General features: G+C 46.7%; 3 protein-coding genes across 3 annotated transcripts in view; all 3 read left to right on the top strand.

The window, feature by feature from the left end:
- Positions 1-101,975: 101,975 nt before the first annotated feature.
- On the top strand, positions 101,976-717,494 carry FBF1 (Fas binding factor 1). The gene is made up of 31 exons (XM_086930722.1): positions 101,976-102,245; positions 127,180-127,317; positions 128,168-128,195; positions 148,718-148,759; positions 149,060-149,150; positions 195,875-195,938; positions 218,755-218,805; positions 219,362-219,506; positions 223,526-223,606; positions 251,007-251,120; positions 263,091-263,241; positions 289,138-289,271; positions 312,023-312,125; positions 351,328-351,747; positions 354,790-354,879; positions 404,623-404,705; positions 412,168-412,278; positions 483,145-483,194; positions 505,164-505,298; positions 506,686-506,786; positions 509,945-510,151; positions 529,569-529,676; positions 561,221-561,360; positions 562,550-562,668; positions 587,620-587,742; positions 588,875-589,060; positions 598,848-599,024; positions 604,805-604,942; positions 605,033-605,153; positions 643,028-643,158; positions 717,081-717,494. The coding sequence occupies exons 2-31, from the start codon at positions 127,315-127,317 to the stop codon at positions 717,162-717,164; spliced, it is 3,531 nt and encodes a 1,176-aa protein (XP_086786848.1). The 5' UTR covers positions 101,976-102,245; positions 127,180-127,314; the 3' UTR covers positions 717,165-717,494.
- A 123,851-nt stretch (positions 717,495-841,345) lies between these two features.
- Positions 841,346-929,706, top strand: MRPL38 (mitochondrial ribosomal protein L38). The gene is made up of 9 exons (XM_086930723.1): positions 841,346-841,571; positions 863,734-863,913; positions 877,815-877,949; positions 895,146-895,354; positions 912,841-912,913; positions 915,050-915,095; positions 915,342-915,500; positions 928,344-928,480; positions 928,982-929,706. Exons 1-9 carry the CDS (start codon positions 841,484-841,486, stop codon positions 929,116-929,118), a joined length of 1,164 nt encoding a protein of 387 aa, XP_086786849.1. The 5' UTR covers positions 841,346-841,483; the 3' UTR covers positions 929,119-929,706.
- A 47,102-nt stretch (positions 929,707-976,808) lies between these two features.
- The window catches only part of TRIM65 (tripartite motif containing 65), a 204,878-nt gene continuing 138,700 nt past the window's right edge, over positions 976,809-1,042,986 (top strand). The window contains exons 1-2 of the mRNA XM_086930724.1: positions 976,809-978,211; positions 1,017,288-1,017,383. Of these exons, the coding sequence (XP_086786850.1) occupies positions 977,327-978,211; positions 1,017,288-1,017,383 (981 nt within the window). The 5' untranslated portion in view covers positions 976,809-977,326. The remainder of the gene's footprint in view (positions 978,212-1,017,287; positions 1,017,384-1,042,986) is intronic.

Below are 1,042,986 nucleotides of genomic sequence, written 5' to 3' on the forward strand. Positions count from 1 at the left end.
CTACCCAGCAGCCTTTGAGGACCTTGCATCAAAGCTCCTCAACAAGAGACCAGCATTGATAAAAACTGCACAGCACTCCCACAGGCATAGCTTTGGGCCCAAGCGGTTGAAAGGAGACAGCTTGGGTATCACCAAGAAGGCAGAGATACAGCTGGTACTGCTAGGATTCAGCGGAGGGCACGAGGGTGCAACTGAGACTGTAGGGATGTTTGTAGCTCGACTAACCGCATACAGCCAGGATTACAAGGAGACTGTAAGGGTAGATTATAAAAGAACTATGGAACATAGCAGACTGCAAGAATAGAACTAGGATCTACAGAAAACATATGACTGCACGAGGAGACAAACATAATTGCAAAAGCTTTTGAGTCTATTAAAAATAGTCCCACTTACTTGTGAACATAGTGTTAGACAATGGTTCAGTGTGTTACAAGAGCTTACAGTATAAAATATACCATTGGAAAAAATCTTAGTTCTGTTCAGGTTGTGTATGTAGCAGTTGGTGGACGTCATGTAGAGTGTCTGCTAATAACTCATGAGGATACTCTTACACATTGGTTCATTATGTTACAAGAGCATCGAGTATAATATATATCGCCGAAAAAACCATAAAGCTCTCTCAAGGTTGTGTTGGAAGCCATTGGACGATGTCACTAGGGAAAAACTAAAGTTGCCAAGACATAGCATCTATAACACAAAACTCAGAAATTGCTAAAAATGTGTCATTTAAGGTAGCTGCACTATCCTAATTCCCACCCCTGCGACGCATAAGATGTTACACAACGCATCACTGGTAACAGCTCCTATAACCTCATTATTAACATAAAGGATGAAATGCTTTGGGCTTCAAATTATTTCTCTTTTATTCACTTGTTGAATGGCATCGTAGGCATTATATGGTTTAACTTCAGAGACATCTGCAGATTGAATGGCCAGAGCTCAAGACAGTAACCAGTGGGCTCTGGAGCAGAGGTGCCGATTGCAGGCTCTTGGGGACTTAGTGCTCCGTCTGGCCAAAGGCCAGTGCAGGTACTCGGAGCTTGCCGAGCACGGCTTAAGACGTTCACAACAAGCTGTATGGTGATTGTGGCCGTTCAGCCATGCCCAGTGCACAGAGTCTGCTGGGCAAAACCAGAGGTCCAGCCCAATGGGCTCTTGGGGAAGCAATCCTGAGTGTGGGATTGGCTGAACGGCTTTGTGCGTTGACTTTGCTGTTCATAGCCGATGTCTATGCTCTGCATCTGAAGGTCTGGAGTGCCAAATTAATTAAGTGAGGTCATCAATTTTGTCAAATGTGATTCGATGTGTGATTAAACGAGTGTTGTGATTTGTGATTTCTTCAGTGATGTCATGAGTGATGTAAAGAGAAAAACAGTGTGGGACTAAGTTAATGATGCATACCTATCTAACTGGTAAATTTCAGTTTTAGGATTTTTTTGTCAGTAAATTTAAATAACTCAGTTCTTTGACTCGTAGCTAGACTTGTCTGCTAAAACACAACCTTAATCAAATCCTAGACTGTTTTTGTTGTTGTGAGTGTCAGAGATTTTAAAAATTATATACCAACGTAGTTCTGCGGAATCTAGAGCCTGTGGAGCTAAAGCTCTTTAGACAATTACTTAGATCTCCAGAGTCCATGTGGGTGTTACCTCTGACTGAAGATAGTGGTCATAATCTGCGAGCTCTAGAAGCAGGGTGTGGCCTGCAGTCATGCCCTGTGTTCAGCCATTTTGGCCTAGAGCTTTCTTAGTTTTGTGAAAACTTACGCCTTTGGTTACTTTGAGTGACTGCATTTTACTCTTCCACAAGGGGAACATCCGCACACAAGCTAGGGCCCTTTAGTGCCAGTGGTGCCTGATGTGATAATAAGGTGCATTTCAAGTGAGCACAGTGCACATTCCAGCTTTATCTGTTCCTGTCTCCTTTCTATGCTGTTGCAAATTCCATTTGAAGTATACTACTGCTACTTCACAGTATACAATATTGTGTTCCTGGAGCCTGTTTCACCGATGGTTCTTAAATAAACTTTGCAAACTTTGTGTTTAATGTGCAGCACACTGTAACCGTTTTATTTAAACACAGGTGGGGTGTAGTCTGGGTTTTAGTATCCAATATTTTATACTGTGAACCCTCTTTCCTTCCTTCTTTCCATAAACTTTCCTTTCATTTTTCTTTCCTGTTTACTTCTTTCTTTCCATCATTTTCTTCTTTGCCTTTTTCCTTCTTACTTTCATGTTTGCCTTCTTTAGTTTTCTTTCCTTTTTTCTTTCTTTCTTTAAATCAATCAATCAATCAATCAAATACTTGTGTAGCACAGCTTATCACCCTAGAGGGTCTCCAGGCACCGTGCTGCAGGTTTCACTCGAAGAACCAGCTTTTGAACCCCTTCCTGTAGTGGGTCAACAAGGGGGAGGTGCGGAGGTGGAGGGGAAGGGCGTTCCAGGATTTGGTGGTAAGGTGGGAGAAGGAGCGTCCTTGGGAGCGGCAGCCTTCCTTCTTTTTGGCCTTCTTCCTCTTGTTTTTTTTCGTTCTTACCTACTTTCCTTTTTTCTTTTCTTCATTCCATTTTCCTTTTTGCCTTTCTTTTAACTTCTTTCCTTTATTTATTTTTATTATGGCCTTCTTTATTGCTGCCTTTTCTCTGTTTCCTTTTTGCCTTCTCTCCTTTTCTTTCCTACATGTCTTCATTTTTGCCTTCTTTCTTATATTTTTTCCTTTGATCTTTCTTTTTTGATTTCTCTCCTTTTTCTGTTTTGCTTTCTTTCTTTTCCTTCTATCTTCTTTATTTTTTGCTCTTTCCTTTTTTCTTTTTGCCTTCATTCTTCTTTTCTTTATTTTCTTCTTTCTTGCCTTCTCTCTATCTTTTTTCCTTCCATTTTTTCCTCTCACTTCCTTCATTGTTCCTTTTTGTCTGTCTTCTTTCCATTTTGGTCTGCCTTCCGTCCCTTTTTCTTCCTTACTTTTTTCCTTCCATTTTTTTCTCAAAAGCGAGGCTAGTAGCCAAAGCCAGGCTGAGAACTTTTTTTAGGTCCGTTTATTTGACGGACTTCAAGGCAACAAAGTAAAAACTCTACGCGTTTCGGGAAACACCCTTGGTCACTAATTTGATGCAAATTTGGAGTTCGTGCTTCTCATACTTACCTTGTGTCACAAGGAATTGGAGTGTGGATTTGAGTTTGTTTAAAGGATACGCCATCCAGCACGAACCGCTGTCGAGAGTGGAGGAGTCATGGCGCTGTTCGGCGTCTGCTGAACTCTGTGTTATATATATATATATATATATATATATATATATATATATATATATATACATACACATATATTATACACGGGTCCAGCAGCTTCTCGAACAATGAAGTTCTGTAAAAAGAGGTCCCATTGACAGCCTGTGATACTACACCCTCACAACACTGCTTGTTTTAATGTGGCGTTGGAAGGCAATGACCAAATCGACAGAAAAAGATACACAACAGAGTATTTTTTTATTATTAAGGCAGGGAGTGCATATCTATTGCATACATAAAAATTGGCATTTACAATACAAATGGCTCCAACTCAAACAAATGCGCATGACCTTTTGCATTTCCATTGCTTTTTTTAAAAAGCCTCCATCAATCTTGGACAAGGAGTCGGTGACAGGGGAATGTTGACCCATCCTCCTCCTGCCATGGAGAACGGCATGGGTCGCTAAGATAAAGGAATTCCCATACCCTTGAATGGAGGAGTGGGGCACACACTAACACTGGCGGTGGGCAAAGTAAGGGTAGTTAAAACAATAAACATCCTCTTGCACTTGGGCAAGGTGTGTGGAAGAGGCCCCTAATGCCAGTGTCATTAGTTAATCGGGAGGGGAGGCTTTAAAAAACAAACACCCCACCAAGTCATTCTAAAATTCTGTTAACCTAACATCTTATTATGGTTAAGTACTTTTTGGAAAAACTATAACTCTTGTAAACAAAAGTTTTTTTTCATTGATTTTTTTTTTTTAATGTTTGTTTTGAGGAGTGTAATGATATACTAGAACAACTGCCCATAAGGTGCCTATTTGACTACATGAACTAATTGAGAAATAAATACATTGCTGCCAACTGTCCAGTTTTTGCCGTGACAGTCCCAGCAGTTGCACTTCCAGCCCTGCCAAGTGTCTTGTAGGGAATTGTGATGGGAGTTTCAAACTTTAGGCCAAAGTAGCAGAGTCGGAAAAATTCTCCCATGCAGCTGAGTGGTCGAATTTTTCCAACTCTCCTACTTTGGCCTTAAGTTTGAAATTCCCATCTCAATTCCCTGCAGTTCTCTCTTTATTAAGTAGACCCTGTAATCTGCACAATTATAAGTAGGCGTCGTTAAATTATGCTAATTATGTAGTTTTGGTGGAGTTTTAGGGCAGTGGGTGTGGTAAATTTTCAGGTAAGTAATTGATAGCTGTGCCGCTAAGTGTCCCTGGAAAAACTTTTCAAATGTTGGCGACTAGGTAAACGCAAGTTATTCATTGGGTAATGCCTTCTTTTATGTTCTGAAAGTTTACTTGGCTAATGCGATCACTGCACGTCTGTGTGTGCAACTAGACAGCCACAAAACTGAATCCTGATAGGTGCACCAAGCGATGGTCTCATATATATTTATAGTGCCATGTGATCCAAGCCTGCAACTGAAAGCCTTATGATTATGCATGTCATTATATTAAAATTGTGTTACATTAGAGGGGGAAAGCACTGAACGCATGTCTTTGGCTAAGCTTGAATCCTCTTGGTCCCTAGAGCCTAAAAGAAGCCAAGCTTTTTGACAGACGTCTAGTCGCAGATTCCTTTTGAATAGTCCCCAGGTGTCCGACTGGATCCTGAAACTTTTCATCAGTACCTCTGCGTTCCACACTGACGCCATTCTGCTCTGGAAATGTGCCGCACCTATATAGGTGCCACTCCTGTGCACTGACACCAGGTCCTTTCTTTCCGCAACACCAGACTCACATCCATAGCTCATCTCTGAGACATTTAACTCAATATTTCCCCAATTTTTCCAGTGTGAAGATGTCACCCCCTAAAGGTTTCAAGCCCTATATGGATTGTTGCAAACAAATGTCATTCATAGATCTCCATCAGTATACCTGTGGTGCCAGGGTCGTGCCACGGGTCCAAGGCTTACAGAACATGTGCGACAATGAACACAAAGGCCTTCAGGAAACCTGCGGTGAAACTGCCACCAAGCATAAATTCAAAGTCCCGCTCCTCATTCAAGGTTTGCTCACTCTCCCGTTCGCAAAGTTGATGGTGGCGCTCCAGAGTCTTCGTCACGCTCCAAGCCCTCTGGTAAGCATAAAAAACACAAGAATTCAAAGTGAGATGTCGTTCCCTCGTGCAACTCACTTGAGCAGGTGTGGCGCCACCCCTCTCTCTCTCTTGCATCTGAATTCGGATGACTTTGGAGCCGATCTCACAGCTGGTTCTGGCACAACCAGAGTTTGCGGGGCCTACAGCCATGCCGTGTCAGATCAAAAAATTCAGTGCAGATATGCTCCAGCTCTTTGGATCCCTGCTGACTCCCTCTGGCGCACCTTGAGGTCACAAGGAGCAAGAAGCCTTTCACCTGGGATACATCAGACGGGTTTGCGCTCATTGCCTGCTGGACCGTCCATACTTATTTTGCCTCTGAGTTTTGTCCAAATTCCACGCCACCACAATCCACGCTCGCCATGGCTCATCAATGCTGATTTCGCCACCTGATAAAAGCAGCTCCAGTTGTCCTCTCTGATGCAGAATTGACGCTGGTACGACCTTGACCAACATCGTGCCCAAATGCGCCTGAAGCGGAGCTCCACTACTTGAATTACCACAGTCTCTGCAACACTCTCCATTTTTCTTTTTGGGACTGACTCCGATATGGACTGTGACCAAGATGATGAGTTTTTTCAACCCCACCAAGATGATAATTGGTACGAGGACTTACAAGAGGGTAATGGCCTTGATAAGTCCCCAGAGAATGCTCTTTTTTTCTCCTTCTGAACCAGCCACAGAGGAATCCACTTCCTACACCATAGATATGCGTAAGGAGGCTGAAGTTCTTGACCTACTGCTCCACACCTTGGAGGTTAAAACCAATGTCTTGACGGAATTTTTCCAACTGGGGCAAACATCAAACATGCCAACTAAAAAAAAAATCATACCGAGTGAGAAGGGGTCAGGGCCTTGTGCTGAGAAGCATCTAAGAGGCACTTGTGCCTCCATCCAGACCCAAACCCTCCTAAAAAAATAAATAATGTATATATATACGCTTGCTGAGGCTATTACTGATTTCCTGGGGTGTTTTCACACCCACAAATGGTCGTCGGCGGTTCAAAGCCTCCAAAAACGAGCTGAAAATCACGTTTTTTTGGTGGTTTTCAGCTCATTTTCCCTGCAACCAACCGTGTGATGGCAGCTCCTCACCAGGTGACCTTGTGAAGGGAGTCTATATAATTTGTCACACAGTGGCATTGTGTCAGTTCGATCTGAAACCTCTTCTGAGCCCCTTCTCTTTAACAAGCCAGTGACGGATACATTGTTGGGTGCTCGGGCGAAATCTTGCTCTAGCCACTCAGTCAGGAGCGATCACCCTGCCCTCGGCAACCCGGCTTTTCTTTCTTGGCATCTGTCACCAGAAGCCTAGTCGAAAAGGCTTCCACCAGCTGCTTTAATCCCACCCTTCCCAGATACGGTATCTGAGTGAGTGGAAACATTCAGCTAATGTGTTTTTCTTCTACCAGCTTGGGCTTTCGATCTGGTAATGCCAGCAGTTGTAGTGACGCTACTCATGTGCCCTTTAGGATTCAGTGGCTGTCCTCCCTGGTGTCCCTGAAGACATTTGTCCTGCACTCTCTCAGGCAATTCAAGATGTTTGTGATGCTGGCAAGTTTACGATTCGTTGTGGCTTGGACGCCACCGATTCCATCAGGCAGGCCATAAGCTTTGCATATGGCTGGGTCTGACCTGGGGTTGCGAAATGAGCTAAAGGATGATGAGGGATTCAACCCAGATCTGTGACTGGAGGTAAGTGTCTGATAAGTTTCAGCGATCTTTCCATCATCTCCTTGTGTTTTCTTTGTTCACCCTAAGTTGGCAGGGTATGCCCAGATGTGGGTCCCATCATTGTAGACTCAGCAAAATCTTTAGGTATAACCCTGGACTCCAATCTCAATATGCAACAACATATCAGCAATGCAACGAAGGGAGCCAATTTCCAAATCAATACCTTGAGGAAGCTGAAACCCTTCCTCCCAGCCAACGACTTCCGAACTGCGGTCCAAGTGCTAGTTATCAATAGGAGCGATTATGGAAGCACCACACTCTGCGGCCTCCCCCTATCTACAACCGCACCACTAAGAGCCTCTATCAATGCTGCTGCAAGACTCATCACTGGATCAAAAAGACGCTCACACATCTCCCCCGACTTAAAATCTCTGAACTGGTTACCCTACGAAGCCAGAATACACCTGAAAATTGCGTGCATGACTCATAAGGCCTTACACCACAATTCGCATAGAAATTGACAATCTCAGGAGGCTCAAGAACAACAAGAAGCGCACAAACTCTCCTCCTGAAACCACAAAAATTCCACAAGACAAACTTACAAACTATCCTTCTCAGGGATGGCCCCCAGGATTTGGAATGCCCTCCCTCCAGAAATAAGACTCATCTCATCCATCCTTCAAAAAGGAAGTCAAATCGATCCTCCTGGCTAAACTCACTTGAACCTAAACTGTGTATATACTATTTAATTGTTTCTCTTTCCCCTATATTACATTGTTCTTGTCTTCTCATTCTATGTAAAGCTCTCTGATATCTGTAAGGATCTTGTTCGCGCTATATAAAACCTTGAAAATAAATAAAATAAATAAGGATACTGATTTCCAGTCCAAGGAAGACCTGGCTTGGCAGTTCGGGGTGGACTGTTCCCATGAGGAACAGGGTCAAGACTGATTTACATAAGGTTAGGTATGAACTGGGGTGGCGAAGTGAGCTAAAGAACAATGATACATTCAACACATATCTGTGACTGGGGGTGAGTGTCTGAAAAGTTTCAGCTCTCCGTCCATCATCTCCTTGTGTTGGCCATAAGCCCCAGTCCTGTGTGGCTGCAATTTACTGTGTTCTACCGAGATGTCCAGTCCTCCCTGATGGACATGCCCTTTGATGGTACTCTCCTGTTTGGGAACAAAGTTGATTCCGCTCTCGAGCATTTTAAGGACAGCAAGACTTCCACTTGCCAACGGCAACACTTCCATAGCCTTTTCGCTGCTTTGGCAAGCGTTCTTACCAACAACCCGTCCAACCTCCACAGAAACCGCGTAGTTTCACAGTAGAGGCAGTGGTGCCCACTGTCACTGTGGTCCACATCGAAACTGCCCAGCCTGAACACACCCAGACCCCTGTGGCCCCTCCTGTCAAACCTCTTTAATGTGCCCTTACAGAGGCACAGCCTCCTGGTGGGAGGCAGAATCCATCTTTTCTTACCGGGCTGGTAAGCAATCACATCAGACAGGCGGGTCTGACAGATTGTTCGCAAGGGATACACCTTACCTTTTCTCTTTTCTGCCACACCTTTTACTGTCCCCTTAGTGACTGATAGAGGACAGTTTCTCTATTTTGCATCAGGAAGTGCAAGTCCTTTTGGCCAAAGAGGTTGTCTAGAGTTTTCTTTTGCCAGAAGTAGGACTTGATTGTTATTCCAGCTACTTTCTAGTGTCCAAGAAGGACGGCAGTCTTTGGCCTATTCTCAACCTACACCCTCTCAACACCTTCCTCCCGAAGGAGAAATTAAAAAATGCTTACTGTGGCCTAAGTCTTGTCTGCCCTCGTCCCTGGAGACCGGAAAGTAGCATTGGACAGGCAGGACACAAATTTTCATATATGCTTCCTGCCACCCCACCAGCGGTTCATGGTTGGAGAAGAGCATTTTCAGTTTGCTGTGCTCTTATTTGGTCTCACCAGCACCAAACGGCCTCATTCACAAAACGGATGGTGGTGGCAGCATACCTTCTGCTGTCAGGAGTGCCAGTGCTCCCCTCCCTTGATGACTGGCTGTTGAAGGCGGTGATACAGTTTCCAGAACCAGACTCCATTTTTACATAAACTTAGCAATAGTTTTCCTGAGTTCTTTTTCATTCTCAGCCTCAAACAAGCTGGCTGCACTCTTCACAACACCCAGCACATTCAGCTTATAAAACATCTTATTTGATTATCAGAAGAATTGGAAACCTATGCCTGGCCAAGATGCCCTGAATATCTACATCTCCTGGTCGCCTAGTACACACAGTAAGATGAGAAATGGTATGTGCGCAAGAGGTGATGCATATTAGGAATATTGGTTCCAGCTGTATTCAGTTAGATTAAGCAGTGGTCAGTTTGTTACATAAATTCTGAGATTTAACCATTCAGGTTCGAGAACCTTTGCACCTGAGTTGTCCAGAAAGAAGTCTGATTCCAGACTACTGTTTTCTGTCCTTTTTGTGGCCGAGATTACACACCCACACAGAAGCCGAGTTCAGCTGAGCTCCGCTAACAGAGAACTCCCTTCTCATCCAGCTGAAAATCTGATAACAGCGGGTTGCTGTGTTGCAGGTATGCGGGGAGACAGTCCAAAAACTCTAATTGAGACCTTTTGTTTACTTTATGCTCTCAGATGACTGCTAAAAATAGGTCATTGGAGTAAGGAGAGATATTCTTGGGGAGCATATTAGAAATGTTTTTTTTTCATATTCATAGTAACTAATAGTAGCAATATAATCTATGTCTTCTGGTGAAAATGCATGTACCAGGTAGCAGGATACGAGAAGAAATGGTTTTCAACATGTAATGTGTCATTATTAGTACCGATGCTTGAGTGTGACATTCTAAGCTTGAAAGGGTGGGTTTCCAGATTACCTTTGCATCCCTAAGAGATGGACTGTTTTGTTTACCACAAAGCACTTCTCCCCTGTGAAACAGGGCAGAGTGCAGGTCTGCAGTAACTAGATATTATTTTCTCATAAACAGTACGTTGGACTAAGTCCTCGTTGCTCCTCTACATTGGAGGAATTCTGGACATGGTTCGGTTTCATGCCTTTCCCCCCAGGAAAGAAAGTTCTTGAGACCTAAGTTATGGTCCCAAGCTTCCAGCCTCTGTCCTGGATTTCAGTGAGGTCAACTTTAAGGCTGCTGGTATTGATTGCATTATGCAACATGCTGGTCGAGCATGGCAGGTGGCATCTGTGGGCTCAAAAGTGGGATCTGAAGATTCAAAAGGGCCAACTTCAAGAGGACCTCTCAGATCTTGATCAGATTTCAGACGAGACAGCAAAAGACTAGGTAAATGGCAGACCCCTCTCAACTCAGAATTGGCAGGTGTGACCAATGCATCACTTCTGGGTTGGTGCAGTCATCTGGGCAAGTGGAGATCCGAAGCCTTTGGTCTCGTCCAGAGTCCCGGCTCCACATCAACCTTCTGGAGCTGATGGCCATCCACTTCGCATTGAGAGCCTTCCTTCCGTCTATCAAGGGGAGGCTGATAAATGTGCTCCTGGAGAACACCACCATATGGTACTACAACAAACAGGGCGGGTTGGGGTGAGGCCATGGACCCTGTGCCAGGAGGTCTTGTGCCTCTGGAATTGACTGGATATCCGTAGAAAGATAGGCTCCTTCTGCATGGTTACCCCCACTTTCTGCTTGGTGTTGTAACAGTGTATGACTAGTCTGACTGGGATCCTGCTAATCAAGACCCAGTCTCTGTGCTTCTTCCCTAAATTAGCTATGGTGAGTACTTAGGTACACTCCAGATTTGTTACTGGTGTACACAGATAAGTCCCTAGTACATGGTACCAAGGTACCCAGGGCATAGATACACTAGGGGTCTCCCATGGGCTGAAACATGTATTTTTCAACCCGTGAGAGACCACTCAAATTGTGACTCCAGGCCTACCATTGTAGCCTGTGTAAGCTGGTACTAGCACCACTTATCACAGATATACGTTTCCCTATATCGGAGGTCATTACACTTAAAACCTATAAGTCACCCCTAAGGCAGGTATTTTAATACTAAAGGCAGGGTGCTGGTTCCTAAGTGTGAGGGTGGCCCTGCATGAGCAGGGCACCACTACAACCTTCAAAGTCCATTCTCCGCAGTTATTGTATCGGCCATTATGACTTGTAGAGTGGCCATGCGTCATTACTTGATGACCATCTCTAAACTGGCTGTACCAAACCCTGTCATGCTTGGTATCAATCATGTTGGAGTTTTAAAGCTCCTCCGAGAGGCCCTCAGTGCTACCGGTACCAGCCTTCCAAAACCGGACAGCAAGTGCTAGGGCTGCTGCCGATCAGAGACATGTTTCTGGCCTCCTGCTGCTGAGCCAAGCTCGAGCAGGGGAAGGCAGAACAAAAGATATCCTGTCACAGACAGGGTTTAGTGTATTGGGACAGGGTGGGGGTGCTTGCCAGTGCCACTGAGACTGCCTGAAGGGCACATTTGGTGCCCTCCTTGCATACTACAGTTCAGACCAGTTCAGGGAACCGTTGACTCCCTCACTGGTGTGAAACTGGACAAGGACATGGGAGTATCCTCCTCACTGTCCAGCCCCTCCTCTGGTAGGGACCTCTGAATAGTCCCAACCCTTTACTAAGGGTACATAAGGGATTACCTGTGGGTGGGTCCCTAGATGTGTTGAGGGACAAGATTCAGATCATACACCACTTCAACTTTGACCGTCTGGGCACTCTGGACCTTGCTGGACTTCCCAGTTGCAGTCTTGGTTCCCAACCCAAAAACTCCTGCTGCTCCTGGTCTTGTTCTGCAAGTCTGCTGCAAAGTCTTTGATTGTGCTCCATATATGTTCTTCACACGGCCTGTGGACATGCAAGACACTGAAGGAATCTCCCTTGGAGTGAAGGAGTAACTCACTCCCCTGCATCTGCAGGCACCGCAACGCAGCTGACTGGTCTGCTGATCCTGGGCTCCCATGGACTCCGTGAGGCGCAGTAACACAGGTGGTGGTTCTGCAACTCCCTCTAGGCTTGCACTGTCTTCATACCGAGTTTGTGGACAGTATCCCTCATTGGAACCAAACCTCTGTGCTCCGCATCGACTTGCTCTTGCCAAGGCTTGATGACTCTCTCCTCCAGAGATCTTTGGGCTCCAAGAAGCTCCAACCTCAAGCAACTCCTGCAGCCAAGATCTTCGCCCTCACCACTTTCTCTGTATTGTGGGCCTTCTTCATTGGTGAGCTGCTCGAGGTTCTCTTGGGGCTCCTGTGCCTTCGGCCTGTGGGTCCTCTTGAGGGTTTTCTTGGGGTTCAGTGGGCCCCTGCTTGCTCGGGTCTGCTCTGACTTACCTGCTCGTGGTGAGTCACCTGGACCTTGCTGGTCCTGACATTGCACCTTTATCGTCGACTAGGTTGTTTGACGCTGCCAAGGCTTGTTGGTGCCCCTGATGGATACTGACCCCCTGGCTCTTGACATCCAACATGGTACAGCTCATAAACAGCTCCTGGTCTTCCACAACGTTGCCTGGTCCGCACAGCTGCAACTACAAGGGCACCATCAACCTCCTGCATTCGTCTTCCATGCCTCCTGGCCACTCCTGAGTGGCATAGACTTTTTCCCCTGTGCTTGCAGGTTCTTCTTATCTTGAATCCACCTTTGGATTCCACCAGACTCCTTTGTCTTCTTCTCCAGAAGCATCTTTCCTGAAGTCCTCCATTGTGGTCTACGGCGGTTTCCGACGTCACTTGACACCTATGCACCCAGCTTCCCTGGTGTAGGTATCCTGGTTTCTGGGGTATCCACGTGTGGGGTGTCTCTCCAACCCTCCATCTTCCATGGGGTGTCTTCAGGGTCCACTGGGAAGGGTCCTTTTATTTTTTAAACTGCAACTACGACTTACCTATTGACTAACATTGAGCACGGGGTTGTGTTCCTACTCTGCACAATACTTCGATGGGGCTCCTAGGAGCGGTTCCTTCTGTCCCCGACTCTCCTATGTCTTCTCGGACCATTCTTGTCTTGAGTCGTGGTTCGCATTCCACTATTTTAGTATATGGTTGGGCCTCCCCCTCTAGACCACTGTATATTTGTGCTACTTATGTGCTCTATTTCCTGAGTAATGTGTATATTGTGTTTATATCTCCGGGTAGGAGATAATACATTCTGTTAGTGAGTGTTTGTAATAAAATACCTATATTTATAACTATCCTGTGTGATTCTTTTTCACTTAACCTATACCATAAGATTCAGTACTGGTAAAACAAGCTGCTTTACACTGCATCTGGACTAAGCCTAAAGGCTGCTCTCCACAGCTCCACTTGGAGAGCTTTCTAAGGTTGTCTAAGACCACTGAAATCACCATACGGTTTGTCTGCATTAGTGCAGGGTGCTACACTTACATAAGTGAGTACCATATACTTAGCCAGTCTCTCACAATAACCAAGGAATGTTCCTGGTGGTAAACCGCCTGGCAGTATTATTGAATGCCAGGGAGGACAAGGTCATTTTCGATGTCCAACAAATCACAAATAGCAGCTACACCTTGAGGTGGTGCACGGTCTCTTCCACTAATGGAGAGAACCTTGGCTTGATCTTTTCGCCATCACCAACAATGCGCAATGTCTGTGCTTCTGCTAGTTGGAGTTTCCAAGTCGTCTTTCATTCGGAGACGTGTTCTGCCCCAAGTGGAACTCCAGGCTCCTGTATGTCTTTTCTCCAGAAGAACTCCTGCCCAGAGTTCTCAAGAAGATCATGATAGACCAGGCCTAAGTCATCCTAATGTCACTGGATTGAGCATGCAGGGTATGGTATCCAGAACTATTGGGCTTGAGCATATGTCCTCCAATCAGGCTGCCTCTTCGGAGGGACCTCCTGTCTCAGCCACAGGGCATGGTTCTGCACTCTGGTCTTTGCAATCTCCACCTTCATGCTTGGAGATTGAGCAATAACAGCTGAACACTTTTGACCTGCCCCTGGAGGTGATTGATTTCATCTTGGCAGCCAGGCTTAGCTCAACAAAGACTGTATATGCCTGTTGGAACATGTTTGTGGCTTTGTATGGCACTCGTCAGATTGACCCTCTCCTGGCCACGTTATTTAGCGGTCTGTTATTTGTTCTGTCTCTTGCCTGGCAAAACTTTACTTTGGGCACAGTTAAGGTTGATCTTTTAGATTTCTTACAGTTGCCTGATCAGCCATCGTTGTTTTAGTCAGTGGTGGAGCTGTGATCTTTGAAAGGGCTGTAATACCTGTTTACCCCTTCTCCTTTTGTTATGCCACAATGGGACCTTAATGTAGTTCTTACTCCTCTGTCAATCCTTTTGAGGCACTTCACAGCTCCTTACTATCAAGACTGTGTTCCTCATTGCCATCACCTCTGCTCAGAGTGTGAGTGAGCTTCAGGTTCTGTGTGTCAATCCACCTTACACTTCCTTTTTCCAGACAAGCTGGTTCTGCAGACATGGGCATCCATCCTACCAGCAATTGTGATGCCATTCCACTTCAGCCAATCCATTACCCTACCAGCATTCTATGCTCTACCTCAATCATCTAAGGAAAAGGAAAGACGTCATCGTTAAGACCCCAAGAGGACGCTGAGCTTCTACATAGATCTATTAAAGGCCCCGGGTGGATGAACAGCTCTTTGTGGGGTACTCTGGAGCAACAAAACAGGCAAGTCCATGCAGAAGAGAACCATCTCCTGCTGGATCAGGCTCTGCTTTAAGATCTGCAATGCACAAGCCACAAAACAGCCTCTGGAACATCTGCATTCCTATTCTACCCGGGCCAAAGCTGTTAACAGTGCATTGGCACACTGAGTTACTGTCCTAGACATTTACCTGGCTGCTATGTGAGAGTCCCTCCTTATGTTCATGAAGCATTATTGCCTGGATAGCCAGGTTCAACGGGAGGGATATTTTGATTGCTTGGTCCTCAGTGGAGGCTCTCCCGCTATGGCGGAGGAGCTTTGCTCCACTACTTTCAAGCAGTGCGAGAAGAGAAAAGCATAAAATGATAACTTTCAGTTATCATTTTATGTTTGTGCTACTTTGCGGGTGGGTGGGGCTTCTCTGCTCTCTGAGTAAGGCAGGAGAGGAGAAGTTTGCCCACTCCTAAGTGCGCAATGACTGTTTGGTCGGCCCTCTCGAGCCACCCAAACCAGTCATGCACACTTTTCCCCTTCTCCATGCAGGCTGCATTACAGCATGGCCACTCCTCCAGCCCCTGGCTGAGCGCCATGCGCTCAGACCAGTCAGCATTGTGATTAGCTTAGGGGAGGGAGCCTGGCTGCCGGCTTCCTGTTCCTGAAGTTGGAAGCAGGAGAGTGGGAGCAGAGACACGGGACCCCTTGGCAAGGTAATTTTTTTTTAAATTATGCTCCCTCCAGCAATTGCGACCCCCAGCCCTGTAACACATTGGAATTGCGTTCAATAAAGGGACCCTTTCTAGGACGTTTGCTCAAACCTCAAATAATGCACCTGGGAAGCACTACATTCTCCTCCCTGCCAGCCAACATTCTCCACTCCTTTCTTCGCCTTCCTCACCACCTCCCCCCACCTACACCTTATAGCATACTTTTACTACAGACCATTGCACACTTTTACCACCTGCTCGGAGCCAGTGGTAAATGCGTGTATTAAACCCAACCGAAATAGAATAAGATGTGTAGAACCACCTGGTAAGTCTGGGTCCACATATTCCATATTCATTGGGGTTTAAGGTACCAGTGGCCTATTACCACACAAAAGGGTAATTACCGGTGTGGAGTTTGCACCCCACCAGTACTGTGCTGCTTCTCTCTTATATTGATAATACGACAGCTACATGCTTGTTCATGATACAACTTTAGCAGTTTTAGGAAAAAACACTTCAAACATAGGCCAGACGAAACACAGACTTCTGCTCATGAATTATAATTGAATGCTTAAGCAATTTATAACTCAATTATTTTCTCTTCATGCAGAGGCAAGGCAACCCAATGTATTAAGAGCATGACTCTGGTCTTGATGTATAACTCATATGTGCTGCACAAGAAGCATGCACTGTGTGGGAGCAAGGAGTACCTCAGAATTTGCCGCACTTAGAGTTCCCACATTGTACGTATCCAAGATGGTGCTGAACTTCAGTTTCATGAGGCAATGTGTCCCCAGATTAAGACACCTCCCATAACATCAGAAATCCGAAAAATACAATCCATGTAATAAGTGGGCCAGGTCATTCTAGTTCTAGATCAGTGTAAAAGTTAAAGGGTTTTATTACAGAATTAAAAAATTAAGCATTACAATGCCATGATGCCTCTCAATAAAAAATCATAAATTATTTTAAGTCCCAAGTGCAGCAAAATTGGCAGAATTAACGGACAGCATCCCTAGTAGAACAGGGAAGTCTTCTGGCTCACCACCAAAATCAAGGGTTTATAAACATTATTTTCACATATGAAATTACCTGGGGCGGCTCCTCCGCTATGGTGGAGGTGCATTGCCCCACTGCTTTTAAGCAGTGGGATGAAGAGAAACATAAAATTATATTAACTGAGTTATTATCATTTTATGTTTCCAGACATGTTCGGTTGCTTTGTGGTGGGCGGGGTTGATCTTCTCTCCGAGCAGGGCAGGGGAGGAGTAGTTTGCCCACTCGAAAGTGCGAAATGACTGTTTGGCCCAGTGGCGTCACTAGGGCTGGTGTCACCCGGTGCGGGTAACTCATGGTGTCACCCCCTCACAACGTACCAGATGGACCATCTCACCCTCTGCCTGCACCATGTCCCCTCTGCCTGCACCATCTCCCGTCCGCCTGCCACATCTCACCCCCTGCCTGCACCATCTCCCCACTGCCTGCACCATCTCCCCTCTGCCTGCACCATCTCCCCTCTGCCTGCACCATCTCTCCCTTTGTCCGCACCATCTCCCCTCCGCCTGCAACATCTCTACCTTTGCCTGCACCATCTCTCCCTCTGCCTACACCATCTCCCCTCAACCTGCTCCATCTCTCCCTCCGCCTGCACCATCTCTCCCTCTGCATCAGCCATCTCTCCCTCTGCCTGCGCCATCTCTTCCTCTGCCTGCGGCATCTCTCCCTTTGCCTGCACCATCTCCCCTCTGCCTGCACCATCTCCCCTCTGCCTGCATCATCTCCCCTTCTGCCTGCACCATCTCCCTTCTGCCTGCACCATCTCCCCTCCGCCTGCACCCTCTCTCCCCACTGCATCCACCATCTCTCCCTCTGCCTGCACCATCTCTCCCTCTGCATCCACCATCTCTCCCTCCGCCTGCGCCATCTCTCCCTCTGCCTGCACCATCTCTCCCTCTGCATCCACCATCTCTCCCTCCGCCTGCGCCATCTCTCCCTCTGCCTGCACCATCTCCCTCTGCCTGCACCATCTCACCCTCTGCCTGCACCATCTCCCCTCTGCCTGCACCATCTCCCCTCTGCCTGCATCTTCTCCCCCTCTGCCTGCATCTTCTCCCCCTCTGCCTGCACCATCTACCTTCTGCCTGCACCATCTCCCCTCCGCCTGCACCATCTGATGTTATGACACTGGTGAATATAGTGGGCTTCGGACTGTGTGTACAAATTTGGGACTCTATATGAGCCCATAGATTTATCCCACCTAGGCAGATCTCTCGTCTGTCTTAAGTGTTTTTGATTCCCCTGCTACTCTGCCTAGTTATAGTTTCCTCAGGGGTTCCCTTTTGCTTTATTAGTATGCTAGAGGTCTTCCCAGTACACCATCCTTTGTAGCAAGCGGGAAGTGGACTGTCTCAACCGGGGGGGGGGGGGGGGGGGGGGGCTAAGAAAACATTGGGGGGGGGGGGGCTGATTCTTCAAGCAAATAGCAGAGTGGAGCTGCAGGGGTCCTAAGCTCCTGCCCATGCTAGAGATCTTCCCGCTCGGAGGAGCAGGGTAGTGGTGAGGATCTCCCTGTAGTGCATCACTCTACTCTTTACCGTGGCAGTGCCTGTCTCTAAAGTAGTCAGTGAGGGCCTCAATAGCTGCAGGACAGGCCTGCTACTCCGTCCCAGACTTGCATCTGGATGGAAGCCCCCTGCACGCTGCAGTGCAACAAGACAACCTTTGATGGACACAAACTGCACCTTCACAGATAATCTGCCTACGACCCTGTTGCCCATTTCATACTGAACACCATGAGGCTCAGTTCTTCACTATTACTCACTTGCTCTGTACCAGCCATTCTGTGTAAAAGATGTTGGGTTACTTGTTCTAGTCTAATTTGCAATAAAACAATTGTACCTAGTACTGGAAAAGGAATACAAAAAAAATCTATATATTTAAAGTTTTGACGATCACTTGCTACTACTAGTTAGAAGGAAAAGCACGAATATTGACCAATGACAAGGCTCCACTTTTCATCAAACCCAGGATGAACCAAACCACATTCCGAGACCCAGGGCCATACAATCTAGCCACCCTGACAAAGAATCTTCATCCACCTAGATGCACCAGGACTGAATGACAGGGTCACGAATGGGCACAAATACCTACTGCACACCTTGGTAAGGAGGGCACTCGGTTATCTGTCTGTGGGGGGCATACCCCACAGAAGAAATGGAGTCTCTGAGGCATCATTCTGAGAAGTGTGCTGGAAGGAGAAGGAGGCAGCAAGTCAGCTCCCTCTGCACTATCACTGGAAGCTGCACAAAGTGCAGTGAGGTTGTCATAGTGCAGGCTGTCACTGTTTTCCAGTAAACACCCACGACCATCAAGCAAGACCCCCTAAACGCATGGAAAGCTGTGTTGTAAGGTAATGGCCTTCTCGTCTGATACAATGCACTGGGGGTCACGTACAAAAAGCACCAGTTTAGTGCCACAACAGGAAGTACTCTTGATTTCTGGTCATCAAGAAACAAGATGCTATGGTGACTCTAGGCACATGCGTCGTTGAAAAAGAATTAGTAGTGCTGCAGAGGTCTCAGGTGCAATGTTAGGAAGACCTTGCAGGGAAATGGGCAGGCTTCCTTTATTAAAATACAACACAAAGCAGCAGTAGCCTAAGACCTAGGACTGCGCAATATTGGTGTTAAGGAATATTCCTTCTCATGTGCCTTTTTAAACGAATCCAGCAAACTGGGCCGATGAGCGAATGCTATATTCTGTTCCTGCCTGCTATAGCAGCATCACAGAGGAGCAGTTAACCACAGGCACTGGGAACACTGTGTAACTTCAGCCTGTAGGAGGGTGTTTGGGCCACCCCCATCGACCCATTCATCCATCCATTCATCCATTGATCTATCCACACATCTTGATCTGGCATCGTAGTACCCATCCTCACACAAACCATCCGCTTGGGACATTCACTCCTGCACTAGCAGCATCAAATACGAGCGGATACCCACAGGCACGGAGGGTCACCCTATTCTTTCAGCCTGTAGGGGGGGTAGTTGGACCCGCCCCATCCATCTCAATGTGGCGCCGTGGGAGTCGGACCCATCCTCTGGCAAACCAACTGCCTGGAACATTTGCTTCTGCTCTAGCAGCATCACAGAGGAGCGGTTACCCACAGGCACTGGAGGTCATCCTGTTCTTCCTGTAGGAGGGTGTTTGGACCAGCCTCATCCATCCATCTTAACGTGACGCCGAGGTGCCCATCCTCCTACTAACAAACCGTTTGGAACATTTGCTTCTGCAGCCCGTGGCATCAAACGCCAGATTTAGAGGCCGAGCTCACAGACCCCTCAAGGTTAACCAAAGCTCTGTTTTACTAAGGAGCCCCAGCTTCTGTTGGGGACCTCCCTGGATACACCCTAAGCGTCCCCACTGCCACCGTCCCACACATAAGCTTCTTACCCTCTTACTGCCTGTTGCCCCCAACAGTGGCGTCACTAGGGGGGTTTCGTGCCATTACAAAATAAAACTGAAAGAAACAAAGCATGTATGTACTGAATCTGATCATCATTTGTGCGCCACTGCACTGCCAGTGCCACATTTTTTACGTACTTTACTTCATGGACATGCATGACCTACAGTAATAAGTATTTATTCATATATTATAAAATTATTATCAGTATATTATTTCTCTAGTCTCTCAGACTCTCACCGTTCCAATTTGAAAACTGGGGGAGACACAAAAGATAGTGCCGGACCGGACCCGTGGTGTCGTCGTAATTTCTTCTTTATTCTCGCGCCGCACCACCACCGCGCACGCACTCTCCCTGGCGGGCGCGTGACCGCCATGACGCGTCAGAGGGCAAGTCAAGTTCGCAAAGCGCGCGGGGGCTGTCCCAGGGCCGTCATTGGAGTAGGCTAAGATTGACGGCCCTGGGACCCAAACTGCTGCTGCTGGGGTCGTACTGACTGTTTTGAAAAAGCGGTAGACGGCCGTGCGTGCAATAATTCACACTGCACTAAACACTGCTTCTGCCAGACAGTGACTGCCAGTGCCGGCTTGTCCACTGGGTACGCCGCGTGCATCCGCAGGCATCGCACCACCACACCAGACACCAGTGATGACCATCATCACCCACGCATACACAGTATGATCGAGGAGGTGGTCTGGTGGTGCGGTGCGTGAGTGGCGCGCTGTCTAAAGCTGCTGCAGCAGGTAACTAAGATTGGTGTCACCCCCAGATGGGGTGACACCCGGTGCGGTCCGCACCCCCCGCACCCCCCTAGTGACGCCACTGGTTTGGCCTGCTCTCTCGGTCCGCCCAAACCAGTCATGCGTATTTCCCTATTCTCCATGCAGGCTGCGTTATAGCCTGCATAGAGAACATGCCCCCACAGCCCCTGGCTGAGCGCTGTATCACGGCACTCAGACCAATCACAACGCTGCATTGCAGCGTTGTGATTGACTCAAGGGAGGGATGCTGGCTGCCTGCTTCCTGCTCCTGTTGGAGGCAAGAGAGCAGGAGCAGAGAAGACGCGGGGCCCGACCTCAAGATAAGTTTCGAATATTTTTTATTTATATTGTTCCCCCTTGTGCGAAACCACCCACAACCCCTTTGCCCCCAGCACCCTAGTCATGAACCCCGCACCCGTTCCCCCCCCCTGCGAAATGACAGAATCTGCAGACTCACTGTGGTGTGAACAAATGCAACACTTAGTCAGAAAATCAGAGTACATGAAAAATATGTCATATTGTCTTAATATCTCAGCACTATCACACTACATGAATTATCATTCAGCACAGTCTATGCTAACGTTCTGCAAGAACAAAACTAAATACATGAACAATAACATTGTATATGAATGAACAGCCACAGTAAACCAACGGATGGATCTTGGTAAATGTTTCAAGTTGTGACTGAAAGTTCATCAACTTATCCCCTTTTGTATCGCTTTGTTCGCCCTAAGTTATCCCCTTTTGTATCGCTTTGTTTGCCCTAAGTTATCCCCTTTTGTATCGCTTGGTTCGCCCTAAATTGGCAGGGTATGCTCAGACGTGAGTCCCTTGCTCACTTGGCCACTGGATTCAAGATAGCCTGGCTGATGAGGATTATGAATCCGAAACCGGTCCCAGGATGCTTGTTTTCGGTCCAGGGAAGACATGGCTTCGCAGTTCGGGCTGGACTGTTCCCATGAGGCACAGGGTCAGACTGATTTGCATATGGCCATGTCTGAACTGGGGTGGCTGAGTGAACTAAAGAATGGTGATGGATTAAACCCAGATCAGTTGGCTGGGGGTGAGTGTTTGATTTGCTCAAACGCTCCGTCCATCATCCCCTTTTGTATCGCTTTGAAAGTTCATCAACAGCATACTAACGTGAAATAAACCTGTATATTTCAGCTTGACTGTGTGCTGCAGAGTTTGCGAAGATAGAAGGTGGGCAGGCGAAATCATGAGTGAGAGGGAAGACTTCCATCATGAACAAGTTGCGTTTAGATTCGGAGAGTGACCTAGTTAAAATATAGAAAAATGCACTTCTACGCATTGAAAATTTGTTTCAAAAGCAACAGTACTATATCAGTGTATACATGTGAATTTGAGTGTGAAAATACATTCTGCACATTGTCACTGATGCACAAAAATATAAACCCACAAAAAAAATCTGCAACTGTTCCATATATTGCACTCTACTGAGTAGCATGCTATCCCCCCCAGGACCCCTAGCCACGACTGAGCTTTTGTGCCTCGTTATTATGAAGCACTCTATAAATACAACTACAATATAATACAACATCCTCAAACCCTTCCGCTCTGCTTGGTTGTAATAATGACAAAACAGAGCTAGGCACATTTGTTGACAGAACATATCCCTGACTTTACTTAGACCCTTATTCAAAGTGTTTAAAATGTGAATCGATGTGCAAATGGAATAAGGAGTTGTATGTCATCACATTTTGCAATTTCTCCTGAAAGATTTCACAGGGAAAACTCCTGAGGAAATCTATCAGGATGAAATGCTAAGACACGAATGTAAAACATACAGTAATCAGTGTGGCAAACACTTACTCCACATATTAGGCTTCAATCTGTGGTGGGAAACTCGGGAGATAATAATATTACCCATTAAAGACCCCACAGCCCATGGAAGCGGTAATTACTGTGTACACTGATTATCATCTGAATACTACAATGACCAGGAGGTGAAATTGTTGATCAGTAGACACATGTGCATAGACAGACCCACGCATGCTTGCTCCTCTGCTTCACCATCCAGGAGCCGCGCTGCAAGGGTGGGATGGAAGGAGTCCTGGCATGGTGTCTCCTCTTCATCTGAGCCTGGTGAGTTCAGACGGCAGCACCGACCCATTAGCGGCTGAAAGAACAGCCCGGGTGGCGACAGGTGAATAGCGGATCAACAGTGGCAAGAAGCAGGGGGGGGCGTGGCTTGGGCGCCGATGGGGATGGAGGCGTGAGCTCGGAGCTCCGCGCCTGACGTCGCATAGTTCCCGTCACTGACTGGACCCGAAAATAAGACCCACTAGAGGCTGGTGCAGCAGGGCACAGAATCTGAAGACCTGAGGGCAGCCGGGCACCCCTCTGGAGCCGCTAAGAGCTGCGAGCTGAACATCGGAGCTCCACCACCGAGTTCGGGTAAAATGGCGGCCGCACCTGGTACGATGCGGAAGAGGAGTTACGAATAGCGAGGTGACGGCGCTGTGACGGCGGCGGCCTCTTGGGCACAACGGCAGCGGTACGGGGGGACACCCGCTCGAAGACACCGAGGAAGTGGCGAGAGGGGCGACTCCTGCCGGGCCCAGGAGAACAGAGCAAGGCCGGGCGCTATGGCCTCAAAATGGCGGAGGCATTGCGGTGAGTGTGACCGCTGAGGGGGAAGCAGCACAGCCTGGAGTGCGGGAGGAGATCCGCTGCGGGCGGGTGGTCAGACTGACTACAGCTGAAGATCGCTGCATGAAACGTGAGGCCGGGCGCTGCTGACCCGAACAAGTGGCGCTGACAGTGCGCAACGCCCATTGGAACCCTCGGTTCGGGATCGGGAGGAGTCCGACTTGTGGATCATCGTTGAGGAGAGGAGTGGTAGCGGAGGACATGCCAACATTTCAGAAGAGCAAAGTGGGAGATTTTGTTTTAAAAATCGGGAGAATGGGGCCTTGAATCGGGTTACTGTCATGTGTGGGCTTTGGAAGTGGCTGCTGCAGGATCAGACATTTCAAACGCAATAGTGCCAATATCGGCCCACTCACCAGCCCGCTCCCCGTAACATGCATGTCGCAGAAATAACCAGACAAGACAACTTTTTTGTTGGAGAAAAGTAGCTGTAGGTTTATTAGCATATACACATGCCAACATGGTGGGTTATCTTACAGGCGATCCAAAAGGCAAGCCGCCCCTCGCGACCTACCACCTGATGGGCCAATTTGCAACATGGCCTTAGCCAATCGTTGCTTAGCGGTAATGGGAGGAGATAGCCCCTCCCAATTCCGGTGAACCATTGGTCCACCCTCTTGCTCACCCCCCCCCCCCTACGAGGGGCCGAGCGTTCAAGCAACCCCCGGTTGTACAGGTTTCCAACCGCCCGTAGGATAGCGGGGCGCCGTCGTACCCCCAGGGTCCACCGCACAGACTTCCTGGGGATAATAGGCCTCAGCATCCTTTGTGCTCCTGAAGAGGGTACTCCCGGGTACCTTTCCGCCTCTGGATCGCCCTGTAACTCCGCCTGCAACACAAATAAGAAAAGATTAGAAACATTTCCCCCCCACCACCCTGACAACGCTGGGTATGCGGAAGGGAGGGAAACGGCGTCAGGGTGAGGGGACAGCGGACAAAGAGGCCGCTCGGTGGGCGGGGGAGGAATATATACTCTCCCCGCCCACCCCCAGAAGGAGTGACGCGCGGGAGGACCTTCCAGGGTCCCAAAGAGCTAAAGAGCTGGGCTGCCCCGTGTGCCATCTTGTGGCACTACGGTGGCCGCCCTCTTACTAGTGTCCCCTGCGGGGACGTGTCGGTCGGCCTGCATAGTGCCAATATCGGCCCACTCACCAGCCCGCTCCCCGTAACATGAATGTCGCAGAAATAACCAGACAAGACAACTTTTTTGTTGGAGAAAAGTAGCTGCAGGTTTATTAGCGTATACACATGCCAACATGGTGGGTTATCTTACAGGCGATCCAAAAGGCAAGCCGCCCCTCGGGACCTACCACCTGATGGGCCAATTTGCAACATGGCCTTAGCCAATCGTTGCTTAGCGGTAATGGGAGGAGATAGCCCCTCCCAATTCCGGTGAACCATTGGTCCACCCTCTTGCTCACGCCCCCCCCTACGAGGGGCGGAGCGTTCAAGCAACCCCCGGTTGTACAGGTTTCCAACCGCCCGTAGGATAGCGGGGCGCCGTCGTACCCCCAGGGTCTACCGCACAGACTTCCTGGGGATAATAGGCCTCAGCATCCTTTGTGCTCCTGAAGAGGGTACTCCCGGGTACCTTTCCGCCTCTGGATCGCCCTGTAACTCCGCCACAGCCCTGGGTGTGGCGACCGTCGCAGCCAGGGCCCCCCACCAAGGCCGGCATTCCTCCTAGCTGTTCCTTACTTGCTATAACTAGGGTCTCTAGAGGCCGCTCGGTGGGCGGGGGAGGAATATATACTCTCCCCGCCCACCCCCAGAAGGAGTGACGCGCGGGAGGACCCTCCAGGGTCCCAAAGTGCTAAAGAGCTGGGCTGCCCCGTGTGCCATCTTGTGGCACTACGGTGGCCGCCCTCTTACTAGTGTCCCCTGCGGGGACGTGTCGGTCGGCCTGCAATGCACGTTCTTTTTCTTACCTTTCCGAAGCATGGCGCGCAATGGCAGAAAGGGTGATGCAAGTGTTGAACACTGCCTGGCCTGGCACGTTGCTGGCAGTGCATTCACCCCCCCTCCCGCCCCTGAAACAGCTGGGCACACACACAGCCGACCCGAGTACTTCACTTCGTCTTTAAAAGACCATGCGCATGTTAATGAGGCTTACTTGGTTTTTCACTCCTCCTAGCCCCTGCATTGCCCCTCTGACGTTTTCTGGAAGAGTTAGCACGTTACACAATACCGAGCCCTGTCAGCTGAAACCCCTGAGGAATCGGGTTTTTGCTTGCAGGAATCGGGAGGCGGGAGACTAGCACTGAAATCGGTAGTCTCACGCCTGAATCGGGAGGGTTGGCATGTCTGGGAGGAGTTGCTGGCGGCTGGACTCCACGCATGCGGAGACCCGGTGAGTGGGGCCCGGCGAGCCTGGGGTCCTCCGCAGTAGTGGTGGGGGCCGGCGGCCGTGTCCTCCGAACCGGGGTAAGCGGACGAAAAGTATCCACGGCCCGGCGGGGACCTTGGCTAACTGTGGTGATGGTGCGACTCTGGCTGGAGCTGAAGGTGAACCGCAAGCGAGAGGACGAGTGTGGTGGGAAAGCATACCTATGAGCGCCATGCTTCGTGAGGGCCGGGAGTGACCCACACGGGAACGGAGGCATAACGGAGATCCCCGCAGCAGAGGTGCGATAGAGGTAGAGGCCAAGGACAGGGGCACACTAGCAGCGGATCACACCGGACTAACGGACCAACGCAGGGAGGCTGAACGCGGCGGGCTGTTGTGCAGGGCTTCACTACCCCTGGGTTTGGCTGAGTTGCTGGCCTGGACACGGACATCAAGGCACTGGAGGTGGCATTGGAGGGGTGAACACACGGAGGGGAGCTGAGAGAGCGGCTGCTGTCCCGCGGGACACTGTATAAAAGCGCTAGGCACCAACGGTGAACGGCTGGGCTGGTTGGTGTCACTGGTGCGCACAATAACATACGGAGGGGAAGGAAATTGGACCGCCGGCCGGATGACAGTGGCTAATACCTGCGGCTAGGGGATTGATGCAAGGAAGGCTTCTTGCTGTTACGGCTTCACTCCTTTAGAGTACAATATCGGTGACATTTTGGACCTATAACACAAGTGCAGGGTGCCGAGGAGTGAACTGCAGACAACTACTTTCACATGCACAGTTAATCCCGGCGGAGGCCTGGTGCAGACTACTCGAGTATGGTCAAGCCCAAGGGGAAGCAGGAGGAGACCATGGAACCCGAAACACAAGATCAGGCACCGCAGGGACCTGTGGACTTGCAACTTCAACTAGACCGCATACTGGAGGCCATTGCAGCGACACGAGAGGCATTATGACAGGATATTGCTCAGGTGGCGACGGGGCTTGGGCTGTTGCGTGCTGACCACTCCAAACTCACCGACCGAGTGAAATCCACTGAGGACAAGCTGCAGGATCTAGTCCCGGCCCATGCAGCCCTGGAGGGCAAGATGACAAACTTGTTGGAGCGTATGCAGGTCCTGGAAAAAAGGGCTGAGGAAGCGGAGGGCAGGAATAGGCATAACAACATACGCGTAGTAGGCCTACCCGAAAAAATAGAAGGGAGTGACATGATCGGATACCTGGAACCATGCCTGCAAACAGTAGTGGCCCCCGAAGGCCTCTCCACTTTCTTCACGCTCGAACGGGCACACCGTGTCCCTGCGCGACCTCCGCGGCCGGGCTGCCTGCCAAGACCTGTGGTTGCTCAGCTACTTCATTATAAGGACAGAGATCTGTTGCTTCAAAAGGCACTTCGAGATGGACCCTTTACAGTGGACAACAGTAAAGTGACTTTATTCCCGGATTACACCTACGAGACTCAGAAGCTTCGAGCATCCTTTCTACCAGTCAAGCGGGAACTCAGAGCAGAAGGAATACAGTATTCATTGCTTTTCCCAGCTAAGTTGAAGGTTATATTGGACAGCACAACACATTTCTTTGGAACGCCCGACGAGGCGTGGGCGTGGATGGAAACTTATAAAGCAGGAACGGATCTCAGAGGGCGCCATGCTTTGGAGCTTCAAGAGACCACACAAGTCCGAAAGTCTCAGCGAATACGCCGGCGGCGACAGGGCTCAGAGAAACCTTCGACTTCCCAGACGGGCAAGGATAGGCAGGCGGCGAAGGCACTTTCTGGGACGCAACGCAGTGCGTCGATACGGGGAACCGAATCAGAGGGGCACAAAACGTGCTCAGAAACTGAGTTATCAGAGACAGATTGTGCCCAGGGACCGAAGGTTACACCAAACACTGCAGATGGGGTACTGGATGCCTGAGCTGGAGAAGCTCGCCTGAACTGATGGAGGTTGGGGTTACCGGACATACAGGGTTGATGATCTCCTGAATACTGAAGATGGGGGTCGAATGTTGCGAACTTACGCTACGGGTCATGGCGACGGGGGCGGGGGCTGGCGTTGCTGCCTGTCAGGCCGGAGTTACACCCCACTAGCCCTTAAGGCACATCCGCAGTGGCTACTGCGGAACGTAGTTGTGTTTGAATTGTTGCTTATGTTTGGATGGGGGCTGATACTTTGATGTTAGATCCTGTTCTGAGGGGGAGAGTTGGGAATGTTGGTTTACAAAGGGGAACGTTTGGTGTGGGCGGAATCATGGCACTGATTGAGGGGAGTTGGTTAATTAGCGATGGGAGCATTGCCTTTTGCGTTTCTTGGAATGTGCGCGGCCTGCACACGATGACAAGACTGCACAAGGCCCACGCGTATTTAGTTAGGAGGGGAGTTCAAATAGCCTTCCTTCAAGAAACTCATCTAACTACAGCGGAAGGGCAGGCGCTACAGCGTAGATGGAGGGGCCAGGTCTTTTATACGTCGTACTCGGCGTTCGCGAGAGGTGCCTCAATATGGGTCCGGGCTGGGGTCCCTTTCCAGGCTACACGCCAAGTGGTGGATCCAGGGGGCAGATATGTGGTGGTGGAGGGCCGACTGAATGGGAGGGACATCACACTCTGCAGTATCTATGCACCAAACACTGAACAGGCACACTTCTTTGAGCACCCGGTATTAGTAGGCGGAGATTTTAACTCGCTCACGGATGTCGACCTGGATAGATCTCACCCTCCGCTGACGGACTCACCGGTGCGCCGGCTAACACAGAAAAAGGGTAAACTGGCAGGACAGGTGGGGATTGGTGGACGTCTGGCGTAGTCAGCACCCCCGGGACCGAGACTATTCCTTTTTTTCGGCTCTCCATGAGCTCCACGTTCGCATAGACGCAATTCTGTGCTCGAGAATGATAGCCTCCTTGGTGGGAAGATCAGAGTACCTAACCAGGACCATATCGGACCACAACCAGTTGTTGATCTCTCTTAACTGGGAGTCAGCGAGATCGTCCATTCCAACATGGCGCCTGCGCCCGGAAGCCCTGGAGGACCAGGCATACCAGGCAGCGATAAGGGAAGGCATGGAGCAATTTTTTGCAGGAACGGCGTCATCCAGAGCGGTAGAGTGGGACGCCTTAAAGGTTGTGGTCCGAGGGGTATGTATTAGCAAATATGCAGGGATGAGGAAGGTATTGTTGGCCGACATAGACAAACCTGAAGGGAAACTGAGGACACTGGAACAGCAGAGACCAGAGCAGCTGGCACTGCAAACACAATTGCTTGAAGCAAAGGAGCAAGTGGCGGTAGAGGTGGAAAGATTGCGTAGCTTTGACTATAAAAAGTATATGGAGAGGATACATGCAGAGGGAGACAAAACAGGGGCGTTGTTGGCATGGCTGGCGGACCCGACTCCGAGAGGGTACTCGATACTAGCGATAGAGACGGAACCCGACACCGTGGTATATGCCCAACACGAGATCATGGCACGCTTCCGGGGTTATTATGAAGTGTTATACGAAAGTAGTTTGCAGGCGGAAAGCGACGTACTAGTTGAATATCTGGAGGAGTCTCAGATCGCACAGTTGGAAGAGGAACAGGCTAAGTTACTGGGAGGGGACATCATGCTGGCTGAGGTACGAAGCGCAATCAAGCATATGGCTCGGACATAACTCCGGGAGTGGACGGGCTGCCGGTGGAATTTTATGCACAGTACATTGATCTACTTGCCCCGAGACTCCTAGAAGTCTACAGGGAGGCTAAGGTGCAGGGTCGTCTGCCGTCCTCCATGCGGGAAGCACTGAGTATCCCTCTTTTAAAACCGGGCAGGAACGGAGTAGATGTCACATTGTACAGACCGTTATCTATGCTGACGACGGACTATAAGATACTGAGCAGGATATTAGCTACTAGGCTCCTGCCATACATGACCATCCTCGTGCACCCGGACCAGGCCGGATTTATTCCAACCAGGAACACTTCCACAAATATACGCCGGATTCTGGGGTTAATGGGCGCGGACCACCACGGGCTGGACGCGCCAGCGGTGCTCTCGGTAGACATAGAAAAGGCTTTTGATACCCTGGAATGGAAATATCTTTATGCAGTGCTGAACAGATTTGGTTTGGGGCCGCACTTTGGAACTTGGGTCAAAGTCCTCTATTCGTTGGCGGTGGGTGTACGGCTGGGGAGACTGATATCTGACCAGTATCTGGTTGGGAGAGGGACATGGCAGGGGTGTTCACTGTCCCCGCTGTTGTTTGCTCTAGCGATAGAACCACTGGCTGTGCGGGCGAGGTCGGGACAGTGCTTTGATGGGCTCTGGCGAAATGAGATCGCATCGCATCTCGTTGTATGCCAATGATCTACTCCTATATCTGGAGAACACGGGAGAAGCATTGCGAGGGGCAATTAGCCTGTTAACCCGGTTTGGGGACCTGTCGAGGCTCAGAGTGAACTGGAGGAAGACTAGCTTATTGCCAGTCCGCCCAAATGCGGAGACCCCGGCCCTCCCCCGAGAAATAAAGTGGGAACCACGATGCATCACTTATCTCGGGGTTCGAGTATACCATGATGCCGCGGATGTCCTGGAGGGGAATGTGGGGCGGTGCATACGAGACTTGAAGGGGAGCATGGCATTCTGGTCTCCACGCTCCCACTATCAGTCATGGGGAGAATAGCCCTACTTAAAATGGTGGCGCTACCGCCACTCCTTTATTACTTCCGGACGCTCCCGGTCTGGGTTCCGCCAGCGATGTTCAGGGAACTGAGGTCAATGGTCATAGGCTTTTTATAGGGTACGGGCAGGAAACGAGTAGCCTTGGACAAATTGATGCGACCTAAGCTGGAGGGGGGCTGGCAGTCCGGGACTTTGAAATTTACTATCTGGCGGCGCAACTACAAGTTCTTACGCAGGCAATCGTCATGGAGTTCCGGGGCCCCGATCGCGAGAGAGGTGCGGGTATACAGAGGCATGTTCTCTCGTATATAATATTGCAACAAGCACTTCACCCTAGGGACTTGTCCCCGGAGGAGAGTACGTTGAGAGCATGCTGGAACCGTAGCCAGTGTAAAGCAGGAGTTTTGCACCCCTATGCTCCGGAAATCCCATTGGGGATGCGGACTGAGCTTCCTCACCGGAGTGACTGGTCTGTCCTTGAGGAATGGGAGCGGTTAGGACGTCAGATGGTAGGAGACCTGTACGAAGAGGGTGAATTGCTGACCTTTGCGGCTCTACGGGACAGATACGACCTGCCATCGGGTGACTTCCTGGTCCATGCCGCAGTGGTGGCGGCGGTTCGGAGACATTGGCGGGGGGGGGGCAATCGGAACTAAAGACGACAATGGCATGCCAGTATGTGGTAATGGCATTGGGCCCGTTAAGGCTGTCACCTGCCTCCACTCCAGGATACTGCAAGAGGGGATACAGCCGTTGGCAGCTTTGAAGTCCAAATGGAAGGCGGGGATAGGAAGACCTATACCGACGTGGGGGTGTATCATCCAACGGGCGTGGAAGGGCACACGGAGCGCGAGGCTGTAATTAATACAGTTCTTTATCCTACACCGGGCCTACCTGACACCAGGGAAGATTCAGAAATATTTCCAGGTACAGGACGCGGCATGCCCCAGGTGCTTATGGAGGGGGGGGCGGATCTGGAACATATGCTCTGGAACTGCCCGAGATTGGGGAGCTATTGGGTACAAGTGGGAGAACTGTTGGATGAAGTCACAAGTAGGGAGCTCACTTATGATATGGCCACGTGTCTGTTACTTAGGTTCCCCCATACGCCCAAAACGAAAATAACAAGTAAGTTTATAGATCTGGGGCTCATACTAGCGAAGAGAGAGATTACCCTACATTGGAAGTCGAAGGAGGGTCCGTCCTATAAGCGATGGAAGGTGGAACTTCGCAAATGAGCGACGAGTGAGAGCGCTGTTCGGATGAGGCAGGCACAACGTTCAGGTCAGGAAAAGATTTTGGAGCATGCCAGAGCATGGGAGGTGTTGGTGCAGGCCCTATCAATCCCACTGAAAGATGATGAGAACTAGGGAACCGGGTAGCGCACTTCACGATTACAGTTCTTATTAAGATGCGTACTCTTCGCTGCCAGCCACATACCACATGATGTATTCTCTTGAACTTACACGCCCACACCATCTGGGGGAGGGAGGGGGATAAACCTTTGAATATGTTGGGGTGTTATTGAAGTGTTGCATAGCGATTGAGAGTGCTGAATATTGCAGTTTTGCTGTATGATAATAAAACCTTCACTAAAATATGTTTGGGAAAACAGTGGCAAGAAGCAGCAGGAGTCAACAGAGGGTGAGCGAAGTGTGAAGATCCGAAAAAACAACAAGAAGTACACTTCATGTAATAAGCTTGGTCCAAACCGTCCGTCTCGGAATCTGGAACACGGCCTGTATTCCAGTTTCCAAGCGAACAGGAAGACACCACATGAAGCCCCCCCAGTAGGATAGTCACCTGTGGAGGCTGCAGGGTTCTCCAACAGTCCGTGGAAGCAGCCGGGCTAGGCCCCGATGCAGCCTGTGACCTGCCCGTCTCTGTCGCTCATGCTTCACCCTGCCCTCCCTCCCTGCAATTCCCTTTATTCATCTTTCCAGCCTCTTCCTGTACCTGAGAAACAAGGGACACAGGCACAGCCATGCAAGACTACACAAGTTTAGTCCTGTTGTCTCACCTTCTGGCAGCTGAAACTTCTTTAAATACTGAGATAAGAGTCCAGACAGTAGAAGTTGCATAAGTCAGCGCTCTGATGGCCCCTCAGCATTTATCTGCTCCCATATTAAACCTCAAGGCTCAGGCTAAGCATCTTACAGCATACTCCTTGGAGCAAGAATCAGGGAAGCCCACCTGGGTGCAGGGTGTCAAGACTTATGCTGTGCCACATAGGAGCAAAAACCACAGTTGATGGACAGAATGCAGAACAATGTCATACATTCACCCCAGTACAGAGATCTGGGCCTAAATCCATCGTTTTTCTGCACTCCACACCACCCCAGTTCAGACATGGTCATATGCAAATCAGTCTGACCCTGTGCCTCATGGGAACAGTCCAGCCCGAACTGCCAAGCCATGCCTTCCCTGGACCGGAAACAAGCTTCCGAGGACCGGTTTCTGGCATTCCAGCCGTCTTCAGCCCGGCTTGCTTGAATCCAGTGGTGTGGAGAGCATGGGACTCACGTCTGAGCATACCCATCCCACTCGGGGTCACAAATGCAAAAACCACAGTTGATGGACAGAATGCAGAACAATGTCATACATTCACCCCAGTAGAGAGATCTGGCCCTAAATCCATCGTTTTTTTGCACTCCACACCACTTCAGTTCAGACATGGCCATATGCAAATCAGTCTGACCCTGTGCCTCATGGGAACAGTCCAGCCGAACTGCCAAGCCACATAGGAGCATCTTCATAAATAAGCTACTGCACTTACTCAGTTTAGATCCTCGCAATTTTACTGTTGCAACAAGGCAATGATGACCAATGTGCTGAGCATCCGAAAACCAAAGTCCTTAAAGGGCAGAGGCCAGTGTTTAATGATCAAGTGTGTAAAGGACAACCAAAAAGACTGGTTCTCTTCAAATGAAAGTGCGGGTTGCAGCATCAGCTTGATGTCAGCCAACCATGGTCCCGCACAGCAAGCCCACTCTACCCCCACCTTTGTCTCAACTACTAATCAGCTGTCTTTGCCCAGCAAGTTCTCCACCTAGCTCTCATTGAGATCAAAGTCCAAGGGTTGGTACTACTTCCGGCACTGCCAAGCTAAACCAACTAACAAAAAAACAGTGACCTCTGATCTAGGGGCTATCGGGAGCCCCTATTATATTACAGATAAAGAACTTGTAGAGTTCAGTCTTAACGAACCACGGACCTACTGAACTGTTATGTATTTACCTAAATCCAGACAGAAGATCTCTTCAAACCCAAGAAGATTATTTTAGTAGCCATCTTCATGAAACCACCATGGCTAATCAACATGCAGAACTAATTGTCACAGATGATTTCAATTTGAACCTGTTCAATGTCTGTCACAATTTGGAATCCATGAGACAAATTAATCTAATCTGGAGAATCCCACTCGTTCCTTTTCACCCACAATGACGAGATGCGATAGGCAAGACTCTGGTTGGAGCCTTTCACTCCTTCGGGCTCGGTTCTCTGAATGGCTGTCATATCCTAGATCAACCTGCATCATTTACACATGTTGCTCTTAAGCATGGTCTGTGCTGGACTACCATTTTCTGCCATTGTTGCTTTTTAACCAGCTTCTTGAATTTCAAATAGATCACCAGCTAGAAGGGATCAGTTCCCACAGAAGTCAGCGTTGGGAGTACAATGCTATAAGATCAAGCATGCCACTCTGACAGGAGATGGACCGGTCTCTCCAAGGACGGAAGGGACCTCCAGTGTTGAAAAGAAGTTGGCTGTTTAGAGGAACTGCTTCGGGTATGAGTGCTCAAACTACATAAACATAAACGTGATTGACTGCCAGCCCTTTAGCTTGCTAATCTGGGACAGATTAACAACCGATATTATATTGGAGTGACGAGGATCCTCTAAATGGTGTAACATAATGGTACACAATCAGTTGCGCAACGAAAAGAGGAAGGTTGCTAAATTGGTCAGATCAGTTTTTAAGGCATGTCAAGGTGTCACGCAGTCTAAGGCAGAACGTTTCCAGGTGCGGAAACGCTACAAAAAGCTGGTTTGGGAAGCAACGCTAGCTGTGAACAAATTATTATGGACCTTCTTGTATAAAGTTGCCATGCCAGACAAAAGTCTACAATTCTGGAAGTAGGTGAATTCTCTCACTGCTTCAACACAACCTCCAAGGCTAAACCACCTGGATGCAATCATATGGGAGACTTGTGTCACTAGTTTGTACAGAACCAATGCGTCTGCCTTAGGAATACCCTCTGCTCCATTCAAGAAAACTCCAATGCTGCATCTCCTTAAACTGTTGTATACAGAGGCATACCCTTTCTCCTCCAGGATTATGCCTTCAGTCTTTGAAATGATGTTTGTTAAAGGGAGGAGCACTTCTGGGTTCATCCAATGAGTAGTGTCTCAGATAATGTTTTATTAACCAGCTTGGTTCCTCTATCGTGGAAGGGGGTGCACATAGACCCCATCCACAACAAGCATTGGAAATGCAATAGGTCTCGCATCATTAGAGTTAGTGCTTTTAGAATTGTTTATGGGTTTTTTTTTGTAAATCTTTAGCATTTTTGTTTCCTGTAGCCAATGCTAAAGAATTACAAATAAAATAAGTTCTCTGGCACTTGAAGTACTTCTCTGTGTCTATTTCATTTCTACTGTTGGCGATTAAATTTGGGAACACCACTCAGGTTACTTTTATAAACAACATATTTACAGCCTTCCGTGGCTGATCTGGTCTACACAATACCGGATTCTACTGAAAAACGCAAAATAATCAGTATACGATCTCAATATTTATAGTTACAACACAAAATAAATAAAGCAAAATGTGGTGCATGATCCAGTTGAAAAACGAACATCTTGAAGTAGTCAAATTTTAACTGTTTGCAACTGACAGTATTCTGAAAATAAGTATTTAGTTTGGAATTCTAAAAATAAGGAGTTCTTAAAAGCGCTGAATGACGATCACATCGGCAATTCTAAACGAATGAAATATGCAACTTACCAGCTGGATATCTGAATGACGGAAAGGCACCACGATACGTGAGTGGGAAGCTTTCAGTCTACTACCGCTGGGGTTGGTCATGGGGGAGAGGGTGCAAAGACTATACATTCGCCGCATGTACAGTCCATTTATAATTAAGTGGTACTCTCGGGTTATAATTTAATGCATTGTTGCAAAGGGAACCTATGGGATGCGAGTCTGAAACACAGCCAAAACAAACACGCCAATTTAATTTAAGAAAATGTAAACGTGGGCTCAAAAACTAAGCAAACTATTTGTAGTTGCCTCTGTCCGAATTGGCATAAAAGGTCCCACACACTGTGACTCCTTGGGACCTTGTGAATCTCACAGTCTACCAGTAGGCACAATATGATCCACAACCCCGCATCCACTTTAGGCAGACCATGTGTGTAGCGATTAGAAAACTTTCAAATGCAAATGATCCACGTATAGAGAACTACGAGGAGTTACCCGTTCAACGTGCCAAACGCTTGGTATCATCATCCAAAACTCGCCCCTCCAACTGAGCAGCTATAAAATAACAAGCTTCTGTGTTCTGCGACACGGCGGGCAGGGGAGGGGGCGGAGCGGGGAGAGGTGCGACACGGCAGGCAGGGGAGGAGAGTAGGAGGAGGAGGGGGGAGGAGAGTAGGGGAGGCACGGCCTAGCGGCCGTGCACCCAAGAAGTGAGGGGGCGGAGCTTTAAGTGGTACTCTCGGGTTATAATTTAACGCATTGTTGCAAAGGGAACCTATGGGATGCGAGTCTGAAACACAGCCAAAATAAACACGCCAATTTCATTTAAGAAAATGTAAACGACGGCTCAAAAACTAAGCAAACTATTTCCGAGCGGGGAGAGGTGCGACACGGCAGGCAGGGGAGGAGAGTAGGAGGAGGAGGGGGAGGAGAGTAGGAGGAGGAGGGGGGAGGAGAGTAGGGGAGGCACGGCCTAGCGGCCGTGCAACCAAGAAGTGAGGGGGCGGAGCTGGGGGAGGCTGTGAGAGAGAGAGTGGGCAAGGCAGGCGGCTGGGGGCATGTGCACGCGCTTTTAAGCTCAATGCGCATGCGCATTGAGCTTAAATTTCACGGGCACTGCAAGGAATCGCCACGATTCCTTGCAAGTTGGTTAAAGAGTGTTTAAGCCCCATAGTCTCGCAAGCTCGATGCGCATGCGCATCGACAGGCGAGACCTAAAAATGGGAGCAGAGTGACCCAGCAAATTATAGACTGATCACCCTGATTGATGTGGATGCCAAATGTTGTAACTGTTGCATTTTATAATGCACATTGCCTCTGCAGGATTTAAAAACAGCACTGATACTTTAGTGGATGTGACACTTTGTTCAGCAGGCTACAGAACAGAATTAAAAGCATGATTATTGTAGCATTTGCTATTAAAAGACATGGGGGCTTATTTATGAAGGACTTGCGCCGCCGATGCGTCACTTTTAACATGGGAAAAAGTGACGCACCGGTGGCGCAAGGCCTTCATAAATAAGGCCCATGATTTTTGTTGGAGTAACCTCTTTGCAGGACATTGACCATTAGCTAGACATTCTATACATTTTGGAGCTTGAAGGAATACTTGCATCCAAAGTGGCAGAAACTCCAGAACTGTATCCAAACCTAGCAACCTTCCTCAAATGATCCTCCAAGGACCCCAAGAAAGGGTCTGTCAAATGTCCTTGATGGCCAGTCAGGACAAAGTATTACACCTGACCAGACCTCTGTGCAAAATCCTAGAAATGGCAGCAAGAATAAAAGATGGTGAGTATATTAAAACACATTCAGAGTTTGTTATCCTCTGGTGCTCCATTCGGATGGCTCCAGTTTTTGAGCATTGCTGCAGAAGGGCATGTTGCCATAACCCTGTTGAGGCTGTGTGTTCAGTTCAAAGGACTTATTTTCTGTTGTTGCAATTCAGCTGATAAGGAAAAGAAACAGGATTCAAAATGGTGTCTATCCTCATATAATGCCCTGAGATACGGTTAGTGGTACAGAGAATGTGATGTCATTATTGGAATGATAGGAAACGTATTTTATGTTGAAGTTTAATTTTATTGGCTACTGTGAAAAAATCAATAATAAGCAGTGAAGCAAGAGAAGCCTAATCCTCACCCCGAGTCCATAATAGAATTTTAAATTCTAGATGCATTAGCTAGCACTTATGTTTTTATTTATCACTGTTTTATTGTATTGATTCGAAGGACAGCCCCGCCATTGTTTGGCGTGTTAGCCCCGCCTCCACTGGTTTATCTGTTGCACCCCCTTCATCCACTTCTCCTGATCTAGTTGCGCACCTGCAGCATAGTATATTCCAAATGAAACACAATAAACACAGTAGACGCACACAACACAGAGCGACAAAACTCAAGACCTCGACACAAACACGCTCCATAGGAGGTGAAATGAAGCGGGCAAGAGTACGAGGTGACTGAGAAATACTCTTCGGGGTGCAGGCAAAGTCCACTCTATGTAAAATTTAAGTATAAGTAATACTAGGTCCCACTATCAATCCAGCCCTAATGAAAAATGACACTGCCACAGGTGTTATTCATTCAGGCCATGCATGGAAGTTTATAGAGTCTTATATGAAATGACAATTAGCATAAGATCAAAAATAACTAAGACAGACACTAGGTGTTGGTGGGTAGAACTTGCCCCAAGCATTGCCTGGCCCCTTTTATTAGCAGGGTCACCTGACTGGTGATGCCTGTGTTGCATAGGTGCGGGAGCTGCTGCATGACGTGTGCAGCAGGATGCCACCTTCATCCCAAAATCCAAAAGAAAGGACAAGGAGTTCAACCTGGGGAAACAAAAACAAAATAAACTGGATACCACATAGTCCATCAGTCTATCGAGTCATCAGCAGGATAGCAGTGGATGTATGGACGGATGACACTGGCGGCAGCAGGACATCTCTGCCCATATTCATACTTTAACTTCTGTGAGAGAAGAGAGGAACACTGGTTTAAGGACATCCAAAACCTTCTGTCTGCATGCTGGCTGGAGTCATGTCCTTTGTGTGGAGTTGCCTCACTCTGATGATGCTCCATATGATTTGTTGTTGGTGTCAACCGATTAAAAACAGGGTGCATCCGGAATGTTGTCGGAATCTATCGTGAAGCTTGCATTGGCGGTATTGCTTGACTCCTTGAAGACAGTCTTGGCGTGCTGCAATCTGTTGAAGTCTCTGCTCTTATACCCCACTAACTCCTGCCACCCATTGGTGGGGCGGTCTCAAGTCAATTTCTACCTCTTGTGGAGGCCAATTGGTTGGGTTGCCATGGGACTGAGTGTTGTCTGCACTGTGGCTGCATGTGTGCGACGTCTGGGAAGCTGCAAGACCAAGGAGCCACTGCCTAGTCGCTCGTGGAACTAAAGGGGTAGGTGGGTCCTGGTTAAGACCAGCTCTCGCCACTGGGATCAGATTGCAGGCAGCGTGAGCAGGTGGTCGCTGGTTGACTGATACTGCAGAGTATCGCAGGAGCTTCGTGTCAGTAGATATAACGGTGTTGGACTCCACTCTGGTGTTTCGATGCTCCATGGATGGTAGTGATGACGCACAAGACTAGGACTGGTATAAGGGGGTTGCCAGTCGTGTGGTGAACCTGTATAACAGGTGGTGATGACTTGCCTTGATGGTCGCAGGCATTTCTTCTTGGGTTGTCAACAACTTGGAGTGATGATGGCCGGCTGCTTATGTTCTTTCATTGAGGAGGTACCTGTAGCCTTTAGCCTGGATACTCTGGGTTACTGAGCCGCTGGTTACAATGTCTGAATGGTTATGTTGGGTAGCGTGGGGCAGAGAATTGGTTTGCGCATGCTTGCAGCTTAATCTCAGTTTCCCACTAGGCTTGGGGTAGAGACTTGCTTTGTGCATGCTCGTGACTTACTCCCGGTTCCCTCGCTGGGCTTGGGGCGGAGACTTAGTTTGCGCACGATTCCGGCTTACTCGCAGTTCTCCCGCTGTGCTGTCACCAAGCAATCCTTGTTTCACCTCAGTGGCTTCTTTATGTGGATAGATGTGTTCCGTAGCTGGCTCGAGTCCTCTCAAGCATGCCTGCCAGGCCTGGCCACTCTTGATCTTCCCTCCCTTCTAGGCTTGGTTGGTCATCATTTTTCCCTGTGTGAACTGGCTGATCACACTTTCTTCTCCTCTTTCCGTGGCGCTTCAGCATGCACCTTCTTTCCATTTATACTGGTGGGACTTCTCATTCCTCGCTTCTCTTCTCCTTCTTCAGTCGGCAGCAGTTTGCACAATCTTTGGAACTGTCCAACAGGGCCTCCCAGTGGTCGACTGTCTTTGTAGTCAGACCACCGGCCTTCGGTGCTGGGCTCTGACTCGGTGATGATAAGGGTAGTCACCGATCCCATTCTCCTCTTTTTCTTGAGTACGGTGTGGCGTCAGACCATGTGTCAAGTGTTCCCTGTTCAAGGACCTCTTGGAGCTCCTACTCCGTGGATAGGTTTGTGGAGCTGACCTCTGCCTCAAGGGTCATACAGCTGCCTGACATTTTTTTTCTGGGACAGTGTGGCGGCATGCCACAGGTCGCTAATTTCTTCCTTGGGGGCCTTCTTGGAGGTCCTGCTCCGTAGTCTTCCATTTTCCAGGGCCTTCTTCTGTGGGCAGTAGGGAGCTGTATTTCTGCCTCCTTTTTCTAGGTGGTACAGGACTTAGCCTTATGGCATCGCTGCCATTAGGCAGGGTTGGTGAGGTGTGGCACGCTTTGCCAAGAGGGTGCAGGAGAATGTGGCCCTAGTATCTTGACCACAGTCGTGACATTGAATGCCTCTGTCCACCTTCTGGCCTGGCCTTGCTTTCTTTGGACCTTCTCCTGCCTGGGGCTGTGTCCATCTGTCAGGCTTGGGCAACAGTGTGGTGTCTCTTTAATGGGTAGCCCTGGTTAGGTTGCACATCATGCCCTGGGTGTCCTCTGATGCAGCCTCCATTCCTTCTTAACATGAAGTCCAGAGTTGGAGAACTCTCCTTCTTTTTGCTGTTAGGCTCCTTTACACTTCTCATCATCTTGTTGAGAAGATAGGCCTCTCTGGTGGTGCCACAATGCATTAGCTGCCTTTTCTTTGGGCTTGTTAGAATGAATCTGTGTGTCTCTGAGACTAACCGCTGTGTTAGTCTCTTGGCCTTGGTGGCATTGTAGGCTTTGTCATCTTGATCCACTTGTGCTGTCTCTCTTTGGCAGTGTCCCTATTCGCTGGTGCCCTACAAGTTCTTAATTGCCTTTCTTCTGTCCCCTATGTTGCAGTTGGAGTGCTCGCCTTTTATGCTTCTTATTGTTGCCTCTCTGGTGTTGGGCATAGGGATGTACATTGCAGGGCTTTTGCTCTCCTTCTCTGTGTGGTATAGGCAGATGACTGTGTACAAGGAAAGGGATGAAGTGCAGCCTGCTCCTTTCTTCTCCCTAGAGCCTGCCTGTCCTTAAACTTTGTCAACAACCTTCAGGTAGGGGTGTGAGAGGTGTCAGTCGTCTCCATGTTGGGCTGATCTCTCCTGCTGAAAGCCTCTCCTCTCAGTCTGTGCTCTGTGTCTGGCAGCCTGGCCCTGCAACTCTGCTTAGAGATTGTTGGCCTGTGATTAGTTGGAACAGGATATTTTTCCTTTCCTGTGTGAATCTATTTCTCTGGCCTTTCTATAGCTGATACGTCATGCTGAGGGCTGGGTGGCAGTGGAGGACAGTTACAGAGCTCTCTTGGAAGGTGGGGGTCATGCCTGAGCATGCTGAACCTTTAGCTGGAGTTTGGCCTGCTGTAATTTCCTTTGCCCCAGGCCACTGGATCTTTGCTATTGGGCAGTAGCGGTCCATACCGTAGGTGTGTCAATACCTAATTTGATTGTAAATTGAGAAATTTCACATTTTTATTAAGGGCAGAAAGCTTAAAATTAACAAGGGCAAGACTATGACCATGACCTGTGGAAAGAAACTAAAGAAAAGCAAGTCATTCTTTTTAGATGGGGATAAACTCGAGTCTGTTCAACATTTTTGCTATTTAGGTATTACCTTCTCAGGAAATGGGAGATGGGTAAACGAGCAATCCTGTGTAGGCATAAAGATGACTAGAAATACAAATTGTATCTTCAGATTCGCTTCTAAATTGGGGGGTCGCAGAATAAGAGAGATGATCTCCATCTACAACTCAAGGTGCATGTCCTCTGCCCTTTATGGAGCAGGGATATGGGGATATAATCCCCAGATTGACCAATCCATCCAGCAAGAGGAAAACAGGTACTTGAAACGCTTACTATGTCTCCCTGTTTCAGCGTCAAATGAGATCACTCATAGAGAGCTAGGTTTAAATCATGCCACAGATCTGATCGCACTGCGTCCCCTTTCCCTTTGGCGATCCATATGGGCTAAAGAAGAAACTAAGTTCACCCAGGAAGTAATTTTAGACTGTATTAAACTGGATCAGCATTCGAAAATCCCCTGGTTAAAACACATTTTCTCCTGGTACAAGATCCTTTTTAATCAGGACATTTTTAAAGATATTTTAACAGAATCAGTTTTAACGAAGCGTGACCTTAAAACCACCTTTATGGATCACGCAAAAGGGACCAGAATGAAGGAGTATGCTATGCAAAGTACGTTTAAACTGTATCTGGAGTATAATCTAAGCATAGGATTCTCATCCTATCTCACATTTGTTAATATTAACTCCCATCGCTTTGTTTTAGCACGCCTGAGGTTGGGTATAGTCCACCATCTGGTGGCGTTCCCTACTGTAAAAAAACCCGGGTTATGTCCGTGCCCATGCGACGGGAAATCCAAACAGAGTATCTGCCACTTTTTACTATTTTGTAATTTTTATACTGGTTTTAGAAAGTTTTATTTGAAGCAACTATTTTTGGAATACAGCACGTGCAATATAAGAGCTGCAATGCAATTATTGTTTGACTTGTCCTCCCCGAATGTGTGTTACCGTGTAGCCATCTACATCCTTAAATGTATTGGGCACAGGAAATCAATTATTATATGAGTCCCCTTCTTTCCTTTATCACCCGATGGTAAACACATCTAATGACCAACCGTGAGTTACTGTTAAACTATGTGCATTTCTCTTGTATGAATTTTATCCACTCTGTATTTTTACTTGTTGATTGTACCCTTGATAATGATTATCTTCCGGCTTTGCACTTTTTCTTGCACTAACGTCTCTTACAAATTCTTTGTAAACAAACCGCTGCTAAAATACCAAGAGACCAAACAGACGTTGCACTTTACTTATAACTTTGCATATTTGCACATACCAACTGCACTTTATGCCCATCATAGGTCTTTTCTGATTTGCACTATTATACTTGGCGTGTTTTGCACTAAACCTTAATTGCTGCTAAATAATATACAGTGACCAAATTTAACTCTGTATATCAACGAGATATATCTTATGGTCTTAACAAGACTGGCATGGATATCGATGTAATTTTAATAAGTTTCATTATTTAACTTACACAAATATGTTTTCAAACTGTATTGATGTATGTTGCTATATGGTTGTACTTGTACAAACCGAATAAAGCATTTTGAAACTGAAACTGTGTACAAGGAAAGGGATGAAGTGCAGCCTGCTCCTTTCTTCTCCCTAGAGCCTGCCTGTCCTTAAACTTTGTCAACAACCTTCAGGTAGGGGTGTGAGAGGTGTCAGTTGTCTCCATGTTGGGCTGATCTCTCCTGCTGAAAGCCTCTCCTCTCAGTCTGTGCTCTGTGTCTGGCAGCCTGGCCCTGCATCTCTGCTTAGAGATTGTTGGCCTGTGATTAGTTGGAACAGGATATTTTTCCTTTCCTGTGTGAATCTATTTCTCTGGCCTTTCTATAGCTGATACGTCATGCTGAGGGCTGGGTGGCAGTGGAGGACAGTTACAGAGCTCTCTTGGAAGGTGGGGGTCATGCCTGAGCATGCTGAACCTTTAGCTGGAGTTTGGCCTGCTGTAATTTCCTTTGCCCCAGGCCACTGGATCTTTGCTATTGGGCAGTAGCGGTCCATACCGTAGGTGTGTCAATACCTATTGCCCACGACGTCTGCTAGATTTTCAGGTGTGCTTCATTGAGTTAATGCTCAGAGTCTCTTTTTGCTTAGTAGGGTATGCCCTGATATGCTGGTGCCCCTTCGGGCAGTGGTGGAGCTACTCACCCTTTTCTGTTTCTGAAGTGGTAAAGAACTTAGGTAACAGTTGCCTATGTCCTTAAAACTATCAATTGTGACATATATATTTGACTCCCCCTTTGTTTTTCTCAGCTCAGGAGTAGTCAAGTGTCTCGCAAGCTTAGCACCTTAGGCTTATATATGGTGCCAGTGGCTGGGTCTGGTGGCTTAATGAACTAATGAGTCCACTGTAGGGGTCTGTGTTTGACCTCATGGTCACAGGTTCAAATCCTGGCGGGTCCACTCAGCCTTTCATCCTACTGAGGTTGATAAAATGAGTAAAATGGAGTTGGGTAACAATAAACATCTGATATTCGGCGCCAAGATGTCTATGGGTGAACGTGCGCTTTACAAATAAACATGGTATGTTACGTTATTTGGCTCAAAGTACTGCTCCTCCCCCTTCCTGTTTTGATGGTGATAGGCTAGAGCAGTTCCAGTGCTCACCTGCAGAGAAAATAGACATGATGGGCCACAATTCCAACTCTGAGGCAGTGTGTACGGCTGGGAAAACTGCTGTGGTGCCTACGCTGATAAGTCCTAGGGGCAGGTTTGAGCTTCAAGTGCTCATTTCATTCATGAATGGGGGTTTTTGCTGGCGCGCGCTAGCTCATGAATGTGTGCATCATATTTAGCAATGCCTGGCACTCTTATTCTGTGTCCTTGTTCCTCGCAAGGAATGTTCCCCCTCCCCTTGATGACAGCAGATGGGGTGGCTCAATGCTTGTGGGGGAGGATGCTGCCTGCGTCTGGCCTATAACTACTATGTGTCAAGAGGAAGCAGGTTAGCAGGATCCACAGTGGGCAGGTTTCAGTAACCACAACTTTTCTGTCTCCAGTTTCCGCCAGTTCTTCACTTTCATTTGTTGGAAATTAAGGCATGTGTGCACCATCGGATGGCCCCTTCCTCCCGGTCTGAGTGTTTACCTGCCTAGATCTAGGTTGCAGGGGCGCTGCAGACTCTTTGTCATGTCTGGCAGCTCCTTCAGCTGTAGCGGCACAGCTCCTCACCTTGTGGAGACAAGAAAGAGCCCTTCCCTTGCACCATATAGCCCCGGCACACCACCAATTGGCAATACTGAAGAGTGTCTTGTGGCATCCTCAACAGTATACACACATTAGCTTTTGGACCTGGCCTTCTCTGCAGGGTCACCTACAAATGTTTTACCTATAACCCTCCACTTTTTGATTAATTTGTTTGGTTGACCTTAAGACTCTTCACTGTACCACTGCTAACCAGTTCTAAAGTGCTTGTGCCCTCCCCTTTAAAACATGGTTAAATTGGCTTGTACCCAATTGGCATGTTTAATTTACTTGTAGGTTCCTTGAAGTGTGGTATACCATATACCCAGGGCCTGTAAAGTAAGTACTACCAGTGGGCCTGCAGCACTTACTGTGCTAACCACTTAAGTAGCACCTTAAAGAATTTCCCAGACCTGCTACTGCAGCCTGAATGCTGTTCTAAACTCTCATGTTGACTTGCCATTAAAACCCTCTTACCAAGCCTTAAACTCCCCTTTCATTACATATAAGTCACCCTAAGGTAGGCCCTAGATAGCCCATAGGACAGGGTTCTGTTTAATTAACCCTTTGGGCGCTACTGGAATTCCCGTGCTGTGCGGGCGAATTCCAAGCGTGCGAAAACCGGATGGCCCTCGGCCATCCGACGCACATGTCCACCCGATGCATGCAAGGGGTTAAAAGGTTGGACATGTACTTTAAAGTTTTTCATGTCCTGGGAGTGAAAAACTCCTAAATTCCTTTTTCACTTCGGGGAGGCCTACCCCTCCCATAGGATAACATTAGGGAATCCTTATTACATTTAATATGCTGTAATTTCTAATTGGGAGCAGGTAGATATATCCTGTTTGGTACCTATGAAATTGTAATGAAAAACCATCTTTAATGGTAAAGTCGTATTTTCATTCTCCATTATAATTTTGAAAATGCCATTTTTAGAATGTTTTTCTTTTTAAAAACATCTTTTCGAAAGTTGGCATTTTCCTGCCCTTAGCCCTTTGTGCCTGCATCCTGTGTTTGGGTTACATGACTGGGTGTGGCTGACAGTTATACTTTGTGAATTCCTCCCAGACAGCCACACAATAGAGGGATTAGGTCTGCCTCAATGGGCCGTCTGCTGGCAGGATGGGGAAGCGGAGCTGAGCACACCCCCACTTACACCTGAATAGCCTGTGCTCTGTGAAAAGATGCGCCAATCCACAATTTGCTGGTGGGATGCTTTATTAAATATGAAGAACAACAGTAGGGAGCTGCCAGTCAGCTCTCCAACAGTCAAAACCTCTCTTCACCCTCGATTCGAACCTTCAGGGCAAACGGAGCTTAGCCTAGCATGGCCTGGCATGTCTTGTGAAGTAGGCTCATGAGTTTATCTAAATGCACCACATCTCCCTTCCTATATTAACCAACACATCTTAGTAGGCTTAGAAACAACTACCTAACAGTAAAATAAAAAAAATTGCAAAAACGAAGGTGTATGTGTGTGTGTGTGTGTGTGTGTGTGTGTGTGTGTGTGTGTATATATATATATATATATATATATATATATATATATGCATGTATATATATATATATATATATATTTTAACAACATCCAGCTCTCACAGAAACATCCATGAAAAAAGGCACAGACTTCAGGTTGTCAGGATACGGCATTAGTTTAATGTCATAGGTCACCCTTAACCCATGAGACAAGAGACACGTTTCAGCTTGCTAGAAGCCTTTGTCAATCTGTTTGGCGCCTAAACTTACAGCATTATAAATAGCCCTTCCCTCTTGAAAGGTATACATAGACAGAGAAAACATACTGTCATACAACCCATATGGCATATGAATGCTCACAGCAACTATTTGTCAGCAAAGTTACAGGTACAGATAATTGTTAATAAATTGCATAATGCAACTATAAATTGACAAAATCTACCATTGCCATAACGAGTATAACTAAAATTGGATTGCATACATGACTAGTATAATTCCAACACTCAAGGGAAAATTTATACATTTAAATGCGACGCCAAACATTTTATCTTGTGTCACTTGAATTATTAAAACAAAATATATGAATGTGTTAAAATTGCGTGCTGCTGAAAGTCACTAAATTGTCAAAATGAAAAACAGCTTCTGTCCCGGGATGTCTGCAGAGGCTCCTGGCAAATCCTCCCAGCTTACGACCTCTGACCCTTGCACGAAAGCAGTGTTAACTTCAATCTTGTTGCAAATGCCACAATCCCTCAGCAAATATCTGAAGGCATTGGGACAAAATAATGGTAGTTTTCCCAAGGGATCAGATTAAACACTATTTGTGAACTAAATGACGGTAATATTTTCTAAAGACAGAGGTTCCTAGAGAAAATCAAATACTTCTGGTAATAAATATAGACTCAATAGGCGCTATATTCTTTGTCCTTCCGGACAGAGTTTAATAATCAGATGGGTATATGACAAAATATACACATAAAAAATTCAAGTGGGACACATTCAGCGTCCTACTAACACAAAAGGACAGACTGAGGTTCTTTAATTTTGACTCCATCCTACATTCGGCGCCATTTTGTGTTGCCTTTACACAGGATGCTCGATGAACGAAGTATCTCTGCCCTTTTGGACTGCAATGTGTTGAAAACCCCTCCGTCCTTGTTTTGAAACCAATCTCAGACACTAGCTGGCCTAACTAATCCTTGTCTGGACTACCTAATCCCTGTATCAACTATCTGTTAGCCTTTAGTATTCTTCTCTTGTCTATCTTATCTTTTTGGCCTTCGCTATTCTCTCCCTGTGTTTTCCCATTTCACAACCTTTCTTTTGAAACATACAGGCATGTCCTACCATTGCAACACTGAACTATGGGTACCAGTATTGATTAACTCTGGGGGCTGGATAACACACAACATGTAAGCAGAGAGCATTCTGGTTGCACAACACCTTGTTTTCGAACTCTTCTGATTGGCCAAAACTTTGTGCATTGGGTGTATGTTTGTACAGGTGTATTTTTGCTATAAAAGACTGTGAGCCACGGAGTAAAGTGGCAGTCTCCTGAGAACCTACTTGGTGTACTTCTTGGACAACTGTGCTTAGCTGCAGCTAATAAACGTGGTTTTCTACGCCAACAGAGTATTCTGTGTCTCTGTGCAACAAGGCAGGTGAACTCGAAGATTTCAGGCGTGCCCTGCGCCGCCAGGCCCAAAGGCCCGGTTCTTCAATTGGTGAGGAGCCCCGCAGGGAAATTCCAGAGAAGGCGCCCCCACACCAGCGACCCCCTGTATGTCGAAAAGTGGACCGATGGTCTTTTGAAGTGTGGCTTCTCCTTTCCAACGGCTGCTGGTGACTGCTGCCCTGACTGCCGTCCTGCCTTGGTCCCTTTTTGGTGATGACTGGTATTGCGAGACGTTAGACGGACCTCTGTTGGCGTGAGAAGACATTTTGTTAAGTACTGGTGGGTAGCTCCCACTTCTTTGTTTTTGGGTTCTTAGATTCGACAATTGCAATTTTCGAAGCCAAGGGGTGAGTACATTTGTGCTGTTTTGATTAGCCCCTTGTTGTTTGTAGGAAGTCAGTGAAGTAACGATGCCTGGTTTCAGTAAGTCTAAAAAATGGTGTTGTTTTTGTTGCGATATGGGCTCCCGACTGGAGGACTCTTGTCCAATTCCTCCGGCTGGAACTCCTACTTATGAGCTCTACTCTAAACATGGTGTGGGCCCCATCACCTTTAATGAAGTGTGGGTCCGCTATACGAAGAAAGATGGTATTTTACCGTGGCCACATAACGGTAGTTTTGAGCCTGATATTTTAGACAATTTGGAAGCTACTTTGTTTAAAAGAAAAGCCCGGCCGGCTATGTTTGACTCTTTTCGCCTTTGGCGCAAGGAAGCCAAACAGAAAGAAATTAAACAAGCAAAAAGAGATAGGAAAGAAAGAGGCATGACTGTTATACAGGCTGCCCAACAGTTTAAAGATAATGAAATAGATCATGCGATAGAGATCTCAGATAGGCAACATCGCATGGCGATTGATAAATGTTACCCGGTGCTGCCGACTTCTTCCCTGAATCCCGATGCTGATCTTGAGAAGCATCCTTTAATGTCTCACTTGTTAAGATCGCCCCCGCCCTATGTACAAGGTGCTAATGCACCCCCGCTTTTGTTACCCGCCCAGCAACCTGTTATTCTCCCACCAGCTCCAGCTCCTGCACCTCCACCACAGCCCTTTGTGGCACTATCACTAACGCCAGCTTCTCTGCCTCCAGCTCCTCTGCTTTCGGCTCCCTTGCCTCCGACTTCTTTGCCTCAGTCTTCTCTGCCCTCGACCTCCGTTCTACCTGTTGCCTCTTCTCCTGCTCCGCCTCATACCTTATCTCCTGTTTTTCTGCCAACTTCCCCTTCTGTCCGTCAGTGGATGGTTGAGACTGTTTCTGGTCTCTTTTCTCCTATCTTTGGGTCAGTAAGTCTGACTCCTGTCCTTCCCCGCAGGCAGACCCGTAGTTTACTCCCAGATTCCCAAGAACGAGATGCGTTAGATCTCCTTGCCCACAAGTGGATTATGAATAGTCCCGAGTATACTGTACAAGATATTATGGATACTTTTGAGCAGTGGGATGCCCCTATACAAAGATTAGTTTTTGACACCATGTGTGGCATTTTAGGTCAGGAATGGGAGCGGGGCCGGACTGGGAACCACAACCGGCCCTGGCAAAGTGCTCGGCCGCCCCCCTCTCCCCAATCGGGGGGGGGGGGAGGGGAGTTTGTGGGTGCTGCCGAGCTCTTTGCCGGGGCCGGTTTTCAGACGATTTTGTTAGTGCCAATTTTGCAGCTATGCTACAAAAACGGCCCTGTAACAAAAACATCCCCCAGGGGCCCAAAACCGGCCCCCACCTGTGCCGCGTACCGGGGGATTGCCCGGTTCCCGCTATGGCCAGTCCGGGCCTGAATGGGAGGCTGCGGGATTGGGTTTAGCTCCCAAGGGTTTGCTGGATACTAGGACTGATTTTTATAAGGGAATTATTGTGGGACACTTGTCACCTTCAGATCGATGTTTATTTCCCGGTCTTTGTCTGAACCTGATCCTTCTGTTAGGCGCAAACTGAAACACTACCCTATGCGAGAGGTTCCCCCAGTGTGGAGAGAAGCGGTTGCAGCCCAGAATGGTAATCGGCCTATACCAGCACACTTCCAACGTATATGGGTACATGTACCTTGGAAGAGATCTGAGGTTCTGGCCCTTAAACAGTCCTTACCTGACCCCCGTAAAAACCCTGCTGGTTACTACAAAGAATTATCTCAGACTGTTGATGCTTGTATTATGAATTTGGCTGACATAGATAGGTTGATGGGAAATGTTGTCCCACAACCATTGTGGGCTAGGATTCGGAAAGAGTACCACGTCCAAGAATTAGGAGGTGATTGGAATGCTATACTGGCTGCTGATAGACTCCAGGTAGGCGGTGCTAAACCTGATGATTTAGTTGCACAACTTCCTGGTAGGATTATTACCTTAATGAAAACTATGATGCCCGCCCTGTGAGTTAATTGGGATAAGATAGCTGCCTGTAAGCAGAAGAAGGATGAGCGTGTCTCTGACTTCTTTACTCGTTTTGAGGAAACGTTCCTTGATCACAGTGGTCAGGATATGAGCACAGAGGGTGGACAACGATTGTTCGTAGATTAATTTGTATTTAATTTACTTCCCGAACTCTCTAATAAATTAAAAGATTCCGAAAGTTCATGGGATGTTTCTTCTTTTGCCCAGATATTGGCTACTGCTCAGTATTATGAAAATAGGGATAAGGAGGAGAAGGATAAACTTGATAAAAAGACCAAAGAATTAAAGACGAAAGTTCTTTTGCAACAGGTTTATCCCCCTCGCCCTGCTCAGCGTCAGTTTCAGCCGGCTCCCCAATTTCAGAGGTTGTTTCAGAAACCTGAGCCCTTTGTTCCACGGCCTCCACTGGGTACTAATCAATGTGCCTATTGCAAGGAAGAAGGTCACTTCAAGAATAATTGCCCGATTTTATTGCAGCGTGCTGGTGGTACGCCTGGGCCGCGAGGCCGAGGTGGCTTCCAGTCAACACCTAGGGGGAGGGGGCGAGGTACAATGTCCCAGGATCAACGTTCCTTTCCGCCTCAAAATTCCATGAATTATTTTGATAAGCAAAATACTCAGTCTGCCCATTATTATAATGATTATTATTATATGGAAGATGAGAATCAGGGTTTCTCCAGCTGGGACAGCCACAGACAAAGTGTGGGAGTCATTTCAGTTCCAGTGGACCAAAATATGCCTTATGTTGAAGTTGGTGCGCTAGGTGTGTCAGAGCCATTTCTCTTGGATACTGGTCCAACGAAGATTTATATTATCCACTCTAAACTCCCTGGTGCACCTTTGTCTGGCTTAACAAATGTTTCTGTAGGATTTTCTGGCACCCCAGTTCGTAACCCAGTTTCTTGTCCTCTGCCCATTTCGATAGGTCCTTATGATTTAAAGGCTCCGCTTATTCTGACGACTGGTTGTGGTGAAAATTTGTTGGGTTTGGATTTGTTGAAAAGACTATATGCGACACTACATTGTTCTCCTTCTGGTGTACATCTTACTTTAGGGAGGAGACTGATTTCCCCAACATTTTTGTCTAGAGACCAACTGCCTCTTGAATTACGCTCCCTGCCTGCCACTCTTTGGGCTACAGGCCCCAATGATGTTGGTCTCTTGCAGATTCCACCCTATGTTGTCACCCTCAAGTCCAATGTTAGGCTACCTCCCATTCCTCAGTACAGAATTTTGAGTGATGGTGAGAGAGCACTGATGGCTATCATTCATGATCTGGTTGAGAAAGGTGTGGTTGAAGAGACTAGAGGAAATGTGTGCAATAGTCCTGTTCTGCCTGTCCATAAACGTACTGACTCGTCCGAGCCACCTGTTTATCGTTTTGTGATCGATCTCCGGGAGGTCAACAAGATTGTTGTACCCCAGTTTTCTGTCGTCCCAGATATCACTGCTTTATTGACAATGATTCCTGCTTCGGCTGCCTGGTTTTTGGTCATTGACCTTAAGAATGCTTTCTTTACCATTCCCATTGCTGAGGAAAGTAGGGATATTTTGGTTTCTCTTTGGGAGGCCGAAGTTTCCGGTTCAAGCGTGCACCTCAAGGCTATTGTGAGAGTCCCTCCATTTACAGTCAGGCTTTGAAAATTCAGCTCAATGCTTTCACTTTGCCTCCAGGTGCCACCCTTATTCAATACGTAGATGATCTGTTGGTTGCTGCTGATTCTGAGGAAATTTGTAAACAAGTCACTGTCTCACTGTTACGTCACTTGTCTGACCTTCATCACAAGGTTTCGCCCTCTAAATTGCAATATTGTCACCAAGAGGTTACCTACTTAGGTCATCGCTTGTCGAAGGAGGGACGGCGATTGACCCCGAAACGAATCCAAGCAATTGCACAAATGTCTGTACCGTGCACACAGAGAGAGGTGCGTGCCTTTTTGGGCATTACCTCTTACTGTAGACAATGGATTCCGAATTTTTCTTTGTTAGTGAAACCTCTGTTAGCACTTACCCTTAAAGATACACCCCAACCTCTCCCTTGGACAGAGGAATGCCAGAAAAGTTTTACTGATTTGCGTACTTCCTTGTGTTCTGCTCCTGTGTTGGGTACTCCGGATTACAGTAAGCCTTTCACACTCTATGTGCATGAGAGAGAAGGTTGCGCGTTGTCAGTTTTGACACATCAATTTGGGGACAAGCAGCGCCCATGTGCCTATTTTTCGGCTACATTAGACCCTGTAGCTAAAGCATTACCCAGTTGTCTGGAAGCTACAGCAGCAACAGCAGTTTCCATTCGCCAGTCTGCTGGATTGGTACTAAACAATACTCTTATTGTCATGGACAAAAACTCAGCACCTTACGAGCGCCCGCTTATCTGGGTATGAGCTGACGCTCTTGGCTAGCCACATACACATCAAACGATGCAATACCCTAAATCCAGCTACACTGTTACTGATCCCAGTAGAGAAAGGCACTCAGGAGCAACATGATTGTTTTTTCCATACAGAGGAAGAGACAAAAGGTAGAATCGATTTAAAAGATACGCCGCTCCTGGACCCGGATGGGATCCTATGGGTGGATGGTTCGTGTTTTAAGCTCCCCAATGGTGAAACGACTGCAGCCTATGCTGTTACCACTTTGCATACAATTGTGGAGACAGCACACATTAGGCAGAATTCAGCCCAAGCAGCTGAATTGATAGCTCTGACTAGAGCTTGTGTATTGGCTAAAGGGAAGAGAGTGAATGTGTTCACCGACAGCCAATATGCATTTGGGGTGGCCCACAGTTTTGGCCGCCTTTGGAGGGAAAGAGGATTCTTTACCTCACATGGTACTAAAATACAGCATGGCCAGTTAGTGAATGACCTCTTGGAATCACTTGCTTTACCCACTCGGATAGCAATTGTGAAATGTAGTGCGCATAAGAGGATCACTGATGATGTGGGTGAAGGAAATGCTTTTGCAGATCAGACAGCGAAAGAGACAGCAAGAGATGTGACAAGTCATATGTATGTTGCTGGACCTGCTAGATGGGTCAGTCAAGGAGGAATGTGTGAGGACACAATAGAAAGTGTGAAAATGATTCAGGAAGATGCTACAGAGAAAGAATTGAGTAAGTGGAGAGTTGGTACGGGAATGTTGGATGTGACTGGGTGTTGGATAGAATTGTCGGGACACCAACGTTGGCTGTTACCAGACGCCTATGTACTTCCAGTAGTAACTATGGGGCATGGTCCAGCCCACATCAGTGCGAAAGGAATATGCAAGCTTTTGGCTCCGGTATGGCAGAATGCAGGGATTCCTAAATGTGCAGACAATCTTGTTAAACATTGTATTGTTTGTTAAATGCATAATCCAGGAAGGGGAACACCAGCCCCAGCAGGCCATTTTGCTCCCCCAACGTATCCTTTTGAGGTATTGCAGATAGACTACATTCATATGGAGAGATGCAATAACCTAAAGTATGTCCTTGTGGTGGTGTGTGCCTTTTCTAGATGGAATGAGGCCTACCCCCTAAAGGATAATACTGCCTTGTCTACAGCCAAGGTTCTTCTGAAAGAATACTTCCCGAGGTTTGGTTTACCTCGAATTGTCTGGAGTGACAATGGAAGTGAATTCGTGGGTCAAATCATGCCGATCTTGGTATTAAGCAGAAATTCCATGCGGCAAACCATCCTCAGTCAGCGGGTTTGGTAGAGTGCTATAATGGCACTCTCAAGCTTAAACTTGCGAAGATACAAGCCAGCACAGGTCTTGCCTGGCCCGATGCTTTACCTTTAGCCCTCTTGTCAACTCGAACAGCTGTTCATTCTCGTGTGGGACTCAGCCCATATGAGATTGTGTTCGGACGCCCGGCTAATGTCTGGGGTGTCCCTAGACCAAAGAAGTACTCTGACATAGATTACCCAATGTTGGTTGACTATTTGCATGACCTCACCACTAAATTGCGTGTTCTCCATCAGCAGGTACAAGACGCTTTGCCTCAGGCTTCTTCAGATCCCGGGCACACCATCCAACCCGGAGACTGGGTGTGCCTGAAAAACTTCCAAAGGATGAGGAACTTGGAGCCTCGCAGGCGAGAGCCAAGACAGGTCCTACTGACGACACGTACAGCTGTGAAAGTGGTTGGAAAGAAGAACCGGATCCATGGTGTGCACTTCAAAAAGGTACCCTTGCCTTTGCCATTTGACCAGTGGGTCCGCAAAGGTGTAGGTGATTTTGAAGGAAAAAGGGTCCCCCGGTTTGTACCTTTTAGCGATGCACACCTGGAATGGACTCCGACTGAGAAGGAAGACGATGATGTTGTGCAAGAAGCTGTACCATTGCATTTCAGAATAAATACAACTCATCCAGAGACACTTTTCCAGGACCAGACTGTGCCAAGCAAGACCAGATACAATTTGAGGCCTAAAGCGGCCAAAGACAGTTGAGACGTTTTTTCTTTTCTTTGTTCCTGAATTGTACTTTTTTTTCATACGATACTTGAATCATCCAATTAAGTTGCAGGGTCGTGGTAGGAGACTTGGTTTGTGACCTGAGTAGTGGCAATAGGCCTGCAGGACCTGCAGTGTCATAGGACGGCTAATAACCACAGCTAAGTGAGATAGGAAGATTGCCACGAGCAACACTTTAGAGGATGAATTCTAGTGAATCAGAAATTGACAAAAGAACAAAAATGAAGAAAAAAATACTGTAAATTATTATGTAGTAGATGTGGTGTAGTATTATGTGTTTTAACCTTTTTATGTATTTTATTAGCTTGTGTGGGTTGCGCTACTCACACTTTGCAGCCAACATCTGTACCTATATCTACTTCCCAGCCTATATCTTTTTGTACTACTGCTTCCCCACACCAATTTCATACGATACCAGAGCATGAGCAGATTAGGAGAATGGAGTATTTTAATAATTCCTTCATTCAATTGTTACATCAGCATCAATTGGTGATCAATACCACCGATTGCTGGGTATGTGGACTTTTACCCCATAATACAGATAGAGAATTGCCATATTTAGTTCTACCCTTCTCCCTAAAAGGGTCTGCTTGGGCTTACACCTCTGTTTGCCAATGCCTATGAGAACCAACATCGACATCCTGTTGGTCCGTATAGGGATGGATTCGACGTTAGTCATGACACATTAATAAAAGGAATAGTGGCTATGTCAAAACATTATAAGAAATGTAATGAATTCCCCACTGACGAACGACAAGCATACATTGATTAGAATGTGACACATTATGTCACTAGTCTTACAGACATAGCCAAAAGGAAAAGATCCCCACCTATATATACTGTACCCCACCAAGGTCACTTATGTCTCCAAGGAAATGGTCAAAGTTCTAAGGCCCAATTGGGAAAGAGCACTTGTAACATCACATATAACTATGCATACCTAAACTTCTCCACCACTAGTAGCGTCTCAAGGGACATATTTTGTTTGCCATGACAGAGCCTATATATGGCTACCAGCCAATTTCTCAGGAACTTGTTATATAGCTTTTCTCCTCCCTCCAACATAAACAGCTCCTTCGGGACATCACAAGACAAGGTACGGTAGAGGGGTTATTGCTTTAGAAGACACAGCAGGACAAGAAGGAGGCGATTTCCTTAAGGGATTCCTCCAATTTTGGGGCCCTATGGCCAATAGTAGAAATATCAGGCATCTCATTTGAGTAGTTGAAGCAACAATAAATGAAACTGTCGGAGCACTGCGTAATATAACTGCCGAGCTTCAGGCGGATCGCCTTATGACATTACAAAACAGAATGGTGTTAGACATCATTCTTGCAGATCGTGGTGGAGTTTGTAAATTGATCAGATCCAGTTGTTGCATTTACATACCTGACAACGCCCCTACAGTATACCAGGCCATCTCTAAGTTACACCACATTGCAGAGTCCATCCACCAGGACGAAGGAAATTGGTCTCTGATGGGATGGTTTTGGGGACTACTGTCCACATGGGGATGGAAGGTATTGACTTTTGTTGGAGTAGTTTTGGCCATCATCTTTTCGTGTTGCCTTTGATCGCAATGTGGCCCCGCAATCTGTGGTCTTTGTGCTACTATGTGTGTCCCAAGACCCATGTCACAGAAAACAGAGAATATGAAGATGATGTTGCAGCAACAGCTTGACGACCTCATGACCATCGACCTTGATTCAGATTAGCGTGAGTCTTTGTGAATTGCCTGCGTAATGGCAAAAGGAGGGTCTGAGGTTCTTTAATTTCGACTCCATCTTACATTCGCCGCCATTTTGTGTTGCCTTTACACAGGCTGCTCGATGAACGAAGTATCTCTGCCCTTTTGGACTGCAATGTGTTGAAAAACCCCTCCGTCCTTGTTTTGAAACCAATCTCAGACCCTAGCCGGCCTAACTAATCCTTGTCTGGACTACCTAATCCCCGTATCAACTATCTGTTAACCTTTAGTATTCTTCTCTTGCCTATCTTATCTTTTTGGCCTTCGCTATTCTCTCCCTGTGTTTTCCCATTTCACAACCTTTCTTTTGAAACATACAGACATGTCCTGCCATTGCAACACTGAACTATGGGTACCAGTATTGATTAACTCTGGGGGCTCGATAACACACGTAACAAAGAGTTGTACAAAGTTCCCCTGGGGGTCATCTTATAGAAGGGTCTCTCTCTCTAAACTGACTGGTGTGGTCGATATTCAGGGAACCAGTCAGGTCCCTTGTCGGAACTAAGAAACCTCACACAACTAATGGGCTGGATGACATGTTTCATTTAGCCCTTGTGGTGTTGTATCATCATTGGCTTCCTGCTCCTACGTCAAGCTGGTGCTGCAATGCCTGACGGGTAACAACAAGTGTTACACTTTTGTGGAGATCTTTTGTACCTTGCTGTGGTTTGATAGTGTATGAGGGACTTAGAAAAAAAGGGGGGGAGTAGTGAGCGTAAAGTGAGTTTAAAAAGGGTTGGTTAGTCCACTAAGTAACCTTTATTCATGTGGTAAGCCACCCTATTAAAAAGTACAATGAGGGGTATGGAGAACCAAAAATAGGTTAGTATGGTCTCAGTTCAACCCTCAGGTGTGGTCAACATGTTTCATGCCCTAAGGGTAATTCTTCAGGACCAAGTAGTGCTCATAAACTAATCAGGGGCCCGGGAGTGGGCGTTAGTTTATACAGTATACAACCTGGTAGGTCTATTACTGGGGCAAGCTGGTAGTCCTGCGGTACCGTCAGACCATTGTAAACTCTCAGTAGGGCCTCGCGGCTCGTTCCTGTGGGGCCTGCGCCTTGCGATAGTTACCTTGGAGGCGCGAGGCCACTGCCAGTCAGAACCTACCCCCACACTCCGGCGTGTATTGACACGCGGAACAGCCGGTTGTATACTGTATACACTAACGCCCACTCCCGGGTAGGGTGGCTTACCACATGAATAAAGGTTACTTAGTGGACTAACCAACCCTTTTTAAACTCACTTTACGCTCATTACTCCCCCCCCGTTTTTTCTAAGTCTCTCACACACTATCAAACCACGACAAGGAACAAAAGATCTCCACAAAAGTGTAACACTTGTTGTCACCCGTCAGGCATTGCAGCGCCAGCTTGACGTAGGAGCAGGAAGCCGATGATGATACAACACCACAAGGGCTAAATGAAACATGTCATCCAGCCCATTAGTTGTGTGAGGTTTCTTAGTTCCGACAAGGGACCTGACTGGTTCCCTGAATATCGACCACACCAGTCAGTTTAGAGAGAGAGACCCTTCTATAAGATGACCCCCAGGGGAACTTTGTACAACTCTTTTGTTACATGTTGTTAGGACAGGTACACTGGACCCCTCTAAATATCGTCCCCTTTTCGTCCCCCTCTGTTGTACACATGGCTCGATAACACACAACATGTAAGCAGAGAGCATTCTGGTTGCCCAACACCTTGTTTTCGAACTCTTCTGATTGGCTAAAACTTTGTGCATTGGGTGTATGTTTGTACAGGTGTATTTTTGCTATAAAAGACTGTGAGCCACGGAGTAAAGTGGCAGTCTCCTGAGAACCTACTTGGTGTACTTCTTGGACAACTGTGCTTAGCTGCAGCTAATAAACTTGGTTTTCTACGCCAACAGAGTATTCCGTGTCTCTGTCCAACAAGGCAGGTGAACTCGAAGATTTCAGGCGTGCCCTGCGCCGCCAGGCCCAAAGGCCCGGTTCTTCAAGACAAACAACAAAATAGGTAAAGGTTCAGGCAAGGAGGACGTGTCTGCATAACATGGAATATAGCAGACTCAGGTAACGTAGGAACACCATTGCACAATAAACTTTACAATATATTACATGCTTATGGTGTAATGTGTAAAGACTGTCGATGGCGTTTCGATCCCTTGGAAAAAATAGGGTGGATCATCTTCAGGACATATAATTATTCATGCCTGTGTACATTTAGCTCAGGACATTTAGTCATGCCTGTGTACATTCAATAATCAATGCTATGTGTGTTAGAGGGAGAGAAAGGAGAACCACATGGTTACTAAGGCTGACGGGAAGGCTTTCCCTTGCTCACTTTGCCACTGGATTCCAGCAAGCCGGGCTGAAGGCAGCTGGAATGCCAGAAACCGGTCCTCTGAAGCTTGTTTCCGGTCCAGGGAAGACATGGCTTGGCAGTTCGGGCTGGACTGTTCCCATGAGGCACAGGGTCAGACTGATTTGCATATAGCCATGTCTGTACTGGGGTGGCAGAGTGGGCTAAAGAACGGTGATGGATTAAACCCAGATCTTTTGACTGGGTGTGAGTGTTTGATTGATTCAGATGCTCCGTCCATCACCACCCCCTTTTGTACTGCTTTTGGCCGCCATAAGTGTGGCAGGGTATGCTCAGACGTGAGTCCCTTGCTCACTTTGCCACTGGATTCAAGCAAGCCGGGCTGAAGACGGCTGGAATGCCAGAAACCGGTCCTCGGAAGCTTGTTTCCGGTCCAGGGAAGACATGGCTTGGCAGTTCGGGCTGGACTGTTCCCATGAGGCACAGGGTCAGAATGATTTGCATATAGCCATGTCTGAACTGGGGTGGCAGAGTGGGCTAAAGAACGGTGATGGATTAAACCCAGATCTTTTGACTGGGTGTGAGTGTTTGATTGATTCAGATGCTCCGTCCGTCACCACCCCCTTTTGTACGGCTTTTACCCGGTGAAAACAGCTGTACAAACAACATTCGGCAATACGTGGTTGTCGTATTAGGTCATATCAGAATAGTGCCTCTGGGTCATTGAGGTTTGCTTAGAAATAAGTGAAACCCCGTAAGAATAATGCTAATGATGCGTTTAGTGATCAGAAATTGGTGCAGAGTAGGTGGCTTACTGAGGAAACCAAAATGGATGGTCGTCGCCGGGATCGCTGGAGATAATGGACTTCCTCAATAGGAATCTATGGACATAATGAAAATGAGTCAACTCTGTGTGCAGCTGGTAAATTAGCCTGTCTAAGCATTGGGTTAGCGTAAACTGGAGTACGGCTGTTACATGCTTGTTGGGTCAGTCGGCTGGGCATCGGGTAAAGTAGCCTGTCTAAGCATCGGGTTAGCATAAACGGGAGTACGGCTGTTACATGCTTGCCGCGTCAGTCGGCTGGGCATCAGGTAAAGTAGCCTGTCTAAGCATCGGGTTAGCATAAACAAGAGTATGGCTGTTACATGCTTACCGGGTCAGTCGGCTCGCAGTAAATCAGTGGGTGGAAGCTGCTGTCTTCAGGGAGGATTACCTAAAGAACGAGGCTGCGGTTAGGGTGGAGTTTTAAAAAAATGGGCCCTGGAGAGCTACAGTGGAAAAGAAACTTACCGAGGGGTTTCTCGGTTCCAGTCCGTGTGGCGAGGTCCCGGCGTCTAGCAACATGAGCGAATGCTCATGGTTGTGTGGGGCAATGCTGTAAAAGTGTGTGTTTAATTCAATCGAGGAGGTCATGTGATCATCGTCATGTGACTAACGTCGGAGCTGCCCATAGTGTGCAAATTGCAGTTGGAGTGCGGCGGGTATTTTTTTTTTGTTTATAATCTGTTTTATTTTCTAGATAAGAGTAGAACATAGGTCCAGATGTACACAGCGTTAAGCACACAATCCACTTAGGGCCGGACGCGTTTCATCAAAGTTTCTCCAAAAATATAAAAAGGCATTAGTAGACTAGTTGGAACACAGCAAGTCGCCTACAACCCTTGTTGGACGGCCGCATAACATAGTACCTATGCAATATTAGCGTGCTGTGGAAAGTCTCTGGACCTTATTTAAAATCAATAACATTGAGAACACGGGCAAGAGGCCCATAAAAAGTGGGTAACGATGAATGGACAGAAAAAGAGTCGGAAAAAGAGAAAGTAGTAGAAAAGAGAAGTATACAGCAACGAAAGCGGCCAGGCGAGTGGACGGGATCCGCGCAGCGGTACATGGTGTTGAGAGTGGATACCTTAATGCTTGTCGAAGGGGGGGACTCGCAAGGTTGTTCTGATTACATGAGGAGCCTACTGGGGTGTGGCGGGAGTATAGCATCTTTAAAGAGTCGCAGCGCTCTAAGCTTGGAGGGTAGATAACATGCATGCTCTATTTTACAGAGGTATTTGACTAAGGGTCGCCAAACTGCGGTGAAGCGGGTGTCGCATGATTGCAGTCGCGCTGTAAAGAGTTCCATAGTTATTACATGCCACAAGTGCATGAACCAAGCGGCAATTGGTGGAGTCCCAGCTTTTTTACAATACAGTGCTATAAGTTGTTTAGCCGCCCCAAGCATGTGAAGTGCTATGATCCAATCGCTGCGGGTAAGTGCTTTGAGGTTATCAGGTTTGAGGCCCAAAAGGATCATGGTTGCAGACTCAGGCAGGGGGAAGCCCAATACCTTCTTAATATGACTAAGGACCTCCTTCCAGGGCAGGGTCAGGAGTGGACAATTCCACCATATGTGAATGAAGTCTCCAGATGCATTCGAACACCTCCAGCACAAGGGGGACGTGGCAGGGAACATTTTATGCAGTCAAGTGGGCGTGTAATACCATTGTGTCATAATTTTGTATGCATTTTCCCTCTGTGAGATGCTACGATGGACCATCGGAATGTCCCTCCATAGGCAATTCCACTGTGTAGGTGTGATTTCCGTGGCTGACGTCAGCTGCCATTGGCATTGATATGGGTGTGCAGTTAGTACTGGAGGATGCTGTAGGATCTGGTATGTCCGAGAAATAAGGCCTTTCGATTCGTCGAAGGAACGGACCAGCCGTTCAAAGGGAGTGAATGGTCGGACAGCAGCCTGTTGCATCTCTGGTGAGGATGCCCAATGCTACAGCTGTGCATGTTGTAGTCCCGCTCCCAGTGGAAGACAGAATTCCTCCCTGCACCGGGCAAATGTCTTAAGCGTTCCCTCCCTCGTACAGATCTCCGATCACTCTGCATCTCCCCAGTAAAACATTTGCCGAATGTTTGTGGGTGGAGGGCCGGAGGGAATAGTGGGTTTCTTGCAATGGGGGTTTGGGGGAGGGGAAGGTTGTTAGTCCCTTATGCACGGCCACTTTGTCCCATATATTTAGAACCGTTTCAGTAGGCACTGCAATATAGGCACTGCGGGAACACGCTGTACGATGAAGCCACGTAAGATCCCAGATGGTACGCCCAATTACCATCCTGTCGATATGGAACCACATCTTTTCGCTTTCAGTGGTTGTCCATTCCGAGACAAAGCTGAGATGCGAGGCCCAATAGTATTCCAGAAGGTTGGGGCATGCTAGCCCCCCTCTGTCTCGCGGTAGCATGATGATCTTGTGGAGAATCGTGGTCTACGACCGCCCCCATATGAAGCTAGTGAGATCTTGTTGGAGGCCCTGTATCTGGTGTTGCGGGATAGGGGTGGGAAGACATTGAAATAGATACAAGGGGAGTGGTCTCGCTGCAGATGAGCTGAGACGCACGCCGCGGGAGCTCTGGCTGAGCCCACCTTAGAAAGAGATCATAAGCGGAGCTAAAACCAGATAACTGCCATTTTTTTTGGGGGGGGGGCTCAGGTGACAGCAGGTGGGGAGCACCACCGGGTGATCTGGTGGAGTGGCACCTATACGTGGAACAGAGAACTCACCGACCTAACCTGGCTTCCCCCTGCTGACTGCGGCGGTCGCCATTTTGCAGAGTCCAGGTCCGGCACTTGCCGCGGAGTGGGCGAGTGCTGCTGAAGACATTCTTGGGCCCCGCCGGAGCTGTGTGCCCCAGATGGGGGTAACGGAGCACGCCTGTGGCGACGGGCGCCCCGGGGACACTGAGGGCGGCCTGCAATCCTGAGGCTGCGCCAGCCGACCACCATCTTATCAGCGGTTGCGGCCCTGGAGACAGCGGAGCTGGTCTGCAGCGACGGGGGCACACTGCGAGGAGAAGCAACGTGGCGGTGAGTGGCATCGCCGGGGGAAAGGCGTTGTGTAGCAGCAGCGGTCTGCAGATCTCGGCAGAGAGAAACCCGGCGCGGCCCCCTCTCCCCCAGGAGTGCTTTGAATTTGGTACACACAGGCCTTCTATACGAGACTGGGGAGTGTGGGACGGTTGCCGCGGCCTAAGCTGAGTGCCCTGCATGTGTGCCTGACGCTCTAGCATACCCAGCTTGAGAGCCACATTCGCAGAAATATCATCAGAACTCGCAGCACTGCCCTGGTGCGAGCTCCTCTGGATCTAGCCCCATGCCTGTGTGACCTGCCGAGCTGCTCTGGCCTGCTACCTGCGGCATCGTGGGGAAGGTGGTGGACGAATGAGGGGACAGGTGGCCGCTGGTGGGGCCCTGTGGCGGTGAGTGGCGCAATCGGTAGGCGGGCACTGACCGGAGACAATGGACAGTGATCTGCGTTGGTGCTGACCCTCCCCCAACACGCTGTGTGGCACGCAGGGACCTAGTAATGCGAAGGGAAGAAGTGTCCTCCTGCTGCCTTGGAGAAGACGACTGCTGCCCTGGTGTTGCATCCGGCATCTGTGCTCTTTCAAGTTTCAAGTTTAAAATTTGGCCCCCACTGGGCCGCCCAGGGGCGTAACACAGGCCCCCGCGTTGCGGGGGGGGCCCCAGCTCCAGGAGCCCCTCGTCATACAGGACATTTGGCAACAGCAGAGCAGGGTCTGTCTGTAGTGTAACTGCAATGTACTTTTAAAATAACTCCCACCGGCGCGTACGGGATGACATTTCGCGCAGCACGCAGGTGCGTGGTTTTCAAGCATTCAGGGTGAGGCATAGGGTGAGGCAAGGGTGGGCCAGTATTGACATTCGCAGCACAGCGTAACCTGCAGGTTAGGTGGCCGGTGGGTCCCAGGCAGTGAGACGGCGACCATAAATTAAGAATTGCTACTCATGGGGGAGGAGCCAAGCAGGCATTCGAAATGGCCACATAGTCGCTCGGCTCCGAGAGCCCTTTCGCCCCACACGTCTATCCTGACATCTATCCTGAGCCACGAAGGCATACTTTAATAGGAGAAAGAAAACGGGCACCTACCGTTTGCTCCCGAAGCTCCTGCGTGCAGCAGATCCTGAGAACCGTCCCCGACGGCTCCGCGGCACACGCGGCAATGAGACCGGGGCGTTGACTTGTCAGGGCCTCCGGCCGAAGCTGCAGCATCGGCGGCCGTTGATGGTGGTGGGGGGCCTGTCGGTGGGTGCCGTTGACATAAAGGACCGCTGCTGGTGGTGAAGACCCGGTCCGCTGGGCGGTGACCCTTGAGGGGCAGTGTGGTGGCACAGGATCGGAGGGGGCGCATGCCTCCTGCCCCCTCCCCAAGCTTTGTTGCCCGGGTATAGCCAAGGACTGCCCCTGACATAGGCGGGCGACTCCCGGGCCTTGGCAAGAATTTTAGCCTTTTGGTGGCTCTCCTTTCAGGAGCCTGCCTCACAGTTTTTTGCCCCGGGGAACGCATCCCGTGGTGCCCTCGAGGTGAGGCCTGGTCCCTGACAGTGGTGAAGAGGGACGCGGCTGACTGGATTAAGATGGCGGCTGGTGCTCTCCTATATGGCCCGCGTCCACGCCAGGTGGCTGTTGCACGGATGGGGCCGGGATGCTCACAGCATTCGCAGGAGTTTACTTCCTGGGACGTGTTAGCTGCCCTAACAGTTCTGCACGAGATCATGATTTGCCATGCCTGGGACCTGGGTGAAAGAATGGACACCATTGCTGTCTCGCCGTCTCTAACGGCCACGGTCCGATTCCAGGGAGCTGCCGATGAACTTGCTGCTGAGTCCATGGAGGAAGTTCCAGCTCCGCAGAGGCACCGGGAGCCGCTCGAGGTTCGGGCTCCCGTGCCCACGCGGACCGACTTGATTGCTCGTATGGATGTCTCCTTGGGACACATGTCTAACTGGCGGCTGGGGATGGAGCGCTGTTTCCCCTCTTGGACTGGCCTGGTTATGTCGCAGCGGTGGCCAAACTGTGTGACTCTCCTCTCCTGGATGGTGTTATTAACTGTGAGCTTTTGGAAGTTACCGAGACCGGAGTTGCTATTGTCTGATCTTTGCTGTCGGTACTTCGATGGACTTGGATTTTGTGCTTTTCTGGGTCGGCGCCCCACCCAGATCCATCCATATTGTGTGGGCCCTAAGGACTGTGCTTTACATTGATTAATGAGTGGACTTCTGGCGGTACCGCTACCAGACAGGGTCAGGGATGAAGTGGTTCATGGTCTATTGGCTTTATTGTGGACAGGTGGTACAGTGGGTATGTTTGATCGATATTTCATCGCTATTGTGCTTGGGATTTATTGTTCTTCATTACAGTATTACTTCCTTTCTGGGATTTCCGAAGTGTAGGGGTGAGGGGCGGGGCCGGGCGGCACGATGAGGGCTCTCCTTCGCTTACTTTCCTGTCTTTTCCTCTTTCTCTATCTTTCTATATTTCGGGTCTCTATTAGGGCGACAGGCACGCTGCTGGGGGGGTAGGCCGTGGCCTTCTGCGGGTGTGCAGGGTGGGGGGTTGCGGGATGGGTGGCTGAGCGATATTTGTTTCTATGGCCCTTTAGTCTTTCTTCTCTTTTTAGTGTCGTCGTCGCTCACGCTCTTTGCGGTATGTTTGGTGATGAGGGGCGGGAGTTGAACTTGCTACACGCTGGGGTTAAGCCTGCATTTCTTCTGCTTTGTATATCTTACCCCCCGATATTCCCTTCGTATTAACACTGTTTGTAGATATCCTGACTTGAACACTATTGCGGGACTGTGTATGGCTGTGCGACACCTCTTCCTTAGTTTCTTATTTGAAAATGAAATTCTTCAATTCTGATTTCACTCTGTTTGTGTCTGATTACAAGGCATGTACTGTTATTTTATAACCCCGGGTTTCGAACTGCTATAACTATACATATTGCTTGCAGTATTCTCGTTCTGTTTAGCGGTCGGCCGGGATGGTTTAGGCCCATACTTGTAACTGCATGTACTACAAATAAAGGTTCACAAAAAAAAAAAAAAAAAGATTTGCGACTCGTGATCTTGTGCAGCCCACCCCTGCCTGCCACCGACGCTGCAGTTGGAAACAACTAGTTGGGACCTGGGGGCAGTGTTATGGTAACGAGGTGTGTGTGTGTGCATTTATAATACATGTATATTTCTAAGTAAATAACCAAAAAATGTGCTGTAGATGGGCTCCAAGTTTATCCTTTATTAATGAGGCACCGAGTGTCCCGCTGTTTTAGAGCACTGAGACTTTCATAATATGTAAACTTAAATTACACTTGTGTTTTTTTAGAAATGCTCAGGGAACGAGAGGATAATTTAAGCCAGGGTCTTTTTTGTGCATTAATGCTTATTTAACCTGCGCCACGTACCTCAGTGATACTTTACTGGTGGGAACCCGTCATGCAAACAGGGCGCCTCTCGTACAGTAATTACAGTGCGCTTGCAGCAACAAGATAATTACGCTAAAATCCACAGCCTCGATGTTAACATCCAGGCCGTCTTTCCTCGGAGCCAATCAAAGCAATCAACATTTCTTTAAGATCCACAAGGACGGCATACATGCAGCTGTTTTTAATAACAGCATATTTTGTCAGTATTAGTTCCAGAGCACAAACCCACTCAATAGGCTCTGATCATTATTTTGCTTGAGGAGGTGTTAGAATAACCCCATCCCAGAACCAGACCACGAATTTCATGTTAGAACTATGGAGATATTGACCAGTAAATGTTCGGGTCTCCCCTGTTGCCGTTTTAAACATTAGAATGACTACTGACACTTTTCAAGACACTGGCCACTTCAATTTAAAATAATAGAATTTAACCAATTTGTTAGATATGGTGTCCAGAGTGCACCATTGTAATGAAATAAATCAGCATGCATTAAACATAGTCCTGGAGCCGTATTTGTTTATTATGATACTTGTGTTGACTTCACCTTTTGTAATGGAAGGGGGACAATTGGGATGAACCAAGTATTTTCGAGGGGAGGGGATTAACGTGGATTGCTTCAAATGGCCTGATCCTGAACATGTGACAGGAAGCAATGATAAAACCCATCTTCAGCCTGTCAAGGTGTCAGGGAGCAAAGACAGGGACAGGATGATTGTAGAGGTAATACCCAGCAAGGTGGCAGAAAAAGGTAAATAGCAGGTTACTCAAAGCATAACTGTGGTCACAGAATTACAGCGGACAGGAAATGGCTGACACAGAGAGAGACAGGAGTCAGACAAGAACGAGATTTGATCAAAATAAACGATGTACTGGTTTATAGTAATAGGTCTCTTAGTAGTTTGGGAAACCCCTTTTGGATTGACTCCCGCATATTGCTCTTAACAACAGTCATACAGCAAAGTCATAGGTAGGCCTGCAATTATGAAACTGTTGTATTCAGTGCAAGATGGACCTACACGGACAACAACACTAAGACTGAGAAGGACCCAAAGGAGCTAGGCGCAATAATAGAAGTCTTTCCCTTACCTGATCACCAAGGAGACTAAGCCAGAGGCCACAGTGAAAAGAGATATGAACTGCAATAGTCAGTGGAGCACTGTTGGAATGGAACAGGAAACCAGGAGGAGCTACGCGAGCGTCCGAGATGGCCGCGTGAGCACAGAGCTCCCGGGACCCTCGCCACTCTTTGCAATTTATCCTGACGTTATCCTGAATTTTCAGATGGGCTCTTGAAGATGAACCTCTGCTGATCGCTTTGCTCCTTTAAAATTCTGATTTGGACTTTGGGAACCGAAGTTACGCTTATCCGAACTTTCGAGGCCCACCTCTCGGACTTGGCAAGTTGGCACGCCGGGACGGAGTTGAACAACAACGGCTGAGGGGTCTTCCCCCAGTAGCCTTGCATCGACTTTCGGTTTCACTTTTGGGTCCTGGCATCGTCTGACGGCGCGACAGTTCCGTTCTGTTGGAGATTCACCCAGGCTCTGTTGTATCAGTGTGCCTTCTCTCCTCTACGCAACTGTGTTGAACTACATCTTCGCCTCGGCCGCACAAGCCTGCTGTTGTAGACTTTTGGTGACTTGCCCGCAGGCGGCCATTTTCACCAGGTCTCACGGGCCCCTCCGGGGCTTATCTCCCAGTATGGCGGCGAGGGGCGATGTGAGAAACAGAAAACTAAGGCGCCCATTCGTGGGGGGTCGGTCAAAACCAATGTCATGGATCGGTATACACAACCTAAAGGATCCCCTGGTGGCACCAGCCGTACCCCGGAGGACGCCAAGGACGATTCCAAATTGCCTACTGATCCGTCTCTTCACGACATCATGGGCGCCATCACTGGCATGAAGGAGACCATCGGCCAGCAGTATGAGGCTCTAGTTAACAAAATCGACACGGTTGCTATCGATGTCACCTTGATCAGAGCCGATTTGTCTAAAACCAACGAGAAGGTGAAATCGTTGGATTTGAAGACCTCCAGCCTCACGGCCGATGTGTCCGAACTTCAAACTGAGATTGGCAACCTGAAGTCAACCAATGATCTCATGTCTCATCGACTGGAGGATTTCGAGAATAGGGCAAGACGCAACAATATCCGCGTCATAGGTGTCCCGGAAAACCCTGAGAACCATTCGATGGACCTCCTGGTGGAAGACCTTGTTTTGAATCATCTTGCCCCCAAGGGACTGAGCAAGTTCTTTGCAGTGGAGCGTGCCCATCGCTTTGCGGGTGGAAAGCCGAAACCGGGCGCCCCTCCAAGGCCTATCATTGCCAAGCTTTTTCACTTCCGGGACCGGGATGTTATCCTGCAGGCTTCGAGGGTGAGCGGCCCGGTAAAATTCGAAAACTCTACAGTCAATCTCTACCCGGATTTCACTCAACGTGTCCAGAGGCAAAGGATGGGTTTTCAGGGTGTGAAGCGACGTCTCCGTGACATGGGCCTGAAATACGCTATGCTGTTTCCTACCAGGCTTCGTGTGGAATACGAGGACCGGACATTTTTCTTTGACCGACCAGAGAATGTGAGTGACTGGCTGGATTCTCTGCCTGCCCGGAACGACAGAACTGAGCGCCCTGGTGGTGCCGAGGGTGGTGAGCCGGAGCAGAAACGATGATTCGGCCCCTGATCTCCGAACATTTTACTTTGTGCAGCTGGGTTCTATAACCTCCTTATTTTTGTAGTTCATTGTTGTATGCCCGAGGGTGGCGGGGGTGGTGGGTCTCTTTCCTCCTCCAGGGTCTTTTTGTAGATTGGGTAATGGTAGGGCGACAGGCACACTGCAAGTTGGGGTGGCTTTCTAGTCTAATGCAGGGGTGCAGGGAGGGGGGAGTTGTAACGGGATTCGGTCGGCGGGTGGGGAGGGTTGTTTGTAAGTTTGTTTTTCTTCCTCAAGGCAACGTATTAATTTTCTCTATGACTCGAATGTTGTGCTTTTTGTGGGGTGAGTTCTGCATCACTTGTTGGGATGGGGTAGTGGGTTGAGGTTAATATCTTGGAATGTTAATGGGTTGGGTGACAGGATAAAACGGGGTGTGGTGCTACAATTTTTCCGTCGCCTGTCCCCCGATGTGGTTCTTTTACAGGAGACGCATCTAGTGGGCAACACGTGTCACGCCATGAATAGGTGGGGTTATCGCCTTGCCGCACATTCTGGTTTCACCACTGGCTCTAGGGGGGTGGGCATTCTCGTTGGGTCCTCTCTCCCCCTGGAGATAGACGATGTAATTCTTGACGACAGGGGGCGCTACGCCGCCCTCACTGGCAGATGGGAGGGTAGGACTATTTTGTTGCTCACCATATATGTTCCCCCGGGCCTCCAGACCTCCACTTTTTCAGACATTGGGCGAGTTGTGCTGGGACTTCCTGAGGGTATTTTGGTTATGGGCGGGGATTTTAACTCTGTTGTTTCTGGTACCGTAGATCGTCATCCCCCCAGGGATCTTCTCAAATCCCAGTCATGGCTTAGTGGATTTTTGGACACTTTTGGTCTGGTAGACGGCTGGAGGTTGATGCATCCAACGCAGAGTCAGTACACTTTTCACTCTGGGGCTCATGGAAGTCTCTCTAGACTCGATTACATCCTTATGCCTGCTGCCCAGTCCCCTTTAATTAGAGAGATTCAACACCTTGCCCGGGGCATTTCAGACCATTCCCCAGTGTGGCTTCGTATGGATGCTGGAGTGAGTAGCGCGGGGCGAGTCGCTCCCATAAAACCCTGGTACTTGCGTAATCCTAAAACCCGCGCCAGTTTGATAAAGTCCCTTGATCAAAACTTCCTTGAAAACGAGGGGTCTGTGTCCTCATCTGTGTCACTATGGGAAGCCTTCAAGACTGTCATTCGTGGGCAGGCCTTATCCTTGATTTCTGAAGCTAAGAAAACTAAGAATCAAGAGGTTGTGCGTCTTGAGGCCGAAATAGTCGAACTGGAGAATGACTTAGAATCAGGTGTTACCCATGATAGACTCCACACCCTTGGTCTAAAGCAGCTGGATTATAAGTCCCTTGTCACGGATGCCGCCAAAACAATGCACAGGGAGCAACAGGGCAGGTTGTATGATGTCGGGTACAAGGCGGGTAAATTGATTGTGTGGCTGGATAAGAAAGAAAGGGCGAATCGTGTGGTTCCAGTGATTCGGAATTTGAATGATGAGTGTGTGACTGAACCGAGCGAGATTGTGGAGTGTTTTGCGGACTATTTTCGTACTGTGTATTCCTCGGTGTCTGATAGGGATGAGGAAGACTCCCATTTGTTGCTACGTGATATTACGTTGCCGTGCCTATCGGAGGTGGACCGTGACTTGCTGGAAGCTCCTTTGTCTGCGGATGAGATTGCGATCGCTATTCGTTCTGTTCGCTCCGGCAAGGCCATGGGCCCGAACGGTTTTCCCATCGAATTATATAAATTGTGCCCTGATAAAGTTGCACCGTATCTCCGAGAAATGTTCATGGAATCACGAGACCTTGGCGCCCTCCCTTGTGATCAGCGATTGGCTACAATTGTGGTAATTCCCAAGGAGGGCAAGCCTCGGAATCGTTGCTCCTCGTACAGGCCCATCTCTTTGTTGAACGCTGAACCTAAAATTTTAGCTAAAGTTCTGGCTAACCTGTTGATTACAGTGATTGCTGACCTGATCCATCCGGACCAATCTGGTTTTATCCCGCACCGTAACACCGCACACAACTTGCAGCGCTTGCATGGTGCTCTCGCGAGGGCAGGGTCACTTCAAGAGTCGGCCATCTTGGCTTCCTTGGACGCCACGATGGCCTTTGATACTATTGAATGGCCTTATCTCTGGGCCGCCCTCGCGAAATTTGGTTTCGGTTCGGAGTTTGTCGGGTGGGTGAAACTGCTATACAAGGAACCCCTGGCTCAGGTGGTCGTCAACGGCCGGGTATCCAATTCCTTCACTCTTGGGAGGGGTACGAGACAGGGGTGCCCGCTGTCTCCCTTGCTTTTTGCGCTAGCCTTGGAGCCCCTCGCAGCTTGGCTCCGCTGGAAGCCTTCGATAAAAGGTATTCAGTGGACTCCCGATTTTGAAGACCGGATCTCGCTTTATGCGGATGACATCCTTTTATACCTCACTTCCCCCCGAAAATCGCTTAACGTCTTGTTCGATGTTCTTACCTCGTTTGGCAAGAATTCAGGTCTAGTGATCAACTGGACCAAATCCTGTGTTTATGTGATTTCGGGTGGTCTTCCCCCCCTTGCCACGTAGATTTCCCATTCAGGTTTCACACGCGGGATTCAAATATCTGGGGATCTTTATATCATTGGACCCTGTTGCTCGTTATGAGCGTAATTTGCTCCCCTCTCTCCAGAGGCTGAAGCTTTACGTTGTTCGTTGGCATAAATTGCCATTGTCGCCGCTCGGTCATGCCGCGCTCTTTAAAATGATGTCCCTGCCACGGTTTTTGTATGCACTTCAGAACTCGCTCGACACCATCCAGGCGAGTTACTTCCGGGAGGTGGAAAGCTTACAGAGGCGGCTTATCTGGGATGGGCGTGCAAGAATTGCTCTCGCTAAGCTAACCCTCCCCTGGTATGACGGGGGCATTGCGCTCCCGGATATCAGGCGGTACTATTGGGCCTCCCAGTTGAGCGCGATTAATCACGCGACGTATGCACCCAGCCCAAACCCGGCATTTGAGATGGATAAGTATCAGTTGCCGGGTGGGAATTACAACAGGGCGCTCTATTCTAAGGGAGCAGGGAGAAATTTAACAGGACCTACTAAGATTGCTGTGCGAGTCTGGTGTGACGCAACTGCTGCCTTGGGTTGGAAGGATCGATTGACACGTGCGACTCCATTGTATGCGTCGGAGAGATTGGGATGCTTCTGGACAATGAAAGGTTTTGAGAAATGGGACATGATTGGAATTAGTAGAGTGGGTGACATTTGGGCTAAGGGTGCTGTCAAGACTTTTGAGATATTAAAGAACGAATATGAACTGAGTGACAGGGAGTTTTTTAGGTATGCGCAGATTCGTCATGCCTTGATCGCGGTCTTCGCCTCCGATCCCAACATTCCTGAGTCCTCCCCGCTGGAAGATCGTATACTCGATGGTCATCTGCCCGATAGTACTATTTCACTAATATATAAAAAATTGATTAACAATCGGGCGGATCTCCTCGTACGCCTCAGGAAGGCCTGGACTAGAGACGGGCTGGAACTGGATGATGAAGACTAGCAGTCCGCACTATCTTTCCCTAAGGAGGTGGCCATTCCCGCCCGTCTCCGCCTCGTCCAGCTTAAGATCCTTCATCGTGTGTATGTCACTGGTCCTCGGTTGGTCTCCATGGGTTTTTCTGCGGATGGGTTATGCAAGCGTGGCTGTGGATTGAGTGCTACTTTCCTCCGTATCATTTGGGAATGCCGGGAGGTGGCCGCATTTTGGAATCGAGTGCATGCTGTGATGGAGTGTGTCACCGGGATTGCTTTGCTGCCTGAGGCCCGGAGATGTTTGTTGAATGTCAGGGGGCCGTATGATTACAACGTTACCCAGACTCGGTGGGCGGCCCTTGGGAACATGATCGCAAAGAGAGATATTGCACAATTGTGGGGTTCCCGGCGGCCGCCCACCGTGTCAGTATGGAAGGAAAATATGGATTGGTGTATGTTCAGAGAGAAGACTGTGTATTTGGCTAGGGGCAAGCCTAAGGCGTGGACTGCAATTTGGAGTCAGTGGAACACCTATCGAGGGAACATATGTACACCCCCGTTCAAAGATAATCCAGACACCTCCATCTCCCCCTGATCCTGGCATTCCTTGTCTAATTTTTATTTGTTACTGCTTTTTGATCCATCCCACTGACCCCCCCAGACCAACTCTACCGTTTACAAATTTGTTCATCTTGCAATTGAGGCTCCCCCCCGTACAAGCGCAACTTCATGTTCAATGTCTTTGGCCTTGAGACTTGTTTCGTTTCTTTTCTTTGTTCTTCTTTCATAAAAAACAAAATACTATAGAACAGGAAACCAGAGTACAAAGAATAACCGGAATACAGGACATATAAAGCTCTAGAGCAGGAAAACATATAATATTAAAGAAATAAAGACAGGTATTACACTGGCACTAGCTCAGGTAACCACAGAGATGGCAAGGAGACAGGGAGAAAACCAAGGCAAAGACTTATAAACAGGGCTTTAGAGATCAAGAAAAGAAATACTGGTAATAAGAGCAGGTTGTGCCTAACAGGCACCGGGGAAAGTAATGGCCTATTGAAACAGGGAAACTGGAATTAAGACTCAGAACAAGGAATCCAAGAATGTACCCAACAGGCATGGAGCAAGTATTGCCCTGCTAGCACATGGAAACATGAACTAGGATTCAAAACAAGAAATTCAAGCAAGTATCCAACAGATACTAGAACGAGTAATGCTCAGCTGGTACATTGAATGAACACAGGAATTCACAGGAAGGTCAGAACAGAAATTCAGAAGAAGGAAGCAAAAGCAGGGGTGTAACACAGGTCCCCGCCGCCCCCGCTTTGCAGTGGGGCCCCATCACTTACTTCATCATGAATGATAGTTATGGTGCACGGTGCGCAGTGCGCACGGCAGCTTTAATAAATTAAATGGTATGTAAAGCCACGGCCGGGGCCCTGGAGGCTCTTAATAAATGGTGCGCAGCCCCTGCCGAGGCCTCTGAGGCTCTTTATAATAAATGGTGGGTAGGTGGGAGCGAGTAGGCGGCACGCAGTTGCTTGCGCGACCGACGCATGTGCGCACGCTTCAGGGTGGGGCAGGGATGTTGACCAATGCAGTGATTTGAATTTGTCTGACTCCTGACATGCGCATTGAGCGCACGCAATTAAAAGTGTGCGTGAGGCATCCCAAGAAGAAGACTCAGCCACACAGCCGCTCCTACGCAGGACTGTCGAAGTCTGTCACAGCAGCCATAATTTAAATTGATTTATTAGCCCCCCCGGCCCCTGCCTGGCTAACCTTGCCCTGCTCATGCGGTCCTGCTCGCGCCTAACTGAAGCTGCAGGCTAGGCCCAGCCGCCCCAGCCCTCAGCTCAGGTGAGTAGGAGTCTGCGCTGCGTCCGAGCCTAGTAGCAGGAGTGTCCGTGGGTGGTGACCGGCCTACCCAGGCACATTAAAAGGCACCCCTAGCCCTCATATGCAGTGCTGGCCTGTCCCACACTAAACCTTGAAGAGGCTCAGGATTAATAATGCCCCACCCTCCACCTACAGTGCCCACCCAGCACCGCCCTCTGAGGATCCCTGTGACCCTTCTATTCAGTCACCCTGAAAATCCTGAGTTCGCTCTCTATGTACCTGAAACACGTGGAGTGGTCCCTCCTCGGCCCTCACAGGCCCGTCCGCGGGGTCTCGCGCAGCTGATTAGAGCACCGCCATAATCTGCCTAATGGCGCGGCCCTGATCCCCACATGAAAGGCGCTTTGATGAGAGTGGATAATGAGGGTAGATAGCACTGTGGCCATAAGACAGTGTGATCTGAACAGGGTGTGAGATGAAAGAGGGGGTCGTAAAGTGGGGGGCTCCAGCGTGGAGACGGGGGCAGAGGGAGGGGCTCTCAAGGTGGGAAAATTAAAACGGGAGAAGAGGGAAGCGTACATTGATGAGATATGGCACTACCAGTTGAGGCATGATTTCGAAGATGTGGGCAAGGTCACAGGCTGGTCGGCCTGTTAAAGAGGCAACACGTGGGGCAGATGTTAATAGAGATGTTTTTTTTAAAGTATTGTGTTAGCTTTTATTGACCCGTTCCATATGAAAGACCTAAGGCACTTTGTTAATTCAGTAGCTACTACTTTGTCATTATATAGCGCTTATACTCACAACGTTACATTACCTTTTGTAACTTACCTGGTTCTTTTGTAAAGCGCTCTGACACTTTTTGGTAAAGTTTGTGCTATATAAAGCGGCATTAACTAAAAATAAAAAATGAGGTTTCTGGGCGCACTTTGGGTGTATGATTGATAACAGGGTTGGATTGGGATTAAAAATCGGCCCGGGCAACCTAAAAAAAGTGGCCCACATTTGCATATTGCCTTTCCGTAAAATACTGATTCGGCAAAGTTTTAGAACAAGAAGAGTGGGGAGCTCTGACAGAGGCATGTTTTCTTAACCTTAGATTAAAGAAAACACACCTGAAAACAAGTAAGGTCACGTCTGCTCAGGCCCTCTGCCGGATTGAAAGTTTGTTGCAGGATCAGCACTTTATTTATTTCCCCCACCCTCGATCCCTGATTAGCGCCATAATAGCAATAGTTTAATTTATATCTGAAAACCCTACGCCGCCGTCAATAACATGCTGAGTTACTTCAAGTGTTTGTGAAGGCACCCTGCATTCAGACAACTCGCTCCTCATTCTCGTCCTTTACTTTTGCGCTCACCCAGCACTCACAGCAATCACAGTGCACTTACACTGATCACCATGTACTCCCACATTCACCTGCTCACCCTGCACTCGCAGTAATCACTCTGCACTCACAATACACTTGCTCTGTTCACCCTGTACCTCACCCTGCAGTCACACGAGCACACTAATCACCCTGCACTTATGTCACACTTCACTCACCTGTCCCCCTCACTGCTCAATCTGCAATCTCACTTAAACAAGCCCATCACTAACCATGCATTCTTCTGTCCCACTCTGCACTTACATCCGCACTCAAATCATATGGTCACCTCACTCACCCTACAGTCACTCCTCTTACCCTACTCTCACACTGTCGGATCACTCACCGTGCACTCACATGGGTACTCCGACCACTCACAAAGTGCAGAGGGTTAATGTGCCTGCTACAAAGAAAGTGTACCATGCACATCACAGAACTGAGTGTGAGTAAACTATGAGTAGGGCTATAAAAAAAGGAAATGTTTGTCAAAAAGGTGCTATAGAAAGATGAGGTGCATTGTTGGTGAGTGGTAGTGAGGGAGTTCATGGAAAAGGAGGATATGGGGGAGGGTGCACCAAAAAAGACTGTCCGATGCCATTCAGAGACTTTTTGAGGCATGGGCAAAGTGGGCTCCGGCCCAGGGCCCCAGACTTTCAAGGGGCCCCTTGATAAAACCAGCTCTTCTCTGTAGAGTCTAGCCCTGATCGCATTCAATGCTTTTTTAACAGATGGTTTTAAAAACAACTTTCCTTCGCTTTTTTCAATATTGGTGAAGTGTGGTTCGAGCAGGTCCTCGTGACGTCATTGGCTCAAAATCCTGTAATACTGGGGATTGGGAAAAAATCATTATTCGCCCTGTGCCTAACAAAAAAGTATGTAGTTCTTTCCAGTGAGTCCCTGTGTAGTTCGTTCCATCATGGACGTTTCAAACTCACTGTTAACACTGTTAGTGAGTTCGCAAAGTCCATGATGAAACAAACTATATATTTTTTTGTTAACACACTCTTTGACGTGCTTCAAAAAGTGTTAATATTTATATAGCTGGAACGCAACCTGAAAGTGTTAGCGTGGCTGGCTTTACCGGAGCGCGCCAGTTAGTGCTTGACTTTGTGTGTATGAGGACTGGAGGGAGGAAACTGACTGATACTGATTGTGTCCTCTGTGTGTACTGACTGGCGGGCTCATGTAAAGCCACCCTCGCTAATAATTTTGGATTGCGTTCCTGCTATATAAACATTAACACTTTTTGAAGTGCAGAGTGACTACTTCTCTAGATTTTGTCTACAGAAAGTGAACAATACGTTAATCATAACATTTCTTCTTGAATTCTGCTAGTTTGTGACCTGTTTAGTTGTTTGTTTAGTTGTTTGCAGTTTAAATAAAAAAAATCTGTGAGTTTCTCAGCATTGTATCTTGAAGTCTGTTATGAAGCACTGTGGTTATACTGAATAAGTAGCTACCATGACATCCCTTTATTAATGTAATAACTGCACTTTCACAATTGCTTTATTAACCTTCTTGCTTCTCACATTTGCTTGAAAATGCACCATTCACCCACTCTTTTTTTCAAAATTTTCTCAGGGGAGAACACCCAGGAACCCCTCTTTAATTTTTCGGGCTCGTGAGCTGTGCTCGCTCGCCATGGTGCTGTCCTACAGAACGTTTACGCTACACCTCTTTCAAATGTCACCACCCACCACAGTCAAGTTTTTATGGAATTTCAGGTTTGGGTTTGTCTTTCAAATTTTCATGTTATTGTCCATTAATGTCAATTCTAATTCAGACCCTTCATATTTATTCTTCAGACATAGGCAGTTTCTGAGACAATAGGACCGCTCTTTGGCATTGTTTTTATTCCTGCAGTTCCTGAGACAATAGGATCGCTCCTTGGCATTGTTCTGATTGCTGCCTCAGTTAAATAATCTGCTTTTGACATTACTGTTACTAATAGCGTAGCTTATATGTTCGGAGGGTTTCCTTCTTTCTCATTAGAACTTTGAGAAAGACAAGATAGAGGCATTTCATTTAAATGTTGGACGTTTCAAATCAAAATATGGAAAAATTTGGAGCGGTAGGGTGAAGTGGTAGGTGGTGGGCCGGGTCGCCGGGGAGGGGGGCCCCCTACATGTATTTTGTAGGGGGGCCCCCTCAAGTTTGTTACACCACTGGACCGCCTGCAGTTTACCAGGCCCCTAAGCTAACATGGGGAGGGCCCATCACTGTGTGACCGAGCGGAAAGCGTCCAGACGCTGGAGGCGTGAAATACACCGGCTTACCTCAACACATTGGCACATGGGCGTTGGTCCACACAGGTGAGGGCTATCAATGCAAAGTAGGGAACGCTGACTGCGGCGGATCCGGTCCGGTTCCCTCCTCATCGCGCCCTGCCTTTGCTTGTAAGGGATTAATGACCGCTCCCCGGAGAAGAGAACTACTGTGCTGACCCTACACCCTGCCTCTGCGCTTATAGACCTCCCCAGGGCTGCCCGGTGATCGCTTTGAGAGGTGCCCGCCTGAAGCCTAGAAGGTGTCCTTTGTCCCTGAAAAAGCTCATACCTCGCGCCCTTGCAGCGGGAAAGGTGCGTCACTGCCCAAGGGACGACAGGAGAGGAGGCCTGTTGCCCCTGGTAGCCGCTGACCCTGCAATGCCAAAACAAGATACCACGCCGCTGGCCCAGTGGGCTGCCCTTTGTTGTGGCCGCGCACCCCACAGACCTGCCCCTCCACGCCCACCTACGGATATTTATAGTGCATTAAAGTCCAATTGACGCCCCTACCAGCATACGCAGGCTATTTTTGGTACTGTCTCGGCGGAACAGCCCCTTGCCGCGCACCGGGACCGAGCACCTACAACAAAAAACTGCCACCTTACTGCTCCTCAAGCCTGACACTTTTTAGAGCACACACAGTGCTACAATGACACGCACCAACAGAGGTAAAGACGTTCCAGCGCCAACTACTAAAGATACCACCGTGGTGGCCATGTGGGGCAAGGCAGGTGCATCTGCTACGGCTGAAGGGGCCCCGCTGGCTGAGGGGGACTCACCTCCGGTTACGCAGGCATTTATGGCCACCTTCATGTCTGAATTGAAAACCGAGATCGTCTCCGAGCGCACCGAAGTACACTCCTGTGTTAGGGAACTCAGGAAGGAGGTTACGTATTTGGGCGCGCGAGTGGACAGGCTGGAGAAAACAGTGGATGCCCGCACGGAGGACCAGGAACAAACGTGCAACTTTGCCAAGAGGCATCAAGGCGCCTACAAAAGGAAATCAGAAAAGAAAAGGCAAAACCAAAAGCTAAGGGTATGCTTTACCAAAAAGCCATGTTTTCAGAGCCTTTCTGAAAGATTGTATTGAAGGTAAGGTCTGATCTCTAAGGGAACAGTGTTCCACCATCTTGGAGCCAGATTGGAAAAGGCTCTGCCTCCCCATTTAGCTTTTCGCACTCGAGGAGCGGTGAGGAGCCATTTCGCCGAGGAACGAAGGTTCCTAGCAGGAGAATAAGGAATCAGGAGATCTTTTACACCTCCAGTCTCTTTCCTGCTTAAGGCACCAAACACCAGGCATAACACTTTAAATGAGATCCTGGCGTCGATGGGAAGCCAATGCAAAGATTTCCTGGCGGCGGTCGCTGACGACCTTTTCGGAAGGTCCAGAACAAACTTCGCCGCTGCATTTTGCACCGATTGAAGGCCTTGCAACAGACCTTTATTGGCTCCGGCATATAAAGCATTGCAATAATCGAGCCGGGATGTTATCAAAGCTACCACAGTTTTTTTCCGAGCTTGCATGGACAGGTAGTGCTTGATTTTACGCAGGATTGCAATGATGCCCCAGCAGGTGGAGATAGTCCGCCTTACTTGAAGGGCCATGTCTAGGGAAGGGTCAATCATAACCCCCAGATTTCGTGCTGCCCGAGTTGGAGCCGGACACGTCCCCAAGGATTCGGGCCACCATTCCGCCGACCAGATGTCTTCCTTCTCGCCAAACACGAGGATCTCCGTCTTTTCGTCATTTAGCCGCAGTGAATTGTTAATCATCCAAAGGGCAACTGCCTCCATACAGAGTCTAAACTTGGAGGCAGAAGAGCTGACAGGCTGGGCGAGGGACAGCAAGATCTGCGTGTCATCGGCGTACGACACTACCTCCATCCCAAAAGATCTAATGAGCCTGGCCAGGGGGGTCACATAGATATTGAACAGGGTCGGACTTAACGCCGACCCCTGTGGAACCCCCCACTTCAGCTGCAGGGATGGAGATAGGAACTCTCCCAGCTTCACTCTCTGTTCCCTCTGGTCCAGGAAAGAAGCCAACAGGCTTAAAGCGTGCACATAGAGTTGCAGCTGAAGCAGGAGGACTTGGAGAATCGGAGCCGCCGCAATAACCTCCGCATACGGGGGTCCTTCTTGGGGCGGAGGGGAAGGACATCATGACCTATGTGGCGCAACTCCTCCATGAAGTCTGGGGGGATGACGATGCCTCCCTGCCGGCTTTGGACCGGGCCCACCGGGTTGCCGGGCCCGCGGGCCGGTCAAGTCTCCTCCCAAACATTTTAACCAGGGTTCACTTTTTCACAGAAAAGGAGGCTATTCTTCAGGCGAAGAGAGACAAGCAGGACCTCACATATGACGGGAACAAGATTCAGATATTCCAGGAGCTAGCGCCCAATACTTTGAGACGCCGCTGTGACTTCAAGCCCGTGACAGACAAGCTGCGGAGCCTGGGCGTCGCGTACCAGTGGGGCCACCCGTTTGCTTTTATTTTTCTGTGGGAGTCCAAAAGCCGAGTAATACGATCCTACCAAGAGGCAGCTCAACTACTCCGACTTCCCGCATCACGGCCTGTTAGCCCCACCCGGCCTCCACCTTCTACACGAGTACCCGCCAAGCCGTCCTGGTCCACTTTACACCAGCGTAGATGCTCACCACCCTTGGATGAACAATCATCCTCACAGGCCAAGCAGGACATTATCGAACACATCCGGTCCCTGGAGTGGGACAAGTCGGAGACAGGCCTGGAGCCCTCAGTACCATGATGAACAACACATGTGCCCATAACCAGCTCTGACACCTTTATGGAGGACCACGGCCCTTCCCTAGTGGATTTCAACTTTTGCTGCTGTGTTTTAGGTGCCCCCAACCTCTCTCGAACAGGGTGGCGGAGACCGGAGCCTCCCCCTTGGCTGAACTCGAGTACAGCAGAAGACCTACCCCTCATCTGTTCCTGGGAGAATGACGTCTCTGGGTTCACCCGAACCCTAGGATGTAGGATGACCCACGACTGGAACAGAACGATGTGGCCCGGTTGGCCGATGTTGGTTGCTCTCTTTTTTTCTCTTCCTTCCCACTATTTATCTGGCTCTGGCTCTCTTCCTTTTCCTGTCTCTTGGATATGGCGGGCGGGAGACTGCACAGCTACAGAGGGCCCCAGTCCACAAGAAGAACTCACTTCTGCTCCCCCCCCTTCATTTTAGCATGTCCTTAGAGTGGCGCGATGGCCCAACTTGTGATCTGATGTGTTAATGGCTCTTCCTGACCCTTTAAAGGTACTATCCCTTAATGTCAAGGGGATTTAACTCACCTAACAAGAGACAGCAAGTGTGGAGCTACACACTGCAACATAGCCCAGACATAATTTTTCTCCAAGAAACCCACCGGTAAAAGGTGGACACTCCTTGCATGGCGCACCCTACATATTCCCTCCAATTCTGAGCATTAGCAGACACTAAAACAGCTGCAGTGGATATCCTATGCAAACAAGGTATCAGGCAGGGGACCCCAAAAATCTTCCGTAGTCCTGATGGACTTTTTGTCAGGGCAGGGGTGGAGGTCGGAAAACGCCTACTCACATTGTGTAATGTCTATACACCAAACCAGATGCAGGACTCCTATCTTCGAGTGCTATTATGGGAAAAAGTGCCGCAGGGCGACCCCTCCCTGATTCTGGTGGGAGATTTTAACTTGGTGTGGGATCCTACGCTGGACCGTGGTGAAGCCTCCTCGAATGGGTCAGGTGCCATGTCCTCTGCACTTCGGAAGCAGATAACGGACCTTGGCTTGATAGATTCATGGCGATACCATTTTCCTGAGGTGTGGGATTACTCGTACTACTCCCATATCCACCGCTCATACTCGCGTATTGATTATTTATTTGTGTTGCACGCCCTCATGAAGGAGACGCTGACAGCATCTCTGTCCGACATCTCGATATCCGACCATGCGCACGTTGAGCTTCTCCTGCAGGACCTGGCCGCCTGCACCCCTCGTTCCCCGCAGTGGCGCCTGTCGCCACATATTCTGCGGGACCCGGCCAATGTGGAGATTATACGGACTGCCATTGACTCTTACTTTGCAAGCAATGATCTACCCGAAACCCCATTTCCTGTGGTGTGGGATGCCTTTAAGGCAACGATCCGTGGCCATATCACGTCCATAGCGATTGCGTGGGCACTAGACGCTCGTCGCCTAGAGGATAGCCTCTCTAAAGATATTAAGAAGCGGGAGAAGCAGGACCAGGAACATCCTTCACTCGTAAGCAGGCGGAAACTGGCCAACCGCTGGGGCCAACTTCGCTCCCTGCGAACTAATAAAGCCGAGCGGTCCCGGCTCACCTTAAAACAACGGTACTTCGAAGAGGGGGACAAAGTGGGTAGATTATTGGTGAGGCGGCTGCGGGTACGAGCAGCGAAGGCCCACATTGCGAATATCCAACTACTTGCTGGAGGACGGGTCACTGCGGAGCAAGCTAAATGTGAGGCTTTTAGGGCCTACTACACCGCACTTTACAAGGCGGAAACACCCCCCCAAGATTATATTGATGAGGTACTGAGCCAGTGCCCCTGGACCCCAATACATCCACACTACGCCAAACAACTGGACGGTCCTCTCATGGCGGAGGAACTGATGGCGGCACTGAAAGACCTCCCCCTTGGGAAGATCCCGGGCCCAGGCGGCTTACCGGTGGTCTTTTACCGTATGTTTATAGCACAACTCCAGCTTTACCTACTGCGCCTATATAACTCCTTCTCGGACACTGAGGGGCCGTCGCCCTCCATGAGTATGGCAGAAATAGCCCTTATCCCTAAACCAGGAAAGGATCCCAAGCTGTGTGCCTCTTTCCGTCCCATAGCATTACTAGACACTGACCTCAAAATCTACACTAAAATGCTAGCTAAACGCCTGGATCCCCACATGCCTGGCCTTGTGGGACCAGACCTAGTTGGCTTCATCCGCAACAGACAGGGAGCGGACAAAGTGCGTAGAATTGCGTACTTGATGGGGAAAGCACACCACTGGAACATACCAGCATGCCTTCTGTCGCTTGACTCGGAGAAGGTGTTTGACCGGGTGGACTGGAGCTTTCTTCACGTGGTACTCCACCAGATTGGCCTGGGACAAAACATGATTTCTATGATCATGGCCCCATACCTCTCCCCGCAAGCGAGGGTTCGAGTAAACAGGCAGCTTATGGATCCCTTTTCCATACATAGTGGTACGCGACAGGGCTGACCTCTGTCCCCTCTGCTCTTTGCCCTGATAATAGAGCCTTTGGTAGAAATTATAAGGGAGAATGCAGACATCTACGGCATAACCCTGGAAGGTCGGCAGAACAAAGTAGCGCTCTTCGCAGACGACCTTATTCTCACGTTATCGCGCCCACATACATCTTTCCCGGCACTCCATGCCCTACTGCAGACCTTTGAAAGGGCATCAGGCCTCAAAATTAATCATGACAAATCTTGGGCTTTAAATCTCACGGTTCCGACAGAGGAGATACCAGTCTTGAAAACGCTCACTCCCTATCAATGGACTACGGACCATATTCGATATCTAGGACTCCAGCTGACCCCTTCCCTAGACACATGGTCTCAGGTCAATTGGCGAGAATGCAAGAAAGCTGTACTGGAAGTCCCTCACTATCTCTTGGCTCGGTAGGCTTAATGCCATCAAAATGTCGATACTCCTTAAAATCTTATACCTATTCCAATGTCTTCCCACCCCTATACCTCGACAACAGATACAGGGCCTTCAAAAAGATATTACTAACTTTATATGGAGTGGACGCCGACCGCGATTCTCCCACAAGATTTTCATGTTGCCGAGGGATAGAGGGGGGCAGGCGTGCCCTGACCTTTTGGAATACTACTGGGCCTCGCACCTTCGTATTGTGTCAGAATGGACAACCACTGAAAGCGAAAAGGTGTGGTTCCATATGGATAGGGTGGTAACGGGGCATACTATCGGGGATCTTACTTGGCTCCATCGTGCGGCACGCTCCCTTAGTGCATATATTGCAGTGCCTACTAAAACGGTCCTAGATATATGGGATAAGGTAGCCGTGCGTAAAGGGTTGACGACCTTCCCTTCTCCTCACACTCCCATTGCGGGCAACCTACTATTTCCCCCGGCCCATCATTTGCCAAATGGACACAGGGGGGTTGCAGAGTGATTGGGGACCTGTTTGACGGAGGGACTCTAAAAACATTTGCCCAGTGCAGGGAAGAATTTCGTCTCCCACTAGAAGCAGGCCTACAGTATGCACAGTTGCGGCACTGGGTATCTTCACCAGAAATGCAGCAGACTGCTACTCGGCTGTACACCCCCTTTGAACAGCTGGTCCGTTCCTTCAACTGATCTAAAGGCCTTATATCTCGGACGTACCAAATTCTGCAACGCCCTCCTGTGCTGACTACGCACCCATATCAACGTCAATGGCAGTCGACGTCTAGCTTGGAAATTACGCCTATGCAGTCAAACCGCCTATGGCAGGACATTCCCAGGGTCTATCGTAGCATCCGACAGAGGGAAAATGCATACAAAATTATGACACAATGGTACTTCACGCCCGACCGGTTACATAAAATGTTCCCTGCAATGTCCCCCTTGTGCTGGAGATGTTCGAATGCATCTTGTGATTTCATTCACATTTGGTGGTCCTGTCCGCTCCTGACCCTGTTCTGGAAAGAAATCCTTAGTCATATTAAGGAGGTGCTGGGCTTTCCCCTGCCTGAATCTACAGCCACGGTCCTCCGGGCCTTAAACCTGACAACTTAAAAGCGCTCACTCGCAGCGACTGGACTATAGCGCTTCACATGCTTGGGGCAGCTAAGCAACTCATAGCGCTATACTGAAAAAAGACAGAGGCACCCTCGATTGCTGCTTGGTTCGTGCGCCTGTGGCATGTAATAACTATGAAACTTTCTACAGCGTGACTGAAATCACGTGATACCTGCTTCAACACTGCTTGGCGCCCCCTAGTCCAATATCTCTGTAAAATAGAACATGCACAATATTTGCCCTCCAACCTTAGAGCACTGCAACTTTTTGAGGATGCCATACTCCCGTCAGACCCCGATAGGCTTATTACATAATTAGACAGGGCGTGTCTGCTCGCCCTCTTAGCAAACACTAATACCCACAGTGCTATCCACATTGGGCACTGCCACACGCCACTTCCTGTCCGTCCACCCGCTCACCCATGGAGCTGTCTATCTCTCATCCATCTCTTTTCCTTCTTCCCTCAAATCTTTTCTATCCCGCTACAACTATCCACTTTATATGGGCCTCTGGCTCAGGTTCAGAATGTTATTGGTTTTAAATGGGTCCTGAACTATCCAATAGCATGCTACTATTGATATATAAGCTTGCTCATGCGGCCGGCCCAACAAGGGTTGTAGGCGACATGCTGTGATATAATTAGTTTACTATTGCTTTTATCTACACTGGAAAGCATTTGCAACTAACGCGGCTGGCACTAAAGAGGTTGTAGGCTTAACACTGTGTATGTATGGACCCACGTTATACTTTTGATTTAGAAAATAAAACAGAATTTGGAGGAAGTAGATACAAGATTTTAGGGAGTATAAACATTTTGACAGTATTAAGCCTACCCAACCAGGAGATAGTTACGGATTTCCATCCCCTTAGGACCCCCAAGACAGTTCTCTAGCATTCCCGCCAGTTTACTTGGGACCATGTGTCCAGGGAAGGGGCTAGTTGAAGTCCTGAGTATTGAATATGATCCGTGGCCCATTGATAAGGAGCGAGTTTCTTTAAGACCGGTATCTTCTCTTTTGGGATCTAAAGCCCAAGATTTGCCATGGTTAATTTTAGGGCCTGAGGCCCGCTCAAAGGACTGTAGCAGAGTGTGAAGCGCCAGGAGGGATATATGTGGACGCAATAGTGTGAGTATAAGGTCATCTGCGATTAGTGCTACCTTGTTCTGTCGACCTCCAAGAGAGAGGCCAAGTATGTCCGCATTCTGCCTGATCATCTCTGCTAAGGGCTCTATCACCAGGGCAAACAGCAGGGGGAACATGGGGCAACCCTGCCGCGTACCCCTATGTATGGAAAAGGGTTCTGTGAGCTGCCCATTGACCTGAACCCTAGCTTGCGGAGATAGATAAGGGGCCATGATCACAGAAATCATATCCCGGCCCAGTCCGATCTTTTGCAACACTGCGCGAGAGAGCCCCAGCCCACCAGGTGTGCGATTCTACGTACATTGTCCGCCCCTTGTCTATTACGAATGAAGCCAACTTTGTTCCGGCTCCACAAGGCCAGGCATGTGGGGATCTAGGCGTCTAGCAAGTATTTTGGTGTAGATTTTGAGGTCCGTGTTCAACAGAGCTATGAGGCGATAGGATGCACATAACGTGGGATCTTTTCCTGGTTTGGGGATAAGAGCTATTTCTGCCATATCCATGGAGGGCGTCTGCCCTTCCGTGTCTGAAAAGGAATTATATAATCGCCGGAGTTGTGGCTGGAGTTGCGCTATGAACATGCGGTAAAAGGCCAGTGGTAGGCCGTCCGGGCCTGGCGTCTTCCCGAGAGGGAGGTCTTTCAACGCCGCCGACAGTTCCTCTGCCGTGACAGAACCATCCAGTTGTTTGGTGTGATGTGGGTGTATTGGGGTCCAGGGGCACTGTTTCAGTACGTCGTCAATGTGGGCTTGGGTGGGTGCTTCCGCCATATAGAGGGCAGTGTAATAGGTCCTAAAGGCCTCGCATTTAGCCCGCTCCTTGGGGACCCTTTCCCCATCTGGCAGTTGAATGTTCGCTATGTGGGCCTTCCCTGCATGTGCTCGCAGGCGCTTCGCCAGCAATCTGCCACTTTGTCCCCCCCCTCAAAATATTGTTACTTTAGGGCTAGCAGGGACCGCTCAGCTTTATTGGTGCGCAGGGCGCGGAGTTGACCCCAGAGGTTTGCGAGTCACCGCCGACACGCGAGCGAGGAATGATCCTGGTACTGCTTCTCCAGTTTCTTAATGTCCTTAGAGAGGCTATCTTCCAGGCTGCAGGCTTCCCGCGGCCGTGCAATCGATAAAGATGTGATGTGGCCGCAGATCGTAGCCTTGAAGGCATCCCACACCACAGGGAAAGGAGTCTCGGGCAGGTCATTGCTCGCAAAATAAGAGTCAATGGCAGTTTGTTTGCTTTCCACATCAGCTGGATCTCGCAAGACATGCGCCGGCAGGCGCCACCGCGGGGGGTGGGTGGGACAAGCAGCCGGATCCTGCAGAAGAAGCTCAACATGGGAATGGTCGGATAGCAATATGGCCAACATAGACGCAGCTAACGTGTCCCTTACAAGGGCGTGCGAGATAAAAAGATAGTCAATACGCGAATACGAGCGGTGGGCATGCGAATAGCACGAGTAATCCTGCTCCTCCGGAGAGTGGTATTGCCATGAATCCATCAAGCTAAGGTCTGTTATCCGTTTCCAGAGTGCGGAGGACATGGCCCCTGACCCGTTTGAAGAGGCCTCACTACGGTCCATTACAGGATCCCACACCAGGTTAAAGTCTTCCCCCAGAATCAAGGAGGGGTCGCCTTGTGGCACATGTTCCTGCAGGAGCATTCGGAGGTAGGAGACCTGTGTCTGGTTCGTCGTGTAGACATTACACAGTGTAAATAGGCATTTCCTAATCTCCACCCTTGATACAACGTCCATCTGGGCTACAAAATACTTTGGGTTCCCCTTGCCTGATACCATTTCTGCATAGAATAGCCACTCCAGCCGTTTTGATGGTTGCTGTGGCCCAGAATCGAAGGGGATATTTAGGGTGTGCCATGCGAGGGGTATCTATTTTCAACAGGTGGGTTTCTTGAAGAAAGATGTCTGGGCTATGTTGAAGTAGGTAGCGCCACAATTGCTGCTGCTTGTTGGGAGAGTTAAGCCCCATGACATTAAGGGATAATATCTTTAAAGGTTCGGGAAGAGCCATAAGTAGATCTGGTCCCAAGTTAGTCCATCATGCCACCTTAGAGAGCATGCCAGGGTAATGGAAGGGGGCGCAGGAGTGGGTCTTCCCTATTGACAGGGGCACGCCATAGCATTGGGGTCTGCCATCCGCCATACCTAGTAGACACGAAGAAGAAAGAGAGAAGATTCAGACAAGTATTAAAATAGAAGAGAGGAGTAGATACACAACATTGGCCAACTGGGCCACATTGCTCTGTTCCAGTCGTGGGCCATCCTGCACCCTAAGGTTTGGATGGGCCCAGAGACGTCACTCTCTCAAGAACAGATGGGGGTAGGTCGTCTGCTGTTCTCAAGTTCATCCAGGTGGGGTGCTCTGGCACCAGCTACACTGCGAAGGGGGAGTTGGGGTGGCGCCGAGATCAAAACGGCAAACATCAAATTCGACTTGGAAGAGCTGTGCTCCTGGAGGAAGGTTCCAAAGTCTGTCACGGGTACATGAGCTGTTTATCAGGGGATTGGAGAATCCAGACCTGCCACTGATTTGTCCCCCCTCTAAGGACCTGATGTGTTCGATAATGTCCTGTTTAGCCTGCGAAGATGTTTGTTCATCAAGGGGTGGTGAGCGTTTGCGCCACCGCACGGTCGACCAGGACGGCTTGGCGGGCACCTGTGTAGAAGGTAGAAGTCTGGTGGGGTCATGAGGAGGGAAGTCGGAGTAGTTGAGCCGCAACTTTGTAGGACCGCATCACTCTACGTTTGGACTCCCATGTAAAAATAAGGGCGAATGGGTGTCCCCGCTTGTCTGTCACAGGTTTAAAGTTGCGGCAGCGCCGTAAGTTATTGTGTCCTAGGTCCTGGAAGATCTGGATCTTGTTCCCCTCATATGTCAGATCCTGCTTGGCTCTTGCCGCCCGAAGAAAAGCTTCTTTTTCTGTGAAGAAGTGGACCCTGGTTAAGATGTCTGGAGGGAGGCCCGGCCTGCCAACGGGCCTGGAGACTCAGTGTGCCCGGTCCAAAGTTGGCGGGGAAGCGTCGTCATCTCCCCAGACCTCATGGAGTAGCTGTGCCACATAGGTCATAATGTCCTTCCCTTCCAACCCCAGAGGAACCCCCCGGATGAGGAGGCTGTTCCGGCGACTTCGATTTTCCAGGTCCTCCTGTTTCAGTTGCAACTCTATGTGTTGGTCTTCCAGGATGGCCAGGAGTTGCCAGAGTTGCTCCTGATCCTCTGTGCGGGCGTCAACCATCTTTTCCAGCCTGTCCACTTGCTCGCCAAGGTCTGTAACTTCTTTCCTGAGTTCCAGAACACAGGAGTGCAATTCAGTGCGTAGGGAGATGATTTCAGTCTTTAACTCAGACATGAAGGAGGCCATGAATGCTTCCGTTACAGGCGGCGAGTCCCCTCCAGCCTGCGGGGCCACCTCAGTGGGGGCAGACGAGCCCGCCTTGCCCCACATTGCTACCACAGAGTTTTCTTTGGAGGTTGGCACTGAAACGTCCTTGGCTCTATTGGTACGTGTCATTATTGTGCCGTAGCTGTCCTGCGAGGCGCCAGTCTCAAAGGGCAGCAAGGGTCCATGAGATAGCTTGCAAGGGCGCCCGCCGCACTTCCGATGTGCGTGTCCCCTGTAGATTCAGCAGTCACTAGGATGATATTCGCCCGGTCCCTCCTAATGTCCAGTGAAGCCCATCCACGATGCAGTCACCAATATCCAGAGCCGGTTTGCCTCTTGCAACCTTCACAGATCCACCTCCGTTCCAGAGGGCCCAACAAGGGCGGCTCAGTCCTGCGATAGCTAAGGCTTTACACAGGGGCCCCCGCCGCGTCTCAGCTCGCTCTACGTGGTCAGCGCAGGCCGGAAAGGCCTCAGGTAGGTCACCTTACAGGGTCGACTTCGGGCTGCTTCAGGAGGGTGGCCGGGCAATAGGTCCGGGTGTGTAGCCAGTGGTCGTCTCGCAGGAGCAGTGGCAAGTGCACAGGGGTCAGGCCAGGCACCCCGCAAGCCCCGGCCACGTGGTCCGGCGCGTCGCCTCCCGGCACAGCTGGTACAGGCCGATAAGACCTCGGGTGGGCCTCTATGCAAAAATGTCTTTGGGCTGCTGCAGAGGGGCAGTCCGGCGAGGTGTGTGGCCACAGCGATGGGTTGCTCACTGGGGCAACTGTATGTCTTTCTCCCAGTGGCAGCGCAGGGATTGTTCCTCACAGGGGCAGCACAGGAATGTCTTTAGGCTAATGTGGCGATAAGGCCTCTGGCGGGCCTCCTCTCAGGGTGATCGTCGGGCAGCCTAAAGGAGGCGGTCGGGCACACGAACAGGGCGCGCGGCCAGAACAACAGCCTTCCTCGCAGGGGCAGCGGCCCAGTACCCCTTTGCCTCCAGTAACAGGGTCTCTGTGCGCCAAAGCTAGAGCGCGTTAAGAGAAGGTCAGAACCGGGCCCTCTGCAGTTGGGGCCCTCTACTCGCCGCTTCTAGCCATCGCCTGCCCCTCGATAGAGCCACTCACCGCCATGCTGCCCAACCGTCGGTAGCTCGCCACGCCTGCTGTCCACTCCCAACCGGCACCGCCATGGCCTGGTCCGCGCCCGCAATCAAAATGGCGGACAGCCGGTGTAGCCGGAGGATTCCCAGTCTGCTCCCAGTGCCTCTGATGCGTTCGCCATCCCACATGTGCCCCGATGGATTCCGAGGAGAGTCTGAGCAGCGCAGTTGGGGTCCTCTACTTGCCGCCTTCAGCCATTGCCTGCATGCAGAAATGTCTTTAGGTTGATGCAGAGGGGCAGTCCGGCAAGGTGCGTGGCAACAGCGATGGGTTGCTCACTGGGGCAGCGGAATGGCCCTCTCACATTGGCAGTGCAGGAATCGTTCCTCACAGGGGAAGCGCATGAATGTCTTTAGGCCAATGTGGCCAATAAGGCCTCTGGCGGGCCTTCGCTCAGGGTGATCGTCGTGTAGCCTAAAGGAGGCAGACAGGCACACTGCAGGGCGTGCGGCCAGAACAGCAGCCTTCCTCGCAGGGGCAGTGGGCCAGGACCCCTCCACCTCCAGTAGCAGGGTCTCTGCGTGCCAATGCTAGAGCACATTAGGCGAAGGTCAGAACCGGGCCTCTGCAGTTGGGGCCCTCTACTCGCCGCTTCTAGCCATCGCCTGCCCCTCGATAGAGCCACTCACCGCCATGCTGCCCAACCGTCGGTAGCTCGCCACGCCTGCTGTCCACTCCCAACCGGCTCCGCCATGGCCTGGTCCGCACCCGCAATCAAAAGGGCGGACAGCCGGTGTAGCCGGAGGATTCCCAGTCTGCTCCCAGTGCCTCTGATGCGTTCGCCATCCCACATGTGCCCCGATGGATTCCGAGGAGGGTCTGAGCAGCGCTCGCCGATCCCACGGTAGGCCTGAGCCTGGAAGCGACAAGATGGTGGCCGCCGCGTTTAGCAAGGGGGGCGAAACAAGACAGCCGTTCCCCCGCAGCTGGTGTAGCCTCGATGTCATCAGCTTGCCGGGAGACGCTCTTCACCTTCCGCCACCTGTGTGGCTCAAAAAGCGGCAGCAAACGACCCCAAGCACCGCTTATAATGGCTAGTAGAGGTAGCGATTTGCCGGAGCACCCGCAGCGTGTGTCTCACCTCATTTGCAGAAAAAAAACACGCCCCCTGCGGCGGCCATTTTAAGAGGGTGTGAGTTGTGTGAACTATATATACAAGAGGTTAAAAGACCACTCGTGAAGGCAATTAAAAACATGGAAAACTGTTGAGGCCTCAGTAAACTTGTATTTACATTATAGAACAGAGTTTGTAATTTCAAAACAAGATGGATAGTTCACTTAAAATTACAACAAAGAGTAAGGACAACCAATGTATAACAAGTAGGGATCAGTTATAATAAAGAGGTCCAATCCTCGAGGTGGTTCAAGCCATTGTGGATACTGTTCGTTTTCAGTATCCATTTAAGTTCCTCTTTATTCAGTAGCTGATGGATGTCCGCACCTCTTGGGGGAAGTTTAATTACAGAATTGATTGTCCATTTTAAGTCTGTTTCAATGTGCCCCGCTGTGATAAAATGATCCACGAGGGGTGCATTCGGGGTCCTGCAGCGTATCCTGCTGCAGTGCTGGCAGATCCTGATACGGCTTTTTGTGTAGTCTGACCAACGTATATCTTGTTGCAAGGGCGAAAAATTGTGTATATAACATTACAAGTGTTACAATTAGAAAAGTTATTTCTCTCAAACTTTATTTGTTCAAATACAAACTCTTTTCCTTCTATAGTGGTATCACATACAATACATTCACCACATTTCGCATGGCCAGTGAGGCGCGGAAGACCCCAGAGATCATTTAAAGTGCCTTTGGTTTCTGTTGTGGGTAGTGCTGCACTTACCAAGTATCTTTGATATTTTTTGCCTTCCTGAAGGCAAAAAGGGGACGCTCAAGACTTAGTATACCTGCATTTATAACTTTCCAATGTTTCATAACACTTTTTCTTATAGCATGTGAAACAGGTGAAAAAGTAGTGACACAGACCAGCCGGTTCTGTGTTTTCTTTGGCTTAGGTTCCAACAACACATCTCTAGGACAATACCAAGCTCTTTAGAGGGAACTGCTGACAAGCCTGAGGGGATAACCTTGAGTGCACCGTTTGTCGCTTAGGATCTGAGCCTCAGTGAAGTAGCCTTCCTTACAGTAACTCCTCCTTATATGAAGGAAGTGGGAGTAGGGAAGTGAATCCCGGAGGGAACGGGGGTGGTGGCTCTCATAGCTGAGTAGTGTATTACGTTCAGTTGGTTTTCTATATAAGCTAGTTATCAACTGTCCCTCTTGGTGTTGTATTTTTAGGTCAAGAAATGGAATGATTTGTTTGTTTTTGGAGAGTGTGAATGTGAGTCCACTATAGTTGTTGTTAAGCCAGTGGTGGAAATGCATCATAGAGTCATGAGAGTCGCGCCAGATCATGAATATGTCATCTATATACCATTTCCACAGGGCAGTGCCACTGTGGAAGGGGTTATTGGAGGTAAGGATGCGTCCTGTCTCGAGGTCATCCATGTACAGAATCGCTAGATTAGGAGCGAAGACTGCTCCCATTGACGTACCTCTGACTTGTCCATAGTATTGGTTGTTAAAGAGAAAGAAATTCTTGTCAAGCAGATCTCTAGGAGCTGTAGTATAAAGAGTGTAGGGAAAGCATGTGGGCGCTTGTTCAGGACCCGTTCGATGACGAGCATAGAGTCAATTTGAGGGATGTTGGTGTAACGTGACTCTACATCCAACGTGCACATTGTGTCGGATGTAGGGTCAAATGGGTATTTCTCAATTAAGTTTATCATGGACATACTGTTGGGTATGTAGCACTCCGTTTCTGGTACGTAGTCTTTGAAAAAATGATCGACATACTGACCCAAGGGTTTCAAAGTGAAACCACAGCCTGAAACTATGGGACGGCCCGGTGGTGTTTCTGAATTTTTGTGTATTTTGGGCAGGGTGTATATCACAGGTGTTCTGGGTCACTTAGTGTTCAGGAATAAATGCTTTTTTTTACTAAGGAATCCCGCTTCTAGGCCTTCATTGGTGACCTGGACAATTAATTTCTGTATGTCTTTGGTGGGGTTTGTCGGCAGTCTACAGTAGTGATCAGTGTTACTTAATTGTCTTAAGATTTCATTTTTATAGTTTTCTTATCTTGTAAGACAATCCCGCCGCCCTTATCAGCTTCGATTACATGAGAAGTATTCAATTTGAGGGCAGACAGTGCCCTTTTCTCATCCAGTGAAATGTTATAGGGTATGAAGGACCTTTGACTTTCCAGTTGAGTTACATCATTGAGGACCAATTTCTCAAAGGTCAGGATTTATCCTGGGACCATATTGGCTGATGGTGAAAAGGTTGAGGGTCGTCTGAAAGGAGTATTGGTATTGGCGATGGGTTTGGGGTTAAGGAGGAAATAGCTGTGCAGTCTTATTTTGCAAAAAAATCTGAGAAGTTCAGTTTGAATTTCAAGAAAGTTTGGTCCGACTGTTAGCACAAAAGAAAGACCTTTATTTAGTATGGACTATTTACATATTGAGAGTTGGTGGTTGGTCAAGTTAAAGATAGGGAGCGTGGTGTTGGGTGGAAATTCTCTGTTTGCTACTAGTGGTGATGTGATGTTCAATGAGATTTCTGTTACCATTGGTAATGTTGGTGGCGTGTATAACGCTCGCCTAGGGGATTGGGCCATCGTCGTTGTTGTTTTTTTTCTCTCCCTCTCTTTGGAGGTTCCGTTTGGCCTCGGCCTAAAAAAGATGTCCTGTTTTAGGTACTGGGGCCATCTCCCTGGTCTGAATTATCCGAGGATTCCGCCGATGTATCTGAGAATACAACTAAGTTTTGGCGTCTGTTAAAGCATCCCCACGGCTTTTGGTTTTAGGGGGCACAGTATGACCTATTTGTGTAGTAAACTTTGGCCAAATAAGGGTATGCCGTTCCTGTGTGAATGCTTTGATGTCTTTCCTCACTTTGTTTGATTTTTTATTTTGTTCCAATCTATGTAGTAGTAAGTAGTAATAACTTTATTTCGATACAGTACATATCATAAAAGCAATACCACATCAAATAAAAAACAGTACAGAATACATAGTATAAATACCTTAGGGATTAAAAATAAAAGCAGTAAGAGCAAATGTGCAAATAAGGATATCATTCGACATATATACACCAGTATGAGATACAGTTCATCAAGGGGCACTTTACTGGAGCAGCAGCTTCCTTGAGGTTCTTATGCGCCAAGCCCAACCTAGGAATTTTGCCATACAACATGCAAAGAACGGACGTGCATCTGAGCGCAATATACGTAGGGCTTCTAGGTGTGATCTTGTTCCCAGGCTCCTACACAAGGGCTTTAGCCATTTCGATCTTGGTGCTGCATAGATATTACACTCAAACAATAGGTGGGCGACAGACTCAACCCTTGTAACACAGAACGGGCAATACGGAAGCGTTTGGAGTGGAGGGTTCCAAGAGGAAGTAAACAATCCTAAAGGGAGCACACCCACCCTGAATTTGAAATACAGTGATCTGTCTCCAGAATTATGAATTGAGTCCAGATAGGGTTCCCTGTAAGGGAACTCCTTAACTAGCAAAAACTGGGCGACAGATTTACAATGGTTGGAATTGCACATTCTCTTATTGTTTACCCATAGCCAATACACCTTCTTTAGGAACTGTTTGGGAGGTGCAGTTTTGTTGACCCAGGCGTCTCCCAAACCCAGCTCATAAAGCAGGCGTTTGACTTCCCTCAACCAGGGTACCTTATTACAACCTGGAAGCGACAGAAGATCTTTTAGGGCGTCAGCGTAGCTACACAGTTCAGGGACATTCCATATCCGGGACCAGAGTAGCAAGGGACGCAATTTTGCTTGCTCACAGATTGGACGAGTGCCTGTATCTAACAGGAGAGGGATTGTAGGAGTACTGTGGGGTAGCCTCATCAGGTCTTTGTGAAAGTTGTTTTCAAGATGGGCCAGGGTATCAACTCTCTGCAAACCCCATAGTTCTGCCCCGTACAGAGCTGCGCTTACAACCCTTGCTCTATAGATATCAATCAATGCCCCAATTGGTTTTAGAGATGAGGCTTGCTGTTCTTTGAGCAAGGCTCCTGAGGCCCTTTTGTGGGTCAGGAATACCTTCTGGTGGTGTGCTTTCCAACTCATGGTATCGCTGAGACGTATTCCTAGGTAGTCAAATTCTTTGACTCTTTCAAGGGGGATAGAGTCTAAGACAGGAGGGGTAACGGATTTCTTGGGGGGGTTAAGGACAAGGAATTTTGTCTTGCCTATATTTATTGCTAGTCCCTTGGAGTCACAAAAGGATTTAAAGGTAGTGAGCAATTTCTGGATGCCCGCTGGTGATTTGGATATCAGGAGGGTGTCGTCCGCAAACAGGAGCGTTGGGACTTTTCTGCCCGCCAGGGTAGGTGCATCTGCAGGATGTTGCAAAAGATGCTCCACCACTCCGTTAACATAAAGAGAGAACAGAGTGGGGGCAAGCACACACCCTTGGCGGACGCCCCTGTCTACTGGGATACGAGATGTTTTTTCTCCCTGGACACCCCATCTGATCTGGGTGAAATTGTCTTCATGGAATTTTCTGAGCAAGAACAGCAAGTAGGGGGGTAGGCCTAATCCATCGAGGACATTCCAAAGTAGTGCCCGTGGGACCAGGTCGAAGGCAGTACGCAAGTCTATAAAGACTAGATACAGACTGCCCCCTCCCAGCACCACTACTTCCCAGTATAACATTAGGAGGCGGAATGTCTGCTCGATGGTGCCTGTCCCTGTTCTAAAACCTGCCTGGAAGTCGGACAGAATCTTTTCCTCGTCAACCCACTGCAGAATCCTACCCAGTACCACCTTGCCTGCCACCTTTTGGGTTGAATCCAGCAAACTGATGGGGCGGTAGTTGGCTGGATCGTCCCTGCTGCCTTTCTTAAAGATTGGCACAACTTCAGCGCCCCTCCAAGAGTCAGGAAAGGAGCCTCCCAGCAAAACCTTGTTTAAAAGTGTAGCAATTAATCTGCTCCATACTGCTGGGTAGGACTTCAAAAGGTCGCCTGGGATCCCGTCAGGGCCTGGAGCCTTGTTAGAAACAATACCACCAATTGCCCTTTCGACTTCCTGGCTAGTGAAAGGGTCGTCGATGACAAGAGGGATAGCTGTTGGGCTGGTCAAGGAACCTGGACATAAAGGAAATACCCCCGGTGTAACAGAGTATAGTTTGGAGAAGTGGACAAACCAAACGTCGCCAGGAATGTTACAAGTTATCTGCTGGTCAATGGGCTTATTCCTTGCTCTCAAAAGATCCCCAAACCCCTTTGAGTCCTTCCTGTTACTTGCCTCAGTTAGCTCACGCCAAAAATGATATTCATAAGTCTCCTTCGCCTCAGTCACCGCTTTTTTGTAGGATTTCCTTGCGGATCTAATAGTGACTGGATCCCTGTTCTTTACTGCAGAGATGAGCTCCCCCTTAGCAGCTCTGCATTTGGCGGAATACCATTTATCTCTAACCTTGGGGACACTATTAGCTACAATCCTGACCTTGGGTTGAGGAATAACAAACAGTTCGCTCAGAGCTGCTATGGTCTCTTTAAATAATGGTAACACGTTTGTACTGGATGAACATAAGGCGTCAAGCCGGGGCTCCACCACAGACAAAATGGTCCCAGCTTGCATCAGTCTAGCCTCGTCTGCTTTGACTTTAGCCCACTTCAAACGCCTGCCACAGTTTGTCGGTGCAATGTTATGGGATGATTTCCAAATATGGAGAGACTTGTCCTGTTTCTTCATCTGCCACGGGGAAGTGAGGGTTAGGGAAAGGGGGTTGTGGTCACTGTCAGAAGACACAATAACCTCCATGTCTTGGTGGAGAGGCCAAAGGTTGTAATTCAGCATGATAAAATCAATTCTGGAGGTGTGGCCCGTCCTATTATATGTATGGGCACCTCTAGGATCCGATTTGGAACGACCATTCGTAGAACGCAAATTATGCTCCATGCAAAGTGCATTGATGTCTATCGCACTTTGCGTCCATTTTGGAATTGGATCGAGAGTCAGGATCGGGATTCCTCTTTTTGTGTCCTCATCGAAAGATTCCAAAATATCCTCTTTTGCCAGTGGTTCGAAACAACAGTTAAAATCGCCTGCAAGGAGAACATAAGAGTCGATATTGCAAGCAGCTAGGTCGTTACTTAGGCCTGTCGATGATAGACTTGATGACCCATTTCTAGCGCCTCTCAAGTACAGATTGAAAACCTCTAACGTTCTTCCCCCATCGCAGTGGATTGAGATCCTCTGTAGGTCAGGAGATTTGGTGGTCCTATGGCTTACTTTTAGGCCCAGAGCAATGCTGACCCATATTAAAAGGCCGCCGGATGGGCGGCCCTTGGATCCACTTTGCTGGAGAGCTGGAACAAAGTAGGTTGCAAAACCTACCCTATGTTTTGGTTCCTGAGACCAAGTTTCTTGCAGGATACAGATGTTATAGGGCTCTAAGAACGCATTCCATTCTGGATTATCAAGATTACAAACAAGCCCTGCCACATTCCAGCTTACAATCTTTAGCAGCGATACCTCTATGGGAGAATGAGTGACGGAGTGAGAAGGTTCGAATGCAGAGGACACAGCCACTGAGGGAAGCCTTTCTAGGGGTTCATTTTGAGGATTTTTAGGGGCCATAGTATCCTCCAACGAATAGTTCGGTGCTGAGGTGGTCTGGGTGGATGGTATGGGTGGAATATGTGAAGGAACCAACTGGACCTCCCTACCATATGGGCAGGAATCACCTGGAGCGATCAGATCAGCTGGAACTACCTTGCTCGGAATTATCAACCCTCCCTCTAGGGGTGGGCTGTTTGATGTTCTGGCCGGGTCAAGAGGGTGGTCAGTAACTAGGAATTCCTTACAGACACAGGGAGATTCGCAGGGCCCTTCAGCTTGCAGTGGTAGTACATTCTCCAGTGTATGGAATCCAGGGTGCCCGGAAAGTCAATCTACTTCCTCTAGGCCTCCAAATCTATTTGAAGTAGGGAAGCCGTTCCAGTGTGAATAAGGATCCACACGATTATTAGGGCGGCTTCTCCTAGATTGGTGGTTGACTAGTGACCAATTGTTTGATTGGTTATATGTGGGGCGTGGAGGATAGAAAAAGGACAGTGGCCTGGGGATAACAGAGGACCCTTCACTACAGGGCCACGAGCATATATGCTGCGCCGTGTGAGGGTCGTCAAATGTTACAACTATACAATCCCCAGGATTGGTTTTCCTCGTTGGGCCCACCCATGGGGTTCTGCGCACCATCAGGACTCTACTTCTATGGCCATTGGGAATGGGTCTATTGACATTAAGCCAATGCATCATTTTATTTTTCAAGGACCAGTGGTTCTCGTATTGGTCGTTACAGATCTGGGGAACACCCGTCAGGACAACCACAAAGTCATTGGCCTCCGGTGGGAGGTCAATGTAACCCCCTCTAAAGTTGTTCTTTGCTGGAAAATCCTGGGTAGGCTGGTAGGCCGAATCACCAGGATGTAGTTTGGGGGTGACTCCAGGTTTGGGGTTGGCAGGGGGGTGTGTGGGGGCACGTTTGGAGGCCTTGGGGTTTGTAGTAGTTGGAATTTGATCCACAGCCACAGTCCTTGGTTTGGGGACCGGGCGTGCAGTAGGAATTATGGGGAGAGGTTGTTGGGCTTGTGGTGTTGGAGCTAAAGGTGTTGAGTCAGCGCCAGGGACACCCTTATTCTCAAGACTTCTCAGGCCGAGGGTGGCAAGAGCAATAATGCTCTTTTCCATCTCGAGTAGGTTATTTTCGATCCGTGAGAGTCTGAGATCTAGGGGAGAGAGGAGTTTTTTTAGAGTTTCCCACACCAGATCTATGAATTCTCTATCGTTCTTGCCCAACCCGTCCACCTGCAAGCCCTCAGCCTCTAAGATCAAGTTGGCTGGCTCAGCAGTTGACCCGACCCCCCCTCCCTCCATTGCGGGCTGTACCACAGGGACCTGAACACCTTGGGTGATGGTAGTCGGGCCTTCCGGCATTGCCAAATCATGTGAGACCGCAATCTTCGCCTTCTTCCGAGAGTAAGCGGAACGAGAGCGGTACTTCCGTTTGGGTTGGGTTACACTAGAGGCATTAAATATCACCGGGGGTGGGAATTTAGGGATAACATTCTGGGTGCAGGAAATGACAGGTACACTCACTTCGTTTGGTTTGGGTGGTTGGACGGAGGGCGGAGTAAGGGTGAGTGGGAGCGGGGTCGGATGGACCTCGACCTGTGTGACTACACATCGGGGAATAGTGGTTCGCTCTGGAGTAACCGCGACAGCTATAGAGCCTAGGGAGGATTTTTTGGAAGTAGCAATAACCTCCGACAATCTTCTAGCAGCGACCAACTCTAAGGATACCCGGGCTTGAAGTTTAGATATTTCCTGATCTATAGCAAAGTTGGTGCGGGTAATAAAGTCATCCATGGGGCCACTAATTGGATGACCACCTTTAGAGGCTTTGCTCCTGGTTATCCTAGAACACATACCTTGGGGGAAAGGAGGAAACCAGTGGGCAGTAAGAGTGTGAAGGAAAACAGGTAACGATAATTTGTAGTCCTGAGTGAGAGCTTGGTATGATATGAAGGGCGAAAGAGGGTGGGCCAGTCCAGTCCGCTCAGTCCTCGAACGGCCTCAAACGGCCCGCTCTTTGCCCGCTCTTTGCCCGCTCTTTGCCCGCTCTTTGCCCGCTCTTTGCCCGCTCTTCGCCCCGAGCTGCGTCCCGCGCTGCGGGAGTGTGCGTCTATTATATAGGGAGGGTGTTTGGGCGGGGGGCGGGCCAGCAGGGAGAGCGGACCGTCAGCTGTTTCCTGGTCTCGCAGGGACTCCTGGTTACTGGAGTCCCTGCACGCTCGCAGCCCCGCCGAGCCTCTCGCCCAGCCGCCTTAGGAAGCCTCCTCAGCGCCCGCTGTGAAAACCTGGCCGAAGCGGCACCCGCGGAGCGGGTGCGGCGAGATGTTGAGCCGGTTTGCAGGGTCCGTTTGCTAAGACACACACCGTCTGCTTCCCAGTGCCTCCGTTAAGAACAGATGTCCAATCTATGGAACTAGTCTATCGTCTTTTGTACCTCTTCCAAAAGTTTTTTGCCCTCACTAATGGGGGTGTTTTCCTTGATCAGTTTCTCCAAATCAGTTATTTCAACGGTCTGTTTTTTGAGTTCTTCAGTTGCTATGTCAATACCAAGCACCATCCAGTGTCTGGAGCATGTGGTACCAATATAGCTAAACCATGTGACGTACTTAGGATTGTCCGTAAATACTCCGGGAATATTGCGGACTTGTAGTCCTACTAGGATTATGTTGGCCTTCAGATATTCCGTCAGAAAGCGTATCATTAATTGTAGACGTACAAATTTCTTTTTGCCTTCTCCAATTGTTCACCTAGAGATGTGCTCAAGTCCTCAGGTGTGTCAGTAGATTCAGAGAGCAGTGAGGGGCCCTCTAGAATCTTCTTGATGTAATCATCGGAGTAAAGGGGTGTGTGGCCAGACATGCCCAACAGGGTGGGGAAGTGTGCACAAAGATTGGGGAGTGATTAGGCGTAGGTAGGGCCGGGAGTACCCACTTGCTAGGAAGTGGTGGGGGTGCGAATGCCTTGCAATTGACTGAGTGTGCTACATAGTGTTTCAAAAAACAAGCGAACCCATAAGGCAATAGGTCAGGGACCTTGGGTGTGTATATATTTTCTAAAGACATGGTCCCTAGACAAAATCAAATACTTCTGGTAATAAACATAGACTAAATAGGCGCTATATTCTTCGTCCAACCGGACAGAGTTTATTATTCAGATAGGTATATGACAAAAGATACACATAAAAAATTCAAGTGAGACATAGCCAGCGTCCTACTAACACAAAAAGACAGACAAACAACAAAATAGGTAATGGTTCAGGAAAGGAGGACGTGTCTGCGTAACATAGAATATAGCAGACTCAGGTAACGTATGAACACCATTGCACAATAAACATTACGATATATTACATGCATATGGTGTAAAGACTGTCTACAGTGTTTCGATCCCTTGGAAAAAATGGGGTAGATCATCTTCAGGACATATAATTATTCATGTCTGTGTACATTTAGCTCAGGACATTTAGTCATGCCTGTGCACATTTAATAATCAATGCTATATTGCGCAAACCATGGAAATAAGAGGTTAGAGGGAGAGAAAGGAGAACCACATGGTTACTATGAGCATTGGGCAGACTGAACAATAGGGTATTGCAAGTGTAGTGAATACTATTATAGCGAGAGTATTAATTAAAAAATTACGAATTAATAAATGGCCGTGTAGAGAGATGAGATGGGAACACAAGAGAGCCATGGAGCAAGTGTTGCTGTGGCGAACGGTAATTGAAAAGGAAAAATACTAGACATAGGAGAGCCAAGAAGCAAGTGATTTGCTGTGGCTAGCGAAGGATGGAGAAACATTAGGCCGTGTTCGTAACCGCGAAGCGACATATTTGCTTGTGATACTAAGGTGAGGGGCAGCAAGGGGAGTGCTGACGCGAAGGCTTACCCGTTGAAAGCAGCTGTACAAACAACATTCGGCAATGCGTAGTTGCCGTACTGGGTCATATCAGACTAGTGCCTCGGGGTCATTGAGGGTTGCCTAGAAAGAAGTGAAACCCCGTAAGAATAATGCTAATGATGTATTTAGTGATCAAAAATTGGTGCAGAGTAGCCGGTTTACTGAGTTAACCCAAATGGATGGTCGTCGCCAGGATCGCTGGAGGTAATGGACTTCCTCAATAGGAATCTATGGACATAATGAAAAGGAGTCAACTATATAATTGTGCAAAAAAAAAAAAAGAACGTGTAATTCTACAACAGTTCTTACAACTCGATTGCTGCCTTATCACTTGTTCCCTTCCCGAAACGCAGCAGAGCAGGTAATCGGTCCAACTTCCATTTAAAAACTCGGCTGTAAAGGGCGGTCATGTGGGCTGTGTGGTTGCTAAGGACGCCAAAGGAACATTTCTCCAATAGGAACTAGACGTCTATACTTCCCATGTGGCTTTGCTGCTTGGTCCCGGAAGTAGATCCCGTAAAGTCGGATGTGTTGTGTCCGTCTGTTGGTGGAATGAGTTTATTATGGCGGTAAGAAAGAAGTCTCTTGTTGTGTACCGTGTGTACCCGGGGTTTTGAAGGATGTTGTAGCGTGGCTCTGTTTTGACGGAGTCACTCCGACAGCAGAGTAACAGGGGCGAAGGGCCTCGGAGTTACAAGGAGATGCATGCTGCCAATGGGTGGTAACCATAGCAACAAGACGACGCCACCGGAAGCAGAGCGAGTACGAGGGAGGTGAGTTGTTCTTTGGGTACAGGCTACAGTGAAAACCCGGGGCTTGTTTTGCAAGCGTGGGTCCTGTCCCTTTGTCCGCCGCAGCGCCTTTGTGTGGGCAAAGGGACAGGACCCAGATCGTCGTCTTTCATTTTGGGTCCATGCCCCTCTAACCATCTCGCAGTCGCACGACGAGCAAAGATCTCCAATTTAGCCCTTCATTAGCTGTAAAATGTTCCTGTGGGGGGGTCGTGTACAATATCGCTTCAGAAACACTTTCAGACGAAAAGACGCAAATTTAGCCGCATGCCGATAAACAGATCTGAAAGTGTGAATGACCTCTTTACTGGAGACCTATTGTGTGAGACTGCTCTTTGTGTTTAGATCTTACTTTAAGCGTGTTTCGAAATGCTGACATTTTGTCAGATCAGTGACCAGAGGCTCAAGGAAAGTATTATTTTTCCCAAGATCAAACAGTTTGTTAAAATAGTAGACTCAAGACTGCAGTACACCCATACTTGCTGCACATGTTGGACAATCCCCACTTTTTCGGATTTTGGTGAATATACTATGAAACTAGACACGTTCTCAATTCCCCAGGTATTACGCAGTCCATGTTTTAAACCCATTCTCCTTTGCAGCTTTTACATTGGTTCTAAATACACTCATTGTTACTAAAAAAGGGACCTGGGCGATACGTTAAACAAGCACTGGCGTTGCCAACATGTCTCGCAGTAGGAAAGTTGGAGCTATTAGAATTGCAAATAACAATGCCTTTTATTTTTGTTTTCACTTTAAAAACATAAAGGGCTTTGTCATTTACAAAACCAATAGCTCCAACTTTCCTACTGCGAGACCTATTGGCAACGCCAGTGCTTGTTGAGTGTTGTAAGCATGAGGGTTGCAAAATATCTCCAGCACAAATGTTGTGTTTTTATGATAGATATAGGAATATGTTCCCTCTGTTGGTTTTTATGTGTGCATTTGTAAAATGTTTATTAACAAACGATACAGAAATATATGTGCACGTTTGGGAGTGCGGCTTATAAGCACGTAAAAGCAAACACCAGCAAATCTCTCCTGTAAGTTGCCCTAAACAATAACCTAACATTGTAACAGCAAAAGTAGCATAAAAATGTAAGTTAAATCGACAGAAAAATGTATTGTTGCGATCGCTGAAGCAAAAGCGTCGAGTATATCAAAAAAGGCACCTTTTTAAATAAAAACAATACGCCAAGCTGTGATGAAGTGGGAGTGGCATGAAAATGGAAGCAGACATATAACACTTAGTGAATGCAAAACAACCACAAAAAAACTGGCAGATGCGAGCAAGGCGTCTTTTAGTCAGCTTTAATTCTATTCTACATAACAAATAAAACAATCACAGAAACGGAAAAAGTCACAGGATGAGGTTTACTAACCACAACACTTTGCTTGTAGCAGCTAATTGAGTGCGCACGGTGGATGGCGTTATAGATACGATTAACAGATTTACTACCTAGACAGCAAACAAAGTGATGGGGGATGTCTGTATCCTGTAATAAGTATGTACGTTGGCATACGTTTACGAGCCGGTACAATTAATATTGTGGAATGACTAAAAATGGCTAAACTGGGTTTATAGCTGCTGCGCTTTATTATTTTTAGGTGGAACCATGTGTGAAGTGCCTACTTTGTTGCATACTAAGGTACAAGAGGTACAATACCACCCGAGGGACACTTCTACAGGCTGTATCACATGTTTTTTTCACTGTGTCGCCAAATCCCACCTGGTGTTTGTTTTTGCATTTCGCATTGTTAATACTAGCTAGCACATTTAATATTGTAGAATGCACTAAAGGTGCCTAAACTGGGTAGTATAGCTCCTGCATACACCCTAAAAAGGCATACTGTTCTGTCAAACAAAGCACACTTAGGAGATTGCGTAATAAAAGTAAAGTAGGGAAACTTAAGTTAAACTCATGCAAGCAGTGTGATACAACCTAAAAATGCATACTGCTCTGTCAAACAAAGCACACTTAGGAAATTGCATTATAAAGGTAAAGTAGGGGAAATGTAGGTTAAACTCATGCAAGTAGTGGTTTAAGAGAGGACCAGGACTTTGTGAACAGCCGGGTCCCAACATGGAAGAAAATGTAGCTTAAATAAAGAAAGCGCAGCTATATAGATGAATGTAGATCATAGCGAGAGCTAAACGCGTGATACCAATAAACACACTGTCCATAAGCCACACAGTAACAAAAAACAAACAAACTCCCTGCCGTTTGGAAAGATACACGTTAATGGCAGCTGTTGTATAATAAAACATCGCCGATAAAACATTGCGGTGAAACACATGCAAATAGCTGTTGTATAATAAAACATCGCCGATAAAACATTGCGGTGAAACACATGCAAATGAAACACAGTTGGCTTTAACCAAAAATGCAAAATTGATTGATATACATTCCACTAGTAGTTGTAAGCAGATACAACAGCATACACACTGTCCAAAAGCCACACTGCAACAACAACAACAAGAGCGGCCGGGAAACTGAAAGTACGGCCGGCCAGCGGCCGGCCATGAATAATTAGGGGAGGAGAAGCCGCACAGCACACGCTGGGAGAAGCCCTTTGATGTGCTGTGCGGCCATGAAAAAATGCAATTAGGAGGGAGGGAGGGAGGCTGATGCGCGTGCTTGTTTGGTCACGTGATTCACGTGAACTTAAAGAAAACCGCAGGAACGAAACCCTTGGTTTGACGAGCATTTTGAGCACTTGAATTCTCGCTCCGCTCAATGCGCTTGCGCGCATTAATAGGTCGCGAGACCTAAAAAGTGATAACTCAAGACCACCCATGTTGTCCAAATTGAAGCCCAGCTTTCGAAACAGTGTCTCCCTGTTTCACAGTTTACATCTTGCTTACAACTGCGGCGCAAGTGATTCTGATGGCAAGGCCAAACAGCTACCCTTAACAGGAAAATGTCACTGTGTTGTTGGTTTTGATCATGCTTTAGAATGCAGTATTTATTTCCAGCATATTTAAGTGAAGTGAAAAAACTGAGATTAGATGTCAAGTATCCTAATTCCATGGCTAAAACCTACTCACCGGAACTCATCCTGTTCTGTTGTCTGATCACCCTACTTACTTGCTCATCTTGTTATGGGCGTTCTCAGTTTTTTTTCTGCCTTTTCTTTGAGCCATGTGTCTGTAAGCGGTTACTTTGCAGTGACGTGTTCGATACTTATATTTATCATTAATGTTTCAAAGTTTAAGGCAATTTAATTCCGGATGGAGATTAGAATTGTTTATTTTCTAAACTTCTCTCAAAGGTTGCAATAGAAGTCAGGGATTGCTCCAGGAGGAGTAAAGAGATTAGAACATAGTATGAACAGTAATCACACCAGATACCCCCAATCACCAGGTGAGGTGTATCTTGTAGGATGGTTTGATTTACAGGAGGGGGATTTAGAATGAAACCCCAAAATTGTTCTACAAGCAGTGCTTTAAATGGGGGGAAAAGTGCAGGTACTTATCAGATCGAGCTGGGGGCGTGGCAAGGAGGCGGGACTAAGGTTTGGTCTCATGATAAACATTTGAAGGGCTCAAGAAGTTTTTCCGGTTGCGAATGATCACAAATTGCTTCCCTCTGCAATTTATTGATGATGCCCTTGCATGTATTAAGTTGTTCTAGTTGACAGACTATTGAAAGGTAACTATCAGGTTTCCCTTTTTGTCAAAGGCACTTGTATATTAAACAAAACATTAAAAGGTGCTTGTTTTACTGAAAATTAATTAAAGGAAAAAAGACTACATCCTAAATTGCAACTCTGACCCGTATCGGGTGGAAGGAAGCCATCAGTTGTCATGCTAGTGATCCTGGGAGAAGAAAGTTATCTGGGGTCTCACAACAGAGCAATAATATTTCACCCTTTCATTCCCTTTCAGATACTGTGCCACCCAGCAAAACCTAGTCCAAAATTCTGAGGGGCTAGTAAAGGGATGGAGGCACATATAACCATGTACATATGAGTATGGTATCACTGATGATGTTGGTCAGCAGGCCTGCTGTAGCCTCTGTTTCTGATAAGGGAGGCACCCTGTACCCACATGTGTTTGATGCTCAAAGCTTCCCTTAGGCCTGCTCCTTCTCCTCAAGTCCAAGGCTTGGCTTCCTCCCTTTGGTGCTTTGGGTTCCCTGGTACTCCCACTCCTCCTGTGTGGTTCACTTTTTCATGAATACCAGATACAGCCAGCTGTTGTGTTAACTGGTGATGACCAGTCTAGGGCACCTCATTGTGTTTCTAAGTTGCTGCAGTGGAAATTGGGAGGGGTATTGGGAGGGGCAGACATTTGGCACTTCTCGTTCATATCTCTGTACTGCTCTCAGCCGCACACTTATGGATGCCTCCACAGCATTGCCCTGGAAAGACATACCTGCGATTCCCCAGCTAACCATGATCCTTCCTTCTTTTGACTTCTCTGCTTGCTCCCTCCTTCCAGTGCGGGGATATGTGTCCTGGCCTGTAGTGGTGTGGGTGGTTCTTAAGCTCCCTGCCTAGCCTGCGGGGTCTAGCCATCCAGCCACATCTGAAATGACAACTACATTCTTGGGGCAAAATTTACAGTAGGGTGTGTACCACTTTGTCAATTCACTAATTTTACATGGATGGGAATCCATTTTCTTATTATACTTTTGTCACAACACAATAGTGGCACTCTGTGGGTGCAGAACTCCCAAGCTGAATGATGGGTGTGCATCCAGAAGAAGGCAGCAAATGAAAGATAAACCACACCTAAAATATATGTTTTTACTTTATTTAGCTGAAAACTGAAGTTGTTTTCCCCAGAAAGTTACGTGAATTTGCATCAATTCGCTATAAAAGGAGGTGAAGGGCTGGCTGTAAGTGTCCCTTCCCCAAGCCATACAGTTTGTGACATGCAGAAATAAAACTGAATGTTTGAATGCTTATATTGTTAGCTACATTCAGTGTTTTCTGGTAAATGCGCGTTTTCAACTCTGTGCACATTATTCTTCCCCTTCCAGTGTGCCACTGTAAGGTCTATACTGTGTTTAAGTATTTTGATAAATCCACCCTTCCTCCAAGTATGCAATCTGAATTCTTATGATTGTTGAGCCTTTCATTGTTTAACTTAGTTACGAAAAAAATGAGTCACATTATGGTAAACTTTATATTAGCTGATAAAAAAAAAAACACATGACTTAAAAATACCACCATCTCCTCAAAATTATTTTTCTATTCAGCTGCCGCCCCCGCTTTAGATAACACTTTTTGGGATGACGAGATACTCGCCTACCTCTACCATCTGATGTCCCTAGCCCTTACTTACTAGCCCCATGTCCCCTCCGATGCCCCATGTGTCTCTTTACATTTTCTCTTTATTTCAGGTGGTTACGTCACCTTTCATCTTAAATGTCCCCTTATTCATCTCATCAAATTCCTTCTCTTGCTTTTCTGGGATACCCCTCCCCCACTTAATATACCAGTCTCTGCCACTGCAGCTGTCGCTCTGTCCTCACTCAACAGGCCCCTTCCACCGACCTGTGTCATTCGCGAAAGCATTGGCTCTTTCTTGGGACACCTACCCACCCCTCGACTCTCATCAGATGATCCTCATCTCATCCTTCAGGTGCTTTATTTTAAACCCACTGCCCGCGCCCGCAGTGTATTCTCTAATATAGTATGCTTGCTCCTTTCTTCTTCTTCAGATAACCCCTCGATTTATTCAGCTGACTGTGCTTATACCCCTTCACGTCTAAAAGCTCTCCTCTTTTGTCCCCTTTCTCACCCGCCAGCTTCTGTGCTATCCTCTCTTTCTTTTTCGCATAGGATGGATGCCCTCGCTTTCTTTACCCTTGGTGGCTCAAATAACCTCATTGTCCTCAGTGGAAGCCTGGAGGGTAGGGCATCGTGGTGAAGTGCTGCAGCCGCTTAGTGCACACGGACACACACATTGCTTTAGGCACAAGGAGATTGGGGCTGTGCACAGGGCACTCCCCTACGGAGTGACAGAAGATTCCTTGTCACTGGGTCCACAATTGGACTGGCACTGGCGGGAAACCTGCTTCTTGCTCCTCGGTCGAATTTTATGGCTGTTTCCCTTCCTGCTGTGCTGGCAAAGAAGGGAAAGCCAGAGCAAATTGTGCTTTTTAAAGAGCTTCCCTTTCTTCGCACCGCGCAACTTCCTGGCCGGTGAGGTCACACGTTGCTCTACCGTGGCGCCATGGCGTAACTGCCCTCCTTGTGAAATCATGCAATATGTGAGCATGCACCGCAGTGTAGAAATGCGATGCATGCTCCCATGACTATGTGTGACAGTGAGTACCGGAGAAGTGCCTGTACTCTAGGGGGGAAAAAAGAAGTGCCGGTACTCCGTACCGGTGAATACTGGCTCATTTAAAGCACTGTTACTTGACTCATAGTCCCTCTACCCAGCAAATGGTTTCCAGTGTCTCTATGCGTGCAGAAGTGTCCTGCAGCGTAATAGTGAAAATGTGTCCACCCTAGTGGGGCTGATGTGGGTGTTGAGGAACATGGGTCAGAGTGTCAGTTTAAATACAGTTCTGGGAGGCGAAGAGACCAGTGCAGTTTTTGATTTGCATGACCAGTGTTAGTTTGCAGCGATTAGGGGGATGTTAAGTGCTAGGGAGGGGTGTGGGCGTTCCTTGAGGTAGTGCTACCCTGATGAAAGACCGTGAGGGGAAGGTTTAAGGGCTGTTCTATGAGCAGATGCAATGTTGGGGTGTGCAAGGATGGGGATATTGTTATGACCAATGCCTTAATTTTAGGGCTGGAGACAAGCAAGCCTTCCTGTAGTTGAATCCAGAAATAACCTAATCATGTGTCACTGTAAGATCACCAGGGATTAATTTGACTTTAGAAAACTGGCATTGCTGGTTGCTTGACAGAAACTGACTTTCATGTTCAATTCAATTTCAATTCAGGTTCAACATTTTCCACCACCTGGTTTCATATCCGGAAAAAAATGACTGGAATAGAACTTTGGCCCCATGCCCATGTGACAATGTATCCACCCAGTCCACCTTCCATCTTGTACTATTATGCAAATTGTATAAGAAAGAGCGTGCTAGATGGTTGAAACAATATTTGAGAGGTGGGGCATGGAGGCAATGCAGGCCGGCTTATCTGAATCTCCAACAACTAGGAAACCCTCTGTGTATTAGGTCTATGTCGATGTTTTTAAAAAGTGTTTTGAAATTACGGAATTTATCATGAACTTCTGATTTATCGATTAATCACCCCAACCTGATTTAATACTTTTTTACAATTATTTATTATATGTATTTGTAAAGTAAAATTTTTTGTATGAACTGCTTTTATGATTTTTAAAAAGGTGAAAATCGAATAAAGTTAAAATTGAATTGAATTGACTTTCATGTTAACTGAGAAGAACTGCTATCAATGACAAAATACAAGAGCTGCCACTGATGGTGTAGCCTCTTTTGCACTTTCCAGCACTGTGTGGCATTTGACCCTATAAATTATATGGCTGACTTCAGAGAAGGGCTCCTACAGCTGCACAGAAACCGTGGGCTGGTCTCCAGACATATACTTCTGAAAGTCCCTGTAATCGGCAAACGAGGAAAACTGTCAATGCTGGCAATAGATTTAATGTGGATGATGGAAACTGATGCTAGTTGTTTGGAGAAGAAATTGATGCTGAAGGTGGCTGAGGGGAATTTCCACTGATGATGACAGGGGAGAACTGGCACTGATGATGGACTGAGTGTGACAGATGCTGTTGCTGACTGGCACTAATAGTGTCTGAATACAATTAGAATGGATGGTGACTGATTGAAATAGGGGCCACTGGTGACTATAGAGCAATGGTGCTGCTAGGAACTAATAAGGACTGGTGAGTATTATGAGTGATAAGACTGTCACTATTCGAGATTGAGGGAAACTGTTGCCGATGCTTTCTGAGTGGCTCTGGCACTGATGTTGACCAATGGATGTGTGCACAAATGGTGATTGGAGGGGTTTAGTAAAAATGCTCATTGGGGGAAAATGACAGGAAGGTTGACTACAGGGAACCGGCCTGGATTGTATGTGGAATTGGTGTGGATAGTGATAGAGGTTGACTTGTAACTGATGAAGAATAACATAGTGGCCCTAATAGAGAATTAGGTTACTGGCACTGATGGTGGCTGTGGGGAACCGTGACCTCAGAGAGGTAAAAGGAACTGGCCTTGATGGAGTTAAGGAGGAGTGATGCTAATGATGGCTTGAGACTCTTACTAATAATTCCTGAGGGGAATCTGGTGCTGATGATGACTGATGCTCCCCTCAGGACACTACCATCGTCCTTTCCCCATGGGTTGTCAGCACCAGATCCCTTGAGGCACCACCAGCATAATTTTCCCTTGGTTACCATCAGCACCAGATCCACTCAGGCATTTTCAGTGACAATCTTCTCAAGTCAGCAGCATTAAATTGTCTTCTGCGACTTTCAGCGTCAATTCCCCTCAGTCATCATCAGCACCAGCTCCACTCTGGTTCTATCAGCGTCCATCTCCTCAAGGTATCATTAACATGAGTTGTTCTGTAGCAATATCAATGCCAGCTTTCCTCAGAGCCACTATTAGTTTCTGTACTCTGATTCTCCATCATGGTGAGTTTGAAGGTTCTATCCGCCCCCATTCCCTCTTTAACATCTTTATGGAACCTCTCACTCTCATTCTGAAACAAGCAGGCATCAACTACCACCTATGCGCTGATGACACCCAAATCTATTACAAGATTAAAACTCACGCTGACATCCTACACCTTAACAACTCCGTTCACAAGATTCAATCTTGGTTCCAGTCAAATCATCTCAAACTAAACCCAAATAAAACTGAAATCATCCTCTTCGCCCCTAAAAAGAACCGTCCCCCCATTCAATCGTGGATCTCAGACCTTAATGCACTCAACTGCCTACTCACACTGTCCAACTCTGTCAAATCGCTTGGCGTTACTATCGACAACGCCCTCACCCTAAACGTTCACATCAAAAAATCTGCCAAAGGAGCCCTCTTCACCCTCCGTCACCTCAAGAAAATCAAACCATTCCTACCCATTGATGATTTTAAACTTGCAGTTCAATCACTGGTTCTCTCACGTTGACTATTGACTATGGCAACGCCATCCTCAACGGAATCCCCAAGGTCCACCTTGCTCCTATTAAAGCTGTGCTCAACCTTGCAGCCAGGCTCATCACTGACTCCAAAAACTTTGACCATATCTCCCCAGCTCTCAAATCACTTAAATGGCTCCCTATTGAAGGGAGATCAACTTACAAAACGGCCTGCATTACTCATAAAGCTCTCCACCAAAACACTCTGCAGTACATATCCAAGAAACTCCTTATTGCTGGTACCACTTGTCCTCTGAGAAGCTCCAACGCCCTCCTCCTAATCCCTCCCCTGCACACAAAAAAAGAAACACAATCTCGCTCCTTCTCTGGAAATGCCCCTACTATCTGGAACTCCCTCCCGAAAAACCTTCGCTGTAACCCCTCGTACGTCAGCTTCAAAAAAGACCTCAAAACCCAGCTCCTTAACTTCTACTGGGCTTCCTAATCCTGTGCCATAACTCCTGATCTCATCTCACTATACCATAACTGTCCCTTTAATATAGCTCCTTCTTACTGTAATCAAATTTACCTATATTACCAATATGATACTGCTTCATCTCTTCCTTCATTCCTCCTTGATTTTGTAAATTTGTTGTTTTTTACTTTGTTATTATGCTTTTTATACCACTAGTGGCCTTATCCTATCATGATCATGTAAAGCGCTCTGATACCTCTGGGTCTAGCCAGTGCTATATAAAACTTTTAAAATAAATAAAATAAAAATAAAGTTGCACATTCAGAATCTGTGGCAGCTATGTAAGAGTTCACACAGCCCCAGACACTCCCCAGTCACAACTATCAGTGCCAGTCACCACTAGTGTAGGTTTCCCTCAGTTACCTTTGGTGTAAGCAGCAGTTCCCGTTGGTCTTCGTCAGCTGCAGAACCCCTCAGGCACTATCTGTATCTGATCTCTCCTTAGTTGACATCAGCTCTCGATCCCTACAGGCGCTACCCTCTGGTGCTGAGACTAACCGAGAGGAAGTGACACTGGCTGCCTGAGTGGACCTGGTATTGATGATATCTGAAGAGAACTGATGATGACAGGACCTGGTGGGTCCTTAAACCAATGACAGCTGTGAGAAGCATACCCCCAGGTAACTTTGGCTGATGAGTGATATTGACTCAAGCAGAAATTACATGGTTGCTGAACTGTGGGGAATTCACAACTGTGAGGCCCCAGGAGGGGGCTGGGATGGATGATGACTGTATTTGACTGTCATTAATAGTGACAAGGGTTTTTAGGGTGGATGGAGATTAAGGAGAATGGGCTAATGAGTGAAAAGTCTAGTGCTGATGGACTAAATTGGCATGATGAGGACTCTTGCAAATTGATACTGTTGGCCACTGAAGGTGCCCAGCACTGGTGGTGTCTAAGCAGAACTGGGACGTTTGGTGTGTAAGGGTACTGTCATGGCTGGTAATGAAGGGGAACTATTGAATGAGGGAACTTCTGCTGATGCAAAGTATAGGTGTGGTGTCTCAGATGAGATGAGCTGGTGCTTATGGAGGATGGGAAGACAGGTGCTGCTTGTGATTGATCTGAATTGCCACAGATGGGGACTGTGGTGAATCAGCATAATGGTGACTGGGGGAGGGCTTACATAGAGAGTGACTGGCTCAGTTAGTGACTTTGGCGAACGGACATGCATGATGATTAAGACAAATTGGCACCCGTGAAGGCTAAAGGGAATTGTACCCACGCCAGTGGGGATTGAATGCACTGATGGTCACTAATGAGAGTTGGCCTGGATGATGACTGAGCATATTGGTACTAATCTATAGAGCACAAACAGCCTTTGTGTGAGGTCTGTGAGGAGGTAGTAACTTTATACCTTACATAGGTTATAGAACATGATATCCAGTGATTTTCTAGACACCAGAATATTGGTTGATTGAATATCTCCGTTTTATTTATTTCAAGAACAAAAAGAGGCCAACACGTGTTTCGTGACATAAGAATTACATTATCAGGGCTAATATATTGTCTTGAATAGTATGAAATAAGATGCAAATCGCCACGTCATATACAGACAGTAATCAAAACCAGTAATAAAAGGAATGAGTAATAAGAATAGAAATGAAGAAAATAATCATACAAAGAAACTTCACAATTACTAACAATATCATCTAAGTAATCCACTATATTGACAATTCATAGAAATAGAACAAGAAGAGATCGTGCAAAATATAAGCCAGATTGTGCCAAAACCATGCATTATTTAAAGACAAATAGCTGTAACAAACAAAGTGGACGTGGTTTTATAGAGAATAGTCTTTTTTCTCTTCACCACGTGGGAAAACCAATACGGATTATAAATGTAATACCCTGAAAATGTGAGACAAAGCACCAGAAAAAAACAAAAATGGTGAAGGCAAAAGAAAGATTTGTGAAAGGGCCCTGATAGTAACTCGGGGAGAGTAGCACATATGGTGGGGAGTGAGGGGAACTGGTGTAGATGATGACTGTCACTAACTGGCGCTGATGGTCATTGAGCCAGTGATGTCTGAGTGAACTAATGACAACAGAGAATACCATCACTGTTAGTAAATATATATATATATATATATATATATATATATCAAATAATCGAAATGCTTTTGACAGTGCAACCAATTGCGTGTATTATTAAACATTGTTCACAGTTTTGTAGCACTAAAGTTTTAGTAATCTAATGTACTTTATACTTCACAGCAGTATCAATCTGCTGTCTAATTTCCCATCAGTGTTTAGAAGCAAGAGGCTGTATCCTCAATCATGTTACCTTAATTGAACATGGCTTTATACGTTCCTAAGAATTACCTGAAGAATGGGCTAATTCTAAAAGCAATTCTGTTTCCAGAAGCTAGTTTACCAAGGTATCATGAAGCACTTTAGTCTTTCATAAAACAAAAAATTCTAGGTTTCCTGTGGCTCACAACTAAACTGTGCAGCCCTGTTGCTTTTCTTCCAGACAAAAATAGTAAACCTCAATTGACTTTCTTCCATACTGCCTCACAAGACTGCCATTTTATCCTGTCAAGCTCCCAAGTGTAGCACAAGTCATGTAACGAACTCTAAGCCGCTAACAAATGGTGGACTAGTAACCCGAATCTGGAGGCTTACTTCCCGGCGGCTCAGCTCCAGTGGTTTACCCAATGGATTTATTCATTAAGGCACCCTGCCGAGAAAGCCATGGGGTCACTACTGAGTCTCTGCGTGCTGTACCAGACCATCCTGAACTCCAGTCGACCGCTGCGAGAGGGTAACACAGACACCTGCGAATTGCTCGACACTACTGGCGACGTTCCCTCCAACGCTCCCATGTCGAGATGGACCTTCCACAGCTCAGGGAGACACATTGAGGAGCCTAGCAGAGTGGTCCACCAATGGGGTAGACCGTGTTGGAGGCCTCTACAGAGATGGGGAATCATTAACATGTGATGACTTCTCTATCAACTTTAATGTGCCAAGAGGTCAATTTTTATTACATCGTGCGGTACTGACTACTGTGTGTGACCACTGGGGTACAGGTACAGAGGAGCCCCCACGCCACCAGTGTTGCCAAGTCCTGTGCACCACTTCGGACCATCTCACAGTGGTAAAGTGCTTATACCAAGCCTTGTGATGTGATATTCCCACACCTTTGATAGAGCTGTGTGGAAAATGGGAAGAGGACATTGCACATCCAATCACGGAAGTGGACTGGATCAAAATTCTTACGGGAAAATATACGGTGTCTGGGAACGCCAGATTTAAATTGATTAGCTTTTACTTCATGCATAGGGCTTATCTCCCCCCGGTAAACTCATCCGACTCTTCGGAGCAACTGGGGTGACATACAAAATGCAGTGTGGTGAACATATGGCAGAGATGTTTGACATGGTGTGGTCTTGTCCCGTGTTGACAGCCATAGCTATATCTTCTTTTCATACCATGTGGGGCAGGACGCGAGACATGACCGGGTATACATATCATTTTACACTAGGATACGACTATCAACTTATAGGTTGTGAGATACTGGGGTAGAGGCACAGAAGAGCTGTAAAGAGGATGGGGTGGGAGGGAGTTATTGTTCATATTTGAACGACTCTTTATAAAATACATGTGGTGTGCATTGCTTTGTTTACATTAGTAATTGCTACCACACTGGTAGGTTTATGTCTGTTTTATGTACCTGTAACCGCTCCATCCTGCATTATTGACCCTTTCAAAGCTATGTTTGTACTGTTTGAAATCACAATAAATATCTGTTAAAAAAAAAAGAGCAGCCAATAGACCGTGCTATGCTGGAATACGTCATCAGTCGTGTCCCAGACATCACTTACATGCTCTCTGTTTCCCTTTAGATGTGCTATGGTCCTGATAAGTTAAAACCTACCATTACCATTCCCCTGTCAAAGGAATAAAGATACAGGAGATAGACTTCGTTTAGTCACTTGCCTTTCTCCAACCTAGCACGCCTCACCACTGTTTTTAGATTCATCAAAGTCCTCCTGAAACAGCATCCACTGCCTTTAGAGAAGAGCTTATTGTAAGAGGCTCCGTGGCAAAGATTCTTCTTGACCTCTCAGCAGCATTTTGGTTAAAAGTGCCATACAGGGAGAGTAATAATTTCCCTTAAAATGGAACCAGGAGATTTAAATAAGCAAACCTCTTTGTTCATAATTTTTTATTCACCCTCTGCATTTGCTGCCTAATCCAAGTAATCAACTGTTATTGCCTATGGTAACATATGTAGGCAGACGATAAACCAGTCTTCTTCTGACTGTAGAATGATTACTGATGCAGCATCAGCAAGTGACCAAACCACTTTTATTTTTGGACGAAGTGATCCCAAAGAAAATCATGCTTTTAGGCAACTTCAGCAAGCCCCTTTAATGTTCCTGGCTTTAGTCCTTGGGTCGTCACCCTGGTTCAAAAACTAAAAACAATTGCCTCATGTTTTATTCCAGTCATCTAAATATTGCATCCTCCATTAAAAAATGCTTAAGAAAATAACAATAATACATGTACTGCAATCCTAACAGTGAGTTGAGGTCACAAGATCACTGGTCATGGAGGTCTGGTATGTGCACCCAAGAACCAGATAAAAAAACTACAAAGGATGCACCCCTTTGTTTAAAGTATTTTCAAATAATACATATATTATATATCATTTAATTATCCACTTTGTGCCATTATGTAAACATTGTAAAGTGTTACTATTTACCAAACTAATTGTACTCATTCTACTTTCTTTGGAGAGACACAAAGTGAAGCTGGCCTTACTGGGATTACAACTCTAACATGCAGGTCACAGTTTGTGTGAGCTGCTAGCTTTTAACTCACTAACGCCGACAAATCCTTCCACAAAATCGGACCCAAATACCTCAACGAGAGAGTCTCCTTCCACGTACCCAAGGGAACCTCCGACCTGCACAACTCGCCCTCGCAGATACCCCCTGCATTCACAGAACCAGAGCAGGAGTAAGAGCTTTCTCCTACATCGCTGCCAGGACCTGGAACAAGCTCCATGTCAACATCAGATGCTCTCCCAACCTTCACACTTTCAGGAAGAACCTCAAGACCTGGCTCTTTGGCTGAACTCCCCCACACCCCATTCCCCCATCCCCTCCATCCCCCCAGCGCCTTGAGACCCTCTCAGGTGAGTAGCAGGCTTTATAACTCCCTGATTGATTGATTGATTGATTGATAATCCCCCCTGTAGACAAGAAGTGTACTCTTCTAGTGTAATGCGAGTAATGTCTGGGGCTTAATTCACCTTTGAGGCAAGTATGAGACAAAAGAGTACTTTAAATTGCTTGTGAAGTAACATCTTAACAGTCCTAAAAAAATACTTCTAACTTTAATGTCCTGGTCTCTATTTCCTTTAGCTAGAAAATCATGGTAAATCAGTGATTATTTTTGTGTCTTGCTATGTTGCATCATTGGCAAAGGTGCAAGCTCCAAAATACATCTATTTACTCAAAAACGTAACTGTAAATTAAACTTAATGTAATGTTGCTCAGATGGACTTGAAGGCAGTTAGTCCTGGAGCAGTATCCGAGCCACAGGCATGTCTGGCAGAGTTGGGAAGTGACTAACTCTATTGAGCCCTTGTTGCATTCAGAGGCACCAGTTTTTTGGGTGCAATCTAGATTTCCCTATATGTCAGTCTGGTACTGTAGTCTTGTCTTTACATTCCCAAAACTATTTTTAGTGCGTCTGACATATTTATTGGGAGGAAAATTCTGTATTCAGTGGAGCGTTTACGCAATGTGGAGCTGGCGTCTTTTATGTGCTCGTGACTAGTGGTGCCTTGGATGGCTCGAGGAGGCACTGGTTGCTGCGTCAAGCTGAGGAGTATGGATTCTCATCATTACGGCTGACATAGTTACTTGGGACATTGTTAAGCATAGGGACTTAGTACTCAGATCTCAGAGTCTTGTATTTGAATGGTGAATGGAGTTTTGTGTTTCAGATTTTTAGAGGTTATTTGCGGCTCCGCATACATTGTGGGCATACGTGGACAGTCATGCCTCTGAAGCCATCACAAGGGTTGATTTTTCTGTCTCTTTCTTGGGTAGGGTGCTTTCATTCCTTTGTACTAAATAAGGCATGTTATAAATGCTCACAACGGATCAAAACATAAAATATATATGTGTCCTTATTGTAGGACTGTGTGGACATTTAAGAAGAATTTGCTTGTCTTCACTTTCTGATTGATATTGAGGGATTGTACAACTGGGCACCAAACAACTGTACAGAGAAAGAAATGCCATTATTTTTTTCTTAAATATTATCGCGCACATTTTTTACTCGGCACAAGCACTTTTTTGTTTCACCAGTGCGTAGAGCACCTAGCCTAAATTGTCTTGTTGGTGACCAATTTCGAATTTCTTTTTTTTTCATAACATATTTTATTGTCAGCAGCCACAGTGGGCCTGGCGAGGCCAGGGAGCTAGACAATACAGGATACATGCAAAAAGAAGGGGGTTCCCCAGGGGAAACAAGATAAGAGACAGGTAGGGGGGAAAAAACCAATACAAGAGAGAAGAGACCCTGACGTGGATAAAGAGGCCCTATACAAGGGTCCTGGAAGTTTGATTAACTTAATGGACCAGAAAGCAAAGCCAAAAATTATAATCACAACATGGAAATGAAGTCCATTTTTCTTTTTTCATTTTCTTTTATATCTTTATAGATTTATACAGTGATAGAAAACATTTTTTTATATAAATTTTAGGTAAACATATTCGACAATTAATTTCAACAAAATAACAATTCATAAAATACTTCTCATAAATCAATGTGAAGTCCCACACAGAACCACTCATACCTCATCATTCTTCACTCATGACACAGTCATACAACAACATTCATACTAGATAGCTCCAATTAAAAATCAATTCAAGGTACACAAGTGCCTGAATGGAAGGTCAGACGGAAATACACTTTAAATATAGACAAGCTATATTGGCTGGAGAAACAAGGGGGGGCCGATCCAAGAGATGACTAGGGATCACTGTCTTCAACACCATAGACGCCTACGCGCGTTTCGGTGAAGCGGCCAGGTCAGGCCACACCTTCATCAGGGCCAAGAGGTACCGAGGGACAGGGGAACAACACTATGAATCCAAGAATCAAGGTCTCTGTAATAAACGAGTCGTGTAGAATGGGCTATAGTTAATAACAATATCTTCGACCTAGCATCATTTATAGGTCGGTCCAGACGGGCTTACAGCGTTCTTTCATCATTCAAAGGAGTTTCTGTTTTCTATTTGATGGACGTGAGAAATTCTCTGGAATTCCGAAAAAACAGGGTCCGTAGTCTCGGTATATAGATGGGAATAATGTCCTATATCCTAGTAGGTGCTGTTATATTCTCTCCAGTTGGATATCCGGGCCAGTGCGTGATATGTCAACGTGGGTCATCAATACCTAACTCCGTGTCAGATAGCGGGACGGGGTCCGTTCTCATACGGTCATCATGCCGGGTCATACCATCCTTCAGCGAAGCCTCTTGTATTGTAATACAGGATACATGCACTTGAATAAGATGTTGACTTTTTTCATATCTATCAAGCAATGGAAAAACAACAGCGATATAGCATTGTAGTGTTTTTATCTAGGAACCTGAATCAATACTACCATTTTATGCCCTTACACGGCTATAATCAATAGATATCCCTATAATGGCATAAGAAGCAGATCCATATTTCAGTAAATCGCCCTTGCAGCCCAAGGCATGGCAAAAGCTACTTCCTTAGATTCCTAGAAAGCACAACGAGTTCTTTCAACACACCAAACCTCCAGCAACCTGGGAAATCCCCGCTTGCTTTGTTTTGATTTGTAATAGAACTCCTGCGAGCACTGTAAGAACGGCCAGTTCTTAGTGACATCTTTATTGACGTCTTATGTTCAAACCTTACGTCAAAGTCTGCACCTTTCAGGTATAAATATACCAACGTGGCCTTAAGCAAACACACGGTGGTGGTTTCGGAGCAGAGCAGCTAATCTACTTGCTGAGAGCCCAGCAGATGCGGAGAGCCCACGGACGCTGCCCCTCCTCTTTGACGCGCTGAGAAAGACGCTGTCTTTTCTCCTGCCGAGAAAATCCAGCTCCGGCGTTTCCAGCCTACCCTTGCGGGTGACTGGGATATCGAGTCCTGAGAGAGAGATACCAGACCTCCTACATTCTATTCCCAAGGTACAGTGCTGACTAAACCCTTAGAGAGAATTCTTGAACAGATCCTTGGCAACAAACCTACTTAACTCAAACTGCTACTTACTTACTCCTTCCCACGTATTAGGCTTAGGTCAGGTACACCGGGGTAGGCGTAGTTTAGAAGCACCAGTTGAGGACGTCAGCCTTTGTATATATGTATATATATTTTATCCATTTTTAATTGTCTTATGGCTAAGAAACCATATCAATGCTTTTACAGTATTATTTCATAATACTCCTTTTACTGTACGTACTTTACTTTACATTAAGTATTGCAATTGTGGCAATTCCTTTCTCTTGCATGAGAAGGAAGACTGCTCGATAAATAATACCTTTTATTGAAAACGCCCGTCTCACTATTCTCTGCACCCTGGTGAAACTAAGTATGCACATCTGACTGAGTGAAATAACTGTCTATTGTTTCACACGACTCTAGAGATTGACTCTTATTCTGAGGGAGCAAAGTTGTCATGTTTATGCGGTTGTCGGAAGCTGAATCCCTTCTTGTCTGAGCCAGGGAAGCTGATCCCTTCCTATTCATTCAAGAAAGTTTCCAGTGACCTCTGAGCTAGCTGGCGCAAACCTAAATTAAGTCTAACATAGTCAGTAGAGACCTAGAAGACCTCAGTCCTACGTCTACACTGCTGTTTATGTTATCCAATGCGCAGGGCCTATAGGGAAAATAGGAACTACACTACAGCATATTGGCCTAACAGGGAACAGTAGTGTCATGTTACTGCTACATCGCATATCGGGTCAAACCACAGTGCTCTGTTAATCCTAAACCCACAACTACGTCTATCGCATATCTCCACTTTAATTTTCACATATTAATCTACGGCGGCCACTGAGATAGGTTCCAGAGATATCCCACTGTATTCCGCCGACCTCTTCCAAATCTTGGAGTGTTTCTGCGGGCCACCTCTCGCTCTAAAGATTGGCAACTCTAACTCCAAACAAAAGTCAAGACTCTCTTTCCGCACCCCAGCAAGTGGTGGGGACACGTCCTTCCATGCCCTAGCAATGTCACGCTTTGCTAATGTAAGGCCCAAAAGTAATAAATTACATTTATAAATGTTACCCCCAATATCATTTGTGATGTGGAGTAGGGCTAGGCGAGGTGTGTATGGGATAGCCACTCGAGAACCTCTGATACACATGTAAAGACCCCCGCCAGAACTTAGGGAGTGTGGTGGACTGCCACACCGTGCGTGTATAAGAGTACCATCAGACATTTGGCACCACAGGCAAAGCGGAGATACAATCAGTCTGGCCCGCCAGAGCTTATATCTGGTGTAATATACTCTATGGAGATACTTAAATTGGATATATCGTAGTTGTGCCGCAATTGCCGCAGCTCCTGGGGATTCCAGTGCCTCTGCACAGTCTTCATCATCTGGTGGGCCGATATCTTGCTGCCACGCCGCTCATGTTTTATCAAGGGTAGTGGTTCTGTTTGTTACCAACGTTCAGTAGATCTTGGTGATTTTATGTTCCCCTAGTTCCCCAATGAATACTTTAGCTTTGATGGGGCTGAAGTCCGGCACGTTTCCCTGGTGTGTGAGATATGGGGAAAAGGCATGGTGAGCCGAAGGTATTTATAGAATTGTGATCTATGCATTGTACATTCTTATTGCAAATCTTGAAAGGACCTCAGGGTCTGACCATGAAGGACCTCGCCCACCCTGCAAATGCCTAGAGCCTCCCAGCCCGTGAACCCAGATAGCCCAGCCAGGGAAGGGAGGAGACCGTTGTGCCATGAAGGCATTTCTTATTTCGAAATTGCTTCCACAATAATACATATTCTATTTTTCTTAAGCTTGTGTGTTTCTTATAAATCTATTTACATTGACTATATAGGAGGAGAGCTTGGATAACCCCCTATGAACTCGGAAAATGATTATCAATTTATTCCGATAGACCCACTAATGATTTGTCATGTTAAAAGCCCAGGTTCTAAAGAACACAGCCATACCACATTAAGTATTACATCAATTATCTAAAGCATTTTTCAGGGTGCAACAGCAGCTGTTATGATTTACGTTGTTGGGCTTTTATCTAATCCTATGAAATAGCTTTTAAGGAATCACATTGAGCATACTTATTCCTGTAGCAACACCGTAATATTGAAGCTATGCCGGCTCATTGATGCTTTATCAGTCCAAACCCTAGTGTAATGTACGCTTGAACAGACAACTGTGGGAGGCAGAACATTTGCATGAATAGATTGCATTGGAGCAGGCCAACCCATGAAGATAGCCTAACATGAAAATCTTTGTTACTGTAGCATAAAGCTGAAAGAATGTTTGCCCTTTTTATTTCCAGAGTGGGAGTAAAAGAAGTACCTATAATCTCACTAGGTAATCGTGATAACATAGCTAAGAACAAAGCTGATTTGGGCTATAAAGTGTTTGAAACGGTGGCCACCTTTCTCATATTGCTATAAGGAAAGATATTCGTTTCAAATGACTCTGGTAATGGAAGCTCCCTTGAATATCTAGTAACTGTCCTTTTACATTTAGATTTTTTTTAAACCAAATAATACTTTTTCATTTTAGGGACATTCACTAACTGGTAGTTGATGTCACAACAGGCTTCCAGGGCAGTAAGTAGGTCTGTAGGTCACCACCTCTCTTGTCTTGTAGATGATGCTGTCAGCATATTGTAAAATTGGTACATTGAAGGGCATGGGAGCTGACACCCAGTCCTATCTCAAGCACCTATTTGTTTTTATTGGTTCAGAGATCTTATTACCCTTCTAGTTTGATACAAACCCAGCTGTAGTGATACAGACACTGCAGGACCTTGGAGTAATATCTCTGTCACCCAGTCCTATCTCAAGCACCTATTTGTTTTTATTGGTTCAGAGATCTTATTACCCTTCTAGTTTGATACAAACCCAGCTGTAGTGATACAGACACTGCAGGACCTTGGAGTAATATCTCTGGAATTGCCCATCGATGCAGCCTGTTCCGTAGAAGATTTCAATTATGTCCTCAAAAGCAGTTTGAAAATCTTTAAAACATGCATATAGTCGAGTGCTGCCACGGAATATGTTGGCTTTCATTTGCCCAACACTTTCCATTCACAAAGAGCCATATCATTTTGCAACTCCATCAATCGGAACCATCATTCTGTAGCTTTTGAGATCTGATCAAGGGCCATTTCTGTGTAAGGGGTGCAAAACAGAACCCAACCAAGTGTTTTGCATGTCCGTAATTCTAAAGCACACTTTGAATAACAAGTTTAAATATATTGACCAGAGGGAGATATTCATGCTTAAAAAGCACAGTGAGTGGTGGCACTATCTGCCCTGCACTTATTAATGATCTTTAAGATTCCGTCTCTGGTTGCCGATCATAGGAGACTCTGTAAAGCTTGGTAGTCTCTTCAAAAGCAACATAAAGAGATTTGTTAAACATTTGCCATTAATCTGAAGAGCTTCTGATATCTATTTCTGACTGTGGGCTTTGATCTGATCTATTGCTGGATTTTCATTAGGTTCGCTTTTGGCTTCCCATGCTGCTCTTTGATGTGGGTTTGGTTGAAAGATTCTTCACCGACGAGTTAAAGGTGCCCGCATATTTTTCAGCCAAATGCCTTGCCTTGGCAGACCAAGGTGTTGCTAACAAAATGTTTTCACTGTTGTCACTTAGATAGGATACCAAGTCTTTAACTGATGGTGTATCCAACCAATTTCCGATTTTTTTGGTTAACCTCCCTATTACTTGGTATTCTCATATAATTCTTACCAACTCTACAAAAGCACCAAAGACCCCCGGTCACCGTGTCTTTTGATGCACAATACCTCATTTAGACCGGTTGAATATTTTGGGAAAGTGGTCGCTCTCATTTCTTAAAATTATATGAAATCCCTTGAGAATACTTTGCTCACGTGATAACTATGGTGCAATGCTTTCTTGGCAGAACAAAATGCCCTTTATTTCTCTAACCAAATTCTGTAACTCTCCTAACGATGGGGGGTTTGGAGCAGCTGACTTAACAGCTGTTAGTCATTAATGAATGACAACACATTGCCCAGCGAATAAGACAGAGAAATGGATCATATGGTGCGATGTAACCTCCCCATGATCTAGGTGTTGGAAACTCTCACATGACCCTCACCATACCTGCAGGGATTACGATGCTGAAAGGATGGAGACACACCCGGTGAGACATGGGCTGGCTTGTAGACCAACTTGGGGAAGTCTGTTATGATTGGGAGGCGAGGCTTGGTCAAGTTGATTCATTGCAAGGTTTTAAAGGATGGGATGGCATTAGGGTATGAAAAGTTGAGGGTGTTTTGGAGAGCCCCAATCTATGTTTATTTGAGGACTTGCAGGGGAACTATGATCTAAACAAAAGCCTGTTTTTAGATATATGCAGTTGAGACACAACTTTCTACCCTATCCGGGACCTGACAGAACATCTTGAGTTTAGCCCACTGGAGTGGCAAACTACTCGAGGTGATATGGAAAAACGTAAGATATCTACCTTACACCTATCCTTAGTGCTTTATTCTCCTGACACCGTCCTGAAATTAATTGGAGCCGTGGGAAAAGGATGTGGGCGCCCTTGATGATGGCGAATGACAATAAGCTTGGAAGGCCCAAAGGGAGAATCATTGAATTTTGGTGTTTTCACCGAATGTATTTCAACAAATATAAATTATGTAAATGTGTCTTTCCCTCGATGACTATGTGGCGGGGGCACTGAGCTGACATTATCTATACTGTCTGTGAGTCTCCTCGGCCCACTCTTCTGCAGTAAAATTTGTAATGAATTAAAGAGAGTAACAGGACAAACTTATTGACTATCTCAAACTGGTGTAACTACACAAACAGTGAGTGAAACAGGAACAGAAATAAACTGTCAATAATCCATCTTGGCGCACTGCTAGCAAAAAAGATAATGCCAATCGTTAGCAAGACTGTCACCTGCCCAGCATTGAAGAATGGGCAAAAGGGAAGGTTCCATACAAGGCCTTAAAAGTACCCAATTACAAAGTGAGTGGATGTCTGCATAAGTACTTAAAGGTCTATTGAGGCATTGTCATCGACCATAACCTAAGGTGGATAGGCCCAGAAATGAAATGATAGATGGCATTGTGATGACTTTATTAAATGACACCATATTTTATTGTTGAAAATTGCCTTGTGTTTGGTTGGACTTGCTGATTTTGAGTGGGATTTCTAAAACGTGCAACTGTAGTTTTAATGCGTGCATTTCAATACAAAAGATTGCCATACTGTTTTTAAGAGTGTGTTTCATTCCCACGAGGCAGATAATTCTGTCATTCAATGCTTGTAGATCTAAAGCATGAAGTGAATCTAAGACGCGCAGTTTGGTCATTGACTGCTTGACACAGGTTGGGTCAACCCGAGCGAGAATGCCCCAAAACTGCCCTGATAGACTGAATATTGGTCTTCCAACTCCCTTTTCGTAAATTTGGGTTTAAATCGCTTTTGACCAATAAAAACATCCTGGGGAAAAAACTTGTTTTGTAGTACATCTAGTAATTGGCATAGTAGTTGTTTGTTATGTAAGTGATGCAGGTAAAAGTAAATGTGAATGACAATAAAGCCCAATGTGTACATTTATATGTTCAATGAAAGACCAAGATTAGAAACGCAGTCCTAAGACATGGAATCATGTGGTTCACCCTTCAGGTCAGGGCTGTACTTAATTAGCAATGGTTTCCAAACAAAAAATAGCTCCATGCAGAATTCATAGACCCTGCTTCTGGGGCGGGGGTTGCCCTGCATAAATGTAGTGTCTTCCATAGACAGTCTCTTCACTAGGTCAGCCTTGTAGGAAATTTGCAGAAGCTGAGTTTTCTGACCGATGGGACCAATGCTGGTACAGAAGCGGGAAGATTTGACTTAAAAAAATACATCCAACTAGTAGACACAGCGCCAAAATTGCAGAGACTCTATCCTCTTTTTATTCCCATATTAACTGAATTGGATAGATTAGCTTAACAGACTCTTAACCAATTAGTCATATTAGATATTACACTTTTAGAGATAATTCTGACCTCAACATAAACGTATTGTTATGTACATTTACGAATTGAAGCCTTAAAAAAGGTCTCATTGTGGGATGAAACAAGTTTCGGCTGTTGACTGAGAATATATTCTTTGCTGTCATCTTACACTACGAATTGTACCTCACAAACACACCTAGAAAGGAGGCTTGATTACACATTGATGGTCTTCTTGCAAAATCACTAGTTTGAACTTGATTGGTCTGGTAAATATTGTACTTCAGTATGCAGCACTAAAAGTCTGATGTGTGCTATCCCATAATTGTAATATATGTTTTAGTATGTGCAAGCCTTACCAGGACCATTGGACATGGTAAAGTGATTATGTTTCCACATTTTCAGTACTTTTTAGCAAAATTTATATATTTTTTGAAAATAATACTCACTGATTCTCGAAAGTGACAGTTTTTCAGTCTAGTTTAAATGGCATTGTATGCACCACTACTCTAAACGGTATGTGGTTTTACCATAAGTATATTTGTGATCATATTGTTCTTGCCCAGTGGATCCTGTAGAGTGTACTGGCTCTCATTCCAATGGTTAGGGGCACCCCTAGAGAATGAAGGCACAAACACTAGATTTTGGTTGGAGCTCTGATGGTGACCAATAACACTGTTGCACATGGAAACTGAGGGATTGGAGATGGTGGTGGCTGCGATGATAACTGAGGGACTGTCATTGATAGAGACTCTGGCTACTGACACTGTATTGACACTGATAGTGCGGTTGGGCATTGATATCCATGGTATGGGGTACTGACACTGATTGTGCATGCTGACACAGTGGGATTTGGGTACTGACACTGTTGTTTACTGAGGGGATTGCCACTCGAGGTATATTAAGGCCCAAGTACTGGTGGTAGCTTGAGTCACTGGCTCTGATAATGACTGGGGTTGGAGATGTGTACAGATTGCGACAGAATTGGTTCTAGTTGTACCCTTGTGACTGACTCTGTGGCATTGACTGTACCTTACTTAGAATATTGCACTTTCAAGTATGAAGATGTTCCAAAGGTAAGCCTGCTACTTTGATGACCATATTTTTCTGGCAAATAAAATAACACTTTTGCATTCTTTTTCCAGGGAAAGCCTGGCGTGATTTTCCAAATGACCGATGGCAGAGAAAATCAACAAGAGACCCAAGCATATATCACCAGTAGACACACACTGTAGGTGTGACTCATAATGGGGAGAGTCAGGAGTTCCTAAGAGTAAAAGATGGTGAGCAAATGATAGCAGTAGTTTGGGTGAGCCGCTTGCAAAATCGAATGAGAGGGAACTGTGCTTTCACTTGGCACATGGCCCGATGTTAAATTCCACTTTAGCCTCTCCCTCGCTACAAGGATAGAAATAGGAAAATGCTAGTATATTAAATGAATGTCAGTCAGTACAAGAGTATCCCAGCACATAAGGGTTCCTACCTCTTGAGGCATAGCTGCTTCTTCTGACCGTGTGAGAGATGTGACTGTCCCCACTGACACTCTGACAGCAGGAGGAGTGTAACTGCCACACAATGATATGTTTGGCTAACTGCGATGACTAAATGAAACTATGGGTTTTATAGCCTAAGAAACCCAAATGAAATGATGGCCTTTACAATCTAAGCGCACATAAATGAACAAAGGGACCCGGAGTCTAGACATTCTAGTTGATTTTGCTGAATTTTCCCCCTTTCATAGCTGATTGAGCGTCACTGCATCCCTAAGACAATGAGAGGAGTTCTGCCTCCCCCCACAGATAGCAGAAACATTGTTCCTGACACTCTCCGCTAGCAATTGCTGAGCCATTGCACATCGCCATATTTGGCGGACAAGCACCATTTATTTCTCACCTTTTCCACCAGAATCTCTGGAGGACTGACTCAAACCATTCATTACATTTCCAGTAGGTTTGTTTCATAATGAGCCTCCGACAGGAGACTAAAAATCTTGAAGATCCCTGATAGCTGCCCTTTAAAAACCAACTATAATGTGTAGTTTCCCATCCTTGTAGCAGCACCAGCCGAAGCACCTAGAAGTAATTGAGAAGTCCTTAATTTCATTTTCATAATCCCAATGTGTTTCTTTTATAGGCAACAAGAAGCAAGAAAGGCCTAAAAGGTAATCTTTGAGTTCTATCTATGGCTGCCTTCATTTCTCTGTAAAATCTCAACGTGAATAAATAAATAAATAGCTTTATTTATTTTTCAAGAGCAGGGCATACATTGTTTGGGGATGTTACCATTTAACAGATTGGTAATATCAGGTAAAAGACAGCAGATTTGACACATACAACCAGCCACATAACGTACAGCGTTACACACTACATCATTGGGTTTAGTTGGAGCATGTTGTGTGGGGGTCAGCTTTCATAGTTGTTCAGGTAGTGTGTTTCCTGGGGTTTCCCTGGCATCGTATCCCTGACTTTGTGTGGTGTCTTAGGGTTAGTCTAGCTACAGGTGTGTGTGGGGACCAGTGCATTTGCATCAGTATTTTCAAGCTGCCGAAGATATGTCGTGAATGGGTCCCAGATGTTGTGAGTTCGATTTGCTGGGGTCATGAGTTCTCAGTATGTGGTCAGTTGCGTTTGGCAGCATGAAACATCGGCGAGCCACTTCATTACTGATGGTGCTGGTTTGCGACCCCAGTGCATTGCCACCCTGCGCTTGGCCAGCAGCAATAGCATCGCTACTAGTCATTGGTGTGTGTCTGAGATTTCCTTAACATATCCTAATAGACAGAGTTTAAAGTCTGGCATTAGGAGGTCTTGTGTAATGGCGCTTATCGTTTTGCATACAGATCGATAATATTCTGCCACCTTCGGGCACTTCCAGGCCAGGTGCATGAATGTGACTTCCAGTGCGGAGCATTGTAGGCAGCGCGCATCGTTAGACAGCCTATCATGTGTAGATACTTCGGGTGTGATAGATTATATGTAAATATTTAAAGAGTATCAGTTGTAATCTACAGTTTGGGGAGAGACGCTCTGTTTGTAAAATCTCTACTTTTAGTATCAGTCATAGTGCTGAAATTACTGTGTTCTGCACTGTACCTATCTGGGATTAATATACTGAACAAGGATTGCCTCCAATCAGATTGCTGTTTAAAATACTAGTGGATAAGTATGGCTAAAGTAAAACTGGGGTTAGTGAAAGTTAGTGATCGGAATAGGGCTAAATAAAAGAAATATGATATTGCACATGTTAGAGAAAATGAAAACAGAGATTATGTTCTTGTAAGAGACCCACAGGACATCAGGATTTAGTTACTAAGTAGTCATAGATATAGGAAACTATATATTCAGACACCACTACTCCAATACGATGGATGCCAATTATTATTAGGAAAGGCAGGCATTGAATATTAGAAGAAAAAAAGTATGGGAGTTAGAGATATATTTTTTAGGTCGAGCGTAGCGATGGGCCTCCAGTATACTTTAGTATACATTTATGCTTGAATATGTGGACACCAGACTGGGGCGCGCATTTTCCATCTCGGATTTGGCCTCGTGAGCGCGCGTTTGCTGCTGGCATGAGCTGTGAGCGTGTACGGCGGCGTCAGCAGCGTCTGTTCTCGCGCTCCTGCTTTCAATTTTGAGACGCCACATGAGCCTCTCGCAGGCACCTTCACTGTCGCCGATCTCTCCCCCACAGTGCAGTGCTCGTTTAGGTATCGCAGAAGGATGTATTGTTTTACTGTCTTGTCTGCCAAGTGATACAGACCGGACACCCGCAGATTGGCTTCTGTGTACGCGCTCGTGAACAAATGCATGTGCACATGTCACTTTCGTTTTTGTAATGCGCACGCGCGCTCCGTTTCCATCCACTCAACTTCGAAAACCGCTCTGTAATTATGAAATATCAATTTAGAAAAGCTGCATGCGGTGGTTTGCTAAACTAAGGAATATAAAATGCATAAATCAATCCAAGTACAAATGCAAAACAGCATTACCGACAGACGCACCCATGTCGTAGGGAGCACACAACTACGGTCCAATGTTCCTCGTACAGACTACCGCAACGTTAGTCCAATATAGATAAACTTTTATTTAACAGGGCTCCTTTTGGGGCTTGTAAGAATGCCTGGCCCTGAACCCACTGCTTCTCACATATGTGAATGCACTGCTGTGGCTGGGGTCCAGGTCCATGCAGAAAACACACACGCTTCACTGGCCCTCAAGGTGCGGTCCGTTCTGCCAGGAGTTTCACTCACCATTGCCGCCAGTCAGCCCGACGCCCTGTGCGCTCCAACGCCGAGGGCCAGTTCGCACGTCCAGCGCCTCCTTTCGGCTCAGCCGCTCGCTGTAGAGGCCCTGCCACAAACCTTCCCCCTCGGTGCCGCGCCAGGGTCCACTGCTCTCTTCTCAGCAGGGCCTTCCCGACAGGCGGATGTGAAGCCTCAGGTGCTCCAGTGTGAAGCAGGTTCAGCCAACCGGCTGCAAGCACCTGCTAGAGAGCCGGGTTTGATGGACCGATGGTCCCTTCGTATCTACTGGAAGTTTTCAATCCTGCTTCACAACCCGAATTCTGCCGCACACGACACTACATGCTTGTATTATTATTGTTGTCTTTAAACATTCACAAGTTCAACCCAAATTTCTGTCACATGACAGGTGTCATTAAAAAAAAAAAGTTAGCGGTATCTCTCCCCCGGGCCCTCGCCCACAAGAAACACAGACAAAATGTCAAGCGTGACTCAAATGGCAGAGATCCTGAGAAAGTCACTCCCTCCGCCTCGGTTTCTTTATCTGTGAAACTTAGAAAAGCTTAGAAACAGGTTCAATGTTGTTATTAAGTGATATATAAATAACTAAAAGTTAACCTCTTCTGCAGTAGACAAACAGATAAGCGAGGGGCGTGATATTTCTAAATGTTACATTCCCAAGTTAAAGAACTTGGCACGAGTTTGCAGCACCCAACCTATACCTGTGGATAGCGAGGCACATAGTGCTGTGAGGGTCCCCACCGTACTTGAAAACAGTTACTGCAAAATGCCAAACCATAGCACAGTGTGCGACGTAGCTGGAAACCATCCTGTCCAAATACCTTAGTCAGCCAGAATTCTAGTTTCCTTTCCACTTAAAAAAAAAAAAATAGAAAAGAAGCGCTGCATGTTTAAAGAGGATGGGATGGAGCCCCTCTCTGCCAGCACTACTCGGAGTGTGACGGGGTGTCAGGGAGCAAAGCCCGCTGCCGGGCAGTGCCATCTGCAGCCGCACGAGATTGTCTCCGGCAAACAAACACATCTGCCTCTGCGTACCCCTCTGTGCCGCCCATCTGAAGCAGGTAAGCTAGGGGGCGGGACCCCGGTATCAATGGGGGCCAAGGGGAGATGGCATGCTGGGAAATAAGGTAACGCAGCACAATGTCACATCCTGCTGTGCCGAGAAGCAGATTACATTTCCCTTATTAGCTACCGTATTTTTAATGGCTGTCGGTGCCTAAGTAGGCAGACACTTGCAGTCTCACCCTCACCTCTGCCATCTTCTCTTGCAACAGCATGGCCTGCTAATAAGCAACCTACCCACAAGGTTACCACAAACAGATGGTGGTAAAGAGGGCTAGTAGCTATGCCTCCCCCCGACGCCCCCAAAAGAATCATAGCCACAAAGTCCGTAAAAAGGCATGGTGAGCAGACCAGCTACCTAGGAAGCATGCGTGCATTCTGAAGTTCATATGTTTGGTCAGAAGTACAGCAAATGAGTCCTAAAATTGATAACCTTCGGCTAATAGGACTGACTAGGTGTCAGTAATGTGCCAAGAGGCAATTAGTTAGTTGGCAGCATGCGCTATAAAACCACTCAGTGCCACATAATTACACTGCACTCAATGCAACATACACTCCAAATCCCACTCACTGCCACATAATTACACGCCACATAATTACACTGCACTCAATGCAACATACACTCCAAATAGCACTCAGTGCCACATAATTACACGCCACATAATTACACTGCACTCAATAGAACATACATTCCAAATACCTCTCAGTGCCACATAAATACACGCCACAGAATTACACTGCACTCAATGCAACATACACTCCAAATACCAACAGTACCACATAATTACACACCACATAATTACACTGCACTCAATGCAACATACACTCGAAATACCACACAGTGCCACATAATTACATGCCACATAATTACACAGCACTCAATGCAACATACACTCCAAATACCACTCAGTGCCACATAATTACACGCCACATAATTACACTGCACTCAATGCAACATACACTCCAAATCCCACTCAGTGCCACATAATTACACGCCACAGAATTACACAGCACTGAATGCAACATACACTCCAAATACCACTCACTGCCACATAATTACACGCCACATAATTACACTGCACTCAATGGAACATACACTCCAAATACCTCTCAGTGCCACATAAATACATGCCACATAATTACACTGCACTCAATGCAGCACCCACTCCAAATACCAACAGTGCCACATCATTACACACCAGATAATTACACTGCACTCAATGCAACATACACTCGAAATACCACACAGTGCCACATAATTACACGCCACATAATTACACTGCACTCATTGCAACATACACTCCAAATCCCACTCAGTGCCACATAATTACACGCCACATAATTACACAGCACTCAATGCAACATACACTCCAAATCCCACTCAGTGCCACATAATTACATGCCACATAATTACACAGCACTGAATGCAACATACACTCCAAATACCGCTCAGTGCCACATAATTACACGCCACATAATTACACTGCACTCAATGGAACATACACTCCAAATACCTCTCAGTGCCACATAAATACATGCCACATAATTACACTGCACTCAAAGCAGCACACACTCCAAATACCAACAGTGCCACATAATTACACACCACATAATTACACTGCACTCAATGCAACATACACTCGAAATACCACACAGTGCCACATAATTACACGCCACATAATTACACTGCACTCATTGCAACATACACTCCAAATCCCACTCAGTGCCACATAATTACACGCCACATAATTACACGCCACATAATTACACAGCACTCAATGCAACATACACTCCAAATCCCACTCAATGCCACATAATTACACGCCACATAATTACACTGCACTCAATGCAACATACACTCGAAATACCACACAGTGCCACATAATTACATGCCACATAATAACACTGCACTCAATGCAACATACACTCCAAATCCCACTCACTGCCACATAATTACACGCCACATAATTACACAGCACTCAATGCAACATACACTCCAAATACCACTCAGTGCCACATAATTACACGCCACATAATTACACTGCACTCAATAGAACATACATTCCAAATACCTCTCAGTGACACATAAATACACGCCACAGAATTACACTGCACTCAATGCAACATACACTCCAAATACCAACAGTACCACATAATTACACGCCACATAATTACACTGCACTCAATGCAACATACACTCGAAATACCACACAGTGCCACATAATTACATGCCACATAATTACACAGCACTCAATGCAACATACACTCCAAATACCTCTCAGTGCCACATAAATACATGCCACATAATTACACTGCACTCAATGCAGCACACACTCCAAATACCAACAGTGCCACATAATTACACACCACATAATTACACTACACTCAATGCAACATACACTCGAAATACCACACAGTGCCACATAATTACATGCCACATAATAACACTGCACTCAATGCAACATACACTCCAAATCCCACTCACTGCCACATAATTACAGGCCACATAATTACACAGCACTGAATGCAACATACACTCCAAATACCACTCAGTGCCACATAATTACACGCCACATAATTACACTGCACTCAATGGAACATACACTCCAAATACCTCTCAGTGCCACATAAATACATGCCACATAATTACACTGCACTCAAAGCAGCACACACTCCAAATACCAACAGTGCCACATAATTACACACCACATAATTACACTGCACTCAATGCAACATACACTCGAAATACCACACAGTGCCACATAATTACACGCCACATAATTACACTGCACTCATTGCAACATACACTCCAAATCCCACTCAGTGCCACATAATTACACGCCACATAATTACACAGCACTCAATGCAACATACACTCCAAATCCCACTCAATGCCACATAATTACACGCCACATAATTACACTGCACTCAATGCAACATACACTCGAAATACCACACAGTGCCACATAATTACATGCCACATAATAACACTGCACTCAATGCAACATACACTCCAAATCCCACTCACTGCCACATAATTACACGCCACATAATTACACAGCACTCAATGCAACATACACTCCAAATACCACTCAGTGCCACATAATTACACGCCACATAATTACACTGCACTCAATAGAACATACATTCCAAATACCTCTCAGTGACACATAAATACACGCCACAGAATTACACTGCACTCAATGCAACATACACTCCAAATACCAACAGTACCACATAATTACACGCCACATAATTACACTGCACTCAATGCAACATACACTCGAAATACCACACAGTGCCACATAATTACATGCCACATAATTACACAGCACTCAATGCAACATACACTCCAAATACCTCTCAGTGCCACATAAATACATGCCACATAATTACACTGCACTCAATGCAGCACACACTCCAAATACCAACAGTGCCACATAATTACACACCACATAATTACACTACACTCAATGCAACATACACTCGAAATACCACACAGTGCCACATAATTACATGCCACATAATAACACTGCACTCAATGCAACATACACTCCAAATCCCACTCACTGCCACATAATTACACGCCACATAATTACACAGCACTCAATGCAACATACACTCCAAATACCACTCAGTGCCACATAATTACACGCCACATAATTACACTGCACTCAATAGAACATACATTCCAAATACCTCTCAGTGACACATAAATACACGCCACAGAATTACACTGCACTCAATGCAACATACACTCCAAATACCAACAGTACCACATAATTACACGCCACATAATTACACTGCACTCAATGCAACATACACTCGAAATACCACACAGTGCCACATAATTACATGCCACATAATTACACAGCACTCAAAGCAACATACACTCCAAATACCACTCAGTGCCACATAATTACACGCCACATAATTACACAGCACTGAATGCAACATACACTCCAAATACCACTCAGTGCCACATAATTACACTGCACTCAATGGAACATACGCTCCAAATACCTCTCAGTGCCACATAAATACATGCCACATAATTACACTGCACTCAAAGCAGCACACACTCCAAATACCAACAGTGCCACATAATTACACACCACATAATTACACTGCACTCAATGCAACATACACTCGAAATACCACACAGTGCCACATAATTACACGCCACATAATTACACTGCACTCATTGCAACATACACTCCAAATCCCACTCAGTGCCACATAATTACACGCCACATAATTACACTGCACTCAATGGAACATACATTCCAAATACCTCTCAGTGCCACTAAAACACGCCACAGAATTACACTGCACTCAATGCAACATACACTCCAAATCCCACTCAGTGCCACATAATTACACGCCACATAATTACACTGCACTCAATGCAACATACACTCCAAATCCCACTCACTGCCACATAATTACACGCCACATAATTACACGCCACATAATTACACAGCACTCAATGCAACATACACTCCAAATACCACTCAGTGCCACATAATTACACGCCACATAATTACACTGCACTCAATAGAACATACATTCCAAATACCTCTCAGTGACACATAAATACACGCCACAGAATTACACTGCACTCAATGCAACATACACTCCAAATACCAACAGTACCACATAATTACACGCCACATAATTACACTGCACTCAATGCAACATACACTCGAAATACCACACAGTGCCACATAATTACATGCCACATAATTACACAGCACTCAATGCAACATACACTCCAAATACCTCTCAGTGCCACATAAATACATGCCACATAATTACACTGCACTCAATGCAGCACACACTCCAAATGCCAACAGTGCCACATAATTACACACCACATAATTACACTGCACTCAATGCAACATACACTCGAAATACCACACAGTGCCACATAATTACACGCCACATAATTACACTGCACTCATTGCAACATACACTCCAAATCCCACTCAGTGCCACATAATTACACGCCACATAATTACACAGCACTCAATGCAACATACACTCCAAATCCCACTCAGTGCCACATAATTACACGCCACATAATTACACTGCACTCAATAGAACATACATTCCAAATACCTCTCAGTGCCACATAATTACACGCCACATAATTACACTGCACTCAATGCAACATACACTCGAAATACCACACAGTGCCACATAATTACATGCCACATAATAACACTGCACTCAATGCAACATACACTCCAAATCCCACTCAGTGCCACATAATTACACTCCACATAAGTACACAGCACTCAATGCAACATACACTCCAAATACCTCTCAGTGCCACATAATTACACGCCACATAATTACACAGCACTGAATGCAACATACCCTCCAAATACCACTCAGTGCCACATAATTACACGCCACATAATTACACTGCACTCAATGGAACATACACTCCAAATACCTCTCAGTGCCACATAAATACATGCCACATAATTACACAGCACTCAATGCAACATACACTCCAAATCCCACTCAGTGCCACATAATTACACTCCACATAAGTACACAGCACTCAATGCAACATACACTCCAAATACCACTCAGTGCCACACAATTATATGCAACATAGTTACACTGCAGTCAAAGCAACATACATTCCAAATACCACTCAGTGCCACATAATTACACACCACATAATTACACTCTACTGAATGCAACACACACTCCATACAATACCACTCTATCTATCGCCCTGACTCTATCGGCCTCACTCTATCGGCCTCACTCTGTCTATCTATCGCCCTCACTCTATCTATGTATCGCCCTCACTCTATCACCCTCCCTCTATCTATCTATCACACTCACTCTATCTATCGGTTCGCCACAGCATCACTCAGCACCACCACAGCATCACTCAGTGGCACCACAACATACTTTGCACTACCACAGCATCACTGAATGCCACAGCATCACTCGTCGCCACCACAACAACACTCAGCGCCACCACAGCATCAATCTGTGCAACCATTCAACAACGACTGATTCAAATATGTTCTCCCAATGTTTTAAACTTTATTACAAATGTCACAAAAAGATGTTAATATTTCACTTCTGTTCTTGCATTTTCATCATAATAAAAAACAGTGAACATAATCTTCACAAAAGTTATTTACAAAAGTTTAAGCTATTGCCATTATAATTTACAATAACCTTTTTTTACGTATTAATTATTAAAAAAATTACAAGCCATTGTTATTTGTAATATCAATACATCTAAGTCATGTAAATACAACACATATTGCGTTACAAATGCTATAGCTGTCTCATTTGCGAAATTTAAAACTATTGGCATTGTAAATGACAAAGATATTAATTTTGCTATTTTCAAAACCAATACATAAATACAAAATTGGTCATTTACAATACCAATAGCTCAAACTTTCCTAATGCGAGACCTATTGCATTGCAAATGCTTGTTTTGTTTAGTAAAGGAAACATTCTCTTTGCAGACAGTGGCAAGATCCATCGAGGGTTGGAGGCGTCTTCCCTCAAAGATGATTTTCACCAAATAAACAAAACAACCGTCTTATTGTTTGTCAGACATATTTTCATTAAAGAGGATATGAACCCCCTCCAATGCAACAATGTAGACAGTCCCCAAATAATGATGGTACTGTAGTTGGTTTCTAGTAGATGTCACTAAACTAAAGATCGACCAATTTGAAAATATGAAAGTTTTCTTTCTTTACTCGAATAATTATATTAACATTTCTCTTTCCAATGGCAAACGTGTTTCAAATATATTGCTTTGTGGCTTTCTTTTTTAAAAAAATACATGACGGCACGTGAGACCTTCCACATTTACTTTTGAAAACAAAACTTTTTTAACTAGACCCTAGTCTCCAGCTGGTAAATTAGATGATGGAAATTCGTAAATCATTGGTGATTAAACGTATATACTTGTTCCGAAACAAAAAAAAAGTTCAGATTTAATAAGCGCTTTGAAGGTCAAAACTTTTGCTGATATCTCTCGTGCTTTGTGTGACTGAGTGTTTGCTGTGGATTACAGGTCTGTCACTCAGCATGCCCCTAAGTTCCACAGTTAGTTTTCACACCCTGCACAAAGGCAACAGACTTAACCTAAACAATGTATATCCCAACATTGTCTCCTGTTAGATATGAGCTGCTCTCTCAGTAGGTGGCCTTTCTTTCCCTCAATGCCACCGCTAAATTGACTCTAGGCTTGAATGCTTTCGATTGACTATCAATATAAATGTAAACTTCTCTTTAGCGAGAAGCACTGCAGATAAACTTTTAACTTATTTTCAGAACCTTCACCCTGGTTTCTGAAAGAACATGTCCATATCTAACAAAGCCACCACAACCCTTTTTAATGTAGGAAAGATCTAAAGACAGCCTTTATAAAAAGTTTTACATTGTGATGCCTGAACAAATCACTGCCCGCTCAGAACTCCTTTACCATCCCTTCCCTGCCCAAGAATTGCACATACTATTATTACCTACGTACATTCTTTTTTTTTATTGAACATAATTTCCTAGGATTTAGCACAGTTACGTTTGAAAGAAAATGTCTTAGGGGGTGAAGTCAAAATAAGCTTTATTCGGAGTGCAGTGCACAACCATATAAGCAGTCACAAATAAACATATTAAAATCATCGCAGACATAGATATATTAGAAATGTTGTACTGTCATTTGTCAATTACTTACAAGAATAGACATTTACACGTTATTTAACATATAATAGGGGGTCATTTAAGGAGGGGTGGTTGGCTCTCCAGTTCTGTAGAGGCTATGTGCTTTTCTACCTGGTGGAGATCTCCAGCTGCCTGGTGAGAACCTTAAAAGTATTCATTGCAGTCTGTGAGGCTGCGATTGCACTAACGGCAGAGAACTTTTGACTAGCATGCATCATGTTTGTTTCACCCACTCAACACATTTTTTTGTTTTTCAATAACAAAATCCCAACAATCCCTGAGCAGGTGTGGTCATTTGTGTTTTTTCCTATTTGGAACCTCTAGGCTTATCTTTTTTTTTTTTTTATTATATTTTTATTTGGAGTCAAAAATACATCACAAATTTTTTTTTAAAAGTACATATTTTGATCATTCAGGACACAGGCTTAATAATTAATTCTCATGTTCCTTAAATACAAAAGATAAATACTCAATCCAAACATGCATTAGATAAATAGTTAAGACTTCTAAAATGGAAAAGCTTGTATAAAATCAGCAGAATATAAATGGTAGGGGGAGACAGAGTGCATAATTATATTTCCAGTATTAATAAACATCGAAATATGCGGATTGACAATTCATACATCTTTTACATGAGTCTCCCTTCATTTGGTTACCGGGGCTCAGAACCTTCTTCCGAAGTCCCGTACTTTCCCCCTCTTATACTCATATAGGCAGGTCTCAATATTGTGTATACCAAGGAACCTAGATAGCCACATTTGAAAAGATGGTGCAACTGTGTACTTCCACCCCGCAGAAATCAAGATCCTAAGAACGGCAACAGAAATAAACACCAATGCTTCTTCTTCCTTGCCCAAATTTAATGAGTCTGTGCCCAGAATCATCAGGGTAGGGGATAGATCGATCTTATGACCTAGCAGCCCCTCCCATAATCTTTCAATCTCTTTCTTCACTGGAGTCAAGAGAGTGCAAGAGAAGAACATATGTAGCAGGTCTGCTTGTCCCCCCCCACATCTTGGGCACTTATCGTCCGCTCTAGCCCCCCATGTGTGTAATTTTGCAGGGGTATAGTATAGGTTAAATACCGTTTTATAGTGTTGAGCTCTTAGGTTTGTGGCTCTGAATATTCTTTTATTCAATGCTATAGCCAGGTCAACATCTACGTTCGGGTTCCCTAATTTATTGGACCATGCAACCTCTGTTTTATCAACATCATCCTGGATCTCTGCCCGAAGGATGTTGTATAAAGGCTTGATTTTATTGCATCCTTTGGACAATGCATCCAAGAGGGGGCTATTTTCAGGGGGAGGCGGCTTTGGTTTAATGGACTTCAGGGAGCGGTCAACCTGGGTATAGGCGAACCAGTGATTATCTGGAATACCGTACCTCCTTTGTAATGCCTCAAAACTCATAAATCCTTCTTCATCCATTATGTCTCGTAGTGCATTAATGCCCAGTTCCCTCCAAATTTTCAAGACCCTTCCAATCCCAAGCCTTGAAAAGAGGCTCAATCTGTAAATGTGGATATGAGCATTAATTTTGGGGATATTACACAGTTTTCTACTGGCCTTCCATACCCTCCAAGCACTATCAATAATCTTGTATCTTGCTTTTTTATAAAATCTTCGATCTACTTCACATAACATGATACCCGTAGCCTTTCTTCCCAGTAATAATTCATAAATGGAGGGGAGTTGATATGCTTCTGGTCTAACATTGTCAATATTAACATCTGATTGAAATAGTATTTTCATTTGTATTAAAAGACAGATCCAGTGGTATAGCCTTAAGTTGGGGAGATCCAAGCCCCCCCTTTCCCGCTGGAGAGATAAAAGACTTGTTGACCTTCTTACTTTGCCATATTGCCAAATAAACTTGATAAAGACAGATTCCAGTGTTGACATTATTTTTTCCTCAATAAATAGTGGTATGGCCCTAAAAAGATATAAAAGCTTCGGAAACATCGTCATCTTGACTGCGTTTATCCTGCCAATCAAAGAGAGGTGCAGTCCATCCCATCTTTTTAGGTCAGACTCTATTGATTTTATAAGTGGTAGATAATTACCTTCCACTATTTTCTCTACAGAAGCGTTAATTGTGACCCCCAGATATACTGCTGCATCCACATATCTGGAATCTGCCTTTACCACATTCCCTGTGCAAATTATCTGGGTCTTTGCTTCGTTTAATAAGTAACCTGACTTGGAACCAAATTGTTTTGTCAGATCGACCAACGTTGACATTGCTTGTTGGGGATCATCAGTGAAGACGGCTAAATCGTCGGCATAGGCTAATATTTTATTTTCAAATCCATTTATTACCACCGGTTTTAACCTAGGGCATCCCAGAATTGCCTGAATAAGTGGGTCAATGTATAGGGAGAAAAGAATTGGGGAACATGGGCATCCTTGCCGGGTTCCTCTTTTAATGTTGAAAGTATCAGATTTCTCGCCCATGACCGTAACTCTTGCCACAGGATTAAGGTACATAGCTTTTAGAGCTCCGATAATTTTTTGCCCAAAACCTCTCCCTATCAAGATTTTCCACAGATAGCTCCACACCACACGGTCGAAAGCCTTTTCCGCGTCGAGCAGGATCATGGCGACTTCCCCCCGCGTGGCAGCATGGGCGTCAAATATAGCTATTGCTCTGCTTGTATGATTGGTAGTGCCTCGTCCAGGGACAAACCCGTGCTGCCACGGAGAGACCAGACCGCTCTAGAGGCCCATATTTTGGAATAAAGCTTGGTATCGGAATTAATTAAGGATATCGGCCTATATGACCCCGGAATCTCGCTGGGTTTCCCTTTTTTGTGGAAGATAATGATATTTGTCTCTTTCCAGGATTCCGGGGTTTCTCCCTTGTATACTATCCCATTAAAAAGGTCCACTAATAGGGTTATGATTTCGGATTCGATACATTTGTATACCTCCAAGGGGAGGCCATCCGGGCCGGCAGCCTTCCCTGGAGCTAACTCCTGAAGGGCGGTTTTAACTTCCAGTTCGGTACTATCTCTGTCCAATTCCTCTTGAAGAGAGGGATCAAGACAGGGACCAGAGTCTTCTAAGTTCGTATACTGCCCCCCGATCATTGTTTCTTCATCATATAACTTTTTATAAAAGTCTCTAAAGACACGGAGGATATCTGTTGTTTCTGTGTACTCTCTGCCCCTTTCTTCTATCTTTTTAATAGTGTTTTTGGACCGTTCCTGCCTAAGTCGCAGGGCCAAGGCTCTACCGGCGTGTTCTCCAGTTTCATATCGACTGGTTCTTGTAGCCTGGTATTCGACCATCGCTTTCTGAGTGGAGATTTTCTGGAGATCTGCCTTAATTGCCATAAGTGCTTTATGGCTGCTGCTACCGTCTCCCCCTGATGCAATGACTTTCACATGCTCTTCCTCGATATTCATGAGTCTATCAAGTAATTTTTCTTCGTCTTTTCTATCATCGTTTCTTAATTTGGTCGAATAGCTAATAGTTTCTCCCCTCAGAGCCGCTTTAAAACAATCCCACACTATGTTCCTGGTGGCACTATATCTATTGGCTGAGAAAAAGTCATCTGCCCAGCTCTTAGTATGGGCAGTAAATCTGGCATCCTCCAGTAATCTCCTCTCAAAAGACCATGGGGGTCTATTTGTTCTACAGTAGCTCCTTTGATAGGTTATTACTAAGGGGTTGTGGTCCGATAGCATTCTTGGTAATTTAGTAATAGTTACCTTATTAATCTCTGGTGTAGAAATAAAAAAATAATCCAGTTTAGAATGCTTCTGAGCAGGATTGGAAAAATATGTGAAACCCGAATTATTAGGCTCCTTGACCCCCCAGATGTAAACTAGATCTATTGATTCTTTCAAGGATTTGATTGCCCTGTAAACTCGTGATTTTCGACCAATATATTTTACATTATTCTCCCAGCTAGCAGAAATATTTAGATCTCCACATATTATTATAGGTACAGCCCAACCTGCAAGTTCAATCTCCAAAAAATCAAAGATTTCTGGGTCGTCGCCATTCGATCCATAAATTACACAAATGGTAAATCCTAGCTCCAGCTCGGCGATCACCCATCTGCCATAGCTATCAGCTTTTACCTTCTTAACCCCCCCCCAAGGATTTCTTTATCAGAATAGCCACCCCTCTGACCATTGAGGTTTGCAGTGAGCAGGCAACCAAATCAAATCCATTTATTGACATGAGGTTTCGTTTTGCCCATGGGAGGTGCGTTTCTTGGAGGCATAACACATCAATTTTATTGAATTTGACAAAATGGGTCATCCTTTGTCTTTTCCTCCAGTCGTTTAGCCCTTCCGACATTCAATGTACATATTTTAATGTCTGACATCTTTATTTCTAATTTGACCTTTCGTCAACTTCTGCCTCCAGGATTTGATATTATCTTTCGACTGATTTAAGTGGTTCCTGTGTCCTAATATGATCTTGACCATAGCGATGCATCCTGAACTCCATTTTATGTCTTTTTTCATTTTTTCACCCCCCCGAGCCCACCCACCACACCCAACCCCCTCTTCCCCCCACCACCCCCACCCTGTCCACCCAACACACCCTCCCACACTGTGAGGCGCACAACACTTGTTTGTGCGTGTGATGGTCATGCAGTTGCGAATGAGGATACCAAAATACCATGATTAGTTACAGTAAGTTACACCCGGAAAAAAGAACAACTACCATAATTATGAAAAGACCAACTTAAACACCTCCTAACCAAGCTGACCACACGAGGACTCTACACATTACATTCTTTTTTTTTCCCCCTCATTCTGAACATTTACTACTATTTGTCTAGGCTATCCAAATATTCTTTGGCCTTAATCTCAGATGAGAAATATAATGTCTTCCCTTCATTAATAACCTTAAGCTGGGCTGGATTTATTAGGAAGGCTTGAAGTTTCTTATCTTGAAAAGGCTTTATTAGCCCTCTTAACCGCCAGCGTCTTTCCACCGTCACATGGCAGAAATCAGGGCGGACAAAGAAAGAAACACCATCGCAGTTTTTCTTTGCATCTGGTCTTGCCTTTTCCGAGATTGCCTGTCTGAGTACAAAGTTCCCCAGAAAAATCAGCACTGCCCTGGGTTTATCTCCTTCTTTAGTATTTCTTCTTATTTTGAAGGGAGTACGGTGGACTCTCTGTATCTCTTTAGTCCAATCCCATCCGGGCAATTCAGGGAAAGCCTGTTGGAAAAGTTTCACAATATATGCTCGGATGTCTGACCCTTCTCTTCCCTCCGGAATTCCTAGGACTCTAAGGTTATTCCTTCGGAGACGATTCTCCATCTCCTCCTGCTTCCATTGTATGTCTGTAACTTGGGAGCATTGGGCCTCGACTTTAACCGTAGCAGCTGCCATCTCAGTCTCTGTAGCGACCACCCTCTCCTCTATATTTGACACTCTGTCCCCAGTGGTGGCGCAAGCCTTGGAGAGCTTTCTCACTACCCCCTGCATTTTCCTCATGGCAGCCTGTGATTTTCTGCTGTCTTGACGTGTCTCCTCGCGATGTGCTAATATCTCCTGATGGATTGTCTCAAGTAGTGACATTTGAGCTTGTTCCAGATGAGGGCTTCCTAGTAGCGGTTGTGCGGAGGAGTGATCCCAAGTGAGCTCCTGATGCTCCTGGTGTTCCATCGCTTGACCCCAGTCAGCTTTTTTTTTCCTCAAGGCTGTGGTCGGGATATTATCCTCCAAATAAGTGTCCGTCTCCACACAGGAACTACGTTCCTCCTCATCTTCAGACCATTCACCTCCGTCAGAGACTGAAAAGAATGCCTCACTGGGGTCATTTTCTTTATCGCCACCACCTCCCCCTATAGCGCCATTTAGTATAGTTTCATCTTTGGTAGTAAGGAGGATTAAGGGTTCAGTTAATTCTCCATCTGTATTAATGGTGACTTCCCTAGTGTATTGGGTGTCTGCGTCCAGCTCCTGTGCCTCAATTATAGCATCACCGTTTTTATTTAATATAGGGGCTGGATTTAAACCCGCTGCTTTAGTTACATTCTCAACTTCATTTATCTCAATAGTCTCAATCTCCGTTAATGTTCCTGTTGTTGGTATTGGTGTTGGTATTTGGGTCTTGGGGGAACATGGCTGGCTCAATTCATTTATAATCTCAGGTGTTTTACATTCGCCAATATCTTTACCCCCCTTCTCCTTGCCCGCTTTTACCAGAAGGTCCAAAACTGATGCAGTCGCCAACGGGGTCTTGGGGGCCCCCTGCTGACGTTTTTTTTGTTGCGCATCGGGTATGGTGGTGGTTTCATCGCCGCAAGAGTTGTCAGGGGCTGCATTACCAGCATTACCAGCTTCTTCCTTTTGCATTTTCTTTCTCTGCGTTGATTTGGACCCCTGATTAACTTTAGGCGCCATTTCAAACAGAGTACTCTGCCTAAGGTGCTTCGCTGCTTGACAGGCCTGGCTGCAATCACTGAGCGTTACTTCGCTCTCTTTGCTCCCGCTCCCGCCGCCGCAGCCCCTCAGTCGCTTTCGTCTCTGCTCTGGCTGCTGGTGTAGAGCGGCACTTCCCCAGCCGTCTCTGTTGTTCTGTGTCAGGGCTCTTCTCCACAGCTGACTCCGCGCTTGGCTCCGCAGCTGACTTCGCAACTGACTCCGCCTCTCGGCAGCTCGGAAGGCGAAGGTAGCAGGTAGAGACCTCAGAGTCAGCCGACCCGCCCGCAGAATCAGTTTCGCCACCACGGCACAGGTGGGAGTCAGCATCCCACCCGGACCTCCGAAAGCCGGTAAATGTTTTTTCCGCGAGTATTAATCAGCCGCGGTTTTTCATATCAAATAGTATACTGCTTCAGAATGTGGATTCCCCGTGCATGTTGCTTGGTCCCGGGTGAGTTTTCGTCCGTATCCTCATTGCTGTGCTGCACCGGCCGTTCAAGCGGCCGCCATCTTGCCTCTCCTGAACCTCTAGGCTTATCATGGCAGTTTGAAGCAGGAAAACGTACAGCAATCCCTCTGACATTTATTAACTGACTACTGTGTGGCAAACAGACCGTTTGTTAAAGACTTAGGACAGCATAGGCTGAGGCTCCACCACCTGATCCTTGGCACTTGATCAAGCTCTAAATGGGGCACACCAACTGCAAATTTGGGGGACAGTGGATTTGCTAATTATTGGAAAAAGCCCAAATCCATGTTTGTCATCCTGATTACAGATTGCATATATGCTGAAACACAATAACCTTTTCCATACTTTAGTTAAGTGGACATAGTCTAGATTCCACTGTTAATTAGCAGTGATCATTCCATCCTGCTAACTTGAACAAAAAAACGCTTGCAAGCAAAAATCATTGCAGTGGAGAAATACTGCAATAAAAATACACTTGTGTCCATTACTCCAAATCAAAGATGTTTAACTTGGCCCCAAATGTAGTGTCCTCTTCTGCTGGGACACCAAACAATCGTCATGACAAAGTCATCCAAGTACCTAGGAATAACTCTATCCTGCAGTTGGAAAATCACCTACAATAAACCTCAATAAGAGCATTTTACAGTTCACAAAAAAGACTTTAATAAAACCTTTGATCACATTTTTAAGGCGGTGTCACAAATTTGAAGTATAAGCATCAGCAGCATATTTATTGTATTGCTGGAATGGTGTCTCTTGAAAAAAGATATGGATCTTTCCCATTCTACAGCTACAGGGGCCTTCGAGACGGACTAGACATGAGTCCATACTGAGAACAGTGCCTAGCAGCCCACTCTGCTATACAAACACAAGAATGTTTAGTGAAACCGATCACATGTTTGTTAAAGCAAGCACGGAGTCCTTCGAAACAGGCCAGAAAAATGCTTACGTGCTTCACCTCAAAAAAGACATAGGACCCCTGGACCTAAGGGAAAACTTCCAGGCCGTCCACTGCCCTGACACTGGAAAGAGGGGTGGTGACTAAAAAAAGCTCCTCCAGCAACTCCTGCTAGAGAAGAATGAATGCGACAGAGCAATCAAAGGAAATCCCGCTATGCCCAGACAAACAGCCCGCCAACCATATTTTGATTAAAGAATTTGGCAACACAATATATTACCCATCATGACTTGCTTCAATAGCCTCTTGATCAACCATTTTATCTAAGCTGTTGACACGATTTGGAAACACTGACTTACTTCGCACTCCTTGCTGGGCCTTTCCTTAGTTCAGAAAAGAACCATCTAGCCAGTGTTTAAAAAATGTGGCTTCAGATTATCGATACTAATGATGGCACACATTTCTATGGAGAGGCTTCTCGCTTCATGCAAGGGAATTGAAATGACTGAGTAGCAGCTAAATATTCTTTAAAACCTTTCAACTACAAATGTTCATGCTATATTATATGTGTATATTTTATGTCTAATGTAGACATCCACACCAATAAGTGCCTATACCCTAGGAGCTAATCCAAACTAAAAATTGGTTTAATACTAAACGTGGCTCACATGATTATTCTAACTTTCCCTTTCTTTTTTCCTTAACATTTTTCTTTTTCTTTTGAATTATTGTTCCACTTATTTTTTGGACCATTCACAAAAGAGATAACATGAAAATAAACATTTAAATTCGAAACCATTGTCACCTTTCACATGAAGCCAAGAGGGAAAAAAATCAAGCCTAACCAGAAAGCCTAGCATTAACTCCACGTGACAGTAGGGTCAATTTAAAATATTTGTGCACTTAGTACTAAGGGCCTTTTTGGAACCAAGATACATTCTACATCAAATCATTTTTATAACAATATCAAGCTAAAAGATCATTGAGATCAAGTGAAGGCTCAATGATAGCATGCACCCTTGTAAAATCCAAAATACAACAAACAAAAACATTCTCTCATCAAGGCATCCTTTTATGGATTACTTTGGTCGCTTGCTTAGCTCAGATATCAAACTTCGAACATTGTAAAATGGCTCATTTCGACAATCCGATTTTTCTGCAGTAAAATGCCATTTGGTACTTCTGTCTCTTCTTGACCATTTGTCTTGCTTGTCCTTTCCACGTTATAAAATGTTAGTAGCTTGTATTACCTTGCTGCCTTTACATGTGATGGCAGTGAAATTCTGAAGAAGGTAAAAAATATGGTATTTTGAGAATGGTCAAACTACATCCTCCATCTTCAAAGCAAGAGCCCTTCTCCATGAGAGTTGTGATAACACGTAAAACTATCTCTTTCCCTCTCTCTCACAGACGCACACACTCCTCTTTCTCTCTCTCCTCACTTCTCTCTCTCTCTGCTAATCAAAGCAATAATTGGAGCAACTGAGTGTTTTGTCTCCCATTTTGTGATCTGTAACTCTTTGGAGCCAGTGGTATTAATCTTTGTGGGTGGCTGAAGCTGTTCTCCCAGAGACACCAAATATACCTCTTTGTTAATTTATTTTGGAATAACAATTATTTTAGTATACAATCCTGTCCTTTATGGAAAGTAAAGTAAACTAAAACATATTTTTGAATCTAATAATAAACTGGGGTGTGGCTACCTTCTAAACTTTACATCTGTTTTGAGTGTCTCTCTATATGCATATCCATATCTACCATCTTTGTACAAAAATACTAAATCATAAAAATGGTAACTGCTCCTCATGGCACCTACGTTGGTTGTAATGTAAGCATAATTCAGTGTCATGATGTCTGTTTGTCTTGTTTCAGGTTCCATCGATGATGTGCTGGGAGGTCTCCTCGATCAGGATGGTAATGCACTATCTCTGGAATATAAAGTGATCTTATTCTGACCACTCGAGAGACTGACTTTAAGCAAATGTTAACTCTGCTTCAGACAATTTCCTGCTTTATTTACACTCCTCACCACAAAACATGAGAATCTGTCTTCCATCAAACGTAATGAAATGGTATTTGTAAAGTTTTATTTGGGCTTTAAAGTTTTGCTTGGTCTTTACTTACATCCTCCCAATAATCATTTGGTTGCATGCTAATTCCTTTACCTTTCATTTGGTGTCCGATTGGCTCTGAAGACTCATTCTTCTGTTTCAGATGCTGCCATTCGTAAGACACCCCTAGCCTCACCCCTTTTAGGAGAGGCTACTAGCAGAGCAAGAGGTATTGTCTCTACAGCTAGTAAGAGGTGAGTAGATTCATACCAGTATCAGGTGAGAGTATGTTGATCCTAGTGTAAGACTGCTTCTTAAGTCACATCTCCCTTTCTATTTACACATTGAGCATTCATCCCCTTTAAGGGTGGTGGCAATGGCAATATCTTTATTGTGCATGATTGAGTAAACTCTTTACACAAAATATTGATAAAGGTATAAAATATATACAATGTATTCTTATTTTCTCATTTATATGCAATGGGTCTATCCAGAACTAGTGTAATTCCACCAAGATTTGTTCTGTGATTACAATTCCATGTGCTTATTGCATAATGTGAATTTATCAATACACCCCTCCCACCAACATCGGTGAAAATGCATGTGTCTGACCTAAAAAGTGAGCCAGGGCATCTGTATATAAAAGAATAGTGTGCAGGCCAGTTCAGAGTCCTGCTCCAATTCTTTATTACTGGTCCTCTTCTATGATGTGTGTTCTAATTTGTCTAGTTGGCTGCAGACCTGGGTGTAGTGATACAGAGATTGTGTTGCTCATAGCATGGTGGAACAGAATAAATGCATCCACTCTGTAAAAGAGTTGAATGTCATTGCAACGTTACCTGTACTCTGACCCACATGCCTGCTCATCGCCTCAGTTTTTTTAACACTTTCCTGATAATTTAGTGTAGGTCTTCCTAGGCTCCCACTGAATATAGCAGAAGGGTGTTTTCCACATACAAGCAATAACACTGGGCTGAGAAACTCCCATCAGCCCATCCTTATGGCAGAATATCATCATGTGGGATACAGATCGTAAATCCAAACCTCGCCCAACCCATCAGTCGATGGTGCAGAGATGGATATCTGAGGTGGAACTCTAGCCACAGTGTTGTTCAAGTGGTGCTGATGATGTGCAGTACTGTGAAGATGTGTGTGAAATTCTAAAATTGGCTACTAGGGCAAAAAAACAAATTTAATAAGGATTGTCCTATTGTCAAAATTAAAATACGCCTAATAGTCTGAAAATATAACTATATTCTGGCGCTGTGCAGGGAAGTCAACATGTTTAAGCCGAGCGGAACATACTGTCCGGCTTTCTTCAGGACCCAGAATGAATAGCTACTGCAAATAGTGAAAAATAAGAAAAAAGGAAAAGTGTTACTGTGCATAAAATGTTCAATTACTCCTACCAGGAACTTGGGTCCCCAATGTAATCTGGTGGGAATGAATCAGTTGTCCTTTCCTAGAAGGGAAAGGAGACAGTGCACAAAGTACATGGTAAGGTTGCATACATGTATCCCAAAATGACATAAAGAGACAGTACAGACAACACACACAAAAACGAAGAGAAACCTTTCTTCGTTATACAGAAGGCTATAGTCCTTCTGTTTCTCAAATTCTATTCGATTAGATAGTTTTGTTGGATATCTTACTCATCCAGCATTATGTGGGAGATAACCTCACCTCGCCCGGCAACCGCTCGGGAATATGAGGCCCCGCTCTGTTGTGCAAAAATGAAAAAAATGAGGACACAGTCAATACCTTGTTTGTTGTGTCCAGCTAAATTGCTATATCATTTTTACTTTAAAAAACCCAGTTGTTACTTAAAGACCTACCCTCTATGATCAAGGGGGCTGAACATTAGCAGTGAGGTCACTAGTGGCATAAAATGATCTGCCTCCTTAACGATCAGAAATTTAAATAAAACAAAATAGGGACAAGTTCAAAATGGTAGAAATCCCCATGCCTCTATGTTTGTAGAAATGAAGAAAGAATTTGCTCAAAAAGTAGCTGGCTGGAAACCTCGAAGCTCTCTTCGTGTAAGCCAACATCCTCGAGAAAGCCCCGGACCTACCTATCCGTCAGAACCCCTCTCTGACGTCCGAGAGGAAGTGGAGGTACAGTAGGGCACGTCGTTGCGCTCTTTATAGTGCGCTTGATTAGATAATAGCCCCAATTAAGATGTTAATTGATGGTCAATGATCGCAGCACAGCTCTCGATGCAATCGCGTGGAAATAGGGCTGCTGGTCTATCCGCGCATGCGCTATGGTTCTGTTCGTTTGCGCATGCGCGCCAGTCGTTCAGAATAAGCACTAATCTTGCGCTATTGCGTATAAGCTTGAAGTGATATTGACAATGTCTTAAACGCGCTGTATACAGCATTCAATTGCTAAAAAACTGTGTAATTCAAGCGAAATCCCCGTTCTTTATATTGCTAGTCACACGAGAATATATATAAGCCTCGTGTGTTGTAATCAAGCGTGTCTACATAAGAGACACTATTTTGGCATTTACCGTGAAACTACAAAGGCACAACAACCCTGATCTAACCGCACATGCGCTACAGTTCTGGTCGTTTGCGCTTGCGCGAAAGTCGTAAGCACTGATCTTGCGCTCATGCATATAAGTTAACAGTGATATTAACACATAACGCTGTATTGAACACGCTATATACCGCATTCAGTTGCTAAGGATTTGCGGAACTAAAGCAGATCCCCGTTCCTTACATTGCTAGTCACACGAGAATTGATATAAGTCTTGTGTGGTGTAAGCACGCGTGTCTACATAGGGGACACAATTTGGCATTTCATTCACCTGGAAACCAACAGAGGCACAACAAACCCTTATTTGTGTCTCATTGCGCTATTGTCAAGCCGTGCCTACAGTGTCGCACAAGTGCTGGCACAGATCATGAGCCAGAGATAGACGTGCCTGATACAATGACACTAACTAGTAGCTTGGAGGTGGATTCTTGCTCAATAGCAAAAACCCATATAGGTGGTCATAACTTGTAAGGTAGTACTGATAGTACAGCTAGTTAAACGTATATCAGGGGGCCCATAAGAAAACCATTACAGAGCCCGATGATATGATTGTGTTTATAAAAAGGCCTAATGTCTGGGCCTAAAGCACGCTGATGTAGTGCTGTATGATTCAGATACGTGAAAGTCTAAAAGGGACTAGTAGATGTCATCATACTAAAGGGAGAAAACTAATTGCATGACCCTGGAGTATGTAGTCACCATTGAGAGACAGTTTAGTATAGGGCCTAACTGTGGATGTAATGTACCTATAATATTATATCCACGGTATGTCATCATTCAGGCCCTTGCTGTCACTTCTCAACTTGAAAATCCATTTCTGCTCTTTAACAAACAGGAACCTGGACAAGTCACTAATATGTGGTGGAATAAACGGGTGTTCGAGAATCACCCACCTCATGTCGTCCTCCGTATGTTTCAAGGACAAAAAGTGATTGGTCAAACGCGTGGATTGCTTGTGACATCGGATAGTGCTTTTGTGTTCACTAATCCTCAATTTAATTTTGCGAGTGGTATGTCCAATATATCTAAGTGAACAGGGGCAAGTTATCATGTAGATAACTTTCTCTGAGTTACAATTAGTATGTTTTTTGAGAAGCCAAGGTTTTCCCGTTCCTAGATCGACTAGAGCTTGAAAAATTCTTTAGGAAGGTATACCTCCATTTCTTTTTTAAGAACAAAGATGAAAAAGAAATGAGAAAAGACGACAGCCTAACCAACACAGGGCTACGTCCTAAATCGACATTCACTCCTCTCATTCATCAAGTTCCATCACAGGTGACCACGTTTGAACAAGCTGTAACACACGATATCATGGCCCTATACAATACTAATCCCCGGAGCTTCCAAAATCTCTCAACTAGAGAAAGAAAGGCCCTCACTAGTTTATCCAAGGATCAATCCATCATCATAAAATCGGCGGATAAGGGGGGGTGCTACAGTGATTCTGGACACGGTCATGTATCGTAAGGAATGTCTCAGACAACTGAACAATTCCCAAGCTTATCGTCTGTTGCCCACTGATCCCACACCAAGATTGCTTACAGAGATTAAGACTCTAATAGATGAGGGAAGCACAGAAGGATGGATAACACCTCAAGAAGCCAGATTTTTGGTGACATCGAATCCAGTCACACCTGGCTTCTACTGCCTACCTAAGATACATAAAGCTACTACACCCCCACCGGGACGCCCCATTATCTCAGGGATTGGTTCCCTTTTGGACCCACTATCCACCTTTGTAGATTTTTTCCTTAGACCCCTTGTTAAGGAGATGCCTACCTACCTGCAGGATACGGCAGATGTTCTTAGACTCCTCCCTGATATAGAGTTTAACGTCGAGACTGACCTATTGCTCAATTTCGACGTAGAGTCCCTCTATACCTGCATTCCGCAGGAGGAGACTCTTGAGACAATCGGGCCTCTCCTCACCCTGCGTGATCTAGACAGCATCACCCGCATCATTTTCATCATGGAATGTGCTAGATTAGCAATGATGGAAAACTTCTTCAAATTTGAAGATCAGTTTTTTTCTTCAAACCTCAGGGACGTCTATGGGGAGTATTTTTGCCCGAGCCTCGCCAACCTGTATGTTCATCAATTTGAACAGAACCATGTTCTCAACCATAGCAACCCTTTTTTCGATCAAGTGGTGCTATGGAAGAGATACATAGATGATATCCTGTTGGTTTGGCGAGGTACCCCCTTAGAGATTCAATCATTCCATAAATGGCTCAATGAACAAAATCAATATCTGAGGTTCACCGTTGATTTTAGTTGTGACCATCTTCCCTTCTTGGGTATCCTCATCTTTCCAGAAGGAGGCAGACTGCAATGTGAACTTTACTCCAAACCAATGGCAAGAAATTCTTTACTTGCGTTTAACAGTTACCATCCACGAGCTTTACGTGAGAACCTTCCCGTTGGTCAGTTCCTTCGGCTCAGAAGAAACTGTTCTTCTAAAGAACTGTTTGATAAACATGCGAGAACCCTATCTCTGAAACCCCCACTGGATAGTCAAGTCAAGTCAAGTCAAGTCAATAAATTTGTATAGCGCGCTACATACCCAGAAGGTCTCAAGGCGCTTGAAGAAGGGAGGGGAATTACTTGTCAAATATCCACGTTTTAAGTTGCTTTCTGAATGCTAGGTGGTTCTGAGTAAGGCGAAGATGAGTGGGAAGTGAGTTCCAGGTTTTAGCTGCCAGGTAGGAGAAGGATCTACCTCCCATGGTGGTTTTGTTGATGCGAGGTACAGTGGCAAGGGCTTGGTTGGAGGATCGTAGCTGGCGGGAGGGGGTGTAGAAGGACAGTCGTGTGTTGAGGCATTCGGGTCCGATTTCGTAGAGTGCTTTGTGTGCGTGGGTTAGGAGCCGGAAAGTAATCCTCTTATTGACGGGGAGCCAGTGGAGGTTTTTCAGGTGGCCAGAGATGTGTTCTTTACGCGGTATGTCAAATATGAGTCTGGCAGAAGCGTTCTGGATGCGTTGGAGTTTTTTCTGTATTTTTGCGGTAGTACCGGCGTAGAGGGTGTTTCCGTAGGCTCACCTTTGTCGGTACATTCAGTGTCCTCTTCAATAAAATTAAAAAAACAGTACGGAGACATTGGGGCATCTTTTTTTTTTTTTTTAAATGTTTTAAAACCTTTATTGCGGAGTATCATCAAACAAATACGGGCCTACAATCATCCGGCCGGCCTCGACATCTTTTTAAGCACTTTAGCAAGCTATACGGCGACTCAGTAGCACTTCAATACAAAATGACAATCAACCTGGGTTACACTGGATATCTTCGCACTACCGAGAAACAGGAGAATTTAAGGTTCATTTTTAAAGTTTTTTAAAGTGTGTTTTAAATTATAGGAACTAAGAAGGATCAGAGTCCATACAGTCCATCTAAGACATGAGTGGGCAACGTCCACCAGAAGAAATCCAACAAGCAGAAAAACATAATCAGAATGGCGGCATAGGGATAACACAAAAGGATAAACAATCACAAATTATGTTGCATGCCGGTCGCTACCCACCTCACACCGATCCACCCTACTGACCCAAAGAAGAAACAAGAAAAGAAAAGAATTTAAGAATAAAGAGAAAAATAAGGCTCATAGAAACTGAAACGGGCAAAATAAACCCCCCCCCCCTACTCCCCACCCTACACGCATGCAGAGGCTATGGCCTACCCCCCCCCCCAGCAGTGTGCCTGTCGCCCAAAAAAAGAGTACCCGAAATACAGAAGCAGAAAGAAAAGGAAGAAAGAAAGGAATCATATAAAACCGGAGGAGGGCCAAACGTATGTGCTCAAGACAACCAACATGTGCATTCTCGGCCGCCCATCCCCGGACCCCCGAACCGATGGAAAACCAACGTTCAACTCCCCCGTCTGTCCATCATAGTCCCAGCAGTGCGAGCAACAGCAATCAAAAAAAAGGAAAATATCTTCAACCTTGCCCCTTGCGATCTGGTGTGTCGACGAGGTCCAGCTGCACAGTAGCCATCTTGGATGGGATAAGCAGACGGGATGACCACAACAGAATAGGACGCTGTCCACCAAAGTCTGTCCAACTCAAAGCCATGTGTTCTGCGACGGTACAAAAAGAAGCAACGCATAGCAGCAATCCTCCAAGGTCGGCCGGCCAAAGCAGTAGCATCAGCTCCAGGATAAGATAGTAAGTCACGCCAGTAGACCACAAAGGAGTTGCCGGACATGGCGTCCGGAGACGATTCCCCAGCCACTGCATAAGTCCATGAACACCAGACCTCTTCCCAACCTTTACAGTCAGCACCACGGCGGTATCAGGATCCCGTACCTCCAACGCCTCCGTATACATCTGGGTAGGCAGTCCACAGCAGTCGGATACATGGTGTGGCGCAGTGCCCCGCACTCGAGAGCAAACTTGGCCAGTCGAGGGCACGTCAGATGAAATGGCATCCAGTCGGCCCCCCAGATCCTGGGCATTATCATGCAGGGCAGCTCGCAAAGTACCTAGACCGCCCAGAATATCGCCAATCTTCAATGGTGCCTCAGGAAGAAGGGATGCAGCAGCTCCCTGCACACGGGGCTCACGGACATGTAGTAGTCCTCGAAACTGGCCGCCAACATCCCTTGCGAACAGCCGATCATCCCGTCGCCGCTCCGCATAGCACAACCGGGCCGGAGGCACAGGGGCAGCACACTCCATTCCGACACCACACATGGCTCCAATGCAGTGTTGGCAGTCGTCCGTACCCTCAGTAGCAGCCCGTGGTCGTCAGTTTCAAGTGCCGGGTGCTCGATCCAAAATGGCACCCACCACAGCGCTGGGAGACGAAAAAGCTATCAAAGCCGTCTACGGGCTGGGGAAAGGATACAATGTATCACTCGCAGCTGCGATATCCTTCAAGCGTAGAGATTAGCGGAGCAGAGTGGGTCACTGCAGCGGAAAACACAGTGCGGCAGCTACTCTCCGCCGGCCGACTCCGCCCTGTCTTCAATGGCCGCTGTTGTTGTAGTCAGGGCCGGCCGTCCCGGAGGAACAAAGACCCGGTCACCACCATTAAGCGCCAGGGAGGAAGCAAGGACGCCCCATCACTTCTACCGCAGGGAGCGCGCCGGGGAGCACACCGTTGGAATCGGAGTCACCTCCCGGTTCCGATAACTCGGCTCAAATACAGGATAGCTTGCAGGATAAATTGCAATATGGGAGGAAAGCGAGAGGGTCGGCGGAGCCGAGTGTTTAAGCGGCCATCATGGTTGCAGGCTAGGCTCCTCCCCATTGGGGCATCTTAAATGTAGCAGACACCAATGTACCACTTCCCCTATTCTCCTTCAAGAGAGCACCCAGTCTACGTGACAATCTGGTCCATACAAGACCAAGAGTACAAATCATGGACAGTACCACCACACTTTGGAACCTTCCACCAGTCCAGGGCCACTATCCCTGCGGCTCTTGTACTGTCTGTCCACAGACGTACAAAACAGATAGAGTTGATCTAGGAACGGGAAAACCTTGGCTTCTCAAAAAACATACTAATTGTAACTCAGAGAGTGTTATCTACATGATAACTTGCCCCTGTTCACTCAGATATATTGGACATGCCACTCGCAAAATTACCTCCTCACCCTTCTTCGTGTCATTACGCTGAGTCTTGACACATCTTTTAAAGCCGAAGCAGTCTGATCCTGTGCTATTCTTTCATGGTTAGCCTTGACATCTACGCTCAATGTTGGCAATTTGCTGGACGTTGGTCTTCCGGTAGGCATACTATGCAGAGGATGTCTGCATTTTTTTCTTGCCTCAATTAAGGCCGTTTATAAAGATTGAAGGCATTCTCGACTGAAAAAGATGAGAAATTACTGTCAGAAAAAGCTGGAATCTCTCTCTAGATCTAAAGGATGTTGTGTGAAAATGCTTAAGGAAGCTTTCTGAAGAGGAGTTTTGAAAAATAAAGCCACATAAGGCAGAGCTCAGTGCTCCAAGTTCTTACTGACGGGCGACAGAAAAATGAACTGGCCGAACTGTCACCCCGATGCATGATGGGATACTTGAGCAAGGGTGAACACTTAATGGTACAGTGCCAGTTTAATGCTCTAGCTGTATAGTCTTAACAATGGTCCTGCTTTTCGTTTAGTGTTATTTTGTATTTCCACAATTTGGAAATCGTATTTAAAATAAAACATAAATGAATATATGTATATTTACCACAATCTTCATCCTATCAACATCAAAAAAGAGAGACAACCGGGGCTCATTCTGTTCGTGTGTGTTGTTCATTCAAGCAGCTATGTTGAGGTGAAGATTGTGGTAAATAATAGAGGGGTTAGCCACCCCACTGAGGGCTCGCTGTCAGAAGTGGCAATTTAAATGGCGAAGTTGGTTGCCTATCAACATCAAAAAAGAGAGACAACCAGGGCTCATTCTGTTCGTGTGTGTTGTTCATTCAAGCAGCTATGTTGAGGTGAAGATTGTGGTAAATAATAGAGGGGTTAGCCACCCCACTGAGGGCTCGCTGTCAGAAGTGGCAATTTAAATGGCGAAGTTGGTTGCGGATATATATAACCCCTCTATTATTTACCACAATCTTCACCTCAACATAGCTGCTTGAATGAACAACACACACAAACAGAATGAGCCCTGGTTGTCTCTCTTTTTTTATGTTGATAGGATGAAGATTGTGGTAAATATACATATATTCATTTATGTTATATATATATATATATATATATATATATATATATATATATGTGTAAATTCTCCTCCGAGGAAAAGAAACAGTGACCCAAGCAGAGGATTCAAAGGGGCACTTTATTAAAAGAAATGTCCTGAGCGAATGCATTTCGGCATGTGTGCCTTCGTCAGCGCTCCTTCCCATCTGCTTGCTCTGCTGTGGCGTAGGCAAACCTGCCTCGATGTATGTACAAGTCCACCTTGCTCCGCCCCCTGGTAGTTTTGAGCTCCCACGTGCAGTCCTGTAGGCAAAAACTGCAAATCCCATAATGCCACGGTATGGTGCCAACTCGGGAAGGAGATGCTCGGCGGGGTTTCACTCGCGGAGAGGGAATCGATGGCAGGCACAGACTCCAAGTATGATGGCAGGTAGGTCATCTCAATTATTCAGCGCCCCCTCAAGTCCCCTGCATTATAACCGCAGCAACCTCTCAGCCGGGAGTTTGTCGCGGGGGTGTGCACAGGAATCCCGGTCACCCACAAAGGAAGCGGAATGCTTCCTAACCGCTGCATGGTCCCGGCATCCTGGTGGGTTCTTGGGCGAAATTGCTAGCGCAATCAATGTAGAGAAATGCTCGGATGAGCAAGCCAGAGCGCCCAGGCCTCTTGTGCTGCGGGGGTAACACTGAGTGCGCACTGGCAGTCGCATTGCTAGATGAGCGTAAATTCTCCTCCGAGGAAAAGAAACAGTGACCCAAGCAGAGGATTCAAAGGGGCACTTTATTAAAAGAAATGTCCTGAGCGAATGCATTTCGGCATGTGTGCCTTCGTCAGCGCTCCTTCCCATCTGCTTGCTCTGCTGTGGCGTAGGCAAACCTGCCTCAATGTATGTACAAGTCCACCTTGCTCCGCCCTCTGGTAGTTTTGAGCTCCCACGTGCAGTCCTGTAGGCAAAAACTGCAAATCCCATAATGCCACGGTATGGTGCCAACTCGGGAAGGAGATGCTCGGCGGGGTTTCACTCGCGGAGAGGGAATCGATGGCAGGCACAGACTCCAAGTATGATGGCAGGTAGGGCATCTCAATAATTCAGCGCCCCCTCAAGTCCCCTGCATTATGACCGCAGCAACCTCTCAGCCGGGAGTTCGTCGCTGGGGTGTGCACAGAAATCCCGGTCACCCTAATCCCGGTCACCCACAAAGGAAGCGGAATGCTTCCTAACCGCTGCATGGTCCCGGCGTCCTGGTGGGTTCTTGGGCGAAATTGCTAGCGCAATCAATGTAGATATAGATAGAGATATCTATCTATCTATCTATCTATCTATCTATCTATCTATCTATCTATCTATCTATCTATCTATCTATCTATCTATCTATCTATCTATCTATCTATCTATCCATCTATCTATCCGCAACCAACTTCGCCATTTAAATTGCCACTTCTGACAGCGAGCCCTCAGTGGGGTGGCTAACCCCTCTATTATTTACCACAATCTTCACCTCAACATAGCTGCTTGAATGAACAACACACACGAACAGAATGAGCTCTGGTTGTCTCTCTTTTTTGATGTTGATAGGATGAAGATTGTGGTAAATATACATATATTAATTTATGTTATATATATATATCCAAGTACTGTTCCTGACTGCCAATTGCGAGGCGGATCTATGCAGTTGTGGACCACTTCCCAAGAGTCCTTCATTCAGTAACGAGACACTATACAGAAGGTTCGTGCAAGCAGTGTTCTTTTTTAATTAAGCATTTCTTAGACAAATGTCTCCCATGACGCGTTTCACTCCGTAAAGGAGCATGATCACATATATATATTCTCTGAAAAAAACATGGGTTTTAGCCACGTTATAGTTAGGAATTAGTATTTAAAAAACCTTAGAAATTCACTGAAAAAAACATAGGTTTCACACATGTTATAGTTAGCTGGACGTTTCACTCATACAAAACCATTGAAATTCCCCTGTTATAGTTAGTTCAGCTAACTATAACTCGCGCGCCCGCAATGCACTGCTGATGACGTCACATATTACATCACTCATGACATGGTCAGTGACATCACTCATGACATCACTCATGACATTATCCTTGTGAAAGAGTGGCAGACCTCCGCTCACCCTAATATAACCTTTGGTAAACAGATTGAGAAATGATTTTGTATGCACTCAATGTAGCCAGAGGCAGCGCTCCGTAATAACTAAGCATTCGGTTGTGGAGCAGCAACAGCGGGGACATATTGTCGTGTGCTGCAGGATGTGCATCCATATTTAAGTAAACAAATTAATAAAAGCACACCGGCAACTAATGCAAGTATTAAGCAGAATTCACCAAAGATGCTGAAAAACATCAAATGAAAAAATTCAGAGAAGACACCAAATATACTTTGAAAAGAAGTCACAAGGCCACTGCTTCTAACTTTAAAAAAGTAAGGTAACCCCGTAGTCAAGGGCGCACTAAAGATACTCTGAATTAACTTCCCAAAATACAGAGGCACGTCTGTATTTAATAAATCATACACTTCTGTGCAGGTGTTTGCTACATGAAGGACAAATGTTTCTCTAGCGATCTCTTTTTGAGACAATAGCGCTCTTATACTGCTCATTTGGTTGACTCTTCTTTCAAGGTCGGAATCGACGGCCAGATGGAAACATCCAGCTTCCCATGCAGAGGAGTAAACACAACTTTTTTATAGCAAACCACACGCTCAGTTACCGTAATCATGTAACCGATGCCTGCTAACATAGCACAACAATCTGCATTATTTCAAATTAAATCACTCACGTTTCCAGTAAACTGAACGTTGGTATGATAGCAGTTGTCGAAGTGCCTTTCAAAACTCAGGCCTAATTAGGCGCATCTTGATTACAAGAGCCATGCAATTGTATGTGTCTACAAATTAAGGAGTGATCTGGTGCTATTGTGCAATCCTCGCCATTCACATAGACTTCTTTTCCCTCCCTCAGGCACCTATATGTAAATGATAATAACCAAGCTTCATGCAGGTAAGCGCTGCCTAAAGATCCATATCTGCCTATAGCATAGTATTTCATGCAAACCTCAAACTTAAACAGGCTAAAAAGTAACGTTATGATACCGTGGATAAGCCACACAGCTGAATCTGATCTCCAATGAGTGACCACTTCTAACAATTCTCATAGCGCCCCCTGTGCTCTGATTTGACAGTGAGAGAGTGATTGCACCATAATTTCTACTCCTAATCATTCTCAGCATACGCTACGAATTCGCTTTCACGTTACACGCCGCATCAAAGCTTCCGTGTGACGTCATGTACGGCGCCCCGTACGCAAAGACTCAAATGTTTTTTTTTTTTTCACAACCAATTTTATTGAGCAAGTAAGCAATAAAATCGTGGCACCCCACAGGCCGGAGATCACCACAACAATACAGGTACAGTAAATCAAATGAGTAGCAAATGTTCAAGCAGGCATCAAGAATAGGCTCAGTATGAATAAACCCCCAACCCACCCTACCCCCGACCCCCGTCCCCCCAACACCCAGAAACTCCCCCCCACCCTCCCCCCGCACGTGTACATATAGCAGCAGATAAAGGGTGTAGGTGTAGTACGACAGGAGTGTCGCAGATTCGGGCCAACAATGTCCGTACAATCAAATGTCCTCTTCTCGCTCCGCTGGGGGATCAATTGACAGACCCCGGTAGTCGGCCCACCGCTTCCAAATTTTGTAGTGTTTGCGTGGGCAGCCCCTCGCCTCAAAGATCGGCCTCTCAAGGCCCATGAAGTAGTCCAGCCCAGCTTTCCACGCAGACAGGGGAGGGGCCCTCACAGCCTTCCACGCTCGGGCTAGGTCCCGTTTGGCAACAACAAGCCCCAAAAGCAGCAGATGACGCTTATAGATGTTCCCACCAATGCCCTCCATAACGTGCAACAACCCTAGCCAATGGGTGCGGGGAAGGTCCCAGCCTAGGACCTCAGACAGACAATTCCATACACCTCTCCAAAAACCAGACAGCCGACCACACAATGTGTATCAGGGATCCAGGCACCGTCCCACAGCGCAGACATTCCGGGGATGCAATCAACCCAGCTCTCCACAATCGTTCACGGGTGTAGTAGGCCCGGTGCAGGTATTTAAATTGGATGAGTCGGAGCCGTACAGCAATGGCAGTCCCACGCGGGGATTCTAGCGCCTCCCTCCAATCGTCCTCATCCAGGGGGCCGACGTCCACCTCCCAAGCCGCCCGAAGAGAATGCAGGGTAGAGGAGCAATGGATGACCAGCGTCTGGTATATCCGGGATACCTTCCTATCCCCCAGGTCTCCCATAAAAACCTTTGACTCGACCGGGCTGAACTCTGGTAGGGAGTCCAGGTTAGCAATGCTCGGGGTGAGGGCATGGCGCAGCTGCAAATAGCGGAAAAACTGGGATTGAGGCATTTGGAATTCCGTGCGGAGTTCCTCGAATGATTTAAGGGTAGTGCCGGACATGACCTGGCCCAGCAGCGAGATACCTATCGCTTCCCAGCCCTCAAAACTGGCCAGGGCCGCCAGCTCCGGGAGCAGGCCGTTGTGCCAGAGCGGCGTCTCAGCCGTCAACTTGCCCCACCAGCCCATGCGGCGTAGGGCCTGTCTCCACACAGCGAAGACCACTCTGGTGACCGACGGTAGTGCACGACGCAGACGGGCTGAGTATAGAATGGTGTGTAGTGTATTATCGCCCATAAGCGACCGTTCCAATGCATACGCCGGGTCCCCCCTGCCACTGTTCCACCACTCATTAAGAACAAGCAGTTGGGAAGCCTGGTAGTAAAATAGGAGATCAGAGGTGGCTAGGCCCCCGCAATAGGTAGACAGGAAGCATGTTTTCAACGCCACTCTGGCCGCGCCACCAGCCCACAGGAAACGACCCAGTGTCGAGTTGACCTGGCGAAACCACTGCGGGCCGATAGGGTAAGGGAAGTTCTGAAGTTGATATAACAGGCGTGGAAGCGCCACCATTTTGAAGATGGCCGATCTTCCAAATATAGTGAGGGGCATCCTGGACCAAGTCTTGACATCCGCTTGGACCCGTTCCCACACCGGCAGGATGCTACGATCCCAAGCCACGGCGCGCGACTCCGAAAGAAATACGCCAAGGTACTTCAGCCCATCCGTCGCTACTCGCAGTCCTGCAGCCCAGGGGTCAATCACGGCCCCGCCACCTAGCACCCATAGGGTCGACTTGTGAAGGTTGAGTCGAAGGCCGGAGATCTCGCCAAACACGTGCATGACCTCCAGAACCCGGGGACCCGAGTGTTGTAGGTCGGTGAGAAAGAAGAGGATATCATCCGCATAGAGTGCGATTCTATCTACCAATTCACCACTCCACTCAAATCCGCGTATCCGGGCATCAGCACGCACCCGAGACGCTAGGGGCTCCATCGCAAGGGCGAACAGGTATGGGGACAGTGGGCAGCCCTGCCGGGTGCCCCGACCAATCCGAAAACGCCCGGACGTGGCCCCGGCCACCCGGACTGAGGCCGTGACGTTGGTGTACAGTAGTTTCAGATACGATAGGAACACCGGACCAAGGTTAAGGCGGGCAGGAGCGTAAACAAGTATGCCCAACTCACAGAGTCAAAGGCCTTGTCCATATCCGCTAGTAGGAGTGCCGCCTGCTCATCCCGAGCCCCCATGGCATCAACCGCCGCCTGTGCCCGCCGGATATTGTGGCGAGTTGCCCTACGGGGCATGAACCCGGCCTGGTCAGGGTGGACCAGGTCCGTAATATAGGGCAGCAGGCGGTTCGCCAAGGCTTTTGCCAGGATTTTGGCCTCAATCTTTAAAAGTGAAATGGGCCGGTACGAGTCGTGCCTGTCCGGCGCCCTGCCTGGTTTCAGAAAGACCACGATCTCGGCGTGGCGCCAATCGGGCGGTAGCTCCCCCCAGGCCCGTGCTGCCTCAAGCGCGCGCCTGTACTGAGGCCCCAGCTGGAGGTGGAACTTTTTGTAGAATTCGCACGGGTAGCCACTCGGGCCCGGCGCCTTCCCTGTATTGAGCTGTCCCAGTGCCTCCCCGAGTTCCTCAGCCGTGAGCGGGACGTCCAGCGCAGTTCTGGTGTCATCAGAGACGGCCTGCGGCAGCAGGTCATCGAGATATGTGGATATCTCCTCCGTCTCCAGGGAGTCACGGGGGGCATATTGTGCTTCATAGTAATGGGCAAAGCTAGCCGCGAGGCGGGCCGGGTCCGTCACCACTGAACCATCCTCCGCCGTGAGACCCGGCAACGTGAGAGGCTGGAAGGTAGCCTGGCACAATCTATGAAGCATTGTATAGGACTTGTCGCCCCATTGATAAACCCTGCTACGCGTGGCGAGCCACGCCTGTCTGGCCTCATCATGCAGGACCGAGGCGTAGTATTGCTGCTCCTGCAAGAGCTGCCGTATCGCAGCCTCGTCACCCCCATCTCGTCCACGCTGTTCCAATATCTCCACGCGAGCGGCGGCGGCCGTAATGGCCTCCCGATGCTTCCGCCGTGCGGCTGCACACCAAGCAATGTCAACTCCCCGTATCGTGGGCTTCAGCGCTTCTCATACCATTACTGCGTCCACGTCCCCCACAAGGTTATCGCGCCAATAGTTATCAACCGCTTCACGCAAGTGATGCACATATTCAGGTTGCTGTAGGTGCCACGAAGACATCCGCCAACGGAACGGCTGTCGTTTCGTGGGGAGGTCTATGGTAGCCACAACGGGGGAGTGATCAGACAGACCTCTGGGTAGAATAGCAGCGCCACTCACACGGCTCAAACAGGCACCAGGCATAAAGATATAGTCGAGTCTCGAGAAGGAACCATGCACCGCCGACACATACGTGAACTCACGAGCAGCAGGATGAAAATGGCGCCACACATCGACCCAGCCCAAGCTATCCGCCGTCGCACGCAGTCTAGTATGCGTGGTAGTGGGGGGGGATCTACAGCCACAGGCAAGCGTCTCTGGCGGTCTGAGCCCACATCCATAACCTCATTCCAATCGCCCCCAACCACCGTCAACACATCTGGAATTTCATCCCACAACGCAAACAGTCTCTCTGACAGGGCCCACTGCATAGGAGGGGGGGCATAGACACTACCAAAGACCACTGGTTCGGCACCCATCTGTCCCTTAATAAAAACATAGCGGCCCTGAGGGTCGATCCACTGCTTTTCATGAACGTACGCCACTCTGCGATGAACCAAGATAGCCACCCCCCTTGATCCCCTCGCAAAGCCGGCATGATAAACTTGCTGGAAGCCGAATCTCTGGAGACTAAGAACCTTGGAGCCCAGCATATGAGTTTCTTGGAGCAACAGCACATCCACCGCTTCCCTCTTCCCCTAGCGCAATACCGCTCCACGTTTGATTTTATCGAGCATCCCCCTCACATTCCTCGTTACAACACGAATGGCCTTATTAGGGAGCACAGCAGTTCGATCAGCCATCATCTAGGCAGTCCCCCCCCCACCAGGCCCCCCGCGCCACCCCAGCGCACCCCACCATCCACTCGATCCAACATAAATATACACGTGCGGTCCCACCCCCCCAACCCCAACCCACCCCACCCCACCCCAGTCCCGAGCCCCCCCAACAACAACAAACCAACTCTCCCTCTGACCCCGCTCCCCCCCCCCCAATACCTCATAGAACACTGAAGTATCTGTCGCGGCATGGAGAGACCCGGGTCCAAAACAGAGGACCCAGGGCCCGCCATACCAAGGGATCCCAACACCCCGGTCATCACACACTCACCCCCCCCCCCCCGACAACACCCACAACTCGTGAGGGTCTAAGGCCCTTAGAAGTCGCCCCCCGAGCCCCACAGCATTCCCACAGGTAGCCTCAAAATGTCTCGAATGTATACAGTCTGGCATTAACGAAGCCCCCATACAACAGCCCCACCAGCCGATCTATCACACAGTAGGGCAACACATTACCGGACAGAACCAGGGTCCAGGCCCCACCAGAGTTCAACTGCCAGCATCGGAATGTTCAGAGTCCATCGTGCCGCTGGTCTGTGTCGCACTAGCGGAGGCTGACCGTTTGCGTGATCTGGACCTCCGATGTCGTCCTTTTCGGTTTTGGCGGTTCGCCCGCTCCTGCGATGATCCCCGTGACCCGCCCGGGTCCAGCCCCGGCTGGGCATGCGGCCTGATCCTCACTGCCTCGTCAGTCCACCGGAAGACCTCCTCGGGCGAATCAAAGAAATGTGTCCGGGACTGGTATACCACCCGCAGGCGGGCCGGGTACAGAAGAGAATACTGGAGCTTCAGGCCCCGCAACTTGGCTTTGGCGGCCACGAACGACTGTCTCTGCTGCTGCACCAGTTTGGTATAATCAGGGAAGATCATAATGGTGTGATTTTCATAGGATAGCGAGCCCTTGTTCCTCGCCTCTCGCAAAATGACATAGCGGTCGTGGTAATTCAAGAGTCTAGCGATAACAGGCCGAGGACGCTCACCCTCCGGCGGCCGCTGTGTCAAGGCCTTGTGTGCCCGCTCGACCACGAAACAAGTGGACAGTGCCCCCTCCGGGAGCCAGCCCTCCAGCCATCGGGTCAAGAACTGCTCCATATCATCCTTCTCACACCGCTCCGGAAAACCTATAAAGCGTAGGTTGTTCCTCCGTGCACGCCCTTCGGCATCCTCCACTCGGGCAGCGAGAGTCTTTTGGGTACGCTCCATCTCCGCCATTCTCTGCTTTAGCGCACCAATGTCTGTTTCTGCCACCGAGATTCGGGATTCGGTCTCAGTTATCCGCTCCACCGCATTGCGGAGATCAACGTGGGCAGCAGTGTAACGTCCGCTCCCACAGCCTCGATCTTGGCATCGAGCATGTCCCGGGACTGGGTGAAGGCAGCCAAGATCGTTGCATTGTCCGGCCCTGTCCCGCCACCGCCGCTGGGCGCCCCCGATCCGCCACTGGGCCCGTAAATTTGTCGATAGGGCCTTGCTTAGGCGGGCCTCCTCCACTGCCCCTGGTCATGGCCGCTTGTAGGCTCAGCGGTGCCACTCCTTGGGCAGCCGCCTGTGGCCCCGTCACCGGAGACACCGAGACCAGGGCGGACACCCTCCGCGACAATTCTCAGCAGATCCCCAGAAGCAGACCCACAGCGGTGGGCGCAGGAAGCCTCAGGCCCCGGTCCGGGACGCCGCCACCGGTGTCTTCAGAGTGAGGAGCGACAAGCACCGCTCCCAGGCTGGGCCAGTCCCAGTGTAGCGAAACTCGAGGCCCCGGCCTCACAAGGGCGGTGTAGGCCTCTGCCATGCCGTGTCGCCTGTAAATGTTCTCCCAAGGCACAGCACTAGAGCACAGGACACCTCTGCGACCCGTGGGCAACTGGAACTGCAAATTCGGGCCGGAATCCGCACAGTCGATGCGACCTCCAGCAGCCTGCCAGCAACCGCCACCCGGCGTCCTGAAAATCGAGGTCCCAGGTCCACTGCCAGTCACTAGGCCGCACGTCGCCGTCGGTGCCTCCGGTCCACGGGAGAGATGGAACCGCGGGATCAGCACACCGGAGGAGTCAGAACACTCCCTGGAACTGATGCCTCTCACGTGGTACCAACTGCGGGCTCGGGGGCCAGGATAAATGAGCAAATTGTGTCCGGGCGGGCGGGAGCTCTACAAGGCTGCGACCGCCATCTTCGCCCGCCAAGCCACGCCCCAAGACTCAAATGTTTTTAATTGTTTAAAAACAAATATTTATGTATTTATTGAACATACTAACAGAAGACATTATCTAGGTTAATTATGAAAACATTTTTTTTTAAGCTTCCAATAATCCTATATTACTTTTTTTTTAAACTCTTTTTTTATTAACAAATTACACATAAACTCAAATAAACCATAAACAAGCATCGTGTGTTACATTACATGTCTCTGCAATGGGTCGTACAAGGCAAATCAGAATATTAAGATTAACATTAAGCACTTGGATCATAGGGATTCCTGTGCTTCCTGTGGCAAACCTCGAACCAGTGGTTCACAAATCTCTCCTCGGTGTTCATTCCACGCCCCCCCAAATCTTACCCCATTTCGCCGGGCAACCCCAGGCCACATGCACAGCTTTCTCCCTAAACATACACCAGTCCAGGTCTTCAGCCCACTGAGATACTCGGGCGGTTGACATGCCCCCCAAAGCTGAGCAATGTTTAGTTTTGCACCATATACGCCAATGTCACCCATTGCTTCCGATACTCATTCAAATCTGTAGGCTCCCACACATTCAATAGACATCTACGGGCCTCCTGTATTACTTTAAAAGCAATTACACAAATCGCGGTGAAACATCATGCGTACTCGCATCGTGAGAGCACCGTAATCACAGCGTAAGCGTACGCAAAGCCATGTGACTTTAAAAGAAGAGATTTGATTGGTTCATAACACTTCCTTTTACAACTGTTGAAACTTCCGTCCCATTTTAATAATTCTACTTTGACTTTCTAAGAAGAAGCATCTCTTCTGAGAATCTTGTCAAATAGAACAAAGTTTACCATAATAACAGCAATGGACTCCTCTTCCAGCCATTCTTCAGAGGAATATTTAATTCCTAAAGAACCTCCAAAGAAGAGGAAAGAAGCTCTAATTTGGCAGTTTTTTACTTTTCCAGATGTGCAAAAAAAGTTAATACTCCAAAAGTAACCTGTAAAATTTTCCAACTCCTTCAAGGGGTGATCCATCTAAAAAATACTGCTTTGGCACAGCAAATATGGAGCGGCACGTGAAGAACTTACACCCCAACAACTTTGCTCGAGCTGCAATACAGAGGTTGAAGGACAACCCACCTGCTGCTGCACCAAGCACATCAACTACTGCACCAGCATTTTCAACAAGCAGTCCACACCCACAAATTCATCCTGATTTTGCTCAAGTTAAAATTCTATACATTTATTGCAATAAACTTTTGTGTTATGGGAAACAGTCTATTGACGTGATAAAACGCAGGAAGCAGGAGCATCGCTGTCCTCTGCATTACTTTTTTTTTCATTCTTTCGTTCCTGTTGGACACTTTCAAGCCCCCTATTATAGGAACAAATTGCCCCCGGGATTTGCCCCCCCCCCGGGAGCTGATTAAGAATAAAACAAACGTCAATTTTTTTTTTCCTTTTCCACCGCGTACGAGTACAATACGCGTACAACGCGTTTTTTTTATTGTAAAAAAAAAATAATTTTTTGCGCCTAAAGATCCATGTGGGACCCTCTGAGCAGGCCTAGAGGGTCAACGTGTTTCTACCCTGCCCCCTTTCCTTATTTTTCAACTTTGTTTTTCTGTTTTCTTGTGACTCAGTGCTACCGAGGCACAAGATGGCTGCCAACACTTCCTGGTTTGAAGTGTTGACAGACAGTTGACATCCAATCAGCATGCAGCTCGTGCTCGCATTTGTACGGATTTCGGTACGCGAGCTGTACTTCGTCTCTAGATATCGCTATGATTTTACTTTTTTTTTTTTTACTTTTTTTTTGGAAAAACCTTTATTGCAGCATTCATAAAATACAAGCATGGGCCTACAACCGCAGGGGCCGGCCGCTAAACAGTAGCAAACCTTGACTTATCATAACACAACACAGCTTTTCAGCCGACAGCCCTGAGGTCCTGCAGCGATTCAGGATGGATCTTGTATCAGAACGCAATAATAGATCACAGGATATAATAAAGGTCTTCTTTTTATAATATTTAAATGATCGGATCAGGTGCCACACAATCTAACAACAGGATACGGGGGACAGGCCAAGGAAACGGGATATGCGTGTGGAAACAATCATTTGTGGGTCTCTGGCGTTGATACCTATATATCAGTGTAAACAGTAAAACAGTATACATTTTCGTGACCGCCAGTTCTAAGGGCCCGCCCACCCAGTAATTCGAGTAATGTGAGAAGCATGGACACTAATTTCAGAGCACAATGAAATCAGAATAAAACACAGACCATACCCATCCTAAAGGAAATATGGGAAGGGAGAGAAAGGCCATAGAAAACAAAAAAGGAAAAATACCCCCCCCCCCCTCCAACCCCCCACCCTGCACCCCTGCCGATGGCTATAGCCTAACCCCACTAGCAGCGTGCCTGTCGCCCTATTAACCTAAACCTTACAAGAAGGAGAAAGAAGAAGAATGGAGGAGGGCCTAATCATACGGTGTTCCCGGCCCCTTGGCTCCCCCGCCAAAACACAGATACCCCCTACAGCCAAAGACGGACGTAAAGCAACTCTTACAAAAATCAAGAAGGGGCACCGTGATACACCGCCCAGCCTCTATTATTAAACAGTTACAATTCGAACTTCCATAACCAGTGTTCCAAACCATCCCAGTTCAATTGACTCAACCTTGACCCTTTCGAATCATCACACAAACCCTCCCCAGCGAAACCCCGGAGGACACAAACAAGTCATAGACGAGAGGGAAAGCATTGAAAGGCAATCCATTACCCCATGTGGCTAATGACTCCAAGAGGTCTTCACGCGCGGAAAATTCCCCTCTCCAAGCTGGACTGTCCCGATAGTTCTTGCCCCGGAATCGTAGAACGTCCAGAAAAGGGGGATAAAACCACAAGATGGGGGAAGAGTTTACAACACAGTTTTCCGGGGGGGAACGCCTTTCGAGACCTCCAAAGTCGATGATGATGAAAGGCACTGTGATACACTCTTGGTCTCGGGGACAACGTCTTCCAGGGCGCCATCCGTTGAATCCGGTATTAACGTCCACACTCGTTCCCACACGGGGTCCTCGCACGAAGTCAAAATGGCCGCGGCTTGAGGGGCTGTTGTTTGCTGGTTCAACCGTGGGGCAGGGTCCGGTACTTCGAACAGGATCCCAGTCAGACTTACATCCATTTTAGCCATTAGCACAGCCACTTGCGAGTGAAACGCCCAAAGTTCTGCCAATATTGTTTCCAGCGTTGGCCCAGACGCCGTTCGATCCACTATACCACTGCTAGCCTGCATCCCAAACACACTACAAGTAGTATTCCGTATGGTGAGATCTTACGACTTAAACAAATTTGCAGTTCCTCTGGTGATTTCGATAAGTGTGTACTAGAAATGAATGCTAGACTTAAGGCACGGGGCTATTCTGATTCTATGTTGCATCAAGCGTTAATGAAAGCTAACACGTGCCCAAGAGAAAGTCTTATTCAATTAAACCCTTCGAGCAGTCCTGAAACAGACATCAGTGTGGTGCCAGTTACTGAGACTAATGACTGCCCCAGATTGATTACGGCATTTAACAATGAGGAGAATAAAATTAGGACCATTGTTAAAAAGAACTGGCCTATATTGTTAACTGATTCAATATTACCCACTACCAAACTCCTTTTGCTTTGAAGGATATTACGATTGCAGGCAGCTTTAATTGCAAAACTGAGTTTGCTGTGTATGTTCTGACGTACACCTGTGGCCTGAATTATATAGGCAGTACAAAACTACAGGTGCACGTCAGGATATTGCAGCATCTCAGAGCCATCCTGCACAGTGACCCTGCCTAACCAGTAGCACAGCATTTTAAGAACAAACACAATAATGACATAGCTTGCCTGCCTTATTATGTGGTAGGGTCCATTCCAAAATCACGCAGGGGAGGCAATAGAGGACAGAAATTAAGGAAATTGGAGACGACCATGATTTTAGAATTCGACAGCAAATGGCCAAACAGTCTTAATAACTCTGAGGATATGTACAACTTCCTCTAAGGCTGTCTTGATGGTTGTCTCAGCACTATAGTTTGGTTGCTTGTTACACACATTTTTTCTTTGCTTCCTCGGCCCATGCATAATTTTCTTCTAGTTCTAACAGTACAGGTAGTCGGGTTCCCTGTTACCTAGTACATATGGAATCGTCTTGTTATGACAGGGTGCACATTTACATCTAGAAACATTAGTATCTCAGTAGGTAGTCAGGTTACCTGTTGCCTTATCAAATGCTTCATTTTCTTATTATCCTCCTGTAAATATTATGAAATCTTGTCCTCTCAATTTAATTCTTATAGTGGGTGCGCATGACTTGTAAATATGATGATTTTAGGGTTTTTTAGTAAATGTGATATTTATGTGTTTTTAACAATGAAATAAGGCAATGACCGATTTTTTTATTGTTATTTATATGTATACATATTTAGCTACTATTTAATCATCATACACATAGCACTTTATGATATATAGTATGCACTTTAATGCTGTACAGCTTTTTTGCACATTAGGTAGAGGTGTTATTGAAAAATTCACAAAAAAATTGTTTTGTTATAAAAAAATATTTATGCACTTTAAGATCCCCCCTGATATTCGGTCTGTGCTAGCTGATGGAGTCAGCAAAGATGCCAATTTTGTATAATATCATGATATAAACAGGAAGCAGGATTTATCCTGGCATATAGTATTTTCATCACGTAGTGATTTACTAGACTGCTCTGATATTTGAAGTGGAAATGCAAATAATTTACAGGCATTGATGCCGTAATATATTTTTTCAAATGCAAGAGTAATTTCTTGACATATGGGTACATTCTTATGGTGGATGCGTAGCGATAATAGCGTCCTGTTTTTTGTACATTGGCAAACTGTGATATATGCATCATGCATTTTACATGCAAAACTAGCTTCATTTGGACAACCCTTGTAACGGACAGTATTTTCCCCATATCTATGGTCATGTGACCTGAGAGGAGTGATGTATCAGGTGGGCGTGTATTAGGGTCACTGCATAAAAACCTGTAAAAAATGTAACTACTCTGCATGTGATCAAGGGCACCCGAGCCCTAAACGAGTCATTGCTGTTGTTGTTAACCGGCGCCAGTTAAATACATCTGTGGCCAGATCCTGTGGTCCGTCTCCTGTGTGGCTTCGTCGGTCAGCGTGATTGGAGGTGGCTTGGGGAGTGTTCTTATATATTATTTTTTTGTTTATTGAGCTGGACAAATATACCAAATACAGACAATGTTACAGCACAACATGTCGTTTAGAACATAACCATTGTATGCATATATTTACAAAATTATAGTTGTAATCCTAATTAACATCTTGGGAGACCAGACCATCTAGTAACTGCCACTCTGGGGTGGTACGCATATTACAGCCTTGGAATTTAGGCCTCCACCCCTCCCTTCTCCGTAGCTCCAGGCTGTATCCCCAACAACTCTTTGATTGGGCTCATCTCAATGCTGGATATATTCTGTTCACTCTGTTTGTATTATCTGCTCCTGTGTTGCAGGAGTCGTTGCTCTATAACCATCCTGTTCGCCTTTGTCCTCCCCGGTCTCTTTACCAACTAAGTACATATAGAACGGGCTCCAGTAATTTTTGGGGCGACTTTGATGCGGTAATAACTCACGATAGACATCCGACTGCGTATTACAATATACCATGTTTGTTTGCCATTCCTTTATTGTAGGGGCAGGGCCCCTTGCCCAACGCATTGCAACTCTACGCTTGGCCAACAGCAATCCAATTGGTACCAGTTTCCTATCTTTGATGCCAACCCCTTTATTGTACCCCAGCAAGACAAGCATGGGGTTTAATTCGGTGCCTATAATGCTTCCAAGCTCGTGTAACACCCCTCCCCTGAACCTAGCGATCTCTGGGCAGAGCCATGATACATGTAAAAAGTCAGCATTGTCTATGTGGCACCTTTAGCATTCTTTTGTGTCGCGTAAACCATACCTGAACAGTCTCTCTGGAGTGTAATATACTCTATTAATATACTTGAAATGAATTAACCTGTGCCTGCCTTTCAGTGACATGCTACGAGTTGTTGCACAGCAGTGCTTCCCAAACCCATTGTCAATTGTCCTATCCAAGGGCTAAATGTATCAAAGGTTTTTTACCCATTTTGTGCCTATGGGAAAATGTGTTCGTACATATGGCCCAGAGTCCCTCTGCCACTCCAATCTTGCCTTTATGATTTTCGGCCTACGTGCTTCCTCTGTTTGGGCATATATTTTCGCGACAAGTTTGGCTGTGGAGTCCGCTTGTATCAAGGCAGACAGTGCTGTTCTGTCTGGAGGTTCTAGCATCTCACTTCCTACAGTTCTTATAAGGAGTGCCTCACTTTAAAGTACCAGTATCAAGTTAGTGACATAGGAGTAGTGGTGGCTTCTGGGAAGGAGTCCAATTCCCTTACCACTCCATGGTCAAATAGATCTCCCATTTTTTTTTACTCCCAGGGTGCGCAGCTCCCTTACTACACCTCCCTCCCGACTAAGCTGGAACCAGTGACACCAGGTGAGTTTCATATGTGGCGATTATAACGGGGAGCCAGCATAATATTCCTATATCTGCCTCCAGGCATGTATTGTGGAGTTGAGTGAGTCCAGAACTCCATGATGTGTTACAAAACAACAGTCTGGTTAGGGAAGAGGGGGCGACAACGCCTCTTTCAATATGCAAATGTGGTGAGTCCTGAAGCCATTAGAGCGCCTGTGAGCCGTATGTCGACCTACAGTTAAGCTCCAGATCCTGGGTGTTAAGACCCTCCATGTCGTATGGCAGCACTAAGGTACTCCACCTAACCCTAGGTTGTTTCCCGGCCCAGGTCAGCCCGGAGCAGATGGGTTCATAGCGTGGTGAAAACAGAGCAGGGGAGTGACAGTGGAATATTTTGAAATAGGAATAAAAATCTAGGGAGGACCACAATTTTCTTGATCGCCACGCGTCCTGTTATGGACAAATGCAAAAACCACAGTTGATGGACAGAATGCAGAACTATGTCATACGTTCACCCCAGTACAGAGATCTGGACCTAAATCCATAGTTTTTTTGCACTCCACACCACTCCAGTTCAGACATGGCCATATGCAAATCAGTCTGACCCTGTGCCTCATGGGAACAGTCCAGCCCGAACTGCCAAGCCATGCCTTCCCTGGACCGGAAACAAGCTTCCGAGGACCGGTTTCTGGCATTCCAGCCGTCTTCAGCCCGGCTTGCTTGAATCCAGTGAATTCAATTGTAATGGAAACTCTGTGTTTATTTGTTTCGTGGTAAGTTTAAGTGGGAATATGATCGATTTTATCCCAATTAATAAGAAGTCCCGATAGCCCCCCGAAACGGACCACCTCCTTCAGCACTGGGGATAGATTTACGTCCGGGAAATGTATGCTTCTATGCCCGTGATATTCTCTTAAGGTGAAGGCCAAGGGCTGCGCAACAATAGTGTATAAGAGTGGCGAAATCAGGCACCCCTGCCTGGTGCCCGCGGAGATCACGATTGGAGTAGTCACTATGTTCCCCACCCGCACTCTGGCAGTAGGTCCAATGTATAGGACTTTTATAAACTTGAGGTATACCTCTCCCACCCCTATTTTGCGGAGAACAGCCATCAAGAAAATCCACTTTATGGAGTCAAATGCTTTCTCAGCATCCAAAAACACTGCAGCAGCCTTCACCTTCGGATCTATGTATTGAATGGTGTCAAAGAGTATCTTTAAATTGTATGTCCACGCTCTGCCGGGAACACAAATCCTGCCTGTTCCGCACCCACAACATCTGACAGCAAGAGTCTGTTAGCCAGGACTTTTGCATATATCTTAGTGACCACATTTAGCTGGGACAAAGGTCTATATGAGGTGTATTTCTCTGGGTCTCTACCTGGCTTAAGTAATGCGATGATAGAGCCTCGCTCATTGGGGGCGGCATGACTCCCATCTCTGCCATTTCTTCATAGAAAGTGACCAGATGCGGAATAAGGAGATCATGGGAAGCCTTATAGAAGGCTATGGTTAGGCCATCCGTTCTCTCCGCCTTCCCTGCCTGCGCTCCACCTAACGCCACCCCAACCTCAGAGGGACCCCTGAGGTACCATGAGATGTTCTCTGAGCTCAGCAGTGGGCCATGTCTTCTCAATATGCTCCAGATACTCAGTTGTAGAGGCTTCATCATAAGCAATACGCGACCGGTATAGCTCTGCGTAATGGCGCCGAAATCTGGCAGCAATTCACTCAGGGTCCGTAACTAAACTCCCCTCTTCATCTGTTATGCTTGTGAGCGCTGTTTGTTCTCTGTTAGGTCGAAGTAGTGTTACTAAGGTGGTGCCGGGGCGCTGCTCCTCTCTGTACTTTCTGGCGATCGAGTATTTGCTCAGGTGTTTGATCTCATCATTAGTTGGGTCATGGTATTCAGCTAGTTTGGTCCTAAATTTTTCCCTCGCCTTGGCATCCCCTGTATGATTGTGTTGCATCTCTAAATCGGCAAATTCCCTTTCCAGGTGAGAGAGCCTACCCCTTAAGGACCTTGGACATCCGTGTGTTTGGAGAGCGGCACCCCCCTTATATATACCATAAATGTTTCCCAAACCGTGGCGAAGCTGGAGACAGAGCCTATGTTACATGCGAAGAATTCTTCTATTGCCTGACCCATCTCTGTTTTATGGTTTAAATCTTTTTATTAAGTATGCTGCATTCATAAACAATACACCCACCTACAACCACCGGCCGGCTGGGAACGAATTTGTGCAGAAATAAACTTTATTCAAGAGGAAGATAAAGACGCAAAAAGAGGGTGAAATAAAGTAAAGAAAAGACTGAGAAAGCTAGAGATGCTGAAGGACAGATATCCACCCACTGCATATGGTATGACGTGGAAATGTCTAGGGCTGTGCGACCTCTGGGGGTGGTGGCGGGTCCGTCAAGTGGGCTGTAGGGAATCGCAGGACACTGAGATAGCGAGGGCAGCTCTATGAATTCGGAGGATAAGTAGGCCACCGTGGACCCCCAGGTCTTATCAAATGTAGGCAGTGTGTGGTTGATTCCTGCTGTAATCCGCTCCATCCCCACAACCTTTCACATTTTTTGTAGCCAATCTAGCCTGGTCTGGATGTCGGTCATGCTCCACTTTGCCAGGAGGACCTGTTTGGCTGCCCCTAGTGCTAAAATGATCGCCCTACCCCTAGAGGACGAAGCAGATATGCAGATATGCGAGAGGGTTTGGTAGCCCGAGCAAGATGTAAGTAGGGAAGCTGGGGAGTTCCGTCGGCTATATCTGATCAACTAGAGGCAAAACAGTTTCCCAAAATGCCTGTATCTTAGGGCAATGCCATAAGATGTGAGACAGTGTGCCGTCCTCCCCGCAGTTGCGCCAACAGAGATTGCTACTGCCGGGCTTCCATTTAGCAACCCTCACAGGGGTGCAATACCAATAGTGTGCAATTTTTAGGAGCATCTCCTTCCCTGAAGTGCTGCACGAGGATGCCTAGTCCCTGTGAACGATATCCACCCACTGCTTAGGGGAGAACTCCTGGTTCAATTCCGCCTCCCACCTACGCTGCGCCTGAGTACCCGCCTTGTTGAGGAAGACGTAAATATCTGACAGAAGGCGTTTATTGGAAGTGCGTGTGATCTACCAAATCTCAACTTTTGTGAGGAGACGACCAGCATGCGGACGAACCTGGGGCTGTGTGACCCAATGGCGCAGTGCCAGATACTGCCAGTGTGCGTCTTTTGGGATCCCATAATGAGCCTGGGGAAACCAAGTATGCCCCGCTCATCAAAGAGGTTGCCTATACGTTTACAGTTGCCTCTTGCCATTTTAGGTAGGTAGTGCCCACTAGGGCGGGGGGGTTAAAATCCGGGTTCCCAATAAAAATTGTCAAGGGCGAAACGGCTGAGGACAACCAACACTTTTCTTGGACTCTATCCCATACCAGCATAGTAGCGCGTAGGACGGGGGAGAGATAAGCACCCAGTGGCCGGTGACGTCTGGGTAGCCAGGGAACTTTCCAGATGTGGATCATGGTGACCACTCTATCCATGAAGTACCAATGTTTTTCTGACTCAACCATCCATCGCAGTGGTGCCGCATCATATTAGCGCCGGAGGCGCGGGATACTGAGGCCTCCCTTTTTTTGCTTCAGAGAAGTGAGACGTTGCACCATACGCAGCTTCTTACTCCCCCAGATAAAGATTTTAATAAGTTGCTGCATACGAGCCAATGTCGTGGGTGGCGGACTTAGGGAAGCATCTGCATTCTGTAAAGTAGGCGGGGTAAAATCGTCATTTTGACGGCGGCTATCTTGTCTAACCAGGAGAGGGCATGCTTTTTCCAACTGTTCAGTTCGAGGCGCATTTTGTTCAGAGCCTCCTTGTAGTTCACCTGCACTGTCTTCGCGGTGGTGGAGAAAACCCATAGCCCCTAATAGGTTATATCAGTAGCCGCCCAAGGAAATGGGAAGTGAAGTGATAGCTGGAGCCGATCTGCCTCTGGAAGGGTGAGGCTCAAGGCCTGAGTCTTTTTCAAATTAATTTTAAAGCCTGACCTCTGCCAGCAGAGGGGGAAGAGAGAGCAACGGATGAGTTAGGAAAATGAGCAGATCTTATGTTCCCTGCCTCCCATCTGGATCGCAGTGATCGAAGGGAGGTGGCGGTATATAGAGCACAAAAAGGAGGGGGAAGAAGGAACACCCGTGCCGCGTCCGATCTGGAAGGGACGCAAAACTACCCCATTAACCGGATGCGAGCCTGTGGGCTGTGATCGATGCAATTCACCCAACTCCGAAACCTGTCACCGAGTCCGAAGCGACAGAGGACCTGTTGCAAATAGGTACAGTAGACTCTATCAAATGCCTTTTCGGCATCCACTGAGAGAAGCAACGCCGGGGATCTGGGTTTGTTGCGTCTTGTCCAATAAATGGCAGAGTGCGAGTCCCATCCCCACATTTACGATCCGGGATAAAACCAGACTGGTCGGGATCCACCATGCCCTGCATGTGAGCAGCGAGCCGATAGTTCAAAATACTAGTAAAAATGTTCAGATCTACATTGAGCAGGGAAATGGGGTGGTATGAAGCGCACTCGCGAGGCTCCTTTCCCAGCTTAGGAATGACCACTACCCCCTCCATTGACATCGACGGAGTGAGATCCCCAAATGCCCTAAAGGTGTTGAACAACATCGCCAGCAAAGGAGCAAGGTCTGGTGCAAAGATTTTATAGAATTCGACAGGAAAGCCGTCCTCTCCCCGCGCCTTGCCAGCCGAAAGGCACTGAATAGCTCATAAAACTTCATCGGGACTAATGTCCGTCTAAACTGGCAGCGACCCGGGCCATCAGCGGGGCTCTCCGGTACCTCTTGTGCATAGTCTCTGGCCACAGCAGGATCCTGGCTATTGGCAGAATAGAGAGCCTTATAGAAGGCTTCAAATTCGGACGCTATGTTATGTCCCTGTCTGCGCGCCACATCTCCCCCGGTTCGGTCATGTTTTCCGCAACCCAACGCGTCGTCGTCTCAGCCCACAAAGCGTGTGCGAGGAGTCGCCCTGCCTTGTTCCTCCCCTTCATAATAGCACTGTTTGGTACGGAGTAGGGCGTATTCAGCTAGGTCGAGGTCCAATGCCCGTAGTTGCTGTCTCGCCTATGTGAGCAGGCGCCGGGTTTGGACCGCCCCTGTGCGGCGGTGTACCCCCTCAAGCTCCCGAATTTGGTCCTCCAATTCCCCCGCTTGGCCTTGCGGTCCTTGTTTAAGCCCGCCACAATAGCAAAACAGCGGCCACGGATGACCACCTTCAGTGCATTCCAAAGCATAGCCATCCCCACCGAGCCCAAATCGTTCACCTCCAGACACGCCTTAATAGTGCCACGTAGTTCAGCAATATTAGCGTTGTACGTGAGTAGTTTGCGGTTTAAGCACCACAAACTCTGCCGTAGGGCACCGCTCGGGAGAAGGAGCGTCAAGACGACTAGGGAGTGATCCGAGAGCACCGTGACCCCAATAGATACATCCTCGGTGGCCGCCGTGACCCTGGGGGAGTTCCAAAAAAGGTCAATTAGAGCATACGTTTGATGGGCCACGGAGAAAAAGGTATACTCCCGTGCTGTCAGGAAGCAATGGTGCCAAGAACCTGTGAGACCCGCCTCCCTCAGTCTCTGAAGCATCATGTCAGAGATCGAACCCGTGTGTCCCATCCGTAGTGTCGACCTATCCTGTTCTGCATTGGGGACTAAGTTAAAATCCCCTCCGATGACGCCCCCAGACCGATAGCACAAGGTACTAGGCTTGGACCATTCTCCCCAACTTGTGAATTCAGGACAACAACTGGTTGATTCAGTCACCGGATTGTGCAGCAGAGTTCTCCCGGTCCATCACTTGTTGCAGTAGGGCTTCCCTCTTGGTACGGCATTCCTCCTCAGTGGGCTTCGCCTGGAGCCCAGTCTCCTGCTCGGTCCCTGCTGTGTGACCCAATGGCGCATACTGGACCCACTTCCGCTGTATCCGAATCTTCAGCTGATGGCAGGGCAGATCCAAGGACTGCCTGCGTCTCCTATAAATTACACACCCCATGTGTTTCTTTGTTCCAAACAAAGGAAAGTCTGAAAGGGTGCCCCCATCTATATCGTATTCCCTGCTCACGGAGGAAAGTCGTGGTTGGGCGCAGCTCCTTACGCCTCTGGAGAATGTGGGGTGAGAGGTTCTGGCACCCCCCCCACCTGGAGGCCTTCAAATTCCACTGTTAGGCGGTCACACGTGGCAGCCATAATGACCTCCTTCTGCCTGTAGGAGTGGAGGCTGGTCAGGATATCCTGCGGCTGGCCGGGACTTGAGGCAAGGCGCCCGGCGCGGTGGGTGCGGTCCAGCAAAATCACTTGGTCCTTTAGGGCTGGGGCCATGTGCTTAAATAGGTGTAGAACCCAGTCTTCGAGCTTGCCACCGTCCGCTCGGAGTGGTACGCCTTTAATGCGGATGTTGGATCGCCTCAAATGGTTCTTCAACTCTTCCATCATAAGGTAGAGCTCCTCCTGCTGCTCCCGGAGGGCAATGAGTTCTCGTGTTTGTTCAGCAAGCTCCTTGTCCCGCCTGTCCCCATTACGCTCCAGATTGTCTACTCTATCCCATACTTTGCCGAGATCTGTTCTGAGTGCTTGATGTCGGCGGCCAGGTCTTGTCGCACCGCGGCGAAGTCATCACGCAGCGCGCCAAAGAGCTGCTCCATTAACTCCTTCTTGACGGGCTCGACAGTGTGGTCAGCGGCCGGGTCCATTGAGGCTGGGCAAGGTTGTGACCTGTGAGAGTCAGTGCCTGACCCCCCAGTCTTCTTCCATTCCGGTTTCTGATGGAGGTCCTTGATAGAAGATTCCGTACTTGGGAGGTCCTTTTTGCCGCATTGGGTGGCCATGTGCGCTGTCGGGGAACCAATGCCTCCCCAACGGCTGTCTAGCCCATCCCAGAGGGTGTCCGTGAGCCCCCAGGGACAGTGGCACTCGTTCGAGACGACCAAAACGGGGCGGTCGGGCCTGCCGTCACAACTAGGTCCTGAGCGTGCCACCTGGTAGTCTTGGCGGGCTGGGACCATGGGGGGCCCGACTGAGGATACAGAGGGTTTATTCACTCCCCTCTCTTCACTGCCAGCGCGGGGGCACCCCATGGTCAAGGCCTCAGTGGTGCCATGTCCCGGCCAGGTGATCCTCTGCTGCACCCCTCTGTGACACTGGGGCTCCACAATACAGGCTGCGTGGCGCTGTGGTCCCACCCGGTGTGTCAGCTCCCCCACTTCAAGCGTTACCTCCACGCAAGGCCTCACCTCCAGTCCCGGGGGCCCTCTCTTCACTTAGGCCTACTTGAGGGAGGCAACGGGAAGATGAATTCAGCCCAGGAGCTAAGGCCACCCCAGTCTTCTGGATGACCCTTCCAATGTGGGGCCAGGCAACCACTGGGCCTCCCAGGGCAGCGCTCCACGTCTCCCAGCGCTGCGCTCACGAGGTATGGCCGGCTTGCGCCCAGTGGATGCAGCCGCCGCTAAAATGTCTGTGCCGATCAGCCCCCTGCTGCCGCCCAGAAATCAGGTGATACACCCCCGGGGGAGAGGGCCGCAATAAACACCCAGGCCTCGCTCTCACCCCCGGAGGGATCCCACTATTCGCACCACTCCTCCTCTGCAGGGTCAGACACACTGCACCCGTGCCGCATACTGGAGCGTCCAATTCTTTGGGTTGCCCCTCCTCAGGGCCAGCACTGACAGACGGATGGGGGTCATCACAATTTTACAGGAAATGTATGACCAGTAAGGGCGCAGGTCCCGCGCCCCTCCCCCTCCGACGAATTGCACTGGAGTGGCCTACACTTCTCGCCACCTCCAGGCCCTTTGCACTGCAGCGGCTGTCCGGCACCACAATCCGCCTTCCACTTTAAATGCACAGATGCAGATCGCGCTGCAGGTGGTCAGGGGCCCTGATTCTGCCAGTTACCGGTCCTAAAGCTGCCGGTGGACGCGCATTCCTGGTCTCGGCGAGCGGAGCCCCTGAAGAACGGTGCTACTCTGCCGCCATCTTGGCCCCGTCCCCCATCTCTGTTTTACAGAGGGTCCAACAACGAGTAGGGGGAGAAGCGCCAAGTGAACAAGGCCATCCGACGGGGTTGAGTCTTAGTTTCAAAAGGACTGGTGAGTGGTCCGATAGTGTGCGCGGGAGTGGCGTATACTTTCCTAACCGGAATACTAAACTGTTGTACTTGAGCCATTAATCTTTGCAGGTATGTGTATCATATGCAGATGAATAATGAGTAAAAAACCCCTTTGTTTGGGTTCTGGTATCTCCATATGTCCACCAGGCCTGAGTTATTTGCAATGTTTAGTATAGCTTTGGCTTCAGCCGATTTACGTCTGGGCCCCCCCCCCGAGATTGGTCCAAGCTTGGGTTCAGTGTGCAGTTGAAGTCCCCTCCCCATATCTGAGGGGTGTTGCCCCTCTTCATTAGTCTGGTATTAAGGTTGTGGTAAAACTGCGGGTCATCGTTATTAGGCCCATGCACTCCCACCAGGTCGGCTAATAGGTCATCTTTGCGGCACGTGGCTATCACATATCTACCTCCCGCATCAACTTGTATGCCTGTCAAGTGTACCCCCGCCTGATTGTCCGCCCAGATAAGGACCCCTCAAGCGAGCCATGCAAATCCTGCAGTGTAATAGGGCCCCCGCATCCTTTGCTTGGTTAACATCTCATCCTCCTGCGGGAGGGGAGTTTCCTGAAGGATTGCAACCTCTACCTTGTGACGTTGAGATAAGCAACGACTTTCCTAAGCTTCCTGTGGTCGTTGAGCCCGCACACACTCAAAGTGAGCAGTCTGAGGAATGATATCTCTGTGCAACGAAGATATCTGAGAATGTCTCTGCCTAGAATGTTGTCAAGAGCTTTTCAACAAAGAGTTCCATGTTCTCTATGCGTGTTGTCTCTGCTACTCCTATGATGCGCAGATGGTTCCTCCGTGAGCGTGCTTCCAAATCCTCAGTTTTACCTCTCAGCAATTGGCATGCCTTGTCCATCATTTTTTGTGCTGTAGAATCTACCAATAGGGTTCTTCGGCATCTGATACTCGTCTCTTGACTGCATCTAATCTTTCAGGTCTGATTTAGGCTCCCTGCCTTGTGTTTGAGCCTCTTATGGCCTGGGATTCTTGCGAGCCTCGAATTGGAGCTTAATATGCGCTCTATCTGGTTTACCCATGTTGAGGAGGTAGAGTTAGCCTGTGTATCTATTTGAGTTCCGGAAGTATTCCTATTATTTTATCAGCAGTCGGCGTAGTGACTCCCTGGTCGTTCCTATGGGAGAAGCATCATCCCCTCACAAACACGCTATATGCCACTCTTAGAAAGAGGTGGGTCACGCTGCTAGCGTTTCCGCTCACCCCTCGTAGGTGGCTCTGTCTACTCTTCTGGGCTGAGGTGTTTGTAGTGCTGCTTCACGGGACGCAGCTGCCCCACGTGTCTGCGGGGATTCTAAGATTGCATTGATTGGTCCCTTTAGTGTAGGCCTCTCCCTCCCAATTCGTGCTAACGCTACTGGATTACTGTCCCTTCCAGAGCTATTGACCTGTCAGGGGCTGTGTGTCTTCCATGCGGCGCTGTTGCTCTACGATGCAGGCTCTCTGCTGCGTCGCAGTTGAGAGAGGTCATAATGCCCCTTGCTGGTCCACCAGCGTGGCCGTTAGCCGAGGCCCCAATCCCCCCGATCCCTCTTACCTGCATCTGTCGGTATTAGTGGGAGGGCCACCGACTCTCTCTGTATCCGAGAACCAATCTGCTTCAGTTTCCTTGCGGAGGCCTGGCACTGCAGTATTCCCATCGACGTTCTCCGCGCACCATGCCTGTGCTCGAGCTAGCTGATGTCTGCAACAGTGTGGGCGGATACTGAGTGGGCGCTGGCCCCAGGCCAGATGTATTTTGGGCTCTTTACGGGCAAGGTCTACCGGACGGAACGCAACAAGAAGAAGCGTGTCTCCGCCGCAGCGGTTGTCATCGCATCACCGGAGAAGCGTGCCGCCGCCGCATCTCCCGAGAAGCGTGTCTTCGCCGCAGCTGTCTGCCGTCGCATCACTGGTGAAGCGTGTCGCCACCGTGAGGGTCGCCGTTGCATCACCGGAGAAGCGTGCCGCAGGGTCTGTCGCAGCTCCAAAGTACAGAGTTCGCCGCAAAGCCATTAGGGCGTGCACGCATCATCTTCACAACGTCGCATCAAGGGCGCCATCTTATCGCATCGCACCGGATCGCTGCATCACATCGAAGCGCCATCTTAGCGCATCGCAACCGGAACCCATCATGAGAATATACGCCTTACCTCCTCTCTGGTAAGGATCAAGACGCGTCCACTACTCTGTGTAAGCATTGAGACGCTACGCATCGTCTCCCCGAAGCACGGAACCGATGCATCGCCATTCCTGCGAACCTTTTGCGTTACACATCCAGGTACTTTGTTGAGAACTTTGTCGCATTTATCTTCAACTTGAATTAAGCAACTTCTACCATCTTTAAGCCAACTTCAAGTACAGTATTGTGGATGTTTGTCGTTTGTGGTCTTGTGTTAAGTCTATATAAAGAATTCTTATTTTTATAAAACCTGTGTGGTGTCCATCTGTAGTGTTTTCACTATATTACTGTATATATTCACAAATGCTTAACACACTGCCTGTCTGCTCGTGCCAAGCTACCAAGGGGTTGAGCAGGGGTTATCTAGGAGGGTAATCCCCTTATCCTGACTTAGAAGCAAGGGTCCCTATTTGGACAAAGGTGCAAGCCATTGCCAACTAGAGACCCCAGTTCTAACAGTAATGTTATAGTTAGGTGTGATGAAAAGATTTGTTTTAAAAAAAACTTAGAAATTCACTGAAATAAAACAAAGGTTAAAGTAACGCAATAGGTGAATTTGTCTGTGACAACATTAACTTTTTGAACTGTAAAAAAAACTGCAGAAATTCGCCAGTTCTAGTTGGGAGAGTTAACTATAACTTGCGCCCCTGCCATGCACTGCTTATGACCTCACATATTATATCACTCATGACCTGTTCTAGGACATAATTTATGACATCACTCATGGCATCATACAGTAATTGTGCTAGTTTGTTTTTATAGTTTATACAATGGCAGGTAACTACCATATTACTTGTCTACCTAATTTTGTGCAATCTGGGTCCAGCTAATGGATGCAAATGTTTGCAAAACGTATGTGCTCCTAATGCATCATTGGTGTTTGAGGTATTGAACATATTATAAAAGTTTGCATTGATAAGTACCCTCTGTGCAGGTGACAGTTGACAACTTGTGTATATTATGGTCCACACAAGTTTTGAGGCTCTGCAGAAAAAGTTTGCTACAAGGCAAAGATTCTACATACACATATTAAGGGCCTGATTTAGATCGTGGCGGACAAGTTACTCCATCACAACGGTGACGGATATCCAGTTCCCTGAAATATAAATACCATTATATCCAATGGATGGAGTAACCTGTACTCCAATTTCTAAGTCAGGCCCTGAGTATTGTAAGCAGCCTTGAGTTACTCGACAGAACCGTCTCAGCATGACCATTTCTGCGTAACATAGAAGGCTGTGTGCACCAGGTATTGAGCTATGTACCTTTGCTCATTTTTGCTTTAAAAGATGGGTTATCTGTAAAGTTTTCACCACGGAATGAAGGCTGAAGGTAGTATAATCTCCCTTAGACATTGCTTATTTTAAGCCTATAGTGTCTTTTTAGGTCTCGCATAGACAGCGCAGGCAGTTTGCATTCACGTAACATAGACTCCGAGCGGCTGTGAGGGAGCTCTACCCCACATTCCCAGAGGAACCGACGCTACATGCTCTGCAGGTGCTCTTGGGAAGTCCCACGTGGCACAAATTTGTTACCAAATTATACAAAATGGCTAGGGTTAAAACATTGACTGATCCGAACCACAGCTTTAACCGCTGGAATGAGAAACCCCAGCCCCAAATTACGCAATAGGACTGGGTGTACTGTTGTTAGTACACTGAGTCGTTGATGTCTAACTGCAATTTGCACATAATTCACTTCAAATACTTACACCAGTTGTACCACATGCCAGCTAGATTGTACAAGTATGGAATTACGGACAGTGATATGTGTCAGAGATGTAGAACACAGGAAGCGGACTTTCTGCACCTCGCATGGGAGTGTCACCAGATACGTGGGTTCTGGGAGTTGGTGGTTCAACAAATGCAGATCATGACAGACACCACAATACACTGTAGCCGCAGGTCTGTTTGTTGGGCCTCATTCAACACCTGATTGGAAGAGTGCATGAATTCATAACAATAGCTATGTTGTTGGCCAAGAGGAGGATGGCGGTGCACTGGGGCAGTAAGTTCGCACCCAAGCTAGACCACTGGATAAAGGACTTGGTGTTGCTGAGGAGTTGTCAGAGCCATCAAGGCCTAAAGACATTTGGGGGCCTCTTACGGACAACTTGAGGACAAGAGACAGTTCTGATTGAACGGGGAAGGCTGAACATGCACGAGTAATCATCTGTGAGCAGACTTTGTGTTTGCTCCTGCTTGGCAGGAGGTTTGAAATGGTACTACCAAGCCAGAACAAACACACAGGTTTTCCTGCCTGCACCGGTGCGGGCAGGGAAAATGTTATGTCCCAGGGGTGGGCTCCCCAGGACATAGCATGTGAGCTGGCCAGGAAGGATAGGGTCCCACTGGCCTTTAATGGCTCAGGGAGGGGGGCTTTGTGGCCCCTCTCCCGATTTTAAATAATTTTGTCCATAGGAGTGGGCTTCCTGGGGCCTTTTGGAGGCTCGGGGATGGTGCTGCCCAGCCCCATCCCCATCCCTATGTAATCTAATGCTGTCCTCCCCAGGGTGGGTTTTCCAAACTCAACGAAGGGTCGTGTGTCCCCTCCCCCCATATAAACTAATTTCAGACCCAGTGATGGTCTCCCTGGGGCCTCTCCGGGCTCAGGGAGGGAGTCTGTGGGGCCTCGCCCCTAACATGCAAATTCCCGCAGTGGGCTTACTGGGCCTTTAATGGCTCAGGGAGAGGGGTACAAATAACAATACATTAGTGCGAGCCTCGAATTGGAGCTTAATATGCGCTCTATCTGGTTTACCCATGTTGAGGAGGTAGAGTTAGCCTGTGTATCTATTTGAGTTCCGGAAGTATTCCTATTATTTTATCAGCAGTCGGCGTAGTGACTCCCTGGTCGTTCCTATGGGAGAAGCATCATCCCCTCACAAACACGCTATATGCCACTCTTAGAAAGAGGTGGGTCATGCTGCTAGCGTTTCCGCTCACCCCTCGTAGGTGGCTCTGTCTACTCTTCTGGGCTGAGGTGTTTGTAGTGCTGCTTCACGGGACGCAGCTGCCCCACGTGTCTGCGGGGATTCTAAGATTGCATTGATTGGTCCCTTTAGTGTAGGCCTCTCCCTCCCAATTCGTGCTAACGCTACTGGATTACTGTCCCTTCCAGAGCTATTGACCTGTCAGGGGCTGTGTGTCTTCCATGCGGCGCTGTTGCTCTACGATGCAGGCTCTCTGCTGCGTCGCAGTTGAGAGAGGTCATAATGCCCCTTGCTGGTCCACCAGCGTGGCCGTTAGCCGAGGCCCCAATCCCCCCGATCCCTCTTACCTGCATCTGTCGGTATTAGTGGGAGGGCCACCGACTCTCTCTGTATCCGAGAACCAATCTGCTTCAGTTTCCTTGCGGAGGCCTGGCTCTGCAGTATTCCCATCGACGTTCTCCGCGCACCATGCCTGTGCTCGAGCTAGCTGATGTCTGCAACAGTGTGGGCGGATACTGAGTGGGCGCTGGCCCCAGGCCAGATGTATTTTGGGCTCTTTACGGGCAAGGTCTACCGGACGGAACGCAACAAGAAGAAGCGTGTCTCTGCCGCAGCGGTTGTCATCGCATCACCGGAGAAGCGTGCCGCCGCCGCATCTCCCGAGAAGCGTGTCTTCGCCGCAGCTGTCTGCCGTCGCATCACTGGTGAAGCGTGTCGCCACCGTGAGGGTCGCCGTTGCATCACCGGAGAAGCGTGCCGCAGGGTCTGTCGCAGCTCCAAAGTACAGAGTTCGCCGCAAAGCCATTAGGGCGTGCACGCATCATCTTCACAACGTCGCATCAAGGGCGCCATCTTATCGCATCGCACCGGATCGCTGCATCACATCGAAGCGCCATCTTAGCGCATCGCAACCGGAACCCATCATGAGAATATACGCCTTACCTCCTCTCTGGTAAGGATCAAGACGCGTCCACTACTCTGTGTAAGCATTGAGACGCTACGCATCGTCTCCCCGAAGCACGGAACCGATGCATCGCCATTCCTGCGAACCTTTTGCGTTACACATCCAGGTACTTTGTTGAGAACTTTGTCGCATTTATCTTCAACTTGAATTAAGCAACTTCTACCATCTTTAAGCCAACTTCAAGTACAGTATTGTGGATGTTTGTCATTTGTGGTCTTGTGTTAAGTCTATATAAAGAATTCTTATTTTTATAAAACCTGTGTGGTGTCCATCTGTAGTGTTTTCACTATATTACTGTATATATTCACAAATGCTTAACACACTGCCTGTCTGCTCGTGCCAAGCTACCAAGGGGTTGAGCAGGGGTTATCTAGGAGGGTAATCCCCTTATCCTGACTTAGAAGCAAGGGTCCCTATTTGGACAAAGGTGCAAGCCATTGCCAACTAGAGACCCCAGTTCTAACAGTAATGTTATAGTTAGGTGTGATGAAAAGATTTGTTTTAAAAAAAACTTAGAAATTCACTGAAATAAAACAAAGGTTAAAGTAACGCAATAGGTGAATTTGTCTGTGACAACATTAACTTTTTGAACTGTAAAAAAAACTGCAGAAATTCGCCAGTTCTAGTTGGGAGAGTTAACTATAACTTGCGCCCCTGCCATGCACTGCTTATGACCTCACATATTATATCACTCATGACCTGTTCTAGGACATAATTTATGACATCACTCATGACATCATACAGTAATTGTGCTAGTTTGTTTTTATAGTTTATACAATGGCAGGTAACTACCATATTACTTGTCTACCTAATTTTGTGCAATCTGGGTCCAGCTAATGGATGCAAATGTTTGCAAAACGTATGTGCTCCTAATGCATCATTGGTGTTGGAGGTATTGAACATATTATAAAAGTTTGCATTGATAAGTACCCTCTGTGCAGGTGACAGTTGACAACTTGTGTATATTATGGTCCACACAAGTTTTGAGGCTCTGCAGAAAAAGTTTGCTACAAGGCAAAGATTCTACATACACATATTAAGGGCCTGATTTAGATCGTGGCGGACAAGTTACTCCATCACAACGGTGACGGATATCCAGTTCCCTGAAATATAAATACCATTATATCCAATGGATGGAGTAACCTGTACTCCAATTTCTAAGTCAGGCCCTGAGTATTGTAAGCAGCCTTGAGTTACTCGACAGAACCGTCTCAGCATGACCATTTCTGCGTAACATAGAAGGCTGTGTGCACCAGGTATTGAGCTATGTACCTTTGCTCATTTTTGCTTTAAAAGATGGGTTATCTGTAAAGTTTTCACCACGGAATGAAGGCTGAAGGTAGTATAATCTCCCTTAGACATTGCTTATTTTAAGCCTATAGTGTCTTTTTAGGTCTCGCATAGACAGCGCAGGCAGTTTGCATTCACGTAACATAGACTCCGAGCGGCTGTGAGGGAGCTCTACCCCACATTCCCAGAGGAACCGACGCTACATGCTCTGCAGGTGCTCTTGGGAAGTCCCACGTGGCACAAATTTGTTACCAAATTATACAAAATGGCTAGGGTTAAAACATTGACTGATCCGAACCACAGCTTTAACCGCTGGAATGAGAAACCCCAGCCCCAAATTACGCAATAGGACTGGGTGTACTGTTGTTAGTACACTGAGTCGTTGATGTCTAACTGCAATTTGCACATAATTCACTTCAAATACTTACACCAGTTGTACCACATGCCAGCTAGATTGTACAAGTATGGAATTACCGACAGTGATATGTGTCAGAGATGTAGAACACAGGAAGCGGACTTTCTGCACCTCGCATGGGAGTGTCACCAGATACGTGGGTTCTGGGAGTTGGTGGTTCAACAAATGCAGATCATGACAGACACCACAATACACTGTAGCCGCAGGTCTGTTTGTTGGGCCTCATTCAACACCTGATTGGAAGAGTGCATGAATTCATAACAATAGCTTTGTTGTTGGCCAAGAGGAGGATGGCGGTGCACTGGGGCAGTAAGTTCGCACCCAAGCTAGACCACTGGATAAAGGACTTGGTGTTGCTGAGGAGTTGTCAGAGCCATCAAGGCCTAAAGACATTTGGGGGCCTCTTACGGACAACTTGAGGACAAGAGACAGTTCTGATTGAACGGGGAAGGCTGAACATGCACGAGTAATCATCTGTGAGCAGACTTTGTGTTTGCTCCTGCTTGGCAGGAGGTTTGAAATGGTACTACCAAGCCAGAACAAACACACAGGTTTTCCTGCCTGCACCGGTGCGGGCAGGGAAAATGTTATGTCCCAGGGGTGGGCTCCCCAGGACATAGCATGTGAGCTGGCCAGGAAGGATAGGGTCCCACTGGCCTTTAATGGCTCAGGGAGGGGGGCTTTGTGGCCCCTCTCCCGATTTTAAATAATTTTGTCCATAGGAGTGGGCTTCCTGGGGCCTTTTGGAGGCTCGGGGATGGTGCTGCCCAGCCCCATCCCCATCCCTATGTAATCTAATGCTGTCCTCCCCAGGGTGGGTTTTCCAAACTCAACGAAGGGTCGTGTGTCCCCTCCCCCCATATAAACTAATTTCAGACCCAGTGATGGTCTCCCTGGGGCCTCTCCGGGCTCAGGGAGGGAGTCTGTGGGGCCTCGCCCCTAACATGCAAATTCCCGCAGTGGGCTTACTGGGCCTTTAATGGCTCAGGGAGAGGGGTACAAATAACAATACATTAGTGGAGGGCCTAAGGGATATTTATCCCTTTCGATGCTGATGACAAGCTCAGCTCGTCATCACCCACGGGTGTCGTGTGCTGATGACGAGCTGAGCTCGTCATGGTGCCACTAAAATGGCATTTTCCAGCACAGGGGGGGGGGGAAACGCCCATCAGCCATGTGGTTAAAGACCAACCTAGGTTGTACCCCTCTTCAGAGCTAAATGAACAACAAGAAAACCTAGGGGTCTCTACAGGAAAATATCTTGGAAATTCCTTATTAACTAACCAGACGTCTAGCAGAGTACATCAAGTTAGTGTCAAGACTAATTAGTTCTGAAAGAAGACAAGAAATATTACCCAAAAGGCCACCTGTGATTGTAGATCAAGAGTCTTGTAGGATTCCCATCAAAGACTTGTAATGATCAATGTTATCATTTGGTCATCCTTAGGGTCGTGTGTCTCTGGATCATTAAGACATAGATCGTACCCTATGGTGGATTAGGGTTCCGACCCACAATCACTGTTGGACCATGTGGTATTGATCTGATGGAATCTGGTGCAGTGCAAGAAATAATAAAAGTGGTGAATTAAAATAGGATAGAGAACCAAAACTAAGAATTTTTATTGAAGATGGCCTCTTCCTGTTAAAACCAAGAACAGTGCAATATCATAGCAGTTTAACCAAATATCTGCATGGGGGCCAACATGTTTCAGCCTAATGGGAAAAAGGGACCCAGGCTTTCTTCAGGGCCTCTGTTCTCATTAATAGTGCTACTGCATTAAGTGTAAATAATGTGTCAACGTAAAATATAATAGTGAATATAAATCTGTAACAGCAAAGGATATATTTTCCGTCGTCTGTTAAATCTCCTCTGTGACACCTGGTGTGTTTGTTAAATCTACAATAGAAAAATCACATGGTGACCCTGTTGTAAAAACGAAATGTCTAAAATAACATGTCCAAAGTATTACAGTGTAAGGGACAGTATCTACTCACCCAGTATGCCCGGGGAATAGACCTCACCTCTCCTGGACCTGGCTCAGGAACTGTGAGACCACGCTCTGTAGAAGTAAGACAACCTGACCTTAAATACAGCAGAGACAATAAGCATATCCTGCTCTGTCTTGTGTATACCTAGCCCAGGTTATCACGCAGCTTACTCCCAGAGCCAACTTCCTGTCATAGTCCCGTTTACATAGATCTGTCCATCAAGACACAGCACTCAAACCCTCCAGTGTGGCAGGTTGTAACTATCTTCTACAGGCCATTGCTAGATCCTGATCGAATAGCCCTTTTCACTAGGAGTCTGACAGAGAACTCACTAAGACAACCCCTAGAGAGATATATCTGCTATGAAGCATTTTCCCAACAGGGTCTATTAAAAACCACACATAGTGGGAAACGGATGTATTGCTTATCTGTCCGTCGTTGCCTCTGGCCGGTACTGAGTCAGGGGGAGGCAACGAACAGGACAAGTACAGCCTTTAAGAATGGTCAGAAGCATTCGTAATCAGCCAATCAGGGTGGGTTGTATGTAAAAGTAACCCTTCGTTATACGATGATAAAAAGGAAGGTATTTTAAAGTGAGCAAACCCTACCTGATGTTTAATATAATATGTCCGCATGCCTGAAGAGTGTCTCAAATGATATGAAAGAAACAAAACAAGCAAACTGAGCCGGTAACTCGGGCTCTCGAACAAGCGCGTCCTCTCGCGGTGCTGCCGGAACTACAAAATGACGTCATGGCCTAGACGTCTGTAGTTCTGTCAATTGTGGGGGGCGCTTGTCCACAATGCACAGCATTTACGTTTGTTCAAAATGCCTAAGATCTCCAAAAAACGACAACAAAAAGGAAGGTATTGCAAAGTGAGCAAACCCTACCTGATGTTTAATACAATATGCCCGCATGCCTGGAGAGCGTCTCAAAAGATACGAAAGACACAAAACAAACGAACAGAGCCGGTAACTCAGGCCCTCGAACAAGCGCGTCCTCTCGTGATGAACGACAAAATATGGCATATGGCGAGTGATTCACGCATTAAATAGTTTTAGACTATAACTATTTCACACATGACGACATTCTGTAGTTTTATGTAGACGCGAAGTGAGAGCCATTATTCTGCTTTAGATGCGTGAATCACTCGCCATATGCTAATAGCCCCAAAATACTGTGGAGATCTTAAGCATTTGAACAAGCATTGTGGACAGGCGCCCCCGCGATTGACAGAACTACAGACGTCTAGGCTATGACGTCATTTTGTAGTTCCAGCAGCATCGCGAGAGGACGCGCTTGTTCGAGGGCCTGAGTTACCGGCTCGGTTCATTTGTTTTGTGTCTTTCGTATCTTTTGAGACGCTCTCCAGGCATGCGGGCATATTGTATTAAACATCAGGTAGGGTTTGCTCACTTTGCAATACCTTCCTTTTTGTTGTGTTGTTTTGGAGATCTTAGGCATTTTCAACAAACGTAAATGCCGTGCATTGTGGACTGGCGCCCCCGCGATTGACAGAACTACAGACGTCTAGGCCATGACGTCATTTTGTAGTTCCGGCAGCACCGCGAGAGGACGCGCTTGTTCGAGGGCCCGAGTTACTGGCTCAGTTTGCTTGTTTTGTTCCTTTCATATCATTTGAGACACTCTCCAGGCATGCGGACATATTATATTAAACATCAGGTAGGGTTTGCTCACTTTAAAATACCTTCCTTTTTATCATCGTATAACGAAGGGTTTCTTTTACATACAACCCACCCTGATTGGCTGATTACGAACGCTTCTGACCATTCTTAAAGGCTGTACCTGTCCTGTTCGTTGCCTCCCCCTGACTCAGTACCGGCCAGAGGCAACGAAGGACAGGTAAGCAATACATCTGTTTCCCACTATGTGTGGTTTTTAATAGACCATGTTGGGAAAATGCTCCATAGCAGATATATCTCTCTAGGGGTTGTCTTAGTGAGTTCTCTGTCAGACTCCTAGTGAAAATGGCTATTCGATCAGGATCTAGCAATGGCCTGTAGAAGATAGTTACACCCTGCCACACTGGAGGGTTTGAGTGCTGTGTCTTGATAGACAGATCTATGTAAACGGGACTATGACAGGAAGTTGGCTCTGGGAGTAAGCTGCGTGATAACCTGGGCTAGGTACATACATGACAGAGCAGGATATGCTTATTCTCTCTGCTGTATTTAAGGTCAGGTTGTCTTACTTCTACAGAGCATGGTCTCACAGTTCCTGAGCCAGGTCCAGGAGAGGTGAGGTCTGTTCCCCGGGCATACTGGGTGAGTAGATACTGTCCCTTACACTGTAATACTTTGAACATGTTATTTTAGACATTTAGTTTTTACAACAGGGTCACCATGTGATTTTTCTATTGTAGATGTAACAAACACACCAGGTGTCACCGAGGAGATTTAACAGATGACTGAAAATATATCCTTTGCTGTTATAGATTTATATTCACTATTATATTTTACGTTGATACATTATTTACACTAAATGCAGTAGCACTATTAATGAGAACAGAGGCCCTGAAGAAAGCCTGGGTCCCTTTTTCCCATTAGGCTGAAACATGTTGGCCCCCATGCAGATATTTGGTTAAACTGCTATGATATTGCACTGTTCTTGGTTTTAACAGAAAGAGGCCATCTTCAATAAAAATTCTTAGTTTTGGTTCTCTATCCTATTTTAATTCACCACTTTTATTATTTCTTGCACTGCACCAGATTCCATCAGATCAATACCACATGGTCCAACAGAGATTGTGGGTCGGAACCCTAATCCACCATAGGGTACGATCTATGTCTCAATGATCCAGAGACACACGACCCTAAGGATGACCAAATGATAACATTGATCATCACAAGTCTTTGATGGGAATCCTACAAGACTCTTGATCTACAATCACAGGTGGCCCTTTGCGTAATATTTCTTGTCTTCTGTCAGAACTAATCGCCTTGACACTAACTCGATGTACTCTGCTAGACGTCTGGTTAGTTAATAAGGAATTTCCAAGATATTTTCCTGTAGAGACCCCTAGGTTTTCTTGTTGTTCATTCAGGGAGAGGGGTCACATAGAATCCCACACCGTTATGACTACAACCCCGGGGATGGGCTCCCCGGGACATAAACTTAATAAAGGTAGCCCGGCTGCCATTTTTTATTTCTCGATCCTGTTGGATCGCAGCATTTTTTGCGGATTCCTTTTTTTGGGGGGGGGGGGGCCTTAATGGAGTCCAGGGGGTCCGGGTATCTCTACCCTTCCCTCTTGTAATATTTTTCTTTTTTTACTTCACGTGAGGGGACTAAGTCCTCAAGTCCTGTAATGGCTGCCAGCAACATTTATTCTCATGTTGCTGGCAGCTAGTTAGAGCGCCTAACTCTCCATGCAATAGGTAGGCAAAAAGCAGAACCTTATTGGTAAGCTTTGTGGAGATTCGTCAAATAGTTCCAAAGCTATTAGCAACACAAACTATGCTTTCCCTGTGGCAAAGCATTCCTAGCTACAACTGCCTAGTGGCGACTGCCACTAGGTAATGTGTGTGGTGTGTATGTATATATATAATATAAATATATTCTGTGTTTACGTGCTGTGATCCAAACTTGCAGCTTTGCTCTTACAATTTCGTTGATGTCTTTGGTGTCTCACAGGTCAATTGGGGATGATGATTTCTTCCGGAATTTGGCACAAGAGGCCGGAGTTGCAGATGGTGAGGTAAGAGGTACCCAGTAGACAAACTGATGTGGAATATTTAGTGTAGAAGGATGGATGTTTTTTTGTGCCAAGCTGTTCCCCCATCAGCACTGCCACATCACAACATGACACAGTTTGTTCTTATGTCAGCGGTCTGCCTTGATAATAGTTAAGAAATGCGTCCAGTATTAGTTAGTTGGTAATACTTTGTATTAAGCAAGATAATCTCACCAGCGCTTTCTTAGGCCACTGGGGCATTGCACTTTTCTTGTCTACTGAGACAGGCAGCTGCACTAGCCATTAAGAAGATGGTCACGTGACAAATGTTCCAGGATTCATTTGAGCGATCAACGCAACCGTATACTGCACAGCTCAAACATGCCTCATCCCCAGTGGCATCATACACAGACTACCAGATTCTGACCAGCCCACCGACCTAAGAGATTTGCAAGCAAAAATAAAACTCTCTATCCGCAGGTCTCCAACAGTAAAATCATACAGCCATGGCTCAGTGAATGAGATACTGCCACCCCACCATCTGATATGACCACTTATGTTCCTCCTGCATTAAACTCCATGTTCAAATGCCCACTCACTGTGATTTATAACTGTCTTAACAATGAACCAGAACATAATAACCATAACACATCATCATATAACAAATCGGACCACATTCCAGTCTATATGGAAACAGTGGAACGACATAAAAACAGCTCACAGAGCTACAATACCTTAATATTTCCAAAGTACCACCAGCAGTGACTCGTTACCTGTCCTGGGGTGTCCAGGTGCAGAGGTGCTGGTCGGGTTGGTAGCTTTGTGCTGTAAGCCGGTGGGAAGAAGGAAGGGCCACCTAGAAAAAAGCTGCAGAGAGGGGCATGGGGACAAGTCCAGGAGCTCCCAATAGGGGCTCGAGTGACAACGGTCATGGGTGCGAAGCACAGCACTTCATCGGTACCTGGACTGGGGTGCTCGGGTGTAGAGTAGATCGGTCGGCTGGGCACCGTTTGTCAAAGGTCCTCGGGGTTGTCGGCCTCATCGGTTGAGGGTGAAAATATCAGGGTAGATGGGCCACTCTGGCAGTGGGCCTCTGTTGTGCTGACATCCCTCAAGGGTTGCAGAGTTTCGGTGCTGTTAGAGTACCGACTGGACTTAAACAGGCCTTGGTTGCTGCAAGAGGCCGGGTACCCTAGGTATTGGTGCTGTGCTCCCCTGGTTGGTCCTGGTGTTCTCGCACTCGGAGGGGGGCAGAGGGCACAATGACCTTTAGCAGCACAGATCCCTCTTCCTGAGGGGCCATTGCATCAGGCTGGCCAGGGAGCGGCAACACAGTAAACTGGACTCTGTTTCTTCTTTGCCTACAGACTGCAGGGGAGTAGCTCCTCTATTCCAAGTTGGATTGATTGCAATTTGCACAGGGCTGGCAGTCTACAGTGGTTCTTGGTGGTTGCTTAGCTACAGGAAGAGTCACTCTTCAACAATTGTTGAGACTGGTGCAGGCAGGCAGGCAGGCAGGCAGGGTTTGGCGCCAAAAGTCCATAGCAGTCTTCAGTTCTCAGTGTATCTCGGCTCTTCTTTGTCCTTTTCTTTTGGATTAGCCGAATCTTAAGTTCCTGGCATCAGGAGAGCCTCCTAAATACTCAATGCAGGAGTGTTGAGAGGAGTGACAGGTAGTAGCTAATGGGCTACTTACTTTTAGGGCAACTATACCCCCTAAATGACCACTTCCTGTGAGCAGTGGGCATAACCCTGACCCAGTGAACCTAATTCCACCAAAAACAAAGATGGTGAAATTGTAGTTCTCATGTTCACATAAGGCAGCCCACCTTAGAGGTTGAACTAGCTTGATGGGTAACACCCCTCCTGGCTAGTTAATTTTCCCACCTGTCCTGGTGCCCAATGGGCCCAGGGCAGGGGGTGGGATTTCCCTTTGTCTTGGTCTCATATCAAAGGAGGCAGGGGCCTTTGAAGCCTCCTGCTTTGATATGCTGATTAATAAGCCATCCTGCTTGGAGTAGGTGACAACACCTCCAGCCAGAGCAGGCAGTGTTTCTGCCCTCAGAGAGCATGGACTCTCACCTGCAAGTGGTGGGGATCAGAAATCTGTCTGGTGGCAAGCTGGTCCACACCAGTCAGCCAACACACTAGTAGTCAATAGGATTTCAGGGGTCACCTCTAAGGTGTCCCTGGGTGCATGTATTAATAATGTCATCACTGGAATCTGTGTGGGCTTATTAATACAAGATGTTTGATGCCAAACATCTTTAGTTTCATTGAAGCCATCATGTAGCTGGGAAACTCGTAATCACCAGTGCCCAGTACATATACTCAAGATAGCTTCCCTGATCACTGGCAATGTCCAAGAATCGACATGAACATCACAGTGGCATATCTGCGTATGCAGATATGTACTCACATGTAAAATAATGCACCATGCCTTAGGGCTCTATGTCCTGCTCTAGGGTGGGATTATCTATACTGCATGCAGTGTCTGCTGGTATGGCACATAGGAGGTGTGCCATGTCGTGTCTTCACTTTTCTCTGCAACATGTCACGAATACTGTAATGGACTTTTGCATGTTGGTGCTGAGGGGTCCCATAGGGTGGCACAAAGCATACTGCAGCCCCTAGGGACCCTCTTTTGTCTCCTTGCCCTAGGTACTATGGGTATCATTTACTAGGAACTTACAGGGGGTACTAAAGGTATTGCCAAGTGGGGAGACAATGTTACAGTTTTAGGGAAAGATATGGCACTGGGGACCTGGATAGCAGGAACCCAGTGCATTTCTGTCAAAATTGCATCAAATACCAGACAAAATGTGAGGGGGACCATGTCAAAAAGTGGCACTTTCCTACATGTATCACTTAAACGTTGCAACTGAGAGCAGTCTATCTTGCTCTGAGGGTTTTCTGCTCAACATTAATGTATTGGTGTCCATTATGACCAAGCAGACAATACCAAAATGTAATATTAAACATATAAGGTGGCATGAAAACCATATAACACTAAAAGTACTTCACGGTCTCTAGGTCACAGCTGCTCTCCTATCGTGCCCCTCTGACTTTGAAAGACAAGATAATTGATCTTTGAAAGTGAGTGTTTGATGATGACAAAGTTTTCGAGGATCTTTGCACAGAATAAAGGAGAGCACAGCTACTTTTTTTTGGCACCACAAAAATTTGAATGGAGTTTTACAGAGCCCAGCTAAAAGGTAAATGCTTTAAAGGTAGACCAGTCAGTGATGGATAGCTTTTCCAGTAGCCCCTCTCCTCATGAAATTTCTGACCAGGGTTAAACAACAGCTATCCTTATTGCTGTGGACTGGTGTGGTCGTTAGTGGTACTCTGTCCTAAGAACCCTCCAGGGAGCTTCCTATTTAGTATGTCAAGCACGATCATACATCACAGCCTATTATCACTGAGTCGACTGCCTGGTTCCTGAATACGCCCAGCACTTTCATCTAAATATCAGCATAGAATGCATGCAGATCCTGAAAGATATTTCACATCCTAATACACAAATATTGTATTACTTAGACTTGAAGAGATTCTTCATTAGGTATCTGGTGGAACAGCAAACACATGCCGAGTATGCGTAGTATTGATTCCACCTCGTGCATCTGTAATCCACAACCAGACATCCCCTACCCCTTTATCTCACTCTGGCAGGTTCCTGCTTTCTGCCATTGTCACAGTTTTGCTATCTTCTGCTACCTCTTTCTCTTCTCCTTGCGTGTTTTACATTCTTCCACTGGGCAAAAGTCTGATGAGATAAATAAGTGCAGATCCCTAAGAATGAGTGCCAGTGGGTTCCACCTGCAACCTCGGGCTCAAATTAAGCACCTAATTTGACTCGTCGCTATTTTTCTTTTTGCCTTTCTCAGTTATTGTTTTTCACTTACTCTGTTATTGAAGACTTCATAGTGTCCATAAAGCATGAGTTCGAGGCATGTGGGCTGCTGAATTCATATCTGTGCATAGATCGCCGCCTAGTGTTGGGTCCGGATGATTGCACATTGTTGTCCTGGAAGAGTTTCGAAGTATCACGAGATAGGTGGCTCCTCCTCTGAACTACAGTGCGCATGGGCATCCTCTCCATCCTCAGATTGTTTTTTTCCGCCATTGGGTTCGGATGTACTTTTGTTACTCGGAGTTCGGAAATAGATTTATAACTTTCTAAAGGCCAAAAGGCCTTCAGGGTGTCGGTATTGTATCTTCGATCGGTACCCACAACTTATTCCTGTTCTTTCTACTCAGGACGTCGAATCGGGCCGCGTGGCCTTCTCGACACCAGGGCCAATCGTCGATGGAACGAAGTCCTCTCAAGCGATGCCCCAACTGTAACTCTAAATACCCACACATTGATAAACACCCAGTCTGTAATAAATGTTTATCTCCGGAACACAACGAAGCCGACTGCTTAGCTTGTGCTCAATTTCGATCAAAAAAGACTCTTCGGGTTCGACGTGCGGCCAGACAGACGATGCAGAGATCAGCGCCTGAGCCAGAAAACATCTTTGAAGACGACGAAGAGTTCATCGAGCCTGAAGACTCGGATCAGCAGTCGGATCAGGGGTCTGAACACGACTCCAACTACTACGTCGATGACGAGGAAGACATCATCGAGGTAGGGGACGACGAACCAGGCATGGGAGCCGTCGAGGACGACTCCGGCGAGGACAATGGGCCGCCCGTAACTACGGAGCCCAATACATTCGCAGGTTCAGATCCAGAGGCTCAGGTTGAGGCATCGCCGGAAGGCCTTAGCCAAGATCAGGACGCACATTCTATAGCCCCGCGGTTCAGCCCGGCTAAGAATATAATACAAGAGCCATCGGTGCGACATTACCAAACTTTGGGAAAAACGAAACCGAAAGTGATGGTAAACAAACAGAAACCGAAACTGATCGACATCCCATTCTTCGGACCGAAAATGGCGGATCCGTCGAAGCCGACCAAACAAAAACAGGTCGTCGAGGTCGCATGCAAAGGTTGTCGAGGCCAGAACCACTACTCCTATGTCTGTGCCCAAGCTGAAGGCCGTCGAGCCGACGACATCGACGTCGACGCCTAGCAACGCAAAGAAAGGACTCGAACGGACAACGGTTGTCGATCCCAAAGTACGAGTCGAACAACCAAAGCAAGTGCACACCGTGACACTTAAGCAAAAGTCAAGACTCGAGCCGAAGGGCTCAGTCGAACCGAGGGAACAAAACATGGCTCCGAAGCAGCAAGCTCCGAAGACGACACCGGGCCAAAGGATGGTTGTCGAACAAGCTAAAAGTGTCGGATCGATTACCACGGGTCCAAAACAGAACATACAGTCCACCAAAACGGTCCACCAACCAAAGTCTCTCGGACCGATAAAATTCGGACTTCCTCCGCACGTTAAGCCAAGGGTGGTCGAACAAATAGTGGATTCGAACCGACCCAGCTAAAAAGGCCAAGACTGGGGGAAAAAGCTAAAGTACCTGAAGAACAGGATCCATTAGCTGAAGAACCGTCCAAACTGTATGTCGACCCCGATACTGGGAAGGTTACCCTATTAAAAAGAAAAATCAGGCCTGAAACTAATGTGGAGTCCTACAAAATACCTCTAAAGAGGAAAAGAGACACCTCAACATCTCCAGTTCTCTTTGAGACTATCACACCATATGTGCAAGACACTTATATGTACTCGCCCACACGCACAGATGACTATGGGGAGTATGAGGACAATAACCAGTATAATTATCGAACGGATAATGACCAGGACACACAAACTCAGCCATGGACTGACCCTGTAGATCCTGGAGATTCTCAAACAATTCCTGACCGTAATGCATACCCTGTTATAACATCGCCTACAGAGGACACTGCTGCCTTCAACGCACTAATAGAAAGGGCAGCATATAATCACCATGTGGAGATGCATGCAGATCCCATTGATAAAGACTTCCTCTTTGACACTTTCAGCACCTCTGAGAAAACGTCAAAACAATCCCAATGCTAAAAGGGGTGCTTAAACATGCAGGGGACATATTTAAAGACACAACCAGAGCAAGAGTCATTAACCCTAGGATTGAAAGAAAATACAGGCCAGCCCCAGTTGACCCTACATACAGGGTCAACTGCCTTTGGACTCTTTAGTCGTCTCCAATGCACGTAAACGTGCTAATTCTCAAACCTCTGGCGAGGCTCCACCTCCAGACAAAGAGTCCAAAATTCTACAGGCCTCTGGCAAATGGGTGGCTGCTCAATCAGCTAACATTTGGCGAATTGCAAACACGCAGGCCCTGTTAGCCAGGTATGACAGGGCGCACTACGACACACTGGAGAAAATCTTCCAACATCTACCAGACCTTTATAAATAACCGGCAGAATTCCTGATACAAGAGGGAAAGCTCATATCTAACACATCCAACAAATGTGCCTTAGATAAAGCAGACACAGCAGCCAGGGCTATCAACACCAGTGTCCTGCTCAGAAGGCATGCGTGGCTAGGCATCTCTGAGTTTAAAAATGAAGTTCAAACCACTCTACTTAATCAACCTGTTAACCCTGACTACTTATTTGGTCCTGATGTGGACACCATACTGGACAAAATGAAAAAGGACACAGAGAAAGCCAAGTCTATGGGTGCCTTGCAATCACAGCAATATAGAGGCGGTTCCTTTCGTCGCTCAGGCAACAGAGGAGCTGTTAGAGGAACCTCAACACAGCAAACCTCGTACAATAAAGGCAACACGCAAAACACCTACAACAAAAACAGTAGAGGTGGATACCGTGGCAATAACACCAAGAGTAGAGGACGAGGAAATAACAGCTCCAGATCCTCCACCAACACCAAACAGTGGCTTCTTGTCTCTGCCTCCAGACCATTTAACACCGGTCGGGGGAAGACTACAGCAGTTCTTGCCAGTCTGGAAAACCATAACTACAGACAGGTGGGTGAGACAAATTATACAGCATGGCTATTGCCTAGAGTTAACCTCCACACCGCCCAACATACCCCCAAGACAGCGTCCTATGTCCCGAGAACACCTACACTTATTGCAGCAGGAATTCATCAGCATGCTACAAAAAGGGGCCATAGAACTAGTACCCTTAGAACACCAAGGTACAGGGGTGTACTCTCTGTATTTCCTGATCCCCAAAAAAGGACGGGTCTCTCAGACCAATTTAAGACCTCAGGCCCCTAAACCAATACATCTTATCAGAGCATTTCCACATGATCACTCTGCAGCAGGTGTTGCCACTGTTGCGTCAAGGAGACTTCCTCGCAACATTGGACCTCAAAGACGCATATTTCCACATACCTATACACCCAGCACACAGGAAATATCTCAGGTTTACAATTCTAAATCAGCACTACCAATTCAAGGTCCCCCCTTTTGGGGTGACTACAGCCCCAAGGGTGTTCACCAAGTGCCTAGCGACAGTAGCTGCACACCTCAGAAGACAGCATGATGGCCTCCTGCATCTTCATAGTCCCTCACGCAAGACTTCACATGCGTCCGCTGCAAGAGTGCCTAGCACAACAGTGGAACCAGGCTCAGGGGCAATTAAACGACCTAGTGTTGGTGACCAGTCGTGCATACAACTCTCTGCATTGGTGGAAACCACAAAACCTTTGCAAGGGTCGACTGTTCCAGGAGCCTGTACCACAAATTTTACTAACAACGGACGCATCCCTAATAGGGTGGGGAGCCCATGTCCTCCACCACACAGTACAGGGCATATGGACCACGGAGCAGAAGAAACTGCACATCAACCTGCTAGAGCTGATGCCAATTTTTATGGCAATCAAAGCCTTCAAAGTACATCTATGCAACAAAACCGTGTTTATCCGAACGGACAACATGACTGCAATGTACGACCTACAGAAACAGGGAGGAACACACTCTCCACAGCTGTCGCATCTGGCTCAAAGAGTGTGGAAGTGGGCCATCCAGAGAAACATGTTTCTCATGGCGGAACACCTCCCAGCAAGGACAATCAAATAGCGGATCTGCTCAGCAGACACAGCCAGCAAGTGCACGAGTGGTAGATTCACCCCTCAGTGCTTCAACCATACTTCCAACAGTGGGGACAACCAGAGATTGATCTGTTCCCCACAAAGGAAAACGCAAAATGCTGGTCCTTCGCCGCAAGTTTTCCACACCCGCAGTCTCAGGGCAATGCGATATGGATGAACTGGTCAGGCAAATTTGCCTACGCTTTTCCACCAGCACCGTTGATACCGCTGGTGGCACGCAAATTGCGCCAGCACTCCATGACGCTAATCCTAGTTGCTCCAACATGGGCAAGGCAACCGTGGTACACCACGTTCATAGAACTTTCCGTGGTACCTCATCAAAAACTACAACTAACACCCAGTCTCTGAACGCAGAGCCATGGAGACATTCAGCACCCAGATCCGCAGCAGCTGAACCTTGCGATCTGGCTCCTGAGGTCATAGAATTGGGCTACCTCAACTTACCTCCTGACTGCATGAACATTATCAGGGAGCAAGAAAGCCTACAACAAGAGCTTGCTATGCGTCAAAGTGGAAACGTTTTGTCATTTATTGTAACAACGACGACATAAACCCACTAGACGCGTCCATTCAAAATATTATATGCTATCTTTTGCACTTACACCGCTGCAATCTAGCCTATACGTCCATACGGATGCACCTAGCGGCCATAGCCGCTTACCTTCAAAACAGGCAGCACTTTTCATTATTCAGAGTGCCTGCAATAAAGGCATTCTTGGAGGGCCTCAAACGAGTAATTCCCCCAAGACACCCACCTTCACCTGTCTGGAACCTAAACGTTGTTTTAACCAGACTCATGGGACCACCTTTTGAGCCATTACAGTCCTGTGAGATACAATTTTTAGCATGGAAGGTGGCTTTTCTTGTAGCCATTACTTCGCTTAGAAGAGTTAGCGAGCTGCAAGCCCTAACTATTCAAGAGCCATTCATTCAAATTCACGCAAATAGGGTCGTGCTTCGGACAAACCCTAAATTCATGCCCAAAGTGGTATCACACTTCCACATCAATCAAACAATAGAACTGCCAGTGTTCTTCCCAAATCCACAGACAGTACCTGAAAGAGCTCTGCACACACTGGATGTCAAGAGACCTCTACTATATTACATAGACAGGACAAAAGATTTCAGGAAGACAAAACAGTTGTTCGTTGCCTTTTCACCACAGCACAAAGGTAACCCTATTTCAAAAAGTGGTTTAGCTAGATGGATAGTTAAATGCATCCAAATATGTTACATTAAAGCTAAACGTACCTTAACAGTGCCCCCAAGAGCGCATTCCACACGCAAAATGGGAGCATCCATGGCTTTCCTAGGTAACATTCCTCTAGAGGAAATATGTAGAGCAGCCACATGGACAACCATACATACATTTACCAAACATTACTGCGTAGATGTGCACTCCAAGCAGCAAGCAGCTGTAGGACAGGCTGTTCTCAAAACTCTTTTTCAGACTGCTGCAGCTGGCACGGGTAGCCACCGCTAAGGGAGAAACTGCTATACATTCTATGCACAGATAGGAATTCAGCAGCCCACATGCCTCGAACGGAATATGCTACTTACCAGTATGCATCTGTTCTTGGCATGTAGGGCTGCTGACATTCATATCGCCCACCCTCCTCCCCGGTGCCTGTCGCATCTGTAGCATTCTTTCTTACTCTTACTCTCTTGCATGGACATCTCTTACTGTATCACACTCCACCTCTGCCACAATGGCGAAAAACAATCTGAGGATGGAGAGGATGCCCATGCGCACTGTAGTCCAGAGGAGGAGCCACCTATCTCATGATACTTCGAAGACTCTTCCAGGACAACAATGTGCAATCATCCGGACCCAACACTAGGCGGCGATCTATGCACAGATATGAATGTCAGCGGCCCTACATGCCAAGAACAGATGCATACTGGTAAGTAGCATATTCCTTTTCACTATCTGGAAGATGGGCCCCATTAAATCTAATGCAGTCAAATATTGAAGGTCCTATATTTGAGTCCATACCTATGCCAGATTCTGTTGCATTGTTCTTAATCTTAATAGTGCTCTTTCTGGTTACTTAGATCAAAACAAAATCTCCTATTGTTGCCCAATATTGGTTTTAGGAAAAAATCATAGTACAGAATCGGCTTTGGTGGCTGCCACAGAGGAGATCAGATCTATTATGTACAAGGGAGGTAAGGCTGGAGTGATGCTATTGGCCCTATCTGCAGCCTTCGACACAGTGAGTCACTCCGTCCTTTTGGATTGTTTAGAGGAGATAGGGATTTCTGGAACAGCGATAGATCTCTGTCACTCTTCTCTAACTAATAGGGAGCAGTCTTTTGACCTGGTTTATGTCTAAAGCATCCTCATTGCCATGTGGAGTCCCTCAGGGCAGGGGTCGTCACAGAACCCCACGCTGTGCAATGTGTATGTGGCACACTCAGCTAGACTGATTTGCCCTTTGACCATTTTCTACTCTGACGACACCCAAATTGTGGAGTCGATTTCCAGTGATGTTGAGGATGTCTAATTTCAATAAGCAAAAGACACAAATGATGGCTGGAATGCAGAACAAATAAAACATTCACCCCCAGTCAAGAGATCGGGGTTAAACCCATCTTTCTTTTTCTCACCATGCCACCCTAGTCTTGACCCTGATCTTCATGGGAAGAGGACAGCCCAAATTGCCAAGCCAGTTCCTCCTTGAACCAGAAACAAGCATGCTATAATTTCAATAGACAAGTTGCCTCATTGGTGTTCCGCAGCAGCACCTTCAGGTAAAGTGTTGTTGTTTTAATAAACGGCCTTTGGCATGTCACAATCCAAAAGGAAGTACCTTTTTTCCTATGCAGGTGTAGGTAAGCTTCCACTTAGATAGCAAAGTTTAAGGAAAGAGTCCCCCCCTCTGTTTTTCTAGCAATAGGAAAAACACAAAAAGATTTGTTCCTTTAGGGGTAAGCTAACCGGAGAGCTAGTACTTCTCTCTCTATGAGAGCTCCCTTCTGTTCCCCTGAGAGCAACTACTCAATGACCCCTTTGCCTGCTGCCTGAGCATACCTGATGCCACACACTCCTTGCAATGTGGGTCTTATTTGCTTGTATCTGGCCCCAAATTTCTTTTTTTCTGCCTGAGCATACATGATACCACACAATCCTTGCCATTTGGGTCTCTATTGCTTGTTCCTGGCCCCATCTATTTTACTTTTCCCATTTCCCCACAAGCTATTCTTCCTCCCTCGTGCCACAGTCACTATTTTCTGCTCCATCTGCAGGACACCCGAAGTGCTGCTGTCTGCCTCGCTCTCCTCCAAGGAGGCCATTTGGGGGAGCTTCCACTGTCAATGTGAGGGAGAGGAGAGGCACCCCTGCGTATCTGTGGGAGCCGAGTTAGCAGTTGAATGTAAATATGAAGGAAATATTGATCCCGTTTGTGTGTGTTTGTGTGTGGGTGTGTGTACATCCACATTTGTACCGTTCTGTGTGCTTGTTTCGGTTTTTGTGCCTGTGTCAGATGTGTTATTCCTTCTGCCCACATTGGTGATGTGCTGGCTCTCATACAATGGTTGTAAGTGCCAGCAACTTGTGGGCATCTTTGAAATGATGCCCATTATTCTGCTGAAATATAGGCCCTCGCATACTGGTGGTAATTCGGGATAATTGTGGGCATCCATGGAATGATGCACATTGTCCACTTTAGTAAAATGCACGCCCTGGTATAATTGTGATAATCTTTAGCAACTTGTGAAAATCCATGTGATGATGGTCATTCCCCCACCCTATTAAAATGGTTGCCCTTGCACAATGGTGGTAATTCTTGGCAGCTTTTGGGCATCCATAGAATGATGCTTATTGCCCACCTTAAGAGAATGCAGGCCCTTGCACCTTAGTGGTAATCCTTGGTAACATGTGGGAATACCCACTGCTCTAATTGGTAAAATGCTGACCTAGCTCAATGGTGGTAATTTTCAGCAGCTTGTGGACATACATTGGCTTATGTCCATGCCGATACCTGGTAAAAGGCAGATGCTCCTCATAATGGTGGTATTTCTCAACAACTTGGGATGTCTATGGCATGATTTGTATCCCTGGTAAAATCCTGACGCTTACACAATGGTGTTAATTCTAGGCAGCTTGTGGGCATATTTGGCATGTTGCCCTCCCATGGCATAATGTTGCCCTCCCATGGCATAATGTTGCCCTTTTCATAAAAATTCCTGCCATTTTGTGGCCAGCCATATTAAAATGATGCCTTTTTGGCATAGTGGTGGTCATTTGTGGCACATTGGGCGGATCAGTGATAATGCCCATCTGTGACACAATTGCATAATTGCGATGCCTCCAGTATGGTGGTAATTCTTGGCATGTTCTGGGCTTATGTTTCAAACAGTGCTTGACACATAGTTCACACTGGCACTGTGGTGATAATTCCGAACATACTGTGGGCATCCATGGACACTGATGTTTCTGACAGTATTGTGGTAATTGTTGCCAAGATGTGCAAGAACAATTGCTATGATTTTTGACATATTGTGGGCGTTCATGGCACCTACACATGCTATAAAGCTGTCCACCGTGGTATTTTAGTAATTTATGAGATTTATCGGGCACACTTAGCATTGTGTTGCCCACCCTAGCAAATTGATGACCTTGACCTCATGCTGGTGATTTCTGTGTCTGGGCCAAAACATCTATGACCTCAGCTAAGTATTTGCTTTGCGTCTTGGCCGCAGTCGGTCTCATGTAACTGGTATCATAACCTACACATAAAGATGGTCTTGTTAGACTTTATTTTTGCGTCCCCAGAATTGCTGAATGTCAAACTTTGCATACAGCCCCGGTGTGTCCACTTTTTGATTCCTTTCTAGCTTCTCGTCATGGTCTATCCCCTTCAGTAAAAAGTCCCCACCTCCTTCCGCTGTACTTGCGCTTCCCTTTTCCAACCAAAAGCTCAAATCTTTTTCCAACACACTTGCCAATGGACAACAGCCCCCACAAAATCAATCAGTTGAGGCCGACTATTGTGCTTATAATAATTAAAGTCTGCACTTCATTCTACCCTGCCCGAATAAAGATTTGCCTATGCTTTCAGCACCCTAGTATAACAAATTGTGAAAGAAGCAGAGTTTGATTGCAAAAGATGCAAAAACTGTGGCCAACAAACTACTCACCTGACCTCAAACCTAAACTCCGTGCAGCTAGAAACTTTATAGAAAACTCAACTTTACTGCAAAAGCTTATTTTTATGCCAAGGAAATCCCAGAGGCCCGATTCCAAGAAAGATTGTTTCTCTTCTATTGGTTGCACTTTGGTTAACCTGCCTTGTGTGTTACACACAATCCAACCCACTCAAGTTCTTAGTGCCTACTTTGAGAATAAGATCACTAGTATCATCAGCAACATTCCCATACTTAGATCTACAAAAGTGGCTGCAAGATTATCTACTACGATACCAATCGCAGTCGTCTCCTCATTGGGAGCAAGCTTAACTTAAACTGGCTCTCCTGCAGTAAGCAGAATTACTTCCAAAGTCTGTGGTTTTGCACAGATCAACTCAGATGATTTTTCTGTATAAGACCACCTCTATCTATCATTTCAGGTTGTCCCCTTGACTCTTTACAGATGGAAATTTGGAATGAGATGTCCTCTATTTGGCAGAACTTTTGCAAACCGTTCATAGTTGATAATTAGCTTCAGGCTCAGTATAGAGTGACCTAAAAAAAAATAATGGTTGTCCCTTTACTGAAAAAACCCACAGCAGACTTCTCAAACCTTAGCAACTTTTGACCTATCTCACTGTTTCCATTTCTGATAAAGACATTTTGTAACGTTTAGGAACAGCACCAAATCTGTCCTGGTCTCGGTTCTGGATGACCTTTGTATGGTGGCAGGAAAGACGCACCTTGTTGTTTTCGTATTATTAGATCTGCTGCTGCCCAGACTGGAAGGGATTAGGGTTAGAGGCACCGCTCTCAGTGGTGTAGGTCCTATCTGGAGAACAGGAATCAAGCAATTCACCTTCCCCCTTTTCATTCGGAGTTCTGACCGATTAATTAAGAGGTTCCTTGGTAATCGTCGCTGAGACCAACACTTTACAACGTGTATCTAAAACCTTTCTGGCTCAACTGATCTGGAACCATGGGATCAACTTGAGTTGATCATCTCAGTAGACCAATCCTCCCTAGCCTCTTTAGTTGCTTTTCTCACCTGCATTCATGCTACAACCACCTGGCTTGGTCAAATCTCACTTATATTCAATAAAAATAAGATAGAGGTACTCTGCTGCTTCACTAGTACTACCCCCTGGTCACTGTCAGCGAATCCCTGGGCAGGAAACTGCAACACTTGGGTAACTATGCTTTCATCTTCACCCTGGATTAAGAAGTAAAGATTTTATTATCATGATACTCTGATTCCCTCCAGTCAAGTGACAAAACTCTCATCCACTTATTACTCGCTTTTGAAGATATTGTGGAAAATCCTGCTTCTTCCAAGTCACACACGCCCTCTGGTTGTCCAGGCCTTCGTTTTGAGCAGGCTGAGTTATTGGTAATGCCTTCTTTCTAGGTGTTCCAGACTACCTAGTCAAAAAACTACACCAAACGTAATCGGCCGCAGCTAAACTTACTTTATCTTTCCCACAGCAGGCCTCTCCATCCAAAGCTTTTGATTCCCTCTACTGGCTTCCGGTGTTCAAAAGAATAAAAAATAAAATAAAAATTACCTGGTATATATAAGGCTATTCACAATACTGGTCTGTTATACCTCCATTATAAATTATAGAGTTATACACACTGCTGCTCACTTCATTTGGCAACTTCTTATCTGTTCTGCCAACCTATATTTAGAAGAGTGAGATCTGATGACTGTGCCATCTCTGTTCAAGCAGCTCATCTGTGGAAAAGTCTCCCTCAGCATCTCCGCTCCATTAATGTCCTACCACAATTCCTGAAGGCCCTCAAAACTTGTCACAGTACCCGCTAACAGGTTTTCCTGTGCAGTACTCCTTCATCTTTTCGGCCGCTTATCCATTAACAGAATGCCTTTATAGGTAATAGTTGTGCTTTACAAATACATTTTATAATAATAATGTAAATATTAATAACATTGCAAGTTTTGAAAAGCTAATGGATCTGGCCATCACATATTAATGCATGGAAACACCATTTTTGCATGCCTGTGTTTGCATGTGCTACTACAGTTAACTCTGGCCTATTGACTTTGCCAAAGCTTGTCACTGCCTTGCATTTTGCAGACTGCGTATTAGCTTTTTGCTTAAACCTTGGAACACATTTTTGCCATAGACCAGCATAGTGACTACTTCAGCTGACTAATTGTTGATTTTGTTTGAGACACTGTAAACAATCTTGACTTGAAGATGATATAGTCAGAGGCCGTTTTGTATAATTTAGAATCGGAAACCATAACAGTATTCAAAAAGATTGGGAAGACCTTCTAGCATTGCAGAATCCCCAAAACCTATGCTTGGTTGCTTTCAAGCAGAAGAGAGAGCAAGAGACATTCTGCAAATGGCAGCACAATGAAAATGTGTCCCAGTACCCTGCTCACTTGAAAGGAGACACCCACGATGGAAAACTAGTATTGCATTGCAAGTAAGTAATTTTTCTAACACCATCTATCTCTACCATCTCTGGTTACTATAGATGCAGGACAGGTGAGGAAACCAAGGCTGGCTGCATGCAGTAAGCATGCAACTAGATCACAGGTGGGATGCATGAGCATAACCACAGGGGTTCACATACAGAAAGCTCACAACAGAGGATAAGGACCCCTGCAGAACAAGTGGGAAATGCATGTATTATTTTATATTGTAGTTGCAAGGAACACACATTGAAGGAATGGGTCACAAACAGGCGGTGTGGGAAAGGCATGGGCCACATGTGAGTAGCCTGCACTGGCTGAATTGGTCACCAGCATGATACGTGGGGAAAAAACTGGGTGCACATTCAATCAGCATTCAGTGAAGGTCTTAGCCACTAGCAGAATGTGTTGGAACAGGATAGGGGAGTTAAAATACACACATGTAATGTATGGAATACTTATTGGAGTGCCCTTGGCAGGACGAGTTGGAAAGGGATTTGGGTTCCACATATAGGTAGCTTGTAGAACAGGAATAAATCACCACCACCAGCATGTGTGGGAAGGGTATGGAAGCATGCACCAGAGGAATGGGCCAGAGGCACTGCAGTTAGGCCACAGGGGATGCTGACCAGACACATTCGACCCTACACAAATCATTGAAAGCATATAAAAGGGGCACATTTAGAAAGTCTGTCTACAGGAAGTGCACATTCGATGAGCAAACTACCAGCACAAATCATTGGAAGCATATGAGGGGCCTACATTCAGAGAGCATACTCCAAAGGAATGGTCCACCATCAAGATGTGTGGGTTGTGTCGGGGAGGGGGCACAAGCAGGAGCATGCACTTCAGAAAGAGTGGATATGGGAAAAGTGGGTGATAAAAACATGGGTGACCACTTGCAAGGAGCATACATCGGAGAAACAGACCACATGAAGAATGCATGGATACATATGCATTGAGATTAGCACCCTTTTTTTTTTTTTTTTTTTTTTATTGAGATGGATTAGAATACAAAAAAGAAAACGTTCATACATACAGTTGGAATATCAGCTGGATACAAGAAAAAGATACCCTGACAAAATACACGAGGGTTTAAAAGGATTCATATATACAAAATTGCCTCTTTCTTATAAACTATAAAACGTTCAGCTTAGAATAGAATACATTTAGGATTACAAGAGAAGATAAGAGACACTATCTAAAAGTGCTTTACAAACAGGCATGAACTCGACAATTTCATCATCTTATTTTCCTCCACTTACTAAGAGGTGCCCAGATTTTTTTCCCATAGTCTTTCTTCTTTTGTCCCTTAAAATTATATAAGCACTCCTCAATATTGTGGATCCCAAGCAATCTAGTTAGCCAGATCTGAAATGAAGGGGCTACTGGATCTTTCCAGGCCGCCGCTATTAAAATTCTTAACACTGCAACACACAGAAAGACAAAAGCTTCCGCTTCATGTGCAATTTTAAGATTTTCATCCCTGCCAATTAACACAGTCGTTGGGGATAGAGAGATTTGGCCCTCTAGCAGCCCCGATAAAAACTTCTCCATTTCAGTTAAGACAGGTTTAAGATTTGGACAGGAATAGAACATATGGGTTAGATCTGCTGGGCCTTGGTCACATCTTGGACATCTGTCCGTATCCCTTTTACCCCATTGAAACAGCTTCGCGGGGGTATAATATAAATTAAAGATCATCTTATAATGTTGTGTTTTTAAGTTGGTTGCTCTTAATGTTTTCTTATTCAATGCCAGGGCATAGTCCACATCTACATTTGGATCCCCTATTCTAAGGGCCCAGGCGTTTTCCACTTGCACAACATCCTCTTCCATGCCTTGTAACAGATGACCATATCCTATTTTAATCTTTCTACCCCCATTCCTTATATATTGAACAATCGGATTTAACTCCTGGATAGAATTCCTAGGTCTTATGGATTTCACTGATTGTTCTAACTTGTTATACAGCATCCAGTGGTTTGTTGAGATACCGTATCTTTGTTGCAAGATCTCAAACCCTAACAGCTCTTCCTTGCTCATAACATCACCCAAACACCGGATACCCAACCTTTTCCAAAGGGCGCTATTCCTATTCTGTCCAAGATGTATGAATGGGCTTGAGTCCCAAAGGTCTAAAATTCCATTGATCTTAGGAATCTTAAGAAATTTCAGCATTACATTCCATACACCCCATACACTTAGCATCACTTTACTTTTACTCCTCTTGTAAAAACGCGCGTTCACTTCCCGAGTTAAAATCCCCTTGGCTTTTTCACCTATTACTAGTTCGTAGATCGTGGGGATTCTGGGAGAGCCAGGCAACCATACGGGAGTATCAGAGCATAATAAATGTTTCATATGCAGCAATAAACATACCCAATGATACAGTCTGAGATTAGGAGCTGCTAGCCCTCCTCTCTCTAAAGGTAATGACAGTTTAGCTAGCGATCTTCTTACTTTACCATATTGCCAGAGAAACTGTGAAAAAACTGATTCCATTTTTTTCATCAGGGCTTCGTCAATTAATAAGGGAATAGCACGGAATAAATACAACAGTTTTGGAAACATTGTCATTTTGAGAACATTAACTCGACCAATCAAAGACAGATGTAATACATCGATTCTCCTCAAATCCTTATCCATCGCCGCTAATACTGGCAAATAATTTTCCTGAATGATTTTACCCACGTCAGCGTTAATTTTAACTCCTAAATAAATTGCAGAATCGACATATCTTTGATCCCTTTTCTGAATATTCTTTGTACAAATTATTATAGTTTTCTCAGTATTGGGTTTATACCCTGAATATGTCCCAAACTGCTGAGCCAAATTATTTAATTCCTGTATTGCTATATCCGGCTTATTTGTAACAATTGCCAGGTCGTCCGCATACGCCAATATCTTAGTAGTATGACCATGAGATATAACAGGGATATTTTATCTGAAGCCAAAATTTTCCTAATCAACGGGTCTATGTATAATGAGAACAGTATGGGTGAACAGGGGCAACCCTGGCGTGTACCTCTTTTGATCGTTACCTCCTCTGATTGGAGCCCCATAGTAGTGATTCTGGCGACAGGGTCCGTATACATAGCCTTAATACCTTTCCTACAATTTTCTCCGAAACCCCTTTTCTCCAACACCTCCCACATAAAATCCCAAACAACACGGTCAAACGCCTTCTCGGCATCCAATAAAATCATAGCCATATCACCCCCTGTAACAGTAACAGCATCAAATAATGAAATAGCCCTGGCTGTATGTTCAGTGGTGCCTCGCCCTGGGACAAACCCATGCTGCCAGGGTGATACGAGTTGACCTATAATCCCTCCTAGTCTTTTAGCCCATATTTTTGAGTATAATTTCGCATCTGTATTTATTAAAGAAATCGGCCTATATGAGCCGGGGTTCTCCTCTGGCTTTCCCTTTTTGTGAAATACCACAATATTGGTCTGCTTCCACGTATCCGGAATAACACCTGAACATATGACTCCATTAAAAAGATCCTCCAGTATAGGAAGGATTTCTTCACTCAAAGCCCTGTAAACCTCAATTGGGATCCCATCTGGACCTGCTGCTTTACCCAATGCCAGTTCACTCAGAGCATTTTTTATCTCCTCACTTGTTATACCCAATTCCAATCGATCTCTATCCTCCTCTTCCACTCTAGGTGTTATAAGAAATTGGTCTTGCATAGGTAATGCCACTCCTGGCTCCTGATCATAAAGTTTTTGATAGAATTCTTGGAACGCCTGTATTATAGAGTTTGGGTCATTGTATTCTCTCCCATTGTATTTTATCTTACTAATTTTATTTCTATTCAAGTCTTGTCTTATACGCAGTGCTAATACTCTACCAGCCTGTTCACCTGTCTCATAACGCCTTGCTCTTTGTGTCTGATATTCACATATCTCTTTCTGAGTGATTATTTTTAAAAGGTCACCCTTGATCCTGGCCATATTTCTAGTAGTCTCCCTGCTATCTTTGCCGGTTGTTATTTCGTCAATATGATATCTCTCTATTTCTGCCAGGTCTACTATGAGCTTATCTATCTTGCTTTTATCCTCTTTCCTAATTCTTGTTGCACAACTGATCGTCTCCCCCCTTAATGCAGCTTTAAACGACTCCCAGACTCCATTTCTGGAGGCGCTATATCTATTACAATCAAAAAATTCCTTTGACCATCTTTTCATATGCTTTAAAAACCTTTCATCATTTAATAATTTTCTATCAAATGTCCATCTAGAAGTTTTCCTTAATACACTGGGAGCTTTATAAGAGAGTATCAGAGGATTATGATCAGAAATTATTCTTGGTAATTTCTGAATGTTAACCTTACCTATCTCCCCTATTGTAATAAAAAAATAATCTAACTTAGAATACTTTTGTGCTGGATGGGAGAAATATGTATAACCACGATCACCTGGCATCTTTTCTCCCCATACGTCTAACAGGCCATGAGACTGGATCATGGAGCTTATAGCTGCGTTAACCTTTCGTTTGCGGCCTGTATATTTATTAAAAAAAAAAAAAAGAGATTAGCACCTACATGAGGACTTCCCCACCAGTATGACAAACGGGAAGGACACCATAAGATCACATACGTGAAGCACTGGAGGTTGGAATGAAGCTCCATCCAGTGGAAATGGGAAAGGCTTATAAGAATCACATTCAAGGAGCTCAAACCATGGAAACCCTAAATTGTGATAGAGATTTTACTTTTTCAACACCTATGGTGACCTGCTAAGAATGACATTGAGGGGTTCCTATTACAGTAGGAACGTCTCAAAGTCATCAGTGCAATAATTGCAGCCATGCCTGGCATGGGTGGGCAAAGGGGGTGGTTTCATGCAGAGCTTGTAGCCAGTGCAGACTTTTAGGCAACCGAGACAGCAGAGTGACCTTGATGGTAACTCTCTGAAGGACCACATGGCACATTGTATGATAACTCATTGCACAAACGTGTGGATTACAAGCCTATACCTGCGACAACACCCGTCCAATTCATATTGGAGGGATTTTTTTATCCAAATGTTGCCTGTTGGAGCAAACCATTGATCTGTGTCAGCCTATCATTTTGCTCACTTTTACCTTAAAAAAAATATTATTGATACTAAACATCAGTGTAAATGAGGTAATTGCAGGAGTCGCTAGTTAGTAACTGGCACTGTATGTTTGTTTATAATCATTACCTTTCATTTACAATTTAACAAAAATCTCCGGGTCGTGGTCTTGTTTCGCCATACAGAACCAATAAGACTGAACCAACATACCCAACAGCAATGACTTGTTAAAAGGCAGTACATTCCCTGCAGACATGATGTCCTGCCGACATGGCCCAATTTGACAACCCTAAAGGCACTATAATGTTCAGTGCAGCGCAAATCCCTTGACCTTTTTGGCGATTGTCACCAGGGTGCAGATGTTGTCTTGTGCCTGCAACAGTTTGCCGAGATCGTCTAGTAAACCACTGTACATACAGTTATTTAGCTGTGACCTGATGGGACTTTTAGCAGATATGTTCTTATAATGGGAAAGTGACGCCAAGTCCCGAAATTCGTGTTACTATTAGCAGAAAATAAAAACAAAATTTGGATAGACTGTGTGTTTTCCTGACCGAGAGAAATCGAGAGATTGAATCCTCCCTAGAAGTTCCGGCTCATTTAGACACCGCCCGCCGGCCCTGAATTGGCTTCTGTTTCCAGACGCTCCACTCTGTCAAAGCTACTTACCCAGCTTTCCAAAGACAATACAGTCATTATGTGAGCCGTTTCCCTCTCGAGTTTGTACCGCGCGGCGGACAACATATCTATAAGAACCACAACCGGCTAACCACAGAAACAACCATCTTCTTGCGATTTACCGACACCGCGGCACACTCTTTGCCACGTGCAGACTCATTGTTCCCAGTCCCCGTCCTGAAGAGAACCGTCAATAATCCGGTTCGAAACGCGTCGACATTTCCATCCTGTGGTTATTCAAAAGGGCGCACCTAGGAAGAGAAACTGTCTACCATTTGGGACCCTAGTGGTGCAACCCAATATAAACATTGAACCACAGCTTTGTCAGGCAGGCAGGCGTACTACTCCATCTGTCCCCGCCTGTCCCTTGGTTTTACATCCCCATGGACTGGTTGTACCCCTCTTTTCTGTGCGAATTTTTTCACTGTATATAAATGCAATCAATGTTTGAATACTGAATTACGTCATTGCTTTTGGTGTGTCACTTTCACTTGTCCTTATTTCATTGTGTTTCATTCACTTTGTAAATATTGTATATTTGTACGTGTGTATAAGTGTAGATATTGTACCCATGAATTCACTGTCGTGACAGTCTTTGGTTTGCCCATGTGTTTTTTGAAATTTTGAAAAACCAGATAAAAAGAAAATAAATTTGTTTTGGTACATAAGACTGTGGTTACGTAGTACATATTGACTGCGTGGCTGTTACTCATGAAACAAATTTTCCCTATCCAGCCATTTTGTTCTGTTTACTCTGTAGTTGAGATCCGGGCTGGGTAGACGTAGGATCCAAAACCTTCTCTGTTCTACAGTCTGATGGGACTTTTAGCAGATATGTTCTTATAATGGGAAAGTGACGCCAAGTCCCGAAATTCGTGTTACTATTAGCAGAAAATAAAAACAAAATTGGAGAAAGTTCGACACCTGTGTATGTGGCTCTATGTCAACTAATATCTGGGTCCAGTGTTATGACAGGAGTGAATTGACGGTAATTTGCCATCTTGAGGTGGGCATTGGAGAAGGAAAACCAAATCATTGCAATGCTGGCTATATGTGTAGACATGAGCAGTGGGGTTCCAGTCTTGTACCATATTGGGACATGTCTGATATGCACATGGATACTTATTCTGCCTGGGCGATAGTACTTCAACTCTACAAAAATCAAATATGAGGATGTCATATTTATATTGTGCTGCTTATTGTCTCAGAAACACAACCACCTTGCTCCTGTGTATTGTATCCATAAATGTTACAGAAATTTACAGTTTGAAATGCCAATTTTACTGATCATTAGCAGATCGCATTAAAGAAATATGCATAGCAATGACAATGTCACTCCCAAACATACTTCTTACAACAACACATTTAAAGCATATTTGCATGCTACATGCATACATCTGTTTGATTAGAGACTCGGCCAGATCTGTTTATTTTGTCAATGCTTCTGCCAAATAGCCTTTGACCCTCTAATACTTCTCCTTTTTCTGTGACTTCCAGGAGTCCGATGTGTCTGATGTGGACCCGGTTGCATTGCTGCAGAGCATGCAGGTAAGCTGGTCTGCGTTCTTTATCTAAGTATGTCTGCTTTGCTGGTCCTTCACTCTTTCAAAAACAACTCATTTGCAGAGTTTCTCTCTTCTAGTTATCCAGCCCCTCTAGCAGCAACACAAACTTCCCTCACACACAACACCATCCTGCAGATCGGCAGCTGTGCAAGATACTTCGGCGCATGCAGAACTTGAACAGTACAGACAGCAGCAGTGCATTTTTCACGTACATAGAAAATGTACTGCAGTGCCAGCAGCACCGTAGACAGGCCACACACAGTCTGAGTAGATGTCATAGGAAAGCTTATGTTTTTGTTAATAGTTATTTGTCATTTGTTCACTTCACTCGCAATTCTTCTTAACTTTTTGTCCTCTTCTTGGATCTGATCATGAAAAACCAGTTAGATTATATTCTCTAAAGCTTGCATTCTTCCAGTCTAATCTACCATTGTGTTCTAAACTGTGGATTTGAGGAAACTACTCCATTCTTCTGGTGAATGTGCGATTTACACAGCTCATCTTTTTAAATTACATGTCCTCCTGTTTCCTCCCTGTAGGATATGGATGACATGGATGCTGATCTTTTTGGTGTAAAAAAACCCAGGTCTGCTGCCAATAAAACCACTGCAAAGGATTCTGGTATAGGTGGAGTTACTGGGGACCCCTTAAAATCTGCAGGAAAGCCAGGAGCCACTGGGAAAGGTAAGCAAGAGAACACCATTATCACACAAAGTTCTGTTTTGCTGCCCAGCCCTTTTCTGCTCAGCATAATCTATATTCCTAAATTCGATCTCTAAATATCTTCTTGTGACAGCATGGCAACCAGTCCCCCAATGTGGGCTATAAATGTCAATATCTAGTCTTTTTTTTTTTTAAACATAGTTTATTGATTTTTTTGCAGCAGAAGATATTTATCACATTACATTAGTATACATTCTAAGATGCCGTAAGTGCATTGTGAATACCATACATCATTGTCTATTCCGTGTTGATATTGCATTCTTAGCTTGCATTACAGTTTGGACTGAATAAGGGGATAATGATAGTTTACCCCATCTATAGCATTGATACTGGTGATGACAGTATTGTTCAGTAGCTTATTCGAACAGACAGGCAATTATCTGCACTTTGGCTGTATGCATGGATAACATTCACATGAATGAAATAGAGGAAGAAAACAAAACATGTCCCCAACTCCCCCACATACCCTCAACTCTGCGGTCCCATCTACCTGTACAGTGACTGAAATACTCCATCAACAATATAGGATTTCCTTGTATAAGGCATGCAGTGACACTCGTTTCTGTAACATATGTTGCAACACCCAGGGAATGTGCGCCCCGCTATATGGACAATCGTGGCATTCCAAGAGCTTAATTATTTACATCTACCAATTTAAGGGCTTCTAACATAACGTCCCATTCTAATGCTATTGGATTCTTGCGTAGGCCTCTGAGTGCCTCCCTGTGTAATGCAGCACTCTCCGCACTACCCCATCGCAGCATCTCACTATGCCAGATAGATATTGTGGGGGGTTTCCGCAACTTCCATCGCATAGTAATGGCTCATATCGTCAGAATGAGCGCCAGGTATATAAATCTGTACTGCACTTTGTGTTTAGACACCTTCTTGTGTACGCCCAGTAAGCATTCCTCCACAGTGTTTTGGATGGCACGGTGTGTGATCCCCCCGATTACGCGCCTAACAGCGTCCTAGACCCTTGTATGTTCGTGCAGATCCATAACATATGTAGCAGGTCTGCCCCTTCCATGGAACATGCATATGTGCATCGGGCAAGAGATGAATTCAATCCTTGTCCGAAATGATTAAAATCTTACTTTACACATGCATAACGAACATTGACTCCACTATAAGATGGTACAAAAGGGGGTGGTGATTGACTGAGCATCTGATCCAATCAAACACTCGCACCCAGTCAACAGATCTCGGTTTAATCCATCACTGTTCTTTAGCCCACTCTGAACTGGGTGGCAGAGTGGGCTAAAGAATGGTGATGGATTAAACCCAGATCTGTTGACTGGGTGTGAGTGTTTGATTGGTTAAGATGGTCAGTCCATCACCACCCCCTTTTGTACCGCTTTGTTCGCCATAAGTTGGCAGGGTATGCTCAGACGTGAGTCCCTTGCTCACTTTAACACTGGATTCAAGCAAGCCTGGCTGAAGACGGCTGTAATGCTTGAATCCGGTCCAGGGAAGGCATGGCTTAGCAGTTCGGGCTGGACTATTTCCACGAGGCACAGGGTCAGACTGATTTGCATATGGCCATGTCTGACCTGGGGTGGCAGAGTGGGCTAAAGAACAGTGATGGATTAAACCCAGATCTGTTGACTGGGTGTGAGTGTTTGATTGGTTCAGATGCTCCGTCCATCACCACCCCCTTTTGTACCGCTTTGTTTCCCATAAGTTGGCAGGGTATGCTCAGACGTGAGTCCCCTGCTCACTTTGCCACTGGATTCAAGCAAGCCTGGCTGAAGACGGCTGTAATGCCAGAAACCGGTCCTAGGAAGCTTGAATCCGGTCCAGGGAAGGCATGGCTTGGCAGTTCGGGCTGGACTGTTCCCATGAGGCAGAGGGTCAGAATGATTTGCATATGGCCATATCTGAAATGGGGTGGCAGAGTGGGCTAAAGAACAGTGATGGATTAAACCCAGATCTGTTGACTGGGTGTGAGTGTTTGATTGGTTCAGATGCTCAGTCAATCACCACCCCCTTTTGTACCATCTTATAGTGGAGTCAATGTTCGTTATGCATGTGTAAAGTAAGATTTTAATCAATTCGGACAAGGATTGAATTAATCTCTTGCCCAATGCACATATGTCAGAAAGTAATCATTTTTAGTTCCTTTGTGCTTAACCATTTCCTTACACAATCCAAATAATAATATGCAAAATAATTTGTAAGAATTGATTTGCTTGTAATTCGTAACTTTGGCCGCATGATCATAATTGTGCCCTGAATGGGCTGTAACATAATTATCAGCCGATCTATTTACAAAAAACACATTTAAAGTGCATCTTAGTGATGGGGAAACAGGACCTCTCAATCCCATTGTTTGATTAACAAAACATTTTACAGAAAGAAGTTAATCGTTTGTACAGTTCTTACTACAGTGTTGCCTGATCTACGAGTTCTAACCTACGTGAATCCAGATTTCTTCCTCATTATTGAGCCCTTTGGGTACTTTGGTTTGTAGTTTGATGATGTATTTCGACTCTAATGTACGGAGTTTTCTTACATTATCTCCTCCTCTCTCAGATCTCATGATCTGATCTAAGCAGAAGAATGTAAGGAGGCTTCTGTTACTCCCATGTTCCTTCTCAAAGTGGCGTGTGACAGGGTAATTGTGATCTTTATTATTTATAGCCCGCAGATGTTCAAGAATTCTTTTTTTGGTGGGGTGTATTGTGCTGTCCACGTATTTATTACCACATGGGCAAATCCCCCCTTGTCAGAGGGTTTTTTGATCACTGTATCATCTTCCTTTAGTGTTTTTATTGCTGCCCATTGCTCTTTGGTTAGTTTTTTTCTTTTATCATTCTTCTTAATCTGTAATTGTTTGAGTTCTTCTATGTACATAAAAACACTAAAGAAAGATGATACAGTGATCATAAAACCCTCTGACAAAGGGGGGAACGTGGTAGTTCTGAATAAAACACAATATGAGGATGAGGCTTTATCCAGTTGAATAGAAAAGAACACTACCTTCCTATCAGCAGACAAAAATTTCAGGACAGTATCGCAGAATTTATGGGACTGATAACCAAATGGAGAGATGAGGGAACACTAGACCAGGAGGATTGGTGTTTCCTAATATGTGTATGTATATATGTGTGTATATATATACATATATGTATGTGTATGTGTATGTGTGTGTGTGTGTTATGTATATGTGTGTGTAGCTTATATTATTGTGTGGCTTGACATCCTCAATATAGTTTAAATGTTGCTCAATGATTCAGCGACACACCGGTCTTGCTGTTGAATGACATACGAAGAACACTGCCATACAGCTCTTGGAGCTCTGCAAGAAAGGATGCGTAGAGGAAAAGCAAGTTTGACTCTCCATACCACAATATTAAGAGTGGTTGAAGGACAAGTTAGTAGATATCAGAACAGAAGTAAAGCCAGAGTGGTAAGCTCTTCGATGCCTCTTGTACTATTGAGTCATGCATGATTTTACAATTGTTTTCTATCTTGGAGGTAGCACACACTCTTCAGCAGTCTAGTTAGTCGAATCCACTGCAGCGAATGTGGGAGATCTGGCTGCTGAAAAAGTCTGTGATCCCTTATTACCTTTCACAAGTCTCAGACTCTTCATTTTCAGGCCTCTGAGCAATTGACTGATTGCTCAGATAGCAGACAATGTAAGCACCCCATATGCTTATGATGCATTTCCATCTTTCATTGGTAAGTGATACAAAGCTTGAAAAATATTTTTTTTGTTACCACTTTACAAACCCTAGGAATGACGCAAAGAACCCAAGATGAACAGTTCAACTTGTTATCTATGATTGAGCACCATGAAACGCATCTGTGAAGTGCGAAACTGTAAACAATAATGCAGTTTGTGACCTTGGCTGTAAGGGGAACATACAGCCCTGAATATGGGGTTTTCTAGGCTCACTGGCTATGATTCACATCTGCATAAGATCACTTGCCAGTGCAGGAACACTTAATGTCTCATTCTTACTTCTCCATAGAACTATCACAGGTGACTGTGAAGAAGCCGCTCTCAGCTCCCGCAGACATCAGTCGCCAATACAGAAAGCTCTCCTTCGATGGTAGGTTCAGTCTGTTTCCTGGATGAGAATGTGTTTGTGTGCATGATTTGAGGCCTGTGTTGAGTCTGTAGTCGGGTGCTCTCTTTGCATGCAACTCATTGGTGTTGCAGAGCTCTGGGTATTTTAATCAAGTCTGTTTTAGATGCCTGCATCCTTTTGATGCAGGCCAGATCTCGAGGCTTGAGGAGAGTGGAGCATTCTCCTTCTGATGACGAGCAGGTTTTAGTTGCTTGAGATGAGTGGGCCTACTTCCTTTTAATGATAGATTTTCAGTCTTGACGGGAGTGGGCTTGAACTCGGTTTGATGGTAGACGTCAGGTCTTGTGGCCCGTTGAGAGTTGACTTGCATTCTTTAAATGGTGGAGGATAGGAATTGTGTCCTCTGGAGCGGGGACCTGCCTACTTCAAGTTGTAGAGGTCATATCATGGGGTCTCAATATCATGAGCCAGCCCTCCTTAACATAGTAGCTATCAGGCCCTCCTAGCTGCAGAAGAGTGACACTATCATCTTTTAGTTAATAGCGATCTAGTCATGCATGCCTTACAAAAGCAGAACTGCCTTCAAGACTTAGTAGAGGTCAGGCCCTACTGGCCGCGAGGAAAGCAGCCCCCCATCCTATTTGGAGGGTCATCTTTAGATGCCGGCGCATCATGGACCTGCCTTCATGATATAGTGGACAAGTTTAGGACTTCAGGAGTGACTAACCTTGTCTTCTTTTGATAATATCGGTCATGTCCTGGGTGCCTTAGGGGAGTTGTCCTCCTTTCGATGATAGAAATTAAGTGATAGGGGCCAGAGGATTGTGGACATGCCCTCCTTTAGATGCTAGAAATTTGGTCATCTTAAGAGTGTGTCTCCTTTCTTTACATAGAGGTCAGAGAGTGGAGCATGCTCTTCTTTAGACAGTAATGAGCATGCTTAGTGTCTGTAAAGAGTGAACTTGCTATCCATTTGATAACTACAGCTGAGTTCCTGTGGCCCAAATGAGAATTAACTTGGATCCGTCAGATACAGTTCAGGCGCTAGAGACCTATATATTCATGAATTAACCCCATAAATTATATTGTAAGAACAACAATTGGTCGAGACGTACCTCTTTTAGATACCAAAGGAGGCTAAAAGACTCTTCAAATTAATCTACCGAGCCACTAAATGGTTTTTTTCTTCATGATTACTTCAAACAAAAGAGTAAAAATACTCTTCCAACATAGACAAAGACAAAACAATTGAATTCAAGAGACAAAATCTTCTTTATATATTAGTTATAAATATTGCATGGATGCTGAGCAAACGTCGGCGCTGATCCTGTTGGACTTAAGCGCCGCGTTTGATACAGTATCGCATGACATTCTGTTGAGACGCTTGGCAGAGGTAGGAATTACAGGTCAGGCACTGGAGTGGTTCGCTTCATTCCTTCATGAGAGGTCTTTCTCAGTATCAGCTCCTCCGTTTGTGTTCAGTGAATACTGTATCAGACAAGGGGTGCCACAGGGTTCCTCCCTCAGCCCCCTACTTTTTAATGTCTATGTTCAACCTTTGGCTGCTGTAGTTATGAATAGGGGCCTGACCATGGTCTCTTATGCTGACGACACTCAGTTAGTGGTGGCACTCTCCAATAACACCGAGCAAGACGCCCTCAAATTTCGGGGCAAACCTGCGGCAGTGGCCGAGTGGATGACTGCTAACTGCCTCCAACTGAATTCCAGCAAGTCGGAGGTATTGGTGGTAGGCAGAGACCATGGTCTCTGGAGTGACCTTTGGTGGCCAGCAAGCCTGGGCACGCCCCCTTCCCCTAAGCAAGAAGTAAAGAACTTGGGGGTTTGGTTGTACTCATCTTTAAACTATCGATCCCAAAACAAAAAAACAGCAGGGATCTGTTTTGGACTACTACGGGGGCTTAGGCCATTGATGGGCTTCTTTGATGCCTCTACACGTCAGCTCATCATTCAAACGATGGTCTAGTCCAGACTCAATTATGTCTGTTCCCTCTACTTAGGGTCTAATAAAGCAGAGGTTGCAAAGGAAACAAAATGCAGTAGCCAGAACCCTCCTAGGCTTGCGGAAGTTCTGCTCTGTGTCCACTGCTATCCGTCGACTCCATTGGCTTCTGGTGGCCAGGCGCATTGAGTTCAAGGCTTTATGTACCTCCTTTAAGGTATTGAAATTTGCCACTCCGCCTATTCTGGCCAATCTTCTTTCATCCTATGTTCCATCACGTCCCCATCACGTCCCCTTTGGTCAGAGGGCTAGCACTTGGTGGTGGTTCCTCGAATCCATAGAGTCCGGGCTGGCAGCCGTTCCTTTTGTTACAGAGCTGCCATGCTATGGAACACACTTCCTGTACAGATTCGGGGCCTTAACAACTATCTAGAATTTAGGAAGGCTATCAAGACTTTTCTCTTCCCTACTAACTAGCTGGTGTTGCCTTGTGTCAGTTTTTTAGGTCTCGTGGCGTTAACCGTGCGAAAGCCCGGTCTCGCCAGAGACCTTTTGTCAGCAACACAGCTTTCCAGGAGACAGGAGCTGGCCACGCACATCCCAAAATCGGCGATTGGAGCGGGCCGCGCGCGAACGCGCACGCTGTGGCCATCTCCTGTCTCCTAGAAAGCTCCAACACACACACAGCCACACCTCCCCCTGCATGCATGCGCACACACAGAGACACACACACGAGCGCACATACACGCACACACACATACAGAGACCCCCCCCGCCGCCGCACTTACACACACACAGACACACACACACCAGCGCACCTACACACACGCACGCACACACACATACAGAGACCCCCGCCGCACACATACACACACACACACACACACACACACACGCACCCCCTCCCCCTACAACTAAGCCCCACTTAGAGCCATTCTGGACTTCTGCAGCCTCCGCCGGGCTCTCCCTCGGGCATGGGAGCCCCGCTCTCAGGCACTCCGTGGGCGCGTGCACGGGCTTCCGAAGGCGGAAGTCTCGCCCCACGGAAGGTTTCGGTTTCGCTCACGTCTTTCTCCAGGTCGTTAAGGACTATCGCTATAGTTGCTGGAATCGCTGGGGGCGTGTGGTGAGTACCCTTCATTTCAGACACCTAAAATTACAACCACTGTTGCATATTTTCTTTTCGTCCCGTCTGAGCGTCGAGTCTGTGTGGTGCAGGTGAAGTCAGGGACGTATTGTTGAAGATACCCTACTGCAATACATATTGTTTGTTATGCGACCACAAATGTTAGTATTACTATGAAAAGGAAAATTGCGAACTTCTGTGAGCAGTTACAGAACGTTGTGGTTGTTTTAAGGAGTTTCTGGATGACCGTGTCCAAAAATGAAACCATGGACGCTTAACACCCAATCTCACAGCTTAACGCATTTTGAGGATTATCTGGGAGGGGGCGGTACTGCTAATGTGTAAAGTTGGAGACATTCAGGCGATATTAGCGCATCATAGTCCCGAAGAGCTGATAGGCTGTAGTGTCAGCACGTGCCATTGTCCTATTCAGCCAGCCTAAGTTTATGAAAGGATTTCTCTCACGTTGGAGAGCTGGAGCTCTGTTAGTCGAGGACAGAACCAGTGACTTTCTGTCAAGGGTTGGACAGGCAAGAGTGTACTGCCGCCTGCTATTTTGAATAGGAAGGAGAGACAGCGCTGATTTGGCACCCAGTGTTAATAGGGAGCGACGGATTTGTCTTTGAATTCTTCACGTGAGTATGTGGACCCAGCTCTCTGCCTCATCTCTCTCTTTTTGGGCAGTTTTTATATAGCGCGAAATTGACCCGAAGGTATTGGAGCTGTTTGCATGAGCACCAGTTACGTTATGTACGGATACATTCGTTATTTGGTAGGCAAAGGGAGATTTAGTGATTTGCCCAGAATTACAGTATGTTGAGCCGAGGCTCGAACCTAGTTCTCCTGTTCCAAAGTCGGCAACTCTGACCAGTCGGCCACATCATTCAGGTGTTCGTCACTGACAACTACAAGGACATTTTAACCTTCCCCAAGAACAGAAACATAGGAGCGTTCCCTAATAGCCTACACGTACATAGATTAAATTACTAACGTTCTATGGATCATTCTCCTTGTTTCACATGGCATTCAGACACATGTAAATGGATATGAGTAGAATGTCCTCTGCAGTGATGTATGTGTAACTTCCTAGACACTGGTTTTGGAACATGCAAGAAAATCTCAGTATTTCATCCTTCTGAGATAAATAGAAAACTTATAGTCTGAGTTGATTAATAGGACCATTGATTTACAGTGAAGCATTATATTAAAAAATACTTTTTTGGTAAATGAAAATAACCATTGTATCAATAGAGTATATAGTAATATGCTTTTAACCTATAAAAAAACTCACAGAGGTAGTAACACACGTTGGTTTAAGTGCTTTACAATGACACCATAGCACTCTTCAAAGGCCTTAATTACTCCTGAGTAATGCAGTGTCATGTCACAGATTATTGGTTATCGTTCAGTACGGGGTAAGGATTTTCTGTTGCACTATATGTTCCTTTCAAAAGCAAATTAAGTGACAGGCTTCTCTGTGTGTGAGAGACAGCTGTAAGTGTTACAGTCGCCACTTAATGCTGGTGGAAAACCTTGGGTCTGATTCACAAAAAATATAGAAATCTGCACTAAACCATATATTTACATCTACATGCGGATGCAATTTTACTACTTTCTGCAATTAACTATTTCTAGAAGTACAATTGGAAAGTTGCACAAAGCACGTTTCCAGTTATACTTCTGGGCATGTTGACTGACTATTCCGCGCCTCGTGGAATGCAGGGGGAGTCTGCAGAGGGGCGCGCGGCGTTGATAAAGAGGCAGGCTTTTTTTTTTCTTTTCGTCCCGTCTGAGCGTCGAGTCTGTGTGGTGCAGGTGAAGTCGGGGACGTATGAGCTGTGTGAATAATAACTGTGTCAGCCCCGTGCCTGAGGTGCATCATTAGAGCTGTGTGAATAATAACTGCGTCAGCCCCGTGCCTAAGGTGCATCATAAGAGCTGTGTGAATAATAACTACGTCAGCCCCGTGCTGAGGTGCATCATTAGAGCTGTGTGAATAATAACTGCGTCAGCCCCATGCTGAGGTGCATCATCAGAGCTGTGTGAATAATAACAGCTGTGAGCCCGTGGATGAGGTGCATCATCAGATCTGTGTGAATAATAACTGCGTCAGCCCCGTGCGTGAGGTGCATCATCAGAGCTGTGTGAATAATAACAGCTGTGAGCCCGTGGCTGAGGTGCATCATCAGAGCTGTGTGAATAATAACTGCGTCAGCCCCGTGCGTGAGGTGCATCATCAGAGCTGTGTGAATAATAACTGCATCAGCCCCGTGCGTGAGGTGCATCATCAGAGTTGTGTGAATAATAACAGCTGTGAGCAACAGCATACTCTTGCACACACTCTCACTGCTCACCAATTCAATGTTTGCTAAAAAATGTATGCAACGCATTGTCATACACAATTCCAATAACTCAAACTTTAATGCTGCGAGACCTATTGCATTGTAAATGCTTGTTCTCTCAGCGCCGGAACGCCCTTTATCTTGGGCAGCTGTTCGCGCTTTATAAGACACCTTAACATAACATAATCAATAGAACAGCAAAATAGTTGTCGAAAATGAGAAGTGCAAGGAAAGTGCTCATGTGCGAGGTGGGTAAAAAAAGGGAAAATCAGAAAAGCAGTAGTTGGAAAACATGGTATATTAATTTCACATAGACAGCACCGGTTACAGGATGCTGAGAAAGAGTAAACCAGTGTTACTTGGCCTGTTTACAACATAATTTAGTTATATTCTCCCATGTCCATTTTACAAGATGATGCTACTGTTATTTAAAAATGCATCATCCACGTGAGGGAAGGACAAGTATATTCCAGGCCAAAGAGTGAGGGGTGTCAACTGTCTGCCCCAAATTAGGCGATGAGGATGAATCTAAACCTCTGCATGCTGGTCTTCGTCAGGACAATGACAAATGAAAGAGAGAACTGTGATGGGTGCCTGAAAAGGCAAGCCAGGTCTGTCCAAAGGTCCCGGTAAGTGGGTGGTCCTTAGTATGAGAATGGATCAGATCAAGAGAGTGGGTGGTCAAATCACTTTGAAGGAACCGTGTTGGTTTCCGAAGTGAGTGTTTAATTGAGTCAACAGAATGACAAGTGAATGAGAAAGAAGTTTTCCATATAACCAAAGATAGAGGTAATATAAACAGATCCAATCTTCAGTAACATTAAAGTGACTACATGCACCTACGTGTGTCATCTTAAAACAGTGCCAAACTGAAATTGTTTTTCTTTTTCCTTACATGTTTATAAGCGAATCCACCTTAGTGGAAAAGACAAATATCAGTCAGTAAAATAATCTTTATTTCTGTCGTAGACCATAAAAGATACATACATACAATCAATATCATAAATAGTGTTAACAACATCATAAGAATAGGAACACAGTCCAGTTATCATTCAGTATACAGAAAGATAAAAAAAAATTAAAAATATAAAAACGTTAAAAAAAAAAGACACAGGTTTACCGATCTGGGTCCATTCTAAGGCATAATCTCTATAGATTAAATTTTTTTTTTTTTTTTTTTAAATTTGTTTTTATTGTTGCCATCACATGTTAATCATCAACGGTTAATCATTCGTCAGTGCAGCTTCAACATTCAGCTGCATCCAACCATTAGAGCAACTTTTCAAATTTTTAGTTTTTCCCCAAACTTATAACTCACAACTATAAGGGTCACAACATGTATTCCGTGGCATAAATCAAATACAGCATCTGCGTGAATAGAAGCATCGCAAGGCATTTTACATTTTCTATAACAAAGACATGCCTGCCAGTATTTTCAGTTCATAGGGCCTTGTGCATTCCGTTGTACCTAACGCCCTTCCCCTTCCCGTCACTCCTCCCTTCTGCTCCATATCCTCGTCCTCTCCTGAGCTGTCTATATCTTCGTCTACAGGCAGTGGCTCACAGATATCCCCCCTATATGTGTTCCAAGGTGACCATATTTTGTTCCACTTACGTGGGTTAAGCCTTTGTTGGTAGATTGCCCTCTCTGTCATCATAAGCATGTCCATGTTTCTGCACCACTGAGCCAGGGTCGGGGTTTCTTGCGCCCCCCAATTCTTCGCTATGTCTCGTTTTGCCAGCATCATACCAATGATTACCCATCGCTTCCCATGCGGTGTCAGATCGGTCGGGCCCCACACATTCAATAGGCAAACTCTAGGGTCAGGTGTGAACGATGTCTGTAAAGTCTGGCCGACCGTGCGTGCTACACGCCGCCAGTAGTCTCGTATACTAGGGCAGGCCCACAATGTATGGAACAGCGTACCCTCCTCCCCACAGTTTCTCAGGCAATACGGGTGTTCTGCCCTGTGGATTTTGTGTAGTGTTGTACGGGTGTAGTAAACCCTATGTAATACTTTAAATTGTACCAATCTAAATCGTGTGGATATACCCGCCTCCCTGGGCGATGCCAATGCTGCATTCCAGTTGGCCTCATCCAAGTCCCCGATCTCATCCTCCCAATGTTCTTTCAGCTTCACCAGTGGATCCGGTAAGTTGTTCAGCAATTTACGGTAGGTGAGGGAGGTAGCACTTGCCTCCATGTAGTCCGTAAGCAGTCGGTCCTCTAACGGAGCAGACTCCGGGACTGTCACACCTGGCTCTAACACAGACATGAGTGCGTGCCTAATTTGTACATATCTATATGTTTCATTCACTCCCAGATCGTATTGTTCCCTCAGGGTCGCGAAGGAGAGCACGCCATCCCTTGTCCACAGATCGCCTACCGTGGAGATTCCGATGTTTTCCCATTGGTCAAACCCTTTGCAGCTGCGCAGATTACCGAGGACCTTGGCATCCCATAGTGGTGTGAGTTTGGTAATCACTCCCTCCCAGGCCAGTCGCCTCTGAGCTTTATGCCATATAGACACAGTGTGTTTGGTCGGGCCTTCCAGCTTCGTCACCATTCCCTTATTATAGAGTGGGGCCAGGAGGGTGTTCGTGCCCAGCTGGCGCCTATCCGCCAGGTATGCCGGGTCGTCCTGTTCACCATGAATCCACTGGTTGATCACCTTAAGGTGAGCTGCCCAATAATACAATTCAAGGTTCGGGAGCGCTATCCCCCCGCTGTACCAGTCTCTAATCAATTTCAAATGTGCAACCCTGGCCGGCTTGTCTCCCCACAGTAGGCCTGACAACTGTGCCGACACTTGGCGGAAGAACGATAGTGGGACCATCGCCGGCGTGTTTTCCAAGACATATAGGAAGCGAGGCAGTGCCATCATTTTGAAGAGCGCCGCTCTACCTAGCAGTGTTAAAGGGAGGGTCTTCCAGTGGCGCACGTCCGCCTTCAGCCTGTCCAGCAGTGGCTTAAGGTTCAGGTCCAGAAAGGTCGCATGTTCTCGTGTGATTTGAATCCCTAGGTATTTGAAGGAAAAGGGTTCTACGGGCAATCAGTATTTAGGATCGGTGGATCTCCATGTATCATATAGAGTACTGATTTTGACCAATTAAGTTTATACCCTGATGCCGCACCATGTCTCTCACACAAGGCCAACAGGACCGGAATACCACTCGTGAGGTCTGTGAGGTAAATCAGCATGTCGTCAGCATACAGGGAAACTCTATCCTCCCAGTCGCCTCCCCACTGTATGCCCTTCAGCAGCTGGGTGGTTCTGATAACCGTGGCCAGGGGTTCCAGCACTAAGGCGAATAGCAGCGGTGAGAGCGGGCACCCTTGTCTCGTGCCTCTCGCCAGCAGGAGCTCCCTCGAGATGTGGCCATTGGCCGTCACCCGTGCTACGGGGTTGGTGTACAGTAGCCTGACCCATGATATGAATTTCGAGCCAATACCCATGTGTTCCAGAACCGCAAAGAGATAGCGCCATTCTACCATGTCAAACGACATTTTGGCGTCCAACGATAGCACCGCTGCCGGTTCCGCTAGCCGCGGGGCGCGTGCCAGTACCCCGTGCAGCCGTCGCAGATTGGGCGGTATGATCCGCATTCTTCAGGGGGTTTGCCGGGCTTTGGTATTGCAATTATAGTGGCCGTGCGCTGGTCGGGCGGCAGATGCCCCCGCTCCTGGCATTCCTTATACATTTGGAGTAAGGGTGTAGACAGCGTCTCCGACATGATCTTGTACCATTCAATCGGCACTCCATTGGGGCCTAGCGCTTTTCCTGGGTGTAACGCCGCGATAGCTACCTGTATCTCCTCGGTCGTCAGGTCCGAGTCAAGCTCGTCCCGTTTGTCCTGGGGCAGAGTACGGGTAGGTACTCCCATGAGAGATCCTTCTGCCATCTCCTGTGTGACCTCGAATTCAGGGGAATATACTGAATGGAAATGGTCTGCCAGGATTTCTGGTCTGTACCACACCTTCAGAGTCTTTCAGTTGCAGTATGGCCCTCTGTCCTCCCCGTTTTTTTTCCAACCAGGCTAGGAGTTTACCTGCCTTATCGCCTACATCATATATCCTGCTTGTTGTCGCCGCCATATTGTCCACCACCCTGCGGCGCACATGGTCGGCATGACGCTGCTGACACAGCCGGAGCGCGTGTTGTGTAACCCCAGTCGGGTCCCTCTCGTGGTCCTGTGTGGCCCTGTCAAGTCGCCCCTCCAGATCTAACAGTTCCTGACGCTGCGTGCGCTTATGTTGTGCGATAACGGAAATGGCCTGCCCGCGAAGAACCGTCTTGTAGGCTTCCCACAAGGTTGTAGGGGATGCCACCGACCCTGCATTTTCGTTGAGGTAAGATCTCGTGCCTCTTTTTAATGCCTTGGCTATAACAGGCTCTCTGAGATATCCTGGGTAGATGCGTCTATGGGTCCGTTCATGGCTGGAAAGAGTCAGTGTCAGCGGGGAATGATCTGAGACCCCTCGCGGTCTGATTTGAGTTTCAGCGAAAGTGAGGAGGCCACCCCCCAGCGTGAGGAGGTAGTCGATTCTTGACAGGCTGTCATGGACCGCCGAATAGTATGTGTATTGTCGGTCCTCTGGGTGAGACTGTCTCCATATGTCTACTAAACCCTGTGCTTCCATGAAGTCATGCAATCGGGAAGGCCCCGGTGATTGTGTGCGCACAGGGAAGCGGTCTAAGGAGTTGTGCCCACCGCATTAAAGTCACCCCCTATAATGAGATCCCCCTCTGGTAGGTCCAACAAAAATTTTCCCAGCTCTGGGAGAGCTATGGCGTGCAGTGCCGGCGAGATATACACCGAGACCACGTTTAGCGGCTTCCCCTCCCACTGCCCATGTATCGCCGCGAAGCGCCCCTGTGTGTCGATGTTAGTGGATTGGGTTATGAATCTGGACGATCGGTGCATTAGTATCCCCGTACCCCGGGACCCCTTTGTAAACTCAGAGTGAACAATCATGCTGTATCCTTTCCTATCTAGGGCCCGTGTCGCTGTGCCTGTTAGATGCGTTTCCTGTAGTAGGACCAAGGCGGGATTCAACCTCTTTATGCTCTGTAATACTAACCCACGCTTTATTTTGTCTCCCAGACCCCTCACATTCCAGGACATGAGGCTCAACGGGGTTGCCTGCCCTATACTAGCGTCCCCCCCCCACCATGCTTGAATGAGCGGAGTGTTCGTCCATGCTTGCAATGAGTCAAGCAGCTTGTGGAGCGAGTATGAGTGCTATGCCGTGATACCGCTACTCTATGCGCGTGTGCCATATGATTCCGGTCCTGACCCTGTAAACTAACTAAAAACCCAAAGCATGTCCTACCCCCAACTCCCCCCCCCTCCCTGCCCCCCTGCTTAACGGACTTAGAACTGCCCGCCCCCCCAACTCAGCAGAGTGCCTGACCCCAACCCAAAACATAGTACTTGCTCGCTGGGGTGAAGGACTCTCTGGAGTCAGCGGCCCCCCTCCATGGCCGCGGAGGCCCTCAGCCCAGTGTCCAAGGCGGCTCTGCCGGTCATCGTTGCAGTTAGTTCAATCAGACAACAGCAGTGGATCACTGTTCCCCGTCATCGCCCCCCTCCTGAATTTCGTTCAGAGGGGAATGTGTCTCCGCTTCCTCGCCGGTTGATTGTGAGCCCGGACGGGACCCAGCAGTGCGGTGTTTGTTCTGCCTGTTGGAGCGACGAGGGAGGCCCGCCGTCCTCCATCCCTCCAGCCATTCCTGTGCCATCTCCGGGGAATCAAAAAACCAAGTTTTATTGTCCGCCACAATCCGAAGCTTGGCCGGAAAAAGCATTGAATACGGGATTTCCCTGGCTCTCAGTTCTTTCTTTACTTCGAAGAAAGTTCTCCTCCTCCGTGCGACCTCCGCTGTATAGTCCGGAAAAAAGGCCAGCGTAGAGTTCTGGATCCTAATAGGGGGTGAGGTCCTTGCCGCCTGCAGGATGACATCCCGATCCCTGAAATTAAAGAGTCGTGCTATGATCGGCCTGGGGTTGGCTCCCGTTTTCTGGCGTCCTCCAGGGACCCTGTGTGCCCTTTCCACTGTGAAAAAATCGGAGAGTCCTTTAGGCTGTAGTTTTTGCTTGATTAAATTCTCTACATACAGGTCCATCGCCCTCGTGTCTTCCGATTCCGGCACACCTATTATACGGATGTTATTCCGCCTCGAGCGCCCTTCCTGGTCATCGAGCTTGTCCCGCAGTTCCTTATTTTCCTTCGAGATGAGTTCCATACTAATCTGCAGCTCCGACACGTCTTCCACCAAGGATTTGGTCACTATTTCCATATTATTCACTTTCTCCGTCATCTTGTGGAAATCCGCCTGTATTAGAGTGATTTCGGCTGAAATCGACCCCACCGTGGCCTGCACTTGCACTGTGATTGCCGGATGCCGAGGTTTTCCCCTCTCCGTTGTCGTCCGCGGGCGGGCGCTTCCGGTGTTCCTCTGCCCGGGTCAGTGCACTTCCTGCCGGCTCAACGGTGCAATCCACTCCCCGGCCTGAAAGCTTCCCCGAGGCCCACACGGGGTCCACTCAGAACTGGACTTCCCGACCACGGATTTTAGTCCCGCTAGTCTGTGTTTACCTGGGAAATTTTGCCAACGGATGAGTGTTCGGATTTCTTAGGAGGCCGCTTCAGCCGCGGAGCTCTCCTCCTATGCTGCCGCCATCGCCGGCTGCTGGCCACGCCCCCATAGATTAATTTTTTTAATATAAAAAGGATCTATGCTTGCGCCACATAGCATAGATGAAGCGCAAAACAGAGAATACAAGAGGGGTGGAGGTGTTACACTTCAGTATTCTGAGGGCCTGATTATGATATCTAAACCCCAAGTTTCTACAAAGTTGGACAAGCCAGCGCTGCCGAAGAGATGTGTACTTTAGGCAGAAGAAGAAAACATGGGCCTCAGTCTCTTCCTTGGCCCCACAGGCCGTTCATTCTACTGACTTATTAGATGACCATTTACAGGATAAGGCCCTGAGAGGAAGTGTGCCATATCTGAATTGCAAGTAAAGCTTTCTCGCTGCATTGGGTAAAACCTCATCTAGGAAAGGCTCAACTTTATATTCGTTTTTTATATTAAAAAACTGAAGTGTAAGTAAACCCAACCCAGAGTTACTAAGGGTATCCGTGATTCTATTCATGTGATACAATTTAAACAAATCAGCGCGCGACTACTCGGCACAGGCTACTACAGGGTTAGACCAAAGACCTGGTAGACCCAGCCTCGTGCTTTCTTTTTTTATAAAAGCAAACCAGGGCAATTTTTGAGTCCCAGGGAGACCCAATAACTCTTCGGATTCAGATCTAAAATGCGTCAGCTCAGGGGTTACCAAGAGTCAGCGCCAATAAGTTAAGGGCCGTAGGGCTACTTCTTCTTCTATTGGTCTAATGCCCAGATCCATTCTCCGGGGGATGAGAGGGGTACTAGTTGGAAGAGCCAGTAGTGATCTTAGAAAAAGATTTTCAGTCTTGCTCATACCTTCTACCGGGCGGTGACCCCACAGTTCCGCCCCATATAAAATTGCTCCCTGTGCTTTATAAATTTCTATAATGGAAGCAACTGGCTTAGAGGTGGATTCCCTATGGAGTTTTAGAATACCATCTGTGGTCTGAGCAAGTCTAAGTTTAGCCTTAACAAGTTGTGGGCCCCAACCCATTCTATTGGTAAGGGTGACACCCAAGTATTCAAATACAGTTACCCTGTCCAAAACGATGCCATTCAAAGAGGGATTGGCACAACTGGTCTTTGGTGGATTGCAGACCATAAACGTAGTCTTTTTCTTTTGTGTGTTAATCTCCAACCCCTTTTTATGACAAAAGTTGGCAAAGCTGACTAGGGCACGTTGCATTCCCATTGGTGATTTTGACAATAGGAGGGTAGTGTCAGCAAACATTAATGCCACCACCTGTTTGTTTCTTAGTTTTTGGGTGTTGATGTCTTTGACCCCCTTAAGGTGGGCAATTAGTGCATTGACGAAGAGACAGAATAGGGTGGGTGCCATCACACACCCCTGTCTTACTCCTCTATTGACTGGGAATTTAGGTGTTAAACCTCCCCGTTTACCACTCCTAACTTGGGCAAAATTTTCCGAATTAAGTCTCCTAATGATGTTAAAAAGATATGCTGGCATTCCCATATCCTCCAATACTGCCCAGAGTATTTGGCGGGGTACTAAGTCAAAGGCCGTTTTAAGGTCGACAAAATTTAAGTAGCGGCTGCCACCCTCTACTTTCAGTTTTCCAATACAAAAGTTGGAGCCTTAGTAACTGGTCAACCGTGGATGTCTTTTCCCTAAAACCGGCCTGATAGCGGCTCAAGAACAACTGTTCCTCCATCCAGATCTGGACCGGTCAAGAATGATACGTGCAAATAGTTTTTGACTTACATCGATCAGACTGATCGGACGATAGTTTGCCGCGAGTAGTGGGGATCCTTTCTTGAACACTGGTATGATCTCAGCACCCACCCAGTTATCAGGTATTTTAGAACCCTAGGTATAGTGTTGAACAACAAACAGAGATATGGAGCCCATATCTCTAGTTGGTCCTTATAAAGATCTCCTGGAATTTTGTCGAGGCCAGGCTCTTTACCTACTGGGAGTCTTTTTACAGCAAGTTCGACCTCCAATAATGTTATTTTGATATCTGATTTTTCATTGTTATTATAAACTAAAGGAGGTTTATCAGGGTAGCATTTTCACGCCTCATAGGTGTTCTGAGACATTAGCTGTGCAGAGGCATCATAATAGGGGTTGACTTCTACCGGAGGGGCATATAGCATCTGATAATGTTCAACCCATTTCTGCGGTGCGATATTTGGGTCATCAGCCTCTTGGTCATCCCTTCTGCCAGAACGTACTATTGTGCGGAATTCCCTCATATCCCTATTCCCCAGGGCGTTTTTTATGTAATCCCATTTGCTATTTTCCCAGTTCTGTTTGGCCTCAATTAACACTTTCTTGTACTCTAGCCGACTACATTTTATTAATGGTCTATTCAGGGTTTTAATTGAGTCCAGGAGTGCCCCCTTGGCATTCTTACAGTTGGAATCGAACCACGAAGAGGCCTTCCTATTCTTCCTGGGTTTGACCATTAATGAATTTAATAGTTCAACAAGGGCAGTCCCTAGACCTGCGTGTACATTATACATTTGATTAGAAATCACTTCCTGCCCATGATCTATATGACCACTTAATTCAAAGAGAACTCATTTTGTCTGGTGACTTTTTCACCGTTGGTCATTTAAGCCGCCTTCTGTCATTTGAGAGAAGGGCTATCCCTCGGTTATCCACTCTCCCCCATAGTTAAACCCATCTCAGGTAGGCTTAAATCAAGGACCAAAGCATTATGGTCACTATTGTGGTGTGGGAGGACCACAAAATCAATAACCTTAATACAAGTCCCTACTTCTACCATGATGAAATCTATGCGGGAAGACTGACCTGGACGGTTAAAAGTAGCATTACCCTCAGGGTCAGATTGGGCACGGCCATTACAGGCTTTCAAGGCGTGAGCCATAGTGATGGAATTCATTTGAAGGGCCAATTGTGTGCATGCCTTAATCAGAGCTATTTGAAGGTCTGGAATGGACCAAAGCGAATCCTCCTTGCTTGTAATGGATTCTATGATGCCAGGCAATGGTTCATATTGGCAATTGAAATTCCCCGCGACAATCAAAGTGCTCTCCCCCTGTACTGTAGAGATGAAATTATCTCAAATATCCAATGTAGGTGATTCTTTACCCATCCTAGTGGGGCGGGAATAGACATTAATAAGGATCAACTAAATTTGGACAGAAAGGAAAGTTTAATACATTGAAGATCTAGGGTTGGGGTATCTAGTTGCGTCACTTTGCATCCTAAGTGCAAACAAATCAGGATGGACAAACCCCCAAAACTGTCTACCCCTCTCACCAATAGAAGCCAAATTGTTAACTGACAAAAAGCCCAGCCTAAAGAAATCTTCCCTGACCCAAGTCTCCTGCAGCCGCGGCCAGTAGTGGGAGTACCTTCTGGGCGGTGACGTGGGGAGGGGGAGGGGCAGGGTGGGTGGTAGTAATGTATGGATTACGGACCTTAAAAGGTAAGTAAACATATAAATAAATAAAACAAATTTTGTTGCTTGCACTGCATCGCATTTGGTGATGCGGTGCACACAACGAAATTCGATTTATTTATTTATATGTTTACTTACCTGTTAAAGTCCATAACCCATACATTTCTACCCCCCACCCTGCCCCTCCCCCTCCCCACGTCACCGCCTGGTAGGTACTCCCACTACCGGCCGCGGCTGGTCTCCTGAAATAAGCAGACATCGTACTGATCTATAAAATGTCCCCAATCGGGGCAGGATAGTTTATTAGTAAACCCTGCCACGTTCCAGGACAGAATAGTACGTTTATTATCAAATGTCAACTTCCCTCTACCAATGTCCGTTGAGACCATTGGAACCGTAGCTGGTCCAATGGAAAGACTGATCTTATTTTCACTAGCAGGATTAATAATGTTATTCTCCATGTGTGGCCATGTAGGTAAAACAGAAGAAGGCTGATGCAATCCTTCAATTACACCATTCCCTGTTACGTTCAAATTTGTTAGAGTATCCCTATTTTGTGGATCCGTTCTCGTCCAGAGATGCTAATGACCTGACCATTATGGGTGGATGTATCAGGGGGGCATATTAGATATCTACCTGTATATAAGGCATCCAGCCCTCCCAGTCAATCTACGTCCTCCAGTGGGGCATATTGATTAGATACTGGGATACTAAAAAGGGGAACATTTTGATGGGAACTAGTAGGATTGTTATAGGGATTCATATCCCATCTCTCATAATCATTAGGAAACTGAGCGACGCCCACCCTCCGGGAACAAGGTTAAAAAAATCTAGGGTAAGGGCTCTGATAGTCGTGGGATGTTCCAAAGAAAACGTGGGTTGAAGTACTAGTCTTTGGATAATTTCTGGATGTCTAAAATGAATAATCACACAATCCCCACGAATAGTCTTTAGTGTGGAGCCCACCCAAGCAACCCTCCTTACCAACAAAATCTCACCTGCCTTATGGAAATTGCTTATTTTTAGCCAGCCAAAACAGAATCTTATTACGTAGTTCTAGCTGCGATTCTTTATACCCTTTCTTAAGTTCAGGTATTCCTGGCAGAATAATTACATCGGGGACTGCCGCAGGGGTAGATTGATTATGGGAAGACAGGGTTGTTGTGTCGCACAGACTCCTCCTCCTGCGTTCCCTTCAGCAGATGACAAGACACTTGCAGCATTGACAGTTGCATTTCTGCCCATTGGTGGATTGAAAATAGGGGGCGCCCTCACAATAGGGGAATTATTCTCCTCCAAACTTTGAAATGGTAATCGAACGGGCCCTTGTTCACAGGCTGAAGACCCTCCAATGTCATTTGCATTACATACTTCAAGATTTGAGAGAACTCGATCTTGGGGCAATTTACTGACTTAGATGGCTGAGTTGCCTGACTAGGAAGTTATTCCTGTGATATAGGAAGCCCATCGCTATGTAGGAGAGATGTAGCATTAACAGTGAGTTCCTGGTTAGGATGGGCTTGGGGTAAATTCTTAGTAGATGCAAGGTTCTGTATGTATTGGAGAATGGGGGCAATCTCTTCCCTCACAATCACTTTACACTGGGCTAAAAAGTCAACCACTAGAACTTGGGCCCAGGTGGGATAGGTCTGGTGTGGTAACGACATGGAGAAATTGGTCATAGGAGTTCCACTATTGGTTGGCTTCAAACTACCTCTAACAGACCCTCCCCTTGCCTTTTTCCATTTGGGGCCCCCATTACTGCCTTGTTTTCTTTTCCTTAATTTAGGCGCCATAGCAGTAGTGCCCTCAGTTCTAGACTTGATACCTGGTGTGGAAATATGTTCATTATTGGGTGAGGGCACATTTTGACAAATGTTCCAATAAGTTTGTTGGATTAGTTAAAGCAAGTAGTGACAGAGGAAAACAATCGGGCGTAATTGAGAAACGTCTTTCAGTCAGTTATATATTTTTTTGTCAAATCTGTTTATTGGCATTTGTGTTATTTAGGCATTACAACAAGTGCGTCGTTTTGAACATTACATCTATTCAGCTATGTCAAATTTTCAGTACATGAACACTATAAAATACCCGTGAGGCGCTGCAACGTTGTATATAAACAATACAAGATCAGGGTAGGTGCCTGAGCACATCCATAACGTAGGGGGCGCTGCCTCTGTGCTACAGCATTGTGTTGTGCACCAATCTAGGTGTCTGGTGTACTGCCCGCTTTGCACCCCCCTGTCGCTCAGCGTGCCCATCTAGTCCCTTGCCATCCCCTCGCCTATAGTGCTTCCCGCGGTATGTAGGGCGTTAAGCATGCGTTCCCAGTGTTCTGCCATAGGCTCTCTGCGAAGCCCTACTGTTTCCTCCCGTCTTATGGCAGTCCATTCCACCCGAGCCCACGCCTGAAGGGACAGAATCCATGCCCGCACGCTAAGCGGGTCGCTCTCCTTCCACCTCCTAGTGAGGAGGTGCGTCGCCACCACCATCCCCAGGTCCAGGAAGCGGGACGATACCTTGTCTTTGGGTGCGCGCTTAAAATGGTGTAAGAGGTATTCAGGCCAGTTACAAGGGATGATGAGGTCGGTGGCGGTGCACTGCGCAAGTAGCTATCTAATGTCCCTCCAGTAAGCGCACAATCTTGGATAATGCCACAGAAGATGGAGAAGATCTGCATTCACTTCACCGCATCTGGGACAGGACGCGTCAGCCCTGTGAAAGTATTTATTTATTAGGTCAGGAGTGAGGTAGGCCCTGTGCACTATGTAGACTTGAATTTGGCGGGAGCGCATATTTCTGGGGATACGTACCGGACTTTTAAGAATTTTCTCCCACTCTTTATCGGCTATTGCTCACCCTAAATCCCACTCCCATTTGCCACGCAGTGGGGCCAAGTCCAGCTCCGGGGGCGCTCTCAGGGATACAGCGAACCACTTAATTAGATACCTATCCCTACCCATGACATGGAGATATTGCACGGTCAGATGTTGTTGAGGTTCCGTTGTAATATCTCCCCACCTAGCCGCCATGCGTGCCATGAGGGAGCGGTGCATCAGGAACCCCCCGGGGGAAGTCCATCTTCAGTGACTAGCGCCTCGTACTGTAGCAGCGTTCCATCTCTGTATAAGTCGCCCAATGTCTGGATGTCCGCTTCATGCCATTGCTTCAATATGTGGCGTGTGAGAACCCCCTCGCCTCCTGGCGAGCCTTCCAGCGGCACTGCAGGGGCGTAAGGGAGCACCGTTCTCGTGAGTGACAGTACTCTGCGGACGCATTTGAATGCCACCACCAACAGTAACGGGATGGGACGCGCCGGTGTCGCCAGTGGATGGAAAAGCGCCGTGACCCGTATCCAGGAGTAGGGCGGCTCGCTCGTGGCAGTGTCTTCTCTCCCCCTATCCGCTAACCAGCGGGCGATCCATTGGAGCTGCGCCGCCAGATAGTAATGCTCAAAGCAGGGAGCGGCCAATCCACTTCTGTCTGCGGGTAAGAACAGTTTCCCAAGCGCCTACCAGTGCCGGGACCCTCCCCAAATAAAGTCGCGCAGGACCTTGTTAAGCATGGAAAATTCTGGAGGCAGGTATAAATATGGGCAGATTAGTAAAATGATACAGGAGGCGGGGGAGCATGACCATTTTGGCCAGGGCCTCTCTGCCTGTGGGCGTCAAGGCGAGCGTGGACCAGAAGCCGATCTGGTACTTGAGCGCTGCCACCGCTCGTCCTTGGTTCCCGTCAAAGAGGTCAGCCGGCTGACGGTAGAACTGGACCCCCAAGTACTTAAACGGGTCTGTTCTCCATTGGACTCTTGTGCCATGGAGGTGGTATTCTAGATCGTCTACCTCGTTGCTGAATGCATAGAGGCAGAACTTGCCTGCGTTTACCCGGAGCCCCGATAGACCACCAAAGCGGCTCAACAGTTGGGCCAGTAGATCCGGTATGCGGCCCACATCCCTGACATATACCAGCAGGTCGTCAGCATATAATGACACTTGGTGAGTGCCGTCGCCCAGGGGAATGCCATCATCCAGGGTCCGTCTCATGGCCTCTGCCAGGGGCTCCATGGCCAGCGCGAAGAGTAATGGGGACAGGGGGCACGCACCCTTGTCGGGTGCCCCTGCCCACCGTCACAGCCTCCGAGACATATGGTCCCAGCCGCACGCGAACCACAGGATCCCGGTATAGGAGGTCCACCATCTGCAGGAAGTTTACGTCCGGCCCGTATCTCTCCAACACCGATGACAGGTAGCCCCACTCCAGACTGTCAAATGCCTTTTTCCAGGTCTAACACCAGGCACCCTGCCATAGGCCAATCCTTCGACGCCTCCGCCGCTACCCTGAAATATCTCCTGAGATTCAGGGATGTGGACCGCATGGCACAAACCTATTTTGATCTGGGTGAACTAGGTGGGAGACCGTCGGCGCCAGGCGATCTGCAAGGATTTTGCCAAAGATTTTGTAATCGGTATTAAGCATTGTCAGCGGGCGGTAGGAGCCCAAGGCTGTGGGGTCTCTGTCAGGCTTGGGTAAGGACACTAGAAATGCCTCTCGCAAAGACGGTGGGAATAGACCTGCGTCTATCGCTGCATTATATAGCTGAAGGGGCCGGGGTGCTAGTATTTCTCTATTTGCCTTGTAGTATTCGGCTGGCAGGCCGTCAGGCCCCGGGGATTTCGCGGTCGCTAGTGCCTGAATTGCATCTCCCACTTCCTCTAGAGTAAGCGGGCCATTGAGCAAGGCCTTCTGTTCTTCAGTGACTATGGGTGGTTCAACTGAATCCAGGAACTCCGTTAAGATATGTCTAGGGCCAGTACCTCGGGCCTTATAAAGTTCCCAGTAGTGGTCCCTCAGCGCCCGGTGTATTTCGCGCAGCGTATACACCACTGCACCTCCCCCTGTGCGAATGGCACCGATTGGAGCGCCACGGCCCACTTTTGTACCAGCCAGGCCAATAGGCAGCCAGCTCTATCCGCCTTGGCGTGTGTCCTGGCCGTATGCGCCGCGTAATTGTGCAATCTAAGTTTTTCAATTAGCACTGCATGCTCACCATGAAGGTCACTGAGCCTGGTCGAGTGCTACCAGTCCCCTCGCCTTCCCTTTCGTATCGCACGAGCTCGAACTCTAAGCGAGTCAGGGAAGCCGACACTGTGGCACGGTTGTTCCAAGTGGCACCTATACAATGCCCGCAAATAGTCGCTTTGTGCGCATCCCATTCCACCATGGGGTCACTCGCTGTCTCCTCATTCACTTCAAAGTAGGTTAGGATGGCCGTGCCCAGTGAGGGCCGGAACTCGCCGTCTTCCAACGCGGCTGGCTGTAGCCTCCATGTGGGTACCGGGGCCCAGTCTGCTTCCCAGCTAAGTTGGAACCATAAGGGGTTGTGATCCGAGTGTGTCCTAACGAGGTATTCCGACCTAGCCAGAAGCGGGAGCAGGGACTGGGAGCCTATAATGCTGTCCAAACGGACATGCAGGTAATGGACTGGCGAGCAGTATGAGTACATTTTGTCTGTAGGGTGCTGTACGCGCCATAGATCATGCATTCCCTAATGTGCTAGCCAGTCCCGCAGAGCCTGTGCCAGCGATGTTGCTGCCGCAGCACGTAGGGGCGGGAAGGAGCGGTCTAAGTGTGTGTCAAGAACCATGTTAAAGTCTCCACCGATCAACCAAGGGAGACTTATATACAGATGAAGAACCTGATTTAAATTTGCCAGAAAGGAGGGCTGATCCATATTAGGGGCATATAAAGATCCCAGTAGGACCTCCTGTCCGTTTAGCCTCCCCCGCACGAGGGAGTATCTCCCTTCCGGGTCCACCTGAGTATCTTCGCATATAAAAGTGACCCCAGCCCTCACCCAGATCAACGTGCCGCGCGCATGTGCTGAGTATGTTGTACCGTAGATCTGTCCTCTGCAACACCTACAGAGTCTATCCAGTTCTATCTGGGACATGTGTGTCTCCTGCAGGAGCGCGATCCCCACCTTGTGGCGCTGCATATAGGAGAAGACAGAGTAGCGGCGTGAGGGGGTGTGCATACCGCGGATGTTCCACGTCATGATGTTAGTGCATGCCATATGTGTGGTCGTATGGTAGCCGCCCAGGGATCAGGAGGGGATTCCATGCGGGGCCATGGGGTAGCCTCTCGGGTGGGGTACTCTGAGTGCCGCTTACGGAAACATAAACCAGAACTAACAGGTCAACAGGATGGGCGAGTTCCCAACGGGGCATATGTCCGAACCAGAAAATGGGTCTACCTCTTAATGATACGTTTTCTTAACGCAAAGTGTATGCGGTGAAGCGTGCAGCCAACAGTCCAACCAAGGGGCTCCCTTGCCTAGGGCCATTGTACTTCTGAGAAGTGCTTGGGTTGGAGCAATCTGGGTATCGCGCAGAGCCAGTGTGAGTCACCCATAGAGGCCACCATGCGCGCCTGTCACTGAATATCACCTATTCCTAAGCTGGGAAGCGCGTGCATTGTGTGAGCTATGCATAATCGCAAGACTGCACCAGCTAAGGGAGCCAGTAAAATATTCTGGCAGCACATTGCAGCAGGTACATAAAGGATACATCAAACAGGACATTGAACACAGAGTCCGCCATCTGACCATCATATTTCTGCATCCAGTCACATAAGGAGGTCAGCTGTCTGGGGCGTCACCACGGGTAGGCCAATGTCCTCCGACATCTCGGTAGATGGTGAGGATGAGCCGCTCACGTCCTGTCCACTTTGCTGCCGGTAATCTGAACTATATTAACAACAACAAGGGACCCCAAATCAGTTAGCAGGGGACCTCGGGGAACTTACTTTTTCAAACAACAGTGGTCCCATGCATTCACGAATATGAGACAATAAATATAGACAGAATCAGTTCTATATTTTGAGCGACATGTCCAGCCGGACAGAGGTCTTTAAGTTTACTCAATAAACAAATAATCCGTACAATTGGAATACCTTCAACTAATCACCAGTGTGGTACACAAGCCTGTGCCCAACACTAACGGATCAAGTACAAAAGGTAGGTTACGAACATACAAGGGCTTTTAAGGCAAACAAACGTTTTCTGTATGAAATACAGTTGTACAGAGAAATCAACACAGCACCATTACATTACACTGCAATCACGTTTTGTATAAGGTGCTAGACAGGTCGACGGCGTTTCGGTCCCCCTATTAATCATAGGAACCATCATCAGGACATTTGAATAATGCCTTAACGTTATTAGCCTCTAATTGCCTAAGGAGGGAAAAATTGGAGAAAAAAAGGATATATACATTGAGTTACGAAGGACTAAAATTGTTTTAAATCAAGTGACTTGCGGTGAAGGTGAACCCATTCTCTTAAAGTACCGTTTTGGACAAGAACCGTGAAAGTATAGGTCGGACATGTCGCTTGGGAGGTGATTTAAATACGAAGTTGTTTGACCTAAGTGGTTCAGATGTGATTATCAAATCCAGGTCAGATTCAAGGTATGCGCAGGTGGTGAGGAAAAACGAACTGTTAAAACGGACAGTGAATAAAAAATGGTGTGAGCAGTCGAAAACCGCATATCGTGCCTATATGGTGGGAGGCGCAGCAAGGTTGACAAGCCGAGTGTTGTCGAGAGTGCGGAAAAAAGTACGGGTGGTTAGGGAGACGGGATAAGCCTTATAGCGAAGAGGAGTTAGTGAGAATAGATGCAAGGCTTACCCGGACACTCGTGTGTGTGACCGGCAAGGAAGTGTAACCTGTATTTGGTTCAGCAGCCCTGAAATAAGGGAAGTTATTAGAGAGGGAAGGGCAACCAGTGGTAAACAATTATGCGCTGGTTTACCGTGAAGATCATCTTACCAGGATCAGGCGCGTTTTGTACCGCGTTACAATATTGTATTCTGACGGTGCCAGGATAATACCTGTCGGAGAACAGGAGCCATCAGTATAATGCGGCTAAGAACGTGAACGAGGGGAAAGAGCTGCGGGCTGCTGGGAACTTACCGGGTTAGTCGGTAATTCAGTATGTTGCCTGGCGTGCTCGGTCGGATGACGAGAGGAGTTAAAAAGGGAGATGAGTGGAGCCGATTGGTCTAAATTCAGGGGGCGTGCCGGGTCATCAACATAAACAGCGGACACAAGAATAAGCGGCCATGCTGGGTGAGGAAGAGTGCATACCGATTCTGAACAGCCGACTGTATTTGCCGCCCCCAGCGTTGCAACCGCCTCCAACACTTCTTGCCGCTCCTGCCGCATCTTTGGGCTGGGTGCGACCTGGCCTAGGCCCGCTCCCCGCCGGGTCCCCCTCTTCCTCCTCCTTCTCCTGGACGCTGCTCTTGCCAACCGCCCTCTTCCGGGCCCGTGGGTCTCGTCCCCGACCATTGCCCGCTCTCTTCTAGCCAGTCCCAGACTTCCGATGGGGCCTCGAAGAAGCGCGTGCCCTCGTTGGTGACCACCCGCAGGCGGGAGGGGAACAGCAGGGAATAAGGCAGCTCCAGTTCTCGCAACTGCTTCTTTACTGCTAGGTACTAGCCTCTTCTCCTCTGCACTATTGCTGTGTAGTTCGGGAAGAACATCACGCTGCTGTTACCCACTTTGAGGTCGTCCATCTTCCTGGTTTCACGGAGTACGCGTCCCGGTCACGGTAGTTAAGGAATTTGAAGAGAAACGGACGAGGCCGAGCCGTGGGCCGCTGAGCCTGCTCCGGCACTCTATGCGCTCTCTGCACCACAAAGTGCAGGGACAGCGTCCCAGGCGGCACAAGTGTCTGCAGCCATGCCTCCGTGTACTGCTCAGGGTTCGTTCCTTCTTCTCCCTCCGGCAGGCCTACTACCCGGACGTTGTTGCGCCGGGAGCGCACTTCCGCGTCCTCCTCTCGGTCTTCCAGTGCGTGAACCCTGTTGATTAAGTCTTGCAATGCTGAAGTGTGGCTTTGCACCACAGGTTGGAGTTCTTGGACCGACTGACGCTGTGTGGCAACTGACTCCGACAATTTACAATGGTCCGCGTGCAGTAGCATGAAGTCGGATGTGACTTTGTCTATCTGGGCTTCTAGGGAGGTCTTAGTCTGTATCAGGGTGGCTCCAATGCGCTCCACTGCCGCCAAAATGGTATCCATCTTTGCCGCCAGGGCGGCCACGGGCTCCATGTCTTCCCGCCTGCGCTCCAGCGTGGGGCCTGGGTCGCTCGTCGCCTGCTGCTTCGTTTGAGACTTGTCCTGGAGCCGGCCCATCACGATCTGCTGTGCTGTGGGCATCTAGGGGGTACCTCCACCAATCCGGGTACTTGCGCGCGAGTTGCAGGATGGAACCAACTGGGTCGGGTTTTCACCGTTAGGGGTTGTCGCCTAGAGGCTCCAGGGCAGGCCGTCGCCCAGTCCAAACCGAAGGCGCTGGTACGCGCGCCCCCCTGAGGGCGTGTAGTCTCCAGCAATGACCCGCACTGAGGGATGTATCAGCTCCAGTAGCACAGAAGATCAGGCCCAGCGCAACCGGCACAGCCCCGAACCCCACCAGCAACAGCAGTGGGGCACAGCATCCCAGTTATCCCAGGGGCAGTGACCGCCCGATGCAGCAGTGTCCAAAATGGCGCCTGTGTCAAAATGGCGCCCAGGCCCAGTCGCACCCAGCCTCCGTGTAGCCGCGCGCAGGGACAATGCGCTTTGCTGTGTCTCGTTGCCTCTGCCGCCCTGCCAAATTTAGCGGCCTCCGCCACCTTCTCATGCCCTTTCCTGACGCACCCGACTTGGTGGAGCGACTCACCGAATCAATGGCCAGGGTCCTGTCAGACTTGATGTGGCTATGGTGCAGGACGACCCCCAGACTTGTCCCTCAGTCATCCTTCAGGGGCCTGGTAGTGTCTGCAGTGTCACCCGGCAGCTCCCCATGCCGAAAGTAAGGTGCCCGACGCCTGGTGCCTGTGCTGCCTCCCGCTGGGCCTACTTCGGGAGCAAGGCACCTCCTCTCAACTTGTAGCCTCTGTGGCGGGCCTCCCTCGGTGCCCCGTGTGGGTCCCGGTGTGTCGCCGCCTCCCGCCCGGGTCCTCAGTGAGCCTCCCGGTCGTGCACCAGTGTCGGGGTGGAGCGCCGCAGGCTAGGCCCCAATCCCGCTCCTCACCGTTGTCCTTGCTGGCGCCGGCAGATGTCCGGGTCCCTGCCCCGCCGCCTCCCTTGCGGGGCAGCAGTTCAATGCGTGCACGGGGCCGTGGCCCTACCACAGCTCAAAGGGGGCACACTCAGAGCCGCTGGGGAAGCCTTAGCAGTCCTCCACCACCGGTCTCTGGCATTCCAGGGTCCGCCACCTCAACTTCCGCCGTACCCTCAATCGCAGGCTCGGGGCACCGTCCAACCCCTCCGGGCGCCGTCCTCTGCTCGCCTGCGTCCTCCAGGTCCGCCTGCGTCCTCCAGGTCCGCCTCAAAGGCCCGGGGGCCCAAGGCAGGGTCTGTCATTCCTGGGCTTGCCCCTTGCTATGCCGCGAGGGGCTCCTGAGGGTGCCGAGACTACCGCAGTTCAAATAGGGCATATGCAGAGCCGCTAGGGGGCCTTAGCAGTCCTCCGCCCCCAGGCTCCGGCGCTCCAGGGTCCACCGTCTCCGCTTCCGCCGCTCCTCGGTCACAGGCGTGGGGCACCGTCTAACCCTTTCAGGCATTGCCTTCTGTTCGCCTCTGTCCTCTTGGCCCGCCTCGGTCCACCGCACTCCGCCTTAAAGGCCCGGGGCCCAAGGCAGGGTCTGTCGCTCCCGGGCCTGCCCCTCGCTGTGCCTCGGGGGCTCCTGAGGGCGCCAAGACAGCAGCAGAGTTTCAAGCCCTTGCCAGCCGTTTAGCAGCGCCGGGGCCCGGTCACCATGCCTCCACTTCTACTGCAGCAATCCAAGCTTTGCCACGTCCCTGAGGCTCCCTGGCATGTCCTCACACTGGCTCCGCTTTGGGTGAGCAGAAAGTAGCACTTTAACAGGAGAAATGAAGGAAATTAGGGGCCCTGTGGACAGAGCTCTAGCAAGTTGCATCCGCCATGTTTGGCTGGCTGGCCACGCCCCTCTTTCAGTCAGTTCTATTTCGGATGTAACAACTCCTATCGCCTTCTGGAGCTTTAAGTCAATCGCTGTGGGCATTAATGGTGAAGGTGGATTAGACTTTAGTCCAGACCGTTTGACTGCACAGGCACGTCTCCCCTGGGTACGTAAAGGGGGATTTGGTGGGGCCATCACGACAAAAAATTGTTTCACGAACTGTGGACCAGCCAAGTGGCTTAACAAACTCACAGTACGTTATACTTGGTGAATAAATCTGTCGCCCCGGGATCCAGAAGTTAGAGGGGTGGCCCAGGCCAGCCTCTTCCAGGCGATGACGGGCGGAAACGTGCCCGCCCTTGTCCCGGGCTTAACCGGCGCGCGTCCCGCGCTGCATGGAGCCAGCAGCGCTTATGTGGAGGCTCGGGGGCGCTGACCTGCTGTCATCTGGTCGCGCCCCCCGAGAATGCTGGGAAAGATAGTCCCAACACGAAGGGACAGCCGTTCTCCTCCTGGCACTGCAGGTAGGCACAGGATGCGAGTTAGGCTGTTCCCGTCGCAACAGGATGAAGAGTAACCACGCCAATCCCCTCACGGCGGCAAAGATTGTCAAGTACTTGCAAGGAAAACGATTCCTACATTTGATATTAAATCGGATAATTAAAATAGTATGTTGTTATGCTGGTTCAGACTCATAATTAATAATGAATGTGAATATATAGTTTATACTGTGGCTAATATCTTGTGTTCAGTATTCATAGTGTTCTATCTTTTAATCATTTTCAATTCTTGCAACTACAAATATCTGTAAGTAGCAGACCCTCTTGTATGTGAGAAGAGGTTATGGTGACAGGGAACTTTTGAGTGTTGTGCTGTATTTAGTATTTGTGTGTCTGTGCTCATTCCATCTCTCTACTCTAAATCTTTGTGTCTTTGCCCCATAGAGTTTGATGACCCTTTGGCTGGTCTCTTATCTGATGAAGAGGACAATACTGCAAAAAAACGTCAATCAGTTACATCAGCAGTTTCTGAACGTGCACCAAGTACTGCAGTCAAGGGTGAGAAGAGCGATACTTGCGAGTAGGGGCAATATAGTGCTCTTTCCATATGATCAGTATCCACTCCAGTGTGTAATACGATGGGTATGAGTCAATGGAGCAGTGTTCCTACCTATGAATGCAAGCTTTTGGCTGCTAAAATATATGTCGATCTAGTCTAAAGATGAAGGGCACATCTAAGGAATTTTCTTGCTGTTGCTCAAAGGATTAAACCTGTCCTCTTTATTTCGTCACTGGCATGTGACTGCAGCAAATCGATATGCACTCCCCTTCCTTAAAAAAAAAATCTTGCAAGGGTAATATATCTATGAATCAATGTGAGACATGTCACCTTGGGCCAATGATGACCAGTGGTTATTGCTTTATTTACCAATGGTGTTCTGGAACCAGAGTACTATTGAACTTCAGCCCTAATAATCAAGTACCTTCTTTAGCACTTGACTCTTTATGGTAATAAAGCAGAGCTATATACCCATCCATAACTGCTTGTGCGGTTAGTTCTTTACTTCATAAAGGAGAAATACTTTAATATACATAAGAAAAATACATTGCGCATGTGAAGAGTATCAACAAAAAACAGAGCTATTGAGCCAGAGAAAGATAACCTCAGATTCCATTATAGAGTTTGTGCACTAATCAATATAGTTATTTAGCATGGTGTTGGACACCATTTACTATTGAGTGAGAATGAGTACCTGAGCATGCTTGCACTTTTGGAACTTCAGCTTTAGCATCAGTCCTTTCCCAAAGATAGTGAAAAACTACCAGTAGCTCAGATCTCATCTCATAAAATGTGCACTTCAAACTAGCATGGTCCCTCCTGCTTCTCTTCAAATCTTTTCCTTTATTTATTCTGCTGAGAGTTTGATTTACATGCTGTTGCTGTAATTGTAATGGTCTTGAAAGCACCTGTATGAACTACACCAGTCCCAAGGAGTGGCCCACAGACCCACTTCCATATCGGGCAAGTGCCCCTCTAGGGTTGGTAGACAAAATGATAACGTGTAGACATGCAGGACCAATGTCTGGCTCCTACAGACTGGGCACAGTAGATGGAGTGTTACTCATCCACTGGTTAGTCACAGGGAGTAACAGCTGGTTTTGTTGTAATTAACTCGAATATCTGTGAGGTTCAGCTGCTCAAAACTCCTGAACAACGTCGAAAGCAGAATATGTTCAACAATACTGAATCAGCGTGACGTCCTCCAGCAAGATCACTGGAGGCAACTGGAAGGTCCACAAAGCACAGATGGGTTCAGGAATGAAGGCGGCTTACCCTCCTCAGAAGTATGAGGTGACCGGTCTTTCCGTGGGCTCATGATAGTCATTTGAGTTGATGATAAACTCAAGCAGCCTGCCTGACTGAGACCTCTTAGCCTAGCGCTGACATTGTTCCACAATTACTCCCACAGAATCTCTTTAATTACCTGAGTACTCACAGGCGTGCAGCCTTGCTAAAAATTGAAGTCCAACATATTTTCCACAAGCACGTCTTTCCTTACACAGTACAAATCCAAGTAGCACTTCCTCGTAATCCTGTATCCAGGCTTGTCCCTAGTCTGAAAGGTACATAGTGAGAAGTTAAGTGCTATCTCTGTACATTCTTCCACAGCTCTACCTTGAATGTCAACCAAACCCTGGTCAGATAAAGAGACCTGTTATGTATGGTCAAGGCTTACCAGTGTCAACATTTGCAACCTCTGCATGCGGGAGACTATTCCAGCCATAGAGGAGCATGCCTTCTGTATGAGAGTACGTTAACATAACATAACATGTGTATTTGTAAAGCGCATGTTCACCCGGGGGTCTCTTGGCACTGAATAACAGATGTTCATTGTTACCCAACTCAATGGTACTCATTTTATCGACCTCACATGGATGAAAGGCTGAGTGAATTGATTGTAAAATCAATAAAAACTTTTTTTTTTAAACCCTGCAATGAGAGAATGTGTACAATTTGAGATGCTATCAGGCATTGAGATAAACAGGGCAACTTCTCAGCTCTTCCTGCTCACTAATATGAAGCAATAATTTATACCGATTACCCACTAGAGTGGTGCAACAATACCATTAAATATCTTGGCATCCATATTAACCGTGATACAGAATTGGTAATTTTTTTAAAATATGGTGTGGAACTGACCAGGTCACGCGTTGGCTCACCTTTCTGCCATCTCTGGCAGGGCATATCAGACTTATAACAAGCATTGGCATAGCCAATAGGTCTCGCCTTTGGGATCTTATAAGTGTTTAGCCATGTAACAGTTGATGTTGTTGCACCAAGGATACTGTGCCGCATAAGTAAATACTTATAAGGTCCCAAAAGCGAGACCTATTGGCTATGCCAATGCTTGTTTACAAAGTGATTGAGGATTGCAAGGCACTAAAGTTGTGGTTGAGCGTGACCTAAAACAAAACAATTAGAAACAATACAATTCTCTGCCTTCTCATACCAGCCAAGCTGTGACACAGCAACAAGAGTGTAAACACCGAAACTTTGATGTAATCAGTAAAACCAGACCAGTAGACATTGACGTATACTGGATTTCAAGCCAATTCAAACATTATTTTTTGGTGTACATTGCACAGCAAAAATAAAAAGGTTTTCTCAAGATTTAGACCAATATTAGGGGCAGAATGGAGCGTTTATTTACAAATGTTTTCTGAGCAAATTATTTTGCAGCAGGGGCAATGTTTAAATTCCTGCGTGAAATATACCCTTAATGATGTAAGACACAGTACGGCGGCTAAGGTAACTATGTGATTTAACATCCCGTGCCACGCTGAACAGAGTCACACTTCCAGACACCCAAAACAAGCTGATTGCTATCATTTCTTATACTTACACAATCCTTAAAAGTATAAAGTTAAATCCTGATCCCTGTGCAAAAAAAACAAGTTTTCCCGGGGACTGGAATTAAGAGTTATGTGATAATGGCATTTTCCACATGTGGTAAATGCCATTCCCTATAACTTTTTAAGAGTGTTTAAGTATCCATATTGAATTAAAGGTGGCTCTAGCACTCGTTTGTGTCTCAGGATAAACAGTCTCAAACAAAATAGGAAGCTACACCAAACGTATATAAGTCAAGGGCATTGCAGCATTAATGCTAGGGAGCATGATTACATATTAAGGTACAGGTATTTTTATTCTCGAAGCTTCAACACGAACGCGTTCAGGAACCACCTAGGTACAATATGTACAACTATTAATACTGCAGTTAATAAAGTATGCTTAGCATATGTCTAGCTAATGAAAATGTGTAAATGCATATACGTTTGTTCTGGTTAGTTAAAAGATTAGAAGCAGCATTTTTAAGCATACCAGAGAGGATGGCAGTCTAAAGAGACACTAGGTCGCGGTCAGATCTAAAATTAAAAGGAGAGGGACTATCGAGGAAGCAAGCATTTGTTACGGGGTGGGACTGAGGGAGAAGGCAGCATATGACTTACGTAGAAAAAGAAATCATGGGAGTCCTTTGTGCAGAAAGGGCAGTCACTTTGGGGGTCACTGACAGAGGCCTGGAGTTTTCCCAATTTATTTATTTATTTATTTGTTGCCATTTATAAAGCGCGACAAATACCCGCAGGCGTCTCGGCGCTAAAATATTTGCATAAAAAATGCTCAGTGTAGCTTGCAACATCCGGGACCTTTCTAGGGGAGAAACTATTGGTTAAACAACCAGGTTTTTAGTTTCTTACGGAACTGCAAGAGTGACGGACTTAGTCTGATGTCCTGCGGCAAAGTGTTCCATAGTTTAGGTGCCGCTATCAGAAAGCGACGATCACCCCAAGATACTGTTTTGGACCGGGGGATCACTAGCTGGTTAAGGTTAGAGGACCGAAGCTGTCTGGGGGGGGTGATATGGAACCAGCTGGTCCATTAGAAATTGGGGACCTTGGTGGATTTGTACACTATGCATAGCGATTTAAATTTGATCCTGGTCTGGATCGTCAACCAATATAATCGTTTTATTGTTTCGGATATGGCAGCAAATTTTGGGATTCCTGAAAGTAGACGTGCTGCGGCGTTTTGTATCGACTGCAGCTTTCTTAAGACCCTGACCTGACTGTTTAGAAATAAACCGTTGCAATAGTCAAGTGCCGAAAGGACCAAGGAGCTAACCAGAGTTTTAATGGCAGCTGCTGGTAGAAACTGACTTATTTTTCTGATCATGCGTAATTTGTAGTGAGCTGTAGTTGCAACTTTATTTGCATGATCCATACAAGTAAGGCCCTTGTCAAAGGTGACTCCCAGGTTTCTAACCTTAGGTGCTGGAGTAGGGGGTGCTCCAAATGTAGATGGCCACCAAAATAAGGACCAAGCTAGTAAAAGTGGACCAAAAATACCTACCTCCGGTTTTTTCCGAGTTGAGTTTCAGGCAATTTGTTGCCATCCACTTTCCTATTTCCAGCATTCCTTTTTGGAAGCGTTGGGCCACCTCCCCACCGTCACCCTTAATGGCCAGTACCAATTGCGTGCCATCTGCGTAGGAGGTTAGGCTCATCCCATGACTTTTGATGACACTAGCAAGGTCCGACACATAGATATTAAATAGTGTCGGACTGAGGGATGAGCCTTGAGGTACTCCACATGGCAGAGACAACTGAGCAGATTGTATGGCCCCAAGGTGACGGCCTGGGTTCTGTCTTTGAGAAACGAGGCAAGCAGATTTATTGCTGTTTGGCAAACGCCCATTTTGCCGACACGGTCGACCAAGATCTTATGGTCGACCGTGTCGAAAGCCACAGACAGATCCAGCAATACCAAGACTGCCGTCCCACCCTGGTCTCGGACTGCTCGCACATCGTCTGCAGCTTTAATTAAGGCGGTTTCGGTCCCATGATATTTTCGGAATCCGAATTGTGTGTCATCCAGCAATCTGTGTTTCTCGATGTACTCCGACAGTTGTGAGTTCATAGCCTTTTCGACCACTTTTGCTATAAAAGGGAGACTGGCTATAGGCCTATAGTTTTTTAGTTCAGTTTTGTCAAGGCCTGGTTTCTTTAAAAGAGGTTTCAGTGATGTATTTTTTAAGGCAGTGGGATATATTCCTTAGCTCAAGATGGAGTTGCATACTTGAGTAATGATCGGTATTATAGCGTCCATCACCGGAGGAAGGACGAAAAAAGGGCAGGGATCCAGTGCCGATCCTGTTTTGATTGTGGTGACAATAGCTCTTACATGGTCATAGGTTAAGGGATTGAAACTAGCAAAGATGGTTGGATGTGTATTGGGAGGAGTGGGGTGAATTATAGTAGAGTTGGAGGCAAAAGCTTGATAAATATCATCTACTTTGGAAAAGAAGAAGCTGGCGAGCTCGTCGCACATTGTTTGTGATGGAGGTGGGGTGAGGTCAGGAACGTTACCGGACAATGTTTTAGTTATCTCGTATAGTTGTTTGCTGGAGTGTTTAGCTTGCTCGATTTGAGCAGAGTAAAAAGACTTTTTGGCTTTAACTATCATTCCTTTATAAACCGCAAGTGATTCTTTGTAGCGCGTTCTGCTTGCTAAGTCATATGTTTTCCTCCACTGCCTTTCACAGTTCCTGTTGTGTTGTTTTTGCTTTTTTAATTCATCTGTATACCATGGGGCTGTAGGACTGGATCTGTTCTTGGATATAGACTTGATAGGAACCAAGAGATTAGTAGCATGGCCAAGCCAGTCCTGGAATTGTAGTGTTGCCGTGTTTGGTTCGGAAGAAATCAGCGGCCGCGTACTATCTAACTGGTTTTTAAGATCTAGCTGATTTATGTTCTTCCAAGCTTTAAAAGAGTTAGGAGCATGAGGGTTAACCAAGGTGCTTGTGCTGGGAAAGAGGGGTCGAGAGAAAGAGGGCGAACCAAGCTCTTAATGAACAAGAGAGCTCTGAAGATGACAGACACGACTAGGGCCAAGGGGGGGTCGAAAAACATCAGGCACTGACCAACCCGGAACCATCCGATACAGGAAATCTGCGCACACGGACGCACACAATGAACATGTGCAGCAAGTTATTTCACGCCCAGTGCACATAGGCTTTTAAATAAAAAACAAGAGCATCGGCTTGTTCTAAAGCTACAGGAACTCGTGCATGCGACTAGCTGTTTCATGCACATTTTAAAGACTAAACTAAAGAAGGGTCTTGCATCTCTGTGGAATTCTGCTTCAAGGGGAGGGTAGGGGTCTGGCGGAGTAAAACTAGGCAGTACTGCCAGTACTGACCACAGTCTCCATTGTCACAAGCTGCTCATGCTTCTAGGGTGCCGTGCACGCATTATGAGGGGTTGGACCCCCCCAACTCAACCTGTCAGCCCTGTGCAACCCATGGACTGCCAAACACAACAAACCAACGTCTCGAAGTTAAAAACAGTCCACGTGTTGAGCTGTAATACTACTTTGTGGGTGTTTGTCTTACTGTAATAACACTCAGAACTTTCTCCGGTCCTTGGTCCCGAAGTGCCCAGTCAGGGGACGATTTTTTTTTTACAGTGCAGCCCCCATGGTAAAAGATGAAGCACGCTATGTTGACAACGACGACTGGATGCGAACTGCAAAAGTGAAGTCAGATTCACGCATTGGGTTATGCAGTGTTTTCTGACAAAGCTGCCCTGCTCTCCCTCGCAGCCTCCAATGCATGTTCTCTGCTCCCCAGGCTGAAGTAAGCTCTCCAGCCAACCAAACAAGACTGCAATGCACCTGCCTGCAGGGCGTACGGTGAAGCTCCTTTTGGTCCCTGCGCCTCTGTGGTCTCTTCTGACCTGGTCGATGGCATCCTGAACAATCAACAAAAAGACGCGCAGCCCCGAGACGCGCTCTGTGGTGGGGAGGGGGAGGAGCGTTCAAGCGCGAGCAGGCAAGATGGAGAGGCCAAAGTGAAAGCAGGCTGGTTGACGAGTGGTGTGCACGCACCATGACGAGAGAGTAAAGCCATATGGCGCCTCTGCCCGTTATTGTGCGTATAACCGCACGCCCGTGGCCAGCCAGCTTTTGGTAGCACTTTTAAAAGCCCATTTACAAAATGTCTCGCCGAGCAGCGCATGCACTGGCTCAGCGAGACCTAAAAATGGTTCTATTGCGCTGCCTGCTATATTTTTTTATTAATATTCCTCTACAGCTTAATAAATAATTTTTACACACATTAAAGGCACAGCTTATAGGACTGGTGTGGGCGGGCAAATGAGGGAGAGTGACTTGGAACATGCTTATACTTCGTTCCACTTAAGTGGCTTTGAAGCACCGGATCCTGGATTGTATTACGAAAGCGTCCAAGCCCACTTTGCATATTACTGGCATCACCCCGTCACTCATATAGCACATGTGGCGATTGAGTTGGACCGTATCAGCCCCACTCCACTTACCTCACTGATTGGAAAGTCAAGTCACCCACCTCTAAGACAAAAGCTCCACAGCTGCCTGCACTGTTGAGGTCTGGTAGGGCTTCTAGAAGCGAACGGCACCTAGCATCATACACTCCCCGAAACTCCCTGCGTTTAAAGCGTCACACAAACCTAAAGCTTGGTCACAACTTCCCACAGTGGAGCGATCTCTACCAAAACCAGGACATCCCTCATACTTTTAGAGTTTAACAGCCTGCCCATCACCAGTCCCTTAGATTCATTCCTCTGTTTCCAACTAAGGGATTTTTGCAGGCTTTATGACCCTGGGTTCCCTTCCGAACCAGCACTAACAGCACTGGACACCTTACTCACTACCGCTAAACATTTGATTTCACTTTTAAACCGGGCGACACCAGAGGGCCTCCCTAAAAGAGAGAGGTCGACGAGAGCAGAATGGAGGCTGATACAGGGTTGGAAATGCCTCCTAGGTTTTTGAGGTTTTTTTGCACCCAAACAAGCATGATGTCTCTAGTAGCAGGCCGAGGATCATATATTTAACATGTTGACATCTGACATATTACACTCCAAAAACATTGAACTATTTTGGTCTTCGAGCAAATTCCTGCTGCTTCTGATGTGGAGAACTATAGGCGGACTTTGTACATCTGGCATTGTCCTGCCCGAGGGTGTCAACCTATTGGACTGATGTAAGTATTACATTGAAACAATTGTTTGCCTGTGATGTCCCTCTCTAACCCAGGGTGGTTTTGCCTGGCTGGACAGAGCAATTCACCACAATCCATTAAAAAAGCTCCATGAAAAACAACTGGTGTTAGCATTGCTGCTAGCCCAACGACTAGTCGATTGTTACTGGTTAAGGGGCTTCGCGCCAGGATACTCTGTAGTAGCAGAGCGCGTAATAAAATCTTTTATACTTATACTTATACTTCTGCCCAAAATGTAAATAATGGCTATAAGCAATGATTTACTGTAATGAACAATTTGAATCATACTCACAACTCCTCCCCCACATCACGAGCCATAGATATACGGAACCCATTTAAATCATACCTTACACAATATCAGGCGGAAGGCAAAGAGACACTTGGGGTACTGGCCTGACCGCTTCATTCTAAAGAGACCTTTAGAAACATGGCCAATGGATATCCATAACTATCAGGGATTGTGATGGCAGAGGATCACCAAGGGGCGCCCCAGGGCAACCTCTTCCACTGCACATCATGTCTGCGTCGGGTTAGTTGATGTGAAGTGATACGCCTCACAGAGGCATGGACCATTAAGGGATACTGATACAGGCCGGCATACCCATTGCCCTCATATTTTAGGACTGGCACTACGCTACCTGTGTGAATTGATGCCTGGTTGAGCCTTAGTTTGTTATTATTAAATATGATGTTTTTTACATTGTATGAAAACAATAGATAAATAATTTTATAAAAGCAGTAAGCAGAGACCTGGGCTGCACCGGCACACAGCAACGGCCACTGTTTCGAAAGGTAAACATATGTGGAGACCGGTGGACTTCAACCTTTACTGAGCTAGACATAGTGAAACAGGGCTGGTTGGTGGGAGGTTGTTTTATATTGCAACAATGATGAACATGTGTGGATGACATCGAGATAGAGAGAGAGTTAAGACAACTTTTAAAATATAGACTTAATCAAAATGTGTGCATGCACTTAGTCTGTCTGTACAGTCAATATGGAATAGAGGGCCCCATGTACTGAGATCGGTATTAAAAAGTGGTCACAAATTGCGCACTGACTTTTTGTGGCCTGTTTTTGATTTTAGGATGCAACATATGTAGTAATAAGTCACATTGCAAAATCTCCAAGTGAAGGGGGTCCTAAATGACCTGACTAACGAATATTATTTGGCAGATCGCTATTGGTGACGAGTTGTGATTGGCTACATAGCGGAGATTGTGGCCTGAAAGGAACAGCAGCCTTCCATCTCTTCGTTTGCGTTCCCAAACATCAAACTTTTTTAAAGCAGCCTATATTCCTTAAAGGCACCCTTGAAGCTTTAAAAAAAACTAAAAAAAGTTGTCAGTTTGGAAAAAGTTTTCGTGGGCGCATCAGTGGTCCTCTAGACCACAGCCTTCTCCCCCAATATCACCCATCACCATTTACAAATTTAAATCTATTACCACCCTGTTCTTTGAGTTCAGTAACTCATTGCAGGGGCGGCTCCTCTGCTATGGGGGAGGAGCGTCGCCCCACTACTTTTAAGCAGTGCGAGGAAGAAGAAACATAAAATGATAAGAACTTAGAGTTATTATCATTTTATGTGTCCTGCCTCTCTGCGGTTGGGCGATTAGGGCTGCTCTGCTCTCGGGCAGGACAATGGAGGAGTGGTTTGCCCACTCCCTAAATGCTTACTGGCAGTTTGTTCGACCCTCTCGGGCTGGCTAAACCAGTCATGCACACTTTCCCGCTCTCCCAGGCTCCCATTCCCCCGTCACACCAGGGCTCTCAAACCAATCACAATAGTTTGCAGCGTTGTGATTGGTCTGGGGAGCCTGGCTGTACTTCCTGACCCTTTCTGACGAGGAAAGGAGATCCGGGGCACGGCAAGGTAATTTTCTTTTTTTATATATATTATTTAATTAGCCCACTGCCCCCGCGTACTGTGCCTCCACCCCACCTCCCCCATCCGCCCTGCCACCTGCAAACCATGTCTGCCGGCCACTGCTCATCAGTGGTTGCAACCACAATTGTGGTTGAAAACCATTGATACTTACCATACAAAATGGCAATTATGAGGGGATATCCCTTTTCACACTCCGTCCTTATTGTGATTCAGTATGGTTCTCTAAACTCATTTTGTCAGTGGGAAAGATTTTACTGACTCTCAAAATTAGTTTAATACATTCCTAAAAGCATTTAAGTCCTTGCAGTGTTGAGAATCGGATGGTTTGCGACTGTAACATGACTTTATGTATCAGACCCTTAGTCTAGGAACTGGCAGAAAAGGAGGGCTTTGAGCTGCTCATGGAAGATCGAGAGAGGGGTTTTATTCCATGATAGACAGGCAGAGTCCAATGTGCCGCGAGTGCTTCTTGAGAGGGATTGTTTTTGTTGTTGTAAATATTTAGAGTTCAGGAGGGTTTTCTTCATGGCTGTATGCGCTAGACACGAAAACCTTTCAGTGATTTTGGCTGTGATGGATAGGCATTTGAGATTTGAAAGTATAGGGATAAGGTGGTCATAGCTACCTGGAGAATGAACCGGTCTCGAATCTGGGTTAAGAACGGGTCTGAGTGGGTTAATTGATGCTTGTGGGGGCTCCCTCAAAAATGGAGTTTCTGAGGTCTAAGGAAGTTATCTCGCATCCTGGGTTGCAATTGGGATAGACCGCATCATAGGTTGCCACTAGCTTCAATCTTTGAAGTTTTGAAAAATAATTGAATTTCATCTGTGTCTTGATTTAAGGTTACAGCTGAGGTTTTGTTTAGGTTTATGCCTTTAATGGTTCTGTGTACAGATTAAATAAGGTCGAAGCTAAAATTGAGGCCCGAGGAACACCACAGAGCACTTTGATGGTAGTGTAGGTGGCAGGGTAGACACACCTTACACTTGACCACAACCTACACATGCACATACCACCCTTCATGCATGCCCATACATGATAAATGTAAGGCCACAGTTAAAGAAACTGAATGACAATTTTACATGGAGTATACCACTAGACCCCCCCCCCCCCCAGCAGGTTCCATGCAAAACAGGTAAAAAGACCATCCTGCATATAAAATTACACTACTATTACCGTCATTTTCTCATTTTCTGGGGAGCTAGGGTAGCAGCCATTGTCTGAAAGAGGGGTGCTTTCCCTATGCAGGGCATTTTCTGCCCCAACAAAAAGAGCAGTAATTTGCTTCAATATTAAGAAAGAGACCTTTGGGGTCATGCGAGCAATTAAAAAAAAATGCTGTGCCAATGAACGAATTTCCCTTACTTCCTTGCTTAGTGCTTCTTTGCTTTGTAAAGGAAAAAAGTGCTGTGTTGTATTTTTCTGTTGTTTCTAGTGGTTTGTCAAGTACCACTTGCTGACAAGGCTGTTTCATGTTACAGACTCGGCATCTTGCTCTCAACTTGAAGGTAGTGAAAAAATGCATTCAGTGTTTCAGTGGCTTTGTCTCAAGTTGCTTGACTGTGTCAGACCTTCCCAGCAGAATGTGAAGAGGGCCCCATACTCTCCTGTATCTCACATATATTCATTGTCCTAGGATCGAATGGGGGCCCCCTAAAGTGTTTGTGGGCCCTTGAAGGGTTGGGCCACCCCCTTGGCTGCAGGGGCTTGCACTATCCCCCTGGTGCTAGCGTTGCTCAGAAGTTTGATATCCGGGTATTAAGCAAGGTAAGAAGGGATATTCTCCCTCGGCTGAAAAGAAGTGACGTGGAACTGTTAAGAGGATCTTGAGTGCCTTCCACCAAAATCTGATGTTCTGGAATGAACTGCAGCTGCAGTTTTCCTGGCACATCATAATATTCTTTTAGAACTACAGGGAGAAACCAGGCGTAGCGGGAGGTCACATCCCCAGGACTAGCCTGCAGCTTTGAGGGGCCTGATTTTTAATAGTGGAGTCTGTTCAGTTTCATATCAGTAATCTCCTTGCTTGTTTCACAGAGACACCTGTGACCCCTGCCACAAAACCTATCGCTGCCCCTCGCAAGAAGGATGAGCTCACTTTTGAAGATGATTCTGATGACCTCATGGATGCCCTGGGGTTTGGAGACAGTCCTGTGGTCCAGCGGAAGGAGCAGAAGACTGGAGAGAGGTGAGGAGTCATATTTTAAGTGGGAGGTGTGAAAGTGTAGTGGAAAAGGTTAATATATAAAAATTTTAGAAATCATATGCTGGTATTTAGGGAAAAATGAACTAAACTTGATGAGCAGTAGTAAAGCACTGGCCCCGTTCTGTATCCACTGGACACAGAAAAATCAAGCAGCAGCAAATGGCTGAATGCCATGGACCTCTCATTCCAGAATAGAGAGCCAGTATCGGCATAAAATGTGCTACAAATAAACCTCTGCCGAGTCGTAGGATTCCCTGCGGATAAAAGTCCCTGTCCGCAGGCTGAATTCTGCTGCGACAGTATAGCGCCACAAAGTGGCCAAGAAGCCACATTGTTGCCCTATACAACAAGCATTGGAAAAGACAATAGGTCTCGCCTATGGGCAAGCCATTCGCTTTGGCACTTGGGTGGGTATCGAAAGGGCGGGTGGGAGTTTAATGGGAGGGCGGGTGGGTAACGTGGCAGTAAAAAAAAAAAAGCAGGCCTGCTTCAATAGTGTTTATAAAAAAGTTTTGTACTTCTGGGAAGAGTTCAAGAAATACAGGAAGGAGGGTGTTAAGGGGAGAAGAAACAGGGACCAGATAGAAGAAGATCCAGGAGGGGGTGAGGAGGGTAGGGGAAGGAAAATAACATAACAAGTGGTTTGATACATCCAACGTTGACCACATCATAGCAGTGGCAGAGGAGTACTTATCACATTTATTTAATCTATGCGGGAAAATCAGGGCCGGCCCTAGGCATGTGCAAAGTGTGCACCTGCACAGGGCCGCCAAACCCCAGGGGCCGCCATGACGAGGATCAGATCGGAAGGATCTGATATTCGAGGCTGTGGCGGCCCCCTGGCAGGATTTGGCGGCCTCCACAACGTCCCGGTCCCCACTCCTGCGTTTGAATTTGCTGCTGTCCCAGCCTCCAGGGCCGTCAATCAGACTCGCTACCAATGACGGCCCTGGGGCGACATAAAATAATTTATTATTTTTGCCAGCCCTGCCCCCGCGTCGCGATGACAAGTAGGACGTAGCAGTGAGCGTCAGGCGCTTCACCGCTACGCGCTCTCGTGCTCATTTTGGCCTGGGGCAGTCGGCGCTGTGCTGCTCTCTTCATCCATCGTACCTTCGCTTGACCCGAGTTTAGGCCTGGCACAGAAGACTCTGGAGGCACGCGACGGTAAATGCTGCAGTGGCTCCTGTTCGAGTTACTGCTACTTCGTTAAGTAAGTGAGAGACCGGACTGTGTGAGACTACTCTGTGCTGTGATTATTTAATTATTTCAGAGAGGCGTGATCGGCAGCTGCCACAGTGGGTGGTCGTGTACAAAAATCACTAACTTGTAGTGCCCTCCTTGCATGGCTGAATGTTGCACTAGTGCTAATTTATTTAGCATTTATTTACCATGTTTAAAACTGTTCTTGTCTCAGTCTGCTAATTGGGATGAAAGGTGATGGGTGAAGTGGGCCTCTTTCAATTAGAAACGTAGAAGAATGAAATGCGCTAATGTTATGGCATATTCTCATTACATAAGAGCTTATAGCTCATAGAATTGTGTACTTTATATATGCAACACACGATTTGGGCCTTTTGCTTTCTCTGTATGAAGCAATCGAATTGGTGACGAAACGCAAGGTAGAGGGGCCCTCGTTACAAGACAAGGCGAGGAGTCACCGGGGTTCCTGTCAGACCATAGGCATGCAATTACCTCCTCTAATCTCACCCTACAAACGAGCCTCGGTTGTCATAACACCCGGCTTCCTAAAAGCATTTATTAAAGCACATTGTTAAAAGCTTGCTAAAATGTAAAGCGCCTTTTACAGGAGGCAATGTCCTACTCGGGCATTGCCAGATTCCATTGACTCGATAATGCATGTTACCAGTTTCGCAGTTATTTATTTATTTGTTTATGCCCGTGTTTTTATAAGAGCGAAAGTGGCGTGGGACGGTAGAGCGCTTTGCAGTGAAGATGTCAAACTACTCAACTAATGCAGTGAACCATCGATACATATAATGATGTTGAAATCCTTCAATACGTAAATAACCTTAATTTGACTCTGCTCCATGACTGTTCACCAGTGTTCCATTCCTTAACTGAGATGTTACCTCTAATTCAACTGAGGTGTCCAGCGCATGTTTGGCTATATTTACTTGCTGCAATAGCCATGTCAAGTGCCTCACATTTGCATTTCCCCTTCCATTTCTGCTTTTGGACATCTCTCTCTCCTCCAATCTCACCTATACACCTTCTTTTTTAACTCTTTCCCTCTCTCCTCTATTTGTCTACCTCCTCCCCTCTCACCCCTCTCCCTGCTCGCATCGTCTCCCCCCTTCTCTCTCCTCTCCCGCTTACATTTTTTTCTCTTCTTCGTTCTCTATTTCCTTCTCATCCCTTTACCTCCACCTTTTAGAAATGTTTACATACATAGTCTGCAGTGAATGTCATGTGATGCCTTAATGAACAACCTGTATTCGACAGCATGTTAAAAATCGGACATGTTCAAAACAGCATGTATGCAATATGGTATGCACTTCCACTGTCACTTTAGTGCTAAAAGAATGATAATAGCTGTAACCAAGTGTGCGGTTCTGTGCCTTCCTTTGAGTTTGCGGTTTATTTCTCAAAACTGCAGGGGGTAATTTAAAGGTTTTCTGACAGCAGTAAGCTATCATCTATATTGTATGGGAGATTATTGCACCAGAATGGTGCTAGGCAGTCTAGTCTGTCTGTGCACGTGTCAGCTGAGACAGTGTGACACTTAGATAACTGAGATGGCTTTGTGGGTAACTTGTTCATGTTGGTGCCTTACACATCCTTCCTGTTGGGCCAGGTCCCATGTGGACAAAGACCATTTCTAGTGCTTTGCAGCACTTTTAAGATGTTCTTGGAGTTTCTTGTTGCTCAAATGGGTGTAATTTCTGATATTTATATGTTTCCCTCATCTTCATTGCTTGATTTTGCTTGTGAGAAAGTGTCACTCCTAGTCGTTGAAATGTCACACATAATTACACTGACATTTTGAAAATTTTCACACATAGCAATCTGAAACCTTGGCAGCTATGCCACCCCTGGCTACCTGGTATAGAGACTTTGGAGTGAGTCACTCGCGAGTGAGGTAAGAAAGATCTTGACCCACTTTTTTTAACCAGAAAAATCATACAATGCATCACCCCCCCCAAACACCCACACCCTTTCGTACCCCTTACCCTATGCACAGGTCCCCCTATAAATGTTCAACCTACTTACAGCAGGTGGTAAATGTATGTGGCAAATCCACATGGAATATGGGGTTCCTTGTGATTTAATGGCTGGAAAAAACGACCTCACGCACTGAGGGGCATATCATCTAGAAACGGAGTTAAAATTATCGCCGCTTTAGCGGCAGAAAACTGTCCCTAAATCGGCAATGATGGGCTTGATAATACGCCCTTGAGAATTCCAATAGAAGCCCATGTTCACAGCAGAACATGGGCTTCTATTGGAATTCTCAAGGGCGTATTATCAAGCCTCTTATCTCCACTTTAGTTTTCTGAATTTGGAATGGCCTAATTGCGGGCCCTTTTGTTTAGATTTCTTTTTTTGGTGGACAGTGGTGCAACCTGGGGTTGGTGCATTAATCTGAGCAGGGGCAGAGACATGCTGTGGAAGCTGTACTGACCTTGGGTCAGTAAATCCCAGGGGATACTCCTGTTAGGCCACAGTTACTACTGCTAGTGTCACTGGGTAGTGGTAACTCAGTTTCATTGTTGAACATTAAAAGAAGGCGACTTCAGGCAGGATAGAATTGGTGCTCACTAGGCAGGTCTTACTTTCGTTCTTGGATCTGACTATGTTGGCAGCACAAACTTCATATCTACAGATGTTGGATTTGTCTTTGTGGATCCTGGCTTGTTTGGCTCATTTATTGTTAAAATTACTTTCACCTCATGAATTGTCCCTCTTGGACATAAAAGATGAACCATTGGTGTTGGTAGCAAGGTAAGCAGGGCCGGCCCTAGGCTGGGGACTGCGTGGTAATGGCATTTTGTTTGCTTTGATACTTGCACAAGTACCACCATTGCCTTTGCCTATGAACGTAACGTTTGTTCTTGTGCTCGTATTATTAAAACACCTTCCTGAGCTCCGCCCCGTCTGGACCCCCTCTTCCGGGGCCCCCACCTACGCTCCCTGCACAGGGCCACCATGAGCCTAGAGCCGGCCCTACGCCTGGCGAGCGTTTGCTGTTTAGAAGGCAGCAATAAAGAGTGACAAAGTTTCAAGCAAATGGTAAGTAATGGACTGTTTCCAAGCCCATTATAGAACACAATTGTCTTGCTAGCGAGAGTGCATGTGCATGCAGGCAACACTTAAAACACTAAGGCAAAAATAGGCCTTTCCTATTAAAACTAGCTAGTCGGGGGTGAAAGGTTAGCACAATACTCCAGGAGAAGGGAACTTCCTGTCGTCCACTTAACACATCACAGTATGCTAGGTTAACCAGCAACATTCTCTGGTATGCCTGAGGAATCACTATAGAATCGCCACCAGGGCACACGTCCTTAAAAAAGAAGTGGGGTACTAATCTAGTTGGACATCACGGCGCACGACATCACGGCACGCGATATCACAGTTCACAACATCACGGCGCACAACATCACACATGGCATCACAGGAATTGATATAGAAGGTGGCATCACAAACCACAACTTTACAGGAAGTCGCATCACAAGAAGTGACAGATATAAAGCATTCACGTATATGTTTAGCAGGTCTATCATGTACGTTTGAGCGCATTGCGAGGATAGTAGCACAGTGAGCTATGGAAGATGATATGTGACTTCTACATCTTGCAATCCCCCAGTTTTATGTAACATCCTCTACATTCATTTACAAACTTATGTAATGTATTATAAATGTAATATGCACGTGTTGATGTAAAGCACTCTAAAACCCTGCATTGGGATGAGTAGGGCTATACAAGAAAAAATAGTAGTACTTAAATTATTTTAACGCCTCCTCAGGTGTAGTAAGCTCTATAAAAATGCAATTTGCTATGTGTAACTACTGGAAAAGACCAAAATATCTGACATTCGTACAGTGCATGAATATTTCTTAAACAGGGACTAAAGAAAGTGAAAACAAAGTGAAAACCTGCCTTAAGTATGTGTGAAGTGCTAATCTTTGTTTCCTCTCTGCTTCATTTGCATCTACGTTTGAGGCTCCTGACTGCTCCCAGCCAAGAGACTCGAACAAAAGGAGGCCTGATGACCCCTCAAATTCGGACTTTGTTATGGGCCCAGCAGGAGTCTTAAATAAGAAAGCCCCATCCCAGCCTGCACGTTGTTGCTTATTGCACATGGAAAGCAGACATCGTGCATGCACTGCTGAAAGTCTCTGTGTGTTTAGAAATTACATTGGTACGAGTTCAGCACATTATTCAGTGGGGCCCACTTACTTGGCAGGGTGGATGGCATTCACCTTGTGAAAATAGTGGGTGAACGCTGTCCACCCTCGTGTACTCCCGACTCGTGCACTGGTCACCACCCCGGGAACTTGAAAGAGAAATTGCTGTTAGTAGCAACAGTGATATCCCTCCCATTGTGGACCAAAGTTCAGAACTTTTATAAAGAGTTATTTACAACCGACCTTGCTACCTCAAACACTTGCCACTAATAGCTCCCTCGTTGGGTGTGAGGAGGTACCCAAGTGCACCAATTGCACTTGCCGTGTTTCTTTGCATTCAAGCAGAAAATGTTGTGCCTCTAGTAACCAAAGAATTGGACTGATCCGAACACTTTAAAGGAGGGAACAGTACTACCTGCATCTTCAATTAGATCTTAAAAGCCAACTGCCTTAATGGCTCTGGTATACTGTAGTAACTTGCTCTCGCTATCGTACTGTAAACATAACTTTATTAATTCATGTGAGGAAACAGGCTTTTTATAGGTTTACCCCCCCCTCCCACAAATAACCTTTTACACCTATTTTTGACTGCTATGTACTGGTGTAATGACTTTGAAATGCCCTGAGCCCTGCTAAAATGGTGTATGTTCAATTGGCTCGCCCTCAGTTGGCATAGCCTAACTTACTTGACTTCCCCAATCTATGGACCGAGGGGTATCCAGGGCCTCTAAGCTAGGGGCCCCCAGGTACTGCAGTACTTGCTGTGCCACCGTAAGTAAGACTGGGTAAAACATGGCTTCCAGTCTGGCACTGCAGACTGGAAGAGTAGTTTGGAACTGCTATCTCGACTTTACCATTTAAAGTAATGCATGAAAATCTCCCTATTGCTGGCCTGACGAGCTCTAAGACAAGGTGCTGCATGTTAAAAAGTGGAACTTGTACTTTTACATGTTCCAGCAGTAAAACCCCAAAATCATCGTTTTTACTGTGGAAAGGCTAGAAGCCCCATTGGCAAGTACAGAGTTACAGGCTGGCACCCCAGCCCTGCGAACTTATGAATGGTGCTACTAAGGTTGGTACTGTTTAATATCAAAAAAATAAGGGCATTAAATCTAATTCAATGGTTAAATCGAATTTAATGTCACTGGTGGGCAAAGTGCAAATTTAGAAGTTGCCACTTTAGTTGCCCAAGGTCTCCAGTTGCTGTTTACTGATGTACACGGGGCTTGTCCTGCAGAGAGCTTTCTGCCCTCCTGGAGAGACGTGCTAACAACTCCCAGGAAAAGACACAGCTGGGGCTTGCATGGGAGAGAAGTGTTACCTCACCCCTGCCGGAAGCCACACGAGTCTTAGCCTGAAAGGCAAGGTTCAGGGGAGAAGCCGCCACTTAAGGGCAAATGGGTAACTCTTTTGTTTAGGCAGACAGGCTGGCACTTGGAACAACGAAAGGAGAAGCCAGTTGTCAAATTGTTTTTTCCAGGGGCAGGTAGTCCCTTGGTAGCCACACCTCTGGGGATGGGCTAGGGAGCTCTGAGTATCGAGAGGGGGAATCCCTGAAATCCCAAGCAAAACACCCTTTCCTCAACCTTTCCAACGAAGAGATGGATTGTGTGAAATCTTTTGGGGCAGACAAGGAAATTATCATAATATCAGCAGACAAAGGTGGCACAACAGTGATCTTAGATTCCAACACAAACCAGGAAGAATGTCTCTGACAACTGAGTGACACGAAATACTGTAGGACCCTACAGAGGTAATCTACTCCCAGACTCCAGAGAATCATTAGCGCTTTGGTAGGAAAATGAAGAGATGCAGAATGAATCACAAGAAGTGAGACAGAATTTTCAATTAACGCCCACCCCAAGAGGCCCTCCTTTTACATCTTACCAAAGATTCACAAACCCAGACAACCGCCCCCAGGAAGACCCATTGTCTCAGGGATCGGCTCTCTCCCACTTTGTTGATTTGTTCCTCAGATGTGGGTGACATGCCTTTGTACCTACAAGATACTAAACAGTTGTCACTTTCCTTACTGATTTTCAGTTTGATCCTCACATACACTACTTGGTGTCTTATGATGTTGAATCATTCTGTAAGAACACTCTGGAAAAGGACACCCTAGAAACAGTTAGGGCATTGTTAAAATTAAGGGAATGAGACGATTTTACCCTCCACCTCCTTTGTCATGGATGGTGCGTCTATAGCTATGAAGGAAAACTTTTTCTTGTTCCAAGACTAACTCTACTGGCAAGTGACTAGCACTTTTATGGACAGTACATTTATGCCAAGCATTGCTAACGTCTGCATGCACAGTTTTGAGATCATCCACATCTATCCAGCTGACAATCCCTTCCAGACGAACCTCAAACTATGGAATAGATACATAGATGATATTTTGGTCATCTGGTAGTCCCATCTCACAATGCTGAATACCTTTTCTGAGTGGCTCGACACCAGGAACAACAGTCTCAGATTCACCTGCGAATACAGCAAGGATTTGTTACCTTTCTTAGACCTGTTATTATATACTAAGAATGGTGGTATCTTCTCAGAATTGTGGCAGAAGCCCATGGCTCGAATATCCTCATTTATGTTTTAACAGTTTCCACAGAACTGGAAAAGTTCAAAAGACACACAGCGGAACTGAGTAACAGTCTTGCATAGAGACCGTATCCACAGAACCTCATCTGTAGAGCGGCAAAAAGGGCGAGAAATAATCATGGAGAGGCTCTTCTGGAAACACCCCCCAAACGCACTTCAGATAGAGTGGTATGCGTTAGCTCGTTCATTCATCTGACCGATACGTAAGAAAGGCCGTTAATAAAAACGGGCACATTCTCAATTCAAGTGAAGGCAAACTTGAAAGGCCTTTGTTTGCCCTTAAACGGAGCAAAAGCATTAGAGAGAGGATTGCCCACACCAGACTACTTACGTCCCAGAGAGAAAGTCAAGATACGTTAAGGTCTTTGCCACTGGGACACTTTCCTTGCTGTCCTATTCAGTCTGTCATCTGACACAACCTCAAACTCGGATAGACCTAGGGCGAAGGACCCTGTGGGTGCTAAACAAGCATACAAATAGCATCACTAGTGGGGTCATCTACATCATCATCTGTCACTTCAGATTCCAGTACAACTACCTGCAAGGTTAAAACCCAGGTAGTTGAACACTGCAGGTCCGTGAGATGCAAAAATCAAACACAAAACTGTCCAGACATATTCTGACGACCATTCATACCGAAGAAGAGATTAGATGGGTTATCATATATAAACCCCACTACACCACCTAGAAGGGTAACCAGGAGACCTTGTTGTTCCAGACAGAACAGCGTTGGATTTTCTGACTCAAAAGTCACTTAGGGGGACTGAACAATGATATTCCATGGACTGCTCTATAACGGCCATGGTCTTTGGCCATCACTCTTACACAAAGACATGACTACCTACATAGTGGTCCCTTCAACCACATATTATCCCGCATTGTATTCATAATACCACCTTGACCCATGCACATAGTTTGGGGCTTATATGATTGGAATGGGGTACTCATTTCCTTTACCATTGGCACCCACTATTGCCCTGAAATCCCTTCATTATTATGCACCTGTGGCTTGAAACTCACACCACATGCTTCAACCATGGATCTCCAGCATTTCTCCATGTCACATATTTTAGGGTCTTCATTCCCTTCATTAAACCACTCAAGGCATCCCTCGAGTGTTCCTCAACACTTGAATTTTTTTCTGCTGCAGATACCATATTTTTGTTCACTTTCTGACACCCATGATATACAGTGCTGCTTAATCTAATGGGTACCTTTTTTACATGAATATGATCCTGTATCACGTTATGAGACCCTTTTAATAATGCGGGTCTCTGTTGCAAAGTCTCTAAATCCCACCAGCTTCTCTTTGGAGATTGGTGTAGGAGAGTAGGGTCTGCTTCCTATGGTTACCCCCACTTTTTGCTGTGTTTCACTGGTTTTTGGACTTTAGTATGGTTGTGGCCCTGCTAATCAGGACCACAGCCTAGCTGTTCTCTCTCTAAATGGATACCATGTACTTTAGGTACATACCAGATTGGTTACTGAGTTACCTTGTGAGCCCCTAGTATATGGTACCTTAGGTACCAAGGGCATAGGTACCCCAGAGGCCTACCAGGGGCTGAAGCATGTATTATGCTACCCCTGGGAAGCCTTCCGAAATGACACCACAGGTCTACACTTGCAGCCTGGGTAAGGTGGTGTAAGCACCCCTTACTTAGATATACTATACCTATATCTACCTATACATATAGACACATATTAACCTATAAGTCACTCCTATGGCAGGCCTTGACAATCCTGAAGGCAGTGGGTTTTCTGTATATATCTAGTGGCCCCTTAGTTGCTTACTATATGCAGCCCATAATCCAAACTGATTTTATTCATTTTACTATTGTGCCATACAGCTCTGCAGTCTAAGTGGCCACTCGAGGCTCAAGAGTGAACAGAACACTCATGTTATTGGTAAGATTACCTTTCACTCCGCCTTCCGCACTAGTGTGCAAATTGGTGGATGATACTTGTCTCACTTTCTCACTCAGTTCTACAAACCTCATTTTAGCAGTAGACTTGTACATTGTTGTCATGTACTTGAAAGGTTTTAATTATTGTATTTCCAATATTCAGTACGACGGTGGACCCCATGACTAAGACATTGTGGGCCAACGTCTGTATCACCTGGCTTACTATCGTTTGGCCTGATCAGGTTTTAGAATTGTTATTTCAGAGTGACTGTACCATTTTGGTTCTGACAAATGCCCCTGAACTCCTTGTAGGGTCACTCATGGGTACAAACATGTTGACCTCACATAGGGAGTATTTTTTCCAAACTCCCCGTCACATCTTGCTTTTTCAAATCTATTCACTGGGGCAACCTGATTAAAACTGATATTCAGCCCACCAGCAATGAGAGGCTGCACCGCTAGCCACCTGCTGCACCTGCACCTGGTGGCTGGTAAAGAGAGGGACAGTGCCTGCCGTGTCCTGCTCATTGAGAAGCTGTCTCCAGATAACAGTCAAGCCAAGAGAACTCTGAGGGCTAGCTGACTGGATTCCTGTTTGCAGCACAGGGACACAGCAGCTGATGAAGTCCGGTGAGGCAAGTTGGTAGCCCAAAGTCTTGAAGTCGCTACCACCACTGCCACGCAGCACCAAACACCATGACCTGATGCACAGAGTTGCATCTGAGTTTGCTGAGCCCAGGAGAGCTGTTGGAGAGTTGCTGGGACCCTCAGAAGGGTAGTAATTGACCCAAGAAGGATTGGCCTGTGACCGTGACAACGGGTGTCTGGTAGCTCAGGAAGACCCCGGTCGACCGCATCGCATCCACAGCATCCTTGGAGCATCTTCAGCATCCTTCATCCCTTCCATCAGGACCACTTCAAAGAAATCCATTGCAAGGGAGATAGAGCGCCTGCAACTGCTGAAGGACTGCTTCTTCTGTGAAGGTGACTGTTCTTGAGGACCTTGCTGGTCCCCTGACTGGCTCCCTGCTGGAGTTGGTTGCCACAAGAACTACTAACCAACCTCATTGACACCTAAGTTTTCTTTGAAAAAGTTTCTAAGTGCCCAATTCATTGACTTCGCCAAGGCTTGTTCGCGATTGATTAAAATTGTATTGATTTATTATTGCTTGTAAAATCTATATCTCCGAAAGCCTTCAGTGGATCGTTTTCGTTCTAGTGTGTAAAATGTTATAAACATGCTGTCTATTTTATAAATTTGTGTCAGATTTCTTTTTTATTGACTAGCATTTTATTAAGCCTTTTCAAAAATAAAACGACTATTAATATAACAATACAGGTCCAAAATCTGTACTTCAGCCATCTTGAAGGAGAACACATACACACTCACAAGCGAGGGACAAAAGGGCCAGAATAGCCCACAATACAATGCAGCTCAAAAGAAGACTATACATGAATGACAATGTTTGGTGCCTGGATTCCCCAAAATGCTGCCTTTCCTCTGTGACACCTGGAAAGAGGAGAGAACACACAAAGCCAAGTAAAGCATGACTGTTTCAGTCAGTGGCGCTAGCCGATTGACCAATGCCTTTGCAAAATTTTGATCACCAAGTTCAATAAAGAAAACGGATGATAGGAAGAACAGCCCTCGAGAGGTCTCCCAGGTTTATGAATCACCACAATCTCTGCAACATAGAGGTCTGCCACACCCGTTATATGTTGCTTCTAGAGGCATGGAATGTAACAGACCAATAATCTTTGAAGCAGTAGCTTGAAAAAACTTCCCTGGGAAACTGTTAGGGCCAGGGTTTTGCCTGCCCTGGAGCTGGGTCAAGGCTACTAAAAGTTCCTCTTCTCCAGGCTCGGCTTCAAGTGAGTCCCGCTCCACAACCGAGAACTGCAGTAACGGAAGCTTACAGAGACAACGCTCCACCTTTGCCCCGCCTAGTCGTCCTCCCTCGTATAAAGCTGTGTATAGAATGCTGCAAACTCACCCACAATCCCCTCTGCGCTAGTGAGTTCCACCCCCAATTGACCAATTATGTGCTCAATTGGGGAATGTTTGAGTGTACCACAAAACCAATAGAGGGTCTTGCTGGCTTTATTACCCCATTGATAGATATGTGACAGGATGGTGTTCAATGGCTTCTGAGCCTCGTCCATGTGTAACTGCTTGATCGTGTCCCTTGTATAGATAAGGTTTCTGAGAATAACGGAAGACAGGAGATCTTGCTGTAGGTACTTCAGTTGGTGCACTCTAGCCTCCAGGTCCAATAGTGTCTGATCTCGCTATTTGTTAACCCTTGATTGGTTACTGATAAGGTCTCCATTGATGGTGGCCTTAAGTGCCCCACAGACAGTGCCCGGGTAGGCCACAGAGCCAGAAGTTAATCTGTGAAATAGAACCAACCCCAGCGGAAATGTGTTGCCTATGTTCATGCGTGGAAAGGAGCCAAGTATCCAGGCGCTAGTGGAAGTGTGGAGTGGTGTTTTGAAGCCCCAATAGGGGGAATGGTCAGAGAGCCCCCTAGCTAAAATTTGAACGCTTATGACCCTGCAAATATCACAGTTGGGGAGAAAAAAATAATTGATGTGGACAAAACACTGGTGTGTGCCAGAGAAAAAAGTGTAAGCCCTCTTGTGGGTAAAAAACCCACCAATGGTCCATAAGGCCCAGGTCCATAAGGAAGTCAAATAATGGAAAACAGGAAAACATTGGCCCGCGTCTCCGCAGTCCCATGTGAGTGGTCTATTCCCCCCTGTCCACCACACCCTTGAAATCTCCCCCATTAATCTAGGTCCCTCTGGGAATCCCACCAAGAGAGTGCCCACAGTCAGTCCCCAAACATGATGCCGAAAGTGGAGAGAGGGCTTAAATGCTGGCCACTGAGATCCGTACGCTGTCCAGGAGGTCAGCGATCGCCACATATCTTCCCAACCTATTGACCAAGTGTGCATAACCCGAAGAGGAAATCCCCTGCTAATCAAAATGGCAACACCTCTGGAACCCTTGGTGATCCACTCTTAGTAAACCCATGCAAAGCCCAGGCGAGCAAGGAAATGGCATCTATTTCCAAGGAAACGCATCTCCTGAAGAAGCAATATATCAAGATTACATCTGCGTTCGGCACCTAAAACTGCCCCTCTCCAATTAACAATTTAAGATAAAAGTGTAAGTCCCATCACCCATTACGTGCGTGGCTCATCGTGATGGCTGGATGAGTTTAGGCGATAACAGGTACATAAAATAATCAGACAGCAACCCACCCTGTCCCCCTCTCTCCCTCCCTCTCACTTACCCTGCACCTCTGAAACAAGAAGCATCTGTCGCATTGTATCGATTGGACCAACCTAAACAATACAACACAAACAAAATACGATCCCACCTCCTCCAACCCCCCACCCTTCCCAAAGAAGGAAACAAAAACAATAGTGCAAAGAGACAATGGAGCAAACAGAAGTGAAGCAGAATCTACAATAACCCCCATATAAAAAAGAACAGTTGGGGAGGGAGGCCAAAACACAGTTATACTTATGATAATGATCCTTGGCGGCATCCAAAAAAAGGTGTGTTATTTAATTACTTTAACTCAGTACAAAGGAGAATGTAGACAAGGAAGACAGGACAGCAGACATATTTTTGGTGCAGCATCTAAGAGGTGGGTGCAGGGACCCTTTTACATGCATCTCCTGTTGTGCATGAGGGTTCAGTTCTGACATGTCATCAGGTTGATTGTTGTTGAGTTTACAGCCTCAGCACTTGGATCTTGCCCAGTCTACTGCACTGGAGTACCATCGGCCCCACCTGCTGGATTGCAAATGCCTGGTGTGCATCCCCGGGTCCGTTGCATTGTACTGATCGCCTCACCGGGCTAGATGTTTGTTCCGTCTGAGGGGGCACTGCTCCTCCACTCATTCCCAAACCTTCTAAGGAGAGTTAAATAAAAAGGTGCAAGTTTGTCGCGATAGAGCCACATGGAACGTGTGTGCAGATTTCTCAGTTTACGTTCAACCTATAGAAAGGACTTGTGTTGTTGTTGTTGCACCATACATGTGTAGTCAGGAAAGATCACGATCTTCCGTGACTCAAACCCAATAGATGGCTGACAGTGGGCAAAAAGTAGGATTGCATCCCAATCATGATAGTTCAGCATCTATGCAATAAAAGGATAGGGCGTTGCCCCCACCGGAGGCCTTTGGGTCAATTCTGTGTGTGCTGTGTCAATGACAAAACAGGAGGACATGGAGTCCGGTGGCATGACAGACGTTAGCAAGTTATGCAGTAATTTCTGCGGCTCCGACATTTCGCAACCCTCTGGGAAGCCTACAGAACTAAGGTTTTTCCTGTGGGCCCTCACTTCAGCGTCCTCCACTCTTGAAGCTAGTTCTCTCGTGGCCGCCTACATTTTAAAAAGGTATTGTTGTTGTGTTCTTACATAGTCCTCTACATCAGAAACCCTGACCGCTGCTGCTGCAGTCATTTACACCAACTGCCGCAGATCCAGATGAAGCAGTATTACACTCAGCGGACCTCCCCAAAGCTTGATTCCAGCACCTCACGGGACTGAGTGATAGCTGCCAGGAATCCTCCCCTATCTATTGTTGGTGGTGTCACCGGTGGGATGGTCTGAGACTCTGCAGATGCTGAGTCCGGATGCACGACTTGCTCCCCCAATGCACAAACTTGTTTATATTGCTTTGCTTCCCCGTTGGCGGATGCTTGTCTTTAATCAGCTCTGTTAGAGTTTTAGCGCTGATGCAAACGCGGCCCACCAGCCCTCACTAAGTATCTGGGATAGGTCGGCATGAACATCGCTCAGGGAAGAGGGACGGATAATGCCAACCACCAGCAGGAATCCACAACTCCCAGGGGTACAGTGCACCCCTGCACCTGCTCCACCTGCAGTATCCCTGTCCAGTCCAATCAACAGAGGAGTACACTAACCCCATATATAAATTTAGACTGCCTCAATGTCTCATTACTGCCCAAATCAGTTAGGCCATGAGCTGCCCCACACGCCCACTCTGTGTGTATTCCAACCTCCAGCAGAGGACCTGGCGCCTCCAGGGCCTACAGTGTCCAAGGAAACCTCGTCCCTTGTCTGATGCACATTAGTGTCTGAGGCTGTAGGGCAGGGGCTCCCAGTCCAAGGATCCAAGTGCACACCCACCTGGGTCTCAAATGCCATCTTCTTCCCCCAAAGGGGAGGCCACCAGGTCCACACCAGAAAATAAGTGTGCTTTCTAAAGGGGAGGGGCTCTCACTTTTTCTAAGCCGCTTCATGACTGAGACCACACCCACTCTCCCCCATAAGGCCTAATGTCCCCACAGTTCTTCCGCTTAAAACAGCATTGAAAACAATCCTGAAGGGGTAGAGGGTGCTGTGTTTACTCCGGGATGTACCACCTCACTCCCCATCCCCCGCTCAGCCCAGGCTCCAACCCAACCCGTGATGTCGCCACCTCAGTCCCCCAATCCCAGATACACTAATCTGCGGACCAGGCACGGCTACTTGCGACCCTCACAGGCCACAAGAAGGTCGCCATCTCTTCTCAGCGGGCCACGACTCCTCCGCGGCCCCCTCGATTCTATCTGGGGGCAGGGAACAGAACTGTGATGTGCAGTTGCGCAGATGACATTGGACAGCTCTGCATAGGGCCTTCACGCTTTTGTACCTCTGCAGCCTCAAGGATCCTGTGGCCCAACCCTGGCAGGCCTCAAATGGTGATCTCTGCTCCAGGCTGGCGCATGATGGCAGCAGCCCCCTCAATCCCCACCGGGGACCAGAAGCAGTCCAGTGAAGCTCTACCGACCAGATGACAGCAAGCAGCACCAACCGGGTTTGAGCTTCCTTTGCCATCCACCGCCGCAAGAACAATGTGGTCCAACCCCGGTAGGCCTCAGTTGGCAGTTTGCACTTCAGGTCGCCTCAGGGTGCCTACAAAGCCCACACAGGGGCAGCAACAGTCACCTGGGGGGAGGTCCAGAAATCGCAGGAAGAGTGTCTCCACATTCTTGCTACCAAGAATCAATAGGATTGTGTCAGGATTGTGAAGAGGTAGGTCAGAGCTCATTGATAGTTCGGCCGCCATGATTGGCAGTTCAGCCACGCCACTTAGCGATGTGTTGGAATCCTTGAGTGTTGTATCGGTTTCTTCTTCATTTGTTTTGGTGCTGTTTAAATGCTTAACACTTGTTCCTCTGTGTAAGCCTTGTTACTCAGTGCCACAGCTGTGGGGGTTGAACTGAGGGTTTTACAGACAAAACCTACTGGACCTAAAGGGGTTGGTAAGTGTGTTACAAGGTGTGGTCACACAACTACCCCATCTAATATTCAGAGACCCAGGCTCGACTGTGAAAAAGGTGCCTGCTCAGTGAAATGACTGATCTGGCGACAAGCGGCTGCGAGTACCCACATTGATTCGGCTGATTTTTACATTATGTTGCGTATTATATTATTTATTAGGATTGGTTTGTGCTTTAAACAGCAGGGGCCTGCAGAGTACCCTTGAGAAATATGTTTTTGAACTGGCAAAGGGAGAAATGAAACAATGGCAACATACCAGCCTTAGGGCTGGATTTAGATCTTGGCGGGCGGGTTACTCTGTCCCAACAGTGACGGATATCCAGTTTGCCAAAATGTAAATCCCATAGGATATAATGGGATTTATATTTCGCTGAATGGGATATAGGTCACCATTGTAATGGAGTAACCGGTCCAACAAGATCTAAATCAGGCCATAAGTCTTCACAGTTCGAGTCAATGCCATAGAACATTTTGTTTGTGAATTGTCAAAACAACGAAGTGAAAGACTGGCAGCAAGGAAGAACTTAATTGTGCGTAGCTGCACGTTTTCACTTTCCAGTTCTTGACAGCACAGACGAAGAGCGGAAGCCAGGCACACAAATTAAATTCTTGACAGTACATTGGGAGAGTGCAGGATCACTTGAGTTGATTTTCATTAGGCAGCAAGTTAATGCTAATTTTGTGGTAAAGCCTCATCTCCTGTTCTAAAGGAGCCCAGCTCGTTCTCTACTGCTCCAAATGTTTGAGCAAACTGATAACTTCAGAATTATACCAAACAAGTTCACGCCCATGTCTATGCTGCAGGCAGGCTATCGATCTAGGACTTTACAGGAAACAAGTCAGGATTGGAAAAATGAACAAGAACTACTATGCTTTTATCTGCAATTTGTGCATTTCTCTGCACACAATAAAAACTTTTAAATATATATAAATTTTTCGTTCTCTTTTCTTGATTACAATTAGTGCAGGTTAGCGATTTTGTATGCTACAAACTCTTGGGAAGTCCACTCCATGTCATGGTACTATTGAAATCCCCACATATCTTCATCTGCTTCTGGAGTCCCACGGATCGGCTGCCCGCCCCAGCCTCTGTTGTGCTCCCGGGTGGACTTGACCTGAGTGGACTTAGGGCGCCCGTTGCCCTCCTGGAGCTGACCCGCGGAGTGACTTGGAGGTGAGGTGGACAGGGGGGGTGCGCGGCTGGGGGCGGAGTCGTGTCCGGGGGAGGAGGCTCTCTCTCCTTCGAACCGGTGTGAGGCCACTACATCGGGTGGCGGGGGTTGCGGCAACAGCCCCCCCCCCCTCTCCGGACGCATCGGATCGAACTACCCGAGAGCAAGGGCAGGACCCGTACCACTCTGACCCCCATTCCTCCGTCCCAAACCAAAACGGACCAGTTCACTACCTCGAACCGGGACCCGGGTGGGGGGGCGCTGGAGGAGCCAGGAACTGCCGGGGGAGACCTCTCCACCATTCTACAGGTGATAAGTACATCGTAGTCCTCTGTGGAGAGCAGGATCTGGGAGGTGCGGGTGGATGTGCCCCTAATCCGTCAGGACCTAGCGCAATGCCACGGCGTGCCTCGCGGAGGCTGAATCCCGTATCTCCACTGTGGAGGACGAAGTGGGTACCCTCAAATCCCAGGTGGCCCGTCGCCAGACACAGACCTCGGAGCTAGATCGTAAGGCCGAATATGCCGAAAATAGGGTGCGAAGAAACAACTTGCGCCTCCTGAGTTTTCCAGAGGGAGTGGAGAAGGGGGCGCACGGACACTTTCATTGAGACCTGGATCCGCTCCTGATTGCCCAAGGAGAAACTTTCCCCCTGGTTTGCGGTGGAGCGAGCCCACCGTTCTCTCGCTCCCAAGCCTCCACCCAGAGCTCCTGCTCATCCTATCATCCTCAGAATCTTCAACTTCCGAGACAGTGACGCTATCCTGGGAACGGCCAGGGATCTGGGGCCGCTGCAGTTCCAAAATTCCAGAATCATGGTCTTCCCGGACTACTCCCGGGAGGTCCAGACTTTGCGCCGATCCTACGATGATGTCAAGCAAAAACTTAGGGCTATCGGTCTCCGCATGGTCTCCTCCTCCCGGCCCGGCTCAAGGTGATCTTCCAAGAAAAGACCTTCTTCTTCGACACCCCTCGGGTAGCATGGACCTGGCTAACGGAGGAGAGGCCCCTCCTGCCTGGGACGGCCCTTTCTCCAGCCAGGAGGAACCTGGGTCAGCCGACCCAGTATGCGCCCAAGTCCCAACGGCGCCGGACCGGGTCTCGGAGGAGGGGCAATCGTCGGGGGAGGGGGGAGGGCTCCCGCTCACCAGCTGTGCAGTTCCGGCGCTCTCTGGCCTGGACTCCGACTCGGGATTCCGCCTCCCCTAACCTGGCTACCTCCCTGATCGATATGACCAGTATCCCCGGTCCCAGTACAACTCTGCGATATAAGACTCGGACCTGTTCGGAAGCCCTGTGGTCCTTGGATCGAGTGGAGATGATAGTGTCTGATCGGCGCCAGGTGCTGAGTGATTTACACTTCGCCCTTCGGGACTCTCTAGAACGTGACTGCTCCCGACCCCGCGAACCGGGGCTGACCTGGCTCTACTGAAGGGACTGGGCGAGGCATGGAGCTTCATAATAGTCCTGGGACTGATGCCTACTACTGGCTTCACAATTACTAACTCTTCTTTCAGCTGTTAGCATTCCATCCGAATACATGGGAGGGGGTCCAACTCAGCCATGTTCCTGATTGCTTGTTAGCTAACCGTTTTAGATTAGCAGTTGCCTCACAGTGAGGTAGTTCTTGGTTGGGGTTGGTTCAGGGCGACAGATGCTTCCACTTCAGAAGTGTAGGGCGGGGGGAGTTGGGGGGTGAGGGGGGGGAGACCATTGTCTCCCGACAGTTTGTTATTTTTAGCCGCCTACAGGCCGCTGTGTTCTGTACCCATTGGTAGCCAAGTGTTCCTTGCTGCTCTCGCTGACAACAGGCAGATCATTGCACCTCACGCCTTCACTTCGGGCCCGGGGGGGACTTCCCTGTGGTTGCTACACCCTCGATAGGCCTCTCCACATCCTCTCCTGTAATGTTTACGGCCTCTCGACCGAATCAAGTGCACAACTGTTCTCCGCACCGCCCACCGCCACACGCCTGACATTCTGTTTCTCCAGTAAAAGCACCTCTTGGACTCCCAATGCAATTTTCTAGCCCGCTACGGATTTGACAGGGTCTGGCACTCTGGTTTCGCTCGGGGTTCCCGGGGGGGGGTCGCCATTCTACTTAGGGAGGAACTTCCCTTCACCCTGGCTAGAGCCGAGACTGATGCGCAGGGCACATACGTGGATGTGTCGGGCATGATTGAAGGACACCCTCAGAACCTTCTGTGCACTTACGTTCCCCCCGCTCTCCTGGCCTCCACCCTCCGTCGCCTCACGCTGGTGATCTCCTCCCATCCGCAGGGCCTAACTGTTGTTGGGGGGGACTTTAACGCCGTCCCTCAGCCTTCACTTGACGCGACCGGCCCCCCCGTCGGCACAACGTCTTGCCTCGGCCAGGATTCTATCTGGTTGGTCATCTGCCCTGGGCCCTTTGTGATGTCTGGAGGGTATGGAACCCCCGCAGGGAACAGTATACCCACACCTCAGCGGCCCATCATACCCACTCCTGTATAAACCTACTCCTGATGCCCGCGACGGATTGCCAATTGGCGTCCGGGGCTGCGATATTGCCCAGGAGGATTTTGGATCACTCCCCCGTCTCCCTTCGTATCGGAACTTCCACTGTTGGTCCTCGGTCGACTTGGCATCTGAACGCATGGTTCCTACAGGACTCTGCGCTGGTGGAATCCCTTGGGCAGGAACTGCGTCACTACTTCTCAACAAATGCGGGCTCTGTTCCCTCACCGGGGACGTTGTGGGAGGCCGGCAAGGTTCGGGGATTTAGATGGCGCTCTCACCCGGTTTTTATGGGGCGGGGGCGGTCCCGAATGTTCCTGGCACACTGCCGTATCCTCCCCTTCCACGGGGGCAAAGGGGTGACCAATCTCCGCCGCTACTATTTGGACACCAAACTTATTGTGATCCACGACTGGTTTGCGGACGGCTGGTCCGACCCAGCATACCGGGTGGAGCTCAGGGTAAACGACCTCCCACAGATCCAGGCATTTCTATACGGTAGCCCGGTGCCACAAGACCTACCCCGTCACTAGGACGTTGCTCATGGCCTGGCGCACTGCCCTTTGACATGTGCAATGGGATCGGAGGCTCACCAGACAGACGCTGCTGTGGACTGGGGCATGGCTGCGGGAGGTTTCGTCCCTGCACGATTTTCGTCGTTGGGACCTAGTGGGGATCTCACTGCTTGGGGACGTGTGGGTTGGATACCATATGCGATCCTTCGCAGACCTACAGCAATGTCACGCCCTTCTTCCTTCCCAATTCTATAAATACTTCCAACTCAGACACGCCCTCCGAACTCACATTCCATCCCCACTTCTCTCCCGGAATTCAGCCCCTTGGAGGCCCAGGTGATGATGGGGAACCTGGGGAGGGGGGTGGGGGGTGTCTCCCGGATATACCGGTCACTGGTAAACAACGGTCTGGCGTCCCTAGACCGGCTCTGTGCTCGCTGGGAGGGGTGGGTGGGTCCCCTGGAAGAGGCGGACTGGCGGGACGCTCTTATGGCTCCTAAAACCTTGAGAACATCTGCCAAGTTTCGCCTAGTCCAACTTTACTACCTCCATGCAGCATACCTCACTCCGGCTCACCTTTACCGGGCCCGTATGCGACGCTCTCCGACCTGCACTCGCTGCGAATCTGCCTCAGCAGATTTCTATCACAAGGTATGGCAGTGCTCGGCCGTGGCGCCGTTCTGGAGAGGGGTGGAACGCGAGCTTACACAGGCCCTGGGATGGGAGGTTCCCCACGTCCCGAAGTGCTTGCTGTTGGGAGTGTTTGATGGTCTTGATGGCTCCAGGGCGGATAAACGTTTCCTGAGGACGGCTGTGACGGTGGCGAAAAGGGATATAGCTGCGCTCTGGTCTCAGGCTAAAGCACCCACCATGCGGAAATGGAGGAGGGGGTGGATTGGTGTGGAGCACAGGAAGAGCCCCTCTTCGAGGCTAGGGGGTGCCCTGAACTATTCAGTAAAGTGTGGGGTAAATGGTTCAATTTGCTACCTGTGTGAGAGTTCGAGTGATCTTCTCTGTCTACTATGTGGTGGGAGGGTCACATCTGATCCAGCTGAGCCAACTGTATCCTCTGTCGAAAGTATTGGATGTAATTTCTTCAATCATAATGCTTGACCTGCTACCAATGAATTTCTTCATTTTTGTTTTTAAAAATCAATAAAGTTGATTATCAAAAAAAAAAATCCCACATATACATGATGTTTGGAATTCTTAAAGGAGAAAAGATGTTTTGTTTTTGCACTTATGACAACATACTCCAGGACCACCATTTCCTGCTGCACAGTTTTTTAACAGGATACACATGAAGGCACACATGAAGACAGAGAATATAATTCTTAGATTTGTTTTATGTTCCAAAGGCATTCCAGGCGAAGTTGTACATGTGAAGAAGTATTCTACTACTTTTAATTCAGAGAGAAGAGCCATCCTGGAGAAGTACATTATTAGTAACTTTTCATTGTTCCCTCTGTTTTGAAATGTATTTGTCTCTCATATTCCACAGAACATACTTTGTAGAGGTCTAGCCTATCTAAAATACAGTTTTATAGAAAGAGAACAAAACTACTTATGTGGCCTTACTAAGCTGTATCAGCGATTGGTGGTAAATGCCTGATTAAAAATTGCCAAAGCCATCATTTACAGGACGTTTGTTTCTTGTATATGTTAAATCTATGAATTTAGTTTGTCAAAGACTTCATGCTTATTATAGTACAGGAAGCAAAACAATCCATTTGGATCCTTTTCAGAGATCTCTTTGCAGCCACTCGGGCCAAACACTATTCTTTAGATTTAGGTTTCAAGAAATATTATTCAATTTGCAAAAGTATCCTTGACAGCTTTTTGTGTGTAGGCTACTCAGCAAATTCTCTGTGTTTTGGGCTTCATAGTTTATATCAAACCAGAGTGGAAGGAGGGAGACTTACTTCATTGGGGAGAGGAGTTGGCCTAACAGCTAGGGTGGTCGAACTTGAATCTGGGGAACTGGGTTCGACTCTCTGCAATGACGCTGAACATCTTGTGATTGTGGGCATATCACTTAATCTCCCTGTGCCTAACAAAAATGAATGTGTCCTCATGTAATGCAACTGGTGCTAGGTAAAGCGCTCTGATAACCGATTCGGTTCAAGTTCACGCTATATAAAACTCTGTAAAAAAAAAGAAAAAATATATATATATATATATATAATATATATATATATATATAATGTATATATATATATATATATATATGTTGTTCTTCATCTACTCATAAAAGAAAAGAAAACCGGGTAGAAAGGGAGTGAGCACAGTTAGTGAAACATGGGTTGGCAGAGGTATGTCTGAGGGCGGGCCCGCTTCTTAAAAAAGGTTTAGTGATAATCGTTTTATAATGTGCATTTTCTGATCTCGCCATTGAAATCAAGCTTATCTAATCTACTGTTAAGGAGTGTGAGCAAGGAATAAGATTACCAGAATTGCTAGTAAGTATTTTTTTTATTTTGCTGTAAATTCTGTCATACCCTAACCTTCCCAGCCCATAAACTCCGATTCCAGAAGTCATGTAGATGAGAATGTTCTAGAGTTGAAAAGGGTTGTTACTAGGCGCACAGCTGTTTAATTGAGTTTTGTTTTTTGTAAGGTGCTCCAGAGAATCGCCTTCTGGCTAGAGGCGTGGTAAATATGGGGGGGGTAGCACTCTCAGTTTTGAGAAATGTCCTCCGGGCTCCTCAAATGTCCTTATATAAAGGTTTCTTTCACAGTTTATGGAAAATAAATGGCAAAGTTCAAACGTTGGTGATGCTCTAATTTTTAATCATATGTTCTTCATGCATCTCGTTGTATTCACAAGTATACATTTCATGATGTCATCACGGTTCAATAAATGCACTCAAACTATCCCAATGCATTTCGGCATTTAAATCATGCCTTCTTCTGGGGACATGTTCGTAACGTGCAGAAAAGTTCTTAGCCGTAGGTGCAATAGTTCTCGACCGGGTTTGAGTTGCCACATGATTCTGGTAACCCATATGTATCTGATTCTCAGACATTCAAGACCAAAGTAGTCCCCTCATTCAATGGAATGCCCACCTGTGTTAGCAGAAGCCTCTGGTTTTGCATCCCTTCCTTTTATGGCCCAGCTTAGGGACTTGGTATTTGAGTGATGGTTTACAATCACCTTGAACTTTACTAGTGATCACCCAGATGCTAAGGGGCAGTTTTTACTTAGTTTTCAACCTGATAAGCTCTGATATTCAGGTGGGTGGACTTTTGCAATATTTAATTAGCCTTTTACTGTGCTGTAAATGTATTGTAATTTCCCATCAGAAAGCTATACTTGCCCAAGCATTAAGAACTAAGGGAATGTAAGGGCCCTATGCCTGCCATGCCTGGCTTAACGTTACTTATGAAAATCCAGTAAGTGAACTTCAAATGGTTTCTGTAAACATTTTGCAAGGAATGGTAGTTTCCCTTCATCAACCCATGTTTAGTTGGGTTTTGTGTTGCTGCCTGCCTGGTTCCAAGATCCAGAAGAAAGGAAGACTAGACATGAAAATTAGTTAAAGTAACTCATTATAGTGACATTTGACTCTTTTAGTCCTTATTAATAATATTTGATGTTTGGTATGTATTGCAGTTGTAGCTCAAAATGTGTAAGTGGGCTTTACATGTGATGGAGTTAAAAGGGGTTTTACTTGAGAGGAAGGAAGGGGATCATGAGGGAGGAAGATCATGCTGGTACACGTACTTCAAATGTATCTGGCAAGTAAATCTGCTTAATTATGAGAAGGACAGAAAGAGAGCTCTATTAGCAGGTCACAGCTTCAGACATGGACTGCTTTTGAGTGCAAAGAAGAGTTCTTCTCTAATGTTTGTAGCAGGAGTGATATCTTGATGTGTTGTCCTCGCTGACCACCAGATAAGTTGAGAAGTTATGCCAAGAAAGCAAGGGAGTCTTGGTGAAGAGCTTTGTGAATAAGGCTGCTGAATTTGAATGGTATTGAGGCTTAAATAGGTAGTCAATGAAATTAATTTAATATTGGTATGTGATCGGATTTTCTTATGGTAGGATAGTTGAGTTGTATTTTTGAAGACCACCTTGATAGGAGTGTGATAGAAATGACCAACACCTGAGGGTACTGCATTGCTATAGTCAATTCAGGAGATCACCAGTGGTTTGGCTGCCATTTTCAATTCGGAAGATCATTAGCTTTCTTTCAGAGCTTGGAAGAAAATGTTAGCCAAATAATTGATTGATGTTGGGTAATAAGGTTAATGTGTCATATTAATGGTAAAATCCAGCAATTTCATAGATGAGGCAAGGGCTGGGCGAAAGTTGCTAAGCATGGGTTTCTTTCAGCATATGGTGTCCAGTTTACTTTTAATCTGTGGAGTGGTGAGTATAAATTCAGGCTTTTATTGGTTTGAAGAAGTTGCTAGACATCCATTGCTCTTGCTTCTTGAGGCTTGTCTTCAGTGTCATGACTTCAGCTTTACAGTACGTTTTTGGGTAAAACTGAATGTCTCATCATATTGGTGTATGCTGAGATCAGACACTAGTATTCTTGTATCAGATTTGAAAAGAGGTCCAGATGGAAATTGAAAAGTAACCGAGACAGTACTGATTCTTGTCGGACTCAGCATTTTATGTTGGATTTAGAGGAGATGTCTTTCCTCCACTTGATCTATCTTCACACTGTCTGTTTAGTTGTGTATAACTAGGGAGAAGGTACTGAAGAAGAGAGTCTGGCAGGGGTATGGGGTGACTAGGCCAGGTCTCTGGCTGCTCATGTCTCTGCTTCAGATCGTTCACTATGGAAATATTTTAGAGACCAGGCTAGTCAAGTAGTATCAAAGCACTATGCATTTAACACTACAGACAAGAGTTCCAAATGGGGTTTAGATGTTTAAGTCAGACTGTTGTTTGATTGTGAGCCAGTGCAGTATATTCAAGGCTAGGAAAATAAATGAAGCAAATAAGGCCAAAAATGATGTACGATGCATACTTCTGTACCCTATTTAGTAATGTATTGGCAGACAATCATGAACCTGTCCTGCAATAGTCCAGAGAGGACATTACTGTAGGGCGGACTGGAGTATTTAGATTTGTTTACAAAAAGGAACGGGGCACCTGGTGTCACGGATTTAAAACAGGAAGTAGTCACTTAATGATATATGGTGTACCAGGAGGGAGGGAAGGGAGCTGAATGATTAATGTGCTTTAGAATTGACACCTAGGTTCCAGAGTTGGAAGGAAGATTGAGGTCAATAGATAGTCTGTTGTTTTTGTCCAGCACACATCTTTGTATGTGTTCATTCCCTGGGTTTGTGAGGATCCACCTTTTAAGCAACATTGTCCATGTATGATTGTCCTTATCCACTGTAATTCAACTGTATCTCCAGTGTGTATCCACTTGCATGGGAAGATCCCTCATATATGTCAAATGTGCAACTCCATATTTTCTTTTAGAGTCAGAGTGTACCACCATGACATATGCCCATGTCTAAAGCTTTTGCGTCTCTTTGACTCCACCAGTGAACCACCCCGTCCAGCACGTTCCAAATTGGATGAGCTCCTTGGGCGCGGAACAACATCCAAGCTTCTTGAGCGACCAACCACAGGAGAAAAGAAGGAGTTCAAATTAGACCCGAAGTACCAAAAGCAACCAGGTGAACGCTTGACTTTAAAGCGAGACTACATCATATGATAGGACCCTCTTTCCTACATCTCTACCTCTCTGCCTACTACCCCACTCCTTCTACTCTTCTGCGTTCCTAGTCTTTCACTCGTCTCGAAACATTCTTCTACTTCCCACCACATTTCCTTCTTCGGTTTTCACTCTCTTCCTTACCATGTCCATCTTTGTCTTATGCCCCATTTATCTCCATTTCATTTATCTCCTCTATTTCCCTTTCTACCTCATCTATCTATCTTTCTTAATTTTTCTGTCATCTCTTTGCCTTGTTTGGTCACTCTTGCCCCTCCTCTACTCTTCACTTATGCCACTCCACCTTTCCTGCTTCTACTACGTATTCTCTACTCCTTATCTCTTCTCTTATACCACCTTTCCTCTTTTAAGTTTCTACACCCTGAACTGCTCTCTTTTTTCCATCCTCACTTCTTGGTCAACTTGCCATCCTTTCCTTACTTTTCAACATCCCACCTTCAACTCCTTCCCCTCACTCACTAACTTCCTGTTCTGTTCTTCTTGTTCTGTTTTTCTTGTTCTGTTTTTCTGTTTACCTCCTTGTACTTAATACAGCTTTTTCTTTGACCTAACTATAGTGCGCCTAATTACATATTTATAATATTGAGGGGCAGTTGAAAATTAGAAGTGTTCTGCGATGGTGCCTTGTAGTGATAATTAAAAAAGGTGAATTTAATAGCTCGGGCTGTTTGGGATTGTGTTGCTGTGTCATACCTCACCTACCTTAAACCACCACCCCACTCAACCCACACATTAAAGCTGAATGATTGTTTTTACATACATTCTTTATTGATTATACCAAAGGAATTCTTTAAAAAAAAACGTCAGTAATCTCATAAAATGGACATATGAATTATATCCTCCCAATCTACAAGAAACTGCGAAAAACAATTTTTAAAACCGGCACCATAATACTATCATTGCACTCACATGAACAAAGAAACTAAGTATTATAGGTTGTCAACTGCATACATCCAACTCTATAATTAATCAAAAAGCTAAGAGATCCTGTCACCCCACCCACATCAACCTGGCACCTCATGAGCTGATATACAAATGCCTTCCACAAGTCATCTGCTCTAGAGTGGGGTCCTCCTATGATCCAACATCCCAATCCCATTAAGCAGGGCAAATCATGACACAACGTGACCTACCCTGGATCCCAATATTAAGGACTGATTTCTTCCAATGAGGGATCAGAGGACAAAGAGTGCAGAAGCTATTAGAAGACCGTACATTAAACCTTGCAGGCCTGCTATATACCAATTAAGACTTCACAAGTGAGGGTTTAGGCATGGTTCCCTCATCTGAATGAAGATAATCGCCTGCTCATTGGTCTTGATTGTGATGCGTTCACAGTGAACTATCAGCCATTTTTTTATGAATCTAGCAGAGAAGGTGTCCTATAATTTAAGTTTTTGCTACTGGCAGTGCAAGTGCTAGCCACCTATATCTGTGTTAGGGATTAACATATTGTTAAGTAATGCAAGGCATTAGGGTGTTGCCCAATATCGGCATAATGTAGTGCAGCCACACAGAATATGAGCAAGATGGTATGCACTGTCTCAACAACTCTAGCACATACAGTGAGGCAGAAGATGAGCCGTATGCATCCAAAGCAGAGTCTAATACCAGTTATGAAACATTTACAGAAAATGAATTTCAACCTGTAAAATGGTCACTCAGGGGGAGTGGGTCTGATCAGTAAAACTGAATTCTAATATGCATACTAACCATTTGATGGGAAAGGCTATAAGACTTCAAGTGTATTGTGGTATCTATCTTTACTATACCCGTAGACAAAGCAGACGAGTTGACTGGTATGGAGAGTGCATATACACCAGGGTACTCGTTATGCTATGTTTATTTGTAAAGCATGCTATCACCTACAAGGGTATCCTGGTTCTTTAGCATAAGGGTGTTCAGGTTCCATAGTAGAACTATCCCAATTGTATGAAATATGATTGTTTGGTAAACTTTTGAATCTGGACTAAATGAGTTTGTACCCTTCTAGATCACGGTTTGCCGTTTTTTTATATGCAGCTTCGAAGCGAGATGGCCTCTACATGTCGTCCATGGAGTGCTTGCTACCCTAGGCAATTGTGGCCAATATCATCCTGTCACCCCTCACCCTTCCTGTGAAAAGCCATACACACGTTATTTTTTTAAAACCTATACATCACACCCTAAAGTAAGATCGTTCCTAATTACAAGATATGTGCCGATTTCATAGTTCTGTATACAAAAACATGTCTGGGCAGGCACCCTCATGCCTGTGGACATACCTACCAGGCAATGTTGAAGCATACATTAACAAATGAATAGATTGTTTTTAGAAGCATTTATAATTCAAAATAGTCAACTTGATGTCAGGAATACATCAAAACGTATATATCTGACATGATTTATTGATCATGTTTTCTATTAGCGCGCTGAAGCATTCTTCACACTGCTTGCACACTGTATGAAAGCAACACATTTTATAAATATGGAAAGAACATTTAGATTTCCTTTTCCCCACTTTTACACTTAAAGGAATAATTGAGTTTTGAAGTCACTTAGTGTGATTTATTCTAAAGCAATCTAAAGCAAATGTTAACTTACCTTGGTTAACCTATTTAAAAAGTGTTCTTTTCACTATCATTTGCTGGATGTAAATAGCAAGTTTATTTAAAATAAAAATTGCTTCAACTGAAATAAGATGAGATGTTTTTACAGTTTCATAACAGCTAAAAAAATTAAATGGATGATAGCAGACGTTTACAGATTGGTCATCGTTAAAAACCATCATTGATACTCTAACAGTACAGTTATTTCTGATGTTTACATCTTACATCAGATTATTCCTTACTTGAGAATTTTCCCAGGTATCAGACTGAATCCTGAAACTTTGAAACAGCACTCCTGTGTGTTGGCAGGTGGCATAATGCAAGTCCGCGCTAACGGCGTTCCGCTCCAGAATTGACGAGCAGAGCTGCATATAAGCACCACCCATGCACCCTGATGTTAGTTCCTTTCTTTCCGTGCCTAAAGATACAAATCAATTGATACTCCTTGGTCTTTCTAGACTCTTTGCAGCAAAAAAGATTACCAATATGTAAGGGCAGTGTCACATCCTCAGGCAATCGGGTTCAAGCTATGTAGGGACAGTCTCTATCAGATGTCTTTACAGACACTCGCAAAGTATGCTTATGGTGCCTGTGGGGAGGCCATCGGGGAGAATTGGCCTCTGGTCTCCGGCAGAAGCTTGACTGCACATCAATTTGTTGGAGTTGAAGGTGATTCGCTTGCTGTTGAAAGCCTACCTGCTCAGCATCAGAAGAACGCTGGTGCAGGTGCCCACGGACAACGTTACTGCCATAGGATACTGCAACAAGCAGTGTGGGGTGGGGTATTTGGTCCTGTACCAGGAGACTTTACGCTTCTGGAAATGGCTGGACCTCCAGGGGATTTCTCCGGTGGTGAACCCCCTGACGTGATCTCTAAATGTAAGGCAGGCAAACTCAAGCGCTAACGCTAAGCAGATCAGAAATGGGCAGCTACAGCCTTGCTCGATCTTTTCTCCACCACCACACGCAGTGTCCACACTTTTGCATACAGGAGTGTTAAAGAAGATACCCTTGCAGAGACTTATTCCACCTAGAGTGGAGCTTAGGACTCCTGTATGCCTTCTTGCCTCTACCTCTCCTGCCATGAGTTCTGAAGAAGATCAGAAACAACCAGGTCCAAGTTATTCAAGTGGCACTGGTTTGGGTCAGGAAAGTATGGTACCTGGAAATCATGGACATGAGTATCTGTCCTCTGCTCAAGCTGCCACTTAGGAAAGATCTTCTGTCTCAGCAGTAGGGCAGGGTCTTGCACCCATCCCTGTGCAGTCTGCATGTCCATGCATGGGGATGGAGCAGCAGCTGTTGACCGCATTTCACCTTCCTCCTGAGTTTGTTGGTGAGGCATCCCTTTATAAAATTGGTGCATGACAGCCTTTAGAACAGATTTGTGACTTGGTGTGGGATCCCCCAAAATGATGCACTGCAAGCCAAGTGGTCATTATTGTTTTTGTTTGTTTTGTCTCTGGCCCAGCAGAGCTTTGCTTTGGGCATTGTTAAAGGCTATTTGTCTGCTCTGTCGTCTTTTGTGGTTGCTGTATCAGCCTTCTATAGTTAAATCACCTGTTGTGATGAGATTAGTGTGCCACTTGTTCCCAACAAAACTCTTTGTAATGTAACAGTGAGTCTTGAATTTAGTTCTCACTTTTTTGATGTGCACCCCTTTTAAGCCGCTGCACAGTTGTCCATTAAGGCTTCTGATGTTGAAAATGATCTTTCTCATCGCCATAACATTGGCTGTGCAGGCTCTTTCTGTCATCCCACCTTATAAGCTGTACCGTGGTATCGTAGCGCTTTCCAACTGTACCCTCAGCGCGACCTTTTCCCCCGCATTACTGCCGCTGCCTGCTTTGCTCGTCTTACTTGTAACTTTAAATTTGTGCATTGTGCGCTTTGCAATCTCTGTGCTGTACTGCCAAGTCTGCGCTTTGTTATCAGATTGGCGCTTCACTTTGTGCCCGGTTGTGCATCGCTATCGTCCATAAGAACTCTATCCGCATCTCAACCAGCTCAGACGTCAACCTTGCCAGCGCCGAACACCTTCACTTCCAGATCCACACCGACCCCAAGACCACACTCAGAGGCACCCTCCTCTACCGGCCTCCAGGACCCCGTGCACAATTCAGTGACGACATCACTGACTTTATCACCCCACACGCCCTCCCCTCTGAGGACTACATCCTATTGGGAGACCTCAACTTTCACCTGGAAAAGAGCAATGACAGCAGCGCCACCACCCTTCTGGACAATCTCGCCAACCTCGGACTCGAACAACTTGTCAATACCCCCACCCACATTGCAGGTCACACACTCGACCCTATCTTCATCTCCAGCAAACATGTCTCATTCAGTCACACCACAGCTCTTCATTGGACGGACCACAGCTGCGTTCACTTTATCTACAATAAGACCACAATCCACAACCATCCTCAACCCACTCTGCGAAGAAACTGGAACAAAATCACCATCGACCAGATCTCCTCATCGCTTCTTCTAAACCCCCCCGCCCACTCCTCAAACCCCGACCAAGCAGCCATTAACCTCACCCAATGGCTATCCAACAGTGCCGACATCCTAGCACCGTTGAAAAAACGTCAAATCAAACTAGGCTGCAAAAACGCCTCCTGGTTCAACGATGATCTTAAGAAATCCAAGAAACTCTGTCGCTCCCTCGAGAAGGCCTGGAAAAAAGACCCAAACACCAGCACCAGGGACGCTTTCAAAAACGTCACCCGCATACACCACCAACTAATCCGATCTGCCAAGAAAGCCGCATTCAAAGACCGACTAGATAACAACGCCCACAACAGCAAGGAATTATTCAACATCGTCAAAGAATTTACCAACCCATCAGCCAACTCCAATGACATCACCCCTCTCAAGCCCTCTGCGACTCCCTAGCTTCATTCTTCCACAACAAAATCGCAGACATCCACAACAGCTTCGACAACCGACCCGGAGACCAACCCTCCCAACCTTCTGCAGGAGACCTTCACCCCCTTGAACATCCTTAATGACTGGAACCCAATCTCCACTGAGGACACCATCCGCCTGATGAACTCCATCCACTCAGGATCCCCAACTGACCCATGCCCTCACCACATCTTCAACAAAGCAGACTCCATCATAGCACCACACCTCCGAGATGTCATCAACTGCTCCCTCAACTCCGCCACCTTCCCGGAAAGCTGGAAACACGCAGAACTCAGCGCCCTTCTGAAAAAACCCACAGCTGACCCCACCGAACTCAAAAACTACCGCCCCATCTCGCTTCTTCCATACCCGGCCAAAGTCATCGAGAAAGCTGCCAACAACCAGCTCGCCACCTTCCTCGAAACCAACAGATCCCTCGACTCCTCACAGTCCGGCTTCCGAGCCAAACACAGCACTGAAACCGCCCTCATCGCAGCAACAGACGACATTCGAACTCTACTGGACAATGGAAACACAGTCGCCCTCATCCTCCTCGACCTCTCCGCAGCCTTCGACACGGTCTGTCATAGCACCCTTTTACAGCGCCTCAGAAACGTCGGAATCCAAGGAAGAGCACTGGAATGGATCACCTCGTTTCTCACCGGAAGAACCCAGAGAGTCCGCCTCCCACCATTCAAGTCAGAGGCCACTGAAGTCATCTGCGGCGTGCCACAAGGATCGTCACTCAGCCCCACCCTCTTCAACGTATACATGAGCCCCCTTGCGGCCATCGCTCGCCAACACAACCTCAACATCATCTCCTACGCTGATGACACTCCACTGATCCTCTCACTCACCAAAGACCCTAACACCGCCAAAACCAACTTACACGAAGGAATGAAAGAAGTAGCCGAGTGGATGAAGCACAGCCGTCTGAAACTGAACTCAGACAAAACAGAAGTCCTCATCTTAGGCACCTCCCCCTCCGCCTGGGATGACTCTTGGTGGCCAGAGGCCCTTGGAAAAGCACCCATCCCGACGGACCACGCACGAAACCTGGGCGTCATCCTGGACTCCTCACTCTCGATGACCAGACAAGTCAACGCCGTTTCATCATCTTGCTTCAACATTCTTCGCATGCTCAAAAAAACATTTCGCTGGATCCCCACCGAAACTAGAAAAACGGTCACCCATGCACTGATCACGAGCCGCCTGGACTACGGAAACACCCTATACGCCGGTACCACCGCAAAACTCCAGAAAAAACTCCAACGCATCCACAACGCTTCAGCCAGGCTCATACTAGACATCCCGCGTAAAGAACACATCTCTGGTCACCTGAAAAACCTCCACTGGCTCCCCGTAAATAAGAGGATTACTTTCCGCCTCCTAACCCACGCACACAAAGCACTTTACGAACTTGGACCCGAATGCCTCAACACACGACTGTCCTTCTACACCCCCTCCCGCCAGCTACGATCCTCCAACCAAGCCCTTGCCACTGTACCTCGCATCAACAAAACCACCATGTGAGGTAGATCCTTCTCCTACCTGGCAGATAAAACCTGGAACTCACTTCCCACTCACCTTCGCCTTACTCAGAACCACCTAGCATTCAGAAAGCAACTTAAAACTTGGATATTCGACAAGTAATTCCCCACCCTTCCTCTAGCGCCTTGAGACCCTATGGGTATGTAGCGCGCTATATAAATCTCTTGACTTGACTTGACTTGATATAAAATTGTTCCCAGATAAGTTGGTGTTGAGTACCTGAGCTTCCTTTCTGCTGAAAGTGCTCACTCTTCTTTCATGTCACCATTCTTGCTTTCTTTTCTCCACCTCATCCGTCTACAAAGGAAGAGAGACTCCATAAATTGGACCCAAAGAGAGCCAAACGGCTAGCTATGCAAAGCTTTTTTGTGTTCGCAGAAGGTCCGATTTACAGAATCGGGCCATTTGAGACCTCAAAAAGGCCTTTTTGCATGTAAGAAACCCGAATTGCAATTCAGTAACATGTTACGCGAATCACAATTTGGGTTTGCAATCAAATACAAACATCAGTATTTGAACCAGGCTTGGTTAGGTTATTTTTTTCAAATAGCAATTTGGAATGGTATATATTAATGTTTTGTGACCAAAATCCGGTTGCAAAACATTTAAGCTTTACCGACTAGGCAAATGTGATGGTAAGCCATTGTCAAACTTGAAAAAGTCCCCCTGGGATCCCTTCCCATTTGAGAATGTTGATTTTTTTTTTTTTAAAAGAATACAACCTTAAACGTCGGTTACAGTAGTCAGGTTTTTTTTTAAGCACACCCAGTTTTCCTTTATAGAAAATGGGTTGCATTTAACAAAATAATGCTTTATTTAAAAGCAACTGCAGACATTGTGGTCTGCTGACCTCAGCAGGCCACCATCCCTTTGATGGCTGGGATTTATAGTGTGTCACAGCATGCGACCTACCTCATTGATATTTATGAGGTAGGTTGAATTAAGACACACTACTAATTGGGTTTTGGCGAACCGGCTTATTAGTACAGAGGTCGGTTGGCAAAAACAGAATGGACAACAACAATTAATACCTGGGGGTCTGAAATCATATAAGTACAAGTGGCTAATGAAAAAGCAGTGTATAGTGATTAGGGTGAAAAGTGAGGGGTAATAATAAAATTAGGCCCCCCCAAGCAGTACTGAAGACTGCCCGGAGACACCGACGGAAAGAGCGGTGCTCCTTTTACCTGCGCTGCAGCCAGGTGGGGTGAAGCCTCTCAACCAACATACATGGTATACGGTTGAGCACGCCTGGGACTCTCAGGTGATATTTTTTCATTATTATTCACAAAGCAGTAGTGTACTTCCAACAAGGTCCTGAAGAATGCATTAGAAACTCTGTTCTATGTAATGCAGAAACATGTTGACCATTAAAAAGTGTGGTTATTATTTCAAACCCGCACTCACACCTGCCTTTTAATCTTAGGGATTGGGAGATATTAATACATTTCTTTTTCTACCCAGTTCACCTAATTTTATTATTACCCCTCACTTATTACCCCTCACTTTTCACCCTAATCACTATACACTGCTTTTTCATTAGCCACTTGCATTTTTTCTGTACTTCCCACTTATCACATTTTTCGGTCACGGTAACAACTGACCGGCCGTTTCGTCTCCTGGGTAAGGAGAACCCAAATGATGACAAAGAGGGCGGTACAGTGTGGCTTCTGATGGGAACTATTTTTCTCCATGTGCTCTTGAGCCTTGACTAGGCCTGCAGTTACTAACTATTTCTCACTGGTGTTATTTTGCGTAGTCTTGGTTTTGTGATCCAACCTGTCTGACTTACTTATATGATTTCAGACCCCCAGGTATTAATTGTTGTTGTATATTGTGTTTGGGGCACATACCTGGTTGGTCGGTAAACCCGCCCTTAGACCCTTCTCAATTGTTTGTTGGATGTAAAAACAGAATGGATTCAGTAAAAGTCAGTGCGCAATTTGCGATATATTTTACCAAATCCATTCTTAGTACATCTGACTCTAAGCTTTTATATAGATCACACCAAAGAACATTGGGTGGAAAGATTGTTACCAAAATTAAATAACTTGTTCGATTGTCCCAGAAAATAGGCTCGCTATGTCTCTGCAGTTCCTGTTTCAACTCTGGGCACATAGACATTATGGGGTCGATTCCGATTTGGGAAACAAATCCGTACGATGATTCGAATTTGTAGCCGTTTCCGTACGAATCGTACAAATCCATCCGAATCGCGTAGTACGATCCGCAGTAAAAAAAATACGTCCGAATTGTTGCGAACCATATGAAAAGCAAGGGAAAATCCATAAGATAAGGACCCTGAAAGTGAACAGTACGAATGGTAAACATGCCGTACGACCCGACAAGTACGATCCGGACCGGGAAATTAGTATGCGATTCGTACGGTAAACGTCGTGTATGAGCAATTCATACGGGTACGGTTCGTACACCCTATGATCATAGGGGTGCAGTTCGTACGCCCCATGATCGTAGGGGTATGGTTCGTACACCCCATGATCGTAGGGGTATGGTTCGTACACCCTATGATCGTAGGGGTACGGTTCGGACACCCCATGATCGTAGGGGTACGGTTTGTACATCTACCATCATAGGGTGTAAGGTTCGTACACCTACGATCATGGGGTGTACGGTTCGTACACCTACGATCATGGGGTGTACGAACCGTACCCCTACGATCATGGGGTGTACGAACCGTACCCCTATGATCATGAGGTGTACGAACCGTACACCTACGATCATGGGGTGTACGAACCGTATCGGGGGTCCGGTTTGCACGCATTTCAAGTTGAATTCTGCTTTTCCGGACGTTTTGAGCTCTCGTAAAAAAAGAGTCGTACGGAGTGTTGACTGGACGAATCGTACTTGCTGAGTCAGAAAATGATGCTTCGATCCGTACGGACATCGCGTACTGCGCGTTCCGGATGCGATTCGTACAGATTATTGAGTCGTACGGGCTTTGGTACGATTCGGACGGAGAACTGCTTTGGGTACGCATCGTACTACATCGTACGTACGGGGACGTTCGAGGATACGATTTGTATGGGAATAATGCTCTGTACGGCTATTCGTGCGGGATTTTACCGAATCGGAATCGGCCCCAATGTGTGGATTAGTTTGAGCTTCTTTTCATTACAATGCACATATACATTTTTTTTTCTTTATTTCACTAGTTAAGATCCCTAACTTGACTACTAAGGTAAGCCCCTGTGTTTTCAAATTTAAATAAAAACGAACAGAGGAATTCAGATTAGTTTTAAAATAAAACCCTAATCTTTTGTGGTACAACAGTTCCAGGAATCGGCCTTAGTCTCTGAATTGTATTACAATAAAGCCAGTTAGATTAAAAGCTGAATTTTCATGTTACTGTCACTCAGTAAATATAATGTGCTACTAGTAAATATATATATATTTTTTAAAAGGTTATTTTTGTGTTAAGACTGAGGAATGGCTGTGGACGACTTCAGTCCAGCGGTCTCAATAGCAATCTTTCACTTTTACATGACATGGCCTTTTAGAAATGAACACCCATACAATAAAATATTCTTGCTAGTATTAATCATATTCTGCTGCCCCAAGGAAATGTCTAGGTGTACTAGGTTTTAGGGCCACCATTGAATTTAATTTCAAATAAAAATAGTTGTTTACTTATTTTTCTAGCTAGTTCCATTCCCTGAATGTTGTATTAAGGTGTTAGTATGTACTGCTGTTTTTTTTACATAGGACAGCTAGGTCTGCCACAGTTAAAAATAGCTATGGGCACTAGTCATTGAAAGGACATGTTAACATTAAAGGGCCAGATGTACGACCTACAAAATAGCGGCTCTCAAATTGCGACTCATTTGCGACTCGCAATTTGCAAGGCTCTGTTTGGCATGTACAACAGTGTGCTTAACACTATTTGCGATTCCCAATGGGGTTGCAAATTGCGAGGCTCATAAATATTAATGAGCCTCTCGCAATTTGCGAGCCCTTTGGCAATGACAGGCCCTCCCGTCCATCAACACCCCCTTTTGTAGGGCTCAGCAGACCACCATGTCTGGGACTGCATTTAAATAAAGCAGTTATTTTTTAAAATGTAGCCTGTTTTCCTTAAAGGAAAACTGAATGCATTTTAAAAAAAGAAAAAATGAAACGGTTTCATTTCATTTTTTAAGGGCAAGTAGTGGTCCCTGAGGCAACTGCCTGCCCTTAAAAAATATTTTTAGAGACCGTCACAAAGTTGAAGGGGTCCCCTGGGGATCCCTTCCAAATTGAGACTGCATTACCGCCCTCTTGTAGAGGGTGGTAATTTGCAAGTGTTTTGCGACCGCAATTGCGGTCACAAAACTTTTATACATTGCTTTGCGGACGCAATTAGAAAAGGAATGCCCCTTCCTAATAGTGACTCCCAATTCCTAAATAACGAGTCGCAAATAAATTGCGACTCGCTATTTAGAAATTTTACATGACCCTGGGTCATTTTGCATGCACAAATGGGTCGCAAATCTGTTTGTGCTTGCAATTTATGGTTGTACATCTGGGCCTAAATTCTACACCTCCTACTTTTAAATACCATGCAACCTGCCTTTGGTAACTACAAGGACTACATGGAATAATTTATTAATATTTTTAAAGGATTTTTTGACCTGTCAAAGGGGTCTATTTTGACAGGTCAACTTCCAGTTTTTACACTGCTACAGTCAAACTACACTGGTAGTCCTAAAGCCATCTTTCCACTGCCTCTGTAATGGATAGCACAATAGGTGGTGCAGTCTGTTGGTGACATACAACTTACAGGCCCTTGGTACATTTGAATGCTAGGGAGTTGTATGCAAGTTAAATATATCAATTAGGATTATGCCATTTCAACCATACCTAATGGGGGAACACAGGCACTTTACCTCACGTTATCAACGGTAAAGTGCACAGAGTTCTAAAACTAGCAAAAATATACGGTCCAGAAAAGTACAGTGTGACCACACTGAAAATGTGACTGTCCTCACAGGCCGCCCCCAGCCAAGAGCTATGGGTAGACTAATCAATCCCTTGATGGGCTTCCCTGCTCAGGCGATAGAACATTGCCAGTTTGTCACCTCTGTGATGGCCCGTTTCTATGCCCCTTTGAACTTACCTGTACCCTTCTGTTAACACTCATTATTTTTGTCCTTATGAAATCCTTCCCCTCACCAGAAGACCCCACCTGGAAGACCGCTAAACCTAGCTAGCTCACTTATGTGTTCCAGTAGGTGAATAGGTGAAAAGTACTGCCATGGCCAACAACATTATTTGGCCAATTCTGACCCTAGGTCAGACTTCTGCCCCCAACCCAGGGTAAGTTCTGCCTAAAAGGCTAATAGCCAACAGAAGCGACTGACAGTGTGAGGGACCAGAACTTTGGCCATACACTGCCAGGTGGAGGCTCCAGTCTAATGCCTTGGGTATGTCAACCTTCTAGCAGTGGGGCTGGCCAGGAGTTCTCCAGTTGCTCCTGCGGTCTCTGGTCTTAGGCTTCTCAGAGTGGATGGGGGAGACACCCTTGGGTGCTATACAGCCTCCTTCCACTCTTTCTTCCGCCATCTAAGGGTTTACACCTTGTAGATGGCCTGTCAGTTCAGGGTCTGTGCCCTGGGACTGAATAGGTGCCTGGCAGTCCAGGATTCTAGTGCAGATGCATAGTACCCCTCAAGGGTGACACACTGTGTCTGTGTCATGCATGGGGGTGCCTGGTGCAGGTCCGTCTTACCCTCCTCTAAGGAAGGACCTTCTCCCATTCTAGGGATAACATGGCCACAAGGCGGAAAAAGTCCTACCAATTGGCCTGGGTCACCTTACAGATCTGTCCTGGGGAATCCAGCCTTGCTACCACTGTGGTCTGGCTGGCACATGTTTACCGCAGAGCAGTGACAAAGGTTTACCCAATCACTGTGACCTCATAAGTGACGGCTACCACCCTCCAAGATCATTAGCTTACATTCTAGGTCAACTTCCCAACTAATGTATACTAAGGCCTGCTCTATCCTCTCCTCCTAGGGGCACCTTTGTCGAGTGGCCAGTCTCCACAAGGAGACTGACCTGGAAGCCACCTATGGGTGGCTTCCTGGGGAATACAGAATCATCCTTCTTGTGCCCTCAATGGAGACGGTTATAACATTGAGGTCTGGGAATTCTTCTCTATACAATTTCGGGACTGCTTTTGGAACTTCTCTGTATATCCTGGAATTCCCCTTCCCTCTGTGAAGGGGAACCTGAACCATTTTTCCTGTGGCCACTCCTGTTGGCACTCTGGTGCTGATCCCGAGGTCAGCTTTCATCCCAAGTTCTCTGGTGCTGCTGTCCTCTAGTTTAACTTACAGGCTTCTTGCTGCATTTTGTACCATATACTAGGGACTTATATGTATGTTAAATATATCAATTAGGAATATGCCAATTAGACCATGTTTAGAGTGGCAGCACAGGCACTTAACCACTGGTTAACAGAGGTGAAGTTTGAAGAATTCTAAACCAGCAAAAATATAAGGTTTAGTAAAAGACGAAAAATACAGCGGGAGCATGCGGAAAAAATTTCAATTTCCTACAATGGATCTGTGGTCTCTTATGCATATAGCATTTGCTACACAGATTGAAGTGTATATATGTGTGGTATTTCTGTAGTTTGAGCCTAGCCAAAAGGCAGCAGAGCTCTGCACATGGTCAAAAATATGCTTAAAATCATCAAGTAATTGGGAGAGGAAGCTGGATTGAGGACAGTTAATACATTGTGATGTAGTGTTCTTTAAAGAGTTGAGTCTTCGACTCTTTCCTAAATTGTAACAGCGAAGGGGTAGAACTGATGGAGACAGAGAATGTGTTTCCAGATCCTAGGTACATAGATGGAAAAGGCCTAGTTTCTTGGTTTTTTCTATTTTACACACTTAGTCTATCAACTGAGGCTGCAAGTCGACGGAGAGATGGTGAACTTGTCTGCAAGATAAGTCAGAGGTGCTGGTTGTGATAGTTATGTTAATGTTACAGCTAGTTTTGAAGATGGTATGGTGCAGGGTGATGAGTCAACAGAGTTCAATCAAGAGGGTGATGTGATCATATTTTTTCATGCCCTGGATGAGATGTGCTGCGGCTTATAGGATGCCTCTAAGGGGTGCCAGGGTGGAGGCCATGGAGTAGGGCATTACCACCATCCAGATGCAACAGACGGACAGCATTTTTGAAGTTGCTTTCTGGAACAAACAATTTGACTTACTTCAAAAGATGAAGCTCAAAACAGAAAGTCTTTTTTTTTTTATTTTAATTTTTTCAAGTAATGAGTTATTTGAGGGCGAGCTTGATGCCCATGGTTGAATCCATGTGATTTGGCATTTGGTGAACCATCAAAGTTCATTTCATTGAGCCAGATTTATAGTGTATCTTGTTCGTTGTTCTTGGGAAATAATAGGGATCATGCCCTGGTTGAGTTGAGCTTAGGCATTGGACATCCAGGTTTGGATCATGTGCATGCATTGGATGTCTGAAGCGGATGAAACTGTTAAGTAGAGTTGTGTTTCAGCGGCATATTTATTAATATTGATGCTGTTATCTGTGAGTAAGGCGCTAAGAGGCTCCAGGTGAAAGTTAAAGATGATAGGACTCCGTATTGAACCTAGGGGACCTCCACATGTGAGAGATTTTTTGTGACCTAGAGGTGTTCATTGAACAAATTGGTGTCTATTGGAAAGGTAGGAGGAGGATCACTAACGGACATGTCTGGTGAATCCCATTCACAACTCCAGGGTGTGTATATATGGGTGGGATGGTGGACTGTTGTAGGGAACTGAGAGACACAGCAATATCGGGAAGCAAGGGCATCTTCATCTGTGGTCAAGAGGACATCGTTGATGATGTGTACGGTGGAGGTCTCTATGCTGCAGTGTGATCTGAAGCCAGGCTGGTAGCCGTGCAGGAGATTGTTAGCATTGATATTATCTTGAAGTTGGACATAGACAGTTTTTTCAATTATCTTGCAGATGAATGGTAGGTGAGTGATGGACCAGTAGTTGGTGAGGTCATCAGAGTCTAGTGTAGGATTCTTTAGGAGTGGGAGGATCTGGCCTGAATTGAGAGCTTTGTGAAGATGCCTTGAATGAGGGAGGCACTAACAATGTTAAGTAGGGGTAAGAGTGCTTCCCCAGAAAGCTTTAATGAAGGATGCAAGTAATACGTCACCTTCATAAGAAGTGGATTTTAGGGACTCAGTATGTCTGCCATATCTGGGAAAGATATGGCTTTGAAGGCTGACCATTAAGGGATTCTACCAGAGGAACTGGGTGTGAGTAAAGACCAGGCTTGGTGTCCTCGCCTTGCTGTTGTCTCTTCTGTATTTTTTCCCTGAAGAAGAGGTTGATGGCATTGCAGTTTTTTTGGAGTGTGATAAATAGGTGGGCAGGAATTTTCTTGATTGTCTTTAACAGTGTTCTGCTTCAGTTGGTGGCTTCCTTGATGGTGATGGTATAGTACTTTGCTTTGGCTGATGCGATGAGCCATTTGCCTGCTACGCTGATGGCCTTCAATATCAAGAAGCCCTCAGGGGTTCTGTTTCTCTTCAATTTTCATTCCTGTCTGCAAATAGATTGTTTTTCAGCAGGGTCTTTTGAATACAGGGATGCTGAAGGCTTCAGCTTGCACTTACGTGTTTTAATTAGGCCACGGACTTTCACAAAACCTTCCCAAAAATTGTTGAAGTTGTTCAGAATGGTGTTGGCATTGGACTTGGAGCTAATGAATAAGAGATGAGTTCAATTATTAGATTTTCTGTGGAGAAGTCATTAAAGGATCAGAAGGTTTGGTCTTTTCTTTTGTGTTTTCCTTGATTTGTTGGTAGTACAGTGATCAGGAAGATAGGGGTTGCAGATTTGTCAGTCCAGTTCAGGCATATTTGTGGTTAGCATTAGATTGTTCGTGATGTTGAAAAGACTAGATTGAGTATGTGCCTTTGTAGTGTGACATGCTGTCCCACGTTGAGTGTATCGATGAGGTTGAAGAGTGTGTCTCTTTTCGTGGTGCCAGACATGAATCAGCCCCAGATCCTTTAACTGCTGCCTCTCCATAGCCGATATTTCCCCCATCCCCTCAACTGTGCTCCTTCTGTGAGCACATTACCAAATTGATATCCCCTCTGCCAGGATTACGGGATCCAAGGCAAATTCCCCTATGACCAGGGTGGTCTCTTTCAGAAAGGTTTCTTGTCCATTGTTAGGAGCATACACAGAAGCCAGCCATCCAATACACCATTGACTGCTACCCACCAACCTTGTCTCTTTTCTGTCACCAGTCGGTTTATCAATATTCCCTTCATTGAAATTGAAGATAAGTATGTTTTGGTGATTTGGCAGGAGCTTATTTTCCCCTGACCATTTTGTGGAAAGTGTGTCTCTTGAAGTAAGCAAATGCCTGACCCCAAGGCAGATACCTCCTACAAGTCACTCAAGTGTTTGACTGGGTGGTTCAGTCATGTATGTAGCAACTACCTGTAGCATCATCATGTCACAGTTTACTGTTCTCCCTGCTTTAACCTACTGATATATCTTCCATATGTGGGTGTTTGAGAAGTGGGGGGAGGATACTTTATGCTGTATGTCAGGTTTCTCTCCCTTCCCCTCCCAGTTTCATCTCTCATCAATACCCATAGTTCATTCCAACAGTGATAATAAACAACTAAGCAAAGTTTGAATACCACTAGGATGCCTCTGGAAGTTTAAGGACTCTGAACAACTCTGTAGACCCTAAAAGAGGCAATAGGTTAAGAGTTTAAAAAATAAAGTATTTGGGTGTGTCCAGCCCGGTTGACCCTAACCCAGTTGAATTCCTTCCCAGCTCCCACATATGTGGACCACCACCAATATCTATGTGTCCACTGTCTTGTGAAGCCCCAGGAGTAGCTGGAGGTGTTCTTATCAATTGCAGCTGCTGCTCGCCTCAAGTCACTGTTTTCTTGTGTGTCAGTGTCAGAATCTCCACTGACCCGTACAAGTGTTGAAAGTGCTCTCTCCTTATTCACTGTCATCTGAGCTAAGTTCATATAATTCCCACTGCATTTCTGGCAGATCCTGTGCGGTCTTTCGTAAACTGTCAGCTGGATTCACTTTTTCCCAGAATAGGGCCTCTGTCCCCTGCAAGGTCTAGTCCCAATGCAGACTGGAGTTCCTTTAGTGAGAAAAAGACACATAGGTTTTCTTCCCCCTAAAAACACGGTGTAAATGAGTGGCCTCATCGATGCCTGATGCCCTTGTTCCATAGGAGATCTGTAACATGCTTAAATGCCTTGCATTTTGCGGAATCACTGAGAAAAGGTCTTCTAAAAAGAACTGTGCGCCAGTGTAAAAGACTGATCCCCATGATGTGCTTTGTCCATGATCCTATCCTTGTCGGAAAAGAAGTTAACTCTCACTAGGCTGTCAGGCGGAATGACTGCCTAGTGACATTGGAACCCCTCTGTGTGCTCTACCACACTTAATGAGTTCTTCTCCTGCACTTTCCAGGAAGATAAATACACACTGGCCCTTGTTGCCTGCTTCAACCTAACTGTTCTAGCCTGGGATGCAGATTTATTTTTTATTCAATGATTGCAGGATAATGTGTTGCTTTTCCATCTGTAGCATACCTGTTTGGAGGTGCTCACAATTGTTGACTTGCTCATCGTGTTCTCGTCCAGCATATGCACTCTATCGTCCTGCTCAGAGATGTCTACTCATAGCTCCACTTTCACTGATACTGTTTAGTCTTTAAGTTCTTGAAAGGCTTGGAGAAGGAAACTTTTGAAAATGGCTCCCTGTTTTATCTGGGATATATTGTTTAAACCATCATAAGAGTTTCTCATTATGGTCTTTCCAGGATACCTAGTAAACTTTCAGATGGCTCCCTGCTGGGAACATCTTTTATGTTTAAGTCTTTATTCCCTCATCCTCTACTCATGGTAAGATGGGAAAAGACAGCAGAGCAGGTTGAGAACAACAAATGCCACCGGCGTATTTATGAGGTATTTCTTCTCAACTCCTGGGGTGTGGCAATATTTTACCTATGGTTCAGAGTAACTTTTTTGCACCCTACAGTGGTCTGGTCCCTGTGTGTGAGGAAGACCACACACAGCCAGTGGACCAAGATTAGTCACTCTGCTTCCGTTGGGAAAAGGACTGTGGTGTGGATGACCCCTGTGTCTATCCGCCAAATAGAAGAGTGCAGGTGGGGAATGCTACATCACAATCCCCACTAGGCCACCCCACCCTCAAGCAGAGAGTTGGCAAACTTTGTCATCTGAGGGGTGAGAGCATTTTCCCCAGTGGCCAAGTGGGGAAGAGGTTCTACATTTATAGTTGCTGTGCAGCTGTATGGATAAAATGTGTCCCATGGATTGATCAGTGTCTTTGCCTACAAATACACACTCATGCCTTGAGTCAGTGCGAAATTACATAGGAGAATGATAATCTCTGCCCCACCTGCCATTTCAGTCCTTAGGTCTAACAAACCTCATTCTTGGGACTTGTGGTCCTATCTAGATAGACTCCGCTTGTCACCATGAGCATGCAGCCATCATCTTGCAGGATCGCACTCTGCCCCTCAGCTACTTTGCTACAGTTGTCACTCCCAAGCGGAGGTGCCATTCCCAGTCTCACCTCTGTGATGAGTGGTTTCTCTCTGCCCTAGACTTTGTGAAAGGACTAAAACACAGCTACATTGTGGTTGCCTAGTGGTGACCTTCAGTCACTAACCTGCCATTTTTGATTACCTGGCCAAGCCCCTCTTGTCCTTTTTAGGTCGAGCCTAGGTAGCGTGCATGCGCTGTCTGCAAGACCTGAAGTTTTCCATAAATGACTTTGGTCCCTCCTGCTGCCTCTTTGCTCCCATCTGCTGCCTCACCATTGGTTTGGTGCAGTGTCACTCTACGTTGCTGTTTTCTGAATGGTTGATGCAGCCATGTGTCACTTCCATTTTTTCTGGAAGCAGCACTGCCCAATTACAGTTTTCCTACGACTTCCATGGTTCGTGGGTTGTTGAGGAGAACTCTTTTTTAAAAGTGTTGCAGCACAGGATGATGAGCTGTAGCTTGTAATATAGCGGCCACACATTTTGTGTTCTGCACAGCTAATTAGGATGCTTCGATGTTTATAGCGCGAGCACGTCACCCACTGTCATTTAAGTTTAATGGCCTCGCTTTCATGTCAGTTTAGTGCTTGTTTAACAAGCTTCCCGTTGTGCGCTTTCCTGTAATGGCTGACACCCCACTTTGTTTTTTAACAAGCGTCCCGTGGTGCGCTTTACTGTAATGGCGGCCACACAACTTTGTTTGCACGCGGGTCCTTTATCTTACTTTTTTTATTTTTCACAAGTGGCCCGTTGTGCGCTTTCAGGGAATGGCGGACGCGCAACTTTGCTTACATGCGGATCGTCAAAACAAAAGTACGTGGCCGCTATTAAAATGCTGGACCCATGCACAATTCCACCGTCGGGTTTCTGGGTTCCAGGGTCACGAGGATCACCTTTCCAGGATCTCAGAGATGGTTAGCGGGTCTTGAAGGGAGAACCGGGTTGAGGAGTCAGCCTTTAGTGGCTAGAATGCAGGCATCGGTACCCGTGCTGCTTGTGAGAAAACAGCATGGGGAACTCTGCTTCAGATTTCTCTGAGGATATTTTCTAGGTAAAGTTAGATCATTGCAATAAAAAGCAGATGCACACTGGCATCCACGTGAGTTTCTGTGCGCTGCAGCTTGTCAGCGTCTACCCAACTGTCTGATCTGTGACTGGCTTCACTTACACCATTTGGACTCCTAAACTTCTGTTGCTGCTCTTACTCGTGGCCATCTTCACAGATTAGTGAGTTTTCTGCATGATGTTAACATATTTCCACTCAACATATTTAAAAATTAAGGGGGTAACTGCAATTTTCTTGAAATTAAACGCACCATCTAAATGCACTAATTTTTCTAATGAAATACATATTTGAATAATGGAAAATTGGTCCCACCCTCACTTATGTTGTCTAAGTTATCACCCTATCGTCTGCGTTACCCTGCTACCAGCCTCCCTCCTGCTGTTTATGTTGTTTTACTCCCACACGTATTAGAAAAACGTCATAATTCTTCCCCCTTCCGCTGCCCATGTTGCTACTCCCAACTGCCTCCCTCCCCTCATTGTCTGTTGCCCCTACCCACCTTCTGTGCTGCTTCCCACCCTACCTTTATGCCGACTCGTACCCCGTTTTTACTTCTGCTAACAATAAAAACAAGCCCTATGATGCTGCAAGCACCGGCTGTTTTATATATATATATATATATATATATATATATATATCTATATACATATATATATATATATATATCCAACAGGTGCCCCAGATCATAAGAACGCTACTCCACGAGGATGGATGCAATCCCTTTAATGGCGTAAACACAGTCACAGCCCCAGTTATCTTAAAATAACCCTGACGTGTTTCGTTGCAACATGCAACTTCTTCATAGGGTGGGGGAGACATGCAAAGTCCGGTGTTGTACTTCAGACTGCTTTAAATATGCGCTTTTTCCATAATGCAATGTTTTCACGGTTTTCCAGTAAACTATATGCTGGGATCTGAAGTACCTAATTTTAACCTTCCAGTAGGGTCCGAGTTTGCAGCCTAATTTTTACTAACCCCAGTCTGATTAAAGTTCATTGCCCTCCAGTGGGCTCCAAGGCAGCTTCCGTGTTTCAATTTCAGCCAAATACATCGTGCCTCGTAGACCTGTGATTTTCAGGCGGTGCATTCTCCGCGGCTTGGAGCCTGCCGCGTAATCAATCCAACAGGTGCCCCAGATCATAATAAAGCATCCATCCTCGTGGAGTAGCGTTCTTATGATCTGGGGCACCTGTTAGATATATATATATATATATATATATATAACTTTTTGGCAAGCTGCACATCATAGCTAAAAGGCATTAAAACATTGACAAAACCCAATGCCTTGAATAGGAGCAACCGATTGCCTTTGCCGTTGCGTGCTTACGTTTGAGTTACGTTTGGCAACCGAGGTCTATCTCCACATGCCCTAACATGTGCACTTGGTGAGGCCCTTTAAAAAGAGTGCAAATAATGTTAAGTTGTAGCCATTTAATTGAAGAAAATGTTCACCCTTACTCTAAGAAGACCGTGTATACAGATTTGGAGCTCGTTGTCTAAATGTTTGACGTATGGTGTTAACGTTCATACAGCTGGTCTTGCCTTTTGAAAGAGCCTTTCTTAAATTTCCATCTAACATGTCACCTTATTTGACACTCTAGCAACTAGAGTAACCTAATTACCGTGACCCACACGGGGATTGCACACACTAACATTTCAAATTCCAGCTACTAGGTGTTTGTTTTCATCATTTAAATATAATCAGTTTCCTCATTTTGTCTGGTAAATCTAAATATTCTTCACAAGAGGAACAAGTATTTGCAATGCAATAGGTCTCGCATTTTCGCGAGTTTAAGTTATTGGCATGTAAACAAAAATGCCTTTTACTTATGTCTTAAAAAACAAAACATAAATCAAAGGCATTGTCATTTGCAGTGCCAATAGCCCAAACTTGTGTAAATGCGAGACCTATTGCATTGCAAATGCTTGTTTTTAATCCTGCCTCCCTGCTTGTCGGTCCCTCCCTCTTATAGCATTCTACGTCTTCCAGTCTGACTGTTGCTATCTTCTACCCAAGCATTCCTGTTTTTCCACCCCCTTCCCTCTTTTATTAAACTTTCTGTCTGACCATCCGCCTTTTCCCCCCCTCTTTCTTCCTCTTTCTCTCTCCCTTTTTCTTTGTTTTGTTGTGTTTTCTATTCTTTTCTCTTTTTTCTTTTCTTTCTCTTATAAGTCTTTCTGTCTGTTCTCTAATTTAGAACTGGCCTAGAAAGAACTCTGCCTATTATTCTACCTGTGGTCCACTTAGCTCTTTGATTATTACTTGTTGCTTCAGTGATTACAAAATGTAGCTTTCTTTCAGGAATGTCAGTTCTAAGGCCATCTGCTCTAAGTGGCATTTACATATTGATTTATCTGTACATGCATCTTCTGTACTCATTTGGCTGCACATTACTGTACACATATAGAACCATGAAGCTGTGATGCTGTTATCTTTATAAGTATAATCTTGTAAATTCACAATCTAGCGAAACACCAAACTCTGCAGAAGCTGCATTCATCCCATATAAACATTTAGCCATTTTGGGAAATGAACACGTTGACAGATAAAGCTTCAGGCCTACAATTAGGCATAGGGTTCAGATTTATGTTAGTCCTGCATTGTGCAGAAATAAGTTTAATAGAATAGAGGTGTAGGTACTGTCCAGCTCTTGTAACACAAATGATCTCCATACCATACCAAAGCCGTTTGATTAAATTCAGCATAAAGGTCAAGGAAAGGTTGCCCTCCTCACCAGCTAGTGATATTGTATTAATAATATACAAACTGGGCCCCTTAACACCAGTGCAATTGATTATTCAACTAAATTAGCTAATGGTTTAACTAAGGCAGGTGTTGTCTTCAATTATTTTTGCAGTCAGTTAAAAATTGTAAAGCAACAACATCTGTGATTTGGCCGAAGAAAAGGTGACCTGCTTGTGAAGTGTGGTGCACTGGTCAATGCCTTTTTATCTACAATTGATGTATAATCTTTTATTTTGAAGAAAAAGAAGATCCATGGGCAGAAGATGACTTTGTGTTCGGTTCTTATCAACCCACCATGTCCTCCACTCCTGAAGGTCGTCAGTCACGCCGGCAGTCTGTGAGGTACACCAATGTGTGTCTGTAGCTTGATCTTTTAAATTAATTTTATTGCATTTTCTGACCGAAGACAATCATAATAGAGAAAATCCATGCACTTCAAATGAGTTTAGTTCATCCTGAAACCACAGAGGAATAAACATTCTGATGGATACTTATAACTGAAGATTCTTCCCATTGGGAATGTTCCCAGAGCGTCAGACTGGATCAAGAAAAATACTACCGCAGTACTCCTGCGCACATTTGTAGGTGGTGCAGTGTAGCTCCGCACTAACTTTCTTCTGCTCCGGAAATGATGAATGGAGCAGCATATGAACACCATCAATGCATGCTGACGTCAGTTCCTTTCTTTCCCTGCCTTCAGATCTGGAGCTCTATTCCTTTTGTCATTTTCTTTTTCTCAGATTAATTTCAGTTTGCCAGGGAAATGCCCCTTCATAAAACAAAAGAGTTTAACCCTTGTAGGGACTGTCACCAACTAAGGTAGAAAGATAGTGATAACAAACGTTTATTGGGGCACTTGTCCTTTTTCTTTTTTTTTTTTTGATTTCAAGAAAATTTTATTGATAAAAATAATGATAAGAATAGTAGGAACAAAATACAATACAAGTGATACAAGTGAATCAAGAGAAATATACAAATAGGGGCTAAAATGGGGAAGGAAACCAAGTAACTGTATATAAAAGTAAAATTAGCCTGTTATAGATATAGAATTTGATTAAGTAAAGGCCACTATCAAAGCAATAAACAAACGTATCACTATCATATTTGGAGAGGGGAACAGGGGAGGAATCAGAATAAAAGAAGAAAGGAAAGAAGAGAGAGCAGTAGAAAAGAGGAAAGGGAATAGAGGACAGGAAAGAGAAAAGAGAAGAAGAAAAAAGAAGAAAAAGAAGAAGAAGAAGAAGGATTCCCACAGGACTAACCCAACCTAGAAAAATAGCAGACAACAATTAGACAGACAGATCAAAAGGAAACTGAGGAACCAAACCTTTTGAAGACAACTCCATATAATCATCCAAAGCTTTCCAAACCCCACTAGAAATAGATGGAGAGAGGTGAGCTTGATCAACCGAAGTGTGAGCACTGCGTAAAAAGGAGACCCAAGCCCACCACGTATGATAGGAACCCAACGAAAAAGATTTCCACTCCATAAGAATGATTTTCACCGCAACAGTCAGGAGAAGATCCAGTAACTGTAATTGCAATGGATCTAAAGGGATAGGAGTAGGAGCAGCCAGTGGGCCTAATAAAAGTAAAGGGAAGGAAAGTTGGAGCTCAATACCAAAGATAAGAGACAGATGCTTCTGGATGAGGTTCCAAAAAGGTTGAAGCAAGGAGCAATGAAAAAACATATGAGGAAAATCGCCTGCCAACAAACCACAGCTCCAGCATAAGTTGTCATCCTTAAGATTTAGCGAATGAAGACGCACAGGCGTCCAATGGAGGAGATTGATAGAGAAAAACTTAGACTGCATTAAAGATGGTGCGATTTTATTACGAAGAGAGAGTTTACCAATTAATTGCCAAGTATCAGAGGAAATATGATCCGGAATGGCATGATCAAAATGGTGTAACCATTTTTGTTGAGCAACCGTCTGTGCGGGTAGTGAAGCAGAGGACAAAAATTTATAAATTTTGGAGGCGACATGACCAGATTTAATCCATATATGAAAAAGTGAGATGGTAGAAGAAGTAGGATGAAGACGAACTTTAGCAATGGCCACTTTAATTTTAAGAAAAGTATAAAAATCAAGATTTGTTAAAGAATGCTTCTGAGCCAAGGTAGAAAAAGGTAATGGTTCGTCAGAAACACCATAGAGATGTTTAACAAGAGAGATCCCTTTATCTGCCCAATAGGACATGAGGGTGGGAGTAATGTTAAGCTTAATTTTGGAATTCGCCAGATAGATGACCACCTAGTTTTATGTAAAGGAATTGCCACCTTCTTGTCTATTTTCCTGACCGCAGCAATTGTATCAAGAATGATAGCACGGGAGAACAGGATATGCAAAGTAGATGCAGTGCAAAAAGAGGCAGTAGGCAAAAGGGATGCTAATGCCTGTTCTATGAGATACCAAGAGGGAACATAAAGAGATGGAGGAGAGAACCATAAAGCACCTTGAGAGGCCAAAAAGGCAGTTTGGTATTTTTCCCAATCAGGAAAATTACAACCCCCCATATCACAAGGACGACGCAAAAATTTGTAAGCAAGTCGAGCACGTTTGTCATTCCACAAAAATTTAGAAGTCAGAACATCGATTTCGCGAAAAAAGGAATCTGATAATTTAACCGGAAGCATGGACGAAACAAAATTAATAATCGGCGTGATCATCATTTTGAGAGTCTGGAGGCGACCCCACCATGAAATATGTTTCGGAGACCATGTATCCAAAAGATGACGCACTTTAAGGAGAGTCTGGGATTCATTATAGGCAGCGGTGGCATAAAGAGTAGAACAGAAATAAATCCCTAAGTATTTCAGGTGTGTAGACTGCCACTTAAAGCCCGCTGAGCCCATATGAGAAGGGAAACAATAGGCATTCAAAGGGAACTTTTCTGTCTTATCTTTATTTAGGGTATAACCTGAAACCGATGAGAATAGGGAAATGGTATTAGAAATAGCAGGGATTGCCAAAGCGATATCATCTGAAAAAATAAGAACATCATCTGCGTATGCAGCAGTTTTAATACAGTGAGGCCCGAAAGAAAAACCTTTAATATCAGGGTGTAACTCAATCAAACGAAGAAGAGGATCAATAGATAATAAAAATAAAAGTGGGGATAAAGGAGACCCCTGTCTAGTGCCCTGACGAAGATTGAAAAACGACGACGTAGCGCCATTAACTCTAATGTTAGCTTTAGGTTGAGAATATAAGGACATTACCATATTAATGAAAGAGTCGCCAAGGTTATGCGCGTATAAAACAGCACGAAGAAATGGCCAAGAGACCTTGTCGAAGGCCTTTTCCGCATCAAGGGCCAAGGCCGCGGCAGGAAGGTGAGACCATTTAGCAGCACCGAGAATATGACAGAAAGTGCGTATATTGTCTCGCGCAAGACGACCTTTCACAAAACCAGTTTGAGAAGGATGAACAAGATGAGGGATAAAGGATTCTAATCTTTTGGCCAGGATTTTAGCAAAAATCTTTGCTTCCATGTTAAGGAGAGAAATAGGTCGTAAGTTTTTGGGATCCGAATGGTCTTTCCCCTCTTTCGGGATCACTATTATAGTAGCTTCAGCAGCCGTACCAGAAACAGACCCATCCTTAACAAAAGAGTCAAAGACAGATTGTAATTTGGGGACAAGCGTAGGGAGAAAAGTTTTATAAAATAAAATTGGATAACCATCAGGGCCTGGAGCCTTGCCAGAACGAGTAGCTTTAATCGCAGACACGATTTCCTCGGGGGAAATAGGCTTGTTTAAAAAAGAACGATCATCATCAGAGACCGACTGAATCGGAACCGATTTGAAAAAATCTTGACATTGGTCAAAAGAGGATTGATTAGAAGGAGTATACAATTTATTATAAAAGTCACGAAAAACTTCAAGTATTTCCCCTGTTTGGAATTTTTTAGAACCCGTGTGGTCAGTAATAGAAGAGATTTGCGAGGATTTAAAAGAGAAATCCTGAAATTTTAATGTAGCAGCCAAAATTTTCCCAGCTCGATTTTTTTAACAGCAACTTCTTGGATTTTTGTGCTTGTACACCAATATGGGCTCTTTTAGTAACAATGGTATTATATTTGTATTTTAGTAGTTTTTATTTGCTGTAAACAAGATGAATCCTTAGATTGCCTAAAGGAAGCTTCCAGAGTTTTAATTTCAGATGACAAATCTGTAAGTTCCTTTTTAATATCAGAATTTCGTTTGGACATACATTTAATAACTTGACCACGGAAAGTGCATTTAAAGGAATCCCATAAAACAATTGGGGAAGAGACAGAGCCTTCGTTCTCATGGAAAAAAGTATCTATAGCTTTAGAAAATTCATCAACCTGAGAAGGATGAAGCAAAACTTCGGTATTCAATCTCCATGAACGAGCGCGTGATTTAGGTGCAAAGGATGACAGCGTAAAAGTAACCGCAGCGTGATCAGAAATCAAAATAGGATGTATAAGTGGAGAAGAAGAAGATGAAACAAGAGAAGAATGAACCAGGAGATAGTCAATACGAGAGAAGGAAGAGTGAGGCGAAGAGAAGAAAGAAAAAGCACTACCAGTGGGATTATGAAGACGCCAAATATCTTGAAGATGAGTAATGGAACACATGTTAAGCATTTGTTAGTGAGATTTAGGAGGGCGAAACTGAAATGCAGAGTTCCTGTCTAAAAGAGGGTCCATCGGTAAATTAAAATCTGCACCCACAATAAGATTGCCAGAGTGCGGGGTGTCATTTAATTTTTTGGTCACCGATTTCCAAAAGGACGGATCATCAACGTTAGGAGCATAGATATTCATCACATACAGATCATGCTGTCCATCCGACAGTTTAGATAACAGCCAACGACCCTCAGAATCATGATCAGAAGAAAGTATCGATAAACCAGAATTCTTTGAAACTAGTGTAATAACCCCATTTCGTTTACCAAGGGCATCAGAACAGCAAACATCCGAAATCCATTCCTTCTTCAAAAACAACGCTTCTCTGTTAGTGACCTTGGTCTCTTGAAAGAGAACCAGATCAGAAGACAGAGATTTACAATAATCTAAGATTTTCGACCTCTTCACCGGATGATTCAAACCCTTAACATTAAGGGATAATACATTTAAACCTGGCATGGGAATACATAATAACAGAAAAAAGACGACATTGATGACAGAAAAAGAATCAACCTCACAAATACAAGGAACCAATCATGAAACATAAGAAACACTGAGGGAGCGTCCATGTGGGAAATCCAATATAGAGAGAAAGAAAGAAGAAAAGAAAAGAGGAAAGAAAGGAGGGAGAGAAGAAGCAGGAGGGGAGACCTAAAAAAGACCAGCATCATACTAGGGAGAACGTGGAAAGGCGAGTAAGGAACCCCAAAAAATATAGCAAACTGATAGCAGTAAAAGAGGAACTGGTAACAATCAAAAGTAGCACCGCAAAGCAGCGTAATAATGTAAATAGTCATAATATAACTAAGAAATTCGTACAATCACATTTAGTTAGCAGTGTAATGGCAAGAGACATAACTAGAGTAATGAATACTATTAGAACAACTGATAAGAAAAATAAAAGCATGAGGTAAATTATGAACAGTAGATGAATGCATGACGATCAATATGTATATCCTAAAAAATAACTACATAGTTAATGAAGAAACTATAACTGTATAGAATAACAATATGAATCTGAAGTGTAAAAAACAGGAATATATGAACATGTAAGAAAAGAAAGGTAGGAAAATAGCAGAATACGAAGAAAAAAGAAAGATAGAAAGAACATGACACATATCAGAAAAAGCAATGTTGCTATTTAAGAGATAAGCAACAAGAAAAGAGAAAAGTGACTCGAAGGAAAAAATGACAGAAAATAAAGACAAGAAAAGCTGAAGACAAGTTCAAGACGCAAAACAAAAGGCATGATTCTAAAAAAGAAATAATAAAGAAAGGAGAAATGGCAAGAAGCGGAGTAAAATAGAAGAACAAGAAAACAATAGAGAGATAAGAAGGGGTACTATTAGAAAGAGAACCATAGAAAGAACGAACAAGTATAAATGCAAGGAAGAAGGATAGAACAGAAATGAGTATGGACACAAGAAGAACAGAAAAACAAGAAAGAAACACCAAAAACATCAGTAAAGTAAACGAAGAGTAGATATAACAAAGGTGAAACCATCATTATAAATAACAGGAAAGAAAAAGTAGAAGAAAAACAGTCTTCACAAGAAGATTACAGGGTGCAGTATAAAGAAATAGATGAGATAAAAGAGAGAAAGGCACTAAAAAGTGGATAATAGAACAATTAATGAAGCACCATGCTAGATGAATACAAGGAACTATACTATAATGAAGAAGATTATGGAAAAAAGCAAGATAAACAATTAATGAACTGTCCTTAAATATGGAAACCTTGTTATAATAATTTGATACGAAAATGCAGGAACATGTAGAATGTATAGTAATAGAAAGTAGGATAACAGGAGGCCAAAAAGTGCAATAAAAATAAAATATCATGTCATAAAGGACAAAAAATGTACACAGCTTGCAATGAACTAGCACCGAAAGAGGAAGATATTAAATAGTTGCGAGGCAGAACAAACAGTGAAAATAGCAATGTAAATATATATCAAACTATATATATAATAAGTATGCAAAGGCACTTGTAAGCAATTAATTACCATGCATAAGGTATATAAACTTCGTTATAGTTAGCTAAAGTAAACAGGCAGGAACAATGAAAAGATAATACAGTCATATATGATACTTAAATAAGCTAGAAAAATAGTAGAAATGAAAACCACTACCTTAGTCCTAATATAGAAAAGCAAGTAATAATGGTAAAGCATCCTAAGCAGTAAAACAATAACTAATTAAGCATATAAATAAATGCAAAATACAGTAACTGTAACATGGTGGGCGCAGCTAGACACCACTATCGATAGTAGATAGTAATAAACCTATGACCCAGCCTTGTACCAGAACACAAAACAGTACAAAACACGTTGAAGTCAATAAGACGAAAAACATTCAAATAGAACGACCACACAAAACGGAAGAACCAAGTACAAATCAGGTGAGAAACTAGACTACGCAAAAAAAAAAAAAAAAACAATAAAGAACCACAGACGGGGGAAGAGAAAAAACCAAAACAGACGATTACTACAAAGTGGAACAAGGAAATAGAAATGAGATATGTCTAACATAACCATAAGGATGGAGGAAACGAAGACAAGAGGAACAACCCATAAGGAAGAAGGAAAAACACTACCAAATCGAAAAAACAACAGCAAGGTGAAGGAGAACCGATATGAAACGAAAAGGCACAACTACACTGATGAGAAAGAGACGACAATTAGAAAAACTTAATGCGCCAACTGACACCATCATAAAAATGAAAAGGAGACAACACTAAAATGAAGGAAAAACGCCATCAAAAAACTTGACTGACAACACCAGTCACGAAAGAAAGCCATAGACGAACCAACAACCATGGAGCACGCAGGTCTAAAAAGGTAAGCTCAATAGACCTGGAAACAAGAGAAAACCAAGTAAGGCAGAAGAATCACATCAGATGCCAGAAGCACCAGGAAGAAGCGAAGCCTCCATTTGAAGCTCCATCTGTAGTTCCATCTGATTATCCAAAAAAGAGGCCAGATCAGCAGGTTCGTCGAAGATTCTGGAGTGACCTTTAAAGGTAATGCGAAATTTGGAAGGGCCCGAGAAGGAAAATGGGATATGCATCTCAGATAAACGCTTCCGAAGATTGAGAAAGCCTTTCCTCCTTATCACTGTGTCTCTGGCAAAGTCTTGAGAAATTGAAATACGGTGGCCTTCCCAAGAAACAACTTTAATCTTCCGCATATGAGCCAAAATTTGTTCCGTGTGCTGATGACGCAGCGGCTTAAAAATGATAGCCCTTGGTTGCGTAGCAGATTTAGAATGAAAAGTGGGGACACGATGTGCACGTTCCAGCTCAAAGTCTCTTTGAAAAGAAATTTGCAGAGTAGAAGGCAACCATTGGCATAAGAAGTCAATCATAGACGGAGCACCTTTCTCGGCTTCTTCAGGAAGGCCAAAAATGCGTAGGTTGGATCTGCGATTACGGTCCTCCTGCTCAGTGAGATCCCTCCGCAATGCCGCCATTGAGCGCTCTAATTGTGAAAGAGTTCTAGATTGCTTGTGCATGCTATCCTCTGCGCCACTAATATGTGTCTCCGTGGCAGAAACACGAATGGATAGAGCCTTAAAATCATTTCTGATGGCTGATACCTCCACCTGTAGTAAATCCGTATTAGTTTTAGTAGACTGCGCAATGTCATGGACATCATTGAGACGCGTCAAAATAGCCTCCAAAGTGGAGTTAGCATCCTTTTGAGATAAATCAGGTGTAGGAGATACTTGCTTGAGTCTCTTAAGAGAAGCTTTCGACTCTTTTGTATCTTTAGCAGTCTGCGACAAGCCCATATTGGCCGCCATAGAGCTTCAAAAACAAAGGTAGGAAAAACAACCACTGCAGAGAACTGAGGAAAGGCAGAAGGCACAAGGATATTGGTGTAGTCAGTAGGCAAGGAGAGAAAAACAAGAATGAGCAAAAATGTGAGAGCGCAAAATCAGCAGGTATCGCAAAACCATAAATAGCGGCGGGCTTACATTCACTCAACACCGTAATGTCAGGGTCCTGCCGATATGAAGAATACGCCTTCATAAACTAAGAAGACAGCAAATAGGGTCTCAAAGAGCAGGTAATGTAATTGAAAGGCAATGTAGGCGCTCTGAAGAAAGGCAAAGTAATATAAAATGCATAAAAAAAAAAAAAGTTTCATTTAAAGCCACACAGCATGGAGAACGTAAAAAAAAACGTTATCAGCTTGCAAAATTTATCATTCGTCACCACCACCTGATTGCACGCATTCCGGATGAAATAGTCACCATGGTACCTCCGTTTGTGAGGAGACTCGGAACTGCGTGTGTGAGGCGAGACAATATGGCGGCCGCTCGTAGAAACACCGAGGGCCACCTTGAGGAGTCAAAATATCAGGCACCAGCAGCTCCAGGGCGCAGGAAGGCCTTTCCACAGGCACACGGCACCTTTCGATATATGAGGCTCCGTTTCTGTTATTGTGGGGTCCCTGGAAACGGAGATGAACCTCCGACGGCCCTCACTCGTCTCGGAGCTCAAGCGCAGACCGCCATTCCAAGCGGCGCGCAAGCCACGCCCCCCACGTGTCCTTAAAACCTAGACAAACAGTAAAGTTTGATGGGGAAAAAAAGCAATACAATAAAGAAAATCTACAACCCTATGAGACTAAACCATATAATTTCACATTGAAATACACCTTGATTGTCTAATATTCCTCCCTATCTTTAATACACAATAAAACACATGCGAGTCCTACAGCTACGCCAAACAAAATTCCTATTTGTCCAAAGTGGAATCCCCTGCAGCCTAGAGAAGATAATGTCTGATATTTTATAAATAGAGGTTTTAAAAACTTGATTTGCGCTACGTTAAAATACAAACAGTCTTTCAAAATATAGCATACGGACCATTTAATCTTTTAGCCAAATGCCAGCTGTTATACCACTGTTGATGAGAATAGACTAGATTACACACACTTTAATTGTAAACGATAATTCTGAATAGGCAGACAGAACACATTTGGGAAAAGACCTCCATGCCCTAAAGATTTGCAAGTAAGAATGATTGAGGGTCTCATTGACAGATAGTGATCATCAATATTTGCAGAAAACATGGCTGCTGTCTCCTTCAGTAAGATTTTTTAAGGGAAGGGGTCCCATTTTGAAATGAAACCTGAATAAGTAAACAGCATTGTAAATTCATTAAACCTATAGACCCATTCCTTTTCACTAATAAGGATTTCCTCCCAACACAACCTCTAGATTTTGGAAGGCTGATCACGCAGAGCTAATTGTTTAGAAGACCTTAGGAAGGAGACGCCTGCTATAAAAGCGTGCCATACCGGATCCCTTGAACCAGTGAACATTTTTGTAAGCACAACAATCTTTTGAGGGCAGCCCCTTTAAGGGCATCGTAGCAATACTACGCTCCAAGCAAAAAACCTCTGCCACACAGGGCTAAAGGATTAGTTTTCCTTCTAAAAGCTTTCATTAAAGGGGTCCACGAGAAACCACCATAGGTTAGATTGAATTTTACAATTGAGCCTGCCTAGAGCAAGATCCTGGTCTTTGTACAGTCCATTTATATAGACTCACAATCTTAATAGGATAGGCATCAAATGCCATTTAAAGTTCTTTACTTTTTTCCAGGACGAGAATCTTTGTTTTCTCAGAGTTTATCGTTTATCGATTTTTACATACGATAAAGACCTAAGGCAACTAATTTCCTCTGAAGACCCTTGGCTGTATAATAAAGCACAACCAAGACGTCCACATATAATAAACAGGGAATGTGGGTGGAACCCATTTCAGGGGAGATCTACGTAGTTCCTCTTAATGCAGTGAGTAAATCTACCACATAAAGACTAGAAAAGGTGGGGCAGGGGCACAGCCATGCTTAATGCCCTTTTAAATATCTATTTTTCTTGATAGCCTCCCTGATTTATCCAATTCCACCTGAGCCTAATTATAGGGGTGGAGTTTGTGATTTGCAGAAAGCAAATCTGTTGCCAACTTATTTCTGTGAAATAGCCCCACAAGGTGTACCTCTGGAGTCTGGGATCTGGAGATTGTGAAGCTGTTTGTCACAATGCACCACGATATTCCATACCGTCCCAGTCAAAGTCGAGGACAAGGTCCAGCCTCTGCTCGTAAAGTCGTACCCACATCGGATCTTCATTGTGATTGAAGACTTAAAGGTCAATCGAAGAAGGAGTACATGATGTCTAAACTGGAATCTGCCCCTTCCTACCATTCTGGAATTCCAGAGAAGGCACAAAAACGTCATTGTGCCACATGGTTTTTCTCCTGGGGAGCCAACTTCAAGTCTGGTCCTGATGCACCCTGCTTTCCAAGTGCCGTAGTGACTTTGCAGCAAATTGAGTCCTTTAGGGAAGCTCTGTGCTGCACATTTTTGACACACTTCAGCTTCCTCTGGCATACCGCCGGACCCCAAGGCTCCGAAAGGGCCTCTTGTTGGCCTACTACTCCCGGATTTGGCTTCTGCTCCCTTTAAACCTGCTTTAGGTTTTGCACTTGCTTCAGTGCCCACTTCCGTTCCAACACCACAATCTGCGCCGGACCTTCTGACATAGATTCTGGTGCCAGAGAAGGATACACTACCTATTTTGCTTGACGACCACAAGACTAACTCGTGTCAACCTTGGTCGAGGACGTTACCTTATCCCATTTCAGCACCACTAATTGGCAATCCTTCTGACTCTGACACACTGCCTTTAGTGGATAGTCAGAGATTTTCAGGTCAGATTCAGACCAAAGTCAGACGTTTGGTGATGACAGACAAATGTGTCCCATAGTGTGATGAGAAAAACGGGTACTAGGAACTACAGAGTAAAAAAAGGCCTGGACATCGCCCTAGACTAGATTAGTCTTCCCTCCTGGTCCAGCCCAGCCCAGCCCCGGAGGAGAGTGCATCATTTTTGGTAGTGATTAGAATGGCTGCAGAGAACCTTAACCTACAGCTCCCAACTTTGAAGCATCTACCAGTCCTCATTTGCCTTTTAATTAAGTCCCTATGGATATGATTATGGGCACTTGGGGAAAGCCATGCTCTGGTTTTCCTATCAGGGAATAAGTTGCTAATTGCCACAGACTGGCTTTAGAGTATCCTGACTTTCTTACGTAGCATCCAACTCAGGATAGCTTGGTGGTGCAGGTGTCTACCAGCACAGTCAACCCTCACGCTTTTCTTACACTCTCTCCTGACCACGTTTCCAAGTATGTGGAGGCATTCGGCAAATGCATGTTTTCATCCGACAGTCTAGCCCTCCGGTCATTAAATGACACCCCATGTGCTACGGGACATGATCAGTTAGATCTTACTGGCGGTCCCTGATGACTTATGGGCTTGTTTATACCGGACTATTAAGGATGGCCAAAGTACGGCTAAATTGATTTTCTGATAGAGACTTACAACTGCAGATTACTCGCCTTTAGAACATTCCACAGGCGTCAGACTGTAAACTTTTTTCTGCAGTACCTCTGCGCATCTGTCAGTGGCACTGTGCAACACTGCACTGATGCCGTTCCTTTCCAGAAATGATCGGTGGAGCCTTTACACACACCACTCCAGTAAGCTGATGTCAGTTCCTTTCTTTCTGTGCCACCAGATGTGGATCCAAAGCTCCCTATCATCTCTTTGGGACACTTTACCTCAAAAATACTTCTGTGTCCAAGGGAAATGTCACTTCACCAATCAGCAAGTTTTAAGCCTAGTAAGGACTGTTGCAAACAAATGTCAGTTGAAAATTCTCACCAGGTTTGCCTGTGATGCCTGGGATCGAGCCATAAGTCTTTTAACCCTGTAGTAACTGTGTGTTGCTTAACACAAAGGCCATATGAAACTGTGAGGCAAAACTCTGTTGCCAAGCACCAGAAGACTTCACAACGAGACCATTCCAAGTCAAAGGGTCATACTGGGTCTAGAAGTCACAGGAGCCGTTCCAGAGGTGGAACGTTGTCACCCTCCAAATGTTAGGGTAAGTCGGAAAAAAACATAAAAAATCCAAGCGGGACTATGCCCCTTCCCACCACTCAAATTTATCTGAGAAGGTGAAAGGGCATCGCCATGCCCCTCGATCTTGCTCCTAAAGTCGGTCAAGTTGAAGCCCTTTTCACAACTATTTCCGGCACAACCAGAATTTCTGGGGTCATCTGCGACACTGAGTCAGGTCTAAGAATTACCTATGGCCATGTTCTGACTCATACCCTTATAGCCCCTAAGGAGCTGAAAGGCCCTTCACCTGGGATACCTCTGCATGGTTTTTCCTTGGGGTCCAGTTAGATTCTCAAAATCCACAAATGGGCCTCTCCTCGCTCCTTTACTGACCCTGCCTCCGGAGCCACGCTCCACGTCTCTATGCTGATGCTGACTCCATCAACACCAGAAGACGAGATGCTCATTGTGCTCTCCATCTCAGAGTCTGCACCAATGAGTTTGACCAAGGCCGCTTCCAATTTCCGACAACGTGCTGACCCAATGCACCTCTTTAACTGACTCCTCCGCAAGGACGAACACATACGTTGCATTCCTTATTTGGTACAGATTCAGACAACAATTATGATGCAGGTGATGAGATAGGGTACCATAAAACTAAGACAATTGGTATAATGACCTACAAGAAGCCAGTGGCTTTCTTGAGTCTGGAATCCTCTCACTCCCAGGCCCTGCCACTGAGAGTGCATCTTACCTAATGGCCATTCATAGGGCAGCCAAAGTTCCTGATCTCCAACTCTCCACCTTACAGGTTAAACCCTTGTCTTGATGGAAGTGCTGAAACTGGGGCAAACGTCTACTGAGCCCATTCTCTTCTTTAATGAGGCAATTACAGATACTCTTTTAGGAGTCTGGGCCAAACCTTTCTCTGGGCCCCAGTCTATCGCCAGATTGCGAGACGTCCCCATCCTGCCTCAGGCGACCCTGCATTTTTCTTTCTGCACCCCTCACCTGAAAGTATGATGGTGTAGGTAGCCACAGTAGGATGCACAGATGTTTTACGGATGAGGCCGTGACGCCCACCGGCCCTGATGGTCAAGGTCAGCGAGCTACTTAGTCCACCGCTCTCCAAGCCAACCTCCTACAGCCCCACCTTCCTAACATCCTTAGGGTGCCCTTAGTGCAGCAGGAGGAGTAGATCCTTCAGATAATCTGAAAGGGGAACACCTTGCCCTTTATCGCCCCTCCGACGTAACTTCCATTGTTGCCAGAATGACTGACGGAGGACCATGTGTCCATTTTACGCCAGAAAGTGCAAGCCCTTTTGGACAAAGGGGCTATCAAGATGGTTCCTGCAATAGAAGTAGGTTGTGGTTGTTAGTCATGCTACTTTCTGGTGACAAGGAAGGACGCAGTTTTTTTCCCTGTGTTAGACCTGCGTCCTCTTAACGCCTACCTGGGCCCTGTATCAGGAGGCAAAACTCCTCTGGATATAACTGGGCCATTAAGGGATTTTCAAGAGAAACGCGCACTGCAGTGTTGAGAGGAGAACATTTCCGCTTTATTTAATTTTCTTTACAAAGCTGAAATCACTGTGCATCAAAAAATAGCAAAATGGCTGATATGTTTCAGTTTGCATGATGCCTTGTTCACATGAATACATCATGAAAAAAATGATAACAGCCGTTGGACAAAATAAAGAGTTTTGTGGAAAAAAGACGTGGAGGATGAGATCTCTAAAGAAGGGTGGAGAATGATGGTTGGCTAGGCTGCAAGGGTGCTGTTAAATACCATCGCACTTACCTAATGCCTTTGAAATAGCACAAGAATTATGGCAAACACCCTAAAACATACAATTGGTGCAATGTAAATTAAACAGATTTTTTAATAGGTCATGGACCTGTCCTGCAATCCATAGTAGCCGGTCAGAACCCTTATAACCCCAATCAGCCTGTTTGCCTTCCCTGAACAAGAAACTCAAGACCACTAATTTCTATACTAAGACTATTGCTGGTAAAGCTACGCATAATGATAGTCGAAATTAAGTCTCCAGTACTCAATCTGGGAGCTAGATTTTGTCAAATGGACAGAAGAGGGGTGTGTAGTCCTGAGAGCGCAAGTCCCATAAGAAACATAGCTGAAACTCACACCAGTCACAACTCCAACTAGTTCCAAAGTTCTAACAAGAGAAATAAAAGTGCTGAAAACTGGCTAGAAGTCACAGTAAGTCATGTGGAGGTATAACGTTATCTTTTAAGTGTCTGGTTACTTTCCAATGTATCTAGTAATGGGGGCACCCCTGAAGCACCTAGCATCTACTGGACCCATTTTAAACAAAGCTGGAATTTTAGGGTTAATATCCTTTAAAATGCAATATTTGTGAACTGTAGAATGTACAGAGATAGTTTAAGTGATCACCGGAAGGGGTGGTGCAGACTCACAATAAACACAGTCCTTGAATGTATCATGCACATCCTCAGCTCTATGGATATACATGTTTAGATGTTCTTTTCTTAGTTCACCTCTAACTTACAGTGATGTTCTTGTGAGGTTTAGACAGCTCACTTCCTAATGATATCCTGCACGTTGATCTTTTGTTAGCTGAGCCATTTTCTTGGTACTCCTGGTCATTATTGCTTCTCTCATTAGTGGACAGTCACCATTCCTTCTTCCAAGGGACAGTATCTCGAGTGTATTTGTCTCTTGCCCAGCCTTTGGGGATACAGCAACTTGGGATTTCCTGGTCAAACAAATTCTCTGGACTGTGAAGGTCCTTCTTAAATCAACTCAAATATTTAAAAAACAACCATTGAATCAAAATTGTGTATGCACTCTCTTGAAACCTGTTTATAAGGATGTTTACCCCCATGAAATGAGCAAGACAATTGATACTCATTTATAGTTTTCTGTAAGCACCAACAGCCATCCATATAATTTCAAGGCGATAGGTTTGAAAGTCAATTTGAAAGGAGATTCTGGGGGTGCTCCTAAAGACAACTTTTAATGATTTACTAGTTTGGTCTCGCGTATGCAGCGCATGCGCTGTCTCTTTGAGACATGCTATTATCTACTCTGTGGTGTAAGTGTAAGCCCATTGCTTTTAATTGGTTCTTTGTTGTGCCTCTCATAAATGTGTGATTTTTTACTGGTCACTTTGTTGTATTTGTCCGTCCTTTTGTTGCTTGGTTTCCTCCCTTGGGGACTGCCCCTGCTACTTGTACGCTTACTCTGGTCTTAATGTATGTGTTTGTCGATGCACTATTTTTTTAGCTCGGTTTGGCTCGTTTTCAGGTTCAGAATAGCAACAGAGACTCTCCTTTCAAAATGAAACTCAAGTTTGACATCCAGCCACTACTGCGCTTCCTCATCCCTGTAGCACTCCAGGCTTGTTTAACAGAAGTCCAGCTGTTTCAAACCATCCCCGTTTTTTCCTGGAGTTTAGTTATACATTGTTCTGCTTTTTGCAGCTCGTCAAATGTAAGTACGTTACTCTTGGTTTCTGTGGAGCCTTGAGGCATTTCAGCTCCTGTCCCTTTCCGAATCTCTCCCGAATCTCTCCCGACATGTTACTTGCTTGGTGCGAGTCCTCCGTGCAGGAATGTACAGTCGCTCACATGCTTACAAAAAAACATAAAACAGACATGTTTGCTCACTTTGATGTCCTCCTTCGAGCCCCAAAACACCCGTATTCTACCTGATAGGATGTGACCTGTAAAGTTACTTGTTTCACAGAGACTGCTTCCCTGAAGCTGTGTGCAGAAGCGTTTCTGGCACAGCACTGGCTACTGCTCGTTTTAATCCAATTACAAGAACATGCTTATCTTGTGTGTTTTTTTTTATTTGGGGATGTCCTACAACAAGGCTCTTAATTTGTTACACTGTGCATCTTCTGGACCACGCTTTTGCTTTCAGACACTGCCAGTGTTAACACGTGGGCACTAGTATGAGAAGTGGGTTAGACCCCAGGAGACTCTGAAAGTAGTCGCTCATTTTTGATACAAAGTAAATTAGCTCACCTGCCTCGCCTGTTGGTTTTATGACACTTTGGTGCAGTTTCATTTTTAATCACACTCCGTTGCTGCATCATTTGTTTTACACAAAGCCTCCTCTAAAAGGCTGAATCACGCTTTCACTTTCAAGTATAAGCTTGGCCATGTTTGGTATAGGCCAACCCCTTCATGTCCAATAAAATGAAGGGATAGATCGTCACATTGAACTGCTGCATCAGCCACCAGTACTTCTATAACAGAGGGGGCTGCACATGAGTCAGATTATTGTTGTACTGATTTTTTAAAATGTATTTGTTTGGGCAATAAAGGCTGTTTGAGTTGTTAACATTTTATTAAGCAGATAGGATTGTCGCCGGTGGTCTCAGGTGTTCGTCTTAGCAAAAAAAAAAACAACAACAGAACTTGTTATTGGTATGGTTGTTGGTTGCTCCAACATATTAATTTCACTTTTCGGGAAGTCACGTGGTTTGGCTGAGGCACTATGCAGCAATTGGCTTAAATGCTCGCACGGAGTGAACCAACTAACACTCCTGACAGACTGGGCATGACAAAGTGTGCAGTTTTGTAAATGTAAACTTGAGACATTAGTTACTTATTTTTCACAACTTTCAACATTGTATTGAGGGAGAATGTAAAAATTGAGAAGGCTTGGTCATTTGGTGCTAATTGTCATACTGCCCTTTCACTAAGATTCCTGTTGAACCACAGGCCAGCGGTGTGTACCTAAATAAAACATCATGAATCTCTATATTTATCTTAATACTGTCCGGGAAAACCGTCACTACATTTCAGAAACAGCAGACTTGAATAGTTATGGTGTTCAACAGGTCAACCACTCTATGGCAGTAGTCATGGAACTTATGAACCTTTTGACCTAGTAGCAAACAATTTTTACATGAAATATCCAAATTAGAGAGCAAGTGGTAGATGATGACGTGAGTGTGATGAATCCATAATTAAGGGCAGAACCCTGCAGCCCCCAAATCACATAACTCCAGTGGCCCTGCTTAAGGTACATAACATGTACATATCTGCAGCAGTTAGAGAGAGATTTACAGACTAGGAGATTTATTGCCTCCCTAGTGAAATTAGTTTAAGGCAGTTACTCCCATTTGAACATGGAGGATCAACGGTGACATTTGCAGCTTGAAAGAGAAATAATTCAGTGTGACTTACCAGTGTCTTACTTAAGAAGCCAACGCTGCCCCCTTCTGCCATTAACAATAATAAAGGTGAGTTCCTTGGGATTTGGATGCCTGATTTCTCCATGGCTCTGAGTGAGGAGACTGTAGTTGAGATTCAGCTTTTGGTGTGGAACTACTGACAACTCTAGCAGGGTGGTGAACCAGGGTTGACGTGCCCATGTGGGAGGTATGAGAATCGGTGTGAGGGATGTTTGCCTGAGCTTCCCAATTACCAGCGAAATGAGTGGGAGAGGCGGAAAAAGCGCAGGCAAGTATCCCTGACCAGTTCATCCATAGGGCATTGCCTTTGGAGAGCTAGTGTCGGAACCTGGAGGCAAAGCTTGGGCATTTTTCGTTTTGAGCTGTGGCAAACAGGTCTATGTGAGGAAATTCCCATTCCTGAAAGTAGGGAAGAAGAATTTGGGAAAGAAGTTCCCACTCGTGGATTTGCTGTCTCTGTCTGCTGAGAAGGTCTGCAATTTGATTGTTTACTTCTGGAAGGTGTTCTGTAATAGATACCTTTTGTGATGTATGGCCAATTTCCAAATGGCTTTTGCTAGGCGTGACAGTTGGAGAGAGTGCCCCCCCCCTGTTTTTGTATGTAGTACATAGCTGTCATGTTGTCTGTGCGGACTAAGACAGTTTTGCCTACAAGATGAGTTTGAGAGGCTTTGAGTGCTAGAAACACTGATAGTAGCTCTAGGTGATTGATATATAGGTTCCTTCGAAGAAAAACAACTTGCAAACATCCGGACCCAACACTAGATGGCAGGACTGTGAAAAGCTTGTGAGTCACGTGAGAGGGAGGAGCAGCAGAGCAGCGGAGCGGAGCGGAGCAGAGTGAGGCGAAGCGAAGGCTGAAGGCGGGCAGAATCTGCTGAAAACTGCCGGCTTATCGGAGAACGCCCAGGTCTTTCCCCGCAATCTGCAGATCCGCAAGTCTGCAAGTCCGCACCCCAGCAGGGGAGAAGAGGCCGTCCCTTCGCCGCGGCTCCGTCTGTTTGTTCATCTGGACGAGGTGAGCGAGGTTGTGCTCGAGGCGAGGGGGGGGGGGGCAGAGACACAAGACGCGAGCGCGGCTGCCTATAGAGGCGGCTGCGAAGTAAGAGCCTGGGGGGTTGACTGGAAGGCGGCTTGACTAGGTCCGGCTTGTCCGTGGTCCTCCCCGTGAGCTCCGCTCGCCTCCAATCTCATCTTTTTTCGTGAGCCCTCTGCCCCCTGCCAACACCTGCCAATAGTTAGCAACTAGTAGCCAGCCGCCAAAGAAGTCATGGAAGCCTTTGGGACCAAGTTTCCCAGTCAGCAAATGTCTGATGGTCTGACCGGAAAATTATCCTGTCTCGGTGGCACTGCTGCAAACTTGTTTAGCTGGCAAAACTTTTTCTATCTTCCTCAAGCCATTTCAGTGGCTCGCAGGAGTAACAAAAGCCACGGAAAACCACAGAAAATTGCAGCGTCAGGCAAAACTGGACAAAACTCATCACTGGGCGAAACTGGAGGAAACTCATCGCCGAGTCACTGAGTCACTGAGTCACTGAGTCACGAGTCACGTGAAAGCAGCGCAGCCACTCCAAGACTCAGGATTGAGGACGCAGAAGCCAGGAGCTAGGAGCTAAGACCTAGAGGGGTTACTACAAACCCAATAGATCGATAAACCAACAAGTTCTAAGCTATTAAAAGTTCATTAAAAAAGAAAAACACCTTCATCACCTCTCTGCACATTATATATTAATGAAATACTAATAACTAAAAAAAATAAGGACCGGCTTAAGCAAGAACTCCTGCAGTAGACCCTACTAGGAGGGTTTCGTCAAAGTGGGAAAGCACTGTGTGCCTCGTTCCCAAAAATGCCAACGATTCGATCAAACAAGAAAAAAAAAAGAAGCAGAGCAATGAGATCAGGCAGAGTTAGGCAACTACCACTCAAATCAAAATCCAACTCCAAGCCTAAGTCTCGGAAAAGGAAACTGGAGCCAGTATCGCCATTACATCCAATCAACTCTCATGAAACCAATCCAAAAGCCCTTAATAAAAACAAAGAAGGCCCAACTATGGAAACTATGGAAACTTCGATGTCAGCAATAACTCAAAATCTGACCTTGACTCAAACCCCAAATAAAAACGGCCATGTCAAGGACTCCGCTGCATCACCTTGTCTAATTACAGCTCTTCAGCAACCACAGAGATCTCCAACTCTGCCAAAGTCACTACAGTCGTTCACACAAACCTTACCACCCCCAGTATTAAAGTCGTCACCAAAGGACTTAAACAGCCTCATAACCATTGAAGGGATACCAGCGAAGAAAAAGATATGTTCTTATCAACCGAAGATAAATACGAAGTTTTCTTTTTTAAAAGACCCTGGGACAGATATTTTTTCTAAGACAGGGAACATCAAAGGTCTCCACACACCGCTTCTACCAAGTGAACCTGATTGCAGTCGCACTAATAGCAACCTAGCAGATTCACCCCGGTTGGCCGGGGCCCTCAACTTATCCAGCATTGAGGCAGCTGCTGCAGCATCTACATTAACATCGCCTGAAACAAGAAGAGTGGCAGCACTCAACCACTTAGTAGGCCAAGAAGCTACCAATGACAACATTTCAGAAATGGTGTGTATTAGCAAAGCTACCACCAAAGACTGGAGCCCATCAACGATAGCTGAGCTCGTAGAGACAGTAACCCACCTACACTCAGCCAGCCAGGCTGAGACTCATTCTAGAACATCTAGCTTACCGCATTTTGAAAATCAAGACTTGTTAGTGAAAATTAAGGTTCAGATTCACAACGAGGAGGAAAGAGAAGATCTACTTTCTCCTCAACTACTTAGTAGTTCGCCAAATTTAATGAAGGCAACCCGAGACATACAGACAGAACCACCAACAGTAACTGAAGAGCAGGAAAGTAGAACGCAACTCCTTCAATCGCCTAATATTCCTTCGAAGCAAACTAAGATACCTCAAACAAACTCCAACAGCACCTGGGAACAACCAGCGTTAAATAACAGGCCAGTAGTGCAAACGTCACCCCAACGCCACATTTTACTACCGTATAACGATTCCCAATCCATAAACAACTCCATAAACAATGACATGTCTTCCATAGCAGCACAGGAATGGGAAGAACTAGTTGCTACTTATAATCTTAAACCACCCGAAGGCAATTCACTCGTTGACGCATCTCCGAGAATGGATAGGAGCAACAATATTGGAAAACCAGTCCCTGAATCCATATGGGTAACAATTTTAAATACTCTGCAACACTCGGCCGCAGACTCAGAATTGCAATATCATAAAATGGATTTGTAGCTTTCTGTCCTACAGACAATGGCCTATTCTATTTCAGGAATTGACAGGAAAATCTCAAAACTAAACGGTCTCATAAGGAGGGGCCAAGATGCCGTCTCCGTGGCTCAAATTACTCCACCACAATCACTACCCTGTGATCCGATCTTAGACAAATCATCTTTACCATCTATGTTAGGGAACCTGATAAGTGACCAAAAATCAACAGTTTCACAAATCTCGATCCCACAAACTTCAGATTTAACTCCTGAACACTCAGCAGTAAAAATAGCCCCAGTGACCCAGCAGCCGGCTGAACAGAGCTTAGTTATCACCTTACCCTGAGTTCAAATTTCATTGTCTGGATCATTGGAAACTGAGCCTACGACCATTACTCCGACTACAGTTGAATTAACTTTAGCAAACATCCAGGCCCCGAAAAGGACCCGTAGAAAGAAAAAAAGGAAAGGAAGAAACCGGATGTTAACTGATGCAAGACATAACATAGAAGCACAATCAAACTCTTCTTTTTCAGCAGTGAACCGTGGTCGGAAACCCAAAGACAATGAACAATCAGCACTCATACACAAGTTCCCAAATAGTTCTCCTTCATCGTCTCCAGTACCTTGCACAAAACTAACAACAAGTACCACTCAAAAACATGTAATGAGAGAACCTAAACAGAAACTTCTTCAATTTAAATTAATTCAATCAGCACACAACACTCACAATGCTGACTTAACACCATTTGAACATATTCCAACAACAGAAAGTGAGGATAATGCTACGGCCATCAACGCAGTCACCTCAGCAACCAAAACGAAATCGAATAGTAACACAAGGGAACTGAGGACAGACAACCATCAAAGTGAGCAACCAAATTATTCAGACATAGTACGCCTAACTCGTTCCCCTCAGTCCATTCAACATGACTATGTGGGATCACTAACCAATCCAACAATACCCCAGCATCTGAATAGTCCGAAATCAATCCTCTTTATTCCTGAATATACATCCCGAGGTAGGGATGACATACTGAACAGGGGGAATATACTAAGACTTTTGCACTCGGTTACAAGCCTAGTAAATAACAGTACCACTGACCTCATGCAAATAGAGTTTCAGCCAAATACCGAGTCGCATCGCCCAGATACAACAAAAGCAACCTGGAACTCCTTTGAGATAGCCAATAAAATCATGGAAGAAGAAGCAATGTTCCAACAAAGGGGGATAGAGTTGAGACTCGAAAAGCGACCTCGCTATCCGACACCTTTCTTACCTCTCATCAGGCCTTCAGCACAAAAAATGTACCAACTCAGTACTAAAGGGAGCTAGGAGTAATTCCCCAAGGATGTACTCCCAAGATACAAAAAGACTTCTCTACCTGGACAAAATCAAAGCCACAGTTGCCATCTTTCGCCAGACACCCTCCTTAATTGGAAGTCAATCCAACGTACAATCAACACAACGACTGGCGCAAATTGACAAAGAGGAAAAGAATTTGTTCATCCCCCAGATAAGACCAGGGAAATCAGAATTTGCTCCTGGAACATCAATGGCCTAGCCAGTAAAAGCAATGATCCGGAGTTCCTACAATATCTAAATACATTTGACCTTCTGCTGCTCCAAGAAACCTGAGAAGAAAAGGCATTTGAGCTGCAAGGGTTCACTTCTTCTTGTATCCCGGCAAACAAAAACTCCACCTTCGGACTAAGATCAGGAGGTCTGATGTTCTTTGCTTCAATAACAACAATAGGCGAAATTAAGGCAATAGATTCTCACATACCTCCCCCAAATGCTATACAGGCGGTAAAGATTTCACTTTGGCTACAGAAGCAGCCCCAAGAAATAATAATAATAAATACATACATTCATCATAAACCGAAACAAAATGCAGCCAAGGAGTTGACGAAAGCCTTGGAAAAAATAATGGAAGAAAAGGACTCCGATTTAATCATCTTGGCGGGGGACTTTAACATGTTCCTCATCAGCAAAGACCTAGACAACGACCTCATTCAAGAATTGAATGAAGCGTGGGGCGTGCCAATACATGGCTCGACAAAAAATAACAAATCAACGAGGTACTCAAAAAACTTACTTCGATACCTGGAACAACTTAACCTTAGGGCCCTGAATGGGCGTTATGTCGAAGATGATCCACCAGTTGCTACCTTCCACTCCAATAAACAATCCTCCCACCTTGATTATATGTTCATATCATTAAACATGTTTTGCTGGATAACAATGTTTAGAATAGGGACGGGTGACCTCAGTGACCACCTGCCTGAAGTGGCTGTAATAAGAGTCAACTCGCAACTGGAAACCGAACCACACACAGGCCTTGACACTGAAGTTACTTCAAATCTAAGGCGGCTACGGTGTAACGGCGATAACATCGACTCCATAAGCTCTACAGCGAAAACTCTTTTCACTCAAATTGCAAGCACCTCAACTAACCTGTCGGAAGTCTGGCAAAACTTTATTCAAACCATCAGTGAGAAATTGATAAAAATTTCGCCAAATTACTTATGTCAAGGGAAGGGTATTTCAAGTAAAAATCAACTAACCCCATAAATGAAAACACAAAAAAGGTTAATAAACCAAACATTGAGACAGATGCGGAAGGATCAAACAAACCATAGCCTGCAAATTGTTATACAAAAAGCAAAAAAACAGCTAAAACTGATGAAATGGGAAAAACAGAAGCAAAGAAACGAAGACATATGGGCAAAACTTCTTTATGAAGGGAAGCAGAAAAATAGCTCTAAGTTCTGGCAAATGGTCAAAAGAATAAAGAATCCAGAACATCTAGGCCAAAACTCCCACATATCCGAGGAGGTATGGACAAAATACCTATTGAAGCATTTTAGTAATGAGGATACTACAGAGGACGCGGTTACAAATAAACCCTGCACAAAAGTCACGAGGTCTAAAACAGAAGAAAAAGATAACTGGTATACGGCCACAAGGACCCAAGAAATGCGTGAGCATGGGGCTATTACCCCATCTAAATTCGACAAATCCGTGTCGGAAGCAAGCTCCTCGAAGTCTCTCGAGTCCAGCGAAAGACAACTGTGCCAGCGGACATTAAACGGCAAATAACAAGGGGGAGGCCCACTGGCGCCCCGGGGCCTAAAGGCATTCCACCTATGCTGAACAAATCGGATGCAGAGTTTTGGAGCGTATCATTAACACCAATATTTAATAGTCTAAGGTATACCCAGACTCTTCCTGAGTCCTGGCATTGGTCAGTCATCAGCCCAATTTTTAAACATGGTAGCAAGAAGCACCCAAACAACTATCGGCGTATTGCCCTCCTAGATGTGGAGGCCAAATATTTCGCAGGTACCATCTTGGAAGAGTTAACGTCGTGAGCATCCAAAAACTCCATCATCCCGATCAACCAAACAGGTTTCTGCAGAGGCCAAGGGACCACAACCAACATCATGGCACTGTCCTTGTTGATGGGAGCAGCAAAAGAGATTAAATCACCTTTATATCTCTCGTTTATTGACTATACTGCTGCATTTGATCATGTGGACCGCAATAAACTCTGGCAGAATCTGGACAACTGAGGAATACCGAAACACCTCCTGGATGTGGTAATACTACTCCACTCAAACACCTGGATTAAAATCAAACTTGGAGCAGGCACACATCTCTCGAAGCCCATTAGGACAGCAAAAGGGTTAAAACAGGGGTGTGTATTAGCACCTATCTTATTCAACCTTTTTCTAGCCGATCTACCTGGGGAACTTGACAAATGCCCTAATCATGCGCCCAAATTAGGGACAATCACCCTCTCCAACCTGCTATATGTGGACGACTTGGTGCTGATAAGTCGGACGCCAACTGGCCTTCAGCATCTCTTGAATGTAGCAAATACCTTTTCAGTGAAAAATGCTTTCCAAATAAACTTCAATAAGTCAAAGGTCATGGATGTGAATTATAGGAAAAAAAGGAGTTTGTTGGCACCTGAACGAAGAAAAGCTGGACCTGGTAACCACTTACAAGTACCTGGGAGTAATTTTGGATTAAAAAAATACACCTAAAGCACAACTCGACTCTTTACGAGGGAAGGCGACTATGACCTACTTGGCTATAAAATCACTAAAGGCCAAACTTCCCGATCTCACACTTAAACCTCTCCTTCAAATCTTGCGTGCAAAATTGCAGCCGACCCTCACATACGGGAGTGAATCGCTTCATGGGAAGGATGCCGCATTACTGGACATAGTCATAGCCAATTCATACAGGGCTATTTTAAACCTCCCAAAATACGTCTCTCCTGCTCAGATCCGGCTAGAATTCGGCATCCTTAAACAAACAATAGAAAGGCGGTGTGCTTATGTAGCCAGCTGGCATAAGATTTGCACTGCAGAGACTGGCTCCTTAAGTTCCAACGTATGGGAGGAGCTACTTCGGCACCATAAATCTTTGGCCAGAGATTACTTACTTGAATCACTTCAAGCTTTAGGTTTGACCGACGTCTGGGAAGCCTCAATAGACCTCTTGTCCTTCAAAAAAGTCGCACAAAAATCAGCACGCATCATCTCAGCTATTGAAGACAAGAAGGAACTAGCAAACAGCACATGACTAGATAACGCTGGGTGATTATGAAAGAATACAACCACAAGTATACCTCAATATTGGTATGAAAATAAAAATCAAAGAAAAGTTTCTAAAATTACGCCTCCGAGTAATCCCTATACTCCCACACCTGCCACCCTGGGAGAGAAAAAACTTCTCACAGCAGTGTCGCCTGTGTAAAATCGGCAAGGAGGACATTAACCATGCGATTTGCATTTGCCCCAAGCTAAAGGACTTGAGGTATAACTTATTACAACCATCCTTTAAACTACTTGGCGTTCGGACTTGCAGGCAGGCTGTTAAACTGTGCTTCAACCCCAACAACACCAAACTGAACCTCCAGGTTGTAAAGTTCTTTGACTTAACAGGAAAAAGACTTAAGAGCGTGTGATGAACACTGTATGGTTTTAAGGATAACCATAAACTGATCTTAACCAATATTTTAATCTGATAAGACCAAGTATAAATGAAATTTTTTTTTACATGTATTTACTGATGTTATTTATAATTTTGTAAAGATTTTAATTAATCATGTACAAATAAACGATTACCTTTCCTTACCTTACCTTGTGAATCTACAGCTCTACATGCCAAGACAGATGCTTACTGGTTAAGTAACATTTTACTTCTGTGATCAGAAGCAACAAACATGTCTACCTCCTGTTTCTGTTTTTGTTGGACTGTTTATCTCTTGTTTTGAGTTCCTGGGCCTATTCGGTCACTGCTATCTAAAAGGTTCAACTCTAGGGTACAAAGACTCCCTGTTCCAGCAGCCGTAATGTCTGCTGCTTCATACGGTTCTTAGTGATAATTTTGCTGGTCATTCCTTCACCACTGATCGACAGCAGAGAAAGCCAGCGCAGGCTATGTCGTGAAGTATGCAGGATTAAAAAAAAAATGTATTAACAGTGTTTTCGTCTCAAAAGCGAATCAAGGCCACCTTTAAAAAAATAAATTAAAGACAAGATATATATATATATATATATATATATATATGTATATATATATATATATATATGTATATGTATGTATGTAAGTGTATGTATGTATGTATGTATGTGTATATATATATATATATATATATATATATATATATATATATATATATATATATATATATATATATATATATATATGTATATGTATATATATATATATATATTCACACAATGTTTGCTCCCGGAGAAGGAAACTCTGGTCACACCTGAAGACTCATTTTTCGCCTCTTTTATTGTGGAGAAACAAACGGTGGCATTGTCCCAACATGTTTCGTTCCGCCTGGAACTTTATCAAGGTAAGCCTAGCTCTGGAATCCGTAGCGCTTCCCCCCACAGCTCGATGTAGTAGACATTCATTTTGTTTGCCTCCAGTGGCATTCTTTTGAGGAATCACTTCCGTTTTCAAAATGAATTGTGGGATTTGTAGTTGCGCATGGATTCTCGGCGGTTTAATTGGCAGCCCGATTTATTTTCAAGTCTTTTCTTGTTTACTATGAGTGTCCCACTCGGTGTTCTTCTGCCTTTGTTAAATTCGGACACTCCATCGGGTTTTTCAATCAAAGGCGCCGTCTAATAATAACCCTCCAGTGGGTAGAGCATGAGGATGTTTGGCATTTCGGCGCTTGTTTTTCCGTGTTGATGGATGTTAGAGCGATGAGCCTTCACGGGTCAGCTCTCTTTTGAAGCCGATTCCAGAACCAATACCACAGGTACAGTCCCGGGCGGCGCCAACCTCCCTTTTCGTTTTACCGAGTCTGCAAGATGGTTCCTGGCGGGAGATTCTCGGCGCTCTTGTGGTGGTGTAGACCTTCGGCAGAACCACGCCGATATATATTCACACAATGTTTGCTCCCGGAGAAGGAAACTCTGGTCACACCTGAAGACTCATTTTTCGCCTCTTTTATTGTGGAGAAACAAACGGTGGCATTGTCCCAACATGTTTCGTTCCGCCTGGAACTTTATCAAGGTAAGCCTAGCTCTGGAATCCGTAGCGCTTCCCCCCACAGCTCGATGTAGTAGACATTCATTTTGTTTGCCTCCAGTGGCATTCTTTTGAGGAATCACTTCCGTTTTCAAAATGAATTGTGGGATTTGTAGTTGCGCATGGATTCTCGGCGGTTTAATTGGCAGCCCGATTTATTTTCAAGTCTTTTCTTGTTTACTATGAGTGTCCCACTCGGTGTTCTTCTGCCTTTGTTTAATTCTGACACTCCATCGGGTTTTTCAATCAAAGGCGCCGTCTAATAATAACCCTCCAGTGGGTAGAGCATGAGGATGTTTGGCATTTCGGCGCTTGTTTTTCCGTGTTGATGGATGTTAGAGCGATGAGCCTTCACGGGTCAGCTCTCTTTTGAAGCCGATTCCAGAACCAATACCACGGGTACAGTCTTGGGCGGCGCCAACCTCCCTTTTCGTTTTACCGAGTCTGCAAGATGGTTCTTGGCGGGAGATTCTCGGCGCTCTTGTGGTGGTGTAGACCTTCGGCAGAACCACGCCGATATATATTCACACAATGTTTGCTCCCGGAGAAGGAAACTCTGGTCACACCTGAAGACTCATTTTTCGCCTCTTTTATTGTGGAGAAACAAACGGTGGCATTGTCCCAACATGTTTCGTTCCGCCTGGAACTTTATCAAGGTAAGCCTAGCTCTGGAATCCGTAGCGCTTCCCCCCACAGCTTGATGTAGTAGACATTCATTTTGTTTGCCTCCAGTGGCATTCTTTTGAGGAATCACTTCCGTTTTCAAAATGAATTGTGGGATTTGTAGTTGCGCATGGATTCCCGGCGGTTTAATTGGCAGCCCGATTTATTTTCAAGTTTTTTCTTGTTTACTATGAGTGTCCCACTCAGTGTTCTTCTGCCTTTGTTAAATTCTGACACTCCATCGGGCTCTTTCAATCAAAGGCGCCGTCTAATAATAACCCTCCAGTGGGTAGAGCATGAGGATGTTTGGCATTTTGGCGCTTGTTTTATATATATAATGTGTGTGTATATATATATATATATATGTGTGAAAGCTCCACAATCTTTTCCATTCCACGAAAAGAATAAGCAGCACTCTCGGGATTTCAGCAAAAGCGAGTTTTTATTCTCAAGACAGACACGTTTCGGGAAAGCTCCCTTCCTCGGTGTCAAACATTTACGCTCTGCGCGGCGCCATTTTTAACCAAACAGCCGAACATAGGTGGTAAACGCAAACGAGGGATACCTGCGCATGACACACAATAGTGAGCGCCATTTGTAAATGGAATATTTACAAAGAAATTAGCATTTTCAGACAACAGTACAATTCATTAGTTATCTGTAAATTAAACATATGCACAATTCTACGATATCATCATCATGAACGATGATGATATCGTAGAATTGTGCATATGTTTAATTTACAGATAACTAATGAATATATATATATATATAGATCGATAATATGCATATACATATGCAGCCTTAAAAACACCCTATTAGGCTCAAAAAACGCCATTATTGCATGTAAAACTTTTACATTTGACCAAATAAAGACATATAAATCACCATATATGATATATGTAAAGAAGAAAACTGCCCTGAGTTTCTTGAAACACACAACCTTTATTTTCAAAGGTAAAAACAGGTAGGATCATAGAGGCAGGTTTAGCCTAGACAGGCTGCATGGAAAACCATTGGAAAATTGGTGCCGTGCCTTTAAGACCTCCAGGAACCCCCAGGCTCCCATCATGCACCACAGGTGACAGTTAAGTCAGTTCTTTTTTCAGGCTCCTTCTGTGAGGATCCTGGAGCATTGAGCTCGCCAGTTTGTGATATTTTATCACTTTTTTCTGGTAGAAACTTAATTTTTTTGACTTCACTCGACGTCTTTAGTCTCTATCTGACTAATTGCACAATTTTTTCTGACTTTTGCCTATTTTTTCCAGGCAAGATGCCGGCCTTATTTAATAAGTGCCTGGCCTATGGTAAAAAGATGGCCAAGTCAGACCCTCATTCGATCTGTATTGCTTGTTTGCCTTCATCCCACAAGCCAGACCAATGCTACCACTGCAGCAAGTTTTCCAAGAGAACCCTTAGAGAGAGGGAGAAGGTCAAGCTGCATTCCCTTCAGGAGAGAGGAGAAACAGTGAGTGGGCGAGAAGAGCATCATTCCAGAAAGCTCTCTTCTCATCCTAAAGAGCGCAAGGAAAGAGGTGAAAAAAGAAGGCATCTGTCTCCTTCTCCGTCGAGGGACATATCTTCATCCAAGGTACCTCTGTGCTCATAGTCGGCGTTGAAATTGCCGTCGAGACATCCGTCGACGTCGAAACATCCCTCGCCGGCGAAGCATCCTTCGTCGTCGAGACATCCCTCGCCGTCGAGACATGGTGAGAAGAGACAGAGGATGAGGTCTCCATCTACGCGTAGGCGGTCCAAGTCTTGCTCGCCTACGACTTCAAGAGGTCGGGACTCGCCGTCGTCCCATCGACGTCGAAGTTCGCCGCCGAGAGGCTCGGGACCGACGTCGAGATCGCCGTCAACGGCGAGAGGTCCACTGGCATCGACGTTGACCCGAACATCAAGGGCTTCAACGGCAAAGAGAACCAGCCATTCGACGTCGAGGCACATGCCGTCGACGTCGTCGTCGAAGAGATCGCCGTCGAGGAGATCGACATCGAGGAGATCTAAATCAGCGTATCCTCCAGCGAAGAGACCTAGGGCAGCGTTGAAGGACCGTTCGACTTGGGACGCCCCGGTGGTGACTTCAGGGAGTGCTTCTTCCTCCTCAGGGCTGCAGATCGTGCAAGTATCTCCAGAGCCCTCACCAGCACCGTCTCCAGCCCGACCAACCAATATCTCGCCAAGATGGCTAGGAGATATTAGAAAGTGGAAGATCCGCAGAAATAACCTACCATGGTCTTCTTCAAGATCAAGGTCACCTTTGATACAGTTGGTGCATTCTTCGGGGAGACCCCAGCATATCACGCCGAGAAGGTCCCCATGGGTGAGGAGACGATCATCACACTCTCCCAGGAGTAGAACATCACGCCACCGATCTTCTAGAAGGCAAAGCTATAGATCTTCCACAGGGTCGTCAGATTCCAAAGCAGTCTATTCTCCGACCCTTTCCTCATCTCCTCCAAGCAGAATATCACCCATCGATGACGTTCTAACCTTTAATGAGGTTCTCAGCCATGGGGCTGCTATACTCCACATTGAACCGCCGGTCTCTACCACCAAGACATCGGTGATATTTGAAACCCTGCTTCCTCTACTGCCTGGATTGCTGGAGCCTGCGTTACACGAGTTTCTTACTCCCGCAGCGGTGGGGGCTGTACCATCTCGGATCTCAAAGAAATATAAGGCTCCTGATAATGATCCCTTTATTCTGAGGGCTGACCCTCCACCGGACTCTGTTATTGTGTCGGCGGCACGAAAGAATCAGACAGGGGCAGCATCATCATCTGTGCCCCCTTATAAAGACAGTAAGGCTATGGACTCTGTCGGGACCAGAATGTATACTACCTCGGCTTCCTACATGAAAGTAGACAGCGCCTTGGCCCTGTTGGGTTGATATGATCGCTCATTATGCGACTCCCTGTCACGCTTCACAGAGAAGCTCCCTAAAGAGGACAAACAAGATTTTCTTGAAATCTTGCATGAAGGTGGCCTAGTAGCCAATCAAGTGATCAGTGCTGCGGCGAATGCTTCGGATTTAGCTGCACATGGCTACTCGTATGGGATTTGTGCTCGACGCTCAGCTTGGCTGAGGCTCACAGGACTGAAACCTGAAGTACAGCATCGGATTCTTAACCTTCCTTTCAATGGGTCATCACTCTTTGGATCTCATGCCGATGATGAGATGTCTCGAATGAAAACCGAGCTTGATATGGTTAAAGCTGTGGGTCTCAAGAAGAGGAAGGACTTCAGGCGACGGTACCGTCCTTACGACCGATGACAAAACTAACAGAGGGTTCAAACCCCTCAATGGTCTTCGCAACAAAACCAAGGAAGGTCACAATTCTTCCATCGTCGTCCTGGTAGATGAAGAGGTGGCAATTTAAGAAAAGAGTGGACAAAAATCACACTAGACAGGTGGGTTCTGAATATTGTAAAGAATGGGTATACCATCAAATTCAAGTCCCCTCCACCTTCCATTCCTCCTCAAAAGACTGTCACCCATCATATAAATCTCTTGAGGGAAGAGGTGTCTGCTCTACACCTAAAGAACGCCATCGAGGAGGTCCTATGGCAACAACGTCGGCAAGGGACCTACTCCCGATATTTTCTGGTCCCGAAGAAAGGTCCAAACAAGGAGTTCAGGTCTATACTAGATCTGACTTCTCAACAAATTCATTCTCCGAGAAAAGTTCAGAATGCTGGCATTACCTCAAATAATACCGCTTCTGCATCAAGGGGACTGGATGTGTTCCATAGATCTTCAAGATGCTTATTTCCACATACCAATTTCTCCACAGCATCGGAAGTTCCGACGATTTCGCATCCAATCAAACCACTTCAAATTCACGGTCCTGCCGTTCGGGCTGAAGTCAGCTCCTCGCACTTTCTCAAAGTTCATGGCTTTCTTGAGGAAATAGCACATATTCGTCTATCCTTACCTAGACGACTGGCTTCTCAAGAGTGCGTCTCTCACTCTGCAACAACATATCATGCAATATATCCATCAGTTGCATCGGCTCGATCTGCATGTCAACTTCAAGAAGTTCATCCTCAATCCAACACAGAGGCTACACTATCTAGGCGCAACTCTGGACTCAGTCAACACAAGAGCGTATCCTTCGGAGGAGAGACTATCATCCATTCTCCTCAAGTGTCAGACTCTCTTGAAGACACCTCAGCCTACGGCCAAGCAGATTTCCTTCCTACTGGGGTCTATGGCCTCATGCTTTTTTCTCTTTCCAAATGCCAGGCTTCACATGAGACCTCCGCAGCAAGCTCTGGAGGATCAGTGGTACCAAATCTCCAATCGCTGGGAGGACAGGTTGTCAATACCTCTGTCAGTCCAACTCCATCAGATGGTGGATGCAACAGGATCATCTCATCAGGGGAGTCCCTTTTCAAGAGGACATGCCTCAACAGACTCTGGTGATGAATGCGTCTCTTCAAGGATGGGGCGCTCATATGGGATCGTTACAGATCCAAGGAATGTGGTCAGAGAAAGAGCAGCTATGCCACTTAAACATGCTGGAACTCAGAGCTGTACATCTAGCTCTCAAAGCATTCTTTCCGTCCATAACATCGACCTCTCTGCTTGTTCAGACTGACAACACAACAACGATGTACTACCAGAACAAGCAGGGCGGAACAAGATCCAGACCCCTGTCTCTGGAAGCACAGGCAATCTGGAAATGGCTTCTAGCACGAGAATATCTGCAGTTCACTTGCCGGGCGTCCTCAATGTTCAAGCGGACGACCTAAGCAGGCACTTCGCAAAAGCACAGATTGGGTGTTTTAAACAAGAAGGGGTACCAGACATCTTCCATAACTGGGGAACACCAGACATCAATCTTTTTGCGGACGCAGAAAACAAAAAATGCTGCGTCTTTGCCTCCAGGTACCCTCAATCAGGGTCCGACGGGAATGCTCTGTGGATAGACTGGTCAGAGACATTACTGTATGCCTTTCCACTGATTCCACTCATTCCCCTGGTGATCAGGAAGCTGTACGAGGCCAAGACAGACATGATCCTGGTTGCTCTAGATTGGCCCCGCCAGTGGTGGTATCTAGACCTTCTTCACCTATCCAGAGTACCACACAGGAGGCTGCCATGTCATTCGGATCTGCTGACCAGGGCGAGCGGCAAGGTGTTCCACCCCAACCTGCCATCCCTGATGTTAGCAGCATGGCTCCTGAGTCATTCCAATACGGACATTTAGGCCTCTCACAGGAATGCATGCAGATTTTAAAAGAGGCTAGGAGGGCTTCTACAAGAAAGTCTTATGCTTGTAAGTGGAAGCGTTTTCTCATGTGGTGTACTGCTGAAGGTCATGACCCTATTCGAGGTCAAGAACAGGTACTGTTGCCATACTTACTGTCTTTGGCCAAAACAATTTTACAGTATTCCTCCATAAAAGTTCACCTGGCAGCGATAACAGCATATAGAATGTCTTCTGCTCAGGCTTCTTTCTTTCAAATGCCAGTTGTTAAGGATTTCCTGGAGGGCCTCAAGAAAGTCTATAAGTCTATCCTCCTGTTAGGGCCCCTTCTCCTCCCTGGGAGCTGAATGTGGTCCTATCTAAACTAATGGGCCCCATTTGAGCCCATTTATAAGGCTTCCCTGCAACATCTGTCATGGAAGACTGCTTCTCTCGTGGCAATCACTTTTTCACGCAGGGTATGCGAGATACAGGCCTTATTCTCTATTGAGCCTTATCTCGTTTTTCATGCGAATAGAGTGGTGTTACGTACTCACTCGAGGTTCCTCCCTAAGGTGGTCTCGGATTTTCACATTACCCAGTCGGTCACTCTTCCCACTTTTTTTGCCAATCCGAACACTCCGGCTGAGAAAGCTCTGCACTCTTTAGATTTAAAAAGAGTTTTGAAATTCTACCTTGATAAAACAAAGAGTGTACGAAAGTCTGACCAGCTGTTTGTGAATTATGGTCCGTTGAACACAGGTTGTCCTGCCTCTGAAAGGTCCATTTCCAGATAGATAATGTCATGCATTTTGTTGTCTTATCAGATGGCACAAAAGCAGCTCCCGGGCAGGCTGAGAGCACATTCAACAAGAGGCAAAGCTGCTACAATAGCAATGCTTAGGAATGTACCTATTCATGAAATTTGTAAGGCAGCCACATGGCGTTCGGTTCATACCTTCCCACGTCATTACTGCGTTGATTCTGACACTCAGGCGGATGCTCAGTTTGGTCAAGCATCTCTGAGAAATTTGTTTGGGTAATGTCTGTTGGTAAACTGTTTTAATAAGCTGGTATTCACCCGCAGGGTATGGGGATAGGCTTGCTAATCTATTCAGTGCTTATGACTATTGATGAGTATCCCCTGGAAGAGAAGGATAAGTTACTTACCTGTAACCCTAGTTCTCTTCCATGGGTATACTCATCAAAGTCATAAGCAACCCTCCCTCCTCCCCGGATGAATACCAGGCCTGTATATGTACCTGTTAACCCATGCTGTGATTACACTGTTATACGCCGTCCATAAGAACTGACCTAACTGTCACCTGTGGTGCATAATGGGAGCCTGGGGGTTCCTGGAGGTCTTAAAGTCACGGCGCCAATTTTCCAATGGTTTTCTATGCAGCCTGTGTAGGCTAAACCTGCCTGTTTTTACCTTTGAAAAAAAAGGTTGTGTGTTTCAAGAAGCTCAGGGCAGTTTTCTTCTTTACATATATCATATATGGTGATTTATTTGGTCCAATGTAAAAGTTTTACATGCAATAATGGCAGTTTTTGAGCCTAGTATGGTGTTTTTCAGGCTGCATATGTATATGCATATTATATATATATATATATATATATATGTGTGTACTTATATGTGTATATATGTTGATATATGCATATTATTGGCTATTGCTCCGGGATCCCGCACATGGGCTGGATTATTTAGTGCTTATGACTTTGATGAGTATACCCCTGGAAGAGAACTAGGATTACAAGTAAGTAACTTATCCATGTGGCATAATGCATTTCGGCTTCTTAACGCCTTCTTCAGATGTCGCTGACAAACTGAAGGTAAGTTCTGTCCAGCTTTTAAATGGTTCATCACCACTCCCCTGAAAAGGAATTGACGCCTCCCCCAACCATGTGATCATCCAACATGCTGTAGCTGTATAGCGAACTACAACTCCCAGAAACCTTCATACCTGGGCGGGTGGGACGCGGGGTAACAACAAGTTGAATCCTGATATAATTGAAGCGTTGCAGTATTGGACGCACTATATTCATTCTCGAAGACCTCTCGAGTCCCCACACTACGTTCCAACCTAATGAGCACAAGTCTCCTGGGTCGTAGGCTGATTTCAGTGAATCAGTGACCTCTGTGGAGTTATATTATATTATATATTATATTATATTATGTATATTATATTATTTATATATATTATTTCCTATTCTGCATCTTGAAGTTAACACAGACATTGGCAAAAGTGGAAAGCTATTCAGCATAATATAATGCGGTCTCAGCCAAGTTGTCAAATCTGAATAATGTTGCATTCTGGGCATTGTGATCTCGAACCAGGACCATGTGACCACTGGGACATTGTAAATTACTAAATCAACTCACCTGTGATCAAGGCGCTTGGCGCCGAAACGCGTAGGGATAAAAAGAGTTGTTTCAAGCTGCCACATGATCAGACCAAATAAAGCGTCAGTTTGCAAGGATACCGAAGCTGTGGGCTCTGTTTTGTTCTTGTTGGTACTATTATCAGGATTCTCCATTCCTGCCTCAGAGCCCGCCCTGCAGTGTTGGAGGCCCCCGGTAAAATGGGGCAACTCTAATATATATATATATATATATATATATATATATATATATATATATATATATATATATATATATATATATATATATATATATATATATATATATATATTTATAGTCAGAGAATCCAGACGAGCCCGTAGCTCAAGTCGAGGGATAACGCGTTTCGAACAACAAGTTGTTCTTGGTCACATGACCCGCGTTCGTCTCATACCACCTTTTAAGGGTGTAACCACACAAATTCATAGAAATAGAAAACATCTTTTCCTATATGCTCAATAATTCTTGATACACAAAAAAATTCTAATATCAGTTACTGTCACTGATATTCAGTGAAACAATCAATTCTGTCCATTGTGATTTTTTGTGTGAATACATTATTTCATAAGTGAAAATATAAAACTCCAGCTTATTATTTTAATACAATTCAAGTATTGCCAAATTCATTAATTGGTTCAAGATTATGGTTTAGTACCAATGCAAAAATATGGAATTAGCTATCAGAGCTCAAAAACAAATTACGGTATAGTACCATATATCCAGCTTGAACAAACCAATATATACACGTGTGTACATGAACATTAAGCCAATATTGGTACAGTAACAGGAAAAAATTATTAATTAGCTAATTGTGTAAACAAGTACAGCTGAAGGTTGATTAGGTTATCTCCTATTCCAAACCTAGAAAAGGAAAAGAAAAAGGAAAAAGTATTGGTTTACTATGAAAAAATAAGCATCAAGTTAGTCTATGATACCCATATTGATACTTCGAGGACCAAAGGACACGAGCATCCTTACAGAATATTTTCTATAGATAATCTAGCTGGTATAAGTAACAAAGGTGTGAGGGTGTGCGGGAAGGGGAAGTTTAAAAGTTAAATGTATATGGTGAGAATTCAGCTCTCCTACTAACAATTCCACTGTCTACTTAGGTTATACATTTTTAAAGGTGAGAATGTAACTCCTCATCCATATTTAAACCATCGGGAAAGCAGGTGCCTGCCAATAGAATCAACCGTGACTCTAATTTGCGTAGTGCTCCCAATCTGTCTCCACCTCTGATATTACTTTTAATCGTGGCAATCCCCATATAACTTGCTTTTGATACGTCATTCTGGTGGAATCGGCTAAAATGTCTCCCAGTGCTGTATGAGAAGTCCTGATTGGTAATCGCACGCCAATGTTCTAGAATGCGTCTTTTTACAGATGCTGTGGTTGACCCTATGTACCATAAGTTACAAGGGCAGCGAATAAGATATACTTCAAACTCCGTAGTGCACGTGATTAGGGTATTAATCTTCCATTTCATTTTCGTTTTAGGTAGGTAGATCTCGTTATAGTTCTGACTGTACTTGCACGCCTTGCAATTCCCACATTTCCTGAACCCTTTCATAGTTCTATATTTGCAGTCTTTCATCATTTGTGATTTCACTCACAAATGGAAAGATGAAGTACGGACCCAAAGTTCTTCGTGCCAGGTATTTTTTATTTTCAATCACCCTGCATCGCTGCCACGACGCGTTTCAGCCCCACCTGGGCCTTGATCATATATATATATATATATATATATATATATATATATATATATATATATATATATATATATATATATATATATATATATATATATATATATATATATATATATATATATATATATATATATATATATATATATATATATATATATATATTCAACGTCAGTCGCCTTGATCTCATATGCACTTCAGGTAGCATGTAAATTACAATATTTATTTCAGCAGATATTAACACACAGGCGTGTTTCAGCAAAAGCCTTTCTCAAAGTGTATATATATATATAACTCACAAAAACGACCCCTCCATCAAAGAGGCCAGAGGACACAGCGGGGAATTTCGGCGGGAGTTCTTTTATTGAAAGCTTTGAATGGCATTATGCTTTTCGGCTCGGATGAGCCTTCCTCAGATGCCGCATCCACTCCAACTCCCTCCCTTAATTGCTAAGGCCTTCCCAATAACGTGAGGTCAGCTGGCTCCGTTGCACTGATAGCAGCTGCAGTTGTAGTCTACAGCTCTCAGAGTCCAATGTTCGAAATATGCAGCATGCAGAGCCCCAGTGGTGTCCTTCATAGAAGCTGTAGTGCCTGGTAAGGGAGGGGGTTGAATGTTGTGGACTAACCCCGTTGATTCAAGTCCGGAACTCCCTCGAGTCCCCAACGTTCTGCCTCTATATGCTTAGTCAAGCCGGGCATTGAAAAGGTGATATAATAATCCCTCTTCTCCGTGGAGTCACGGACTGTTGCTCACAGCAGCCACTTGCTAGGCCAGATCCCGATGCGATCCTGCAGAGTCCGATATACACACACTAATCTATTGTGTATACATGTGTGTGTGTGTGTGTGTATGTATATGTATACGATGTGATCAAGCCTCCTTGAGAGGCGAAACGTGTCATGACAGATTGCTGGCACGATTTTGCACGAATAAAGCACTGAAGAAATAAGCACTTAAATGGTGGTTTCGCTCTTACGTTATTTGGTCCTCATCCGAAGCAGGGGGCATGACGAATGGCGTTTTCCTGCATATATATATATATATATATATATATACACACACACACACACACTTATATTTATATTTAAAACACTAAAATATACTGTCATAAAATATAAAATGAATAAAAAGCCCCTCCTTCCTATGACCAACATACTTTCAGTCATCAAAATATAAATAACCTCACTCCCCAACTTTCCTCATAAACATTTCAGTTAGTTTTGTTGCTTGCCCAGACAAGCCACTTAGGAGAAAAAAACTGTTCATCCGGCTCTGCTGACTGTTCTCTTTGGAGCAATTTACTAATTGTACTCAATTTTATAGTACTGTACACTGAGCAATCCAGCAAAAAATAGTCTGAAATCAGAGAGCCTGTATGCCATTTGTGGCGTTGTGCCACCATGCAGCAAAGGAGATTTTGACAAGTAGAATACTTCAATGCCATGAGTCATTTGCACATACATGCACTAGGCTGTTTGGCTTCTTGGTATTGCAGTACTTATCAGCTATGAGATTTCTGTGACCAGATTAGCACCCTAGGCGAGGAGTTGGTGCTCATGCACTGAATTAGTGATGTCAGTGCTGTTTTCTGTTCACCATCTTGTGATTTTCTCACTTGGTCTTAGCTGGCACATAGTGCATTTTTTAGGTGGCTTTAGAGTAAATGAGTGCACAATGTGTCTTTGCTTCTTTCATTCAGGTGGCAACGTTATTGAAACCAAAGGCCATATTGACTTGTGTGGGTTACAAACCATTTTTAGTTCTGACATAGGTCTGCCTTTCAAAAGCCTGCAGTGTCTAAAGGGCTGCACTTCTCATGTCTCATGTCTCTCCTACATACATTTTAATTTGCTTACCATTTCCTTTAATGTATTACTACTGTTCTTTGCTTTGTCCTCTCATCTTGTTTACTAATCTCTTTTCTTCTCTATTTTACAGATTCTCATCTGAGAATATCAATGAAGTTAAACCGGATCAAAAATCAAAGCCAACCACTCCAGCCACGGCTAGCCCTGCACGGGGTGGCCGGAATGGGGGCGATTGGTTGGGATTGAAAGATGAAATTCCAGAATTTACACTGAAAGAAGCCACTGCTTCACCTAAGGCTACCCCCTCCAGCCCTGTTATAAAACGTGCCGCGACAAGCCGTCCTCCATCTGGTGCCAAAGTAGTGGAGGATAAAATAAACAGGTCAAGTATGTTAGAGTCAGATCCTACTCCAGCAGAGGAGGACAACTGGCTTAGCACTGCCTTGTCCAGAAAAAAGGCTTTGAAGCAGGAGAAACTGGAAGACAAGGGGTCTGACACAGTGGCCCAAAGGGGACAGGAAGAAAGAAAAGAGAGCCATCCTCGAGTGAGGTGAGTACTTGAGATAACAGATCGCCTTGCAGGCAAAGACTAAGGTGCTTTGGCCAGACTGTGTGCCGGTGTGCCTGATAGTATTAGATTAATGGGCTGCTGCATGTCAGGACTGAAACCTTTAGTCTTAACAGTGTAGAGGTCACACAGAGCCCTCGTAGATTGAGCATCTCCACATTAGTCTGCCTCAGTAGACTGAATAAATGAATGATTCTTTATTTGTCTGATTAATAAAAACCAATACAAAAGAACTACCAATATAAAACAAAAATTAAAATAGATTAATATACAGTATTCCTCAGTGGACTTAAGGCAATCTACAGGCAACTCTTCGCCTAGATCAGGCAAGCTAGCTACATAAAGCTGCATTGTCAGTTATGCTCAGAAGTGCCATTTTAAGGATTTTTGGGGCCTATGGCATGCCCATATTTTGAGCCCTGTTTGGCACAAATTTAAATGTATTGCCCATTTCTGCTAATTCAAGCCATTTTAATGCTGAACAATATTGTATTATACAATAAATATGGGGCATGCAAAAAAAAGCCAAAAGCTCAAAGCTTCCTGGCACCTCGTAACATGTACTATCAGACTTTTTTTGAAAAAGCATTAGTTTAGCTATTCATTTACGTGCTTGTATTTCGATTATTTGTGTCTTTCACCAGCATTCTTTTATGTGGTCTTCAGTGTTTGACTATACTCAGTTTGTTGTTCCCGTAGGAAAACACGGTTAAGGGAGTTTGGTAAATGTTTAGTGAACTACTCCAAAATCTGAAAATAAGACACAAGCACACGGCACTTCAAACGTAACTTAAATTGCTAGATTTTCGTAATCTCCAAAACTACCCTTCAACGTTGGCATTCGTTCTGCATGCAATACTGATCTAATCTGAAGATTTTCATAATTTTATTATTCGTAATCTTACAATTTTCTCCTTAATTCTCCCCCTCCACCATGCCCCTCCTGTTGTTTTTCTATGTTTACAATTCTCTAGCTAAGCAGTGACCTACAATTCTCCTAAGTGAGAGAAATGGGAGTTTTGGGGATACCGGAGTAGGACAGAGAGGGTGGTATAGTATAGCAAGAGAGGTCAAATAGATGGAGAAGGGAGGTAGAACAAGATATGAGGTACGGAGAGACATCAGGCAAAGAGAGAAATGTGAATTATTCAGAAAGAGTTTACTATATGACTATTAAAGGTAGAGAAAGAATGAGAGGTGGAAAGGGGAGTTAAGCTTTGGAGTAAGGTAGAGAGAGCTAGTGATATGGAGAAATAAATGTAGAATGAGGAAAAGGGATAGGGCGCGCCGAGAGGTGAAGTAGAAAAAGAAGAAAAGGAGAAAGAGAGATGAGTTATTGAGAGAAAGAAAGGGTAAAGTGAGGTGGTGAAAGAGGTATAGAGTGGTGCAAGGCAGAGAGCGGAGAAATATGGGAAGAGGTATATAAAGACAGGTCAGGTAAAAGTTAGTGAGGAAAATAGAGAATGATTGCTAAGAAGACATGAGGTGCAGGGAAAACTTGTAGAGAAAGATGTGAGGTGGAGAAAGAGGTTAATTTAAAACCGAGGTGTATAGAAAGTTGGTGCTATAGGGTTTGGGCTTTGTGAAGGAGAGAGATGTATAAAGATGGAGATAGTGGTGAAGTAGATAGGGTATGTTGAAATACAAAAGGAGGTGCTGAGAAAGATGAGCGAGAGCAAGGAATGATAGAAAGGGATTGTGGTAGAAAAAGAGGTGGCAAGAAATTAGTAAGTAACGGAGCTGAAGTATAGTCAAGGCCGCTGGAATTATGTGGTAGGGGAGGGTCAAATGATGATGATGCTGCTGCTGTAATGCAGCACATATTATAATAGTATTACCTCATTATTTTGTAATTTTTATACTTGTTAATCACTGTTTGGGCATTGATAGCACATCATTAGTTTCAATTTAATATCCAAATATAGCAATAAGCAACATAAAAGTGACCAGTCAACTTTTGCAAAAGGCTGTCAACTGCAAGGCAACATGTGGCACTTTAAACATTTAGTTAAAATCTAATCTACAGATTATGCAGCAGATGATGGATTATGTGGGAAATGCATTAAATCCATAATTATGCCAAAAACACTGCAGTCGCACCGTCGTATTACTCCAGTAGCTCTAAGTATAGTGAACAGAGACAGAAAGAGAAGAGGTTAAGAGTTGTGATAGTGAGCAGGCGGTGGGGTATATAAAGAAGTCTGGTAGAAAGAAAGAGTTGATGCAGTTACATTTCTAAAGAGGATGAACCTCACTATGTGGGCAGCAGAAAGCTTTACAGAGAGCGGGCCAGGGTGTAGAGCACTTTACATAAAACATCAAAGGCAACCAGAACACTGTCACTTTTAAGAACCAAAAGAAGGTAAACTGGTGGATGAATAATCCTGAGAGAGGACATTAATGGGAGGCCTCTGTGATATTGATTATGTGTTGACAACGCAGCTGAACAGGTAGGTTCTGCTGACTTTGCAGTTGGTTAGCAAAATATTGTCACTTGTGAATGTATAGCATGTTACATTTAAAGCCTGTTAAGAGTGACTTAACCTGGAAATTAATGTAGCGCCTCAAATAGAGGGAATAGTTAATAATTCAACATCATGAACAAGAAGCTGCCATGGAGGGACTGATGGGGGGAGTTCTCTTCATAAGTCTCCAGGAAGGCCAAACGAGTGGGAAGGCTTCTCATTGGTTGCATAACTACTATATATAGAATGCCATCGCAATTTTATGCCTGGTAGGTCTGTAATATAAATATATCATAAAATATCCGATGTGTGCAGAATAAAACCGTAACTGTTAAAACAGCCCCAAAAATGCAGAAAGCAGTGCTGGTTTTTACAAAAATGGCACAGATTTTATAGAGAGATGGACGGAGCTAGGACTGTTAAATTGGATTTTCATTTTCAGCGCCTATTCCCTATGTAATGTTTTGTTACTCCCCAGCAAATGTGTCTGTACCTGACTTTTCTGTGCCTCTTTCAACAAATTGTTGAGTATTTAAATGTTATTGCCTATTGCTTGCAGTAAACCTTCACCCGTTCCAAGTACACACCAGGAAGCCACCAATACGGCAGTGGTGGATGCTGCCAGGCTCGTCGGGGCAGAAGCATCCAGGTAGATATTTTATAATTTAATTGTGCGTTAGAACTCTTGATACATGCAGATACATAGTAGGTAGGCTACAGTTGTGTACTTAGGATGACAGGCAACATTGGTATATATGCTCAGTTAGAACCTTGGCTGACACAGGTTTTTGAGGGCAGATTTGGACGCAAATATGGGTGCAGATATGCTCAGGAGAGGTTGCGTAATGGCTGATGTACAAAGCTGGACAGGTGGTATGAAGAGGATTTTGTGTTGCCTGGGATCATTGTCTCGCTTTGACATGTAGTGTACACGGGCTATAGAAAAACATGCAGACAGATGTGCAGACTTTAACAGGCAGTGCACATACGTTGCTGGGTCACCCTGAGATGGACAGCTCAGCTGAACAGATGAATCATATCAGTTGTTTGGTGACCTGCTTGTGGATATGCTAAAATATGGATGATGTTGAATAGCTTGTTCGTGATATGCTCTGATTGTGCATTTGTGTTTTTGGGTGCGTGTGTGCTTAATTGGACTTATAGTAGCGTGGAAGTTATATGCTCACTTGGAGTACTGATGTTAGAAAGCCTGGGACTAGATTGGACTGATAATGTTGGTTGAGCTGGGAACAGATATGCACAATTAGTTAAAAGAGCTTGCTGACATGTATGTTGTGTGAAACGTTTAGGTGTACTCGTACTAGTTTGGTGTTTTTCCATGTATTGAGTTAGAAATGTGATGCTGTTTGGCAGCCTGGAACTTGATTTGCTCTTTTGGGTTATTAGAATTTGGGATGCAAGGGGGCATATATACACAGCCGAATGGACCCAGGGGCCTGCAACCCTGGATCTTTTGCTTCAGAACCTCTCAGGTACTCCTCCGAGCGTTGCGGTCCCTATGCCCCAAGCTTTGGCCTTCATATACTCATAAACTATCACTTACAGAGAGCTTGAATAGATGCCTTCATTGTGATTGGCATTTCACTCCCAACCCTCATTGGCTAGTTCTTTCTCTGACCCCAACCGATAGGTCACTTAATTCTCTTCTCTTTTCATAGAATTGTGGATGTGTGCACTGGTAGAGTATATAGAGCTTTATGTGGGCTTTGTACTTGAAGTGCTTACATTAAGTTATTTTGGATTTTTTTTAAATTTCTGACCAAACTGGAAACCTTCCACAAATATGAGCTAGGAATTTGAAGGTTTCCATAGAAAGCATTGTTTAAATTATGACTACCGTATTTGAAGCCTCTTAAGTACTCTTAATCAGGTTTACATCCCATAGATCAGGATTCATCTAGCATCTCACCTAAATAATGGTTTTCGTTATGTTATTTTTATACTGAAAATCATTTACTCATGATGCCATAGACACTGAAATATTTTTACTTTCAACAATTGAAACAACTTAATCATTTTAGGCATGGAATGCTAAGACTTACTATACAAAAAAGATAACTCAGTTTCTGTGTACGTGTAATTTAGTTGTATTGGTAGCGCACAGAGGTCACTGTTAGACATTGAATGCTTGTATGCTAGTATAAATTGCCTCTTAGCAAATGCTTTTAGGGCACCTGTGCACTGCTATTCATTGAGATCAGAAGGCCTGCTTGCTCTATCCTTAGTTGTACTGGTAGCAATTTTTGTGGGGGACAGAGGACACAAAGGCCTCGTGTTTGGTCCCACTCCCCATCACCTTAGTAGCCTTATGCCCATTTGACCTGAGTGCAGGATCCATGAAACTTAGAGAAAACTCTCATTTACAAAATCAGTAATGATATGTATATATAGACTTTTTCCATCTATCACCCTAAACAAAAACATCCTCATTAAAGAGAACAGCTAAGCCACTAGCCGGCATAACAAATTTAGGACATTGAGCCGGCAGCAGTGACAAAGACGAATGTGTCACTTGAAAGTAGCAAGTCATAGCACCGTCCCATAATGCAGCGTAGTAACAGTCATTACATTTTTTTCTCTCTGGAACGAAGATCCCTAAAATAGGAACTGTCTCGATATACATCGAATTTGAGACTTCTTTAAATGCAATATTACAACATCCATAAAAGGTTTTCGGCGTGCCATATATGGTGAGGAATATTGGTTGCTGCCTTTAAGGTTATAAATTATTGGTCAGTAGTTACTACAGGTGGGTCTTGACCTGCATTGACAGAGAGTGTCCAGATGTCTGGTATGGGGATCGTGTGATCACTATTTGTGGTAGGCTGATTGGATTAGTGTTCCTAAGTCATGTGGTATCTGGCTTTATGGTGTTTTAGAAGCACATCCCCCCACTGACGATGTGTGCTTTGTTAGGGCAATCTCCCCATACCCTCTGACCATTGTAATTTTGCTGTGTCTGTCTGTGGAACTGATCAGGCGTTTCCTGTCCGAGTGTTTGCCTGCTAGCTAATCACCCTCTCACCTGTGACCCATCAATCAATAATCCCGGGCCTAGTGACCACGTGCTTGCAAATCAAGGTAGATTTGGAGTTCAGAACAGGTGATTCTATTAATAAGTACGATAATTCATTTTTGAAGACAAACGCATGAATATTCATATTAACATTCCCCCCGCTAGCTGATTCTTCAACTACACTATCTTAACTCATGTGTTTGTACCATTATTTTATTTTGGTCCTGCTGTTCCCTATATTTCCTTTTGACTACCACAACCTTTCTAATTACTCGATCCCCCAATTGTATAACCCTGCAAACTAATAGAAACACAACGATAACTGGCAACAGTGATTTACACAGACTGGATAATCCACCATGGGAGCCAGGAGAACCAATGCGAGAAGCACTCCTCCTCAGCGGCACCTACTTCTTCATGCTTGCTTCTCTGTAGGTTATTCAGTGCTTGGATGATAAATGACAATGTTCCCTTGTTCATGCATAGGATAAATGTGCCTATCTCGGCGCAGACCCCTCCCTCCATTGCAGTCATTAAGTGCAGTACATATCAATGTTACATTACCATTAGACAGATGGCTCACATTTTTTCCTTCATCGAATTGAGGCCAAGTTAATTGCTGCTCATCATATTTTTTTTTATCCAGTAAGAGAGCCTACAAGGGATATTATTTTAATAAAGTGAAACAAAATTTGACAATATCATTTATGAGTGCCTATAGGAATGGCCCCAAACATATACATCTTCAAAATTAATTATTATAATCAAGAGTGCAATGAATCAAAAAATAAATCAGTGACAGGAGTATTTTGTTTTGTAAAGATTTATGATCAAATAAATAAATTTGAAGGGTACAAAACAATATGCACATATCCACAAGTGACAGAGATTAACAGTCTTCCAAATGGAAATATCTATTCTTTACTTATGTAAGTCCCCCATTTCTAAAACCTATTTACAAATAGAAATGTTTCTATAACCTTTAGTAAAAATGTCTATATAACAATGTTATTTTGTTCAGGAAAATGGATTAAACCTGGTTGACGTTTCGGTCTTCTCATGTGATATATCTAGTAGACCACCTTCAGGAAAGAAAAAATTTGTATGTAGAATCACGACCCCCTCGAGAATAAATCATATAAGACCTTGAGGTAATAAGTCCAAGTAAATAGTAGAATCTTGAAGAAAAATGGTACCACCGGTATGTCGTCCACGATTGGCATAATTCACATCGGTGCCTAAAACAGTTAGTGACGCCATCTGAATTCAGCGTGTCTACAATGCATTCTTAAATACGGAAGGCGCCTTTCGTATTCATGGGGTTCAGCAGTCCTTCAGTGAACAGCCTGAATTCTTTTGGGATGTCTTTGAACTGGCCCAACCAAAATAGTCTGTTGCTCTCTTTTAGCGAGTCTGGTGCAGTAGGGTAGTCTTTTTCTTTAATAGGTGCTGTTACAACTCGATTAGTTCTTCTCCGGGAATGACCAGTGTCAGGGTGGGCAAGGTCAAGAGAGAGCACAGCCCCCTCCTACCGGGAACCAGTTGAGTGTAGGCATGTTCGTCGTACTGCCAGTAGAAATCCATCAGCTTGGAGGGGCCCCATTGCATATCCGGAATGTGCAAAATCATTCTGCAGTTAGCATTCGTGCCCATTGGAAACGTTCCTTTTCCTCTGAAACATAAGGAATACAGTGTAAGTTTCTGTAAAATTAGGGGTTGGCCCTTCGGTTCTAGCCAGGTGTATCCACCCACCTTGGTGTCCCAGATTTCCTGAAATGGGTTAGCCATACTTTCACTGAACCCTCCCCCATGCAACCCATTCCCCTCTTTATCGCCGAGCTGTAGGGTGCTACACAGGATTTCCATGTCAGTAGACCACTTGTTTTAAAAAAAGATCGCCCTGGCGCGTGACCAAGATTGTGAGCGGGTAAGATGCAGCTCGCTTGTCTCTCCGCTCCCGTCGGCCACCCGCTGTCTTCCCGGCACTGTTGCTGCACTCCAGGCCCTTGATTGCTCTCAAAGGACGACCAAGAACCCCAAGGTCTGCTTTGCAGTGGGGGTCCGAATGAGAGAATGTCCCTAGTCGAAGTCCTTAGTGGCCCAACTCCGGTGAGTCAAAATTGCCTCCCGGACGGCGCAGCTGAGCTAAGAAGTGGGCCTCGGCATTGGCGGCCCCTGCCTTGGAGGGGCTGAGATTACTAGCGGCGCTTTCTGCAGGGGGCCATCGTAGCCCACAAGAGGCGAGAGACGCTTCCCCCCTGACGACCGTGTGAGACGGAGAGCGCAGAGGAAGAGGGGTGATGGAGCGCAAAGGCCCCTGTGGAGCCACGCGCCTGGGGCCTCCGCAACCAACGTACTTCAGGTCACTGGTCACTGGAGGTGAGCGACCCAGAGGCATTTCCCTTCCCTGCCAGACGAGGACGCGCTGAGTGACACTGCCTTAGCCTGCGGCTCCACCTGGAACGGCGGGGTCCAGTCTCTGGCGAGGCGCCGTCGAGAACCTGAAGGGAGGGTTGCAGATGGGGCAGTAGGCTAGCTCCCAGCATCGAACTTTTTGGGGGACGCAGTGCCACAGAGTGCCCTGCCCGCCCAAATAGGCCTCTCCACTGCACAGCCACGTGGGCTCGGCCCTGCTTGACTGGCTTGGGAACACTGGGGATCACCTGATTCCCGCTAATAGGAGACAGAGAACATGGATGAACCGGTCACGAGGGCCTTCTTGTCCCAACAATTCTCAGCACAGAGGGACGACCTACACGCCCTTAAAAAGGACTTCGCTGACAAGATGAAGGAGGTACGTAGGGACTTGGAGGCAGTGGGAGAAAGAGTGGCAACATTGGAAGACCACAAACAATCCCGCGACGAGGAAGTCGAGCAACTTCAGCAAGAAGGGATCCGCCTGCAGGCACAACAAATAGACCTCATGGCCCACGCGGAAGGCTTGGAAAACCACTCACGCAGAAACAACATACGGGTGAAGGGAGTCCCTTCCAACAAAGAAGGCACAGACATCACTGGGTTTCTCCACGGCCTCTTTCACCATGTACTGCAGGAAACTCAGGACTTTGCTGACAAAATTGACAGGGCTCACAGAGTCGGCCTGCAGCGGAGGGCCCTGGCACCCCCTCTGACATCCTGGTCTTCTTACGGGACTTCCAGCTTAAGGAACTCATCCTGCGGCAAGCGAGGGACATGCACCCCTTAACATACCAGGGGCACCATAGCCCTTTATCAGGATTTAGTGGCCATCACGCTCCAGAAATTGACAGATTTTCGATCGGTCATTACCTACCTTCGCAACCAGCGCGTCTCCTACTCGTGGGGACATCCTTTCCGCCTCATTTTCAAATGGGACGGCAAACTACAGCAAATATCACTCATTGCAGTAAGCGTGTCAATTCCTGGGCATTGACCAGGCTTCACTGGTGGAGTCCCCAAGCAAAGACAAGAAAAATCATTGAGAGAAGTAACGAGTCGGAGGCAGAAGGTGGTCGGAGACCCCCTCGAAACCGAACTTGGAGATGATGGCGCAGGAGCGTCGAGCTGTCCTGGCTTCCATGACTGCTGTGAACTGAGCCAGGGAAGGCCGGCGGGCAGGGGGGGGGCACCCTCACCCACAGATGCCCTCTACTAACTGTTTCACCGGCGAAGCGTGGTCAAGCACTGCGATTACGGAACATTTTGTAAGATATTTCCTGCTGGGTTGGTTGAGGTTGGGTGGGCGGGTCCGATATCCAAAATACACTGTTGCAAGATCTTCTGGGGGTCCCTGGCATCTCCACAGGAGTGTTCCTAAGCAAGCACACGCAGTCTTCACCTACACATAACCAACCGCCTCACCAGACTGGTAGCCATGTCATTCTCTAGGGCCATCTTAGATTATCCTGCAAACCCCTGCTTTGGCTATGGCAACTGTGAAAATACGTTCGACTAATGTAAAGGGGCTCAACCACCCGTTGAAGAGGCGCGCAATCCTATCCTACTTGGAGAGCGCAGAGGCAGATGTGTTTCTCTTACAAGAGACACACCTCCTTCCCAAAGATAACCATTGCATGTGCTCGAGGGCCTTTCCTCCTCAGTACTTTTCTTCACTAGGGGAGAAAAAGCCAGGGGTGGCCCCTGCAAGGGGAAGGTAAAGGAGAAAGTGGCAGAACTCAAGGGGAGGTTACTGGCCTATACACTTCAATTTGGCAACCAACTCTGTATACACCCCTAACTCGGGTCAGGAGAAATTCCTCCAAGCTGCCCCAGCGGATGTGCTGGCCCCTCAACATCACATGACACTGGTAGGGGGGGACCTAAACATAGTCATGGACTCTAACACGGATAGGTCTCAGGCATCCTACTTCCACGGGGGGAGCTCTCGAGGGATGGGAAGGAATGGCTGAGGGAGATGGGCTTGATAGACATCTGGAGGGCAGCCCACCCCACTTCGAAACAATACACATTCTACTCCCACACGCACAAGTCTTATGCTTGCTTAGACTACTTCCTGGGAACTGGGCAGGTCAACAGCGCGGTTAGGGCGACGTGCATTGAACCTATGGCCTTGTCTGATCACAATGCTTTGACGGTACAGGTAGTAATGACCCTGCGAGCCCACCGACCCGGGAGCTGGAGACTTAGAGAGACTATGCTCCATAACAAGGTAGTGGAACAGAAACTTCTTAAATGCATTAAGGACTATCTCGCACTTAATGATACCCCAGACATAGCAGTTACGACATGGGAGGCGATGAAGGCTGTGGTACGGGGGAGCTTATAGCGATTGCAGCGGCCCACAATAGAGAGAGCAAGGAGGTGCGAGCCAATTTGTTGGCAAAGGTGCAGAAACTTGAATGGATACATAGCAGGACCGGGCCCCTAGGGTCTGGAGACAATTAAAGGCGGCCAGGGCGCAGCTCGCCGCCCTAGACTTGGATAAAAAGGAATACGCGGCGGTACGCTTAAAACATTCTTACTACATTGGGGGTACCGTATGGGCTGTCTACGTGTGAACCGGCTACGTGCCTAAAGACAACAATCATTGGTTTCCTTGCTACAGAGGGATGGCTGGTGGGAAGTTAGAGGGGATGAAGAAATAACCCACACGTTTCGTGACTTCAATGAGAAGCTTTACACAGCGAACACCCCGACCACGATATTGCAGCCTACTTGCAATCCGTCACTATATCCACACTGTCTCCAAATCAGGCGGCGTTACTGGACACCCCCATTCGCTTAGAGGAGGTCGTCACAGCGATCTCACACCTGAAAGTGCTTAAATCGCCGGGCCCGGACGGGTTCCCCTCCCTCTTTAATAAAAAATTCTGCCCCATCATAGCACTGATCTTAACCAGGCTGTTTAATGCCTTTGGAGGCGCTACTTTGATCCCGGACACCATGCTCGACGGCAGCAATAGTGGTCTTGCACAAACTGGGGAAATATAAACAACAATGCGGCTCGTATCGCCCGATCTCTCTACTTTTTAAATTTTTTTATTTTTTAAAATTTTTATTTATGATGTTTTTCAGAAACATACAAGAATAGATAACCATACAGCTTTGCATCCACAAAACCAATGCAATAGATGATGATATTACTTTTCAACATTCTCTGTAAGTGCATCGCAATAGCATGTCCGAACCATATTGCTCCTAGGCGGCAACAGTATATCGGTAAGTACAGTGCATCAACTGGTAGAGATGCTGTTACAGGAGCAAAGGAATATCATGAACATAACAACCCAATATATGTGTGTCCCTCATACAAGGTCACTGTTCACAATAGGGCATGCATATATACCAAATGTCCATTTATCCAGTAAACAGGAATCTACTTCCAGTAGTCATGAACCATTCTCCACAGAGGATGCGGAACCCCCTTCCTCCCTATGAGCGAGGAATGTATGAAGTGGCCCCGAAATATCCCGTTCTATAGAGGCCACCAGCTGTGTTTCCGCATCTAAAGCAGTTTGTTCTTGGCAATATATGACATCACGTATCCATTCCTTAAATTTTAGGGCTCGTCCCCTACCCCAACTACAAGCAACCCTGTGTTTGGCTAGAAGAAGAACAATATCAAGAATCTTCCTATGCTGCTTGGGCATTTGTGCAGTATACCCCAGTATCATAACTAATGGGTCCTTCGTCAGTGTGGTATCCAGCATGTTTTCAAGGGCCGCGTGCACCTGCGTCCAAAATTCCCATACCATCGGACACTCCCAAGCTAGATGCAGGAAGCCCTCCCCAGGTCTCCCACACCTATCTCAGCTGTCGATATCCGACAACTGAAATCTGAACGTCTTGGCAGGTGTGTAATATACTCGCTGCAAGAATTTATAATGTATTACTTTAAACCTGCAGCTAGCCGAAATATGTTCCGTTGTCTTGCAGCAGTAGCTCCATTGGTCATCTGTCACCTCCACTCCTAAATCCTCACTCCAGTGTATACGGGCCGAACCCTCTGTACCCTGTCGATGCATGCATATGCACCTATACAGTCTCGACACCATATGCTTCCCATCCGGAGACCTAAGCATATAATGTAGCGGACCAAAAGTCTCCGGTTTACGGGGGAAATCTGGAATAAACACTCTCATCCCTTGCCTCAGTGGCACATACAAAAAGACATCGAAGGGCTTGGGTTGCACCCCCTGAAACAATTGCTCCGAGGAACGAAACAAGCCATCCTGGAACAGGTCTCCCCAGGTATTGACATGAAGTCGTTTGCACAGAGCCCGAAATCCCTCTTCATGTAGTAAGACCATAGTTGGGTGATATGTTAGTGGAAGCCGCGGGGAGTATAGTAATTGCGACCCCAGGAGATCCGCCATGCGTCTCCAAGCATCCACCGTGCTAGTTACCGTCATGAGTGGTGTCTCTATAGCACACGCAGGTCCATGTATAAGACCGCCCAGTGGAAGAGGATGTGCCAGTCAATCCTCAGTAGCTAATTGTAACATGTACGGCGTAAGTCTCATCCAGTGGTACGCATAATGTGCCTGCGCACTAACATAGTATATTTCAAAATCTGGGATGTCAAATCCACCCCTATTGTAGGGTTGCGTGAGGATGGACCATTTAAGTCGTGGCTGTTTACCTCCCCATAGTAGGCGAGTCAATTTGGTGCGTAGGGTTTTAAAGAAAAATCTTCCGGGATCATAAAGAACATTCAAAAATAAGTAAAGAAACTGGGGAAGAACTACCATTTTTATGAGGGATGCTCTTCCTGCAAACGACAAGGGCAGAGAGATCCAAGGCGTGACATTATTGGTCAATCTCATCGCTGTACCGTCATTTAATCGGATTGTTTCCTACCTATCCCTGGACACCTGTATGCCCAACTATCGAAGATCAGAGTCACACCATTCAAGGGAAAAGTCTAACTGAAATTTGAAGACTGCAGACGTAAGCGGGGGAAAATTGCGATTTTCCCCAATTTATATTAACACCTGACAGACGACCCAACACAAGAAACTCCAGCAGTAGGGGGTTAATATTCTGTTGCGGATCTCTAATATATAATGTGACGTCGTCAGCATATAATGAAATCAGGACCTGCTGCTGGAAACACTGAAACGCCCTGTCCCGATGGAGCTGACGCAGCCTCGAGGCCAGCGGCTCAATCGCAATAGCAAAAAGTAGCGGGAAAAGCGGACACCCCTGCCGGGTGCACCGCGATATGGACAGATGACCATTTATCAATACCCTAGCAGAGGGCTGATGATACAGCAGTTGCACCATGAGATAAATAACTTAGGGAGTCCCATTCTCTGCAGGACACCAAAGAGATATCTCCACTCTACAGAATCAAATGCCTTGGAGGCGTCTAAAATCGCAGCAGCGACTGGGAATTCTGGCAACACAGTCTTTATTAGGGAGAAGAGAGTACGCAAGTTATGAGTAGTAGCCCTTCCAGGGACGAACCCAGACTGATCAGGAAGAATAATTTTATCCATAAGCAGAGTCAGTCGCGTGGCAGGTACCTTGGCTAAGATTTTTGTATAGCAATTAATGAGCGATAGTTTTCTATAAGAATCGCAAGCCCTGGGAGATTTACCAGGTTTTAATAGGGACGTTATTACCACTTCTCTCATTGCGGGGGGAAGTATTCCCACTTCAAGGAACTCTTCAAAAACTTCCTTTAGGACAGGCGCCATTACATCTATGTAGCATTTATAAAACTCAGCAGGTATGCCATCCAAGCCTGGTGCCTTCCCGTTCTTCACGGTCATAATGGCATCCCTAATCTCATCAATCTCAAATGGTGAGCTGAGAAATTCCCTATGTACATCGCTGAGCCAACACAGCGCTACATCCCCCATAAATGCATCAAGATCTACCTCCCCTTGTCTTTGCGTTGTGTATAATGCAGCATAATGTGAAGTGAAGGTTTCGAGGATACCCCTTTGGCCCTAAATTTCTTCTGTACCTGCCCCATTTCCCCAACCAGCAGTCGACCTTCTATCCTCTTCATTTCTTGTTCTAACTTCCTCAATGTGCGCTGTATGTCTCTCAGTACTCGAAAGCTTTTGGAAATACAATACCCCCGTATCGTGACTTTAAAAGCCTCCCATATGACCTCCAAACTTTCTACTGATCCTTTATTCCGTACAAAATATTCCTTTATTTCCTCCCTAAGTTCGGTTTGAAAGACTGTGTCCAGCAGAGCATTCGGTTGCATTCGCCAAGTTGGCCTGGGCCTATCATAACCAGGTACAGTGATCGTAATTCGTACAGGACAATGGTCTGAATAAGTCCTGGCGAGATGTGTAGCATTACCTACGCCAGGTCCCAACCCCTTCGAAATCAAGCAGTAATCCAGCCTTCCAGATGTCCCGGTGTATTATGTGAAGTGAGTCCCCTCCCTTTTCCGCGGGTGCAGTTGCCGCCAGCTATCTATCAGGCCCCTCTCTTCTACAATGCCCTCCAGCACCTCTCAGGGCCTATTGTTATGATGTGCTGCAGCATCAGATCTGTCCTGAGCAGGAGCCATAGAAACATTAAGATCTCTCCCCCACCCCCCAGATAATATGTGTAGATCCCAGATCCAATATTTTACTCCACAGGGATGTGAAAAATGCAGACGTATCCACATTGGGAGCATAACAATTTGCAGTCTTAACAGAATCCCTACCCATTCTCCCCCACACAATGGTATACCTCCCTTGGGGGTCTGCTAATGTACCAGCAAGTGCAAAGGGTGTCCTTTGTTTAACCAATAATGCTGTGCCTCACGCATAGGAGGAGTAAGAAGAAAATGCTCGTACGCTTGCCCATTTACTGGCAAAGGTGTTATGGGAGTTCGGATGTATACGCGTCTCTTGCAGCAATGCCACCTGTATCTGCTGCCGATCCAGATAGTTCAAAATCTGCTTGCATTTTCTGGCATCATTCAGCCCTCTAACATTCCATCACATCACCTTCAGATCTGAATCATCCCCCTTCATTGCCATATTTCCTTATGTCATCATACTGGCAAGCCTGCGACATGCAATATTATATCACATCATCCCAAAGTATGCTACAAATCACACCCACAGAGCATATGGTACTGTCATCAAAGCTGTGAACTTCCCTTCCCCTACCTCCCCCCGACAACTGAAGCATCCCAAACATGCCAGCATCGTTCAGTCCCCCCCCCTCCCCCCCCAACAACCAAGAAGAACAATACAACAGGGGTACTCCCGTTAGGGGTAATCCTACCAGGTGGCCCATAGGTACCTCGCACCTACTCAGGGAACCCACAACAGCTGTGAAGTCCCCTTAGAGGCAGCAAGGGTGTGCGGTTCTCCATTTCAGCCGTGTACCGTGTTTACCGTGTACAACAATCCCAGCTAGAGGTCCATAGCACACTAAAAAAATTGTGTATAACGTATTGTCCATTAAAGAGGCCAAGCAGTGTTGCAGTTTCAATGAGTGCCAGAAGAGAAAGCAAAACAAGGATACAGCAAGCTGTGAAGGAGCTCATTCCACGTCCGACAAGTGCGTCTCCGATATGTCGTCAGTCTCTGAGTCGTGTCCTTTCTTCGTTTAAGTTTCTTGAGGAAGTCCTCTACTTGTTGCGGTTTCGTGTCGATATTTTGGGTGTCCTGGTAAGTAACTTGCAGCCGCGCCGGGTATAATAGGGAATGATCCACCTGAGCTTGTCTCAATTTCTGTTTCACTACATTGAACTTGTGCCTTTCCTCCTGCACATGTGCCGTAAAATCAGGGAAAACAGCGAAAGAGACACCATCATAGTTCAGCTGCTTCTTCTCTCTTGCCACTCTTAATACAGTGTCCCTATCCCTGTAATTTAGAAAGCGCGCTATGATGGATCTGGGAGCACTACCAGGAGGAGGTCGTGGACCGAGGGATCGATGGGCTCTCTCCACAATGACCTGGGGGGAGAATGCTTCTGCGCCGATCACCGTGGTCAGCATCTTTTCAACATAGCCCTCCAACCTTCCCGTATTTGTGCTTTCAGGTACTCCCAAAATACGAACATTGTTTCGTCTACTTCGGGCTTCAATGTCTTCATTCTTTGCGTTGATAATTTTCATCATTTTATCCATCTGGGTTACTGCGTTTTTCAGTTGCATCGTGACATCCTTTGTATCTGATATTCTTCGCTCCGCTTCCTTTAGGCGTGTGTCATGCCCTTCTAATTTACGGGCAATAGCATGCGCGTGGTGAGAGTGTCCATCTTGTCGGCCATCATTGCGAATCCCTGGCTCACCTCCAACAAAATGGAGTGCATATCATTACTTGGTCCATCACCTTTCTCAGGGGGTGCCCCCTCTGTGCCATTCTCTGCCTTCACAGCCAGTTGACGCGAGCTCTATTTGGATACAAAGGTGAGCCGCGGTTGGCGCACGTCCATCCTCTCCATCATGTAGTGCCCTGGCCAGCGAGGGCGCCGTTCAATATCGTTTTGTGTTCAAGACTAGTAGGCGACCCGTTTGCACCACACGGCAAGCACACCTGTGGTCTCGGTTCTCCGCAGAAGGCTAAATTCACATCCAGCACCAGACTGCACAGCTCAGCGCACCCCCGAGGTCGTCCCTGTGTCGGACGCCACTTCCTTTTATCCCTACAGATGTATAGGTCTAGCTCCGAGATCGTGTATTTCCCTCAAGTCCAGCCTGCAGGTAAGTTTCAGCTAGGACCAGCGATAGTCTCCCCCGACCCAGCACAGAAGCGGGTACAAAGCACACCTCGTGGCACTATGAGCAGTCAACAGCAGTGTGCCAGGCCCCCCTGACTGAGCACATAACAGTTCCAATCAGGGCTCTTTCATCGCTTGGCGTCAAATATCTTTATGTCCTGCAGTCACGCCATATAGGGAAGCTTCCATAGAATCATTGCATACACTGCGGTGCGTTTTATAGCGAAAGCCGCGTCTCAGTGCAGGATCTGCTCTGAATCAGGTTGCTGCAGGTCTACTGTGCATCCGGGAAACATCCACTCTCTATCAGCGCGCCTTCCACAGCCCGCCGCAAGCGGCCGCCATGTTGTCTTTCAGATTGCGCAGGGGGCAGGCAGCACTCACCCTCTTTATCGCTCTTACAACGTGATGGTAAACTCGAGTCTCGCGCGCCGTAATGTGGGTCTCACGCTGTGCAAGCATTCTAATGTGCTTCACTTCCAACAGTGACGCTCACTCCCAGAATGGCCTCTTGGCCATACGCGTCCGCCCAGCCTACACACCATGTGTCATCCGCGGCGCTCGCGTACCTCTCACTGTCCAGCCACTGCTCCAGGGCGCTCTGTGGTTCCATCTGCTCAGCAGCTCCCGACGCGCACAAGACTGTCACCGCTTCGCTCCGGGCATCAAGATTAGCGCTGCTTACACCCCAGGTATTAGAATGCACAGGGAGGCGTGATTAATTAATTTAACAGGATCGGAAACACACGATAAATGTAGTATTAGCAGCCGGACTGCAGGAGCCTCATGAAATCGCGGCTATTCCGCTCCGGCGCCACATAACGCCCCTTGCCCGATCTCTCTACTTAATGTCGATTTTAAGATCTTTATGGGAATCCTCGTGTCGCGCCTGAGCCCCCATATGCCAAACCTGATAGGATGAACCCTGCTTGGTCCAGTTCTATCTCGACAATGCAGCGACAACACAAAACACAAAACGGATACTCCACCTTGTATATAAAGCTCACCAAACGAAAGTGGACGCCCTCATGTTGACGATAGACGCGGAAAAAGCATTTGATTAGGTGGACTGGGGGTTCCTGGGACACACAATGGCAAAGTTCGGTCTGGGTGGGGGGTTCCGGGTTTGGGTGGGCTGCTGCTACGCCAAACCCACAGCCTGGATCCGGGTCAACGGCATCTCCTCCCTACCCTTTGCTATTCAAAGAGGGACCGGCAGGGGTGCCCGATGTAGCAAAACACACAAGATGATGGACGGAATGTTGCACAATGGCAAAACATTCACCCCCAGTCTCAGATCTGCCCGATGTCCCTGTTATTGTGTGCTCTGAACATAAAGCCTCTAGCGCAAAGGGTTAGAGATTACCCTAGAATCAAGGGGATCCTATTTCGGGGGAAAGACACCCCATCAACCTTAATGCAGATGACATGCTAGATGACATGCTAGCGGCTTTGATAGAACCCAAACTCTCACTTCCTGCCTTTCGCGAGGAGTTAGACACATTTAGCCAGGTTTCCGGCTTCAGGGTCAATATGGGTAAATCATTGGCATTGAACCAACACCATCATCGACCCTCGCAGGTACCTGGCTGACCAGCATAAAGGTTGCAGACACTATCCCCTATCTAGGGCTAGACTTAGCAGTAACGGTTCAATGAACGGCTCGGTTGAATTACGCCAGGCTGGTGCTATAAGCTGTGATGGACTTGGGCGTGTGGAGCAAGCACCACCTTTCCCTACTAGGGCGGGCAATGTCGGTCAAAATGTCCCCAGTTCCCAGGGCACTTTATCTGATCCAGACCCTGCCCGATTTGCCCCCCGCGGGAGTGATTGAAGTCAAAGTCAAAGTCAAAAGATTTTATTTTTGTTACGGTACTCTATTGAGGACCACAAAATTGATAAAATACATACTTTTAGCATTCCATTCAAGTTAATACAATTTCAATGAGATTTTCAAAAACTTAAAAATTCTGTAACAAACGTATTCGTTAGGTGGGTTTTTACATAATGAAAAAAAGTCTTTTGTGTTAACAATCCTACAGGACCGATAGATTGGCTCAAGACATGTTAACCTTGCATTTACGATTTTAGTGTTTGGACATATAAAAAGAAGGTGTTCCAGATTCTGTTTACCCCCCTGACAAAGAGTGCAAAGCGCAGAGCTGTCTGACCTCCAGGAAGAACTATAGGTTAATACAGGAAGTATTCCCAGGCGCAACATCATGATTGCTCGCCTTGCGCCGTGTACAAGAGTATATTCTAAATACGGCTGGTTTTGCTTATATTCCTGGGAGTCTGCATACATTTTATACACGGGTAATTTATCACAATGTAGGTGGTCAAGCTCGTAGCTCAGTTTGGGGGTAAAGTTTTTTAGGAAAAGTTTGAGTTGTGCAGGTGACCACATTGACAAAATTTCCAAACTGACTTTTGCAAGCTGAAAAGCCTCTCTCATATTTTTAGAGAAGGTAAGGTGGGTGGAATCTTCATTGAGTGTCTCGACTTTTAACAAACTTCGTAGAGTGCCTTCTTTTGAGTGGAGAAGGTTATAAGCCCACCTAATGATACTTGTAACTGCTGTGGCATATGCACTCGTGATGGTACATTCCAGTCTCAATGCCTGTACTGGTGTAGATGTAGAAACTTTCAATAGTTTTTTAAATATTTTACCTTCATTTAAGTCCATATAGGTCCATTGTTTAAAGGAATATATTCCGAGGCGTAGGACAAAACCGGTGGGATCTTGGCTCGATAGACTTGAATTAGTGCAGAGAAATGCCTATATCCAGTGGCCGTGTATAGGCGTGACAAGGCCCCAGCATGAAGTTCACCTTTCCTTTTTAGGTGATTGATTTGTTTGATGTTACTCATATTGTGTGAGAAAATTCTGCCTAGGTATGTATATTCCTTGACCTGCTCTAGCTTCTCACCTCCCAGTTTCCATTCGTACCTCACACTTTTCTTCTTTTTCGAAAATGCAACCACTTTGGTTTTGTTTATATTCGGGATAAAAAAAATTTTCCTAGAATAGTGGTATAAAATATCTAAAAGATTTTGAAGTCCGAAGGGTGTTAGGTCAAACATGACTATATCGTCGGCATACAGCAGGGAGTGAATGCACTGAGTGGCTATTTTTGGAGGTGTACACAACCCTTGTTGTAACTGGGATGGTAAGTCACTTAAATACAGTGAAAATAAAATTGGAGCCAAGAGGCACCCTTGTTTTAGGCCGTTAGATGTTCGTATTATCTTCGACAGACCTTTTTCTCTCCCCATTTGAACACGGCACCAGGTGTTGCTATGTAGATCCACTATCAGTTGGAGTAGTTGTTCCGGAATACCCATCTTTCTTAATTTTGACCACAGGGTCGGTCTATCCACTCGGTCGAAGGCCGTGGAGTAGTCGATGAACGCTGCATATATGGATTGTTTTTTCCCTGATACGTATTTATCTAAAATTGTCTGGAAAATTGCTACATTGTCTGTGACTGAGTGGTTCGGGCGAATTCCAGACTGGAACATAGGAATAAGACCCAACGTAAATGCCCAGGTTTTCAGCGTGTCCAAAATTTCAGCTGCAAAAATCTTCCCGGCAGCGTCCATGAGGGCAATTTGCCTATAATTTCCTGGTATGCTTCTTTTTCCTTTTTTATAAATCGGGATTATTATACTTCCCTTCCAGGAGTTTGGTATTTTGCCAGAGTCAAATATATAGTTAAATAGTGGCGAGAGCAGCAGTCCCCACTCTTTATGGTTGGCTTGATAAACCTTAATGGGGATCTGATCGGGGCCAGATGCACCCGTGCTTCTAGCCTTTCTGATATTCATAGCAATTGACACTGCCGAAGTCTTGTTGATTTTAATATCATTCGTTTCCATAGCTCGTTCATCAGCCTCCCCTTTCCTAGTGATCTTGTTCGGATTATATAGCTCACTGAGGTAAATATCCCAGTCTTCCTCTGAAACGGGAGTTGCTTCCAGCTTTTTTTTGGATCCAGTCATTTTCGCAATCAGGGACCAGTATTTGCGCTGGTTATATTGCTTGACTGCTTGTTGGATATCGATCCAGTTAGAGTCCTGCTTCAGTTTTTTCTGTTTGATTTTTTCTCGTCGTATTTGGTTCTTTAATCTATTAATTTCCGTTTTATTGTCTGACGAGAAACTCAGATACTGGGCTCGAATCAACTTATTGAGTTGTTTTACGACGGGTTGATTCCAGTTTTTATTCTTACTGCTGCTATTATTTTTTTCTGATCTGTTGTATTCTAACTTACTTTGTAAAGCATGCTTGAGCTTATAGATTAAATGTTCGAAATTCGTTATAGGGTCGACTGAGTATATAGTAGTCAACAAATTGGTATGAGAAATTAATAGCCTCAAGTGGTCCAGATTTTCTGTCCCCCAATAAATGCGACCCCTCGTTGAGTTTACTTCCATTTTGGTTTTATGGAATATTGGCTGATTCTGAAAAGAAGACTGTGCACTCCAAAGAGTTGTTAGATACAGGAGTGCATGATCACTTTCCTCGTTAAATATAATCAAAAGTTGAGTGATTTGATCTTTTTCTTCGATCCCACATATAAAATAATCAAGAATAGAGGGGGATCCATTTCCCTGCCTAGTGAATGATGCCGGTTTATCTCCGATGGTATTACCATTTAATATTGTCCCATTTATACTGGGGAGAAATGATAATAATGCGCGACCTCTCTTATCTGATTTAACTCCTTTTGGGAATTCAGGTAGTGATATTTCCAGAGATTCCTCTTTAAATAGAAGAGCCCATTTCTTGATCTCGCAGTTTGAAATTTTGGCATTTAGATCTCCCATTATAATATATGGCAAGTAAAGTTGATCCTCGATGATGTGAGTGATAATCTCCATTAGGCGGTCAAACAACAAATCACAATTATTACTGGGAGGTGCGTATATGTTGAAGAGTAATACTTTTTCATATGTAGCTGATGTTAGAGTTTTGAGTGACACTTTTAGACATTGCAGATTATCTGTGTTTGTATCGATTATTTCTTGTGACCAAGAGTGTTCTTCTTTTAGTAAAATTGCTAGACCTCCCTTGGCATGTCCCCGTTTGGATTTTTTTGCCAGAGTTTCATATACAAAGTATCCTTTTTGAATAAAGGGGGTAGTTAACCATGTTTCCTGGAGGGCAATGATATCTGGGACATCTTTAGTTGCATTTTTCATTTTTTTGGCAGATTTCCCAGCCAGATTCCAAGACAGTAACGTCAAACCTTTGCTAAACCTGTTGTTGTTGGGGGTTATTCATCTTTTTGCTGTTTAAAGTCTCTGATAGCCATGCCCAAGATTTTATTGAATTCTCAGTATTACTAAAACATGGGTCCCGGGACCATACTGACCTCTCACCATGCGTTACTTGTATTTTAAGTGAGTCTTTTCTCATTGTATTTGTTACTGATTCTCCCCATTTTAAGCTGAAGTTATCATTACTTCTGTGAATTTGTCCTAACATACCTTTATTTTGTATATTGATTTTAGGTTCAGATACTGAAATTACATCGTAGCCATTCTTGTGTAGGATTTCCTTCTCTCTAATTATTATTCCAGGACGAACTGGGGAAAAGAAAGATACCTGTACTAGTTTATCATTTTCTTTTTTTGGAAAAAGTACTAGGTCAATTTCTTTACTTGTTAGAGAGTTCAAGGATGGTATTTCTCGTAGAAGATTAATTATTCTACCACGATTGAATGGCATCTTATCTGTGGGAAATAGTTCTTCAATAATTATATGTTTTGATGCAATTCCTTCCAACGGTTGGGATTTCTTATCAAGTAGTTCGTTTATATCCGTGGAGTTTCGCGCTGTTGGTCTGTTTTCTAACGGCGGACAGTATTCTTCTGCTTTTGGATTCAAGAGTTTCGCCAGAGGTGTTTTTTGAATTGCTGGTGAGTTCACCAAGTTTGAGGAAGTAGATTTTTGAAATTTAAGTTTGTTCCCTTTTTTCTTCTGTATTCTTCTCAAAGGCTTTCTTCTCTTTTTCTTCCCCCTTGCTTTTTCCCAGTCGTTACTTTTTTCTGTCTTTTCTGGCTGACTGGGTTCCTGTTCGGCGGTAACTCCTGGTGACTCTACTTTATTATCCCGGATAATCAGATCTGGGTTGTTGTTAGTTATGTTATTCAAAAAAATGGGATAGTGTTTAGTTTTATTTTCTATGATGTTTTCCGGTTCTTCTCTGAACAATTTTTTGAGTGAATACGTGATAGGAGATTTTTTCTTATTTCTTGATTCCTTAGTTTTAATCTCAGTTATTACCACGTCGATCGTTTGAGAGCTTGCTTCCTGTTGTTTTGGAGTCTTTATTCCATTTTTTTGACAATCTTCAGTTTGAGACGTTTTGACTGTTTCGTGTTTTTTTGGTGTAGCTTTGATTAGATCTTTTTTCTTTTTTTCTTCAACCAGGAATTTAAGTATTCCTATTTGCACGTCTAGAGTGTCATCAGAGTTAGCTAGAATTTGACCGAGGTGTGTAAGTACTGATTCCAGGATTTCCTGCAACGAAAAAAGTGCTTTTGACAGGGGAGAGACCGTGTTTACAGGATTTAAATTTGTGAAGTTGGGGTCAGTGAGATTGGCATGATTAGAGTAAAGGTTAGGTGATTTTTCTGGTGAACTGGTTAGTGGCTGTTTTTGACTTGATAGTATTTCTGATTTTTCTTGTTCTGTCTTCATGGTGCTGGTGTTTTATAGGTGTTATAGATATAATTTGAGACGTATCTAGGAACGATTTTTGACGCTCTTCAGAAAAGGAAGTCTTTGTCAGATTACTTTCTATTATTAATGATTCTTGTTTGTAAGATCTTTGATCCGGCGATGATAATGAATCATGTTCAACCTTGCTTATTGAAGAATCCAGCTTATTTTTATCTTCAGGTATATAAGGAGAAGAATATTTTTTCGTAGTGAGGGTGGAAAAATAGTTGCTTATAGCAGGAGTACAAGATAATTGACCAGGTTTCAATGATTGGTCTGCGGATTTTCTGACAGCTGCGTCAGTGCCCATGCGCCTCATATATATTGTTCGTGAGCGTAGTTTTTTTAATGCCCTCATATTGAGGCCGGTGATCTATTTATTGATATAGTAGTCTCAGCTAGTTTATATGATTGTATTGAGTTTATGGCAGTGTCTAAGATAAGGAATGTTCAATAAAGATTGAGATGTTGTTTTCAAATATATAACAGGGTATGGCTAGGTGAGTTCCTCTTAGACTAAGTGAAAATGGGGTGGCCCGTCCCGTCCTCGGTCGTCCCCGGACGGCCACAGACGGCCCGCCCTTTGCCCGGGCTTAGCTCCGCGCTTGGTCCCGCGCGCGTCCCGCTTCGCGGTGACCCGGATGTTATTTTTATATATATCGCCGATGGGCGTGTCGCCTGGGGGAAGAGGAACCAGCTGGTCCTAGCAAGGGTTGCTGGTCCTCGCAGTCCCCCGGGCTGGATGCGCTGCTCCGCCCGGCCTCAACCCTGTGGACTCTAGCTGGGAGCGTGTGACAGAGCGTGCCGATTGCAGCTCTCGCTCACACCAGCGAGTCCCCGGGGAGGCGGCAGCACGGAGTTCTGAACGATGGCAAATTGCGCAAGACCAGCAGCGCTGACGATGAAAAGCGGGGATTTGGCTGTTCACACAATTGAGGCAAGCAACAGCAAGTCCAGGTGAGTGGCGCCCGCGAAGCGGGTGTCACGAAGATTTATGCAAATTAGAGCCCGCTTCCTGATTTGCTGGTGGGCGTGTCCGTGGGCGTGTCGCCTGGGGGAAGAGGAACCAGCTGGTCCTAGCAAGGGTTGCTGGTCCTCGCAGTCCCCCGGGCTGGATGCGCTGCTCCGCCCGGCCTCAACCCTGTGGACTCTAGCTGGGAGCGTGTGACAGAGCGTGCCGATTGCAGCTCTCGCTCACACCAGCGAGTCCCCGGGGAGGCGGCAGCACGGAGTTCTGAACGATGGCAAATTGCGCTAGACCAGCAGCGCTGACGATGAAAAGCGGGGATTTGGCTGTTCACACAATTGAGGCAAGCAACAGCAAGTCCAGGTGAGTGGCGCCCGCGAAGCGGGTGTCACGAAGATTTATGCAAATTAGAGCCCGCTTCCTGATTTGCTGTTGGGCGTGTCCGTGGGCGTGTCGCCTGGGGGAAGAGGAACCAGCTGGTCCTAGCAAGGGTTGCTGGTCCTCGCAGTCCCACGGGCTGGATGCGCTGCTCCGCCCGGCCTCAACCCTGTGGACTCTAGCTGGGAGCGTGTGACAGAGCGTGCCGATTGCAGCTCTCGCTCACACCAGCGAGTCCCCGGGGAGGCGGCAGCACGGAGTTCTGAACGATGGCAAATTGCGCAAGACCAGCAGCGCTGACGATGAAAAGCGGGGATTTGGCTGTTCACACAATTGAGGCAAGCAACAGCAAGTCCAGGTCAGTGATTGCTTCACTGCAAAGCTGCATCAATCAGTTTGGGTCGGCATGGGTATGACCAAGGAGGAGTAAGGCCCTAGGGTACATGCGCCCCGTAAATGGAGGCCTTGGAATTCTGGACCTCCTTAGCTACTATAAAGTGGCCCAGCTGAGGTATCTGGTGGAGTGGGCACGGCCGGAGCACGAAAAACTGTGGCTCTTTCAGGACAGAGCCCTTGCCGTCATCCCGCTCTAGAAGGTCCCCTTCTTAAGGAAGTCAAAGCGGCTGCGTGCCCTGATGGGCTCGCCGATCTCTAAATCGATACTGGTAGTTTGGGACGGGGTGGCGACAGCCATGAAACTGACAACTTTTCCATCTCCGCTGACCCCCCTGTTCGGCAATAGCAAATTCACCCCAGGATTGTCTGACAAATCATTTGGGGAGTGGCGAGACACCTTGTGTCGTTCGGTGGGTCATCTGTTTGATCTCTCAGGGGTGCTCTTTTTTCTCCAACTGAAGTTAGAGTACGGAATGCTGAGTCTGAGAGATTGAGGTATGTGCAGCTGAGACAATGGGTCCTTCAACCGGGGATGAGAGAACAAGGGGGCTGTAAACTGACCAAATATGAAAAATGGTTATTTTTTAAGCTCACCGACATAGGGTTGATATCTGAAATGTACAATATGATTAGAAGTGGCCATCACGCAATTCTGTGTCAGAAGCTCTGAGGGAAAGAACTGAGAGGTGACCTTTCACAGAAAGACTGGGTCAAAATGTACTATAGAGCAAAGCACACTGCCTGAAACGAAGCCAGTATTGAAACCGCTATGAAAATAGCAACCTATTGGTATCCAACACCCGCACGCCTCCACCGAGGTAACTCCCACAGGAGCCCCACCTGCTGGAGGGGTTGTGACAACAAGGGAAAACTGCTCCATATACTGTGGGATTGCCCAATACTGTCTTCCTACTGGTCTAAAATTCTCGATGAGATAGATGAACTCTTTGATCCTGAGATTCCTAGGCTCCCGATATATATGTGATTCCGGGCCTCCCTAATCCCATTACCTTTCTTCTGAGGAGCATGAAAGGGCACCTGATGGGGCCTGCACTGCGTGCATCTTTACAGAACATCTTGATGCACTGGGGGACAACCACTCCTCCTACACATGTGGGGTGGCTCCATAGATTATAGTAAATCATTGGGATGGAATGCATTTCTGCTAACCCTGGGCGTAGTAGCGCAACGCGTAGCTACGTGAAATGCACTTCGCACAACGCAAGCTACGCTTAGCTACCTGAACTGCGGTTGGGAAAATGGTGTTCGCACTTTTTGCACAGTTCCGGATGCTTGTCCGCTCTGTGCAACCATTGCAAGCGGCATCTTGGACAGTGCAAGTGGTCGTTTTCTGCCGCTCGAGTATATTTGTACTCGAGCAGCAGCTTTCTCAACGCGGACTGGTAGTTTCTCATCGTGAGCGGTTGCGAGTATACGCGACCTCTCGCAATGAGAAACCTAACCTCCTCGCGTTGAGAATCTCGCCGGTAGGTATATTTTCCACGCTCGCGATCAGCAACTTGATGTTGCTGATCGCAAAGGAGGAAAAGGTTTTGTCGGGATGTTGATTTTGCTCGCTCGCAGTCGCCAACTTGACGTTGAAGACCGCGAGCAAGCAAAAAATGCCCGCTACGCGTTTTTGCACAGTGCTACGTGCAATTCGCGTAGCGTGTAGTAGCGCAAACTACGCATGCTCCGCGAGCGTAGCGTAGTCCTACACCCAGGGTTAATTTCTGCCACGCTGAGTGGCTCAGCTGCCACCTTTCAGAAAATATGGAGCCCATTTTTACTGTTGCTCTTAGCCAAATTCAACGAAATTACCTAGCCCAAATATCTGAGGGTGCTTCGACTCTTGGACCTGGGGGCTGAACAACAACCTTCCTCTACTGCGTGAAGGGCGAGGCCTATGTGGTGAGCCAAAGTCTGGACAGCCAGAGACTCTGGGATATCGGACGGGGTGGGGGCGGGGGTGTTTACGTTTCTGGTTTCTAGCAAAAGGCGGTATCTCTCACAATGCATTGCTTTAATTGTTTTGACAGTGTTTAATTTGTACAGTTGTATTTGCGAGCAATAAGCTATCCATGTCATAAAACATGTACGCATGGTATGCTATTTTGCCTTGTACTGCCTGTGCCTTTGAATTGTTTTCTGTTATTGAAAATGCCAATAAACACATTTAAACTAAAAAAAAAAGATCGCCCCAGATACGCTAAGGGGCCACCCTCCAACCACAGATGGATGCTGGTGCGGATGTGTTTGTGCTCTGAGTTGGGGGTTTTGCTGACTCCAAGAATCTCCTCTCTGGAAAATCTCAAGACCAAAGAGTATCTTCCCCTATAGTGCCATTCCTACACATTCTGTCCAGCTCGGTTTGGATATCATTGGGTTCATTGAAGAGGTATAATGCTGTTGGGTTGGTATCATATCAGGTTTACAACTACCCTATGTAGCTCTATCTTGTTAGGCTGGATCTTTGCCTTTATTCTACAAGAGTTAAGGTGAATGAGGCACTTGAGGGCTACCTCTTGGGACAGGTAAAGCCTATCTGCTCCTGCTGCATGTGGGATCAGCGAACAGACATAGCATTACCTAGCTGATCCCTTGGAGCCGACTGAGGTCATGTTTTGGTACCAAGTGTTATGTAGGAGGGCGCTATGTAGTGCTTGCGGAATGATAGTGTTCGGTTTAGTGTCATTGTTAGTAACGTATGAGAGGTCCCTACGCAGGCACTGTAGTTCCCCATTTGTGAATCTTTTTCGACTCTGCAGTTCCTCAAGGATAAGTAGGTGTGGGACTACCCATAATAGGCAGATCGTACTCAACTAGACAAGTGTACATAACTTTTGTCTTACTATCGTAGTTCGTGGTGTGAGTCCTTTTGGAGCCATCTGTGCTACTCCAGTGGCTGTGTTTCTTCTGTCCAATTGGAAAATGTTTGCCGTTTTTTGTTTATAGGCATCTCCTTATGGAAGGGTCCGATTGAACGTTAGGATGGTGCACCCGCAAAGGTGTTAGGCGAGCCCCTCGCAGAGGGCCGGTGGGTTTTCACTCCTTCAATTGATGCAAGTTTGAAAATTTCCTTTTTCCATATGGGTCGTGAAGGCTGACGAAGAAAATCTTGTTGGTGCACTGCTGTGTTGGTTGTTACCTGTTTTGAAACAACTTTGTTGTTTGTTAATTCAGCTAGTATCCTGCCAGTCAAACGTGCTCCATTACTGGTAGTTTCTGGAGACCCTGTGTTTTGGCATGGGGTTGTGGTCCCGTCAGCCGACTATTTACCATCTAGTGAGGCATGGGAAGGCAATCCCTGATAACATTCTTTTAATGGTATGAGGGAGTTGTATCCCCTAAATCCGTCCCCCCCCCAGGGTGGTCTTTTGAACCCTCTAAATTTCTAGTCTGGGTTATCAGACTGATGTTCGATCATGTGAACTGGTTCTCATGAGGACAGGTAGTGATGGATTTGTGGCTCTTAGTAGGAGTACTATGGGTGAGGCTCAATCTGTCTATAAGTGCGTGGAAGTGTAGGAGGAAGGGGTGGGGTGTGGTGGTGTTGGTGTCTACCACGTGCCTGTGAAAACGTTTTTATGCCTGTGTAGCTCTCTATTCCCGGCACGTGGTGCGTGACGCAGCCCTCCCTCATGGCCTCAGGTAGCTGGTTTTGCTGATCTTGACCCTGTCTTTAATCAGAATATTCCTTTTGGACTGGTTTTTGGGTGTTTTCCTTGAGCCACACCATTTGTTGTTTTCCCTTGCCCCACTGGGAGAGGGTGCGAGGCTGCTCTGTGGTTCTTTTGCCTCCCTATACTGCCCCTGTGGGTTCGGCAGTTAGGGCTGACTGTTTCCTGGATGGTGCTTGCAGGACTGGAGCAACGTGAGCAAACTATTACCTTAAGGGGGTTGAGTCTGGCCTGGGGAACACTCGATGCCCTGTGATCCCTCTGGAGCAGAGTGAACACCTGGAGGCCTCCAACCCTGGCACCCCTCTCTACCTCGGGCCATACCCCGCCTTGGAAGGCTCAGTGAGTCCCCAACTGCCATCCCAAGCTCGTCATTGCGTTGAGGTGGGGTGACCCAAATTTTCCCACATCCTAAGTTCGACCAATTTTCACAAAAATGGTAGTAGGAATGCAATTTATTTATCACAGAGGGGCGTAGAACGCCCGGTAGGCAGCCAACACTGACCTCAGGCACAATGGTAATTTGACTAAATACAGGCCAAAAAGGCCAGCGTGGCTGCTGCCACGATTTTGCCCAATTGCTAGACACTTGCTGTGGTTGTGAGTAACCCTGGGCGGTGAACTTCGCTCCGCTTGCGGTCTGCGAAGCTCAAAGAGTTCATAAAAACTCACAGAGCGGAGTTTTTTTCCTCGCTTCCGCTCGTCAACATCAAGTTGGCGAGTGCAAGCAAGGAAAATCCATCTCTCGGTGAGATTTCTCAAAGCGGGCGGTTGGATTTCTCATTCAGAGTGGTTGCGTGTACGCGCGACTGCTCACGTTGAGAAACCGTCTGTTAGCGTAGAGAAAGCTGCTGCTCTGTTAAAAAATCTACTCGAGTGGCAGAAAGGAAGCAGCTCCTGCTTGCGCTGGGCATGGTGCTGCTCGCGATGATTGCACAGTGCGAACAAACAACAGCACTGAAAATCACAGCATTAATCTAATGCACTTCGCCACTTGCAGTGCTCTGGGTAGCGCAGCAGTTTTTTTTTGCACTTCGCAAATTCTGTAGTTACGGGTACCCTCTCATGCTAGGTGACTTTACAGTCTACCCTCAACATAGCATTCCCCTTTCGCAAGGCTTCGCTGCATGTAGAGGAAGTCCTACTTAGGATTTCCTCCTTCATGTCTGATGCTGTCCTCCGCCACTGCCATGTCTTCTGGTTCAAACAATCCTTTCCTCTACCAAGGCCGGCCATAGTTGTCCCTCTCCTCAGTCCAAAAGGCTAACAGGTCACTAAACGGGTACACAAAGGTCTTGCCTTCCCTCTTAGCAATTATCTACCTCGGGGTTGGCCTATCTTTTGTTGAGCACCTGTGAGAAGTAACACACATCCTCATTGCTGCTCCCCTACTGTGCGTGCACTGTTGCCATCTTGTGTTTTCTGTGTCACGGGTGAGTAAGTACCAGGCTGCCCTATTCCTTTATCTCTTGGTTCACCTTTTTCCTATGCCTGAACAATGTGGCTCTAAGCCTTTTAGTGACCTCTGACTCTGCCGAGTGTGGCACTGTGTACCTGGATTTGCTTCCCTTATGAAGAGAGTACACTGCTCTCTAACCTTACTCAAACTCCCTGTTATGTGCCCTTTGTCTCTCGAGCCCCCATTCATACCTCTCATTTTTGCACCGTCTGGCCTGTTCCCTTTGCTCAGAGTAAACCCTGTGGCCCCACCCTCATTGATGGTTTCCTGGGGACTGGGGCTCCCTTCTTTTCCTGAGCTCGCTGTGTCACTGTCAAGGACCGCCGCAAACTTTCCTAACGCACATTTGCACTCACCTGACCTAGTGGGAATGCATATTTTACCCGCCTTTGAGGTGTGGTCTGTTGACTGTGGTGGACGGGGAGTCGAGCTTTTGGGGGCCTTGCCTAGAAACGTGGGCTGTGCTGGCGGAGTCTGGACTTGTTTGCTTTTAGGTTTCTCAGGCTTGGATCTGTCTGACATTCTTATGGTGGGAGGGTATGTCAGCTTCTACTACTGTCCCTTTGTCTCTTTTCTAACCTGTATATCAGTTTTTTATATGTGTTTTAGAGTGATCATGTCAAATGTTCCCTCCTTAGGCCAGGGAAATGTGAGTGCCTTTGTGTATAAATGCCACTCTTGGCAAAACGTATTAAGGCTTTCTAATTGTTTGAGGAAATTAGTCTCCAGGTGCTTTAGTGGGGAATAAATGACAACTTTAGTAATTTGGACAATACAATTCAATTGATGTCATCCAAATTTGGTTTGTCAAATCGTATGTTTATTCTTACGTTGTGCAGTCTTACAAGTTATGTACTATGAGCTGAGTACTTACACTTTTTACTTTAAAACAGCTAACAAGCATGTCAATGAAACAAGATAAAACCGCATATATAGTATTGTAACACAGGGTGAATGCTATATCTTAGAATAAAACCTGCATAAACTGAAATTGTCACATGAAATAATTTTCAAAGAAAATCAAGGCAATATCAGATATACAATAACACATACAATGACACATTTCAATAACTGGTGACAGAAAAAACGACTTTGTCAAAATAAAGCTTAGTTGGTCATTGCAATTTATCTTCTAACAAGAGAAGACTAGCGTGGAACACATTCCTAAGTGATCTGGATGGTCTGCCACTATCCGCTCTTAAACAAAGGTGGTAATCATAGACACCGTTTAGTAATAACTCTGGAATCGCTAGCCCTTCTAGGTCACACACAAGTTACCTAGATTCATGGGTTCAAGTTTCCCTTTACGCATTCTGCCCTATAGTGCCCAGTGTCAAGCTAGATGCACCGCCCCCACTCCTTCCAGATACTACAGGTGTTAAGAAACCACTTCAGCACTGGGAAACGGTTGAACATAAAAACTATAAGACTGTGGTGTCAACTCCGCCCAATCAGAATTAGCTATGTCACAAAAATCAGCGTCCTGGGAGTTATCAAGGGCTATACACAGTATTACATTATAGTCACCTAAGCTAGCAGTCAGCTGTCGAACAAAGGTGACTCCCTCAACAACACCTCAGAGACCGCCTTACGACTGATACAGTTGGGTCATATAAAATAGGTAATGTGCCAGACCCCGTCGGTGTCAGGGTGCTTAAATGATCTTTTTAAGCTTCTCCCTAGTTTTCCATACACCAAATGCTTTTCAGACTATGGTGGGTTCGGATGTAGTCTCTTACCCTCTGTGACGCCTGCTTCAGGACAGACCTCCACCCGAGGATTCAGCAGAACAACTTCCAATCAATTGCGGTGTCTGCCCACCTTTGTCATTGCGCAACGTGAATCTGTCCCGGGGTGTCACCTTCGTTCTGCTACAGTCAGATGCAAGGTCTCAATCCTCCTATCTAGCTCGCCGAAATGTTGCTCGAATCGTATTTCCTTAAAAAACAGAAGACATGAGGCGTTTGTCAAAAGAGGAACAGTTTGTTTAATTAAACAGTTGGCCAGTAGAACAGTTTACAGGCACTAGGTCTGAGGACTGTCTCAATTTATATCAAGTTTGAGGCTTCTGTAAATACAATATTACAACAACCATTAAAGGTTTCCAGCACACCATATATGGTGAGGAATGTTGGTTGCTGCCTTTAGAGTCATAAATGAATGCTCATTTGGTTACTACAGGTGGGTCTTGACCTGTTTGGACACAGTGTGCCCAGTGGTGAATGTGTCCAGGTGTCTGGCATGGGTCCGCGTGATGACTATACATGTGCTAGGCAATGATTGGCTAAGTGTTCCTTACTCATGTAGCATCTGACTTTATGGTGTTTATAGGAGCATGTACCCCCACCGGGTATGTGTGGTTTATTGGGGCAATCTCCCCATACCATTGTAATGTTTCTGTGCCTATCTGTGGAATTGATCAAGAGTTTCCTGCCTGAGTGTTTGCCTTGCTGTGAACCCTTGCCCCTGTAACCCATCAGTCAGTAATCCCTGGCCTAGGTTGAAGGGCCTGCCTGATCACGCACTTGCGTGTCGAGGTAGATACGGAGTCAGGACAGGTGATTGTATAAATAAGTATGATAATTAATTTTTGTCAACAAAAGCATTGATAGCCATATTAACAATATGCCTCGCCTGTCACTGTCCAGTGGAGCTTAGATATAATTATCTGGAGGACCATAAATTAGATGTGCTCCAGTTAAAGGTAGCAGGGTCCATATGGATCACTTTTTACATTTTATTTATCTTTTTTCAAATGTAAAATACCGCTCAAAACTTCTACAAACTTGTATAAACAATATAGAGAGCAAAATATGCCTCTAGTTTACTCACACTCAAGTCTACACATTGTGATGTACAGACTAGCCAATGTAGCATACAGCCTGGTAGACACACAAACAGTTTACAGTACAGCATTAGCAAGCCTATTGTATTATGTAGTTACTCAAGACAAGGCACTGACTGCATTTGCCTCCTGAAAAGAGTCGGTCAGTCAGTTGTGGATCAGCTAAGTTAGAACTATAGCCACTCCAGATAACCGTTGGTCTTTCTGCATTGCATACAGGCCACAAATTGCTGTTCTTATTCTTCAGACATAGCTAAATACCGGACCCATGTGACATAGTAGGTTGGAATCTGCATCTGCAATGCAACGTTTAGCGAGTAGAAGTGCCAGCCGAGTGAACTTGCGTTGTATAATTGAAAGATTCAGAAATAGGCTTAGCAAAACGGCTTCTCTAACTTTATACCTGGGATGCCTGTAGTATCTATTTTGAAAAAAGCTGTAGCACCGGGTTCAGTACTGATTGACAGTACAGTAGTGCGCAAACTCTAGACACTGAATCACATAATATACAATATAGCAACTAATTTAGAAAAATATTTTTAATGTTATTAGTCTTTTTGTATTTTTTGTTGGTAGAAAAAATATATATATAGATTCAATTTATACATGATTTACTTCAAAACATAAATAATTATACATTACTTCTTATATTACACTGGTTAGAACCACATATTAATATCCCTTATAACGTCACTTGAAAGAAACTTGTATTTGCGTGCAGATCCAACCTCAAACTTATATAAAATTGACAGTTAAACCGCATATTACATTTATCACATTTATGTTGTCTGGACACAATATGCAATAGGATTGATATTAAATATACAAGACACTGGTAGTGATTTGATGAATACCACCCACGTGTTTTGGTAAATGCCTTCTTCAGGATTTTCTTTACCAGTGAATACTGTACTGGATTCTTCAGAGGTGTTATCCGTGACGGCCCTTCATCATTTGTTAGGTTATGTATTAAGAATGACAGCTCTATTCTGCATTCCTGTCTTCTTTAGTATTCCTTTGTACGTCCTTGATTGTATATCTTTACTATTTCTAACACTCGAAAGTCTGTTATATTTCTTCCAACATGAGCAGGAACCCGTCCGCAATGAATTTTTCCTAGTTTCTTTGCCCCACAGATGAGTAGAACTATATAATAAGGTTCAAGGATCCTCAATTTACATATGCCACCGTTTCCTACTTCTGTAGTAGTTTCAATGCTGATATTTAACCAGTTGACGGACTCTCCATGTTCCCCTATTTTTATATAAAGGCCACGGTTGTATGGCGTTCTTTATTAATCCTCCGAGCCAGCTTCGACGTCTAACGATATCTGTGATATCTACCTGGTAGAATATAGTTATGGATGGGCAAGATGGAACTAATTGTAAGAAGCCCGCCACAGGGGCTCTGAGTGCATGTAGAGCTGTATGACGGATCAACCTCACTAATAGTGAGATGGCTCCTCATCAGTAAGCTATACGCCATCGTTTGAAATCTTGCATTAAGTTCCCCTTTGAATTTCATTAAAAGTTATACTACTGGGGCACACACGATTTATATCATCATATACATTTAAATAAATTATATTTATATAAACACAGAGATATTCTTGTCTTGACTTTTGGGTTTATTTTCTGGCTTTTTCTTGCCGAAGGGATTCCTTTTAGCCAACATGTGTTTTGTGGTCTCGGGAAAGTAACTCTACGACTTCATCAAGGATATTGGGATTGGATATGGTTGAGGTTTGTCCTTCTTCTCTTCGTGTTATTCAAAACCAGCATATATCTGTGGTGTTTATTCAAGCATTTTTCCTAACATGTTTCGGCAAAGGATTCCTAGAACATATGCAAAGATCTTCGATATCAGGAAGATAATGAAATCCCTCTGTTCCTTAGTATTTTGAAAACTCGTTGAGGTGTAGTTCCTTAACCAGTTCCCGAGAAGTATAACTATTGATAGTCAGTTATAGAACTGGCAATTAAGGGAGAAGGGTTTATTTTCTTAATTTGAGAGCATTGCGCACCTTAAGTTTTGTCGTTCTAAAAACACTATGCAATAGCTAGATGAGCGTCACAAACGCACAATCACTAGAAATTTGTGAATTTCATTAAAATCAGCAGCTGGGCTCAGAGCTCCTGGCAGATTTTACAGCTTCTAATTACTGCCTCTCATCGTCAGCCCAGAATAAAGTATCAGTGTGAAATTCAAGTGGTGTCGATTGCAGGTGGACAGTCATCGTTTGTGATACCTCAGTAGGACTTAAAATTAGCCCTCACTTTCTAAATGTGCATACCTTTTGAGCCACTGCATAGTTGTCCATTGAGACTAGAAAGCAGTCTTTTTCATTGCCATACCATTGGCTAGAGGAGTGTGTGAGATTCATGATCTTTATTTCAATCGACTCTATACCACAGGACCCAAGCTTCATTTCTACTGAAAATGGTCACTTATTTTCATGCCTGCAGACTATCACCCTTTCGGCATCCTTTGCTCTACTTCATCTCCCTAAGGAGGAAGAGAGACATTGGCGAAGAAGCGGCCCCCAGAACGCTTATGGACTCATTCCATCTAGGCCAAAGCTGCTATCACTGCTTTGACATGCAGAGTGACAGACCTGGATATGTGTCAGTCAGCTACACACCAATGTTTACAAAGCACTCCTGCCTTAACAGTCAGGTCTGTCGAAAGTGGCACATTGCCTGCAGGACTTTTTGGTCTGAGCCTGTTCAGGGATCCACTGCCTTTTAGATCTACTGCTATAGTATCTGTGCAAAAGGGAGGAATCTGCTGGTAGAAGTATCCATCAGAAGAATAAGTTACTTCAGTAACAATGTTCCTGGTGGGGACTCTATCTAACTGCAGATTCCTCACCGCCCTCCAACTCCCCGTTCTGTGAACTAGACCCGTTTTCCATCTAAAAAGGTCTAGATGTAAAGTTCTGTACACTGCTCATGCCAATCTTCAAACGGGCTCTGCATCGAGGGCAGACAGCGTAAGAAAGCAACTGACATCTGTGCATAGAGTTGTGCTTATATATGGCTGTTCTTGGCATGGAACCTGACATTACCATTTACATTGACACTGCTTTAAAGTTTCTTGATCCAGTCTGACGTTTGTGGAATATTTACAGTGTGAATAATCTGTGATTAAATAGAATATCCACCATAAAGATGGTTACTGAAGGTAAGTCACTTTTTTGCCATTTAGCTTTTGGTGTGCGTGGGTCAGAATACAAAAGACCCATGGAAGCTAAATCCATCCCTAAATCTACAAATTTGTACTGTATCGAGTAGTTACGTAGACATTAACCCAGCAATTCTTTTTCTACATTTACATGGGGTTCTTGCTATTCCAGAGTAGGTTGTGCTCTCTCTGAAGATTTAATTTTGAAAACCTTAATTGAAGAAATTAAACAACATGTTGCATTACAGGTCTGCAGCATGGCCCATGAAAAGAGTGGTGACACATCTGTTACAGCCACATTTAGAACAATTGTGCTTGCGCAGCCCAGTACATTGCATGGCAAAAGGATACATGGAGCTAGACAGAAATGACAAAGGAACACCCAGCGGGGTCGAGATGTTGGTAAATGTTATTGCATAGTCTCATGAGAGCGTGGAAGTGGAGATGCTGTGCATAGCAAGCCGGCGTCGTTGTTCCCATCAAGCAAAGTACCAGTGCAGGGTGAAGAGGGGAGCGCAGGGTGCGATGTGTTTTGGCGTTGCAGATATGAGATGAGGGGGGCCCAGATCTCAGGCAGTCTGCCAGTTGCTGGCATAAGATCCCAGAACTCGGCCAGGAGTGTCTGACAGCACGCAGAGTCCTCCAGCCAGACCTTGACCTTGGACGCCGGTCTGCAGAAGCCACATAAGCACCACTTGAGGCTCTCTGCATCCTCACCATACTTTGTAGAATAAAGAAGGCGCATTGCCAATTGCTTTTTGAGAGTAACAATCCCTGTATTTCTCTTTCCTTAAACTTTTTGTTATTGTTTACCATTAACACATACTAGCAATACCAACCTGCTGGAGCTCTCATGTTTTTTTTAGCAGCTGGAAATACAGTCAGAGGATTCATCAACCCTCATTATCCAAGCAACACACATTATACTATAGGGTATTTATAAGACATTCTGGAACCTTTTACTTAAGGTTGGGTCCCTTGGATGGCATCTTCCTCCATTACATTCAAGCCATAGTCATTTTGCGAAGGACACCATATTTTCAGGGATTTCTGTGAACTCTCCCTTCCCTACAAATTACTTTATCAGCTGCCATGCATTAGTCTATTTCCATGCACCATCATGTTTTAGTAGGACAGGATGAGTTCCCCTATTCATGTGCTATGTCTCTCGGGGTAATCATCAGTCCCAGTGAAAACATTCTCAGTTCAATTCTGACCAAGACAACATCATGCGGTTTACCTAGAATCACAAATTATATCATAAAAGGTACAGCGATTACAAGGCTGGACAATATTTTCCACCCCTCTTCCTCCTTAATCACCTGTTGTTCCCTGCAGGATAAATGGAAAAATTAGTCCCCTAAATTTCATATATTCACTATCCAAGCAAGGCCTACTTCATAATGAACTCTTCCATCATTGAAGGCTAGGTGTCGAAGTTTAAGTTGGATTAAACACAAGCTTGTTTGTATCGCAATCGACCTGGGGTGCATCAATGCTGCCTCCCAATTACAGCCATCTGAGTGCCATTATCTACCTCTTATCTTGCCCCAAATTTTAGCCTGGCATTCTGGTGTATTGTTAATTAGTGTGCAGTATTTTAGCGAGTTAGTCCTCCTTATTCATCAATCAATACTGTGGCCCAAAGTGGAGCTGTTTTAGGAGAATAGGAACGCAATTCAAACTTCACCTGCAGTTGGGTAAATGTTTTGATGCATTTGTCCTGTCACTATCATCCAGAGCAGAAATCCCATGAAGTCCTATCTACTAAATCACTTTACATGGTCTACATCTTCCATTGCATTGCTCTACCCGTGAGTGAGTCATGCAAGTTAGCCTATCCTTCCACCACAGTGCCATAGTAGCCAGTCTTAACATTTTTATCAAAGTGAGTGTGGCTTGCCGGAATCTAGTTGGTCTTCCCCCATCATATAAATGAAGCATATACGTTATATCGCCCATCGCTTACTTGTTTAACTTAAATGACTACTCTATAGTTGAGGGACAAGTCCAGTCATTGATAACGACCAGTTGGAAGCCCATATTAATACCAGATGTTTACAACACAGAAAGCATCAATTACTCAACTGAGTCAAACGCCTTCTCTGCATATAGTGAGAGGTCGACGAGCCTCCTCCAAGACATCCTTCCTATCTAACCACTTTAGTAGGCTAAATCTGGTAGAGTGTTAAAGCATAAAGCCTGAATGATTCATATGCACAAGAGAAGCCACAACTGTCATGAGCCCATTGGGCAAACTTGTTGGTAAGAATTTGGTTTCTGTAATTAGAAATGAGATGGCTCTTTCCTCTCCTGATTAAAGATTTGCAATGCACTGGTTTATAAAGAGAAATGCATGAGGAGGCAGGATTCATACTGAACACACCACAGAAAGTGTGCAGCTCTCAGGATGACATGTCTCTATTGAAAGTTAAGGAGCTTTGTAATAATCAGTTTTAGAAGGGAGGGAGGGCCAGGGGATGGCTCTTTGTCAGTGTTTTCTTCACTCTTTCAGCTAGCATGAAGGGATGTCTCAAGTTGGGACAACCTTCTTTCAGAAACATTTTGAGCTGTTTGCAACAGTGTGAAAGTTGTTTTTCCAAGCACGCTCTACTACATGGTCTACACTTTACTCTAGACCCTTGGAAGTAGTTACCAGTTGCATCACTATAGACTTGTAGTTGCTGACTGTGTCCACCAAGGCCAAAGCTATTCACTCTGCTTCTGTCACTCTGTCTTCCACATGTTGCAAATCTTGATTCAACAGTTGCCGCATTGACTCCAATCTATTAATTTTTCAGTCCCAGATAGATTCAGGTATACTGTTTATTGTTTGCGAATTACCTCAGTGGATAATGTAGGCGCTGCAGATGCACTTGCTTCTGCAAAGAGCCAGATTGCTGTCAGTAAATGGACTGGGTTTTGTGTATTTGCATTTTTTGTATTTGTCCCTTTTCCTCGAAATGAGGAGGAGCACCTGCATTGTTCTTTGCCATTTTCAAGGTCTGCCCCATTGCTGACCAGTACAGCCAGTGAGGAGTGGGATTTACCACTCTCATTCAGTTGTGTATCATTGGCCCAGTCCTACACACTCCTCGTTGACATTTTTTAATAGGATATTACCAGTTTTTACCCATTGACAGGGAGGGAGCCAGTGCTTTCTAGAGCACAAGTGGCAAGCAATATTGTCCACCTTATGCTCCCCCAGCTCGCAGCAGTCACTCTTTTAATACTTCAACCAGAAAAATAGACAGGAGCAGGATTTCTGCCAATGGAGAACTTTTGAGACTGCCTCACTGCTCCTTTCCCTGAATACCTTCTCCGCCAGCCCATGGACACTACTTGGCAGGAATCAGCCCTGCCAGCAAAAGTATTTTCCCTTGGCTGTCACATCATCAGCCAGCAAGGATACCTGTTTTACACACAGGGTGCAATTGTTCTCTTCCTTGGCTTGGGATGTGTCACTGACCCTAACTGGGCCTGAGGCACTTCTCACCACTCCTGTTATATTATGGGCAGGCACTGCTGGGTCTCGGCCACTCCAGCGGTCACAGGTCTACTCGGATCAAATTGGCAGCCCCACGTAACTTGACCACCACCAGGGTTTTCCACTCTCTTGCCACCCACAGCCTTGGCCTGGCTCTACTTTTCTGGGCTGGTTGTCTTGTGTCATGTCGCCCCCATGTGATGCACTTATGTTTGGACCAGGCTGCAAATTGAGGAAAATAGTCTCCTTTTACACTGCTGCTACCAGCTCCACTGAGGCACCAGGAATTAAGAAGGACACATTCCAGTGTTGGAGAATATTGCACTTATTAGTGATTTTTACATAGGGTTACCACAGGTATTCAAAGGAGTCTTAACAGAGCACGTCCACCATCTAGCCCTACTTGCCTATTCCCCCATGTTTTCTTTCTTGGCATTCAGACATTCTTAATGGGACAAAAAGTATCACTGTTAGAATACAAAGCTCTTGTTAATATTGTGATCTGTTGAGGGACAGGATTTTAGTTTCTTTATAGTTCGCTCTTGAAGTATACACTGGTCAGTGAAAACCATCCATATAGGGGATGTTGTCTATACTATGCGAGATGAGCCTCCAATGACTTGGTTTAAAGGGCACTTCTGTTGGTGTATGCAGTCCGTTATGCAAGTTTTTGAGACCTGCCATGTTTATCATAGCCATTAACAGAGCCATCATAGGACAGTAAGTCATATGATCTCCAATGCTATTTCATAATGCCCACAATCATGTTATGGCTATGTCATAAGTGAATAAGTTATGAGGTGTTTAGGTTAGTTTATTACTCAATGTTCCTTATAACAGAAATACAAAGAAAGTCATTGTGTGGACTAGAAGTAGTTCACCGATTTTGTTTTTCTTCATTCATATTCTTCTACCAGCTCTTGTTATTTGAATAATATACCTCCTTTGGATGTAGCAAGCACTGCCTTTAATTTAATAGATTTTGGCATAAACTGTGGTACAATGTGAGTAGTCTTACTTTGTGTTCGCGTTTCAATATTTCCCAAGCACAGACTATGGTGAGCAGCTATTTTCTGGAAGAGAATAGCCTTTATCTAAATGCTTGGCAAGTGAGTTATATCTCTTGGCAGAGTTCCTGCTTCTTTTTGTTCTTTCCACTTACTTCTCCCATTTGTTCTGTGTTGTTGAGACCGTATGCCTCATAAGACTCTGAATTTGTTTTTAATGAGGGATTTGTATTTTACCAGTTCTAATGTTCCTTTTTGACAGTGTCCCATGAGTAGAGGTACTTTAAGCCATGTTGTTAATTTATCAACTGACAGAGACATTTATTTGTAGTGTAATTCTCCTTTCTCTAGTCTCAGTTCTAGTAGTATGCTGAAAAGATTGGCATAAATACTATAACTTTTTAACAATGTCTTCCTTCGTAGATTTAACATTTTTGGAGTTTTTACAACAAAATACTGATATTAACTGCTTCTCCTTCCCTTTTTAGATCAAGCCTACCAGGCAGCATAGCATAACACCTGTTGTGGGTTTACCAAGAGCTTATAGCCTGCCCATTGCTTCCTATTGGTTGGTTTTATTGTCCTTCTCATTTGCTTGCTTTGTGTTCAATGACTTTCCGTGTTCCAGCTTTTCAATCTTTTGTTTTTCACTTCCACTGAGCATTTTCTCTTGTGTGTCTCTCTGATTGGATGGCTTCTACCCTCCTGTAGCAACACAAAAAGATAATGGACAGAATGCTGAACATTGCCAAACACTCACCCCCAGTCACAGATCTGGGTTAAATCCATAGTTTTTTTGCTCATTATGATACCCCAGTTTGGACCCAGCTATCATTCTTGATCCTGCTCCCCTTGGGAACATTTCACCCCGAACTACCAGGCCAGGTCCTCCCTGGACCGGGAAACAAGCATCCTGGAACCAGTTTCTCATCAGCCAGGCTAGCTTGAATCCAAAGGTATAGCTAGCATGGGATCCACGTCTGGGAATACCCTTCCCAATTTAGGGCAGCTATTGTAAAGCAAAACGATTATGGACGCCACTGGTTTCAAGCTAGTCTGGCTGATGAAGGGTGATACCCTAAAGCTGGTCCCAGGATGCTTGTTTTCAGTCTTCCATCAACCCCAGGCAAAATGTACAACAGAGTTATCCTGAACTGAAGGAAGTAACATGTTGACGCTCTGTTACGAGATCAGCAAGCTGGCTTCTGCAAAGATAGATGCTGTACAGTCTAGATTGCAACACTGTACATCATCATTGAGCAGTCAATGGAATGGAATTGGTCCCTCTATGTCAACTTCATCGACTATGAGAAAGCATTTGACAGCATGGGTAGAGAGACCCTTTGTAAACTTCTCCGCCACTACAGTGTGCCAGATAAACTCATAAAAATCATCAAGAACTCTTACAATGGAATGACCTGCAGGATAGTCTAGGGTAGACAGCTCACAGAATCCTTCAAAGTGAGGCCAGGAGTCTGCCAGAGTTGTCTGCTCGCGCTTTTTCTATTCCTGCTGGCCATAGACTGGATCATAAAGACATCCACAGCAAGGAGAAGAAATGCGATCCTTTGGACACCTTGGACGCAGCTGCACAAACTGCACCTTGTAGACCTGCCCCTACTCTCCCATGGCCATCTGCAGATGCAAGAGAAGACAGACAAGGTGGCAGCCACATCAGCACAACTTGGCCTCAACATTCACACGGGAAAAACCAAGATCCTGAAGGCTAACATAGCCAGCACATCTGCAGTCTCTTGCAGGTGATGCACTGGAAGAGGTTGAAAGTGGTACAAAAGGGGGTGGTGATGGACGGAGCATCTGAATCAATCAAACACTCACACTCAGTCAAAAGATCTGGGTTTAATCCATCACCGTTCTTTCACCCACTCTGCCACCCCAGTTCAGACATGGCTATATGCAAATCAGTCTGACCCTGTGCCTCCATGGGAACAGTCCAGCCCGAACTGCCAAGCCATGTCTTCCCTGGACCGGAAACAAGCTTCCGAGGACCTGTTTCTGTCATTCCAGCCGTCTTCAGCCATGCTTGCTTGAATCCAGTGGCAAAGTGAGCAAGGGACTCACATCTGAGCATACCCTGCCACACTTATGGCGGCCAAAAGCGGTACAAAAGGGGGTGGTGATGGACGGAGCATCTGAATCAATCAAACACTCACACCCAGTCAAAAGATCTGGGTTTAATCCATCACCGTTCTTTAGCCCACTCTGCCACCCCAGTTCAGACATGGCTATATGCAATTCAGTCTGACCCTGTGCCTCATGGGAACAGTCCAGCCCGAACTGCCAAGCCATGTCTTCCCTGGACCGGAAACAAGCTTCAGAGGACCGGTTTCTGGCATTCCAGCCATCTTCAGCCCGGCTTGCTTGAATCCAGTGGCAAAGTGAGCAAGGGACTCACGTCTGAGCATACCCTGCCACACTTATGGCGGCCAAAAGCGGTACAAAAGGGGGTGGTGATGGACGGAGCATCTGAATCAATCAAACACTCACACCCAGTCAAAAGATCTGGGTTTAATCCATCACTGTTCTTTAGCCCACTCTGCCACCCCAGTTTAGAAATGGATATATGCAAATCAGTCTGACCCTGTGCCTCATGGGAACAGTCCAGCCCGAACTGCCAAGCCATGTCTTCCCTGGACCGGAAACAAGCTTCCGAGGACCGGTTTCTGGCATTCCAGCCGTCTTCAGCCCGGCTTGCTTGAATCCAGTGGCAAAGTGAGCAAGGGACTCACGTCTGAGCATACCCTGCCACACTTATGGCGGCCAAAAGCGGTACAAAAGGGGGTGGTGATGGACGGAGCATCTGAATCAATCAAACACTCACACCCAGTCAAAAGATCTGAGTTTAATCCATCACCGTTCTTTAGCCCACTCTGCCACCCCAGTTCAGACATGGCTATATGCAAATCAGTCTGACCTTGTGCCTCATGGGAACAGTCCAGCCCGAACTGCCAAGCCATGTCTTCCCTGGACCGGAAACAAGCTTCGGAGGACCGGTTTCTGGCATACCAGCCGTCTTCAGCCTGGCTTGCTTGAATCCAGTGGCAAAGTGAGCAAGGGACTCACGTCTGAGCATACCCTGCCACACTTATGGCGGCCAAACGCGGAATGTCTGAACTGGAGTGGCAGAGTGGGCTAAAGAACGGTGATGGATTAAACCCAGATCTTTTGACTGGGTGTGAGTGTTTGTTCGATTCAGATGCTCTGTCCATCACCACCCCCTTTTGTACCGCTGGAAGAGGTTGAGGCCTTCACCTACCTGGGAATTGTCTTACACAAGCAGGGCGGGACAGAAGCAGACGTCAAGGCAAGAATCGGAAAAACAAGGGCTGCCATCATTAAGCTAAAGAAGACCTGGAGCTCCAATGATCTAATGCTGCAAACCAGGCTTTTTAACACAACGTAAAATCAGTCCTTCTGTATGGAACAGAAACTTGGAGGACAACAATGACCACCACCACCAAAGTCCAGACCTTCATCAACACCTGTCCGAGAAAAATCCTCCAAATCTTCTGGCCAAACATTAGCAGGGCTGCAGTTTCAACACTCGATAAAATTCTAGCCCTAGCCTACCTGGTTGCACAGTCCACCCAGGAAAAACACTGCCCCCTTTTTCTTTGCTTTGTGGACTATTCTGCGGCCTTCAATGGCGTCAACAGGAATTTACTTTAGCAAAAACTGCAAAACTGGGGGATCCCAAGAACGCTTCTGAATGCCGTCATCACTCTTTACACCGAAACCTGTTAAATTAACCCAGAGTGCTGCAACAAAGAAGGTGTATACGGACCAAGGGCTAAAACAAGGCTGCGTCTTAGCACCTTTGCTTTTTAACTTATGTTATGTTATGTTATGTTACGAGTTTGTTGAAGCGCAACTGCTGCCCCAGCAACGGGGCGTCCCGGCGCTGAGAAACCATAGCATAACCTACTGAGATGGGGTAGGGAGGCCGAAGGCTTAATGCAGTGGGAACAGGTGAGTTTTTATTGCCTTGCGAAAAGCGGACAAGTTGTCAAGGCGGCGGATGTTCAGGGGAAGGGAGTTCCAAAGTTTTGCTCCCAGAAGCCTAAAAGATCGACCCCTGACTCGACAGAGTTTCGTGCGGGGGACCACTACCAAGTGTTGACCTAGAGAGCGGAGGTTGCGCTGGGGGGTGTAGGGTGTTAGAAGCGGACGGAGGAGTTCAGGGCCAGCGGACGGAGGAGCCTTGGTAAATCAATATCAAAAGCCAACCTGTTGGCGCCAAAAATCAGGCAGACCAGGTTGTTTCTAATGCAGTATGCAGATGATATGATACTAATGGACCAGACAAAGACAGGTCTGCACAGAGCACTTGACGAATTGAGCATCTATAATGACACCAATGAACTGACAGCCAATGCCAGTAAAACAAAGGTATTTATCTTTGGAAAATATGCGAAGAAATTGAAATATCATTGGAGATTGGGCAAATTGAAAATAACCACGGCATCAAAATATAACTATCTCGGGGTTTGGTTTATGAGCAATGGCAAGTCCACCACACACATTTGGACCATGGAAGTAAAAGATAAGGTGGTGGCGCACGCCCTGTGCAAACTTATAGTGTTTGGGAGGCTTTTGATCAGTTAGAAACCGGGTGCACTGCCTGTATGTACGCACATCAGTATTGAATAGCTAACTATTAAGGTGCAAAACGGCGAGTGGAAAACCTTTGAACCACTCAATTGAGTAGAAAGAAACTACCCATACATAAATAGACTCGGTTGCCGTTGCACTCAAGACGGTGTATACAATGTTAAGTAACAATATTCAACCAAGATAATGACAAAATGACAGAATTATCAAAACAAAAGAACTCTCAATAAGTAAATCTTGGAGTCTTTAATGTAGTGGACAGCCAGCCGACACGTGTTTCATCGCACTCGCGATTCCTCAGGGCTGAAATGAACAAAGGTAGACAATGGAGCATGTATTTCACAAAGTTACAATATACAGTAAGACCTGGTTACATGGTCTTGCATGCTCAGTTGTTGCCTCTACTCCAGTGAGTGTACAGAAATACAACTAGGATTCCTGAGTGCCACCCCAACACATCCGTGTCGTAAGTGTAAGAATTATCAATATTATCTCTAACCGTGCAGTTAAATAGTGATTTTGTGCACTAATACGTGAGTGTAGCAGAATTATTTTAATAGGGAGACAGAGTCTCTGTTTAAAAAAGTGATCTAGTTGTGTATGGCTCAGTCATGCTTCATGCTTAGTGAATCTGTGAGTAATTAAGAAACTCTGAACTTAAAAGTGTATCCGTCACATACCTAGATGGCTGTGTTCCAGTCAAAAGGTCTAATTATTCCACACGGAAAAAATAAACACACGACAACAGGAAAAATCTCATCACTAATTGTCATATATCCATTAATCAGGCAAGAAAAGAAACAGTAGCGAGAAAGTGAGCCGTACACAACTAGATCACTTTTTTAAACAGAGACTCTGTCTCCCTATTAAAATAATTCTGCTACACCCACGTATTAGTGCACAAAATCACTATTTAACTGCACGGTTAGAGATAATATTGATAATTCTTACACTTACGACACGGATGTGTTGGGGTGGCACTCAGGAATCCTAGTTGTATTTCTGTACACTCACTGGAGTAGAAGCAACAACTGAGCATGCAAGACCATGTAACCAGGTCTTACTGTATATTGTAACTTTGTGAAATACATGCTCCATTGTCTACCTTTGTTCATTTCAGCCCAGAGGAATCGCGAGTGCGATGAAACACGTGTCGGCTGGCTGTCCACTACATTAAAGACTCCAAGATTTACTTATTGAGAGTTCTTTTGTTTTGATAATTCTGTCATTTTGTCATTATCTTGGTTGAATATTGTTACTTAACATTGTATACACCGTCTTGAGTGCAACGGCAACCGAGTCTACCTGTGCAAACTTAACTCTAAGTTGCACAGTCCATCTGCTGAACCAATTCGAAAGGTTATAACAGCCAAGTTACTACCCTCAATCTTGTATGGGCATTTAGCCTTTCCTGGGGCATTGGTCAATACCATGGAGTCTGCCAACTGCTGGGCGTTCAAACGGATCTTTCAAATTCCTGCCCACGCGCGGAATGCCTTAGTGCGGCTGGAGTTCGGCCTAAGCAAACAATTCTATTCACACTGGGCATCAATCATCTGTTACTATTGATGAATATGTGCAACACCTCCAAATACAATGAAAGCAACCTTGAACTTTTTTTCACAAAAGGTAAAAACCTTAGAGCAGATTTTTTATCCACCACCTGAGTCAAATTAAATCTTGACACCTGAGGGAATTTTATCCATCAACCAGGATTTTAAAAATGGTTTTAAGGCGACAAATTAACTCTTTTATTTAAACAAGATGACCTAGGGCTAATAGAGACCTTTAGAAGCAATATACAGATCTTAGCCAGCTCATACAATGACAAACTAAGCCAGCCATATTTAAATGCTGCCCCGAATAAACCAATTTTAAAAGGAAATCTTTCAGTCATACTTATGGTCGTGCCAATAAGAGACATTAATGCTTGCTGGAATTCCATTGAGACGGTCACCTCTTGCAGATTGTGTCATCAATACGATGAATCTTTGGTTCACCTAGTCTGCATTTGTCCATACCTGTGTCATGCATATTGCACTTTGCTAAAACCATTGTTTTTAAAATACGGCACTCATACTTGCTTAGAAGCAATGAAACTTCTTTTTAATTTTGACATCCCGATGGAACTGGCAGGGCTAGTGAAATTTTCATGTCAACTTCATGGACTTCTGAGCAGCGATTCAGCCCAGGCCTAAAGGGAGACCAAATGTCAATGACTGCGGTAACACCTCTATTTTAACGTTTTTTTCTTATGGCTTATAATTGTGTCATTTTGAAACTAATTAGGTGAATTGACATGTTGATATTTTTACTAAAGAAGGCTGCCGAAATTATATACTGTGCACAATTTTGTGACATTTTTTATTAATTCAAACAAATAAACTTCATCATAGCTATCGCAGCAGACTTTCTAACTCCTTGCTCATGAAGAAATCTTGAAAAGATGCTGGGACTGGATAGGTCGCACCCTCCATAAGCCTGCATCAAACATCACCAGGCAAACCACGACCTGGAATCCCCAAGGGAAAAGGAAAAGAGGAAGTCCAAAAAAACACCTGGCGCCGAGGCCTTGAGCCTGACTGCAAGGAGATGAGTTACACCTGGAGTGAGATTGAAAGAAAAACCCAAGACAAAGATGGCTAGAGAGTCCTGGTTGATGGTCTATACCCCAGGATGGGACGTAAAGTAAGTAAGTTAGTATTCCCTGCAAGAATAAGAACACAATATTTTAAGTCCTATAATCCAAACGAACAGTGTACATAGCATGCCATCATCGCAAAGCATACAGTTGCAAGATAGCCTGCTCTGAAACCACATCTTAGGACTAGAACATACAACAAACCAACGTATCTGAATGTCAGTGTGCAATACTTAAACCTTATACTATTCGTCTATCCAGACCCTTCCGTTTTTACCATACGCTATGCCTCGGGTGGGAATACAAGAGTCTTATCTCTACGGGTGGGATAATCCTCACCTCTGTATCTTTAATAGAAGTGAAACTTTTCTGTTAGGACAGCTAGGAAATTAGAAATTAGAAATTCTATGTCAGGACCTGAGGTGAGGATTATGCTCGTTCAGAGCTTGTCAACTATCAAAAATGCCATATCTAAGATTAGTTTAAAATAGAATATTCTAAACATGGAATTTGAAGACCAGTCTGTGGCATTAATGATGTTTTCCAATCTCGCTCCCAGGGAAAAGTCTGTGGAGGCCATCACTCCTCGAGTCGGGTGTGCCCCTGACAGAGAGGTATCTGTACCTGCCTCCTGCTTAATCTATCTCACCAACCTGCCTATATATAGTAGAGGATGAAACTCCCTTGAAAGGCTTACAAATGTAAATTAATAGCTTACGCTACTCCAGGGGTCTCAACTCCTCAGTCATATTAAGGTAAGTCTGGAGGCATCTGACCACTCATAGCCTGAGCATTTTATCAAAAGCTGGAAAGGAAACAGTCCTAGAGTTACATTTAGCTCTCCTCACGATGTGAAAGGTAGCTCCGTCTGGGGTAAAAACACTATCTGTAATATCGAAGGCCCAGACGTCTGACACTCGCCGGCAAGAAACAAGACACAACAGCATTTCCAGCTTACCTGATAACTCCTTCCTTGAGAGGTATCTGTCATGAAAGAAGGATGGTAAGGTATTTATTCACATCCCACAAGATTGGATAATGGGGTACCCTTATCAGTCCCTAGTATATGTCCCCCATGGGCTTAAGCATGCATTATGCCACCCATGGGAGACCATTCAAAATGGAACTACAGGCCTGCCATTGCAGCCTGTGTAAGCAGGTGCTAGCACCACTTACTGAAGATACAGGTTTTCTATATCTAGCGTCACTGCACTTAAGACCTATAAGTGACCCCAATAGCAGGCCTTATCAATCCCAAAGGCAGGGTGCTTGGTTCTAAGTGTGAGGGTGCCCCTGCATGAGCTTGACACCCCTACAGCCTACTATGTCCATTCTCCCAGGTTGTAAGTGAAGCAGCCATATACTATAAAGAGGGGCACCGTGTAATTTCGCGACAACCATCTCGAAATTGGCTGCAACTAATTTTATCATGTTTGGTGCGGGAGGTATTATTTCAAGCACTGGACGGGCCCTCCTTTAGGCTCTCCCGTTGCCGAACTTCTAGATCCGAACAGCACAAAATGGTTGCTGCCAACAAGAGACACCATTCTGCCCTCTTGCTGCTGAGCCAAGCTCGTGCAAGGGAAGGCAGAACAATAGGAATCCTGTCACAGGGAGGTGTGACCACCTCCCAGACAGGATTGAATCTTTTTTCGGACCTGGTGGGGTGCTTGCCAGCGCCACTAAGTCTGCATGAGGGGCACATTTGGTGTCCTCGTGCAAAGTCCTGTTCAAACCAGTCCTGGGAGCCGTTGGCTACCGCTCTGGCATGAAACTAGACAAAGGACATGGGAGTAAACTCCCCCCTGTCTAGACTACCCTGAATCATCCCAATACTTTCTATAGGGTACTAAAGGGCTTACCTGGGTGTAGGTCCCTAGATTCGTCGTGGGACAAGATTCAGATCAGACACCACTTCTTCTTCTACCATCTGGGCACTCTGGACTTCGTTTGGGCTCCATTTCCTCTCCCTTCCAGTCTGCTGTATGGTCTGTGCCTGTGCACCATACAGGAACCTTCCAAGTCCAGTGGGCATCAAAGACACCTGATGAAATCTCCCTTGGACGTGAAGGAGTCACTTCCCTACATTTGCAGGCACTGCAACTAAGTCGACCGGTCTGCTGCTCCTGAGCTTCTCTGGGCTCTGCAACACAGGTGGTGATTTTCCACAGCTCTCAAAGCCTGACCTGAACTCTCACCAAATATGAGACCAGTATCCCTTGTGGGGGTTTCAATAACCAAACTCCTGTGCACTGTGTCATCTTGCAGTTGCAAAGGCTTGTTGGCTTCCTTCCAAGAAGATCTACGGGCTCCAAGTAGCCCCAACCTAGAGCACCTCCAGTGACCAAATCTTCATCCACATCTCATCCTGTGCACCGTGGCCTGCATCTTTTGGTGAGCTTCTCGAGGTCCTCTAGCTACTCCAGTGCCTCCAGCCTCTGGGCCCAGTTGAGGGTCAGACTTGTTTCATTTGGGCTCCCCTGATTGCTCATTGCCTGCCCGGACTCCCCTGCTTGTGGTGAGTCCCCTGGACCTTTGCTGGTCTCGACTTTGCTCCTTCTTCAACTCCGGCATTAGTTGCATTTGCCAAGGCTTGTTGGTGCTACCGCCGGACAGCGATCCCTCAGCACTCAACATCTTTCTTGGGACAGCTCGTGCACAGCTCCTGGTCTTCCTCAGCGTCGCCTGGTCCTCACAGCTGCAGAGTCAGGGTCATCGTCATCTCTCCTGCAACACCCCACATCAGAGGGCAGTCGTCTTCCAAGTGTCCTAGTCACTACTGAGTGACATAGATTCTGTCCCCTCTGCTTGCAGGTACCTCTCATCTAGAATCCACCTTCGGATTCCACTGGACACTTTCTCCTTCAGCAGCGCCACTTTCCTGAAGTCCTCCATTGGGTTCAACAGCGGTTTCCGACACCACTTCACACCTATGCTCCAGCCTTCCCTGGTGTCGGTAACGTGGGTACTAGGGTATCCACGAGTGGGGTGGCACTCCAACCTTCTGTCTTCAAAGGGGTTGCTTCAAGGTCCACTGGGAAGGGTCCTCAATATTAAAAAATCCCACATCGACTTACAAGTAGAGTTGTACGGAGCACGCCGTCGTGTTCCCACACTGCACACGCTCTCCGTGGGCTTCCTAGTCGCTCACCTTGGGTGGTTCCTTGGATCCCCAGCACTTCTACGTCCTCTCGACATTGCCTTGACCCGAGTTGTAGTTGTTATACATATATAGTTTGCCACCCCCCAGGGTGCACTGTGTATTTCATGCTATTTACTATATTTCTATGTAAAGTATTGTGTGCATTGTGTTTAACCCTGCGTAGGAGATATCTAAACGTATTAGAGAGTATTATATAATAAATACAGATTTTTATAAATACCTTGTGTGGTTCTTTTTTACTTAATCTTTACTATAAGATTTCATTTTGGTAAAACAAGCTGCTTTACACTCATTTTAGACTAAGCCTGAAGGCTGCTCTCCACAGCTACCACTTAGAGCGCTTTCTAATGTTGTCTAAGACCTCTTAAAACACCATAAGGGCTGCCTGGACTGGTGCACTGTGCCCACTTGCATTAGTGGACATCAAATACCAGGCCAGCATCTCACACCCCTTGACACCAGCTGCAGTACATACAATCCCAAACCCAGCCATACATTTTAGCCGCGCTTCAAAAGCAGACGCGGAAAAGAGAAAGGTCAGGACCCCAGGCATCATGAACAACTCTGCGGTACCGGCTACCATTTCCCGACATTTTAAGGTTTTGGGCCCTGTAGCTAGCAGAATCTCTACGTTTTACAAGTGAGCACAAATCACCACTGACAAGTGGATCCTCGGTGTGGTCCAGAATGATAGATATGCAAAATGTTTTTGTGTGTCCACCAGCAACACCTTTACCAAAATAAAACACAAGCACTTGGCTTGGCAAAATGCTACAGAAGAGAGCCATAGAGCCTGTCCTGAAATTCTATCGAAATGTCGGGTTCTACTCAGGGTCATTTCTCATAAGGCAGAATTCTAGAGAGACAGACATGGTATAAGACATGGGTTGCTCTGAACTATTTATCTGTGCAACCTACATGCTAAGCTCAAAACTAGATATGCTGAGGCTGTGCCCATATAGTTTTACTCAAATGATCAGCTTTTCTTTCTTTAGGAGATTTTGATGACCCATTTCTGTATATTCAGCTGCGTGCACTGAGATAGCTTGTTAAGGGCTCAGTGGGTATGTAAAAATGTACCTAAAATTAGTGACTGAATATACTTTATATGCTTTTTTAAAGTCGTCAGGGAGAAAAGCTGTGGTTTTCTTTAGCTATCATTGTAGTAAATGTTTTTATTATTCCTGCCTATTTCACTATTGGAATTAGGTTTTATTGGTTGAGCATGTCAAAGAACGTGCCATCTTGTCAAAATGTGTTCATTCTCCTCATCATAAGAAGGCAGAAGTGCATTTTCAGTTAGCAGTTTCCAACAGAAACAATCGGAAAATGTAAACTTATAATTATGTTTATTGTATTTCCATCCATCCATTTTTCATATATTCTGCAGTTGTTTTATATTGTATATTTTATAACTATTTCCTTGAAGTTTTAATCATCCAAAATCAGTTCATGGTATATTGCCAATGGGTACCGTTATAGTTATCTATTTCAAATGCTCTTGTTAGACATAACAATAATTTTGTAATTAAAATTTAAGGCAGCTACTCTATTCAGCATAATACTGTCATTTTGCTGAACAATGAAATATTTGTCTCCACACTTGACTATGAAAGAAGCAGTTACATCATTATCAGTACATTGCCTCTTCCACAGGTCTCCAGCACTTCAGGAAATCCCAAAGGAAGCAGTGACAATTCCTCATTCGTTTCCGAAAAGTGAAGAGCTACAGCATGCAGGTTTGTTTGCCACCTGACCTATCTTGCTTCGGGCAGCTTATCTGTGGTAGGCCACAGCGTCGTCTTCTGATGTGTTGTTCCTACTCCTGTTACTTAGAAGTAGTTTTATTTGAAATTCAGCCTGACTTTGCTACTATATAAACAAAAAGTGAACTATAAAAACAATGATGCTGCACTACTGTGTACTGGAGTCACATTCATGGACTAACATTCACCAAAGAAAATTTAATGTCAAAACGTACTGTTGACCACTCAAATGGGAGGCGACCCGAGAAATTACCAGTGGCTGCGATTATTTCAAGCATTACATCCATCACTTTTTAGGTCGAGGGACCATAGGCTTGGCCGTAGGCCAAGCCGGAAGTCTGGAGAATTATTGTTTCTTAGAGTGGCTGCTTTCTCCCGCCTCTCTTTTCGTCTCTCCTCCATTGGCTGGCTTCCTAAACGGAGGCCAGCCATTGGAGGAGAGAGGTGTCACTCGAAACAAGCTCAGTCTCTTTCGGATTCAGGGGCGTACATTTTGCTGTTCTTTCGCCAGTGACGTCACCCGTCACTCAAAACAACAAATACACGCCCCCAAATCAGAAATTTGTGGAGCTTTGCGGCCGCCATTTTGCGGTCGCCTAAGCTGCTCTCGGTCGCCTAAGCTGCCCTCTTCCAGTATCGCCTCTTCCAGTAAGTCCTTGCTGCGTGCATTTGTGTGTATGTGTCATGTGCCCCGGCTGCCCGCAGCTCACTGCGGCCTCTGAGAGCTGCTCTGCTGTGCCGCCCCGTCGCGCCTTCACATCTCCCCCAGCCGGACCTCGGCTCTTCCCCTGTGCCCCGGCTGCCCGCAGCTCACTGCGGCCTCTGAGAACTGCTCTGCTATGCCGCCCCGTCGTGCCTTCACATCTCCCCCAGCCGGACCTCGGCTCTTCCCCTGTGCCCCAGTCGCCCGCAGCTCACTGCGGCCTCTGAGAGCTGCTCTGCTGTGCCGCCCCGTCGCGCCTTCACATCTCCCCCAGCAGGACCTCGGCTCTTCCCCTGTGCCCCGGCCGCCCGCAGCTCACTGCAGCCTCTTAGAGCAGGGGCGACCCGCCCTCTCCGGGACACAATGCAGCAGCAGCCCACTGTGCCCGGCGTGCCACTGCTCTCTCTCTGCCCCTCTTCGCCCCTCTCCCCTCGTTCCGTTTCTCATGAGTAAGTGGGAGAGGGAGACACCCGCAGTGGGTAAAGGTAACACAGTAAAGATGCGGTGGGCTGCTCAGGCAACTTGAGACTTTGGCAAAATAACTTTTCCTCCGCCCCTCCGCTGTGCCCGGCGTGAGACTGGAAGCCCACTGGTCACTAAAATGATCGAATATTGGTGTTCAGGACATATTTATAACAATAAACAAATGCATGAAAGGACGTTGGGAGCGGTTATTTTCGGAGAAATACACATTTGGAAAACCTTTCTCAACCACAGCAGGCCCATCACCATGTGGTGGCTGTCCAGAGCGGCCGACTCTGGAGCTGGGGAACAGTTAAATCTCGTAGTCTGCTCAACATCCTGTTATTCTGGGCACATCTCTTAATGTCCCCGTGCCTACCAAAGAAAGAAAGAAACATTAATGCCTCCTTGTGTAATGTAACTGGTGCTCATGTAGAATGCTAAAATACCTTCGGATTGAGTTAGTCATGCATAGGTCAGCTTACCTTTGCTGACACCGCCTTTCCACTGCATGACTTCGCTAGTAGGGGTCTGCTCCTGGGAGGCCTTCTTAATGTCAGATCATTGCTAAAACACGCTAATGAAATTCAATTACTTATCGACACCCATCACTTGGATGTTCTCTTTCTAACCGAGACGTGGACCCACGTGGACCCACGCAGACTGTGACATTGAATTAGACTGGGCCTGTCCTCAGGACTTTAAAATTTTGCACCTTCCTAGACCCAAAGGCCGCGGTGGTGGAGTAGGTATTATTTACAGAGCCTCTTGGCTCATTAGCATCATAGACATGGATCCAGTCGCTGGGACCGAGATCCTAGGCCTCTCCATAAACTGCCACACTGGAGCCACCTTTACGGCAATTATATGCTACTGCCCCGAGGTCCTTTACCTCCCAACAACAACAAGTGCTACTCACCACTTTCACAAACATGGCAACCTCCCACAATAAATTAATCATCTTAGGGGATTTTAACCTTTGGCCGAACGGTAGTCTGGATACTGGTCTACATAATCTTTTGCTCTCCTGCGAAAGCGTGGGACTCTACCAACTGGTCAAGCAACCCACTCATATAGCAGGTCATCGACTCGACCTTATCTTCTCCACCCCTCAGTTAGTACTTCTAAACGACATCCTGCCCATGGGTGGACTGATCATTCTCTTCTCAAATTTTATATTACCAGTACAGGGGCTAGAACGCTGACACACAGCATCACATCAGAATTTATGTACAGAGACTGGACAGCTCTGGAAAAACTGAATTCTATCAGTGCCGTGTTCAATGTGGAAGATAGTTTCTCCCCTGCAAACCCGGTTGAGGACAATTATAAGGCCTTTTGTACGAGGATATCCTCTACTACGGACTCCCTGGTCCCCTTAAAAAGATGTAAACCTAAGGGCAGAGCATCAGCCCCCTGGTTTAACGACTCTTTGAAAGTCCTCAAATTAGCCTGTAAACAGGCTGAGAGGAAATGGAGGCAAGGTTACTCCGATACAAATAAACTACTTTGGAAAAGTAAACTCCTGGAATACAAATCTGCAATTGTTAAAAGCAAATCTACCTACTTCTGCTCCACTATAGTCAATGCTGCTAATAGCTCCAAAAGCATCTTCCAGATTCTTAACAACCTCATCCATCCAGACTGTGCCAAAAAAACAATCCCTCCCACACAAACACTCTGCGATAATCTCGCACGTTTTTTTAAGGATAAAATTGAGACCATTATACACAATTTGAATACTTCCCCCTCACTGGATAGTCTCAACGGCCCCGGGGCCGCCACTAAGGACCTTGATCCGGTGAGCCCAGGGCACCCACCCAGGGAATGTCTGCGGGTATTTCCCCCCATCCTGGAAGCCGATTTCGAGAGAATGGCACACGGGATCACTTCTGGTTCCCCCTCGACCCTCTGCCCCCAAAAACCTGGAAAGCTTGTGGAACAGAACTCTTCCGCACCCTCTGCGGGATCTGTAATCAATCCCTGCGTTGTGGATTTGTTCCGACTCCTTGGAAGCAAGCACCCATCACCCCGTTACTGAAGAAACCCTCATTGAACCCTGAGTGTTTATCAAACTATCGCCCTATCTCTCTTCTACCTTTCCCGGCGAAAGTTGCCGAGCGCTGGGTGAGCTCTTGTCTCTCGAAACATCTAGAGCAGAATCGCATTCTGGACGACATCCAATTTGGTTTTCGTCCAGCACATGGCACTGAAACAGCCGTCCTCACGGCCATGGAGGAACTTCGTATGCGTGCAGACAGGGGCCAAGCAGTGGCCTTGATCTTACTGGACCTGTCTGCCGCATTCGATACGGTCAATCATGTGATTCTGCTGAAGAGACTAAGAGAGGCAGGGGTTGACGGCACCGCCCTGCTTTGGTTCCAGTCCTATCTGCGAGATAGGAAGCAGGCTGTGTCCCTTCCCCCTTTTCAATCTGCCTTCTCCCCAGTCCCCCACGGGGTGCCTCAGGGCTCGTCCATCAGCCCCATCCTTTTTAACGTTTACCTTAAACCTTTAGTCACATTAATCAAATCCCACAGGCTAAAAGCTATAAATTACGCAGATGACACCCAGCTCATTCTCTCTTGGGAGGGGGAAGAATCAATCCCTCTAGAATCGTTTCACGGCTGCCTGAGAGACACAGCTGGTTAGCTGCATAAAAACTCCCTGCAATTCAACTCCTCCAAAACCGAGGTTTTGTTTTGCGCTGGAAGCCGGATTCCTCGCCTGTTCCCTGCCGAATTCTGGCCCCCGGAAGCCCTAGAAAAACCACAGCCGGTTACCACTGTCCGCAACCTAGGTGTCATGATGGACTACAAGCTTAGCATGGAAGCGCAGGTCGCAAAAACAGTGTCCACCTGCTCGGCCCTATTGCGTTCTTTACGCAAGATTATGCCACTTCTTCCCGCACAGCACGAGCGTTAATAGTCAGGTGTACTATTCTTAGTCGCCTTGACTATTGCAACGCACTGCTGCTCGAGTCCCCAGCTGTGCTGTTAGACCGACTCCAAAGAATCCAGACGGCCGCCGCCAAACTAGCCCTTGGCTGGACCAGGAGATCCTCGGCCACAGCAGCTTTAGCCGAGCTGCACTGGCTTCCTTTGAAGCAGCGCGTAGCTTTTAAAACACTCTGCCTTGTTTTTAAAGCACTACACGGAGTCGGACCCAGATCCTTGCAAAATTTGTTCATCTGGTACACCCCTACCAGAACCCTCCACTCCGCCTCAGCCTGCCTTGTCAAGGTACCAAGATTCAACAAGGTCAGGACGGGGGGAAGATCCTTCAGAGTGGCAGCCGCAAAACTTTGGAACAGTTTGCCTCTCGACATCTGCCAAATTTCGCAATTCCTTCCATTCAGAAAGCAGATTAAAACCTGGCTCTTCCCTTAACTACCTCTCCGACAACCTGCTCCCAGTTCCCATTACTTACCACTTTAGGAGTAATCTCCCAGCGCCAGGATACCTGCTAGGTGACAGATGCGCTATATAAATGTTTTAAATAAATAAATAAATAATAAATACAAATGCGACCCCCTAAAAATGGCGTGTGCACTAATTCCCTGGGCACCTAGTACAGTTTCTCCTTCTTTTGGTACTTTTTTCCTATTACACGACCGTTACGATTCGTGGTATGGCCTATAGGGAGCTGTACTGTAATATAATCGTTACACCGTGACGTAAAATATTAAATTAATTTCATAATCCTTTGGTGTTATGCGTTTAGAATGATCTCCCGGTTGTCTGTTGTCATTTCTGGCGTTATGAGTGAGGCAGGCGGGCAGTAAAATGTGTTTCAGGGCAAATCGGGTGATGCTGTAAGCGGTGTACCGTACTGTGGCGAAGTAACATTAATTTTTCTGTAAATCGTTGTTGTTTTAGGGGTTAATGGCGGTGCAGTTATGCTCTTGTCAGAGTATTTTGGTATACAAGAGCGCTAGTCTAGTGCATATAAACTGTGGCTGTGTTTTGGGCCATCTTTGACCTTCCAGGGAGGGTTGCGTGGTGCAGTTAAATTAATATGAGGACCATTTTTGACTTGAAACGTGTTAAAATGTGGTGGGGTTTAGTTAGATTTTTCCAAGTGTGAGAGAGAATCATTTTGTTAGCTTCAAATGGCGTCGTGGGGGCAGTTAACATCATTTAATGCATTTGGGGTAAAGTTTGAGGCCAGACTCTGGTATATTGCATCTCAATTAATTTTAGGGCACTTCGAGGTCATTCTGCTGCTTCATCATTATAGGAGGGGAGAGGGGTGACTGAGTTGATATTCAGAATATATTTAATGGGCAGAAAATGGAAGCTAAAAGATATAGACAACCCTAACAAATCTTGTTGCTGAGAGGGTTCTGCATAATATGAACCCACACACCCCACACCTGTACTGATTGTATCAATCTGACACTGAGAGTTGGAAAAGCCTGCAAGACACACATATTCTGGTATGGTATTTCACATCCTTGAGCAGCGGCTCTTAACCTTCTGACTTGTGGGGACCCCACTGAATCATTACTGGAATATGAGGACTGACACGGTACCCCGGCCTAAAGAATTTCTACGCTTTGAACCTCCACACAATACAAATACAAGTATACACTAAACAAATTATGAAATATTGAAATATGTTTAGTTCATAGAAAAAGTCTTCACATTTTCAATGTTGCTTCTTTATTTGTATATAATTTATTGATTTTAGTGCCTGCTCCCAGCCCCCCGTTGCTTGTGCTCGCTGTCCTGCCCCGTTGCTCGTGCTTGCTGTCCTCCCCCCCCCTCGTTGCTTGTGCTTGCTGTCCTCCCCCCCCCTCCCTGCTTGTGCTTGCTGTCCTCTCCCCTCGTTTCTTGTGCTTGCTCTCCTGCCCTGCTATTTAAAAATGCCGAGACCATTGCATTGTAAATGCTTGTTTAATTCTTTAGTGTGTTGCCCCAAGTAGAGCAGGTGTGCCAAGATATGGGTCCTGTGCAGACTGTGTCATAGGAACCAAGCTATACCTGGCTGGTGAGCCCGAACTATGGCAAAACTGGTCCTGGGTTGCTTGTTTTCCGGTTCAAGGAGGGCCTGGCAGTTCGGAATGGAAATGTTCCCACTTGCACAGGGTCAAGACTGATTTGCACATGGATCTGTCCAATCTGAGGTAGCATGGTGTGAAAAATAACAGTGGATTGGGATGCAGGCTGGGTAAATCCCAGTGGCTTAGATTAATTCAAGCATTCCATCCCTAACTTTTACTGTAAACTTTAGTGATTTCCTTGTAGACCAGTCCGACCCTACCTACAGACTTTCTTTCTCAACTTGGAGATTCCTATCTAAGCATTGCAGAGGTTAAATAAATTACACTGTCTGAGCTTAGAAGAGCATAAGCGATGAGTTCCTATTCTGTGAGAAGCCTTTCAGCAAGAAACCACAATTATATAGGCTTGTATTGTGGACCAAACTGTCAAAGTTGGAGGATGTCTTGTGACTACTGAAAAAACTAAAGACTTTCTGTGAAGTTAAGGAGAGGTGTTTTGTCCCAAGTTGGAAAGCTGTTGGAAGTAGATATCCTTCCCAATCTCTAAGTAGGCTTATTCTCACATTTGGAATAGGATAAAGGCATGCCGTCTGTCCTAGCTTTAGAGGAGTAACAATCAGATGAATGCTGTCTGAGCAGGTATAGAGTCATCAGTAGAAGGGTGCACTTCTGGTGCATCTGGACAGGGTTCAGGTAAGACTTTCCAAGGTGTAGGAGTTAAAGGAGAACATTATTGCTGAACTGACGCAATGTTATGGGAAGAATTATCTTCAGGGGATCAGAATAGATGATTGCCTGCCCCAGCTGAGGTGGAATTCAACGAATGTATCGGATTTATTCGGCACATTAATTGTATCTCTATTCATTTTTTCAGTCCCCTCTTTTCATGTTATTGCCCCTTTTCCTCCAGCTTCCTTAGACTGCTCAGTTGCTCAACTTGCCTTGGCTAACCTGGTGCATAGTCCTGTGTCTGAAAGGCTCAGCCCTATACACTTCCTTGATAACACCCTGTGCTTCCCTTGATGCTCTGGCGGTGCCGAATCGATCTATCATCTCCACTCCATTTCAAGCAGGCACTCCGCTTTCCGTCAATCTCAGACCCATCGTAAACTGAGGGTCCTGGTGCATGTCATATTGACTCCATTTATCCTCTGCTGCATGTCATACTGACTCCCTTCATCCTTAGCCATTGACCCAACATCATCCCTTCAATAATCTTAATGCTTACACTGGACCTTGTTTATTGCATCTCCCTTTTGCCTTAGAACCCTTTATTGTGGGACACCAACAGCAGCATCCTGGGCGTTCTTCACAGTTGTCTACCAACCAACCGTTCCAGAGTATGCCAGCCTCTGGCCTGCTTCCTGAAGGCCCACGTAGGTTATAACATCCTTTCTCTTGCGAGTGTTTTTAATGTGGTAATCCAATGTAACTCAATCTTATTGTTCAAGGGGAGAGCTGTCTAATAGGAAATGGCAAAATTTGATAGGCGATGTAACCTTAAGCCTCTGTGTTAGATGTTAAGGCCTTCATAAAATGAAATGAGTGCTCTGGACAAATCTCTTGTCCAGTATACAGGTCAGTTTAGTGACTGGATCTGAAACAGCATGTAGCTGAATGAAGGGGAAATCTATTCATTACAATCTTTCTTAAGCCTGTCGAAGTTTTACTACAGTTAGTTGTTCAATCTAAATGCCACTGCAAATCATAAACCCTGGATTAGATCAGTTGTAAGTCACAAAATGGCACATATGCCCCCAATTCACCATTGAAAGTAGTTGTCATACCTTTATTTTGCCGAACGGGTACAACCTTTTAGAAGCCCAACACAAACACTGTTTGTTATGTTACTTTGTATAGCGCACTCATCACCCGAGAAGGTATCCAGGCACTTGGGCCATTGTGTAGGTGTGTGGTCCCCAAGGTGCTTATACGAAGAGCCACATATCAGCTTCTTGCGAAACTCAAGAAGTGAGATGGAGGCTTTGATGTGTCTAGGGAGGTTGTTTCATGTCTTAGGTAGGATATAGGAGAAAGAGTGACCTCCAGTTTTTCTTTCGCGGATGCAGGGAGTGTGTGAGAATGAGGCAGAGCATAGGTGTCTGGTGGATTGTGAAAGTGTATGCTGCTGTTCAGGTATTCTGGTCCTGTGTTGTGTAGGGCTTTGTATGTGTGCGTGAGAAGTTTAAATTGGCTGCACTTGTGAATGGGGAGCCAGTGAAGCTTCCTGAGGTGTGGTGTGATGTGCATGCGGAGTGGGAAGTCGAGGTTGAGTCTTGCAATGGTGTTCTGGATGGTCTAGATTATGTGTGCGGGTTTGGAGATTCAGGCGTAGAGAGTATTGCCATTGTCCAGCATGCTGGTGATGAGTACTTGTGTGGCAGTCCTTTTAGTGTTCGGAGGCAACCATTTGAAGATCTTTAGCACCATGCGTTGGATGTGTTAGCGGGAGGTGAACACTACGTTAGCTTGAGCCGTCATGTTGAGCTTATTGTCTAGGATGGCTCCCAAGATTTCTTGTGTGGTCTGTGGGTGTTGGTCCTAGCTGTGACGGCTACCTCTGTCTTGTCAGACTTGAGCTTAAGGCAGTTGATTTGCATCCAGTCTGCTACCATGGTCATGCAGTTGATGAAGTTGGTTCTAGTAGTGGTTGTCTTGTCCGTAAGGAAGAGAATGAGTTAGGTGTCACTGGCGTAGTTCAAGTTCAAGTTCAGGAATTTGTATAGCGCGCTACTCACCCAGAAGGTCTCAATGCGCTTGAGGGAGGGTGGGTGCATTACTTATCGAATATCCAGGTTTTTAGTTGTTTTCTGAAGGAGAGGTGGTTCTGTGTGAGTCGGAGGTGGATGGGGAGAAAATTCCAGGTCTTGGCCGCTAAGTAGGAGAAGGATCTTCCCCCCATGGTGGATCTTTGGATGCGTGGAATTGCGGCGAGGGCTTGATTGGACGATCGTAGTTGGCGGGTGGGGGTGTAAAAGGACAGGCGCGTGTTGAGGTATTCGGGTCCTAGGTCGTAGAGGGCTTTGTGTGCGTGGGTGAGGAGACGGAACGTTATTCTCTTGTTGACGGGAAGCCAGTGGAGGTCTTTCAGGTGACCGGAAATGTGAGCTTGGCGGGGGATGTCTAGGATGAGTCTGGCTGAGGCGTTTTGGATGTGTTGGCGTTTTTTCTGTAGTTTGGCTGTGGTTCCGGCGTAGAGGGTGTTTCCGTAGTCCAGTCGGCTTGTGACCAGTGCATGGGTGACCGTCTTTCTTGTTTCGGTGGGGATCCAACGGAAGATTTTTTTGAGCATACGTAGGATGTTGAAACATGATGATAAGACGGCGTTGACTTGTTTGGTCATCGGGAGGGAGGAGTCCAGGTTGAAGCCCAGGTTACGTGCGTGGTCCGTTGGTATGGGTGCGTTTCCCAGGGCCGGTTGCCGCCATGAGTCGTCCCAGGCGGAGGGGGATGATCCTAAGATGAGGACTTCCGTTTTGTCCGAGTTCAGTTTTAAACGGCTGTTCTTCATCCACTCGGCTACTTCTTTCATCCCTTCGTGTAGGTTGGTTTTGGCGGTGTTTGGGTCTTTGGTGAGGGAGAGGATCAGCTGGGTGTCGTCTGCGTAGGAGATGATGTTGAGGTTGTGTTGGCGCACGATGGATGCGAGGGGACTCATGTAAACGTTGAAGAGGGTGGGACTGAGTGATGATCCTTCTGGTACGCCGCAGATGACTTCGGTGGCCTTAGATCTGAAAGGGGAGAGGCGGACTCTTTGGGTTCTTCCGGCAAGGAACGAGATGATCCAGTCCAATGCTTTTCCTTGTATTCCGACGTTGCTGAGGCGTTGTATAAGGGTGTTATGACAGACTGTGTCAAAGGCTGCGGAGATGTCAAGTAGGATGAGGGCAGCTGTTTCTCCGTTGTCCAGTAGAGTTCGAATGTCGTCTGTTGCTGCGATGAGGGCGGTCTCGGTGCTGTGTTTGGCTCGGAAGCCGGACTGTGAAGGGTCGAGGGATTTGTTGGATTCGAGGAAGGCGGCGAGTTGACTGTTGACGGCTTTCTCAATGACTTTGGCAGGGAATGGGAGGAGAGAAATGAGGCGGTAGTTCTTTAGTTCAGTGGGGTCTGCTGTGGGTTTCTTCAGGAGGGCGCTGAGTTCGGCATGTTTCCAGTTTTCCGGGAAGGTGGCGGATTTGAGGGAGCAGTTGATGACGTCTCGGAGATGGGGTGCGATAATGTGGTGGGGACATGGGTCGGTTGGCGATCCTGAGAGGATGGAGTTAATCAGGCGGATGGTGTCTTCAGTGGTGATTGGGTTCCAGGCGCAAAGGTTGTTGGAGGGGGGTTTTAGTTCGGAGGTGGGTGGGGTGGACTGGTCTCCGGACTGGTTTCCAAAGCTGTTATGTATGTCAGCGATTTTGTTGTGGAAGAACGAGGCTAGAGAGTCGCAGAGGTCTTGGGAGGGAGTGATGTCGTTGGTGCCGGCGGTGGGGTTGGTAAACTCTTTGACGATGTTGAATAGTTCCTTGCTGTTGTGGGCGTTGTTGTCGAGTCGATCCTTGAATGCTGATTTCTTGGTGGATCGGATCAGTTGGTGGTGTTTGCGGGTGGCATTCTTGAAGGTAGCTAGGTTGTCAGTGGTTGGGTTTTTTCTCCAGGCTTTCTCGAGGGTGCGACAGATCTTCTTGGATTTCTTAAGGTCATCGTTGAACCAGGGGGCTTTTTTGCTACTTTGCTTGATTTGATGGTTTTTCAAGGGTGCTAATTCATCAGCGCTGTGGGTGATCCATTGTGTGAGGTTGGTGGCTGCTTGGTTTGGGTCCGATGATTTGGCAGGAGGGTTTTGGTGAAGCGATGTGAAGAGTTGGTCGGTGGTGATTTTGTTCTAGTTTCTGCAGGGAATTGGTTGTGGGTGGTTGTGGGTCATAGTCTTTTTGTAGTTGAAGTGAACGCAGCTGTGGTCCGTCCAATGGAGAGTTGTGGTGTGATTGAAGGAAATGTGCTTGCTGGAGGTGAAGATTGGGGTCGAGCGTGTGCCCGGCATAGTGGGTGGGGGTGTCAACAAGTTGTTTGAGTCCGAGATTTGCGAGGTTGTCCAGAAGGGTGGTGATGTTGCTGTCGTTGTTCTTTTCCAGGTGGAAGTTGAGGTCTCCCAGTAGAATGTAGTCTTCGGAGGGGAGGGCGTGTGGACTGATGAAGTCAGTGATGTCTTCGCTGAATTGTGTGCGGGGTCCTGGTGGCCTGTAGATGAGGGTGCCTCTGAGTGTGGTCTTGGGGTCATTGTGGATCTGAAAGTGAAGGTGTTCGCGGCTGCGAGGTTATCGTCGGAACTGGTCGTGATGCGAATGGTGTTCTTATGGACGATGGCGATGCCTCCTCCTGTTTGGTTGATGCGGTCCTTTCGGATAATCTTGTAGCCGTCCGGGATGGCTATGGCGATGTCGGGCGTTGATGAGCCGTTCATCCAGGTTTCTGTAAGCAAGGCGACGTCCGGCGATGTGGTGTTGAGTAGGTTCCAAAGTTCAATGGCGTGTCTGTGGACCGAGCGGGTGTTGAGCAGGATGCACTTTAGGTGGTTAGTGTCGGAGCTCTGTTTGGAGTTTGTGGATTTGGTGTGGGTCTTGATGCAGTCGAATTTGCAGGAGTGGCAGGTGAAGGCTCCATGGGTGTGTCCTGGGGCGGCTTGGTAGCAGTTTGGTAGTCGACCGGGGTTAAGTGCTGAGAGGGTTGTGGCATCGTACGTTATGAGGGTGGAGTGGGTTTTGGGGGGGCCAGGGGGTTTGGCGCTGGGCGCGGTCCAGGCGCGGAGGGGCGTAGACGGGCTTACCTTAGGCACACCTTCGGCACGCATGGGGCGCGTCCGCTGCGCGTGAACGCTGCGCGCAAGAGCATCCGTCATAAATGGATCGTGGAGGGGGCGGAGGGAGGGAGGAGCAGCTGGGAGGCGGGAGCGGGGTTGCAAGGTCTGGGGATGCCGGAGGGCTGCGGGGGAGGGGCCGTGGGTCAGCAGGCACAACAAATGGCACGATAACAGTGCAGGATGGGGTCGGGGGGCACTATCTGGCAAAAGCGGCGATACCAGGCAAAGCGGAGCAGAATTATTAAATCAAATGGGCAGATCGAAACAAGTTAAAAGCAATTGGCAGGCGCGGCAATGAGCACAATATTACAATATTAGATTACGAAATAGGCAAATCAAGGCAGCTTAATATCAATGGCAGGCGCAGCAGTGAGCACAGCAATACCGGCAGCCCAGACCAAGGTAAAACCAAAGGGGATGATGGAGTGTTGAACATTGCAAGCACTCACCCCCAGTCAACTGATCTGGGTTTAATCCATCATCATTCTTTAGTTCACTCCAGTTCAGACATGGCCATATGCAAATCAGTCTGACTCTGTGCCTCATGGGAGCAGTCCAGCCCGAACTGCCAAGCCATGTCTTCCCTGGACCGAAAACAAGCATCCTGAAACCCGTTTCTGGCTAATCAGCCGTCATCAGCCAGGCTAGCTTGAATCCAGTGGCAAGGTGAGCAAGGAACCCACGTCTGGGCACACCCTGCCAACTTAGGGCGAACAAAACAAAACCAAAGGGGATGATGGACGGAATGTTGAACATTGCAAGCACTCACCCCCAGTCAACTGATCTGGGTTTAATCCATCATCATTCTTTAGCTCACTCCTCCACCCCAGTTCAGACATAGCCATATGCAAATCATTCTGACCCTGTGCCTCATGGAAACAGTCCAGCCTGAACTGCCAAGCCATGTCTTCCTTGGAGCCGAAACAAGCATCCTGGGACCGGTTTCTGGCAAATCAGCTATCATCAGACAGGCAAACTTGAATCTCCTAAACCTACAAAGACAACAGGGGAGTCTGCCTCCTTTGCAACAATAATTAGGAGAGTGGCTGAAGTTTTAGATCTTAGCTCACTCATTAATGAAGTCAAAAGAAATGTCCTGATGGAGATCCTTAAACCAGGACAGACGACTGAAGAAATTCCCCTACAATTTCATGAGGCTCTTGCTGACGTTGGGCACCTGGGCAAAAACAGGATTTTATTCTCCAGTCAATAGGCAGACAGCAATGCAGCGTAGGCCAGACCCGGATTTCCTCTTGCAACATTCAACTCTGGAAAGCTTAGCATTGCAGCTTCCACAAGCAGAATTAATCTGAATGCTTTTCTAACCACTGCGCGTGATATTGAATCCAAAAGCATAGAAACATTCACCAAGGGCATGTTATCCTCGACTAGCCTTTTTCTTCAGTAAGCCAACACTACTGCCTCCTGGGAAGATACTCACTTACATTGTGGGAAAGAGCGATGGGCATCTTGCTGGCTATCCCTGTGGACATTCAGCCAACACTGGACACTACTTACTGTCTGGGAAGGGCAATCAGGACCAGTGTGTTGCTTAGGCGCCATGCACACTTTAATAGACCTGCCTTTTAAAGGCTCTCTGCTCTTTGAAGTGAACTTGGACTTTGCCCTAGAGAGATTTAAAGAGAGCAAGTCCACTGTCCCAGTGCCAGAATGTGCCCCTGCAACAACAAGCCTCTCAGTCCTTTTGAAGTAAAGACAGGGATTTGGGCGTACAGCATACGGACCCCCAGAGACAACAGTCTGACCCAGTGGTTCTCTGATTTTTTTGACCCATGGCTTCCTTGACCTATTGGCCATTGGCCGTGACTCCCCATTATGTTACTTTTTTTGGTCGTTGAGGGGTGAGGTGGGAGGACATGGGGGGTAAGGCCGGCCTCGGGAGTACATCCATTTTTCTCCCTGAAAATCTTTGGAATTAAGCCAATGAAGGTATTATCATCATGGATCCACTTCGGAGCCCCAATCAGTGTCAACAACATATTGGAGGGACATGGGATTCTCGGAGAAATGAACTGTTCCTGCATTGTGATGTAGGGCTCTTTAAAGAGGTGTGACTTTAGCTCGTTCCTGAGAAGGTTTCGAGAGGCCCTGTTAAATGCAGGAATGTTGTTTCAGATCATGGGTGCATTGATATAGAAGGTCTGTGTCTGCCATCTAGGTTTTTCTTTCTTGCACATTGTTGCCTCCAATCGAAATTTGCCTAGCTTACGTAACGGTAAGTTTCAATTCTATTAAGGACACGGAGGCGAGGATTATGCTATATCTTCCTTCGCTTTATTAACATAAAGAAACCACAGCAGCTTAGGAAAAGATATAATAAGAACAAAAAATGCTTTAAACATAAAGCATTGACGTAATGTTCAACAAAAAATCAACAACAACTCCCAAGAGTCTCTTTGTTATAATCATAGTCCACAGTCCTTTGTCACTGTTCATCATCCCTATATAACCGGACTTCCCATCATCTTCCTCCTCTTTCTTCGCGCAGATCACGCTTAAGCCTCATTGGTCCTGTTTAGCACCGTCGTTGCCTGCCAAAAAAGGAACAGCATCAGCGAGGTGGCCCAGGAAAAGGCTACAACAAGGCGAGGAGCATTCAGTGAACAACACAGTACAGACAACGTAAAGGAAAACGCTTTACTTACTGCCATACGGGTGGGTAGAGACACCACCGTAGTCCGGGTGGGATAATCCTCGCCTCCGTGTCCTTAATAGAATTGAAACTTACCGTTACGTAAGCTAGGCAAATTTCGATTCTATGTCAGGACCGGAGGCTTCAGATTATGCTAGTTTAAAGCTTACTTACCACCAACTGAGCTAAATCCACCACCGGCTTAAAATAAAACCTCTTGAAGGTGGAATCCGAGGACCAGTCCGCCGCTCGCATAAGGTCCTCCAGACGAGCACCCACCGAGAATGCCTTAGAGGCCATGGCCCCCCTGGCGGAGTGTGCTCCAAAGAGAGAAGTATTGATGCCCGCTTCTTGCATGACCCAACGCACCCACCTAGCGATGGTGGGGGAGGAGACAGCTTTGTGTGACTTCCGCAGGGCAATCAACAACTGACGCTCGCCCGGAGGGCGTAGATCCAAGGTCAGGTCCTCATATGCTTTGAGGCATTGCACGACACACAACTTAGGAGTGTCAGTAAAGGCTGGATAAGAAATGGAACGCGACGACGTCTTAGTGCGTCGACCCACCGTAAAAGTAACCCCCTCCGGGGAAAAAATGCGTGCAGAAACATCCAGCGCGCGCACGTCCGAGACGCGCCTACAAGAGACCAGACATAACAACATGGCTAATTTCGCCGAAAGCTCCTTCAGAGACAGATAAGAATTCGCTGGCCACGATAGGAACAGGTTCAGGACCAAATTGACGTCCCAAAGGACGGAGTACCTGGGCTCTGGCGGTAGCGCGAGGCGAACCGCTCGCAGAAGCCGGCACACAAAAGGGTGTTCCCCTACCGGATGGCCATCGATGTTATCATGGCCCGCAGAAATCGCCGACCGGATAGCATTGATCGTTCTATACGCCAAACCCTTGTCGGCCAAATGAGCCAGGAAATTCAGCACGGGAACAAGGCCGGCGACCACGGGATCCAAATCCCTTCGTAAACACCAACGCATCCACTTAAGCCAAGCGGATCTGTAACGCTTCGTCGTACTATCGGCCCATGCTTTGGAGAGCAAGTGCTCAGCTGACCCCGAAAGGCCCGGGAGCGTCCAGCGTCTCCTGAGAGCCTCCACGCCACGAGGCGGAGAGTGTTCTGCATGACGAGAGGGTGAGGTTCCCGATCCGGGCTCGTCAGGAGCAGAGGAAACAGGGGGAGTAGGATTGGAAAATCCCAGGAAAGTTCCAGAAGAACCGGAAACCATACTTGAGACCTCCACAGCGGTGTAACCAACACCAGGTCCGCACCCTGGCGGCGTATTTGAGCCGCCGTTCGCATGATCATGGAGAACGGGGGAAACGCAAACGGCTGTTCCCGACTCCAATCCTGCAAGAACGCGTCCGTGGCCTCCGCCAGAGGGTCCGGCCTCCAGCTGTAAAACCGCGGCAGCTGGTGGTCGAGACGGGACGCGAAAAGGTCCACCGAGGAGGGGCCCCAAAGGGAGTGTAGCCACCGGAAGACTCCCGGATCCAGTTTCCACTGGCTGGCATCCCTGAGATGTCGAGAGTGCCAATCCGCTACCTGATTGGACTGGCCTGGCAGATACTCCGCCGTCACCGCAATGTGACGAGACAGGCAATAACCCCAGAAGTCCTTCGCTAAGTCCGCCAAGGCGCGGGACCGAGGACCTCCCAGGTGGTTCACATATCGGACCGCCGAAACATTGTCCATCCGGAGCAGGACACAAGCCTTGACCGAATCTTTGGTCCAACAGCGAACCGCGAAGGAGCCCGCAAGGAGCTCCAAACAATTGATATGCAATTGTTGTTCTTCTGACGACCAGGCGCCGCCGGTGGAAAAATCCCCGCACCGGGCGCCCCAGCCCGACCTGCTGGCGTCGGACTCTATGATTAAGTCCGGAGCCGACCCGAAGATCGCTCGCCCATTCCATGCCTCCATGTGAGACAGCCACCATGACATCTCCTCCTTCACTTCGTCCGTGAGGGGAACCCACTGATCGTAACACATCCCACGGCGCAAATGCTGCGCTTTCAGGCGCTGAAGAGCCCTGTAGTGCAGCGGGCCTGGGAAAATCGCCTGGATGGAGGACGACAGAAGACCCACCACCTTGGCGACATGGCGCAGTGACGTACGATCCCTCGCGATCGTCTGCCGAAGCAGGTGCCGTATCTTTGCGACCTTCCGGCTCGGTAGGCTCAAGACCGCCTGCACCGAGTCCACCACGAAACCTAAAAAGGTGATCTGCTGAGTGGGAACCAAGACCGACTTGGAGCCGTTGACGACGAACCCCAGTCTCTGAAGCAGGCCGACCGCTTGACGCAGTTGTCCTGCCAGCACCTCCGGGCACTGCCCCATGAGGAGGATGTCGTCTAAGTATACTATCATACGGACCCCCTGGCTTCTGAGAAACTCCACTACCGGGTGAAGGACCTTCGTGAAGCACCACGGGGCCGAAGAAAGGCCGAACGGCAGGGCGGTGAATTCGAACACCTGGCCGTCCCACAGGAATTGTAGGAAACGACGATGAGGGGGGTGGATGGGAACGACCAAGTAGGCATCCTTGAGATCCAGTCGCACCATCCAATCCCGAGGGAGGAGCACGTCTCGAAGGAGGTGGATCCCCTCCATCTTGAAGTGACGGTAGACCAACCACCCATTGAACTCTTTCAGATTGATCACAGGTCTCTTGCCCCCATCCGTCTTGTCTACTAAGAAGACGTTGCTGAGGAACCCATGAGGGTGGCGCGTTGATAGACGGATGGCTCCCTTGCGCAGCAAGTCCGAGATCTCTCCGTCTATCAATCGCGCGTCGGAATCTGAGAAAACCATTGGGCGCGGGGGCCTCACCTGAGTTGGCTGGTCGTGAAACTATATATGGAAACCTCTCACAGTTTGCAAAACCCAAGCATCGGCAGTGAGCAACTCCCACTCCCCGTAAAAGCTTGCCAGCCGCCCCCCAATCGGAACTTGATCCAAGCAAAGTACACTTACCGGGGGCATTTCCCTGTCCGGACTTCTTTTGGAATCCTCTTCCACCATAGCGTTGTCCCCTCGTGGGGTAGAAATTGGTGTAGTTGGCCGAGGTCTGGTACTGACCTCTTCCGGAGCCTTGTCCACGGTTGTTGGTCTGCTGACCACGGCCGATCGCGCGGCCCCTGCCGCGACCGGCCCCTCCAGAAAAACGCTGGTGAAACACCCTCTTGATGCTGGACTGGGCCTTGTCCAGCGACGTGAACGTGTTCACGAACTTTCCAAGCTCGCGGATGAAAGGTTCACCGAAGAGGCCACCCTGGGCCACGGCACCTGCCTCCGACGAGGCCAGGTCCCCCAGCTTCGGGTCCAGCTTAATAAGGAGCGACCGCCGCCGCTCCGTGGACAGGGCACAGTTGGCGTTGCCCAAGAAGACGATCACCCTCTGGGCCCAGTTGGAGAGCACCTCCGGTGAAATGGCGGTGCCATTCGCTCGAGCCTCCTCCGCCATATCGAGGATCTTCGTGGCGGGCCCGACCGCATCCAACAGCTTGTCCTGGCAGGCCCGCCAGGACCGATCGATCCCCTTCCTGGGGTCCTTCATGAATTTCGCCAGGAAGGTGGCCATCTTGGGGTCCAATTCTGGGGTCATAGCCACCTTCCCCTCCAAAGTAGGCCGAGGGTATTCCCCGCGCAGGCAACCCCTCGCCTTCTTCTCCAGGGGCTTGCGCAGCCGGCCCGCGACAAACTTTGCCACCGTCTCCCCCGGGGCCCAGGCCGCGGATCGGGGGTGGACGATCTCGTCCGGGTCCAGCATGCCCAACTCATCTCGGGGCAGCTCCTTTCCCGAAGGCGCCGGGAGCCAAGACCGGGTCGACTCCCCGTCGTCATCCGTGTCCGGAGAGTCGTAGATCGGGGAGGCGGGCGCCGTTGACAGACCGCCCGAAGTGCCAGGGTCCACCAAGGGCGTCGGAGGCACCGCCGTCGCCTTGGCCAGGAAGGCGTCACGAAGACGCTCGAAGGCGCCCTTATCCACGCCTTGGGCCTCCGATGAAGGCCCCTCACCCCGGGGTCTCTTCGGAGCGGGCGGCAACCCGCCGGACGTCCCCGGGAGCTCGGGGGGCGGCGGCACCTGCGCCGCTGCCAGCTTGGCACACTCCTCTACGATGCGGGCCGAAAGGCGGTCCTCCATGGGCCCTACCACCTCCGTCACACAACGATAGATGGAGCTGTCCACCGCCTGATAAAACTCATCATCCTGCAGATAGGGGCAGGCCTCCTCATCATACTCCCCTTCCATGTCGGAACCAAGGGCAAATGCGGGGCACCCAAGAGGGCGGCAACCGAGAAAGTTCTCGAATGTGGGCAGGCCCAGCGGCTGCGATCACGTTTTGGGCCAGCTGACGTGGCAGGTGGGCTGCACCAACCCCCAAGCGCGCAGACCCTCCTCGCCGGGACCGGGTCTACGTACCCCTCAAGCGCGCTAGGCCACACACGAATAAAGAGGTGCACAGATCTCGCCCGAAGGCGATTCACGCGGTCAAAACCGCCATACAGACCCCAAAGGGCGTCAATTTGTGAAGTACAGACCCGGAGCACCAGGTGTCAGAGGGGTACGCGAGGGTCGGCCCCTGCGCAAGCAGACCCCACGGCGCGGCTCCTCGCACCGCGGAGGCGCGCCGGAGGGTCGGCGAGGCGACAGGCCGCCCCCTTGCGGTCTATGTACACACCGCACACAAGTGGGAAAAAAAGTCGCGTAGGAACGGCAGAACGTTCCCGCAACCAGGGGACTCTGAAAGGAAATAAACCATGCAAGGAGTCCCCAAAGACCGCAAGACATCAAGCACAATAAAAGAAGACAAATAGAAAAGCACTTATCTGGCTGCGGGAGCAGCGAAGAAAGAGGAGGAAGATGATGGGAAGTCCGGTTATATAGGGATGATGAACAGTGACAAAGGACTGTGGACTATGATTATAACAAAGAGACTCTTGGGAGTTGTTGTTGATTTTTTGTTGAACATTACGTCAATGCTTTATGTTTAAAGCATTTTTTGTTCTTATTATATCTTTTCCTAAGCTGCTGTGGTTTCTTTATGTTAATAAAGCGAAGGAAGATATAGCATAATCTGAAGCCTCCGGTCCTGACATAGAATCTGATTGTACCAGGATGTACTTGTTTCCTGGCAGTGTGGTCCTTGAAACTTAGGTTGGTGTCCAGGGTGAATCCAAGTAACCTGGTGTTGTATGAAAGTTAGGGTCTGGATTGGCCCTGGTTCATACCACAGACTCGGGTTTGGACGCATTATTGCTTGTTTTTCTTGGCAAATATCAGCCATTTGTGTGTCTGAGCTTCAGATCGATGCTGAACATCGAGTTCTGAATGAAGGGCAGACATTGCTTCTGGTGTAGAAAGCCTGAAGGAATGGCACTCGTTACCACACATACGTTTTCTCTGCATGCCATTATAACGCAAGTCGTTACGACGTGCTGTATGGGGGGCGCTGGAGTTTGGAATAGTATAATTTACTATTCCAACTCCAGTGTGTGCAACAGTAGGGAAGATGTTGGGTTGAAAATCCAACAAATCCAACACCTTCTGCCCCCTACAGCAAGTTTCTGTAACGACTTGTGTTGTAATGGCTTATGATGTAACAACACGCTGTTGTAACAACTTGCGCTGTAATGACATGCGATGTATCGAATGCGTTGTAAATGTTTCCCAGCCTGGAGCAGACAACACTTTCAAGTAATATGACCTTTCCTGAGCAGGGCCCTGTGAGTGGTAATAGTTTATGTAGCATATGTGCCCCAAAGTTATTTGCCTCTGTAATATTAGACTGTGTCACTTGCAAATTCTGTGTTACAGCGGATGGCACTAAGGACTGGAAATTGTGTCCTATAAGTTACAGATGATTTTTGTGGCAGATGCTTTAGACCGCTGAGCTATCTTTCTTTAATGGCATGTGTGCTGTAGAGCTAGTGCACTAATCTCAGCAGTCGCCAGATTAAAACTTCAGAAATGTCCTAGTCAGTGTGAATGTAAGACTGGCATGTTACACACAACACAGTGTAAACTTGTGAGTCCTTGGGCGTTTGATATGTAGCCTAGAAATGTCTTCAGCAGTATCTCATTAGCTTCCCTTTTGAAGGACGCTGTGGAATTATTCAGTCTTATTTCAGGTGGAAGGGAGTTCCAAATTCGTGGTGCAATACCCGAGAATGCTTGATTGTAGGTTTTCTTTTTATGGAATTTCGGTGGCTTTAGCAGTAAAGTGCTGGATCCCCTAGAGGATCTAAAACTCCCTGAAAGCTCACTTTTTTCCACCAGATTGGGGTGTTAAAATGTAACGCTGTGGGTCATGTATGCAATTTTTAGATGTATTCTTGCTTCATACTGGAGCCAATTTAGTGATTTCAACTCACGTGTGATGTGATGACAACATTTTGAGCCTGTAATGAGCCTTGCAGCGGAGTTAAGAGAGGCCCTTATGTGGTGCCATCTTCGACCTAGGAAGGCCACAGAGGGTTGCACTACCATGATCCAGTTTAGAGATCATTAGGGCTTGAACCGTAATCTTAAACTCTGTGGGTAGGAATGGTTTTATTTTCCTTAAGATGCTCAGTTGGAAGTTCGCTCCTTTGGTAAGAGCACTAATGTGCTTCTGCATGTCCAGATGCTTATTTGGCATTATTCCAAGAGAGCTCGTGGAATCAATGTTCTTCAATGTCTGGAGACTGTTTGGCTAGGGCGATAAGGAGCAAATCTGTTTTGAGAGCGTTTAATTTCAGGTGATTGAGTGTCAACCAAGTTTACGTTCCCTAAAGTGCTGCATTGGGGGACCTAATGTCCTCTGGGGGGAGACTTTCAGGTACAGTTGAGTGTCATTGGCATATATGTGATAATGGATGTTGGATAATTTCAGGATTTCTGTTAGAGGCTCTATGAACAGGTTGAAGAGAGTGGGTGAAAGCGTAGACCACTGTATCCCCCCAGAGTGAGTGGCGAGGGGTTAGACAGAGACTGATTCACCTCGAGTCTTTGTGCTCTATTGTGTAGGAATGAGGAGAACCAGTTTAGCACAGTCCCTGATAGCGCCATCATCTGTTCCAGTAAATCCATCACGGTATCATGACTGACTGTATCAAAAGCTGACAATAGGTTGAGGAGGATCAAAAGGCACGATTCATTAAGGTCCAGCATTTGTAGTGCATCATAAATAATGTGGGTTAGAGTGGATTACGTGCTATGACCCTGACGGTAGTGGGATTGGAATTGGTCCAGCAACTGGAATTGTTCAATGTGGCTACATAGCTGGGTGTATAAGCATTTCTCTAGGAGCTTTGCCAGAGTAGGAATGTTGGAAATTGGATGAAAATTGTGATGGTTAGTATTGTCTGCCGTCAGTTTTATAAGGATGGAGTGACCTGCCCCGATTTTAGGCAATCTGGAATTTAACCTTGAAGCAGAGAAGCGTTTACTATTTTTGTCCAAAGAGGGAGTATGAATAATCTGATCTCATTGAAGAGGATTGATGGCAAGGGATTGCTGAAGTGGTTGGATGGTTTCAGTGTAGCCAGAGTTTTGCAAATGGTACTTTTGTCCAAGGTTTGGGATAAGCTCCAAGAAGCATTGCTTTTTGGGGGGAGAATCCGAACAGGTGGGGGCACACCAAACCCAGACAGAGGATAGGTGACAGGTAGATTCTCCAACGCTGCCTGCAGTTCCAGTTTGATCTTTGTTGACTTTTCACTGAAGAAGGCGGCAAATTCCTCACAATTAGGCTGCAAACAGAGATCCATTGAGGGAGGGTTAGGTTGGCTGTTTTATTGAAGCTTTATGAGTTCAAACAATTTTTCCGGCCGGTTTTTGGCTTGCTCTAGTTGCTTTCTGAAGAAACTGGCTTTAGAGCATCTGAGGCATTTGTTATATATATATTTTTCAGCGATCTCAGCTGAGTGAGATTTTCAAGGGAGGGAGAGGATCTCCACAAACGTTCCGCCAGTGTCAGATTTCTTCTTTCAGTATTTAAGCTACCATTATACCAAGGTTTGGAGATATTGGACGGCATTCTTTTTTGTTGTAGCGGTGCCATGCAGTCTAAGATGTTAGTCTTGGAGCGATTATAGGGGTCTGTAAGGTCGCCGACATCAGACATGTCCAGAGGAGGGGGGAGGATGTTATCAGTGCATGAAGTCATATCATATACGTTAATGTTTCTAAGACTTCTTTGCCAGATTCTGAAGGAGATGCAATGGTGGTCCCTCCAATCACAAGGGGCGATAGAATCAAGTTGAGTGGAGTTTATCTTACCGATGACCAGATCTAAGGTAGCTCCCTTGTTGTGAGTTGTGCTATCACATATTTGAGTGAGGTTTAGGTCTACTAAGAAGGATTTGAGGCTATTGACTGACGTATTATTCATATCATTCCAATAGAGGTAAAGACTCCAAGTAAAATCGGGGTGCTGTGACACTCTGCATTTGTTGATTTCCATGATCTGTTCTATAAAAGGGATATTGTCTCATAGAGTGTTATAGAGCACGTGGAATTTGCATTCTTGCCTGTTGTTGCATGAGACCTCAAAGCCAAGTATTCACATGACGACAATGAATCTGATTGCAGATGTCTAACTAATAGAATGTTATGATGTATACATGCTATGCCTCCACATTGTCCACCTGATCTATCTAGCCTGATGAGGTCATAGCTAGGGGGCACTAGTATGTCGATAATTGGTTCAGATGAGTCGTTAAGCCAGGTTTCCTTCAGCACTAGAATGCCTGGATCATGAGCAAGGAAGAGCGCCGCAATGTTAGCAGTATGTTGTACTGCTGATCTGCAGTTGAGAAGCATGCATTTAAGCTGTGGTCTGGGATCATCTGAGGAAGAAATAGTGGTGGGGACTCGAGTGAGGTTGTGCTTATTTAAGGATCTAGAGTTTACCGTAGGTTTTCATAATGGGTCAGAGTGGATTTCTTCAATTTTTCACAAATTCAGTGTTAACAGCATATGATGGGTCCACCTGATCTATCTAGCCTGATGAGGTCATAGCTAGGGGGGCACTAGTATGTTGATAATTGATGCAGATGAGTCGTTAAGCCAGGTTTCCTTCAGCACTAGAATGTCTGGATCATGAGCAAGGAAGAGGGCCGCAATGTCAGCAGTATGTTGTACTGCTGATCTGCAGTTGAGAAGCATGCATTTAAGCTGTGGTTTGGGATCATCTGAGGAAGAAATAGTGGTGGGGACTCGAGTGAGGTTGTGCTTATTTAAGGATCTAGAGTTTACCGTAGGTTTTCTAAATGGGTCGGAGTGGATTTCTTCAATTTTTCACAAATTCTCTGTGTTAACAGCATATGATGGGTTATAAGAGAGTAGGAGAGTTATAATATCCTTGTCTTGGGGTGGGTTTTTAACTCAAAGGCAGAGATGCATTGCTGAGGGGGTGAGATTTTTCATCTTTGGTGTGTAGGGGCCACTTGTGATGAGGTCACAGTGGGTGAGGGACGCGCAGAGAGTCTGGAGCAGGATTTAGAGGGATTTAGTGAGGCGCGCAGTCTTCAGGGACCCACTAGACTTCCGATTATCAGATACCTCGGAGCTGAAGTGTAAAAGCCTTTAAACATCAGCCTTTAGTTGTTGAAGGGCACGTGAAATCTCAACCAGTCTGGATTCAAAAGCTGTGTGGGAGCGGGTTCCTGGTACTTGGGGACAGGAGCTGTGAGGGGGGTAGTCTAGAGCAAGAAAGGTTAGAGAGAAGCAGAGGCGGGGTAGAGATGTGAAGTGCTTCCCAAGATGGGAAGAGTAGCAACTGGTTACGAAGAGGTTCAAGGGTCTTATGAGTCACGTTCCTGGCCTGGTTAGGGAGACCAGAATATGGGTGTGACACCGGTGTAGCTATAGGGAGACTAGTGAGAACTATAGGAGTGTCCCCAATAATGTGAATGGGTGGCGGGGTGTAGAAGGGGTGATGATGTGCCATAAGGGGCTAAGTGACTGTGACCTCTTTGCTCTAGGACAGTGGTGAGCATCTTGACTAGTTAGTTTGTGGGAGGAGAGAGATTATGACCCACCTAATGTCATAGAAGAGTTGCTATTTAGTACACAGGTCCCTATAACGGAGCGCGGGGACACGCCGGTGTGCGTAACTCAGCGCTCTATAAATGCCCCTATTATTATTATTATTATTAAAGGAGGAAAGGGGTAGGGTCATCCGAGATGTCGAGGTTGTGAGAAGACACACTTTATGGATTTTGTGGGTTGTCAGAGGTAATAGGGGGACCTTGGGATGGTGAGGTTTCGTTACTAAACATTGTGTTCTTGATGATGGTGAAAATGGTGTAAAAAAATGACCAGGTTGTGGGCAGATGATTGTATAAGGATAGTCCCATTGTCGTAAAGGGAGATGGTTGCTTCTATTCCGTAGGTAGGTGAGGGGGCAACAGTAAGTCTAAGCCCATGAGGGGTCTTCTTGGATGTGATGAACCGGAGCAGTGAGTAAAATACCAACCTCCATTTAGCACATCTTTTCGTAAAGAAGATAAGATCAGTTATTGTTGCACCATTTTTTTATGCAGAAGTAAGGATCCGAAATAAGGGTTTCTGTGTGCGCTTTTAGGAGTCTGTGTTCGACGTTTTTTTGATGCGTTTTTTGATAGGTTAGGCAGGTATTTAATTGTATAAGCATTATTGTCCGATGGCTCAATTCGTAAGGATAGGTCTTACGTTTTTTGGATCCATGTCTGGGCTTCTGACAGCTGTTGAATGAGAGACAGAAATCGTAGACAGATGGGGTCGTAGAACCAGTTAATAATGTGTGTAGAGCGCTTTGTGTTCCGTGAACCTGCTAAGGCGTGCCAAAGTGTGGAGAGAATGTGGTGACTATGCAGAAGTATGATGGAGCAGACTGTGTACGCCAAAGAGTTTTCAGTGAAGCAGGTTATGATTCAGGCAAGAAGGTAGAGGCACGGGTCGAGGGTGTAACTGTCCTCCTCTCAGTGCTCCTGGGCGTTATAATCACTTTCCACAATAAAGCTCACTCCATTATGAGCTAATAGGATAGATAGTACCATTGCTAGAGAGCATGATATGCAAATAGCCGGAACAGAAGAAGGAAGAAAATGTGAAGAGAATAATGTATTCTAGTAGATGGGGGTTCCCTAACAGCTGGGCTATCCCTAGGATGAGGACTTGAGCTTTCAGAGCAGTTCTAATGTGCCAAGATGAATCACTAAGAACTCTGCTGCAAAGGTAGAGAGAGGAACATAGGTTTACTTTAGAAGGAAATCTCGACCCCATTAACAGAGATAAATATCATATTATTGCAAAGCGCTAAGACTAAATGATTTTATCAGTGATGTTGTCACGCCCCTAGCAAGTTCTATATTTTTCCACACCAAAAACCTTATTAACCAATATCACACTCCTTACAACTGCTATACCTATCATATACCCGTTTGTACTGAATGATACAGATAATTAACAGAAATGTTTTTCAGAGTTCAAGAGCTAACACTGTAGGCTCTGTCAGAAGCTTTTTCAGATGTATTGAGAAGGCTCCATGGAAAGTGGGACATATCGGACCCGTTTAAAATATAATCCTTGAGGCAATTTAGAGCCACTGTAGTTGTCTTCTTAAATATTGGGGATGTATGCATGCATTTGGGGAACACTGCATGCTCTGGCAGTTGACCTTTAGATTATGTGGAGTAGTCGGATCAGCTTCTTGGGAAATCTGTAGTAGCTTTATATATTGGAACCTAAGTTTCTTCCCTTTGCATGTTTCTACCATGTGCTATTACTGTTAAGTGATTACATTTTTTTTTTAATTTCTAGCTATTTTGCCATTTGAAGCCATGAGGCTCTGTAACTCAATTGCTGTATGTTATCTGAAACAAGCTTTAAATGTAAACACAATCAGTGATGTATATTTGCTTCAAGCAGTGATTTCCAAACTGTGTGCTTGGTGTGTGACGCCCCTTGCTGCTTTTGACGGCGCAAAGGGGTGCTGCGGTAAACAGATTGGGAACCACGGGTCTAACCAAACAGCAGTCTCCCTTCCTTCAGATGCTGCAAAACCACTTCAGGTCATTGTCTACACTGCATGATTGCCCAGTGGGAGGTTGCATCACCTTTCACCTCCCTGAATGGATGAGCATCATATCTGAACAATCGGGGCTTCAGATTGTGGAACAATTATTCAATTCCCTTCCTGTCTCAACCCATAGACATACCACCCACATCACACCACATCACCTTATCTGAGGAGACATTCTGGCTCTTTTAGCCAAGGGAGCCCATTCATGACAATTGTGATTCATCCAAGGTCATAATTTATTGTGGGTTGAACACCGCCAACTCCATCCAGAGGGCTATTGGCACCAGTGTCGCCATTTACCACTACGCTTGGCTTCTGGCGACCCTTTTTTGAGGCTCTATCCTGTCATTCCTCATGGGCTTCCCATTTGATGGAACTCGTCTGCATGGGGACAAAGGGGTTATCGAGAGAAAGCCTGCACCAGAAGTAGGATGTGGTTGGTATTCCTGCAACTTTCTTGTCACCAAGATGGACGGAGTCCTTCGACCTATTTTTGACCTGCATGCTCTCAACCCATTCCTCGGAAGGAAAAATTCTAAATACTGACTCTGGGCAAGGTCTTTTATGCCCTTGACCTTGGAGACTGGATACTGGCGTTGGACCTGCAGAATGCCTATTTCCATATGACTGTCCTGCCCGCTCATCGTCACTACCTGAAGTTCTTGGTGGGACAGTAGCATTCTCAGTTTGCTGTGCTCCCATTTAGTTTCACCAGTGCCTCTCTGGTGTTCACAAATGTGATACAACACAAGTAAGAGACTTGAGGGTCTTTGAGGCTAATTTGGTCCAGTTAAGTTTATCTGGCATCTCTTGGTTGTGGGTCATCAAAAGATTTTTGAGAAGTCGCCTCACCCTCGACTTATTGAGGCATGCTTCATCAGTTGACGACCTCTCACACCTGGTTAGGAGCAGTGCCAACCCGGCGGACTCGACCAAGGGAAGTTTACCTAGCCCTGGGAGTTCTTATAAATCTATGTTCAGGACAGTACTGTTGGTCCTGCTTTTTTATGTGTAGGATGAATATAAAATATTCCTAGAGGTAGCCTCAAAATATAATATTATGATTTGAATGCAGTCGACCCTGAGGCTGCTGGGAATGATGGCATCCTGCTGGTAGAGAATGCCATGTAGCCGTGGTGGAATCTGAATCCCAAGTGTTTTCAACATTAAGGGGACCTCTTTCTGACCATGTTCGGAATGCCGAGTAGAAAAAGATCTGCAATGATTGTTACTGGCCCAAGATTTAGTCAGCACAGATGCCTCTCCCTTCCCTGCCCAGAGCTGACAGTGTGGAGTGATGCATTGATTCTGGGTCAGGCTGGCCACCTGGGAAGGGTGGAGATCAGAGGCCTCTGCTCTCCGGTGGAGTCCTCGCTCCATATCGGCTTTCTTGAGCTGAGGGCCATCTGCGTGGCATTGGAAACCTTCTTTCCATCCATCAAGGGGAGGCTGGTACAGCTGCTCACGGACAGTACCACTTCCATGTTGTACTGCAACAAGTAGGGCGGGTGGGGTAATGAACCTTGTGAAAGGAGGGCCTGTGTGTCTGGAAATTGCTGATACACCAAATAATTTTCCTGGTGGTGAACCACCTGACAGGATCGTTTAATGCCAGGGTGGATGCCAGAGTGTATGACCTCAGCCTTTGACATCTAGTGGATCACACCTAGAGGTGGCATAAGGTCTCTTTCCATAAACTGGGAGATTCTTGGCTTGATCTGTCACCACTCTTGAGAATATGCAATGTCAGAATGTCTGCACTTTAGAGTTTCCAAGGTGTGTTTTGCTCGGAACCATGATCTGCCTCAAGTGGAGCTCAGGAAATGAGCTCCGCAGGCTTGGGTTCTAAATGTTGATTTTATCCCAAATCAGCCTCAATATGCCAGAAAGAAACGTATATTTAAAAGAAACTGGAAGAAACTGGTAATGTAACTGGTAACTTGAAAGAAACTGGATTAATAATTAATTTACGTTTAGGAAGTCCGAAGAGGAGATCGCGGGGAAGGCAGAGATGCATACCTGAGGCTGAGCGGGTTCAATTCAGTGAGCTATGGGCACGGAACGAAGTCGAAGCAGGAGCGGATGAGGGATCCGTCATTAGAGCTGACCAGGTCTTCCCGATTGCGGCGGAGGAGCTGTGGAGAGGCCCTGAGGAACTGTGGGAACTGGAGGCAAGTTCCCTGTTGTAGGTGCGGAGTGCGGTTACCTGGAGGGTGCTGCTTCGCACATTGCCATACCTGCGATCCGCTCATTCCCTGCATCAGTGCTGAGCGTCGGTAGTGGCGGAGGGCATTGTGGTGCGAGGCAGAGGGCAGTGCCGAGAGCCCCCGGCCTCAAAGGAGTTGCCTTTTGTCCTGGGAATGTGGAGCTCATCCTGCAGAGGGCAGGTACCCGGGAGGGTGCAGCCGTGACTACTGCCGTGAGGAGGAGTGCGAGAGGAGAGCGTCCTTTGCCCACTGCCTCCCTGCAATCCGCTCATGCCGAGCTTTGTTTCTGAACATCGGAGATGGCGGCGGGCACTGCAGTGTGAGGCGGAAGACAGCGCAGAGAGACTCAGGCCTCGCAGGAACAGGAGCACGTCTTGTGGCTGGATCGCCCCTCATCCCTACGAGTCCCTCGCTAGTGAAACAGGGCAGTGCTGAACCGGTGTGAGGCGGAAGGCAGCGCCGAGAGCCTCGGGCCTCGCTGGAGCAGGAGGACGTATTGTAGCTGGATCGTCCCTCCTCCCTACGCGTCCCTCGCTATTGAAAGCAGGGCAACGCTGAACTGGCGGGAGTGGGGCAGGGTCGCGCCGTGGAGCAGGAGGCAGCTTCATGTTCCTCGCAGATGCCGGGGGTTTGGTGAGAGACGACCATTACTTACAGATTCGACGGTGTGGCGCTTTGATGTACCTACCTGGGAGTGGTGAGGCGCTTTGGTTTGTCTCTTTGGGAGTGGGGCAAAAGAGATGAGATTTATCCGAGACTAGTGGGCTGGTTTGGCTGGGTTGAACTGAGTCTGTGTCTTGGGACTGGCTGTGAAGCAGGGAGGTACAGAGGGACCTTTCAACACAGGCAGTGTTTGTTTGCTGGGTACTATCTCCAGGATGTGAGAATCTTCGTCTCAAGGATTTGAGAAACTTTGTCACCTCTCTGGGCTAATTGCACACTGGCTTGTCCCCAGTTGTGTTGTATCCTGGATTTAAGAACCGCTGCCACCATTTTGGGGGGCTGACTAATTGATTGATTGAAATTAATACAGGCTCTGTGCAAAATGGTGTAGAAATAAAATAGAGCTAGGACTAGTGCACTAAGAAAGTATCAGAGGACTTCAACAGTGGGTCTCTTGAATAGAAGTAAACAGAGAACTACATCACGGAGAGGGATGAGTAGAAATTAACAGAGGACTAATTTTCTGGTCCACTAACCGAGACATAGGACATGACTCCAGTCTGATGCTATCTTGTCAGCCATCTTGGTGGCGGCAGAGCCTTGCTAATAATTGAAACTTTGTTTTATACTTTTTTTAGTGAAGTTGAGAACATGTGCAAAACATTGCTACCTTTCACATCTTTTGTTTAAACTGTAGGCCTCGGTAAGTCTAAATCTTGAGCTTCCTAGCACATTTCTTAAACCATATTACAGACAGACACTGGCTCGGACTTCCGCCAAAGAATGTAGGGAAAGTGGCATTACCTACAGAACCATTTCAGTAATAATAAGGTACAAATTCTTTTATCTGAACCATGTCAGGGCACCATCTAAAACCGGAAGGAATGAATTGATACTCAACAATTTACCCTGCCAATCTTTCTAAAAATGCCTCCAAATCTTTTAAACATAACCTTCTCAGAACTAATCCAGAAACTCTAATACTAGATCCACTTTTCAACTTAAAAAAGGCGCGATTATGAACGACTTTATTTTCTTTACTACTAAAATGGCCAAATGGAGAAATGCATTAAATATCCCACTGAAAGTACAGGAATCAAAAAACATCCCCTACGGAACTAAGTTGCTCATTACACCTTCTCGAAAGCTGAGAGCAACATTAAATATAACGTGTTATAAAAATGGCACGTTTCTCATTCAAGCTACCAACAAAGATCTGGAACGTTTTGACAAATTTTTCTCAATATTAAAAAAACATGTCATCAGCAGCTCCACCTCAAGAAGAAACTAACCTAATATGAATTCTCAAGCCATCGTCTCACATGGGAACCAACCAGCTGTGTTTGAAATCGGCAGTGAGAGTGATCCCCAACAGTCAAATCAAGTTATATCGCTAAATTAACACCAATGAAGAGCCCAACCTTTGAATCAGGTAGCCAGTAATTTGCAGGCTAATGCAAATGGAAGCACTAGTGCGCTAGTTTGCATAAACCCCAATGTTGAACCCCAAATGTTACTTGAGGAAGTCAATTTTTCGAGCAATAGCGAAACTGAAACCACTATGGTGATAGAATTCCAACAGACTGATCATGATTTGGCATTAAAAGGCAATTCCACCAACGATGAGCCCCAAAAATTGAATCATGAAACCAGTAAGTCAGAAGACAGGGGCCTCAACACACAACTATCATTAGTTACCTCACCCTTCGATTCTAGCTCCCATCCTACCTCTAACATTGATCTCGACCTGCTAATAGGAACAGTCAGCAGGTTGGAAAATTCACAAGTCTAACAAGTTAACAGGAGAGGCATGCAAGTGACCATCACAGGGATTTGCGGATCTGTTTCTAGTCACCAAAAAACATGTACATATCCAGAAGAGATATTCAGAGCTAGCCTTCCAATAGGGGCACCCACACAACTGCCCACCATTATACAACATAGATTAGACACACAAATGACTAGAACCCCACTAACAAATAGGGATTTTAAAAATCTCAGTTCGCAATCTAGCAAGACTAACAAAGCCATGCATTCCGCTATTAGAGATATGAAGAACCTGCTGTGCCTATCAAAAAAATGGCTTGCAAAAATGAAGGTTCTTCAGTCTTCCTCTTTTGAAACACAAGTTAAATGCCGTTCCACCCCAATGGCGGCGTCAAACAGAATTTACCGCCCACGTACGCAACTCAACTATCTGACAGACAGTGAGATATTATCCATTCTGTCTACATATGAACCTACTCCCACTTCTCAAACTAAGATAGGCGAAAACTATATCCAAACAATCCTAACGAATGCTGGCAGAACTTCTCTGTCTAACAATAGAAGGCTTAATGGCAGCAACCCAAAGAATGTGTCATTAATCCCTAAAAAGATTGATCCGCCAATGATCAATTCTCAGAAACCCATTCGTTGCATACTACTCAACTGTCGTTCAGCAAATAAACACGCGGCTGACATAGCTAACCTCATACTAAACCTTGAAATTGATGTAACCATTTTAACTGAAACATGGCTTTCTGACTCGTCTTCACCATGCTTAGATATGTTAGTCCCCCCGAACTACCGGATTATAAGACAGGACAGACAAGACAGAATGGGTGGAGGCATCGCTTGTATACATAGATCAGACATTACCATCACAAAAATACATTCTGACCCCTTAGAGTCTTGTGAATATCTGGGCATGTCTTTAAGATCAGCATATAACCAAAAGTGTAAACTCCATGCACTCTACCACACCCCTGGTCCAAAGACCAAGTGCATAGACCAGATGATAGAAATTATTACTACCAACTCTAATCTGCAGTCTAACGATATTTTCTTAGGAGACTTCAATATTCATTGGGAAGATCAGGCTGACAGTCAAATCACCCTCTTTAAAACCTTCTTGGAAGAACAATCATTAGTCCAAGGATGTCATCTCCCCACCCACTCTAAAGGCTCCACCTTAGATTGGATCATAGCTAAAGAGAAAGCGATCGAGAATATTGTAATCGCACCTTGCGATTGGTCTGATCACCACATAATTACATTTGAAATTCCCCTCAGAAAAACCAAATCGTCCCCACAAGCTTAAAGCCTAAAAAATGGACCAGGGACACTAGAGGAATCAATATGGAAAACGTAGCAGCTCGCTGTGAAATAGATGTTCAAGGCATGTGGGCTGCTGAATTCATATCTGTGCATAGATCGCCGCCTAGTGTTGGGTCCGGATGATTGCACATTGTTGTCCTGGAAGAGTCTTCGAAGTATCACAAGATAGGTGGCTCCTCCCCTGGACTACAGTGCGCATGGGCATCGACTCCATCCTCAGATTGTTTTTTTCCACCATTGGGTTCGGATGTCTTTGAATTCCCTCTTGTCGGAATCGATAGAAAACTTTCTTGAGACCAAAAGGTCTTTAGTCTAATACGTCGGTATAGTCTTGCGTTCGGTCTTAGTTCTTCCAGCTCGGTTCCGAGCCGGATTCTCTACACCCGCGTGCTCTCGGCGCGGAAGGCCCAGTCGGCGCTCCAGACCTATCGACCGTCCATCATGGTCCGAAGTCCATTCAAGAGATGTCCCGTCTGCAACTCGAAGTATCCCCACATCGACGTCCACCCGGTGTGCAACAAGTGTCTGTCACCGGACCACGATGAAGCCAAGTGTATGGCTTGTTCACGCTTCAGGTCCAAGAAGACGCTTAAGCTTCGACGAGCTGCGCACCAGGATGCCCAGCATGCTGCACCGGGGCCTGTGGACATCTTCGATGTGGGGGATGTCCAGGACATTACTGAGTCGAACCCCGCATTGGACGTCGACTACGATTACGATGCGGATGCAGAGATGTTCGAGGCCGAAGAAGTCGTCGACAAGGTAGGAGACTACGACGGGGCCCTCGGGGCCATGGAGGATAGCTCGGACGAAGAGCTTCCTCAAACTGACTCTGGGGCCGTGCTAATTCATAAGGCTCAGGTCGAGGGATCGCCTTTGGGCCTTACCCAAGATCTTACCATGGGTTCTACGGCCCCGCCTTCGGGTTCGGCCACGGACATTGCTGTTGAGTTACACCCTGGCAAAACGAAAATGAAAGTGAAACCTACGGTCTCGACTCCAGACACTGCGCAGGTGCCGTCCTCGAAACCAAAAGTGCGCATCGCTTTGGTCGGCTCCAAGGCCTCGGAGTCCTCGGCGCCGAAGGTTGCCGTCGAGCCGAAGGCTCAAGTCAAGGGCGTCGAGACGAAGTCTGCTGCGCCGAAGACTAAAGTGAAGGTGGTCGAGCCGAGCGCGTCGGCGCCGAAGACGGTCGACACCGGCAAAGGCCTCGGCGACCCAAAGAAAGCTATCGGCGACCCGAAGAAAGCTCTCGGTGACCCGAAGAAACGGCTGGGTGACCCGAAGGTTCTCGCGACTCCGCGTCAGCAGCTGCAGCGCATCAGGGACGGGACCGCGTCGGTCGGTCCGAAGGATCCTCCGCCTACGAAACCGGTGGAGAAACCACTTAAGGCGTCCACGCCCATCCATTTCACGTTGCCGCCAAAGACGGCGTCGAAGGCTTTCGCTCCTAAGGCGGTCACCAGCGTGCCCGAGAAGGTCTCCTCGGCGCCAAAGTAGTCAGCGGTGCTCCCCGGCCCACAACCTCGACGACCTTCAGTGGATGAGCATCAGGAACACTTCATCGATGCCAAAACGGGCAGGCTTTCCCTCCACAAGCGGAAAATCGCCCCAGAACGCCCAATGGAGTCCTACAAGATCCCTCAAGAAAAAGAAGGACTCTGCTTTCACTCCCGTCTTGGTGGAACCACTTTCCCCACAGACTCATAATGTTTCGCCCACTTACTCTGATGTGGACGCTGGAGAGGGGGATGATGAGGATGAGTACAGTTATCCTGTCTATACAGACCCTGAGGATACCAACAAACCCTGGGCCGCTGGTACTGACCCAGGTGATCCTCAATCAGGACAAGACCCTCAACTATTTTCTGCAAAAACGTCCCCTACATAAGACTCTGCAGCTTTCAATGCCCTCATTGAGCGGGCAGCTAACAATCACAACGTCCAGCTCCATGCTGGCCCTGTGGATGTCGACTTCCTTTTTGATACCTTCTCAGTCTCAGAAAAAACTGTTAAGACTCTGCCTATGCTGAAAGGTGTTTTAAAACATGCTGGCGAGAACTTTAAAGAACCTACCAGGGCGAGGGTGATAAACCCTAGGATTGAGAAGAAATACAAGTCAGCGCCTACTGATCCTACCTACATCAGAGGACAGTTGCCTCTGTACTCCCTTGTCGTCTCGAATGCCCGGAAGAGGGCTAATTCTCAGACTACGGATGATGCTCCTCCCCCAGACAAAGAATCCAAGGTCTTTGAGGCATCGGGGAAGAGGGTAGCAGCACAGGCAGCCAACATCTGGCGCATTTCAAACACACAAGCGCTTCTGGCGAGGTATGACAGGGCACACTACGACACACTGGAGACCCTGTTGCAGCACCTGCCTGATGAATACAAGGAGGCGGCTGAGATGCTGATTCAGGAAGGGAAGCTGATCTCTAACGCTTCAATTAAGTGCGCTCTGGACGCGGCTGATACCGCTGCCTGGGCTATAAACACTAGTGTTATGCTACGGCGACATGCCTGGCTGGGAATCTCTGGATTTAAGCCGGAAATCCAAACCACCATCCTTAACCAAACAGTCAACCCAGATCACCTGTTTGGCCCAGAGGTTGACACCACCCTAGAGAAAATTAAAAAGGACACGGAAACTGCGAAATTCATGGGTGCCTTACAGTCCCAGCAGTTTCGGGGTGGGTCTTTTCATCGCTCAAGCACTAGAGGCGTTTCCAGAGGCCAGCTCTCCCAGTCCACGCAGTACTACAAGGCCAACACTCAGTCCACATACACCAACAAGAGTCGAGGTGGATATCGTGGTAACAGCGCCAAGGGCAGAGGTCGTGAAAACAACAGCTCCAGATCCTCTGCCACCAACAAACAGTGACGCCTTGTCACTGCCCCCCGACCACACAACACCGGTTGGGGGGAGACTCCAGCAGTTCCTGCCGGTCTGGAAGTCCATCACCACAGACAGGTGGGTCAGGAAACTTGTTCAATACGGTTATTGTCTGGAGTTAACGTCCACTCCACCCAACATGCCCCCAAGACACCGTCCTATGTTGGCCGAGCATTTGCACTTATTGCAGCAGGAGGTCACCGTTATGCTGCAAAAAGGAGCAATAAAGCTCGTGCCTATGCGAGAAAGAGGCACAGGGGTCTACTCCCTGTACTTCTTAATACCAAAAAAGGACGAGTCCCTCAGGCCCATCCTGTACCTCAGGCCACTCAACCATTACATCCTGTCGGAGCACTTCCATATGCTGACCCTGCAGCAAGTGCGCCCGTTGCTCAGTCAGGGGGATTTTCTCGCAACTTTAGACCTAAAGGATGCGTACTTTCACATTCCACTGCACCCTTCACACAGGAAGTACCTCCAGTTCACCATACAAAACCAGCACTACCAGTTCAAGGTTTTGCCTTTCGGTGTCACCACGGCACCCAGGGTGTTCACAAAGTGCCTGGCGACAGTGGCAGCGCACCTCAGGAGACGGAACATCCATGTCTACCCTTATCTGGACGACTGGTTCATCCAGGCAAAGTCAGCCCAGCAGTGTGCCGCCCACATGTCCCACACCATTCACCTCCTGCACGATCTGGGATTCTCACTGAATTACCCAAAATCCCACCTCCAGCCCGCCCACATACGGCAGTATCTGGGTGCGACGATAAACATCCTGGCGGCCACAGCACAGCCGAATTCAGTGAGAGTCAGCAGCATTCAATCGCTGATACAAAAATTCAGACCTCAACACTCGCTTCCAGCAAGAGTGTTCATGCAGTTGATAGGCATGATGGCCTCCTGCATCTCCATAGTCCCGCACGCGAGACTACATATGCGCCCGCTTCAGGAGTGCTTAGCACGTCAGTGGACTCAGGCTCACGGGCAGTTGAAAGACCTAGTGTTGGTGAGCGGTCGGGCATACAACTCTCTGCATTGGTGGAATCCACAAAACCTTTGCAAGGGACGACCGTTCCAAGAGCCTGTGCCACAGATCATCCTGACAACGGACGCTTCTCTCCAGGGATGGGGAGCTCATGTACTCCATTACACGGTGCAGGGACTATGGACGCAACAGCAATGGAAGATGCACATCAATGTTCTCGAACTGATGGCGATCTTCATGGCACTCAAAGCCTTCAAAGTACATCTGTGCAACAAGGTTGTGTTGATCTGGACGGACAACATGACAGCCATGTACTACAATCAAAAGCAGGGAGGAACACACTCTCCGCAGCTGTCTCATCTGGCTCAGAGCATGTGGAAGTGGGCCATTCAGAGAAACATCTTCCTCATGGCGGAACACCTCCCGGGCAAGGTCAATCAGATGGCGGACCTGCTCCGCAGGCACAGCCACCAAACGCACGAGTGGGAGATACATCCATCAGTACTCCAACCGTACTTCCAAAAGTGGGGTCATCTAGAGATAGACCTGTTCGCCACAAGGGAGAACGCAAAATGCCAAAGCTTCGCTGCCAGGTTTTCACACCCACAGTCGCAGGACAATGCGATATGGATGAACTGGTCAGGCAAATTTGCGTATGCTTTTCCCCCAGCACCATTGATACCGCTGGTGGCACGCAAGCTCAGGCAGCACTCGATGACTCTCATCCTGGTTGCTCCAACGTGGGCTCGCCAACCATGGTACACCACGTTTCTAGAACTGTCCGTGGTACCGCATCAGAGGCTATGCCTCACACCCAGCCTTCTGACGCAGAGCCATGGCGACATTCAGCATCCAGATCTGCAACAGCTGAACCTGGCGATCTGGCTCCTGAAGTCTTAGAGTTTGGCTACGTACCTACACTTGCCTTCTGACGGTATGGACATCATCCGGGAGGCAAGGAAGCCCACCACCAGAGCATGCTATGCGGCAAAATCGAAGCGTTTTGTCATTTATTGTGCAGACCACAACATTAACCCACTAGATGCAGCTATTCAGAATATCATTTGTTACCTTTTCCATCTGTACAAATGTAATCTGGCCTATGCTTCCATTCGCATACATCTATCCGCAATGGCCGCTTATCTCCAGAACAGGCAGCACCTCTCACTTTTCAGAGTGCCTGCCATTAACGCCTTTCTAGAAGGACTCAAACGAGTCATTCCTCCGCGGACTCCACCAGCTCCGGAGTGGAACCTCAATGTGGTCCTCACCTGGCTGATGGGTCCTCCCTTTGAACCACTGCATTCCTGCGAGATTCAATTCTTGACGTGGAAAGTGGCTTTCCTCATAGCGATTACATACTGCGGCGAGTTAGTGAACTACAAGCACTAACTATCCAAGAGCCATTTATTCAAATTCATTCCAACAGGGTGGTGCTTCGTACTGACCCTAAATTCCTTCCTAAGGTTGTGTCTCAATTCCATATTTCCCAAACTATTGAATTGCCTGTTTTCTTCCAAAATCCGGAGTCATTGGCGGAGAGAATGCTCCACACCCTTGACGTCAAGAGGGCCCTGATGTATTACATCGATAGGACCAAGGATTTTAGGAAAACTAAACAACTCTTTGTTGCCTTTGCGCCACACCACAAAGGTAACCCCATTTCCAAGGCTGGTATAGCTAGGTGGATCGTTAAATGTATCCAGATCTGCTATCTGAAAGCCAAGCGTACTCTCACCATTCCACCAAGGGCCCACTCCACCAGAAAGTTGGGGGCCTCCATGGCATTCCTTGGAAATATTCCTTGAAAAGACATATGTAGAGCAGCCACATGGTCTACCACACATACATTTACAAAGCATTATTGTGTTGATGTGCACTCCAAACAGCAGGCAGCTGTAGGGCAGGCTGTTCCAAAAACACTTTTCCAAACTGCTGCAGCTGACACCGGCGGCCGTCGTTAATGGGGGGACTGCTATGTATTCTATGCACAGATATGAATTCAGCAGCCCACAGGCCTCGAACCGAATATGCTACTTACCAGTATGCATCTGTTCTTGGCATGTAGGGCTGCTGACATTCATATCGGCCGCCCTCCTCCCCGGCGCCTGTAGCAGCTGCAGAATTCACATATACTTCTAGCATGGTCATCATTCACTTAGTTTCACTCCATCTTGGCCACAATTGCTAAAAACAATCTGAGGATGGAGTCGATGCCCATGCGCACTGTAGTCCAGGGGAGGAGCCACCTATCTCGTGATACTTCGAAGACTCTTCCAGGACAACAATGTGCAATCATCCGGACCCAACACTAGGCGGCGATCTATGCACAGATATGAATGTCAGCAGCCCTACATGCCAAGAACAGATGCATACTGGTAAGTAGCATATTCGTTGCAGCCACCTAAGAACATGGTTGACGTCAGTGACCTCAAGTTGCATTATAACAAGACAATGTCAAACATTATTGAGGACGTAGCCCCTCTAAAACTGAAAAGGATATCTGACAAAGACAAAAATCTGTGGTTCAACGGTGCCCTTAATGAAGAAAGAAGATCACTGAAACTATCAGTACGCAAATGGCGACAACACCCTTCTTTGCCCCACTTAATCCAACTGAGACAATCCAGGAAAGCTTATAATAAAAGCATTCTTACATCTAAAAAATACTTTTTCAGAAAAGAACTGGATAATGCAGCAAATAGACCAAGGAAACTTTTCGATCTACTATAAGAACAATCAAATAAAGCTGCCAAATCGGCACCAGCCATTACCAAAACAATCCTAAATAGTGAAGATTTCTCCATCTTCTTTACAGACAAAGCTAACTCATTGGAGGGGGAGCTCAAAAAAGCAGCTGAAGACATTGAAAGTGAGAAGGGTACTTTAGATGAACTACAGGCTCAACAAGAATTAGACAAACCTAAAAACAATGCTCAATGGTCAGGATTTAAACCAGTCAGTGAATTAGACATTTCAAAGTTCATGTCGACCACTAAACCTAACAACCACTATAACAATCCCCTACCGGCAAAGTGCTGGTATTCTATAAACCACCTGCTAATCCCGTCATGGACTAAGGTCATAAATGCCTCATTATCACAAGGTCAAATACTGGCCTGCCTAAAAACAGGGCAAGTCATTTCTCTCCTAACAAACCCAACAGAGAACCCCTCTCATCTGAACAATTTCAGACCTGTAACTAACCATGCTAGCCAAAGTACTGGAAAAATGTGTCCAACAACAACTGAGTCTTCACATTTTGGATTTCAATCTGTTAAATGATTGACAATCTGGTTTCAGACCAAACCGTAGTACAGAAACTGCAATTCTGCACATAGTAGATGACGCTTTACTGGCTCTCAACCACAACAAAACATGTCTCCTAATCTTGTTGGACCTGTCGTCGTCTTTCGACACGGTAAACCATGCCAAAATATTAGATCTGTTGAAAAACAGAATGGGGCTAGAGGGTACAGTCCTAAATTGGTTTAGTTCCTTTCTTAAGAATAGATCGCAAAAATTCATTGTCAACCAAACCCTTTCAGGCCCAACCAGGAATACAATTGAATTTCTGCAAGGGAAAACGTTATCTCTGGCGCTATTCAATCTATACGTAGAACCACTCACGGATATATTCCACATGTACGCAGATGACACTCAGCTGTACATCAAGGTCGCATCGACAGAAGAGATGAAGACCATGAACCAGTCACTAACGAGAACCCTCCAATGGCTAACCAAGAACCACCTGAAGCTAAATCCTCAGAAAACCGAATTCCTACTGATTACACCCCAGAAAAGCAGATTAAAGATAGCTGAATGGTCCAACCTGATCACTGCTCTAAAGTGTACTCCGAAGATTGTAGACTCTACTAAATCTCTGGGAAATACTCTGGACAAAAGCCTGAACATGTTAGCACATATCAACACAATGGCAAAAAACGCCAGTTTCCATTTAAGCTACTTGCGAAAAATAAAACTATTCCTAAATAAAACAGATCTTAAAACAGCAGTTCAGGCACTGGTCATATCAAGGATCGAATATGGTTGCTCTACCTTGGCAGGGCTCCCCAAGATCTCAACAGCTCCATTGAAAGCATGTCTTAATGCAGCCACAAGACTTATATCGGGATCCCAAAAATTCGACCATATCTCCCCTCACTTGAAAGTACTCCACTGGCTGCCCTTCAAAGCAAAAATTCAATTCAAATTGGCATGCATCACTCATAAAGCAATACACCGCAAAACACCAGTTTACCTAGCACATAAACTCACGCTTTCAGGAGGGTACCAGTTCTCCAGGAGCAAAGCTGACCTACTACTGAAACCGGCTCGTTTTTGCAAGAAAATAACTTATGACCGACCATTCTCCGGGGCAGCACCGAGAATTAGGAACGCACTCCCCCGCAAGGGGGGGAAGGACCGGCAATATCCCTCGCAGCTGCCTTTGCGACGGCTGCATCTGCCGCTTCACTGGCTTGTCTCGCTCCCAGCGCCCCAGAGCAATATCAGCGCAAGTTCGGTTGCGGGCTTCTCTTCATCTAGCCCTGCTCGTCCTTCAGGGTGCCCACCTTTGGCTCCAGGGCCTCACGACATGCGAATGCTCCCAATTAGCTTCAGGGACCCACTTGTCGCACACCCACCAATTGCTGCCGCTGACCTCTACGCCGCGGCCATGTTCCTTGCAGCCCCGACGGTAGCAGCTGCACCGTGCTATTTTGCTCCCAGCTCCTTAATGTATTTTCGGCAATGCTGGCTGTCGCAGTGCCCCTCCGATCCCAGTGGGCGGCAGGCACCTCTCCCTCTAATTGAGGGTGTCCCCGACTACCACTGCCTCCCCATCACATTCAGTGTTCGCTTGCTTTTCTCCTGCAGTCACCGGATTCCGGTGCAGTTCCACGTCACCCCCAGCACTCCCGGGGTAAGGGGGTACTTCGCCTATGTCAGGGGCTCTTCCAAATCGGGCAGGATGGCACCAGATGGGGGATCACAGACAGTTGAGGCCTGGGGCTTGCACCTGGAGCGGCCGACTAGAACCTGGAAAATTGCACATAACGGTCTGGGGACACCGGAGAGAGCATTAGGCTGGTCACCACACTACAAGGCACGAGCAGGGGGCAGAGCTGACACCTGCAGAGGTGCGGCGACACCGGCGAATACTATCCTGGGCTGCCTGCGGTGAACTGACACAGTGAGAGCGGGAATCAAGTCCAACGCTGGGCCCGAGAGCACGGGAGGCTGTTCCTGGGTGCACACAGCATTATAGCACCTAGGGAGAATGAGCAGTCTCTGGGATAGGACCACGACAAGGAGATCCTGGGGGCACACGAGTTGCACCGAAAGTGGGGCAGGAGCAGCGAGTGGAGGGGCGTGACACTGCCCAGTCCTGCTGAGTTTGGGGGAACAGAGGCTGCTGGAGCGGCAGCACCAGAGGGTGAACATCACCGGCCTTGGCACTATTCCCGGGCCTGCATAACCACTTACCAGGCGGACAAGAACCTACAGGCAGCAAAATACACGCCGAAACGCTTGAGAACGTACAGAGAACTTAGGCAGTGGCGGTCTGATGAGCGCGTGATCACTGAGGCAGCGTCAATCCTCCCGCCCTTGTGCCGCCCAGGACGACACCTCTGTGGTTCGGCCTTGGCAGGCGGTGAGTGCCCCAATTACACCCTGGGACGCACCAACAAGAGACTAGAAGCGGAAAAGCAGGAATCTGCGGGCAAGGATAATGGTGACACACGTGCCCGCACAGGGACTCAATTAGAAAAGGCCGCAGCCTAGGGCGAACTATCACTCTACGACATCCTACAAGCCATCGAAACATCATGGACGGCGGTAGAAACAAAGATAGACACACTCTGGGAAGGTCTGGGCATGCTGAAAGCAGACCACATAAAATTGGCGGACCGGGTCACTACAGTGGAGGAAGACATTGAAGACATGATGCCACTAGTATCCACGTCCACTTGCAAAGTCACAGACATTAAAAAACGAGTCCAAGCCCTAGAACAACGCTCCGAAGACGCTGAAAACAGGGCATGCTGAAACAACATCAGGGTCATAGGGCTGCCCGAAAAAAGTGGAAGGCAACAACATGGTGGCATACCTCGAGAACTGGCTTCGCACCGAGGTGGCAGAAGAGGGCCTCTCAATGTTCTTTGCCCTAGAGAGGGCACATAGAGTCCCTGCCAGGGCACCACTACCTGGAAGAGCACCGAGGCCCATGGTGGCTCGCCTCTTATTTTATAGGGATAGGGACCACATCCTGAGCCAAGCACGACTCAAAGGGCAACTCAAAATAGACAGTAGTGAGGTCAGGATTTTCCCCGATTTTTCCAAGGAGGTGCAACAACAGCGAGCCTCTTTTGTCCCAGCCAAACGGAAACTGCGCCAAATGGGCGTGTCCTACTCTATGGTGTTTCCAACTAGACTCCGCATAGTGCATGCAGGGGGGACTATATTCTTCACTGCGCCTCAGGACATCTGGGACTGGATAGAAGAGCAGGATCCGCTCGACCGAAGGCGTAACGGAACAGCGTCACCGGAGAAAGGGCCCGCGCGCTCACCAGGAAAAAGGTTGCAGCCCAAGAGCCACCCAACCTTTGCAGAGGTCCGCCAGGACAGAGAGAATGCAGTGGCGGTGGTGGCCTCCCTGAGCGTTGTAAGTTCGCAAGATGCCTCCTCGCCTTCTGGGGCGGAGCAGAAAGACTCAGACTCTCAGGCCAGCTCGAGTACAATGGGGGATGCCAGCCAGATCCTCCCAGATGTAACTCCCAGATCGGCGGACAACCTGATGTGAACCAACCACAGCACGCAAGTACAAATCGGACACTTTTTGCAAGGGTGGTATGGACTACCACTGCAATGAGTCATACAATGTGGGGCCCCAACACAGTAAGATAAGAAATACATACTAGATTGAGTGATCCAGGGGAGGGGGGGCGCGGAGGAGGGCTTCCCTCCAAGCGGGTACTGGCCTAGCCACCATTGTCAAATACTGACTTTTTTGGCACAAGAGTGCAAGGTTTGGATGGGGGAGCTGTTCTCACTTGTCCTGGGGAGGGGGAGTTGGGATGTTTTTTCTAGTTCTAGTTGGGGGCACTGCTGTCTTCTCCAATGGGGTACCAAGGAGTATTGCGTGAAGGCTCGCATTCTACGATATTGGGTACCGGATACAGGGTGGGGCAGGGGAGGCCAGACGGCGATGGAAAGTCTAATTTACAATGCACACGCAGACAGAATACAATCTTCTTTCCTGGAATATTCGGGGGATATACTCCATGCATAAACGTTACAAAATCTTCTCACAGTTGAATAGGCGGGGGTCCACATAGCAATGCTGCAAGAGACACATACACTAGCATCAGAGGGGGAGGCAATACATCGCAGGTGGAGATACCAAGCGTATTACACCACGTACTCCCCTTTTCCCGGGGGGGGGGGGTCTTTATTTGGATCAGGGCGGGAGTCCCCTTCCAACACACTGCTCACAAGGTTGACCCAGAGGGCCGATATGTGGTGGTCACTGGGCGCGACGATGGTCAGGACATCACACTCATTAATATCTACGGCCCGAATGCGGATCAGGGGATGATCTTTGCGCATTTATCAGGGGGACTGGCTCCATATATCACGGTACAGTTATCATGGGGGGTGACTATAACTGCATAGCAGACACAGTCCTGGATCGCTCACACCCACCACTTGTTATGTTATGTTATGTTATCGCGTATTTGTAAAGCGCACAGCTACTCAATAGAGTGTCCCGGCGCTAACGGAAACAGAGCGATAGTAGGAAGAAGAAAGCGAACTCACAGAGGAGAGGGGAAAGATTACTGCTGAAACAACCATATTTTAAGTTGTTTCCTGAAAAGCCAAATGTCCGACAATTGCCTGATTGCTGTTGGGAGTTTATTCCATAGGTGCGCTATCTGAACTTGAAAAGCGCGTCACTGGGGCATCACTTCATGATGCCCCAGTACATAGGATAGCTAGGATATTTAGGGAATGGCAATCCCGCTGGGGACTGGTAGACACATGGCGACAGATGCACCCAGGGGACAGGGAACACTCCCACCTCTCCCAAGTACATGACCTACACGTCCGCTTAGATAACTTCCTCTGTTCACCAGATATGCACACCCGACTCCACAAGACGGAATACCTCACCCGAACAGTGTCCGACCACAATCCTCTGTTAGCCCGACTACAATGGGGGCATGCACGCCAGCCCATCCCCACCTGGCGCCTCAAGCCAGAGGCACTTGAGGACCAAGTGTTCCACCATGAGATTAAGGAGCAAATCATGACATACTTCATGGACAATGTACACACTACGGACTCTAGGGTGACCTAATGGGAGGCCTTTAAGCCAGTGATCAGGGGGCGTTGCATGCCATTATTCATAGGGGTGCAGCGTACACTATTAATGGACATGGAAAGAGCAGACCGGGGGTTAAGGGAAGTGGAGTGTAGACGTCCGAATAATCTGGACCTGCGGCAGGAATTGCTCGAAGTGAAAGTCAAGTCAAGTCAAGTCAAAGGATTTATATAGCGCGCTACATACCCAGAGGGTCTCAAGGCGCTTGAGGAAGGGAGGGGAATTACTTATCAAATATCCAAGTTTTAAGTTGCTTTCTGAATGCTGGGTGGTTCTGAGTGAGACGAAGGTGAGTGGGGAGTGAGTTCCAGGTTTTAGCAGCCAGGTAGGAGAAGGATCTACCTCCCATGGTGGTTTTATTGATGCGAGGTACGGTAGCAAGGGCTTGGTTGGAGGAGCGTAGCTGGCGGGAGGGGGTGTAGAAGGAGAGTCGTGTGTTGAGGCAATCGGGTCCAAGTTTGTAAAGTGCTTTGTGTGCGTGGGTTAGGAGGCGGAAAGTAATCCCCTTATTGACGGGGAGCCAGTGGAGTTTTTTCAGGTGACTGGAGATGTGGTCTGTACGCGGAATGTCTAGTATGAGTCTGGCTGATGCGTTCTGGATGCGTTGGAGTTTTTTCTGGAGTTTTGCGGTGGTACCGGCGTATAGGGTGTTTCCGTAGTCCAGGCGGCTTGTGACCAGTGCATGGGTGACCGTTTTCCTGGTTTCGGTAGGGATCCAGCGAAATTTTTTTTTGAGCATGCGGCTAATATTGAAGCAAGAGGATGAGACGGCGCTGACCTGTCTGGACATCGAGAGAGAAGAGTCTAGGATGACGCCCAGGTTCCGTGCGTGATCCGTCGGGATGGGTGCTTTTCCAAGGGCCTCTGGCCACCAGGAGTCATCCCAGGCGGAGGGGGAGGTTCCTAAGATAAGGACTTCTGTTTTGTCTGAGTTAAGTTTCAGACGGCTATGCTTCATCCACTCGGCTACTTCTTTCATTCCTTCATGTAGGTTGGTTTTGGCGGTGTTAGGGTCTTTGGTGTGTGAGAGGATCAGTTGGGTGTCATCAGCGTAGGAGATGATGTTGAGGTTGTGTTGGCGTGCGATGGCTGCGAGGGGGCTCATGTATACATTGAAGAGGGTGGGGCTGAGTGAGGATCCTTGTGGTACGCCGCAGATGACTTCAGTGGCCTCTGACTTGAATGGTGGGAGGCGGACTCTCTGGGTTCTTCCGATGAGGAACGAGGTGATCCATTCCAGTGCTTTTCCTTGGATTCCGATGTTTCTGAGGCGCTGTAGAAGGGTGCTATGGCAGACTGTGTCGAAGGCTGCGGAAAGGTCGAGGAGGATGAGGGCGACTGTGTCTCCATTGTCCAGTAGAGTTCGAATGTCGTCTGTTGCGGCGATGAGGGCGGTCTCTGTGCTGTGTTTGGCTCGGAAGCCGGACTGTGAGGGGTCGAGGGATTTGTTGGTTTCGAGGAAGGCGGCGAGTTGGTTGTTGACAGCTTTCTCGATGACTTTGGCCGGGAATGGAAGGAGCGAGATGGGTCGGTAGTTTTTGAGTTCGGTGGGGTCAGCTGTGGGTTTTTTCAGAAGGGCGCTAAGTTCGGCGTGTTTCCAACTTTCTGGGAAGGTGGCGGAGTTGAGGGAGCAGTTGATGATGTCTCGGAGGTGAGGTGCTATGATGGAGTCAGCTTTGTTGAAGATGTGGTGTGGGCATGGGTCTGTGGGGGATCCTGAGTGGATGGAGTTCATCAGGCGGATGGTGTCTTCAGTGGAGATTGGGTTCCAGTCATTAAGGGTGTTCAAGGGGGGTGAAGGTCCTGCAGAGGGTTGGGTGGGTTGGTCTCCGGATTGGTTGTCGAAGCTGTTGTGGATGTCTGCGATTTTGTTGTGGAAGAACGAAGCTAGGGAGTTGCAAAGGGCTTGAGAGGGGGTGATGTCGTTTGAGTTGGCTGAGGGGTTGGTAAACTCTTTGACGATATTGAATAATTCCTTGCTGTTGTGGGCATTGTTATCTAGTCGGTTTTTGAATGCGGCTTTCTTTGCAGTCCGGATCAGTTGGTGGTGAGTGCGGGTGGTGTTTTTGAAGGCGTCCCTGGTGCTGGTGTTTGGGTCTTTTTTCCAGGCCTTATCGAGGGAGCGACAGAGTTTCTTCGATTTCTTAAGATCATCGTTAAACCAGGAGGCGTTTTTGCTGCCTAGTTTGGTTTGACGTTTTTTCAACGGTGCAAGGATGTCGGCGCTGTTGGTTAGCCATTGAGTGAGGTTAATAGCTGCTTGGTTGGCGTTCGAAGAGTGGACAGGGGGGTTTTGAAGAAGCGATGAGGAGATCTGGTCGATGGTGATTTTGTTCCAGTTTCTTCGTAGAGTAGGTTGAGGATGGGTGTGAGTTGTGGTCTTGTTGTAGGTAAAGTGAACGCAGCTGTGGTCCGTCCAATGGAGAACTGTGGTGTGACTGAAGGAGACATGTTTGCTGGAGGAGAAGATAGGGTTGAGTGTGCGACCTGCGATGTGGGTGCTGGTATTAACAAGTTGTTTGAGTCCGAGGTTGGCGAGGTTGTCCAGAAGGGTGGTGGCGTTGCTGTCATTGCTATTTTCCAGGTGAAAGTTGAGGTCTCCCAGTAGAATGTATTTCTCGGAGGGGAGGGCGTGTGGGGTGATAAAGTCGGTGATGTCGTCGCTGAATTGTGCGCGGGATCCTGGAGGTCGGTAGAGTAGGGTGCCTCTGAGTGTGGTTTTGGGATCGGTGTGGATCTGGAAGTGAAGGTGTTCGGCGCTGGTAGGGTTGATGTCTGAGCAGGTTGAGATGCGGATGGAGTTCTTGTGGATGATAGCGATGCCTCCTCCTGTTTGGTCGCTGCGGTCCTTACGGATGATCTTGTATTCTTCCGGGATGGCAATGGTGATGTCTGGGGCTGATGAGGCGTTCATCCACGTTTCTGTTAGGAAGGCGACGTCGGGAGAGGTGGTGTCAAGTAGGTTCCAGAGGTCGATGGCGTGTCTGTGGATTGAGCGGGTGTTGAGCAGGATGCATTTTAGGTGGTTGGAATCAGCTAGCTGTTGTGTGTTCGTGGATGAGGAGTTGTTCTTGGTGCCGTCGAACTTGCAGGAGTTACATGAGAAGGGTCCATGGGTGAGTCCAGGAGCGGCTTGGGCGCAGTTGGGGTGACGCCCGGGGTTTAGGGCTAAGAGGGTGGTGGCGTCGTATGTAATGCGGGAGGGCTGGGCATTGCGTGGATCAGGGTGTCTGGCGCTGGGCGCGGACCAGGCGCGGATGGGCGTAGACGGGCTTACCTTTGGCGCACCTTCGGCGCGACTGGGGCGCGAAACGCTGCGCGCTGATGCATTAGTCATATATGGATGGTGGAGGGGGGGAGCGTGGGAGGGGCAGCATGGAGGCGGGAGCGAGGTCCAGGGAGGGTCAGGGACGGTCAGCAAATCAACCAAATGGCTGTCTGGTAAACAAACGTTGCGAGCGTCTCAACCAACAAAAGCCACACTGAAAATGGAGCTCTATGCAGGGCAAGACTATCTGAGGCCAGCAGAGGAAAGCGCTATATCAGGTGAAGCTACAAAGCGCTATGCAGGGCTAACAACTAATCACCACACTCGAGATGCAACTCTATTAGGCAGCAAGGCACAGCAGTGTGACACAGCGCAGCGCAGCTTTAAATTCCAGAATACAAAGAAAATAAAAAGAAATGCGAGGCAGAATTCAGCTTCAATAAATACGATACCAGCCAGGAGAGGAGAGGAGGGGGGAGCGACCGTTTCTGGTGTTAGCAAGGCGGTCACAGTTCACTACGAGGATGTGGGCAGCCTGTAACTCTGTGGGTGGGAGGGGCAGCAGGGAGGCGGGAGCGAGGTCCAGGGAGGGTCAGGGACGGTCAGCAAATCAACCAAATGGCTGTCTGGTAAACAAACGTTGCGAGCGTCTCAACCAACAAAAGCCACACTGAAAATGGAGCGCTATGCAGGGCAAGACTATCTGAGGCCAGCAGAGGAAAGCGCTATATCAGGTGAAGCTACAAAGCGCTATGCAGGGCTAACAACTAATCACCACACTCGAGATGCAACTCTATTAGGCAGCAAGGCACAGCAGTGTGACACAGCGCAGCGCAGCTTTAAATTCCAGAATACAATGAAAATAAAAAGAAATGCGAGGCAGAATTCAGCTTCAATAAATACGATACCAGCCATGAAAGGAGAGGAGGGGGGGAGCGACCATTTCTGGTGTTAGCAGGGCGGTGCAGGAGGAGCGATTGAGGTGCTTCGATTACCGGGTGTATATGGACAGAACACACGCGAAGAGAGATAAGGCGGGCAGACTACTGGCGTGGCTCGCTACACCTACCCGCAGGGAGCACGCAATAGAACTGACAGGACCAGGAGGGCGACGTCTGTATAGGCACGACGATATTAATGACAGTTTACGAGGATACTATGAGCACCTGTATACGAGCGCTGGACCCTGCGGGGAGGGAGACATGGAGGATTACCTGGCGGACCTCCCGATGCACACCCTGACGGACGAAGAGGTGGAGCTGCTGGGAGCCGCAATCTCAGACCGCGAAATCCGAGCAGCTATCAAGGCACTGGCGAGAGGGAAAACACCAGGCACTGATGGGCTCCCTAAGGAGTTCTATGCTGCATACATAGACGTACTGACCCCCAGGCTGCTTGAGATGTACACGGAGGCCAGGGAGAGGGGTCACTTGCCGGGCACGACTAGGGAGGCGGTGGTAGTCCCACCCCGGAAACCGGACAGGTCTCCCCTGGAGTGCGAATCAGATCGCCCATTGTTGATGCTCAATCTCGACTTTAAAATTCTAAGTAAAATACTGGCGACGCGATTACTCCCCTACATGGTGTCTCTGGTATATCAGGACCAGACAGGTTTCATACCTAGTCGGAACACAACCCTAAACATTCGCAGGCTATTGTCCATTATTGGATTAGGAACAAAGGGGGAGCAGGGAGGGGCGGTGTTCACCATTGACATGAAAAAGGCATTTTATAGCCTTGAATGGGGGTTCTTATACGCAGTATTGACTAAAATGGGCTAGGAATGGGCTTAATAGGCTGGGTCTGGTTACTATATGCTGAGCCAGTAGCGAGGGTCCGCACTAGCCGCACAATATTGGCACAATATCGGGTGGAGAGGGGGACACGCCAGGGATGTCCCCTGTCCCCGCTGCTATTCGCCTTGGCAGTGGAGCCATTGGCCTGTGTAGCAAGGTCCGGAAGGGCGTATCCGGGGATCCAGGTGGGAGGGATACAACACCAAGTGGCGTTATACTCAGATGACCTCCTACTATTCCTAAATGATGCAGAGGGCGACCTGCTGGGGGCTAAGGCGATGATGGAGCGCTTTGTCTCCTTGTCGGGGCTTTGAGTGAACTGGCAGAAGTCCAAACACTTCCCCCTGATGAGGGATGCGAGGCCCCCACTGAATCTGGGAAATCTGGGATGGGAGCCCCGCTGCTTCCGTTGCCTAGGGGTCCACATATTCCACACGATGGAAGACGTGAAGGAGGACAACATAGGGAGGGCGCTCCAATCGCTTAAGGACACCATGACCTTCTGGGGAAAGCTTCCTCTTTCGGTGATGGGACGCATCTCACTACCTAAAATGCTAAAATGGTGGCACTCCCCGGCTGCTCTACTTTTTCGTAACATTGCCAATTTGGATATCAGCGGCCTGGTTCCGGGAGCTGGACTCCTGTATGTTGGCCTTTGTGTGGAGGTCGGGACGCAGAAGGGTAGCCCATAATACAATAGAGCGGCCCAGACTAGCGGGCGGCATGGCAATGCCCGACATGGAGGCTTATTATTTGGCAGGACAACTGCAGAGGTTTACACAATGGATTGCGGGAGGCAGGGACCCAGACAGGGGGATGCCTCTGTTCGCCCGGAGGGGTTCGCTGTGTTCTGAACCCTGCTGAGGACGATTAGGCTCCCACAAATCAGCAGTAACGAACATAGGGTGATACATCTGTGCTGGGGCAGATGCCTACAGAAAACTAAAACAAAGCGCCCATACTCCCCAGAGATTGTGCTGCAGCTACCAGAAGCCCTTCCCCACGAGGACAGTGACAAGGCTTGAACGAATGGAGTGAAGCAGGGCCGACAAAGGTCGGGGATCTGTTCCGAGACGGGAAGCTCCTCTCCTTCGAGGACTTCAGGGCGGACTGGGACATACCACCAGGGCACTTTCTCCTACATCGGGCGGTCACGGGAGCAATACGACAGTTGAACCTCCGAGGCACTACACATGCGAATATATGAGCTTGGTGGGTGGAACCATCAAGGTGGTGGCCTGCCTGTATAGAGCCATTGGTCAGGACTCCACACAACCACTAGATAGACTACGACACAAATGGGAGGACGACATTGGCGGGCCACTAGAGGATAAGGACTGGGACAATGTTTTAGAGTGAACTGCCAAAGTATCTTGAAATGCATGGTTTAGCCTGATCAGCTTTTATGTACTCCACCAAGCTTATTTAACCCCAGAACCTATCAACCGATATTTTGTTGGCGCAGATGCTAGGTGCCCGAAGTGTCAGGAGCAGGGGGCGACGTTTATACATATGATTTGGAGCTGTGCCTCCTTAACCCAATACTGGCAAGAAGTGACACAAGTGACAGCGATGGTGAAACAAAGGGTGGTCCTCTGTACACCGGCCCACGTACTGCTCCATTTATTTCTGCCCTCTGCTAAAACCAAAACCACATCCAGGTTCCAGGACATGGCATTTATTTTGGCGAAGCGGGAAATCACTAGTAGCTGGAAGAAACCGGGGGCCTGAAATCATCAGATGGAGACGTCAGCTGGAGAAGTGAACAGGTTGCGAGAGCAGGGTCTTGCTTTGGAATGCACGGTGGGGAATGGGTAAGCCAGAGAGAGCCCAGGCATGGAAAGGGCTTGTGGCGGACTTAATGAGACTGGGCAGGGACTCGTAGGCCTCCACACCAGAGAGAATCCCTAGGGACCAGCTAAAGGTGGGATACCCCAATGGAAAAGCGAGAATGGAAATGATTCCTAACTTCGGCACACATGGGTGCAGGAGGGGGTCACAACGGAAGGCTGTGGCGCACCATCAATGTCTATGCCTGGAATACCAGGGAGCATATTAATCGATCTAAATGATACTCAAGGGGAGACAGCAGTGCAGGGAGGAGGGGCTGTTGTTGAGGCCTTATTGCCGGAAGAGGGGATGGGGGGCATACCTAACGTGCAAGTAATAGCTAAGGGGAATACTGTGAACGTACAAGTTGCCATGGACAGTTGGGGCACGGTGAGGACATGGACAGCATCAACAGGTTAATGGGGTGTATTCCCCGCTTAAGAACAATGTATACTGCAAACTCTAAGGTGTTCGATATAAGCATTATAAAAGGCAATAAAGTTTGTTAAAAAAATAAATAAATGAAAGAAGTACTGGTCTTTGGCAACAAGACCTCCCCATGGGAATCCACCTGATGGCCATTCGAGCTAGTACCCAGACCCACAGACCTTACAAGAAATCTAGGGATGATCCTAGACAAGCTCAACATGGCAGTTCAAGTCAATGCAATGTGTACCTTGTGCTTCCACATCCTACAAAAGAGCTTAAGTGGTTGCCCCATTGCACCAGACGGACCACCAAGCAAGCACTCATTAACAGCAGACTGGACTACGGCATTACTCTTTACCCCAAACTCTCCAAACAACTACTACACAGACTCCAGGCCATCCAGAACACTGCTGCAAGATGCATACTCAACCTCCCATGCTGCACCCACATCACACCGCACCTCAAGAAGCTTCCCTGGCTCCTCATTCACAACACAGCCAATTCAAACTTCTCACGCACACAAACAAAGCCCTACACAACACAGGCCCACAATACCTGAACTGCCACATACAGTTTCACCAACCCACCAGACACCTATGCACTGCCTCACTTGCACACATTCCCACATCCGCAACAGCAAAACTGGAGGTTGCTCATTCTCCAACATTTCTCCCAAGACATGAAATGACCCCCCCTCCCCCCCTCACTACTTCAGAGCCTCCTCATCAATTCGAGAGTTCCTCAAAAAGCTGAAGACCTGGCTATTTATTCTAAACATCTTGGGGACCTCACACCTACACACCTAGCCAAGCGCCTGGATACCATCTCAGGTGATTAGTGCCCTTTACAAATCAATATAATATAACATAACTGGTATTTAAAGCTAGCTGTACAGATCAGCATAGGTGGTCCCCATATTATGTACCCGTCCTTCCCTGTCAGCGGTACTAGCAAGTATTTCCTCAGGTTGACCTGATGCTTGTTTCTAGAGGTCTTGTATTTATTTCCATACAGCGGGGGCCAGTGCTCTGAGGGTTGGAGAGGTAGAGCAGGATGTCATTTGCGTACAGAGCAATCTTGTCCTCAGAGCCGTCTTGCCACTTCCAGCTCACCACTCAGCCGTCACAATAGATTAGTCGGGCCAGAGGCTCAATTGCCAGGACAAAAATGAGTGGTGATGGAGGTATCCCTGTCTAGTGCCCCTGCGGATGGGGAACGTGTGTTACAGAACTATGTTAACTAGTGCCCACGCCTGCATATCAGAATATAAAATACTGATGTATCTGCAGAGTCTGGGGCCCAGTCCCATTCTCTCCAGTACTCTGGCCAAAACAGACCAGTGCACTGTATTGAATGACTTTTCAAAGTCCAGAAGGAGAAAGGTCAGTGGGTCTCGGAGGTCAGCAATGTGAGCCGTCTGCTGCAATATCTAGTGCTGCGTTCCGGCATAAAGCTGCATTTGTCTGGGTGGACTTGTTTAGTCAGGACTGGGTGGAGCATGTTGGCTAGAAGCTTTGCGAATATTTTGACCTCTGCGTTAATGAAGAAAATAGGCTTGTAGGAGAGGCACTGGTCCCTGGGGCTCCCTGGTTTAGGTTTAACCACAATATTGGTGGTTTGCATTAATGGAGGTAACTCTCCCCTTTTGGCTGCCTCCTGGTGGAGGCTGAGCAGATAGGGGGTTAACTGGGTGGAGTATCTAAAGTAGTACCGTGCTGGGAACCCATCAGGACCCAATGTCCTACCAGATTATAGACTCTAGATCACATCACTGATTTTGTTCCCCATGATTGGTCCGTCAAGGGCTATGCGGTCCACCCGGGAGAGCGTTACAAGCAGGATATAATCTAGGATTGAGCATTGGTGTTCACAGTGCGGGCAATCTTGCTGGGCATTGAGCAATTTGTAGTAAGAGGAAAAAACTGCTACTATGTCATTGGACGCTGTGGTGGGGGGTGTGGGGACAGTTGCGTACCTCGGGACTACACGAGATGCCACCTCCCCGGTAACCAGCCAGTGTATCAGTTTCCCTGTATTCAAAGACTCGGTGCGGAGAGGCCATTCAACATTGGTTGTCCTCCTCCATCTCCGTTTGTCGGAGTGTCTCTTTCGCTGCCATTAGCTGACGATCGAGTTTCACTGTTCAAGATCCAAGATATGAGTTTCGAGGGCAACCATGGTGCACGCCTTCTGTTTTTTTCAGCTCTTCTGACATAGCTTTTGCCAAACCCCCTGATGGGGGCCTTGCCAGCTGCCCAAAGGACGCTTGGGGAGTCCACCATGCCTTGGTTGAGTGCACAGAAGTGTTCTAATTCTATGTCAGGACCGGAGGCTTCAGATTATGCTATATCTTCCTTCGCTTTATTACCATAAAGACTCCACAGCAGCTTAGGAAAAGATATAATAAGAACAAAAAATGCTTTAAGCATTGACGTGATGTTCAACAAATCAAACAACAACTCCCAAGAGTCTCTTTGCATAACAATAGTCCATAGTCCTTCCACTCTGTCCATCATCACTATATAACCGGACTTCTCATCATCTTCCCCCTCTTTCTTCGCTGCTCCCGCAGCCAGATAAGTGCTTTTCTATATTTTTCCCTTTTCAACTGTGATTGATTGTATTGTGTACGATCGTTGGGGGGGACTCATTGCATGGTTTATTCCCTTACAGAGTCCCCAGTTGCGGGAACGTTCTTCGTTCCTACGCGACTTTATTTCCCTTTTGTGTGCGGTGTGTACATAGACCGCCAGGGGGCGGCCTGTCTCGCCGACCCTTCGACGCGCCTCCGCAGTGCCAGGAGCCGCGTCGTGGAGTCTGCTTGCGCAGGAGCCAGCCCTCGCGTACCCCTCTGACACCTGGTGCCCCGGGTCTGTAATTTTCCTACTCTTGACGCCCCGTTGGGGTCTGTATGGCGGCTCGGACCGTGTGAATCACCTTCGGGTGTCCCTTATGCACCTCTTTATCCGAGTGGCCTAGCGCGCTTGAGGGGTACGAAGACCCGGTCCCGGCGAGGAGGGTCTGCGCGCTTGGGGGTTGGTGCAGCCCACCTGCCACGTCAGTTGGCCCAAAACGTGATCGCAGCCGCTTGGCCTGCCCACACTCGAGAACTTTCTCGGTTGCCGCCCACTTGGGTGCCCCACATTTGCCCTTGGTTCCGAGATGGAAGGGGAATACGAGGAGGAACCCTGCCCCTACCTGCAGGACGACGAGTTCTACCAGGCGGTGGACAATTCCATCTACCGCTGCGTGACGGAGGTGGTAGGCCCCATGGAAGACCGCCTTTCCGCCCGCATCGTGGAAGAGTGCGCGAAGCTGGCAGCGGCGCATGTGCCTCCGTCCCCCGAGCTCCCGGGGACATCCGGCGGGTTGCCACCCGCCCCGAAGAGGCCTTGTAAGGAGGGGCTGTCGTCGGAGGCCCAAGGGGTGGACAGGGGCGCTTTTGAGCGTCTTCGTGACGCCTTCCTGGCTAAGGCGACGGCGGTGCCCCCTACACCCTTGGTGGATCCTAGTGCTTCAGGGGACGTGTCTACGGCCCCCGCCTCCCCGATCTACGACTCTCCTGACACGGATGACGACGGGGAGTCGACCCGATCTTGGCTTCCGGCGCCCTCTGCCAAGGAGATGCCCCGGGATGAGTCGGGCATGTTGGACCCGGACGAGATAGTCCACCCCCGGTCCGCAGCCTGGGCACCGGGGGAAACGGTGGCGAAATTTGTCGCGGGCAGGCTGCGCAAGCCCCTGGAAAAGGAAGCGAGAGGTTGCCTACGTGGGGAGTGCCCTCGGCCAACTTTGGAAGGGAAAGTGGCCAGGACCCCGGAATTGGACCCCAAGATGGCCACCTTCCTGGCGAAGTTTATGAAGGACCCCAGGAAGGGGATTGACCGGTCCTGGCGGGCCTGCCAGGACAAATTGTTGGACGCGGTCGGGCCCGCCACGAAGATCCTCGACATGGCGGAGGAGGCTAGAGTGAATGGCACCGCCATTTCACCGGAGGTGCTCTCGAATTGGGCCCAGAGGGTGATTGTGTTCTTGGGCAACGCCAACTGTGCCCTGTCAACTGAAAGGCGGCGTTCGCTCCTAATCAAGCTGGACCCGAAGTTGGGGGACCTGGCCTCGTCGGAGGCGGGTGCTGTGGCCCAAGGTGGCCTCTTCGGCGAGCCCTTCATCAGGGAGCTGGGCAAGTTTGTGAATACGTTCACGTCGCTGGATAAGGCCCAGTCTAGCATCAAGAGGGTGTTCCACCAGCGTTTCTCTGAAGGGGCCGGTCGCGGTAGGGGCCGCGCGATCGGCCGTGGTCAGCAGACCAACAGCAGAGGACAAGGCTCCGGAAGAGGTCAATACCAGACCTCTGCCAACTATACCAACTTCTACCCCACCAGAGGACAGCGCTTCGGTGGCAGAGGGTTCAAGAAGAACTTTGGTCAAGGAAATGCCCCCGGTAAGTGTACTTTGTTTGGATCAAGTTCCAATTGGGGGGCGGCTGGCAAGCTTTTACGAGGAGTGGGAATTGCTCACTGCCGACGCTTGGGTTTTACAAACTGTACGAGGTTTCCATATAGAATTTTACGACCAGCCCACTCAAGCGAGGCCCCCGCGCCCGATGGTCTTTTCAGAGTCCGACGCGCGGTTGATAGACGGGGAGATCTCGGACTTGCTGCGCAAGGGAGCCATCCGTCTATCAACGCGCCACCCACATGGGTTCCTCAGCAACGTCTTTTTAGTGGACAAGACGGATGAGGGCAAAAGACCTGTGATCAACCTCAAAGAGTTCAATGGGTGGTTGGTCTACCGTCACTTCAAGATGGAGGGTATCCACCTCCTTCGAGACGTGCTCCTCCCTCGGGATTGGATGGTGAGACTAGATCTCAAGGACGCCCACTTGGTCGTCCCCATCCACCCCCCTCATCATCGTTTCCTACAATTCCTGTGGGACGACAGGGTGTTCGAATTCACCGCTCTGCCGTTCGGTCTATCTTCGGCCCCGTGGTGCTTCACGAAAGTCCTCCACCCGGTAGTGGAGTTTCTCAGAAGTCAAGGGGTCCGTATGCTAGTGTACTTGGACGATATCCTCCTCATGGGGCAGTGCCCAGAGGTGCTGGCGGGCCAGCTGCGTCAAGCTGTCGGCCTGCTCCAGAGACTGGGGTTCGTGATCAACGGCTCCAAGTCGGTTTTGGTTCCCACTCAGCAGATCACCTTTTTAGGTTTTGTGGTGGACTCGGTACAGGCGGTCTTGAGCCTGCCGGGTCGGAAGGTCGCAAAGATACGACACCTGCTTCGGCAGACGATCACGAGGGATCGCACGTCCCTGCGACATATCGCCAAGGTGGTGGGTCTTCTCTCGTCCTCCATCCAGGCGATTTTCCCAGGCCCGCTGCACTACAGGGCTCTCCAGCGCCTGAAGGCGCAGCATCTTCGCCGTGGGATGGGTTACAACCAGTGGGTTCCCCTCACGGACGAAGTGAAGGAGGAAATGTCATGGTGGCTGTCTCACATGGAGGCCTGGAATGGTCGGGCGATCTTCGGTTCGGCTCCGGACCTGATCATAGAGTCCGACGCCAGCAGGTCCGGCTGGGGCGCCCGGTGCGGGGATTTTTCCACCGGCGGCGCCTGGTCTTCAGAAGAACAACAATTGCATATCAATTGTTTGGAGCTCCTTGCGGGCTCCTTCGCGGTTCGTTGTTGGACCAAAGTTTCGGTCAAAGCTTGTGTCCTGTTACGGATGGACAATATTTCGGCGGTCCGTTATGTGAACCATCTAGGAGGTCCTCGGTCCCGCGCCTTGGCGGACTTGGCGAAGGACTTCTGGGATTATTGCCTGTCCCGTCACATTGCGGTGACGGCGGAGTATCTGCCAGGCCAGTGCAATCAGGTAGCGGATTGGCACTCCCGACATCTCAGGGACGCCAGCCAGTGGAAACTGGATCCGGAGGTCTTCCGGTGGCTACACTCCCTCTGGGGTCCCTTCTCGGTGGACCTCTTTGCGTCCCGTCTCGACCACCAGCTGCCGCGGTTCTACAGCTGGAGGCCGGACCCTCTAGCGTAGGCCACGGACGCGTTCTTACAGGATTGGAGTCGGGAACAGCCGTTTGTGTTCCCCCCGTTCTCCATGATAATGCGAACGGCGGCTCAAATACGCCGCCAGGGTGCGGAGCTGGTGTTGGTTTCGCCGCTCTGGAGGTCGCAAGTATGGTTTCCGGTTCTTCAGGAACTTTCTTGGGATTTTCCAATCCTACTCCCCCTGTTTCATCTGCTCCTGACAAATCCGGATCAGGAACCGCATCCCCTCGTCATGCAGAACTCTCTCCGCCTCGTGGCGTGGAGGCTCTCAGGAGACGCTGGTCGCTCCCGGGCCTTTCGGGGTCGGCTGAGCACTTGCTCTCCAAAGCATGGGCCGATAGTACGACAAAGCGTTACAGATCCGCTTGGCTTAAGTGGATGCGTTGGTGTTTACGAAGGGATCTGGATCCCTTGGTCGCGGGCCTCGTTCCCGTGCTGAACTTCCTGGCGCATTTGGCCGACAAGGGCCTAGCGTATAGGACGATCAATGCTATTCGATCGGCGATTTCGGCTGGCCATGACAACATCTATGGCCACCCAGTAGGGGAACATCCTTTTGTGTGCCGGCTTCTGCGAGTTGTCCGCCTCGCGCTGCCTCCGGAACCCAGGTACTCCGTCCTTTGGGACGTCAATTTGGTTCTGAATTTGTTCCTGTCGTGGCTGGCCAATTCCTATCTGTCGCTTAAAGAGCTGTCGGCGAAATTAGCCATGTTGTTATGTTTGGTTTCTTGTAGGCGCGTCTCTGATGTGCGCGCTGGATGTCTCTGCACGCATCTTTTCCCCGGATGGGGTTACTTTTACGGTAGGCCGACGCACGAAAACGTCGTCGCGTTCTATTTCATATCCAGCTTTTCTTGACACTCCTAAGTTGTGTGTCGTGCAATGCCTCAAAGCATATGAGGACCTGACCTTGGATCTGCGCCCTCCGGGCGAGCGTCAGTTGTTGATTGCCCTGCGGAAGCCACACAAAGCTGTCTCCTCCCCCACTATTGCTCGGTGGGTGCGGTGGGTCATGCAGGAAGCAGGCATCAATACTTCTCTCTTTGGAGCACACTCCGCCAGGGGGGGCCATGGCCTCTAAGGCATTCTCGTGGGTGCTCATCTGGAGGACCTAATGCGAGCGGCGGATTGGTCCTCGGATTCCACCTTCAAGAGGTTTTATTTTAAGCCGGTGGTGGATTTGGCCCAGTTGGTGGTAAGTAAGCTTTGAACTAGCATAATCTGAAGCCTCCGGTCCTGACATAGAATTGAAATTTGCCTAGCTTACGTAACGGTAAGTTTCAATTCTATTAAGGACACGGAGGCGAGGATTATCCCTCCCAGCCTACAGTGGTGTCTCTACCCACCCGTATGGCAGTAAGTAAAGCGTTTTCCTTTACATTGTCGGTACTGTGTTAATCACTGAATGCTCCTCGCCTTGTTGTCGCATTCCTGGACCACCTCGCTGATGCTGTTCCTTTTTCGACAGGCAACGACGGTGCTAAACAGGACCAATGAGGCTCAAGCGTGATCTGCGCGAAGAAAGAGGAGGAAGATGATGAGAAGTCCGGTTATATAGTGATGATGGACAGAGTGGAAGGACTATGGACTATTGTTATGCAAAGAGACTCTTGGGAGTTGTTGTTTGATTTGTTGAACATCACGTCAATGCTTTATGTTTAAAGCATTTTTTGTTCTTATTATATCTTTTCCTAAGCTGCTGTGGAGTCTTTATGGTAATAAAGCGAAGGAAGATATAGCATAATCCTCGCCTCCATGTCCTTAATAGAATTGAAACTTACCGTTACGTAAGCTAGGCAAATTTCGATTCAGTGGAGAAGAGTTCTACACATTTCACATCCTAGAAGTGCCAGGTGTTGAGGTGCCATATCGATCGCTGCCTCCTGCTGCCACCTCCCAACTAAGGAGTGGTTGGATATCCCCGTAGGGTCTATGTCTGCCGAAATGACCTGCAGGATGCTGCTTGGGTTTAATAACATTTCTAGTAATAGAACTTCCCAAATACTCAACTTCTTCACATTTTAATTTTCATTTAGACTCTTTCAAAGTTAAACTATTCTGTTCCAAACGACGAAGCTCATTTCTTAAATTTGAAAAATTCTAGAATATCATCTTGGAATGCAATTGCTCCCTCGATGCTTTATAAAGTGTTTTCATTAAATGCTAGAAAACTGACACTGTACTGGCCTATCCAAGAGACATTCTCTAAAATTGAAACATGCCTTCAGGAGTTACAAAAGCAATTAAGTGTTTAGAATACTCCTCAAACTCAGCTTGGTGATAAACGCTGGCAAGATCTGAGGTGAAAAAAATAGTAGCCCCAGCCAACGTAGAAGTTAACTCCTGTAAATTGGGTAAAGCATGTCTTTCTATCCATATTTAATTGTTGACTCTCCTATGGTCTACTCACAATCCAGGCTCACCAGAATGTTACAGGCGCAACCCAAAGGTAAAACACAGTTAGCTGAATAACCTGTTTATCGCATAAATCTTTTAACATCCACATTAGAGAAACCCTCCCACCTTAACAAACTACCAGAGGATGACGTCGAGAGGGCCAGCCTCAAACTGTCACTAAAACTGGAAAACGCTATTGAGGCAGTGGCACCTGCACGAAGGGTAAAAATTAGGGACAAAGGAAAGGGGGCCCCCTGGTTCAATGATGCCCTGAGACTCCTGAAACGCTCCCTGCGCCAGAGCGAGAGAGCCTGGCGAAAGGGGTATGATCCTAATTCTCAAGCCTTATATGTTAAAGAGCTCACCACTTACAAACAAGCTATTAGGGCCAGGAAAGGTGAGTTTTACGAAAGTAGAATTGCGACAGCACCCAATCCACAGAAAGAAATTTCTCACAGAACTGAGGAAAAAGAAGGAACAACCCCCCTCTTTCACGCAAGAAGACTGCCATAAATTCCAGTCATTCTTCACCAACAAGATATCTGACCTCCTGACAGAAATTGAGACAAGCTTGGTCAGGACTGGAGGATGATATACTATCGCTCCTAAACAGCTCACTCAGATTTGGACAGGTCCCTTCCAACCTCAAGGAAGCCCGATTGATTCCGCTCTTGAAAAAGACAGGGGCTGACACCAAGATCTTGCAAAACTATAGACCCATCTCACAACTCCCTTTTTTAGCCAAAATAATGGAGCAGCATGTACTGCCCAGCCTCTCTCATCATCTCGAGAACAATTCCTTGCTGGAACCCAACCAGGCCGGATTCAGGGCCCACAATAGCACGGAATAGGTCATGCTTTCCTTGCTAGACGACCTGCGACTTAAAGCAGATAAAAAATATCCCTGTGCCCTGGTGCTGCTCGACCTCTCCGCGGCATTTGATACGGTCAATCATGACCTACTACTGTCGCGGATGTGGGACTTCGGTATCCAGGGCACGGCCCATGCCTGGCTGACCTCGTTCCTCGGCGAACGGGTTCAGAGAGTACAGCTGGATGATCTGGTTTCAGAGGCAGCAAGGATCACATGTGGAGTCCCACAGGGCTCGGCCCTGTCACCATTGATGTTTAATGCATATCTGCAACCCCTTATCTCATCATTAAATCAGATGGAATGCAGTATATACAACTACGCTGATGACACACAGATCATCATTCAAATTGGTAACACTCCAACAGCAGATCAGAAATTGCAAAACATCTTAACATTTACTGTCAATTGGATGACGGCAAATTCATTAAAGATTAATCCTGATAAGACTGAGGTGCTTGCAATTACGACAACATCTAGCCCTTGGAGTGACCTCTTATGGCCCACTGAATTAGGAAACCCCCCAGTATCTGCAGAAGCAGTCAAAAGCCTAGGCATAGTTTTAGATGCCAACCTCACTATGTCAGCCCAGGTCTCAGCTGTAGTGGGCACTTGCATGGGCCTAATGAGACAACTGCGAAAATTGTCCCCCATCCTGACGGTGGACACCCTCAGGAGAGCAGTATCAGCATTAATCCTGGCACGGCTGGATTACGGCAATGTCATGTATGTCGGTACTCCACAAAAGTTGATGAACAGACTCCAGATTGTCATGAATGACGCGGCCAGACTCATTTTTAATAAACCAAGAAGTTCCCATGCCACCCCCCTTCTCCGCAAGCTTCATTGGCTACCAGTGAAACAGCGGGCCAAGTTCAAGGGCCTATGCATTACGCATAAAGCCATATACGGGCAAGCCCCTAAATATATTAAGGAACGTCTTGTCCCGTATGCCCCTAGCAGGAATCTACGATCAGTAGAGGCCGCACTGTTGGTCTGCCCACGGTTCAAACTGTCCTCTGTAGGAGGGCGCACTTTCTCCTACACAATTCCCAGTGCATTGAATAAACTGCCGGAGAACCTGCGCAAAGAAACAAGTCTGTTGCCCTTCAGGAAAAAGCTAAAAACCGTGCTGTTTCAGGAAGCATGGGGTACCATCTAGCTTGCTCCCCTTACAACTATGTGTCCACTCTCCGCTAAGCGCTTAGAGACCCCTGGGTGATAAGGCGCTCTACAAATCCAAAATACAAATACAAATACAAATCTTTTTCAGTCTAGCTCGATATGTGAGAGGTACATTTCCAAATTTGTGTCTTACAGGAACTGCATTGTCAAACAAAAGTTCGAGGCATGTGGGCTGCTGAATTCATATCTGTGCATAGATCGCCGCCTAGTGTTGGGTCCGGATGATTGCACATTGCTGTCCTGGAAGAGTCTTCGAAGTATCACGAGATAGGTGGCTCCTCCCCTGGACTACAGTGCGCATGGGCATCGACTCCATCCCCAGATTGTTTTTTTCCGCCATTGGGTTCGGATGTGTTTCGGTTCCCTCTGTCGGAATCGATAGTTGTTTAACTTTCTTTACTTGAGACCAAAAGGTCTTTAGGACTCGCGTCGGTATTGTCTATCGTTCGGGTTTGTTTGTTCATCGGCTCCGAACCATTGCTGCCATTCCGCGTGCTTTCGGCACGGACGGGCCTACACGACGCTCCAGACTACTTCATCATGGAACGAAGTCCATTTAAGAGGTGCCCAGTGTGTGCCTCAAAGTACCCGCACATCGACGTGCACCCAGTGTGCAATAAGTGCTTGTCACCGGACCACGACGAGACCAAGTGTATGGCCTGCTCCAAGTTCCGGTCGAAGAAGACTCTCAAGCTACGCCGGGCCGCAAGACTGCAGGCCCAGAGTTCGGCACCCCCTCCGGCGAACATCTTCGAGGAGGATGTTGACGACGTCGCCATCCAGAATGTCTCGGACTCTAACCCGGCGTCCGAGGTCGAGGAACACGACGACGCGGAAGACGAGGAGTTCGAGGAAGTCGTCGAGGAGGTAGGGGACGACGACGGGGCCATTGCCACCGTAGAGGATAGCTCGGAGGAGGAGCTTCCTCAGACTGACTCCGGGGCCATCAGCCATTATGAGGCCCAGGTCGAGGGATCGCCTTCGGGCCTTACCCAAGACCTCGATACCCGTCCCACGGCTCCGCCTTCCGGCCCGGCCACGGACATCGGTGCGGCACCACTCCCAGTGCAGAAACCGAAAGTGAAACCATCGGTGTCGACGACACCCGTATCGAAACCGAAAGCGCAAGTCGCACTGGTTGGATCGAAGACTTCGGAGGCCTCGGCGCCGAAGAAATCCAAGATGGCCGTCGAGCTCAAGAGCCACGCAAAAATGGCCGATCCGAAGACCACGGTGTCGAAGCCGAAGGCGAAGACGCCCGACGCGGCTGCGTCGGCGCCGAAGTTGGTCGACGCTCTGAAGAGTCGCGTCGACACCAAGAAGGTCGATGACCATAAGAAGGCCCCTAAGAAGCGGCAGGCCGACCCCAAGTCTCCGGCTGCACCGCTTCAACTCGACAAGGCAAAGGGGGGAGCTGCGTCGGCTCCGAAGACTGCGGCCTTGGTTGCCAACCCGAACCCGGCTTCGGAAGACTCTCTCGAGCCGGTCCGTCCCTCCGCCTCGTTCACCAAGAAGGTCACGGAGTCCCTTCAGCGTATTCGGGAGGGGGCCGAGGCGGTCGAGCCAAAGAAAACTGTGCCGCCCAAGCCTCTACAGAAACCGGCGAAGGCGCAGACACGATTCTCTTCACGCTGCCGCCGAAGACGGCGCCAAAGGCTTTCGCTGCAAAACATGGGGCCGGAGTGCCCTTAAAGTTGACTTCGACGCCGAAAGCATCGTTGGTGGTTCCAAACCCGCGCCATCCAACCACTGGCGGAGGAGGAGCGTCGAGAGGTGGTCATCGACGCCAACACAGGCAAGCTCTCTCTCCTTAAACGGAAGATTACCCCGGAGCCGGCGTTGGAGCATTTCCACATCCCACTTAAAAAGAAGTTGGACTCTGCGGGTGCGTCTGCCCCTATGGAGCCTGCATCTCCACAAAGTCAGGAACTATCACCCACTCATTCTAATGTTGGGGAGGGTGATGGAGACGAAGAGGATGAGTATGCCTATCCGGTTTATTCAGACCCGGAGGATGGCACTGAGCCATGGTCCGCCGGGGGCGACCCTGGGGACCCTCATTCGGGACAGGAGCCGCAGCTTTTTGCTGCAAAGACTTCCCCAACAGAAGACTCTGCGGCCTTCAACGCTCTAATTGAAAGAGCTGCAGCCAATCATGACGTCGACCTCCATGCCGACCCAGTGGACGTCGATTTTCTTTTTGATACCTTTTCAGTGGCTGAAAAGACTGTTAAGACATTGCCAATGCTCAAAGGAGTGTTTAAACATGCGCCAGAGGTTTTCAAGGAGCCCACCCGGGCAAGAGTCATTAATCCTCGTATTGACAAGAAGTACAAGGCCGCGCCCACTGATCCAACGTATATCAAAGGACAGTTGCCACTAGACTCTTTGGTTGTCTCCAACGCACGCAAACGAGCCAACTCACAGACTACGGGTGATGCTCCTCCCCCAGACAAGGAATCAAAGGTGTTTGAGGCTTCGGGGAAGCGTATTGCTGCGCAGGCAGCCAATATGTGGCGCATATCCAACACGCAGGCGCTACTTGCGCGCTACGACAGGGCACACTATGACACTCTAGAAACCCTTCTACAGCACTTACCAGATCAGTATATGGAGGCAGCTGAAATGTTAATTCAGGAGGGGAAACTTATCACAAATGCCTCAATTAAGTGCGCTCTAGATGTGGCTGATACCGCCTCACGAGCAATAAACACTAGCGTTCTGCTGCGCCGACATGCATGGCTCAGAATATCAGGCTTTAAACCGGACATTCAAACTACCATCCTAAACCAAACTGTCAATCCAGACCACCTGTTTGGGCCAGAAGTGGATGCCACCCTCGAAAAAATGAAAAAAGACACTGACACTGCTAAATCTATGGGTGCCCTGCAGTCCCAGCAGTTTCGGGGTGGTTCCTTTCGCCGCTCCAATAACAGAGGCACCTCAAGGGGTCAAGCGTCACAATCCACGCAATTCTATAAAAGTAACACCCAATCCTCATATACCAACAAGGGTCGGGTGGATACCGTGGCAACAACGTCAAAGGCAGAGGATGTGGAAATAACAGCTCCAGGTCCTCCACCGCCAACAAACAGTGACGCCTTGTCACTGCCCCCCGACCACGCGACACCGGTCGGGGGGAGACTCCAGCAATTCCTGCCCGTGTGGAAGTCCATCACCACGGACAGGTGGGTCAGATCTCTTATCCAATACGGTTATTGTCTGGAGCTCACATCCACTCCACCCAACATACGTCCAAAAAGCCGTCCTATGTCCGGCGAGCACTTGCACTTGTTGCAGCGCGAAGTCAACGTCATGCTGCAAAAAGGAGCAATAGAGCTCGTTCCACTGCAAGAAAGGGGTACAGGGGTTTACTCCCTGTACTTTCTAATTCCAAAGAAGGACCCATCCTAGACCTCAGACCTCTCAACTTGTACATTCTGTCAGAACATTTCCATATGCTCACACTGCAGCAGGTTCTCCCACTGCTTCGGCAAGGGGATTTCCTGGCAACTCTGGATCTCAAGGATGCATACTTTCACATTCCTCTGCATCCTTCACACAGAAAATACCTAAGGTTCACCATTCAAAACCAGCACTACCAGTTCAAGGTTCTGCCTTTTGGGGTCACCACAGCGCCCAGGGTCTTCACGAAGTGCCTAGCAACAGTGGCGGCGCATCTAAGACGTCAGAACATCCACGTCTACCCCTATCTGGACGACTGGCTCATTCAAGCAAAGTCGGGCCAGCAGTGCGCCGACCACGTGTCTCACACTATTCACCTTCTGCACGATCTGGGGTTCTCACTGAATTACCCAAAATCCCATCTCCAGCCCGCCCACATACGGCAGTATCTGGGTGCGACCATAAACACTCTGGCGGCCACTGCGCAGCCGAATTCAGTGAGAGTCGCCAGCATTCAGTCGCTGATCCAAAGATTCAGACCTCAGCACTCGCTTCCAGCAAGAGTGTTCATGCAGTTGATAGGCATGATGGCCTCCTGCATCTCCATTGTCCCGCACGCGAGACTACATATGCGTCCGCTTCAGGAGTGCTTAGCACGTCAGTGGACTCAGGCTCACGGGCATTTGACAGACCTAGTGTTGGTGAGCGGTCGGGCATACAACTCTCTGCATTGGTGGAATCCACAAAACCTTTGCAAGGGCCGACCGTTCCAGGAGCCTGTGCCACAGATTATCCTGACGACGGACGCTTCTCTACAGGGTTGGGGAGCGCATGTACTCCATTATACAGTGCAGGGACTATAGACACTACAGCAGAGGAAGATGCACATCAATGTGCTAGAACTGATGGCGATCTTCATGGCCTTAAAGGCGTTCAAAGTACATCTGTGCAACAAGGTCGTGTTGATCCGGACGGACAACATGACGGCCATGTACTACATTCAGAAACAGGGAGGAACACACTCTCCACAGCTGTCTCATCTGGCTCAGAGCATGTGGAAGTGGGCCATTCAGAGGAACATCTTCCTCATGGCAGAACACCTCCCAGGCAAAGACAATCAGATGGCGGACCTGCTCAGCAGGCACAGCCACCAAATGCACGAGTGGGAGATACAATTACTAACTGGCTGCGGGCCGGGTGCGATGCCATCGCCCCGCTTAAACGCATCGCAACCAAACGCCCCAAAGACGCTAATCGCTGGTTTTCAGAGGATCTAAAAAACAAAAAACTCACTCTCCGCCAAGCCGAACGAAAATGGAGACGGAATTACTGCCCAACTGCCAAAAATCGTTATACAGAACTTCTTACCCAGTACAAGACAGCTATACTTGACACGAAGAAAAATTATTTCTCCTCTAAAATCCAGCTTGCGGAAAATCGGCCTAGAGAAATCTTTTCTATCATCCAGGATCTTGCCTCAAACCATTACCCTCTCAAACATTATGTGACTCGCTCAATTTCTTTTTCTTGGACAAAATTAACAAAATCAAAAGCAAAATTCCCTCCCCATCCCAGACCTTCACTGACCCCCGCTGCCCTCCAGTCACCGCATATTTGGACTCAATTCCTCCTCTTTCGACTGACTCATTTCTCTCTATTCTCCCGTTGGTCAAGTCCGGCTCCCCGCTGGACCCCTGCCCCGCCTATATCTTAAAGCAGATTTACACTTACTGTCCCTCACCACCCTTAGTGCTCTTAAACAGCTCGCTGGCTCAGGGCATTGTTACTCCGGCACTCAAATCGGCGGTGATTGTCCCGATCCTGAAGAAACCTGGTGCGGACCCCTCCGATCCAGTCAACTTCCGTCCAATTTCCCTCTTGCCTTACCTGGCGAAGGTATTAGAACGGCATGTGGTTAAAACCTTGAGCGAGTTCGTGGAAAGTCACGGCGTGTTAGCCCCTAGACAGGCCGGCTTCCGCCCAGCCCACTCAACCGAGTCCGTTATAACATCGGTTCTGGACAATCTCCGACAAGGAATGGACACCAACCAACATCAGGCCCTGATCCTCTTAGATCTCTCCGCCGCATTCGACACGGTGGACCACACCATCTTACTTTCCCGTGTCGAAGCGGCGGGAATCAGAGGAACAGCGCTACTATGGTTATCCTCCTTTCTGAACGGTCGGACTCAAGCGGTTCGTCTGGGAGAGTTCTCTGCAGATTTTCAACCAATTCAGTGTGGTGTTCCCCAGGGCTCCTCTCTGTCCCCCCTCTTGTTTAACCTCTACATTGCCCCCCTCATTTTTGCTTTACAGCGTCTGGAGGTCTCTGTGTACAATTACGCAGACGACCTCCAGCTCATTTTTTCCCTTTCCTCCACCCCTGAGTCTATGTCCAATGTCCAGTCCATTATGACCTTTATTCAGGACTGGATGAACTTCAACCACTTGAAGCTCAACCCCGATAAAACGGAGTTGGTGCTAACGGGTGGTTGCTCCAGTCCCTGGACATCTTCTTTTTGGCCCCCTTCACTTGGCCCCCCTCCCACCCCTGTACCCTCTGTCAAAACCCTTGGATTTAAAATCAATAATCAACTCTCCTTACACTCTCAAGTTTCTGCTGTGGTTTCCTCAGCTTTCCTTTCACTTAGGACCATCCGCAGAGTCTCTCGATTTTTCGCCCCAGAAGCGCTCAAACTAATTCTGTTAGCCATGGTAACATCTCGCCTAGATTATGGTAATATCCTTTACCATGGCATGCCCAACTACCTCTTGAGACGCCTTCAGCTTGTCCAAAACCAGGCTGCTCGGCTGGTTTTTAACCTCTCTAAGTCACATCATGTAACCCCTCTCCTCTCCACCCTGCACTGGCTCCCTGTCCGACAACGAATCTTATTCAAGCTTGGTTGCACCATCTTTAAAGCCCGGACAGGATCTGCCCCCTCCTTCATTAACTCAACCACTCAATCCTACACGCCTTCACGAGACCTTCGATCCGCCTCTCACCACCTTCTCCTGGTTCCCCGTTTTAAACGGAAGAAGTGGGGTGGCTCTAAATTTTCTACCACGGGTCCAGTCTTCTGGAACTCTCTTCCATTGCACCTCAGAACCTGCACCCAGTACCCCCTCTTCCGTAGAGACTTGAAGACCTTCCTCTTCACCCAAGCTTTCCCATCTTAAACGCTCACCTTACCCTCTCTCCGACCTGCCAAGTAGCAATTGTCAGTGAGCGCCAAGAAACCGCCAGGTGTACGAGCGCGATACAAATCCCTTCAAATTCAAAATTCAAATACATCCATCAGTACTCCAGCCGTACTTTCAAGCATGGGGTCATCCAGAGATAGACCTGTTCGCCACAAGGGAGAACGCAAAATGCCAAAGCTTCGCCGCCAGGTTCCCACACCCACACCCACAATCGCAGGGCAATGCGATATGGATGAACTGGTCAGGCAAATTTGCGTACGCTTTTCCCCCAGCACCCCTGATACCGCTGGTGGCGCGCAAGCCAGGCAACACTCGTTGACTCTCATCCTGGTTGCTCCAACGTGGGCTCGCCAACCATGGTACACCACGTTTCTGGAACTGTCCGTGGTACCGCATCAAAGGCTTCATCTCACACCCAGCCTTCTGACGCAGAGCCATGGCGACATTTAGCACCCGGATCCGCGGCAGCTCAACCTGGCGATCTGGCTCCTGAGGTCCTAGAGTTTGGCTACCTTAACCTTCCTCCCAATTGCATGGACATCATTCGGGAGGCAAGAAAGCCCACTACTAAAGCATGTTATGCGGCCAAATGGAAGCGGTTTGTCATTTATTGCGCAAACCACAACATTAATCCACTAGATGCTTCCATTCAGAACATCATCTGTTACCTGTTCCACCTGTACCAGTGTAATTTGGCATATACTTCCATCCGCATTCACCGGTCTGCGATGGCCGCATACCTCCAGAATAGACAGCACCTTTCACTTTTCAAAGTGCCTGCTATCAAAGCTTTTCTGGAAGGACTCAAAAGGGTCATTCCACCACGGACCCCACAAGCTCCAGAATGGAACCTCAATGTGGTTCTTACAAGGCTGATGGGTCCTCCCTTTGAGCCACTACATTCTTGCGAACTTCAGTTCTTGACTTGGAAAGTGGCTTTCTTAGTAGCAATTACATCGCTACGGAGGGTTAGTGAGCCGCAGGCCCTCACAATCCAAGAGCCATTCTTCCAGGTTCATGCTAACAGGGTAGTGCTCCGCACTAACCCTAAATTTCTACCCAAGGTTGTGTCTCAGTTCCACATGAACCAAACTATTGAGTTGCCAGTGTTTTTTCAAAATCCTGAGTCACTGGCGGAGCGGATGCTCCACACCCTTGACGTTAAAAGGGCCCTAATGTATTACATTGATAGGACCAAGGATTTTAGAAAAACTAAGCAGCTTTTCGTTGCCTTTGCGTCACACCACAAAGGTAACGCTATTTCCAAGGCAGGTATTGCTAGGTGGATCGTGAAATGTATTCAGATCTGTTATGTGAAAGCTAAACGCACTCTTACAATTCCACCAAGAGCCCACTCCACCAGAAAGTTGGGGGCCTCTATGGCCTTCCTTGGAAACATTCCCTTAGAGGACATATGTAGAGCGGCCACATGGTCTACCACACATACTTTTACTAAACATTACTGTGTAGACGTGCATTCCAAACAGCAGGCAGCTGTAGGGCAGGCTGTTCTCAAGACTCTTTTCCAAACTGCTGCAGCTGGCACGGGCGGCCGCCGCTAATGGAGGGACTGCTATGTATTCTATGCACAGATATGAATTCAGCAGCCCACATGCCTCGAACTGCAAATTCTACTTACCAGTATGCATCTGTTCTTGGCATGCAGGGCTGCTGACATTCATATCGCCCACCCTCCTCCCCGGCGCCTGTAGCAGCTGCAGTGTTTACATATCATTTCATAGCATGGTCATCATTCACAAAGTTCACTCCATCTCGGCCACAATGGCTAAAAACAATCTGGGGATGGAGTCGATGCCCATGCGCACTGTAGTCCAGGGGAGGAGCCACCTATCTCGTGATACTTCGAAGACTCTTCCAGGACAACAATGTGCAATAATCCGGACCCAACACTAGGCGGCGATCTATGCACAGATATGAATGTCAGCAGCCCTACATGCCAAGAACAGATGCATACTGGTAAGTAGCATTTGCATTATTGTATGCTTAAATCCTACAAATGTCCTCAATTTGTCAAAGAACACACCAGGAAAATCACTCTTCAAATCATTTACAAATTGTTCATCATTATAGTAGAATGTTGGGGGAATATTATGTGTATAACAGTTGGTGCTTGTGGTTTGTTTGGACTGGACTTGTCTGTGTCTGCTCCTGCCTAAACTTTACCAGGGAACAGACATATAGACCGTCTTTGTGATTATTTAATGATGGCGACGAGCAGGAGAAGACGGATCCAGGATTGAAGACATCGGAAGACTTTCATCTCAAATTAATGCTGCAGTCATTGTCTTTGTGATCGCATTTGCAATTTCTATATAGATACATCTCATGCTGTTTAGCGGTGAAATTTTCAACCGTTCCAATTGTTTCAAACAATGTGTAGCAGCCAATTGTATATTGCCTTTGACACAAATATCAGGCAAGATGAAGTGACATCTGTGGTGCTATTACCTCGTTACACTGTGCAACTTTGATGCTTTTTACTTGGTGGCCATCTTAAATTGGGCTAGGGAACAAAGACAAATACAAGAAGATATGGGATTGGCAACTGATGTGGTGACACAAACTGCGTATCACATGAAGTCATCAAAAGAGGGCGGTGGTGGAGGAAGGGTTTTGTGTCAGAGGTGCCAAGTGATCCATGAGGGGCACCATGTTAAGGGTGCTGATCCGGATCAGACGACGGCCAAGCTGGACACCATGCTGGCCACCATGGAACGACTGAAAGAATCCATCCAACTACCCGCACCTCCCTGGTCACCAAAATCGACAGTGTGCCCATAGACCTCACGCACCTGAGAGCAGACCACAAAAAACTGGCGGACCGCACCACACCACTGGAAGACGAAGTGAAGGTACTCCAACCACAGGTCGGCCAATCAAATAAACAAATACAAGACCTACTGAACAGGGTGGAATTTCTCGAAGATAGAGCTGAGGATGCAGAAGGCAGGGCACGAAGGAACAACGTGCGACTGGTTGGAGTTCCGGAGAAATGGGAAGGGAGGAACCCGGAGGAACACATGGAGCGGTGGTTGAAGGACTTCCAGCCAGAGGGATCACTCTCGCCGCACTTCGTGGTAGAACGTGCACACCGAGTTCCCACAAGACCCTTGACAACGGGCTCCAACCCAAGGCCCATGTTGCTCCGCATACTAAACTACAGGGACAGGGACTCCATCCTGCTCGAAACGCGCAAACTTCAAGAGGTGCGGATCGAGAATATGTCAGTGATGTTCTTCCCGCAGGCACAGAACGCCACGAACACTCTTCGGGCCTGGTCCGCACAATGGGACTTGCAGGACGCGTGGCGCAGTCGCAACCCCCACACCAGAGTTTACTCATACTACTCGGGGGCACATGCTCTGCACGTCCGCCTAGACAGATACATGTTTCCAGAGAGACCCTACCCTCTGTCACAGACACCTACTACATGGGCCGCACGCACTCAGACCACAACCCACACCTCATGGACCTGGCATGGGAACGGCCGCGGCCCCCGGTACCTACCTGGCGGCTACAGCCTGACCTGCTGTTGGACGGCCCATTTAGGAATTCCTTATCCACACAAACAGCACAATACTTTGAAGACAACACGGGCACAGCGTCGACCCCACAGCTCGAATGGGACGCGTTCAAGGTGGTCATCAGGGGGCAATGCCTGGGCACACAGGCGCATTCCCGGCGACAGATAGAAAAAGATCTGAGGCGCTTGGAGACAGACCTAATGCAGGCGGAGAAGGAAGCGACTGAGGGCACACACGCCGGAATACTAGAGGCGCGAGCGGAACATGCCAAAATGATAGATAGATTGAAACACATCAACTACATGGCCCACTCGGCCCGCACGCACCACACAGGGGATAAGCCCGGCAAATTGTTGGCCTGGCTAATTCAACGCGAGGATAGGTCTACACCCATGACGGCGATACACTCTGCTGATGGCCCAGTAGTGTACACTCAGGTGAAAATTCATGAAGCCTTTGTGGCACACTACGGTGCACTATATAGATCGAGACTGCGGTCTCCGCAAGCGGAAATTGCCGCCTACCTAGATGAGATCACACTGCCCACCCTGACTGATAACCAGCAGGACGACCTGGGATCGCCGGTAACAGCGGATGAGCTACGTGAAGCCATCTTTGCCCTCTCAAATGGCAAGGCCCCGGGCCCGGATGGGCTACCGGCCGAATATTATAAAGCATGCTCCGATATCCTGATTCCAGAGCTCCTCCGGATATATTCAGTAGCGCTAGAAGACTCATCCTTGCCCAGGTCCATGAACGAGGCGACATTGGTGTCTCTCCTTAAACCTGGTAGAGATGGCACGCTCCTGGGCTCATACAGGCCTTTGGCACTTCTGAACACGGACTATAAGATCCTGGCGTCGACCCTAGCCCGACGGCTGGCTACCGTAGTGCCCGCCCTAGTGCATAACGACCAAAACGGCTTTGTGCCCGCCAGGTGCACCTCCCAAAATATAAGGAGGCTCTTCCGGGTACAGACATATGCAATGCAGGAATGGCCTAAATCGGGTTGTTTGGTATTAGACCTTGAAAAAGCGTTTGATTCGGTCGAATGGCCCTATTTACTGGAAGTGTTGCGTAAATTCGACCTGGGGGATGACTACGTTGAGCTGGTCGGGTTTCTATACAAGAGCCCCGAGGTGCGGGTCCGCACGGGCAAGCTGCTTTCCAATGCCATTAAAGTCCAACGAGGCACCAGGCAGGGCTGCCCGCTATCCCCGCTGCTCTTCTCGTTAGCAATAGAGCCCCTTGCTGAAATACTACGCAGCAGAGGCACGCACTGGGGCATTCCGCTGGCGGATGGCACACATGTGGTCTCACTATACGCAGATGACCTGCTCCTGTACATCAGAGACCTCTCCTGCCTACCACCGGAACTGTCGGACATTTTCCGATCCTTTGAGGTTATGTCGGGCCTAAAGGTCAACTGGGCCAAATCGGGGGCGTACTCGTTCGCTCCTGACGCCCCAGATCCCGAAATCAGAATTAATGGCGTGAGACTGCCGTGGCACCGCACCACGTTCAAATATCTGGGAATATATATATATATAGGACACCCCCAGACATTCTGGAGGGCAATTTGACGCGAGCCATCACGTCCGTAAGGTCTCAGATCGCCTTTTGGAAGACCCTCCCGCTCAACGTGCCCAGCAGGGTGACGCTGACGAAAATGATTGTACTGCCCAGACTCCTATATTACTTTGCTAATATCCCAGTGTACGTACCGGCCCGCACGTTCAAGGAACTGGAAATCCTGATCAGAGGCCTGATCTGGAACACTGGCCGACCCAGAGTGGCCCTGCGGAAAATGTATATATCCGTCGAAAATGGCGGCCTCGCAGTACCGAACCTGGAGCTCTATTACCTAGCCGCCCAACTACAATGGGTAACGGCCTGGCTATCTGGCAGGAACATGGCGGACACAGCCACGGACACAGACATACTATCCCCCCTACAGGTCCACACACTATTCCACCAATTGACGAAAACGAGGAAACAGGCGCAACTACATGTGGCGGTGGCCACACAATGCTATGCCAGGAGCCTACGGCTCACTAAAACAACCAAGCCATATGCCCCGGCGCTCCTGCTCCTGGGCACCCCCAGGGCCGCGACCGCGGTTACGGAGGCGGCGTTGGAGCACTGGACTCGCGCGGGAGTGGACACCATGGCGGACCTATACACCGATGGCGCCCTGATATCTTTTGCGACACTCTCAAACGACACGGGATTGCCAGTGCGACAGTTCTTGCAGCACGCTTCCATAATCATGGCATACACACAGCAATGGGGTAAGATCGCAGAGGAGCCTCCCACACACCAGCTTATACAATGCATACACGTAATGGGAAACGGCTCACACGTGGTTCACTGGTTAACTCAAGCGCTGCTAACACACACGCAACATACCTTACAGCCATTACGGGACAAATGGGCGGTTGACAGGGGGAAAGACTGGACAGACAAGGAATGGGCGATAATAACAGCGGCCCCCAAATTCATCCCACGCAACGCACGCTTTAAACTGATCCAGTTTTACATATTACACAGAGCATACCTCTCACCAGACAAAATTAATCAATACTTCCCGGGCGCTGCAGCAACTTGCCCGAGGTGCGCACTAGAGGGAGCGGACCTGCTGCACATGCTATGGCAATGTCCACGGATCCAAACATACTGGCAGATGGTGTTGCCGTTACTCAAGCGGAGCACAGCCATGCCAATTCCGCTCACATGGGAGGCATGCCTGTTGGGTCTCTACAAAAGGACCAAACATAATAAAGTCCCTTCCCGGTTTTGGGACCTAGGCCTACTTATGGCCAAGAGGCTCATAACCAAACATTGGAAACGAGCGGAACCGCCCTTAGAGGAACATTGGCGCACCTCCCTAGACAACTGGGCGAAAGCGGAGAGCATCACTCTTCACAACGAGGAAACAGCTGGACTGAGAAAGTTCCCAATCGCGACTCTATGGGACGAAATGCTAAACTCCTTCCATAGAGCATGCCAGACACAGGAAACCCCCTCGAATGATGCCTCCCCTAGGCAGGGCCGCGACACAGCGAGTGGAACAGACACTTTAGACCACGGCCCGACGCCCCCGACAGGATAGACAGCGAACCCCCAGCTCAAGCTGTTCTTGGGTCCGATGGCAGCATCTCCTCCTAACTAATATGACTGTACCCTCCTCAACCTGTCCACGCCTCGCACCTCCTGCGGAGTGATGCCCCACCCTCTCAGGCATAGATGAACAGTTATAGGCAAAATATGATGATACCTCAGAGCCCCTACTACCTCGACACGCTCCCACCATGACACACACTTCACGCCTCCAAGTTCATTACCTTATCCCCTTCAAAACTTCATTACAGTTGGACAATATGTGATATGATCCTGTAATAATGCAGACTGTGATGTAACACTTTACTATGTGATCCGCCCCGTGATAATTGCGCGCATCCTTGAGAGGTGTGTTAATGTATGATGTAAAAACAATATTTTCTTTCCTCCTGTGAACTAAATAAAAGATATATTTAAAAAAAAAAATGAGGGGCACCATGTTCAGGCTCAACTGATGAACTTTCTAAATGGGATGAAAAAAAGGGTAGCTGTGAAAAGTTGTGGTTGGAAATGTGGTGTGTAAATACCCAGTCGAACTGGACACAGGAAGCGAGCAAGCCGTATTTCTCCAGAGGTGTTCCGAAGGGCATCGAGATATTATACCTTCCAGAAGCGAGCAAGCCTTATTTTTCCAGAGGTGATCACAGGGCATGGAGATATTTTTCCTTCCTGAAACAAACATACAAATAGTGTATTTCTGAGCATACATTGTACCTGAATTTGCTAAAAAGCTGTAGTTCCTGAAAGGACACTCATGGATAAGACCAACATATTCAATGAGCGCCAAGCAACCTGGCCTTGATCAGGGGTGTTTGGGGTTTACCCTCCTCAAAACAAACTTGAGTCTCTGTCTGACTATTGTGCTCTTTTCAGCACAGTTTCTCTAAAAGTTGCCTAAGAAGCAATTGGTATTACAGGCAGTTAAAAATATACGGTATCAATTTGTTTTTAAAATGTGTATATCCTCTTCTTTGACTTCTACATTTCAGTTCCTTCCATTTTTCTGTCCTGTGCCTTTCAGGTAGATGGCCAGTCAAACATTATGACTGATAATCTACTTGGTAGAGACAGTTTGGAAAAATTTAAAGTTACACAGAACTCAATAATTCGAGCTGTAGAAGGCATAATTGGACAGACCTTGAACAGTCATATAGAAAAAAAGTACTTTCCAATAGCTTTAGTTCTACAGCACTGGCATCTTCCATAGATTCTCATGCTTGAATTATTCCCCATGTAGCGAGCTAGAATATTTGACCGTTGGAAGTTGTGGGTACTTGTCTCTGATTGATTGTAGTTTGGATCATTTATAATGAATGGATACGTTGCAGAGAGTCCATGAAATTTCAATGTTATTGGGTGCAAACATCACACTGCTGCTTTAATATTGTTCCTGTGGATTCACAGTCTGACAACATGGTCTAATTCAATCATGTGAATATATGAAAGTTCCAATGCTGGAGAAAGCAGAGTTACCACTACAAATCATTCGGGACTCAAACAGCAATAGCCATAATGTCATTAGAAACTATCCATATAATTCACAAAATACTTCCACCAGTCATGAAATAAAAGGATGAAAGAAAGAAAAACCAGCAGTAAGTATGTAAAGCGCAGCAAGAATTCCAATAATTTTAAGCCTGTGTGTTTCCGGGAATATATATTTGTTGCTATTAAATGTTAGTATTTATGTGGGGCAAATGCCCTAATTTATCCCAAAATTTTCATTACAAAAACACAATTTTCCCTACAATATTGAACTTTTATGTTTTTTAGTTAATATAAATTCGATGACAAACTATCAGTGTTTTATGACATGTAGACAATTCTGTCTTGCACATCACCGCAAAGGAGAGTTTATTACAGGTCATGTATTTCCACTATTAATATCTGTTGCAGCCTGCTGATATATTGCAGTTTGAGGAGGGTGGTCTAGATATGGACAAAATGACTACAAAGGTCACCATGCCCACATCTTCATGGACAGCACCTCCTTTAATGCAGGCTGGTGTACCCCAACTTGAAGGCAGGAATGGGATTTTTATGATTCGCATATCAGGGTTGCAATCTTAGCTACAGGCTGACCTTTAAATGAGGCCAAACGTAACCTGGCACCTTTTGATAAGGGATTGTGTGGCTCTGCCAAAGCACTGTGTACTACCATGGGGAGCAAAATAAAGTGATACCTTCTCCGTCCACTGAGTTGAATTGAACACCCCTACTAGGGCTCAGTAACCCACATTCTGAAAGTTACTAGTACTAAGACATGTCCTGCCCCAATCTATGCACGGCAAACACCAAGCCAACCCTGATACATCATATTTTGTGTGTTCACAGCTTCCTCCCAATGGCACACCTCAACTTCAAGACCACACGAGAACAGCCAGGTAGGTGATTTGTGACTGATGAAGTCTTGTGAAGTGCTTCTTTATAGAACAGTTTGTGGGTGCGGGCAGGATAGGTGGTATTCTCAGCCCCAGGTTTTCTGTTGCCATAACTTGAGCCTTGTTCTCGCCTTTGTTTTTTTGTTCTAAAATACAGCTATTCAGGTTTTGAGCACTTACTTACTCTTTTGTTATTTGGCACATACATATTTGCTATAAGAGCAAAGAAGTTCTCCACAAGACGAAAGGCTTGGAAAGGTCTGGTGACTGGATTTTTCCTGCGCTTATAAGTTGCAGCCTACTCTGAGATATGTATTGTCTTGTGGTATCTCCATTTTCTGCCTTTGATGATCTGATTGTGGAAATTTCCTAAGTCAGGAAACCATAAGGGAGCACAGGGAGACTACGGCTGTCTTACCTTGTGGGACTGGAACCAAAGTTATTTCAAAAAATGGGTAGGGCTCAGAGACCACAGTGGAGTAGCTAGGCTTACATCAATGAAAGCAGCAATCTAGCTTCAAATACCTCAGCATTACCAGGGCGCGACCTGGGGCCATCATTCAGTCCAAGACCAATAAATATTTGTGAGACTCGGAGGCCCCTCATCACATTCTTCAGGGAGGGCCATAATTTTGCATTATGCCACTGTGTTTCATAAAGGGTAGAAAGGATATGGTAGATTTGCAGTGCTTCCCCTGAAAATTTCCATTATAGCAGAGCACCCATGTCACATTGGTATCTGATAGTCAAACAGTGATACACAGACAAAGAAAATAATTAATCAAAACAATGAATCCTGTGGGTAGTGAACGCAAGAGCCAATGCAGCATTTTGAGCGAAAACCTGGACTGGATTCCATGAGCTAAAGTATAACCCAAGTTATAAATACAGTAGAAGATGACCACACAAAAAGGGCAAGTAAGCGATCTAAATAGACCAGAGTTTCCATACTAACATCACTAGAGAAAAGTTCCAAAGGGGTGGAAGTGAAATCTGGAGACCATGAAACCAGGAGGGACTGCTGAGTGCTAATCATACCCTGCATAACACTAACCAAGAAACTTAGAGGAGACTTGGAAGAAACAAAGAACAATCTTAAAACTAACGATTCTGGTTCACAAATGTTTTTTGAACAAGGGCGCATATTTTAGGGGCAAAAAAGCCCAATTACGCCTCAAAATTGCTCATGCGGGTTTGAGAATCTGTATGAGGGTAAATTTTCAAACAGCAAAATACACTTACAACAGTGGAAAACATGTCCAAAGGCAATAAATGTCCTCTCTTGGAAATTTAAGCTTGGAGATGGGAAAGGGACAGTTGTAGGTGCTGCTGTCTCAGTAACGGTCACTGAATACCCACAAGGTTTTGGGAATTCACAATATTTCCCACCCATGTACCACACTTAAAACCGTTCTTGTTAAAGGCAGGAGGCTTTCCAGGGTGTGAAAGAGAGGATTACATAACCAACCCCTGTGGAGAAAAACAGGATGATTTAGCAAACCCACATTTTCATATGATATACTTGTGTCGATTTTCCACCCAGTAAATTTTGTCCAGGAGTATCATGAGTATCTGATAGAGACATCTCGTCACAGATTCCTTACCTTTGAACCTCCTGGTGTCAGGCTGGATCCAGAAGATTTTGATAGCAGTACCCCTTGGCACCGATAGGTGGCATCGATCAACTCCGCGTGACGTTGCATGCGTTGGGTTCGTCGTCGACGCTGATGTTAGATCTTTTCTTTCTGCACCAGCTAGCGCAGATCCGTTAAAGGGAGCTTACCCCCTGTCAGTTTTTGGCAGACTTTTTGTTAAATCCATTTGGTGTGTAGGTCATGTCCAGTGAGAAGATCTCTGGGTTGAAGCCGTGCAGTGCCTGTCACCGCTCCATGTTGGTCACGGACCCCTATTAGGTGTGTCTCTGGTGCCTGGAGCCTGGCCATGACACAAAGTCGTGCTCCAATTGCTGGGCCATTGTGCCGAAGGCTTTGAGGGAGCAGTCCCTAAAGCCAAATACGCCCTGGCAGTCACCTTGTCGATCTTGCTCCCAGACTTGGTCGAGGGAAAGGTCCGAGCACTGCTCACGGAGAGGTCAAAGTCTTCTACCTCGAAATCGTCACAGTCAAGTAAGAAGCACCATGAAAAGCATAAGAAGTTGAAGCGTGCTTCGACTTCACCCCGTACATCGCACAACTAGATCGAGAAGCCTTGGCGTACGAGGCCTTGCTCCACAGAGCGGGTGCCTGGTTCGGCTCTGTGTTTCACTCCCTTTCTCTGTCCGAGAGCGACCCCACTCAATTTAAAAAAAATTATGACTGCATGTGTGCCATATTTGGGCGGCTTGAACCGGCTGGCGCACCTTCAGGCCCGCAGGCTCAGCTGAAGAAGATCCCATGAGTTCAGCGCCTCGGGCTTCGGCTCTGGTGCCACGGCCTTCTCTTCGAACCGGACAGGCTCCGGTCGTACCTCTGTGACCTTCCCCGGCTCTGCGTCCGATGTTGAGGCCCTTGGTGCCGTCGCCTCCCTGATCGTCATTCCAGATGACACAGAGCCGTTCGAGGGACCACTGATGCCGAGACCGGCGCTGACGTAGTCGTAAGGATCCATGCCGTTAAACCTGCTTTATTTGGAAGGGCTAAGCATGAATGATGAGGATTGGGAGGGGAAGCACAATCCCATAGAAATCCTGCAACCTAATCAAAACCTGGACTGGTATGAGGACCTGTGTGATGCCAGCCGCCTTGACACTTCTCCAGATTCTGGCATGCTCTCTCCCCCTACCCTGGCTATGGAGGAGGAAGCTTCTGTGTATCGGGTTGTGCACCGCCTAAATGTTAAATCCAATTTCAACTGTGCTCTTGGGTATCACTCCCCTCCTGGAGTGTATGTCAGACAACTTCTAGCTGCACACTTATTGCCTCATAAGTGTGTCACCCTAGGCACCAGTATATATTTGCTGGAACCTCCAGCGTAGTTTTACTTCAGCAATTCAATCTTCAATCGTTCTATAGAATATTTACTCCATATTCTTGTTAAGATCAAAATCCAAAATTATTTTATTCACTTTTCATTCTTTTCAAAATTCAAGACAATCCATGTTCCAATGCATTTCGGTGTTTGACCACACCTTCGTCAGGGAACGTCTACAATTTAAATAAACAAAACATTTTCTCAGTGCATGTACCATTACATTTGACATTTCTTACGTGCTGTGAATAAGGAATCAAGCTAATCCTATGGTTTAAGTTGGCGTCCGTATATTAAGTATAACCGTTATCAGTAACTGTATCAAGTTTTAAGTAAGTTTGTTAACACTCGGGGTTCACTACTTAGTTGCGCGCTAGTTACATTTAGCTGTGGGCTCTACCCCTACTGCTCCGAGAATAACGGCTGTCTCTCTGTGGTTATGCCCGCCATTCCTCACCTTGTTCGTAAAGTGAAATCAACTCGTTCTGCTCCCGCGGAGTCGTCCCGCTCCGCTCGAAGTTCAAATAATCTTCGCTCACTACGCGCTGGTTCGCGCATGCGCTGTATGTAGGTTAGACTTTTTTATCTGTTCTAGCTTTATTGTTCGCTACGCGATCACTGCTGTTATTTACTAATAGATCAATCTCAGGCTCGTGCGGGCCCATTGCTGCCTTATAATTAGGACTTGACAGATGTTCTTCTGAGCACCTGGTCCAAGCATGGCACAGAGGCTCCTGTAAATGGAACCATTGCTCGCCGCTACCGCCCTGCACCGGCCAACGCAACTTTCTTCTCCACCCTCCATTTTCCATTGCGTGTTCCCTTCTGCACCTCCAGACAGGGAATCCAAAAGGCTGGACAGCTTCGGTAAGAAGATCTTTTCTTCCACCAGCCTAGCACTGCTGTCGGTAAACACCTCTTCGGCCATTACTCCCATTCACTGTGGGATATGGTTGCGCAGGTGCTGGCCAGAGTCTCGGAGGAGGACTGGGCTTTCCTCTCCCAAGCTGTTACAGACGGGAGAAATGCAGTGAAATTTGCCATAGGATGTGGCCCTGGGCCTCTCTACTTCATTCCGGCCTGTGTCTGCTTTTCGCCCCTTTTGTGGGTATGGAAGGGACTTCCAACCACGCTAACCCAATTCCAGCCAGAGCACCCCGCAAGTACAACAGCCTCTGTGGGGTCGTGGATGCGGTTCACCCGGACCTCGCAGGTCAGGAGGCCTGAAGCCCGGTCAAGCCACGAACCCTTCATGCACCGCAAAACCTTCCTAGTCCATCCAATTGGTGCCAGGAAATGCCATGAGATATCACCTCGGAAAGGTGGGTGCTGCAAATAGTCCGAAGGGGCTACTCCCTCCCCTTTGAGACTATCCCTCCATGCTTCTAATTTACGATCGGCTGATGAAGGATTACCTTGCCTTACTCCGAGAAGAAGTTAAGACTCTCTTAGCCAAGGGAGCTATAGAGAGGGTTCCCCTGCCAGAAATAGTCTGTGATTGCTATTCCCGTTATTTTCAGGTTCCCAAGAAGGACGAAGGTGTTCACCCTATCCTCGACCTCAGGGCTCTGAACTACTTCCTCAAAAAGCACAAGTTCAAAAGGCTCATCCTTGCTCAGGTCTTTTTCTGCCCTGGACCTGGGAGTCTGGATGGTAGTGTTGAACTTGCAGGACACCTGTTTCCACATTGCCGTTCTGCCTGCCCATCGTTGCGGTTTGTGGTTTACGGTGAGCCATGAGCACTTTCAGTTTACTGTGCTCCCCTTTGGTCTCACCAGTATCCCTCAAGTGTTCACCAAGGTGACGGCGGTGGTTGCAGCCCATCTGCAGAGATCAGGGGTCTGAGTCTTCCCCTATCTCGATGACTGGTTGTTAAAGGCGGGCTCTTCTCAAGCAGTCGTCTCCCACCTTCATACTAGGGCGAACCTCCTGCGTTCGCTGGGGTTCACTATCAACATGCCGAAGTCACACCTGACTCTCTCTTAGACTCTTCCTTTCATCGGAGCAGTTCTGGACAATGTGCAGTTTTAGACTTATACCCCCCGAGCAACGAGTCCAGGATATTCTATGGTACTGATGTTTCAGCCTCTATCCTGAATTTCGGTGAGAATAACTCTGAGGCAGTTGGGCCTCATGGCCTCCTGCTTCCTACTAGTTGACCATGCCAGATGGCACATACAGGTTCTGCAGTGGGAACAGAAGTTCCAGTGGGCACAGCATTGGGGAAATATTACAGACCTAGTTCAGATATCGGAGGGAACCCAGAACAACCTGCGGTGGTAGATGACAAATTCTGTTCCCGCCCAGATTTTACAGTAGTGACGGATGCGTCCTTTATGGGATGGGGCGGCCATCTGGGAGAGGTGGAGCTCCGAGGACGCTGGTCTCCGGCAGAAGCAGTTGGAGCTTCAGGCGATCCGGTTGGCACCGACCGCCTTTTTACCATCCCTCAAAGGGAGGCTAGTTCAGGTGTTCACAGACACTACTGCCATGTGGTACTGCAAATAGCAGGGCGGACAAGGGTTGTGGACCCTCTGTCAAGAAGCCCTGCGTCTCTTGACTTGGCTGGAACAACAGGGCATTTCCCTGGTGGTTCAACATCTGGCCGGTTCTCTGAATGCCAGAGCAGACGAACTCCGCCACCGGTGCATTGCGGATCACCAGTGGCATCACCAGTGGCCCAGAACATCCCTCCTCTTCCGATAAGAGCCCCACTCAAACGTCCTCCAAAGGATCCTTCCGCGGAGGCTACAGAGGCAACAATGGTAAGGGAAGAGGTCGCAGCAACAATAACCGCAACTCCTCTACCACCAAACAGTGACTTCCCTGCACTTCCCCCTGATCAGAGAAATTATCCAGTAAGGTGTCTTTTAGCAGTGGGGAGAGTCTTGCTTAGATCTGTTCGCCTCCAAAGAGAATGCACAAGGTCAGCAGTTTTGCGCGTTGGAGTTTACAAGGTGTATCTCACTGTACTACACTTTTCGTCACAAGTGGAGCACAGGTCTCTTGCACGCCTTTCTGGCAATACCACTCCTGCCCAGAGTGCACAAGAAGATTAGGAGCGAATGGGCCCAAGTCATCCTTGTGGTTCCGGACTGGTCGCAGACAGTCTGGTATCCAGAGCTTCTGCACATGAGCATTTATCCTCCGGTCAGACTGCCCCTGCGGGGGGGGATCTTCTGATGCAGCTGCAGGGGAGAGTTCTCCAACCGAACCTGTCCTCCCTCCGCCTCCTTGCCGGGAGGTTGAGCGGCAACAGTTGACAGTTTTTCACCTTCCTGCCGAAGTCTGTGAACTTATTCTGACAGCCAGGTGTCCATCCATGGAGTCACGCCTGCCACTGGCAAAAAGTTTTGGAAACACTACACAGAACAGTATGCTGACCCTTTGTCTGCCCCTCTACCAAATGTTCTTCTTTTTATTCTATCCTTGGCCTTGCAGAACTCTGCCGGATTCCCCCTATCCCCATACCACCATTCGTTCAGGACCAGGAGAGGGGAGGCTTGGTAGTACGACAGGATATCGGAGGTTGCCAAGCCACCACAGTACGTCGACAAAAAACAAGTGCGCAGCGCAACCCGCACCGCGCCACCCGCCCAAAGGAATTGCCCCAGCGCCGAGTCAACCTGTAGGAACCAGTGGGGTGGAATCGGGTAGGGGTGGTTCTGTAGTTGGTATAGCAGTCGTGGAAGGGCCACCATCTTAAAGATGGCCAACCGACCATAAATAGTGAGGGGCATGCGAGACCACGTCTTCATCTCTGTCCGGACCCGATCCCAAACTGGCACCAGATTTCCCTCCCAGGAGACCGCAGACACCTCAGATAAAAACACTCCAAAATACTTAATACCCTCCACCGTCACCTGTAGTGTGGATGCCCAGATCCCCACCCCAGAGCGCTCCCCCAGCACCCAGAGGGTCGACTTGTGAGGATTCATGTATAGCCCAGAGGCTTCGCCAAATATCTGCATGATCTGTCGCAGACGCGGCCCGACCTATTGAGATTTGTGAGGAAAAACAGGACATCGTCTACGTACCGCGCAATTCTATCCGATGATCCGAGCTCCCATTCAAAGCCACGCAGCTGCGCATCTATGCGCACCCATGCCGCCAGCGGTTCCATGGCAAGGGCGAACAGGTACGGCGAGAGGGGACAACCCTGCCTAGTACCACGCCCGATGTGAAATTTAGAGGATATGGCCCCTGCCACCCGAACCGAGGCCGTCAAGTCTGTGTATAAGAGTTGCAGATACGACAAGAACTGGGGCCCTAGGTTAAGCCGAGGCAAAAGTGCGAACAGGTAAACCCAACTCAAGGAGTCAAAGGCCCTGTCCATGTCAGCCAAAAGGAGTGCTGCTTGCTCCATGGTGTCTCGAACTGCCGCCACTGCAACATGGGCCCGTCGAATATTGTGTCTAGTCGTCCTGTGGGCATGAACCCGGCCTGATCTGGGTGGACAAGCCCCACAATGTGGGGTAGGAGAAGGTTAGCCAGCGCCTTGGCCAAAATCTTAGCCTCCACGTTCAGGAGAGATATTGGTCGGTATGATGCATGATGATCTGGGGGCCTGCCCGGCTTGTGGAATACCACCACCTCAGCGTGCCTTCAATCTGCGGGGAGGCTACCTCGTTCCCTGGCCTCTTCCAATGCCGCTCTATAGTGCGCACCCAGCTGTAGGTGGTATTTCTAAAAAAATTCACTCGGGAACCCATTGGGTCCTGGAGCCTTCCCAGTATTAAGTTCCCCCAGGGCCGAACCCAACTCTTCCTCCGTCAACAGAAGCTCGAGGCGCTCTCGCACCTCATCTGACACCGCACGTGGTGGTAGGTCTGCAATAAATTTGTCAACCGCGTCCGCCGGGAGGCACTCTTTCTGGGCATATTGGTTAGCATAATATGTTGCAAAACTTTCGGCCAGCTCTTTTTTGTCCGTGATCGGGGCCCCAGCATCATCCAGGATCCCCGGTAGGGTCTGTACTTGGAACGTGTTTTGGCATAGCCGATGCAGCATTGTTCCTGATTTATTCCCCCATTGATATATCCTGCTGCGCGTCGCCAGCCACACCTGTCGCACCTCATCCAATAGCAGGGACGCATAGGACTGCTGTGCCAAGAGAAGTTGCCCCACCACCTGACTCTCTCCATCGACACTGCAGCGTCGCTCCAGAGCATCTATGTCAGCTGCGGCCCTTACTAAGTCCACTCTGCGCTTCCTACGGGCAGCTGCACACCAAGCGATGTCCACTCCTCTAAGTGTGGGTTTCAGGGCCTCCCATACCGACCCAGCATCCATGACCGACCCAACATTCTCCACCAAGAAGTGTGCTATGGCCTCCCCCATGTGTTTCCTATAACCCTCATGTTGAAGGTGCCATGTGGAGAGGCGCCATCGAAATGGCTGCCGCCCTTTATCCAAGATAAGTTCTAAGGTAACGGGGGAATGATCCGAGAGCCCACGAGACAATATGGCCGCAGACTTCACCCTGCCAATGACAGCTCGAGGGACAAATATGTAATCTTTTCTAGAGAAGGTTTTGTGGACCGCTGATAGGAAAGTATATTCCCGTCTATGTGCATGTAAGTATCGCCATGTGTCCACCCAGTCAAGCCCCCTAAACATGTCTCCTAGTTTGGTGGATGTTCCGGCTACCCGACCACCCCCAGGCCGATATCGATCTATAAGTCCATCCATAATATCATTCCAGTCCCCTCCAACCACCGCTAGTGCCTCAGGGATATCCGGCCATACTGCAAATAACTTCTCTACCAACGACCACTGCAGAGAAGGCGGGGCATACACACTCCCCAGTAGCAGGGATTCCTCTCCAACCATACCCCTGACAAATATGTATCGGCCCTGTGGATCAACCCATTGAGCCGAGTGAGTATAGGACAATCTGTGATGTACCAGTATGGCCACCCCCGTGATCCCCTGACAAAGCCCGCATGATAAACAGGTGAGTTTCCTGTAGTAGCAGGATATAAGCTCCCTCCCTTTTTGCCTGCCGCAGGACTGCCCCCCTCTTAACCTTGTCTAGAACTCCACGCACATTCCAGCTAATGACGCAAATGGATGCTCTGGGACCTAGAGTCCTAATCCCTGTAGTTGCCATCCGGGGAACAAGTATAGCAATTGTCCAAATGTGGGGCCATGTAGGTGTGTACACAAGAACCATCAAGACCCCCTAGCTATTGTGCGACTCAACCCGAACAAACCCCCCCCCCCCCCCCCAAGACAGACACCTCCCCCCTCCGCTGCCCCCAACTCCCACCCCATACCTCAAAAACGCTGAAGTACCTGTCGCGGTATGGACAACTCCTGATCCTACAACACAGGACCTGAGGCCGTCCACACCAATGGATCCCCATCAAACAGCTCATACACCCAACTCCCCCCCAACAATCCCTAAGCAAGGGGGATGGTCCGCCCCTCATACATCTCCCCCTACCCCGCTGCTCCATATAGTCGTAGTTGCCGTAGACCAAGAATCTCATCAGGCTCTTCTCCGTCCCATGGCTACTCGACAGCGGCATCCCCGGCCTACCAATCATAGCAAAATCACTGCCTGTTGGCCGAGTGTTCAAGGATCTATTGTCGGAGAGTCAGAGGCATCCTTCTTCCCTTCTACAGCCCCACCCCAGGTGGAGCGCCTCCTGAATCTGGACCTCCAATTCCCTCTGCTCCGTGACCCCCGGGCGGTTTGCGACTGTGCCCCGCTCAATGAAGAATCCGAGTCCATGCCCGGCGGGGTATGCACCCTCACTTTCACCGTCTCATCTGTCCAAGGAAATATGTCTTCGGGATATCGAAGAAGTGGTTGCGAGACTGTAAGACCACCCGCAGGAGGGCCGGGTCTCTCACAGTTCCTACCTGTCTGGAATTAAATCACAACAGACAAGTGGGTAAGACAAATTATCCAGTATGGTTATCGCCTGGAACTCGCCTCTAGTCCCCCAGATATTCCTCCCAGACAACGTTCAATGTCCTCGGAACATCTGACGCTTCTCAAACAGGAGGTTCTCTCTCTATTACAAAAACATGCAATAGAACCAGTCCCCTTGCCTCATCAAGGCACAGGGGTTTATTCCCTCTATTTCCTAATTCTAAAAAGGATGGCTCTCTCAGGCCCATATTAGACCTCAGACCCCTAAATTTCTACATTCGGTTGAATCACGTCCACATGGTCACTCTCCAACAGGTGCTCCCAATGCTTCAACAGGGCGACTTTCTCTTCACTCTGGACTTAAAGGACGCCTACTTTCATATTCCCATTCACCCCGCTCACAGGAAATATCTCAGGGTCATCATAGACGGATAACACTACCAATCCAAAGTCCTCCCATTCGAGGTGACTAAAACACCCAGAGTCTTCACCAAGAGTCTTGCAGTAGTTGCGGCCCACTTATGAAGGCAGCACATTCATGTCTTCCCTTATATGGATGACTGGCTCATAAAAGCCAGGTCACACAGCAGCTGTGCGCTACACACACTCAAAACAAACTAACTGCTTCACGACTTGGGATTCACGGTAAACCTCACCAAATCCCACCTCCAACCGGCCAGCATACAACAATATCTAGAGGCTACTATAGACACTTCAAAAGCTCTAGTATACCCCAACCCAGGATGGATAACCACCATACAAGCTATATTGGCAAACTTTCAGACTCAACACTCACTGCCAGCTCGAGTGTTCATGCAGCTAATCGGGATGATGGCCTCTTGCATTCTCATTGTCCCTTATGCAAGACTCCAAATGTGTCCCTTACAGGAGTGTTTGGCACGTCAGTGGATCCAGGCTCAAGGTCAGCTAACAGATCTGGTGTTGGTAGACGACCGCATCCATCACTCTCTGCAGTGGTGGAACACACAAAACCTTTCCAAAGGGCGCCGTTCCTTGACCCAATTCCACAGATAGTGCTAACAGCAGACGCATTGCTCACCGGCTTGGAGCTCATCTTCAAACCCATACCATTCAGGGCATGTGAGCCCCTCAACAAAAACCATTCCACATAAATTACCTGGAATTGTTGGCGATCTTCCTAGCGTTAAAATCTTTTCAACTCCACCTCGCAGGTGAGGCTGTCCTGGTCCGTACAGACAACATGACAGCAATGTATTACATGCAAAAACAGGGGGGGGGGGGACACTCTTTCCAGCTTTCAAACCTAGCTCAAAGCATATGGAGATGGGCCATTCCTCAGAACATATATCTCCTTGCAGAAAACCTACCAGGAGTACACAATCAGATTGCAGATCTGCTCAGTCGTCAGAAACAGCAGATCCACGAACGGGAACTTCATCCTCAAGTTCTGCTTCCAGTCGCAAATATCCCGAGTAGAATACAGTGGGACATCGTTAGGGCCAGTTATTTCAGTGATGTAAGCGGAGTTTCGCGGGGGCGTAGAGTATTTGCTAACAGTTTACCGGGAAGCTCGCCCTCTCCATATCGCCGCGCCACATGTTGCTTACTGAGGAACAACAATTCTCGTTCCGCCGCCTCTCTAAAGTCAAGCAGCAACGCTAACCGCTTTGCCTCCCCCGTACCGGATGCCGCGGCAATTCATTCACGGTCTAAAGCAGAGATATCATCCTCAATGCGATTCAAAGTAGAACGGAGATCCCGCAGGACTCCAGCGCGTTTGGCAATGTAGAGTCCCCTACTTTATGCTTAAAGCCCTCCCAGACTACCGCCCACGTGTCTACAGACCCTGTGTTGATGTCAAAGTAATCCACAATCACCTGCCTGACCTTGTTAAAAACAACGCGCTTCCGGGGAACCGCTACTGTCTCTCGTAACACCCCGATCTGGGAACATTCAGCCGCAACACTACTGGGGAGTGGTCCGAAAGTGTGCAGGGGAGGGTAAGGATACCATCCAGCCAACCCGCCACCCCGGGAGAAAACAACCAATAATCTATCCTGGTCCAGGTGTTATGAAACCCAGACAAGTGCGAGAAGTCCGGAAGGTGTGCATGCATTTGGAGCTCAAGGAGAAATGAGCACATATATCTTTGAGGGCTTGTCGGGCACGGGGCTTCGTATCGGGAGAAGTGGAAGTGCTGTCCCTAGCTGGGTCCAATATTAGATTGAAGTCACCCCCTAGGATCAATAGCCCGGGGTCAAGTGAAAGGAGTCGTACCTGCAAGTCATGGAAAAACGCGGGGGAGTCCTCATTAGGGCCATAAATCCCAGCCAAAGTAACCTTATGTCCCATCAAGGAACCAGTGATGATCAGGGTAAAGCCTTCATTGTCCAATAATGTATTATGTAGAGCAAAAGGGACTCGCTTGTGTATGAAGATTGCAACCCCCCCCCCGAGCATAGCGACTGTAATTGGAAAAATATCTATGGGGACACCAACTTGCCGCAACCAGAGTGTGGTCGGAAGCTGACAAATGCGTCTCCTGCATGAAAACAATATCTATGTCATGACGTACAATATAATTGAGGACTTGCCTACGTTTTCTAGTATAGTTTAGGACTCTAACGTTCCATGTCATCAGCGAAAGCCCGGAAGGACCGGGCAGATTACCTAGCTTAGCGATTGAAATATTGTTGCAGCAAACTCGTAACAATGCTTGCCTGAATCATGCCATACCATCACAACTGGATCCAATAGCGTACAAAAACCATTGAAACTATACCAACAATCCCCCCACCCCACACCCAGCCTCTTGTAAACCCCAAAGAGGTACCCCCCGAAATAACTTGTCAAGTGCATGTGCAATGCAAGTATTAAGATATCTGTAGGAGCAAAGGGCGCACATAGCAAAGCAACAATACTAAGTAAAGACACTAAGGTCTGCACCATAGGGTATGGCAACGCCACGCCAGCCGCGCAATAGAACAAAGAACACTATTGCATCGAAGAAAGAGTGAACATTTTACGCATAGCAGAACACAGAGAAGCAATATGAAAAATCAATTAACCAATCCCGGGTTGGGAGAAGAGCTCAACACTCTTCTGGGAATTCCCCTGTGGCGGGCAGGCAGATCTCGGCCCACCAGACGCCCCAGCGTGGTTCTTCTTGTATACCTGGCAAAATTCCTGTGCCTCAGTCGGAGCGTCAAACACCCGAAACCTGCCGTCTACATCCACCCTTAATCTCGCCGGATACAGCATGCCATATCTTAGCCCATGTTTTTCAAAGCTTTCTTGACCCCCTGGTATTTACGCCTTGCACCATGACGGTAAAGTCCGGGAAGAAAGCCAATTTGTTACCCTGCCATTGGACGTCTCCCAAGTCTCAAGCGGAGTGCAGCATCCCTGTCTCTGAAATTCATGAGCCTGGCAATGATGGACCTCTGGGGAAGACCCAGCCGAGGACGAGGCCCCAGCGACCTATGGGCGCGCTCAACCACAAAGCCCTGCGTGAAAGTTTCTCTGCCAAACAGTTCCGCCAGTAGTTGTTCCATAAAAGTTTCCATAAGGCCAGTGGCTGTCATCTCCGGAATTCCAATGATTCGGATGTTGTTTCGGCTTCTGCGGGCCTCCAAGTCCTTGTTCTTGATAGCAACGTCCTTGAGGATCTTCTCCATCCTGTCCAGCCGCTTCAAGGAGGATGTAGCACCTTCCTCGACGTCCGAGAATCACGCCTCAACGACATCCAGTCGCCGATCATGCGCTTGAATTTTAGAACCCATGTCAGCCAACTTTTTGTTCCGTTCATCAAACCGGCCATTTAAAAGCCCTGAACCCGGCTCTCATTTCAGCTAACATGGCCGAGGCTAGGGAGGCAGGGTCTTCAGCATCGTGTGGGACTGCAGCCTCATCTGACTGACCGGCAGGGACATCTGACGGGGCGCCAGCGGCTTTATCGAACTGTAGCTTACTTTGCTTTGGGTCCTTCTTCACCATCTTGCAGAGAAGAGAATGGGGTCCTGACGATGAAAGAGCCAATCTGCTGTTACGACACTAACAAAAAACGGAGGGCTATCACCAATCAAGCGGTTTAAGCTCAGCTGAACTGCCAGGCCGCAATGTGAACACGTGGCAAACACCTTGGCGTGGCATGCCCGATGACTGCAGGCATCAAGTGGAGCAAAGAGACGTCCCCGACCAGCAGTGGGGGGAAAAACCTTAGTGACCAGCACAGGGGTGGGATCAGGTGTTAGTAAGGCTCTAAGTCTTCACGGCAGGTGTGCAGTGAAAGATCGCGCCAGGCACGGTGTTGCGGGAAACTGTAGTAGGCCCAGGTCACAGTGCAATATTAGGTACCCAATCTGCACATTCGACGCAGGTAATAGCAGCCACACAGCAGGAGGACGGGCTTGCAGTGGATGCCAGACATAGAAGACCAGAAGCGGGGTCCCAGAACAGTCAGCAGCTCCAATATTGCTCCTGCAGAGGGTAAATTTGTGCCAGCAACTCGAAGCAAATCACTGGGATGTCTCCCAGGGCAGGCCTCCGCAGCTCCCAGGCCGTCGTGCACACAGGAGGGGCTGGGGGGGGGGAAGCCAGCGCGCCCAACTAGCACCAGCACTGCCACCGCCCCCGCCAAAGCATCGGGCCTCCCCGCAAACCCAACCCCTGTCCCGGCCGAACCAAGCATGACATGCCCCGGCTTAGGACCGCCCACAAGGCCGCAAAGCCCGGAGAGGGTGCCGCCGGCAGCGGGGCCCAACCAGAGGAGTGGCAGGAGGGGAGGGGAGAGGAAAGCCCGCAAACAGAAAAGTCAAGGAGCGGCAGGCAGCGCTAGGGCGAACATCGGGGCAAAACTCATCACCCCGACAGCCACGATCTCCATTGGCAATGCAGGCCGCAACCGTACACCGCTCCAGGCATCCGATGAGGCTCTACGTGTTCCGGGCACTGCAGGAAGGTGTCCACTGCGATAATGGAGCTCTTACAGCAAGCTTAACAGCAACATTCCAGCCCGACCGGCGGAGCTTCAGGCGGATGCGGCCATCTTGGTCGCCTTCGTGGCCACGCCCCCCCAGGAATCTGACTTAGCAGAGACACAAAGGAACTCTGGGAGCCAAATTACGGCTGTATGATTATGTGGCTGGAGGAGAAACTATCCTTATGGATGAGAATGGCTATCTCAATGGCGGGGAGAATAACGATTGCAAAAATTATCGTTTTACCCAAACTATTGTACCTCTTTGTCAATTTACCCATACCATTGACCTCAACATTTTTTAAGCGAGTTAGATCAATCAATCAATCAATCAGTGACACTTATAAAGCGCGCTACATACCCGTAGGGTCTCAAGGCGCTGGGGGGGGGGGGGGGGTGCCGCTACTGCTCGAGCAGCCAGGTCTTCAGCTTCTTTCTGAAGGAGAGGTGGTCTTGGGTCAGGCGCAGGTCGGACGGGAGGGAGTTCCAGGTCTTGGCGGCCAGGTAGGAGAAGGACCTTCCTCCTGTAGTCGCTCTTCGGATGCGGGGGACGGCGGCGAGGGCGTGGTTGGCTGATCGGAGGTGGCGTCTGGGAGCGTAGAAGTTGACTCGGCTGTTGAGGTAGCTCGGGCCTTGGTCGTGCAGGGCTTTGTGTGCGTGGGTGAGGAGGCGGAAGGTGATTCTCTTGTTGACGGGGAGCCAGTGAAGGTCTCTCAGATGTCCGGAGATGTGGCTGGATCGTGGGATGTCGAGGATGAGTCTGGCTGAGGCGTTTTGGATCCGCTGGAGTCTCTTCTGGAGCTTGGCGGTGGTACCGGCGTAGAGGGCGTTACCGTAGTCCAGACGGCTGGTGACGAGGGCCTGGGTGACGGTCTTCCTGGTCTCTGTGGGGATCCACCAGAAGATCTTCCGTAGCATGCGTAGGATGTTGAAGCACGCCGAGGAGACGGTGTTGACTTGCCTGGTCATGGAGAGGGAGGAGTCCAGGATGAAGCCCAGGTTTCGTGCATGGTCTGTCGGTTTGGGTGCGGTGCCCAGGGCGGGAGGCCACCAGGAGTCGTCCCAGGCGGAGGGTGAGGAGCCCAGGATGAGGACCTCCGTCTTGTCCGAGTTCAGTTTCAGGCGGCTGGTCGTCATCCACTCAGCTACCTCTTTCATCCCTTCGTGTAGGTTGGCTCTGGCGGCGGTGGGTTCGTTGGTCAGGGAGAGGATTAGCTGGGTGTCGTCGGCGTAGGAGATTATGCTGAGGTGGTGTTTGCGTACGATGGCCGCGAGGGGGCTCATGTAGACGTTGAAGAGGGTGGGGCTCAGGGATGATCCTTGGGGGACGCCGCAGATGACTTCGGAGGCCTCTGACTTGTACGGTGGTAGGCGGACTCTCTGTGTTCTTCCGTCGAGGAAGGAGATGATCCATTCCAGCGCCTTGTCCTGGATTCCGATGTTGCTGAGGCGCCGTACTAGGGTGCGGTGGCAGACCGTGTCGAAAGCCGCGGAGAGGTCTAGGAGGATGAGGGCCGCTGTTTCTCCATTGTCCATCAGGGCTCGGATGTCATCGGTGGCGGCGATGAGGGCGGTCTCGGTGCTGTGTTTGGCTCGGAAGCCGGACTGTGAGGGGTCGAGGGATCCGTTCGTCTCGAGGAAGGCGGCCATCTGCTTGTTGACAGTCTTCTCGATGACTTTGGCTGGAAACGGGAGAAGCGAGATGGGGCGGTAATTCTTGAGGTCGGTGGGGTCCGCTGTTGGTTTCTTGAGTAGAGCGCTGAGTTCGGCGTGTTTCCAGCTCTCAGGGAAGATGGCGGTGTCGAAGGAGGTGTTGATGATGTCTTGCAGGTGGGGTGCGATGACAGCGTCGGCCCTGTTGAAGACGTGGTGAGGGCAGGGGTCGGTCGGTGATCCGGAGTGGATGGAGTTCATCGTGCGGATGGTGTCTTCGGTGCTGATCGGGGTCCAGGCGTGGAGGGTGGTGGTGGGGGGGGGTGGTTGGTCGGTCATGGTGTGCGTTGGTTGGTTGTTGAAACTGCTGTGTATGTCCGTGATCTTGTTGTGGAAGTATGAGGCGAGGGAGTTGCAGAGGTCTTGCGATGGGGTGATGTCGTTGTTTCCTGCGCTGGGGTTGGAAAGCTCTTTCACGATGTTGAAGAGTTCCTTGCAGTTGTGTGCGTTGTTGTCCAACCGGTCCTTGAATGCTGTTTTCTTGGCGGCGCGGATCAGCTGGTGGTGTTTCCGGGTGGCAAGTTTGTAGGAGGTCCTGTTGTCCGGTGTCGGTTCCCTTTTCCAGACTTTCTCGAGGGCTCGGCAGTTCTTCTTGGAGCTCTTGAGTTCGTCGGTGAACCATGGGGCCTTCTTGCTGCCGGGTCTGCTAGGCGGGGTCCTCAGCGGGGCGAGTTCGTCCGCGCAGTTGCTGATCCACTTCGTGAGGTTGTCGGCGGCCTGGCTGGGGTTCGCTGAGCTGGCAGGAGGGTGCTGGCTCAGGGAGGTGGCGAGCTGGTCTGCTGTGATCTTGTTCCAGCTTCTGCGGGCGGTCTGTTGCTGGTGATGGTGGGACGTCGTTCTCTTGAAGGTGAAGTGGACGCAGCTGTGGTCCGTCCATTGAAGCTCTGTGGCGTGGCTGAAGTCGATGTCTGTGCTGGATGAGAAGACGGCGTCGAGTGTGTGTCCGGCGAGGTGGGTGGGGGTGGACACCAGTTGCTTGAGTCCCAGGTTGGCGAGGTTGTCGAGCAGGGTGCTGGTGTTGTGGTCGTTGTTGTTCTCCAGATGGAAGTTGAGGTCTCCCAGGAGGATGTAGTCGGCGGAGGGGAGGGCATGCGGGCTGACGAAGTCGGCGATGTCCTCGCTGAATTGCGTGCGTGGTCCAGGGGGTCGGTAGATCAGGGTGCCTCTGAGGGTGGTGTTCGGGTTGGTGTGGATCTGGAAATGTAGGTGTTCGGCGCTGGTCAGGGTGTTGTCGGTGCTGGTCGTGAGACGGATGGTGCTCCTGTGGATGATGGCGATGCCTCCTCCCATCTGGTTGGCGTTTCGGTCCCTCCGGACAATCTTGTAGCCCTCTGGGATGGCGATGGCGATGTCGGGAGCTGAAGAGGCGTTCATCCAGGTCTCCGTGAGGAAGGCAACGTCTGGAGCTGTGGTGTCGAGGAGGTTCCAGAGTTCGATGGCATGTCTGTGGACGGAGCGGGTGTTGATCAGGATGCACTTGAGGTGGGTGCTGCTGGTGTTCGGCTTGGCAGGTGCTGGTGCGAGGCAGGTCCGGATGCAGGTGAACTTGCAGGCGTGGCAGCTGAAGGGTCCGTGGGTGCGTCTTGGAGTGGCTTGGTGGCATTCTGGGAGTCGGCCGGTGTTGAGAGCGAAGAGGGTGGCGGCAGAGTACGTCAGGCGGGTAGGTCTAATATGATCACCCTGATCCGGGCGGGAAAGCAACCTAGAATAGCCTGGGAAGTTCATTACGTCAAGGGGGACTGGGAGCATTAGACTTTACCTTGTATGCCTATTGCACGTAAACCCAATTCTTACACCACTGGCTGTACCAACCCCATTTCAGCGCTATGTTGCTGTAGAACTAGATAGGGCAGCCCAATCCCACTCTCTACTGCAATCTATCAAGAATACAGATAGGGAGGTAAACACTGCAGAGGCCCTGAGATAGGCATGCAACTGGTTACATAATGGTGGTGCCATCAGGCGGGTAAGCACACTCAATATTACTAAATCTGCAGATCTATTTCCTGACAATTAATTTATGGTCCCCCTCAACCCTGAAAAGGCGCACCTACCAGTCTATCAGATATTCTTCTATAACATCAACTGCGTACCACGTGCTGTAAACTGCACAATACATTCCTGTCACCGCTCCCCCACTCTTACTGCACTGGAACGCATATTGACAGATCCAGCGCCACGTAAATTAATCACACACTTGTACTCTGCCACGCAACAAACAACCCCGGTAATCCAGCCACGCTCATTGGAGATTTGGAGTTCTAGTCTAGAAGTCCCGATTTCGGCTGAGCAATGGCTCTACTGCTGTAGCCAGCTGGAGCGCCTGTCCCCAAATTACAGATTACGCCTAATCCATTTCAAGTTCCTACACCAAATGTAAAGAACACCATTGCGGTTATTTGATATGGGTCTCAGAACAAATAGTAATTGTTGGAAATGCAAAATTCCACAAGCCACATTCCTTCATCTGGCATGACGATGCCTATCGATAGCGAGATACAGGGATAAGGTATATAACACTATGCACAATATCACAGGTGTGGATCTTAGACGTATATCCTTGGTGGGTTTACTGGGATATGTAAAGGAAATTCCCCCCGCAGATCATTGTCTGATTGCAATGCTGCTGTTGTTGGCAAAACGTGGAGTGGCAATGCACTGAGGCAAAAACACTGCACCCTCCACTGACACCTGGATAACCGACTTTGCATTTTGTGAAGGACAATTGTCCACGTTTTGGGAACTCATGCCCTTCACATCCAGACCCAAAGATATATGGGCTCCATTTCTGAACTGGCTTAGACAAAGAGACATGGACATTCCCACTTCGCCTGTTAGGCCTGGCACTTCCCCTTGATTGGCGGAATACACGACCCTGTGATCTCGATGCGCTGTCCGATCTGCCATGGGCACCTATGCCAAGCACCATCAGCCACTGACAATGGGCACCGTCTTAATTACCGCTGCTGAATGTACTCCTGGATTGACAATTTTTGTACACCGTACCTGTGGTTATGTGATTCTAATGTGTCCTCCAACCTTTGTAAATGATGTGGTGTCATCTTGGGCATGCAAGAGCTCTCCGTTGCTCCTGTACCCCTTTTCGTTGTTTTGGTTCCTTCGTTGTTTTAAGCCATGCTGTTTTACATTATTCTATAACCATGCGGAGACTTATCTGGCTTTGAAATATCAATACAAATAATTGTAAAAATAAAAAAAGTAACAAAGCAAATTTCCAAATGCTGTTTCCAAGATCACTTGCTACACTGTGAAATGGGTTTAACACATCTGTGCCAGCAGGATTGATCAGTTCACTGCTGCCTGTAGGTCATGAGTTTCAATCTCAGCGAGGCAGACTCAGCCTGCTGTGCTCCAATGCCATTGAAGTGAGGATTAAAAATTAGGCGAGAGAAAGAGTAGTGCTAAGGCCACTGTATGAGGTGAGCCAAACGCGGGTGCGGTATTTACTGCCTCTGGTAAATACCATTCATTATTCCACGTTGAGGTATCTACCGGTTCTGGTAAATACCTCCTATTCCAAGTTCTTGACTTTGAAATGAGGCATATTACGGGGAATCGTTATTTAAAGCACAGATTCCGCATGCTTTTCTTTTTCCCCCAGATGAATTTCCTGACCTGCGGTGATATGTTGGGGAGAGGAGCAGAGGGTGCGATGATTCTTAGACATCTTAAAGTTCTGAGCCCTGCACAAGCTCCAGCTTTGCAAGAACGAGAATTCAGTCGTCAACTTGTAATCGGGGCCTTAGAAAAGGCAGACATTCGCTATTTAGTGCTGCATACGACAGGCATTGGAAAATCCAAAAGGTCTACCTAACATTTATATTCCTGAATAAAATATTGTAGAAAGCCGGCTGCATTGAACAAAACAAAATACAAACCAGTTATTTTCTGCTTACAGTGCATTTATTACAGAAAGAATGTGTGTGATGATTGATTGCATTTTAGAGATGTAAAATAGTAGTCACCCGTCTATAACAAGGAAAGCAAACCATAGGAGGTTGGATGATACACCAACTAGACATTCGCTGGTGGCAAGAGTAAAATACTTCTCTGGGTGGAGTCCAAGCCCACTCTATGGATATTTTAGAGAAGCTTTTGCAGACTGTGGCACTGCCAAGTTGGACCTAAAAACGTTATGTCCACACAGGCTGTAAATCAATTATTGGTACTACAGACAAACATAAGACATTAAGCACGCTGTAATCACTGGCAAAAGTTACAAAATATTGGTGAAAAGTATTCATGTCTAATTCAGTGGCTCTTAAACTGTGATCCGAGGACCTCTTTGAGTGTGCGAGGTCTACTCTGGGACTGCAACTGTTTTATAGAATTAAATAATATTAAAATGAATACATTAAAATTAATAAAGTGCATCCAAATAAAGAAGATAAATTGAACATGTGAAAACTTTTTCTGTATTTATTTGAGAATTAAACTAAAAAAATTAAATATTTGAGTATTTGCATAGTGTATACTTGTTTTTGATTTTTTGTGTGTATTGTTTTGAAGTCAAGAATTCATAAAGATTGCTTCGCCAAGGGTCCCTAGCTTCAAATAATGATTCAGCGGGGTCGCCGGATTCCAGTAATGATTCAGTGGGAGTCCACAGAAGTCAAAAGATTAAGAACCACTGGTGATGAATGATTCAGAAAGGCAAATATTAAAATGGCAACAAGTTTCAGCTCTGCCCTCGTTCCCTGATGACAGGAAATCAAAAGGATGGACTTGCAGTGAAGGGAAACCTGTGCTGTGAGAGGCCGGAAGCCTACTGTCGATCTAGGAGTTGATGAGACCCTTCCTCAGACCAACTTTCAGTGTCCAGGGAAGCCCAGTCTAGACTGCAAGACTTTCGGCATCATGGCTGGTTCGTCTGCACTGGCCTCCTTTGATTGGCTACCGATGCATAACAGGATACAGTTCAAGGCCCTATGCCTGGCACATAAAGGGGCTGCAGGCTTTACAACATTCGTTTTATCCCTACTGTTGTAAACGACTGCTACGCTTCCGGAAATCTAGGCCTGCTCTCCATTGCCATGGTCAAGAAAGCCAGGAGCGGGGTCGCTCATTTACAAATATAGCACCTAAATTATGGAATACTTGACCAGCAGCACTCAGGAAGAATGAGAACGCGCTCAACCTCAGGAAACTGCTTAAGACGTACCTTCACATAAAACATGATGAGTTTGGCTGACCGCCTAGCACTGGCGCTCAAGAAGTGCTATGAATAGAATGGCTTGAGAAAGCTCATTTCTGTCCCATAAATGACTGTTACGCAACCCTAGATGTAGCAACCGTAGTTGTATAGACTGATATAGTAGGTGGATAGTCATTCGGTTCTGCCTCCACATTCCTTGTTCACCCTCCTGCCCTTTACTGCCTAGCTTCCCTGCCTGCAACTTGTAACGTTTCTTTTCTTTTTGTTACTCAGCCTCTGATTCAGCCCCTGAGATTGGACCTTGTGAACAGTAGCGAGTATCAGAAGCACTTTCTGTCCCTGCAGCAGGCAGGGCACCAGGCAGATGCTGGGGTCACTCCCACTCAACTCATGGAGCTGATGAGCCAGGTAAGGGAAACACCTCTAACCCTTGTCACAGACTGCCAGTGAGACCCTCCAAGACATGATTCCACCCTGCTGGACTGAGTCACATCCACCTGTTGGGCTGTCCACCAGCCCTGCCCTGGTTGCACCATTTCTCATGCTGCATCGAGACCATACGCTACTGTCCATTGGAAACTTAAGACTCTACTAGTGTAGTAAATACACCACAGGCTGTCAGTGTCAGCTCTTGTTACTCCACTTCAGTCCGGCCTTGCAGCACCACTGCTGCACCAAGACCATACAACACTGTGTCATTCCAGACAAGCAACCCCCTGCTAGTACATTAGTCACCACAGTCTGCTAGTACAATCTCCCTGCTGTGAACAGCTGTAATCAACTCCTGCCCTATCCTGCAGCACAACTATGAGTGCTGCACTGTGACAATACTCCACTCAGGGATTGAAGAGATATAACCATCCCCCACTAGTGTAATGGGGACACCACAACCTGCTAATGCAGTACACCTGGAATGCACTGGTCTGCTAATCTACTTCAGTCCTGACCTGCAGTATTCCTGCTTTTGCTGCACAAGGCCATACGTGCACTAAAGACACCACAATCGGCCATTGCACTTTATCCAAATCTGCAGCACTGCCCATTGTCCAAGCCACACACAACTTTCCGATTTCACCGTACTCCTCACATGTAGCATGTCCGACTATTATAGCACTGTTAGAGGTACACCTCAACCATCCCAGGCATCCTTGGTCCTAACCTGCAATCTGTAGATCCTGGAATCTACATATAGTATGCCAATGTGCCTCACTCCTGTCATGCGACAGTCCCCCAGCCCAAGAGTGTCATATAGGAAGCTCTATTAGTTCTTGCAGTCCTAGCTGGCAGCGCCCCAAGCTGTTCTAGTGCATGGACCTACACACATACAGTGCCAATGCACCAGAGATCTGACATGAAGTACACCCTTCCAGTACTGAGGCCACTCAAAACAAACTGGTTTTCAACTTAGTTTTGACCTGCACGTTACCCTTTACCTGCATGGCTAGTGCTATAACTCAATTACAGGCCTTTGTGTACACCAATAGCAGGTTGTAATGTCTCCATTACACTAGTGGGCGGAGAGGGTTATATCTCTCCAATGCCTGAACTGAGTATGGTCTTGGTGCAGGACAGGGTAGAAGTAGATCAACAGCTGTTCCTGGTAGGAGGTTTATACTAGTAGACTGTGATGTCTCTACTGCTCTATTATAGGGGCCCTTTGTCTAGATGTAGGGTAATTATTCCTGTTGCCTGCCCTGGAGCCTTCCATAGCAGAGATCCCATGTGTCAGGACTATAGATGCTTATTTTGACTTTCAGGAGTCTGTTTCTTTTCTAAGCTCACATTCCTTTGTTAGATCCGGAAGCTTGAACTGGAGCGGGATCAGCAGAAGATACTGCTGGAGAGCCTGCAGCTTAGGCACAGCGAGGACCTGGAGCTGATTGAGAATTCACACAGGTGGGTAAAGGTGCCACCACTACTTAGAGTTAAAGCATGTGTGCCTTCTGCATGGCACGGAGAGAACTTCTGGAGATCGGGGTCAGTGTGTGTGTGTGTCTGTTTGTGTGTCTCATTTTCTCCATTATAGGATAGCCCTCATATCTGCCTAATATTAGAAAGGAGGCTTTAGAGGCCCTTTAGGCCAGAAATGCATGGGATATGCAAAAACAAATAAGCACTAACAAACAAAAGGGCAACAAGCAGGGGAATCTTGACAGTTTGAGTCCGTTTTCAGTAACTTAGAGGCCTAGACAGTGTTATTTCAATGGGCACACCTAAATGTGCACAGTATAATATAGTTAAGGTCTGTTTCGAGGTGACATCATTTCATGCTTACATATGATTTATTATTTACAGCAAAGATGTTGTTCTGTAACTCAAATAGATTTCCAGCTGCTAATATCTTCAGAGCTTTGTGTGGGTACACTAGACCTTAAATATATTTTAGGGTTTCAGAATTCCATACGGGAAGTTCAAAGTAAAGAAGCAACAGCTTGAAGAGTAATGCAATCAATGGGAGATCAGCGGAACTCCAAGCAATTACAATAGCCTTTTATATAGACAACTCAAATTGTCTCTTCGGGATAATAAATTACAATACTGTTACGCAACTCAATGCTAAATGCACTGACGTGCAAAACTCCGGTGGCGCCCACTGACCATTGTCGTTAAGGCTATTCACCGTAGGGTTGAATTGTTTATAATAAAAGGGGAATTTAAGACTTGGCAACTGGTTTTAAATGTCAAGTCGAACAGTTGTAAACTGCACACACAGGCCTTGTAATTGCAGGACTGAAACCGGTTTTAAAGGCTACTTGTGTGGGTGGCACAGCTAGTGCTGCAAACCCATAGTAGCATTTAGATTGCAGGTCCTGGGTAAATGGTATACCACTTTACAAGGGACTTATAAGTAAACAAAATATGCCAATTGGGTATACACCAATGTCACCACGTTTAGAGGAGAAACACATGTACTTTACCCCTAGTCAGCAGTGGTAAAGTGATTAGTGTCCTAAGGCCAACAAAAAGATACAGCAAAAAGAGTAGGCGAGCAGGGAAACGGTTTGGGGGAAGACCACCCTACGGATGACAGGTGTAACACTTTCTCAATCACCTATATGATGGAAAACTCCACCTAATCAGAAGAAGGTGGCTCCTAATTCTGATGCAAAGTCTCAAGCTGGAGATAAACAGGAACAACTACATTCCATCAAACAGTTTTTCATACTGTAATGTTTAACGCAATGGAAGAACTTGATTTGATAAACCCTCCAACCCAGCAGCTTTATCGCTGTTTTCAAAGCTGTCGTTCAGATTCGTTTAGTTGTATTATGGCTATGGAACAATCTATTTTGAATTCCACATAACCAAAACCACATTCAAAGGAAGCACTTTCAAAATCTTTGGATAGTTTTCTTCAAGTCTGTGTTTACAAATGCTAGCTTATTACTATTCACTTTGCTTCTACTTGCTTGTTTTTCTAAGTGAGAGGTTCTAAGTGCAAAGTGTGTACCCATACATCGGTTCCGTGCTCGCTGTGCCATAGGTTTCAAGCTGTAACTTTATGATGAGTGCCATGGGACGCAGCTAAGGAGTTCAGGCAAGACAGTTGCTACTGGAGCAGGACCTGCTGATTTATGTATAGTTGGCCCCTGTCTATAGTGCACATGGGGCGGGGGGAAACGAATGGACTGTAATATGGACCATACTAATTGCCAATGGCTGACATTATTTCAAACCTTGCACTCTTCACTGTTTTGTTTATCTCTATATTGAAAACTGGCTGCTGCTGTTAGCTCCACCTTGCTGGCAATTACGATTGTTCTTGCTGTACTTGCTCCTCTTGTCACATTATGGGACCTGCTTTTGTGGCAGCTGTTTTTTTTGTTGTCCATACCTTGTTGGCAGTTGTTATTGCTGTTGTTGACCCTGCCATGGTGGCAGCTGTAGCCACAAAACGTGTAGTCCATGCTGGTGAAACAGTTGTTGCTACTGACTTAGTAGATGTGTTTGCTACTGTTTACCCTGCTTAGGTGACAGTACAGCCTCCTCCTGTTGTGTCGCTGATTTTGGCCTTGCTGTGTTTGAAGCTGTTTCTAGCGTTGTCCCTAATGCAATGAAAGCTGTTGTCACGGCTGCTGATTGGCATCTGTTGTCTTTGATGTGGTTATGGATGTGGTTGCTACTGTTACGTTCATGGTACCTCCTATGGTCACCACTGAGGTCTTTATTGTGGTTACATATACAGTGCAAGCTGTCATCACTGCTGTGGATTGTGGTGTGGTTCCAACCATTGCTGCAGCTGTTGTTGCTGCGGTCTCTGCTGTTGTAAAAGCTAATGCCACTGCTATTGTTGTGTTGCTGTGGTGTCATTTCTGGTTCATGCTGTGGTCCTTAATGTGCTTGCAGCTGTAGGTACATGGATACATATTCCCACAGATTCCTCACCTTACGACCACCCCCAAGTGCCACTCTTGACCTGCTAGCTTTTTGTCTGGCATTAGCTCTCCAGCACACTAGATAGTATCACTGTACTCTAGTCACATCTCTGCCACCCATAAAGTCACAGCACAGGCCTCTATACGGCCCCATCTGGCACGCTCCCGCCAGGTAATGTGGTTGCCCCTGCCATGGTTTCAGCTGTGGTTACAGCAATGGTTGCTACTGTTGTTCCTACTGTATTGGTAGTTGTTGTTGCTGTTGTTGTCCTTACCATGGTTGCATCTTTGGTTGCTGGTGTGGACACTGTCTTGCATGTTGTGATGGCTGTCTTGCTTGACCTGTGAATATGCACTTGCTGTGCCTACGCATGTTTGTTGTAGTCCTGCTGTTCATACTGTTTGACTTATGAGTGTGCATTTATTTATGTATTGTATGGCCGACTGTGTGTGTTTTTAAGCTTGACTGATTTTGATTGTCTACTTTGTGTGTGTTCACTTAATCTGTGTGGTAGTGCAGGTGTGACAGTTGTCTTGGTTGAATTATACATATGCTATGTGTACAGGTATCAACGTGAATGTGCATTTATTGTGTTCACCCATGATTGTGCAGAGTAGCCATTATGTGCAAGCATTCTTCCCAAGGACTCTCCTCCCTTGTGTTCTTCTCATGGACAGAAACCGCCTGAAGGTTGTGGAGCAGTCCGCCCAGCAGCGTGAGGAGCGGCTGCAGAAGGAGAACCAGGAGCTCTCAGCACAGTACATGTCTCGCTGCCATAGCACTGAAGAAGAGAAGTCGCAGCTCCTGGCGCAGTACCAGCGCAGGCTCGACGAATTCGAAAAGGAGAAGGCGAAGGAGATTGAAAGGCTCCGAGAACTGCAGCGGTAAGTCTTTGCCAATGAACAGACTGGGGCCTCACCTGTGAAGTAGTGCGAAAGATAGGCACACAAACACCCCGTTGTAAATAACATTTGGGACCAGTGTTTTGCTGTCAGTTTTGACATTGGCGTTGAATAAAAGGGGTATCACATCCAAGTTATATTAGAGGCGATTTTGTGTTTATTGTTTTTGTATTTTCCCCTTTGTTTTTTACTCACTATTCCCCCTAGCTAAAAGAGCGTAAATTGTCAGCACTTTTCAAGCTCTACTGAGTGCGCCAAATTGTGTGCAGCGCTGATCTCTAAATTAGACCGTGGTAGTCAGGAGTAGGCTTTTTTTGTAGGAATACAGTGGTCTTGGGGCGAAATGTTCTCTGGCTTGGGGAGGAGCATTCAACTATCTGTTGAGGGAATAACCTCAATTGGGGAGCGAATATAAATGGTCGGAGCAGAAACAATGATAGGAGCAGGGCCAACAATGGTGTTTAAAGAGCACTTCATTCTTCTGATGAAAGATGCTGCGGTGTGGGGAAGGCACTATAGGAGTCAGGAAGGATGCTGTGGTGCGGTAAGGAGCCCTAATAGTCTTAAAGGGGAATTTGCAGGAGACAGGGGAGTACATTGCAGCCTGATGAAGTATGTCAGAACACTGTTGCAGACTGTGCCCTCGTTCTGATAAAATAATAAAAGCAAAGCAAGGCTCTCATAGGGATGGTCTTTCACAATCTAAGTATGGTGATAGTTTTTGGTTGTCGAATCTGCTTCTTGTTCTACTCTTTCCCTAAACCCTCCCCCACCCCTCAAATATTGACCCAAAGTCAAAATGGATGAAAGCAAAATCTTGGTTGATTAGTTCTGTCACAAAGTATGGTCCACATTGCTTGTTAGCTTTGGAGTACTCTGAGGGGACACAGAACCCATTTTGACCATATACAGAATTATTACAGAACTTAGGGTCCGATGTACTAAGAGTCCGTTCTCAAAAGGTGTTTGCAAACTACACATCTACAGTTTGCAAATTAACTCTGATTATACAGGAATGATGGACTGCAAGTGACAGGAGACCACCATTCCTGCATTTGCATTTGCATTCTCTTTCTTTTTTTTAAATTGTTTTTATTATCAAGGTCCTGCATTTCGGACTACGATCCGCGGATATTTACAAAGGTATTGGCCCCAGTAGCAGCATACCTAAGAAAGCAGTCTCTGCAAGTGTTTCCCTACCTGGACGACTGGCTGATAAAGGCTCCATCCTCTCAAGCGGCCACAAGGGCGGTCGAAGATTGTATTCAACTCTTCAATCACTTGGGTCTGGGTCTCAACAAGAGCAAGTCTGTCCTACTTCCATCCAGGTCGGCAAGATTTCTGGGGGCCATTCTGGATACAACTCTTTGCAAGGCTTTCCCTTCAGAAGAGAGACAGAACAAACTGATTCTTTCTGCCAACCGATTAAAAAGGAAGCAAACTCTTTCAGTCCGTCAATACAAATCCCTTCTAGGATCGATGTCATCTGGCATTGCCTTAATTCCGCACTGCAGGCTTCACATGCGCCCCCTGCAAAAGCAACTAGACTTGCAATGGCGTCAGGCAGAGGGATCGTTCGACGACAGGATAAGAATCACTCCTATCATAAGGAGGGCAATCAGGTGGTGGACTACAAAAGAAAATATTGCGGAAGGTCTCTCTTTTACGATTCCTCCTTCTCTGTTAGTTCTGACCACAGACGCTTCTCTAGAGGGCTGCAGGCGGTATTACAGGATCTGCAAGTAAGTGACCACTGGTCTCAAGAGTTACGCGCCTCCCATATCAACCTTCTGGAGCTACGAGCCATTCGGCTGTCTTTGCAGTAGTTCCTTCCACATATTCGGAATTCCACAGTACTGGTCCGTACGAACAACACTATGGCCATGCATTATGTAAACAAGCAAGGCGGAACGAGATCCAAACTCATTTCGAAAGAAGCTCAGGAGATCTGGGAGTGGGCTATTCGTCATCATATATCTCTCTCATCGGAACATCTTCCGGGCTCCCTCAATACGGAAGCGGATTCTTTGAGCCCCGCCTAAGGTCGGTTTCTTACGAATGGGAACTGGATCAGAATACTCTCGAAGGACTATTATATCGTTGGGGCACTACTCTTATAGACCTGTTTGCGACTCCAGAAAACAAGAAATGCCAATTCTTCGCAAGCAGGTATCACCATCAAAGATCGTTGGGGAATGCTCTTTCGATAGCCTGGTGAGGCGCATTTGTTTACGCCTTTCCTCCAATTCCCCTGATTCCAAGAATACTGAGGAAACTCAAGACGGAGCCCTGCACAATGATTATGATAGCTCCAGCTTGGCCCCGCCAATTTTGGTACACAGAGCTTCTCCTTCTGTCTCAGCATCAGCAGATTCACCTGAGTCTCATTCCAACCCTGTTGACGAGGTCCCAGGGCCAAGTAAGGCATCCGGACCCGAGTTCCCTGCAATTGACAGCTTGGCTCCTGAGCACCGAGAGTTCAGATCTTTTAATATCCCTCAGGATTGCAAAGGAATTTTAACTCAGGCTCGGGCCCCAAGTACGAACAAAACCTATCGAGCAAAATGGAGGCGTTTTTGTGCATGGTGCCACAAAGAAATTCTTCATCCATTCACTTCAGCTCCTTATAAGATCTTACCATATATTTTGTCTTTGGCCAAGTCAGGTCTTCAACACTCTTCCATCAAAGTGCATCTTGCAGAAATCTCTAGGTTCAGACGAACAGCCTCTGGCCCTTCTCTCTGGTCTGCAAGAGTGATAAAACAATTCCTGAAAGGTTTATTCAGGTTAAACCTCCTCCTCTATTATGGCAACTCAACCTGGTCATCGGCCAGCTCATGAGGACTCCTTTTGAACCTTTTCATAAGCGGAGATTACATTTTTGTCATGGAAGGTGGCTTTTCTTCTGGCAATTACATCGACCAGAAGGGTTGGAGAACTTCAAGCTCTCATGATTGTTGATCCTTTCTTACAGTTCAAGAATGACTCTTTGATTTTGAGAACAAATCCGAAATGTATTCCAAAAGTCCCTTTGGATTTTCACTTGAATGAACCTGTTGTTCTAAAATCTTTTTTTCCTCGACCTTCGACTCTGGCGGAAAGATCTCTCCACACTTTGGATGTCCAAAGATGCCTGAAATTTTATCTTCAACGCACAAAGGATTTCAGAAAGACTTTGCAACTTTTTGTCGCTTTTAGCGCTCCAAGGAAAGGCTTGCCCCTGTCAAAGCAGTGGATATCACGTTCATTTCTGTCATCAGGCGGCAGGGAAGCCGCTGAGGGGACGGATCAAAGCGCATTCTACGAGATCTGTGTCATCATCTACGGCTCTTTTCTCTGGCGTCCCTATCAAGGACATTTGTAGGGCAGCAACATGGAGCAGTGCCCATTCATTCACGAAGCACTACTGTTTATACTCAAGGGGTGAGACAGCAGTCGGACAAGCAGTCCTGAGGAATCTATTCCAGTGAGCGGTGAGCTTTCCCTTCTATCCCTCCTTCCTTTCTTGCACATTTTGTATCTGATAATATTGCCTATCTATGGTTTCAAACTGTTTAGACTAACTATGATAATACTTATACTGTGATGTGCTGATATGCATGTAACAAAATGTGCATTTGTTACTTACTGCTAGCTACTCTGATACAAAGGTATGGGAATCTATGAAAGTCCAATACTGGGGCAAGAAAATAAGTTACTTACCTGTAACTTTGGTTCCCCAGTATTGGTACTTTCATAGATTCCCATGCGCCCACCCGCCTCCCCTGGGAACGCTCAGCCTTCAGCAGACGTGATTACTATTACATAACGGCTACGAAAATCTGAGGTTCTCTCAGGAGGGTTCTAAGGGGTGAGGCTACTCTGATTGGCTGTTGACCGCCCTGCTCTCAGCAGAAGCGGCCGCTCATCACGCAGCTCCCAGCCTCACAGAAGCATCTGAAAAAGCGGTATCGTCACCACGCAAAGATCTACCTCTTCTAATATCCTGCTCATTTTAACTCCTTTGCAGCCAGAGCATAGCGCTACAGTGCCCCGCCCGCCGAGCAGCTCTGTTTACATTTTGCGAGGCCATCTGACCCATAACGAGTTACAAGTTTAGTGCGCTAGCTGTTCTGTTATTTGGCATTTATCTGCCTGTGTTTTGACCTGCGCCCGTAATTTCATTGTGTACCTGTCATCGCCTTTGTCATTGCGATCGCCTACCCTTTGCCCAAGTGTTGTTTGCAGTTCGACTGCTTGCTGCCATTTTGTTTGTTGTTTGTGCCTCCTTCCACCGATCTCCACCCCGCCTCCCTGCTGACCCTCCCTCCCACTGATACTGACCTTGCAGCCCCTCCTTGCTTGCGCTGTGACCGCCCTGCTCTCAGCAGAAGCGGCCGCTCATCACGCAGCTCCCAGCCTCACAGAAGCATCTGAAAAAGCGGTATCGTCACCACGCAAAGATCTACCTCTTCTAATATCCTGCTCATTTTAACTCCTTTGCAGCCAGAGCGTAGCGCTACAGTGCCCCGCCCGCCGAGCAGCTCTGTTTACATTTTGCGAGGCAATCTGACCCATAACGAGTTACAAGTTTAGTGCGCTAGCTGTTCTGTTATTTGGCATTTATCTGCCTGTGTTTTGACCTGCGCCCGTAATTTCATTGTGTACCTGTCATCGCCTTTGTCATTGCGATCGCCTACCCTTTGCCCAAGTGTTGTTTGCAGTTCGACTGCTTGCTGCCATTTTGTTTGTTGTTTGTGCCTCCTTCCACCGATCTCCACCCCGCCTCCCTGCTGACCCTCCCTCCCACTGATACTGACCTTGCAGCCCCTCCTTGCTTGCGCTGTGACCGCCCTGCTCTCAGCAGAAGCGGCCGCTCATCACGCAGCTCCCAGCCTCACAGAAGCATCTGAAAAAGCGGTATCGTCACCACGCAAAGATCTACCTCTTCTAATATCCTGCTCATTTTAACTCCTTTGCAGCCAGAGCGTAGCGCTACAGTGCCCCGCCCGCCGAGCAGCTCTGTTTACATTTTGCGAGGCCATCTGACCCATAACGAGTTACAAGTTTAGTGCGCTAGCTGTTCTGTTATTTGGCATTTATCTGCCTGTGTTTTGACCTGCGCCCGTAATTTCATTGTGTACCTGTCATCGCCTTTGTCATTGCGATCGCCTACCCTTTGCCCAAGTGTTGTTTGCAGTTCGACTGCTTGCTGCCATTTTGTTTGTTGTTTGTGCCTCCTTCCACCGATCTCCACCCCGCCTCCCTGCTGACCCTCCCTCCCACTGATACTGACCTTGCAGCCCCTCCTTGCTTGCGCTGTGACCGCCCTGCTCTCAGCAGAAGCGGCCGCTCATCACGCAGCTCCCAGCCTCACAGAAGCATCTGAAAAAGCGGTATCGTCACCACGCAAAGATCTACCTCTTCTAATATCCTGCTCATTTTAACTCCTTTGCAGCCAGAGCGTAGCACTACAGTGCCCCGCCCGCCGAGCAGCTCTGTTTACATTTTGCGAGGCCATCTGACCCATAACGAGTTACAAGTTTAGTGCGCTAGCTGTTCTGTTATTTGGCATTTATCTGCCTGTGTTTTGACCTGCGCCCGTAATTTCATTGTGTACCTGTCATCGCCTTTGTCATTGCGATCGCTTACCCTTTGCCCAAGTGTTGTTTGCAGTTCGACTGCTTGCTGCCATTTTGTTTGTTGTTTGTGCCTCCTTCCACCGATCTCCACCCCGCCTCCCTGCTGACCCTCCCTCCCACTGATACTGACCTTGCAGCCCCTCCTTGCTTGCGCTGTGACCGCCCTGCTCTCAGCAGAAGCGGCCTCTCATCACGCAGCTCCCAGCCTCACAGAAGCATCTGAAAAAGCGGTATCGTCACCACGCAAAGATCTACCTCTTCTAATATCCTGCTCATTTTAACTCCTTTGCAGCCAGAGCATAGCGCTACAGTGCCCCGCCCGCCGAGCAGCTCTGTTTACATTTTGCGAGGCCATCTGACCCATAACGAGTTACAAGTTTAGTGCGCTAGCTGTTCTGTTATTTGGCATTTATCTGCCTGTGTTTTGACCTGCGCCCGTAATTTCATTGTGTACCTGTCATCGCCTTTGTCATTGCGATCGCCTACCCTTTGCCCAAGTGTTGTTTGCAGTTCGACTGCTTGCTGCCATTTTGTTTGTTGTTTGTGCCTCCTTCCACCGATCTCCACCCCGCCTCCCTGCTGACCCTCCCTCCCACTGATACTGACCTTGCAGCCCCTCCTTGCTTGCGCTGTGACCGCCCTGCTCTCAGCAGAAGCGGCCGCTCATCACGCAGCTCCCAGCCTCACAGAAGCATCTGAAAAAGCGGTATCGTCACCACGCAAAGATCTACCTCTTCTAATATCCTGCTCATTTTAACTCCTTTGCAGCCAGAGCGTAGCGCTACAGTGCCCCGCCCGCCGAGCAGCTCTGTTTACATTTTGCGAGGCAATCTGACCCATAACGAGTTACAAGTTTAGTGCGCTAGCTGTTCTGTTATTTGGCATTTATCTGCCTGTGTTTTGACCTGCGCCCGTAATTTCATTGTGTACCTGTCATCGCCTTTGTCATTGCGATCGCCTACCCTTTGCCCAAGTGTTGTTTGCAGTTCGACTGCTTGCTGCCATTTTGTTTGTTGTTTGTGCCTCCTTCCACCGATCTCCACCCCGCCTCCCTGCTGACCCTCCCTCCCACTGATACTGACCTTGCAGCCCCTCCTTGCTTGCGCTGTGACCGCCCTGCTCTCAGCAGAAGCGGCCGCTCATCACGCAGCTCCCAGCCTCACAGAAGCATCTGAAAAAGCGGTATCGTCACCACGCAAAGATCTACCTCTTCTAATATCCTGCTCATTTTAACTCCTTTGCAGCCAGAGCGTAGCGCTACAGTGCCCCGCCCGCCGAGCAGCTCTGTTTACATTTTGCGAGGCCATCTGACCCATAACGAGTTACAAGTTTAGTGCGCTAGCTGTTCTGTTATTTGGCATTTATCTGCCTGTGTTTTGACCTGCGCCCGTAATTTCATTGTGTACCTGTCATCGCCTTTGTCATTGCGATCGCCTACCCTTTGCCCAAGTGTTGTTTGCAGTTCGACTGCTTGCTGCCATTTTGTTTGTTGTTTGTGCCTCCTTCCACCGATCTCCACCCCGCCTCCCTGCTGACCCTCCCTCGCCCCTCCCCTTCCTCTATCCACATATGACTTACGCCTTTTCGCGCAGCGTTTACGCGCAGCGTTCGCGCCCCAGTCGCGCCGAAGGTGCGCCAAAGGTAAGCCCGTCTACGCCCGTCCGCGCCTGGACCGCGCCCAGCGCCAGACCCCCTGCCCCTCGCGCTGCGCTGCCCTCCCGCATCACCTTCGATGCCGCCACCCTCCTAGCCCTTAACCCCGGTCGCGCCCCCAACTGCGTCCAAGCCGCCCCTGGACAAACCCATGGACCTTTCTCCTGCTTCTCCTGCAAATTCAGCAGCACCGACAACATCTCCGTTACGACCACACCACAGATTCCCGACCCCAACCACCTACAATGCATCCTTCTCAACACCCGATCAGTCCACAGGCATGCCATTGACCTATGGAATCTACTAGACACCATTTCTCCGGACATCGCCTTCCGCACGGAAACATGGATGAATGCTTCCTCCGCACCAGACATCACCATTGCCATCCCTGAAGACTATAAGATCACTCGCAAAGACCGTACCAGCCACACAGGAGGAGGAATCGCTATCGTCCATAAGAAATCAATCCGCATCTCAACCAGCTCTGACGCCAACCTCGCTAACTCCGAACACCTTCACTTCCAGATCCACATCGACCCCAAAACCACACTCAGAGGCACCCTCCTCTACAGACCACCAGGACCCCGCGCAAAATTCAGTGAAGACATCACGGACTTCATCACCCCACACGCGCTCCCCTCCAAAGACTACATCCTTCTGGGAGACCTCAACTTCCACCTTGAAAAGATCAACGACCGCAACACCGCCACCCTCGTGGACAACCTCGCCAACCTCGGACTTAAACAACTAGTCACTTCCCCCACCCACATCGCAGGTCACACACTCGACCCCATCTTCACATCCAGCAATCATGTCTCCTTCAGCCACACCACGGACCTCCTCTGGACTGACCACAGCTGCGTTCACTTCACCTACAACAAACCAAAACCCAGCATCCACCTCCAACCTACCCTGCAAAGAAACTGGAACAAAATCACCACGGACAAAATCTCCACATCGCTCCTTCGAAACACCCCAGCCCTCTCTTCTAACGCTAACGAAGCCGCCGCCAACCTCACCCTATGGTTATCCAACACCGCCGACACCTTAGCACCACTGAAAAAACGCCAAAGCAAACCTGGCAGCAAGAAGGCCTCATGGTTCAACGATGATCTCAAGAAGTCCAAGAAACCCTGCCGCTCCCTTGAAAAGGCCTGGAAAAAAGACCCAACCACTAGCACCAAGGACGCCTTCAAAAACGCCACCCGCACTCACCACCAACTAATCCGAAAAGCCAAGAAAACAGCATTCAAGGATCGACTTGACAACAACGCCCACAACAGCAAGGAACTCTTCAACATCGTCAAGGAATTTTCCAATCCCTCGGCCAACTCCAACGACATCACCCCCTCTCAAACCCTCTGCGACTCCCTGGCCTCATTTTTCCACAACAAGATTGCAGACATCCACAACAGCTTTGACAACCAACCCGGAAACCAACCCACCCTACCATTTGCTGATCATCTTCCCCCCGTGAACACCCTTAACGACTGGAACCCAATCTCCACTGAGGACACCATCCGCCTGATGAAGTCCATCCACTCAGGATCCCCCACAGACCCATGTCCTCACCACATCTTCAACAAAGCAGACACCGTCATAGCACCGCACCTCCGAGACGTCATCAACTGCTCCTTCAACTCCGCCACCTTCCCGGAAGACTGGAAACACGCTGAACTCACCGCCCTTCTGAAAAAACCCACAGCGGACCCCACCGAACTCAAAAATTACCGCCCCATCTCACTTCTTCCATTCCCGGCCAAAGTCATCGAGAAAGCTGTCAACAACCAGCTCGCCGCCTTCCTCGAAGCCAACAAATCCCTCGACCCCTCACAATCTGGCTTCCGAGCAAAACACAGCACTGAGACCGCCCTCATCGCAGCAACAGACGACATCCGAACTCTACTGGACAATGGAGATACAGTCGCCCTCATCCTCCTTGACCTCTCTGCAGCATTCGACACAGTCTGCCACAGCACCCTTTTACAACGCCTCAATAACATCGGAATCCAAGGAAAAGCACTTGAATGGATCACCTCGTTCCTCACCGGAAGAACCCAGAGAGTCCGCCTTCCACCATTCAAGTCCGAGGCCTCAGAAGTCATATGCGGCGTACCACAAGGATCCTCACTCAGTCCCACCCTCTTCAACGTATACATGAGCCCCCTCGCGGCCATCGCACGCCAACACAACCTCGACATCATCTCTTACGCGGATGACACTCAACTGATCCTTTCTCTCACCAATGACCCCAGCACCGCCAAAACTAACCTACACGAAGGAATGAAAGAAGTTGCCGAATGGATGAAACAAAGCCGTCTGAAACTGAACTCTGACAAAACAGAAGTCCTCATCTTAGGTACATCCCCCTCTGCGTGGGACGACTCCTGGTGGCCGGAAGCCCTCGGAAAAGCACCCATCCCGACAGACCACGCACGGAACCTAGGCGTCATCCTGGATTCTTCACTCTCAATGAACAGACAAGTCAGCGCCGTATCCTCTTCCTGCTTCAACATTCTTCGCATGCTCAGAAAAACATTTCGCTGGATTATTTATTTAATTTGTATAGCGCTACAGCTACCCACCAAGGGGTTTCCCGGCGCTAGTAGTTCAGAAATGCGTATTTTGCCAGTCAATATCAGATGTTAAAAAGCCACGTTTTTAATGCTTTCCTAAACTTCACATGGCTGACTTCCGAACGTAAGGAATGAGGCATCTTGTTCCAGAGGGATGGGCCTAAGAAGGCAAAGGATCTTCCCCCCATCCGTGATAATTTGATTTTGGGAATAATGAAATTGTTAGCGGTTGCTGATCTAAGGACTCTCGAAGGTAAGTAAGGATGCACAAGGTTCCGCAGATATTTAGGAGCAGTTCCAGTTGAAATTTTGTGCATAAAGCATAAGGATTTGAACCTAATCCTATTTTCAATTTTCAACCAATGGAGGTCACGGATGTATTTAGTAGTGGGGCAGGACATAGGGATTTTGAAAAGAAGTCTCGCCGCTGCATTTTGTACTAATTGCAGCCTTCTGATTGTAGCTTTCTTTGCCCCTAGGTACAGCACATTACTATAATCTAGCCTTGAAGTAATCAAGGCATTGATGACAGTTTTTTTGGTGCCATCAGGGAGCATCCAGCAGATCTTCTTTAGCCATTTTAAGACTGCAAAACATGTAGAAGAAGTCTTAACGGCTTGCTGGTGCATATCTAAAGATTCGTCAATGATGACTCCCAAGTTACGTGCCTGTGAAACAGGTATAGGAAGAGGGCCCATTTCGGATGGCCAGTGTTGTGGTCCCCAGGCCTCTCTATTTTTTCCAAGAATAATTAGCTCTGTTTTCTCACCGTTAAGCTTAAGAAAATTATCCTGCATCCATCCAGCGATCTTACCTAACCCTAATTTTAGCATGGAAGGATGGTTACTTTCGGCTGAAGAAAGAGAGAAAAGGAGCTGTGAGTCGTCAGCATATGAAAACATATTCAAACCTGTCTCCTCAACTAATCTCGCAAGAGGACTCATATACAAATTAAAAAGCAGTGGACTTAAAATTGAGCCCTGTGGTACTCCATGTTTAGGAAGTAAAGTCTCAGAGCAGGCAGACTGAGAAAAAACTTGAAACGTACGATTGCTTAACAGTGACTCAATCCAATTTATGGCTGCGCCATGAATACCTATGGAGGAGAGTGTTCGTAACAGCACCACATGTGAAACAGTGTCGAACGCGGCACTCAGGTCTAATAATATGAGTGCCACAGTTTCTCCTCTATCTATCATGGCGCGGATGTTTTCTGTCACTCCAAGCAACGTCGTTTCCGTAGAAAAACCTACACGGAATCCAGATTGTTGTAAAGGAAGGAGATCGTGTGTTTTTATGAATTCCGACAGCACCTGATGCACGTGCTTTTCCAAGATTTTTGAAAAGATAGGCAGAAGGGATATTGGTCTAAAGTTGGAGGGCATATTTGGATCTGCTCCAGCCTTCTTCAACAATGGGTGGACCATAGCATGCTTCCATTCTGCTGGAACGTATGCTTCCTGAAGAGAGGCATTAAGTAGATCTGTAATGGACGTCAATACATTTCTATTCAATTGTTTTAGGACAGAGCAGGGTAAGGGGTCCTTTGGTGAGCCGGATTTGATCGTATTTAGTAAATTGACAACCATGTCAGCATTTAGCGGTGGCCAACATTCTAAGGTTGCATGTCTTTTGTCAATGGCACAAGAGTCCAACTCTTTGGAAGCATCGCCAACTTCCATAATTGGATCACCAGGAATGATCGTATTAAGCTGGTGTTGATCTTTTTGTGCGAGCTCTATGCCCTTATGAATTTTGTCCACTTTGTTGACAAAGAAGGAAGCTAACTGATCACACTGTTTTTTGTTTAAATCGGGTGGTTTTTGAACAGTGTTAGATCCTGCAAGCTCTTTTACAACATTAAACAATGTTTTTGATTTGTTTAACGCCTCCGTAATTGTCATACAGACATAGTCTGTTTTTGCTCTTCTACATAACATCTGATAGTGCGTCAATTTAGATTTATAAGTTTGTTTGGCTTCCAGGGAATAGGTTTTCCGCCAATTGCGCTCCGCACTTTTGCATTTAGTTTTTTCTTCCTTTAGAGTGTCATTAAACCAAGGGGCAGGAGGATGACGGGTATGGCCTCTTAATTTTGTTTTAGGTAGGCAAGAATCAATGGCTGTCATGAGCCAATTCTGTACTGAAAGAGAAAGGCTTTTAATGTCTGATTTTGTACATGGGCCATTAGTTTCAAGAAAGGCATTTAAAGTATTAATGTCCAGCTTTTTCCACTTCCTAATATATTGAGCAATAGTTGATATATTTTCGTTTTTACCTAAATTAGTTTGAATGGAAAATTTTACTAGGAAGTGATCAGACCATGGGATGGGAAGGGCAGGGAATGTAATCATATCCAGGATATTGGAGAAAATGGGATCCAATAAGTGCCCTGCACGATGCGTGGGTCCAGTATTTTTCAAGATTAAATTGAGGGAGGCAAAATCAGAGATAAAGTCAGTTGCGATTGTACAGTTGGCATTATCCAAGTGCACATTTAGATCGCCAATGATTGTAAAGTTGGCCGCCTTCATTACCAGCGGGGTAAGCAGATCCAACAAGGCAGCTTGCCAGTTAGATACTGGCCCTGGCGGACGGTAGACAAGGGCGCCTGAAAAGGTATAATTGGGGGCTAGCAGAAGCTTAAAAATAGCACCCTCACACCCTAAACATGGGAGCGGGCTAATTTCACAGTTGTAATTATTCTTAAAAATCCCCTCCGAAACAAGGAAAACAGTCACCCACGCTCTGGTCACGAGCCGACTGGACTACGGAAACACCCTCTACGCAGGTACTACCGCAAAACTCCAGAAGAAACTCCAACGAATCCAAAACGCCTCAGCCAGGCTCATATTAGACATCCCACACAACAAACACATCTCTGGTCACCTTAAAGACCTCCACTGGCTACCCGTCAATTAGAGGATCACTTTCCGACTGCTTACCCACGCACACAAATCACTCTACGACATCGGACCAGAATGCCTCAACTCACGACTGTCCTTTTACACCCCCTCCCGCCAACTACGCTCTTCCAGCCAAGCCCTCGCCACTGTACCTCGCATCAACAAGACCACCATGGGAGGCAGATCCTTTTCATACCTGGCTGCTAAAACATGGAACTCACTCCCCGCTTACCTTCGCCTTACCCAGAACCACCTAGCATTCAGAAAGCAACTTAAAACGTGGATATTTGACAAGTAATCCTCCTCCCCTTCCTAAGCGCCTTGAAACCCTCTGGGTATGTAGTGCGCTATATAAATTCTATGACTTGACTTGACTTGAATTTCTTGGTCTCTTTTACAAAAAGAGGCGGATCGGCTACAAAATGAGATGAGACCTGGGCTTGTCTTTCACTTCTGTACCTACTACTATGGTATTTTTCTATTTAATGAGGCTCCCATTCCGACGACGGGGGAATGATACAAAGCATGGAAATCTATGAAAGTACCAATACTGGGGAACCATAGTTACAGGTAAGTAACTTGTTTTCTTCTCTCCACATACCCCCACACCTGGTCATATTTCTTAGGACAACCTCTGGCTGCATATACAGCTTTCTCTACCCCCATACCTGTGTCCATCCTGGCAAGCCACAGAGCCTTAGTAGGTATAATTGGCGACCCCTCCAGGTCTGTGTGATATCGCTCTTCCCCACTATCAACCCAAGTGTGCCAAAAATCAGCTTTTTCCTAGGGAGATCAATGTTCCCTGGGACCCCCAGGATTATGAAATGGGGATTAAGTGGTATCTCCTCTCCCATTATGGCACTAAGTTCCTGCAATATAGTGTCACAATATCTCTTTATCTCTTGGCTCCCACACAGAGGGTGGTAAAACGACCCTTCAGCCACTTGCATCTATGACAATTTGGTGAGGGGCTATTCCCCATTCCTGTATTTCCATTCTCAAAAGAGAAACCTTTTTTATCAAACCAACATGCATTCCTTTAAGGAACCAGTGCTACGTTTAAATAAAATTAAAAAGAAAGGAAAAGTTTCCCATTAGAGAAAATAGGAAGGGGAGCAGGCAGTGGTCCAGTGTTCCCCCACAAATATCAAAACAACAGTATCGAGGACAGATTATCACAAATAAAATATTGATTGGTAAGTAATTCTAGATTTTCCATACCTAACTCCAGATATATGTACCTATGTATTACATATATCTTTAAGGTATGTAGATAAGGAACTAGGAATAGTAAATCTATACTTCCGTGTATGCATTTACCTTCTAACTTTTTGACTCTCCATATTCTGTCCTCGATATTATTATCCCACAATATTGCCAGTGTCAATATTCATTAGTACAGTTGCGGACCACTGCCTACTGCCTCCGAGACTACCTACACAATTTCTTAAGATGATAGGGCCAGAGACGGACCGCTTCCCCTCTGCAAATCAAATACCACATTCTTAGAGGAGTTGGTACCTGGTGAATGGAGTGCAAACTAGAATTGTGGTGGCACACCATTGACCCATAACATACAGTATTGTAACATGTAAAGGATTCTCTAGTCACTCCCCTACCAATTTCCAGTTATATCTGGACTGCAAACCAATTTCAGACTCATGAAGTAGGCTTTGTACATTGGAAATAGCTATTTTGTGGTAGCAAACCCTGTGATTTTGCAAATTGCAGGGTCTGCGATCACAAAATTGCTTAGTACAACCTATCTTGAGATGGTGAAGGAGAACCATGCTAGACTTGAAGAAGCCACATTGGATTTCTTCTATCCCAAAAAAACCTGCAGGCTAAATAGGAAGCCCCCACGACCCATGGTATAACGATCACTGCCGTAAGTCTAAAAGATCGCTGGTACTGTCTATTAAGGCCAATGATCGTCCGTTAATCAAATCTGCCAGGATGACATATAAAACGGCGATCTTAGAAGCCAAGAAAGGGTGGGAAATGGACAAATGGGACGCCCTGAGAAGCGCTCTGGGAGCTAGGGATATGAGGTCATTCTGGAGAGTAGTCGACCTGGACAGCTTTGGCCCTAGATCATCGGCAGACCCCAATCTAGGAGAAGAGGTTTGGCGGGAACATTTTGAATCTCTTTACTCTAAGGAAGAAACACCGTTTGCTGAGCCAGCTGAAGGCTCCCCTATGGGGATTGTCCTCTCCCCTAGCCCCGGAGAATGCAATGTAGTCCCTGATGCTAAAAGCAATATAAGTATAAGCCTAAATGAAATCAAGGGAGCTTTCGTGAAAATAGCCCCCGGGAAAGCACCCGGTCTATACAAAATTCCGGGGGATCTTTTTTGCAATGAACCACGTGTTTGGGCTCCATATTTCTGGGTCCTATTTAATGCAATACTACAGGGTATGAAGATCCCCCCCTAGCTGGGCGGGAGCGGAAATAATTCCGATCTATAAAAAAGGCTCTCCACTTCTGCCAAACAATTATAGGCCAATTAGCCTGATAGACATCTCGCAAAAGGTTTATGCGCGTGTAGTGCTGCTTAGGCTACAATCTTGGATGGAAGAACAGAACATACTAACTCCCCTACAGGCAGGGTTTAGGGAAAAACTGTCCACTGTGGACCAAATACTTAGGCTCCAAATGTTACATTGGAAGACCGTGTGCTTGGGGGGTGGCAGCCTGTATTTAATATTTGTTGACCTCCGGTCAGCCTTTGATTTGGTTCTTAGGGAAAAAATGTGGCTAGTCCTCTATGAGATGGGGCCCCTGTTTACCTAATCCATCTCATCAAGCTGCTGCATGAGGAAAACTTTGCGCAAATCAGGTTTGGCAAGGATGGAAAGCTTACTGCACCGATCCCGATCAAGCGCGGTGTACGCCAGGGATGTGTGCTTGCCCCCACGCTCTTCAGCCTTTACATCAATGGCTTGATAGATTTTCTACTAGCAGGAAAAGACCTTGATGCCCCTAAACTAGCCTCCCGACCCATACCGGCAATGATGTTTGCAGATGATACTTTATTAGTATCCAAATCACCCATGGGGATCCAGATGGTATTTAATAAATTTGAAGTATTCTGTAGTCAAAGAGGTCTGGAAATTAATCTACAGGAGGCCAAATTTATGGTGTTTAATAGCCCTAAAGGTACAAGCCCTAACCCTACACTAAATGGTAAACCCCTCGAAAGAGTTACCTCTTTCGACTATCTCGGGATAACAATCGTAGAAACTATGGATTGGGGGGCTCAAATAAAAAAATTAACACTAAAATTAGCGCAATCATCAGGTGGTATCATGAAGGTCTTCTGCAAGTCTAGTCAGAAACCATTGAGCCTGGCTATTGAAATCTATAAAGTTCAAGCCCGAGGAGGGGCGTTATATGGTGCTGAACTTTGGGGGCATGCAAGCCAAGAGAACCTTACCTCAAGTAGAGAATAATTTCCTTAGATAGCTGTTAAAACTCCCACGGAGTACTCTGCGAATTCCTTTATGATTAGATTTAGGCCTTACGGCAAGTGCGGATGTATCAAACCTGAAACCTTTATTGTATTGGCGTCGCCTGTGGGTTACCCCCGAACTACTACCAAACAGGGAGTAGCCATTGGAAATATTGAATCTACGAGGGGCTGTCAAACTGCAGTGGCTTGATTATATTAAACACTGGCTAGTTAGCTTGGGGCTAGGTGAGCTGTGGGACTATCCAGAGACCGCATGTTCCTCTTTACCCAGGAAATCATTGAAGGCTCATTACGAGGAGTACAAACTCTCACAGCTTCAAAGTTCCCCTCGAACTGGCAGATTAATCACAGCCTTTCTAGAAATTAAAGACAGGTCTAGCTTCGAGCCGGTCTTAGATGAAATCAACCTGGCAGCTGCTAGTTCAGGCATGGGACCCTCCCTCTCCGCTGTTTTTCGCACAAGTGGGGGATATGCACATTTTAAATTGTCCGTCATTTGATTGCCCTGAAGAGTCAGTACTTCACGTGCTGTTCAGCTGCCCTGGTTATCATAAGGCAAGAAAACGATGGTTGGTGCAGATTTGTAGGAACCTTGGAACTAGACGTTGCTCTGAGGCCTTCAGGATACTGAAGTATGATACTAGTATCCCGATAGTTTACTCAGTTGCAGGTTGTCTATTTTCCATGTGGTGTACCCCGCAGGACCTACATGAAAGCGTCATGAAAGGAGTTATAGGGCCTTTTTAGTGGATAAGAAACAACTACATTCATCATTTAATACTTGGGAAAATAACCACAGTGCCCATCCTTGCCAGTTTTAAAATCTGGCCCTGTCTTTATTTGAACAAACTAAGTTTGCTTGATTGGCCCCCCAGTTACGTTATAGAGAATTGGTAATCTACTAATTAAGCACTTTAACCAATTCAAATATCCTTTATAGACTCAGCCTGTAGCATACAGAGGCTCTAGTCCTAGGTCCCATTGATGTAGAATGATAGAACACAGGTCATCCTTTTTAGAAATTTTGTTAGGCAAATGTTTTTAGGTAAATTATTTATTTATTTGCACTTTACACTTTCCGAGTATGGAGTATTATGAACTACCCTTTGCCCCTTCTATTCTTCCACGCTAAATTAGTTTCATGAGTATTTCTTTTTAAAACGTTGTACAGAACTTATTCCTTATTATACATGTGTCAATTGTGTTTATTTTTGTTCCTTCTACTTTTTTTTAACCTAAATGTAATTGACTTATGTTGCAATTTTAAATGTATTTGTTCGCACTGTGAATGTACTTTTGAGGTCAAGTTGACCGAAATAGTCTTTTTTTTAAATGAAATGCTTAGTACAACCCACCTTTTTTCTACTTTTGAAGAGTACTTCCTTGCCCTTGCTGGAATTTCCCAGTTGCAGGATATTATGGTTTCTCAGATGGTTACTGAACGGAACGTTCGTCAGTTTGGTATTACTGTAACAGAGATAGGTTCATAGATTTTTTTCTTCCTTTACCACATGGCTATTACAATTTTGGATGCTCATCTTTTCTGTTTGTCTATTTCTCATCCCCTTTTCTTCTACCTTGTGGGCCTTATATGAAGTGCAGGGCTCCTTGTTCAGACCCCTTTTCCATATCAAGGTTAACCTTTACATGCTTAGACGACCCACCAGTGCATCTACTTTGCACCCTGTGCCATCTGACAGAGACAATGAGGAATTTGACTGTTTTGAGTTAGAACATTTGTTCCAGAGGTTCATTTTCTCCAAGAGCAGAAAATCAACAACATTCCTTTGAGGGTATGATGTTGATTTCTTCGTCAAGCGTGAGAATGTGGTATTTACATTAGATACTAATCAACAGGCAGCAAAATATATTGAAAGAGGTAAACCAGCTTTCAAACCACATTCAAGGGATTTTATTGATGTACTTGCCAAGATTCACAAAAAGATTTATAAGAGAATCTGTCAAGAAGACTTCTTTTAGTTATAGGCACACTCTTTTTTTATTTTGAATGCAAAGAAGATCCCTTACTTTGTAGATATGACCTAAGCAGTGTTACAGACCATCTTATTGTTGGTTGCCATTTTCAAATTTATCTTGGAGTGTCTCAAAATGTGTAGCTTATTAGGTGTCAATTATTGTTTGCCAGGCTGCCAGCCAGATTATATGGTGCTCTGACCTCCCCTCCCTGGGTGTGGACTACCCACCATATTGCCATTATTGTTTTCCCACTCAGCACTCATTTTTGGTTTTACTGACACCCAAAGAAGAAGTTTATTTCAGTAAACAAACTAATCACATGCCAAGCCGCAAAGAGAGTGCATGTTTGCATATGTTTGTTCCCCTGCCCAGAATCGGCATAACTTGCACAATGGTCCCAGGGAGAGAAATCCAGTGAGGCTCATGCCACACTAAAAAGGGCGAAATCACCATCACTTTTGCTTCTTAGCCCTGTAGTGGTTGGCTGCCAGGTCAAAGGTTTCCTCCGGGCAAGCAGGCTGGGGCCCCTCCAGCAGAAACTCTGCAGTTTCCCCACTCCTAAGTTTGGTGGATTGTGTATGTAGTGTATTTGTGCTGAAGGCCTGGTATCTGCCAACTTATAAATGAGGCTGTATTGTATCGTGCAGTATGTTTTGTTATGGCATAGCTTGTTATAGTCCTTAGGCAAGTCTTGGGCTTACTCTGCAAGAGGCAAGGGTATGATCACAGCACTATTGAGAAATTACCCCATTGTGGATATTTTCAAAGCAACTCCATATAATTGTTTATTTTTTTTGCATTTGTGTGTATATTCAGGTTTCCAAGCTTATATTCAGGTTGTGGGCTCAAAAACCTGTGTAAGTAAAGGCTCTTCTACTGATAACTGGGGTAAGGAGCCTGGAGCTGTATCCAAACAGCAAATTGTCCAGAGAATCTTAAGTTTGAAAAGAAACTTACCTGCAATTCCGGCTCACAAGTTTAGGTGTTGGAATTGGGCATGGACCTTTTGGTTTTTTTCGTGCAGTGTTGTGTGTTACAATACTGTTGATTCTACCAAACGGAGGACATGGTAACACTCAACAACCCATAATAAATGGGGTCGCTTAGGATCAACTGTGGGAGTTTCTGATATCAAAATATTGACCTTTATAGATACATTATTTGATTGAAAATTTATTGTGTTACTCCAGGAAATCCATCCAAGAAATGCAAAAGGACCATGAAGACCAACTTCAACGGCTGAAGCGCCTGAAAGACCAAGAAATTGATGCAGTAACCAGTGCTTCCTCTCACACCAGGTACCCATGTTTAATTCCAATCCAACCTGTTTCATACCTCTCATACAGTTTTCAGGGTTCCCTCTCCTGCTAGACCGGGCTCAGTTATACTGGCAGAGATTGCAATCTTTCTTTTTCAAGAGAGCATGTGCCCACTTGTTATGCACTCTCCAACGATCCCCTCACAAGAAAGAGAGGACTGGACACCTCACTCATACCACAAACTTCTCTTTACAATTAAAACTGGGCCTAAAACTCCCTGAGCACACATACACTCCCTTCCACCCCCTTTCCTCTCACATGGGGGACAGGGTTTAAAATCCCAAACACGCTCTATCCTCAGCCTAGCTGCACCATAATTTGTTGACCCAGCATCCAGTCATTTTTTGGCTGTTGGTTATTTTACTGCCAACATCCATGAGAGGAAATACACATGGATGAGAAAGGAAGTTTCATCATAAGATTCCTGTAATTCTACATTAAATGCTCAACTTCATCCTGTTTAGATAGAGATCAGAAGAGAAAGGAGAGGTCAGAAAGATAAAGAAAAACTGGTGGAAGAAAGGGACTAAATAGCACTAAAAAAGAAGGATAGGGACAAAACCAGATAAGGAGCGAGAAAGGGAAGGAAAAGACGTTCCGTGGCCTCTATACTCACCTATTCACCTGCTGCTTAAGTTCAATACTGCACACATTTTATTGAAGGCAGGATTGGCCACAAACAAACTTTTAGATTCGGGTCTATGTCATGGGTGTCTTCCGGTGTTAATCCATCAATCCTCAGCATGGAGAGATTCACGAGCAAAACAGTTTTTACTTCGGCACCAGTTAACCAAGCAAGGGAGCAATCCCCCCTAAAGCAGCAGATATCAACCTTGGAACGATCCTTAGTAGGCAAGTTTATGTTATCCAAGTCCACACCCGCTGGCACACAAACTCAGGCCATGGACTCCAACGAAACTAAACTACTGTTAACACCAGAGTACACCTCTCAAGGCCCGCACAACATATTAAACCGCAGGAACATAATCCAGCTCTTCAAATCAAACCCAGACCTGTGCAAGCTGGAATCAAAAGACATCATTGCCATTGAATTCAAACCCACCACTGGCCCCCACATGGGAGTATCAACCTTAATAACATTAGCATCTAAAGCCATAAGGGAACTGGTTCAATCAAAAGCTGACCAATTCAAAAACTGGGGGATAATTATAGCAATGCCCCGAGTTCCCCGATATCCTTCAATACTTGCTCCCAGCAAGGCCTCAGTTTTAAGCACAAGCCATACCCCTTTTTCAATTTTAAAGTCAGCCAGAAGTCGCTCCGTAGTAGCCAACGATGAGTGCAGTGAAGCTCAGCAAACCGCCAGAAGCGCAGATTGGTCATGCCTGCCAGCAGCCTTTTCCCAAAGCAGGACCAATTGAAATAACACGGAACACAGTCTAACAATCTGCTCCTGGAACATCAACGATCTTTTGTCAAAACTGCAATCTCCGGACACAGTCAGATTCTTCAAAAAACACAACATCATCTTTCTCCAGGAAACCTGGCTATCAACAAGCAACCCACTCGAAGGGTATCTGGAATTTACACTGCCAGCCACAAGGCAGAGCAAGTATGGCAGACAGCGTGGCGGGCTGTCTATTTACGTGGCCTCTAGATTGTCAGTTCGTATTAGACACCTAAAATTTGATCTTGACTGGGTCACTGGCATCTTGGCCGACAATCTTTCTTCAGAGAACAAGCTACTATTGCTAAATGTCTACATCTCTCCATGCCCTAGCGAGCAAAAATCCAAACTGGACCGCCTGATTGAAATCCTATGTAACATTTTAAGCACATACGGCAGTATACCATGTCTAATCTCTGGAGATTTTAACACCAACCTTTTCCTACGACCAGTTTGAAGACTTAGGAATCACCTTACCAGCGGTCCCCCCACATCTCGCCACACAAACATTACCGCCCGGTCTCAGACCATCCAAACTGGGCGAATACGCAGTTCTACAACTCAGCAGAGTAGGCTACATAGTATTAAATGGTCGCTCATCCACAGATACCCCTCCAGCCTGGACAAGAACTAACGGGCGATCCCACTCATTTCTGGACTTCACATTCACAAACAGCAAAATGTTCACCCTAATTGAGTGCCATCACATCGCAGCACTTGGGGAAAGAGACCATCGACCCCAAATAATAACATTATCCCTCGATATCCCTCACCATCACGCACTTGCTCACACTACATCAGACTGTCACACGGAGAATCTAAGACGAATGAAATGGTCGTCAAGCATTGTACCTACTGTCATGGAGAAATGCTGTCATCTTCTATGTTCAAAAGGTGAAACAGACGTGCCTATTATCATTGGATGGGAAGCGTTTGTGAACAGTTTATTAAAAGAATTCCAGATCAAATCCCATTAGCGACCAGATCCACCTCAACCCTGGATTTCTTGCGCAACAAAAACGCTAAAAAAACAAAGAAATGCTGCTTTGCGCGGGATTAGAAAAAGCCCTGGAAACGTAATTTTATTCAATCATTACAAACAAGTTCAAAAAGCATTTAAGGCATCTGTCCATAGAGACAAACAATCAGCGACAGACAAATTCTGGATGAAGTTAGTCCACGCTAGCAAAAAGTCCAACACAAAGTTATTTTGGACCCTTGTGAACAGAGGCCCGCTAGTAGGCAGAAGATGCACCACCGCAAACATATGTGCAGACGACTGGGCTAAGTTTCTATCCAACCACTTCAGAGAAAACTCAAAGTGGGCAAGAGCCCCCTAATCTTCAATTGACATTCAAATCCAGGCCATCATCCACCGATGATTATTCCACAGGAAACACTAGGCCTACTACCAAGGCTGAAGGTGTACTTGAGGAGTCACGAAACGACTCCACCCCAGGACCACTGATGACTGATGGAATTTTAATAAACAACATCGTTCGGATTATCAGGAAGGGCAGGTCAGATGGGGCACCCGGCCCTAACGGACTACCTCAGGCCTTGTTCAAATCAGATGAAACGTTATGGTCAGGTCTCCTCACACCCCTATTCTCACACTGCAAGCTCAATGATCACATACCGGATTCTTGGAAAGGTGCCATCATCCACCCATCTACAAAAGTGGTAAAAGCGACGACCCAAAATACTATAGAATGATAACTCTCCTTGACATTGAATCCAAACATTATGCCAGTATCCTACTAGAAGAACTGACATCATGGGTTGAATTAACACAGCGTCTTCCCTTCAACCAGACCGGCTTTGTAGCTAAGTCAGGCACAACCAGCAACTTACTCGCATTATCCGTATTGATGGAGAAGGCCGACGTCCGTCGTATGCAACTGTATTGACTTTAAGGTTGACTTTAAGGTGGCTTTCGACCGAGTGCCACGCAGCCGCCTATGGCAAAAATTGGTCCGCTGGGGTATACCGACGGCCCTCCTACAAGCCATCATCAAACTCCACACACAGACCTGGATAAGGATTAAGTTGGGCGACGGGTCCCATGTCTCAAAAAAGATCCAAACAGGAAGTGGCGTCAAACAAGGATGCGTTTTGGCTCCCCTTCTTTTTAACCTGTTTATTTCTGAACTATCACCCATACAAGGTCAACTCCCTTCCACCCCAACTGGACGGGACCTCCATCAGCAACCTGCTATACGCTGACGAGCTCGTGTTATTGAGTCACACAAAGCTTGGTTTGCAGAGGCTTCTTGACGAACTTCTAGCTTATACATCTGAAAACGCCCTTGAATTGAACCTGTCAAACAAAAATAATTCATTTTAGCAAACAGAAGCAGCAGAAAGGCAGGTGGTTCTTTAATAACAAAAGCATCGACACAGTACCACACTACAAATATTTAGAAATTTTTCTTGATTCCAGAGCTACTTTCACCAAACAAAAAGACACCATCAAGGCTAAGGCACTGTTGCTGGAGGTTGCGTCGGCAAAACTCTCAAAACACCTACTAGGACCAAGCCTAACCCCTCTGCTCAAGGTGATGAAGGCCAAGATCACAAATTCTCTATCATTTGGCCAGGAGATTATGATGGGCTCAGCAAACATCGTACTTAATAAATCAATCACCAGAATCTTCAAGCGAGCATGGCGTTTACCGAGGTCTTCATCTCCGGCACCAGTCAGACTAGAACTCGGTCTGCTAGACCATAACGGTGTCGAGTCTGGTGCTTTCATTAAGTTCTGCAATAGACTGCGTAATTCCAGGGAAAATAGTCTTGAGATCAAACTCTGGAACGAAATATCGACCAGTGCCTCCAGCCAAAAACATCCGCACCACTTGGACCAATCTCTCCAGCTCCTTGGAGTCTCGGAATACCGGGGAACAAACCCCTCAGAACAGGCATTGAAGAGCGTAATTAAGCGAAGCGTTCGATCCTGGTCCTTCCACTCCGACAGGGCAAAACTATCCAGAAGGAAGCACGCTTGGGCTGTCGTCTCAGACTATAAACCGGGAGTTGAGTCATCCTATCTATCAAGTACTTACTCATTCTTCTGGAAGGCAAAATGTATGGCCCTAAGGCTAGGCGAATGGCCCTTTTTAAAACATCTACCACAACGGCGGCGGCTCAATCACAAAATCGAATGTAGGGAATGCGGCTACCACTCCGAAAGCCTGGAACATATAGCCTGCGCATGTCCCGCTCTGTTACATGACAGAAGGACTCTATTGCGAGCGGAGTGGATTAAATTAGGCGCTCGCACATGTCATCAGGCAATAGTGGCAGCTATGAACCAGGAAAATATAAAGCTGAACATTCAGTTTACCAAATTTGTTGCCAGAGCTGCAAAAATGTTGGGGAAAGAAAAGGCAGCAATTCTTTCGCCGGTTGGTCCAGATATCATCCTGGAATAAAAACTCAAGTAGCCGCTGGTCCCCTCCAGCAAGGTCCACATGGACACCGTGTTCAGCATTTCAAAACCAGCTGTCACATTGACTTGTTCCCCTCTTTTAAATCTTTTTAAAACCACTCCGTGACTGCCATGTTACTTAATGAGCTTGACCTGTAAAAGATAAATGCACATTCCGACAATTTTTAATTGTTATCTAATTGTATTGTTAACCTATTGCACTACTGTTGTACTAATCAAAGTTCCTCCTTGCTCCTTTTTAAATTAACACATGTATAGGTGAATTATATGGTCTTAACATTTTTGTTATGATTTTAAGTATTCAAACAATAAACTTGAATTTAATTTGAGATTTAAGTGATAAGGCCCAAGACAAATGCCTGTTACAGAGTCCCTGTGTAAGATGGGGGAAGGTCTAAGAGAAACAAGAGAGACTGCTTCTGATGTCGTCTGAGTCTTCAACTCTAGTCTCTTTTTTTCTAATCCCCATCAATGTCCTTTCAGGACATATTAGAGGATTTATGTAACAAGTTCAAATGGTTAAGGGCTTGTGTAAATACAACAAGTTTTCATTTAAACAAAGACTGCTTCTCTAGTGTTTCGCTTATTGCATGTTCCACTGACAAATACTATAACTATACCCCTGGGGTAGCAGGAGCCCACAATGCCCCCTCCTCCTCCTAGAGATACAGGAACTAGCCCAGAATTCAAAGCAGTCACTGATCTGATAGAATGGTTCATGGATAAGCATCACTCTCAGTGCAATTCAAAGCACTGGTATTCAGATGCACACCAAGTTAACAAATAGGGCAGCCAAGCAGTAAACGAGGAAGGGGAGAACTAGGGCGCAGAAAGAACAACGAAAGTGAGGAGCAATTAATGGTGAGCATGGATTAGGGGCAGTGTTAGCCCAACAACTTGGAGAAGTTGTGCAGCACCAGTCTGTTCCCTGTGTTTCTATTAATCTTCCCTGTGACTTTCTAGCTCAATTTCTTATTGGGAATTCCTATTCTTCTGAATCGTTGTGAAGTGTATCTGGCCCTGGTAGTCCCCCTTTGCTCCAGCCTCTAGCCAGTTCTTCACACCCTCCAGTCTTTCCTTATTTTTGTTCATGGTTATTTCTCGTTATGTAAAGGAAATGGGCATTGTATTCTAGTGATTATAGCAGGCTTGGATCTTGTCGGAATAATTCTGTGATTAACTCAACCCTTTTTTAAAGTCTTTACTAAATTATAATGCCTAATTAGATCATGGGGAGAAAAAGAATGAACATCAGACTGAGGGTTTGCAAGCTTGATCTCTTTTTCTGTAGCATCGGAAAAATCTGCCCTTGTTTTTCATAAAACTTCAAAACAAAGATTGAAATGTTCTCAAGTCCTACAACTCTTTTCAAATTGTTAAAATATGAGTTTATTGCGGTCTTCTAGTCCTAAACAGAACAGACGAGATAGGGCTTCAGCTCCCTGCAATATTTTATTAGGTCACTCTCAAGTCTGAGATGTTGTAGAAGGCCATCTCAGAATGTAGATTCGTGAATTTTGAATGAATCTCCTGCTTCTAAATTAGCAAATGTAGAATAGGTTCTTAGTTGTCAAATTTAAGTGCAGTGAGGAATCCAGTATGACGGTATTCACACCAGGTGGACATGTTCTACTCACAGATTGCCTAGCTTCCTTTGTATCGGACAATGACAATTACTGTTTCTTCATAGATTTTGTCTTCCGTAGCAAAATCCCCTTTACCAGTTGAACCTGTATACCAGTTTGTGATGTACTTCCAAGCAACCTGTTTTTCAAGAAGTTACTGATATTTTTGGCATGATCATCTACTTAACACCCTCTAGATTTTGCATCTTTCAATGGCACCAGCACAAGTCTTGAACTTCTTTTGCTTCCACAGTTCCTTAAGGTAATGCAATTATAGGAAAAGTCCCCAAATCGTTTTTTTTTTTTTTACAAAATGTCCGCTGCTGCAATCGAGTAACATCCCATGGAGCACCAGAAATACTTGCACTGTTTTTTTATCTTGGTGCACAATCATCAACAGTTTCTCCTCTGTGACTTTTGTGGCAGCAAAGTATCGCTTTGCCAAGGGCAACAACATGTCTTCACCAGTCCTGCAAAGTTGTTCTTAGAATTCGCCCTAGCAGTGACCTTTTGTGCATACAGGCTGCCTTTTATCCTACCTGGCGTTCCAGAATTCAACATCCGAGCTCAAAAACTGTTTTATATTTTAAACAACAAGTTGGATTTGTTTGATAGACACAGGATTTTGTCTTTCAGGATAGCTATTTTTACATTTTTCCCAATGATTTCAAAGCAGAGCTTGTTTCATGCAGGCTAATTTTATTTTGTATCTGTTTCTACTACGCTAACAACAGCAAATAATCGACTGCAATTATGGTGGCCTTTTGAATAGGAGAATGGATACTTCTGTAGTATTCCTTGGAAATGTTGATTTTGCAAATGTTTACAAACTTGCTACCTTGAGATCACTGCTCTTATTCTGCTAACAGAACTGCATGGATTCCAGGACTGACACTTTTCTTGAGCTTTTGGTTTTAAAACATTATTGGTACTGCTACAGAACCTGATAAGACACATGGGATCTACAAAACCCCCAAAGTGAGAAAAACATTTACCTGTGCGCAAACATCTAGCAAGTGGAAACTAGATAGAGGTTCATCCATATGGACTATTCAAGAGGGGTTATAGGACGGAATTGAGTGGATAAATCAGTTTACCAGTCTCGCACTAGACTTGGCAGGGGAAGAGGGATGAGATTAGCTGGGAAGAGCACTTTGGACAAAAGACACTTTATCAAATATCTTCTCGCACTTGAGCGTTGAAATATGAGCTATGGTGGCGTCTAGACAGAGTAAAAGAGCTTAAACTTCCACCTCATTGGCTAGAGTTATGGTTGTTTCAAATAAGGAGGATATGTTACTGAACAAATTACATTGTTACACACCTATGGCCATTTTAACACTCCATACTGCTATTTTAATATAATCGTGATTCCCAGCCTGAAGAACGGAGAATGATTCAAGCTTGAATATATAAAAGATACCAAGGTTGGAGAACTGGAGTTACAAGTAAGTACCTAATTTCTTCCCTGTTTCGAAGAAAGATGTAAGTCTTTCTCTGATTCTGGATTTCCACCCTCTCACCGCCTTTCTGCGCAAGGAAGAACTCAGGAGTCTCATGCTAGCCCATGTTCTTTTTGTCCTGGATCTCGGAGACGGGAGATGGATATGTTGGACCTGCAGGATGCCTATTTTCAAATTCTTGTCCGAAGATCCACAGGTGGCACCTGCATGGGCCATGATCACTTCCAGTGAGCTGTACTTCCTTTTGGACTCACCAGTACTTATTGCAGACCACTTATAGACAAAGGTGAAATACTAGACTAGACATTGTTGCTGCTCTCATTCATCCTGCCGAAGTTGCACCTGACTCCTTTACAGAGTCTCCTTTTTGTCTGAGCCATCCTGTATTCAGTGCACTTTCAGGCCTTGCCTCTGGACCATTGAGTCCAGGACATTCAGGCTATGATCCCGGTGTTTCAGCCTCTGTCCTGGGTCTAAGTGAGGATGGTTCTGAGGCTTCTAGGCCTCCTACTCTGCTGCATGTTGGTTGCTGACCATGCTAGATGGCACATGTGGGCTTTGTAGTAGGATCTTAAGTTTCAGTCTGCCCAGCATCAGGGGAACTCGTCAAATTCCATCCAGGGGGCTCGAAGGAAATTGCAAAAGATCTGCAGCGGTGGCTCCATGGAAGAGCAAGTGCACATTCCACCAGGAGCATGGCATCAACTGCAGCAGTCTGTGCCAGTGTGCCATTGAAAGACATCTGCTGTGCAGCCTCCTGGAAGAGCAGGCATATGTTCATGAAGCATTACTGTCTTGATGTGTATGCAGAAGCTGACGCAACAGTGGAGTTGGTGGTCCTGGGAAACTAGGACCGGTTTAGGGCTCATCAACTAAGTACAGCTTGGTTCCAGTGCCACAGTGTGCACAGGACCCACGTCTCGTGCTTCAGTTTATGGAGGACCTGGCTTGACAGTTCAAGCTGGACTGTTCCCATTGGAGCAAAAATTGGCTCTAGCCATGAACTGATGTTATATATAAAATAGCTTTAAACGTTAGGAGAACTGCAGTCCTGAAGGACTAATGATGATTGAAGAAATTGGGTAAATGGGTAGGGATTGGTTTTCATTCTTAAAGAGCCACTCATTTCCAGATGTTTCAGTAAGTTCTTGATTTTTTTTTGTCTTCTGTAGGACTGGTACTGAAGATATGTGCCGATCAACTAGTGGGTCAATTGTCAATTTGAAATCCCTTTACCATTGGAATAATATGGGAAAGAGAGAAAATCTTTCCTTGTCAGTCCCAAAAATCGCAGCATCATTAGCATCAAGAAGTGTCAGTGGGGTGGGGGAAGAGTATGCGGCGGGGTCTCGCCAGCTGCAAGATGGCTTAGCGCTGAGCGAGCTCTGCAGGCCGAGCCGTTTCATCCGTCATGATCTGCCATCAGAGGGAGTCATCCAGCCCCTGTGTTGATGCCTGACACTGCGTACCTACTCTGCTGCTCAGGGGGCAGTGGCGGCTGGTCACAATTGAAAGTGGTAGGGCGTAAAAGTTTTAGATGAGTGCCCGGTGGAGAGTGAGCCTAGGGTATGAGCCTGACTGCTATAAGAGGGACTTATCATCATTTTTGTAATCCCTGCAACAACCCCCCAGAACTCAGCTAACCCCGTCTATCATGATTCAGATGCTGATGCAGCCGCTGTGTAATATCTGAAAAAAGTCCAGGTGACGATGGCGAACACTGCGGGAGTCAAGATGGCGGGTTGAAGCCGCCGAGTGAAGGTTGCTGCATGGAGCTGCTCCGCCGCGAATAGATACGAATAGATACGATTTGCTAAGAAACACATCTAAACTGGCTGATTTTGATAGCCGTTGAAGGAGAAGAGGAAAAACAGAGAAGGCGCACCGGGAAATACGGTAACAATCTCGGCAATCGGGACTCGGAAACTCACCGTTTCTTACACTGCTCCGTTGTCACTCCGCTGTTGCTACTGTTCACTACGCGACGAAAATCAATGCTCCGGATTCTGCTTCACCGCAGCGGGGGTTTGCTCCGCTCCTGGACACTCGCAAGGGTCTGCTTCACTGGCGCGCCGGCGAGGCTGGCTGGTGGGGCGTGTCCTGGATTCTGCCTGCCTCTCCTGCAGCTGAGCACACACCCAACGCTGCGTACGGTGCTACTGACGCCGAACTGTTTGGAGCTCGCGGAGCCGATGTCAGCAAGAAATACGCGGTCTGCAAGGAGCCGGAAGATCTGCAAAACAGTGAAACAAGGGATTACAGGTACGATGGCGGCAGCTGCGGCGGCAGGCGATTTAAATGTATTACAAATGGAGCATTCAGCGAAGCTCAAATTAGCCACAGGCGATAATAGCACTGGGAGCGCTGGGAGAAATAAAAATACCAAACAAAGACTCGCTGACATGAATGAATTAAATATGGGATCAGATATGAAGCCCCGCAGAACAGGAATGGAGGAACGAGTAAAGATTCCGAGCCAGAGTCATTAGCTGAGTTAGAGGCAAAAGAGCAAACAGGTAAAATTAAAGAAACAGCTACCAATGTGAATAAAGCCTTGTCAATTACTACTATATCTTCTGCTGAGAAAGTGGAAATCATGGGCAAAAGCAAGGGTTCGGATAAACTCTCTAGAGTCAATAAAGTAACTCTATCTCCAGAAAATCAGTTGAGTACTGGGGATACCGCAATAAATGAAATTCAAACTGATATGGAGATAACAAGTGAAGAAGGGGCCTCTGAGATGAATGCAAGCCAAAAAAAGATACAAGATATAATGCAAAAAAAGGGGGAGGACACTGTGGAATTAAACACAAACCTCAATCCACATTCAAATAAAACCAAAACGAAGGAGAAAAAGACAGAAGATGGCTCTAATCAAGAAACCATCGAATTAACAGATGAAGATTCCAATTTAGAGTATGAGGAATTAACTGATGAAGACGAAATAGATGGAAATTCTAAAACTATTTCTAGTAAACCAACCGGCTCGAGGAAAACTAAAATGAAGGTAAAAACCAAGCAAAAAAACATGACTCTTAAATCATTAATTAGAGAACCAGCTGGAAATAAGAAAAGTCGCTTAATTGATGATAGTCCATTGAGAAGATGGATAGGGGCAAAGGGTGGTGTTAAGAACATGGCTCTAAGACTTTCTGGTACAAGTCCTGAAGATGTGCATAACTCTCAGGGGAGCAATAAAGTAAGCCTAACGGATTCCATAACGGACTTCAAAAAGAAACCATCACTTGTAAACCAAGAAATAACAACTCCTACAGGTGAAACTAGAGCTGACTTAACTAATGAGAACAGAGAAGGGGCTTCCTTGACAACCACCCTTACTACTATTGATAACTCCGAGGTTCATGAATCGATGGTCATTAACTCTCAAGTCATAGCTTCTAACTCCAACAGGACAAGTGAGGACTTGGATTGCATAATATCAAGTTTGAAATTAACTAAAACCCTATCAGCGGAAAATTCAGTGGACAATTCAGGAGATCAACTTGAAATGCTAAATATAGCGACTGAGGAAACAAACATGAATACTTGTCCATTGGAAGCTAGCAAGGCTCTGGTAAAGAAAACAAATATGGATCTCCTTAACTCAAACCCATTGCCGGATCATACACGCACGCAAGCACAAGATACAGTAGTATTACAAGATCCCTCAAAATCACCATCAAAAACTATATCAATGGAATTATTTATGCAAACTCTAGTAGAATTAGAAGAAGGTGCCAGTAAGACTGATTCAACAGTAAAACAAAACTCATCATGGGTTTCTAAACTAGAAGCTAAAGTTGAGGATTTGGAAAATCGGGCTCGGAGACAAAATCTCAGGCTATTTGGAATACCAGAGGAATGGAGGGGACCGACCCGAGATCGTTTCTAGTAAAACTCTTTCAAAGAGCCTTTAGTGATCTATCGGACTGGGACTGAGATTCCCAATTACAGAGAGTACATAGTCTGCCTTTGTTCCAAAAAAACAAAAACAGTAAAAAACAGTAAATTTCCTAGATCTTTTTTGATATACTTTGGGAATTTCCTATTGAGACAAGCTGTTTCACTTAAGGCCAGGCCGAACAATCCTGTAACTATTGATAATCTTACCTTTTTTGTGAAATCTGACCTAAGCAAAGGTACAATGGATAGAAGATGGGAACTTCGGAAAATGATAGATGCTTTCAAAAACCTAGGGTGCATGGCCTATCTCCAAGAACCTGCACGTCTCAAGGTTATACGCAATGGTCAAGTGTTTTTTTTTACTGATCTCGGAGCGGCAGAACAAGCTCTGGAAAAAATCTCTTTGGAAAAAGAAAAAGAAAAAGAGGACAAGTGAACAAAAAAATTAGTACTCATTAATAATGACACTATTTCTTTCTTCTGACCACTTTGCTAATATAATAACTAAATAACCCTTGGCCTACCTTTTTCTTTACTCTCTCACCTCAATTCTTTATCTTTATTCTCTTTTCTTTTTGAGTGCGGGTTTACATATACTCTTCTTTTTCTAGGTGTGGTCAATTATAGACATAATATTAAGTGGCTGGGGCAGTTTTTCATGTAAGCTCCTTCACTACGCTGCCTATACAGCGGCAGCAGAAGATAGAGGTGTGCTCCCCCCAAGGGACGTGAGGGTGTGTGGGTAGGGAGTGGGTCTTTGCAAGGGAGGGGGTGGTAAAAGGAGGGGGGGAAATGTGGAAAAAGCTTATTGCAAGATTCGATTATGTGTTTAAGGACATTAACAAATATGTGGTTAAAAAAAAAAGGTATCAACAGAGGGGAATCAATTATACGGGAGAAACTTTACGTTATTCTAAATGCATAAAATAAGACTATTAAGCTGGAATGTAGATGGTCTAAATAGTAAAAGTAAAAGAAACTTAGTACAAGAAGAGATTAAAATGTATAATCCTAATTTTGTGCTGCTCTCAGAAACTCACATTAAGTATCAGGACAGAAAACTGCTTTCTCAGATGGGTTATCAATTGGTTGTATGTTCTACGCTGAATGCGACTATTAGAGGGGTAGCCATTTTAAAACAAAGAGGAAATCGATTTGATACAATTAAAACTGCTTCAGATGCTCAGGGCAGGTGGGCAATTGCACAAATGCAAGGTGACAACAAAAAATTTGTATAAGTCTGTGGGTAGGTTTTTTAAGTGTTCAGAAATTTGGCGCTCAACTTCTTACGGTAAAGTATTAGCTTGTCGTAGCATCAAGGTAGGTGCTTCTTGGTCAGAGGAAAACCTTAACCTCTGTAAAGAGAAGTGGTGCAGCCACCCCCCTCTTATATCAATTTGGCAGGGAACCAGAGCACACTATACGTTTTCAAATGATATTTTCTTCATCAAGTGTTCATTCATTCGGGATAGATCACACCAAATGTTCCAACCCGGTCCTTATCGGGTAGTTTTGTTGTGTTGTGGATTTAAGGCACTAATCGGTATTTCCGGGTGCCGTCAGCAAACTTTTAGGATTTTCACAGTGAGTAAATGTCACTAATTGTGTTCAGGCCGTGTTCAGCCCGTGAGTCAGCTTGTAAAGCTTCGGTCTCCAAGTGCGCACAACAAAACTACCCGATAAGGACCGGGTTGGAACTATCACCGGCTCCCCGACCACGCGCCTAGATCAATAAGATCAGCCCTGAAGAGTCACAGCCACATGCTGTGATGAAACACGTGTCGGCTTAAGTGACAGGTACAGTGATTCCCGAGAGGTGGACACTGTTTATGAATAAAATCTTTTGAAAAATCTCCATTTGGTGTGATCTATCCCGAATGAATGAACACTTGATGAAGAAAATATCATTTGAAAACGTATAGTGTGCTCTGGTTCCCTGCCAAACAAAAAATTTGTACTATGTGTGGTATATGGACCCAATATTGATGATCCCAAAACATTTGAAGAATTAAGTATAGAGTTACTTGAATGGGAGGGAGAAAGCATAATTGCTGGGGATTTTAATTGTGCTATTAACTATAAAATAGATTCTACCGGGCAAAGCAACTCTAATAGAATGCATAAAGTTAGATCAGCAATCATAGAACTAGCAAGACTAAACAATCTGAAAGATTTATGGTGTTCTAAACACCCTCTGATAGCAGGCTACACCCATTACTCTGCGCCGCATAGATCCTGCTCTAGAATAGACATGATATGGGCATCGGATCAAATAGTAGATAATTGTGAAATTGAAATATGCCCAAAAATTACTTCAGATCATAACCCCCTGCTACTTGAATTTGTAATAAAAGATCAAAAAAAAGAAACACGAAATTTTACATTCCCAAGGTACCTTTTGGCTGATACTAGGTTCATAACACTACTAAACAAACACATACAAGAGTTCATACTACTAAATATTAATTCGGCTAGCATTAATACTGTGTGGGATACTTGCAAATGTAGCATTAGGGGGTTTGCTCAACAATATATACTGATGTCAAATACCAAGAGTCGCCGAGCTAATAAGAGAATTAACTCTACTATATTGCATACTGAACAACAACTTGCTGACGCAACGCGACACTCAAAAAATGATATCGATGAGATCAGATTAAAGCTAGCCGAATTACAGGCAGGATTAAAAAAAACCTTAAGAGAAAGATATAGTGCAAAAATACATAAATATAAATTTGCTCAATACGAAGGTGGTGATCGTATAGGCAAAGTACTGGCCTATAAAACTGCGGACAAAAAAAACAAAACTAAAATCAAGGCAATAATAGGAGCAGATCAAGGCACTTATGAACAAGCAGATCAAATATTAAATCAATTTGTTAAGTATTACCAAAATCTTTATACCCCCGATAATATACCCTCTAAAAGCACAACAACACAATACCTTAATAAACATTTAACAGCAGAAAGGGCGTTAAATATAGAAGCTCTCCAACAATTGAACTCAAAAATAACGTAATTTGAAATAAAACGTGCAATTGACGATCTACCGTTAGGAAAGGCAGTTGGAGAGGATTGTTTGCCTTTGGAAATATATAAATCTTGTGCCCAAGAACTACTACCACTGCTAGAAAAGGTGATAAACTCAATTCTTCTATCCAAACAAGCACCATCATCTTGGAAAATCGCTAAAATAATCTTCTTTCTCAAAAAAGGCAAACCCGAAAAAGAGTGTGGTTCATATCGCCCAATTTCTTTGCTTTATTCAGATGCTAAAATCTTCTCTAAAATCCTCGCCAACCGCCTAGCCCCTATCATGCCCGATATGATTAACTCACAACAGCATGGCTTTGTAATGGGTAGAGACACCACCGCCCATGTAAATATGGCAATTACAACATTTGATGTGGCTGAAACTACTCACACCCCACTCGGTATGATCATGTTATATGCGGAAAAGGCATTTGACCGAGTGGGGTGGGAATACTTGTGGGAAGTATTAAAGAAAATGGGAATATCTGGTTCTTATTTGGATTGGGCAAGCTCACTATATGATGAACCACTGGCTAAGATAAGCTATGGGGGTAAAGATTCTGTTAACTTTAAGATAGGAAGAGGAACAAGGCAAGGTTGCCCCCTTTCCCCATTACTTTTTGCTCTTCCTCTTGAACCCTTTTTAAATGCACTAAACGATCAGGCTAATATTATTCCAGCCAACCACAGGGAAAATTTCCTGAAACTAACTGCTTTTGCCGATGATATCGCAATATATACTACAGATATAAATATAGCAATGCCCGGGATTATCAATGAAGCGGACAAATTTGGGAAAGTATATGTGTAGAAACTTAACGTGAGTAAAACCCAAATTATTGTTAACTACACCCCTGATGAACCTATATATGATATCTGCCAAAAGGCTACATATTTAGGAATTAAATTAGCTGCTAATATGGGAAAAATACTAAACTTGAACTACGAGGCTTTTTTAAAAGAAACTACTCTAAGTCTTACAAAATGGCATAAAATACCGCTCAGTCTAATAGGACGACTTAATTTGATTAAAATGAAGGTTTTATCCAAACTACTTTACCTATTTAGGGCTATACCATTTCAACCGAATAAACTCTTCTTTAAAAAACTAGATGGCATATGCAGCAGCTTTTTATGGGGGTACAAAAAAGCACGAAGGGCTATTAAATTACTGAAATTGCCAACATCTAAAGGGGGACTTGCTTTTCCGGATTTTAATCTCTATTTTCTAGCCACCTTTTTTCGCCGAATAAGGAGCTTAATAAAGAACGAAATTCCACTATTTTTTCACCAATATATGTTAGGTTCTGATAGTAAACAATTCTTACTTCGCGCACACGACCCAAATTACTTTAAAAGGGTTAAATTCAAGACGGCCAAGCACATCAAAAAAATTTGGGATCAAATTTTGTTTATTGGCAAAAGCTCATTCTTCAATGCCGAACTTAGACTCTGGAACAATCCCGGTCTTCCTGGTATCTTTTCTGATGGGACAGGAAATCGATGGATTAGACATGGATTAATTACACTGGGAGACCTTTATGGATCAAATGGTATGTTAGATTTTGAAAGCCTGAAAACAACAAACGGTATAACTAATGATATGTACTTTAAATATAGACAAATAAGAGATTTCCTTTATAGTAAAATGAAAATAACGGAAGTTACTCAATCGGATTTATTGGAGTGTATATATTCCAATAAAACAAAATCACTAATAAAATTGGGCTATCAACACTTAGTTAAGGGTAAGTGCGACAATACGATTAAAATTGCATCAAAATGGTCTGGTAGACTCAATGTGGATATAAATCCGACACAGATTGCAACTGCACTATCCCATCTAAACAACATAGTACACTCTTCCAACCTTAGATTGCAACTTTATAGAACAATTACTGAACTTTATTATACACCACAAAGAATCTCTACCTGGACACAGGGGAATACAGCATCAGATAAAACTAAATGTCCAAAATGTGATTTATATGCGGCTGGAATTGAACATATGCTATTTTCCTGTCCCGTACTATCTACATACTGGAACGGAATAATGGAAATCCTAAAAAACAAACAGATAACAACCCCGGTACTATCTGCACACTTAGTTTTACTAGACATTCAAGAAATCAACTGTCTTAATAAAGATCTTATAACTATTCTTTTTGCATGTGCAAGATTAGTTATTGCAAGAACATGGATATCTAAAGATCCTCCTAATGTATCAGAATGGTATGCTTTGATTAGCGAAATAAGAACTATGGAACTTACATTAGCTAAACATAGAGGCCCAAAAGCCTCTAAAAAAAAAGAAAAGATTTGGAAACATTTTTTTGAACTATAAAAGTGGAAATTTCTATTTACCAATGACTATCTACTATTTTGTGCATTTCTCTCAGCTAGCTAAAAAGTACTTCGTTTTTAATGTACGCTTTTTTTTATTATTATGTCTTATGTCTTATCTTGCAATAATAAACATATGTAAAGCAAAAAAAAGACAATGTCGAACACTGCACAGAGATGGTACCCTCCTAACCACCGAAGCACACACCGTAATGGACAGGCACACAATGCATGCACATGCAGGTAATTAGCCAGGTCGGTAACAACAAAATAAATGGAGACGATTTACAGCCTGAAAACAAGGGAGATATGCAGGGAAGAAGCCCAAAGACAAGCTATGTGACCCAATAATACCACCCACCATGGATGCATTGAGAAAGTTGTATGCATGCAAAATAAATGGCATATGAAGGTGTGCCTGAATAAACAAAAAACGGAATAAACACATTTATGAATGAAATAAATAAAGTTACCAAGCAGGAAAGAAACAATTTAAATGCTAGTTTAGAGTGTGAGACTCCATACCATTCTATCTGCTGTCAGAACATTTCAATATAAGTGACATCACACAGCTGGGCACTTACCAATGCTAAACATCCCATCCTTAAAATACAATAATCTGCAATAAAACCAGAATCTCTGGCAAAACAATCTGTGTGACAACACCATGTTAATCTTTAAATAATTCTCACTCTGGTATTTTAGAAGAAGCCCTGGCGCACACGGTTGTGTAACTGTGGAATGCGGGTTACATTCCACTCGCTCAAGAAACGGAGGTTCTCATACACTTAACTTCCTCACACCAGTGGCATCCACACCGTTCAGACAGCAGCTGCCATCAGCAGATGTCCACTTTTCTATTCCTATTAATCCCGTCAGAATCACGGTTCTTTCATGGTCTATCGTTTACCTTTCACCAGTTTGCCGCTTGTCTGGAAACCATTGAAAAGGTCCGATTTTTTTTTTTTTTTTGAAAAACATTTTATTTAATGCAGCATCGGTATCATGACAGTGGTTACATATTCAGGTTATAATCATATATTTAGCAGGTGATTCACAATGAATATATACTCAGTTATGATCAGGCAGACAGTGCATCAGTTCCACAACCATAAAGGCAGAAATAGATAAGGCGGGAAGATAAAACGGACTGATTACATATCTTTCGGCAACAGAGCTGCAATTCATAATGTGCTTATTGCATTTCATTTAAATACCTAGCGAATATATCAATCTATTTACTCCCTCGAGGAGACTGCCCTGCAGCCCCCAAACGTCACCAAAACATTACACAAGACATGAGGGCACGGCCGGCATTACGGGTGGTGGGGAAGCGGGATAAATAAAATAAATACAATTTAAAAGTCAAACTTACCTTCTTCCCGCCTTCACCGACTCCGGGACTCCACCAGATTACCGCCAACGCCGTCCAGTTCTCACTTTCGAATTCCTCGTCGTCACGCAGGAAGGATGCAGGCAGCCTGCCTCCACCACAGCACAGCGCTGTGATTGGTTCGGCCGGCTGCCCCAACACCACGTGATTTCTCTGTATGCTGCAGCATACAGAGAGCAGGGAGAGTGGGAGGGGTTACTCAAGGGCATGGGGGGAGCGGCTTTCTTAATACAGTTAATACTGTCTGTTTGGACAGCCTCTGTGAGGCTGCCCAAACAGACAGTATTTACAACAGTGGGAAAGCCACTCCCCCCTGCCCTCGAGTAACCCCTCCCACTCTCGCAACCAGGAGGAACTTCACAGCGCTGTGATTGGTTCGGCCGGCTGCCCCAACACCACGTGATTTCTCTGTATGCTGCAGCATACAGAGAGCAGGGAGAGTGGGAGGGGTTACTCAAGGGCAGGGGGTAGCGGCTTTCTTAATACAGTTAATACTGTCTGTTTGGACAGCCTCTGTGAGGCTGCCCAAACAGACAGTATTTACAACAGTGGGAAAGCCACTCCCCCCTGCCCTCGAGTAACCCCTCCCACTCTCGCAACCAGGAGGAACTTCATCTTTCTCGCTGTGTGAGAAGGCAGTTCTCTACAATTTGTTTCAGCCTTCTCGCACGGCGAGAAAGCAGTGGGGCGGCGCCCAAACGCCCCCATGGAGGATCCGCCTCTGCTCAGGGGGCCCTTAAGGCGACTGCGACTGGGGCATTTTGGACTTGGATCACGTCAACCACACTCAGACGCCTGTGCTGGCCTGGCCTGGCTGGCGGTACCTATCCAGCCACTGCTGCTGCAGGCACCTACCTGGCGCTTCCTTGTGCCCGGTCTCCCTCACGCCCTGTGCTGCGGCTCTGTCCTTCCTTTGTCTCCGGCTGGCTGCTGTTGCGGGAGATGCGGCCTGGGGCGTGCCGGAGGCCTTTGCTGCTCCGGGCCTGGCCGGGACTCGGCCGCCCTGTGGACTCTGGCCTATGGCTGGAAGGGGCCTGCTTCTGTGCACCCAACTGGATTCAGTGACCGCGGCAGTGACAAGCCTCCCACCTAGGATCACCACAAGTAAGGCTGCCGCGTTTCTTCGGGGCTCCCTTTACTGACCTGCTAGCCTGCTCCACTGCCTGCTGCCGGTGAGAGCTTTGGCAGCCGCAAATTCCAGATCTCGGCAGCCTGCTTCTCACAGCTGGTGTTCGGAGCTGGGGGCTGCGCTCTGCAGGTCCTGATGTCACTCCTGGCCCTCTTGGGGGTGACTGTGGTTCACGGACTGGCCGTCTGTATCCTGCTGCTGTTTGCTCCTCGGCCCGCGCACATTTCAGCCTGCATGCGGAAGAGCCTGCTCCCGGGGTTTTCCCTCCTCCTTTCCTGGCCGGCGCCGCATACAGTGCCACTGCGGTCAATTGGACTTCCTGTTGGCTCAGGCTTGCTCACTTGCTGCCCCCTCGTTGGGGCACTCTCTGCGGCCTAATCTAAGCCAACGCACAAGTGCTTGTCCTGATCTGACCTGTGGCACTTCCATCACACACCTGTGGGCATTCCTAATCCTCCGGCTGCTGGCCTCGGACCGACTAGCGCTGTCCCTGCGCCTCACCTGAGCCCGTATTGATCTTCTTGGGGAACCGCTGCACTACATCTCTTTTGGCCTTTCCTGGTCGGACCTGCATCCAGGCTGTGGACCTTCTCTATCATCGGCAAATCCTTTGGACTATACAGATACCCCATCGCCTTACAAGCCCATCATGGGGAAAACTGACACTAGACAACGCAAGATTACCTTCACAGGGCGGGGGGCTGTCAGAAGTGGTGAGGCCCCCCGATGCCTGTGAACAGTCCACTCAGACTGACCCCACTGGGGAACGGGACGACAGCCTACGCGCTATCCTCCTAGAGATGCAATCCAGTTTACAGTCATTAGGCCCAAACATAGACCACTTAACAGCCCGCCTCGACCAGGTCAAACAAAGGGTGGACTCCCAGGATGCCCGCATTGTTCAGCTCGAAGCTAGGGTCTTGGACGCCGAAGACCCGGTGGCGTGGGTGCGCAGAAACTCCTCAAAATGGACTGTTAGCAATGGGGGTCTCTAGTTGGCAATGGTTTGCACCTTGTCCAAGTAGGGACCCTTCCTTCTAGTCAGGATAAGGGAGTTGCACTCCTAAAATAACCCCTGCTCACCCCCTTTGTAGCTTGGCACGAGCAGTCAGGCTTATCTTAGAGGCAGTCTGTAACGCATTTGCACATTACCTTCAGTAATACAGTGTAAGCACTGCAAAAGTACACCACACCAGTTTAGAAAAATATCCAATATTTTTATATACTTAAGACCAAAAACGATAAAAATCCACAATACAGTACTTAGAAATCATCCGTTATCACAATAACCTTGAAATAAAGTTCCTTGAAGTCGATCGCTCCGTCCGGGGCTATCAGGGCGTCGTGAACAAACAAATCCAAACAGTTGTGGCTCATCGGCGCCTTTAGAAATGTAGGGCGTTTGTGAACTCTCGTTGTGCTTACCGAAAGCACGGCGTCCGCAGGCGTTGGTTCCGGAGGTCGGTGCAAAAGTCATCGGCCCCTTGAAGTCACACACGTTGCAGATTGAACTCCTTGCGGTTGAAGTCAGGAGCGCTGGCGTCGGGTGCTGCGGTGCGAAGTGCGGCGTGTGGTGCCCTCAGGTCGTGGTACGAGCAGCGGCTCAGTGGGGGTTTCAGATGGTGTAGTCGGTGAGATCAGGGTTGCGCTGCTCGTCGCGGTCATTGCTGAAGCGCTGTCATCGGCTTACGAACTGGAGTCGATGGTGCCGGCGTTGGTAGGCCAAGGCTGCAGAGCGGGATGAGGGCGGCTCGTTGGGTAACCTTAGGAGCGGTGCCCTCGAACCACAGTGCAAGCAGCAGCGTCAATTTCGGCGTGGAGCGGCATCATTAGGGATACCAAGGCACCGTGATGAAAAGCGGCGATGCCGAGTGCGTTGCCCACAGGTCGCGGTGCGAGCAGCTGCTCTGTGGTGGCGTCAGCAAGCGGCGGCGGTGAGACCAGGGTCGCAGTGCAGCGTGCCCTCTGCGGTGCCTTCAGGACACAGAGTCGGCAGTGTAGTTGTAGACTATGTCGGGTTGCTTTTTCTTCTGTTGCAGCACACAACACATGGTTCCCAGTGTTGAGGGCAGAAGAGCTTGAAGTCTTTGCTATTCCTGAGATTTCTTGAACAGGGGGCGCGCACTACCTCAAGCCCTTGGAGAAACTCACAAAAGTAGATTGCAGAAAGTTCAGTCCAGTCCGTTCACTGCCTAAGACAGAAGCAGCCACTACAGGCCAACACAGCAAAGCACACAACAAGGTGCTAGTTCCGCCTCACAGCTTCTCCAGCTCTTCTTCTTGGCAGTCTTCTTGGTTCTAAAGTTCAGAGGTTAGGGCCCTGCTTTTTATAGCCCAAAAACCACTTTTTAGAGCTTAAAATCCTTTGTCCTCTCAGGCAGAGAGTGTCTGTGCCCAGCCAGAACCAGTTCTGTCCTCTCTGGTGCAGCTTTCCAGCAGGAGGCGGAGACAGCATTGTCAAAGGCTGACTGGGCCTATTTAGGTGCAAGTGACAACTCCTCCCACTACTCTGAATGCAGCCCAGATCTATTCAGCCCATTGCTGACCCATCTAGACTCTCTGGAGCCACAGCTCCTCCCCAGCCCCTGTCATCCCAAAGCCAGACAGTCAATAAACATCCTAGCAGAGGCACGCTGGATGGCTGAGCAAGAAAATACCTACTTTCTAAAATTGGTATTTTCAAACATAGAATGTAAAAATTACCTTCACTGAAAGATACATTCTAAAATGTATTTCTCCACCTTGTTCCCAGGGCCAGTTATGTTTATAAGATGTTATAAACAAACTCCCCGTTCTGTCCTATGGGAACAGGTAGCCTTGCAATAGTGAAAAACCAAATTGGCACTAACTCACTATCAGGATATGCCACACACACCAGCCAATGTCCTATCTTTCACATACACTGCACCCTGCCCACAGAGGTACCTTGGGCCTACCTTAGGGGTGACTGACATGCAAGGAAAGGGAAGGTCAGGGCCTGGCAAGTAGGTACACTTGCCAAGTCGACATGGCAGTCCCAGACGTCACATAGCCTCTGCAATGGCAGGCCAGAGTTACATTTACAGGCTGTTTGTGTGGGTGGCAGAATACAGTACTGCAGCCCACTAACAGTATTTGATTTACAGGCCCTGGCACACTCAGTGCACTTTACTAGGGACTGCCACATAAATCAAATACGCCAATCATGGAAACACCAATCCATAACGCAATTTACACAGAGAGCATATGCACCTTAGCACTGGTCAGCAGTGATAAAGTGCTCAGAGTCTTAAAAAAATAGAGGAAGAAAATAAGAGGAAGAAGCAAAAAGTTTAGGGATAACCCTGTAAAAAGGGCCATCTCCAACATGGACAAAATCCTCAAAGTCATACGCGCTAAGAATGAGGACCTTGAAGCGCTCTCTCAACGGAATAATATTCTGGTCGTCTGCCTGCCAGAGTCCACTGTGACCGGCATGATGCAGGATTACCTTGAATCCCTGCTCCGCGACCGTTTTGGCCCAGACCTGTCCAATCACTTCATTGTAGAGCGGGCGCATAGGTCAATTTGTCCGCGTCCCTCCCCCCCTCCGGTCCCCAGCCAGGCCTATTATCGCACACCTGTTGAAATACCGAGACCGTGACTCCATATTACGCAGGGCCAGGGTGCAGGGGGGAGATCAACCGCCAAGGCAACGTCCTGTCCTTTTACCCTGACTTTACCCTGTCTGTCCAGGCGGCCCGTCAATTGTATTTTGCAGCAGCTCCACATCACCTATGCCATGCTCTACCCTTCTAAACTCTGCATTGACTGTGGGGAAAAGTCGAGATTCTTCACTGAGCCAAAGGCGGCACTTACTTTTGCTAAACAACTACAGAGGTCTCAATCAATCAGGGAATTGTAAGCGCGCTACTCACCTGTGAGGGTCTCACCGTGCTTGGAGGGGGCTGGGGGGTCCACAGATCTGTTTAGCTGAAGAGCCAGGTCTTGAGGGTCTTCCTGAAGGTGTTCAGGGAGGGGACGCGCCTGAGGTCTGCCGGTAGCTCGTTCCTTCCAGGTCTTGGCTACAATGTGAGAGAAGGATTTTCCGCCTGCTCTGGGTCTGTGGATGCGGGTGGTTTCGGCCAGTGCGAGGTTGGAAGATCGGAGGTTTCTTTTGGGTACGTGGAAGTTGATTCTGTCGTTGAGGTATTTGGGTCCTTTGTTGTGTTGGCATTTGTAGGCGTGAGGATTTTGAAAGTGACTCTTGTCTCCAGGGGGAGCCTGTGGAGACTTCGTAGGTGTTAACTGATGTGTTTGTGTCAGGGGATGCTGAGGACGAGTCTGGCGGCGGTGTACTATATTGTCTGGAGTCTGCGGAGTAGGGACTTGTTGATGCCAGCGTAGAGTGCATTTCCATAGTCCAGTATGCTGGTGATGAGTGCCTGGGTGACTGCCTTCCTTGACTCAGGGGGATCCACTTGAAGGTCTTGTGGAGGATGTGGAAGGGTGTAGAAGCAGTAGGAGATGCAGGGGTTGACCTGTTGGTTCATGGTTAGTTATGAGTCGAGTACGATGCCAAGGTTCTTGGCATGGTCTGAGGGGGTAGGTGGGCTTTCGAGGGCAGTCGGCCAACAGGTTCTGTCCCATGCAGATGGGGTGGTACAGAGGACGAGGACTTCTGTCTTCTCGGCGTTGAGCTTCAGGCTGCTGTTGGTCATCCAAACTGCAACGTCTTGCATTCTTTTCCGGAAGTTGAGTTTGGCAGTGGTGGGGTCTTTTGTGAGGGAGAGGATGAGCTGGGTGTCGTCGGCTTAGGATACGATATTGAGGCCGTGTTGTCGGATGATGGCTGCGAGGGGGGCCATGTAGATGTTGAAGAGGGTGGGGTTCAGGGATGAACCCTGTGAGACTCCGCAGGCGATTTTTGGGGGGTCGGAGAGGAAGTATGGAAGTCTGATCCTTTGGCTTCTTCTTGTGAGGAATGATCGGATCCAGTCCAGGGCTGTTCTTTGTATCCCGGCGTCATGTAGTCTGGCGAATAGTGTGCGGTGGGAGACGGTGTCGAAGGCCGCTGATAGGTCGAGGGCTGCGGAGTGGCCTTGGTCCAGGAGGTGCGGATGTCGTCTGTGGTGGCGAGAAAGGCGGTCTCTGTGCTGTGGTTGCTTCGGAATCCAGATTAAGATGGGTCTAGAACGGCGTTCTCTTCAATGAATTATGTAAGTTTCCTGTTGACTGTTTTCTCTGCAACTTTGGCTGCAAAAGGGAGGAGCGAGATGAGCCAATAGTTCTTGAGGTCGGTGGGGTCAGCTGTAGGCTTCTTGAGAAGAGGTCTGACTTCTGCTTGCTTCCAGTCGTCTGGAAAGGTGCCTGTTTTGAAGGTGGTGTTGATGGTGCGTTGTAGTTAGGGTGCATGTGAGGGGGCAGGGGTAGGTGGGGGCCCCCAAGTGGATGCTTTTCATGTTCGAGGCGGTGTCTTCAGCCGTGATCGGTGTCCAGTTGGAGAAGGTGGGCTGGCTTGTGTTTCTGGGGGGCGGGGCCGCCTATGGCGCCTGGTGGCTGGTCGATGAAGTTGTCCTAGAGGTTTTTGATCTTGAGGTGGAAATAGGTTCCAAGTTTGTCGCAAAGGTCTTGGGATGGGGTGATGTCTGTGGCTTCGCTGCGTGGGTTGGTGAATTCTTGAGTGACATTGAAAAGTTCCTGGAAGTTGGTGGAGTTGGCCAGGATTTTGTTGTGGATGAAGCTCCTCTTGGTGGCTGTGATCTCGTTGTGGTAGTCCGTCATGGCGTCCTTGTAGGTGGTGTGGTTTTCGGTTGTCTTGGTGTTTCTCCAGTTCTTCTCCAGGCGTCTGCAGGTGTGCCTGGCTTCTTGGAGAGCGGTGGTGAACCAGGCGGCTCTCCTGGGGCGTTGTCTGTCTTGGATGCGGGGCAAGCTCGTCTGTGCAGTCGGAGATCCAGGTGTGGAGTTCTAACTGCGTCCTTTGCGTCGGGTGCCCAGGTGTGGTTGTCTCGGGTGAGGGTGGAGTTAAGTTGCTCGTCTGTAACCTTGCTTCAGTTCCTTCGTGGGGGGAGTGGGGCTGGTTTGGGTGCCTTGGGTTTGTTGATGGCGAAGTGTATTCAGTGGTGATCAGTCCATGGCGGCCGCGTTGTGTGGCTGAATTGGACTCTGTCTCCTGCAGCGAAGATAGAGTTGAGGGTGTGTCCTGCTCTGTGGGTCGGTGTGTTGACGAGTTGTTTAAGTCCGATGCTGGCGAGGTTGTCACAAATTATAATGGAGTTGGGGTCGCTGGGGTTGTCGAGGTGGAAGTTCAGGTCTCCAATGAGTATGTAGTTTGTTGAGGCGATGACGTGGGGTGCAATGAAGTCGGTGATGGTGGTGGCGATGGGTGTTCGGGGGCCGGGGGGTCTGTAGAGAAGGTTCCCCGGAGTGTGGCTTTGGGGTGGTCTGGATCTGGAAGTGCAGATGTTCAGTGGTGGGGAAGGTTTCGCTGGAGGTGGTGAGGCGGAGAAGGGTGATCTTGTGGGCGATGGCGAGGCCCCCTCTTGGGTGGTTGGGGCGGTCTTTTCTCTGGATCTTGTATCCATCTGGGATGGCGGTGCTGATGTCGGGGGCGGAGGATGCATTGGTCCAGGTCTCTGTGAGGAAGGCGATGTCGGACGAGAGAGAGTCGAGTAGATTCCAGATTTCCATGGCGTGTTTGTGTATGTGTCGTACGTTGGGGATGCATTTTAGGGTGTCGCCAGTGTTGGAGGCCAGGGTGGCGGTGAGTGTCTGGTGGCAGTGGAGGCAGGAGAACAGGCCATGGGTCGTGTTCGGCGAGGCCTGTTGGCATTCTCCAAGTCTTCCAGGGTTGAGTACGAGGAGGGTGGTGGTGTCATAGCGATGGGTAGTGGGAGGTCCAGGGTTCCTGGCGCTGGCCACAGTCAGGTTGAGGAGGGGCGCAGATGGGCTTGCCTTTGGTGCGCAGGCGGCGAGCCCAATGGGCACGTCTGCTGCTTGCGCAGCTACCGCCATTAAGTAGGGGAGGTGGGAGGGAGGAGAGGCTGGAACCGGGATAGGGGAATTCCGGGGGGGGAGGGGCCACAGGGGCAGTAGCGGCAAAAGGCGAAAGGAACAGGCAGGCACCAGAAAATAAAAACAGTGGTGGAATTAGAGCAAGACCCAGATGGGCACAATAACAGTGGCACAACAGGGAAAAATGAAGGAAAAAAATGGCTGAGAAAGGTTACAGTGGTTGCAGGCTGTATGGTCCCAGTTGGAGTGGGCAGCAGGCGCAGGAGTGGGCAGCAGCCTCGAAACTCCCAAGGAGGAGGTCGGGGTCTGGAGGCAAGAGACAGCACAGCAGAGAAGCGGGGAGAGAGTGGACCTAGACAGAGGGTCTCCCACCCGGAACCGACGCACCATCTCCGAGGATAGCCGCTTGAGTGACAAGGACTGACACGCATATACCGAACTCCAGCCCACAGCTATGCTTGTCTCTTGGCACCTATTTCATGTACTCTGTTTGATGTAATGTTAACTGCATTCTTTCATATGTATTAGCTTTTTGATCGCTTTTCCTCAAGACTTCCAGCAATTTGTAAACACTGTTGGTGCATCTCTGTTTATAGGAATATGGGCCACTTCTAGTACATTTCACCAACCTTGCCCACAGCAGAGAAGTATGCTCACTGTCCCATGTACTGCTCCTGAGTTACCTTCCTCTGAATCACACAACGCCCTGCCTACGTGGTAAGCGGTAATGGCTGAACCCAAGCATCCAGAAGGGATGATTCCCCTACCTGCATCATTTCTTCCAAGTTTGGGTCTCCTGGGTGGGTTAGAGTGGGTGGGGGGAGCGCTTGGATTCTTCATTTTGGGGTTCGCAACAGACACCCTGCCCATGTAGTCGTTTTTTTTGTTCTTCTTGAATAGTTTCTGGCATGTCACCGAATGCATACACTTCACAATGGCTTACACCTTAAGACACTGAATTCCCTTGGTACGACTGCAGACCACCGACGCTGTTTCATCAATCTCCCTCCGGCTGTTTCATGACTGGTACCACCTTTGTGACATGGAATATTAGGGGCCTGAACGACTATCGCAAAGCATGCCTCATGCATGCACATCTCACCAGACACAAGGTGGATGTTTGTTTCCTCCAAGAGACGCATCTTCTCCCCTCTACCTCATCCACGCTGCATTCCCGCCACTTGGGGGAGTCCTTATTACGCTTTCTTCTCTAACTATGCGCGCAGCGTTACCATCCTTTTTAGGAAGGGCCTCCCCTGGCATGGCACCCACTCCTACATAGACACTGAGGGTTGCTACGTAATCCTTGCCGGCACTCACTATAATCAGCCGTTGATCCTCGCGGTGCTCTATGGCCCCAATTTTGGTGACCCCAACTTTCTCATTAAAGTTTGGCAAATCATATCCTCCCTGGGAACCCACTCTTTGATATTGGGTGGTGGTTTTAACATTTCACCGTCGCCAATACTAGATTGCACACATCACCTGCAGGCCACTGCTCTCCTCCATTCACTCCTGAAGGACAACTCCCTTTGAGACGCCTGGCGGCATGCACACCCAGGCGACCGCGAAGGATCTTGCATCTCTGGCTCGCTCAGAACCTGGTCCCGCATCGACTTTTGGCTCACGACCCAAGATGCCGCCTCCTGGATCACCTCAGTGGACCATTTGACCCATACACTATCTTACCACGCCCCAGTCCGTCTGCGGCTGCCATTCCCGCTCACTCTTTACCGCATGTTCCCACGGCGCTTGCCCCCCAACTCACTATTTGTTACCGCGTTCCTGGAGGATATTCGGGGTACCATTATTTGGGCGCAATACCGGCTCCCTTGAGTCGCCCTCAACAATTTAGGAGGCCTTCAAAGTCGTGATCAGGGGGGAATGCATCGCAAAGCAATTCAGGGTTTAAAAATCCATCAGGGGCACCCTTGAGCATCTGGAAAAAGACATCAAAGCCCTAGATCTCCAACAAACCCAGGCCCCTTCCCCTCCACCCTTGCCTCCATCAGATCCAAGCTCACTTAATTTCATGCGGAGGCGGATGGAGAGGTAGAGAGGCCCGTGCTTGCTGCTATGGTGAGGGTGATCGCCCTGGCAAGACCCTTGCGAACCTTCTCAGGCAGTGAGGCCGCTGGGAGAACTACCTGCCCCACAGACATTATCGCAGGGATTTCTGCTTTTTACTCACAAATGTACACTGCGGGAGAGGCCACATCTAGGGAATGCCTGGATCAATATTTTAACTCAATTGAGCTGATGTGGCTCGGAAGTGATCATCGGGAATATCTAGACAAACCATTCACTCAAGAGGAAGTCTCCAAAGTCTTTGTGGGACTCCCGGGCGATAAAGCCCCAGGCTCAGAGGGGTTAACCCCGGGTTCTATAAAGAGTATGCGCCTCTTCTCGTCGCACATTTGGCTGAGATGTATGACGAATCGCTTGACCTGGACAGATTTCCCACATCTCTCCGCAAGGCTATGATTCCTCTCCTACTAAAGCCCGACAAATCTTCAGAGAGCAGCAATTCCTATTGCCCCTTATCAATACCGACAACAACATTTACGCTAAACTAGTGGCAAATCGTCTCCTCCCGTTGATGCCATAAATAGCTTGTCCCGATCAATCGGGGTTCATCCCTGGCCGCGCTATCTTGCACAATCTGCACACCATCTTCTCTGTCCTTCACCAGATCAACCCCTCTCTGCCTGCAGTGGCTGCTCTCCTGGACACCACTAAGGCTTTTGACACACTTGAATGGCCCTTTCTTTTTTATCTTCTCCCTTTTCTTGGGCTTCAGCCTGAATTTCGTACTGAAAATCCAGCTCCTCTACACACTCCCGACTGCACGCATCAGGGTTAATGGGCAGATCCCTATCACAATCGCTAGGGGCACCAGGCAGGGTTGCCCCCTGTCCCCCATGTTATTTGCCATCGCCTTGGAGCCTTTGGCAGCACGTCTACGCCAGCACCATACTCAGCGAGGCATTGACTTCTCATCCCATGCCCTGGTTACGTCTATGTATGCCAACGACATCACGATATATATCGATCTCCCATGACTAGGGAGGTAATCCATTTCGGCTGCCTATCCGGGGTTCAGGTTAACTAGAGCAAGTCAGTTCTTTTCCCCCTCACAGATGCCACTAAACAGTTTTCCACGGACTATCCATTCATTTGGGCTAGTGGTACCACCAGATACCTGGGCATCTGGCTTACCAGAGACATGGACGAGCTGTAGAGGTCTAACTTCGGCAAAGCAATGGACTAGCTTGAGACCAAGATGCAAGCGTGGCAAAAACGTCCTCTTTCATTAGCTGAGCGCATTTCCATCACAAAAATGATTGTGCTTCCAAAATTCCTATACTTGTTTATAAACATCCCCAATCCACTCACATCACAATTTTAAAAAAACTAAGATCCAACATTATTACATTAATCTGGGCAGGATGCCAGTCCCGTATGATGTCCTGACGCTACCCCAAGTGAAAGGTGGAATGGGGGCACCCAATTTTAGACTCTGTGCAACCAAGCTAGCTTCCTCCGTTTTTGGATTCAACCAATGCCTTTCCAGCCACATGTTGCGGTCGAGATGGACCTGGCCTCCCCGTGGCCGCTGCAGACAGTGCTATTTTTATCACACAGAATCCCCCAAGACGAGATAGACACGGTGGAATGTGTGTGCGGCCCAGTACATTTGCGCAAAAACACTCTTTGCACCTTCAATGCAGCTTGCGAGCAACCCCACTTCCCCCCTCTGCAGACAGCTGGCATGGCCCGCCACACAGCAGTCTTGGGTATCCGCACCATTGCCAACATTTACCCCAACAATACTTTTCCATCGCTGCCTGACGATACTGCGGGGCAAGAAATTAAGCAAGGAGATACACTGGAGAGTGGGTGTGATGGAGGAGGGTTTCTTGGGTTGGGCAAAGTTCATTGGTGGTTATTTATGCCTGGCTTTTGTTGTATCTAATTCCTTCAAAGAAAATCTAATAAAGAACAAAAATTAAACATTAGTATTACATAGTCTTTAAGTAGGGTTCCAGGGAGACACTAGACCTCTCCTAATATCCTATTTGTAATTGCGTAATGATGATCTCAAGATGAAGAAATCTCATTAACCCCATGATGTCCAATAAGCCTGAGGAACGTTTGTCAAATAGGTTACCCGCTCGGCCTTTGAAGTCCCTCCCGGACACAATTCATAGTGCCTCATCAGTACCTGATGAGGCTCCACGTCAGACATAAAATCATTTTCCTGTCAAAATTCACAAGCACAGTAGTACAACAGCCAAAGTTCAAAATCCAAGCTTTCCAAGCAATAAAACCCAAAATGGGCACAAGGGTTGATGGACGGGGAGTGGGGACTGGGAGTCCTTCTAAGATCAAAGCTCCTTATGTAGAACCCGATTCAGGGTCAAGAGTGGAAGAAAGAGAAAATTAGCATTTCTCATCACTGTTACCTAGTGCAGGTCTCTGCTGTTGTAATGCTAGCTGCGCTGTACGTTTATAGACTGTGGCATCCAAATATACAGAGTAACTGCACATTGTGCAGACACATGGCAGCTACGACCAGACTTCGAACATAATGCAGCAAGGAGCATGTGATGCACAGATGGGAGAACGTTGATGAGTAACAGGGCAATATATAGATCCAAAAGTTACCAGAGACAGTGACTCCTAGCTTGCATCGTTGGTCTTGGTGGTGTGTTCCCCTCAGATGTTCAGCACTCCCCCAGCCCCTAAGATGTGGCACCTGTGCACTGTTTTTTAGATTTGAACTTTGTCTGTCTCCCACAGATCTCTGAATGGAGTGATTGAGCAGATGGAGGGCTTCTCCAGTAAACTCAGTGACCTCTCGTACAAGGTGGAGAGCACGCACCAGAACACCTCCCAGGAGTTGGAGATCGGGGCCCGCCAGCGAGACGATCAGCTCCGTGGTACATGACTGTCTCCTATTGTCATAATTACTCATTACCATTACCTTGCTCCTTCTCTCTCGCTTACACCCCTCCTTCATGCGATTGCTTTCTTTCTCTCTTTGCAACTTCTCCGTCCATTTCCTAATTTGAAAAGTCCATAACGTCTCACCTGTTTCAAGAGTCACTTCAAAACCAGTGCCAGGAGCCCTTCTTAAAGGGGACATGCAATGAATGATGTCACCATAGCTCTCAAAGCGCAAGGCAGCATCATCCATCAAAGGAACATTTTAAAATGCTGTTTGTTGGGGATTGTTATAGATTGAGGCAATTTTGTCTCTACTGGATGGCCCCTTTAATAAACGAGTGCTGTATGGATGTCAGTCAACTAGACGTTCCTTGCCTCAGACTTCTTCTATCACACCCACTTTCACTTTTAGCCTGTTGCTCCTTTCCACTAATAGATACCCTGTTATAGCCTGATGCCTTCAGTATTAAGTTTTCAATCCTTCGTCTCTTGTTCTGTGCTGATGCCCTGAGTCTGATCCGTTTTCACAGAGGTTCTTCTTGGCTCTCTCTGATACAGCCTGATGCTGTGAGGACGCTGTTTTTCGCTCACTGTCTTCTCACAGTAATATTCAGACGCCCTGAGCACTCCCCTTACCTACTTCTTTTAGACTGCTCTAGAGTCACATTCAGTGGCCCCAACTAATGGCTTCTGGGCAAAACTTTCACACCGGCACGTATTCTTTTACAAATTGTTCTCACTCATCCACTCATTTTTTTTTCTTTCTTTTCCACAAATTAATTAACCATCTCTCTCATTAATTGTGTCTCTCAAATCCCAAAACCATGCTATAAAGGGGAAAGAGATTTTTTTTCCTGTCGTACCCTCCACTCCCCAGTATGTTTTGCTTTCATAGGGCTGAGGGGGCTGTGACTTAAGATTATTTAAATATGTTGAAAATATATAGCGTATTGACATTTTATAGTTTCATTCCAAGTTCAACAAACTACTTGAACTCTTTTTTCTTCTGATAAGCAGAAATTTTCAAGCCTACGTATCTCCTCCTGTGTCCATGTACAAATACGTATTACATACCCCTGCACAAGAGAGTGACAGTTATAAACTTTAATTTTCTGATAAGAGTTAGCAGAGAGGTAGCCTACTTCATCAGAGCAGCAGAGGGATTTTATTTTTCTTTCTCAGTCCTGCAGGAGAGGTTAACCAGGCAGCAGAGGGACATGGAGGAGGAAAGAAGCAGGCTGCATGAAGTGATCACAAAGATGGAAACCAGACTGAGTGAGCAGGCACGACTTCTGGAGCAGGTGGGTAGTCATAGAACACCAACCCAGAGTGAATTACAAGGGTTTTGACTCTGGAGACAATCGACCTGTGGAAAAAGTGTTTTCTCCTGATAAGTCTCTTTCAGGACCTAGGTCACAGAACTAAGGTGCAAATTAACATTTATGTTCTTTTGAAATGTATTGCACACAATCTCTGTTCTTAACATATCTTTAAGAGACTTCTAGCTGCAGATTTCTTACTTTTGAATTTCCCCAGGCGTCAGACTGGATCCGTTAGATTTTTTGTGAGCAGTAATCCTGCGCGCTAGTAGGTGACGTTGTTCCGCTCCACATGTCGTTCGTGCCTATGTAGGTGCCACCTAGGTGCGCTGACATCAGTTCTTTTTTTCTTTACGTACCTGCCAGCATTGATCCAGTGAAGAGCTATGCCTCAGTCACTGACTGGATTTCTTCGACATTTTGTAGAGTGTTTTCTTATGTTTTTCTTCCTGGTGTGTGGGATGTCAGCTAGGAAGACAGGATTTAAGCCCTGCAGAGCCTGTCATCGGCGATGTCAGTGATGGCCCACACCATGTCTGCCTGTGGTGTTTGGAGCCCGGCCATAACCTGAAGTCTTGCTCTGATTGCCACGTCATAAATCCTAAGGCCTTATGGAGCAATCCCTCAAGCTCATGGCAGCCCAGCATGTAACTGCGCATACATCGAGGTCCCAGTTGAGAGAAAGGTCCCAGGAGCAGAGTCCGAGGTCACAGTCATACCCTAAAACTGGTCCCATGCTGCTTGTTCCTAGTCCAGGTATGGCCTGGCCTGGCAGTTTGGGCTGGACTGTTCCGATGGGATGGATTAAGGGTCCAATCTCTCTACTGGGGTGAATTTTTGACATTGTTCAGCATTCAGTCCATTAATTGTTCTTTTTGCATTTATCACCTCGATTTGGATGGGCATGCCCAGACGTGGGTCCTGTGCTCTCCTTGCCACTGGAGTCAAGCTAGCCTGGTTGATGAGGGGTGATACCCTGAAAATGGTCCCAGGATGTTTGTTTCCAGTCCAGGTAGGACCTAGCTTGGCAATATGGGCTGGACTGTTCCCATGGGGAGCTGGGTCAAGACTGATTTGCTTATGGCTATGTTTAAACTGGAATGGCATGGGGAGTAAAATAAGGATCGATTTAGGCCCAGATATCTGTACTGGGGTGAATGTTTGACATTTTCAGCATTCAGTTAATAAATTGTTCTCTTTGCCTTTACCACCGGGGCATCGAGTTGGCGGCAGAATTCGCTGCCCCACTGACAGTCCATTACATCGGACGGGTGGGTTTTGCAAATCGTCCGAAAGGGCTACTCCCATACGCAAAAACCCATGCCTCCATCTCACAACCAGCTGACAGGATCATCTGTCCCTTCTCTGAGAGATCTTGCCTCTCTTGGTCTAGGGAGCCATAGAGAGGGTTCTGGTGCCAGAAGTAAGCTGTGGTGTCTGTTCCTGCTACTTTCTGGTTCCCAAAAAGGACAAAGACCTTTGTCCTGGTCTAGATCTGCAGGCCCTAAATGTCTTCCTCAAAAAGTAGAAATTCAAAATGCTCACGTTGGACGTCTACTTCCACATTCCCATCCTGCCTGCTCACCAGCGCTATGTGCAGTTTACGGTAGGCTACGAGCACTTTCAGTTCACTATGCTCCCTTTTGGCCTTCCCAATCACCCTCTCGTGTTCGCCAAGGTGATGGCAGTGGTTGCAGCTCATCTGCCAAGATCAGGGGTGCAATCTTCCCCTAGCTCGAAGACTGGCTGTTAAAGGCGGGCCCGCTCCAGGCTGTTACTTCCCACCTCCAGACTACAGCGAACCACTTGCACTTACTGGGGTTCACTATCAACAAACCAAAGTCACACCTTACTTCCTCTCAGATGCTATTGATTCCCTTTCTGAAGTCTTCCTCTTCACTCTTTCCCTTGCCCAGCAGGGCTGTGCTTTGGGCACTCTTAAGGGCTATCACTCTGCTCTTTCAGTGTTTTAGCAGCATCCTGAGCAATTCTCTTTGTATAAGTCCTCTATTGTACATAGGTTCTAAAAAGGTCTTGTCACTCTCTTCCCTCCTTCACCATTTACTAATCCTCAGTGGGACCTTAGTCTGCTTTTAACTTTTTAATGAGTGCTCCTTTTGAGCCTCTCCATAATTTTCCACTCAGGCTTTTGACAATCAAATTTGCCTCCCTTGTGACGATTACATCTACCTGTACAGTAAGTGAGCTGCAGGTCTTGTCTTATAAGGCGCCTGACCTCTCAGTCTATCCTGACAAATTGGTGCTTCGCACAAGCCCCTCCTTTATTCCGAAAGTGGTCACCCCATTTCATGTAGGCCAATCTATTAGCTTGCCTACCATTTGTGCTCCTCCACATCTCTCTAAAGAAGAGGAGCAACCCCACCTTCTGGACCACAAAAGAGCTTTGTCGTTCTACTTGGACCGCACACGAGAGCGATCAACTCTTCATGGGGTATGTTGGTGCGAAGAAAGGTCGGGCGATGCACCTCCAGATGGGTTGTGCTCTGCATCAAAATCTGTTGCGCACTGGCCAGGAAGCAACCTTCTGAAGGCTTGCAAACTCATTCCACCAGACTGCGACCACTGTGTTAGCATGCGGGGTTCCAATCCTGGACATCTGCCAGGTAGGTATGAGGGTTTCCTAGCACACATTCACCAAACATTGCTGTCTGGACAGTCTGGTCCGTAGGGATGGGCACTTTGCCGTTTCGGTCCCGCAGGACTTTCTTGTGTGGAATTGCTCTGCAGACCCACTTCCAGGGATGGTATTGTCACTTCTGGCTTGGATGACACCGACGACACATGCGGAGCCGAACGACGCCACCTACTGCTGTGCATGGGTACTGCTCCACAGGCCCACTTCTGAGAATGGTATTGCATGGTTATCTATCAGGAGCGGCCCGTCCAGCTAAGAGCGGTTGGGCAGTGGGGCCAGGTTGTGGGGGGGATTCGACAGACGACCACGAGGAATAATTAAATAAATAATTATTTTTTCCTCGTGGTCGTCTGTCGAAATCCTTCAGTCCCCTCATCCCCTACACCCGGCCCAACCGCTCTTACCTGCACGTTCCGCGGCTGGTATCTATTCTAAGATTAGAGGTTGGTGGCTAAAAGTCTCTCTCAGTTGAACAAGTTACTTACCTTTGATAATGCTTTATCTGCTAGAGACTATATCTAGCCTCATATTTCTTCCCAGCCCACCAATCCTCCCCGGTCTGCGAACTGATTACCAGGGACAAGGCTGATACCTTTCGGAACTCCAGTTTTTCACCCCAGTGGTCACTGTTCTTCATGGCTCTGCGCTTCGGGCATGGAAAGCAGTGAAAGGAAACTGATATTAGCGCACCTAGGTGGTGAATATATAGGTGCCACGGACTTCACTTCTGGCGTGGATGATACAGACGACACATGCGGAGCCGAACAATGCCACCTACTGCTGCACAGGGATTCTGCTCAGGATCCAGTCTGACGCCTGGGAAAATTCAATGGTAAGTAATCATCGGCTAGATATAGTCTTTACCAGATTCCGCATCACCGAAGACAAGTAACTTGTTTGTCTTGCCTCGTGTGCATTTAGTCTAGGTGTGCTCATGAAAACTAACACTGTACTTGATGGTATGGTCAAACGTTATCATATTTTGCACTATCTCCCACCTTAAATTGTTCTTGAGAGTTAAAATAAAATTGTATCCTTATGGGTGAAAACGTACTAGCATGTCTTTAACCAAGCCATTGAAACCCCACGGTGGCCCTCAATGCAGGACATTTTATGATTTATTCCTGGCAAAAATGGGCAGACTGTGTAAGTAGGGTAACTTCAAGATAGGCAGATGGAGGCATCAGAATTACTATTCACAACAGTGGTCTCCAGTCTTTGGGATCTCAGGACATATCAAGCTAAGATTTTTAGATATTTTATGTAGTGTAGACTAACCTAACTCTAGAGAAGTAGTACATTGTAGGAAAAAACAATTTCATTTAATCATAAGCATCGTGAACATTCAATGCTATTCGTAGTACAGTACTGATGGGATTCAGAGTTTACAGGATCAAAGAAACCAAGAGATGATGGCATAGTAATGCCACTGGAGCAGTACTACAAAGCACTTGACAGTGGATTTTTTTGTCATATATATGTACACAATTAGAATGTTTGTGTTCACAGTTGTTTTTGAAAACGTGTATTCTGATACAATGCACATTTGCCGTTGTCAGTCACATGAGTTTTATGCACTATATTTCCTATTTGTACACCATAGTCTTTTGTTCAAAAGGCATTTTCATAAGAAGTTAGCAGTTTTCAGATCCTAGTGTGCATTGTTCTGGTAGTTTGCCTCAATGCCTCCGTTTTTTCCAGATCATGTTGGCTAGATCCTAATACTGTTTGAGGATTTTTTTTCTTATTTCTTGGTGTGTGATTCCTTACAATTACAGATTTGTGACTTCATTTAACATTTGTAATGTCCCATCACAAGTTATACATCTAAGTTAGTGAAGAGTATCTTCACCATTTGAAGTGTGCCCTTCCTGTAGAAACAAGCGCCTACACTAGAAACCTCAATATATCCTGACCGCAAAAGTAAAAGAATTGATGCAACTAGCCACAAGTTGTATGGTTCTGATGTGATCCACTTTAAAATGGTCATTGAAAACCTTACTGAGAAGGGTTGATAAACTGCTTTCGAACATTATACTCTTTTGCAGAGAACTTACTGTGGGAATGCAGACAAGACTTTTTAGAAATCATTCTAGAAGGAAAGCTAGTGCCAAACAAAGTCATCAATGCAACTGTTGATTCTGCAGATTGAGTTGCCTCTCAGTATTGCCATAGTATCTTGCTTAAACAATCATTCTGGTTGAGACTTATATCTCTTAAACCAGACTCTAAAGGCAGTGGGCCTGTAAGAATGTAAAAGATACTACAGATCCGAATACTGACGTCATGAATTCAGATACCAGCAATGTCTGATGGTTCAATCCTCTCAGTAGACCTACAGGCAAACAATCAGAGACAGTCTCTGCAATTCGAAATACCTTATCAAAGACATCCCATAGAGTAAGAGTCTACCAAATTCAACAGCAGCAAAGTTCCTCATCACCCCCAAGTCAAGAATCCAGTCTAAATAATAAGGTCTTCACTTCTTCTCCTTTACTCACCACTACAGTGGGAGCTATTGTATAAAAAACACCTAACAGAGTGAATCCAAATAACATTGGCCAGGTAGGTTCTACAAATTATCAATCACGAATATGCTATCCAATTCAAACCTCCTCCGACAGTTCCACCAAAAGGTGCACCAAAACATCAGCTGCAGACATTAAGAAAGGAGATTTTCTCTCTCCAATAAAAACAAGCAATACAAACTGTTCCTGTATAACAAAGAGGTTCCCAAAAAAGAATACTGTCCAATTCTAGACCAAAGACAATCCAACTAATTTCTAAAGAGACCAGAATTCAGGATGCCAGCTTGACATCAAATGTACCTACAATTGATACATTGAGATTTATGTGTTCAGTTGATCTAAAAGATGCCTTTTTTCAGGTAATCATTTTGGAAAAACACAGAAAATTCCTGATATTTACTGTAGGAAAAGCACACTACCAGTACATTGTTATTGGTTCGAGCTGAAATCTGCACCAAAAAAGTTCTCTTAATGCATGGCAGTAGGATCAGAGTTCCTAAGAGAAAGGTTGATTTACTTTTACCTATATCTCGCCGATTGGCTCATACAAACGAATTCACCATCTTGGGTTACAGGTCACCCATAAAAAGTTGAGAGCAACAGCAGTTCAGACTCTCCGTTAACTAAAAGCAACACAAAAAGATGAGTTATCCCCTTTGGGGGTTTCATCCATGCAAGGAGGAATAGCCTCATGCATTTTTCTAGTTCCAAATGCACATCTCTACATTAAACTTTTTCAACAATGCAAAGAATATCAGTGGGACCACCACAAGGACAGGTGGTAAGACAAGCTGAGCCTTATTGTTCAAGCCAAAGAGTTGCTCAAGTAGTGATGTTGTAAAAAGAATCTTTTAAAAGGGCTTCCTTTCAACCAGAACCTTCCTTCTCAGACAACAGTGACGGATGCGTCTTTGACAGGTTGGGGAGCCCATCTACAAGGCTTATCAGTACAGGGATTATGGTTGAAGAGAAAGCAGCTCTATCATATAAATGTGCTAGAAGTCAAAGCTTTGCACCTAGCATTGAAAGCTTTTTATCTATCCATAAATACAAACAGATCATTGATTCAAACACACAACACAACCACTATGTATTATTTTAACAAACCAGGCAGGTCCAGATGTCTAGATCTGGAAGCTCAAGCAATATGGTATTGGCTTCCTGCCAGACCATTGCCCTTTCAAGCAGTATATCTCTGGGTCTCCAGGATTGGCAAACAGATCTGCAGAGCAGATATTAAAACGAAACTCCCATGGGGGAGCTTCTTGACTAAATCACTCAAGATATTTTCTAAAAGGGGTGTGGCTAAGGCACCATGGCAGGCTGAACCTTAAAGAGTGAGCTACTACTGAAGAAGAGTGCACCCGACCAAAATCAAGGCTCCAGACTCGGCCTTGGATGGAGTAAGGTAAGGAGATATCTGGGACTCAGAACCACCCGTCGGGAAGGCTGCTGCCATAAGCGAGCAGCAACTCTACAACAGACAATGGGCCCCATATTGAAGTCTCCCTCTCAAGACAATGGTATTTGGAGGCTCTTCAGACCGCTTTGTGAGGCAGCAGGACAGAAAAGGGACAAAGCAGAGACTACTTCAGGGTACAAGGTGATCCCACAGGCAAGTGTGCATGTTACAGGGAGGAACCTGACTGGTGGGAGATTTTGTGCCTTTCTCCTTTCCTCCCTAGACCCTTTGGTGTTGCATCACTTCATAATATTAGAACACAGAAGCTCTGCTCTGAAGGCATATACACCCCTCGGGAGGGGAAAGATCCACATCACCCACACTGGAGGGTAGAATGGTCCTCCACAAAGTCCCCAAACAACAATCGAACAAAATGAACAAATATGCTGTGAGGCAGGGGTCCGGTAATAGGGGTGGCGTAAACTCCGCGGAGTCGCTGACCCTCCACGCCTGCACCCCAACCGCTCCGAGCAGACAGGAATCAAGCGACAGCGAGTCCACAATGGGCGAGCTGCTACTGACCATCAAAGAAATTCATCAGTGTTAGAGAATACAATTTACACATTGGCGGTTGATACGACCTTCATTTACCCTGATGTTGGTAAAATCGGAGAACAGATGCACACTACAGAGGTCCCCCTGCTGGAACATACAGAAGCTATTAAGACCCTTCAAGTAGAGGTCTGCCATCTTACAGAATCAATCACTCAATCATAGCATTTGTAGAGCACACTACTTACCCGTGAGGGTCTCAAGGCGCTGGGGGTGGGGGTGCTGGTACTGCTTGAAGAGCCAGGTCTTGATGAGTCTTCTGAAGTCAGCAGGTCCTGGGTCTGCCGTAGGTGGGTGGGGAGGGTGTTCCAGGTCTTGGCGGCGAGGTGGGAGAAAGATCTGCCGCCGGAGGTTGGTCTTGGGATGCGGGGGACTGCGGCTAAGGCGATGCCGGCGGAGCGGAGCTGGCTGGTGGATGTGTAGAAGCTGAGTCGGCTGTTGAGGTACACTGGTCCGGTGTTGTGGAGTGCTTTGTGTGCGTGGGTGAAGAGCTTGAAGGTTATCCTTTTGTTGACGGGGAGCCAGTGCAGGTCTCTCAGGTGGGGTGTGACGTGCCTGCGTGGGGGATGTCCAGGATCAGGCGTCCGGAGGGCGTTCTGGATGCATTGCAGCCGTCTCAGGAGTTTGGCCGAGGCTCCTGCGTAGAGTGCATTTCCGTAGTCCAACCTGCTGCTGACGAGGGCCTAGGTGACGGTTCGTCTCGTCGCAGTGGGGATCCACTTGCAGATCCTGCAGAGCATCTGGAGGGTGTTGAAGCTGGAGGAGGAGACAGCGTTGACCTGCTTAGTCATGGAGGGGGTGCTTCAACCGGCTGTTCCTCATCCTTTCGGCGACGGCCTTCATTCCTTCGTGTAGGTTGGTTTTGGCGGTGTGGAGGTCTTTGGTGAGCGAGAGGATCAGCTGGGTGTCATCGACGTAGGAGATAATGTTGAGGCCGTGCTGTCGGGCGACGAGGGTGAGAAGAGCCATGTAGATGTTGAACAGCGTTGGGCTGAGGGATGAGCCCTGGGGTACGCCGCAAACGATTTCGGTGGCCTCGGAGCAGAAATGGAGAGGTGGACGCTCTGTGTTCTGCCGGAGAGGAAGGAGGTGGTCCAGTCCAGGGCCTTCACTTGGATCCTGGCGTCGGGGAGGCATGTTCGCAGTGTGCGGTGGCAGACCGTGTCGAAGGTGGCTGACCGGTCCAGGAGGATGAGGGCCGCTGTTTCTCTGTTATCCAGCAGGGTCCTGATGTCATCGGTGGTGGTGATGAGGGCGGTTTCGGTGCTGTGGTTGCTGCGATACCCAGACTGGGACGGGTCCAGGATGCTGTTCTCCTCGAGGTAGCAGATCAGTTGTTTGTTGGCGGTTTTCTCGATGACCTTCGCTGGGAACAGGAGCAGGGAGATGGGTCGGAAGTTCTTGAGGTCCTTGGGGTCCGCCTTGGGGCTCTTGAGTAAGGGGTTGATCTTGGCGTGCTTCCAGCTTTCCGGGAAGGTTGCTGTCTCAAAGGAGATGTTGATTACTTTCTGAGATGGGGTGCGATGGTTGTGACAGCTTTGTTGAGGATGTGGTGATCCGGAGTGGATGGTGTTCATGTCTTGCAGGTTTCGTCGTCGCTGATGTTGGTCCAGGAGAGCAGGCGTTTGGTGCGGGTGGTGGTCGAGGGGGTGGAGGTCTCAGTGGTTGTCGGGTTGGTCGTGGCGTTGGAGCTGTCATGGATGTCGGCGATCTTGCAGTGGAAGAAGGTGGCCAATGAGTCTAACAGGTCTTGCAAGGGTGAGATGTTGTTGGTGTTGGAGCTGGGGTTGGAGAGTTCCTTCACGATGTTGAAGAGCTCTTTGCTGTTGTGTGCGTTGTTGTCTAGACGGTCTTTGAATGAGGCCCTTTTGGCGGCTCTAATGAGGTGATGGTATCTGCAGGTGGCGTTCTTGTGGGCTGCGCAGCTGTCCGGTGTTTGTTCGCGGAGCCAGTACTTCTCCAGTTTTCGGCATGTCCGTTTGGAGGTCTTGAGGTCTTCGGTGATCCAGCTGGCTTTCTTGCTGGTGTTACTGTAGGAGGGTTTCTTGATAGGAGCAAGGTTTTTGGCGCAGTCGGGAATCCATTGCCTGAGGTTGCGGTGTTGGTGGGGTCGGCAGGTGGGCTCTGGGCGAGGGTGGTGGTTAGCTGGTCATCGGTGACTTTGCTCCAGCTGCGGTGAGGCATCTACTGGGTGCGGTGGTGCGTGGTGGGCTTACTGAAGGTGAAGTGGATGCAGCGATGGTCGGTCCAGTGGAGTTCGTTGGTGTGGCTGAAGGAGACGTGGGGGCTTGCAGAGAACATGGGGTTGAGCGGGTGCCCGGCGGCGTGGGTGGGTGTTGTGATGAGTTGAGTCCTAGGTTGGCAAGGTTGTCAGTCAGGGTGGTGGAGTTGGTATCATTGTTGTTCTCAAGGTGGAAGTTCAGGTCCCCGAGGAGGATGTAGTCCGTGGAGGCGAGGGTTCCTCTGAGGGTGGTGTTGGGGTCGGTGTGGATCTGGAAGTGCAGGTGTTTGGCGGTGCTGAGGATGTCGTTGGTGTTGGTCGAGACTCTGAGTGTGTACCTGTGGATGATGGCGATTCCTACTCCGTTGGAGCGGTCCCTACGGGTGATCTTGTAGCCTTCCGGGATGACTATGACGATGTACGGGTGCTGAGGCGGGGTTCAGCCAGGTCTCCTTCAGGAAGGCGACGTCTGGGGAGGTCGAGTCGGGTAGGTTCCAGAGTTCAACGGCCTGTTTGCGGGCAGAGCGGGTGTTGAGGAGGATGTATCTGAGGTGGTTAGGTTCATTCCTGGGCGGTGGTTTGGCGGGGCGAATGCTGGCGAGGCTGTAGGTCCAGCAGGTGAAAGGTCCTTGGGTGCGCTTTGGGGTGGCCCTGAATCAGGTGTGTTCTCGTCCGGGATTGAGTTCGTGGAGGGTGCCGGCATCGTAGCGGAGTCCGGTGCCGTGGCGTTCGCCAGGGGTTCTGGCGCTGGGCGAGGTCCTGGCGCAGACAGGCTTGCCCCTTGCGCGACCACTGCGCGGCTGTGGGTCTCCCAGAGAAGATGGAGGGCCAACCAGTCAAGTGGTAAGTTGAGAACTTTGTGCATACTACCATTAAACTGGAGGGATTCTCACCGCACTTTACAGTTGAGTGTGCGTGCCGGGGACACCGCCAAACCGGTGCCCAGTCAAAACCACTCATAGCCCAAATTCTCAAATCTTAAAAGCAGCTTGCCAGCGTAGCCCTCTACATTTTGAAAACCATACAATAATGGTCTTCCCAGACTACACACATGAGGTCCAGGCGAGGTGGAGATCCTTCGATAAAGTAAAAGCGAAGCTGCATCAGTGTGGGGCACAATACATGATGAACTTCCCAGCGAAACGGAAAGTAGTCTAGAAGGGAAAATCCTTGTTCTTTGAGTGTACAGACAAGGCCTGGGAGTAGCAAGAGGGAAGGAGAGTGGAGGACAGGAGGGGTAGGATGACGCCCTCACCAGGGAAGAAAAGAGATTCTTAGTGACTGGTCCGGGAGAATAGAGAGGCCAATATCAACAAGAGGAACGAGCTGGAGGCAAAAAGACTTTGATGACATGGCAAGCGGCGGAATGCTTGCAGGCCCAAACGGGGCCAGCAACAATATAGCAGAGGCAGGGACTGCATGACCACGCATCCATTTATTAGACCAGGCTATCCTGTGCTATGACATCAGAGGGAGAGCCTATAAGATTGGAGTTCACTTACAGGTTTGGTGAGGAGAAAGGGCCGACAAACCCCTCACTTTTTTGGGGTGCCGGTAGTTTTTGACCCGTTGCAAGAGGATGTGGGATGTGGGGTGTGAGGAGTTTATATGTGGATGGTGGGTTGACTGACACAGCAGAACACGCATAACAACAGCATAGACCGTACACAAATCATACAAACAAAAAATGCAGGCAAAGATACAAGTAACAAGGGGGAGCTCAACTTCCTGACTTGGAATGTTAACAATCTGGGGAGCAAGGTGAAGAGAGGGATAGTGGCACAATTCCTGAATAGCAAAACCCAAATGTTATCCTACGGCAAGAGAGACATTTCCTCGGGGACAAGTGTCACTTCTAGGGGAGAGAGGTAATAACAAGATCCTGGTTCATTCCGGGTTTACATTTGGGTCACGTGAGGTTGATATCCTGGTCCATAAGTCGGTCCCACTAGATGTCACTAGAAACTGGTCCAACTGCGGTGGATGCGATGCACCACTGAGTGGAATATGGAATGAAGAACCAATCACAGTGGCCTCCTGGTATATACCCTGGGTCTGCAATCAAAGCTGCTAGGGGTGATGTGGGACTGTTTGACCGAAGTAATGGAAATGCTCACCTCATCCTGAAGAAAAAAAATGTTTATATATATTTTCTAAGAAACAGGCTTTCCACAAAGTGATATTTTGTTACAAAACTAAACACAAAATGTCCAAACATCATGTCAAGAGTATGGGAGCCATATTCACTGGGCAATACTATTTTAATGAAACAGTCGAAAAAATGTCTGTATGGTTTTCCACCTGCTTCCAAAACTACTCGCATAGCTAAGGCACTCAAACTGTAAAATAATTTTCATAGCTCAGGAATGGCCAAGGCGATGGGGGTTCTCAAAACTCTCCCAACAGTCATTAGTACCACTCAAGGAACTGCCATGTAGACCTCATCTTCTATGGAAGATGCAAAGTAGAATACCTCACCCCTTCATACAATCATTGAATTTCGCTTCACGACACCCGAGGTCATACAGTAAATGCACCTACATTTATCACAAGAAGGTATGGTTATACTTAAAGAAGCCAAACGTCCAAATGTCTTTTCCAAAAAGGTCATAAATTGCAGTTGGAAAAGATTTGTCTCGTGGTATTTGAAAGCCAAATACAATCTAATTCATTGCACAGAATCTGTAATCTTGCTTTTCTTGGCGAACTCAAACCTACAGTATCCCTCCTTTAAACTTCACCTGGCTGCAGTTACTACATACAGAAAGGGGCCAAATTAATAGTCCTTTTCCCCATCCCTGAGAGTAAAGACTTTTTGGAAGGTTTGGAGAAACGTTTTCACCGAGCTGGAAACCTTCTTTCCCATGGGAACTGAATCTATTGAAAGAATCCATAAGGCCACATGTCAGCATATAACATGAAAAGGGGCTTTTTGATAGGGATTACAACCGCAAAAAGGGTCTGTGACCTTCGAGCTTTACATTGAATTGAGCCTTATACAATCTTCCATATTACATCTTACATAATACATAATAAAGTTATCTTAAGAACAAGTCCAAATGTCCTACCCAAGGTAGTTTTGGATTTTCATATCATCCAGGCTATTTCCTGTTGTACTTTTTCCCTTAATCGTACCACTCATGTAGAGAGGTCACTCCAATCTTTGAATGTTAGAAGAGTCCTATAATTCTATTTAGCTAGGAATAGGATAAAGGACATGAGAAACACTAATCAACTGTTCATTAATTATAGATCCCCTCCATACTGGGATGGGTTCTACAAAACAAACCATTACTAGATGGATAGTTTCATGTATTATGTGTTGTTATCAACAAGCCAACAAATCCTTTACAGAGCTCATGTCACGAGAGGGAAGGCAGCAACTGCTCCTTGGTTAAAGAATGTCTCCTCACAAGATATGGGTAAAGCAACCAAATGGAAATCAATCCATGTGGTCACTAAACTTTGTTGTGATGCAGATTTGTTGTAGGTACTAGAGCGGACATTATAGTTGGGCAAGCAGTTTTTAAAAACCTATTTGCTTAACATAGTGTCTAGCACAATGCATGCTGGAAACACAAAGCTGCTGACGTCTTAAAGGGGCAGTATGCCTTTTTAACCACATGCATTCTTAACCTTGCAGTCCTCCTTTACTTTCATTTTTCTCCTGAAATGGGGAAGTTTAAGACTCTCTGGTTTTTGAGGGGTACATTATTGTGCTAGATGCTTCAGTGTAGGTCTTTCAAAATAATAATCGCAGAGAAAACAACAAATGTTACCTACATTTTAACCCCTTGCATGCTGCCGCGATTCTGCGCCTGTGCGGCAAAATCGCGAGTGGGCGGGTTTATGACGGCCCCCAGCCGTCATCAGCACACGAGCGCCGTAGTGCATGACGGATGGGGGCCGTCAGCATGCAAGGGGTTAAAAAATGGAGGTAACATATTTATTGCTCTTTTTTCAAATTATATCCACCAACACTGAACTATGTTACATAAGTATTCTGAGAGATGAGTATTCTGGTGCAAATTATTCTACATTTATGACTTCAGTGAGGATTCCTACGATGCAGAACCAGTATTACAGTTAAGTGAAAGAAAATTGCAGGTCCGAACAGCCTTCTTTAATCCTCAGAAGCACACACCAGATGGCAATCTGCACACACAATATGACTATGAGATGCAATCAGACAGGGTGTTAACAACTGTTATGTTATGTTATGTTATATTTATTTTTGTATAGCGCGCGGCTACTCAAAAAGAGTGTCCCGGCGCTTTAAATAAAGAGACCTACAGCAAAATAACACAACACAGTAATAAAAACAAGGTGGAAAGCAGAAAAAGAACAGAGCGAACAGGAAACAGCCTAGAGGGCAAACAGCCAAGTTTTGAGGCCTTTCCTGAATGCAAGTAAACTGGTGGCTCCCCGGAGTGTCAGCGGCAAGGTGTTCCACAGCTGTGGCGCCAGCAGTCCAAAGGAGCGGCCTCCAATGAGAGCTCTCTTCACACGCGGCACAGCCGCCAGAAACAGAGATTCTGACCTGAGAGAGCGAGCCGGATGGTAAAAGGCAAGTCTCCTTTGGAGGTACTTAGCTCCCACCGCGTGCAGAGCTTTGTAGGCCAAAGTTAATGCCTTGAAAGCAATCAGTTTACGGATGGGCAGCCAGTGTAAGGTCTGCAACAGGCCGGCAGCACTGGCTCGCCTGTTAAGGCCATATATGGCCCTCGCGGCCGCGTTCTGCACAACTTGGAGCCGCTGCAACAGGTACTCTGGCAGGCCTAGGTAAAGGACGTTGGAATAATCCAGCCTAGAGCCGATCAGAGCCTGTACAGTCAGCTTCCTGTGATTCTCAGACAGAAGAGACAGAAACCTCCGCAGCATCTTGAGGAGGCCGAAACATGTGCCCGTCACACCAAGGATCTGGGATCTCAACGTCAGACCCTTGTCCATCTTGACCCCCAGGTTCTTAGCAACTTGGGATGAGCAGGATGGAGGGAACATGTTAATGGGCCACCAAGCTTGCCAGTCTGGCTCCGTAACGCACCCGAAGAAGAGTACCTCGGACTTATCGGAATTGCACTTAAGGCTATTCAGCTGGAACCATTTAAAAACAGCCCCAAGGCAATACCGGATACTCTCTCCATCAAAGTCTCCTCCTTTCTTACAAGAAAAGAGGAGCTGGGTGTCGTCGGCGTAGGATGCGATCTGGGCCCCGAACGACTCCGCCAACGCCGCCAAAGGGGTCATGAAGATGTTAAAAAGGATCGGGCTCAGTATAGAGCCCTGCGGGACCCCGACTCCCAATGGCAGCATCACGGCGGAGTCTGGGGAGGCCCAGACTGTTTGCCGGCGGCCAGCTAGGAAGGATGAAAACCAGCTGAGCACCGTCCCCCGTAGGCCAATCTCATAGAGTCTTGCGAGAAGGCCGTCATGGGGGACGGTGTTGAAAGCCGCCGACAAATCCAACATCACCAGCATGGCTTTGCCCCCAGTGTCCAGAACCCCTTTAATGGTTTCTGAGACCTCTAGGAGCGCGGTCTCTGTACTGAGATTTGGGCGGAAGCCGGATTGGGTGGCATGCAGAATCTCGTGTGTTTCCAGAAAGTTGGAGAGCACCGTGTGTACGTGCTTCTCCAAGATTTTCGTGAGAGCAGGCAACAGGGAGATAGGCCTGTAATTGACCGGAGCCTTAGGGTCGAGACCAGGCTTCTTCAGCAAAGGGATGACCATTGCCTGCTTCCAGGCCTGCGGAACCACTCCCTGGTTCAACGAGAGATTCAGGAGTGGATTCGCCAGCGGATTTATCACTTCCGCCATTTTTGCCAAAAATTTGGCAGGGCAGGGGTCCAAAGGCGACCCAGATTTAAGATTGCCCATAAGCGCTAAGGAAGCAGGGGCTGAGATAGGTGGAAAAACGGCCAGCATCGGACCTAGCGGGGCCGGAAGGTACAGATCATCCTCAGGATTGATCAGCCCCACGGGCGCCACCAGTGGAAAAGAGTCCTGGATAAGTTTGATCTTGCTGGTGAAAAAGTTTGCAAGATCGGAAGCCCAGGACTTGGAGGGCATACCTTGGGATGAATTGGAGCGCGGAGCCATAAATTCTCTCACTATGGTAAAAATCTCCTTACAGGAGTTGGAGGCGGCTTCTATCCTCCCTGCAAGGTAGGCTTTTTTTCCTAGGCGAATGTCCCGGTGATAGGCCTTAACCGCCATCTTGTAGGTCAGCCTTGCCACAGAGTCGTATTGTGATCGCCAGGCTCTTTCGGCTGCCTTACACTGCTGCCGAGCGACTGACAGTGCCGCAGTGAACCAGGGAGCCGAAACCCGTTTCGATGTTAAGCGGGGGGCCAACACCGGGGCAAGATCGTTCAGCCTATCTAATAGCCATGCTTGCAAAGACTCCAAGTCCTTCTCCAAGTCGCCTGAAAGGGGGCAAGGGTGATCCAGGGCGGCCTGAGCCAGCATCGCAGGGGTCACTCGATGATATGCTCTGGGGACTCGTCCCTGATGCTGGGACACGGGATTAGGCGGTTTTGCTGTGCCTCTAACCAGAAATTTGGCTAGCCTATGGTCTGACCATAGCACCGGGATAATCTCCTTCACCTCCAGAGGAGAAGTCGAGAAGACCTGGTCAAGAGTATGTCCCTTGTCGTGCGTTGGCCCCCGAAGGTGGGGGATCAGGCCCAGAGGGGCCGTAGCCTTCAAGAGTTTGATGGTGTCCGGGTCCGACGGATCATCCATGCGGAAGTTGAAATCCCCAGCTACAATACAATGTTCTGCTTTCAGAGCCAGTCCCAATAAAACCGAATCGAAGTCTTCAAAAAAGGTTCCAGGTGGACCAGGTGGTCTATATACTAATAATCCTTTAAAGGATTGGTGAGGTGCCAGAGTGATGGAAAAGGCAAGGGACTCAGAGCCGCGAATATCATCCACTGGCAGAATAGCACATGGCGCGCATTTCTTCACCACCAGTGCCACTCCACCGCCCCTTCCCTTGTAGTCCGGCGGAATAGCCATGGCAACATCAGGATTTGAGAATTCCCCCAGCCACGTCTCAGTCAGCATAAGACAAAGTGGCTTTTCCATATCGAGGAGGTCATAAATGTCTTTTGCGTGTCTGCACGCAGACCTGGTGTTTAACAGCCTGCAGAGATACCCAACACTATCGATCTCTTTGTTGGGGAGCAAAGACAGAGCGCGGTTGGGGCGCCAGCCACAGCCAGGGCAGCATGACTTACCCCTGTAGCGTCCGGGAAAGACCGTGCAGCAGCTACCCGCTAGATTTCGTAGTTTGCTTCAAATCACCAAAGTTATGTGTGTTAAGATATATTCTGCTTTCAACAGCACATAAAGACGGAAAAGGTACACTACTTATACGTATGCTGGGATGTAGGCATACCAATATCTAAAATCAGGATTGAAATTGCCGATTGTGAAGTATCGATGATTTTGTGGTCTCCATAGCCATTACCATTTCTTCTCTATGTTGAGTGGCCCTGAAGGAGCAAAACCTGGCGGGTGTTGTGGAGGTAGGGGTAAATAAGGGAGTAATTGGTCCGGATGACCAACTAGAGCTGCTGCAATTGTAATATTCAAGTGAAGGCATGAAACCATTTCGGTGAATGTAAATGTAAATGTAAATGTATAGGCATTTATATAGCGCACTACTTACCCGTAGGGTCCCAAGGCGCTTTGACCGCTGCGAAACCCTTCCTGGCTTCCCTGAGAGATGGTCCCTTAATGGGTATCTCCAGGGTGAGACCAGGCATCCCCGGCGGTCTGGTGGGGCCGTTAGTGAAGATGAGGCAAGCTAATGCCCAGAGTTGCCGAGTGTGATCGCTGATCAGAGTGGGCACCGAGGCGAGAGAATTATCGAGTCCGCTGACCCTGGTCCAGAAACCTGCCGCGAAGGGAATCGAACCCTGGTCCCGGGCCGTCTTCTGCTCTCGGGTCTGCCGCCTCTAACCAGTGAGCGCGGTATAAATAATTTTAACATACCGTATTTTCCGGCGTATAAGACGACTTTTTAACCCCTTAAAATTTTCTGGAAAGTCGGGGGTCGTCTTATACGCCGGGTACAAAATTTTATGGTATGTTTCCATGCGCTTTTCCATAGCGAGGACTTCACTCGAAGGTGTCAGACCGCTTCACAATACGAAATAACAAGAAACAACACACCTTATGTTAAAAAATACAGCCACCGACCCTGGCAACGTCCAGAAATACAGCCACCGACCCTGGCAACGTCCACACCCAGGCCCCGCGCCATGAATTGTGCAAGTATCGAAAGCGAGCGTTTTTTTGTCATAGCGAGGACTTCACTCGAAGGTGTCAGACCGCTTCACAATAGGAAATAACAAGAAACAACACACCTTATGTCAAAAAATACAGCCACCGACCCTGGCAACGTCCACACCCAGGCCCCGCGCCATGAAGTATCGAAAGCGAGCGTTTTTTTCATAGCAAGGACTTCACTCGAAGGTGTCAAACCGCTTCACAAGCGAGCAAATGGCGCCATGAGTCTTACCTCGACTGCCGCTGCCGCTGTACACGCGCCTCCAACCGCTTGCACATCCCCAGGCAGACGAGGCAGCAGGACGTCCGAAACACGGTACATGGTAATGGGCAGCCAGCGCCGAAGATGGCAGCGCCCAGTGTGTTGACACGTTTGGCACGTTTGGCACGTTTTGGCACGCGCACCTCTCCCCTTGGCATGGGCGTGGCATAGAAAGGGGACTGTAGAATGTTCCCGAATGTTACCGAAGGCAGTAGAGCACTTGCCGTGATTGGCTGGTTGTTGCGAAGAGGAAAGGCAGTCTCGTGACCAGATAGCGTATTTGCCGTACCGTACGTGTGGTGTTGAAGACAGTCTCTGCACCTGTTCATACTGTACAGCACCAGTACATCAAGTGCAAATGGCTGACAGTCAAGAACCCGGCAAGGCTCCAGCACCACATTCCGTGCAAATGGCAGACAGCGAAGAACCCGGCAAGGCTCCTGCAGCGCATCCAGTGCAAATGGCTGGCAGTCAAGAACTCAGCAAGGCTCCAGCAGTGGCAAGAAGAAGGAAATATGAAGCCAGTTACAAACTTAAAGTTGTGGCTTTTGCCACGGAACATAATAACTGTGCTGCTGCTAGACAATATGGAGTGACAGAAAAGATGGTTCGGGCCTGGAGAGCAAATGAGCAAGCATTGCGGAGTATGCCAAGGGGCAAGTGTTCACTAAGAAGAGGCACCCCACATTGGCCAGAACTGGAAAAGCATGTAGCAGACATGGTGGCCGAGCATCGGCAAAGCGGGTATGTCGTGACCCGAAATAAAATCCGATTGGTTGCACTTCAGTGGGCCAAATCTAATCCAGATCTCAGCCACAGATTTAAGGCCACTGTATCCTGGTGTACCAGATTCTTGGGAAGGCATAATCTGGTATTGCGGCAAAAGACAAAAATTGCCCAGAAATTACCTGCGGATCTTGATGCCATAATGCATAGCTTCCATCGCTACGTTATTAGGCTGCGCAATGAACATGTCTATGCGCTAAGTAGCATCGGAAACATGGATGAAACTCCAATGAATTTTGATAATATTGCCAACAAAACTGTCCATCAAAAAGGCGAAAAGACAATTTTAATAAAAACAACAGGACATGAGAAGTCCAGTTTCACAGTGGTACTTGCATGCACAGCTGATGGTGGCAAACTGAGACCAATGGTTATTTTTAAAAGAAAAACAATGCCGAAACTCAAGTTTCCTGTTGGTTGTTTTGTGCATGTGAATGAGAAAGGATGGATGGATGAAGAAGGGGTAAAGCTATGGCTTGATAACGTATAGAGCAGGCGACCAGGTGGACTTCTACAAAGGCGTAGTCTACTGGTGTGGGATATGTTCAGGGCTCATTTAACTCCCAGCACCAAGCAAAGGCTGGCAAGACTAAAAACGGATGCTGCAGTTATACCTGGAGGACTGACATCGTTGGTGCAGCCACTGGATGTGTGCCTAAACAAGCCATTTAAAGATCGCATCCGAGAACAGTGGAATGAGTGGATGGTTAGCGGTGAAAAAACATTCACAAAAGGAGGAAACATGCGTGCTCCACAGTTGGATGTTTTGTGCACCTTTGTTATAAAGGCCTGGAACGACATCGATGCAGAGACTGTAATAAAGTCTTTCAAGAAGTGTGGCATATCAAATTCATTAGATGGTATGGAGGACGACTATCTGTGGGAAGGTGAAGAGGATGCCGAAGAAGAGACCACATCATCTGATACGGAATTGGTACAAGATCCATACGATGACTGCCTTACAGATGTACCACAAGATCTCATTGACTTACTTATGAGATCAGATGACGAAGAGGAGGATTTTGAAGGCTTTTAAAGGGAACGTTGTAAATCCTGTAGAAATCGCTTGGATTTATGGGAAGTTATGGAACGTTTAATCCACTTGCACTGTTTCATGCACTACGTAATTTATGTTTGCCGTACCGTACCGGTATATTCAGAAGTGACAGTTTTTGATATGGTTTTAAATAAAAAATATTCCGAGTAAAGCAAGATTGTTTATACAACCAATTTGTTTGCGTTCAGTCTTTGAGTTTGTAAAATAAACGCTTATAGGTACCCACTGCCCACTGATAAAGCCTTACTGCTCACCCACAGGGAGGAGGACTAGACTAATACGGTAAGTTCAAAATACCGGTACATTCTCGGAATGGCTATGCTGCGCTGGAAGTGGGGGGTCGTCTTATACGGCGAGTATAGCACAAAACCTAAAATTTTTCTGGCAAAGTAGGGGGTCGTCTTCTACGCCGGGTCGTCTTATACGCCGGAAAATACGGTAACATAACAGGCATCTTCTTTGAATGCAAGAAATCATAGTATGTATTTCACTGAAACAATTCCCTATAATGTTGGTTCTCTTCCATTTGGCACATCTAATTTTTTTTGTTCACCTTCTCTAACAAGTGTGCATCTTCTTGGCTCTACCCATATACAGCCGTGGTCCATGCAGGTAACCGCAACGGGGCGGTGGAGCTGTGTGTGTGGGGGGGGGGGTTTCAAGGGACGATGCCAAGGGATAATTATTTATTTATTTAATTTCCCCTCTGCATCATCCCTCGAAAGTGTCCAACCCCATGCAGCCCCACCGTTGTTATATGCACGGACCGCGGCTGCCCATATATATCTCTTCTCCTTCTTCAGGTTTAATCACAATTTTCCATCCCAGTTTATTGCTTTGCCTTTTGCACCTGCTTTGAATAAAATCTTCACATAAGTAAAATAAATATTTCGCTTTTGTGTTATTGACTTTAAGTTCTATTCATATGACCCTTATTTTGGTCAAGTACCATTATCTAAAGTCGCACTTGGTGAAGAAGGCTGTTGACCTGAGTAGACAGGGGTTTTAAATCAGCTGGTGGCTTGGTCTTTCCTACACATAGCATTCTTCTGGTACAAACTTCATGGATTCTTTTGCGTTAGCGATGGCCACTTCATTGGCAATAAGATGCTATTTTAGTTGTAAATATTTTCCACTGGATGTCCAGACTAAAATTTTGGGCAAGACCCGGGATAGATAAGGCTAGCTCGAGGATAAGGTACACCACACTTTGGAAAATGTCAAGCACCCTATGTAGACAACCATATAGTTTTATAGATGTCATCCGGATACAGCAGTACTACCAGGCCTTCAAATATCTTAGTTGTGTATGCACCAATGTTTTGTCAGGCAGCCTCTGTATAGAGTACCTACTAGGGGAAGAGTAGAAGTAAAGCAAAAGACGGCAACTGAAGCTTCATCTACAATTACATTAGACGTTTTTCTTCTTACAACACTCTATGCTGGTGTGGGCAGGTTCATTGATATTTTTTCAGTGTGGAAGAAACTAACATCAGCCTACTGTGAAAAACAGGCATAGCTTTTCAGTGAATATTTTGTCTTTAGATTTCTCTATAAACTTGGCTTCTTTAGACAAAGACAGAACTTGGAGGTCCCCAATATACATGCATCTAGGAGAGCCTTTCTTAGTATCAGACTTCTACAAGAATGTTATGGTCCATAGTTGTATCCCTGATTACTGCTGCAGAAAGGAACTAGCCCAAGAAATTCTCCTGAATTGCTGAAAGACGTCCTGGAACTGGCATTGAGCAGTTTATAGAAGGCTGCTGACTATGACTTTCCCTTTGTTGCGGACGGATGTAAGAGAGTTGTGGTTGTTCTAGCCACACTTAAGATGGCTGGTCAATCCCTCCCCTGCTCATTATCAGTTGGAGAATCTTCTCTGTAGAACGTGACTGGGTTTGAAAAGTAATGATTTGCCATTGTATGAGCTTCATAGCACTTAAGGCCCCACATTTTGGGTCCCATTTCATGCTCCAGATAGACCATAACCCCCTCAAATTGCTGATGGCAAGCAATAGTAGGAACTCTTAAGCAGATATGATGAGCCATTCCATCTTTATCTACTGAAAGTTTGGTAGATACATAGGTCTCTGAAATAGTGCTTCCTTAAATGAAGCACTTACAGATCAGGTAAAAGAAACATGTTTGAAGCCCAGTCTGCCCTGGCCGCGGTGTGACTGTGGCTATCCTTTCAATGCACACACATGCTTCTGACAAAAAGTTGGAGTTGAGCTAGACAGACCTAATGAGGGTTTTTCAACCATCTCATACGTTTTAGACTCATCTTGTATAGAAGAAATAAAATGAATTTAAAATGTCTTTGGTGGCTGAGGAATGGGACATTCAGCATCTTCCGAACCCTCCCAATTCCTGCAAATAGTGTAACCCTCTCTAAAGAGGAAGACAGAAACTCGAACTCTGAGAAAGTATTAACCCCACTGGCATTGCATTAACAATACAGAATCTTCCTAATCTTTAGGTAGTGATTTATCTGCCTACTATCATGGGGCCTGATTCTCAAAGGTAATTCACACTTTTGAGTTAGTGTGCTACTTTCCGGCATTCACAAACTCAATGTAAATCTACTACAAAAGTGTAAGTTGCATGTCTCCACCCCCTGTGTATAACAGTGGGTTTACTTTTGTGTGGGTGGAGAGTGACATCCCTCCCTAAGCCCCTCTTATTCTTCCCTAATTTCCATCCTGTTTTATAGTAAGTCTGCCCCTTTTTCTAGGGACTACCTCCAGGTCCTCCCATATGTACTATTAAAACGTATACATACATGTGTAGAAACTCCTCAGTGTTGCTGGAAGATTCTTCACCCATAAGTATAGGTAATACACTATACTGATTCCAGGGTCCCCATATCAACTACCATTTATGAGGGTGCCCCCTTGCGAGGGACACAGTTTTTTCCCTGAACATGCACCAGTCTAAGTTGTTTTCCCATACTTCCAGCGAGGGTGGCTGCTCAGTGCCCCATAACTGGGCAATATTTCTTTTTGCTAGCATGAAACCCAGTGTAGCTCACTGCGTCTGTGCAGAGTTCAAATCTGTGGGCTACCATATGTTAAGAAGGCACCTCCTTGCCTCTGGCCTTAGAGCAATTCCCAATACTCTGTGTATGATGTCATGTATGCTGCACCAGTATGCTGTAATATATTCACATTCCCAGATAATGTGTAAGAACGTGACAGTCTGACCACACTGCTGTCGGCATAGTCCCGAGGTTGACATTCCCATGTGTACCAGCCGGGGGCCCGTGATGTAAACCCTGTGTAATACCTTAAGTTGAATGAGCCGCAGCCTAGCTCGGATAGCCACCTCCTTTGGGGAGGACTCAGCCGACTGCTAGTCCACATCATCAAGTTCTATACCGTCTTGAACCCATCTGGCCCTCAACTCCGCAAGCGGATCAGCCCTGTGATTGATCAACTTCTTGTATATGAGGGAGATTGTTTTATCGGGGAGGTGGCCATCCACAATTCTGTCCTCAAGAGGCGAAGCCTCTGGGGGGTCCGTGTCCCCAGGCAGTGTCGCCCTGAGTGAATGTCGGATTTGAGCATAGCCGAAGTATTCAGATCCCGTCAAGTTATATTCCGATTGCAGTTCCTCTAATGTTTTGATTTTCCCCTTGCCCCACATATCTCCAACTGTGGAAATCCCTATAAGGTCCCACTTATCAAAGCCCTTCGTCCTCCAAAGATGGCCTAGTTTCTCCGAGTCGAAGAGCGGGGTGGCCCTAGTAATTGTCCCCTTCCAACTCAGGGAGTCCGTTTCATCATGCCAGATCCAAACAGCGTGCTTGGTGGGCCCCGTCAAACCCAATTTTGTCGACCTCGAGTACAGTGCCCTGTAATACCTCCCCCCGGGAAGAAGCCACCTATCCATGGCATAACCTGTATCTGTAACCGAGCCATATGTGCCATGGTTGATAGCCGCCAGCTGAGAAGCCCAGTAGTATCGTTTGACATCCGGGAGAGCAATGCCCCCATCGTAACAAGGAAGCGTGAGTTTAGCCAACGCAATACGCGGTCTACCATCCCACAATAGGCCATGCTGTAGCGCTTCGATCTCGCGGAAATAGCCTGCCGGCACCATATCAAGGGTGATCTGAAGAGCGTAGAGGAAGCGGGCAGCACCATCATCTTAAAGAGGGCTGCCCGCCCCAGCAAAGATAAGGGGAGCCTCTTGCAATGTCACTACGAAGCCTCTGCAAGGGGGGCCGAAGGTTATGGTCATACAGAGCCACTGGATCAAGGGAAACCTAAATCCCCAGATACCGGAACCCCACTGTATTGATTTGTATAGGACAATGCCGAGGTGGGAACTGGGGGGTCACCACTCAGCACAAATACCAAGGATTTACCCCAATTAATGGAAAGTCCTGAATTCCTCCCAAAGGATGCCAAGACATTGCAGACAACCATACAAATCTTACTTTCTCTTGAGATATTCTTATCTGGACTTTGGAATATCTGGAAAATTCTGATGTCGTTAAGTAAGAAGCAATTTTCTTCTTAGCAGTCCTCAAAATGGACTCAGACAGCCCAAAGGAGTTTCAACATACCCCAAAAATGGTGCCACGGACCCAACACCCATTTCCGTTTCTGCTTAGGAGTAGAGACTAAAGATACCAACACCATACATGGTGCCGGAGCTGAAACCGTCTTCTTGATCAGCTCTTCTAAAGAAGGCTTAGAAGCAGAGTCAGACTGCTTTGCACTGATGCTTGCTGGTGCTGAAAGTTACTAATTCAATCAAAGTGGGTCCCAAAGGGCCACAAGAGGAACAGTTGGTTATATATGGTTAACAGCTTTTTGAACTCCTCCAACTTTTGAAACCCCCAGAATGTGATAATATCCCCTGTTTTTGTGGTGTTTTTATTTAAGTACCCTACTTTCACACATTGATGGGAGATGTTTTTGGGTCCGCTCCTATCACTGAGCTGTATGCTTATTTGAGCTCTTCACGTGTTGTAGTGCAAATGATGGTGTCAAGCATTATAGAGATAAAGCCAGCATAAGATGTGACAATGCAGAACAAAAATGTAATTAATTGTGAAAATTCCTCTAATAAATGTTGCTTATCTATGTTAAATGTTGTAGGAACGCTGGCGAGTGAATGCAGAACAGTCCAAGGTAGAGTCACTGCAGCGCTCACTGGAGGAGCAAAGGAGAGTCATGACCCAGCAGTTGAGCATGGAGCGGGAGGAGTTGGAAAGGGCAAAGGTAAGGAGGTTACTGTGCTACTTGAGCTTCGGTGAATAGAATGGAGTGGACCGCTCTATAGGAAAACCAGGACATTTCTGAAATGCGGGTTTGTTGAAAATGCAAGTAGAGATGGAGAAGAGTAAATTAAGACAGGTGAGTTTGACTGCCACAGGCTTGAAAAGCTCATCCCTGGACTATCCAGAAACTCTCTTCCTGATTTGCAGGACTTCTTTCATGGCCATGAAAGGCTATCAAAGCACCTTTCTTCCTTAATTTTTTCTGCATTCAGTTTTCATGTTTTTATCTTTTGTCTTTCGTCCTTTTCTCTTTACCTTATCATGTGGTCTTTCCCTCCATACTCTCTCTTTACCTCCAGCTTTACTTGCTGCCTCCTACTGTGCTCGTTTTTTTTTCCTTCCCAATTTTTTCTCCTTCTCCTGTACTCTCAGCTTATTTTCAGAACATCTTCTTCTAGCACATGCCTATTTTAACGTAAGATCTGGCGCTGCCAAATTAGTGTCAGTTTGCAAAATAAAGAAACCCAGATGGGGAGGGAGAAGTTTCTGCTTCTTAGTGTGTAAACTCTGGAATACCATGCCCTTAGCCCTGAAATCTCAATCTAACAAATCATCTTTTAGAAAATTGCTTAAAAACTTGGCTTTTTTCTATTAATATCCAGTAGACAGTTGCCTATCCATCATGGAAAGCTAGCTGTAAGACACCTCTGCATTCGCACACTTTTAAAGCATTTTTTTCTTACTCTCTCTTCTTTCTTGCCTTTTTTTCTGCATCCTTCTTTGCCTTTTTCTCTCCGTGTTCCTTTTCCTTTCCTCCCCTCTCCCAATTTACTTTCATCCCCCTTATTCCGTAGTCACCATCCTTTCTCCTGCTTCTAAGGTCTTATATATTTTCCTTCTCTCTCTTAATCCATACCCAGTCTCTTGTATTCTCTTCTCCTGGTTTCTCGTGTTTTCTTTTCTTCTTTCACTTCATTGCTGTTACTTTGGCTTTTCCTTGCTTTCAGTCTTTTCTTCCCTGGTATACCCACTCCATCGTTGGTCTCTATTTCCCTCCATATCTGGAATCTTACTCTCTCTTTATTAACATCTTTGGTTTCTCCCTAACTAGCTCTTTATCCCTGACCTTTCAGAGCGCCCTGCTGGATGAGCAGCAGTCGGTCATGCACAGATGTGCCGAGGAACGCCGAAAGTTGGCTGCTGAGTGGTCTGATTTCCACACCCAGCAGAAACTCATACAAGAGCGTGCAGAGCGGGATGTCAGTCGTGTTCTGCAGATCGACTCACAGCGGGAAGGTGCCATCATGAGCTTCGCCAAGGTAAACAAGGACAATGTGCTGCATGCATATAAGTAGTGTGGCCGAGAACATGGAGGTTCCTCCGAATGTCAGACTCAGAAAAGTCTTGGAGAAGTTAGAAGTCCATGCCATGCCATTTTTTTGCTCTTGTGCTTCTCAGGGCACAGGGACTAAGTAAGCAATTGTTTCATTCTAATAAAGTACCTCAGAAACAGAAAGAGGAGAGCGTATCTCCAGAATTTGGATCTCTTATAGATTCACATGTATGAAATATTCCCCATTGTTGGGCTAGTAATCCTAGGTAGTCAATGTATCGGGGATCGTGTGCATGGGCATCAACTCCATTGTAAGATTGTTTTCTTTCCGCCATCGGGTGCGGACGTCTGTTGCTGCGCTCTGTTCTAAAACCGTTCTTCGGGTATCCCTTGGTGCGCAATCTACCCTACCCTTGACGGTATTGTTATCGTACATGTTTCCCTCTCTCTTGTATCCATTCGTTCGGAAAATCTCTCTTCTTCGGTCGAGTACATAGTGGGCGGCTTTCGGACCTAGCCGCGTTGATCCACCTCTCTGCCGATGGAATGGACTTATGTCCTTTGTGTCGCTTGAAGTACCCTCGCACCGATCTACACCAGGTCTGCAACATGAGCTTATCACCGGAGCACAAGGAAGAAGACACTGAGGCCTGTCACTCGTTCAGATCGAAAAAGACTCTTCGAGATCGTCGGGCACGAGCGAGTAATGGAGCGCCAAAGCACTCAACAGGCTCCGGAGCTCTTCAGGGAAGAGTCTGAACAAGAAGTGGCTGCTGCAGAAGAAGAGGAGGCCTTCTCGGTCGAACAATCCTATTCTGACCTCGAGATTGAGTTGGAATCCGAAGACATTCCAGCGGGACAGGGTGTCGTGAGTACCAACACTCTGTACCTCATGAGCTATCTTTCACCAAACATAAGGCTTTGGCACCACCTCTGCCTTCGGGCCTTGGCTGGCACTGAGACAACGTTTTTGATGCCCAGCCATCGGGCCTGGCACCAAAACAAGTACTCAAGCCTTCCAGGTCAGGATCGAGTCGAGACAGATTGTCTTCGAACCCAAAACATTGCGCTCCAAAAGACAAATCTGGTTCGGAGCCGAAATCCTCAGTCTCAAATCAAAAGTCCCCTTCAGAGCTGATCCCTTCTGCTTCTAAATAAAAAGCCGCTTCAGAGCCAAAACCTTCCGCTTCCAAGGACAAGGTCGGTTCAGCACTGAAACTTTCAGCGCCAAAATTGAAAGAAGATACTTGGAACCAATCTTAGACATTATGGAAGACAGATTGGATCCACAGCAAAAAACTATTTATATTAATCCAGACACTGGACACATATTAGCCAAAACTCCTTCCAAAAGGAAAGTCAGCTTAGAGGACACCGGATACAGGATCCCCCTCAAGAAAAAGAAGGACATTGCTACAAGTCCTATCCATCTTACTTCGCCTTTCCCTCGACCACCACCACCATCTTCACATTTACCAATACTGCCAGGCTCAGATCCATTACACATAACACCACAGGGATCTCCTCACATACAGCCTGATTTATGAGATGGGGATGATGATAATAATGACAGTGCTCCTTTGTCTACAGATCCATGGAATGATTACAATGTTGATCCACCCTTGGATAATGATCCAGACCTATACCCTACAAAACCTTCACCTCCAGATGATAACATATCCTATCTGGAGCTAATTTCCAGGGCAGCAGCATATCATGCGGTTACACTGCATAAAGATGCCTTAGATGACGATTTTTTATTTGAGACACTAGAGTCTTCACACACAGTTAGTCAAAGTCTCCCTATGTTAAAAAGCATGATGAGACATGCAGATGACATCTTTAAAGATCGGGTTTGTGCACGAATCTGAACACCCAGGGTTGATCAAAAATATAAACCATCACCCTCTGATACAGTGTTATTAAAGAACAGCTCATCCTTGATTCCCGAAGAGTTTCCAACGCTTATAAAAGAGCGAACTCACAGACATCTGCTGATGCTCCTCCTCCAGATAAAGAATCTAAGCTTATTGACGCATCTGGTAAAAGGTTAGCTGCTCCAGATGCTAATCACTGGTGCATTGCCAACACACAGTGCCTCTTGGCCAGATATCACAAGGCCCACTGGGATGAGATGGAAGATGCACTTCTGTACCCCCCCAGAAGAACACAAGAAAAAGGCACAAGTGCTAGTTCAAGAAGGAAAGCTCACCTGTAATTGTTCAATTAGATATGCTCTTGATGCTGTTGACACTGCAGCAAGTATTTACAACAAGGGGTGGTGAGGGACAGAGTCTCTGAATTAAACAGAATACTCTCACCCAGTCAAGAGATCAGGGCTAGATCCAACACCGTTTTTTAGCTCACTGCACCATCCCAGTTTCAGAACCTGGCTGTATGCAAATTAGTCTGTTCCTGTCCCAGTGCATGATGGGAACAGGGCAAACCAAACTACAAAAGCCAATTCTTACACTGGGAAGGAAACAAGCTACCGGGGACCGGTTTCTGGCATTTCAGCCTCTTCGGCCCGGCTTGCTTGAATCCTGATGGTGCAATGAGCAAGGGACTCACATCTGAGCATACCCTTCCACGCTTAGGGTGGACAAAAATATTTACAACAAGGGGTGGTGAGGGACAGAGTCTCTGAATTAAACAGAATACTCTCACCCAGTCAAGAGATCAGGGCTAGATCCAACACCGTTTTTTAGCTCACTGCACCATCCCAGTTTCAGAACCTGGCTGTATGCAAATTAGTCTGTTCCTGTCCCAGTGCATGATGGGAACAGGGCAAACCAAACTACAAAAGCCAATTCTTACACTGGGAAGGAAACAAGCTACCGGGGACCGGTTTCTGGCATTTCAGCCTCTTCGGCCCGGCTTGCTTGAATCCTGATGGTGCAATGAGCAAGGGTATACTCAGACATGAGTCCCTTTCTCACTGCTCCATCAGGATTCAAGCAAGCCGGGCCGAAGAAGGCTGAAATGCCAGAAACCGGTCCCCGGTAGCTTGTCTCCTTTCTGGTGAAGAATTGGCTTGGTAGTTTAGTCTGCCCTGTTCCCATGATGCACTGGGCCAGGGACAGACTGATTTGCATATAGCCAGGTTCTGAGCCGGGATGGGGCAGTGAGATAAATAACGGTGATGGATCAAGCCCTGATCTTTGGACTGGGTAAGAGTGGTCTGTTTAACTCAGACACTCTGTTCATCACCACCCCCTTTTCTAAATCGTTTTTGGCCACTATAGGTGTGGCAGGGTATACTCAGACATGAGTCCCTTTCTCACTGCTCCATCAGGATTCAAGCAAGCCGGGCCGAAGAAGGCTGAAATGCCAGAAACCGGTCCCCGGTAGCTTGTCTCCTTTCTGGTGAAGAATTGGCTTGGTAGTTTAGTCTGCCCTGTTCCCATGATGCACTGGGCCAGGGACAGACTGATTTGCATATAGCCAGGTTCTGAGCCGGGATGGGGCAGTGAGATAAATAACGGTGATGGATCAAGCCCTGATCTTTGGACTGGGTAAGAGTGGTCTGTTTAACTCAGACACTCTGTTCATCACCACCCCCTTTTCTAAATCGTTTTTGGCCACTATAGGTGTGGCAGGGTATACTCAGACATGAGTCCCTTTCTCACTGCTCCATCAGGATTCAAGCAAGCCGGGCCGAAGAAGGCTGAAATGCCAGAAACCGGTCCCCGGTAGCTTGTCTCCTTTCTGGTGAAGAATTGGCTTGGTAGTTTAGTCTGCCCTGTTCCCATGATGCACTGGGCCAGGGACAGACTGATTTGCATATAGCCAGGTTCTGAGCCGGGATGGGGCAGTGAGATAAATAACGGTGATGGATCAAGCCCTGATCTTTGGACTGGGTAAGAGTGGTCTGTTTAACTCAGACACTCTGTTCATCACCACCCCCTTTTCTAAATCGTTTTTGGCCACTATAGGTGTGGCAGGGTATACTCAGACATGAGTCCCTTTCTCACTGCTCCATCAGGATTCAAGCAAGCCGGGCCGAAGAAGGCTGAAATGCCAGAAACCGGTCCCCGGTAGCTTGTCTCCTTTCTGGTGAAGAATTGGCTTGGTAGTTTAGTCTGCCCTGTTCCCATGATGCACTGGGCCAGGGACAGACTGATTTGCATATAGCCAGGTTCTGAGCCGGGATGGGGCAGTGAGATAAATAACGGTGATGGATCAAGCCCTGATCTTTGGACTGGGTAAGAGTGGTCTGTTTAACTCAGACACTCTGTTCATCACCACCCCCTTTTCTAAATCGACACTGCAGCAAGAGCAGTTAATACCAGCATTCTCTTACGTAGGCATGCTTGGCTTAGAATTTCCTGTTTTAAACCAGAAGTCCAACAGCCTATCTTAAACATTCCCTTTGACAATCAACATCTTTTCGGACCTCTGGTTGATGAGGCTCTAGAAAAGATGAAAAAAGACATGTGGCCAAATCCATGGGAGCGCTTTAGAGTCCTTCAAGCAGAGGCTCCTTTTGTCGCTCATTCTATAGAGCAGAGTCTAAAAGTACATCCTCAGACCCTAACATTTCCTCTTACAAATCCAACACGCAACCCTCTCCCCGTAGAGGCTTCTTTAGAGGGAGGGTACAGAGGAAACCATTTTAAAGTTAGACGTCTTGACACTTCATCTGACCTTGGCATGTTGTCTCCTCCTCCCGTGGCTTCAGAGGAGGGAGCGTCATACGCAGTGGTGTTGCGTAGGGCAGCCGAGGCTCTTAACCTCGAGCTTCCTACGGTGGCGGTCAGGACTAACCTCCCGATAGAGGTGCTTCAACCGGCGGCAAGCTCTTCAGAGCCCCTGCTGCCGTTTAATGAGGCCCTCATCAACATCCTTTTGGGCAAGTGGTCCAGTCCCAACACGGGGGCGGACGAGGACAGGATGATTGCCCGACGCCACCGCCCGGCTTCGGGTGACCCCACTTTCCTCTCCCAACACCCCAACCCAGAGAGCTTGGTAGTCCAAGCCTCAACTTCTAAAAGTACTTTCCCTACCGCTCCACCGGAAAAGAAATCCAATAAGCTGGCAAGAAAAAGTTCTCTTCCGTCAGCTTATGACTGCGGTCCGTAAACACTGCATGTCTCGTGGGCTGTTATTCCCACTCGATGTGGGACACGGTGGCACATTTGCTGCTCAGTGTCAGGAGGAGGCCTGGGCAGTGCTCTCCCAGGCTGTTGCCGCCGGGAGGGATACAGCTAAGTTTACGATACATTGTGTACTGGACACGGCCGACTCTCTGGGCAGAACTATTTCCACGCCGGTAGCACTTCGTCGCTACCCCTGGATGAGGTCCACTGGCTTTTCATGGGATGTCCAGAACACCTTGATGGACATGCCCTTTGATGGCCGTCGCCTATTTGGTGACAAATCAGACAACGCTTTAGAGCGTTTCAAGGACTCACGGGCTACGGCCAAGTCCTTGGGCCTCTCACCCTCCCTGAGAAGTCTGCTTTTTGCCCCTTTTTGGCTAAGGAAGGGGTGTTCCACTACATCCCGCCCAGAGCCTTATGCCTCAGCAAGTTACCAAACCTTTGTGCGGGCGGGGACGTGGGAACAACCGTTGTGGTTCCGGGGGCCAGCAGGCAGGCCAGTCAACCAAGCCCCCCCCCCTCCCCTCTGCAGCAAACTCCAAACCCTCCTAGTCCGAACTTTCAGGCCATCAAACGCCAGTGCGCGGCAGGATCCGCCATCACCTCCCCCACTGGCGGACCATCACGTCGGACAGGTGGGTTTTGCTAATGTTCCAAAGGGGCTACTCCCTCCCCTTTCGAGACTACCCCTCCAGCCATGCAACTGAGATACCACAGCATGTCGGAGGATCATCTGGCCCTTCTCCAGCAGGAAGTTACAGCTCTTTTGGCCAAGGGAGCCATCAAGCGTGTTCCTTTCCCAGAAGTAGGTTGTGGTTGTTACTCCCACTACCTTTTGGTTCCCAGGAAGGACAAGGGCATGCGTCCTATCTTGGACCTAAGGAATGTCAATCACTTCCTAAGGAAGGAGAAGTTCAAGATGTTGACGCTTGCTCAGGTCTTGTCTGCCCTTGACCGGGAAGACTGGATGGTAGCGTTGGACTTGCAGGACGCTTATTTTCTCATCCCCGTCCTGCCCGCCCACCGGCGTTACCTGTGGTTCACGGTAGGCCACAAGCATTTTCAATTTACCTTTATCCCCTTTGGCCTTACCAGCGCTCCTGGGTGTTCACGAAAGTTATGGCAGTGGTTGCAGCTCTTCTGCGCAGATCATGGGTTTTAGTCTTCCCCTATCTCAACGACTGGCTGTTGAAGGCGGGCTCTCCCTCGGCAGTTGTCACCCACCTCTAGACTACGGCCGACCTCCTGCATTCGCTGGGGTTCTCCATCAATGTGCTAGATTCACACCTGATTCCCTTTCAGAAGCTCCTCTTCATCGGAGCTGTTCTGGACACGACAAAGTTTCGGGTCTATCCTCCCGGACAGCTATTCCGGGATATTCAGGCTATGATTCTGATCTTTCAGCCTCTATCTCAGGTTTCGGTCAGAATGACTGAGGCTGCTGAGCCTCATGGCCTCCTGCATCCTGCTGGTTGATCATGCTAGGTGGCATATGTGGGCTCTGCACTGGGACCTGAAGTTCCAGTGGGCGCAGCATCAGGGGAATCTGTCTGATTGCGTCCAGATCTCGGAGGGCATTGCATGACAACTGCAGTGGTGGCTCCCTCTCCCTTCCCCAACCAGACCACACTGTGGTAACATACGCATCCCTCCTGGGATGGGGTGGCCACATGGGAGAGGCAGAGATCAGAGGCCTCTGGCGGAGTCCGGGCTTCACATCAACCTTCTGGAGCTCCGGGCGATTCGTCTTGCACTGAAAGCATTCCTTCCCTCTTCGCAGGGAAGAGTAGTGCAGGTGGTTCTGTAACAGGGCGGGGTGGGGTCGTGGACCCTATGGCAAGAAGCCCTTCACGTCTGGACATTGCAGGACCATAAGGGCATATCCCCGGTGGTTCAACACCTGACAGGTTCTCCGAACGCCAGGGGGACAAACTTTTCCGCAGATGCATGATGGATCACGAATGGCGTCTTCACTCTGAGGTGGTGCAAGGTCTCTTTCAACAGTGGGAGAGCCTTGGTTAGATTTTTTCGCCACCAAAGGGAACGCGCAATGTCAGCGATTCTGCGCGTTGGAATTTCCAAGACGGCACTCGCTAGGCGATGCTTATTGTCACGAATGGACTTGCAGTCTGTTGTACGCCTTTCCACCTATACCACTTCTGCAGGGAGTGCTGAAGAAAATCAGGGGCGACCGGGCCCAAGTCATTCTTGTGGATCCGGATTGGGAACGAAGAGTCTGGTATCCCGAGCTGCTCAACCTGGCCATCGATTCTCCGATCAGACTGCCTCTTCGGGAGGATCTTCTGTCGCAGCAGCAGGGGACGGTCCTCCACCCAAACCTGTCCAGTCTCCACCTCCTTGCGTGGAGATTGAGCAACGGCAGTTGAGGTCTTTCGACCTGCCTCCCAAAGTCTGTGACGTAATCTTGGCAGCCAGACGTCCCTCCACTAAGGCAGTATACGCCTGCAGGTGGAATAAGTTTGTGGCATGGTGCACAGCAAAGGCTATGGATCCCCTTTCTGAAGTTCTCTTCTTCCTTCTTTCTTTAGGCCAGCAGAGCTCTGCTCTGGGCACTATTAAGGGCTATCGTTCAGCCATCTCTGCTTTCCTTCAGCTGCCGGATCAGCCTATTCTTTTCAAGTCCACTGTAGTTAACCGTTTCTTGATAGGCTTAATGCATCTCTTTCCTCCAGTCCCTTTCGTTACGCCTCAGTGGGACTTGAATCTTGTTCTTACCTATTTAATGTGTGCCCCCTTTGAGGCGCTACATAATTGTCCTTTAAGACTCTTGACCCTTAAGACTGCTCTCCTGGTAGCCATCACTTCTGCTAGAAGGGTGAGTGAGCTCCAGCCCCTTTCTTCTAAACCTCCTTTTCTGTCAGTCCATCCGGACAAGGTGGTTCTCAGGACCCGTCCATCCTTTCTTCCTAATGTGGTCACTGCCTTTCACCTCGGGCAGACCATTACTTTGACCACTTTCTTTCCACCTCCGCATTCTTTGAAAGAGGAAGAGAGGCTCCACCGTCTGGACCCAAAACGTGTGCACTCTTTCTATCTTGATCGCACCAAACGATTCCGGGTGGATGATCAACTCTTTGTTGGCTATGTGGGCGCCAAGAAAGGTTGGGCCATACACAAACGCACAATTTCTCGATGGGTCGTTTTGTGTATTAAGGCATGCTATTCTCTGGCTAAAAAGGAGCTTCCAGTCGGGGTACGCACCCATTCCACCAGGGCAACAGCAGCCACTACTTTGGGGAGGGGAGTTTCTCTGCATGACATCTGTCAGGCAGCCACGTGGCATTGTTGCACACATTTACGAAACACTACTGCCTGGACAGCCAAGTCCAGAGGGACGGCTTCTTTGGCCGGACTGTTCTCCCGGACTTTCTGGTGTGGTCTTGGTTCGCAGACCCACCGCTGGGGTTGGTATTGCTGGTGTATCTATTCTAAGGTAAGGAATCTATAACTAACATGTTTCTTTCAGATGAACAAGTTTCTTACCTTCGGTAATGATATATCTGTAAGAAAAATTGGTTAGTTATAGATTCCTTACCGCCCCAACCATCCTCCCCATTCTGCGAAGTGATTTCTAGGGTTAACGACATCCTTTCAGGGCCCTTGTTTTGTGCATCAGTGGTCAGTTTCTTGCATCGCTCTGCGTTTCTGGCGAAAGAAAGTCGCGTACAGAACTGACGACAGCGCGCAAGGGCGGCATCTAAGTAGCTGCCGCAACGTCATGCCAGCGACCACGACGACGGACGCGGAGCCGACCGATGCTACCTTCAGACACGCAGAGGTACTGTCGACGAAAAAAAATTGTAGGTCCAGTCTGACGCCTGGGGGTAATTCTAAGGTAAGGAATCTATAAATAACTAATGTTTCTTACAGATATAGCGTTACCAAAGGTAAGTAACTTGTTCAACAGGTATGCTACTCGTTGATAAAGTTCTGATTTAATTGCTCAAAAAAGCAGTCTCAAGACCAGTTATTATGTGATACCCATAGGTTGGGATTAAAAGCTGGCACTATGTTTAAAGGTGGATGAAAACTCAGAAAGAATTAAATCTGCTTTTCTGATTTGCAGATAAACCGATTTTAATTTTGCATATCTACAAAAGTCTTCTCTGCTGCTAGCTAAGATAAAAGAGCGGATTACGTGCTTAACTTGACAGAACCTCCTGTGTTCAAGCTGCTTGTACTATCCCTAGACCATAAAACTGTCAAAAAAGTGCAGCCTTCCCCAGCTATTCTAATTATTTACTGCAGGCCATCTGCATGCGTTTAAAAAAGGGGGTGGTTCTTGTTGTTTGAAGGGCAGCCAGTCATATTGACTGAAACTGCAGGTTGGTTGAGCAGTTTAGATTTGCTCTCTTAAAACCAATCAGAACTGTCCAAATGTAGACCATTCAAAATAGGTGTAGCAGGTCACACCTTCAAGGTGTGGGTTATATCACTTGGGATGGATGAGACAGGTCACCTGGAATATTTCAGCTGTCTGCAGCTGCTGCAGGACTCTTTGCTGTCTGCCAGAAAATATTTCCACGCAATAATGAGCTTCACCAATATGTAGGCAGAATGAGAATCTATCTACCTTTGCTAAGAGTAACATAGTCATCATTAAGGTTACTTTAGCAGATTATAACACTAATGTTTTTCTTTTCTGTCTAGGAGCAAGCTCAGCTGAAGATTCAGGCCAGTGAACTACGTATCAGGGAGGAGCAGTTGTCTGCAGCAAAGGAGGCTCTGGAGGAGGAGCGCCAGGAGCTAAAACTGGAGAAGGAGCGGGTGAATGCAATGGCACAGCGCATCAGACAAAGGGCTGAGGAGATCGAGAGCATGAGTAAGGTGAGCTGTTTCACTTATTCTTCAGGAGTAGAGCATGAGCAAGATGAGGAGCTCCTCTCCCTCTCACCACTGGGCTATTTTCTTTAGCACATGATGAGCAGCCATTCTCATGCTAGAGCCTGGATACCGTCTTTTTTGGATCTATTCTATTTTATTAATGATGTTGAATACACATAAACCTGCTTACATCCTCTAGCCACCAGGGCCATATCCAAATAAAAATGTAACTTAAATCTTCAACTTTATAACCTAGTCCCTCTCCCTCTTAAATCTCCCTGAAAGGTGCCCTGCATATTAAAATACACCATAAATATATTATTTATGTACAGTCAAATACCTATTTATTCTACCACATTGTAGGTCCATAATTGCATTTGCCCACTATTTGTTCCTTCCCTACATAGTTCTTCATTTATTAAAGCACCAGAACCATCACATCAACGTTCTAAAACTCTTGGCAAACCGTCAAGCTCGTCAATGGGAAAGCATAAAGACCAACAACATGACCACCATGTACTACATTCAGAAAGAAAGTGGACTCACTTCCCACAGCTGTCCTCACTGGATAAGTAGATTTAGCCTTGCACAATCCTCAGAAAGAGCCACCAGTTGGCTGATCATTTGGTGGGGGTAAACAGCAACTTTGCGATCTGCTTAGCCAGATGCATCAACAAGTCCACAATTGGGAACGCCACCTACAAGTCCTACAAAGGTTCTTTCATCAGTGGGGCACCCCAACCATCAATCTCTTTGCCCCCCTTCAAATGTAAATGTTAAAACATCAGCTCAAGGTATCCACACCGATTGTGCATGGACAATGCACTATGGATAAGTTGGTGAGGGATATTTGCCTACGCTTTTCCTTCTCCCACTCTCATTCCATGAACGTGATGCAGGTGTCCATAACACTGAGGCGACCCTAGTTCTTCATGCTTCTGGAGATGTTCATCAGCCCTCCTGAGAAGCTGCCCCTGATGCCTGACCTTCTCATTTAACAACCGTGTCAAATCAAACACCCAGACCCCAAACAGCAAAACCTAGGAATTTTGCACCTGAGGTCCTAGAACTGCGTTATCTCAGCCTCACAGAGGAGTTATGCCTATACTGTGTGAAGTGTGTAAACCCACCACATGTGCATGCTATGTGCCCACATGGAAAAGATTTGTCTACTTGTGCATCTCAAAATAAACGGACCATTTAAGGTCTCTGTACAAGATTTTAATTGCTACTTTCTACACGTACAAAAGGCAGGCCAAACCTACACCTCCATACTCTTACACTTAGCCACAGCTGTAGCCTGTATACAAAATGAGGAACATTCATCCCTCTTCAAAATCCCAGGGTGAAGGCCTTCATCGGGGACCTTTAGTGAGTGATTCCTCCTACAACGCCTAGGCCAACTCCACCCCTCTGCACCTCGGGTGGAATCCCAGCATAGCCCTCATACGGTTCGTGTATTCACCCTTTAAACATCTCCACTTCTGTAACTTGCAGCTTCTGTCATTAAAGGTAGTTTTTCTTATAGAATAACCTCACTCAGGCATATTAACGAGATTAAAACCCTAGCAATCCAGGAACCTTTCTTCCAGGTCCACAAGGACTATGGGATCCTTAGGACCAACCTCCAATTTTTTTTACAGAGTCTGGTTATGGAACGAACAGAGATCAGTGGTCTGACTGATGTGGAAAGGTGAGAAATTTGCACTGTGTGAAAACTTTCAAATCAAGTCCAGAAGAATGACAGAGGCACAGTTCAAATGTACAAATCTCTTCGGGGCATTTTGCCGTCGGGTATTCCACGGATTCCCTTTTGCTGTCTACACATGTGTCCCCTTCAAGAGGCATTGGGTGCACAACAAGTCACGCCAGTAAAGATGAATGTGTTAATATGGTGGTTTTCAGAATCCAACCTAACAGTAGGTCTTTCTTTCCATCAAGAGGCTAGACAGTTTGTTATGGTCACATACACTTTCTCAAAGAGCTGGGGTGCCCATCCTGAAGAACTAGTCCTGAGAATAGAAATTGCTGCATATGTATGTGTTGGAACTCAAAATGATCAGAAAGAGTTCTTAATCCTTCTGTCCTCCCAAAAAGAGCAACTGCACCAGTGTTGGTAAGAACAGACAGCACAACCATAATGTTTGACATAAACAAGGTGGTACAAGATTCAAAGGCTTAGTGGAAGAAGCTTAAGGCTTGTGGAACTGTTCATTTGCTCATGATTTGCAGACCAATTAAGGACTCAGCTGGACTCATAGTCTAACTAATAGGGGCGGGTAAGTTATTATAGTGAGTCAGCATCTCCTATGATGTCCAGCTGTACAACAAGTGAAGATTCAGTTTCTCTGTGATGATGTAGACTCGCAGCCTAAGTGTAGGAAAACATCTCTGCAGCCCCACTCCCCAGGTGGTGTTTAGTCTCATCAACAAGCCAGATGGGCTGAAAGTCACACATTAGCCTTGAGAACCCTGCAGTTCTCAAGGCTAATGTGTGACTTGGAAACTTCCAAGCAGATCATCAGTCAGATGCGCTTTATGTAGAATTTCTTGTAGTTGGGGATAGCTCCTGTCCTTGCAGGGAGTCAATCTTCTTGTCAACCACACGTCCGAGCAACAAGAAGTTCCAGAAATCTAGGCTTGACCCCAGCCTGAGATAGAACTGCTTTCAGCAAAGGTTTGTGCACTGGCATTGGTTCTACTCAGCGGTGATGTGTAGGTTCTTATGACTATCCAGACGATATCTAGATAACTAGCTTATGAGTATTTATCCTTCCTGGATGGTGCAGGAGGGAAAATCCCCCTTTAAATTTTGCCCCAAAAAGTAATAAACAAATAGGCACTACAGTCTGTATAAGAATATTAACACTCTCCCTTTTAGGAATATAGAAGCTCTGTGGCATTGTCAGATTGATCATTCTTCCCCTGAGAACTGGAGGACAATACCAATGTCACTCTGTCTGACCCTACCAGCACCGTGGTGAGAGGGAACTTATAGCCCATTTTCCAATATGGCTAAGCATAACAAAAGACAAATTGGTGTTAGACTTTGTAAAGAATAAAGACAAGCTCCAAATTCAGAGTTTCTTGTCCAACATTCCACTCAGGGTATCGAAGCCTTTTCTTCTGCGTCACTATCATAGGTGACACATTTTGGTCAAGAAAAAAAAACACCAAAGTAACAAAGGAATGTGTCTCCACTAGATAGTGGTGAAAAAAAGAAAGGTCCGAAGGAGGATCCCATTTTTATTGGATCCTTATTCTTATGTCAAAATAGCAAAGACACGGCTTAAAAAATAGAAAATTAACATGTTTACACTTTACCAAATCCTGGTCCATTACATCATTAGTATTTAAATTGGCAGTGCTTAACTTGTTAAAAAATGAGTGCCGTGTTGCTCAGAAGCCGGCGGCCTGTACTATTAAATGTCTGTGTGCCTAATACCAAGGCCTGTAGTCTCTAATCTGTTACCAAACATTGCCTGCTTCTTTTTTTCTTCCTCTTGCAGGCTCTTGCTTTCTCCCTTTTGAGAACATGTTATTGTCTCTTTCTTCCTTCGTCTTTCTAATCTGTGTGTTTTCCCTCTCTTCCACTCAGTAAATACTTAATGCTAAAATATAAGTGCTGGTTCCCATAAAATAAATGCCAGTGGCCACCTCCAGCAACCACCAGTTTAAATTAAGCACTTGTTGTGGGCATACACTTTTCATACACACATTTCATGTGAAAATGATAAAAAACAAGAGAATATATTTTCTTAAAAATGTACAGCACATGCACATTTAACAAGTACATGTCAATTTTGGCAGCCTTTAATAAGCAATCACACACGGTGAGATAGAGGATGAAAACCACCAAAGTAGCTGAATCCCTGCAATGGTCCAGAAATAAAGAATATGTGAGAACTCCCACATTTGGTTGGGTCCACTAGAATGGTATTATCTTACTCTGGTGTGGGGGGTTTCCAAGGATGAAGCATGCCACGATAAGTTGTGGATAAGGACACCTCTCAAATATCTTTTTGGATCCAAGTAAACAAGGTTAGGACCTTGTTTACTTGGTGAATTACCTTGTCACCATAGTCCATTTAGCACTCAAGCATTTTTGTGAGTTTTCACAGCCTTTCATAGGCACCAGAAAATCTTTCTCTGTCCATAATTAGACAATTGGCTAATCAAGGCACATATTTCTTAGAATCTTAGAAGGTAATGCATGGTTGACTGAAGGCATTCAAAATTAACAATGTTCAATTTTGCCTGGTGAATGGTACCCACTCTAGTTCTAGTCTGAGTGATCCAACAGTTAATGGCTATTCATGTCACCCAGGCTGCATAGGTGTATTTTACTGGTGACAGTGAGTTATTACTTGCCACTTATATTTGATGTTAACCACAGGGTAAAACTTTGAATTCCAACACGACCAATGCAATCATCCATTCTTCGAAGATCAGTGAATTGCCAGTAGATTGGTTACTCGTATCCGCTGTTATTTCCAGTTATTTTAACTCAATTACCTTAAGGTTCAGAGAATGGCTGTACTGAAACGCAGGCAGATTTCCTGTTTTTAGGCTCCGTGGCATTCTGTGTTCTGTGTTATGAATGCCAGACTCCATATTAAACCTCTGAAGAATGTCTGGAACAATGATGTTAGAGGATAAAGGCTCTGAAGACAAGTTGAATATATTTCCGGCAGCCCGACTAACATTCCGTTGCCGGTGCCAGTGATGAAGAGTGTCTGGTTTCTAAAATTCCTTCCGCCACACTGAGTTCTGACTAGTCGCCTCAATGCAAGGCTGAGATGCACTTATACACCAATTAACTGTGCAAGTGCAATGGTAAACTAGGGAGCAGCGTAACAAACTAGCTTACTAGAGGTGAGGTCTTAGTATTCTATTTTATAATTTGCAAATAATAAATAGGAACCCATGACAGCGAATTAAAAATGCCTTGATTGAAATCGTAGTTCAGTCATGTAAATCAACTTTGAATTCAAATACCGCCTACAGTCCACCCGGGACAGGAAGAGGAATAAGAGGAATAGGAGTATAGAAACCATGCCCCAAAACAATCAACTGCCTAATACTGCTGCGCATTCCATATAAGCAGTGTAAACATTCCTGCATGGAAAGAGTGGTGCCTATATCCCATGACTTGCTGTTTTCTTTTCTGGGATAAATAGCTTACCAGCCTGACAAGTTTTAAATTGAAATTAACTTTAATTGACTCAATCGAAAAAGTTAATTTTATTTGTGGGATCATTTTCTAATAAAGCCTTCATATACTAGCAGACTTACTTATTGTAATGTTTATGAATGCAAAACAATCAACCCTGATGGTGAAATATGATTCAAACTAAGTAACCTATCTTTTCTTAATGCATCTAAAGGCTTCAACCATGCTGCATTTATTTTTGTTCATGCTGCAGTCGTGGTATTAGAACTGACCCCCCTTTACTGATGCTCATTCTGCACTATGCTATTCTTTTGCACTAACATCACCATTCAGTTGATATACCAGGTATAGACCAGATGGACATACTGGTTGATGTAGGCGCTGCCTTTGTTATTCTGTGTCCGACCCCATTGGTTAATGTTTAGTGGTACTCTCCTCACTGGCTTTACTTTTGCCCTAACTTTATTAGTGGATAGCAGTTTATTTCAATCCATAGGAAAGCAGTGCAGCACTAAAAGCTACAAGTTAGACCTTTAGAAGTATTGTTGAGGGTTTGTATTTCTTCCTGGAATCATGGTTCCATTAACTGATTCTATTCTCCTGCTCACAGTTGGCCTCGCAGAAGTATGAGGAGGGTGAGAAGGCACTGCTGGATGCTCAGCGGGTGGAGTCGGATCACCAAGGTCGTCTACGGACCGTTCACCAGCAGATGGAGCGACTGAGGGTTCAGGAGCAGCACTTACACGAGGTGTGCACTTAGAGCAGCCATGGATCTGATCAGCAATCCTGAGTGTGAGGTTTGTTTCTGAGTTGTGATCCCTTATTTCTCATGGTACAGGAAAGGATGAACATGGCTCAGCAGAGACGGCAATTGGAACAGCTTCGACGAGGGTTTCCAGTTGACCCAGCTCCAGTGCTCTTGATGGGAACCAAGGAGACCAACCTCCCCAAAGCACATAGTATGTTTAGTTTTGTTCATTTTATGTATTTATTTATAAACTATGCGCAAATCTAAACTGATTGTCTCAACATTCCAAAGGATATCAGAGTGTGAGCAGGGGGAGATGGGAGCAGCCGAACTTTTTTGTGGTCGTCTGAATTGACTCAAGATGACAAAATGTCTTTATGCCCTCCGGAAGAACATTTAGGAACTACTAGGCTCATACTGGAAATCTCGAATATCCCTCACCTCTGAATTTCTATTTTGCCACTACACTTGGCAGTGACCAGTGCGAGACATATGGGAGGAGTTAGGAACGGACTCAAATAGACACTATGTACTTGATTTATTTGTGGGCAACGGCCCCCCGTCCTGCCATGGGGACGGAGCAACTAACTCCGTCCACATAGTGAAGAGGCCGCCCGTCCTATTTATAAATGACCACCAAGCAAACGCTTATTTCTAAAAACAACTGCGGTTCCTGGCAATACATTTTACTCTGTGCTATGGGTCTGCATCAACAGAACGCAGCCCTGTAGCACACAGTAAATGTTTTTTCTTTACAAAAAGAAAATCCCGAAACAGACTTTTTTTTGTCTTTTAAAAAAAATTTAATGCTTACCTCGCCATGGGAGTCTTCTCTCATGGCAGAGGAAATAGTAAAAAAAATTTACTGTTCCTTATCTGGTGGTAAGAAACAGTAAAAAATGACTACATGTCTGCCCATCTAAATTTGGCGGGCTGACATATAGCTGTTTCTGCACCTACCCTTACTCCACGGGGCCGTCCGAGAGGTATGGCCACGGCGGGGACAGAGTAGCATTAAGTTTGGCTGTCAGACCACTCCAATGCCGTGGCGAATTTCCCTCCCCGCCAATATATAAATTGAAACATTTTCACAGGCCATTCCATGAAGAGGCATCTCACGTATATAGTCAACTTTTGGCCTGAGCTCCCCACCTGTCTAGCATTACTATATTCAGAAATGGCAGGAGGATCCAGGGCACAGATTAACCGAAGAGGTCCAGCCATATTGGGCAGATCTAATGGCTATCATGAAGGCTGTGACAGCGCTGACGCTACCATTAAACATCACAGGTATTCTCCTGGGTCATGCTGGGGAGGATAGATTATATTCAATGCATACCTAGTGGGCAAATGAATGTCAAAGTTTCTTCAGACAGAGTGGGTAACACATGCTCAATTTACCCCTAGCGACCGGCCCCCATTCCCCTTGGGGCTGTGGTGGACAAAAATATGGATGTGTCTGCCATCATAGCAGTTAAGACGTATCTGATAGAGACTACTAGCTGCAGATTCTTTATCGTAGAATTATCCCCAGGCGTGAGACTTGATCCGGAAAACTTTTTGCCACAGCATCCCTGCACACCGGGCGGACGGCATCACGCCCATGCGTCGTTCCCTTATGTGACATCAGCGAGGTCACATAAGTCCCAGCCCGGCGAGCCTATGTCAGTTTTTTCCTTTTCTGCATGCAGCACGGATCCGGACTCTGCTCGGGCCTGTTTGGGCCCCTTTTTTCTTCCTCATTGTGCTATTATTTTGGTGGAACAGTGTGCGAATGCCTTAGGGCTTCAAGACTTGCACGTCGTGTGGGCGTCTTATGTCGGCGACGGATCCTCACCTCATTTGTATGTGGTGTTTAGGGGAAGATCACAGCACCACTGATTGTGAGGCGTGCCAACAGTTGAAGCCGAAGTCGCGGCAGGAGCGCCGGATGAAACTACTCTCGGCGCCTCTCTCCAGGTTGGCTTCATCCCCTCAATCAGCCTCGGCAGACCGTTTCAGAAACAGCCGGTGTCGTCGTCCTTGCCCCTCTCCGATGTCGCGAGAGCGTTGCTCTCCGGTGGGTAAGTGTCGCAGTTTGTCCCCGGGGGCTGGTGTTTGGCCTGCCGGGGGCGTGGGCTCTCCGGGGGTGATGTGGCCCTGCGTGTCGTCCTCCTACTGTTTCCCAGTGAAGGGGCGTCAAGAGTCCAGATGGAGACATATGCGGCGGCTTTGCAGGCCTCGCTGGCTTCCTTCTCCTTCCCTTCCTGGGGCGCGGAACCCTTGCCTTGAGCGGGGCCCGGCGCGGTGCTGCCGGATGCACCGGCGCTGACTGGTTCGGCTCCAGGCTTGGAGGATGTGGTGCTGTTGGGGTGCGGCCCCTCGGGGGTCCCTACTTCGGACCACGGTGCCTCTGCCTCGCTGCAAACTCCCGCGGGAGTCCATGTGGTGTCGCGGGAGGTCGCCGGGGCTCGGGTCGCATCCCGAGCCCCACTCTGCCCTCTGGATAGGCGGAGGCCTTGTCAACTCCTGAGCTGACGCTGCCACGGCGCTGGCACCTGCTGGACTGGGCGAAGCCACATGGGTGGGTGGACCCTCCTCGTCCCACTCTGGGTCGAGGCTGGGGGGACACCTCGTCCCCCTCCGGGCCCCTCTCGCCCCTCCAAGCAGGCGGAGGGCAAGCCGGAGGTTAAATCGGCCCTGGCGGCACCGCATGGGTCGCAGGGCCACCTCCGTCACATCCTGGGCCGAGGCTGGCGGAGGGCTTCCTATCACTCCCCCGGTCCCTCTCATTCCTCCATGCAGGTGGCTGCCTGGGCGGAGGTCGAGTCGGCGTCGTTCCAGCGCCGCCCCTTGGCCACTTTGGCTCCAGCTCCACTTCGGTCCCCGGCGTGGTGTGGCTTGGAGGAGTCCTATCCCGCGTCTCCCTTGGCGGCAGATGCTGATGTCGTCCTGCCTCAAGCGATGGACTCTACGGCGCCGGACAGGCGTCGGGCTACGGACTCGTCTTCGGATGCTCCCTCTTCTCCGGAGGTTGGGTGCCTTCTGGTGTCATCCTCCCCGGAGACAGTCCGCCGCGTGGTGGCTTTTTCGACGGCGCCATCGAAGGGAGGCTGCCCACCATTCCCGAGGCCGGGGCATTCGCCGAAGGAGCGACAGGTCCCACACTCTTCCGTTCCTTCTGACTTCCAGGTCTGGCCCTTGCCTGCTCTGCTTGGCTTAGAGGACGGCCGCCTCAGTTTACAGCCGTCGCCCACGGAGGAGCTGCTTTCTCCGCCACGGGGCCCTACAGCAGCGGGTGCGGCCTTCGCCCTCGCGGTGTCCACGGCTGTAGGTATTCTTCGCATGGATGACCCAGTTGTTTATTTTCCGGCGGACCATCTCTTGGAGGTTCTCCACCAGGGCTCTGGTGGGAGGGAACTTTTGCTTCCCTTTGAGGGTTTGCTCCTTTCTTCCCTGATGGGAGCTTGGAGGCGCCCCGCCTCGGGGGATCCGGTGCCTCAACACCTTCTGCACTGGCACCTTCCGGCGCCACGTTACCCGGCGTGTCTTTCCCTCCACCACTCTGCCTCCAGTCCACTTTTGCGGACTGCTTTTCCCTCCCTGCCGCCTCTGTTGACTTCACCGTCCCGGGAGGCCCGCTGGCTGGACTCTTGGGGGCGTAATATGTTTGCCTCGACCAGCGCTACCCTGCGGGCCCTTAACACCTTGTGTGTGTTGGCTAGGGCCACCTCTTGTTTGTGGGACTCGGCTGAGTCTTTGGGATCCGCCTCTTCAAAGGAGACTGTTCAGGTGGACTTGCGGCATCATGCGCTGGATGGCCGGGAGCTGGCAGCGTTTATTCTCTGCTCTGAACATATCGGAGGTGCTGGGCTGCGCCATGGCTTGCTCAGTAGCCCTCCGTCGCTTGGCTTCGGGGCGGTGTGTTCCCTGAAAATGTTCGGGAGCGGCTGATTGATCTTCCATTTGATGGCACCCTGTTATTTCATGCCCCAGTTGACTCTGCCATCCAAAGGTTCTTGGCAGGGCTCCATCCTCATCCTCCTCCTCCTCCTCCTCCTCATCCTCCTCCTCATCCTCATCCTCATCCTCATCCTCATCCTCATCCTCATCCTCATCCTCATCCTCCTCCTCCTCCTCCTCCTCCTCCTCCTCCTCATCCTCCTCCTACTCATCCTCCTCCTCATCCCCCTCCTTAGTGACAGCGGAGTTGACCTTGTTCAGGACCCTTTTTTGAGCCGGTTGCCCTTGCTGTGAGGTGTATTTGTTAGCCACTTGAGTCCTCCTTGCTGGGACTGTGGCTTTGTTGGCTGCTGGACGGCCCTTTTGTTGACTGTGTGTTGCTTGAGTTATCTGCACAGACTTGGCCCTGAAATTAGGCTTTCAGTTTTCTCTTGGGCTGCTTGACAAGCCTTCTGCTGGTTTTTTTTTTCCGTGGCTCTTTCGTTCTTTCCTCTGCTACGGAAGTTCCTTCCAAAGAGGGTTCCCATGTCTTGGGACTTAACTTACCCTATGTGGGGTAGTGGTAGCTGTCCTATAGCTTGCGCTCTGCTGTGGGGTTCTGGTCGCCTTTGGGCCTCTGCTCTCCATGGCGTTTATGTATGTTGCTGATGCTTCTTGGGTCGTGTGCGCGGTCCCCTGGTGGAGGGTGCCCAGACATTTCCTCGCCTTCATGCTCCTATCATGGGGGCTGGGGTGGTTCTGTATTTCTCCTTTTGTCAGGCGTAACCTACCCGGTTTTCCTGGGGACCCGGGCGGCCCTTCCTGGTTACGGCGGCTTATTACTGCTGGTGCCGCTCTGTCTGGTCTGTTGCCTTCCGGTTATGGTGGGTTTGCCTTCTTTTCCCTGGTTTCCTTGGGCCCTTTAGGCTTTTCTTCTTCCTCTTCCTTGTCCTGGCATTGGATGGAAGCTCTGTTGCCTTGTAGGGGCGTGGGTTGCTTTGGCCTCCCCGGCCTTGCCCCAGGTTCCTCTGTTTAGGGTGCACGGGCTTCTTCTAAATTCTTTCTTTTTCCCACATCCCTCTTGGGGTCGGTGGTGTTCTACTTGTGGGGGTTCCCCCCTTGCCTGGGAGGACGGAGCTCTTCGCCCTGTTCATTGGACTAGTCCCCTGTAGGACCCTCTGTTATGTCCAGGCTGGTGGGGTCCTTTCGCAGACCCTCCTTCCCCGTGGGTATGGCTAGGGTATGTATTCTACGTTAAGGAATCTACGGCTAGTAGTCTCTATCAGATGTACGAGTTACTTACCTTCGGTAACGATGTATCTGGTAGAGAATATTCTAGCAGTAGATTCCTTCACGGGCCGCCCTTCTTCCACGTTCTGCAAGGACCCTTTGGCTTGCCCTTCTGCACTCGCCTCCCGGTGGATGGCTATGATGAGTGTGTGCATTCTTTCGCTCTTGTAACAAGATGTTGTCTTGCTTTTTGTTCCTTTGTAGTGGTTGGATCTATAGGTACTCCTGTGCTCCTCTGCTCTGGTTGCTCCAGGATTGAGGCTGGCCTTACTTCGTCCCTCCCTTTCCTCCCGCATGTTCTGAAGGTCCTGGCCCCTCTGCTACCCTCTGTGTTTGGTTCATTTGGCTGTGCCCTGCCTCCCTTCAGGGGTTGTCTCACTCTGTGCTGGGGTTGCCTTGGAGGTCTGTCGTTCCCTGCTTGTCTTGGAACTGGGTCCTCTTCATGGGTCTTGGTCGGGGTTGCAGTCCTGCTACATGTTGTCATGTCATTTTGCATATGTTCCTTGTCTTAAAGGGGGTACTGTTTTCATAACTGGCAGGGTGGCTGCTCAGGGCTGTGCTCTATTCTTTCTTCTTTCCCTGCTTTTGGGTTCTGCAGTGTTGGCACTGCTCCTTATGGTGTTCTTCGTCACCATTCCTTTTTCTCTTCCATTTTTTCTGCTGTTTCGCACACTGTTCCCATGCGTTCCGCGTTGTGGCGCTGAAAAGTTCTCCGAAGAAAACGGACGTAGGCGCGCCGGGGTGGGACTTTTGTGACCTCGCTGACGTCACGTACGCGGACGACGCGTGATGCCTTCCCCCGCGCGTAGGGGTGCTGTGGCAAAAAGTTTTCCAGATCTAGTCGCACGCCTGGGGATAATTCTACATTAAGGAATCTGCGGCTAGAATTGTCTCTACCAGATACATCGTTACCGAAGGCAAGTAACTTGTACATTAATTTGAGAAGCTATGGAATCCCTTTAAAAACCTATTTTAGAATCCAGCTGGTGGGTGGTGGGAGCATGGGGGTTGGTGGATGGCCCAGCACATGCCTTACCTGGCTAGGTGAGGTGGGTTAGGTAGGGTATCCTGCTCGTCCTGTGTAACTGATTCGGAGGATGAGGCCCCTTTGCAGCTTTTTCCTGGGCGCAAATATGGGTGATCAACATGAAGCTGGGGGAGTGGTGCTGTGGGTGGGCACTTGGTGACTAAGTAGCCATATTGGGGTCTGATCTGAAAGTGTAGACGAGCCAAAAATATTCTTTGAGTGTTTCCCAATGTGCTTGGAGTAGTGTCTGACCTGACCTCTAAATGTTTATCCACCTTTTCAGTTCAGTTGGGATCCCTTTAGCTGAAGTTCAGTATTACTCCCCCCAGATTATTGGGGAGGATTGTGGGCAGCCCCATGCCCTCCCCCACAGGGTTTAGTTTGTTTGTTTTCGTTTTATTTTTCCTTTTTTGTGTTTTTTTGTTTTCGGTTGTGGTTAACACCATGTCTGTACTCATCGCTAAGGAATTGCTTCGTACTGTTTTCTGGCAAATCTTATATATATATGGTTTAGAAGGATTTTCATTTGGAACACAGTTAGAACAGATTCCCTGGTTGAACCATGCACTTCAGGACACTGGGCAGTCAAACAAATATGCCAGGTCACCAAGAATTTAAGTCTGGCACAAATAATTGTAATTGCTGTATTAACAAACTAGGGGGCATTGAAATCTTTCTATTAAAGAGGCTGAAAGAGACTATTAGTTATAGATTCCTTACCTTGGAATTAACCCAAGGCAGCGCCTGTTGGCGCTGCAACGAACTCGATCTTCGCGGCGGCGGGAATTTCCTCGCACTGTCGGGGATGCGCTCCGCAAGCGAGCGATGCGTGAAAATTGCAGATTGTCTTCTTTTCTCCTTGTCCAGCTTCCCAAACAGCAGGCACAACTTCCAGGGGCCCCACTATTGGATCAAGCACTCTAGGAAGGGCAGAACTCATACAGCAGAGTTTAGGGGGAAGCTGCTGGTGAAGTCCTTTTGTTCCTGGGACTTCTTAACAGGAGGCCGGCTCTCCTCAGACCCTTAGAGAGCTCTGCAAGCAAGGGGACACAGCACACAGCAAAGTCCTTCCCCTCTCCTTGGCAGCAAAGCAACTGCAGGTCAGTCCACAAGCACACAGCAGGACAGTCCTTCCTCTTCAGTTTTCCAGCTTTCTCCTTGGCAGAGGTTCCTTCTTAATTCCAGGGTGATTTAATTTCTTGGGTTCAGGGTCCCAATATTTATACCCCAAAATCCTTTGTCCTCTGAGGGCAAAGGGGCCTTTGCCCAGTCCAAACCAGTTCTGTAGCACTCTGTTGACATGACTCCTTCTTTCCTTTCACAGTGCAGGGCAGAAACATCAGCCGCCCCACAGGAGGTGGAGCCAGCATTGTGGAGGGAAAGCACAGCCCTGGAGCACGTTGTTGACATGATTTCTTCTCTCCTTTCACAGTGCAGGGCAGAGATGTAAGACGCACCACAGTGGGTGGAGCCAGTACTATTGGGGCAGGCACAGTCCTATTTAGGTCCTAGGTGCAACTCCTCCCTCCCATCTAGATGCAGATCTCTCTATTCACCACTGGGCGGACTCATTCTGTCTCCTAGACTCCCCCAGCCCTGTCACTCAAACTCCAGCCAAGGAATACACAACCTAGCAGAGGCAGGCTTGGCTAGTTAGGCAAGAAAATAACTACTTTCTAAAAGTGGTATTTTCAAACACAGAATGTTAAAACCAACTTCACTAAAAGATATATTTTATCATTCTGAGTTCAGGCATACTAAACTCAAATTTCTACCATGTTCCCTGCGTCAGTTAGGATTATAAAATGTAATAATCTAACTGCCCATTCTGGCCTATGGAGAACAGGTAGCCTTGCAATAGTGAAAAACGCAAATGGCTGTAATTCACTATTAGGACATGCCACACACACCAGGGCATGTCTTACCTTATACTTACAATGCACCCTGCCCTTCTGCCTACCATAGGGTTGTCTGTTATGAAGGAAATGGAAGGTTTAGGGACTGGCAAGTGGGTGCACTTACCAAGTGAACATGGCAGTACCAGACTGCACACAGGCTCTACAATGGCAGTCCTTAGACATGTTTTACAAGGCTGCTTCTGTGGGTGGGACAACCGGTGTTGCAAGCCCACCAGCAGCATTTAGATTTACAAGACCTGGACACACTCAGTGCACTGTACTAGGGTCTGACAAGTAAACCAAACACGCTAATCATGGAATCACTAATCCATACATCAATTTACGATAGGGAGAGCCTATGCACTTTAGCACTGATCAGCAGTGGTAAAGTGCCCAGTGTCCTATTGCCAACAACCACAGGTCAGGAAAAACAAGGGAGGAAGAAGCAAAATGTTTGGGAATAACCCTGCAAAAAGGGCCATTTCCAACAGCGGTAACTTGAGCCACTTTTTTTACTACCTTTTTGTGACTTTTGTCTACACCTTTTTTGAGTTCATCGACTCCTGGTGCATGGAGGGATGTCACGTCGGACCGGCTTTAAGGCTTGTGACTCCTGTCACAAATTTATGTTGGTTACGGACCCACACCTTGTGTGCCTTTGGTGCCTGAAGCGCTACTACGACCCAAAGTCATGCTCCGACTGCCGGGCCAGGAACCCGAAGTCTTTGCAAGAGCAGTCCCGAAAGCTTCTCGAGGCCCGGCAGTCCGCTCCATGCCATTCAACGTCCCGGTCAAGAGGAAGGTGGCAGGACCTCCACCACTTGTCCTCGAAGTCTTCGGCTTCGGGTAAGTCGAAGCACTAGAAGAAGGTGAAGAAGCACCGTCGCTCTTCGTGTTCCCTCTGTCCGTCTGCAACGAGATGCAGAAAGCAGACGGTAGTCCTCCGGCTCCGCTCACAGAACCTGTTGGGTCAACTCCGACCTTCCCTCCCTTTCTGGGGGCAGGAGTGACCCCTGCCCAGCTTAGCAGCTTTTACGGAGCCTTGCTCTCCATCTTCGGGCTGCCCGACTCCGCCAGTGCGCCCTCAGGCCCAGGGGACTCGGTTGGGGGCTCTAGGCCTTCGATGTCAGCGGCTTTGGCTCCTGCGCCTCAGGGCCCCTAGGATCCAGGCATGGATCCGGATCGGTGCCGGTTGACCTCTTGACACCTCCTCCTCCGGCACCGAATCGAGTGGCAACATCTCCTCCACTTCCGACGCCGGTTGTGTCCCCAGCCGGCATCGAACCCTGCCTCCCCCTCATCTAGTGTTACAAAGAAACAAGGGAACCCAAAAGGTATAGCATAGGGACCTTGGGCAGTATCATATTATAGAGAACATTGGTCCCTATTTTGGAACAGAGATCACCTTCATAAATAATCATACTCTAAATAGTTAGTATGTCTTTTGTCCGGCCGAACAAGAATTTATTTTTCATATAAGTGCAAAATATAAGGAGTTGTTTCAAACTAGATGACAAGTGGGCACAGCCGTGACCCACAGAACATTAAGACACAACCACGAACACAGAATGGCCAAAGGGCAAGGTATAATATGTCTGTGCACTCGTGTTTAGAAATTTACAGACTTAGATCATTACTTTATACACCATTGCACATTACAATATTGCATAATCATATTGCATATGGCATATGGGTGTCGACGACGTTTCGATGCCAGAGCTAGATACTGGGCATCATCCTCAGGACAATTAGATCAATAATTGTTGTCTTAAATAATACAATTACTCAATGCCTTTATCGCATTACTGTACACATAAATAAGACATGGAAAGAAGGGGGGGAAAAGGTAAAAAGAAACAAGGTTGTTGATAAGCATGAGTTCTGCTAGGCATATTAAATCAGTGACTTTAGTGGGTTAAAATACGACAAACTATATCAGTGGAAGGGGAAAAAAGAGAAATAAGTGACTGGAAATTAAAAACCGACGAGTGGTGTGAATAAATCCTTCCTATTTGCAGAGACGCGGGCTCACATGTTTTCATAAGTGCTGTGAAATAAGTTGACAGAAGGTGGTGATTGTGCTCAATTGGTAGTCACATATTCATATGAGAAGAGGGAAACGCGCATTACCCTGAGCTCGAGGGCTTGGTGTCTCTGTTGTTATTATTGGCGAAAAAATGCTCATAGTGAAGGCGCAGTGAACAGTGGATTAAAATGGCGCAGTGGTTGCCATTTAGATTAGTTACATAAAGCATCATTAAAGCAGGGAGGTCCAGTCTTCAAGGCGATTTAGGCCACTGTGGAAGCTGTAAGTCTTTAAAATCCAATATAGTTCCTCTTTGTTTAGTAGCATGATGCTTTCTGTAACTAATCTAAATGTACTGTCATCTTAAGTCACATGCGCCGTTCTTTCACTCTCACCTGCGCCGTTCAATACCACCACCTTTTAATACAACTATCATTCTATTACACTCCATCCCAAAATGGCCGCCACGGTTCCCATCCCAACTAGTGCAACCCATGTGCCCCAGCCCTTCCTTTCTTTCTATGGCAGGATAGTTCTAACTAATCTCCCACAAATGTAATTGGACTGTTATCCCTAGCCAAATGCGCCGTTTTTCACTAATTTTACTATCACTCACGCTCACTCACAACCACCACTTAATACACCTATCAATCCTTTTACTCCATCCTAAAATGGCCGCCCCGTTTTCCATCCACACTAGTGTAACTAATGTGCTCCAGTCCTTCCTCTCTTTCTGTGGCAAAAAGTTCTACAACATGGCTGTGCAGGCTGGCTCTCACTCCACATCGTGCAGCTGGACATGCCATTGAGCTCCCGCCTATGAAGTAAGTCCATACCTGTTCTCACTATGACCTCCCATGCCTTGTTATGCCGATTGCCGGCGCCTAACTCGCGCAATTAATTATTTTCGCAGATCATGCGATTGCGCACATGTTTGGATCTGACATTTCTCGACTAAGAGGGATTCCACTACTTACAGGGTAACTATGGTAATATTACTGCCCTTCGAGGTCCCGCCTCCCCCAACTGAAGGCCACAGTATTAATTCCAACCTTCCCCTTCTCTTATTAGGTCCTATCAGATGACCGACCGCCAAAACTGAATGCGAGCAATCGCGCCCGCACATGCATAAGCGCGAGCCATCGCGCCCGCACACTGTAAAGATGGCTCTTACTCCTGATTCATTACAATGCTCTTTATTGGCAACTCTGCTTAACACAGCAAAGACGATCACAACATGTCGCCGTTCCCTCATCAACTGTCCCTGCCTGGAACGCCACGCATGCACACCTATTCTAAGAACACTTAAACATTCTAGCCAAGAATACTACAACACAACACATCTTCCCCCTTTACAATAATAAATGAGCAAAGGAAAACTATATACAACATAATGGTCAACAACACAACACGAGCAAAGGAAAACTATATACAACGTAATGGTCTACAACACATCACCCCCCCCCCCCCTTAACAAAGATATTAATGAGCAAAGGAAAACTATATACAACATAAAAGTCTGCAGGAAGAAGAAAAAAAAAAAACTAAATTAACATACAGTCCTTAAGTCTGTGAGAAGTATTCTTCCAAATCTTCCCAGTTCATTTCCTATACAATTATCTTCTTCAGTTCTTACTTCATCTTCCACTTAGTCTTCCCACAACCAATCCTAGAACATAGCTGCAGCTCCCCCAACATCCTCCTCTTCCGTTTCTTTACATTTTTACATTTAGCTATTCGACTAACAAGCCATACCAGACACTCCACAACTCCACATGGCTTTGGAAATACACTTCCTCCTTTTGCCACTTTTCCCACTTCTAAGTCTTTATCACCTACTTTAAGTTCTTCCACCCTTGTCACATTAGTTTTGTCAAGGTTCTTTTTGCACACTTGCTGTGCTTTTATAATACTCCCCTTAACTCTTCCCGGTGACCATTCCACATGTTTTGTACTTTCCCTCCATCCTACTTTGTCTCTCGTTAACGGTTCCCTACCTCTCTTCGTTACCAATACACCATTAAGAAAGTCTATCACTGTTTCTGCACAAGCTTTGTTGACAAATTCTGAATCAACCCATTTGCTAAAGTAGTCTATTAAAACTATAATAAACCTACTCTCTCCTTTCCTGCTCTGGACTGAACCAACAAAATTAAAGGCAATCAAATTCCCAACCATCTCACGACATTTCACCAGTGACAAAGGTGTTGAACCTTTTTCCGAATCAGCACACACCTTGCACCCTCTCACCACTCTTTCCACCTCATCAACTTCAAAAACCTTCTCTTTTATTTCCTCCGTCAACCCATCTCTTCCATAATGCAGAAGCCACTCAATTGACTTCTCGAACTCTTCCTCCACCACAGCAATTTGATACTCATTCTACTCACTCCTAGGTACCTCTTTAATCGGTAAGGGCATTCTACTCAAACAGTCCGCAACTTTACTTGGTACACCAGGAACATACTTAATCCTGTAATTGTAAACCTGCAATCTCATTGAAAGTCTTGCTGTTCTGAAACATTCCATTTTCCACACACAACCAAGGGTCTCCCTTACTATTGCAGAACAAAGCTCTTCTGCTGGTGTCAAACTCCTTGATGCGAATTCAAAAACAACTTCTCTCTCTCCACCATCATTTTGTGTTAAAACCGCACCCATCCATACCGATGACTCAACCCTCACAACTATTCCTGAAGCCTCCAACCTTTTTATTTCCTTTCCCAAATCATTCCTTGCTGTGAACTGTTCGTTTCTCACTTTATAATTTACATGAACAGCATTCTCATCTAATTTTATCTCATGTATGAATTCCATAAGCACGCCAATTTTTCCTGAGTACACATCATTATACTTTCCTTTAATTTCTTCCGCTAAATCATCATTGTCACCCAACACCATAACTTGCTCTTTTGCATTCGGATTTAGTATTATATCCAAGCTTGCCTGATCTCTCCATCCTAAAACACTTGGTCCACTTTCCGCAACATACATTCTTCCCTCTGCCACTCTCCTTTTAAACACAAATTTCACATCTCTACACCCCACCATTGGAATGCTTTTCCCAGTGAATCCTCTTGGATTTTTGTCACTTTTCATTAGATCAACACCAATCTTCTTCACAAATTTTCCCTTCCACATATCCAGATTAACTATAGTATATGGCGATCCTGAATCTGCCACTAATATCACCTTTACCCCCGCCACTTCAATTTCACATTTGGGTTTACTTCTTCCTTTACTTTTTACATCCAAAATAAAATCTCTTATCATAAAAATGTCATCGTCTTCATCTGAATCGTCTTTTTTAACTTGTTTCCTCAACTCATCTTCTCCCCTCGTCACATACTTTATCCTTGTAGTTTTATCTCTTCTATAACAAACTCTTGCATAATGACCAATTAATCCACATACTGTACATTTTTGATCTCTTGCTCTACATGCTTGGCTGTTCGCTAGATGTGTATAACTTCCACACCTAAAACATGCTAAATTAGTTGTGCTTTCTCTTCTATATTCATTTTTTGTTGCTTGTAAATTTCTCTTCTCCGTCTTCTCTTCATCAAATGTATCTTTCTTCTCTGCACCAACACTGCTTGCTCTTATAGTTTTCCTCACAACACACACTTCTTCTCTATCTTTACCTTTCTCTTCTTCCAGGGCTGCTTTTGCACATCTGACTGATACTTCAGCCTTTCTTACTACCGCTAGCACCTTATTCAGTGTTCCATCTCCCATGGTCCATAATCTTTCTTGCACCCTTTTATTGTTTGTGAGCATAATGACTTGATTTCTTATTAACTCTTCTTCTATCTGTCCAAATCTACACTTCTCCGTCATTCTTTTCAATACGCTCAAATAATCATCAATCTTCTCATCCAGTTCTTGCTTCCTCCTGAAAAACTTGTATCTGTCAATTGCCACATATACCGTTGGTGCATAATATCTCTCTAAGTCGTCTAACGCATTCTCATATACATCTGTTTCATTTTCACCTATTTCCTTCTTCTGCATCCGCACATATTGCCTGATTCCTTCTGGTCCTAAGGAATGTAGCAATATCCCTTTCTTTATTTCCGGTGCCATTTCTTCATTTTTGATAGTGAACATGTAATTATTGAAATACACTTTCCATTCTTGCCATCTTATTTTTGGTTCTCAAGGTTCTGTTAAAAATGGTATTGGTGGCGTTAATGTAAATGTTTGTGTCGCACACATTTTCTGAAGGTATTAATCACGCTTCCAATAAACTTTCCTTCTTTGTTAGTTTGTTCTTCCTTTTCCTTCCTTTTATTCTGCTTCTATTTTTTTTATTGTTGCAATTTCATTCTTTAAAATCGACTTTTCAACTCTTAAACTGCTTTCCTGACGCTTATCAATAAACTTCTCTTCTTTGTTTATGCTTGTTCTTCATCTTCCTTTCTCTTATCAATCTTTTGTTCCAATTCATTCTTCAAAAGAGACTTTTCTACTTTTAAACTCCTTTTCTGATCCTTTACACACGTTTTCTTCTTTAAAACGAACACGAGTCTTCCCAACTCATTAAAATGGCCAATGACGTCATACGCTCGCCAATCAGCGTGTGCGTTTCCTTTTGCTGCTCGCCAATCAGCGTGTGCGTTTCTTTTTGCTTGCGTCACAATCACGAAGACGCTGCCTCTGCTGCTGCTGCTGCGCGCAGTGTCTAAATCGCCTTCCTCGCCTCTGATGCTGCACGCGACAACTTCTCTTCACGCGGCTCTCAGCTGACACACGCTGCTTCACACTCGTAAGACGTTATTCTTCCTCTTTTTTTAAATAGTCATTCACCGCACACTCAAATACTCCGTCGTTTCCCTCACCTCCGTTTATTGTCAATTTCACTCCTCCGTTTCACTTGTCAACTGTCCTCGTCCTCCGTCTCTATCTTCACTTTATTTCATTCCGTTTCCATCATACAACCCCGTGGGTCACGCAGAGTTGCCCGATCCTCCGTCGCCAAAATTGTAAAGATGGCTCTTACTCCTGATTCATTACAATGTTCTTTATTGGCAACTCTGCTTAACACAGCAAAGACGATCACAACATGTCGCCGTTCCCTCATCAACTGTTCCTGCCTGGAACCCCACACATGCACACCTATTCTAAGAACACTTAAACATTCTAGGCAAGAATACTACAACACAACACACACATGTGCTTGTACTATTTCACTTAAGGTAATTCACCTCTAAAGAATTAAGGGTACTGGCATGTTTTTTTAAAACCAAACAGTAGTGACTGATGCATGAATAGTCATCATGTGACACCATTTTCCGTTCACCTTTCTACGCTCCATGGCAACCACTGCGTCGTTTTTATCCACTGTTCACTGCGCCGTCCAATTTTCCAGGAACCTTCACTATGAGCATTTTTTTGTCAATAATAACAGACACCAAGCCCTCGAGCTCAGGGTAATGCGCGTTTCCCTCTTCTCATATGAATATGTGACTACCAATTGAGCACAATCACCACCTTCTGTCAACTTATTTCACAGCACTTATGAAAACATGTGAGCCTGCGTCTCTGCAAATAGGAAGGATTCATTCACACCACTCGTCGGTTTTTAATTTCCAGTCACTTATTTCCTTTTTTCCCCCTCCACTGATATAGTTCGCCGTATTTTAACCCACTAAAGTCACTGATTTAATATGATTTAATATGCCTAGCAGAACTCATGCTTATCAACAACCTTGTTTCTTTTTTAATTTTTTCCTTTTTTCCCCCCTTCTTTCCATGTGTTATTTATGTGTACAGTAATGCGATAAAGGCATTGAGTAATTGTATTATTTAAGACAACAATCATTGGTCTAATTGTCCTGAGGATGATGCCCAGTATCTAGCTCTGGCATCGAATCGTCGTCGACACCCATATGCCATATGCAATATGATTATGCAATATTGTAATGTGCAATGGTGTATAAAGTAATGATCTAAGTCTGTAAATTTCTAAACACGAGTGTACAGACATATTTTACCTTGCCCTTTAGCCATTCTGTGTTTGTTGTTGTGTCTTTATGTTCTGTGGGTCACGGCTGTGCCCACTTGTCATCTAGTTTGAAACAACTCCTTATATTTTGCACTTATATGAAAAATAAATTCTTGTCCGGCTGGACAAAAGACATACTAACTATTTAGAGTATGATTATTGTATGAAGGTGATCTCTGTTCCAAAATAGGGACCAATGTCCCCCTCATCTAGGTCACGGAGCAGGACCGATGTCGTACTTTTGTACCCCTGTTCTCCCCTGATATTTCTTACCATCATAAGTGGCTACCAGGAGAGGGTGAGGAGGACTGGGAGGGGTCTGTGGACCCTCTTACAGACCAGTTAGAGGAACCAGACTGGAGAGAGGAGTTTGGTGACGCCAGTGGTCTGGATACCTCCACAGACCTTGGCATGCTTTCTCTCCCCACCGTGGCTACGGAGGAGGGTGCGTCCTAACGCGGTGTGTTGCCTAGGGCAGCCGAGGCCCTAAACCTCGAGCTTCCTACAGTGGCGGTCAGGACTGGGCACACTTAAGGGCTATCTTTCAGCCATCTCAGTCTTCCTTCGGCTGCCTGATAAGCCTTCTCTTTTCAAGAAAATGCTAAAACCAACAGAGTTGCATGCTGTGGCATTATAACAACTCTTGACTATGACTGTGCGACATTCCAAATCCACTCCCAACAGGCCGATAGAAATGCAATATTTTTTTATTTATTGACATTTATTTAAGGGTGAATATGGAAATACTTTCATTCCACTGGTGCTTCGACGTCATGAAAGACGTTGTAAATAGATTTCTTAAGGGCATTTCTGACCTCTTTTTGCCTATTCTTTTCGTAATACCTCAGTGGGACTTGAACCTAGTTCTGACATACCTTATGTGCTCTCCTTTCGAGTCACTACATAATTGTCCTTTCAGACTTTTAACCTTAAAGACTGCTTTCCTAGTGGCCATCACCTCTGCTCGCAGGGTAAGTGAGCTTTAGGCTCTGTCCTCTAGGCCTCTTTTTATTGCTGTTCATCTGGACAAGGTTGTCCTAAGTTATTGGTCAAGCCATCACTTTTCCCACCTTCTTTCCGCCTCCACATCCTTCAAAAGAGGAAGAGAGGCTCCACCATCTGGATCCAAAGGGTGTGCTGTCTTTCCATCTGGATCGCACAAGACAATTCCGGGTGGGTGACCAACTATTTGTTTGCTATGTGGGCGCCAAAAAAGGCCGGGCTGTGCAAAAGGAGACCATCTCTAGGTGGGTCATTCTTTGCATTAAAATGTTATACTCTTTGGCAAAGAAGGAGCCTCCAGTAGCATTGCACGCCCATTCCACCAGGGTGACGGCAGCCACTACTGCTTTGGGACCTGGATTTCCCCTTCATGATACCTGCCAGGCAGCCACGTGGACATCCCTGCACACACTCCTCAAACACTACTGTCTGGACTCTCCTGTCCGGAAAGACTGATTCTTTGGCCGTTCTGTTCTCCAGGACTTCCTGGTGTGAACTTGGTTCACAGACCCACCTCCGGGGTTGGTATTGTTGGGGTATCTATTCTAAGGTAAGGAATCTATAACTAATAGGCTCTTTCAAATGAACAAGTTACTTACCTTTGGTAACATAATATCGGTAAGAGACATATATTAGTTATAGATTCCTTACCGCCCGCCCATCTTCGCCGTTCTGCAAACTGACTTCTAGGGCTTAAGGACTCCCTTTCAGGGCCCTAGTTTTGTGCTCCAGTGGTCAGTGTCTTGCATGGTTCTGCGCTTCTGGCGTGGAATGTCTTGTAAAGAACTGACATCAGCGCACGAGGGTGGCATCCAAGTAGATACAGCGATATCAACCCGGCGACCACCACGACGAGCGCGGAGTCGATAGACACCACCTATCGACGTGCAGGGGTACTGCTATGAAAGAATTTCTCTGGATCCAGTCTCACGCCGGGGTGTATTCTAAGGTTAGGACTCTATACCTAATATATGTCTCTTACAGACATATCATCACTGAAGGTAAGTAACTTGTTCTATAGTCTTCTCAATTCCAAAAGTTTGAATTACCTACCCATGTATGATTATATAGGCTGACAGGCCAGTATAGATGACCTTGGAGGAACCATGTTTTGAGTTTGAGGGCTCTTACCATAACGGTGGGGTTTTTTGGGCAGAAAGGTGGGTGCGCTTTTAAGCTCTGAGTTCAAAAAGCCTCTTTGTATGTCAGTTTTAACTAGGCCCGTCCTAAAGAATTCAGAGTTTTATAACTTAGCTTGTAAACTCAAGCAGTGAATTTGAAGAGGTGTGGTAACTCGAGTCATCTAATGGACAGCAGGGGGCAGAAGAAGCAACTTGTGTTTAAGTCCTGAAGGTTTAAATCACTTCATATTGTCAGTTAGCTCATGGTTCTCTACCACAGTTCCAAACCTGTCCTATGTCCAGCAGTGTGGCGACAATGGAACAATGGAAAAGTAGGCCAGGAGAATGAAAAATGTTCATCACGTTTCAAGTAGATGTTAAAATAATGGGGGGACAAAGGAGGTCCCAGTGCTACTCCATAGTCTACTTTTACTGGCGCAGAAAGATGCAATGCTGGCCTCACCCTTTGTTATGAAGGATCAGGTAAGAAAGGAACAATCAAGCTCCACACCTTATATGTATGGTCATATGTGGTCCACTAGAAAAGCAATGGTTAGTGCCAATATGTAAGTAGAATGGCAACATGAATGAAATCTGCTCATGTCTAGAACAGAAGACCTAATACAAGAGGAAGAAGAATTTTGTTTTATTTTTTTGACATCTCATGTTTCTGACCACATCTGTTTTCGTATCTTAGATAGCCATTGGAAACATGCTATTGGCCAGCAGTGAGGAGATTTTTAAAAAACCTTTTCAAATTTTGGAAACCTACTCAGTATCTAAGAACCCAATTGATGGCCTCTACACATTTGTTTGTTATCATAGAAGTTAGGATTTCATCAAGGGACGATGAGCCTTTAGGGATGTTAAATAGCTGAGCCATTTCTACTAGTTTAATTATTTAAACATAAAAACCTTTTCATTACTTTCCTGCATGGAGACACAAGTGTGGGAAACTTCCCTTGAATCCCATGTGTATCTGCTGTTAATTGTGTAGGAAGCAAATGTATTGCATGTATCAAGATGAGTGATCTACAAGTAGCTTCAGGCACATTTAAGGGAACTTAGATATGTTATTCAACATAATCTCTATAATCTCTTTTAGTTTAGGAAAAAGCCTATGTTTTTAAAAAACTAAATAAAAAGTGAGGCCTTCTTCAGCCACTAACAAACACTTTCCTTTCTATTTTTCCGCCATTTCCTTTTCTGGTGGTAGTGGTCTCCTTTGAGTCAATCCAGGGCAGAATCAAATAGTAGAGTCCTAAACTGGCCAATTACGTCTCAGCAACAGAGTAGTGCTTTGGAGGTCATGCACATGCGTGAGCTTACACTTATGTTGGTACATTTAAAAATATTAACTAACAAACATTCCACTCTAGGCACACTATTGGAAGCTGAGAGCATGCTCTTTAGTTGGCATTTATTATTATTATTATTGTACAGTCTTATATAGCGCTCGACTTACCCTGGAGCATCTCGGCGCTTGCCTTGGGAACCCGTCCTGGCTTTTTCACTGTGAGATAACCCGTACTGGGCATCCCCAAGGTGAAAGCCAGGCATCCCGCCGCGGGGGGCCGTTGTAGAGATTAAGCAAGCTAATGCCCAGAGTTGCAGAGTGTGAACCCATGATTCGAGTGGGCACCGAAGCGAGAATTATCGAGTCTGTGGACATTTGGGCTCAAGACCCTGCCGCGTCGGGAATTGAACCCTGGTCCCGGGTCTGACCTCTGCTTCTGGGTCTGCCTCCTCTAACCAGTGAGCCACACTTCTCCACCATTTAATTGTAACTGCCCCTTGATGTGCCGTAATGAGTCAGTCGATCTGTATACAAATGTTTTGTATGATGCCTTTTGAGGGGGGGGGTTCTTTTTTGTACATTGCAAACTTGAAGAAATAAAGTAGAAAAAAAATGTGTAACTACCAAACAACTTATTGATCTTATTTAAGAATGCTGTGAACTGGAATCAAGACGTTTTATTCAGCAATCAAATTTATGCCTCTTTTGAGATTGGTCCTTCAAGATGAGAGAGGTTGTCCATCCTTCTTCCGCTTAGCAAATATGTTTTTTTCCCCTGATAAATCCTTTTATTATCTTCTGAGTTTATTTCTTACCTTTGTTTATGATTAGTATGTTAGTTGATTGTCCCTTGGTAATAATCATGGGTGATTTAAACTCAAAGGTCTCCAACTCTGCTTTTTCGACTTTTTTTTCACGCCAATATAAAACAAGCATTTACAATGCAACGGTTTCGCCTTGGCAAAAGTTAGAGCTATTGGCATTGTAAATGACAACATTTTTATTTATGTGTTGGTTTTGAAAACAGATAAATAAATGACATTGCCATTTACATTGCCAATAGCTTAATCTCTCGCAAATGTGAGACCTATTGTACCCTACTGGACGAGCTCAGCAGACAGCAATTACTACCACACACACACACCCAGAGCCACAGACACCCAGAGCCACACACACACAGCCAGCCTCACACACCCAGAGCCAAACACACACACACCCCCAAAGCCACACACACACACACCCAAAGCCACACACACACACACACCCAAAGCCACACACACACACACACACACACACACATCCAGAGCCACACACACACACCCAGAGCCACACACACACACACACACCCAGAGCCACACACACACACACACCCAGAGCCACACACACCCAGAGCCACAGAGCCACACACACCCAGAGCCACACACACACAGAGCCACACACACTCACACACCCAGAGCCACACACACTCACACACACCCAGAGCCACACACACCCACCCAGAGCCACACACACCCACCCAGAGCCACACACACCCACCCAGGAGAGCAAGCACAGCGAGGGGGCAGGGAAGCAAGCACAGCGAGGGGGCAGGGAAGCAAGCACAGCATGGGGGCAGGGAAGCAAACCAGGGGGCAGGGAAGCAAACCAGGGGGCAGGGAAGCAAGCACAGGCAGGTTGCAGGGGAGCAAGCACAGCCAGGGGCAGGGGGACCAGGGGGCGGGAGAGCAGCACAGCCAGGGGGCAGGGAAGCAAGCACAGGCAGGTTGCAGGGGAGCAAGCACAGCCAGGGGCAGGGGAACCAGGGGGCGGGGAAGCAAGCACAGCCAGGGGGCGGGGAAGCAAGCACGGGCGGGGAAGCAAGCACAGCCAGGGAAGCAAGCACAGCCAGGGGGCAGGGAAGCAAGCACACTAGTCACTAGTAGGTTTCAAAAGAGATCCTGGGCTGCACAATTTTGAGATTAAGTATTTGTGCAACAGCTGGCCGGAAATCCCTACTGGAATACTGGGAGAGGGCATGAACCCTCTGCCTACTCAGAAACGCAGATAAGGAGCAAGATTACACTTTCAAGCAGGATGAAACAGAAAGCATGATGATCAACGCATAACCAGTGCTGCTGCCACAGCCAGAGTTAAAAAGGTAGAATAAGGTACGAACAATTAACATCACTTTTTTACTGCTTATAAATAAAAATCACCTGGCTTTAAAACACACTGTACTCTAATACAACGATCATTAAACCATGTTTCCTCATGTAAGTAATGAGGAGTGCTTTTCATAATGAGGTTTACTGAGTTACTGAAGGGCACGTAGGTAAGCAGCCATTCATACTCTGTAGCACGCAAAATGTATTTAATTACTTTCATTCAAGTTAAGAGGGATTCAGCATAAGCGAGTGTGTGCCAAACTCACGTTTTGATTCACGCGTTTAGTTTTTGTACCTTCCACAATGCCTCCTATTTGTTCATCCTTTTTCACAATAGTAAGCGGTTTTTACAGCACGTGTCCCATACAAATACTTAACAATGATATACCTTACACTGATCCCCACGCCCAGAATTCTTATATTTTCGCCTTGCCTGATAAGTATTATATGAGACACCCCAAACATTTTCTCCGTTAGTGGGCTAAAGGTAGAATATCTAGATTAATCCCCTCAACTGATTAAGAGCTACTACTGTAGTTCTCATTGGATGCATTCATAGTGGTGCAATTGATGCCAATGAATGCGTGTTTACAGCCTTCTCCCCATAGTGGGAATCTCAGGGTGTTGGTGCTGTATTTGTTACCAAGCGTATACTTGGCAGTAGGAAGTAAGCTACTGCTTGCCGAGTGCGCCAACCTTTGGGTGTATCATGCCACCTGGGTAGCTCCCGTTTAGTGCATCATAGGATACTCTTGATCAAGTTGCCCGTCTCTAATTACGTGCAAATGTAGATAGTTACTAATAGAGTCCCTTACTGTTCACGCTCATTGATTGCCCTCCATATGGATGGGAACTGTAGAGCGAGCAGACCAACCTCTCGCTCACTACACTCAATCTCCCACGATATTCACAAGGCGCATCCTATATGCTACAAAACATTGATTGCTCGAGGCATATAGGCTGGAGGTTCCTGTTGTACTATTTTTTCCTGAGATGGGGGGACACCATGCGTAGGACACACACACCATGATGCTCAGATGGGGTACCCTGCCCATGTCGGGTGTGGTCTCTCTAAACCTGCTGGCAGCTGCTTCCCCTCCTGGTTTCATTGCAAAATATGAAGTTTCCTTACTCTCCTTACCTCACTGTCCACTACTTCATGATAGGCCGGTGGAGGGTCGAAGCCTCCGCGCCCGCTGCGACTGCCCTCGCCACTGTCCCCACGAGGGCCGCCGCTATCCATGGGCTCATACCCGCCGTAGTCCAAGCCCGGCCGCTCGTTTGTGAGCAGCGCCACCGCTTCATTGATGTCATTTTTTGCCAAACGCAATGCTTTCCGGATGGCACCAGGGTCAGCGAATCCCATGCACAGCAGGGTCGTGGTATGCTGCTCTTCTTCGCTCTCCATGTCACCTGTGCGCACAATCTCCTGGCCACTCACTGAGCTCCGCACCGGACACTTACGCTCCTGCGCGCCGCCATCTTCCCGGCCCTCCCACTACCTCCCTTTCGGTGAACAGAACGAAGCCACTGGAGCTGCCAATCTCTTGTCACGTGACCCGACAAAAACTGATGGAGAGCAGGGAGTAACATCGTGATGAGAGACATAGAAGTAGGACACAAAATAAGCACGTTACCCAAGGGCTCAGAGACTGGAAAATGCACCCCGAGGCAAATGCTGTGCTTTGGAAACTTAACTACGGATAGAAAAATAGGATATTCTATTTTTTTAAGTGATGTGACCAGACACTGTTCGTGTTAAATTAATGTACATTTTTATCCGAAGAAACATCCCACTTCTTACTCATACCCTGCGGAGGACAGCCGGGTGGGGAAGGATGGGAGCGAGAGCACGAGACGGGGCAGGCAAGGTAGGACAGGAGAGATGAGAGAGAGGGACAGGGAAGCCAGAGAGGCGGGAGAAGCGAAGAGGTCCCGGGCCGCGCTGTGATTGGCTGACGTCACGGGGGTGTCCCGGGCCGGCAGCCAATCACAGCGCGGCCCGGGAATGACGTCACGGGGGTGTCCCGGGCCGGCAGCCAATCGCAGCGCGGCCCGGGACAAAGGGGCGGGGCTTAAAAAAAGCACCAGAAACGCCCCCGAATCGCGTTTTCAAGGGAAAGCGCGATTGACAGCCTCTGTCTCCCAATGGCTAGCCTCCATTTATGGAGCTAGCCAATTGGAAACAGAGGCGGTCTGAAGATCCCTACTGAAAACAAAAGTTTTCAAACTGGGAGGGGCACTTCGTCGTGCCCCTCGCCAGGTCGAAACCTAAAAAGAAGACGCATGGTCTATTCCGGAGATATTCTTACCAGAAAAGATTAGGACAGATAGGCACGGTTTCCTCTTATTGCATAATCTTAGGAAGTATGAATTGGTGCTCCTGAATGGACCTATATCAGATGGTGAGCTGGGCTCTTATACTTTTCATTCCACCTCTAAGCAGAGTTTACTTGATTATGCGATAGTGTCCTATCAGATGTTTGGGGCTTGCTACAAATTTACTGTGCTTCCAACCGACATGAGCGATCATAGCATAGTGGTTATGACACTTGCCATTAACATTCAGGAACTAGTGCCCTGGAACCTTTTAAATGTTGAGATTGGCTATAACAAGTCGAACAGGCGTACCTTCTGGACTGCTAAGAACCTAGAGACCCGGAGCTAAAATAAATTAAAGAACTATACGTTAGATTAAATGAGTCTCCCTGCTGTGCCCCTATAATTTGTTTTGAATCGCACATGATGGGCTTTCATAATCTAGGCTCAAAAGATATGGTTCTGTTAGACTTGACACCATTGGTGTGGGTCTCCCTTCCATTTTTTGCTGTTGCCTCATCTGTTTTTGCTGGTCTAGATGCTTTGGGCAAGTGCAAGTGCTCCCTATTGTAACTTGTTGTTATGGATTAGTGATTCCATGATTGATTGTTTGATTTACTTGTCAGACCCTAGTACAGTGCACCATGGGTGCCCAGGTCCTGTAAATCAAATGCTGCTGGTGGACTTGCAGCACTGATTGTGCCACTCGCAGGAGCAGCTTGTAAAATGTGGCTCAGGGCCTGCCATTGCAGAGCCTGTGTGCATTGGGACTGCCATGTCGACTTGGCCAGTGCACACACTTGCCAGTTCCAAAACCTTCCTTTTTCTGCATGTTAGTCACCCCTAACGTAGGCCCAAGGTACCCCTGTGGGCACGGTACATTGTATGTGAAAGGTAGAACCTGCCCTATTGTGTGTGGCATGTCCTGATAGTGAAATACTACCAATTTTGTTTTTCACTATTGCAAGGCCATCTGTTCCCATAGGCCAGAATGGGCAGTTTGATTATAACATCTTATAACTTACCCAGGGAACAAGATAGGAAAATAAAGTTTAGTATGCCTGAACTCAGAATGTTAAAGTGTATCTTTTAGTGTGGGTGATTTTAACATTCTGTGTTTGAAAATACCATGTTTAGAAAGTAGGTATTTTCCTGCCTAACCATCCAGTATGCCTCTTCTAGGTTTGTGTATTGCATGTCTGGCTTGTGAGTGACAGGAGCTGGGAGAGGGATGCGGCTCCAGCAGTCTGATGAGTCAGGGCTGGGCTGAATGGGACCTAGGTTGAATTAAGAGTAGGGGGAAGAGTTTTCCTTTTCTCCTGCCTGGGCCAGGTATGCTTTCAACAATGCTGTCTCCACCTCCTGCGTGGAAGCTGCTCCAGTGAGGAAAGAACTGGTTTTGACTGGGTACAGACACTCTCTGCTTTCAGAGACAAAGGATTTGAGTGTATAAAAAGGGGACCCAGAACTTTAGATCACTTCTGGGAAATCAAGAGGAACCTTTGCCAAGGAGAAGAGCCGGTAAAGCTGAAGGAAGATTACTGCCCCTGTGCTGTTTGGGGTTGGCCTGCAGTGGTTACTTTTTGCCGAAGAAAGGAGAACAAGCATTGGCATAGCCAATAGATCTCGCCTTTGGGACCTTATAAGTATTTAGTTATGCAGCACAATATCCTAAACACTTATAAGGTCCCAAAGGCGAGAACTATTGGCTATGCCAATGCTTGTTTGCAGAAGCACATGCGCTCTGCATGGCAGAGAGGTGGTCCTATTTTATGCGAAGCCAATTCGACCAGAGCCATTCCTACATTGCATGCTGGGACTTTTAACCAATACTTGCAGTGTTAAAGGTGAAATTGCAACCCCCAGAAAACAATATATTCTTGGATAAAATGCACGTCTGTCTCAAAGTGTCACACGTGACAAGGCGGTGCAAGACTGGGACCGCTCCCTGTAAACACAAGAAATGTCAACCAGTAATATATAGGCACAAGAATATAAAATGGGTTTGCGCCATGCAGTGAGGAAGGGCTCTCTTCAAATAACACAACAAATTACTTTGGACCTTGTTTAGAAAATGGAGGGCGGTATTTTGACCTGCTGGGTCAGTAGAGGGATATTCTCCACTGCTACGGCAAAGTAGAGTCCATCATATTTAAAGATCACCACCACGCTGGCAGATCTCAATACCACGGTGACTCTGTTGAAGGTTCTAACGCTTTGCTGTGTTGGCACCAGGTTCAATGTGTTTGCACAGCAAAGTTTTTTGTGTTTTTAACAACTAACTCCTAAATGGGGAGTTTCCGGTTGAGAAATAAGAAATAATGGTCCTGATGCTTTCTGAGCATTAATTCTATAGGTGCGAGGGATAAATCAGGCAGAAATCCACAGTGCAACTTAGAGCTGAGTGGCCAGATAGGCGCCACACCAAACTATATAAACCTGCCATTGATTATGGCTTTGAGATTTCACATTGTTACATTCACAATAGCCCCATCATTGATTTGCGAGCCAGAGCAAGAGCTTTTCGATGGCTCAATAAGGGTACAAAGCCTAGTTGCCAATGGTTATGGATGATCTATGGCCTCGAAATAGATGAATGGTTGTCTGTCAAACACTCTACTAGTAGTTTACTAATCATCAGAAGGAGGAGAATAGATCAATATTTCTCTGCGATATTGCGGTCCAACTCCTGATTTACATGAGGCAGGTTTCAACCCCGAGGTATGAGTGAGATTAAAAATCTCAGCAAGTGAAAGAACAGTGGCCTGAGCAATCCTATGACACACAGGTAAAAGACACATGTCAAGCAGTGACCTGGATCAAATGCAGGTTCATATCTTCATCACACCCCCAAAAGGTGTAAAGAAAAGTAAATCTTCATATGATTGCTTCCTGAGAGGCAACAGGGATGGACAGAGTCTGAAATGTCTGAGAGGCTACACTCATGTAGGTGGTATCAATTTTGGATTTGAGAAATGCTATTAGATGCCATGGAGTTTCTGAGAAGATTGAGCTAGAATAACTCTGTATAATTTTTTTAATTCGTAAAAAAGTTGGCGTGAGGTGTTTTTGTCTGTAGAAATGTGCGCACTCAACTGTTCAGACTTAGCAATAAAGGGGGCTCTGATATATTTGACCATCCCCCTCAGAGCACGATGACTTACATGATCTGCATTCCAGTTGGTGTGTTACGAACTGTTGATATTTTAAAATCTTATTTAAAAACGTCCATTTTAAATGCTGTTTTCTCAGAGTGTAATGTGGTTGTACCACAGTATGTAGGACTGTTCCACTGCACATGCTTAGGTGGATTTTTTTATCATCACAAACTCTGGTACAAAAAGTACAAACAAGCCTGAGAATTAGCAGGTCCCCAAATAAATAAAAGGCAAACAATTTCAGAAGCAGGGATGTGTGTGTAGATGGAAAAAAATCGCATGCTTGGCTACGACGTGATGTGCAGTGGAGTCAAAAAACAGAAAATCCGTGTCAAACAAGATCAAGTGTTGGCAGCTCCTTATTTGCTGATGAGACAAAGGGCACAACAAATGTTCCCAGGAACTCTCCTCCATCACCATAGTAAATTAGAATGAATCAGGAGTTATTTTTGCAAACACGCAGCACATGTACTCGCCGCGTGCCCTGTCCCACTGTACCAAGACGCGCAGCATAGTAATTGAATTTCCTTCAGTGTATATTGAACCTGTGCCCTATGCTGTCTACTTTCTCGGGACACTTTACGCACAAGGACTTTGCCCATGCGCACTAGCTCCTGCGTATTTTGTATCAAAGTGCATTTTGTCATGATTAAGCAGGATTATTGAAAATGGAGACAATCCAATGCCACACTGTGGTTGTTTGTACCAGTTTGCAGCATACAGAATATCAGATGCCATGTTTCATGGGGGGCCAAGCCTATGTGCAGTTTCAACTTGAGAGGTGTAAATAAATAATATGAACGACAGGCGCCCGTACGTTCTCAGATGACTGCTGGGACTAGAGGTATTGCGCGCACAGAGCGTTAAACAACATAACTACAGTACCAATATAACAAACATTGGCCGCGCGGCCGTAGAAGGTAATGCTGCGCGGCCGCGATGAAAAAAAAACGCAGGTGGTGACGCAAGTTGTGCGCATGCGCGACGCGGAAAAAGTGCTGTGCACGTCACGCGCGCGTTCTAGCAAGCTGGTCGCCAGCCAGCAGTACTTTCAAAACTCACCTTCTAAAGTCTCTCCGAGCAGCGCATGCGCGCTGACTCAGCGAGACCGAAAAAGGACTTTGATGTTTGCTTTGTCATCTTGAGGAAGATCTCCAGGGGCTTGAAATTGAGCTTGCCTCCTGTCTGAAGTCTCGGGGACACAAATACTTCACCCCCAGCTACCCTGAATTCCCTTGCTGCTGTTTGTTGGGAGCTGGAAGATCGACGCAACGAGGAAGAAGCGTGTTGCATCCCCACCGATTCCCGACACATCGCCCAGTCACGGAGAACAAGCCTGCCACATCCACACTGAGGCCCAACTCATTGCAGAGAAGATCGTCACAGCACCTGCAGTGCGGCTGCAAACGTTCACGCATCGACCAGATTGTCACATCGCATCAAGCCGCCATTTTGTCGCAGTGCACCAGATCATCGTCTCGCATCGAGGCGCCATCTTGTCCCATCGTAACCGGAACACAATAAGAAACAGACGCATCCACTCCTCTCCGGTAAGGAACTGACGCATCGCCTACCCTGTGTTGCAGTAAGGAACAGGTGCGCCACCTCCCCGAAGCAAGGAACTGATGCTTCGCCTTCCCTGCGATCCTTTTGTTTGTTTTGCGTGACGCATCTAAGGTACTTTGTTGGAAAAGTGTCGCATTTACAACTTGCATTGAACTGAACCATTTCTACCATTGAAGAGCCTATTTTTGATAGTGTATTGTAGATTTTTGCCAGTTGGTCTTGTTTAGATAAAGATACTTATTTTTCTAAATTGGTGTGGTGTCCATTTGTAGTATTTTCACTGTATTACTGTATGTGTCTACAAATGCTTTACACACTGCCTCTGAGATAAGCCTGTCTGCTCGTGCCAAGCTACTAAGGGGGTGAGCAGGGGTTATTTTAGGAGTGTATCCCCCTTTCCCTGACTAGAAGCAAGGGTCCCTATTTGGACAAAGGTGCAGACCATTGCCATCTAGAGACCCCCATTCTAACAGGCCCTAAGCAACTAAAAAAATGTATCTGTGGTTGTTGGTGCTAAACCAAGAAATACATTTCCTGATAAGGAGACCGTATCAGTTGTTTTCTATTTTAAGAAAACATGAAATCGATTGTCTTAAACGTATTCGATCTAGACTAAAAGTTCAAGAGCGGAGGAATGAAAGTAATAAGTGGATTAATTTAAGGGAAGCCGCTAACTCCAAGGACTCCAGGAAATACTGGCGCCTGGTGGCTGAATATTGTGATCCGAGAATGCATACAATTCTATCCCTGAAAGTGTTTGGGTAGTTTATATTTCATATTTGTACTCTAATAATCCTGAGGAAGCTGATCCAGTTGAGCTCAGTGTAGATGAAAAATTGTTCATATTGTGTTGTACCCCATCTCAAACAGAGATTGTTGGTTTTATTAAAAAATTTGAGCACATCCAGAACAATGAGGCCTGATGAGATCTGTCTAGTCTATTAAAAAGGAGGCCACATCCTGGGAACCTTTCTTTGCCCGCTCTTTCAATATTGCTTTTTAGTTTGGAAAATCCCTTTGTCTTGGAGGAGTAGTGTTATTATCCTGCTTTACAAAAATGGCCCCAAGTCCTCCCTGGTAAGTTTTAGACAAATAGCATTGTTAGGTGCAAAGGGTGAACTTTTCGCTTGGAGTTTACTATTCCACCTACAACAATGTGTTTAAGAAAACAATTTCTGTCCAGAACACACTGGCTTCAGGAGGAAAAATTGCACCTTAAGTAACATTGCTGTCCTCCAAGCGATTATTGAAAAATATCCTCATTCAAGTTGCATGCAGTTGTACACGGCCTTTATGGATTTGATCATCGGATGCTGTGGAGAAAGTTACTCTTATTGGTGTTCCACCTTACCTTCTGAGGCTAATTATTAAACTTCACTCGGCTACCAGGTGTCAAATCCTGATGGGAGGGACGCAGGGCTTATCCAGAAAGGTTACAATCCACAATGGCTTAAAACAGAGTTGCCTGTTGACTCCTCTGATGTTCTCCCTCTATATTTATGATTTACTAGGTCATGTATTTAAGGTGCGAGGAGATTCCCCCCAAATTAGTGCCATGTCTACTAGTTGCATGTTATACGCTGATGATGTGGCGATACTGGATCTAACCCGCATTAGTTTACCACGCCGCCTTATGGCTTTGAAGAAGTATGCAGAAAACCATTTCTTGAAAATGAATATATCAAAAAGTAAAATTGTGACATTTTCATAAGAAAGGTGCGAGAATGGGGGGTAGTTCAATTGGCTAAAAACTAAAGCCTAACAATGAACCCTTTCTACTAACAGCACCTGACCTCCTTTCTCCCCATAAAAATGTATCTTCCCCTCAAATTGGGTAGTTCAATTGGCATTTAGGAGAAGACAAATTGGAAAAAGAAGTATTGTAGCCTTACCTTGGTAAGATCTTCTCTAGTAGTGGGCAGGATGGCGATCATGTAACCATTGCTCGAGTAGGGACTTAACCCAGGCAAATGGCCCCAATGTCACTCCAGCAATGTTTTGTCAATCTATAGGGTGAAGATTCCACCTTCTTTATACTACGCATGTGAAGTGTTGAATATGACATTTTGACGGTTCATTTAGGTGATAGAATGTCACATTTTAGTCGGATTGTAATTTAAATGCTTTAGCTGCCTCTCATGCCCTACATGTGGAGTTTGGACTTTTGTCAACTTTTACTTATGCAATGGCTGCTTCCATTCTGGGTGGAGAGGTGAGAATTCTTCGTGCAGCACTCAAGTGTGAAATGTTTGTTCTCCAAAACGATAAGAGTGCTGTTTTTAAGTCATTTGTGTTGGCTAAAGGAACTTTTGGGATTTACTTGAGTGTAGGCTCTTTTATGCCTTAATCCCTTATATAAGTCAGGACAGAGACATTGCTCTATATCGGTCAAACCAGCAAAATCAGGTAGTGTAGGAGAGCAATATCAGGAAAAAAACAACCTTATCTTACATGGAATCGCCCTCATGGGATCCGAAGATTTATCTAATTATTGAGAATGCTTTTGTTCTTCCTACTTATTATCTCAGTTATTTGGTATAAAGTCCCGAAAAATGAGTGATTATGTGTGTTATGCCACCTGCACTTACAAGATCTTAATTGGGTTATATTTGCATGTCCTATGTTGCACTATACAGGAGTGTTAATTTGTAAGGCCAGAGTTTCTTAAATATAATATTCAATCAGTATCTGAGACCCAAAAGTGCTTAATGTTTCCACATAATGCAATGGTATGTGCCAAGATCTTCCAATTTGTTTTTTAATGTTTTTTGAATTTGTACTAATAAAGTTATATTGTTGTAATGTATTTAGTCTATTTTATAATTTTATTGAATTAGAATACATAATTATGTATTTTATCCTTGTATTTTGTATATTTGATAATACATTGTATGGACCTCCATCGAAGTTCCGTATCATAAATAAATTGATTGTTTGGAAACATCATGGTCGAGGCATATGACCTGTAGGTCATATGCTTTAGCATAGATCGCCATCTGGTGTTGGGCCCGGATGTTTGCTCTTTGTTTTTCTTCGAAGAAATCTTTGTAGTCAGGAGGTAGGTGACTCCACCTTTTGGTGATAGTGTGCATGGGCATCGACTCCATCCCCAGATTGCTTTTTTTCCGCCATCGGGTTTGGATGTGTATTGCTGCGCTCCAGTATCGTTTTCGAACCCCTTTGACGTGCAATCCTCTACCCTCAACGGTATTGTCTTTCGATTGAGATTTTTCATTCGACGCGTATCGTGTACACTGTTAAAACCTTCAATCGGGAACTTTGAGGCGGGCCGTTGGGCCTACCCGTGCCAAACACGCCAGCAGTCAATGGAACAGGCTCCGTTCAAGCTATGTACCGGGTTTTGTGCTAAGTTTCCACGCACAACTTGCACAAGATCTGTAACCTGTGAGTATCCCCGGAACACAAAGAAAAATCCTGCGAAGCGTGTCGATAATTCCGATCAAAGAAAACCATTCGCGATCTTCGGGCTCAACGCCACAAGATGCTGCGCGGCACCCGCTCCGTACATGACATCTTCTGAGAAGACCTAGAACACCGTCCAGCCACCGAAGCCGAAGAAGAAGAGGAAGAACTAGTCTCTGTGTCCAAAGCGGACACCGACATGGAAGAAGACCTGAACGTCACTCCGGGTCAACGTACCGTGAGTACAGATCCCCATGTGCCCACTCAAACAAAAGATAAGTCTCCAGTATCACCCTCTCTTTCGGGCTCCAGTCAACACAGAGAAAAAGTTTCAGATGCCCCGCCTTCCAACCTGGCTATGAAACATAAACCCAAACCTTCTGTCTCAGACTCGAGCCGGCCCCATTCCAGTGCCGAACCAACACCTTCGGCTCCTAAACATAAGGAGAAACATGTGCCACTAACCACGCTGTTGCACCAAAGACACCTTCGACACCGAAAACTTCGGAGCCGAAACCCTCCAAAACAAAAGACTGGAACCAAAATCATCTAAGTCTAAAGCCTCAGAGCCGAAACGCTCTACACATAAAAGCTTGGAGCCAACACCCTCCGCGCTGAAAAGTTTGGAGCCGAAACATACCACCCCGAAGACCCCACAGCTTAAATCGGCTAAAACTAAGCACTCGCCATCCAAAGACATTAAGCCCAAATCTTTGACGCAGAAAGCCACTTCTAGAGGAAAAGATACTCCTTCCAAAGGACTTCCATCCGAAGACAACCCTCTGGATCCAAAACAAAAAATACTCAGTATTGATTCTTAAGGATCATACCCTTAGATGACATCTGCAAGGCTGCAACATGGTTTACACCACACACATTCACAAAGCACTATTGTATAGATGTGTTAGCAGAACAATAAGCTAGTGTGGGCCAATCAGTTTTAAGAACACTATTTCAACTATGTTCCCCCGGCGCTCTTGACATCCACCCTTCGGTGCCTCATGCAGGTGGTCTTCTCCCTTCCCCAGGGCCTCACTGTCGTCGGGGGGGGGGGGGGGGGGGGGGGGACTTCAATGCTGTCTTACAGCCCTCCAGGGATGTGACGGGCACTCCTTCGGCGCAACGGTTGGCCTCCGCGAAGAGCCTTGTAGGATGGACTTCAGCTATGGGTTTTTGCAATGTCCGGAGGGTGTGGGGCGGAGATCCTGCCCAGAGGAGTCTCCGACCACTCCCCCATCTCTCTCCACATCGGGTCCCCCGATGCAGGCCCCAGGGCAATCTGGCGACTAAGCGCTTGGTTCCTGCAGGACTCCGCACTGGTGGAGTCCCTCGGCCAGGAGCTGCGTCACTACTTCTCCGCTAACGCAGGATCAGTCCCTTCGCAGGGAACGCTCTGGGAGGCTGGTAAGTCAGTGGTTCGAGGGGTGGCCAGGGAGCTAGTGCATGCCAAACGCGCGGCCCAAGTCGCCCAACTGGCGCAGCTGGAGTCCCGAGCTGTCCAATTGGAACGTGCTCAGCTGGCCAATGGCACTGCCGACTCCTCTAGGCATCTGGCGTTGGTCCGGGACGAGATTCGGTGGCTCTCCCTGGAGTCGGCCAAAATTCTCTGGCGCTCCTAGGTGGCCCGTATTTATGGCTGGAGGACAAAAACGGTAAACTGCTCCACAATCTGGTGTCCTACCCCAGGGCCCACCGTATCATCCCGGAGATCCGAACTGTCACAGGGACCCGTCAAGTGACATCGTCAGCTATCGCGCAAACGTTCGCGCACTACTACGCAGCCCTATACGCAGCGCGTCGCCCCAGAGCCTCTCTCGCTGGACTGCTGGAGGAATCTGGAACTTACCTCCCATATCTCCCCCGAGGAACTGCAGATACCCTGGATGGCCCTCTCACCCCGGAAGAAGTTCATGTGGCTATCACCTTGCTGCACTCTGGCAAGAAGCCTGGAACTGACGGGTTCCCCCAGGAATATTACGCTATATTCCGTGGTGACCTGGTTTCCCATTTGGCAGAGCTTTTCCGCCAGGTGGTTGAAGACAGGTCCTTCCCGTCTGAATCTGACGTGGCGACCATTGTGGTCATCCCGAAGGCACAGCCGCCTTCCCTAGACTGCTCTGACTACCGCCCAATCTCGCTGATTAACACAGAAATTAAAATCTTTGACACTGTGATAGCTCAGCGACTCCGGCCCCTCCTGCAAGACCTGGTCCACCCTAATCAATGCAGGTTCATGCCGGCCAGGGGTTCCCGCCATTGTATTCGCCTCCTCCATCTGGCGTTGGCCCATCGGCTATCCACGTATATGGCGCTTCTCCTCGTGGACTTTGAGAAGGCCTTTGACACAGTGGACATGGGGTACTTGAGTGATGTTCTGGAGAGAATGGGTTTCGGCCTTCCCTTCCGCCGCCTGATCGAGGTTCTTTATAACAGCCCTAGAGCCTGTGTACTTGTCAACGGTACGTTTTCCGAACCATTTTCGATCCGGAGAGGCACCCGCCAGGGCTGCCCCCTCTCACCACTTGTATTCGCTGGTGATGGAGCCCCTGGCGGCGTTAATCCGACAGAACTCCCTTATCCTGGGTTGGGTTTGGGATCAGAGCCAGGTGGACAAAATTGCTTTATATGCAGACGACGTTCTGCTCTACTTGGCAGATCCGGAGCATTCCGGCCCTAGATCCCTGGCGGCCCTTTCAGTGTTTGAGCAGGTCTCGGGTCTTCGTCTTAACCTGACGAAGTCCACCTTGGTCCCCATGCACCCCGCGTGTTTCGACTGGCAGGCGGTGACTCCCCTCCGGAGGCAATCATTCAGGTATCTGGGTGTGTGGGTAACCCTCCTGCCGGAGCTGGAATGGGCCCTCGACGTTGCCCCCCTGGTCTCCCGGATGAAAACCGACCTTTGGAACTGGCAATCCCTTCCCCTTAACCCGCTGGGCAGGAGTGCCTTTTTCAAAATGATGATCCTTCCCCGCTTCCTTTACATTTTGCAGAACACCTCGGTCCACCTCTCGGGTGGCTGGTTTAGGGAACTGGACGGCACACTCACTCGGTTTCTGTGGGGAGGTGGGCGATCACGATTGTCCCTGTCCCACTGCCACATTCCCCCCTTTGACGGCGGCATGGGAGTCACCAACCTCCATCTCAACTATTTAGCTACGAGGCTCATTGTGATCCATGATTGGTTTGCAGGCGGCTGGTCCGACCCAGCTTACCGGATGGAGCTTAGTACCTTAGATTTCACGCAGATCCAGGGTTTCCTCTACGGCTCCCCGGTGGCGCAAGCCTTGCCACCAATCACAAGGACGGTGCTCATGGCCTGGCGCGCCGCCCTTCGTCTAGTGAGATGGGACCAGAGGCTAACTAGACAAACGCCCTTATGGCATGGCACCTGGTTGAGGGAGGTCTCATCCCTGGAGGGTTTCCGTCGCTGGGATTTGGTGGGGATCTCGCTACTTGGGGACGTGTGGGTAGGGGACCACATGCCCTCTTTTTCTGACCTACAGCACAGGCACGCCCTCCTCCACTCCCAGTTCTACAAATATATGCAACTCCGTCACGCCCTTCACATACACCTCCCAACACCCACCTCCTTCCCGGAATTGAGTCCTCTGGAAGCCCAGGTAATGATGGGAAACCTGGGGAGGGGGGTGTGTCTCGAATATACCGAGCCCTTGTAAATAATTGTCTTACATCCCTTGACCGGCTTAAGGAGCGATGGGAGGGGTGGGTGGGTCCTTTAGATGAGGCAGACTGGCAAGACGCCCTTATGGCACCCAAAACCCTGACTACGTCATCAAAGCTACGCCTGGTTCGGCTTTACTACCTCCACACGGCATACCTCACCCCGGCGCGTCTCTTCCGAGCCGGCTTGAGAGCCTCCCCGGCTTGTGCGCGCTGTGCTGGTACTCCAGCCGGTATCTATCACATGGTATGGCTATGTCCGTCCATTGAGCCGTTCTGGAGTGGGGTGGAGCTCAGGCCTTGGGGTGGGAGGTCCCCCATGACCCGAGGCACTTGTTGTTGGGGGTGTTCGACGGCCTGGATGGCTCTTGGGCCGATAAGCGTTTCCTGGGGACAGCCGTGGCGGTGGCGAAGCGGGACATAGCGGCTGTTTGGTCCCAGGCTGAGGCCCCGGTGCTGCGGAAATGGAGAAGGGGTGTAGATTGGTGCGGGGTGCAGGAGGGGTCTCTCTTTGAGGCTCGGGGTTGCCCAGAACTGTTCAGCAAAATGTGGGGTAAATGGTTTGGCTTGTTACCATCCTGTGGGTCCTAATATGCTATGTCATTGTGCCATGTGGATGTTATTGTACTCACTCAGAGGGGACTAATGATGTTTGTGTTGTCGCCAAGGAGAGAAAGGGGTTTTTAACTGTGATGTGTGACTCGCTACCAATGAACTTGTTTGTTCCAGAAATTTCAATAAAATTTGATTATCAAAAAAAAAGAACACTATTTAACACCACTTCAACAGATACAGGTTAGTCACCACTGGGAACATAACTGCTGTATAGTCTATGGTAAAGCATATGATCTACAGCTCATATGCTTCGAATGGAAAATGCTACTTACCCAGTATGCCTCTGTTCTTGGCATATAAAGCTGTAGATTCATATGCATCTACCCGCCTTCCCGGGTACCTTTATCTGTTGCAGTATTATCTTACTTAAATACACTATACATGGACATCTTTTTCTACTCTAACTAAGTCCATCATCACCCTTATGGCAAAACAATCTGGGGATGGAGTTGATGCCCATGTGCACTATCACCGAAAGGAGGAGTCACCTACCTCGTGACTACAAAGACTTCTTCGAAGAAAAATAAAGTGCAAACATCCGGACCCAACACCAGAGGACAATCTATTCTAAAGCATATGAATCTACAGCTTTATATGCCAAGATCAGATGCATACTGGGCAAGTAGCATTTTCCTTCCATTCTTATTTGATATGAAATCTTATATAAAAAGTGCCAAGAGTGGTGTTGCACAGTGGGGATATATTGTATTGGAACCCTCGACAGAACCATGTGCATTTACAGAATATTAAAGAGAGATAACCTACCTCCCCCCAAAAGAATCATGCCCACTCCATGTAATGTCTGGGTAGCATCTCACTCAGACTTCCACCTTCAGTTGAGTATGTCATATTTGTTTTTCTGGAGAATAACCTTTCAAATGGGGTGGTTATAGTTTGACAGGTTTAAAGTGCTTCTTAGAGGGAATAATTCCCCTTCATAAATATCATCGAGTTGAAATAGTATTTTCTTGGGGTGGCTTCAGAGAATCAGATAGTAATAACGTATTTCTAATGTAATTTCATAATTTCTTTTTATATAGTGTAAAATACTACATTTTTGCTGTTTCTAAGCACTGTATGTAGCAGATGTCGTTATACACCAATATATGGTGTCACAGTTGTCCACTATAGATTGATGGAAGACCGAGTCTCTTTGCCAAGAATCCAGAACAGCTCACCTGCTTGACACTAGACACTCACTAAACTTCAACTGTGATACTTCTTTCCGAGTTCAACTGATCTAATATCTTCTCTGTGTCAGAAATCTACTTTGTACTTTTGTTTGTGAGCAGAGGAGGAGGGGTTGCATTTGCTAAATTATAGCCTCGTACAGTGGTAGGACAGGGCAGTCAAGTGTACACACTTCTGCTAGAGCCTATATCCTGTTGTTTCACATTGAGATATCAAATCTGTACATTTCTGTCAACTATCCTCCCCTCCACACACATCTGTTGTGCAGCTGTGTTGACACATTCCCATGACCTAAACCTATCTGTTCCAACTTTAGTGGAACACCACATGACAATGCCCGTTTTTGTCTGTGAATAGGTATTAATCTCATTTTCTCTCCTTTTCCTACTTCTTTCCTAGATTTTCCTCAGTCTGTCATTGGTTCTGTCCAGCTGAAGGCTTTGCCCTCCATTGGTGCATCAAATGACGCAGCACTCGCTTCCTCTGGATTCCATGCCAAGTTGGCTCTCCTCAAGTATACAGCTGCCCAGGTAATATATGACAATGAGCACTAATGTTGGACTCTGCTGAAGTATTTAGATGTCAGGAAGGTACAGTTTTCTAGCTCTGTAACCATGAAGTATGTTATTCCCAGGATAAGAGTAGGGTAGGGTTGTTGTGGTTGTCTGAATTTGGCACTCTTACTGTAAGTGGAAGATAGATGCTGTATAACTAGCAGGATTATTGTGATTAAGAGAGATGGTTGTGTGTTTGGCATTTATGTAATAAAAATCAAGAGGGAAAAAAGTGTACACGAGAGCAACAAGGGGGAGTTGGAGTTTGGCACTGTTTAATTATGTGTGTGCAGGTCAGATGTGTAAAGCAGAAGTGCAGGCTGGCGCCAGAGACATACTTTTCTGAAATATGTAGATTCCATGGTAATAGTTTATAACAAACTATGGTTGTGATGCTATTCATTTAGGACAGAGAGGCAGGTGGTTCTCTTACTCTGGCATCCTTGCAGTATGTGGCTGTCAAGGTTATGAATGTATGAGAGAAATGCAGTTGAGGGTTTGGGTCTGGCACTCCTGAAGTAAGTGACTAAAAGCTATGTATGTAAGGTAAAGCTGCTGGTGAGTGTTGGGCTCCTGCGCCCCAAAACAAGTGCCAAAATAGGTAAGCATATACGACACAGCAGCAGATGAGTGTTAGACTGGCAGTACTGAGTTAAGTAGCTATAAAATAGGCATGTATTGCAGCGCTGCTGGTGAATATTGGGCACTGACATTCCTGGACATGTGTCTTTAAAGATAAGCATGTAGGACAAAGCGACAGATGAGTGTTTTATTCTGGTAACGCTGTAGTAAATGGATAAAAAAATAAACATTTACAACAGCTGCAGCATAGTTTTTGGCCACTAGAACTACTGACACATATGGACAGCAGAGTTAGAGTGAGTAGGAAAGCAGTGGGTATATGTCTGACTCTAGCACAATTGAAGTATGTAGCTGTCTGGGTGAGTGTGTATGTCAAGCAGTGGGTAAGTAGTTGACTAAGGCAGCCCTGAAGTATGTGAATGGCAGATTACGGCAAAGCTAAGGATGGACACATCCTCAAAATCAGTTCAGCTGAGTCTTTAAGCTGATATAGGTGCAACAGAGATAACAAGTGTAAGAAATTGGTAGAAGCTATAATTCTCTTCCAGGGGCCCTCATCATAGTCATAGCACTGAATTGTCCCGCTCATTCGCAGAAATCTTGGAGCACTTGTAAAAGTTATACATAGATGTATATCTAACTTTGTCCAGTAGTACAGAATATACATGTTTTCAGCCTATACGGCAAGGCTAAAAATGGCCTCTTTTCATTTAATATTAATTTTTTTAAAAGACGCCAAATCAAATACATAAAGTTACCATAGAAAATCTTTTACAAGCCCTTCTAAAAATGAAAAGGGAATGTGTGGCATTGTTAGAGAATAGGCTACTATGCAAAGCATAGTAGAGAAAAGCTGGCCCTGAACCTTTACAAACCTCACAATTCATCCTGCACCCATATTGCCTCGCAGGTGACAGTTAGGTACAATTATTTTTATCGCTTCTGGAGACAGGATCCTGAGGCACTGAGCTCTGCCTCTTTGGTTTAAATTATTGAGAACAAATTCTAAAAACCTTTTTTATATATTTGATCGATGCCTTCCAAGACTTTGAGTGTAGTCACACCTTTTCTGACAGAAAACAATATATTTACTTTTTGTGAAGTGCCCTTCTTGTGGGAAAAGAAGGCCCAGTCATATCCACACACTGTATTGTTTGCATTTCGGAAGATCATCATCCAGAGACCTGTACCCACTGCCAACAATCCTCCCGAAGGACCCTCAAGGACAGAGGAAAAGATCAGGCTGCATGGCTTTCTAGAGAGAAGACAAGAAACAGCAGCTGGATCATCAAGAGGCCCCGGGTAGGTTTATCTTTCCGGCTCCAAGACTCACTTAGAAGGAGATCCAGGGAGAATTCCCACCAGGGAAAGGTAGACGCTTCTGGTAGAAGTCGAGAAGCATGACGTAGAGAACAGAAGAGCTATCTACATGTTCTCCATCGACAAGTATTCTGTCGAGACACATCGAGACACACTCAACTTTCACCATGGAAGCACCCATCGACGTCGAAAGCTCATCGACCTTCGATGTTGAAGACAATATCAAAGCCACACAACACGCACTCAATGTCGAAGCATATTTCAACGCTGTCCTTACCAACAAAGCCATTGACCACAGAATGCAGACCTCACTACACATCCAGAGCTAGATCTCAAGCTACCAAAAAGAGGGTAGGCGCACACTACTTCACATCCCAGTAATCTGTTCGCCCCTATGCATTAAGGTAAATGCACTGCATGATAACACTTATTTCAGTGACACTCTTTAGCTTTTCACCCCTGTTGGTGCAGCCAGAGCTGTGTATATCTAGAAATGTGTTTCAGTATAGTTGTCTGTCAGTAGAGAGCAACACATCATTTTGGAGGTGCTGGAAATGCTGCCCTTCTCAGGTCTATCTATGTACCCCTCACTGGGTCTTCGAAGACAACGTTGACGTTGAAAGACACAACATTCGCCGCCAAAGCACTCGACGTTGAGGCATATTTCAACACAGTCCTTACAAACAAAGCTAATTACCACAGAATCTAGACCACGCTCCACATCCAGACATAGATCTCACTTTACACATCTCACCACAAAGGCTTCAGAGTATCCAACAAAAATGTATGCCACATATATCAGACTCAGAGTATTCCTGCACTGATTCTCCACCACCTGTCACAACTGAGATCCAGCTTTCAAGCTCACCATTTCCTAGGAGATTTCTGTCTGGGCACACCACCTAATACAATGCCATAAACAACAACTCCTACTGCTTCTGTAAGACCTGGGAACAGCCCACAACTGACGACTATACCCCCAGATCTTGAAGTATGCGATGAAGCCATTACTCCAGATCTAGGCCTAGATCTAGGAGAACTTCAAAAAGCAGGTCAACATCTAGATGTTCAAGAAGATCAAGCAGGAGATCACAATCGCGACACAGGTGGTCTCCAACCTTGACTACTGCTAATTGTTTTTTGGTCAGAGATCATTCACTTACTCTGTCAGCTAAACCTACAGCAATAGTCTCTCCAGTAGATAATCTGCTTACTTTTAACAATGAATAAATAAAAGGAGCAGCAAAGTTAAACATCAACATCAGCCTCTGTTAATTTTAAAAGTACATCGCAGAGCGTCAGGAAGACCCTTACTTCCTCTAGTCCCTTGCCTATCGAAAGCTGCAATGAATCTATTCCTTATGCCTGCATCATTGACATTTGCTCCAACTAGGGTTCTTAAAAAATATAAACCAGGAACCTCTGTTCCTTAAAGCAGATCCTCCTCCAGATTTAGTGATCGTAACCACAGCAAGGTTGTCTCATACTGTTGCTCCTTTTCCATGTCAACGGATAAAGAGAGTAAAAAAATAGATTCACTGGAAAAAATTGTTTGGAGCCTTCGCATCTTTAGTGAAAGTTGCCAGTGCTACCGCATGGTTGGGGGAGATTTGATAAATCACTGTAGGACTTTAAAGAAATTCTTAATGAGGGCGGCCAGGTAGGAAACCAGATAATAAGTGTAGCAGCTGATACAACAGATCTTGCTGCTAGGGGCGGCTCTACTGCTAGGGCTGAGGAGCATTTCCCCACTGCTTTCTCACAGTGCGAGAAGCAGAAACATAAAATGGTAATAACTTTCAGTTATTACCATTTTATGTTTTTATTTCTGAGCGGATGGGTGGGGCTGCTCTGCGAACAGGGCAGGGGAGGAGTGGTGTGCCCACTCTTGAGTGCACAAAGACTGTTTGGTCGGCACTCTGGGGCGACCCAAACCAGTCATGAGCACTCTGCCCTTTTCCAGGCAGGCTGCACTGCAGCCTGCATGGAGAACATGGCCTCCCCATGAGCCCCTGGCTGGGCGGCTGCCTGACCATTCACAACACTGCTTGCAGCGTTGTGAGTGGCTTAGGGGAGGGAGCCTGGCTGCCTGATTCCTGTTCCTGCTGGGGGCAGGAGAGCAGGATCAGAGAAGACGCACGACCCTCCCGGCCAGCGGAAAGTTGAGTTGCATTTCTTTTTAAATTATTATTATTAAATTGACCCTCCCTGACGCAACCCACTCCCACCGTGTAGAATAGCTACTCTCTTTGTTTCAAGTCCCCTCCTTCTTCTGCTACAGCAAACAAAATATAAGCAAATCACAGAGATCTACTGCAGAAGTAAGTCAACAGTTATTGCTGAAAAATGGTGTGTAGAAGGTTCCTCATTACCAGTGAGGATTGGGAATTAAAATCTGGATATCTTTCTGGTTAAAAAAAAAGGACCAAAAGACAAATTCAGACCCATTCTTTATCTTGGAGTACTAAAAAAGTACATAAAGAAATAATAGTTCAGGATGTTGGCATTACACCATATCTATCCTCCGCTACATCAACGAGACTGGATGTGTGAAATTGACCTTCAAATTTCCCACTTCCACATTCCGATAAGTACAATACATCAAATGTTTCTTGGATTCATAGTAGACTCCAAACATTTCCAATGCAAAGTCCTGTTTCAAACTAAAATCAGCCCTCAAACATTTGCAAAATGTATATACCTTATCGCAGCTCATCAAAAGAAACAAAAATATTTGTCTATCATAACCTAAATGACTGGTTAATAAAAGGCATATCATTAGAGGAGACATTGAAACAATTTCAAACCTGCCTCAACAGATTAATTAAGTTGGGTCATCAAGGAAATCTACAACTTACCCTGTGCAAACAATAGAATATCTTGGAGCAATACTGGATACACAGTCCACAAAAGTGTATCCTCAGAGGAGAGGTTATTATCAATTCATCTGAAGTGTCACAATCTTTCACACATCATTAAACGACATGACAGATTTCATCCCTACTGAGTTTGATGGCCTCTTGCACTTTTCTGTTCCCACATGCAAAACTTCACATGAGGCCGTACCAACAATGGCTAGAGGACCAGTAGAATCAACTCTTAGACGACTGAGAATAGAAACTTAATCACTCGCAGTCTGCAGTAAATCTCTTCATCGTGGAAACTGCCAAACGATCTACTGAAAGGGATATTGTTTTATCACTGTTACCTTCATTCCTGTATCTGGGTTGACATCTGGGGCATTTCCGCAAGCTTCCTGGTGGGACTGAAGTCCCAGGTAGCCCTGACTGCTGCCGCTGGCATCCTTGACAATGCGCACCTCACCCTGGTGGGACCACAGGGTGCACCAGTCTCTCTTTCCCACCGCCGCTCACGAGGGGGAGGCGCCACCACCGCGATTAAAACATTGCCTCGCTCCCCGTGGCGCAGGACGTTGTTACCTTCATTCCTGTGTCTGGGCTGACATCTGGGGCATTTCGACAAGCTTCTGGATGGGACCGGAGTTCCAGGTAGCCCTGTATGCTGCCGCCCACAATCTTGTCACTGCGCACCTCACCCTGGTGGGACCACAAGTCCCAGGATGCACCGGTCTCTTTTTCCCGCCGCCCCACGAGGGGGAGGCGCCACCACCGCGCTTAAAGTGCTGCATCGCTACCTGCGGCACGGGACGCTGTTACCTTCATTCCTGTGTCTGGGCTGACATCTGGGGCATCTGGATCATCAAGCTCTCCTAGGAGTTTAACATCACGCGACCGATCTTCTAGAAGGCAAAGCTATAGGTCTTCCACACGGTCGTCGGATTCCAAGGCAAACTATTCTCCGACTCTTTCCTCATCTCCTCCAAGCAGAATATCACCCATCGATGATGTTCTAACCTTTAATGAGGTTCTCCGCCGTGGGGCTGCTAAACTCCACATTGAAATGCCGGTCTCTACCACCAAGACATTGGTGATATTTGAAACTCTGCACCAAAAGTCCTCCTCGAAACCATTGCTTTCTCTAGTGCCTGGATTGCTGGAGCCTGCATTGCACAAGTTTCTGACTCCAGCAGCAGTGGGGGCTGTACTATCTAGGATCTCTAAGAAATATAAGGCTCCTGATAATGACCCCTTCTTCCTGAGGGCTGACCCTCCACCGGACTCTGTTATTGTGTCGGCGGCATCATCATCTGTGCCCCCTTATGAAGACAGTAAAGCAATGGACTATGTAGGGAAGAGAATGTGTACTACCTCAGCTTCCTACATGAAAGTAGCCAGCGCCTCGGCCCTGCTGGGTCGATATGATTGTTCATTATGGGACTCACTGTCACGCTTCACAGAGAAGCTCCCTAAAGAGGACAAACAAGATTTTCTTGAAATCCTGCATGAAGGTGACCTAGTAGCCAATCAAATGATCAGTTCAGCGGCAGTACATAAAATAATACCGCTTCTGCATCAAGGGGGCTGGATGTGTTCCATAGATCTTCAAGATGCCCATTTCCACATACCAATCTCTCCAAAGCATCGGAAGTTCCTACGGTTTCGCATCCAATCAAACCATTTCCAATTCACGGTCCTGCCTTTCAGGCTGAAGTTGGCTCCCCGCACTTTCTCAAAGTGCATGGCAGTAGTAGCGGCTTTCTTGAGGAAACAGCACATATTCGTCTATCCTTACCTAGACGACTGGCTTCTCAAGAGTATGTCTCTCACTCTTCTGCAACAACATCTCGAGTAATGTATTTATCAGTTGCATCGGCTCGGTCTACATGTAAACTTCATGAAGTCCATCCTCAATCCAACACAGAGGATACACTATCTAGGTGCTACTCTGGACTCAGTCAACGGAAGAGCGTATCCTTCGGAGGAGAGACTATCATCCATTCTCCTCAAGTGTCAAACTCTTTTGAAGACACCTCAGCCTACGGCCAGACAAATTTCCTCCCTACTGGGGTCTATGGCCTCGTGCATATTTCTCGTTCCAATTGCCAGGCTTCACATGAGACCTCTGCAACAGACTCTGGAGGATCAATGGTCCCAGATCTCCAATCGCTGGGAAGACAGGTTGTCTATACCTCTGTCAGTCCGACTCGCCATCAGATGGATAATGCGACGGATTCATCTCATCGTTGTAGTCCCTTTTCAAGAGGACAGGCCTCAACAGACTCTGGTGATGGATGCGTCCCTTCAGGGATGGGGCGCTCATATCGGATCATTGCAGATCCAAGGAATGTGGTCAGAGAAAGAGCAACTATACCACATAAACATGCTGGACCTCAGAGCTGTACATCTAGCTCTCAAAGCGTTCTTCCCATCAATAACATCGACCTCTCTGCTTGTTTAGATGGGCAACACAACAACGATGTACTACCTAAACAAGCAGGGCGGAACAAGATCCAGACCCCTGTCTCTGGAAGCACAGACAATCTGGAAATGGCTTCTGGCAAAAGATATGAGAATATCTGCAGTTCATTTGCCGGGCGTCCTCAATGTTCAAGCAGACGACTTAAGCAGGCACTTCGCAGAAGCACACGACTGGGTATTAAACCAAGAAGTGGTACAAGACATCTTCCATAACTGGGGAACACCAGACATTGATCTTTTGCAGACGCAGAAAACGCAAAATGCTGTGTCTTCGCTTCCAGGTACCCGCAACCAGGGTCCAAGGGGAATGCTTTGTGGATAGACTGGTCAGAGACATTACTCTACGCTTTTCCACCAATTCCACTCATTCCCTTGGTGATCAGGAAGCTGTACGAGGCCAAGACAGACATGATCCTGGTTGCTCTAGATTGGCCTCGCCAGTGGTGGTATCTGGACCTTCTTCACCTATCCAGAGTACCACACAGAAGGCTGCCATGTCATCCCAATCTGCTGACCAGGGCGAGCGGCAAGGTGGTCCACCCCAACCTGCCGTCCCTGAGGTTAGCAGCATGACTCCTAAGTTCATCCAATACAAACATTTAGGCCTCTCACAGGACTGCATGCAGATTTTAAAAGAGGCCAGGAGAGCTTCTACAAGAAAGTCTTATGCTTTTAAGTGGAAGCGCTTTTTCATGTGGTGTACTGCTGAAGGTCATGACCCTATTCGAGGTCAAGAACAGGTACTGTTGCCATACTTACTGTCTTTGGCCAAAGCAGGTTTACAGTATTCCTCCATTAAAGTTCACCTGGCAGCGATAACAGCATATAGAAAGTCTCCCACTCAGGCTTCTTTCTTTCAAATGCCAGTTGTTAAGGATTTCCTGGAGGGCCTCAAGAAAGTCTATCCTCCTGTTAGGGCCCCCTCTCCTACCTGGGAGCTAAATGTGGTCCTATCTAAACTAATGGGCCCCCCATTCGAGCCCATTCATAAGGCTTCCCTGCAACATCTATCATGGAAGACTGCTTTTCTCGTGGCAATCACTTCTGCGCGTAGTGTAAGCGAGATACAGGCCTTATGCTCTACAGAGCCTTATCTAGTTTTTCATGCGAGTAGAGTGGTGTTACGTACTCGCCCGAGGTTCCTCCTTAAGGTGGTCTCGGATTTTCACATTAACCAGTCAGTCGCTCTTCCCACTTTTTTTGCCAATCCGGACACTCCGGCTTAGAGAGCTCTGCACTCTTTGGATTTAAAACAAGTGTTGAAATTCTACCTTGATAAAACAAAAAGTGTACGAAAGTCTGACCAATTGTTTGTAAATTATGGTCCTTTGAATACAGGGTTTCCTGCCTCTAAAAGGTCAATTTCCAAATAGTGTCATGCATTTTGTTAACTTATCAGTTGGCATAAAAGCAGCTTCCGGGCAAGCCGAGAGCACATTCTACAAGAGGCAAAGCTGCTACAATAGCAATGCTTAGGAATGTACCAATTCATGAAATTTGTACGGCAGCCATATGGCGTTCGGTTCATAACTTCGCACGCCATTATGACACTCAGGCGGATGCTCAGTTTGGTCAAGCATCCCTGAGAAATTTGTTTGGGTAATGTCTGTTGGTAAAATGTTTTGGTAGGCCGGTATTCGCCTGCAGGGTATGGGGATGGGCTTGCTAATCTATTCAGTGCTTATGACTATTGATGAATTTTCCCTGGAAGAGAAGTTACTTACCTGTAATCCTAGTTCTCTTCCAGGGGTATACTCATCAAAGTCATAAGCAACCCTCCCTCCTCCCAGGACGAATACCAGACCTATATATGTACCTGTTACCCATGCTGTGATTACACTGTTATACGCCGTCCAAAAGAACTGACCTAACTGCCACCTGTGGTGCATGATAGGAGCCTTCTTTACATATATCATATATAGTGATTTATATGTCTTGTTTTGGTCAAATGTAAAAGTTTGAGATGCAATAATGGCAGTTTTGGAGCCTAATATGGTGTTTTTCAGGCTGCATATGTATATGCATATTATCTATATATATATATGGGTATTTATATGTGTAAATATATAGATATATGCATATTATTGGCTATTGCTCCGGGATCCCGTACGTGGGCGGGACTATTCAGTGCTTATGACTTCGATGAGTATACCCCTGGAAGAGAACTAGGATTACAGGTAAGTAACTTTTCCAAACTCGCAAAGGAAGAACTAACACCACATTGCCTAAAGCCACAAGGCAAAAGATAGGCAATGGGATAGGAACAAATAAAAAGCCCAGCCCAGAAACCTGTCCCAAGGAGGGAAAACTAGCCAGACTGGGAAGATGGTAGAGCTCCCTTCAAACTCTCACAAAAACCCCGAATGTCTTTCTTGGGTGATGAACCTGATAGTGGAATTAGAGGCACAGATGAGAGCTATTGTTACAGAAGAGTTTGCGCTCCATCTTGAGAATAGAACCAGCGGTCAGACGCCCGCCCTGTGTCTACCTGGCAACCCCTTGGTCAATATCTTGCCGACCCCAGGCGAGATTGCAGTTGGACCAAGTACCGCAAACTCCACCACCCAGATGTGGTACTTCCACAACTCCATCATGCCCTACCACTACGTGTTCTTCCACGATCGGGACTCCTAGAGCCGCCCATGTGGGCAACAACTTCTCTCCTGGCGAGGAACCCGGTACACACAGGGCGCAAACTAGGTGGGATGTTCCTAGCACTAGGGGTCCTAGTATGAAGAGAGTGAGTTTCTATCCTGACCAGATGACGGATAGGGAAGTGCACAACTGAGCGGACAATGTGCACGCAGGCCCAGCCCCCCCGGCCCTCCCAACAAATTGATCTACCTACAGCTTCTCTCCCTTATGTTGCAGTTCTAACCAGTGTACCTGAATTAAAAACTGGCCACGAAGAAACATAGCTTGAACTGAGAAACAAGTGCCTCCATTGGCTCACCAGGCATGGTCAGTTTCCCTATGAGAGGGCGGGTGAGATATTATTAGTTTGTAGAGTGTGATAGGTTGGCAAGAACCCTAAGTCAATCAAAGGAGACTCTATAGTTATTAATTTTAGTAATCCTCAGAGAGTCCGAATTTTGCCTGACCAGTCCCCCAGCCCTCGAGCACCGCCCACAGGGATCCAAAAACACACCTTGGCCTTTTTTTATTTATGCAATTAATCATCACCTTGGACCCCTCACAATAGAGCCCCAACACACTAGCCACAACCTCACCTCACTCCTCCAGAATACAGTATAATGTTGCAGTAGCAAACAGGTTTGGGGCCCTTGAAGAGGTAGATTGACTTTTGAACCCATCCGATCCCTCATCCACACAGGGGCTAGGGGGGGGGGTGGGGATGGCAAATAGAGAGGCTAATTTACAAATCTCAGGGTTACACTCCCCAAACCTCTCTGGTGAGACACAAGTCGCTTTAGGTGAACCCCATCAAAAATCTCACCCGAGGCCCAGGGCTCGGTTGGCCGATACCCTAGAGGTATTAAACAAACAAGCCTCCTCCATTTCTGTATTGACAATGGAAACTAAGGACGGGAACAGATGCCTAGTGGAATAGTGGAGCTCGAGCCAAACATGACCCAAACCACAAACCCCGCCGGCACCACCGTGAGTGATGCTACTCTCGAACCTGGGTCTCCAGCTGAAGGTGTTGTCATGGAACATTGCCGATATCAAAAATAAACTTCAAAATCCTGACTCGTCACAGTTTGTACAACATCATGATGTTTGTATGTTTCAGGAGACCTGGGCTAGAGAGAACTCTGTCATGAGAACTCTGTCATGAGGGGCTTTGCAACCTTTAATGTGCTAGCAACTACGGGGGCAGAGTTAGACCATCGGGAGGGTGAGGCATATGGGTTGCCAAGCACTTGGACTATACTGTTGAACAGCTGAACACCTCCTCGGACGATATCCTTTGTACTCTCCTTACCTTTAATTCTGGGAACAAAATTGCTTTTATTAACATCTATTCCCATCCAGTGTCTTTTGCCCAGGAATCCCAGACCATAGACATGCTCTCTACATTTATCGTGCTAGTTCCTCGGAATGCCAGGTTGGTGATAGGTGATGATTTTAATTGCCAGTTTGATCCCCTTGCCCGCTCTACTGACCCTACGCTTACTGCTGAGGATTCCCTTAGGCTGATCCCTGAGCCGCTGATTCTTCCGGTGAGAGCCTGGACTCCCCTGGTATTACAGATTAACGCAGTCACACTAACCAAAGCATTGAGGGCATGCATTGGTCGCACCAAGTCAGACCACTTTTAATAAACTGGTGCAAGCATCGGTATTGGACTATATTTTGGTGGAAGCAAGTATATGGCAATGGGTTGTTGACTTCGCTGTCTGGACCAGAAACGAAAGTGACCATAATGCTTTGGTACTCGATCTCAAGCTCCCAGAACCTTATAGTTCCCCTATCACTTGCAACCTCACTAGTACTAATCTATCGTTAGACACCAACAGGAGGCGGATTAGGTGGGAAACTCTGAAGCAGTCACCAGGCAAGATTTCTGCCCTGTACTCCCTAATTATTCCACCTTTATTGGTAATGGAGCAGGCCGCACAGACCCCTAACACTAATGGTACCATCGCTCCACTTTCGGCTATGCACACTGATTTGACCTCCAGCCTGACCAACATCTTTAATCCCTTAATACACTCTAAAGGCAAGAGGCCCCCTAAAACCACTTGGTTTAACATATCTTGCCGAATGGCAAAGGGTGCCCTCATGGATGCCATAAAATTAAATGACAGATCTCTGATAAAAACCAGGCGGGCCTTATATAGAGATTCACTAAAGTTAGCCAAAATGAAGTGGGAGTCGGAAAGATGGGATGCAATAAAACAGGCTCTTGCCAATTGATATATGAGGGGGTTCTGGACCCTGGTTAAAACAGCTAGCTCCTGGTTAAAACAGCTAGCTCCATTGAGCTGAATATTGCAGCAGACGCTTGGAAACTCCATTTCCAATTGTTGTATTCCACCCCGGACACTATAGAGCCCATAGGGGAAATCTCATCAACTGATGTGGGGGAAGTCCTTATTGCAATTGGGAAGCTTCCTCTGGGGAAGGCCCCTGGACTAGACAAGATTTCCAGGTACTTATTTCGGGAGCAGCCCAATACCTGGGGCCCATATTTCTGTGCAATATTCAACGCCATTATAAATGGCATGAAAATCCCCGAAACCTGATTAAGGGCAGAAATCGTGTATAAGAAGGGATCTCCCCTCCTGCCCACTAACTACAGGCCAATCAGCCTGATTGATATTTCCCAGAAGCTGTTTGCCAGGATTGTCCTGGAGCATCTCCAGTCCTGGCTGGATGAGTGTGAGATTCTGAGTCCGTACCAGGCAGGCTTCTGCAAAAACATTTCCACCATGGATCAAATTTTCAGTCTTCAATTATTATATTGGAAGTCGGTGACCATAGAGGGTGGGAGCCTCTATTTGATCTTCGTTGATCTTAAATCAGCCTTTGATCTGGTGCCCTGTGACAAACTTTGGGCAGTATTAGAGCAACTGGGCATTCCGCTCTACTTGCTCTCTTTGATCAAGCATTGCATACTGGAAATTTTGCCCAGGTGAGATTCGGGAAACATGAAGAACTGACCCCACGTTTCCCAGTGAACAGAGGCGTAAGGCAGGGGTGTGTTTTGGCCCCCACTCTGTTCTGTCTTTTTATTAATGCCCTGGTGGACCAACTAAACGAGGTAGCCAACACTGATGCCCCAAATGTTGCCCGGGACAAGGTGCCAGCAATGATGTTTGCGGACAACACCTTGCTACTATGTAAATCGCCCATGGTCATTCAAAGGACCCTTGACAGCTTCTCTCTATTCTGTAAAAATAGGGGCCTAGAGATTAATACATTAAAAACCAAGTACATTGTATTTAATCCTAGCAAAACAACTCACCCCAATCCCACCCTAAATGGAATCCAGTTAGAGAGGGTAGGTGTCTTCGATTATCTAGGTGTCACACTGACGGAAACCTTTGGCTGGGGCCCACAGCAAGACAACGTAGGCCTAAGGTTGGCACAAATGACAGGAGGATTAGCAAAACTTTATAGAAACTCCACATCTAGGCAACCGGGCCCAGTGACTGAGATATACAAAAGAGTGCTGTAATGTATGGGGCAGAACTTTGGGGACACCTCCCTGTGGGTGGATTGGCCAAAACCGAGAACAAGTTTATGAGGCAGCTCATGGGCTTGCTGCAAGGCACCCCTCTCATCCTCCTACGTATGGACCTAGGGATAAGACCCACAGATGAGGAGATCGGACTGCGACCTCTGTCTTTTTGGCATAGGCTGTGGGCGATCCCCGAGCTAGTAGCCTACCAGTCGGAACTCAAAGCTACTATGGGGCTCCCAGGGGTGGGCAAACTACCCTGGTTCACACACATAAAAGATTTGTCCCGTTGACTAGGCTGGCCGCATCTATGGACCCACCCTGAGGAAATGTCACTGACAATATCACGGCTTGAACTAGTCAAAACCTATAGACAGTTCAGATTGGCTGAAATTCAAGGGAGTACGAAACCAGGCCGTGTAACCTACAACTTCCTCAATTTTAAAGACCAGTATTCATTTGAACCCTTCCTTGATGATGTATATCCGTTTATAGCAAGGAAAATCTATGTTCAATTTAGACTGGGTTGCTTGCTGGTCTTCGCATTTTACAAAGAACTGGTCAAAAGCTTCCCCTGTTAGCAGTCCTGCCTGCAATAGCCAAGAAGAGACTTCTATTCATGTACTATTCTATAGTCCAGAATATGATGTACCCAGGAGGCACTGGTTTTTACCAATATGCAGGAACTTGGGGTACCGACAGTCACGGAAGCCTTTAGAGTCTTGAGAACCGACACTCACCCCCCGATTGTTTTTACTGTGTCCCGCTTTTTAAACTCCATGTGGCACAGACGCCGTACGTTTTTTACTTCCCCTACACATGATAATTGTTCCTCTGCCATTTCCTATTGTCTTGATTTTATCAACAAATGAAATCAATGTTTAATACTCTTTCAAAATTTTAAACATCTTTTTAACGGTTATGAATTATGTTTAACTCACTGTACTTGGCTTACCTTGTAATGGCCATTGTTGCTTTTATTTGTTCAACCTAGCCTTGTATGTATTTTACGTTTTTGCTTTCATGGTCTATCAGATCAAAATAAAGCTTGGAAATGGAAAATGGATATTGTTCCATCAATTCCATCAGGTTTTTCCAGTTCAAACTCTTGTTATAGATGCATCTCTCCAGGATTGGGGAGCGCACATTAGACACTTACAAATGCAAGGAGTAAGGTCGGACAAAGAAAGACCTACCATATCAACCTTCTAGAATTGAGAGCTGTTTATATGACTTTGAAGTCTTTTCTACCATCCATTACAATAAATTCCCGTATTATTCAGACAATACAACAACAATGTATTTACTGAACCATCAAGGAGGACCTTACTCAAAACCACTATCCCTTGAATCTCCGTAATCTCAAGTCATGTGGAAATGTTTAATAGCCAGTAATTTGTCAATAATGGCTTTTAACCTTCCAAGTATTCAGAACGAACAAGCAGATTCACTCAACCGAGTATTTCAAGAAAATCACAACTGTGTTCTAAACAACAAGGTCTTGTAAGAACGTTTTCAAGACTGGGGCTATCCACAAATAGATTTGTTTGCCAATGCTAATGCAGAAAGTGCCAAGATAGAGCACCCAGATTCTATCAACCAGAGAATGCCCTCTTGGTTGATTGGTCAGGGACATTTCATTACGCATTTCCCTTAATACCTCTCATAGCGATAGTTCTCATCAAATTCTACAAGTCCAAAACCTGTCCGAGTTACAACACAAGAGATTGCAGTGCAGACTGGATCTCTTATACACGGATCGGACGCCAGGACTTACATCCCAACCTTTCATCACTGAACTTAATGGCCTGGCTTCTGAATTCCTTCAATACAGTCATCTAGGTCTTCCACAAACTAAATGACCTTGCACTTGAAATTCGAATGCCTTTACGTGGAAAAGATTGTGCTTATGGTGTATTCAGAACAGCCACAATCCATCATTGTGTCAAGAAGGTTTGATAATATTTTACTTACTTCATCTGGCAAGGTCTGGTTTACAATTTTCTTCACTTAAAAGTACACCTTGCAGTTTTAACTGCTTATAGAAAATCTCCATCTCATACTTTTTACTTTAGAATACCTGTAGATAAAGATTTCTTAGAAGGTATTAATAAGGTATGTCCTCTTGTTAAGTAACTTTTCCCTCTTTGGGAAATTAAACATGTTCTATCTAAATTATTGCGACCCCTCTTGGAGCAAATTCATAAAGCCTCTTTACAACATCATACATGGAAGCAACTTTCTTAGTCCCCATTACCTCTGCTTTCAGAGTATGTAAGATTCAGGCTTTATTCACTACTGAACCACACACAGTATTTCATAGTAATAGAGTGCTAATGAGAATGTACCCCAATGTTCTCTCCAAGGTGTTTCAGAATTTAAAAAAAAAAACACCTTGTACCGACATTTTGTACCAATATACCAACATTCTTTCTTAATCCGTCAACTCCAGCAGGTAAATCTCTACATTCTATAGACATAAAAAAGAGTTCTGAAAGTCTATCTAGATAAAACTAAAGATCTACGACAATTGGACTGTCAGTTAATAAATTATGGTCCATTAAGAACTTGCTTACCCTGCATATTACTTTCATACCAGCTAGCTGAGAAGCCTCTATCTGGTAGACCTAAAGTGCATGCCACACGGTAAAAGCTGCAACAATAGCTCTTAATCTAAATATTCCCATTTTAGAAATCTTTAAACTGCTATTTGGAGAACTGCTTTGGTTCTTGTCCACTTCTCCCTTACATGATGGGCTTGCTATTTGATTAAGACTACTGATGAGGATCCACTGGAAGATAAGGAAACATTACTCACATGTAATCCTAGTTCTCTTCCAGGGCAATCCTCATCAATGTCCTAGGCAACTCTCACACCCCACCAGAGAAAAAAATGAATAAATAAATACATTTGAAATTTCTAAAGCGTGGAAATACCTGAGGGTGTCTTGGTGCTACTAACCAAGGAACTTTAGGGGTTACAATGATGGGGAAGACAGCCAGAACCTCAGCTGTTTACAGAAGCTAGAAAGATTCAACTGACTTTTAGGATGTAATGGTAGTTTATTACATAGCTGGTCGGTAGTATATGCAAACCTGCCGCCGTCCTAGGAAAAGTTATTTATCCTCGGGAGAGAGACTTCAGTATAAGGCAGCAGGTCAAAGTCTTCTATTTAGTTGATACCACCTGAAGATAGCAAGGCCTTATGTGCCAAGTAAAGTGCCTTGAATGCAACCCTTTTCTTTACAGGATCTCAAATAAGTTCTTCTAGGCGTTAGACGCTGACTTATGTTGAGGACGTTTTTTAAGGAGACAAGCAGCTGCATTCTGCAACATCTGAAACGTTTTGAGTCTCAGTTGTTTGATGCCCGTATAGAGGGAATTATAAAAATGAATCCTGGATAGGACAAGAGCACTGATTTTTGAAGCTGGAAAGGATTGTAAGGCAGCACCTTCCTCAAAGACCGCAGCATCAGGAAGCAAGAAGAAGTCAATTTATTTATTTGTTCCCTAAAGGACAATTTCACATAAAAAACTACACAAGATTTCTTACTTTGGAGATTGCCTAAAGGAGGGAGCCAAGTGCCGCTATGAATAATTCCAAAGAACTAGAAGAACAACACGAAAGCCAATGCTGAGACAAAATTTAGACAACAAGGATGAATTTGGGGGTTTGAAAAAAGCAAAACCACCTGCTTGATTTCTCTAGCAATGTATCAAGATTTATTCTCTTGCAGTTATTTTTTGCTTTGTTTTATATTCAATTTTTAAGTGCAAGGAGAAGCCAACAGTTTCATATATACAATAAATACAGCAGTGAAAAAAGAAAAACATAAGTATTTCAGGCATTCAATCATACATGGCCGTCCAGTCATACACAGACATTCACACACATAACAGCATGATCAATGAACAAAAAGAAACAAATGGATCCACGTATTGGTCGAAAATAAATTGGAGAGAATCCCTTTGGATGATGCAATTTTAACAGTCTTTTTAGTGTATTTACACCGGGAAAGTCTTTCTCTCAAAATTAGCGAAGGTGCTCTGTCCTTAACACAGTAATTAAAGACCAAATACGGGGGTAGAGTGGTCGACGCGTTTCGAACCCCACTTGTTAGGGGGGTTCTCCTCAGGACCAAATGGTTCTGCAAAAATAATAAAAGGGGTGCTTAGAGAGGAGTAATCAAACACAATCAAAATGAGAGACTCAACAGTCCCGTGAGTGCAGCAGCCTACCTTAGCCAATGAACCAAAAAATCATCATTTTTCAAAAGCAGCGGGTCAAGAAGTTTGAAGATGGAAGGCTCACAGTAGCTGTAACCAAAAAGAAATAAGCGTGCTATCTTAAGTGTCAAGCGCTCACTGTAATTCATTCAAACTCTACTGATGTATCACTGCGCGGGGCTCTTACCTGCGCTTCGTCCGGCTACTTGCTTGCCGGCATAACCCTGCTTCTCCTTCGTTCTAAGGGAACGATTTTAATCTCTGAAAAGGAGGGAGGGGGGCCGTCAGTAATGCCTAAGGAGAGCGCTGGCGCGTGGGTTAGTAACCAAGCTTCCGCATTAGGCTGGGGACGTACCGTTTGATGAAAAGGCGTCTGTCCTTGTTTCCAATGTGCGAGTTGTGGAAAAAATCGCTGCTGGTTGAAAGTAGAACTTCCTGTTAAATAGCCCCATGTCATTGTGGGACTTGTAGTTTTTGGAAGTCTCAGAGAACTACAAATGGAAGAATGCCTCATATGCATATGCACTGATCCGGTTTAGAAAATGGATTTAACTGGTGTTTTTATAGATTTCAGCAATCTCATTCAGGCCTTTTGAGGCTGTATTAAATTTTGAGAGTAATGGTTAACCAATGGGGCATTTTCAACTCCTTTCCAGGATCAGGAAAGGAGTTGAAAATGCCCCATTGGTTAACCATTGGGCCAGGATGAAACATGATCAAACTGATTTAAAATGGACAGTACTCTCAAAAATTGAAAAAGACATGGGGCTATTTAACAGGAAGTTCTACTTTCAACCAGCAGCGATTTTTTCCACAACTCGCACATTGGAAACAAGGACAGAAACGAACGAAGAAGAAGGAGAAGCAGGGTTATGCCGGCAAGCAAGTAGCCGGACGAAGCGCAGGTAAGAGCCCCGCGCAGTGATACATCAGTAGAGTTTGAATGAATTACAGTGAGCGCTTGACACTTAAGATAGCACGCTTATTTCTTTTTGGTTACAGCTACTGTGAGCATTCCATCTTCAAACTTCTTGACCCGCTGCTTTTGAAAAATGATGATTTTTTGGTTCATTGGCTAAGGTAGGCTGCTGCACTCACGGGACTGTTGAGTCTCTCATTTTGATTGTGTTTGATTACTCCTCTCTAAGCACCCCTTTTATTATTTTTGCAGAACCATTTGGTCCTGAGGAGAACCCCCCTAACAAGTGGGGTTCGAAACGCGTCGACCACTCTACCCCCGTATTTGGTCTTTAATTACTGTGTTAAGGACAGAGCACCTTCGCTAATTTTGAGAGAAAGACTTTCCCGGTGTAAATACACTAAAAAGACTGTTAAAATTGCATCATCCAAAGGGATTCTCTCCAATTTATTTTCGACCAATACGTGGATCCATTTGTTTCTTTTGGTCATTGATCATGCTGTTATGTGTGTGAATGTCTGTGTATGACTGGACGGCCATGTATGATTGAATGCCTGAAATACTTATGTTTTTCTTTTTTCACTGCTGTATTTATTGTATATGTGAAACTGTTGGCTTCTCCTTGCACTTAAAAATTGAATATAAAACAAAGCAAAAAATAACTGCAAGAGAATAAATCTTGATACATTGCTAAAGAAATCAAGCAGGTGGTTTTGCTTTTTTCAAACCCCCAAATTCATCCTTGTTGTCTAAATTTTGTCTCAGCATTGGCTTTCGTGTTGTTCTTCTAGTTAATTTTGGCTCAGCCTTGCTGAGTTAGGAGTCAGGACCCTGTGTTGTTGTTTTGATGAATAATTCCAAAAGCGGGACTCTTTCCCAAAAATGAGGACCTCTGTTTTGTCTGAATTTAACTTCAGACAGTTAATAGTCATCCAGTTAACAATGACATTCATACATTTGTTAAATATTTATCGCCCTCATCCATGTTGCTCAAAGCTGATACCACAATGTCGGCGTCATCACATAATAAGCCAGTTTAATAAGACCGATTACTCCAGTATTGGAACTTTCATAGATTCTCATAGCTTCTTTCATTCCCCGTCGTCGGAATGGGAGTCTCAGTAAATAAAAATAACATAGCAGTAGGTACAAAAGAGAAAGAAAAGGCCTAGACCTCATCTCATTTTGTAGCATATCCACCTCTTTTTGTAAAAAAGACTAAACTAATACAACAACCAATCAGATTAGCCTCATCCCTTAGAACCTTCCTGAGAGAGCCTCAGATTTTCGTAGCCGTTTTGCAACAGTATAAACAAATATGCTGAAGGCTGAGCTTTCCCAGGGGAGGAGGGTGGGCGCATGGGAATCTATGAAAGTTACCAAATCTGGAGAACCAAAGTTACAGGCAAGTAACTTGTTTTCTTACTCCAGTATTGGAACTTTCATAGATTCCCATAGCTTGTATCAGAGAAGTTAGCAGTTAGCAACAATGCACATTTTGTGAAATAAATACTGGAATAACTTTGTATCTATATTCTCATAAGTCATAACTAGATATTCAAACATTAGATAGTAAACATCATTTGATACAAACTGTGCAATGGCAATAACAGGAAGGAAGGTTAGAAGAGAAAGCTCACCGCTCACTGGAAGAGGCTCCTCAGGACTGCCTGTCCCACTGCCGCCTCACTCCGTGTGGAAGAGTCCAAGCAGAAATGCTTCGTGCAGGTATGGGCACTGCTCTATGTAGCTGCCCTGCAAATGTCCTTGATCGGCACTCCAGCGAAAAGAGCAGCAGACGATGAAACGGATCTTGTGTAGTGCGGCCGCTTGGTGGCAGTAGAGGATCGCGCTGGCAATCCAACGTGCAACTCCTTGCTTTGAAAATAGAAAATCTTTGCGAGGTGCACTAAAAGCGACAGAGTTGAGTAGATTTCCTGAAGTCCTTGGTGCACTGGAGATAGAATTTTAAACATCTTTGGACAACCAAGGAATGAAGAGACCTTTCCGCTGGAGTTGTAGGTCCAGGGAAAAAGGATTTTAGAATGACCGGCTCATTCAAATGAAAATCCGAAGGGACCTTCGGAATGAATTCGGATTTGTCCTCAGAATAAGAGTGTCCTTTTTAAACTGTAAGAACGGATCCTTAATAGTGAGAGCTTGAAGTTCCCCAAACCTCCTGGCTGATATTAAAGCGAGAAGAAGGGCCACTTTCCATGAAAGAACCTTAAGATCTGCTCTATGAATAGGCTCAAAAGGAGGTCTCTTGAGTTGAGTAAGAACCAAATTGAGTTCCTACATGGGAGGCGGACGCCTAGCCGGGGTGAAAACCCTAAAGAGTCCTCTTAAAAATTGTTTGACAATTCTTGCTGACCAGAGGGAAGGACCAGAAGCTGTCCGTCTGAATCTAGGGATAGCAGCCAGGTGCACTTTGATAGGAGAATGGGCGAGACCTGACTTGGCCTGAGACAAAATGTAAGGTAAGATCTGATGAGGAGCAGAAGAGAAATGATGAATGTTCTCGCGGCGGCACAACAAGCAGAAAAGTTTCCATTTCGAACTATAGGTCTTATTCGTACTTGGTGCACGGGCCTGAGATAGCACCTCTTTACATTCTTGAGGGATATCTAAGTTTTGAAATTCTCGGTGTTCAGGAGCCTCGTTGTCAACTGAAGTGAGCTTGGATCCGGATGTACCACTTGGCCCTGGGACATAGTCAATAGAGAGGGAATCGGCCGCAGATGAATTGGATGAACTTGGGAGAGCAGGAGTAGCTCTGTGAACCAAAACTGGCAGGGCCACACTGGTGCTACTAGAATCATTGTGCAGGGTTCTGCTTTGTGCTTCCTGAGTAGTCTTGGAATAAGGGGAATTGGAGGAAAGGCGTAATGAAATGCGCCTGACCAGGCCATCGAAAGCGCATTCCCCAACTTCCCTTGCTGGTGCTCCCTGCTTGTGTAAAAGTGGCATTTCCTGTTCTCTGGGGTGGTGAACAAGTCTATGGACGTTACCAATACTGGAGAACCAAAGTTACAGGTAAGTAACTTGTTTTCTTCCCGCAATTCTTTACCCAGGAGCCTCTAATTTATAGAAGAATGGCCAAACCTAACACTCCACTGTGAGGCATGATGGGATGCAGGGTGAATTGTGAGGTTCTTAAAGGCACAATGCCTATTTTTTTCTCTATTGTGCCCTGCATTGCAGCCTATTGCCTTCCCTTTCCATTTAAAAAAGTTTTTTGAAAGATTTTCTATGATCACCTTGCTATCGTTGAGAAATATTTTATGTATTTGGCTTCTTTTTTTAAAATGAAAATTAAATGACATTTTAGGCTGCACACATTTATGTACTGTATTTTTGTAAAAGGTTAGATATACTTATGTGTATAATTCGTGCTACTGGACCCCAGCACATGGGCAGGATTTCCTTTTAGGCACCAAAACTCGGTGCCATCTTGGAGTGGGTCAATGTACAAGTTTTATTAAGTTTATGATCTTAATATTTCTCACGTTTCCTTTAACTGGATTTTATTTTGCCTGTACCAGGACTTTTGCAGGGAGCCTGTGGAGTCCTGAGGGGTTGCTGGACCCCAGTTCATATTTTACTTTGCCTGCACTGTTTGCTACTGGTCATGTTTGCGACCAAGCTCAGCTATTACTTGAGCCAAGCCACTTAGACCCACACCCCCGGAGTCGCGGGCTACAAAAATCAGATGATAGATGATAGAATATCGCCAAACGCAAGCCCGTCAGCACCCAAACTATGCCCTATGCCAAAAATGTAAGTATTCACGCAAGTTCTTACTTTCTATCAATGGACAAAATTGTAGGGCCAACAGCTCAATGCTCTCTTTCAATGATCAACAAGATCTATATCGATGCAATCAATGCCACTTCACTTGCCACTCGAATAAACTATCTTTGAGGGGTCACGTTAGTAACCCTCTACAAACTTTTACGTGCATACTCTTAACGCACGTCTATGTTTAAGCATGACTACAGATTGCTTGAATTTCTGGAGTCCCACATCCCGGGCATTGTTTTTTTAAAGGAAGCATAGGCAGACAATGCATCAGACCCGGACATGCTTGCAGCACTTCGGCTGACTATTCCATTAACATACATGACAGGGTAGGGAAACAGGTTGGTGGAGTAGCTATAGATGACCAGGACAACACCAACACTAATATATTATTGGATAATCTTGCCAATTTTAGTCTTAAGCAAGTGGTGAATGCCCTTACTCACATAGGTCATATTTTAGATACCATGTTTTCTAATCCCCCACTACTACAGGTAGGAAACATTCTCCAATGAGTCTGACCACTGTGCAGTATTTTTTAATCTCAAGATGGAAAATCCTCTTAATGACCCTAGCCCTGGGCACCAAAGTACACTAATTAGACCTTGGAATAAGCTTGATAATGGTACACTAGGAGAAACCCTAGAGATACTGAAACCTAACTTAGGGGATGATCCTAATGAGGCTGCGCTGAATTTCACTAACTGGATTTAGACTGCCATAAACAAAAACACCATACCATCAAAAAAACAATCGTTAGTCATAGACTAGGCCAATCTGCTCTCTGATATTCTTCCCTGCTCAAAGATTTAAAGAAAAAAAATTGAAACCAAGAGGGAATTTGTAGATCGGATTATAACCCAGTTGAGAAATGGAAGTATAAAGATCTGATTCTGGAGTTTAAATCCTCAATAATCGCAGAAAAGAGCAGATACTTTACAGACAAGATCAGGGCTCCGGTAAATTCATCTAGACAGTTGTTCCAAACTGTTCACGAACTATCTACCTTGCCAACTTTTTCAGGAACAAAGCAGAGTAAATTTACCAGGACACCACTCACTTGAGACACAACTACTCTTTGGGACTACATGCAGTTCCTTGTGATGTGGATCAACTAGTGCCCAACGAATTTCAAAGGATCTCTAAAGACAGCTTGGATAGTCTTCTAAGTTGCACCAAATCATGTGCCCCTACAGATCCCTGGTAGAATTTCCCAGAAAATAGGAAATTACATTGAACCTTATCTCATACAACTGTTCAATACTGCTCTAACATCGAGAATGTTTCCCACAGAATGGAAGAAATCTTCCATTCGGCCCCACCTGAAAAAAAATACACTTGATCCATTGGAGGAAAATAATTATTGTTCTATTACCAGACTCCCTTTTTTAGTTAAAATGCTAGAAAGACATCCTAATATTGCTCTCACCAACTACCTGGATCAGAATCACATACTAGACCTGTGTCGATTTGGCTTCAGGAAAGGAAACAGTACTGAGACCACGCAGGTCCCAGTCTCAGAAGAAGTCAGAGATGTACTGGACTGTCTAGAAAAGGCAGCAGTAGTCCTGTTGGACCTATCCGCTGCCTTTGATACGGTTTGACATGATAACCTGAAACAAAGATTATCAGAAATAGGTGTCCGCAGTCCAGCACTTAGCATGTTATCCTCCTTTTAAGACGATGGGGTGCAAACCATTTGCTTGGAGACGCATACTTCAAAAACTTTTATATTCCTGTGTGGTGTCCCACAGAAATCATCACTGAGTCCTACACTTTTTCTGTTTTTGTTTCAAATCTGTTTATTGAGAATACAATTAAAATAAAAACAATATAGCCATCAAGATCATCAGGAAACCGAAAGAGGGAAAGAAGGAAAAAGAGGAGAGAAAGAGAGAATCAAAAAGAACGAGGAGGAGGAGGACAACATTCAGCATCCCACAAGGTCGGCCAGTATAGGTTTAGTAAGCAAGGCTGTCGTGTGTCCCAAAGCCATTGTGGACCAGAGTATCACTCTAGGAGATGGCAAGGCTACCCAACTGGTAGAAGGGGGTTGGATGATGAAGTGTTCCAACTTAGAGGGGGGGGTGGTATATGTAGTGGTGAGGTGTGGTGGATAAGGCATCTCACATCTAGATACTGATCCCCTGTAGGTGGAGAGAGAGGGGCTTGGTTGCTTGCAGAGGTAACCCCACATAGTGAGGATATTAGTCGGCATCTCTGTTGGGCCCCCAGAGTCTATCCGCATCCGAGGGGAGTAGGTGATCCTCAAATAGGCGGAGCCCGGAGCTTCGGAGGCCAAAGATGGGCACGATCCAGTTTGCAAAAATAGTCTATCAATGGTTGTCAGAGTTTGGTAAAGTTGGTGTCTCTGGGTTGCAAGCGCGCCGTGAGTTACTCCATTGCCATAGTATGCCACAGGCGAGTGAACCAGATATTCACTGGAGGCGTTTCAGCCTTCTTCCAGTATAGTGCGATGATTTGTTTAGCTGCACCGAGCATATGTAGGCTTAGGTGCCAATCACTGCAAGCAGGTTCACTGGTTTGAGGCCTAAAACGACTGTGGACGGAGCTTCGAGCAATGGGTAACCAAATACCAGTTTGGTGTGGTCAAGGACTTCCTTCCAATAGGTGGTCAAGAGGGGGCAAGTCCACCAGATGTGGAGAAAATCTCCAATGGCGCTCGTACAACGCCAACAGATAGGTGAGGAAGTAGGAAACATTGTGTGCAACCTATGGGGGGGTGTAATACCATTGTGTCATAACCTTGTAAGCAGTTTCCCTCTGGGAGACGCTGCGGAAAACCTTTCGAATTTCGCACCACAGATGGTCCAATTGCGTAGACGTGATGTCAGCAGATGTGTCGGACTGCCACTGGAACTGGTAAGTATGCGGAATAACCCGAGGAGTGTGTTGAGGAACTTGATATTTGCGAGAGATCAGACCCCTGGAGTTGTCAAAGGAGAGCATTAGCCGTTCAAAAGGGGTAAAAGGGCGGGTGGCTCCCTGCGCGGAGGATGATGCCTGTATCCAGTGCCGGATTTGAAGATGCTTTAATCGAGCCCTATCGAAAAACTAAAGGTCCTGTTTGCATTGTTCGAAGGATTTAAAGGCGTCCCCCTTGAAAAGGTCCCAGAGTGTCCGGCACCCCCCATCCGGCCAGGCCGAGAAGAAATGTGGGTGCAAAGCAGGCGGGAAGTGTGGGTTGCGTGCAATAGGAGTGCGAGGAGATGGAAAAGAAGTAAGACCCCTGAACAATGCTAACTTATCCCAGATATCGAGCACAGTTTTTGTTGGGATGGCCATATAGGCGCTGCGTGACCGAATCTCCCGTGGGAGCCAGTCAAGATCCCATATGGGTCTACAGGTCACCGCCCTATCCATATGAAACCAGACCTTCCGTCCATTCCGAAATGAAACGAAGGTGTGAGGCCCAATAATACTACATTAAATGGGACAAGCCAACCTCCCCGTCTCACGGTAGCAGGAGTATTTTATTGGAGAAGCGTGGCCGATGTCCAACCCAAATGAAATTAGTGAATTCACGCTGAAGAGTTCGAGGCATGTGGGCTGCTGGATTCATATCTGTGCATAGTCCGCCACCTAGTGTTGGGTCCGGATGATTGCACATTGTTGTCCTGGAAGAGTCTTCGAAGTATCACGAGATAGGTGGCTCCTCCCCTGGACTACAGTGCGCATGGGCATCGCCTCCATCCCCAGATTGTTTTTTTTCCGCCATAGGGTTCGGATGTGTTTTCGGTTCCCTCCTTCGGAACCGATAGTTGTTCGATTTTACTTGAGACCAAAAGGTCTTTAGGCTGGGCGTCGGTATAGTTGCGTTCGGGTTTTTCTTACTGACTCTCAGCTCCAATCTCCTACTGCCCTTCCACGTGCTTCGACGCGGACGGGCCTACACTACCACTTTTGCTATGGAGCGGACTCCATTCAAGAAGTGTCCGCTGTGTCACTCAAAATATTCGCACCTCGACGTGCACCCCGTGTGCAACACATGCTTGTCACCGGATCACCGTGAAGACACCTGCATGGCGTGTTCAAAGTTTAGGAGTAAGAAAACTTTGAAGATTCGCCGGGCTAATCGACTCCAGGCACAGTTGTCGGCTTCGGCGCCCCCACCTGATGACATCTTTCAGGAATCGGTCGAGGAAGAGGACGGCGTACAAAAGTCGGACTCTGAACCCGCGTCCGAGGAAGAAACCTACGACGCGGATGAGGAGACCTGCGACGAAGTCTCCGGTGAGGTAGGGGACGACGAACTGATTTGTGCCACGATGGAGGATAGCTCAGAAGAAGAGCTTCCCCAACCGGACTCCGGGGTTACCCCCCGTCATACGGCCCAGGTCGAGGGATCGCCTTCGGGCCTTACCCAAGATCTTACTATGAGTCCTACGTCCCCGCCTCCGGGCCCGGTCACGGACATTTCTAACAAGAAACCGAAAGTGAAGCCAACTGGTCCCGCACCCTCGGATGCGAAACCGAAACCGAAAGTGGCGTTGGTGAAGAAGGTTCTGGAGGCGTCAACTTCCAAGACACCCAAAATGGCCGACTCGAAGAGCCACGCCAAAATGGCCGACCACAAGAGCCGCGCCAAAATGGCCGACTCGAAGCCCTCTGGGTCGGCGCCGAAGGTGAAGGCATCCGACGCGGCCGCGTCGGCACCGAAAGGGGTCGCGGACCCGAAACCGGCTTCGAAGAAGCGTCACGCTGATGGTGCGCTAGGCCATGGGGCGTCGGCACCGACGAAGAGGCCTACCGGCGACCGGACTCTCGGAGGCGAAGAGTCGCTCGCGACGGTTCAGCCCTCGGCATCCCTTACAAAGAAGGTGGGAGAATCCTTAAAGCGGATCCAACAGTCCACTGTTGTTCCCAGCCAGGACACTGTAGTGCCTAGGCCCACGCCGAAGCCTGCCAAGGAACAAACGCCAATCCGTTTTACCCTTCCTCCCAAGTCGGCGCCGAAGGCCTTCGCGCCTAAGCAGAGCGGACACTCTCAGGAAGTATTGACGCCGAAGGCTGCCTTGGTGGTGTCGAAGCTTCGGCTCCAACCGCTCGCGGTGGAGGAACGTCGGGAGGTGACCATCGACGCCAACACCGGAAAATTGTCGCTCCTCAAACGAAAGATTACGTCGGAGCCGCCATTGGAACCTTTTAGGATTCCACTTAAGAACAAAAAGTACTCTGCGGACTCTTCGGCTCTGATGGAACCTCTGTCTCCACAAGCCATGGAACACTCGCCGGCCCACTCCCCAGTGCCTGGTGTGGACGAGGAGGACGATGAGTACAACTATCCTGCGTACTCGGATCCGGAAGAGGAGCAGGTGCCCTGGACAGCAGGAGGCGACGCGGACGACCCGCAGTCAGGCCAGGACACTCAACTTTTCGCCGCGAAGACGTCACCGACAGAGGACTCGGCGGCGTTTAATGCATTAATAGAGAGAGCAGCAGCGAACCATGACGTCGAACTGCACTCAGACCCTGTGGATGCGGACTTCTTAGTCGACACCTTCTCGGTAGCCGAAAAGCAAGTCAAGACGCTACCAATGCTCAAAGGGGTGCTGAAGCATGCACAGGAGGTATTCAAGGAGCCCACCCGGGCGCGGGTGGTCAATCCTCGCATCGACAGGAAGTATAAGGCGGCGCCCACGGATCCCACGTATATTAAGGGACATTTGCCATTGGACTCCCTGGTGGTGTCCAACGCTCGGAAGAGGGCGAATTCACAGACTACGGGTGATGCTCCTCCCCCAGACAAAGAGTCAAAAATCTTTGAGGCGTCAGGCAAACGCATTGCTGCACAGGCAGCGAACATCTGGAGGATCTCTAACACTCAAGCCCTGCTTGCACGTTATGATAGGGCCCATTATGACACATTAGAGGCCATCCTGCAACACTTGCCTGACCAATACAAGGAGGCGGGGGAGATGCTCATTCAGGAGGGTAAACTTATTACTAATGCATCCATCAAATGTGCCCTAGATGTGGCAGACACTGCCTCCAGGGCTATCAATACAAGCGTGTTACTTAGACGCCATGCCTGGCTTCGAATTTCTGGGTTCAAACCCGACATACAAACCACAATATTGGGTCAAACAGTGAATCCTGACCATCTGTTCGGCCCTGAGGTGGATGCCTCCCTAGAAAAAATGAAGAAAGATACCGAAACTGCCAAGTCTATGGGGGCTTTACAAAGTCAGCAGTTTCGGGGTGGTTCCTTTCGCCGCTCCAATTCAAGAGGCACCTCAAGAGGTCAGGCATCCCAGTCCACGCAATACTACAAGGGTAACACCCAGTCCTCGTATAACAACAACAAGGGCAGGGGTGGCTGCAGAGGCAATAATATCAAAGGCAGGGGACGTGGAAACAATGCCTCCAGGTCCACCACCTCCAACAAGCAGTGACGCCTTGTCACTTCCCCCCGATCACACGACACCTGTCGGGGGGAGACTCCAGCAGTTCCTGCCGGCGTGGAGGTCCATCACCACGGACAGGTGGGTGAGGTCTCTTATCCAGTACGGGTACTGTCTAGAACTTACGTCCATTCCACCGGACATACCGCCAAGAAGCCGTGCTATGTCCGACGAGCACTTGACCTTGTTGCAGCAAGAAGTACTGGTCATGCTGCAAAAAGGGGCGATAGAGCTCGTTCCATTGCAAGAACGCGGAACAGGGGTTTACTCCCTGTATTTTCTAATCCCCAAAAAGGACGGATCACTCAGGCCGATCCTGGACCTCAGGCCCCTGAACTGGTACATCAACTCAGAGCACTTCCATATGCTCACATTGCAGCAGGTGCTTCCCCTGCTTCAACGGGGGGACTTCCTAGCAACGCTGGATCTGAAGGATGCCTATTTCCATATTCCCCTGCATCCTTCACACAGAAAGTATCTCAGATTCAAGATCTTAGACCAGCATTACCAGTTCAGGGTCCTGCCGTTCGGGGTCACCACGGCACCGAGAGTCTTCACCAAATGCCTAGCGACTGTAGCAGCGCATCTCCGTCGCCAGCACGTCCATGTCTTTCCATACCTAGACGACTGGCTTATTCAGGCAAAGACGGAACAGCAGTGCGTAGACCACGTGTCACGCACCATTCACCTCCTGCACGATCTGGGATTCTCTCTGAACTACCCAAAGTCCCATCTCCAGCCCGCCCACGTGCGACAGTATCTGGGCGCGACAATAGACACTCTGGCAGCCACTGCGCAGCCGAGTTCGGTGAGAATCGCCAGTATCCAGGCGCTGATCCAACGATTCAGACCCCAAACCTCGCTTCCAGCGAAGGTGTTCATGCAGTTGATAGGCATGATGGCCTCCTGCATCTCCATTGTCCCGCACGCGAGACTACATATGCGTCCGCTTCAGGAGTGCCTGGCACGTCAGTGGACTCAGGCTCATGGGCAACTGACAGACCTAGTGTTGGTGAGCGGTCGGGCGTACAACTCTCTGCATTGGTGGAATCCACTGAACCTTTGCAAGGGCCGACCATTCCAAGAGCCTGTCCCACAGATCATCCTGACAACGGACGCCTCTCTCCAGGGATGGGGAGCGCATGTACTCCATTACACGGTGCAGGGACTATGGACACTTCAGCAAAGGAAGATGCACATCAATGTGTTGGAACTGATGGCAATCTTCATGGCCTTAAAGGCGTTCAAAGTACATCTGTACAACAAGGTCGTGTTGATCCGGACGGACAACATGACGGCCATGTACTACATCCAGAAGCAGGGGGGAACACACTCTCCACAGCTGTCTCATCTGGCTCAGAGCATGTGGAAGTGGGCCATTCAGAGGAACATCTTCCTCATGGCAGAACATCTCCCAGGCAAGGACAACCAGATGGCGGATCTGCTCAGCAGACACAGCCATCAGATGCACGAGTGGGAGTTACATCCATCAGTTCTCCAACCGTACTTCCAAAGGTGGGGTCATCCAGAGATAGACCTGTTCGCCACAAAGGAGAACGCAAAATGCCAAAGCTTCGCCGCCAGGTTCCCACACCCCCAATCACAGGGCAATGCGATGTGGATGAACTGGTCAGGCAGATTTGCGTACGCTTTTCCCCCAGCACCTCTGATACCGCTGGTGGCACGCAAGCTCAGGCAACACTCGATGACGCTCATCCTGGTTGCTCCAACGTGGGCTCGCCAACCATGGTACACCACGTTTCTGGAACTCTCCGTGGTACCGCATCAAAGGCTTCATCTCACTCCCAGCCTTTTGACGCAGAGCCATGGCGACATTCAGCACCCAGATCCGCAACAGCTCAACCTGGCGATCTGGCTCCTGAAGTCCTAGAGTTTGGCTACCTCAATCTTCCCCCCGATTGCATGGACATCATTCGGGAGGCGAGAAAGCCCACTACTAGAGCTTGTTATGCGGCTAAATGGAAGAGGTTTGTCGTCTACTGCGTGGAGCACAGCATTGACCCGCTAGACGCTTCCATTCAAAACATCATATGTTACCTCTTTCGCCTGTATCGGTGTAATCTAGCTTACTCTTCCATCCGCATTCACCTGTCGGCTATGGCAGCATACCTCCAAAATAGGCAACACCTGTCACTCTTTAAGGTCCCTGCTATCAAGGCTTTTCTGGAAGGACTCAAAAGAGTCATTCCACCAAGGACTCCACCAGCTCCTGAATGGAACCTCAATGTGGTTCTTACAAGGCTGATGGGTCCTCCCTTTGAGCCACTACACTCTTGCGAGCTGCAGTTTCTGACCTGGAAGGTGGCGTTCTTGGTAGCAATCACATCGCTACGGAGGGTTAGCGAACTGCAGGCGCTCACCATCCAAGAACCCTTCTTCCAGGTACATGCCAACAGGGTGGTGCTCCGCACTAACCCTAAGTTCTTACCCAAAGTGGTCTCGCAGTTTCACATAAACCAAACTATTGAATTGCCGGTGTTCTTCCAAAACCCAGAGACGCTGGCGGAGCGGATGCTCCACACCCTTGATGTGAAGAGAGCCTTGATGTATTATGTGGACAGGACAAAAGATTTCCGCAAAACCAAACAACTTTTTGTTGCTTTTGCCACACAACACAAGGGAAATGCAATCTCCAAAGCAGGAATAGCTAGATGGATAGTAAAGTGCATTCAGATCTGCTACGCTAAAGCAAAGCGCACTCTCACTATACCACCGAGGGCCCACTCCACTAGAAAGTTGGGGGCCTCTATGGCGTTCTTAGGTAACATTCCCTTAGAAGACATCTGTAGAGCAGCCACATGGTCTACCACTCATACTTTCACTAAGCACTACTGTGTAGACGTGCATTCAAAACAACAGGCAGCTGTTGGTCAGGCTGTTCTAAAAACGCTTTTTCAGACTGCTGCAGCTGGCACGGGCGGCCGCCGCTAATGGAGGGACTGCTATGTATTCTATGCACAGATATGAATTCAGCAGCCCACATGCCTCGAACTGCAAATGCTACTTACCAGTATGCATCTGTTCTTGGCATGTAGGGCTGCTGACATTCATATCGCCCACCCTCCTCCCCGGCGCCTGTAGCAGCTGCAGTATGTATTCATATACAAACATATGCTCATAGCATGGTCATCACTCACTTCTTCACTCCATCTCTGCCTATGGCTAAAAACAATCTGGGGATGGAGGCAATGCCCATGCGCACTGTAGTCCAGGGGAGGAGCCACCTATCTCGTGATACTTCGAAGACTCTTCCAGGACAACAATGTGCAATCATCCGGACCCAACACTAGGTGGCGGACTATGCACAGATATGAATGTCAGCAGCCCTACATGCCAAGAACAGATGCATACTGGTAAGTAGCATTTGCATTCTGAATCTGGTGCTATGTGAACGGTGTGGGTACGGTCTGGAATAGATATAATATTTTCGGTAGCACTGACATTTTGACTATTCAAACAGCCCAGCCAGGAAAGAGGGAGAGACTGACACATTTGCAGATCCTCTAGAACATCCTTTTTACATTCTTGCCAATTGTTTGCGACCACGTGTTGAGTTTAGGAGTCAAATTGAGCCCTAGGTACCAAATGGAATGGGAAGCCCATTGATATGAGACAAGAGACTGGAGCACTGGGATCTCCAACGCAGGGATTGTGAGATTCAAGGCCCATGATTTAGCGTGGGTAGTTTTAAGGCCCGAGGCCAGTTCTAACGACTGAAGCAACCCATGAAGGGTGGGAAAAGAGGTTCGCGGGCGGGACAGCGTGAGGAGGAGGTCGCACACAAACAAGGCTACTTTATGGTCCAAACCTCCGAGAGTGATGCCATGGATATCAGGAGACTGGCGTATCATGATGGCAAGGGGCTCTACAACGAGTGTAAATAATAAGGGGGAAGAGGACAGCCCTGTCGGGTGCCCCTATGGACAGATATGGGACGTTGACCCGTACCTGGGCTAGAGGTGAGAGGTCGGGAGCCATGATCCTAGCAGTCATACGAGGACCCAATCCTATTTTATGCAGGACAGCCCGGAGAAAGACCCAGTTCATCCGGTCAAATGCTTTTTCAGCATCGAGTAAGTACAAGCACGCAGATATATTCCAGTGGTGAGCCTTCCCGACTAAATGAGCGATGCGCGCACATTGTCCGCACCCTGCTGGTGACTAATTAAGCCACAATACAAATAAAGACCCAATCCAGTGGCGTACAAATATATCAGTGACTCACAGGGGGGTCCAAATGTCCTGCTCCCCACTACTCTCTTATACACTTTATAAGGAGGTAATGCACTGTACTCCGCCCACGTTAAAAGACCTGTTCTCCCGGGCAACACCACAGAACACCAACTCTAAGTGAACCAAGATAAAATTGGTCACACAAGTCCACACCAAACATTGGACCCTACTCTTAATAGAGGAAAAAATGTGCGAGAAGCAAATGACCCCTCACGGAAACACCACCATCGGGGTAACTGGTATGCAATTTCCAGACAGGCCCCTGTCTCATCATCGGTAGTCACTTGCTTCTCAAAGAAAATAAGAAGAAAGAAAAGAAGTGTCCAAAACAAACAACAAATAAAGTGACAAATAGTGAAGTGCAGAAAAATCTGCTGGTGACAAACACACACACATATAACTGAGTGTCTAAAAACACACACAGCACACCAGTCCCTTAACCAATTTTATTCATAGGGCGGTGATCGTGTGCTGTTGAATATTAAAAAGGCTGGTAGCTAATCATGCATACCATTACCTATTGCCAGTGCCGACATGTTTCACTGCTATGTTGCGTTAAGCAGTTTCATCAGGGCTGCACTCAAATGCTGCCACTTCACTTTTTGGACACTAGTTCTGTAACGCGCAGGAGACAGCCAAGCTAGTCATACCCGCCGCTCCGGTATCAACAAGGTCACCGGGTACTTCTAACGCCTTCCGTCTTCCTGGGTTGTCACGACAAAAAGTTTTACCAAGGAACAAGGGACATACTTACGTTAGAAGTACCCGGTGACCTTGTTGATTTCCTCTATTAAGAGTAGGGTCCAATGTTTGGTGTGGACTTGTGTGACCAATTTTATCTTGGTTCACTTAGAGTTGGTGTTCTGTGGTGTTGCCCGGGAGAACAGGTCTTTTAACGTGGGCGGAGTACAGTGCATTACCTCCTTATAAAGTGTATAAGAGAGTAGTGGGGAGCAGGACATTTGGACCCCCCTGTGAGTCACTGATATATTTGTACGCCACTGGACTGGGTCTTTATTTGTATTGTAGATTTTGAGTGGAGGGCGACCCTTTCCGCATTCCCTCTGAGTTCCTAGGTATTGTTTGACTAATTAAGCCAACCTGATCTGGCTCGATAAGCCGGGGGTAGGTGCGCATCGAGTCATTTGGCCAGTATTTTGGTATAGAGATTGAGATCCGTGTTTCAGAGCATGATGGGGCAGAATGAGGAACATAGCCTGAGATCCTTCCCTGGTTTGGGAAGCAGTGCGATCTCTGCCATTGCCATAGAGGCAGAGGGCCTCCCAGAATCCGAGAAAAAGTTAAAAAGGCGAAGTAAATGATCCTGAAGCTGCGGAAGGAAAGCATGATAAAAAGAGACCGGGAGGCCGTCTGGGCCCGGAGATTTACCGAGAGGGAGGTCTTTTGGGGCACCTGTAAGTTCATCCTGGGTAAGTGGGTCCTCAAGGAGTTGTGCATGGTGTCGGCCAATCTGAAACCAAGTGCAATCCCCCAGTACTGCCTGAATCTGATGTGGATTGGGTGGATCCAGTGCGTAAAGGGATGAGTAGTATTCATGGAAGGCTTTCAGTTTAGCGGCTTCAGTGGTAGCCCACATGCCATCATCCAATTTTATTCTAGCAATGTATGCCTTTGCGGCCCATTTCCGGAGGCGATGGGCCAGGACTGTTCCCACCTCATCTCCCCCTCATAATATCTTTGCTTCAATGCCAGGAGAGCATGTTCTGCTTTGTTAGTTCTATGGGCCCTTAGCGGGCCACGGAGCATAGGCAGACATCGCTTGTGAAGGGCAAGAGGATGTTCCTGGTCCAGTTTTTGAGCATTTTTATGTCACAAGATAGAGTGTCTTCAAAAAGGCGACCTGCCCGAACTATCGCAATAGAGGTGATATGACCCCGAATTGTGGCTTTTAAAGGCATCCCAGACCACGGGGAAAGGAGTTTTGGGGAGGTCATTGGCCAAGAAATAGGATCTGATAGCTTCACGGAGCTTCGATACATCCACTGGGTCTCGAAGAACCTTGGTAGGGAGTTGCCAGCAGGGAGGGCGACGTGGATGAGTGTGAAACAAATACATAATCGATGCAAGAGTAAGAACGATGGACATGTGAATAGTAGGAGTAGTCTCGCGGGGCTGGGGAGTGGTAGCGCCAAATGTCTATTAAGCCAAGATCAGTAAGGTGTTTTTTCAAAGAAGAGGACTGGCCCCCACCCCATGAAACGAGCCATCGCTACGATCCAGACCCACATCCCAGACCAGGTTGAATTCACCCCCCAGGATAATGTGGTGGTCATCATGTGTTATCTGTTCCTGTAGGAGTTCCCTAATTAAGGGGTCCTGTGCTTGATTAGGAGCATAAATATTGCAAAGTGTGAATGCCCTTTGCCCGATCCTGACCACCAATTTAATGAATCTGCCATCTTTGCCATGGACCACCTTGGGGGCCCACTGTTGGATACCTGCCCTGCAGAGGATAGCCACCCCAGCCATTTTGGTAGGTGCAGATGCCCAGTATTGGAGGGGATATTGAGGGCGCGCCATTCGGGGAATGTCTGCCTTTAACAGATGAGTCTCCTGTAGGAAGATAAAGTCTGGGTGCTGATGTAAAAGATAACGCCAAATCTGGTGGCGCTTGTTGGGGGGAGTTGAGACCTTTAACATTAAAGGAGAGAAGTTTCAAACAGGGTACAGAAGTCATGACAAATCTGGATCTGGAGGTGAAGTAGTTGGGAGGCCTCCTGAAAGGATCGTAGAACCCAACGCTTTGATTCCCTTTGAAGGATGACCCCACTGATATTGGACGCCCAACTCTTGAAGTTTGTCGGTTACAGATTTGAAGTCCCTGCGGTGTCGAAGCGTGATCGGAGCAAGATCCTGGAATAGCTGCTTAGTAGAGCCCTTGTATGTTAGCTCTGTCGCCTTCCTCACAGAAACATGGATGAACGCCTCATCAGCGCCCGACATCGCCATAGCCATCCCGGACACCTACAAGATCATCCGAAAAGACCGCACCAACCAAACAGGAGGAGGCATCGCCATCGTCCATAAGAACACCATCCGCATCACGACCAGTTCCGACGACAACCTCGCTTCCGCCGAACACCTCCACTTCCAGATTCACACCGACCCCAAAACCACACTTAGAGACACCCTCATCTACAGACCGCCAGGACCCCGCACACAATTCAGCGAAGACATCGCTGACTTCATCAGCCCACATGCCCTCCCCTCCGAGAATTACATTCTACTGGGAGACCTCAACTTTCACCTGGAAAAGAACAACGACAGCAACACCTCCACCCTTCTGGATAACCTGGCCAATCTAGGACTCAAACAACTCGTAGACACCCCCACCCACTACGCCGGACACACGCTCGATCCTATCTTCACCTCCAGCAAGCACATCTCCTTCGAACACACCACTTCATTCCATTGGACGGACCACAGCTGCGTTCACTTCAACTACAAAAAGTCCACGACCCACAACCCCCCACTACCTATTCCGCGAAGAAATTGGAACAAAATCACCACCGAACAACTCTTCACATCGCTTCACCAAAACCCCCCCACCAAATCATCGGACCCAAACCAAGCAGCCACTAACCTCACCCAATGGATCACCCAGAGTGCTGACGAACTTGCACCCTTGAAAAACCATCTAATCAAGCAAGGTAGCAAAAAAGCCCCCTGGTTCAACGATGACCTTAAGAAATCCAAGAAGCTCTGTCGTACTCTCGAGAAAGCCTGGAGAAAAAACCCAACCACCGATAACCTAGCCACCTTCAAGAACGCCACCCGCAAACACCACCAACTAATCAGATTCACCAAGAAATCAGCATTCAAGGATCGACTTCACAACAATGCCCAAAACAGCAAGGAACTATTCAACATCGTCAAAGAATTCACTAACCCCACCGCTGGCACCAATGGCATCTCTCCCTCCCAAGACCTCTGCGACTCTCTATCCTCATTCTTCCACAACAAAATCACCGAAATACATAACAGCTTTGAAAACCAGGCCAAAGACCTGCCCTCTCCACCCATCTCCAATCCAACACCGTCCTCTAACAACCTTTACGCCTGGAACCCAATCTCCACCGAAGACACCATCCGCCTGATGAACTCCATCCACTCAGGATCACCAACCGACCCATGTCCCCACCACATTTTCAACAAAGCAGACGCCATCATCGCACCCCATCTCCGCAATGTCATCAATTGCTCCTTCAACTCCGCTACCTTCCCGGAAATCTGGAAAAATGCCGAACTCAGCGCCCTTCTGAAGAAACCCACAGCAGACCCCTCCGAACTTAAGAACTACCGCCCCATCTCACTCCTCCCATTCCCCGCCAAAGTCATTGAGAAAGCCGTCAATAGCCAGCTAGCCGCCTTCCTCGAATCCAACAAATCCCTCGACCCTTCACAGTCCGGCTTCCGAGCCAAACACAGCACCGAAACCGCTCTCATTGCAGCAACAGACGACATCCGTACTCTACTGGACAACGGAGAAACAGTTGCCCTCATCCTACTTGACCTCTCCGCAGCCTTCGACACAGTCTGTCATAGCACCCTCATACAACGGCTCAGCAATGTCAGAATACAAGGAAAAGCACTGAAATGGATCATATCGTTCCTCGCCGGAAGAACCCAGAGAGTCAGCCTCCCCCCTTCAAATCAGAGGCCACCGAAGTCATCTGCGGCGTACCACAAGGATCATCACTCAGTCCCACCCTCTTCAACGTATACATGAGTCCCCTCGCATCCATCGCACGCCAACACAACCTCAACATCATCTCCTACGCAGACGACACCCAGCTGATCCTCTCCCTCACCAAAGACCCGAACACTGCCAAAACCAACCTACACGAAGGAATGAAAGAAGTAGCCAAGTGGATGAAGAACAGCCGTTTAAAACTGAACTCGGACAAAACGGAAGTCCTCATCTTAGGCTCATCCCCCTCAGCCTGGGATGACTCTTGGTGGCCACCGGCCCTGGGAACCGCACCCATACCAACCGACCACGCACGTAACCTGGGCTTCATCCTAGACTCCTCCCTCTCGATGACCAAACAAGCCAATGCCGTATCATCATCCTGCTTCAACATCCTTCGCATGCTCAAAAAAGTCTTCCGCTGGATCCCCACTGAAACAAGAAAGACGGTCACCCACGCACTGGTCACCAGCCGACTGGATTACGGAAACACCCTCTACGCCGGAACCACAGCCAAACTACAGAAAAAACTCCAACGCATCCAAAACGCATCAGCCAGACTCATACTGGACATCCCCCGTCAAGCTCACATTTCCAACCACCTGAAAGATCTCCACTGGCTCCCCGTCAACAAGAGAATAACGTTCTGTCTCCTCACCCACGCACACAAAGCCCTTTATGACCTAGGACCCGAATGCCTCAATACGAGACTGTCCTTATACACCCCCACCCGCCAACTTCGATCTTCCAATCAAGCCCTCGCCGCAGTTCCGCGCATCCACAGATCCACCATGGGGGGAAGATCCTTCTCCTACTTAGCGGCCAAGACCTGGAATTCTCTCCCCACCCACCTCCGCCTTACTCAAAACCACCTCTCCTTCAGAAAGCAACTAAAAACTTGGATATTCGATAAGTAAATACACCCACCTCCCCAAGCGCCTTAAGACTCTCTGGGTGATTAGTGCGCTATATAAATTTCAGAACTTGAACTGGCAGCGATCTGCCTTTAGGATGGCCTCCTTGTTTGTGAAGAAGTGGACCATGGCCAGTATATCGGGGACCAGACCGCAGCAACCAGGAGGTCCAGACACACGGTGAGCTCAATCAAGTGCAGGCGTAGAGGCATCAGCATCCCCCCTGATTTCGTGGAGGAGATCAGCAACGAAAGTCATGATGTCCGAGCCCTCTGCACCCACTGTGACCACTCTTTGGCGAAGGTTGTTGCGGCGGCTCCGGTTTTCTAAGTCCTCCTGCTTAATTTGGAGCTCGATATGTTGTTCCTCCAAGAGAACCAGTTATTCCCAGAGTTGCTCTTGATCCTCCATGCGAGCGTCAACCGTTTTCTCAAGTTCGTCCACCCTCCCACCTATTTCCGTGACGTCTCTCCTGAGCTCCTTGACGCAGGATTGCACTTTAGTTCGGAGGGAGACAATTTCAGACTTGAGCTCTTGTAGAAAATTGGCCATGAAGGACTGAATAACAGGGTTGGAGGGGCCCCCCGTTGAAGAAGCCATAGCCGCAACAGAGGGAGAACCAGGTTAACTCCACAGGGTCGTCACATGATTGTCCTTCAGAGGCGCAGCCCTGTGTATCCCCACCTTAGAGCGTGGCATGACCCTTCCAGCACCCACTGGCCGAATGTGGAGCCAGGACAAGAGGGTGTAGCAGGAGACCGGGTGCCACCTTCTGAATGTAGTAAAGGCAACCGCTGTGTGGGGGAGCAGAACAGTCGGCAGCAAAGGGCTGAGTAGGGAGGGCTTGTCTTTTCAGAGGCCGAGATCACTGGCAGGATGAGGAGGAGAACCTCGTGAGTCCCCCTGAGGCCCCAGGGGACGCAGTGCCCCCCCCCCCCCCAGCCCCACCAAAGTCAGAGCCAGGTATGAAGCAGGAAGGAGAGGCTACTCGCGAGGGTGTGCGTGGAAGAGCACCAACCCGGGCCACAGTGTGAGACACCAAGAAGCCCCAAAGCGTCCCTGCAGCAGGGCTCAGAGAAGTGGAAGCGGGAGGGCCCACAGCAGGTGCGACCCAGGCAGGGGTTGAGGGCTCTACAGAAGTCCAACGCCCCAAGCGCCGTCGGGGATTGAGGTAAGCTCCTTCAGCAGGCCTTCAAGAGGAAGACACCAGGGGGACCCAAAGTCAGAAGTCCAGGTGTGGTGTGGGCCAGCGGCAGAGAGAGGATATAGGTCGGAGAGGAGGGATCCGGTGAGAGACGCCACTCACCTCATCGTGGAGGGCAGCCGTGCAGTGTCTACAGAGAGCTGGCACTGTGTCAAAAAGTCTGCCAGAGGCTCCACGGACTGTTTCCTCTCACCTCACTGAGAGGCCCAAGATGGCGGTGTCCCCAAAGGCCTCTGGATGACCCACACCCTGTTCCCCTGCCTGAAGGGCCCGAGCCACCAAGGCTTCCCACCGGACCCCTGGGGGGTAGGCAGGGCCCCCTGAAGTGCCTCCCAGGGTCTGCAGCAGGCCCCCGCTACCTGGGAACTCGCCGGGATTTGGGTGGTACAAAATGGCAGCCGCGGACCCCCAAATCAGGCCCCCCACCAAAGACACCAGCTGTCCATGACCCGTGCTGGCCAGGCAAGCGATATCCCACTACCTCTGGTGCTCAGGCGCACCAAGTGGCAACACCAGGAGGCGACGGGAGAGCAGTCAAGTGGTCCGCGGCCCGTGGCTTTCGCTGCGTTGCAAGGCCCAAGATGGCGGCCCTCACCTCGGTCCTGGGGCACCAACCCCCCCGCTCCTCCACAGAATGTGGTCAAGCCGCCAGACCTCCGCTCCGGGCCCCAAGAAACCAGCCGAGGCCCACAGGGATGTCAGGAGGGGGCCTAGAGAGCGCATCATCTCCCAGAAAGGCTCAGCATCCCGAAGAGCAGAAAACCCCGTGAAGGAACAAGTGTCGAAACCCTCGGATGGTGCTCTGGAGGACTTTATTCCCGAGGTCGTGAGCGTATCGCTAAGCCTTCCATCACTATTGACTTCGGATGTATCGAAAGACGTTCCCCTCCCGGAGACTTTTGTTGTTGACTCTTCTTCCATCTTGTGGTCGTCTTCTCCCTCCTTGGTGATTATACTATTCCGGGAAAAGATACATTCGGACTATCCATCTAGGAGGGAGCGTTTTTGTGCAGCTGAAGTTCTCGTGGACTCACTGACTACGAGTAGTAACAGACTGATTTTTGACGAATTCCTTCTCCTCTATGAGTCCTTTGTGTGCATATTAGTCTTGCTGGGAGGGGTTCGCGTGATGGTTCCGAGGGGTCAGGGTTGAGATTAATTTAACCGGGGCGGTTGGAGTGGCTTACATAGGTGTTCGACCTGCAACTGTTGGACTTACGTGAGGCAGGGCGGTACATTACGGTGCCCCCTAATTTTCATCTATTACGATTTTTGACACACGTGTATTTTTACGATAGGTGGTGCCTGTTTCTGGCGGGGGGAGTAAGGGGGCTGGGAGCCCATACGGATATGCCCTCCTCCATTCTTTCTCTTTTTCCATCTTTGGAACTTAGTTGGGGTGACAGGCACGGTGCTAGTTGGGGTTAGGCGACAGCCATATGCAGGGGTGCAGGGTGGGGGGGATGGGCTTATTATTATCTTTGTTTGTTTCCCTCTCTTGGTTTCTCTTTTCTTAATTTTTCTTGGTCTTTTCTTCTCGTTATTGTCGGTAACATATCCTGTTATCTTCTAATTTCCAATGTCCGGTGGTCACGCTTCTTCTATTATCCTGATTAGGTGTGTGGGCGGGATTGGATGGATTGTGCTTCAACTGTGTTCCAATTGTTTTGTTGCAATGGCTATTTTGTATCTACCAACACAGGCGCGCCCGGGATTCTTCGGCTGCGCCAAGTCTATCCTGTTAAAGTGTCTGTCCAATCAGTTAGTTGTTTATGAATGTATGACGCCGGATGTGTCTATTTCCTTTCTTGTTTGAAATAAATAAAAAGATATATATAAAAAAAAAACACCCAAGGGCAGATGTCGCACTTTATAAAAATCAACAAACAATTGAATTCCAATACTGATGAATACTTTTACCTTATTTTAAACGCGTCACATTGACCCAAACAAAAGTGACTGCTAAACCTTTTTTCTTCTTTTGAACCTTTCAAAATGTATTGATCCATAATATCATTTAAATGGATTATTCAAAAATATTTACAATAACTATACATCCCAAATAAATCCCGTATTGACAACTCACACAAACTCAGTTATACCTTCAACATTACATTAGGACTCAATTTTTCAACCATACCTCATCCACTCTAGCAGCAAAACAAACATTCATCCTTTCACACTATACTAAACAACATTTTTTGTTATACATAAAAATATTTTTTGAAACAAGACCTATGGTGCATAGATTACACTATTGTTATAAGAATCAAAAGTAATTCCAACATTTAAGATCACTTAATAGGTCACAACTAGCAAGTCGACGCGTTTCGAACACCCCAAATCAATAAATGGTGTTCTCGGTGTGGAGAAGTGTGGCTCAGGGGTTAGAGGCGGCAGACCTGGAAGCTGAGATCGGCCCTGGACCAGGGTTCAATTCCCCGCCTCGGCGGGTCTTTGGGCTCAAAAATTCCACGGACTCGATAATTCTCGCTCCGGTGCCTTCTCAATTCACGGGTTCACACTCTGCGACTCTGGGCAATAGCTTGCTTAATCTCCACAACGGCCCCTCGCGGCGGGATGCCTGGCTTTCACCTTGTGGATACCCTGCCGGGGTTATCTCACAGGGGAATACCAGGACGGGTTCCCTAAGCAAGCGCCGGGAAACCCTTTGTGGGTAGCTGTGCGCTATATAAGCTCAAATACATTTACATTTACATTTACATTCTCCTCAGGACCAACAAGCTGCAATGACACAAACAGTACACATTTCTAAGTTACTCTCTGTAATACAGTAAAGGCTCCTGCCTCCCTCTCTCATCACTACCAAGTGTCTCAGGATTACCTAATCTTTTCAATAGGTCAGCCGATCTATCTAGCTGCTGGAAATGTAACTCATCTGAAACAACAAGTTGTATAGCATGTACTGAGAGAAATCCGTTCCACAGAAAACCAATTCTGCCAAGCGATTTTTTTTATTACACAAAAATTCCAAAGCTTGCAATGACTGTACCTAGATGCACCCAGAGGCTATCCGGGATCGGGAAGCAAAGCAGTTCATCACGAAGCTCCTAAATACTCCACAACATGACAAGTTGATGTCCAAGGGAAGATCCTGGTTCAGAGGTTGTTTCAGTAACAGATCATCTGTGCAGTCCAAATCGAGGATTGCAAGTCAAAGAAAAAACACAAAAAGTCCAAGCTGAATATGACTTCTTACCGCCACATTTCGAACTCCAGAGAAGGTGCAAAAGCGTTAATGTGCCTCTTGATCTTGCTCCCAAAGCTGTTCGCCCCAGAGCGGATTCTGACACTTGTCCCAAAGTGAATTTTCGGGGCCATCGGCGATACCACAGAAAATCAATGAACTTGTAATGGTATGCCGCAGCCTTTTGGCACGTTATTGGATCCCTGTGGCACGTCTTTGGGCCCCAAAAAACTGAGAGGCCTCCCAACTGGGCTTCTGCCAGCGTGTCCACCATTGGCTGCAGTCTTGCCCGCTGGTTTCATTTCATTTCATTTCATTCGGGGTTCCGCACCGACATAGGTACCGGCTTCCTCTCCAGCACCACATCCCACACTGGAACACGATCCACTGAAGCCAGTGCCATTGACACCGGACTAGGACGGGCCACTCGTAGTGCTCTCCCATGGCACCACCTCCAAAGAGGTACTGTGCTTCACTCATGGAACTGCACGCTACTGGCCACCCTCTGATTCTGATATGGGGCTTAGGCCCTCAGAATAACTCATGTCCTTCATGAATTGTTGGTACAGATTCAAAGAATGGTGGCTATGATGCTGGGGTTGAGTCTGACCAGCCTTATCATGAAGACACTTAGGGCTAGATGTAGGTAACCTGGAAATACCTATTCCTAAATACCGAATTTTACTGATTCGGTATTTAGGAATCAGTATTTCAGATGTAGGTAAGAATTCGGTAAAAAAATACTGAATTCTTAATATTCGTTATTACCAAATCAGTAATTGAGATTCGGTAATAATGAATACCTACCCGTTCATTCCTATGGGCTTGGAGGCCCATAGGAATGAATGTGAAGACATTCTGTATTACCGATTCGGTATTACCAAATCGGTAATACCGGGAGGTGTTTCAAGGGTGCCAGGGTATCCAAAGGTAAGTTAGTACTCCTTACATGAAATCAATTCAACAAGAATTAAATAATTAATTGTATGTAGTTGCTGTTTGATCAAAAACACATATACACAACATAAATAACAAACACAAAAATGTATTTAGAAAAATGGAATTTATCAAGTGGTAAAAAGGTCGATGATTTCATATACAGATAAGGTTAATTCAAAATTAATTAGGTCTGCAGGTACAAAAGAGATATACTAGTGAATAACTCAACAGAACCTAAAAACACCTATCCACAATCAAAGTAAATATGACAAAGAGAGGATGAGGTGGAGGTCGACGTTTCGGTCTCCTAGATACAACTTTCTGAGACCATCTTCAGGACAGTTTTCAATTGTATGCTGTATAAAAAACCAGTATAATCTGAAATAAAAATATTTACAGTTATACATCTATCACATCTATTTACAAATTTGATACACCTTTGTGACAAAACAAAACAAAAAACACTAGTGACAATAACATAAACATTACTATACATACAAAAATAGTATATAGTTCACCCTTAATTTGCTTGATAAGGATACCATATTATTAACATTGTTGATTAGTTACATTCTCTATTGATGGTAAGAACAAAAGGGAGTTACATAATAGTAGTAATGCATACTGGAGTTATAAGAGTAGTGTCAAAAAATCACTTCCTAACTGTAATAATGTCGAAGAAATTGAACTTAACTCAACATATTGATTTAAACATATACCATCAACTAGAATGGTGACTTCAAACTTCAAAGAGACTCGTATTTCATCACAAATATCAGTAATTAAATGCTCATAAAGATATTCAAAGAGTCATGAAGAATATGTCTAATGGGCATTAAAGCAGTGTCAAATGCTGACACAGATATTCAAATATTCAAGTGTCATGAAAAACATGATTATTGTGCATTATAGCTCATTTATATAAAAAAGAATGAATTTCAATGAAGAAATATTGTTTTAATCAATTTGCATAAAGCAAAGTATCATTTTCAGAAGACCAATGGCATAGTTGGATTAGAATAGGGTCACATTTTATGCAAGGACACCAACAATTCATCACATTTATCATTGAACAAGTACCATCAACTGAAAAAATCACTGGGTCACGACAAACATTGCTATTGTTCATTGTGAATTATTTATGTAGACCATCGAATGACATTCATATGGAAAGTTACAGTTAGGGTCGATTAACTTGAGGTAAAACATTAGGTTAAAAAAACAGTAATGAAACTGGATGAGAGCCAGTTTCATTACTGTTTTTTTTAACCTAATGTTTTACCTCAATGTTTGCCATGACCCAGTGATTTTTTCAGTTGATGATACTTCCCAGGACACTGGGTTGATTTCACATCCAGGCCCTGCCACAGAGGAAAACGTCTCCTTTGAGATGGTTGTAGAGAGGGGGGCAGAGGTCCTTGATCTTCAACTCCTTACTTAGGGAGTTCAGACCAATGTCTTAACTAAGGTGATTCAGCCTGGTCAAACAAGATCTGATTCGATAGTTCCCTTCAACAAGACTCTTAAAGACAAGCGTTTGGGGACCTGGGCTAAATCCTGTAAAGGGTCCCCCTGTTAATGGGCAAGTGGACAGGTGCCATCTCCCTGCTCTAGGCGACCCAGACTTCCACTCCTGGCACCCCACTCTGAAAGCCTTGTTTTATGGGCCTTGGCCAGCATGGTCAATCTGCTTTAAGGACAGCAGTGCTACGCCCGAATATCTTTCAAAGTTCAAAAAACCTGTTACTCCCTTTCTGTCATCAAAGACCTTATTCATGCGGAGGATCTTGATAGTGGCCATTGGAATATGTTCAGCATTGATTTCCTTGACCAAGAGGAGGACTATTTCAAGAACCGTAAATTTTACTGATAACTGCAAACTCATGATGATTGCTTTTGGTGGCAACATTGATTTGGGGAGAGGAGTTGGCCTAATGGCTAGGGCGGTCAATCTCGAATCTGGGGAACCGGGTTCGAGTCTCAGCAATGACGCTGAACATCCTTGGATTCTGGGCAAATCACTTAATCTCTCTGTGCCTATCAAAAATGTCCTCATGTAATGCAACTGTTGCTATGTAAAGCGCTCTGATACCCAGTACGAGGTCAAGTTTGCGCTATATAATACTCTGTCAAAAAAAAGAAAAATGAAGTATACTGCATGCTGAATGATTTCTAAGTATGCTATCGTGTGTGCAAAGCATGTAGAAAGTCACCTTTTAAAAAACATGTCAAGTTTAAACATGTGGTGCAAAATGGCGATTTGTCATCTGGCCCTGTTGAACCTTATAACAAGGCTGCCCCTTCAGGAGGCTCTTCTGTCACAGCAGGAGGGGAGGGTTCCCACCCAATCCTGTTGACACTCCACTTTCTTGTGTGGAGATTGAGCACTGACTGTTGACAGCTTTCGCCCTTCCTCCAGAAGTCTGTGACATTATCTGGCTAGCAAGACGGTGTGCTGTTGTGAAAAATTTGTGGCATGGTGTACAGAAAGAGTCTTTGATCCACTTACCACCCCCTTTCTCAGTTCTCCTTTTCATCTTTTCCCTCACCCAGCATGGCCCTGCTCTGGGCACTCTGAAGGGCTATCTCTCTGCTATTTCAACTTTTTTGCGGTTGCCTGATCAGCCATCCCTTTTCAAATCCCCTATTGTAAATTGGTTTCTGAAGGGTTTACTACATTTCTTTCCACCTTCTTCCTCTATTATGCACCAGTCGGACCTCAATCTCGTTGTCACTTCCATATGTGCACTCCCATTGAGTTCCTGCACAATTGTCCTCTCAAGTTCCTTACCATCAAGACGGCTTTCTTGGTGGTAAAAATATATCTGCCCTGAGGGTCAGTGAGCTCCAGGCCTTGTCATCCAAGCCTCCTTATCTGAACATCTACCAAGACAAACTGGTGCTTCGATCGAGAGCTTCCTTTCTTCCAAACGTGGTCACTCCATTTAACGTAGACCAATCCATCACTCCCTACTTTTTACACTCCGCCACATCCCTCAAAGGAAGAGGAGTGACTACACGGTCTGGATCCAAAATGAGCATTGTTGATCTACCTTGACTGCACTTGTGAGTTCTGGGTGGACCACCAACTCTTTATGTGGTATGTCAAAGCAAAGAAAGGACGGGCTGTACAGAAGAGGACCATCTCATGCTGGATCATGCTCTGTATCAAAATCTGCTCTGCATTGGCTAGAAAGACACCCCTTAAGGGATTTGTGTGCTCATTCCACCAGAGCTAAGCTGCAAGCACTGCGTTAGCACTTGGAGTTCCGGTCCTGGACATCTGCTAGGTGGCAACATGGGCTTCCTTGCACACATTTACCAAGTACTCCTGCTTGGACATTCCGGTCCATAGAGATAGGCATTTTGTGTGAAATTGATCCACAACCCCACTTCCGGGTAGGTATTGCTTTGGTATCTATTCTAAGGTTAAGATTCTGCAGCTAGAAGTCTCTATCAGATGAACAAGTTACTTACCTTTGGTAACGCCTTATCTGGTAGAGAGACTATCTAGCTTCAGCTTCCTTACCAACCCACCCATCCACCCCGCTCTATGAGTGGATTTCTAAGGACAGGGCTTTCTCCTTTCACTGCCCTAATTTTCCACACAGTGGTCAGTGTACTTTGTGGCTCCACGTTTTTGGTGTGGATAGTCGCAAAAAGAAATTGATATCAGCACACTCAGGTGGCACTTATAAAGGCACCCTGCATGTCACTTCCGGCATGGACGACGGTGAAGGAAGTGGTCCACTTAGGGCCACACATATCACCTCGGACTACCTCTCAGCCTTCCATACTAAATGAAGAGACGGAGAGACAGAGGAGAATATACACCAATAATCATTTAGTATGCGCTCAGAGTGGGGCTCTGTCTGCTCAGTCTCGGGAGAGTGCTACAAAGGAAACTGAGGAACAGTAAGCTTAATGATGCATTATATGCATTGCATGGTTAACTCGTACACGCCCACAGTGGCATTTTCCTAACAAATGTGAGACAGAAGGCTCCCATTATCGTATCTTGCACTGCAAAGAACATTATCAAGGCCGTTCTACCCTGGGCTCAATCACACTACCAGAAAGGTGGGAGAGGCTCTCTAACAAGGAAAAAGCTATGCACTGGCATGCACAGTTATTCATTACAGAAACGAAACTTAGGAAAGGGCCATTCTTGGAAACAGGCGGGATTAGTTTCGAACAGTATCCAAAATGGCATCTAAAATAGAAAATGGCATAGCGAATGCTAATTTATACTTGGCATAAAAAAAGAGCATCAATGAATATAATCTAACACAGAGCCAAATGACACCACCTACCAGCAAGGGTACTGCTCAAGAAAAGTGTCTGGATCTAGCCTGATGCCTGGGAATAATTCTAAGGTGAGAAATCTGCGGCTAGATCGTCATGGAGCTCAGAGCGATTCGCAAAGGACTAGCTTCATTCCTTTCAAAGATTCATCAGTGTTACCACAAAAGGACAACACTAAGTCCATGTGTTATGTCAACAGACAAGGAGGGGAGCATATCACCAGCACTCACAGGAATACCAGCAACTATGGGGATTGTTGAATAGCAATGGTATATTACTACAGGCAGAAAACCTACCAGGAGTCACTAACGAGTGGGCAAACTCAGTCCGCAGACTAGGATTAGAGTGAAGTCAACCAGAGGGCTCTGGACTCCGTATTTCAGAATTAAAAAAATAATGCTTCACCAGCAGACACTGCAACCAGGGACTACAGAAATGCATTTTCAATACATAGAAATAAATGTTTGCTTAATCCTTTCTGACATCTCCCCAATATTCTCCAGACTGTAGCCAAAGTCAAACTGTAACGCAAGCATCCACATCTGCGCCAAAAAGAGTGGAGGACACCACAGAATACAGCACCTGTGCCTCCTTCAAACCAGTCACTGATCCCTGACACAATACCACCTACAGCGCCAACCATGACACCCCAGTCCAGTCAGCATTCCAGCAATTTTTCTTATTGCTGGAGCACCGGCTGTCCCCAGGGGTCCAATGGGACATATTTTTGTAGTCCTTCCAATGCTGTATCATCCGGCTCCCTTTGCCCTATTGCTTCCATTGCCGCCTGTGACCTGGGCAACTATCAAAATGCTGGGTCTGCCTCCCGACTCTGCCCCACATCAAATGCTGCCTCTGCTCACTATTCCTTCTGGCTCTTCTCCTGTGGCATCACATCCATCCGCTTTCTGGCCCCACTACAGACTCCATCTGTGCCATAGTTGACACCACCAGTATGGCTACACCGGAAACTTTACCTAGGCAGGAGTTTCCCTTACGCAGTGAGACTCAACACCTCATAGACAAGGGAAGATTTCTTTTTAGGGGCTCTGACTTTTAGGATGACCCCAGCCAGGACACAGATAATGGAAACGACACTCCATGACCTTGGACTGGATCTTGCAGGCTTCAGTGGCTGGATGTTTTGCCTGAATGGGAATTCTACTCCTCAGCCGGGTTGGGTCCGCTTGACGTCACAATCTATCACACTGTCATAAAGAAAGCAACAGAAATGTAGGACCTCAAAGTCCCTTTTACTGAGACTTAGGCCAGCAGTTTTTATCAAAGTCTTTCATGCTGTCTTGCACACTAGAGAGCCTCTTCTTCCTTTTAATGAGGCCATAACAGAGCCCATCCTTGTGGCCCTGGAGAAACCCAAGTCCTCTGCTGCAGTTCACAGAACAATTGCAAGACGCTATAGATTAGCACCTGGCAGCCTAGCCTTCTTGTCTTCTCATCCATCACTGGAAAGGCTTGTTAATCAAGCATCATGCTCCTTGAATTTGTCACCAGGTGTCTTGCCTACCTCCCTGTGGGATAGGGAATCCAACAAAAGGGAGCAATATGCCAAGAAAATGTTCTGAGGTGGCAGCATGGCCCTAAAATGACTAAACACTGCCTGTCTCCTCAGATGCTATGCACATGCTCTCTCGGACATGGCCCATACAGTCCTGCCCAACCTACCTGACCATGTACTGCTCTACTTTCTGAAATTGATAAGGAATGGACAAGCTGCGACTATACAGGTTATCCAGTCTGGACTGGACACTGCAGACTCCAGGGCGATGGGAACATCCATTTCTGTACATTGCCACACTTGGGTGAGAGGCTCGGGATTCTCTCACGACAACTCTGTTAACGGTTCACGTCTCTACGGGGCCAAGACCGATACTGTCTTAGGAAGGTTTAAGGAAAGTATAGCAACCGCAAGATCCCTGGACCCACAAACTCAACGGAGAGACTACTGCCAATTTAGGAAGTTTTGCGGTTTCTCAATGAGGTTTTCATTTTGAGGCTGGCAGCAACAAGTCTGAGAACTACCGCAAACAAACCCACTTTAGATCCAATATAGATCCTGGGGCTTAGGGACAGCACATACCCTACCATTCCTTCCCCTCTCCTCTTCCCAAGCCACTGCAGGGAAGTAGCCTTAGTTCCCTCTTGGTATATAACAAGGAACCACAGAATGGGTTTCCTCCTTTCCATAGGCCTGGAGAGCCATTACTTCTGACCTTTGAGTAATGCAAATTTGTGGAAACAGGGTATGCCCTGCCCTTTCATCAGAGGACAATGTCACGTTGGATCATCTTTTGCATCAAAACGTGCTAGTGTCAGAAACAAGAAGAAGTTGAAGAAGCATCGTCGCTCTTCGACTTTGCCCCGTCCGTCAGCTGTTGGGATGAGGGATGCGGGTGGTGCCCGTCTGGCAGCTCCGTGTGTGGAAAATATGTGAATAAAACCTAGGTATTCTATAATAACATGGAGGAAAATGGGATCACAATAAGGGAGAACAACCAAGGCACAAATTCGTTAAAAAATTATATTATTTTTAATTTACACATATATAAAAAGGGCAATTCATATCATACAAAAATAACAGAAATCAGTAATACATAATCAATTATATAAAAAATCATAAACAACTTTAAACAAAACGATCAGTTTAAAATCAACTAGTGGCATGATCGTTTTGTTTAAAGTTGTTTATGATTTTTTATATAATTGATTATGTATTACTGATTTCTGTTATTTTTATATGATATGAATTGCCCTTTTTATATATGTGTAAATTAAAAATAATATAATTTTTTAACGAATTTGTGCCTTGGTTGTTCTCCCTTATTGTGATCCCATTTTCCTCCATGTTATTATAGAATGCCTAGGTTTTATTCACATATTTTGTTTTCCCTGTCCTAGGAAACTGTATTTACCTTCACAGGGGGTCCTTGTTATTTACATATTATTAGCTCCGTGTGTGGAGCCTGCAGGGTCAACTCTGAGTTTCCCTCCTTTTCCAGGAGCTGGAGCGTCCCCTGCCCAGCTTCGAAGTTTCTACGAGGCGATACATGCCATCTTTGGGCGCCCGGCACCGCCTTTGGGCCCCGTGGACTCAGCTGGGGGCCCTAGGCCTTTCGACGCTGACTGCTCCGGTCCCAGCACTGCAGGGTCTTCTTAGATCCAGTGCACAAACGGACCATCTGTAGGTAATTTGTTTTCGGCATTAAAATTTGCTACTCTTTTGCAAAAAATGAGCCTCCAGTGGGACTGCATGCCCATTTCACCAGGGTGAAGACAGCTACCACTTCTTTGGGACGGGGTGTCCCCCTCAATGACATCTGTCAGGCAGCTACATGGGCATCTCTGCACACGTTCACAAAACACTACTGCCTGGACAGCCAAGTCCGGAGGGACAGCTTCTTTAGCCATTCTGTTCTCCAGGGCTTTCTGGTGTGAACTTGGTTTGCAGACCCACCCCCGGGGTTAGTATTGCTTGGGTATCTATTCTACAGGTAAGGAATCTATAACTAATCTATGTCTCTTACAGATATATCGTTACAGAGGAATCTATAACCAATTGTCTCTTCAGTAATGATATATCTGTAAGAGACATGGATTAGTTATAGATTACTTACTGCTCCACCCATTCTCCCCGTTCTGTGAACTGACTTCTAGGGTTAGGGAATTCCTTTTGGTGTCCTAGTTTTGTGTACCAGTTGTCATTCTCTTGCGTGGCTCTGCGCTTCTGACGTGGAATGTCATGTAAAAGAACTGACGTCCGCGCGCAAGGGCGGCATCTAAGTAGCTACCGCAATGTCATCCCGGCCACCACAATGCCAACAATGAACGCAGAGCCGACCGATGCTACCTCTCGACGCAGAGGGGTACTGCTGATGAAAAGAATTCCCCGGATCCAGTCTGATGCCTGGGGGTAATTCTACAAGTAAGAAATATATAACTAATTTATGTCTCTTACAAATATATTGTTACTGAAGGTAAGTAACTTGTTCTTTAACCATAAAGGACTTAACCCCTTCGATGCTGATGACGAGCTCAGCTCGTCATCAGCCACGGTGGTCGTGTGCGGTTGACGAGCTGAGCTCGTCATCTAAACGCGGCTTTTAAAAAAAGCCGCGTAGCGGAAAAATAACCGCCGCAGCGATGCGGTTAATCTACTGCGCTCCTAACCTCATCAAGTGCTCCCTTATTTTCTACAGCCAACAGAGTCTGGTCTTTGCCTTAGTTCCATTAAAGTCTATATGTTGGCAGTGTCCAGATCCTGGCACTCCAATTTACCCTGCTCCTCTTTCCAGCAGTCAATTAAGGCGTCCATGAAGGGCCTACTTAGGACATATCTTACTTTAAAAAACACAAGTGCTCTTGGACTCCGCTGTAAAATGGTAGGCTTTTATAGAATGTGCATGCATTCTTCGTATCACTTTTGTGTGTTTGATGCAATGCCCTAAGTGGTCAGACATATGCCTGAACTTGAGTCTCTTGCTCGCTGTTCCACAGGATCCAAGCCATATGTAATTGGTGATGCCTAATAAGGCCAAAACCAGTCAGGGTTTGCTTATGTTCCATTCTGAATGTGACCTCACTTAATAGTTTGGGATGGACTTGCAGAGAGACCAGGGAAAATACTAATTTGAATAAGATTGGCCTCTGTCTAAAGTTTAGAATGGCCTAGTAGGTGAAAATCAGTGGGTTGGAATGTTACACATAGTAATTGCCAGTAGTTTAGAATATTCAGAAGCGTTCACTCCATCACTTTCGTATGTTCACTGGGAGTTGAACCCTGTGCCCTCTCAATTAGTGAATAGATCCTTCTAACCAATACATAAACCAGAATTTAAGTGTGTTTTCTGATAAACCGCATTACCTCTGCCTCTTATGTCTGCTAGGAGAATTAGAAGTGTTAACCATAAAAGAACTGTATCTCGTGTCAGAAATAAAGTAAACTTGAGTAAAAATCCATCCATCATGCCAAAGGTGCTGACGGATGTCCACTTACCTATCCTGTCATTGAGAAGTCTTTCTTCCTTGACCCATCTAATTGTTCCTAGCGAGCCCTGTATTCACTAGGTGTGGGTAGGTCTTTAAAGTGTTATCTAGCCAAGAGAAAATACTTAATGGAAGTTGGTTCACCTCATCGCCTCTAACGAAACAAGCATTGACATAGCCAATAGGTCTCGCCTTTGGGACATTATAAGTGATTAGCCATGCAACAGTTGATGTTGCACCAAGGATATTGTGCTGCATAATTAAATACTTATAGGATCCCAAAGGCGAGGCCTATTGGCTATGCCAATGCTTGTTTTTATATCGTTAGTAACTCGTTTAACGGAGCATGTTTTCACTGGAAAAAAACGTATCCCAAATTATAGCGCAGCACAAAGGGACCAGAAACCAAAACGCGCTCTGCAGGTGCGGAAAGCATTCTGGAAAAAGTATACAGACCTGTTAACCCTGAAAAACGAGATACTGTTTATACCAAAGCCCTGAGCAAGGTCTTGCACCATCATGAAAAGGCACAAACAAGTGACAGCAATCTGAGGGCACGCTAGGTCAATACAACATTGGCACTGCAGCGAGAACAGATGCCAGGCTTGCAGATGGCATCACATTCTGCACGTTTTTTTTTAGGAATGCGCATGAATGCCGTTTTTTCCAAAGAATAAAGCTGACAGTATTTATTATCCACAAGCTCACCACTCCAAACACAGCCCGCTTAGTCATATATGAAAAATAAAAACACAAACGTTTACAAACTGCTTTCCAAAAGCGTGCCTGAAACGTTGCATTTGTGATGACGGTGGAAAGATGCCTGCACATTTCAAAATGCTCTTTAGGAATTTGGAGCGATTTGCGTTCACAGCCAGGTCCAAAGCACTTCTCCAAAAGATTTTTTTTTTCTAAACGGTTTGCCATTGATAATGTCAAACCAACGCGATTTGGAACACTACGCAAAACAAATATTTACAAGTGGCCAAGATGTTCCGATTGGCACTTATTCTGTTGCTGAGACAATCGAGTCGATCATGCCCAGATCCACATCTGCGAGATTCAAGAGGCCTATACATCCAGGGGTGGAGCCTAACAATGAGATATTGTAGAATCTTACATTTGGCCATGTGACCAAGCATCTTACAGCCTCCTGACGTGAATCGAGATACTGGGGCACAACGCATCATAAAGCACTTACTGGTAACAGACTAACGTGGAGTCCGCTGGGTATCCTTAACAACAAGGCCAGAGGCACTCTCAATACCTTCCTAAGCTCAGCCAATGAGGAAATAGCCCTGTCGGTGGTGGCATCGGACCAGGGGGAATGGGGGCTTGTAGAAAGGAGGCAGGCAGCACGTTTTTAGCCTACGAACATGTCATTGTGCCTCGACATTCACAAGCACGCTACTGCAGTTTAAGGGGACCTGCTCGGGCGGTGTTCCATCTCAAACCTCCCCGTCTGCTTGGTCCAGTGGCCCATAAACACAGGCACTTCCGGCGGAGTTTGAACGATTAGAACACCGACAACCAATGCGCCAGTTCTCTTGTGAGAGACCTATGTGAAGTCTGACTTTCCACAAGTGCCTTTTTGTTTGATTTCTATGTGACATGCTGAGTAAGTGAGATAGGCAGTCTCGGAGGTGTTATTTAAGGACAAATTACAGAAAATGATTAGGCAGGGAAAGTCTAGGACAATACCTTTTAGGGGCAAGACAAACCGTTTGGAGGTGAAAGAAGCGGCGCCCTCCCCTCTCTTGCCACAGGCCGAGGAGTCGCATTTGAGTTGCAGAGATGGGAACCATTTCCAAGAGTGAATTGCACTATGGGGGGCATGGTGGCTAAGTTAAAACGCAAGGAAAGAAAACGCGAGTGGTGTGCACGCACGTCACCGCAAATGCTAATTTGCCGGTGATCAGCTTGCCATAACGTGCATGCGCTCGCGCTCTTGTGCGCGTTCTAGAAAGCTGATCGCCGGCAAAGTAGCATTTCTGAGAGCCCCAAAATGTCAGGCCGAGACCTAAAAAACGATTGCAAGATTGTCTCCAGAAACAAATCCTTTTTGCCTTCATAAGGCCTACAGGCCACTGTCTGTTAAAGTACAGGCACACTCTACAAGAGGAGTGGCAGTGACTTTAGTTTTGTATGCAGGAGTGCTGCTTATTTATAGTCCTCTTCAGGATGTCAACTTGAAATAACCACTATACATTTACAAGCTCTACTGGCTAGAAACAGAAGCTGCAAAGGGCTCAGCTGAAGAAGAACGTACGGTGGGTGCTGTGCTGGTGAGCAGGCACAGGGAACGATTGAGCACCCCAATTTTCACCTCTGCGTAACTACCTGCGCTTCCAGGATATCTGGAGGGTGCTCGCATACCTGCAGTAGGATGGCATAACGGCCATAGAGCGGAAGGCCTCGAGCCCCTGGACCACTGTACGTTATAGCCCTGGGACAGTGGCTGTTTGGGTACTACGCGTGGCGTGGAGAAGACACGGCCTACGCACAAATGTGTGCTCTGATAGACTCCACAGCCTAGCTATTGTGGAGGCCATAGCCCTACGCTGTGTCCCTATGCGGGGGTTGGTGACAGGGAAGTGGTGTTGACGCAACAGGACTGTGTGGAGACTGTTTGCAGGCGTGGATCCTATCCAACACAAACACAGCTCGCCCACCCACGGCTGCAGGAGCGTGTGTTGGTCTTCGTACTGGTGCGGATTATCTTGCGAGTGGCAGTCACAACAGGGGACGCTGGCAGTGCGTGTGGAACCCAAGGGCCGGACGCTAAACAGGAAACAATCTGATTGAGCTACAACATTCCCCCCCTGTTTCTGCACCCTTGTTTGGGATAGTGTAAACACATCACTACAACACCAGACACCTGGTGAAGCGCCAACCTGCTCGGTGCTCTGCTAATGAAGATTGGGGAGGGGAGTGGTGCTCTGATACAGCAGAGTATGGCAATACTGGATAGGAGACGGACAAGCACTTGTGACGCCATGGGAATGGTGGACAATACGCATCCTAAGTTTAACTTTGACCAACGGAAGTCCAGACATCGGGAGCAGGACTCTGGAGACGGTCCGGAGGCACATGATGAAGACCTAGCCGCAGCGGAGGGGAATTTTCGTGTTATACTAGCTTCAATTAAAAAAAGTCTGCAAAAACGTTTGTCCAATATAGATACCAAGATAGACTCTCTTGCACTCCCCATGGACCGTTTTACCGAACATATGGATAAGCAAGCGGAACGCCAGGATATGACGGAACGCAGAGTTACGGAAGTGGAAAAGGCCAAAACAGAACTTAACTCAGAGCAAAAACAGATGGGGAAATTGCTGCTCACCCTCCAAGACAAGGCAGAAGACCTAGAAGCTCGCTCCAAGAGAAGCAACATCCGAATTACAGGCCTACCGGAGACCACCTATGTGGGCAGTATGGAACTGTTTGTCGAAAAGTTGTTAGAAACAATGTTTGGCCGTGATACTTTTTCCGCAATGTTTATAGTAGAGCGCTCAAAACGCTTGCTTGGTCCAAACCCCCCCATCCCCCAGTGCGCCGCCAAGGCCAATCATTACTAAATTACAGCGCCAGGGATGCAGCGCTGAAGGCGTCCCGAGTAAAATAAACACTTCACTATGAGGGGTCCACAATTTCGCTGTACCCGGATTTAACGGTTCGTGTTCAAGAAGCACGCCGACAATTTGCACCTCTGAAAAAGCAACTATGGGAACCGAATCTGGACTACGTCATGCTGTATCCAGCGAGATTGAGAGTCAACAGGAAAGCGCATTCCCGCATCTTCTTGGACCCTTAAGCTTTGCAGAAAGCCCTGAAGGTATGGGCGAAGGAGAGACCTCCACAGAGGACTTCACCTCTGCATGAAGGGGCTTCAGGAGGCGACGTAGATGAACAAGACTGATTACTGAACTATCATAATTGTCAGGTAAATCCTTGTGGGTGGGGGTAAGACATGGCGAGAAATAAAAGCCTGTTGCGCGCTATTGTTGAGGTTAGCACAGAGTGCTACGTAAAATGTTTATGATAGCTAAGGGAGTATTGGATACGAACAATCTGGTATGGGCTCTAATGGTGTCAAGGTCAAGTGTGATCGCTAGGGACAGGGAGATAACAGTCACTGGCTTCTTAGCACAAATTTGTTTGTTGAAAGCACATGACTTGCTTGATGGCGAAGGGGTTACCCTGTTGCACCTGCAGCCAAGGTGCAGGTGCAGGGCCCAGCCAACATCTGCCCCAGTGTGTGAACCACAACCTGGAATTTTTCTGTTTTCTTTTTTGTTTGTTGTTTAGAATAGTTTTCGCAGAACACATGTTAGATGTATTGGGTTGGTTAGTGGGATTTCTCCATTGCAGAGTTGGGGTATGCAAGGCGTGGCAGGGGGTGGAGGGCAAAAAGACATGAGGTACATTTTGGCTACAACAGAGAACATAACACAGATCAAGGGCAGAGCAAAGCTTTGCATGGTGGCGAAGAGGGCAACACAGACAACAGAAAGATGGGTTAGGGGGTCCACACGTCTAAACACATGACACAGGAACAGCCCAATATGTTTAATATCTTGACCTGGAATGCTCGAGGTCTGAATGACTACAGGAAGTTGAGGAAAGTTATGGCATATCTCACCAGACATAAGATAGACATAGCGTTATTATAGGAATCCCATATCCCGCTTAACAGTAAAATGCTGAGTTGCATGGGGCTCCCTGGTAACGTCCATGCAGCAGGGTTTACGACTAATGCCCGGGGAGTAATCACTTGGCTGAACCCGAAATCGGGACTCCAACTTTGTCTATTGGAAACAGATAGTGGCAGGAGATAAGTGATCACTAGATGTAGTGGAAAAGGAATAGACATAATTGTGGTTAACATATACGGCCCGAACTATGATAACCCTGGCTTTTTTTAAGAGATTGATAGAAAGATGGGACGCAGGAGCGGGATTACCAATTATGGAGAGGGGACTTTAATTGTGTGTTAATCCCACAATTTGACATGTTGGGAGGTCCGGAGAGGCGCCCAACATCGACGGCCCGAGCAATTACAGGGTCGATGGCACAACTGGCTCTATTAGATGTGTGGAGAACGAGATCCCGGGGAGGGGGAGGCTATACTCATTATACCTCATACCGCAACTTACCCACCCGTATAGACTACTGGTTGGTTTGTGAAGATTTGTATGCAAGGGTCCGGGACTGTGAAGTGATGCCCACACTTTGTCGGATCACTCACCGGTGCTCTTGATCTTGGAGAGCCCAAGTAAACGTATCTCTCCCTTCACAAGGAGATTCCTCCCTTACTCACCTTTAGACCCTGCCTTTAAAGTTGATGACAGAGGCGATAGAAAGCTTTTTTGAGCATAATATAGGGTCCGTGGACACCTTCGCTGTAATGTGGGTAACTTTCAAAGTGTACATAATAGGCATTGCTATGACCAAACACTCAGGTGTCCTCCGAGCATTGCAAAACTGGCTAGCGGACCTGGTGAAAAGAATACAGATTCTAGAAGGCAGGCTGCAATCTGCCGCCGATGCTCAGGTGCAGGGGAAACTCCAGGAGTTGCTCAGCGAGTTTCATGACACCGCCGACTCGGAACTCGGAACTGAAACACCTAGGTATGGGGACGGCGAGCGACCAGGCTCACTTTTGGCTTCACTGCTTAGAAAGCGTAGGGAGAAGGTGGAGGTGATGTTAATTAATGATGACCAGGGGGAACCCAGTACAACACCACTACACATCTCAGACATTGTATGCCTCCAGAACTGGAGATATGGATGCACAAATTTTAGACTATTTGGCGCATATTAAACTTCCTTGGCTAATGTACACACATAGGGAATATTCCATGCGTCCGTTTGAAAAAGACGAAATCTTGGCCGCATTGTCTGGAAAGCGAGCTGGTAGCGCCCTGGGCGCCGATGGGCTAGCGGTTTCGTTTTATAAAGAGTTTAAGGATTTACTCGTACCACATCTTCACACCCTATTTGGAGAGATTTATGAAAGTGGACAATTGCCTCAGTCTATGAGGGAAACTCTTATAGTTGCCATTTTAAAACCGGATAAGCCGCCCTCAGAGTGTGCATCGTATTGCCCACTGTTACTGCTGAATGTCGATACAAAACTGTATGCTAAGATATTTGCAAATCCCCTCACCCCACTTTTCCCGTTGCTGGTGACACCGGAACAGGCCGGCTTCGTTCCTAGTAAGAACTTGACTTAAAATCCACAAACAGTATTTGGGGCAATCCAACATATAAAACCAGAAGTGCAGGCTGTGGCTGTGTCCCTGGATGTGGAGAAGGCATTCAACTCCATTGAATGAGCCTTCATTGGACAAGTCTTAACGCGGATAGGCCTGGGGGGGGGGGCATATTTTTGCAAATGCTGGGAGTATTGTATAAAAATCTAGTTGCCAGAATAAAAATAGGAGACCTGGTCACAGACACCATACATATAACTTGGGGACGAGGCAGGGATGCCCGCTCTCTCCACTCCTTTATGCGCTGACTGCAGAACCGCTGGCCTGCGCAGTGAGGGAATGCCATAGATACAGAGGTCCCCACTTCCGGGGGTATTAATCAGTGATATCCACATATGCAGATGATACGCTGCTTTACGTACGGGACCCCAAACTGAATCTGTCTCCTGTCCTTCAGGAGGTGGTTCAGTTTGGTGCACTGTCGGGCCTCAAGGTCAACTGGTCCAAATCAGTCATATTTCCACTCACTATCGCCACGGAGCAGTTTACTCTAGAGTTCCCTTGGCAGTGGACCTCTGACCCCGTAAGATACCTGGACATCAGAGTACACACAGATTCAGAAGTAGTGTTCTGCAAAAACTATGGAGTCGCAGTCAGTAAGTTGGAGGACGATGTGGAGCACTGGCTCAGACTGCCGCTCTCGCTATTGGGTAGGACCTCTATTATGAAGATGGTGGTACTACCTTGGTTTATGTGTCTGATTACTAACATCCCGATGGTCTTCCATGGTTCGCTAAGGGAAATACTTGGGAATGATTTTGCTGAGCCAACCGAGAATGCTCCGCTCGCTGCCATGATAAAAACAGAACTGCCGGAGCAGATGGTATAGAAATTGGCACAGGAATACCGAGCAAACCATTATACTAAAGCTTGTCTGGCCTGGCAAACAGACTTGGGGAGGGATATTGATGACGGAATGTGGATGTACTGTTGCGAAAATACGAAACGCATATCACTAAATGACAAGCACCGATTAATTCACTTTACATTTCTGGATAGAGTATACTACATCCCTGAAAGATTACATAGGTACAGACTGAGAGAGACTGCTGACTGCGAAAGGTGTGGTGCCACTTCGGCTGATTTCTATCACTTGGCATGGGTGTGCCCGGGGATTGCTAACTTCTGGGCTACAATATTTAAGACTTTGGGGGAAATTGTAAAAGAGCAACTCTATCCAGACCTGGCCTTGGTGTTACTGGGATACTCTAAACATTTACCTAAATCGATCAGACGCTTAGCAGACATGGGGTTGCTCATGGCGAGCCGTAGGGTGGTTATATGCTGGTCTCGCGGCCCGACCCCAACCATGACCAATTGGTCGAGAGATATGGTATACTGCTGCACGCAGACGGAAAATTATAGTAAACTCCTCCCACCACGCAATCGCCCCAAGAACTTCTGGGAGCAATATACAATTTATAGGGCTGCTAAAGACAATGAAGAAAGCAATAGAGTCCCCCCTGCTTCGACATAACATTCATGGAAACATGTATGTCGTGTTGGAATCCGCTTGGTTGTAACAATTGACTGGGAAGATCCTCCAGTCTCGCAGTATCCTATATGTTATATTGTAAGGTAACTCAGCTGAATGTACATGTACTCCTGTGTTGTACCTCTCTGAAGTAAAAAGTGTGCCATGTGTTGAAAATAATGTTGTCTGTGTATCTCAGCTTATTGAGCAATATCTCTGTTGTCTCTGCCCGGAAGTTCTAAATAAAAACATAAATTAAACAAAATAATAACACAAAACTCCTTCCTCCCCTCTTTGTACTCATGTCTTGCTACAGTTATTAACATAACACATCACCTCCTTGAAAATGTGTGAATGAATGACCTCTGGGTGGAGTGGATTTCAGGGCCCTTACACTTCATTGGCCAAAATTGAGATCTATTCAAATGAGGTTGAATGGCTACACATAAACGGGTTTGTAGTTGTTTCTGTGGGAATCTGTTTTAGTTTGGGAAGATTCAAGTATCTGAATCTAAGAAAGAGAACAACGCTGGAGAGCTGCAGCTACATGTATGTTACTCGGTTTCATACTGTTGCCATGCATGTGTTCAATTCTTGGTTCAAGTTCTTCATATAGCTCCTGAAGACCCTAAACGCCTATTTCTTCACAGAGACATGAGTCTATTTGGATCTGACTATCTGAGGGTCCTCATAAATATATAAGTTAAGTCTGAAGAATGTGCTTCTGGGGAAAAAGTGAGAACTGCTTAGGCCAGAGTAAGGCTTCTAAGAAAGCGACCTCAAGCGTTCTCTTTTGATGACTGTGATTTGATAATGACCCCATCTCTTCCCTAATCTCCCCATTTATGAAACATAGTCTAACCTCAAGCATGATGCCCCAGTTTCTAAAGTCCCCCTCATCAGTAGATCTTTCAGCAACACCCACGGATGGCCATCCTTTTGTTGAAAGCATAGGCAAAGACCTATTCATAATTAAGTCCCTCCTGATATGCAAAACCTTGTTGAAGAGTAAAACATAAGTGATAAAGATTCACTGGCTACAGTAAACACTCTTTGTACACCAAAGATCCCATTAATAATAGAGATACAATTGACAATCAAAACTAGCAGTGCTGAGATGACTGAGACTTATTAAGCCCGGCCATCTTCACTGGATTTTGGATGAAGAGGATGTACTCCAGCATTTGAGCCTACATAGATTTACATGCTTGATTTATCCTTCCTGTTGATTTGGATGTTTTAGGATCTAATTCAAAAGCAGTGCAATGCAAATGATAGCCTGATAAGGATTCAAGCACTGCCCCTTGTATAGGCTGCTCACCTCATTGAAAAAGGCCATAACTCAGACTAATGAAGTGAGAACTGAACCTTCAGCATGCCCATTACAAACCACCATACCTCAAATTTCTACTGCACTTCATGTGTGAAGGGAATCTCTCTGAACTTTACTCAGCTACTTTATATATGTTTGCTTTTTGGGCATTTATCTCTGCAGATATCTTATTTACCGCCCCTAAACTGCCTCTCCTTAATATTTGGTTGTATTCTAAGGTGAATAGACCATGCCTGATTCATCATAAATGACTCTCTTCAGACCCTGTGGCTCAGAGGCATGCTAAGTCTCTATTCTAAGATTTCCCTTAAAGAATGCATATATTTTCTGATGGGTACTATTAACGACAGGTTTCTCACCTCAGAATACTACCTGGGCACCTGACTGGATCTGAACACTTTTAGTCAGCAGTGCTTCTGCACGCCTCTATGTTGTGCCGTGCAGCTACAAGTTGGCTCTGTACTGTCTCAAAAAGTGAGCACTATCCTGCATGCTGATGTCCAGCCCTCCCATTCCAATGCAAATTCAGTCTGCTCCCAAACTTTTTGGTCTTCCAAAGACTTCTAAAACGAATTCAACTGTGCTAGGGAATTATATCCCCTCCCAAAACAGCAGTTTTTAAAGCATGCTGTGATAGCAGGAAATAGATGATGGTCACTGCCCACACTAGGTATGTCTCTAGTCTCTAGTCTCTGAGCTTGGACCACAATTTAGGTTGAGTGATAAATGTACCCTCATGCACCCGAAGACGATTCGTAACCAGGAAGCAGTGTGTTGCTGAACACTAGTTGCAGCTTTGTGTAAGTTCTACTCCAAGTAGCAATGCTGGTTCTGACCTGCTCCATAGCTCTTTCCCGCGAGTCAACTTTGCACACACAGTTCTCTGGTAATTCAAAACTGCAGTCCAAGTGCAAACATAAATAATGAAGCAAAATTCAACCACATTTCACCACTTTGAATCTAAAGAGAAGGCGTGAGGGCATCATAATGTCAGTCATTAGCTTTCAGATTATCCAGTTACAGATCCAATTCCGCAACTGATGCCAGTGCGCCCAAGTTTCCAATGCTATTAGCAACACTGCAACAGATTGCAGTTTTCAAGAGGCCATGCTGCAGATTATGGTGTGCTTCTGGTTCCTTCTGGCATACCTTTGGGCCTCAAGGAACTGCAGGGACCCCTAGCCAGGTTGCTACCAGTGGATCCATCCTCATTGCTGTCTGACCCCTTGAAAACCAGTATAGGCCCCATACCAACACCAGTACAGACTTCTGTCCCAACTCTGAGACCTGTCCCAGTCCCTTCCGCACTCACTTCAGTACCACCACCACCAGAAGAGGATCCAGGACTGATGAAGATATTGAACACCCAACAGAATTTGACTTGACCATGACCAATATCATCATTCCAAATTACAAAAATGCAGCCAGTCATCATGCATCCTGACTCTGACCTGGTGCCTCTACCAACACGTAGACTCCAGCAGAGGCTCTATTATATTTTTGGCTGTGACTCAGAACAAGGAACACACCAGGATGTAATTGATGATGGTGACGATGGGAATGGATCCTCCTCCTCCACAATACACAGATGATTCTTTCTACATGAATTTGCAAGATGCCAGTGAGCTTTACTCTTCTCATGAGGTGGTGATTGACTCTCCACTTGGGCCACAAAAGGAAGAAAACACCTCCTTTCAGTGGTGCTCTGGAGAGAAGCTGAGTTTCTGGATTTATAGCTGCCTTCATTTGAGATCAAAAAAATGTCTTGAGACTATTCCAGAGGGCTGGCGTGTAAACAGAGACCATCTCCCTCATCAGCACAACAATAACTCCAGTCCTGAGGGTGTGGACGTGGGTCTGGGAAGTAGTAAATGGGCCAGCAGGAATATCAGTATCCGATTCCACTTCCCCTGCTACAATAGACACCAAATCACTTCAGTTTGCGTTTAGTGATACATGCCCATCCAGTAAAGGCCAGGATTCGTGATTTACCCCGAAGGTGGTGATCCATCACGTCTGACAGATGGGTCTTATAACACGTTCAACATGGTTATGCCCTGCCTTTTCTTTTTGCCCCACCAAAGAAGTTTAGATGAGCCCCTGTCCATTCTACTTCAAGATGTTTGAGCATTAATCTCCAAAGGTGCTATCAAGAGGGTACCGCACTAGGAAAGAGGAGACTATTATTACTCTCACTATTTCCTTGTTGTGAAGAAGGATGGGGTCTTGGGCCAGTTTTGGACCTTTGGTCTCTGAATGTCTATTTGCCGAAGGACAAATTCAGAATGCTCATGCTGGCCCATATCCTGTCTGTCCTAAACCTTGGTGATTAGATGGTGTCCTTCCACCTGCAGGACGAGTATTTTCATATACCCATCCTGCAGTCCCACTGATCGTATCTGTGTTTCAAGGTAGGCCAAATGCTTTTTGAGTTCTCATTGCTCTCCTTCATCCTCGCCAGCACCCATTGGGTGTTCACAAAAGGGATGGGGGTGGTAGTTGCCCACCTTCGGGGGTTGAGGATTAAAGTTTTTCTTTACCTCGACAATTTGCTTTGAAGACATGCTTGCCACAGTCAGTATTAGACCACCTCCGGACGATGGCTAACTATCAATGAGCCAAAGCATACCTGACTCCTTTGCAGAGCTTCCATTCATTGAAGCTGTATTGGACACAGGGCAGTACTTGGCCCACCTTCCCCCTCCACGAGTCTAGGACATTTGTGCTATGATCCTCATGTTTTAGCCTCGGTCCTGGATCACTTGAGAACAGCTGGGAGGCTTCTTGGCCTCATAACCGCCTGCATTCTGTTTGTAAACTATGCCAGGCGGCACATGCAGGCTATGCCATGGAGTCTGAAGTTTCAGTGGGCCCAGCATCAAGGAAATCTGACAGATGCCATCCAGATCTCGCAGGGAACCGCTTACAATCTCCAGTGCTGACTGTTCGACCGAAATAAATCGAGCAGCAGGCTCCTCTCCCTTCCCCCCCCTAATCTGAAAGTGATGACTGATGTATCCCGGCTGGGCTCTAGTGTCTGTCAGAAGCTCCACATCAATATTTTGGAATTGCCGGCTAGTCGTCTGGTTCTGAGGGCCTTTCTGCCACCCATCAAGGGAAGGCTGTTGCCAATTCTTACCGCCATGTGGTATTGCAGCAAAGAAGCCAGAGCAGGGTCCTGAGCAAAGAGGCTCTGCGTCTCTAGGGTTGGTTGAAACACCAGGACATTTCCGTGATCGCAAACCTCCTTGGAACATCCCTAAATGCCAGAGTGGACAAGCTGAGCAGGCGGCGGCTGGCAGATCATGAGTGGCGTCTGCATCTCAAAGCAACACGTGGCATCATCCAGCAGTGTGGAGTGACCCAGCTAGATCTTTTTTCTACTAAGGATAAAGTACAATGTCGAAGGTTTTGTGTGATGGTGTTTCTGCCACACCTGTTAGGCGATGCATTCTGGCTGGAAGGGATCACAGGACTCCTGTATGCCTTCCGGATCTATGTTGTTACAATGCGTTATTTTACAACGCAGACCGTTACAACGCAGTTTTTACAACGCAGGTACCATTACAATGCATGCCATTACAACGCATGTCATTACATAGCAGATACTATTACAACGCATGCCATTACATCGTAAGTATTGGTAAGTATATCTTTTTTTTAAAAATGTAATAAAGTTAATTTAATTTAAAATAATAAATATAATTTAAAAATTGTTAAAACAGTATTTAAATTAATTATAGTCATTTAATTAATATTAAAAATATAATTATTTTAATATTTTAAAAATAATATTATTAATGAAATATAATAAATTTATAAATAGTAGATAATAAAATGTAATTTATTTCAATAAATATAATTTAATTAATTTTAAAATAATACTTAATATAATTTAATTTAATATAATTAAAGAAATTTAATTTAATTAATTTTAAAATTGTAAATAATATAATTTAATTATAATAAATTAAATTATTAAAAAAAGAAATACATTTTATTTAATATAAGTAATGTAATTCAATTAATTTAATAATTGTAAATATTGTAATTAATTTAATTTAATTTATTTAAATTAATTCAATTAATTTAATTTATTTAAAGTCGTAATACCCCTGTACCCCAAAACGCAAACCCAGCTCTAAAACCTAAAAATACCCCTGTACCCCAAAACCCAAACCCAGCCCTAAAACCTAAAAATACCCCTGTACCCCCAAACCCAGCCCTAAAATCTAAAAATACCCCTGTACCCCAAAACCAGCTCTAAAACCTAAAAATACCCCTGTACCCCAAAACCCAAACCCAGCCCTAAAACCTAAAAATACCCCTGTACCCCAAAACCCAAACCCAGCCCTAAAACCTAAAAATACCCCTTTACCCCAAAACCCAGCCCTAAAACCTAAAAATACCCCTGTACCCCAAAACCCAAACCCAGCCCTAAAACCTAAAAATACCCCTGTACCTCAAAACCCAAACCCAGCCCTAAAACCTAAAAATACCCCTGTACCTCAAAACCCAAACCCAGCCCTAAAACCTAAAAATACCCCTGTACCCCAAAAACCAAACCCAGCCCTAAAACCTAAAATACCCCAAAATTACTTAAAATAATTTTTAAATATTATTTTAATTTTAATAATAATTAAATTAATAAAATAATGTTAAATAAAATTACATAAAAAATATATACTTACCTATACTTACGATGTAATGGCATGCGTTGTAATAGTATCTGCTATGTAATGACATGCGTTGTAATGGCATGCATTGTAATGGTATTTGCGTTGTAAAAGTTGCGATGTAATGGTAGTGCGTTGTAACGGTGCAATACCATGCCTTCCTGCTCATGGCTCTCCTGCCCGAGGTATTAAAAGAATCAGGAACAACCTGCCCAAGTCACCCTAGTAGCTCAGGATTGGGTCAGGAGAGTGTGGTACCTGGAACTTCTGGGCACTAGAATCTGCCCTTTGATCAGGCTACCACTTGAATCTGTGCAATCTACACCTGTGTACATGGAGATTGAGAAGCAGCAACTGACCGTTTGATCTGCCAGTTGAAGTGGTGGATGGCATTCTCAAAGCCAGATGGCCTGCCAATAAGTCCATGTCATAGCTGCAAGTTTTCAGATTGGTTATGTGTGACATTTCCATGGTTTCAATGCTTTTATGAGTGACATTCAACTACAAATGAGTGGCACTTAGAGTGACATTTTGCCGCAAATGAAAGCTAGCAATCAAATGCATTGAAAGAGCTAAAATACAAGAAACTTCAAACTTTTGAGCAGTGAGAAAGTCTAAAAATAATGTAAAACTAATACAGAACTCCTGAAGTCACTAACCTCCAAGCTCTCTCTAAGATGACCATTCTATAAAACAACTGAGGTACCATCATTCTTCGCAATTAAGACTCTTATAAACTTTATCAGTAACTTGTAAACTTTATTGACTGTATAATTAATTAAAATCATTACAGTAAAAACAATCGATATATAAAAGCTAAAAACAGTGATTTCAAACTTCTGTTCTGGGTAAAATTTAAATTGAATTACCAATACTATATGTATTAAATGCAAGAGATGGGCTTAATGTGCCTACTTGTTTAATTTCTATTAAAAGTACCTGCAATGAGGACTTGCTACCATTTGTTGAATGGCGACATGAGCCTGAAAAACGGAGGGGTCAGATGCTTACTAGCAATAAATCAAGAGGTTATGCCTGTTCAAACAGTCCCGTCCGCAGCTCCGTATAGTATTGGTAATTTAATGCCGTTACTCTTTCTGACGTGAGTAAGGTGGGGATCTGTGCACCTCGTCCTGAAGAAGAAGTCTTTGCTTCGAAACATGTCGACGCACAAGAGAGGTATTGTACATTAAATACAATAAATACCTCCACCACACCCCTTTTAACAATACCAACACGGAGGCCCAATCAAATTTTTGTTAGACCTCACATGCCAGGTATTTTTTAACACTCACACATTAATTCACTAGTGACCCCACCACTCACTTATTATTCAATACCCTCACGCACCACACATAGTGTTTACATCAGTGCTCCTGCGTAGTCGCTGGTTAGTAGCACGCCACATTCCGTCGAGGGATGCGAAGACCCCTATGATGAAGCATGATACCAAGGGCCCTTTTGGTGTATGAAGGGTATTTAAAGAACACAGTGTGCCCCCCGCCATTGTAGGGACCATACCAAACACATTTCTGTTGATTCCTTTTGTTTATTTATATTGTGGCCAGGGAGACCGAATCCACTATTCTCTCTACTCCCTTTTTGTTCTATTTAGAATTTGGTCTAGCCAAACAATAGGTAGAAGAGCAGCATTCACTACTATGTGTTATATATTCCAGTCTGCAGAAAGGAACTCAATAAATCATATCGTTTGGCTGGAGATTAACAAGCTCCTCTCAGCAACTGGAAAAATACCTCAAAGACTCCATCGACTTGCTCAGACTAGCTCATTTATAGTCTGCAACACCCACTTTTGAGTTTTTCTGAAGAATAACTAGCAAAATGTCTAACTTAATCTCATCCCTAGAGGTTAAGGCATCCCTTGAGAAGTGTGCCCAAACATGAATGGTACTAAACAGTAATAAATTGCTAAAACCACAACCATACTTGGGGGACTTCTGTAAAAGCAGTATCAAGGGACCCTATCTAAAAGGTCGCATTGAAATCCTCCCTACCAACTCGCACCAAGGCACCCTGGTCAAGGGCAGAAGGAGATGTTCCCTGTAGGCTGTGCGGTCAACCAGAAGAAGGCCCAAACCATACTTTCCGCCTCTGCAGGGCTACTCTAAATCTGCACCACCGCTGGCTCAGGGCCTTCTGGAACCAGGCCGGGGCGTGCTCTTGCAGACAGCTATAACAGTATGCTTAAACTCTGGAGGCCCTGGAGCAATCGCTCATACAGTAAGATATATTGGAGGACTTGACCAGGCGTTAAAGAAAGTACTTAGTCAAGGATAGGGGCAAATAACCTCTGTCACTAACCATTGAACTGGAACTAAATTCTTAACTTACTAACTGTAGCTCAATCACCACTTGCACATGTCCCTTCTTTTTGCACAAAGCACTTTTTTAAAGACAATATGAATTGCACAAGTCTCAGGTAGCTAACTGTTAAACTCCTCAGTCATGTTTGCCGCCTCTCGCTTATTTGCACAAAATATGAACTCAAATGTTCAGCCGGGAGACTATATCATGCACTTAGAGATTTCTCTGTTACTATATGACAAGAGATTTTACTATTTTAAAGATGTTTACCTATCACCCAGACATGCCTAGTTGCCTCCTGCTTATTTGCACTATTGTTGGACCGGGACACTATATTATGTGCTTAGAGATCCCTCCATTACTATGTACTAAAGCGTTTTAATGAATTTTTCTCACTTTGAATTTTATATTGTAATGATTTTAATCAACCCAACTCTAAAGCTTAATTGAACTGACTTGACTTGAATAGAAACACTTAAAAGTCAACATGACGGGCACAGAGGATAGCAAATGGACCTGAGGACTACCAGAAGGATGGCACTCAGCCGGGGAGCGGGTATACGTACATGCTCAATGAGGCCACACTGCGGCCTTCACTAAGTAGGTCCTGGGGAGGCGGAAGCGAGCAGCGGAATGACGATTTGCGTGAAGCGAGCGGCGAGGCTCACTGAACAAAAAAAGAGGCTCAGAATAAGGAACTAACTAAATTAACAGAACACTTAACAGAAAAAGATTTACATTGAGACCTTGGACATAGTATACCGCACTTGTTACACTGTAGGGATAATGTCCGAGTGGTGCAGAGAGCAGGGGAAAAAAGCCTCCTATTCCCCAAATAGTGAAAAGAATTCACACATATATTAGCAAGAAGAGAATCAGCACCCACTATTCTCAAGCGATTTCAATATTGCATCAAAGTTAGAATATCACATTTGAATAGATTGCAATTAGTTCCATGGAGACTTTTTTTTATAAATCTTCAAATTCTTTATTCTTTTCAAAGATTAAGTCTTCCAAGAGTAGCCAACGCATTTTGTTCAGTCTTAGACTACTTCAGGGCTTGATCTTATGTATGGGATTCCTATCTATGATGCGCTGTGTCGTCTCTAAAGGTCAGGTCATGGAATTTGTAATCTTCTTGGTAAAGATGTTGGTTATCAATCCATAGCTGTAATATAATTTGTCAGGAGTAATTCAAGCCAGTGTCGGCCACCGCATCTAATATTCGCGATAAACAATAGGCATGGGCAGTCTCCATGCGCAGTCTCCGCGTTCGTTGTCAATTCAAAAAGAATAAAGAATTTGAAAACTTATAAAAAACCTCTCCATGGAACAAATTGTGATCTATTCAAATGTGATATTTTAATTTTGATGCAATATTGAAATCTTTGAGAATAGTGTGTGCTGATCATCTTCTTGCTAGAACACTTAACAATCACAGTGACAGGCACAGAGGACAGCAAACGGACCCAAGGGCAACCAGGAGGATGGCACTGAGCCATGCAGCGAAGGGGGAAGCTGATATACAGACCTGCTCAAGAGCCCAGCTGAGACATTTCGCCTGACACGTATTTGGAAGGAGAAGATAAAGACAAGCATTCTGACCATAGCTTTGATATTTCCCAAGAGGCCATCCAAAATCCAGAATAGGAAGATTATGTCCTAAAGGAAAAACCAAGTCTGAAGCAAGTGCCTAAAGACTTTCCACCAAATGATGTTAACATCTTTCACACTTCAGTGGATAGAGCACCTCCAATTTGCCTATATTAACAGTCGAGAAAAAAAGTATTTCTTCTTGATTACAATGACGATAACAATAAATCAATATGGACTATTCCAGACCTAGACTATTTATGGGAGGAAGGGCACTTGTGCATGATAAACCCTGCACACGTCCTCAGCAGTAGATATGTAGACTGCCACTACTGGGAGTACCAATTAGATTTATTTGCAATGCTGCATGCCACCTAGAAAGGGGAAGCATTTTTGATTCCTTGGTTAAGGAAGCTTGTCTATGCTTTTTGCCCGATGCCACTCATATTAAGGGTCCTGCAGAAAATGAAGACGAACCTTTGCAGAATAGTCTTTATGGTCCTCATGTAGGTGCGACAATTGTGTCACAAGGAACATTGGGATCAATAGTCTTTATGGTCCTCATGTAGGTGTGACAATTGTGTTACAAGGAACATTGGGACCTTTTAATTCTAACCCCAGCTAAATTCAAGGAGGATCCCTTTCTGCTGTCCAAGAACCAGGGTCAAATTCTGCACCACAAACCTGTGTTCCTGGACCTGACTGCTTGACCGCTTCAGACCTAGAGTTGGAATCTCGAAAGGTACCACCTTTTTGCAGAAAGATCCTACTGGCTGCCATAGCTACTTCCATGTTTAAAACTCCCTCATTATAATGGAAAACGTTTTTATTTGGGCTGCAAGAAATAGCATAGGCCCATTCACCGTGCATCCACCTGACATACTACCGTACCTGCTAAACTTGGCTGAGTCTAGATTTAGTTGTATAGCCCTCAAGGTCAATTTGACAGCTATTTCTGGATATTAATGAATCCCCTTTTTCACTGTCTCTATTTTCCACTTGAGTGGTGAAAGAGTTCATTCAAGCTGGGTCTATGCTGCACTTAATACTATATATTTGCCTCACAGCTTATTATACTTTCTCATTGAACATTGTTCATATGCATTTAAGTAAACATCAAAATACAACAGTGACAACTATAATCGTCTCATTATTATTTTATTTTATCACAACATTTATTTTCATTTTTTCATCCCATTATTATTTTATTTTATCCAAACTTTTTTTTTATTATTCTTATTTTCCTTATGGTTTTTTTTAAAAACACATTATACAGCATTTATCTTGGTTTGTAGAATCACAAATACATTTCTTTTAGTCTGTGATTATTCAAATCCAAAAGATTACATAGAAACATAACCAGAACCAATTTTTAGAAAGAAACACACACAAAAACCCCTGGATTAAATTTAATAAATCCAATCATACTTCAATCACACCAACTCATCCACTTTCACACCAACTACAAACATCCAGTATCCGTACACAGTTGAGTACAATCTGTGACAAGAGAAAGCTCCTGCCATGAACGGAATCACAGTGAGGGGCACGAGGCTCAACACAAGGTCGACGCGTGTTTCGGTGAAGTAAAGATGTTGGGACCACCTTCCTCAGGACCTTTCCAGATACCTATCTTTCAGTTACCAGGGGACATAGAATAAATAAGGCAGTATTAGTTCAAGATGATAGTTTAGAGAGAATCAACTTGGGTTCCCAAACCGGAATCCATCTGGTTCACCAGTTAAATGTATCTCTGTGTTCAAAAGATTATATGAGGTTGTTATCTTTATTTTCTTAGAAAGGACATCTCGAAAGACTAATGACGAGCAGATGTACCGACAGACAATCTCGAAGAGTTGTGTACGCTTGTGGTTCTACTTCTGTATTTTGAATGTAATGCTTTTTCCTGGACACCAAAGCGTTTTGTATACTTTTTCCTTTTGGTTATTCAACTGATGCTTCCGTGTCGGCCGCCCGACACGGAAGCGTCAGTTGAATAACCAAAGCGTACACTACTCTTCGAGATTGTCTGTCTATGAAAGATTCCAATGCTGCAGAACAGTATCAGAGGATATGCTATTTACCCCAACTAGATTTTTGTCAAAGATAAAGTGATCAAAAGAAATATTCAAAAATTGCATCCTATACTGGGCCTGTCGACGACAAACCAGTAGATCGGAAAAAAATACTGAATGCGTGCTTTGCACCAGATTTTGCCCAATTACAAAGTGAACGAATATTCTCCAAACACTTAAAATACGATGATTTTCAGATATCAGCTGCTACCCTAAGTCCTATGTTTCCCTCCCATTGAAAATATACGGTGTTCTATTTGGTTTTCTTGAGTGTTCAGTTAGTCATTATGTAAAGGACAAAGAATGTCAAGGTATTTTGAAAGTAGATTATTAATCCAGGCTTGTTTAGTTCGTCCATTTCCCTGTAGCATGGCGCACATTCTTATTGCACACACATTTTTATTGTCTCGGTTGCGTTGATCCTACTTGATTCTCTAGCGCCATATGCCCTCTCACTAGAATTACCCCTTTTCTTTTCCAGTACCTTTTTTCAATTTTCTCTCAATTTGGGCCTCACCATACCTGCAGTAATAGCATTCTCCGTATTTAATTCATGTTCTAAATGTGAAATAAGCTCAGCGTGCCAAGGACAATATTGCGTACTTACTGTGTAAGTCAGTAACATTTTACCTGTCTAGACAGTGGGACAGCAGCACCTTTCACCCTGGAATTCACACAGTTGAACACAATGAAATGCGCTATTCCTAAATATTGTTTTTTATGGTGTTGCACCGTACCCACTCCTGCCCCCGCATCACAGGCATTACAGAGGTTTGATATTTTGAAACTTCCTAGTTCTGTAAAGGCCTGTGCATCACTGACTCGCGTCTCCTCTTCTTGCCCCTACAGGACCGGGACTTTCTTGAGGACGAGCAGCATTTCCTGGACTCTTTGAAGAAGTCTGCGCACCTTTCCACCTCACAGACCGCCTGAATCAAGAGGCCTAGGTGCCCCACTACTACCCATGTGCCATCAGTGGGAGTTCATGTACACTCACATTTTACCCCCAATAAACGTATTTGAAAAGGGAACCAGAGTTTCATATATTGATTTTTGCTTTTTTATGCTCGTTTTCAGGAAAATCTTGTTTGTACTATCCCCATTGATGCCACCCCATTTACTTTTTTTTTTATATTTTAAGGAGTTTTGTGGAGAAAAGTGTCAAAATAAATCTTCAAAAACCTGTTTTCTCTTTGTTGGAGATCTTTTTATATTCTGTTCGTTTTCTATAGAAGACTTTATAATAAAAAAATACATTTTTAACATTGTGTCTGTGCTATTATTTACTTTTACGAACTTGACCTAATCACGGTGCTTCCACTATTCAGTCAACATTTAGGCAGAACCTGATGGGATACGAAAAGCATACCAGGGCACTAGCAGCTTTGGGAAACTAATGAGCAGCATCACGAATGGAGCTGCCCGACTCCTTTCTGATGCTCATCAATACTAGACTCTGTGTGAAGCAGGAAGATGAGGGGCGGACTGGGGCCCAGGCAGGTAGCCGAGAATGGGAGACAAGAAGCTAGAAGGTGAGACAGAATGGGCGTATGGGACACACAATGGGTTGGAGAGAGTGAACAGCAATGCAGAGAGCAGTGGCACCTGTCCACATAGTAGGACTAGTGCACTGGTCTTTCTACACAACAACACTGTGAAGATGTAGTATAAACATGCAACCGTGAAGCACACTTAGAAGGCTTATTCACAACTCCTCGCTGATTTCCTGTGTGATCTGGGCCATCCGTATCCTTTTTGTCAGGTTTCACACTCCTGCAATAAGTGCAGTGCTCCCAGAGGATTGGCTGCATTACCCCACATCTGTAGCCGGACAGGTAGTCTGCTTTCTAAAGCCTGAAATAGTACATTGTTTGTAAAGTGATAGCTCTGCTTTCAGGGGGCTGGGCCTGTGCGTTCTGTGCAACTTGAAAAACATAGGGCTAGCTATACTAATTGTTCATGCACAGCAACCACCTTTGCTGTGCTAGGTTGCACAAGTGGGGAAACCAGTGAAGACATCTACTAAGATTGCCCTGTCATCCCCTGCCCCGTTGCTACAGTAAGACTGCATTGCACAAAGCACATCCTCACACTAAGGTTAAGAGGTGATTGTGCACAGTTAGCATAGCTTTAGTACCAGAAGCATACTTTTCCAGCACAAAATTCTATTCCTAGACAAACTGAAAAGGGCCCCACGCATTGGATGTGCACTCAGCACCCATGCAATGCATGGATATTGTTGAGAAATGAACACATTTCCCCATGTTAACACCTGCTTCAAGGTGGTGGTATTTTATGATGGGAGGTCCGGTCTGGCGCATTAACAGATCAAGCTTTGCACCAAAACCTATGGGTGTTTGCAGTGATCCGCCCAAGTAATGCCCATTCTTCGAAAGTAAAGCAGAGCTCTTTTTTAGTCAAAAAAGGGCACCTTTCCAGCACAAAATATCATTTGAGCTCAAATGTGAATGCCTATCCGTTGCTTTTTGTCACGTTTGCGATACAGCGAGGCCTTGGTAAATGTGGCCATAGTCTTTCTATGTAATACCAAAGCAAGTCTACGTAGGTTCTGTTTTACCTGGATTTAGCGCTACTACTTAGTCAATGCCTATGAGTGCGAGATAATGCTGCTGTTTGTAAGCCAAAACTACTGTACATTGTGTGCAACACTCACATCTGAAAGAAATAGGTTAGTGTTAGATTCCTTACCTTAGAATATCCCCAGACATCAGACTGGATCCGGAAAGTTTTCGTCAGCAGTACCCCTGCGCGTCGCTAGGCGTCGTCTACAGCTCCGCGTCAGTCGTCGGAGTCGTGATCGCCGGGATTACGTCGTCGGAGTACTTAGACGCCACCCTCGCGCGCTGAAGTCAGTTCTTCTTTTTTCCACGCCAGCAAGCGCAGATCCGGGAAGAGCAGTACTCTGTCATTTGTTGACTAACTTTTTTGATCACTTTTTGAGTCGACCTTTGACTTGCGGTGCCGATAGGGATGCCTGGTTTTAAACCTTGCGAGTCCTGTCACCGCCTGATGTCGGTGACCGACCCCCACTGTCGGTGCCTTTACTGCCTCGGAGCCGACCATGATGACAAGTCGTGCCCCGACTGCTGGGCCTTGACCTCGAAGGCTAGACGGGAGCGGTCCGTAAGCTGCTCGAACTCCGGCAGTCGGCTCCGCGCCACTCGAGGTCCCGGTTGAGGAGGAAGTCGCGGAGCCGCAGTCATCGCTTCTCGACGAGTCACCACCACTCGTCAGGCTCCAAGTCCTCAGGTAAGTCAAGGCATTCGAAAAAGAAGTCGAAGAGGCATCATCGCTCTTCCGACTCCCCCCAATGCTTGCGCGATGCGGCCGGGGGTTCGGGCAACACCGCCCCCGCTGCTCCATCGGAGCCGCAGGTGCTGCGTCCAGCTGCATACCCGCTGGTCCCTGGGCTGCACACGACGCCGGAGGAGATAAGTGCTTTCCTCACTGCCATGAGGTCGCACTTCCCTCCGTCGGAACCTGCCGAGGCGCCTTCGGGCCCCGCGGGTCCGACTGGGAGCCCTAACGGGCCAGTGGCTCCGGCCCCGGCGCCGTCGGGTGCTTCAGCCCCGGCGCCATCGGGGGCTTCGGCCCCGGCGCCGTCGTCGACTCCAGTCCTGACGCCGCAAGGCCCCACAGGATCCAGGCCTGGATCCGGGTCGTCACCAGTCGACGTTACGACTCCTCCGCTGGCGCCAACTCCGATTGTGTCGCTCCCAGCGCCGTCTCCGGACGACAACGTCCCCAGTTTCAGCCCCGGTCCAGATCCGGCATCAGTACGGTGCCGTCTCCGGCGTCCATGGGTGAGGCCTTCACCTACGATCCGGCTCCATCATTTTTACCTGACTATCAAGAGATGGATGACGAGGGGGACTGGGAGAGGTCTGAGGACCCTCTGGCACTGCAGTGCCAGTTGAGCCAGGACTGGGCAGACGAGCTGGGGTAGGCCAGTGGTCTGGACACTTCGCCTGACACTGGATTCGTCTCTCCTCCCTCCGTGGCTTCAGAGGAGGGGGCGGCTTATAGCGTGGTGTTAACAGGGCGGCCAAGGCCTTGGCCCTTTAGCTCCCTGTCGCGGCCGTGAAGACTAACCTCCTCACTGAGGTGCTCAAACCGCAGGCAAGCTCCTTGGAGCCTCTACTGCCGTTTAACGAAGCCCTCACTGACATTCTGATGGCCACCTGGTCCAAGCCCTCTACAGGCCTCCCTGTGGATCGGAACGTGGCCCGACGCCACCGCCCGGCTCCGGGCGACCCCTGCTTTCTGTCCGTTCACCCCACCCCCGAGAGCCTGGTAATTCAGGCCTCTACGTCCCAGACCGCATTCCTGACCGCTCCTCCGGATCGGGAATCCAAAAGGTATGATCAGTTTCGTAAGAAGCTGTTCTCCTCTCTGAGTTTGGGGCAGCGGTCTGTCAACACCCCCTGCCTTTTGGGCCGTTACACCCACTCTCTGTGGGATACGGTTGCGGAGGTGCTGCAGCATTGCCCGAAGAAGAGGCCCGAACACGGCTTGCCCAAGCCCTGGTGGAAGGGCGGGATGCAGCACACTACCCGATCCGGTGTGGACTTGACACCACGGACTCGCTAGGAAGAGCGATTGCAACAACAGTGGCCGTTCGCCGCCAAGCCTGGCTGAGGTCCGCCAACTTTTCAGGGGATGTCCAGGCCACGCTCATGGACATGCCCTTTGATGGCCGTCACCTCTTTGGCAACAAAGCAGACAGTGCGCTGGAGCGTTTCAAGGACTCCAGGGCTACGGCCAAGTCCATGGGCCTAGGCCAACGCCAGCAAACTTCCGCTTTCCGCGCTTTCTTGGCCAAGGAAGGGGCGCCCCCACACGTCCAGCCAGCCACAGGCCGCAGAACCAGCCTCAACGCGGTCGCGGATGTGGTTACCGCCGCGGCGGTGCCGGGGGACAATGGCAGGGTCAGTCCACATAGCCTCCCGCAGCATCTGCCTCTAAGCCTTCCTAGTCCGGTATTTCAGGCCCATTCTACGCCAGTGGGGGGTAGGGTTTGCCATCACCTCCTCCACTGGCGTACCATCACGTCGGACAGGTGGGTGCTGCAAATCGTCGGAAGGGGCTACTCCCTCCCCTTCAAGGCGACCCCTCCAGCCATGCCACCGCAGTACCACCGCATGTCGGGGGATCACTTACAACTTCTGCAGGAGGAAGTTACGGCCCTCTTGGCCACGGGAGCCATCGAGCACGTTCCTGGGCCAGAAGTAGGACGTAGTTGCTATTCCCACTACTTTCTGGTAGCCAAGAAGGGAAAAGGAGGCCTACGCCCTATCTTGGACCTACGGAGCGTCAACGGCTTCTTCCGGAAGGAGAAGTTCAAGATGCTGACTTTGGCTCAGGTCCTAGCTGCCCTGGACCCAGGAGACTGGATGGTAGCGTTGGACTCGCAGGACGCGCATTAACACATCCCCATCCTGCCGGCCCACCGGTGCTACCTGCGGCTCACGGTAGGCCATGAGCACTTTCAATTTACCGTGCTCCACTTCGGCCTTACCAGTGCCCCTCGGGTGTTCACGAAAGTGATGGCGGTGGTCGCAGCTCATCTGCGCAGATCAGGGATTTCAGTCTTCCCCTATCTCGACGATTGGTTGTTGAAGGCGGGCTCGCCCCAAATAGTTGTCTCCCACCTCCAGACTACGGCCGACCTCCTGCACTCGCTGGGGTTCTCCATCAATGTGCCAAAGTCACAACTGTGCCCCTCTCAGAAGCTCCTTTTCATCAGAGTGGTTCTGGACTCGGCGCACTTTCGGGTTTATTCCCCCGAGCAGTGGGTTCAGGATATTCAGGCTCTGATTCCGATCTTTCAGTCTTTATCCCGAGTCTCAGTCAGGTTGACGCTGTGGCCCCTGGGGCTGATGGCCTCCTGCATCCTTCTGGTGCATCACCCCTGGTGGCGGATGCGGTCTCTGCAGTGGGACCTGAAGTTTCAGTGGGCACAGCATCAGGGCAACCTGTCCAACCACGTCCTGATCTCGGAGGGCACTGCGAGTCGAGTTGTAGTGGTGGCTCACGAACCGCGATTGGGTCAGCGGCAGATCTCTCTCCCTGCCCCAACCGGAGCACGTAGTGGTGATGCATGCATCCCTCCTGGAATGGGGGGGGGGGCCACATGGGAGAGCGGGAGATCAGAGGCCTCTGGTCTCCGGCGGAGTCCCGGCACCATATCAACCTTCTGGAGCTGCAGGCGATCCGACTTGCACTGAAGGCATTCCTTCCCTCTGTCCGGGGAAGTGTAGTGCAGGTGTTCACGAACAACACCACTGCCATGTGGTACTGCAACAAACAGGGCAGGGTGGGGTTGTGGACCCTTTGCCAGGAGGCTCTGCGCCTCTGGCAATGGCTGAAACACCAGGGCGTCATCATGGTGGTTCAACACCTGGCAGGTTTTTGCTGAATGCCAGGGCCGACAAACTCAGCTGCTGGTGCATGATGGATCACGAATGGTGTCTGAACTCGGACGTGGCGCAAGGTCTCTTTCAGCAGTGGGGAGAGCCTTGGTTAGATCTATTCGCCATGAGTCCCATGTTCTCCACACCACTGGAGTCAAGCTATCCTGGCTAAAGACGGCTGATAGCCAGAAACCGGTCCTAGGATGCTTCATTCCGTCCAGGAAAGACATGGCTTGGCAGTTCGGGCTGGACTGTTACCATGAGGCACAGGGTCAAGGCTGATTTGCATATGGCCATGTCTGAACTGGAGTGGTGTGGAGTGCAAAAAAATGATGGATTTCGGCCCAGATCTCTGTACTGGGGTGAATGTATGACATTGTTCTGCATTCTGTCCATCAATTGTTGTTTTTGCATTTGTCACCCCGAGTGGGATGGGTATGCTCAGACGTGAGTCCCATGCTCTCCACACCACTGGAGTCAAGCTATCCTGGCTGAAGACAGCTGATAGCCAGAAACCGGTCCTAGGATGCTTGATTCCGGTCCAGGAAAGACATGGCTTGGCAGTTCCGGCTGGACTGTTCTCATGAGGCACAGGGTCAAGGCTGATTTGCATATGGCCATATCTGAACTGGGGTGGTGTGGAGTGCAAAAAAAGATGGATTTGGGCCCAGATCTCTGTACTGGGGTGACTGTAGGACATTGTTCTGCATTCTGTCCATCAATTGATGTTTTTGCATTTGTCACACCGAGTGGGATGGGTATGCTCAGACGCGAGTCCCATGCTCTCCACATCACTGGAGTCAAGCTATCTTGGCTGAAGACTGCTGATAGCCAGAAACCGGTCCTTGGATGCTTGATTCCGGTCCAGGAAAGACATGGCTTGGAAGTTCGGGCTGGACTGTTCCCATGAGGCACAGGGTCAAGGCTGATTTGCATATGGCCATGTCTGAACTGGGGTGGTGTGGAGTGCAAAAAAACGATGGATTTAGGCCCAGATCTCTGTACTGGGGTGAATGTATGACATTGTTCTGCATTCTGTCCATCAATTGTTGTTTTTGCATAGATCTATTCGCCACCGAAGAGAACGTGCAATGTCATCAGCTCTGCGCGTTGGAATTTCCAAGGCGGCACTCGCTCGGCGACGCTTTTCGACGTGAGTGGAGTTGCAGTCTGTTGTACGCCTTTCCGCCTATACCACTTCTGCCCAGAGTGCTGAAGAAGATCAGGCGAGACCGGGCCCAAGTCATCCTTGTGGCTCCGGACTGGGCACGAAGATACTGGTATCCCAAGCTACTCAGCATTTCAGTCGATCGCCCGATTCGTCTGCCTCTTCAGGAGGAACTTCTGTTGCAGCAGCAGGGGACGGTCCTCCAACCGAACCTGTCCAGTCCCCACCTAAATGCGTGGACATTGAGCGGCGGCAGTTGAGGCCATTTGACTTGCCTCCTGAAGTTTGCGCTGTGATTCTGGCAGCCAGGCGTCCTTTCACAAAATGATATACACCTGCATGTGGAACAAATTTGTGGCATGGTGCACAGCAAAGGCTGTGGATCCACTCTCTTCCCCCCTCTGTCCCCTTTTGAGGTTCTCCTCTTCCTTCTTTCTCTTGCCCAGCAGAGCTATGGTCTGGGCACTATCAAGGGCCATTTCAGCCTTCTTAAGGCTTCTTGATCAGCCTTCTCTTTTCAAATCTGATGTGCGCTCCTTTTGAGGCACTTCATAACTGTCCTCTTCGTCTTCTCACTCTGAAGACTGCATTCCTGGTTGCCATCACCTCTGCCAGGAGAGTGAGTGAGCTCCAGGCTCTACCTTCTAAACCTCCTTTCTTCTCTGTCCATCCGGACAAGGTTGTTCTAAGGACTTCTTTCCTGCCCAAGGTGGTCACAGCCTGTCATATCGGGCAGTCCATCACCTTTCCCACCTTCTATCCACCTCCGCATCCCTCGAAAGAGGAAGAGAGGCTCCACCGTCTGGATTCAAAACGTGCGATCTCATTCTATCTGGACCGCACATGCCAGTTCCGGGTGGAGGACCAGCTCTTTGTTGGTTACGTGGTGGGTCGTCTTGTGCATCAAGGTTTGCTACTCCTTGGCGAAAAAGGAGCCTCCCGTTGGGCTGAGCGCCCATTCCACTCGGGCCACTGCAGCTACCACTGCCCTGGGTCGGGGAGTCCCCTTGCAGGACATCTGCCAGGCAGCTACGTGGGCCTCGCTGCACACGTTTGCTAGACACTACTGCCTGGACAGCCAAGTCAGGAGAGATGGCTTTTTCGTCTGTTCCGTTCTCCAGGACTTTCTGGTGCAATCTTGTTTCACAGACCCACCCCCGGGGTTGGTATTGCTGAGGTATCTATTCTAAGGTAAGGAATCTAACACTAACCTGTTTCTTTCAGATGCACAAGTTACTTACCTTCGGTAAGAAACAGTAGTTAGTGTTAGATTCCTTACCGCCCACCCATCCTCCCCGTTCTGCGAACCGATATCTAGGGTTAAGGACATCCCTTTCCGGGCCCCAGTTTCATGGCACCAGTGTCGGTTTCTATCATGGCTCTGCGTTCCTGGCGCGGAAAGCTATGTATTGAACTGACGTCAGCGCGCAAGGGTGGCGTCTAAGTACTCCAACGTCATCCCGGTCATCATGACGACGGACACGGAGCCGCAGACGGAGCCGCAGACGAAGCCTAGCGAAGCGCAGGGGTACTGCTGACGAAAACTTTCCGGATCCAGTCTGACGCCTGGGGGTATTCTAAGGTAAGGAATCTAACACTAACTACTGTTTCTTACAGATATATCGTTACCGAAGGTAAGTAACGTGTGCTTCTGTGTATAGAAATCTCTTTTGAGATCAGTGGAACCTTCCAGACATGTCTATCTAAAGCTAAAGTCAGAACATTTAATACCTCTTTAGGTACAGCTCTTTTGAGAGGACTGAGCCTCAAATGTCACTGTTTGGGGAATATTGTAGTATGGTTTAGGGCCTACTTTTGCGTGCATGATATGTTAGCATGGCTTATTAGAAGTTCAAATGCCATTTTACCTTTTGCTGCTTTTGCACACAACACTGCATAGCTGTTTTTGTACGTTAGCCTTCACGACGTTCTACACATGAGAAATGGTTTTTGCTTTTCGACATCTCTAGACATACATCGTGCCCCTTGTCTGAACAGTGAGTGCAGAGCCGTCAAGGTTATCATAACATGTGAGCCTGTTTATCGGCATTTCCGTGTAACACATTCTAGACATAACTTTTTGGCAGCTGTGAGCCAAGTAAGATTCTGGCGCCTTTATCATTGCACACTTGCCATGATTTCACATACTAGGAAGATTCCAGGGATGCAGAGCGCCTTGCTGATCCAGATGTAATTTACTCTTACTGAGCTGAAAGGTAATGGGCCCAAGAGACCTTCTTTAGTTTATAATACATAGTTCCTATATAGGGAGGGTGTTAAAACTAGGCGCTATATAACCTGTTTGCACTATCATTGTAATATGTTTCCTCCTTTTGTATTTTATGGAATTGTAACCATGCTGACCATATTATTCTTAATCATATGTCTGCTTATGTTGACTAAAAGTGCCGAGTGCAGAGAGGTGCGCGGGCTTCCCCTGTGACGGCAGGCAGCCGCACTGGCCCTGGAGTTCTACGGGAAGGAGGAGCGCGCTGGTCCCGCGGCCCCCGAGGTTTGGCAAGAGCCGCGCTAGCCCCCGCGGGCAGGGAAGAGTGTTGCTGGAGACCCGGCGCCCGTTTTGCTCCGCCTTATCCCGGCGCCCGTTTTGCTCTGCCTTATCCCACTCAGCAATTGGGGTAACCGAAAGTGACTGTAACTGTGCCGTGAAAGTGATTAAGAGCACCCGCAAACACCGCTGGGGGTCCTACACAATGGGCGGCGAACTACCAGGAACCGGGGACACTGGACGTTGACTACAGACGTTCCTGTATGTATGTGAGCCTACCTCCAGGTCACCGAGGCTCCTTCTGTGGCGTGAAGAGTGCCTGCAGGGGTTGAAAGGGGCGGCCAGGCTTTGCTCCACCGCAGCGCTTCTGCAATCAGCACTTCCGGCTGGCCAGGCTTGGCTCCGCCAATTGGGAGCCCCCTCAACTACATTCCCCAGCAGCCCTGAGGTGAGAGCGCCTCCCCCAGCGTCAGCGCGTAGCGCCAGGAGGCGCATAAGGGGAGAACTCGTCCCGCGAGGACGCGCCGGGCTAAGCCCGGGCAAAGGGCGGGCCCTCTGAGGCCCTCAGAGACCGCAGGAGACCGGACCGGCCTACCCCCTGACTTTTGCCACTCCCCGCGTTTCCAAGGTAATCACCCCATCTTGTGGACGTATAAATATAACAGTTTGTAACCGGCCTGATGGAAGTCAAAAGTAAAAGTAAGAGCAGAGTGACGGATAGAAAAACACCGATGCATACACGCTCAACCACAAGGAAACAAACTTTGGCGCCAACCCCTCCACCCACTTTAACTGCAATTGATAGGATGCTGCAACAAACAATTGGAGTGGTTGTTAACGCTATCGAAAATACGGAAAGAAGACTCTCTTTACCGGCGAGTATGTGTTTAATAAGTCAAACGCCAGCAAATATTAATACACATGTTAGCGTTACAAATGAAACAACTATGTCCCATGATTCACTATTGTTGGAATCATTTGCCGGTTTGCCAAGGTATGACTTAAGCCAACCAGATGTACCACAACCTTTAGTACCTACTGTTTCTTGTACTAGGGAGAGTAGACTGTCAATAACACCTGACCTGTCATCTAGCATATTGCCACAGCCCCAAACATATAGTGATGTGCCTGTAAACATTACGGAATTGGATGGCCGTGATACCAATACTGTCATTCCAACTGTACAAATTAGTGATATCAGTCTGTCAAGTAGTGAAACTGACTGTGAGCCTGTACCTTCTAAAAGGAAGTTTACCCAAAGTCGTAAAAGGTTAATAATTAACAAACAGCCTAAAACATACAGAAGAAAAAAGAAGAGGGCTATACAAACTTTAGAAACCAATGAAAGAGAGGGTGAGATACAGCTGAACAGTGGAGGGAGACATGTAAAGGATACACAATTGCTGGAAATTCTAACCCCAACAAATGTCGAGGCACTCACAGCATGCCTCGAGAAAGTGGTAAAAACTTATATTGCACCAGTGATGGTATCTCTAGAAACTCTAAGTAAAAAAATAGAGAACCTGGAGAAATTGGGCATAGCCAACTTGGATATCCTAGAACACCTGGGCACGCAAGTCAGACCCCACACAACTAATGTAGAATCTGGGAATCTGAGCAAAAACAAATTAAGTACAGTAAATCGTACTCCACGTGTGCCCACTGTGGCGGCAAACCCGGTACCTTCTACAAGTGGAAGGCAGAGGCCAACACCCACCATCCCTAAGATAGTGGGTGGGCAAAAAGTAGTTGGGGGTCAAAGAAACACCAATGACCCGGCAAATAATAATCAGAGCCTACCTGTACCGAGGCGCCATATTAATAATGTCATTCCAGCCACTATTAATTTGCCACCGGATTGTAGACCGTTTGTAGCAATACTCGCTAATGTCCCCAAGTTGTTGCCCAACCAATTTGGAAAATCAAGAAACCCTAAAAAATAAAACCCTGTACTGGTTGGTGAAAAACGGTGGTTTCCCAATACGAGGTGCTGAAGAGATTATAACCACACAGAGGGTAGGCTGGGTGGGACCAAATAAAAAGGAGATAGATGGGGACTGTATAGTCATAAATTTTAGGACTACAGAATGGGCGAGAGATTCGATCTTACACGCACCTATGCCATCGAGCCACGAATATAACATCACGCTGTTCCCACTTGACTACTTCTATAGGAACCAGTCAGGGAGACAAATTATTACACATAATTTCCAACATCCAAGAGCGGCCTTTATTAAGTATCCTAATGTTGTACCCATCTGTCCCCCTTTACTCCCTAATCTATATGACACCTTTCTGGTCCCAACTTCTAATAGATTTCAGTTGCTCAACTCACTTGAGGAGAACGACTGACTGGCTGATTTATCCTTGACCCCGCATTCTGGAAGCATTGAAATAGGTGATACATTAACTTTGGAAAAGGAGCCGGGTGATGAAAGTTGTGTAAAAACTATAACTGAGCCACATCTATTATTGCCAAATAATGTGCTATGTACAGGCAATGTTACAGATAATGTTATAGATGATAATATAACTGCAACAAATGTTAATGTTAACGTTATTTCGATTGTAAGTTTGGAAGCCTCACTTTTGTCTAATCACCCCGAAAGTACAGGTACCAGTTATGCTGACTCCCTTATAATTGGTACCTGGAATATAGCGGGAATAGCTTCAAAATTATGCACCCCGTTTTGGGATAACTTCATTACATGTGGTTATGATATTATTTGTCTACAAGAGACATGGCCTACAGAACAAATAGAAGTTGAAGGTTATACCTCCTATAGTGTGGCAGCAGTAGCTTCCAAGGCTGGTAGAGCTAAGGGTGGCCTACTGACTTTGGTTTCAACTAAATTAACGGAATTTAATGTTGGGGGACACACCGTAGTTTGTCAGCATGCGTCTGTATTGCGACTAACACACAGTCATGGCAGGGACTTAATTATTGTAAATTTTTATAATAATATTGTGGGCCCTAAACGAGATAAGATTGTCCCCGACGTTGAATGTGCTATTGAAGCTGCAATTGTTCTCTTCAAGAACAATTTTGCAATACTGTGGACAGGCGACTTTAACATTCAAGCCTGTAGACATGCTCGGAAGGGGATTTGTGGTCATCACGAGGATTATGCAGGGGGTGATAGCGTTTACGTTAATCATTTCCCGCACAGTAATTATGGCAGCGCATTGAATAACTTAATAGCCAAATTTAATCTAGAACTGCTCGAATGTACAAAAAACAAAAATAACGAAATGTGCCCAACATTTAGGGGGAGAGATGCCCATTCTAATATTGACCATATTTTGTTGTCTAATGGTTCGGTTTTTTCCAATGTTTGGGTAATAGAGCAGCCTGTGAGTGATCACAACAGCATTTCAGGGGAGTTAATGGGCTGGGGCCCAAAAACCGTTGTGCACGGTAGATCTGTCCATGGGATTTCTGCTGTGAGACCAAATGGTACGAGAATTAAATGGGCTAAAATTGACCCTAACAAGTTAACGAAGGATGTTATTTGTAAATGCACCAAAGAGGTTGAATACTGCCTTGCACCTAATGTGATAGCATCAGTCGTTCTCTCTAATTTTATGAAAATTACATGCACAGTTGAAAATTCCTTGTTAAAAAGAAATAAAAGGATTAAAAGAAACAAAACTGTGTGGTTTGACAAACATTGTGCCAAGACTCTGAAAAGGTTGAAAAGTGTACTTGATGTTAAACCCAGAGATAAAGAAAGAGTTAGAGAAGAACGTATTAATTATAAATTGGCCTTGTCAACTAGGAAAAGGGAGTTACAGAATAATGCCTGGAATAAACTTGATATGGCCGTTGCAACTAAAAACCATAAACTGTTCTGGGAAACTATAAATGGCCCATTCTTAAAGAATGAAAATATTCCTGAGGTCAGTTCCCACGTCAGTTGTCTTGCATGGATTGCACATTTCTCTGAGATTTTTAACTCTGATTTTAATCCAGATGGGTCTACTTTATGTTTTAAATGGAAGAAAATGCAGTTGTTTTTAACATTAAATGAAGTGACAGAGGCAATTAAAAACAGTAAGGGGGGTAAAGCACCTGGGCCCGATGGGGTACCCATGGACTTTTATAAACATGAAATATTACTATGGGCCCCAATCTTGACTCGTTATTTTAATGCAGCGGTGGAAGGTAATTTACCACTGACATGGGGCCAATCAATCATTATACCCCTCTACAAAAAAGGATCCAGGTCAGAGGCAAGGAATTATCGTCCAATCTCACTTCTGGACTCGACAGTTAAAATCCTTAGTCGAGCCCTATTAGTGAGACTGGAAGCCTGGGCCGAGGAGAATAACATCCTGTCCCCTGTGCAGTATGGGTTCTGTAGGGGAATAGGAACAATGGAGCAGTGCGTGAACCTGGAACTCATAGTTGGCAAGTATACCAAAGCTAAACCTGGTAATCTTTACCTATGCTTTGCCGACTTGAGTTCCGCGTTCGATCTGCTGGAACACGCACTGCTCTGGCCCACTCTACTGGCAATGGGCGCCCCTACTGAAATTATCCATCTGCTTGCCCGCTTGTATAATAATCTAACAAGCAAAGTAAGGTTTGGAACAGATGGTGAGTGCACCCCTTTCTTTGAAGTCAAGAGAGGCATCCGTCAAGGATGCGTACTCGCCCCCCTATTATTTTCCCTTTTCATTAATCATGTTGATACAACTTTAAGAATGATTAATGCAGACGCACCAACTATAAAAGGTAACCCTATCCCAGTCCTTTTATACGCGGACGACGTGGTCCTCCTCTCTAGGACCCATAATGGACTGCAACATTTAATTAATCAATTCCACGTATTTATAGAAAAAAGGAAATTGAAAATTAATAAAGGGAAGACGGTTACCATGGTGTGTGGTAAGAAACTAAGAAAACACAAGCCTTTTTTTTTTAGAAGGGAGGAGATTAGAATCTGTTAATAGTTTCTGTTATTTAGGCATTACCTTCTCAGGAGATGGGAAATGGATAAATGAACAAAAAAGTGTTCTTTTTAAAATGGCCAGGAATACAAACTGTATTTTTAGATTTGCTGCTAAACTAGGGGATCGCAGAATTCATGAAATGCTAACCCTTTTTAACGCCAGATGCATATCCTCAGCTATATATGGGGCCGGAGTTTGGGGGTACGATGCACAGAGTGCCAAAACTGTCCAGGGTAAGGAAAATGTGTTTTTAAAAAGATTAATCAGTGTCCCAGCTACGGCTTCAACGGAGTTAATACATAAGGAACTAGATTTGTATTATGTTAATGATCTAATTGCTCTCCATCCCTTGTCCTTATGGCGTTCAATATGGGCAAAGGAGGAGACAAAGTTTACACAGGACGTAATAACTGATTGTATCAAACTTGATCATCGATCGAATATTCCTTGGCTGAACCATATACATCATTGGTATAAAACATTGTATGGTCTGGACATTTTTAATGATTTAATAATGGATCCTATATTATCAAAGTGGGAGTTGAAGGTCTCGTTTTTGAAATATACAGCAGAGACTAGAGTGGAAAAATATAATAAACAAAGTACATTCAACCTCTATCAACAATATAACATCAACGTAGGTTTCCAATTTTACCTTGTAATAGTTAGTATTCCCTCCCATCGATTTGTGTTAACCCGTCTCCGCTTAGGAATTGTGCATCACCTTGTGGCTTTCCCTGTGCCTAAAAAACCTGGAACTTGTCTGTGCCCATGTGATGGCAAATCAAAACAGAGCACGTGTCACTTTATGCTATCTTGCACTTTTTATATCTCTTTTAGGAAACATTATTTGAAACACATCTTTTTAAAATATAATACGCATCATTTACAAACAGCAATGAAACTAGTGTTTAATCTAGAGTCCCCAGATGTATGCTTTTATGTGGCCACTTATATTTTAAAATGTATTTTTGCAAGAAAATCAATTATTACATGAACTTTCCCAACTGCTAAATGTATTATGCACTTTAAAACAAGATGCTGTTGACATCATGTATTATTATGCTAATTTGCACACATATGTTGTTGGAGTAATTGCTGTTATTGTATAATATCCATCGTTGGAATGGCCTAGCACTTGCACCTTGTCATAGTTATTCCTTGTGAATAGCCAGACTAGGCGCTGCTATCTGCATATTGCACTTTAGGAAGGATGTTGCAGAATTCTTCTTTAGAATTGCCAATTTGCACATATACTAATATAGAGACGATACTTAGCACTTTAACTGCATATTTGCACACTATCAAAGGTCGTATAATTGTTAACATTACAGCTAAATGCATTTTTCTAAATGGCCTAATGATTCTGTACTATTAATGCTGCTAAATGTCTATATTTTTAAGCGCCATCTTGTTACATGTTTTTTTTTTTGTAGCCTGCTTCAGTATTGTGTAAACTTTTATGTCTGTTGCTATATGGTTGTATTTTCTTTACAAACCGAATAAAGCATCTTTGAATTGAATTGAATTGAATTGACTAAAATACTGCGCATGAGATCAGGTTGTTACAATAAATATTTTAACCTTACTGTGTCTCTTTTTTTACTCCTGTTGTGGACTGGTATGAGAGTATAACAAAAGAGTGTTCTCACTTCCCACCATTCCTGAGATGGTCCTAAGTCACATGTTCTAGGTTGCCTAATCATTGGTTACTTTGCTATAGGACGAAGAGCTGATGAGACACTGATGCTAGCTGGTTGGGGTTTTCTAGGTACTGAGGTGAGTTTCTGGTACACCACAATTCACTAATGTCCTAGGTCTCTGTGCACAGTTCTGTGTATGAGCAGAAATCCTTGCAACATGGCGCTGCCAACGAGTGTGGTCTCATTGTGAGACACTTTAGTGCTTATATCAGTCTAAGACCCCCTCACTATTGTTTCCGGTTGACAGTAGTGGCGGATAAAACCTACATAGGTTACATAGGTCTCTTCAAGCTTGATATTGTAAAACGGTTTTCTATTTGAATTACTACCCAGTTGTGCCTTTTTTATATTGCATTGAACTCCTCTATTACTGTATTGATATGGCTGCAGTTGACATCCCGGCACACAGTCGTGTGGTTGTACGGAATCACTTGCCGGAATACCTTGTTTCTTTGGAGAGACAGGCAGTGGTTTTTGTAGTTTCAGCTGACGCAGTGTACCCGTTTGAGTTGTTTTACTCATGGGTTACATTTCCTGCAGTAGAGGCTGGTACTGGTGTGTTTCACACTTACACCCCTGCTGATGCTCCTGCAGCTTATGCTCCATATTGCACAGTGGAAATTCCGATTTCTAAGTGGCAGCATGCCATTTGGTTTAATGGCGCCCTCCCACACATTATAACAGCGGTCAGACAAGAGCTGTTGTCAATCCCAGACGCTATTTGGTATGTTTTAGCTGCTTATACCCCACATCTCAGATGGGTGCGTTAACAGCTCCGCAACTAGGACCCCGTATGCCTCTGCAGTGTCAGATATTAGGGGTCTGGTTCATTACATTACCCGCAACCTCCCGCGTGGGGCCCGGGTGGTGCCGCACATCCAGTTGGCGGGGCGGGCTGAAGTTTAGTCCCGTCATGGTTAATGCGATCACGGGCAAGCGTCCCCAGGATAAGGATGAGATGCCTTTTAGGCTTGCCGAGAAATTCGACCAACTGGAAGCAGTATTCCTGAATACTACTCCTGTGGAGAAACACAGGATCCTCACAATTAGTTTGCAGAAAGACTTAGTGCCAGAGGTAAATGAATGTTCAACTTGGGGTGTGATTTTTGCCGCAGTCTATATTAGGTCCTTTGGCACCCCGTCAATGACTGTCCTGCCCTCTGTGATCAAGCGTTTCAAGATGAACACGGACCAGAGGCGGCTGTGGAGTTGGGAATGCAACTCGTGGGAGCTTTTGACATGGTCCACGATCTCGTCCTTGCTAATGTCAAGGAGGATGCGGTAAGCTTCCAGGTCTCTAATGCTTTGCACGATATCCCCGACGCAGACAAACTCCGTCAGTTACCGAAAATTATTACGGAGGCTTATAAGACCGTTGGCCTTAATAGTTTGGGTGCTTAGCCTTTCGCTAAGAAAGAAAAACAGCAGCAAACTCAACAAGCATCATCTGATAAAGATGACTGCCCTAACGTTCAGAAACAAAATTGGAGTAAGACTCGAGGAGCCAAGACGGCGGCCAAAATGGCCGCATAGACGCCCGGCTCCGTAGCTCGCCCTCAGCTGCGGCGATCTCCTGTTAACTATCCTGCACCCCAACCACGGAATATTGAAGCGGAATCGTGGTCGATCCCGGCCGCGTTCCTCCGACGATCCTACCGCCTCGGATGGCCGCGCACTGCCGCCTGCAACTTTCTGGCCCTCCCAGCTGGCCGCGCCGGGACCTCGGGTAGCGAGATGGCCGCCCAGCAACGAGTCAACAGCGGCCTCACCTGGCTGCCGGGAGCCGGTGCCCGAGAAGCGAAACTGAAACGGCTCCCGACGTCGCTCCCTGGATTCCTCGCTGCAGCGCGACATTGATCACCGTGGTAAGACACCCTGCAGGCGTCTGTGATCTGAAAGGGGCCCGGACGGAGGAGTCGCTCGCCTCGGCAGACATCGCGCCGCAACTCGGTGAGTGAGTGCTGTGTCCCCCGGGCTCCGGCTCCCGCAGCGTGTTGCATACTGTTGCTGAACAGCTGCTGTGACAGATTCCTCGCCGTGTGAGCCCCGGGGTCCTTAGGCGCTAGTAGTGCGATGACGGAGCCCACAATGAAAGAAATCTGGCTGGCTCTTCTGGATTTGCGCGCTGAAATGCAGGGTTTGCAGGCGGCAGCACCCATCTTACAGCAGCCCTCCTCCACTGCCGAGGCGCCACAGGACGCAGCAGAATGTACTGAAGAGCGGGACTCTGCCTTTGTCCCGATAGCTGCACTGGTCACCCCCCGCATGTGCTGGACACTTGGAGCTTGGACGAACTGTGACTGTGCTCCCAAGACTGCCTACCCGCCGGTGGGTGGATGGCCGTCCTACCTTCACCTTGCTTCTTTGTGGAACTTGTACGTGCCCTGGGACATTGCTCCTGCAACTTCGCTTTGGTCTTTGTCTCGACCCGGGTTGGCTCAGCCTGCCACTGCTGTTTTGATGCTATTACCTGGAAGCTGGTGGGACCGATCGCTACCCTTTCTTCGTACTGGCCAGGGCTGATTCCTGCTTACCTGGACTACCTTCCTGGGACTTTGGTGCTGAAGAGGATTGTCGTTCATATTGGTGACTGTTTATGGTTGGGGTGACCGTGGGTTGGGGCCCACGTTCCGTTTGAGTGGGTCTCCGCTTCTGGGCTGGGGGTGTATAAGGGGCCGGTGCTATGGCCCTCCTCCGCTTTTCCTTTTGTGGGGTTCTTTTCGGGGCGACAGGCATGCCTATTGGGGGGGGGTGGGCCGTGGCCTTCCGCTGGTATGCAGGGTGGGTTTCGGGGATGGGAATGCTTTAGGTTACCTTAGTTCTATGGCCCTCTGTCTTTTTCTCCTCTTTCTTCTCTTCTTTCTTTAAACTGGCCTCTTTAGTGGGATCGGGTCTAGTGTGATCGGGAAGTCTTATCCACCGTGTTTTAATGTGGACTGATTGTATTTTTATCCTCCTGGCTGTGGACTATTGTTTTTGAGTATCACTTGTGGTTCAATGTACCTCCCGATCCGTGCCCCTTCCGAGATGGTTTCTAATTGCGGCTAGGTGTGGTTCTGGCGATATTCTGCATAGTACCCTGATTAATCCTGTTTCACGAGACCGGAACCAATGTACTGCTTACTGCTATCCTGATGCAAATATCCTTCAGATTTAAATTGAAAATTAGACCACAATGCTCCTGTTTTTGATCCTGATGGACTCGCCTTATTGATTTGTATTGCACTCTTGAGCCTTCGGGCTGCTCATATGGTTGTATGTATGTCTTCCTATCAATAAAGGTCTTCCAAAAATTAAAAAAAAAAAAAAAATTGGAGTAAGAACAAAAAACAGGGGAAACAGCAACAGAAACAGGGGTCTCGTCCTGCTTCACCTACGCCTGCCTCTACTGAGCGTACATATGAGTTGCGCGACCGCAGTACTATTAAGTCACCTGATGGATTTCAGGTTCCTGAACGTTCTCCGTGCTCTTTGCAGGAAGCATCGGTCTCAACCACCGGTGGAGGAGGCGGCGGCAGAGGTCGAGGTGCCCAACAGAGCCTTAAGCAGCCTTGCAAGGCTGACACAAAAGGCAAGCAAGACGAGTCACAGCGACAAAGACCCCAGTTTCAACCGAAGAAAGTTGCTGCTGTAACAGCAAGATATGCCACAGATGGTGAGAACGCAGCTTCAGAATCAGACATTGGCGCTAACGCTCTTGGAAAGCGTGGCGGAGATTTCCATGATGCGAGAGGCCCTGCATCCACTACTGAAGGTGACAGCGACTGACACCTTTGTTGTATTTGAGACGGCAGACACTAGAGGGGCTCCCCCTGACAGGTTTTCTGAAATTGTCCTTGTAATTAAAGGTGACATAGAACGTACCATAAAAAGGGTATTTTGGGATAATCTAACTACCACCTATGATATTTTGTTGGCGGCGGTTGACTGGCCCCCACCCTTTGTCTTAGCTGCTCCCCAGGGGGAGGAGGTAATCCTCCCTAGTTTTGCGCACACAGTGCCGAAAGAGCAGGTGCTGCATTTCGCAGAAGATTGGGCTAAGGCGCTAGCGCCAGCTTTGTACCGTACTCGCTGTGAGTGGGACAAATTTTCCACTCGACATGAGATTCCCTTACGGTCAATGCCACAGCCTCAACCCCAATACCTCACGTGGTGAGAAGCAAAAGCTTCCTATGCGGAAATACATGAACAATTGGAATATCAAGGTGTCATTGAAACGTCTGTGTCTCCGATGAATAACCCACTTTTTACTGTGACCAAGCCAGGTGTCTCCTACCGTTTGGTATTGGATTACCACCACTTAAACTCCCATTGTCGTACGTGCGCGGTGCAGAATATTCACAGTTCTGCTCTTGTGGATAGTCTCGTGCGTAAACGGTTCAAAACCACTCTTGACATATCCAATGTTTTTTTTGCCCACAATGTGTCCCCACTTAGTAGTCAATGGACAGCATTTACAAGTGGTGGCAAACCGCGCCACTTTTGCCATTTGCCTATGGGTTATAAGAACAGTCCGGGCGTATTTGCCGCTTGTGTTGTCTCTCTCTCTTTTGGAGGGGATCGACACGGATGCATGTTCGTAAGTGGATGACATTTATCTCACAGACAAATTATGGCCGCCTCTGTGCCGAGTGGACCGCATAATTTGCAATTTTGCGGATTTTGGCTACAAATTTAACTTTGTAAAATCTCACATTGCAGAGTACACAGTGTTGTTCCTGAGCTACGAGCTCAACAATGAAGGGTGAGGTTTAGCTCTTCACTTCCTGGAGAAATGCGCACTTTTGCGAGCTCCCACAACACTGAAGAAACTACAATCCTACTGGGCTTTTTGAATTTCGGGCGTACCTACATTCCCAAATATGCCTAGCGTATCAAGCCTCTTTATGCCTTGGTACAACCTACTTTTTCCAAATCGTGCTGGCTGCCTGAACATTCAGCCATCTTGCAATCTTTGCAGGCTGATCTTCTAGAATCTAAATTCTTGTTGACCCGTGATAACCACACCAACCTGGTAATCAGAATCGTTCCAGGGGCAGTGGGTTTCACGTACCACACTTTTAATGAGGGTGACACAGTTCCTATCGCTTACAAGTCACACTTGTACACTTCGGCTGAGTTGCGGTTTTCCACTGTGGAAAAAGTTTTGATAGCAGTGCAAATGGCGATTCTTAAGGAACGTGCGCTGTCGCAGGGAAAGCGCATTTTCGTTGTTACTCTGTATCTTGCCTTGGAGGCAGTGACGAAAGCCAGTGTACCAAATTCTAAAGCTTTGCACCCTCGTGGATACAATGGGCCACGTCCTTGACATCTCCGGATGTCACGTTCATTTTTGATTCCTCATTGCAGACTTAAGAGAACTTGCAGTATGAATTTGTTCACCCTGCTCCTCTGACTATACGCCCACTTGGGGATTGCCGTTGTATCATTTACACTGATGGCAGTGCGCAAGCGGCTACGGGTTCAAAACAAGCGTCTTCTTCGGCCTGCGCAATTGTGGTTGGTACTATGGTGGATGGTGAATTCAAGTCCAGTTGGCAGAGCTCCGTGCTCTGATGCTTGCAGACCCTAGTGTGAGTACTCTTATTGTGAGTGACTCGTACTACTGTGTTCAGTCCTACAATGACGATCTACCGTTCTGGACTCAAAATGATTATTGTGACTCCAAGGGGCGCACAATAAAACATAAAATGATCTGGGTTCGAGTGGCTGAGCTCAAAGAACGACTCCCACTCATCTTTGTAATTCATACTCTGGGTCATCAGCGTGTTGGAGTTCACGCTGTTGGCAACTGCCTCGCGGACGAAGCTGCGAAGACAGCAGTTGCAACATATGCAGTAGCAGCGGTTACATGTTCCATAAGTAAGATTGATGATGACATCTTGGCAGCTATTGCCGCAACAGAGAAGGGAGGTAAATACCCTAAGGGTTTCCCTTCTAAGTACTCTTATCGTTTTACTCCTGATAAAGTTCCTTATGTGAAAATTAACTACTTTGGTGACAGGTTGATTCCCAACGCAGACCACAGACAGGCTTTGATTACAGGAGCCTACGCCGGGATGGCTTTGGCGCACGTCGCTTGTCAGCTACTGTATCTCTTCTCCAGCAACGATATTGGTGGCTAGGTTTGTACAAACAGACCCGTGAATTTGTCCTTCAATGTGGCATTTGTCAGCAAATTAAACCTTCTGCTGCACGCCCGCCCCAAACTCAGTTGTACATATCTAATAAACCACTTGCGTGTATTTATTTTGATCACTGCAGTCCTTTCTGCTATGATACTGCTATAAGTAAATCTTAGTAGCAGTTGACTCTTGCACTCGCTTTGTCTGGGTGTGGCCTCAAAGGAGCGCTGATTCTAGAACTGTCATAAGAGATTTGTGTGTCTTTGTGGGAATTTTTGCGTCTGGTACCTTCCATTCGGACCAGGTTCCAGCGTTCGCCTCTAAGGCGTACAAGGATGCCATGGCTTCATTGGGGGTCCAGGTCAAATTTTTGTCTCCATACCGACCTGAGGGTAATAGTAAGTAAATAAAAAATGGATTGTTTCTGATTAATTAAAAACCATTACAAAAAATACAATTGAGTGCACATTTCATCGATAAAAAGTCTTAAAAAGAGAGATCATAATTATTAAAAGATATAACAGTAGTAAAATAAGGGTTTAGGAAGTGTCCATAGTTCCTTATGTCTTGTCTGGGCCACTGATATCTTGGTTTGTTAATTTAAGCACCACTAATTTCAGGAATTTCACCAACTTCCCATTTAGTGATGGAAATCCTGGGTCGAAGCATGCAAGGACTGCTTGTTTCGTGTGCGTATTCTGTGTTCATTAAAAGACGTTTTTAGAAGAGCTACTCTTTCCTCTTTCAACTTTGAGCAGGTGCATAACAAATGGTCGATATCTTCTTTCCCTGCACCGCATAACCTGCATGTTGTCCCACAGTTCCTTCTCAACCATAGTTGTAGATGTGGTATGGCTGGTAGGATTCCTAGCCTATGTTTTAAAAAGGCTTCCTTTGATTTCCTGCAGTAGCCCAGTCCAAAGTATGCCTGTAACCCGGGTGATTTATATGTACTCCGAGTCATCCAGGCGTGACGCCTATGAGCAAAGATAGCTTTGTCCTCTATGAGCGAAAGTCTCTTTATACTCTTATTTACTACATGTTTAAATTGTGCGTGCGGTAATAGGGTTTCCCATAGTTCTTTTAGTCCTATAACAGTCAGGGACTCCTCTAAGTATTTGTTCCCCGGCATTTTGGAGCAGCTGCACAGATCTTGCCAAATCTGATGCTTCAGTGTGTTCTCTGGTGAATTCTTTATTTTGTACCAGCACTTAATGTATGATCCTCTCCTTGCGAGCATTTGACTCGTTAGTCCGAATTCTAGCCGGATCTGGGCTTGTGAGGTGGAAGATGGCAGATTTAAGAGAAGTCTGTATGCTTTTGAAATGATTGTATTCAGCAGTTTCGCGTCTGTGCCTCTTAATGCTTCGCTGCCGTAAGTAATAGATGACTGTATTTTAACTTGGGCAACACAAAGCAGTTGTAGGAGAGTGGGGCCAGTCAACTTAGTTTTAAGTTGTTTAAGTGTTGTCGCGATCATCATACCTTTTCTCTTTGTGGCCTCAAGGTGGTTTGAGAAACGACCTCCTCTGTCGACTATGATGCCAAGATATTTGTATTCAGAGCAGTTCGTAACGACCTGTGTTCCAAGTAACCAAGAGTGTGACTTTTTGTTCTCAGTTATTGACAGTACTTTGGTTTTGTCAATATTTACTTCAAGTGAGTTCTCTTCGGCATATCCATGCAATGTGTTATTGAGATGTTGCAGTCCTACTTTGGTATGACTAACCAGGACCACGTCATCTGCATAGGATATGCTGGGCAGGGCTTTACCCCCTAGTCGGGGGCGTGCGCGTTGCAGGCTTCTAGAGCAGGTGGCAGATCGGCTGTACATAAATTGAAAAGGGCTGGCGCTAAAACGCACCCCTGCTTAAGGCCTTTTGTAGTTGGAATGCGCCTAGAGAGGTGAGTGCCGTTCCCAAGCTTCACCTGAACCCACGTATTGGAGTGCAGTTCGATCAAAAGGTTTAGGAGAGGAGCAGGGATCCCCCAGAGGGCTAATTTTCTCCAAAGATTGGCTCGATTGACATTGTCGAAGGTTGCCTTGAAGTCCACAAAGCAAAAGTGAAGAGTTTGTTTAGTTAGTTTTGCTTTGTCTATAAGTAGCGATAGTGCTAGGAGATTTGTTGTAGTTCCTGTGTCTCTACAAAATCCAGTTTGACTGGATGGAATTATATTGCACTTAGTAGCCAATTCGCACAGCTGTGTCAGTAGAAGCCCTGCGAAGTATTTTGCCTCAATGTCCAGAAGGGCTATCAGGCGGTAGTTTTTTGGTAAAGTTCTGTCCCCTGCTTTAAATATCGGTGAAATCACTGATCCCTTCCATGATCCAGGGAGGCCCCCAGAGTAGCTGACAGACGTATAGAGTGGGGTCAGAGTTTTTGCCCAGTAGGTCAAATTTGAAGAGGGCTGGAGGAATTTTGTTTGGCCCAGGAGCTCCATCCTTCCTTTCTTTGGAGATTAGTTTCCTAAGTGTAACAGCATTGATTTCGATTTCTGCTTTTTCATGTGGTTATACTGTTTGTGGGGGATGGCCATCCTGGGCGTCCTGGGGCGTGTTTGTTCCAATGGCCTGTTGGTTGAAATTAATGTCTAAGAAAGATTCCCAGGAGTTATTGGTTATGTGCGATGTTATTCCACCATGTTTTAGGTTTAAAAATGTGTTTACTGTGGACCAAAATCGGGCACTGTTGTTCCCCTTAGAGTCGTAGGGAAGTTTAGCCCAAAAGTCTTCTTCATTGAATCTTTTAATCTCCCATTTGTTTTTTGAGATCCGCCCGGTGCTTGCGAAGCGGTTGGAGAAGACCGCTTTCGCCTCAGCTTGTTATCAATAGCCTTAGGGATTTGTTAATCGCTTTTTGTGGTTTTTTTAATGCCAGTTTATGGGTGCTTGAAATCTTCCCTGTGACCGTGGAGCCGAGAGATAGGGAGTGCCGTACTGTTGTTGAGTATGTATTTGCAAATTCGGCCGTAAAGGTTTCCTATAAGGTTACTAGATTACCCATAGGATAGTTTAAGCTATTTAATTGTAGTTTTGCTGCTTGAAGTACCTCCATCGTGTTTGCGACTGAAGATTTAATTTGTTTGAGATTCATGGTATGACAGGCGTGTGGTCCTGTTGGATTAGGAAGAGATGGATCCGGAAAGGCAAGAATGGAAGCTTCCTGGGGACGGTGGTCGCTATCTCCCTTGTCTCTTAGGCGGAAGCCTAGTATGTGATAGAAAAGTGAAAGGGAAACTAGCGTGTAATCTATTGTAGAGGTTGCGTTGCCTGAGTTGAACGAGGCAACAGATTGCGAGTCATCAGCGAATCTTCTGTTTAGAACCCTCATATGCTCCTGGTCTTCAAGCAGCTCCTTCAAGGTTTTTTCCTTGGCTACTAAAGGATTGAGTTGGAATATTCCAGTAGTAGGACTGGGCCTGAATGTCATTATTTGAGGAAGAACCTAGAATGTATTGGTTGAAGTCCCCAGACAGAATGAAGTTGGGGGTGGTGTACATAGTCATTAGGTGACGTAAGTGGTCCATTAGAAGTTTCGACTCCTGTTTCTTATTTTTTGGATTGATATAGATGTTGGTCAGCAGCACCTCTTCTTTTTTCCCCCTAAGGTTTAATTTAATCTGAACAGTGTTTATGGCAGGAGAGTGGGTGGTAAGTTCCTGCGCGCTGTGAATGTTTGACATTTTGATCTAGGTTGCTAAGCCACCCACTAGCCGACCGAATTTGCTTTTTCTTATGGCTGGGGAGTCATAGCAGGTGTAGCCTTCTATGTGTGCAGGCTCCTCCAGCCATGTTTCCTGAAGGAGGATAATGTCAAATGATTTAACATATTGTAAGTATTCTGTATCTGCTGCCTTGTTGTACCCATTTGGGTTCCAAGAGCACAGTTTCAGAAGCGGCGTGGCCAAGTACGAGCCCACCTCTGTTTGGTTACCCTGTCATTGTGGGTAACTTGATGTGTTCATTATTCTAAATCACCGAAGATCGTCTGGGTTGTCCAAGTTAGAGGCCATCATGCTCTTTTGGGTGAATGTTGCCTGTGTTTTTGAAGGTGATCGACCCAGTGCACCCCTAAGCACTGACGTGGTCTTGGAAGTTTTTATAGACAGTCCGTACCGAGGTCTCTCGAGCAGGGGGAGCGGATATCCTATGTTGTGATATAAGGCGGATTTGATCCTCCATGTTTTGAGGGTGTTTTGCTCCTCCAGCATTTTTTTTACGATTTCGTACGACCTCCAGGTTGCTTTTGTAGCTTCCTTGTCCTGTGTGTTCTACTGAGAGGAGGTCAGCTGAACCTAGACCATTTAAGGTTGGTATAGTGCTAAGGAGTTTAAGTAGGTTACCTCTGTTCAGAATGTCGAATGGACCCTTTAATTCGTATTCTGGGGTAAAGAGAATAATGGTCGAGTTCCTGCTTTGGTCACCCGGCTGAGCTGTTGGGGGCTTGCCACACACTTGGGTTCCTCTGTTGTTAGTGATGAACTGTGGTAAAGTTCCTATGAAGGTATCACAAGGGGAACATTTTCGAAGTTCGGAAGCAGAGGGAACTGTAAAGTCACCCACTATAGAGGAATATAGTTGGGTTTGGAGGCCCAGGGGTCCTGTTTTCATCGGTTCTTGAGCCGGAGGTTTTGAACAATGAGGGATGGTCATAGCTTCTGGTGCCGAGTGGGGACCGTGCGTTGGAGGAGCCCCCCTTGTTACCGATAACAGTGGTGGTATGGGGAGGCTGGCGTCCTTCCCTTTTCTAGGACCACTGTTTACCATAGTATTTGGGTTGCCTGCTGGTCTCGGCCCTGCCGGCCTCCTGTGTTGGAGCCTCTATGGTTACTGCCACGTACCCCCCATTTGTAGAGTCGCTGGGCGCAGTGGAAGTTTGTTCTGTGCTTACATTAGTTGCTGTAGTTTGGCCTGGTTCTTGTGGCTGCTGTCTGGTTTCAGTCCTAAACAGAGGATAAACCTCTGAAGGACTTGATATTGTTATTTTGTTACGACCTTTCCTTCTTTGCTGACGGCGACCCTTAGCATTCTGGATTGGAATTTGATCCTTGGAAAGTGAGGAGGAGCGTATTCGCAAATGACCCACTGATGGTGCCGATACAATTTGGTCCGTAGTGTTAGCTGTGGTAGGATCTTCTTTTGAGAGTTCAAGACTGGCTGTTACGTGAGTATTGATGTTCAAGTCCCTTTTGTAAGGCCCTTTTGGCAGACCTTCTATAAGAGTAGATACTATTTCTGGGAGTGATGCTAATTTGTCGCTGATCGGGCCACAACTGCAAGTCAACTTTGCTTCCTGCTGAGCTCTGCCGATTAGCGAATTTAGTTTGCTGAGTTTCTCGTCAATTCGCCCCACAAAAACGGCCAAGGTGTCGAGTAGAGTCAACTGTAAATCCATTTTATCATATTGATAGTGGAGAGTGTCAACGGTTCGTTGCATGATATTTAAAAGAATATCCCAGGTGTTCAACACATTTGATGCTTGAATCCCAGATGTGGGCCCTGGTTGATTTAAGGAATCAGTGGGTGTAAAGGAGGCAGAAAGATGTTGTGAAGTTGTTGAATTCGAGAGGATAGCCTCCTGATCGGAAGCCTGTTTGGTAAACTGATTTTTGTTGTTTGTTTCATCTGTGGGCATAGGTTGTTTAACCGGGGTAACCGGGATGTAGGAAGCGAAATTAATCTACCCAATCCTGTGATCCTATGTAGGTGAGGTTGACAGGGCCATCGCACCCGGAGATGTGTGTGTTTTCTGCAGCATCCTTCGGGTATTCAGCGGAACTCTGTTCTTCTACATTTGCTTCGGATTTTTGGGCTGTCCGTGTAGTGGGGGAAGAAATTGGTGGTCTTTGGCGGGTTATTTAAGTTGGACCCGCTGGGATCTTCTTGCCCTCGGTTAGGATCCTAGCCACTGCTTGTCATGAAGCTGCGCAAGGAGTGCCTTGCCTTCTGACTAGTTGGAGTGGTTGGAGTAGTGAAGGAGTTAGTATGCTTGGGAGAGGGGGATGAGCCTAAGGCAGGATTCACCCCTCTGCTGCCTATATGCGGGGTGACTGGGCTACTAGTGCCCCTGTTGATGGACTCCCCTTCTCCCGCTGCCCCTACTTTACCATGAGCAGGTGGACCCTGTACGGATGGACCGTCTGTTGAGAAAGGAGTGTTGATGGTGTCTGGGGCTTGACCCGTAGGTTGACCTTCTTGCGGTTCCTGAGGGGATAGTGGAAGTAGGGAGTCCTGAAGGCCCAGGATTTTTCCACTGGACGAAAAGATGGAGGAAAGTGGATCCTTTAAAAATTTGAATTTTGATGTAATTTTTGGTTGGCGAAGATAGGAATGACGAACCCCAGTCTGGAGAGCTGGGTCGCTGCATGCCCCGACTTCATCCAGAGATGAATCCGGGCTCACACTGACTGGTTTTGTGTTCTCCTTTTGGTTGACCGTGGACGTGGGCTTGGACTTAGATTTGGACTTAGTCTCGGGCTGGCCCCTTTTCTTGCCCGACCTCATGCCTGGGTATAGCCCAAGAAGTTAAAGAGATGTTATGGAGATGGCAGCTCAGTCGGGCTTTCCCCTGGCCCCTTTACAGAGCCCGGTTTCGTAGGTCCCTGTGGGGTTCAGAGACTGGGGACCTTGCCGGTGGGCGCAAAGCACAGAGACCCCCCCCACAAGACCGCAACTTGAGGAGATAGAGCCTCGTAGACCTTTGGGGGTCCGAGCTGTTGTAGCGCGGTTGAATGATGGATGGAATCAAAGGAGGTCAGTGTTCCGGGAAAGAGAGTCAGACACCCAGCTTCGCCGGCGGTTCCCCAGTTAATAATGTGAGCCTAACCTCCTCGGACCCCACGACAGAAAAGCATGGAGGCTCAGCAATGATGCATCGCTGGTCTTTGATCTATGATCTGTAGTCTTTAATATGCCCTCCGTGTTCTCAAAGCTGCACAGTCAGCTACCAGCCAGGCTCAGCAGTCCAATCCAATAGCGGTCCAACAGTCGGGCAGTCCTGGTGATAGCAGGGACTCTGTTAGGGCCTCAATGGGAGCCAGCAGAGTATGCCTAACCTGGCCTCGGTGCTCTCGATGATATTCCCCCCACCGAGCCAGGATCTCCGGGAGCCAGAACCTAGACACTCGACCTCCACCCCTCTGCCCTCCCTGTTGAGACAACAGAACCGCAAGGTCAAAGCAGTTAAGGGGTTTTGCAAAAACTCACGAGTGTGCACCGCAGATCCTTCGTGCTGCCTCTCCGCTTTCCTCCGCCTCGCTTATCTTTCCTCTCTGCACGCCTCTCTGCTTGCCTGCCTGCAAGACCAGACGAGACCAGGAGCGAAAATCATGAAGCCTGTTTAGCCTACCAGCGTGCTGCACAAGCCGCTCCGACCGCACAATCCGTGCCGCCCCTCAGGCCATCCGTCCGCTCTGGCACTGGGAAGCTGTGCGGGGTGTAACAGGGCAATGGCAAGTTGGCCGGCGGCAGGTAGCGGTAGCAGTCGTGGACGCAGGAAAAGCGGATGCAGGAACAGCTGCAGCAGCGGCCTCTCAGCCCTCGTTGTGCTTGTTTGTGCTCTGGGCAGTCTGCAAAGCCTGGACTGGCCTGAAGAAGCTAGTGCTAGTGAGGGTAATAGTGTTATGGACCGAATGAACCGTGACTTAAAGCAATCCTTGACAGCGAAGGTATTAGGTGCTGGCAGAGACTGTCTAACCCACCTCAATAGCGTTCAACGTGCACTAAATAATCTCCCTAGAAGGTCTCTGGGTGGGCGGACCCCATACGAAATGATCTTTGGCATCAAGATGTTTGTCCCGGACCTTGATGGTCTATACATTGCGGCGGCAACCACATCCTTTGACGTAGATGAACATTCTAATGTTTTGCAGAACTTACAAAAGAGCAGAGACAGTCTTGCAAAAGAACACTTGCCCTCCACATTAGATGCTGCGTTGCAGATTCCGGTAGTCGGCTGGCTACCCCAAGTTGGAGAACTGGTCCGAGAGAAGATTGACAACAAGAAAGAATTTGGTCCTTCCTGTTGAGCTCCAGTTGCCGTGCTTGGCGTGCAAGGTACAAGAACAGTCATTTTACCTCCTCTTCCTGGGCGAAAGGGGAACAGGTACATCTCCATTGACAATGTCAAACCACACAGGGTGGCCAATTCTAAATAGTATGACGCCTGCGGTTTCGTGTCCAGCAATGGTGCGACACTCTGTTTTGGCCCCGGATCCTGCTATCGGGCCTGATGTTGTCATTGAAATTAGTCCACTTACGAATCCTTTATTGAATCTACCTGCTGGTGATCTTCTTAATGACACTGAATATACTTACCCCACTGACTTGTCTATACCTGATTTGGAGACCCGTGTGACTAATCAGTCCCATTTTTCATTTGACACTGGCTCTTCCACATCTAAGTCCCCTTCAAAAGTTTTGATTTTTGCTACCTGGTTTAAGAAAAAAAAAAATGTGATTCCCCCTTGGACTTACATTTGGCTGGTACTATTTGCAATATTTTTGTTCATCAAATTTGTGGTGTATTTTTTTCGTTTTATAAATGGACACTACGTTCAAGAAAGAACTTCAATTAGAATGATTGATGGAACTTTGGCCACCCACGTTAAGTTCCAAATTCATGTCCCCACAGAGGTTATTAATATTCCCAATGTACTACGTGTTTCTATGGGGGATGTGGTTAAACAAAATATTCGCTCTGATGATTGGGTCGTCCAGGCCGTAGAGGCTTTATTTTTTTAATTGAATTATTATGCTTTCGATGCTGAAGATTTATATTTAGAGTCTGCAAACTATGGTGATTTGTACTGTTACCAGCATGTTGGCAATCACTTTCTGCATAAAACGAATTAATTTAGAAATGTGGTTCACTACACACAGTTGGAACATTATCCCGCGCCAATGGAAGGCAGCTCAAAAACGCTTTTGAAAAAGGTTTTTTTTATTTTACTGATTTTAATCAATCCAACCCTGATGCATTTTATTTTAAGTTGACTGAGAAGTCCTCTTTCAAAGGTTAGACTTGCCCACACTAAATTACTGTATTCAAAGTCCTTTATTGACCAGTTGGCTGTTGGGGGCTATGAACTGTGGAAAGATACTATTGATCTTAAATCTGTTTGGGGTTCTAAAAGTTGGCAAGTGCAAGGCACTGAGGCTTTGCATCGTGCATGTCTCATCCCAAACCATATGTTGTTTCTGAATGCCACTATTTCACAAACCACCTGCTTTGGATTGGCCTCTTCTAAAAAATTAAATGCTCCTTTGTTTCCTGATTTGGGTGAATTTCCCCATTTGGAATAATTACACCAGTACTTCCCTAAGTGATTTACAAGCCCTGTTGAAAAATTCCTCTTTTAATGACTCCAGCATTAATCCTGAAGGCTGGTTGCTATGGCAAAAAAGTGCAGATTCCTGCCAGTGCCGTTTTTTTGGGTCTGACCCCTGGCTATACAGAGGTTAGAGTAGATCCCCGTTTTCAGACTCAACATTCAGTCACCACCTATTCTGTAGGCAAATTATGTCAGAGTTGGCTCAGACACTCGACCTTAGCGTCCGTTAAGCTACATTTGCCCAAGCTGAATGACACCGTCGACGTAAATGATTTTGTTAAAGGTCCTGCTGCAAGCAGATCGAAGAGATGGATATATGCTGCTTACAACGATGTTTGGAAACTGTCACAGATTGAAGCTGCTTCTAGGCTCAGAGCTATAGATCAGGCCAATTTAGAAAAAGTGCTTGCCGTTGTAGATAATAGCATTAACACCCTTTCCTCCCGCATTTACACATTGGACAATATTGTTTCATCTGTTGTTGATATTGTGCAAGAAAACGTTGCTGTACTGTACCATGGGCAGATGCAATTGCATTCTGTTATGCAGTTTGCATGGACTCTTCAAACGTTGAAAAATGGTAGGGTGCCATGGGATTACATGAACACAAGTTTATTATTTTTGCCTTTTAATTTGACTGTTAAATAACAATTTATGTCAATGAAGGATGCCACGTTTTTACTGTTGCATATTGAGAAATTAGAACTGTTACATTTTTCAGTGGCTGAGTCCAATTCAGCAGTTTGGCTCATCCATGGGTTAATAACTTTACCTTTTCAAATTTGAGTCCTGCATGAAACACTATGCAATAGGCAGATTTGAACCTTTAGGTAGTGCTTATCTTCATGAAGTTTGGAATGTCCCGTTCACGTATAGGTGGTTGAGGGAACAAAAAGAAGTTTATTTGAAGGTGAAGATTGCACATCCACACCAGATCATTCATTAGTTTGTAGGAATCTGCAATTGCACGGTTCTTGCAATGTCCAGGTGCCTAATCTTGCATGTGTTTTGAAAGGCACCCCCACCCCAGCTATTACACCAACTTTCACACTGCTTTCAAACGGTAGTTATTTATTATTAAATAATGAAGATTGTTGTGGTATGCTTGCTGGTATTCCTTATATCGTTACAGTTTCCCAGTGTGTGGTTTGCTGTAAGAATGTCTTGTTTCCTCTACATGGGAGGCTCGATGCTTCCATCTGGCCTTCTATCTCAACCTTGAAAGCAGAGTTCAACAAGATGAGTCGAATAAGAGCTCTTTTGTCCCAGAAGGAAGGTCCCCTTACATATGCATGTGAGACATTCGTTCCTTCACGTTGCAAATACTCTTATTGAGGTAAATGCCTTATTAAACACAGTCCTGCCCCTGCATTTCGGTGCTTTGATTCACACAATTTTTATGGCTCGTCGACTACTGGCCTGGCACACTTTTTTAACGTAGTATGTTCTGGCCTTGTGACCGCATTTCAGACTATATTTGGTGTGATCCTTGCATTTTTTCATTCGATATTTTCAAGTGTATTCAGCCGTTTGCCGTTAAATCTCGCATTGGGAGCGGGCATACTGCTGTTAATTTGTTTACTCCAGAATGGATACACGATTTGTGCCCCACAACGATCTGCCACGGCTGCTCCTACTTCATAACCAGATGCTAGAATACTATGGATCGCTGCCTCTGGCGACTAAGTGTGGCGTATGGTTTATCTTTCCGGTTCTCATTCTTCACTTGCATGCAGCCTGTTTTCCATTGCCTGGATTGTGGATTTGAATGGGCCCTGGATTTGTGTCTCTGCAACACAGTATCTCCTGACCTGGATTTTAATCTACTAATGAGTCCCTTAGTTGCTCATGAAATAGATTGTTCTAGTTTTGGGATTATGGCCTGCTCAGCGGTTCATGGGGTTCTAGGCAATTGAAACATTTGGACGCCGGCCAATGATTTTCTGGTGCGCAGTTACCTTGAAGCAAGCCCGAGTTGTCCTCTGATGGTACTAGAGGCTCCGGCAATCAAGGAACATGTCTGTTCTTTCCCTTTACTTAATTGGAAGGCTGAAATGTTCATGGATGATAACGACTTCCTATCGAAGGCAGTTGCAACGTATGGTGCTTATACGCTGTTGGATTGAAGTGCAGATTTTTTTTCTCTGCTTCATAAACACGCACTGAACTCGTGAACATTTTTTCTTTTCATGCTTTAATGTTTTTCTTAATGTTTGAGGTCTTTTTTTCACGCCATGGCCGCCCATGATTGTTCACTGACTTGGTTACTTTTTCATTTAGATTTTTACTCCCAATTCACAAGTTTGGCAAAATGCCTGAACTTGGTTCTGTCTCATTCGAACTTGAACTCTGCGTTCTGTAAACCTTGCCCCTGTTATTGTGCTTTCCCCGAACAAGGGAGGGTATAGTATGGTTTAGGGCCTACCTTTGCGTGCATGTTATGTTAGCATGGCTTATTAGCAGTTTAAACGCTGTTTTACATTTTGCACACGACACTGCATAGCTGTTTTTGTACGTTAACCTTCACGAAGGTCTACACATGAGAAAAGGTTTGTTTTTCGACATCTCTAGACATACATTGTGCCCCTTGTCTGAACAGTGAGTGCTGAGCCGTCAAGGTTCTCATAACATGTGAGCCTGTTTATCGGCATGTCCGTGTAACACATTCTAGACACAACATTTTGGCAACTGTGAGACAAGTTAGATTCTGGTGCCTTTCTCATAGCACACTTGCCATGATTTCACACACTTGGAAGGTTCCAGGGATGCTGAGAGCCTTGCTGATCCAGATGTAATTTACTCTTACTGAGGGGAAAGGTAATGGTGTCCCCCAAAACAAGCCCATGAGACCTTTTTTAGTTTATAATACATAGGTCCTATATAGGGAGGGTGTTCAAACTAGGTGCTATATAGCCTTTCTGATGGATACATCTGGCAGTGGTTTCCTCACCTTGTGAATATCCCCTGCACCAGCAACATTCGGAAACTTTTGTAACTCTTCACGCCGACGAGGACGTAGACGACGTCACAAAGGCACGACTCCGCTCACGACCTTTTTTCCACGCCGTCGACGCCAACGGTTTTTGGGACTATCCGTAGCTTGTTACTTTGTGTTTCCAGTTGTATCCTGTTCTCTCTTTTTCTCTCTTCTCAAAGATGTTGTTGAGAAAATCATGAGTTAAGCCTTGCAGGGAGTGCGGTGAACATATGTCCATAACGGATCCTCACAACGATTGTGTATGGTGTTTGTCATCGGACCATGATGTCGAGGATTGTCCTTCCTGCAGGAAGATGAACCCGAAGGCTCTGAAAGAAAGAGAAGCCAAGCTGTTTATGGTGAAGGTTCGTAAAGAGAAGAGAGATCGGAGGAAATCGAAGGCCAGGTAGAGGTCGAGATCGAGGTCGGGATCAGAGTCGAAGTTGACGTCAGGTCAGGTTTCGATGTCCAAGAATTATAAGAAGAAGAAGAGGCATGGCTCTCTGTTCCGATCGGAAGAAGCTCAGTTGTTGACCTCGAAGGCTCATCGACGTCGGAAGGACTATATATCTCCCTCTCCATCCCCGGTGAGAGTTGTTGCTTCTGTGGTTTCACCGGCGTGGTCTGCGGAGCAGTCACAGGCGCCGAATCCTTCTCCTTCTTCAGCTTCAGAGCACTCTTTGGTTCCGGTGAAAGAGGTGTCTGTACCTGAAAGGCCATCAACTCCGGTGGATACACTGTCGGCGCCGGCAGGCCCGAATCCGGTGACTCCTATGCCTATGCCAGGCGAGTACCCTCCATTTCCTGGTCCAGGGCAAGACCTGACGCATTACCTTAATGCGGTGTACGGAGCCTTTGCGAGGGCAATGTACCGCTCTGGTGCACCTTCGGGTCCCATGGGTCCTATAGCATTCAATTTGGGAGTACCACAAGCTTATGCTCCAGCTCTATTCATGCCATTTCTAACTGCCGCTCCTTTATGGCATATTCCGGCGCCGGGAACGTTAACCCTGGCGCCGTCGATTCCTCCATCTCCGGCACCGTCAGCTCGGCCTCGTTCGACTTTGAAGGTGCAGCTGGATCCGAGTTCCACGCTGGTTTCGAAACAGTCGGATCCGTGTATGACTCCGTTGGCCCCAAAGGTGAGGTCCAGACGTGAGGCACAAAGGTTGCTGGAGGAGCAGCATTATAGAGAAAATGAGATGGAGGAAGGAGAGCTTCATGAGTCTGAAGACCTTTTTAAAGATCTAAGGGAGGCAAGTGGTTAGGAACTATCTCCAGAATGGCAACCTTCACCTTCTTCTGATGTTTCTTCCAAGGATGTGGTTCCTTACCATGTTGTAATTCGTAAGGCTGCTGAACTTTTGGATTTGCAGCTCCCTACAACAGAATTTAAGTCTAATATTCTGACGGAGGTGCTTCATTCTCCTTCTACAGTCATTGTGCCTTTGCTTCCATTTAATGAAGCTATTACAGAGCCAATTTTGGATGTTTGGCAAAAACCCTTTTCTGCTCCTGCAGTTTCGAGGTCAGTTGCAAGGCGATATAGGACGGCTCCAGGTGATCCGGAGTTTTTATCTTCGCATCCTGCACCTGAGAGTTTAGTTATTCAAGCTGCATGCTCAAAGAAATCGGCTGGAGCTTTTCCGCAGACTGCTGGTGATAGAGAGTCTAAGAGACTGGATCAGGCTGCTAAAAAGGTATTTTCATCAGCTTCTATGGCTCTCAAATCCACCAATGCCACTTGCCTTTTGGGTAGGTATATCCATGCTTTAATGGATTCTGCAAGTCAATTGGCCCCGAAGTTGTCAGAGGAAGACAGAAAGAACTTTGATGAAGTCTTGACTGACATTCAGGCAGCTGCAAAGAAGGTGATTCAGAGTGGACTTGATACAGCGGACTCTGTGGCCAGGATAATGGGGTCTTCGATGGCATCTAGGAGGAGTGCATGCTTAAATCTTCGGAGTTTTTGCAAGATGTCCAGACAACTCTTTTGGACGTTCCATTTGATGGTTCAGGTCTCTTTGGAAAGAAGGCGGATGCAGCCTTGGAGAGGTTTAAGGATAGCAAGACTACGGCTAAGTCTCTGGGTCTGCGGACACAGTCTAGGGGTTCTTCTTATAGAAGGTACAGGTGCTTTGGAAGGTTGTCCTTTTGGACTTACAATCAACCTCAGCAGCAGCAACAGCAGCAGAACACCCTATATAAATCTTATAGGGGCAGGAACACCCTCTTCCTCTACCCCCCCACCCCCCTCTTGCCACTGCAAAGCAGCCCTAGATTCAGCATTCTGGATTATGCTGGTCCTGTTGGGGGTCGGCTTACCCATTTTCTACAAGATTGGCAATCGGTCACTACGGACCTTTGGTTTCTAGATCTTGTAGAAAATGGGTATGCTCTTCCCTTTTGGGAATTTCCTCCAAATTACCCTCCTTGCCAAGGGATTTGCTCAGAAGACCACCTACTTCTCCTGCAGGAGGAAGTCCTAACATTACTGTAAAAAGGTGCAATAGAGGTGGTTCCAGAGCAGGAAAGGGGTCAGGAATGCTACTCCCGGTATTTCCTGATACCCAAGAAGGATGGCAGGTTACGCCCAATCCTGGATCTCAGAATCTTGAATCTTTTTCTGAAGCAAGAAAAGCTCAAGATGCCCACCCTGGCGCAGATTCTTCAAGCGCTGCAGCAAAAGGACTGGATGGTGTTGATCGATTTGCAGGACGCGTATTTTCATATCCCGATCCTGAAGACGCACAGGAAGTATCTCTGTTTCATGGTAGGGTCGCAACATTAGCAGTTTGCGGTCCTTCCGTTTGGACTTACTACTTCACCTCGAGTCTTCACCAAGGTGATGGCAGTGGTGGAAGCTCATCTCAGAAGATCGGAGATTCCAGTTTTCCCCTATCTGGACGACTGGCTGATCAAAGCAGAGTCTCCAGAGAGGGTTTGTCATCATCTGCAAGTAACAACCCAGCTGTTGTACAGATTGGGTTTTTCGATAAATGTGCCCAAGTCTCACCTGGTGCCCTCTCAGCGCAACCTGTTTATAGGGGCAGTACTGGATACTACTGTCTGTCGAGCATTCCGTCCACCTCAAAGGATTCTTGACAGTCAGGAAATGATTCCCTTGTTTTACAATGGAGCGGTCGTTCCAGTCCTGAAGGTCCTCCTCCTGGTCGGTCTGTTTGCTTCTTGCATTCTGTTGGTCAACCATGCAAGCTGGCACACGAGGGCGCTCTAGTGGTGCCTCCGCAGGCAGTGGTATCAACACAATGGAGATCTCAGGGAGTCGATCAGGATCTCCAGAGAAGCTGCAGCGGATCTGTCTTGGAGGAGCGTGGAGGGTAATCTGTCTCAAGGAAAGCCCTTCCATCTTCCTCCATCGGTGGCCACAGTGATTACGGATGCATCCACTCTAGGGTGGGGTGCTCATCTGGGGGATCTGGAGATCAAGGGTCTTTGGTCTCCAGGGAGAGGTTGCTTCATATCAACCTTCTAGAGTTAAGGGCGAAACGTTTGGCTCCCAATGCCTTCCTCCCTTCCCTTCGCGGTCAGTCAGTGCAAGTCCTGACGGACAACACTACCGCGATGTGGTATGTCAACAAGCAGGGAGGAGTGGGGTCGCAATGTCTCTGCAGAGAGGCTCTGCGACTCTGGTCCTGGGTTCAGGACCATCAGATTTGTCTGATGGCAAATCATCTGGCCGGAGTTCTGAACGTACGTGCAGACAGTCTCAGTCGGCAGTTCTCTGCACACCACGAGTGGAGGCTTCATCCGGAGGTGGTTCATCACGTCTTCCGGATGTGGGGAATTCCTCGGGTGGACCTGTTTGCCACTCTCGAGAACGCTCACTGCCCGACATTCTGCAGTCTCCAGTATCCGATGCGGGGAGCGTTGGGGGACGCGTTTCAGTTGAGTTGGGGCTCACAACTCCTTTACGCGTTTCGTCCCATACCCTTGATTCCTCTGGTTCTGAGGAAGATTCGCCAAGACCGGGCCCAAGTTATATTGATCGCCCCAGATTGGCCAAGAAGGGTGTGGTACACAGATCTTCTCCACCTCTCCTTGTGCCCGCCGCTCCGTCTCCCTCTCAGGGCAGACCTCCTCTCACAGTCGCAGGGGCAGGTTCTTCACCCCCACCTCCAGAGCTTACACCTTAATGCCTGGAGATTGAACGGGCAACCTGAATTCTTTCTCTCTCCCGCCTGATGTGGTGGATATTATTTTATCAGCCAGGCGGCATTCCACCAAGTCACTTTATTCTTACAGGTGGGCCAAATTTGTTTCATGGTGTGCAGAGAAATCTATTGACCCCTTATGGGCCCGTTTATCCAACATACTTCAGTTTGAGCTTTCTTTAGCCCAGCAGGGTTTTGCTGTGGCTACTGCAAAAGGTTATTTATCGGCCTTGTCGGCATTCTTTTGCTTGCCGGATCAGCCGTCTTTGTTTAAGTCACCTATCGTTTTACGTTTTATTAAGGGTCTTAAAACACAGATTTCCTCTTACTCCATTTATTGTTCCTCAATGGGACTTAAATCTTGTTTTAACATACTTGATGGGTTCTCCTTTTGAACCTTTGAACAAGTGTCACATGAGATTACTGTCTTTAAGACTGTTTTTCTTGTTGCAATTACCTCGGCAAGGAGGGTAAGGGAGCTTCAAGCTCTGAGTTTGAAACCCCCATTCTTGACCATTCATGCTGAAAGAATGGTACTCAGGACCAGGGCTGCTTTTCTGCCTAAGGTGGTAACTCCCTTCCATCTGGGGCAGCCCATTACCCTTCCTACCTTCTATCCTCCCCCCCACCCTTTCAAGGAGGAGGAGCGGCTTCACTGCCTGGACCCTAAGAGGGCGGTGAGCTTTTATCTCGATAGGACTAAAGACTATCGTGTGGACGACTAGCTCTTTGTTGGATTTGCTGGCTGCAGGAAAGGAAGAGGCACACACTTTCCAGATGGAGTATCTTGTGTATCAAGATCTGCTACGCCCTGGCTGGTAAGGAACCTCCAGAGGGTATAAGGGCTCACTCTACTAAAGCAAAGTCTTTTAATTCTGCTTTGTCTAGGGGTGTACCTGTAGAGGACATTTGTAGAGCTGCAACTTGGGCCTCCCTCCACACTTTCGCGAAGCAGTACTGCTTAGATTCCGAAGTGGGGAAGGATGGCCATTTTGCGTATCCTGTCCTTGAGGATTTCTTGGTATAGGGGAGTGGACAGCCTCCTCCGGGAGAGGTGACTCCTGTGGGATTCTATTCACAAGGTGAGGTATCCACTGGCCTCACCTTCGGTAACGCTTTTTCTGGTGGATACAGTATCTGCCTGTGGATTCCTCACTGACCCACCCTCCTCCCTGTTTGTCCACTCTTCTATACCTGCAATCTTGTTATGTTATGGTTGTTTCTTCCAATGGAAATGTTTGATTATTCATGCTTTTTGCATTGATTTCACACTGTGTGTGTTGGTTTGAATACTGTGTACTGTACCTATTTATGTCGGTCTGTTCGTGTGCCACGGGGGCACGGAAAAAAAAAAGAGGAACGGACGTCATCACGCCGACGAGGCTCTCTTATGGATCCAGTGACATCAGCGAGGTCGCGAGCGGAGTCGTGCCTTTGTGACATCGTCTACGTCCTTGTCGGCGTGGAGAGCTACAAAAGTTTCCGAATGTTGCTGGCGCAGGGGATATTCACAAGGTGAGGAATCCACAGGCAGATACTGTATCAACCAGAAAAAGCGTTAAGTAACTTGTTCGTTTGCACTATCATTGTAATATGATTCCTCCTTTTGTATTTTATGGATTTGTAACCATGCCGACCATATTATTCTTAATCATATGTCTGCTTATGTTGACTAAAATACTGCGCATGAGATCACGTCGTTAAACCGTGTCTCTTTTTTACTCCTGTTGTGGAGTGGTATGAGAGTATAACAAAAGAGTGTTCTCACTTCCCACCATTCCTGAGATGGTCCTAAATTGCATATTCTAGGTTGTCTAATCATTGGTTAATTTGCTATAGGACGAAGAGCTAATGAGACACTGATGCTAGCTGGTTGGGGGTTACTAGGTACTGAGGTAAGTTTCTGGTACACCACATTTCACTAATGTCCTAGGTCTCTGTGCACAGTTCTGTGTATGAGCAGAAATCCTTGCAACAATATCTTGGCTGTCTAAAATGGATTGTGGATCTGTGTAATCTTTTGTGCATGCTGTGAGGCCTTTTAGCATGGTTGTGTATTTAGGTGGAGTGATAGTGCACTGGATCAATGACACAGGTCCCAATAGCATACATTGCAGAAAGGCCCCCTAAGATTTTGTTACATGTGCCCAGGAACCCTGGTGTAGAAAGTCATATAAACGCCTGCTTCAATATCTCCAGATTTCTGACTAACCAGCAGTAACAACTAGTTTCAGATGGCCTGGGAGAGATCTCCCGACATAGTGAGGTGTCCAGTTGGCTATTTGCAGGGTAGTGCCGCTGGGACATTGCCTGTCCCTCCCCTTTCCTGAGATTGTGTTACTGGCGATGGGAGACAATCGAGCTACTTCTGTGGATGTGGAAATAGGAGGGCTGCTTTCTTGTTGGGGGCCCTTTCGGGAGAGTTGTTGTTGTTGTCATGTCTTATTGTTTCTATGTTCAATTCATTTGACTCATTCTTTAATGCACCAATGCCTCCTGCTAATCCTGGTGTCACCTTCCATATGCATAGCGCTTATAGTGGGATGGTGTTATAGTGATATGTAAATATAATACTGCACTGTGATGTAATAAAATTCAATAAAGATGGTTAACAAAATAGCAGTAACAAATGATTGTTGCAAATGGGGTTGACGGAACCATCAAACCTGTTGTATTGGTAGGGGAGTTAACTTTGCCTAGATGGAATACTCCAACTGGCCTTGATCCAGGTATGTCTTTGAACCATTTTCTAGGGGAAAACAATGGAATCAAATTAGGGAACTGCCCTTATCCCATAATCCACCAAAGACATGGCCCACTCTCAACAGCCCAGTCAATGATGTCAGTGTAGTATCAATAGAAGGCAGGGGCTGACATCAATAAACTGGGATATCAGACTTGACAGGTCCAGGAAGAATATCCACTACTAACCACAATCTGGGGAGCTTAATCACCTGAAGAAAATGGAGCTCAATTAGGAACAGAGAATCACCAACTGCAATTTAATCAGTAAACAAATGTAGTGTGATCCCATCCGGGCCTTAGTGGGGAACCAGTGGCAGAAGGCATTTTAAAGAATTGGAAAATTAAGTGAGAAGTTTAGTAAAGTTGTCTGCTTGGGGAGGGGGCGTTCGGAAATCATCCTGTGGTACTTCGAAAATAGGTATCTGCTGCCAGACCCTTCACGATTTCAAACAAGGCAGATACTTTGGGAGATGAGGGGTTGCCCCCTTACTCCAGTATTGGAACTTTCATATATTCACATGCTTGAATCATTCCCCATCGTCGAGATGGGAGCTCCCCGTATTATTATAAGTAATGTCCTATTAGACATAAAACATAAGCCCCTAGGCTTTAAAACTTTTGTAACATATCCCTGTCCTTTTTTTTTAAAAAAGACTGAAACTTAGAACCAGCCAATCGATAGACACCACCCTGTAAAACCTTCCTGAGAGAAGCTCCAGTTCCTCAGATTTTCTACCACAAATCGTGCTAAGGGAGACACCATTGAGCTCTGCTAGTTTTTTTGTCTCTTTCTCTACTTTGAAGTGTTTATTTCCAGTCAGATATACTACCAATCCTGTTTAACTGATTTAAGGTGATTTAAACTTACGCCCATCATGTCAGATACACTTAAGATAGGCCTTTTCAGAGCCTGTGGTACTTAGGAAGAAAAGACTACACATTGATGATCCACACAAGGACTGCCTTTACTGCCTTTTCCTGAACACAAGCCTAAGGATTGCAAGGTATGCTGGACGTTTTCTACAAAGACTTTGAAAGATAGGGAAGCAAGGCTTCATTTATGGCTTCAGAGGCTTAAAAACAGGGAAACTGTGGTCTCTGATGAGGAGAGAGATACTTCTTCAAAATCCTCCTCCAAAACGACTCAAAAAAACCTTTAGATGACCCTGTTGGTACATCGTCGTAGCCTTCAAAAAGTAATCTGAATCCTTTCAGAAGCAGGCTGGGTCTGTTAACAAAACTTCACACCAAGAAAAGAAGTGTTCGAGGCAGGTGGAGACGACAGGCAGTCGGGCAGGCCCACAGCAGAAATTATGCCCATGAGGATAGCAGCTGCGGCGGTTGCCCCAAGGCCTACCAAACTGCCTCTGCAGCAAAATGGGCGGCGCTCATTGGAAATACCTGATGGTGTCCTGACAGAGGGGTATTATACACAGCACTCCCTAAGCAGTCTGGCTAGCCTGCAATAGGTACGAGGTCCGTGTAGACATTAGCAGAAGGGACAGTGGCTGCAGCAGACATCCCGAGGCCTCTCGTACAGTCCTCCGATTTCCACAGCGTTGGGGGAGATGTCCGGCAGGGACACCCAGCGGCATCCTAGCAAGAGGGGGCTGCGCATTGAATTTCCCAGGCAATCACGCGGACCCGCGTCAGATACAGGCCCGTAAATACAGTCCCTTGGAGGAGTCACGGACCCCCCTTCTTCGCCTCGCTGAAAAGACAGTGGTGCATTCTCAGCCTGAAGGCCAGCAATGTGGCAAGAGAACCAGCAATGGACCCCCAAGGGGCCACCCTGGCAAATCACACCAGTCCTGAGAGTGCAAGGGCAGAATCTAATGGAAAGTGACCTGGGGCTGCGACCTCACTGGGATAGAGATGGTCCGCTGCACCTAATAGCAAGCAAGCGGACCCAAGCTTGTGAAGAAACCCACTACTGTAAACCTGCAGGGGCCCGGAATCCTCCTTAGCCCCTACTGATGACTGGTGAGACCGATCGGGGGGTCAGCGAAGGTGACCTGATGGTAGTTGTGGTATGGTTAAATATGACCCTCATACGGCAAGACCTCTGCAACGCCACTGCCCCCCTAATGGAAGCCGAATCTCAGATATCTGCAGTGGAGGATGATGTGACACACCTTAAGGAGCAGGTCACGCAGCTGCTGACCCGCACAAGAGATCTGCATAAGCGAGCGGAGGATTCGGTAAACCGCTCACGCCGCAACAATCTCCACTTGGTGGGTATTCCGAAGAGGCAGAATCAACACAGGTAGCCACCTTTGTGGAAAACTGGCTCAAATCATGGGTGCAATAGCTTATCAGTATATCCTGGCCCAGCACTGACGCTATTGAATGAGTCACTCACTACCGGTTAAGTTCCTAAAGCACTTAAAAAGCCACTGTGGTCCCTCTCCTGAAGAAACCCGGTGCTGATCCTACACTATCACCCAATTATCGTCCCATCTCCCTTCTCCAATTCTTAGCAAAAGTGCTTGAGGCTCACGTAGCCAAATACCTGTCAGCCTTCCTGGAAGAATCTAAATATCTTAATCCCTATCAGGCAGGTTTCTGGCCAGCCCATTCTACTGAAGCCGTCATCTTATCTGTCCTGGACAATCTCTGTGACGGCGCGGATAAACGCTCTCCTCAAGCACTGGTCCTTCTGGACCTCTACGCCGCCTTTGACACGGTCGACCATGCTACTTTGGTCGACCTTGTCAAACAAGCCGGCACTTTGGGTGTAGCGGCTTGCGGCTTGTTGGCTCTCCTCCTTCCTGGAGGATCGCTTCCAGGCTATCTGCCTAGGCCACTTTGTTGCCCCACCACGTAAAACCAACTGTGGTGTACAACAAGGTTCCGCTCTTTCTCCCCATCTGTTCACCCTTTACATCCTCCCCTTAATCCACTCCCTTAAAGACAGGAATGTGACAGTTTTTAACTATGCAGATGATCTGCAACTAGTTTTCCCGATCGACAACTCCCATAGTTCCATCACCGAATTTCAGACCACTATGTTACATATCCAACAGTGGATGGACCAGAACCACCTTAAGTTAAACCCTGGGAAGACGGAACTTGTTCTTATTGGGGACAGCCTTAAATTTTGGGGTCCTCATTATTGGCCTTCAGAGTTAGGTCCCTCTCCCTCCCCTTCCCACTCGGCCAAAACCTTAGGAGTTACCCTCAACCATGATCTGTCACTAAAAACCCAGGTTGGCACGGTCATCTCCAAATGTTTCTTTCAAATAAGGAAGATCAAAAAGATACATCGGTTCTTCCCATAGGAAGCCCTGACTCAAGTGGTGGTCCCCACTGTCTTGTCCCTTCTGGACTATACCAACTCTGCATACCAGGGTATGCCTATCTATCTGTTGAAACGGCTACAGATGGCCCAGAACCAGGCAGCCAGACTGATACTGCATCAACCCAGATGGCAGCCTGCCACCCCTTTGCTGAGATCACTTCACTGGCTCCCAATCCCTCAACGCTGTGCCTTTAAGGTGGGCTGCCTCATCTTTAAATCTCTGCATGGTAACAACCCCAAATTTATCAACACTTTAATATTGTTTCCCATTGTGGCTGACGACTCAGGTCTCGAAACTCGGCATAATATGTACTTGCAGACAAATAAAAAAAAATTATCAACACTTTAATATCCAGGCACACCCCGTCCCGGAACCTCCGCTCTGCTCATCTCTCACTCACCATCCCCGTATTCAAACGAGTCTGTCAGGGCGGCTGTAGATTTGCCACTCTTGCTCCTAGATTGTGTAACACTCTCCCATTGGAGATCCGTTCCTGTACTGAGCTAATGCAATTTAGAAAATCCCTCAAAACGTGGCTATTTGCACAAGCCTATAACTCAATCAATCAATCAATCACATTTGTAAAGCGCGCTACTCACCCGTAAGGGTCAAAAGGCGCTGGAGGGAGGGAGGGGGGGGAGGGGTGCTGCTACTGCTCGAAGAGCCATGTCTTGAGTTGCTTCCTGAAGGAGAGATGGTCCTGGGTCAGCCATAGGTGGGTGAGGAGGGAGTTCCATGTCTTGGCCGCCAGCTAGGAGAAAGATCTTCCCCCGGTGGTGGTTCTGCAAATCCGTGGGACGGTGGCGAGGGCGAGGCTGGCAGATTGGAGCTGGCGGGTGGGTGTGTAGAACGTGAGGCTGTTGTTGAGGTATTTGGGGCCCATGTCGTGGAGAGCCTTGTGTGCGTGGGTGAGGAGCCTGAATGTGATTCTCTTGCTGACGGGGAGCCTGTGCAGGTCTCTCAGGTGGGCAGAGATGTGGCTGTGACGGGGAATGTCCAGGATGAGTCGCGCAGAAGCGTTCTGTATGCGTTGAAGTCTTTTCTGTAGTTTGGCTGTGGTTCCTGTGTAGCGGGCGTTCCCGTAGTCCAGTCGGCTGGTGACAAGGGCCTGGGTGACCGTCTTTCTGGTTTCGGTGGGGATCCACCGGAAGATTTTTCGGAGCATGCGTAGGGTGTTGAAGCATGATGACGAGACGGCGTTGACTTGCTTGGTCATTGTGAGGGAGGAGTCCAGGATGAAGCCTAGGTCACGTGCGTGGTCTGTAGGAATGGGGGTGGTGCCCAGTGCAGGGGGCCACCAGGAGTCATCCCAGGCGGAGGGGGATGGTCCGAGGATGAGGACTTACGTCTTGTCCGAGTTCAGCTTCAGACGGCTGAGCTTCATCCATTGCGCGACGTCTTTTATTCCTTCCAGGAGGCTGGCTCTGGCGGTGGCGGGGTCGTTGGTGAGGGAGATGATCAGCTGGGTGTCGTCAGCGTAGGAGATGATGTTTAGGTTGTGTTGGCATGCAATGGCTGCAAGGGGGCTCATGTAGACGTTGAAGAGGGTGGGGCTGAGCGAGGAGCCTTGAGGAACGCCGCAGATGATCTTGGTGGCCGTAGAGCGGAAGGGAGGGAGGCGGACTCTCTGAGTTCTGTCTGAGAGGAAGGAGGTGATCCATTCCAGAGCTTTTCCTTGGATCCCGGCGTGGTGGAGGCGGGCTGTCAGGGTGCGGTGGCAGACTGTGTCGAATGATGCCGATAGGGTTCAGGAGGATGAGGGCGGCAGTTTCCCCGTTGTCGAGCAGGGACCTAATGTCGTCGGTGGCTGCGATGAGGGCGGTCTCGGTGCTGTGGTTTTCTCGGAAGACGGACTGCGATGGGTCGAGGGAGCCGTTTGTCTCGAGGAAGGCGGTCAGTTGTTGGTTGATGGTTTTCTCGATGACTTTAGCTGGAAAAGGGAGGAGTGAGATGGGGCGGAAGTTCTTGAGGTCCATGGGGTCCGCAGTGGGTTTCTTCAGGAGGGCGCTGATCTCCGCATGCTTCCAGGTCTCTGGAAATGTGGAAGATGCAAAGGAGTTGTTAATTATGTTCTGGCTGGCGCTGGGGTTGGAGAGCTCTTTGACGATGCTGAAGAGTTCCTTGCTGTTGTGGGTGTTGTTGTCCAGTCGTTCTCTGAATGCTGTCCTTTTGGTGGTGCGGATCAGCTGGTGGTGTTTGCGGATAGCGTTCTTGAGGGCTGTCATGTTTTATGTTTATTGGTCGTGGCTCCAGGCTTTCTCGAGGGTACGGCAGGATATCTTGGAGTTTTTGAGGTCGTTGGTGTACCACGAGGCTTGCTTGCTGCCGGGTCTGTTGGGAGGATTCTTCAGTGGTGCGAGGGTATCTGCACAGTTGGTGAGCCACTGTGTGAGGTTGCGGGCTGCTTCGTTGGGGTCCGTAGTGTTAGTGGGAGGGTTCTGGCTCAGCGAGGTGGTGAGCTGGTCCGCGGTGATCTTGCTCCAGCATCTTCGTGGACCTTGTTGCGGGTGGTGGTGAGTCGTGGTTTTCCTGAAGTTGAAGTGGACGCAGCTGTGATCTGTCCAGTGTAGCCCAGTGGAGTGGCTGAAGGTGATGTGGTCGCTGGAGGAGAAGACTGGGTCAAGTGTGTGGGTGGGGGTGTTCACCAGTTGCTTGAGTCCGAGGTTGGCGAGGTTGTCAAGCAGGGTGGTGGTGTTGCCGTCATTGTTGTTTTCTAGGTGGAAGTTGAGGTCCCCTAGTAGGATGTAGTCTGATGAGGTGAGTGCGAGCGGACTGATGAAGTCTGCGATGGCTTCGCTGAATTGTTTGCGTGGTCCTGGGGGTCTGTAGATGAGGGTGCCTCTGAGGGTGGTCTTGGGGTCGGTGTGTATCTGGAAGTGAAGGTGCACGAAGGCGGTGAGGCTGTCGTCGGAGTTGGTTGTGATGCGGATGGTGTTTCTGTGGACGATGGCGATGCCTCCTCCGGTTTTGGTTGGTGCGGTCCTTCCGGGTGATCTTGTAGCCATCCGGGATGGCTATGGCGATGTCGGGGGCTGAGGAGGCGTTCATCCAGGTTTCTGTGAGGAAGGCGACGTCCGGCGCTGTTGTGTCGAGGAAGTTCCAGAGTTCGACGGCGTGCCTGTGGACGGAGTGGGTGTTGAGCAGGATTCACTTGAGGTGGTTGTTGCTGGTGTCTGGTCTGGCGGGTGTGGTGCAGGTCCAGAGGCAGGTGAATTTGCAGGCTTGGCATGTGAAGGGTCCGTGCGTTTCGGGGAAGCTCGGTAGCAGGCGGGGTTCCGGCCGGTGTTGAGTGCGTGGAGGGTGGCGGTGTCGTAACTTAGTCGGGTGGGCTGGCATCGTCGAGGGCCAGGGGTCCTGGCGCTGGGTGCCATCCAGGCGCGAACGGACGCAGACGGGCTTGCCTTAGATGCGCCTTTGGCGCGCCAGCGGCGCGTCCGCTGCGCGGCCTCCATATGAGGGGGAAAGGGAGGGAGAAGCAGCTGGGAGGCGGGAGCGGGCGGCCAATGGGGAATGAGGGGACGGGCCGCTGGGGAGCGAGCGGCAGGAAAACAAGGGTCACAGAAGGCAGAGGGGGTGGGGGGAGACGGGCACGGCGGCACAACTGACAATAGCAAAGAAGAAATAAACACGGGGTACAAAAAGAAATGAGGGGAAAATTCAAGGAAAGATACAGCTGGGAGCAGTCACAAGAAACGAGCACAGACCAGTCTGCAATACAGAAGTTCACAGGAGGGCAGCAGGGTCACACAGGGGGTCTGCGCGGTGGCAGAGGGAGCGACCTGCCTGGATGCAGGGTCACAGGGTCAAGGGTTGCTAAAGCTGTCCCTTAACAGTCTCTGAGCCTTACAGCGCCATAGAACCATCCGGTGTATGTGCGCTTTATAAATCATTTTTAACATTAACATTAACAATAGCTGCTCTTTTGCCATGGTTTGTGGTTGAACGTCCTCATTGTGCCTTGACGCCTAGGCCACCACCCAGAGCCCCGTGCCGGACGATCATTGCCAAAATCCTCAACTTCAAAGACAGGCATGCCATCCTGCAAGAAGCCTGCACCCATGCTACCTTGTCCTATTAAGGAAGTAAGGTGATGATCTTCCCGGACAACACCAAAGAAGTTCAGGCTCAAAGGTGATCATACTCTGCTGTCAAGCAGAAACTGCGGGCCCTCAACCTCCAATATCGACTTCTATTTCCGGCCTGACTCAGGGTGATTTTTCAAAACAAGACCAACTTCTTCGACACCTGGGAGGTGGCATGGACCTGGGAGACCGAGGAACTTCTTTTCCAATCAAGAGTATTCGCCAGTAAAGTAGCTACTGGAAATCACCTTGCATCTCCAGCAGTGGGAACAGACTATACCGACCTTTCGGAATCCCAAAGATCTGAACTGGAATTCAGGACTGTAACTGATCCTGCTCTCGAGGCACAAACATCCTGTTATGTGGAAGGGTCCACCATTCTGCTCCTGCATCAAGCTTAATATTTTAAATATTTGTTGAGTTTTTATTATCTGGGTAACAGATGCTTCCTTGACGGAAATATAGGGTGGGTTGGGTTGGTTGGGAAGGTGGGTGGGGACCGTTGTCCCTGTTCTTGTGATTGGTTTTTCCTTTAGTTGCAGCACTCGGCACAACGCTTACTCCCAGTCTCGGGCCCTAGACAGTCAAGTCCAATGGATTGCCGGATCGGATTCCCCCCTACACACATACAAGTGACATGGCTACACCCCACTATGAGGGACAGACCAAACGAGTCCTCTCCTGTAATGTTAATGGACTCCTGGACAAGGTGAAACGCACGGCGGTGCTAAAGTATTCGCTGAGATCCACCCCTGACATCCTTTTCCTTTAAGACACCCATCTCCTGAGAAACTAGTGTCCCTTCCTCGCATGCCAGGGATTTAATAGGGCCTGGCACTCAGGCTTCTCATGGTCTCTCGGGGTGGTGATCCTCTTGCGGCTATCCCTCCCATTCACAATTGTCTGAGGTATCAAAGATCTTCAGGGCAGTTTCGTGGCCATTACGGGGACACTGGGGAGCTGCACTCTCAACCTGATGTCGCTCTATGTGCCTCCAGCGACCCTGTAGCCCACCCTTCATGCTATCATAGATGTACTATCCTCTCTTCCCCAGGGGCTGACAGTGGTCGGAGGGGATTCCAATGCAGTCATGGAACCCGCTAAGGATGCCACCGGGTCACCCTCCTCCCACAGGAACCTAAACGCCAAAGACTTGCAGGCTGGCCTGCCAGACTCGGTCTGTGCGATGTATGGTGAACATGGGACCCAGGACCCTCCAATACACTAACACCTCTGCTGCGCACCATACCCACTCCCACATTGATCTGCTATTTGTACCTGCAACTGTTTGCCGGGTGGTCACCAATATCCAAATCCTAGCTCGTGGCATATCTGATCACTCTCCCATTCTCCTCCACATATTGGCTCCATCGGGTGCTCTACAACCAATCTGGAGGCTTAACACCTAGTTCCTCAAAGACACCGATTACAAACAGGCCATTGGAGAAGAACTCAAACAGTATTTACAAACGAGGGCACAGTCGACTCTCAGGGTACAGCTGGCAAGGCCACGATCAGAGGCTATGCCAAAGCTTATCTCAAACTCAAACGTCTGATACAAGAGAGACACCTCTCCAATCTGGAGGCCCAGGCTCTTCACCTGGAGCAAAGTACTGCGACGGCAGATGGAGAGGCCACATGCTAGAAGCTTGAAATGCTGCGGGAAGAAATACGTCATGTATCACTTAAATTGGCCAACATGACATGGAGGTCCCCACAATCCCAAGTTTATGGCTGAGGCAACAAAAATGGCAAGCTGCTCAATTTGCTGGCTTTGTGCCTCCTGGCTAACCAGATAGTTGCATAGATCCTTGATGAAAAGGGATGCACACACCGCCCCCCTGCAGCTGTCACACAGGCCTTTTCTAACTACTACACATTGCACTACGCAGCAGATAAATCTCAGACACCAGAGTCCGGCTCCCATTTTTTACCAAATGTCTCCATCCCACGGATGTCAAATCCCGATACACAATGTCTGGACCATCCCATCACGCAACAAGAAATTGAGGAGGCAATCTCACTGGGTGCGTCTAGGAAAATGCCTGGCCCAGATGGACTGCCATCAGAGGACTATACTGCATTTAGAGAAACCCTGGTACCCAGTCTCCATGCTCTGTACAGCGTGGTGGACGAGAAAGCTGCCTTCCCCCCAGAAATTAATATGGCCCCTGTAGTGGTCATAACTAAAACGCTACCCCCACCCTCCCCCGGCCTCAGGCTCGGTCTACCGCCCAATTTCCCTCAGCAATACTGAAGTCAACATCTATGCGACAATCCTGGCCACACGCCTCAAACCAATACTTGGCACCCTCATACATCCCAACCAATGCGGATTCATGCCGCATCACAGTTCGGACTGGACTGTTTCCATGAGGCACAGGGTCAGACTGATTTGCATATGGCCATGTCTGAACTGGGGTGGTGTGGAGTGCAAAAAAACAATGGATTTAGGCCCAGATCTCTGTACTGGGGTGAATGTATGACATTGTTCTGCATTCTGTCCATCAACTGTGTTTTTTGCATTTGTCACCCCGAGTGGGATGGGTATGCTCAGACGTGAGTCCCATGCACTCCACACCACTGGATTCAAGCAAGCCGGGCTGAAGACGGCTGGAATGCCAGAAACCGGTCCGCGGAAGGTTGTTTCCGGTCCAGGGAAGGCATGGCTTGGGAGTTCGGGCTGGACTGTTTCCATGAGGCACAGGGTCAGACTGATTTGCATATGGCCATGTCTGAACTGGGGTGGTGTGGAGTGCAAAAAAACGATGGATTTAGGCCCAGATCTCTGTACTGGGTTGAATGTATGACATTGTTCTGCATTCTGTCCATTAACTGTGGTTTTTGCATCGCAGACCGAAGCATTGCCTGAGAAGCCTACATTTAGCACTGACCCACCGCCATCTTCTTTCTCCATACCTCGCTTTATTGCTGATCGACTTCGAAAAAGCCTTCGATATGGTGTACTGGTGATACTTGGAGAGTGTGCTGGAGTGCGTTGGATTCGGACCACAATTCCGAAAGCTGGTACGGGTGCCCTATTCCAACCCGTCAGTCAGGCTCCCCACGAATGGAGCACTCTTGGAGGTCTTCCCTGTTAGAAGAGGAAAGAGACTGGGCTGCCCCCTGTCCCTTCTCCTCTACACTTTAGCAATAGAGCTGTTCGTCCAGCTCATCCGTGCTGATGTGCAAATACAGGGACGGTGATGGCAGGGAACCCATGAAGACCGTATTACTCTATATGCTGATGACGTGTTACTCTTCTTTACTGACCCGGCATGCTCTGGTCCTCGATGCCTCCATGTCCTCTGACAGTTTGAAGCTGCATCTGGCTTGCGCCTGCTCCCAGCCAAGTCAACCCTGGTGCCCCTCCACATGTCAAGGGAATGTGTGAAATGGCAAACAAATATCCCCATATGGCGTCTCACATTTAAATACCTGGGCATTTGGGTCGCGCGTCTAACAGAGCTCACTTGGTCACTCAATATTAACCCTCTCACCAAGAGAACAAGTGAGGATCTCTGCTGGTGGCAGTCCCTTCCCCTTAACCCCCTGGGAAAAATCGCCCTGTTCAAAATGATGGTGCTCTCTCGGTTCCTTTACATAATCTAGCTTCTACACAATAGCTAGTTCTCATTGATATTTATCTATGTTATATGGAGACCTGATCCCTCACACTCTGCCGGAGTTGACTAGGGCATCTCTATTTGCATGTCCCAGTGCGTTGCGCTATACTCGCTGGGACCTGATCGGGATAACACACCTGGGAGACATATGGGCAGGGGAACACATGCAATCCTTCATGGAACTGCAAAACACGCACTCACTCCACCCAGATTTATAAGTACCTACAGCTCTGACACCCCTGGGAAAGGGAGGGGTGTCTCAGATGTATTGCTCACTGGTTAACAACTCTCTTTCCAACTTAGATCATATGAGGAATTAATGGGAACAAAGGCTGGGACCGCTGGAGGATAAGGACCGGAGAGATGCCCTGATGGCTCCCTGAACTATCACCATTTCTGCCCAGCATCGCCTAATTCAAATATACTAACTCCTTTACGCTTTCTTCACCCTGTCCGTCTGTATCGAGCTGGCTTTCTCCTGCCCCTAAATGTCTGAGGTGAGCGACAGAGCCCGTGGATTTTTACCACATGGTTTGGGCCTGTACTGCTCTTACCCAATACGGGTCTGCAATAGTGACAGAGTTGAGTGCCATACTGGGCTGGGAGGTCCCACGTAATGGAGGGGGTAATGATACTGGGGGTTATGGAAGGGCTAGAGGGTTCCTGAGCTGACAAAACACTCCGCTAAACAGGACATAGCACCCCCTACCCCCCGCTGTCTCTAACGGCATAGAGGAGTGGACCGGTGCGTCATGCAAGAAAAACCAGTGCATGTGGTGAGAGGATGTCTACCAAGTATGATCGTGTATGAGGCAACTGGTTGGGACTGGTGAAGTGAAGGGACCATACCTGAGTGGACACCAGGGCTTGTGTGGCGGGCACCCCGTGACTGTCTACATTGGGTAATTGGTTGGGGAGAACTTGGGACCGTGTTACATGAGATATTGTAATGAATTATCATGTTCTTGTTTTTCAAAAACCAATCAAATTTGATTATCAAAGAAAACATTTTACCAAAGCATCAATTAAAATTAATATCAAACTTAGAAACTTATCAAAACACACAATTTCAAAAGTAACGGAGGACGATGCTGAAACCACGCACTGCTTCTTATTGTCATTGAGACAATGGCTAAATCAAATTGTAGCTCCTGTTAAAAACTGGGTCCTGATTTGGAGCAACAAATATATTCCTGTGAGGCAGGGAGTTGCTGACTTCATCACAGCTGGGGCCAAGAATAGCCCAAAAGCTGGATTGATCACACCTGAAACACTGTGCAACATTGGTCTTGCAGGAGCTATGCTCATCAGTTAGAGAAGCCGAATGAAATGTTCAGCTTAATAGACTCCTTTGCTAATTCTGCAAACAAGCATTTCCAAAGTCAATAGGTTTCACCATGGGAACTTTTGGCTTTGCCAATGGATTTTAGCCATTCAGTGTAGCAAATTTCCCAATGCTGTGCATCACGAAAAGAAATACATGGCACTATGACTTGGTGGCCTCTTTGTTTTGTAGGCACACACAACATGCATGTATGGGCCTACAAAATGACGCAAGCGTTTTTTATTCTTAAATTTACTGAGTTGCATTGGAAAATACAAAAAATAAAGTTCAAAAACATTTGGGCTTTTTTTAAGCATAGATGAGGGGAGCAATACATAGGGTGCAGAAGGGTTAAGTCTCAGAAAAGTCGCAGGAGGGGGAAACAACACAGAGTGTCCGAATGGTGGGAAAAAATGCAGGTGATGCTGGTCGTGGGAAACAACACAGAGGGTGCAGATGAAGGGAAGCAACACAGAAGGGAGTATGTGGGATAGAAGCAATGGGCAATGGGCGAGACAGAGCAACGTGGAGTTAGTAAGGGAGAAGCACAGAGGTGAAAAAGCAAAGCAGGGGAGAAATACACTAGGGCGAGTGCAACATGGAGGGCATTGGGGAGACATCTGAAAAACACATGCACGTTGATGGAGTGCTCCACAGGAGAGACAAACACAAGATTAACATGCTGGAACACAAATAAAAAGCAGGCAAATTAGAGTGACTATAAAGCCAAGTAATGGTAAGAAATGGGTGGCTTGCAAGACCTTTGTATGTTTTTGGTATGCTCACAAAATAGCAACAGTTCTTAACCTGTGGTCTGGGGATCCCAGACTGTTTAATTAACAAAATAATAAGATGACTATAAATAAATAAGCAAAATGTAAAACAGAACATTTGCATTTTTTTCTGTAAATGTAAAGGGATTTGAAATTGGAGACTAAAAATTAAGTTGATGTCCTTGTACTGATTTGTGGGAGCAGTGCAGGTGCATCAAACAGGATGATGGGTGGCCTCAATTGAATTTAGAAAAACTACAACCTTCCCATTAAAATGTAAGTTTTCATTTTTTTATATTTGTTTGTGAATTAATACATATATTTAATATTTTGTGTGTTTGTCAGATAAAAGCTTATTTCTGTATTTTTGTACATTTTCTGTGGTACAAATAATTAAAATTGCTTAGGTGGGGGTCCCCAAATGGCAATAATGATTTAGTGAGGATCCCCAGATTCCAGTTTCGATTAAGTGGTGGTCCACAGACATCAAAAGGTTAAGAACCACTGGTCTAGGGTGCTAATCTGGTCCATTTGCCATCAAAACGCTATCCCCAAATAAAGAGAATAGTTGTATCCTACTGAGAATTGGCAACATCTCCACAGTTCGATATATCAATTGTCTGGGAGGAGCACTACGCCCATTCATACAAGTGGGGTATCTTTGGCACTTCTTGTTTTTGGTTTGTCATGTCTTTTGCAAAACTATATTGTTTGGGAACCTACCGAACATTTATTAATTGAGAAAAAAAAGAAACAATATTGCCTGAAAGCAAAATAGTTTTTTGGTCTCAAAAAGCACGTTACCATAGTACTCCCTAGCACTGCAGGGAAATACTTTGTATGTGGATGTGTTCCTTGTGAAAGGGAGTTACAAAAAGGGGGTGAACCCAAACAAACCACTGGGACCAGGGTAGAGGACAGTATAGAGTAAGTTGGCTTCCAGTAGTACAATTCAAAGAAAACCAATAGGCATTGCTACACTTGTACACCAAATTATTTAGTTCAATAATATTTAACCATATGGAACACTAAGAAGATGTTCACAAACCAGCAACAAATCTGGAACAACGTATCAAACAAGTGCCCCACGTGTTGGGGGAGAAGGAGGGTGAGAGGGTATTGTGCATCAAGTGAGGATTGGGATAGTGAAAAAGGAAAGGTAGTGACAATCAATACATCACGCCATTATTTACAATTAGAGCCGGCTGTACTCAGCCTAACAATTGAGTACTAACAAATACATAGCCATTGTTTGGGAATGCACTGTCACAATGAAAATGCACTGTTGACCAAACTGGCACAGAGTGGTGATGCAGTCGACGTTTTGACCTCAAAAGGAGAGTAGGCCGTTTAAGTCCTTACAGGGTGGTCGTCCTTAGGACTATGAGAGGGTCACCATGAGCCTCCCTTGACTGGATGGTGAAAATACTGAAGATGGGCCCGTAGGCTCCAAGATCCCAGAAAGCGGGTCAACTAAGCGATACCAAAGGGGATGATGGACGAAGCGTTTGAACAAATCAAACACACCCCCAGTCAACTAATCTGGGTTTAATCCATCATCATTCTTTAGCTCACTCCACCACCCCAGTTCAGAAATGGTCATATGCAAATCAGTCTGACCCTGTGCCTCATGGGAACAGTCCAGCCCGAATTGCCAAGCCATGCCTTCCCTGGACCGGAAACAAGCTTCCTAGGACCGGTTTCTGGCATTACAGCCGCCTTCAGCCAGGCTTGCTTGATACCAGTGGCAAAGTGAGCAAGGGACTCACGTCTGAGCATACCCTGCCAACTTATGGCAAACAAAGCGGTACAAAAGGGGGTGGTGATGGACGGAGCATCTGAACCAATCAAACACTCACACCCAGTCAACAGATCTGGGTTTAATCCATCACCCTTCTTTAGCCCACTCTGCCACCCCAGTTCAGACATGGCCATATGCAAATCAGTTTAACCCTGTGCCTCATGGGAAAAGTTCAGCCCGAACTGCCAAGCCATGCCTTCCCTGGACCGGAAACAAGCTTCCTAGGACCGGTTTCTGGCATTACAGCCGTCTTCAGCCAGGCTTGTTAATACCAGTGGCAAAGTGAGCAAGGGATTCACGTCTGAGCATACCCTGCCAACTTATGGCGAACAAAGGGGTACAAAAGGGGGTGGTGATGGACGGAGCATCTGAACCAATCAAACACTCACACCAGTCAACAGATCTGGGTTTAATCCATCACCGTTCTTTAGCCCACTCTGCCACCCCAGTTCAGACATGGCCATATGCAAATCAGTCTGACCCTGTGCCTCATGGGAAAAGTCCAGCCCAAACTGCCAAGCCATGCCTTCCCTGGACCGGAAACAAGCTTCCTAGGACCGGTTTCTGGCATTTCAACCGTCTTCAGCCAGGCTTGCTTGAATCCAGTGGCAAAGTGAGCAAGGGACTCACATCTGGGTTTAATCCATCACCGTTTTTTAGCCCACTCTGCCACCCCAGTTCAGACATGGCCATATGCAAATCAGTCTGACCCTGTGCCTCATTTTAAAAAGTCATCCTGTTCCCTGGGCACCCCCCAACTATTTGCTGAATGGTACTGGTGATAACTGACTCTGACTGACCCTCGGCTCTGCCTAACCAGACCCAGGGCCAGTGCAATGCGGAAAGAGACACATTTAGAAAACAGTGAAAACATCTACATACACTAGGGTAAACTATGGTATGGGGTACCCCTGGCATGACCTACCTCCTAGGGCCCTAGTGCATATTAGGCCAGGGGGATTGAAACTACCTTTCAGCCCCTAGTATAAATAGGGCAAGGCCGTTTAAAGGCCAGCATCTATTTTTGCACTAGCCTGTGTGGACTGCTGAAGCCTGAGGTCAGTTTTAAAAGTAGTTCTGGGTGGCAGGACTGCTTTTAAAAAGTAAATTGTGCTCAAACTCGACTTTGGGGTTTGGGGCACTTACAAATGGATAACCTCTAATATTTGGGTATATTAGTAACCCCCAGGGTCTCCCCTAGGTGTCCCAGTGGTGGGGGGTCCGGAATTTATAAGGTAGACCCTTATAAAATGAGTCTTATATGCCCGGGGTAGTGACATTTCACATTTCACTCCCCACATTTTGCTAAAGTGCTGCCCAAATTCGACTTTGATGCTAGGAGCACTGTGGAGGGAGGATCTGCAATATTTCTACAGATTCAGAACCCCCAAAGTCTCCCCTAGTTGTCCCGTGGGGTTGGGGTCCTGTAGATATAAGCAAAGTACTTATAAAATCTGTTTTGTAAGTCCTGGTGCTGGAAAAATGGCCCAAGTCATATCCTGCCACATAGGTTAACATAGCAGGAAGTTATTAACTAATAACTGTTGATAGCAGAGGGCTAGAAGTACCATTCAAAGACTTCCCTGAATGGTATTAATAAACTCAAGAATATGATATGATTGAATTTGTCCTAAAGTGTACATGCAAGAAGTTATAAGACTTTCTTGTTTGTAAGTCCAGATTCAGCCTTCCAGGGTTCTGTCCAGATTGGTCAGAGTTAATTGGATTAGCCAGGCTGCCTTGAAGAGGTGGTAAAGAGCCCCTGGGGTTGACCAGCTGGGAGAGCAGTGTGCTGCTACACAGGAATGCCAGAGCAGGGGGAGGAGTCGTAAACCATGGTCTTCAAAGAGAAGAGGAGCCCTTAGTGTCATTTACAAATCTAAACTTCTCACCTCAGCCAGAGCTAGGATTATGGAATGAATGCACAGATGCAAGGGGGAGAGTTTATGAAAAGTAGCCATCCTAGGGGTGTGTTTAGCCAGCTCTAACCTCCCTGCTGGAAAATCAGCCAATATGAATTTCGAGGATTTGATGCATTCTGGGACAAAATAATGCCACACTCTACAGGATGTGGTCATATGCTTGGGGAGATGCCCTGCTCCCATTGGTAAGCAGTGACCTCCTGCTTGACCCAGAGTACTGGGAATAAGTATCTGAGAGAGGCAGAGTCGCTCAGATCTCCTGCTTGGAACTTAAGGGAGCAAGACGTTGCCATGCTGAGAAGTTGGGGTGCAAAGTTCTAAGGCCTGTAATCTGAAGACTACACCAGCTGAAACTACAGCCTTATGGATTACCTTGCTGCAAAAGAACTAAAAGAGTGACTTCAAGCTACAGGTTAACAGAGCTCACCTGGACCATCACCACCAAGGATCCTCAACCTGGAGAACACCAGTGGATTTGTAAGGGTTGTGTCTAAGTGGATTGTGGGAACTAAAGTACTCAACTGTCAAGTACCTTCTTGGAGCTTCCAGACCCTTGGAGTGAGTTTGAGACACTTTGGGACCCCTTGAGGAACTTCAGGAAGAAGTTCAAGAAGTTTGGAGACCTGGAGAACTTTGAAAAAAAGCACCATAGAGAAACCGACTCAACCTGGCCAGCCAAGCCACCTGCCTTCAACTGCGAGCCGGCCAAGTCATCTAGGTTTGTCCCGCTAAAAGTTCCGTTGGTCCCACTTCCAGAGTTTGACCGGGAGTAGAAGAAATCCAAGGCCGGCAAACCGGCACCAAATCCGGCCTGGTAAAGAGCATCAAGAGACCCTGCGAGAAAAAGATCTGTGAACGTTTCTAAGTCAAAATGAAGAAAAGGAGACCGGGAGCAACAGCGAAAGCCAAGCCGCCTGCCTTCAACCATGTGTCGGCCTGTATCCTATGTTTGCCCCACTGAAACTCTCCGGCGGTTGGACTTCCAGAGTTTGACCGGGAGCTCATCGCAAGGCAACTCGGCGGACCTTCACCAAATCCGGACTGGCTGAGAGTTTCAAGGGATCCCGGGAAGAAAAGCTCCTGAAAAGTTTCTAAGTCAGAAGTTAAAAACTGTGACCGAGACCTACCGCGAGTGGTAGCCGCTCAGGGCTGCATCACGGTCGGCCTGAAACTTTGACTTTGAGCCGGTCTATCGTGACCAGATATCCCAATAAGGTGCTATATGTTTCTAAGTGCTATATAATGCTAAATTTTTGAAAATTCATATTTCCGGTTCCCTACATTGTATTTTTGTCGTTTTGGTGTCATTTTAAAGATAAAAATATTTCCTATATTTATAAATTGGTGTTGGATTTTTATTATGTGTTGTTTTTTAATTATTTACTGAATAGGTGTTTTTAAATGCTTTACGTACCTGTCTTTGAAGTTGTAAAGGTCCATGCCCTGCTGAAACTGGGGGTGCAGATGGACAGGAAGGCACACCATGGGTCCCCCCTGCATGCACCCCATGCACAAAGGGGGTTCCTCATCGCCACCCATTTCATGGTGGGCTCACCGCAGGAGGGCAGTGAGGAAACTCATATGTTTGATGGTACCGCTGCTGCACCACCAAGCATATTGTGGCCTCAGACAGCTACAACCCCTCAAGGATCACAGATCCCTGACGTTGCGGTGGTTCTCTGGAGGTCCAACCGTTGTACTTGTAATATGGCGGTCCCGACCCCCACCACGAGTTTGGAGGCCCCATGTACCGCCAAACTTGTAGTCAGGCCCTATGACATACACATAATTTAAGTAATATCAAAATGAATTGGCTAATACAGACCTAAAGAAGCCAATCAGTGTCCCATTAGCTGCCAGCCTCTTGCCTTTGAGAAACAAAGAAGGAAGAAAAGAATTAAAGAAAGAGACAGCAAGAATGAAAGAAAGAAGGCAAGAAAAAAGGAAAGCAAGGAAGAAGGAAAAAGTCACAAGAAAAAAGGATGATTAGAATGAAGGCAAGAAAGAAGAAAATAATTAAAACAAGAACAAAGGATTGAAAGCAAGAAAAGAAGAAGAAAAGAGAGAGAAAAAGAAAGAAGGTGGGAGAAGGAATGAGAGCAAGAAAGAAAGAATGAAAGCAAAGAAGGGAGGAAGAAATGAAAGAAAAAGAAGAAAAGGGAAAGATAGAAGGTAAGAGAGAAAGAAAGACTGAATGAAAGAAATGCGAGAAAAAAGAAGGAATGAAAGAAAGAAAAAGGAAAACCTAAAAAGAAGGAAATGGGAAATGAAGTAAAGAAGGAACTCGACACAAGAAAAGAAGAAATAAAAGGAAAGAATGAATGAAAGCAAATGAGAGAAGGAAAGCAATAGCAAAAGAAAAAAGCTAAAGTGAGTACGAAAGAAATAAGAAAGAAGGAATTAAAGGATGAATAAAAGAAAAAAGGAAAAAAAAGGGAAAGTGAATGGAAGAAAAAAGGCAAACAAAGAAGGAAGGAAAAGCAAGAAAGGAATGAAAAAAGGAAAAAAGGAATGAAAGAAAAGAAAGTGGAATGAAAGGAAAGAAAGTGGAATGAAAGGAAAGAAAGTAGAATGGAAGTAAAATGAAAAGAGAAATGAAAGAATGAAAAAGCAAGACAGAAGGAAATAAAGGAACAAAAAGGAAGGAAAGAAGAAAACAAACAAGTGTTGCTGCAAATTAAACATGATAAAGGCTGATCTTCTTGCTGGGCAAAGTTTATTAAAGAACCATTGGTGAAAATGAACCCAGAATAAACGTGTCCTAAAGAATCGTCTGCTTTAGAATTCATGTGTATAATATTGAAGCTTTCAATACCTTAATACAGAAGAGTTCCAAGTGGACACAATCTGCTCTGCTGTGAAATACCAGCAGGTAGGACACTCCAAAGGAATTTACAACAGCATTGGCATGAGACAGGAACTGATAAAGTGTAGAATGTGCAGACAACTGGATCGTCATGCTGTCAACATCAGACTCTAAACACAAAGAAAACATCAAAGTAGTAAATTAAAAACAAAATCATTGGCACAGAAGGAAACTAGCTTGTGTGCGGATGTGCTCGTTGTATAATAGCAAAATACAGTCACTCAAAGTGAACTTATACAATGGCTGACCTCCTGCTCCATGTAGTATGGTGTACTGGGCAAAAGCTAAATGTGAATGAAGCACCACAGGCCAAGAGATGAAGAACGCTGGCTGAAATACCTTTTATATAAGTATATTGTACATATATATCTATATATCTATATATATATGTATATATATATATATATATATATATATATATATATTTATTTATTTATTTATTTATTTATTTATTTATTTATTTTTTTACTCAAAAGGTCTTGGCTAACGCCAGACCTAAAAATGCAAAACTGTGGTACAAATCGTATTTTTTGATACAACTCTGTTTGTTCCTGCAAGCTGGGATGATTGTGATCCTAGCACTGAATACCTTTTGTTGATACAATTAAAAAAATAGGCTTCTTGCACATGACCTTTTTGGCAATTTTCATCATAAAACCAACATTTAGCTACAGTTGGACTACCTTCTCTGTTCCTTCCGGGGGAATCCTCAAACCCTGGGTACCTTTAGAAGCAGCATGATGTTGGGGAAAAAGGACACACATTTGGCATGAATACCTTTTGTGGAAAAACGTTATGGAGATTTAAACATTGGGTATCCTTAAAATCCAAATAGGAGCTTAGCGGGTGGAAGCTGTAGCACTCAAGCAACCTTCTCTGTTCCGGCGGAATCTACAAACCCTTGGTAACTTTAGAATCAGCATGATTGTAGTGTAGCGGTCTAGTTCCTACCTGTACGCGATGACGCGACACGCAGGAACGGGACCGCGGGAGCAGTGCGCATGCGCAGTAGCTGCGTGCGCAATCAGTGAGCAGACCGGAGTGCGATTTATAAGACGCCCGGCGCTCCTTTTCTGTACAGGAATTAAATAATAAATAAGAACCCTACTCTGATGCTCTGGAGTCTGTCCAGTTATTTTGGGGGCAACTACAAACACAACAGTGGCGACGAGGAGTGGGATTCCCCATGAGAAGCCCCAAATCTGCTCACAGGAGACTGAAGACACGTGGAGAAGGACAGACAGGGGAGAAAGACAGCAGTGCACCAGTCAAGAGAACAAAAAGGGAGAAGCACTGTGACGGAGAGTACAGGAGGAGCGCGGCAGAGGCGCAAGAAGGTGAGACCAAAAAAAACGGGAAGCAAGATAGGAGGGTAGACACACCCCACTGAGGCCCTGGCGGGACGAGAAGGAAGAAGGGGGAGAAGGAAATCCCCGGCCCAATACAGCACGAAGTGGGAACGCAAGCACGCCTGGGAGCCCTAGAAATCAAGGAGAGGAACCGAGGAACAGGCAAGGATGAGTACACAAGCCTCCTCCCTTACAGCTTCCATTCCGTTTCTGCCCAAACCAGGTGAACCCCAGATGAAATGGGAAGACTGGAGGGAATATTTCAAGAATTACCTAGAAGCATTAGAAGACGAAAACGGAGAACCTTATCCAAGTGCGAGGAGGAGACGGATACTATTACATAATCTAGGTCCGGAAAGGATAAGAGTGTTCACGAATCTAGTGCCCACACCTAGACCAGCGGCCGATGATGACGTGTTCAAACAGTCATTGGAAGATTTAGATAACCACTACCGACCTGCCGTGTGTATCTCCATTGATCGCTTTAATTTCCAACAGAGGAAGCAAGAAGTGGGAGAATCTATTGACCACTATGTTGCGGCATTGAGAAGGTTGGCAATTACATGTAGATATGGAGTGATGCAAGATGAATTTATAAAGGACCAAATAGTGATGCACACCACCAACAAGATGGTGCAGGATAAGTTGTGGGTGCATGGAGAGGCAACGCTAAAAGAAGTAATAGCTATGGTGAAGAAAGCAGAATTGTCGAAGTGATGTGCTGAGGCAGCAAAAAGGGAAAACAACCAGAGAATAATGGTGAACAAGGTGGATGATGCGGAGAGTTTGGGACGAAACAGAATGATGGCTGGAGATAACAAAGGGATCAACAGATGGTCGGGAAAGTCAAATCAAGCAGGAAGAGCGTCTTCAGACAGCAAAGCCACGTGTTACAGGTGCGGAAGCGCTAACCATGCGGCCCATGATAAACGTTGCCCAGCATTCCGTGCGAAATGCATGTTTTGTGGCCTGATTGGTCACTATGAGAAAGTATGTCGCAGGAAAGGGAAGAAGACATATGTGAAGTTTGTAGCACAGGACCGACCAGGAGAAGAAGAAGAAGAGCTGGAAGAAGAAGACCTGGTGTTATGCATCGAGGTACAGGTGTTGGGAATCGACAACAAGCGCTCGTGCAAACCAAAGGCTGACATGCTGATAGGAGGAGTGAAGATAAGAATTGCGATAGATTCAGGATCACCATACACCATAGTTCAGAGATCTGTATGGGAGGAAGAGTTCAGACTCAGCCTAGGCCTTGGAACCACCAGATATTCGGCCGGTATCATACACAGACACTCCAATCCCCATGGTGGGTTACAGGATCCTGAAATTTGACTTCAGGGAAGGACAGCTGACTGCAAACTGTATGTAGCAAAGAAAGGCCCATCGGTATTAGGATGGAGAGATCAAGGGGACTTAGGCATCAAACTGGACCCGGGAGGCAAGGAACAAGTGTTGCTGACAGATGGTGAGTGCTGGCCAAACGTGGAGAAACGTGCCCCTAGCGGTGAAGGAAGCGGTGCAACAAGAACTGCGCAGATTGGAAGAGCAAGGGATAATTGAGCCCATAGACAGTTCAGAGTGGCTATCTCCCTTGGTCGTGGTACGCAAACCCAACGGCAAGGTGTGTTTATGTGTGGACCTGAGGGAGCTAAATAAATGCTTAATAGTGGAGAAATTTCCTTTGCCCTGCTTAAGGATGTAAATGGTATCCAATACTTCCAGGATGACATCTTGGTGATGGGAATGGACCGAGAGGACCACGACAGGAAGCTGAACAAGGTGTTCTACAGCAGAAGGGCCTCATAGCTGAATGGAACAAATGTCGACTAGGGATGACATCCGTCACCTACCTAGGTCATGAAATTGGAGGAAATGGGATAACCCCTAAAAGAGAGAACGTGAAGGCAATCTGCGATGCCAGAGCCCCCGTCAGCAAGGAAGAGGTGAGATCCTTCTTGGGCATGGCTGAATATTATAGTAAATTTGTGCAGCACTTCGCAACAAAAACACACCAGTTGAGACAGCTCATAAGAAACAAGATGACGTTCATTTGAGATGAAGAAGCACAGAGGGAATTTGAAGTATTGAAGAAAAACATAAGTCAAGCGGTGCCGTTGCATGGACATGATCCCCTGGGACTGACCATACTGACCACTGACGCCAGTGAAAAAGGGCTAGGGGCAGTGCTGGCACAGAAGAGAGAAGATGGGACTGTGGGAACCCTCAGCTTCTCATCCAGAGCGTTATCCAACACTGAACAAAAGTTCAGTGTATTTGAGAAGGAAATGTTGGCAGTAATATGGGCCATGGGGACGTTCAGGCAGTTCCTGTGGGGCACGAGATTTCTTCTGCAAACGGGCCACAAACCACTGGTCAAGGTACTCACCTCGAGTGGGCATGCAACAGCCACCCCACGCATAGCCAAGACGACGCTGAAGCTGCTGGAATATAGGTATGATGTGGAGTACATACCGGGAACGCGCAACAAGGTTGCTGACTACCTCAGTCGAGCCTCGGCGATGGAAGAGGCACCAAATGTGCTGCTGGAGCAGGAAGAGATGGTAGGGGTGATGGAGGATTCAGTGTAGGAAGGTGGATACCTGACTATGGTTGCCCCCAACTTTTTGCCTGGTGTTATACTGGTTTTCCGACTTAGTTGGCCTGGGACCCTGCCATTCAGGACCCCAGGCCTACTGCTCTCTCTCTAAAATGGATTCCATGTACCTTAGGTACATTTCCAATTGGTACTGGGCCACCTTATCAGACCCTGTAACTCAGGGCATAGGTGTACCCAGGGCCTACCAGGGGCTGAAGCATGTATTATGCCACCCCTGGCTGGCCATCTAAATTTGACACAACTGGCTGCACGACAGCTGGGGCAAGGTGGTGTAATCACCCTTTGCTTTAGATGTAGTATACCTATGTCTAACCCTAAAAATGGACACACAGATTCCTATCAGTCACTCCTATGGCAGGCCTTGACAATCCTGAAGGCAGAGTGCTTTGAATCGTGTGAGATGGTGCTCTGGCATGAGCTGAGCCCGTTTGCAGCTTGCGGAACCAAGTCCTAATAGCTGTTCCATGATAACGCGTACCATATACTCTTAAGTGCATTATAATCCTCGCGGGTAAATGCTATCTTTGGTATCACTTTATCAAAACATGTCGAGTAAGGTGTCATACAAATTGGAATACTAACCCCTCGCCAATTCTGGCGACGGGGTTAGCATTCCACCCTTCTAGAGGGACACGACATGTATGTAACTGTGAACCCCGGTTAAAGTTAACTCGAGCCTCAGCATCACAAAATGGATGCTGCCACCACAGACACGAGTCTGACCCCCTGCAGCTGGGAGTCCTTCCCGCGAGGGGAGCTTGGACAAAGGGTTTCCTGTCAGGGGCGGTGCTAGCACCATCCCAGACAGGGTTTTGTGTATCCTGGGTAGGCAGGGCTTTTCAGGAAGGTGACTGCAAGTGGCACCCCGGTGCTCACTACGCATCTGCCGGCTAGAACCAGTTCCAGGGGCACACCAGCCCCTGACCTGGGGAAAGTCCGGCATGGGAGAGGGGTGTAACCACCCCCCTTCCTGGTCCCACCCCTAGGGCAGGACCTAGTCGCGTACCCACCCCTTTCTTTAGGATAAGGGCAGGAGCGGGGACCCTTCCAAATTAGATCATCTTTGAATCAAGAAACTACTTTCCATGAAAGGAACTCTCGACTCTTCTCAAGATTTCTCCCTTGTGACTAAGGAGTAGTCACCCTGCATCCGCAGGCACCATCTAAGAACTCTGCGGTTTGCTGCACGTCCTTCCTCCGGAATCCGACTGACCAGCTCGACGAGACCCGGCTTCCCTGGCACCTCTGACCTCTACCTACCTCTACAGCTAAGCTGAGAACCGTAGGTGCGACGAGACCTCGAGGGACCGGCCATCATCAGAACTGCACGACTTCTATCCAGCACGACGCCGAGGGATCCTCTGGTGAGTGCTTTGGGGTCCGAGAAGCCCCGACCCTGAGCAGCTCCAGCACCGAAGTCCAGCCCCCCAGCATCTCCACGATCTGCGTGGGGCCCTTCTGCTTTTTGCTGCTCAACGCGTTGTCTGGCTACTAGCCCGCTGGCTTGTGGCCTTCCAGACGACGCCCGACGACAACAACGCTGCTGGTCTGGTTGCTCCAGACTGGCCCTTGCTCCCTTCCAAAAGAGGAGCACCCCGGACCCTCCTGGTCCACTCCAGACGCCATTTTAGGTCCACCGCGTGGGCTTGAATTTGCCAAGACTTGTTGCCCCAATCCTGGGTCCAGCGACGTCGACAGCATCAACCATCGTGGGACAGCTCGCACCTCCATCCTGGTCGCCGACAACGCCTCCTGGTCCGTGAGACTGCAGAGCCCAGCGTCGCCCACTCACCTGGTCGAGGTGACTACCATCCGGTGCCCTCCTGGTGCCATCTGATCACTGGCTAGTGGTCAAGAACTTGGTCCCCTCTGCTTTCAGGTGTCATCCATCTTCATCCAGGCTTGGTTCACTTCGAACAATCTTCACTGGTCGCCTGCCAGCAACTCTTTCTTCAGGCTCCTGGTCTGTCAACGAGGATTCCCGACGTCTTAACAGACCTATGCAGCCGCAGCCCCTGGGCTAGGTAACTTCGGCATTTCGGTGCCCCAGCATAGCCTCACTATCCAAGGGTCCAGAGTCACTGTCGTCTTCGACCTACCTTATCGGGTTCGCCCGAGAACACTAACTTTGCTTTTACTAGCCTCCATAGACTTTGTCCCGCATCCCGCGTGAGAGTGCACACTCTGCACCCAAGTCCCCTAGGCCTCCTACTAGTAATCTGAAGGTTCAGTAACGTAGTCCTAGCGATTCCAAAGCCTATTAGTCCAGTACTTACCTGCTAGTAATTTCGCATTCCACTTTCATAGTATGTAGTTTTTCGTGCCCCTCGGGCATTTGTGTAAATTGTGTAACTTAAAGTATTTTCGTAAGAGTTTTGTTGTGTGCTTAGTACCCTGTCCTCATAAAGAGTACAGGGCTGTTGTGATCTAAATAAATACACTGTTTATTTTCATAACACTTGTGTGGTGTCCTTTCACTTGGTATTCAAGGGGTATATGTGATGGTATAACAGCTGGCTTAACACGCCCTCTAGAGTTTAGCCCGAAGACTGCTCTTGTCCATGCTACTAGGATAGCTGGTCTATCGGTTGACTTACAACCAATCACCATAAGGGTTGTTTGGACTGATACATAGTGATCACTAGAATAGTGAACACTGAATATCAGGCCAACTTCTCACATTGGTGAGCAGCGGTTGGGATTTGAGCTTGCTGTTGTTTTACCACACGTATCCTAAGAATATCTTTGTGAAAGATCACATAAGTACTCTAGGTACATATAACTTAGCTTAGAATACTCTGAGTTCTACTGAACCAGCTGTTGTAGCTCCTCAAGGCTTAGCACACCTTGGCTACAACTCTTAGCAAGGGATCAGTAGGCAAACAAATAGTGTAGGTAGGTGCATCACTTACACCACACTAGAAGCATGTCTAACCTCGGAGAGTCTTCAGAGACCCCTCTCGTGGTTGTGGACCCTCCACAGCTCCCTTCCAGATATGCTGCTCTTAGTTTCCAGGAGATGAGACAAGTGTGTACCTCCAGGAAACTAAAACAGGGTTCAAACCCTACCATTCCTTTTCTGATTGGTCTCTTAGAGACTTATGATGCTAGGAGGGCTGCTAACACAGATCCTTCTAATCCAGAAGGGAATATGCCCACCTTACAGGGTCCCTTTGATAACCATGATCACCCCCTCCAGGAGGCAGATGATGATGATGCTGAGGATGAGGATGAGGATGAGTTGTCAGGGGAGGAAGCAGATAAAGGTCAGGTAGAAGTCAGGAGACTCACCAGGTCCAACTTAAGTAGGCATGAGACTGGATTTGGGGGACCCCCGGGGCCACTCTCAGGCAGACTTAACATTGGGAGTGGACGAGTTAGGTCTCTATCCAGAGGCTCTAACAGATCCATTCAAACCAATGGCTCTCAGACCTCTTTTCATAGAGGGATGTCATCCCCTAAGAGAAGGGAGCATGAAGCTAAGATGAGGGAAGCCAATCTGAGGATTGAAAGGAAAGAACTTGCCCTGGCCAAAGAGAGGTTTGCCTTTGCTAGAGAGAAAAAATTGTGTGGGCTAGAGCCCACTGGTGGCAGCATTCTCCCAAAAGAAAAAGACAGGAGTTTAGACACTAGACACCTGAGTAAGATAGTGCCCCCCTTTAAACAAGGGGATGACATCCACAAATGGATGACTGCTTTGGAGAGGGCCTGCACTGTACAGTGTGTCCCCCTGTGGAAAATGCAACCATATTCCCATCGATGCCCAGGCTGCTGGCGCAAACCGCCTCTTAGTTCCCATGTTGAGTAATTACCAAAATAAAGAGACGGGCGCTGGAGGCAGGAATCACGAACAGAGTTTATTACTCATGAGGAGAGCCAGTCATTTCGGACACGAAACACAGTGTCTTTCGGGAGGTGCTCTGCCAAGTGAGCTTGAGACTCGTGCTTTTATACCTTTACAAAACAGTTGGTGATACAATCAGAACGGTATGACGCACAAGAAGGTCATCCCTATAATCCTCGTGGTGATCCTACTCCACATATGCTCACAATGGGGACCTTTAGACCTGCTGATAAGTGGGGAGGGCAATCACGCAGCTGAGTGCTTTGGTAGGATGTACGCCTGATCATGGCCCAGGGGGGTGGGGTGGCTAGGCATACAATAAGGGCAGTAAATGGTATCTCCTGGCATAGGCGATGGCCTCGGACATGTGTGGTCAGCCGGGCTTGGGGGAAGGGGGTTATCAAAGGAGGGGTATTCATGTCTGCGTGGACAATCGAGCGCGGAGGGAAGGCTTGTCAACAGAGGGACATTCATGGAAGGGAAGGAGGTGCTGGTCAGGCGCGGCCGTGACCCTCAAGGACAGGGCTTTGCGTAAGAAGAGGGTTTATGACTTGTTCATGCGAGGAGAAGGGGGGGGGACAGGGTGCGTGCAGGACCAGAGCCGCGCAGAGAGGGAGAGAGAGAGAGAGAGAGATCTCATGACCTGTACATGGGAGAACAGGGGCAGCCAGATACAACTGGGGGGGGGGGGGGCTATGTCAGCTGAGGCGAAGGATGCTTCTTCGAGAGGGAAATGGAGAAGGCCTGGGTCAAGCAGGAGGGTTACCTTTCACATCAGGGTCGCGCAAAGGGAAAGGGTGTCGAGGTCTATACATGGGAGAGGGGGTGCAAGATACGCGCAGGAGGGAGGCTAGGGATTCCAAAGGGTAAAAAGGCCATGGTGCCTAGAATGGCTGTACATATGTATAGGGGTACGGGTTTTTACTGGCAGGGTGATATAGTCAATAATTTACAGTATCCATGGTGCTCACAAGGAGGGGAGTGGGAGAAGAAGGGAAATGACTGCTGTCTATGTACATCGATTTTTGTCAGATTTCACAGTCGCCCCTTTTTACATAGCAGCAATCATTTTTACAGTTTATGACATTCTATGCAGGCAAGCATCGGTGACGAATTAGCACTTTGTCGATACTAACATGTGGCGTATAATCATAGACAGCTAAGGTGAAGGGAAGAATGCAGTACATACGGAATTACATTTTCGGTGTGTTCCTGACAGTTAAACGCATTACATAGCACAAATCTTTCTGACTTGAAAATGTGACCAATGAACAGTTTGACCAGATAGTTGAGAGCGGAATTCAGCTCACTACACAAGATCTCTTCGTCCCAGTGTCTTTTTATCAGCGAGCCATCACTGGTAGGCTCTAATCCGAGTATTTTCGTTGGCGCTGTTGAGCACCGGCGGTGGAGCTATAGGTCCAGCTCAGTTCCATCCTTACGCGTCGCAGGGTGCGGTCAGTCCTCTGCTGTTAGACCACAGTCCTGTTCCCTAAACAGTCCGTTTGGCGGCGCCTTATGCTCGGCACCTATAGTTCTGTTGCAACACCCTCTTCCCACATAATTGCAGCTCTTTCCTTTGGCAAAAAGTCACGTGGGAAGGTGGGTGGCTGTCGTTCAAACAGTCAATGGGAGAAAAGAGTGAGCGGAGTTGGGTCAGAGTTCCTGGGACACACAAAAGGGACCAAGAGACCAAGGGAGCAAAGGATAACAAGCAGGCAGGCCCATCAATCGGGCCCAGAGTAGGGGGACGGAGACTCCAGGCACACGTGGGTTAGCAGACGGAGGGCTCCAGGGTGGCCCGTCATTTTTCATTTTCCACGTTGAAAGTGCTGTCTCGTCCGTATCTTGTTGCTCTGCAGCTCCACCTTTGGTCGAGGTCACACGTGTCCCAGGATCTGTAGTCAGGCTGTACGTCACATCCGACCCATCTCCTTCGGTGATCGTGCATCTTTGAATGAGTACAAGACAGTGTTTTAGAGAAATGGCAGAAGAAGATATCTACGCATGTGAATTCCTCCCTCAATTTTTTTTTTTTTTTGCATTTGAGTTCTTATGGTCATCGGTCACAGTCAGAGGTCTATTACCAAGCAGTGCATGTGTCAGCATTCCTACTGAGTTTATGGCAGGTATATTCATCAGCTCATTTATGATTCGAGCAAGGACAAGATAATATTTCCATCAACTGTGCATTACATCATTTTCAACATCAGCGCAGCATTTCCCTTCGGAACTGGCTAGCATTTTCAGACAGGGTGGGGGGGGGTGCTATCGTCGAGTGTCGGACAAAACAAGATTTCCTCAAGGGTCAGCGGCTACCCATGGTCATTATGTTAATACCGGGGACAACAGGAGTGGTTCTATCAAAGAAAAATGGGGCGGGGATGCTTCGGGCGCTTGCGCTTGGGTGCAAAGGGGGTGGGGCAATCTTGGTATTGGGTGTCAATCTAGGCATTTTTGGCGTTCGTCTCTGAAAAACAGACATAGGATGCCATTGACATACAGTTCCCCTAGAAACGGCCTGATTTGGGGGACTTTAGTCGTCTTACCTGTCCTTTCCTTCTTAGCCAATTCAAGTACATTCATTTTGCAGAAAGGAGAGGCAGTAACATGGCAAGATACAGTCATTTTAGTTGCGGTCAATTTCGCTGAACACCTTCGCGTTCAAAATACGTATCAAATCGGACTGGTGCCGGTGGAGCACAATTTTACCAGAAAGACAGAGAGAAAATAGGGAGACTTTCAAAGAGAGTGAGAGTCGTCCGCAATCTAAACGAGCCATTCGGTACACGTATGACATGTAAGGAGGGAGAGAGAGGGAGAGAGAGAGAGAGAGATAGAAAAAGGGGGTGGAGAGAGAGAGAGACGTGTACAAAAATAGGTCATTTAGCGTGCTCACATCACAGAACGGCAAAAGGTCAGGTGACCTATAGATACAGACAGGGCGGGGGGGGGGACATAAATACGTACGTTACATACATACAAACCCAGACAGGGAAGACGGCACATATATCACACATATACAAGACATTCACAACAAGACATAAAACAATTGTTAGTCTACAAGATCTGTTTATACATATATATATATATATTTTTATATCCTACGTACCTCTACTATCCTATTTGTCTACGTACTTAGCTCTTCCTGCCCTTCCCCCTTTTTCCCTTTTTCCTTCTCGCTTGCTGTACCTGCGAGCGTCCCTAATTACCAATACTCACACCTCGGTTGGTCGACCAGAAATTAACCTGGTTGTGCTAGTTACCCGTGGTCGGATCTTAAACCATTTTTCAGTTCCTTCCTTTGGTGGAAAGTTCTCCAGGCTGAGGCAACGGCAAATATTGATCGGGAGAGCAGTCGGACAGCTTGGCTATATCTACAAGAGTGTGAGAAAGGGGGTAGTGCATTTGGAACATCAGTAATATTTCTAACTTTCTAGACGGGTGGTGCCGTGGCAACCCTTACCCGTACAATTTTCTTTGTCCTTTCCCTACCTAGTCGAAACGTCTAGTTATATTATTTAATACGTCATTTCCAGTCATTTTTCGTCAATCAGTACCTGTCCAGTTTCTGCGTCAGTCTATCCTCTCAGTCGCTATGTCCTAAGGAGGAACAGTCATGTAAAGTCTACGTCTTTTCTTTTAAAAACCTATCATTATAACGACCACACACATATTCCCTCTTTTCCTGTTTTCGTCGGTGATCCGACCATCGCTCTTCCACACCTCAGCCGACGTTCTGACGTGACCTGCAGAAGGGTGGGGAAAAGAAGGGGTGGGGGTGGCAGCATTCAAGGTACATCAGCATGTAGTAGTCCGAAAATATTTTTACTCACCACATACTCGACCCATCTTCACGTACTGCCTTTCTTTACCATCTCGGCGTTTAAGCCCAGATTGACCAGTAATGTCAGGTAGATAATCATTGACGATCTGCCTACCTACCTGAGTTACTCGATCGTAACCCTCTTTATCGGGTGCAAGGGTGACGGTCAGGTGGCATTTCCGCGGAGTCTTTTTAAGGGTGTCTAAAACACTTTTCTGGGCTGCCTGCAATACATAATGTAGCTACTAAATATCTGATCCCTTTTGATCTACATCCTTCATCCTACTTATTCTTCTCTGCAATAGTAAGGCATCCAAAACTCATTAATGCAACTGCTACAGCCATGCGTTCTTTTTCAAAATATTTTTTTTTTTTTAATAAACGAAATTGGTGACAGTTCATTGCATAAAGTGCAGCAGTGCAAATAAAACCGTATTAAAAGTTCCTTACAGAGCAAGCATGATGCATGTCAAGAATTCATCTTCAATTAATTCAGAGTTTCATCTATCCAATACTCATTCGTTATTCAAATTACACCAGTTCATTTTCCAACTCATAATCAGTACCCACCCTAAGTCAATTCATTGTCTAATCACATGCTCAATATCCTTCATATCTACTTTCATTTATCCAAAACGATATATATATCTCGAGGTAAAAGAACTGCGTGGTCATGGTGCAATAAAGTTCATTATATATAAAAAAAAACGTCTCATTTGGTGTCGGCGCCATTTTGGGTGGGGTCAGGCAAATTCCAGCATAGTCAGAGTGTCTCTAGTCCTGCATGGTTGGCGCAGGGCCTTCCATTGGGAATTCAAAAAGTTTGTGCTATAAGGTTAACAGTCTAACAATATGGACCATGAGTCAAAGAGTGGGAAGGGCGGCAACAATTTTCCTACCGGGTCATCCTGGTGTTCCTCCGGAACTGAACAAGTCTGTGCCGTGGCTGCATTTTAGCCATTTCCAATCCGAGGCTGGTGCCGGCAGGAGGTGCACCGATGTCGTGGCTCCCAGTGAAGGGGGGGCGGGGGCACCCATGCAGGGGGTCGGGGGCCCCCCGGCTCTTATAGAATCTTCAAGGTCGAGGAGAGGCGATATGGAACGTGTGCCCGTCCTGGGCAGAGGACCGCTTTATGATGTTGACCCTCTTTAAGTAAGAGCATTGGGGTGTCGCTGGAAGCCTCCACCTGGAGGGAGGTGGGGGAGGGTCGTTCGCGCCGCCTCCCCCTTCCAGCGACCCCGCGCCGTTCCTCGGCTCCGTCGTCTTCAATACCGGCCATGCCAGCCATTGATGATGGGGGGGGGGGGGTCGGTGGCTGCGGCAAGACATCCCCCCCCTTTTCTCGTCGACATGTGGCGGGACTACCTGGAACTGTCCAGGAATTTGACATGTGGCGGGACTACTTGCAAGCGCCGTCATTCTCGCTTTTGGCCTCGGCCTTCTTCGTGGGTCGGACCAGGCGAGAGACAGAAGGGGGGGGGGTGGTCGGTGGCTGAGGCAAGACAGCCCCCCCCCCCGTGGCCTGCAGGGCAGCGGAAGAGGAGAGAAGGAGAGGACTTTGCCATTCTTTTGGACCGCCTGCCCAACATCGTCTCCTCCCGACCGTGGTCAGGCGAGCCCCTCGTGCCTCGAGGCCTCGCCTTCCGGATGGGCGTAACCGCGGACCTGTTGCACTTCGGGAGCTTCCGGAATGGGGGTAGGTACCTATTGGTTACATTATTTCTATTTCATGTGACCGTTATTTGGGCGGGGCAGGCAAAAGAGAGAACAGGCAGTGAAGCCTAGCTACCTCGTGGCTCCTTTTGCTGCAAAAATTTTTCGCCATTTTATATTTCTTATTACGAACTATTTCTAATGTTTCTTATTTTTAGTGAAATCAAAAAGCTCATCAGGGGGTTACTGACTTAGCCTGGTTCCTTTTTCTATTTTTCTTTCTCTTCCTTAGCGTGTTTCGAGCTAAAGCTTTCTGTTAGTAGGGAGCGGTGATCACTTCATATTTTTATGTGTCCTTTTCATTAGGGGGGTACCTCTGGACGGACCAGACGAGTTCCCTCCAATAAATGGTCCGGGGTGGAACGAGATTATCGATCAAAAAAGGGGAACATATATTCCTTCATTAGGGTATCATCCTGGACAGACCGAGCGATGTACTTCCATTTACTAGGGTAGCCTCCTGGACGGACCAGTCGGTCTATTTCTACTAAATGGCCCATGAGTAGAGAGCATATGTCCTCCATAAGAGTAGTCTCCTGGGCGGACCATGCGAGCTACCCCACAATCACCAACCAGTGGGGAGTGGGTAGGACTGACGAATTCACAAAGGGGCATAACCTACCCTTTTCTACTTGCAAAGACTAAACAGAATATTTCCATTTCATGTTGTTTGCAAACAGAAAATACCTCAAACGAAGCAATGCCTGGAACAACAATGTCCAGGTTTTCAATCAATCAGTGGGGAGAAAAACAGGCATGACGGATTACAACGGGGACAAAGGTCTGCATTACCTGCCCTTCGCTATCCACAAAGGGAACAGAATATTCCTATTCGTCTCTGTTTGTGGACAGGGAAGATCTCAAAGAACAACCATCGACCATCAACCGACTTCAAACAATTCTCAAAGAACAACATCGATTATTAATCGACTTCAACAATTCTTTAAAGAACAACAATCGGTTATCAATCGACTTCAAACAATTCAGTGGGGAGAAAGGTAGGTATGACGAGTTACAATGGGGACAAAAAGTCCGCATTACCTACCCTTCTCTATCTGCAAAGAGGGACGACGTTCCTATTCGCCGCTGTTTGCAAACAGAGAATGTCTCGTTCTCAAAAGAGAACCAATATGTCAAGTAGCCTTCAAAGCTAAATGAACCAATACCAACAATGCCAGTATACAAATACTGGTTTTCAATACAAACAATCAATCAATCAGGTGGATAGAGCCACCCTACCAATCAGATGTAAAAACACCCTACTTAATCCTACCCGGACCGGACCATACGGACAGTTCTTCGACTCCCTCCTCCAGCGCCCGATCGTTCTCTTATTCCATGTAGCATTCCTGTGGGATTCCAGTCAGGACAATAGGTCACTTGAAGAGAGGTCCGTTCAGAATTGGTGAAGTTCTGTCGATCGGCAGCCGGGCTAGGGCCCTCTCAAGGCAGGCATACCCCGATCATTTAGAAGTTCACTTCTTCGCCTGGATCTCTCTTACCGAACCCTATGTCACTGATGGACCCCGCGTTGGGGCGCCAATTGTGGAAAATGCAACCATATTCCCATCGATGCCCAGGCTGCTGGCGCAAACCGCCTCTTAGTTCCCATGTTGAGTAATTACCAAAATAAAGAGACGGGCGCTGGAGGCAGGAATCACGAACAGAGTTTATTACTCATGAGGAGAGCCAGTCATTTCGGACACGAAACACAGTGTCTTTCGGGAGGTGCTCTGCCAAGTGAGCTTGAGACTCGTGCTTTTATACCTTTACAAAACAGTTGGTGATACAATCAGAACGGTATGACGCACAAGAAGGTCATCCCTATAATCCTCGTGGTGATCCTACTCCACATATGCTCACAATGGGGACCTTTAGACCTGCTGATAAGTGGGGAGGGCAATCACGCAGCTGAGTGCTTTGGTAGGATGTACGCCTGATCATGGCCCAGGGGGGTGGGGTGGCTAGGCATACAATAAGGGCAGTAAATGGTATCTCCTGGCATAGGCGATGGCCTCGGACATGTGTGGTCAGCCGGGCTTGGGGGAAGGGGGTTATCAAAGGAGGGGTATTCATGTCTGCGTGGACAATCGAGCGCGGAGGGAAGGCTTGTCAACAGAGGGACATTCATGGAAGGGAAGGAGGTGCTGGTCAGGCGCGGCCGTGACCCTCAAGGACAGGGCTTTGCGTAAGAAGAGGGTTTATGACTTGTTCATGCGAGGAGAAGGGGGGGGGACAGGGTGCGTGCAGGACCAGAGCCGCGCAGAGAGGGAGAGAGAGAGAGAGAGAGATCTCATGACCTGTACATGGGAGAACAGGGGCAGCCAGATACAACTGGGGGGGGGGGGGCTATGTCAGCTGAGGCGAAGGATGCTTCTTCGAGAGGGAAATGGAGAAGGCCTGGGTCAAGCAGGAGGGTTACCTTTCACATCAGGGTCGCGCAAAGGGAAAGGGTGTCGAGGTCTATACATGGGAGAGGGGGTGCAAGATACGCGCAGGAGGGAGGCTAGGGATTCCAAAGGGTAAAAAGGCCATGGTGCCTAGAATGGCTGTACATATGTATAGGGGTACGGGTTTTTACTGGCAGGGTGATATAGTCAATAATTTACAGTATCCATGGTGCTCACAAGGAGGGGAGTGGGAGAAGAAGGGAAATGACTGCTGTCTATGTACATCGATTTTTGTCAGATTTCACACCCCAGAGTCAGTGGGCAGCTATCTTGTGGCTCTCCTTTGAAGGCAAAGGTAGAGATAAGCTCCTCACTACTAGAGCTGAGGATGCTAACAATTACCAAGTCCTGAAAAATACACTGGTTGATGGGTTTGGTTTAACCACTGAACAATACAGGTTGATGTTCAGAGATACCCAGAAAACTCAGTCTCAGGATTGGACTGACTTTGTTGATTGTGCCACTAAGGCTTTTGAAGGCTGGCTACTGGGAAGTAAGGTTACTGATTTTAAAGGATTGTACAATCTAATTATGAGGGAGCAAATCTTAAGTAATTGTCAGAACCAGTTATTACACCAGCACCAGGTAGACTCTGATCTGACCTCTCCACAAGAATTGGGTGAGAGGGCAGACAAATGGGTCAGAACCAGGGTCAGGCCTAAGAACCAGGGTGGTGACCAAAAGAAGGAATCAACCAAGCCTCAAGAGAAGGGTGGGAATAAATCTTCTGATCAAACCACAGGGCCCCAAACTTCCTCTGAAAAGGGTGGGTCCCAAACTTCTCCCAAAACCCAAAAGAAACCTTATTGACATACCTGCAAACAGGTAGGCCATTACAAAAGTGACAGCAGTTGCCCCAAGACCAACAACAATAAGGAAAACATACCCCCAAGTAATACTCCCAGACCTCCTGTTACCACTAGTGGTAATCCCCCAGGTGGTGGGAGTGCCCCCAAGAATGTGGTGGACATTACTTTGGGTAACCAGGTGGACTATGGCCTAGCCAGGTCCTCTAACAACACTCTTGTCTGTGAGACTGGCATGGGGTTCGCCAACTTCACTACAGGTTCCCACATTTTGGGAAAGTATAGACAAGAGCCCTTTATCAATGGTCAGAAAGTTGAGGCATACAGAGACACAGGGGCCAGCATCACCATGGTGATTGACCATCTGGTCCCCTCTGCTCAACTGACCCCTGGTTTCCTTTATCAGGTGACAGACGTTCATGGAGTGAAAAGAAGGCATCCCATGGCAGTAGTCGAGCTCAGTTGGGGTAATGTCACAGGGCCCATGAGAGTGGCAGTGACAGATAACCTACCTGTAGATTGCTTACTGGGGAATGACCTGGAACTATCAGCATGGGCTGAGGTGGAGCAAGAAACTCACTCCAGGATGATAGGCCTACCCAGAAAGGTTAGTGGGGCAGTAATAGCTACAGGCCCAGTCCCAGCACCATTCCTCCCTGAAAAGGTTGGAAGGGCAGTGGTAGCCACTGCCCAGGCTCAGACAGACTTTCCTGAACAGGATAGGAGGGCTGTGACAGTCACAGCCCAAACACAGACTGAGTGCCCTCCTGAAAAGGTTGGCAAGGTTGAAATGGTCTCAGCCTCTACTCAGACAGATAGTGGGGTTGTGAAGCCTGAAACAAGGGATCACTCCACCCAAACTGAGAGCATTGAGGAGGAAAAGTCTCCCCCCTCCCAGACACTAGGTGGGAGCCAGCCTCCTCAGGGAACTGACTCTACCCCTGGTGAAGGAACTGCCCCAGAGGTAGTCAGGCCTAGCCTGGCAGAGCCCCTGATGGCAGTGGACCCTTCCCAGGTGGGACCCAGTCTGGAGCAGGTAGCCTGCACCTCTCAACCCTGCCTCAGTCAGTCCAGGGCTGTAGAGGTCAGGAAGGCCAGTGGTGGACCCCAAAGGGCCCCCTGTCCAAGAATCCCCAATCAGCAGATTACGATCACTGAAGCTAGTAGCCCTAGCCAAGTGAAAATAAAACAAACTCCTGAGGGATCCCCCTTAAACTTAGTTAGGGAACTCCCACAGCTGGACACTGCTGGGCACAGCCAAACCTGGGGACTAAAAACCCCAAACCTGACCTGTCCCTCCAGTAAGCCAAACAGAGGGACTCAGCCTCCAGCTTTATGCAGCCAGAGGTTGACCCTGAGAGCTCATAGCAACTCAGTACTGGAAAGAAAGGCACATATGGTGGATAGTGATTGGAGGAAGTTGAGCCCAACAGTAGTGGAGTCTCACTTCAGTACTCCATTCCCACACCAGCCTTTTACTTTGCCAAAGCACACCACAGGTAGTGATTCCCTATGGTGGAGACCCTCAGATACCCTTAGGGTGAGGGGTTGCTTAGTGGACCATGATACAGGGGGTAACCATGCCAGTGCATGTACCACCTCATATGGCCACTCAGGCAATATAGGCTTACCTGGTCAAGGATAGCCTTATCTCCTTTCGTTTGGGGGGGGGGGGGGTTGTGTAGGAAGGTGGATACCTGACTATGGTTGCCCCCAACTTTTTGCCTGGTGTTTTGCTGGTTTTCCGACTTAGTTGGCCTGGGACCCTGCCAATCAGGACCCCAGGCCTACTGCTCTCTCTCTAAAATGGATTCCATGTACCTTAGGTACATTTCCAATTGGTACTGGGCCACCTTATCAGACCCTGTAACTCAGGGCATAGGTGTACCCAGGTCCTACCGGGGGCTGAAGCATGTATTATGCCACCCCTGGCTGGCCATCTAAATTTGACACAACTGGCTGCACGACAGCTGGGGCTAGGTGGTGTAATCACCCTTTGCTTTAGATGTAGTATACCTATGTCTAACCCTAAAAATGGACACACAGATTCCTATCAGTCACTCCTATGGCAGGCCTTGACAATCCTGAAGGCAGAGTGCTTTGAATCGTGTGAGATGGTGCTCTGGCATGAGCTGAGCCCGTTTGCAGCTTGTGGAACCAAGTCCTAATAGCTGTTCCATGATAACGCGTACCATATACTCTTAAGTGCATTATAATCCTCGCGGGTAAATGCTATCTTTGGTATCGCTTTATCAAAACATGTCGAGTAAGGTGTCATACGAATTGGAATACTAACCCCTCGCCAATTCTGGTGACGGGGTTAGCATTCCACCCTTCTAGAGGGACACGACATGTATGTAACTGTGAACCCCGGTTAAAGTTAACTCGAGCCTCAGCATCACAAAATGCATGCTGCCACCACAGACACGAGTCTGACCCCCTGCAGCTGGGAGTCCTTCCCGCGAGGGGAGCTTGGACAAAGGGTTTCCTGTCAGGGGCGGTGCTAGCACCATCCCAGACAGGGTTTTGTGTATCCTGGGTAGGCAGGGCTTTTCAGGAAGGTGACTGCAAGTGGCACCCCGGTGCTCACTACGCATCTGCCAGCTAGAACCAGTTCCAGGGGCACACCAGCCCCTGACCTGGGGAAAGTCCGGCATGGGAGATGGGTGTAACCACCCCCCTTCCTGGTCCCACCCCTAGGGCAGGACCTAGTCGCGTACCCACCCCTTTCTTTAGGATAAAGGCAGAAGCGGGGACCCTTCCAAATTAGATCATCTTTGAATCAAGAAACTACTTTCCACGAAAGGAACTCTCGACTCTTCTCAAGCTTTCTCCCTTGTGACTAAGGAGTAGTCACCCTGCATCCGCAGGCACCATCTAAGAACTCTGCGGTTTGCTGCACGTCCTTCCTCCGGAATCCGACTGACCAGCTCGACGAGACCCGGCTTCCCTGGCACCTCTGACCTCTACCTACCTCTACAGCTAAGCTGAGAACCGTAGGTGCGACGAGACCTCGAGGGACCGGCCATCATCAGAACTGCACGACTTCTATCCAGCACGACCGCCGAGGGATCCTCTGGTGAGTGCTTTGGGGTCCGAGAAGCCCCGACCCTGAGCAGCTCCAGCACCGAAGTCCAGCCCCCCAGCATCTCCACGATCTGCGTGGGGCCCTTCTGCTTTTTGCTGCTCACCGCGTTGTCTGGCTACTAGCCCGCTGGCTTGTGGCCTTCCCGACGATGCCCGACGACAACAACGCTGCTGGTCTGGTTGCTCCAGACTGGCCCTTGCTCCCTTCCAAAAGAGGAGCACCCCGGACCCCCCTGGTCCACTCCAGACGCCATTTTAGGTCCACCGCGTGGGCTTGAATTTGCCAAGACTTGTTGCCCCAATCCTGGGTCCAGTGACGTCGACAGCATCAACCATCGTGGGACAGCTCGCACCTCCATCCTGGTCGCCGACAACGCCTCCTGGTCTGTGAGACTGCAGAGCCCAGCGTCGCCCACTCACCTGGTCGAGGTGACTACCATCCAGTGCCCTCCTGGTGCCATTTGATCACTGGCTAGTGGTCAAGAACTTGGTCCCCTCTGCTTTCAGATGTCATCCATCTTCGATCCAGGCTTGGATCACTTCGAACAATCTTCACTGGTCGCCTGCCAGCAACTCTTTCTTCAGGCTCCTGGTCTGTCAACGAGGATTCCCGACGTCTTAACAGACCTATGCAGCCGCAGCCCCTGGGCTAGGTAACTTCGGCATTTCGGTGCCCCAGCATAGCCTCACTATCCAAGGGTCCAGAGTCACTGTCGTCTTCGACCTACCTTATCGGGTTCGCCCGAGAACACTAACTTTGCTTTTACTAGCCTCCATAGACTTTGTCCTGCATCCCGCGTGAGAGTGCACACTCTGCACCCGAGTCCCCTAGGCCTCCTACTGGTAATCTGAAGGTTCAGTAACGTAGTCCTAGCGATTCCAAAGCCTATTAGTCCAGTACTTACCTGCTAGTAATTTCGCATTCCACTTTCATAGTATATAGTTTTTCGTGCCCCTCGGGCATTTGTGTAAATTGTGCAACTTAAAGTATTTTCTTAAGAGTTTTGTTGTGTGCTTAGTACCCTGTCCTCATAAAGAGTACAGGGCTGTTGTGATCTAAATAAATACACTGTTTATTTTCATAACACTTGTGTGGTGTCCTTTCACTTGGTATTCAAGGGGTATATGTGATGGTTTAACAGCTGGCTTAACACGCCCTCTAGAGTTTAGCCCGAAGACTGCTCTTGTCCATGCTACTAGGATAGCTGGTCTATCGGTTGACTTACAACCAATCACCATAAGGGTTGTTTGGACTGATACATAGTGATCACTAGAATAGTGAACACTGAATATCAGGCCAACTTCTCACATTGGTGAGCAGCGGTTGGGATTTGAGCTTGCTGTTGTTTTACCACACGTATCCTAAGAATATCTTTATGAAAGATCACATAAGTACTCCAGGTACATATAACTTAGCTTAGAATACTCTGAGTTCTACTGAACCAGCTGTTGTAGCTCCTCAAGGCTTAGCACACCTTGGCTACAACTCTTAGCAAGGGATCAGTAGGCAAACAAATAGTGTAGGTAGGTGCATCACTTACACCACACTAGAAGCATGTCTAACCTCGGAGAGTCTTCAGAGACCCCTCTCGTGGTTGTGGACCCTCCACAGGTCCCTTCCAGATATGCTGCTCTTAGTTTCCAGGAGATGAGACAAGTGTGTACCTCCAGGAAACTAAAACAGGGTTAAAACCCTACCATTCCTTTTCTGATTGGTCTCTTAGAGACTTATGATGCTAGGAGGGCTGCTAACACAGATCCTTCTCATCCAGAAGGGAATATGCCCACGTTACAGGGTCCCTTTGATAACCATGATCACCCCCTCCAGGAGGCAGATGATGCTGAGGATGAGGATGAGGATGAGTTGTCAGGGGAGGAGGCAGACAAAGGTCAGGTAGAAGTCAGGAGACTCACCAGGTCCAACTTAAGTAGGCATGAGACTGGATTTGGGGGACCCCCGGGGCCACTCTCAGGCAGACTTAACATTGGGAGTGGACGAGTTAGGTCTCTATCCAGAGGCTCTAACAGATCCATTCAAACCAATGGCTCTCAGACCTCTTTTCATAGAGGGATGTCATCCCCTAAGAGAAGGGAGCATGAAGCTAAGATGAGGGAAGCCAATCTGAGGATTGAAAGGAAAGAACTTGCCCTGGCCAAAGAGAGGCTTGCCTTTGCTAGAGAGAAAAAATTGTGTGGGCTCGAGCCCACTGGTGGCAGCATTCTCCCAAAAGAAAAAGACAGGAGTTTAGATACTAGACACCTGAGTAAGATAGTGCCCCCCTTTAAACAAGGGGATGACATCCACAAATGGATGACTGCTTTGGAGAGGGCCTGCACTGTACAGTGTGTCCCCCAGAGTCAGTGGGCAGCTATCTTGTGGCTCTCCTTTGAAGGCAAAGCTCCTCGCTACTAGAGCTGAGGATGCTAACAATTACCAAGTCCTGAAAAATACACTGGTTGATGGGTTTGGTTTAACCACTGAACAATACAGGTTGATGTTCAGAGATACCCAGAAAACTCAGTCTCAGGATTGGACTGACTTTGTTGATTGTGCCACTAAGGCTTTTGAAGGCTGGCTACTGGGAAGTAAGGTTACTGATTTTAAAGGATAGTACAATCTAATTATGAGGGAGCAAATCTTAAGTAATTGTCAGAACCAGTTATTACACCAGCACCTGGTAGACTCTGATCTGACCTCTCCACAAGAATTGGGTAAGAGGGCAGACATATGGGTCAGAACCAGGGTCAGGCCTAAGAACCAGGGTGGTGACCAAAAGAAGGAATCAACCAAGCCTCAAGAGAAGGGTGGGAATAATCTTCTGATCAAACCACAGGGCCCCAAACTTCCTCTGAAAAGGGTGGGTCCCAAACTTCTCCCAAAACCCAAAAGAAACCTTATTGTCATACCTGCAAACAGGTAGGCCTTTACAAAAGTGACAGCAGTTGCCCCAAGGCCAACAACAATAAGGAAAACATACCCCCAAGTAATACTCCCAGACCTCCTGTTACCACTAGTGGTAATCCCCCAGGTGGTGGGAGTGCCCCCAAGAATGTGGTGGACATTACTTTGGGTAACCAGGTGGACTATGGCCTAGCCAGGTCCCCTAACAACACTCTTGTCTGTGAGACTGGCATGGGGATTGCCAACTTCACTACTGGTTCCCACATTTTGGGAAAGTATAGACAAGAGCCCTTTATCAATGGTCAGAAAGTTGAGGCATACAGAGACCCAGGGGCCAGCATCACCATGGTGATTGACCATCTGGTCCCCTCTGCTCAACTGACCCCTGGTTTCCTCTATCAGGTGACAGACGTTCATGGAGTGAAAAGAAGGCATCCCATGGCAGTAGTTGAGCTCAGTTGGGGTAATGTCGCAGGGCCCATGAGAGTGGCAGTGACAGATAACCTACCTGTAGATTGCTTACTGGGGAATGACCTGGAACTATCATCATGGGCTGAGGTGGAGCAAGAAACTCACTCCAGGATGATAGGCCTACCCAGAAAGGTTAGTGGGGCAGTAATAGCTACAGCCCCAGTCCCAGCACCATTCCTCCCTGAAAAGGTTGGAAGGGCAGTGGTAGCCACTGCCCAGGCTCAGACAGACTTTCCTGAACAGGATAGGAGGGCTGTGACAGTCACAGCCCAAACACGGACTGAGTGCCCTCCTGAAAAGGTTGGCAAGGTTGAAATGGTCTCAGCCTCTACTCAGACAGATAGTGGGGTTGTGAAGCCTGAAACAAGGGATCACTCCACCCAAACTGAGGACATTGAGGAGGAGGAAAAGTCTCCCCCTCCCAGACACTAGGTGAGAGCCAGCCTCCTCAGGGAACTGACTCTACCCCGGGTGCCGCTCGTGATCTGAGTCACAGTGCGGATTTTGTTATAGCTGTATTTGGGGCACTTTACACTGCGGAGCACTCTCTGGAGCCCTTTCAGTGACCTGGGAGCACACTAGCTCGGTCACCATCGCTGTCTCATTGCTGGGGGAGAGCCACAAACATCACCTGCCTAGGGAGCGGGACTGCAAGGTCCAGAAGTGCTTGCGCCGTCCACCGCGCGCACCTGGTTCCTCTTCCCGCCCCCTCCTCCCTCCGACCTTCCTGCAGGCTTCAAAGACTCCTCGCGGCCCCTGCTGGCGCGGGAGCCGCTCGTGATCTGAGTCACAGTGCGGATTTTGTTATAGCTGTATTTGGGGCACTTTATACTGCGGAGCACTCTCTGGAGCCCTTTCAGTGACCTGGGAGCACACCAGCTCGGTCACCATCGCTGTCTCATTGCTGGGGGAGAGCTACAAACGTCACCTGCCTAGGGAGCGGGACTGCGAGGTCCAGAAGTGCTTGCGCCGTCCACCGCGCGCACCTGGTTCCTCTTCCCGCCCCCTCCTCCCTCCGACCTTCCTGCAGGCTTCAAAGACTCCTCGCGGCCCCCGCTGGCGCGGGAGCCGCTCGTGATCTGAGTCACAGTGCGGATTTTGTTATAGCTGTATTTGGGGCACTTTACACTGCGGAGCAATCTCTGGAGCCCTTTCAGTGACCTGGGAGCACACCAGCTCGGTCACCATCGCTGTCTCATTGCTGGGGGAGAGCCACAAACGTCACCTGCCTAGGGAGCGGGACTGCGAGGTCCAGAAGTGCTTGCGCCGTCCACCGCGCGCACCTGGTTCCTCTTCCCGCCCCCTCCTCTCCTCCTCCATTTCAACTCCGCCCGAACGCGAACGCGGGACGCGCGCGGACGAAGAAGCGGGCGAAGACCGGGCTAAGAGCGGGCCGTTTGAGGCCGTTCGAGGACAAAGAGGACTGGCCTGGCCCACCCCCCCTTGGTTCGTGTTACCTGGCCTGCCCAGTGCTATCAGTAAGCACATTGTCGGTACTGTAATTCAGATGTACCATGAGTACACGGGCAGTCGCAGTAAAACTGCAATGGGGCTGAGAAAGCCCAGCGGGACATTGGATGATTTCCTTGTGAAGACTAACTTGGCAATTGACGCTGAAATCACTAAAATGCAGAAGAGGGTGTCAGTTGAGCTTGACGCTGCACGTAGGCTTTCACAGACCTTTGCCCATTCTAAAAAATCTTCTCTGGGGAAAATCGCGTCTGCTGCATCACCACAACATGCTTCTTGCCCTCCCTCATTGATAATTAATGCCGATGTTCACCATGTTCCCCTTTCTCTTTCCCTTCCATTAGAGCCTATACCCACCTTAACTGCCGTGCCCCCTAAAACATCCGAGGGAATCGTGCCTATTGGACCTGGAACTGCCATTATTTTGCCTGACAGTCCTGGCCCCCCTACCCCCTTAGCGAAAAATAAAAATAAAAATAAAGATGGCCCAACTCTAAAAAAGAAAAGCAACGCGAGGTCTGCCTACGCTCGCAAAAAAGCCAAAATTGCAAGGTCGCAGTTCTTTAACAATAGGCGAACACTACCCACTACGGGGGAGACCATAGAAGTGCCAAACTTGGATAACCACCTAATAGGGGGGGCAAGGAACACAGCAACCTTAACGTGGTCCTTGACCCTATTTTAGGGCCTTTCCCCACAAACGGCGAGAAACTCACAGAGGGAGGGCAAAGTGAGCCAGGGAGAGATAGAGACAAGGGGGGTGATGACGAAGATTTTCTTAAAACAGTCTGGGTCACATTAAAACAGTTACTGTCACCTTTGGAACTCAGACTTTCACGTATTGAGAATAATCTTCTAGAGATGGATAAGACCTTAGTCTCCCTGGCCACTCTTAGCCTAAAGCAACTGGAAGCAAGTTATCCTCGTATTGCTGAAGGTACTCCCCAGGATGGTGATGATGGTATCCATCCGGCTCCAGTAACTGACGTTAGTTCCCCTGCCCCTGAAATGGTGCCCCCTGTCTTGCCTCTACCCCCACCTAAACCTACCCCAATACCCAAACCCCGGTCTAAACCAAATGTTCCTGTTCCCCTCATACCAAAACCCTCAATACCAGTGACAAAAGGCCCCGAGAACCTGACCTTACCCAAACCTATCCCTAAGGCTGCCCACAAGCCCAATAAGACTAATATGCCTCCTACTGCGCGCATAACCAACCAGTACCATGGTCGCCAGAACTTTCGTGGGGGCTATATTGATCTCCCTCCTGACGCCGGACCCTATGCCGTTATACTGGCTGGTGTACCAGCACTTGACCCACATTCTATGGAGACCCAGTGGTCCCTAAAGAATAAGGTGATTCACTGGCTTAACGACAATAGGCAGCTTCCTAATACTCTTAGGAGTAGGGTTCTAATGGTTAGGAGAGTGCCATGGGTGGGTCGTACCTATAAATCCATCCCTGGCGACTGCATAGTGGTTTCATTTGCAGACCCCCACACAGCCCAACATATCACTTTATGGGATTCAGGTGATACTGACCAATCTATTGTCACCAGACCCCTCACTTTTTTCTATCCTCCAAAACAGACTGTTGAGCCACCTGGGGCTTGGTCAATAGTTCACAATCGCAGATGGAAAGGACACGGGGATGGCTGGCAACCCATTAATAACTGGTGGGAAGGAGCGCCCACTATGAACAGGTTTGAGTGTCTGGATCAGGTGGATTGACTGGGAATTAGTGTTGCTCCAATCCCTACCAATGCCCATAATCCCTCAATGGAGACTGATTCGAGTGAAAAATCAATGCCTAGATCCCAAGTTCCAAGTCACATTGGGCTAGACTTAAACCCCCCTGAACAGCACGCTCTTACTGCCCAGGTTACACGACAGGCAGAGCCTGTACACTCGCAAGATCTGAAAGGCACAACGGGGAATGAAGGGCATCATCCACAGGAATATAGAAACCCAATGCACTCTCTTCTCTCCTGGAATGTAGCAGGCCTTGGTAGTAAGATCACCCACAAACCTTGGCTGGAGATTGTGCAGAAGTATGGCATCCTGTGTCTTCAAGAAACCTGGCTTATAGAGGAAGCCCACATGTTGGGCTACCGAACCTTTCATTCTCCTGCTGTGCCATCAGCCCAGGGTCGCAACAAGAGGGGCTTGTGCATATACATCTCGAATGTAAGGGATGTAAAAGTTTGCAATTTCCAATCCAGTCAGTATTTTCAAATCATATCACTTAAATGGGGCACTTCGCAAAGGGTGATTCTTGTGAATTTTTATAATAATTTGCCAATTAGTGAAGTGGAATCAAATTTGAACATTATGATGCATCATATCCACAAACTGAGAGATCAAGGTACGGGGGATCATATAATGCTGTGGGTGGGTGACTTCAATTGTACCATCTGTCCGTCTTCTGAGCTAGGTTTGTGCGGCCTGTCAGATCTCAGGGAGGATGGTCCTTTGCACTTCTCCCATACCAACATGGGGTCTCTTCTCAACAACGTTATATTTACCTTTGACCTCACTTTTATCAACCAGGCATGCTACCCCCCGGTTCCCTTTGCCCCAACGTATAATGGAAGAGGTTGTAAAACCACAATTGATTTTGCATTGATATCACCAACTCATCCTGATTTCATAACCTACTGGGAAATTGGGGATGACCCTATGAGCGATCATTATCCCATCACCTTCGGGGTAAAACTGATGGGGGGCAAAGTAAAGGAACCTAGTAGGGTTTTATACCCATATGAGGTTACCCTAACTAAGACTAACGGGTATGTAATTAAATGGGAGAAAATGAACCCAACATCCTTCTTTCAAAACCTCCTATCCTCTTGCTCCACGGACATTCTTGCTTGCTTAGAGGAAGATACTGACCCAAAGAGCATTATGGCTGCTTTTTCTAACATTCAGCGTCACATAAAAAATGCACTGACTAGGAACTGCAAGGACAATGGGAGGCATACTCCTGGGTGGTTTGACTCTAGATGCACATCTACATTGAAAAACTTAAAGAAAGCTCTGTCCGCTGACCCAAAAGATAGGATTCAAATTCGTCAGGCGAGACAAGATTATAAGCTGGCTATCTTACAGCGGAGGGCGACACTGAAGAAGGAGGCCTGGGAAGCTTTGGGGGAGGCCGCTAGGAATAAGGACAGTAGTGCCTTTTGGAAAGTCATAAGATCAGTCTATAATTTAAAAGATAGAGATAACTCCGTGGAAGTAGCCATAACGGGCGAGCTCTGGGTAGAACACTATGGTAATCTTTATTCTAACAACACCCAGGGGAATGTCCCGAACCCAGGCAGGGTGACTTCATCTGCAGATAGTATAATTCAGGATAACCAGCTAACTATCTCCCCAGCACCCCCTTACCCGATTGAACTGGTATTTACCACCTTAGAAGTGGAAGATGCCCTTAGGGAAAGTGCCTTGGGCAAAGCCCCCGGCCCTGACTACACCGCAGTGGATGTCTATAAATCAGAGCCGGATTTTTGGTTTCCTTTGTCAACTAATGTATTGAATATGGGAAATAAATGCGGTTTCATTACCACCTGGTCGGATGCGATTGTAGTCCCCATATTTAAAAAAGGGAACAGGGACGACCCTGCTTGTTACCGTCCAATATCGCTACTGGACGGACTTATGAAAGTCGCAGGAAGGATTGTCCTCAAGAAGATACAACACTGGGAAGAAGAGAAAAAGGTCATCTCGGAGTTCCAATATGGGTTCCGAAAGGGACTAGGGACACTTGAGCAATGTCTAAATTTGTCCCTATTAGTCTCTAAGTACACGCAGGCCAAAAAAGGGGACCTATTTGTTACCTTTGTCGACCTCAGCTCCGCATTCGATTGCGTGGACCACGCGCTGCTCTGGTCGACGTTGGAGGACATTGGGGTGGACTCAACTATTCTCATATTTATCAAAGAATTATACAGAGACGCAGGGGCTAGAGTAAGATTTGGGACCCAGGGGCAATGTTCACAAAAATTTGCCATAAACAGAGGGGTGAGGCAAGGCTGCATACTTGCGCCCTTGCTTTTCACACTTTATATAAATTCTATCGCTGAGAGTTTAATAACTCTGTCAAGCGATTACCCGGCTGTCAATGGTAGGCCGGTACCCATTCTTTTATATGCCGATGACGCGGCAATCATGTCTAGGACAAAAGTAGGCTTGCAGAGAGCAGTAAATGAATTTTCATCTTATATGGGTAAAAGAAACTTGAAGGTGAACATTTCTAAAACTTTCTCCATGTCCTGCTCCCAAAAGAACAATAGACCCCCATGCTCAATATATCTGGACTAGCAAAAGATTGCCATAACAGACACATTTTGCTACTTGGGCATTGTGTTTGACAGGTGGGGAAGGTAGAAACATGCAGTGTCAGCTAGGAAACTCGCCTTCAGCCGTGCCATAGGTGCTCTACGAACCTTTGCAGGCAAAATTGGGGGTAAACCCATTCGAGAAATGATACAGATCTACCGGGCAAAGTGTATAGCCACGGCCTCATATGGCGCAGGTCTCTGGGGCTTCGAGAATGTGTCCTCATTACAAACTTGTGAGAACATTTTCATTTGTTACCTACTGGGTGTGTCTAAAACCACGTCGACTTTTATGATTCACATTGAGACTGGCGTTAAGTACCTTAGTGACATCATAAAAATATCACCCTGTTTGCTTTGGCATAAGATTTGGACTACAGAGGAGTGTAAATTGAATAGAAACCTCATTAAAGACTGCATGGCTCTGGATGGTGCAGCAAAAGTCAAATGGCTACGATATGTACAAACGATGTTCTCTAACATTGGATACTCTAAATTTTACGATGATCCAGAGACTTTACAAAGCATGACTAGGCCGGCCCTTAAAAAACTATTAATTACACACCTAGAAAGTGCAAGATGGGATATAGAGAAACTTAAAGGCACAATCCTGAGCTATCAGCAAATTACCCCTACTGAAGGCCTACAATCTTATTTTGGGATTGAAATAGCACCCTATCCTTGCATGCTTTTGACTAGGCTGCGCCTAGGGATTTTCTTCCGCATGGTCACTTTGCCAAAACAGAATGATTGGGCCTCACTGAAATTAATATGTCCATGCGATGACCATTCAATACAAAGTAATATTCATATCATGTTCTTCTGTAATCTGTATACCAGCCCGAGGAAACTATTCCTTCTACCCTTACTTAAACGCTGGGGGATAAGAACATGTAAACCTGCATATTTGAAATTATTGCTTTTAGAAGATGTGGATGTTATCTTTGCTGTTTCTTGCTTTTTGATGTCAGTGATGAAATTTAGAAACTCAATGAGTTAAGTAGCACAAGTCAATATTGACTGATCAGTGTAACACGAGGCCCTTTGTCCAATGACTGCTGTAGATTTTAAATTTTGGAGAAATGTTTTATCTATTTTGTAACTTTGCTCATGTGAAAATTGTTCTTAACTCTTTTGTATAAATTGTACTTGTACGCTTTTATGATTTTTTGATAAATCGAATAAAGCTTATTTGATTTGATTTGATTTGATTTGACTCTACCCCTGGTGAAGGAACTGCCCCAGAGCCCCTGATGGCAGTGGACCCTTCCCTGGTGGGACCCAGTCTGGAGCAGGTAACCTGCACCTCTCAACCCTGCCTCAGTCAGCCCAGGGCTGTAGAGGTCAGGAAGGCCAGTGGTGGACCCCAAAGGGCCCCCTGTCCAAGAATCCCCAATCAGCAGATTAGGATCACTGAAGCTAGTAGCCCTAGCCAAGTGAAAATAAAACAAACTCCTGAGGGATCCCCCTTAAACTTAGTTAGGGAACTCCCACAGCTGGACACTGCTGGGCACAGCCAAACCTGGGGCCTAAAAACCCCAAACCTGACCTGTCCCACCAGTAAGCCAAACAGAGGGACTCAGCCTCCAGCTTTATGCAGCCAGAGGTTGACCCTGAGAGCTCATAGCAACTCAGTACTGGAAAGAAAGGCACATATGGTGGATAGTGATTGGAGGAAGTTGAGCCCAACAGTAGTGGAGTCTCACTTCAGTACTCCATTCCCACACCAGCCTTTTACTTTGCCAAAGCACACTACAGGTAGTGATTCCCTATGGTGGAGACCCTCAGATACCCTTAGGGTGAGGGGTTGCTTAGTGGACCATGATACAGGGGGTAACCATGCCAGTGCATGTACCACCTCATATGGCCACTCAGGCAATATAGGCTTACCTGGTCCCAATATCGGCTTACCTGACCCTAAGATGGGGATGAAACTGAGTCACCCTAAGGTAACAAGCCTGTGAACTTTGTGACCGTGACCGGTACCAGCAGCCTCAATCATTTCCTTCACACCCCTGGCATAGCCCCATCCACAACCGGCAAACCAACCCCAATAATAAGATCCAAGGTCAGTAAACAGCCAAGGTCCAAGACGGGGACCCCCCTCCTCAATCCGGACCCCACAACAAGAAAGACGGGCCACACAACGGAATATAGGGATCCCATACCCGAAACGGACGCCCTCCTGCCTGATCCCAACATGGCATCCACAATGGAACACAGACAGTGAAGCTCCCACTGGGCACAACCTAACTCAAGGATTCCTCAAAGGGCACACAATAAACCACAAGAAGACTGTCCCCGAACCACCTAACTGCCCCCAAGGCTGCACTTCTCCGCTCAATGAAACAAACTCATATCGTCACCCCCTCCACCTCGGACACATAGCAACCAACGCCCACCCACCCCTCCCCCCCCGACGGACCTAAACCCCTTCAAATACGCTCCACCTATTCCGCTAGGCCCCATCGCCCTCCACCATGACGATCGACCACTACCCTCTGTCCTCCCCTCTCATTAAACGTCACGGACCAAACTCCTTCGCTATCTCCCCCCCACACAACATCTCACCCAACGCAAAAAAATCTCTTAAGCACAAACTAATTAGGCAATTCCCTGAATTCCTCTTTGCAGATGTCTACCACTGCCCCTCCAAAGGTCAAATAAAAATGGACCTCATCTTTCACACTGCCAGACCAGGATACTGGATCTCGGTCCTTAGGGAAAAACGCCTAATCACAAAGACAACAAAGACATTACATAGCTGCAAACTCTCCTTCCTCACCCCGAACCACCCACCCAACCGCGGGATCACCTCAATGACCATTTACTCCAATGGCACAGTCCTGATCCAAGCCAACAACGCCAATCTGGAGACCTTTGACCGCCTATTCCCCTCTCTACTTGCTAACCCTATCACACCTGACCCAGACCAAGCACACCAGCCCACCAGGACCCTCAACAAACCCACACCACCCCCCAGGTACACAATCACCTCCTCTCACCCCTTACCTCCCTTAAAGACCCTTGAAAACAAAGACACAACCCCGCCACACTCCACGGCCCATCCCCTAGATATACCCTCGATACAGAATACCCCCCCAGAAACCCTAGCACACTATAAGGCCAGCCCCAAGATACTCCACACCCAACCTACACTTTACCCCCTCAGGAATAACAACCCTGCACAACCCAACTTCTCCGCCCATCCAACCCAGATCATGACTCAAGCCGCCATCTCAACCCAATCAGACATCCCATCTGACCCCAAAACCCAACATAACCACAACACCTCCGTAAGCCAACCACCCCCCACACAGGAGGTCCCTCTCGACCGCCTCACCCGCATTGAAAACCAAATCAACACTATAATTCTAGGCCTGAATCTCATCCTCACCTCCCTCGCAACTCCCCATAACACCCACCCAAAAACCCAACCTGCACCCCCCAACATGCACGCCCCCCCAAGATCAACCACCTCATCACCCCACACGGACCCACACCCCCTCCCACCTTCCCAGGCCAGGAGACCTAGCAGAGCGGCGAAAGACATGACCACGGACGAGGCGCTCGAACTAGCCGCCTCTTACACTACATACACCTCCTTCCCCAGCCAGTCCTCCATACAGGTAGTCACTGGTCTCAGAAACGAGCACCCCCCTCACAAACACCCGAGACCCCCGGTAGCCCTCATCACCATCCCCACCGAACCTAAGGTAAAAGAAGCTCCCCAGACCAACTGCATGCTCATAAACTGCAGATCCGCCACCAAAAAGTCGACGGAGCTAGCGGAGACCATCCTCAACTACAACATAGACGTAGCATTCATCACTGAGACCTGGCTAGACGACTCCTCCCCTCCTATCCTTGACATGCTTGTCCCCCCAGGTTACACCATCGTCAATAAAGATAGGAAGGGCCATAAAAAAGGCGGAGGTGTGGCAGTTATCCACAAAAACAACCTCGCAGTGCTCGAAAGTGACACCTTTGGCTACAACTCCTTCGAATGCCTCACTACCAACATCAAAACCAAGGACAACAACTCACTGCAATGCCACCTAATATACCACCCCCCAGGCAACAACACTATATTCACAGAACAACTTTCAAACCTAATTGCCAACTGCTCCCTCAAAGAGTCCAACAACATCATTCTAGGGGATCTCAATCTGCACTGGAACAACGAGAACAATACCAGAATAAAATCCCTAAACAAACTTCTCCAAGCAAACAACCTATACCAACACTGCGCAAAAGAGACCCACAACAAAGGGGGAACTCTAGACGCCATCATCGCCAGGAACGATGCAATCTCCATTGAGCACATCCTCCCGGTAGACTGGTCCGACCACCATCTAATCCTATTCCACCTCACGCAACAGATCCAGCCCCATACCACAAAAGCAGCTCCCTGCTCATGGTCCAGGAATCTATCCCAAATTAACTCAATGGAACTAGAAGAAAGAATAGCCTCCTCCCTGTCAATCCCCACAGAAGGTCTCTCAACTACAGAACTCATCTCACACTACAACACCACCACATCCGCCATACTAGACCAACTGGCTCCCCTAAAACGAAAAAAACCCAGGAACATCCCATCGAGAACCTGGTTCAACAAGGACATCAACGAGGAAAGGAGACTCCTCAGAGCCACAGAACGACATTGGAGAAAGAACCCCTCCTCTAACAGTCGGGAGGAACTCAGAGCAATGAGAAAAAGGTACAAGAACCACATCAACAACGAAAAAACTAACTTCTTCTGCAATGCGCTAGAAAAGGCAAAGAACAGGCCAAGAGAACTCTTTGATATCATCAAAAAACAAACCTCCAAGACATCCACGGTCCTTGCGCAACCCTCCAAAACCCTATGTGACAACTTCGTCTCCTTCTTCAACGAAAAAATAACCAAGATCGAACTATCCCTAGACATCAACCCGACTCCGATCATCAACATCAACCTAACCACAACACTCACCACCTTTGAAGCTTCAACCTCCATCACCTGGTCCGCTTTCGACCACGTCCACGAAGCCGAGATCCTCAATCTAATAGCATCCTCCAAACCCTCCTCCCACAACCTTGATCCCATCCCCGCCCAAATGGTCAAAGACCTCAAACTCACCCTTGCTCCAATCTGGTGCAAAATCATCAACAGCTCCCTAGAAACAGGCACCATCCCGGACTGCCTCAAAGTGGGCCAGGTCACCCCCCTCCTGAAGAAACCAGGTCTCGACTCCAACGACCCAAACAACTTCAGACCAGTCTCAAGTCTACCCTTCCTAGCCAAAATCCTAGAAAAATGCGTGCTTCGTCAACTCAACAACCAGCTCGACAATATCAACCTTCTTGACCAAAATCAATCAGGCTTCAGAAAAGGCTACAGCACCGAAACCGCAATCCTGAACATAGTTGACGACATACGCAACTCCCTTGACGCGGATCAGTGCTGCCTACTCATCCTCCTAGACCTGTCAGCGGCATTCGACGCGGTTGACCACAAGCTCCTCATCAAGGCCCTCAAAGAACGAGTAGGGGCGGGTGACATGGTCCTGAAATGGTTTGACTCCTTCTTCCAGAACCGCTCCCAAAGAGTAAAAATAAAATCGTTCTCATCTGATCCTCTCCCGTGTCCAGAGGGGTCCCACAAGGATCCGTTCTCTCCCCTCAACTTTTCAACATATACATGGTCCCCCTCACCACCATACTGAAAAAAGCCAACATCCCTTTCCACCTCTACGCAGAAGACACACAGATCTACATAGAAATAACGTCCCACAATGACATCCGAAGACTCAATAACACTCTAAAAGAAATCCAAGACTGGCTAGGGATGAATCACCTCAAACTCAATCAAGGAAAAACAGAGATCCTCCTCATCTCTAACAAAGACAACAACCCACAAATAATGGAATGGCTGAACGACATTGACGCCCTCAGTGGAAATCTCACCTTGACCAGCTCAGTAAAATCCCTGGGAATCACCCGGGATCACAAACTAACGATGTCAAATCACATCAAGAACTCCGCAAAAAGTGCCTTCCTCAACCTGAAGCTCCTCAATAAAATCAAACCTCACATCCCACAAAAAGACCTCCTACAAGCCACCCAAGCTTTGGTCCTGTCCAGACTGGACTATGGAATCGCAACCCTAACCGGCACAGCCATATCCCACCTAGCGCCACTAAAAACAACCCTCAATGCAGCAGCCAGAATGGTCTCAGGTGTAAGGAAATTCGACCACATATCCCCCGCACTCAACGACCTGAAATGGCTCCCAGTGGAAATGCGCGCAAACTTCAGAACAGCCTGTCTCACACACAAAGCCCTACACACAGGGAAACCGGAATATCTAGCCTCCAAACTCAAGAAAGCTGGTCAATCCAGAAATCTCAGAAGTTCAAACTCCCTACTACTCATCCCCTTGAAACCCCGGAAACAAAGAACCACCAACCGCTCTTTTGCTGGCAACGCCCCGAAAATTTGGAACTGCATCCCAGTGGACATCAGAACTACCCCGTCCTTTACTGAATTCAAGAACCGCCTAAAAATCCTCTACCTCAACCGTGCTTTCCCGAACTCTACCTCAATAGCGCAATCGAAAACCTTAACTACCTCATAAATACTACCTCAACAACGCGACAGGAACCTTGAATACCTCAAAAACACTACCTCAATCCCGCCCCTCAGGCGGCTGTTAATTTGCTGAACTTGTATGATGTCTGTCTATTTTTCACTGTACTTTTTCGCTCTCTTTCCTCCCAATCAAATTGTGAAGCGCTCCAATACCCCTGGGTCTGGCCAGCGCTATAGAAAACTCCAAAAATAAATAAATAAATTACCTGGTCAAGGATAGCCTTATCTCCTTTCGTTTGGGGGGGGGGGTTGTGTAGGAAGGTGGATACCTGACTATGGTTGCCCCCAACTTTTTGCCTGGTGTTTTGCTGGTTTTCCGACTTAGTTGGCCTGGGACCCTGCCAATCAGGACCCCAGGCCTACTGCTCTCTCTCTAAAATGGATTCCATGTACCTTAGGTACATTTCCAATTGGTACTGGGCCACCTTATCAGACCCTGTAACTCAGGGCATAGGTGTACCCAGGGCCTACCAGGGGCTGAAGCATGTATTATGCCACCCCTGGCTGGCCATCTAAATTTGACACAACTGGCTGCACGACAGCTGGGGCAAGGTGGTGTAATCACCCTTTGCCTCCTGGTCCGTGAGACTGCAGAGCCCAGCGTCGCCCACTCACCTGGTCGAGGTGACTACCATCCGGTGCCCTCCTGGTGCCATCTGATCACTGGATAGTGGTCAAGAACTTGGTCCCCTCTGCTTTCAGGTGTCATCCATCTTCGATCTAGGCTTGGATCACTTCGAACAATCTTCACTGGTCGCATGCCAGCAACTCTTTCTTCAGGCTCCTGGTCCGTCAACGAGGATTCCCGACGTCTTAACAGACCTATGCAGCCGCAGCCCCTGGGCTAGGTAACTTCGGCATTTCGGTGCCCCAGCATAGCCTCACTATCCAAGGGTCCAGAGTCACTGTCGTCTTCGACCTACCTTATCGGGTTCGCCCGAGAACACTAACTTTGCTTTTACTAGCCTCCATAGACTTTGTCCCGCATCCCGCGTGAGAGTGCACACTCTGCACCCGAGTCCCCTAGGCCTCCTACTAGTAATCTGAAGGTTCAGTAATGTAGTCCTAGCGATTCCAAAGCCTATTAGTCCAGTACTTACCTGCTAGTAATTTCGCATTCCACTTTCATAGTATATGGTTTTTCGTGCCCCTCGGGCATTTGTGTAAATTGTGCAACTTAAAGTATTTTCGTAAGAGTTTTGTTGTGTGCTTAGTACCCTGTCCTCATAAAGAGTACAGGGCTGTTGTGATCTAAATAAATACACTGTTTATTTTCATAACACTTGTGTGGTGTCCTTTCACTTGGTATTCAAGGGGTATATGTGATGGTATAACAGCTGGCTTAACATGCCCTCTAGAGTTTAGCCCGAAGACTGCTCTTGTCCATGCTACTAGGATAGCTGGTCTATCGGTTGACTTACAAGCAATCACCGTAAGGGTTGTTTGGACTGATACATAGTGATCACTAGAATAGTGAACACTGAATATCAGGCCAACTTCTCACATTCAGAAAAAGCAATCAGCAGGCAAGAGTGGGCGCAAGCATACGAGGAGGATGAGGACATGAAAGAGGTAAAGGAATGTGTGTTCAGTGGATGGTCAGAGAAAAAGAGGTTGAAGGAAGTTCTCCGGAAATTCTACGAAATACGGGAAGAACTGTCGGTGAGTGACTCGGGAATATTTTTGCATCGGGGTGACAAAGCGGTACCCCCCACAAAACTGATACCACTCCTGCTGCAGCAGCTCCATGAGGGGCACCTCAGCATTGTAAAAACCAAATTGCCGGGGGTGTGGCTAAGATGGCGGCTTAGCAAGACGTGTTCTCTGGAGGCTCCCCGTCCCCGTTCCCCAGACCGGGCCTAAAAGCAGACGCTTCATCTCTAAGCATCTGTGCCGACAGCCAAAGGCACACGAGACAACCGCGGGGTGACCAGGGGCCCCGGCGAGACTCAGGGACGGAGGAGTTACCACCGAGGCGGCGCCGCCGATGGAGACCGATCGGAGGAACGGGGAGCAGTGATCAGGCTCCCGCAGCGAGGGGAGCGAGCGGGCCCCACCCCGAGACCACAAGACTGAGTGGCCGCGCCGGGGGTCCCCCCGACTGGTGCAGTGGTCCGGAGGGGGTATCCCCCGGAGTTCGTCCGCGGGGCCCAGGGAGGCGACCCGCGAAAGGAGGCACCTACGCTGAGGGTCACTCGAGGCCCCGGCTTGGGCCTACTCGGCGACGGCGTGGCAGCCACAGGCTGCGCCCAGAGGTGAGAACCGCGGCGTAGCAAAGCCAGGGAGCACCACTCCGGGGGCGTCCACCGGGGCCTCTAGCGCCCAGAGATCCTGACGAACGTTGCAAGAGCCCAGGGACACACGGCCACACTTTCGGCAGCAGAGCCATACGGCCTACTATAGCTGGGCCGCCGGCCGGTGCCGTGGCGCCGCCTATGAGGATGAGCGAAGGTGGCAGCCTGGGGCAATCAAGCGAGATCGGGGGCACTGATCGGGCCCCCGGGGAGGGCCCCGGGCCAAGAGCTGTGACAGACTGAGGGGCCCTAGCATTGAGAGCGTGAGCAATACACCACCACGGCCGACCAAGGCCCTTACCCTGGGTGAAGGAGAGGAGAGGAGCCACTAGAGCTGTAGGACACACAAGAGGGAGCTGAGGGCGATTACAGCAACCCCAAGGGGGGCCTTCAGGGAGACTACCACGCCGGGGAGCTGAATTGGGGGAGGTCGGCGATCCCCCGGAGAAGCACGAGGCGGGACCGGACTCTACTGACGGGGGTGGCAGCTCGGGGGGCATAACCCGGGCTCCCGGTGCCGGACGGAGACCAGGGACCGTGGGGAAAAAACGCAACCACGGGACCACGAGAGTGCGGATTGCCTCAGAGTGCCACGAGACAGCGCGGCCCAGGTACCGGAGCCAGGGGGCACACGACCCACAACGACACATAACATTACCACGATGCATCACCCCCCTGCTTGTCTGCCATAAATTGACTGTGATCCTGCCGGACAACGCGTCTCGGAGGGGCGACGGCAGGACTGGCCGGAGGGGAGAGGATGGCTTCCTCCAATCGTAAAGGGAGCCACACCATAACTGAACTGCTGGGCAAAGGCCCTTCCAAGGCCGACAAAAGCCCTGACAAACCGACTCAGGCGCCCCCACCTAAAGGGAAAGATCGCGACGAGGGAGAGGCCCCGGCGACCAAGGCATTCATGGAGGCCCTCTTCACCTCCCTTAAAGAGGACTTCCAAACCCTCAGACAAGAAATGGCAGGGGAATATAAAGAACTGCGTCAGGATGTCGACGACCTTGGGGAGAGGGTGGCTGCAAATGAGCTCGCGGCACATACCAGGAGCAAAGAAATGGAACACTTGAGACAAGAAATTATCAGGCTCAATGAACAACAAACTGACCTCCAATCCCACACAGAGGACTTTGAAAACCGCTCGAGGCGCAACAATATCCGGGTTCGAAATGTGCAGTCCAATGCAGAGGGGGACGATATGACAGGATACTTACAAGCCCTGTTCCGAACAGTACTCAACGAAAACGAGGACTTTGAGATCCGCATTGACAGAGCCCATCGGGTGGGCCCAGCTCGCCGAGCTCAAGGTCCCTCGCCGGACATTCTGGCTTTCCTGCCAGATTACCCTCTCAAGGAACGCATACTGAAAGCAGCACGTCTCAAACAGCCTCTTCGCTTTCAGGGCCACGCTGTGGAACTTTTCCAGGACCTTTCACCTATCACCCTACAAAAGCGAAGATCATTCAAAATGGTCAGCGCCTTCCTCCGCAACAAAGGGATCCCGTACTCTTGGGGGCACCCCTTCAGGTTGATCTTTAAATGGAACGGGCCCTCCACCAGCTACAATCCCTGCGGGACACATGTACTCTATTGGGCATTCCGCACGAGGAAGACCGACCAGACGATGAGGAGGGCGGGCAATCATCAGGGGCCTTGTCCGGATCCCTTCGGGCGCTGGGCGACGTCTGGCAGAAGGTGAGAAGAGGACGCCCCTCCAGGAAGCACCTCAAGCCGAATCCGTAAACAATGGCACAAGAAAAGGCTGCAGCGATTCAGGAGGTCTCCAGAGACACTGGCGCCGACTCTTGAAAACCTGAAGTGATGGTCATGCTCAGCTAAGTATGGCGACACGATTTGGGGACGGGGGGGGGTCTCGAGCCGTCGAGCCGCCACTGCCACATAACCCGTTCATTTCCTCCTATACCGCAGGCCTGGACAGACTTTCCATAGGCCTGGGACAATGTTCAACAGTTGGGGTTCTTGGTTTGGGAATATGCTTATTTTGTCCTTACGGGGTGTATGGGGGGAGGGGTGGGTGGATACCGTACTAATTCTCACCGTAGGTCCTTTGAGGGACATATTGTGGACTGTTTATAAAGGGCACCGGAGGCGAGGACCTGACACGGGTGGAGATGTGGGAGGCCTCATCAACATCAATGAGGGACCTGGGTGGCAACCGCACGAGGAGTTGAGAGGGGGGGCTCTCCACGGGTGGGAACGGGGCAGAGATCAGCTTCTGAAGAGGAAACAACATGGTTTGATTTAACATGCCGCTTACTATAGGAACCTGGAATGTCAAGGGGCTTAGCTCCCCGCAGAAGCGCCAGAAGGTCTGGAAATATATTCTGGACCATCATTTAGATATAGTGGCTCTACATAAAAAATATCCCCTCATCTATAAAGCCTCGGCTTCCACTAAACAGAAGGGGGTGGCTCTCCACTTTAGCCCGGGCGTTCAGTTCCAACCCCTGGCCACTCAGGGCGACAAAGATGGGAGATGGCTAATGATCATGGGCCGTATGAAGGGTAAGATGTGCACGTTTGTAGCACTTGATGCCCCCAACACTGGGCAAAAGAATTTCTTGCACTCACTGTTGGGAAAGGTGACCGACTTTGCAGAGGGCCCCCTATTCCTTCTTGGGGATTTCAACCTGGTTTGGCACCCAGCACTTGACAGCACGCACACACGTCGTTCCAACATGGGTAACTTCCCCGAGTCCATACAGACACACATTGGAGACATGGGCCTCCTGGACACATGGCGAACCTTATACCCAATCACACGAGATTACTCCTTCTTTTCACATGTGCACCAGTCATACTCGCAACTGGATTACATCTTTCTAAGTCAATCCTTGCAGGGTAATCTCCAGGATGCCAAGATATTACCCATTTCGGTGTCTGACCACGGTCTGTACACAGTATGTCTTTCATGGCTGGGTAATGCCCCGAAGCCTGCCCGTTGGTACTTCCCGGAAGCCTTAACGAGGGACAAGGAAATGATTGCACAGCTAAGGGAGACTATCACTGAATTCTTCACCTTTAATAGCCCAGACGAGACCACTGAGTATAACACATGGGACACTTTCAAGGCGGTTCTGCGGGGCAAATGCATATCGCTCAACTCATCCTTGAATAAGCAACGGGCGAAGGAAAGGGAAGGCTTAGAGGAGGAACTAGAGACGGCTGAGCGGACCCACAAGCTTACACCCACTAGGCAGACACTTCGCACACTCACGGCACTCAGGGGCAAGCTAAGGGCCATATATAATAACAGGGCAGAATTCACCCTTCTCAAATTGCGCAACCTGTCCCACACTCAGGGCAACAAAGTGGGGAAACACCTAGCCAGACAATTGAAGGACAAAAGAGAGAGGGAATACATAGGGGGTATTCAAGACTGGTCAGGGAAGCTACTCCATAGGGGCGAAGACAAGGCGGGACTTTTTGGGTCCTTTTACAGCTCCCTGTACTCAGTTGACGCTTTTGACACTGAACACCAGCAAGCCTTCTGTTGTATCTCATGCCATGTTTTTACATGCTATGGTGTATTCCTTTAAGTAGTTTTGGTCATAAGTTTATTTATAAATCTTGTACTGCAATCTGTTGCCATGGTTTGTATGTTCTACAATCTATGGTTGAATCTGACTGGACCTGTCCTGCTGAGCAGATGCTGTACTGTGTTCCTCTTCTGCAATAAATCCTTTTCTTCACTTAAACTGGACTGAATTACTACAAAATTGGCGACGATTTTACTGGTTTGGATTTGAGGGCTCTCAATTCAAATATTATAGTAGACTGCCATCCCCTACCTAATATAAATGAGGTAGTATGTATGTTAGAGGGAGCAAAGGTTTTTTCTACATTTGATTTGCGTTCAGCATATCATCAAATTGTGCTAGCTGATGAATCCAAACAATTGACAGCCTTTCTCACTCCTGAAGGCCTTTTTCAGTACAAAAGAATGCCTTTTGGGTCGGCCTCTGCGGCATCAGTTTTCCAACGTACTATGCATCATATTTTCAAAGATCTGTACAAGTTTGTAAGATGTTTTCAGGATGATATCCTGGTGTTTTCTCCTGATAATACATCTCATAAACAACATATCATAGAAGTTTGCAAAAGACTTGGGACACATGGACTCACTTTGAAGGATAATAAATGCAAGATGTTCTGTGAGTCTGTGGAATATCTAGGACATACTCTTTCTGGTAATGGTGTGGTACCCAAGAAATGTTTGGTTGAGGCTATAGTTAAAGCACCATGTCCTGACAATAAGGAAAAACTTCTCTCTTTTAATGGCTTGTGTGAATATTATAGCAAGTTTATTAAGGGTTTTGCAACCAAAATGGAACCCTTGAGAGAATTGACCAGACAGAAAGTAGAGTTTTAATGGGGAGAGAAACAGGAGTCTGCCTTTCAGGCTATTAAGCATGAGATTGCCAATGCTCCTACTTTGAAGCCTTTCTGTATCAATAAGGTTTGTGTGGTTACTGTGGATGCTAGTGCATATGGCCTAGGAGGAGTTTTATCACAAAAATGTGGGAAGGATGAGTGGTGTGTAGCGTTCGCTTCCCGGACATTGAGTGAAACAGAAAGGAAATATTCTGTCATAGAGAAAGAGTTGTTGGGATGTGTTTGGGGAATAGAACATTTCCGGAATTTTTTATGGGGTAGTCGTTTTCTGTTGAAAACAGATCACAAACCACTTGTTTCCATACTTTCTCCTGGAGGTGGTCGGAATGCTACAGCGCGGATTGCTAGATTGATGTCCCGATTGCAAGAGTATAGCTTTGATGTTGAGTATTTTCCTGGAAGAAGTAACGTAACAGCTGACTGTCTTTCAAGGTTGCCTTGCGATTTTAAATCTATGGGAGGTAACAAAGAAGAAGAGGATGTTGATTTTGTTGCCTCATTGAAAGATTTTGTGGCTGATGAATTTGCTGCCATTTCAGAATCCTTTTGGGAAAATGCTGTTATGCGTGACAAGAGTTGGAGCATTCTTAAAGATTATATTTTGAAAGGTTGGCCTAATGGGAATATAGTACCTCCAGAGTTGAAATCTTTTCATCAGGTCCTCAGTGAGTTAGAGGTTGATAATGACTTGATTTTTAAAAGTGGGAAATGTGTACCTCCTGAGGGTATGCAAGAGGAAATTATCAGACTTGCTCATGAGTGTCATTTGGGAATGTCTTCTATGAAGAGATTAGTGAGAACCAGTTTTTGGTGGCCAGCAATGGATAAAATGATTGACAGAGTGGTTCGTGATTGTCCTATATGTGTTAATAGTGATAAAATGTTGAAAACTTACCCTGCTCCTCTCATACCTATTTCTTGGCCAGAGAATCCTTGGAGGAAGCTAGCATTTGATATATCTGGTCCTTTTAATTGCTTACCTCAAGATGCTCGTTTTGCTTTGGTCTTATTAGACTACCATTCAAAGTGGCCTGAAGTCAGGTTTGTTTCTTGTGCTTCTTCACAAGTTATTGTAGAATTCCTTAAGGAGGTGTTTGCAAGAGAAGGTAGTCCGGAGGTGTTAGACCCGTCTGCTTCTGAGAGTCCCCTCACCACTATGATTTATTTTGTTCCCCTGTACCTCCCAAAATTTGTCGCTTTTCTTGTCTACCAGGACTTTTTGTGTATTGTTTCAAGGGGCTAGATGTTCCTTGGCCCTGGTTGCTCACCAGGTTTTTGGCAACCAGTATGTATGACCCTAAGATGGTGGACACCTTTTTTCCCTCATGTGAGTGACTTCCATTGGAGCCTCCGTGAAACCTGGCCTTTTGAGGTTTTGGCGCCCTTTTGTTTGGCAAGCATTCCTGACAGGAATTTACTTGTTTTCCACAGGTACACAAAATGGCTGCTCTAGAACCCTAATACAGTGGCTCTGAGTGACCATAAAGCATCTCAGAAGTGCCATGTTATTGTCACAGCCAGAGAAGGTTCTGGAACCTTCTGGCTCGTGCCAGCACCTCAGGGCACTGGCTATATAAGGACCAGTCCCTGACGGCCATTTTGGATTAGCTGATTCCTGACCTGACCTTAGCAGAGACAGGAGCACTTAGACTTGACCCCAGATTGACACCTGCCCTGTTGACCCCTGAGGCGGCTGGTAGCGCAGGCAGTAGAGTGGCCAAGGTTCATAGCGTTGTCCCTGACAGGCGTTCCAGTCAGCCTCGTGTGAAGTGACCTAGCGCCTACAGCGCCTGCCCAGCGAGTGCCTTCATTGCCCCAAAGACTGTGGCCAAGTTCGTGTGCCTCCCCGCCCCCCCCCCCCCGGTGGTTTATCGTGACTGATTATACGAGTCGCGAGGCGAGAGCAAGTTCGCCGCGACCGCGATCACGGAAGTGCCTCCCCTCGTGACAGGCACCTCCAGCCAGGAGCTCGGACGTCTCCGAGCCCCATCGGCGTAGAGCGCCTCCTGCAGTGACAGAAGGTGAGGTGGTGCGCCGGGGCGGGGAGAGGCCGGCCTTCATTGGGCGGGACTAGCGTCTCTGCCCTCCTCCGCGATTCCGGGAGTTGATGCTGTGGGCGGGAGCCACCCCGAAGAAGGTAGTCGGAGGGAGGTCCGTGTAGCCCTGGGAACCCCATCGCTGAAGCGAGGAGAACTGTGCCGATTGAATTGTTCACCGATTGCAGCCATAGTGAGGTGGGGTGCAGCGTTGTAAGGAACTGTGAGCCGGCAGTGTTTAGAGCAGCGCGAGGATTGTGCGACGCTGCCGACAGCACCGTTCATCAGCCTACAGACTTTGAACTGGTGCTGCCGAGTGCTAACGATATCTGGAAGCCCCCGCAGCGCGCCTCGGCTCCACCGGCAACAGAGGTCTTCCCCCGGTGGCTGTCGATAGAGAAATGAAATGCTCACTGTGTCTCCTTGCCTTCTAGATTAACGCGCATACACTTTGGTTGGTCCCGAAAGCGATTCTGAACCCAGAAAGCCTGTATGCCTTGTTATTCCAGTCAGCACAAACTGTAAGAGTGAATTTTCCTTACTGTAACCTTGGGTAAATGTATTGACTCTGAAATTAACTAATTGGTGGCAGCGATACCAGAACAAACAAGTGTTTGAAAAGTCAGAACGAACCAGTATTGATTCTGTGTGCAAATGTAAAACCTATCTTATGTGTTCTATATATTGATTCATATTTATCCGTGATATTTATTCTATTTATTGACACTATTTATTGACCAATATCTATTTGTGGAATCTAACTTACTTATTTATAATATTTATTCGTGACATTATTTATTCTTACATTGAGACCCAGAAATTTGTACTGCAAGAAATGGAAATGTGCTTTTGAACTTGAACCTTTTTCCCTCACAAAGGACTTTTATATAAAGGAATCGTATTTTTCTACAACAGTGGTGTGGTGTCCTTCTTTTTAGTGTGGTTGTACAGGGGGTTATTATTGGGTCTGAGCCGGCTTAACACAAAATCCTTCACTGCCTTGTCACTTGAGCCAAGCTACCCCCTTTGTGCTGGGCTTGCCCATCGCAGGTCCAACAGGAGGTATTAATTACTGACAATGGGGTACAATTAATATCTAAAGAAGTGGAAGATTATCTCAGTTCTTGTGGAATCAAACATATTACAACTCCTCTTTACGAACCACAAGAAAATGGACAGGTGGAAAGGTTTAATCGCGTGTTAAAGGATTCAGTTGAGTGGGCAAGGAAAACTCCCAATGTGTGGAAGAAAGTTATTAGAGAGAGATTATGGTTGTACAGGATAACTCCTCACTCAGTTACTGAACTTAGCCCTTTTCGTTTATTGAGAGGGAGGGAGCCAGTGTCAAAGTTTTGTCCTTGGTGGATGAAAGAGAAATTTAATATTTCTACTCCTGTTGATACTCGCAGTACTTCCTTGAGGGTCAAACACCACCAAGAGAAAATGAAAGAATATCATGATTCTAAGCATAAAGGGAGAATCTCAGATTTTACAGTGGGGGATTTAGTCAGGATATGTAAACCTGGTTTCTTGATTAAGGGTGCTTCAAAATTTGGCCCTGTTCGGAAGGTAGTAAAAGTTAACATTAACAGCATTGTAACTAATGATGGTAAAGTATGGAATGTTAGACGTGTTGTAAAATGTCCTAACTTTTCCACTGTGAAATACCCTAGTTTTTCCACTTTTAGTTCTGACAATGTTAAAGTGCCTGTAAAGGACGACACTGTTTCTTCAAGAGTTAAGTCTAACAAGAGAGTTGTCAATGTATCTCTTCGATTTAAAAATTGATTTTTTTTATATCCATTTCAATTTAAAAAATTGATTTTTCTTCTCCTTTTTTTTTTCTTCTCTCATTTTCTTCTCTTCTCTCTTTATTCTCTTCTTCTCTCTTTTCTTACTTTTTCTTTTTAGGGATAAGATGTGTTGTATCTCATGCCATGTTTTTACATGCTATGGTGTATTCCTTTAAGTAGTTTTGGTCATACGTTTATTTATAAATCTTGTACTGCAATCTGCAATAATGCTGCTTGGAAGTAAAACTCCTCTTCTCCCTTCGATTAGCCGGCCGAGCTGCATGGGAGACCTCCCGGTCCCCAAAGAGGTGATTAAGAGCTTGGGAGTCTGGCTAGAACCGGACTTGTCATTTCGCACCCAAGCTAAGAAAACCGCAGGAGTGTGTTACGGCCTGCTATGGTCGGTTCGAAAAATATTCCCTCTCCTACCGGTAACATCGAGGAAGCAGTTGATTCAGGGTCTGATAACATCTAGACTGGATTACAGCAACGCCATTTTTTTGGGCGCCCCTGAATCCACCTTCAAGACTCTTCAGCAGGTCCAAAATGCAGCGGCAAGGCTGCTTATGGATGTTCCGAGGACGCAATCAGCGAAACCGGCATTGAAGGCGCTGCATTGGCTCCCAGTGCGGGAGAGAGTGACTTTTAAGGCACTTTGTACTGCCCATAAAATCCTCTTAGGGAAAGGCCCCCTCATCTTAAAGAACTTAGTTACCCCATACAAAGCAAGCAGAACGCTGCGATCTGATCGGAAACATCTTTTGCTAGTCCCCAGAATCAAAAAGGCCCGCACGGGCGGGAGAAGATTCTCATTCAACACGGCAAAGCTGTGGAACTGGCTCCCTTTAAAATTACGCGCCGAGACTTGCCCACTGCGTTTTCGCAAAGGTCTTAAAACCTTTTTGTTTCCCGCTTGAGTGCGTTAATCTTGCCGTCTTTACCATCTGATGTTGTCTGGAAAAGCGCTGAGATGCCCAAGGGTAACTGCGCGCTATATAAAATTTTAAATAATAATAATAATAATAATAATCTGTTGCCATGGTTTGTATGTTCTACATTCTATGGTTGAATCTGACTGGACCTGTCCTGCTGAGCAGATGCTGTACTGTGTTCCTCTTCTGCAATAAATCCTTTTCTTCACTTAAACTGGACTGAATTACTACACCTTCCTTAAGGACTTGCCAATCCCGCAGGTCTCCCCGGAATGGAACGAAGCTCTCATTGCTCCTATCACTCTTGAGGAAGTATAAACAGCTATTAAAGCACTGAAACCCCATAAGGCACCCGGTATTGATGGGTATACCGCGATCTTTTATAAGACTTTTGCGGCGAACATTAGTCACCACCTGGTCCGGCTCTTCAATCGGATGGCCTTGGACGGCGACACCCCTGACTCTATGGCAGAAGTAGTGATCTCGGTGATTTCCAAACCAGGCAAGGACCCCACTTGCCGTTCTTCCTACCGACCCATTGCCCTCCTGAACATTGATGCAAAGCTGTACTCCTCTATACTGGCCAGGCGACTGATGGAACTCATGCCACTTATTATCCATCCCGATCAGTCTGGCTTTATTAAAGGGCGCCAAACACACGACAACACCCGTCGTATCGTCCATTTAATCAAGAAAGCCAACAAGTTTAAAATTCCTGCGATCCTAGTCGGCCTTGATGCTGAAAAAGCATTCGATCGAGTTGATTGGAGTTTTCTATGGGCCACACTTACGAAATTTGGCTTCTCCCCCAAATTCATAACAATGCTCCAGGCCAATTACAGACACCCAAAATCCAAAGTCTCAATCAACGGCGTGCAATCTACCTCATTCTGCCATTCCAGGGGGACCAGACAGGGCTGTCCCCTATCCCCTATGTTGTTCGCCCTCAGCATAGAACCCCTGGCTATAGCGGTCAGGGAGCACCAGGGGATTGAGGGTCTTCCCTTCACCGGTGAATCCCATAAGATCTCCCTCTTCGCGGACGATGTCCTCCTCTCCTTGTCTAACCCGATAGGTTCACTCCCACACCTACAGGAAGTACTTAGCTCCTTTGAGAAAGCGGTGGGCTTCAAGATTAATCTGGATAAGTCCTATATACTTAACCTTACCCTCTCGCACGTAGAAACTTTACAACTCCGATCACTAACGCCTTTAGCGTGGGCTCCCTCTTCCATACAATACCTAGGGGTGCAACTGACATCCAAAATAGAGAAACTGTATGCAGCTAATTTTCCTCCAATCCTCTCCCGCATTCAAACGGAACTGACGAGATGGAAACCGCTCTTTCTCTCCTGGTTGGGACGTATCCATGCTATAAAGATGACACTTCTCCCCAAACTACTATACCTATTCCAGGCACTCCCTATAGAACTAGACGAGGATTTTTTTAGGCGCATGAAAACAATGATCCTGCGATTTATTTGGCAGGGAGGGCGGACCCGTTTCTCCTTCTTCATGCTCCGACGTCCACAGAGGGAGGGGGGAGCAGGGCTTCCTGATCTTAAACTCTATTATAAGGCGGCCCAACTACGTATAATGGTCGAATGGTCGCAAATGGAGTCGGAGAAGCATTGGCTCCAGATGGACCGCAGTATAGCAGGCAGAACGATATATGACTTGATCTGGCGCGAGAAAAGGGATAGACCCCCAAACGCATACCTCAGTACCTCGACACTCACTACTCTTAGGGTGTGGGACACTGTGGTAACGAGAGAGGGTTGGACATCCTTCCCCTCACCGCTCACACCTATCCACTTCTCCTCTTTTTTCCCCCGCGCTCCTAGGGGGGCCGTTTAATGCTTGGAGGGAAGGAGGTTGCCTCGCACTGACACACTTATTCCACAACTATGACCCCCTTACCTTTGAGAACTGCACAAGAGAGTATGGGGTGGGGGACCGTGAGCGATACCATCATGCACAGCTGCTACACTGGGCTCTCGACCACCGGATCAGGGAGGGACCCACCAGACCTCTCACCACGTTTGAATCGCTCCTCATTAAAACTAAGTCCATGAAGGGGGCTATTTAGGCTCTATACAAGCTTTTACTCTCCACAGAGACTACCCTCCGTCCACGATATATGGCCTGGTGGGAGGGGGATGGCCCAGCGCGACAGTTCAGAGGAAGACTGGATCCATCTATGGACAGATGTCTCAATCAATCCACAGCTCTAAGAGAAGCCCATTTGAAAGTAATGATGGACTGGTACTTTTACCCATCCAAACTAGCTAAAATCTTTCCCGGCGCGTCAGATCGATGTTGGAGGGGATGTGGCTTCTTGGGGGACTTCCAACACATCTGGTGGGACTGCCCCTCCATTCGGCCATTTTGGGAGGAGATCCTGGCGCAGGTGAAAACCATCCTGGGGTACCCCGTCCCGACCTCCATGACTGAGGCCCTACTTGGCATTAGAGACCCTATGCTGGAACTTCAAACTAGGACCGATAAGAGAATTATGTGGCTATGTCTGGATGCTGCCAAGCTGGCTATAGCGGCAGCGTGGAAGAAGAGGGAAGCACCGGCGATGTCCCTGTGGCACTCCCGCCTGTGGCAACTGATGAGCCTAGAACGCATGTCTGACATAGCCTGTGAGGACTTTAAAAACTTTGAATTCCGATGGGGTCCTTTGGTCTCATTCCTCTCGAAGGACCTGCCATCGGCGGTTTGCCCTCCCACAATCAGGGCCCTTCATCTATTCCAATTCTGAGGTACACTATACGGTTGAAACTCTATTGTACTGCAACACCACCACTGGGGAGGGGAGGGAGGGGTAGTTTGGGGGGGAGGGGGGTAAGTTGGGGTTTTCTTCCTTTTTTTTACTGTTTGACTCTTGGTGTATTACCCACTTTCGAGTTTCCTCGAGCTCTTCGGGGGCATTGCGTGCTGGTTGCATATACTGGCACTTGGGCGGAATGGGGAGCATAGAGGGAGTAATCAGCGCAGAGACACTCATGGAAGTGACATTGCTCTGGATGATGATCCCTCGTGATGGACATAGCGACTGCACCCCATCTACCTCGAAATTGACCCCTTCAATTATGCTGCGGATAAGGCTTGGGTACACTATGGCTATGGGGAACTTCGATTCGCTATTTGTCAGTAGGTTTGAATAATGTGTTTTAACTTTCGGAGAGCCCCTGCGAGGGCATACTGGCGAATAGTGCCTTGAGTCTATGTTTTGGAACCCGCAATAAAAATTACTTTGAGAAAAAAAAAAATTGTGAGTGAAGCAGATGTACTGGTGGCCAGGTCTGGACAATCATGTGGAAAGGCATGTGAGGGACTGCGACCAGTGCCAAGGAGCAGACAAAATATTGAAGCCATTGAGACCGGCGTTGGGAAGGTTTGATCAACCATGCAACCCGTGGGAAGATGTGTCGGGTGACATTTTGGGACCGGTGTTGGATAACCAAGGCACGCCGAAATACTTGTGTGTTAGTGGACAAATATTCAAAGTGGCCAGAGATACATGTACAAGAAGAGATGGACAAGGACTCAATCATCAGGTTTCTTACTACAGTGTTCTTGAGGGAAGGGATTCCGAGGACGATCCTCAGTGATAATGGTCCACAATTTACATCAGAGAAGTGGAGCAAGTATGCTGAAAGAAATGGAATCAAAGTGAAACACACCTCAGTGTACCACCCCTCGAGCAATGGACAAGTGGAGAGGTTTAATCGAGTCCTCATGGGATCCATACAAGCGGCAATCATGAAGGGAAAAGACTGGGAGAGAGAAGTCCAAAACATGTTGTGAGCGTACAGGATAACTCCCACTTCTACAGGGTACAGCCCTTTCCAGATCCTAAGGGGCCGGCACCCGTTCACGAAGGACAATGTAGTCTGGAGGGAGAAGACTGTCATCAGTAAATGGTCACCTGCGGTTGTTCACCATAATCTTGACAGAGCACAGAAAGTCTATACTGAACACTATAACAGGAGACGCAATGTAAAAGAAGTGCCTTTGAACAAAGGAGAATGGGTGCGAGTCAAGTTGGCGGTGCTAAAACGTAAAGGAGAAAGCAAGTACAGCCCAACCATGCAAGTCGAGGAAGTATATGACAGAGCAGCGTTGCTCAGTAATGGAAACGTGTGGTCCCAAGACCGCATGGTGAAAATTACCAAGATTCTACGGTGGCTTGAGGAAAAAACAGGCCAACAAGATCAAGGATTGTGTGGCAGGCAGGAGAGAATAATGGAAGAAAGTGAAGACCCTGCGGAGGGACACTTGCACGTTGAAGGAGAAGATCTGGAAGCCCCGGGGGTAGAGGAAGAGAGGTGTGAAAGAGATGCAACCCCCAAGAAAGATGAACGGAGTCAAGAGGGGAGCGGACTGTTGAGCCCTGTGAGAGAAGGTGCCCGAGAAGCTTCTACCCCGGTAAGGCGTACACGTGCAGGGAGAGCGGTGGTCCTGCCTGCTCGATTCAGAGACTTTGAAGTGGGAGAAAGTTGAAGATTGGACTTGTGGTAGCGCCCCAAAGATGACAAAGGCGCCACATAGGTTTAACCAAGAGTCTTTATTGATAAGACAATACTCCAGCGACCTCAGCCACAGCCTAACACTAAACGGCCTCTTCACGCACAGTCCCCGGCGCTCGCCTTGGAATGCTGGTCGCGGTGACATTCTAAGTGATGTCACCACGAGCAGCTCCATCACACGCTGGGCGCCGGGGGGGCTTTGAAGAGGGAGATACCACACATCCCCCTTCCCTGCGGAAGGAAAGTATTAAATACAACATGAACAGCGAAATGCACAGGAAGACCAAAAAGGAACTAGATCAGGTAAGTATGACAGCATGGGGTCCGGACCTGGTGGAAGTGACGACTCACGGTAGGCAGACAGGCAGAGGCTACATCATAACATATTGATCAAAATGCCTAGGGGGTCTGGTCACTCTCCTGTTGGGCCTACTGCTTGGGTGAGGGTCTGCCGACAGCCTCTTGGTGGTGGAACTAAGGTCCTGCATAGAGTCACCCTTGCCCCCCCTTTCACTCTCAGTGTCTTTCTCTGGCGGGTGATATTTTACCACTCTCCCTAGGTTCCATATTTTCCCCTCCTGTGTCTTGACTGCATTCTTGAATAGTTTGGTGATTTTAGTGGGACTGCTGTACCCTGACCAACTAGCCCTCCCTGTGGGAGATCTGATCTTGATGCTATCCCCTACTTTGAATTCGACCTCCTGTGTGGCCTTACGCTGGTCGTATCCTTCTTTCCTCTTTTTCACGGCTTCCTCTTGCTTCTTCAAACTCTCCGTTCCCTTGGTTCCATCTGACCACCCCTTGTGCCACTCCATCCACCCTGGTGTCAGCTTGGTGTTGGGTATCCTGGCGCGGAGCAGTTCGAACGGGGTGACGCCCGTAGTCTGATGCGGCGTGAACCTGTATGCTTCTAACCGCCTCCACGCCTCTTCCTTCCAGCTTATGCCACTGGCTTTGGCCAACTGGATGCTCTCCTTGAGGGTTTTGTTAAATCGCTCGACCATGCCATTGGTTTCGGGGTGGTATAGAGCGCAACGCTTGTGTCTGATTCCTCTTTCCTCAAGGAAGTCTTCCATTTCTTTCGAGCATAGTTGTACTCCATTATCAGTGAGGATGTTGCTGGGCAGCCCTTCCCGGATGAACATCTCCTCTAGGAATCTGATGACTGTATTGGTCATGACCTCATTGACGAACTTTATCTCCGGCCACCGGGAGTACAGGTCCATGAGCACCAAAATGTAAGGCGTCCGCAGTTCTCCAGACATAGGGCCCATGATGTCTAATGCCAACTCTTCCCACGGTCCTGACGGGGGCGGCCTAAACACCATGGGGGGTGTCTGTTGTCTCAGGACCTTGTCGCTGTTGCTGCACGGAATGCACTCTCTGATTCTCCTTTCGGTGACCAGGTCCATGTTCGGCCACCAATAGCTCTCTCTGAGTCTTTGTTTGGTTTTGGTGATACCCAAATGCCCTTCGTGGGCTATCTCGACCAGGTTGTCTCTCACTGTTGCAGGTGGTACAAGCCTTGTTCCCCTGAACAGGCATCCGTCTACTATGGACAACTCATCCTTGATGGTCAGGAACGGCCGCAGGTTTTCATCCCGTTTGTCACCATGCTTCCATCCGCCTTTTACTCTTATGCAGATCTCCTCCAGTATTTTGTCCTCTCCCAACGCCTTTCTCCATGTTTCTTCTCCCAACGCCCTCTGGATGGTGCAGACATCCTCCATCTGAAGGCCCTCCTCTTCTTCATCCGTCTTCTCTTGCCTCTCTCTCGTTTCTTCATCACTGACGAGTCTGGATAGACAGTCAGCCGCAAGGTTTTGTGTTCCTGGCACATACTCGACATCGAAGGTGTATTCTTGAAGGCCGACCACCCACCGCCTTATCCTGCTGGAGATGGCATCCAGACCCTTCTTACTGAATACTTCCACCAACGGCTTGTGGTCAGTTCGGAGGGTGAACTGAGTCCCCAACAGGAAGTCTCTGAACTTCCCTACTGCCCAAGATACTGCTAAAGCCTCTTTTTCGATCACCGAGTAGTTGTTCTCGGACTTCTGGAGTGACCTTGAGGCAAAAGCTATGGTCTCCTCTCCTTCTTCACCTACTTGGGTGAGGACAGCTCCCAGCCCTTTGGCGCTTGCATCGGTGGTGACTACTGTTGCCCGGTTGGGTATATATGACTTCAAACTGGGGGCCTCTGCAAGTGCCCTCCTTACATCCTCGAACTCTCTCTGGCACTCCTGACTCCATTTGAATTCATTCTCCTTCTTCAACAGTAGCCTGATGGCGTATGTCCTTCCTGCCAGGTTTCTTATGAACTTCCCGTAGAACTCCAACATCCCCATGAACGACTTGATCTCGTCCTTGCCCTTGGGGGGTGTCAGATTCACGATGGTGTTTTGCAGTTCAGCCTTGGGACATATACCTTCTGTCGTCACCTTGTGCCCCAGAAAGTCCAACTCTGCACAGCCAAACACACACTTGTCCTTTTTGACAGTAAGGCCTTGTGACTGAAACCTCCCAAGCACGCATCTTAGTCTTTCATCGTGCTCCTCATGGTTCTTGGCGAATACGAGCACATCATCCTGGTAGCACATGACGCCTGGGATACCTTTCAAGATGTTGCCCATGATTCTCTGAAACACGGCGGCCGCCGAGACTAACCCGAAAGGCATTCTTCTAAACTTGTATGCGCCCATTGGTGTCACAAATGCTGTGAGTTCCTGAGACTCCTCATGTAGTTTTATTTGGAAATAGGCCGAGGTGAGATCGAGAGTGGAAAACACCTTAGCCCCCTCTAGCATGCTCATCATTTGGGTGATGTTCGGTAAGGGGTATCGGTCGACCACGACCTCTTTGTTCAACGCCCTTAAGTCGATGCAGAGCCGGACCGATCCATCCTTTTTCTTTGCTGCCACGATGGGTGCCAACCATTCCGTCGCTTCCACCGGTTCAATGATTCCGGCCTTGCATAGTTTCTCCAGTTCGGACTTCACCTCCTCTTGGATGGCAATTGGGAGTTTCCTAACTTTAGCCACTACTGGCCTGGCGTTCTCCTTCAATCTTATTTTGTGGCAATAGTTTTTTAGGCATCCTAGTTCTTCTCTAAACACTTCTTTGAACTCTGTTACAACGTCAGCCTTGTGTTCTTGTATCTCTTGTATCAAGATCTGGGGATTACTGTTTGGATTTAAATAGACCCCTAGCTCTTTCTGTGCCTGCCAACCCAAGATGTTGTCTCCCACAGTGGACACATACACTTTGGAGACCGTTGCTCTGTTGCTGTATCCAATTCTCCCTAGAAAATACCCTTTCATGGAGATGGGGCGACCAGCATACCCTCCAGGCCTTAAGTCCATTCTCCTCAACGTTATCTTTCCCTTAGACACTCGAGAGAACTCCTTTGCGTTGATGATGGTAATTCTAGAACAGGAGTCGAACAATGCTTCGAGGTCAACCTCTCCTACTTTAATGGTGTCCTTGGGGCTGCTGACCTGACCTCCCTCAACCTGCACCACTATTTCCTCACACGTAGAGTCGCTGGGACTATGGACTTGTAACTCTTGTACTTGCACCACAATCTCATCGCACACTACATTCGTCCTGTCTCTACTCTGTCTACTGACTCCCTGCCCGCTCTTGCAGTACTGCTTGAAATGTCCTTTCTTACCACACTTGTTACACGTGAATCTGAGGGCGGGGCACTCTTTGTCGTTGGCTAGGTGCCCTTGCTTGCCACACCTATAGCAGGTACCCTTGAATGATCCCCCTACTCTGCCCTCTTTCTGTTCTCTTCCCACTAACTTCTGGCCTTTAACCACAGACACTGCCTCACATTCGGTCACCACTTCGCTGACATTAGTCTTTTCTTCGCTCTTCTTTTCCCCTGCGTCCTGCTTTATCTCCTTGATGCACTGCAGCATATGCTCTACCTGTTTGGCTATTATGAGAACCTCTCTCAACGGCGGGTCGTCTTTGAGCCATAACTCTTCACGCACTCGCTCCATCCTACAAGCCAAAACAAACTGGCCCCTAATTCTCTCCTCACTTGCGCCACCAAACTTACACGTGGCAGCTAATTTCCTCAGGTCAGACACAAAATCTTCTATAGACTCTCCTTCCTTCTATGCTCTTCTCCCAAAATGGTACCTCTCCATGATCGTGCTGGTCTTGGGGAGGTAGTGTACATCTAGTTTCTTTAGACTTATTTCGAACTCGTTAAGCCCCCTTGCTTCCTGCGCCCCTAAATCTGGGAGGTGATCTAGAACTTCCTCACCTTCTGCAACTAGATAATAGCCAGGCCAACAACGCAACTTTCCTCTCTTGGCCCACACACAGTGGCGTAATTTAAAAACACCTTTTTCCACTTTTTCCACTGAATTGTGGGATCGCCTGGGGTGGTTAAGAAAAAGGGTAAAGGGGTTACACTTTGCATAGTTGGACGCTATACATCTGTACGTGCACCCAGAAGAATGCACAAACCCTCTGAACTACAGTAGCACTGGGAAACAGGTCTACAAGCATGAGCCACAGGGAGCATACATCCTTATTCTGCCAGTTCCCCACCCAGCACACCAAGTCCTTTTCTTCTTACTGCCAGCACCTACCAGGATGAACTACACCCGTGAAGACAAAGGATAAAATAACCGTCCCCCTTTTATTGCCCCTGAATGCGTTAGGGAACAGCACACAGTCAATGAGGGATTGTGGTAGAACGATTTCCACCTACTGACTCTGCTCACATTGCCTTGTGGTAGTGCCTGTGTTACACTCAGTTCAATTAGACTGTTGATAGTCCCCATTCTATTGCTACCGATCCTGGTTGGGAGAACCAATCGGGATGCAGCCTTCCTCCCCTTGCTGGCGGGAACTTCCTGTAGAGAAGTCTTTGAGGGGAAGGTTTCTGTCAGGGCGGTGCTACCGGTGGAGAGATTGTCACTCGGATGGCTGCAGAGGTGGAGAAAGTTCTGCAACCTTCCTATACACGTCGGCCTCTGTGAGGTTCTGCCCAAAGCCTGCCGCGCTCGTTTGCCGACACCACCACTGGAGCCAAAACGATGTGAGGGAAAACGTCGGGGGAAACACAGTGCCACCGGAAGGAACCTGCTGCAGCTCGTAATGGCCTCCCGCAGCTGTCTCACAAGAATGGCGGCCCTCCCGAGTGAAAACGGACACTAGGAACCCAAAGAGCTGTGAGGTGATGATGGTGCAGCGCCCGACCTGGTGAGTGTCCGCCCAGCTCTGCCTGCCGCCCCTTAGCCTCGCTGCTCTCCTGGCGCCTGTGCGCCGCCTCAGTCCTTAGTGTCACTTCCCCACAACGCTGCACAATGACCGATAGACACCACCTGTGCCCACCTGGCACACGAGAACCTTTCCTTCCCCACTTCCTTTCGTGCCTTCACACAACTTCCTCCACTAGACTCACAATGTCCCGAGTCTTGCTATAACGATCACTTGCACTGCTTACGCGAACTGCGAGGTAATTTTCCTTCCTCACTGAATCACCACAGCAGCTGTTTCCGCTCTCCCGCTGACAGCTGTGGGCTCTCTCTCACACCGCAATTTGGCATTACTCACGGTCTCGCAGTCGCCCTTCCCTCCATTATTTATTCGCTTCAGCTACGACCCGCTGCTGCTTCTACTGCTGGAGGTTCCTTTGCGACGCGGTTCGCCTCTGCTGTTGCCGGGTGTTTTTTCGTCAACTGTCCGTTGCTCACTTGGAATTCTTCTAGCTGCTACTTCCAACCGTGATGTTATTCTTCCTTTGGGCGTGTTGAGGTCGCAGATTAGTTTTTCCCTCGTCGCCAGTGTGGTAGCGCCCCAAAGATGACAAAGGCGCCACGTAGGTTTAACCAAGAGTCTTTATTTTTTTTTTTTTTTTTTTTTTTGAAAACCTTTATTCGTGCATATTAAAAGAACAAATACGGGCCTACAACCATCAGGCCGGCCACGATACGGTTAAGCACTGATGCAAACATTACGGCCCCTTAGCATCAACGGTCAAAATTAGCAACGATTTGTGAATAGTACACTGGAGAGACCCATGACACCAGGGGGTAGGAGAAATGAAAGTTAATTTTAAAGTTTTTCATATAATTTTATCAGGGAAAAAGGCAGTGAAGAATAAGAACCAAGGAGATTCGAGTCCACACGATATCTTCACAACACGGGAGAGCGGCAACATCATTAAAAACAACAATGGAAGTAAAATCCCAGGCAGTGAGGCGGTGCAATTCTACAACAGGATAGTCACAGCAGCAATTACGCACCCCTCCAGTGCCGCCTCCACTCAGTCAACCCCACACCCGGACCCAGAATCGAAGCAAGTATAGCGCAGAAACATAAAAGGAAAAAAAGGCCCATAGAACTAATTAGAAATAGTAAGTTACCCCCCCCACCCTACACCAATGCGGAGGCTACGGCCTGCCCCCCCCCCCCCCAGCATAGTGCCTGTCGCCCTTTAAAACCCGAAATATAGACAAGAAAGAGAGTAAGAATAGAATAAAAGGAAGATAGGAAAACGTTTACACCTATGATAAAGGGGGTGAGAAAAGAATAGGACTATTCTAATCTAAACTCCCAATAAGAAGAAGGTGGGGAGGAGCCTACGTAACATCAGAGCGCCCGAAACCCTCGGCCATCTATAGCTTCCAAACACTGAAAACCCACTGCACCAAAAGCAGTCGTGTTAAAATGAATTGTCACAGCATTATAGATGGAGGAAGACAAATCGCGACGAGTGCGCACAACATATACATAGCAGTTCCATTCCCAGTCCAGCCCATCCGTGAAACCATGGCAATATAAATCAATCTAGCCCTGGCCTGATTGCGGGCGTGAGATTAAGCCAGCCCCTACATGAAGGCCCCGCATCCCATGCAAACAAAGACAATATGGCCGCTTAGAAGAAGAAAGTGAAGCAGGAGCATAAAATGGCCGCCGACCATCTGTAGAGGTCCCTTTGTCCACCACACAAAGTCCCAACATGGCATCTAAAGCGCAGGAGTTCCACAGGATAGAAGACGAAGGCCACAGTAAATGAGTCCTCGAGGATGTTAGGTGCTGCCCAGCCGGATACTTCTGCAGACGCGGTGAGGCAGGCAACAATGAAACAGGCAGCAATGGACGGGGAAACAAAGTATCAGCAGCTGAGCGGGAGAGCGATTGATCCTGGGTGCCGGGAAAGCCAGTTGCAGGCACCAGTGTAGCACGATCACATGCATCCATTGTGTCCCCGCATGAAGACAAAGGCAGACCCACGCCTTGCTGGTGCCAAACGAAACGCTCACGACCCGCAGCCGACAGCATGGAGTCAAACTGCTCACTCAGCGCCTGCAAACCAGCACACATTTGCAAACGAAAGTCCCGTAGGACGGCCAGTACGGAGCCGCATGACAGTGGAAGCTGCATCCCCACATCGGTATCAATCCGGGACGGCACTGTAGAGCTGGTGCCTGATGGAGGGAGGGCGAAGCAGGCAGCGGGCAGGACCGGGGTATCACCCCCCAGCCGCGGGCAGGCAAATAAAGCCATGTTTACCGCAGGGCGGTACAATGGCCAGGGGGGGAGGTTGCAACAAAAAGTCAGTTCCCCTTAGGTCCGCGCCGCCACAGGGAACGTCAACAGTCGCCACCCTTCCCTCGGGTTCACTTAGCAGCCGGGTGGACGATAGGAGAATGGGGTCGGCAGCCTCCCACAGCGCGGTCCACAAATCGGGGCAGGAGACCCGTTTCTCCGGGGCTTACCTCACAGCCCCAGTCCTTCAGGCGCAGGGTGCAGTAGTTGTCTGGCCGTCACCTCCCAGGCACAGCTGGCGGCAGTCCGTGATGTAAAATGAAGTCAGGACTGCGCGGCTCGGGTCGACGCTAGCGGGTCCGGTGACTGCGGAGCCTCCAGGGGCCGGCAAGGGCAACAATGGAGCAAGGGTCCAGGGCGGAGAGCAAAACCCCACACAACTCCGGCATCCGGGCAGGCTGAGACTTCGGGGAAGTAGCGGCGTGGTCAGCGCGTCGTCGCACACGTTTCACCTCGAGAAACGGTGAGGATAGGAATCAGGATATTGTTACAGGGCCAAGGGCCGACGGAGCCGGGCGCTCAAGCGTCTGCTCCGGTCGCCATCTTGGCTCCTCCCCCCAAGAGTCTTTATTGATAAGACAATACTCCAGCGACCTCAGCCACAGCCTAACACTATACGGCCTCTTCACGCACAGTCCCCGGCGCTCGCCTTGGAATGCTGGTCGCGGTGACATTCTAAGTGATGTCACCGCGAGCAGCTCCATCACACGCTGGGCGCCAGGGGGGGGGGGGGGCTTTGAAGAGGGAGATACCACAGGACTCTCAGCTTGTTTTGTGTGTATATGAAACAAGCATTGGAAATGCAATAGGTCTCGCAGCATTAGAGTTAGTGCTTTTAGAATTGTTTATGGGGTTTTTTTGTAAATCTTTAGCATTTTTGTTTCCTGTAGCCAATGCTAAAGAATTACAAATAAAAAAAGCCATAAACATTTCTAAAAGCTCTAACTCAAATGCTCTGAGACCTATTGCACTGTGTGAGGGTGAGGGGTTGAGGGTGAGTGAGGGTGAGGGTGGGTGAGGGTGAGTGAGGGTGAGGGTGAGTGAGGGGTTGAGGGTGAGTGAGGGTGAGGGGTTGAGGGTGAGTGAGGGTGGGTGAGGGGTTGAGGGTGAGTGAGGGTGGGTGAGGGTGAGTAAGGGTGAGTGAGGGTGAGTGAGGGTGAGTGAGGGTGAGTGAGGGTGAGTGAGGGTGAGTGAGGGTGAGTGAGGGTGAGGGGTTGAGGGTGAGTGAGGGTGAGGGGTTGAGGGTGAGTGAGGGTGAGGGTGAGTGAGGGTGAGGGATTGAGGGTGAGGGGTTGAGGGTGAGTGAGAGTGAGGGTGAGGGTGAGTGAGGGTGAGGGTGAGTGAGGGTGAGGGGTTGAGGGTGAGTGAGGATGAGGTGTTGAGGGTGGGTGAGGGTGAGTGAGGGTGGGGGTGAGTGAGGGTGAGTGAGGGTGAATGAGGGTGAGTGAGGGTGAGTGAGGGTGAGTGAGGGTGAGGGGTTGAGGGTGAGTGAGGGTGTATTATTTCTACCAAAAAGAGAGGAGGCATACGCAGGAACACATCACATATATATTTGTTAGTAAGATAGCTCAGTGGACTACTGCATCCACTGCAGAAATCTCCAATAGTCTAAAAGGTGTACGAATCCCGGCAGGCCCGCTATTCTTTACGTCCTTCTAATCAAGCATATATTGCCAATCATGCTCTCCAGGGCGCACACGTATGTACAGCCACACCCCCTCCAGCTGGCAACCCATATTGTTACACGCAGTCAGAGCCGCGCGTTCGCGTCAAGGCGATATGTAAAGGCCAGGGGGTCTTACAACCTGCCATTTGCTTCAACATACCCGTATTCTGTTTACTAACGTCAGAGGAGTATGACATCACAGACACACGGTACAGTGGCCAACATTAGAGCATGTTTTGTTGTTAAAAGGCCAGCGGGGCTTCTTAATCAGTATTCAGCATCTTTGGCACAGGTATTACAGGTCTGGTAGGTCTGATCATGTCACTTTGCAGCATTTACGAGTTGAGCTGGGGGATGGGGGGGAGCGGGTAAAAAAAAAAAGACGAAGAGAAAGGACTGAATCATGAAATCCCCTGGCTTCAAATCACATAAAAAGATGCCCATGATCATGAAATAAACACAGCCACACATTGTGGATAACCGATAAACTGTAAATACAGTTAGTCAGCACATAGTATATCATGAAAACTTTAGCTTCAACCTGCGAGAATGCAAACGACACCTGACATATACCGCCTTGTCCCAACTGAAATACATGGGCCGTGTACATTTAGCATGTATAACAAACATAATATCGAAACATCAGCACCTTGGAATGTCATGACATCTCTTAGAAACAAGTTGCAAATGGCCCATTATATACCGATATTGGTTGGAAGTTGAGGCATGTACACTTATCTAATCCTATATGAAAGAAATAATACCTACTTATAGTATATCATGGCATCTTTTATAAAAAAGCTTGTGTGAATCAGTCCGCCATGTCAAAACTGAATTACACTGCTCATGTACATTCATTTATTATGTATAACAATCATACCAAAAAAGACACCAACATTCAGGCACATCATGGCACCTCTCAATCACAAGCTGCAAGCAGCCAATGAGGGTCGATGGATGACAACTACAACTCCCATGAGCCTTAGGGAAAGATAAAGCGACGGCAGGGGAAGTTACATCACTACGCGGCCCCCAGACAGTCTCTACTTGGGATATTTGAAAAGGCACTGGCTCAAAACATCGGGCATATCTTGTGAGGCCCCACTGACATACCAAAAAAGAAAAAAATGTTGACTATACTTCAGGGTATTTGTAATACTAATTCACTAATGTAATACTAACGCCTGCTGGAGATGTATGTCATTATGCGCTCCCCAGGCAGAGGCGGCATCGGACACTGGAACACGGACAGTTACACCGGCACATAGTAATTAACCGCAGGCGCTGTGCATCTCACTTTCCCCGCAAAATGGAAAACAGTTAAATATGCACCTTCCCTTCCATTCCAACATTATCGAGAGAAAGGAGCAGGCGCACGTAGGTGTACAGCGAGGGACGCACCTTGAGGCAGTAAGAGAATGAATGAGTGAAGGGAGTTTCTCCCTGGCTATTGCTGAACGCGAGTAAGTGCGTGATGGTATAACTTGTAAAAATGCGACACGGCGGGCAGGGGAGGGGGCGGAGCGGGTAAAATAAACAAACGAGACGGAGGGAAGAGAGGGGAGGGGGAGGAGAAATGCGACACGGCGGGAAGGGGAGGGGGTGGAGCGGGTTAAATTAAACAAACGAGGCGGAGGGAAGAGAGGGGAGGGGGGAGGAGAAATGCGACACGGCGGGAAGGGGAGGGGGCGGAGCGGGTTAAATTAAACAAACGAGACGGAGGGAAGAGAGGGGAGGGGGGAGGAGAAATGCGACACGGCGGGAAGGGGAGGGGGCGGAGCGGGTTAAATTAAACAAACAAGACGGACGGAGGAGAGGGGAGGGGGAGGAGAAATGCGACACGGCGAGAAGGGGAGGGGGCGGAGCGGGTAAAACAAGACGGACGTGCACGCGCTTTTAAGCTCAATGCGCATGCGCATTGAGCTTAAAAGTCACGGGCACTGCAAGGAATCGCCACGATTCCTTGCAGTGGATAAAGAGTGGATAAGCCCCCATAGTCTCGCTTGCTCGATGCGCATGCGCATCGACAGGCGAGACCTAAAAAGGGAGATATGTAGTGTAGGGGTCTAGTTCCTACGTGTACTCGATGACGTGACATGCAGGAACGGGACCGCGGGAGCAGTGCGCATGCGCAGTAGCCGCACGCGCAATCAGTGAGCAGACCGGAGCGCGATTTATAAGACGCCCGGCACTCCTTTTCTGTACAAGAATTAAATAATAAATAAGAACCCTACTCTGACGATATGGAGTATGTCCAGTTATTTTGGGGGTAACTACAAACACAACAAGGATGTTTGCGAAAAAGGACACAAATTTGTCATGCATACCTTTTGTGGGAAAAAAGTTATGAAGATTTAACAATGAGTATCCTTCAAATCCAAATAAGAGCTTAACAGGTGGAAACTAACCGTAACACTAAAACACACTTTCCTACTACAAGATGGCGCGCATGTGCAACTGGGTAGTGCTACGGGAACAGCCTCTCCCCGATTACCAGGCAGCCGACCCTGAAATGATTCCGCGACAGCCAGCCGATCAGGAAACGGGTCGTTTTCAAAATCAGAACCCGTCTGTTTTCACTGGGCACTATCAGGCACCACCTCTGCTGCCCGTGAACAGGCCCGGAGCCCGTGACGTGCAGGGGGCGGGCCTTGAGAAAGATGGCTGCGCCCTTGGTTAGCGGAGTGCTGAGGGCAGCACGGGCATCAAAGGGGCTTGTTCATTGCCGTCGCCTGCTGAGTATTTCTGGTAAGAGTGGTGGGTTGCGTACAAGGCATATACCCTTTTCTCGGGGAGCCACGGCCACTCTTATTCCTCCTCAGAGCCCGCTTAATGGAAAAACACTTTCCCCACTTCAATCCCTCAGACACAGCCAAGTTTTTACTCTGTCCATGTGTGACAGTTCCATGTTTTAGGGTAGCTATTTGACAAAGTGAATGACGTACGATCGCTAAAACATAACGTTTCTTTCAGCAAAATAAATAATTTGTCTGCACCACGGCTGTAAGTCTAAGAGCACTATAAAGAGTCACAGGCTACTGCTAAATTCACACAAAGGCAAACAGAGCACGAATTTCTATTGTAAACGAATACAAATGTATATGCACTAGACTGATACAAGTGTCAGGCTCTTTTTTGATTTCCTGCAGATGACAAATGGCTGGCGTTTTTTCATTAAAAAAAGTATTAACCGTAGAGCAAACCTGAGCGACATCTGGTTAATAATGCATCTGAAGGGAGGGCCAGAAATTTTTGGGGAAAGAATGCTTTCACTAAGAACTTTCGGTTGATCATGTGTGCATATTTTTTGTTTGCTAGGTCCTAATAAGGCATCGCCAACAGTTTCTATTCAATTCCTGTCATGGTTTATGATATATGGGTGAAGCTCAGCATATCCTCTGAACAGGGCACAAGTCGCAAACAAGCATTTACAATGCAATTGTTTTGCCTTTGTTAAAGTTAGAGCTATTGGCATTGCTCTTGACATTATTTTTATTTATGTTTTTTTAACATAAATAAATGGCATTGTCATTTACAATGCCACTAGCGTTATCTCTCGCAAATGACACACACAAACACACAGAGCCCCCCCCACACACACAGAGCCCCCCACACACACAGCCACACAGAGCCCCCCACACACACAGCCACACAAGCCCCCCCACACACAGCCACACAAAGCTTCCCACACACACAGCCACACAAAGCTTCCCACACACACAGCCACACAAAGCTTCCCACACACACAGCCACACAGAGCCCTCCACACACACCCACACAGCACAAGCAGGCAACAGGGGCACACGGAGGCACAAGCAGGCAACAGGGGCACACGGAGGCACAAGCAGGCAACAGGGGCACACGGAGGCAACAGGGGCACACGGAGGTACAAGCAGGCAACGGGGGCTCACGGAGGCACAAGCAGGCAACGGGGGCACACGGAGGCACAAGCAGGCAACAGGGGCACACAGAGGCACAAGCAGGCAACAGGGGCACATAGAGGTACAAGCAGGCAACAGGGGCGCACAGAGGCACAAGCAGGCAACAGGGGCGCACGGAGGCACAAGCAGGCAACAGGGGCACACGGAGGCACAAGCAGGCAACAGGGGCACACAGAGGTCTCAAGTCTCCTACCCCTTCTAGCCGGTGGTGCAGAGCCTAATGTTACTTGATTTCTGGACTGTCTAAGCATCTTGCATGACCAGAGTCTGTCTGCGAAGGACCACTTAAACAAGCCAGCTTATCTTCAGGGTCTCTGCATGTCTTACAGAGCCTGGGAACAACAGCAGCTAAAGTAGTTGGATTTTTCATCACCCCAAGTCCCTTAGACTAGATATGATTGACGATTGGAATTGCTCCGACTACCTTCTACATTAACTCGGAGTCATTAAAAAAAAAAATGTTTCCTTTGAAGAAACTTGAAGGCTGAATCTTTTTGACACTCCCTCTACTAAATTTTAAAAGCATAATAGATCAGGAGAGTCTGCTGGAAGGAGAGTTGAATTGCCCACTTCTGGCACCACATATTGTTCCTATTCAGGGCCAGTAGATTGTGGCATCGTACTTTGAATGTGACCTTCCTCTTGAGCATCATCTGCAAAGGACTCATCATAGTGAGAGAGACACTGATGGGCTGTCAGAGCAGTAAAGGTATGCATGGAATGATGGAAGGACGAGTGTTAAGTCTTGAGTGGGGCAGTGAAGACCGTTTACAAGGCTGTTGCAGCGGATCACCTTCAGGTTCCAGAAAACAGGGACATAGTAACATGCAACAACAAGTCTGACATCCTTTACCATGTTAAATGGCACTTGCATCATCGTATGATCTGAAACTCAAGCGCCCTTGTTGTGGACTTTACTATATCAATTATCAACTTTATGTTTAGCACACTGCTGGTTAAGAAGCCTTGGCTGTAGCTTAATCCAGTCTTTGTCGACAGTGGAAGACATCTGCTTTAACATATTGTCAAGGTATAGCTGTTCGACATTGAGATGTGGAGGACTGTACGCTGCCCCAAAAGGTCAAATAGGCATTGAAAAGGATAGGGGGAAACTTTGCGTAGTGATACAAGTTTAGGCATTGAAGGTGTTAAAATGCCCTTTTCTGAAATTAGTCATTTTGGGCGCTTCTTTAGTCTGAGTGGCGTCTAACCAAAGTGTAGTTTAGTTAGTCAAAGATGTTGAGACTAGAGGACGTCGCTTTTGGAGAGACCTTTGCCTGCAGTGTCTTTGCCGTCAGCGACTTCGTTAAATGTCCAGTCATTATCATTCCCGTTGGCATGGCCACTGTCAATTTGTTTTTTTTTCATTCCATAGATATTTTTTCCTAGGGCGTTGGTGGCTCAGAAGTCTTTTTTGAGAAAAATCTGTTCGTTAAGAGGACTGTGTCAAGAGACTGACTTTTCTCTCTGGATTCCCTAATGAGCCTTTTAGGAGGTTTCTTTGACATAAAAGTTATCTTTTCAGACGTGACTTTGGGAAGAACGTCCTTCCAGAGACTTAACCCTGTAATGGGCTTATTATTGTAGGTTAGTGAAAATGCATCACAAAAACTCATCTGAAGATGGCATATCCATAGATTTAGATTTGTGGCGCCATAGTCTGAGGGTTGTAGTGGGGAAAAAAAGTGTGACCAGTCTGAAAAAGTCCTTAGACTTGTAGCCAGCATAGATGCAATAAATGCATTCCTTGTGCAGAGCCTCTCTTTTAACACAGGGCCTAAAGAGGTTGTCTGAAGACTGAGTGGATTCCCTTTATGCATGACATGCAGTACAAATAGGAGGTATGGTGACCTGGGGGAGAGGGGGCAGGGTGGTGCAGTGGTGTTCTATGGGCGTATTGCTGTTAGGTTGAAAATTGTTACTTTTGTAATGATATGAATAGGCTACTAATAGAAGCTCTCCAAACTTTGTTTAACATTGCACAGCTTGCTATATGTGCAGTGGAACTTTCAGCTTAATGACTGGGATGATATAAGCATGTGAATCTATGAAAGATCAAATCTTGGAAAACTAGAATAGGCAAGTAGCTTTTTTTTCTCATTGACAATGTAAACACCAGCACCCTGCAACCAGCCTTCAGTCATGAAGTAGGAAGGTTGCCATTCCCAACAAGAAGTATACAACCTCAAAATAGCTGGTTTAAACAATTGTCTTTGTACACCTACATGACTGATATTCATAAGGAATGCCAACGTGCAGCTTGGCAACAAGATACATGTTGGCAGGCCAGGGATGTTAGAAATTAACTCATTGTTGCAATGAAGTGTACTTAGAGCTTAAAATAATTGGACAAACTTAATTTCAGTGACAGCCTGCAGTCTTGTTCAGCCTAGATGCAACTAGGTATCAAGTACCGATTTATATCACCAGCAACACAGATGCTCAGCAGCAAGATGATGGCATTGTGATGTCCCCTTACTCTAAAGTAAGGTCACTATGCAGGGTTTTCGTGAATCGGCAGAACCACCAGTAGTCGAAGAACAGAGTATAACACTGACTGTAGAGTTCACACTTACTTGGTAAATCCCATCAGGGCTCAACATGCTTCAGACTTCACCCACAACAGTACCCCATCCCAAGACATCTGCTGTAGCCAGGATTTACCGTGGATGCAGTTCCGCATCAGGCACAAAGCTAATTATGCCACAGCTCTTGAAACTTAACACAGACGCAACATCAACGCTGATCCACATCTGGAATTACCTAGGCCATCACCCGTGTTCTGCTTATGTTAAGAGTGTTTGGTGGGAGGTTGCATTATTGATGGTTGCAGAAAGCATCATGAATGGCTTGTCAAGATTCCACCGAAATGAGTCGTAGGGACAACCCAAACCACAAACAAAAATACCAAATCAGACACAACGAGAGCACTGGTGGTTAAGCAACACAATAACGCACAGTCTAACATTTAGGTACAGGGTGTTCTGGCAATGCCCTTTAAGCTCAACCTAGCAGACTCTCGTGGAGTTGTTTCCCAGCACCAAAACACAAGAAGGAGGCAAAAGTCCACCGAAATCTCTCGTGTTGGCATGCAGCGAATAGGGACTGTGTGACTTAATGTCTAGAACATGAAGCTGCACCCGCATAGCGGGGGTGACCAGACTCCCAAAGCCTGCAGAGAATAAATCACATACGAGCGTTTGCGGTAAAAGCAAGAGTGCCCGCAATAAAGTAGTCAGCACAGTACTTGACAGAGGCGAGACAACACACAGTGAATCACCAAAACACCACCATATCCCCGCAAGATAGGAGACCCCCGCAACATAACCAGCAGGAATCTGTATTCTGAGACCTGTGGCACTCGGACGCCGGGCCGGAAGGAAATCCTTGTATACAACCCCAGTGGCCCACGAGGGAAAGAGAAGGTGGCGAGACGCCCCAACCTAATATGGCCGACACCCCGCTCTCAACTCACTGAGCCCCATTCTCACAACAGGCTCGCACCTCTCTTGAATGCCATTCGCCCATTTTGGGGGACCCCCTTCTCCTTCGTCCTCAACAGAAGGATGAAAGACCTCCTGTTGAATGGAGAAAGGACTCCAAGCTAACTCTGCATCTCCGTCCAAGAAACGCAAATGCTATTTACATTCCTGAATATGTTAACCCTTTCTGCATATTCACAGTCAGGTCGTGTCATCAGCGATGCACAACAATGTAGGTCAACTGTACCGCGCTCTGCCACCCCGACATGGCCCGCGCTATATAAAACTTAAAAAATATACAATGCCCCCATCCATGCATGTTCTTAGCATGCACCCCACTAAGTCCGGAGGGGAGACCTCGCTATATAAAAACAGAGATACGCCTCTCTTTGTAGGTCTGGACGCAATTCAAGTTTTCCTTGAACTCTCGTTACTGTCGAAACATCGACTTTTGGGCAGAATCAAGGCGGTGTCTAATGAGCCCTGGTGAAGGAGAGCGTGAGAGGAGAAAGAGAGGGGTGAGCGAGACCTAAATAGAGGAGTCTGGGTTGTGAGTGACGTCAGGTGATGTGAGGGTACGTGAACAGACCAGCACACTGTGCAGTTGTCTAGGACATAACAGCTGGAAGCACAGGAAAGTAAAGAGATGTTGTCCTGTATGGCACGTGTTTTTTGTTTGCGTTTAAGCCATGATTGGACCACGCTTCCTAGCTCCCAGTATCAGCAGTGTCCACTGGTGCCTGCTTTGCTTCGTTTATTCACCTCAATACTTCTCTATTTTCTAAATGTTGTTGCTTTTGCGTTTCTATACCCTGCAGTCTCAAAGCGCCTGGAAATCGGCTGATATGTTGGCGCTACACAAAACATCCGTCACTGTCATGGCGGGGCCGCAGACAGCGCAGGATGCCTTCATTTGGCCTTTTTCAGGAGGGGGGGGGGGGAGCCCATCTGTGCTACAGATTTGGCAGAAAATGCAATATTTTCCATCTGCCCCGGGAGGACGGCCGCGGCGGGGCCTCTCAGCGGCCTCTCCTGGGCCTCTCGGCGGCCTCTCCAGTGCCGCAACGGTTTCTTTGGTCTACAGGAACGTTCTCTGAAACAAGCATTTACAATGCAACGGAGGGGGGGCGGAAAGGCACGGAGAGCGGGAGGGGGGCGGGAACGGCCACACACTTACAGCGGAGGGGGAGCGCGAACAGACACACACGGAACCGCTTACCTGAAAGTCTTTAGCCACGGAGAAGGAGACCCACGGAGAAGGAGACCCACCACGGAGAAGAAGCAGGAAGGCAGGAACACCGGCAATGCCGGACCAGATTCGGGGGCGTTCCTGGCTTTTGGCTGACGTCGCGTGACGTCATTATGGCAAACTGAAGCTGGACATGGGGGGACGGGGTTAGGGAATGGAACGTCTAGAAATAGAATTGAAGAGGCACATCTTCCATCAGTCCAGGTTTTTTGTGCTTTGAAGTATTATTAAAGTATTTCAGCTAATAATAAAGTAGATCCTACCTGAGCTACAGTCTGTGTTTATCTGTTGCTAAAGGGGTAGGATCTCGGCATCGAAACCTTTTATGATTGAGGAGAAAGGATTAGCTTCTATGATCTGTTTTAAAATAACTTTTTAATGTTAACATACATACATACTTATCCAATAGCAACAAGTGTAGTGTAGTTCCTATTTTCCCAATAGGCTCTGCGCATTGGAATAACATAAACAGCAGTGTAGACGTAGGACTGAGGTCATCTAGGTCTCTACTGACTATGTTAAACTTAATTTAGGTTTGCGCCAGCTAGCTCAGAGGTCACTGGAAACTTCCTTGAATGAAGAGGGATGAATAACCTTCCCTGGCTCAGACAAGAAGGGAGTCAGTTTCCGACAACCGCATAAACGTGACAACTCCCTCAGAATAAGAGTATATCTCTAGAGTCGTGTGAAAACAATAGACAGATATTTCACTCAGTCGGCAGTGCATACTTAGTTTCACCAGAGTGCAGAGAAATAGAGAGATGGGCGTTTTAAATAAAAAGGTGTTATTTATTGAGCAGTCTTCTTTCTCATACAAGAGAAGTGAATTGCCACAATTGCAATACTTAGAGTAAAGTAAAGTGCTTACAGTAAAAGTAGTATTATGAAATAATACTGTAAAAGCATTGATACGGTTTCTTAGCCATATGATACTTTAAAATGGATAAAATATATACATACATAAATACATTGACTAAAAGGCTCAACTGGTGCTTCTAACTACGCCTACCCCAGTGTACCTGACCTAAGCCTAATACGTGGGAAGGGACAAGTAAGTAGCAATGTTAAGTTAAGTTGGTTAAGATAATTTTGCCAAGAATCTGCATCAAGAATTCTCCTAAGGATTTAGTCAGCTCCGTACCTTGGTAATAGAATGTGGGAGGTCTGGTATCTCTTTCCTCAGGACTCGATATTCCAGCAACCCGCAAGGGTAGGCTGGAAACACCGGAGCTGGATTTTCTCGGCTGGAGAAAAAGACAGCGTCTCTCTCAGTGCGTCAAACAGGAGGGGCGGCTTCGGCGGCACTCGCATCAGCTGGGCTCTCGGGCAAGTAGATGGCCGCTCTGCTCCAAACCACCGTGTGTTTGCTTAAGGCAACTGTTGGTATTTTATACCTGAAAGGTGCCGGGTTTGACGTAAGGTTGGACATAAGACGTCACCAAGAACTAACAGTTCTTGCAGGACTTCAGGAGTTCTTGTTCAAAACAAAACAAAAGCAGGGGGGGGGGGGGTTCCCAGGCTGCTGGAGGCTTGGTTTGTTTAAAGAACGCGTTGTGCTTTCTAGGAGTCGATGGGAGTAGCCCTGCTGTGCTTTGGATTGCATGGGCTATTACTGAATATCAATCTGATTCTTATGCCTTTGTCAGGACATTATTGATTATAACCTCACAAGGGCATAAATCGGGAATATCGAATTAGGGTCCTAGATAAGAACATGACACCCACTCCACGAATTGATGTCCATCATTACTAAAACTAAGCAATATTAAACATTCAAAGGTGCATGTGTTTTTTTTTCGACCCACCCCAAAATACATATTTCGCATTTGAAATGGTATACGGTAAATACACGGAAATGAGTATTTGTACTGTACGCTTTTCAAGCAGTGTTATCATTCAGAGAAATGCATATATATATCAGCTGAACGATTTGCAAAAAATGACACATGAAATGGCTCTTAATACAGAAAAGAAGGTCGAGACCATTTCATCACATATTTATACAAATTTCTGTATATGTGCTAGAGGCTGAGGTAAAATATTGTCTCTAGTATCCTAAAATAGAAGCTCTGTTCTCTAAGAATAGTTCTACTTTAAGCAGAGTACCATGTGCCAAAATAAAACGTAAATATTTTGAAAATATGGGCAAAAATAATTTCGCTTTCAGGGGAAAAGTTCCAAATATTTTCTGTAGCTTTGTTTATCAAAAACTGAAGGCCGAATTCAGAGTTCGGGGAATGCTGTGTGCTCATTGTTTTTATTAAGACTTATTCTCGTTGGTTGGAGAGAACATTATTTCAGACATACTCGCAAAAAATTGTTCTACCACATCAGGTGAAAGTTCGGCTAAGTTCGAAAATATTGCTTCTGCACAGTGTGAGTGCCATCATCGATGGTTGGATCAGCAATGCTCACAGACGGCTGTACCTGTTCGGTGCTGCTTTCCTCTCTTACCTCACCACCACATACTCGTAGTGGTGAAGTCTCAACGAATGCCGTCATCAGAATCGGTAGCCGCTGGGAACAACACGATGCATGAGTCGTTACCGGACCTAGCAAAGTATCGATATCCATTGGTACTGCTGATTGTAGTGTAAGACAGATGTCCAACACGCATTCTTCTCCGCATTGCAGACATCGAAGCACAGGTATGATGCAATCTTGCCAGATCGGTCTGAATGAAAGAAACCAGGTTGTACTTAGATCTCTTAGCCGGGCCAATCCGAGGACCTTAGTGATACGGTCTCGGTATCGTATTGCTAGGATTGTTTCTTCCATCGTTGCTAGAGTCTTGCCCGTGGATTGGCTTGCCATATCGGTGCAGAAGAAGCAAAAATAAAATTCCTGCCACGAGTCCCAAGATTAAGGGTAGGCCGCCAAAGACAGAATGGACAAAATTCGGGAAAGATGCCCAGAACTGTTTCAAATGGTGCTAACAGTCCCGAAAAAATTATCTTAAATACATGTGCGATACCACTGGCATCAGACATGTTTAAGATTTGGCTTAACACTTCTACGAAATGTACGGGGCAATTTGTTGATAAAAGGGTATGTATCTCTGCTGCTGTCCTTGCAACTTGCAGATCATATGTTTCTTTTGATGACGTTAGAGGCACAGTTGTTTGTAAAAGAATAGACTTAATTCTGTTTAAAGTATCAATTCGAATAGAAGAGATATTCAACCGAGGCCATAACGCAGCCCCCATATCTGGATTGCTGTGTGGATACAATACTTGCATACAGCAAATGGCCCTGGAAGTTACAGTTGTCAGATAGGCTTTTCCTGGCAGCATGCCACAACAGCTGTGGTCACTTATTAAAATGTAACTACCGTTTGAAAGTGGTCTAAAAAATGGCTCTATCTGTTTTGCAGGCGTGCCATGCAGGTGACATGAAAGGTTATTTGAAGACCCTTCGCAGGCTCCATGCAAATTAATTCCTTGACACAGAAGTGTACCGCTTAGTGATTTTTTACAATTTTTACCTCTAAGAAATACCTCCCTGTTTCCTTCACTATAACATCTGTGTGTATAAGGTAAATCCCAGGTTGATTTGATGTATTCTTTACCCAACCTTTCATACTGGCCTGCTGGTATATACTCTTGACAGTAGTTAAACTGGAAAGTTGTTATCTGAATTGTAATCGTTCCATGTATTATCCATTCAATGACAGGTCTTTCTGACATTGTCAATGGTAATCTCTAGAGTTTTTCAATGCTCAGGATTGTATAATCTTTTTGTGCCAAACTGATTTGTTTATCAGTAAGGTTAAAGAGACCGAATAATGACGTTGTGTTGATTAAACGCCATGGTACGTAGCCTGAACTCAGATTTTGCAACGTCCGTCCAAGCTGTACAATAGAATGTAATTGAGACTGACCATATTGTAGCATTAGTAAGTTCTGCTCTATTATATCAAAGGCAGACGATACAATACTGTCCAGTGAATATATTCTGAAGACAGTCGTTAACCTATTGTCCACAACAGAAAGTGATTTTTCCAAACTAATACAATCAATTTCTCGTATTTTTTCTGCTGTCTCAATTTGCATTACTTTCCATGCTTCGTTGTATGCCGCGTATATACCGGCCGCTGTGAAACGTTTTTGACGCTGTTTGCGTGGTCCCATTAAGAAATCACGCAAGTCAGCACCGTCTTTAAGTAAAGTCAAGTTTTGCTTAATTTCAGCCAGTGTGGATTTCTGTAGCCACTCAAGGCATAGATTCCCTACACTGTATGTTGTAACTATCCCTGGATGTTGTCTCTGGGAATATCTAGGGTCTGGTCTGGTCATTTTGAACCCCTGTGTTTTGTTCAGGAATCTATCTTGACAGTTATTCGTGTCTGTTGGCCAGATTAACCACTTTTTCAAATCAGTAGTGTTCTGTTTTGGTATAAAATAGAAACGTCTATCTCCACATCAGTAGTGCTGTCACTATCAGGCATGGGTTTTGGAATAGACGGTGTTCCTGTCTTTTATCTTAGCAAGGCCAAGACAAGTAGTCTGTTGAATTGTGCCATTCAAGAAAATAAATTGTTCTGGGATCATGCAGGCCCTAAACAGTGCTTCTAGGCCTTGTACTTGCCAATCTTTGGAACCCCAGATTGTTTTTGTTTCAATGGTGTTTTTCCAAATTTCAAAACCTAATGTAGACATTTTGTCATAACATTTTTCTGAATAAATCAATTTAGTATTTGTCAACATCGTTTTCATTCCTGTTCTATTTGACATTTTAAAATAAAACGTTCTTGGGTCACTGTTATTAAGTCCTGAGAAGTATTGGAATTTATCAGAAAACTTTTTTGAACTGCCTTTTGGTGGAGTAGGACAGTGTTCCCACTGGTTAAAAGATAAAACATTTCTAGGCTGAGCACTTTTATGTAAATAGTGATCACCATAATGGTTGTAGCAGTACAGCTCCTCATAATTGGACGAACCCTGCAAGTAATCTTGTTCTGTAAATTTTGCTGACATTACTAAATCTGACATCATATTATTAATGTTTTCAAAGTCCCAGTCATCAGGGAAGGTACTAGGTGTTACAAAATCACTTAATGAAATCTTGAGCTGGTGGGGATACTTTAAAAGCTCGACCGGGCACAAAATGTCATAATCAGTTCTGTCCCATGCTACCCCACCGGGTATTGGAATGGCTGTGATGTTCACTGATGACAGTTCTCTTTTCTCGATGTGAGAAGATGTGTGTGGCTTTAGGACCAAGTTGATGTTCTGACTTGCTGTGTCCATTGTACTATATTTCCCTTCAATGAATCTTCCCAAACATATAACCATGATGATCCAAAGCAGGAGAAAAAGTACACCTAACACAATCCAAAATTCAATCCATGGTGAAATTAGATAAGACTTTTTCAGTTGTTGGAAAAGTTCAATTACTTTGTTTTTAAAACTTTGTGTTGGAGGCGTTTCTTCATGTTCGCTTGGGTCTTCAGAGAAATTGTCGAAGTTGATGAAGTAGCCTTATGGAGTGAGACCTTTTAGAGAGTGTCTTGGCAAATTATTAAGACTACGTTGGACACTTGTTAAATGTTTGACCCACCCATCACCTGAACCTAATACCCTCGCCGTTATAGATTGCTTTATGTCCCGGTTTTTTCTTTCCACAACTGCATTTCCCTCAGGATGGAAGGGAGAAGAATACCGCAATGCGATGCCCATACTGTTCATGGCCTCTTTGTAAGCTTGAGAGCTAAACGCAGGACCCATATCAGAATGTAGCATGCCAATTGCGTATGTGCCGATAAAGACTCGCAAATATTTTATAACAGTTCTGGCGTCAGCCGAGCGCTGGGGCCACATCCAAATGAATCTCGTGCAGGAATTCACTGCGACCATGATATATTTATAGTTGCCATCCATTTGTAAGGGACCACAGTGGTCCAGGTAAGCACATGCTAATGGTTTATCTGAGATTAGAAGGGGCGTCTGTGCTGGTCGTTTCACTGTTGATACTTTCATTCTTTGGCATATTTCGCATTCTAGAACATAGTTCTTAGTTTGCTTCCCCCAATATCTGTTTTAATAATGATGTTGTGGCGGAAATACCAGCATGTGTAGATGCTAACCCTTCGTGTGCCGCTGAAACTAGTCCTAATCTGTGTTCCATGTTTGGAATCGCTCTATCCCCCACTCCAGGGATTCGAGCAAATGGAACATTATTTGCATCAGTTATGTATGAGTACTGTACTGGAAAGCCTTTCGGGAGTGTTTTTTTCATCTTTTACTGACGCAATGACAGCTTGTAATATGTCGCTGTCTATTTTTGTTTTTGACCGGGTGATAGCAGCTACGGAAGCCATTTGCACAGCTGCCTTCGCGGCTTCATCAGCCAATGAATTCCCTGCAACGTGAACGCCATCACGTTGATGACTCAGTGTATGTATCACGTGAGTCTTTTGTAGTTCTTTCTGTAAAAGAACTATTTGTTTCCAAAGCATTTTATACTTGATTGTGCCACCTTTTGCATCTTTGAAGCCATTTTGAACCCAGTTCTGCAAGTATTCATTATAAGACTGAAAGCAATAATATGAATCGCACACTATTAGTGTGGGGAATTCGCGATCGGTATTTTCAAGCGCCATCTTGAATGCTAGTAGTTCAGCTCGCTGAGCTGTACAATCTCCTAGAGATTGAGTTTTAGTGACCATTGGTCTAAATTTCCCTTCACGCCATCGACCTTTAACGATCGCGCATGCAGCACTATATGCTTGTTTACCCCCAACTCCGGGTTGTGCTGATCCGTCTGTATATATTATACATTCGTAATGATCCAGAGGCAGGACTTCAGCTGGCAGAGGACATTCATATTCATATTGCAGGAATTCTTGTGTTTTTAAATTAGGATCAAATTCATATACTACGTATGTAGCAGCAAGAGAATTAACCCATTGTATCCATCTCGGATGTAATGCTTTGGCATTTGGTATGCTTGCTTTTGTCACTGCTTCTAAGGCAGGTATCGGTGTAACGATTATTATTTGTTTACCTTGTGCTAGGGCTCTTTCTTTTGCTACTGCAGTTTGAACCGCAGTTAGAATTTTCTCTGTGGAGCTGAATTTCATTTCAGCTTGAGTGTACAAATGTGATTTGTAAGCCTCATAAGAGGTCAGGTATGTGAATCCGCATCTTCCTGGGATGACTCGGATTACAAGATTGCGTGTGTTCTCACGTGTTTGCAATGTTGTTTTAGTTAACATGTCTGTTTGTAGTGTTATCAAAGTGATTGTAAATTCTTCAGCGTTTTTGGAGCTTGGAGTATAGCACATTTCTCTAAGAAATTGTCTGCCAGGCTTTTGCCTTCACTTGATAATTCATAACCTAAAAATAGGACAGTTAGATGGGCAATTCGTGACTTTTTAAAGTTGAATTTGTAACCCTCTGAGGCGAGTCCAAGTATTATGGTGTTCACCCTTTTTTAGTGAGTGTCCAAGTCATCGTCCGTGAGATAGATGTCATCGACATATGCTTCATCATCATATATTTGTAATAACTCTGTTAACCTTGCTGAGAATAATCCTGGGCTATTCTTGAATCCCTGTTGGAGTCGGCAAAATTGTTTTTGCAATCCAAATATTGAGAAAGCGGTCAAATACCTGCTTTCAGGTGCTATGTTTTGACAGAAGAATCCATTAGAGATGTCTAATGTCGTTTTATATTTTTTGCGCACAATATTATTCGTTAGTGCTGCACTATGTGAGTTTTGTACTAAAAATGTTTTACAACAGGAGTTAAGGTGTCTGTAGCCCAAAACTAGATGATATGAATCGTCTGGCTTGTGAGAGGTACATGTTTCGATCACCCCATGATATTCAAGTTGATCTAAGATCTCCCTGACTTGTTTTTTAGCTTCTTGTTTAACTGGGTACTGCCTTTGTGCAGTGGGCTGATTTTTTAACTGGATCTTGTGGTGAGGTGAGTCCTCATCCCATCCTACATGATTTTTGTACAAAGCAGGAGTTTGGGCTACTGCCCATTTTCTTGCATAAGTATATTTTTTATGAATCGGGATATGATTCGAGAAGGCAGGCATAATCATTTCTTCGCCATGAGGGCACTCCCTGACAAACTCTTGTGGCCAGTCTTTCTCATCTAACAGAATGTCATAGCCTTTTGAAAGTTTTTCCCAAAAGAGACTTTTTATTTTCCTAGTTTCATCTCCTTCTATACGTAATCTTATTTCATATACCTTATAGAGCACACTAACTCGTGTGTCTGCAGTTTCCACTTGAATGTATTCATTCGTGTCCACTGTCTCCAGAAGATTCATCATTGTCTGTGCCCACTCTCCGTTTTTCAGCTGTGTCCTCAGTATCCTCGGCATGTTTAATCTTAATACTTGCTACCTTCTTTCTGGGAAATTGTAATGTTTTACTTTGAGCAGGTTCCTTGTCTTTGGACTTGGCGTGCTCTTCTCTGTGTTCTGACCGTCCTCTTCTTTCCGATTTCTGTGAGGAAGATCGAGAAGGATTCAGTGAGAATGATCTAGAGGGACGTGTATCAACATCTTGATATGTCTGGTTTTCTTATTTTATCCCTATCTCTAAGGTTGTATCTTTTTTCAGAGGGTTCCCTTTGGGGAGACTTGTCTTCTCGGCCTGGAGATCTCTCTCTACGCTGAGGAGACCTTCCTCTAGACTGGAAACGTTTTTCCCTGGGAGTGGATTGTTTATTACCATCCCAGCTCTTTTTTGGAGTCTTTAAATTATTTTTAATAAATGTTTTTTCAGGATTTTCAGTTAGTTGGGGTTTTATCGGTTTCCCACTCAAACTATCTCTTCCTAGCTCTTCATAGGAATTTTCTATGATTCTGGCAAGTTTCAGTGGTTGGGCTGCTATATCTGTTTCCTTCAGTTTCTGGCAGATCGCCACAGATGCTGCTTCACCTTTTATGTTGGCTAGTAATATAGCCGAGACCAGCTTGAAGTCTTTTAGTAATTTCATACCCAGAGTTAAAGCTGGTTCTGGACCGTATTCGTTTTGAATCTGTCTTAGTACGTCTGGTATTATCGCCATAGACGGGACACCAAGTGTTTTTTTGTAGATGGAAGCAAAGACTGTGCCCCAAGTGTCACAGTCCTCCACATGTGGTGCGATCCCCATTGGGAGACAGATAGTCAGAAATCTGTGTCTATCAGTAGGCGTTGTATCAGGAAATACTGCCTCTATTTGAGTAATTTTCTGTGCTAACCAGAATGGAATTTGTTCCCGTTTTATGGGTACTTTACCAAGACATGATTGTATGTTCTGTGGTGTGATTTTGTTTATGGTCCCCTGGTGAGGGGTCTGCTGTGGAATGTTAAATGTTGGTTGGACTATTGAGGTCCGCATGACATATTGGACTAATTGTCTATGTATTTTAATTAAGAGTTTTAGCTCAGCTAAAAGTTCAGGAACTGACATTTTATCAATGTCTGGATGTGGTGTGTAGCTGGCTAGAACCGGCCACATTGCTCCTGGTCTACCTAGTGGACCGAGCCTGGTGATATGATCATTATGTTTTTGGGCGCCTTTAAACCAGAGCAGGTGCTCTTAGTATTTTAGTGGAATCTCAATCTCCTCGAAAGGAGTGTATTCATCCGGAGGTTCCTCTATTTTGTAATAGTGGAAGTCTTTTGTCGTAGCGTGTGCTGCTGGAAAGTGTATCCATGAATAGAATACCTCTGTCTGCTGATATTCGTGTGCCTCTATCACGAATATGACTGTACCACCTCGCGGTGTCAGGCCATTTTCTATAAGTTTTAGAGTTATAGTTCTTCTTACATTGACCGGAATGAGTATTGCATTTGGTTCGGTTTCATGGAGACTTGCGTCTTCCTATAAGAGTCGAGCTGCTATTCTTGCTCGCTCCCTTTCTTCGTCACTTTCTGTCATTTTACTGACCGAACGTTTTCTGTTGCAGATCGAGGTCCAAGGAAACAAAGATTAGGTGCACAATATTTTGGAACACTGTATCCTTCAATGTTGATCAAAACCAGAAACTAATACATAGGATTCTCATCCTACTAAGTTCCGGCGGCTATTAACCTTTCACCCACTCGAGACGTCTATTGCAGTTTTTACGGGAAAAGGGTTCTGTGTGTAAAAGCACGACTGAGTTACTCTATTGTCTTGCGTTAGATTATCGCCTTACCAAACGTTGGGCGCCATGTAGCGTAGTTCCTATTTTCCCAATAGGCTCTGCGCATTGGAATAACATAAACAGCAGTGTAGACGTAGGACTGAGGTCATCTAGGTCTCTACTGACTATGTTAAACTTAATTTAGGTTTGCGCCAGCTAGCTCAGAGGTCACTGGAAACTTCCTTGAATGAAGAGGGATGGATAACCTTCCCTGGCTCAGACAAGAAGGGATTCAGTTTCCGACAACCGCATAAACATGACAACTTTGCTCCCTCAGAATAAGAGTATATCTCTAGAGTCGTGTGAAAACAATAGACAGATATTTCACTCAGTCAGCAGTGCATACTTAGTTTCACCAGAGTGCAGAGAAATAGAGAGACGGGCGTTTTCAATAAAAAGGTGTTATTTATTGAGCAGTCTTCTTTCTCATACAAGAGAAGTGAATTGCCACAATTGCAATACTTAGAGTAAAGTAAAGTGCGTACACTAAAAGTAGTATTATGAAATAATACTGTAAAAGCATTGATACGGTTTCTTAGCCTTATGATACTTTAAAATGGATAAAATATATACATACATAAATACATTGACTAAAAGGCTCAAGTGGTGCTTCTAACTACGCCTACCCCAGTGTACCTGACTTAAGCCTAATACGTGGGAAGGGACAAGTAAGTAGCGATGTTAAGTTGGTTAAGATCATTTTGCCAAGAATCTGCATCAAGAATTCTCCTAAGGATTTAGTCAGCTCCGTACCTTGGTAATAGAATGTGGGAGGTCTGGTATCTCTTTCCTCAGGACTAGATATTCCAGCAACCCGCAAGGGTACGCTGGAAACACCGGAGCTGGATTTTCTCGGCTGGAGAAAAAGACAGCGTCTCTCTCAGTGCGTCAAACAGGAGGGGCGGCTTCCGCGGGCACTCGCATCAGCTGGGCTCTCGGGCAAGTAGATGGCCGCTCTGCTCCAAACCACCGTGTATTTGCTTAAGGCAACTGTTGGTATTTTATACCTGAAAGGTGCCGGGTTTGACGTAAGGTTGGACATAAGACGACACCAAGAACTAACAGTTCTTGCAGGACTTCAGGAGTTCTTGTTCAAATCAGAACAAAAGCGGGGGGGGGGGTTTCCCGGGCTGCTGGAGGCTTGGTTTGTTTAAAGAACGCGTTGTGCTTTCTAGGAGTCGATGGGAGTAGCCGTGCTGTGCTTTGGATTGCATGGGCTATTACTGAATATGAATCTGATTCTTATGCCTTTGTCAGGACAATATTGATTATAACCTCACAAGGGCATAAATCGGAAATATCGAATTAGGGTCCTAGATAAGAACACGACACAAGAACTTACAAGTCACTAGAATGTGTGTATGTGTTAGAAATTGGATCCCTGGCTGGCCAGGGTTCGCGCCAAAGTCAGTCAGAGACCACCAATCAGGGCAAGGAAGTTACACGCCAAGATAACCCCTGCTCACCCTCTAGGTAACGTGGCACGAGCAGCAAGGCTAAACTTGGAGGCTATGTAGGTTAAGTGTTTGCGCGCGCACCCAGCAACAACACCCAAGGCCCACCACAAAGGAAAGTCCACACAAGGTTATATATAAAAATAGCCTTTGTATTATACCAAAACACATTAGATAAAAACACACACTTTACAATGTGCCAACAGGCAGGGGCAGAATTTACAGGGGATATGTACAAGACAGGGCCACATGGACCGCTGTCAGGAATAGGCACTTTTTAGAACTTAGCACTGGGTAGAATTAGCACTTAGAACATAGAATATAAATCACTGTAGCACAAAACAGAACTTAAAGCACACAACCAGTAACCACTGGTAACCGGTAAGTACCACCTACGCAACCCTAACCACCTTAGGAGAATATTACGCAGGGAACCAGGACCTCACTAGCAACACCTGTACTAGCAAGGACAACCACCTAAGTATCACAATACCTGTAGGGGTATAAGCACATTACACATGATGCATCACAACACATTCAGAGGTGTAGGGAAGGAAAACACATGATGCATAACATACATTCAGTGGTGTAAAAACAAGGCACATGACACATAAAAACACATTCAGAGGTGCAGCAAAAGAACAATTGCGCCAAACTTACATAAGTCACCACCTGTGACTGTCATTAGGCCAACTGGCCTCTCTAGGGCTAGGACGCCCTGTGTCCCAAAGTCAGGGGCCTAAACGGAGCAGCTGCCCACTAAGTGCTGGGCAGCTGGATCACCACTGGCAGGACACGCGGTGAAGCCTCGCAGGCTCTGAAACCAAGCAATGGCCTTGAGCCTCTAGTGGCCCTAAATAAACAACTGGGCCATCAGGAGCTTTTTGTGGGCTCTGCAACAATGGGGCCCTCGTGAGCCTCTAGGGCTCGGTCACAACTATGCCCCCTAGAGCCCTCGTGGGCTTTGCAGAACTGTGTGCCCGTCTGGTGGGAGTCTCCCCTCTGGGGACTCGGGAATGCCCAAAAACGCCGCCTGAGCCTCTCGGGCTCTCAACAACTATGGCGGGGAGCCTCGCAGGGCTCAACAAATATGCCCCCAGGAGCCTCGGGGCTCGAAACAGAATGCAGTCTTGCCGGAGCCTCTCTGGCCCTGAAGGAGTGCCCCTGCCGTCGGAGTCCCGCTCGGGGGGGTCGAGATAAGAATGTGCCTCCCTGAGGCACTCGGGATCACGCCCAGAGCTCCCCCCAGCCCGTGTCACTCACCGGGCTGTTCTCTCCGGGGACTTGCTTCTCTCCCGGCGGCTTCACAAAAGCTCCCGCTCCTCGGGATTCTCTCTGCACACTCCTCCCTCTCCGGGGCTCTCCCTCGCTCTTGGGAGCCCTGGGGGGGGGGGGGAGGAGAAAAGACGCCAGCTTCTCTTCTCACCGGAGCGCGGGGTGGGCTCCCGTCCGCTTCTGGTTTTGACTAGAGCACTTCCGGGTGTCCCTCGGTCCCGCCCCCAGCCTGCCTGACTTCCTGGTCGCGGGCTGGGTGGTGATTTTTAGCTGTCCCGGGGTGCGGCGGTGATGCGGGGAGACACACGAGGGGTAGGCACCCTCTCTGATTTAAATATTAGGCGAGGTGGGCACTCGCTCGGGCCAAAAACAGCGCAATGTCCCTGGTAGGGTGGGCACCTGCCAGGGGACTTTAAATCGGCAAAAAGCGGCGTGGGCAGCCGCGAAAGGGAAAGTAAAGCGCTCCCAGCGCTCAAGGACAATTGCAGCGCTCCCAGCGCTTAGCAGATAAATAAAGCGCTTCTAAGTGCTAGGGGAAAGTTCAGGCCCCCAAAGATAGCAACCAAGTCCTTCAGGAAGGTGGGGGGCAAGGCTGGGCCCAGAGCCAGCTCACAGGGTCCTCCTAGGCAGGGAGGCAATCCCCAGTGGCGGTCCTCCTGGCGCCCCACAGCAGCCCCCCTCAGCAACAGGATCCAAGAAGAGAACATTTTCATGGGGTCACAGCCCCTCTGTTATACACCTTTTCCCTTTGTCTTTACTCAGGGTGAGGGGAAAAACCAGTCGCAGCTGGTTTGTGAGCACCCTTGATGTGCTCAGCCCCTCACTCTATTCACTGGCAGGGCTAGGGTCATTAGATGCACCACAGGGGGCGGAGCCAGCATTGTGTGGGGAAAGCCCAGCCCTATTCAGGTCCCAGGTGCACTCCTCCCCAGCCATCAGCATGCTAATCTCCACACTCACCACCAGGCAGACCCATCATGACTCATGGAGCCTGGCACCCCAGCCAGCTCCAGCCAATCACACGCCAGCACTTTCACTGCACAGACAGGCACACTTCTAGAAGTGGCACTTCCATATTAGACACAAACATGCTGCATACATCATTGTGCAGCATTCAATCACACGAGTTCGTACATACCAAACACGAGCCTGCACATCTCCCGCATCAGGAACTACCAAGAACACAGACATTCCCCATGCATTCCTATGGGAGGGCAGGCCAACCTCGCTCCACGCACTCAGAGCGCGCGCGCACTTTCCAATGGGACACAGTGAAAGTGCGCAGAAACTAAAAAATCACTTCACCAATTCACATTCAAAAAGCAAAAAGTTTAGAGGCGAACCTGCCAGAAGGGCCAAGTCCAACAGTATGTATATATATATATATATATATGTGTATATATAATGCTCCATGGGAAAGTTCTGGTCCCAGTTTACAATATTCAGTGGAAAAAATATCCAAAAACTGCCCAGAGATAGTAGTTCCCAAATTGTCCAAAAGGTTCCGTTTACTTATTTGATTTTTTCCTACAGTGTCTTCACAGAGTACCCAGATTTCTCTAGGAAAACAATGCATGAACACTATAACTTTTTCTGCAGAAAGTCCAAATAAGTTCCAGGTAAACAAAAAAACAATAACTGTTCCTGGACTCAATCCGCCAACTAGAGTTTAAACAAGCTTTGAAGTTCTGAATCTTCAAAAATATTCTATCGCCTATAAAGATTGTCCACCTGAGCTCACCATGCACAGGCCCATGAAAGGATTAGCTGCAATCTGGCTCTCAGGCTGAGAACCTGGGCTGTACCTTAAACCCTTCACAGCTCAACTCCCACTCTTGACCCAATGCAGGAAAGCGTCTTTGCACCATCTCCAGAACTCCTGCTGCATCCACTGCCGACCGCATTGACTAGCGGTTAAGGATGGACATGGTCTTCTTTTATAGAAGAGCCTCGTCCTGCAGAACAGACTGATTCGCAGTACCCCGCTGATCGCCAACGCAAAGGAAAGTCCTTATTCACCAATATGTCCACTAGGACATATCCTCCCTTTTGTAGTAAAACATTTCATTCCTAAAAATTCAACACTTTTGATTGGGATACATGTTAAAAAAAATCTTACATCACCACGCTTATTCAGCGTACACAGGACTCTCTATCACTTCCATAATAGCACTTTGATAACTGACCATATTAGACTACCTTGTATGTGTGGAGCAGTATTTGCCCACAATCCTATTAATTTTGTTTTCATAACTCAAATGTTGACCAACACCTGCAGAAATTCGTTCATCTCAAAGTTTAAAGCTGTACTTCTGTCTAGCGGTGCCCAGCTTCTTCCATGTTTCATGACTTTTCTTTGATCTAGCAACTTTTCAGTCAGTTTGTGTCACTGTTCCTCAAAGGATCCTTCATTCAATTCAGGCTCCAGCTGTAGGCTGCACTATTACCTTTATATTCACATGGCCTATACCCCAGGTCAGCATGCTTATCCTTACTTCATACACCCATTTAACCGGAAGATCCCTCCACATCCAGAGAACAGTTACCCCACTCCAAGAGCATAGGCACCTATGATTAGGTTTTAACTAGGAAACATTCTTCCTCAAGAGCAGTATATACAGAGAGAAAGTTACATTTGTTAAGGAATGCTATCCTTTTCCCCCAAAACTCTCTTTTCCAAACTTTCGGATGTAAGTTTTAAAAAGGAGCATGAGAATATCTTTGTTATGTAGCTTGTTTTGTAGTTGTGATCAGCGTGCAAATGGTTAACCATCTAATAGGCATTCAGAAGACAAACGTTCCTCGTGGTCACAGATAATTAACATTACGCCTGAATTACTTTCCTTGGATTTCAACCCCAAAGTTATGAGACAAGCAGACTTTATGGACATACATTCTTTTCACAGAGTAACACCCACGTTTTAGCTTTTGACACTTCCAATGAGAATTTCAGAGTAATATCCTAATCTAAAAGCAGTATCACTTTAAATCTGCCTCTAACAGCCAAAGTAACAGTTGAGCAGTGTTAAATAATCTGCCATGTTTCACTCTATTTACATGTGCTTGAAGGTGATTCAATTTGCAGTGCATTCTGTATAACAAACTGTCTAAAAAGGAATGTGCTGGATACTTGAGCAAGTTTTTCTGAAAAATTGACATTCTTGTTCCCTCTGAGATATTTTAAGCTTTTGACTATATGGATTCCTTTGACGTATGTGACATAAGAGATGCAGTGGTTCATATTTCTCATCAACGGAAAAGCATTTGGCCTTAAATAAAAGAGTGAATATTTCCCATATGTTGGCATGACAAGGTTGAGTATGTAGCGTTCTAGCATCTGCTAAAACTGTGTTCTGTGTTTTTCTATTCCAGCTGTTCTTTGCAAACGAACACCTCCACTGGGGCCGATGCCCAATGAAGATATAGATGTCAGTAACCTGGAGGCGCTAGAGAAGTACCGCAGCTTCACACGGTACTACAAGCTGGCCGAAAAGGAGAGCAAGAAGCCCCAGTGGTGGAAAACCTACAGAAAGTACAAGGAGCAGGACCAGGGTGGGTTTGAAGCAGTGCAGCGTGGGTCCTGTTATCAGTCTTCTGTTCTCATGAAAAGGGTATTGGCATGGCTGAGTTGTCTGAATTGTAACAGATAATAACAAATACTTATAGATAATCTTGTACCTAATGGCTAGAGCGGTCGACCTCGTAGCTGGGGAACCAGGTTCGAGTCTCGGCAAGGGTGCTCAACATCTTGTGATTTTGTGCAAATCACTTAATCTCCTAGTACCTACCAAAATGAATGTGTCCATCTGTATTGTAACCGGTGCTTATGTAAAGTGTCCCGATACCTTCAAGTCGAGTTTGCGCTATATAGAACTAAAAAAAAAGGACAGAACAGTACAGCATAAATAATGACAGAAAATGATGGAACATGAATTGTAAAACATGGCAAAGGGCCATACTGCTTAAATTGTGATGGAATGTGACTGAGAACCAAGTTGAATAGATAGTGAAGAACCACCATGTATAATGGATGAGAGCCGTGCAATGTTATTGTGTGCAATGATGAAAGAGCCTGTCAGCATGAATGGCATCAAAGAGTCATGAAGCATGAGTGCTGATGGACAGCTCTGCAGAAGACAGTGCAGAGAGGCGTATTAAATATCTGGTGATGGAAGGTGCGCTTGAAACTATCAGTGTGCAATTTCCGGTGACTTTGAGTTTTCATATATCTTTATTGAAGAGAGCAAAGGGAATAAAGTTAACACAGTTCCTCGCCTGGGCCCAATGGCAGGGCTCGTACCAAAATGAAGTTCAACATCTGCACTACTAAAAGAACGGAATGGATAGGAAATACTTTTTTGGGGGGGGGGAAAGAAACTGCTATCCAATTATTGCCATTTCCAAACTGTAGTCTCACTGCCCAGAGCAGATGGCAGGAAGAGACCGTCAGGCGAGAGGGTGGAATTGAGCCAGCTCGACGAAACCGAATAGGGTTCACAAGGAACTCTCTTCTAACACCCTTCACCAAAATAACAGTAAAAGGTGCTTCCCAGTAGTCAGCTAACTTGAGCAGTGCTGCCATTTGAGATAACACTGTACAAATCAAATCTTCGCCATTTTGACGGTTTCTTGAAAAATGCGTTCCCATGATGGGTGACCTTGGATTTTTCCAGGTATGACCAAGTTGTTGGTATCTTTAGCCTCTGTAATTCCCTCTCTCCTGTCATAAGAGGCTGGCTCAGAGCAAGAGGACATGCTCGCTCGCCCCCACCCCCTGCAAAACTTTCTTTCTTTTCATACCAGTTCACATGATAAGATCTTTCTGTTCAGGGAAACTTGCTACATCATTTGAATAAAAGCTGTCGATATATGTTGTGTTTTTGTGGACCTCTTAGTTGAGAGTGTGAAAAACTTCTGAACCATCAGGCGTTCTTGGGCTACCTATATTCACAAATAGAAGGGAAAGCACCCATGTATGCCTATTATATTATGTTTATCGGAGTCTGGGGGTGGGAAACCCTAGGGGTTTGTTAATATTGACCTTACCTACTAGTTAATGGCATTCTTCATCATAGGGCCGCTACTACATCCATACAGGGTGGAGTGCAAAAATATTTTTGAAAAAATATTCTATGGAAATGCACTATGATCCACTTTGCAGAGGTAGTAATGGGATAAAACTATCTAAGATGGTACCCTCTCTACTATTTACTCCTGGGCCCTTCCTGACATTTAAAAAACATTCTATCGTAGGGGGAAGTAATGTTCTTGTTACCCTCTCTGCTTTGATCACCTTGTTTAATCAACATGATTAGGAACCATTTTTCTAAGCCATATATATCTTTTTTTTTTTTAATTTCATTCGCACCCCTAGGGAATTACTCCATTCCCAAACTTCTAAAAAATCACTCTATGCACACTGCCTCACTCTAGTATCTGTGTTGTGTGTGTGCTCACTCACCACTCGCATGCCACCAGCCCCATTCATGAACAGTGATATACCTCACTCTTTATAGATTGTAAAGAAATTAGGTATTTCTATTGTGTGTATAGCAAAAACCATAAATAAGGGCGCTTACCTGAGTTTCATATGTTCCGCTCTAATCTCGGGGTAAGAGTGGGACATTGTCCTTTAGTCACAGCCTGCATAAGGAGGAACATATTTTTTAGTTTGTATCCTCCATTGATTTCACGTCTCCATTATGTACATAGTTTCAGGGATAGAATATAATGTCGCTTTCTCTGTTGATTGCTCATAGCACTTCTATCCAGTGTAGTTTTCCAATACCCAACCTCTCTTAAAGCCTTGTACCTGTATCCCAGCTATCAGCAATACTTACTTTATTATCTAGGTTACCGGTGTACATCTCCCTTAAAATTATCTCCCCATCGTCCAGTACTCACTACTTCAAGGTCCGATCGGCGTCCGTTCAGTCCACTCTGACCCTCTGATGGTGGATCTCTGGCTTATGGTGATCCATTTTTAAGTGAACCAGAGCCCGTCTCGTTTCCCGTCATGTGACCTACACGTCATTTCGGCAAGGAACCCTAGCGTAGTTCAGGTCACCTGTCTTTTTTCGAAGGCGATGCTTTTCATGGAACTCTGTCCCTTCTATATTGAACGTTGTTGTATTTAACCCTTCAGTATGAAGTGATGATGTGTGCCTCATCCACATTCCTTTATCCAAATCGAATATTTTAATATTCTTTTACATCAAAACGGAAATCGGTAGGGACCACAAACGTGATTATTGTCCCGTGGTCATTATAGAGGGGTACTCTGCAGCAGTCGTCTATCCCACCCTATTGGGAGTTATTTAAACAGTTTGTTATGGTGTTCCTCCCTTTCTTTAGCATAGAGCTACCAATCAGGTTATCTTCCTCATACTATTTGTAGGGGGTGAAATGTTCGCACTTCTTTGATATTGCCATTCATGTTGATCATCCATATTCATAAAAGTTTCCCTACAGGTTTAATTGCACTAACACAATGACCACCGTAAATTGGTACATTTTGAGCAAGCAATCATACGAGAAATTGAGTTAATGAATGAAAAACCTAAAAAAAAAATTCAACCTAACAAAACAAAGCGATTCAGGAGTTAAGAGATGACTCTAGAATAATGATCAAATCGGCAGATAAAGGGTGAGCAACTGTAATTCAGTCAGTAGAGGTCTATGACATTGAGTGTCTGTCTTCTCTTAGATAGACGCACTTACAGGATTCTGGGAAGTGATCCCACCCCAGAACGTCGGAGAATGATAAGAGGAGCGTTAGAAGAAGGCCTAGCAAATGGATGGATATGTGAGAAAGAGGCAGTGTTTCTGTGTAAAGAAAAAACAGTGACTCCCTATTTCTATAGATTACATAAAGTCCACAAACGAACATGACCTCCCCCTGGAAGACCAATAGTTTTGGGAATCAATTCTGTGTTGGAACCTCTGTCGCAATTTAGTAATTTCTTCCTTAGACCACTAGCAGTGAAGAAGCCATCTTACCTAAAAGATACGAGGGAATTTTTTGAACTTAATGAAAGACATCACCTTTAACCCCAGCTGTGAACTTTTGGTTGGTTTAGATATTGAATCATTGTATACCAATATACCCCAGGAAGAAACACTGAGGGTAATAGAGAAAATCATATACTCCGGTAAATGGGAGAATCAAACCCCAAGAGCTTTTGTTTTGAGTTTAGCAGAGATTGCCCTAACAAAGAACTTTTTACACAGTATCTACAGTCACATGGATCTTTCATGGGCAGTTCATTCGCCCCTAGTTTTGCTTCTCTTTATGCTTCAGAATTTGAGGATGAATACATCTATGCTTCCAACCCCTACTCTGAATCAATAAGAATCTGCCGCCGTTACATTGACATCTTCACAATTTGGAAAGGAGACAGAGACTCATTGGAAGAATTCTTGAGGTGGATGAATATTAAGAATTGCTTTTTGTTCTTTACATCCACGATTATGACCACCTCCTTACCAGTCCTGGATCTTGAAATCAAACCAGAGGTTGGCAAACTCATGAGTGGGTTGTATCATAAACCCAGAGACAAGAACAACTTGTTGCTATTTAAGAGCTTCCACCCAGAGCCCTCAGAGAATTTGCTGTATGGACAACTTCTTCTTATCTGGCAAAATTGTTCAGAAATCAACAACTTTGAGATGGAAGCAAAAGTCCTGAGAAACGGAAGGAGGAGCCTAGCCAGCAGCCAAGATGGCCGCCTAGCTCTTCGGCTCCGCCGACCCTTGTGCCTTTCGTCAATATCCTGCTGCATATCCTGCACCTCCGTGCGCCACGCTCACCTATGATTGCGCTGCTGCAAATCCTGGTGAAAACGGAGCGATCCCGGTGGTGAGGAGCCGCTGTTTACTTCCCGGCCTCCCGAGTGGCCGCAGCCGGGTCATTGCGTTACGGAGACGGCCGGCGGCGATAATAACAGCAGCGGCCGCTGCGGAGGAGGAGGAGGAGCCGGTTGGCTAGACCTGCAGAGTGGCGCTGGGCTTTTCGCCGTAGCTTCCCTCCGCTCGGCAGCCCAGCGCGCCTTGCCTGCAACACTATATAGGCTCCCACATATTGTATCCCGGCCTCGATGGGAGAGGGCCGGGATTGTTTCTTTGTAGCACTCCCCCGTAGCGGACGCCATTTTCTGCATCTGAAACCCTGTGCCTGCCAGAGGGGTTCCCTGCTCCGCCGGCTCCCTCTTAATAGAAGTTTCCCTACGACCGGCTGCCTTCACATCGCTGTACCAGCTGTGCCCTGCAGACTTTATACGGACTTTTCGAGTGCGGCTGGCTGACGAGAGAGATTTGCTTTTTGGGGCGCTTTGCAGCTGTGCGCCCAAGGTGGTGGCCAATGATGCATCCTCCACTCTGGATCCACCGCTGGGGCTTCGGGATATCCTGAATGCATTGGAAGACCTGCGGTTGGCCTTTCACGACTCTGTTAATGGTTTGGGGGCCCGGCTTACTGAGGTCCTTCCAGCCGGCCATGATGGCCCCTCAGTGCTGCACACTGCGCCACATCCTCAATTGACCAACGGTGGATCGCCCGCTCTGGAGTGTACGGAGGCGACGGATGGGCGCGCCTCGGTGTCCGCTGCAGTACTCTTCGGCCTTGACTTGGGGGAGTTCGGCGACACTGCTCCTTCGCGATCGCCGGTGCTTGAGTCTCGGACGCCATGTTGCCCTTCTCCTTTGTCCTCTGGTGACATGCTTCTTTGCGTCCTTCTGGACTTGCTGCTTGTGCATCGTCCGGCCGCTACGCTGAAATCTCGCCTCGTCCTGCTCCCTGTTGTGCTGTTTTCGGACAGGCAGTGGTGATTCCTTGTGTTCCTTGCTATCGAGCTCCAAGCCAGTTTGCCTCGTCTCGAGCACCTCGACTTCTGCAGTGGATTCCACGGTGGCCCTTCCCGTCCATGTTGGCCGTTCTGGAACTGGACTCTGTTGCCATGCTGTTTCGGAGGGGACAGGGCTGATGATGTTTTTTCTTTCGCTGCGACCTGCTACGTGCATGGCTGGGACTGTAAATGACAATTGTTGGAGGTACAGGTTGGATAGGTGCTAGGTCGGGGCCTGGGGTTGGGCGGCCGTGGGTAACGGTATTGTTTGCTTTGGTAATATCCTGGGCCCTCCTCCGATCAAACGTGACTTTTCTCTTACTTTTTCTTCTTCTTCATCTTTCTCCTACATTTCGGGTACTCTTTTGGGGCGACAGACACACTGCTAGGGGGGGGTAGGCCGTAGCCTCTGCATGCGTGTAGGGTGGGGGGTTATTTCTTCGATCGTTTCAGTTTCTATGGGCCTCTTTTTTCTCCCTTTTTCTCATCTTATCATTGTTATCTTTTATTCTTTTCCTTTCTTATTTCCTTGGGTCAGAGGGAGGATTGGGAACTTGCGGGTAGCGATTGGGGGTCACTATGTGGCGGTTTCATTTTCTATCCTGACTTACCTGCTTGCAGTCGATTGTTTTGCGGATAATGCTTGCTGATTATTATGATGTTCGTTGCCCACTTCTGTCCTCATCGTATTGTTTTGACTCGGATCCTTCTTGACCTTATTGCTATGGACTCATTTAAAAACTTTAAAATTAAACCTCATTATCCTGCCCCTCGGTGGCGCAATTATGTATAGTGTAACTTGGATTACTCGTGCCTGCTCCGATACGCTGCTGAGTCGCCTAATTGCATGCTGATGTGCCTTTTATTGTCGAGGCCGGCCTGTGGGTTGTAGGCCCGTATCTGTTTGCACATACTGTCTAATAAAGGTTTTCCAAAAAAAAAAAAAGTCCTGAGAAACAAACTCCAGGAACGGAATTACCTAAGACAAATTATCAAGAAAGCATGGAAAAAAGCATAGAATATTAATAATAGGGAATCCCTTTTAGAGACCCATGAGAGACATAAGGAGGATAAAAATATCTGTGTAAAATTCAGCACAGCTTCTTCACAATTTTCTGGCGCATCCTAAATTCAGGGGGTCTGAAGCTACAAACACCACTGTTCGCATTTAAGAAGAGTGCGAGCCTCAGAGACTCCTTGGTAAACACAAGACCAACATTAGGAAGAGCAAGAATTGAATCTAGCCGGTGGGGCTTACCACCAGTAGTGTGACAGTTTGCATGTGGGTTATGCAAACCTTGTCCATTGACTAACTATGTGAAAATTGTTGATCTAGGACTAAGGTACCCATGGAATCTAAATACACATACTACCTGCAATTCAGAGAATGTGATATATCTGATCAAATGCCCCTGTAACTAATTTTATGTAGTTATGACTACATGACGGCTAAAAATTAGGATTCTTTAACACATGAGCAATATAAGATTTAAAAAGACCATAACTAAGCAAACAACACATTTCATTGAGAAAAAGCACTCAGAACGGGATGTAAGTTGGGTGGTAGCCCCTTTTGTAATATTATAACATGACGTCTTTTTTTATTGTGAAGTGTATTAATTAAATGTAATCTTTTATGGTTTTTTAAAGATCATTGAATTCATATAAAGTGCGTGGTAATTGACAAACCTTTCATACCAACAAGCAAAATAGATAAAAAAATAATGGTTTTTTTTAAACACAAACAAAAATGGGTATATGGGCTAAAAAGTGACAAACAGAGACTGAACAATGTAATTCCCTGGCATCACCTGAATAGTTTGGAGTAGTCTGACCATATACAGAAGGAGAGTAAGCACCAAGATATCCCATACCTAATACCAAGAGAAATATAGACAAAGTGAGCAGAGAAAGAAACTGTGCACGAACCCTATTCCTACCTCTGTATACCTAATCTTGATCCCGACACTGAGTCATGTTATGTACTCCACGAGAAATCTGTAGGGAAACTGAATGATGAATGTGGGTGATCAACATGACTGACAATGTGAATTAAGTGTGAACATCTCACTCCCTAAAATAAGTATGAAGAAGCTAACCTGATTGGTAGCTCTATGCTAAAGAATGTAAATGTGGCTGATCCATACAGCATTGATATAAAGGGAGGAAAGACACCAAAAAAACAGTTTAAATACCTCCCAATATGGTGGAGCAAACGACTGCTGGAGAGTATCTCTCCATAATGACCACGGGACAATAATCATGTTTGTGGTCCATACCAATTTCCATTTAGATGTAAAGGAATATTACATTATTGGATTTGGATAAAGGAATATGGACAAGGCACACAGCATCAATACATACTGAATGGTTACTTACATACAATATAGCCGAGACAGAGTGCCATGAAAAGCATCGCCTTTCAAAAGATCATGTGACCTGAATTACGCTAGGGTTCCTTGCCGTAATGATGTGTAGGTCAAATGACGGGAAACAAGATAGGCTCCGGTTCTCTTGAAAATGGATCGCCAGTGGGTGTAAAGTGGACCAAATGGATGAAGATCGGACCTTGAAGTAGTGAGTATTGGGCGATGGGACGATTATTTTAAGGGAGATGTACACTGGTAATCTAGATAATAAACTAAGTATTGCTGATCGTTGGGATACAGGTACAAGGCTTTAAAAGAGGTTGGGTATCGGAAAACTGCACTGGATAGGCGTGTAACGAGCAATCAACAGAGAAAGCTACATTATGTTCTAGCCCTGAAACTATATACATAATGGAAACGTGAAATCAATGGAGGATACAAACGTAAACATATGTTCCTCCTTATGCAGGCTGTGACTAAAGGACAACGTCCCGCTCAAATCTCGGGGTAAGAGTGGAACATATGAAACTCTGGTAGGAGCTCTTATTTATGTATTTTGCTATACACACAATCGAAAATCCTAATTTCTTTATAAACTATAAAGAGTGAGGAATATCACTGTTCCTGCACGGGCTGGTGTCATGCGAGTGATGAGTGAGCACACACACATAGATACTGGTGTGAGGCAGTGTTCATAGAGAGATTTTTCAGAAGTTTTGGGATGTAGTCATTTTCTAGGGGTCTGAATGAAATGGAAAAAAAAAGATATATATGACTTGGACGAATGGTTCCTAATCATGTTGATTAAACAAGGTGTTGAAAGCAGAGGGGGTGACAGGGAGTTTCCATCCCTAAGTACACCCAAAGAAAGATTTTTTTTAACCCCGTCAGGTAGGGCCCAGGACTAAAGAGTAGAGAGGGTACCCTCCCAGATAGTTTTATCCCATTACTGCCTCTGCAAAGTGGATCCCTAGTACATTTTCATTAGGTATTTTCAAAAATATTTTTACATTCCACTTTGTATGTTGGCCTGCAGCAGGTTGTGGTAGCGGCCCTAAGGTGACGCTTGCTACTAACAAGTGGGCGAGAGCAATATTCAAAAACCCCTAGGGTTTCCCACCCCCAGACTCGGATAAATGTATTATAATAGGCATCACATGGATGCTTTCCCTTCTTTTTTGAGTAAATGTATGAAATAGAGTGGACTAGGGAAAGCTAAACACTCTCATCACTTTGTTCTTTCTAATTGTGAAGGAGGTTCTTGGGCTACCAGCAGATTCGGGCGTCAGACACTCCAGAAGTGTCACAAGTTCATCCTCAGCAGCTTTGGGCAGGATGCTTATCATTTACATCCACACTCCTACCTGCATTCTCCAGAAGGTTTCTAGTTTTGATTCCATCATAGAGATGCTATTCTCTGTGCACTGCTGGAAGCAGATGTTCTCTATTAATGTATATTTCGTGTAATAAGAGCCCAATGCCTACATTCCTCCTGATATCCTTTCTAAATACCCTGTTCTCAGGGCATTCATCTTCTTACACATGGTGCCAAGTGTCGATCATCAGTTGAGGAGGGATCAGGAGCTTGTGCTATGCAGGTTTTGCCAAATCACTGGAGACTTATTGAATTGCTATCATCAAACTGTGTCCTCATGAAACGTGTCACAAACCTTTTCGATTCCTCGCCCATCAAGTCCCAGCCTACGGCAGTCTGTGGGTCTCATACCCGTGTCCCAGTATAAGTGATGTCTTGCATATGCTGTTGTGGGTCAGTGGTCCCTCTCTCCACTCCAGATAGCCGATATTGGCTTTACAGGATTGCCATGACATAGTGAGGAGAGCCTGCCTTCCATCACGCTACTGTCCGTTTCATCCTCTTTAAACTGCCTTGTCGGAAAGACACTAATCATCAAATTTCCTGTGTTAGCAGGTACTCCATCCTTTGCGGCACATTGAGGCCTTTACATCCTTTTAATACTTTTTAGTTTCAAGTAATCCAAGTGTAAGGCTAACTAGTTAATCCTGGCAGAGAAACAAAACCTTTTAAAAAGAGAATCTGTTATTTGGAAGTGGTGACATATATGTTTTGTGCACAGGGTTAGAACAGATTTTGGAAATTGTGTGTATTTGTAATTTTTGATGGAATGTTGTAGGAGACTGTAGGAAAATGCACGTGGTATTTGCTTATTAGTAGTTTATTTTTTTAGTGCTGCATACTACCTTACGTTTACTTGAGACCACTATAATAACTAAAGGGGGAAAAACAAGATAAATCCAGTAGGATCAGTCTGATATTATTCATCACAATCCAGAGATAAAAAAAACTTAGTTACAAAACGATCTATGAAGCAAATATGATAAAGTTTTGAAAAAATGGTGGGGCTACCACGGACTATATATAAGGTTAGACCAGGGGTCTCCAACCTTTTCTATAGTGAGAGCTACTTCTGATCCGTGAAAATCATCGTGAGCTACTAAAGGCCGAGTGATGTGCAGATTATTTCCAAAGTCCCCCACACACCCAGCTTCACCAACTAGGGATAAAGAGATACTCATTTAGTGCTTGCAATGCACAATATGAAACCAGAGAGCTTATATTAGTTCCGGGTGTCCTCTTCAAAACATTTTGTGCGCCTCACCTCTGCAGTAACCAGCGAAGAAGACTACAATCATAAGAAACCATATAGACCTGCAGTGCTGTTCACAGCTGCCAGCGTACTAAAAACCATAAACTTCACATCTGCCTCTCACACCTTCTCATCCACCAAACTACTATGTTTCATAACTCTGTAACTGCACCTCGGTGGTCATCAAGCACAACATGGAAACACTTACCACATAGAATCACAAAATAAAAATAACACCTTTCTAACCACACAGCCTATCTACATGGATTATGTAGGTAAGTGCTTCAGTGCCCTACATAAGGGTAGTAAGCACATGATATAAATGCTGCAATACAATTATTTTATTACATAATGCCTTCATTTTCTAAATTCTCACATGCCGGGACCTTGAAATGCCTGAGTCCAGGGTGTGGGCTGTACAAAAATATCCCCTGCCAGAGTATGCATTTGCTCCATGTAATAATAACTTATGCCACAAGTATGGTGCGCATGAATTGCCACTTGGTTATTATTATTAATATAGCATTGTCATCATGGACGGTGGGAGTCCATCATTTCATGTTCAAAATATATTACTTCTAATAATGCCTCTCAAAGTAGTGATATGATCTGATGTTCACGTGAAATGTCCTGCATGTAGGAGAAGTAAACTGAGTGATTTTTAAAAAGACTCCATAATATTTTTGTATGACTTTTGGGGCACTAGTTGCCTTATTTGCTAGTCTTTGCTCATGGAAAGTATGGGCCACAGATCCTTCACTTGGCCCATGCGCAGCTCTCCATGTTATTTATTGGCCCAAATTACAACAGAAAAATATGGCCTCTGCAGGGGTGAGCTCACTTTAAATTGATCCCATTAAAAAAAGTGTAAGTGTCAAGCCTTTTATGTTCATTGTGTCATAAAATGAACACTTCATTTAATTTTTTTCCCTTTGTCGTTAACTTAAGGCACCATTTTACGTGGATTTTTAAAAAAAAATAAAGTACCTCTTGGACTTGGAAGTTATTCATGAGCACAAACTGGAGCCAGGAACCTAATTTTACATTTCTCCCATAATTTCATTAAAATGTAGAGAATAGACACGTAAAATGATGGTCCTGGTTCTGGTATGTTGCCAGTAATAAGGTGCAAGGTACATTATTTCCTTAAAAATAAGATGCCTGTCAAATGGTGCTTAATTGTAATGACTAAATTAAAACAGTGTTTCAAATGGACTAAAAAAAAACACTATCAATTGTAAGCTTTCCACTGCATTATACACCCACAACTGCATTACAATACAACTCACATTTTAAACCAGACAAAGCATAGCCATTATCCAAAGACTACTCCAGTCATGGCTATCAAAAGAGAAACTTCCCAATTACTCGACATAATGATGTAATCTTAGCCACGTTTGGAAGGATGTTGAGCACAGACTGCTCCATCTATGACAGATTGTATGCAGTAGCAAATGCAATTGCAGGTATTGAAAGACACATTTATAAGTTGACAACCAATATTTAGTGATTTGAAACTAAATTTGTTATTTATTAAATTCAAAGCGCATCTATTCTACCCAGAAAAATGGGATCATATAATTTCACCTCAAGTGTTGTTTTTAGGCATACAAGATTCCTGAGCATTGGAAACGGCTCATGTTTCAGATGCCAGAAAAAAGCAATGCACACATGTATTTGGAAAAAAAGTTTCTCTTGTCCAGAAACGTGATGCAGGTCCGATTGTTTCAATGTGGGAAGTACTGCAGCTCCTGTGCTGCTGTATGTAGAGACAATTGTGCCTGCAAGGCTCCCGTTCCCGCCACCAAGTCAAAGCATGATGCGGGCAGCATAAGGCAGGCCTCGTGGTTCTCGTGGGCAGGCTGACACTGCTCAAGCTGGGCGTACATCCGCCACTTTACCCTCCCCCAGATAGGCTTCATTAGCCAGCAGGAGCAGTACGATTCTTTGGCGGCTGACACATATAAGAGGGCTGAAAAAGCCCAAAATACAAACAAAGCATTGCACACGCATTAGAATAAAAAAAGTTATCTTGTTCACAAACCTGATGCAGGTCCAGTTGTCCCTAATGTGGGAAGTGCTGCAGCTCCTGAGCTGCTGTATGCATAGACAATTGTGCCTGCAAGGCTCCCATTCCTGCCTCTAAGTCAGGCAGGGTCACAGCACGGTGCAGGCAGCTTAAGGCGGGCTTCGTGGCTCTCGTGAGCAGGCTGACACTGCTCACGCTGGGCCGGCGTCAGGCACTTATACCCGCCCCAGATAGGCTCCATTAGCCAGCAGGAGCAGCAGTTTTCTTTGACAGAGGACAAAATTAAAAGGGCTGAAAAAAGCCTAAAAATAAACATAATGACGACGATAGGATACTAAATTGAAAAGTCAGTTCCCGAGCTACTGACAGGGTGTCAGTGAGCTACCAGTAGCTCGCGATCGACTGGTTGGAGACCCCTGGGTTAGACCAAACTCCAGGTGATACCCGCAATGTTTGGGGGGACAATGTACCAACTCAGACCTGTGAATATATTGTTGAGGTGGATCAGACTGTCAACGTATCAATAGTATGCTGAGCTAATTTTTTTGTTTGTATGCTGTAAACTTGCAATAAAATGTTTCTTTAAATAAAAATCAGTTAAAGGTAAGCTGGTGGGGCGGGGGGGGGGGGGAGGGGGAGTTTACTTTTCAGACTATTCCTGAAATCTCTGTTGTAGAGCAGTGCCTTCTGGATTATACTTACTGTGTTCCAGTCTATGACTTTGAGTTACCATGGTTCTGCCTCTGCTTGATAAATAAAAAAAAAAACATTACTTTAGTGGTTAGTTAAGTATATTTGAAGTGCAAGGCCCAATCGGTTTGGAAGAGGTTCTGAATCTTTGTAGTATCAGTATCATGGATCTTTTCCCCTGTAGGTCTTATAGATTGTTTAGAGAACTTTAAGTTTTATCCAAGGGTCTACGGGTATTCAGCAAAACACTGTCATGGGTGCTTATATGCTCGCACTACTTGAGATCCGACCAATGACTAGTTGACTGATTTGTGGGTCTTTTAATTTTTGCAGTGAACATTTTTGATAGACCTTTCTGCACAATATTGCAATAATGTAAACATGTTAACAGTAAAGCTCTTTCAAGCTTCACCCTGTGGTCCTGTCAGAGGAGTGACCAAATTCTATAAATCAGTGAGAGTTGCTGATGGGTGTTCTTGGCCACGGCAATGACTTTGGGTGGTAGGGGAGGAGAGGGCAAATGAGACATCTGCATCAAAAATAGTTTCTAGGTCTTTTAAAATTTCAGTGCTGCGCGCAAAGGTGCTTCTAGGGTGGATGTTCATTCAAAGGTTGGAGCCTTAATTTCTGAAACTCCAAGAATTATTCTTTATTTCTTAAACAGTGATTTATGGCACACCTGCACCAAATGGTATTTGGTCATTTTCCACATAACTTAACAAATTCAGATTGAAATTGAAAACGTTGATCTCCGCATGAGTGTAAGAAGGTGAGTGGGAGTAGAGTTGAAACGTGGAGTGCTTCTGATGTATTAAGTTGAGCAAGTGTAGCTAATGCAGGTGTGCTATAGGTTTGGCCTTTCATGGCTTTCTCACTTATGTCATTTTGATCCTAGACAATGAGGAGAAAATAGACATTAGTCTACCCTTCAACTCACCACCTCTGGGGAAGGAACGGAAAGACAGGATACAGTGGATAAAACAGAACCGGAGAAACGCAGAGCTGGAAAGAGCATCCCGTCTAAAGACATGTGAGTACTTCAGTGATTCCTCATGAACAGAACTAAGGGCCTGCTCTGCCTCCATGTGAGTGCCTGAGATCATTTCTCTGCCAATGCGTCAGCAATGGAGGGAAGTAATTGTGCCAGTGTGCATGTAGCTGTGGCCTAACTCTGCTTATGTGAATTACCTGGGGATAGTTCTGCCTGTAACTAAGCAACGGCTCCGCCATTTTTCGATCAATAGTTTCAATACCAGAGAGCAGAACTCTGCCTTTGCAGTGGCTCGAATGCCTGGCATGCTTCCAAGGGGGACAGTAATTGCAGGAGGATAAATATACACCGGGAATTATTACTACAGTGTGATACCTCCTGTCATTATTAGGTCAAAGCAAGATAGTGGACCTGATAGCTGAAGTAACCTGCAGACGTGGGTTTAATGTTTGTTTATGCATGTTTTTCCTCATTACTTGCCCATTGGCCTGTTTTCAGTTACACCTGCTTTTGGCAGGTGGAACGTAGCCCTGTTATCAAAGCACCGGATATTTTCCAGATAGTGAAACCAAGGAATTTAGTATCTGTTGGAGTAGCATCTTCCAAGTAAATATCATTCTGCTCCACTCCAAATCCAGTGAAAAAGGGGAGATTCTGCTCTACAGTAGGAAATCCTTAGTCAGCTCTGTCTCTGAGCAGTTACCTTCTTTGATTCCAGACAGGTTTTGATTCTCACTCCGCTGTATTCAGGATTAAACCTAACTCAACAGGTATCCACGACCACACATACTAAGGGACACATTCTTGATCAGGTCTGGACTGTCAACATCACTATGTCTCCTGTCTCAGTCTTACCATGTGCATGGTCCGATCACAATAATCAAATTCACCGTTCAAGATAATTTGCTGAATAAAAACCCCAGCCTAGCTGGGTGCACTCGCAGAAATTGGAACAAGATCCAGAAACCTTTATTTTTTGATTCACTCGCTAATTCGACTTCTCCGTGCAACTCTTCAATTAAACTGGCTGATGCACAGCTAACCAGTTGGTTAATGGCCGCCAGCGACAAGTTTGCTCCCCTTAGGAAGATCCATGCCCCCGCCGCCATGATGCCCTGAAATGGTTTTCCACTGAGCTGAAACACCAGAAATTAGCCTTAAGACAATTGGAAAATAAGTGGCGAGGTAACTACAAACAGTCCTACTTAAACTCCTCAAACGTATAAAAAATCTATTCTAACAGCTAAAGCAGTGCATTTTTCATCTAAAATTTTGTCAGTAACTAACCGCTCGAAGGAGATCTTTCATATTGTGAATGAGTTATCTAACCCCGACAGAATATCATGTAAGCCCTCCCCACAAACCTTTTGTAATGCATTGAATCTCTTCTTTACTGACAAAATCAAAAAAATCAAGTCCAGTATCTGGGTCTGTCAAAATCTGGAATTTAGTCCTCATCCCATTCTAAACCATAGCTCTTTTACGCATTTCCCAACAATATGTGAGCGCACTTTCATAAATCTTCTTTCGAAAGTCAAATCGGGTTCTCCCACTGACTGTTGCCCTCCCAGCATTTTGAAGGAAATCTTTACTAACCTTCCTAGTCCTGCTCTTAATTTCTTAAATGAGTCTTTGTCCCAAGGCACTGTCCCTTCAACTTTTAAAGAGGCAATCGTTGTTCCTCTTGTAAAGAGGTGGGATCTGATCCGCTAATTCTGACAAACTACCGCCCAATCTCCCTTCTTCCTTATCTAGCTGAGATCTTGGAAGCCTATGTCAGAGGTTGTCTTACAGACTTCTTGGAGAAATCTGAATTCCTTGATTCCCATCAAGCTGACTTCTGCCCAGCGCACTCTACCGACGCGGTAATCCTCACAGTATTGAATACTCTTCGTGGTGGGGTCGATAGTGGCTCCTCACAGGCCCTTGTCCAGCTTGATCTTCCCTCTGCCTTTGACGCGGTCGACCCCTCTCTCTTGGTCGACCGTGTGATGGACGCGGGAATTTCGGGCCCTGCCTTAAGCTGGATCAGCTCCTTTCTGCAAAACCCCTCCCAGGCAGTTTGTACAGCCCAGTTTACTGCCTCTAGAGTTCAAATATCCTGTGAAGTCCTTCAGGGCTCCTCCCTCTCTCCCCTGTTGTTTAATCTCCACCTCCTCCCTCTTGTCTGAGCTCTGAAGGAGCGTAAAGTCTGCACCTTCAATTATGCAGATGATTTCCAACTCCTCTTCTCTACCAGTAACTCTTCGGAGTCAGTTCATGCTTTTCAATCTACCATGCTGTTCATCAGTCAATGGATGAAGAAGAACCATCTAAAACTTAATCCAGACAAGACAGAGCTGGTCTTAACAGGTGGCATTGCTAAAAATCCATGGGGACCCCACTTCTGGCCTAGGGAGCTGGGTCTGCCCCCGTCCCTTCTAGCTTGGCTAAACGCCTTGGGGTGGTTGTCAGTCAGGATCTCACTCGGAAGGCTCAGATCAGATCGGTGATCTCCACCTGCTTTTTTCAACTTCGCAAAATAAAAAAGATCTGTAGATTTCTCACTCACGACACCCGGACTCAGGTGATCATCGCCATGGTCATGTCCCATATCGACTATGCCAATTCATTATACTTTGACATCCCTCTCTCTCTTTCCAGACGTCTACTCATAGTACAAAACCAGGCTGCGTGTCGGATTGTTCACCAGCCTTGGCATCATCATATCACTCCTCTCTTGAAGCAATTACGCTGCCTTCCGGTTGTGCAGCGGTGTGCTTTCAAGATTGGATGTCTTATTGTTAAGTCACTTAACGGAAGGAGAAAACAAAAGAAAGGGCTCAAGCAGCACACCTAGTCACTATTTAGTCAACCAAGTGTAGATCATATCAGTGAGTATAATCACTCATTAAACATCAATCAGAAAATATTGACAATGAGAACAATCAAAATTATAGAGATCCAAAGTGGGTGGCAGTCTTGATAATCTTTATTCCACAATAACTTCATTAAAACTTCCCAGCACACAACTCGCCGACACGTGTTTCGTCTTTCAAGAAGACTTTCTCAAGGCAATAATAGACATCCAATCTCCTGGAGTCAACCACCGTAGGCGAAGATGTAGGTATCATCTGCGAAGTAACATTCATAAATGGCCTTCATGTAGGCATAATTTTCGATGAACGAGCAATCATTCATGAGCCATGGAATGATGATCAACAAAAGAAGGAACAAATGGTGCTCATACACCACAAGAGTGCTCTAGTTGTGGGTTCCAAGTAATTCCCTACAGCCTAAAGTAATGACACATAATAAAACTGTAACTTTCGTGACCATCCCAACCGATGGCACTTCTGTATACTGTCACGACTGTCAGAAAAGCAGCAATCAATATTACACTGCAATAACATAAAGTGGCTGGATCATTAAGTAACAATCCATCTGGTCAAGGTAAGATCCCTTCTAACAATCCAGTAGGACACCAAAATCATAAACGGCACGCTGTATGTTAGCGTTGTCCTCTCCTACATGCTACACATGGTAATGTCGCGCTAGCAGCAAGTACAAAAGGGGGTCAAAACCATGATAAGTCCCGACTTGGCAACGTCAGCACCCTCTGTCAAGTACACCCGACTCCAAAGAAAATCCATGGGGACCCCACTTCTGGCCTAGGGAGCTGGGTCTGCCCCCGTCCCTTCTAGCTCGGCTAAACGCCTTGGGGTGGTTGTAAGTCAGGATCTCACTCTGAAGGCTCAGATCAGATCGGTGATCTCCACCTGCTTTTTTCAACTTCGCAAAATAAAAAAGATCTGTAGATTTCTCACTCACGATGCCCAGATTCAGGTGATCATCGCCATGGTCATGTCCCATGTCGACTATGCCAATTCATTATACTTTGACATCCCTCTCTATCTTTCCAGACGTCTACAGATAGTACAAAACCAGACTGCGCGTCAGATTGTTCACCAGCCTTGGCATCATCATATCACTCCTCTCTTGAAGCAATTATGCTGGCTTCCGGTTGTTCAGCGGTGTGCTTTCAAGGTTGGATGTCTTATTTTTAGGTCACTTAACGGAAGGAGCCCAAAATTAGTTAATAATATGATTAACACATACGCTCCCACACAAAATCGTTGTTCAGCTCACAAAAATCTACTACTTACCCCTCATTTTAGACTAAAGCGTACTGGTGGTGCCAGGTTTTCTACCTTGGCCTCCATATTCTGGATTTCCCTTCCCTCCGAAATCCGCTTCTGCACCTATCTCCTTGGCTTCAGAAGTCTCCTAAAAACGTGGCTTTTCCGACAGGCTTTCTGAACCTTTCTCTAGGACTTGGATCTCAACGAATTAGCGCCATGAAACCTCCCCGGTGTACGTGTGCTCTATAAATTCATTTTAACATAACATATTCATGAGTTGTTAAAATACCATTGGAGCCTACATAATAAAGCCTGTACTCAACAGTGTGTTATCCACAAACTTCCAATATTTATATAAAACAACTCTAAATTCTGACCTTAAACCTTGAAATAGCAAATTACCTAACAAAAAAAAAAAGATTCCTAGTAATACCCAAATGTTATTTGTGTCACAATTAAAAAAAAAAATTAAACATACAAGTTAGACTTTGTAATGTAATGAAAACCTCAGGAGCAAGTAGCTCATCAGTAGTTCGCAGTTGAAGTCTTAAACCATTCATAGATGACATGCCGAATCGCAATTAGGAAGGGACACCCCTTCAAAATTGAGATTCAGTATGGATCGCTAAATGCATTTTGCGATCCGGGATGGGTTCTTTGACTCACAAAATAGGTTTAATACATTTTGCTGTTGCATACCCTGTGACTTTGTGAATCATATGGTTTGCACTCGCAAAATCGCTTTGTGCATCTTTCCCCAAATTCTTTTTTTCTTAAAATGTTCTTTCTGTTTTAGAATGTATATTATTAATATAGCAAAGTAATTGCATGGTAAGCTATGCCAGTTGGAAGCCTTATTAGGCAGTAAAATGTTCGTGAATGACACTAACAAATCTTCGGTGACATAATGTGTTTGTAGGGAATGATTGGTCTATAAATAAATGTTTGCTGGGAAGATATTGGTAATAACTGGATGTATCGAAACGTTTTGATATTTTGCATCGGGTCTGCTTATTTAACGACTGTACCATAAAACACCAGAACACATAAGAGAAAAGTGGAAAATCATCCCCTAGCCAGCTGATGGTACTATAGAATATAGATAAACCTTCTTGGACTATTTTTGGACACCTTTGAGTTCAAATTTAGTTTTCTTGGTACTTAATGACTTGGATTTCATGTCATTGATTAATTAGGAAACACTTGCCATTACTGGACCAGGCCCCAAATTCTAATAGCATTACAATTTTATAAGCATACATTGTGTTTCAGTGATATAAAATGGGATGAAAAAAGCGCAGAAGAATAGCATTTAATGAAGAGAGTCCCTCCCCAGTGTCTTTGGTATATTTGTCAGCTTCTGATGTGGGTGGGAAAGTAAGGTAAGTCTCTGACATAAACAATCGTTTTTTGTATTATAAACGACTGTTAAAACAGTGGTGCTTATTCTCAAGATGTACCTCACTGTTCAGAGAAAAGGCAGATCGTGCTATCCTGGTTCAGCAAAGTCGACCTGCAGCATTTCTTCATGCGCCTGTCCTCTTGTGGTTTAGTTGCAAACTTTAAAATGTGTAAGAATCTTTATTTACTCAGTGAGACTCTTGCCCACACGCATGAGTCTGTGCTTCTTTCCAACAAAAGGTATCAAACAGTTGAGCAAAGCAGGATATAAATGCAAATAGCCTGTAACACTTGGAGCTCTCCATTTAATGTTGGAGTTTATATGTTCGGTGTGAGGAAGGTTTTAAACTGATGTGTTTTCATAGCCTCATAGATATAACCTGGATATACGGCAGAGTAGTGGCTATTTTATATCCTTGTATAGAAAGGCATATAGCTTGGTAGCACAGCAGAAAAAAGTATAATTGGCAGTTTTATTTTTTCTCAATTGATTTTCCCTTTTATCTACATAGTTTACTGCTAGTCTTGCATTTGCACCTGGAGATGATCAATTTGTTATGCAAATATGGTAGGCATCAGCAGCCCGTCCGGGCTGGTCAGCATAGCTGTTATGTTGCAAACCACCTAGAATGGCATTACCACACTTGTAGTGGTTTCCGTTGAAACTGTGTATAGTTGGATCATTGTGTAACGTGATGAAAGAAGTGAGACAAAGAAATAAAAATAATCTGATAGTGCTTTGAAGCAAGTATTTCGTGGTGCTACATGTGGCACCTAAATAAATAAATTGGTGAAATTGAACAACCAGATTCTGGAAAAAACACTGAATATGAAAAAAATTGATTTGTGAAGTGTAGAACAATCAGCGCTCCCTTCGTCATGCTTTGAAATTGTACTATTAATATTTCTCCAAACAGTGTTCTAAATTACAGCTTTATGCAATTAAACAGAGTCCAATATCAGAAACTACATCAGACCAAACTTGAATAGCCACTGCTTCTTGGACAGAAACGTACTACACAACCAAAATAACATGAGTTAGTGACAAATACATGCCTTGAGATATCGTGTGGGTCTTGCAGCTTTAGCAATAAACATGTTGACTGAACATCCAGGAACCACCAGTGTTTACTTTGTTAATTTTAATTCCAAATAAGCCTTCCAACAAAAGATGAAAAAATAATAGAAAATGTAGATTAGAGTATTATTTAACATATGTACGGAAGAACGCTGATTTCTTTTCACTTCACACTCACACATTCTAGAACTGGGAAGAATGGATTATTCTTAGTGGAGTGCTATTACCCACTTACAATAACACATGTAATCAAATTATATCCTTGGCAGTTCCATCTCCACTATTACAAAATAAAAAGACCCTCATTTTCTTTAAGTTGAAATATAAAAATATGGCTAAGCGCTATGAAATTAATATAGAATATTTGAGGTTGATTTATAGACCTGCTCTGCAGTTTGGGGTATCTGCTATGCTTATGCCACAACTGGAGGAATATAGAGAGGATTACATTATTTTGTGAGCAGGGCCAAGTTATGAGAAGACACTAATGGAATCTCTGCATTAACCCATGGAACTAATACTATAAACAAATTGCTCGTTTGACTTAACTATGTACTAAATCGCTTCCACTGCTTTATGTTTATTGGAAAAAATAAAATGTAGCTACCTGATGGAAAAAAAACATAAAGAAGAATAGTGTCTGATGAGTGAGTCCCATAGTCTTTGGTTGGCCTCACTTTCTGGAGTGGTCTTGAACCTTTTTCTGAATATTTGGAGATTTTCCTCTAGGATATAACAGTTGAAATGTGGCTAGATGTGTTTCAAGGGGAAAAAAGCTATCACACTAACTAGTTTGTTGAAAAATGATTTTGAAATAACCATGTCAGCATGTAACACCACACTGTGCCTTAGTTCTTTGTCCCCTGCATTGGGTGAAAGGTAGAATTATTCTCTCATATTAGTGATTCAACTACTTCTGTGAAGATAGTCAACATTATCAAAAAGTGTGTGCTGATTCTTGAGCAACTACACTTGTCAGTGAAAATGAAGTGACCCTTTGAATTCTAATATTTGTGACTTTGTGTCTTACTGTCAGAAAGAAGATAACTATTTCAGAACAGTTCCACTAATTGCTAGACATGAATGAGTAAGAAATGTCAGATAAACTAATGATTTACCTGTTTGAATGTTACTTGAAATGCAACAAGTAATGATAAAATACAGGACATACCTGTGTCCATAGTATGCAGCCGCATACTGTACCTAAAGGTACTAACTGTCTGCTTTAGCTGGGCCAACCTCCCTCTTTACTGCCTTGAGTTTTTCATTATTTGACAGTTGAGAGGGATCGATTGTCCAGACATCTCCTTAGAAAATGCTGTATTCCAGAAGGAACATGATTGATTGATTGATTGATTGGCAGTTTTCACTACTACTTCAATACTGTTCTCATGTTGGAAATCATACCCATATAAGCACACAATAACCACATTCCATTGCATTGTACACCTTGGTGCAGGCTTCTCTCACACAGTTAGCCGTTCTCCTCTTCAGACTGCAGGTTTGCTTTAAGCTCTGCTTATCGGAGGGTTTAGAATTTAACAAAATAGGTGGATTGTTCCAGGGACAGAAATTCAGCTGCTCAGGCATACGTTCTATACTTTTGTATAGGGATAAAAAAGCATTTCTGCTGAAAAGCATCCGTCTTCTCATGAGGTTAAGATGTTTCATACTATGGTAGAAAATTGCTGTGCAGTACAATGCTCTTTCTTGTACTGTAAAGTGTTGTTAGTCAAGCTTTGTTTCACAGTATGTTTTCTGAAGTGAAGTTTGTTGCAAAGTTTTTGTTTTTATCGTGAAGTTGTGCTGTACGTATAGAATACATAAAGTATAACTGTGTAATATCGTCTGGCATTGTCATGAAGGGGTTGTGGTGATATCATAAACCACAAAGGCGTGGTTGGAAATGTCAGAACCCCTAGATGGCAATATAGAACCATGTAGCATGGTAGCCATTATGTAATTTTATTTTATATGCCGTTGGGCAGCTATCCTGAAAAAGCTAATTTCTTGAAGCTGCAGCTAATAATGGACACTGACTGTATTTACAATGTTTAGGCTTTCAAAGTCGAAGTAAGTTTATTTCAGTTAATAAAAACCATATTATATTGCCAAGAGGTGATGATGACATCTTAAAATTGCAAAGTGACTGGATACCAAAAAAAACCGTATTTCTAACTGATAATAAATGGAATAATTTCGAGCACATTTCTGTTTGCAATATAACGATTAAACATTGTATATAAATGAGAATTAAAAACGTGAGCGCTGCTCTTTCTTATTTCCTTAGATTTAAAAGTAAATTTGTATAGGGATACCGCCACATAAAAAACAAATTTCAACAAAATTCATAGAGGAATACAGTAACAATTGAAATGTCAACTAAGGTCATCAAGCTCATAATAGCTTTGTTTAGTGCTTGGGCAGGTCGGGCTGGACTGTTCCCATTGGGCACTGGGTCAAAACTGATTTGCAAATGGCTGGGTTCAAACTGGAATGGCATGATGAGAAAAAAAGCGATGGATTTAGGCCCAGATCTTTCTACTGGGGTGAATGTAAGACCTTGTTCTGCAATCTGTCCCTCAATTGTTCTTTATGCATTTTAGTACTCCCCAGTGTTTCCCCCAGAGCAAAAAACTGTTTAGCAGATAAAGTCAACGGAATTATACGTTTGTTTAAAGTGACACTGTGCCCTTCCGTTTCCACCTAGTTTCCAGGTTAAAGTGCATACGTGTCTGTACAAAATCGCCTTAAGTGCATACAGGTTTTGGGCAAATAATGCATCAGCATCCATGTTATAATTTCCTTGGCCAGATGTAATCTATGTTATAACAGATTTATTCAAAATGTCACTTTGCCATTCTATTCCCGCAGTACGACCAGAAATGCAGACTTGTATTGATTCAGGTTAATTGATTGGAGAGCTACATGGCAGTCATCGGGCCTTTTGCTGACAATAACTTGTCAGCTTTATGAAAGCATTTTAAAAAGGCTGATATTTTTGAAGATTCACTTTTCATACAAAAAAGTAAAACATGCCGACATTTTCTAATACCATGTTGCTTAAAAATGATTTTCAGTAATGTCTTACATTCGGTTAACAGAATTGGACAGAATGATAAAATGTGTGAAAAGCTTTCTTCATGTAAATAGCATGGTCTAAATTTAGTAATCTGTGGTTTCGGCAGCCATTTTGTGGTGTATTCAAGTGTTTGACATAGACCAAAGCGCAGATGAAGTTGCTTATTTTTGTAGAAAGATCTAAGTTGAGTTGTTAAATATGGCTGTGGATGAGACTACTTATAGCAGTCAATGATCGTCCATGTGTGACTTCTTTTGCTGAGCTCGTCCTTGTCTCTGTGCCATGACGACCTTCTTAATTGTTTTATTTATTGCGTTCTTAAAGGAGCAGTGGGTCAGAGACAGATCCCACAGCTCTTTTGCTTTCAGCTCCTTCTGCGCCACATCAAGGGCCCAGCACAGTTATTTGAATTTGTCTGAGCGCCAGTTAGGATTTCTTTCCACATCAGAGCGCAATGTGGCTTCGCCTGAAGACTTTAAAAGTGACATATATTTGAGTAATGAGCCTTTTTAGGTCTCGCCTGGAATAGCATCCGAAGGATGCGTCCAGCTGGAGACTTATAGCTGCCCGTCTCGGGGGAATGAGGGACAAGAGGGTGTTACGAGCTTTTCTGCCGGATTTGGGTGCGCGAACGTGCACGTCGGCTCCCTCCACATTCTCAGCAACATGCGTGCGCATACACACACAGACAGACACTCGCACACACACCCTCCCCCCCACAGTCATCGGCCTCTTTTAAATACACACACACGCATACACACACGCATACACACAAGCATACACACAGACTCCAAGACACATACATACACACGCACTCTCACACACATACAGAGACCCCCGCCGCCGCACGCGCACACACATGCCCCCCCGCCCTTGCAGCTCAGCAACAAGGCGAAGCCCCACTCACCGGCTTCCTTGGTGCGGCGGCTCTCCTCTCATCGGCAGCTGCAGGGCTCCTCTATGCCGGTTACCACGGGCTCTCCCTCACTCCTGGGAGCCTCGTGGAAGGTGCCGGCAGCAGGACTTTTCCTCCCTCCATCTCAGGGCGAGTGCACCGGGGCGCAGGGTAGGCTCCTGCCTGCTCCGGTGCTCAAAACAGCCGCGGCTCTTCCGTGGGAGGCGGGGTAGGCTCCCGCCCTCCTACTTCCGGTTTCCGGTTGTCCCGCCCGGCCTGCCTGACTTCCTGGTCGCAGGCCGGCGGCGATGTTCGGTTTGTCCCGGGCTGCTGCAGTGATGCGGGGGGACACACGAGGGGTAGGCTCCCTCAGTGCTTAATTTGTTGACAGGGCCGGGTCTAAAGCATCTCGCACGAGCGCAATTGATGTTTTTAAAATTTACCTTAAGTAGCGCGGCTGGTAAGTTTCGTATTTGCTTTTTCGCTACTTCCTTGTTCCCGAGCAGTCTTCCGTTCCCTGGCATGCCATTTTCCGGGACAGCTTCCTAGCTAAGCGGTAAATCAAAGGGGGTGATTCTAGTAAATGTGTATTGCCACTTATACTGTAAAAGAATATTGTTATGAGCGTTCCTACGTCCGATCGCATGCCTGCCTTCTAAGTCAAGAATTCTGCGAAAGGGGAGTTGGCGGTTGTAGCGTGACCGGTGGGCAGTAGGTAAATCGCCCCCTTCGCCCATCCACAACACAGTCACATAGTCACAAACACACACCTTCGCGCGCAGGCAGTGACGCGCCAATGCAGATAGTGCGGGCTTCGGAGCGCTAGCATCCCTAAAGTGAATTAAAACGAATTAGTGTATATGCATTCTAAGTTCACATCATGTACTGCTGGCAATATAGAAGGAACATTTTAATTCCCGCATCCAGGTGCATGCCCCCTCCTCCTCGGCCTCGTGGCCCGTTTCCTGTGTTTGCACAACTGGGTTCACGTGGTGGGTTCGTTCACACCGGGCGAGAAGTGCGTGCACGTGGCCGCATGGGTGAGGTATGTGTGTGTGGCTTGCATACGAAGTATGTTTGGATTTGTGGAGATGCAGTGTTCAAAGTGACTCCATGCAGAGCTGTTTGTTGTTTGTGTTGTGTAGCTTTACAAGGTGTAATGGGTTGGGTGTACGTAACATATCGTCATACACACAAATATAATTTTTGTTTCTCTGTGAAGAGTGTATTTCTCTGCAGGGCTCGACAAATCATATAAAATGCTCTAGACCTGCAGGTCTAGTAAACAACAAAATCCCCTCGACCTAACTTAAATGAACTTGACCTCAAACTCTGATAACTGAGCAAATGTGACAAGTTAGCAAGATTTAAAAGCATTTTTATTGCTCATTTACTTCGTGAGCAATAAAGATGCCTTTAAATCTTGCTTTCTTGTCACATTTCCTCTGCTTTCAGAGGCAGAGGTCAAGTGTCAAGTTTGTATTCCTACTCGCCAGAAAGGGCGAGTAGGACCTAAAAATAGCTCGTCCTTAATCAAACTCACTCGCAAATGCGAGCGGTCGAGTGAATTTCTCGAGCCCTGCTCTGTATACCAGGTGTCTGTTTGTTTCTTGTTTCTCTTACTGTTACAGTACACGATTTAATATATTCTCCTTTCAATATGTTGTGTGCATATGAATCTCTCTAGTATGGGGGATATTTATTGATGCGTATAAATTATAAGTATTGTTGTGTGTTGATGGGCTTCTCTACGGGCGCCAGGTGTTAGCCATTAATGTTGCATTTGCTGTTTGATCTGTGGTGTGTTCCCTGGAATACAAAGTGGCGTCGTTTAGCTGCTTATTCTATGCGAGTTTTATCTATTGCGTGTCCAACACTGGTGTGGGAGGGATTAAACATCTCTGCATTGCAAATGTTTTGAAAATATGTTTCTTAATAATAAATATATGCTTATGAACTATATGTTGGTTAGCCTGTATGCGTACGTGTGTCTGTATGCAGAGACATGCGTATGCCTGATCCAAAATGTGTATTTCTTTATGGTTTTGTGCCTACAGGAGCTACAAAGTGCTGTTTTTCATGCCCATGGACCTGTTTTCTGAACAGTAACAGAAGGGGGCAAACCTTCACTCACGCCCATGCTGTTCTTGTACCCTTTGGTGGACACTCTGCTGCATGCTATCACAACAAGCTACCTGGCTCGCTTTATCTGCTTATTTACTAGAATATATATTATTTTAAGAACTCACTCTCTGACTGGTAAACGGTGTCTTTCTACAACACCCTGCTGTCTCTGCAAAACATGGCTGTTTCTGCTGTACACAGGGCCCAGTCTGGCCTGATGCAGTATTGTTGAACCGCAGAGTACACCAAGTTTCTGCATTGCACATCAGATGCTGTCTCGGTTTAACATTATGGGTGTAGAAATTTGATTTAGTTACTCGTCATTATCTTGTGGAAAGTTTCCGATTTATTTTTTCCGAGTGCCGTCTCAAGTTTGTAGATGTAGGGCCTGATTCACAGAATGAACTTAAGACTGAATCCTAAACTTACTAATATTTGGTATTCACAGAATGCACTTACTACTTTAGGGATTCACAGATTAAACTTACTACTTTCGGGATTCACAGAATGAACTTACTACTTTCGGTATTCATAGAATAGATTTAAGACTACTAACTTTACGTCCGCACTTGGGCCGTAAATTCCGGCCCGGAGGCGGAGTTTCCGGCTTGGGGGCGGGGCTTACGGCCCGGAGGCGGAGCTTCCGGGCCAGAGGCGGGGCTTGCGGCTTGGAGGCAGAGCTTCCGGCCCGGAGGTGCAGATTTCAGCCATGGCTAAATACCCACCTCTGAGCCGCAAGCTCCGCCTCCAAGCCGCAAGCTCCGCCTACGGCCCGGAAGCTCCGCCTCCGGGTCGTAAGCTCCGCCCCCAAGCGGAAACTCCGCCTCCGGGCCGGAATTTACGGCCCAAGTGCGGACGTAAAGTTAGTAGTCTTAAATCTATTCTGTGGATACCGAAAGTACTAAATTCATTCTGTGAATCCCGAAAGTAGTAAATTTAATCTGTGAATCCCGAAAGTAGTAAGTGCATTCTGTGAATACCAAATAGTAGTAAGTTTAGGATTTAGTCTTAAATTCATTCTGTGAATCCGGCCCGTAGATAAGCATTGCTATTTGTGTGTGGTTGACATTCCCTCCAGAGGATCTGTGCCGCCGCAGGAGGCAAGCCCGTCACTGCACATGGCTTAGAGTGTATATTTTATAGAAAAAGAAATATTGAAGTAATAGCGACGTTTCAAACCACTTTTCTGTTATTAACATACTTGAGGTGCCACAGCACAAAGCAGCCCATCTGTTTGAGTTCTTAAATGGTCTGCTTTGAAGTATGGGTGAGGGCTCATATCTCTGCCTTAAATGTTTTTGTTGCACCTTAACGTGCACGTTAATGCAGTTCTTTTTTGTCTTGAAACTTGTATTAAGTGATGTAATTTGAACTATACTCATACCGCCGGCAGTTTTTTTTGAAGATTCTTGGCATCTCATGATTTTGATAGAAGCCCTCGGGCGTCTTTTACCTGCATATCTGTCAAGTTCTAATTGCACCAGTAAGCAACTTAACCTGTTTATCAAGGTGTTCTACTCTTGCGACCCATCCTTCAACCTTATAGTATTTGTGAAAAAGCTAACACCTGTTGGTATTTACCTGGCGTTGAGTACCTGGTGCACAGTTGGTTCCTGCAGCAGCAGTGTTAACCTGCTATGTTACCTCTGAGGTAAAGAATGATAATTAATATGTCAGCAAGGTGGGTGGACGAGTAAATCCCCTGCTGTTGACATCTGGTGTAATTTGCACATTAGTTTGAATCCCGACATAGGTAAATAGTAATCCCCGTTCTGTAGAGAGTTTAGAAATGACAAAAGTAGTGTGGTACAAAATTCTACCCTAAAACATCGTCCATTGTAGTAGGTAATCCATGTGTGCCACGCTTATCTGCGTGACGCCTCTGAGTAAATAAAAAATCATAATAAAAATAAAAGTAGGTTGTTTCATTGTGTTTTTGTTCCAATAATGTCATATTGGTGTATTTCTCAAGTAAAGTATGGCTGTTATTTTCCAAAGCAGAACACTGAGCACCTGCTAAGGGAGTCTTTGTGGGCCTAGAAAAACAGTAGGATGAGTTGAATGAGAAGCCGAGCCCAGCCGTGACCCGAATATCTGCTGTTGTCAGCCTCATGGCCCTCCAATTTAGAAATGTTTATGAAGGCGCGTTTAGCAACAGGAAATACCCGCGTGCCACGAGGACACAGACTAGAGCGCCATGAAATGGAGCTGTGCTCCTGCTATCCGTCTTCTATCGCATTGTTGCTGGTAAATGTTGTTTGAACCCTGTTCTTAAGCTCACTGAGCAATTTTCTAAGCCCTTCCTATCTTTCTGGCAAAGGCCTAGCCAGGCAAGGGTGTCAGGGGCTGAGAGGTGGCCGAGCCGAGGGTCTGGAATGGCTCATGGCGCACGGAAGTGCACATCAAGGCGCTAAGCAAGCTCCCGAGCAGTTGGAACATTATCATACCAAGGGTGTGTTAATATATTTGAAGTCCAGAACTTCAGGTTGGTGGCTAGGGGGTAGGGGGTGGGAGGGGGGGAGGTCACTCCCACACAGGTCGGAGTCAGGCGCCGTCTTCTCTAGCAGGGCAGAATCTTGCTCCCTATCCCCAAACTCGCCTCGAGCACCCGAACAATGGGACAGTCTCGCCCCACACTCCATCCCTCGCCCCACACTCCATCCCTCTCTCGCCCTCCCTTTATCTATCTCTCTCTCTCGCCCTCCCTCTATCTCTCTCTCGCCCTCCCTCTATCTTTCGCCCTCTCTCTATCTATCTATCGCCCTCACTATCTAGCCTATCACCACAGCATCACTCAGGGGCACCACAACATCACTATGCGCTACCAAAATGCTTATAAGTACAACAGTAACTTACAATATTATTATAATATAATATTATTGCCAACATCGCTTAATATTTTGTAACAGCTATCATCTTGCAAATCATCTTTATACACAAATACAGACTTTGCTAAAAATTTAATGCAACACATTGTCATATACAATGCCAATAACTCAAACTTTAATGCTGCGAGACCTATTGCATTGCAAATGCTTGTTGTGTTAGATTTTGGCTTGTCAGGCCGAATTCAAGTCGAGTCTCAGAAGGCGACACATTCTGGAGAAGATGGAACAGGAGATGGAATACCTTGTTTTGTGCGGAGTTAAGGAAAGCCCCAAACTTTCCTGGAAAGCTTCTGTCTCATAGCAAAGTGTTGGGAAGAACCTGGCCTTTATTACAGTGAGTGCTGCAGGAAGGTCGGGCTTTGTTGTTTTCGATGTATTAATTGAAATGCTGAGATCAAGGAAGCAATTCGTGGTTTCAGTGAGTTAGGATAGTGCGACAGCCGATCTTGTAGTCAGATGCCAAGATATTTATATGATGAGCCTCGAAGAATTGATTGCCCACCCAAAGACCAACTCCCCAAAATGGTTTCTGCATAGGCTCAGCCTGTCATATTTTAACCCACTCACCCCCACACTCACAGCAACGTTTGCACTTTGCACGCACACCAATGTTTGCATTTTGCACTTTATTTCTTTTTTTTCACTCTCAATCAGATTGGTCAGGTCGCAGGATTTCAGACTCTCACATATAGACTGCAACTATGGCTTCTTCTTACTATTGTATAACCACATCTTTGCTCATGGACAAGAATGGTCCTCATCTTTTAATAATTGTTTTATTGCTTAAATTGTTATAGTTTTAACCAGCTAAACAATACATTATCTTAATTGAATTGGACTCCTCTTCTTCTTGATTTCCCTGCTAAAAAGCACAACCTGAGACTTTGTAAATGTATGTAAATGTAAATGTACATGTATTTATATAGCGCAAATCACCGACCCGGTATCTAAGCGCTTGCTTAGGGAACCCGTCCTGGTATTCCTCTGTGAATTAACCCCGGCAGGGTATCCACAAGGTGAAAGCCAGGCATCCCACCGCGAGGGGCCGTTGTGGAGATTAAGCAAGCTATTGCCCAGAGTCGCAGAGTGTGAACCCAAGAATCGAGTAGGCACCGGAGCGAGAATTGACTGCGTCTTGGTGTGTACTTAGATTCACCAAGAAGAGATTAAAAGGAATTGTTGCTAAGACGCAGCCTTGCATCAAGCCTCTCTTTATTGGAATTTTAGGAATGTTTAGACTTTGTTTATCCTTCTTGAATAGATTGTTAATAAAAAAGAATGTTCAGTGATGAGGGTCAGTAGATTTAGGCTATTTTGTTGTTGCACTGTTTTTCCAGTTGGATAAAAGTAACACTAACAGTGAAAGTGATGGATAATTAGCATTTTTGCTGTATAATTTACTCTTCTTTGCTACATAATTCTAGTAGCCTTGACCGTGTTAAAGCTCAGAGTAGTTTGGGCTGTCATTATGACGATGAAATCGTTTTTCCACATTTAATGTGAAATATTCAATATTTCATGGTTCCTTGTAAACAAGTTTTTATAGCACTGTAATTTGTGCAGTACAATCACCAAAACATGTAATATAATAATATATTTTAATATGTGAGGAGATTCTTATACACACAATTCTGCTTTTCCTTCAGTGCAGATCCCTCTGCATGACGTGAGGGCAGAGTGGGAGAGAACCATTGGACCACTTCACCTACAGCGTACTGCAGAGCATTATGGGATATATCGTGATTTGTTTGATGCTGCTACATTCGTCCCACGAGTGCCTCTGCGAGTTGAGTACAGCCAGGACCAACAGTGGGTCATGCCAGTATATCATGGGAACGTTGTTAACCCCTCCGAGGTAACTATCACATGGGAAATAATGATGTTGATGTCAAACGTTCTTGTATAGCGCACAACTCACCGTGAGGTCTCATGCCTGATGTACATTGGTTATAATGTTGTATGGGTCATGACTACACTAGCTGTGTAATATTTTATTTATTTTATTTAGATGATTTATAAAGCGCCTGAATCGCCCCACATGGGGTATCTCCGCGCTGAAGACAGTGGAGGCAAGAAATCACATCTAGAAATCATATCATTTAGAACAGAAAAGCCTTCAGTTTCTTCCTAAAGCTAAAATAGTTGTGGGTGAGACGTAGTGCCTCGGGGAGCTGATTCTACATTTTGGGCGCCAGATGGGAGAAAGCTTTCCCTCCCCACTTAGTTTTCTTGAAGCGGGGAAAGACCAGAAGGCCTTTGCCTTCTGAGCGGAGCCTGCGCGATGGAGTATAAGTAGTCCGTTTATTGGATAGATATGTTGGGCCAAGCTGATGGAGACCTTTGAAGACTATGCAGCAAATTTTTAAATGGATACGCTTACGGATGGAGAGCCAGTGTAGTTTATGAAGGAGAGGGAGGGAAGGGGTGCGACAAGGGGTGTTTGTGACCAAACGAGCTGCTGTATTTTGGACTACCTGTAGAGTCTGTAGGGCAGAATCTTTGGCAGAGATGAGGAGGGCGTTGCTAAAATCCAGACGGGTCAGACCAAGGCATGTATAAGAGTCTTGCGGGTTGCAAGAGGAAGAAAGTGAAAAACTTTCCGCAGAAGGCTGAGGGCATGGAAGCAGGAGCGTTTAATGGATGCTATATGCTCCTCCATGTTTAGCTTGTTGTCAACCAGTACCCCTAAGTTCTTTAATACCGATTTCGGGGTTCGGGCTGTCCCTAGTTCTTCTGGCCACCAGCTCGGGGACCAACTGGTGACTGCTTCCGTGAATAGCATAATTTCCGTTTTGCTAGCGTTAAGCTGAAGGAAATTCTGATTTATCCATGCCATGATTTTGAGCATGCCTTCAGAGAAAGTTTCTTGAATATTAGGTGCATCAGTGTCATAGGCCAGGAGCAGCTGTGTGTCATCTGCGTAGGATACTGGGCTAAACCCAATCTTCCTAAGCAGCACGGCCAGAGGGGCAATATAGACATTTAAAGGGGTAGGGCTAAGACAAGAGCCCTGTGGGACGCCTTTGGTAACAGAGGTTGTCTTAGCTTTGAAGGGGCCCAGATTAACGGTTTGGGCTCGATCCTGGAGGAAGTTAGTGAGCCATTCCAAAGCGGAGTCTTGTATGCCAATGGTGTGCAGTCTATCTAAGAGGATCCGGTGTGAGATGGTATCAAAAGCGGCAGATAGGTCGAGCAGTATGAGAATAACTGCTCGACCCTCATCTGCCTGCAATCTAATATCATCCAGAACCTTAACCAAGGTGGATTCCGTACTGTAACAGAAGCGGAAACCCGACTGGGTGTGGTCAAGACTATTGGAGATCTCAATAAAAGATGAAAGATATTTATTAATATGTTTCTCCAGCAACTTGCTGTATAATGGGAGCAAGGAGGTGGGCCGATAGTTCGTGATCACATCCGGTGAAAGTTTTTTTTTTTTTCTAATTGGCATGACTTGTGCGTCTTTCCATTCCTTCGGGAGTTTGCCCTCAGTGATTGACCTATTGAGGATAACCCCCAGGGGACCTGCCAATTCCGATGCAAGGGTTTTTAGAATTTTTGCCGGAATCAGATCTTTAGGGGAGCCTGACTTATCTGATTTAAGGAGAATTTCAGTTTCTTCTAATGTGAGAAGGGGAAACGTCCTTAGGGAGGGTTGGAGGTGCGCAGGGAAACCACTAGATGGCATATCTGTATCTAAATCTCGGGGACTGGGGGAGGAAAATTTGGAGTAAATATCCTCGATCTTCTGAGTCAGATGATTGGCGATGTTATCACAGAGTAGTTGGGACGGTTCGTCCTCCGGGCTGCAGGCTTTAGGGTTAACTAAAGAGTTGAGAGACTGAAAAAGCGCTTTGGTGGTATTGTCAGCTTGCTCCAATTGTAGTGCTATGTGCTTTTTATGGGTATTTCTAAGATTCTTGTGGTAATTTCTCAACTTCTCTTTGAAATTATCTCTATCTGATTGTACCTTGGAACGACTACCATGGAGCTTGGGGGCGACGTGCTAAGGTGGAAGCCTTTTTTATGGGAATTGTGGCATCTAGCGAGAGATTAATAGCCTTGTGAAAAGTTTTGAGGTGCTCCTCGACTGTGCTATCGGATGACTGTGGGGAAGCATGAAATGCTTCAGCAAAGGCTACCAGCGAGAGTTTGTGCCATTGCCTGAAACTACGAGTGCCTGTTTTTTTGTTAGGTTCATTCGCCCTAGGTCCCACTAGATCATTCGCCCTAGGTCCCACTAGATCAAATGTGATCATGTGATGATCCGACCAGGTTAAAGGGAGCGTTTGTTTGTAGATTAAATCCCGGGAGTTTGAAGTACTTGGTCTAATGTGTGACCTGCATTCTGTGAGGGTACGTTGTTTTTTTTTTTTTATCAGGCCAAGAGGAGATACTTCTCTAAAAAAATGCAGGGTCCCAGAGAATACGTGCTCACGATCTACTCCCTGTACCTGATCCCTAACCTGAAGAGTGGTATTCCGTATGGGTTTTACCCTTTCATTTTCCTCATCCTGGAACACCCAGGGCAGGAGATCAACAGACATAACCGAATACTGCCCTCTTTTCAGTGGTTGTCAGCAGACTATCAAATTCTGCGCTAGTTGTGTTTAAATAGTACAGGAGGCAAGTGAATCCGCAGACTGCAGTGTGCTGCCAGGCCGAGACGTGGAGCACGTAGCGCGGCAGGCCAAGCCGAGTAGACCCGATTGCACTACACTCGGAGCCTTGGACTACTAACAGCAGCCGGTGCCTTACGAGGTCGACGCACATCATCCCTGCTACAAGGAGGCTGGCACGGTAGGCTGCGGGAGGCTGTTGAGCACGTCGGTTTCTCAGACCCTTGCCCCCCGGGGGGTGGCTGGCGCTGAGTCCCTGCGGGCGGGGGGACGGGCGCGCCGGCCGACGCGCTGTATTGTGCCTGAGCACATCCACGAACAGTGCTGCAGTGACCGGCTGACACGCACATAAGTGAAGTGCTCGTGCAGGCTAGACACCAGGAGAGCTGGGACCGCCCTACCTGCACGTCGAAACTTCAAAAAGCACAAATGGGTCGGGAGGTATCAATTTCCAATATTTAAATGACAAGGGACTCCAAATTCCCTTATAATCAGAACAGAAAGTCTCCACACCAATTTTAATTTACATCAATGATTGCATACCTATTCATAAGCAGGATTACCAATTTTATTTATAGTAATCCATCATACTAGTAAATGCTTTTGGATAATCATATCAATAACATAAAATTTACAGACACACACACACATATATATATATATATATATATATATATATATATATATATATATATATATATATATATATACACACACACACATATATCTGCAACAAATATGTACAACTGATGAATCATGTCGACGCGGACGCGTTTCAGCCTCCAGGTATCTTGGCCTCCTCAGTACGAAGGTGAAATGAAAAAGTCTGATATCCAGCTCTCTGTTGGACTTATAATTACTGTTGGGCAATTCAAAGGTCCATTTCTTAACAGCAGAGAGAAAAAGTCTCAGCCAATGGGCGCCCTACTCGGGAAAATCTCTTCCCTTTCGCGACGGTCTCCCGATTCTGATTCCTAAATTATTTGGGAACGGCACTTGCTCCTTACTCCTACCAGACGTGCCTGCACGTCGGTCAAGGACACTGCTACAGCCGGGAATTGACAGCGCACGGGCCTGGATGTGGGTAACTTGGGACGGCGGCTTGATGTGTGGGATCTCAGGTACTGATGAAGACACATGCTACTGGACAGTCCTAAAGCAGGAGATAAGACCCCTGAACACACACCCTCTTAAAATAAAATCGCCTACTACTACATATCATGCTCCCACTTACACCCGCATGAATTGAAAGCCGCATGGTCTGTTGTGACACTGTGGGATAGTAATGCCTGGAGGCCGCAGCAGCACGCCCATATGGGGCCACAGGGACCGGACATCTAATACTGCGCTAGGGTCCCACTAGTCAAGAACACTGGCAGCGACTGCGTTGCAGTCAAGGGAGCGGCAGGGCATCCATACTGCAGCCCAACCCACGTAGAAAGCAATAAAAAAGCCCTTGTGAACGTGGATGGAAGACTCAGTGGCGCATCAATAGGGAACTCAGGTGAGCTGAACGGTGACATACAAGTGCTGGTCATCTGGGCTGTGCCCTGCTGATGTGCCTCTGACCTGAGGTATTGAACACTGAGAGGCCTTCTCATAGTTGAGGCTACTAGACAGACTGCACTACTGATGGAATATGGGGAAGACGGACAGCACCCAACCGAAAATAAACTTTGATCAAGCTAAAAAAACAACAAGATCTACCTATTGGTGATCAATTGGTGATCAATCTGTATCTCCACTTGCGCCGGAAGCCACAGGAGGGATAACAAATGACGACATACAATCCATGTTCTCTACAATTCTGGCCGCACTCACCAATATAGACTCACCGACATATAGGGTAGACAGGATGTCCAAAAGACTTGACAAACATATAGAACGCATTGATATGGCGGAAGGGAGAATATCTGAGACAGAAGACTCTCAAGTGCAACTGGAAGCGAAGCAAACGAAGATAGAGAGACAACTGGCGGCAATGACGGCAAAGTCTGAGGATTTGGAAGCCCGGTCGAGGATGAGCAACATCTGTTTGATGGGAATTTCGGAAACGACAAACACAGGCCCAATGGAACAATATGTTGAAAGGCTGCTGATTTCTATGCTGGGAAGGGACACTTTTTCAGAGGTGTTTATTGTCGAGAGAGCCCATTGATCATTGGCGCCTAAACCCCCTACTGGATCCAGACCGCGACCAATCATTGCCAAAATCCTGAACTACAGGGACTGTAACGCTGCACTGCGCAAAGCCAGAGAACTGGGGAAACTGTCACACAAGGGTATGGACATCTCCATATACCCAGACTTTACTTCGGCGGTGCAGGAGGCGCAGAAGAAATTTGAAACTGAGAGAGATGAACATTCCTTACGCCATGCTATACCCGGCCAGACTCGAGGTCACCATCGAAGGTAAGACGCGGATTTTCAATGAACCATCGGATGTGCAGAAGCTTCACCAGCAGAAAGGACAATTGGGCACGCGGAGGAGGTCGCCGAGAGGAGAACATGGGGAACAGGCCACAGTGTCGGATGTCGAATGACCTGGACTTACCAGACACACACTGGATGTTGCTGAGACACAACTACATGCAGTGGAGAGAGACTATATCCAGAAGTCGATGGACGACTGGAGCTAGAATGCAGGACAATCCGGATATGCAAAGACAGATAAGTTGGCGGCCGCTATGTCTAATTATAATCTAAATGTGCCATACTATGTAGCGAGTGCATTTTATATTGACTGTATTGGGCCGGCGCTTCTGCCTACATGGTTCCATACAAACTGAAGAATGTTGATGTTAATTGTTGAAGTGATGCTGTAACTGGGAGGGCGTAGTCCCATGTGGCCTGGGCTACAAGTAAGTAGAAGGCAGCTCTGGCCCAGCGCGTGAACCGCACTGATTGTTATAATCTTCCTTCTTTGTTTTCTTTGAAGATATGTTGGCTATGGTTCAATGGGATGTCTCCACTAGTTTTGGAGTAGTGGAGTGGGAGGTGGGAGTAAGGGGTAAGCAGAAAAATCCAACAAGCGACACGATAGCAGACGGATTCGTGACAGACACTAGCAGACACCATATACACATGCATGGGACAACTAACGACTTAATAACAAATAGGTGACGCCTTAAAACAACGTAGACCACTGGCGCTCCTCATGGAACGTAAGAGGCCTGCATAACCCACAGAAAATACGTAAGGTACTGGCATACCTGGACAGACACAAAATAGATGTGGATTGTCTGCAGGAAACACATCTTACTGACACTAGGGAAAAGCAAATTGGAGCGAAATGGGCCTCCTTCAGACTGACGTCGTCCTAGTCCTCCTGCGCTAGAGGTGTCCTGATATGGGTGAAACACACAACACCATTTACGCTGATAAAATCTACACGCAACGATCAGGGACGCTATGTGACACTACAGGGGAATTATGGGGGCACAGCGATGACCATAGTAAACGTATATGGCCCAAACACAGATGATCCCTTTTTTATGCTAGAATTTGGACACAACTAAATGATTTCCAACCTGGAACTATCCTCTGGGGAGGTGATTTCAATACATGCTTGGACCCCACATTGGATAGATCGACAGGACTAGATAGATATGGTAAACAGTCGGCTAAGGTTATACGGTAAGGGATGGCGGACTGGGATTTAATAGACATATGGAGACAGAGAAACCATGGTACATGTTTCTCGTCAACACACCTCACGTGGTCTAGAATAGACTACTGGTTAGTAAAGCAGGATATATGCACGTGGACTACTGAGGTGGCGCACCTGCCTAAGACATTATCTGACCATGCACCGGTCCGAATTCAACTAGAAATCTCGACACACGCTCCGAGACAATTTACATGGAGGCTGAGACAGACAGCATTACAAGATCAGGTATTCCGTGGGGATCTCCACCAGGCCATACTAACCTACTTTGAGCAAAACACCGGCTTTATCCAGAGTACTAGGATCCTATGGGAGGCTTTCAAAGTCACTATACGGGGTCACTGTATAAGGGCACAGGCAGGTATATTGAAAGATATTCAGAGACAGCTAGAGAAAATTGAGACTGACATTAGCGAATTGGAGCGCAAATATGAAGAAACCCAAAATGACACGATATTGGCAGAAATTAGGAAACCCGTTGATAAATACAATGAATATGCAGAGGATGAGGTTAAATATATTTCACACAAATACATAGCTCGAAACTACGGTGAGGGAGGCAGGCCTGGCAGAGCACTGTCATATAAAATCAGACCAACTCATACCACAACATTTATCACGCAGATCCAAGACGAACAGGACGATCCAATATATGACACACCGACCACATTGACATGCTTCACTAAATATTACGCTCAATTATACACGGCCCGGATATCGGCCTCCACTTCAGATATGCGGGAATATCTGAATGACAAAGAGTTGGCATGGTTATCTGACACTCACAGAAAATACTTCTGCTTCCCTATCTCTAAAGATTAAATAATAGACGCATTTAATTCTCTCCGCAATAATAAAGCTCCCGGACTTGATGGACTCCCGGGAGAGTTCTACAAGGAAAACAGGGATATAGTAGTCGGATATTTCGCAGAAATGCTTGAGGAAGCATATGAAGAGGGCGCGTTGCCGGCCACGCTAAGCGAGGCTCTTCTGATAGCACTCCCGAAACCAGGAAAGATCCCAAAGTATGCGAATCCTACAGGCCCCTATCCCTAATAAATATTGACGCAAAAATCTTAGCTAAAATAATTGCGAATAGAATACAACCACTTCTCTGTAACAGTTACTACCGGACCAAGCAGGCTTCATGACAATGCGATCTACTACCCCACAACCTTCGCACAATATTCTCGCTCTACCACCAATTGGACCTGGAGGTGCCAGCAGCTGCAACCTTATTGGACGCCGCTAAGGCGTTTGACTCCGTGGAGTGGGCCTTTATGTTTGTCACTCTTCGTAAGATAGGATTCCCTGAACCCTTTTTAAAATGGATCTTCCTACTCTAAACGTCACCCAAAGCACGAGTGAGGATAAATGGATCCACATCTGAACCCATAGTAATTACCCATAGTAATTATACGTGGTACTAGACAGGGGTGCCCACTATCACCAATGCTTTTTGCTCTAACTTGAGCCACAGGCTTGCAAAATTCGCCTAAAGCATTCTGCAACTGCTTTACAATTTGATTTGACCTCAGACCAATTGGTATAGCCCTATACACAGATGACATGGTTCTGTATACCACACATCTGGATAGGAATCTAAATCTACTCATTAAAGAATATGTTAAGTATTAAAATTATGCTGGCCTCCGCATAACTTGGGATAAATCTGTTGTGATACCTCTTACCGAGAGCACATCAGAACCCGAGCTAGAATTCCCCCTGAATTGGCACACAGACCCGGTTAAGTACCTAAGGATCTGGATACACAGAGATTCAGAGATAGTCATTAGGGAAAACTATGGAAAAGCAATGGCAAGACTAGAGGACCAAATAGACAAATGGATATGTCCTTTTCAATGGCGGACAGGATAGCTCTTCAGAAAATGATCATTTTGCCTAGGTTCCTGTATCTGTTCTGGAACATACCAATTTGGCTGAACCAGGCCTTCTTTGATAGATTACGCTCTGCCCTTCCAAGACTAACATGGGCTGGTAAACAGGCTTGGGCAAGTTGGAAAGTACTTACACAACCATACCACCTGGGTGGGTTTGAGGCACCAGATTTTCAGTTATACTATCTTTGTGCGCAGGCACAACATGCACACTATTGGAGGAAACCACACGCATACATACCGCACATTGCAGTGGAACAAGACAGCATTTCTCTTATGCCTTTGACAGCGCTACTAGCCAACCAAATTCGTTATACGTCAGGAGACATAATACACACCGCTAAGTGCACCTCGAGAGCGTGGCACGCGCTGGCACACAGGGCACACAAGCTACCGATATATGCGCGTGCACTACCCATGGCCAAACATCCCAACCTTACTGTAACTCAGGAACAGAAAATGCAAGCTTTGTTAGCAGAGATGGGACTAAACACCATGGGTCAACTATTTCCCCATAACACATTTATTAAATGGACGGATCTCTCCCTATGTGCACACCAGCTTCCAATGAAAAATGTTGCGTATTTACGACTGCGCACTGCTGTGAGGTCGCTTTATAGCAACTTTCCGGCTGAGCCTGAACAATTGTCTACACTACAAATATTATTAACGGGTCCCACCCGAAAGAATTTGGTAACTCGACTTTATACAGCTGCTCAGGATGAACAGGCGGAAAAGCCTGAAGCAGCGCAAAGCAGTTGGGAAAGGTCAATGGGTATCTAAATTGAAGAACATGACTGGCAATACAGCTGTACAAAACTCACGCTCCTTACGTCCAATTGTAACTTACACGTTGTATATTTCAAGTTCATCCATCAACTGTATTATACACCAGCTAAGCTACACAGACTGGGCCTTAGAGACACGGACGCCTGCCTTGGGTGCAAAGCACCAGGCGAGGACTTTTTACACGTATCATGGTCATGCCCAAACCTGAAGATATACTGGGACAAAGTCACTACTGCATTAATTGGTATGTTATCGGAACACATCCCAAACATCCCCTTGGTGTGTATATTGGGAGCTAAAAAACTTAAATACGCTAGACGCAGGAAATTCTTAGCTGTAGCTTTACTACTTTCAAAGAGACTCGTAGCGATCAGATGGGGGAACCAAAGACCGCCACGACTGAAAAACTGGATCAAAGATATGACCTATTGCAAAGAAATGTTAGAGACTTATGCGCAAGACATCCCACAAGCCTCCAACCTAGAGACTTCTGGAAACCACTTGTGCAATATTTGCAAGACACTACCGAACCAGGGACATGAATTGACAATTACAACTGACATTGATGCTACAGGGCCTAGACGAGGACTTATGCAGATTCGTATGGAGTGGGAGAAATGTAGAGAAGCCACAGTAAGGGGTTACGCAGTTGCATAGAAATACTTCACTGTCCATGGACATCAATAAGGAGAAACAGTTAATGATAATGTGTGTAACTTATATTGTAACCAAAGAATAAATTGTCCCCGAGCACAGATATGCAATTTCTTATATTTGTTTCAAGAGAAAAGATAGCCACAATCAAATCAATGTTCTTTCAAAGTTCATCGAATCAAGTTCCTTTAATTTCCATTTCTTTTCTCTTCATATATCAGAAAATTCTTCACAGTCTTCTTCAAGTTCGTACAGAATGTAGCCAATAGATCAAAAAACCAGTGCCAGCACGTGTTTCGTCAGAGGGTACAATAACCCAAATGACTTCTTCAGGGCAAAAATTTAATCCAAATGTCAAATCATACGGGCCAATTCCAGAAGACAGTTGTTCCACAATTATTGATTAGAACTCAGGGGTTCGTTTCCAATAATAGTAATTATTGGAAACAAACCCCTACTTACGACGTGAGGAGTACTCTCCCTGATCTTAACCATACATCTTCCTATATGACGAATTCTGAGATAGAATATGGACTGAGTTTGAAAGAACATTGATTTGATTGTGGCTATCTTTTCTCTTGAAACAAATATAAGAAATTGCATATCTGTGCTCGGGGACAATTTATTCTTTGTCGTTGAATTCTCTGTTTTCAGAGGACTCTTTTTGGGGACGCAGGTGGCCGCTTTCCCCTGTTCCCTTGAACCATCTTATTAGGAGTATACCAATTTAGTTGTTGTTGCGCAAGAGCTACCCAGCCACTGTCTGTTCTGTTTTATATTGTAACCAATGAGTGTCAAATGTACCAACAAACCTGAAAATTGTATAATGCTGTTTACTGTGTAACTGCTTGTCGAAAGAAAAAATAAATACTAAAAAAAAAAAAAAATTGTACAGGAGGTGAATAGCGAAATGTAGTTGATGCAGCAGGTGAAATTGCAAGGTATTGTTTCTTAGGTATTTTTGGGAGCCCTGACTATGAGAGCGTCATGAATTAGTGAGGCTTCTACCATAGACAGAAACTGGTGTGCAACCCATCCACTGTGAGTGATTCTAGGCACTTGTATGTGGATAAGGTAGTTCTGGGAGATTAAGCATTTGTATTCCAGATAAGCAAAATCGCAGCTCATGTTACTCCTCAAAATCAGATCAGTACTCTCCACAAACCAGGAACATAAAGCAAAAGATTGCAACAAAAATCTAAGAATATAGATGTACTTTCACCTCCACTTCGCTGCTGCTTTGGTCAGATCAATGCTATGAGCAGCAGTCGTTTTAGACCATAATGCAAGAAGTACTTTACTACAGGACTTGGGATTTAATTTGACGTAGGTGAATGCACCACAGGAGGTGATTGGATGGGGAGTCAAATGGGATCTTATGATGTTGAAGTATTTGGACATCAAGATCTATCACGGGTACAAAGATATTACAGAAAGAATTGTGGGGAGCGCTCGAAAGGCACTGAAGGGCAACGTCTCATTCTGGCGCATGCTGAATATCCCAATAATGATCAGAGTAGTGCTGTCTAAAATGGTGATTCTCCCCCACATTTTGTATTTGTTTATGAACCTCCCAATGTGGATTCCTGAGTCCTGGTTTTTGGTTCAGAGCCATGATCATCTTAGTTGGAGAGCTGATCTGAGACTAATGAAGGCTGAAGACATCTCTCCACATATTACAAGGCACCTTCAAAGAGGGCAAAATGGAAGTCCTAGGTTTTGAGCTTCACTATGCTGCAGCACCAGTGCAGTGAGTGGCCAGATGGCTGGATGGTATGAGACATGAAGAGCTGGGATATGTTGGAGAAACTCAGCGTGAGAACACTTAAAGCCATCCTTCTGGGGACAAGAATATAATATGTTGGTATCCAAACCTTCTCTCACAGCATTGTTCAATTGGAAAAACAATAGTCGAGGAAACCTGGCAGAGACCGTTGTAAGCTCCAGCACTACCTCTGGCGGGTTTCCCCTCACCCAGTGGAGAGTATTTTACAGCCCAGAGAATCGAGAGGTCAACGGAAACAGGGATACTCACTGTGGGTGATTACAATAATAAAGGGGTGGTGTGCAGACGCCCCTCTAGTTGAAGAGGATGGCTTATCTGAGTCGCAGTTTCTAACGTACAACGCATTTGTATGTGCACTGTCTCACTGACAGGGGAAGGGCAAACAGAACTTCCCAAACATGATGTTTTACGGGTATTTATAAGGTTTAAGGAAGGGCGAAAGGTAATATCCTGGATATATAAAACTGCACTGTCCATGAGAATAGACACTAGGGCAAAAGTGAGAACTTCATTGGAGGGGGTGAGTTGCTGGATAAAAAATGGACCACAGTCCTACAATATCCTCACAGGTGTCCAAGAACTACAGGTTCAGGTACCCACAGCTCAATTACCTTCATACCACCTATCTTAACACAGCACAGGTTAAACACAATAGCAGGAACTGAAGATAAAATGTGCACTTAGTGTTTGCTGAAAGATGTAGACATTATGCACATGGTCTGCAATTGCCCAGTTATTGCAGCCTATTGACTGTAAGTAATAATCAACTTGGACCACACTGTATGCATGACGAATTTAAATGAAATGGACACATGCTTACTAGGCCTATATGCCCGTCCACAGAAACTGAAGGTGGGCTCCATATTCCTTGGCCTGGAGCTAGTGATAGCGAAGTGAGCAATAGCAAAGCACTGGAGATCACAAGTGGGTCCTCCCCATAGCAGATGGAAGGCAGAAGTTGAGAGATGGGATATCATAGAGGAGCCGTATTAATGGCTGAAGAAAGAAGAGGTGTGCGCAGGGGATGTGCTGGCATTTTCCCATGGTTAGAAGCATAAGTTGTGCGATGTATCTATTGATTACACAGAGCATTTTTACTAGATTAAAAGAGACTAAATACTCGTTCAGGGAATGTGTGCTGGAATGGGTTGGGCATCAATTTTTTAAATGTATATAAAGTTGTGATTGAAAGCCTAATTTTATCATAGCTAACCGGATAGACACTGTATCAAGAATGAGATACTGCAAGTTCGCCATGAGGAGTGGGCTGCTAAAGTGAAAGATATATGTATTAAACCACAAAAATATAGCTGCATGATAAGAAAATGTACAGATAAAAGTTAAATTGTAAAAACAATAAAAATATATATTTTTTTAATTGAAAATAATTTGACGTAGGTGATGGCTAAGCTGAAGTATCAGTATATTATCCAGATGGAGGTGGGTGCAGTATTGAGCTCTTTTTTTCTACTAAGGCACTTGACTACAAGCAAACGCCCCAAGTGCTCTAAGCCAGAGTGTGCCAGGCAGGATGCATTTGAGGCAGGGTTTAGATGTCCACTTACTACTTAAATGGGTTCCATTTATATTAATTGTATTGTTTTGTTTTTGTGCAGAGCATTTGTCACAGTGAAAATATTTTCACAATAAGTGTCTTTTCATTCCCCGCTGCAAACCCAAGAGTGGCCCTGCTTTTCCAGTCCTCCATGTTTTTCAGTCCCAAACAAATTTACACCATTGCTTTCTGCAAGAGAAGATGCCATATATGTCTCCTCTGGAGATGGTGATGTTTCTTGGGAGTTGATGAAAAACTGTTTTATTGGTCCTAGAGAGATTGTTTGAAAGACTAATTTCAGCTCGGGCACTAGTTCCTAAAGGGAGATGTATTCTTGAACTTACGCAAGGTAAATCTCCCTCTGTGGTACAGTGTCTCTCATTCTGAAGCTCCGTTCTATATGGAGATTCCCAGGAAGTCTCTCCATTGACTACAGGACAAGCATGATTTCTCCCAGTTACGAAATGCAGGTCTGTTTAGAATTGATCTCCAGCCTAAATTGGTCCTGGAGAATACTCTCTCTGTCCTACTTGTGAGTAGCAGTTCACACTTATTGTATCTTTTCTTGTTTTCCTGAGAAAGGATGATAGGACGACCTCCCCTAGCTATCTCGCTCCGTGCTCCAAGTTAACTGAGAGGAAAATGAGGTGCTGGGAAATGTACTTAATACTACTTTGCATAGCAATATAAAAAGATAGGCAGAGATGGGGTACCTTGGAAGAAGAAAAAGCAAAATGTGGTTTGTTTGGAAAATGTACAAAGACTAACGAAACACAGCACTAGATGCAAATACAGGCGCCTTGAAAAAAAATGGGAACATGGCAAAAATTACTCTAACAACGTGGAGGAGACACGAATGCTGAGACAAAATGAGGGTTTGAAATGGGCCCATTATATAGTGTGATAGTTCTTACTCTTGTCAACAAACCCTAGTGGTGTTTTTCCTTCGTAATTTATTAGAAAGTCATATACTTAAAATTGTATTTCCTGATGCATATTGCAATGTAATTCCTTCCTCCAGCCACTAGAGAACTCACTGACTAAATATATCTCTGTTTAGTCCTTCTTGATGTCTCACCTAAAACAGCGCACATGCGGTGTCGCTTGCAAAAGATATTGTATACAACATGGGGCTTGGAGCCCACCTATTGATTACCATTCATTGACTTCACTGTCACTCTTATTTGCTGCCTTCTAATTGGCTAACATATGCCAGCTTCACTTCCTCTTCTTTTATCTGGAGCATGGACCAAATACTGATTGCTTCATATTGATGACTGTTCTTCTGCTGCTCGTGCTCTGATTGAGGTGCTATTTTCTTCTTCACCTTTCGTCCTTGTCCGTGTTTCTTCTTGCTCCCGCACCCTTGCCCATGTTGCTTCTTTCCCTTTCAGCCACTCCCATGTCAGTGATGCTTCTTCCCTCAAACCCCCACTCAACTCTCCTGTTGTCCATGTTTCTTTATATCCCACCCCCTACCCTCCCATTGTCCTGTTGCTTCCCTCCCTCCCTCAACCCTCCTGTTGTCTTTGTTGCTACTTCCCTCCCACCCTCCCCATTGTCTGTGTTACCGCCCCCACCCACCATAAGAAAGAAAGCACTATGACACGTCTATCATTTTCTGTACTGTCTCTATGCCTCTCACCCCCATCCCATTGTCCTCTCACTCCCACCCTCCCTCCTGTTGTCAATGTTGCACTCCCACACTGCGCAATTAAGACAAAAAAAACTACTTTGACGCGCACAGCACTGGCTACTTCATAGCTTCTTTTAGTACCCTCCTGAGTCTATTGTTCTTTAAAAAAACAAAAAACTTTAAGGGGCTTTGAGTCCACTTCAACTTTATTCTCATTTCCTTGCTTCTCATAGATCAGCGGGTCCTGAGCTCACTTCCTCTTCTGTGTTTCTACTTTCAAGTTCCTCCCTAAAGTAGTTTCGACATTGCATGTGAATCAAACAATTGAGCTACCAGTGTTCTTTCCTAAACCAGATTCAGTAGCAGAAAGAGCTCTACACATCCTCGATGTTAAAAGAGCTTTCAATATATTACATTGAAAAGACTTAACCTTTTCACAAAACACAACAACTTTGTGTTGCATTTTTAAACCCATAAAAAAGGTTTCCATATTTCCAAAGCCAGAATCAGAGAAAGCTAAGTGATCACTATCTGTAACCCCACAACCTCACTGCACACTTAAGAAATGAGCCTCCATGGCTTTTCTAGGAAGCATCCCATTAGCAGATATCTGTGAGCTAGCTTCATGGAATAATCCACATGCATACACAAAACACTATTGTGTTAATGTCTTAGCTAATCAACAAGCTAGAGTGGATGAACCTGTAGTACGGACCCTTTTTCAAATATCTACGTCAACCACTCGCTAACCACCGCTTTTTGGGAGCACTGCTTTACATTCTATGCTAAGCATATGTATCTACGGCCAACACATGCTACGAACGGAATATGTTACTTACTCTGTAAGAATCTATTCGTAGCGGGTAGTGCTGTAGGTTCATATAGACCCACCCTCCTGCCCGGAAGCAATTGGCTGACATATTAACTTCTCTACTAAAATACTCAAACTTATCTTAACTTTACTCGCATTCTCATCCTTTCTGTCACTATAATTCTCCTGTCCTAAGCTTACACGATGAGCCAAAAAACTATCTAACAAAGGAGCCGACGAGAAGTCACATTAACCTGCGACTCGAAAGACTTCTTTGAAGAAAAACTCGTTGCTAACGTCCGACCCCAACACTAATGGCAGAAGTATGCTAAGCCTATGAATCTACGTCCCTACACTCTACAAATAGATCCTTACAGGGTACGTAACATATTCCTTATAAACTGTAACCTTTTGATTGCATTGTTTATCGGTCAATAGTATTGAAAAGCGTGAGTTATGTCTTACATATTTCCAGTTACACTAGTTTACATCGATTTGCCAGTTCAAGTCTGCGCAAATAAATACCTTGGAGAAACTGCGACTAACAGCATGACTATTGGCCCCCCTTATACTGCAGGCGTTCTCCGGGTGAGACTCTCCCTTCTGACCTGACCACTGCATTTACATGAACACTTGTGGCAACAGTCCTCTTTTTGTATTCAAGGATGTGGTCACTGCTTCAAGGCTATGTTAATCCGTGAAGCATGCGCATGTAAACTGTATGTGAGAAAGATGGCGCCCTCCAGTAGCAGTATGATGAAGAGGTACTTGCTTTTGCTGGCACAGGAGAACATTGAGTTCTGACTGCCAGTGAGTGACAGGCAGCACATTAGATGCTACCTGTACTTGCTCTTAACACCTCATCAACATTAGGTGCAAATTTCATTAAGCGTGTCATTTTTGCGTTTGTGTTAATCAAAACCACTTGCATTCTGGCTCTCTTTTAATATCCATGACCTGAAAAATCAGTATACAAAGCATTGTTAGTTAAAATGCACTGGCGGACGGTGTCGAACATAATGGGACTACTTTGCCATCGATATTTAATCACTTTATTTTCTGGAGGAAGCTTTGTGGACTGCTATGCAACCCCAGCAGTACTTGAAATGGAAATAACTAGCATTGGCCAAGCCAATAGGTCTCGCATATTGGAGAGCCATTGGTTTTGTCAGTGTGTTTTAGCCATGTTGTACTGCAGCGCGCCAGCTGGGTATCATGGCTGAAATGAAAGAAAACAAAGCTGTATGATACAGTTAGGGCTTGCTACATCATAGCACCTTTTTTCTTTACTTTTAACCTTGCTGCACAGCAGCAACACTGCAGTACAACATGCTAAACAAAATTTTTTGAAAGCCAATAGCGCTTGCATAGGCGAGACCTATTGGCTTTGCCAGTGCATTTCCTTTTTTTCCTGTTTCAAAGAAAAATGGCATCAAAAGGTAAGGGGGCTGCCTAAAGGTAAGCAGAATACTTCTGCCATACAGCCAGTGGTGAAAAGGACAAAAGGGTTGAGAACAGACCAGCAGCGCACTTGGAGCCACAGTAGACGGCACTGCAACCACCCCCTGACGGCAGCAATATCATCGAAGCATATAAGATTGCCACTGAGCTTTAGGGCTAACAGTGAATTGGACTGCCATCGAGAGGACAGATGTGCACTCCTTTTCCGGCAGGCGCTGGGGCTTCAGCATTGTACTTAACTTGCATCGAGCACTAAGGCTAGGAGCACTACCATCGAGCCTCATGGCCAGCAGCATGCAACACTGCCTTCAAGCCACAAGACTTATCTTGCTATTCATGCCTCTTTATAGTAGTAGTCGTCTTTTTCTTTCATCAGATCAATAAATTCCCTCACCTATTGCATGTTTTTTACGTAAAGAAGGGAGGATTTTACCCATCCTGTTCTTTTTCATTCTCTTCCTCTAGGCGCTGAATCCTCCGCAGGTGACATTTGATGCAGATAAAGGCTCTCTATGGACACTGCTACTCACTAACCCAGGTCTGTATGCTCTAACAGAATTATAAAGCTTGTCGACTATGAACATGTAAAATCCACCTGGGCAGGGAGGAACTCCCTCAATGCCCTGCATGTGGAAATTCACTAACCCCCTGCCCTCTTTATGGCAGGTACATATAGACTTGACATGTCTGCTGTACATATCTCTATATACCTACACACTTGCGTATACCACACAACCGCGTCTACTGCGCTCACACATGCCTTGGTTTCCCTAGCTGTCCTCTGTATCCTCTTCCACTGCTAATAGGTGTCTGTGGCTATCCTTCAGTGGGTTACTTAACTCGGTGCATCTTCACTTATGGACACAGATCCTGTGACATTTGTATGTTTATTCTTCACTCACACCCACGACACTTAAACACTCTGACTGCTTTGAATTTTTTTTTGTCAGCCGAACTATTGGGTACAGATATACATATGTACATAATATGTATGTAGATATGTCCATGTATGTGTTATTGTCTCTTTTGGATAACATTTAAATGTCAGCACACGATATGGTATACAGTAATATGCAAGTGAGACAATAGTTCGTCCTACCCCTTCACAGAAGTCGCTCTGAAATGCATTATTATTCAGTTGTGATGTCGTGTTCTCCTCTTTCATGCCCGGAAATCACTTTTTCCCTCTCCTTAATCGTGTCTTCCCTCTGCCCTATTAATGTTGGTCTCTTAGAATCAGTGATTCCTTCTGCTCCCTGCCAACCAGCCAGTGTCCCGGTCGTTTGTACCCTTGTCCCCAAGCCCCCTCTACTTTCTCCTCATTAGAACCAGGCTGCGTATTGAGCCCGACTATTTATACCCCCAGTACCTCTTCTGTCAGCCTCATGAATGCCCTGGTCTCTTCTGTCCTTCTCCGCTAGTGCTGTAGCTCTACCTTAGTGCGCATGCCTCCTCTCCTCCACCTTACAGTAAGAGTCTCTTCCACTACTCCTTGGTGCCAGGGTCCCTTCCGCTACGTATTGCTGTCTTGAGTCCCTCCTCCCCGACCTCTCTAAAGACAGCTTTTCTTCTGATCCACACCCATCAGTGCCATGGCTTCCTCCTCAGTACCATAGTTGGTTATAGTTTCACCCCTCTTGAACATGTTTCCTTTGGTAATGGAAACCCTTCTACTCGCCACATAAGAACAAGGTAATTTCTACTCTGTTAGTGTCCTCATATTTCTTGCCATCACCCTCTTCATTAATGCTGGATCTTTTATCCGCACACCGTCGGGGCAGTCACCTTCCCGTATCTTGACCAGTACCACGGATATTTCTACATCACCGTCACCTTAGTGCCTCTTCCCCATAGACTGTGTCCGGTTTAAACCTTCTTACCTTAAGCTAAAAGAGCGCCCCTTCTACCTCCTCTTATTAGATCCTTAGTGTCTGACACACCGGCACTATCAGTGCAGGGATCAATGTTAACCTTCCCTAATCATATCTGCATTTCTACCCCAACCTTACCATTGCCAAAGCCCCCTTGTCATTATTGGCATGAGCCAGTATCCCTCACATTGGTGGTGACACCTGTCCTACCCCCTTCTCCGTAAGTGCCACTGTCTCATTTATCCCTCGCCATTAGTGTCTTTTACTCTCGTCCTCGTTAGTGGCAGACGGTAGCCACCTGGTGCAAGCAGTTTTTGACTTAAAAAAAAGCCCAGCATGCAGTTCTTTTGACAAATTGCACACATTTTACAGATATGTCTTTATGTGAGAAAATTGTGCAGAATCCTTTAACAATGCACATCATTTTTTTTAAAAATGCATAGATTATGACGGACATGGTTGTTTTGAAAAACATTAGCTAGTTATTTAAAGGTTCAGGTCACAGACCTTTTCAGAATGTGTACAGTCTTTTTTAATACAATTTGCAAAGCTATTTAGGTTTACAAAATACATTTTAAAAAGTGTAGAATTCTTTAAAAGAAGGCCTTCACGCAGTGCCCACCATTTCTAACAAAATGAAGCAATAACTTTTCTTGTCATAGTAGAGATGAAGGGCCATACTTGTTCAGAGATGAAGCTACACATGAAACTCTTTCTTAGTTCATAACCCTGAGTTCTCTGCCACGCACTTGGACTGTTTGCTCCTGTTGTTTCAAGTGGTTTCTGTTTTGTTTTATATGCAGATGGGCACCTGCAAGAGACGAATGCAGAATATGTGCACTGGCTGCTGTGAGTACTGATCTGGGTGTTGTTTATGCATTTGTCTTGGGGTTGGGTGTTTGTGGGCCTTGACTGATGTGAATATTGTTGACAGGGAAGTGAATGTATAGCACTTGAGTTTCAAACTAGCTTGCCTGTCCTGTCTAACCTTGCCTGAGAGGACTCATGTTTACATGCATCTCATTTCTTCACTTGGATTCTGACTTCTATCGTTTGTGGCTGCTGAGGTCTCATAATCTTTCAATTTTCCTGCAGGGGAAACATTCCTGAGAATCAAGTGTTGTCCGGAGAGGAAGTTTGCCACTATTTTCCCCCTTTCCCAGCAAAAGGAACTGGGTTTCACCGTCACATCTTTATACTCTTCAAACAGGAGCGGAGAATCGATTTCAAGGATGACATCCGACCAGTGCCCTGGTTAGTTTGGCCTATGCCTCAGAGAATTGGCAATTGTTCCAGTTTCTGCTGTTTCCAGGATCTCGGTCCGTTAAAACATGCAGGCAGTACTGATCCCCATGAGCGCACAGCGTGGCTGGAACCCTTAACTGGTGCACTGATACTGAGGCATCTGATATACAGAGCCTTGTGCTTGTCTTCAAAGATCATGCCACTAAGAGCCCAGCAAATGAAGCATTCACTACTGACATCTGATGCAGTTTTCAGGTTAAAATCCCTTTAGGGTTGACACATAGTTTCAACTGGAAAAAGCCAATAAAATGAATTCTGAGTAGGGTAATAACACTGTTATTTCCTTGAATTAGAGCTATGTTGAAGAAATGTGCACGTATATGTTGTTTTTGTGATGAGTTAGATGAGTTGTTACTCTTCACCATTTGGTTTCCCCTCATTCTCAATCTGGCTTTTTTTTGACTGTCGCTTTAATGTGAAGTGTGGAATAGTTTATGTCTGAAGTGAAGGATTGTGGATGATTTGTTTGTTTTTGATGAATGGCCAGTGTCTTTAGATACATTCAGTCAATGGGTGCCTCTTGGCATGTTAGGAGAGAGCCCTTGGGTCTTGTTGACCATACAGTCTGTGGATATAAGTAGATGTCCTATGCACGTTCTAGAAGAGAGGTTGCTTGTTGTGTTAAGACATTTTCTAGTAGTTGTGTGTAAAGATATTAAAGGAAAAGGGGACATATGGAGCTTAGAGGGACCACATTAGGAATTTTAATTGGACATGAGAAATAATAACAAATTTCATTCATTAGGAACTGTCTAAAAGATAGTACTTGCACCACTTAAGCTCTGTTCCTTCAATTTCAATAAGATCGGTTAGGAATGCTTTGTGGTCAGCAGTATAAAGGCCACTGAGAAGTTAAAAAGGATCAGAATGCAGGCATTTGCCTCGACAACAATTTTAAGGATCTTGTCTATGGTTTTGAGAACGTTTTTTTCTGTTCTGTGTGCAGATCAGAAACCAGACTGGAAATATAAAAGATTATTGTTACTGGGGAATTCTTCCAGTTGGTTGACAACACATTTTCCCAGAATCTTGGAGTGGACACGGAGGCTGTGATGGCACTTTAAGTTGTCCACATTTACTCTTTTGAGAAGAGGGCAAACATAACCTACTGGAAGTCTCTGTGTGAGAGCAGTGCTTCAGAGAGGACTTCATGATTTGTAGCTCCAGAAGGGAGGGGGCATTAGTGTTCCTTAGTGAGTGCGGGGTTAGCTCTTGTTGATATAGCGATGGCTTTCTCTTATGTTTCTGTGGTAATGGGTATGAACATTCTCTAGGTTACTGTGATATATTTCTTTGTGAAATTAATATCCTCAGATGTTTGCTTGGCTATGTTTTCAATACTGCCATGGTTTTGCTGGAGAAATGGGAGGGTAGATATGTTGAATTTAAATTTTGCGAGGTGGTGTTGATGCATAACATCCAGAAAGTGACCATTTTTAATTAATTAATTTATAAAGTTTTATATAGCTCGAACTTGATCTCAAAGGATATCAGAGCGCATGAGGTAACATTAGTACGAGAGTCAAATGGGTAATATACATAGAAAATTCAAAAATTGTGCACAGGAAAGTCTCAAAGTCAATAGGCATTGGGAGCATAACGGCAAGGGGAGCAAATATAAATACAGAAAAAAAATACAGATGTGACATCCATTCTTGGAGTGTGTCCGATGCGCCAAGAGCTCACCATCGCTATTCTTAAGGAGGTAGGAATTTGTTCATGAGGAATCTTTTTGCTTCCAGTTTGAAAGCAACCTTGGAGGAGATTCTCCGGATTTCTGGTGGAAGAGAGTTCCAAATTTTTGGGGCAGAACCCGAGAACGCTCGTTGAAAAGTTCTCTTTTTGCAGAAGATCTGGGGTTTCAGGAGGAAGGAATTCGCACTCCTTGACAGTCTCCTCCCTCCGGATAGTTTTAACTTTTGCGCCAGGTAATTGGGGTTTTTGAAGTGGAGGGCTTTGTGCGATAAGCATGCAATCTTTAGTTGAATTCTAGCTTCGTAGGGCAGCCAGTTTAGAGACTTTAGGACCGGGGAGATGTGGGCATTTCGCTTGGTGCCCGTAATCAGTCTGGCCGCGGTTTTCAATGAAGCCTTTAGCTGAGCCAAAGTGTATTTGGGGAGGCCACATAACGTAGCACTTCCATAGTCCAGCCTCGGTAGTACCAGGGCTTGGACCACCTGCTTGGAGTCGGCTTGAGGTAAGAAAGGTTTGAGATTCCTGAGAGTTCTCAGAAGGTGGCTTAGCTCCTTTGCTTATGTTGCTGATGTGGGTCTTCATATTTAGGTGTTTGTCCAATGTGATTCCTAGCAATTTGGCTGAGACAATGATGCTGGGGGGGGGCAGTTGAAGGCTGTGAGTTGGTTCATTCAGAGGTCAATGATAGGAGTGTGTTTCGGGGGAGAGATGAGGAGGAATTCTGTTTTGGTGGTGTTTAGCAGGAGGTGGTTCTCAGTTAGCCAAAGTTGAGTAGTCAATAGGGTGGAATTGAGTGAAGTGATGTTGTCAGGGGAGGAGATTTTCAGGTATAGTTGGGTGTCGTCTGCATACATATCGAATCGAATGCCCAAGGATTTTAGTACATGCGCTAATGGTTCCAGAAACAAATTGAAGAGAATGGGAGATAAGGAGGATCCTTGTGGAACCCCCATGGTGACTGAGGATGGGTGGGAGAGAGAGTGGTTCGCCTTAACTCTTTGGGATCTGTGCTGGAGGAAGGACGAAAACCATTGCAGCACCTACCCAGAGAGGCCCATCCTTTGCTCCAGAATTTCTAGGAGGTTGTTGAGATTGACAGTGTCCAAGGCTGAGGAGAGGTCGAGTAGGATAAGGAGACAAGTTTCAATTTTGTCAAGCATTATTAGGATGTCATCCATGACATGAGTGAGAGCCGATTCAGTGCTGTGCTCATTACGAAAGCCCGATTGGTGTTGGTCCAGGAGATCGAAGTTTTCGATGTGTGCACATAATTGAGATTGGACGCATTTTTCCAAGAGTTTGGCTAGTGTGGTGATGCTGGAGATGGAGCGGAAGTTGTTAAGATCTGCACTGTCTGCTGTAGGTTTTTTTAAAATAGGTGTTACCTGGGCCTCTTTTGGATAGTCTGGGATCGTTCCCTGTGAAAGAGAGGCGTTGACGATCTTTGTCCAGATTGGGGAGATAGAATCTTTCATTGCTTTGAAGATGGTGGGAGGTAAAGGGTCATTGAAGTGATTAGATGGGTTGATACTCCAAAGGGCCTTATTGATTTCATTTTCATTCAGGATGGTGAAGTTGTCCCAGGAAGCGTTGTGCTTGATACCTCAGCTAAGAGGAGCGGCTTTAGCTGGTGTGGCCAGGGAGGATGCAGGTCCTTTTGGATGTTAAAAAAAAAACCTCCTGTTTTCTAGATCAATGTTAATAAGTCTGGTTTTCTCATTAAAAAAAGTCAGCCAAGTCAAAACATGAGGGAGGATTGACATCAGGATCTGATCGGTTGGGGGCTATGACAGATTGTTGTTTAACCAGTTCAAACAATTTCTTGGGTCGATTGGCCGCTTTGCTTAGTTGGGATCTGAAATATTCCGCCTTGGCTGTCTTGATTTGTTTGTTATAGGAGCTTCTAGCTGATCTAAGGTTTTTTTAGATGGACCGTTGAAGGAGTGGATCTCCAGGAGCGTTCTAAGGACCTAAGATTGCGATGCTCCACATTTAGGTTGCTATTGAACCAAGGCTTAGATATTTTTGAGGGTGCATTTTTTTTGCTGGAGTGGCGCAACATCGTCCATGATGTTGGAGATAGAGGAGTTATAGAAATCTGTAAGTGCCGGTACTTCGGCTAAGTCTCTTTGGAGAGAGAGGGCACGCTTACAGCGGGTTGCTAGGTCAGCTGTGTTGATGTCTCTGAAGTCTCTTCTCCAGATCTTTGGTTTAGGAATTTGAGGTTTAATCTGAGATACCCCCAAGTTGATATGGAAGGAAATGACGTGATGGTCAGACCAATCGCAGGGTATGATGGAGTTCAAAGTTATAGACTGATCTTTGGAGATGATGAGGTCTAGAATTTCTCCCTTTTTAAGGGTAGGTTGGTCGCAATGTTGAACCAAATCGTGATCCTTCAAGAAGGAGTTGAAGCATGCTACATCTTAGTAGTTAGGATTTGACCAATGAAGGTTAAAGTCTCCCAAGTAGATTTGAGGCTGCATTGAATCCATATTGTTAGTTATGATTTCCATCAGTTGTTCAATGAATGGTAGATTGTTGCCCGGGGGGTGATAGAATGTATGCAGGTTGCAGACCAGCTGCTTGTTACTGGAAATGTTGAGGCAAAGGTATTCGCAGAATGATGGGGAAGAGGAATCTGAGAGGGAGATCGCAAGTGTCCTTCTATGTATACAGGCTAGGCCACCTCCTATTTTCGTAACTCTGTCCAGACGAATTATGTCATGGGAGGGGGGCACCAAGAGGTCTAGAATCGGAGTGGACGAGGGGGTGAACCAAGTTTCTGTGAGGATAATGTCTAATTCATTATGATGTATGAGGTCGAAGATCTCAGAGGCATGTTTGTTGGCAGATCTGCAGATAAGTAGTGTGCATTTGAGTGAAGTCGGAATATGGGGGGAAGGAGGCTGAATGATGTTCACTCTCTTGAGGTTGCCATTATTTATGACTCTGCGGTTATGGAGGGGTTCCCTGTTCGGGTTAGAGTAAATTGTTTGAATTTTTCACATTATACTTGAGTTGGAGTCCGTGTTTGAGGAGTAGGGCTTGAGGAGGCTATTAGTTTCAAAGTATGCATGCCCTGACAGTGAGCATCTTGTCTTCAGGTGTATTCAAGCAGTATAAGGCTGAGTCAGTGAATATGGTAATAGCCAATCCCTTCTGCAGGTCAATTGATGCTGTGTTATGGAGCGTTGTGTGATTTGTTGTATTTTGTTTCGGATTGGTTGTGTTGAGTAAAAAAGTGGCAAGTTTGGTGCCCCTTAGAATTAGCAGTTTGGATCAGTACAGATCATTGGATCTAAAATTTGGTTTATTTAATTCATCATGCAACTTTATTTTACATGTATTACATGATCATCATTGTATTTGAAGTCTGTCAATATATAGTTCGTATATTTAGAGTCCTTTCACAGTAGTTGTTCGGGCGATTTTATGGTTGTTGTTTGCTCCATTTTTCTGTCAACCACCTTTGAGTTGGTTATGTCAGTTGTTTGACCAGGAGACATCTGGTGTTCTTTCAGTTCTTTTTTGCTTTAGGTTTGGTTGCATTTTTGTGGATCGCAAGTGAGTTGAGCTAGGAACACGAGTATTTATCAATCATCACAAACACTGACGATGTTCTTGATTGCCCCTTCGGCCAAACACCTAAATCTTTACATATCAGTGCACTGGGCGAGAATACAGTGGGGCCAAGACTATAGAACTATTATGAAAAAGTAATGGGCCTACTGCTGTGGTCAAGAGGGTGAGCTGTCTCCCAGTGACATGTTGCGTCTTGTTCATTTTATCTATATCCACAGAGTATACACACCCTTGAAAAACTTTATGCATAGAAGCTGAAAGCGCACTCTTGCTGTGACAGATGTGGTGCACCAGAGGCGGACGTCTTACATCTTGTGTGGCGGTGCTCGGCAATAGCTGAATACTGGTGTAAAGTGGGTGACTTGCTCACACATATGATTTAAGAAAACATCACGTCAACTCAGTTGATTGCCCTCTTGGGATATACTAAAGACGCTCTTGGGATATACTAAAGACGTACCGTGTGCTGTGCACTCCTTTACATCGTTGGCACTATTGGCCAAGAGGCGAATGTCTTGTGTGTGGAGTGAAGACTGTAGACCGAGGGTGCATGAATGGCTGAGGGATATGTCATATTGCAACAAATATAACTTTAAAATTCCATGGCTCTCCCAACTCCTTACCTTACATCTTAAATCAAAATATTGAGAACATTGAGGCTGACAGAGGTGGGAAGCTTCGATTAAGTAGAACTATACATGTGCCTGCATATTAGGCATTGATTGTAAACCTTGAGCACAGGGCGAGCCGTGGCGCTGAGAACAGAGCTACCAGCATTCATACTTTGGGACTTCTTTTAAATACATTACTATGTTGATGCCACTGATTTCTGGCTGCGATATAATGCTGGGCTGTCTCTGTATCTGAAAGAGACACGTTAGTGATAGATTCCTTACCTTAGAATATCCCCAGGCGTCAGACTGGATCCGGAAATTGTTGCGTAGCAGTACCCTTGCGCGTCGGTAGGCGTCGTCTGCGGCTCCGCGTCCGTCGTCGGCGTTGTGGGCACCGTGATGATGTCTTCGGAGTACTTAGACGCCGATCCGCGTGCAGACGTCAGTTCTGGAAAAAGCAGTAACCCTTAGTCAATTTTTTACTAACTTTTTGGATCACTTTTGATCATTTCTCGTAGTCTTACGACTCCGATCGGTGCCGTAGGGATGCCCGGATTCAAGCACTGCGAGGATTGCGACCGCACGATGTCGCTCACGGATCCTCACCAACTGTGCCTAACTTGTCTAGGCGTCGACCACGACAAGGCCTGCTCCGACTGCCGGGCCCTCTCTTCGAAAGCCAGGCGGGAGCGGTCCCGCAGGCGACTCAAACTCCGGCAGTCGGGCCCGCACCACGAGAGGTCCCGGTCCCACTGGAGGTCGAGGGACAGGTCGTGGGGACGCAGCCGCCACAGCTCCGGGAGTCGGCACCACTCCTCCAGGTCGAAGTCGTTGTCCGGTAAGAAACACAAGAAGTCGAAGAGGCGTCATCGCTCTTCTGACTCCCCCCCTCCCCCGACGCTCGCGCGACGCGGCCGGTGTTTAGGGTGACACCGCCCACGCGGCTCCGCCGGAGTCACGGGCGTCGCGGCCTGCCCCACACCCTCCGGTCCCTGGGCACGATGCAACGCCGGGGGAGATAGAGCGCTTCCTCATGGCCATGAGGAACCTCTCTTCCCCGATGGGCTCCGCTGCGCCTTCGGGCCCAGCGGACCCGTCTTTAGCCCCTAGCGGTCTGGGGCTTCGGCCCGACGCCGTCGAGTGCTTCGGCCGCCGGCGCCTTCGGGCCCGGCGCCGCAGGGCCCAACGGTTCCGAGGCCGCCGGCGCCTTCAGGCCTGGCGCCACTGGACCCGCTTCGGGATCTGGGTCGTCGCCGGTGGACCTTACGACCGCCCCGGCGTCGGTCCGCCAGGTGTCGCCTCCGGCGCCGTCCTCGGGAAGCGCCGTCCCCGATGCCTCCTTCGCTCCGGTTCCGACGTCGGAACGGCACCGCTGGGCGCCGCTTTCGACAGCGCTTGGGGAGTTTTACTTCAATGAACCGGCCCCATTGATTGAAAACCCTGAGTATCAGGAGATGGGTGATGATGAGGATTTGTAGGGGTCTGAGGACCCTCTGACCCGAGAGTGCCAGTCTCAGGAGGACTGGGCAGGGGAACTTGGGGAGGCCAGTGGTCTGGACACTTCTCCAGACACTGGTTTTGTCTCTCCTCCTACCGTGCTTCGGAGGAGGGGGCAACCTATAGTGTGGTGTTGATGAGGGCTGCCAGGGCCGTGGGCCTTGAGCTCCCCGTCGCGGCCGTGAGGACTAACCTCCTCACTGAGGTCCTTAAACCGCAGTCAAGCTCGGCCGAACCTCTGCTGCCCTTTAATGAGGCCTTGACCGACGTTCTTTTGGGCACTTGGTCCAGGCCCGCTACGGGTTCGCCCGTAGATAGGAACGTGGCCAGACGCCACCGCCCGGCTCCGGGCGACCCATGTTTCCTGTCCAGCCACCCCACCCCCGAGAGCCTGGTCATCCAGGCATCCAATTCCCAGACCGCATTCCCGTCGGCTCCGCCGGACAGGGAATCCAAGAGGTACGAGCAGTACGGGAAAAAGATCTTCTCCTCCCTTAGTCTGGGACTGCGGTCTTCCAACACCGCATGCCTCTTGGGCCGCTACACCCACTCTCTGTGGGAGACGGTTGCGGAAGTGCTGCCACAGTGTCCTTTGGAGGTACGGGCCAAACTCGGCCAAGCCCTTGTGGAAGGCCGAGATACAGCCAAATATTCTATCCGGTGTGGGCTTGATACCACCGACTCACTAGGTAGAGCGATGGAAACGACGGTGGTGGTTAGACGCCACGCCTGGATGAGGTCCGCCAACTTTTTGGCCGATGTCCAAAACACACTGATGGACGGCGCCTTTTTGGTGACAAGGCAGACCATGCGCTTGAGCGCTTTAAGGACTCCAGGGCTACGGCCAAGTCGGTCCCGCACCAGCACATGGGTGCCTTTTGCTCTTTTCGGGGCCAAGGAAGGGGCGCCCCCACACGTGCGCCAGCCACACGCCGCAGACTACCATCCAGCGCGGTGGCGGCCGTGGAAATCGCCGTGGAGGCGGTCGGGGAGAACGGCGAGGCCAGTCCACACCCTCCCCCGCAGCATCCGCCTCTAAACCCTCCTAGTCGGTGCTTTTCGGCCCATGTGATGCCAGTGGGGGGCAGGGTTCGCCATCACCACTCTCACTGGCGCACTGTCACTTCGGACAGGTGGGTGCTGCAGATCTTCCGGAGGGGCTACTCCCTCCCCTTCGAGATGAGTCCTCAAGCCATGCCACCGCAGAACCACCGCGTATCGGGGGATCATTTGCGGCTTCTCCAGGAGGAAGTTTCGGCCCTCTTGGCCAAGGGGGCCATCGAGCGCGTTCCTGGGCCAGAAGTAGGACGTGGTTGCTACTCCCACTACTTTCTGGTACCCAAGAAGGGCAAAGGGGGCCTACGCCCTATCTTGGACCTACGGAACGTCAACGGCTTCCTCCGGAAGGAGAAGTTCAAAATGCTGACTCTGGCTCAGGCCTTGGCTGCCCTGGACCAGGAGACTGGATGGTAGCGTTAAACTTGCAGGACGCCTACTTCCACATCCCCGTCCTGCCGACCCACCGGCACTACATGCGGATCACGGTAGGCCACGAGCATTTTCAGTTTACCGTGCTCACCTTCGGCCTAACCAGCACCCCACGGGTGATCACGAAGGTGATGGCGGTGGTCGCAGCTCATCTGCGCAGGTTAGGGGTTTCAGTCTTCCCCTACCTCGACGACTGGTTGTTGAAGGCGGGCTCGCCCCAGACAGTCGTCAGCCACCTCCAGACGACGGCAGACCTCTTGCACCAGCTGGGGTTCTCCATCAATGTGCCGAAGTCACACCTGTGCCCCTCTCAGAAGCTCCTTTTCATCGGAGCGGTTCTCGACTCGGCGCAGTTTCAGGTTTACCCACCCGAACAGCGGGTTCGGGATATCCAGGCTCTGATTCCAGTATTTCAGCCTTTATCCCGGGTCTCGGTCAGGTTGACGCTGCGGCTTCTGGGGCTGATGGCCTCCTGCATCCTTCTGGTGCATCACGCCCGTTGGCAGATGCGGGCTCTGCAGTGGGACCTGAAGTTTCACTAAGCCCAGCATCAGGGCAACTTGTCCGACCATGTCCTGATCTCGGAGGGCACTGCAAGACAGCTGCAGTGGTGGCTCACGGACCGCGATTGGGTCAGCGGCAGATCCCTCTCCCTTCCCCAGCCGGAGCACGTAGTTGTGACGGACGCGTCCCTCCAGGGCTGGGGAGGCCACATTGGAGAGGTGGAGATCAGAGGCCTCTGGTCTCCGGCGGAGTCCCGGCTCCATATCAATCTTTTCGAGCTGCGGGCGATTCGTCTAGCACTGAAGACATTCCTCCCCTCTGTCCGGGGGAGTGTAGTGCAGGTGTTCACGGACAACACCACCGCCATGTGGTACTGCAACAAACAGGGCGGGGTGGGGTTGTGGACCCTCTGCCAGGAGGCTCTGCGCCTCTGGCAATGGTTGGAACATCAGGGCGTGACCCTGGTGGTTCATCACCTGGCAGGTTCTCTGAACGCCAGGGCGGACGAACTCAGCCGCCGGTGCCTGATGGATCACGAATGGCGTCTGAACTCGGACTTGGCGCAAGGCCTCTTTCAGCAGTGGGGAGAGTTTTGGTTAGATCTATTCGCCACCAAAGAGAACGCGCAATGTCAGTTCTGCACGTTGGAATTTCCAAGGCGGCACTCGCTCGGAGACACTTTTCGTCGCGAGTGGAGTTGCGGTCTGTTGTACGCCTTTCCGCCTATACCACTTCTGCCCAGAGTGCTGAAGAAGATCAAGCGCGACCGGGCACAAGTCCTTCTGTTGGACCTTCTGTTGCAGCAGCAGGGGACCGTCCTCCACCTGAACCTGTCCAGTCTCCACCTCCATGCTTGGAGATTGAGCAGTGACAGTTGAGGTCATTTGACTTGCCTCCTGAAGTCTGTAACATCATTCTGGCAGCCAGGCGTCCCTCCACAAAGTCGGTATACGCCTGCAGGTGGAACAGATTTGTGGCATGGTGCACAGCAAAGGCTGTGGATCCCCTTAATGCCCCTCTTTCTGAGGTTCTTCTCTTTCTTCTTTCCCTTGCCCAGCAGGGCTCTGCTCTGGGCACTATCAAAGGCTACCTTTCTGCTCTTTCAGCCTTCTTGAGGCTGCCTGATCAACCTTCTTTGTTCAAGTCCCCTATTGTTAACAGATTCTTGAATGGCATCACGCATACGTTCCCTCCTGTGCCCTTTGTGATGCCTCAGTGGGACTTGAACTTGGTTCTTACTTTTCTGATGTGCGCTCCCTTTGAGCCACTTCACAACTGTCCTCTTCACCTTCTCACTTTGAAGACTGCCTTCCTGGTAGCCATCACCTCAGCCAGGAGAGTGAGTGAGCTCCAGGCTCTATCCTGTAAACCTCCTTTCCTTTCGGTCCATCCGGACAAGGTTGTGTTGCGGACACGGCCCTCTTTTCTACCCAAGGTAGTCACGGCCTTTCACATTGGGCAATCTATCACCTTGCCCACCTTCTTTCCGCCTCCGCATCCCTCGAGAGAGGAAGAGAGGCTCCACCGTCTGGACCCAAAACGTGCGGTCTCGTTATATCTGGATCGCACACACCAGTTCTGGGTGAATGACCAACTCTTTGTTGGTTACGTGGGCGCTAAGAAGGGGAAAGCGGTGCACAAGCGGACCATCTCGCTATGGATCATCTTGTGTCTCCAGGCGTGTTACTCCTTGGCTAAGAAGGAACCCCCTGTTGGGCTGAGGGCTCATTCCTCTCGAGCCACGGCTACTACTACTGCCTTGAGCCGAGGAGTGCCCTTGCAGGACATTTGCCAGGCGGCTACGTGGGCCTCGCTGCACACGTTTGCAAGACATTATTGCCTGGACAGCCAAGTCCGGAGGGATGGCTTCTTTGACCGTTCCGTCCTCCAGGACTTTCTGATGTGATTATTGGTTCGCAGACCCACCACCGGGGTTGATATTGCTGGGGTATCTATTCTAAGGTAAGGAATCTATCACTAACGTGTCTCTTTCAGATGCACAAGTTACTACTTGTGTAACGATATATCTGTAAGGGACATTAGTTAGTGATAGATTCCTTACCGACCCACCCATCCTCCCCGTTCTGCGAACCGATATCTAGGGTTAAGGTCATCCCTTTTCAGGGCCCTAGTTTCATGGCACCAGTGTTGGTTTTTAGCATAGCTCTGCGTTTCTGGCGTGGAAAAGCGGTGTCTAAGAACTGACGTCTGCACGCGGATCGGCGTCTAAGTACTCCGAAGACGTCATCACGGCGCCCACAACGCCGACGACGGACGCGGAGCCGCAGACGGAGCCTACCGACGCGCAAGGGTACTGCTACGCAAAAATTTCCGGATCCAATCTGACGCCTGGGGATATTCTAAGGTAAGGAATCTATCACTAACTAATGTCTCTTACAGATATATCGTTACAAAAGTAGTAACTTGTGCTTCTGTTTGGGTTGTACGACTGTTTAAACTCAATAAATAAATAAAGAATATATTTCAACGTGGCTAGCATGCTTACTTAGTCTTAGCTGCTGTGGTGTGAAGCACAATTGAAGAGAAGCATACTAGACATTTTCAGTTGTTAAGGAGCACATCTCCTGGCTTGTGATTCTGTTTTGGTCCTTATTTAGAGTTTTTATTTAGGGTAGGTTGGTTGATGTAAGAGTCAGGTTTTAAGCATTAACAAAATATTTAGCAGTTTATTTTGGGAGGGAGTTTCAGCATTTGAAAGCCTTGACTTTTAATGTGTTTCCACTGCATGTGCTCTGTTGCTGCTTTTATTGAGACTGCTGATAATAGTCTGTGTGGTAAGGTGAGTGTGTGGTGATTGCTGAAAGCTATCTCTTTGTGCTAGAGAACCTATGAGGTAGGTGGGGTGGAGAGAGAATACATGGACTGACTGTGGTCACATGTCTCTGGATGAAACTGCTCAAAACGTTGCTGAGATATGTCTGATCAGGTCAATCTATATTTTTGCTGCAGTCTGTCTTGAGGTGAGGCTGGCTGCAAATTAACTGTGACCATTTGTCTCTAGGGTAGACTGTCCATTTTGTAGTTCTAGTCACTTGTCTGTGTATGAGATCATTCATGGTACGGTTGACGTTACCTGCCTTAAGGTGAGGCCGTGGAGCTGTAAATGCTTAGTGCCCCTAATCTTTGGGTGAGAAAGTCCATGGAGGGGAGGGGGCTGATAGTCCATTATACCTGTGCAATCTCCTCTTGACAGTATGGATGCTTCTAAGGTCAGGCACATGGTATGAACACATTTTCTATGTGGGTTATATTGTGCAGTGCCATCTTGTGGGTGGGGTGGCACTCTGCTACAAGTCTCGAGGGCAACTAGTGTTCTTTAATTGATTTTTGATTGAAATGGTCAGTGCTGACGTTTTTTTTATTTTGTTTTTTTTATTTTTTTGTTTAGTCATAGCCTCCGGAAGAGGACATTCAAAACACTGGATTTCTACAGGAAGCACCAAGATGACATGACCCCAGCTGGTCTGGCCTTCTTTCAGTGTCAGTGGGAGGAGTCTGTGACCCATGTATACCACCACATGTTAAGTAAGGATGCTAAAAAGGAACTATTAATTTGCATTAAGTGGGTGCACAACAACAAAACATTGGATTGGAAGAATGAAGGAGCGGTCTGATTAGGAAGCATATTATTGGAGGAATGGGGAAAAGGAGCTTAGTGAGGAGTGAGAAAACCAGGGGAAAGGGGCGGTAAATAAGAAAGTATGAGAGCAAAGAAATTGAGAAAAGGAAAACTAAGAACATTACATGGGTTTGAGAGTATGCAGAAATGTATGCTTGGTAAGAAAACATAAATTGCCAGAATGGATAAAGGGTTCTAAGGAATAAAAAAAATTATGACTTTTGGATAAGAAATGAAGATCTTTATAATATATATCAAATTAATTTCCTGTTTAATCACTCAGTTCAGAAACAAAGTATCTACTGGCTGATGTGCGCAAAAATGATCGCTTCTGGAGTCTTTTGTGTGTTATGCATGCTTGGACACGAAACTTCTTTCCTCAACCTTCTGTCTCCTCTTCCCCTCAGATATGAAGGAGCCAATCTTTGAGTTTGAGCACCCACCTGTCTATCACCCGCCTCAAGTCAAGTTTCCCCATGGTCAGCCACTGAGATACCTTGACCGGTACCGGGACAGCGAAGAGCCTACCTACGGCATCTACTGATTAGGAACCTAACTCCTTCAGAGGATGAACAGCTTACCAGAGAACAAGCAGCTCCTGGAATACACACCAGCAGATCTGCTGTGTGTGTATAAACAATGAGCATAAGAACAGAAACAAAGGGGACGGAGTTTTGAGTGTACAAGTGAACTGTACATATCCGAATAATCTGTTATCTGTCATATATACATATTTATATTAAAACTCCCCAAGATGGAATCTGCCATTTTTATGTAGCCAAGATGGCCATGTTTGATGTATGAGTTTATTTGCAAGCTTTCCTGACACCCTAAGTTCTATTTATTCTGTACAGCAAATGACGAGTGTACACGAATAGTGACTATCAGCTTTGTTGTTAGAGATTTTATATTGCGGACTCACTTCTGCCAAGATCTTAGAAACATCTGCAGAACAAGATGTGGTGCAGCACTTTTTCCAGTTGAAGCTGCTAAGTGTTCAATGGCGCTGTGATACTGTAGATATACCCAAAGCGAGTTATACCAGGGGAATGGAGTTTGTTTGAACAGAAATGCCAATCCGCCTTACCCCTTTTCTTTTTGTACAAAAGATCAAAACAATAAAGTGTTAAAGTAATTGGAGTTCGTGGACCTCCATGAAATGTTTATAGTTTTCAGAGGAACGCTGCAAGAGATCGTCCTTTGTTTTGTCATCATAAATGTCCGAGTGGATTATGCAGGGTTGATGGGTGGGTTATCCGTAATGCAGTGATATTTGTCGAGTGCATTATCCGTACTGATGGTCTGGGTGTTCCACTGCAGCTGACACTGGCTTCTTGATGATTTTGTGTGTTAGAGCAGAAGTATAGTTGCCTCCAGGTCCCTGGTGGGATCTCTTTACAAAGACATAGACTTCACTAAAAGACTGCAAAGGCCCCATGGAGGTTTGAAGGGAAGGGGTCTCCAGCTGAGCAGGTGATTGGGTGGCCCCCGTTAGTTCACTCTTTTATTTTGATCAGTTTGACATTTGTGTTTATTTTTCAATAGAATGGTGAGGTCTGTTTGGATTGGTTAGTCTGATGATGCAAGCACTGATGGCGTTCTCTGTCCACCAAATATCTAGGAAAGGCAAGAACACCCCTTCATCCGCCATCTAAAGACTGACCAGGCCTAATACAAATGCAGATTCCTGCTAGGTTCAAGTAATTAAGGCTTAACAACAGTGCTCTAAGTTGGCCAGAGCCTGCCACGGCGGGCCCTGGCAAAGCCAAAAAATGGACCTTCAACCAGGAACCTATGGGACCCTCTATTTTAGTCATTCACCAGCTAGAAGAGGAAAAAACATACCTTCCTGCCCGTCGCGTGCTATTACTGCAACACAATGTCACAGACCGCCCATTTGTGACACAAGGACTAAATGGCAGGTGGCTACGGTTTACCATTGCTGCTCCAGAACCTAAAGCATTTCATTTTCACTAAATAGCTAATGTAGAGCCACTTACTTTTAAACACATCCTGTCGAGCATTTGTTTCATATCCTTTTATTTGGAGTTATTGGTGCCTGGTCTGGTGGAAGGTTGGGTGACAAAGCTGGCTGTGCTAGGGTTTGACATGTTCACCTGTAGATTACGAGAGAAATCTGCAACAGTGCTTGGGAGTACAAGATTCGCAGCTGCAAGGCACTAGGGTTAGAAAGGATTTTACAGGGCCTTCTACCAAAGCAGATGAACTGTGAGCGGTTCAAAATGCTAAAACATCTTCATAGGTTTTCTGCCTTCTAGGCACCGAACTCTCTGATTTTGAGTGATGCTTATGCTACTTGAGTAGAAAACACTGGAAGTCACCTCTTGTCACAAACCGGGAAAAAATGTTTAGCCAGCGAGTTAAAAGCTCATGATTGACATTTATTGGTACCCGCACATCAGTAGACTGAATCGCTTCTTATCGCACATTTTAGATGGATCATGCTGAACAAAAGAATTCAAGGCTTACTTCCAGTAAAAAATAATTAATAATACTCTGTTTAACCAGGCCCCAAACATTCTGCATATTTAACAAACCTTCCATTTATTAAACTAGTTTCCAAAATATTTTAAAACTAAAAAAAAATACTAGTACCACCTGGTTTCATACCAACCAGAACAATCATTAAATCATCCATCCTTGCAAGTGAAGATTTACTCAACAAACTGAAAAATTCCTACATTAAATATACTCAAAGGCAAAGACTTAAAACATCGGACCCAGCAAACTATAAATGGCAAACAGACCTTTCCTAATTAAACTTATCAAAGAGGCATCTTTCATCCACCTCTCTGATTCCATTAAACAAAACAAAATACAGTGTTACAAACATGTGGCTTCCATCCCAGAAGAAGCACTAAATCAGTGTTAATGGCTATCTAGAATAACCTCACAAGCACCGGAGTTTCTAGATAGGAGGTAGCCCTCCTCCTTCTCGACCTGTCGCTCAATTTGGATACTGTTGGCCCTAACTACTACTCCAAAATCTGAATAACACTGAATTCCAATGCACAGTTCTCAACTTAATCAAGACTTACTTGGTAGACAGAAAGCAAATAGTTATCCTTCCTCATTTCAGCTCACCCTCAATCAGGTGGGTGTCCCACAAAGTTAAACAATTGCCCAGTTTCTTTTCAACGTTTGTGCCCCCAATCCTAGAGCTCATTAACTCTTTAAGGCTTACTTTATCTAATTACGCTGAAGACATCCACATCATCCCAAAGCTTGAAAAATCATCAGATAGGGACATTTCTGTAGTTGGCATATGCCTACGAGTTGTAGAGCCTTGGCTGCTTAACAATCACCTGCAGCTCAGCTCCTCTAAAATAGAGAAAACTATAACCTCATCAGGCCTAAATAAATTAGACCGCTTCCAAGACCTTTGTAGAATTAATTAATCTAGATGTGATCATCGAATCCAAACTCCCTCCTTAAACTCAGGTTACTCAAGTGAGCAAAAAAGTACTGCTCATCATGAGAATACTAAGCCGGACCTTCCATGGCTCTGGACTGTACCATATACTACTGGTCTTAGGAGCTTTAGTCCTGTCTTGGGTCACCTATGCCAGTGGGCTTTATCTCGGGATTCTGAGAGAGCTCCAAAATAAACAACATATTTCAACAATTCCAAAATGCTGCTGCTAGACTAATGTTAAATCTGAGCAGACACAACATCATCATCTTTGCTCTTGATGCCTTACACTGTCTCCCCATCACTAGACGAATTTCATTCAAAGCTCTTGCCTGGGCCACTGAGTTATCCATGAGACCTGCTCTATCTTTCTACAACAAAATCCAGGCTATATTGTTAAAGGAGGAAGCTGAGATCCAGAATGGCTCTGCTCTTGATCATCGAGTCTTTGCACCTGGCAAGAAATAACCCCATTGGCGTATGAAGTTGCCGCTGCCCTTACTTTCTTGCCAGAATAGCCTCAAGTAGAGGCAGTTTATCTGACTACAGTGGGCACTTGTCAGGTAGATCCTTTCCCATGATCGTTGATGGCCACTGTTAGTACCACCAGTATCTTTATATTTTAACTTATGTACTTTTCACCAGAGTGATTTTAATAGGTCCTGATGCAGCTGCTACACCTTTCTTTGGGGTAATCTAAGAGGAGAAACATGTTGACACAATGATATAGTCAGGGGTGAGTTTCTTCCCTGCTTCAGTTCATTTTTAGGTCTCGCCTAGGCAGCGCTTGAGCTATCTCTCTACTCACATCCCACCCATCTTTTTAAATGGGTGGGATGTGGCCTGTCCCCGTCCTTTGTAAATGGTGGCTTTTCATTGGTCATTAGGCTTTGTAGTCCCTCCTTAGTACCACCATGTCTCATCTTGTACCGCCCATGAGGACATTCCCTGTTACTTGTGTTGTTACGCCCTAGGTTTTAATTACAGCCTCAATGCACTACTTTCTTAAAGGCCTTCAGACCGGAGACTCACTTAGCCATCAACTAGATTGGCAGTGATTACTCGCTAGCACATCTCAGGCACATCTTGTGCTTTGTTTCCCCTAACCCTTGTTCAGGCCTCATTTCTGGTTCAGATACATCAATCGTCATCCTCCACAAAGCCCTATTTTAATCGTAGGTTGTTGGTAACAAACTTGACAACAAGTGGACAAGCTATCCCATTGACCTTTTACCTGTGAAGAAAAAGGTAATGTTAGTCAAATACATACAGTAAATAACTACATTTACTCCGCCTGTCTTTTTCTGCCTTCTCCTCGCCCCTGTCACCGACCCGTTCCTTGAGGTGGGGAAAAAAGGGCAAAAAACAGGTTAGTGGCTCCTCCGGACCCCCCCCCCCCTCCCCCCCCCCCAGGTAAGGTCCGGGGGCCCCTTGGGTCCTCAGCTGTTGTCATCTTCTTTGCCTGAGCCTTTCAGGCTACCCCCGTGTGAGGGTACAAGAGGACCCCTTTGAGTACTTAGGTTTCGTCACCGGCTTTCTTCATCTGATCCGTCCAGTGGAGGCTGTGGATCATCTTATGGCACGCCAGGGTTGATGTCTGCTTCTTCCCTACTACCAGGCGGGTTCTAGAAAACAGAAGGACATCTTTAAAACAGCCCAGGAGCCTCCAGCAGTTCTGGAGGTGACTCAGTGCGTGGTTTCCCTGGGGAAAAAAAATATACATCACAGAGTCCATGGTGATGCAGGACATAGGTATCCAGGCCCTAAGCTCTGTGCCTTGTGCCGTCAGCAGGTCCTTTGCGTACGTGCACTCCCAAAAGAGATGGTATGTTGTCTCGTCCACGATGCACCCTTGCGGGCAGGACTTGTATTGGTTGAGTCCTCTTGCGTGCATGAAGGCTCTCTCACGGAAGTCCTCCTTGGATGGCCACCCAGGCGATGTCTTTGTGCTGGTTGGTCAGCCACTTGGATGTGACGTTTCCCCCACACATGGTTCGCTGTGGCAGAGGGTATGGCGCCTATCAGTTCGCTGATGTCCTTTGCTCGTATCTGGCGTTGGACAAGCTTCGGGGTCCATGTGGCGGGCGGCAGACTCCAGCCTGAACTCCTTCACAAACTTCTCCAGTTCCTTGTAGAACCACAGGGCCTCCCAGTTGTACGGGGCTACGCTCATCCACTCTGCCCATCCGAGGCGCCGCCACGTTGGCAACAGGAAGAATCGTGCCATCAGAAAGCAGAAGTGGCTCTCGTCTTTGGTGCTCAGGATGCTCCTCACGCAGTGGCACACGAAGATTCCGCCCAGGATGGTAGCGATGTCTGTACTCCCTTCCATCCCTTGTTGGGGATCTTGAACTTCACCACACTCTTCACCCTGTCCATCTTTGAGCTCCAGGTGAAGTAGAAGCGTATTCTCGTGATGCACCTAGACAAGCAGTGCTGGTGCCTTGCTCACTAGGGACATCTACTCCTAGAGTACAACCTAATCTGGAATTAATATAATAATTATTTAGTCACATTTCAAAGCGACTAATTGTATTTGTACTTTGTACTTAAATAGCCGTTGCTTATGAGAAGCAAGGCTGGTAGTAACTGCGCCACTTTTAATGCCAGCCTTGCTGTTCTTAAGCAAGGACTATAAGCTCAAAGTGCGGGTTTAGGCGTGCAGGTTTTTAAAACGCATAAATAAGACATTGTCATTTCCAGTGGCAATAGCTCAAATTCTCGAAATGCAAGACATATTGCATTGCAAATGCTTGTTTAATCCTGTCTCTAGCAGACAAGAATTAGGTTGAAGGGTACGACCCCGCAACAGTTTTATTATTCACCACACTATTTTTTGCACTCTTCTTAACTACCCTAGACTCTCAAAGGGTAGTTGAAAATTCAAGAGCTCCTTCTGTTTTAGGAGTTTTAGCCCACCCCGCAACAAGTCATTGTGTGAGGAAGAACCCTATGATGAAGCATACCTCCTCAAGATGGGTGAGGGTTCTTGTCCTAAAAGGATTGCTTTTTCTTTTAGTAGAAACATAGTTTTGTAGTGAGTTTCTCCAAATCCTACTCCGTTTTTTGCTGTTACACCTAGGTACATTGTTGTGTTTGCTTTGTCTATCAGTCTGTACCGGCTGGTACAGACTCCCTGGCCCTTTTTGTGTTATTTGTAATCTACAGGTGAACATGTCAAACCCTAGCACAGGCAGCCAACCTGCAGGGATAGCTGCATTCTCAAATACCATTAACTCCAGATACAGGGATAGAAAACGTAAAGACATTAGTAGCAAGCCATATTTCAAAAATGATTCTTCATTTCTCCTAAATATGAAGCCATGATGCCAGATTTAATTTGCTACCTTCATTGTAAGTGCCCGCAGCTAATCGTGGCTGTGTTTCATACAGCAGTACAAATGCTCCTATGTATCAAAAGTGAGGCAGGCCATCCGCTGCAGGCTCAGCAACACTTTCCAAAACCGCATATCCATGTCCCCTAATAGGAACACTTGCATTGTCGTACTACTATATCATTAAAAGCCAAACCAAATGGCATTGCCAATACTTGTTTGAATTTTGATTGCTGAAGTGGTTTAGTCTTTGAACAGAAAGAGGGCACGTGCTGCACTGTTTTTGTAGGTCTGTTTGCAAGGCTGCACTCAGAAGAAAGTAATAAACAAGTTTCTACTTTCCTCTGCGCCCAGCCTTTCACTCAGAATCTCAGTGAAAGTGCAGCATATGCTGCTTGCCTGCCTGATGTCTAACCAAGCCTTGTCTCCAGTGCAGAACGCTCTTCCTGCAATTTTCCACATGTCATGGGAGCGAATCCTCGGGTGTTGCAGATCCTTGGTCTCTATTGCAACACCAAGTGGCTTACCATTAACTGGCCTAAATTTGGTCCCCCTGACGGGGAGTGGTCATTGCAGCTTACGGTGTGCAGACAGATATTGATACACAGAAATATATGTAGCACTGGAGCCAGGTCTAGCCTGGAGTCTGAATATTTGTCCCTTTTTGTCCCGCTTAAAGATGTACCTCACCAGATGAGCTAAGTTGCCTTTTAATGTCTTGACCCGCACTGCTCTGTTCAAGATGATCGTCCTCCCCCTCTTGCTATACACATTACAAAACGATCCCCTGCTTTTGATGTAGCTTTGGTGGTGCCAACTGCATGCCGAAATCCGGGCCTTTCTTTGGCTTAACTGACCTCCCCTTATAGTGTATAGGAAATGCACTCAATCCTAATGGGCTGGGGATGGCAGACGTGCGGCTTTACTAGTGGGCGGCTCAGCTGCTGGTGGTCAATGAGCGGGGTGGGGATACCTGGTGTTTCAGCTGAAAGTGGCTGTTATAGGCCTGGACAAGATTATAGAGTTAGTGTATGGTACTGCTATTCCCTCTCATCTCCCTGAGCTCACAAGGAAGATTGTTGGGACCTGGCGTATAGTACTACGGTGGACTGGTCGGGATAGGCGAATTAAACTTGCAAACCCCCCCACCCCCTTTGGGCAGGCGGGTGGTTGCAACAGGCCTCCTCCTTAGAAGTGTTAAGTTGTTGGGACAGGATTGGGATCGCCAAGTTGGGAGATGTCTTGCATGGAGCAAACCTAGAGTCCTATCAGGTGTTGCAGGAAGAGTTTGGCCTGCATAGGTCGTAGTTTTTGAGATATGTGCAGTTGTGCCTTGCCCTCGAGCAACACCGTGGTTCCTTGGGGGAATGTTCCTGAATGTAGTGCCCTGGAGTCCCAGACCCTTATGGGAACCATTGAAGAGAAGGGGATCTCATCAACTTATAAATCCCTTTTAGTTCATTCCCTGGACTTGTTTGCACCCCTCTAGTCCAGATGGGAGAAGTGGGTGGGAGCCCTGAATCATTCTGATTGAAGTAATGCTCGCAGGGCACCCAGGGTGCAGGTTGTAACTTCATTGCTCTGACTTGTTCCTGCTTAATTACCTACACATGACTTATAGGATGCCAGAGTGGCTTTGGTGCGTGGGCACACTGGAGTCGCGGATGTGCTGTTGCTGGGACACCTGCTCATTTCTACCATATGGTATGGGAATGACCAGTGATGGCGAGATACTGGGGTCGGATAACAAAGTCCTGTCCAGGGTACTGGAAAGTTGGGGTAAGACGACAAGCTAACCACAAAATATATGTTACATTTACAACGAAATATATCCGGCCTTGATCTATGTGAAAACAGTGCACATTAGAATTGCTTGCTAATGACGTTACAAAAACACTTGTTATTTGATATGAAATTATATTTCTTTATTATAGTTAATCAATTTCATATAATTAATGATCTTTTTAGTTTCATCACATATATCAAATGAATATTTTCTTTTTTATATATTTTATGAGTATTCTTTTTATACATTAAAAACCTTAGAGAAGGAGTTAATAAACAATTCAAAGGCTAGCGGTCGATGAAAAGAAAACACGACAAGCGTTTCGGCGTTAAAGCCTTCATCAGGTGAACCCGTCACAACTTTCTCTAAAAAAAGTACAAAAAATTAACACAATCAAATATTAAGAAACTAAGCTACAAAACATTTCTGGCCTGATCATATAATACTGATATACATTTGAGCTTATTAAGCTTCTATTATTCTCATAACAGTCCACAGAACCAAAGACAAAAGCATTATTATTTTTTACCAAGTTCTTATTATAATTACGATTTGTACATACATTCTTTATACAATTGAAATTACCAAAGCATTTTTATTTGTGAGAAATGGCATATGATAGTGAAGATGTTTTTAGGAACATAAAGTGAGTATATATATACCTTCATCCCCCATAGAAAGAGAACGATGCAAAGCAGTTGTATGATCACCCGTGAATAGCAGAAAAAAGTATAGAATTCTGAAATGTATTCTCTAAAGTTCTCTAACAGAGAGAAGGTCAATGAAGGAACACAGTTTGTCTTATAGATAAATCTATTGCTGCCTTTGAATGGCCTTTAATATACTTTCAGAGAATACTGAAGTATCATAAATAAATTTTAAAGGTACCTATTGATCGCTCTGGATCTCAAAATTGATAGTTGAAAACAAGATAGATGAAGGACTTCTCTGTAGTATAGGACAAACCACTAATATTGTGGTATCTGAAAAGGCACATGACATAGAAGTAAATAATGGAAAAAGGAGGCCAATAGAGAAACCAACTTCCTATTTGAAATAACTCAACAACAATGACTATAGACTACGAATAGTGGGTGCTGTATACCTGGTTAGAATCGGTCTTGTTGCAGTAAGGAGGTGGTGATGTTTTATTTATTGCTTCCCGAGAAACTATATGGTCTTTAAGTATAATAATAATACATACATTAGAGACTCCTATCTCTATAGCCTATTGATACGAGCTACCAAGGTTCTTGGATAGCATATACTTGTTTAGACTCATTAACTGAAGGTACTTACAATGTCTCTACAATTAGATGGTCACATCATTTAAGGTGATTCCATAACAGTCATATGGCATAGAATTTGATGTGATAAGTATTGTTCTATGTAAAACGGGGTCCACAAAATTGAGATCTAAAAAGAAATAGTAGTGGTAATAAAACCATAATGTGTTTCTGTATCTATATCTTTAACCCTAAAACTAAAGATAAGATCATGTACATTTCCTCTATATGTCCTTGACAGGTTGTTACTTACTCAAGTGGACAATTCCATTTAAGTGGTAAGCACTCTGATGATGAGGTGCCAGCATTTAGACAGGATATATATCGATCTTTTTGCAATATTCCGGATATATCTGAAGATAGAATACACATATATTTATGTTGTAGTACAGACCCACTAAACTGGATTTCATGTACGCAAACATGTGGGTTATATAATTTACTGATCCCACCTTCCAGGAAGGCTAGTGTCTATATTGCACTATAGGGGCCCAGATGGTATTACGGTGTCCAACTATACAAGGCTTCATATGGACTAACATGTAGGTTGCATAAAATACAGGAGTTTAGTCATGCCGCAATCTTATTCCATGACCCAGTGTCACATGTGTTTCAAACAAATTGGGCGGCATAAGCCGCCAGGCTGAATATCCCTCTGTATGCTTACAGTTAGAAAACAGAAGAGACCAGGAAGCTTCACGCCCTCTCAGTCCCATGGAGAAGAGAACAATGCTTCTCTTCTTCCATCTTTTAAATAGCGGAAATTGTTCTATCAATTGGCGTTTGACGTCATACACGCTGCGCCGGAGAGGTTTAGTCCGCATGGATATAAACATAGGACTAATTATATCTCTAAAGTACACGGCATCCATTGAAAAACGGATATCTCGGTCATACACGCTGCGCCAAAAAGTGTCTGTCTGGAAAGACCTATTGACAACTTCTGTTCTGTTGGGAGTTCTCGAGGGGCTGTGGGATGCCAGTGGGGATAAGACGTTGGTGGGGATTGGGGTTGTACTGGCAAATAGATACCGCTAAATGGTAGAGGTTGGCCTTCCCCTCCTCTGACAGCTCCCTGCAGTGGCGGCAAGCATGATTTCACAGGTGGCGGGCGGTAGCGGGTGCGTAGGGGTGGGACGGTGGGCAATTAAAAAATATATATAAATAATTTTAAAAAACCCACGTACCTTGCCGCACCAGTCGCAGATTCCAGGCGTACTGCTAAGAATGCCATTTAACAGCTGCTATTTTCACAAAGCAGAGTTATATGCAGGGTATAGCTACATGTTTTGAAAATGCAGCCCACTGTGCAAATGCACAATTCTTCGTTTTCTTTCAAGACAGGAAAATGTTTTTACATTGGAGAAACCAACTCCTCTACACCACACGCAGTTGGGAATGCTTTTTTCCCCATCCAACCTTGGATTCAGTGAAATGTTTGTGAAAGTCAAGAGGTAGCTCTGTGTCAGAAATTCAACATCAAAAAAGTCATACTACAAAAATATGGATTCCAGAATACTGACTCCCAGTACATCATGAAGCTATATTTTTTAAAGATACGCATATGGTCAGTTCAATTGAAGTTTCTTTAGAAACTTTATTCGGTTATTATACAAAAGAACAACCATAAAAGTACAATTGGTAAATCACAATTTAAAATATATTAACTCATGGTACAATAAAAATAAACTTGTTTAATGTCATACATGAATTGATTTTCGTGATCTAAAAACATTTTTTTTTAAACGCAGAGACGGATGCAACAGTTAATATATTATCTAATTTCTGGATAGCTAAAAAAGCAGGGCGACACTGATTAAATTCTATACTCTTCAATATGGGCACTATCCATCTTTTACTTGGAATTGTATAAAATTTGCAAAATAACAAGATATGCATATCCGATTGATTGGACAAGTCGTCACATGGACATTTACTAAGTTGCCTTGACCAGTCATTCATATCGGGGAAACTTAAAAGTCTAAATAAAATATTAAACCTAAAACGCGTTAATAGAAACCTTGCAAAATCACTCATGTGCAACTTAACATATGGTTGGATATTGCTAGTGGTCATTGTTAATTGATGGGCAACCACTGTGTTTTTTGTCATTTCAGTATTGGTTCTGAGATCTCCCAAGTGCATCATACAAAGATTTTTAAGTTCTCCTCTGGGAGCATGACACATCAATAAGGGATCATCATAATATTTGTGGTGGCCTATTTGTGTGAGAAACGTCGTTACATAACATAACCATCCCATATTGCTGACGTTATCAAGGCTCATTACATTACTTAAAATAGAACGGTTAAAAACGCGCTCCTTGGTAGTTCATACCCTGTGCCGCAGAAGAACCGGTTGTACCTTAATAATGTATTCTATATGTGGTTGACCAAGTTCAGCGTGATAAATATAAGTGGAGACTCTGTCCGGGACTGCTAAGAGGTATCTCATAAAACAGTTTTCTGCCCCCTGCAATGATCTCACATTTGCATATCCCCATATTCCTGCACCATATATGGCAGTTGCAACACAAGTCGCTCTATAAACGCATAAAAGTTCCCCGATCGCTTTTTTACCCATTTTGTTGCTAAAATTTGTCAGGGCCATAATGGATTTACAGAACAGCAGCCTCCTTGTCTTTATTGCAATATTCCATAGACCAGATTGGTCAAACAATATACCTAAATATGGGAAAGTTGGGGTATAATCCAATGGTTTTGAATTAATGTACATTAAGTTTTTCTTTTTATCTGCCCAGGAGCCAAAATTCATACTGAGCATTTTCGTACAATTAATTCTCAAATCCAAGTTAGTCATAAAATGGGAGAAAGATGTAACCATCCTTTGCATGGCCAAGGGCGTCCGGGCCATCAAGACCGAATCGTCCGCGTATAATAGCGCTGGGACAGATCTATTAGCTATCATACGCATGTCCCTGTACTCCCGCAGCATTGTTCTTTCCAGATCATTGATGTAGATTGTGAATAGGAAGGAGGCAAGAACGCATCCTTGCCGCACTCCTCTTGCGGTGCTAAAAGGCTTAGTGCACTCTCCATTCTTACCAAATCTAACTGTGGCCAGTGCCCCCGTATAAAGCTCTCTGAGAAAAAGGATTATGTTTTCCTCCACCCCCAGTTTCTCCAAAATCAACTAAAGCTTGCTGAGGGTGAGGCAATCAAATGCTGATGTTAAATCAACAAAGGTTAAAAATATGCGACCTCCCTTGGCTTTGGTATATTTTTCTAAAAGAATGTGCAAATTAAGGCCCTGGTCAATAGTGCCGAGGCCCTTCCTAAATCCATATTGAAGATCACTAATTATTGAGTGTTCCTCAGCCCATATTTGTAATCTATTTAAAATCACGCGGCCAAAAATCTTCATGGTTGAGTCTAATAATGATATTGGGCGATAGCACGAGCAACTTGTTCTATCTCCCTATTTAAATATGGGTACAATAATAGACTCAAACCATGATGGTAACAGATCAATCGAACAGGATGCATTAAACAGTTGCGTGAGAAGTGGACCCCATAAGTCAATGTTATTTTTATACAAGTCAACCGGCACCCCATCGGGGCCCGGGTCTTTTCCTCCCAAACTAGCTTTTATACCGAAGGTCACTTCATTCAGTGTAATACCCAGATCCATTTTCATATTAGTATGTGAGGTCTCCTCATCCTACATTCACAATTGGTATTTGCTCCGGTGCAATCGAAGCACTATATAAATCTGCATAATGCTTTACCTATCCACTCTCAGAAATGGCTATTTCTACCCTTTCCTCAGCTTTGTCATTTAAAAAAGGGGCATTAACTGTTTTCCAGAAAGCTACAGTGTGTCTATTCAAAGAAGCCTCACACAAAGAATCCCATGCTTCCTTTTTCAGAGCGTCCTTTCTCTTTTTCAGAGTCCTCTTATAAACCTTTTGGAACTCCCTGATTAAGATCTGATCTTTATCGGGGGCATTTAGAGCATGCTTGAGATTGGAATAAGCCTTAGTGCAAGCTGTGTCAAACCAGTTCGCAGTATTTTCCTTAGGGTTTTTCGTTTCTACCTACAGGCTATTTTTGATATGTGAGGCAATAATTACTTTTTTGTTTTATAATTACAGAATTAGCTGAATTTTCGTCCAGGCAAGCATCAATACTAGATTCACATTTCTTAATTAAGTTATGAAGGAAATCCTCAGGAACCACTTTAGTCCATTTTAGGGAGTACGCTTTTTGTCTATTCAAGACAATATTACTTTTAGGCTGCCTTGGGTATTATCTCTAACATGTTCATAATGTGGATTTAAAATTTCCACGCTTAGAGGAAAATGATCGCTTAATGCGATATCTAGAGTATTAAAGTTTTTAACCTGTCCTCCATATCTAGCCGATATCCGTATAAAAGCGATTGTTGAGAAGGCACCTCTGCCATTAAAGGTGGGACAAAAAGGGACCTCAGATTGACAAATTCTATTGGCAAAGCCCCTATTACAAGAAAACATAATTTCATTAAAGAGAGCCCCACATACAGTATGTTCAAAATGCGCTAAACTGGTCTCATCGTTCAGCATTATACCGCATGTCCCTTGTTCTCCTCTTTTACATAACAAACAATAAAAATCCCTTCCCCAAATGACAAAAACTTCTTTCGATTTCCCTCCTGACAAACATTTAACATCTGCACCCAATGCTTTCAGCATTTCTTCCATTCCCTCCGCGGGAGCATTATAAAAATTTACAATAATCAAACAGCACTTTATCAATATGTATCCTAATCATGTGATAATATCTATTGTTGAAGGTTATCTCTATTTCCTCACATTTAAACAGGTTCGATACATAAGTACACAGCCCCCTTTAGTTCTACCATGTACTGAGCCTATTGCTGGTGAAAATAAAGTTTTAAAACCGCACAGATGATGTGCCTCTTTAGCCTAGGTTTCTTGTAGACTCACTATATCATACCCATTTACAAGATTAACCCAGATTTGATTGGACACTTTATTTTTTAAGCCTGCTACATTCCAAAACGTTATTGACCACTTGCTCTTATTTGCTATAATGTCCGCCTGACCAATAGAGCCAGAATTATCATTAATATTAGTAGTATTTCCAGTCGGGATATTCACAACTATACCACTACCCTTCAATACTCCAGTCTCTTCAGAGTTAGTTATCCCCGATCTTGCACTAGGATCTATTCGTAAGCAGTTTACTCCTTCGCGGGCATCTCCAGTTAAAGGTATTACATTTAAAGAGTTAGACAACGCTTTAACAGTAGGGTTCCCAGTTCTAAGTCAGTCTACGCCCTCACGCCCTCAAAGCGTGTCGAAACAATTAGACGTAGGGATATTAAATTAATATTTATGCACAACCATGGAACCTCCTCACTGAACCCCAAAGAGATACAAATTTGTTGGAGCAAAAAAGGAGGGAGGATAAAAATAACTTAGATCGAGAGTTTGTATACCACCCTCTCCTCTTTGGTGGTACCAATCACAAATATGACAAACCACTCGTCTGTCCCTAAAGTTAACAAACCAGCCAGGTCCTTTGATCTATGACCCACCCAACTTATTCTTCGAACGTACAGGATTTCGCCATGTATATTAGATGGGAGGGGTCTATTCTAAATGTAAATGTAAATGTAAATGTGGGGTATTTGTAAAGCGCACTGTTACTCTAACCGAGTGTCCTGGCGCTGCAGACCGCTGGGGAACCCGTCCTGGTTTTCCCTGTGAGATGGTCCCTTTCTGGGTATCTCCAGGGTGAAAACAGGCATCCCCGGCGTCTGTGGGGGGGCCGTTGTAGAGATGAGGCAAGCTTAATGCCCAGAGTTACTGAGTGTGTTCCCTGGTTAGAGTAGGTACTGAGGCGAGAATTATCGAGTCCGTTAACCCCTGGTCCACGACCCTGCCGCGTCGGGAATTGAACCCTGGTCCCGGGCCGTTCTCTGCTTACAGGTCTGCCGCCTCTAACCAGTGAGCCACACCTCTCCATATTCTTATTTAGCCAAAAGGTTACCTTATTTTTTTATTCGGGGTAAGTTTCTATTTTATCATTATCCAACTCAGGGACCCCAGATAACATAACAGTATATGGAAAATAATCTGGTGGTAAATCAATGTGTAGGGGAATACTCTTTTGTTTTACGGTGTTTGATGTTTCCTTAGCTATACATGTAGCTTTTTTAACCTGTCCCCCCCCTTGTCGTCTCTCCCCTTCAGAAATCAGTATCCTGTTTTCTGAGGTTTTATCAACTTGACTAATTTCATTTGATGACAGGGAGGGTGTATTAGTTATAGTCGGAATGGGCAGTGGGGCAATTGTACTTGTGGGTTCTCCTGTTTTATTATGTCCCACTACACTTTGATTGGGTATACTCTCAGCAAGTTTTTTCAATTTATCGGAATTAACTGTTGTTGCCTGTTCAAGTTTTCCCACTCTTTCACTGATCATTTTTATCCTCTCTCTAACAAAGGTAACATTAGGGACTTAATCTATTGCTCAACTTTCTCCATAAATCCCTCTGTAATTTGAAACGGGGGCAGCGGAGGATCGGCCGACTTTACAGACGATACCTTTAACGAAAAGATAGATGTTGGTGAAGGTGTAATGGCTAGTAAAGCCGGTGTCGACATTACAGTGTTCTTGGGTATATTGGACGTTTTTATTATCTTTGGGCACCTTCCCTTCTGAGTACCCCGTCCATGTTTCCTCTTAACAGTAGGTCCTGATCCTAAAGGTTGTTTTAAAGACTGAGGATTAGAATTATTTTTAGCTGTGGACCTTGTAGGGAAACGCGGAGTAGTTTCATTAGATGTATTATCCGAAACTGAATCATTAATTGAAACAATGAAATTAGCCTCTATTGTCGCGGGTAGATTGAGCAGCTCCTGTGACTGGTGATTATTACTGTCTCCCGCGTTAATATCATAGTTGTGGATTTGTTTATCTGATTGTTCTGGCTTAATGGCTGACATTAAACCTCTCAAAGATGATTGTTTAGTATACATAGGTTCTAAGGAGAGACGACGTTCTGTTAGAGCTATTTCATGCTCTAATACTGGTCTAATTGGTCCAATGTCCCAGTAACCCTCCCACCTGTCACTGCCTTCCTCCCTTTCCCTACATGTGCCGCCATTAATCCTATATACTGCACTATATGACGTTGCCAGACTATTCTGTTTCACAAAACGAGGCAAATGTCAAATGCAACAGTAAGAATATAAAATCCAGATTATAAATGGTCTTACAAATGTATCGATGTTCGAGGGGTGGCCCAGTCTAGCCTCCTCCTGTTTCTGACAGGCCCGCCCTTGGCCCAGCACGCGCCCGCTCCGCACCGCGGGGGTGACGATGTTCTCTAATAGCCAACGGACGATGAAGGTCAGGTGTGGCGTGTCCTATGCCCCCCTGGGACCAGGAGCCCTCCGCAGTTCGGTCCAGTCCTCGCAATCAGGCAAAACACACCAGCGCAGCGGCTCCCGCGAAGCGGGAGTGGCAAGCTGTTAAATAGCTGTTGTTGTGGATGATGTAGGGCAGGTGTAGCGTGTCCTATGGCCCCTTGGGACCTGGAGTCCTTCCGCAGTTCGGTCCGGTCCTCGCAATCAGGCAAAACACAACAGCGCAGCGGGGCAAGCTGTTAAATAGCTGTTGTTGTGGACGATGTAGGGCAGGTGTGGCGTGCCCTATGGCCCCCTGGGACCTGGAGTCCCTCCACAGTTCGGTCCGGTCATCGCAATCAGGCAAAACACAACAGCGCAGCGGCTCCTGCGAAGCAGGTGCGGTAAGCTGTTAAATAGCTGTTGTTGTGGACGATGTAGGGCAGGTGTGGCGTGTCCTATGGCCCCCTGGGACCTGGAGTCCCTCCGCAGTTCGGTCCGGTCCTCGCAATCCGGCAAAACACAACAGCGTTGGAACCTGGAGTCCCTCCGCAGTTCGGTCCGGTCCTCGCAATCAGGCAAAACACAACAGAGCAAATAGCCAATCTATGCTTACCTTTACTTTCTCACCTTCATACAAACGTGGTAGTCTATTTTCTGGGGTCAAACTTTTTGTAGGAAGATATTAAAACTTGACATTCTGGTAGTAAACCCAACTGAAGCACACATTTGTGGGTATACACACAATTTCAAGGCAAACTATGCATTGATTCTACCCCTTCTGTGGCGTTTACGTCTGTGTAATTGTACACAACTATGATGTACAATTGTACAGTTGGAAAATCATTTCTGCTTGAAGATAGATGTAAATTGTGCAGATTTCAGCGTTGAATGTAGGTTTGTGGTTGTAAATTTCTTTGTGAATGGAGCTCAGTATTTTCCTCTGATCCCAGCTTTAACACAGATTCTCAGAGTGGCTATGCCTCATGCCTGTCTGATCATCAACCAGGTCAGAGGACTCATGGTGAAAAGTAAACATGTACATCACACTGCTAACCAGATCTAATACATTAAGGAGGTTGCTTGTTGGCTTGCTGTCTGTTACATTTGTGCCAGCTTACTTCAGGTAGTAATTGTTAAGCAGCATATGGTGCCCTTATCACACAGTCAGGCAGCACCTCCCTGGACTCTGAACTTGGAGTGCAACTGGGTGTCCTCACAGCCTAGATTGCACAGGTGTTTTCCCGGCGACAAGGAATGGAAGCAATTGGCCTTCAGAGACCTGTATCACAAGAAATATGCCAAACGTGGATTTTTGTCCTTGCTTGACTTGTCGATGCCATGTATTGAAAGAAAAGAGTGTGGCTAAGCCCTATCAATTATCCTTTCCAAGTTTGTGGCAAGCGACTTTGATTGATCCTGGACACCGAACTCGCCCTCAAAGAACACATCACCGAGATGGCCCAGTGTCAGCTCTCTCTGCTGAAGAAAGTGAAATCATTCTTCCCAGAAGGTGACTTCAGAACTGCCATTCAGGGAGTTGCTTACATCTGGATACCCTTTAGGGTGATTAGTGCGCATTACAAATCAACATGACATAACATCTGGATGGTATTGGCCTGCTCCACCCCTCCTGGACTCCACAATGGGGCTGCCTAAGGGCATCCTTCTCTCTTCAGCACATCTCATCAAGGCTTTCAAGACATAGGGCCACATCACCTGTAACCTGATGGATATCTCCACTGAATCCATTTGCCAGCCTACACCATCTTTAAAATCAGCTGCATTGTCTACGAAGCCCTGACAGTCAGCACCCCGCATATCTGTCTGACAATGTCATGACCTCTGGTGGATCTTGGCATACCCACAAGCAAAATACCATCGGAATGGATGCAAAGTTATTCAAAAAAAGAAAAAGGTCTTCCTCATTCATGCCACCAAGATCAGGAACAACATCCCTGTATCTATCAGGACTACCCAAACCCTCCTCCAGTTTTTGATAGAATTAAAGACCTGCCTCTTTAAAGAACACATCACCACAAAGTAATAGTCCACCTCTACTATCAGAACCCAGCTTCCTCTCCAAAATCTTATTGGCTGTATCCTTGTCATTGATTCTGTACGCTGCCTTTTGGCTAGGTTTTCAATATACAAATACCACATACATACATACCAGCTGCAGATATTTGTGGGGGTTGCAATGGTTCTGTGCTTTGACGTATTACTTTCCAGGGAGTAGTCTACCTCTCTAGCCATTATTTTTCTTGGTGCATCTTGGGTGTGGAGGAAGGACTATATGTGAAGAGGTCTAGGTGACTATTCTGAGGTTGTTCAAGAATTTGCTTTAGCCAGTCAGGCTAGTGTTAGAGTAAGGGAAGAGGAATGGTTGTTGCCTGGGTGATTTATCTGGAATGGTATATATCTGGAGAATTAAGTATCCATATACTTCGATGGAGTTGTATTGATTAAATGTGTATTTTCCTCTGACTTTCCTGAAGGAAACCGGCTATTTGTGTTACTACAGTTTGCTGCTGCCTTTAACTCATTTGAAAGGGGGATGGGGTACTTTTCCGACCCAGAGATAAATAAGGGTGTATATGTGCCATGTCCCACCAAAGACATGCTTCACTGGAACAGAACCCTGTGCCTCTCCACCCAAGAGTGGATAACACGCAAACCAAGTACACAGATGGAATTCCAAGGTGAGCTTTACTAGAAACACCCCATCCAGAATCCACACCACTTCTACGGTCCCCACTAAGAACTTTTAGATACAGTCATATTAAAACATTTCAAGTTAGAACAGATTAAAAAATCATAAAGAAGTTACACATCTTCCTTTGCTAACGACCTCTTGGGGAAATTCGGAAAGCTTACCTGGGAATGCATTCTGTCCATCGTTTATGTTTGGCTTTGTGGATTGTAACTCACATTAGCTTGTTTTTTATTGCTGGCTCTATTTATTTTTAGCTGTCAAGCTCAAGTTCATTCCTTCCCTTGCCCAAACCCTGTGTACTGTATTTGTCCACCGGTGTTCGATTTCTGTAAACAGGCATTCAAATCCTGTTCTTATCTTATCACATTTGTTGTGCTTTGAAAGACAGAGCAGGGGTGTAACAAACACCCCTGCAGGCCCCGCGGTGGGGGGGGGGGGGGGGGGGGGGGGGGCAAGCTTCAGTAAATGACGGGGCCCCGGGCCCCCCTCAGATCTCAGCTCTTCGGTGAGAGCTGTGAGAGAGGCTTGCGCTGAAGCAAGCCTCTCTCCCTCTGAAGCAGGTGCACGCTGGAGAGCTGGAGGCAGGCCCGGGACAAGGGTGGGGATGGGGGTGGGGGTGGAGGCCCCAGAGACAGCATTCCCCACAGGGCTCTGCTCCTCTGAGAAGTATCAGCTACTCCTACTTCCCACAAGTGCCAGCCACTCACTCTGCCACCAGTGCCAGCCTCTCACTCTGCCACCAGTGCCAGCCTCTCACACTGCCACCAGGGCCTGCCGCTCACTCTGCCACCAGTGCCAGCCTCTCACTCTACCACCAGTGCCTGCCGCTCACTCTGCCACCAGCGTCAGCCTCTCACACTGCCACCAGCGCCAGCCTCTCACACTGCCACCAGCGCCAGCCTCTCACACTGCCACCAGTGCCTGCCGCTCACACTGCCACCAGTGCCTGCCGCTCACTCTGCCACCAGTGCAAGCCTCTCACTCTGCCACCAGTGCCAGTCTCTCACACTGCCACCAGTGCCAACCTTTCCCTCTACCACCAGTGCCAGCCTCTCACACTGCCACCAATGCCAGCCTCTCACTCTGCCACCAGTGCCAGCCGCTCACTCTGCCACCAGTGCGAGCTGCTCACTCTGCACCAGTGCCAGCCTCTCATACTGCCACCAGTGTCAGCCCCTCCCACTTCCCACCAGTGCCAGCCGCTCACTCTGCACCAGTGCCAGTCTCTCACACCCCCACCAGTACCAGCCTCTCACTCTGCCACCAGTGCCAGCCTCTCACACTGCCACCAGTGCCAGCTGCTCACTCTGCACCAGTGCCAGCCTCTGACTGTGCCACCAGTGCCAGCCTCTCACACTGCCACCAGTGCCAGCTGCTCACTCTGCACTAGTGCCAGCCTCTGACTGTGCCACCAGTGCCAGCCTCTCACACTGCCACCAGTGCCAGCTGCTCACTCTGCACCAGTGCCAGCCTCTGACTGTGCCACCAGTGCCAGCCTCTCACTCCCACCAGTGCCTACCGCTCACTCTGCACCAGTGCCAGTCTCTCACACCCCCACCAGTACCAGCCTCTCACTCTGCCACCAGTGCCAGCCTCTCACACTGCCACCAGTGCCAGCTGCTCACTCTGCACCAGTGCCATACTCTCACTCTGCCACCAGTGCCAGCCTCTCACTCTTCCACCAGTGCCAGCCTCTCATACTGCCACCAGTGTTAGCCTCTCATACAGCCACCAGTGTCAGCCCCTCCCAATTCCCACCAGTGCCAGCCGCCCAGTCTGCCACCAGTGCCAGCCTCTCACACTGCCACCAGTGCCTGCCACTCAGTCTGCCACCAGTGCCAGCTGCTCACTCTGCACCAGTGCCAGCCTCTCACTCTGCCACCAGTGCCAGCCTCTCACACTGCCACCAATGCGAGCTGCTCACTCTGCACCAGTGCCAGCCTCTCACTCTGCCACCAGTGCCAGCCTCTCACACTGCCACCAGTGCCAGCTGCTCACTCTGCACCAGTGCCAGTCTCTCACTCTGCACCAGTGCCAGCCTCTCACACTCCCACCAGTGTCAGCCTCTCACTCTGCCACCAGTGCCAGCCTCTCACTCTGCCACCAGTGCCAGCCTCTCACACTGCCACCAGGGCCTGCCGCTCACTCTGCCACCAGTGCCAGCCTCTCACTCTACCACCAGTGCCTGCCGCTTACTCTGCCACTTTGCCACCAGTGCCAGCCTCTCACTCTACCACCAGTGCCAGCCTCTCATACTACCACCAGTGCCAGCCTCTCACTCTGCCACCAGTGCCAGCCTCTCACTCTGCCACCAGTGCCAGCTTCAGCCACTGCCCACCAGTGCCAGCCTCTCACACTCCCGCCATTGACAGCTGCTAACTCTGCCACCAGTGCCAGCCTCTCACACTGCCACCTGTGGCAGCTGAGCTCCTCCGACTACCCACTAGTGCCAGCTTAAGTCACTCACTACCCACTTGTGCCAGACTCACACTCTGCCACCAGTGACAGCCTCTTACACCACCAGTGCCAGCTGCTCACACTGCCTAGGTTTGCTACACTCCTGCCCAGCGCCAGTTCCTGTACAGTGATGCCACCTATATCACACTGTGCACCAATGCCCAGCAGTGCCAGCTCCGTGCACTGCCCTCATGTGTACTTCAGTCCCCCTCAGGTAGTTGATGGAAAGGTTTAGACTCCTTGGCCAGCACTAATATTTGTTCACTGTCTCGCAGCTTATCTTTTTTATCCTACGTTTTCACATGAAATCCCCTTAACTCCGTGCCCAGAATGCATTTGAAAAGGTACAGTCAAAGCGCTATAACTTAAGATGCCTACTTCATTCCATAAACTTCTCACTACACAAAAGCCAAAGCAATTATCTCCATTAAGTAGGGTTCGATGAAGCAGTTGGAGCAATTAAGACAATTAGGCACGCAGCTGTGAAATTCATTGAGGCCTCTTCGCAAAGGTAAGTTTACACATGTACATTTACTCAGGGCACAAGTCCTTAAAAAAAGTAGTGGTGGGGTGCTGTCGTCCCGACAGGAAGTGACGTCACGAAACTGGGTGGCTTGCACCACGAGACTCATTGCCTCGCCTCGCTCAGCCAGTGCATGAGCAGCGTTCTGAATGAGCTCCGATCTCTCCCCAGAGAGGCCAAACAGCGAATGTGTGGCTCCATTTATCGAGATCCCGGTAAAATAAGTGGGGGGACGCCGTCCACACGCGTGGTACCCCAACTCGAGCCCTGCATTTACTCCTGTGAACCCCTGCACCTAGCTGTAAATCTAAACCTGTTTGCCGTCCAGCATTTCCTACTGTAGATTTACACCTAAGTGTAAACTTACATGTTTCCACCCACTAGTGGACTTTCCTTCAATAGGATTTATGAGTCTAAAATAACTACTAGTAACTTTTCACTCGTAGGTAGTGATTTCCACCACTGTAGTGGAGATCTCCCAATGAGTAAGTATAGGGAAATTATTAAAGCTTATTTTTAATTTTAAAAAATATGAAAATATTGAAATATAAAATATAAATGTAAATTCATTTAGGATATTTATTATAAATCTAGATGAAATAAAATGTTGCAGGTGGAGAGACAGTGGAGAGAGACAGTGGAGAGTGAAGGGAGAAAGAGTGGAGAGAGAGAGTGTGTAGAGAGAGAGTGGAGAGAGAGACAGTGGAGAGAGAGTAGGGAGAGTGGACATAGACAGTGGAGAAAGAGTGGGGAGAGAGTGGAGAGAGAGAGAGACAGTGGAGAGAGAGAGAAAGAGAGTGGAGAGAGAGAGTGGAGAGAGAGACAGAATGGAGAGAGAGAGAGAGTGGAGAGAGACGGTGGAGAGAGAGAGAGTGTACATAGACAGTGGAGAGAGAGTGTGGAGAGACAGTGGAGAGAGAGAGTGGAGAGAGAGAGAGAGTGGAGAGAGAGAGAGTGGAGAGAGAGTGGAGGGAGACAGTGGAGAGAGAGTGGAGGGAGACAGTGGAGAGAGAGTGGAGAGAGAATAGAGAGAGGGTGGAGAGAGAGTGGAGAGAGACAGTGGAGAGAGAGAGAGTGGAGAGAGAGTAGAGAGAGAGAAAGAGAGAAGGGAGAGAGGGTGGAGAGAGAGAGTGAAGGGAGAGAGGGTGGAGAGAGAGAGTGGGGAGAGAGAGTGGAGGGAGAGTGGACAGAGAGTGGAGAGAGTGGAGGGAGAGAGTGGAGAGAGAGTGGAGAGAGAGAGAGAGTGGCGAGAGACTAGATAGAGAGAAAGTGAAGAGAGAGACAGTGGAAAAGACAGTGGAGAGAGACAGTGGAGATAGAGTGGACAGAGTTGAGAGAGAGAATGGAGTGAGAGAGAGAGTGGAGAGAGAATAGAGACTGAATGGCTGACTCAAAGACTGAATACTGACTGACCGAGAGACTAACTGGCTGAGAAACTGACTGAGAGAGAGAGAGAGAGAGAGAGATAGAGACTGACTGACTGGGAGAGTGGCTGACTGAGTGGCTGACAGAGAGAGAGAGACTGACTGACTGAAAGAGACTGACTGACTGAGGTAGAGAGATACTAACTGACAGAAAGAGAGATTGACTGACAGAGAGAGAGACTGAGAGAGAGAGGCAGAGACTGACTGACTGAGAGAGATAGACTGATTGACTGCAAGAGAGACTGACTGACTGAGAGAGACTGGCAGAGAGAGAGACTGACAGAGAGAGAGAGAGAGACTGATTGATGTAGAGAGAGAATGACTGACTGAGAGAGACTGACTGACTGGGAGAGAGAGAGACTGACTGGGAGAGAGAGAGACTGACTGACTGAGAGAGAGACTAAAAGAGAGAGAGAGACTGAGAGACTGACTGGCTGAGAGAGAGACTGACAGAGGGAGAGACTGACAGAGAGAGAGAGACTGACTGAGAGAGAGACTGACTGAGAGAGAGGCTGACTGACAGAGACTGACAGAGAGAGAGACTGAGAGACTGACAGAGAAAGAGAGACTGACCAACAGAGAGAGACTGACTGACAGAGAGAGAGACTGACTGACAGAGAGAGACTGACTGACAGAGAGAAAGACTGACTGACTGACAGAGAGAGAGACTGACAGAGAGAGTCACTGACTGACAGAGAGAGTCACTGACTGAGAGAGAGAGACTGACTGAGAGGGACTGGCTGACTGCGAGAGAGAGAATAACTGACTGAGAGATACTGACAGAGGGAGAGAGAGAGACTGTCTAGAAGACTGACTGACAGAGAGAGAGACTGGCTGACTGTGACTGAGAGAGAGAGACTGTCTGACTGAGAGAGAGACTGACTTACAGAGAGAAACTGACAGAGGGAGACTGTGAGAGAGTGACTGACAGAAAGGGAGAGACTGACTGACTGACAGAAAGAGAGAGACTGACTGAGAGAGAGACTGCCTGACTGACTGAGAGACTGACAGAAAGAGAGAGATAGAGAGACTGGCAGAGAGAGAGAGACTGACAGACAGATGAACTGACAGGGAGAGCGACTGACAGAGAGAGAGACTGAGAGAGAGACTGACAGAGAGAGGGACAGACTGAGAGAGACTGACAGAGAGAGAGAGACCGACTGACTGACAGGCAGCCTGACAGAGAGAGAGAGAGAGACTGACTGACTGACTGACTGACTGAGAGACTGACTGACTGACTGAGAGTGAATGACAGAGAGAGATAGACTGACTGAGGGAGAGAGACTGACTGACAGACTGACAGAAAGAGAGAGATAGAGAGACTGACAGAGAGAGAGAGAGAGAGAGAGACTGACAGACAGACTGACAGAGAGAGAGAGAGAGACTGACTGACTGACAGACTGACTGACAGAGAGACTGAATAACAGAGAGAGAGAGAGACTGGCCGACACAGAGAGAGAGACTGACTGACTGAAAGAGAGAGACTGACTGACAGAGAGAGACTGTGATGGAATTGGGGTCAAAGTGTGTATGAAGCTATGCAATGCCTCTTAAGATTGCTATTGTCTACTAATTAAAGTGTATTATCAAAATGTGCTTTTTGTAGTTACATCTGCTTTTGAAATACTGCATTGTTTAATGTTTTAAAATGAGAAGGAGCAGTGGATGCACTTTTGTCAAAACTGAATGATGAGTGGGCCCGATGTTGTATATCATGACAGGAGTCTGCATCAGGAAACCCACCTAAAAATGGGCAAACTACCCCGGACTACTGATGGCAGGAACCCTGTAATGAATGGACCACCTCGTATGATAGCCTGCTGGCAGACTAAGCCCAACCTTTAACTCCACCATCCAGTGTTACTTTTAGTGGCTGTATTGGTGACAGTGGCATAACAATAGCTCTGCATCCCCTGCAGTATGGCAGGTCGCTGGCCCGAGAGCTCTAGACTGGCACGGAGAATGGGAGGGGGGCCCCCTCCATGTAGTTTGCAGGGGGGCCCCCATCAAGTTGCGTTACGCCACTGCAACTTATCTGTGTTTGTATTCTGACTAAAAGGCGATTGACCGTCACTTTGATCCTGAAAAACCCTCTATCCTTGCATGCAATCACACCGACCCGCACCCCTTCCTTCTCCCTCACTCCTTGGGGCACCAATTTGTGTTCTTTCAAATAAGCAATGTATTGTTTATGCAAGGTCCATTGTGATTAAATAACAGTGTGCCCACAGGACTACCTGACTTGGCTTATGTTTATGTTTTTCAAGTCTTTATTTTATCTTTATTTTTTGCTTGTAAGTAAACGTGTACTGGGACCCCTTCTCAAAGTACCTATATGCACCTAGGTCCCAGGGGCATTAATTGGGTTTACCCTTTTTGGTAACATACTCTGAGCAGGTACCCACCTGCGAGGTAATCAGTTGACATACGCAACCACAAATCATGGTAGAGAATGAACTTTTATCATATAATGAGGAGTACATTAATCAACTCCTTCAAGACCCATCCAACAATTTTCTTTCCCCGAACACCCCGAATATCGATTTCACACTCAACAACAACGTAGTCAGTCTTGAACGCCTGGAGAAAAACTCATATGTCCTAAACTGCACGGTCATCTGCTGACCAGGTACCTTCAAGCTAACATAATCCCGGTGGTACTCCAAGTAAGGATTGAACCAGCCATCTTTATGGATGTTTCAAAATTCAAAGAGGGATTCAGTTTTGTGGCCAACAACTGCTCCCGGCACTGGATGGTGCTGGGAGTGGAGACTGCAGCTGAACAAGTGCAAGTTCTAACAAGGGAGAACGCGACCTTGAAAGCTGAGATAGAGGGAGACTCCACCCTGATGAATGCCAAGGACACACTGACACGCTTGGTAGCCACTCTTAAGGATTTTGAGACAACGACACAAACAAAGAAATTGGAGAAACTAGCACATGACATCCGTCTCTACGATTAAAAAAAACACCTACCCCTATTTACAGGAGGATTATTTTAAACAGGATAACCAGGGACACTTCACGAACCATAGATGAGGGTCCTTCCGGGACAGACGGAATTATACCACCTTTTCCGATTCCTCTTACAGTTCAGAGAGTGATAACGAACAAGCTGGCCCAAGTACCGGCTACGGATACCAAGACTACAGATATCAACTACAGGGCCCTTTTTTAGGCCAGGGCCAATGGAGACCACGAGAGGACACAGAAACAACTGGCCCCTAGGCCCTCAACGTGGCCAGCAACTAAGCAACATGAACTGGAACGGAGGGAGAGGACGAGCCCAGAAACAAGTACGGTTCCAACCGGAAGAGCACAGGGAGATATCAACCTGACGCAAGTGTACAGGTGGTAAAACCACCACCTAGCCCAGTGGTCAACATCTCATCTTATGTCTTGAAGGAAGAGGAGACACAGGTCTTGAGTAAGGGCCTTTCTTTTGTGCCAACTGCCTTTCCCAACAGATTTGACATCAAGACGGAACTACACAGATTTTTCTGTAAGATTCGTCTCCGTTAGTAGTTCTGGCATTCAACTTCTCAACAGAAAATCTCCTACACAGGGTTGAGGAACCCTTCGACTTTTGTACCACCGACATATGCAATGACCAGTAAGATTCTGCCCCCACGAGAGTGTGGTCCTGAGAGATGTTAACAACATTTTGGAAAAATAGAAACACATCAAGTTCAATATCAGCAAGTTCCAGAATGCCGCACTCTCGTCCCTCAAAGAGAACAAGGAAGTCATAATCAAACCTGCTGACAAGGGTGGCGCCATCGTGGTTCAAGAGGTGACCAAATATAAGAATAAGATACTTAAACAAATTTGTGATGGCGTGAGTTACCAGAAGCTGAGGTCTGACCCTTCTAAAGATTTGGCACTTGAAATACTTTCAATCACTCAAGATGGCCTAGAACAGGGCTTTTTCACTTAATTGGAATACCAATATCTCAACTAGAGGCATCCCAGACTATTTATTTATTTATATTCTTATATCGCGCCTGAATCAGCCCCGAAGGGGTATCTCCGCGCGTAGCTACTGTAGGGGTTGAGGAACATACTAGGGCATGACAATGTGGGAGAGCAGGAGAAAATTAATCTTGGGTGAAAAGGTATGTTTTTAATTTCTTTCTAAAAGAGAGGAGATTAGGGATTTGTCTCAACTGTGGAGGCAGGGAGTTCCATAACAAGGGTCCTTTGAGTGAGGGGGCCCGTCCTCCCTGTCTTGCTCTCGTCACTCTGGGCACCTGCATCAACATGGTGTTACTGGAGCGCAGGGCACGTCCAGGAGAGTAAGGGACAAAGATGTCTCTTAGGTATTTGGGACCGGACCCATAAATACACTTGTGCATTATACAGCATAGTTTGAAGTTGACGCGTTGTCTTACCGGGAGCCAGTGACGGTGAGAGAGGAGAGGGCGTGATGGGGTTCGAGGGAGGGCATTCAAGATGAGTCTTGCTGCAGTATTCTGCACCACTTGCAATCTGCACAGTTGTTCTTGATTGGCAGAGATGAGTAGACCATTACAGTAATCTATCCGTCCGATGACCAGTGCTTGTACCAGTGTCTTCCTATGGATGTCGGGCAGGAAGGGGAAAATGCGTCGTAGAAGTCCGATAACTCGGAAACAAGTTCCTGTAACTTGATTGACATGATCTTTTAGTATCAATGCTTGGTCTAGGCGCACTCCCAAGTTTTTGATGGTCTGTTTTGGTACGGGGACAGGTCCTAGCTCAAGTGGCCACCAGTCCGGGGACCAAAGCAGGGTGTCCCCTCCAAACAACATGACTTCAGTTTTAGTCACATTGCATTGGAGGAAGTTCTGGGCCATCCAACCTGCCACAGCTCTCATACCATTTTGAAAGGATTGCATGACTGCAGGTGTGATGGTTTGGAAGGGAAACAGCAACTGGGTGTCATCAGCGTAGGAGATTGGGGAGAACCCGTACGATCTTATGATGTCCGCCAAGGGGGCCACGTACACGTTGAATAACGTGGGGCTTAGACATGAGCCCTGTGGCACTCCCTTGGTGAGCTTCCTACAGATAGATTTGTGGGAGCCTAATTTGACACCTTGTTGCCTGTCCGCAAGAAAGCTTTCAAGCCACGCCAGGGCGGTCCCTTTTACTCCCACCTCCCTCAAGCGGCCGAGAAGAATTTTGTGCGACACCGTGTCGAAGGCAGCGGACAAATCCAATAGCACCAGAATCACTGAGCTCCCCCTGTCAAGTGACATCCTGATGTTATCAGTCACTGACAGGAGGGCTGATTCTGTGCTATGGTTTGGCCTAAAACCAGATTGGGAGTGGTCTAGGCCGCCCGCTGCCTCGATGTAATTGGACAGGTGCGCGTTGACATGTTTCTCGGCCAGCTTGCTTAGATATGGTAGGAGGGAGATGGCCCGGAGGTTGGAGAGCTCCGTCCAGGGGAGAGCAGCATTCTTACGGATGGGGTTCACCACCGTTCTTTTCCATTCAGTTGGTACGTAACCCTTCTTCAAAGACTGGTTGATTACATCTTGAATATGGGGGCCTAACAAAGTACTCAGGGGAGCTAATGTTTTGGCAGGAATAAGGTCATCTGGGGACCCAGATTTTACATGGGTCATTAATGTTTGAAGCTCTCTGTTATTGATAGGGGGAAAAGTGGTCAACATGAAGTTTGTATTTTCCGTGGGGAGGGGGGCAATCAGAGTGCCATTATCTGTTTGAGATGCTAGGATTTTATCATAGATGGATTCTATTTTGTTTTCAAAATATAGGGAGACTTCCTCGCATAAATTTTGCGAGAAGTCATCCGGACTTACACATGCCATTGGCTTGACAAATGTCTCAAGAATCCTATAGAGTTCTTTCGGTGAATTGCCAGCTTCCATGAGTTGTTGGGCTATGTTATTTTTGCGGGCAGCTTTAACATGTTTATAATAATTTGTTTGAGCTGCACGGTGGGCCTTCTTGTTATCCTCCGAGTGGGATTTTCTCCACCTCTTCTCTATCCTCCTACATTCTTGCTTCCCCTTTCTGAGGGCCTCGGTGTACCATTTTTCCTATTTAGCCACAGGAAATTGCCTAAATGCTTTCAGGGAGGCAATTTTGTCAATGGCTACAGTGAGTGAGTCCTGAAATATTGTTAAGCTATGTTCCACTTCATCTGTGTCCTTAATGTCGGTTTTTCCCCATACCTTTTGTAATGCCTCCAATGTCAAGTCAAGTCAAGTCAAAGAATTTATATAGCGCACTACATACCCAAAGGGTCTCAAGGCGCTTAGGGAGGGGAGGAGGATTACTTGTCAAATATCCACGTTTTAAGTTGCTTTCTGAATGCTAGGTGTTTCTGGGTAAGGCGAAGGTAAGTGGGGAGTGAGTTCCATGTTTTAGCAGCCAGGTGTGAGAAGGATCTGCCTCCCATGGTGGTCTTGTTGATGCGAGGTACAGTGGCGAAGGCTTGGCTGGAAGAACGTAGTTGGCGGGAGGGGGTGTAGAAGGACAGTCGTGAGTTGAGGCATTCTGGTCCGATGTCGTAGAGTGATTTGTGTGCGTGGGTTAGCAGTCGGAAAGTGATCCTCTTATTGACGGGTAGCCAGTGGAGGTCTTTCAGGTGGCCAGAGATGTGTTCGTTGCGCGGGATGTCTAATATGATCCTGGCTGAGGCGTTTTGGATTCGTTGGAGTTTCTTCTGGAGTTTAGCGGTAGTACCTGCGTAGAGGGTGTTTCCGTAGTCCAGTCGGCTCGTGACAAGAGCATGGGTGACTGTTTTTCTGGTTTCGGTGGGGATCCAGCGAAATGTTTTTTTGAGCATGCGGAGAATGTTGAAGCAGGATGAGGATACGGCGTTGACTTGTCTGTTCATTGAGAGTGAAGAATCCAGGATAACGCCTAGGTTCCGTGCGTGGTCTGTCGGGATGGGTGCTTTTCCAAGGGCTTCCGGCCACCAAGAGTCGTCCCATGCAGAGGGGGATGTACCTAAGATGAGGACTTCTGTTTTATCTGAGTTCAGTTTCAGACGGCTGTGTTTCATCCATTCGGCAACTTCTTTCATTCCTTCGTGTAGGTTAGTTTTGGCGGTGCTGGGGTCATTGGTGAGAGAAAGGATCAGTTGAGTGTCATCCGCGTAGGAGATGATGTTGAGGTTGTGTTGGCGGGCGATGGCCGCGAGGGTGCTCATGTATACGTTGAAGAGGGTGGGACTGAGTGAGGATCCTTGTGGTACGCCACAGATGACTTCAGTGGCCTCGGACTTGAATGGTGGAAGGCGGACTCTCTGGGTTCTTCCGGTGAGGAACGAGGTGATCCATTCAAGTACTTTTCCTTGTATTCCGATGTTTCTGAGGCGTTGTAAAAGGGTGGTGTGGCAGACTGTGTCGAAGGCTGCAGAGAGGTCGAGGAGGATGAGGGCGACTGTGTCTCCATTGTCCAGTAGAGTTCGAATGTCGTCTGTTGCTGCGATGAGGGCGGTCTCAGTGCTGTGTTTTGCTCGGAAGCCAGATTGTGAGGAGTCGAGGGATTTGTTGGCTTCGAGGAAAGTGGCGAGCTGGTTGTTGACAGCTTTCTCGATGACTTTGGCCGGGAATGGAAGGAGCGAGATGGGGCGGTAATTTTTGAGTTCGTGGGGTCCGCTGTGGGTTTTTTCAGAAGGGCGGTGAGTTCAGCGTGTTTCCAGCTTTCCGGGAAGGTGGCGGAGTTGAAGGAGCAGTTGATGACATCTCGGAGGTGCGGTGCTATGACGGAGTCTGCTTTGTTGAAGATGTGGTGAGGACATGGGTCTGTGGGGGATCCTGAGTGGATGGAGTTCATCAGGCGAATGGTGTCCTCAGTGGAGATTGTGTTCCAGTCGTTGAGGGTGTTCAGGGGGGGAGAATGTTCAGCATATGGTTGGGTGGGTTGGATGTACCATGTTACAACGCATACCATTACAACTACCTACCATTACAACGCGACCATTACAACGCATACCATTACAACGCATAGCGCTTAGAGGTGCTGGATAGTGGTAAGTATAATTTACTATTCCAACTCCAGTCCCCATGGACACTAGGGAAGGTGTTGGATAGTAAATTATACTTATTCCCTATCCTAGAGCGCCCCCCAGCGCAATGCGTTGTAATGGTATGCGTTGTAAAAGTTGCGTTGTAACAGTAGGTAGTTGTAAAAGTTGCGTTGTAACAGGTGTATACCGGGTGGGTTGGTCTCCGGGTTGGTTGTCGAAGCTGTTGTGGATGTCTGCAATTTTGTTGTGGAAGAATGAGGCTAGGGAGTCGCAGAGGGCTTGAGAGGGGGTGATGTCGTTGGAGTTGGCCGAGGGATTGGTAAATTCCTTGACGATGTTGAAAAGTTCCTTGCTGTTGTGGGCGTTGTTGTCAAGTCGATCCTTGAAAGCTGTTTTCTTGGCCTTTCGAATTAGTTGGTGGTGTGTGCGGGTGGCGTTTTTGAAGGCGTCCTTGGTGCTAGTGGTTGGGTCTTTTTTCCAGGCCTTTTCAAGGGAGCGGCAGAGTTTCTTGGACTTCTTAAGATCATCGTTGAACCATGAGGCCTTCTTGCTGCCAGGTTTGCTTTGACGTTTTTTCAGTGGTGCTAAGGTGTCGGCGGTGTTGGATAACCATAGGGTGAAGTTGGCGGCGGCTTGGTCTGGGTTAGAAGAGTGGGCTGGGGTGTTTAGAAGGAGCGATGATGAGATCTGGTCGATGGTGATTTTGTTCCAGTTTCTTTGCAGAGTTGGTTGGAGGTGGTTGATGGGTTTTGGCTTGTTGTAGGTGAAGTGAACGCAGCTGTGGTCAGTCCAGAGGAGATCCGTAGTGTGGCTGAAGGAGACATGATTGCTGGAGGTGAAGATGGGGTCGAGTGTGTGACCTGCGATGTGGGTGGGGGAAGTGACCAGTTGTTTCAGTCCGAGGTTGGCGAGGTTGTCCAAGAGGGTGGTGGTGTTGCGGTCGTTGAGCTTTTCAAGGTGAAAGTTGAGGTCTCCCAGAAGGATGTAGTCTTTGGAGGGGAGCGCGTGTGGAGTGATGAAGTCCGTGATGTCTTCACTGAATTTTGCGCGGGGTCCTGGTGGTCTGTAGAGGAGGGTGCCTCTGAGTGTGGTCTCGGGGTCGATGTGGATCTGGAAGTGAAGGTGTTCGGAGTTGGCGAGGTTGGCGTCAGAGCTGGTTGAGATGCGGATTGATTTTTTATGGACGATAGCGATTCCTCCTCCTGTGTGGCCGGTACGGTCCTTGCGTGTGATCTTATAGTCTTCAGGGATGGCGATGGTGATGTCTGGGGCGGAGGAGGCGTTCATCCATGTTTCTGTTAGGAAGGCGACGTCTGGAGAGATGGTGTCTAGTAGGTTCCATAGGTCAATGGCGTGCCTGTGGACCGAACGGGTGTTGAGCAGGATGCATTGTAGGTGGTTGGGGTCGGGAATCTGAGGTGTGATCGTAGCGGAGTTGTAGACGGTGCCGATGAATTTGCAGGAGTAGCAGGAGGAAGGTCCATGGGTGTGTCCAGGAGCGGCTTGGACGCAGTCGGGGGCGCGACCGGGGTTAAGGGCTAGGAGGGTGGAGGCATCGTAGGTAATGCGGGAGGGCTGGGCAGCGCGAGGGGCAGGGGGACTGGCACTGGGCGCGGTCCAGGCGCGGACGGGCGTAGACGGGCTTACCTTTGGCGCACCTTCGGCGTGGCCGAAGCGCGTGGACGCTGCGCGTGGGGGCATTGGCCATAAATGGATGGTGGAGGGGGCGGAGCGTGGGAGGGTCAGCAGCTGGGAGGCGGTAGCGGGGAGGAGGGGCTGGGAACAACAACAACAGCAAACAAAATGGAGTTCAAAGGGGAGGCGAGGCAGGGGCAGCAATCGCCTGAGACACCGAACAGAAGAATAAAATAATGTTTTAAGGTGCTGGCAGAAGCGCAGAAGAAGGCAAACACAGCTAGATGCAGAGCAGGGCGGGCGGCGCTATAATTACATGCACTGCGGGGACAGCGTTACAGTGAGCAGCTTTCAGATACCACAGCGCTAATTAATTAAATGCAGGCGATACCGCTAATTAACTAAATGCAGGCGATACCGTGAAATCCAATGAGCAGTGCGAAGAACACCAGGCAGGCAGCAGCAGTACTGTCTGCGCATAGTATGGGGTAGGGATTTCTTACCGGAGCTTTTGTTAATTTTAAGAATAGTAAACTCTAATAGAAAGTGGTCAGTCCAGTCTAATTGGGTAGGTTTATTGCAGGATATATTATCAAAATTAGTATATATCAAATCAATGCAATGTCCGCCTTCATGTGTGGGACCCTGGTTTTTTTGTGTAAGGCCAAAAGTCGCCAGATCAACAGACAGGCTTTTAGTTTCCGCTGATTCAGGTTGATCAGTATGTATATTGAAATCCCCTAGGAGAAGGAAATCCTCTTTAGCCCGGATATGTGGGCCAAGTATCTCTAAGAGGGATATAGAGAAACTAGGACATGTAATTGGAGGTCTATAAATAAGTGCTCCCTTGCTGGTCTTTCTATTGGGGAAAGTAATTCTAAAGATCATTATTTCCAATTCTTTACAGCATTGCTTGTCTAGGATATCCAGTTTAAGGTGCTCTTTGTAAATTATAGCAATGCCGCCACCTATTTTATCAGGGCGGTCTGAGTGGTGGAATTTGTATCCCTCTGGTACTCCCAGAGCAATAGCAGATATTGTGTGGGGCTTTAACCAGGTTTCAGTAATGAAACAAATATCCGGGGTCAAGGAATGTACCAGGAATGTACCAGGTCCCAGATCTCGATTTGGTGTTTAGGCATTGATCGAGCATTAATGAGAATGCAGTGCAGATCATCAGAGGGTATACTTAGTTTGTGTGAGTCATAAGAATTGATAGTGGAATAATGGCAGTTTAGGCATGAGAAAGGTCCTTCTGGACATGGCCAATTGTCGCACGTATAACAGGGAGAGATAGGTTGCCTTAATTTTAGTAATGATGATGCCTCATACCTGATATGCTTGGCCACGCAATTGGGCGGCATAGTGAGGGCCCCTCGCCCCGTCGCCTCGTCCTGTCGCGGACGGGCGCAGACGGGCAGCTCTTTGGCTGGTCTTCGGCTGAAATGAGGCTGCGCGCAAACGCTGCGCGCTTCCTATGAGGCGAGGGCAAAATAGCCCCCTGGTAACAGCTAGAGCGCTGACCGCTACCGGAAGTGCCTGGCCCTCACCTGTCCGCCCTCCGCACAACGGTAAAGAATTACCGAGTCGGAACGAGGCGGGCAGGAAGTGGGATCGAGACCAGCACTCTGGTAGGTTACAGGAATTTTAAAAAGTATTAAACAGGTTGGTAATGCGCAGCTCGATAAAAAGTGCACAAGTATTTTTAAAATCTCAACAGTCTTAAAATGCGGCTTTGTAAATGCAGCTCTACAATGTCACTCTATAGTTTGTATTCCCTTGCAGCAAGCTAGCGGTATGGAGACACTGCCACCGTCTCCCACTACCTACCTACAATATACACACTTCCCAAGATACACAAGGACATGGCTAATCCACCAAGTCGCCCCATCGTGTCCGGGTGTGTCACAATGTTAGAGCCTTAAGCAAATATATCGACTTTTTCTTGAAGCCTATCACCGAGAACACACAGGCATATTTGCGTGACACCATGCAAACTATCAACTTGGTTGACGGAAGACCATTTGATCCCACAAGACAACTATTGGTGACCTGTGACACTGTGTCATTGTACACAAGCATTCCACAACAAACCGCCCTAGAGGTCGCGGAAGCTGCACTCAAACACAGGCCTGCCCCGGTACCTGTTCCCACGGATTTTATCATTTCATTATTAAGGATCGCAATGATGAATAACATCTTTATTTTCCAGGACGCCTTTTACTTGCAAATAAAAGGTGTCGCTATTGGGGCTACTTTTGCCCCTGATTTAGCTATCATTTTTATGGACAACTTTGAGAGGAACCATATCTTTAATGATTCTAATCCATTCTGCAACAAAGTGGAGCTGTGGATGCGCTACATAGACAATGTCTTGCTGATATGGACCGGCAAGACATCCGATTTGGAATCCTTCCATGTGTGGCTCAATCAGAGAATGCCTGATATCCAATTCACTTTACAATCACACGCCCAACTGATAGACTTTCTAGATATCACCATCTTTGTTGAGGAGGATATACTGTGTACAATACTCTACCGCAAACCTGCTAAGAGTAACTCTCTTCTCAAATACAACAGTCACCACCCAAGAGGCCTCTGGGACAATCTGCCATTTGGACAATTCCTGCGGGTCCGTAGGAATTGTTCAAGTAAAACAAAATACACGTCGGAATCGAGGGGCGCTAGAGGGCACACTGCGGGATGGCTGGCTAAATAGGCAGCTCCGCTGGACAGACCCATGTCCCGCATGTTTTCACTGCGGAAAAAGGCAACCCAAAGGGCACTGATAGCAGAATCGGGCATCGGAATGCCGAGGTACACTGCGGAGCACTACTGGAAGTGCATGTGCTAGAAATTAACGGAGAAATATCCCCGGAGTAGATGGAAGCCGAGGATAGAGCTCGACAAAATGGCAGCTGCCGGTCTGCAAGACAACTACGTTAAATGCTGGTAAATTCCCGCAACTCAAGCCGAGCACAGATCAGCCTGCAACTGAGGTAATTGCTGCCGACGGTGGGAGCGGGCAATGAGAGATCAGAGACATTTGGGCGTTTCCAGCCGTGGCTTGGAAACAAACAGTGGTAAAACGGGAAGCAAGTCAAAATAGCGGCGCCCACTACCCACTCGAGCATCCAGCTCTGATATGAGTATTTGTGTACCTCCTGTCAGATACGTCGCATGGACATTGAATAGTAGAGGAAATAGCCCCGTAAAGAAGACGTAATTGTTGCACTGTTTGCGAGCGATGATGAAAGTGAGCCAAATCAGCATCAACGCAGATCCCCTCACAACTAAAACCTACGAGGCTCTCGACTGCGACTCGCTGGCACTTACGTGAGTAACTAAAACGTTTAATACCGGGGTAAACACATGCAACTCCCTAGAACAACGGCACGATCCTGGCTGTGTATTGTGAGACGCATCCAACTGAAGGTGCAAACTTCGCTAAACCTGCGGCAGCGGGATGCTCCATAACGAAGAGCACAGGCGGCCATTTTACATGAATGTTTTGAATGCGCGCTGCCAGACAAAGTGAATGGTGAAAGGACCCCAAACCCAAACATCACGACGCGACTTCCAAAAAGCGCATTACCGGAGCCCCTACACAAAAATGGTCTACAAAATGGCATCTAGGAATTAACGTAACCTGTGAGATGACTGGCCCCACCGAAAAGTCTTCTACCCAACTGCTCCCATATGACTGACATTTGTAAGTTGCGGAGATCAGCCACCATTGCCGCTGGGATTCAAGGCACTGTTTTTGGCGCCTGAACTGTTTTGCAAAGGGCACCAACGGGAGATCGGTATCCAGTTCTGGGGGGTCATCCGCCTGATCCCCAGCTGAGGGTGAAGAAGCCCCTCCCAATTTTCGGAGGAACACAACAAGGCCTAACATCAATTACTAGAACTAACGGCAGCGCACCGAGTAGGGAGATATTGACGGTGTCACCAGGTCTCTTCACTGTGAATCTACTGCGAAGACGTTACGGTCGCGCCAAAATATGAAAACCGGACAAACAACAGCCGCAGCTGAATTTTGAACTGCGAAGGTCGGTAAGGGGTCCCACGACTCACTCAGTTGCTGAAGGGGAAACAGAGAATGCTCCAGAAACTGGTATTGAATCCATTCTGAAGGCCATCCAAACCAGCCTTCAGGATATAAACGGGAAACTCGATCACCTCACATGCCGTATGGACAGCATGGCGACAAATTTAGACCGCCAAGGTGAAAGGCTGGATGAGGCCGAGACTCGTCTGTCAGCAGTTGAAGACGAAGCGCATGCTAGCACGTCCAAATGTAGCGGGATGGAAAAAGTGCTGGCCGTGATAAGGAGCAAAGCAGAGGATTTGGAGGCACGATCGTGCCGCAACAACGTCCGAATAGCAGGTGTTCCTGAGTCAACAAACACAGGCCGTATGGAGACATATGTAGAAGAACTCTGCCGGGCAATATTTGGCGAAGATCACCTATCCCAACTGTTTATAATCGAGCGTGCCCATAGGTCATTGGCCCCTCGCCCACCACCAGGTGTGCCACCACGGCCAATAGTGGCCCGAGTTTTGAATTATCGGGATTGTGACAGCATATTGCGGATGGCAAGGGAAAAAAAACAAGTAAACTACCAAGATAACCGGCTGGAGTTTTACCCTGACTGCACTATGGCAGTGCAACAGGCGCGTAAAGAATTTGCAAACGTCAAGGCGAAACTCAGAGGTATGCAGATAGACTATGCAATGCTCTACCCAGCGCGATTGAAGTTCACCTGGGAGGGTAAGCCAACGATCCTCCCCACACCGAAGGCGGCTCAAGACTTCGCCAGGAAGATTGCAAGTCAACGTAAGGAGCGACAACAGGCTGATCAAGCACACGACTCGGACTGAGGAATTACCGGCGCAAGACCTCCTGTGTTGATTGAACTCGTATGTATAACATCTGTATTATGACCTCTGGACAGGTCAACGTCTGGTATTACACAGCTGTCCCACATACGCCACTCCTGAAGGTAAGTCTGCACTTTAAGCAAACCGTACCCCTTGGACACTTAACTGTGCTATATAGGAGCAAACAGGGACGGTCACTGGCCGCAAAAATAAATGGCAGGTTGTCGGGCTTTGAACAGTTTAACTGCTATGTGGGACAGGGGTGCACTTGGGATTGTAAGACCGATCTTGTGAAAATGTGACTCTTCACAGAAAATGGGACAATCAATGTAAATGACACCCTGTCATCAGCATAACTAGAGGCAATGTGATTGATGTCACGACATGCATTGGTGAAGTGCGCTTTTGTTTAAATAGGAAGTAAAAGTTTTTTGTATGGATGTATTGGAGTCTTGCAGGACCAAGTAGGGATTGTTTCTAAGAGAGATTCATGACTTAGTAAATGTTGGCGGATAATATGTGAAAGATACTATGGTGAATTATGATCTTGAGCACCGGCAGGCACCTGGCGCCACCACTCATAACCACGGCAGTAATATAATCCTGGCTCTCCTGCGGAGCTTAAAACATATTGCACTTGGAGGTAGCGCAAGTGACCCTAATCATAAGCCAGGCACTTACTCCTGAAACCTATTGCTCTACATAAAGCTTAGTGGTATATTTCTGAATATCCGCAACTCTGTTCAATCTATTCACATACGGAACGCAGTATTCCTGCCTATGACTAAACTACGGTCTGTCCACATCCATTAACTTGGATGGTGTCGTGCACCCTAGGCGGACCCCCACATGGGCACTCCCCACACGGTTTATGAGTTCTTGGAATGTTAGGGAAGGGTTATGGCTTCGGCAGGATTGGGCTGCTGATGTGGGTGGAGGGAGGGGGGATTGGGGATTGTTCTGGTTCAAGGACCAAAGCACTTAAGATGCATTGCTGAAATCCAGGATGAAAGCTTTACTTATGCTGTAAACTTTGTATGTACACACTGCTGGTTCCGCAATCTAGGAGGACACCACATACGATACTCATGCGGGCGTATTTCTCATTACTTATGCCAAACATGATAAATAACACACTGGGTAGGACAGCTCTAAACTTACTCACATGGAACATACGTGGATTTACTAATCCGAAGAAAATCAGGAAACTATTTGCATGCATGGATAGATGGCATATCGACATCATGCTATTGCAAGAAACCCACATAGCCCCTCATGCACCTGCTAATATTGGCCGACGATGGGCCGAATCCACTCATAATTCCACGTATTCTTCCTACTCCAGGGGGGGTATCGATACTGGTAAAAAAGGGCACGAACTTCACAATTGAGAACACGATCTCGGACAGACAGGGACTGTATCTCATAATTAAAGGGACATTGCGAGGCCAGCGACTAACGCTTGTAAATACATACGGGCCAAACGTCGATTCACCTAACTTCTACCACGAATTGTGGCAACACTTACATGAGGAGATGGGTCGCACATTGATATGGCGAGGTGACCTGAACCTAGCTTTAAATGATCAGATGGATAAATCAGGAATGACGGTTGAACCTCACAAGAAGGCACGAGCTAAAGTACTTGACATCATAACTGACATGCAATTGTACGATATATGGAGGGTGCGGAATCCACAGGCTAGCGTAGCAACGCACACATCGGCAGCACACAATAGCTGGTCCCGTATTGATTACTGGCTGGGCTCCGAAACTACTCTCTTATGGACAACGGGTTTTAAACATATGCCTAAAACCCTATTAGACCACAATCCCATTATATTGTCTCTTCAAATACCGTACTATACACCACCTACATATACCTGGTGATTTAATGCCACGGCCCTCACGGACTCGGAGTAAACAGAAACTATAGCCAAGGCAATCAAGGATTATTTTCAATTAAATGAACAGTCCACAGATGACCCATGCCTTCTCTGGGAGGTTTTTAAAGCCACACTATGAGGGGTTTGTATAAGCACTACGGAGGGACATTAGGACACAATTAACATGCTGTGAGTCACAACTAAAAGTACTAGAGAGTCAATACGAGAACACCCAAGACCATCGGTGCTGGGAAAGATACAACAAACACTCACTGAATACCAATCCCTTGCTGAAGATGAGATTAAATTTATACAGAAGCGTGCCAAAGCCAGAACGTTTGGTGAAGGAGGAAGACCGGGTAAAGTGCTGGCCTCCAGAATCTGCGAGGGGCGTAGAACCCAGGCGGTATTGCAGATACAGGACGAAACGGGGCACACCTGTACAGATCCGATGGGTATTCTGCAGGGGTTTGTAAAAACATAGAGCAAGCTCTACAATTCACAGCCCACTGCGTCGCCTGCTGAAATATTACACTATCTTGAAGATGTGGCTATTAAGTGGCTTTCAGACACGCAGAGGTCCTATCTATCCCTTCCGATCACGGTAGAAGATGTTTCGGAAATAATTAAATCATTGCCGAACGGAAAAGCGCCAGGCCCAGACGGGTTCGCGTGCGAATTTTACAAAGCATACACAGGGATATTTGCACCCCATCTGGTTGCAGTGTTCGGTGACGCCTTTGAGAAAAATATTCTTTCACCAACACTGCGTGAAGCGGTAGTGAAAGCACTCTTAAAACCAGCGAAGGATCCTGAATTATGTGTCTCGTACCGTCCCTTATCATTAATAAATGTGGATTCTAAAATCCTAGCCAAAATACTCGCCACAAGATTACAACCACTTATGACAGACCTGGTTCTCCCAGACCAATCCGGTTTCATACCATCAAGAGCCACCACACACAACACCCAGACGCTGTTCGCTCTGTCCCATTACCAGATCCCAAATACTAAAGCTGTTGCGGTCATGCTGGATGCCGCTAAGGCTTTCGACTCTATTGAGTGGTCTTACCTAATCACAGTACTTCATAGGATGGGGTTTCCCCCGATATTCACGCAGTGGGTAAAACTCCTATGCACTCACCCAGTGGCTAGGATTCGGATTAATGGCTATGTATCGGACACAATAAACATAGAGCGTGGGACAAGGCAGGGATGTCCGCTGTCCCCCTTACTATTTGCCCTCACCCTTGAGCCACTCGCTTGCAAGGTCAGACAACAACACCACCCGTCTGCACTGCAGTTTCCAAGTAGACCTCTTCACATTTCGCTATATGCGGATGACATGCTATTATATGTCCGAGAAGCATCTAGCACCGCTGCTACGAGAGTATATTAAATTCGGAGGGCACTCTGGGCTCCAAATTAATTGGGACAAATCCTCTATTATTCCTCTAACTGACACCACATCACCACACGCTACTGAATTTCCACTAGAATGGCAAGATGACCCCATTAAATACCTTGGTGTATGGTACCATAGAGACCCGGAGATTGTCATAAGAACTAATTACGGCAGGGTGTTATCTTCATTAGAAAATAAAGCGAACCACTGGGTGCAACTGCCACTATCGCTTGCTGACCGTATAGCGATTGTTAAAATGGTGATACTCCCCAAATTACTTTACCTGTTCAATAACATCCCAATTACCCCCCCAAAGGGAAGTTTTCAAATGCATATCCTCAGTAGTGATCAGGTTAATATGGGCGGGCAAACAGGCACAAATTGAATTACGCACTCTGACTCTACTCTACAATAGAGGGGGACTTTGTGTACCAGATTTTCTCTTATACTATTTATGTGCTCAAGCACAATATTTATTTATTTATTGAATTTGTATTGCGCACAGCTACCCGCAATGGGTTTCCCGGCGCCATGGGTTTCCCGGCGCCAATGGGTTTCCAATGGGTTTCCCGGCGCCACGTATTGGTATCACGAGATTCCATATCTAACACACACGGCAATAGAGGAAGGAGACGCATCACTGATACCTTTAACGGCAATTATAACGCATAATCGACCGTCCTTACACGCTAAAAACATTAATACCATTGACGCCACTAATGTTGCATGGCACCGCTTAGGGTAATTGGCAAATAAACTGCCGCTCTATGCTCCAGCTCTACCATTACATTTCCACCCTGCAATATCTGTTACCAGCAAGGAGGTTGGTATGGGCTTATTGCGGCAAGTGGGACTGGATACAATAGGAGACCTATACAATGACGGAAAATTCAAGACAACGCAGGACTTATCATACATACAAAATCAAACGCTAATGTTCCGCTTCACCTATTACAGGTTGCAGGAAGCGGTCAAAAAACGATATACAAGCTATCCAGACGAACCACAGCAGCTAAACACTTTACAACTCATACTGACCTCCCCAAACACCACGCATTTAGTGTCTCGTATGTACACCGGGGCACAAAATGAAATAAATTATAATACTAACAAGGCACGGGAAAGATGTAACACTGTAATGGAGGATCCACTCACAGAAGTAGACTGGCAGATCACATGCACTTTGATTAAAATGCTAACACCCAATGGTAATTTAAGGCTTGTACATATTAAATATCTGCATCAAGCATATCACACACCCGTGAAACTGTGTAAATATGGGCTACGGTCAGAAGCAAGATGTAAGCGATGTGGTTTTGAGCAAGCTGATTTTACTCACTTAGCTTGGTACTGTTTGAAGATACATTCACATTGGGAACAGGTCACCTCAATGTTGACTGAAATGGTGGGAGCTGACATTATTTGCACTATTCGAGTATGTCTACAGGGGCTCTTGTGCAACGACCGGGCTACGAAACGAACATTTTGTGTGATAGCGTTATTGCTCACCAAGCGACGAGTTTCTATGTGCTGGGACAGCAAGATGACGCCTAGTGCTAAGCAATGGCTTAATGATATGTCCCACTGTCAGGCTACGTTGAGAACGTATGAAGAACAACTGCCTGCCAGCTCCAGGCCAAAAGACTATTGGAAATACCTAACAGACTATTTAAACGCAAATCCTACGATGTAGGGATGCAATTTGAATATGCCCTCCTGACATCCTATTGTAACATGTGTACTGGTGCAAAGTATGAGTTCTTATATAATTTTTGTCACTTGGATGATGAATGTGGTAGTGTAATGGTCCGTTTTGTTTCACATATTTACTGATGTATACTTTATAAAATCTCAATAAAAAGATTTTGGAAAAAAAACGGCATGTCGGAATCTGAAGATCTGGCAAACCGACTGATGGAACGTGGCTACCCTACCAGGTTGATCAAGAGGGTCAGGAAGCGTGCTTGGTTCAGCCCACGTGAAAACTTACTGCACCCAAGGGACAGAACAGATTCTACCAACCAGAGGATGATATGTATCACAACCTTTTCCACCAGAAGCAATGCTATCAAGAAAATCATTAACAAACATTGGGCCCTGATATCCGACGACATAGGACAGGATGCACCTCCGATGCATTCATACAAAAAGGCTAAAAGTATCTGAGACCACATTGTCCGGTCTTTTCTTGAGTCCCCTGACCCTGCGACAGTTCAATCATTGTGGAATTTACCACCGATTCTTGGCCATTACCGTTGTGGACGGTGTAAGGCATGTGCTACCACTATCCAGATGAAGGAATTTGAATACAAACAGCGCAAGATTGGTTTAAAAAGCCACACCAACTGCAATACAAGTAATGTCATCTATGGGATTGTACACCCATGTGGCCTTATCTACATCGGCCAAACTCAGCAGAAGGTGAAAATGAGAATTCTACAGCATTTCAGACGGATTCGCTGTGAGGCACCCGGAGCACCCCTAGTAGAACATTTCAAAAGATTGGTCACGCCCCTGATAATCTACAATGGTTGGTTCTCGAAAAGGCTACGTTCGGACCCAGAGGAGGTAACATTGGACTAATTTTGAACACTAGAGAATCAAAGTGGATGTCCCTATTTGATTCAGTTAACAATGGGCTAAATGAACTGGATAGCAGCCATGCACAGCTAGCCACACTCTGTCCCTAGAATGCCTAATTTTTCCCATCCTCTGAATGAATTGTAGAGACACCTTTACCCTCCTGTGCTGTGAGGTACGTGTCTTCCTGTCATGGTACACCCATTATTGTCTGTATGAATATTAGCATCGCTCGGTAACTTTACCCTTCTGTGTTGAGAGGTACGTTGCCTGACGCTGTCGTATCCTCTTGTTTCGAAGTGGCATTGATTTGATGTACTATCTTCTGTTTTTTGCCTGCATACAGCTAACTTCCACGCAATTTGTAATACCGCGATCCTGCTCCCATTCTCCTGAAACATTTCACCCTCTTGTATGAGAGGTACTATTCCCATTGTCATCCCACCGTGTTCAATTTGCACCGAAGTATTGCAACATCAGTATTGTTTCACTGCTCTTTACTGCCAATTTTGTCTATCGTAACAGTGAGCCCTCTGCCCTCAGGCGCCTTCACCCTCCTGTGCGAGAGGTGTGCACTCTCCCTGTAACGCATGGCTTATTTGTTTGTTTGTTCATAACCTTGTGCACAAATTATGCTTTTAATGACTGCCTTGTCTGTGTTACTTAACTCTTCTCTGGCATTGTAGACTGGGGCTGGCATGGTTACTGCTCCCGGCTTTGGGTTGCCTAGTCTATTTTTCACTTGCTACCCACTGTGTAGCACGCATACCATGTGGGATTGCGTGCACACACTGCTTTTTTCAGGGCATAAAACAGCCTTGTCATTCATCCTGTACTCGGATTGAGCATGGTTACGGCTGTCGGGATTTGGACTACAGAGCACTCCCAGGTATTTGATCTTGCTCTTAGTGAGTGATCCCGTTATTTCTCACCTTACACTTGCGAACCATTAATGGGTGTTCAGTTTTTACGTCGGCTCTTGCACTTTTGTTTATCTTTCCCCAGATTTAATACGAATTGGCTGACCGACATCGGCGGCTTTTTTGTGAATTATTTTCCTACGAAGGGTGATTTGATTTCTTCTATCCCTAGTAAGTGTGTCATTCCCCTACCACTTTCATTAGACTGCCATTAAGCATGATGTTGTCTTCGCAGTCCCTGAGCACGGTCTCTTTTCACATCTTGATTTTAGGTAATGCTTTTGCCGCATCTGTTCTCTTTGGTGAGTAGGTCTTGGCAGACCCAAGACATAATCGCCTTCAGAAGACTCCTCAAGACCTGGCTCTTCGAGCAGTAGCAGCACCCCCACCCTCCGCTCAGCGCCTTGAGACCCTCACGGGTAAGTAACACGCTCTACAAGTATTCTGATTGATTATCTTTGAAACTGCTGAGCTACTGCGCCTGCAGCCCCATGTATATCTCACCGTGATCACCAGCACCACTGTAATTTTTGTTGTGTTTTTAAAACAGAGTTTCTCGGTTGCTTGGTGCATTTAATGTTCAGATGTGTAAGCTGTAAAATTAAATACTGTAGGCAGTGCCTACAGTATTTAATTTTACAGCCTACACATCTCAACATTAAACCTCACAAAAAGAACAGTACCAAGGGCATAGGCCTATGTTTTCTCTCTCAATTCTCGAGCAGGCAGGAGGCATAGTGAATGGTGTAATTGGCAGGCGCCCGGTCAGAGGGTACGCGCCGGGAGGGGGGAGGCATTTCATTTAATGATTAAATAAAAACAAATAAACTTACCAGGCATCTCCCACTCTGGTCCCGCGTCGCATCACGTCTCCTCTCACAGCCACTAGACGTCACGTCAGTGGAACTAACTCCTAACTGCTCTTTTGCTCGAAATTGACTGGCAAATCAGAAGACAACTGTATGCGACTGGGGCGGCTACTCGGCTGTATCCTGGCATGTGACAGGGCATAGGGTGACTGTACATTACCGCCCGAGCAGGAGCCCATCTTTAGACTCCTGCACTACGCTAGGCATACGCATCATACCTAATGTAGTGTGAATTGAGTGTAGAGCTGAAAAACAAAAGCGCCTGTCTCGCAGATGCGCAGTCGGAGCCCTGTTCTGGACTCCTGCTGCTCTCGCCTGCGTGCACTGTGCGTTGGTTGACTCATGCACACTTTCACCGGTGAAGCAGCTGCCAGCACAGGCCAGAAATGTAAACAGATGAATTGTCAAAGCTGTAAATTCGTCTGCTTACATTCTTGCTTTGCTACCCGATTGTGTGAGCAGTTTCTTTTCTTCATGATTACCTAGTGGGGTGCTGCCCCGACGCCCCTATGGACCAGCCGACTATTGGCTGTCGCCCTCCCAACCGCTTACCCTGCATGCCGGCAGGCTGCCTGGCAAAGAATTGAATGTAGTAATGTATACATTTGTGTTGCAGGCAGAGTTACTGGGCGATCCGGAAGGGGTACCCTTTCAGGAGCACAACCGGTGTGCATCATGCCAAAATTCCAGGCGTCTTTACAGCAGGACCCTGGTTGATAAACAGCAGCGCACCGCTAGTCCTTTGGGCGTTTGTAAGCCTGAGCAACGGGGGCTTGCTTAGCCACGCTCCACCCCTAAAAAGGCATGAGTAAAGTTATGGACTGGTGATCCATGGTATTTAAGGGGGATAATCCCCACATAAATGGTAGCACCGACTGGTTTGGCCATGGTACAGTTTGGCTCATCAGGCAGGTAGGGCATCTTAGGTTAGTCACCGCTGCCTGCCCTTGGATCACCCGTAAGTTGGCATACTCCTTCAATGAAATAAACTTGCAGCCAACTGTTTTTCAGCAAAATTTGTGTGGACTGATTATTTTGCAGCACGACTATACTGCTAAGCGGGGGTTGCCAATATCGGCATTAAGACCAATAGATCTAGGGGGTGGTTGAACGTCCATATATGTATGCTATACTTCTATTTTTAGTCAAATAAAGAGGTATTGGCTAAAGCAAGATCTAAAAAAATAAAATAAGTCGGGAAGAGCTGTGAAATGTGATGTATTACCCTTTTGCAATATAACCTAAGATATCAAACACATAAAAAATTACTTTAAATGTACTTGAGAGGTGTCTAAAATATTTCTAAATACTGATTTAAGCAAATGGAGGGATAATTGCCTTGTTACAGAATACTTAGGAGTTTACACAAATCTTGTTTCACTTAAGCTCTTGTCACTTCTAGAAGAGCAAAAGTAAACAAATTACGGTATTCGTTCTAAGAAAGCTGGCAACTCTATTCTGAGCCTTGTTCTAGTAATACGAGCATTAAACGCGTGTGGGGAGGGGGGGGCGGGGGAGGGGGGCGTAATACTTTTAATTGGAGAGTACCGGCACACTTCTCAGAAACAAGTGCACTTCTATTTTCCCCATTTTAAGCACTGCCTATACAATGTGTGTAGCCTATCAATATCATTGTGTAATTCCGTCGTCATTTGGGTTTGTCTTTCAAGTAAATTGGTGTAAGCTGTTCCCGAATCAGCGTCCCTTCACTTCCTCGAAGTTGTCTGTCTCCCTGGACTTGGCAACACAACTCTCGTCTGTTTCATCGGCGCCTCTCGACCCCCTGTTTACTTTTCCTTCGGGTCTGCGCTTCTCCCACGCCCACTTCACCCAGAATACTCACCTCGAGGTTCTCCTTACTAAAAGCACTGACAAAACACCAGTTTGCAACTTTCATGCTACGAGCTTAAGAGACGCTTCTGCTTTTTACATAGATAAAAATAAGCTAAAGTATGATGACAAAGGCTTTTTAAAATTACCTTTTATTATCTTACCTCCGAACCGCCGCATCCCAAGCAGAATTTTTCTTCTTGCCTCTGTTCGAGTTTGCTTTGGCTTTCCAAGCCTTCTACTCTCGCCACTCTCCAGACACCCTTGTTGCTTCCTCAACCTACCTGCCCAGGGCACGATCTGTTGAGCTTTCTCTCCCCAAGACGAGCCCATATACCACCGTAAGACTGCGGCCCCTTCCTCTCCGTGGAGCCGCACAGTCTCATCCCTGCCTCATCCCCTCGTCTTCCCCAGAATGTTGAGGTCACTCCATGAAAAGCTAACTTGCTCCATCTGCCTGGAACCCTACAAAGAGCCCGTGACTACAAACTGCGGACACAGCTTCTGCCGGGCGTGCATCGAGCTGCACTGGGACCAGGACAAGCAGGGGTCTGGCCCCGAGAACCCAGACCCCAACCGCGAATATAACTGCCCCACCTGTCGGTGGCCAGAGCTCCAGAGGCCCCAGCTCGCCACCAGCGTTACCCTGTGCAGGGTTCGAGAGGCTGTGGTGCCGGCTCCCGGGCATAGCCCGGTTTCGCCAGATGCGCTGTCCTCGGAGCCACTGCCTCTGGTACATCTAGAGCCGATGCCTGAGCAGAGTAACCAGACCCTTGGGGGCCCCGGGTCCCCTCTCAGATTGTTGACGCTGCTCCATGAAATGCTGGTCTGCTCCATCTGCAGAGACGTCTACAAGAAGCCAGTGACCACCCCCTGCGGGCACAGTTTCTGCCGGGAGTGCATGGAGAAGCGCTATGATCAGGAAGAGGGACTGCTGCTGGGCGCAGCCGGCCAGGCGGTAGAGGCCCGAGGCTTTACCTGTCCCGATTGCTGTGCAACCGAGCCCCAGAGGCCTCAGCTCACCAACAGCGTGGCCCTGTGCGATATCACAGGTGATGTGATGAGGTGGGCTCGAGGGGACCCTAGCGGGTCACCCGAGAGGCGGCCTTCGGAGCAACAACCTATGGTGCACTCACAAACAACGCAACATAAAGGGTGCCAGGCCCTCTGCCCCCGCCACGGCCGCCCGCTGGTGCTGTACTGTATCCCGGAGCAGCGCTGCATTTGCTGCGAGTGCACCGTGCGTGAATGTTCGGAGCACCCCAAGGCCCTGATGGAGGATCACAGAAGGGGCCAGGAGGTGAGCCTGGAGAAAGAGTGATGGGGCACCAGGGAGCAATTTGAAGCTAGAGTGTAAACATAGGGACAAGTAAGTGGTGGGAATTTTGTGGATTATTGCTTACATTTACCTCACAGAAATGCAAGTTAAATGTGTAATTTTAGGCAAAGGTGGAGGTTTGCAGGGTATTGTGGGTAAGAAAACTGGATGGGATTCGCAAGGCAATATCACCTTGGACTTCCCCGATGTCGTTTTCAGAAATGCCTGGGTTTCATAGGTTTCCCCAGGTGGCAGCTGACCCAAGACCCAAAAGTGCAGCCATTCAGCATAGAAGTAGGACGATGTTCGGACGTAGCATAACTCTGCCAACCATATGTATAAAAAAAGCATTAAAATTTAAAATTTCCCTTCTTGCCAAAAAGAATGGGGTGCTTTCGTCCCCAGGGGGTCAGAAAGACAGTTAGGGTCATATTGAAGGTGGAGGCTAGGCCCAATGTGTGGGCAGGCCACCCCAAATCATGAGCTGGGGGGCGGGGGGGGGGGTGGGAGGGGGCAGAAAGACTGTTGCAGGTCATTTGAGGGGTTGGGTTAGGCCCAATGCCTAGGTGGGCCACCCCCACCAATTTCTTCACCAAAACAAAATCCCTGGTGTCTAGGGAGCTTTCTGCCCTTCCCGATGGGCAGGTTAGAGGTAACAACCTCCAATCCGCCGGGGGGGGGGGGCTTAAAGAATTTTTGGGCCTGGGGAAGGGGCGAGCATTAGCCGATTGCCAGAGGGTCTCTCTTCCTTCCAAACGTAATCCATGGTGGTACCCGACAGGGGGCAGAAATACTGCTGGGGGTTGTATGGTTGGGTGATGTGACTAGGACCAATGCGTGGGAGGGCCGCCCCTACCCATTTGCTTTTAAAAAAACTGATGTCTAGTGGGCTTTCTGCCCCCGCAGGGGTTGATTATTGGCAGTAAGAACCTCCAAGACCTTTGGGCCTGGGTGAGGAGCACTAGCCCATTGCCAGGGCCCCCACCTCCAAATGAAATTGGAGGAAAACGCCTCCTATCTGCACAGACTGCTGAGGGTTGTGTGTATTGGGTGGAGGCTTGGCCCAATGCCTAGAAGGGAGAGCCCCAACCTTTTGCTTGTAAAAAAACAATTCTTGTGGTCTAGGGAGCTTTCTGCCCTCCCCTTAAAACATTTTTCTAGGGGTCTAGTGGGCGAATCCCTGCTTGGAGATCGCCCTCCTCCGGTGATCTCCAAGCAAGGATCCACTAAGGAAAAGTACAGTTGGAAATTGGAAGACTCTCCCCTTTCCAATGGTATCTTTCCGTGGTGGCTCCTCACCTTTTCAAAGCGATACCTCTCCTGTTTGCTTTGGTCCTCGGGGTGTTGACATATGCTCCCAAGCAACGAAGCGGTGAAAGTGAAATGAGCTGATTGACTCATTTTACGTTCACTTTCTCTGAAATGACGTCTGCGTGCCACATACGCCAATCGTCATTTCAGAGAAAAAAAAATAGCCTCGGGAGCTGAGGAAGCTCTTCCCCAGCTTCCACGGCTAAAATAAATTAAAGGAAATATCTCTGGTGCGTGCACCAGAGGGATTTCCTGTCTCAGATACTAGGATGGCCTGGATCTGTCCTAAGCACACGAGCACTGGTGCTCAGGACAGCTCAAGGCTGTCCTCCGGTCCAAAGAAATTAAAAACTTGGGGTCTGATATAGAGTTTGACAGACAGGTGTTCCATCACAGATGTGACGGCTAGCTTATCAGTCTTATTACATATGTTCCATAGGATATAATGCATTTGTAATAAGACCAACGGAATACTTGTCACATTTATCATGGAGTAGCTCATCCGCAAAACTCTAAATCAGGCCCTTTGTGACAATCCTCATTCAAAATCACCTTCTCATGCTGTTTTTTTGGAGGTCAGTAGAACAACTCTCAGAAGTGCTCCACAACGTTACTTGTTAGGCATAGCCATGCCTGCATAACAATATGAATGGGACAAGGGCCCCAAGTCAAGGACCACTTAGATGGTACCCTGAAGATGCTGTACTTTCCTGTATCCGACCTGATGTAGACCACTGTATTGAACATAAACAAGAGCAACCCTTATTTCCATGTGAACAGGGTATCAAGTAATCCTTGGAACAGGCGTTCACATAGAACGAATTTGTAGGAAAATTTTGAGTGTCTCAGAACTTTCTATGTGGAATTAATCAATATATAGACCATTGTTACTCAATAACGCTTTGCACGAACAATGATAGCACAGACAGTATTTCTGTAAGCAACTGCGGTTCAGCCGAACCGAGTTTTATTGAACAATAATTATTTCAACACACAATATTGTGAGTGTCTTTCAGGACACTAAGGAAAGAAAGGCCTCAAAAGAAGTCTAGGTGTGAAACCAAAGGCGCAAATGTGAGCACATGCGGAGGTACAGGTCGATCTGATCATAAACTGGATCGCAAAAGAGGAGTTTAAGAGGCCCTCAGTGAGATCTGGAAGAATCAGGTCTGCCCCATCTGGAACTGAAAACAATGAATCGGACAAAGCGTTTTAAATCCGGATAAGTTATGACAAAAACTGCATACAAGCAACTCTATGACAATATGAAGAGTCCCGCCACCTATACTATTCTTACTTTTTTTCAAAACCACCAAACAGGATAACTCAGAACTGTGTGGCAAGGAGGCTATAGCAAGCCCAGGCATACCTAACCTTCCTACCTTAGCAGGTATAGCCGCTAAGGACCCACAGATCTAACACACCAGATGGGATTTTCATGCTCAATATGTCAGGGAGCAACAGGATTTACAAGGAACAGAGACCTAGCAGAAAAACAGACCCAGTGTATTTCTCACGTTAAAAGAGAGCAACTTATAAATAAAACAATGTGCATCGTAACCTGTCAAGTGCAAGTTCATTCTCACCCGGACTGCATGTTGGCTTACAATAGCTGTAGCTCAGATACTGAACAATCAAGGCCTCCGAGTCCATTAACTCCACAAAGCTTACCTCACCCATGCAGGCTCGACTTTGGACTTGCAAGCGTCACGCACCTCTCTATAGACACTAAACCCCTGCATGGAGCGAACGACAACAGAACATCTCCAGTTGCCCTGTGTAAGATGGGTATTCTGTAATAATGCTATCTGTCGAGCGACGTTTTAAGTAGGTGTAGACTGAGTAGCAATGCAAAGGAGTCTGCATGCCCCTCACATTCCATGTACGTATATTACAGTGGGCCATGAGTGTTTGAGGCATATCTTCTAGTCTACGGGATCCGCACGTGTCGGAGATGGTGCAATGTCGTGAGCCCGCAGCAGCGTAGTCTGTAATGAAGTGTTGATACAGAAAGAGCTGCAGGCTGGATCAAATAAATACAATTCAATAACAATCAAATAGTAATACAGTTGGAGCAGAGGCACGACATGTGTCCACCCCAAAAAAGTGAAGAGATAAACTCAACAAGAGCTAATCAGTCGTAGAGCTGAAGGGGGGGGAAGCTTAGCAGCCAGTAGATGTGCTTCCCATATATTGCAAAGGGATACTTCGGGACCTGATGTCTGCTGCAAACTTGTGGCACCTGTTGGTATCCATCAACAGATGCAGAGTAGCCAAGGCAGAGACCCGGATGAGGTGACAGTTCCCAGAAGTGATGCCCAAATCTCCCCATTGAACAAATCTAAGTATAGTGCACACTATTAGGGACAAACAGGTTAAATCGTGCATCATAACCATAAGGAAATTGCTAAGTGTTAGTTGATGGCTTTAACCACTAGTGGCTGCTCCCGGGCAGTTGTAGTAGGGTGGGGAGAGGGGGTTTAAAAGAAAAGAAGAGATCACTTACTTGCCGGCTGGCCTGCCACCACTTCTTCTCTGTCCTCTCCGCCTCTGTGTGAACCTGGAAGCACACAGGCTCCCAGACTCCCCTAAGCCAACCACCGCACTGCTGTTGCCATGACAGCAGCGTCGTGATTGTCTGAGCGCTGTGGTTCGGTGCTCAAACAGGGACTTGGAGGCTGCGCATGATCCCCACCCAGGCTCTGTTTTACAGCCCAGTGGAGAGCATGCTAAGTGCACATGACTGTTTGACTGGCCCTAGACGGCTGACCAAACTGTCATGCACACTTAGAAAGTGCCCGAACCACTCCTCCTCTTGCTCTGTGAGCAGCCCAGGCCCGAAGAACTGCCTCGGCATAAAATGATACTAACAGCATGTTATTATCGTTGTATTTTTCCTTTTTTGCAGTGCTGAAAACCAGTGGGGCAACACTCCTCCACCTTAGCGGAGGAGCCACCCCTGGTGTTACCAATCGTCAGATGATGTCATCAGACGTCTGCGGTGTGGCCTGTGGTCGGGCGGAAGAGTCTGCCATGGAGGGCCATGTGGTTTGCTTGGCTGACCTATGTCACTGGGTGGTGCCTGGTATGTCAGTACGATGTGTCTACTCATCCTGGGGCCTACTTGTCAATTTCCAAGAGACTGACAGCCCGAGCAGCCCCAAGGTCCCAACATCGCAGCAGGAGCAGTCAGGCATGGGTGTCAGCAGAAAAACATTGAGATGGGCTGCAGGGCAAGCTGTAGTTCGCTCTCTCTCTAAGAATCCTTGCCGGCGGCTCAAGGGAGTGGACAGGAACGCGACACTGAAGAGGGCCCACCAATCCGTGCCTCTCAGGACGTCCGGATGCCGTAGCAGAAGCAGCCCGCTTCCACAACAAAAATGTAGTAGCTATCTGCTATGCAGCCAGTGCAGCAGCCAATATGGGCAGCAGTAGGGGCAGCAACTGTCACCAGGAGCATATTGTGTCAATGTCCAGTAGGTCCTCGCATATCAGAAAAGGAACGTGGAGTTGTGGGCCCAGCAGTGGGTCATAGTTTATTGTGCAGCACATGGGCACCGTCTCAGGGATACTGGACAGTTTCAGGTACCAAAGTATACCAGTTCCCAATCAGCCGCTCCAGGGTGCTTTCAGTTCTCCCGTTTCCTCAGTCAAAAAACAAGCGTTCTCAAAGTGTCTGCTCCACTGCCAGTGGGAAGCCACACATGAGAGGGACCGACTCATTCACCTTTAAAAATGTCGGCCATGTTTTAATTAGGGGTGGGCGGAATTTGCGTAGTTGCGCTACGCAAAGCTCTGCGAAACGGTAAAAAATATTTGCGAGCACACAAAAGTTCTGCGAACATGCGGAATTGCTTGTTCCGCCCTTTCGCTATGCTTTTTTCCTGTTCGCGAACGCTGTTTGCATGCTCGGGGAGAAATATCTGTCGAACAAGCATTTCGAAAGCACGAACAAGCAAATTTCAAAGCCGCAGATCGCATAATTTTTGGCAATTTCGCGTTCCCTGCGGAACACGAAATTACCCAAATGTCGTAAATTCTGCGAGCGGAACGGAATTTACCGCCCAGGCCTAGTTTTAATGAAACTCAAGACAGCAGCGCCTCGATCCTCAGTAGCAAGTGACACCGTAGCAGGCTCTTTGCCCCGTCCAGGGCGCAACAGTGGCTCCTGCGATCCGGGCAGCGGTGCACAGCATAGGGTGCCTCCGCATCGTGGCACATTATCTCCCGGTGTTCTTAATCATCCACCTTCACCTCTGAAGCCGCTCATGGCTTCTGATGTAGCTCGGTTAGAGTGACTAACTGGCATGGGTGTAAATTCAGGACGGTAAGTGTAAAAATTCAGGAATGGGGGTCAAAATTCAAGACAAAAATTCAGGACAAAAGTTACGTTTTACAGACACATCAGAGGAAGTTGCGATATAGTATAAAAGTAAGTAAATAGACAACCACTTAAGTACAAGTCAAAATACGTTTTATATTAGGTTGAGATAATCGTTTTTCGGTATGCGTGCCGCTTTGAGCAACTGTTCAGGTCTTTTTGTGGTATTTCATATGATTATAATCTATTTATATGGTTACTGCACTAGGTTTTATAGTCTGATAATTTGTTTACCACTCATGGTCCTGAGCAGGCATGTTTGGTGAGGGAAGTGGTCAAGAAGATCTGCTCGGATACACTTTGTTACTAGCATCTCAATTCATATCTGAGTGCCATTGTAAGATGTAAAGCGGCTCGCATAGGTGAACTAAAGTGAGGATTGCTGTGACGAACCCACTATAGGGAATGCATTATGGGTATTTTAGCAAGTGGAATCTGACTTTGCTAATGGGGGCTTTGCAGAGAGTTGCACAAGCTGACGGAAGCCACAAAGGTGCTTTTCCCTGCAGCTTTCCCGAATAATGTACTGTCGATACACTATTACATAGTTTATTTTGACCCCTTGCTTATTGCTTCAAACACAATATACAGCTCAAACACAGCTCATGGCACTATGAGGCTTTCCCTAAAACCTTACCCCTAAAACCAACCATTCACTCATCCATCCAACCATTTACCCTTTCACTCAAGCCACCCTTTCACTCATACATCCACTCTTCCACTCATACATCCACTCTTCCACCCATCCATCCATTTACTCATCCATCCAACATTTACTCTTTCACCCATCCAGCAATCCTTTAACTTACTCATCCATCCATCCAGTCACGCATCCGTCCACCCATTCACCCTTTCACTAATCCATCCATCCTTCATTCCAGCTCTCCCTTTCACCCATGTATGCATTCTTTCCCTCATCAATCTTTACATTCTTCTTTTAACTCATCCATGCACCGTTCGCCCATCCATTCTGTCAATCATCCATATAAGCTTTCACTCATCCATCCATCCATCCTCCCCTTCTCTCTCCTTTCCCCTTTCACTTAGCCACCCTTCCTTCCATCCACTCACCCATCCACTTGCAAACAGAAGAGGCCCATCAAGACCTTCACCCTCGCTGTAGTTCCTAAAGCAAGGGGTGGGGTGGGTTGTGGGAGGCTTCCCTATGCCCTTGCACATAGGCAATCTAAAAACTTGGAAGTCATGAGTCATGCATGATGCACAGTGCCAGGACGCAAGGTGACTGTGACATGGTTTTGTTTCCAGGGCTTTAAGTGGGATGAAAAAACTGGGGATCTCTCCAAGCGCCATGTCTGATATAATTAAGGGCGTGGCTTAAAACACCCCAGCTAAAAATATGTGCTGAGCATACTGTGCCGCCCGACTGGTATTTTGCTGTTTCTATCTTAGCATCCAGTAAAATTAGACCTGCATAAAATAAATAAATAAGCAGCAACTATGGCTTTGTTTTATATAATAATAAAAATGCTTCAGCTCTGAAATGATGAGACTGTGTAAGAACTATAACCTCTTCTTTTTAACTTTGTACATTTGTTTTGTACATTTCTTCCACGTAACCCTAACAGAATGCCCTGCCTTAGACAGCAGCAGGAGGAGGCTCACCAGATGCTGTAACACCCCAAACTGGCCCATTGTCATTCTGTATGTGACAATCAGCCGCATACAGTATATCAATGGGCGGGGTTGGGCTGCTCTTGTGCTCCTAGGATTAGTGTGAGGCGGCCCCATCAGGGAGCAAGGGAACAGCTCTGCTCCCTGCACGGCTCAAAATTATGGACAAAAGGCGTCCTTAAAAGGGATTCTCACGGACAACGGATGTGAGGTCCAAATTGCAGAAGGTCTGTGAAAATTACAGATGGTTGGTCACCCTAAGCTCGTGCACTTTTCTCTCTAGCCCTCAGTCACACAGTGTGTCCAGCTCTCTGCTGCAGAGACCGGACCCAGGCGTCCCCTGTCACGGCCTTGGTTAGATTACTCTCTGTGTCAGGTTCGCCCCATATGAGATGGGCTTGTGCGCTGTAGGCCCTCATCCGGGCCTCTGCAAACGGTCAACGTTGGTCTCGTTTCCTCCCTCTCAGTGTTGCAGCCGTGGTCCCAGGGGGCCACAGCAGTGACTGGGGATTTGGGGAAACAGGTTTGGAACCAAGGATGGTGGGTTCCCATCAGGATACATGCCTAATTATCGGGGTGAGTGACGGAGCTTGCATAGAGTGCGCCTTCCATGTTGGCTTCCTTAGCCACACCCATAAGAGAGAACTATTGATGCTATGAACTTTCAATCATCCAAGCTTGGCATACAAGTTGAATTAAACACCATCGCAGTATTCAGCTCTGCAGTTGATACCAAGCTGGAGGCCCTAAACAACCTAATTTCTATGGTACAGACATCCCAATGCCAATTTCATCCCATGTCACTGCTCCTAAATCTTGGAGTACTTTACCCCACTTTTTAAGCAGTTTGGTCGAAGAGATGAAGAAAAGCAGCAGACACCAGTAGCATCATACTCTGCAGAATAGAGCACCAGCATAATGGCTGACACAACCCCCCAAAACAGTAATAAGGGTCACGCTGTTCAAGAAAATAAACCTTACCCTGAGAATAAAGCAACCTACGCAGGAGCAACTGTTCATGGCGCAAGTGTTATCTCCGCTTTCAAATCAAGACCCATGGAATCTAGGACAGCCTCATCTAGAGCTAGCACAGACCCTTGCTGGAGGCCAACCACCTCCCACACAATTGAAGCACAAGAGTACGTCCAGAAAGGAACCTCACACTTGCCTCCATTAGTGGTGCCCCAGCAACAGAATAATGAAGACAATGGGAACCAAACAGTCTGCCAAGAGGCCTCTGTATAACGCGAAGCAACATCTTTAATCAATGCATGTGAAGCAATAGTTTCAAAAACACTCCAGTACATGCCCCACAACGATTAGTTTAAAAACATTGTTGTTATATTTTTTATTGATTTCAGAGATAGAAAGTCAGTCAGTAATACAAAATTGGTATATAGTGATAATATCACACAAACCCACCAACCCCCACCCCCCTCCAGCAGAGCAAGATCATAATTTTGGTACATTCGGAAAGTACCTGAACGTCAATAGATCATCGTATACAAGGCAATAACTATGGCAATGAATAAGCTCTTACATGTAGTCTGCTACTATGAGGCGGGAAAAGCAAACACACCAGATCCAAGGTATCAGTCGGGGAGCGACATATGCCAGATCAGCGGGCGTGCACTTCAACAGAAACTGTTGAGCTATCGAAAGAAGGGGTGTAACAATTCTAGTGATTCACAGTAGGTCTGGGTGGGATAGCAGATATGCTGTAAGAGGGGCCCAAAAGTCTTTTGGACGGGATGCCTGTGGTAGCTCCTCCACATACATCTGCAGCTGATCCCTACAATAGATCAGGTCCCGTAGCCATTTTTTCACAGTAGGAATTGTCTTAGCGCCCCAACACTACGCAACGGCCCTTTTCGCGAAAAGAGTCGAAACTGCTTCAATGCGCCTATTGCAGGGCTTAAGGCGTTTAACAGAACCCAGTAAGCATATCTCAGGAGTGCAGTGCATGGGTTCCAGCACAATATCAGTAAGCATTTTCGCCACAGCAGTCCAGAAAGCAAATACACCCGCACACATCCAGGACACGTGTAAAAAGTCTGCATCCGCCATTCCACAGCGCACACAGTTAGCAGTCTCTCGCAGACCATACCTATGTAATTGCAAAGGGGAGTAGTACACCTGATGTAAAAATGTGAAATGAATGATTCTGAGATTGCAGTTAGCCGTGAGACAACCAGTGAGTTGGCAGCACGCCATCCAAACCTCGGGCACAATAGTAATACCCAGCACTGCCTGCCAGCGTAAACAAGAGGGGTGATCGCCTTGTTCCCGCTCATGCAAGGAGGCATTATAAAGTTTAGTAATTAACCCATTGCCCTCTTCTCCCAACAGCATCGCCTGCAATGCCCGTAGAGTAGTGGGCTCAGCAGGGTGCTATGGAAACACCGCACAAATAGCCTGACGGACTCGGACGTATGTAAAACCAAATATAAAACCACGATCTGTGCCATTCTGCGCCTCCTTCAATCTTTTAAATTGACCATTCTTGTAAAGGTCACCTAGCTGAGAGATACCCGCTGCAGCCAGCTCTCATAGGGCCGGCATCTTTCGTGCCGCAGAAATATCAGGATGGGAAGCCAGGGGCAGCAATGGAGCGTATAGATAGGATAATTGAGCCCGTAACGTAAGCATTCGCCGTGCACAGTGCAGGATTTATTTCATTCCGTGGGCCACCCGATCCCCCCGACAGGGTCGCCGCCTACAGTGGCATCGGAAGGACAGCGTCAGATTCAATAGCCACATGAGGTTGGAAACACTGGGGAAAATGCCAATAATGCGCAAATTGCGTCTGCGCGCACCCGGAGTATAAACGAAGGTCAGGAGCCTCAAAGCCACCCCGGTCAAAGGGCTGAACCACAAGGTGCCACCTGCATCGGGGTTTCTTACCGCCCCATACAAACGTCAGCAGTGCCGATTGCAGAGTTCGGAACATTGCCACATTCAATTTTATAGGAATGTTTACAAAGAAATAAAGCAATTTAGGAAGAAAGGCCATCTTCACCACTGCTATCCTATCTGCCAGGCAAAGGGGACGGTGCGCCCATCGTTCAGCCAGTTCCGTGATGCGCGAGACCGTACGGCCATAGTTCTCAGTGACGACTGTATCAGGGTCCCTGTGTAACCATACCCCAAGATATTTCACAGGATCAGACATCCAGGTCAGTGGATATTCCATCTCCACTTCTTTCATGTGCGCAGGAAGGGGAAATACCACCAATTTCGACCAGCTGATCCCAAGGCCTGAGAATCTTTCAAACCTTACATACTCCCTGAGAAGCGCAGACAGGTATATAGCAGGTTCGTGAACATATAGCAACATGTTGTCTGCATAGAGGGAGACGATCAGTGGTCGCTGTCTAAACCTCAGGGCCGCTGCGTGTGCTTTTGAGGTAATTTGCAGCAGGGGACTCTAAGGCGAGTGAAAAGAGCATAGGTGACAGGGGGCACCCCTGCCACATGCCTCTCTCAATGTGGAACACTGATGACACCCACACATTAACCCGAACCCAGACTACCGGAACGCTGTGCAGCACCCTGAGCCATTGTAAGAAGAACGGTGGGAAGCCCATCCTACTCAGAACAGTGAACATAAAAGGCCACTGTAGGGAGTTAAAGGCTTTCGCTGCATCAAGCAGCACAGCCACCGCTTGGAAGTCTGGTTCAAAGTAATCTAAGGTGAGAAGATCGTGCGCAAGTTATGAGTCGTGGAGAGCACCATGACAAACCCAGACTGGTCCAGCAGAACCAGGAGAGGGACTAGCGGTTGTAACCTAGTAGCAATCATTTTTGCCAAAATCTTTGCATCAATATTAATTATCGAGAAAGGTCTATAAGAGCCACACAGATTCGGGGCTTATCGGGTTTCAATAATGTAACAAGTAAAGCCTCCCGGAGAGAGGGCGGCAGTGTCCCCTTTTCATAGGCTTCTGCATATACTTCCAATAACCGAGGGGCCAGATCTGACGCGTAGACGTTATAAAATTCACTGGGCAGCCCGTTAGCCCTTCGCCCTTACAGGTTGGTAGGAACATTATGGCCTCCTTAACGTCCTCCTCATTAAACGGTTGTACAAGGTATTCACGGTGAGAATTAGATAGCCACCCGAGCGCTACATCGTCAAGGTATGCGTCAATCTCTGAAGTCGGCGGAGAAGCCTTGGAAGCGTACAGACGGGTATAGAACTGTAAAATGGTATTGCAGAGCTCCATTGACGAGTGGCGGGCTACCCCATCGTCGTCAATGAGTTCTGTTATATTCTCCTGGCTACACGGCTCTGCTAGTTTTTGTGCAAGGGAACGACCAGGGCGGCCTCCCTCGCCAGAGCCATGCTATTTTCCATTGGGAGCAGTGAAATAGCTCTTGGTCTACCGTCTCATTGTGTAACGTGATAAATGTTCCCGTATTGCAGCTAATTTAGCAGTGGAGGGATTAGATTCATGGTTAAGTTCTAGTTGAGAAATATCGGATGCTAATTTTTATATCCTCTGTCTAATATCGCGCAATACACCGGATTGGGCCCCTATGCAGGATCCCCTGATTGTAATTTTAAACGCTTCCCATAGCACTCCCGCGCTATCCACGGACTCCTCATTCTCCCTAAAAAAGTTTTTAATTGCCTCAACAATATTCTGCCTGAATACCAGGTCATTAATTTCTGAGGGTTGAAGTCTCCATGTAAAGAGTGGTCTCTCACAGGTAGGAATTTGCAACTCAAGGAGTACAGAGTAGTGGACGGACAGAGTGCGCGCTTCATGTGAACCCCATCTCCAAGACAAGCCAAAAGTCTATGCGGGACCAGGACCCGTGTACAGAAGAAACAAATGAACTCTCTCGGCCAGCAGGGTGGCGACTGCGCCAAATGTCATGTAGGTGACCTGCATCTAGTAACCCCATAAGCACTTCCGCAGCCTGTTTAGGCCGCATCTCACTGCTGCCAGCTCTATCCATTGTAGCATCCAAGCAAATGTTAAAATCACCCCCCCAAATAATTGCCGCAGGAGGGAATGCAGATATTCTACGCCACACATCTGAATAGAAGGTCATCCACATTCGGGCCATACACATTCACAAGCAACACACTCTTGCCACCCAGCTACCCATGCAGAATCACCACTTGTCCACAGTTATCCGTTTCAGAGCGAATCACAGTAAAAGGAACTCCCCTCTTTATCAGAGTCAACACACCCCTAGAATAGGTAGAGTAAGATGACACAACTCTGGCACTCGTTCAGCGCGCACCCACTTTGCCATCTGAATCAGTCGTTAAATGCAACTCTTGCAATAGGGCTATTTGCACTCCCATGCGATCCAAGCAAGCAAACACCGATCTTATCTTTTTAGGTGTGTTAAGTCCGCGCACATTCCAAGTAAGCAACTTAACTGTACTGTTCATAGTTTAAATCCATCCATGACTGAGCACATGTGAAATATGGCAGGTCATTTTCACCCGAAGTACCATTACACACCCACACAGAGGGTGTACAATTTAGTTTCAACTTCATTCTGCCTGCCTCAAAACAACACCCCCAGCTCCCCACTCACGGGTGCCCCCCACTGCTACTCCTGATCTGGTGCAGTGCTGGCCTCACGTCTCCTATGCTTCAACTGTTAGGCATGTTCCAGAGCGGCTTTCGGAGATGAAAATATTTTACAATCCCCACCCACGCCTATATGTAAGCAGGCAGGATACAGCATTGCATATCAGTTTGCAGAATTTTTTTTACGATGCCAAACTCTCATCTGGCCGCCTGAACAGCCACTGTGAAGTCAGGGAAGAAGGCCAGTGTGTTGCTTTGGTGAATTATAGTGCCCTTTTCTCTTGCCATCCTTAATATGGTGTCCCGGTTCCTATAATTCAAAAGTCTAGCTATAATTGGGCAGGGTGGAACCCCCGCCACCGGCCTGGCGGCAAGAGAGCGGTGGGCGCGCTCCACAATGAACATGTTAGAGAGTTGATCCGCGCAAAAAATATCAGAAATAAAGCTCTCTATGTAGGTTTCAATTTTTCCCACATTGGTGGACTCCGGCAGCCCAGTAATTCAGATGTTATTGCGCCGGGACCGCGCCTCTAAATCCTCATTCTTGGCCTGGTTGAGGGCTGGTACTTTCTCCATATTGAGTGTCTTGTCAGCAACTGTACTCAGGCCATCTTCCGTAGCCGACACCCTCTGCTCCACCTCCCCCATGCGAGCAGTTTGTTTTTCAAGCTGGGAGGACATGTGGTCAAGCCGGTGGTTGACCGCAGGCATTGTACCCTCAATGGACTGCAGACTGCGCTGCATGGTCAGCAAAGTGGATTCCAGTGTAGAGGGGGAGGGGCGATCAGCTTGGGCATCCGCCTCCGAATCAGATGCAGCCTTCTGCAGAGTTTTGAAAGGTGTGCGTGTCTCAACGTTAAGGCGTGGTTGCGACTTGTCTGTTCTCCCCATGGCTCTGTGAAAACCCCCCCAGTGGTAGAAGTTAAATAAGGGGCGAAAATTGCAGAAAGGAACGCAATGCCCCCAAGAGCCACCTTCAAATTTATCATGGGCACCTCTACTGCCTCGCGCCCAGTCTCTGGATGTAACAAACCAACTGTACAAGCTCGTCAGCTCCTCACAATCAGCTATGTGCCACCAAGCTGCGCCCTATGTAGGACCTGACACAAGTAGTCCTGCACTCCTCAGTGTTGTACGCCCCTTAGTGCAAGCATACACATCTACTTTGGTGATGGTGTATTATTGCGGGCAAGAAGCTCTTCACACACTGCACGTCGAGCAATGCTTACAGTTACAGACTGCCACCTAGGAGAACAATCAGCCAGTCATCCCCGATGAGTCGGTCCCTGCCAGCCGGTCAAGTCCTCCGCTCGCGCCTGCCCCCTCCCAGCAAAGACTGGGCCTCAGATGCCGCACCAGCCACAGCTCGCAGGCCGCCGCCCCAACCAAGGACTCCGCCTGCCTCCGCAGCCCAAGCTTGGGCTGAGCCGCAACCCCACTCACTGCAGCCGGCGCAGGCAGGCACCAGCAACTTCAGGCCGCAACAGTAGATCTCTGCAGGTAAGGGGGTCTCTGGAGCTGCCGGGGCCCACTACTCACGCTCCGTCCGGGCACCGCAGCCTTCCCAGCGCTCAGCGATCTTCCTTCACTCTACCCCCTTAAAGCAAGTCTGTCTCACAGCAGGGCAATACGGCGTGGATCTCTGGGCAGAGAGCTCTGGGCAGAACAATACTTCGGGAGTCTCTGGGCAGTATGCTCCAGGCGCGCAGGGCTCCGCACCACAGGATAGATTACAGTATTGCGGCGTCCGCCATTTTCTCGACTTCGGCGTCAGAGCAGTGAGGGTCACAATAACACTCGCGCAGCAGGAGTTTAGGGCGTCAGTCGCTCCCACCTGGTGCTATAGGGGCTCACGTGCCATACGGGTGTCCGAAGGACTCAGATGCAGTTAATTTCAGGCGGATAATCGACGGATTATACCGGGCGGGCAGAGCCTCACTCAGGTGCGGCCATCTTGCTGTGTGCCCTATAGCGCCCCCCACAACGATTAGTTGCAAGTACACACCAAGAAGTGGCACATAACATAGCTGAAAATTGCACGAGGCCAAACAGGAAGATGACCAAAAGAGAACACAAAAGGCTCAGCAAAAAAAAGACAGGTGAACCCAGAATAGCTGCTCAAATAGACAAGGAAATTAAAAGGCAACCATTTCCGATTTTTTTCCCCCAAGAATCAGAAATGCTTAAAAAAGCCTGCTCCCCAGAAAACTTGAAAGAAGACACATCAGCAGGGTGCAACAAAGGCCCAACAGATCAGCAGGTGGTCAGTGGTGGCCCATAACACTATCTAAACAATATAGGGCTGAGTTATCAAGCAATGACAACGTAAGGAAACAAAAGAAATCCGTAAGGAGTCCTTTCTTGCACATACTCATATGGGACTTGCCAAGACCAGCCTAATGCCAATCGACCCAACTCAACCATCAGGTAAAACAAAAGATAATTCTGTCTTGACGCTGCTCCATTAGATTTCCAACCGATTATCACGCACATCAACAGCTAATAAACTCCTGTTTATTCCCCAGTACAAATCTAAGGGATCAAAGGGACCACATGATATCCTAAACTGTGAAAATCTGATAAAACTATTTAAGAATACCGAGAATTTTGAAAGCATGTATTCCTCAGATATCCTATCCGTAGCCTTTTTTAAAACCATGAGGAGTACAAGTTACAGAACCCACTTTGATATCCCATGCAACTTCTGAATTTGCGCAAAGTGTTTGGGGGACAGAAACATTCTGGCACTGGGAAATCAAAATATCACCCTACCAAGAGTATCCATATCCAATTCTCTTAGCAGCTATTGCTACCAATGTCGCTGCTCAAAAAAGTCCAGGGAGACCCACGCAACAGCCATTACAGAGAACGAGAATACAAGACAGAGGCCGGAAAGAAGGTGCCAATTTATCTTCCGATCTCAATTTTGAGGAACTCCATTGGCATAATGAACATAAGTCAAAGGGAACAAATAAGGACAGTCCCGGTGATGGCAGCGCCAATGCATAAGAGTCTCATAGTATGACCACTTGCAGTAAAGCAGACCAGCCCTGGCTTGCCTCTGTCCTGGTGAAAAATGATGTCTTATGAATAGACAACGTGACATCGTCTCGACAAATCATCCAGGCATCAAGATTTACTGATATAAGTGACCCCCCTCCGGCTCCAATTTATATCTGTTCATGGAACATTTCAGGCATTGGTAAAAAAAAGTTTCTGACCCAGAAATAGTTGAGTACTTGAGGAATTTTCACATCGTTCTTCTACAAGGGACCCGGACGGAGCTGAGCTGCTGATGGGGTTCCTGAAATACAACAAGATAGCCCTAAGAACAAGCCATAAGTTATCCTCTCCATTATATATTTCAGATCAGGTAAACATAATAGAAGAAGAGTTACATTACTCCGAAAGCTGGCTCCAGGTTATCTTATTTAATATTTACACGAGTCCCATATTCAGGGGAAAATCGGCAGGCATAACGAAACTGGAAACTGTCCTCAACAACAAAATAAAGAACCACAACACATATTACATGATTATTACAGGGAATTTAAACTCAAATCTGTTTCATCCGGACAGTACAGACGAAAAAAACAATAGCTCAAAATGAAGTGTGGAATTTTCCATCTCATGTTGACCCGGCCTCAAGAAAGAAACATTTCTAGGGCATTCGCCTTGCTTCCCTTATGACAGCATCAGGCCTGGTATATTAAATGGAAGAATTGCAGGGGACCGGCCCTCAACCTGAACACAGATCTTGCAAAACATAATACAACAATAGATTATTCATCAGCCTCAGTGTCCCTCTTCAAATACATCATAGATTTCAGGATAGAAGAACGCAAACCGCAGAAGGGAAAGACCTGTAATGGAGATCTAAACAGCTGATCTTGCTTATAAAAGAGTGAATAGAGTATATCATCTACTAAAAAACAATAATTCTAATAAAGCTCCGCAGAAAAAGGTGAGGCAGCTGAGATTAAAATATAAAAGGGCTGTTTGGAAAGTCAAAAAAGGGTCAAGGATGCACTCTTGTTACACCCTCAGCGGCACTAGGGCGGTCGGGTGCAGAGTGCTGAGGCCCAATGTTATCCAAGGGGGGGGTAGGGGGCCTCCAGTTGGTGGCTGCTGGTAAGAAGGCCACTGGGTTGTGGGAGCAAAGCTCCTGGACCTTAGCTCAGGGCAAATGGGGTAACAAATTAGCACCAAAGGTGCACCCTCAGCGGCACTAGGGCAGCCGGGTGCAGTTTTGACGTCGGACACCCTGTTGGTTTCTATGGAGAACCTCTGGTTTGCAAAAGCACTGCAGGCAGGGAGACAAAGGTCTTCTGAGTGCAACCACCACTTTGAGAGGTAAGTTGGGAAGGTAGTAGTTGTTAGGCACTGTCGGTTTGGGCACACAAGGCCGTGGGGCGTCGGGTGCAGGGGTGCCTTTTGCGGTCGGATCTTCTTACCAGCTCCTGTTCGCGGTTAGGGGAGCCTTCTGGATTTAGACTGCAGGCGTCGGCTGGAAGCTTGAGACAGGTCAGTGGTCGCTAGATCTCGGGTCTGGATCGCCGGGGTGACCTCCTTGTGGCGTTTGCCCACTCGGGCCGTGGACGGTGGGTGCACAGTGGTGCAGAGTGGTGCAGATTTGCGGTTTCCGGCCAAGGCCAGAGGTTGCAGATGAACAAATTCGGTGTTCATGGGAGACAAAGTCTTTGGAGTTGAAGGCAGGTAGGTCATCCGGGTTTTTCGAGGTTCCTGGCTGCTGGACACACCGGGATTTTGCAGGATCTGGGTCAAGGTGGATACAGGCTGGTAGGGCTGGGGCCATGTCAGTGGGCTGCTTCCTCTTGTTAGCTGCTGCACGGCTGTTCGGTCCTTCTTCTTGTAGGATCTTGTCTGCCAAAGCAAGGTTCAGTGTTGCCCTTAAATACTAGATTTTGGGGCGTTACAGGTAGGGAAAAGGGCAGGGACCAATGGAGCCTTTCCTGGGGTGGGTACTCCACCCTCCAGTGGAAGGGGGGCTTGAGCCTGTCCCTGGTTGGCTGAGTCCCCCCATCTTCAAGATGGGGGGACTCAGCCAACCTGGACTGAGAGTTGTGCTTCACTTCGCCTCCCCCACCTGAGGGGTGGAGTTGGAGAGATGGGCACACCCCTCTTCCTCCATTGTTTTTCCTGCCAGTTCTCCCGCCTAAAGTGGGGGTCAGAACCAGTTGGGACCAGTTGCTGAAAGCAGTAAGTGGCCTTGTAGTGTAGTTCCTATATTCCAAATAGGCCCTGCGCATTGGAATAATATATCCTATAGATTAGACGTAGGACAGAGGTCGACTAGGTCTCTATCGACTATATTAAAATTGTGTGTGTGCCAGCTAACTCAGAGGTCACTAGAAACTTTCTCAAATTCACAAGAAGGGATTCGTTTCTGACAACCGCATAAACATGACAACTTTGTTTCCCAAGAATAAGAAATGTATCTCTAGAGTAGCGGAAACAATAGATACGTATTTCACCCCAGTCACTTGTGCTTGCTTCGTTTCTACAGAGGTGCAGAGAAATAGAGAGACTGGCGTTTTCAATAAAGAGTTTTATTGAACAGTCTTCTTTCTCATGCAAGTAAAGTGAACTGCTACAATCGTAATGCAGACTGCAAAGTATAATGCGTACAGCGAGAACAATATTATAAAATATTACTGTAAGAGCATTGTATGGTTTTTAAACCATATTGTAGGAAGGTGGCTACCTGACTATGGTTACCCCAGATTTTTTGCCTTGTGTTTAGCTGGTTTTCGACTTAGCCTGGGGCCCTGATTAGCAGGGAACCAGGCCAACTATCTGCTCTCTCTGTAAAATGGATTCCATGTACCCTAGGTGCATAACTATATTGGCTTGGGTCACCTTATCAGCCCCTGTACAGAGCACTATAGGTGCCCAGGGCATAGGTGCATCCAAGGCCTACCAGGGGCTGCAGCATATCTTTTGCCACCCCTGGCTGGCTATCTAAAATTGACACAACTGGCTGATCACTCAGCTGGGGAAAGGTGGTGTAATCACCCCTTGCTTAGATATAGTATGCCTATATCTAAACCTATCTGGACACATATAGACCTGTGAGCCACTCCTATGGCAGGCCTTAACAATCCTGAAGGCAGAGTGCGTGGTTTAATGTGAGATGGTGCTCTAGCATGAGCTGAGCCTGTCTGCAGCTGTCGGGACCAATTCCCTTAGCTGTTCCGGGATAATGCCAAACCATATACTATTAAGTGCATTATAATCCTCGCGGTTATATGTCAACTTTGGTTTGGCTTTATCAAAACATGTCGTGTAAGGTGTCATACGAATTGGAATACTACCCCCTCGCCAGTCCTGGCGACCGGGGTAGCATTCCACCCCTCTAGAGAGGACGACATGTTACTTTTGCTAAAACGCAGTTGATTTTTAAAAGAGCCTCAGATCCACAAAATGGATGCTTCTGCCACAGACACATGTCTGACCTCCTGCTGCTGACCGAAACTCAGCAGAGGAGGCCTGGACAAAGGCTTTCCTGTCGCAGGGAGGTGTCACACCACCCCAGACAGGAGATAGTGGATTGTAGCAGGGAGGTTTGAAAGAAACCAGACAGTGCCTGGGGAGCACAAGGCTTCCCCTTGCATAATCCGGTCAAACCGGTTCTGGGGCACACCAGCCCCAGCTCCAGTGTGACCTGGACAAAGGAAAGGGGGTGTAACCGCCCCCCTTCCTGGTCCCACCCATAGGGAGGGACCTAGCAGGAGATCCACCCCTCAGATTGGAATAAGAGTGGGAGCAGTGCCAATGCAACTCAGATCATCCTGAAATCACCTTTAAACTAAGAAGACGACTGGACTTCGACATTCTGATGAACAGAAGACTGAAGAGCATCTCCCTTGTGGCCTAGGAGGGGCCACCCTGTGAACACAGGCACCACCCAGCACCTCGACGTCTGCTTTGCCGCCGCCTCCCGCCGGAGCCCGAGTGCAGAGCCTGACAAGACCCAGCTTCCCAGACTTCTCACAGCCCGATCCACAGTCCCTGCAAATAAGGGACCCGTGGAGGCACCGAGAGACGTAGGACCGGACATCTTGAAAGACCCCCGAGACGCTGACTGCGCAGCACCCGAGGCACCCTCGACTCTGTGCTTTGGGGTTTAAGAAGCCCCACAACCGAGCAGCATTTGCACCAAAGATCAGCCCTCCAGTATCTCCACGATCTGCGTGGGGCCCTTTTGTTTTGTGCCACTCGACTCGCCATCCCGGCCACTTGCCACGTGGTCAGTGGCCATCTTGGCGATGAAACCTACAATTTACACTGTAGGTCTGGTTGCTCCAGACCTGCACTCGCTTCAGTAGAAAGGAGTACCCGCTCTGACCTTGCTGGTCCGAGTAATAAGCCTTTTTCACTTTCCCCGTGGCTTGCATTAGCCAAGCCTTGTTTGCTTCAATCGAGTTGCCGACACCGCCATCAGCTAGAGCCTTCGTGGGACAGCTCGTGATTGACTCCTGGACGTCCTTGACCTCTTCGTGTCCACATGGCTGCAGAGAGAAGCAACACCTCATCACCTGTTTGCACCCGACTTTGCCTGGTTCCAATCTGGTTCCACGGTGGTCACTGGTCAGTGACTTTGAACATTGTCCCCTCTGCTTTCAGGTCTTCACCACTTCAGATCCACCCTTGGATCACACCGGACACTTCTGCTTCCCATCGCCTGCAGCATCTCCAGCTCCAAGCACCAAGAACTTGCGTGTCAAAACCCGACGCCACTTCGACCCTGTGCACCCACTTCCTGTGGGTGAGGTAACATTGCAACGCCGGTGTGCCCACGTTGGTACACACCTCTAGGGTCTGTGTCTTAAGTTTTGTTCCTCTAGGTTCAGCGGAAGTATCTTTAAACTAACTTTGTGTAACTTTTACGCACCATTGACTTTGCATTGGTGCAAGCCGCATTTTACGTGCTGCACCCGAATCCCGCGGGCTTCTCCCGACTTCAGCATTGCTAGTCCTGACTGCTCCCAGCGATTCTCTAGGCCCTAGGCCTAACCACTGTTCGATTGGTATCTCTTATACCACTTTTTTAATATATGGTTTGAGTGGCCACCCGCCCTCATCCATAATTGTGCAACTTTATATGTTATACTGTGCTTTTGATTTAACGCTTGTGCCCCTTTGCTCATAAAGAGTACTGGGGATTAATTTAGAAATAAACACATATATTTTTATAATATATACTTGTGTGGTGTCCTTTCATTTGGTATTACAGGATTGTATGTGGTAAAACAGCTCGCTTAACACGACCTCTTAAGTTAAGCCTTTAGGCTGCTTAGTCCATGCTACCCCTAGGATAGTTTGTCTAACAAGGTTGACTTACAACCAGACACCATAAGGGATTGTTTGGACTGATACAAGTATATATTATAAAAATATATGTGTTTATTTCTAAATTAATCCCCAGTACTCTTTATGAGCAAAGGGGCACAAGCGTTAAATCAAAAGCACAGTATAACATATAAAGTTGCACAATTATGGATGAGGGCGGGTGGCCACTCAAACCATATATTAAAAAAGTGGTATAAGAGATACCAATCGAACAGTGGTTAGGCCTAGGGCCTAGAGAATCGCTGGGAGCAGTCAGGACTAGCAATGCTGAAGTCGGGAGAAGCCCGTGGGATTCGGGTGCAGCACGTAAAGTGCGGCTTGCACCAATGCAAAGTCAATGGTGCGTAAAAGTTACACAAAGTTAGTTTAAAGATACTTCCGCTGAACCTAGAGGAACAAAACTTAAGACACAGACCCTAGAGGTGTGTACCAACGTGGGCACACCGGCGTTGCAATGTTACCTCACCCACAGGAAGTGGGTGCACAGGGTCGAAGTGGCGTCGGGTTTTGACACGCAGGTTCTTGGTGCTTGGAGCTGGAGATGCTGCAGGCGATGGGAAGCAGAAGTGTCCGGTGTGATCCAAGGGTGGATCTGAAGTGGTGAAGACCTGAAAGCAGAGGGGACAATGTTCAAAGTCACTGACCAGTGACCACCGTGGAACCAGATTGGAACCAGGCAAAGTCGGGTGCAAACAGGTGATGAGGTGTTGCTTCTCTCTGCAGCCACGTGGACACGAAGAGGTCAAGGACGTCCAGGAGTCAATCCCACCGCTGCCACCAATGTGAGAAGTTGGCCTGATATGTAGTATTTCCAATTCTGGAACCACTTTGTATCAGTCCAAATAATCCCTTATGGTGTCTGGTTGTAAGTCAACCTTGTAGACAAGCTATCCTAGGGGTAGCATGGACTAAGCAGCCTTAAAGACTTAACTTAAGAGGTCGTGTTAAGCGAGCTGTTTTACCACATACAATCTTGTAATACCAAATGAAAGGACACCACACAAGTATATATTATAAAAATATATGTGTTTATTTCTAAATTAATCCCCAGTACTCTTTATGAGCAAAGGGGCACAAGCGTTAAATCAAAAGCACAGTGTAACATATAAAGTTGCACAATTATGGATGAGGGCGGGGGTCACTCAAACCACTGTTCGATTGGTATCTCTTATACCACTTTTTTTGTATATGGTTTGAGTGGCCCCCCGCCCTCATCCATAATTGTGCAACTTTATATGTTACACTGTGCTTTTGATTTAACGCTTGTGCCCCTTTGCTCATAAAGAGTACTGGGGATTAATTTAGAAATAAACACATATATTTTTTATAATATATACTTGTGTGGTGTCCTTTCATTTGGTATTACAGGATTGTATGTGGTAAAACAGCTCGCTTAACACGACCTCTTAAGTTAAGCCTTTAGGCTGCTTAGTCCATGCTACCCCTAGGATAGCTTGTCTAACAAGGTTGACTTACAACCAGACACCATAAGGGATTGTTTGGACTGATACAAGGCGGTTCCAGAATTGGAAACACCACATATCAGGCCAACTTCTCACACATATATAAATACATACATAAATAACAAGGGCTAAAAGTACTCAACTGGTGCTTCTAAAATATACCTACCCCAAGGTACCTAACCTAAGCCTAGTACGCGGGAAGAAGTAAGTGTAGTGTATCATATGTTTAGTTTTTCTTTGCCAAGAATCAATCCAAGGTTTCTCTACGTTCTAATCAGCTCCATACCTTTAGTTTAGAATGAAGGAGGTCGGGTATCTCAGTCTCATGACACGATTTCCCAACAGCCCGCAAGGGGAGCTTGGAAACACTGGAGCTGAATTCTCGCCGAAAGAAATGCAGCCTCTCGATCAGTGCGTCAACTGGAGGGTCGACTTTTGGCACTTGCGTAGCGAGCTGCGTCGGGCAAGTAGATAGTCGAACTGCTCCGAACCACCATGTCTTGCTAGAGCAAGTGAAGGCATATTTATACCTTGAAGGTGTCTAGTTTGATGTAAAGTCAGGCATAATAACATCAGGAAAGAACCCCAAGGGAATAGTAGTTCTTTGTAAAGTACATGAGTTCTTGGACTAATCAATATTCAAGCAAGGGAAGGTCCCTGACTGCTTAAGCCGATTTTCCAAGAAATTGGTTTGACGGTTTGATACTGGTGGAAGTAGCCATGCCTGTATTTGGTCTGCATGGGCTATGTCTAAATAAGGGAATGATTTCTATGCCTATATTAGGGCAGTGTGAATTGTACCTATATAAGGGCATGAATCAGGAAAATTCAATCTGATCCTAAAACACCCACTCCACTTTATTATGTACGACATTACTAAGTTCTAAACACATATAACACATACTTAAAACATGAAGTGTAAAAAAAAAACTAAAATACATAAAAATGCATTTGAAATGGTTGTACAAAAAAGAGCATTTGTGCTGTACGCATTTAAAAACAATGTTTCATTCAAAGCATATAGATGATATTTGAAAACACTATTCGAATGAATCATGAAAATACATTTATGAACTGGCTCTTAAATACAGAAAAGAAATTGAGACCATTCCATGACAGAATATACCAATTGTTTGGTTGTGGACATGGTCAAATATTGTCCCTTGGAAGTATTCTAAGAATTCTTCTTCTCTACGAATAGTTCTACTTTAAGCAGATTACTTTGTGCCAAATAAAAAAAGTTCAATTTTTGGAAAAAAGTCAAATCATAGAAAAATAGAGTTCCAAAGTTAGAAGTTTGTTTTTAAAAAGTGAAAGTCAAATTCAGAGTCACACAGAACACTGTGTGCTAACTTCAAAAGTCAGTGTCATTGTTTGGAGAAAACATCAATTCTTCTAAGCTGGTAAAGAATTTGTCTACTACTGTAGGTGAAAGTTGGACTACCTTGTTAAGCAGATCAATTGCACATAGATGAGAAGCATCGCCTTCAGCGTCAGCCGCATTAGCAATGTTCGAAGTAGATGGTACCTGTGTGCCTGTTGCTCCACAAATCTCACCGTCTGCAGTTTGCATCTGTGAGATCTCAACGAATGCCGTCATCAGGATTGGTAGTCGCTGGGGACAACACAGTGCATGAACCGTTACTGGTTAAGCAAAGTATCAACTTCCGTTGGCCGGACTGATGGGAGTGTCAGACAGATGTCTAGCACGCATTCTTCTCCACATAGCAGGCATCGTAGAACAGATAAGATGCAATCTTGCCAGATTGGTCAGAATGATAGAAACCACGTGGTATTTAGATCTCTTGAAACAAGCCAAACCCAGAATTTGTATCATGCGCTCATGACACCTCATTGCCAAGAGGGTGTTCTCCAAGGTGATCTGGGTGTCGATGGTGACTTGACTTGCCATACCGGAGCAGAATTAATAAAAAAAAGTATTCCTGCTACGAGACCCAAAACGAGAGGCAGGCCGCCAAACACAGAGTGCACAAAGTTTGGAAATATGCCTAGGACTGCTTCAAAGGGTGCTAACAGTCCCGAAAAAATTGTCTTAAATACATGTACAATACCACTGGTATCAGACATGTTTAAGATACAACCTAACATTTCTGTGAAATGTATAGGGCAGTTTGTTGATAAAAGGGCATGTATCTCTGCAGACGTCGTTGCAACCTGCAGATCATACGTCTCTTTGGCCGAGGTCAGTGGCACAGTTTTTTGTAAAAGAATGGCTTTCAGTCTGCTTAAAGTATACATTCGAATAGAAGAGATGGTCAGTGAAGGCCATAATGGAAACTCCCCATCTGACTTAGCTTTAAGAAACAATACTTGCATACAGCAAGTGACCCTGGCTTACACAGTAACAAGATAGGGGGTTCCTGGCAGCATGCCACAACAGCTGTGATCATTCAACATAATGTAGCTTCCATTAGAAAGCTGCCTAAAAATTGGATCTATCACTGCAGCTGAAGAACATTGCAGGTGGCAGGATAAGTTATTCGAGGAACCATCGCAGCCCCCATGTAAGTTAATACCCTGACATAATAGTGAACCGCTTAGTGTGTTTCCACAATTCGTACCACTAAGAAACACTTCTTTTCCCACACTCCAACATTTGTGTGTATAAGTTAAATCCCAGGATGTCTTGATGTATTCTTTACCCAACCTTTCATATACGCCCGCTGGTATACGTTTCAAACATTACTGAAAGTGGAAAATTGTCACAGGCATAGTGATTGTACCATGTGTTATCCATTCTGTCGCTGGCTTCTCAGAAACAGTTAATGGTAATTTTTCCAGTTTTTCAATGCTCAGCACCGTATTGTCTGCCCCTGTCTGTGCCAAAGTGATTTGTTTATCTGTAAGGTTAAACTCAGAAAACAATGACGTGGTGTTGATTAGACGCATGGCACATATCCAGAACAAAGGTTTTGCAATGTCCAGCCCAAAAGCATTATAGAGTGCAATTGTGACTGACCATGCTGTAACATGACAAAGTCCTGTTCCATTATGTCAATGGCAGAGGATACTATGCTGTCCAAAGAATATATTCTGGATGACAGTCGTTAACCCATTGTCAACTACAGAGAGAGATTTCTCTAAATTAATAAGATCATTTTCTCGTATCCGTTCTGCAGTCTCTGCTTGCGTTTTTTTCCATGCTTCATTATACATGGCATAAATACCGGCGTATATAAAACGTTTATGACGCGGTTTTGCAGGTCCTTGTAAAAAGTCCTTTAAATCAACGCCATCTTTAGCTAAAGACAAGTGTTGTTTTACTTCCTTCATGTAGATTTTTGTAGCCACTCAAGGCACAGTTTTCCCACACTGTATGATGTTACTATCCCTGAATGTTGTCTCTGGACGTATCTTGGATCTGGCCTAGTGAATGTGAACCCTTGTGTTTTATTCAGGAATCTATCTTGACAGTTGTTCGTGTCTGTGGGCCAGATTAACACTTTTTTCCAATCAGAATCTGTTCTATTGTTAAGTGAAATAGTTTTTACGTCAACCACCCCTTCTTTCTGGTATAGGTGTAGGTACTGACGGTTTGTTTAAATCTTTCATCTTAGCTAATCCAAGACAAGATGTCTGTTGAACAGTGTCATTCAAAAACATTATTTGTTCTGGGATAATGCAGGCTCTAAATAAAGCTTCTAAGCCCTGCACCTGCCAGTCTCTTGTGACCCAGACAGTTTTTGTCTCAATGGTGTCTTTCAAAAAGTCAAAACCTAGTGTAGACAACTGAGCATAAAAGGCCGCAGAATAATTTTTGCTTTGTATTTGTCAACATACTTTTCATTCCTGTCCTATTAACATTTTTAAAGTAAAATGATTCTTGTTTGGAAATATTAAAGCCTGAAAAGTACGGAAATTTGTCATAAAATGTTTTTGAGCTACCTTTTGGTGGCGTTGGACAATGTTCCCATTGGTTATAAGTGAAAACATTTCTAGGGTTTGCAGATCTATGTAAGAAATGATGACCAAAGTGATTATAACAGTACATTTGTTCATAATCTGATGAACCTTCTAAGTACTCGTGATTTGTAAATTGTGCAGACATTTCTAAGTCTGACATCATATTATTAACAGTCTCAAAGTCCCAATCATCAGAAAATGTGATGGGTGAAACAAATCACACAAGGAAACCTTGAATTGGTGTGGAATCTTCAACAGCTCTGCTGGACCAAGAATGTCATATTCAGTTCTGTCTCAAGCTATACCACCTGGTATAGGAATAGCTGTGATGTTTACTGCTGACAAGTCTCTTTGTTGACGATGGGATGATTTGTGTGGTTTGAGAAGTAAGTTGATATTCTTTTTTACTGTGTCCTTTGTACTATATTTTCCACTGATCAGCATTCCCAAGGTAAATGCCAGAGTCAATCAAAGTAGAAGAAAAAGTACACCTAAGATAATCCATACTTCAGCCCATGTTGAAACCAGATATATTTTTTCCATTTGTTGCAGGAGATCTGTTATTCGTTTTTTGAAAGTTTTTTCAGCTGGCGGTGTTTCAGGTTCACTTGGATCCTCGGAAAACGTATCAAAGTAATGAAGTAGCCAGAGGCAGTTCTGTCAATTGTAGGGATTGCTTCAGGATTCGATGAAATCACTGGAATCACTTGATTACTTGTCATATTAGTATACTAGGATGCTATATCATTGTAGACAGGTGTTTCTTGACGGACTGTTATTTGGGTCTCAAGATGTACAAGTTCCATGGCTTTGTTGCTTAGTCCTTTATTCTGTACTGCAGAGTCTTTGAATGTTATCAGTCTCTCAGTTTAAACCTCTTGGATTGTAGCCAGATTTGGTCGTCTGCTACATCTTTGGCATCCACTCGGCCTACTACTTATGATCGGCACCATGATGTGGTTTTACCAGGTCGATGGATACGAACCTGTTCTCCTTTCTTCGAGCAAGGGGCAGCAGTAGTACTGTTCTTGTTCCGTGGATTGCTAGCACAGGTACTGGTTGGCTATATGAATGCCCAAATTCCTTCTTGTCTGCGATCTTTTCTCTAACTAGATCCTCAATCTTTGGAATCCAGGCAGACCTTGCTGGGATGGGTGGTTTTTCTTCAGTGGTCGTTGGCTTCAGGAAAACGTTGCTTTTTTCTTGTTTCATTTAAGTCCTGCAAAACAGCCAAATGGTCTTTGATATTAAAAGGTTTTTGTTCTACCACTGAAGTGTGACGATCAAGGTCCTGGACAATCATTCTAGTTCCAAAAAGGATTTCATATGCAGTGATTTCCCCTAGAGAACTTCTTGGCAGATTGTTAAGACTACATTGGACACTTATTAGATGTTTGACCCACCCATCACCCGAGCCTAATACCCTAGCTGTTATAGATTGCTTTATGTCCCAGTTTTTTCTCTCCACAACTGAATTTCCCTCAGGATAGAATGGACTAGAATACCGCAATGCAACACCAAGATTGGCCATGGCCTCCTTGTAAGCTTTTGAGCTAAACGCAGGATCCTGGTCAGAATGTAGCGTGCCGACTGCGTATGTGCCGATAAAGACTTGCAAATCTTTTATAACAGTTCGGGCGTCAGCTGAGCGGTGGGGCCAGATCCAAATGAATCTCGTCTTAATATTTGTGGGAACGCATTTGTCCATAGGGATGTCTGTGTGTAGATAGTCTGATGCTGTCTAACAAAGGTGCCTGTACTGGGCTGGCTACGCTGTAGTCGGGTATCTGGCGGCGTTCTATGCTCCGATCTCTATTGCAGTCATGGCAATTAATTGCAAATTCGTAAATGTGACAATTCATCCCTGGCCACCAATACGTCTCTTTTAATTCTAGTATAGATTCAGAGATCCCCTGATGCATCAGACCCTCTCCAAAATGTGCTTCCTGTATCAAAGCAACTCTACGTTTCCTGTTTGGAATCACTCTATCCCCCACTCCAGGGATTCGAGCAAAAGGAACGGAGTTTACATCAATTATGTATGAATATTCAAGTGGATAGTTTTGAGGTAACCCTGCACCGCTGCCTTTGCTTGTTTCATTGACAGCTAGCATTATTTCGCTGTCTATTTTCGTTTTTGAACAAGTGATTGCAGCTACGGAAGCCGTTTGCACAGCTGCCTTCGCGGCTTCATCAGCCAATGAATTCCCTGCAACGTGAATGCCATCACGTTGATGACTCAGTGTATGGATCATGTGACCTTTTTGTAGTTCTTTTTGTAACTGAACTACTAGCTCCCAAAGCAATTTATGCTTGATTGTGCCACCTTTTGCATCTTTGAAACAGTTTTCAATCCAGTTCTGCAGGTATTTGTTATAAGGTTGAACGCAATATGAATCGCACACTATGAGTGTGGGTAATATGCGATCTGTATTTTTGAGCGCCATCTTGAAAGCCTGTAGTTCAGCTCACTGAGCTGTACAATCTCCGAGAGATTGAGTTTTTGTCACCATAGGTCGGAATTTACCATTGCGCCAGAGACCTTTAACGATCGCACACGCAGCACTATAAGCTTGTTTACCCCCAATTGCAGATTGTGCCGATCCGTCTGTATAAATTATACATCCGTACTGTTCTAGAGGCAGAATCTCAGTGGGCAGAGGACATTCTTGTTCGTATTGTAGAAATTCTTGTGTTTTCAAATAGGGGTCAAAAACGTATTCAACGTCTGTTGCAGCAAGAGAATTAACCCTTTGTATCCATCGTGGATGTAAAGCCTTTGCATTCAGAATGCTCGCTTTTGTTACTGCTTCTGAAGCAGGTACAGGAGTAACGACCATTATGCGTATTCCCTGTGCGAGGGCTCTCTCTTTTGCTACTGCAGTTTGAACCGCTGTCAGAATTCTTTCTGTAGAAGTGAATTTCATTTCTGCTTGTGAGTGTGATTTATAAGCATTTGGTACTTTTTCCCCTTCATTAAAGGTTAAGTACGTGAATCCGCATCTTCCTGGAATTATTCTGATTACTAAGTTGTGTATATTTACGCGTGTTTGTAAATGTGTGGTTGCCAACATGTCTGTTTGTAATGAACACAAAATTTCTGTGTGTTTTTGAGTCCAATTGATTTGTTTGAAATCCGGTTTGATTAATTCATAGAGAGGTTTAACCCTTTCTGCATAATTTAGAATGTAAGTTCTTCCGAAATTTAGGAAACCTAGAATTGACTAAGCTTTTCAGCGTTTTTGGAGGTTGGAGAAGCGCACATTTCTCAAGAAAGTTTGCTGCAAGGCTTTTGCCTTTACTTGATAATTCATATCCTAGAAAAAGGACGTTGAGGTGGGCAATTCTTGATTTCTTGAAATTGAATTTGTACCCTTCAGAGGCGAAGCGAATTATTATGGTGTTCACCCTGTTTAAGTGCCTGTCCAAGTCATCGTCTGTTAGATAGATCTCATTGATATACGACAATGCTTCATCATCATACATCTGTAGTAACTGTCACTCTGGCTGAAAATAACCCTGGACTATTCTTGAATCCCTGGGGGAGACAACAGAACGGACTCTGTGTTCCCATGATTGAGAAAGAGGTCAAATACCTGCTTTCTGGTGCAATATTTTGACTTCAGAAACCGTTAGAAATATCTAATGTTTTCTTATATTTTTTCGCACAATGTTATTCATTAGTGCTGCACTGTGTGCATTTTGTACTGCAAATGTTTTGCAACAGGATTTTAAATGTCTGTAATCCAAAACTAGACGATATGTATTGTCTGATTTGGATACAGGAAACAAAGAGGAAACAAAGGATTGTTCATTGACAAGGTGCATGTTTCAATCACCCCTTGGTATTCAAGTTGATCTACGATCTCCTTTCATTTTTCTTTTAGCTTCTTGCTTAACCGGGTACTGCCTTTGTGCAGTTGGTTGAGTTTGTAACTGGATTTTATGTTGAGGAGAATCCTCATCCGATCCTACATGATTTTTATATAATGCAAGTGCCTGTGCGAGTGCCCATTTTCTGGCATATGTGTATTTTTTATGAATTGGAATATGGTTGGAGAAGGCCGACATAATGATGTCTTCGCCATCACTCCCTGACAAATTCAGGTGGCCAGTCTTGTTCAGCTAGAAGAATGTCATAACCCTTAGAGAGCTTCTCCCAAAAGAGCGCTCTTATTTTTCTAGTAATGTCCCCCTCCATCTGGAGTGTTACTTCATATAACTTGTGCGGGACACTAACCCTGGTATCAGCAGTTTCAACATTCAAGTCCACTGTCTCCACATGATCCTTTAAGATCTTGCGAGCTACGGTTACTTCTGCTGCACTGTCTAACATTGTCTGAGCCCACTCTCCGTTCTTGAGTTGTGTCCTCAAGATCCTCGGTATGTCTGATTTTTAGACCTGCTAACTTTTTTTTGGTGAATTGAGTTTTCTTATTTTTTGGAATGTGTTGATTGTCTTTGGACTTCACACTTTCTTCCTTTTGTTCTGACCCTCCTCTTCTTTGCGAATTTTGTGGTGAAGTCTGAAAGGTACGAGAGGAACGTGTATCAGTATCTTGATATCTATCAGGTTTTCTCAGATTATCCCCATTCCTGAGGTTATACCTCCTTTCAGAGAGCTCCTTTTGAGGAGACCTACCTCAGGATTGAGAACGCTTCTCTTTAGAAGTTTGTTTAGTGTTCTCCCACTTCTTTTTAGGAGCAGTGAGAGTGTTTTTAATAAAGGGCTTTCCGTCAGCTGGGGCTTTACTGGTTTACCACCCAAACTGTCTCTGCCTAGTTCTTCATAGGTTTTTTCAATTATTCTGGCTAGTTCTTGAGGTTGCTCGGTTACATCAATTCTCTTAACTTTTGGCAGATCGCCACGGATGCTGCTTCACCTCTATTATTAGCTAATATTATTGTTGAGACCTGTTTAAAATCTTTCAGTAATTTCATACCTAGATTGAACGCAGGCTCTGCCCTGTATTAATTTTGAATCTGTTGCAGGACGTCTGGTATTACCGCCATAAACGGAACACCATGTGTTTTTGTGTAGATTGCAGCAAAGATTGTACCCCAAGTGTCGCAGTCTTCCAGGTGTGGTGCGATCCCCATTGGTAAACATATTGTTAAAATCCTGTGTTTCTCATGAGGGGTAGTATCAGGAAATACTGCCTCGATTTGAGCAATTTTTTGAGCTATCCAGAATGGAATTTGTTCCCTTTTTGCAGGTAATTTACCAATGACTGATTGTATAGTCTGTGGTGTGATTTTATTTGTGTACCCCTGGTGAGGGGTCTGTTGTGGAATCCTTATAGGAGGCTGGACTGTTAGTGTCCGCATGACATATTGAACCAATTGTCTATGCATTTTTATTAGTTGTTTTAGTTGAACTAATAGTTCATCACCTGACATTTCTTCAATGTCAGGATGTTGTGTATATGAATGAATGAATGAATGAATGAATGAATACTTTATTGTTTGGTTACTCAAAACCATTACATTAAAACCAGAATACAAAATTACAAAAATTAAAACAAGGCGAGTTTCAAGAGGTCAGTCTAAATGTTGCCACCCCAAGCGCTGGGGATACAGTAAATAGGGTTTGTGGTGAGACAAGGATCTACAAAGTCTCTATAAGGTCGAACCCTCGGGGGCCATCAGCAAGGATCGTGTCTGATGGATAAACTTTCCAAAGGAGGCCATGTAATTTACCGTGGTCAGGGTGTAAAGATGGATGATCGCCTCCTTTGCGGTGCGGGATCCTGATTGTCTTATGATTGGCCTGAGATAAAGACTGCGAGCCATACGCAGGGCCGGGCAGCAGAATAGAAGACGGGCCAATGACTCGCGTTTGTACCTACAAAGCCTACATTCACGGACTCCTGAGCCAGCCATGCTGAAGGCGTATAGTTCTTTGAGGGGCAACAGATGTAGTCTGTAGGCTAGGATCTTGAGAAGGGCTACGCGGCCCACGGCCTGCTTGAGATGGTGTTTAGGATTGTGCAGGATGTGCGGTAAGCACAAGGACTCGTGAAGATCTTTTCTTGCCAGCGACTCCAGGTCCAGTTCTCGTGACCGCGCGCGTACTTGTTTTTTGATGGAGTGTTTGATAGCGTTGTAGTTGACATGTTCTGGATTCCAAGACTCGATGGCAAGATTGAGATGGTCCTTAGCCGCATTGAGAGTAGCCGACCAGGGGTTCCCTGGTTCTCTGAAGATGCAATTCAGGGCTGCCTTGAGTGTGTTCTCCTTTGCTGCCGTTGTTAGAAAGTAATATTTACTTAGGGCGGCCATCTCTTCCAGATATTGCTGATTGAGTGAGAACTCCAGGCGGACAAGGGTGTTTCTGGTGCACCTTGGTAGATGGAATAATCTCTTGTAGGCTCTACAATGGATTTTTTCTAGCTCATTGTGCAGTTTGCCCGGAAATGCCTGTAGAGCGTAGTTGAGAGCCGGCATTAGCTTGGCTTTGAGTACTCTTTGGATGGCCATTGTAGACTGGCTATATAAGGAGGCTTGCAGCTTGCAGATGGCGTAGGTTATGGTTTTGCCTTTGCCTTGGATGGTCTTTAAGTGGGCGCTTGAATGCCCCGACTCCTGGAAGCAAATGCCCAAGTAGGGGTACCGCTGAGTACTTTCCAGCAAAAGATGGCCGAGCCTCCATTTTAATGATTTTTTCTATGGATACTGTCCGAAGATGATAACTTTGGACTTGGATGGGTTTGCTACAAGCTTGTTTTTGTCGTTATATCCGGCAAGTGCAGTCAGCGCCTTTTGTAGCCCAATTCTTGTATGGTCCAAGAGTACCAGGTCGTCTGCGTATTGCATGAAATGAATTTTTGTCCCGCCGATCTTTGGGGTGGCCAATGCTGCCCCAGTCAAGGCCCTCTCCATGTCCGCTGTATATAGGTTAAACAACAATGGGGCTAGCACGCACCCTTGTTTTAGACCTCGGTCTGTATTGATCTTCGCGGATGCATGGTCCCTCGAGAGTTTGATTCTCGCCCACGTTTTGTGGTACAGGGATTGGATCGCCCTTAACAGGGATGGATTAATATTCCATTGGACCAGCTTTCTCCACAGGATTGCACGATCTACCCCGTCGAACGCCGCTGAGTAGTCAATAAAGCAGGCGAATAAGGGAGGGCTTTTGCGTGTTCACGCATGGTGGACCAAATAAGAAAGTGCAGTGATGTTATCGACTGTGGCGGACCCAGGTCTAAATCCGGTTTGGCAGAGTGGAAGGAGGCCTTCTGCGCTCGTCCAGTCAGCGAGGTCCCTCAAGATGGCACTAGCGTAGGCTTTTCCCTCGATGTCCAAGAGGGCGATCAAGCGATAGTTTGATGGTTCAGATTTGGGGCCCTTTTTGTGGATTGACTGTAGGAGCGAGCCTCTCCATGAATCTGGAACGTCCCCCAGGAGCCAGCATTCGGATGTTGTGTTTAGCTGGCTGGTACCGGCCATGTTACTCCTGGTCTAGCTAGTGGACCGAGCCTGGTAATGTGATTTTGATGGTGTAGGGCGCCTTTAAACCAGAGTGCATGCTCTTGGTAAGTTAGTGGAATTTCAATATCCTCGAGAGGAACGTATTCCGTTGGATGTTCCTCTACTTTGTAGAAGTGAAACACATGTGTTACTGAATTTGCTTCAGGGAAGATAATCCATGAATAGAATACCTCTGTCTGCCGATATTCCTGTGCCTATATCACAAAAATTACCCTACCACCTCTTGATGATAGGCCATTTTTTATATGTTTTATAGTGATGACTTTCCGTAAATTTTCTGGGATGATTATAGCATTCAAGTCATCTTGTTGGAAACCTGTAACGTCTAAACCGGGTAGGGCTGCAGCTCCACCGGTTGCGTTGTTGTCGTCTTCGGTCATTGTTTAATGAAAGTTGCAGAGCAAGTGTCAAGGAAACAAAGATAAGTGCACAATATTTTGGAACACTGTATCCTTCAACGTTGAATAAACCAAAAACGAATACATAGGATTTTCGTCCTACTCCGTTATGGCAGATATTTTATCCTTTTACCCACTTCAGACGTCTATTGGAGTATTTTCTGGGAAAAAAGGGGTCTCTGAGAAAAGCACGACTGAGTTACTTTAGTATCTAGCGTTAAATGAGTGCCTTACCAAACGTTGGGCGCCATGTAGTGTAGTTCCTATATTCCCAATAGGCTCTGCGCATTGGAATAATATATCCTATAGATTAGACGTAGGACTGAGGTCGACTAGGTCTCCATTGAATATATTAAACGTAATTTTGTGTGTGCGAGCTAACTCGGAGTTCACTAGAAACTTTCTCGAATTCACAAGAAGGAATTCGTTTCTGACAGCCGCATAAACATGACAACTTTGTTTCCCAAGAATAGGAAATGTATCTCTAGAGTCGCGGAAACAATAGATAAGTATTTCCCTCAGTCACTCGTGCATGCTTCGTTTCCACAGAGGTGCAGAGAAATAGAGAGACAGTCGTTTTCAATGAAAGGTTTTATTGAACAGTCTTCTTTCTCATTCAAGTAAAGTGAACTGCTACCGTAATGCAGACTGCAAAGTATAATGCTTACAGCGAGAACTATATTATAAAATAATACTGTAAGAGCATTGTATGGTTTCTAAACCATATATAAATACATTTACTGTCTTTCGGGCGGGGCTGGTCACGTCCCTGCTGGCCACCCCGACCTCTGCCGCCTCCTCCACCACAGTTCGATGAGGCAGATGAGTCCTGAAAAGAATGAGGAGAGCGTTGTTCAGAAACCTGAAAACGATCTGGTGATTTTATCGTCGCGCGATCGCACAAGTCATAAATATGTTCTGTAGGCGCAGGCACTGGAGATGCAGGACGAGACTCCTGTTTCTGCTGTTGTTGTTTACCCTGTTTTTGTTTTTGCGGCCAATTTTTCTTTTTATCCTTGGGCTGTTCGTCAGTCTCTGACTTCGGCCCTTGGGGTTGCTTTTTCTCTTTAGTGGAAAATGGCTTGACTCCCAAACTATTGCGGCCCACGGTCTTATAAGCCGCCATAATAATTCTCGGTAACTGACGGGGTTTATCGGCATCTGGTACAGCCTGCAAAGCATTAGACGCCTGAAAGCTCACAGCATCTCCCTTGACATTCGCAAGAACGAGATCGGAAACTTCGTCAAAACTGCCGCAGAGTCGCATACCCAATTCAACCGCTGCCTCAGGTCCGTGCTCATCTTGAACACGCTGTCGGAAGGACAGTCATTGACGGTGTGCCGAAGCACCTCGTATATACTGCCGCAAAGATCTTTCCCCATGACTCACTGTCACCAGCTTCTGGGATCAAGTCTTTAGGCATGCTAATTGTCAGAATCCTGTGTTTTTCACCAGGAGTCGTGCTAGGAAATACCACTTCCCACTGGTCAAACTTCTCGGCAAGCCAGAAAGGAAAGTCATCCTTATTCTGGGGGCGATTGCCCATCACATCGTTGACCATCACAGGACTAAGCGTCATTCCGCCCTGTCCGGCTGGAAACGCCGCAACGCCTGGGGCCCCGCCCGGGAGATTGCGGGTAATGTATTGCACTAACGACCTAATTACGCAAATTGCAACAACATGTAGTCGTCTTACATCAGCAAGGGGACACGCCCCGTGTTGAGGATGAGGTGTAAATCCAGCCAAAACAGGCCAAGTTGCGCCTGGAATGGACAACGGACCTAACCTTGGTGCTGTCAAAGAGTGGGGTAGGACGCCATTAAACCAAACTCGGTGCTGCCAAGCGTTAAACGGAACTTCCTGTGTCCTATATGGAGCATAGTCCAGAGGCACAGCAGTTTGAGTGTACGTGTCGAACACAGTAGTATTTGCGTTCACAGCCGGGAAGGTCACCCACGAGTAAAATATTTCGTACGGGTAAGCCACCTCGGCACTCACTACCATGATCACAGCCATGCCATCCACCGGGACATTATAATTCTGCAAGTGATTGCGCACCGTAATGCGACTATGTTGCGGAATGTCCACCGCGGCCATAGCGACACAGAAAGGAAAAGATAAAATAAAAACTTTATAGCACAACTGGGTAGTAATTCAAGGAAACCGTTTTGAAAGAATAAAGCTTGAAAAGACCTATATAAGTATAGGTAGGTTTGTCCGACACCACTATCTTCCGGAAACAATAGTGAAGGGTGTTAAGGACTGATACAAGTACTACTCAAGTGTCATGTAATAAGACCACAAATGATTGGGAGCCATGTATCAGGGATTCAATCCTACACAGAACTGTGCATAGAGACTTAGAACCTCAGTGAATTAGTGTGCGCCAAAACTCACCTTAGTATCCAAAATCCCCTATCAGACTAGCAATCAGTGTCTCATTGGTTCTTACAAACCACCAATGTTTAGACAACCCAGAACATGGACTTAGAACACCTCAGGTAACGTGGAACACATGAACACTCTTTCGTTATACTAACATATCAATCCAGAACGAGGAGTAAATGAAGACACGTGCAAGTTTGAAATGTTTATTTCTAATGCAGTGTTCTCAAGCGCAGTATTTTAGCTAATACAAGCAAACATATTATAAGGAACAAGGTTAGCAGCATAGTTACTATTCCATAAAATACAAAGGGAGAAAGCATATTAAAATGCTAAAGGAAAAAGGTCTAAATAGAACCTCAGTTTACCCTCCCTAGCTAGTATATTATATTATATCTACAGAAGGTCTCTTTGGGTTTAGAAGGGCGGGCCCATACCTTTGGGTTCAACAGAAATGGATCACTTCATCTCCTGCACCAACTCTCTGCATGCGAATATTCATCAAGTGTGTAATTCATGCTCTGTGCAGTGCATTATTAATCGCGCCTAAAACCCAGAGTTGGCCACATCTGTATATGTATTATGTCTAGACTGTGCGCTGATCAAACCAAACAACAAGCTCTGTGTTGAAATAACCTTGAAGGCCTTGGCACTCACTGTACAGACATAGCTTACCAAGCAAGTCTGATATTATAAGTAAACATGTTATTCTCGTGTGAAGCAAAATATTCAACTAGGCGAAAAGCTTTAATAACAAAATGTGTCGTGTGCAGAGGCTGCAGAAAAGGAAAATGGCGTTTAAGCTTCTAACACACTCATGCTACATAACACAGTGCAAAGGTGAAACCAAACCACATGACAGTAACTTTTTGTCAAGCTAGTTAGTGTCTGCTGCTAACAAATCATGTGAGTGTGTACTGTGCTTTCATGCTGCGAATTGACTGTCCATGGATGTCAATAAAGAAAACTGCAGCAGATATCGCTTTTGCCAACATTTTACTGTGCTTCAACCTTGAATGTGCTATCTTGAGGGAGCAAACTTCAAGGCAGGTTGGAGCTCCTCCACCAGTCACGTGACGTGCCAACTGTTGCAGACGGGACTGATAGTCACGTGACGTGCCAACTGTTGCAGACGGGACTGATAGTCACGTGACGTGCCAACTGTTGCAGACGGGACTGATTCTTCCAGTTCTAGCTACATTTCAGAGGCACCACTGTGTTATGAAAACTATACATTTTGCAATAGGTCCGTTGACCTCTGTAATCCTGTATTTAGATTTATGTGTATGCCAGTATGCTTCGCAGTGCTCCGAAACAGTCACCTGTGCAGTGCAAAGCACTATCTAAATGGAATTATTCGAAACGGCAAAAAAGTTTAAATAAACACTCGCTCGGTCACTTGTTTGTTTGAAGCTGAATAGGAAGACAAACCAGAGAAATGCTTACAAAATGCAGCATTCCACAAATTATTGTTGAAAGCCTCAATTGTTTGCACATGTTTGCACCTATGTGGCAACTTCTGATTTTTCACATGATTTCACAAGTGGAGAGGGTGGGTTGGGAAGATGGGTGAATGGATGCAGGGCTTGACAGTGATTGTGGGATCAGACCTCATAGGAAATAAGTGAGTCCAGATAGTTGTGAATCAAGGTAAGGCAGGAGTGTCTGTGTTAAGAGTAGACTAGCTGAGAAAGAGGATGGTATAAGAGTTGGTTTGCTACTACAGGATTGGGGCTATAAGCAAGGTTAAGAAGAAGTGAGGGTGGCCAGCGAGTCAGTCTCAGAAGTTTAGCAAACAGCACAACATGCATCAGTCCTGCAGTATTGTCAGAGATGTCGTTTAGACTTCTCTGTTATCTTTGGATCTTGGTGTAGCTGCAGGATCAGTGAAGCAGGGAATAGCAGCATAGTGCCCAACTTTGTAACTCTGAGCATCATGAATGGGTTTAGGATATGGCTGCATAGTGCATGAATCTTGGAGTGAGCCGATAATCCATTGATCTGAGAATACGTACCAGATCCCTGTCACTAACCCTCATTGGCATGAAAGATCTGAATTGTAGGTGGAGGGTGAGAGAGGGGTGGTGGAATTGGTAAAAACAGACATTGATGTTATCTTAATATGTCCATTTGTTTCTAGAAAAACGTACACGAAAAACTAATGGACACTGAACGTCAGCTGGCTTTAACAGAAGCAGAGATATGGAAAACAATTGAGAAAACGAACAGCATCCAGGTAAGCACGAGCATTCTGCGTACTGAGTTTCACAAATAGTTGTGTATTTGCTGCCTCCGTATGTTTTCCCTGGCTTCTTCTATCAAGGTCTGGAACCTTTTTTGGTTGTGATGTGTGTATGCTATTATATGAGTTAATGCTGTTCTTCATTTGTTTTATTGTCTTATATAGTGGATTACCAGAAATAGTTCTTTAAACATTAGGTGAAATCCCCCTATGCTGTAATAAATTCGTGTCCCTTCTCTTCATATTTGAAGGGAGAGTGGGGGTTAGGATGATACTTGAGTGGACTACACCGTTCCATTCTGGTTCCCCCCACTGCCTACATAACAAGCTGTGTGTGTCTAACTGCGTGGCAAGCAGTACAAATGTTCGCGTTGTGTGAAATAGCAGCAAAAAGAAAGCGGAGAACATTACGGCAGCAGTGTACTAAAGAAGATCTGCCTCCTAAACTGCTAGGTATCTCTGCCCGAGGAGGTAGAAGCAGAAATGGTTTAGTATTCAACTGTTTACTTGGGAACCTCAATACCTGGGTTCTCATTTGGGCTTTCACACTTTACACCAATATTTTTAATTTTGTACAAATCATCTGCATATGCTTTGCATTATAAATACATGTAATGTACAAATTCAGCCTGTGTTGGATAATTAAATAGTGGTTTACACTACTGTAGGGTCCCCTCGAAGTGTTGATGGGGAAGAGGAAAGATTACAGAATTGCACATTTAAGTAATGCTATGTCATAGTGCTACAGGTAGAAAGTACATTAGTATCAATGCAGACTACTTAACAGAAACAATGGCAGTTCGCTGTTTTGTATAGACATTATAGATTGACCTTGGGACGTGACTCATCTAGAGGAAGAGGTGGTCTTGGTCAGGTCGTTGTGATCAAATACCCTAATTGTGAACAATAAACTTAGCTACAGATGGCAAACGAGTGCCAATGGGTACAATGTGGATTGAGATTAGCATTTGAATAAGTAGGGTGCAGCATGACTGAGAGGATAACTGGGGAATGGATGTATGGGAAAGGGACCACTTTGTAGGAGAGGGGTTAAAGAGGATTACATTTCAACCTATTTGTTATTTGGAGGCGAACTGGCTGGGCTGTCATCTGGGAAATGTGTACCAACTATATCAGTTTCCACGTGGGAATGTGGTCGTCATGAAAGCTGTGAGCTAAGCAGGGGGTCGACAGAGGATAGAGAGGAATCTATGAAGGTAGTGTGTCATCTCTGGATGCTACCTCAAGAGTCGGTGTAGGCCTCTGGCTTCTTCCTTGTGTAGTGGCTTGCTTTCGGCTTCAGCTCATTTAATAACCCCTTGGCGCCATGAAATGTATTTTGCAGGGATAGATTTACTTTCCAGTTTATGGTAATTTGCGCTTTGGGCTATGAGCAGGGCAAGGTCCAGAAAGGAGGCAGTTATTTTATTTGTTTTGTATTTCTCTATATCCCTGGGACACACATTTCACAGTCAAGTGGGATGACTTGTCTTGTGATGGAAGGAAGCAAGCCAGTTAATGACGTTTGACCAGTAGGTTTTCAAGAAGGGGCAGGACTATAGCATGTGTTGAAATCTCGCAGACTCTGCTTTGCATCATGGGCAAGAAGCACAGGTATTAGGGAACAGTTTGTTGATTGCGTCTGGGGATAGGTAAGTTCTATGTAAGATGTTAAATTGTATGAATTTGAAAATAACATTGCACGATACTGCATGCTATTGCTCTGGCTGACTATGCTATGTAGATCGCTCGCTATTTTGAGTTCCCATTTATCTTACAGGGGTTGTAGTGATGTATGTGTGTGGTGTTGGAGGGCATTATATGGCCAGAGAACTGTTCACATAAAAATTAAAGTTTGAGGGATGTCCATCTTGGAAAAAATTGCCTATTCTAGTTTTTCTGGCTTAAGTCCAATGCTTTAAGTCACCAGTGTTGCTATGCAGTCAGTGTTTTGGGAGGCTGAGTAGTGGGATGGCCAGGGCGATGTGGATAAAGGACTTTGTAACTGAAAAGCTATTCATGTTTCAGCTCAAAGTCATCAATAATAAGCGAGGCGGGGACTTGATTGTTGGTCTGGTAGCTGCAGTCTATGTTGTCCTCAAAATGCAAGGGTCTTACCTCTTGCACAGGTTTCCTCTAACGAGAGCCCAAGAGCCAGCGGCACAGCTACTGTAACTGGGGCACTCAATAATAGTATTTAATGTTTGGGTCTCTCAGGCCCCCTAGTTCCACCTGTAAGCATAATTTAGCTAGGGCAACTCTTTGTTGGCCATGTGTGTTAAACTAGTTCCCTCCGTAATGAATCCACTTCTTTTCTTTGAGAAAACAATCGAAAGATTGGTAAGTAATATAATAAAAGAGGCAGGATAACCATTTTGGATAACGTACTTCGCTTTATGGGTGAGGAGGGTGCATTCTCCAAAAAGCTACTCGTGTTATGAGAGCAGTCATAGCCTAAATGAGGTTACCATCAAGAAGGTCTTGCTCAGAGTGATAGATTGTGATGCCTAGGAAGCAGACGGTGGTCTCTTCCCACCTAATGGCATTGCTTGCTAGGTTCACATCAATTGCTATTGCACTAGGGTAGATTGAAAATTAGCACAATTTTGAGCAGTTAACAAAGGCCGGAGGTTGTGCCAAAGTCTTTAAGGATTTGACCTAATCTTGAATGATCCTTGCTTTGATCTCTTATTTGTGTCATTGGTGTACATGGATATCACATGTATGCTGTCTGTGAGAGCGATAGCCTACGTTCTTCCCTCTCCTCTTAACTTGATAGTGAGTGGCTTAATGGCAAGAGCAAAATGTAAATGGGAAAGGGGGCAGCTCTGACCTGTCCCTCTGTTAACTGTAAAGGGGGTGGGATTAATATACCCAGTCTAAATCACACTGTAGGGGCTGTATAGAGAAGGAGTTTGATCAGGGGAATACTGTGTTCCCTGAAGCCAACTTTCGAGAGGACCTTAAAGCGGTATTCCATTCTAGAGTACTGAAGACCTTCCTAAGGTATGCGGCTGCAAACTCACTATAAGGTCTAAGTACCTGATTCATTAACCGTTGAAAAGTGGCCGGTGCCCCATGTAAACAAAACAGCAACACCAAAAAATGGTACAAGCCCCCAGAAGTAGAAAAAGCCATCTTCTCTCTATCTTGTTCCCGGAGGCGAACCTGCCAATACCCTTTGCATAAATCTAAGGTACTGATGTATTGTGCTCTGCCCAGTTTTTCCACCATCTCATCAACCTGAGGTATTGGGTATGTATCAAACCGTGATATTTTATTGAGCTTGCGGAAATCGATACAAAAGCGTATCGATCCGTCAGGCTTAGGCACGATAACTATTGGGGAGTTCCATTCACTGTGCGAGGGCTCTATGATTCCCATGTGGAGCAACTGTTGTACTTCCTTCTTCATGGCCTCCCTTCGGGATTCAGGTAGACGGTATGGGCGTAATCGTACCTTTTTCCCTGGAATGGTATGTATCTCATGTTGTACCAGGGTAGTTGTATCAAGGCTTTTGCGACTCGCAAAGGCCGAAATTTGCAGAATTTCGGCCTTTCCGACTCGCAAACTGCCTTTTTGCATTTTTTCATATGTATGAAAAAGATCGCAATTTAAGGAATCGCAATATTTGCGATTCCTTATTTTGCCATAGCATTTAAGGAATCACAAATTTTGCGATTCCTTAAATGATATGTATGAAACATTTTGAAATTGCGATTTTGTCTTAAGAAATCGCAAATTACCACCAACTTGTAGTTGGTGGTAAATTGCGATTTCTTTTAAAAATGCCCTATTTGGCATTTGTGAGGGTGGCATGTGACACACAGACATGCCCATAGGGCATGTATGTGTGCCACTTGCACACACATGTACATTTCAGGGGTGCAGCAGGGTGTATTTGAGACACCCCTGCGCCCTTGAAATAATTCTCAAATTGCGATTAGCAAATTGCGAATTCGCAATTTGAGAATTATTGCACTATCATTCCTATGGGCCTCCTGGCCCATAGGAATGCATTGGAAATCATTCTTTATTTGCGAATTCGCAAAATGCGAATTCGCAAATAAAGAATTATAAGGAATCGCTAAAAAATAGCGATTTTGTACATACATTCCATTTTGCGAATTCTAAATAGCGATTCGCAAAAAATCGCTATTTAGGATTCGCAAAACGGAATCTTGATACATCTGGCCCTATATCTTGCAGGGGAGATAAACTAGTACAGAAGTCCTGTCGGAGATCCCTGGGTAGGTCAATGTCTATGCTCTGGGGGAACAGGGGAGTAGCTTTCTCTGTTAAAGTTATAAGGATGGGTTTAGGACCCAGCCACTTCTTTAATAGATTCACATGATAAATCTGGGTGTTATTCTTATTCTGGGGATCAAGCACTAAGCGGTATGTCACAGGTGTTATCTTCTCCGCTACTCGGAAGGGACCCTACCACTGACCTATCAGTTTGTGGTCTGAACTCGGACTCATTAGCAAGACCATGTTATCTACTTTGAAGACCCTTTCAGCAGCCTTTTTGTCGTACTGCTTTTTCTGATTTTCTTGGGCTTTTTCCAAATGGGTTTTCACTATGCTTCTGATCTGAGCTAAATGCGTTTTTAGGCTCCATACGTATTCTGGGAGAGGTTTGGCTCTGTCGCGCTCTTCTTCCCACTCCTCTCTGGCCATATCTAGTAGAGTACGGGGTTGCCTTCCATAGAGTAGTTCTAAAGGAGAATACCCCGTACTCTTCTGCTGTTGACACCTTATGGCAAAAAGTGCCATAGGCAACATGTCCTCCCATTTACGTGATTCTAACTCTACGAGTTTTTTCAGGGTGGTTTTAAGGGTGGCATTATACCTCTCAACAAGGACATCAGTTTGCGGATGGTAGACTGCTGTACGAATTTGTTTTGTTTTGAGCTGTTGGAATACCTGTCTCATTACCCTAGAGACGAAAGATGTTCCCTGATGCGTAATTATTTCCTTTAGAAATCCCACCCTCGAAAAAAAAGAGATCATGGCCTTGGCTATTTGGCTATTTGGGTCGCATTGGGTTGGCGCAAAGCGATGGCTTCTGGGAATCGTGTGGCATAGTCAACGATGATCAATACATAGCGACACCCGCTGCGAGATGGCAACAAGGGGCCTATCAAGTCCATCCCAACCCGGGAGAAAGGTTCTTCAATAACGGAAAGAAGCCGTAAGGGAGCTCGGGGTGGTTTATACCTGCTGTTTTTCTGGCATATGGGACACTCCTGACAGTATTTTCTAACTTGATGGTATATCCCTGGCAAATAAAATTGGGCCAGTATAATCTCTGTTTTCTCCCCTCCAAAGTGGCCCCCTAAAAGGTGACTATGTGCCAAAAACAAAACCTTTTCCCTGAATGCTTGTGGAACTAACAATTTTGGTTTCTGGTCTCTCCCCCCTTTCCGGTACAACAGCCCTTTTATCTTAAAAACTGGGGACCTACATTTTGGGGATCTATGTTCTCCACGGCCTTGTTTCAGGCTTCTCTTAGCCTGGGATCTTCTCTTTGAGCCGTATGGAATTGTTGATCGTGTTCCCAGAGACAGCTGTCAGTAATTTGGGGTAAATCTACATGAGTCCAGTCTTGTTTTTCCTTCTACTGGTTTTTCCTTTTCTTTTGTTTGGAAGGTGGCCACTTTTGATCCGTGAGAAATGCAAATGGAGCGGTTTCTCTCCACTCATCTTGATTAGTCTGGGATTCTTTCAAGATGTCCTCCAGATAAGGATAATCTCTCCCAAGGATAAAGGATTCGGGTAATTTAGGGATAAGTCCCACATCCAGTTTCACGGGTTCTATCTCTGGGTCATGCTGTACTGCAATTTTTGTTGTATGGTACTGTTTTTGGTCTCCATGTACACATATAATGTTTACAGTCCCTTGGGGATCAGGTACACCTCCAGGAAGATTCTGGAGCTGCATAACAGTCTGTAGACAACCAGTATCTATTAGGGCTTCTCTGGTTTCTTCGTTAACAGATACCTGTCTATGGTAGGGAAGAGCTCTTCCGTCTGTTGTGCAGAGATAGGAGCGGTTTAAGCCAATTTCCATTGGCTCTTCCTTCTGGGGGAATTGTCGAGCTATATGCCCATATCCTCCGCAGTGGAAACCCTGGGGTCCTTGTGGGATCGGTGATCTGTGTATAACGGGTAAGGAACCTGGCAAGAGAGTTACAGGTTCTTGGTTCTTGGTGGGTGGGGGTCTAGCGGTCCGAGTGGCATTGCCCCTATCAGGGTGTCTGAATCTCTTGAGCACGGCTAAAAGCACTGGCTATCTCTACAGCATTTTCGAATGTGAGGTGGGTGTGTTGTTTGACCCATTTCTGGATGGGAGGGTATAGGGAAGTTAGGTATTGTTCTAATTAGACCTTCCCCATTATTTCCTCCTTGGTAGCAGTTACTGGCTATAGCCACCGGTCTGCCAAATCTCTTACCCTATAGTATAGTGCCCTTGGAGTTTCTTGGGGACCCTCGCTGATTTGGCGGATCCTGATCCTGTATGTTTCTGTGTCGATTCCCATATGTTCCAAAGTGCTCTGCTTGACATCTTCATAAGGGGTGAGACCTTGGGGATTGGCTGCTTGATAGGCTGTAAGTATCCTGAAAGTAATGGACCGAAGTACTGTCCCCACTTATCCGGGGGCCACGCTGCCTCCCTGGCCATTCGCTCAAAGTTTGCGAAGTAGAAGTCTGGGTCCTCCCCGGCAACATACTTTTGCATTACTAGTATGGGGCATTGATTGGCCTAGCGTCTCTGCTAGTTTGCCTATTACTGTTTCCTGGGCTGTGCTTTGTTCCATGAGGGTTCGGTGTAATTTTTCGCGGTCCTCCTCTGCTACAGCTAGGAACTTTTCCATGATTTTTCCTAACTGTTCCTGGTTATCCGCCATTTTCTTCATAACAGCCTCCATTCCCCCCAATCCTACTTCTGACACCACATGTGTGCGGGATGGGCGGAAATAGAAGCTAGGAGGCTTTAATAGTCTGTCAATTGTGAGGTTTATTGAAGAAAAATCAGGATGGATGTGATGTATTATTCTTAAGGGTTTAGAGTTCTTGGGGTGATGTACACAGAGTCTTCTTCTTCCTGTTGGTATGTTGGTTTATCCGGTGTCTGCCGACCCCCAGGACGCTCAAAGAAAGAGACAAAGAGGACGGTAAGTACTCTGCTTAAGGACTCATTAAATTAAAGGGGGGGGAAGGGAACCCTTCACCACACCCGGTGCCGTATCCAAGGTCTGAAAGGTAAGGAAGGTTCGCTTAATGTCTGAACTCAGTATCACTTTAATGGTCCTGTGACCCTGGTTTACCTAATTTGAGAGAGGTCAAGTGAAGAGTGTTGGGAGGTAGTGCTCAGGGAGCTATTCAGGCAAGAGGGAAAAAAGTGATGGTGCTAGGAGCACTATTTACAGTGCACTGTTTTACCCGTCCTCCCTCCTCTCACAACGTCCCTCCCGCTTCCCAATATTGCTCAGCTGTGCCCCGTGTGCGGAGTCACTCACCGTCCAAGTTGTAACTCTCCTGAGTTACGGCGGCGGTTGTGCCCTCCTGGGGGGAAAATGGAATCCACCAGTCTTCGGACCACTCCGACGTCTTCAGTGGGTTCCTCCGTTGCTGCGTCTCGTCTCTCCTACTGCTCGAACTTTTCGGCTCCTTGCGACTCTTCTCGGCGTCCTCTTCCGGCCTTGGTGACGACACCACGTTCTACGGCTGGATCCTCCTTTTCACTTTGTCCCGCAAGTCGCGAATGGTCCACTCTGTAGACTCCGCCTCCTATTTCCTGAAACAGAGAGGTCCCGGACCAAGATTTACCCGGGTTGTTGTCTGGCGGGTCCCTGGCACATGTGATTGCCTCCGCATGTGTAGGTAAGGGCTCTGCACTTACAAAGTCCCCTCTGTGTCCCCTCTGACAGTTTCCTACCCCATCTGTATTTAAAGAGTGACAGTATTCTCTATGAGATTCAAAATTAAAGGTGTGTCAGGCCTACTTGCTCTGATCCAAATTTCATAAAGCAAGGTATCTGATACAGTAATACAAAGAGCAGGTGGCAAACAGCAGACAGCTCCGAAAAAAACACAAGTCAGTTTCATGGAGTTGTGTGTGTGGTTTGTTCTGTGTATTGTGGTCACAGAGCTTGCTGGGAGCGTACCCAGGTGGTATCAAATAGTTCAGCAGTCCTTGCGATAGAGAGAAGAGGAAAAGGCGTGAATGGTAAGATTATTAATTAGGCTCCCACGGATTTGTGTATTGCTGCTTGTTTGTATAATTGTATTGTATTGTAGCAGTTTTTATTGAGCGCGATTGCTGCCCGCAGGCGTCCAAGCGCTGGGTAGAGGGAAAGTGACTGAGGGAGCTTAAGGTATATAGGATTGAGCAAACAACAGTGTTTTTAAGTTTTTCCGGAATGCAAGTAGGTCAGGGTTGGAGCGGAGTTTGATGGGAAGAGCATTCCATAGCCTAGCGGTGTTCAAGGAAAACATCCTGCCTCCAGATCTAGCTCGCTTCACCCTAGGCACAACGGCCAGGAAAGCCTCTGAAGACCGAAGGTTCCTTTTAGGGTGGTAGGGGGTGACCAGGCCAGTGTTTATGGCAGGTCCCGTCTTCCAAAAGGTGCGATGTGCCAGGCATAGCGCTTTGAAGGACACTCTCTGCTTCACTGGCAGCCAGTGGAGACTCTTCAGAGCAGGTCTGGCCGACTGGGTCCGTGGAATTTTCAGTAAAGTGCGTGCTGCACAATTCTGAACAATTTGCAGTTTCCTGAGGGTCATCTCCGGGGCCCCTAGGTATAAAGCATTATTTGAGTCCAGGCGAGATTGAATCAGACCTTGGACTGCCACCTTTTTTGCCTCTAGGGGAAGTAACGGGAGCACCTTCCTCAGAGTTCTGAGTAGGCCAAAGCAGGTGGCAGACAGTTTTTTGGCCTGGGTGGAAAAGGAAAGTTTATCATCTAGCCATACTCCCAGGCTTTTGACACTTTCTTTGTGAGTGGGCGGGGGACCCAGAGCACTGGGCCATAGGGACGTGAAAGACATAGGAGAGGTTGGGCCCAGGAGCATGAGCTCCGTCTTATCTCCATTCAGCTTAAGGGAGGAGTTGGTCATCCAGCCCTTCACGTCCACTAGGCAGTTTAACAGTTCTGCTGGGGAGTGAGTATTGTTCTCCGTTGCCAGCGAGACCACAAGCTGGGTGTCGTCGGCATATGACACGATTTTAATGCCGTATGGTTCGACAACACCCGCCAGCGGCCTCATGTAGACGTTGAACAATACAGGGCTCAGGGAAGAGCCCTGTGGCACTCCGCAGCTCAAGAGTTTCCTGGAGGACACCGTCTTTCCATCAAAGATCTGAAACGACCTCCCAGACAGAAAGGACTCGAACCACCTTAAAGCGTCACCTGAAACTCCGATGTTATGGAGACGGTCTAGCAAGGTGGTATAGCTGACCGTATCGAAGGCGGCACTTAGATCAAGGAGGATCACTGCCACCGATCCTCCCTGGTCTAGTATCCTTCTAGTTTCTTCGGTGACTGCTAACAAGGCGGTTTCAGTACCATGTTTTGGTCTAAAGCCTGTCTGGGAAGTATGTAGTAGAGAGTGGTCCTCCAGGAACTGGACCAGCTGCGCGTTTATGTGTTTCTCCAGTACCTTGCTCACCCATGGGAGAAGTGAAATGGGGCGGTAACTGGAGTGGTCGTCTGGGTCTAGGCTGGGTTTTTTTAACAGTGCCCGCACCATGGCCTGTTTCCAAGCCATGGGGACTGAACAAGCAGATATGGAGGTATTAAGGAGGTCTAGAATTGCGGGCAGGGTGGTTTTGCTGGCTCGCATAAGGATCTCTGGGGGGGCAGGATCACAGGGGGAGCCTGACTTGACTTGTTGAGCCACCTTGCTTAAAGTGTCCAGGTCCAGAGGATGGAAGTGCTCAAGGGAGGGCTGGTCTGGACGAAAGAGTGGTCTAGGGGGATGTGAGTTGCTCGAGTCCGGGGATGTGGCTGCAATAGGGAAGGTAGAGTAAATTTTTTGAACCTTTTCGTAGAAGAATTCCGCGAGCTCGTTGCATTGAGCCTGGGTTTTAGTAGGTGTAGGGGCCGTATTGACATGAGAGCACTGTTTTATAATATGAAAGATTTCTTTTGGCTTGGATTTTGCTTCTAATATTTTCTCGGAGTAGTGGGTTGCCTGGGCTGACCTGATTGCTTCTTTGTAGGTTCTGATCGCCTCTTTATAGGCAGCCTTCTTGTCTGGGAGGAAGTCTAAGCGCCATGCTCTCTCTCGTTGTCTGCAAATGCGTTTTAATTGTTTTAGAGAGTCAGAGAACCAGGGGGCGGATCTCTGTACTCTCTTCGCGGAAGATCTACGGTACGGAAGGATCGCGTCTAGCGAATGAGTGAGCCAGCTCTCATAGTGGGTGTTTGCCACGTTAGGGTCTGGACAGGGTAGTGGGCGAGTGGAGTCTAGGTTGTTCATCCAGATCTCTAGTGGGAGTTTTGACCAGTTCCTCCTAGTGGTGGTTTGGGGAGGTGGCTGGGAGGTCTTGTGTTTTTCCCAGGAAAAAGGAATTAAGAAATGGTCTGTCCATGGGAGGGGAATGGGTGGATCTACAGTTAGATTCAGACAATTGCTGAATATAGGGTCAAGTAAATTCCCTTTATCATGGGTCGGGGCAGCGACCAGTTGGAGCAGTTGAAGGGCTTCCAGGTCCTCTTGTAGTTCTTGGGCAATGTGGTCAGAGGGGGAGTTAAAATGAAGGTTGAAATCACCCAAAATTGTATGGTTGGCAGAGGAAAGGATTCTTTGCGCTGTGATTTCTGGCAGAGACCTGTGAAATTCTTTTGCAGGCTCGGGGGGGGCGGTAGATTAGGGTGCCAGAAAAAGTGCTGTTAGCATGGAACTCTATGCAGAATTCTGCACTCTCGCACTCAGGGATGGTTCCTGCTGTAAAACGGCATCGGTACTGGTCTTTCAAGATGATCGCCAGACCTCCGCCTCTCCCTAGCGGTCTATCAGCTCTGAGGATGTAGTATCCTACGGGTAAGGCTTTTACCACGTCTGGCTCGGAGTGGGCAGTAAGCCACGTTTCTGTTAGAAATACCGCGTCTGCTCTTTCCTCCTCCAACAGCATGGAGATCTGTGTGCTGTGTTTAGGCAGGGAGCGGCAGTTGAGCGCGTACAAACTGTACGTTTGAGCCGTGGTCGAGGGGGTTTCGTAAAAAGAGTGTTTGCACCCTGAACATCGGGCAGGTAGCTCTGTAGGCTTAAAGATATGAGGGCACTGGGGAGTGATAGTCCTGCCTATGCTGTGTAGGGTCGTCGAGCTGTAGGTTCTGCACTGGATAGGGCAGGAGCCAGGGGTCGTGGCCCCGGGTCCCGGCTGGTCGCGGACGGGCGCAGACGGGCTTGCCTTAGGCGCGCCTTCGGCGCGCAAACGGCGCTCCCGCTGCGCTCGTCCGCTGCGCTTCCTGTAGATGCACATATTTGACCAGCGGGGGGGTGTGTGGCCTAAGTGGGCGTGGTCAGCGTGCACGCCTCGTCTGATGGCGGCCGCTGGGGCTGATGAGGGCAGCTGTGCGCTAATTTCCATCAAGTCCTGGCGTTGGTGCAGTTTAAAAACAGCACGTTAAGTGACACCACACAATTATAAAAGGTAAGCTTTTGTATTTAAAACAAGTATTTCCCAACACTCGTACCTCCAGCTCCCGGCTTTCCGCCTCAGGAACTGGGTCAACAGTATAAGGACCTGCTAGGTGAGGCCCAGTGGAGGGGTAAGTCCAGACTTGAATAAAGGAAGGTTTGTATTGATTTTTAGGTCTCGCACCTGGCGGCGCAGCGCAAAGCGCTGTCGCCACCGAGACCTATTGTCGCTGACTTGCTCTCAAGGGAGACAGGAGATGGGCACGCGCAGGCCGTACTGAAACTGTGAATGCGCGTGTTCACTACGTACAGTCACGCGCTGTGCACATCTCCTGTCCCCCTTCCTCACGGCGTCAAATACACCAAATGCCCAAGACGTGGCAGCACACTGGCGCTTACAATAAAATATGCACCGATGGAGTGGCCCACAACGGCGGGACCGCTCAGGACAGGCACTCGCTAGTGCCAGCATGCAGCCCCACTCTCCGGGCTGCTGTGCAGAGTCCGTTTCCTGACTTCTCGGCGGCCTGCGCGGGGTTCCCAGGCGACCCCCTGCAGGGGCTCCCTCCGCATACTGGAGCCCCTGCAGAAACAGACCCCGCCTCTCCACTTCACCCGGGCCCCCTCCTGGGACCCGGGACTTCTGAGAACTTTAATCGTTACCGCAGGGCACACCCTTCCTCTTGGAAGCCCCGTTTGAACGAGCGACACCAGCCTCTTCCGGCCGCATCACTGGCCCCGCCCATGTCACAGGCAATGATGCCTGGCTTCCTGGTTTCGCACCCGGGCCGCAACGGTGATTTTTTGCTGCTCCTCTCAGCCGTACCTCCCAGTAGGACACAGCCCTCTTTTGCCCAGAGTGTGGGGGCTCAGGCCGTTTTATGTCCTCGTCCCTTTGTCGCTTTGTATTCTGCGCCCCCTGGTGTTGCACTGTGTACTTTACCCCTTCACAGGCCCAGTCCCTCGAGTGCCCCCGTCTCCCCGGCCGCCTCCCCCCTCTCCTGACCGTGGCCTCCAGCTCGCCGTTAATTGAATCGTGTCTGCTGCCCATTGACGGTTCTGCTTCAGCTTTGGGCAGGCATTGCCTAAATTTGGCAATCTGAAAGAGAGCAAATTGCTATAAAATAAAACAAAAACAAATTAACTTGTGAAACGAAAAAATTTAGGTTTTGAATATCTTGAAATCTCTTTACAAGTAAATACCACAGGAAACGACATGCACTTTGTCACACAAACTAAACAAACAGTCTTGAATGTAGCGAGGTGAATTTGTTTCAACAAAGCGTTTTACATTTCCTGAGGATCTGGCGTAGATTTACGTGCGTGATCTACCAAAAATAACACACTGACAAGGACAATATAGCCGTTCAAGGTAAAAGGTTACGTTCCTAACACAATACTTCATACAGGGCACGTTCCTCCTCTTCAAAGTGCCATGTTTATGGGGCATCTGTGCTTGACGCGGCTGTCACGCCTCCGGTAACCCTATTCTCCATCCTATTTCGGTAAACCAAGAGTTTTGTTTAGTTTTTCTGAAGAAGAAGGCTTTTCAGACTGTGCCGCTCTTGCATCCCAAACTATAAAGAGATGTCACGTTATCCAGTTTCACTGATAACTGAAAACACTGAGGTGGTCACGAGGGTCAGAGTCAGAGGCACAGCACTGCTCTGCACTTAGTGCATTTCTATCTTACTTTCTGTATGGCCCTCTATCGCCACAGTATGAAAATCACTGAGGTCTATGGATATCATTTATTTTATTATTCCTGGAAATGTACCCATATCTGAGTGTGATGTGTGTATGTGTTTCCTTGTTGTAGTGTCCTGCTGGATACGTTCTAGTGTCCCAATACATGCACTATTTCACCAGCCACTCCCCGTGGTTTGGCCTCTACACTCACCCCACACCCACCCATCACAGGTCTCACCAGTCAGGTGACCGTGCCTAGAAAAGGGGACGGGCACACGTGCCCTGTGTCAATTATACAAACTATATGTCTCTGTGGCGTCCTTCTACTTACACGAGGGTCTAGAGCTCATGATCCTACAATGGCTATAAGTGGGTCTTACCCGACGTGCGAGTTGGCAGCAGTTTTTTAGTATGTCGGGGGGGGCAGAGTAACCAGTGTTTAAGGCTCACCCCACACCAACTGCCAGCATGATACTGAATGATGCAGGGTGAGAAGGGGCCATCCATTGCATACCCCAACGTCCTCCGGTGAGGACCCTCCAACCGCCCGCATGTTGATGCCCATGCACCTTCAAACTAACCACCCCTGCTGTGTGAGGTCAGTAGAAACGGAAGGAAGCGGTGCATCTGGCACCTTTCTCAATTCGCATCTGTGCTGCCAAACCTTCTGCAAGAGTTGAGAAGTCTCCCCTGTTCCGGCAGTTACCATGTGGGCAGAAAGAAGGACTTTGCTGACAGTGAAGTGGGTAACGGCCCTACAAAAACCTGTGAACAAAGACAACACTACCGGAAAGTGCAACACTTGCCTGCCGCAGAGGAGAGGAGTGCGGCGGAGCACAGGGTGAAGACACTGCACTCAAAGTAAGGCAACCTCAACAAAGCTGACCACCATGGCATAGTGTAAACCAGCCCCACTGCCTGGAAGAATAAAGCTTGTGATGTCCCACAACCCAGCCTCTGACCGCTGCTGAGTAAGTGAGGCGCCTCACCTCTCTGCTGTGAAGTGGTGAGCTACGCAGTGCCAGAGAGAGAGACTTAATGGCTTGGTGAGTGGCGTCCTGCTGTGTGACCTGCGGCACCCCGACAGTAGGAGTGGTGCAGCTCCGCCCGTTTGAAACAAAGAACAAGCATTTGCAATGCAATAGATCTCGCATTTACACGATTTTGAGCTATTGGCATTGTAAATAACAATGCCTTTTATTTTTGTTTTGCTTTTTAAAACCCAAATAAAAGGCATTGTCATTTACAATGCCAATAGCTTAAACTCGCGTAAATGCGAGACCTATTGCATTGCAAATGCTTGTTTTTAATGACACATTTTATTGCTTTTATGGTTAAGCAACATAAACAATACAAACCTTGAGCTTGAGCCTCAGGGACCATAATATAAACATCGAGCAATGCAAATACCTTACTGAATGTTACACATACAGTCAGAAATGGCTGGGATCACAGCCGCTGAGGTGGAAGCACACTTTACCGTAATATTTGACCATAACATCAACAGTTGGACTTCTCAATCCAACCCCCTAGATGTGGTTGAATTTCTGTGGAACACCCCTCTCCTTATACACCAATTTTTCGAGAACGGCATAGGAATTCGTGCCACAAATCCTCTCTTGTATGGATGGGGCCTGCTCATCCCTCCGGTGTCTGGTCAGGTGTCTTTTGGCTACCATATTTAACCTAAGTATATTAAGGAGTGAGCGGATTGCCCTGGAGTCCCCCTAGAATTGATTATCCCCAGTAACACTATTTTAGGTTTGAGGTCCAAGTGGATACCTATTACCCAACTCATGTGTCTGACGATCAATGCCCAATATGCCTGCGCCCCTTGGCATATCCACATAGTGTGATAAAGGGTACCTGAGTTGGACCCACAGCGCAGGCACCCAGGGTCACGAGGGTCTCCAACTGTACAGCATGAGAGTAGACCATGAGGCCAAAGGAGTGTGAGCACCAGCCTGTGGCCTGGATCACCCCTGTCGTCTATGGTAACAAGCTGCGAAGCCTAGTAGTATAAGCGAATATCTGCCCAACCTGAGGGTTTGTATTGTTAACACTGGTAGGGGGCCCTGTAATACATCAGGGGTGGCCACTTAAACACTCTAGGGAGGCTCTCAGGATATGCATCAACACAAAACATCATAACCATTAATTAATGTTAAAGAAAAGGATAATCTCATTAGATGAGGTCATCTGCAATTTGTAGGGTCATTGTCGAACAGGGTCCAAGTCTCAGAGAGAGGTCAAGGAGGGTGGGGTATCCTCAGATGAGGAGGAAGGGGTGGAGACTGGCTCCTGTGATGACCCTTGGAAGGAGACTACAGTCACTAGTGCAAAAAGTTTAGTGACGACTCTGGCTTATTCACTGGAGGGTGTTGCTATAGTAGAGGGTGAAGCGCTTGGTTTCTGTCTAGGTCCTCTGAGTCTGCATTTGTATTTAATTTGGTTTTTGAAAACTCCTGTTTTCGGAGGAACATTGGCTTTGTCACGAGGTTCCTTGACTTTCCACCCAACTCAGGCCATTTCAGGTTCAGTAAAGAAAAATGCTGACTGTCCACATCTTGAGCTCTCTCAGGAGTATTTTATATCCAGTTCTCTGATCTTTCTTTTAACTCCTCTGAATGAGGCATGTTGATGTTGCTCGGCCAGCATATAGTTTGGGAAGATAAAGATCTGATGTTGTTAATTTCAAGGTGCCCTCACTGACCATAGGAGCTTAGTAACTAAAAGCCCTGGCTGGGCACCAGGAGCCGGTTGTTGGGCTGATATTCGGTGGGCACTTTCAATAGAGAACAATGAGGAAAGCTTTTATGTGTTAACTAAGCTTTTTATCCAAGTTTTCAGAAATTCTGTTGCGTTGTGACTGTCGGATCCTTCAGGCATACCATGGAATGTTGCTACACTTGAACCACCCCTCTGCATCCTCTGCTCAATCTCAGTCATTTGTGGTTGTCCCTTGGCAGGCCGACATCAGTTACAAATGTGTTGATCACTGTTTCCAAGGAGACTCATTTTCTGTTAATGGCAGCCAGGATTGCATCTAATTTGTCTGGGCTAGTTGTTAAAACTTTGGTTGTAGAAGATCTGTGGTGGTCTTATATTGCGTGAGTACCAGGTTTGATCAATTTAGTTCTTCCCATAGCTTTCAATGTCCCTGTTGAAGATAGTCACAGGCTGGTCCAGGTTGGAAGTTCAGGAGTCAGTTTGCAAGATAATTGACCAGTGAGATAGTTCATGAACCTGCTCGGCTATAGACAGGGGCCGACACATGTTGGTAGGAAGAATGACTGAGGCGTGATATCTCTTTTCCATCCAATAGTTGGTTTCAATCCTGCCCGATGTACAGACTTCATAAAAATACATTTTTAGGATTGCTGCCGAGGTATCTTTAATATTTGATTTGGATGGCGTTTCTATCCAGTACAGACTGCTTTGATCTCCCTTATCTTAAGGTTGAGACCGCCTTCGTGATAACATCCAACCAAGGTGGAACAGAATCGCCTTTGATAAAGCATGACATTATTAAGTGGGTGAGGCATTTCTATCCATTTATCTCAAATGGTCTTGTCAGGATAATGGCACTCCTCTAGGTAAGATAGGGTGAACTCTACTACTATATTTTTGGTGTACACGTATTTAGCTCTGGAGGACATATGGTAGTATAATTCCTCTTGCTCTCTTTTTGTGGTACAGAGATTTTGGGGTACCACCATAGAGTGATAGTGTCATGAGTCTCTTGAGAAAGTAGGCTGCCATGAGAGGACAGTGTCCCTGCCGAATGGAGCAGGCTTCAGGTTGCATACCCCATACGCTTCAAAATGTGCAGGGAATTCAAGCCCCCTGCCCCCGCCCCAGGCAGTCTCCCTGTGTCATCTAAGGCCAAAGCATTTGTGAGTGGGGAGCAGTCAAGCAAAGCAGAGAGGGGAGGAATTTCCTACAGATACTCACCGATTCCAGCGGATCACAGCCAGGGCGCTCGCTTCCCACACTGGTCTTGATCATTAAGGATGACCATAAGGTGTTCTCTCTTTCAGCAAAGTCAGATTGCAAGCAATTGGGCAGGTCCTAAGCACAAGACCTGTTTGGTTTAGGCACCTCCCCCCTGTCAGGCCTGCCAGGGATGAGGTAATCCTTTAGAAGGTCAGAATCTGGCTTGAAGGAGGCCAGACAGAGTTTCATTTGCCCTGGAAAGTCAGTTTGGCTGTTCTCTCCTACCATTAGCCCTCACTGCAAAGCATATTGATGAATCGGCCTTGCTTACCTCTCACTGGTGCCAGTTTGTTTTAGGGTAGGAAGAATGCTAGTAGCAGGGGCGGTGGGGTGGGCATTGTGTGCTCACTGACCTCATGGGCCTGTGATATCTCCTTCTATTTGGAGCTGAGGTCGTCCAGCGTCGCCAGGGAGTGTTTCACTGTATCCTGATGAAGTTGAGATATAAGTGATTGCGCAGGCCTAAGCGTGAGGCGCACCCAACCTAGGTGGTCCCCCTCTGTCTGGGTTGGCTATGGGTGAATCAGTTCAGTTGTGGGCACAGAGCAGGTCAGCAGGGTGTCCCCATTCCTCGCTCACCTCTCGTCAAAACTGAGGGATGGGCAAACAGACAAAGCCCATGAAGCTAGGTTTGCTTGGCCCTGGTGCTTCCTCGACCTCTGCTCTTCACCAGTATTGCTTGAGCTCACACGAGGGCCCTTCGTTGCAGGCCTAGGTCCTCTTCCATATTGTACTGTCCTTGGAGTGCAGATGGTTATAGATGTTGAGGTGTGATTGGATCTTGGGTGTGCCTGCCCATAGCCCTGCTATGAATCGTCCGCCCTCTTCATTTGTGTCAACCTCATCCTCCTTTGTAAATGGCTGTTCCTTTTACCACATCGGAGTCCCTGGTAAATCCAACAGAACTACCTTTTCACTTTAATATTAATACATAAATCTAGATTGATTCATCACATATACTACCTCAGCAGCCAGCTGATCATAACAACATAAGGTGTTAGGACGAGACCTGTCAAACACAATAGACCCATACCCTTTAGTAACATCCAATCATCTAATTTTTTAGAGAGCAACAAGCTGCTGGGCCCCTCTTTAACCGGGTTCAGATCCAAAAACTGCACTGAATCTATCCAGCTGTCGGCATTGGAGAGTATCAGGTCTGGGGTCGATCTGGGTAAAGCTGTGGCCCTTATCGTATTAGACCATCCTCTGCTTTCGACATGGTCTCTCATCAGCTGTTGCTGCAGAGGGTGCATGAAATTGCCCTGCACTCTTCTACTGTGCTGTGGTTTGGCTTATTTCTGAGCAGCGATTCTCACTCGGTACAGCTGACCCCTTTTAAATCTAAATCTCACTAACTACATTGTGGTGTTCCGTAAGGATCTTCACTGAGCCCCACATTGTTTAACATATATGTTTCATCTCTAGGGGGCATGTTCAAGGCCAGGGGCGGTTGAGATCCTTACGTTCATAGATGATTCTCAACGTATTATTTCCATCAACGAGAGACATACAGACACACGAGGGAACCTAATAGGCTGCCTCTCTGAAGTAGCAAAGTGGACGCAGGGATATTGTCTGAAACTGAAAGTTGACTAAACAAAAACCATGCTCTTTGGTGAAGCTTGCAGAATTTGGAACGACTCTTGGTGGCCTTCTCTCTCAGGCCCTGCTCCAAGGCCTAAGAGGATAGACAGGAATTTGGGATTTCTCATCGATGACTCTCTCTTTGTAGGATCTGTGAAATGCTGTGTGCAGGAGTTGTTTTGGACTCGTACACTTGCTGCGCTGGCTCTTTAAGCAGATCCCTGTAGCATGGCTGAAAAATGTTGTACAAGCATTGATTATGAGTAGGCTAGATTATGGCAATGCGCTATCTAGGAATGGGTGACTACTTGTTCAATCGCCTCCTATCTGTTCAAAATTTGACAGAGAGAATGATTTGTAATAGAACCAAGTGGATTGTCTGCATTCTCTCCACTGGATTCTCGTGCGCAAGTGAGCCATTTTCAAGCTACTCTGCTACAAACATAAAGCCCTCTATCACCCTCGAGTTGCTTTTTGCAAACCAGCGCATCCTCCACGCTCTTCTAATCAGGCTCTGTTATATAGCAGGAGAATTAAGAAATCCAAAATGGGTGGCTGCTCTATTAAGTCCTTAGCGGCCTCTTGCTGGAATAACTTGCCTGGTTATCTTCGCCTAACTTCTGGTCTGCTAACCTTTTGGAAGATGTTGAAGACCTGTCTGTTTCCACTTTAATGGCCTTGTAGTGTATGGAGTTTGTTTACTTGAGGTCTAGCGCCGGGATAATCCCTCGGGGGATGATGGTGCGCTTTACAAATACTATAAATATTATTACACCACAAACCAAGGAAGATGAGCAAGAAAAGCTACTGTGTAGAAGTTTTCAATGCTCACCGTATTCTCTCAAAGAATGCTTTAATATAGCCACAAATACAGATACCCCAGCATAACCAGTTTTGGCCCATATAGGAAACCAAACAAGGTTCCATGAGGGGAAAGCAGGTAATATTAGTCACTGTGGATAATGAATATACTCTGTCAGCGAATACAGACAACCTGTCAATATTCAGTAGTGTAGATGGGGGTGACAAATATTGAGCAACAGAACAGTGGTACCCCAACATGTTACTTAGTGTTCCAAAACTAATCACACACACTCGACACCTAACATATTCAAAAGCTTACCTACCTGCACTGCTAGCAATGATAAGAGAGCTTATGAGTATTCCTTAAATGTCTGTGGCCCAATGTTCAAGCCAGTTAATGGGACACAGCCAGTTTTAAGAATTCAAAAGTCGAGCAAGAGAACACAAACTGATTCAATCTTACTGATTCATTTGTTCAAATTAGAGGGCAGATAAGACGTACTATGTACAACATCCTTTTGTATATCAAAGGATATTGACTTTGACCCCTACCAGAGTCCACAAAGGTTAAACTAAATAATACTGTACTGTAGTAGGCAATATGTGGAGCAAAAGACCCACTTCAAAATCCTGGCATTAGGGCTGGACTCTAGCAGTATCCTGGTTAGCTAGAGGTACTTCAACAGTATGCCAGCTTCAGGTCAAATGTTGGAGTTAACAAAAATGCCAGGAATTTTGCGGGTACTTGTAAGTGCAAAATTTGGAAACGTGAATAAGGATAAGCAGTTTTAATTTATATCTGCATTACAAACCTCAATTGAAAATCTGTGTAACAACCAAGGAGAACCATTGTTGAATGACTGTTGCATCAGAGCCCATTGTGCAATAAAATTCTTATAATCAAATGGAAGAGGATTGCACTTGGATCAAGGGAATACCATTCAAAAGCTAGTTTCCTCAATAGAGGTCTCCTCCTTCAACAATGTATTGAAGGAGCGCCTCTGACAACACGCCAAATATGGGTCTCTGGTCACAAAATCGTCAGTAACTAATCCTTTTCAATAATGCTGCAGATGTGTTTTACGGGGACTGTTTTATGGAAGAATGGGGACTCACTAAGATTCAGGCTACTGGGAAAAAATGCTGCCTTCTGATCATGCATGTTCTGATTCTGAACAGTGGGGCAAGCGGTGGCCTTGCAATGAAAATATCTTCAACATGCAAAGGTTTGAAATTCCACTCAAGGGTGTTTTGTGATGGCATTTGAAAATTGAGACTTTCCCATATGAAAAAATAAAGGTTTGCTTGTAGGGACTTAATAGAGGCACTCGGACTCTGATGAAAGCTTTTCAAAACATCTAATAATTATAGCTCAAGATCTTAATTGTAGCTTTTGTGAACGTGAATGTGCTGATTTGTGCTTTTACGTAAGTAACGATGTTTGGAATAGTCCAGGTGATAGATTTGCGCCCAGTGCTCAAACAGGTGGGGGGCTAGGGGGGATGGGAGGAGCGGTTGGGGAAACACATTATTTAAGTAGATAACTTTTTTTCTGTGCACTTTTGCCAGATTTATGGCTGTTCTGCAACTTGTTCCTCTACTGGTTCAACTCTCACGTTGCCATGACAGAATTAACACAGTCAATTGACATGTAAAACTTTCTATAGTTATGAAAACGGCGGCTTGCTGCTTTATCTGTAAGATACTTGGGAATGTGTGTATCATGCATACCAGGAAAGCTATCCGGAGCGTTGATCTCATAGATGGACAAATACGCATAGAATGGAAATGGATCCGATTATCTGAGCCAGTCGGGCAGAGCATGGTTTTGTACTGGTAGATCTACGGGATAACTTTGTAGCACAAGCTGCAAGTGATGATGAAGCACTTCATGGATGGTGGACTGGACTGTGTGTATCTACCCTTGATGTGTCAGTGGTTCGAAGTAAATGGTCCAGTCCAGACACCATCATACCAATAAGAAATTCGAATGTTCAACTGTGGTATGGTAAAGAGGTTTACAGAATCAACATTTACACTAACAAAAAGCATTCAGGCATGAACCAAAAATCCAATAAACATCCAAAAGAGAGACAAAGTAAAACTTAGAAAGAACATTTACAGAAAGCTGGTTCGTAGATCCAGACAAGGGTATTTCGAAGAGAGCATCATCTTCAGAACCAGCCGCATTATTACAAAGCAAATACGACCAGCACCCCTGCTTATCTTGCAGACAAGATCACCATCTCTGGTGGTTCTGGCACACCAGCAGCTAGGACACCATCAGAGCAGGCTAAAAAGTGTAAAAAAAGAAAAAACTTCCTACGTACCCAGGATCTGAAACCTCTTTTTATCCATCAGCACTGCTCCAAAGCTGCTCCTGTTTAGGAAAGAGTTGAAGACTCTCCTCTTTATGGTACACTACATCCCAATGCATCATCCTTCCACAACCCAGCTACCTATCTTATTACTTGTTGACTTTATACTTATCTTTGACCCTGTACAGCACTGAGATGTGTACTGTAGAAATACCATATACATATGTACATACATACAGGGGTGTCAGAGGAACGTGGGAAACAGTCTAGATAAAAGATAACTTGCTATTATGGAGATTAGCAAACTCTTGTCTGTCTTGGTCCTGAAAATATTTATATTCTCTTATTAGTGTTTCGGGATGGCAGAATCATCTCAAGTAATTGTGTGTGGAGACACAGGTGCATTGGAGTTTACGTGGTCAGTAGATATAATTGTGAAACTGATCGAGACAAAAGTCTCCAGGGCACCTGGACAGAAGATCCTGAGCGCTTTATTAAAATGAAACCCTGCATTTTGGGCAACTCAATTACTTGGAATTTCTCAGCCTGCTTTACAAAGTGGCACCATTTCTCTGATGTGGAAGGGAAGTGTTTTGGTGCCCAGACATACAAACGGAGACCACAGCGGTTATTATTAAACAGTTGTTGGCTTATAGCCCTCCTTGCTGTTGAGAGTAAACTGTCTGCTCTTGTGCTTTTATTTTACATGACAGAATAAATGGATGCTAAAGGTTTGTTACCGGGAGCTCAAACTGGATTCAGTCAAGGGTCTACCACATTGGACAACATGGTGGCTTTGTACCTTGTGACTTCTATACTACTCAACCAAGATCGAGGGTGGTACTTCAGTGCAGCCTTCAACCAAGAGCGTAGGCTAACAGTTTGGCAGAAGCTTAAATAACATGGCGTATGACCAAAACTGCTAAACCTGGTAAAAGAGCTGTATGAGAACACCTAGGCTCAGGTTGAGATAAATACTAATGATGCATTAGGTCCAAAAATACCCACCCTTTTTTGGATTAAACCACAGCTGCACATTGGCACCCACTTTCTTTAATCTTTTTTTGTGTTGGATATAAAAGTGTATTTAGTAAAAGCTTGATGTTTTCATATTAAAAAAAAAAAAAAAAGGTAGAAGATTCTGCCCTCACAATTGTCAACAGAAATTCACACGAAAAATCAGGCGTTCTTTGAAAGTTTAACGTGCCAAAGTTTTATTTAATGTTTCCTCTGTATGGAAGGACAGCTGTCCTTCCATACAGAGGAAACATTAAATAAAACTTTAGCACGTTAAACTTTCAAAGAACGCCTGATTTTTCGTATGAATTTCTGTTGACAATTGTGAGGGCACAATCCTCTACCTTTTTTTGTACTTACCCCCATAATGGCTCTTGGGTGAAGCCTTTTGTGAGGAATGTGCCACAACAAACTTGGGCCATGACAATTGCAGCACCTAAACCCAGAAATCTCCACCCAAACATCTATTCATGTTTTCATATTAAGAAGGTGGGGTGCCAGTACCTCTGCTAGTCCATGCTGATGATTTGTTTTTTTTTTTAACCAGAAGCCATCAGTTTTGTACTCTTTCAAGAAACCTGTTGTGAATATTGGCAAACGCACGGTAATTGCTTTTGGGAAGGATAAGAATAAGTGGCTGGATTAAAATAGGTTAAAATGCAGTTTAAGTGTGTTATTTACTTTTACCTTCACAGTTGGGAAGTGTATTTAGATGATTTATCCACCAGAGTTAGAAAGTCATGTATGGGTCTTGAGATTTAGTTTTTACTTCCAGGTCTGCTTCCAGGTTAGATTGCCAGGAAAGCAAAATAATTTAAAAAAAAAAATGTAATTGTAAGAATGTCCTGGCCGCATGGCCTCTCCTCGTATTAGTGGTCTCAAGAGGGGCAGCAATTGCGGAAATAAGCTAACGTATGCTTAGGAGAAGCGACGAAGCTTAGCTTGTATTTTTTTTTACTTTGTTTTTTAGCCATGTCGCACAGCATCCAGATGCTGTTAAGTACAGTGACTTATTGGCTTTACGAATGGCTTTTAAAGGTGAGAGCTGATGGCTTTGCTAATTTGTGTTTTTTTAAAACAAATAAACACGGACACTTAAAAAAAGGTCAACAAATTAATTCCAGATCTTGAAAGCTACTATGTAGTGGTACACATTTAGTTTATAGTTAGTTTATAGCTAGTTGGTTCTCACAGGGTGGAAGCTAAGACACAAAACTGATGGCAGGCCTACTGACTTGGTCAGAAATGTGTACATTTACCCTTAAACTTTGTAGTAAATGTACCTCTCTTTTAAAAGTGTAAATTTACTCTGAAGTATAGGCCCTAAAATGTTCAGGGAATGGAGCCAAACTTTGCATACATATCTTCCCTAAGTGGATTCCATGCGCCAATGTATATAAGACAATACTATTTTCCTTAGGGAAGATATGCGTTATCTCCAGGGACTACATGTCCCAGCAGGCAATTTATTTTTTTGTTTGAATATGTTTATTGCATTTTGTCATTGTACAACATTACACATATGCAGTCATAACGAATAAATGGCGCTGTTACATAAGGTATTGTGCCCCAGGCTTCGTAGACCATCTCACCCTCGTGGAGGTATGGTAGTAAAGAGCAAACTAAACAGGTGCACAGGTAAACAGCATAACAATTTTGTATAGCACCAGCTTATGTGTGATACATTGATGTTCAGTAGTGGCAGTGCCCAACGTTGGTGCAAAGAACGTCTGTATTGCGACAGCATATCCCAGTCTTATACCATACAGCGCTCAAGGGATATCATGACCGGAGAAACAGATTAGTTGTTCACATTGGCAAGATATTGCACATTCAAAATTGCATTTGAAAACTATCAACTATAAAGAACAATCCCAGATATATAGGAAACCATAAACCAGGTGGTGTCTAACAGTGGTCATGTGTGTATGCGTGGAGCTTGTGGTGCGGAGAGGAGTGCAATCCGAATGTGACGTGTCGCCGGCAACATGGTGATCGTAGGGGTCTTCTCGTGTGCAGTAGGGCGTAAGGGAAACCCCGCGGAGGGGGGGGGGGGGCAGGGAGGGAGGGAGAAAGGGAGGGGGGGGTGTTGGGTACGAGAATAACGCTAGGAGTGTCACTGGAGAGTTTGGGGTAAACGCTCACGTAATACCATTCTGTAAACACACCTGGTGGTAGTCCGTCAGTATACCATCCCACTCCAGCGCAATAGGATACATCCGGAGCCCTGCCGTCTCCTCCCGGTGCAATGCTACACTCTCAGCTCTCGCCCAATTATCCAGCGAGCGACGACACTGTGCCGTTTGGGGGGGCACACTATGTTTCCAACGCCTAGTGATGAGACGTTTCGCCGTAATCAGCCCTAGATCCCAGAATCTCGCTTGGACCTTCGTCTGTTTCGTCCTTTTAAATAACCCCAACAGACAAGCTTCCCAAGTATTCGGTAAAGTGCCCCCTGTCGCTTTCGCCAAGGCAGTCGACACTGCAGTCCAATAAGGCTGCAGCAAAATGCAGGACCAGAGGACATGCAGAAA

This window comes from Lissotriton vulgaris, chromosome 7 (genome assembly GCF_964263255.1).
Source record: "Lissotriton vulgaris chromosome 7, aLisVul1.2, whole genome shotgun sequence".
In the NCBI taxonomy this organism is placed as follows: domain Eukaryota; kingdom Metazoa; phylum Chordata; class Amphibia; order Caudata; family Salamandridae; genus Lissotriton; species Lissotriton vulgaris.

Excerpts from the sequence above, each read along its gene's own strand:
- MRPL38 (XM_086930723.1), top strand. The coding sequence starts at position 841,484 with ATGGCTGCGCCCTTGGTTAGCGGAGTGCTGAGGGCAGCACGGGCATCA. Across the intron at positions 877,950-895,145 it reads AGCATCCCGTCTAAAGACAT|TGCAGATCCCTCTGCATGAC; the intron begins GTGAGTACTTCA and ends CTTTTCCTTCAG. Across the intron at positions 915,501-928,343 it reads GACATCCGACCAGTGCCCTG|TCATAGCCTCCGGAAGAGGA; the intron begins GTTAGTTTGGCC and ends TTTTTTGTTTAG.
- FBF1 (XM_086930722.1), top strand. Across the intron at positions 412,279-483,144 it reads CCTGCTTCCTGAAGGCCCAC|CTTCCTCCCAATGGCACACC; the intron begins GTAGGTTATAAC and ends GTGTGTTCACAG. Across the intron at positions 605,154-643,027 it reads CAACCTCCCCAAAGCACATA|ATTTTCCTCAGTCTGTCATT; the intron begins GTATGTTTAGTT and ends CTTCTTTCCTAG.